The following is a 1,084,510-nucleotide window of genomic DNA, read 5'->3' as shown; positions in this document are numbered from 1 at the left end:
CCAGAACCCAGCTCCTGCCAGACAGCAGGGACCCAGCCCTAAAGAGCCACCGCGTAGCACCTTGCCAGTGGTTGGCCTCAAAGTCAAGTAAGGGGGCGTTTTCTTTTTCCTGTAGAAAATAAGATGTGGACGTTCTATTCAAGGTGGCTGATGTATGGTTCTCTCAAGGTTTTGGAGAGCTCCAGCCGCTGCGACCCACCACGCGCCGGCCGTCGGTGAGGGCAGGGCCTGGCACAGCAGTGGGTGCTAGCGTGCTCCCGGGTCAACCCCGGGCAGCTAGCCCCAAGTACCAGCTGCACTAAATTTGCGGGCTTGCATCCATGCATTTCGAGCCCTCTGTGCGTGTGCCGGCTACCTCTCTGCAGACTTGGAAAGTAAAAAAGTCACGGAAGAGGGGCAAAGAGGTAAACTAGCTGGGGAAGAGGAATGAAGTCAGGTTCTTTCACTGGCTGACTTGACCAAATTTACTTCAGACATATATTTTGCTTCATACTTACCAGCAAAGGCATATGGGTCTGGATTTTCATTTGTGGGTTATTTAGAAATGTAATGTTGGGGGCAATCCAAGATGGCAGACTAGAGGTGACTGCATCTCCTGTTGCTCCAGAACCCAGGATTCAAGAAGGGGAGGCATTGAGAGACTCGGACTGAAATAGAACCACGAGGTGAGTCTCCCCCACTGGGTGAAGCGCGGCCTGGGAGGCAGGCCCAGATAGGAGCGGCTTATCCGAGCAGGGCAGCTAGAGTCTTCCCCAGGCAGCCCTGCTCCCTCCGGCGGTGGGCTCCTCCCACACAGCCAGCTTCTCGGAGAAGGCCCCCCAGTGAGAGCCTTTCTGCACAGAACCAGCTCCAAGTCCCGGAGCCAGCGGCGAGCTCCGGCCCGCAGGCAGCTTCAGGAACCAGGACAGGGCAGCCAGGGATTTGCCCAAGCAGCCCTGCTCCCTGTGGCAGGAGGCGCCTTTCAAGGATAGCATCTCGGAGCAGACTGCCCAGTGAGAGCTTTTCCACACAGAGCCAGCTCCAAGCCCTGGAACCAGTAGTGGACTAGGGCAGCTTTCTTCGGAAACACTGCATTATCAAGTTCCTCCAAGACTTCAGGCTACTGAAGGCTGGGAGGTGATACACTGGAAATCTACAGGGACACTATAAGCCAATAGAGGAAATCTGCAATATCTCAGAGTCCCACTGACATCTGACCAATATGAGAAAACAAGGGAAGAAAATGTCCCAAACAAACCTAGATACTATATCAAAAAACCCAATGATAGCACAGCAGAAGAAATGTCAGAAAGGGAGTTCAGAATGTACATAACTAAAACAATCAGGGAAGCAAACGAGGAGATGAAAGAGCAAATGCAGGCATTAAATGATCACACCAATCAACAGTTAAAAGAGCAAATATGGGAAGCAAGAGATCATTTCAATAAAGAGTTAGAGATACTGAAAAAAAAACAAACAGAAATCCTTGAAATGAAGGAAACAATAAACCAAGTTAAAAACTCCATAGAAAGCATAACCAATAGGATAGAACACCTGGAAGACAGAACCTCAGACATTGAAGACAAAATATTTAATCTTCAAAACAAAGTTGACCAAACAGAGAAGATCATAAGAAATCATGAACAGAATCTACAAGAATTATGGGATATCATGAAAAGGCCAAATTTAAGAATTATTGGGATTGAGGAAGGCTTAGAGAAACAAGCCAAAGGAATGAACAACCTATTCAATGAAATAATATCAGAAAATTTCCCAAATCTGAAGAATGAAATGGAAAACAAAGTACAAGAAGCTTATAGGACTCCAAATATACAAAATTACAACAGATGCACACCAAGGCACATTATTATGAAAATACCTAAAATACAAAATAAAGACAGAATTTTAAAGGCCGTGAGAGAAAAGAATCAAATTACATTCAGGGGGGAACCCAATAAGAATATCAGCAGATTTTTCAATCCAGAACCTAAAAGCTAGAAGGGCCTGGAACAACATTTACCAAGCCCTGAAAGAAAACGGATGCCAACCAAGAATCTTATACCCAGCAAAACTTACTTTCAGATTTGACGACGAAATAAGATCCTTCTATGATAAACAAAAGCTAAAGGAATTTACAAAAAGAAAGCCAGCATTATAGAACATTCTCAGCAAAATATTCCATGAGGAAGAGATGAAAAACAACAATGCAAATCAGCAACGGGAGGAACTAGCCTAAAGGAATAGCCAAATAAAGGAGAAACCAAATCATGTCAAAAACCAAAAATGAGTCAAATGACTGGGAATACAAATCATATCACAATAATAACCCTGAATGTTAATGGCCTGAACTCATCAATCAAAAGACATAGGCTGGCAGAGTGGATTAAAAAGAAAAATCCAACAATATGCTGCCTGCAAGAGACTCATCTCATAGAAAGAGCTACCCATAGACTAAAGGTGAAAGGATGGGAAAAAACAAACCATGCACATGGACACAGCAAAAAAGCTGGAGTATCCATCCTCATTTCAGTTAATGTGGACTTTAAGCCAAAAGTAGTCAGAAGGGATAAAGAAGGACATTACATACTGCTTAAGGGAAGCATAAATCAGCAAGACATAACAATCATAAATATCTATGCCCTGAACATTGGCTCATTTGTGTACGTCAAACAAATCCTTCTCAATTCCAGAAATCAAATAGATGACAACACAATAATACGAGGCAATTTTAACACACCTCTCTCACCACTGGATAGATCTTCCAAACAAAAATTGAATAAAGAAACCATAGATCTCATTAACACAATCAACAACTTAGACTTAACGGACATATATAGAATATACCATCCAACAAAGAACGAATACACTTTCTTCTCAGCAGCACATGGATCCTTCTCTAAAATAGACTATATTTTATGCCACAAAGCTACTGTTAGCAAGGAAGATAGAGATACTATCTTGTACTCTATCAGATCATAATGGATTGAAATTAGAAATAAATGACAGAATAAAAAACAGAAACTTCTCCAATACCTGGAGATTAAATAATACACTATTATATGATGAATGGATAACAGAAGACATCAGGAGGGAAATTAAAAAATTCTTAGAAGTAAACAAGAACAAAGACACATCAAAATCTCTGGGACATTATGAAAGCAGTACTTAGAGGAAGATTTATTTCATGGGGTGCATTCAACAAAAGAAGTAGAAGTCAACAAATAAACGACTTAACACTACAGCTCAAAGCCCTAGAAAAAGAAGAGCAGACCAACACCAAAAGTAGTAGAAGACAGGAAATAGTTAAAATCAGAGCCAAAATCAACGAAATTGAAACAAAAGAAACAATTGGAATAATTAACAAAATAAATAGTTGGTTCTTTGAAAAAATAAACAAAATTGATAAACCCTTAGCCACACTAACAAAGAGAAAGAGGGAGAAAACTCAAATTACTAAAATTCGGAATGAACAAGGAAATATCACAACAGACACGAGTGAAATACAAAACATAATTAGAAGCTATTTTGAAAATCTATACTCCAACAAAACAGAAAACCTCGAAGACATCAACAGGTTTCTAGAGACATATGAATTACCTAAACTGAACGAGGAGGACATACACAACTTAAATAAATCAATTTCAAGCAATGAAATAGAAGAGGTCATCAAAAGCCTACCAACAAAGAAAAGTCCAGGACCAGATGGGTTCTCAGCCGAGTTCTACAAAACCTTTAAAGAAGAGCTCATTCCAATACTTCTCAAAGTATTCCATGAAATAGAAGAGGAGGGAACCCTCCCAAACTCATTCTATGAAGCCAATATCACCCTGATACCTAAACCAGACAGAGACACATCAAGGAAAGAATATTTCAGACCAATATTCTTAATGAACATCGATGCAAAAATTCTCAACAAAATTTTAGCAAATCGCATCCAAAAATATATTAAAAAGATAGTGAACCACGATCAAGTGGGTTTTATCCCAGGGATGCAAGGTTGGTTCAACATCAGGAAATCAATAAATGTCATTCACCATATCAACAGACTTAAAGTTAAGAATCACATGATTATTTCAATAGATGCAGAAAAAGCATTTGATAAAATACAGCATCCCTTCATGCTCAAAACACTAGAAAAAATTGGGGTAGTGGGAACATTCCTTAACATTGTAAAGACCATCTACGCTAAGCCCATGGCCAATATCATTCTAAATGGTGAAAAACTGAAAGCATTCCCCCTCAAAACTGGAACAAGGCAGGGATGCCCTCTTTCACCACTTCTATTCAACATCGTCCTTGAAACTCTAGCCAGAGCAATTAGACAAACCAAAGAAATTAAAGGGATACAAATTGGAAAAGAAGAACTCAAACTATCCCTGTTCGCTGATGACATGATTATATATTTAGAGGAACCTGGAAATTCCACCAGAAAACTTTTAGAACTCATAAGTGAATTCAGTAAAGTAGCAGGTTACAAGATCAATGCTCATAAATCCAATGCATTTTTATACATAAGTGATGAATCTTCAGAAAGAGAAATTAGGAAAACTACCCCATTCACAATAGCATTGAAAAAAATAAAATACTTGGGAATCAATCTCACAAAAGAGGTGAAAGATCTCTACAATGAGAACTACAGAACACTAAAGAAAGAAATTAAAGAAAACCTTAGAAGATGGAAAGATCTCCCATGCTCTTGGATAGGAAGAATTAATATTGTCAAAATGACCATACTACCTAAAGTGCTATACAGATTCAATGCAATTCCAGTTAAAATCCCAATGATGTACCTTACAGAAATAGAGCAAGCAATTATGAAATTCATCTGGAAGAATAAAAAACCCAGTATAGCTAAAGCAATCCTCAGTAGAAAGAGCGAAGCAGGGGTATCGCAAATACCAGAACTTCAACTCTACTACAAAGCAATAGTAACAAAAACGGTATGGTATTGGTACCAAAATAGGTAGATCAATGGTACAGAATAGAGGACATGGACACAAGCCCAAATAAATACAATTTTCTCATACTAGACAAAGGTGCCAAAAATATGCAATGGAGAAAAGATAGCATCTTCAACAAATGGTGCTGGGAGAATTGGAAATCCATATGCAACAGAATGAAACTAAACCTGTATCTCTCACCCTGCACAAAACTCAACTCAAAATGGATCAAGGACCTCGCAATCAGACCAGAGACCCTGCATCTTATAGAAGAAAAGATAGGTTCAATTCTTCAACTTGTTGGCTTAGGATCAGACTTCCTTAACAGGACTCCCATAGCACAAGAAATAAAAGCAAGAATCAACAACTGGGACAGATTCAAACTAAAAAGCTTTCTCTCAGCAAAGGAAACTATTAGCAATATGAAGAGAGAGCCTACAGAGTGGGAGAATATTTTTGCCACTCATACTTCAGATAGGGCGCTAATTTCCAGAATATATAAAGAACTCAAAAAATTCTACACCAAGAATAAGAATAATTCAATCAACAAATGGGCTAAGAAATGAACAGACACTTCACAGAAGAAGATCTACAAGCAATCAACAGATATATGAAAAAATGTTCAACATCTCTAGTAATAAGAGAAATGCAAATCAAAACCACCCTAAGATTCCATCTCACCCCAATTAGAATGGCGATTATCAAGAACACAAGCAACAATAGGTGTTGGCAAGGATGTGGGGAAAAAGGTTCACTCATACATTGCTGGTGGGGTTGCAAATTAGTGCAGCCACTCTGGAAAGCAGTATGGAGATCCCTCAGAAAGCTTGGAATGGAACCACCATTTGACCCAGCTATACCACTCCTTGGCTTATACCCAAAGGACTTAAAATCAGCACACTACAGAGATACAGCCACATCAATGTTCATTGCTGCTCAATTCACCATAGCCAGATTGTGGAACCAACCTAGATGTCCTTCAACTGATGAATGGATAAAGAAACTGCGCCATATATATACAATGGAATATTACTCTGCCATGAAGAATGATAAAATTATGGCATTTGCAGGCAAATGGATGAAATTGGAGAATATCATGCCAACTGAGATAAGCCAATCTCAAAAAACTAAGGGATGAATGATCTCGCTGATAAGCGGATGAGGACATATAATGGGGGGTGGGAGGGGTTAGCGTTAGGGTTAGTGTTAGGTTTAAGGTTAGGGTTAAGGAGGGTGTTAAGAATGGAGGAAGGAAGGACTGTATAGAGGGAAAAGAGGGGTGGGAGGGGTGGTGGGAACGGAAAAAATAACAGAATGAATCAAACAACATTACCCTATGTAAATTTATGATTACACAAATGGTACGCCATGTACAAACAGAGAAACAACATGTATCCCATTTGTTTCCAATAAAAAAAAAAAAAAAATTTGGAGAAAGAGATGTGCCTTGGCAGTTGACCTACTGCCCCTTTCTTTTCTGGCAAAAGCTTGTCAGGATGGCCTGATGTGACCAGAGGACAGTTTTTGACTCAGTTACTCATGGACAAAGCAAAGGTGAGCTCCCCTGCCCCGTGCCATCTGTGACCTGCACCCCAGCCGCCTCCCTGAGGAGCTTGCCAAAGCTCTGGCCAAGGACACCACTGTACTCTTGGGCCACTGAACTTCACTCTTCTCGGCATGGTGGCCACTTCAAGAGACAGGCTCACTAGAGAACTGTGCTAAATTGTGAAATTCAGTGACAACGATCTTTGGAAATTAAGTGTGCATTTGTGAAAAATCAGTGGCACCTGAGCAAATGCGTTTCCCTGGGTACAGTTTTACCCGCAGATCATCCTTCCAATTGCAAACTCCAGCCGAGCAAGAGCTGCGTCCGTCACCTGAGGTCTCAGCAGGTCAATTTTAAATTAACATCAATGAGTCTCCTTAAAAGAGAATTTTAGCATCATTTAGTTATGGTGAAGAGAGGCCAGATTTGAGTTAAATGACGTAAGTGTTTTTGGCGGTGCTGGGGATCGAACCCAGGGCCTTGTGCTTGCGAGGCATATCCCCAGCCCAAATGACATAAGTTTTTTAGAAATTATTTCTAATGATCATTTCCATTCAGTCCTGATGAGTGGCCCTTGGCAGGCCTGGCCCTGCCTCTCTGATCAGGTGTCCAGCCAGGTGTCTCCTGGGGGCCAGATGGTTGCAGACAAGCTTTTCACTGAGGACCCAGGTTTCCCTGCCAGGAGACCCAGGCACAAGTGACTTCTGACAAGCACATGACAGTGAATTCTCCAACATAAAGTGCTCACCCCACTCACTCGTTGCCAGCTGCTGATGGGTGAGCTGCAGGTGTTTCCCAGGGCAGCCACCCACTTTGGGGGCTCCATGAACCCAAGACAGGTGGCAGCCTATGTCCATACCACAAGCCATCGGCCAATGTCCCTGAGAGACGGAACAGGGCTGTGAAGATGGAGGTGGTGGTATTGGTGGGTTAAGTTTAAACTCTGGCCACTAGTGGGCATTTCCAGCAGGAGAGGGATCAGGGACCTTGCCCAGAGGACAGGAGCCAGCTCAGTGCTCCCTGGAAGGCAGGGAGGGCGTATCACCGGACTGGACCAACCAGAGAATATTTTAGGCTTTGGGGCCATATGTTTTCTATCTCAACTGCTGGATTCTAATGCTGAGCAGGTAAGTGGACATGGCCCTGGTCCAGTGGAGCTTTGTGTGAACTTGATATGTAGGCATTGGATTTCATGTAACTTCCCATGGCAAACGATTAGTCTTCTACTGATTTCTGAAATACTTAAAAGCACAAAAGCTATCCTGAGCACATGGACCCTAGAAACTAGATAGCAGCTAGATTTTTTCGATACAGCCCTAAAAAAAAAAAAAAAAGTTCAATTTCCTCATTCATTTATTCAGGCAAATATTTGAGTGGTGAAGGATCCCACGGGCCCTCGAGTCTAGCGGAGACCAGGACCCGAGCTCCTCTCTGACTCTGGCCTTGGTGAGGCCACACAGCAGAATTCTTTTCTGACTTTAAGATGATGGAGAAAGAACAGATGGTGACAATCTCATCTCACACACACACACACACACACACACACACACACACACACACACTCTTCTTTAACTCATTTAACCAAATACGGTCAACAGGCTGCCGATACCCAATTAAACAGATTTTGTGTTGGTAAAAGAAAAATGTAATTTAAATGTCATTCCTAAATGTAATTTAAAGGGCTGGAGGAAGGGGAGGAGAAACAGGAAGGTTGATCAGTCACAGTCCTGGGCCAAGCCAGCAAGAACCACAGAAGATCCCACGTTCCTGAGTTAGAACCTCGACGCGCACCCGGGGGCCTTCTGGGCCTGCATATCCCATAGGCTCCACGGGGTGTGAGGTGGGAGTCCTTGTCCTTGCCACGCCCCTTCTGCCCCAACGCTGCCCCACTTCCTGCAATCCCGCCCCTCATTAGAGCCCATGCAGGCTCAGTGTGCTCGGCCTGATCCAGCCTGTACCTGCCTTGCCAAAACTCTTATTATCAAATGCTCTTAGCTCTGGGCCTGTGGACCTGTTTCCAATTGCTTTCCAGTCCTGCTGCTGGTAGTGAGGGGACTTGTCCCAGGGCCTGGTCCTTTCTTTCTGTTGAGCTTGATAAGCCCTATTATTTCAGGGATCCCTTATTCTTGAGAATTTTGGCTTGACAGCCTCAGCCACTACCGCTAAGGACTGTGATTTCTGAGGGTGACTGCCCTGGGGAATGGGGACTGGGCGGAGGGGAGAGTAAATCAGAGAATAACTGAGGACCTGCTTTGGAGGGTTTGGTGAAGGTGAGTGGTGGCGTCCCTGGCGGGCGGTGGGGATCTGGGCCGCTGCCTACCAGCAGGCGCCTCTTTTGGTGAGCAGTCCTGTGTCTTCATTTGGAAGCACACGCACAGGACAGTGAGCCGTTAAGCCCCCATTGGATGTCCTTGAAGGTCACATGGAGAGCTTAGGCATTAACATGCTTAATATTTTGTCTAAGTATGTAGGAGGATGGCTTCTGGAGGACATCTCTAGAGGAAGAGTTCCTCCCCCTTCACTGCCCCAGCTCTGCTCCGGAGGCCTAGTTTTCTAGCCTATTCCGCAGCTGTCTCTAGTCTACAAATCCTCCACTCATCCTTGGGCTTCAGTGTCTCCTCTGTGTTCAGAGAATCAGGCAAGAAGCCAGGCTGATGGCATGTGGGGATTCACACTAGGTCAAAGCTCTTGGCTGGAAACGAGAATGGGGTTCAAGGAAGCACAGAGTCGCCCAAGATAATCCAGTTCTAGAAATAAAGAACGGATCCACAAGTAATGGACGGCCACGATCCCAGTGAAGGTGTCCAGGCCTCTTGGTCAGGAGAGCCAGAAACAGAGAAATCCCGCCGTCACCTGGTTGTCTGCATCTCAGCATTTACTGTCTGGTCTGTTAGGAAAAGCCGATCATCACTGTTGACAAAATACAACGTTTTGAGTAGGTCATCCAGTCACATGGTGCATCTATGAAGACCATATAGAATCTGCACTGTGAAGTCGTGTTTCCGTCCTTGTGATCCACTCTGCAGAGCCTGTGACAGCCACTTGGACTACCTGGTGCACCCTGCAGTGCTTATGTGAATACAGCCAATTACGAATGTAGACGCCTTCATTCTAACGCAGAAGGCAGCTTGCAGCGTACTCCATTCCGCACCTGGGTTTCTTTAAAGCTTAGCTGAGATAGCTTCCATTACAAAAGCAAACAAACACAGCCCAACATCATCTAGGTGCCCCGCACTCCCCATGAACGGCACAAAGTCTTGGTCCAGTCTTGTCAAGAGTCTACCTGTGTCGTGACAACACATGGGTCATTTCCCGTGTGGGCAAGGAGATCTGACGGGTGGATCTGCAGAAGTGGGCCGGAGAGATCAAAGAGGGAGCGGTTGGGCACAGTGGTGACACCTGTAATCCCAGCTGCTTGGGAGGCTGGGCAGGAGGACGGCGAGTTCAAAGCCAGCTCAGCAACAAGGTGAGACCTTGTCTCAAAAATAAAAACCACAAAGGTCTGGGCATGTGGCTCAGTGGTTAAACACCTGTGAGTTCAATCCTTGGTCCAAAAAGAAGATGGTGAGGGGACATCTGTAACATTGACAGATATTTCCAGAAAACACCCCAGAGTGGCTTCGTGTTTCACCTGGACTGCAACGCTTCACCAACAGGAAGTGTTGTACTTCTGCATTTTTGCCAGTATACCTGAGAAATGGCATTGGTACTTCTAATTTACATTTCTCTTAACCTAAGTAAGGTTAAGCTTTTTAAAAATATTTTAAAAATCATTTGTATTTCTCTTTCTGGGCACTGTCTGCATCCCTTCAACTATGGGGTTGTTGAACTTGTCAGCAGACATTGTGAGTTTTTTTTCCTTTGAACTGCCATGGCTGGAACCCGGGCCTCCTGCACGCCAGGCTGCTGCTCACCCCGAGCTGCCTCCCAGCCTGTGAATGATGCTTAAGTGGGCAAATAAAGGTGGCTGGCTGTCCAGTCTATCTCCCCACCAGGACGTCTCTGCTGCTTGCTGCCTTTGAGCTTCCTCAGAGCTCTATAAATCATACAAAACTAATAACAGTACAAATTATCCTTATCCACAGTGTGGCAAATCGCATCCTGTGAATGTGTATGTGTTACTCTGTGAATAGGCTTGTTTCACATCTATTTTAAATTCATTTCAGAATCTTTCTTTTTTTAATGGCATCAGGGATTGAATCCAGGGCCTTGCACATACTAGGCAGGCACTTTACCACTGAGCTACACCTTTGCCCAATTTCTCAATTTTATCTTGAAACAGGATCTCCCTGGGTTGCTAAGGCTGGCCTCAAAGTGTAACCCTCCTGCCTCAGCCTCCCCAGCAGCTGGGATTATAGGTGGGTACCACTGCATCTGGCTCAATGCAGAATTCTTCATTTTCTAAGTATGTGTTGTTCTGGAATTCTCCTTTGAGCCTGTGGTTACATCTTACTGGTCTCCTCTTTACTGAGCTACATAAAATCTTTGTTACAGGTGTGTTTTAGATTTGTCGGAAAACCTTTGTGTCCTCCATTTGAAATTGTTCCTTGAGCACCTTTCCTTTTGGCAGTTGGATATTGTTGATTAGGGAGATTTGTCCTTGGGGATAAGTTGAAAAATGTGTTTTCACACTTTGTTCCATTTTTTAAAATTTGTTGTTTTGCCATGGTGAAGTTTTTCATTCTGTTGGGGTTGAAGTTGTGGGTCCTTCCATTAGGGATGAGTTTCATTCACTCCTGGTGTTGCCCCGTGTATGTCAAATTCAAAGGTCTGTAACACATGGCTGGTGACCCAAGGGACTGGCCTCTCTCTGGGAGACCAAGGAAACACTTGCATGGTGAGAGCCTGCGGTGGATGCGGAGCAGGAACAGGTCCTGATGACCCCAGGGCCGAGGGGAGACTGCTCTGCAGAGGAAGGCTCCCCGCAGCACGCAGGCTGGAGCCCCAGAAGCAGCAGCTGGGACAGGTGTAGGGTTGGGGTCGGTTTTGTTCCCAGTGCAGCACCTGGGGCTTTGGACCAGCCAGCTGGCTTCCCTGGGGTCTGTTTCAGGAGACTGGGATGAACGGCCGCAAAGCGGAGCTGCAGGAGAGGTGGCCCCACACACAGCTGCCCTGGCGCTTCACTAGCTGCCTCACCTGCCAGAAGCTCAGCTTCAGCTCAGGCGGCTGGCACCGTGTTCAGGGGTGTGTGCCTTCGTCCTTGGGTTCAAACGTGTGTGTTCTGCTCACATGCAGGAGTTTAGGCAAGAATGCTTCCGCCAAGTCTCCCGAAAGCACTCTCCCCCTCCCCTCCTCCATCCTCTCCCCCTCCCCCTCCCCTCCTCCATCCTCTCCCCCTCCCCTCCTTCTTCCCCTCCTCCCCCTCCTCCCTCCTCTCCCCTATTTTTCGTCCCCTTTTTCACGGCTGTGACTGAATGACCCGACCAGCAGAGCTGTAGAGGAGAAAAGGTTTCTTCAGGGGCTCAGGGTTTCCGAGGTCTCCATCCACAGACGGCAGCTCCATTCCTCAGGGCTCGAGGTGAGGCAGGACATCATGGGGGAAGAGTGTGGCAGAGGGAAGCAGCTCACATGGTGACCAGGAAGCAGAGAGAGAGGCTCCACTGGCTAGGTGCAAATATGTACCCAAAGCCAGGCCCCGATCCCACCTCCTCAGCGCACCCACCTGCCCCGGTTACCACGCCGTTAATTCCATTAGGGGTCAGATCACCGGCTGGGTTAAGACTCAACCCGATCACTTCTCCTCTGAACCTTCCTGCGCTGCCTCTCACGTGAGCTTTGGGGGACACTCATATCCAAACCATATCACCCCTTCTGTTTCCAGTTTTGCTCAAGCCTGAATGTTTTATTCAAAGACAGTGACAGAGCCCTAACACTGGTCATCACTTGGCTTCATTATTTTTAAACAAAAAGCAATTGAACATGTTTTGCAAGATGTTCGATGGAGTGAACTCGATGAGTGACTCTCCAGGTGTTTTGTCCCGGGGTCTCATACTGCTAAGCGTCGCCCAGTGATGTGACCCAGGGGCCGCCGGAACTGGTTCAGCCTGGATACGCCTTCTGCTTCCCTGGAGTCCCACAGCATAACTCTCTTGCAAAAAAGCCGAAAGTGGTTAACAGTCGTGATTAACAATCCCGCTTTGTTTCCAAGTGTCTTGGAGACTGGATCTTCGGCTCCACCGCGGTGCTGTCTGTCGCACAGAGCAGCCAGCTCCTCCGCCTGCCTGCCGGGCTCTTGTCGGGCTGTTCAGAGAATGAACTCCACGAGGAGGAAAAGTGCGTGTGAGCGAGTCCACTCATTCAGTGAGAGGAGACGGCGCTCGTGCAGGTGAGAGGGGACCCACAGGGGTTGCCACTCAAGGGGCTGGTCCAGGGCTTCACACGGCTGCTGGGCAGGGGCATGGCCAGCCTCTGTGCTAGTCAGGTCCGACCTTGAGTCTGTAGCCTTCACTCAGATCTCTCCTGCCTCCCTGCACTTGCTGCCATGGACAAAGGGGTTAGCTGGAATGTTCCTAGAGGAGAATGTTCCTTATGGGGGTCTTTTATATATATATATATATATATATATATAAACCTTAATTGGGGCCCATTACCTATGCTATCTTATTCATCTTTACTGAAACGTACACACACAAATACCCATGCAAAGTACACAATGAAATGTTTTTTAGCGTACTGACAGATAGGCAACCATGACTACAATCCAGCTCTTCTAGAACAATCTTGTTACTTCACACAGAAACCCTGTGCTCACTGGTAGTCACTCCCCAACCCACCTGCATCCCTGTCCCAGGGCCCAGCCCCAGACAACCACTGAGCTGCTTCTGTTTGCCATAGATTTGCCTCTTCTGGAAATTTCCTGTGGTGGAGTCAGATGGCATGTGGTCTTCCATGATGGGCTTCTTTCACTTAGCTTTCAGTGTTTACCCACAATGCCTCATGTATCAACATTTCCTTCCTTTAAAGTCTAAATAACATTCCATTGTCGATCACGTATGTACCACCGTTAGCTTATGTAGTCATCCACTGGTGGGCTTCTGGAATTTTCTCTCTGTGACTCTTACGGGTGGTTCTATTGTGAGCATTGGGTGCGGGTCTTTGTGTGGACATGTTTTTATTTCTCTGAGGGGCACATCTCAAGGAGGGGGAAACCTGCTCAGCCATATATTTTGAGAGACCCCATTCATAAAATCTTATTATAGAATGTTGTCATGATTGCTCTGCTTTATTAGTTATTGTTAATCTCTTGCAGATGCCTAATAAGCAAATTAACTTGTCATTGAGATGTATGTAGGAGAAAATATAACAGGGTTCAGTACTATGGGCGGTCTCAAGCATCCCTGGGAGTGCTGGGACACAGTCCCTGCAGAGAAGTGGACCACCGTACAGCGGTCCTCCTGGCTGTGAAGCAGCACCTATTGTTAACTTGATTTTTTTAGAGCTTTTGCATCCCCTCTCTATGTTTTCTGGCTTTGTTTTAAATTTTCATTTTATTGTGGTGAGAACACAATGTGGGATCTGCACTTTGGAGTGAGCAGCACTGTGCGGTTAGCCGTGGGATGCTGTGGTACAGTGGCCTCTCAGACGTACTCAACCTGCACCATCCAGACCCTGTGCCCACTGACCAGCAGCTCTCCGCTTCCCTCCCCAGGTCTCCAGCAACCTCAGGTCCCTCAGACTCCACGAGTGTGGCTGTGTTAGACATTCGGCATGTGGCTTTCTGTGACTGGCTTAGGTCCCTTCGCATAGTTTCCCTGAAGGGCAGAAGAACATGCTACCCCATGATGTGCCTCTTTTGCATGAGCATTATTTTGAGCTAAAGACACTTGAAAAACAGCAGATGCAAGAAGGGCCTTTTCCTGAAAACAGAACATCAAAACGCCACCATGAAAGATGCCCTCCATGTGGGAGAAAAGCAGGGTCTTCAACAGGGATTGAATTTTGTACAAATACATTTGTTTTTTTAGCAAAGGTTCTTCTCTTCCTCTAACATCTGTTATGGGCCAGGCTATCTGGGCAATGATCAGACTCAATTTTACCCTGAGACTACATGTCACGTAGGAAATGCTTCTCCCGTGGGTACACCTGGCCTCTGTCCCCATCCACAGTTGCTTAGCACAGCGTGTTTGGCCACACAAAATGGCAATTCTTATATAATGTAAAATCATTCTCTTTTTGGTTCCTATTTTTCTTGGACAAGGTGCCCTGTCTGAGAATGAGTCTAAATGTTAGTAACCATTCCTTAACTTGTACCCGACTAAGGTCGTTTTGACCCACTTCCCCTTCTGCTTATGATTTAGATCTCATGACATTTGTTTGTAGTTTCGAATCATAGCAGTAGCCACTTACGATCGATAAACCAACGTGCTTTACTTGTGGTAAAACCCCTGCAACCCTACGCTCTGGGCTGTTCTCCCGATAGCTATTTGGCTGTTGTGTGAGACAGTCGGTCAGTTAATAGACTCTCAGATTTGGACTTCTCAGTGGCGATGGGTCTGTTCTTAAGTGGCGCCATGACACCCTCTGCATATAATTTGCTGTTCCTTCTTGGCTGCCGCTCTGGGGTCGACCAGCAGGGAAGCTCTTCAGCTTTGCCATTGGGTGGGGCTGCTTCCACGGACGGTTCCCTCATTCGCTCCTCTCAGCGTGTGGAGTCGGCCGGCTCCCAGGCCTGGCCTGGGTGGGAGGCTCTGCCCGCTGTGCCCTCCAGGCCCAGCCCAGGTTGTCCCAGCCCAGAACTTCCATGGGCCTGTTTCCTCCCCAGCATGAGGTTGAGGAGTCAGACTCCACAGGGGTTTTCAAACTGTCCTGCAGACCTGGGAGGACACTTGGGACGCTTCTCCAGGCTGCCCGATTCCAGTGTGTTCAGAATGTGTTGCTGTGTGACTTCAAATGTGGGACTGAGACACACACAGGCTCCGTTCTGGAATTGCGGGTTGAATGTTTTTCTTTCCAGCTTCTAGATGTCATGTTTGCTGTGTGAACATGCACCCTGGTAAGCTGCTGAGAGGGCAGGGACCTGCCAGACGAGGCTCTTCAGAATGCTGTTCATGAGCAGCCATTGGCCGCAGGCGAGGGAGGGCGGCTAGTCTGAATGAAAATGGGCTGAGTTTGGAAGATTTGGTATAAAACGATGTAAACTATTAATAGCTTTAATTACATATTGAAATGGTTTTTAGATATATAAAACTAAGCTATATTAATTTCCTGTTTCTTTTCATTTTTCTAATAGGGCAACTAGGAAGTGAGTTACATACACGTTGTGTATTTTCATGGAACAACTTTGCTTTATGGGGTTTATAATTTAAGTGCTGTAGTACTTTTGTAAACGTACACACTTTTAAGACCTTGCCTGTGGTCTCTGGGAAGCCTGCGGGCAATGGCGGAATACCATGGAGTCAGAGCCTGCATTCCAGCAGGTTCCGCGGGTGATCTGTGCGCACCTGGACTCTCCAGAGGCTCGATCTAGATTACCGTATTCTTCCTACCCGTGTTTTTGCTTCACCAATCCCACTGATCAGGAATTCTTAACCTGAGGGTCAAGATCATTCTGGGTCCCAGGAATCTATGGAATTATGTGATTTTCTCGTGCACCTATTCACATGCACGCTTTTCCAGGAAAGGGTCTGTGGCTTTTATTTTCCTGGTAGAGCTGGGGTTCTCCAAGGAAGGCAGCTGGGACCTTGTCTGCAATGCCGATGAGAAACGGGTGACCTGGTGATGCTTGACCCCCCAGGTGACCCTGACATCCAGCCGGCGAGCCCGTTAGATTGAAGCCACACGGCCCAGTGGTCCAGTCAGGTGGCCACTGGGATGAGCCTGCACAGAAGCTGGCACCGTGTGCACTGGCTGGGGAAGTGACGGCAGGGGTGGTAAAACTGACTGGAAACGGTGTCCTCGGTGGCACTGGCAGACTTCATGTTCTGAGTCCTCGTCTCTGTATATCTTAGTCTAAGGATTTCAAGGAAATAATGAGCTTCGCGATGAGACCGACCTGAGTTGGCTCTGCCCCTCGCCGGTGGAACAGGTCTGGGCCAGACATTAAGTCATCGGAGACGGACCTGTCGGCACCCGTCCTGTCGAGAAGCCGTTGCTTTGCTGGACTAGTTGCAAGATTTTCCTTCTTATTACAAAACTGCTTCGCCCAGGAATCCTATTTCTGGTTTTTGTTTTTCATATTAAATACCGGACTGGGGCCGCCGCCTCCTGGTCTCTAACCACTGGCCTCACCGTCCAGTCTGATCTGCCTGTCACTCCACGTCTCTCCTTAGCCTGGGGTCAAACTCTGCTTTAGTGATTCTCGCGTGGATATGGGTTTATGCTTGTGAGCGTATTTTTTAAAATGGGAAAAGCAATTTTGAACACAATTATTACACTAAGGTCCAGAGTGAGAGTTGGTATCTCACAGAAACTTTCAAACGAGGACCAGGAAGTGTGTTATTTAGAAAAATGGATCAAGAAAAGAAATAAACAAGACAGCAAAGTGAGGGTGACAGAATACCCCGCTATTCCCGTTGGAACCCCACGTCCCCGCAGAAAGCGGGGCTGCGGTTCTCGGACCTGAGCCATCTGAGCCGAGCTGAGGACGCTGAGAGGTCGTCTTCTGACACCTGGACGGAGAACCTCCCACTGCAAACTCATGCCTGCCACCCCTGCCAGTCGACGAAGGCAGCAGAGAGCGCGCCGAGTGGCGCGGCGCTTTTCGGGCTCACACACGGTCAGCACTGTCACCAACGCGCGCGGCTTGGCCTCTCCTGCCCCTGGGAGAACTGGTCAAAGAAAACTCAATCGAGTGTCCAGCTCATCAACGAAGGAGTCAACAGGCTCGCCGCGACTGGTCAACGCGGGCGGCGTGTCAGGTTCGGCACTGGGGTCTGGACTAAATCAACTTATTAAAGCCAGTTGTTGTTTTTTTAAATACATTTATTAACCAATGTTAACACATTAAATGAATCTATATATTGCTATCAGAGCAGCTTACGAAATGCCAGAATGCGTCATAGAACTGGACAGCCACGATGAGTAATTACAATGTGCATAGTGGCTAAGCTCAACACCTTGATATAGCTTTATGATTTGCAGAAAATTTTTAATAATGATTCCTAAAACAATCAATTGTAATTTTACCTAAAACTTTTACAAAACCAGGCCACAATCTTTTTTTGATTTTGTTTTTTTTTTTTTTTTAAACACACAGTTTTCACACTGTAGTAACTTGGAAATGTGCAACCGTGTCAACAGAGACAAAAAAGCCAAAGTAACACGAATCTCACGTTCATGCAGCTATCAGTTAAATATTACATACTCTGGAATGATCTTACACCAAAAATATTTCCACAATAACTTGCTCTCATAGGGGTGGATCGAAGTCTCAAAACTTGAAAACCAACCGAGGAAGGGTAGCGTGCTTGGTTACGCCATCTCTGTCCGTGCCGTGGAGACACCGACCATACACAGCAACGGGGAGGGAACCGGGGCGCGGGTGCTGCGCGGGGCAAGTCCATCGCACGCAGCGGGGCTACCGAGGGGTTCGCACGAGTCCTGTGCACCATGTGGCAGTAGTTCCTCAATTACCTTGTGTCACCACCATCCGCGACGGCGCGGGGCCGGATGGTTATTTCACAGAAGGCCAGCTGACGTTTCCATCTTTAGAGTGACCCTGACCAACCTGGAGGAAACTTTTTAAAAGGCTTTTCTCCAGATCCTTTCACTTCCATCGTGAGTAATTGCTTTAATAAATATCAAAGGTCTAAATAAATATTTACAAATTATTTCTCTAACCTCAAAAAATAGCTAAATGATAAATGGGAATTTGACTTGGTCTAAGATCAGTCTTGGAAAAGAACATAAATTGAGATTTTTTTTTTAAAGGAAAGTAATTTAAGTTTTCCTGGCTGTATTTTATATATCTATGTATAAAAAAATCATTATTCAACTATCGATCCATTCCTATTGGTAATGCTTCTTAATCCAGACATTCCGCAAAATACAGACTTTTTACAAATCACGGCATCTTTAATACAAGAAAATGAACATGCATTATTCTTCGTTCTGTATACAGTGCTGAGTCCATGAGCAGGCAGCGGCCCACTACCACAAACATGACTTAGGCTTCTGTGAAACTAAGTGCTTTCTCTCCCTTGTTAACTTACACGAGGTGACACCAGATAACAGGCAGTTAGGACGGTACTGGGGAGGGCAGGAAGTGCGAAGGAAATCGTATGCCTCATCTATGATTCACGTATGGATAAAGGTAGTTTTTGGCTTTTTATTTTTGTTTATTTGTTACAAGCACTCATGTTAGGACAAAGATGAAATGTGCAAACTTTAAAATTTAAATATTCATTTTCTCTAAGATCCAGCTCAGTAAAAGATTACCCCAGTTCCCTGCAATTTTAAACTACAAGATCAAAGCTAATAATTTGTTATAAAAGTTATATATTGAAAAGAAATAATGAAAAACACAATTGGGAAATATTTAAGAAAAAATACGCAGGACTAGCCCTGCTGTGTCAACCCTGTTCCCTAAATTTAATCATATACCCACTGGCATAACCAACAGATAATGCCTTTGAACAGTAAATCAAGCTGAACAAAACCAGCTCAACAAGGTTAAGAAACAAATGTCACATCAAGGTAGTATGTTTTATTTCTGAAACAGTTCTGTAGTTCTTACATTCAGACCTATTCTAAATGTTTCTTTGTTAAACTCACTTGTATTCACCTGTGGTTTTTTTTTTAAAGATCTGTTGTTTAAAGGTTAAAATCTCTGTAAAACCTAAAAATGTTTTAAAATTTGCTGAAAATGCAACATATTCTCAATTAAAATTCATTTAAAATAATACCCTCCACTGATGTTACTTTAACCCCCTGAAAAACTCCGGAGGAGCGTTAACAAAAGATTTAAACTACTGTGCAAAATTTCTTCACGAAAAGTGTTTAAAGGCTGGTGCAAAATGGGAAGCAAATTCTAAACAATTTTGGCTTCTTGGAAACAAAAACCGCTGTGTCTGAGGAGTGGCCGGCGGGGCCGGCTTCATCTCTTCCGGCGACAGGTGCGCTTGTGCTCCGCGTGCCAGTGCTCCTGCTGGCACTTGATGGAGCAGTAGGAGGTGTTCCAGCAGCAGTGGTACATGGCCTCCTCCTCACAGTTGTAGCACTGCAGATGGAACAAGGGACACGTGAGGCCCGGGCGGGGGAACGCGCGAGACCGAGGCCCTTAAACTGCGCTTAGGGCTCCTTCTGGCTCAAGCTCCAGCCGCGGCGCCAGGAGGCCGGGACTGGAGTGCGTCCTAGCACCGATGGGAAGGGGACGAGGGGCGACGCCCAGGCCCGGGCCAGCGGGCCCAGCTCACTGCCCGCATCAGCTCTGCGTGTGTCTGCAGGGCTGCTGCCACCCGGACACGGGGCTATGGCCTTTTCCTTAAAAAGCTTCTGCCCTCGCATCCCTTTCCTGCTACGACCTACTACTCGGCTCCTCCCAAACTCCACCAGAACTGCCTGAGCTTTGGTTCCAGTCCTGCTCTTCCGGTTTTCCACTCTATCTGATGCTGTCTCTCACCCCTGGCGCCACCGAGTACTCTATAATCAAGGTCACGCGTGACCTGAATCCAGCCGTCAAGTCTCAGTCTTGGTCTCATTTGACAATGTCTGGGGCATTGTTCTTTGGGGGCGGAGAGGTGTTATGATCAAACCCAGAGCCTCCAGCAGGCCAGGCAAGAGCTGCACCCAGGCTCCATCCCCAGACCCGGAGACCCTCCCTACTGCCATAACTCTGGGGGGAGGCATGGGTGGGGCGAGGCCCAGGAGGCTGCTGGACGTCCTACAGGGCACAGCCATGTCCCCAACCATATGGAGCACCAAGTGCTCACAGCATGGAGGCTGGACTGTTCCATGTGGGGGAAGAAAGTGAGGGGAAGAGCTCCGGTCTACAGGCTTCAGGTTCACAGTCACCCTGATGAGGAGGAGCAGCAAGGGCCTGGAAGAGGACTGCCAGCTTAGATACAAACCTTGCCGGTGTGTCTGCAGAGACACACAGGCTCTGTGGCGAGATCCATACACCACACACACCACACGGTGCGGGTTTGGGGGCCAGTGAGGGTTCTGGGAGGAGAGCCCACATTAGGTCGTAAAACCTCTACCCTCTTTGTTCTTGAGTGTGTATTTATTTTTTAATACTGGGGATTGAGCCTAGAAGCACTTTAACACTGAGCTATAGCCCCAGCCCTACTTTACTTTGAGATAGGGTCTTGATAAACTGCTGAGGTTGACCTGAACTTGCCATCCTTCTGCCTCAGCCTCCTGAGTCACTGGGATTACAGGTATGTGCCACTATGCCTGGCTTTGATGATGTATTTCGTGCTTTATATCTGTTAATATTTTGAGACACTTTGTGATCCTGTTATGTCAGCAGCTGCAACTTCATCAAGATGTTCTTAGAAAGATAGAGCGTATTTAACTTTAGAAATCACCTGGATGAGTCAGATGGTTCGGGATTAGAATTTGGACCTGTGCCACTGACTGGCCATGGGACATCAGTCTGGGGGTGCTTACCTTCCATCCTGGCTCACCTCTACATAACCCGTTAGACAGCACTGTCCCTCCCCTGCCTCCCAGGTGTCCTCGTATCTCATTTGCTTGGGCATTCGCTCTGCATCTCTGCCTCTGAAGATGCCGCGACGTTCAAGCATCTCATCTGAACGCCCCTCTTGTGCATCTGGCACACCCACGTGCTTTCTGTCCCGTGATCCTGTTCTATGTCTTACAGTAATGTAAGACACAATGTGATGAGCAGAACAGCTTGGGTTGGAGTTCCAGCTCTACTGACTTGGTTTTAAGATCACTATAATGTGCTGAGCCTCGATGCCTCATCTTAAAAAAAAGTACTGATACCAACTTCAGCTGCTTTACAAATGGCAAAACGCTAAAGAAAGGGCAGTATCCTAATTCCTTACTGAGCCTCCTCTTCCCATTCCTCTGAGTCTTGTGTGGACTCATGGGGATTTCTTCTCATGACTCTAGTGTCTACTCTCCTGTTTTCTGCCTGCGTGAAGATGCGCTTACTACAGACCTGCTCTCTGGGCCTTCTGTGCTGTTGTTATCTCGAGCACGCCTTGATTCCCCGCCTGGTGGTATTTATTTCAGCGTTCACCAGTCTTTCCCAACAAGTTATCTCTACATAGTCATCTAAATTATATGCCATTTCCCTTTTCCTTCTTGCTGAATCTTTGCATAACTTTTTAAATGTTCACTTCTTTAATGGAAAGTTTATTTACAATGAATAATGCAGGTTGAATAAGATGAAGAATTAAAAATGAACTGTCATAAAACACCACACATACAGTCATTAAAGCTGAAAGCACATCCTGAGCTCTTGGGACCCACTTTTCCCCACCAGTGCGCTGAGTGTTGTGGGGGTGTGGGAAGAGCACAGGTGCCTTCTGGAGCTTCCTCCCCAGCAAGGGAAGACTTACAAGTGACACTTGCAGTCAGGCTTAAGGGAGTAGCTAGAGACCAGTGAGATGCTGTTACTATAAAGAGAAAACAATTACTTTCTTTTTTTAAAAAAAAAAATCTAATGTGTAAATGGCAGGGGGATCTGAAAACCTCTATTGCTGTGATACTTACATGCACAATTTCACAATTTGGATACTGTGTATTAGAAGTCACCTGGTCAAAGTCAGGGCCAGGCCATTTGCCCTAACAAAATGCTTGCATAGATGCAAAGGTGATGTAAGCTAACTGTACTCAACATGTTACGTACTGGCGTATTGTGATCTCAGTTTCACAAAATGGCCCTGAGCAGGCCTCTGTGATGTGGGATCTGCAGTTGAGAGATGGCAGGACTTTCAATAAAAACTGTAAAATTAAAGTCAACGCTTTCATAGCCGATCTTATTTCATTAATAGTTTCTGCATACGCCACATATGCATTTCTGAGTCTGTCTTTGTCACACCTGCAGCACATTTTCAGAAATAAGATTCTTTAAAAAAATAAAAAGGTGCTACTTACCCACTGCTTCTTCTTGGTCTGAGAAATCAGTTGTTTGTGCTGTGTCGCTAGCTTCTTGATTTCTTCTACAAATTCTTCTTTACACTTTTCCTTTACTTGCTTACATTTTCTGTCCATCTCACCCTGCATGTTGGCTACAGCTTTATTTACAGCTTGTCTTTTTTCTTCTTCCATTTCAGAACGCAGCTGAAAGAGAAGTTAGCCACGGTGCTTTACATCGAACATCTGCATTTAAAAACTCAACACGCGGTTTCTACTGAAATATGTGCCTTTCCCCTTGGTTCACTAAGGTGTGTGAATGAGTTGGGTGAGATAGTTATTACTAATTAAAATACTGTAAAGGATGCTGGTGTACCACCAGTTTTAAGAGCCACTGTGGGAAAGGCCTGGTCTTGGCCCAGGGGCGTTACCTTTTCCAGAGCTTCACGGACAACTCTTTCAGTCTCTCGCTTGTGGTCTGACTTCATCCGGTCTTTAAAGTCATTGAAAATTTTGGTGTATTTGTCATGGCACATGCTCTGGCAGACGCCATCACTGGTGGTCTGGGTACTTCGATGCAGCATCCTTGGGGAAGAGGCACTTAACTTCTTGGTCTGAGTTGACACCGATACTCTCTCGATTGGCTGAGGCATCGTGGGAATTTCCTGGCTAGAACTTACTGCTTCTGTCTCAGGCTCTGGTTCCTAAAGGGTGAAAAAAGTGTTCAGATGTAAAACAGGGCTATATAATTCGCTAGTTCAAGAACAACTCTATGATGATAAAAATCAGTGATCTATGTAGCTAATAAGCTTCTGTTAAACATGTAATAAGAAGGTATCTTGTTAAGTGTATTTTACCACAGTTTAAAAAGTACAGTTAATAGCTATAATAATTCTAAAATAAACATCATTTAAAATTGTATTATATAAGCACTATGCATCTTGCTTTTAAAATAAACAAAAAATTTTGTCATATAGGGTGTAAAATCATCACCAACTTACGATCACTTCTTTGGATTAGATTAATAAATTTCCCCAAATCCTAAACCACTTCTCACTGACTATGTGGTTGAAATATACCTAGACTTACACAGCTTTAAAATATGAAAATAGTTAATAATTTAAAAATCCCGAGCTTTGCTACAGTCTCTTATTTTGAACTGTTGCATCCGACCTCCTGGATACCCGCTTCCACTCTAAGCACGCTGTGAAGAGCCGTCAGGGTCCCAGGACAAGCGGCAATGTCCCCTGCCACTTAGCAACACAGCTCAGGCTGCTCTGAGAATGGGGCTCTGAGTGGGCGTGTGCCAGTCTGGTGGCGGGGGACAGTGAGGGAGGCAGAAGCCTGGGCCTGTGACTAAGGAGATGACGCGCATCCACCAGGAGTGACTGTCCCAAACACATTTTGGAAAGTTCCCTTTTAATTTGCGCCTGGACCGGCCACTTACTTCCTTTTTGGGCTCCACGCTTTGATTACGCCGTCCTTTCTTTGCCCTCGGTTCTTGAGTGACCTTCAGCTGTGGGCATTACAAAAGTAACAGCACATTAATCCAGACGCTAGACTTCCTCTGTTGAAGACACCTGCCTGGCCCCTGCGGGGTACAGGGCATATCCACCTCTGCCCCGCTCCCTCCACCCGCTGAGGGCTGTGAGGTGCCCTGAGATGCCCCGAGGATGGGCAGCGAGGATGGGCAGTGTGCTGCTCCCCTCATGCCCAGCTCAGGTCAAGGTGGTCGATGGGCGTGTCCGCCTGTTTATTTGAACTTGTTCTGGTTCGCTGGTGCAGAGCACTTTATAAATGTTCGTGTGAAAGGGAAGAAAAGTGTCAAAAGCTGTTCACCGCAGTGAGGTGTGCACAGAGCTGCCCGCGTGCAGAAGGAAGGAGGAGCCTGCAGCCCACCCAGGCCCCACCCACCTGCTCGTTACTGGTAGAGGAGATGCTGGATTCCGCCTCTTCCTCACCCCGGTCCTCATTCTTAGACTTCCAGAATCTTCCTTCACGCAGGAAACGCTGATGCAGCTCCAGCTCATCGCAGGCCTTTTTCCAGCCCATGCTGCGCTTAACGTGCAGCCGATGGACGTTGACTGTGATGTCCTGAATGTTTTCAGAAGGAATCCAAGCCCTTCAAACAGCATTTGAAAGTAGATGTGGTTAGAAATGCCCAGAAGGGGGGACAGCGCGAGGAGACCTGAGGACCGTGAGGACTGCCTCCTGTGGAGCACACTGGCCGGCCACAGGCCGCGGAGGCCATGAGCCAGGGCTGAGAGACTCTTCCGCGTATGAAGCAGGAGGTCATTTCCTTTTTGTTCTCCTTCATCAGTTATCAGAATCAGAGTGATTCACGAACGTCTCCCAATCACCCACTGTTAGCTTAGCTCGGCATGGTTTGCACGCACCTTCTTCACAGACCCTTTAAAAAGCTGCCTCTTCCTATTTTTAATACTGTAAGCTAGTAGGACCCATGCAGCTGTTTTCAGATTAGCACTATAGAATCATCTGAAAATGCCCAGAAAGTTTCATGAGCTACACATGTGTCCACATGGGACAATGGATCTAAGAAGTATTACTCAGCCATTTGTGCTGTGCCCCTATGCACTAGGGAATCAACTGACAAATGGAAAAGTGTGTATATTACTTACCAACAATGTACTTGGCCATGAACACAATTTGAAATGCCTCTGAATTATGTGTAATATAGATGGCAAACTACAGAATGAAAAACCATATTGGGTTCTTTTGGGAAGAATGCTCAAAACTCAAGAAAAATTTTCTTGCCTGGACTTACATTACTATCCATCTTGAATGTGGTGTCAATCCAAGAGGTTCACTGTGCACCAGGGTGGGCCCCATGTGGAGGAGGAACCAAGGGGTCTGCCAACCATGGGTTCTGGGCCCTCACTGGAGAGCCAGAGATACTGCCCACAGGAAGTTAAGGGTAAACCATTAACTAGTGGCAGGAGTCCAAAGAGGTTCGGAGTCTCCTGGTGACTGGGATGGCATTTCTTCTACTGTCTCTGTCTTTAAGGGGCCTACGTTCCAGCTGGAAAGAGCAAGAAACGATACAGTGCAGCAGGAGGGGAAGGTATGGCGGAGGGAGGGGCTGCCGCCTGCCTGTGAGGTCAGGACCTCTGATTGGGGCTCCATCTTGCACGATGAGTGGGCAACATGAGGGGCGCCCCAGACACGTGGCAGGAGACAGGAAGCCCTGGACACCTGCGTGCCCAGCAGGTGTCTTCTAGGTCCAGTACAATCTGGGACGTGCACTGTGAGCACGGAGGCTCGCTCTTCTCAGCGTTCTGCTCTAGATGTCTCCTTCTATGAATGTGGAGGTCGCCATCTTCATTCTGGGCCTCTAGGGATGGAGTTCCAGAAATAAGGGCCTTTCTGAGGGAGTCCCTCGCGGAGTGATGGCTGCACTTGCCCCGGCCATGAAGAAAGCCTTCTAATGGGTTTGTACGAGCAAAGCTGTGTGCTTTGTAATCTAAAAGCACTTTTAAGATATGAATAGGTTATACTGTTAGATACTGAGGATAGTTAAAATTGTTGAATTTCAATATTCTTTATATACATCACATCACACTGCCTCACCTGGTGTTGTGCTTTGTTAAAAACCTTAAAGCACATTACACTTTGAAAAGCTCTAAACTTTAATGCAGAACACAATTATGCTCGTGGAGCTCCTTGCCACTGGATTTTGAATTAATATCAGATTTACTCAATGAATACTTTTGGAGCTCCTATTACATACTAGTCAATCAGCAAAAGGGTTCTTGTTCTCTTTTTTAATGTGCTTTTTTTTCCTTCTTCTTCTTCTTTTTGGTACTAAGAATTGAGCCCACCGAATCACATTCCCAACCCTTATTTTATGTTTTATTTTGAGACAGGGTCTTGCTAAGTTCTTGGGGACTCACTAAGTTTCTGAGGCTGGCCTTGAACTTGCCGTCCGCTGGCCTCAGCTTCCCAAGTTGCAGATTACAGGTGTGCGCCACCACGCCTGGCTGTGGTGCTTTTGAGGAAGAATTCTGTTATAAGCAGTGCTCTCCCTGGAATGAGCCTATGAGGGTATTTTTTCCTCTGAAATTAAACCATGTGTTGAATATAATAAAACTGATTCATTTCTGCTCTTAAATTCAGTCTCAGCACAGTTCTTAATATACTTCTATTCTCTTTCACTCAATCCTGTTGTTTACAAAGTATCATGGGCATACTCTTGAATCTATAAAAAATTTAAAAAACACCCACAATTTAGGTATCATCAAAAAGAGGTGTAACCTAATCTGGTTCCATCTACACTTGTGTCAGTTCCGAATGCTCTGAACCTAATGCAGAATGAAATGGTCCAATGATCCAACAGCAGAAGAACCTGAAATGTGCTCCCTCCACTCCTGCACCTGCCTTCCTGGCCAGGCCATCCCTGCCTTCAGCTGCTTGTGGCAAAGGATTCAGGCTCCTTCAGACAGTGAATCTTATCAGTTGTTTTTTCAACTTGGCAGACAAAAACTTGCAAATTCTACAGACTTGCCACCAAAGTGATGTGTGTAAGTGCAATGATAGGCGACTTCACGTTGGAGGTTTACAACATGCGCACTCCAGGAAGAAGCAGCATTGGAACTCAGGACAGGTGGCTCCTTCTGACTCATATCTTTGATTGCTTAAGTAATTAAAAATTCATAAATACAATTTCCATTTTTGTTTTTAATAAATCAAATATTCTAATATGATAGAATTTTTAATATATGACTTTACAAATCACTGACCTCAAATACTTTATTCATTTATTGGTCGTATTGTATCCAGGAAAAGCAAAGGAAATTGAATAAATGGTAAAACTGTAGGACTTTTATTTTCTGAAAGTAAAGACTTTAGAGTCCCATCTGCAGAATTGTTTAGGTAAAGTTTTGCAGGAAGGCAGCAGCTGGGGGAGAAAAGCCCCTGGAAGAGAATTTCTGTGCTTTAATCCTCTCTTCAGCGGACACTCAAAGGGCCTGAGAACACTGGCTCAGGTGTTCTTTTAAGGTATTCTCTGCATAGTACACATAAATTAATTCAGGTTATTAAGAAAATGTATTTATACTGGAATATATCATAAAGTTGCTTGTAAATTGGTAAAAAAGAAAAATATATAGGTCAAAAATTCTGATTGTCAGATCGTTCTTACCCAGTACTGTAGCTTTAACAATGAACAGTGAAGTGTCAGTTTTTGTAAGTCATCTGTGTTGTAGGGAATGGATTTTTTAAGAAACCAAAGCAAACCACCCCCTTCCTGGCATGCTGGACGGTGAGAGCTGTCTGGGGAGTGGTGTTCCGAGCCGGGCACCACGCCCACACCTTTACACAGACACTTCCTCCTAACCTGCCCAGGTGGGCGCTGCAGAGGTCTGCACGCCGCCGAGCCTCAGCTGACGAGTGTGTCCGGGGAGGGCAGAGGGTGGCCGAGCCAGGACACAAACCGAGGGGGAACGCCCGGCCACCACAAGCATACTGCCTCCTTCCCTTGGTTGGTGAGAACTCAAAACCAGCACACACGCTGTGCTAAACACGTGACGCCACCACGTCCTTATCTAAAACATTGGTTGCGTATTGTGCTGTTTTACGGCCACTGTTTAACCAGTGTCCCTGGCAGCAGTGTCAGCTCAGTGTGTACCTATCTATGAAAGAACACAGAAATTTAAAGTATTCACAAGTTCTTGTCACCTAACTTCTATTTCAATTAAATGAAAAGTAAGTAGGAATTCACGGCGGGGAGAATTGGCCTTCTGCTTTGTAGCTTCTCTTACAGTGGCGACTCATCCGGCATGAGAGGACACGCTCGGGACTGCGGTTTAAATCCTTACAGAGAGTAAGTTGTAGGTAATGTAACTGCTTTTCTTTACTCTTCCCCTTATTTCAATATATCTGTGTTAAATGAACCAAAACACTTGTTGTGAATTCTTGACTCTTTTTGTGGCGTCACTCGATTCATCGATCTCTAGAGTCCTGGGAGAGTCACCACAGTTGGACTCACACGTTTAGCTTGTGAGTTACTGTTAGTGACAACATTCATGTGACAATATCTTAGACTTCCTAAATGTCAATGGTCAATTATGCTAACATCCTTGTTCACAGGAATGTGGTATTATAACTTTATAGTCCTATGCTTGGCATACTTTGTACATGATAATTACACAAAATAATCTTATGCTAATACTTTGGAGGTCTACGTAGTCTTACATTATGAATATGAAAATTTAAGTTTTGCCATATTTGTCTCCCAGAAGGAATGTTGTACAGATAGGTGCACATCATCCCCAGGCACACGTAACGCATTAGGACACATTCCTACAGCGAACGATCAACAAGTTCTTCTAATCCCAAACTGATTACTGTTGCCTGTGGTTTAACAGGGTCTTGAAGAGAATTGAAACACTAATGCCTTCACAATATTGTGAAACAGACGAATCTAAGGACTCTTTCACCCAGTGCACTAATATGCTTCTGAGGATCAACAGCATCAGCTATTGAGAATGCCATTTAGCAAAGGGCATCTGAAAACCATCTGCAAATATTATTTAGAGAACTTATTACTAGCTACACTGTCATGTGCTGATCTTGTTTTTTCCATTTAAAGAAAAACTTCACACTGTCCCTCACAGAGAAACCACCAGCCTCAGAAGGACAGCTTGGTAAGTGGGCATTGTTCCCAAATTACCTCTGGTGGTGGTGGCCGAAGAAGCGAACGTCAACTTGATTGTCCTCTTTTTGCATGACTTTGGCTGGCCAAAACCCAAAACCTTTCATTTTAGCCCAAACCAGCTCATGATTAGGTATCTGAAAATTGAAAAAAAGAAAACAAGGTAAAACATTTTAGGTTTAAATGCAAGTACACCATTAATATTTAACTACTTAGTCAAGTATGATCCATTATTTTCAAAAATATATCTTTTTTACCTTTAAGAAAAACCCAGAATTCAGATTGCGTAAGGGTGGCAACATAAACCTTATTTCTCGGAAAGGGCCTAGGAACAATGGTGGCAACCAGAATGGCCTGACCTTGCTTCAGAGAAAAGCCCCGGGGTCAGGCGCATTAGCATCACCTGGGAAGGTGGGAGGATGTGAGGTCACAAGATGCACAGTGACAGGTTTGCTTAAGACAGTGGTGTCTCAGAAGACTGGCTGCTCAGGCAGCCTTGGAAGCCAGGGTCACCAGAACGCTGGATGTTCTTGGTGAGAACACTTCCTAAAATCTTACAATGGACAGGCAAACCTCTCATTCTCCATTTTATCATCTGTTAAGGGACACAGTGTCTACTCTTACAAAGTACCTCATTTTAGATTGTGAAATGAAGAATGATCCATTATTTTCCCCATGTTTCAGTTCATACTCATTAAAGCCATATGTCCTATGAAATAAAAAATATTTATGAAGGATATTCTTTTTTTTTTTTTTTTTTTTTTGCAGTGCTGGGGATCGAACCCAGGGCCTTAGTGCTTGCAAGGCAAGCACTCTACCACTACCAACTGAGCTATCTCCCCAGCCCATGAAGGATATTCTTTAAGCAAACCGCAATACACTTCCTTGGAGAACCATGTTATGTACTTCAGTAAAGTGACAAAATTTCACATACGCAAGGGTAGCAGAACCAATTGTCAGGACGAGCATTGGATAAATAGAAGCAGTTCTTGCAAAGCTGTAGTTCATCCAGCTGAAAAAGAAAAGCAGCTACTTCAGTCTACAAAATGCACATGCACATTAAGCCACACAAATACACTCCCATAAACCAGTATTCTCATTCACACACATAAACAGACGTGAACTTTGTTCCTTATGTAAACCCTGTCACTTTCCTGCTGGAACAGCCCCATGTTCTCAGATGGCACACAGAGGAGAAGGCCTTACAGGCTGGTGGGGTCTGACCCAGTGCTGTGCCCTACTCCTGTCAAGGGCACTTCCTAGAAAGGTCTTCCAGGCTCACCCTCCTGTTGGTCCCTGGCTGCTTCCACAGCCTTCCTTTCACAACTTGTGAAGGATGTTCACTCGGTTTCTTGTTCCAGTCTCTATCTTTGGAAGACAGTTCCCTGGTAGGAAGCCTGGGCCCTGATCAATATTTTATTCCTTCTACCACATTACCTGGCACACAGCAGGCACTCAATAAATATTGCTTGAATGAATAAAAAGCAAAAGTCATATCTGAAATGAAGAAGTAAAACTTTTTATATGAACTGATGAACTTTTGCAAAGATTATAGTTAGAGGTAAGCATTTCAAATAAGAAAGGCCACACACACAAAAACTCTTGCTTAGATATGCATTTCATTTGATGCACAGAAGGGAGGTAAATATGAATACTTAATTCAAAGAGGTAACATTTGCTGTTAGCCAGCAGTACATGGGATGCAGTTACCTGCATGATTTCACTAATATTCACAACAGCTTAAGGTAGGTCGAAATTTACTTAGTGACCAAATCTAACTCCCAGAATTTCTCTTTGAAGTTTTGCCAAATTTTTTTTTCCTATTTGCATTATTTCCCATGTATGTCAAAGAGGAAAATAAGCTTACATGTAAGGGAAATGGATAAGGAAGTGTAAATAAAAACAGCAGAACCCTGAAATGTGCTTGGATTATGGCAAGTTTAACGATCAGGCATGATGAGTACCTCGTGACACGTGTCTTTGTACAACATTCTCGCGATGTCTGCTTGCTCGCTGTCTGCTGTAATTACAGATACATATGACCTTAATCACCATCCAGAAACAAAATTAGCAAGATTAGTACAGACACCAAGTTCTTTCAGTTTCTCAGAAGTGGACATGTGCCATTTCAAACCAAAATATGTATTTTAAATAAGATCGAGGCAGAAAAATAAAATTCAATAGACAGCTTTTATTTTATATTCAACATAACCACAAATTTTGCAGGCATAGAGCAACCTCTTACCTTTCAAAAATGGGGTATTAATGGGGAAACAACAGATTTACTCAAAGTGCTTGCAAAAAGCCTCTCAGCTAAGACAGACACATAAGAAATGATAAAAAAAAAAAAAACCATGATCTTTCATCATTTAGTGTCCTACCGTTTTACCTTTGGTCAGTCAACTCGATAAGCTATATCGCCAACATTCATTCATGAATTTATATTCTAACATTTCTTATGTATATAACATGAAGTTACTTTTTTAAATGTAATGTTTTATAAAAGACATTTCTCATCATGGAATATAATTGACATTTTTCAAATGCACACAAAAGAAAAAAATATTCAACCTCCATAGAAAATCACTGTGTTGTGGAGAAGCAGCTGAGCATCAGCTTTGAATTCCTCGTAACTTCGGTATTTCCCTTCATTCACCTTCTGTGGGAGCAAAGACAAGACATTATCAGAGGAAACATCTGCTCTGTCTGGATTAGTCACAAGACTAGAGAATGGGACGTAGCAGAACTCTTCAGAAGGACATCAGGACCACTGCTATACTGACAGGGAACATGTGTTAAAGAATCAGAAACTTCATGTGCACTCTTACTGTTACAGAATGAGGAGTGTGGCCCATCAGAGACCCCTGCAGTCACCAGGTCCTCTCCATTAATTTGCCAAAGTGAATTTACAGTTTGAACATTTTGCAATAATGATAAAAACTGCTGCTAAGCTTCCTAAATATGGAATGCTCTTTGTGTCAGCATGGTTGATGAGACCCTCTCAACATACCTGCCACTCTAATGGGAGAGTAAAGATGGAAAAACAGAGCTGAAGGCCTCTGTGACAGTTTGCCATAATCACTAAGATATGTGTATAATTCTGAATTGGGACTAGTCGCTGACTTAAAGTCTCAGGTGTTTTTCTAATGTCAAGGCAAGGCAAAGATTTCTCCTGCATTAGAGATGATATGTAATAAGAATTTCCTTACAGATTCTCTGTAGCTTTGGTTCTGGCTGCCAAAGAAAAGGATCACAGAGGATATCTGAGGGTTTGAGGGCCCTACTTTTAAAGATGTATATGGCCTAGAACTGGGTGGCACTTTCTCATCCTGATGACACAGTTTTAGGGAATCGGCATGAAGATGGCTCAGAATGCCATGACCTCTGAAGGTCTTAAGACCAAGCACCATTCTCCATCCTGGCTTTGCAATGCAGCTTCCACCCTGTTCACATCTTCCAAGGCCTTGTTGCCTACGGCTCCTCCATGAGGGCTCCCCAGATTCTTCTAGCTTGAGTATCCACTACCTATATACATCAATGGCCTCATGGGTCATTTGCAAATATTGATGTCTGAGCTCCACCCTGAATTTCTGATCACAGTGGGCTAGGGTAAACTCAGGGACTGGTATTGTCCAGGAGCCCACCCAAATGATCCAATATACACCATGGCTGGGAACACTTTCCCACAGCACTTCCAAAGCACCTTATTTGGAGTTTTGGCCATACTTTGGTCTGAGTTGTAAACTGATTACACCATAAAAATCTCATCTTAATAATTTTCCTGACGATACTGTGGCTAATAGTCAGCACAAGGCCAAGACATCAGTGGCCCAGCTAGCCTTAACCCAGGTCTCCCTGAGTTGACTGGGAGAAGGTATGAGGCCCGTGTGGTGGCAGCTGAACCGGGTGTTAGGGTGTCCGCTGAAGGGAAGCTGAAGGAACAAAGTCTGGGGTGGCATGGCGGAAGGTGTGGTGGGCCCTTGAGTTCAGGGGATGGGTTATGCCCGCCCATTGCTATGGAGGTTGGAAGTGGGAGGTAAAATTTAAATGACTTGCTTTTGTAATGAAGAGACAATTTATCTTACGTTGATGTAACATAGCCACAGTTGTTCTCAGCTACTAGGGGATTAGGAAACGTGAGGATGATTCCTATGATCTATTTGCTATTATGGACAATGTGAGATTGTAGATTTTCCACTTGACGCAGGACGTTCAAAGTTAGTAATTCAGCGCTCCTGACTAGAAAGGGTCTATAGTTCTGTTGGACTGTATTGTAATTTAAAATTGAGTATTAACAGACTCATTAAAAGTCCTCAGCTATAGTAGGTATTATTAAGAATAATTCAGTTTTGTAGGCATAATTTTTATTTTGTTCATTATTTCCCAAGGACACTAGATCAGTGCCTGAAAGAAACCCCTAGGGCATGCTAACCCTAGAAAACCACATCCAACAACGAGTACTTCACATATGAAATATAAAATTGCCCAGATGAGACTATGTTTACTTCAATCAACAAGTACTAAGAAGTCACAGGATCTGTCATAGGATCTGTCCTTTTAAAAGATGACAGTGTACATTAGGGTAAGTTACAAGAGATGGGTAAGTAATAATGCTTCATTTGGTAGTTATGTCTTTTCTTGCTCTGTTGAGAAGTGCAAAAGAAGCAACCAGAATCCTGGCATCACTGCCAAGTTGTTCTTTAATGCGACAGTTAAGAAAATGTATCAAAGCACAAGGAAAAGGAACCAGTTTACCTCCTGTATGGTGGGAACGTCAACAGCTGAGTGCACCAGCCTTCGGTACATCGGGTGTTTATTGTCTTTCCCCTTCTTATTAAGATCTATAGCCTAAAGGGTTGTTAGACACATTCATTTTAAATGTGGTTAAAGAGAGACAGGCAAAACATCAATTCCTAAAATTCAACATATTTTCTACCTTTAAAGAGAAATCATGGGATGCAGGTGTGGCTCAGCAGAGCACTTGTCTAGCAGGCACAAGGCCCTGGGTTCCAGGCCCAGTACCACAAAAAAAAAAAAAAAAAGAGGAAAGAAAAAACACCCAAAGTAAGGAATCTTATAAGAAGTACTTTAAAACTTAGTGGAAAAAGTTTGATATACTCTGTAGTTCAGTGTGGAATTCCTTCAAGTGCTGATATAAAGAAGTTACTTTGGAAAATTCCATTTTAAACAGTAATCATCAATGAAAATGTTTATTCTGGAAAATGAAAATTTTAAGTGTTTCTGATCTCATGCAACTAATAAGATGCTTGTGTTAAAAATGAAGACAAAAGAAAAATGCCTAACCAGCCAGAAGAAATCGATAGCATTGGTTTTCACACTTCATATTGCTAGATTCATATTTGTTATTTCTCAGCCATTAACTTTGAAGAATGAACCAGAGCAAAGTATGTCTGGGGGGTCATGAAAGACTCCCCCAAAGGACTCACCCTCTCCTTCATGCGGGACACGATGAACCTCAGGTACGTGCCCATCTCCTGCTTGTTTGTATTCTTCTTCTTAATGCTCTGTTAAAGAGAGAAGATGCCACATGTAAGGTCTGATCATTCATGTGTTTGAATCTACAAAAATAAAGGATTATAGTATGTGAGGATTTTATTAAAAGATGAATTATTTCCAACATTTGATAAGGAGCAATCTCCAATATCTGTACAGCAGAAACAGTATTTGATGTTTGTTACACGGTGGGATTGAAAAATACTATGTCGGGCTTGGCATGATATCTGAGAAATGGTAAGTGGTTTTCCTTTCTTGGTATTTTACAATTCTAATTTTCAGATAAAAAGAAATAACAGATATAATGGAGGACCACTTATTTTACCAAAAAACGATAACTAAAGTTCTTTATGGGAACATCTTAAACTAGCAATATTGAATAGAAAATTTCAATGCAACATTATTCTTTGTAAAAGAATTATTTTAAAAATCTGTGTCACACGAATCATACATAGGGCAGTTGTGTACTAACATATCTATTTAAAAATGTTATAGGTCTGTTCAGGAATAACTCCTGTTCCTATTAATTTGGCCTACAAGCTAATCACATTCTTCAACTTCTCTCTCAGAAAATTCTAACTTGAAGAAAAACGAATAGGATTCTGCTTATCATGTCATACTTAGGTGGAGATGAGACATACTTTCCTATTTACCCAGGCAAGGTCCAGACATGACAAATTGAAGGCAAAGGAGAAGTGCTGGACCCCTGAAGGTAACTAGATCACACTGCCAGAGAACCTAGTGGGTCTGGCCACTGATTTCATGAATGCTGTAACTTTCTCAGGCTACTAGACTTTGATTCTCTGCCCAGTAACACAATTTCTGCCAAAAGAATTTTATACACAGGAAGCTATTTTAATATGCTAAATACAGCAGAGGAAAGAACAAACATTTCTCATGTAACAGGGTTTTCAGCTAAAGCTTAAGTGAACTAATTATACACACATAACATTAAAATATCTGAATAAAAGGGGGGAAACAATTTTATTGTCAAAAAACTGGATTTTGGGTAGTTCCTGGTGCAGGTGCTAGCTTCCTTCCACTGTGCCTCTCATCTAGATTCTGCAGGAATGTGCAGACACAGTGCTTTTTCTCAGTGGGCTCTACTGCTGTGCACACAGCTTCTAAATCTATGCCAATGATGACCAGCATTTACCAACCCTGACCGCGCTCCCCAGACACAATGACTATATATATATATATGTATATGTTGTTTGTTTGTTTGTTTGTTTTTTAAATGCAGGTGGGCTTCACTCCTGGGCGCCTGGGCTGGAATTCCTGGAGGTGGGACCTGTGACCTGTTTCTGTTTGCCATCTCCTCAGGTGACTTTAAAGGGTGGTCCAGATTGAGCACCAACGGCATAGCGATGGAGTTCAAAAAGTAATGAAATTGCCTGGACCCCTGGTTTATAGTCTTTGGGGGAAAATGGTTGATGCAGCTTGGAAATTCTCTCAGTCTTTTTTCTCAAAAAGGAACAAATGAACTTAACTGAATTTCAAGTGATTCATATAGCCATGATAAGGGGGAAAGGAAAAATTAATTTATGAGCACAGCATTTGGTCATAAGCACTGCTTAGAGATACATAGAACTTGAAAACTCTAGTTTCATTTATTTATTTATTTGGTGCTAGGGATTAAACCCAGGGCCTCACACATGCTGGGCAAAAGCTCAACCATGGGGCTACATCCCCAACTCACAATTCTTTTTTTTTTTTTTCCTTACTAAAAAAAAAAAAATTAATTGTGTAGACTTACTGTGTACAACATGATCTGAAATACGTATGCACTTTAATGGTTAAACAGAGCTAATAGTCACGTTACCCTCGCATACGTATATACGTTTTCTTTTTCTTTTGTGTGTGGTCAGGACACTAAGACGGTTCTGGCTTTCAATAAGATCCCCTGCATTTCTCATTCACACGAGCATCTGCAGACTACCAGGGGCTCCTCCCATGTGTCGGCGGTGGAGCTCAATTCTGCTTCTACATTCTGCACTCAGGAGCGCGGGAGGTGCTCCTAGTGGGGCTGCAGCGTTTTCATTAGTGCTTTTGGACAAATGCCTTGCTAGCATGGACATCCTTCGACACACCGCTCCCTAGACTGAACAGTTTGATGTGCTGTCAGATATGGAGAAGAGAAAAGGTAAGAGATTCAGATATGGCTGCTTTCTGCTAGCACTTATAAAAATCTGAATTCCTTTAAAAAGGTGGAGGAATAGAAACAAATTCTTCTCGCTATGTGCCCTACGATCTTGTCAACTCTAAAACATTTTGGGCATACTGTTAGCACTAATGAAATTCAGAAATCTATCTGTCACTGAGTTACGATTTCATGAGTCTTGTAATAGCATCACTGGGGTTACGGTTCCAGAAGAAGTATGTATAGCCAGCACTGCTGAAAGAGTTTTAACGTCCACCGAGCACTGTGCCCACTCTCCTGTTGATTAGGCAGGGTAGGAACACCCTCCTCTTTGGACCTTCCTGTAACTCCGGCTAACCTGGGGCAATCTGAGGGCCGGCTCCAGGCTGGCTCCTGTGAGAAGCGGCTGGGGAGAGGGTGCCCGTGCTCTGCCGCATGGCCGCGACCCATCCAGCTCAACATCCATGCTTCTGTCTCAGGGCTGCTACATGCCATAAGTATGCACAGGGCTGCTATATGCCATATGTATACACAGAGCTGCTATATGCCATATGCATGCACAGAAGTGCGTTTCCCTCTCTGTGCTCTCAGCAGAAACCCATGGCACAATTCACCCTGTAGCTGGATCTGAACGCACGTGGCTTTAGAGTCTCATAAAATAAAGCAACGCAGGGTTTCTCTATGGGCAAAAATTTTGCATTGATAGAACTGGAATTAATACCACTATCGCCGCAATGACCTAACCAGATTGTTCTTTCTTTGAAACACTCATGCTATTGAAACACGCTGCAGCGGAGCGGGGGACCATGCTTTGCTTGGGTTTGGGTCGCCTGGGCACCAACTTGCTCCTGTGGTTACCCAGTTTAAATACAGGTCTGCAGTTCCTGCTGTCTTTTACTAAAGAAAGATTCTACACAATTGTGCATGCTGCATGTTCTCACAGACCTGAGAATGTCTGCTTAAACATTTCTAAATGAATTGCTAATTTAACTGTGTGCAGCAACATTTCTTTACTTTGGGGAAGACTCAGAAGACTATGGATGCCCAGAGGTCATGCTGAGGGTATTAGTTTCACAAAACTATACAGTATAATACAGGATGAAAATCCAATTTTGAATTGTGTTTAAATTTGCTTAGAGCCAGTCTGCTAGAATATCTTTTTTTTCTAGGTGGATTTAAAAGTATGGATGTGAGCCTGGAAAAATGAGTATTTCAGCAAAGTGTGAAAGGAAACATGGCCAAATGGACAGAAGCCAGCCCTCCTTCTCAGTGTTATCTGAGGAAAACTGTCCATGATACTTTCAAAACACTGTCTTTTTCACTCCAAGAATGTCTTATCCCTCATTTAACAAAGCGCTCCTCAGCACCTTGAGAGTCCTACTTGAGGTGATCACGTTATAACTACCTGGGCAGCCTTTAAAAAGCTCCATTGTCCTTCTATATAAAATCCTAGAACAGGCAAGACACACCTATGATGGCAAATAATCAAGCAATGGCTGCTGGGAGTGGGGATGAGGCGAGCGAGCTTGGTGGAATTGGGTGGCTCTGTGTCCCTGGTCTCTGCCTCAAGTGCAGCCGAGGACGCGTGCGAGTCAGCGCCCTGAACACTTCCTCAAGGGAAGACCCCAGTGGTGCCCAGGTGCCACTCCCGGCAGTTCTGGAACAACTGGCTGAGGAGTGGGGCCCCAGTGTTCAGACCCCCAAGCCCCTCGGGTGTTTGACACGCAGTCCTCACTGAGAACCAGCACGCCGGCTCTTGAACCGAGGCTGCCTGAGTACAGACATGAGGGCAGGAGCCGAGGAGCCCAACCGTGGACGCCACACTGAGAAGTAGGGAGTGGTACGTCTCCAGCAGCTCTCTCTTAAAGTGACCTCGGCGTTGCCTGAAGTTTGTTTCTTAAGTCCTCACTTGCCAGGTTGGTACGTTCTCAGTCTACTTCTACATGGTCATCACATATGTCAGAATGCTAGGGTAGCTACTTTTTATGTATATATTGGTTCTTTTCAGTTACTACGGTTAGAAGTTTCAATGATTTGGGCTGTACAGAAGGACTGACCAAAAGATGATTATTTTGTTGACAGCGTCCATATTCTTTGCTTTTAAAACTTTTGTACTTGTGGCCCAAGACATCTTTTCTGGGGCTGAATAAGGGATTCTATTCCAGACATTCTCAAGAATCTAAACGCGCATACACACTTCAGACGGCGGTGCTCAGTGGCCCTGACCACAGTGCTCAGTGACTGGATCCCAGAGGCTAAAGGGATCCCTTCCCAGAATCAGGCTGAAGAGTTTCCTTGATAAACTGAAGCAAATAAAACAGACACAAAAGCCCTACCAATAATTTGCAGGAACAAAAGGCTTGCTGTAAGATGCTTTCACATTTGATAAATGTGGGGTTTCTGACGCTTTCCAGTTAACTGAGAGATTCGGTATTGCACAAGAGAAATCAAAGAGCATTTCGCCCTCTGTCCCAGGGCTGCAGCATCAAACTCCGGGGATTTCTTAGGTAGCCTAGGGTAGTGCTGCCCTACGCTTGGTGCTGTCAGCCAGCCCGGGCACTCAGGGTGGCTTGAGAGAAAGTGACCATAGCAATGCGGATGATAGGAGTAGCCTCGGCGGTAAATGCTACTTTGTAACCTAACTAAGCTGACAACAATACCAGAAAGATATAAAAACAGTGCTCCACGGCAGGTGCAGATTGTGTGAGCCAGTGCTCCCTCAGGACCGAGCGCCTCTTGCGGGTCTCGGGATTCCTCACGGAAGGCCTCCTGTGGTGTGGTCGGGTCAGAACCCAGCATAGCGTCCCACTGGGTACTGGTACCTGCTCCTCTCACCTGGAAGCCAGTAATTCTGGAGTAATTCTGGCCAACATCTACAAGTAAGAAACAAGCCTTCTACTGTGTGGCAAAGCTGTCCAAGTATTTTAAAATGACAATGACCAACAGCCGGAGCTGGCTTGTGTGTGTATGACTTCACTAAAACAAGATGCCCTTAAATGAGTTATAGACAGTTTGGGGTGGAGGGGGTGACCCTCTTTTGCTTTTAGAGAAAAAATAATAGGAAATCTTGGGCATCTTCTTGAGCAAGGGTTTCTTAATCCAGTGATAAATGATTGCTGGGCTGCGTCAAATCCGATGGTCCTGGGTAGAAATGACAGGCAAGTGTGTGCCAAGTCCCTTGCCGCTCTCAGTGCCTAGGGAGCTCTGCACTGAAAGACACTAAGAGCAACTGTTGGTCCTGGCAAGACTGATCCATGGCTGATTAGTGATCGTGATGCGCCAGAATCATTCTTTGGAGGAGTATTCAGGACTAAATGCCTTTTGGGGACTGAAATTCTCAACTCTTCCTGGTGACCCAGCTTTTCAGTCATAGAAACATATATTTTGGCAGAGAATGGACTTAATAGAAATTTTTGTAATTTCAGTACACTGAGTATCCAAATGAGAAAAATCCAAACTCCAGGTATCTTTTTTAGGTAATATGTTAATATTACTGGAGTTCACCTTGCCCAAGTCCCCACAAGACAAGGATTTCAAACTTTCTTGGGGATACTCAATATCCAGACTGTTGCTTCCACACAAACTGACCAAAGACTGACAAACGTGATGTAAAGGGACGCATGGCAAATATTCTAGGCTTTGCAACCTGCAGTGAATCTCTGTCTCAAATGACTTCACTCTGCCATTAGAGTAAAAAAGTAGTTACAAATGATGCACATTACCTGAGTGTGGTTGTGTTCTAATAAAACTTTTGGATACTGAAATTTAATTTTTTAAAAGTCATTTTCACGTCACAAAATTATGCTCTTCAACAATTAAGAAATATAAAACCCATTCTTGGCTCATGGACTGTACAAAAACATGGGCTGGCCCTGGACTAGATTCTAAGCTCTGTGAAGACAGGGCAGGGTCCACAACGGTGGACTCCAGTGGTCCGTGGCAGCCAGGAACAGCATCTGGCTCACAGCACGTGTTCGATGAACAGCTAAACTGTCGGAAGTCGTTATTACCAGATTCACTGCTGCCTCGCTGGCTATCCATGCAGGTGAATTCAAGAATAGGAGGATTTGGGCTGAGGGCGTGGCTCCGTGACAGAGCACATGCACAGCAGGCTCCACCCCCAACACCACACACACAGGGAAGATGCTCCCCAGATGTGAAGGATACTCACACCCAAGTCTGTTAGTATATTTGTGTATGCTGACTGGCATAAATAATTTTGTTTACTTCTGATGTGTGAGCCACTTCATTGCCAGATAACATCTGAAAAATAGGTGGTTGACTTTTTTTTTTTCCCTCTCCTCCCTTTTTGGTCTTTCTGTGATACTGTGGATCAAGTCCAGGGTCTCTACCACTGAACTACACCCCCAGCACTCCATTGTTAAATTCTCACTCAGGAGTTTACTTCAGTGGAAGTGGGCATATACCTATCTGTGTCCTTACCAGGATAGCAGATTACTGAGTCTCACCCCCAGAGACTGAGGTAAGCCTCTGGATCTTATTTGGATAAACACTAACCTGAATACAAATTACTTATACAGTTTTAGAAATTAAAAAGCTCCAAGATCTTCTCTATAACTGTAACCACGGAACACAAAAGAATCAAAATGAATGTGATCTGCACATAAAGGGTCTAAGTTGCTATGGATATCAAGAAGCTCTCAAGCATTCTCTACACCCACTAGCAACAAAAAAAATCATAAAGACTTTCTAAAGCCCAATAATCTAGATTTTGAAAGTAGAGTGGGTATAGTGGTGATGAGTGGCCCACGCCTGCCTTCTCCCCACTCCATGCGGACACAATAGCCCATCAATGAAAATCATTTTCTATAACTATTTTCTAAAAATACATCTACCTTCAGTCTTTTTCTGCCTCAGTACTGACACACTGAAATCAACTCTCACCTCCAAGACCAGGAGAGCAGGGCTGTGGACCTACCACCTCTGCGTGTGCCGCAACTCTGGTCAGCCTGCAGTGGGTTCCAGCACTCCAGCCCAGATCTCCTGCAGCTCATCCAGCAGTAGTCATTTGCACTTGAATTTCTGATAATTTGTGGGTTTTAAAATTTTGATTTAAAGGAATTTCAAAACATCTTCAAAATTATTACAAGTATGCCTTCTTACAGATAAAAGCTGGACCTTGGAGGATAATTCACATTACTATGAATATCTTCAGATGGGTGCTTGCAGGATACTGGCAAGTAGGACTCCACCCATGAGACACTCCTAGATCAAGAAGCTAGGCCTGCAGAATGACTAATGCAGAGCGTCCCGAGACCTGTTCACCCAAGTGGACAGAAACAGCACCAAGTGCTACTGTAGGGGCATCCATATCAATTTCCTCAGGTCAGCTCTTTCTAATGCAAGTCAGGAAGTTCCAACTGAGATCAAGAGGTCAGAAGCTTTAGAGCATCCCATCTGGGGTGATCTAACAACTGCTAAAACATCTCTCAAGCTAATGCATCCTACAGGTCACAAAATCCACGGTATTTCTGAATCCATTACATCCACAGAGTCACAGAAGCTGCTAAACTGCAACTGACTATGACTGAGAGGGGTGTCCACTCATGGAGAGAATTTCATCGTTCAATAGCAATACCCTGTTCAGGGTAACGGCAAGCCCTGTGGTGGCTTGCTCTAGGGTCGGGTATAGGAAAAGGATGTCAAAATTCTATGGAGCAAAGGATCTGTAACTATTTATTCTCTCCCACTTCACGTGACACTAGCCTCTAAAGAAAGTACGAGATTGAAAAGGCAAAGACAGGGTATATTCTTCAGTGAAATTTCCACTCTTTTCTGAAAATAATTCAAGTGTCCCTGTTTTTGTCAAGGCACAAGTACCACGTGTTCTTTGCTGGGGAGGCTGATGAACCACCAAGGAGCCCACTGCAGTCAAATCCCGCCCTCCCACCCTGCACGTTCTGAGCACCGTGGCAAGCCACAGGGGGCAAGCCACAGGGTCATCACAGGGCTGTCTTTGTCCTTGCTTACATCAGCACTGGGAACACCACAGGGGCTTCCTATGCATCTGCCCTTCTACAGGGACTGGCCTCAACATTATCTCCTCCAGTCCTTCAAGGTAGAAGCTGAGAATGATTCTGACAGGCCAAGAGAAGACACCCACGAAGACCAAGCACTCCACTCCCATGCCCAAGTCTCTCTGATCAGAACACGTTCAGTTTATCACGGAAGCAAACGCACATGTGAACTCTTCTTCCTGTTTGGGTGGGTCTAGGCAGATTCACGGTGGGTAACAACCACAATACAGGCTTCCACAGTTTACGTCCAGGGTCCAGATTTTAAAATCGCCTGCCTATTAGAGTTCCCACTGCTCTTTCCTCTGGCCACCCGTGATGGACAGCAAAGCTGCTCTGCAAGTATCTGTTCACACATGACCCTGTTAAAACTGATTTTCTTCTTTTGTTTGTATAAAGACAATATGACCCGACTGTCTTTAAAAACTATAAAAATAATTAATATTCATTATTTTCAATGATTATCTACATTTTAGGAAAATAACATCTTCTTCTTTTACTTAAAAATCAAATCACTTTCCTACATTTTAAGATACACTTATGTATCATATGTATCTTTAAGATACACTTACGTATCTTAAAAGTAAATGTACTTTCTTCCAGGGTGAGATTAGTAATTTTCCACATTAAGGAAGGAAGAGTGACCAGAAAGCAAGAATAGTCAGTGTCAGAGTGGATACATAAGAAATTCATGTTCAAAATATTTTCACTTAGTATTTGGTCCCATTTCATTCTGAGTATTAAATGAACACTGCATTTGGAATTACTGCACTGCACTGCTTACAGACTTGAGTGCAGAAGTAAAACTTCTATCTCCAGTTTCCAGAGATAACTTTCCTCCTGATTTTTCTTCAGTTGCCTCAACAGCAAAGGGTCACAGTGCAAAGGCCTCCCAGCTTGCCCCAAACCAGGCCAGCACTCACCAGTCAGCTCCTGCCACTAAATGCAACTCCCCAGGTTCCTGGGGTGAGACCCCCGTGGTAAGTGCCTTTATCTGCCAGATGGGCACACTGTACCCAAGGTGCCAAACAAAACGGCACAGGAGACCTAACGTCCAGTTTAGAAGTTCACGTTAGGGCTGGGGATGGAGCTCTGGGGCAGAGTACTTGCCCAGTGTGTGCAAAGCTCTGGGTTCAAGTCCCCAGTCCTGCAAAACCAAAGAAGTTACTTTTAAATGTTTTCTACACATTTCTTTCTATATGTCTATTTTTACAGTATAAAGTTCCCTATAACATTTGTATCTTCATGTTAAATGTCTCAAAAAGCTGCTGCGATGGCCGGGAGTTTCAGGCACTCTCTCACTGGTGGGGAGCACCAGCAGGCAGCTCCCCTCGGGCCTCAGTAGACACTGGCAGTCAGGAGTCAGAATCAAATGCTGCAAATTAAGGAGAGTTTTTAGGATTAAGTGTAAAAAAAATATTTTCAAGTTATGAATGAAATCCGCCCACATGCATTCCTCTTGGCTTCCTCAGCTACGTTCTCTTACGCTGCTCTTAGTGGGCTACGTCGATTCGCCACACACTCTGTACGTTAACATGTATTTTAAATTTGTGGTCCTTAAACAGAGAAAAATGCCATCTGAAACATTTGCGAAGGGACGAATGTTTTCAAGTTTTAAAAAATATACAGAAATGTCCCTATCCATTACCTTAAAAAAGTTACTTTATCTTTTGTGACTTGAATTCTTTCATTTAAAAGCCATACTAAAATGTCATAAATGGGATGTAGAGTGGTCTGGAATCTGTTGGATGATAAAAAAGAATACTAATGTAAAAACTTTATGTTATGAAACAATTATGAAAATCTAAGATAAGGCCCTTGGCAGAATTTCAGTGAAGCAGTATTCCTCTTCAGAGGCCCAAATATGGGAAAAGAAAAAGTACATCAAGGGTCTTCCCATCATTCACTTCCTGTGTGATTCGGTGACCAAAAGTGCATCACCCACAACTTAGTGCCCTAAATTCTACTTCCTAAAGACACATTTCAGTACACATTAAAAAAGTACCTGACTTTAAATGGAAGCTGTAACATAAGTCTTTAATTCCCTAAGTTATGAAAACAAAAGTCACGTATATAAGGAACGCTGACATATTATAAGAAATGGGGAAAGGGAGGCTCACTTCCAAACTACCTCCATTGCTTGCGGGGACAGCACCAACTGTCATGTCTGGAAAGCCTGCATGTGTCTGCTTTATGGTTTCCTCCCCTATGTTAACCTGATGACTTCTCCGGAGGTATGAGGTCTGGGGCAAATGCCACACTCCTCAGCCAATACAGCCCCCATCTGTGCAGACAGCGCTTGCTACAGAATCTGCTGTGCACACTGGGGTTGCGGGGTGGGCAGTGAGGAGCAATTCTTGTAGCGTCCTTCCAAGTAACCATACAGCTTGAGGGGCCACAAACACCAGCCACTCTCATGAGGCCAATAGTTTGTAACAAAAGATGCTTCTTTTGGGAAGCTAAGCCACTCAGAATACGGGTGTTCTAAGGCCACACTGTGTTTGGAAGTCACAAGCCACATGAGGCAAATTCAGTTCTCAGTCCATGTGACAATCAGGGGCTCAACAGACACGCATGGTCAGTAACGCATAGTGAGCCGCAGAGGGCATTTCCACCACCACGCAGGACCTGGACAGCACTGCTCTAAAAGGCCAGGTGGTGCCACCCAGTGGGTGCTGTGGGCGTGTCTGACACTCCCTGGCCTGTGCATTCTGAGGTCTAGCAGTCCCCACATAGGCCGCAATGGCCACCTGCGGGCTTCAGGGCCAGCAAGGCAGAGCCACCGTGCACACACAGACTGACACAGGCGCCTCTTGTGAGGGCTTCGAAGAACAAAATGACACTGCGATTTGAAAACTACATGTGAAAATGAAGCAGAATTAAAATGAGGCATCCCCCTTTCCCTCAAATTGGCAACAAAAAGTTGAAAAATATTTTCATGTGCTGTGATGTAAATGAGTAAGATCTTCAGAAGGACAAATTCATTTTTGTCAAAAATTTAAATGTGAATATCCTTTAAATTTGAGAATCCCACTTCAAACTTATCTTCCCAAAAGTTATCAAACATAATTTATAGATTATATGAACTTTCTTTCCATAAAATGCAATGGAGGGGCTGGGGGTGTAGTTCAGTGGTCGAGCACTTGCCCCACACGTATGAGGCTTGCCTTGCACTGGGTGCGATCCTCTGCACCACATAAAAATAAATTAAAAAAAAAAAAATAAAGGCATTGTGTCCATCTACAACGAAAAAAATTAAAACGTAAATGCAATGGAGTATGTTGTGTGTCAGAGGTATTTTCTTTCTGCATATAAAATCTTCAAAGCAGTTTTTACTGAAGGATGTTGCTTTCTCAGTTCTTCCTGGAAAATTCATGGCCACGTCAGGAAAATAAAGTCCAAAATAAAACCAAATGTAAACTTTGGTTTCATGTAGAAATAGGTAAAGGGGAAAACTTCTCTTCAGAAGCTGAAAGTGGGACATGATTTTTGACACAGCAGCATAAATGTCACCTGTGACAGAAGACTTCCACTTCAGCATGGTGGAAATGACATAGGTGTGCGTTAGTGAAGAACTGGTGAAATAAACTAGCATATGCCTTTTAAATTACAAGACCCGTGGGAGGCTGTGGAGAACAAGCTACAGCCCCACTGCACACGGAGCCCAGCACAGGGCGGGCCATGCAGGGCCAGGCCCGAGGACACGTGCCCCCCACCTGACAGGGATCTGGGAGTGTTCCTTCCCTGTTACCCTCTTATGCATTACTTGAAGGTTTTAACAGCAAATATTTTGAACACTAATTAAACTTTTTTCTTATTAATGAGTTCTCAGTAATTTAAAACTGGATGTTACACAAACTCTTCTCAAAGCCAAACCCAAGAAGACAGCCATGGGCTACTTTTCAATAACAATTGGCTGGGGCTGCAAATTAAATTTTTAGAAAGGCAGACATTTCCCAGAAATACCCTCAGTTGTGAAATTCTTGAGATTTACTATGAAAACTGATAAAAATTTTTCTGAAATATTTTGAGGGGAATAATGGGCATTTTCTCAATTAAAATAATATGTATAAGATAAAGTTGCCTGGGCTAAGTCTGGCAATGCAGCTGACAGTTAAGGGACAGAACCTATTCTCAGTGACGTTTTCAACACTGCAAGGGACCAGATGTTACCTGAGAACACTGGTCTTCTGATCACCACAAAAAGTCACTCTTGTGTTAGATTATTAAAGATGGCTAATTGAAGTCTTGGCATTTTGTTTTAAAAATCAAATGAAGCAAAAACTTTACATTAAAGACATTTTAAATGGCATTAAAATTTCATTCTTTCTCCTAGGAAATGAATTCTTAGCACTTATCATTTTCCTAAACGTAACTACTAAAACAACAGAGTGAATCTAACACAGAAACAACATACAAATAACCATTTCTTTGGATGTTTTAGAGCCCAATGTCAAATTCCACCTACTCCCTAAAGGAGGCTGTACCATACAGGGAGTAGTTCACAAACTAAATTGAATGCACGATTCAGATTCTGTACTGACCTACAGCATCCTTCAGGAAGCATAGTTACATCCTCCTATCATGAAGACAGCTTGACTGACAAGACAAGAGAAAAGCCAAGGAGGATACAGTGACCATATTTCTGTGTGAACCACTAACATGGGGGGAAAAAGTCATATAATCAGAACAGAGCAAAGCAAATACATATAGAAAATGGAATCCGCCAGGTGTGGAAGTGCACACCTGTGATCCTAGCAACCTGTGAGGCTGAGGCAGGGGTATCCAATTTCAAGGTCAGAGAGCAACTTAGAGAGTCCCTGTCTCAAAAGCTAAAAAGGGCTGGGGATGTGGCTCAGTGGTAAATCAACCATGGATTCAATCTCCAGTATGAGGAACAGAGAGATAAAGAAAGAAAATGAAATCAGATAACTTGATAGTGAAGTCTGATGAAAGAGTTACATATTCTCTTTAAAGGCATACTCATTCAATTCCCATTCTTAATATAAGAAATGTAAAACATCTACAATGAAAGGTAATACCTTCTCAATTGTCCCAGTGTTTTCATTTAAATGCTTTACTATGACAATAGTAACTATTAACTATTTCCTAATTCCCCCAGTCCATAATATGACCTCCAAATTGACCAAGGACACTGACCCTTTCTACTTTCTCTCTTGTACTTTTTAGTCCCCTGGTGCTCTTATTCTTAAGGTCCCATTAATTTTTTTTACTTCTCTAATGTAAATGTTTACCAGAAAATAGAAGACGTTTGCTTTTAAACCACATGACCCAAACCCATGGGAATACAATAAGCTTTAGCACAGCACCTTCGCTCAGAATTCTAAGTACCTAGATCACTGCTTCTACTAATTTCTTAAGGACATCATCCATTTTTGAGACCTCAAGGAAGAGGTCTAAAACTTGATACTGATATATTCAGACTTAGAGACTTGCCATCACTTTATCATTATCATTTAGAGATTTGTCATTCTCATTTATCTGGTATTTTGGCACCTGACTGGTAAACCACTTCTAAACGTGATTTTAATGTTACCCCAACTGTCTTTTCTGTCTGCCTACTACATATGTACAGTGTTGGTTAGATCACAGAGACTTTGGCAATACAAAGCCCCACCGAGGAAAAAGAAAGCTAGACTGAACCCTGCATCTTGCTCACTATGCTGGCAGGAAGTTTTTAACTGAGGTCAAGGTGAGGGGAAATAGTGCAAACAAGACTGGGGAAGATTAAATGAACATTTAAGTTACTCAAGAATTATAAGACACATTTGCAAACTGAGCTCATGGATAATCTGGGCAATTTGCACCGTTCCAATTGGGTTGTTTCATAAAAACAAATACAAAACAATAGAGGTAGTGATCCAGTAACTGTACTCATCACTGTCAGTGCTATATGTAACGCTATGTTTAGTCCTCATGCGTCACTCAAATACAGACATACTACATTCTGCAACCAACAATCACGGCATGTATGTTCTTCAGTGGGGAAAATAAATGAACATAATTGTGCAAAGTACCTATTTTACCAACCAGGCAATTCACTTTGCTTTAAGTAGTCAGAATTCTTTATACACAGCTGTTCCATCCCTCCACCCTCCAAATAAAATATAAGCAAAACATAAGCTAACTCATGATGACAGAAATAAAGGCAGCATTACATGAACATCCAGTGGAAAGGAGATAAAGAGTGCTTCCAACAGGGTGCCTCCTGCTCCTGTGTGCTCTGAATAGCAAACATTGTGCAGTGTATTATAAAGTAGGTATTGAACAGAGCTCAGTATGATAGTTCTTATGTTGAAAGGCAATCCATTAAGGTAGCCACATAATCTAGAGGAAGGTGTAAAGAAAGGGAAGAGAGTGTAATTTTGTGATTACAACTTTCTAAAACCCACATCCTGAGATGGCATGTGTTCCGTGATGTCATTATGAATGCTCTGGGTTCATTTACCATCGTTTCAGTAGATAACCCCCACCCCCCAGCACTCCACCATTCACCTGGCAAGACCACCTGGGGCACCTTTGTGAAGCTAGTATTAATGGATTCCAACCCTCTGACCAGCACGTGAAAGCTCGTAGGTACTCACCCTGCAAACTGGGCAGTGCCAGTGACTACTGCTGTCTCTAAGCCTGAACTCATCAGACAAACACTTGGAATGATACACACGAAAACACAGGTCACATATCAACACCTCTCCAGGCAAATGGCATTCAAAACAATACCAGTCATGATTTTCTGTTTCCCAGTCCTACAAAAAATACAAAATAATTTCGTATGACATTTTGTCAATATCTGCAATGACTAAGAACAAAATTGAAACTGAAGTCCACAGAAGTTAGGCATTTTAAACAATTTTAGACATTTACTATGTTAAAACAAGAGGGAAAATACCTAGAAATTTACTTCTTTAAAATTTAACTTCTTTCCTAAACAGCATTAATACTCAGAAATGTCTTAAGGTGATCTGATAATAAACCAGTCCAAAATGAAATAATTCCAAAGCCAATCCCAGATCTAACAGTGTCTCTTTCAGTTTTAAATATAATCTAAGGAATAATTTCTTTACCCCATCCAACCTGTAGCTTAGTATTTCAAATAAACAAACCTTTGTTCAGTTCTGCTATTTAAAAATGACATAAAAAGTTCTTGGTACACTGTGTTAACAGAGAGGAGAGTAACAAATGGTGATGCTCACTAGTCTTATCTTCTCATCCATGGTTTTGGATGTTTTTACTGAAAATAACCATTAATCAGAATATCCACGTTCTGATAGGTTGCCAAATTTTCAGGGTCTGTTGAATTTGGAAAAATAAAATGAAAATGTGAAACTGAAGGTCTAATCACATTGTCCACAAGAAGATTACCACAGTAAACAAAAAAGGAAGCAGGCTAGTTTCCTGCTGTGGCTCTCCTGGCTACGACAGAACAGGACTGCCGCACGCTGGCGCCCCTGGACTGTGGCTCCTCCACAGGGCCGGGGCCACGTCCACGTTAACAGGACGACTCTCGGAGGCTCTCCTGGTTTAGGCCTGTGCTTTACAAACACCAGTCAAAGTTCCTACAAAACATAAAAGAGTGACATACTAGCCCTCAACCTTCTGTAGACACACTGACCAAATGAATCAGAGGGACCCAAAGCATACCCACAGCCACTTCAGGTGGGGACCCTCGCGCCACACGTGGTCTCCGTCATCCTCTTTCTTTTCATAAAATATTATCTACACTGTTTTCAAGGTGGCGCTTTTTCAGTTTCTCAGATGTCAATATTCTCCCCATAAATGGGCTTCTAGGTTGTGCTCAGTGAACAGTGACTTCTTTAGCAATTAGGTCCAAATGTACTGCTCGATCGTATCTGAGTGCCACTTGCTATTCTTTCAAAAGGATGGAGAATCACTAATATTCCAAAATTTGTCTTCTAGTCCACATCCAGAGCCACAGTAGTAAATCCTGCAAAAATGTAAGCTTTCTGGTTTGCTTTCCTTTAAGAAATTGGTGGTCTTCCCTCACCAAATAATAAAGAAAAAGAAATGACCATTTTTAGGTATACACTGCAGATGTTTATACTTTGCAAACTCACTTTGGCGGAGTAATTCAGTTGGACTGTAATCATAAAATGTTGGTTTTTATATGAAACTGATTGTGCATGGCAGAAAAAAATTTATCCACAATGTCTGATCCAGTGGCACCATGTAGACATAATATATGCATGAGGTGCTTGGCAAGGAACACTCATAAGTACGCTCCATTTTTGCTACTTCAATTTTTGTTTCAGAATCTTCTAACATAAATTAGGTTTTAGTGGAGATAAAAATACCTCATTATATTTTTAATTAACGGAACTCTTCCTAAGCTTAAAACAAAACTATTTCAGAATATTTCTGTCAAAATTGTTTAGAAAAATCTTAAAGGATTTCAGAAACTGCTTCTGCCATTATTTGAATGTTTTACACTAATTCATCTTCATGTGATGGTCAAGATGGTAGTTACTCGGTTGACTAAGGGAAGGAAGGGCTCAGCTATAGCCTCTCCAAATCACCTCTTTCTTCTTTCCACCCTACCCTTCCCCCAGCCATCTAGGAGAGAAAATGAAAATAGATCTGTCTTCATGGGGTACTTAATACTAGATTTGGTGTTTCATAACAATTACAGAAATGAAAGTGTAATTTGTATGAAGAGCAGAAGCATTTGGACATATATTTATATGATGGCACACAACTAATTCTGTTATCTGATACAAAAGAAAGCATGGGTGGAGGAGGGCAGTGCTATTCACTCTTTAAATCATGGCAACAGCTGTTCAGAATAAACATGCAAAAGTTATTAGATTATGAATATGGGCCCGAGGTATAAATGCTACAGGCACATTTATTGCAGGCCAAGTTGCTTGCATTTGGTCTCTGGTAAATGTAAACCATTTACGTAGTGCTTTTAACTAATGCTGACTCACATGTGCCAAGTTTGCACTTTCAATGGCTTCCACCAGATGGCACCAGCTACTCTAGACAGCCTGCTTAATGGCATATGTGAAATGCTACTTCAGAACAAGAAAGCTTTCACAAAGCAAACCTACTAGCATAAGCAGGGTAAAGATAGTACGGTTTTAACAGATAAGTCTAGCAAGAGTTAACTAAGCAAGCCTAAAGTAAAATAGAAATGCATTTTTTAAAAAAAGTAGAACCAAAATAAAACAACATAGTGCAAAATTAGTTCACCTTGTATGGGGTTGCTGTCCTGGAGAAAGGTTGCATACTGTAGGCCTTTCAAAATAAAAACAAAATAATCTTGGTCTCTCTACTACAACTTTGCTCAATATCAGGTCATACACAGGGAGAAAGGGATTTCACACAGAGTCTAACAGTTATTATCTGCTTATGGTTTATACTATTCTTCAGATGACACTGACTGACAATCTACCGACGTGCTAATCACTAGAGAAAGACAGCAGCATGCACACTTAAAGAGCCAGTAGAAGAAACTTCCCACACTAACATGAGAGCCACAAATGGACAGAGAAAATCACTCTAGAAATTCAGGTGCCATGAAACCTATGATGATGTTAAAAAAGTTTATTAACAAATCGATTTGGTGTCATCACACATTTGCACAAGACCACGAATGTATGTCTTATCTGAAACTGGTTCACACTGGACTTTTTGAAAACTGGAGGGATGAACGTGAGTGTGGTGAACTCGGTGCCTCACCACAGTGTGAGATCTATACGGGCTGTCCTCAGAACCTAGCAGGAAAAGGTCCGCCGTCTAGCAGCACCTACTGATCTAAGTCTCTGTCATCCATATAGCATTTGGTTAAGACTCTGGAGCCAGACTGGTTCAGATCCTGGCTCCGGCACTCACGGTTGTGTAATCTTGGGCAGAATGCTTAGCTTCTCTGTGTGTCATTTTCTATCTGTAAAATGAACAGAACGACAGTACCTAGTTTATAGGGTTTTTCTAAGAATCAAATGAGTTCATATGTATGTATACGTTGAAGAGTGCCTGGCACCACAGGGGACTTGGAAAATGAGAGCCAGGGTTACAACCTATTTAGTGCACAAAACAGGAACTGACAAGCCACAGAATGAACACTGTGCTCATAATCACGTGTGGTGCACTTCTGTCCCCAGCACTTTAAAATGTATCATCACACCTGACCGTCACAACATTTCTGTAAGTTAGGTAGAACAAGAAATATTAACTCCGATTTCGAGATGAAACTGAAGCATGGAAAGATAGTTGCTGACCTGCGTAGCACGGGAGCGGGGAAGAACAGCTACAGTGAGCACACCAGACTCCCGTCCAGCACGGCGGCAGCCAGAGACGGCCAGCTCTTTGGGCAGCTCCCCAGGTCTACCTGGGACTGGATGAGTACTTTACCACCAACAAGCATGGATGATCCCATATTTAAATGCAGATATGAAGTAAAATTTATTCTCTGCAATTCTACATTTAGTTTAAATTCCGTTAACCAATTCAGTAATCATTTGAGAGTAGAATTTGATGGTTAAATGTTTCTAGTAATTTAAATATTTATTTTTAAAGTAAAGATATTACAACATTGCTTGGTGAAACAGAATTCAGACAAAAGAAGAAAAAAAAAAAAAAAAAAAAGAAAGAACTCACACATGCACGCAATCAATACAAGTAGAAAAGAGTACACAGGATAGCATGACCCCAAAATATTCTTTTGAGTAAAACAGAAATTCTTCACCAAGGCAAGAATAATTTCTGAGTATAAGTATATTATAGTTTAATTTCACACAGACCTTTAGTATAATTTGTTTCTAATTAATTGATAATCACCAATGCTTTACTTAATACTTAGTAAATATACTTTTACAACTGATATTGGGAATGGACATTTGGAAAGAATATATAGCTTAGAATATAATTAATATAAAGAGAATAATATATATTTTACATTTTAAAAAAATAGTATCCAAAGGCATCACATTTTGCACTTATTTAAAACAAATGACTGAGTCAGGTGTGATGACTCACACCTGTAATCCCAGTTACGCAGGAGGCTGAGGCAGGAGGATTGCAAGTTCAAAGCCAGCCTCAGTAATTCAGCCAGGCTCTGTCTAAGAAATAATAAAAAGCACCAGAAATAAAAATAAAAATGTAGTAAGTGGAAAAGTGCTTGCCCATCAAGCACTGATTTCAATCCCCAGTACCTCAAAAAAGACACACAAAACCCCCTGTGATCATTAATTGATGACAAACATAATTGAAACAAGAAAAGAGCAAAAATATAAAGAACTTTCTAAAAATTCTTTCTTGCCCACTAATGAAATTCTCACTTCACATTTATATTTAAGGAGGAGGGACTGGAGAGTGAAGCTCGGTTTGAATTTGGTAGGTCTCCCTGAATATTTTTCAAGAACAAATCAAGGAGCTACTTCTTGGCATGGCCCTATAAATGTTATTTCTAAAGAATAAGGCCACAAATTCCAATTCTATCTCTTATCTACAAGATGAGAGCTCATCTAAATTCAAGAGAAATATACTCCAAAACTTCTTCTAGACCGGCCATTCTGATTGGCAGAAGTGGATGACAGGAAGTGACACACACCTGCTCCTCGCCAGGAGTCAAGCCATCCATCCTGAGGGAATACGTTCCTTTCTTTTTAAACCAAATATGTATTTTCATTAATTACATTTTCTCAAAAGTATCAAAAAACTTAAATAAATGAGAAAAGACAAAAAATACAGAATGGCACCTCTTCTTTTCAAAACACGCCCCTCAGGCCAACAGAGGGACTTGATGCTGCTCTGGCCAGCACCAACCTTTCCTACTCGCCGAGAAGAGTGGACACAGGTCCTGGCCTGGGAGCAGGCTGCTGTCATAGCAGCAAGGTGGACAGGGGGAAGGAAGGATTCTACTAAAAACAAAAGCTGTGGTTCCTGAATGGATATGTTACTTCGTACTGACATTGACTATGAAGGAAATGAGGCCCAGAGTGGCAGGGACATAAAGGGAAAAGTAGTTTAATGTAACAGATTTTTACAACAACACTTTTCATTCATCCTCAACACTGGTGACCAAATCATTTATTGTCAGATTAAAATCACCTGTCAAATAATTGTGTAGCTTCATGCCAGTGACCTTGAGCAAAGTTGGAAGTCACCAAATGTTAACTGCCTCAGTTGCACAATGCATATTTGATATGCTTGACCTACAAATGATCCACAGCTCAAGGTTGACTGCTTTCCTATACTACACTAAGTACTTCGATAAGGCCTTCCCGTTTTTGGTGAGTACCCTATAGGTTGAGATCAACTCAGAAAAGACTAACTTGTATTTATTACAAAAAGCTGCTAAACACCAAACTTAACTCAGCCCAGAAAATGGTAAAATTCCACCCAAGAAACATACTTCTAAAGTTGTTAGAATAAAGGGGATGAAATACTATGAAGAAATATAGATCAAATGCAGCCATCCGTGTGTATTTCTTTAGAGCAAGCGGACAATGAAGCAATCTGTGAACCTATGAAAAATAATAAAAGGAAAAGTCTCCATGTAACAAAATGTTGAATGGTCAGACAACACAAAGTTCCTTCCACACTCTGGACTAATGATGTCCTTTTACTAATATAATTTCAAAATCTATGAGAGCCACCTTTAAATCAACTATCTGGACCCTCAGAGTGAATGTCAATGACACATTAGAAGTTTGAGACGACCATAAAAAATTTACAGGAGTGTTTCCCAGCTTCAGCTAATTTGGTATTTACAAAAGTAAGTTGGTGCAAATATTTTTGCTTGTTTATAGTTTAAGCAAACTATTTAAAGCTGGAAGCAGTTTCATTTTTAATACTATTCCACTCTACCATCTCACATGGACATATATAAAACCTCACCTGAGGATGCTTATTTATTGCCTAATTTTACCATAGTTTCTCCAAATGAATTTATCACTGACACGGGGAGCTGCAAACAGTGGTTGAGATCAGCATTACAAAATGTTTAAACAATGGTTTCAGTCTGGTAGAAGGAATTTCAGTTCCATGGGGGCATCTGCCTTTGACTTATAACAACAGGCTTCCTCAAGGACAGATTATTTATAACTACAGCCCCATATATTATAATTAAGCTTTTATTACACGCTTGCAGGACTTAATAAAAATAACAATGTTCAAGATATCCATGTTTTTTGATCACTTCAAGTTTTAAAAACTAAGCATTAAAAAAAAAAAAAAAAAAAAAAAAAAAAAAAAGGTGGTGGAATAAAAATAATACCAAGGAACTTGAGTGTTAAGCTCCATCCACTCTAGCCAGTGGTGGAGAGGAATCAGCTCTCTGGTCTATCTCCACCTTCTCAGCATGGGTAGGAGTAAAGACAAGCAGAGCCATCTCTGCTGACATGTGTCTCTTAGGAGACGTCCCCTGGGGGACCCAATAAGAGAACAGCTGTCTGCCCCACCTCTGATTCTACAAATACTATTTCTAGAGGTGACGGAAAAAAAGAAGAGGGGCATTATTACCTATTTCTGAAAAGACAGAACTGCCAGAGTAAAGGCTATCAACTCTGAATTAAGTGTCTAAAAACAAATGACTCCATGCACCCTCCCTTCTCAAGGCCACAGACATCTACTTGACTACTTTTTTTCTTAATTCTGAGTCAGAATGACAAGATGAACAATAACATGCATATTTCAACTTAGAAACTCACATTGTTAAAGTGATTCTTACTCCACTCCAGGTGGTGAAATCACAAAGGAGGGGGGCTCCCACACTCAAATGCTGGCATGCAGAATAGTCCCTGGCCACAGAATGTCTTTGTGCAAATGACAAAAGATGACCCTTACGATGTTCCTATCGCATACTCATTTTTATTAGAATAATACTCTACTGTCATATGCTAGAGAACTGGCAAACACACAAATGTACTGAGTCCAAGGTAGTACAGCTCACAGCTCAGGTCTGGTCTGCACACACGGGCCACACAGTTGATACAAATACATAAAGCTGGCCGGCGTGAGATGCTCATGCTGTGCCAAGGGGGATGCAGTTAATAATTGCATGTCCTTCTAGGGTGTCATTAGGGCAAGAAAACTGCAGCCTGCAGATAGCCCTTGGGTGGGCATGTGGCACACTGGCCAAGATAATGGAACACACTTGTAATGAGTCTCATTGTTTTATAGTTAAAAATGCTTAAATAAAGATTGGGGATATTTGTGAAGGAAAGTCTCTAAGAAATCTGTGTGCTTTTCCTATACTATATATAGAGAGTTTGCTTTTAATTGACAAAAACTAGATATTTACGGGTACAATGTGATGTTTTGATACATATATACATGTGGAATGATCAAATCAGGTTAATTAACATATCCATTATTTCAAATACTTTGATTTTTCAAATCTTTGTGGTGAAAACATTTAAAGTTTATTCTTCTAGCTATTTTAAAATATACAGTATTATTAACTATAGTCATCTTGCTATTCTACTACACCTAAGCATATTTATTCACTCATCAAAAACCTGTTTTGCATATATCTAGCCATATAAGCTTTAGGAAGATAATTTCATTTAACCCGAAATCAAATAAAACAGACATCAATATGCCTGTACTATAGGTGAAGAATCAATGAGGTTTGGAAATTTCCTCAAGATCATAATTAAATAAGTACTGGAGACAGAATTGAAACCTGTTTATTTTAATATGTATGACCTTATCTCTTCATATATATATATGTGTGTGTGTGTGTGTGTGTGTACTGAACTGTAAATATTTACCTATTTTGTAGTTTGAGGACAATTTTGATATACTCGGTTGCATCTATATTAAACATGCATATTTGTTATGTTTGTAAGAACCAATCAGAATTAAACCTTTACACTAGTTTGATATACATGTACAATTTCATCTAGAGAAAAGAAAAAGGATAATACAAATATATGCAACAAGAACATGTAAAAATGAACAAAATATAGGATTGAATGTTCTGCTGAACATATAATAGGCTAATTATCTGCTTGTTGAATTAAACTGAACAAAGGAACTTCAACTTGAGAACAAAGGAAGTATGTGGAAAAGCACAAATCTTAGGAAAAAGTAAAGAAAAAAAAACCTCACATCTATGAAAAAATCTACACAAGACCCACAAGCCAAGATCCTGCAAATGAAGCAGGGATTACTTACTACTAGAAAGTAGTAAGGATTACTTACTACTTGTCACTACTGTATGACCCTCAGGAATCATCTGCACAGTCTTCTGCACAGACAGGTTGAATCCCCTGGATCCGTAAGTTTCTGAGTACTTCAGGACAAGACATTCTCTTTTATCTGGATATTTAGAGTAGGCAATGAGTTGCCAGTTATTCTTTATTATGTCTTGGCACCCAAAGTTTCTTGATTAGCAGCACAGCTATATTTTTCTGCAGGGAAACTCAATAGAAAATTTGCTTTGATATGTATATTTTCAGTTTACTTTTTAAGAAACTTCCAGGGCACAAACCAAGTGACACCAGTGCAAGCAAAGGCTTTTTTTCTTCCATGTTTTCTGTTTGTGCAAAACATGAGCTTTCTTTCCTGAGGCTCTGAAGTACTAATTAAGTTGATGACACCCATGTTAAATCTGGAGCCTTTCCTAAATCCGTGACTTATCACAGCAGCTCTGGAAGCAGCTTCCCAACTCAGACTCGACAGAGCATGCCTGTTGGCTCATCTGCTCTGTAGAGCAGGAAAAGAAAAGAATTCGAAGTTTCTGAAAAAATTTTCCACAATAAGCCAATGTTTAAGATTTTATGTCATTTGAATAATTTTAGATTTTACAGAATTCACGATAAAACACACAAAACATGAAATTACTAAGTATACTCTCAAAAATGAACAAAATTCATATGTTATATTTGAAACCTATCATTTAAATGATGTTCCTTCATAAAAATTAATAAACTGATTAGAAATATCATACAGTGGAACCAAAAATATTGCACATGAAGCTAATCTTTACAAAAGGAAAAAATATACCTCTGTGCCTATCTGTGCCTCTCAGTATAAAGTTTCAGACTGAAAAGAAATAGTAAGATGTCACTGCTTTTAAGAGAGGATTCAAAATTAGAATTAGCTAAAAGTGTAAAGAGAATTAACTTTCAGTCTTTCCTGCTTGACTTCTGTTCCGATGCACAAATTCTGCAGTAGTCAGTTAAAGATGACAGCAGCCAGGGGACTCTAGCCTTGGGAATCTTTGTATTCTACAATAAAACTCCTGCTGAAATGTGGCTGCAGGGCCTGATGCCATCCAAACTGAGGAAAGTGCTTCTCTAAGAAGACAACTGGTCGTGTTCGCTCTGTCTAGACAGCACCAACACTGTCCTGTGTTAAAACGTTTTTTTTTTTTTTTAACTAATATTTACCACATAAAACACTTAGGGGAGCCATTAATTGGATGTACGTTAAAAGGACTTTTCTTTTACTTTTCAGATTAGAGGTAATATGGACAGAAAAAGCAGGCTGTTTATAAAAGTGCATTCTCCTAGAGAATAAATAAGGATCCATTCTCAGAGCCTTATTGTTGTTAAAAATGAAAACTGCTGAATTTCTGAGAATCAATTTCTATAGATCATATCTAAATAATGTTCAAAAACTGAAAATCTGCAGCTCTAAATTTATCAAATAAAATATACTTACAATCTCATCTCCTGGCAACCAATATCCTTCTTGCTCAATGCCAGCTTTTGAGCCTTTGCAGCCCACTGTGAGAGTTTCCACAACGAGACCGTCTTTCACAGCTAAGCTCAGCTGGCGCGTGGTCTCTTTTGGATGCATACCGTGTACTCGAGACATATACCTGAATACAGAGGAAGAGCAAATTGAGCAATCCCTGAGTACTCAAAACTAAAAGTGAGTAAAAATAAGGAAATAGGAGTGATTTGTTTCTCTTTCCTTATGGCTTGTATTTATTAAAAGTCCTGAAGGAAGAAAGAAAAGGAAGGAAGGAAGGAAAAAGAGAAGCCTGCAGACTCCACACGATCAATTATCATGGGATCGTAAACCTAGATTCCTTTCTGTGTGTTTACAGCAATATTTGGTCAACAGTCCTAAACCAGCAAATATAGATCACTGATTATACTTCAGGGAAATGGCCCATTTAGCTCTAGCCTCTGCAGCAACTACTACTGACCTCTACTCTGCATGCCCTAAAGCTAGAATCACACGATTTTTAACCATCAGCTTCAGAATTACAAAAAGCATTCCGTGATACTTTTGCTCAAAACTCAGAAAATAACAATAGAGAAAATGAGGAACTACATGAGTGTTTGTGGATATATAAGGAAAACATGGATGTATGCTGTGATCAATAAGGCAAAAATGTGCTTCTCAACAAAATAAATGCACATTGGAATGAGTCACTGAAGCACACAAGTATTCCCTGATTTACAAATTTATGGTAATTTTTAAAATAAAATTTCAAACATACCCTGGACCACATAAAATAGTGCTGTAGATTTTCCTATATTTACCACCATTTAATTTATGCTAACATTTTACTTATTTGCTTTATATCAGGTCAGCATTTATAACTAACTACATAGGGATTTTTGTTGTTGTTGTTGTTATTCTGATTTTTGTGTGTGGAAATGGAGATCAAATGCAGGGCCTTATACTTTGCTAGGCAAGCACTCCACCACTGAGTACATTCCCAACGCTATTTACCTAGTTTTGTTTAAGCTTTTTCCTTGTTTCTTAAAAAAATAAAATTTTATAGGTACACTTGAATTTTTGCCATTTTCCATTCCTCCCCAAACAAACCTTACCGTCTTTTTTATAATAAATGACTGGACTTCAAAGAGCCTTTTGCATATGCAGAAAAAAACACATTAGGAGACAAATCAGACTGGCCTTAATCTATTCTAGGGAAGCATTCCAGGCTGGAAGACAAGGGAGTAAGGCCTCCCAGGTCCTCAAGGAAATAAGATAGAACACGAGAGTTTTTATCTAATTAGCCTGTCATTCAAGAATCAAAGCACTGATAGTGCATTTTGAAATTGCAAAAACTCAGCATTGAAGGACCGTCTACAATCGCAGGATGAATTTTAACAACAACCCAAAACACCAAACCAGAAAATCCTAGCAAAAGAATTAATGAAGAGCATTTGATTTTTAGAACATGGAAGATAACTCTTCTCTGTTTAGGAGTTAGCTCACTCTCTAAAACTGCCTACATTTCCTGTCAATCCAGTTAAATGAAGGACTAAGAGTAAAAGGAACGTGGGGACTATGGTCAGAGAGCAGAACAGCACTGAGCTGCACGGTGGAGACTTGCTGTGATTGACAAAGCGGGTGGTGAGGCTTACTCGTACACACCTTTCCTGACCAACAGTCTCAAGACTTAAAAACTATTTTAGGGATGAAGTACACTGTTTAGATTAGTAAAAACAACCCTTGGAAACAAATGCTTCTAAATTATCTGAAGAAACTCAACAAAACATACCATATTGAGAAACAGGAAAGCAACAGAAGAATAAAACGGAAAGCACATTAAATGTGACCAGAGGCCCCAAAACAAACACTTTCACCTTTTCAATAAAAACAAAGTGTTTAAATGCAACAACTTAAAAGAATGAAGAGTAACTCAGACTGAAAACAAATGGGCAAAGGCAGATAATAACTGTGTAATCCAAATGAAGCAGGGATACAGGCTGCAATGTGCAGGACCTGAAGTCTAGGGCAAAAATCATTTTTAAGGAAGACAAAACAGGGTGGAGATAGTTGTAATGCAAAAACTGTAAGAAGTAAAGAATAACTGACAGAGAATCATGAGACTTCAATTCACTTCTCTCAGCAGTTCATGCACGTGTGCACACACGCATACCCCTATGGGCAAAAATGACACATGGATCCAGAAAACCTCACTCAAAACATACCTTCAGTAGGTACAAGGAACTGCATAGAAACTGACCACAAAAATCACCACGAAGATGACCTTACAGACTCCAAAAGTGATCTCGACCTACGTTGCAGTGAAATGAAAACAAAACTAGGAAATGCTTATAAACCACTGGTCCAAAAAAGTCACCTAAAATTTGCAAAAGACCTAAAAAAAAAAAAAAAAAAAAAAAAAGAACAAAAAGGCTAAAGGGGAGCTAAATAAAAAACAAAAGTCACAGAACTAACAAACATTAACCCAGGAGCTCCTTCTTAGGGAAACATGAAAGAGGAGTAGCGTATCATCAGCTAATCCCATCAGCATCGAAGATCCGCAGGGCAAACACACACACCAAGAAATGGCTATGGGGACACCGTCACGTGCAAGCAAGAATGACACAGTCCTAAGCAATTATTCTGTGCAGTTCCATGCAAAAATATAAGATGAAACTATGGTTTCCTAAGAAGATTTAAGTGACTAAAACTTAACCAACAGCCTTTGAAAAGGCCAGTTTCCAAAGAAATAAACAAGAGATTGGCAAAGAGCTTTCCTAGAAACACAGCAGTTAGGCACATACTCTTCAGGTACCTCTGTCAAACTTCCATTGACCAGATAGCTCCAATGTGATTTTAACTCTTCCAGTGCACAACAATGAAGGAAAGCAAAGACTGTAGCATAGAATGGTCACAAAACCTTCCAAAGTAGCAAAGCTTGCCTAGTGTTCTCCATGAATACTGATGTAAAGATTCCCAAATAAAATATTTGAATACACAGTCTAATGTCAAATATATTAATAAATATTAATACATTCAAATATCAAAAGAGTATACCATAGCCAAGTGTGTAATCCCAGGAATTCGGGGGAGATTTAATAGCAAGAAATCTAAAGATATCATTCACCTCATTAATTGATCAAAAATGAAAAATCATAAAAATTTTGATACATGTTGAAAAATTATTTAATAAAATTCAATACCCAGCCCCTTAAAAAACAGGAGTAAGTCCTTCCTTATATTATCAGGAATATTCAAATATATCTACTGCTATCACGTCAACACTTTGCAAAACTAATAACCAACATAGCCAAAGTAAGGTATAAAAGTTGATTAGGAGCTAAAAAAAAATCATTATTTGCAAATCATATATTTAGAAACCCAAGAAATCAGTTCATATGCTATTTTTAAATAAATTCTTTTGGGGTACAAATTAAGATAGTAAAATATAGTAAAATTAAAAGCATTTACATGTCAAGGCTAATGAGGCGATGTATTTATTTTGGTGCTATGGATTAAACCCAGGCCCTCATGTATGCTTAGCTCTAAGCTCCACCCAGTCTCAAGGAAAAATATTCAGAAGATTACCAGACTTCAGTTACTTACAACAGCAATAAGAAAAACAAAATTCCTAGTAGTAAATAGAAGAAACAACAAAGTCTGCATGAGGAAAATTCTGAAATATCACTGATGTAAAAGAAGAGGAATAAGTAGGAATTTTTACTACAATAAAGGTGGCATTTCAAATTACTGTTAGAAAGATTGAGCAATCAATGCATGGCATTGGAACAGCAGGCTCTGTAAGTTGGGGGATAAAAGATGGAGCCCTACCTCAGCCTGTACCCATAAATAAATTCTGGATAGATCAGATTTAAATATCACAAACAAAACAAAGTATTAAAGAAAACAGTAGAGACTATTTTCTCACAATGGTATGAGAAAAACCTTAAAGTAAGAAATAGAAGAGAAATGATATAAGATTACACAAAATCAGCAATTCCAACATAAGAAAAAACACAAGTTAAAATGCAAATAACAAGCGAAGAAATATATTCATAATAATATCATTAAAAAGCTATTTTAAGTCCTACATATTCCCAATATATAAAGAACTACTTATACAGGTCCATTATCCCTATCTGAAAGGCTTGGGACCAGAGTGTGCTAGATTTTAGATTTTTATTCTTCAGATTTTGAAATATCTGCACACACATGAGATATCACAATGATAAGATCCAAGAATAAACAAGAAATCCCTTTATGTTTCATGTACACCTGAAGTCTAACACCATGTTTTTAGCACACCTGTGTTTGGACCGTAACCTACCACATGAGGTCAGGTGAGGAATTTTCCACTTGTGCCATCACGTTGGCACTGAAGAAAGACTCCAGTTTACCTTTGAAAAGGGAATTTTTTACTTCACCGAAGATTTTTTGGTTGGTAGGTGTTGGTATATGTTGAACAACTTTGCTAAATTTTCATTAGTTATGTCTGTAAATTCTGTCGAACTTTTCTTGTCTGAGCCATTTAAGATTTCTAGTAAAATACATACCATAGGTAGTAAATAGTAGTGTCTGAAGACAGCTATTGGTAGATATAACCTATCAGCATAAATTGCTAAATGTAAGCACTAACGTGTTACTTGTTGTGGGATTTGGTACCTATCTTTTATTGGTACTCCTTCCTACTTCCAGTTTACTACGTTGGGAATAATGCTGCTGTCTTTCATTATTCCTCAATATGTTTCTACCCATGGACTTCTGCAGCAGAGTGGTTTTCTGAATCACAATGTGCTCAAACAGCTTTAGGGCCTGGACTCAAAAAAACCAAAGGACGAATGATCTTGCTGACACATAATGGGGGGGGGTGGGAGGGGGTAAGAATGGAGGAAGGAGGGACTGTATAGAGGGAAAAGAGGGGTGGGGGGAAGGAAAAAATAACAGAATGAATCAAACAACATTACCCTATGTAAATTTATGATTACACAAATGGTATGCCTTGACTCCATGTACAAACAGAGAAACAACATGTATCCCATTTGTTTACAATAAAAATAAATAAATGTCTGAGTTTAACACAATGAAGAAGAGTTTTACTTTTTCTCAGTAATGCACGTTGGGCTCAACTTTTTAGTTCAAAAAGAACTGAAGTTAGTTAAAGCAACATCTGACTCTACCTTTGGCCTTCCAAGGACTACAAAAGATGTACACAATAAGAAACAGGCTGGAATCGGGAATCCCTATCATAGGGATCAGGATCAAGAAAGCGTATGGCTGAAGATCAGTTCTCCTTAGAACAGAGGAGGCAAGCACTCCACCAAAACGGTGCATCTTCCTCACGTGACTGTAACAGCTATTGGTCAATGTTTCTGTTTTCTGAATGGAAAGCTGGGTTTAGGCAAATCCGGATAAAGAGTAAGTGAGCACTTAGTATGTGTTGGAAGTGTCATCTGAAAGCTAAGGGCATGTGTTCACTATCTGTAACAGAGGCAAATGTCAAGAAACACACTGACATTAGCTCTGGGTTCATCTGCAAAGGTCCACAAAGGCACTGAAGGCCCAGCTTCAGATCATGCCAACGCTGAGTTAGAGCAAGATGATCTGAAACTGGCAGTGTGTTGGACATCTCACCCTGGGGCCTATCTGTACCTAAAGTAATGCCCAAACTTGGCGGATTGCTTACTTTTTTCTTGATCACTCTCCCAGCTTTTAAAAAAAAAAAAAAGGTTATTTTTTTGTTAAAGATAATTCAATTCTCATCTATTTTTCTTTAAAAATAGAGAAAAAAAGCTAGAATTGAAGCAGAACACTGTAGATATTAAGTAAATAGAGGAGTGATGTAATTCTATTGAGCATGAGAGTCCAAGTGTGTTTGACAAGGTTTAGGGTTGGCAAATTCATTATAAAGGAAGTGTGACGATGGAGTGACTTGTATGGTACTTCACTCCATCATTCATTTTCTTAGTTCCCCCAGTACTCAGGTTTGCCCCATATGAAGGTACCGAGGCTAACAGTCCAGGTGAAGGGACTCATTTCTTAAAATCTCTCATTTTCTTCAGAATTGTTTAACCCATCCCAGGGCCTTACCTTCTTCCAATAAACAAGCAAAAGTAGAACTCTGGGTTCACGATACATTCACAGAGGCTTTATAGTTTCCTATAGCAAAGTCATGAAATGGTGTGGAAATGGCTAGTAATTCAGTATTATATTCAATTTCTCTGAACTTTTTCAATAAACTTTCTTCTTTTTCTCCATCCTGCTCATATCCATTCCTGCTCTCTGGAGCCCCAGAGCACCTCTCTCTCTCGAGATATGACTTCCAATTGTTGCCAAGCACCAAAGTGCGTCCATGCAACAGGCTATACAACCCCGAGTTGCTTCATCTCCCCCAGGGTTATTCTATGCGTTCCAAGACAACATGTATAAAGAATTAACGGTAACAATGGTAACAGCCCTGCTTACTTAACATTTTTACAAAAGTAAGAGAGCTCATGAATCATAATTTCCTGAAAGTAATTCTCTTTCAACATTGCAATAACAATTCAATCTCTCAAACTTCTGGCATCTCACTGAAATGAATGTACTGGGAAAGGAGCACACTAATGAAAGAACAAACACGGCTCATCCGGTGGCCTGCACCACCAACAAACAGTGATACATTTTCTGCTCATTAAAACACATAAGAAATGCCTAAAATGTCCTCTTGTCCCTTACAAACTGCTTCGTGCTATTAACAGAGTTGACAGGTGTGAAAGGATTTGACAATTTTGATGATAATGCAGCAAGTTTATTTCAAGTCTATTAAGCACTGATTTCAGTGCCTCATGGTGCCCAACTGGCCCCAGAGGCTGGTTCGGAGGGGCTGAAAACAGACTCGAGAAAACAGATGACCATAAATTTAAGCAAATACTGATTGAAATCGTTTGATGTTAAAAGATGTTCTACATATAAAAGCTATGGAAATTATAAGATACAAAACATGACTAGTAAGAAATGTGGAATTTCTTCATGAAATACACACCAGAAACCCACTTTCTTCTATCCTGTAGCAATTATCACTAACTTCCATTCTGCAAATTAAAAGCAAACAATAAAGTGGAAACATTTATGACAAATGTAACAATAAACTTATAGCCCTACAACACAAGATTAAAACAATTAGAAAAGTATTTCCCCCTGTTACATCAGCTAGATACTTAAAAATCATTACTCTCAGTGCTAGTAAAGGCACATGGAGATGGGCCCTCAATTCATCACCACTGAAAGTACTTTCTGGAAAGCATTTTGGCATCAGGTATCAAGAACTTTACAGATAATCCTATCCTTTAACAATAATTCCATTTCTAAGGAAATAATATGAGATGAGGCACAGGAATATATTGAAAAATGTTCCTCACATCATGGAATTTTACAGAATCCAAAGGATCTAAATGTCTATAATCATAAGTTACATTATGTACACCTAACAGTATACTATACAGCTTATAAAATTAATGTTTCAAAACACATAATGGTGTGAGAAAATTCTCATGGTATAATAATATTAAAAATTATTTAAAATTCTATATATTCATATGCATATACATATACACACACATGGGGTGGGGGAAGAGAAAGTGTGTTCTGCTAACCATCATAGTTGATTTGGTTTATTAGAGATCACTCTTTCCATTAAAACTAGAAAAACCAAACAAAATACTAAAAAAGTATTCATTTAATTTGGAGCATTTGCCAATTCTGGAAGAGTCAGCTGAAATGCTCCAAAGCCAAGCAAAGTGTTCACAACCTCGTGGGGCCAAAGACAAAAGCCGCCATTCAGGTGTACCAACAAAGAGAGTCTTGGTAAAATCCCACAGTCTCTGGGTTGGTATTCCAAAGTACTATACTCAGGGCTGATCTGGAGAGATAGGTCCACACAGGCACTGAAAGCACTGCTCTGAGCCAGGCCGATGCCTAATTAGATCAAGGTGATCTGAAATTGGCAGTATACCAGATTCATCCTGGAGCCTATCTCTGTCTCAGTGCACTGCAGCTGGGTAATGGTAGTAGACAGGCATGTAAGAGACCTTGGAGCATTCACTAGACAAGTCACCATGTGCTGAAGGTCCTAGAGTGCTCCCAGCCTTCTTCCCGACTATTCCACTCTCCACTGACTATGCCTATAACTGCTGACTCATCGCACACCTTCATAGTGACTCATTAGGGAAGAAAACAAGGACAGGTGAAATTTTTCTTGTACCTGCTTTATAATTTCTACTTTCATCATAATGGCTGAGTTAATTTTCTTTATTTTGGAAGTAGCTAAAAATAATTGACAGTGTTCAATGAATACAGACACACTGTGAAAATTTTATGGGGAGTAATTAGCAAAAAAAGTCCTTCTTTTCCATATTTTTCATTAGTAGTAAAGGTGTTACAAGCACTTTTTAAGTTTCTGATTACTCCAAATGTCCCACTGTAAATAATTAGATTTTGACCTCTATCATTTATACAGTGACAATTAATATTGGTTAAGTAAAACATTTAGTTATTTTAAGACTAGATGGAGAGTACCACTTCCATAATAGGATGTTTTCACTTGAGGGGGGAAAACCATTTTCCTTGATATACATACACTCCCTAGTTTATTAACACTGATATCATGCTATAAAAAGGGAATGTTTTCAATTCAAAGCCTCAATTTCATAAGGCTGAACTGTATATTTTACAGCCTGCTCAAATCTTTTTACATTATTAAATTAGCCTATCCCCAAATTTTTACCAACTTTTAAAAAATTTACTTACCATTTTAAAATAATGATACAACTAATGAAAATGACATATCTGTGTAATGATGCAAAAATCACCATAGGTTCAAGAAAAATGTAGTTGATTCATATCTGAAAGTGAAATATATTGTAAGCTTTATGGTCAATTTCCTGTGCAGTTGGAAAAAGCACAAGCAACATAGAATCCTATTTGGGGTCCTCTTTCTACCAATACAGTCACCGTCCAGTTGAAACCGCCTCTGCAATCTCAGCTTGACCACTCCAGACAGAACGGTACTCTGCCCTCTGACAAGAGCTTTGCAACAATTAGAAAATACTTAATTCTTTGAAAATCCCTGGGATAAATTTCTTTCTGGTTTTAGCATTACCAGAAACAATCACAGCTCACTTCAGGAGCTCATTTACTATATGGACATCATTAAAATGTCCCAGCTGCACCTTTGTATTAGCTTCTAGACAACTAAAAGCCAAATGTGTACCAGACCCTTAACAACTCGAGTTGTAAGACTCCAGGGGAACTCACCTCTACTGGCTGTTTTATCTCCTATGCCTCATTTCACTTTTCTCCATCCTTCTCCTAACATCTAACTGTTCTATATCCTTTTTGTAATTGTCCCCTACATTTTGGGGGACAAATAAAGCTCCAATAAGATATTTGCTTAATACACATATATGAATATAATGCCCACACATACGCAAACTAAAGGCTGTGCACCTTCTGCTCCCTCTTCACCAAAGGGAGACCGCGCACTGCAGAGCTTGCTCTACGTTCTGCGCGCGGAACCATTAACAGTGCCCATCACCCTCAGCCAGCTACAGACTTTCTCTTCCTTCCTTTTCCTCTATTTCCCTGCAGTTGAAAATATGAATCAATTGAGATCTTAAAATGAAATAGGATGTTTCAAATATTTACATTAAAATTATTTAATTTTATTTATGATTTTACATTAAAATTATTTAATTTTATTTAAAACGTTATATACTTTTTCTTTTGATATATAACTACTAGAATTAAACCAAATCTGACTTTACTTTGTACAGTGCTTAGTGTACATGTTATTACTACACAATCTATTCCAATAAAACTCTAGGACAAAATTTCGATGATTAGCAAACGTTTTGATGTTAAAGGGTTAATACATCAAAATGGATAGACATTCTTTCAAAATCATGTAATTAGAAATCAGAATATAATGTCTTTTAAAACCATATACATTTTTAAAATGTCTATTTTTTTTAAAAATCTCAATTATAAAGAAGGTTACCACAGTTTACTGGAGAAAAATAATGAAAAGCAAAGTAGCTAGGCCTCCTTTTTCAATTCTATATAAAAGTCCCCTTACTGGTTTTCTGATCACAAACGCCGCCTGACGGAGTGCACAGACCCTGCTGTAACAGGGCAGTTACAAGTACCATCACTCCCAGGTACTCAGGACACCTCCTTCAGTTCACAGCCCGGCACAGAAAAGCGTCCAGAGGAAGACGGGGGAAGCCGCTAAGGGAACAGCTTTCAAGGAACAGGAGCTCTGTCTCCCCTTCTACGTCCTCTGTGCAGGCATCCTAAGAACATGCTGTCCAGAGCTGCCTGCTTTTCTTTACAGAAACAGAGTCATACTAATGCACTCTTTGTATCTGATTCCTCTCATATTATCACTTCAATTAATCTGAGCTGGTGTGTGAGACCTTGTGTTCACTACAGACGTAGCTGTCTAGGAACCTGACTGCCCGCCCCGGGGCTGATGATTACTGGTATCACTTCTAGGCTCTCAGTTGGTGTTTCGGCTGCTCTGGCCTCATGTGTTCCATAAATTAAACGTTAGTCTTGCTTTACGCAGTCAATGCTTTCCTTTTGCCCACGTTTATCACCTTTGCTCACTACTCACCTTTCCGTATCAGAAGCTTCACTTGAGATTATTTTTTATTCATTTTGCCTGATGTAAGCCACTGAAGAATTCTTTCCTCTCACTTTTTGTTTGTCTACAATACCTGGAAAGGCAAGTCCTTCCATGCTGAGCATTACTTTCTCCTGACCCCCTGGAGGCCACTATCCAGAGCAGGTTGCATTCCAGAGATGCTCAGGCGGGCTGAGAGTCTAAGTACCGCAAGGTGCTTGAGGTCTTAAAAATCTCTGGCTACACTTAAGGTCTTCGCTTTGCCTCTGGTGAATTCTACAGCTTTCACTATCAAATGGCTAAATGTGGACATCTTAATTTGTTCTACTTTGAACTTCCTGGATCTGCATGTTAGCACCTTTCAATAATTACAGAAAAACCTTAGCCAGGATTTCCATAAATGCCGACTCTGGTTCCCTCTGATCTCACCTGAAACTGTACCGACAGGGACGTGTTGGGAAAATGCCACTCAGCATGCAGGACACCCTCCAGGGTCTTTGGGAGTAACGTGGAAGCATGCAGTACACGTCGGAGAAGGAGTGAACACACACTTCACAAAAGGAGTCACAAATGGTCAGTGAGAATATCAGAACGTGCTTGGTGTCTCTAGTAATTAGGGGAATAAGCAAGGCAATGTGGGGCTTGAGATTTTAGCACATTTTCAATCTTCAGTTTTGGGATTGGGGATGCTCAACCTGTACTGACTCCATCTATATCAAGTGCTAGAAGACAAGCCAATCACTCTCACAGAAAGCAAATTAGCGATTGCCTGGGGCTAGGGACAGGGCGAACTGACCACAAAGGAGGGCAGAGAACATTTCTGAGTCACAAAAGCTTCCTGTAACTTGATGGAGATGGTAGTTACACAGGGCATTAATTACAGAAGAAGGAAGAAAAACAATTTCCTCAAGAAGGAAAAGCTAGTCATTAGCAGAGCTGATAGTAGAACTAGTCTAGTTCATTTAAGATTTCAAGTTTTCTGTTGGAAAAGCAAACTGGGGGCAGGAAGAGACTTCTCTAGACTGTTAGTGGGTGGCATGTGCCAGTCACCGGCTCTCTGTGCTGAGGATAAACCCAAACACAAGAGACCTTTTCCATAAAGACAATGTCGTGGTGGGAGGGTTACCAGGCAGAGGGCAGGGAAAAAAAAAAAAACGGTACTGTTAATAAATAATTCAATGATATCATATGCTACAAGGTCTCCTAAAACACCTCCCACAAGAGTTTTTGACTCTCAAGTTTAGAGTCTAAAGAAGTAAATTCACTACAGAGAGAAAAATAAAATTAGATCTTTACCACATAAAGAGAGCCAAAGATGGATTAAAGAGCTAACCGCAAAAAGCCAAATGATAAAGTTAGTAAAAGAAAGTGTGGGGAAAGTGGGCAGAATAGTGTACGCCTGCAATTCCAGCAACTTGGGAGGTCAGAGGGGGAGGACCCTGAGTTCATCTTCTGTCACACAAAGGAAATGCAGGGAATGCAAAGGCAACATACGCTACAGAATCACAGTGAGAATTAAATGAGAGATCATACAATGCATTGTCCCTGTCACACAATGAGGAAACAAGGGCTCGTTCAATATTATTGATTATTATAACCCTCCTCCAAACGACTTCTGCAGTAAAATATTTATTATGATCATGATCATGATTCTCTCTGTCTCTCCCTCTTTCTCTGTCTCTCTCTCTCTCTCTCTCTCTAAATCTTTGCAGTTCTGGGGGGAAAACAAAGGTCCTTGCCCATTCTAGGCAAACCCTCTATTACTGATCTACCATCCCCAGCCTGAATATTATTATTTTTGTCTCAACCACTATTTTTCACACTGACATACAAAGATAACACAAGAAAGATACATTCTCTATCCCTAAGGTGCTCACAATCAGCAAAAGCAGCAGAAATATTTTTCAGAGAACATAAGATACTTTAAAAAATGATAAAATTGAATTTCAAACATATTACTATGACAGCAAAGAGAAAGAGGCATAGGGTTAGTTACACTGAGGAATGTATCAAGATCTGAAAGGAGATTTGAATTGGACTGTAAAGGAATGGGTATGACTTTGTCCATAAGTAAAGGAAAATTACAGAATGAAAAATCCATAGCCTGCTCAGGCGATTGAGAACAGCCTCACCCATGAGGAGGAGAGGCTGGAGAAAGTGACAAGGAGAGGAGGAGGAGTGACAAGGAGAAAGAAATCAAATTGGTGACTGTGAAGAGCTTTGTACAAATGCCCTGCTCAGGTATTCAGACTTCATGCACAATGGGAAAATCAAGGGATTTTAAGAACAATCACACAGAAAGTTTAGAAAACTGGTAAACTGTGAGGTTGATGAGATGACAATCGAAAGAGAAGTCTGGACAGGGCATCACAGGCAGAGTGAGGAAAGAGAGGACCCACCTTGAGTCCAGCGTTCTGGAGAGCAGCAGGTAATGCAGAGGCAGGCAGAGACAGTGACATGGGCGAGAGAAAAGATCGGCAACAGCGGAGCCCACTGACCAGAGAGGTTTTGCAAGTGGACGCATGAGCCGAAAAATAGGTTTGCAAGAGTGAAGCAATTCGATAAGACAATGTCTTGGAAAACCCTGGCAACGATGATGGGCAGGAACAGACAGGAAGATGAGGGAGGGGCAGAAGCACAGGGAGAAAACCATGAGGCGAAAACCCGAGCTAGCACAGGGAAGACCAGACGTGAGAGCCACTGAAGAGGGCCAGTCCAGCTGGAAAGAGAAAGACGTGAGTGCGCTTTACTTTAGCCATTTCCATCTTTAAAACATCTGCTGCTCCCCTCTAGCTGCAGGGCAAAAATCTCTATGTCGGCATGAAAGGCCCTCCTCGGCTGGCCACTCTCCAGCCACTTTCCCTTCAACCCCTACAGTCCCTTCCCTTGATCCAGACAGTCTCATATTTGAGACTACTCTGCCTGTCCAAAGGATTCTGGACTCTGTGTGACCCTCTCAAGAAAAGTCTGCTGCGTAACAGACTACGGTGCTCTAGCACACAGGACTATAACTCTCAAAAGTCTGGTACTGCATCTTACTACTTAATGGTCATTTATAACGTTATGTGCCTCATCTATGTCTACTTCACAGAACTGTAAAGAAATGCCAAAAACAAACAAACAAAAACCATGAACATCCAAGGCAAGACCAATGCCAAAGAATATGCATACTGGACAAAAGTCACTGGGGTATGGTTCCTCGAAATCAGTTGCTTCTGATTTAAAGCTGTTAGCATGTGAAATGACATGACAACAGCGGTAAGGTCCACCTGCCCACCTACTTCCACAAAATGAAAGAACAAATCAATACGGACTGAAAAGAGAAGGCAGGAAGGAATTCTGTGAGGATCCTCAGGATTACAAGAACAGTATAACAATACTACTCGGTAGTTTTTTAAAAAATAACTTTATGTTTCTGAAACAGTTACCTATATAATGGACTTTCTCCTCTTCAATAATTCTAAAAAGTGAAAACAAATTTGAAGAGACACAGCAAAACTTAACTTGAATACACATTTTCTGGGAACTGGGCTTCCTAACGCTAAACTCTAGCACATAATGAAACAGTGCACCTGGTTTCAAGGGCAGCCTACCAGGAGGACTTCTGGCCTACATACAGACCTCGTCTGTAATGGTGGGAGCTGCTCCAGGAGAACTCAGAAATGGCAATGCCAAGCATGCCCCCAAAGGTCAGAGGTCACACTCACTAACCGGGGTTTGACCCTAAAGTAAGCAATGCATGGAATTAATTGATGCTCTGATTTGAAAGGGAAACTGGAATGGGACCAGTCCTGCAAGCACTTGGTCACTCCAGTGATGCTAGTCACAATGTACTCATCCTGGACACAGACTCAAATTTACTCAAGGTAGGAAGGAAACCTACAGAGACACTGCTTCAATTGCTGACTCCAGTAATCAATAAAAAACACACCATCTAGCCAATAGCACTTGTAGAAACTAGCACGAAATCCAAACCTCCTTTTTCAAAAGCAATTGTTAAGCTATCTCCTAACAACAACTTAGAATGATTATGAACCTCAAAGGCCATTTTATGATTATTCAAATTAGATGTGAGTAATCTGGATTACAGGGGGGAATGGGGTGATGCCTGTAGCTTATTTTTATTGGAATATCAAAACATTATTGGTGTTTAAAGGAATAACCCGGCACTGGGCTGCATCGTGTGCAATTAAAAGCTCCCACTTCACTCCGGCACTGGCCTTGCTGTTCTATGGTCCCTCATCCCCACTTCCCGAGTGCAGATATGAAAACGAGGGCTGACACCATCGAAAACACACAAATATTTTATAAATATTTAGCATACATAGTAAGTAATGAAGTATTTCAAAGCCTGATTATGATAACTATCCAAATTATATAAAATCAAATTCATGTGCCTTCTAAAATTTAACATTTGCAGATATGTGAATTACAAAGAGAAGATATCTCTTTGCTTATCTTCAAAGACAACCCTGAAGAGACTACTATACTTTTTCTTTATGATAAAATGACTCATTCATTTCAACTTCATGACGATTAAACATCACAAAACCCTTCAGTTTTGGGGGTTTGTTTGTTTTTGTTTTTGTGAGGATTTGGAACCTAACTGCTTAATGCTGCAAATTCTACTTACAGAATTCTTTTCTAAAAATGCAACACAAATCTTACTATGTTTGAAGAGAGGAGAATATTACTGTTGATTCTAATGTATCTAGAATTACACAGACATTTAAAAAGTTGCTTGGATTTGCCTCTGCTAGAGGGTTTGTTTGTTTGTTTTTAGTTGCTTAAGCTTTGTTTTTTTGAGTTTAGAAAACTGTGCTTCCCCCCCCCCCCCACTTCTGAAGAAAAATCACAAGATTGTTGTGAACTTCAGCATAAGAAAGCATAGTTTCAGGGAAAAAAAAAAATAGGGATTAAAAAAATAGAGAAAACTCCAGGATGTTTCAGGAAAAAAGAACACATATTTCTGGCAATTCATAAGAATGGCACAAATGGGAGCTTTAGAGACATAAGCCTAGGGAAAGTACTCAGAACGAAATTCCCTGATCCAAGTTTGGGAGAACTGATTTCACATCAAAAGAGCCAAAGGGAAACCCTGGGCTGTCAGAGGAGAATCACATCTGTACAAGCAAAAGTGCTGACAGACCCAAGAAACCAGAAGAGACTCGGAAAACAGAACAAGATCTGAAAGTGATACGCTGCAAAGTCTCAAAATGAGTTAAACATCCGAAGAAAATGAAGCAAATCACTTCAGAAGTGAGGTCTAAACTAGCAGGCATGCAGGAGTGAACACATAGCAGATAACAGACAGATAAACGGCAGGCGCAAGAAGGGAAACAACATGGGTCAAAACAAAAAAGATGAAAGGAATTCAACAGGAAATTAGAAATATAACAGACAGGGAAACAAAATCTAACATACTAAGAGAAGCCCCAAATAATAAAAACTAAGCAATGAGGGGTGTGTGTGTAAAATAAGGGCGATGTAAAATTTGGATTGAAATATATTCAATTTATTTAAATGCATGAATTCCAAATGATATTTTAAAAATTAACTGATTCCCAGTAGAGGGTGCTATTCTGAACACTACTTTTCCTATACCAACTATGACATAGGGAAACCAAAGAGCAGAGGATGGGAGCTTGTATGCTTACACAAGCATATTCCAGTTTGAAAAAGAAAAACTGTTACAATTTTTTAAACGTCAGTGAATTATCAGATCTAACAGCAATGGTGACAAATATCAGGAAATGAGAAGCAGTCAACATCGTGTGCCTCCCGGTAGCGCCCACCACCACCCTGTAGCTATCAGACCCTACCCTCAGGCCTGGAGGCAACTCAACGTCCTTGAAATACAGGGCTGAGCAACAGCTTTAGGTAGACCACTGCAGGTGATCAGCAAACGCCAGACAAACAACCCTGATCCTTCATAAATAAATCCCAAAAGGAAAACATCAAAAAAGATGGATGAGAAATCTATAGATTAAAAGAAAAAGACAAGCCGACCCCAACCAGCACATCCAAGTAAGCTACAGTGAGGATGTGCCCACCCAAGGGCCAGTCACCTGGAAGAGCATGACTTCCTGAAGTGCAGCCAAGTCACTCACCAGTGGAACAGGGAAGGAGAAACAATGACCACGCACAGAATCTGGACAACTCTTTACAGCCTGCGGTGGCTTAAGATATTTTTGAAGTTTAAAAGACAACTCTGAGTTCAGACTTGACTGGAACTAAGCTGTGCAACTTGACTTAAAATGAATCTAAGGCTCGAAAAGTACTTACCTTTTAAGAGTGTGGAATAGTAAGTAACATTAGGCTTTAGAGCAAAAGACGGATTTTCTGGCACAGTCCAACGCTCCTTCCTAACCTAGCACAGGCAAGGGGAACGGCGGCTGGCTGAGAAGCAAAGGCACTACTAGGTGGGGGACTCCCTGGACAGCTCCTCCTGGGAGCTGACTGAGCAGCGAGGGTATAATTGCAAACAGGACTGATGTTATAGAAGAAGCACAGAACACACCAAAGCGAGCTGCAGTAATAAAAAGGAATACAGCACACCCTCAGCTGAGACAAGGTAGAAGAAACATCAGAACCACTCACATGTACCTGTTCCCTCTCTGCTCCCCTCTCTCCCTTCCTTCTTTTCTTTCTTTCCATCTTCAGATGAACTAACAAAATCATGGTCATTTGATCAGTAAATAAATTTATTCATGTTTGCTCTAAGAAATATGGACCTTAAGACATGAAGAAAAATGTGATTTGAAGTCAGATGTACTGATGAAGGAGAAAAAAGAATTCTTATCCAGAATCTGTGATGTAAAATGAGATGTATGTGATCTTATTTACTGGTCTTTCACTACAGCGGAATGCAGGTGTCACGCTGTATAACAGTAGCTCCCACCACTGTGGGGTTAGTTCTCTGAGTTCCCCTCTGCAAGCAGTTCCAGGCTAGCAACACTCACTGGGGATTCAGAATGCTTCTAAGAGAAAGATGCAGACGAGAGAGAAGTAGCAGTCTGAGAAATGAAAATAGCTGTCAAGCTTGCATGATATTAATGTCAAAAATTAAATCCAAGGAATAGTATCTTATCTCAAAATTCTTCTGTAAGCTATTTTGATATACACTGTGTTTTTTAGGAAAAAACTCAATCAGAAGAAAATACTGTTTTACTTTTCTTTTTTCTTTGGCAGTAGTGGGGACTGAAACCAAGGTCTTAGGCATGCTAGGCAAGAACTCTACTACTTAGCTCATCCGCAGCTCAAGATCTTCAAAAAAATGTTTTACACTAACATTGCCTTCCTGTAATCTGTTCTGTATTTAGTTCCCATGCTTCATATTATTTGCTTTATTTAAAAATTTAATAATTAATGTTACTTGTGTTGTTCTTATTTTCCACAGAGTTATCTACTACTGGAGGACAGGGGCTAGTTGCTGATGGCCAACCTAAGCCATGCCCCAGCAGGCACAATGAGAGCAGCTCCCGGCCTCACACCTCCACCCATTCCCTGGCTTCCCTCCCTCCTGTACAGCAAGAACACTGGGAAGGGACAAATATTCATGGAACTCAATTTTTGTTACTTATTAATAAAGGTTTTAAAAAAAGCATTCATGGAAATTAGTTTTTATATGTTATCTGTTTTCCATTTTTATAGACAGTATCTAACAAATGTGAGGAGGGATAAGTATAAAGAAATTCTATCATCCAAACATTTAAAAAATATAAGTCTAGCATTATTCTTTTAAAAGTACCCAGGGAAACAATGTAACAAAGCAAAATCAAGTTCCAAACTGAAGTCTCCCTTATAATTAGTATAGAACAGGTAACAGGATTCATCAAGTAGCTGAGTTTTTTTTTTCTATCCTGAATCTTTGTCTACCAAGATAAATGTCATTACAAACAAAGGGGAAAAAAGAATTTTTTTAATGGAATGTTTATTTAATATATCTTCTTAAAATATAGAATGGTATTTTTTCAGATTCTCTGTTCGTGGGTTATAAGCTAAAAGATGCTTTTTACTATACATACCATGCCCATCCTATATTAAAATGAGTAATGAACAGTAGGCTACTATTAGCTTCACACATAAAAGCAAGTGATTGACTAAAAAGTCTTTTAAATAATACTTAGTTTCCAACAATTAAAATATTTTATAAGTAAAAATCTATTATAACTAGAACATGTTGATATTCTACTTATCCAATATTTATAAAACTTCTAAATACATGTTGCTTGTACGTTTCTATCTTTGTTTTTCCAATGACTGTATATTTCTAGTGCAAGAAGTGACTTCAGTCCTTTGTAATATATGTCGACCAGCAGAATAGATAAGAACTTTTAGACATTTTCCCTAAAGTCTCATATGAAATCTTACAGGGAAATTTTTGTTTAAACTTACTTACTTGGTAATTCGGTCAATGTTGGCAATTTGCTTCTGGTTCCTTATAATCTCAATAGCTGCCCAAAGATGCTGGATGGCTTTTGTATCCGCCTGTCGTCTTTTTGTTAAACGTGCCATGACCTGTTTACTTCTTTAGCTGTAGTAATATACAAAACATAAGGCAAAAAACATGGATTACAAACTGAATTATTACCAACACAAACGAGCCACATTTCCAGCACCTCCTGATGACTGATTATTCTAATGCAGGCTGTAGCATGACCAACTTTCTATTTCCCACCATCTACATCACTACGTATTCACTTCATTACTTCAAGAAGAATGACAATCTAAAATCCAAAACACTAAAAAAGATATTCTTTCCAAGGACAAGTGGTCACCTTGTACCAGCATGTTGAAAAACCAAAACCAAAACCAAATAACCTTAAGTTTTATTCTAAAACACAGACATATTGCCTGATTAAAATTTCATTTTTAGATATTATACTATGTGAAATTTGACCAATATAAAATGGAATTTAGATGTCCTAATTGGTACTTTGGCTTACTGTAGTTGTGGCTTTTTTTTTTTTTTTTTTTTGCGGTGTTGGGAATCGAACCCAGGGCCCTGTGCTTGTAAGGCAAGCACTTTACCAACTGAGCTATCTCCCCAGCCCCGTTGTGGCTTTTAAAATTCCAAATTTCTATATATGAAAAAAACATTAAAAAAATAAACCACAACGGAAAATAAAAGATGAGTTACTTTGGGGTGAGATTTGACAGGCTGGGGGATAACATACTAGACAATTCTAAATTATCAGGAATGAACAAATTCCTAGGACTAAATGTTAATGGGGGGGGTTGCTACATTTTTAAGAAACAACATTGCTGCTTTATTCCAATTTTAATATTCTGGGTAAGCTGAAGAAGAGAGTCACCACACCTCCAGCTAATTCTCCAGCTGTCTCCAGGAAGGCTGGGAAAACAAGGGATATGGCCAGGGCACCTGATGGGCACAATCACAGGAAGCGGCCTCTCGGCTCTCGGCCCAGACGCAGGGATGTGCCTCAGCGTCGCAGGCCCCTTCTGTCTGCGTCCTGGCGAATCCTGCATTTGGTACCCACTGAAACACAGCCTCCAAATCACACAAGGGATGATGCCGTTCACACTCTGCAGGCACCAGGTGAATGTCCCACCCGGGACGGGGGTGGTCTCCCCTACCCGACCGTGCCTATCCTCTGGAGGAAGAGGATAGTGCGGGACCCTGTGATTGGCCTTCTCCTCTGCCCCAGGACTGGCCCAGACCCCTCCGAATCACCTTGTCCTCTTTCTCTACATTTCTTCTCACAGTCACTTGTCCCACTCTTTCTCTGACAAATCTGAATAAAACCTGCAGCTGCCACGGAAGGCTTATCTGGAGAAGACTCGCTTCAGGTGAGCGGGGGACAGTCAGGCTCCCAGGACGAGGCCTTTCCAGAAGGATGCTACTCAAGGAACAGCTGTCCCCGCATGCCTACTTCCCCCGCCTTTACTTCTGATAGTTCCTAACTGCTCCACAGAGAGGGTAATCCAAAAATAATGCCACTGTGCAAATTTTAAAGAAAACTCAGGACAAATCAGTTGGTTCTGCTTAACCTTAGACACAACTAATAGTAAGAATATTTATTTATAAGTTTATATAAGATAAATATATTTATAAAACCCGCTCTAACAATCATAAGAACACAGCGCAGGGAGTTGAGCACGGTGGCACATGCCTTTAATCCCAGCAGCTGGGGAGGCTGAGCCAGGAGGATCGCAAGTCCGAAGCCAGCCTCAGCAACTTAGCAAGGCCCTAAGTAACTTGGTGAGACCCTGTCTCAAAAAATAATAAGGGCTGGTGATGTGGCTCAATGGTTAAGCACCCCTGGACTCACTCCCTGGAACACAGTGGGGACTTAATAGCAGAAACTCTAAAGTTGATGTCACACACTTCTGAAAATTATTGAAGTCAAGATTAAAGGATGAAATACAACGCTGTACCTCAGGAAACAGACGTGAAGTGTTGATTTCGGAGATCTGCCTGACAGTGGCAGACGGCAGACAGACCTTGGATTCCAGAAACACCCTAAGGGGACAGTCACTAGTTACAAGGGTTCAAGCAGAACACGCAACAGCGCTGGGAAACTCGAGAAAGCACGTGCACCCAGGCGAGCGGCAGAACACGGGGCAGCGCCAAGGGGGCCCCTGGGACAGGTCTCGTGGCAGGACCGTTAGCCTTCCTGGGAATCCAAAGGCGCTCGTGCTCTCAGCGCACCCTCAAGCCTGCCTGTTCCTACCAGGCCCCCTTCTACCTCTGGGGACATGGCAAACACTGGACTCCTTCATGAGGAACCATGAGGCTGGGGAGCGATTTGGGTGTTCATCAATAATGAGAAAAAAATCCTAGAAAGTGAGTCTCTCAGACCAAAATACAGACAGCTAGTCATTTAAGGGCCTCATCGACATAGCAAAGGAGACTCTTCAGTCCATTGGTACCTGAACAACTATTACTCACTAGCCAACGGCAGTGCTCACAATTCCCCAAAATGACCCAGACTTCACCCCTCTAAGCCTTTGGTCAAGTAATTCTTTCTCTGCCTGAAATGATCTTCCTGCCCCTTTCTTAATTGGTTCTCTTCCTCTCTAGGGTTCAAATGCCGTCTTCCCTGACCAACCTTTCCTTCTGGAATCAGACTCCATTGTTGTATGCTAATAGTCATTTGTTTATATATCTCTTACAAATTTATTGCTTGTACAAATAAATTCCTCAAAAGAATCCTTTCATTCAACTAAAAAAAGACATGTCTCATTTATTTTTACATCTACTCCCTTTCAAGGTGCATAGTACCATTTTGAACATATAAACTTTCAATATGAAGTTATTAAATTCAACTTTTCCATTTTTAGTTATGTAAATAACAAGACTCCAGAGTGAGCCTTCATTTATGTTTTATCAAAGATTGAGACATCAAAAAGAAAGATCAGAAGATTTGTAGAAATCATTAATAGAATTTTCAACCTTGACTCTGCCCCGACATCTTTCAGGAGAAGTGGCTCCTGAGGAAGCGATTCTCAACAGGACTGATGTGTAAAAATAACAAACTGAACCGAAGACCTAAGAAGCGCTGAGGTCACTGGTGTCCCCGGCCCCACCGGCCCAGGGGCAGCGTGTCCTGTTCATACCACGCCCTGTCCTCCAGCAGGAGAGAGGAGGGCAAGCCGGGAAACCTTAAAAATGAGTGAGATCAGCGCTCTGCTCCGTGGTACGTGTGCAGCACTGTTGGAATGTTGGAGGGGACCATCCATGCCAAGGCGGGGAGGAGGGGAAGCTGACCCGCAGGGAGGAGACAGAACAGTCCCTACCCTGCAGGCGAGTTCTGAGGTCTTACGGTGCTGGGTGCAGACATTACACCAAATCTAAACATCAATCCTGCTGTTCTACTAATTCACTACGCCTTAGCAATAAAACTTTCCTCAAAGGTTTGTTAGTGATTTTAAATTACCATTTGACTATATATTCATCCCATTTTACCATTTATATATTCTCAGTATATTAAGGTTATTTTCATAAAATATTTTGGTTTCTAATGTATATAGAATGATACTGAAATCCAGATAATCACAATTGCTTTTCTCCCACACTCGAATCAGAAAAATAATCAGTTGTATTTGCCTCCTCCAATTCTTTTATAATTTATTTTAATCCACCTGGAATTACTTTTTAGAAGTTATTACTATAAATACACCTTTTTTAGGGCAGTCTTAGGTTCGCAGCAAGATCAAGTGGAAGAGATGGCGTTTCCGCATATTGCTCATGCCCACGCAGGCACAAGCTCCGCCATGATCCACATCCCCCACAGCGTGGTCACCTAGTTGCCATCAAGGCACTCACTCTGGACTCGCCCTTGCCACTACAAGTCCACGGTTTAAGACTCACTCTCGGTGGTGAGTCTTTGATGGTGGGCTTTGATGCTCATGTTGTGACATGCGGGCACCTCTGTGGCACCATGCAGCAAAATCAGGGTACTGGGCACTCCAGCTGCTGCTAGAAGCTGCCCTTGCTGCCCAGGTCCAGTGCAGCCCCATCTTGGCTGTAACTCCTCACAGGAGGTCAGGTGTGGAATATCCCACCCGCAGGGTGACACTGGCACTCAAGGGGTTTCAGATCCTAGAGCATCCCGGTTGCTCTGAGAGACTGTATGTTGGTTGAGGTAATGCTGATTGATGACAAGAGCTAGCCACACTGGAACGCAATGAATGTGGAGGACCAGGGTGGAAAGAGGTGGAAGGAGCTGAGATCAGCCCCCGCAGAACTGCAGCTCACAGCGAGCAGCTTGGATTTCAGCATACCTTCACAGACACCCGTGGAGGGACTGCGGGCTGCAGGGGGCAGGTAACCAGGGCTCATGTAAAAAGCTGTGTAATGTGAATAGCTGAATTCCAGATGCCTGATCCCAGGCTCACACAAGAGGCCAAACAATCCAAATGACATCTTTCTGGAAAACTTAAGAATTCCAGAGAAAGGTCCTTCAGATATTCAGATGTTTGAAGGAACATGGCAAAAAGACCTCGTGGCCACCTGACATTTTTGCAGTGTGGCGCATGCAAAGGACTTCAATTGGCTTCCTAGTGTCACACCTTTAAATAAGAACAGATAGCCAAGGACTACTAGGCATTCAGAAAATGCTTCTTAGTAAGAGAGAAAGAGAGTTTAAAAAAAAAAAGGTATGGGCAGGAACTCAAATTAGAAAATGCAGAACAGTAAAATTTCCAAATGTATATAACTAATATCATGCAAGAATAAGACACGAAATTATATCTTTAAACCATAAATTGCATAATATAAACATGAATGTTCAGGAAAATAGTAAGTATGATAAATAAAACATTCAGTTAAAGGTTGAATATAAAGCTGAGGCACTCTCCCATGAAGTAGAACAAAAAGACCAGAGACCCAAGAAACGGGAGAGAGTATAGTGCAATCTGTGAATAAGCAAGGGTTTCAAAATGAAAATGGAAAGGAGAGTCATTCAGAAGTAACTCAAGAAAAGTAATTAGCCTGAACAACAAGCATGTGCAAGCAGGAAGGGTCCACTGAGGCCAGCAGGTGAGGAAGGGAGCCAGAGCACAGAAGCCAGAAGGTCGGCACTGGGTAAGAAGAGCTTCCAAGCTTCTGTGGCGGTGGCCCATGGGACCCAGGACATGTGGTGAAACAGTAACCACGTCCTAGCAGCATGGTATAAGCCACAGAATGACGGGCATCTTCAGAACTTGGAGGGAAAACTGTTTCACCTAAATTTCTACTCCATCCACATGATCAACTAGTGTGGGCTAACTAAAAACATGCTCACACAGATACTCCAAAAAATGTATGTCCTATGCACACTTTCTCAGGAAGCTACTAACAAGAGAACAGTGATGCAGCCACATCAATGTTTACAGCAGTTCAATTCACAATAGCTAAACTATGGAACCAACCTAGGTGCCCTTCAACAGATGAATGGATAAACAAATGTGGTGTGTATATATATATATATATATACACACCACATTTGTATATATATATACAATGGACTATCAGCTTTAAAGAAGAATGAAATTATGGCCTTTGCCGGTAAATGGATGGAGTTGGAAAATATCATGCTAAGTGAAATAAGTGAAACCCAAAAAACCAAAAGCTGAATATATTCTCTGATAAGCAGATGCTTATTCACAATAACAGGGGAGTGTTAGGGAAGAATAAGTTATTTTAGATTAGGTAGAGGGGAGTGAAAGGAGGGGAGGGGGTAAGGTGGTGAGAACAAAAGAGTGAAATAGACATTATTACCCTATGTACATATATAACTTTATGACTGGTGGGATTCTACACCATGTACAACCAGAAGAAGAGAAATTATGTTCCCTCTATGCATGATGTATCAAAGTGCGTTCTACTGTCATATATAACTAATTAGAATAAATCAAATAAATAAACTTAAAAAATAAACAAACAAACAAAAAAAAAGAAAACCTGACATCCTATCTTGTCAACACAGGAAGGAGACAAAGGGAATTCCCAGACAAAAGCTTTCTAACAGACCTCAAAAAAGTCCAGTCTGTGTCGGAGCAGAGGATGATTTGTACCAGAAGGGGGTCTCCAGGAAGCAAAAACTGCATGGGGCAGTGATCTTAAATTCAACAAAAGCATTCCTATACCAGAAATGCACAAACTTACACACAACAACAAATTGCTAATGTCCATATAAAAATCTTAAATTAGATTTTGGCAAACACAAACTGCACATTAAAAATTTAAAAGATTGGGCTGAGGTTGTGGCTCTGTGGTAGAGCACTTGCCTCGCACGTGTGAGGCTCTGGGTTTGTTTCTTAGCACTACATATAAATAAATGGATAAAATAAAGGTCTATCAACATCTAAAAAATACATGTATTTTTAAAAAATTTAAAAGATGCTTTATTCCAGGAATGCAATCACAGTTTAATATTAGGAAGACTATTAACATAATTAATGAAGAACTAAGAAAAGCATGATCACCTCTGAAAATGCTGGAAAAGTACTTGCAAATTCAACACATGCATGTAAAAAATAATAACTGCATGGTTACAGCTAATGCCTGCATACGCGCAAACACACACACACACACATTAGCCTTAAGGTTATCAGATAATTTACAAGGGAAAGGTAGAAAAATTTCACATACATAAGGAAAAGACAGAATCCTCACTATATCCTTCTTAATACTGCCCTAGAGGTGTATGTACTACATGAGAGAAGGCAAGAGAATTGAGAATGGGAGGGGTGTAAAACTCCTCTATTTGCAAATGACATAGGCGATGCGATTATGTATCCAGAAAACCCAAAAGACTGGAAAAATATAATCTGGGGTCAGAAAATTAAAATTATCAAGAAGCAGGCATAGGGAAATGCCTTTAAAGTCAGGGAGCAGGGAAAATATTTTTCCTGACTCAATACCCAGAAGCAAAGTAAATGCAGAAAGACTAAGAAAAACAAAATCACAAAACCTAGAAATAAATAAGCATGAAAGATTAAAATCTTTGCATGTCTAAAATACACCATAAACAAGGAAAAAAGTGACAAATAGGTAATCACATAAGGACTATTTGCAATTTAAATCACAAGTTAAAGGCTAATATCCCTAATATTTAAAGAACCTCTAAGTTTTCAGAAAAGCAAAAAACAAAAAAAAAACAAAAACAAAAACAGTAGAAAAAAATGAGCCAAACAGAGGAAGAGGTAGAAAACAGAAGAAGTATTTCAAAAGGACCGTAAACTTGAGGAAAGATACTTAATTTCTCTGATAATTAGAGAAGGGCAATCTTCAAACTACAAGCAATACACCATTTCTATGCTTCAGTCTAGCAAACTCCAGAACCCAGGCTGCAGAGAAACAGGCATTTCTCACACATGATACTGCTGGGAACAGGAAATGTCACCACTGTTTGGAATAGAATAGGCAATGACCACCAAAATTACATATGTATTTACTCTGACCCAGCAATCTCACTGGTAAACATGTATACAAAGTTATTTTTAAAATTTTTTTTTATTTTTTGTTATTTTATTTTTTGTTATTTTTTGTAGCACTATTTGTAAGGGAGGAAATGGTTGAATATAGTATTGGGCCTCCACACAGTGGAGCATGAACCAACTATAAAAAACAAATGAGGGGTTCATGTCAACGTGCAACCAAAGAAAAAATAAAGTGGACTTCATGAAAATTAAAAGCTTTTTGTTCTTCAAAGGGCACCATCAAGAAAGTGAAAAGACAAACAGACAATAGTAAAAAATATTTGCAAATCACATTATCTCAAAGAGGACTTCTATGTGGAATATACATTCTTACAACTCAATCCAATTAAAACAAAGTATTTGAATAGACTTTTTCCAAAAATGATACACTAATGGAGAATAAACAAAAAGATTTTCAACATCCTTAGTCAGTTGGGAAATACAAATAAAACCATGAGCTACCATTTGACAACCACTAGGATGACTATTTAAAAAATAAATAAAAAGACACTGACAAATATTGACAAAGACAGAAAGAAACTGTTATCATACATAGCTGATGGGACTGGAAAACACCACAACTGCTTTCTAAAACAGCTTGTGAATTCCTCAAGAAGAAAACATGGAGTTGCTACATGTCCAGAAACTCCACTCTTCTGCATATGCCTGGAACTAACACATACACCCCACAAAAATACGCACATACATACGTATTTGCAGCAGTGATATTCCTAATGGCCAAAAAGTGGAAATAACCCAAATATTCATCAACTCATTAGTGGATAAACAAATGTGCACATCTACTGGAATATTACTCCCACGGGGAAATACTGTTCAGTGATCAACAGAAATGAGTTCTCACATGCTACAATGTGGATGAGGCTTCAAACTGTATGCTAAGTCAGAGCAGACAGACACCAAAGGCGACATACTGTGTAATTCCAGAGTCAGGAGGTAGATTAGTGGCTGCCAAGGGCTGGGACCAGAGGGAAACAAGAGGGGCTGCTACTGGGTCTGGGTTTTCTTGGGAGGGAGTGAGACATTCTTGAATTTAGATAGTAATGGTTACAACACCTTGCGAATATACTAGAAACCACTGAATGGCACACATGTAAGTCCCAGAGCCAATTTATATGTCACCTAGCTCAAGTGAGGTGTCAGCAAAGGGTTGTTTGATAGCTCCTGTTAAAATCATCTACTGACAAAGTAGTTTAACGTGATTGCTGCTGATTTTTAAGTGTGTTTCCTCTTCCTGTCTGTGATGCTTTCTGCCACCCCCCATGGAGATACTGTTTTCACTGTTGATATCACGATGACTAACTTTTAAAAATAACTGTAGTGAAAATTTTCAAACATACAAAAGTAGAATTATATGAATCTTCTGTGCTATAATCAGATTAACATTTTGTCATATATTTAAAATCTAATACTTTTTTTAAATTCCCAAGATCTAGGTATCAAATGTTCATAGTAATTTATCCTTAATAACAAAAAAGTAACAATGCACAACTGCAAATTATGAAATTCAGTTTATAAACAAATTTAACTCTTTCCAAAACCCTCTCTGCTGCCATTGGAAACATGAGAGAAGTCAGAGCAGACCCATGGCTGGCTTTCAAGGTCTGCAAGGAGGCCTATGCCCAGCTATATCATCAGGAGGGAGTTTGTATTTTCAAGCTGGCACCTCAAACAATTCTTTTCTGCTTTTATTAAATAACTATTCGGACTCATGATCTAGATGTTCACAAAACTCAGATCTAACAATTGGAAATTCTCTATTCCACATATATGTTACCTCTTAGATGAATATAATTCACTGATCTACTTTCAAACTTTGGGTTTTCATATTATCTGAAGATTAGGAAAATAGATGTTTTGCTTTGTTTTTACTCAATTAGTGGCTTTTAAGCTAAGGTATATGGTACATTGTGATTAGATATTTAAGTTAAAGCATGCTTATGCTAAAAAAGTATATTTATACTAAGAAATTAATCAAATGAACAGAGGAAAAAAGATTTACCATTGATAACTTATTACATGACTCATGTAAATTAAGCACTAAAATACAGTAATTCCTGACATCCTAATTTAAAAGCATGAAGTCACAAAATAAACTTTACAAATAAGTGCTTTCTTTAAGCATTAAATACACATTTCTTAAAATAATGTGGCTGAGAATCTAACATCTGTTGGAAATGCCCATATCTGCTTAGCCATGGACAGTAGGCAGTAACCATAATTAATACCCCAGGGTCGCCACATGCAAGAGTTCAGCCTATCTGTCCTTACACCGGGCTGCCTCTCTACTTTAGCGCTTTCTGAGGCTGGATGATTCTTGGTTTGGGAGCCATCCTGTACATAACAGGATGGTGAGCAGCATCCCTGACCTCTACCCAATAAAGTGTTTATGGTAACTTTGTAGAACATAACTGTGTGAATAATGAGAATTGTAATTATAATAAAATAACAATCTTACTTTTTAATGTATTAAATATTCATATTTATAGCATTATAAAATAAACATTCTGAAAATCATTCTAAAGAGGTAGATGAAGAAAATGGAAAGTTTTTGTGATACTTCCAGTGAGACATAAACAACTCTGGATAATAACCCATGTAGCAAAACAAGGATCAATGTGATCCTGTAATCTGCTCTTAACACTATTTTCCAATGAGTTAGTTAAAATAACACAACCACTATCTTCTAGAAATTTAAAAATCTAAAAAATAGGATATAATTATTTTATTGAGATTTAATTGGCCATTCATCATATAGCTACACTAGTCTATACTAAATTAACTGGAGTACTTCATTTCTCAAATTTTTACTCAATAAGAGTCTGTCATAACTTATACATTACATAACAGTAAATCTGAAGTCTAAAGAAAATGTCAAGTAACAAACCCATACTTCCAAAATGGTGGAATATGCATTACTTGGCAAACGTACTAGCACCGTGCTATATTCATTCAAAGGCAAAGAGACAACAGGAAGTCAATTTGTTCAGATGCAAATAGCTTATACTAATACATGCCTTGTTTGATAAATGTTCAAATGAATTTGAAAAGCAGAAAGATAACTCAAGTAACAGTTTAAACATTTATACACACTAATATTATACTACTACACACTTCCAAGTGATCAACCTGTATTCACCTCTTTTTTCAATACATTAACTTTTAAATTATCAGTTTATTTATGAAATCAGAGAAGTTTGCAATTGAACTTTTTCATCATTTAGATTTGACACAATAATTACCATAACTTTTAAAACCAATTACTTACCACTCCACATAAAAGATGAGACTATAACAAAGGACAAAAGTTTCGTTTTACTATATGTAAAGAAGAGTAACAAAAGGAGAGTTAGGAAATTGCAGGACTATTTGTAGATCAAGCACAGCAGAAACATGCAGGGTGAGCACCAGTGGCCCCAGGCTGCTGCGCCCAGAGCAAGCAGGTCCAGAACCAAGGCACGTGGAGGCTGCAGCTCAACTGCTGGGTAGGTCTGGAGAGTGCATATTCTTATCCCAGTTTAGTTTTGGCATTTTTAAATTAATGTAGATATCAAATCTTTTGGGAAATATTAAAAATATTTTACCAAATAAGACATAAAATTTGAAATCTTAAAATTACTGCACACATTCTGACGGGCCAGCAACGGTGGACACAGGGAACAACAGACATGCCAATATATGCCAACAAATCTCACACTTTTTACTGCTAAATTGCCAAATACTGCTGCTATGCAATGAAATGCTCCTGCAATAAGTACTCTGAGTTTTAATTTGCTGGAGATGTACTTCCTATAATCTTGAAAAGCAGTGTCAGACAGGACTGGTCTCATGTCACTGGTCTCCAGTTGATTTGTAATGACTGCCCAGGGTGCTCTATGGAGAGGGTTCTGAGGGCCACGAGAGAACTTACAGGGGAGGAGAGAGAATCCAGAATATGCAATTATTAATTATGGCTTATGAAGGTAAATTACTTTCTAAAACAATCCCATTTCGCATTAAAAATGGCCACTACACCCAAGGCATGGCTAATCTCAATAATTTGCCAGGATGGTGTTGGGCTAGCTCATATCCATAACATCTTTTGGCTAACTGGGGGTGAATTCTGGCAACAAGTTCCTTCACTCTGGACTTCACTTCTCAAACTCACTCCTTCACCATTTTTGAAGAAGGATGGCAAGGTGACTAATGAAAGCCCAGCTCTACAAGGAGCAGGGCCCAAAGAGAAAGAGAAAGCAGAATAAAAATAATTCATTAGACTGCTGCAGGTTTTTCCTCTCACAATAGAATAATAATTGCCCAAGTGATCTAATGTTAAAGCCTAAGACTTGATAAAGTGTAAAATTAGTTTTCATTTATACTAAGACACACCCAGTTTTTAATATACAAATATGAAAAACAGTGAGCTAACTGAATACGTGCACTTATGTTTTACTATGCTTCTTCCAAATGTAAACTCTATAAATACAAACATTTTATAAAAACAGTAACCTACTGAACTAATACATATGCTAGTTGAGCGCATACAATACTTTTTAAACCATAATTAACTCGGTGAGGGCATTTTGGGCGCTCCATACCATTGGTTCTTTTAATTGTTCTATGATAGAATTCCCAGGCTACTTACTCAATTGGCCAACATTTATTTGTATTAAATACCAATTTTGGTTGTTTTCAGTAGATGCTATGGGAGCTAATGATGCTAGGAAAGAGCTCAGACTCTGTGACCTTGCTTGGGGGATTAATACAGGCTTCACTAAAGAAGTGACAGTGAATCGGAGGCTTCTGAGACACAGCATAAGCCAGCAATAAAGACTGCAGCCCCAAGGTTGACAAGGTGCACAGGGGCCAGGATACTGGAATTTCATAAGCCATTATAAAAGATTTGAGACTTTATGGACAACACAGAAGTCAGTGAAGAACCTTTTGGTAGAGGAAAGTGGTCAGACTCCCAGGAGCTACTGGGCTCACAGGGTCAGTATGTACCAATCCTGAGAATCCCATTTTCCCTTTTTCCTGATCCAGCAAATACCATGGAACTTAAGGAGGGAGTAGGAGGGATACTTTTGGGATAGATTTCCTAGTTTCTAAAAATGGTCCTTCTCTCTGAATATCACTGGCTCTGGATGTGATGCCCAAGACAAATGCAAGTCTGAAGGGACCAGCCTCAGAATACAGCTGATGCTGACAGTGGCAGCGTGAACTCATGGGCTCCTGAGTTGTGACAGTATTACTTGGATTCCATCCTATCTCTGGACTTCCAGTAACATGAGATGCTAAGTGTGTGTCATGCTCGTTGCCCATCTGAGCGAAGGTTTTCTGTATGTTGCAGCTGGAAACATCTTAGCTGCTGTAATAATTACCATGTTGGTGGTAGCTGAACTCATAGCAGGATGAGATTCTGGAGGCAGACAGTAAAGAACCCAGGGCAGACCACTGAGGCCATCCACATTTAATTCCAGGTGTAGACAAGGTTTCTTCTGTGCAAACACAGAAGCAGCCAAAAGGTTACAAAGCAAAGTGAAGAGGCACTAAGGGAATGACCTCAAAGGGAGTTTTTCAGGGAAGGAGGGCTCGACGAGAGGAGCCAGGGGGCTGGAGCTCCGACGGGGCTGGAGCTCCCGGCAAGAACCCAGGGCAGGTCCAATAGCCTCATGGTAGCAGACACGGAGAAATGAGGGAAGTAGAGAAACGAATCAGAGATCATTCACTGGATGAGTGTTTAGAGAGGAAAGAGTATGAGATGAGAAAAGAATCTGAGAAATGGGTACAGAAGAGGACAAGAGTCAAACAGGAGAGGGGCTGGGGAATGCTCAGGAATACAGTGACAAGATGACAGGTGCAGGGGAGGAGTGTGGGGGTGCATGCTGCTCCCCAGCGGCAGCTGCTCACCTCCTGAAAAGGGCTGGAGATGGACGGAGGAATGAGGGTCGGGAGAAAGGTGTGGAGAACACAAAGGAAGTTGAAGGAAGTCACTGTAGAAGTGGTAGAGGGACAGAACGAAGCGTTGGAGGAGGGCCGATGACAGGAGCCTGCCGTGGTACTGCCTGGCTCCGCGGCTTTTTCTACCAAGCTGTGAGCAAGGAGACTCCTGAGGTCACGTTCACCCTGACGCGGGGTTTTGCTCCCACTGTTCAGGCACTGCCAAGACAGGGAGCTACTTCTTTCGGCTCACTCTGCATTCAGTTCAACCCAACCACCTGACCTGTAGCACTTTTCTAGGTATTTTTGGTCAGTGCTCTCAGATCAAGGAAATGGAGAGATAATTACAAAGGTAAAGCTTAAATTATAATGGAGGCAATATGAAAGTAAGAACTAGTTGAGGCAAAATTTAAATGATGTGCAAGTTAAATGGAAAGATCAAATCTGTGGGATGATGGCAATAAAATGGAGAAGATGAACCGTGACAAGGACCTCAACTGCCAACAAACTCTAAATTGAATACTAAGCCAATTATTTAATATGCCAGTGCTAATTGTGCATTCAAAAAACAGCTGAAAGAACAAACAAGATGACTGGATGAAGTAAGTTAAACTCAGGGGTCAGTGGGAGGTAAACTAGGAAGGGAGACGAGAAGAGACTCTAAAATGTCCTGACAGGCTCATAATCCCTGAGGGAAGGAAACCTGGTGTGCAGTCTTCCATTTATCTCTGGCTACTACCTGGCAGCACGTTCCAGGCCACAGGGCAGGACCCTGTGATCTCATTGAGCTGATGAGACAGAGATCAGAGATTGGAGGGGCCAGTTGTCAGTTCAGCCTTATTTTTTTTTTTAAGTAGAATTCCAATTTTTCCAAGTCAATTTCATTCTGTGACTCAGACTTCAGATCTTCTTCCCTTCTCGTTATTTATGACATGCAGGATCATTCTAGGAAATGGTGCCTCTGCTTAAGAACAAACACGGACTACTACCCATCTAGAACTTTCCACTGTTCGTTTCAATTTTTAAAGAATATTCTCTTTAAAATGCAAGTCTAACAGCAACAATTAAGAATACAATTGTTGACTGTATACAATAATCTGAAAATCGTGGATATTCAAGAAAATATGACTAAACCCCCTTTAAGGCCCCAGGGAAGCCCGCGTGCTCTCCTGCAAGGTGTAGCCGATGCCGCAGGAACACTAGGCCAGCGGGGACCCAGCCACCGGATTCCAGCAGCGCCCAAGGGGCCAACCTGCTGTCTCAGACTCCGCTGACCACCGCATCGGCAGGGCCGGCCACTCCCACACACTCCGCTTCCCTCTTCCTTTAAAAGTCACTGCCATGCACCCCAGCTTGTATAGAACTGTTGGAATATTATGAATCAGGAAAACCTGTGGAAATCATCAGGCACTGCCTGGGTCCTGGGAGCCAATGCCTGTGTGAGAAATGCGGTCCCTGGGGAGGGAAGGCAGCCCCGCCAGCTGCGGCTGGAGCACGGGGCTCCGGGCTCGTGGACGACCTCGTCCATGTCACCGTGGCACTGGCTCAGAGCCTTTGGGTCCTCCTGTGGCCCTTCAGAGGCGGAAATGGCACTGAATCACCTGAAGCCCACACAAAGGCCAGAGGTGGAGAGGGCGCCAGACAGAGGGCCCGGGAGCGGCCGATCAAGGGCAGACGTGACCCCGAGAGGGCCTGGCACTGTCTAGGGACATCGTGCTCGTCTGCTCCCTCTCAGGGAGGAACACTAATGCTGCTGTCTTTCGGTCAAATCACTGGAACACTCCAACTGGATGGCGGCCGCCCTGCTCCCTTCGACCGCACTGAGCGCAGAAACCTGCGACTCCAGCTCTTCCCGTGACCCTCGGAACATAGAACCTCTGACATCTTCCCAGATCCAGTGCCCCGGCGCGCAATTGCATGTAGCAGAAACCTGAAACGCCTTTAGGCCTCTTTAGGTCGTTCTGATTATCCTCTTCCTTTAGGAAACATCACGATCCGACCACCGCCTCCACGGGGGGCTGCTCCCAGGGCCTTCTGCCTGTGAAACGCTCTCCACCACTAGCAGGTCAGGCTCTTCAGGACGAACGTCCGAGACTTAAAACTAAAGGTCCCATGATAGACCATTTTCTGTAAATTCTTCCAAAAGAAATATTTTTTAAAGGTACATATACCACTGTCTACTTAATAAAAACTTGTGACTTGAAAGTTTTTTGTTTTTTTTTTTTTAATACGGAACTTTAAATACTAGAACCTAGACTCACCTCCAGAGATTGATTTAATGTTTTTGTACGTGTATGTATGTATAAATATATACATATAGACAGATTTCAGATGTTCGGCCATGACAGAGAACCAGTGTGCTAAATCATTCTTGATTCCTAATGTGAACTTTATAGCACTGTCATCTAAAATCTCAAAAAGCTTATTAAAAGAACAACTACTAGTATGATACATAGTACAGCTCTACTATTACCATAAGCAAGGCATACATTGGTACATTTTCCATCAACAAATGAGCCAAGAGAAAGTCTACACTGAATTGCTGATTAACTTTCAGTTTACCTGTTGCATTGAACCAGTTGCATTGAACAATATTAAGAAAATGAAATTTAACTTTCAAATGATTTACATGGCAGTTTCTCACCTAATATTGATTAGAAGTGAGAGACTTTTTTTTTGGTGGGTGTTGGGGATATCAAGGATTGAACTCTGGGGCACTTGACCACTGAGCCACATCTCCAGTCCTATTTTGTATTTCATTTAGAGACAGGGTCTCACTGAGTTGCTTAGCACCTTGCTTTTGCTGAGGCTGGCTTTAAACTTGATGTCCTCCTGCCTCATCCTCCTGAGCTGCTGGGATTACAGGCGTGTGCCACCATGTCCAGCTAGAAGTGAGAGATTTTTCAATATGTTCTAACATATGTGTAGACTGGTAAAATATATGGGAATTTCAAAATAAAATACTCCCGATATTTTTACAGTAAATTATATTGAATTTTATTTATTTATTTTGGTACCAAGGATTGAACAAGGGGCATAGAACCACCGAGCTAAAGCCCCAGCCTATTTATTCATTCATTCGTTCACTCATTTATTTATTTAAAGTTAGGATCTCCCTAAATTGCTTAGCACCTCACTAAAATGCTGGGGCTGGCTATGAATTTGTAATCCTCCAGCTTCAGCCTCCTGAGTCATTGCACCACCATACCTAGCTAAATTTGATGTTTTTAAATACATAAGAAAAGTGCTAAATTTTTAAATTAGTTTAAAACTAATTAATTTAAAGTGCAATTAAAAATTACCTCAGACTTTCTATCTCTATAAATTAAAAAGATATCTTTAAAGGTTATTACTGTCCCCCTAAAAAATTATTCTCATTTTTTTCTGCTGTAAAAACTGGGCAGTTAAAATAGGTATATTTTATATTAATTGGGAAAGACTCCATGTCAAAATTCAATAGAAAATTAAGGACTTGCCCTCCAAAATAGCACTTTTCAGATGCTGTTTTGAGATAGAAAAACAATCAATAAGCAGATAATCAAAGATTATTATTATTACAAAAAGAGAAAAGTAAACAATTCATAATGATTTTCAAGTTTAGAAAGCTTCCCCATGATTAGCCTTCACTGAGAGCTTCTTCTTTGAAAAGCCCTTGCCATAGCTATGAAATGAGAAGACCAGGTTTAATACCCCATTGCAACATCACCACCCATTACCACTACGAAGATGTGCATTTGTGGAAACTATAGCTCAGCTGAGCCCCTCCTCTCTGCAGACACGTCTCATGAAACTGTACCATTCTATTTGGATAACAGTGCATACCCTGCAGAAATCTGAAGCCTTAGCACTCAGTCCAGCTTTCCAGAAACTAGCTATTTCAATCCTAATTGAACTCATCCAGCAGAGGGACTGTTAATAGATTCCCCCAGACAATAACTTTGCCTTTCCAAGACAGCAAGAATACTGCAGTGGTAGAGTTAATTCTAAACATTTTCTAACATTCTCCTATATATTCACATTGAAATGGAGATTATAAGTACCCCCCACCTGCTGCCCCTGAGCCTGAGCCAAGTCATCTCCATAATGTGAACTGCCATAGCAACAGAAAGAAAATGAGTCAATTAACTATGCTTGTCCTGAGATTACGAGCTGTCTTTAACAGTGAAACTGGAATTAACCAGAAGTTTATGAAATGATCTACCAATTTTCTAATATTCCTTTCCACCTCCTGCTTTTGCAAGTAAAGTGATCATAGTTTTACATTTTGTTAATCTTTTATACTTTTGTAGATGTATAAAGGTACATTGGGAAGATGAAAGTTTATTAATACAAAGATCCAAGAAGTTTATGGTTTATGGACAGTGGGATAACTTGACTATAGGTTTGGTACTCATACACTTGAATTTAAGCCAATTTGATTATGTCACATGACTCAGCAGCAGTAACTTAACTCTTTGGAGTCTATTCCTTATTATGAAATTGTTGTAACAATGCTTCTGTCTCTGATGCTTATTGTGGAGACTGAATGGAATATGCGAACTGCCTAGCATGAAAAGTGTTGGGCCAGGGCAACCCTGTCTCCCCATGCTGCTCACAGAGCAGACCTGCAGAGCACCTAGAACACACAGCACACTGAAATGCAAGTCCAGTTCTCCTGCAATAGATCACAGTATCTTCCTGGTTTTTTAAATAGATTCTTAATCCCAGATATGAGTTAATACTATGTGACAAGCTCTCAACAGAAATCCATTAAACATATCTGCATAGGGGCAGAGGACACAGCTCAGTGGTACAGTGCTTGCCTAACATGTGCAAGGTGCTGGTTTCCACCCCAGCACCTAATAATAACAATATATTTAACACACATTCATATAAATACTTATAAAATATTTATATTTGTATAAATCTGTTCACATGATAAATGCTTAAGTTAGGAAAGAAGATCCTTCATTCTTTAAATTATACTTTAATTTTACTTAATATACAAGCAGACCAAAGTAAAAACAATATACACTAAAACTTTTAATGAGTCTACCTTTCACTTATCTGGAGAACATAACAGGCTTAATATGTACTAGAGCTACACTTTTCACAGAGTAAAGTAAAAAAGTACTCATCATAACAAAGTTGCTTTAAAAACTATAGATGGTTAATATAGTAAATTGCAAAGCTACAATTTGACATCTTAGTGTTAAGACTTCACAAGTGATCTTAAATACAGTGTATATTAAGTCACACAGAGTTCCGCAGCACTGACTGACTGCACTTTACTGCACTGGCTTCAGTAACTGTCACTCTAAACTCTCTACAAAGACAGGAACCCTCTTCTCTTTTTCTCCTCAGCACCTAGCAAGTGTTTGACAAAAATCTGAATAAATAGCAATGTTTCAATAAATGAAGTAAAGATACTAAAATTGCACATATTTTACTTTTAATAAAATACAAAATGTTAACATGATCTTATGAAATAGATTAACAATGGAGTAATTTGAACTGCAAAAGTATTTGTTTAAAACAAAACTGATTTACCTACTAAAATATTATCCAGTTAACCAAAAAAATTTTTAAATACTTAATGTATAAGTCTCCAGCAACTCACATTTCCAACTCACATGCAAGATAATCTGATTTGTCTATTCATCCTTCTCATCTCTGAAGAACAAATAAATAAAGAGTCTATATGGGCCCTTAACAATTCTGATAAATACTTCATTACCTTTTGCATTTCCAATTTTCAATGGTTTATGTAAAGTCAAACTTTTAGACATTCAGAAAGCAAACACTGTGACACTTATGAGCTCCACACACCCAAAGCAACTACAACTTTACAATGACTTGATAGTGTCACTTCATAAATCAATCATATTCAATATTTCTACTACTATTGTACTGAACACATGTTAAAAGATCTTACCCTGCATTTTATTGTGAAAATGTTTTCCAATATTCTAAATTTCCTTTAAAGAAACCTAAGCTAGAAACAACCTGTAATCCCAACTAGGGAGGCTGGGGATCACAAGTTCAATGCCAGTCTCAGCAACTTCATGAGACCCTCAGCAACTTAGCAAGACCTTATCTCAGAATAAAAAGCAAAGGAGGCTGGCAATATAAAGTGTTCCTGGGTTCAATCCCAGTATCAAAAAAATAAAATAAAAATACAATGAAAGATTAAATGTCTGACTAAATTATTTGTTGAATTAACTTATCTAATAATTTGTAAAATATCCTTACTCAGATAAATATTGCATATTACAGACTTTTTTTTGCATTTTTGTGTACTTTTGGTATTAAATCTTATACAGCATTTCAGAAGAGAAACTTTTAAAGAATTGTCTAAGTACAAAACCAGTAACAGCAGGCATGCACACACACTCTCTCCCCTTAAAGCAGTAACTCATTTCTACACAAGTTTTGAAACAATGGCTGAGCTCTGATTATTCAAAAACAATGTTCTGGGCATTTAGATTTAGATTCTTATCTCCCTCCCCATTATCTTCATTCCTATCACTTACCACTTATCAAATCTTTCTTATATAGATCACATTCTCTCTCAAAACGCCTAATTTGTCCACTTTTCCTTGGTATGCACATGCAGGTGCAGGTGAGTAACTGCACAGTGGCTGAAACACAGCAGGTATGCGACACGTACTCTGTCATTGTGGTTCTCATTTACACTGCAAAATGGTGGATACCAAAAGATCTCAAAAATCAAGACCAAGGGAGGACAGAACACTCACACGCTGAGGAACCCCCCAGGTCCCTCATATCCACACGGAATCACTGCACCAAAGCAGAGCTACACCTGTTTTGAAATTTGACAGCTGGCACTGTGAGAAGCAACAGAAAGTTACTATGTGAAAGATACTGATAGAAATGAACTTCAGAATTTCTAGGAAAAATATTGTCAAGAAATTAGTTCCCAAAATGATCAAATGAAGAGATGACAAGTACATTTTTCTCTTCAGACTGTCTACTTCAAGCAAATATAAAAGATACAACCTGAAGCAATTTTGGATAGAGTGGTAGACATGGAAAATATAAAAATACTAATTTTAAAACCAATGGTTAAAATAAGAACTCCCACTCTGTGTATTTGTTATTTGTATTATTCAAGAAAGAGTAAGAAGTAAATGATAAAAGAAAAATTGTTAAAATCACTTCAGATAAACAAGTTCTGATGCGTACAACAAACATTTATTCTCCAACTTTCTACCTAATGGGGAAAAAAGCAGAGCTCCAGAGGCAGGCTATGTGGGTTAAACACAAACGACTAAGAGAAAACAGAGGTGCAGGGGCACGCCAGGCATCCCTTCCACACCAGCTGAACCCCTTACTACTGTCCTGAATGGAATCTGACTCAAGTCACTGTGAACACCTCTTCTGTATATGACAGACTGCTTTATCCTTCCTCTGATCTTTATATGACTTAAATGAAAGAGACAGAGAACCACACACTAAGAGAAGCAGAGCAGCAGCAAGATAAAAACTAAAAAATAGAAAACTCTGCAAAGAACTTTTATCATGGAAACAAAAATTCAAATCAATGATAAATGAGGTTTCAGTGTATCTGTGAATTTCATTGAAACCAGTACTGTGGACACATGAGTTCTAAAATGCAAAAGTATATGGTACTTGATCTGAATGCCAAAACTACCATTTCCAGGGGATAACTTTCACACTGACAGCTTTTTAAAAATACTCATGGGGTATGCAATCTGCAGTCTTATTTGTACCAGAATATAGAAAACGGAGCAGGGCTGAGAATGCGGCTCAGTGGTAGAAAGTTTGCCTAGTCCTCAGCACTGCCAAAAAATATAAATAAGTAAAATAAGGGTATTGTGTCCACTTAGAACTAAAAAAGAAAGTGGTAAATAATTTTTTAGAGCTCAAGAAGACACAGAATACCAACTTTTGTCCAACCTAGATCATTCAAGCATAGAATTTCACTGGGAGCACAAAACAGCCTAGCTCAGAAGTTGAAAACTATTGGCTGAGGATCTGTAGTTCTTAAATAAACAAGAAAATAATGCATGATAATAAGGGACTCAATCAGTGCTGACCCTCCTTGTCATTCTTATTAAGAGTCAGTCATTGTTTCAAGTGTTGCAGGAACTCACTGATCCTCTCCACAACCCTGTGAGATCAGTGCAATTTCTGTCAACCCTGTTCTTCCTACAGGTGAGCCTGGCAAGTTATAATTTGCCTAAGGCCACTTTCCTAGTGAATGACAGAGGTGAGATTCAAACACAAGCCACTGGGCCTCAAACATTTCGCCATGCTACCTCTCTACCAAACCAAATCAAAGTCCCAAAACTAATCACCCTGGAAAAAAATTCAACATTAAATCCAAGTGAAGGTTTTTAAACAGTGGAAATTACTTAACCATTGTAAGAGTAAGTCTCACTGTCCATTTTCTCCTCAAGTTTTTTTCAAGGTACATCCTCTTTGCTTAAATGTAATCATGTTCTCCATGTAGAATTCAACTGAGGGACAACTGGAGTAATGAAAATTTAAGGCCAGAAGGTTGGGGCTTTAAGTAAGCACTGCAAGAGAAGCATATGATACTTCTGTTACAAATGTTAAATTCTTAGCTCCAATAATTTCTCCATTAAAGTAAGCCTGGAGAATATAAATGCCTCTATTATGCACTATCTGAAATACCCTAAAAAGAAAAGGAGGAAGGGTTACAAAAGGGTAAGAGTTCAAATAAACATATGTCATTCACTGAAACATGCAAAATGACATCCACTCACAAAACCAATGTAATGATAGTCTAGGATGATCTGGAATGAACTAAAGAGCTCCATTTTTACAACTTAATTGATTTTTCTCTGTAAAGCTGGAAGCACATACATGTATGTTTGTTTAAACACCTTGCAAATACTAAAGGCAAAAATAAATTGTTCAACTTAGAAAATGTAAAAAGGAGGCTCAGATTTCACAGGAACAATATAGAAAAAGGTACCATTTAAAATATAGAAACCCTTCTAATCACAGTTAAGTAAGAAAAATATTTGCATTCTATGATAATTACATCCCATGATCTTTGATTCTCTAGCCTGAAGAGCTTAGAAGAGTCAAAGAAAATAGTGACTACAATGTAACCAACATCGTTTAGTCAAAGACAAGGAGAGTAACATGCCTGTGCAGAAATCCATGTTTTATCTTCTACTTGTAAAAGTCCAGAGACATCTTGCCTACCAGAAAACAAACTTTTACACTCAAGTACAACCAAATACTATCTTTCTGATAACTTCCCACCATCAATTAGAATCGATAACCCCCAAATCTAAAATGGGCATGCATCCCATAATTACTAAGCCATTTCTCTATCTCCTCTTAAATATTTTCTTTCTGACTTTCAACCAATTAAATTATTTTTACTACTACTGCCTCCGTGCAACACAGCTTGCGGTGGGAAGCAGAACTCCCAGAGGAGTAGGGAGAGGGTCTGACACCTAAACCTTTGGGAGTGAAGTGGTCCCTAAACACACAAACTAGGGTACTCCCTACTGCCTGGGGGTGCCTTTCCTGGGTACCCCCGCAGCACACACTGTGTCTATGTACACAAGCATGGTACCAGGTACTTCGTACACACGGTACACAGTACTGTACTGTGTAGTGCACAGTATTATCACAAGGAGACTGTGTAAGCATGGAACTACCTGCACGCTGCATACGACACGGGATACTCTGTGCACCCGCCACAGGAAACAAGGTAGCGTGCACACGCTGCGGAACACACCGGATACTATGCACACTGTTTATGACACCGGACGCTGCGTGCAAACATACTGTGTACACACTGTGTATGACACCAGGCACTACGGCACACATCTCACACGACACCGGATAGTGTGCCCCCCACACAGGGCACTGCACAGGGCGATGAGTACTGCGAGCACACAGGGAAGACACCCGGTACCGCGGGCACACCTGGAACCACACCGGGTCCCGCAGACACATCGCCAACGACGCTGGGTACCGCGGGGACACAGCCACCGACCCCGAGTGCCGCGGGCACACCGCAGGCGTCCCCTCGGCTCGGGCCCGGGAAAGAGCGTGAGGGAGCCCCTGCAAGTGAAAGTTCGGGTCCCGGCGCCCCCAGGGAGCCTTCCCATCCCGGCTGCGACCACCGCAGCTTCTCTCCGGGGCTCTGGGCGCGAGGAGGGCGGCGGACCCCGCAGCAGAGTCCCCGAGGCCCGGGAGGACCTGTTGAGGCGCCTGCGGCCTCCCTACCGGGTCGCCGCAGCCGCGGAGGACCGGCGGAGCCTGCGCCGGCCTCGGGCACGGCCCTGCCCCGCTGCCGCCGGCTCGCACGCGACGCGACGCGCCGACCTCCGCGTCCCTCCCGCCCCGCTCGCGCCCGGGCCGCGTTCCCCGCCGACGGCCGCCGCGCAGGGCCCCGGAGGCCTGGCCGGGCGGGCGGCGCGGGGCCCGGGGCGGCGCTCACGCGACACCGCGGCTTCCCGGCCCGCACAGGCCCCGCGCGCTCCTCCCGGGCCTCCGCCGCCGCCTCGGCCAGGAAGCCTCCGGCGGGCGGGACGCGCCTGCCCCGCAGGCCCCGCCGCCGCAGAGCCCCCGGGCGGGCGGGCCCAGCCCCGAGGCCAGCGGCCGCCCGCGCCCAGAGGCCGCGGCCCGGCAGGCTCTCCACGCCGGCCGCGCGCGCCACCGCCGCCTCCGCCCGCCCGCCCGCCGCCCGCCGCCCGCCGCCCCGACGCCGCCGAGCTTCCCCACCATTATGCTCCGGCTCCGCCGCCGCCGCCGCCGCCGCGCCCGGCCCTCCTCGCGGTGCCGCCTTCTTCCCGCCGCCCGGCGCCTCTCGGGCCTGAGCCGGCGACGGGCGCGGGGGGCGGGGGGGACGCGCAGGCCGCCGCCTCCTCCTCCCCGCCGGCCTCCTCCCTCCTCCCGGCTCCCCCCGCCCGGCCCCGCCGCCGGGTCGGCGCGGAGGGCTCGGGGCTCCAGGGGCGCCATGTTGACAGCCCTCGCCCAGCCGGCGCCGGGGCGCGCGGGCCGGGAAGGCGCCGCGGCCGGCGCGAGAGCGCGGGGAGCGCCGAGGGCGAGGCCCGCGCGCGCACTTACTGCGTCTCCTCGCCGAGCGGCGGGCCTGCGGGGCCCAAGGGGCCGCGGCGGGGCCGGGCCGGGGCGGCGCGGGGCCTGCGGGCGGCGCGGGGCCGGGCGGGCGCCCGGGAAAGTTGGCGTCCCTGCGCGGCCGCCGCTCACATGGCGCTGCGGAGCGGGCGGCCGCTCGTCGCTGCCGGCCCCGGGCCCGCCCGCCCGCGGCCCCGCTCCCGCTCCGGCTCCCGCTCCGAGTTTATTGTGTCTGGCGGAGTCTCCGCGGCCGGGCCGGGCGAGAGGGCCGAGGCTGGGCCGGCCGCGCGCGGGGGGCTCTAGTGGCGGGCGCTGGACTTGCGCGCGGCCGGCCCGGCTCGCGTCCGCCTCCCGCCCAAGGCCGGAGCCGGTGCACGCCCGCTCCTACCTTCCCTCGTCCTGTCTTCGGCGCCTCTATCCAAAATTTGTTTCAGCATGTTCTCATGTATCCACACACGAACTCCATATCAATACACACGTGAAAGCTACGTACGTGCAGGCGCGCTCGAGCCCTGAGCGGTGCACACCGAGCGCTGAGACACGAGGGCAGCATTGTTAGCCCGGGCCGCTCCCGGCCAGCGCCGCGTGCGGGGCACCGACCTGCTCCCGGGCGCGGGGGCCGGGATCGCCGAGTGCTGGGACGCACCCGCTCCCGCGTGGGCAGAATTGGGAGGCAGTTCTAATGTGGATCGCAAGGATAGCCAAGTTCCTCTTTCCATACTCACACAAATGGGACTTCAGAAAGATCAGGACCACCCATTATCGATTTGGCAAGAGCACTGCAATTTGTGTGCGAAGTAGGTTCTCTTACGGTGAGTAATTCTAGATCCGACCAGAGAAGAGACCTTAAGTTGTGTGGCTTACTGGAAAACAGTCTCAGATAAGTACACATACAGATGTCATGTATGTCCCTAATGACCTTTCTCCGCTAGGAGTTGGGAGGGAAAATTTGTTCTCATTCTCTATGGACCGATGTACCTGAAATCACTGGAGAGAGACTATCCTAGAAATTGGGGTTTCCTACTCAATTGATCAATGTGCTTTCATAGCTGGTCTTTAAGAACTTAGAAATGGGTGTGTTGAATAGGTCTCTGATGTACACCTGTCAAACAGACGGTCTTTCAAACTGGAAGCCTTGGTTCTGATACATACATCTCAGACAATTTTGCTATTTCAAAGAACATCGCAAAATCATTTTAATTCATTGGAAGAATATATGTATGTCATTAAATTTTCAACCAAGAGGTTGACTGTCAGAAGAAAATCTAGTCAGACCCCTTTCGAATCCTAGACAAGGAATTCTAACCACCACCTTTTTAAAGTGAATCACCATTTAAAAATAAAAGGCTGTTACTTCATCTATAAAATAAAGTTCTCCTGCTTCTCAATTTCTCAGAGACCACACAAATATGGCATTTATGTATAAAAGGAAGCTTACCTTTTAGGAAAGAGATGACTCTGTAATTCCACATTTTTCTCTCCAGTTATATTTTCTAGGAATCAAATTTTTATACGCAGATACCATCTCATTTTTCCTAAGGTAAGTTAGATAACTTGTCCCTGGATTTCCTATCCATTTTGTGTAGAATTTAACCCTGGACTCTATCACCCGTTTCCCAACAGTTATATTTACTTGTGTTATCCCTCATCTGAGTAAATACATGTGTGTGGGTCTGGGGACCAATGGCTGGAGGTTTAGAGGAGGCCTGGAGCCTAAAGTAGTTTTTCCCTACAACCTAAGATAGACCATGAACTTATCCACCGGATTGTGAAGAGAAGGCAAAAGGGTAAGGAGAAAGGAAGAATGGTACACCAGGAAGGAGAAATGCCTTGCGTCAATCCCAGCGGGTTTCAGAGGGAGCACCCGAGAGGAAGAGCATCCCAGAGTCTTCCTAGCCCCCGCCAGGCTCTGTGCTTAATACCTGAGTGGCAGATCACTCCCTCCACATTGGACTTTGAGAAATGTTATGTAACTAGAGAAGGCCGTGTATTACTGTTCTACAAATTGGGGTGGAGGATTTGTCTCTTTAAAAAACAAATGTATCCTTATCCACAATGCACTTTTTTTTAACCAAGTCCAAATGACCTAAATAATACAAAAACTGAAAATCTTCTCAAAAACTAGAAGAAAATATTGCTGAATATTTGCAAGATTGCAAGTAGAGAAGAATATCCAAAACCTTAGAGAAATGGGATTTGGGGGAATCTCTCTCTCTCTCTCTCTCTCTCTCTCTCTCTCTCTCTCTCACACACACACACACACACACACACACACACACGGTAGACTGATAAATTTGACTACAAAAATTTATAAGTCCTACATGTCAATACTCTAAATTCTACCAGGAAGTTCTTTCTAATACCCTTCCTCCCTCTCTCTTCACATAAAGCTCAGTTAATATTTCTTGGGACTCATTTGGAGTCTTGTTGAATTGTCAGAATGTTCCTGGCTTGATAATTGTAAGTATGTAGCAGTAATAAACTTATGCACTGCTGCCCTTGAGATGCATTGTTTTTATTTATTTTGCTTTTACTACTAGGTTTCATTTTATGTTTCTGTTTTGCATCAAAAGCTGAACTAGCATAAAAGTTGAATATTATATGTGTTGTGTTTGAGCATGTAAGAGTGTCATGTAGCACAGGTAGGAGAAGCTTCAGAGATGCAGGTGAAGAGCACATTAGGGAGAAATGAGTGAGCAGGGAGAGCCAAGATCACTGATGTAAACCAGTCAAGGAAGCAGGTCCATTTCAGGAGACTTGTTAAACGTTTATGGGATCAGAAACAGCATTTTTCCTCATTTAAAGTAATAGTAACTGCATTTTCAACTGACAGGAATGTTTTGCTTAGCAACAAATTACCCTTAGGAAATGAGGAAGACTCTACAAGTAAAAGACAAAGCAGGAGCCAATTTATGCAAGATAAAAGAACTATGGTACTAGTTAAAAAGTCATGTCACACCAAGAAGATAAACACCAATGACCCCCTTTTCCCCCAAAGACAACCGCCATGGATAATCTACCAAAGAGAACAAAATGATTAATATATTCTGACATTCACTTTTACGAGTAATAAAATGACTAAATAATAAGGACTGCTTCAGATGGCAGGATTCTTTTTCAGTGGTGATGCTGGTGAGCCTCAGAGAAACAGATACCTTCACACAGTATTGGCGGGTCACCTAATCTGTTCAAACTCTCATGAAATACCCAGAGACTTAAAAATATTTACATCTGTGATGCAAGAAGTTCATATTTGAAAATCTACCCTAAAAATATCATTGGAAAAACAGCCAAAAACATAGACAAAAGTGTTCAACTTGCCTCTAGACATCAACAATTTCTTACTGCATTTAGAATAAAATCGAAATCCTGTTCCCTGAATCACAATGCCCGGCATCATCTGGCCCCTGCCAGCCTCCTGACTTTAACATCATCCCTGCCCTACTGACCTTTGTTCCATTCTAGAACATGTCAAGGATTGTCCCCTCCTGGAAAATCCTCACCCACCCTTCCCTACTCAACTTTTAGGTATCTGTTCAAATATCACTTTTGACACATGGAACTCATGAGCACTAATCTAAGGTAGATCCTCCCTGTATTTTTTCTAAAACGGGTAATTGGTAATGCCACGTTTACATGTGCATGTACAAACTTGGGGACTTTGTGCTCCACGGCATACCCAGGTACCTGATACATAGTGTTAAGCAAAAAAGTGCTGCAGATAAAATTGGTGGTCTCTTGTGAAAGCAAAGCACCCTCAAGACTTTTAAGCATTTTGTTGTTAAATAATATAATACCAATGACTCTGTCACTCAGGTATTGCAGTTTTTCTTAATGTATATTAATTAAAGCTACATCTTAATTGGATCATGTTATACTTAGGTTAATAGCTTAGGGCTGTAGAGTAAAGGATCTTGTAAGGCAGGTCTCCCCAGCCCTAAGAGAAACTGTGGGTTATCCTTTCTGCCCACGGACAGAAGAAATATGTCCACTTGGGTGATATTTTTAAGGCCTGTGAAAGCACTTTTCTCCCTTGCATTTCCATGTATGTGATGTCTCTAGGTAACACAAAGCATCCATGTGGCTACAGCAAGACAAAGTACCTAAGGAAAGTTAATGTTCATCTTTTCAATACTCCAGACAGGACTGTACAAGACAGTGCAGTTGCAAGTGATGATCTGTTACTTTTTCTCCATTTTTAACTTTCTTTCAGCACTGGGGATTGACCCCAGGGCCTCGTGCGTGTCAGGCAAGTGTTTTACCACTGAGCCACATCCTCAGCCCTTTTTATGTTTTATTTGAGACAGGGTCTCACTAAGTTGCCCAGGCTGGCCTCACACTTGCCATCCCCCCCGCCTCTCGTATCACTGGAATCTCGGGTGTGTACCATTGTGCCCAGACATTTTAGAACCAGGTCTGGCCTAGTAGAACATTGAACTTTACAAACCAGGGTGGGAGATGGAGACTAAATGGGGAAAGGAAGAAATGCAAGCCAGGCATGGTGGCACACCCCTGTAACCTCAGTGCTTCAGGAGGCTGAGGCAGGAGGATCTCAATTTCAGAACCAGCTTTAGCAACTTAACTAGGTCCTCAGCAACTCAGTGAAACGCTGCCTCTAAATGAAGTATAAAAAGGGCTGGGGATATAGCTCAGTGGTTAAGGGCCCCCGGGTTCTATCTCTGGTAAAGACGAAGAAAGAAGAAGAAGGGGAAGAAGAAAGAGGAGGAGGAGAAATATGAGGTATGTTATTACCAATGGTTTCCCCAATACTTTCCCCAAATATTTTCCTCGTTGGTAGAGTGGGAATATTATTATCCTATTTCATAAGTCACTGTGAGGATTAAATGAGAAAATGCAGGCATGACTCTTAGAGTATGATCAGAATAACTGCTCAGTATTGATAGCTATGCTGCTTTATCAGGAAAATGTTAAACCAGAGGTGTTAAATGAGCTAACGATTGTGATCTGCCTGATCGTTTTTCCCACTCCTGCATTTAAAAAGATGGGACAACAAACTGAGGACACCCAAAGGCACAGGATGCTGGTGGTTAATCACAGCTGCATTTCCAACTCCTCTCTGATGCCCTCCCTTCTAACAGCCAGGCCCAGAAGGAGACCCGGGGGATTACAGCCAGGTTCCTGAGCCCCTAGCTCCAGGCTAATTGCCATGACCTGGATTAGAAGAAATGAACGATTTCAACCTGCATTGGTTCCTTTAGGGTTTCTTGTTAAAGGGCTGGGATTGTGGCTTAGTGGTAGAGCGCTTGCCTGGCATGCTCGAGACCTGGGGTTCGATCCTCAGCACCACATAAAAATAAAATAAAGGTATTTCGTCCACCTACAACTCAGAGAAAAAAAAAAAAAAGCTTCTGTTTCAGCAGCTGCTGCTTCACAAGCATTGCCTCTGAAGAGTTACATAACTTTTGGCAAGCAGCAACTTCTCTGGCGTCAGTTCCCTCCTCTGAAAACTTAGAAGGGTTACTAATTGCCTTTAAGTTTCCCATTAGCACCAAAATGTTACAGGCTGCGGTGCTACAGGGGCATCTGCTCCGGAATTCCTGTTGCTTCCTTGCTCTGTTCCCACCCAGCCTCTTCTCTGATCCTTTGTAGAAGCTTGTCTATTAAATATTCTTTCTGGTTCTATGCACCCTTATTGCTCTCTACCCATGGCCGCCTTTTCTTCTCTCTTTCCCCACTTCTGGTTTGTTGGGTTTAAAATTCCCATCACATGTGATGCTTCATGACCTCTGCTGAAGCAATCAGACTGGTGATTCCATGTAGAGAAGCCTGTCACCTAGTGTGAAAGCAGGTGCTCTTTGAGAGACTTGTTCTTGGATTTACAACATGCAGAGGCATGCGGACGATCTTCTCTTCTTCGTTTAGACATTTAAAGCAGAGGAAAGCAGACTCAAGACTTCTCTGGAGAGAGAGAAAGCAACAGGCTGCCTTCCATGTGGCTGCCCAGAGTGTCTTGGAAGACTCTCAGATTCTCCCGAAGTCTGCCCTGCAGTGTGTCAACCAGTCCCTGCCCACCACCTGTGCTCTGGATCTGAGAGTTGGGTTTGGATGATTCCTCGGGACGAATGTTGGGAGGAGTCCAGTGCCTGCCCAGCTCAGAGGGGTCTTTCCATAGGAAGAAAAGATCGGAGGCTGACACCTGGCCCAGGCAGATGTGACCACGGTGGCTCTTACCTGGGATACCTGCATAGCAGGTGTGCATTGCAGTGCACATCTCCCCCCAGCCTTCTACAGACCAGGCCACCTCCCTCCACCCCAAAACCCCACACCCTGTCCCCGAAAGCTCTCTATAGTACAACTCCCTCTAATATTCCCATGCTTTGGGCATGTGGTAAACTTTGTGAGTTCTTTTCCTACACTTGAAACTTCATGTTGTGGAGGCCTGTATAACACCTCGTCACTTTTTAGAAGGACAAAATTTAGGCAGATGCTGCAGTATTATCACTGCTGACTTTCGTGTGGAACCACTGGAGTTGAAAGAAACCTTTTAAAACCTGAGGGAAGAGAAGCATGTATGTTAACAATCCCAAATCCACAGTGTGTTTAAGATTGTCTTTTGAGAAATAATAACATAAAATATGCCTTCATGCTCCTACCTTCTATTATTTGAAGGATAGTGTCTCACTAAATTGCCAGATGACCAGTTCCTTAAAGAGCTGAAGGAAAACAAATAAAACCTTTTAGATATCCCAGGTGAGATATTAGGAAATAAAAGTCTAGGGGTAAAGCTGGGCGCAGAAGTGCACACCTGTAATCTCAGTGACTCGGAGGCTGAGGCAGGAGGATTGCGAGTTCAAAGCCAGCCTCAGCAACTTAGGGAGACCCTAAGCAACTCAAAAGAAAATATAAATGAAGAGCCAGGGATGTGGCCCAGTGTTAATTGTCCCTGGGTTCAATCCCTAGAACCAAATTAAAAAAAAAAAAAAAAAAAAATCTAGGGGTAAAATGAAATGAAAAATAAATAATTGCAGGAATAAACTATACTATTTACAAAACTATTACAGTCCAAAAATATTTCCTAAAGCACTGGGCATCGTCTCTGCATCTACACTGTAATTCCTTTTGCTTGTGTGCCCTTCTAAAATAAACACAGAGAAAGCTTAGAGAGCTCTACTTCCTTTTTTTCTCCTTCTTTCAATTTAACCAGTCTAAGAATTTCAGGCACAGGAAGTCCTGCATCCTCGATGCAAAACCCGATGTGCTTCGTTCTGCCTCTGCACCATGTCCTTCCACGGTCCACTTCCACCCTCCCTCCTGCTGGGACAGCCCTGTGTTAAACGGTGTGATTCAGGGCTGATTTGTCTTTCTGATTTGTATTCATTTCCCTTCTGATCCTTACTTTGAAAATGCATCTAGAATATGAACAAAGAAGGTGAAAGAAAAAGTGAAACTCAGCACATTTTTTAAAAATTAGTAATTGTATTTTTTAAAAGGACAGCTGATAAAAGAGGTAATTGAATATAGATTACAAGACAGAAAGATAATCACGTCATTTCTCATACATTTACTAATTTCTGAATGCTGATTATAAAACTGGTCTTGTGTGTATGTGCTGTTTTAAATGCAAATGTATTTCTGTTTAATACTTAACCACGAGTTCCTATTAGAGGTGCTTTGTTGTTATGTGTTTATCACATCTTCAAATCCTTTATGCAAGCAGTATATTATGCCATCAAGATATTTTATACCCGCACACACAATAGCAGCATGGCTAAATAAATTATGATTTATCCATAGGATAGGATTTGTGTAACCATTATAGAAGTTGCTTACAAAGGTTATTTTCCTGTGTTAAGTGAAAAACTATGATATATGTTACGGAAAATGATCACACCATATAAAAATGAACATGCATGTTTACTAGAAAAAGACCAGAGAATACATAAAATGCTGAACATGTTAATCTCTGGCAAATAAGACTGTGTGATTTACTTTTTCTGTTTCATAATTTTATCTTCTTACAAGGTTATCTTCTTACAAGGTTGAATCATCTTACAACCATCTATAAAATGGTTATTATGAAAGTGAGATATTGATTTTTAGGAGATTGCTCTGTAACTTTAAATTGTATTCATTCAGTAGTGTTCTCAACAACACTGCATAACACAGTTAACAGAAAGCTTATTTCCAATTAAAATTTCTGTGAGTACATTTATTCTGTCAAGTGAGAAACAACTCTGCTGTTCAAAGTAATACCAAATTGGAACCGTTTCTATAGATCAAAGAAATTAAATATTGGCATTTTTATGTGGTTCAACTTAGCAGCGTTGGTGTTCAGATTTCCTGACTGGGATTTTTGAAAATTAAAAGTAAAGGCGAAGCCAGACGAAAATTGTTCTTCAGGAAAATGGTGATCCAGTGGAATAAGCGGGAGTCCAGGGAAAGGAAATGTTTGAGATGCACTTCATGGAAGTCCTAGAAAACTCCAAAGAAGAGCACCAAGCAAGCAGCATCAAAAGAACTTGCCAAAATGGAGCCAGGGCAGCGCTCATGTGGAGATGCTGCCTGAGAGCGAGACCTCTGTCACCTGCACCCCTGGGCTGCTGGCATCTGCAATGACCAGATCAGGAGACTGTTTCCAGAGACACAGGAAGCCATCCATCCTTGTTTCCTGGACGCTCTCTACTGCTTATGTATGTTCTTTTCTCTCTTCCAGGGGTTGCACAGCCCCTGTCCTCGACGTTCAGCTGCAGCTTCCTTTATCCGGTTGCGGCACATCCGTACTGAGGGTGGATCCTGCTTCCCTGTGCCCAGCCTCCTTACACTCATTTAGAGCGATCTGCACATGTTATTCCAAAGATGCTAAATAAAGTGCTTTTACAGTTTCAGGGTTTGATTGACAATTTCCCCTCAGACTCAACTTCTAGAAGTCAGTTCAATATTTTATGTTGAAAACTGTAGTGATGCGGAACTCAGGATAGCTCAGGAGGGCAAGACACTCTTATAGTGGTTAAGGGTTTATAGTCACAAAGTTCATTTCTTTTGTACATTTATCTTGACTGTTAAATCCCTTGCACAGTAAGGACTGTATTTATAAAACTCAGCTCTAATGAGTACTAGGCCTAGTGAGTACTCGCTCTAGTGAGTACTGCTTATCTGGCCCTGAAGAGTGGATAACTCTATTGCTCACATTTCACTAGTGAGAAAATTGAGATGCAGAGAGATAAAACATTTTGCCTAGATTCGAGCTGGCAAGTGGCCTCACTCAGACATGAGCCCAGGATTATCTATTGACCTGATCTGAAGACTCAGCTTTTTGTCACTATTTCTAGTTAAGTCCACCATCTTAGAACACATCTATTCCTCAATTATTTTACAGAATAAACTTTTAAATACCATACACACACTCAAACCTCCTTGTCTCATGCTAAAGAATTTTTCTAAAAAGATGCACATCAGTAAAAAGGCTTTTAGATACATGAAAAACTAAACCCACAAGCAAAAAACAAAACAAATTAACACACACACAAGCACACACCTAAAATAATATTTAGAGTGACTCAAAGTAAAAAAATCCTCTCCCTTTTACCATCTATTGATTAGGACCAGAGAGTTCACAATTATGCCCATCTTGGTTTTTTCATGTATTTTTCCTTTAAGAGAGTCAATTGCTTAGATTCTACTCACATGGCGACTCGGTTGATCACAGATAAAGAGAAAGAATTCCAAAATATGGTCAACTGGGAGACTCACAAGTACAGTGTTCTTTTAAAGATAGTTCTTTTATCAAAGTACTTGCCTCGATAATTTAGCCTGGATGACAAGTTTTTAAATTGCAATTTGAACTGACATACTTTCATTAGTGCTAAGTTCATAAAATCACTATCGTCTTTGCGTGGAACTGTGTGACATATTCACGCTGGAGAGTTTGCTTCAGATTTGGGTCTATGGAGTGAATTGCTTTCATGACGTTATACATATAGAGATTTGTCAGATTTGAGAGGAAAAGCAACAAAAAACTAATTCTAAAATGAAAGGTAAAGTCAGAAACAATTTGGTGCACACATAATTCACAGTCAAGCTGAGGAAATGCATTGAAGTCACTTCTTTACTTATTAAATTGTTTACTAAATTTATTCTTAAAAGTTGTTCTTAAAAGTGTTCTGTTTCTAATCTCACAGATAATAGTGATGAGTGCTTTAATTTGATGCTTGGGTTTTACAAAATATTTTGGAGCTATAGGTCCATCGGTACCTCCTCCCTCCCTATCTCTTCCTTCACCTCATGAGAAGATTTTTCTTCTTCTCTCTGTGTTCATACGAACTTTAAACTTTCCTAGCTAGATCCCTGAAGATGTCCATAATGTGTATTTCTAAGGTAGTAAGAGCCAAAAACATAACAATGTAGACTCTAACATCATGCTTAACAAAGGTGAAAAAGGTCTCCAAACATCTCTTGGTCTAGAACTCTGCTTTTGGACTCATGGAAGAATGGAAAGAAATTGGGTCTTTGATAACATCATCAAGTCTGAAATATTCACCCACAGAGCAGGACTGAAGATGAAGCTGGAAGGAAAATAGTGTCTTTACGCACATATTCAGGCAGACATGATAGTTCCCTGTTAGATCTAGAGAAAGGAAAGCATCATCCAAGGAGAGCAAGAAGCTGGCTTGTGAAGGAGAAAAACTTCTGTGTGTTGTCATAGAGGAAAATGTCTTGTCTTGGAGCCAGACCTCTTATGCTACCAGTTGCTGAGAGGTCAAATAAATGAAGGCAGATGGGACCTGTGTGGCTTCCTGGTGATCTTCCCTTGAATGGTTTCTCTATTGGAACAAGGGGGTAGATTACTAATCACCTTCCTTACTTCAGAAATTTGAGATCAAAAACTTTCATATGTGTGAGAATGATCTTTGTCAACAGGGAGATGAGGTCATAGGGAAATATTTCAGTAAAGGAGACTCAGAATTCTGTTCCCAGTTCCTTTAAGACACCATTTTGTTATTTTACAGATAAACTATTGTCTAACGAAAGTAACATCCCATTTATTTTGTTGTTACTTCTAAAATCTAATTTTGTGGTATTCATGTGTCTGTTCTCCTCCATTAATTTGAGCAATGAAAATAGCATCTCTTTCTATTCACTACAGTATAATTAAGGCAGCAAGAACATGTGTATTCATTGAATAATATACAATGTGTATGTAATATAACATTTAAATATCAGCACTGATAAAAAATGTGTATTTTTATGTTTACAAATTTATAATAAATATCTTTAGAGGCAAAAACTGGGCTTTATTCTTTAGTCTTGAATACCATCAAGCACAGAGAGCACTCAGAGGTGCTGTAAACGCCAGGGTTTGCAGACAGGCCTCAAGAACAAAGCCTCTGAGTTTGAATTTACTCACTCTCCTGAGTGACAGTATTTCCAAGTGCAGCCCAGGGCCTACCCTGCCACTCTGTGGTATGTACTGCAGTAAGGACATGCCTCTTCTGTGGTACATATGTGTGTCATGTACTGGACACACACGAGGTGCCAAATGAACAGCAGATCTTAGGATTCCTGGGTACCTACTCAGTACTTAATAAAGACTTGCTTATTGGAAAAGATGATAGACAAAGTGACATTTTATTAATACCCATAGAATTCTTTTCCCATCAAACTAGGTAAGTCTGCTTTGGTGGGATCCACCTTTATGGGACACAAGGAAAACGGGGAGAAAAGTAGACTCCTTTGCACTAAGTTCCATGTCCCTGTGTCATTAAAACAAAGGAAAACTCATAAAGCTAAGCCGAAGGTTAAACATCAACACACTTGATACTTGATGTTTTAAAGGCCCAGGCCCCAGACACAACAACATGAGCACCAAGTGCAATTTTTGCACTATATAAATTAATTAAAAGCCCCACTTAAAAAAAAATGTAGGGAAAAAAAAAGCACATGATAAGTGATCGTTTTTCCTATCCTGCTTTACCCTTGTACAAAACAGCCCCCGGCAGGGATGACTAGTTCTTTGACCTGTTGAAGGTGAGACAGCGGTAGGCAGGGTATTCAGCATTTCTTACCTCTCCCTGGGATTTGGCCAGCCTGTGGAAAACCCCTTGAGGTCTTTGCAAGACCTGGGAGCCCCATTTCTGCTAAGTTAAAGATGAGCCTGGGCTGGGTGGGAGAGAGTTCTCCAGCTGTCTTAATCCTGCTACGCTCCTTCTAGATTTCTGACTCAAATTCTTAATGCATGTGGTAAATTCCTCCTATGTCTCAATGAAAATTGAAATATAAATAAAATGAGCATAACAACATAAGCACACAGAAATATGTACTGACCACTTTAGCAACTCCAAACCCAGGTAGTGCATGAATTCACTAGCAATCAGTGAAGTCCTAGCAATCAGAGGTTCATTTTGGTGTTTAAAAGACCTCAAAGGGACAATGGTGGCCTTCAAGCAATAAGTCAGTGAAGAGGGAGGAATGCTGACTATTTACCTCGTCTTCATGCATTCATGGAGAGACTGGAAACTGCTTAGCCGGGGGGTAGCAACAGGGCATACCATTTTTTGTAGCATACCATTATTCCTAATATCCTGTGTGAGAGGCTTTGTTTGGAACCTAATGTTGTATTTAAGCACAATGAAATATAACAAAAGGAGCTTAATAAGGTTGCATTTCACCATTAAAATCAATTAGGTTAGAAATTAATTTCCTCTCAACTTTGAAGGTTTTCTTTCCAATGAAATTATTCTTTCACTTCTTCACAGTGACATTCTAAAGAAGTACCAGTTTCATGTTTCAAAGACTGATGTCATGCAATTTCTTTGTCTCCACACATCATTGCAGATAGGAAAAAACCCCAGTAATATGTATTTTTAGTTTATTCACTTTAATTTATTCTTTTTACCAGTGGTTGAAGCAGATTCTTAAACTCTGTTGGGTTTCTGTTTTTTCTATTTGCTAAAGTTTTTACTGAATGTTTTTTCTATTTATGGTGGCTTAGGACCAGTGGCAACCGCTGAGGACAATTAGTTATTGAACAGGTAGAGAGCCGCTTGAGATAATGGAGGGAACTGAAGAAGCAATTTTTGGTGGACACCAGAAAAGACTTTTAGTTGACACAATTTTATATTAAGCAGGTTTTCCACAAATAAAAGTGCTTGGCATAATATGTGGGAAAGACATTTTGTAGCACACTCTACCCTTTAAATACACACCTGCATATTATTTATGATTTTATGATTTTTTTTTTTTTAGTTAACAACAATTTCTGTCCTTTTACATATCAACCTACAAGGAAGGCTATGATTTTGGAGACAGACTAATAAAAAAGAAGGAAACCTTTCTATAATGAAATTCTAGAAAATTTACAAAGGTATTAAAAATTCTCGAAGATAAATTGTTTAGAATGTGTGTTAGTTTGTAATTTTATAAAAACAAGACTGAAATTTAATAGGTGATTCCTTTTTTTAAGCTCTCATTCACTCTTCAATTTTTTTTTTTTTTTTTTTTAAGTACAACATGTGGTATGCTAAGAAAGAGCAGCTTGTGAGGGGCTTGTCCAAGTAGATGGGCAGGAAATGTGGAGAAGGAGTATTAATCCGTTTTCTGTTGCTATAATGAATTACCTGGTGCTGGGTAATTTATAAAGGAAAATGGGGCTGGGGATATGGCTCAGTTGGTAGAGTGCTTGCCTCCCAAGCACAAGGCCCTGGGTTCAATCCCCAGCACCGCAAACAACAACAACAACAACAACAACAACAAAAAACTGTTTACTTAGCTCAGAGTTTTGGAAGCTTTAAGCACAAGATCAAATGACCACATCTGTTTGACCTCTGGTGAGGGTCACATGGTGAATAGCGTCACAGTGACAGAATACAGCATACAGAGAGAACACGCTGCAAGACCGAAAACCAGAGTCAGGGTTGCTCTCTGTATAACAGCCCGTGTAGCTCTACAAGAGAACTACGTTAGTCTCTTCCAAGATCCATGTCCTCAATAACCTAATAACCTCCCACTACGCCCCACCCCTTAAAGGTGCCACCGACTCTCAACATTGCCATCCTGAGAACCAAGCTTCCAGCACGCAGACCACATCCCAACCACAGTGAAGGGCGTGGGAGGGTCAAAGCGCAGCGCGGCAGGGACCAGAGCCTGCCTCTGGATACCTCCTCCGGGAGGCCTGCTCAGCTGCCCTGCTCACCTGCCAGGTTTCCTGTTAACACTGAAGTGAGGAAATCAGCACAGTCACATAGGGTCGAATGCCGTGATGCACCCTTCCTGTAAACCGAGAGAAGAAAAATACTTTTCCTCAGACTCTCTCCCTGCTTCTCTTTTTCTTGCTAGAAGATGTTGCACTTTGTTAAAAGCCTCATGATGTCCAAACCTGAGGGGACCCAGTCAGGAGCACAGGTGTCTGCTGGCCTCTGCCCCCAGCCTTCCCTTCACGCTTGACTCCCCGCGCCTCCTGCACCAGGGCCTCTCTCCTCTTGGACTTGAAGGTCTCATCTCAGAAAATAAAATCCACATCAGAGAGGAAGACTATTCATCTTTACTGAGGAAATTTATTGGTCATGTAAAAAACAAGTGCCAAAGTTTAAAATCAATATAATAGTGTCACAGGAAGCATTAAAAGAGTACCTTAAAAATCTCTTTTTTATGCAATCGGTAAAATCAGTGAAATATTTTATGACTTGCTTCTTTCCCTGGAGAATGCAGAATATCAAGGATTTTTATTGGAAAAAGATTAGTTATCGGTCTTAGCACTCTTATAAAAGTAGCATTTGCATATGAAAATTTTAAATATCAATGTATGAAGATAACGTAATTCTGTATAGGGTATAAATTTAAAAATGTTTTTTGGTAAAATAATCATTCTAATAACTGAACTTAGAATAGTTAGAACCAGGTTGGGATAATACGCCTGAGGAGGTATCAAAATACATGGTTTATGCAGTACGTTTTACTGTTTCAGAAAGCTAAAGCACTTTCCCCTTAGGTACATACAAAGCCCTATTTCAGTCGAGAAGCACTTTTCCCTTATGCCATTTCTGTAGAGAAATACATCCTTGTTAAGAGCCACTGGTTATGGAACACAGAACTATCTTTGTTTTTCCCGGAACCGCTTTCTAAAAGTTCCACGACGCAGTGATATGTAGAAGCAGCAAATTTCCACACTTGAACTGAGTTTTTGGGAGAAAGAAATTCTCTATGCCTTTGTCAGAAGAGATGAAAGAAGTTGCTGTCCTTTAAAAGATCTCTGTGATTGTTAATTGCTCAGTACTTCACCGTTCTCACCAGAAGCTTCCCTGTTCTCAGGTTTTGATAGCTGGTGATCCTCTCACGAGAGTGAACAGCTTAGATTCCATGTAGCTAGTGAGGCCTGTCTGTCCAACCGAGGGGCCTGACTGCAGGTGCAGAAGTCACCTGTCACTCCATGTGTGGTGAACATTTCCTGCTAAGGTGGAATACATCCACAGAAGGAGGATCAAAAAGCTTTTCTCTGCTAAAATACAGTCTCATCAAATCATGTCTCGTAGGAGATGACAAGTGTGCCCGTCAGTATATTAATATACTTGGGTAAAGTTTTAGTCCTTCACAGAGGAAATCACTATTAAGGGTCAGGTTAGGGGATCTGCTTAACCCTGGGAATACATTCAGTAATGGACTCACCAAAAGCTATGGAATAAAGTCTGTACACATTGATAGCACATTAGGAGTTCTCTCTGCCAGAAGGCACTCGCTCTGCATACTGTAAAGAATTCTCTCTTTTGATTCCCTGTGGGTCTTGGTTACATGGGCTCCAATTGTAACCATTAAACAAACCTCCTTGTATACTCGGCCTGTGTTTTTATGCCTGGCTGGAGGGAATAATAGGCCCAGACCACGGCAGCCTGCTGTGCGGTTGCTGGAGAGTGCATTAGCTATGCCTGTTTTGATTTTGAATGAATATACCCCCTGGCAAGTATCTGGCCAAAATAGTTTCTTAGGTGGCAAGATCACCCCATTACAGAACGGGTGGTTCGCCCTTCCGATGCCCTGTCCACCTGTGGGACTCAGCGTTCCCTCTCTAAGCACACATCCATAGGGACATAGAACTCCAAACCCGTGTCTCCCGATTTCCTTCTTGTTCCCGCTCAATCAGTCCTTCCTTCTTCTCTTTTGGAATAAGAGAATTGCAGAAGGACACATCAATGTTGTCCTATTCCTCTCACATCTCCAGAAAAATCAGACCAATTGGTTTACACAAATTATCAGTTTCAGGAAGTTCAGTGAAATCAGCCATCCCTGAATTTTGTGCTCAATGTTTTATTCAAGAGCAAAATATTGCCTGAAGCCTTTGCCCAGTGGCTGCCCTCTCTGATTCTCTCTCTGTTGCCTGAACAAATATGTGGCCGTTTCATGTTTAGGCTTACAGTCAGGAAAAGGGTGTGTGGGTGTCCTCTAGCTCCGGGAGGGAGAGCGGTCAGGGTCTCGGGTCCTGAGCACACAAGGGAGGAACTGGCTCCGGTGCTGGATGAGAGAACCCTGGTTCCGTCTCTGGTGCGCAGGGCAGGTGGACTTCCTTTTCAAGTCCAGACATGTATGTCTAAAGAATGGTCAACCTGTCCCAGAAGAAGAAAATAATTTTGAATTACATCTCTCTCAAGATAGTAGACTTTTTCCAAGTTAAATTAATAGCTGGTATAGTTAAAATTTTTACAGTACCAATTCTAGTAAAGAATTACTCTCAAATGCTTCTCCTGTTGCCAGGTGCTGATTTTCAGAGATGGAGGAGGGTTGTAGTTTTCTTAAGCTATAGTGATGTGTGTGTGTGTGTGTGTGTGTGTGTGTGATTATTTATACATGCATTGTACTGATTATATCATGTAAACCAAAGTCATCATCAATATATTTACCTGTAAGAAAAGATTAGTTTCTGGGGGGAATGAAATTGTCAGATCTTTTCTGTTTTTATTAAAGGAGAAGGCAGAAATCCAATTTCGACTTTATTTCTCTCTCTTTTTTTTTCCCACCAAGAAAATGTTTTGTATTTCTTTCATGTAGTACTGCATCTTTTTTTTTTTTTTTTTTTTTTTTTTTTTTTTTTTTAAATTTCCCTCCAGGTTTCCATGGGTGCTTTTTACTATTCAGTTGGTTATTTTGTTCTCTGACTTCCTAAAGCCAGCCAGCAACTGTGGTTGATTCATTCCTTTGTGTTGACACTTTTCTAGGGATGAAGTGGCACAGGTGATGAGGGTCTGTGTCAATAACTGCAGAATTCCATTTAGCAGGCCTTCCATGACACTTTCAGTCACAAGTGTTGATGTACTTGTAGACATCTGCACACGCATGAGAACTTACAAGGGTATTTTCTATTCAAAAAGATTTGAGTACTTTTTTTTAAATTCAAGGATTACTTTTATGGGGTGGGGCTATAGCTCAGTTGTTAGAGTGCTTGCCTTGCATGCATAAGGTCCTGGGTTCAATCCCCAGCAGCACCAAAAGAAAATAAAAAGGACTGCTTTTATAATGAAAACTCATCCCCCTAGTGTATCCAGCAGTAGGAGAATAAATGCACTCTCTGACTCATATCTAAATCATTCTTCATAAAATCTTTAAAGACTCTATGTCAGACAACCCACTTGGGACCCCTCCTTTGTGGGAGCTCCACTTCCTTCCTTTCTATTGCAAAAATAAATTCTGTTACTTTAAGGAAAAAAAAAAAAAAAAAAACAGATGCCAGATCAATTCCTTCATACTGTGTTTCTTTCCTACCCCATCTCTTTCTCTGTTCTGGATGTTTTAGTGCAAACATGTTTGTCTTCTTTAAGTGCTAAAGGTTTCTACTAACACATTTTTGTTTCTTCTTTCTTTTCAAAAACTTTTGCCTATTTGAACATGCACAGTAGCAGTTAAAAAAAAAAAAAACGCTTTATGTCATAAAGATATCTTTGAAAGTTATAGAGTTTATTGCTGCCTTTTGTTAAAAGAGTCTGCAGATATTTAAGAGCCTGCAAAGTTGTAAAATTAAACTTCCCCTGATTTAGCGAAGCTCAATTTATTGTGCCTTCATCCTTTGGAACTGGTGCCGTAACTGAATGCCGTGGCCGTGGGGGTCTTTTTGGACTGCATTTTGCAGTGAGAGCTGGTCAGCAGGATTCAGTGGTTCACCTGAATTTGAGCAGAGGACAGGCAGGACTGCTTTCAAACTCTGACAGAGAGAAAATGATTCATCTCTCTCTTCCCAAATTATGAGCAGGAACTGATAAAAATAAAGCATAGCTGCACACTGAGGAAGAGTCTCTGGGCTCCCCAGTCTCTTTCTGGAGGTGTCCCCTGGGAGAAATAGTGCCAAAAAGAACCCTCTGAGATGATGGAAATGTTTCTGTACTAGTCACATGTGGCTCTTGAGTACTTACATGTGACCAATGCAATTGATGGAGTAAAGTTTTAATTACCTTTCATTTCAAATTTAAGCATGGTGGCACATGCCTGTAATCCCAGCAACTCAGGAGGCAGAGGAAGGAGGATTGCAAGTTCCAGGCCAACCTCAGCAATTTAGCCAGACCCTTATTTCAAAATATAAAAATAAAAAGGGTTGGGGATGCAGCTCAGTAGTAAAGTGCCCCTGGGTTCAATCCCCTAAAAAAGAAAGTTTTTTTTCCTCCGCAAGGGAATATATACTTTGTAAGACAAAAATACTATCTATTTTTGAGATAAAAGTGCTATCATCATCATCATTGTGACATAGGATATATCGTGACATTACCGATATTTATTATAAAGAAAAATGTTTCACGTAGCAAACCTCCCATGATTCATTCTTTATATGACTCTTGGAGACAATTCTTCATGAGTTACAGGTGTCCCCTGCTATTTCTCTTTGCTGTCGAATGGCCTTCTCTTTTTACCTTTTTTTTTTAAGACCTAACACGTTGCTAGGCATTGTCAGTCTCACCAAATGAGTTCAGCCTTCGTCCTATTGAAAGATGACTCATCGCATTGCAAGAAAACAAAAGTCATGGAGTCATGGCATTTCCATATTCTAAATGCAGCGATGATGGCACAGCGCTGGCTGCAGGGTCACTGTGCTCCGAAGATCCCTGGCGTTGTCCCCTGGACCAACGTGTGATCCCCACACGGTCACCAAGTAACCCTTTCTCTCACAAAATCCACTCAGCTGCTGACTCTGGATGCAGGCATGGGGGGGAGGGGAGGAGATGATCAGAGGAAGCCCTGCGGGAGGGAAAGTGGTAAAGGCTAAATGGACTTCTTGTTGTGACTGCTCCTCCCGCCCCTGGGGACTTTCTCCAGGAACTTTGCCGGGAAACCTACAGTGCAGTCCCCTGGCAACCAATGGAGGGTTGGTATGCTGGAAGCAGCCACATGTAGGGCCACGGGGCTCACAAAAGGCCGGACTGTCAATGCTCTGTCCACTGAAATAATAACCCCAGCTGCGTTCCGAGACTTCCCAGGCTTTTCCCTGAGCAGAAAGGGATTGAGCAGAAGCCCTGTCCGCCAGGTGCGTGCATCCCGGCAAATCCTGCTGCTCCTGGGGGTTTGTCTTTTCAAATCTCCTTTGTGAGGGGATGGGCTCTATGGCCCATGGCCGTCCTTGTTTTTGTTTTTTAACTGAGAAAAATGAGTATCTTATCTTCAGGGCTCCTGTGTGGTTAGCTGGCATGCTTTCATTTCCCCATTAAATACCTTAATTGGTAAAAGGAGACTTCTTGGCGTGCTTTGTTGACTTAACGGCAGTAGATACAAGTTTTATGTACACAAACTAAAGTCAATTTAAGAAGCCACATAAAGGGCTACTTATGGGAGGTTAGAGTGAACTAATTTAATTAGCATCATGAATGTATTCACGTGGTACTGTGTATCCTTGTTTTTGAAATTCAGGTAATAGTGAAGGGGAAATATGTCAGTATCTTCCAATGTAAAGTTCCGTTTCTTTTCTGTTCCTTGTATTTAAGGTCAGTAATTGTCCCCTCCATACTAATGTGTGTAGCATGTCATTCTAAAACTCGATATAAGTGAATCTCAGAACTTTTCTACATTTTTCTATGCAAAATTTGTCAAAACAGAGTAACTGAAAAAGATCGAAGTCTTCATTTTTTAACAAAATATTTTATTTAAAGATTCAGTTGGTTTTGGTAGGTGTTAAATTACTTCTCATTGGTGGTTTAATCTGTGGCCTTTGACATTTTGGGCACATTGTGACGGAAGCATATGAGTCCTGTAGCAGTGTAGGAGAGAGATATACACTGTACACTTGACCATGCACAGGAATGGGTTTGTATAATCATGCATTATACATCATTACGTTAGGTCGAGTAACACGTTTCAGTCAATACAGAACAAGAGTCCTGTGTTTTTTTTTTTTTTTCCTTTACAACTTGAAAAGCAATAACTTCTTAGCACCTTCATATCAGCAAACAGGTGTGAAGCTGGGATCAGTTTTTCTGTCTACTAATGCTGACTTATTTTTGGCTGTAGAAATAAAACTCTATCATACTCATGAAAATGAGATTAATCAAAGGAACAATTTAAAAAATGAAAAGACTCAAAATGTAATCTCTGTAAGTAAAACTTGAAGAGCTAGATTCAGATAGCAGATCTCACGTGGAAATGTCTAGAAACCCTGCCTATTTGAGAATAAGCTGGCCTGAGAGGTCAATCCAACAGAGCTTCTTGTTAGAATCAAACACAGACAGCAGATGCTGGATTTCTGGTTGGAAGGCAGGGTTTAGGCACGTAGCACCTGAGGCAATAAAATCTTGCTTTGCAGTCGACTTTTATTGCTAAATAGCTCAAACATCACAGTTCCTCTGAATTCAGTTCTTTCTGTGAGGGATGACCCGGTCATTTTTTGGCTGTATTGTGCTACCTCAAGCCACAGGATGCTCCATGAGTTAGACACCGTTATCCATGTTTTACACAGAAGTGGTTTAAGTTCAGAATATGTAAATGGGTTTTAGAAGATCACATACTAAGTTTCTCTGAATCCAAGGCATGTGCTCTCCATGAAAATTTATCTCTGCAGCCCTATCTTGGGGGAACAGTAGAGGTCTAAGTCCAAGATGACTCTTTCATTCAGACTCACCTTAATCTTAGTAAAACATGACTTGGTTTCCTAATATACTTATGCTTTATGAATAATACAAAGTTAGCATATGGTAAGGCAACTTGCTGACAGGTAGTTATCTCTACTCCTTCTCATTTTTCCTCTTCTATTTATGAATGTGGCTTTATTAAATTAGAATAGAAGTGTGGAAAGTTAAATTAATTGATACCAGCATTGATCAAAGACTAGCTTGAGGACAAGCATAAAACATGAATAGATTTTAGTTACTTTGTAGTACTTTTTTTTTTTTTTTTTTCAGTACTGGGGATTTGAACCCAGGGCCTTGTGCTTGCGAGACAAGCACTCAACCAACTGAGCTATATCCCCAGCCCTCTTTGCAGTATTTTTAACTTGCCTATTGTTATTAGCCTACTCCGGCTGCCATGACAAAATTTCATAGACCGAGTAGCTCAAATGTCAGATATTTATTTTCTCATAGTCCCAGAGGCTGAGAAGCCCAAGGTTGACCAGTTGGCCAGTTTGGTTCCAAGGGCCTCTTTTTGGATTACAGACAGTTGTCTTCTTCTTGCATCCACTCCTGATGGGATTGAAGACAGGCGAGATAGCTCTTGGTATCTCTCCCCGTGAGGTCACTGATCCTGTTGATCAGAGCCTCCCTTATGAAGGTCACACCTCTAATACAATCATGGGGAGATAAGGCTTCAACATATGGTTTTGGGCTGGGGGTTATAATCTATTCTTTATAAATTACCCAGTCTCAGGTATTCTGTTACAGCAGCATGAAATGAACTGAGACTGTGTGTGCGTGTGTGTGTGTGTGTGTGTCCACATGTGAGGGAGGGAGAGAGAGAGAGAGAGAGAGAGAGAGAGAGTGTTTTCTGTGTTCTTTTAAGATTCTGTTGTATCTGTCTATTCAGCATCCATTACTCAGGGAGCCAAATGGTCAAAGTCATTTACATCTCTCCTGTAATCCAGCTTTTGCTGGGGTATAGAAATCATATTACAAACCCTCTGACTTATCATGAAGGTGTGCTGTGCTTTTCTTTTCTTCTGTGTCTACCCTCTGACCAAACCCCTCGTGTGTCCCACATGGCCCTGGATGGCCTAGAATGCTCCCTTTCTGGGGAGTTGCAGGTAACGAATTCCTCTTCTTCCAGCGGCACTTGCCCCTCCAGGTGCTCTGATCTGGATGGCTTTAGTGTGTTTCCCAAGGGAGTCCCCTCAAGAATGGGCTGTGAATCTGCCTGGCTTCCTGTCTCGCCATTTGGTTTCATTTGCCCACATTCCCATGATTGTGATGCCATCTACCACAAGGCCATCACCCGAGACCAATCCATGGGGGCCACCTGATGTTGGACTTCCAGCAGCAAAACTGAGCTAAGTAAACCCCTTCTCTCTCTCTCTCTCTCTCCCTCTCTCTCTCTCTGGCACCAGGGGTGGTTTACACTGAGCTACACTCCCCGCCATTTTTATTATTATTATTTTTAATTTTGATGCAAGGTCTTGCAAAGTTGCTGAGGCTGGCCTTGAACTTGCGATCCTCCTGCCTCAGCTTCCTGAGTGGTGATTACAGGCAGGTGCCATCACACCTGGTTAATCTATTTTCTTTATGAAGTACCCAGTTGGGCAAGTGCTTTACTACTGAGCAATATCCTCAGCGTCCATTTGATGTAGACTTAAAGAATGGATAAGATCTCTTAGAGTATATGGAAAGAAGACAATGGGAACATTAACATTGAATATTCAAAACAAATGGTAAACACACCCGCACTCACACACACACACACACACTTCAAGGACTTGGGCACCCTTGTAAATTATGTTTTCCTTTAGCTCTCTTCGTAAGAATCACTAAATTATTTTTCTTCTTCTTCTTCTGGTACCGGGAATTGAATCCAGGGGCACATTACCATGAGCTACATCCCCAGTTCTTTTATAAAAATTTGTGACAGGGTCTCACTAATTGTCCAGGACAACCTCAAATTTGTCATCCTCCTGTCTCCTGAGGATTACAGGTAGGTGAGACCACACCCTGCTCTTTTCTTCCCTTGAAGTTAAGGATGTTCAAGGAAGTTTGTCAGAGGATTTGAGTAAATCTTCTGTTCTATGCAAACATAGCTTTCAGGGGTTGAAAAGATTGGTTCTAGGAATGGAAAATACGGTTAGAGAACTAAATGTCAGGTCAGAGATAGAGTCAAGAGGGAGTGGTCAGGAACAGAGGGATAGTAGCCCCCAAAACCCTTGGCCAGGGACAGTAGTGTGTGTGGACCTTTGTGCTTTTATCCTTCAGAGGGGTGCTTCTGAGAACAAAAGAGGTAGTCTTAGGATTTTTATTGTTTTCTTAATGGCATAGATCTTCCATTTTATTTTTCTTTAACAAGTCACTCTCATTATTCAGTTCAGGGTCTTCCATTGAGCAGCTGAGCTGGTCCATAACGCAGAGTTTATATCCCCATAGATTCAATATTCAAACAAAATTCCCTGACCTAGTATCTCTTGTGTTTTATTTAAACCAAATGGATAACTTACTCTAGGTTTTCCTCTATTCCACTGATATTGTGATTCTACCAAAGAAAACATAAGCATTAGGCCTTGTTTATTCTTTAAAAGGTCCCCTTTGTTTTTCATTTAATTCCATTTCCTAAAGTTTCTACTACATATAATTTTACTGAGGGCTTTCAATAGGACTCAATATAGCATTGTTTTAACAAAACTCTCTCTTTTCTTACTGAATTGCTATTGTACTTGCTCTTTAGACGACTTTATTATTTCCTAGCACTCAGTGATTTAAAAGATAACTAGGGCTGGGCTGCAGCTCAGTGGCTGTGCACAGGAGGCCCTGGGTTCTATCTCTAGCACCACCAAAAAAAAAAAAAAAAAAAGAACAAAACCAGATTGGTGATGGTACATCAACAAACTTTCTTAAGACCTTAATCTGGAGACGATGCTTTCCTTGGCTGGAGTTTGGGTTGGCTCCTCAATCTTCTGCGAGGATCATCTGTGCACTTCCTTGCAAGATCCAGGTTTGGCCAAGAGCCCTGTTAGGTCATATTGTCAAGAAGCCCACTGCCCCTCCATACCTGCTCAGGCTCCTCATTCCTTACTGTCCCCAGGTGATCTGGTCACCCTGGACCGTCTTCAGTGAGAGACCTATGAGGGTGACTTAGCCTGAATCCCCCTTACCCTGCCATTGCCTCTTGGTTTTCCATTCAGGGACCTCTGTTCTACATTTCTGCTCTCAATTTCCACCTGCCTGAGTGATATTCAGAGTTCACTTTCTCCTTCACCTCAACACCCCCTTGCACAGTGGTCCTGATAAAGTGTTTCTTACAATACTTTAACCAGTATCACTAAATCATTTTCTCTTTAACAATCTAAATGAACCCCCTTCCTGCTTTTGGAGACTGGTGTGTGTGTGTGTGTGTGTGTGTGTGTATTCAAACCAATGTACTAACTTTCCCAAATAAGGTTTCTTATTTATTTTGTTTACTGACCTACTCCATTTCACTAAAAGTCACAACCTTTTTCATGGTTAATCGGCAGTCCTTCCCCCACCCCATCATTAATTCAATATTTTGTATTGTATTGATTTTTCTCAGGAAGATTATACCATACTACATCTGTTTTTATTTATATTCTAACCACTGTAGTGTATTTCTGTTTATTTGTTTAAAGACAATCTTCAAGGAAATTAATTTGAATTTTTTTCTGATTTATTTTTCTCTATTTTTTTCAATATGGAAAAAATTCAAACATAAAAGTCCAAGAAAGGGATGAGAATGATTCACTGTCATGTTCTTCTTATCCAGCCTGAACAATTACTAACACATGGATGGTCTTGCTACATTTTTGTTTTTGCTTTAGTTGGCTTGTTTTTTTCTGGTATTTCCTAAAAATACTCTGTTTCCTATTGTTTTAGCAGTTTATCCTATTTTTTAATGTATAACCCTGGCCATATTTGTCAGTTATTTTTTTGCAGTGCTGGGAATTTTTTCTCTTTTCTTTTCTTTTTCTTTTTTTGGCTTGTGCATGCTAGACAAGCGCTAAGCCAGGGCCAGGTCCCCACCCTCCTCCATTACTGCAAAATGACATTCCGAGTCTCCTCTGCCTTCTTCTGCCTTCTCAGGCCTCAGTCAAATACTCCATGGAGAACTTTCGAGCAGGCACTTGAGTCCCTTATTGGTGTAGCAGCAGAGCATGCCTGATTTGGGCCTACCTGAATAGGGGAAAACTGGTTAAGCCAGTTTGGCTGACATAGGAAATGTGACTATAAATAGTACATTTTTCAAGTTCCGTGAAGCTTTTATAATGACTTTATATTTGCTAACCATAGTTATGTATGCCACGTCAATTCTATTCCTCTGCCTTCTTTCTTTACATAGGGATATTGGAGTGAAGATCTTTAGCTGGGAGGCAGGAAGGGTAGCCTCTACTTCTCCAGGTTCTCCTTTTCTTATTCTTTCAAGTGTCCAAAATAGTCTGAGAAGGTTAAAAATGTATTAAGGTGTCAGCGGGTCATAGGTTATTGGCCAGTGTATCTCCTGTGATGGATTAATGAATGGCTTGAAGGGTGTGATGCGGATTACCTTAAACTTAGAGCAGATATAAAAGCATCACATCTGAATATACATGAAATATTCATGAACTTTAGTAGTATTAACTGTGCTGTCTAAATTTTTCTTTCACATTTGCCACGTACCCAAGACTTCCTTTGAGATTGTGGCTATTCTACTGGAGCAGAGGAGATCTCCATCTGGCCCCACTATCAGGACTCCTGTGCAGAGTGGCATGAAGGGAGGCTGCAGCCCAACCAGGGACCAAACTTCCCTCCTTCCTCAGCTGTATCTCCAGCACCGGCCGCAGTGCTGGGTACAGAGTTGGTACCCAATAAATACCTATTAAATCCATGAATGGCTGCTAGCCTACCTGCTGTCTGTCTTCTAAATTATTTCAGATCCCTCCAAATGCAGTGTGTCCTATTGATACCATGCCCATTTTATAAACCAGTGTAAACGATTCTTTCAAAAATCAAGGCATTTGGTGCAGGAGTTGTAGCTCAGTGGTAGTGTACTTGCCTAGCACATGTGAGGCACTGGGTTCAATCCTCAAATCCTCACTACCACATAAAAATAAATAAATAAAATAAAAGTATTGTGTCCATTTACAACCAGAAAAAAAAAAAAAAAAAAATCAAAACATTTTGAAGCCACCCCCAACTCCTTGCCAGTTTTTTTTTTTTGTTTGTTTGTTTTTTTTTTTTTTTTTCCTGGAAGGAGCTCTGGTCCCTCAGATGGACACATTGTTGCCAGTATAACAAGATGAATTGCTGTGTATTTGCTCTGACAGTGTAACACTGAGAACTCAAATGTTGGCTCTTGTTTTCTGGGCTGTAGGACATCTGGAAGAGATAAAAAATGGTGCCAGTGGGCTGCAGTGGGCCGGTCCTCAGAGGTGTTGTACAACATTTGCTTTTAGAAGTTTCCAATGACTGAAATCAATATGGTACATGAAATGCCCTAAACCAGGGGATTCCTTGTAAGATGCCTTCCAAGGCATCTGATGAATGAATGTGTGAACGAATTGATCCTTTCTGTAATAGCAGTCCATTGAGCTGACTAATGAGCAGCCAGAAGACAACAGATGTGTAGAAGTTGTACAAAAGTGAGCTGTTGCCTCCCTGCAGATATTGTGTGCTCACAACACAACTTCAATTAACAAGTTAAATTAATTTGTTTATGTGTCCGTCTCTGTGTTGAGTCCATAATACCCTGAAGTGCACAGCCTGTACCGTATTCATTTCTGGATGTGCCTGGCAAATGGAAAATTCCTGTCTCAGTGACTAAATGAATGAAGAGATGGATGCTTTGTATATAATTTGTGCACACGAAGTCACTTATTTAGAGCACTTAGGCATAGCAAACTTATTCTGAGACAGACCATTAGGCCATAAAAGAGTGATGTTCTTTGTAAATTTTTTGAGCCTAAAATTTGAAGGTAGTTGTTGCTTATGTATATTCTGTACCTACTCTATTTATATCAGGCATTGATACTCGAAATATTACATGTGCACAATTGAAATAGCAGTGGTATAAAAAGATCACTTCGTGTATTGCGTTATGGAATAATCATTTTGAGATATCACGTAAAATGAAAGCATTGTAGCTATTTATGTCTCCACATAGCTCTTAGTTTAAAAGGACTGCCTTTTCCTAAATATGTGGTCCAAAGACTGATGGGTAAGATTTATTTTTTTCAAGGCACAGAAAGGAAAATATTTTTACTGACGTAATAATAAATTTGTTTCCCATTGGGTGAAACTTTCTGGAGAAATGCTTGCAGTAGGCACATTAGTGCCAAGTTGCAGGAAAGAGGTTTAGGGTGCCAGCGATGAGATTTCATGTGTGTCCCCTATGTCTGGAAGGCAGTCCTTGAGAACAGGAAATAAGACGGCAAAGCTTTGCCAAGGATGTCTAGAAGCAGTGTGCGATTAGAAGACATGGTTGTTAACCTCAAAAGCAGACTTTGAAAAAGTAGCATTTATATGGAAGCTTGGAGAATTGGATAGTTTGAATAACTTTACAAGTTTAGTTGCTTTGAAAATACTTTTCTAGACTATTAAAAAATGTTGGAACAATTCTCTCTTGTTTTAGTTTAATTCCCTTGCCAATAATTTATTATTTAGATAGATATAATTTTTAAAAAGTTACCACGTGAAAATGTTTCTACTTTGTATTTTAATGTAAAATGATACACATCTGTATGCCTTAGTAATTCATCAGGGATGCCCTGCTGTCATTTGAAGACTAAGAAACTGCTAATTATGAAAGCAGAAATTCAAATGAGATTTTCAGCAAAACTTTTCAGAAAAAAAAATTCATTTTTTTGCATCATGGTGAAGGTGTGAATCTGGTGTTGTGAAGCGGTGCATAGAGAGTATATAGACTCCTTTTTTTCTGTATAGATCAGACCACGTGGTCCCTGCCTCTGGGCTGTCCCTTGCAGGAGTGGAGGTTCCCCTCGGTGCACGGATTGTTCATCATGGTTTGTGAATCTGTTTCCAGAGCTGCATGGAGCCTCTGTCTCCTGGAGTTTCTCTTTCCTAAGAGGGTGTTTATTCCTGTTTGTCCTGGATTCCACTCCAGGGTCTTTCTTGTACATAGAGGAGGTGGCCTCAGATGGTTAGGTGCCCTGGTTGAAGAGGGAGGAGTTTCAGACCCTCTTCTGGTGGGAACAGTCTGGGCAATGGCTCCTGAGAAGTACCCCCCTCCCGGTAACTGCAGGTACCCCTCTAAGTTCTCTTCGCTGGGAGAGAGTCTATGAAGTTCAAGTCTGAGGACAGGCTGTCGATATGAACTGCGTGGGTGAGGGCCACGGTGGCTGCCAAAGTGCAGCTGTATGAGACCTCTGTTTACAAGGCATGTCTGACCAGCAGGAAACCCTGGAACCAAAAAGCATATCCCAGCTAGACTTTCAATTTGCTATTTTTTTTTTTTTCCAGTTATACTTCTTATATGTGAATGGACTTCGTGTGTCCCTGGTGTTCGATGCCATTTTAAAAGACATAATATGTGCTTTGTGTCTTCTGCAGGCCTACAATCTGGTTGAGGAATGAAATGTTAAAGACAAAAATGCGGTCCTGGCACAGGGAAGCATTTATTTAAACAACAACAACAAAGACTCAGAATTCCAAAGCAAGAAGCATTCACTATGAGCTGGATTTATTACATTGTGGGGAAAGATTCTGGGGTAGGACTTTGAAAAGCTCACACAATTTATCCCAACACAATTGAAATGTAGGGAAGGAGGAAGAAACTAACAGGAACGCTACTCTTGAAGGCTTCCTGGAAAGGCAGGAAACTTAAAACTAGCCTGTCTGATCCTTTTTCTGTCTTGCATCATGAAAGCCACTAAAATTGGTTCAATAAGCCATGGATGATGTCCAGCGAAGGCACTGGCAGGTGAGTCTGGAAAGAGCCACCGGCCTGCAGGTTTGCTCTGAAACAAGCTTTAACTCCCATGGCAATTACTCCAGGTCCTGCTTCTCTCTGTGCAGAACACCAGAGAAGCCTGGTGATCCGTTCTAATGACAAACTGGATGTGGCCATATTAGAGAGCTGCAGTACTTGCCTGTGGCCAACTTTCAAATGTCCTCAACACTCTGAGGTGTGGGTTTCCCTGTTAAAATTCCAGCATTTTTCAGGATTAGAAATGATCAGCTTGCTTCAGAGAAAAAAGGCTGAGTCCATGCTGGGGTACAATGACCATCAGATTCCTTCTATTTTAACAAACATCGCTGCTTTATTACACACTTAATGAATGACATTTGCACATAGAAGTTTGCTTTCTCAAGTTCATCTGCAACAGACCATTAAGTATCTACAGACATGCCTTTGTGCTTTGATAAAGGGAACATTGTTGAATTTGGTTAATGAAACTCTGCCTCAAGTTTTTGAAGAAGCTATTTGAAAATGGATGAAGAAAGCTGTCCTAGTTCTGGATGAGGTTTGTGTTAAACCATGTGTGCATAGGGTTGAGCAGGAATACTGCCCTGGTCCAAGTGATCCATATTTTCTCATCTTTCTTTTGCTTTAGTTCTGAGTAGCAAAGAACTTTCACCTCCCACCAAAACAAAACAACAAAAAGTATCATCGTCCTGACACCACTGGCCTGGACTCTGCAGATGGCATAGAAATGAATTTGGGACAATTTAGAAGTAATTCAGAGGATTCAAATAAAATTTGGGGAGTTTTGGTGTGGGATGAATTATTTTTAAAAAGTAAAACCCTTTAGATGAATTGGCTAAGCTGTTTCAGTTGCTATATGGAAGCATGAACTTGAGCAAACCTTTAGATCTTGTAATATCTTACTTTGCCTCCCTGGTAAGGTCACATAATTTGGGAACCTAACAGATTCTGCAGCCTTTTGTTGCGTAAATAGAAGTGTTTTTCCAGTGATACTCTATTTTTCTTTCTAACCTAAGAACCAACTAATAACAATTGATGAAATTATTTGTCTCAAATCCAAAACTTTGTTCACATTTTTCACATTATAATAAAAAAATTTAGTGAAAATGCTAGAAAATAGGGGAATTAAAGTCTCCATAGTCTATTAGTGCATTGGAAGCTATAATTTACTAGCATAACTAATAATTACAAAACATCTAGCAAAGAAGGTTGCATTAGCAGTGCTAAGTTTATACATTGCTCAAAAGGTGTTTATACAAAAACTAAGGATTTCATATAACATCATTCTTATCCACTTAGCAATAATATACATTAACCTGTCACAACCTACAAATGCATGACAGATCGTGAATATAAAAGAAGGAAAATACTATTTTAGATACAATTTTTATACTGGGAACATTAAGCAGGGTTCCGTGAAGTGACTGATAAATGTGGCAGTGTGCGACGGGCCTTGGAAGTGTTGGCCTTGGGCTCGGCGTCTCCCTGCTCAAGAGAGCGTTTTATTTTCTTCAGACATATGAACTTATTTTGGATTAGATCCACATGAGAAAGACTGAGGAATGTAGTTGGCAGAATTTCACAGAGTCCATAATCCAAGAATAACAACGAAAGTTTGGGTGAGTGGCTGTGGGCGATAGCACGGATGCCCTGGTGGTGAGTTCCAGGTCCTCCCAGATCGCCTGCCTGGTGTGAAGGCAGGTCCTGGCAGTCTGGGCCATTCCCCCCGTCGGCCCTGTTCAGAGCTGCCCGGCAAAGATGTCTTGTTCAATTCTCAGCTCATGGAAGAAGCCGAAGGCTCCTGGCTCTAGGTCCAACGTTTTCCCTGTGTTGTCTTTGAAAAATTACACTTACATAAACTCATTTTGCTTAGAAATGATTTAACGATGACTAACAAGCCTAATAAAGAGAGTTGGTAGTATTAATTTTCCAGAAAATTCTCTCTTGTGGTTAGACTAGAAATAAATTCTCTGGGTTGATGTCTTGCATCTTTTATTTTGCAGTACAGTATCATCACTTTTTTGGAATGCTGCTTTGTGTGTGTTTGTGGGGGAGGTGGCAGTTAGGGATGGAACCCAGGACCTCACACAGGGTTGGCAAGTACTGTCACACTGAGCGACAGCCCCCACCCCTGAACCATGTTTCTCCCTCAAAACTGCTTAAAAGTTAATATCTCCTACTTAGGAAACCCTTCACTAAGGGATAAGAGTCTAACCCTAAACCCTAGCGGCCTTTGTTGTGATGCCTTAGGATTTACTCTCAGGGATTCCCTGTGTGAGTCAGACTAATGTCAGAGAGGCTCTGGTGAGAAGGGCTTTGGGAACATGCTGGTGTGGCGTGTGGACAGCGGGGAGGAGGTGCTGGAGGGGAAGCGCTCACTCCCACCCAGACCCACCTCCTTTATGTTGAGAAATTCTCGGGATAGGTCTTGGGGTTCCCTTCCACCTTTCTCAGGGAGAACTTGGCGGTCTCAAGTGTGGGATGCTCTGCAGCCTGAGCTCATTAGTGCTTTGCTTCAGACGTCGCCTCTGTGAAATGGTCTTTCAGAGGCAGATGTCTGTGGACGGTTAGTGCCCCCGCTCCCTGCTCCTGCAGACAGGATTTAATGATGCAATGCTGCTGTAACACTTCAGAGGCTGTTGTTTGCTAGTAACACACCCGCAATCGTTTTGTGAGTGTAGGAGAGAACCAAGGAGCTACTTGGGGTGGGGGTGATGGTGATACCTCACTGGCAAGCTGAGGAATAGGCAGTGACCCCTGGACTCCTCTCTGAGGGACTGTCAGTGCATTGCTTCTGGTAGCTGGGAGGGTCAGGCAGCAAGGGCTGGAGGGGCCTGGTTCAGGCGCTAGAGTGACTTTAGAAACAACTTAGGGCAGAGTGAAGGAAAGAGGTAATGGAGAAGACAGAGGGGGATGTGTAGTGAGAATTAATAAGTCAAAACTATGGTTTTTGCCTTTAGGATTTCTACAAACCATGAGCATTTTGTACTTTTATGCTAATTTAAATCTGTTATGTCAACAGACTTGATAAACCAACTGTCTATGCATAACTAAAATGCACTTAAAGTTAAAAACCGAAGTCAAGACTAAGGCTTCTATTGGACAGAGATACCTGATCATAACAGAGAAAAAGGATGTCTACTCTGGGCAGCAGCACTGTTTTCCAGAAGCAAAAATATTGCATTCACTTCAGCTGGGTGGCATTTTCAAAGGGGGATGATATTTAGTTATTTTATACTTCAGTGAGTATATTATGTATGTGATAAATATTTATTCTCAGTAACAGATACTAAATAGACATTTTTCAAAATCCTATGAATTCTATATTACAAAACTTACAGCATTTTTTAGAAAGATCAGTGCCTACATGAGCAGTGCATTAGCACTTTCACATGAGCATCTGTGCACAGGAAACTGCACAGAAGCCCCAGGGCTTCCCCATCACAATGTAGCTGGAAAGTGCCCTAGCCAACGGACAACCAGGTTCCTCACTCCAACACTGTACGGACTAGATAACATGCTTCCTCTTGACTTGCAGTGATTGGAAATAGACCAGGTGTACATTAGTACCTATTTTTCTGTCTTGAGTTTGCTTATGGAGCAGATTTCGCAGGGAGCTTGCAGAGAATAAATGTACTAGGATATACCAGTTAATTCTCAGCTCAGTGTTGCTTCACTGTGTTCAGGACAGGGAGCCGGCACTACCTATGCTATTCTGTGATCACAAATTCTGAGTCTATTTCATTTTATTTTACTTTGAAAGCCTAAAAGAAGTTGGTGTGTTTTTTTTTTGTTTTTTTTTGTTTTTTTTGTTCCTTTTTTTATCTTTTAAAAAATGTGTTCTGGGGTTGGGGATGTAGCTCAGTGGGTACAGTGCCTGCCTTGCAAGCATGAGGCCCTGGGTTCAATCCCCAGCACCGCCAAAAAAAAAAAAAAAAAAAAAAAAAAAAAAAAAAAAAAAAAAAAAAAAAAAAAAATGTGTTCTGTTTAGATACATGACAGTAGAGTGTATTTTTGTATTTTGACATATTATACATTCATGGAGTATAACTTACTCTAAGATCCCATTCTTGCACTCGTACACGATGTGGAGATTCACGCTGGTTATGTATTCTGATTCATTCTACTCTATTTCCTATTCCCACCCCCACTCTCTTCCCTTCATTCCCCCTTGTCTAGTCCAAGGGACTTCTATTCTCCCCCCCTCCCCCCCTATTTATGTGTTAGCATCCAAATGTGAACATTTGTTTTGGCCTTGTTTTTTTTGGGTTGACTTATTTCACTTAGCACACTCAGGAACTGGATACTCTCCAGTTCCATCCATTTACCAGCAAATGCCATAATTTCATTCTTCTTTATGACTGAGTTATATTCCATTGTGCACATGTACCACATTTTCTTTATCCGTTCATCTGTGGAAGGGCACCTAGGTTGGTTCCATAGCTTAGCTATTGTGAATTGAACTGCTATAAACATTCCGATGCTTATTTTAAAAAAGGCCATTCGTGTCCATTCAGTGGTCAAGGACGATGACCCAGATTCAATGAAAGGCCTAAAATCAAAACATTAATTAGTGCCAACTGTGTGCCAACCTCTCTCCTAGGTTCTGTTGGCAGAGCAATGAACAAAATCAGCACGTTCCCCATATCCACTGAGCTTGCATTTGAGCAGAGCGAGACAGAAAAGAAGTGTGAAGACAAGTAGGTGAGCTGACTGGAGCCAATGGCGATTGAAGTGAAGAAAGTAAAATGGTTCAATTGACAGGGAGGTGGTGGGCTGGAGCAGGCGGGTGGCATTCAGACGCTGTGGGAGTGTGTACCACAGAGCACAGAGCAGATGGCCCAGTTGCACCTGGACACTTTCTGGACCCCCTGGCCTTGATTTACTGTTAATTCTCCAACACCACACTCTGCAAGGTAAGTTATTTGCTTCGGTAAGTTAAAGTATTCCCGGATGGTTTCTCTGGAAATGTCTAAGGCATAAATTAGTTGATCTGTGGGAAAACAATTATAGACTGTAAATTCCTGGGCATATGCTACCTAATAAAAATGTTGCCTTTCTTTGAAGTCTGCCATTTCCACTTATATGTCTAACTATAATGTACCCATTAAAAATAAGTTAATAGGAGGAAGACTGACTGAGTGGAGGAAGGAAATGGGGGAAGGATAGTCCTGGGCACCAAAACGGAGCAAATTATGTTCTATTCAATTATGAATATGCCAAAAATGAACCCTGCAGTTATGTATAACTAAGATGCACTTATAACAAAGTTAAAAACTAAAGTCAAGGCTAAGCCTTCTACTGGACAGAGATAGCTGATCATAAAGGAGAAAGGATGTCCACTCTGGGCAGCAGAACTGTTTTCCAGAAGCAAAATATTCCATTAGCTTCAGCTGGGTAGTATTTTCAAAGGGGGATGATATTTAGTTATTTTGTACTTCAGTGAATATATCATGTATGTGATAAATATTTATTCTCAGCAACAGACACTAAACAGACATTTTTCAAAATCCTATGAATTTTATACTACAGTGACACAGCCACGTCAATGTTTTATAGCAGCTCAACTCACAACAGCTGTAGAATCAACCTAGATGCCCTTCAACAGATGAATGGATAAAGAAACTGTGATATATATAAATATATATCACATTTATATATATAATTTATATATAATATATATCATATATTATATACATCATTTCTCTCTATATATGTCATATATATATGAGAGATGGAATATTACTCAGCTTTAAAGAAGAATTCTGGCATTTGCTGGTAAATGGATGGAGTTAAAGAATATCATGCTAAGTGAAATAAGCCAAACCCAAAAAACCAAAGGCTGAATGTTTTCTCGGATATCTGGATGCTAACTCACAATTGAGGGGTATAGGAAAGAATAGTTACTTTATATCAGGTAGAGGGGAGTGAAGGAGGGGAAGGGGTATGGGGTTAGGAAGGACAGTAGAGTGAAATGGACGTTATTACCTCATGTACATATGACTGCATGATCATATGATCATACAGTATGTACGATCAGAAAAATACATATGATCGTACAATATGTACGATCAGAAAAATGAGAAATTATACTCCATTTATGTATGATTGATCAAAATGCATTCTCCTGTCATGTACAACTAATCAGAACAAAATAAAAAAATTAAAAAATAAAGTAAAAATTATTTGCTCAGCTTGAAAAAAAAAAATCCCATGAGCTCTTGGCAGTCTGGCAACATTATAAAAATGGCACTTCATCCACCATGGAAAAACGTTTGCATCCTCCCGGGCCTTCTGCAGGCTGATCGCCACCCTCCCCTGCGGTCTCTGCAGACCCACATCACGTTCTGATGCGCCTGTTTGGAGTTCCTCTCCCAGGGAATCCCCAGTCTTTACCGGGCTGGATTTTCATTGGCACCAGGTCATGTAATTCGAGGACCCAGCGATCTCATTCCTGGAAGGCTAGAACCCTGCCGTTCCTCCTGCACATCTCTGCTCTGGAATGACAGTCCTCCTGAGCTATGGAAATTTTCATTGTAGTGGAAAAGGTCAGGGCGCACATACCAAAATGCTGAGCATTCACATCTGATGGAATTCAGTCCTTCAGTAAGTACTGAACCGGATATCCCAACCTGCCAAATTGGCGATGCTGTTCCTTTTTATTTCACTCTTCTGTGCAGGAGTTATTCCCATCGTTATGAAATGCTCTTGGTATTACATGACTCTTTCAAAGAGGTTTGTGATTCCACCTCCTCCAAAACTCTCCTTTACTTAGTGGAATTAAGTGAGGATTTTACTTCCTATCAGGTGCTCAGTTAAAAATCTGCTTGTAGGTGGGACATGGAGGTGTGTGCCTTTAATCCCAGTGACTTGGGAGGCTGAGGCAGGAGGATTCCAAGTTGGAGACCAGGCTTAGAAACTTGGTGAGACTCTCGGAAACTTAAAAAAAAAAAAAAAAATTCCTATCTCAAAATAAAAAAAATAAAGAGTTGGGGATGTGGTGGAGGCTGGGGCTCAGTGGTAGAGAACCCCAGGGTTTGCTCCCCAGTACTAAAATAAATAAATAAACAAAATAAAATAAATCAATCTGTGGAGAAGCTTCGATCAGAACTTAAAAACTAACAGTAAGGTGGATCATGTTCCTTTCTTGCTGCTCACAAGTGCTCTTGATGAGCGGAAATTATTCTAGATGTAACTGGTTCAAGCTCAAAGTTACCCTGATGCAAGGAAAGTCAGTAAGGGCCTGTGGAGGACTTTCTGTCCCCCTCAAGTCAGCGTGGTGTGTTCTGGTTGCCACGGGCTTGGGGTCTCAGACCCCAAGGCTGGAAGTGGCTCTCAGGTGCTATCTATCAAGAGGACTTAGAGTATTAAAATTGTTTTTCTTTCTCCTGTTAGGAGTCAGATATTTAAGAAAATCGTTGTCCTGATGACCACAGAAAACTCCGTGATCACATGCAGAAATAAGGAAGCATTCTGCAAATACAGTTTGGCAAAGTAAAGCATGGATGGTCCCAAGCTGCACCCAACCAAGACCAGCAGTCCTGGAAGAGTAGCAAAATTAGATTTTCATAGTTATAATCTCATGATGCTTCACATGTCAAGTTCTCTACAAAAATTATGAAATATATCAACAGGATACCACATATCCTTTTCAGAAAAGTAAGGATTTCACACTGATTATTCCTGAGGAAGCCTAGACATTGAAACTTTAGCCAAGAACATTAAATCAACCATCTTGATTATGTTCCAAGAGATAAAGGAAATCATGCAGGAAGGACTAAATGAAATCAGGAATACAATGCCTGACCCAAAGAGGCTGTCAACAAAATAACAACTATAACAACAACATAACAAACAAATTCTGGTGTCAAGAAGTACGGTAACAGATAACAATACTCAGTAGTGGGGCTCAACAGCAGATTTGAGGCAGCAGAAGAGAGGACCAGTGAGCACAACCATTAGACACTGCACTGGTCTGAGGAGCAGGAAAAATAAATAAATAAGAAAAATGAGCATAGCCAGAGGCACCTCTGGGACATCATCACATACCCACATATACCTTATGAAAGTTCTAGAGAAACAAGTAGTCCTAGTGGAACCCAAGTTAGTTCCCCTAAGAGAGCAATATCATCATGAGAAAAGACTGGTCCTTTCCGCCCTCTGGCTTCCTGACTCACCATGTAAACCCACCGGCACACACTCCTGCCATGATGTCATTTGCCATGAGGTCCTCACCATAGGCCAAACAAATGGGACTAATGTTGGACTTTCAACCCCCCCAAATGGTGAGCTAAATAAACCTCTTTTCTTTTAAAGCACCCAGGCTCAGATGTTTTGCTACAGCAATGGAAAACTGATAAATACATAATTTAATTGCAATGCCCTAGGTAACCACTACATAACAACTTAAACACATACATAAATGGAAAGAACAAGTGGATCAAAAAACTACAATGCTACAAAAAACTAAATGCCCCAAATGACAGCAATGGAGGAATTGAGGAACAAAGCATGTACGATACGCAAAGATAAAATAGTTGAACAGCAGAAGCAAATCCTTCTTTTTCATTATTCATATTAAATGTAAATGGACTATACTATACTTCTAGAAGGTGAAGAGATTCTAGAATCTGGGATCAACAGACAGAGATTGAAATCTTAAACTAAGTAGATAAGATTCAAGATTTATACAAATGCTGCCCAAGAAAGACTCACTTTAGATAAAAGGACACAAAAGAAGTTGAAAATAAAAGTATGGAAAAAGGCATTGCATATCAATTATAACCTAAAAAGATTTGGGATGTCTATGTTAATAGCAGACAAAATGGGCTTTAAATTTTAACAATGCATAACTTTAAAAAGTTCAATCCTGCAAGAACATACAATAATTATAAACATACATTCATCTAACATTACAGAGGCTCAAAACATGTGAAGCAAAAGACAGAACTGATGGGAGAAATAAATAGCATTATAATAATAGCTGGAGACTCAATGCCCTGCTTTCAATAATACATAGAAGACCAGGGTACAGTGGTGCATGCCTGTACTCCCAGAGGCTCAGGAGGCTGAGGCAGGAGGATCGTGAGTTCAAAGTCAGCTTCAGCAACTTAATGAGGCCCTAAGCAACATAGCAAGACCCTGTTTCTAAAATATACAAAAAAAAAAAAAAAAAAAAAAGAAAAAAAGGGCTGGGGATGTGGCTCAGTGGTTGAGCGGTACTGGGTTCAATCTCCAATAACCAAAAAATAGCAACAACAACAATAACACAGAAGAGCAAGGCAGAAGTCAGTAAAGAAAGAGAGAGCTCGGCCAGCACCATATCCAATTAGACCTGACAGGCATACAGTGCACTCCACCCAACAGCAGTAGGATATGCATTCTTCTCGAGGACCCATGGAATGTTCTACTGCCTCGACTGCAGGTGAGGGCAGAAAATAAGTTTTAACACATTTTTAAAATTTATCTTTTAATTTTTTACAGACTGCATTTTGATTCATTGTACACAAATGGGGTACATCATTTCATTTCTATGTTTGTGCACAATGTAGATTCATACTATTTGTGTAATCATACATGTACATAAGGTTATGACGTCGGTCTCATTTCACCATTTTTCATACCCCCCCTCATTTCCTTCTACATAATCTAAAGTTCCCCCATTCTTCTCTCACTCCCCACCCCCATTATATATCATTCTCCCCTTATCAGGGAAAACATTCGGCCTTTAGTTTTTTAGGCTTGGCTTATTTCACTTAGCATGATATTCTCCAATTCTATCCATTTATTTGCAAATGCCATATTATTATTCTTTATGGCTGAATAGTATTCCATTGTGTATATATACCAGAGTTTCTTTATCCATTCATCTGTTGAAGGGCATATAGGTTGGCTCCACAATCTAGTTTTTTGTGAACTAAACTGCTATAAACATTGATATGGCTGTGTTACTGTAGTTTGCTGATTTTAGTTCCTTTGGGTATAAACCAAAGAGTGGGATAACTGGGTCAAAAGGTGGGTCCATTCCAAGTTTTCTGAGGAATCTCCACACTGCTTTCCAGAGTGGCTGCACCAATTTGCAACTCCACCAGCAATGTAAAAGTGTGCCTTTTTCCCCACATCCACACCAACATCTATTATTGTTTGTGTTTTTGATAATAGCCATTCTAATTGGAGTAAGATGAAATCTTAGAGTTGTTTTAATTTGCATTTCTCTAATTACTAGAGATGAAAAACAGCATGGTATTGGCACCAAAATAGACAGGCAGACCAATGGTACAGAATAGAAGACACAGAGACAAAATCACATAAATACAGTCACCTCATACTAGACAAAGGAGCCAAAAAATACAATGGAGAAAAGATAGCCTGTTCAACAAATGGTGCTGGCAAAACTGGAAATCCATATGCAGTAAAATGAAATGAAACCTCTATCTCTCACCCTGCACAAAACTCAACTCAAAATGGATCAGACATAAGAATCAGACCAGAGACCCTTCACCTAATAGAAGACAAAGTAGGCCCAAATCTTCATCATGTTGGCTTAGGATCAGTCTTCCTTAACAAGACTCCCAAAGCACAAGAAATCAAAGCAAGAATCAATAAATGTGATGGATTCAAACTAAAAAGCTTTTTCTCAGCAAAGGATACAATCAAGAACGTGAAGAGAGAGCCTACAGATTGGGAGAAAATCTTTCCCACATGCACTTCAGATAGAGCACTTATCTTCAAAATTTATAAAGAACTTACAAAACTTTACACCAAAAATACAAAGAACCCAATCAATAAATGGGCCAAAGACCTGGATAGACACTTTACAGAAGAAGACACACAGGCAATTAATAAATATTTGAAAAAGTGTTCAACATCTCTAGTTTTAACACATTTTAAAAGATTGAAATCTTTCAAAATATTTCTTTGACCATAATGGAATAACAGAAAAATCAGTAACAGAAGGAAAACTAAAAAATTTATAAACACGTGACCATTAAACACACAGGCTGAAACAGCCAACGGGTCAAAGGAAAACATTGTCAAAGAAGTTTGAAAATACAGAGACATGACTGACGATGAAGACGTCATACGTCCCAAGGCAGGAAATAGACAGAAGCCTGGGTGGGAAGGAATGTCATAGTTGTCAATGTCTACCTCGAGAAAAGAAGGTCTTCAGTCAGTAACCCAACTACCCTAGAAGGCAGGAATATCAGAGCAAAGGAGACCCACAGCCAGCAGAAGAAAGGAAATGCAGATTACAGCAGGACAGAGACTTGAACAATAGGTCATTCTTTGAAAAGGTCAACAGAATACACAAACCTTTAGCTGAGTTGATGAAGACAAGCAGAGAGGACTCACATTACTGAAATGATGCCCAATACCACTAACCATCAGGGAAATGCAAATCAAAACCACAGCATCTCACCCCTGTCAATTTTTTAAAAAAAGAAAAGTAACAAATGCTGGCTGGAAGTGGAGAAAAGGGAACTCTTGCTTGCTCTTGGTGGGAATGTAAGTTAGTACAGCCACTCTGGAAAGTAGTATGGAGACTCCCCCCAAAAACGGAAGAGAGAACTCCTGGGCTGAGGGTGCAGCTCAGTGGTGGGGCACCTGCCCAGCACATGCAAGGCCCTGGGTTCTGCGGCGTGGGAGGTGGGGGGTGAGGGATGGGAAGTCGGGGACTGCCAGACGATCTAGCAAATCTGTTACCAGGTATAGATCCAAAGGCAATGAAATCATTCCATCAAATAGACCTGTGCTCCCTGCAGTGACCAAGGTGTCCAGGGATGGAGGTAAATGGACACACACACACACGTATGGAGAACAGCATGGAGATTTCTTAAAGGAGTTAAAAATAGAACGACCATATGACAGTGATCCCTTTTCTGGGAACACGCCCAAGGGAATGAAAGCGCACCTCCTAAACACGTCTACACCCCGGGGTCCCTGCAGCACCGTTCACCACAGCCACGTGGACAAATGGTACATATGGACAATGGAATGTTGTCCAGCCTGGAGTCCCTGTGTCCTGCCATTTACCACAGTGTGATGGTATTGGAGAACATTGCGCTCACTGCTGTAAGCCAGAGACACCAATAGAGCACCAGGTCACTAAAACCAAAATAAGATATCAAGAGACAGAAAATAAAACAGTGGCCACTTGCTGGCTGGTGGAGGGAGGAGGGAATAGCAGATGTAGGTCAGAGGATTCCAAGCAGCAGACAGGCAAGTCTAGAGGTCCAATGGGCAGCACCAGGTGGTGATGTCGAATTGCATTGTGGTATCACACCAAAGGAGTAGATCTTACTCTCTCCACCACCAACTACCATCATAAAAAGGGTAACTATGTGAGCTGTCGATGACTTTTCACTATCTATAGATCCCACATCAGCATGTTGTATAACTGTAATACAGACAATAACATTCACTTTTAAGAAGTAAACATGATGTTTAAGTACTCATGCCTATAGCTCTGTTAATACCAGATTTAAACAGGTATCAGAAAGGAGTGTGTTAAATGCACACCACGTGCTGTTAACTCGTATGTGTTGCAAAGTCAGCATCACCCTGTCACTCAAAGTTAAAGGGTTTGAAAATTTATCACACTGGGGTGTGGCATCTCACACACTGGGTTTCCATAAACTCGACACCCAGACAGTTCAAGGTAGAGTGTCACTCTGTATCACAAACTAACTGTATCCTAGACCAACGTTTTCCTGTCCCTACGCAGCTCAACATAGCGTTTCAGATAGGCAGCCTTAGAGTCAACCCTCCACCCCTCACTCTGCTCAGCAGTTTAACTGTGTATCACAGACCAGCTTTCCACAGCACCCGTCTCTCTCCCAACTCCTTCTGCTAAACAGTTTGTCCATCATAGGATCACCATAGGATAATGTGCTAAATTCGGCCTATGGTGTTAAACAATGCTTCAGAGTTGATCTCCTTGGTAGCTAACACATCTGGTTCAGGGAAACAATCTAAACACGCATTGCAAAGTGCCCTCGCACCATGTAGTGCTAAATGCAGTGTTTCTGAGAGTCAATTGAATATGTCATTATGCACACTCAAGCACCTAACACGTAAACCACAGAGTTAAAAGGTGCATTAAAGTGCGTGTTATCCATGCCACACATGATGCAAAATACATCGGGCCCAGACATATACTCATCTGGTTTTGCTAAATACAGAGTTTAAACACTTTGAACAGAAGATGCACACAACACTGTATTTTGGCGGAGAGGTGGGGTAAAGAGATGTGGGGGAAAGCTCTCCTGTGCTTGGCTCATGTCCAGGCCTGGCACTGCCCAGACAGGGTAATGTGAGTCCTCACTTTGGAAATGGGTGGTGATAGGACCAGCCATGAGGGTAGTCGTAAAGGGGGTTAAGAAAGATCCAGCAGCCCCAGCTAAGACACAGTGAGCATTCGTGGACTATTAATTCTGCAAGTCATTATCAGCTTCTGCCTAATATGAACCATCATTTATATACTGAGCTATTAGGCTCCTGCTAACCATTTTCTGTTTTCAGAACGATACTTCATTGAAGGACACTGTAAACGAACTGCTAAGGTATTTCAGGTTCTCAGGAATAGTCCTTGTTAAGTATCTGCAGGGCTGGGCCCTTAAGGTTCTGGTCCCAGGGCCAGGACCAGAGGCCAGGAGGCTACAGGACAGAAGTGAGGCCTGGAGGAGTTTGGAAAAGTGGTCGGGGTTCTGCGGAGGAGAAAGAATCATATCACATCTGGTTCCGGTGAACGCTGTGTCCTTTCTGCATTAGGGGACACCAGGACCAGTCCCCAAAGCCTGGGGATCTCCCTAATCAGGGAGCTGAGGCCAGGTTGACTTGAGGAAGGCACCCAGTGAGGGCAGAATTACAGGGGAACATTCAAGAAGGGGGGGGTAACTCCCAAACCGCATGCAGTGCTTGCTGAAATAGCCAGATTTTGAGGAAATAATCCAAACCACAAAGAAGGGCTCACTTTTCCATTCACACCTAGTTGCTGAGATGGAGCAGATGGGGCCGCTGCCACCAGCGTTCTGTCGGGACTCGCTTGTCCTTTCTGTGTGATTCTCATGCCCTTCCTCTTGCTCCTCCTGAGGCCTCTGCCCATCTCTGCTCTGATCTGAGGGCCTCAAGTCCTCAGGGTCAGCTTTGTGGATGTGTGATTGGCATTCAGTGAACTCCACGTCTAGACAGAACATCTGACCGTTTTCTGGGTGAGTCTCTCACGTCCACCCACCACCAAGCCACAGCCATGCTGGAGGAAATGAGCTTGCCTTCCTCCTGCCCCTGCCCGCCCTACCCCGCCCCTCCCAGCCCCACAGGTCTGCTTCTGTGACTGAAGATCACCCGCGGTTTCTAGAACCCCACGTCAATGCCATCAGTGTGCGCGTGGGTTTGGGCTGTGGGTTTTGTTTGGACCTGGCTTCTTTCACTCAGCACAGGTGCCCGAGACCCACTCCTCTCCTTGGTGTGGATGTCTCAGTTCGTCAACACGCTGTCCTTTGGGTGTTCCTGGCTTGCAGTGATCACAGACGCAGCTGCCGTGAACATTCTCCTGCCTGCAAGCTGCCTTCCTTTCTGTGCTGCACAGCGGGAAGCTCAGGGTCCGGTCACACATGGGGCGCGTGTAGACCTGCGCAGGAGCCACCGACCGCCGTCCTGAGTGCTCAGGCCCAGCCGCTCTCCACCCTCCCTGCTCCCGATCCTGTCCTGATGGCCTCCTGTCTCCTCCACACTTCAGCCCGTTCCTCCGTTGAGGTCTCCTCGCCCCACAGTTCTGCCCCCAGCTTCTCCATGAGAGGACTCGGACGTCCTCTCCACCAGCGGCTCCACAGAGTGACCCCGCTGGCTGTGTAACCATCGCCTGCTAAAGCCCAGCACCCAGGAGGACTCTTCAGGCAGCTGTTAGTGATGACGGTTAAGTGCCTCAGATGGCTCCAGAGGGGCAGAAAGCATGACGGGGTGGCACTTGTCACCCAGGGTCCCGTTGAGAGAGAGCCCTCCTGCCCCTCTTCTTTTCCCAGCCCCAGGACTGGCACCTTCTCTGGCCACCTTCTCCAGACCTGTGTCTACCTTGGAACTGAGTCAGGTACATGGTCCGCTTTCTGATTTACTAACTCAGCTGTGCATCCAGGACCTCTGTCACGTCAATGCAGAGTGTGCTGCGCGCCTTCCGCGGTGGGCTGTGCCTTAATCGACGTGCCAGCCCTACCGACGAGGCTTTGGTTGTTTCTGTGCCCATCCTAGAAGCAGCATTAGGGTGGCTGTCCTGGTACCCTGTCCTTTACCCTTTACCTGATTATTTCCTCAGGGTAAGTTCCTGGGAGCTGAATTTCCGGGTGCCTAAGGGGTGGGCTTGCAGAGTGAGGAGGCACAGCTGGGACCCCAGAGGTGGAGTCAGCCGGGCAGAGCCTTGACTGAAGTTGGAGAAGGGCACTTGAGGAAGCTGACCAGGGGCGTCCTTGGCAGTCTGGGCCTCAAGGAGGAGGAGGGCACAGGCCAAAGCCTCCAGGGACCCCAAGCTCAGAGAATGTGCTGCCAGTGGGGTGTGTGGAGTGGGGACAGTCACCTGCCCACCAGCATAGGATGGGAACCCAGACTCCCATTAGTCTGGCTCCTCTGGTCTCAGAGGGCAGCAACAGTGACCATCATGCCTTGGGCTGCCATGGTGGAAGCCACCCCTCAGCTCCCCCAAGACACAGAGTCCTAGGCCCCTCCTCAACTGGGTCTGTGGCCTTTCCCACAATCAGCAAGGTGCAGACACCCAGGAAAGTGGGTCACAGCAAAGCCAAGGCCCTGGAAAATGGATTGTGCAAGGACCTCCAGGACATGTGTCTCCCTTGTCTCCTTGGCAGGCAATAAGCTGGTCCTGAATGTTCTAGAACCCTGACTTGGCCAGCTGTATCTTCTCCATTGTGGAGACGAAGGACCAGCATCTTGGGAGAGAACCGGGGGCTGGGGCTGGACCTTCTGGCAGTGGTCAAAGGTCCTGTCTGGAGGCAAGAGTTTCTCCTTACCCTCTCCTCTCAGTGCCTATAGGGAAGGACCTCTGTCCTCAACATCCTGCCCACCAGGCCCCCTGGCTTCCCCTCATCTGAGAAGAGAGGTGTGATCCTATAACCTATTCCGCCTCCTGCCCTTTAAAAGGCCAGCACGAGTCCAGGGGACACAGGCGATCTCCATGAGCAGGTGGTGCCTCCTGCTTCTCTACCTTCTTGAGGTGCCTTGCCTACTGCTGTTAACAGGGACATAGTGGCCAGGCACAGTGGTGCACATCTGTAGCCCCAGCAACTCAGGAGAAGGAGACGAGAGGGTTGCAAATCGGAGGCCAGCCTGGGCAACAGAGCAAATAAAAATTTAAAAGATAACTTTACAAAAAAGGGCTGGGGATGTAGCTCAGGGTAGTTCACTCCTGGGTTCAATCGCTACCACCATACATGCACACACAAAAAGGGACACAGTGACTGCTTCAAACTGTGGGCAGCTGGGACGGCGGCTGGAGGAAGTGTGGGGGTGGGGTTTGGCCAACTTTGAGCTTTCCGGACTCCAGGAACAGCAGGGGTAGGTTCAGGGACCAGATTCAGGGAGGCTGACTCCTGGGTCCTCCTGTCCTCATCCTGCCAGGGGCCCCAGCAGGCCAAGAGCTCAGGCACCCAGATAGCCAGGGCCCAGAGTGACCACCAGGCAGCTGCTGAGGCCTGTGAAGGTCCTGAGTCCGTCCCTGATCCTTTTGTGATGGGCTCAGGGAGCAGCTGGGGTCTGGAGAGAGTGGCACAGAGGGCAGAGCCTGCCTATATTAGTTTCCCAGGGTTTCTGTAGGGATGCGATGATGGTGGATTAGGGCAGACCCCAAAGACTTCTTAACCTGATTACCTGCAAAGGCCCTAGTTCCACATAGGGGCAATTTCACAGATACTGGGGCCAGGACTTCAATGTATAAATTTTGGGGTCCCTTCCCAACAATGTCTCTGCCTCTGCTAGATATCTTTGCATCCCTGCTGGCCGCAGGCACCGTAGCCCCTCCTGGGACAGCCAGTCCCTTCCTGGGTGCCCAGGCAGGGCACAGCAGGGTTGGCTGTTGGGTGTGGGGCTAGTGCTATAATCATTGATCATCTGCCCTGTGAGGACCAGGGCCAAACCATTCTGGGCTGGTGGTGGGTGCTGGAACTTTGAAGATATGATAAAAACGAGGCAGGTTTCTGGGTGGTCAGCCATGGGGAGAGCTCTGCTGGGGACTGTCATTTTCCTGGAGGCCTGGGTAGAAAGAAGGGCTTGGGATCCACAAAGGGAAAGCCTCTGCTGGCTCAGGGAGGTGTCCCTCCTGCCCTGTATACCTGCGGATCCCCTGAGATCTCATGGGGAGCCCAGAGGAGCAGGGGCCTGCTCAGCAAGCCCCAGGGTGGATCTTTAGCATTCATAGTGGAAGGGGTTTGGGCGGAAGTGAGGCGTAGGCATCCTCAGCTCTAACCAAGGGTAAAAATACCAGTGTGAACCCACTTCCTGGGCCAATCTCTGGGGATCCCCGGCTGGTGTATTTGTAACAGAGTCTGCAAGGTTTCTCATGGGACCCGGGGTCAGACTAGTGTCCCCCAAAGCAGGGTCTTTTCTCCTGTGTTTGTTAGCTGTTTGACTAACAAATTCACCCTGGGCAGTGTCCCCAGTCACTCACTTCTGTGAAGCTAGCGAAGAGGAGGTGACTTGGATGTGGAATGAAGAAATGGGACAGTGGTTTTAGGAGCTGAGTAGACAGTGTGGTGAGAGCATGAGCGTCCAGAATGTGCTTGGCCAGGCCCCAGGCAGCGGTGGACTGTGGAGGGACTTGAACTCTAGGCTAAGGCAGCCCTATGGGAGGAGAACTCAGTGGTCAGAGAGGGCTGGGGACTGGATTTTCTCTTTTCTGTTGAGGTAAAATTTCATGTAAAGTTAACAGTTTTAATAGATCCACTTCAGTGACATTTCGTACATGCACAATAGTTCCAAATCATGCTCATCACCCCCAGGGGAAACCCACTACCCTATAAGCAGTTTCTTCCCATGTTCTCTGGATGACCCGGGCCGACCATGGATCTGCTGTCTCCATGAACTTCCCTTCTCTGGATATTTCACATGGATGGAATCACATGGTATGAAAGCTTTCGTGTCTGGCCTCTCTCTTATTAGTACACCGTTTCTGAGGTTCTTCCACATTGTAGCAAGGACCAGTACTTCTGTCTGTTCCATGGTACTGGTGGACCATATTTCATTTGTGCATTTGTCTGTTGAACATTTGGCTTGCTTCCATCTTTTCTCACTGTGAATAGCGCTGCTATGAACACTTCCGTCAAGTCTTTGTTTGAATACCTGTTCTTAATTCTTTTGTGTATATATTTAGGACTGGAGTCCCTGGATCCTCTTGTTAATTCTATGTTTAACTTTTTATAGAACCACCAGACTTTTCCACAGTAGCTATACCATTTTATATTCTCACCCGTGATGTTTACATCTCTCCACTTTCTTTAAAAAAAAATTTTTTTTTTTTTTAGTTGTCAATGGATCTTTTATTTTATATGTGGTGCTGAGTATTGAGCCCAGGGCCTCGCACATGCCAGGCAAGCGCTCTACCACTGAGCCCCAGCCCCAGCCCCATCTCTCCACTTTCTTGACAACCCTATTTTTGTTGTTGTTGTTGTTTTGTTTTGTTTTGTTTTTTTTTTTTTTTCAATAGCAATTCAAGTAGGTGTTATTTGTTATCTCATTGTGGTGTTGATTTATATTTTTTTCTAATGGCTGGTGAAGTCCAGCATCTTTTTATGTGCTGTTTGTGTATCTTCTCTGGAGAAAAGTTTCTTCAAACCCTCTGCTGTATTTAAGCTGGGTCATTTTTCTTACTGTTGCTGGGCTGTAAGTGTTCTTCATACATGCAGGCTAGTAGGTCCTTATCAGAGGTATGTCTTGCAAAATTCCCCTCCTACTACTTTAAATTTTCCTACTTTCTTTCTTTTTGCAGGGCTGGGGATTCAAACTTGGGTCTCATACATGCAAAGCATGCTCTGTAACTCTGAGCTACACCTCTAACCCTGTTTTCACTTTCTTTATTAATGTCCTGTGGTACCCAAAGTTTAAAATTTTGATGAAGTCCAATTTATCTATTTCTTCATTTGTTTCACATGCTTTTAATGTCATATCCAAGCGATTATTGTCAAATACAAGACGAATAACCACATGAAAGTATGATCAATATTACTAGTCATTAAGTAAAAAAAAAAAAAATAAAAACACAGTAATATACCACTAATTCTAATTACCATTAGAATAGCTATTTTTAAAAATGAAAACTAACTCATGAGTATGTTAGTAACTAACTTGATGAGTATGTGGAGCAGTTGGAACCCTTGTGTACTGCTGTTGGGAATGTAAGATGATAATGGTGTAAATATTTTGACTATTATGTTATAACTGTCATATAAAACCATAGCAGTGTAAATGCACATAATGCTCCTGAACTGCACGTTCAGAAGAGTTCAGAGGGTAAATTTCGTGTTATTTACCTTTTACCATGATTTAAAACATAACTTAAAAAGGAAAACTTTATGCTATGTATCTTTTACCATAAAAATAAAGTTAAATGGTAAGATTATAAGTATATTTTACCTGCCCCTTCAGAAATGAAGGGGCATACTTCCATGATTTATGGAAGACCTTCTCTCCTCGAGTGAGAAACAGCCCTTTCCCCGCAGGTGCTTTGTGCCCGGATCTCACGTGATCTTGCAGCCAGAGGGAGTCACTTCCATCTGGCCTGTTTATACCTTGTTCTCTCATCCCATTCCCCTGCTCAGCCCACAGCCACCGTGCATTCAGATCTGGTGACCACCCCCCCAGGATGCCCTTTCCAGCAGGTCGTATAATCAGGATCAAATGATGCAGCCTCTGCAGACTGCCTTCTTTCACTTAGTAATATGCACCCAAGAGTCACCCTGTCTGCATGGCTTCATGGCTCAGCCTTTTCCCTAGCTGAGCAGTATTTCTTGGCATGGTGTGCCCCAGCTTGGTTCCTCATCCACGTACTGAGGGTCATGCTGACTTGTTAGAGTATATGACCATTATGAAGGTCACATTATGAATTGTGGCTGTAATTGCTTACTGTTTATTGTTTGGTTTGCACTCCTAGAATTTCCAAGTAGTTACCTAAATACCTGGGAGTACAATTGTTGTATCAGACAGTGAACTATATTAAACTTTGGGAAAAAAAAATACTGCAAGCCATCTTCCAGGGCACCCTCCAGCAGGAATAAGAGCTCCTATGCAATTGGTATTAAATTTTAAAGGTTTTTAGCTATTTTGATAGATGTGCAATGCTTTCTCATTGTTTTAGTTTGCAAGTCCCTCATGACATGAAAATGCTGTTTAGTATTATTTTCTATGCTTGTTTGCTCTTCGTAAATCTTCATTATTTCATACACTTATTTACATATCTTCAGTATTGGGGTGTCCATTCAGATCTTTACTCGTGTGTGTGTGTGTGTGTGTGTGTGTGCGCGCGCGCGCGTTTGAGCCCAGGTCCTCGTTATCACCGCGCTAGCCTTCCAGCCTCTTGCCATTTTTAATTGTGTTGCTTGTCTTTCTGTTGAGTTTTGGAGTTCGTTAGTATATTTTGCACACAAGTCTTTTCTCAAATGTTTCCTTCCACTCTGGTTTTTTAAAAAAAATCTTAACAGGATCTTTCACAGAGTAGGCATTTTGCATTTTAATCAAATCCTTAGACTGGTTTTTGGTATTGTACCTAAAAACTCAACATCACCAGACCCATGACCATGAAGAGTTTCTTCTGTGTTTGCTTTTCTATGATGTTTACAATTTTGCATTTGAAATTTGTCTGTGGAATATTTTGAGTAATTTTGGAGTAACTTTTGCCTGTGTTCATTTTCCCCCATATGGTTTCCAATTGTTCTGTTGCCATTTGTGGAATGTGTATTTCCTTCTCCATCGAGTTGCCTTTAGTCCTTCTACTCATTCAACTGACTACATTTACATGGCTCCAGTTTGGCTCTCTGTCGGATTAATCTATCCACCCGTTCCCTGGCCAATGCCACACTCTTCTGTAGCTTTATGGAAAGTGTGCACCGTCTCGGACACTGTTATTCAGTCTCATGTGGTCTACTATAGGGTAGAAACCATCTGTTTGTATCCTTGCTGGGAATTCAGGTGGGATTCTGCTGAATCTCTAGAGGAGGCTGGAAAGAATTATCATCTAAATGATTATACTGCTTCTGAACAAGGACTATCTCTACATTTGTTTACATTTCTTTTGACTTCTCACGGCCTCATTGAATTTTTTTGGATTTGTGTACATTTTGTTAGATTGACACTTAAGGACTTTAATTTTTAGGGTACTCTGCAAATATTTTTTTCATTTCAAATTCCAATTATTCCCATATTGCTAATTTATGAGAAATAATTGGATTCTTGTCTATTGGCCATCTTCTTGGCTTCTTGTTATCTCCATCCATTAGGGTGAAGGCATGAGATGGAGGGTTCTCCTTCACTTCGAGTTGACAAAAATACACATGGAATGATCAATACGCTCAATTTCAGAAATTCACCGGGACTGCCAGGAGGGGGCGCACGACCACCACGGAACAGTGAGGCTTGCGCATCCCGGGCGGTGCCCCGCTGCCTGGCAGGACAGTGCGAATCTGAGGACCCTCCTGCAGCGCCCTGCGTCCTGCCCGCAGGGATCTGCGCTGCTGCGCGCTGAGGCCCAGAGCTGTGTGATTCTCCGGACCGACTTGGGCAGACGCTACCTGACCTTGGGACACCTGGGCCATGTGAGGAAAGGTGAGGTGAGGACGACCCTTCCTGTTGGCCCCGAGGGTTGGGGAGGGAACTCTGCATAACTTTGCTTCCTCCGGTAATATTTTAGCAAGAAATATTTTGCCAAAGAAAGGAGAAATGCCACCATGAAACCTGGGATATCCCAGGGACAGTTGGGTAGGCGCCGCACCTGCGGAGTCCCACCGGATCCAAGGTGCAGTGTGCACCTGTCTCCTGATTTTGTTAATGTATTAATCGTTCATTTTTCTGTAAAAGTAGTTGAAGCAACATTGAAAACTTGAAAAGTACACGTGTTAAAATTTGCCACATTATCTAAGTTTAAATATATTATTTGTACCCAAAGTAGAATTTTTTAAGAATTTATGTTGTTTCTTTTGTGGAAGTAACCTTGTCAACATTTCTTTGTCTTTCGTTGAGAAAGTCACAGTTTAATTGTCAGTATATTTGCAATGGAACATAAAACAATGTCTGCTTTAAGAATATTGAAATTATACATTGGATGAAATGCAAACTGTATGAAGCTTTGATTTTTTAAACAACAAAGTGAAGAAAGCAACCTCTCATTTTTCTAAGACTTGACCATTTTAAATAAAATTAGAATTTGTTGAAGGTCAGTTTATACTCAGCATCGAACCCACGTGGTCCTGGGGCCTTTTCCAGTGGAAGACTTGGCAACATTCCAAGCTTTTCTATTCTAATTGGTCTACTTGTTTTCCTTATTTTCGAGTTCATTTTAATTCTGTGTATTTTTACTAGGAAATAACCCACTATCTCTGGGTCTGGGTGCAACAGGTATCTTTTTCGACTTTTAATTTCCTCTCTCCAGTTTTCTACATGCTTCTTTATCCTATGTATTTTTTTTTAAACTGACATTTAAAATATACGCCTTAGCTTCTTTTTGATGGAAAGAATTCTGATGGTGTCCAATTTATCTGGTTTTTTTCCCTTTTGCCCTGTGATTTTGGTGACAGGTTTAAGAAACCAATGACAAGCCCAAACTCTTTAAGATTTACTCCTATATTCGTTTCTGAGTTTAGTTCTAGCTCTTAAATTTAGTTTTTAGCCTTAGGTTAATATTTTGTATCTTGTTTGGGTCCAATATATTCATTCTTCCCTCCCTCCCTTTCTTCCTTCCTTTATAATTTTTCATCTCTGTGTGTTCCAGTTGATAGATAAGCTTATATTGTTTCTTCTTGGGAATTTTTATTCTTTTTCAAATAAAATCAAGGAATAATAGCAAGGAAGTATTTCCTTTGTGAAATCTTGGAAAATTCTACCCAAGATGGAGTCGCTTTGGTTGGAGAGCGAACATTCCAGAACCGAGCCCCTGGCTGCACCTGAGCTGTAGCGGGCAGGTGCGAGCGGAGCTGCCTCGGGGAAGCGCCAACTGACCAATCGGCTGCACTCGGGGGCTTGGCGCTGCCCCCGCACCGACCCTGGGAGCTCTTGCGTGTTTTAACCCCGCCCTTTGTTCTCTCTCAAGAACACACTTGAGGCTTTACTCGAATTGTGTCTTCCTAGTCGCAGTTAAGAACCCAGATAAAGCTTTTTTCTTTTTACAGCCTCGTTGTCGATCATTGATCATGCTTTTAGAATTCTTCCAGGTTATAAAACATGTTCTGAAGATAGCTGACTTGTCAAACTCGCCAAGTGGGACAACGTTAGGGTCATCAGCAGTCACACAGTGCCCTCTGGTGGCTGCATGAGAAAATGGCACGCATGCTAAGATTCAGTGTTTTGTGGGCACCTTTTAGAGAAGTCCTCGCTGGGGCGACTGGAACTGGGATCCTGTATGTGGTTATCTACGGGAACGAGCCCGAGGATCAGGCAAGGCTCCAGCCTGATGTGCCACCGACCTCCCAGCCCGCGGCGATGGCTGCTGCGAATGGGATCCTGCCTTAAAAGACGGTTGCTTTGTTCTTGGTTCTTTTCTCAGTTCTTAGCACTGCACAGAGATGAGTGAAATCAGCACTCGTCCTCAGCTCAGCCTCAGAGCCACAGGGTCACACCTGATGTTGCGACAAAGACCAGGGATTATTGGCACCAGAGAGACAGAGTCAGTGGCCTGCTAGTGTGTGAAGGGGAAACCTGGAACTCCAGAAAAGAGTGGAGCGAGCTGTCTTGAAACAGTGGACTCCACGCAGAGGCTTCACTGGAACCATGAGGAGGAAGGAGATTCAGGAGCTCTGAACCCCCCCCTTGCAAATTCTGGACCTGCAGGATCACAATTGATGAGGGAGGAAGGACCATCGAAATCAGGTCTTAAAGGAAAGAATTCCACCAAACTCTGAGCAAGGAGGCGGGAATTTCAGGGAGAAGGAACAGCAGGAGCAGATGCCAAGAGAGCTGCAGGACAGAGGACAGAGTGACAGAAGGGCTCTCGCTGGGAGCCAGGGAACAGCACGAAAGGAGCCCTGTGTCTGTCCCACAGGCTGCCAGCTTTACACCGTTATCCTTGGAGGCGGTGGATTGAGCGTAGTGCGTGGCTGTTTTCAAAGTTGATGAAGGCTGGCGGGCACCATTTGGGGACCGAGTGGGTTCTCAGTCTGTCATTGCTTTAGGGGACTTGCTGCCTGCTCCGCTGGGCACCGGCAGATTCTCCCTGACCTGCCTCATTCAGCGCAGGCAGTTCCAGGCTCAGCTTCCTCACCCTGGGTGGCACATGGACTTTTCAGGGTCTGGAGTGAAGTCCCACAGGACTACGAGCAGTCTCTCCTGGTTGATGCTCAGCTGGCAATGGTACCCTTATTCCCCTGGGCCATATAGAGGTAGCTGGTGTTTTTCAAAGCAAAGGCCTGTGAGCACCCATTGAATCCCATTCGAAGGCAGGTGAATTACGTCCGAATGTATCTCCTTTCAGCAATCCAGGTAAATTCTCAGAATTCAGCCACGGTTCCATCAGATCTGCCCTTTAAATATGAGACAAATATGTGATGTGGTATTTTGGTACTGAAGGACATCACAACCAAGAGTGTTGCTCCTTGGTTACTGGGTCTCAGAATGGTTTATTAACTTCCAATAGTGTTCCCTTGATTAAGACAGTTTGGTTTCCTTTGAGTGTAAAACTAGGAAAGGAGTTGAATTTTTTTCCCCCTAAAAACTTTAACCGAAAATAAAACTTTAACTCATATCGTTTCTTGTTTGAAGAATTTATTATCTCTCAATTGTAGCAAAATGACTCAAAATCAAGCTTGAATATCGTATTTCATCAACTCTAACTCATCAGCAATTGTAAAAATATTATTTTATGCATACTGCTAAATTTTTCTCTAATTCTATTGCCTAAAGCCTCTTTTGAAAAAGAAACTTTATTTTAGAAGAGTTTTGGGTTTCCAGAAGCCAGTGTATTTTAGTCATTGAAGTCATTATTGTACATTTAGTGAACAAACTCTTGGAGATTTTAGGTGTGGACTTGAAAATAGGTTTCTCTCTCATGTATATATAAAAGATAAAATATAAGCAAACTAAACCTCCTCAGTGCTCAATGCCCAGCTTTTGTGAGCCACATTGACTGATGTCCCTTTCTGTTTTTCTATACTCCATGCTCTGGTGGCTGCTGGGGACGTCTCAGCTCTCAAAATCATATCCCACTCACTCTACCTGCAGAGTTCTCTTCTAGGCTTCTGCTACTTCTGAAAGTTTTTAGAAATCAGTTTTGGGGACTTGTCCTTTGAAGGTTTCATCCCTGTCCCTTGTTGGTGGGCAGGGAGAGTGAAGGACTCATTACTAGTTTTTGGTAGACTAATGTCCTCCTGGAGCCTGTAGACTGATGTGGCCTTGACAACACCTTGATTTTAGACCAATGAGATCCATGGGTCAAAAGTATTAAATGGAAAATTCCAGAGATAAATAATAAACTTTAAACCCCACACTCTTTCGAATGACAAAATAAAATTTCAATCTGTCCCACTCTGTCCTGCCCAGGACAGGAATCATCCCTCTGCCCAGCCTACCCACGCTGTCTATACTGCTCTCGCTTTAGTCAACTGGTAAGCATTTGGCTGTCAGATCCACTGTCACAGCAGTGTGGCACTTTTGATCAAGTGACCCTTACGTAGTAGCCTAATGGAATGTCATGGTGCCTACCCACTCAGGTTCATCTCCACACACAGACGCATCAGCTCATCATCACAGGACAATCAGGCATTCTAAGAGAGAGACCACATTACCCACCTTTATTGCAATATGTTAGTATAATTGTTGCATTTCATAATTATTGCTTACGTGGTGGTTGGTGGTGCTGTGTGGTCATTGTCTCTTACCATGTGTAATTTATAAATCAACTTTATCGTAAGTGTGTAGAAAAAAGTGCCATGTCTTCGGGGTTCAGCATGCTCTTTGGTCTGGGGCGTCCACTCGGGGTCTTGGAGCGTGTCCCCCTTGAATAAGCGGGGGCTGCTATATACCTCCAGTGTGGTGGGGAGGGGCAGCGAGAAGACATGGAACCCCGTTTCCACGGCCTTTTCATCCGGGTTCAGGGAGAATTCATGTGTAAAACATGTCTATGTGCTGCAAGTAAAAGTGTGGCAGGATGCTCCATCTTAGGACCAGGGTGTCGTTCACCCCGGTGCAGAGTGTACATGCTGAGTGTACATGCAGAGTGTACAGAGCCTGGAGCAGCCATTTAGTGACCTCAGTGGGCCTACGGCTGGTGTTCTCAGGAGCTTCTTGGAAGGACCCTCCTCCAGGCTCCTTTTTTGCCCATGGTGGTGACCAGAGGGCAACTGCATCCTCATTGCCTGTTGCTGCCCACAGTACCATTGGAGGTCTGTTTTCTCTGGCTCCTGTTGATTGGTGTGGAACTTGGAGCTCCAGAACCTTCCCTTTGTGCTTTCTATCTTATAAACCCCTCTTGAAAAATAAGAAGACAGGTACGCCTATGGCCAAGCCCTGAAGTATCGTTCCAACCGTGAGCAGGAGCACCAGGGACAGTAAGGTGACGGACACCTTCCCTCCGAGCTTAGTGGACTTCAGTCTACGTTTGTCTCACTGTTTAAAATATCACCCCGCAGAAGACTATGATCAGAGACTCTCCGCGACATGCAGACTCGTGAAGCATTCCATATTTTTGGAATGACATTCAAGCAACAGGGACAAAACTTGAAGACATTCTGCTTTGTGAAATAAGCCGGTCACAAAATGAAGAATGCGATCTGACCTCACTTAGATGAAGCACCTGGACAAGTCAAATGCATAAAGACGGAAAGCAGGGTGGTGAACAGGGAGGGATGGGGGTCAGTGTTTCATGGGGCGGGTGGGGAATTAGCGAGGGGCTCTGCAGTCAGTGTTTAATGGGTGCAGAGTTTCGGTTTTGTAGGAAGGAAGGTTCTGGAGATCTGTTGTGCAATGATGTCAGCAGAGTTAGTCCTGTTGAACTGTGTACTTAGAAGGTTGTTGAGAACTAATTTTATGTGGATTTCTTTACAATTAAAAGTTAATTAAAAAAATGAAAAATGAAATAAAATATTTTGTAAAACTAAAGCAAATGTACCATGTCAAAGAATACATACAGGAGAGTGCCATCATTTTTTAAAAAGCAAGAAACTGTCACAAAGTGATAAATATGGTTACATCTGGGGAATAAAGAAGAAGATTTGATCAGCAAGGCAAAAACAGTGAATTTCTAAAGTACTATTTCTTAACCTGGATTGAGATGGTTCCTTTGTAATTATTCCTTAATCTGAACATATGTGTTTTATATACATTTTATGTGTATATAAATTAAATGAAAAAAATTGGTATAAAAGAGGAAAAAATCAGTTATTATAGTTCATGATATAAATTGACCAAATGCAAAAGTCCTATGATTATCTTAATAAATGCAAAAATGCCTTTGAAAAGTTTCCGATCCATTAAAAGAAGAAATTGTTAGCAGACTAGGAATGGAAAGAACAGTTCTTTAAGTTGGTGAAGAGGTTCTACATGAAATTCTAAGCATCCTACTCAATACTGAAACAAGGGAAAGTTTCCCTTTTGAGGTGAACAATGACATAGAGATTCTCATTATTACATTGCATTTAAGCTTCTGGCCTGTGAAATAAGATGATAAAAATAAATATAAGGATTGAAAAGACTGGATATGATTAAAGAACTTCCAGACGGTTGCCTGGAACCTGGGACCAGTCCTGGGACCCTGTCCTCAGTGTGAAACTGCAGGGTACCTGGAGCCAGGGCACCTGGCCTGGGAGCGAGAGCTATTGCGGGGAGGAGGACATTTCCTCTCTGCAGTTACCTCTGCTCTGTAGCTAGAAGTTTCTATCAGATAGAAACGTTCACTGTTGAACTGAATGAAAGAAGAAGCAGGATTTTTTTTTTTTTTTTTTCCTTTCTTTCAGTGCAGGGTGGAACCCAAGGCCTCATGCATGCTAGGCAAGTGCTGTACCCCTGAGCTGCAGTTCAGCCCTAGATGCAGTTTTGAATCAGGAAATAACAAACAACACAACATCATTAAGAACCACAGCAGCTGGCTACAAGTTGGAGAAGATGGATATTTCAAGAAAATGTGGCTCTTAGGGTTGCTGTGATGGCAGCCATGATCCTTGCCAGGGACACCGAAGCTCAGCGGATGCTCTGGCCGTCAACCGTGGCCTGCAGAGCACACTTCAACAGGCCTGATTCTGGAGGGCAGAAGCGATGTCTTCCACTGGGAGCCCAGGGAGGTTTTTAGAATTTTCAGAAATCCATTTTTGTCTTTCAGGAGCCTGGCTATTGCTCTGGAAAGCTATGACTTGATGGCTTGTGGCTGTAGTCCTGTGTCCAGCCAGCTGCCCAGCCAGAGGGAGTGCTTCCCTAGGGCCAGGCTGGGGTATGAGCTATCACTCAAGGAAGGCAGATCTGAGCCTTTCTGGGGTTACTGATTCCTTCCCATCTTGGAGACATCCTGGAACACGCACTCCCAGGAATGGCTGGGCTTGTCAGGGAGGGTCAAAGCGGAGGAAAGCCATGCGAGGGAGAAATGAGCTGTCTTGATGGACGCAGAGGTCTGCCGAATGGACGAGGGAGCATAGTGTTCTGTTTGCTACAGAAGTTCCCTCTTTGCTCATGTTCATGCATAAGAATTTCAAAAACGATATCCCTCTTGCATAGTTTTAATGTGGCTGCTAAACAATTTTATCATAAACTTAAGAGGTTAAAGGGCTCAATTTCCTGCACATACCATGTTATCTCTGTTCAGTAAACATATTTTTGTCAAAAAACCTGGTAAAGCAGATTTTATCATTCACCTTATGGAAAATGTGCACCTTATAATCCAATTGGCGAGACCAGTCTTCATTGCCAAACTGATCAGCCAAATTACATTTACTTTATGTTGGAAAAAGCCTGACCTAATTTTCCAACTCAAAGAATGTGTTTTCACAAGAGCCATTTCACCTCTTAATTCTCTTTCCTACATAGATTAATGGATGACGGATCATAGAGCCTCAGAGGGACTTTGTCCTCTGGGTGGAGTCGCACACTGCTCTCTTTGGTATTTCTTACTCCACCAGCTTTTTAGCCATGGGGTATTCTCTCAGGAACCAAGGATTTCAAAACCATCCCTTTGTGTCTGGTCCAGATGTTCTGCACACAGGAGGGAGATTTGGGCCGGGCACAAGGTATGTCATGCAGAGTGAAAGGCAGGTGTCAAAGGGACCATCTGTTCCAGGTGCCCGACTTGGGACAGAGTACCTGTGGCAATGGAGGGTCTGCAAAGTGAATTCCTTGAGCTGACCATGGTCTAGTGCTCCCTGGAAAGTCCTCATACAGCTGAGGGGATAGTCACACCCCAGTTTGAAGACCAGCCTGGAAAATAAGCCTAGAACTGGTGGATAAAGTATAATGGAATAATTAAGACTGTCTCAACACACATGGTCTGCTTTCTTTAATGAGTTTCACCTCTATTGGAATTATTTACACATTATTTACTGAATGACCTGGTGTCATGGAGCTAGAAAGAACCTGGTGCATGGAATGTAAATTTGACTGAGAGTATTTAAGAGTCCCTTCCACTCAAGGGTCTACTGTGTTCTAGCTAGCATTGCTTGAACTTTGGAGTATGTCAAGATCATAACCTTATTTTAAAATCCTGAAAGAGATAAAAAGAACCCATTATCTCTTAATAAACCGGTCTTACATCAGGTTAGAAAGCACATGCAATTTATATAATTAATCTCAGCTGGGTGACACTTATTGCTGGGTGATGGGTCACGAGGTCCAGAGGGAGTTGGAGCATGGTGGTGGGTTGGCAGGGCAGGGGAAGGGGCTTTGGCTGGGTGTTCCCACCTCAACAGGGGAAGCTGGCTTTAGAAGCATGTTGTTTGTTTCTTATACTGTGGAAAAGAGAAGAATTGTGGCTGGTTTTCCATCTGGGTTCCTGTGGGAGTGATGAGTCAGGGTGGACCCGAGGTCTCTGGTGCTGGAGGGGTGGTGAGCCCGAGGTGTCAGGAGCCCCTTTTATCATGACCTGGCCCCCCGGCCCGCCCCCCATGACTCTCATTTCTGCTTCCGCAACTGATGATAATGATGCTGATTCCATAGTAAGGGTGGCAAAGATTTTACACAATGGTATCTAGGAAAATATTGACTTCCTCCTGGCCTTTCACACTGTTCCGAAGCTGACTGCAGAGGGGCCACCCTTACAGGAGCCCCGTGGCCCAGCTCTCCCTGGTTTTCCTGTTCGTTTCCTTTCTCTCCAGATTCACTCCCCATCTAACCTGGGTGACCCTGTAGTGCAGCCAGTGACTTCTGAGGTTTGCCATGCTGCAAGGGACCCCCTCCCTGCAGGTCCCCAGGCACTGCAGTCCCCCAAGGCCCTGGAGCGGGTGGGCCGCTAGCCATTTGTTTGGATCCGAGCACCAAAGATTTAATGAACTAGAACAGTCTCAAGATTCCACTGGCTTCAGGGTGATCATGCATAAAATATCGGAGTGAGATTGTTGGGCCGATGGTTAAGTGTATTGTTTAACTTTATAAGAAACTGCCAACCTGTTTTCCAAAATGCCTGTACCATGTTGGATTCCCAAAGTTTGTTTTGTTATGTTTTTACATCATCAGGAAGCCATTCTAGAGTTGTTCTAATCATATATAGTGGTATCTCTCTGGGATTTAAATTTGTGTTTCTCTAAGGACAAATGACATTGATTGATTTTTTTGTGTGCTTGCTTGCCATCTGAATATACTTTTTGGTGAAGTGTTTATTAAAAAATTTACCATTAAAAAAAGAGATTTTGTTGGTTTTATCCAACTAAAGCTCAAAGAATTGTCCCTCTGGTGAGTTTATGAATATATCACATTGCCACTTTCTACCTGTTTTCATAGCTTCAAAGTGGCTTTCTGTGTCAGAAAGACAAATCATACATTTGTCATCTCTGAGAATTAATTGCTTGAGGGAGAATGGTTTGATTCAGAATCAAGAGAGGGAGAATTTAGTAATAGTCACGACAAAATCATGACCCTGGGTTCAAACTAAATACACAGCCTACATCAGTAATAAAAATAGTTTCTCCTAAACCCAGCAAATGAAAGACCTTTAAAAATCAAAGTCCCACATGTTTATGGAAATGATTATTGTGATGTGACTTAGGAAGGATGACAGAGACATGCATTAGAGACAAGGTGTTATCATGAGAGATATGTCACTTTGTGAATCTGGAGCATTTATAATGCATTTTTATTTAGATATTCCAGTCCAGTGAGCTGTCAGGAATGAGGAGAAACTCAATGAAGCCGAACAAGAGGCCATCATTTTTAAGAATTATAGAGAAAGACTAAGATAAGATACCCATTGAAAAGATGAAAGAAAAGAATGGAAGTATTGCTTCTGCCAGTCTTGGCTTACCTTTTTTTTTTTTTTTTTTTTGTCTTGTAGAGAGTTTTGATTTCTCAAATGTTTGCCAATAGCTAATTGGCAAATGATTGCTGTCAAAATAGGCAGAGTAAAGGACTGGCGTGGTGGATGAGGAGTCGGAACCTCAGCAACAGTGCTGCCTAGCTACCCGGCTTTGGACAATTTTCTTTCCACTTTGCTGCAAGATTTAGTAATTCTATTCTTATGAAGCATGGATAAAATATTCTCCTTGGAAAAACAGCGCTGGAGAGAGTGAGAGTTTCCACAACCTGAGGTTCTTTTTCCAACGATCCTTATCAACGAATGAAACAAAAACCAACCTTGGGCGGACTGTTCCTATGGAAGGTCTCCATGATGCTGTTGGTCAGTTCTCAAGGAGAAAGACAGAGTCCATGGAACTACGCATACGGCATCTCCCAGAAACTGGAGCCAGAGTCGGAACGAAGGGGCAATTGGCAAAGATGCTCAGGAATGACCGTGATCAGACCACGAAACTTCGACTTCCACACCGTGGCTGGCTCGTTCCCTTCAGAACTTTGTAAATACTTTGGACAAGAGGATGTCTTTTTAAAAAAGCGATATATACATACTCACCCAAATCCTATTTTTGTGAGGTGTAATTTTAATAAAAATCATAGATGCTCCTTGCTTCAGTAATGTTGATTTTTAATTGGATAGTTTTAAAAACACTATTATCATTAGAAATATATACTATATATATTAGAGTCATTAGAAATAGATATATATTTATTATATATTATACATAGATTTTATATATATAATTTCTATATATAAATATCTATATATGTATATATAAATATATATATTATTCTATATATTTATATATTTATATATCTATAAAAATATATATATCTATAAATATATATATATATTTCTGTTTCAAGGGCGAAATATCCCAGTTAGGTCAAATAAAAAGGTAAATAATTTTGAGAAATATTTAAATCAATTGGTCATATTTTACAAAATTCCTCCCCCATGTAACCGTTTGGATAAGGGAAGTAGTAACCGCCTCTGAAACTACCTATCACCTCTCACAAATGCACCTTTCGGTTAAAAATTCAACTCATTCTTGGCTGACATTTCCAACAGTAACCTACCTACTCTTATGCTTTGTGCGTCTTCCTCGTCGCCAGCCACTGTGGTGGCTACATTTCATATTCAGCGTAGCCACAAAGGAAGACCTTCCTAAAGACCCAGGAGGACTAACTGCTTCAATCTTGGTATCGGCTTCAGGTAAATGCACCTGCCATTCCAGGGTGGAGAGAACTGCACTTCCTTTTCTGGTGCCTGTGTTGATCTAGAAGGTGGTTACATTCAGATGAGAGGGCAGAGCTGGAGGGGGTTGCCTGACATTCCAGTCATAACAGGCCCTACCTGTCGACTGAGCACAGGGCTTTGAGGACAGACAAAGGAAGTGGTGACGGGAGAGAAAGGTGTGTGTGTGTGGGTGTGTGTGAGGGGGCACTGTTCTTGCTCTTTCCTTGCAAGAAGAAATCAGGAGCTCTGACTAGTGACTGGGGGTCAGGCTGTGACATAGTCAAATAGCCCTAAAGTAGCCAAGTGTGCCATCTTAAAAAAATGGTGTAAGGGCTGTGTCCAGATGCAGTTTGCACATGCTGTGGCCCAGCCCCGGGCATAGGATCAGGCAGTGTTCCGGGCCAGGATGCTCAATGACAGTGCCAAATGAAGTCCTACGATATATAGAAAAGGAAGGGAAACCAAGGGGGGGGGGTGGCAGCCTGTTTCAGAATTAGCCCCCAGCATACTCTTCCCTTTTATGGAGTGAAACATTGCTAGGCCTTGGATTAAAATGACAGCGAACTACATCCTTACATAATCATTTTATTTATTAATTTCACTGTGAAACTCGGGGATGGTATTCACCACGAAGCTACAGGCATCACTTTATAGTGCAGAGAGCGGCCTTGTCTGCAGGAGAAAGGACTCATCCTATGTGTGTGACACCGGCCTTCTGAGGACGTGCTGGCCCTGGGGGAATAGAGATAAAATTGAGTGCTGTGGCAAAGATGTGGACACTGCTTTAGCTGTGAATGGGACACACACCCTCTGCCAACAGAGCAAGTGTACACCCACCTCTTTGGTGTGGTGGCTTCTCTCCCCCCTCGTAAACTAGACCTGTGACATCGCTGAATTGTTCATAGAATGTTCCCGAAAGCTTCCTGGAGCAAGTCGGTGTGCTGATTCAGCAACTTGGAAATTCTTTTTAATTATCCTTTGGTCTGCACCAAACTGGGTGACCATTTGTGCATGTAAAAGAAACAAGGACCTTGCCCACTGTGCCCTTCCCCTGCCCCTGAGCAGAAGCCCCACAGAGCATCTCAGGCGCTGCCTGCAGAAGGCTGCCCTTGCAGGGCCTGCTGAGGAGCGATTCACTGCTTGCAAGCAAGACAAAAGATACTCTCCTAATAACTTTCCAAGCCAAGAAAAACGGCACATGAGGACGTTTCAGGCTGAGCAATGGATCTTGTACAAACCTGTACCAACAAACAGGAAGCATATTTACAGACCCTGGGCTCTGGTGGTGCTGCTTTCTAGGGCATGCAGCAAGTGGGCTTTCTTGGTTGACCCATCTGCTGAACAGTTTTGGAGTTCTAGGGATAAAAGAGAGTTTATTTTTTCCCCTTTTGGATTATAAATGATTTATTCTCTACTTCAAATCTGTTTAAAATATTTTTCCTTACTCAGTGATATTTTATTAACCATCTTCTTTATGAGTCATTCTTCCTTTCCCAGCTGAATGACTCCTATGTCAGCAGCACCAGGGGCCTTGGTGTGCATCTTGGTAAATATTTGTTGTATTAATTAATAAGGAGGCTATTAAATATTCAACAGCACCCATTGAGTGTCCACTGTTTACCAGATGATGGTGCTGGTCACAGGATACAGAGATGGATAAGATCCATTTTCTCTTATTGAGGAGTTCACAGAATTCAGGAGAAAGAGTTTGGGGTTTGGTATGTGAACTGCAAGACTGCCAAGTATGTTGAACTTCAAGAAAGAACACCACCATGATTTTATACTCTGGTGATAATCTCTTTAGTTTAAGATGGGGTTACTGCAACCTAGATGTCCTTCAGTTGATGAATGGATAAAGAAACTGTGGTATATATATACAATGGAATATTACTCAGCCATAAAGAATGATATAATTATGGCATTTGCAGGCAAATGGATGAAATTGGAGAATATCATGCTAAGTGAGATAAGCCAATCTCAAAAAACCAAAGGACGAATGATATCGCTAATAAGTGGATGATGACACATAATGGGGGGAGGGAGGGGTAGGTGTTAGGGTTAGAGTTAGGGTTAGGGAGGGGGGCAAGAATGGAGAAAGGAAGGACTGTATAGAGGGAAAAGAGGGGTGGGAGGGGTGGGGGGAAGGGAAAAATAACAGAATGAATCAAACAACATTACCCTATGTAAATTTATGATTACACAAATGGTATGCCTTGATGCCATGTACAAACAGAGAAACAACATGTATCCCATTTGTTTACAATAATAAAAAAAGATGGGGTTACTGGATTCTAATTTGGGTGAGGAAAGTTTAATACTTTGTAATTGAGAGTCTGGCCACCTTTTGCATTTACCTTCTACATAGAGTGTCTTATGCAACTGAGATGTGAGCCTCTTTGGATTTCTGGGTGATTCTGGATGGTCCCAGTCCAGGACAGAGTGGTAGCATAAGAACTCTGAGCTGAGTCTCTGAAGTTTTATTGGAACAGTAGGCCTGAGGCCATATGAAGTCTTTAGAAGTCTACTTCCACTTATCTGAGTGCTCAGCTGTGCATGGAGCTGTGAACTCTGATGCGTGTTCAACTAGCATTGCTAACACTTGCTTATTGGAAAATTGTCAACAAAAAATTGTGTTGCTGCAAACTTAGGCTCAGCCTAGTCATTTTGTGAACTTGGTCTTCTTTACATCTTTTTATCCCAGCCTGAGCCTCCCTTCTCAGACAGCATCACTAAAACCAGAAAAAGCACATGGAATTCTCCAGTTCGAGAGAGCCATGTATTACCATCCTCAGAACCTGGCTCCAAGCTGCGGTCTCTTTCCTCATGCAGCCTGGGTCCTCCTAGAGCTGAATAGTCAGAGTCACGGTCAGAAGAGTGTGTGTCACCTGAGTCCCTATAAAGCTGTCTTTGCACCTACTGTGGGCTGAGATTAACCCTGTTTAGACAAATTTACTGCAAAGTGCATTGAAGAAGAATCTTTCCTGGGGTAGTAGTACAGGATGAAGAAAAGGCAAATTTAAAGACTTCCTTTTTTAGGATAACTGTTTTAGGAAGACTGTTTTGAAGCTTCAGTACCATTATGAAATGGCATTGCAAAACCACAATGAGCTCCTGGTACCCAGAAACTCCTTGTGAGGGTCTCAGGACTCAGGTGATGGTGTCTAATCAGAGTGGTATTTGATATGATGGAATCCCAGGTTTACCATCAAATATCAAGAGGCCTTTAGATCTTGTGTGTCAAAATATGTGAGTTAATAATTTTGTGGATGTACAAAATCTGAAAATGTTGAGTGTTCACGTTATTCCATTTTACACTCACGTTGGTAGTTCTTGACCTCACATTCTTCCTAGTTTCCACATGTGTGTTGTCCACGTTGCTTAACTGAGCAGAGCCCCTGGGTAAGTGATAGGCATGCCTGAGGATCTGTAACTGGATCGGGACAGGACCAGACCGAGAACTTCAATGTTTCTGTGACTCTTCTGCCTCACCTTCACTCCTCCTGGGAAGACTCCTGTTCTGGACGGCCCAGCTGCTCAGTACCGGGTCTGCATCTTCCAATCAACTCTACTCAGATAAGTCTAGGATCACCTAAGACCCCGAGACCCTCCTCTGCCTCACTGTACCCTGCATCTTTCTCCCAGGGGCCTGTGGAGGAGACCAACTCGGCTGAAGAGCTTGCTCTCCTCTGCAGGGCAACCTCCTGCAGCCTCCAGCACAGGAGGTTTGACAGAGGAGGCTGATGTCCTCTGGACCTTTGACCTTGCCACGTCAGTGCTCATGTTTTCTCGTTTGGGTTCTTTCCGACACTCTGTTAAGGAGTGAATAGAAATGGAACCTATGGAGAGTCGAGGCTGGGCCGTCAGGATTGTAGGGAGGAAGAGCATAAAGGCCACCGGGCAGAAGATGGGCGGAGCTGCAGGAAGCAGGACCGGAGAGGTCACTGCTCCTGTCCATCAGGCAGGGCCTGCGGGAGAGTCACAGAGGACGAGGAAGAGGGCTGGGGGAGGCTGCTTCTGTCTCCATGTGTTTATTTTAGGTTTGAGCATTTTCCTCTCTCAACTAAAGTGGATCATCCTGAAAATCCCTGCCAACCTGAAACGATTCAATTCCAAGGTTGGGGATGAAGACGTTTTGAGCTTCCGTACATGCGGAATGCCTCCTCTAAGGACAAGCCCTTCGAGAAAGGCCTGTGTGACTAACGTCCAGTTACAATACTTACCTTAGGCTTCTCCACTCTTCATGTCCAAGAGTCTCTTTTGCTTGTTTTCCTACTCTGAAAATGACCTGAGAGTTGGACTCACCTCTTTCTAACTAGTGAGTGGATGGTCATCAGGAGAGATTTTAATCCATAAGAGGCTTTTAAACAATTCTGTAATAAAATCGGTGCCAAAAGGGAGAGCTAGAGTCTTGGGTTTGCTTCTTTTCTGTCATTGTCAGCATCCTCAAAGGACAGGAGTCAGGAGGTAATCCTGTCTGAAGAGAATCCTAGCTAGCCATCGAAGTTCTGCCCCAGCTCAGAGTGGCTGGGCCTCTGAAATTTGATTTTGATTGATATTTTTCTTTTTAAACACCAGGAACAGCCCTTTGGGGAGGGAGTCAGGATGGAAGTTTCCACAAGGATGGAGATTACTGACGTACCGGGAGACATGAATAAGCATTCACATGTTTATTAGTGCCAGGCCAACTTGAGTAATAAAATATAGACACAATTGCTTACTAGACGTTTCACAGGTGGATAACATAACATTCTGTAGTTTGCTATACACGTTAGAAAATAGTCTCTAGTTTCTCTTGTTCTTTGGTTGAATGTGGGCCAAAAAAAAAAAAAAAAAAAGAAGAATCAATTCTTACAATTACGCTGATTTATTTTTTTTCCCTCGTAATATGATTTCAGACACAATGATGGGGGGTTGCTTTGTTCCGTTCCCATCAGGTGTAACTAGCGAGTGGTTTTAAACATTTATGTTGAAGTGACAGTTGACGTTTTATTACCTAGAAAGGTTTAGGAACTGGTGGATGCCAACAGGATGACATTTTTTTTTTTTTCTTCTTAGCCACATGAAAGCTCAATAGACTTTATTCATTGCTCAAGTGGACCTTAAAGAATCACTTTCAAAGGACACCAGGGCTGCAGAAGTCATATTTATCGACATTAAATAAACACTTGGTGAAATATGCATAAATAGTTCTTCATATAAACAGAACACGACATTAAATAGTTGAGATACACACACACCACTGAGTACACGTCCACTGCTGTCAAAGTCGTCTGTAAACACCACCTCACACTGAATACAAAAGCAGCTTCTGCCCAGCTCTGGGTCCATGACAGGGATGCTCCGCACAAAGGAAAGGGTCCTCGGCAGCCCCCCCCCCCCCACAGCCCCAGCAAAAGGAAAGAAGGAACCCCAACAGTACAGCAGCGCCATGACAGCCAGAGCAGCACCCGCCCCTCCCCCAGGGAGACTCTCGGTGTTGGGGCCATCTGGAGGATAACGCCAAATTAGTTTTTCAAAATGTAAGGAAATCAATTTGAAGCAACTTTCCCAAATGTAATTCTTTCTTCGGAGGACATGTAACTTCCTACACCCCACCTATTCCTGGGTGATGGTTATAGACTGCAAGCCAAAAGTCCCTGGCAGGGCTGAGTGACAGGGGAAACCCCTGCTTTCTCTCAGAAGGTGCCAGGTAGCAAGACATGGAACACAGTGTTCTCCTGCATCCCCCTCACAATGCATCTAGTGCCGTGTATATTGCTGCGTATGACATTCAAATGTGACACTATTGTTGCCTTTCAAGCAGCTTCGAGGGCAAAGATTTTGCTTGGAAACATTCAGATTTGGATGGCTAAATTTGAACATGTGGATGTGGTTCATTCTCTGAGCTCAGAGGGACCCCAACTTAGCTCTATCAGCAGAGGAGGCTGCGTGCACTCAGACTCTGGCCAAGCCATGGTGCCTACTGACTCTCCAGGCCAACTGCTCTGCGCAGGCCTGCTGGGAGGCCTGCCTGCTCTCTGCTGAATATTCTTCAGGGCCATTTGTGGAAAACAGCCCCAGGATCAAAAACATTAAGCTGGGTTTGTTTCACTTTTATAGTGTATTAGGATCCTAGAGAACTTCAGTTACCAAAGTACTGAAAGCATATATTGCAGGACAAATTTGCCAGTTCAGTGTTTCCATTATGTTATATACACTATGTGTGTGCGTGCAGAACTCACACATATATATATATATATGTATATACTTTATGCATTTTTTATTTGTACGAAACTTGAACTGCACAGAACAGTACTTTGCAAGAATCAAGAATCAAATCCACAACTAGAGTTTAACAACACACCAAAGAGAGGACAGAAGCTCTATCGGGACAAGAAGGTTCAGCTTTGCAATGTACGAAATAATTTCACAACCACAGATTCACTAGCCTGCTGCGTTCCACGAGGGGGCTGGATCGACTTGGGATCCTTGGGAAGAATGTGGCAACTGGGACCAGCTGGGCTCCTCTGTGATTCCAGAGCTAATGGGAATTAAAAGACCCAGGCGAATCAATTTGAGTGTATAACTGCTGTGAAGCAATATTTGTTTCCTCTTTAAGAAAAATACACTTAAAGTCTATTTCAGAATAAATTTCTTTATATTCAGTAGTATGCCTTTTTTTTGCTGATTGGTATTTGATGCTTTATATTAAAATTGGTTTATTCAGTGGGTGAGTAAACAGGCGCTTCTTTCACAGCTGGGTGATAGAAACTTTTTTTTTTATCATCGCCAGGCATCGCCCCCACCCTCGCCCGACTCCACCTAAGGATGTGGGTGGACGTGCGTGTTTTTGTTTCTGCTATGGATCAAACGCATCTACAGAGCCTGCTCTGGCACGCGCTTGTGGAAAATGACCGACTGTCTTTGCTGGTACTGTTGCTTGCGCCTCTTCCTTTTGTCGCATTGGCAGAGCAGCAGCATCTTGAAGGTGGTTCTGAATGTCTTGTTGCACAGGGCATAGCACACGGGGTTCACGGTGCTATTGATGTAGCACAGCCAGTAGCCCAGATTCCAATAGGTTTTGGGTATGCAGCTGTCACAAAAGGTGTTCACCAGGACCATGATGTTGTAGGGGGTCCAGGTGATGATAAAGGCCAGCAGGATGGCGCTGAGGGTCTGGGCTGCCTTCTTCTCCTTGATGAGGGACATTCTCTTCCGCTTTGTGATCTGACTTCTGGTTTTCAGAGCAAACCTCTTGGCCAGAGTGGCTTCCTTGAAGGACAGAGGTAGAGTGGCCGTGGTCTTACCCACCGAGGAGTTGGCGTCAGAAGTCTTGGCTGTGTCCACGGCAGACTCTAACTGGATGGGCAGCTTGGAGAAGCTTCTCTGAAAGCTGCCACCATCGTCCATGCTCCTTTGGGCCTGCAGCTTACTGGAGCTCTTCTCCGCGTCCAGCGGCCCCAGTTCCTCCTCCGGCACCTGCAGGTTGTCTGCCGAGGGTAGTTTGGTGGAGTTGAGGATGGTGCTGTGGCCCGGGAGCTTGAGCACAATGGAGTAGATGGCTCTGGTCTCGGAGCCAATGTCCTCCTCGTCAGAGGAGGCGGAATTGTCCAGGGAGGCTGCAGCGTCGTTGTTGTTCCAGCTGTCGCTGCTGCTGTGGTCTTGGTCCATCTGCTCGGCGCTGGGCTTCCAGCTCTTGGTGGTGAACCAGAAGTGGCAGCCGCCATACTTTTTCCTGGCTGAGCGTTTCAAGCTCTGCTGCTGAAGTTCGTAGCTGCTGCAGCTTCGAGAACTCCCCGTGGGGTGGACAAAGTTTTCTGCCTCTGCTTCTGTGCCAGAGGCCTGCAGCCCAGCGAGCTCTTTGGTACGTTTTTCGGTCTCCTTATAGATCCTCCAGTACAAAATAGTCATGATGGTGACGGGCATATAAAAGGCGGCGATCGCCGTGCCGAAGGTGATGGTGGGCTCGCTGAGGAACTGAATGAAGCACTCCCCGGGGGGCACAGTTCTCTTCCCTACGAAGTACTGCCAGAACAAGATGGCGGGAGCCCACAGGATGAAGGAGATGACCCAGGCCAGACCGATCATCACCCCCGCTCTTTTGGTTGTTCGTTTGGCTCGGTATGTGAGCGGCCTTGTGATGGAAAAGTACCTGTCAAAGCTAATGACGAGGAGATTCATGACAGAGGCGTTACTGGCCACATAGTCAATGGAAAGCCAGAGGTCACAGGCCAAGTTCCCTAACGCCCATCGATTCATGATGATGTAGGTAGTAAACAGATTCATCGAAATGACCCCAATGATCAGGTCAGCGCAGGCCAGGCTGAGGAGGAAGTAGTTGTTGACTGTCTTCAGCTGCTTGTTGACCTTAAATGCCACAATCACTAGGATGTTGCCAATGATGGTCACCAGGGCCAGGAAGCCTGTTAAGAATGCGATGAAGACCACCTGCCAGATGGTGTGACCTCCCAAAGGGTCACTGGTGGTATCATTGGGAGAGGAGAAATTCCCAGCTGCTCGTGAAATGTTGTAGCTGCCGAAATGAGTGACAGTCCCTGGGGGCAGCCCTGCGTCCGAGGGACTGTGTATCCAGGAAGAGCTGATGTTTGGAAACAAAGGTGAGGTGGTACTGTTACTGTGCAAGGTCATTGTGACTCTCTGACATAGTCTGGGAAAGAAAGAGAGAGAAAAAATGCAGTTAGGAAAGCTTCTACCTGCCTGTGATATGTTCTGTGCATACATTAAAAGACACGGAAGACATGTTATAGGGTGCTGTGTCTCTGAGAAGCCGAACCTCACCAAGTTCATTCTCTGATCTTAAGGGTGAAGAGTCTAGGGCAAGTGGAGATTGATTTGTCCAAGGTGGTACAACTGGCCAGTAGAATTCAGTGAACATTGTTTTCCTCATTTCTAAATACACTCCATGTCATACTATTACCCAACAAAACAGCATCCTTCTTTCATTTTAGAAAGGGGAAATACAAGGTGCTTATGTGACAATTTTTCAACACAGTGCTATCAACATGTTTCTTGATGAATTAACTTGATTCATTTGTATTTTATCTGCCTGAGGCTTCGGACAGTAAGTTTAAGGTGATGCCAGCCACTGAGACCTCACTGGGGTAGGCAAGACCACCTCAAAGCAAGACAGGAGTAAGCATAAATCAACTCGCATGCTACTGTCTCTTTAAAACACGGATTGACAACATGGAGTATTGGTTTTTTATGAGGTTTGGCAACATGCTCATTTCTTCTAGACTCTCTGAAGAGCCTTTATCTTCCCGACATCTTGGCCACCACAAAGATTCCTGGGCGTGGTGGCTAGGTTTCCTTCTCCCCGGCTGGGATACCTTGCATCCCTTCTTACTGTCCCCCGTGGGCCACCCTGGCATCTCACCGACTTCCACGGCAGTTTCTAAGTCTCTGCTGTCACGTCCCATGGGAACTGGTCACATTCTGCTGCTTTGTTTTCATGTCTTATGCTCAACTGATTTCATTATCAATAATCATAACGCCCCAAAGTTCCAATGCTTTATACCTCTGTCTTTTTCACCTCTACTCTTTTGTCAATGGATGTCACACCGGATGTCCGTTATTTATCATTCTTTCAGCTGTTCTTTTGGAAACAGCCTGTCTCTAATACTACTTGTTTGGAATTGTTATCAGTGACCTGGTCCTGAGTCCTTGGCCAGGTTAACGAACTAGAAGCAGATCCAAGTAGGGAGGGTCAGTTTGGGGAACAGGTAGGGATACTGGGAAAAAAGAAAATTTCTCTTCTCTTGGGGATCGCTGGATGCTGGTCAGCCTAGTCGTAAGCATATGGTAATCTGAGAAGCAGGTAAACAGAGGAAAGCCAGGGGAAGGAGACACATAGGAGGTAATGTGGGAAGCAGCCAGCAGGACGTGGAGTGCTTTGAAAACTGGATTTACCTCTTTCTAAATCAATACAACATCTTTGACCTTGCTGGGTATGTGAGCCAACACATTTCCTTTGTTGCTGGGCTTGCTGAGATAGGGTTCTGTTACCTGCAACTAAGAGGCTCCAGATTAACATTCTGATTAACATATTCTGTCATTATCAACATCAGTACCTGGTTCAGCTTCGGTGCTATGGAATTTAATAAGGCACAGCCTCTGCCCTCTGGGAACTACCCCCTAGCTGAAAGATGGAATGTGAATAAAATATTTTTAAAAGTACACAGTTATTTAGGCTATATTAAATCACTCCCTGTGGATAGTCATATTATGTTTGTACAAATTCAGCAGCAACTGATCTATTCATTGTGTGATTGAAGAACATAAATAAGAATTTTGGAAATAAGCCTTAGGTCAATGGTTTTCTTTTAGTTCATTTCATCCTGTGAATTTTCAGAGCATCATAAGACGTATAGCATTCTAGTCCAACTAGACTTCGTTGGAATGTAGAAAATAGAAGACATAGAATTACGAAGGGACCCTGACAGGCGAGTCTGGCCCTTTCTGTGGTTAATTCTCCTGTTCCATTCTAAGTGGAATCCAGGGCTTCTTGACTAACCATTAGAAAACCTTCCAACCACAAATCGTCACACAGGACTGTGACTTGTCTTCTGTGGCCTATCTGACCAGTGGCCATCATTACTCTCATGACTCTACATTAACTCAATGTCCAGGACCTTCTGAAGATCTCTGAGATGTGCTTTTCCTCCTTTTTAAAGATTTTTAGAATCTGTGGGCCAGAGAATGGATGTAGATTATGAGCTGAGCTAACATTTAAAGTCATAGAAGAATAACTAAAGGGGAATGACCCGTGGTCACCTGTGTACCCAGGCGATACAGTTCCCCAAGGACAATAGTTAATAAGTTAATAGCCGTGGCGCTCCTGATGGCAACCGAAGGCCTTCCTTCTAACAACCAGATACACAACAGCAAGAGGCACAAAGAAAGAAGGGCTCGGGTAGAGGGCTGTGACATCAAAGCGCTGAATAGCAGGCTGAGGGGACCAGGAAGCACGTTACAAAACGAGGTGACCGCAGAGGTGAGGCAGTGTCTGGGGAGTCACGGGCACTTGATGACCAGACCACAGACCCAGACACATTAGTCCGGCTCTGCTGATAAGTGGGATGCTTTCTCCCCCAGCAGCAGCTTTCCACCAAGAAGCAGCATGGCCAAATGGTCAAGCATAGTCTTGGAGCTTGGCTGAATGGGTTCGTGTTCTGCCTTGGCCCTCACGTGTGAGCTGTCTGACGACCCTGACTACTTTTGCATCTACAAAATAAGAATAGGACCACCAGTCTTTGGGGGCTGGAGAGGGCAAGAAGCGCCCTGGAGAGGCAGGCCAACACTCCAAAGTGTCCACGCCTATGTTGCTTCCCTGGTCCCCACACTAACGTCCTGTGTCAGCAGAGCTGGGTGGTTCCTGCAGAAACTCAGGGAGAAAGAAGCCAGTCCAGGTTCAGCTTTTGCTTTTAAAGTAGACTTCAAAGACTGGTAGAGATAAGGATCTCAGAGGTCAGGCCTTTAAATACTCCAAACACTCAGGACTGAGCAGCAAGGAGTGGTCTGCTGGCCTAAGCATGAAGCAAGTAAGAAAGAGCCCCCACCCCTTGGCCCACACAGACTGAGTGCATTTCCATTAATTCTGCTCCAAGTCAGGATGGCAGTAGATCTGGCAAGCCATGGTGCTGTCCCCAGAGGGGTCAGGCTGACCAGCCCTTGATTTCAGGTGCGGGAGACCATGTCCAGGAATCCCACATGGGACTTCAACATGCAGTTGTAAGTTACATGAAGACAGAATTCTTTATCTTGCTGACCTGAGTGTGCTGGATTGAAGGTATACGTGCTTTATCTGCAAAGGTCTGATGCCTCACCTCAGCCTCCACGCACCTAGCTCTTTTCCAGGTTGTGGACTCTCTCCTCACTGCCCAGGGCCTTCCTTCCCTTTGCTGCTCAGGGGACAGTGCTGCCTGCCACTCTTCTTCAGAGCACACCTGCCTTCTCTTCCTAACCCTGGCAAGGGATGTTCCTGGTGCCCTCACCAATTCGTCCAGGCTGGACCCCACTCTACCGAGTAAGGGTGTTCCTAGGTAGCCAGGAAAGCAGAGCCTCACCTATCCCCCACTTCATTCAGATGCCTGTACCCAGGCCATCTTCCACAGCTTTCCGCTGGTGCCCGTGCCTCCGTGCCAGGATCTCTCATTGGAAGGATCCCTGCTGTCTGAAGGCCCAACAATTAGGGTCTCACTGTAGGAAATGATTGACAGGTTGCAAGGACTTCAAAAAAGAATATCTGATAATACTTACTAGACATGAAAGTCACCTAATGGCTTTTTGCAGGCCTATCTATAATTTTATATATTATATGTAATTTCCTAACACTCAGGGGTCCTGGGCGAGATCCCAGATGAGACAGTGCTAAGCCTGGGATAAATCCCTCCATTTAAGGTGCTTTTTCTGAGGCGAGCACATCAAGCCCTTTCCCCCTCCGACTCAACTGCCTCCGCTCTGTCAAGTTAGTGTATTTTGAGTCAGCAGAGTTCATTGATGGTCTATGTCCAGTGAACTGAGCCGTACTGGGGAGAAGATCCGGGAGTTCTTCCTTCTAATGCTCAGAAAGAAACAGTGGTGGGAGCAGAGACCCCACCAGCCTGTTGCCTTGGGCACTTCATGAGGGACCCTGGGCTGGGGTTCCAGGACGGTGGCAGGAACGAGGGTGGCTGCAGGGTGGGAGGGGGAGCCAGGAGCAGAGCAGACTGGACTCTTCCCTGGGAGGCAGAGCTGCTCCTGTCCCATCAGGTGGTGGGCGGGGAACTCTGGGCCAGGTGTCCCAGGCACCGGAGCTCAGGTGGAACACAACCTGCCAGTGTGCACATGAGCGATTGTGAGGGCACACGTGGTTTCTGGTCCCCTCCCTCTGTGGGTTACGATGGCCCACGCACACAGCATGGGGTGGGTTCCCAACTTCATCTCCCAATGTGTGCTTGTTTCCAGGTCATTTAACCATTTTTGCTTCATTATGTTTTGGGGCACACACAGTGATCCACTACGTTTAAAATGCAAGAACCAATATGAAAATTAAAAGATTAAAAAATAAATATAATATATTTATATTATATTCAGAATCTATCAGAGTTCATACTGCAGAATGGTGGTAAATATGGCTTCATGAAATTTTGTTTCACATAACAGATATTTTACCATGAAATCATGATGAACACACAATACAGCTCACGGTCAGCAGTGTTTGAAAGTCACTGGATCTTTTGACATCTTTTATTAACATGTAAAAGAAAGGGGTAGGGCTGGGGATGTAGCTCAATGGTAGAGCTCTTGACCAGCATGCATGATGCCAAGTTTGGTACTGGGCACCATCAAAAAACCGAATGAAAACAAAAGAAAAAGTGAAATAGAAAATGTGAAAAAAATAATTTGAGCATACAGAGGTTAGAGGAAATTGAAAGGTAATTATGGGAAGTTTGTCCCTTCCTAGTTATGGAATAAAAGTTTTCTGGGGTTGTAAATTACAAAACATACAGAATACTTTTTTAAAATTAAAAAATTTATAAAGGTGGGACATGAAAATAAATGTGAAATTCCTTAGAGAAATGAAAAGGATCCATATAAATGTGAGGCACTTTTTTTTCTTTTTTTTTATTGTAAACAAATGGGATACATGTTGTTTCTGTTTGTACATGGAGTAAAGGCATACCATTTGTGTAATCATAAATTTACATAGGGTAATGTGTGAGGCACTTTCCTTGGGATGAATTCCAAAAAGACAAACTCATTTTACTTCTTCTAAGCCAGTCCAGGAGCAAACTATTCTGGAAAAAAGCATAAGTGCTCTTTTCCCCTTTAAAGGTCTAAATTTATTCAACTCTATCAATTATCCTTTCTTTCTTTCTTTCTTTTTTTTTTTAGCATGATTGGGGAAAGAACATCTTTGCAGTTTACATCCAAGGCTTATTTAAGACCAATTACTTTGAGCTTCTTCTCTATCTGGAGTGCTGTATGCTTCATTTTTTGGGTTTGTTTTGGATCTTTCTTTGACAAGAGTCTGTTTTCTGTTAGACTCTTTACGGCACTTGACAGCGATGACATGTCCCAAAGCCATCGTGGTTTGTGAGTGGTCTGCCAGCCACTAGGTGGCAAAGCTGACCCACAGAACATCCTCCGTTACTAGAAGGAGCCAGAGCCGCAAGCAGCTTGCTCCCAGGACCAGGGACCGGAAACGGAGAACTTCAGCTTAGATCCGTCATGCAGCCCATGGAGATCAAACAGGTCAATGCGACTTTGCAATCAGATGTGTCTTTAAAGGGACTCAGATTTGTGAACTGAGCTCTTGGTTTTCATTTCAAGATGCAAGGAGGAAAGATGTTACCTAATATGGTGCAATTGCTCTTTGTGTGACCAAAACATCCCTGAGTGCCAAAACTGGAATAAAACACCACTTAAAAAGGAGAAACCTTGTTTTTAAAAAAGTTGATGTGTCATGTTGTCTTGGGGTAGGGGGGAGGAACTACCTTTCCTGAGCTTTTATTCAATTTGACAATGAAAATGCAGGATGCTTGAGAAGGGTCTTGCCTGCCTACTGCTGACATATAACATCAAAGCTGAAATGTTTACCTTACAGACGAAAACCTAACTGGACTAGTGATTATCTGTATTAGTGCCTCCCAGTTGAAAGATCTATGCTATTAGAATTTCTAGAGCGATACCCTGGAGTACAACGCCAATGTGAGCAAGACCCTGGAGAGACCCTCTCAGGGTCCCTGACTTGCTCTTCTCTGAGGGAGGAAGGATGAAGTGCAGCTGGATTCTGTTTAGGCTAACCTTCATGACCTAAGGTCTGCTTACTATTTTTTCAACATTCGAAGATGTATTTATTAGCATTTACTTTGCACACTCTGCTTTTGTCGTGGATGCTAAGGAATAGTGCTTCAAAAACACCAGTGGAGCTAACAGAACCATGGAAATAATTTCGCTTAAAAACCTAGCAAAAGTCATCTTTTGGACTAAATATTTCTATGTCAGTTTATGTTCCCTAAAGGACACCTGGCGAAGAAAGTTCTTTGGGCCTCCTATTTATGCTTTGACAACTAAGTTAGACTCATTACAATTTTTTTCAAGGTCCATATTTATCAGAGTGTTTATTTTTATATCTGGACATGTTCCACATATCTGATTTCCTTTCAAACCTCAGCTTTTTTGCACACCTCGATTCACACAGGTACCCATAACTGTAAGTTTGAGAAAAAAGTAGAAGAAGCCTACCAGGCCCTGCCACAGCACACCAGGGACAGGAAATGCCCAAATAAACCCGGGGGTGAATCACCTAAGCACTCTGATCTGTAAAATGGGCATCATAGTACCTGAGGTTAGACGGATTTGTAGAAAGACCCAGCGTGGCATGCCTGACCCACAGTAGTTTCTTAAAAATGGTAAGATGAATTTAGTAATTTTTTCTGATTGGTTGATTTTATGGAATATCTGTTCCCATGGCTCACAGCAGCTAATTTTTGTTGAGACCAAAGCAGTGATTCTCAACCCAGGGACACTCTGCCCTGGGGGTAGGTTTGGCAATGTCCAGCGTTGTTTCTCTTGTCACAACATGGAGAAATGTGTTCCTGGCATCTGGTGGGTAGATGCTAGGGATGCTGCTAACTATCCTTTAATGCACAGGACAGATCCCCACAAATAATTATTTGGCTCAAGATGTCAATAATACTGGGGTTGAGAAACCCTGGCATAAGGACAGACGATAGAGGTCCAGAAAATGTTGTAGCCTTCTGTCTGCCAGGAAAATCTGGAAGAGGTCCTGATACTAATTAATGGGGCCAACTCTAAGTCTCTGCAAGAATCAGCTGTCACTTTACTTCTCCGGAAACCACATTGTCCACCCTCCCCCCAGGATGCATCTCATATTCACGCACCCAACCTTCAGTCCTAATTTCAGGTAGTAAAGCTCTTTGAGGCTTACTGCAGGCCTGAGACTGGGGACATGGTTCTTGCTCTCGAGGGACCATTTATTGGCACTACTATCGACTAAATAAAATAATGGGAGGAGGGTCAATTATCAGTGTGGTCGGAGTCAGTGAGGAGGGAGTACAGGGGGCGTGTTGTGTCTGTAGGAACGAGCCCCACACAGCCAGGCAGGAAAGAGCAAACATTCCCAACAGGAAGGAGCTCATGCGAAGTTCGCTTCCAGGGCTCCCAGTGTGCCCTGCACGTGTTCCTACTACAGCTTGAGGCGTTTCAGTTTGTGCCTCCTAGGCCACCATAGGACTCTTCAGGAAGGTTCTGTCTTCTCCTACCCAATGTTCTGCTCTGAGACAGAGTACAGTCTCTTTCCAACTGCCAACCCAGAACCGTTGGCTCCACTTTGACCTTAACTGAGAGCAACATAGTTTTACTTCAAGTGAGACCTAAGGCTCAAGAAGGCACACTTGGAGGCCAGGCAGAGCCGCCAGGCATCAAGTTTGCTTAGAATGAGCAGCAGCTGGAAGGGACAAGAAGCTGAGGGCTGGGGCTAGGTAGGGAAGGCAGAGGATCCAGTCTGGACATTCTCAAAACTCCCTCAGATAGGATGCGATGGGCACAAGCCAGAGTCCCCTAAGGGAACCACCATCACTTAGTACAAAATGGTCCGGCAAGTGCTCTTTGCTGCCCCTGACTTATTTAACCCTCATAAACCCACAGCCACTGGTGGTCATGGGAGGTGACAGCCAGCCCAGGGCTGGGTCTTGGTTCACCGCTTATGAACCATGGAACTTTAGGTCAATCATCAAGGCTCTGGGATCCCCACGGGCCACGTGAGAGAGTTCAGAATACAGTCAAGCAGCTGTTGAGCAGAGTCAGCCTCTGATACACTTGGCAGCCGGAGCTTGGCACGTGGCACCGTCTCTCTGCTCCTGCGCATGCCCACAGCTGAGTCCCTGGGACGTGCCCGCAAGGACACCATCAGGAGGCGCCCGTGCACACCGGCAGCCACCTGGGCCATTCCTGCTTGACCCTCTGAAACATCCCTTCCTGTATCTGCGTATCTTTATTTTACTACGAGGTTGCGAATCTTTTGAGGACACTGATGAAGTCTTTCTCCTCTTTCTTTCCCTCCTTCTTTTTTCAAATTCAGTTTCTAAGTCTGTTTTAGAATCCCAGTGATTAAAATAAAAAGGCTCCTCAGCAGATAAAATGTTTAGAGGGCCAATATTTGATGTATAGGGCTTTATTAATGATATTCTGCTTTTCTTAGAGAAGCAAACGAGGCAAGAAAAGGTGTGGTTTCTCTCCACACGTGAGAGCCCAGCGCCCTTCAGATCACAGTGGATGCTTCCGAAGAAGAGGGAGGAAGGTGGGGGAGAGGAAGGGGGTCCACGCGGTGGAAAGTCCCCACAGTGGTAGGAAAAAGCTGGTGGAATATGCAGCAAAGCATCTCACACGAGGCTGAGGGCTGTTTTGGGAGCACAGGAAACTGGGGAAATGAAAACAAGACATGGCGCTCTTATTTGGATTTCTATTGTCCTTTGAGGGACGTGCTCTCGAAGTTCTGTGCCATGATTTTAAAGACAAACATCAAGAGGATCGCGGGGACTTGCAGGTTTTGACCCCACTGCTTCCTCTACTGCCGCGGCCCTGTCCTTACGGGAGCGACGCTTTTCGAGATGATGTGGATGTCCCGACGCACTGAATCTCACAAGGACTGCTGGAGGTGGGACTGTGGGTCCACTTGAAGCGTGGAGAAACGGGTGCAGCAACTGCTTGCACACTTACCCCACGTCACCCAGTGGGGTCAGTGCAGAAGCAGGACGCCAGCTCAAGCAGCCGGCACCCCAGCCCCTGTCCGCCTCTGCCTGCCTCTGCCCTAGCAAGCAGTCTGTCAGGGCCAAGCACAACTTTCAGACAATGTCCCTGTCTATACAGCAAAGACCCAGTCCTCTTGCCCTTGACTCCCTCCTTCCCATGCCTTCGAGGTAACCTGAATAAATAAATATTTGTTATGTGAATGGATATGTTCCTCCAAAATCTGTTCTTCTGCAAATTATATATGTGCTTCTAAGCACTTCACATGTGCCAGGCACTGTTCTTTGTGTGTTCACTTATTAGTTCATTTAATCCTCACTGCAATATTGCAAGTCCAGTGATTTAACTGCCAGATGAGAAAATGGAGACCCAGAGAGACTCAGTGCTTGGGCCAGGGTCACACAGCTCCATGAGGGCAGAGTTGAGATTTGAACCAAAGACCACTGACCACAGATTTTGCTCCTAACTACCCTTCAGGTGTTACGTTCTCCAGCCTGTCCCTTTGGTTTTCCACTTATGGATATCATTCCCATTCTGTGCAGACACATCTTGATGTCACGCATGCTTTAGAACATAAAGAGGGACTGTCCAGGATCTAGGAGTTGGCACCTTATTGTGTCTTTGGCTCCAGCAGGATTTCCCGGGCAAGAGAGTACAGGAGACACTGTGTTTGCTGAAGACTCTTTTGAATGAAATGCTGCAGAGCTCAGCACCACGCAGGCCAACACAAACCTCTCAGGTTCTTCCGACAATAAAACAGCTTGTTTCCAGACTCCTTTCTCCCATTAGCTCTGCCACCATTTTTACTGAGGAGTTAAGGCCCAGGGCCTCAGGTTACCAGTGTTTAGAGGAACTAGTCCTCAGCTCTCCAACCCACACCACATGGCTGTGCAGAGAACCAGAGGACTGAATAGACGTGAAGGATTCTGGCAAAGCAAAGATGGACCAGGAGCTTAAGCGCTCTTCTCTTAAAACACCCAACTCCAAGGGCATTTGCCGTTTGATGAAAACATAAAAGGGGAACTCAATTCTTGAAATTTGATAAACAAGTAGAAAAGATGATTATTTTAGTGAAAACATGACTTGTGAGATGAAACAGTGAGTCCAGAAACTGTGAGAATCAAAATCAAAATAATAAAATATGTTTTTTGGCGTGGTCGGTCTAATTAAATATCAGAAAACAATGATCTCTTGTTTTGAATTTCCTGAAACCAAATGGACACTAAAGCTCGTATCACTGTTAATTCTGGCTCTATGGGATTAAAAACAAAGAGGCAAAGGAACAAAGTTGAACCTATCAAACAAAACAGTGCGAATACTTATTCTGGAACATGAGAGAAATAGGATTGTAGAATTAAACCCTGCCAGTGTGAAATCAATACAGGTGGACCCGTTCAGATCTACAAAGAAGAAATCATGCTGAGACTCATGAATAAAAACAAACAAAAAATAACTGCAGGTTGAAGGCTGAGGTTGGTGCCTGGAATTATTTTTCATGAGCCCCCATCAAATTGCACCTCCTCTGGGTGACAGGGACTCACCTCCTGTGCCGTGCACAGGGATACTGGCATGGAAGGTCCCTCACTCTGAGAAGTCAGATGTGCAGTGCTTCCCCACCTGCACCTAGGCTCCCTGAGGACAAGAAATGGCTCATATGGATGTCTGGCAGGAAGTGGATGATCTGGGGCCAGAGCTACCTGTCTGCAGCTGCAGGGTGCACCTGCGTCACCTCCTCAGGTTTGTCTTCCTCTTTCCTGGGACAGTATGTAAGAAGCGTGTAATTCAGTGGCCGACAGGTGATGAAGTCTCTGTATGTGGCCATGGTCACCTAGATCTTATGACGATAGCTCACAGCGAACACTGTGCAGAACTGATCTACCACAAGGCTGTAGCCAGTCTTCTCCAGAGGAATGCTTTCTGCAATGGCCAATGCCCAGAATCAAATGCTTTTGAAGTTTTTGTGATGCCAGCGACAGAGTCAACGCCTCACCTTGTACCTGAGACCTCACCGCGGCCCATATGGCGCCATGCGTGTGCATGACGCACGGTGTGACCACTTCTGCAACACCAGGGGATGCCCACCACACATGGGGTGCCCGCTTTGTGCCACTCTGGGTATGCCATCTCGATTCATCAGATCAAACCCTGATTAATAGCTCTGTAAGGCAGGCAGAATGCCCAGCATTGTGTGTGAGGAAACCCAGGCTCAGCGGGTTAAGAAGACACTCGCTGAAGGCCCGCTTGACCAGGCCAGCAGCAGTCCTGGGATGCCAACTGTGAGCTGATCCCGGCACTGAAGCACCTCTCTGTCCCTTCAACCTGCAGGCAGTGGGACCGCAGGGTCCTCTCCTAGTCCCATTACCCACGGGGCCATTGTTACCTGCATGCTTTGCAGGTTCTGGAGTCAGGAAAGATTTGACTCCTCTTCACTATGTGCGAGCTGGACCACAGTGTGGGTCACAAGAGAGTCAAAGACCAAGGGCCTCGCTGCGGCAGGACCGCCTGTCCCACGCTTACCACCGGCACGGGGCTTGAGACCTTTAATACTGGCAAAGTTCCTGTCAGGGCACGGACACAGGTGCAGACATCCAGCCCAGGTGTGGTAGCTCGGGACTGACCAGCTGGAACCTGGTAGAACCAGCCTGCAGGCCCAGGGGTAGAACTGAGAACGGAGGTGACCCGAGTCCTGGCAGGCTTCACCTGGGAGCAGAGGCCGCGCCGAGATCCCTGCCTTCCTTCCCTTGGCCTGGTGGGGGAAGCTGTGGGTGGCGCCTAACTGATCCACACGTCACCGGGCTTCTTGGTGGAGACAGGGACAATGGCTTCAGAGCTGACGGAATGCCCGGGGCTCTGCCTCACGGCTGCTCTTGCTGACTTATGATTGCAGGCGTCAGCACGTATTTGTCGCCAGGGACCATCAACACCTCTGTCTCAAAAAGCCCTTTCAACTATGAAAACAGGCTCTGAAAGAAAAGGTTTTTAATAAAATTTATATCTCAAAATATTCCCATCAGGGAAGAGACTTTCTGGAGACTGAAGTTTATGTAATTTTGAAGTCTGCTCCTTTAAGAGGATGAAAGTGAAATTATGATATAAAGAGCCATTGCTCCCCACTCCCTCTGGGAAGAGACTCGGAGTCTCAGCTTTATCAGCCTCACAGCGCTCTCCTCACTCCAATAAAACTCTGGAAGAGCCTGGTGTGGTGGCGCACGTCTGTAATCCCAGAGACTTGGAGGCTGAGACGGGAGGATTGCAAGTTCAAGGCCAGGCTCAGCACTTAGCAAGACTCTGTCTCCAAGGTTGGGGACAAAGGCTGGGGACAGAGTTCAGTGGCAGAGCACCGCTGGGTGCGATCCCCAGTACTGCAAAACAAAAACAACAAAAAATCTAGATGATGTAGTTATGGTTGAGAAAAGTTTAAAAAATCCCACGTATAACCACAAAACTAAAGATATGTGTGTTCATAAACTAGAGGAATAAAATTCTTTTCAAAAACATCAGATGCAAGTGGAATGCTGGGAAGGGCAGTGGCGGGCATCTCACTGCCCGGGCGTGACACCTGCCTGAGGATTAGGCTTCTGAAGTTCAAATGCACTTTCAGAGGTTGGGGTTTCCATGAGCCCCAGTCAGTGATCACATTAGGAAGCAGGGGGACTAAGAGTGGATCCCTTCTGCTGGCAAGGCAATATCCAAGCACAGCCCAAGGTAAAGGGGCACATCTATGTAAGGAATGTCACCAAGCAAGTGAATAGTGAGGACAAAGGGACAAATCAGGATGAGTAAATGTCACACCGAGGGAGCCTCAGTTTTCTGAGAATAGTACAGAATCACAAAGAAGAGGTTACTTTGACAAAATCATGTCCAAGGAACACTGGGCAGTGGCTCTCTGCCTATTTGGCATGGGCAGCTCGAATAAAGCCCAGCAGTGCTCCCGGGGACCCAGCTGGAGCACAATGAGCATACATTGTGACAAATGGCACTGAATCCAGCTGTAGGCAGGTGTGCACTGAGATTCCTGAAGGCATGCCAGGTTCAGGCAACTTAAAATTCTTAATTAGAGATCTGGAAGTGAATGCTAATGAAATTTTCACGTGGTATTAGATCTGCAGCTATTGTAAGTACAAGCGGACATAAGGAAATTAATGGACCCGCCTGCAATTATACAGCTTATTTAAAGAAAAACCTCTGACCAGATGTTACGCTACCAGTGGCCACCAAAGATAGAAGGTGCACAGAAAGATTAGGTTTAAGCGGATTCCAGGAAATATTTAAATAAGATATGATAATGAGACAGAAGAGCTGGCCCTGAGATGATATCTCCATGGAAACATCTATTTTTTTCTTCCTTGTGATATTTTAGATTAGAATACATATCCATCAGAGCTGAAAACCCTTGGTGCACACACCAGAAAGTAATATCATGGTCTTTAGTACTTCTCTCTTCCCATGGGGCACTCTTCCTCTGCTGGCCAATCACAGCCGCCTACAACTGAGACCTCATACTTTGCTCTGTGACACCAGGGTCTGGGTACAAGAGAGAATGAAATTCAAGTCTCAGAGTCTGCCTCAACAAGCATCGGGAATCATTCCTATCTCCCTGGCTTCTTCAAAAATATCACTACCATGTGACTTACACTGGCTTGAAATAACACACGAGAAATTAGGGGAGTAGCTTATGTGGTACTAAATATTTTAGCAGAACTTGGTTGATCACTTAGAAATAGCTACAGGACCATTTAGAAATGGTTTTGAGAATATTTTCATGAACATTCCCCCTCGACAAGCAAGGGAGGAATCAGAGAGGTTAGTTTCCATTCAGCAGGGCGGACTAGGACAGCAGCCTAGGAAAAGTTGTTGTTAATCCGGGGCAGGCGGAACAGTTACGTATTTAGCGAAAGGTCACCTTCCACTCTACTGGAGTGGCCTGTTAGTGAGCTAGATTCCCTCTGGGGCCTTTAAGGGAAAACCAGAGCTGGTATCACATTTCGGAGGAAGAATGGCTTCATCAATGCACATGGGAAGCGCACACAGGTGTGCCCTCCGTTGGATTAAAGCACAATATGTTGCTTGAGTGTGTATCACAGAAAGTCATTGTTTGGCAACAAAGTTGTCACCAAATAAACTTATCTGCTGCCAAAAATATAGTGAGAGCTTTTGTACAAAAACATGCAGTGATACTGCTCTCAGGGCAGATTCCCCTGAATCAATTTTTAATTAGATCATAATACACATGACTCATAGGAGTTTCCTAGATATATGGTTCTCCGTGTGTGGTCCCCTGGAACCCCAGCATCATTTAGCCAGTAACTCTTCAGACGCGCAAAGGTTTGGCTTTCCAGATCTCCTGTATTGGAAGTTCTGAGGGCAGGGTCCAGCAATCAGAGTTTGAATGAGCCTCCGGATGATTCTGATGCATGCTAAAGTCTGAGCACCCCCATGCTGGATGACTCTCCTGTGTCTCCTCTCACCCGCTTGCCGAATCAAGATACACCCATATTCTGAATAGCTTGGAGGTAACTTAGGGATATCGAATTTTTTCCATTTCTTCTAAGGCACCAGCTGTTACAATATCTCCAATGCTCTCCGAAAATTTTCTTTGGGCTTTCCTCCCATTTGCCTTCCCAGGTCCAGCTAGGTGGTGAGGTCTATGACAGAGGGAAACAGCATGTACCGAGCCTTATGTCCCTAAGACATCTGCTGGGGGACAGAGCATACTGCGTTTGTTTCTACCAGCCATTTCACAAGACTCCATTGTACATCTCTCCTACGAATTCAGCATCCTGAAGTTTTGAGGGATATTTTTAAAACTTCAAATCACGTTATTTTAGGAAGAGTGATATTTAAACTCCACTAGCAAGCACCATATAAGTGTTGGGTTTAATCTATGTGTATAGGTAGCATAGTAAATTTAGAGTGACTAAAGCAAAGAAACTTCCAGACACCTTGAAATATATCATCGGTTTCCACAAGACTGATAAATCACATCAGGCTGCAGAAGAGCTTTGTTACCGAGACTAAGAAGCAGCTAGTGCCACCTTCAAAGGTCAGGTGTATTCCTTCCATGCAGCTACTATCACAAATTGCCACAACCCAGGTGGCTTAAAACAACAGGAACTTATTCTCTCAAAGTTCTGGCAGCCAGAAGTGGAAAATCAAGGTCCTGCCAGCACCACACTCTAACACTCTGGGAGGGAATCCATTCCTTCCTCTTTGGCTTCCAGTGGCGTATGGGCACATCAATCCAATCTGCCCCTGTGGCCACACAACCTCCTCCTCTGTCTTCTCTGCATGTCTCTGCTAAGGACACTTGTCACTGGGTTTTGGGTCCATGTGGTTAATCCAGGGTGGTCTCATCTTGAGCTCCTTCACTTAATTACTTCGACAAAGACTTTTTCCAGATAAGGTAATGGTCACAGGTTCAGGGATTACATTGTGGGCAGATCTTTTGGGGGCCACAATTCCACCTGCTACAATCAGCATGATGTAGAACAGGAGAGAGTTGCTGCTCCCCAGAGAGAAGAACTTTCTTCACATCGGGGTTGATGTTTGTGGGTTTGTTGATGGAGTTCATCTTTTCAAATAATAAATGCATTTCCGTTAGAACTCTAGGTCCAGGTGTTTTTTATCTGTATTAGAAAAATTTTAAGAAGAGAGACACATTTTCAAAAATAACCCCCCAAAACCCAAAATGACCAAAATATGAGAGGTAGGGAGAAACACCGCGAAACAGGAAGGCAGATGCAGAGGTTGGACATCTCTTTCTTAGCTTCTTCACTTACGTTTAAGTTTCCTTAATTTATTCATGTGTTCAACTAAAGATTGATTGTTGACACAATTGGTTGAGAGTGACAACTGAACACAAGCATAGAACTAGACCCTGTGGGTTTAAAAACACGGGCTAGCTCTATACCCTGGCAAGTGACTTAATCTCCCCGTGCCTTGATTTCCTCATCTGTGAAACGTGGAGTCGTGAGGAGGATTGAAGACCAAGAATGCATTAGGATGCACAGCCCATTGCAAACAAGAGGTGCCTGCTGAATAAACAGTGTCTGCAGGCTGGGACCTTGGTCAACTCTTAGGTGACCAAGACGAATCAAGGACTGCCTTCTGGAGAAAGAGAAAACTTCAAACAAGAGTTGAATCTAAGTGTGGCTTTGCAAAAGAAAGAAATGAAGGGCAGAGTCGGTGAGGGGTGGCTTAACCAGGAGCCCTGGTTTAGACAACAGGGAGAGGAGGTGACTCTAATGGAGTGACATTTAACACAAGGAAGAAGCAGGAAAAGCATGGGGAGTCCATGGCAGAGAGATGAGTCTTGATAAGTAAGATGGTGTTGTATTTTGCAGCTGTGGTGTAGACCCTGCTGAGAAAGTGGGTAAACATTGCCTTTGTGTGTTTCCACAGGGTCTTGACTGGAGGGGCTGGAAATGTGCAGGAGAAACTCCCGAGCCCTACATGTCCCATGCAGAGAGAAGAATCTGGAGCAAGATGAACCCGCATGAACTTGGAGAGAATCCTCTGCCCACAGAAAGCAGCCCCCATGCTGAGGAGTCCCCAGGAGCATGAATCATCCCCGGTGACTTGCAGTTCTCCACAGGTTTACAGGAAACTTACTTCATGCTATGGCACTGGCCCACCCTATACTCGGCACTGTGGGGACCCTGCTTTCTAGTGGCTCTCTGTTGTGACACAATGCCAGGCCACACAGCTGCAGCGGCAGAGACATGGTGTTCTAAGGATATGTGCATTTCAGGTTATCACTTAGCATAGGTTGGATTTCTCTGCAAGTTTCCTTCTTGCCAGTTAGCAGGTGAGTCATGCCACCTTTCCCCAAATCTGCATGAACAGGGACATCAAAGACTTTAACAAGTTCCATCTCTCCATACCTGTGTACCATAACTGTCTGCCTAAGTGGTAAAAGTGGAGACCATAGTGACACCTGCCTCATGGGACTTTGCTGGCCCAAGTGAATCAAACCAGATACAGTGTCCCTCAGCATCCATGGGGGAATGTTTCAGGACGTCCTCAGACACCAAAATCTGTGGATATCCAAGTCCTTTACATAAAATTCACTTCACATACTCTTATGTAAAATGGAACTTCAACTCATCCCATCATACACGGTAGCTTACTTACAACACCTGACACAAAGTAAATGCTATATAAATAGCTGTTATAGTGTATCCTGGAAGGACTAAGGACAAAGAAAAAGGCTGTGCCTGTTCAGCACAGAAACAAAAATATATATTTTTTATTCATGGTTGGTTGAGTCCTGGGGTGGAACCCACAGATTTGGAGGGCCGGCATGCTAAACCACGTCTGGTACAGAGTAAGGACCCAATACATGTCAAACGACTATTGTTATCATTATTAGTATCACCAGTCATTCAAAACCAAATGAAACAAAGTGACGCATAATCATTCAGTGCAGGACGGAGTCACTTGCTGCTCATTGGCATGTGATTTGGGGCGTGTGACTCTCCTCTGTAGGCCTCAGTGTTCTGCGGGGGGAAACGTGGGCACTGGAGGTACCGGACTGTCCTCCAGACTTAACTTTGTAGAACTTGGGTTTCTGAGTCCCTGGGTGCATATGTTAATCTAGGACTTTCCTAATGGTTTGTTTGATTCTTTCTTGGGAAAGAACCATAAAAAGGTTGGAATTCTGCAGGTGGGGGCTGGGCTGACCAGGGTTTCTTCCCCCAGCAAAACCTGAGTTCCAAAGATTTACTTTACGTCATTATTCAAAGGGTACAGGAAGCAGATGGCTGCTGGTGAGTTCTCATCAGCAGCTTGGGAAAGAACCCTGGGAAAGTAAAGGTACGATGTGGAGATGGTTTTTTTCTGACTGATTCAGGACATGGGAAGCTTTGGTGGGAATTCAGTGGAGGACAGGATGAGCCAGGAATGATTCCCTGGCTGAAACCCAGGTATGTCCGTGGATGGACCCAGGGGCTGCCATGTTTTTTTCTTCTTTCCCATCTCTTTCATCTCGTTCCCTTCTTTCCGCACTCCCACTTCCTCTCTGAAGACCAGCCAGGTGGTGGCAGGCTCAGCACTGGGACAGGCTTGGTTTCTTTCCTCCAGCACCTGCCCTCAGCCTCCCCCGCTGACAGCCAGGACAGCAGCTCTTTTCCTCTGAGCTCACTGGACTTTCATACAAACTTTGCAGCAGTTGTCCATTATATTCTCAGGGTCTCCAGAAACCAGTTCAACCCTGAGTATTCCCTGTCAACCTTATGGCTCTGGCAGAAGCAGTGTGCCAGACAGAGTCCAGTGTGAGCTGGAGGCTGCGAGTCTGCCTGGCTTTGTTTAGGACCAGCAAGTACTTCTCGAAGGAGCTCTCCTGAGTCCTGCACTCTGCGAGTCATGTGGGGGTGTGGCTGCTCACTCCTGGGGGGCAGACCGGTGCCTACGTCTGGCCAGCCAATTCAGCAGGGAGCCTGGTTTTCAGTTTGGTGATTCATGACTTCCTTGCCTGGGGACTTTTCAGATTGAATAAGCCTGACAGATTTATGGATGTCTTAGCAAACATAAGCAATGCACAGTTGGTTTCTGAGATGGCACATGGCTATAAACACTGAATTGATCAAACCTGGAAAGCACAGCTCAGTTCTAGTGACCCAGAGAGACAGTCCGTCCGGCAGTTGCTTCATGGGACGGACCAGCAGAACCCACATCACCTGGGAGCTTGTTCCAAATGCTCACTCTTGTGCTCCAGACCTGCTGCATTAGTTTTGGGGGTGACTCCTGGTCATTGGCGTTCAGACTGGCCCTCCAGTGATTCTGATGCACACTCGAGTTTGTGAAGTCTTGGTGTGGACGAGGCTGGCTTCATTCCCTCCTTGGTGCCTCTGCACCTGCCAGCTCTTGACCTGGGAATCCTGCCCTGCCTTCCACGGCCACCCCATCAACCCCAGGAGGGAGGATACTGCTGCTGCAGGCCTCCTGCTCAGGCCTAGTCACTGTCCGTATAGGAACAGGGAACACTTCACACAGTAGTGATTAAACTGACCTGAGTTAGAACCACCTGTCTGATCCCCACCTCCCTCAGAACCTGTGATCAGGTCAGGGCCAAGTCCTAAGTGAGTCAGCCCCCTCTCCCTGGAGACTGACCAGCTGCTGACACAGTTGGTGGGCGTGGGGGGTCAAGGACAGAGAAGACAGAGAGATTTATACATGTATAAACTTGAGCAACTGACATAACACACTGAGATAAAACAATTTAAATACATTGAAAATGTAATCATCATATAAAATATTCTGAAAAAGACACAAATAGTCTGTATCTCTCCCCTTGTGGGAAGGATGAAGCAGCCAACTGACCCCCTGGTTTGAATTCTCTTCCAGAACTGCCATGAGAAAACTGGTTTCCCCTTAGCCTTTGTCTCTTCATTTGTGAAATGGAGAGATACCTTTCTGCAGCAGTTTGGCAGGTCAGAAGCAACGTGTATTTGGCACATACCAGGTGCTCACTAAATAGCAAGTGAAGCTATTATTCACCAGTTAGAGTTCATTTATTATGCTGGGGGAAGAAATTAATTTTCTTCTTTTTAAAAAACAAAATTGTGGCTCCCCCAAAATCCCTAACTTCCTGCAGGACTTAAAAAGAAAAAAAAAAAAAAAGCTTGATATTTCTAAACAGAAAGCTTCCCCAATGTTCTGAAGGAATGATTAGGAGAGACTCTGTAAGTAGAATCCAAATGACCTACGAGTGCCTTTTATAGATTAAAATTGCAAGCAAATCTGAAGACTCCTGGGTGTGTTTTCCAGAGACAGCAAGAATGCACCCGAGAAGGCAGAGGGAGCAATTTTAACTGAGATTGGCTCTGCTTTCCGGAAGCCTTTCCTGATGGCCTGATTTTCCAGGCATTTTGCACTCGTTCCTCTGTTGAAGTTCCCAACTACGACTCATAAAAGGTGAGAACAAAATGACACTTATGTCTTTTCCTGAGAGTCGTGCAACAAGCAGATGAATCTGTGCGAACGCACCTGCTTTGTGAAAACCCTGGTGAACCAGTCAGTCAAACTGATAACGTCGAGGGCCACGATCCAGGGCTGAACAAATGCTAGCCACCGGAGAGCTGGCGGGACCAGAAAATTAAAACGTGCAGAGCATGCCCTAACATGGGAGTAACCGCAGCACAGACCTCTCTGGCTCCCTGGGTTTTGCTCCTGCATTCTGCCTTGCTGACAAGTAGAGCAGATCAATGTCATTCTCTCTCCCAGAAATGCATATTTGGGACTGCATGCAGGGGACAGGTTGCCTGCTGGAGGTCAGTCAGTGCAGCGTAGACATCAATCACAGATGTCACAGCTGCTCCCCATCTATGTGAGATGAACAGAGAGCTGGTCTGCAGAGAGACTCAGCGCAGCTGCACCGGTCCTGCTCAGGTCCTGACAGCTTGGCCAGCCCCAGTTAGGGCCTTCATTAGCACGGCCCTCTACCAGCCCTGCCCATGTGTCCCTGTGCCACCTTGCTATCACATCTCCAAGCCTCCTTTTGCTTACATTACCGCCAGTGGGCTTCTGCAGATACCTGTGTGAGCCACCAGTAGGGCTGCATCTGCAGTAAGTGCGCACCAATGTCTTGGTGTTGGAGGTATGAGCCATGTGGAGGACTGAGGCTCCCTACCTCTGTGCACGGCCAAGGGTTGAGTTTTGCAGGACGACCCCTCGGGAGGAAATTGCTTATTCAAATACTACTGCGATCTGAAAGAGAGCTGGCACTCTTTGGTTTTGACTAGCAAATGAAAATGGAGCTATTTGGCACGTGGTGGGGGAGTCATGGAGATCAGTCTTTGGATGCCCATCTCCACCAGCCAAGGGTTAAGTCAAGTACTGCTTACTCCTCCTGTGGCATTTCATAAACCTAGGGAGTGTTGAGGACACTGGGGTGGCAGAAGTGCTCTGATCTGGGGGTGAAGGGGAACAGTTCCTTGCAAATTGCTCTCCTTTAATTCAGTTGATATTGTCTTGCAAGAAACAACAGGAGACAGCATACAGGTGTTTTATGGGAAAATGTCAACTCTCAGTTTATTTTGACCAGTTGCTACTCATTTCCCCCAATGTACTAAATCAGACACCAAGATAGGAAGGCCAACAATTTGAGGGAGCAGGGATGCACGACAATGCCTACCAATATCATCTTACGATGCAGCCGTCACCGTCAGTAAGAGACCCAATTCAGTGTGGTCTCAATTTTTCTAGGATTCAGTAGAACAGGGGTAGTCTGCACAGACTAAAGTTCAAGCTGGCTAAGTTCAAAACCAATTCCAAGCTTCAGAGCAGGAAACTTTGGAAGTTTCTTGTCTTCCTGAGTCTGCTTCCTCAGCTACCATATGCGGGGTGGGGTGCAAAACATACCCCTTTGGGTTGCCATGAGGATACACTCAGACAATGAATGTAAAAGTCCTAGCCTGGGTCTGGGCATGTGATATGCATGGGATACACGCGAGTCCTCACGAACGCAGAGTGCAATGAACACGCTGAAGCACGTGGTGAGAGTGGTGAGAGCCGAGGAGCCGGAAGGTTATGAGCAGGAGTCGGGGCAGAGCTGCAGGGGGACCTGGCTTGGAAGAACCAGTCCCGGATGGGAGAGGGAAGGTGGATCGGGGGTGCTTGGCACCTGCAGAGAGAACAGGCAAGTGTGGCAGCAGCGAGGGCTCCTGCGTGGGGCAACGTGAGAGGAACCAGAGGGTGACAGAGGCGGCAGGCTGAGTGCCCCTGGTTTCAGAGCTGTGACCATTGTCTGCAAATGACAGAGAACGGCTGAAGGCTCTCAGCTGCAAGTGACGGGTGCAAAGAAATACCTAGGAAGCTTCCTTCCCTTGCCACGCCCCCACGCGGGCCTGTGGCTTCCTGGTCATGCTAGCCTTCAGTGCCCAGGACGCACTCAGACAGACACATCCTGTTGTACTGCAGGTGCAGTCAGGACTTGAAAACCAATTCGGGGATCGTGTCAACAGCTGTCCTCACCCAGCAATTCCTATATTAGGGTCATTTCCCAAGTATGTCCTGGAGACAACCATCTTCCGGTTCTGGATCATGCATGAAGTTTAGAAATAAAAATAAAATAAAATAAAATAAAATGAACCAGAGAGTTGTTTTGCAGAACTTTCAAGCCGAACAGCAGAAGCAGTGCCCAGAACACAGTTTGGTGCAGGTGGCTTTGTGTTGAGGGACTCGGAGCCTGCTGCTTTCTGAGGTCTGTTCCTGACATCTATAGCAGCATGTATATGACTTGAAAATACACACTCATAATGCTAAAAATACTCCAGTCTAGCCTGACTGCAGGCTGTCAGGATGTTACATTCTGATTCTTATACTTCCTGCTGATATTTGGACGTTCTCATAAGTATCATGTTTACCGTTATTTTGTTTTACTTTTCCAAGGTAGATGGCAGATGAGGGAGGCTTGAGAGCCCTGCAGGGAGAGGGTCTGGGCCCTGCTGCCACTTCTCAGTTGCTCCCAGCAAATCGTTTATTTTACCTCAGTTGCTCCTCTGTGGAGCTGATTTTGGCTTCGGACTGTGGCACCCGTGGGTGGTGACCCCTCTTCTCATGATAGCTACTCTTCTTCTTGGTCTAGACCATGTCCCTATGTCTGTTTCAGTGTGACCACTTGTCACAGGAGGTCTGGGCTGCAAGGGAGCATTGGGACAAGCCAGTTTGTGACCTCATTTGACAGAAATGAAAACTGAGGACTTTATGGCTTTTATCTAAAACTAAAAGGTGGCAACGCATTCGAGGTTAGAGCTTCTGATTCACAGGAAATGTGTGTTCCAACCACACTGTGCTGCTGTTTCTCTCAAGGTCGAGCCTGGCCTGACTTGGGGTTCAGCAGGCAGCTCTGGTCAGAGTGGGTGGAGGACACATCTTGGGATGCACACCCACAGATGCCAGAATCACTGGTGGGGAACACAGGAGCGTTTGTCACCTCATCAGCCTTATCAGAATAACCACTAATTATTTTTTGTTTCTATTTTCAGAATTCAATGAATACCATTGTCCAAATTAATAAACAGGAAGTAGAGAGGCTATGTGTACATATGAGCATATCTGGGACCCAAGAATCTGTTTCATTCTTGGATTCATTTAAAGTTTTGGTGTACCCCTTGTACTGAGTCATTCTTTGAAAATGCCGCTTTTCCCTTTGAGTAAGGAGAAACCACCCTGGGCTACGGAGCTTACCTAAGGTCTAAAGCCATGAGCCCAAGTGCTCCAGGGTCTGTGGAAGTCGGGTAACTTGTGGAACCGCATCATGTGAGTGGCATGCACCTACATGCAATCTGGCAACAGGGACATTGAAAATGAACTGACCAATGAAAGGCAGGGGACGAAGCAGTGGGCCAACCATCATGGGTTATGATTCAGTTTCCTGCAGTACTGATTTCCAAACTGTACATAAAACAGAACATAATAGAGCAGACCTATAGGTCAGCGCGTAGAGTTCCTTGGTCCTCCTGTGATCTTTTGACCTACGTTCTGTGCCTTAAATAAACATAGCACAATGCCAACTTTCCACTTTCTTGACCATCTTCTCTTCTGGAAAGTTTGGAGTGATGCCACAGCTCCAAACCAGCAGAACCCACGAGAATGCACCCCACAGTGGGTACGCAACCCGGCTGGGGTGGGCATGGTGCCTCAGGTCTGAAGGCATCACATAACCATGAGCCCTGGCAGCACAAATCCCCGCTGTACTTTATCACTTTTTTTTTTTTTTTCTTTTTTAATCCCTGCTTACTTGAAGTGAATCTAGCTGTAGGAATGCCTGGGGCGAAAACGAATGAATGTCATTTGAGTCAAAATGAGGATAAACACCCGAGCGCCTGAGCTCTCTCACCTACTTAAAGCCCCCGTGAGAAGGTATGAAAAGCAGAGTCTCCCCGGGGCAGCTCTGCGGCCATCGGATCCGAGTACCAAGGCAGGTGGCCGAGGAAGTGGACAGCTATTCCAGAAGCGGCACCGCGGAAGGGATGAATGAACGAGCAGCCAGCGCCAGACAGGCAGCAGGCAGGGCTTCCTTCCCGCAGCGCCAGGGGACGCTCTGGGGAAAACGCCCCAGGACCACGCAAACAAGAAAACCAACTGGTCAAGCTCTGCAACCGCTCACCTCCGAGACCGAGGTACCTCGTCAGCTGATCCATTTTGTGTTTGAATTGTTGGTCCGTCCAGCGCTCTCAGGAAGGGCCGGTGTCGAGTGTCTGGCACTTTGCTGACACTCAACAAACAATATTAATCCTTATCATATGACCTGAGCAAAGGCAGCACAGGAAGCGAGCAGACAAGGTTCCGTCTGTCCTCTCCACCTACAGGGCATTTCCACTTATTTGGACACTTTAACCCACGTGGGAAATGGCCAACGGCTCGGTGCCTCGCTTCTGGGCTCTTACCTTCCCTACCTGTAAACAGGTGACCATGTGACCGGGTGAAGATGTGACTTCTTGGCCTGTTTCCTTGTCAGGATTGCATACAAATGCCTATTCTTTCCTCTTTAGATAATAAACTCCTTGTGCCCAGAGACTGTGCCATTTACACAGTAGGAACCTTCCCGGGGACACCTCGGATACTGCACCTTAATCTTATTTAGCTCCAAGCACCCAGGAAACCCACCAGAACTGCAGAATGGCCTCTGAACTTAAAGGACACAGGACAGTAGAATCAAGTGCAAGATGACCTGCTCTAGAGCAAAGACAACGTACCCCCGCCCCAAATCCAAGAGTCGAAAGCGACTCCAAGAGCTGGCTCCCTTCACAGGCTCTCTGCTCCTCTCCTGACGCAGAAACCTCTGTCGCTCTAAGAATCAAATAATCAGTGGTCCATCAACGAACATGTTCCAAACACCCCCGAAGAACAGGGCATAATAAGAAATTCAGACACAGCCCTTCCCTGCAGGAGTTTGCAGCTTAAGCAAAGGAAGATGTGTGATCACGAAGAGCTGATGCGTAGTAGGAGCCGATACACGCATGGTAATGGCACAGATTAAGAGCCCCAGGGTTGGAGGAGGGAGGGAGCCTTGTGGGTGGAGAGCGGGGGCCTGCTCTGAGCTCCTTGTGCGGGCAAGATCTGGGACTCAGGGTGAGCCAGTCCGTGAGGACTTTGCCTCCCAGGGCTGATTCTGCAGCCCAGGTGGGGGCCACTTAAAGGCTTACCTCCACAAGCAGCGGCAGGCCTCAGGGTTAAGTGAATTCAGAGTCCCCCCAATTGCCTAATTACATTCCATGCTTACAAGGCTGTTTTGGGACTGTGGGTTCTTTTCCAGCGGGAGAGGCTAAAGCGCCCAGTGGGAAGGTATTCTTGGCCTGTTCCCAGGGCCTTGGTTTGCCGACCTTGTTTAGGGCCCACTGGATCTTAATTCATTATTCCGTCCCCTCCCAGCACTGCCTAAGCTTGCAGTTGGTATCCCCATGGCCCCCCTTGGTGCCCACTGCAGGGAGTCCCACTCGGGTGGCTTCCCCTACACCTGCTGTGTTGGGGGGCAGTAATTCACAGCTGTCCCCTGGGGCCTTGACTCAGGGTAAAGCCAGCTGTGTGTACGGTTCAGGCTCCAGAGCTTTCCTGGGGTCTGGCAGAAGCTGGGCTCCAGCCAGGACCCACCTTGCTCGGTTCATGAGAGCCTGGATCAGGGATTGGGGCACGTGGAGTCCCTGCCCCGAGCTGTCCTTCCAGGGACGTCAACCTCACGGTTTACAAAGGTATGTCCTTCAAGCGAGGCAGGCTGTTATCCATATCGTATCATTCTTGAAACGAAGACTCAAAGACACAAAATGGCACGGTCAGAACTCACAGCAGGGCCCACTGCCCTCTACCCACAGGCAGCTGGTGGCATGCCTGCATCAGGCCAGAGAAGCCCGCGTCTTCCAGACGGAGCTGGGCAGGGAGGGAGGTGAAAGGCAAACTGCAGTTCCTGGCAGTGCTTGAGAAAGATGTGAGGCGTTCCTAGGATGGGGTGCGGTGGGCTTGGCGCTCTGGGGGAGGGAAACGGCCTAAAGTTCATGGTGCAGTGGGCTCTGTTTGGGGGAGTTTCTTTTGAGACGTCAAAAGATGCATCTACCTCAATCATCATTCGCGAGCACCAGCTGCCACTCACAGAGAAGGAATGAGAATAAGGAGGGCCGGGTGGTCCCTGGGTGGCAACGCCGCCGCCCCTGTGCATTAGTGCGCGCGTACTTCGCAGCTCGGGTCGCCCGTGCTAGCTTACTCTCACGCAGCAGCGTCATCTGAGGTCGCGGGAGGCCTCTTACAGCGTGGCGCTACAGACGTTCCCTTCTGTTCTCTGAAAGCAGCCGAGGCTGTTGCTGAGCAGCTCAGCTTCTCACCCACACAACAGAACTTTCCTGTGAACTACTTCAGAGGTTCGGGGTTTGTACTTTTTTTTTTTTTCCATCATGCATGCACCACACAGGAGGGAAAGGTCATTGTGCGTTTGAAACAGAGGTGCGGTGGGCACCCTGACAGTGGGCTTTTGCCCCTGTTCACTGTTTCCTTGGTTGGTCCACAGGGCTGAAGATAAGAGAGACGGGCAGGCTCCTCCAGACCAATGTGAGGTGACGTGGAGGAAACTGGCACTCCATGGCTTCTGGCACTGGCTGGGTAAAAGGCTACCTTGGAAGAACAAGATGGCAGATAAAACAGGGAGCAGTGTGTTATCTCTGGGCCCTCAGGCACACGGCTACAGGCAGAGCTACAGGATGGTCTGGTTCTCTGGGTGTGACCGTAGACCCTTCCATCACCTTGGCCCTGTAGGTGACTTTCAGCATCACCTGAAAAATGCCTTTTGCCTAGTGGAGATATTCCTACACCACACAATCTGATCCGGGTCTGCAGAACAATAGCATATGCTCAGATAACCTTGGTTTTGTATGTAGAGCTTTGCAGCCTTTGGCACAATCTTCACTGGAAAATATTCTCTCAAGGTCTGGTGTCAGGGAACAGGCTTGGCATTCCCTTTATGGATCTTGTAACTGCCTGATCTTGGGCAATGTCTCTCCATGCTTTGTGCATCTTATTGGAGCTCTGGGGTTTGAGCCCTGGGCCAGGGAAGATGGCTTTTGGGGCAAACACTCCTGCTCTGAGGTTGACCTCAAGGCAGGTGCAGGGGAAGGCTGGCCGCAGCAAAGGCCACCACCTCTAGCCAAACACAGAGGGGCTGACTGTGGCTCCACCACACGAACTGGATGAGCTGAGGAGCAGTGTTGGGGGAAGATACCCACTCTTCCTAAAAACTGTGGGTGGCAATACCTATTTTACCTGATGATTGTCGTGATCCAATGGCCTGATGTATGCAAGACCCCAAGTCAGAGCTTACTAATCCAAGGTGCATAAAGAACAGTATTTACAACAGAGGGCTCTTTGATTCATCCTATAGGCAGTCAAATGAATTCCTTGCACATGATGATTAATAATATTGGTGGAATAAAGAAGTATCCATTAACACTTCTCCTTAAAGTACTTCCGTATTCATTACCTAATTTAACCATCAGCGTAAGGATTGGCCCGAGTGTGGCCTGACTTCACGATTTCTTGCGTTTCTTTCTTCTGAATCCTTACTCTCCTGTGTGTGTGTTTCCACTACCACAACCTGGTGTGGCGGCATTTAAAACAGAGTTTAATGTTCTTTAAGCACATGGGTCCTATGTTCAGGTTCCTGGGGTGTCTGACTCCACTGACACTGGCTGTACTTTAGGGCAAGCTTTTTAATCATGCCCAGCCTTGGTTTCCCCACCTGTTAAAATGGGGACCGTAGTAGGGGCCACTCATGAGATTGTTGCCAGGATTAAATCCATCCCTCTGTGGAAGGCTCTGAGAACAGCATCCAGCTCTGCCTACTCTGCCCCAGGTGTGCTCCGGGCACGCGGGCTGACAGCAGAATCAGCCTGAGTCTGTGCCCAAGGAGCCGACGTGCACTGCCTCTTCCTTTAAATTTGTCCTTCCCTTGGTAACAGGTTAAGCTTTGAATAGACACTTTTGATCATGTCACTTCTCTAATGAAAAGTTTCTCTTCTGATTTTTTTTTTTTTTTTTAACCCCGGGGCACTTAACCACTGAGCCACATAAAATTATATTTTATTTAGAGACAGGGTCTCACTGAGTTGCTAAGTTGCTGAGGCTGGCTTTGAACTCATGATCTTCTTGCCTTAGCCTCCTGAGCTGCTTGGATGACAGGTGTGTACCACTGCACCTGGTTCTTCTGATGGATTTTCAGTGAGGGTCTCCTGGTGGCCCCTCAATTACAGTGACCGACGTTCTGTGCAATGGCATCCCAGATTTCTGCGTTAGACTTTGCTTTCTTTCTGGTCCAGAGAGAGTCCCATGGACCCTGTTCTGCACTTGCCCACCTCCACCCTCGGCTCCAGTGGCCACTTGGCTTCTCTGCTTCCCGCCCCAGGCCTGTGTCCCTCTAGCTCCTTGGACTGGATCAGCCACTAACCCTAAATTACCACATGCCCTGCTTCTCTTCTGTCTATGGATCTTGTAACTGCCTGTCTTCCTGAATGTACATTTTATTTATTTATTGAAGGTTACACATTCCTATGGTTCGAAATTCAAAGTTACAAATGAAAATGTTTCCTGATCAGTCTTCACCCCTGGACACTCTGTTCTGCCCACAACCTGGGTTTCAGTGTCCATGATTCCTTTTGGGGATGCTTTATGCACCTCATGTCTCTATGTTCTTCTGTCTTCTTTCTGCACAGTGCTCTCTGCAACAGCGAGGTGCTACGGATTTTGTCCCCCATCTTGCTTTGTTCCCTAACCACGCCACAGGAGCTTCCTCCTCCACTGTGTGTCTGTCACACGCTCTGCTGTGTGGATGAACTACAGTTTAGTCACTTGGTGGCCATTAGGTGGCTTCCATGTTTGTACCATTACACAGGCTCTGTAAATGTTTTCTGTGTCACTTGGTGGCAGAGGGTGCCTGTCTTTTTAACTGTATAGATGTTTTTCTCTGCCAGAGAGGATGCATGTGCCAGTGCCCAGTTCTTGTCCCTCTGACAGCACAATGTATTATCATGCTTGTTAGTCTTCCCCCTAATCCAACAGGTACAAATTGCCTCTTGGGCCAGGCATGGTGACACATGCCTGCAAACCCAGCTAGTTGGGAGGCTGAGGCGGGAGGATGACAAATTTGAGGCCAGCGTGGGCAACTTGGACCCTGTTTTAAAGAAAAAGTATTGGGGGCGTAGCTCAGTGACAGAACACTTTCCTGGCATGTGCACAGTTCTGGGCTCCTCCTTAGTACTAAAAAATATTATATATCAGGATAGTTTGATTTGCACATGATTCTACACTTGAGAATCACCTGCAAAGCTTTCATTTCTTTCTAATTTCTTGTTGGATCACAGCACCTTTAGAATAATTGTAGTATAAAGAAGATATGGATTGTCCTTGTCCAATTCCTGAAGTAACAGGAAGGTTTTTCTGCTCAATTTTGGGCTTAGTGCTAGCTTGGGGGTTAAGATATTACACTCTATCTTTACTTCTTTTTGAAAGCATGTTTTTTAAGAAACTTAAGAATGGGCTGAATTGTATTGAGTAGTTTTTAGTGTGCATGGAACAGACCATATTACTTTTCTCCTAAGATCTCTTAACACACTGAACCATCTTTAAAGGGCATGCTTCCTAATAATGAGCTGCTGCATCATTTTTGCTACTGTATTTGTAGGATTGGTCAATTACCTTAAAAACAAGAGAGCTTGATGCTTTCTTTCTTTGGTGAATTTGATAACATTGAGTGTTCACTTAGCTAAAGATGTTAGGAGCCTCCCTCTCTCCCTCCCTCCCTCCCTCCCTTCCTCCATCTGTGCCTGGGTTGATTTTAACTGCACTAGGATTTTCTGCTCTTGAAAGCTCTGGTTGAATTCCCGGTGGGGAACGTTGGGGCTGGTGCCCCTTGTGGTCTGACTCAGGAGTCAACCCTGATGGTTCTTCATGTCTGCTCCCCAGCAGCTGCTTCCGTGGTTGGACTGAGGTGGTTTGTAAGGCCACTCATGCTGCAAAGCCACAGAGGACCTGAGGCGACCTCTTGGGAATTCTGAGTCTGCACTTTCCACGCTGAATGAGCAGAGGGGAGGCGAGGAAGTGCCCTGCCCCTCAGGGCATTACGACACCACGCTGCAGCCCTGCTGGTGTGAAGGATCCCGGGACCTGCTGCCACCACCAGAATGAAGACCAGCCATTTTGCCATCATCCCAGTGGATGACTCCATTCTTCCTTTAGAATGACCAGGCCTGAGCTTGTATCCACCATGTCTGTTCCCTGCCACTTAAGGACCTAAGTAATGTGGAATGATGTGGCTTAGCCACTAGGAGTGGAGTGTGGCGTTGCGCAGGTGTGGTTTGCAGTCTGGCTCTGTCCTCCACCACCTCCAGCCGCCCACCCCACAGCTGGGCTGGAGACTACTGGTATCCCCAGGCCCAAAAAAGCATTTCCTTAAAGGAAGAGGTTACGTAACCTAACATCCATCTGAATGATCCAAAGGTAGGGGAAGCTTTCTATTTCTGTATTTCTCCACAAGCTTTTCATTTAGAATGACAAGGCCAGAAATAAATTAGAAAGCTGTTGCAATTGTTTCCCATGGTGAACATATGCTTGGACTTGCACAGACCACAGAGAGAGGAGGCACCGTGAATACAGGTGGCATCTTAGGGGATGCAGGGCCTGCTTTCTCTTTGTATAGTGGGCTCTCAGTCTTAGCCATTTATTTTCATAACATATTTCTAAATAATAGGCTACTTAGCAGAAATCAAATTAATATCTAATACAACACTAAATTTAATTGTTTGGCTACATGTTCGAATCTAGGCGACCTGAAAATCTCTATCTCCAAGTGTTACTTAACATTTCAACATTGATTTCTTTTCATGTTCTATCTGATTCTGGGATTGGGCAAAGAAAATAATTAAAATAACATCACATTATGGGGACAGTCATCAGTGACTCTGCAGGTCCGGCCATTACTGTGCTGATGACCTTGGTAATGAACCGGTGCTTAGGAGTGTTTTTCTTGGCTGCAATCTGTGAATGAAGTCAAAGGCTGCCACTTGTTCAAGGAATTAGTCTGCATGGACATTTCAATTCTCTGACACCTTCCTTTTTAACAGACAAGACTTCTCACCTGAGATGGAAAGAAGTTAGCCCAGAGCCTGTGTTTTCTGTCAGTCTGTATAGTTATGAAGAAACTTTGTGCACTTCCTCTTGTAGTTATGGAATACACATAATTTTAAAAAATTCAGGAGAAAATGGCATAGCTTTCAGACAGGTTTGTGGCTTCTTCCCTGATTTTGCAGTTGAACCAGACAAACCCTTCCACACCGAGAGGAGAGAGCCGGGAGGGGACCACGTCATTCCCCTGCTGAAAACCAGAGGGGACACTGACTCACTGCATGAAGCTATTCTTATGTATTTATTTATTTTTTTGTAGTTGTACTCTGGGCTTCATAGACAGCACTCAAAAGAGAAGCCCGTTCAGCATTTCATTTTCCATCTGTGAAATTGTTTCTCTCTCTAAAAACCCTTCTTTTCTTTCTACTGAATGACCCTTACTCATTTTTCTTATTATCTGATCAGCTTAATCAATTACTAACATTATTAGAACAAACAAGACCTGGAATGAGAAAGCAAAATGAGACTCTGGATTGGACGAGCTCGATTTGGATTTTTCAGGGACATTTCCAAAGGCCTCAGAGATGCCCTTCCACCTCTCAAGAGTCGGCCGGGTGCCCCATGAAAAAAGCAGACAGATGCACGTGTGTGACGTTGAACACACCAGTCAACCTTCTCTGTCCCCCAGGTCATGTGAACAATTTCGAGGCCCCATGAGAGACTGTGTGAGCTGCCCGTGCCCTTCTCCAGCCCTAGTCAGACCTCGGCACCACCACTGCGTTGCAATGCCTGGTCGTCTTTCACTGATCCTGTTGCTATTGAGCACACAGTCTGCTCCCCCGTTTCCTCTCCCGGGAATGTTCTATTCTTTCTGACTTGATACAGTTATCCTTCAGATCTCAACTCCATCACCACTTCCTGGAAAAATCTTTCCTGATGTTCTGTAGGTCAATCTCCCATTACAGACTGTCCCTCAGGAACGATTCTGTTCAATTTTTTCTAAACTTATGAGGATGCAAAAGTGATCCATATTTAGTAAAATCAGTACATTTAGTTTTGAATTTGGATCTTTTCCCAGGAGAGCACTAGGAGTCGATACCAGTAGGGCTCAGCAGTGAGCCCAGCTCCTAGCCACCAGGCAGTCACGAGGGGGAAACTGCTGCTGGGGTAACGGTTGGTAGGCTGCAGTGCTAAATGCATTTTTGACCTGTGACACTTTCAACTAGTGATGGGGTTAGTAAGTCGAGGAACACCTTACAGGCTCTCGGGGTGCCTGAATGCTTGCCTTCAAGGCTTTCTGCCATGGTCGTTATATGTTCACTCAGTTCCCTTCTCCTTTATAAGCTCCATAGCTTGTTTTGGTTCAGCACTGAACCCCAGAGGGCCTGACTCATAGAATAATACACTCAGAAGAACACCACTGCATGTTATTAGAAACAGACACTAATGCTAGGAAAAAAAAAATCAACTTCCTAATGTTTAATTTCAGTTCCCCTACTAAGTGGCTTATGAGATATTAAAGGTCACATTTCTTTGGTCTTTACTTTTCTGCCCCTCTAAATGCAAATAGAATCATTCTTAAAGGACATTATGTGAATAAATGACCATAACTGGGAGGCATTCATTTAAAGGGTATTGAAATGCTTCATTTTTTTCCTGGAAAACTATGCTGCCAGTCTATTTGACACCAAGAATTTCAGCTACACCTACTCACTTCTCAATTCTTTATTCCTATATTTAGAAATTATTAGTGGGTGAGGGAAGCATATTTATAATAATTTTTACTTTTTAAAGGCTTATATACTTTCATACTGTGCTTGCTGCTAAATGCTGGAGGGTGGGTATTCATGCATTTTATTAGCAATGATGGTTTGGTAGTATTTTTGTACTTGACAGTGAAATTTTATAGACATTATGATAAACCCATCGTATGAATGAGACAGGCTCATTTATGTGATTAGTGAATTGCCTAAGGCCACACACCTAGTGAGCCAGCTAATATCAGAACAGAAACTTCTGATTGGGGTTTTGTGCTCAGCTCAGACCTCCTGAGTGGTTTCTAGCACCTGCCATTTCCTCGGGTGCCTTTCTTCCCATTGTGGCTGCACACAGTTCAGAGAATGGGGCTCCCTCAAACAGCCGATTGCCAGGCTCTCTGAGCAGCCCATGTCTGCCTTTGCATCATTCTTTGTTAGGTTTCGGTGTCCCTGAAGGAACTTCAGTGTTCATGGGGACAGGTCACCTCCTACAGAGTTCTGACCAGATGCTGTGTGCAGTAGCAACCACAAACACAGCAGTGCCACCTTGACAGTCCTCTCCTACTCTGTTCAGACACCGTCCTGACTTCTGTCTTACTTGTTCTGTGTAGTTTTTATAATTGTCCTGCAGAGCAGACCTATTATCTCCACTGTAGATACAGGAACAGACTTGCACATGGTTAGACTTGATGTCAGAAGCAAGAATCCAAACCCAAGTCTCTCTGGGTCTAAGTTATTCCCAGCATAGCCCTCTTCTTTAATGTATACCAGAAGACCTGAGTGCAAAAGAGAAAGGGTGACCTAACAAAGCATCTACCTACCTGGCAAACACTGTCATGGCCACACACTGTTCAAGGCCAGAATATGTTTTGTGGGTAGGAAATGAGCCATGTGTAGGGACTTCTATTCAAACCAGATGACAGGTGCTTACTTGGGAACTTGTTAATGGAATTGGACATTCCTGAACAATTAAGTTGCATTAGTTTGTTGAGATGTCCCTGCAAGTGGCAAGGCCTGCATTTCTGGCTATTATGAATTTGCTTTGATGTATGGAACAGCAGAATATTTAAGTCATATGTAAATATTAAAGAATATAGTCAAGTTCCTCCTTTTACTTAGCATTATTATTGTATAAGAGAAAAGATGTGTTGTTCTCCACAGCAATTTCAAGGAGCGGCTGACTTTGATTCATCTCTGGATCTTGCTGGCTGACAAATCTACACTGGTCCTTAGACACACTCAAGCCATGCTGTCCTTCCAGTGGCTGCTTTTCTTGTCACAGTTCTTCCCTTCTTCTGCCTCCTAGACTGGAAAACACTGAAGCAAAGGAGAGGGAGGAGGAGAAATCCCTCTGGGAGCAGTGGACTGGGGCTCAGTGTCACTTCCCAATAGGTTCACAGGACATCTGACTGAAACCCTCCCTCCAATCTCTGACCACTACATGCTCTCCGCCCTCTGGGTGCTTACCACCATGTGGTGCACCAGAGACTTATTCAATTATTTACTTCCTAGTGTCTTCTGCCCTGGGAATGCCCCCTGTCTTATTGGAAATTGCTATTACAAAGTTCTTAGAACAGCACCTGGTACAGGAGAAGCACAACTCATGGTTGTTGAATGAATGAACAGATGAATGATCAAATGAGTATATAAACAGAGCAGAACTTTCTTCAAGTTTAGACACACATACAACCTTAGAGGCAGCTCTGGTCCACCTTGGGATAAAAGCCTCATCATTGAATCAAGAGCAATGAGGCCACCATCCACCTAGAGCATGTTTGTGAGACAGAAGGGACAGGGGATCAACTTGGACATCCTTTGGGTAATCAGTTACGAATGGAATAAAAATGAAGATGATTTTGTTTATTGCAAACATTAATCAATGGTATGAACAATAAGAAAGATATGATGTTCTTTTCTCTGTTCTCTGATTTTCACATCTAATTCACATTTATGATTTGCAAAATATTGTTCTCACTGCTTTGCGTATAACAATAGTATGTGTATTTTGAGATTAAACAATCTGAGATTACTGATCTACTTACATAACTGAGAACTTATGAGAACAACTGACACTTGGTATGCACTGCATGAGTATAGCTTATTTTTTCAATTGATTGATATTAACAAAATACCATAAGTCCAACAAGCCCTTGAAAAGATCCTCAATATCCCTTGTTATTCAGGAAATGACAATTAAAACCACAATGAAACACCACCTCATGACCACTAGGTTGGCCCTAAGACAAAGAATAAGAAAAAAGAAAATAGTTGTTGGTGAGGAGAAGAAATTTGACCCTCAGTTGCTGCCAGTGCAATGTAAAGTAGTACAGGCACTTTGGAAAAGTCTGAAAATTCTTCAGATCATTACACACAGAATTACTGTAGACCCAGGGATTTCATTCTTAGATACGTTCTCAAGAGAAAAGAAAACATGTCTACGTAAAACTTGTACTTAAGTGTTCATAGCAGCATTATTTTATAGTAGCCAAAAGGCAGAAGCGACTCAAAATGTCTATCAAATGAAAAATGGATAATCAAAATGTGGATTATTACTCTGCCATGAAGTAAAACAGGTGGCACAAGGCGGATAAGTCCCAGAATATCATACTAAGTGGAGTGAGCCAGAGACCAATGGTGGCACTCCACATTATTCCAGGCACATGAAACATCCAGTGTAGATGGATCCAGAGGCAGAAAGCAGAGAGGGGGATGTGGGAGGAATGGGGAGTGACCTCTTCATGGGTACCAGGTTTTCCTTTTGGGGTGATGAAGATGTCCCCAAAATAGGTAGAAGCAATATTTCTAATACTGTGGATGATTCAAATGCCACTGAATTGTATGCTTTAATAAGTTTAGTGGTTAATTTTACATCATGTGAATTGTACCTCAACAAACAAACACAAAAACTCAAAACTAAAGTAAGCAAAGTTATTATTTCTGTTGTTTTACATGAAAATACCAGGGCACATAGGTTATGTAACTTGGGTCAGGTTTCACAGGAAGTGGGGGAGCCCAAACAGGGATCCAGGCAGCTGACTTCCGAACACGGGCACTGACCCCAAGCTGTGGTCCCTCCGGCACTCCTGCCTTCTTTTCTCTGATTTGACTCAAGTGACACCAGGAGGTGAGACTCAGGGGAAGCGAGGCAGAGGGGAGGATGACCAGTGTGTGCTCGGAGCAAATGCACTCACCCATGATGAAAGGGGAATGGTGCTCGGCTGTGCAGCATGGTGAAGACACAAGATGCTTGTTCCCTAGCGCTACTGAAAATGATCACCGGATTCAATCGTCAAAGCCTTCTTGCTAATAGAAGATTCAGTGCACCTTGCTCTTCGGTAACCAGTAGGAATTATGGTGAGACCCAGGACGGAGTGTGTAATCTCTACCTTGTCTAAGCATTTACACCCATGTTACTAAAGAGTAAACCATTTTAATTAACATACGGAACAGTGGATTACCAGCTTTTCTCAGGCACAACATCAAATAATGTCCGAAGCAAGTTCAAATCATATTAAGATGTCAAAGGTTTTAGACAGGTAGCAGTACACCATGGTGAAAGACCTACAGGTAACTGAACAGACCTTTCACCATTTAAAACTTTGTGTGTGATTGAACTAGAGTCTGGCTGTGCCTGAATTCCTTACGACTGCCAGCTACCCTCCAGCTACCCTCTTCATGAACTTCAATGGCACAGACACTGCAAGTGACATACTAATCACCCCAAGGGAGCCTTGAGAATCACCAAATTATAGGAACAATTTTAAAATGATTTAAGCAAAAGCAAATGCCGCATCCAATGTCAGCATCCAGAGAAACTTTCAAGATTGTGAGATAGATTTTAGAAAGATACTTTATTTTTGAGTTTTGTTTGGTACACACGTAGGCACACACACATTTATCTACTCTTTTGTGTTTTTAAATCCTTTAAATCAATAGACCTCATCTTCAGGAAACAAACACTCTGTGTCTTTGTCGGAGTGCCTTACAAGTTGACTTGGGCAGGAAGTATTGGTCAAATCTGAGGGACTCTGGTTCCAAATGGAAATGCCAAGAATACCTTTATTCTGGGGTGTGTTGAGATGTTACCATTTTCCTTATAAATGCCGGCATCAGTGACTAAATATCATTTTTCTGTTTTTTGTTTTTTTTTTTTTGCTTTAGCAATTTTTCGTGTTCCTAGAACCTGCTGTTCACTCGTTTCCACCCTCCTGGCCTCTATCTGAATCTCCCACGAAATTGTCTAGGTTTTTAAAAGACTCGTGAGTGCTGCCTGTCTTCAGGAGACCTTCTCCTGTCAAGGATCTGCCACAGGAATCCAAGTGCTCACGGGCCATCTCTACCTCTGATTCGGCAAGCGATTCACTTCACTGAGTGCGTGGTAGGGAGTGCTCCTTTGGGGGCTTGGCTGGAAGTTTCCGTTGAGATGGGTTTTACCAGCCCTCTCCACAAAACCCCACTGGAGTTCATGTCAGCCACTCTGTGGAGTCCTCCCCTGCTATCCCAGCTGTCACTGTCCCTCCCTCTTCAGGTCCTTCCCTCATCTTCCCTCCTCTTCTAGCCTCACCTGCTGTATCCCATAAATGTCTGTCAAGGGCCACTTTATGTGCCAGACGCTGTCGGGCATTTGTTAGCTCTCCTGTCTTTCCGGTGCGTCTATTCGATGGCTTTTCATCGTGTTGCTGGCTATGATCTCGTGACATCTACATGCACAGTTACAGGCTCCTTCTAGAATGCCTTCTTTTTCATGGTCGCATAAACAGATCAGTGCTGTGGAGGGGAAAGGAGAGTGAAGGGGACATAGAGACAAAAGCAAGTAGCACCAGGCTCAAATGAGCGATGGAGGAAGCCAAAAGAGGTGGCAAATCTTCCATCTTTGCAGGGGCAAGTACAACTAGACTCAAATTTTGAGTAGCTTATAATATTTAAGACCACCTGAAATAATCTCTCCTGGGAAACTGCTAAAACACATATGTAAAGATAAAAAATTGGTCACACTGTAAGCCTGTTGAGGTCTTTAGGGGGAAATGTAAAGATGTCTGTAACTAACTCCAAAATGCAGCAGATGAACATGATGGATTAGCAGATGCTAGATGGACAGACATGTGATGTGGCCAGTGTATCACTGCTAATTATTGACTCTAAGCGATGGGCTTCTGATGTTCATGGACTATTCTTCCAAGTTTTCAGGGTGCTTGAAAACTTTTATAATAAAGCTGGAGACAAATGCTGGTTATATTTTAAATGGTCAATACAATGGGATGTTTCCTTATTTTACCCACTGGTCAATCCAAATGCAAATTGTGATCTGTCAATAAAACCATGAGTGTGTGTGTGTGTGTGTGTGTGTGTGTGTGTGTGTGAGAGAGAGAGAGAGAGAGAGAGAGAGAGAGAGAGAGAGAGAGAGAGAGAGTGTCTGGAGACTGAAAAAAGGTCCACTTGTTAATAAAACTCATTTGGTTGACCAGTATATCAAAGGCTATATTGCTGTATCAAACTAAAATGCATTTGTCTGTCTTTTAGTCGTTCTTGTCTATGAATAGTGAAGAAAATTATTATTTAATTGAGGGAATAGTTTGGGGAGTAGTATTTCATTGAAGCTTAAATGAAAATGCATATAAATAAAAAATGTATAAATATATATAAAATTGAGTACATAGTGTCTGAATGGATTTCATGAAGAAGCTGTTAATCAAAAATGGTCAACTTGAAGCCTGAAGACTCCTTCCTAGTGTTTTGCTCAAATTTTGAGAAAGGCATGCTAAGAATGCATGACAGCTTGTGATTATTTTGACCATTACGAAGCCCTTATTGGAAGGCAAGCAATTATTCTGGGGACACTCATTGTTTATGTTCAAACAGGGAGTACCCAAAGAACTACTTGCAAGGTAGGAGAGGCCGAAGGCTGTCTGAAACACTTAACGCATCTGCATCTTTAAGACAGGGCTCCATTTGCAGAGTCAAGAGTGAAGGGCATTACCAGAAACAGCTGCGTAATAAGGCTCTTAAATCACTGCAGACTATGAATGAAGTGACATCTGAGACATGGTGAAAGAAATATGTGACAAAAACCAGGAAGTGGCTTTTAGTCTTCAATCTGAGCAATGCAATTTGTAAAATGAAGCAATTAACTTTAAAACGTCTTCCACTTCTCTGAATTCTTTTGAGTCATACAGCATTAAGCTTTAAAAGAATGAAGGGGACATGGAAGTGCTTATGGTAAAATTTCCATAATTTCACAGGAAAATAGTTGGTAAATTCCTGATAGCCAGAGTGATTGAGGATAAACAGACTGTTAGGACCTTTGGAAGTATAGTTCTTCCTTGGAAATGACAATGGCAGAGAGTCCATAATTTCATGGCGGATATTATGCCTTAAGCATGAAAGGCAAGGTTTCCAGACATTTAAAAAAACTCATGATTTGGCCTTTCTAATTTTGAACCTGGGTGGTCTATGAATCATGTCTTCTGCAAATCACCTGCAGGTTAAATAGAGCCCAGAAAAGGTGAGCTCTTGGTAGTAGTCTCTCACTTTTTTAAATAAAAAATAATGTGCCCACTAGAAACTTTTGCTCATTGGTAAAGAACAAATGCAGCCTTTGATTAAATGCAACCGTGGTCTCACCATATCTTGCCAAATCCCCTCATTAAGGGGACATGCCCCCTGTGAGCAGAGGAGTTTCATGTGCTCACATCGGAGATTGTTTAAGAAGAGACCAGATGATTTTCACAGATACAAGTTTTCAAAAGAAATGACGAATATTTTAGTTGCTTTACATTTGGAACTGGGGGTTCTGGCCAAGACTTTTCCAGCTGTTATCAACAAAGAGATTCATGCATAGAAGGAAATGACATTGCTAGGGTAACCAGGAAGCAGCTTGCTTAAGCCTCATAAACCACTGACCGCTTGGTGCAGGCGCCTCATGCATCTCGAATGATCAGTCAAGTGGGTTCCGGCCGACTTGGCCCAGAGTTATGGTAAGAAGGAACAGAAGTGGAAAGCACATGGGTTTGGCCTCGCAGGAGCCTGCAGTTTGCTTGGAAACAGCTGATGAAGCACAAAAGCTCCAACATAAGAGAGTAGCATGAGGGAACACAGGTTCCAGAAGTTTATGGTTGGTGAGGTGCAGAAAGCATATAGATCCGTATATTTACTTTAAACTGCCAGCAGTTATCAGTGTGTTGCTGACCTTGGTAAAGTTTCAATTTCTACACCTTTGGGAGGATTTGAAAGCTTGTGGGAAGAGAGACTAAACCAGGCAAATTAAGTTCATTATATGTATTAAATATATGAATAGGAACTGAATTTTCACGTTTCCCTTTTGAGGAATATTTCTAGTCTTAGATAAGTGAGAGAAAAAGCAGAGGCAGGGGATTAATTTTCAAATCATCTTTGTAAGTTTATCATTCTTTGGCTTTATCTTTGACATTAATTGAAAAGCAATGGCACAAGAGTGATTTTGTATTTGCTAAGTTTACTTAACTGCATTTCAGAACATTTACCATATGTCACAGGGTCTCCATGTATATCTGCCTTTCTTGCAAATCTGATAACCCTGAAATCTGATGAACTTGAAAGACGACTTCTACCATGACACATTATCATCAGAAATAACTTCCAACCTAAGAGTTTTTGAAGCACAGTTTATAATAAAGATTTAAATCCTTTTTTCACTGGTTCTTACTAAGAAATGAATAATTCAGCTCATTTCCCACATTTTTCCCTTCTCCATTCTACATGTACATTGGTTCATGTACAATGTGTGAATTTATCAGTCTTCTAAAAATGTAGTTATTAATTGCATTTATTTATTTATTTAATTTTTTTATTTTTACAAACTGCATTTTGATTCATTGTACACAAATGGGGTACATCATTTCGTTTCTATGGCTGTGCACGATGTAGATTCATACCATTCGTGTAATCATACTCGTATATAGGGTAATGATGTCTGTCTCATTTCACCATTTTTCATACCCCTCTCCCTCTCATTTCCCTCTACATAATCTAAAGTCCCTCCATTCTTCTCTCACCCCCCACCATTATATATATCATTATATATATCATTATATGATGATATTATATATCATCATCCACTTATCAGGGAAAACATTCAGCCTTTGTTTTCTGGGATTGGCTTATTTCACTTAGCATGATATACAGGCGATTATTTATTTATTGATACAACAGTTTTTCTTGAAATACTTTGAGAGTAATCTAATTCAGTGATTCTCTTTGTGATTCAAATGTTCTTAATTGCCCGTTATATTTGTCTATCTTGATATTACATATTATTCTCCCTCTGTATATGAAAATCTACATATTTCTCTGTGTGCACATGTGCACACATTGCATTTATTGGTTATTTCAGACCTTTATCCTTAGACATAATTCCTTGGAAAGTATATCAATAACTTTCTTGGTTGGTCTCCTAGGCCACATTTCAAAATCCCACATGTTGTTCTCCAGGATACGGTTGGTGCTTTCCACTTTATCCATCTTAGGGTCTATTGTTATGATCATTGAGATTGTTCTTATGAACCTATAATCCTGATGCTTTGAGAATGAGAAGCAACTCATTTTCCTTTTCTTTTTTTTCCTGCTGTTTTCTCCATGCTCTGCTTTGGCCGCCATATTGGTTTCTGGGCAGTACTTGTTTATCACTCCTTCGGGTGATTGGTGCTCAGTCTTCCTGTTTTCTTCTTTCTCAGACTACTTTCAGGGCTAATGCACTCATGGTGTCGGGAAGTCCTAGGCACTGTCATTTCCTCCTCCTCACTTGCAAGTTCCAGAGGGATGTTTCTTTGCTGCATTACTGCATGACCTGTGCTGAGGACAGTCCCTGGCACATAGTAGGAGCTTAAGTATCTCAGGGATGAACGAGTCCATGATGAATGAATGTTCCGAGGAAGTCTGCAAGTAGAATTTCAAGCTAGAAGCATGGCCATTTTCTGTGATAAAATCCTACAGTCTCCATTTATGTAGCCTATGACATTTATGTAGCCTATGAGGCTTTTATGTCAGTTTCAAAATTCTAAAGAAGAGTGAATTTACCTTAATCAGGTATTTTTTAGATTTCACATCATTACTCATTCCTTCAATAAAACCTCACAATCATTCCCATACAAGCGATGGTGTCTTTAAAAATGACTGAAATGCAGGGCAATTAACAGCTTTGCTCAGGTGGGTGAATATCAAAACTTCAAGCAAATCAGATCATAACAGCCTCTCCTTTCTTTTTAGAAACTCTTTCAGGATTAGTTTTAGTGCTTTAGACCATGAAAAAGATAGAAACAAAGGTCAATCGGGTCAGTTCAAATATTCAGTTTTTTTTTTTTTTTTTTTTTTTATGATTTGGAGGGTAGACGTAATTCCTTTTATTATTCCTACTCCTTTCAACTTACCCTAATTTAATAAACGTTGATTTTTAATGAACTTTTGAGCAGGAGAAAAAGAAGACGCAAGTGAAACCGACACGTTTCTGAAGATAAAGAGTTTGTCATCCAGACAGGGATCTCCATAGGCTAGGTTTTTAACAAACAGAAGAGGCAAAGTGAGAGGTCATTGTTTTCCTTCTTTAGAATTAGAAAAAGTCAAATTCCACAGAAAAGGTATCGTTTTATGTTGGAACTCAGAGAAGCACTTAAAGGAAAAATAATTTCACTTAACATCAAAAATGGTTGTTACCTACACTTAGCCAGAAATCACATTTTTCAAGTTATTGATTCACTGTAGTTCTAAAAAAAAAAAAAAAAAAAAAAAAACCCATGATATGGTGGATTTACTTTATAAAATCTAGGAGAGCTTTGAATTTAAAAAAGTTACATTTTACAACAGAATCTACCATTAAATTTGCTCTTATAAAACCAGAAATTTACAATAAAATGAATTCTAAAATTCTTAGTCTTCATTTGGTTATGGAGAAGATATTGAATAATAATAAAAATATACAAATAATAATAAAAATATATAAATACTCAGGATGAGACCAAAGTTTTGAGAAATTACTTTTTAGTCCTACACTAAGAGAAACAAAAAAGTTAAAAAGGTGGAAAACTTAAGGATTAGAAAGAAAAATACATGAAAGTAAAATTAAAACTCATTTGAACACAGAAACACAAAAACCAAGTATACTAATAATTTAAAAACCTCTGACAGAATATATTCTTTTTGAAAGAGAGATTAAGAGAAAACAGATGCAACTAAAAGTCACTATGTAATGCCTGCCAATACTTAAGTTAGAATGTGCACAACGATGGATGAATTTTCTTAGAATAATTATAAACTTTTCATTTTAAGTATTTTCTTGACAGTATGGTGTGTCAGGAGTTGAAAAGCATTTGCTCAGCCATTCTGAAGTGTCAGAAATATTCATGAACTTGGCCACTGCAAGGATTTGGTTGGCGATGAGCTCAGTTTTCACAGATCACTTCCAGGGGGCTTCCGTGTGGACTGGACCCAAGTTCTAATCTAGCAGGTTATGGCTTGATCTGTGTCCCAGATGAACAGGGCCCTCTTGGGAACACGTGTTGCTGCTTGTATCTGAAGTTCAGAGCAAAAAAATCGAGGACTTGGTGGAAACTGGCTGAAGGTTGTATGTGCAGCAGGGCATCGTGAACTCTGCGGTGGGAAGAACTGAGAAGTTTGCCGAGGGGTCAACAGGTTAGAAGGACCGTTAAGGACCCGGCCTAGTTCACTGCTTTTCCAAATTTGACAGGCTGCCCATCTTCCTCTACTCCACTCTTATGAAATAAGCATAGCTAAAACATTTTTTTTTTCCTTTACACCCCTTCCACAAATTCAGTATGAATAAGAATGGGAGCTGAAAGGGAGCTGGGGTCTCACGCTTCTGCTGATCAGTTAAAGGACAGTAAGGAAGAGCATGAAGAAGCCTCTAGATCAGCACTTCTCAGACTTCAGCCTGCCTGTGGACCTCCCTGATATTGTTAAAAGCAGACTTGGGGCCTGAGTGGATCTTCACTCTAGCACTCTGCTGCTGTGATTGGTCACTTTGAGGACACAAGGTCCACTGGACCTAGGAAAGACACTGGGAGGAAGAATTCATTTAGAACTAATCCTTACAGAGTCATCCTGCAGGGTGAGGGAAGCGTACCTTTCCTGTGCTCGCTTTATGGAAAGGAAGCACAGAGTCAGCAGGCAGCACCACTTTCTAGAAATTAAGTTCCAGGCCACTGCTGAGAGCAGCACCTGTGGCTTCCATAACTGTATTACAGCCTGCTGGGTCCCTGAGAAAGTGTCAGTGTTGCTATTTATTTCCTACTTGAGAACATCTGTGGTGTTTAATATGTTTCAGGAAAGCTTTGATCAAACATGGGCAAATTGGAGTCTGACAGTCCTTAAAGGTGTTTTTAGCATTGTATGGAATAGCTTGGCCGCGAGTCAGGGGTCAGTAAGAGATCTAAGCCTCTCTTTCTAGGGTTTTGCCTGATCCTGGAAGACAGGATCCATACGCTGCTGTGGTTTGGTTCTTGAACACCTGCACAGGCCCAGGTGTTGAAGGCTTAGTCCCCAGGGTGGCACTATTGGGACAAGGGGCTCCTGTAGAGGTGGGGCCTGGAAGGAGGTCTTTCAGACACAAGGGCCCTGCCCTTCACAGGGTAGTGGGACCCTGGCTTGCTCCTTACTCTTTCACTTCCCAGTCATGAGTGCTTTTCCTCAAACAATACACCCACAGGGCCAACCACCAGGAATAGAACCGCCCCAACTGTGAGCCCAGGGAAAGCTTTTCTCTTCGTAAGTTGCTCATCTTTGGTGTTTGTTATACTAACAGAGAGATGACTACCATAGACACTTTACTTCAGTTTGCAATAATTTTAAAAATATATGACTCTTTTTGAATAAAAAAGATGGAAATTATTCTTTCTTGGGATTTCCAGGATCTTTCAGAGCCATGGAAATTCCTAGTAAAATTGCTACTTGTTTCATAATGAAAAATCTAAAAAGTGCCAGATTGCTTTCTTTAAGTCTGTAATTCTTGAGATCAATGATTAAATTTGCTAGGTTCCCAAAATGCTAGGTCTTCAAAATGAAATGTAATTTTCAATCCATTTGCCTCATTTTATGTACGTCATTGGAGAGTAGTAACGGTGAGTTTTTCTCCTCAGTATCATTTTTCCTAAGCCATACCATTGCTCACTTTTCCTGGAGCTTACTGACCCTTGGGAGATAAAGCCTAAATTTTAGGGTTTATAACACAGAATAATGGTGGAACACATGACATGGATGCCCTTGTTCTGGGAGACAGAAGTTATCTTTCTCCTGCTTGGTAACATTATTTGGGATGGTAGAGCTAAATTAGTTAAAATACTGAATGGATAACTTTTGTCTCTTATCGGTGAGAACATGCAGCAAATAGTATTGCTAGAAACTGGCACATGCCATAATTGGAACCTGCTCACCATGGGTGAGATCATATAACAGGCCCCAGCTAAAGGCATGACACCTTTGAAAAGACTATTTTCTTTAGGTATTTTCCAGGAATTTAAAGATATTTGAAAAGGGACTCCCAGTACATAAAAGGGAGTAAACACATTTCAATAAGAAAATCTATATTTATGAGTACATAAATACATAACCAATTTCGCCTATAACTAACATTAGCAAGAACTGCAAACATTTTTTGGATACTTACTAAAAACCATCTCTGTATGAACTTTTTATTTCTCGCAAACACCTTATGAGATGGGTACCATTATCTTAAAGATGAGGAAAGGAGAGGGTACTCAACTTACCCAAAATCACACAGTCAGTGCAAGGAGCCTCTTTGATCAGGTGAAGATCAACCTGCATCACCAACTTGTGCTTCTAACTACTACCTTAGCAACTGAGGAAAGTGCTGAAATACTTTTAATAAGTTCTCTTTGTCGTTTGCTGCATGATACATATCAATATGAATATCTATTTTTAATGATAGCTTATTGGCCATCTGGATTTTACCCTCTTCTGTCTCAGAACAACTTCTCACATGGACAGAGATGCAGTCTGCGGGTTCTATGCGTGGTGAGGATTTGAGGTCTGGTTTGTGATTTCCATCCTGAGTGTGCGCACCTCTAACAGAAACTGTCTGGCGTTGACAGACCGGAGCTGCTGCTTCTCTCTTTGTGCACAGTGGTACTTGAATCATCCCCAGGAAGAAAGAACCAGCTCAGTGAAGTAAATATGCAAAATCAGAATGGTATTCAGCGTCTTCCTCCATTGATGTGTCGGCTTTGCTAAAAACAGCTCAGATTTTGCCTGGATTGTCAACTAAGCAAGTATGACTAGAGGACACATAGGGAACAGATGTGGATTTTTTAAAAGACCACTTAGCCATCATCATTTTTTTCATATAATCAGCTGAAACTAGCATCAATCCCTTTCCTTAAAATTGTTTAAAGTTGATCTGCAAGAACTAAGCCTTGAAGATTCCAAGGTGAAAATGGAATATTTTATTTTGAAAACTCTAACGATACTGTAGCCACATTTTGGTACAATTACGCGTAGATGATCAGATCATTTTTAATCTTACAGGAACAGGAATGTGCAGAAGTACGCTCCTGTACGTTCTGAGGAAACTCCATGGCACGTCTGATCACGGTTCCCGTAATGATGCAAGCAGTGCGCTGTGTATTCCTGATTAGAAACAGTGACATCCTGTGCTCTGTTACACATGAACATGGTATATTGAGATTCTTTCGCAGAAATAAATTCAGTTGTGAATGCTTCTGAATAGATGGGGATGATTTCCTTCCAAGTTGGAGAAATACAGTAGAGAGATTCGGAACCTAAGAAAAGTATACACCTGCCACTTCCTAGATGTGGGTAGTAGGCAAGTTACATAACTTTTCTGTGCCTCAGTTTCCTTGGAAGAGGAGGATAAAGTGATATAGCATATGGTGACCCTCTAACACAACACCTTGCAGTCAGTGATATGCAACTGTTTTCTATAAATCTTTTCGGATCACTGAAACCACACAGAATCAACGGCAGTACCAGATGCTTGGCAATGATTGAAAAGTAAAGCATATTGTAATTTGCTAAGGGTTAGAACTTAGTAGAACCAATAATTGAGCCAAAGAGGCAAAAACACTGAGGTCAACAAGTTTGCAGAATAATTTTGAATGGCATAAAATTTCTTCACCATTTTTCCTTTTAGTTTAAAAGCATTTAGGTGGTGATTTACTTGTTAGGTGAGCCGAGTTAAATTTATTATTGTATGGTATGAAAATTATGAGTTTAAATAATGTCTTATTAGCCATGGATGGATGGGTATATCTTTTATAATTAGACAAGTATATGTATGAATATCTTAATAAGATGACATTTTAATACAACTGCTAAATGGTGGTTTTCTCTGATGGGCTTCAATGAGATCATTTCTTGCTGCTGTGGTTCTCTGTAGTTATTTTTCCTCTACTTAATATTTCCAATGTAGTTCAACTCCATGTGTGATCCCTTCCATTCTATATTTTGCTTTCTGCCTATGAGTTCAAGAAATACTTGGAGAAACATAAATTACCAATACAGATCAAATTCTGCCATGAGAAGGAGCTTGGGTTCCCTAAGCCCCTGGAGATGCCACCTGGGTCTGAACTTGTTCCTAAATGTTTTTACACGTAAGAGAAACAAGTTACTGTAACCAGAGCTTCATGTTCTACCTCCTGCAGTTGAACTTAATTCTAATCCATATACCAGCTATTCTATAGAGAGTACTCCTGCCAAGAGACGTTCTAGCCAGAAAGCACAACTCCTAAGTCTTGCTCTATACCACCTCTCTGTCTTGGGAGTTTGCCATTCACATGAGCAAAATAGCATAACAAAAACTCAGAGGAGCCCTCTGACAAAGGAAAACGTTTGACTTCATTAACTCAGTGTTTCCCAGACTCACGTGACCACAGATTTTAATTTTCATTATTGGACTAACATCTGCTTATATCCTTGATTATTCCTTCCTCACAGTTCACTTTGGGGAATGCTGATCTATATTGCTGTTCCTCTGAATTAGCATTTGTCATATTGAACTGTCATATCTCTCACAGCCTTTTGCTCATTTGCTGCTTGGGGAGTGCTCTCTCCTAGTGTTTTCTTAGATCTTGGCAGAGCTGGTGACTCTACAGTATGTTTGTTGGCCTGTCCACTGGTGCTTAAGACTGAGAATCCTGTCCCCTTGTGACACTGAGCAATTAGTTTGAATTTAAACAAAGTCTGTTGGACTTTGGAGGTTTATAACAAAAAATTACTAGTTATCTACCAGAAGCAATAATTCTTCTTTCATGTCCAGATAAATGTGTGAGTCTCACAAAGCTCGTAACTACATTACATTCCCAAGAATATAATTCTTGTTATAGACCTTTCAAGAGAAAGCATTTTCTGGAATTTATTTTAAAAATGACTTCGGCACTACCATCTAAGTCAGAAAGGAAAGTCATAAGGGAACAAGGGTCAGATTTATAGTATTAACAGAAGTCCTGGCCCAGAAAACATCTATTAAATCATGCCTTAAAAAATAAAAGTTGTAAGATTCACTTTAAAACCACTCACCTGAGATAAGCTTATCAAGGTACATGTTCTTCTTCAACAGATAAAATTTTATTAGTGTGCATTAAAAAATTTTCCCCACCTATCCCTCTACTGAGAAGTTTCTTATATAAACTTCGGAATACTGTTGCTAAGTGGAGGGTAAGGAAGACACGCTGTGAGCCAATTACAATCTCTCCTCTGCAAATATGCCCTTCAGCCCATCTCTGATCCCTGGCATCTTTAAAAGAGGCCAGGCCTTAGGAGGCAGATTAAGTCCTGCTTGGCTCTGAAGGGTGAAGACCTCTTTTCCAAGGCCTATCCCCATGTCCAGTTCCTCCATCTACAAAGTTCTCTCACCATCTTATCCGCCCCCTCCTCTCGTCTACCCACAAATACCAAAGTGGGCACCAGTGATTCTGTAAATAGCATTGGCTTTGAGTCAGATTCATGACAGGGACTATTCTGCCACTTTCTCTCCAAGTCACCTATGGCTGCAGTGACTCTGTGTAATTGACTTAGTTTCTCTTCATTTCAGTATCCTTATCTGCTGTTTTAATTAGTTTTTTGTTTTAGTCAGTTGCTGTAACCAAAAGACCTGACAAGAACAATGTAGAGGAGGAAAAGTTTATTTTGTGTCATGGTTTCAGAGGTTTAGTCCATGGCCTGCTGACTCCATAGCTCTGGGGCCAAGGTGAGGCAGAACAACATGGCGGAGGTTATACTGCCAGTGACCTACTTCCTTCAGCCACATCCTACCTGCCTAGTTAATCCATATTAGTGGATCAATCTACTGATTAGGTTATAACTCTCACAATCTAATAATTTCATCTCTGAAAATTCTTTCACTGTCTCACATATGAGCTTTTAGGGCACACTTCATATCTAAACCAGAACATCCATAAAATGGGCTTGATAATAAATAATCTGTTTATTGGTAGCATTAAATGTTAATAAAAATCCGAGCTTGCTCTATTGTGACCACTCAGCGCATATTAGCAAGAGACACCCAGTTCATCACCACAGGCTCTAATTCTCAGGGAATTCTCCCTGAACTTCAGCTAACATCTTATCCGTTGGTCTCAGTGCTACTTCTTAGTGCTGATTCCACTAAGCATTATCTCAAGTGTAATTTCAGTGAATAAGTGAAGTGTGATCCACATGGGGAGGGGGTTTCTGTTTTTATTTTAGATTTTGTATTTCTTTTCCTGTGGTCAGGAATCATATCTGCCATAAAAATAAAAGGTGCATCCTACTGAGTTAACTGAATACATTAAATCTTCAAGCCTTGATATATGTCTCCATGTATAGAACCTCACATTTTATTCTTTCTAGGCTTTGGAGCAGTTTGTAAAGCTGTCCTTCAAAGGATGCAAAATTTCAGTTAGAAGGAGTTCAAGGGATACATTGTACAACATAATGACTATAGTTAATAATAATGCTTTACATCCTTGAAAATTGCCTATAAGATTTTATATTCTCATCACTGAAACATAAGTATGTGAAGTACTGTCATGATGCACATGTTAATTAACTTGATTTAGTTATTCCATGATGTACAGGTATTTAAAAATCATCCCAAACTTGGCAGATCTATGTATATGTTTTGTATAAGCATACATCTATCACTCATAATAATTTCAGGAAAACATGTGGCCAATACAGTACTGTCTTCTATGTATACACCATCTGCCCAGAATCTGCAGATAGCATTTAAAACCATCTTTAGGTCCTGGCGTTTAACATTTTGCCTGCATCTTCCTCTTTTTAGTGGGGAAGGGCAGGCTACTTCTATGTGGACAACTGAAGATCTTTTTAGCTGGTAACATGGAATTGCCACTCCTGTCTTAAGGTCTTTCGTTTTCCATCAGAGTAAGGGTTCTGGGCTAATCTAACTTCTAGTATGGAATACACTTTCTCTTTTATTGATAACTAAGTCCTCTGCAGGATTTCCTCCTCTGCCTCCGTAAGCCCATTGCTGAATAGTTCATATCTCCTGGTAATCTGCTATGTCTTAGAAATCGTTAAGTCTTAAATGGAACGGCAACAGAAATGGGAATCTAATAGCGTTGATGACTTCATAGACTAGAAGAAATATCCACAAACTATTGTAACATAATTCTGCCCGGGCCCCTGGTCTGCAAAGGCATAGCTAGCGAATGGTGAGAGGACACACCACATTCCACATTTGTGGTAGTTCTGTTTGGTGAATGGAGGTGAGGCACACCATCGTCATTTTTGCTGTCACCAGGCACCAAAGCAAGGTCCTTGTATGGGGGCAGCAAGTTCATATAACCTGGAGAGTAAGGAGGAGAAAGACCTAAAAAGCAATAAAAGCCTCTTGGAGGCAAGAAAGCCACACAAAAAGATCTGTCCTTATTTGGTGTGAGGTGGGATCAGATTCACTGATGTCTACAGGCGAGAGTCGCCAGGTGGTCGTTAGCCTGTGATGAGAGGGACTGTTGGGGCAGTGGAGGGTCTGGAGGTGGGAGGGCCATCTGGGAGCCTGGTGACACCGTCCAGTGTGTGTGGGGGTGATGGAGATGGAATCCTGGATGGCAGGAACCTGAGTTCTTGAGATACGGTGACATCATTTTGCTATTTTTTCAGAGCTGTTGCTCTCCCTTGTGTTTTACATGTGCCTACTGTGAGCATGCACGTGTATGTGTACGTGAGTGAGTATGTGTGTGTGTGTGTGTGTGTGTGTGTGTGAGGTCTAAATAACCCATCTAACTTGGAGATTTTATGAGGATACTTGGATACCTGATAACTCAAAATGATTAAAATTGGGAGAAAAAGAAGATACCCATATGGTTCTGTCCTCTCCTAATGTTATATTGGTTCTCTTCAGCTTCCCCCATCCACCACTGACAAGGAAGAAGAATAATATGGGATATGAAGGTAAAGTCGGACAATTTCATTATATGCAGCAACCACGGGTACTGCAGATTCGAACCCTAGCTCTGCCGTATGACGTTAAATAAATCTGGCACTATCTCTGAACCACACTTCTAAGGGAGGGGCAGCCCTTTTCAGTACCTTCTGGAGGCTGGAGGAGATTGTTAAACTGTCCAGGCCTAAGATTTTGATACAGGTGCCCTCTCCCACCACAGCTGAGAATTGTTTGAAATGAATGAACTCCAAGTTCCCTTCCAGATGAAAAGCTTCGTTACGCTAGTACTTTATTTTACCCCATTCCTCTTTAAGTCACTTCCTGACTCCACCTTATTTACTTCCAGTTTCCAGCCCCTAGAGATGAAGACAACTTTCTGGGATTCCGAGGCTATCACTTCGAGCCATCATCACTGAAAGGGAAACCGAGAAGCCCTTCACGCACGTGGCTGGGGGCTGCTGGTGCAGTCACTCAGGTCCCGCGGGAGTGAGATAAACCTTGTCAGCTGCGGGGCCAAGGCCCCTGAATCATGGATCCAATTTCTACCTTAGTCATCAACGGATTTAGGATGCCAAGTTCTATGGCCTTTCAGTTTTCTAACCACATAGAACTTCTTTTCGTGGCAGGAAAATAATTTAGGCCCTGTGGGCCTAATGAAAAACAGCAAATCAACAAATAATAGAGTTTTACTCTCTATTTTTCTCCTTTGAGACTGCTGCAAGTTTGTGAACCTGTACATGATGAAACTCTAGTGAATCCCACTAGATCCTCAGAAGCGAACATAATTTCGCTTCACCAAAATGCAACATCAGGTTCAGACGTACCCTGCCAAATCCCACGTTTCTCCTAAATTCATCTCCAGAGCAAACTAGCTCATGGTTCATTTTGAAAGTTCTAGCAAATCGCCCCCCAAGTGCCAATATCTAACATAACTACACTGGGATTATTCCCAGAGAGGCTGATTCCGGGAGAAAACACAGAGGGAAGTAGGGGAACCCTCTATCATATTCAAAGTCATTCTCAACTCCCAAGGACCACCAAAAGGCCCCCAAGACACATTCACACTTAATCTTTGTTCATCACCAAAGAGACAGCACTGGTCAGTTTCTCAGCAGACAACCAGGGTGTCTTGAAATACTACGGGGGTGGAAGGCCTCTGGGCAATCTGCTCTGCTAGCTGGGCCTTTGTAATGGCCTAAAATTGTGATGCTCTCTCAGTGTCTGCTACTGCCCACACGTGGACCAGGAATCAAGGGACAATCGTTCATATGCCAGGGTGACAGCAATGAATATTCATCACAAAGAAATGGAACAAACAGTGACCGTGGTCGGTTTTCTGAATGCTATACTATGAACTGAAGGAATCTTAGGCATTTAAAAATGAAAAACATCATGTTAACTATTTTTTCTCATTTTGACCACATTTAAGTTATGGGAAGTATGTGCATGCATGTGTGTGTGTATGTGTGTGCATGTGTGTGAAAATGAGATTTCTGTTGTCCTACAAATTTCGTTTGATTTGGCTTTTAAAATCGGATCTTTAAAACCTTCTGCACTTATCCCAGAATAATGGTCAGTCATGGTCAGTAGCAATATTAAATCCAATATCCTGGCACAAATCATGCCACCCACCACCACTTCAGGCCAGTTGATGGCATTTTAATACTAAAGGGTTTTTTTCTTTCTCACAGAATCAGATTATTCTTTTGTGGATTATCTGTCACTTACCTCCAAATACCATTTCATTAGGAGTTAAACTGGGATTGCAAAACCAGATTGCTTCTCTGGGCATGATTAAGAATATGAAATCAATGCAGTGTGAAGCATATAAGGACTGCAGGCCAATGATTAGCTCTTAAATGAGTCATGGTGCATAAAAATCAGGTTAATGGGTGATCTCTCTAATTTACAGTGTCCTAAGGTAATTGACTTCTTAACATCTTTAATGGGATGTAAAAATGTCTGTGACCAAAGCAAATCTATGTATCCCTGAATGCATACATAACGTATGTAGGGAAATTTACGGACAGCTTTCTGGTTGGATATTCATAAAGTGATGAGTGTGAGTACCTCTGGGGAGGAGAGGGACGCTGAGTGCTGGTGGGGGACTGCTTTAGTTCTCTTGTGTCAGGCTAGCTCATACACGCGGTAAAGGCGCGAAGTCAAGACCCAGACTCGGGCTGCTCAGAGGAGGGGCTGCATAGCCAGGCGATTAGGTGCAGAGCAGGGTCCCAGGATCTAGGAGGCTTCTTGGTGGAAGAGCCCCACAGAGACACGCTTAGGGGCGGAGCGAAGGTTCCAGGACTGCGGGCAGATTCTCTGAGGAGGGGCAGCCTAAGGAGATTCATCTGCGAAGGGTGAGGCTCCCAGGCCCAGGAGGTAGGGCCGGACCCCTGGGAACTTTGCAGAGGAAGGCAGCCCAGCCCAGGCGGTAGCTGTAAATTGAGGGGAACCTCTAGGAGGGAACTGACCAGCGAGACCTCCCCACCGGGTGAGTCTTCCCTGCTGGGTAAGGTTTCCCCACAAGGATGGTAAAACCAGAGACACAGGCCCAAACAGGCCTTGCCTCAGCCCGCAGCCTAGTTCCCCTTTGGATGACCATTGGTCAACAAGTGGAGGCACCTCTGCCCACTAGCAGGGAATATACCCCACCTGAAGGCCACCACTCCTAGAGAGGCAGCTTCCTTTGGAGCACCGCACTATCAACTTCCTCCAAGACTTCAGCCTACTGAAGGCTAAGAGGGGATATACAGAAATCTTCAGGGACATTGTAAGTTGGTGGAGGAAATCTGCAATATCTCAGCAGTCCACTGATACCTGAACAATATGAGAAAACAAGGAAAGAAAATGCCGCAAACAAATCTACATGTTACATCAATAAAACCCAATGACAGCATGGCAGAAGATATGACAGAAAAGGAGTTCAGAATGTACATAATTAAAATGATCAGGAAATCTAACGATGAGATGAAAGAGCAAATGCACGCACTGAATGATGAGATGAAAGAGCAAATGCAGGCATTGAATCATCGCACCAATCAACAGTTAAAAGAGCAAATACAGGAAGTAAAAGATCATTTCAATAAAGAGTTAGAGTTATTGAAAAAAAAACCAAACAGAAATCCTTGACATGAAGGAAACAATAAACCAAATTAAGAAATCCATAGAAAACATATCCAGTAGGATAGAACACCTGGAAGACAGAACCTCAGACACTGAAGACAAAATATTTAACCTTGAAAACAAAGTTGAACAAACAGAGAAGATGGTAAGAAATCATGAACAGAATCTACAAGAACTATGGGATATCATGAAAAGGCCAAATTTAAGAATTATTGGGATTGAGGAAGGCTTAGAGAAACAAACCAAAGGAATGAACAATCTATTCAATGAAATAATATCAGAAAATTTCCCAAATCTGAAGAATGAAATGGAAAATCAAGTTCAAGAGGCTTATAGGACTCCAAATACACAAAATTACAACAGACCCACACCAAGGCACATTATAATGAAAATACCTAACATACAAAATAAAGACAGAATCTTAAAGGCTGTGAGAGAAAAGAACCAAATTACATTCAGGGGGAAACCAATACGGATATCAGCAGATTTTTCAATCCAGACCCTAAAAGCTAGAAGGGCCTGGAACAACATTTTTCAAGCCCTGAAAGAAAATGGATGCCAACCAAGAATCTTATACCCAGCAAAACTTACCTTCAAATTTGACAATGAAATAAAATCCTTCCATGATAAACAAAAGCTAAAAGAATTTACAAAAAGAAAGCCAGCACTACAGAACATTCTCAGCAAAATATTCCATGAGGAAGAGATGAAAAACAAAGAAGCAAATCAGCAAAGGGAGGAATTATCCTAAAGGACTTGTCAAATAAAGGAGGAAATAAATAAATAAATAAATAAATAAATAAATAAAATTTAAAAATGAACCAAATGACCGGGAAACCAAATCATTTCTCTATAATAACCCTGAATGGCCTGAATTCATCAATCAAAAGACATAGACTGGCAGATTGGATTAAAAAGAAAGATCCAACAATATGTTGCCTGCAAGAGACTCACCTCATAGAAAAAGATACCCATAGACTAAAGGTGAAAGGATGGGGAAAAACATACCATGCACATGGACTCAGCAAAAAAGCTGGAGTATCCATCCTCATTTCAGATAATGTGGACTTCAAGCCAAAGTTAGTCAGAAGGGATAAAGAAGGTCATTTCATACTGCTTAAGGGAAGCATAAATCAGCAAGATATAACAATCATAAACATCTATGCCCCAAACAGTGGCTCATCCATGTATGTCAAACAAATCCTTCTCAATTTCAGAAACCAAATAGACCATAACACAATAATACTAGGTGATTTTAACACGCCTCTCTCACCACTGGACAGATCTTCCAGACAAAAATTGAACAAAGAAACCATAGATCTCAATAACACAATCAATAATTTAGACTTAACGGACATTTATAGAATATACCATCCAACCAAGAGCGAATACACTTTCTTCTCAGCAGCACATGGATCCTTCTCTAAAATAGACCATATATTATGCCACAAAGGTAATGTTAGCAAATACAAGAAGATAGAGACACTACCTTGTATTCTATCAGATCATAATGGATTGAAATTAGAAATAAATGAAAGAGTAAAACACAGAAATTATTCCAACATCTGGAGATTAAACAATATGCTATTTTATGATGAATGGATAACAGAAGATATTAAGAAGGAAATTAAAAAATTCTTAGAGGTAAATGAGAACAAAGAAACATCATATCAAAATCTCTGGGACACTATGAAAGCAGTACTTAGAGGGAAATTTATTTCATGGAGTGCATTTAATAAAAGAAGTAAAACTCAACAAATAAACGACCTAACACTACAGCTCAAAGCCCTAGAAAAAGAAGAACAGACCAGCACCAAAAGTTGTAGAAGACAGGAAATAGTTAAACTCAGAGCTGAAATCAATGAAATTGAAACAAAAGAAACAATACAAAAAATTGACAAAATAAATAGTTGGTTCTTTGAAAAATAAACAAAATTGATAAACCTTTAGCCACACTAACAAAGAGAAGATGAGAGAAAACCCAAATCACTAAAATTCGGAATGAACAAGGAAATATCACAACAGACAGGATTGAAATACAAAACATAATTAGAAGCTATTTTGAAAATCTATACTCCAACAAAATAGAAAATTTTGAAGACATCAACAGGTTTCTAGAGACATATGAATTGCCTAAACTGAACGAGGAGGACATACACAATTTAAATAGACCAATTTCAAGTAATGAAATAGAAGAAGTCATCAAAAGCCTACCAACAAAGAAAAGTCCGGGACCAGATGGGTTCTCAGTCGAGTTCTACAAAACCTTTAAAGAGGAGCTCATTCCAATACTTCTCAAAGTATTTCACAAAATAGAAGAGGAGGGAACCCTCCCAAACTCATTCTATGAAGCCAATATCACCCTGATACCTAAACCAGACAGAGACTCATCAAGGAAAGAAAATTTCAGACCAATATCCTTAATGAACATTGACGCAAAAATTCTCAACAAAATTTTAGCAAATCGCATACAAAAACATATTAAAAAGATAGTGCACCATGATCAAGTGGGTTTCATCCCAGGGTTGCAAGGTTGGTTCAACATCCGGAAATCAATAAATGTAATTCACCATATCAATAGACTTAAAGTCAAGAATCACATGATTATTTCAATAGATGCAGAAAAAGCATTTGATAAAATACAGCACCCCTTCATGCTCAAAACACTAGAAAAAATAGGGATAGTGGGAACATTCCTTAACATTGTAAAGGCCATTTATGCTAAGCCCATGGCTAATATCATTCTAAACGGTGAAAAACTGAAAGCATTCCCCCTAAAAACTGGAACAAGGCAGGGAGGCCCTCTTTCACCACTTCTATTCAATATCGTCCTTGAAACTCTAGCCAGAGCAATTAGACAAACCAAAGAAATTAAAGGGATATGAATTGGAAAAGAAGAACTCAAACTATCCCTGTTCGCTGATGACATGATTATATATTTAGAGGAACCTGGAAATTCCACCAGAAAACTCTTAGAACTCATAAGTGAATTCAGTAAAGTAGCAGGTTACAAGATCAATGCTCATATATCCAATGCATTTTTATACATAAGTGATGAATCTTCAGAAAGAGAAATTAGGAAAACTACCCCATTCACAATAGCCTCAAAAAAAAAAAAATACTTGGGAATCAATCTCACAAAAGAGGTGAAAGACCTCTACAATGAGAACTACAGAACACTAAAGAAAGAAATTAAAGAACACCTTAGAAGATGGAAAGATCTTCCATGTTCTTGGATAGAAAGAATTAATATTGTCAAAATGGCCATACTACCTAAAGTGCTATACAAATTCAATGCAATTCCAATTAAAATCCCAATGACGTACCTTACAGAAATAGAGCAAGCAATTATGAAATTCATCTGGAAGAATAAGAAACCCAGAATAGCTAAAGCAAGCCTTAGCAGGAAGAGTGAAACAGGGGGTATTGCAATACCAGATCTTCAACTCTACTACAAAGCAATAGTAACAAAAACGGCATGGTATTGGTACCAAAATAGAAAGGTAGATCAATGGTACAGAATAGAGGACACGGACACAAACCCAAATAAAAACAATTTTCTCATACTAGACAAAGGTGCCAAAAATATGCAATGGAGAAAAGATAGCCTCTTCAACAAATGGTGCTGGGAGAATTGGAAATCCATATGCAACAGAATGAAACTAAACCCATATCTCTCACCATGCACGAAACTCAACTCAAAATGGATTAAGGATCTCGGAATCAGACCAGAGACCCTGAAGATTATAGAAGAAAAAGTAGGTCAGATCTTCACCATGTCGGCTTAGGACCAGACTTCCTTAACAGGACTCCCATAGCACAAGAAATAAAAGCAAGAATCAATAACTGGGATATATTCAAACTAAAAAGCTTTCTCTCAGCAAAGGAAACTATCAGCAATGCGAAGAAAGAGCCTACAGAGTGGGAGAATATCTTTGCCAATTATACTTCAGATAGAGCACTAATCTCCAGAATCTATAAAGAACTCAAAAAACTCTACTCCAAGAATACAAATAATCCAGTCAACAAACGGGCTAAAGAAATGAATAGACACTTCATAGAAGAAGATCTACAAGCAATCAACAAACATATGGAAAAATGTTCAACATCTCTAGTAATAAGAGAAATGCAAATCAAAACCACCCTAAGATTCCATCTCACCCCAATTAGAATGGCGATTGTCAAGAATACAAGCAACAACAGGTGTTGGCGAGGATGTGGGGAGAAAGGTACACTCATACATTGCTGGTGGGGCTGCAAATTAGTGCGGCCACTCTGGAAAGCAGTGTGGAGATTTCTTAGAAAACTTGGAATGAAACCACCATTTGACCCAGCTATCTCATTCCTTGGCTTATACCCAAAGGACTTAAAGTCAGCATACTACAGAGATACAGCCACATCAATGTTCATAGCTGCTCAATTCACAATAGCCAGACTGTGGAACCAACCTAGATGTCCTTCAATTGATGAATGGATAAAGAAACTGTGGTATATATGTATACAATGGAATATTACTCAGCCATAAGGAATGATAAAATTATGGCATTTGCAGGCAAATGGATGAAATTGGAGAATATCATGCTAAGTGAGATAAGCCAATCTCAAAAAGCCAAAGGATGAATGATATCGCTAATAAGTGGATGATGACACATAATGGGGGGAGGGAAGGGTAAGTGTTAGGGTTAGAGTTAGGGTTAGGGAGGGGGGCAAGTATGGAGGAAGGAAATACTGTATAGAGGGAAAAGAGGGGTGGGAGGGGTGGGGGGAAGGGAAAAAATAATAGAATGAATCAAACAACATTACTCTATGTAAATTTATGATTACACAAATGGTATGCCTTTACGCCATGTACACACAGAGAAACAACATGTATCCCATTTGTTTAAAAAAAAAAAAAAAAAAAAAAAAAAAAAAAAAGACCCAGACTCGGGAGTTGGGTGGAAGCAGGCTTGTGATGAGCAGTCTGCAAACTCGTTTATTGCAGGAATAGCTATACATTTTATGGGTTTCTTGCCCAATCACAGTGTGCCACAGAGGATCAGACCACCAGGCTCCTATACAGTTTCCCTTGGTAACACTAGGTCAATTTGGGGCAGTTGTTTACTTTCCTAGGTGGCCAGAGCGAGCAGAACGTTCCTCTCCGCAGGAGTGTGTTCCTTACGCACTTGAGATGTTCACTGCTGCCAGTCAAGAACTAGGATTTCTCCCAACATAGTTCCATCTTGCTCGTTTGAAGTTTTTGGAGTAAGAATGAATGTATTCATGCATTATTGTTGAAATGAAAACTAAAAATTGCGACAATTTCATCAATCACTTAAAAACAGAGGACTTGACTGGATTGCATGTTGCACCAGGGAATGGCCTTCTGTCTTGTGTGTTAGGGAAATCTGCCAAGGCTAGGTCTACCTCCTCCCCTGTCCCTTCATTTTTACTCCAGCTCAGGTTGCTTAATGCAAAGGGGTTGCTTGCCCCTACTCCCCAGGGAGTGGAACAATCAAACTTCGCAGCACGTAGGGTACTGGTTAGCTTCTCTGAAGGCCATTCCACCCTGGCTTCTCTCAGTTTAAAGGATGGTTGTGCATAAGTGAACCCTAGGAGTTTCTCATCATTGACCTTGAACTTGTTAAATCATTTAAATGGGGAGATAAATGGTAATGTTGCTCCTAGGTATCATATTCGGACCCAGACAGTGCTTCCGAAAAGCCAAACAGAGATCTGTCACAGTAAAACATAGAAGATGCAGTTGACCAGTGTGCAGAACAACTGGATGAATGATCTATTCTACAATAACAGCACGTATTTAATCCTGCTCAACATCATCAGTGGTGATGTAGGCTTAAGGGCAGAAAAAGTGGCGCTGACTTTCCTGTTTCAGTTCCAGCATGATTTTGGGCAAATTAGTTAGCCTTGATATTGTCATTTGCCACAGGGGGAATATTAATGCCTACCTTGTCTATCTTATGGGGCTCTTTGGAGGAGTAAAGTTTATAGAAATGCGCCAACAGGTCAATCGAATGGAAAGCAGTTTATTTTGTGTCCTGTATATCCGAGGATGAGTCTGATGATCCCTTTTTACTTGTCCTCTTAGAAAATTTGTCCCCAGCCAAGCTTGACTTTTTAAAATGAGATCCACTTTCATTGATCACTTTCTCAATCCAATTTGAATTTTCTCAATTCTTCCCTGAAAATAGAAAAGAGTACTATTGTCTAGCTTCATTTTTCTGAAGTGTCAGTTTCCCAGGAAAGTTCTAAATTCCTGCAATAGGAGCTCTCTTCTTCCTTATGCTATTTTATACCTAAGAGACCTGCCGTATTTCACAGGACTCACGGTTAGTAGTAAAGTGAAAGCTAGGTGCTGTGGACCCGATGACAGTGTGGGAATTCCCTGGATCCTGAGGGAGGAGATGCCAAATCTCGTTATTACTAGGTGGCTAGGTGACAAATGGAGCACCTTGAGGGTGGTCTTATTGCCTGTACAGTGTGATAAACTTCACAGGCTTGTGGTGGAACAAAGAGATCATTTACATACAAAATGTGCAGTCAGTTTTCAAGAGTTTTTGCAAATGTTGAGAGGAGCCGTGAGAGAAGGAATATGTTCCCCATGTGTCTGCCAACTGCAGCCAGCAGGGTACCTGCATATTGTAGCGCTGTCCAAAACTGCACCAAAGCAGCAACGCTGGACTCCGTAGCCACAGACACTTGTCTCATGGAATCACCCCTCGCAACCCCATCACCTTCACACATCCACATTGCCCGGTGGTGCCTGGCTCAAAGCTGCCTTCTAACCTCTTGTCCCACACTATCATTTAAAGACCCCCTTCTTTAGTCATGATAACCTGCTTCTCAGTCACCGTTCCTTGAAATTGCTGCCTCGCTGTTTATCCATGGCAGGGAATATTCTCTCCCGTTTTTATGTCTTGACCTTTAAGACTCAGTAGAAATTTTACGTCCTCCATGATCTTTCTGGGAGTCCTGCCATCTGAAGTAGTCTCTTTCTTTGAAATTCCACACAGTTCTGCCATGTTATTATTTCTACTGTTCAAAGTAGCTACCTATGCACATAACTTATCTTCCCAATCACACTGTAGACTCTTGAGGGTAGGTAGAACTCTGGATCCACCTTCTAGAGCCTACACAGTTGACCCAGTATGTCCCACTTAGCAGAACTCAGCGAATGTGTGATGAGTGATGGGTGAGAGACACCACACTTGTGGGACACAGACAGCAGAGCAGCAGAAGGAGACCCCAACTCCAACCCTCTTTAGGATACTGGGGGTTTGAGATAAGTAAAATCAGCAGAACATGGAACTATGAAGGAAAACCTTCAAGTGGTAATCATGCCACTGTGCAATTAGGTCTTAAATACTAACCTGTTTAGCTGGAATTCAGGTTTACTGCCATCACACTGTTCTCACTAATGTGACACCAGACTTAAAACTTACACGACATACTGCAGCCATTAAGTTTATGGACTTAATGGGTGGTAAATGTCAGAGTTTGCAGCTTATCAAGGACGTTAGGGCTGAGAAAGAAAAACAAGGAGAATGTTCCAGATCTTCACTCCACAGTCCTTCCCAGTTCAAAACTCATCGGTATGAGGAGATCTGGAGAAAAAGACTGGGTTTTAAGATCTCCACATCCTCACTTTAATTTTGTGATTCTAGATGCTTCGAGATTTCTCTGGATCTCTTGATCCATCGATGAGAATGTGCCAGGGTATCATTTTATGGGCTCCAAACAGACTCTTCAAAGGCCAAACATGGATATGAAAGAGGAGCCAGAGGTGCTCTCTCTGCCACCGAGTTGTGAGGGACGGCAGGTTCTCAAGCAGGGCTTAACTAGCATGCCACTGGTGAGAACACGAATCTCCTCATCTCGTGACCCTGGTTCTTCCATATTTCTGACACAGGAAATCATGTTTGACCATGTGGTCAAAGGTTCCCTGCAGCTGCTCCCTACCACCCATCCCGAGGGAGACTTCCATGGCTTCTTTCTTGCACACTGGCCGTGTTCTGGGCAACCTTCCAGGGTCTGCTCTAGTGTGAAAATGAGGTCTGAGTGTTTACAGATATGGGGGGTGGGTGGGAATGAATGTGGACCTCACGCTTCTAGCAGAGCAGGCTGGTAAGGATAGAAGAACCCCTACTGCATCTCCCAGCCAAGAAAAAATTACCAGATTAGAAATAACATAATCATGGGATTTCTTATATTTTTATCAATCACAACATATTTATATTCTGCCTGTTTAAAAGAAAGAGAGAGAAAGATTCGATATGGCTTCATTCAGGAAATGCTGAGCCAGGCTCAGATGCTCCGTTATGCAACAGAGTGGAGAAAGACACACCTCCTCCACTATGACGCCCTTTCTTGGACTGAGGATAAGACTGGTTTTGAAATAGCTACAAGAGATGGGATTAAAGCAGCCTGCACCCTTGACCTCTTGGTAAGTATTCCCATTCCTTACTTGTAGACTTGCTGGATGGGGAACCGGTCACCAAATGATGTGAAACCAGCATGCCCTTAACTTCAAATGTGAGGTCACATCAGGTGATTGGCTGGTATCTGCAGCTGGCTCCAGCCACACAGTGCTGCCTGTGACAGTACACACATGGCACTACCGCCATCTTTTTTCAAAGGTATCTCCAGCAACACAAAAAAGGCGACGCAGATAGGATGCAGTTTAGGTAATGTGGATCTTTGAAGCATACTAAGTTGACATCACATCAGCCTTCCACGCCTGCTTCCTTTTAATTCCTTACAACCTAAAGTGCTGTAATTCAGGTTCATGTTCATTGATGCTTCTGAATCAGTGGACTTCTAAGTTTTTGAGTATGCCCCATGGAAGGAAATACAGTCTACACTGCAACGCGCGCGCACACACACACACACACACACACACACTGAACTGAGAATAAATTTCATGGGCTAATATCCCCACGTCATGGGAGGTACGCTGATGCCTTCCACACTCTTCTAATGAAATGCAAAGGCTCTTCCCAATGCATTCAGTTGACTTCATGACTTGAAATTGGAAAACCACTGTTTGAAACTCCAAGCTCAGAGGTTCAGAACCATACTTTATTTGTCTCTGCCTCTTCGGACACCTTTGCATATAGAACTAGTCAAGTAATGTTAAAAACATCTTTTTCTAAGTAAGAAGAATAACCTCTCTGACTCTGCCTGAATAGTCTTTGGTTTCCCCCACTGTGCTTCACCTGGAGGGGAGAGCTGCTTGCCAAAGACCAGAGAAAGAAAGAGAAGATTTATGCTTCAATATTCTCATTAAAGGAAGGAATAAGAAAAGGAAGAAAAAAGGAAGAGAGATGAGGAGAGCTGACTCTGTTTATCTTCAGAGAAAAGGTATAGGAACGTGCTGGTAAGGAGAATTCAGAAAGCCAGAGAATTTGCAGAGTTTCATGCTGGCCAGCAAGGGCTCTGCATGATTTGTATTTTATCCTTTCTAGACTCAACAGTGCCAACCGGGGAAACACATGTCAATCAAAATGGCAGTTTAAGGTAGAACATTCCTTCTCTCTTGACCTGCAGCCCCTTCCTTGACTCTTTAGCAAATTTGCTCCCTAACATCTTCAAGCAACCCAAACTAATTAGCCCAGAATCAAAGTTCCCCATGTATTCATTTGATTTTCTCTTTTTTTCCTGTAGATCCTTACTTTATTTTTTTATTTTATTTGTTTAGTTCCCGATGGACCTTTATTTTATTTATTTTTATGTGGTGCTGAGGATCAAACCCGGTGCCTCACACGTGCTAGGCAAGTGCTCTACCACTGAGCCACAACCCAGTCCCTGTTCATTGACTTTCCTGTAGCATTAACTTCACACATACAACCAGGTGTGTGTATTGAACTTAAGCCTAAATGCATTTACTTAAGAATATTTCCCTAATGGAATTCTTTCAAGCTATTCTTCGTGTCACTGAGAGCTTGGTCTGTGTCCAGAGTGGTGCTAGATCCTTGGGCAGAAAGAGCAGAGAAACCTGAACAGCTCTGAGTCTGGTTGGTGGCACGGTTATGTGCAAGGGTCTGTGCAACTGTATTCCAAGTGTTGTGCAATAGGTCGAGCCCTGGATACCCAGAGAGCCCACAGGGAGGTGACATTTAAATATGGCTTTGAAGACGAGTGGGGACATCAAAAGTAAACAGATAAATAACAGAATGAGACAAACATCATTACCCTGTGTACATGTATGATTACATAAAAGGTGCGACTCTACTTCCTGTGCAACCAGAAAAACAACAGCTGTACCCCATTTGTGTACAATGAATCAAAATAAACAAATAAAAAAATCTTAAAAAAAGTAAACAGATAAAGGTCATTTGGATAGTGAGGAATATATAACCTTGGCAGGAAAGTGCAGGATGCTTTAGGATTACGTGGAGGACAGGTGTTTTTGTTGCTTACAGGTTTAAGGCACAAGTGGAGCAGGAATAAGCTGATATTAGGTTAAGAAGAAACTTGGGCATCATGGCAGGGAGTTGAGTATTTATTGGGCACTTAAACATGTACCAGTTTGTTCATTCTTTAATTGTTGAGAAATAGTGTGCAAATCTTGTCCTCCCCAGTGTGTGTGATGTGGAATTATAGTGCCGGAAGGGGACAAAGTTATTTATTCCCAAACTGCTAATTTTATACATGAAGAAACAAAAGTCATTTTGTCATTTGGCTAAAAGGGTCTTTTCCCAGGGATTTGAGAGAGCTCAGCCTATTTGCATATAGATAGAAAGCAATCTTCCTGCTGCTGTTGTATAGACTGGCTCTCAGTCAAAATGAAAAACAGCTTACTGTTTTCTTAAACGGAGCAGGAAGGAAGAGCAGGAGCAGGTGGGTGGACCATGATCTCCATGCCCAGGCACAGAGGAGCATGGTGTAGAGGCAGCTCTGACTGCACACTTTCAAGGGCACTGAGCTGCCAGAGGAGGCAGTGAAAAGGTGGCTGTATACTGAGGGTAAGGACAGGCAGGAGCTTCCTGCCCACCAGGGCGTCTGGTGGGTCCACTGGTCAGGAACCACTCACGGGAACGTTGTCTCCCCCTGGCATCTAAGAGCATTCTGCTCAGGCAGGACTCCTGTTTGGGCAACAGTGAGGGGTGGGACTGGGGCCGAATCCCCTGGGCACCAAGAGTCTGGGATTACCTGCCTACTTTTCTGGGTCCTTCCTCAGGGCTGTAGTGTGAAGGCCCTAGGAAGAAGCTCTAAGTCACCACCGGGTAGAACTTGCAAAATTCTTCCTGCCACTGGGTGCTTTCCTTCAGGAGCTGAGGCGGTGTTCACCCCAGGCCCAGAACAAAGCCAGGGGCTCTGCATGAGCAGGCAACCGCTTGCTGAGAGAGACCCCATCCCCTAGGAGCAAGAGTTGAGGTACGTGAGCAGGGTCCAAGGCAAACACTCAGTCCTGGGGGACTGACCGTCAGTCAGACTTCTGCTCCAGTCCCAGCCCAGTCCCCCCTGATGCCGAATCCAGTCAAAACAAGTCAGTGCCATTCCACTAACACTTTCCGGAGCTTAGGAGATTGGCACAGCGGGCCTAGAGGCCTGGGGCCTCCTCCAGAGGCTCATATAAGGAAAGAACACAGTGGCGGGTACCTCCATCTTCCAGCAGGAAGCGAAGACACCAGGCATTTTGCGGAGGAGCAAAGTCAAATGGTCAGTCATGGAAAGCTAGATAGATGTGTTCAATGGCAGGGAAGACTCCCATTTCACACAATATGGGAGCTTTTCTTTTCTTTTCCTCAGTTTGACACAATTATAAAGAAAGAATGAGGGGCAGGAGGTGAGGGGCTGGCAGCTAAGCCATGGAGAGGCCCACTTCTCTAGGACCCAGGGGGTCACAGCACAGTGAGGGACCACACAGGCTCCAGGCAGCAAGGTCCCCTCAAGGGGTCTTGCCATGGCACGCTCAGTGACGGCTTCCCGTCCAGACCACGGCTGGCAGTGTTCATTCTTTCCCTCATTTCCAGGCAGGTCATGAGCAACAAGTGACCATGAGAGCCGAGGCCAGCGTGTCACAGTCCTTCAGAGAATTCAGGGAGAAGACAGGAGACCGGAAGAGTGCCAACACCTCCTCACCCTCTGGGGGGGAATAGATTCCTAATGGCCTAACAAGGCTTACTGTTTAATTCCCAACAAAATAAAAAAACGCGGCTTTTAGTTTAAATAACACCTGATTCACTTCATGAATTCTGGGACGTTGCTGTCTAAGGATGCTCCCCCGGGTGTGCTTTCCTTCTGGGTCAGACACCTCCAGGCTTCACATTTGCAGCTGAATTTCTTGCTTAATTGGCAGAGAATGTCTACTTGCCAGGCTGGCTTGGAAAGTCTAAAAGATCCCTCTCCTCAGGGCTCTCGAGAGTTCCATCAGTCTCTCTGACATTCTTTCTATGACCAGAGACCCAGCTGTGGAGCCTGAGTTCTCTTTTTTCCGATTATGCCGGTTAAAGTCTCCGGAACACATGAGAGTTTCAGATGGGACAAGAAATACATTTAAAAAATTCACGTACAAAGACAAGTGGTCTTCTCTGGTGTTCTGAAAGTGTGTTCTGTCGATCGGTCAAGAGGGTATGAATGAGGCTCTTGGTTGGGGAGGGTTTTGAGAAGGGCATGGATGGCAGAGACCCTAGCCTGACTGATGCCCCTGTCCTGCTCCCTACATGCCCTGCAGAGCACCCACAGAGAGCTCACGTGATCACAGGCGACAGAGGACTGTAGACAGAATGAAGGTCTTAGAAAGAGGCTCGTGTGAGGTATTCCATTCAGGGTTGAGCAGAGCAGAGGTGGGCAGCCTTGCTGGTTGGGGTTGGCCCCCTCTGGAGCCCTGGCCAGGGGTCTTATGTTTAAACAGTGCTGCTTTACCACTCCAGGCAAGCAATAAAATCCCCAAATAAGGAAACGCTGACTGGTATTGCCATTTCTTATCTGCCCTTTAAAAATATAAAGCCCACATTTAAAAACAAAAAAATCGCAAACTTAAAGACAATTTTGAAAATCTCCTTCTAAAATGAAAAGGGGCATTTACCACCTCCTCAGTCACTTAGTACTAAGTGTGCTGGAATCAGGGCCGAGGAAACACCAGGCGAGCATCTGTTTGTTGAGGGTGGGAGGGGCTGTGGGTGTCCTGCAGGGTCACATGCAGGAGCCCGGGGTGGGCACCGCACACATGGGTGATGTCACCTCACATGGCCTGGCTTCTCGTGAGCAGCCCCCAGTCACGCGTGTTCTGCAGTGTCCCCCCAATCTGGGGGACAGCATGCGAGGACCCACATACGCTGCTCTCAGTCACACACATTCGGGGTGGGGGGGAAGGCAACCCGTTTCCCAGCACTCTGCATACATTATCTCTTTTAATCCTGACAACAACCTCCACAAGAACATATTTCAATCTGTATTCGACAGATGTACGAATACAAGCTCCGAAAGAATTTCCCCAAATACACAGAGTCAATAAATGAGCAGGGCTTGATTGCCCAAGATTCTTCTGATCTGAAAATCCATGGTGCTTACCAAGGCACATTTCTCAAATAGTCCTTCTTAGGTCGAGTTCCATGACGTGGGTATCACTTTATCATTAAATAGAATTCTTTGAAAGAGACCGAGTTTAAATTTCAAGCATTTTCCAGGTTCTTTAAAAGCAGAGACGGGCACAGTATCGGGGCAGGGAGAGGGAATAATAATTATAAGGAGCTCCTATGTAGTATCTCCATGAGTCAGGCAATGTTCCCAGAGCTTCTCAGACACTTAATCATTTGATCCTCACAGGGATCCTGGAAGTGAGGTATCTTTATCCCCATTTCAGAGACATGGAATCTGAGGACGGAGAGGTGAATAATTTGCCCACAGTCACACAGGAGGGGGCAGAGTTGGCTTTGCCCACACTGAGGTACTGCTCTTCCCATCCTTCCCCAGCTGCAGACCAAGCGAGTGAAATGATTTTCAGTAAGGTTGGTACAAGAAGAAATACTGAAGGCAGGCAAAATGAGATTAATCTGAAAAACATGGCTTAAAAATACAATACAATAATGGATAAAAAAAATACAATGATGGATAGCAGATGTTTCCGAACCCTAGAGTTTCTGGACAAATTCTTGATCTCAATGGAAATTAAGCTAATCAACTTTTAAAATGTTGAAATCATTGAGACCTTGCAGCAAGTTAAAGAGTGGGCTCTACTATTGAGAGAGCCTTGTGCCAAACCGATGGCAATACTGAATCTTCTGGAGGGACAACCCAGGCTGGCAGAGCTAGTGATTCTTCTTTCTGAGGAGATGGAGGCTCAGAGAGGCCATGATCCCTCTGCTGGAGTTAGCTGTTTCCACACACACCTATCTACACCATCCACTCATCACACAGCTTCATTGACTTCACTCTGCCTTAACCACAAAGAGATGGAAAGAAATTAAAACAAAGCAACAAGATCAAAAGCAAATTGACATAAAGGACATTTTAAGAAGGCAGGTTCTGCGTACCTGCTGCAGCAGATCACAGATAGACTGTTTCATAGAAATTACTCTGGTACTCAGCATCTGCCACACATCCTACCCATCAGCGGATCCTCTTGGCTCTACTTCCGATACATCTAGAATCTCAGCCCAAGCCAGGATTATTTCCTGCAGCAGCTTCTGGTGGGTGTGGTCTCCAGCCATCACTGACCTCCCACCCTCTGGTGTTCATCAGTCAGAGGGCTCTTCTAAAACATGAATCAGATCTGCTGCTTCTGGGCACGAAACCGCCCTGGCCTCCTCCCAGGGCAAAATCCAAGTGCGCACTGCAGTACACGGCTACCTCCCTGGGCTTCCCTCATGCCCTCCCCTGGGCCCTCTGCACTGTGGTCTGGAGGTCTCTGTACTGTCGACGAACACTCCAAGTGAGTGCCTGCATCTTTCCCTCACCTCCTCCACCCATTCTCTTCCCAGGGAGAACCATCACTGTGAGCAGTTCTTGGCCTAAAGGTTGTGCGCCAGGCTGTCCATCCCTATATGGTCACAGGGCTACCCAACTAGGCTCTCCTCTGTCACCACTTATCATTGAGGGAGTTATTGTCATGTTTCATTGTGTGTGTATCATGTGTGTTTTAATCTTTGTGTGTGTATATACATGTGTTCATCAAGGTATGAGTCTGTATTACACGTATCTGTGTACACATGTGTATCTGTGTATCTATACATGTATGCATAGCTCTGTGCATTTACTTACATGTGTATGTCTATGTGGGTGTACGTATGTGTGTATATGGGTGCGGTTATGTGTGTATCTATGTGAGTGTATGTGTGTGGTGTATGTTTGTCTCCTAATAGGAACATGAGTAGGACTGTGTTCAATTTACCATTCCATCCCTTGAGTCTAAAACATCATAACAATGATGTTTAATAAAAATGGGATGAATGAGGAATGAGTAATTTATGATCATAACAGTGAATCTGAAACATTAGAAGTTTAAATTATTTCTCATTTATTATGAAAAAGAACTAAAGAATTGTGTGGTGCATTTCATGATTTTTTACTTAAAGTATATTAAAATTATTCTAGCATTTACTTTAGATACTGCAAATATCTTTGCAGTTCAGTATGACTTACTGTCCTAAGTTTATGAGCAGTTGAGTTTTTACTGTTAGACAGCAATTATGTTGATTTTTGGTTTTGGTGGATTGAATTTATGTTTTCAAGAATTTTTTATTCTCTGTGTATTGTGAAATATAAGCTAGTGTCTAGGTTTATCCAATCAGCCAAATGCTAGTAAGAGGTGATGTCTACTGAGTTATGCTGTTTCTGGGTGCTAGTCTAAACCTATTCCCCATACTAAGTCATTTGTTCCTCAAATAAATCTCTGAGGTAAGAATTATTATCACCGCTGATTTGCTGATGGGAAATGAGATATGCAGAGTTAAGTGACCCCAATCAAAGCCACATAGCCAATTAGCAGTGAGTCCACTATATAAAAACCAGTCTGTCCACTCTTCAGTCATCCATTAAAAAACACCTTTTGTGTTTCTACAATGTATCAGGAACTAAGTTGAGTAACCAGCACACAAGAAAGTGACTTCATCTCTATCATCATGGCCATCAAAGCATGGGACAGAGGAGGGGATCAGATGCCAGGTGGCTGAAGAGACACGCTCAGCGGGGGGAGAGGCAAACCAGGAATATCCAAGTGAGTGAGGAGTGGTCCGCCCCCACCCTTCATTCCTGCTTAATGGAGGGGTCAGTAAGCCTGGAGGAGAGATCCGAGCGCTCCCCCTTCCTTCTCTGGGGTCCTCCACTGAAGTCATAAGCGAGACAGGCTATTTCAGTCAGAGCTGCCTGAGCTTCACCGTTTGGCTCTGTGGGTGGCCTTGAATTCGTAACTTTGCTGCACGCCGCTCTTGCTGCACTTCATCCAGGTTTTTCTTGACATCTGAAGAGGCAGCCTCTCTAGGGAGTGTATTTTTGTATTTCCCCATATGGCTCTTTTTTGTCTCCTCACATATATTGCCAATAAGACTTGTGAGTTCCACCACAGGCCAGCTCTGCAGCTTATGCTTAGTGTTGGCCTCGAGGGAAATATATTATTTTTTTTTCATGGTTTTGTGTCTCTCCCTCTGTTGTGGAAATGATATTACCCCCATTTGCCCTCAGTAGATGGATGCACTTTCTTCTGTCTTATTTCCTCCCTATTTGGTATCTTGCCCATAGTTTCTTTCATGCATGATCATGCTTGCTTCTACCCATTATCAAAAATCTATTTAATAAAGTGCCCTACTTCTATATTTATTGATGGTCCTATTGATCACTTTTCCAGATTCTTTTCATTTTTTTTTCAGTTCTGTAGACGAAGGTAATATTTGCTTTATTTGTTCCAGGCCACAGTCTTCTCCTTAAAATATGGGCTACTTTGACATTGTTTAATTCGCCAAATACTGAAACCAGAGGAAGAAGATCGGAGTTGAAAGGCAGGCTCCCTCGAATTCCTAAGAACTGAACAGGTGGAACAATTCAGTATGTGCAATTTCTTTTTTTTTAATTTGGCCTATAATTTTATTTTTCCAGGTTTTTATTGTTTTTGTCAGAGTTACATATTTATTCACTTATAGCTAAAACAGGAACAAAGTGTATGCATTAGTGATATGTATCTATATATACATGTATAGGATGAATATATGTATAATCAATTGATACTCATTGGTATCAATTTATGGTAATATCTAAGTTATTCATGGTAATAATCCAGATAGGCAACTTTCTGGGTGTTCTAAGAAAAAATAAGCATGTGTAATTTCTAAAAAGACTTCAAAAAATGGTGGCAAGCCCACAGGCATGAAATTCCCCGCTAACTGCGCTTACGTGCATGGTTCAGAGACACCGAGTGTTACCACCACTGTGCGGACTCACCCCCATTCGGCCCAGGACTCTTCATCTTGCAAAACCAAAACTCTGACCCCACTAAACAGTCACTCCCGCCCCCTCTGCCTCCAGAACGGGGTGGCCACCACTCTGCTGTCACTGTGGTTTGGGCTACTCCAGGGACCTCACATGAGGCTCATACAGGATTTCATGGCTCGAGGCACCTAACTCAAGGCCCTTGGGCTTCGCAAGTCTTGCATGAGCAGAATTCCCTTTCTTTCTAGGCTGAAGGACACTCCCCTGCATGAGCACCACCTTTGGTTTACCCATATATCCACGAGGGGACTCTTGGGTTTCTTCCACCTTTTGGTTCTTGTGAACAGTGCCACTGTGAACGCCAGTGTGCGCATACAGGTGCAGAGTCTGAGTAGTTTTAAAGGCTCACACCGACACAATGACAAGAACACACAGGTCAGGAGAATTCACGGCTGTAGCCCAGTGCCAAGAGGCTCCTGGGAAGCACAGCTGTCAGACGGGAGCTTAGCTGCAGGGGGGATTGTGGAGTGGCACTTTCAGGGTGGCAAGAGGTGAGATGTGACTGTGAGGACAGAGGGCGGGCACTCGGCATGGTGCTGTGCACAGTGATCGCAGAAGCTGAGCGATTGGAGAAGGGGCGGGATGGGACGTTCTCTAGGTTAGAGAGGGGCTGGCCAGAGTATGCACCAATGGTGCTAGGTGATCAACGGCAAACACTGAAGGGCTCGCTTAGAACCTGCTGGACTCCTGGGCCCTCCCTAGAGTTCGCTCCGGCAGGTGCTGGTGGAGATGTGCACAGTGCATAGAGGAATAAGTGAGCTGCGAAGGACCCTGGGCACTCACTGAGAGCGCCGGAGCTGCAGGCTCCCTTTGGAGGCACGAGGCCTGACTGGAAGAGCTGTAGGAAATGCAGGTGATGCTTACAGCCAGGAGGAAGAACCCACCAGACCAAACCCTGGACGTCTTTGGTTCGGACCCCACTTACTGCTGTAGGCAACTTCAAAATGTCGGAGCTCATCCTAAGTTTCTTCACCATTTTGTAACCACTGGGTGATTTAACAGGTGCTAATTTCTTCTTCTCTGTCCCGGATGTGGTTTTTTTTTTTTTTTTTTTTGTGGTGCCGGGGATTTGAACCCAAGCACTCTACCAACTGAGCTATATCCCCAGCCCTTGGATGTGTTCTTAATCAGTATGTTTTTTCTAGAGGGCTCACTTGCAGTCAATGTTTTTCCATTAAAATACTTATACTTCTAAGGATGCAGAAACACAAGCAAGATGCTAATTAATGGATATGCTAATTGTTTTCTTAGACTGTCTTTATCCCTTCAGGGAAAAAGAATCAATAGTTTCCTTAATTATCTCCTGCTGATCTGCAAACAGAGGTTTTGATCATTTCCACCTAACTCTGTGATTACATGTGGTAGATGGAGTTCTGCCGGCCTGGGTATTGAATGGTGGGATTTGACGGTTTTGTGCATTGAGCCAGGGAGGGAAGCCTAGTCTACACTTCCACACTGAGCCACTCGGTGGAAGGCACCGAGTCTGCCGGGTACACTGTTCGGTCCTAAATGGAAGAAGATGACTACATTTACTGACAACTTTCTGTCTAATCAGTGGCATGATGTCATTGGATACGAAATTACAAAGTTGCTCTATTCTCAACTCAGGATGTAAAACAAATGGAGGAGAGAACAAAGGAGTGTGAACCCATGGCAGGCAGGAACCAAGTGAAGAGGCGTCATTGCCATCGGGGCTGAAGGCACCACCCGCAGCCTGGCATTCTGCGTCTGGTGGTAGATGGCCATGCACGTGCTCCGCAGTCCTGGGAGACCTCACGGGCTACTTTTGCTGGTTATTATCCGGGAGCTGTTTTCTTTAGGTGTCTGTGAAAGGTCAGCGTCGGATCCAATTCCACCCACGATCACACAGTTATAGTTTCCTTGACTGTGTTTGTCACTGTTTTAGCATCATTTGGCATTCTATCTGCTTGCCAGTTTTCTCTTCAATTCCTTTTGGGAAACTATTTTTTCCCCAAGTTTGTCATTTTATTTAAAAAAAAAAAAATCACAAAAGGGTCTTCTACATTCTTGAGTTGTTCACTTTTTCATTCTCTCCTCTTTGAAAGCCTCATGCGAGTAACTTGCTAAGTCGATCCTTACCATAAGGATCTAATTATTTTCTGACCTGTTTCTGGAAGATGACCCTAGCTCATTAGTAAATTATCACACTAGGTATATTTTAGAGACTTGACTATAATAGATTCTTTTCACAATACTGGCTTGAGGCTGAGAGGGGAGGGGACAGGATTAGTTATGGTTGCCTTGCGGGACAAACAGAACCAGCAGAACTGAGGACCAGGCTCAGCTTTGGCCATCACCTTGGTGGCCTCCCTGGACCAAGGCTGGAGGAATTTGTCAGCTTGGGCTTGTTGACCCTCTTGGGAGCATCAGATACCATCCTGTACGAGGCACACGGTTTGACCACGGGAGGCCTAGAGGCTTCTTCTAGCTCTACGATCCCACAAGGCCGTTGGTCTACATAGTCCTCCATGAAGCGACTATGTCACTCACTCCAAGCCTCAGTTTCCTGCCTCTGTTCCTTATCTGCCTCCCTCACTGAGTTGTGTGGACGATCAGGTGAGATGGTGTAGGACCCAGGGCTTCCACATTTATAACACACTGTGCAAACACTAGAGGGGAATTAACTTAGGTCTGAGGAAAATTTTCTCACCTTGGCACAAATTCATGACAACTCTCTTCCATTGGTTTGTCAAATTTCACCTTCAAACTCCTGAGCACCTTGCTGAACCATACTTTCTAATATATTCCTTTTTTCTTCTTCTTTTAAAAATTTTTTTTATTATATTAGTTCTAATTAGTTGTACACGACAGTAGAATCAGTAGAATGTATTTACACATTGATAGACCATACATAAATGGAGTGTAATCTCTCATTTTTCTGATTTTACATATTGTAGGAGCACATCAGTCATGCAATCATATGTGTACATGAGGTGTTTCACTCTCCTATCCTTCCCACCCCATACCCCTTCCCCTCCCTTCACTCCCCTCTATCTAATATAAAGTAACTTATTTTTTTTAATTTTGTTATCATAGTTGGACACAATACCTTTATTTCATTTATTTATTTATTTTTATGCGGTGCTAAGGATTGAACCCAGTACCTCACACATGCTAGGCAAGTGCTCTACTGCTGAGCCACAACCCAGCCCATCCTTTTTTCTTTTTTAATACCAATGTGCTAGTCTAGTTCTTTGCCACATTATCACTGCGAGGAAGCTACAATGGCTGGATTTGTTTCTTCATACGTATCCTTTATATTTTCCCCTAGAACATGACTCCTCTAAGTACCCCTGCAAGTTAAGTAATGATACACACCTTGCAAACTGCCTAGTCCTCAAAAGCACCACTTGGAGGCCACCCTTTCCGTGTCTCCTTTGTCAGCAACAGCGTTAATGCCAATGCCACACAGGTAATTCCTACTCACAAGTGCATTCTTTGCCTTGAATGTCAAGGTAGATGTGGGTTAGATAAAGGAGTCTCTGTGCTTCTTGGGAGATGATGATTTACATGCAACCAGGAAATTATTTTTCTTGATTGATAGCTGAATAAAAGTTTCAAATCTGTATCAGTCATTTCTCTAGTTGTCAAGGTTATTTGAAGAAGTATTGATTTGGTTTACGAAGAGTAACGATTCTCCAATATGCTCACATTTCATGCTGGATGATCATAATGCACCCTGCACATCCGCGTCTGGATGTGTGGAAGGGGATCCTAGTTAAACAGACACACCATCCCAGAGAGCAGAGAAGCGCCCTCCTGGAATCCACTGCACTCCATTTAGCGATCTCCCGAGTTCTGCATCCTGATTTTGGAATCACAATCCCAAGTGATAGGACAGTCTAGGAGTCCCAGCACCGGAATCAAGTCATGGATACCACTGGTTGGTTATGAAAGGACAAGCACTGTGAATTATTACTTAGTTTTGTGATGTGTGTGTGTGTGTGTGGCAGGGATTGAACCTAGGGGTGCTTAACACTGAGATGCATTCTCAGCCCTTTTACTTTTTTTTTTTTATTTAAATTTTGAGATGAGGTCTCACTAAGTTGCGTAAGGCCTTGCTACACTGCTGAGGTTGGCTTTGAACTTGTGATCCCCCACCTCAGCCTTCCAAGTCACTGGGATTATAGGCGTGCACCACCACACCAGGCTAGCTGTGTGATTTTTGAACAATATTATAGCTTAGTGGATTAGATTTCCTCCCAGAAATACTTCTCCTAAGCTTCTCTATCAGCTTCCTAATGTTCAAAGTTCAGTTTTTGAAAGTTGTATTCTGATTCTGGAATTTAAGAATTCTGTTCTAGATAAATTTAAACTTCGACAATGTGGTTTCCAACTTCACTTCCTTACCTTCGACATGGAATCGGGTGCTGGTGGCACGGCTAGAGGTCTTTCTCCTTCCAGTGTGTGAGATGAGTTCCCTGTCACTTGGTCCCTGTTTGCCACCCAGCACCGGGTGATGCACGTCTCTGTTAAGACTGGAAAGTGGGAGAGTCAGAACGTGCACCAGAGAATTTCTGGGCATATCCTGATGACAATGTGACAAGGGAGTTATTTGAATCAGCATTGATGTCAAAGTGAAGGAATTAGGCTTGCTGCACAGCCTGCTGGGAGGCAGAGCAGAGCTACACCATACGCTACACACGTTAACTGGGCCGAGATGCCAAGGACCATTTTCCCTTCAGGCCACACAGGAATCAGTGTTTAAAGGGCTGAAAATTGCCCTGACTTCCCAGGGGCTACCTTCTGACAGCCCATTGTCAGTTGAAAACATCATACACCAAGCACACCGTTAAAGCACGTGGCCTGCTGAACGTCACAGCTCAGACACACAGTGTGCTGTAGAGCTACTGGCTGTCGAGCCTCATGGTCCCCAGCTGCCCCTGAGCCGTGGCTCACTGCCCTGACCCAGCATCTCAAGAGCATGTTGTACTGCATGTTGCTATTCCAGGAAGAGATCAAAATTGAAAATCTGAAGTTCAGTTCTTACAGAATTTATATTATTGATGCACTATCCTGAAATCAGAACCTTGTAAGTCAAGCCACCGTGAGTCGGGCATCTCCTGGGTGGCATCAATAAGCATTGGTGACTTTGTCCTACAGGAAGGTAATAAGGGGCTTTGCATTTTAAAAATGACTGAAACATACATGCCTCCTTCTGCTTCTGGGCTGGCTATTCAACCCACTGAGTCAGCATGTCTGGACCTTTCTGCTGCCTTGAGGCTCACAGTGAGATGGAAGTTAGCTGGTGACATCATGATAGGCTGTGACTCGCAGGTCGCCCTGTGTGTCAACTCAAGAGACAAACAGGAAAGAAGAGAAGTCTCATTCAATGCCTCCCCAGTGGGAATCCCTGAGGAACAACCCATAAATGCAGGTTCTCTCGTTTTTAATTGGCCATCTTCTGGATTGTATTAAATTGTCTAAAGAGATGCGTTTCCTCTGGAATGCAGGATGGCGGGTGCAATTTTTTTTTTTTTTTGTCTTCGACACCACAGTGGCATTTTCCTGCCAAGGGCCAAGAGGAGGGCCTTGCCCAGGTGGGAGCGGAGGAGGAATTCCAGATCAATCACCCAGCTCGTTCTTCCACAAAAACCAGAAGGGAAAAAGCTCCTAATGCCTTCAGTCCACTCTGTCCTTTCAGCCTCACTACAAATTACAGGTTCACAGTGATCCCATTTTGAGGGTATTTGTATCACCTGAGCTGCTTCAATGAACATGTCAACACAAAATCCCTCTCATGACCATCCCAGTCTTCCTTAATCTTTCTGCCAATTTTTCACATAATTGGACTTTCCAATCAATTTCTGCCTGATAGTTAAACAAGTCAACTATTTTTCTCAACATTGACAGCAAATAATAAAAAGTTGAGGTCTGATACAGGCTGAGCGAGAAGGAACTCCCACTTTGAAGGTTGCAGGCTCCAAGATGACACCTGATCTCTAGAAATATCAGACACATGGAAGTGTGGAAAATGTTGATCCACCTGTCATGTGCATGGCTGAAATACCGTCCGCTTCACAGGGGACCTCCTGGAGGGGAGCCTAAGATACCCTTCTGTGACGGACAGTGGGTTTGATGGTGACACAGGCCGCGGGGAGCACAGGGGGCCAGAGGGTTCGGCAGAGTCTCTGAGGAGCACATTTCCACATCCCTGGCTTGGGCTCCAGCTAGGCAGGTGTAGCTGAGGGGCAGGGAACTGAGCTGACGATGGACACAGGATAAACTAAATGTGGGAAGCGTGGTGTGACTGAGTTCCTCTTCTGTTTCCAGAAAACCAAACCAAACCAGAATGGAGTCACTCACGCCAAGTGCCAGGCTCTCAAGCAACTTTCAAATGGGCCAGATTTCAGAAAACCAGGAGATTCACAGTTACCCAAGAGAAGGGACAGTTTACCTGAGCCAGCAGGTAAGACTTTCTAAGACTTCTAGAAATAAATGTCTCTGGTTGAAGTCACCCAGTCTGTGGGATTTTGTTGTGGCAGCCCAAATAGACTGAGAAAATGTGCTAAATACAGCGCACACGGTTACTTCTTGCAATCGCCAAACCTGCAATTGCAGCAGGTGTATTATCTCTGTGTGGTAGATGCAGAATTAAGCTCAGGAAAAAAAACTTCTCTGAAGTTGCAGGGCTAGTAAGTGGCTCCTGACAAACCAATGGCTAGATGTCTGGGGGTCAGTGGGCAGTAATGTAGGGTTCACAGTGGGAAAGGATCACAGTTCATTATGGGAAAGAATTCACAGTGCAATATGTATGGTGTGGTGTACTGTGTGTGGTATGTGGTGTGGTATGTGTTGCATTGTATGTGATGTGGAGTGTGTGTGCTGTGTTGTGTGTGATGTGGAGTGTGTATGTTGTATAGTGTGTGGTGTATAGTGTGTGTTGTGTGTGGTGTGAGTATGTATGTTGTATAGTGTGTGTTGTGTTGTGTGTGGTGTGGTGTGTATGTTGTATAGTGTGTGTGGTGTATAGTGTGTGTGGTGTGTGATGTGAGTGTGTATGCTGTATAGTGTGTGTTGTGTTGTGTGTGGTGTGTGTATGTTGTATAGTGTGTGTGGTGTGGAGTGTGTATGCTGTATAGTGTGTGTTGTGTTGTGTGTGGTGTGTGTATGTTGTATAGTGTGTGTGGTGTGGAGTGTGTATGTTGTGTAGTGTGCATGGTGTGGTATGTGTGTTGTAGAGTGTGTGTGGTGTCTAGTGTGTATGTTGTGTAGTGTGTGTGGTGTGGAGTGTGTATGTTGTGTAGTGTGTGCTGTGTTGTGTGTAGTGTGGCGTGTGTGCTGTGTAGCTGCAAGGGAGCTTGGTATTGCCTGAGTGGCTGTGCTGGACTCCAGGACAGCCCGGGGCCTCGAGGCTCTGGCTTCTTTGTGCCCACAGTGCAGCGTCCTCAGGGGCAGGCGCTCCCGCTCCTGTGGAGAGGGTGACAGGCACAGCCACCCCTAGGAGTCCCGCTGTGTCAAGTGTCAGGCGAAGCGCTCATCAGCCCCCAGAGCCTCTTGTGTGCTTTGTGAGGTGGGCACTGGTATCATCCCTGGTTTACAGGTGAAAACGGAGGCACAGAGAGGCAGGAGGTAATTTCTGGTCACACAGCCCAGGATAAAGCTTTAGCAGGCTTTGACCTTGGCCCTCTCCCTTGCCCGCTCTTGACCACTAGATCACACCACCTGGAGGTTTCCTGAGGAAACCATCGCGCTCAGTACCTCCTGGGTCGGGGAAGGTCGGTGGTGTGGAGCAACGTTCTGAGCTTGGTGTCTGGAGGTCTGGGGTGAGTCCCTCCTGGGCCGCCGCTTCCTCAGGGGGCCTCATTTTAAACAAGGCTATTGGATATCGATCTGACTAGGGACTTTGTGGGGATTAGGGTGGATGTCATGAATACAGCTCCTCAGGAAAACAGGATTACATGGATTAAAAATAAGAAAAAAGAAGGGCAGGGTGCTGCGGCGGGCGGCAGCGCCGCGCTCGGGAAGCGTGGCGTCGGAGCAGGACAGACCTCCGGGCCTGAGTCAGCTGGTGGAAGGCAGCAGCAGACCTGGCCGCTTCTCTGAGCTCTGCACTCTGCCGACTGCAAGGCCAGCTGGACAGCGCCCCCAGGACACGTCCTCGGGGTGCCAGACCCGGAGCAGGGAGAGGCGGACGCGGACAGGCAGCCTCTCCCTACCCTTCTTCCCCGAATGAGGAGGTCTTATAAAAATGCTTCCCCCCGTGAACCGACCAACCGACTAAGTTAAAAAAGACAAACCAGACTGAAATTTGTTGAAATGGTTGAACTGCGACGACCCAGAGATACCATCTAGTTTGTAACTGAGATAAAAGTGCCGCGGGATAGTGCCGTCCTGCTGTGACTTTGGGGTGCCCATTTGGAGAAGACCACACTCAGGGTGTGACTAAAGAGACCCAGACCCAGACCTAAGGTGTCCATCAGACCAGGAACCATGTGCCCCAGGAGAGTGGCTTCCTGTGGGACGAGATTGCCTGTAGTCCTCATTACACGTGCCCTCTGTCACTGATCTGGCATTCTTTTTGTACTTGGGACTATGACCTCACGACCTCACTCCTTTCATTTTTCCAAATTAGGTTTTTGTAAGACATAAGCTTTCCAGAAGGATTAGGCCATACTTTTGGTTTCAATTACTATGACTTCCAAAATGCGCGTAATGCCAAAGGAAGATGTCCATACCCATAGGATATGGAATCAGAGAAAAAGGCAGAAGGGGCCTTAGGGAGCACCAGACCAACCTCTCCATTTTACAAATAAAGAAACTGGATTGAAAAGGAGAGAAAGAAATACAAGAAAGTTTGAAAGCCTAGTTTAAAGGCACATGTTTCCTTTAGCAGGCACCTCATGAGAATGGGTAGGTTGTGCTTCTCTGTTCCCGTACTGAGGAAAACAGATAAGATTGCACGGCTACTTTCGATTTGAGTCATCAATCCCTTTCAGTTGGTTTTGTTTCTCCAAAGGACTTGTCTCTACATTCAGATAATATGACCCAGGACTAAAATGCATAAACCAGATCAATGGGTAGTTTGCCAGAGGAAAGAGGAAGAAGACACAAGAAAATCAGGAAGCCTCAAACCCTGTTTCCACCTCTGAACTTGACTGTAAATCATCCCAGAAACCACCTGCTGGGATGAAGCACAAGATGTCATTTATCTGACTTCTGTGTGAGACCGTTGCTTAATCACAGAGAGACTGCATCCGAATCCAAGGCAAGCTCATCGGCCAGGCAGAGCTGAAGGTGCCAGCCGGGAGTGTGGTGGTTACTGCAGATAAAGGGAAAACAGGTGCATCCCTCCGTGGGCGGGGGCGGGGAGGGAGAGGAAGCTCTGGGTGTCTCGGAAATGCACGTTACAGTCTTCTCCAGCTCCAGGCAGGTCTGATGTGACTCAGACCATTATTCTTGCATGTGACAAGGGGTAAAAGCAGTCAAGAGTGTAGACTTAACATTTCACAGGGGTTGGGGGGGGGAGAGGGAGAGAGAGAGAAAGAGAGAGAGAGAGAGAGAGAGAGAGAGAGAGAGAGAGAGAGAGAGAGAGAGAGAGAGAGAGAAAGAGAGAGAACCCACCCTTAACGTCTCACTTAGCAATCCACTATCCAACTTCTAGGGCCAGGGACACTTGAAATGATCACAATCCCTCATTTATGTTAGCACCTGGCCAAAAGTATTAGAAATTCACTAAAAGGCTGTTTTCTTATCAGTTTTTCTTAAAAGCAACCTTTGCAGGAGTATCATGAAAGCAGAGGGCTTTGTCCACAATAAGGACAGTTGTTGTTCCTCCATTCTTCTGGACTTCCTAAGCCTTCCTCACTTTGGACAGGATTTGGGAGTACAAGGTAGCTATCTGGTGAGGCAGCTGAGAAAGATGAATATTTGCCAAAATTAGTTCATGTAAAAACAAGTGTTTTGGTCAAATAAGTGTTTGACATGAGGGTTAATCCAAATGAGGTTTTTTTCTTTTTCTTTTCTTTTGAAGAAGAGGCTTTACTTTTTGGAACAGTTAACATACTGATAGTATGCTCTCTGAACAGGAGAAGGGAGTAGGCCTTCTTTGCCAACTTCGTTATTTTGCAGGAAGTTTCCTGGGATCACTTTTCTGCAGAAGGCTCTTCGTGAAGAGTGTGGAGTCTGGAGGGAGAGACACTTGACCGTGGACTGTGGCTCTGCTCTTTCACACCTAGTGACCTCTGGTGCTTAACCCGTGAACCTTATGCTTCATCTGGAAAATAAAACCCCTCCTGCTTACTTTAGGGGGTTTGGGTTGGAAAGCGAGCAGTGAGCTTGACACAGTGCAGGAGCAGGTAGGCACCTGGTCTGTGGCAGCTAGATGATTATTATTTTCCTTGGCATGATGGATTAATGGTTTGCTCATTGCAATCACAATGGTTGAAGAGATTTTTCTTAAAATTGTAGAAAAATACAATGAATTGCTACCTAAGCCAACCTTTCCCAGATCTTAATACAAAATAATTCGAAATGGAATCTTAGAAAATGATCCGAGGAGGCACTCCTACTTAAAACTTACAGTGCAGAAGACACCTCGCCTCCTGCTGTGAGGAGCGCTTTGAGCTGTCCTCTGGGGCTGTTCCTATCTTCGCCCGCTGGCACCATTATGCAAATGGTCCTGGGTGCCTCATTCAGTCCACAACAAATCCTCTTTTAAAAGAACCCAAACATCACCTCTTCACCCCTGTTAAATGTTTAATAATAATGCACAATCTTGGTAATTTCCAGGAAGCTAGTCCTACTATGTATATCTTATTAGAAAATAAATTCATGTCATAGGAATATTCACTTAGTAGAAGAGGTTCACAGAAACATGGCTAAGGTTCAGGGACTTTGCCAAGTGTCACCATCAGCTCTGGGCATGCCCTGTGGGGACATGGGCTCCCATGCTCAGCTGTCACCTCCGCTGGACTGCCCTTCCCGCTGCTGGCAGCTCATCCTAACGGCAGGAGCAGATCTTCTTCCCTTTCTGAGCAGTGATGGCTTCCATGCAATTGGATACTAGACTATAGTGAGGCTCCCCTTCAGGAGACAGAGCCCCTTCCCCAGGTGGGTGGCAGTCAGCCAGCTCATGCATGCTTGGCCGAAATCCAGCTCTGCTCCTTGTGTCGAGCCCAGGGTTTGTGTGGGGAGCTTTCAGTGCAGGAGTGACAAGGTCAGAGTCGCTGGAAAGGAGTAATTTTCACAGTGGTCTTGGATGGCCTGACTGGAGACAACCGGCCTGTGGTCAGCATGTCAGCATGGTGTCTTGGTCTGCTGAGCTGCCACATCATAAGCACTAAAATAAACCAAATCACAGACTAACTAGGAAATAAATGGCAAGAGCTCGAGGTGCGGGGGTGGTCTGCTCCCAGGCCACAGTCAGTGTGGCCAAACACAGTCAGACTGCTTTTACCAAATCTCAAGCAAGTTCAAACTCACAAAGGCTACAAAAGGAAGACTTTTCATAGAAGGATGTATACTTAGCTGGATCATAAATCCACACAATAGGAAGGCGCTCTACACTTTTAGAGGTAAAATCTACGGTGATTCTAAGGATTTCTTTGGAAGCTAAAACCACACACAGGTACAGGTGGTTGGCAGTGAACTTCACACTTACAGATGGCCACTTTCAGAAGTGTTACCAGAACGTAAGAGCATGTGAACAGTCAAATGAGGACAAGCACTTCCCTTAGCCTCAGAGGGCTGATAAGCAGGGGCAGAGTTCAATCCCTACTCTGGAGCCAGTCCATTTGTTAGCTCTAACAAATAATCAAGGTGCCTTTGGCCAAGGACACGCTGATAATAATTGTAATCACTCTGAATTGAACATTCGTCTCTCAGCTCTCAGTTACAGATAATGGGAAACAAAATCCAGTAAACCCAGGAAAATTGCACTTGGGATAAGTGGCAAAAGGAGCAACTTCTGGAATCCTGAGCACGTGGATTGGAAATCCTCCCCTTCCTGTCCTCCAGCCTTGTTCTCTCTGAAGATCTTGGGATGGCGCATGTCTCTGGAAGAGCCTTTTCTTTCATCTCACTATAGGAAGTAACCACCCCCTGGCTGGTCCTGCTTTCCACATCCTCCAGAAGACGAGTGGTGGGTGCCCCTCGGCCACAGGGAGGCTGGGCCTTAGCCCTCACGCCTGTGAGCTCCTGTCATAGCAGAGCTTCACAAGCATTGGAGTAGCCACACACCACACATGGGCCTCCTGTGAGCCTAACGCATCTCAGGGCCAACAAGGAAGCTAGCCAGACCCAACAGCAACCCTGCAGTGGCTGTGCGTACGGCAGCAGACCCTGCCTGCCCCCTCACCCCAAGTGAAAAGCGACACACCCTGGGTAAAGGGCATGGGGCTTCCTTACCCTCTAGGTGGCAAAGGAACCTTTCTTGAAGCAAACAGGAAAGTAACAGCAATGATAAGTGGGCAGAAGGGACCCACGTGGGTCTGAAGGAGAGGAGGGGGTAGGGGCCACTCAGACAGGCTTCAGAGCTAGGGGTCCAAAAGCTGAGCAATGACATTCAGAGGGGAAAAAACAAGCTTCAAGTCCCAGACCCTCTCCCACACGGGGGGCGAGGGAAGCATCAACTTGCCAATGTCCTACTTCCCTTCTGTGTAAAGAACGGCTGGACCACTTGCCTGGGAACTTGGCACGGACGTCGCTGATAGGAAAAGGCAACATCATGCATGAGCCTTTCAACAAGTGCTTGTCCATTGCCACAACACAAGCAGCGAGTGTTATCAAAGACTGCTGATTTAGTTCTTAGAAGCAGTGCATTTTTAGGAAATGAACATATTTGGGGCATTTGTCAGGAAAGCCATTATGCAGAGCTGAAGTCCTGGGGAAGGTGATGGATGCACCCAGCGGTTCACCTCAGGGTTGTCTATGACCTATTTTTAGTTACATGGAACTTGAGGGGTGGCAGTCAGGCCATATGCAACCAACCAGTCTTATAGATATGGCAAAAATGATCACTCAGCACTTGTGAGGTAACAAATAAGAGACCCGTCCCTTCCTTCCTTTAACTCTGATCTCTCATGATAACTAGCAAAGATGACTTGTACAGGAGGGAACAGAGTAGACATGGCATGCGATTAAGGCAGCGCGAGGCTGTCCCCTTGGGCACAGCATCATTCCAGGGCAAATTCTCTTTGTCTCCCTGTGTTTAAATGCTGACCACGAATCCCCGCCTTCTTTCTCTGCTGCAGATTAATCCTGCCCACAAAATAACCTAGCATTTTAGTGAGGGATATCAGGGCTATGCTGATTCACCTGGCTTCAAAGTCACATGGGAGGAGAAACCAGAGTCCAACTCCTTTCTGCTCACCTGACTTCAGCTACAGCCTGTCATGGAGACAGACATGCACAAGAGCTTGCTGGAAGAATTTTCTCACACAGAATGAACCCTTCATAGGAGTCTGGTTGCAACTGGTCTTTGGGGCTAGTCAGATGTGGGTCAAAACCACCTGTTTTTCAAAATGGGCAAAGTTGGTTGAATATTGCTAGAGAATTCAAAGGAATTTTCAAAGATGTTCCTTTAAAAAAATCCCTCATTTTTAATATACATAATGCTTATTCATGGCAGAACAGCTTGAAAAAAAGAACAAGATAATCCTAATCAGTTATGAAGCAGCCACCAAGCAGCAACTGCTTTTATTATTCTAGTATATTTCAGCGTTTTGAGACTTGTGTGTGTGTGGAAAGCAAAATAATTGATTGCATATGCACTCCCAATGTCTTGTGGCAAAGGTGCTTCCCTACATGTACTAAAAGGTATAAATTAGGTTTTTTATTCAATGAAGCTGATGAGATGAAATCCAACAGAGCACATAAGGATCAAAGGCGAGGTGAGGAAAGCCAGAGGACATTTCACTTAAATATTTGAATGCAGTGCATGATTACTGAGCCAAGGAAAAATTATTTATCTGGCCTGAGAATGTTATTTAAATCCCAGCTCATTCATGCTAAACAGAGGCAAGTTTTTCCATTCACTTCTCCAGGCCTTCTCTTTTTGTGGAAGCTGCCCCGCCCCACATTGCCAGCAGCATCCCTATTTATGGGCGTAATGCCCACACTCCAAGAGGGTGGTGGAGAAGGTGTTAATTGCCAAAATAATGATGTTTAAATGTGAGTCACTTTTTTTTTTTAAGGTTGTGGCAATCTATAAACATTATTCTTGCTATAAACCCATAAACTAAAACCCACTAGTAAAAAGGCCAGAAGAATAATTATTTATAGTGATATAAAGTATTTGAGCTATTTTCTTTCTCTAAAAACATGCAAAGGAATTGCATTTCTAAAGAATTAGAAAAATCACATAATGTACCAGTTTTGTTTCCTATTGGATGAGTTCTCACTATGTTAACAACTAAAACTTGCAGAATATTTTTGTCAAATCCTAATACTTTGCTTGTGGGTGTAATCATCCAATACTAATCTCAAATATGGATTTTTATTATCATCACCACCAAAACTCAGGAGGAGACACTGACCCATGGAATATTCTCTGAGCAGGGAGCAGGCCATGGAGCCATGGCCAGTACTATTCTCAAAACAGAAAGTGTGCGTCTTCGGAGTCTGCTGTGAGCAGTTGATTATTCTCATTCCTTGAAGATAATGGAAACACATTTAATATTGCCAAATGCTTTGTGTTTCTTTCCTGGCTGTCGCTGCCTATTCTGATCAACTAGTGAAAATAAAAGAGTTAAAATTCATGTGTTTTAGAAGAGACTGCACGTGCATTTCTAAAAGTGACCAGGGTAGTGTTCAGCTCAGCGCAAGCCCTGCCTGAGTGGCTTGCCCCTCTAGGCACTCATAGCCACATGGCTTGCCACTAAGCAGAAAGCCATGGCTCCTCAGACGGGGGCATGTGGTTTTCTTGCTGCTCTCAGCTTCATTCCTGCAGTCAATCCTACTCTCTTGCTACGCGCGTCTGTCTGCTCTGCTGGGCTCAGCCGCTCTGATCTCTGCACAGACACAGACCTGAGTGTGCTGTGTAACTGAAGCCCCATCCCTAGGCAGGTCCGCTTAACACCTGGAGTACAAGTGGTTTTATAAGTGAATGGGGCCAAAACGCTTTCAGGAAGGCATTCAGGACAAGGGGAGATCAGGTTTTCTGAGGCTGCTCAAGGCTTAGCGAAGGTTGCCACCAAAGCCCAGCCTGGCGGAGCTCCAGAGCCTCTCTCTGGCTCTGCAGTCATGAGCCGGTGGGAGTTCTGTGTGGGCGGTGGCAAAGGTGTCTGAGCAGCCTGGCTTCCTGCAGCTTGGGAACCAAAAGCTTTTAAGGCAAAGAATCCAGCTCCTGGAGAGAGCCCCCTCTCCCCACCCCCTGCTTTTTAAAAAATGTGGTAGTGAAATAGCAATTATTAAGATGCTAAAAAGAAATGGGGTGGAGGTAAACCTCTTTAGAATTAACCAATAAGGGAAATCAAGTGCTCTGAAGTTAGTATGATTAATAATAATAAGAATGATGATGCTAATTACAATCTTCCTTGTAGTGTGTTTGACACTTCATGAAGCGTTTTAAAGTACCCTAGTTCGTTTAGTTACTAGAACACTGTGATGAGATATATGGTACCCATCCTCCCATTATTCAGAAAATGCAGCTAAGCGACATGGAGACACACACACATGCACCCCCTTCTCCCTTCTGTCACCTGCAGGGGTGGGGGATTCAGCAGCAGCAGAGACTTTCAAAGCATGGGGGAACTTATTCTTCCCTTGCTTTTCTTCTCTCTTAGCTGCTCTTGTTGTCCCCTCCTTTCCTCCTCCTCTTCCTAATTTTTCACATATTTATCTGCAAATCCAAGTTTATGAGCTTCTTTGAGTAAATACTTAGCAGACACTTGCTGATGGATATGAAGTGCAAGGAATTTATCCGCTCCGTAGATATGAGTCCATGAATAGACCAGAGTGAATTGGATAAAGAATTGTCGGAGTTTGCATGGGGTCTGAGTTGTAGCTCATAATGAAGAAAGCCATGTTCTTGTTCTGCACACCGGTCAGGGACTGCTGAACCAGTGGCTGTGCCAGCTACTCTCAGCAGGCCGCTTGCCGGGCTCCATCCGCTGAGAGCGTGTCACCATCCTCTCATTCACAGGTTTTACATGTGATGCCAAGTGTAAATGTGTAGGCCAGGGTAACCTGCTCCATCTTTGTGACCTGCTTTAGGTCTGGAAGGGAAATGACATGAACCAAGGAATCAGGCAGAGGGCGATTTCAGAATTGACGGGGAACAGGAGGTGGAAAAAAGTGAACCATTTTTGGGAAGACTTAGCAGAGACCGCGTACTAGACATAGTAACCCAAGGACATGATAAAGAAGAGTTTACAGATAGGAGCTTGTACAAGCCATTGCCAAGAAGAGAGAGATGAAGGGGGGAATATATGAGTACAAAGTGACAAGAGAGAGAGGAATTAGTATGCGAGGTGAGGGAAGAAGAGGTGAAGAACGACAGCTCTATCTGCTGCTGTCTCCTCAGCACCAATTAGGGAAAAGGAATTGTATTGAGCCCATGCCAAGTAGCAGGATTTGAAATAAACTTTACAGACCACACGGCTGTACTAATCAGGAAAGATTCTGTCATGACCAGTCACCATCAGTTTGTTTCCCTGCGAAACCCAGGTGCAAAGCAAACTCCCGTAAAAACAAAAGGCAGTTCAGATCCGAACGCAGACAAGACTCTCAGCCATATAAGAAGTAGGTGGGTCCTTCATCTATGCAGAGTGGGAACAACATAGCTCTTTGGCCCCCTTGCTTTGAGGATTTCCCAGGAGAAAATGGCAAACAGAAGTCACACAGGTTTTTACTACATAAAGAGAAACTTCCACAGTATGGTCCATTGTAAATGGAAAAAAAAAAAAAAAAAAAAAACTGACATTTGAGGAAAAATGAATTGAATCAAGGGATAGAAGTCAATTTCCCAGCAAGGTGATAACATCTCATTTCTCACTTTGTCAATTTTATTCTGCTTCTACTTCACAATATGTTTCCGGTTTCCTGTGCCAATGCCCTTGGAAATCTCTCTAAAGACCATGATTTTGTGATTTTGTGGAAACACCTTCTGCAAACTTTCACAATAAAATCATAAAATACCAGTAGAGAGGGATAGAAGTTCCCAGAGAGGGGGATACTCTGCCATATTGCCTCTTACTCCTGGAGGCTGGAAATCCTCTGAAAACCATAGTTGCAAAGGTAAATTGGTTTGTTTTGGCAATTCTTTCAAGTTTCAGTAAGACAAGATACCTGTCTACTGCTCAACTGTGGGTTACCTCTGCAGACCTAGATTCATGCAAATGCCACTGTGGTTTAGTGCCATTACTGGGGTCTCCAGCAGGCAGTCCGAAAGTACGGCTGGCATCTTGCTTTTCTGCTTCCAACATTGGAGCCCTGTGTGGCTTGGCAACGTGCGCCATCCTCCGCCTGCTGGCCATGGAACTGTTAACTCTGATCACCCACCTTCTGCCCTCCAGTCTTGATTTTAGTAGTGAAGACTAAAAAAATTCTACAAAGAGGAAAGAAGGTGATTTTCAGGAATTTAATCTTTGATTAAACTTGACCCTGAAATCATCAGGTCATGGACAATGAGTGAGGATGGAAAGAGAGATTAGGCATCTCATGAAATTCAAGGTTCCTTGTATTTGCTCCATCTGGGAACAAGGACGACGTTCCCTGGGACTCTCGTCTAAATGGTGATACGACCTCCAGAGAAATGCACCTCATTTAAATAGGACTTGGTAAGCCATCTCATGGTTTTGAAGGGAGTATGATGCTGGAGTTGCTTGCCCTGTGGTTTTTAAACTTAGTTTTTCAATTTTCCCCACCCTTAGCCAAACAAGTAAGTGATATGAAAATATTTACCTGCAGAATGTCCTCTAATAACATGGTCCCTGAATGTGCTGCTACCTGTTAGGGATGTGCATTATAATAATGAACTGTTAAATGTATTGGCACAGTGGAATGTTGTCCTACCAAAATCTAGAATGAAGGTAAGACATACAGATGTTCACTAGGAAAAGAAAGTCTCCCACCTGCCACCGAGGGAGAGTCTGAAAGTGTGTCTTGCTGCTGGGTGAGGAATCCAATGTGTTACTCATCTCGGTATCTTAAAAATAGAGGAAAAAACACGTAGAGTTTCAGCCTAGCTTGCCAGTGGTGGATCTTGTGCTCGCTCTGCTGGAAGAGACCAGCTCCTGTGTGGCTCCCTGTGCAATACATCAAACCACAGATGAAGACTTAGGAACAACTACACCTGCCATTTACTAGTCGTTGATGAGTGAAGGGGGTCCTGTGAGCCCTGGTCTCATTTTCTTGCAGATGCTGACTGTGTATCATGTCCCAGCTGCTGCTGGACAGCAGAGGGCACTGAGAAGCTTCCATGGGACCTTCAGCATAGGACTGACAAACGCAGGGGCTTCTTGAACTGCCTTCCAGAGGTGATTTCAGCTCCTGCAGTGTTTCTTGATTAGTGAGCTGTGTTACATTTTAACATATTCTCAGTTATGTGTTGGAAATGATGTGCAAAGTGATACTGTGTGACTCAGAATGATACACTTTGTATAAGGATAGCCGGTTTTTGTCTAGGAGGAGAGGAAACTTCAGGGCTCAACACACGGTATCAGGAATATCAGCTTATATTGTTGTAAAGATTTGCTCCTATTAAACCCAAACCTTTAGGGTCCCAGTTGCGGAGAGAGCTGGCAAGGGAGCCAGGCTGCCTACATCGTGGAGGTAGACGGCAGGCAGCTATCCTGCCCAGCCAGCAGGCCAAGGACAGACGTCATAACGGAGTGACCCCACCGGACCCCTGCACCTAGGTCGGTGCCATCACTGGTTGGTCATGGTCGTGGAGCCAGCCCGACCACCATGCTGAGGTTTGTCGTCATCATGGAGTTAGCCAGAGGCTTCTTTATAGACTGGTGCAGACATTTTGAATTACTCGTGAGGGTATGACCATCATTATTAGAAGGGCAACTCCCTTCCTGAGACACCTACAGGAGGCCAGAGGACCTCTGACAAGACCCAGGAGCCAGGAAGAGGAGGTATTGAGAGAGTTGGGACCAACTCAGAGCCACCGAGGATTATACCCCACCTGAAGGCCACCACCCCTAGAAGGCCAGCTTCCTAGTGGAGCACTGCATTATCAAGTTCCTCCAAGATTTCAGGCTACTGAAGGCTAAGAGGTGAGTTATTGGAAATATTAGTCAATAGAGGAAATCTGCAATATCCCAGAGTTGCACTATTAGAGGGGTAGATACCTGAACAATATGAGAAAACAAGGGAAGAAAATGTCCCAAACAAACCTAGATGGTATAGCAATAAAATCCAATGACAGCATGGCAGAAGAAATGTCAGAAAGGGAGTTCAGAATGTACATAATCAAAACGATCAGGGAAGCAAACGAGGAGACGAAAGAGCAAATGCAGGCATTGAAGGATGAGATGAAAGGGCAAATGCAGGCATTGAATGATTGCACCAATCGACAGTTAAAGGAGCAAATACAGGAAGCAAAAGATCATTTCAATAAAGAGTTAGAGATATTGAAAAAAAAAACAAACAGAAATGAAGGAAACAATAAACCAAATTAAAAACTCCATAGAAAGCATATCCAGTAGGATAGAACACCTGGAAGACAGAACCTCAGATATCAAAGACAAATATTTAATCTTGAAAACAAAGTTGACCAAACAGAGAAGATGGTAAGAAATCATGAACAGAATCTACAAGAATTATGGGATATCATGAAAAGGCCAAATTTAAGAATTGTCGGGATTGAGGAAGGCTTAGAGAAATAAACCAAAGGAATGAACAATCTATTCAATGAAATATCAGAAAATTTCCCAAATCTAAAGAATGAAATGGAAAATCAAGTACAAGAGGCTTATAGGACTCCAAATACACAAAATTACAATAGACCCACACCAAGGCACATTATAATGAAAATATCTAACATACAAAATAAAGACAGAATTTTTAAGGCTGTGAGAGAAAAGATTCAAATTACATTCAGGGGGAAACCAATACAGATATCAGTAGATTTTTCAATCCAGACCCTAAAAGCTAGAAGGGCCTGGAACAACATATATCAAGCCCAAAAGAAAATGGGTGCTAACCAAGAATCTTATACCCAGCAAAACTTACCTTCAGATTTGATGACAAAATAAAATCCTTCCATGATAAACAAAAGCTGAAAGAATTTACAAAAAGAAAGCCGGCATTATAGAACATTCTCAGCAAAATATTCCATGAAGAAGAGATGAAAAACAACAATATAAATAAGCAAAGGGAGGAACTACCCTAAAGGAACAACCAAATAAAGGAGAAATCAAGTCATGTAAAAAAAAAAAAAAATGAGCCAAATGACCGGGAATACAAATCATATCTCAATAATAACCCTGAATGTTAATGGCCTGAATTCATCAATCAAAAGACATAGATTGGCAGATTGGATTAAAAAGAAAGATCCAACAATTTTCTGCCTGCAAAAGACTCATCATAGAAAGAGATACCCAGAGACTAAAGGTGAAAGGATGGGGAAAAACATACCACGCACATGGACACAGCAAAAAAGCCAGAGCATCCATCCTCATATCAGATAATGTGGACTTCAAGCCAAAGTTAGTCAGAAGGGATAAAGAAGGACATTTCATACCGCTTAGGGGAAGAATAAATTAGCAAGACATAATAATCATAAACATCTAAGATGAAGATGAGCCCCAAAGAGTGGCTCATCCATGTGTGTCAAACAAATCCTTCTCAATGCCAGAAATCAAATAGACCACAACACAATAATACTAGGTGATTTTAACACACTTCTCTCACCACTGGACAGATCTTCCAAACAAAAATTGAACAAAGAAACCATAGATCTCAAAAACATAATCAATAATTTAGACTTAATGGACATTTATAGAATACACCATCCAACAAAGAGCGAATACACTTTCTTAGCAGCACATGGATCCTTCTCTAAAATAGACCATATATTATGCCACAAAGCTACTGTTAGCAAATATAAGACAATAGAGATACTACCTTGTACTCTATCAGATCATAATGGATTGAAATTAGAAATAAATGACAGAGTAAAAAAACAGAAACTATGCCAACACCTGGAGATTAAATAATACACTATTGTATGATGAATGGATAACAGAAGACATCAGGAAGGAAATTAAAAAATTCTTAGAGGTAAATGAGAACAAAGAAACAACATATCAAAATCTCTGGAACACTATGAAAGCAGTACTTAGAGGAAAATTTATTTCATGGAGTGTATTGAATAAAAGAAGAAAAAAATCAACAAATAAACAACCTAACACTAAGGCTGAAAGCCCTAGAAAAAGAACAGAGCAACACCAAAAGTAGTAGAAGACAGGGAAGTTGAAATCAGAGCTGAAATCAACAAAATTGAAACAAAAGAAATGATAGAAAAAATTTACAAAATAAATAGTTGGTTCTTTGAAAAAATAAACAAAATTGATAAAGCCTTAGCCACACTAACAAAGAGAAGGAGAGAGAAAATTCAAATTACTAAAATTTGGAATGAACAAGGAAATATCACCACAGACACAATTGAAATACAAAACATAATTAGAAGCTATTTTGAAAATCTATACTCCAACAAAATAGATAATCTCAAAGACATCAACAGGTTTCTAGAGACATATGAATTACCTAAACTGAACGAGGAGGACATACACAATTTAAATTGATCAATTTCAAGTAATGAAATAGAAGAAGTCATCAAAAGCCTACCAACAAAGAAAAGTTCGAGACCAGATGGGTTCTCAGTCGAGTTCTACAAAACCTTTAAAGAAGAGCTCATTCCAATACTTCTCAAAGTATTTCACAAAATAGAAGAGGAGGGAACCCTCCCAAACTCATTCTATGAAGCCAATATCACTCTGATACCTAAACCAAACAGAGACACATCGAGGAAAGAAAATTTCAGACCAATATCCTTAATGAATATTGATGCAAAAATTCCCAACAAAATATTAGCAAATTGCATACAAAACTATATTAAAAAGATAGTGCACCATGATCAAGTGGGTTTCAGTGGGATCATGATCAGGTTGGTTCAATATCAGGAAATCAATAAATGTCATTCACCATATCAACAGACTTAAAGTTAAGAATCACATGATTATTTTGATAGATGCAGAAAAAGCATTTGATAAAATATAGCATCCCTTCATGCTCAAAACACTAGAAAAAATAGGGATAGTGGGAACATTCCTTAACATTGTAAAGGCCATTTATGCTAAGCCCATGGCTAATATCATTTTAAATGGTGAAAAACTGAAAGTATTCCCCCTAAAAATTGGAACAAGGCAGGGATGCCCTCTTTCACCACTTCTATTCAATATCGTCCTTGAAACTCTAGCCAGAGCAATTAGACAAACCAAAGAAATTAAAGGGATAAGAATTGGAAAAGAAGAACTCAAACTATCCCTGTTCGCTGATGACATGATTATATATTTAGAGGAACCTGGAAATTCCACCAGAAAACTCTTAGAACTCATAAGTGAATTCAGTAAAGTAGCAGGTTACAAGATCAATGCTCATATATCCAACGCATTTTTATACATAAGTGATGAATCTTCAGAAAGAGAAATTAGGAAAACTACCCCATTCACAATAGCCTCAAAAAAAAAAAATACTTGGGAATCAATCTAATAAAAGAGGTGAAAGACCTCTACAATGAGAACTACAGAACACTAAAGATAGAAATTAAAGAACACCTTAGAAGATGGAAAGATCTTCCATGTTCTTGGATAGGCAGAATTAATATTGTCAAAATGGCCATACTACCAAAAATGCTATACAGATTCAATGCAATTCCAATTAAAATTCCAATGATGTACCTTACAGAAATAGAGCAAGCAATTATGAAATTCATCTGGAAGAATAAGAAACCCAGAATAGCTAAAGCAATCCTTAGCAGGAAGAGTGAAGCAGGGGGTATCACAATACCAGACTTTCAATTCTACTACAAAGCAATAGTAACAAAAACAGCATGGTATTGGCACCAAAATAGACAGGTAGATCAATGGTACAGAATAGAGGACATGGACACAAACCCAAATAAACACAATTTTCTCATACTAGACAAAGGGGCCAAAAATATGCAATGGAGAAAAGATAGCCTCTTCAACAAATGGTGCTGGGAAAACTGGAAATCCATATGCAACAGAATGAAACTAAACCCCTATCTCTCACCCTGCACAAAACTCAACTCACAATGGATTAAGGGCCTTGAGATCAGACCAGAGACCCTGCATCTTATAGAAGAAAAAGTAGGTCCAAATCTTCAATTTGTTGGCTTAGGATCAGACTTCCTTAACAGGACTCCCATAGCACAAGAAATAAAAGCGAGAATCAATAACTGGGACAGATTCAAACTAAATAGCTTTCTCTCAGCAAAGGAAACTATCAGCAATGCGAAGAGAGAGCCTACAGAGTGGGAGAATATCTTTGCCACTCATACTTCAGATAGAGCACTAATTTCCAGAATATACAAAGAACTCAAAAAACTCTACATGAAGAATACAAATAACCCAATCAATAAATGGGCTAAGGATATGAACAGACACTTCACAGAAGATCTACAAGCAATCAACAAACATATGAAAAAAATATTCATCATCTCTAGTAATAAGAGAAATGCAAATCAGACCTATCCTAAGATTCCATCTCACCCCAATTAGAATGGCGATTATCAAGAACACAAGCAACAATACGTGTTGGAGATGATGTGGGGAAAAGGGTACACTTATACATTCCTGGTGGGCCTGCAAATTAGTGCAGCCACTCTGGAAAGCAGTGTGGAGATTCCTTAGAAAACTTGGAATGGACCCACCATTTGACCCAGCTATCCCATTCCTGGGCCTATATCCAAAGGACTTAAAATCAGCATACTACAGAGATACAGCCACATCAATGTTCATAGCTGCTCAATTCACAATAGCCAGAGAGTGGAACCAACCTAGATGCCCCTCAATTGATGAATGGATAAAGAAACTGTGGTATATGTATACCATGGAATATTACTCAGCCATAAAGAATAATAAAATTATGGCATTTGCAGGCAAAAGGATGCAGTTGAAGAATATCATGCTAAGTGAGATAAGCCAGTCTCATAAAACCCAAAGGACCAATGATCTCACTGATAAGTGGATGATGACACATATAGAGGGTGGGAAGGGGGAAAGAATGGAGGAAGGAGGGACTCTATAGAGGGATAAGAGAGGTGGGAGGAGTAGAAGGGGAGGAAAAAAATAACAAAATGAACCAAAAACTATTACCCTAGGTAAATGTATGATTACACAAATGGTATGCCTCTACTTCATGTGCAAACAGAGAAACAAGATGTATCCCATTTGTTTACAATAAAAATGAATTAAAAAAACCCAAACCTTTACCAAGTCTCATTTAACAGAAATGATCCAGAATTCCTCATTTTTGGAAATGTTAGGGATTTGTTATGGGGAACAGGAAAGAAGTCTACTTTTATATAGAGATGTCTGTAATGAATCAGAGAAATTAGGCTGACTCTTGGGTCTTGGCTATGCTCTTGGTCACCACACATATTTGTGGGCAGTAGGCTCATCTGCTCTTGACCCAGGATGAGCTTGGTGCATGTGAGGCATCACAAAGGTGGAAGTATCCATAGTAATATTGAAAGCCTGGAAAAATTTTACAAAAGATTTGTCTGGATCGCTTCTAGGATGCTAAGGTGAAATCCATTCACATAGAGGAGAATCCATTCACTACAACACTCCTGGTGCTACCATTGAATTGCATTTATGTAAGGAGTGGAACTCACTAACTGCTCACATAGTAATGCAATTTATAAAGGCTCATCATAGACACCTTAAAAAAAAAAAAACTCTGATAACTGCTTGGCAGAAAACTATATTAGTGAGAGGAAGTATTGGCTTTCTAAGAGCCGAGAACCATGACTCAGTTACTGAACAGAAGCACAGTTCATCTGCTTATTGGTATCATGAATGAAACAAGGAGGAAGCAACAACCCAGGTTTTTAGAGAGCACATTTCTGTGATTCTCCAAGGCTCTCTTTGGAAACATTAAGGCTACCAAATTGCATCTATGTATTTTCTCCCGTCTTCTCTATTCTCAACGGAGTCCAGGACAAGGGTGAGAAGGTTCTGGTTCCAGCCCTAGCTAACTCTACTTTGGATGCCCTAAAACACCACAGCTGACCACAGATTCCAGACAGGTGTGTGTTCTGTGGCACACTGTTCAGCTTCCTTGAATCCAAAGAGGGAACAACAGTACTAGGTACTCTAGAAGATGTCCATGAATATCTAGTACAATAGTCTATGCACGCCTGGCTCATAGTAAGCACTCGAAAAATGCTAGGTGTTGTCTTCAATATTATTTATAAGCTAATTAGCTATTTGAACCTGCCTGGATCCCCAATTCTGGATCCCTAGTACTAGATAGGTGCTTCTGAAAAATTTCCACTAAAGTACCCATAACAACAGATGATAAGGAAAGCATCCCCTGAGGCCGACTAGGAGTGTAACCAAAAGGGAAGAACTCAGCTGAAAAATACCTTATGCTGTACTGAGATTTCTTGCACTATTTTTACAGTTTACATTTCCCTTACATTTCTTAGTCAAAAGAAATTTCTTAGTCACACTGCTCTTCCTAATAAATTTTGTTTTGATATTAAAAAATATTCATAGTTAAGTGATCTTCAAACATATTTAATAATGGAAGAAGATAAACTGTGATCATCCTGTAGCTCTGGGTCCCTGCAGTGACAGGCAGATCCCACAGGAGGGACACACCCCTAGGCCCAAGCTGCTCAAAGTGCAGTCTGTGGACAAGCAAGCCCTTGGGATTTATGAGGAACGCAGACTCCCCTGCAGACCCACGAGATCAGAACTGCTCTGGGGTGTCTGAGCCATCCCCAGTGACCTGTGCACAGCTTACAGTTGAGAAGCAAGGGAGAGCCCATCTCTAAGAATCATCTGGAACTGGCCTGCTTCGATAAAGCAAGACAGGAAGTGGTCATGCATGGAGCATCTTGTGGGAGACTGGCACTGTACCAGCTAATGTGAGGAATACAGAGATGAAGACGGTACTGTCCCTTCTTTTCTGGTTTCTACAGGGGAGCAAGGGAGCAGCAGTGACCTGGCTCCATGGAAACCCGCCTTCTGCTCCATTAGAAATGCACTCAGCCCTTCATACCACGATTGTTCACCTTCATAGAGCAGTGAGCACAGAGGAGACCATGGTCCTAACCAGGAGAGCGAGAGCAGTGGCCGCCATCCTCCTGCCCTTATGTCCCCTGCAAATCCCACTGCCCATTTCAGGTCCATCAGCAAATTCTTTAGAGTTGTAGTCTATTATCCTTACATTCCTACAAGTACCACCAGTGCTGGGAAAAACTCAAACCCAAACCAAGAGAGATACCTGGCATGAGTACGAAACAAAACCGCATCTTAGACGGAGGGAAGTCAGTTTTCCTGTGCAGCCTGGGGGCACACAGTGAGTCACATCTGTGACAGAGGTCACCTGTTTACAGTGAAAGCTTCCAACCTGCACTCTTTGGCTCTGTGACGCCTAATGCAGGGGTTCACTGAGAGCTGCAGGAAAACAGCCCTTCTCTTTTCTCCGAGACAGAGCTGTCTGAGAGGTTAGAGCTGGTTGCGGTGCAGAGTGAAGCTTTCACCCGAGGCAGCAGGACCCACACTGCTGGAAAGATTGTCAAGACCAAAATCGCAAAAGGTCAGTGGCAGCCAAGTCGAACCGGCTCTCCTGTTGTCAACGGGTGGAGCTGTGTCACCAAAAGTGACAATGGCACAGAGCATGATCTGCAGATTCAGGCGTGGTGGAGGAGCGGGAGATCCGAGGACAGGACCAGCGGGACCTGAGAGGGTGGTGGCATGAGGAGGCTGCCTGGTCTCTCCGGGCTCAGCACCAGCAGGGACGGGAGGGGGTCCTGCATGTTAGAAGTGAGGATCCTGCAGGTCTGGCTTGGCTCCCTGATGGCTCTGATGATGCCTCCGTCCTTTCCCCGGTCAGCGTCGTGAGCATATTGTCTGTGCAGCCACCCTGCTGTCCCAACCGCTCATTGTCAAGCCCACTGCCACAGCTCACCCCACTCCCGGTACTCGGGTCTACCAATGACCTCTCAGGTCCCAGATCAAAGGCCTCAGGAAGGTCTTCTAACTCGACTTCAGTATTTGAAATAGCTTTGTCTTTGAACGTTCTCTCATCCACCGGCACCTCATTATTCTGAAGCTTTTCAGCCCATCGGCTCTTCTCTTTGGTGCTTCCTTTAATGGCTTGGCTCCTCACCCCATCTGTGAAGTCCACCCGCTTACTGAGGTCCAGTCCCTGCCTCCCACTAGCTACATTCCCATTTTTAGATACTTGTCCACTCCAGCAGCTCCTACAAACACTTCACTGCGAATGCCTCCAAAATCCACTTACAAAACCTTGAGTTTCCTCCCAGGATCAAATAATCTATCTCCCACTGACTGCTTGGTATTTGCATATGATTGATGATCCTTCCCATTACCTGCATGTAGCTCTAATGAGCACCCATCACCCCACACTGAGCACCGATCACATTTCTACCAGGAAGCCTTGGACAACTTCAAAGCCTGGAGCACCCTCCCTCCCGCAGCGTGCCTGTTGAGATTGACCAAGTGATCCTTGCTCTTCTGCATTGCATAGAGACTTTTTTCTCTCCAGGACCGTGCAGGGCTGAGCGGTTTGGTGTGCAGACTGACATTTCTACCTCGCATTCTTCACTCATTTAACACATATTTATCATGCCTACTGTGTACTGTGCATTCTTCTATGTACTAGGGATACAGGAATCCACAAACAGGGATTCCCATTCGGGGGAACCTCCTCACCATCTCTGTGTGTGTCCTACCAGGTGATAAGAAAAATAAAGTAAGGGGGAAGAAGTGACGGTTTGTGGAGGAGGGATACTTACTAGGGTTGTCGAGGAGAGCCTCTTGGGTGAACTGACCTTGAGCAGAGACTTGAAGGACATGAGAGCAAACCCCGAAGGAAGAAATGGCAGGAACAGCACCCCAGCTTGGAGCAAGGAGCTTGCCTGCTGTGCACTGGACACAGTGACGGAGTAGCATGGGCAAGGATGGAGGGAGAGGGTGGTGGCAGGAGGTGATCATGGAGAAGCAGCAGTAAACAGATCACAGACGACCTCAGGTCCCAGCAGCGACTGTAAATTTCACTCTGGTTGGAAGAAGCCATTCTAACCTTGATCACGTGCATCTGAGAATAGTTTCCTAACAACGGCGCTGGCTGCCCTGTTGCCAACAGGCTGGAGTGGCCTGGGCAGACAAAGCTGGGAGCAGAGGGAGCAGCCAGGAGATTAAAATAGTTCAGGTGAGAGGTGACGGGGAGCTGGGCGGGGGCAGGTGAAGGTTGGTAACAATTAGTCAGCGGTTATATGTTTTTCTTCTTCTTCTTTTTTTTTTTTTTTTGGAGAGAAAGTCAGCAGCAGCAGAAGGCAAAGTAAGAGAAAAGGATGACCTCAAAAGTTCAGGCCTGAGCAACTGGAAAAAAGGAGGAGGTGTCAAAAGACAGGAGGCGGAGTCAGTGGGGGGCTGTGTCCATGTGGAATTTGGTTTGGAAATTCTTAAGTTTGAGGTGCATATTGGGCAGCAGGGTGAGGGACGTGGGGGGACCTGTTAAGTACGCCCAGGTTCCTCGCTCTTAGACACGTGCTGCACTGAAAACACAGCTGTAAAGGTCCCACCAAGGCCACGGGCCTCGGGGAACGCAGAGCAGGTGCCACACACTGCTGCCACTCCACACGCCAGGGAACAGCCTTCTACTACAGGACAGGGTTTCAATTACATAATCAAACTCCCTCCTATAAAGAGGCTCAGCCATTTCCATATTTCTTAAATCAGTATTTTGGAGCAATCGAGACAACTGGCCTCACTCTTGGGAGAATGATCAGGGCAGCATTCGGTGGAAGGAAGTAGTCGTGTGGCTGATGGATTCGTTCATTTTGTTCACAAGCAGCGGTGGTGAAGTGTCCTGTGGTGTGAACTGGTGCACATGGGGTGCAGGACTCCCTACAGCCCCAGAGAGCAAGACTATGAGAACAGGACAGGCCACACGCTTCCCTGCAGGCACCGCCTGTGAACACACGCGAGAGCCTGGCACACGGCCAGAGCCCCAGATGGACGCGGAGTCTACGCCACTGACTCCCAGCTTCCATTTGCTACCTCAGAAAAGACAGATGAGGCCTGCTCAGGCCAGGGCTGCCGGATAGGGCCTTTTGTGGTACGTGTTCATTTTATAGGATCTGCACCTCTTATAAAGCGTTGTGATTTTCTCTCCCCTGTGACACACACCTGTTGCCCACTTTCTGGTTTCCTCCATGAGTTCCCTCCATTTCACTTCACCCTGATCCTAGTTTCCAGAAAGGGTGGAATGCAGAGCACCTGGGAAGACATCAAAATTCCAACTCCTGTCTCTATGGTCAGCCCTGGACGAGCTTCCAGGAAGATGAGCTTCCACCAGGTACCTACCCAATGCATATTTGTTCAAGGCAGTTTTAGCAAAAAATGTTCTAGAATGAACTATACCAGCAATAGGATTTTCAACACGTGGCATTTCTTAGATGAACTTAAAAAATGCTTAGCCAAAAGACTCCCCCAAACTGTGTTCTCCATGCCAGAATGTCAAAGTCATTAAACATAATTAATGTAAAAATATCAGCATAAACTTCCCTGCACTTTAGCCTTGAGGGGATCAAGGTCTGCTTACACTGAGCTCAGACTAGAATGAACTAGTCAGAGCCAAAGTGCTGCCAGCAGGTGACTGAGAAAACTATTTCAAGACATGATACTCCCAAATCTGGCAGGGGAGGATCCTTTATTTATGTGAACATAGGGTTGTCAACTTTCAACAAAAATTATGAATTGTATCAATGTGTTTCAGTTTTGAGCTGACAGTAAATCCATCAAGAAGTACACTGACATCGCAGGTTGTTAAAGTACTTTATAGGAAGATGGAAACAACGGAAATAGTGCAGAAATTAACGGAAAGGCCTCCATCTCCATTCTGCAATGGGGCGTTGTTACTGCCCATCTCCAACCAGCATGTATCTGCATTGCTCACAGGGACTGAACCAAAGCCAGCTCCATGCCACAGAGGAAATCTGCTTCACAAAGATTAATCATGAAACCTCCCCTGAGACTCAGAGGGGCTACCTCACAGCATAACGGGTTGGAATAGTGAGTAATTGTACAAGTTACTTTCAATGCAAATGGTGAAGAGAATTTACAGCCACGTTAACTAAAGCCATGCTGTTATCATCTGGATCTCAATGTCCGCCAAAGGCTATGTGTTAAACTTTGTGCTCGGCATGGTGCTATTGGGAGCTGGTGGAACATTTAGGAGGTGGGACCTAGCGGAAGGAAGTTAGGTCATTGGGTGTGTGCCCTTGAAGGTTTACTGGAACCCTGGTCCCTTCCTGTCTCTCACATTTTTGCTTCCTGGCTGCCCTGAGGGGAACAGGTCTCCTCTGCCATGTGTAGTCCTCCCACCATGACACTGTGCCACTACAGGTCCAGGACAACAGGGTTAAGTAGCCATGGACTGAAACCTCTCAAACCATGAGCCCAAAGAAACCTTTCCTCCTCACAAGTTGTTTATCTCAGGTGTTTTTGTCATGTTGATGCAAAGCTGACTAATGTACATACATTTTCTTGGAGAATCTTGAGAAAAATTACTTTAAGGGTCATCAATAAACATATCCTTTAACTCACAGACTTTAAATAAAAGTGCTTTTAAAGATCATCAATAAAGGGTTGGGGCTGTAGCTCAATGGCAGAGTGTTTGCCTAGCATGCATGAGTCACTGGGTTCACTCCTTAGCACCACATAAAAATAAACCAAATAAAGGCATTCTGTCCATTTATGACTACAAAAAAATATTTTTAAAGATCATCAATAAAATTCTTCATTATTGCCATCAACCTTTTATGCCAGTTCATTTTCAAAATACCACTGAATAAATCAATCTGAAGACATTAGGTAAGTCAACACCAGAAAAATCACCATTTTCTTACCTTCATTAAGAAAAAAAAGGGGGGGGGGGACGAACTGCTACAGAAAATACATTAATTTGGTGATCATATGAAAAGGCAAACTATTTATTAAAAGGAACTTTACTCTTTTAAGGGTTGTTCAATAATACTGTAAGTAGCTTTTAGTTCACAAGTGTGAGTTAATTAATGGATTAGTGATCTATTCTCAAATATGGGTCCTGATGTAAGCATTTTTGGAAATTATCTAATACCAGAGACTTACAGAGATGTGGTTATGAATTAATAGTGCTGGTGTGGTTTGGGTATGGTTTGACTGTGTCCCTCAGGTTCGCATGTTAGATGCTTGGTCCTCAGTCCAGTGATATGGTAGTGGGACTGTAAGGACTGGGCTTAAGGTAAGACAATTAGGTCTCACTAACAATCTCTTGCTCTCTCTGATCTCTCCCTCCTGCATGTGCTTTGGCTATGATGTCATTCTCATGGTGTGATGGGGCTGGGGCAGGGGGTCTTGCCAGTCAATCCATACTGCTTTGACTTTTACCTTATACCTCCGTGAGCTAAGTAAACTTCTTTTCTTTTTTAAGTTACCCAGCCTTGGGATTTTATTATTGCAACAGAATATGGATGAATACAAGGATTTCTGACTAATAAAAAGTCTATTCTGTTGTTTTAAAGAACTATTGAGTTTATTGATATGACCAGAAACATCTTAAAATTATGTAATAGCAGAGAAAAAGGATGGAATGAAGATATATCAATGTAAAATAAATCACTTAACATTTGAAGGCATTTAACATAAGACTTGCAAATTAATAAACAGAAATACTACTGCTTGTTCAGAAAATTACAACTAGATCTGAAATGAATGTCTGAAATCCTATAGTCCAACTCCCACATTTTTCTTTAGAAAATAAAAACACACAGAGAGATTATGTAATGAATGCCCAAATGACACTATTAAAACAAAATACAGGATGCATGTGAGCAGATTCTTGGTTACCACTCCTCTTGCTCTAACATCTGAAACCTTGCATGATATTGAATATCCATTTCATTTGAGAAACAGGATAGTCATGCAATAAGTGTAAATCTAAATTAAAGTTATACAATGAAACAAGTTATGAGTCAGATCTAGAGCTAAAGAAAGGAAGAAAAAAAAAAGATAATAAGTGGAAGAGATGCCCGGATTAATTCTAAGGTTCATGCTCTACTTGTGAGGGTTTCCCTGTTCATCATGGTGGCTCTCGTGCCATCCTTAAAACACATAGGTGCATATCATTATTGCACTGGGAGCTTGGTACTGTCTGAAGTCAGACACGCTCGTGCCAATAGCTGCTATATCGTGTATTTTTCTGTAAATGCTAACTCTCCATTCAGAAATAATTGCTATGCTGAAAGGGAAATGCTTCTGCCCTAAATAACTGGAAGTGGGGGTGAAGAGGGAGCACATTTCACTCTCTGCAGGTCACATCTGCTCATTCTGACCTGGGAGATAGTGATAGAGATAATCCATAAACTCCTCAAAACCCTGAGGAGATGCCTGTTTCCCATGGTTCATGATATTCCACTTAATTTTGTCAGTAGACAAAATGTCCTCATGTCCTAAAGTTCAAAAGATAGAACAGTTCCACAGCTCCTAGACTGATACGTTTCTCCTGCCCGTGAGCAGTAAGGTAAACTTTGGATGTTTCTGGGAATCGTTTCCTTCATTTGTGATCTTACTGCTTACCACCAGTTTTCAGAGTCCCTGACATAGACCTGCTCCCCCCGACTCTTTTCTAGAATTATGACAACTGCAGAGAATCAGAGTGTGAGTCCCGTTATGGGGAAGTCCAGGGGCTGCAGGACCCGTCCTGATAACTCAGTCCCAGGAAATGACAGTGAGGTCATTGTGACCTCATTTCATTACGCTCCCGGGGGTACGCTCATCTTCACAAGATAGAACTACATTAAACAAACAACCCTGAAGTAATCCCTGCAGAATTAAGAAGGCAGTGTTACAATAAGATGCCTGTTAGAATGGTTACTCATTTTTAAAGGTAAAGCAAAAAGCAGTGTTTTACAGAAACCCAATAATATATATCATGTGCAAGCTGGGGAAAGTCCAAGCATGTGACAAATAATGAGAAATATTTAAAGTATATTTGTAGTGTTTCTGAAAAGTAACTGAAAGTCCAGTCAACGTTTTTATCTAGCAGTGAAGAATAGCCAGTTAACTCAGGATTTGGCTTTCTGTTCATACTTGTATTAGAAAAGATAATCACTTCATATTCCATGGCATCTATACGGAGGCCATTCACAAACACAGACCAGGTTCTGCCCGTAAAATGCCAACCATAGACATGTCATTCAGGAACGTGTTGCTCATCAAAGACACAAGTGACATCAGAATTTGATAAACTCACCTCAAACCCAAGTGAACCAGTTGGCCTCTTGGAGCCTTGAACTTTAAAACTTCATTCAAGTCCCAATGTCCCATAGGTTTATATAACACAGGTTGATTTTAACAAATTGCTATAAATGAGCAGAAAACAATGCATGTGAAACTAATTTTATAGTTGTTGAATATGAGACAAAATTAAAAATGAACGCATCAGTTTGTCAACATTAAAGAAAGTTGCTCCAGATTTGTCTTGACTTGGACCTCTAGGAGACCAAGGAAGTGATATCTCTGTCAACCCCATGACCTCACCCATAGCTTGGCAGAGCTGATGGGTAGACACTAATTCAGCATCTTAGAGGCTTTTTAAATTTTTTTTTTCAGTTGTAGAAGGATACAATACTTTTGTTTCTTTATTTTTATTTGGTGCTGGGGATCAAAATTTGTGCCTCACACATGCCAGGCAAGTGCTCTGCTACTGGGCCACAACACAGCCCCCTCAGAGGTTTTTTGTAGTTTTTTTTTTTTTTTTTCCGCTTGAGGGGCCAGGGATTCGAACCGTGGTCCTTGTGTATGCTAGGTGAGCGCTCTCCAAAAGGAGCTATTTCTTCAGCTCCCCTCAGAGGATTTTTTTTGATGAACAAACTACAGGCTCTTGGTGGGCTGGGACTACAGTCCTGTTCACTGTTGTTTGCCTGTGTCCAGTACCACGATGGCACTTTGTAGGTGCTCATCATGACCTGGTAGCTCCCTGGCCATGATCCTGGGAGTGAAAGATGGGGAAGGAGAAAGGGCACAGAAATAGATGTTTTCTCCATTGGTCTCGATGCTCCAGGGGGCCTGGGGCTAGGAGAGAGCCTGGCCAGAAGATGGCGGTGGCTGGGACTACAGTAGGGAGCCTCCCGTGCCTCTCCTTCCCATTGGGTAGCTCCACTTTTAGTATTTGGAATGGGTTCGCCAGACTGGCTACACACTTTTATAGTCACACAGACATTATTCAAGGTCTCCTTTAGCTGCCAACCTGCCTGCTGTGGTTCTGGTGGCCACCAGCCCCCGCCTCTTGGCATCTTCACAGCTGACCACACACTTTCAAGCCTGCCTTTTACATGACATGGTGAGAGTCTCCTTCCTCCTTTCCTACATCTTAGCGTGTGTCCTGATGAAATACCTCTTTCTTTTTTTCTCCTTTTTGGTCAAGCTGTCTGATCTGGAAGAGACAGTAGTGGGCCCTCTGGTTTGTGATCTTCCAGGGTGAAGCCGGCCTTAGGATGGCAAGGAACAAACATTACTGCCTCACATGCCAGAAAAGAAAATGTGCTAGAAACCCTGGATCGGCCTCTAGCATTTCCAAGGCCACTGCAGATGCAGAGCCATCTGGATCTATTCACTGCTCCCGATTCCCCCGGTCAGCAGAGCCTCTAGCCATATCCCCCAAACCATGCAATACGCCCCCTTTCAAGAAATCGCTATTGATCTTGACATGCTGTGGGACGTGTTCTTCTTTTTCTTTGGGAAAGATTCCTGCAGATATTTTTCTGTCTTTTTTTTTGTCTGTGATATTTTACTAGTAAAAAAACACAAAGCACGATATCTTTTTCCTTTGTGTAATTTTGTTGTACATTTTCCATTTAGCAGTTCTTTTCAGAAACTTACTCATTAAGGATAATTGCCAAGTAGACAAGACTCTACACAGTCATGGACTCTGATGTCAATAACACTGTATTTTGAGGCACAACTTTGACCCCTGATTTTCGTGCCTGTGCTCTAGGAGGCTAATGTGACTCGGGAACTCATGTTCCTAACTCATGTGCAGAAAGTTAGAGAACTTATCTTCCACTTTTAGGTCTGCCCAGAGCTTTGTGGTTGTCTCTGCTTAGGTTTCCATAGTTGCTGGGCAAGAGAAAGGGTACTCGTCTTACACAGTCCTCAAAAGACTAGCGAGGAATCTGCAAAATGGAACTGACTACATTTATCCAGTGTGGTCGGAAGGGTAAGGGTATACGCTGTACTTCACATGATTTACGTCCTGTGCAGAGACTTCACCAGGCTAATTTTCTCTTCCTCCTGAGTGTGCTACAAGATGACCTGACCTGCCACCTCAAGACTGGACCATAGCGCCCTCTCATATCCCATCTATTCTGCATGTTTTTTTTGCCTCTTCTAAATGGTCACAATGACCTTTGGTGACCTTGGGAACCATGTTGGAACAAATGTGGAGTTGGGATGAACTTCAGCTCACTGCTCGGAGAAGAGGTGCTGACCAGGAGGATCCAAAGTGGACTCCTGCCTATGCCAAACACAAGCTAAAGTTGCTTTAATCCACTGCTTCTGGAGTTTATTAAAAATCAGTTATATCAGCTAGAATTATTATAAACAGTCAACATTCAAGATCTTTCCAAAAATATAGCATAAAATATACTTTAGAAATGGAATGAAACTTCATCCTCCTTTGTTGATTTAACACATACATAGGGAAGAGTCTCCTGCTCGGCATTGTCATTTGAAGTATGAGTTCCCTCTAAAGGACTGTCAAAGAAGACCCGAGAGGACAGGTGAAAACCTTTGGCCACATGGACAACACAACCCAGCACAAGATGTAGAACTAGTCCAGTTGCTGGAGTTGCCTGATTGCCCAACATTAAAATATTTGCCCTATGTGATGTTCAGGTAAAGAGAAGAGCTTAAGGATTTAAATTACAGGGAGATAACTGTTCACTTTAACAATATATTTTATGTGCGTTGTGTGTGAGTGAAGTAATATCTCCTTACATATTTTGTTGCACGTAAACCCACAAATACACATTTGAGATACACACTATGAACTTCAGATGTGAGAAAACTGTGGGTAAGATGTGTGAGGATCAGAAGACTTGGGAGCGATGGAGCTGCACTCTGCACTCGGCTGGCTGATCAGCATGTTCACTGTCACTCAGAGACTTCGAGACAGCTGCTCCTGCCTCCTCTCACCACGGGTGGCATGGTCACATCAGGGTCTGGGCCCTCTGCTCTCTCCACTGTACTGTCCTAAGGTCATGGAACTTCACCAGAGCTAATGACATTTTTTCTGTCCTTATTTTACCTCTGGCAGGAATCTAGATGATTGGGTTTTCCTGTCCCTGGAAATTGTTCTGGCTCCTAAGATCAAGTCTCTCCAGGCCCCTTCCTTCCTCCTGGGCTTCTCTCAAGTTCCCACATGGTTGCTGCCTTATCCTGCTGCCAACCTTCCACCCTCAGCCCCCCTGGGTTCCTTGTTCCACCTGCGGGGGGGGGGGGGGGGGTGGTTTTGCCCAAATTGCTGGAATTGACAGCTCTCCCTGACACCTGGAGGGAGAAGAGTTCCTTCAGGTCAGATGTCCTTGGAGCTGCAGACCTGGCCCTTCTGCCATGATTGGGTGACTCTGGCATTTCAGGTGCAGAAATCCAAAATCCAACCCGCCACCTGTCTCCCTGCACAGCCTGTCTCCCTGCTTGCTGAACTGCTATCATTCACCCAGGTGTTGCAGCCAGACCTGGAGGCAGGACCCCTGGTGTTAGTCTTCTCAGTCTCCTCGGGTTAATTCAATTACCCACTGATTGTTCTTCCTGAGTCCTGTCTGACCCCTCTGCCAACCCCGTATACATGGGCGCTGAGTCTTTCTCCAGTCTGAACCTTACCACTGAATCTGGGTGCAGAGTGTCCCCCAGGGGCACCTGGTAACGCCGGACTCCCTGGTTCAGCTGCGAGGCTTCCCGCGACCTGGCCTTCCTCTCCCCGCCTCTCTCCCCACTCTGCTTACTTGGTTCTGGTCTGACTTCCTGTGCACACGTGATCCCGGATGCTGGTCAGCTCCACAGTGCTCTCTGCCTGAAAAACCCTGTTGCTTTTGTGCTCCTGTGACACCTGTCACAGCTCTCTCTGCCCTTTGCACCCTGCGGTCTGTGATGGCGCGTCCTCAGGGCCCACTGCCACCCGGGCACACCTCCGTCCTAACAACTGCTAGCAGGCACCTTCCACCTTACTTGGCTGCTTAGACAAGGCTCATCTCAGACTAGCTCAGTCGCAGCTTAGCCAGAGGGATAAACGCTGAGATTTGCAAGGCAGATCACCGAAATTCTTCTCTGACCACTTATTAGTTGTGTGGCCCTGGGAAAATCGCTTACCCTCTCTGGGTCCCAGTTTCCTCATCTTTCGGATGGGAATAATAACAGTATCTATCTCATAGGAATATTGTGAGGATTAAATGAAGAAATACATGTAAAGTGCTCAGAATGGTGCTTGGCATATAGTGTTTATTTTAAGTTTGGGGGACCAGTATGATTCGCTTTGTCTCACCATAACCTTGCATAGAGAATAGAAAATATTAGTACATTGATTGTGGCTGAGGTTGTGGCTCAGTAGGAGAGCGCTTGCCTAGCATGTGTGAGGCATTAGGTTTGATCCTCAGAATCACATAAAAATAAATAAATAAAATAAAGTTATTGTGTCCATCTACAGCTAAAAAAAGAGAAAATCCTAACATATTGAATAATACACAACTAAAGAAGGGAATGACATTATGATGTGTTTTAAAAATTAAAAATAAAATCCAAGCAGACTGCATCTTGACTAAAGTAACATCTAGTCCTCCTGAAACTAAAGGGATGTTGGGAGAACCACAGGCTAACGTTATTGTAGAGGAAATAGAAAAAAGTGGATCAGAAGTGGGGTTGATCAACCCTTCAGTGTAGAGTACACTCAAATGAGTAACCTGAGAAAATGTGCTTAAAATACCAGGTTGTCAATCTTGTGAAAGCACTTGAACTTACTTCCTGAGACCTGTTACGCCCACATGTGTGCGTGCATGCACACACACACATGCGTGCCTGAAAATATTTCCATTCCTCCTTAGGAAAGGGTACCAAGTCTCCTAAAGATTTATTTTTTGGGGGGGTGGCGGGTTACTAGGGATTAAACCACTGAGTCACATTCCCATTTTTTTGTTGTTGTTGTTGTATTTTATTCAGAGACAGAGTCTCATTGAGTTGCTTAGTGCCTCCTAAGTTGCTGAGGCTGGCTTTGAACTCCCTCGATCCTCCTGCCTCAGCCTCCTGAGCCACTGGGATTATAGGTGTGCGTCACTGCCCGGCTGGCCTAAGGATTTTGAACTATACCTTTCCATGAAGATTAAAACAAAACCAAGCCATTGTGGCAGCCACTTCCTCCAGCTGATTTAGTCCCCAGTCTTTTCCATGAAGGAACTAACCCTTGTCATTCTCAGAATACCTGTGGGATTAGGAGAAGCTGCTGAGGCAAAAATAAGCTAAGCCATCTAAAAGTAATAGAAATAATAACAATAAAAACACGTAAGTAGATATGAAAGAAGAATGAAGGAGAGAGGGTGGGGAATAAAGAGAAAGTCCACACTGCAAGGAGAGAGATGTTCAGGGAACACACAGAGACGGTTCAAGAGAGCTGAGGAGTCAGCCAGGCTGTGACAGAAAAAAGAAGCCCTCTATGTGCCTCGGCGAGGGTGAACAGAAAGCTAGGGGTTTAAGTGATTTATTTTCTATTTTTCAATCCTCAAATGCTCATCTCAGCTAAAGTTCAAAATCCATTTAAAATAATGCAGCCTTCATTACTCAGACTTCAACTTCAAGAAGCCATGTAACTAGGTTTTTTCCTATTTTCCATCGCCATTAATTTCAACTGATCTATACAAAGAAGATACTTCTAAATTGAGTCTCGGAGAGTTCAGCTACCAGCCTGGGCCGAGAGGGTGCTGGCTTGGAGCTGCTTGGCTGTACAGGGGAGCAGCCACACTGCAGAAGTTGGAAGGCTTCCCTGGATCTATTTATGCCAAGACCCCAAACTCATGCCGAAGGAGCTGTAAGCCTGGCTGCAAGGCTGTGAAGCTGGCATGGGTGGCGGAAATATTGCCAAATCAGCAAACTGGCAGATGGCAGATGGAAAGAGAGCACGGGAACTGAGCAGACAATGAGAACACTAGACAACGGCCGGGCACAACGTGGGTAGGTTTTAATTAAGGATTCTGCATGCAGCTCTTGCAAGCAGCACAAGAGGGAAAAGATGAAACCGAAATAGCCAAAAACAGAGCTGGCAGGGACGTTAGAAATGACTTTCCCCACTCCCCTGCCTCTCTCAAGGAAGGTAAAAGATGTGGAGAGACTCAAGTGGCTTCCATTAGCTTTGTTATTAATAAGTTAACTTAGTCACTGAAAATATAAGTAAATAAAGACCATAAGGAAAAGAACGAAGAGCATTAGAGAAGGAATATCTGAAGGTAAAAGAAAAAACTTTTATTTGTCTACCTCTTCAATAATCAAACAGAACATTTTGTTCAAAATAATAATAGAAAGAATGTATTGGTGAACATGGACTATGTGTAAGTGAAACGATGACAGGGACAGTGGGAGGAATTTGGATGCTTTACTGTCATAAGGTGCTTTTACCTCCTGTGACATGGTATGGTGGCACAGTGTTATTTGAAAGTGGAGGTGTACTAGTTGTAAGGGTCTTGCAAACTCTAGAGCAACTACTAAAATGAGAAAAATAAAAAGAAGTATAATTGATTTGCTAAAAAAGGAGAAAAATGGAAACAACTAGTTGATTAAATATTCAGTTTTAACCACAGAAGATAGAAAACAAGAGGAAGACAAAAATAGGAACACAGAACTAAGGCAACAAATAGAAAACATCACGGAGCACTAAGAGAGAGCAGGAGTTCCCATATTTAAAAAACATTTTTTTTTGTATGGCGATTGAACCCAGGGATACTCAACCACTGAGCCACATTCCCAGCCAAGGAGTTTCCATATTAAATTACGACAGAGGAGACTTCAAAGTGAGAGAAGTTATCAGAGATAAAGAATGGCATTGCCTGATAATAAAGGGGTCAGTTCTCCAAGAAGACTTAACAACGCACCAGTAATGGAGCATCAAGATCAGTGAGTAGAAGTGCAAGAACAAAGAGATAAATCCAATATTATAGTTGGAGTCTTTGACATCCCTCTATCAGGACAGAGTCAATAGGCAGAAAATGAGCAAGGTCATAGTTGAACTGAGAAATACCATAAGTCGTTTGGACGTAATGGCATTTGTAGATTACCTCATACAGCATAGCAGAATACACATTCTCCTCAAGTTCATATAAAACAAGCACCAAGATAGAGCACATTATGGGCCATAAAACACACCTTTACAAACTTAGATAAATGTAAATCATACAATGGCTACTCTCTGACACAAGAGAACTAAAGAATAAAATAGCAACAGAAATATAGCTGGAAAATACTTGGAGATTAAGCAACATACTTTTAAATAATGCATGGGTCCAAGAAGAAATCTCAAAAGAAAATTTAATATATTTGGAACTAAATAAAAATATTACTTTATCAAAATTTGTGGTAAACAAAAAAGCAGTTCTTAAGGGAAATCCAGACCATTAATTGCATATATTAGAAAAGAAAGACGTAAAATCAGTAATCTATGCTTCCACCTGGGGAAAGTAGAAAGACATGCAAGATAAGCATAAGGAAAGAAAGAATACAAATAGAGCAGAAACTAATGCTATCAAAACAGGAAATCAATAGAGAAAAATCAACAAAACCCAAACCTTGCTTTTTTAAAAGGAATAAAATCAATAAAATTCTAGTCAGGTTAAAAAAAAAAAAAGGGAAACCTAAATTATTAACATCAGAAATGAAGAGGAGATATAACTATAGACACCACCTACATTAAAAGGATAATAAAGGAATATTATCAGCCATTCTACGCCTACATGTTTGATAACCTAGAGGAATTGGACCAATTCTGTAAAAGTTAACAATCTGCCCAAACTCACACTAGAAGAAATAGATGAATAGGCCTACAGCTGTGAAAGAGAGTGAATTAATAATTAATAGTTTTTCAAAGCAGCATTAGTCCCATATGGATTCGCTGGTGAATTCTATCAGGCATTTAATGAAGAAATAGCACAAAATTCCCCACAATAGCTTTCAGAAAAAGCCAGAAGCAAAGGGAATACTAACTCATTCTATGAGACTGACATTACCCTAATACCAAAACTAAACAAAAACATTATAAAAAGAGAAAACTGTAGATCAATATCTCTCATGAATGTAGATACAGGAATCCTTAAAATATTAACAAACCAAATCTATATCTAACAATGTATAAAAAGAATGCATACCATGACCAAGTGGGATTTATACCAAGTATGCAAAGCTGATTGAGCATTTTAAAATCAATTAATGTAATGTGTCAACTCAACAAGCTCAGATAAAAAAATGACATGCTCGCTTAAATACAGGCAGGAAAAGCATTGAACCAAATCCAACATCCCTTCATGTTAAAGACTCTCAATGAACTAGAAAGGGATGGGAGCTTCTTCAATTTGGTAAAGACTATCTACAAAAACCTACAATGGATATCATTCTTAATGGTAAGAAACTAGAATTTCTCTCACTAAGATTAGAAACAAGGCAAGAATATCCCCTCTTATCCCTGCTTTTCAATATTGTACTGGAAGTCCTAGCTAATTCAATAAGACCAGAAAAGGAAATTAAAGGTACACAAAAGAGGCAGGAATAGATACGCTGTCTCTGTTCACAGATGATATAATCATATGTAGAAAATCCAAAAGAACAAATACCCTCCCCCAAAACAAAACCAAAAAACAAAAACTAAAAAATTCCAGTTACTAGTAAGCAGGATATAAGTGTAATAAACAAAAGTCAACAGTTTTCCTATATCAGAATAGAGAAGTGGAATTTGAAATTAAAGAGAATATCACAGGCTGGGGATGTAGCTCAGTTGGCAGAGTGCTTGCCTTGCATGCACAAGGCCCTGGGTTCAATCCCCAGCACCAGAAGGACAAAAACAAATCAGAATATCAACACCGCCCCCAAAGTGAAGTACTCATGTATAAATGTAACCAAATGTGCACATGAAGACAAGTATAAATCTCTGATGAAAGTTACCAAAGAAAAACTAAAATACATGGAGAACTATTCCATGTTCATGGATAGGAAGACTCCACATTGTCATATTGGAAGTTCCTAACTTGATCCATAGGTTCAATGCAGTCAAAATGAAAATTCCAGAGAGTGATTTTGTGCATATGGAAAAACTGATTCCACATTTATATGGAGAGGAGAAAGACCAAGAAGAGCCCACATGATATTGAAGGAAAAGAACAAGGTCAGAGGACAGACACTATCTGACCTCAAGACTTATGAAAAGTTATAGTAATAAAGACAATTTGTATTGTGAGCGAACTGATGAAATGATCAATGCCACAGAATAGAGAACCCAGAAATAGATGCATGCAAGTATAGTGAACTTATCTTTGACAAGGAAGCAAAGGTAATAAAAAGGAGTAATGATAGTTTTTTTCATAAATGGTGCTGGTTTGTGAAACGGGGCATTCACATACAAAAATATGAATTTAGACTCAGATCTTACATTCCTCACAAAAATTAACTCAAGGTGGATCATGGACTTAACAGTAAAATGTAAAAATGTGAAATTCTTAGAAGATAATGAAGTAGAAAATGTAGATGATCTTAGGTTTTGTGATGACTTTTAAATACAGCATTCACAACCAAGTAACCATTCATAGAAGAAAGAATTGATAATCTGGAATCCATTTAAATAAAAATTTCTTCTCAGTGAGAGATACTGTCAAGAGAATGAGAAAAACAAGCCAATACAAAGAACTCTGAAAATGTAACAAATAGTAACACTAACAAAATGAGCAGAAGACATGAACAGATCTCTACCAAAGGAGATACACAGATGGAAAATAAGCATATGATAAAACATGCAAAACACCATATATCCCTAGGGAATTGCAAATTTCAAACAACAACAAGATACCACCCTACACCTATTAAAATGACAACAGTTCGAAACACATGCTGATGAGGACATGGAACAAGAGGAACACTCCTTTTGCTGGTAGGAATGCAAAGATGCTAATGGCACTTTGGAAAGCTGTTTGGCAGTTTCTTTCAAAACTAAACATATTCTTACCATACAACCCGGCGATCACACTACTTGATATTTACTCAAAGGAACTGCAAACTTATGTCCACATGAAAACCTACACATAGATATCTATAGAAGCTTTATTCATAATTGCCAAAACTTGAAAGCTACCAAGATGTCCTTCAGTAGGTAAGTGGATAAATAAACCGTGGCACGTGCAGACAATGGAGTGTCGTTCACAGCGAAGAGGAAAAGAGCTATCCAGCCTCGAAAAGACACGGAGGAACTTAAAGAAGCCAAACTGAAGAGGCTACGTATTGTCAACTATATGACATTCCAGAAAAGGCGAAGCTACAGAGACAGAAAAAGATCAGGGAGGGAGGGATGAACAGCACAGGATTAAATGGTGTTACAATGTGGTGCCTGTCATTACATGTTGGGCCAAAATCATAGAAGGCACAACACCAAGAATGAACACAAATGCATTCTGGGAACTCTGGGTGATGATCGTGTGTCAGTGTAGATGCATCATTTATAACAAATGAACCTCTCTGGAGCCGGATGTTGATCAGGGGGGAAGCTGTGCCTGTGTGGTATGTTGAAAATCTCTGTACCTTCCTCTCAATTTTGGTGTGAACTTGAGACTGCTCTAAAAATAAAATCTATTGGAAAACCAAAAAAAAAAAAAAAAAAAAAAAAAGCTGTCTACATCAATATTCCTTAATGAGGACTCACTGTAAATATAAAGATGGAATGCTGTCTGCTTATCCTTCAGACAAGGGGCAGGAGACACTGATAAACTCCCCTTTGTGAAGGAATAAGGATGGCATGGAGCCATGATCAGAGACATCACCTTCCTGAAACTAAGTGATGTCTATTAAGGACAGGACTTTATATGGTCATTGCAAGTGTTTACAATCAGAGAAGGAAAAGTTGGACAAAAAAGGCCAAAATGAACAAGACCTGGCATCCCCTGTAATCGTGGCTTTAAGGAGAGGAATTACAGGATTGTGTGTGGGTAATGTCCAAGTCGTTTCTGAATCCAATCCAAATCCGCCAGCACTACCAGAAAAACACTGCATGTGAACCAACAGATTCAGTCAACCACCTCGCAGCAAGGGATGTGACTCCTTGTCCCTTTCCTCCAAGAATCCTGTACTGTTGCTAGAGAAGGGACGGAGGAAGGCAGTGGAAATGGCCAAAGTCGGGAAGGGGTGTTAAATTTGTGGGACAGCTTGTCTGTCAAGATGAAAGCCAGAGGTTGCCTATAGGGCCAGAGGGTGGGTAGGGTGGGCCTGGGACTGCCAGCCAGGGGCTGTGACAACTAGGATCTGGGGAGAGGGCTGTGCCCAGGACACCTTGGAGATTTCAGAAGTACACTTAGGACAGATGACAGTACAGTGTGTCCTACTGTCTCAGCAGTGTGCAATCAACTTTGGCCATTCATTACTCTAAGGATTAGTAAAGGCTGAACATCCAAAGAATTCTAAAAGATCATTGCATACTTGCAAGCCTTATAGTTTAATTTTAAGTTTTAAGATAAATCCCTTATTAAGTTTAGGGAAATGGCCTTGTTTGATGTGCCACCAGCAAGCGTGGTGACTGTGAGACAGATGGTCAGAGGCCAAACCCAGAGCTCTGCTTCATAGATTCTCCTGAAAAAATGGGCCAGAGGTCTCAAGAAGGACAATTCTCCAGCTGTGTGAATGACCCAAATATTTTGGCTAATGTCTCATATAGAACCTGGGATCTGGTGGGGTCTTGTTTTAGTCAGCTTTTTTGCTGCTGTGACTAAATGATCTGACCAGAACAATTATAGAGGAGGAAGGGTGTATTTGAGGGCTCACAGTTTCAGAGGTCTCAGTCCATAGAAGGCCGGCTCCATCCCTCAGGGCTCAAGGTGAGGCAGAGCATCATGGCGGAAGAGCAGTAGAAGGAAGCAGCTGACATCATCAGGAAGTAGAGGGACAGCCCCTCACCAGATACAGATACAAACACGGCAAAGCCACGCCCCAATTCCCACCTCCTCCAGCCACACCCCACCTGCCTCCAGTTACCACTCAGTTAATCCCATCGGGGATCAATTCACTGATTATGTTAAGACTCTCAAAACCCAATCATTTCTCCTCTGACCTTCTTACATTGTCTCACATGTGAGCTTTTGGGGGACACCCCACACCCAAACCATGACAGGTCTCCATGCCTTTTCTTCATTTTCATCTGAATATCATCAGCCTTGTAGACTGAGGAAGAATATGTTCTAAAAACAGGCAAGTTTTGCTTTCTCACCTTTATGCACCAACTACTCCTCTGATTCCCTTCAATGGAAACTTTGTGTCTCACCCAAATTCGGTGCTTAATGTTTGTTTACCTACCTAAATGTGATGGATTTAATGTTTTTTCTCCCCAAGGTCTTCATGGCAATTCAATTATTATTATCTCACCCAAGTCACACAGTTCCTAGAAGAAATGCTTTGGAATAATGTTAGCTGTCTTTTTTTTTTTTTAATAGTTATTGCACAGCTAATTAAACATCTATGTGAATGTCCCTTTAAGTAATTTATAGGTTTTTCCCTCATGGTACCTGGAGAAATGTTATTAAATACCCTCTAAGCCAGGCTGAACCAACCTTTCCTATTGCAAAGCTCTACTCTTCTCGTCTGTTCCACCACAGATGATGACAGTATTGGTGTGGCTTGACTTTCTTTCAGTGGTTTCCTGCTCATTCCTAGGGACATCTATTTTCCTACTGTTTACAACCATAGGCTTAACAGCCCTTTCCAGAATACAATGTTCTGTAGAGAAGCACAGGGTGCTGGATAGAGCAGACAGTTAAAATGCTTTGGTTTAGAGAGTTACCGCTCTAGCTGGTGGATGAAGAATATGCTAAGTTATTTTCTGCTACCTGGTCAGCACTGTGGCCATGGTCCTCCGTGAGCCGATCCTTCCACAGGGATGGATTCTGTGCTCCCTCACCTTCCCTTTGTCCCTCTTCCCTCCCCTTCACTAATTTTGTGAAGGTCTCCTTATCTACCTGGAGATAGCTGAGGTGTGGAGTACAGCCCACAGTTCCGACCAGTCACACGGAGAGACTGAGAAGGTCCTGAAGAGTCTGTCATTTGGTATCTTCTTTAATAACGGGTGCTGTATCTTGGACATTTAGTGAGGATATTTACAATGTGTTAAGCATTGTTTTAAGGACTCTGCAATCATTAGCTCATGTCAGCCTTATAACAACCACTTATTATTCCATTTTATGGGTGAAAAAGCTGAAATACAAGGTTGGTGACTAATAGAGCCTGCATATAAACCCAGGGAGTCTCTGCCTTCAGTCACTGTGTTGTGTGTCTATGGAAGCAATTGAAGAAATGTCTCCAGAGACCAAATCAGCATTCGATGCCCTTCCAACAGAGAAGACAGTACATAGGAAACGAACAGAGATAACCAATACGAGTGGACGCAAGGATGCACAACCTGTCCAATTTCTCTTATAAAACATGTGGGAGTTCAGGTCTGGAAATATATGTGATGGCTAATATCTTCTAATCAAGATGCTGGGATATTTTATTATACTCAAATCAGTCTTTTCTAGAAATTTCTCTGCTCACGCTGTGGAATGGAACACTTTCCTTTTGTGACCTTTCGCACACCACTGGCCGCAACCCTAAGCCTCAATCACTTCTCAGATACTGTTCCAGGTTACAACCGTTTCTGCTCTCAGGGCCCTTGACAGAGTGACAAGGGGCGTGACATGCCACCGGTGGGTCTGTCTTGTACTGCGGTGCTGTTCCACAACTTATTTCTATAGTGCCTCCTGTCTTCTTCCACCAGGCAGCCTGCAGGGGAATCCTGACCTACCTCCTGGGTATTCCACAGCTGCCTCCTTGCCTGGGGAAAGAGCACCTGCCCTTGGCTGAGAACTTGGAAGTTCCGAAAGCGTCCACTCATGCTGAGCGGTACTTCTAAGGAGACCCCAGAACAGGTCTCTCGTCATGTTACAGAGATAATACATGTTTATAAGCCTTTTTTTTTTTTTTTTTTTTTTTTGCAGCAGAATTTTTAAGGTAAGGTTTTGAAAACTGAAAACTCCCTCCCATCTGAGTAAAAGCTTGAACATTTTCAAGAACCATCCTAGGCCTCTTTAAAAGCCAAATGTATTAAATATAAAAAGAGAACCTGGAGATTCCCAAATAAGTCCTTTCAGAGCGTGAGACTTAATTGTGCAAGGATGCAGTGCAAATATTCTTTGGAGTGGGTAAACATTCACGCTTCAAACTACTTCTTCAGCAAAAAGTACAACAGTATTTAAGATTATTCATGTGGATGCCAAAGAAAAAAATTATTGTTTGATATTCCAGCAATTCTCAAAATGGTTCCGAATTTTATTTCTAAAACATTTACCTAAGAAGTACAATGAACTTTTGTTTTGACCAAGACTTCATTAGTTCAGACTAAAGACGCCATCAATATGAGATTACAGAATGGCACTTGTTGTTGAAGTTTTAATTCAATAGAATTTCCAAAAGAACTGAATAAATACAAAGAATGTGTGGTAGGTTTTTTTTTTTTTTTTTTTTTTTTCCTGGTTCTTTCTTCACCACTGAGCTTGATCCTCTCCCATGTTAGGAAGGATTCCCAAAGGATAGCACATGAAGATTTAAGAAAATTCTTTCCTTTTCTCCAAATCCTCCCTTCTCTGCATCCCAGAGTAGCTGGTGAGAAATGTCTGATGGTGAGATAGACTGTCCTTTATTCTGTGAAGGGAAAAACTTCTCGATCTTTTTTATTAGTCCACATATCTGACAAGGTAGGGGTTTGATATTTCTCTTTTCTAAATTGAGGACCTTCCCCCAGACTCCTCCATGACTGACACCCCGCCACCAGGGTTTGCAGAGAGCTGATGTAAAGGCAGGTTGGCATCCGCAATCCCCTAGACTCTTCCCTTTACTTAATCAGTGTCATTGCTGATAAACAAAACAAAACAAAAAATTTATTTGATGAAAACGATGTCATCCAAAGTCTTTGGCCTCAAAAGAAATTTCATTTTGCACTGGTTCCTAAATTAAATTTTCCTTTTCTACATCCTGATTGTACAAATCTTTCTTTTCCGCACATTGAAAAACTAATTGGCTCTCATGGCAAAGCAGCCTAGGAACTGCTGGGTGTTCTGAGCACCTCATCCCTCTCTGAATGAACATGTCACCTAGGTATTCCTACTCTGAACATTTACATATGCCACAAAAGCCTGATTTGTATCTAATTGACCCAGTCACAACCGTAAAAAAAGCAACGACGCCAGTGGACTCCAACAAAGACCAAAACTCGAGGACACAGAAACATCAGCCAAGTTGAATCCTGCACCCAGACCAATAAGGAAGGGTCCTGGAAGTATGTGTAGGCTGACTATGTGGCACATGCATGATTGACTTAGTCCTCTCAATAATCCTAAGGAAAAGGTAGGCAAAATGCCCAGAGAAGTTAAGTCATGATCTCAGTTTCCACAGTTGGTAGGTAAAGAGTAGAACGCAGTAGAACTAGAATCATCCTGTCTCACCTCAAATTTTCTAGATCGGATCTAGATGCTAGATTCATCTAACATCTCTAGATCTCATCACGCACTGATCTGACAATGGTCTAGCAAGTTGGAGCAGACAGCCTTGCTTATCACAGGCTCTTCTCCCGCCTCCTTCCATTTTAACAAAATCCTTATGCACCTAGGTTTAAGAGAGGCTGGGGATTACCCAAGGCTGGTTTCAACTGTGGGTCTTCATCCTGTTCCCCTTGACTGGTGATTGATAGCTGAGTGGGCGTGTGCAGGCACCACTGGAAAACTGTAGTAGTAAAGTGAGCACTTTGCTTTCTGAATGAAAAGACAAGAGATAGCTTAACTCCTTTACTTCCATTCCTGCCTGGAATGTGGCTGTGATTCCTGGCAGTGCAGCAGGTGCCCTGCAAGCCCAGAGACAAAACTCAAGGAATGTGCTGGGGAAAAAGAGCTCACGCTCCTGCTGCCAGTGTTGAGCAGTAATTCAAGACCACCGTCTTCAAGACCCTTCTATTTGGGATAAGTGAACACTTACTTAGTCTATTATTAATAGAATATTCTCTTACTTGCGGTTGAAAGCTTCAATCAACATCTTAGACTAGAATGTACTATTTGACAGACAATGCAAGAAGCTTGTGTTTGCCTTGGTTACCTAAACGATGTGGAAAATACCTACATCCAGATGTTCAGCGGAGAAGCAGATGCTTGTACAGATCACTAATCAATAAGCCCTTTCTAGATTGGGATGTTAAAAACAAAATGTTGCCAGATGGGTCTATGTTGCAGACATTTTAAATTTCAGTGTAAAATCTTTCTATCTTACCACCAAGAATCTCAAAGTATTCCCCTTCACTACAAGTCTTCATCTGCATAGGCTGAGTACACCGTGCAAGCTCTGTGCTGAATGCAGGGCTCAGAAAGGACCAGGCGGCATCCTTGCCTGAAGAAACCGACTAACCACACAGATGGAAAATGGAATCAGGTTTGTACAAGGCTCCTTGATGTAATGATGGATTTATTTTCTGACAAATCCAAGGTAAGCTAAAATATCATTAAGTCAAAAATGCATTTAACCTCTCGAACACGGTAGCTTAGCAACATGGTACACTGCGATGATTGGTTGTTTTCCCTCGTGGTGATCCTATGGCTGACTGGGAGCTGAGGGTCCCTGCTGCTACCCAGTATGTCAAGAGAGTACCATGGATTTCTAGCCCAGGAAAAGAGCAAAATTCAAAACTCAGAATGAGACTTCTACTGAACATGCATGACTTCTGCACCACTGCCAAGTGCAAAAATCATGAGTGCAACCACAGCAAACCGGGACTGTCTGTCTGCATACCTTGAATAGGATGCTGGGAGCAACCTCCGCCTTCAGGGACTGGGGAAGACACCAGAGGGACGGGGATCTGGGTGGGGCGGTGGGATGGAGTGAGGGTTTGTCCAGAAGCCTTTCAGAGAAACAAGGGTATTTGTGAAGAGAGGGATCCAAAAAGGCCTGGGGTACCGTGGGAGGGGGAGAATTTCAGAGTGGGCAGGACACCAGCAGATGGGACCAGAGCAGTTCCTCAGATGCTCCAAGGAGCCACTAAGACCTCGGCCTGTAGATGATGCAGAACACCAGCAGGTCTTTAAACAGAAAGGCATAGAATCCGATAAGGGGGGTTTGCACATGAACACTTCTCTACAATCTAAATATAAAGCACAATCACGTAAAAATTTAAATGAACTCTACACTGCACATAAAAAGAGAAAGATTCTTTGCCTTCAGATCTTACCCTATCTCAGAAGTTCCAAGTACTATTTGTGTGTATTATTCTTAATTTTTTTCATGGACACTGTACCATCTATTTTCTTTCTTTTATTTGTCTGTATCTCTATCTTCTTTTGACTATCTGCATAATTATCTTTTTAGCAAAGATAGAACCAAAAAAGAAAGAAACGGTAAAAGATGTTTTCGTAGTATACTGTTTGACCTAAGAATCTATCGTGCATCTTTCCCTGCCTCCCCAGGGGGTTTTACCATGTTGCCTGCAACATCTGCAGAGTCATCTAGAACAGAGTCTGGCAACCCAGGAGCCTGTGGGCCAAGTCGGACACACTCCTGCTTTTATGGAAAGAAGTTTTGTTGGAACACAGCCACTCCCATTGGTCTGTGTATGGTCGACGCTGCTTTCTCCACCGAGAACAGAGTGGAGCGGTTGTGACGGAAGCCCATGGTCTGCACAGCCTGTACTATGGCCATCTGGCCCTCTACAGAGCAAGCCGGCCCTGTGACATGTAAACCCTGGACTGAATTCCACCATTTCTGTGCAGCGCATGTTAGGCTGCCCTAAACTGGACCAGAACAATGAACTTCTTGATACATCTTTGTGTTTGCAAGCCAGTGTTTCTATGGAGGAGTTTGCTTGGAGTGGTTTGCTATATTAAGAGATTTGTTTTCTCTTTTCTTCTTTTGTTTTCTTTCTTTTCTTTCTTTCTTTCTTTCTTTCTCTCTCTTCTCTCTCTCTCTCTCTCCCCCTCCCTCCCTCCCTCCCTCCCTCCCTCTCTCTCTCTCTCTCTCTCTCTCTCTCTCTCTCTCTCTCTCTCTCTCTCTCTTTCTTTCTTTCTTTCTTTCCAGAGGGAGATGTCCTGGTGACAGCACAGAGAAGCACACAGTCTTCTGTACCCTCAGGGCACACAAATCAATCAGCAGGTGATCCCCACATTGCAGGCAGCGAGAAGAAAAGCCCAGATGTGAGCTTCATTCAGATTGAAGAGATATTTGGGGTAGAGGAAAAAACAAAGCAAAGCAAAACAAAACCTCCAGCTTACTATCAGCGTTCCAGCGTCGTGCTAAAGGTAACAAGCTGGCTTGTCCTTGGGCATTCGCGACTTGGTCAGTCTCTGAAGAGTCATAGTGCAAGCCCGGAGCACTTGGAGACTGGAGGGCTCACCCTCAACCTGACTCTTTCATTCTGGAAGTGGGACTTCTAAGAAAAATGAATGCGTCCTGTGGCGGAAAGACTGGAGCTCATCACACTTTGGCTTCCACCTTGTGCTCTGAGCCCCTGGCCAAGGTGCCCTCTTGGCCTGTGGCAATCAGGGTAGGTCTAAGGACTGTGTGATGGAGACACTCTGGTGAGTGAGATGTAAAACTTCTCAGCAATCAAAAATATGACCTATTTGTTTTTTTACTTTAAATAGGAAATTCCTTTGTAGAACGAAAATACTTAGAATTGTCACATAACACAATCTGAGTTCGTGTTTGCTTTCCAATGACCCGTGGAGTGAGGGCAGCCATCCATGGGTTGTGAATAAATGGACGGTCAACTAGGGAGACTTTGAGAGGCAATGTAGAGGGTGGCCCGATGGCTCCAGTCCAGGTCAAAGGGAGCTGTGAGAACGTTCTGGGGCTGGACGGCTCGTCACATGCCCACCCAGAGGACAGCTCCATCTGACAGGGGATGCTGAGGAAGGATGCTTAGTCTGAATGTCGCTTGCAGGACACATTGAGGTGCAGCTCACGTGCGTATTTCGGTCATGAATGGAGGTTTACGAGTCTTCGTGTCACCAACGTTGACTACTCTGACTTTAATAGTCCCTGTAGGCTGTCATCAGCCAGCTGTCCCTCTACTTTCTGGGACACCGTGGGCCTCCCTGGTCACCCTGGCAGTTACCATGCATGGGTCCCTTCCCTTACCCCACCACTGTGGCCTACGTCCCTCGGCAGGATCCTCCTGTCCAGGTGGCTGGCAGGCTAAGGCAGGCGTCCTGCTCTCTTCTGAGTCACCTCTTCCTGGGAAGGCCCGCGGTTCTTGTGGACATCTTCAGACCACAAGTTAAGTCCATTTTCACACTTCACTATGATTATTGCTTTTACTTGGTGAGCATTTTTCATTAAACAGGCCCTATCACAGGCATGACGTAGGAAGCTAGAGTGAGCGGAGGGCCTCAGAGTCTCGACCGCAGCCCGGGCCCACTCACTCACCTCTGAGCCACAGACTGGCGTCCATTGAATCCGGGAGCAGTAACCCACGGAAATGAAAGCCAATAAATCCCCGCACGCCAGAGGTCAGCTGTTCTCTTCCAAGTACCGTGGAATTTTCCACAGTGGGGTGATTAACATGTCTTCCCATAGAACTTTGGTGAGTATAAAAGCAGAATGCACTGAAATCTAAAAAGTATTTGAAAACAGATGCAATAGCATCACCTTTAGTTTTATTTTTGCTTTTTGCGATTTTTAAGAGGTAAAGTGTCCCTATAACAGAACAGAACTGAAGAAGTCATCTGCGTATCGCCCCGAGGCCCTGCAAGGAACAGGTGGCTTCAGGGGAAGGACTGTGGGCCCTGAGGGCAGAGGGCAGTGGGTCTGCTGAGCCACCTGAAAGAGCGGTGCTCTGGCCACAAAGTGGCTAACAGGATGTCACTGCCCCTTCAGGAGCCCGGAGCTTATGCAACCGTCCTACATGCTGGATAGGTGGGTCACCGCGTTACGGAAATTCACATCTGAAATCACGGAACGTCTTGGGGCCCTCTTGGTTTATGAAAGCCAGCAACTTTGATGCTGAAGTTCTTAAATAACTCTGGGGCCAGGTTTGACCCGACAGGTCTGGCATAACAATGGCATCAAGGCCTTCGCTGGGACTGTCAAGATCAGACCCAGGGACATGCAGGAACGGCAGATCAAAGCCTGGCAAGGCCCCCCAGGGCTGGGGCACAGGACGCAGAGTGCCTCAGGCCTTTCCCGTGGCTGACCCTGCTCCCCGCCCGGCCTCGAAAAGGCAAGTGGATCACAGTCCCCGCCATGTCCCCACACCACGACTGAACTAAAGAAGAAATTCAGAATCCACAGAACATATTTTGAAGAAAGAACTCACTGATGTTCTAGCCTGGCCACATAGAGAAATAGGGCAAAGAAGAGACTTCCAATGTGGGGAGAGGTTAAATATGGAAAATGTCCTCAGCCCTCTCCGGCTCTGCACACAGCATCCTCGGATTTCCACAAAGGAAGACACGGAGGAAGAGAAAAATTCCAAATTACCAAGAAATGTTCAGAACCAACACTCCTTTGCTCGGCTCCTTACAGCCTGTTTTCTGAACTGCATTTAAAATTTACTTCATTGTGCCTGCAGTTTGTTTTTTCATTATTTCTTCAGGTTGACTGTCTTTGGAGAGGAGACCTGTGCTTCTCCTCCTCTTTGCAGACATTCACTCAGCCTCTTCCCAGCTGCAGCAGGCACTGCGACACCTGCAGAACTCCTGTTCCCACTTCTGCCAAGACTTCAGTGTTCCTCCCCAAAGGTCTACTTTAAGCCACCAACTTGACAGAATTCTAGGCTCCGAAGTGATCACTAATCCTGAGATACACTTTAGGAGAGGAATTTTACACTTCCCAATAGATCTGAAAAATGGGGCATACTCTTCTTTTGAAAAGTCACAAGGCACATTAACATATTGAAGGCACTGAGAAGACCTGCACGATGGAGACCAGTTCAGTCCTATAGCACAGCCTTTCCTCTGATATTGAACAAGAGCCCTTTTTTGTTTTAACCCTATTGACATAGCCTGGAATTAGCATTCTTCAGGACATTGCTACACAACGTGGTCTGTGGACGTGCAACACCAACCTCACCCGAGAGTCCTTAGGATGTGGGACCTGAGGTTCCAGCCCGGCCCTGTTGAACCACAGCCTGCCTTTAACGAGATCCTCAGGTGATTGATGTGTACACAGGTGTATGAAAACACCACTGTGGGGCAGTGGAAAGGCCTTTAGCATTGGAATCAGGTGGATCTATAAATGCACTACAATCTGAACTGCAAATTTTGTGATCTTCTGCAAGAAAATATTTCACATGGTTATTATGAAGATTAAATAAGATAATACTATATCTACCCCTCTGGCATATGATAAATACTAAATAAATTATGGCCTTTTATATTATGATAATCATTCTTATTCTACATTTACTTTACTTGTTATTTATAATTATCATATAATAATATTTACTCATTTTAACTGATCTCCAGTACTGATTTGTTATGATACTGGTTCTACAGGGTGAGTATCATTGATAAGTATGGCAACTCTCAAGAAAATTTCATCACCCCAAATTCTCTGACTTCTTCCTCAAAGGAGCCATTTTTACCCTATATGTTTAGGGCAACAGGAAGATGTTTTATGCAAGACTGAGCAATTTTTTTCAGATTCTTCTCCTTTTTTTCTGGAACAGAAACAGAGAATTCCAATTTGGAATTTGGTTTGCTGCCTGATTGCTTAGATGCCTGAGGACCACGTGTTTTATGCCATTAAATCAATACCTTCATATTTAATTAATAATTTGATTTATCTTAGGTGTATATAAACAATATCCACTTTTTAAAAACTCATACCAATCTGATTTTCATATTGCATGTAACAGAGACTTACTGAAATAAAAATATACAAAAAGCAATTAGAGGGCTGGGGATATAGCTCAGTTGGTAGAGTGCTTGCCTCTCATGCAGAAGGCCCTGGGTTCGATCTCTAGTACCACACACACACACAAATCAGTTAGATGAGGTGAAAGTAAATGGGAAAGGAAATACGACCAGCAAGCAAATACTCTTTTCACAATCCCTACTTGGACTACATTATTTCATATATAGCCTGTGAACACCATTTGTATTTTGTACCCACAAAGACTTGCTGTAAAAGACTACAGCATATTTCATTTCTTCTTAGGATTCTAAATAAACAAAGTTCTCAGAAATGAAACTTTTCAACCTCTCTGTTTAGGTGCCATATATATATGTACAAGACTCGCCTTGGCTGACTCCACTTCCCATCGCCCCAGCCAGGAGGGGAGAGCGACCTGACTCTGGGAACAGGGCTGGATGCACTGTGCCCAGTACCACAAGGAAAGAGCATGCTGGGAGGGAAGGGTCCGCACTTCGCCAGGTCTCTCCAGCGCCCCACGTAGGTTTAATAAATGTCAAGTTAAGACTGACAGTGAGACAAAACCACACCCCGAAGCGGGAGGTACTCTTTTAACCTTCTCGTTTGCGGTCGTGATAGTCTACATTTACTCCTTGGGCTGGAAGGACCCTGGCTATCCATCTCACATTCCTGCTGCCCTGGAGGCACAGTGCCCGCTGCAGCCTGGACGGTTCATTCTCTGGTTTTCCCTCCCTTTTAATGTCCCCAGATGGCATCCAGTCCACTTACGATCTTCCCACGTCTGATTGGAAGTCCTCAGGATTTCAGTTATTTGTACATACCATTACTTATCGCTCCCATTTCCCGCATGTAATTTTGTTAAGAAAAAACTCATTTTATTGATCTTACTTTACTGTCGGTTGGATCCCTGCCCCAGTTTGACCATGTGAATCAGGCAGAATGTGTGGACTGCTTGAGGATCTTTCTCACACATCCAGAGTCTTACATCAAATAAAAGAGGTAAAAGTGAGAAGTCGAGCTCTTTCCCAGCAAAGCTGTTGTGTGTGTGTGTGTGTGTGTGTGTGTGTGTGTGTGTGTGTGTGTGTGTAAAGAGGCAGGATCTGATTAGCAATTACCAATCTGACACCAACATTGAAAACTTCAACTACTGATGTCTTCTGTCCTAAAAATGTGTCTAGTTGATTTCTGTTAAATGTCACAGACTTCAAAATAAAGTCTGCATAGGTTCCTTGTCTGTTGCCACAAACAATTAGCTTTACAAATGCCATAACTAGAAAATAATGAGGCATTAACCGGACCTGACCCTCAGTAGCCCCTGCTGCCATAGTGACAGGGCTCTGCAGCAGGTGGGGGGGCGGTGGCCAGGGTCCCCGGTGCTCCCCTGGGCAGTGGGGAGCAGTGGGAAGGACAGAGTCCACTCCCCGGCTCCTTCATTGGGGAGAGGACGGCAGAGAGGTAGGGCTGCTTTTTCTGAACCCAGGGGGCGATCAGAGGCTCTGAATGTGTGCACAGGGCGTGAGAGTTGGGTGTGGGCAGGATGGTGAAGAGGAATGGGGCTTCAGGAAACCCCAAGGCGTTCTAGATGGCTGCCGCGGAGAAGCCCACTTTTCTGTGTGCGCATGCAGATGCATCTTGCAGTTCTCAGACCAGGAAGCAGGTGGCATATAAATGTCCAACAGCCAAGAAGTGAGCTGATGAATCAGGTAACATTATTAACGCAGTGCTATACTTTTGGTAAAAGCAGGCTATTCTCTAGCCGCCGCTCATGAGATTTCTCCTGGGTCAACACATTCTGAGCAGGTGAGGACTATTCCACAATTCTAGTGGGACCTCCCCTGACAACCCCCACTGCTCGGCTTCTGGGCTCATTCCTTTCTCTCCTCCTTCTGTTCTAATGGAAGAGAAGACCCTTCTCCATGCTAAGAATACTTCTTCCAGGCAGCCCCGATTTTATTTCTTTTGCCCAAATTGTCAACATGGACTTCAAGGGGCCCATCAGCTCGTGATTCTGAACGAGGTTTACAAACCCACATAAAGAGAAGCCCTGAAGGAGGCGGTCGGGTGGCCTAAGTGGCTAAAGCGCCCATCCTGGCTTGTAGTACTGACGACCACCTCATGCCCCGAGGATTTAACGAGCTAAAAGCTTCACTGAGGGCGAAGATCTTTTCTGTTTCTAGCGCCAGAACACGACACATCATACCTGTATTTTTTCTGAATGTTGAATGGACTCGTGGGATTTCACAGCGGTATGTTTTCGGGGGAGGGGATGCACCGCGGACGGTACCTCCGCTGCCTCCCACTGCACAGCGCATGCTGCTGTAAAAGCACTGGTGTGCACGTCCGTGCCCGGGATCCTGGGTGCTCTGCGGGGCTCTCGAGGGACCTCGCTATTCGTCTAGGCCATGGTAATCATTAGCTACCCACCTCGGAAGAGAGATCACCTCTCAGGACCACTCCGCTGGATCATCTGTGAAAATGGATAGAGTATTTCAAGGACAAGTGAGGCTTAAAGGAGTGACCTGATGTATCCGCGGCACCCTGAACTGTCAGGAGCTATTGGCACGCAGGTGTTCTTTGACATGCCACCGAAGTGGTGGGTACAGCTGCACTGGGGACCACTGCATCTCAGCCTGGGCCCTGTTGCCACTCATGGACTTGACTTGGCCTTTGTTTTAGCTAGAGGCTGGGGTCGCTCCCTGTTGTCTGTGTGTTTTCTTTGTTACAATGTGTTAATTTTCTGTATATGTCCTTTGTCCTTGCAGAAAAATAAGAAAGCCAAAGGGAATAAAACAGGAATAAGGCTTCCAGTTGGGCTCCATTCGCAACATTTTAACAGCTTTCTTCTTAAAACCCTATATTTTCTAATGCTTTTACAGCTAAAATGGACCTCAAAAATACCATGGCATTGTATCAGGGTTTTACAATCACGACTAGGAGAGGATAATTATTTTTGTTACTCCTAGAAAGCATCTTGTAAGAACAAGAAATTTCATTTTTGACTCTCTTTCAACTTGTGATTCACTGTGGCTCCCACCACAGTACTTGGATCCGACCGCTTCCATCATGACACGTGGCTGAGTTCTCTTCTAGAATTTAATACCTTGCGGTTTCATTTAATTTTACTTACATTTGTGAGCACTCATCCTACTTGCTGAGGATATAATTAGCCTCTAATCTTATATTTTGAGATTATGATTCCCTTTGGATTTTGGTGTCATCTACAAATTTAATGAACGTGTTTATTATTCCCTAGTACTTGTAGCTGGTTAAGTCGTGCAGAGAGACTGAAGGGGGGGGGGGGCAGCAGAGAAAATGCAAATGCAGGCAAATGCATTTAATTTACCTGTGATGTTAAACACGGGCTTCCATTATCATCTTAATTAACGTGATGTGTTACGATGCTTCTGGAGACTTTCTTCCTCATTCTGCCAACCTGTGGTGAGGGCTCTCTGCACCCTGCTCTTTCCACAGCACATGGAGACTTTAGGAAGTACACAGCACGGACCTCGTTCTCCAGGTGCTCACGACTCAGTGAGAGCATCTTATAAACACCGAGGAAGGACACAGCATAGAATACTGATCTGCTACCGTGTCAGAGGAAGTGATAAACTGCACAACTGCAGGTGAAGTTATGGTCCGTTCTGGAGAACCAGGTCCACAGACTCACAGGGCGCGTGATGGGGCCCTGGCATTGAAGGAGATGGGAAGTATGTCAGGTTTCTGTGTCCCTTACACGAAGGTCCTTCTTCCCGCTTACATGCTTAAAAACAAGACTGGAAAGGACCGAACTCTTTCCAGCTTGACTACATCCCAGAAAAAGGATAAGACATAGAGGGATACAGAAAACTTAGTACCCAATGATGTACCCAACAATCCAAAACAGCTGGTATCAAATAAAAAACTCTTAGACATGTAAACAAGCAGAAACATCTGATCTACAATGAGAAGAAAGTCAAACAATATAAATGGACCCCATTATGACGCAGATAATACCATTAGTAAGTGAGGATATTAGAAGACCTCTCACACTAACTGTATGATCAAGGGGGAAAAAAAGAAAGCATGAACAGGACCAAAAAATAATCATATGGAACATAAAAAGAACTACCTCAAACATAGAGGAGAAATATACAATGTCCAAAATGAAAAAAATATTCTGAGATTAATAGCATAGTTTAAACTAGACGGAAGGATAAAGGCAGAAACAGGGCTACTGACTATCTCAATGAGTTCAGAGGGGGATGGTTGGGGGAAGAGCCAGGGCGCCGTGAGCACAGCGCTCCAGCACAGAGCTTCTGAAGGAGGAGAGAGGGCGAGGGGGAGAGGGGAAGCAGGCCACTCCACGTCTGATGAGAACTCATGCCTCAGGTCCCAGGAGCTTGACAAAGCCTGTCCAGCACAGGAGCAGGGGGGAACAGAAACTGCTTAAAGCAGAGAGAGAGACAAAAATCTTAAGAAAGCAGCCTGAGATAAAACACAAATTATTACAGAAAGGAACGTTAAGAACCCCAGTTGATTTCTGGGCAGGTGCTGCAAATCACATGTTAAGAAAAAACAGCCCTAGACCAAGAATTCAGAGTCAAAGAAAACGTGTCAAGGTGAAGGTTGAACAAGAGAAGAGGAAGTCATGGAGGAGAGGAGATCGGGTAAGAGGTGTGTAGGGCAGGAAAACCCAGGGAGCTCAAGGCACTGATCGATTACAGGGGAGGGCAGCAGGGCAGGGGTGGACCCGGTGAGGGGGTGTGGGCAGGCTGGTGGCAGGTCGACGAGGCTTTTGACCTCATCCTATGAGAAGGAACTATTTTTCAGGCTAAGTAGGGATTTCTGTGACAATTAAAAATGGGATGATATGACACAATTAGAAAACTCATTTCTAATAAAGAATAGAAAACCCATCGATGAGGTGGATTTTGGCTATAGGGATAATTATACAATTATTTTAAATGGAAGTATTTTATATAAATGTAGCAAAAGATTAAAGGACACATCTTAGGAGTTGGTGATCAACGATTCAGCTAAGCCTCTCTTGGTCCTTTTTAATATAAGGTTCTTACTCTGGTGTTAACTTAGCACTTAACATTTCAATTTTATTTTAGAAAGAGCAGAGGCCACACCCATGTGCTCTATCATTCCCTGGCTGTGTAAAAATGTGATGATGTGAGGTGATCACACCCGCTTTTGAGTTTCAAAAGTCTCTTAATTTTACAGCTTATTTCAAAAAACATTTAAAGTAAACGTATGACTATTTTTGCAGACTATTTTTATACACTGGCTGAAGAACAAATGCAGACATCCACAGGGACCAGGTGAGCGGTTTCATCTGGGACAATAGGAAGGCGGCCCAGCACTGCAGCTGATTCCCCAGCGCCCCTGCTTTGTGGCCATCGGGCACACCCAAGCCCATTATTTCCATGGCTGTAGCTTTTTCTTTTCTTTTCTTTTTTTTAAAGTTCCTCAGTCACTCATGTTCATTCTCCCTTCTACTTTGATAACATAGAATGAAATCCTAGGTAAAGTCAAAGAGATAGTGTATCAGAGAGCTTGCCACAAAGCAGCTTGCTTTTTAACTGAGGTGTTCAGCTCAGATGCATCAGCATGTATTTTAAAGCCTGAGTTTCTCTCTGCTAAACTCGCAGCCCTGCCGGGTCCGCCCCTCAAGCTAAGCAGTCAGGAGGCAACTGCTGGCCCTCTGATTGCTTCACCCGCTTTTAGGACTTGGGGCGGGTGCCATTTAGTAAGTCTGAATGCTGGATTCTAAACACTGGACAAACCTACGAGTTTACCTGTGAAGTCCCCACTGGGGGACAGTCCCCACTGCTGGTTCCCTGACTGAGGAAAGACAGTGCAAGCTGTGCTCCTGGCCAGATGGTGCTATGCAGGAGATGCAGAAGGATTAGGAGTCACACGCCTCAGCTTCATTCCTGGGAATTTCAAGCTCTAGAGAGTGAGCATCGATGGAAAAAACTTGTAACGATTCTGAAAGTCATCAGTAGCTGCAATCAGTCGCCAAAAGACACAAGGGGCTCTTTAAATGGAAGCGTGTTTCTAAAGGGGGAAAAAAGTCATAAACCTCTAGACTAAAAATTATTTGCTCCTTTGAAGAAGTGCTTTTAATAGACAAGTCAGTTTTAAGAAACATGAACATCGAGACATTTAACAATCTCAGTCAACTCAAAGACTAGGAAGTATGAAGACAAATCCTAAAATGTTGGATAAATTTGGAACTATTTACATATATGTATTTATATTTTCATATTTCAATAAGCCAATAAGCCACTGCCAATGATTTCCATGTAAGTTTGCGGCTTCTCCTATGACATCATTATGCCACTTCTTCTGTAGGGGCGGGGTCGGGACCCGTGACCCACCACCCACACTGATCCATTCAACTCTTGCACTTGCTGATGTGGCCACACAGTGCAGACCCAGATGTGCAAGGAACACGGAGACAAACAGATTTGCCTGCCTCTGAGCACATGAATATTAAAAAGTACTGGATAGAAAAGGCTCTTTCCTAATCAATGTTTTGAGATATTTATTGAAAGTTTCCGGAGCTATCATCCTTTGAAAGTATTTTATTAGGTCAAGGGAAGCTTTTTCCTACTCCCACCCTCAATGAGAAACTTAAATTGAACCTGAATATTTGACTCCCTAAGAAAAAAGTATAGAAAATTTGCTGACTTTTGAGGTTCATCTCTGATATTTCTGTGAGGTAGTCAGAGGTAAAGTGACACTAGGGACAGCAAGACCCAGCATTCCTCTGATTCACATTATTCTGGGGTACGGTGGCCAGGGAGCCCAGTAGCCAGTCTGAGGCCTCTGGGTTAAGTGGGAAGGGGTGAGATACTGGGCATCACCAAACGGTGCCAACAGCATTTACACCGCAAGCTGCCAGGAGCTACCACTGCTTTGGTAGTACGGGAAGTACGTCAATTCTACAAAGTCTCCTGTATTTCTTAAAAGCTAATAAGGTGTGTGTCATGGAGTGACCACGTCTGACCTAGAGTCACTGGGGAAAAGTCAGCTGCATTGAAGCACCTTCGTACCACCAGGATTAAGTGTGTGGTCACTGCCGCTGCCTTGGGGTGCTGCTGCGTTTGTCTGTGTCGCAGGTTGGCAGACAGAAAGCACTAGCACCCAACCTTCATTACCAAATGCTTATTGAGCATTAGCGCAGGGGAGGCGCAAGATTAAAACAGGTTCTCGCACTGAATTTCTACTTGACGTCGCCACTGACAAGCACATAAAAATACTTCCACATCTGCTTCTCAAACATTCTGAGTAAGTACATCTTCCACATAGTTATCCTAAAATCCACTGAATATAGTGAACAGAGGTATAATATACACTCATGAAGAAGACGGCCTAAAAAATATAAACGGTTCACCTTTCCGTACTGTCTCCTTGAATTAATAACTAAATGAGGTGTGTGACAGATATCAATTTGATATTTATCATGGATAAGAAAGATAAAGATCTTCACTGTTACCAGAAACCCTTCGCACCCTGGCCTTGAAATTCTCAAAGTCCTTTACAATAATATTCACAATACAATAATATTCACAGCATCATTTCTTGGGTAAGAGAAAAATGGTACATTTTTTGTCAAATGATAAATATGAGGCTCTGGTGAGACATGTGGTCTCTTTTGGATTCCATTAAATAGACTATGCATAATTATAAAACTGCAACGATTACAAGTTGCTTGTCTAGTGCTTAAAAGCCCAAATGATAACCTACATCTCAGAATTCCCTCATTCATCAAACAAAACACAGTCTAAAATTTTTTTCTCTGTGTTAAGGTTTTATGCAGAACATTCTGTAAAATTATTATGCAAAATAATAATTATACAAGAAATTCAGGAATGAACTAGATGAGGAGTGACATTGAGTCAGGAGAACAGTTTGCCCAGGCAGCCAAATTTCACTACAGCTTAGTTCTTCTGGAACTCAAAACTTCATGAAGAAAACAGTCAGCTCTTCCTCCCACCCTCTTGCTCTGATGGAATCCAGCTCCTTCTCTTGGAGTGCCTGCATTGTTGATCATCCTTTCGGCAAGCACTATATTTCTCTTTCTCAATAGACTTTGGCTATCAGAACAATAGTGGTCCAGTACATACAAGCATCTGAAGGTTGTGCATTTTCTGCTATCAACATGGAGCAGTCCCTTCCTGAGATAAACTGAGAGGTAGAAACCCGCTCCAGAAATAAAAATGCAATTGTATAAACTTAAGGGTCATTAAGAAGTATAACAATCTGCTATAAGAGCATTAATTATTATGTAATGAATGATTTCCATTGCGGTGGCATTTGGCTTCAGTCTAACTCCTCAGTATAGCGCAGACTGATAGGAGAATTGTTCAGGGTTTGGGAAATCTCAGTCTTCAACGTGAACAGCCTGATGTAGCACGTTCCTGTCAACCTGAGCCATCATGGATCCAAACACACTTGAGAAAATCAAGTGAATGACACGCAGGATCGAAGTCTACACCTCGGGAAGACGGAGATCACTGGTGGGCCAGGGCTAGGAGACTCACTACAGAATTTGTTGTTTTTTGCTTTGAATGGTTCCAACCTTCCAAAGTAGGTTTCTGAAATGAGTCTTACGTCCAACTGCTTGATTTATTTGTTTCTATTAGGGAATAAGATCATCTAAATAAGTAAAAAATTTCATCCCAGATGACTTGAGTCTTCTAATTAACACAACTTTAAAACCTTGCAATTTTGGAGGAACCTTGTAAAACATACGACAAACTTCCCTGGCTCCCCGCAGTGAGATGACGGGTTTCGTTTAGGTGGAGAACCGTAGTGCTTCAGGACTCCCCGCCCAGCTGGACCCTCTGAATGCAAGGCCTCTTGGCCCCAGACAGTCATGGCTGCAACTTCTTTATTATTTTCAAGCAAATGTTTTGGTACCTTTTTTCTGTTCCTTTTCTTTGTTGGCCTCTAGGCAGTCTCAGGCCTCTGTGGTCAACCAGCAACAAAGAGCCTCTTGCTGTCCTTTCTCTGTGGTGAGCTAGAAAACCAGACAGCTGAGCATCTTAGCACTGAATGTAAGTCAAGAACAAATAAACTCCGAGGAGAGTCTGAAGGTTTTCCATTTTTGGTATAAAAATCAGAAACTGTTTTGCTTGGGACCACGATGGCCCAGGTAAGTGAGGTTCACAGATAAGTCACTTCCTGGGAAGTGAGGCTTTATTGTGTTAATGAAATAAAACACAATGGTTTACAAAATTCATCTGGGGGCTGCCTGATGAATTGAAGGTAACTAAAACCTTTCAAAATGTTCATCATAGCATCCCTGGGAGTTTGGGGGCAGATTTTCTTTAAAAACCAGGACAGCATCCTCTGGAAAGTTTGGCTGGGATAATAGAAGAATTGATAGGGCCATGGTTTGGATTCTGTGTTAAGAGAACAAAGAAAGGATAAATCTCATTCGCATTAAAAAGAATTCTACCTCAATAAAATAGGAAAGCTCATGTAAGCTTTGATGGAACAGAAAAGTCCCTTAATCCAATGCATAATCCTTTTAAGCCAAGAAGGGACAGCCTTGGATCTGTACCTTTAAAATTCATTAATGATCTTTGCATGAGAATTAGGCTGGGTATTTTTTTCCACGGTCAAACAAGTTATGAAAAAACGTCCTGCGTCCTACCGTCTGCCTCTTTCGGCCACGGGAAGACCAGCCCGTAACGCGTGGCTCTGAGCTACTTCATTCCTCACTCTCCCCTGGGGAGGGTTACCCCAAGGACCCCAGTGCCCCCGGAACAGCACTGGCCCTAACTGATGGCTGGTGGGCCTCCCTGTCCTGTGCAGCACTGTGCGACTGTACTGCCTTGGCGTATGCTTAGTTGTCTGATGTGCACCCTCAAAGGGGGACTGTCTTGGTCTTTTCCCAGATTCTCAATGCAGCAATCCTCCGCCTGACCCAGCTGTCCCAGGTGCTGCAGGACATCCAGAAATCCTGGTCTCTGTCCGGTGTCCCCAGTCATAGTGGGAATTGGACATGCCCTTGTATCTTTTCAAATGCCTCCCAGTGAGCTATGGATTACAGAAGGAGCTGAATGGCACCCCCCAAAACAGGTTAAACTGCACTAGCCCTGGCAGAAATTCCACTAGATGGTTGCTGATGTTCAGGCCCTAAATTATTTGTTTGGGTAGAACGCACTTTATAACTGTGGGCTACAGAGGCCTTCCCTCTGACCTGCCCCCGTGACGGAAAAATGTCTGCTTGGAGTCTGTTGCACAGTTGCACACATCCAAAGCCTGCTGGCAGGTCTGTACTGACCTCTAAGCCACAAGCTCCAGTAGAGCAGGGTCCTTGTCCCTCTTGTTTGTCACTGTAATCACAGTGTCAAGCACAGTATTGGGCATCATACTGAAAAAGGAACAAGTCAAGGATTGAACAAAGTAGAGTTGATACCTACCATTCAAGACGCCTGCCATCCAGCAGGAATGGGAGCTATCACTCATGAAGTTCAGGGTCAACAGAGGAAATTGCCTACTTGTATTGAGCTACTTTTCTTACTCTGTCAAAAAGGGTCTTTAAAAAATTCTCTTGGTGTAAAGTTTTGTAATTCTTTACAAATTAAGAACCTAATAAATGGGCCAAGGACCTGGACAGACACTTTACAGAAGAAGATACACAGATGATTAATAAATATATAAAAAAGTGTTCAACATCTCTAGTAATTAAAGAAATATAAATTAAAACAACTCTAAGATTTCATCTTACTCCAATTAGAAGGACTATTATCAACACAAACAATAGTAGGTGTTGGTGTGGTGTGGGGAACTAGGCACACTTTTACACTGCTGGTTGAGTTGCAAATTGATGCAGCCACTCTGGAAAGCAGTGTGGAGATTCCTCAGAAAACTTGGAATGGACCCACCTTTTGACCCAGTTATCCCACTCCTCGATCTATACCCAAAGGACTTAAAATCAGCATACTACAGTGATGCAGTCACATCAATGTTTATATTCACAATAGCTAGATTGTAGACCCAACCTAGACGCCCTTCAACAGATGAATGGACTATTATTCAGGCATAAATAATAATAATATTATGGCATTTGCAGATAAATAGATGGAATTGGAGAATATCATGCTAAGCCAATCCCCCAAAGCCAATGGCCAAATATTTTCCCTGATAAGTGGATGATCATACATGGGGTGGGGAGATGGGGGAGTGAGAGAAGAATGGAGGAACTTTAGAATACACAGAAGGAAATGAGAGAGAGGAGGTGGCCAGGGTATGAAAGATGGTGGACTGAGACCAACATCATTGCCCTAAGTACATGTATGATTACACGAACGGTATGAACCTGCATAGTGTACAACCATAGAAACAAAAAGGTGTACCCCATTTGTGTACAGTGAATCAAAATGCAGTCTGTAAAAATTAAAAAAATAATAATTAAAAAAAAGTTCTCCTGGGAAACCCCCACCGTTGTCTTCACAGTAACTGTGGTCATTTGCTGGATGACATCTTCCTAAGCTACACTTGCTTACCCAACCAAGACTCAGCCAAGGCCAACCTCACCCAGATTGTCATTGATTCATTCATTTGTGCACTCACTCAATAAAATATGAGGACTTACTACTGATGTCTATCTATAGCAATATCTACAGCCATAACTATATGGCACCTCTCTAGATCTTGTGGCTGGACTCCAGTGAACCAGACAGACATAATTCCTGTCTTCAGAAAGTCAGAATGATGTTTTTACGTTTTTGGCCTGAAGTTGTGCCAGGTGCTCACCTCCGTGGAAGGGAGTCATCATCTTGTCTGGTGGGTTTCAGAGAGCACACTGCTGTGGCTTAGGGCTCGAGTGTCCTCCAAGGGCTCATATACCACCAGCTTGGCCACCAGCCTGTGATGCTCTTGGGAGGTGGGGCTGAGAGGGAGGCAGTTAGGGCACTGGGGGGTGTCCCCTGGAGGGGAAAATGGGGACTGTGGTCCCTTCCTGTCTCTCCTTTGCTTCCTACCACTACCACAAGGTGAGCGGCCTCCTCGACCATGTACTCCCCCCCCCCCCCCCCCCCATGATGTGCTGCCTCACCACAGTCCCAAAAGTCAACAGGGCCAAGCAATTGGGGACTAAAATCTCCGGACTGTGAGCTGAAGCAAATCTTTCCTCCTTAAAAGTTGATTTTCTATTTTGTCACAGTGACGGAAAGCTGACGGACAAGCATATACATTATGACAGTCCTAGGTTTATGTTGTAGTCTTGACCTCCACCTCAGGCAATTTATCAAAGTAATTCTTTCAAACAAAGACTGTGCCAGCCAAAAGTGAAATCAGAACATCATCCACCTCCTCATGGAAACATATGGATACAAAATAATTCATCTCTTAATGCTTCATACTCTTTACCCAGATATGAAGGGGCTCACCCTTAACACTGACCCTAATTCTCTTCTCTTTGCGTTCTGATGTGAATCCCACAACAGCTGAACATGAAAAAAAAGATATTGAAAAGAGTATAATTGCCACATTTAATAGACATATTTCCATGTTCAGGAATTTCTGGATTTTCCGTATTAGTAAAACAAGTGTAATTAAACGACTGTTTTTAAAAACATCCAAAGGGATCAATTGGGCAGTGATCGATCCCAGCCTGACTTAACATTATTCACATTCAAAAATGGAAAACAAAAACTAAATCCACATGGTACTCGGGCCTCTATTTTTGTAGGCAGATTTTTGATTGGGACGATGTGGGTCCAAGGTGGCTTTCTGTCATTGTCATCTAATTCTGTAGTTCTGAGAACTGGAAGCCAGCTTGTAAAATGCTTATTCCCACGTCCCTGTTCAATAAAAGGAAAACCACAAAACTATAAACTGTGGACAAGCTTGGCTCTCTCACTTGGAAAGGAGGCGGTTTCCTTAAGACCCGAGCATGCTGTGACAGTCTCTCTGAGCAGACGAACAGCTCAAGGAAAAGTCCTCTTCTTCCCAGACTCAGAAGAGGGGCTGAGCATATGGCTGGCCAGGGACCTCTCCTTCACCCTGAGTGGACCTGCTGGGTGCCACCTCATGCCTGGCCTGGAGTCCCACGTGGGATTCCTCAGTGCGCCTCTGCTTCTCCCATGGAGCTGCATGAGGCTACGCAAGGACCTCGAAAATGACCACAGGCAGCAAGTCCTGGTGACCTGGACCTCCCCTGGAGTGACACACAAACGTGTCCTCTTTGAGCCACTGAGCTCTGTGGGGTGTTTTGGTAGAGCAGCTGAGTGTGCCTATCTGACACATAGTCCTATGCGCTCTGGTGAAATGCTGTTTGGTGTCATTATCTTTAAAACAATGATAATATCATTTTAGGAGTTCCTTAGTACCTCGTCAGGGATACAAAAGGATCTATCAGGAGGTCACCGGGAAGTATGTTTTTGGATGGCAGCAATATAAATTCCTTGGTTGGGAAGTTCTTGCACGGAAATGGAATTTTAAGACTGACTAATAATGGAAGCAGCACACAGGTTGTCAAAAAAATGACTAAATAAATTGGACTACAATAGCGTATGTCCTGGAGGACTTCGTAGGCCTTTGTTGCAGTTCCTGGATGATTTTTTCCCCTTTTGCCATTCTGATCTTCCAGGTATTTCTTTCGAAGTGCTTTCTCATCTCTTGGTCTATAATTTTTCCATTTCCTACATTCCTTTGCTAAGTCCCATCAACTAGGCTGAGAACTTCAGTGCTGAGTCACAGGTGCCAATGTGAAGATTCCCTGGGATCAGAACGGTTGGAAAGAGGTGCTCTCGAGAGCGTGGGAAGAGGAGGTGTCCCAGAGTAGGTGGTATTTAAGATAAGATGTGATGGAAAAGGACCAGGATTATGCCCACTAACACAAATTCAGTCTATGAATGATAATGGTTAGTTCTTTAACAGTAGCCACAGGCTATTCTGAATGCTTAACTGAGATTTAAAAGCATTCACACAGCTGGTTTCAACTCAAGTATCCTCTGTTTATTTGGCCTCCTAACTTGTTCAGTACCCAGAATGGATGGGTATAAGTTGAGGTCAGAATGTCTTCCAAAAGTTTCAATTTGTTGACACAGAAACTCTTATTTAACCAAATACAGTAAGTCAGTGACAGAACTGATAAGATTGGGTTTCCGGCACCGTGAAGCTCAGGTGCTCACACCTTAAGTAAAGTCACCCTTGAAACTCTTGCAGAACACTTCAGTGTTAGAAAGGATGATGGCAACACTTCCCTTCCCTTCCTCGGGCTTCTCGGGAATACTACGGCCACGCATGGCACTCTGAAGAAAAGAGCCACGAGGTTCTAGGCAGTTCCCACCGCAACACGGTCGAGGGTCAAAAGGTGATGTCTGGCTGTGGGGAGCTTCCTCTTTCTCCACCAAACAGTGTCTGTGTTTTACTAAAAGAGGAAGCAGGCATTCGTTCAGGAAGAAAACCAAATATGGACTTGGTCTTCTGAACTAGTGAGAAACACAGTCTCCACTCTGCTCAGCAACCACATGGCTCGGTCCTTAGGTTCTCCGGACCTGCCAGAATGAGAGTCCTTGTCACTGGGCCACTCTGCACGTGGAAGCTCATGTCCACACTCGATTGCACAGAGCGAAAATCTTTCGCAGAGCCACAAGTGCAGTGCTGACGATCCCCGGCAATAATTTCCCTTCAATAAAGCTGTATGCTCATTATGAAGGTCAAGTTATCTCAGCCCTGCATAAATCTAGACAGAGACGAACTTTTAAGATAGAAGGCACCTCAGAATTTGCATGAACCTCCTTTGTTTTCTTCAAATTATTCTGTGCTTAAATGAAGCTGGTGTTTAAAAGCTAATTATATTTATCGTATGAATTAAATTCTCCCATTCTGGACTAATCACATATTCCCTGGCCATTCCCTCCTCTCTAATGTTGAGGTGACAATGAAGCAAGATATATGCAAATTGATTCTAGTTCATAACTTCATAGTTGCATTTTTTCTAACCTGAAATTGACTTCTGCGCAGAATTTGCTATTCAGCTGTCCAGATATTTCATGAACAGAAGCATATTATGTAGTTAAAATATCAATGGAATAAAATAGTCAAGCACAGATGGGTATGGAGACTTACCCTTGTCTAGGAAAAGGGCGGAGCCAAAGTACAGAATGGAGTCAGGCTGTGGTGGGGACTGATAAGGCTGAGAATGAGAAAAGAAGGGCCCAGGAAAAAAGACGTTTGGAAGGCCAAAATAATGATGTTTGGAATAAATAATGTATGAAAGACCAACATAATACAAAAAAAATGAGGAATCTGACTCTCAACAGAAGAACAAATGGCAAAAAGCAATTAATACCAATAACGCCTTCAATTAGTGCAGATGATGGTAAGTGTCTGTGCACGGGCTTTGGTAATTCAGTATAATTTTGCAAAACACTGTGATTTACAGGTGTCTATTTGAATTATAAAATCTTTTCCTTACTCCTGTTTCCATTTTGTTCTTATTTCCCCCTTTGAGCACGTATGTCTATAACGAGATAAAAAGTATTAATCTAAATAAAAATTGAAACCACGTTATTGATAATACCCATTCAAAATGCGGAAAAAATCACACATTCTCAAAGCAAGAATTCTGTGCCCTATGTTTTCTCAAATTACTGCCAGTGCTTGGCCAGAGGTAGAGATTTGGTTATAACAGATGAGCAAGAATGGCTTTAGGGAGGGAATGATGTGAGCTGCATTTCTGAATCAGGATCCCCAAAAGAACTTTCTTGTTTGTTTTTTTTTTTTTTGCAATACTAGAGATTGAACCCAGGACCCACCCCCGCACCCCCCCCTGCATGCTAGGAAATGCTCTACCATTGAGTTCCATCCCTAATCCAGAAGCTTAATACACACACACACACACACACACACACACACACACACACACAAACCTCCCAGGATCTTAAAGGGAAGTTCTCTGCATCTAAACTATTCTTGGATTACTTCTGACATACATCTTTGGTTGAACACACTGCAAACATAAACTGAACACAAGCTCCCAAAAGGCAGGGATTTTTGTTAGTTTACTGACCCCTAATCAGTTCCTAATACTATACCTGGCAGAGAGTAGGTGCTCAGTAAATATTACTACAAGTAGTGATATTTATTGATTCCCTTAATAAGGAAATAATACCAGAGATCAGTCCACTTAAATGTGGAAAAAGTCAAATAATTTATATTTTTATATGATATATGAATTAAGTTTATTTCTTTCAATTTCTTCCTTTATTCACCAAATAGCCAAACAACTTGATAATGGGTTGAGATATTTAAGTAAAGAAGACAAATCTTTGGTAAGGTTTCTAAGTCTGAAAAGGCAAACAGACAAGAGTCTCCTTATTTTTATTTTGAACACTTTGGATTTATCTTTAGATCCTGTCCAGGGAGGAAACATTTAGAAAGAAGGAAAGTCACTGTTTGTGAGTGAGACAGATACATCTTCATAAGAGCACTTAAAACTTGCTATGAGAAACATTCACTGAACCCTTCTACATATGCATATTTTGCTTTACACATCAAGTGTGATTTCTCATAACCAGGTAAGTCAAGGTAAAATAGAAGTAGCCATCACTTTGGGTAGGACGTGTTTGTCCTTAGCCATGTTATTTACTCTCTGAGCCTCAATTTAGTCACTTGTGACCTTATACCTTGTATCACAGAGTTCTAAAAATTAAATAAAAAACCATGTGCAAGTGCCTGCTATAGAACAGGTGTGCAGGAAACGCGGCTTTGCACTCTGTCCCTGTCAACAGCAAGAATGAGCTCGGGACTCATCATGAAGTGTCACCTTCAGCAAGCGTCTCTGAGTCCAGCCGCTTGGCTTCTACAGCTTGTGTTTGGGTAGGATGCTCCACTGTTTTTCCGTAATGAAATGCTAAAATCTGATCCGTCTACGGGTGATGTCACTCTGAGCAGCTCTGACCATCTTTCTTTGTCATACAGCCAATGGGATTTAGACAGGCACTCGAGGCCCCTTCCTCTAAGAACCAAGAGACAGGGTGATGCCTCAGCACCCAGCTGGGTGTCCGAAGAGGTGAATAATTACAGTGCACTCACAGCGAAAAGCTGTTTATACTTTTAAAAGGAAAGTCGTCAAGACAAGAGAGGACTTGAGGATAAAGAAGTTGGTCTACATATTACGCTCTAACAAAAAACGTAAGAAAAGTCACATGAAACACAGGTCTCTGTTGGTCCTTTTGGAATTATTATTATTATTTTTTTTGCAAGAAAAGATACATTTGGCCTTTCCACAACACCTGACCTGTGCATCTTGTCACTTTCCACCTTGTCCACGGTTGGCATCCGTGTGACTTCAGTCCTTGTCTTCAATTTAACCTTCTCTGCACCGCCAGTTATTTTCCAAACGATGCATTGTACCACGTCCTGTGACTGCTTATAAACCTCCAGGGGCGCCCATCTGCTCACGGAACTAATACGGGCTGCTCAGCCTGCCACTCGGGATGCCAGCGATCTGGGTCTGCGATCTGCCGCTCGGCCCTTGTGCCCCACCCTGCACCCTCTCTGGTCTCTCCATTCTCTGCCCCAATTCCTACTCCTCAGTCACTGGCAAGTTCCTCAGGATCCAGCATCATCTCTTCACGGACTTCTCTGCAGCGACTCAGCATTCTCTTTCCTTGCTAATTTGCGACACCTTGAGACCCTGGAGCTGGTGACCTCCACAGGTCCTGACGAGCCCAGATGTCTTGCAGGCATTCAGTCCATCTGCGCATCTCCTCCACACCTCCCCAGCAGGCTTAATGAGCCTCTTAATGTTAAAGCGTCTAAAACAACTTCCTCTTTCAATCAGTCCTCTGCCTTCCCCTCCTCGGTAAGTCTCCCCTTGCTGGCTGCCCTCCTTGCTCTCTCTCCAACAAGACTTTCTTGCCCCTGGCCCCAGGGCACTTGCTCCTGTGGCTCCTCTGAACTCACTCCACAGCCACAGCCTCTACCTCAGCTCCTCCAGGTCGTCCCTTACCTCTCAGTAAGGCCTCCCTTGATCTTCCCGCTCAGCTCCCAACCTGCTGACGCCCCAGTCACCACTCTGTACCGCACACCTTGCCCTCCTGCAGCTCCCTGGAGTATTTGTATTTTATGTCTTTTCTTTGTCTCTCCACTGGCATGTGAGCTCAATGATGGCAGGAGCGAGGCCATTTTTGTTTGGTACTGAAGCCCCAGGGCCTAACACAGTGCCTAGGATATACAGATGCACAATGATTATGTGTCGAATAGAGCTGGTATTAATTTTACTACTAACATGAAGGTCATGGAAGAAGGCAGAAATTGACCTGTTTAGTATGAGCAGCCCCCAACATGACTTGAGCCTGGTGTTCAAGAGCTTTGGTGGGGATCTGGGTTCTAATTCACACGCACATCTGTGACCCCAGACACGGGAAGAACTCCTGTCTCATCTTGCTCACACATGACGTGGGAGGATTCAGAGGCCTCATCCGGAGGCTTGTGTGAGACACACGGTTAAAGTTCCCACAGGAGGCCGGGCGCATTTGAGTGCTCAATCCATAGCAGCTCCCAGGTTCTGATTGTGTGTGGGACACCCCCATCGAGATCAGAGCACCCAAGGCTATAGTTCTACTATTAGGGAAGGTAAGGGGAGCACTCTTTCAGCAACTGGGAGTTAAAATTCCAGTGAGAACTATATACCACATCTTCTTTATCCATTCATCTATATACAATGGAATATTACTCAGCCTTAAAAGAGAATGAAATTATGGCATTTGTCAGTACATGGATGGAGCTGGAGAATATCATCCTAAGTCAAATAAGCCAATCCCAAAGAACCAAATGCCAAATGTTTTCTCTGATATGCAGATGCTAATTCACAATGAGGCTAGGGAAGAACAGAGGGACTTTAGATTAGGTAGAGGGGAGTGAAGGGAGGAGAGGGGGCAGGGGGAGGGAAGGATAAAAGAGTGAATTAGACATTTTACCCTATGTACATGTATAACTATACGACTGGTGGGATTCAACATCATGTACAACTGGAGGAATGAGAAATTATACTCCATCTATGTCTGATGTATCAAAGTGCATTCCACTCTCATGTCTAACTAACTAATTAGAACAAATAAAAAAATCAAATTAAAAAAGTTTGAGTGAGAACTAACTGGTACCCAGAAAGTAGACTAATGTAGACAATGGAGGAGACCAATAACAAAGCAATGAATTGAAGAAATAACTAAAGTACAATCTGAAGTAGTGATGAATGACATTCATTAGCCACCTGTTACTGACATAAATTTTTTTTTCTCTAAAACTCATTTTAATTTTGGGATCAAATTGTAAACATAACAAGCAGTAATATGAAAGTATCCTCATTAGCCAAAGAATTTTTAGGAATTCCATTTAAATCTAAGACAATTTTTTTCTCCTGACTGGTCAAGTCATGGATTCATCAAATATTATGGGACCCTGGCCTTATCCTGAAATGACTTATCTTTCCATAAATTATAAAACTTGGTAGCTTTCTAAGAAACAAAGAGCTTTATTTGGTTTAGGTGGAGGAAGAGGGCAGTAAAACGGAAAGCAGCAAAATCGCTCTTGGGTTCACACCAGCTCTCACAGGGCTGTGGTTTCTGAACGAATCTGAACAGAGGTTCAAAAATGAATCTCATTTCCCTAGTTTTCAGTCTTGCAGCACGAAATTGTTATTTTTCTGACTTGCACGTCTACTACTCACTAAACGAACATGACCAAAGTCACGTTGGCCATGGCGGAAGACACATGGACGCCTGTCTGCTGCTCCGCCTGTCCGGGAGCTGCCTCCTCCCCCTGTGAGCGGGGCTGGCCTCACAGCTTGGCTTGACCAGTAGGATGTAAAGAGCACGACATGTGTGACTTCAGAGACCTGCTGTTTCTGCCCTCTCCGTCCCAGACTAGCAAGACTCATGAGAAACAGGGCTCTCCCGAGGTCCTGCCCAAGGTGAGGAGAGCCAGATACTTGCCACTGGCTCCAGTAGCTGTCATGCCTGCAAATGGCACGACCGTGGGCCACGGGCCGGAGGTGCACCTCCAGATGACTGCAGTCACAGGAGGGACCCCAGACACAGCCAGCACAAGACCTGCCTCGCTGAGACCAGCTCAAATTGCAGAAATGGCAGCAGATGGGCGGTTCCTATTTCAAGACACTGAATTTAGGTGTGCTTTATTAACTGAGATGATAGTTCCTCAAAGAACTTATGTATCCAAGGACAGAAATGTTTTCTAGCATGAATGTGTCCATTTGGCATAAAATTTCCCTTGTATCCAGTTCACGCAAAGCTACATGAACAGAAAAGGAACAGGGAATGAATGGGTACCGCCGGATAAGGCCGGAATTGTGAGCATTCTGTCTGAAACAGTGTGCGGAAGCTCTGGTCAGTGCAAAGCGGCTGGAGAGGATGGTGATGGAGGCAGAGGATGGAGAAGGATGCGTGGAAGTCAGAGCTGCCATGATGAATGGACAGACAGTGTTGGATGACCAGGCAGGGTCGCTGGCGATGGGCCAAAGGAAGTTAGGTTCATTTTCTAAAAAAGTCCCACTTTATTCTTCGAGTCCACCAGAACTCTAGAAACTCTGTCCTTGTGAAGCTAAATATACCCTTTGATTGTGATTTCACATAAACATAGGAAATGTGTGTATGTGTGTGTGTGTGCGCGTGCGCACTGCAGGCGTTTATTGTATATAAACAAAAACACAAAAGGCTTGCACTGACTGAAGTCCACCCACACTCTACAGTCGTAGTGCTGGAATTCCTTTCACTTCTCTGTTCAAAGTCAAATGTTTTCCCAAAGTATGTCGGGGGCTGATGGGACTCAGGACATGCTACCCAATAGGTGGCACCTCAGCATTTGAGAAAACAGCAGAAGGCTGCAGGCCACTCTCTGACTCCCCACCCTTCTCTTCTGAAACAGGGCCAGGAAATCAGGATCTTCTGCTGTCCCTCTGAAGGAATCACAAGACCCCCAGGGGAGAGACGTACTTACCCTAGACCAGGTGGAAAGGAACATGGGTATCTGAAGACATAAGACAAAGGGAATCCCGACAAACAGGTCCAGTGTGGTACCATTCCTACTCTCTACCCGCCAAGGGCCTACAGCCTACTGAAGAATCCAAGTGCACGCGGTTACCTGTGTCCTGGGCCTTCATTTCTGAAGGTTCCCGTGAAACAAGAAACTTACATCGTATGAATGTGTACACTCTTCTCTTGCTAATCTGTCTTTCACTTTGGGATCCTCAGTCATGAACCTGGCGATGTCAAGGAGACATTTTCTCCCCCGTAGACCCCACAGAACACATACAAAGGGCTGAGAGGAAAAACATGTGAACACATCAGGAGAAAAGAAAATTAGAGAATGGAAAGAATAAGTTAGGGAATTCGTTCAAAATCACCAGGATTTATTTAACTAAATTTAACTTTCGCCCTCACCTCCTTGCACGTTTATAAAAACACCCTCAATGTTGACTTCCTTGGTAGCCAGCGGTACTTGGGAGCAAGATAGAACATCTTGTCAAATTCCAAACTTCCAGCTTTGGAAATCGGTAAACAATAGGAAGGAAAAACAGCAATATTTTCCCTCAAATTCTAGGCAAAGCATTTCACAGTATTATTTGAAGTGATTTCCGGTTGTTGTGTTGAAAGACAATAGTTTTCTTAACTTTAGTTTTAACCTCTAAAATTCTTGGACTAGAGAACATCCTATTCCATTGTATTATTCCGGGCCTGACAGGAAGTAGAAGGTCCTGTGACAGAAAGTGACCATGTAGGCAACACCCAAATGCCCAGCAGGGGGCTCTCTCTTCTCTTACTCATCTGTCCTATTCGCTCCACCCCTTTGGAATAGATCCCTTCTCCACTGCCCTGTGACTCCCAAGTCAGCACATTGACTCCATGAATGCCCAGAGAGAGGGGCGGCCCCATCTCCACCGCTGGCCACTGCCCCATGCCAAGCACCTCATGTGCACACCTTCAGCACCAGGACCAAGGGCAAAGTGGACTGGCCTCCCAGGAGAAGCACCCACTGGCCAGGACAGTGCAAGAACAACCCAAATAAATCAGTACTTTCAGGAAAGAGTAGATTGTTAAAGTCAGCAGATGCTATATCTTTTTATTAAAATAATTTTAGTTGTAGATGGACAGATTTTAAATGTAGATGGACAGTTGTAGATGGATGGATTTTAAAGATAAAATATCTTTATTTTATTTATTTACTTTTATGTGGTTCTGAGGATTTAACCCAGTGCCTCACACGTGCTGGGCAAGCGCTCCACCACTGAGCCACAACCCCAGCCCTGATCCTAAGTCTTTTGATATCATTTTCACTATTTCCCCTGAGATGACTGGTCATGCCCTATTTTTCCAGCAGAATCTTTAAAACTAGAAACAAAACAAAACAAAACAAAAACTCCATCATGTGACTCTGAGGGTCTCTATGCACATACAGGATGCTGAGTTCTTTGAAAGAATGCAAAGCCCTGCGTGGCAGCTCCGCTGGCCACCCCCCTGCAGGGTGAGGAGTCTCATATCCACAACCTTCATTCAGTACGAATCTTATAATACCCATGCGCAAAGGGGACATCTTGCCTGCAAGTTGATGTGATCAAGCCAGCCTAACTAAAGCTGGAACAGCCACGCCGGGTCATGGCGAAAGATCGCTCCCGTTGGCTTTCATGGGTATGCTTTGGAAGAGGAAGGCTTTGGGCTTTTCTTTGTCCTTCAACAAAAGGGGCAATACAAGTACAAGTCTTGAACTCCTATTAATAGTCCCTGCAAGTGCAGCAGCAAAGCACAGCGCACGCCTGTTTTCAAGTGCTTCTGAAATGACAGGAGCTTTCAAACAAAACCGGGCAGTGCATTTTCCCAGTGCCGACGCGTGGTACTGGTGCCACTGTGTGCCCTGTCAGATGCACAATACCGAGAAGCCAACTGGGCACCTATTTGCTACAACGTTCTTGGCTGTTCTCCACCCATCATGTCCCAAGATAGAATCTGCTCAGAGCAGCAAGTCTATTCTTAGGTGCTTCCTGTAGTGACAATGAACCAAAAGATTGAAATCTCTGGGAACAGGTAGGGATGGTGTAAAGGGACGGGGTGTGAAAGTCCCCCAGGGCCACCTCTGAAAAGATATCACATGTATGCTGCGCTAGCCGCGACCCAGACTTCGACCTCACAATCAAGCCGTCGGTGAAAGCCGTCCTTTCCTGGCCCGTGTACAGAAGGACATCTTGCACCCCTTTTGTAACAGACTTGCCCTTGAGTAATACCTGTCATTTACATGCTGCTTTTTCCAGTGCTCAGAATATACACTCTCTGCAAACTCTCTGAGAGAGCGGAAAAAGTGCCAAAAGGGTTAATTTGCAGCTTCTGTTCCTAGTGCATGAGAACTAGGAAAAAAGGCAGACCTATGAGCCTGTCCCAGCTGGGCTTTGTCCCTTTCCCTTTCCATCCTCAGGTGCAACCATCTCTTCAGCAGGTTTCTAGGACCACTCTGACGACACCCTCCACCCGAGGTCATCCTCCCCCAGAGATTAGTGTGCATCCAATCTCCCACGTAGACACGATCCCGGGGCTCCCGAGCCCTCTCTTAGCCTGCCACAGATGGCCATCCCCATCTGGCTGGCTGCAATCACTTACTGTCCCTACCACTAAGCTCCAGTGCTGACTGCAAGCCAGGACTCTCCACAGAGGCCACGGGTGCCTGAGCACTGAGACATCTGGCTTCTCCCAAATTCTGTACAAAACAGATGTGCGTCCTCAAGCTACAGATGACACCGGAGTGAGCAATGGCGGGCGCAGCACTGTCAGGGATGGGCGCAGGGATCAGAGAAGGGACCAAAACCTCATTACCACAAGGTAGGCATCAGGAATGATGAAAAGAAAGTTTAGTCACTTTGATGCTGTTCAGCAAAACTGCTACGGAGCAAAACTTGTGACCTCAGACCCCACATTTGTGTTAAAAAGTAGTTCTCCTATTTTCTGCTGCTATAAAACAAACAGGCAAACTAAAGAGGGTATATCTACAGGAAATTATTTTTTTCTTTCCTGCTTTCTTTTTTTCTGTTATCGTTCTCATCATTGCTGAGCCCAGAATGGTATTCCCAGGATAAAAAGCAGCAGTCAATCAAATTTGCTGCCGATGGACTTGGGTGGTCCCTCCCCGCTCCCTTCCTCTCTCCCCGCACTTTCCTTTAATCACCCACCTGGCTCTGACATATCTGCTGTTTCCTGTGTTCTGAAGGATCAGCTGCACTCATCTTTTAGTCTCTGAGCATGATCTCCAAGATCATGTGACAGATGTCTTTGCAACCGATCACGATAGCCTCTGCTCAGGACGTCTCAGGAAGAGCTTTCTTAGTAAACTCTCACTTCCAGCGAACCAAAAGGACGGAAAGTAAGAGCAGCATCCCATGGCAAACAGTGTCCTAGGTCCACCCACAAAGTCAGGTCTCAGCAGCACAGAAGTGGTGAAACAGGTGAAAGAAGAGCGTGGATGTAGGAGCAGAGATCTGAAGAAGCCAGCGAGGTGGAGGCCACCTGCCAGCGCTGGAGTCTTGGTCTGTGATGTGTTGGGACTTTGATGATGGTATTTGGAACTTTTCAACACTGTAGCTATGGTTGGTTGTATGTGTTTCCCCTTCACATGATTTGTAGCAACCGTACCAACAGTAATGCTGTGACCTATCCCATGCCTGGTCTTGGAGTCAGTGGTCAGCTCAGAATTTCCATGGAAAATTTATTTTGTCAAAACAGATCATTGCAAAGTGGCTTTACTCACTACTATTTCAACAAGGGGTGATGATTAAATTCTAAATGTTATTTTGTCTTTTCATTAAAATGTATAATGAAAATTCTGGTAATAAATATGTCAATATGTTTTGGGTGACTAAACGATCTAATCCTCATTCTAATTAGTAGATGTTAGTGTAATATGTTGGAGAGGCAGTCTGTCCAAGGAAAAGGCAGATTTTAAGTCAAATGTACACTTACTCAGCCAGGAGTTAGTTTTGGGGAAAAAAATTCTGAAATGAACCCACAGCAATAAAGTATTTAAAAATACTTCAGCAGTAGCAGTAGTTCTATACAAGTATAAACGTGTTATATGAGTGTATTCACACATTTTCAGCAAGACTGAACTTTAATGCAAAACTAAATTAAGAGCAGAGAATGGATTTCTATGATTCCCCAATGGAATATTTTTAAGTGGATTTTCCAACTTGCAGTCATTTTTATAGGCATTGTTTTTTACAAGCTACTTTATTCTACCTTATTATATTTAAGAAAAACAGAACATTAGCAACATAATGCTTTCAAAATTGTGAATTTTATTGGTATCATCTATAAATGTACTGGCATCAGCAAGATCAGAAATTAATCTTGGAAAAATTTCAAAAGCAACAACAACAACTGAGAAGGAACTCAGGATATAACTTAGATATGAGGCAAAATCTGGAGCACTGTGTATTAATCTGATGGTCAATAGCTTCAACATCTGACAATATATCCTAAAATAAATCCTTTATTCCTGCAGCAAACACACCAATGACACAAGCCTGTGATGCTTCTGTCAATTGGTTCAACGTGAGTATTAAAGTGGAGACGGAGTTAGATTACGATGGATCAGGTTTTAAATTAGTGTTGTTCCTATTGTTACAAGCTCAGGCTTATGTCTTTAATTCCACCTTATTCCTTAGCTGACAGTAGTAACATATTCATCCTTAAAGAGGCTGTATGAACATTCCTCAGAAAACTTAGAATGGAACCATCCTTCAGTCTAGTTATTCCATGTCTCAAAATATACTCAAAGGACATAAAATCAGCATACTACAATGACATGGCCACATCAATGTTCATAGCAGCTCAATTCACAATAGCTAAGCTATGGAACCAACGTAGGTGCCCTTCAACAGATGAATGGATAAGAAAATGTGGTTGTATATACACAATGGAATATTAGTCAGCCATAAAGTAGAATGAAATTATGGCATTTGCTGGTAAATGGATGGAACTAGAGACTACCATGCTAAGTGATAAAAAGACCACAAAACCAAAGGCCGAATGGTCTCTCTGATAGGTAGAGGCTTACACACAATAAGGGGGGTGGGGTGGGGAGGAAGAGTAGAAGTTCGCTTGGATTAGACAAAGGGGAATGAAGGGAAGGGAGGAGGGGTGGGAATAGCCAAAGACAGTAGAATGAGCGGGACATCACTTTCCTATGTTTTTATATGAATACATGACCAGTGCAACTCCACATCACGTACAACCACAAGAATGGGATTCTAATCAGAACAAGTTATACTCCATGTATGTATATGTCAAAATACACTCTACTGGAGCTGGGCCGTAGCTCAGTGATAGAGTGCTTGCCTAGCATGTGTGAGGCCCTGGGTTCGATCCTTACCACTGCATAAAAATAAACAAATAAAATAAAGACATGCTGTCCATCTACAACTAAGAAAAAACAATTAAAAAAAGTACTCTACTGTCAGTGTATCTCTAAAAAGAAAGAAAAAAAATTGAAAAGAGGCTGTATGGAGTACAGAAGGCAGGGTTCAAGGCCTGGTCTGCCAGTCCAGCTCGTGGCTGGGGGTGGCTTGTTTCCTCTCTCCCTGGCCAGCTCCTCTGCCCACAACAGAGAGCCTGCAAGCTCTGTGAGGATTCCAGGTGTTCATATGTATAAAGTCCCAGAACTGAGATGCTGCAGAGGAAGAGCAGTCTGTTATGAGCTGTGGCACTTAGTGAGGAGTGCAATAAAGCAGGGGCTGATTTAGTTCTTTCACCTTCCGGGCTCGACTCTCCTGGGGAAGAGTAAACTGTCATTAACTAATTTTCCCTAGTGCCTGCAGAAGGACTCCGTAATGATGGAGGTACAACCAGAAAACGCATCCGTGTGGATAAGGAGCCCCTCCCGTTGCTCTCCGTTGCTAATTATTTTAGGCATAACTGCCTGTGTGTTGGGCTTGCACTAGCGTAATTATATACAATGTTAATTTGTCAGCACTCTTCTGAGAGGAAGCAGTTTCCTCTGGTGGCATAGTCTCAAGGACAAAAGAAGAAAAGAAGTAATTAAACCAAAATCAGTTCTCCAGAGCCAAATATCAATCAATGTACAATGGGCAGCCAGAGAAAGAATGTGAGAGGGTCATTGACACCTTAGCCAAAACACTGCTTCACTTTACTGTTTTATTATTTTTATTCATCAGTTTTATTTGATTTAAAGATAATAAAGAAGAATAACCTGCTTTGACAAAAACATTAAAAATGATTCCATGATTTTAAAATTAGCTTATGATTTTTAAGAGAATAATAAAAGCAGGAAAAAAAAGGTTGCCTGTCATTTTTAAAAACCTTTATGCTATATAACACACCTGCCGCTGCAGCTGACAGACAGCAGCGGGGTCAGTTCTGGGTGGGATCACTTGGCAGTTCAGGAAATGGACACAGGCAAAGTGCTCCAAATACCCTGCTGTTACATCAAGATCAGGGTCCTCTAGAACTTACTGATAGGAATAATTTGACTTTTTTTTGAAGAAGACCCAAGCAGGCTACCTGGAGCTGTACTTCAGTTATACTGACCTCCAGCAGAGTGACATTAGAGATGATAAACCCATGTTATATTGAATTTGAAGTAACGTTTTCTGTTTCTGTCTCTGAGCAAGTAGATGTAGTTAATTTCTTCCCTACAAAAATAGGTAAATCAAAAATATCATAATTCTTTTCCTGTTCTAACATTACCACTCTTTTGGAACAAATGTAAATGCCTTATATGTCCAATGAGTACACCCCATGGAATAAGAAGAAAATTTTAAAAAATTCCAACAAATGGAAAATTTCCAACATTGCCCACGTGTTGAGAACAGTACAATGAATCCCACCACTGAGTGCCACTATTGATTGATGTGTGGCAATCATATTTTACCTACTTTGGTTTACTGCTCTCCATCTTGGATGGCTTTGAAGGAAATTCCAAGTATCTTATCATTCTGTTCGCACATTCGGCAGGGTTTCCCATTGAAAGACACTTTTAAAACTGCATAACCACTGCAACAGTGTCGCAGGATTCTCTAAGGACCACTAACGGCGTTTCTTTGATGATATCCTAAAAGTTAGTTTTGTGATTCTGTTCCAATCAGGATCCTAATAGAGCCCATACATTGGATGTGTTAGGCATTAGGTCACTTTAAAATTTCTAAGTTTCTCTCCTTTTTTCACTTTGTTGAAGATTCTGACTTATTTATTATGTGTAAGTTTTTCTGCTCACTAATGGTTTTGATGGTGACTGATGGTAACTGCTGGGTTCATTCTTTTATTCCGGGTTAAAAAGCGGGGATACACTAAGTTTACCACTTGTTCACCAGTGACTGGAGCAACATTTCCCCTCATCAGTTATTGGTCACAGCCTGAGATACAGTTTGCAAAGAGAGGTCTCGAAAGTGGACGAGGGCTGGAGTTGTGGCTCAGTGGTAGAGCACTTGCTTGGCATGTGTGAGGCACTGGGTTCAGTCCTCAGCACCACATATAAATAAATAAATTAAATTAAAGATTTATTGACAAATGAAAATATTAAAAAAAAAGTGGACGATTCTTTCTCTATGTGTTCCAGATTTCAGGAGGTCCAGGTGCCTCAGACACTCTACAAAAGTTACTAATTTTCTTGTATTATTTTCATACATCTATGGAACTTGAACACATTTAATGCACTTCAATCAACTGTGAAAATTCTTTGCGATTTTCAAATTGCGCCCTTGTGCACAGGTGGAGGTCCATTTGCATGGGCACTGAGTCACTTTGGCAGTCTCCTTAGTTTTCTGGGGCAACAAAATACTCTACACTCATCCTGCCTAGACATGAAGTCTGTCGTTTCTCCAAGAAGGATTGTCTGAATGCCTGGAGTGCCTATTGCCATCAGGTCGGTTGCTTTTCGTGAATCAATGTTTCATTTTATATAGCCAGACATGGAGGTAATGGTGACATCACAGATAAAAATAACTGACGTTTGATTAGCATCTTCTGCACTGCTTAAAAATGTGAAAATTCTGCAGGGTACATAATTTCTGTCACTTGAAAACATGCTTACATTGAAATACAATTTGGATCCAATCAAGTTTTATATCTTACACTAAGAAGCACAAGAGAGGACATATTTATATGAAATTGAATTAAATGAAATGCAGTTTACAAAGGATTTCACAATGTCTAATCAATAATGGATGCTTAACACGTAAATTTCCTAGTTAATTCTCATTCTTCAATTTTATTTCAACTTTTTGTTTTCTCCAAAAGGAATATAAGGGCTGGGGAAGGAGCTCAGTGGTACAGCACGTGCCTAGAGGTGTCAGACCTGGGTTCAATCCCCAGCACTGGGGAAAAAAACACACAAATGACAATATCCACATGCATTCACAGTGGCTGGTAGCAAGGTAAACATTTGTAAGAGTGTCTAACATGATTCTAATTTGAAAATTATTAAGTAATAATGACCATAATTAATATTTCTTGGATGCTTACTGTATGTCAGGTAAATTTCTACACCAGCCACTTGCCCCCTGTTATTGGGATTCTGTTTACCCCAAGCCTCTCCTTTTGCTCATTTGTCTTTGAGACAGCTGGGGAAACTCTGGAATCTTCCTTCCAGCTCTCTTCTTCCTTCTGGCCCTGGGAGCATCTTCCTCCTGGGCAAGGTCAGGGGAGCTGTGCACCTGCTGCGGCCTCACACATCTCCATGTCTCCACTGGACTCAGGCTGGCTGAGCTGTGGGTGGTGTCTTTGGGAATTAGAGGCCCACAGGGAAGCTTGTGACTCTAACAGGTTGAGAGATCAGAGGACAGAAGAATCTGCTCAACCTGGTTTAAACGACCCATCCTACAAGTAAGTGGCTCAATCATACAAATAAAGCTGTTCCATATGATTTCTTAGTGCATGCTTTGAAGATTTCATATGATTCCTTGAACTTCATCCACATGTGGGTGGGAGACAGGCCAGGTGCAAATCTACAGAACAAGGAAGCAGCATCCCTGGGGCTGGTCTCGGAGCATCCTCCAGATTCAGAGATTCTTCCGGGTTTGAGCTAAAACTTAGAGGTCTCTAAATAATTGTGTTTGGACCAAATTATTTACATGTACTCTTTATAATTCAGATCCACAGTCCTCATAAGATAGTTTAATACATATTTTAAAATGTAAATTCCAGGCACGTATGGCTAATAACTGGTTAATTTTTCTGGTTTGGACTGCCTCTTCTCTGCCAAACCACCGAGGCCAGAGTGAAGATTTTGAAGTGTTTTTTGACGGGTGCAGTGGTAACAATCTTGATGGCTATTTATAGATCATAAATGGCTGGCAAAAGATGCACTTGAATCTAAACCAAATTTAAAATGTTTTAAATTATGTAAATGCTGCCAAAATAATTGAGAAAGGGAAGATCTGTACTAGAAACACGTTCACAGTTTCCATATGCATTCCGCACTCGCTCCACTCCGTCCCCCCTCCTTGCTCGGCTCCCTCCTCCCCGCCCTGTTCTGGCTCAACAGGCACAAATGCAGACGGATCATCAGCAGGCTAATAAGCATACAAAAACTTGGGATAGGAACCATCACTGGATCCTTCAGTCCAGAGCAGATCGTCCGCCGGGGCCCTTTCTTCATCCCGACCCTGACAAGAAACAGGGGTTACCAACAGCCTGCACCACCGACAAAATGACCCTTGTCCGTCCTTTACTTCTCCAGATGTCAATATCCTGACCCACAGAGAGCGTCCACTGACATCCACATACTGATCACGCCCAGCCCTTTGTTGTGGCCTATGCATTTTCCTTAACCAACAGAAGTGTGCGTCCAGCTGCCCACTGACTACGTGGCTATGTGTACTTGACCCACAGTGCACAAAGCTCAAGATTTTAAAGTAAACTTGTCAAATTGCTCCACAAATGTTCCTCCTTTTCCAAAACCTCCTCTCACTTGAAGGACCCCAATTTCAAAGCACCTAAGCCCCAAACTTACATTAATATTTTTTTCTTCTTCTTCATCCTCTGCATTCCGCTGGCCCCCAGGTCCTATGGATTCTGACATCCACTCCTTTGCTCTCCTCCCTGCCCTACTGCCTCAGGGCAGATTCAGCCTGCTTCTCCTGGACCCCTGCACAGAGTCCAAGTTATCTCTCTGCCAGTCTTTCCCAGCACCCACATCCGCCTCTAGGCCACTGCTGGAGTTGGCTCTCCAGGACGCGAGTCTCACAGCTGTGGCCTCCCACGGTCAGGCCCAGGAGCAAGCTGCACTGCTGTGTCTCCGCACCAGTCTCAGACCCCACGGTCACCACAGGTGACCTGGCCTTGCAGCGTCCTGGATCGTTTGGCTAGTCCCGCATCCACCAGTGACTCTGAAAGGCTGTTCCTGGCACAACCAATGCCCCTCTCTCCTTATCAGCTTAATGTCTGCTTTAACCTCAAGGTCCGGATCAGCAAAAGACTCCAATGGAGTGTGCTCTCCTTAAGAACCTTCCCCTCTCCCACCTGTCTTCCCAAGACCTCTCAGACGCATTGACAGCACCCCATGAACTGCGGGACTCACATTCCTGTTCTGCCTCCCGTACTGGAACGTGAGGGAGGGGGACACCAGCTTTCATGCTGCACCCTCGGCTCTAAAACACCGATTTTCAAACTTTTCCGTCTCAACTCCTCTTTACACAGTTAAAATTATTACGTTCACAGAAGAACTTCTGTTTATGTGACCAGACATATGCCAAGGTTGGACCACATTAAGAGATAAAACGAAGACTTCAAAAAATAACTTAAAAGTAAGAAATTAGCCCACATAGTAACAAAAATAATACGTTTTCTTGAAAAATGACTATATTCTCCAAAACAAATTTATTGACGATCGGGATTAGTTTTACATCTTGGCAAATTGCATTCATGTCCAGTTTAACAGAAGACAGATTCCCCTGTCTGCTTCTTAATTCAATCTGTTATATGTTCTTTTGGTTGATGCATGTGAAGGAAAATCCAGCTTCAATACACACACACACAGAAAGTTGGAAGAAGAATAGTATTTTAATCGCCTTTTCAGATAATTGTAGGATATTTTCCCAAACTTGATTGTTGTAGTTTCTTTAAATGTGGAATGCGATGTGGTGAATCTAAAACCATTACACTAAGTTTCATACTATGTTTATATAAAAAATTTGTGGTATTTTGAGTGAATCTTTTACCCATGCGTGATTTGTAGCAACATGATTTTTTAACAAACATTGATCCATTAGTTATGCAAAGCTTCCCAGAGTTTGACACATTTCATTATATAATACAAAAAGTCACATTAATTATAAAACCACCCGTCTCATCAGACATCTTCTGTCACTATATAAGGCTGTCAAGCTCACAGTGGTGGATACAATTTCCCAAAAATTTAAATGGTGGCTTGAAAGCCCAAATTTTGTTCTTGGCAACAAGTACTGTTAACTGTTTCCTCGTAGTGACAGCTCCTTCATTCGTTTTTGAGAAAATGTCTGTGAATACTCCAGTCTGAATACCAGAGTTTCATTAGTCATTCTTTCAAGTGCAAATGGATTTTCATGAAAGGTAGTCAGCTCAGCTTGCATCCAAGACAAGCCCACAGTGTTTTTTTCCAAGACAAACACTATGCTTCACTGTGAAATAAAAAGTATGCATGCTTCACACTGCGCTCACAGAATATTGAAGTTTTGTCCTTTGGATTAAGATTTAGGGCTGAGGTATAACTCAGTAGAGCCCATGCTTAGCAAGCTAAGTCCCTGGGTTCACTTCCTGGCAACCCCCAAAAGAGATTCAATAAAATGATTGTTATTAATTTTTATGGCTTCCTCACCAACATTCTTTTTTGTAGATGTCCAAAATAGTTTATTTTATTTGTTCTAATTAGTTATACATGACAGTAGAATGCATTTTGACACATCATACGTAAGTGGATTATGACTTCTCATTCTTTGTGTACATGATGCAGAGTTACATGGTTGTGTAATCATAAATGCACATAGGGTAACAATGTCCCATTCATTCTACTATCCTGCCCACCCCCCTAACCCCTCCCCTTCTTTTAGTCCCCTCTGTCTAATCCAAAGTACCTCTATTCTTCCCTAGCACCCCCTTATTGTGAATTAGCATCTGCATATCAGAGAAAACATTTGACCTTTGGTTCTTTGGGGTTCGCTTATTTCACTTAGCATAATATTCTCCAGCTTCATTCATTTGCCAGCAAATGCCACAATCAATTTAATTCTTCTTCATGGTTGAGTAATATTCCATTGTGTGTGTGTGTGTGTGTATAGCATTTTCTTTATCCATTAATCTGTTGAATGGCACCTAGGTTGATTCCATAGCTTAGCTATTGTGAATTGAGCTGCTGTGAACATTGATGTGACTGTATCACTGTAGTGTGCTGATTTTAAGTCTTTTGGGTATAAACCAAGGAGTGGGATAGATGGGTCAAATGGTGGTTCCATTCCAAGTTTTCTGAAGAATTTCCATACCACTTTCCAGAGTGGTTGTACCAGTTTATAGCCCCATCAGCAACAAAAGAGTATACCTTTCCTCCCACATCCTTCTCAATATTTATCATTGCTTGTATTCTTGAAAATTGCCATTCTGACTGGGGCGAGATGAAATATGGGTGTAGTTTTGATTTGCACTTCTCTAATTGCTAGAGATGATGAACATTTTTTCATATATCCACTGAAAGAGAAATTAGGAAAACTACCCCATTCACGATAGCTTCAAAAAATATTTGGGAATCAATCTAACAAAAGAGGTGAAAGACCTCTACAATGAAAACTACAGAACACTAAAGAAAGAAATTGAAGAAGACCTTAGAAGATGGAAAGATCTCCCATGCTCTTGAGGGTAGACAGAATTAATATTATCAAAATGGCCATACTACCGAAAGCGTTATACAGATTTAATGCTATTTCTACTAAAGTCCCAATGACATTCTTCATAGAAATAGAAAAAGCAATCATGAAATTCATTTGGAAAAATAAGAGATCCAGAATAGCCAAAGCAAATCCTTAGCAAGAAAAGGACTTTAAATTATACTATGGAGCCATAGTAATAAAAATGGCAGGGTATTGGCACCAATGTAGACACGTAGACCAAAGGTACAGAAGAGAAGACACAGAGACAAACCCACATAAATACAGTTATCTCATACTAGATAAAGGCATAAAAACATATGTTGGAGAAAAAATAGCCTCTTCAACAAATGGTGCTGGGAAACGGAAATCTATATGTAGTGAAATGAAATTAAACCCCTAACTCTCACTCTGCACAGAAGTGAACTCAAAGTGGACCAAAGACTTAGGCCCTAGAACAGAGACCCTGCACCTAATAGAAGAATAAGGAGGTCAGAATCTTCGCCCTGTCCGCCTGGGCTCCGACTTCCTTAACAAGACTCCGAAAGCGCAAGAAGTAAAATCAAGAATCAATCAATGGAATGGAATCAAACTAAAAAACTTCTTTACAGCAAAGGAAACAATAACATGAAGAGAGAGCTTAATGGAATGGGAGAAAATCTTTACCACATTTACCTCAGACAGAGCACTAATCTCCAGGATATATGAAGAACTCAGAAAACCTAACACCAAAACAAAAACAAACAAAAATCTCCCCAATAACCCAATCAATAAATGGGCAAGTGAACTGAACAGACACTTCACAGCAGAAAAAACGCAATCCTCATGAACATTCTTAATTGAAACACGTGTGAGCGCAACCAAGTAGTAGTGAAAAGCACAGTAACTGGTAAGTTTTGTGACCCTGCCTTGATTTGTGCCAAGGAACCAGCAATTGTGCAATAACTTTTGCACCATCAGTGCAAATATCAACACAGTGAGTCCCTCTCATTCCTGGTGTTATAGGAAAGAGTTTTCACCTAATGTACTCCCGGAAAGGGTTTTGAAAACACGCAAGTTCAATACACTCACATGGAAAACTGCCCATCTGGACAGTATCGAAAACACAAAGCACTTGGAAAGAAGGGTTGAATGGACCAATTCATGTTGGTTTCATCCAATGCAACAATGATAGGGTCTTTTGATGATTCGAAGGCTGTGTGTGTGTGTGTGTGTGTGTGTGTGTGTGCATGTGTACAATGGAGACCCTGAATACTTGAAGAAAAATTTCAGTAGAACGTTGAGTCAAAGTTAACAGTGAAAACCAAATCATTCCAAATTAATTCCATTTTGATTTGGAAACACAGCAAAGTCATTGCATTAACTGCGTGACCTTCAGCTCCAAGAGACTATCATAATGTTTTATTTCATTTTGTAAAGACTCATCAATGAATTCCATTCTGATTATTTTGAAGAGCAATTTAACTATATGATACTTAACTATCACTGTAAGTGTATAGAACATAGGGCAAAAGGATTCAAAGATTTAAAGGACTCTCGCAACCAAACTGGGTATGAGCATTGACAGAGGACGTGGTGTTGTCTGTGAGAGTATTTTCTCCCTCGAACCACTGGATGTACAGGACGTCCTTTATCAGAGAATTGGTCATAGAATAGGTGTGCCTTCAAGTTATATAAAGAGGAAACTCAGTTCTTGCCAGAACCCTCATGCCTCATTCCCTTACATACTAATTTCATTTGAATGGAATGTAACCCTGAACGCTAATGTTAAGTTCGCCTTCGGCCAGCTGGAGTGACATGAAGGGGGGTGCATGTTCGGAGGGAAGCAGGGGTAACTCTAACCCACAGCGGGCAGGAGGTGGTAACTCTACAGCCCTGCCACCGTATGAGAGGCAAGCTGACGATGTGATTCAAGGTGGGGGGTATCCCCTCCTAAGAATGGGTATTTGTTTTCTTGTACTCTTATAAGGTGACAAGTGAAGTCTTGGAAAAATTCAACAAGGAAACTTTAAGGGCAACAAGAATTCCAGAAAGAAAAAACAAAACAGTAAGTAGCATTGGCATAATGTGCTTCAGATACCTTTGTCTCAGAATTGTCAAATTATATAGGTGGAAACTAAACAGATGCAAGGTGATTAGCCACGGATTCCGGGAGTGCGGGAGCAGAGCCTCTCTCTCTCAGAGGAGCAGGCTCACAGATACAGGACGGCGAGACTCGCCATTGGCCTAATGAAGTATGCACGATCCAGGGCTGACGGCGAACGGGGAGGTGGCCTCTCTCGCTCCTTCTGTCATATTTCTCTCATGTACTCTTTTAAAAAGTTAGTTTGACCCTTGCTGATCTGTGGAGGCAGAGTGCCCAATTAAATCACCTTCATTATAGAAGCTCATACAGGCAAGTACTTTTTATAGCACATGATTCCAAACCTATAATAAGCATCAAGGAAAAGTAGCACAAAAGCTTTTAAAACTTATATGGAGACTTTAAGCAATTGGTGATACCAAAAAAGGTCAGAGAGAGAGAGAGAGAGAGAGAGAGAGAGAGAGAGAGAGAGAGAGAGAGAGTCTCTCACTGTGCAGGGTTCGATTGGCAGAGAAACTATGAAACTGACATGTTGTAATGAAAGAACATTTTAATATTCATTCTTTTGGGGTCTCCTCAGGCTAGTTAGAATAACAATTATATCCAAACAAGATAAAGATCTTCCAGGGACAAGTACCTTCAGAGATCATCACTAAAGATTGACATTATAGTCAAAACTTGCATTTCTTGAGTGCTGACCTCGTGCAAAGCACATTGCTAATACTTTATTTGAACTTTATCATTTGATCCAACGATTCTATGATACAGATGAGAAGACATGTCTCAGAGTTTAAACAATTTGTGATAAGTTATCACAATAGTGAATGGTGGCCCAGTCCCCCAACCCACGGCTGCTAAATCCAGAAGCTACTTCTCCTAACAGTGGCTACTGGAGCCTTCCAGGGCACCCATGATTCTCTCTCATGTCACTACTAATCTGGACAGTAAGTATCTGGAAAATGCTGCTACCCCGAAGGTACCGCTGGATACTGGGATTATAATGATCAGTGATAAATTGTTCTTATCTCTTCACAAATACAGTCTCATCCGCAGGCCAGTTTTTGGAGCTGCTTCGCTAAGACATTTATTGCCATGTCTAATTTCACAGAAAGAATACTTTAGTATTCCAGGGATTGTCCAGGATTTTATACTCAGTGGAAAACGGAATTACTGTCCATTGATTTTGGCCAAGTATTTGTCCACTAGTATCACTGTGTGTCTTCTAAAAAAAACCAGGGAAGTAATTACAGAAGATATTAAGTCAGTTTTGTTCCCCCAAACCTGGTGCAACCAACCTTGGCAGATCTCTGGAAACATGAGCTACTTAAATGCTCTTTTAGCCTAGCCATAAGGCAAATGGTCACCAGTCTTGTTTTTTTTGAGATAGTGTTTCACTATGATGCCCAGGCTGGCCTCAAACTCTTGGGCTCAACAGACCCCCCTGTTCCAGCCTCCCAAGCAGCTGGCATGGGAATCATATTTTTTAAAAGGTAAATCCAAATCAAAACATAAGAATGTAGGGAGAAAAAAATTCCTAAATGGCCCATGCAATAAATGGGGCCTAGTTTAGTAATGATTGAAACATTAGCTCCATTGAACATTGAAACAGGCTATTATGAATTTACTTACTTTTAATTCACAATTTCAGTATGAATAAAAATATTATTTTAATACACAGGTAAAAGAGATAATAACTCACAGTGCATCCGAATTTTACCTAGACAGAACAACAACAACACCATCACAATAGACATGATCAGGAATGTGCTAGAATAGGTATTAAGATGCTTTTCGGTAAAGTGCCCTATGAATTCCAAAGGTTATGTTGCAAGTTATCAGCTCTGCTGTTGTAGAGCAAAAGCAGTGTCAGACAACATGTAAATGGATGAACGTGGCTGTATTCCAATAAAACTTTATTTATAAAAGCAAGGAGTGGGCCAAATTTTACCTAAAGGATGTGGCTTATGATCCCTGTGCTAGAAAATACAAATCAGGAAAAAGTAAAGAGATTTAAACTATACAGTTTTCGTAATATTTTATAATACTGATTAATATATTTTAAAGTCAGAAAAATATGCACATCTTAATGATCAAGCTACACGTTTGCTCACTTGAATACAAACCACTGGTTATCTTTTAACCCCCAATTTACATTTACCCACTTCGAAGAGTTTGTGAATTCTGGACCAGACTTCAGGATAAGGAGTCTTTATAAAGTATTTAGCCATGTAACAAAATTCTCATTGCTTTTGCTTAAACAATTCAAAATTCTGAGCTGGCCATCAGTCAATGAACAAGCATTTACAGAAAAAGTGACAAAGTATTTTGCCCTGTTCTAAGCATACTTATAAAACAATCTCCAGCTGTCAAGAAGTTTAAAATATAATAGGTGAGGGAATATTGTCGTGAAATATTTGGCATACGAATTAAGTGAAATATTTGGCATAAAAAGTAAGAGCAGCCATGTAAACAACTGTCATCTCTAGTAACAAGGGGGAAAAAAACACTTTATCATACTGCACAGGGTGGGATTATTCTAGAAGACCAAAAGATCTTCACTGCATTCATTTTCAGTAGAAGCATATATTCACTTTTACTTTAGATATGTATTTGTGGACCTGGGATGTTGCTCTTACTATATTTAGGAAACGAATGGTCGATTACTCACAGATGTCAAGTTTTTATTAGTTCCCCAAGCTCTATGATGATAACAAAGGACATCACCATTTGGAGAAGGGTACTGGCATTAATCACCATAGCAAAGAGAAATACACGCCATTGCTCCTCAGACAATGGTGAAGATATAATTTTTAATTATCTTTTTTCTTTTAAAATATGCATTTACTAGTTCCTTTCTAAGTGCCGAGTAGGTGGCTGGAGGAAATTGTGTTGGGAGTGTGTTTTAGTCAGCTATTTCGCTGATGGGACTAAATGACCCAACCAGCACAACTGTAAAGGAGGAAGGTTTATTCGAAGGCTCATAGTTTCAGAGGTCTTAGTCCACAGAAGGTTGGCTCCATTTCTTGGGCTCAAGATGAGGCTGGACTTCATGGTGGGAGAGGGGTGGTGGAGGGAAACAGCTTACAATCACAGTGATCAAGAAGCAGAGAGAGACTCCACTAGCCAGATACAAATATATATATATACCCAAAGCCACACCCCAATTCCACCTCCTCCGGCCGCACCCCACCTGCCTCCAGTTACCACTCAGTTAATCCCATCAGGGATTCATCACTGATTAAGTTAAGACCCTCAAAGCCCAATCATTTCTCCTCTGACCTTCTACATTGTCTCACCCGTGAGTTTTTGGGGGACACCCTCACATCCAAACCATAACAGAGTGGAAAGCTGCTCTGTCACAGAAGACGCCATCCTGAGACGGTCGGCCACATGCTTCTGCCCGACGGCTAGAGTGTCAGACCAAGCTGATGCCGCTGGTGTGGGGGAGAACATTAAGCAAGATGAGTGCAAGGAGAAGAAAGTAGTTCTTGCCATAACGAGACCCAGTGACGGAAAAGGCCTAAAATAAAGCACCAGTACAAGAATGCAGAAAAAAGAGAACAATCAACCATAGAAACGAAATGATGCGTACAATGATCAAGATGCAGTCCATAATAAAATTAATAATAATAATAAAAAAATAAATAAATAAATGAAAAAGAAAAAAAACCACTAGGTCTCGGTAATGTTTAGATACAGGAGAGAGGGCGAAAGGGCAAGCAGCTAGAATTTCTAGCTTCGGTGATTTGGCGGAAGGTTGAAATCTGACACACGGGAATGGTGTGGATCAGGGGAGGAGAAATCAGGGAGCTCTCTCTGAGGCACATTTGAAACATCCATAAGGAGAAAAGGCCCAACTCCCTGACATTAGAACTTGTTCCATGCTTTCCAGGTGTTAGGCCCTGGGCTGACTTAGCAGGTGGGCGCTCACTGAAACCTACTAATACAAGCATCTTACCAACGTTAAGAACTGGTCTGTGGGTTGTGACTCTTAACCACTGCCACACACACTGATTTTTTTTTTTTTTTTTTTTAAAGCTCAACCTGAAGAACACTGAAGAAAACTCTTTTGCAGTGCGAAAGCCGAGGGGTTCTGTTGGGTCTCGCTTTGCATCTGCTCCCCAAAGGACTGCCCAGCCAGAATCTCAGTAGCCTCATTAAGAGCTCAGGAGGCACCTCTGTGCACATGGGAGGGCTTCAAGGACCCAGAGGTGTCCACGTCCTCCCACGTCAACATTCTTGACAAGTTGACTTTGGTTCAGCGTCTACGACATGGCCAAAAAAGGCAAGACGTTGGGTCAATATTGATTTGGACAGAGACAGAGGGGCAGATCTGTGGGGTTTTAACTATATATGAAAGTAAGAGAGGCTGAGCAGCTTAGCTCGGCGCACGTCAGCGGAGGGCCAAGACGTACCCATTCATAAAATAGAATTTGTTTCCTGACTTCTTGTGGCGAAAGCCCCTGCATTTTTGGCAGGCTCCCTGATCTGGCACTTAGCTGAACTGGTGCTGCCAGGATGCCACACGGCTACTGGCCCACACCCTGTGGCCTCGCCTTCAAGGGTCAGAACCACTGGAGGCTGAACAGTGAGAAGAGGAGGCCCCTGAGCCATTGTGGGGTCCCGGCCGCCATCATGACTCATGGCGACTCCCAATCTAATTCCAGAAATGTCTCTTACACTTTGCCCCCAAGGGTGGGGACCATATGTGATGGCCTTACATCTTGGAGTGGTGAGAGGGAGCCCTGGAAGTGCTGGCAAATGTCTGGCACGCAGGGATTGTTCAAGACCCAATAGCATTTCTTATTATCAGTTGTAGCCATAGAGTTTAGTAACCGCCATATCAGCTTTGTAGACATTTGTCTAGGTTGTTGGATTTTCCGGGCCTTATTGACCTGTTATTCACTTGAAAGATAAGTTTAAAGCAGTAAGTCCAAATTAAGGCAACATCAACTTCTGTTCATATTTTCTCTATGAAGGAAAACATAGATAGATAGATATTCCAAAGAAAAATGGACAGTAACATTTTTAAAAATTAAAGGAATGAATTTATTTTACTTTAGAATGCATTTATTTTCCCTTTATTTTCTGATGGTAGAGAGTCTATAGAAATTCTTTACTGTTTCATGCTTACTAAACTGAACTATTTCTGGTCTTTAGCTTTCCTGGTAAGTAAATGAACGCTGACACCTGGCCCATAGATAAGTAAACAGAAGAGCTTATTGACATTCCCACATCAGGATTTCTTGCCTCACACAGAGGAAATCATTGTGAGAAAGCAGAGGATACTGAGCACATTCATGAGTGGCTACTGACTCCAAGAGCCAATCTCGACACAATATGGGCACCAGTAAGGAACTGTGTGCTTTCATTAAAACAAAGTAATAGATTGGTGACAATAATCGACCCTAGCCTGACCTTTATTTCCCTTTTATTTTTTTATATTCTGTAATTGTTTCACACTGAAATCTATCTTGGAACATGCTCACATTTATGAAAACCAGGTAAAAGAAGTATGAGATTCAATAAAGTCTGATCATTTATGAATGTTCCTAGAATAGATGAACGACTTGGTTAGAAAAAAAAAAAATTCAGGTGGATGGTCATTCTTAATGCGACTCTGGACTGTATTCACTTAGCTCCAAACAGAATGTATTATTTGTATAAAGTTGTATTTAACAACAAAGATTCTTAGGTCTAATACACTTGCATGATGGAAAAGGAAAATGCATTTGTTTTGCTTGGTGTGCTTAATGAGTGGTGATTCAGTGAAGAAAAACTAAGGCTAAGGAATGTCAAATAACAACCAAAGTCACAAATCCAGTAGGCAATGGTGCCAAGGCTAGAATGTATGGTTTCAGACACATATTTGTGTCCTTTAGTTATCAGACTGCAAGAGGAGAGATTTTGTAAGCTGGTACAAATAATCCTTCTGGGGAGGAGACAGCAGGAATAGCTGCTTCTGCAGTTAACTGGAATGGGCAGGGACACGTGGCCATGGACACAGAGAAACATGGCAGCCAGGGTCTTTTTGTTTTGTTCCCTGTGGAGTTGACTTGACTGAAACAGTCACATTTCACCAAAGTGGAAGAAAATTGGTTTCAGTCGATCCTTTAGCTTTTTCCATGTGACTACGTCTTTATAAATCATCCGGCAAAATCAAGTAGTTATATTGCTTCACGGACTTTGGCTGGAACATTAAAGAAATTGAATGACAAGCAGGAGAAGATCAAATAAGCGGCGTTGTATCTAAATGCTTGTCCATTGAACCAAAAGCTGAATGCGAGTTGGTAAATTAGTTATTTCTCATTTATAGGGATTATTCCAGGGATTTATGGCCTGGAATATCTTTCTTTACTTTCTCAACAGGGAACAAATGTCACCCATTTTTAAAGTTTATCTTAAAAAATACCTCATGGTCATGGAAATCTCCCACGTCGGATTGGGTTCCCCTCCCTCACCTTCTGGCAACATGTGCTCTTTCACGTCACCCCTGTTATAGTATCTTGTCTTGTTGGTGCTTTTCTCCTGTGGTTTTGTGAGAGCATATAAAACACGGTGCCTATAATCCCCAACCAGATTGCGTGCTTAACATTTCTTTGAGCTTCCCATACTGTAGAAAGATAACTCACATTGGTTATGGCAGCATGAATTGTCAGTGTCGGAACCATTTCAGTGCAATGTCTTCATTGGACTGAAAATATATACGAGACTTTTTTTTCAGTCCTTTTTAGTCTTTTGAGGGCAGTTTCTCTGCACCTCATTATAACCGTAACTCCTACTCTGACCTACAGCTTGACACTTTGTACTGCCTATTAATGAAATACACTTATGTCATCTACAGGGCACACAGTCTTTATTATGTTTAGAAACCCTGAAAACATTAATGATTCCTCAATAGAAATGCCATACCTAAAGTTTAATGTCATGCCTATCATTTAACATTTGACCCATTTCACCCCGATCTGAAACACCTGGGATTCAGATCTAGGAGCTCCATTTGAGCTGGGGAGAGAGGTGACTCCTAATGAATGACAGACTGGAGGAGGGCACTCCTTCCAAGCGATAGCCGATCTTCTCTCTGCATTCCCTCTAAAGAGGATTTTGCTCACAGAATCAGGCAGGAACACTTTCACTGCATCACCTCTAAGAACTAAAACTCGCGGGTTGTCTGACAGACAGCATAATTACAGTTTGGACTTTGGACACATGTCCAGTCCTTCCGTGGAGCCCACCTTTGATTGGATCTCTTGAATAGAATCATGATTATTTAAAACTTCACACTACACAATGCTCATGACATAGTTTATGGAGATTCTTTCTTAAATAAATGCATGTTCTCAAATCAGTTGAACACAAATTAAGCAAAAAGACATCTGAAAATACATCTTGCTTCTCAACAAAATACTTCCTGTCATAGTAGTTCAAAGGAAGTTTCACTCATGCAGGGAAGAGGTATACTTAAGCCCCAATGGCTAACACTTGTTCATATTTTCATTACTTTCAAAAGGCGAGTGCTCTGATCACACATACAGTCATACATGCGGTTTCCAACCTGAAACCCTTAACTCTTACTTAACTTTACGTCTTCTTTTTAAATCATGCCTATTCCTGCATTTATGTGTAAACTCTGAACAACAACTCAACAGGAAACTTAAAAAAAAAAAAAAAAAAAACACGTAAATTTCTCAGATCTCCATAGATAAGGAAAACCCTTTAATAAGATTTTGGAATGAAGTATTTGAAAATACCAGAGACATTTAAAATAGGCTTGTGCTGAGTTCTTTGTTCACTCAGCAGCTATTGGCAACGTGGAAAGGCTGAAGTTTAGTGGTGTGAGAATTTTACTGCTTTATTTTAAACAATCTAAACTTAATTTTAAACACTATTCATATTTATATTTTAAACTTTTTGCTTTTTTGGGTTAGAGGGTCCTACTTAGTTCCTGATTAAATGACAAAATCATTAACTGCCAGTGACTATATGAACATGATGTGAACAACATAAACAGAAAAATAGGACAAGGTTTTTAGTTTTGACAAAATATATGCTTGCATAGTATATATTCTGGATTATCCTCGTCCAAGCAACAGGCAATATCTCCAATGTTACAACACAGCTTATTAGTCTGCGGTGGGTACATATTAAATCCTCCTCTGGAACCCACATTAAATAGAACATTCGACACAGATAAAATGTCATTTGCAAGTCTTAGTGCTGTTCTTCAAATTTAATGCTATGGCAGGTTTCCTGCATATGTAGTTTTTAGTGCCTGGTTCCTAGTTCAGTGCTTATAAATTCTACTGCTCTTGCCATTCCAGGTGCCAAACACACATACAATGTTCTTTTATTTATGGAAATACACACAGATCTGTTCTGCATGTGCTCAGAGCTCAACACAAATACCACCCCTTTCCCACAGGCAACAGGAAGGATGTGGTTTACAGGACACGGTTGCTTCATCTGATTGTTCAGTTGTTCTTCAAAAGACCTCTTGTTTCTACACTGAATTGCTGTTCTACTACATTTTAAGGTCTTTTTTTTTTTTTTTTTTTTTTTTTTTTCCGTGTAGGGAATAAACCCAGGGCCCTGTGTGCATGGAGAAAGAGTTCTACCGCTGGGCTACATCCCAGCTGAACTGACTGCATTTTAGAAGATACGCCCAAAGCCATGCCTGAAATCCCACTTTCATTTGTCTAAAGTCAGCATTCAAGTAGATCACACAGTTCTTTTTCACTTACCTTCAATGGAGACATGCTGAAAGTGTGTTCCCAATGAAAAGACATTTCCACGAGCTGTTGACCCGGTAATTCCTTATGTATGCGGGTCAGCTGCGACAATACAATACGAAAATCGCCAGATGAAATGGTTAGAATTACCCCGTGGCTTGATAAAATCAGCTTACTTGGAGTCTAATCCAGGGATAAATATACAGAAAGCTCTAGGCAGTGGAAACGGTAAACATTATAGAACTGCCCCCAAAACTGTAATACCGGCAGGTCTGTCACTGCCAGGAAGGCAAATATTTGCTAAATTATCTTGGTTTTACCTGAATGCAAATGTGGGCTAAATAACCACAAGCTACTGTTTAAGGTGGAAAAGTGTGACAGGGTCCAAGGGACTAATTCCACCACCATGACCATCCCCCTCTCCCAAAACCCAACCATGCTCTCAGAATAAGCACGCCCCTGAGCCTGACCATCAATTCCATGTGTCCTGCGTTCCCCCGCTCGGCACCTCATTGCTTCTGGAACCTGGAGCCAGGGCTAGGACTGCCCACTCCACAGCCCTGCACCCATCTGGTTTCTCCTCTCTTCCGGGTCATCCCTCTTCCCACGGAGTTAAGGTACAGACGATCTCCTTTTATGAAGTCTAGCACCTTGCAGATCCCTGGAGCCCCAACTAAATCCAGTATTTATTAGTTTCCAAGAAATACATGAGTTTTTCAACTTTGCAGATTCAAAGTCTCTTTTGTGACCTTAAACTCACCTTAGAAAAAGATGCATTGTTCATTACAGATTGCTTCTCCTCTGTCCGATTCCCCTGCAAAGTTACTAGCTGAAGAGAGCCTATAATTTAAGAAGAGAACGTTGGCTACCAGTGCTATTAGTGGTTACTTCTGAATTCCTTCCAACTCACCCTGTCCCTGCGTTTTCTCTAACCACTTCTCTTTTTCATTAATCACTTGTGGTACGTATGATCTATGACACTCTTTAGGACTATGGAAGCAGGAATCAAGAGAAAGAAGAATGGAAATTTGATGGAAATATTTTATTGGTCACACTCAACTAGAAATGCCACGTCTGAGAAAGTGTACACACTGCACGTACCAGGTGGATCACTCCAGACCCAGTGCATTATATAAACGTCTGCATTTTCTTCCCCAATTAGAAACAAATAGCCCTTGATGAAGTGTCTGTGCCCTGGTCCTGCAGGAGTCCCCATCGGACCCTGGGATGCCAGAACATTCCACCTTGTTCATGCTTCATGCTGAGAGGTTTGTGTAACTCTTATGTAAACTTTGGTCTCAAGACACATTCCAAGCTGAATTTATTTCAAATTCCAAACTGAGTTTATTCCCTTCCACTCACTTAAAATTCCAGTTGGGATTGGAAAATACACACTTCATTACCTTCTGTGCAGTGTTCAATGAACCACTTGTGATGTTTTGGGCTGGTAGGTTTCATTTCAATCCTGCGCTTTGTCTGTATATCAGTTGATTAGAGCTTTGCTGTTATTTGTAAGGGATGTTATAACCCTCGCTGTCATCTTTCTTGACATTTTTTTTGATACTGTAACACGAGATTCTGCAAAATAACATGATGGTTGCTACTTTTTCCCCTGCACCTATGCCATTTACTTGTCATGACAAAATCATGTTTTCAGTGAAGTAAAAAAGCTGCAAACTCAACTCCCTATCGTGGTGAGTCCTAGCCCACCCTCTGCACACTCACCTGGCATGAGACGAGGTAGCTTGATAAACTCTGGAGCTAAGCACAGATTATTCCCATCTACCTAGAGCAGGACAAGTCACTTGGGGACATGGCCTCAAGGAATGTCAACTTTCAAGGAGGAAGGATAAAACCTAAGGAAGGGAACAGTTCCTTTGTTTGGTGTGGGTGAGTTTCCTGGACAATGGTTAAGCCAGAAATGACAGGCAGCTTAAAAAGAGTAAACCGTATGTTGACAAAGTCAATGATACAATACCCACCCAACCCTGACCTTTGCCACCCAAGAACCTTACCACGTAGGTTACTGCTCAGACCGAAGAAATTCACTGCCATCCTCTAACTGATGGGTACCACCAACAATCACATCAGTCCTTGCTGACTAATACAACCTAGGGCACCACCTCTTCAGTCCTGTATTGGAATTTTCCAATGGTAATGGGAATTGTCTGTTAAGAATCATATTTCATCTTCTACCACGGAAATGGCCCCAACCCCCTCCTTGATAGTGATGTCCAGCATGACTTTTTTTGGAAGGTCCTGTTCTGCACTTTTCTAGTCCCAGCACACAGAAGTCAACACAACCAGTTGTCCTCAAGGCCAGTAACTGCCTGAGGCTCCTTCCTCTGCAAGCACGAAGTTTGAACACGAGAGCCATATTCAAGATCCCAATCTTTTGCGGTTGAGAAATGAATCCGAAAGCACTATTTGAGAAGTTCACAGTTCACCTCGGACCTTAAACCTGAACTTCATTTTTGGAAGATGTTACCATGGTAACTTCTTTCAAGCAAAGCAAAAGTGATAAAGAATGCTCATGTTTTTCTGGTGCTCATGACATTTCAATTCTTATTTCTTAATGTGTCATCCCATAACTGTATTCTGGAACGTTTGCTCTTTGAACATGTTTTTTGTGAATGGTTAAAACGAAAACCAACCAACCAACCTAAACCAAGTCAAACACTCATACAAATAAGCCAAATCATCTCATGCATTCTCAACTCCAGAGAATGTACATATCTCTCCAACCAGTGGCACCTGGTACCCCCTGAATCTGCTCCTATCTTCTCAAGGGAAGGGATTAAGAAAAAGCTAGCTCTGAACCCTCTGCCTAGCTCTCTTCATAGCCAACTTTAAAATATATCTTCACTTTTGCAAGAAAGGTTCTCTTCTGACGTTCACCTGTCCAGCTGTACCTTGAGTCTCTGTGAATATCTAGAATCCAGCAAGCCCTTCTACATTCAGCAAAGACTTTGGTGCATGGTTTGTCATGGCCATTTCCAGCCCAATATTCCGGATGACTGAAGGTCCTTTTGAATACCACTTTACATTCCCAGATTGCTCATCACCTGGCTTCACCTGATCTGTGCTCAGCTGTCATCCATGGCCACTCCAAACTCTGCACCTCTGCGCTCGTTCACTCTGGGATATCATTTTCTAATCAGCACACTCGTTCAGCTCTCTCAACTTCCTATTGCTACCTTAGTCACACCTTGAATCTCTTAACAGTAGCACTTTGTTTTATTTCTAAAAATTCCCTTTGGCTTTCATGTCTCTTCTCCCTTCAACCTAGACACTATGGCCTAGCACTTCAAACATCTTGTCAACACCCAGCCCTCATCCCCCCGAATTTTTGTCATCAGTCCACATTCTCCTGAACATTTTCAGCTCAAAATAATGCAAATTTTATTTCTGTGCTCCTATGCCTGTTTGCCATGTTCTAGATAAATCCATGCACTTCTATGGATGGGTGCCGCTGCAAATCCTTGGGCTTCAACATTCGAGGTCCCCAACACTGCCCAGCTACCATCTCCTTTGTGTTCTGACTTTAACTGTGCCTTCCGATTCCATGAAGAGAATTTTCCCTGAACCTCCTCTCCTCACTATGAATTTGTTCCAACCTACTGCTTGCCCACCCAACTCATTAGAGGGGACTCATTTTTTCTCACCCACCACTAATCCTTCCACCTTTGTTTAAGAGCCCTCTTTCCTTGTCCTATTGGCTCTACCATTCCTCACACAAATCTTCGGCCTGTCGCATTCCAGGGCCTACTGGGCAGCAATGCCCGGGAGCTAGAGGCTGATTCTAGGTTTCTCTTCTCAAACCTGCATACAGTAAGGTCACATTGCCAGCTTGACTTCAGCCGTGGTGGGAGAATTTACACCACAGTCATGTGTGAACGCTACAGATCACGGCTTTGGTTTGCCCGGAGCCCTGGTTTATCAGAACCCGCACATGCAAGCCTGCTCAAGTCACGGCGAATAAGAACACTGCCCAAGATCTGTGCCTCTGGCCCCTTTCTCTCCTGATCCTGCCGCCCTCTCTCCTCTTTCCTGCTCTAACTACTTGCAAAGGTGGTGTGAGCTCAGTCAGTCCTCACTCCTAACCAGTCCAATCGTGCCTCTAGCTCCCACCGCTCTTGACTGAGGTCGGTATTTCCAAGGTAATCAGTGACCTCCCAGATGATAACTCTAATGGCTACTTTTCCAGGTTTCACTCACTAATCTGTGGTATTTGACACCGGCAGTCACTCCCTCCTTCCAAGCTTTCTTGCCCGAGCTCCAGGGCGTCATCGTTTCCCCCCGCCCCGACTTTCCTGGCCATCACCTGGTCACAGGGCACCTCTCCCTTTGTGGGGTGCTGACTTGCACCCTAGAGTCCTACTCTAAGCCGGTGGCGGGCGTTACTGGCACACTCGATCACTCACGAAGCCACCTTTCTCTCACCTGTCTCCTCCATGTGTGGTGGCTGACACTGGGTCCCTGCCCAGTTAGATGGTGTGAGACACCAGGCACCCCAAAACCCAAATTCAGCCTCCTGGTCACCTGGCCTACTCTAGTTCTCCCGCCCCTTGGACTATTCTTCGCCACTTCCCTGACCGATATTCACCAGCACGATTCTGACCCGGTGACTCTCGGCTCGAAACACTGGGGTTCCCTTCCTTTCTCTTGACCTGCCTCTGCAGCCGCGTTGCTGCCTGTTGGGCTGTGTGTGCAAGTTCTGGACTCTCTGTCTCCTCCCAGGCTGTGCCCTTCTCCCTCCCAGCACAGGGTTGGACCCAAGCTTTCCTTTTAATTTTTTTTATTTCCTCATTTTTTATTGGTGCATTATAGTTGTACATATGGATGGGATTTGTTGTCATGTATTCGCACGTGCACACAATGTAACGATAGAGTTTGGCCAGTATCACTCCCCAGAACTTCCCCCTCCCTCCCTGCCTCTCGCCCCTGGGTCCCCTTCCTCTACTGATCCCCTTTTGATTTTTAGGAAATCCACCTCCACCTTTGTTTTCCATTTTCTTCTTTAACTTCTAGGTATGACCCTGTACCTTCTGATCTGGGCTTATTTAGCTCAACATGATGGTCTTTAGTTCCATCCATTTTCCTGCAAATGCCATAGTTTCATTTGTCTTTATGGCTGAATAAAACTCCATTGTGTATATATACTACATTTTCTTTATCCCTTCACCCGTTGGTGGACACCTACTGTCTCTGTTTTTAACCCTCTTCGCCTACATACCTCTCACTTATCTTTCTGATCACAGCGCAGCTGGAGCTTCCTTACTGAAACTGTGGCTGAGCATTCCTGACCAGCTCAAATTCCCCACCACAAAATACCCCACGTTGCTCATTAGCCATAGGCGGATGAGTTACCTACGTGACAGAAGAGAGAGCTGTCCTCTTAAAGCTTTATCTCATTTAAAGAAAGGATTTCAAGTCTTCAAGAGCAATATACATTTCTCTGGTTTCATGCTTTTTTGTGTCTGTTTCATAAAGGATATTGTAGAGCACCATATTCATGCTTAAATAGGGTGACCATAAAATTGATCGTATAAACTGGGACAAGTTTGCCCATGAAAGGGGCTAATATTAAAAATTATACCAGGGCAGCATAGATAAATAGCAAACTGTAGAAGCCTCTGGCAAACTGGGTCACATGGTCAGCCAGTTTTGGTTGGCGTAATGATAAATAGGTAAATGCATGTCCATAGGGAACTGTTACTGGAGTCAGAGAATAACCAAATGCATTATAGAGGAAGGCTTTGGTGTTTGTGCAAACTGTGGCTTGTGCAATGCATCTTCAGTAATGCAGAATTTATAATATGATTATAATTGCATTAACAATTCCACGTTTTATTGGAGTTAGTGCTGTTTCTTTTTTTTATCCCCACAGCAAACCTATCTTCATCCCTCAAGAAGCATCTGCTGAGCAACAGGCTGGGCACAGTTGGGATGTGTTGGAAGAGCAAGAAGTCCAGCCTCCCGAGAGAAAACGCTGTTTAATTACAGGGCAAGTAGTGTCACCCACATGGACTTTGAGGAGCCAGCTCCTGGAGCTCAGCAATGACTTGGCTGTGTCTCTGCAGACAGTGAACGGCACATCCAGGCCTGAAATTCAGGCCTCTGACTCCCAGCCCAGGACTCAGTGCCTTTTGTAAGCCACGTCCCAAAATGGAGAGAACTCAGAGGAGGGGTTTTGTGCCCTCGTCGGCTGCCATGCAGAAAAGCCCGTGAAGTACATTTATACAATCTTTGCAGGAGCAGCTGTGCCCGGGCTCAGCGGGTGTGTTTGTGCTGCTCCACACTTCCTTTTTAGGCACTGGCTTCTGGACTGGTGACAAGGACTTAAAAGTGCTTTAGAAGGCCAAATGCATCTCTGATTGGCGTGTCACCGTATCATGCCCGTGTTTAGGAGTGAACAAAGGCCAGAGATGTGTCCTTTTACTTCATGGTCACATTCCACCTTGGAGGAGTCATGAGCGCAGACAGGGTCACACCACCCCAGGAGGATGCGCATCTCCCCCCCCCCCCCCCCCCCCCCGTGACTCTACCATGTCACCAATGGGGGTTCTCATCTACCAGTGCCTTGGGGCTCAGAAATACAGTCTTTTCAAAATGGATTCATCAGCATTCCCAGATTCTTAAGGAAGTGGTCTTTGCCATTGTAACTGGAGTAAGAGAGGGAAGGAGGCGAGGTGCTTAGTCCCCTGAGCTCTGGCAAGGGGGGTACTTCTTAAAATGCAGGGTATTTTCAGTAGCTGAGAATCTCACAAGTTCCAAAGGCCTCTGGTTTTCATTCATTCCAACTACTTATTTCTATTGCTACAATGTCCTGATAAAACTCAAAGGTGAATTTCCAGGTTAAAAAAATATCTAACTTATTTTATAAAAAATATTTTCTAAAAGGAAGAGATGACTTTCATCCAAATCTTTTTTCCCCTCTTTTGATCTGAAGAGAATGCTGTGAAGGGCAAAATGAGTTAAAATAGCTCACAGATCAATTAAGTCATTCTAATCTCAACCAAGGAGGACAGAAATGGAAGGCTCCTCGAGTTACCTGAAACTGACAGGGACCGAGATAAGAGACGATGACAGTTAACAAAAGTGTTTCTTAAACACCCACACATTCTTAGTCCCATGCTCATGACAAAGGCGGATGTGTAATTCAGGAAAAAAATTCTTTTGGGTCGTCAAGAGTTTTCTTAAAGGGAACTTACTTTGTGGAGAAGCTTCTGAAAAAGCTGGCTTGGAATGGAAGCTGAGATCCCAGGGAGCCTGAGCTGGGGAGGAGCCACCCTGAGGGAGCTCTGGGGAGGGACCTGCAGCCTTAAGGAGGGAAACAGGTGGAGAGGCGAGGGAAAGTGGCAGTGGACTGAGGACTTGGTGGAAGATATGACGTGTTGGTCCTCGTCCCCAAGCTCCTTAAGCTCATCAAGCTCCAAAGAAAATAGGCATTTTTCAGGAAAATTACAAAAGGCCTGAGTGGTGGGCCTAAGTGCGAGGCCATCAGTGGGACAGGTCGGCGTGGAGTCCACAGGGTCACATCTGCAGGACTGCAGGACAGCCCACAGGATGGCAAGCGGCACTGTCGCTGGCTAGGACTTCAGCCCAGGGTAACTGCATTTCCCTGAGCTAAAAAATGCAAAAGGATCGTAAGGAGGATTATTTTGAGTGCTGAGCACAGATGGTAAGGAGAGAATGAATCTGAACTTTTTTCATTCCCTAAGGAGTCAGCCGGGGCACCCTGGAGCGTATAGATTTCATACTCCAAATAAAAATGTAAAGCAGACAAACAAACTTAGAACTGAAGCAGCAGTGGCTGAGGACTAGGAACTGGGCACAGGACAGTAACCTGCACAAAGTCTTTTTTTTTTTTTTTCCTGGATGGGGCTGATTTTTGTGTGAATGCCCAGGTGGAGAAAACCACGGGAAGGTGAGGATTTCGGGGTACCTGACCTGGAGGCAGGATGATGCTCTTGTAGGATGGGCAGAAATCCCCTCTGGCAAGAAAAGAGAGAAGCTGTGGAGGATTTGGACAGAGAAGCGCATTTTCAAATACCATTGCGGTGCCGGAGCAGGGGAGTGGGTAGAAATCTCCTGCAGCCATCCTGGCAGGAGTCAGGCAAGTGTGGAGCAGAGGAAAAGGAGAGGCTTTGTCAGCATCTCCACAGAGCTGACAAGAGTGCACGGAATGGAATCAGGAGCATGAAGGAGAGCAGATTCAAGGGCCCTGAGGCTTTTGGTCTGGATCTCTGGAGGCCCATTTGGCAAGATGGGGAGACCACTGAGAAGTGGTTTAGCCTAAAGAATAAGATGCTATTAAGTTGTCTCAAACACCCAGCAGGCCCGCCCTCGCCCACTTTGCAGGATTCATGCAGGTAGTTACTACCCACCTTTAAGGAGGAGCGCATATTTATTTAAATGAAATATTCCATAGTATGCATTCAACAACTTAGAGAAAGACTAAAAGAAAGACGAGAAGGGTAGACAGAGAACCTACTGGTCTGTCAGGTGGTTGGCAGCTTTCTTCCTGCCTGCCCACCCTGGGCCCCGGTACTGGGGGTGGGTAGGGACCGCCCCAGGGCTTCTGGAATTTCCCTTGATCCAGCAAGGCGGGGACACTCCCTGGACCAGCTGTGTTGTTAGTCAGTTTGGGAAGTGGAACGTTTTTTCCTCAGAGAGGGTGAGGTCGCCTCTCTAAAAGGCACCTCAATCACCGCGGAACTCAAAGGAAATGTCTGAACACCAACAGAAAGTACTCATAAACACTCCTAAAGCATATTCCTAAACGAATTAATGTCTATCGGTCCAGAAGTCTGCTTCAAGGCCAAGGTATGCAGTCCATTTCTAAATTAAGCATCACAAGGTATGTTTATTTTCAATGCATGCTCAAGTTTAGCTACAGAGTCGGGGATAAAGTAGGATAAGTGAAGGTATTTAATTATTGTTTTCTTTTCCAGATCCTCAACAAAATAATTACTGGCATACTTTGCTGCCCAGAAAATGTCTATTAGAATTATTGAGTACAAAAAACACAAAAGAAATGGAAACATGGAAATAAGGAAGATGTTTATTTATGCCCTGTTTCAAAACCACTGCTTCTGGGCTGCTGGGTCTTTGCCTTTGCCACCCTCTCTCTCTCATCAGCATAAAACATTTAGAATCGTTCCTTAAATTTCCTCCTGACATACCCCGTGCGCACTTGAAAGTGTAGGTTCTGTTCACTTCCAAAACAGATGTCTCATTATTCAGAACCTCCAGATTTACGGAACTCGGAGACTGAAGGAGACTTCACTCCAACCACAGTTAACAGTTTGAGAATTAACCACAGGCCCATGAGAGGGGGTTTTCTGACATAGAGAGTCTGATTTATTTATTTATTTTTATTATCCAGCTAATTTCTTTTCATCTGTTGAATAAAAAGCAAGTGAGTCTGGACGTCGGCACGTGCTGAAGCCTATGGAGAGAAGGTTCTGGAATGCTCTTATCGAAATTAGAATTCACAATAATGAGAGGGATATGCTTCACACATCGCGCTCTTGATGGGGATCATTTCCACTGACGCTCCAAACAGCTCCAGGACGCGTTTACTCCCACTGAACACAGCATGCTGTTCAAAGTGTGGAAGATTAGCTCGATGGTCCACAACCTTGGGGAAAATCCTGCGTGAAGTCTGAGCCAGGGCCGCCTGCCAGACCCCAAAGTGCACGTGTCCTGCTACCGCCACATCCTGCCGTTGTCGCCTGGCTCATGGAAGTGGACCATATCACTGGGCTTTTCATGTTTTCCTGGAAATTCCTCCTGGTGCACCAAGCACGTGTGTGAGCATGTGCCTACCTGTGCCTACGTGTACCTTCGCTTGTGCGTACACCTGTGTGCGGGGTGCATGGGGCTGAGATGAGGAGCTCAGGAAGGTGCTGGAATTCCTCCAAGTTCGGCTCCATGGCTAGCAGATCCTGCCTTGCTAACCCCCAGAAGGCAGGTGGTCCTGCAGCACACAGGGTCTGACACAGTCCTGTGAGCCCAGGGACTGGGCTGCACACTCAATGGCCAAGTGTCCTTGCTGTGTCCAGAGGGTTCCTCACCTCTTGGAATCTGAATAAAAGTATCCTTCCCTTCCATAAAGATTTCCTCCCATCTCTTGAATAAATAATGCATAAATCAACTTTGGAGTATTTAGAATAATAAATGTAGTAGCTTATTGTTTAAAGAGTTATAACTAATGTGTTTATTCCTATTTATTGCATTTTTATAGTCATCATATATATATAGGTACATTTATTATTGTTTATATTCATTATAATTTACTTATGATTTTTTAAATAACCATACATGAACATGAAATATATAAAAATTTACAAAATAATTTTAAGATTAGTCATTTAAAATGAAGAATAATCGTCATCTTATACATCTAAGCTCTTCATCTCTGACTTAAAATAATGAATTCTAATTTTTCTCTTATTTTTCATCCACCTCTCTCATTTCTGCCACAACTTTGTGCCCTAGTTGCAGGTAAAAGCTTAGTTAGTATCCCAAGGTTATTTTACCATGGAGATCCATTGCCTAGAATAATGTCTACCTTCCTTATTTTGAACCACAGATACTTGATATATGTCACGGATTTCTCTTAAAACCCAAACCCCCTTTTTCTTTTCTTTTTTTACATACTCTCATGGGCCGATTTTCACCTTCTTCCTCAGGAAATAAAGAGGTTGAAGTGCTCACCCTGAGTATTTGGAATGTGATCTCATATTTACAGGAAAGGGTCTTTACAGAGGTCATCGAGTTAGTGAGAAGTCATTGGGAGGGGCCCTAATCCAACATGCCCAGTGTCCTCTTGAAAAGGGGGAATCTGGACGTGGACGGGAAGCATGCCATGGGATGAGGCAGAGGCTGCAGCAACACACCTCCAGGCCCAAGAATTCAGAGGACTGCTGGCGTCCACCAGGAGAGGTGGGAAAGGTCTCCTCCCAGGCCTCAGAAGGAGCCAACCCCACCAACACCTTGACCTTGGGCTCACAGCTTGCAGAACTGAGAGACAGAAGCTTTCTGTTGCTGCAGCCGCTCATTCTAGGATCCAGCAAATCCAGCAAACTCACGCCCATTCCGCATACAGTGGTTCTCAACCTTGAGAGAAGCAAAGGCAGGGCAAGTTAGTGGAAAGGGGCAGTCTGAGCACGGCTGCGGTCGGGGAAGGCTCTTGGCTTTCCCCCCAAAAGGTTTCCTTTTTCTTTTCCAAATTGATTTAGAGGGTGGTTCTTTTCATGAATACCTATAGAATTTTTGATCATCACTTACAATCAGTCCAAAGACGACTTTCACGTAGATTCTTCTGCCATATCCCCAACTGGAATCCATTCATTTCTTCTGAGCTCCCTCCAGAACTTTGTGTGTTATAAATATTAATATATCTTCTTTGCATTGTTGTTCTTTACATGCACATGTTATCTTCCTCCAAGAGATAAGGCAAGTCTCTGGGGGAAGGGCTAAGTCTTCCTCCTGGCCCTGCTCTGGATGCCGCAAGAAGTGACTCGCATTCATTCCATTCATGACTTGAATCCCACAAGAGGGCCCCATCCTTGGGAGAAGGTCGCTGTGACCATGTTCCTGCTTCTGCGATAAGAAGCTAAATACACTTCTGTCCGAACATTCTCTTCCCAGTGGTCTTACGATCTATCGTCTTTCTGGACCTGGTTTATCAAATTTTCCCTTTTTTTTTGCCATCACTACAAAAATTCATGTCGCAATTCTGCAAAAATATCTTCTTCGACTAATTCATCAGTTAAATGGAAGAAAGAATTCCCCATTTATTCTGGGTTCAGTTTTGAATTCTTTTATGCACCTCTTGGCTGTCACTTTTAACATTTGCACCTGTTTTTGGTTAATATGTGCAGGTATTTCTGCTTTTTTTTGACAGAATTATCTCTAAAGTTATTTGTGCAGAAATCACAGCCAGTATAAAATACTTTCAAAACAGCTGTGATGGGACATTTAAAAACCTTTCTTCAACAACGTTTCTTTAAAATGAACAAACCTGATAAAGCCTCTTTGTGACCTTCATAAAAAGCCTAAAGGGTAAATGCATATTAGCAAATAGCAAATAATAAATAATTTATAAGTAATCTTTTATGTAAAATAAAATAATAGCTTTGTTTAGTTGTCAATTACATTATAATTTATATTTTTATGATTCCTGTTTATTGCATTTGTTATACACTCATCATGTATAACACATGATGGTCTTTGTTATAATTTATTATCTCATAAATTTTTATGTATACATGTATAAACATGAAATATGTTTTCCATTTGAAATGTGGAATTTGATGCAAAAAATATGTTCCTGCATTTGTTAATTACCATATAAATCTGTGTTTTCTGCTTGTTCTCTGGTTGAATTGTTGGTCACACATCAGTTTTCACCACTAGATTCTATTCCCCAGGAGTAGACTCTGTTTCCCACTTGCCTGTATTTCTTCAAAACTGGATGAAGAGGCCTTTGATAGGCTTTATTGATATCAGTAATTTGCCTATGCAAACAATTCTGAGTAGCAGAGAATCAAACTCAACCTTCAAGTGGATTCATCAATAAATACTCACAGGATGACATTATCATTTTAATAGTATCTCTCACTTTATATTATAATTTGATTAAATAGTGTTTAACCTAGAACTTGGAGAACAGGTTAGTCCCAAACTGGATAATGTGAAATTTAACACTTAGAATGCAATCATCAAAAGAAAGCTTTGCTCAGACTTTGCTTGCTTTAACTGGGATGAGAGGACGCATGTTGTGGGGTTAAGAGTACAAATCACTCATCCTGTTTGTCTTCAGGGATCTCTAGGTGTGGTCAGTGGTCATTTCTCACACTTCTTGAAGCAACAGAACCAGATGAATGCCATTGATCATTTTATCCTTTCCTTCCCAGGACACCTCCCACATGTGACTGGAACCTGGAAATGACTCACGTTTTGCTTTTGTCCCAAGCTTAGCAACAGTAAAAGTGAACTTCCTCAGCTCAGAGGAGTTTGGTATGTGGAGGCAGCAATCTCCAGAACACATGGGAACCACCTCCCTTACCTGGGGAACCAGGAGCAGATGCAAACTTGCAAGAGAAGAGAGCAGGAATGTTTCCCTGGGATGTGAAAGTATGGCGTTTCCATGTTGCACTCCTCACAGGCAGAAAGCACATGGCCATGCATACAGAGGGGTCTAATCAATGTATTTCTAGGGGTGGTGGTACCATTTTTAATTAATTATACAATATTTAATATAGAAGGATGGGATAACACTGTGGGATTTGGGGAGCACTTTAAAATGCCACCAACTCACATATTTTATCTATTAAAGACCATAAGCATTCCTGAAAGAAGTACAGTGCAAATCAGGACCCAGGAGGGTAGTTACTTGCAACATGCCACTTCCTTTGAATTCAGGTCCCCAAGGAAAAGTAGAGTTAAATGGATTAAATTTGAATCTCAATGTTTTGTTACATAGCAAGATACAAGTGCATATGATCTTTGTAAATGTTTCTCACACTTCTCAAAACCACAGAATCAGATGAATGCACGCTAGTTTAATATCCAAGAAAGAGACGTTCTACAAGCGATTGTATTACTAGGATTTTCATAAATATTACTCCTATGAGATTAAAGTTAAAAAAAAAGATCTCTGAGAGGGAAAAGATAATGCTTACTTTTCTAGAAAAGCAGGTCATGAGTGTCATTTGTGAATGCCAGTTCAGAGCAGCAGGCAGGGAGACTATCCAGCAAAGGGGAGAATTTGCACTCAGAGTTTTTACGGTAAGAACTAAATACTGTGCCTTCCTTTGAGATGAAGGCAGAACTGAATCCGAGGCAGCCGCTTTTTGGGGCAACCAAGAAGCACTTCAGAAGCACTGATAGGAGGAGCTGGTCAAGTGCCAATTGCCTCAAAAGTTACCCTCAACCTGAAATTTTAAGATAAGTGACTGACTTAAGCAGCACCTTCCTTTAAAAGGTAAACGTACCAATATTTACCAAGCATTCACCATCTGTTTAGTGCTATTTCAGGAAAAGTAGTTTGTGCCAAAGCATTAAATGACATTTCCCCATCTCCAGAAAATTCCTCTCTATCCCCAAAGGAGAAAACTAACACAATTGCCGCCATGAGGGAGCGATGACAGAATGCTTATTACCTTGACATTAAGGAGCTGACTTCAGTTGATTAATGTGTACTGAAGTCAATGAATTACATAGAGAAATGGGGATAAAATCTGGCCCTTGAAGAATACGTAAATTTGGGAAGGCTGATAAGGAGAAGAATTTTCCAGGGGATGAGACGTATTTAAGGCTTCAGGAGTCCGGGCTGCTTACAGCGCTGTGGTTGGGAAGAAGTGAGGTGGCAGAGACTCACACTATAGAGAGGAATTTGTACTTACAGCTGGAGTCTCTGAGAAGTACAATGAACGTGATTTTAGGAAGCTGATCAGGCAATGTTATGCAGGGAGATTTGAAGTTAGAGGAAGAGAGAGGTAACTACTAGTGAGCCCCTAGATCTAATGGGAAGAGGGACAGGTCTGAGAGGAGGAAGGAGAACCTGGTAACTATTTTAAAAGTAGACCTGGTACCAAGATAGAAACAGAAGCTTTCTGCAGACCCCACCATCCCATGAAGATAGCAGGAGAAGTCCGCCATCATCTTAGGAACTTCAGTTATGATCAAAGAGATGATCGAAGAATAAATAAAAGTCAAGTGTATAAAAAGCTGATAAAAATGTCAAGTTGGTTGCAGCCCAGGAGTGGAAAAAGGACGTGGCTGCTCTTCTCCTCTAAGCAGTTCTGATCCACAGTGCTGTGTTCAGTAGAAGGAGCTGCCCTTTCAGACAGAGATCGCAAACAGAAGTGCTTCCCCAGGTTGTCCAGTAACTTAGTGAGTAAACAATCTGGGAGTGAGAAAAGAGGGAGGAGTGTGGAAAATGAAAGAAATAAAGGCCTTTAGATGTTTTTGTCTCCTCCCAAATACTCAAAGACCAAACATGCAGGCTCTAGTTATGTGACTTCTGCTTTAATGGGAACATGCCCACAATGAACACTATTTGAATGTGACAGGACATTAATGGAACTCAAAGCCATATGGCATAAGGGACGAGGGGGAACGGATAACATCAGCGGGAAAAGCCTTGTGCGATAGCTCTTTTCTAGTTTCTGAAGGGTTATCAATTGGAAGTTAGATTCGCTCTTCCTGATACTCCCAGGGGGAAGTATCAATATTAATGGGAGAAGCTGTGGAGTTTTGGACTTGCCCTTTGGGGCAGTTTTCCAACAGGCACAGATGGCTATTAGTAAATTAGACTGACCAGTGCGATGGTGAGTGGCCTTTCACTACGTGTGCCTCCGCCCAGATGAGATGCACACTTGCTGGGAATCACTTACATCAGATGGGAAGTTCCATCAATAGCTCAGGGAGTCTTTCCAAATCTAAGATTCTAGCACTGTGCAATGTCAGGATCTCAGAAGCGGAGGATGGAAGAGGACGTTGGTGTCCTGCAGAAAGGAACACAAGCTGATGAGGAAAGAGCCTGGTGGCTGTTGCCAGCACTTCCTTCATGGAGCTCTGATGACCAGATATCAACCTTCTTACATGGAAGAATGCACTGACAATCTGAAAGCTCGGGGAACAGGGTGAAGGAAAAGACCAAGCTGCTAAATAGGAAGAAAATGAAGACCAGGGAGAAAAGGAAAGATAACAGAAAATAACCCAAAATTTGTTTCCCCCCGGCCCCCAAGCCTCTTCTCAAATGTAGTTATGATATTTAGAACTACACGTTTTGGTCGTGTTTTCATATTCAATGCCTTTAGGTAGGAGACATACACTTTTCATATTCCCTTCTGGTATGTGACTTAGTATAACCAACTTATAAACATTTAAGCAATGCTATTATGTTTGATCAAATAAGTCCACTTCTGAAAATCTGCATGATAGCTTAAAATATGGAAAATACTTTATGCATAAAGATGCATATCCTCACTATAATCATTATACAAATAATCAGAAACAATAAAACAATACACATATGATGTATGATATAGCCACTTGTTTTAGTTTGTTGGGGCTTCTATATAAAAATGCCACACATTGTGTGGCTTAAGGAGTGGAAATTCTTTTCTCAGGGTTCTGGAGGTCAGGAATGTGCTCACTCATTCAGTTCCTGGTAAGGGCTCTCTTACTGTGCATGTGGACAGTGGCCTTATTGCTTCTCACAGGACCTATTCTCTGTGCCTGTTCTTAAAATGCACTAATCCCATGGGACTAGGGTTCCTTTCACATGACCTCATCCAACCAATCATTTCCTAAAAGTCCCATCTCCAAACATGATACCATTGGGAGTTCCTCTCCAAGGATTTGGGAGGGACACAATTCATCCTACATACCACCGACAATGAGTTTTACAAAAGTATGTAATGAAGCAGAGCATGCTTTAACATATTAAAGTAAACAACACAGTAATCACACATGCAATAGTATTAAAATTGTGGTGAGAAACTTAGCTGTAGAAAAGAATTTCTTCAAAGAAAAATACCAATAGATTAGTGTGGTTCACTTGATGTGATAAGACTAAGAATGATTTTCTTTTCTTTTTAAAACCTTATAATTTCCATGAATTAACACGTACATAACTTGAAAATTGTACTAAAAGGACTGCAGCCCCCAACATGACTTGAGCCTGGTGTTCAAGAGCTTTGGTGGGGATCTGGGTTCTAATTCACACGCACATCTGTGACCCCAGACACGGGAAGAACTCCTGTCTCATCTTGCTCACACATGACGTGGGAGGATTCAGAGGCCTCATCCGGAGGCTTGTGTGAGACACACGGTTAAAGTTCCCACAGGAGGCCGGGCGCATTTGAGTGCTCAATCCATAGCAGCTCCCAGGTTCTGATTGTGTGTGGGACACCCCCATCGAGATCAGAGCACCCAAGGCTATAGTTCTACTATTAGGGAAGGTAAGGGGAGCACTCTTTCAGCAACTGGGAGTTAAAATTCCAGTGAGAACTATATACCACATCTTCTTTATCCATTCATCTATATACAATGGAATATTACTCAGCCTTAAGGAGAATGAAATTATGGCATTTGTCAGTACATGGATGGAGCTGGAGAATATCATCCTAAGTCAAATAAGCCAATCCCAAAGAACCAAATGCCAAATGTTTTCTCTGATATGCAGATGCTAATTCACAATGAGGCTAGGGAAGAACAGAGGGACTTTAGATTAGGTAGAGGGGAGTGAAGGGAGGAGAGGGGGCAGGGGGAGGGAAGGATAAAAGAGTGAATTAGACATTTTACCCTATGTACATGTATAACTATACGACTGGTGGGATTCAACATCATGTACAACTGGAGGAATGAGAAATTATACTCCATCTATGTCTGATGTATCAAAGTGCATTCCACTCTCATGTCTAACTAACTAATTAGAACAAATAAAAAAATCAAATTAAAAAAGTTTGAGTGAGAACTAACTGGTACCCAGAAAGTAGACTAATGTAGACAATGGAGGAGACCAATAACAAAGCAATGAATTGAAGAAATAACTAAAGTACAATCTGAAGTAGTGATGAATGACATTCATTAGCCACCTGTTACTGACATAAATTTTTTTTTCTCTAAAACTCATTTTAATTTTGGGATCAAATTGTAAACATAACAAGCAGTAATATGAAAGTATCCTCATTAGCCAAAGAATTTTTAGGAATTCCATTTAAATCTAAGACAATTTTTTTCTCCTGACTGGTCAAGTCATGGATTCATCAAATATTATGGGACCCTGGCCTTATCCTGAAATGACTTATCTTTCCATAAATTATAAAACTTGGTAGCTTTCTAAGAAACAAAGAGCTTTATTTGGTTTAGGTGGAGGAAGAGGGCAGTAAAACGGAAAGCAGCAAAATCGCTCTTGGGTTCACACCAGCTCTCACAGGGCTGTGGTTTCTGAACGAATCTGAACAGAGGTTCAAAAATGAATCTCATTTCCCTAGTTTTCAGTCTTGCAGCACGAAATTGTTATTTTTCTGACTTGCACGTCTACTACTCACTAAATGAACATGACCAAAGTCACGTTGGCCATGGCGGAAGACACATGGACGCCTGTCTGCTGCTCCGCCTGTCCGGGAGCTGCCTCCTCCCCCTGTGAGCGGGGCTGGCCTCACAGCTCGGCTTGACCAGTAGGATGTAAAGACACGACATGTGTGACTTCAGAGACCTGCTGTTTCTCTGCCCTCTCCGTCCCAGACTAGCAAGACTCATGAGAAACAGGGCTCTCCCGAGGTCCTGCCCAATGAGAGAGCCAGATACTTGCCACTGGCTCCAGTAGCTGTCATGCCTGCAAATGGCACGACCGTGGGCCACGGGCCGGAGGTGCACCTCCAGATGACTGCAGTCACAGGAGGGACCCCAGACACAGCCAGCACAAGACCTGCCTCGCTGAGACCAGCTCAAATTGCAGAAATGGCAGCAGATGGGCGGTTCCTATTTCAAGACACTGAATTTAGGTGTGCTTTATTAACTGAGATGATAGTTCCTCAAAGAACTTATGTATCCAAGGACAGAAATGTTTTCTAGCATGAATGTGTCCATTTGGCATAAAATTTCCCTTGTATCTAGTTCACACAAAGCTACATGAACAGAAAAGGAACAGGGAATGAATGGGTACCGCCGGATAAGGCCGGAATTGTGAGCATTCTGTCTGAAACAGTGTGCGGAAGCTCTGGTCAGTGCAAAGCGGCTGGAGAGGATGGTGATGGAGGCAGAGGATGGAGAAGGATGCGTGGAAGTCAGAGCTGCCATGATGAAGGACAGACAGTGTTGGATGACCAGGCAGGTCGCTGGCGATGGGCCAAAGGAAGTTAGGTTCATTTTCTAAAAAAGTCCCACTTTATTCTTCGAGTCCACCAGAACTCTAGAAACTCTGTCCTTGTGAAGCTAAATATACCCTTTGATTGTGATTTCACATAAACATAGGAAATGTGTGTATGTGTGTGTGTGTGCGCGTGCGCACTGCAGGCGTTTATTGTATATAAACAAAAACACAAAAGGCTTGCACTGACTGAAGTCCACCCACACTCTACAGTCGTAGTGCTGGAATTCCTTTCACTTCTCTGTTCAAAGTCAAATGTTTTCCCAAAGTATGTCGGGGGCTGATGGGACTCAGGACATGCTACCCAATAGGTGGCACCTCAGCATTTGAGAAAACAGCAGAAGGCTGCAGGCCACTCTCTGACTCCCCACCCTTCTCTTCTGAAACAGGGCCAGGAAATCAGGATCTTCTGCTGTCCCTCTGAAGGAATCACAAGACCCCCAGGGGAGAGACGTACTTACCCTAGACCAGGTGGAAAGGAACATGGGTATCTGAAGACATAAGACAAAGGGAATCCCGACAAACAGGTCCAGTGTGGTACCATTCCTACTCTACACCCGCCAAGGGCCTACAGCCTACTGAAGAATCCAAGTGCACGCGGTTACCTGTGTCCTGGGCCTTCATTTCTGAAGGTTCCCGTGAAACAAGAAACTTACATCGTATGAATGTGTACACTCTTCTCTTGCTAATCTGTCTTTCACTTTGGGATCCTCAGTCATGAACCTGGCGATGTCAAAGGAGACATTTTTCTCCCCCGTAGACCCCACAGAACACATACAAAGGGCTGAGAGGAAAAACATGTGAACACATCAGGAGAAAAGAAAATTAGAGAATGGAAAGAATAAGTTAGGGAATTCGTTCAAAATCACCAGGATTTATTTAACTAAATTTAACTTTCGCCCTCACCTCCTTGCACGTTTATAAAAACACCCTCAATGTTGACTTCCTTGGTAGCCAGCGGTACTTGGGAGCAAGATAGAACATCTTGTCAAATTCCAAACTTCCAGCTTTGGAAATCGGTAAACAATAGGAAGGAAAAACAGCAATATTTTCCCTCAAATTCTAGGCAAAGCATTTCACAGTATTATTTTGAAGTGATTTCCGGTTGTTGTGTTGAAAGACAATAGTTTTCTTAACTTTAGTTTTAACCTCTAAAATTCTTGGACTAGAGAACATCCTATTCCATTGTATTATTCCGGGCCTGACAGGAAGTAGAAGGTCCTGTGACAGAAAGTGACCATGTAGGCAACACCCAAATGCCCAGCAGGGGGCTCTCTCTTCTCTTACTCATCTGTCCTATTCGCTCCACCCCTTTGGAATAGATCCCTTCTCCACTGCCCTGTGACTCCCAAGTCAGCACATTGACTCCATGAATGCCCAGAGAGAGGGGCGGCCCCATCTCCACCGCTGGCCACTGCCCCATGCCAAGCACCTCATGTGCACACCTTCAGCACCAGGACCAAGGGCAAAGTGGACTGGCCTCCCAGGAGAAGCACCCACTGGCCAGGACAGTGCAAGAACAACCCAAATAAATCAGTACTTTCAGGAAAGAGTAGATTGTTAAAGTCAGCAGATGCTATATCTTTTTATTAAAATAATTTAGTTTGTAGATGGACAGATTTTAAATGTAGATGGACAGTTGTAGATGGATGGATTTTAAAGATAAAATATCTTTATTTATTTATTCTTTTATGTGGTTCTGAGGATTTAACCCAGTGCCTCACACGTGCTGGGCAAGCGCTCCACCACTGAGCCACAACCCCAGCCCTGATCCTAAGTCTTTTGTATCATTTTCACTATTTCCCCTGAGATGACTGGTCATGCCCTATTTTTCCAGCAGAATCTTTAAAACTAGAAACAAAACAAAACAAAACAAAAACTCCATCATGTGACTCTGAGGGTCTCTATGCACATACAGGATGCTGAGTTCTTTGAAAGAATGCAAAGCCCTGCGTGGCAGCTCCGCTGGCCACCCCCCTGCAGGGTGAGGAGTCTCATATCCACAACCTTCATTCAGTACGAATCTTATAATACCCATGCGCAAAGGGGACATCTTGCCTGCAAGTTGATGTGATCAAGCCAGCCTAACTAAAGCTGGAACAGCCACGCCGGGTCATGGCGAAGATCGCTCCGTTGGCTTTCATGGGTATGCTTTGGAAGAGGAAGGCTTTGGGCTTTTCTTTGTCCTTCAACAAAGGGGCAATACAAGTACAAGTCTTGAACTCCTATTAATAGTCCCTGCAGTGCAGCAGCAAAGCACAGCGCACGCCTGTTTTCAAGTGCTTCTGAAATGACAGGAGCTTTCAAAACAAAACCGGGCAGTGCATTTTCCCAGTGCCGACGCGTGGTACTGGTGCCACTGTGTGCCCTGTCAGATGCACAATACCGAGAAGCCAACTGGGCACCTATTTGCTACAACGTTCTTGGCTGTTCTCCACCCATCATGTCCCAAGATAGAATCTGCTCAGAGCAGCAAGTCTATTCTTAGGTGCTTCCTGTAGTGACAATGAACCAAAAGATTGAAATCTCTGGGAACAGGTAGGGATGGTGTAAAGGGACGGGGTGTGAAAGTCCCCCAGGGCCACCTCTGAAAAGATATCACATGTATGCTGCGCTAGCCGCGACCCAGACTTTCGACCTCACAATCAAGCCGTCGGTGAAGCCGTCCTTTCCTGGCCCGTGTACAGAAGGACATCTTGCACCCCTTTTGTAACAGACTTGCCCTTGAGTAATACCTGTCATTTACATGCTGCTTTTTTCCAGTGCTCAGAATATACACTCTCTGCAAACTCTCTGAGAGAGCGGAAAAAGTGCCAAAAGGGTTAATTTGCAGCTTCTGTTCCTAGTGCATGAGAACTAGGAAAAAAGGCAGACCTATGAGCCTGTCCCAGCTGGGCTTTGTCCCTTTCCCTTTCCATCCTCAGGTGCAACCATCTCTTCAGCAGGTTTCTAGGACCACTCTGACGACACCCTCCACCCGAGGTCATCCTCCCCCAGAGATTAGTGTGCATCCAATCTCCCACGTAGACACGATCCCGGGGCTCCCGAGCCCTCTCTTAGCCTGCCACAGATGGCCATCCCCATCTGGCTGGCTGCAATCACTTACTGTCCCTACCACTAAGCTCCAGTGCTGACTGCAAGCCAGGACTCTCCACAGAGGCCACGGGTGCCTGAGCACTGAGACATCTGGCTTCTCCCAAATTCTGTACAAACAGATGTGCGTCCTCAAGCTACAGATGACACCGGAGTGAGCAATGGCGGGCGCAGCACTGTCAGGGATGGGCGCAGGGATCAGAGAAGGGACCAAAACCTCATTACCACAAGGTAGGCATCAGGAATGATGAAAAGAAAGTTTAGTCACTTTGATGCTGTTCAGCAAAACTGCTACGGAGCAAAACTTGTGACCTCAGACCCCACATTGTGTTAAAAAGTAGTTCTCCTATTTTCTGCTGCTATAAAACAAACAGGCAAACTAAGAGGGTATATCTACAGGAAATTATTTTTTCTTTCCTGCTTTCTTTTTTTCTGTTATCGTTCTCATCATTGCTGAGCCCAGAATGGTATTCCCAGGATAAAAAGCAGCAGTCAATCAAATTTGCTGCCGATGGACTTGGGTGGTCCCTCCCCGCTCCCCTTCCTCTCTCCCCGCACTTTCCTTTAATCACCCACCTGGCTCTGACATATCTGCTGTTTCCTGTGTTCTGAAGGATCAGCTGCACTCATCTTTTAGTCTCTGAGCATGATCTCCAAGATCATGTGACAGATGTCTTTGCAACCGATCACGATAGCCTCTGCTCAGGACGTCTCAGGAAGAGCTTTCTTAGTAAACTCTCACTTCCAGCGAACCAAAAGGACGGAAAGTAAGAGCAGCATCCCATGGCAAACAGTGTCCTAGGTCCACCCACAAAGTCAGGTCTCAGCAGCACAGAAGTGGTGAAACAGGTTGAAAGAAGAGCGTGGATGTAGGAGCAGAGATCTGAAGAAGCCCAGCGAGGTGGAGGCCACCTGCCAGCGCTGGAGTCTTGGTCTGTGATGTGTTGGGACTTTGATGATGGTATTTGGAACTTTTCAACACTGTAGCTATGGTTGGTTTGTATGTGTTTCCCCTTCACATGATTTGTAGCAACCGTACCAACAGTAATGCTGTGACCTATCCCATGCCTGGTCTTGGAGTCAGTGGTCAGCTCAGAATTTCCATGGAAAATTTATTTTGTCAAAACAGATCATTGCAAAGTGGCTTTACTCACTACTATTTCAACAAGGGGTGATGATTAAATTCTAAATGTTATTTGTCTTTTCATTAAAATGTATAATGAAAATTCTGGTAATAAATATGTCAATATGTTTTGGGTGACTAAACGATCTAATCCTCATTCTAATTAGTAGATGTTAGTGTAATATGTTGGAGAGGCAGTCTGTCCAAGGAAAAGGCAGATTTTAAGTCAAATGTACACTTACTCAGCCAGGAGTTAGTTTTGGGGAAAAAAATTCTGAAATGAACCCACAGCAATAAAGTATTTAAAAATACTTCAGCAGTAGCAGTAGTTCTATACAAGTATAAACGTGTTATATGAGTGTATTCACACATTTTCAGCAAGACTGAACTTTAATGCAAAACTAAATTAAGAGCAGAGAATGGATTTCTATGATTCCCCAATGGAATATTTTAAGTGGATTTTCCAACTTGCAGTCATTTTTATAGGCATTGTTTTTTACAAGCTACTTTATTCTACCTTATTATATTTAAGAAAACAGAACATTAGCAACATAATGCTTTCAAAATTGTGAATTTTATTGGTATCATCTATAAATGTACTGGCATCAGCAAGATCAGAAATTAATCTTGGAAAAATTTCAAAAGCAACAACAACAACTGAGAAGGAACTCAGGATATAACTTAGATATGAGGCAAAATCTGGAGCACTGTGTATTAATCTGATGGTCAATAGCTTCAACATCTGACAATATATCCTAAAATAAATCCTTTATTCCTGCAGCAAACACACCAATGACACAAGCCTGTGATGCTTCTGTCAATTGGTTCAACGTGAGTATTAAAGTGGAGACGGAGTTAGATTACGATGGATCAGGTTTTAAATTAGTGTTGTTCCTATTGTTACAAGCTCAGGCTTATGTCTTTAATTCCACCTTATTCCTTAGCTGACAGTAGTAACATATTCATCCTTAAAGAGGCTGTATGAACATTCCTCAGAAAACTTAGAATGGAACCATCCTTCAGTCTAGTTATTCCATGTCTCAAAATATACTCAAAGGACATAAAATCAGCATACTACAATGACATGGCCACATCAATGTTCATAGCAGCTCAATTCACAATAGCTAAGCTATGGAACCAACGTAGGTGCCCTTCAACAGATGAATGGATAAAGAAAATGTGGTGTATATACACAATGGAATATTAGTCAGCCATAAAGTAGAATGAAATTATGGCATTTGCTGGTAAATGGATGGAACTAGAGACTACCATGCTAAGTGATAAAAAGACCACAAAACCAAAGGCCGAATGTTCTCTCTGATAGGTAGAGGCTTACACACAATAAGGGGGGTGGGGTGGGGAGGAAGAGTAGAAGTTCGCTGGATTAGACAAAGGGGAATGAAGGGAAGGGAGGAGGGGTGGGAATAGCAAAGACAGTAGAATGAGCGGGACATCACTTTCCTATGTTTTTATATGAATACATGACCAGTGCAACTCCACATCACGTACAACCACAAGAATGGGATTCTAATCAGAACAAGTTATACTCCATGTATGTATATGTCAAAATACACTCTACTGGAGCTGGGCCGTAGCTCAGTGATAGAGTGCTTGCCTAGCATGTGTGAGGCCCTGGGTTCGATCCTTACCACTGCATAAAAATAAACAAATAAAATAAAGACATGCTGTCCATCTACAACTAAGAAAAAACAATTAAAAAAAGTACTCTACTGTCATGTATCTCTAAAAAGAAAGAAAAAAAATTGAAAAGAGGCTGTATGGAGTACAGAAGGCAGGGTTCAAGGCCTGGTCTGCCAGTCCAGCTCGTGGCTGGGGGTGGCTTGTTTCCTCTCTCCCTGGCCAGCTCCTCTGCCCACAACAGAGAGCCTGCAAGCTCTGTGAGGATTCCAGGTGTTCATATGTATAAAGTCCCAGAACTGAGATGCTGCAGAGGAAGAGCAGTCTGTATGAGCTGTGGCACTTAGTGAGGAGTGCAATAAAGCAGGGGCTGATTTAGTTCTTTCACCTTCCGGGCTCGACTCTCCTGGGGAAGAGTAAACTGTCATTAACTAATTTTCCCTAGTGCCTGCAGAAGGACTCCGTAATGATGGAGGTACAACCAGAAAACGCATCCGTGTGGATAAGGAGCCCCTCCCGTTGCTCTCCGTTGCTAATTATTTAGGCATAACTGCCTGTGTGTTGGGCTTGCACTAGCGTAAATTATATTACAATGTTAATTTGTCAGCACTCTTCTGAGAGGAAGCAGTTTCCTCTGGTGGCATAGTCTCAAGGACAAAAGAAGAAAAGAAGTAATTAAACCAAAATCAGTTCTCCAGAGCCAAATATCAATCAATGTACAATGGGCAGCCAGAGAAAGAATGTGAGAGGGTCATTGACACCTTAGCCAAAACACTGCTTCACTTTACTGTTTTATTATTTTTATTCATCAGTTTTATTTGATTTAAAGATAATAAAGAAGAATAACCTGCTTTGACAAAAACATTAAAAATGATTCCATGATTTTAAAATTAGCTTATGATTTTTAAGAGAATAATAAAAGCAGGAAAAAAAAGGTGCCTGTCATTTTAAAACCTTTATGCTATATAACACACCTGCCGCTGCAGCTGACAGACAGCAGCGGGGTCAGTTCTGGGTGGGATCACTTGGCAGTTCAGGAAATGGACACAGGCAAAGTGCTCCAAATACCCTGCTGGTACATCAAGATCAGGGTCCTCTAGAACTTACTGATAGGAATAATTTGACTTTTTTTTGAAGAAGACCCAAGCAGGCTACCTGGAGCTGTACTTCAGTTATACTGACCTCCAGCAGAGTGACATTAGAGATGATAAACCCATGTTATATTGAATTTGAAGTAACGTTTTCTGTTTCTGTCTCTGAGCAAGTAGATGTAGTTAATTTTCTTCCCTACAAAAATAGGTAAATCAAAAATATCATAATTCTTTTCCTGTTCTAACATTACCACTCTTTTGGAACAAATGTAAATGCCTTATATGTCAAATGAGTACACCCCATGGAATAAGAAGAAAATTTTAAAAAATTCCAACAAATGGAAAATTTCCAACATGCCCACGGGTTGAGAACAGTACAATGAATCCCACCACTGAGTGCCACTATTGATTGATGTGTGGCAATCATATTTTACCTACTTTGGTTTACTGCTCTCCATCTTGGATGGCTTTGAAGGAAATTCCAAGTATCTTATCATTCTGTTCGCACATTCGGCAGGGTTTCCCATTGAAAGACACTTTTAAAACTGCATAACCACTGCAACAGTGTCGCAGGATTCTCTAAGGACCACTAACGGCGTTTCTTTGATGATATCCTAAAAGTAGTTTTGTGATTCTGTTCCAATCAGGATCCTAATAGAGCCCATACATTGGATGTGTTAGGCATTAGGTCACTTTAAATTTCTAAGTTTCTCTCCTTTTTTCACTTTGTTGAAGATTCTGACTTATTTATTATGTGTAAGTTTTTCTGCTCACTAATGGTTTTGATGGTGACTGATGGTAACTGCTGGGTTCATTCTTTTATTTCCGGGTTAAAAAGCGGGGATACACTAAGTTTACCACTTGTTCACCAGTGACTGGAGCAACATTTCCCTCATCAGTTATTGGTCACAGCCTGAGATACAGTTTGCAAAGAGAGGTCTCGAAAGTGGACGAGGGCTGGAGTTGTGGCTCAGTGGTAGAGCACTTGCTTGGCATGTGTGAGGCACTGGGTTCAGTCCTCAGCACCACATATAAATAAATAAATTAAATTAAAGATTTATTGACAAATGAAAAATATTAAAAAAAAAGTGGACGATTCTTTCTCTATGTGTTCCAGATTTCAGGAGGTCCAGGTGCCTCAGACACTCTACAAAAGTTACTAATTTTCTTGTATTATTTTCATACATCTATGGAACTTGAACACATTTAATGCACTTCAATCAACTGTGAAAATTCTTTGCGATTTTCAAATTGCGCCCTTGTGCACAGGTGGAGGTCCATTTGCATGGGCACTGAGTCACTTTGGCAGTCTCCTTAGTTTTCTGGGCAACAAAATACTCTACACTCATCCTGCCTAGACATGAAGTCTGTCGTTTCTCCAAGAAGGATTGTCTGAATGCCTGGAGTGCCTATTGCCATCAGGTCGGTTGCTTTTCGTGAATCAATGTTTCATTTTATATAGCCAGACATGGAGGTAATGGTGACATCACAGATAAAAATAACTGACGTTTGATTAGCATCTTCTGCACTGCTTAAAAATGTGAAAATTCTGCAGGGTACATAATTTCTGTCACTTGAAAACATGCTTACATTGAAATACAATTTGGATCCAATCAAGTTTTATATCTTACACTAAGAAGCACAAGAGAGGACATATTTATATGAAATTGAATTAAATGAAATGCAGTTTACAAAGGATTTCACAATGTCTAATCAATAATGGATGCTTAACACGTAAATTTCCTAGTTAATTCTCATTCTTCAATTTTATTTCAACTTTTTGTTTTCTCCAAAAGGAATATAAGGGCTGGGGAAGGAGCTCAGTGGTACAGCACGTGCCTAGAGGTGTCAGACCTGGGTTCAATCCCCAGCACTGGGGAAAAACACACAAATGACAATATCCACATGCATTCACAGTGGCTGGTAGCAAGGTAAACATTTGTTAAGAGTGTCTAACATGATTCTAATTTGAAAATTATTAAGTAATAATGACCATAATTAATATTTCTTGGATGCTTACTGTATGTCAGGTAAATTTCTACACCAGCCACTTGCCCCCTGTTATTGGGATCTGTTTACCCCAAGCCTCTCCTTTTGCTCATTTGTCTTTGAGACAGCTGGGGAAACTCTGGAATCTTCCTTCCAGCTCTCTTCTTCCTTCTGGCCCTGGGAGCATCTTCCTCCTGGGCAAGGTCAGGGGAGCTGTGCACCTGCTGCGGCCTCACCCATCTCCATGTCTCCACTGGACTCAGGCTGGCTGAGCTGGTGGGTGGTGTCTTTGGGATTAGAGGCCACAGGGAAGCTTGTGACTCTAACAGGTGGAGAGATCAGAGGACAGAAGAATCTGCTCAACCTGGTTAAACGACCCATCCTACAAGTAAGTGGCTCAATCATACAAATAAAGCTGTTCCATATGATTTCTTAGTGCATGCTTTGAAGATTTCATATGATTCCTTGAACTTCATCCACATGTGGGTGGGAGACAGGCCAGGTGCAAATCTACAGAACAAGGAAGCAGCATCCCTGGGGCTGTCTCGGAGCATCCTCCAGATTCAGAGATTCTTCCGGGTTTGAGCTAAAACTTAGAGGTCTCTAAATAATTGTGTTTGGACCAAATTATTTACATGTACTCTTTATAATTCAGATCCACAGTCCTCATAAGATAGTTTAATACATATTTTAAAATGTAAATTCCAGGCACGTATGGCTAATAACTGGTTAATTTTTCTGGTTTGGACTGCCTCTTCTCTGCCAAACCACCGAGGCCAGAGTGAAGATTTTGAAGTGTTTTTGAGGTAACAATCTTGATGGCTATTTATAGATCATAAATGGCTGGCAAAAGATGCACTTGAATCTAAACCAAATTTAAAATGTTTTAAATTATGTAAATGCTGCCAAATATTGAGAAAGGGAAGATCTGTACTAGAAAACGTTCACAGTTTCCATATGCATTCGCACTCGCTCCACTCCGTCCCCCCTCCTGCTCGGCTCCCTCCTCCCCGCCCTGTTCTGGCTCACAGGCACAAATGCAGACGGATCATCAGCAGGCTAATAGCATACAAAAACTGGGATAGGAACCATCACTGGATCCTTCAGTCCAGAGCAGATCGTCCGCCGGGGCCTTTCTTCATCCCGACCTGACAAGAAACAGTGGGTTACCAACAGCCTGCACCACCGACAAAATGACCCTTGTCCGTCCTTTACTTCTCAGATGTCAATATCCTTGACCCACAGAGAGCGTCCACTGACATCCACATACTGATCACGCCCAGCCTTTGTTGTGGCCTATGCATTTTCCTTAACCAACAGAAGTGTGCGTCCAGCTGCCCACTGACTACGTGGCTATGTGTACTTGACCCACAGTGCACAAAGCTCAAGATTTTAAAGTAAACTTGTCAAATTGCTCCACAAATGTTTCCTCCTTTTCCAAAACCTCCTCTCACTTGAAGGACCCAATTTCAAAGCACCTAAGCCCCAAACTTAACATTAAATATTTTTTCTTCTTCTTCATCCTCTGCATTCCGCTGGCCCCCAGGTCCTATGGATTCTGACATCCACTCCTTTGCTCTCCTCCCTGCCCTACTGCCTCAGGGCAGATTCAGCCTGCTTCTCCTGGACCCCTGCCACAGAGTCCAAGTTATCTCTCTGCCAGTCTTTCCCAGCACCCACATCCGCCTCTAGGCCACTGCTGGAGTTGGCTCTCCAGGACGCGAGTCTCACAGCTGTGCCTCCCACGGTCAGGCCCAGGAGCAAGCTGCACTGCTGTGTCTCCGCACCAGTCTCAGCACCCACGGTCACCACAGGTGACCTGGCCTTGCAGCTCCTGGATCGTGGCCTAGTCCCGCATCACCAGTGACTCTGAAAGGGCTGTTCCTGGCACAACAATGCCCCTCTCTCCTTATCAGCTTAATGTCTGCTTTAACCTCAAGGTCCGGATCAGCAAAAGACTCCAATGGAGTGTGCTTCTCCTTAAGAACCTTCCCCTCTCCCACCTGTCTTCCCAAGACCTCTCAGACGCATGACAGCACCCCATGAACTGCGGGACTCACATTCCTGTTCTGCCTCCCGTACTGGAACGTGAGGGAGGGGGACACCAGCTTTCATGCTGCACCCTCTGGCTCTAAAACACCGATTTTCAAACTTTTCAGTCTCAACTCCTCTTTACACAGTTAAAATTATTACGTTCACAGAAGAACTTCTGTTTATGTGACCAGACATATGCCAATGTTGACCACATTAAGAGATAAAACGAAGACTTCAAAAAATAACTTAAAAGTAAGAAATTAGCCACATAGTAACAAAAATAATACGTTTTCTTGAAAAATGACTATATTCTCCAAAACAAATTTATTGACGAGCGGTATTAGTTTACATCTTTGCAAATTGCATTCATGTCCAGTTTAACAGAAGACAGATTCCCCTGTCTGCTTCTTAATTCAATCTGTTATATGTTCTTTTGGTTGATGCATGTGAAGAAAATCCAGCTTCAAATACACACACACACAGAAAGTTGGAAGAAGAATAGTATTTTAATAGCCTTTTCAGATAATTGTAGATATTTTCCCAAACTTGATTGTTGTAGTTTCTTTAAATGTGGAATGCGATGTGGAATCTAAAACCATTTACACTAAGTTTTCATACTATGTTATATAAAAATTTGTGGTATTTTGAGTGAATCTTTTACCCATGCGTGATTTTGTAGCAACATGATTTTTTAACAAACATTGATCCATGAGTTATGCAAAGCTTCCAGAGTTTGACACATTTCATTATATAATACAAAAAGTCACATTAATTAATAAAACCACCCGTCTCATCAGACATCTCTGTCACTATTATAAGGCTGTCAAGCTCACAGTGGTGGATACAATTTTCCCAAAATTTAAATGTTGGCTTGAAAGCCCAAATTTTGTCTTTGGCAACAAGTACTGTTAACTGTTTTCCTCGTAGTGACAGCTCCCTTCATTCGTTTTTGAGAAAATGTCTGTGAAATACTCCAGTCTGAATACCAGAGTTCATTAGTCATTCTTTCAAGTGCAAATGGATTTTCATGAAAAGGTAGTCAGCTCAGCTTGCATCCAAGACAAGCCCACAGTGTTTTTTCCAAGACAAACACTATGCTTCACTGTGAAATAAAAAGTATGCATGCTTCACACTGCGCTCACAGAATATTGAAGTTTTGTCCTTTGGATTAAGATTTAGGGCTGAGGTATAACTCAGTAGAGCCCATGCTTAGCAAGCTAAGTCCCTGGGTTCACTTCCTGGCAACCCCCAAAAGAGATTCAATAAAATGATTGTTATTAATTTTTATGGCTTCCTCACCAACATTCTTTTTTTGTAGATGTCCAAAATAGTTTATTTTATTTGTTCTAATTAGTTATACATGACAGTAGAATGCATTTTGACACATCATACGTAAGTGGATTATGACTTCTCATTCTTTGTGTACATGATGCAGAGTTACATGGTTGTGTAATCATAATGCACATAGGGTAACAATGTCCCATTCATTCTACTATCCTGCCCACCCCCCTAACCCCTCCCCTTCTTTTAGTCCCCTCTGTCTAATCCAAAGTAACCTCTATTCTTCCCTAGCACCCCCTTATTGTGAATTAGCATCTGCATATCAGAGAAAACATTTGACCTTTGGTTCTTTGGGGTTCGCATTATTTCACTTAAGCATAATATTCTCCAGCTTCATTCATTTGCCAGCAAATGCCACAATCAATTTATTCTTCTTCATGGTTGAGTAATATTCCATTGTGTGTGTGTGTGTGTGTATAGCATTTTCTTTATCCATTAATCTGTTGAATGGCACCTAGGTTGATTCCATAGCTTAGCTATTGTGAATTGAGCTGCTGTGAACATTGATGTGACTGTATCACTGTAGTGTGCTGATTTTAAGTCTTTTGGGTATAAACCAAGGAGTGGGATAGATGGGTCAAATGGTGGTTCCATTCCAAGTTTTCTGAAGAATTTCCATACCACTTTCCAGAGTGGTTGTACCAGTTTATAGCCCCATCAGCAACAAAGAGTATACCTTTCCTCCCACATCCTTCTCAATATTTATCATTGCTTGTATTCTTGAAAATTGCCATTCTGACTGGGGCGAGATGAAAATATGGGTGTAGTTTTGATTTGCACTTCTCTAATTGCTAGAGATGATGAACATTTTTTCATATATCCACTGAAAGAGAAATTAGGAAAACTACCCCCATTCACGATAGCTTCAAAAATATTTGGGAATCAATCTAACAAAAGAGGTGAAAGACCTCTACAATGAAACTACAGAACACTAAAGAAAGAAATTGAAGAAGACCTTAGAAGATGGAAAGATCTCCCATGCTCTTGAGGGTAGACAGAATTAATATTATCAAAATGGCCATACTACCGAAAGCGTTATACAGATGTACTGCTATTTCTACTAAAGTCCCAATGACCATTCTTCATAGAAATAGAAAAAGCAAATCATGAAATTCATTTGGAAAATAAGAGATCCAGAATAGCCAAAGCAAATCCTTAGCAAGAAAAGGACTTTAAATTATACTATGGAGCCATAGTAATAAAAATGGCAGGGTATTGGCACAATGTAGACACGTAGACCAAAGGTACAGAAGAGAAGACACAGAGACAAACCCACATAAATACAGTTATCTCTACTAGATAAAGGCATAAAAACATATGTTGGAGAAAAAATAGCCTCTTCAACAAATGGTGTGCTGGGAAACGGAAATCTATATGTAGTGAATGAAATTAAACCCCTAACTCTCACTCTGCACAGAAGTGAAACTCAAAGTGGACCAAAGACTTAGGCCCTAGAACAGAGACCCTGCACCTAATAGAAGAATAAGGAGGTCAGAATCTTCGCCCTGTCCGCCTGGGCTCCGACTTCCTTAACACGACTCCGAAAGCGCAAGAAGTAAAATCAAGAATCAATCAATGGAATGGAATCAAACTAAAAAACTTCTTTACAGCAAAGGAAACAATAACATGAGAGAGAGCTTAATGGAATGGGAGAAAATCTTTACCAACATTTACCTCAGACAGAGCACTAATCTCCAGGATATATGAAGAACTCAGAAAACCTAACACCAAAACAAAAACAAACAAAAATCTCCCCATAACCCAATCAATAAATGGGCAAGTGAACTGAACAGACACTTCACAGCAGAAAAAACGCAATCCTCATGAACATTCTTAATTGAAACACGTGTGAGCGCAACCAAGTAGTAGTGAAAAGCACAGTAACTGGTAAGTTTTGTGACCCTGCCTTGATTTGTGCCAAGGAACCAGCAATTGTGCAATAACTTTTGCACCATCAGTGCAAATATCAACACAGTGAGTCCCTCTCATTCCTGGTGTTATAGGAAAGAGTTTTCACCTAATGTACTCCCGGAAAGGGTTTTGAAAACACGCAAGTTCAATACACTCACATGGAAAACTGCCCATCTGGACAGTATCGAAAACACAAGCACTTGGAAAGAAGGGTGAATGACCAATTCATGTTGGTTTCATCCAATGCAACAATGATAGGGTCTTTTGATGATTCGAAGGCTGTGTGTGTGTGTGTGTGTGTGTGTGTGTGTGCATGTGTACAATGGAGACCCTGAATACTTGAAGAAAATTTCAGTAGAACGTTGAGTCAAAGTTAACAGTGAAAACCAAATCATTCCAAATTAATTCCATTTTGATTTGGAAACACAGCAAAGTCATTGCATTACCTGCGTGACCTTCAGCTCCAAGAGACTATCATAATGTTTATTTCATTTTGTAAAGACTCATCAATGAATTCCATTCTGATTATTTTGAAGAGCAATTTAACTATATGATACTTAACTATCACTGTAAGTGTATAGAACATAGGGCAAAAGGATTCAAAGATTTAAAGGACTCTCGCAACCAAACTGGGTATGAGCATTGACAGAGGACGTGGTGTTGTCTGTGAGAGTATTTTCTCCCTCGAACCACTGGATGTACAGGACGTCCTTTATCAGAGAATTGGTCATAGAATAGGTGTGCCTTCAAGTTATATAAAGAGGAAACTCAGTTCTTGCCAGAACCCTCATGCCTCATTCCCTTACATACTAATTTCATTTGAATGGAATGTAACCCTGAACGCTAATGTTAAGTTCGCCTTCGGCCAGCTGGAGTGACATGAAGGGGGGTGCATGTTCGGAGGGAAGCAGGGGTAACTCTAACCCACAGCGGGCAGGAGGTGGTAACTCTACAGCCCTGCCACCGTATGAGAGGCAAGCTGACGATGTGATTCAAGGTGGGGGTATCCCCTCCTAAGAATGGGTATTTGTTTTCTTGTACTCTTATAAGGTGACAAGTGAAGTCTTGGAAAAATTCAACAAGGAAACTTTAAGGGCACAAGAATTCCAGAAAGAAAAAACAAACAGTAAGTAGCATTGGCATAATGTGCTTCAGATACCTTTGTCTCAGAATTGTCAAATTATATAGGTGGAAACTAAACAGATGCAAGGTGATTAGCCACGGATTCCGGGAGTGCGGGAGCAGAGCCTCTCTCTCTCAGAGAGCAGGCTCACAGATACAGGACGGCGAGACTCGCCATTGGCCTAATGAAGTATGCACGATCCAGGGCTGACGGCGAACGGGGAGGTGGCCTCTCTCGCTCCTTCTGTCATATTTCTCTCATGTACTCTTTTAAAAAGTTAGTTTGACCCTTGCTGATCTGTGGAGGCAGAGTGCCCAATTAAATCACCTTCATTATAGAAGCTCATACAGGCAAGTACTTTTTATAGCACATGATTCCAACCTATAATAAGCATCAAGGAAAAGTAGCACAAAAGCTTTTAAAACTTATATGGAGACTTTAAGCAATTGGTGATACCAAAAAAGGTCAGAGAGAGAGAGAGAGGAGAGAGAGAGAGAGAGAGAGAGAGAGAGAGAGAGAGTCTCTCACTGTGCAGGGTTCGATTGCAGAGAAACTATGAAACTGACATGTTGTAATGAAAGAACATTTTAATATTCATTCTTTTGGGGTCTCCTCAGGCTAGTTAGAATAACAATTATATCCAAACAAGATAAGATCTTCCAGGGACAAGTAACTTCAGAGATCATCACTAAAGATTGACATATTAGTCAAACTTGCATTTCTTGAGTGCTGACCTCGTGCAAGCACATTGCTAATACTTTATTTGAACTTTATCATTTGATCCAACGATTCTATGATACAGATGAGAAGACATGTCTCAGAGTTTAAACAATTTGTGATAAGTTATCACAATAGTGAATGGTGGCCCAGTCCCCCAACCCACGGCTGCTAAATCCAGAAGCTACTTCTCCTAACAGTGGCTACTGGAGCCTTCCAGGGCACCCATGATTCTCTCTCATGTCACTACTAATCTGGACAGTAAGTATCTGGAAAATGCTGCTACCCCGAAGGTACCGCTGGATACTGGGATTATAATGATCAGTGATAAATTGTTCTTATCTCTTCACAAATACAGTCTCATCCGCAGGCCAGTTTTTGGAGCTGCTTCGCTAAGACATTTATTGCCATGTCTAATTTCACAGAAAGAATACTTTAGTATTCCAGGGATTGTCCAGGATTTTATACTCAGTGGAAAACGGAATTACTGTCCATTGATTTTGGCCAAGTATTTGTCCACTAGTATCACTGTGTGTCTTCTAAAAAAAACCAGGGAAGTAATTACAGAAGATATTAAGTCAGTTTTGTTCCCCCAAACCTGGTGCAACCAACCTTGGCAGATCTCTGGAAACATGAGCTACTTAAATGCTCTTTTAGCCTAGCCATAAGGCAAATGGTCACCAGTCTTGTTTTTTTTGAGATAGTGTTTCACTATGATGCCCAGGCTGGCCTCAAACTCTTGGGCTCAACAGACCCCCCTGTTCCAGCCTCCCAAGCAGCTGGCATGGGAATCATATTTTTAAAAGGTAAATCCAAATCAAAACATAAGAATGTAGGGAGAAAAAAATTCCTAAATGGCCCATGCAATAAATGGGGCCTAGTTTAGTAATGATTGAAACATTAGCTCCATTGAACATTGAAACAGGCTATTATGAATTTACTTACTTTTAATTCACAATTTCAGTATGAATAAAAATATTATTTTAATACACAGGTAAAAGAGATAATAACTCACAGTGCATCCGAATTTTACCTAGACAGAACAACAACAACACCATCACAATAGACATGATCAGGAATGTGCTAGAATAGGTATTAAGATGCTTTTCGGTAAAGTGCCCTATGAATTCCAAAGGTTATGTTGCAAGTTATCAGCTCTGCTGTTGTAGAGCAAAAGCAGTGTCAGACAACATGTAAATGGATGAACGTGGCTGTATTCCAATAAAACTTTATTTATAAAAGCAAGGAGTGGGCCAAATTTTACCTAAAGGATGTGGCTTATGATCCCTGTGCTAGAAAATACAAATCAGGAAAAAGTAAAGAGATTTAAACTATACAGTTTTCGTAATATTTTATAATACTGATTAATATATTTTAAAGTCAGAAAATATGCACATCTTAATGATCAAGCTACACGTTTGCTCACTTGAATACAAACCACTGGTTATCTTTTAACCCCCAATTTACATTTACCCACTTCGAAGAGTTTGTGAATTCTGGACCAGACTTCAGGATAAGGAGTCTTTATAAAGTATTTAGCCATGTAACAAAATTCTCATTGCTTTTGCTTAAACAATTCAAAATTCTGAGCTGGCCATCAGTCAATGAACAAGCATTTACAGAAAAGTGACAAAGTATTTTGCCCTGTTCTAAGCATACTTATAAAACAATCTCCAGCTGTCAAGAAGTTTAAAATATAATAGGTGAGGGAATATTGTCGTGAAATATTTGGCATACGAATTAAGTGAAATATTTGGCATAAAAAGTAAGAGCAGCCATGTAAACAACTGTCATCTCTAGTAACAAGGGGGAAAAAACACTTTATCATACTGCACAGGGTGGGATTATTCTAGAAGACCAAAAGATCTTCACTGCATTCATTTTCAGTAGAAGCATATATTCACTTTTACTTTAGATATGTATTGTGGACCTGGGATGTTGCTCTTACTATATTTAGGAAACGAATGGTCGATTACTCACAGATGTCAAGTTTTTATTAGTTCCCCAAGCTCTATGATGATAACAAAGGACATCACCATTTGGAGAAGGGTACTGGCATTAATCACCATAGCAAAGAGAAATACACGCCATTGCTCCTCAGACAATGGTGAAGATATAATTTTTAATTATCTTTTTTCTTTTAAAATATGCATTTACTAGTTCCTTTCTAAGTGCCGAGTAGGTGGCTGGAGGAAATTGTGTTGGAGTGTGTTTTAGTCAGCTATTTCGCTGATGGGACTAAATGACCCAACCAGCACAACTGTAAAGGAGGAAGGTTTATTCGAAGGCTCATAGTTTCAGAGGTCTTAGTCCACAGAAGGTTGGCTCCATTTCTTGGGGCTCAAGATGAGGCTGGACTTCATGGTGGGAGAGGGTGGTGGAGGGAAACAGCTTACATCACAGTGATCAAGAAGCAGAGAGAGACTCCACTAGCCAGATACAAATATATATATATACCCAAAGCCACACCCCAATTCCACCTCCTCCGGCCGCACCCCACCTGCCTCCAGTTACCACTCAGTTAATCCCATCAGGGATTCATCACTGATTAAGTTAAGACCCTCAAAGCCCAATCATTTCTCCTCTGACCTTCTTACATTGTCTCACCCGTGAGTTTTTGGGGGACACCTCACATCCAAACCATAACAGAGTGGAAAGCTGCTCTGTCACAGAAGACGCCATCCTGAGACGGTCGGCCACATGCTTCTGCCCGACGGCTAGAGTGTCAGACCAAGCTGATGCCGCTGGTGTGGGGGAGAACATTAAGCAAGATGAGTGCAAGGAGAAGAAAGTAGTTCTTGCCATAACGAGACCCAGTGACGGAAAAGGCCTAAAATAAAGCACCAGTACAAGAATGCAGAAAAAAGAGAACAATCAACCATAGAAACGAAATGATGCGTACAATGAATCAAGATGCAGTCCATAATAAAATTAATAATAATAATAAAAAAATAAATAAATAAATGAAAAAGAAAAAAACCACTAGGTCTCGGTAATGTTTAGATACAGGAGAGAGGGCGAAAGGGCAAGCAGCTAGAATTTCTAGCTTCGGTGATTTGGCGGAAGGTTGAAATCTGACACACGGGAATGGTGTGGATCAGGGGAGGAGAAATCAGGGAGCTCTCTCTGAGGCACATTTGAAACATCCATAAGGAGAAAAGGCCCAACTCCCTGACATTAGAACTTGTTCCATGCTTTCCAGGTGTTAGGCCCTGGGCTGACTTAGCAGGTGGGCGCTCACTGAAACCTACTAATACAAGCATCTTACCACGTTAAGAACTGGTCTGTGGGTTGTGACTCTTAACCACTGCCACACACACTGATTTTTTTTTTTTTTTTTTTTAAAGCTCAACCTGAAGAACACTGAAGAAAACTCTTTTGCAGTGCGAAGCCGAGGGGTTCTGTTGGGTCTCGCTTTGCATCTGCTCCCCAAAGGACTGCCCAGCCAGAATCTCAGTAGCCTCATTAAGAGCTCAGGAGGCACCTCTGTGCACATGGGAGGGCTTCAAGGACCCAGAGGTGTCCACGTCCTCCCACGTCAACATTCTTGACAAGTTGACTTTGGTTCAGCGTCTACGACATGGCCAAAAAAGGCAAGACGTTGGGTCAATATTGATTTGGACAGAGACAGAGGGGCAGATCTGTGGGGTTTTAACTATATATGAAAGTAAGAGAGGCTGAGCAGCTTAGCTTCGGCGCACGTCAGCGGAGGGCCAAGACGTACCCATTCATAAAATAGAATTTGTTTCCTGACTTCTTGTGGCGAAAGCCCCTGCATTTTTGGCAGGCTCCCTGATCTGGCACTTAGCTGAACTGGTGCTGCCAGGATGCACACGGCTACTGGCCCACACCCTGTGGCCTCGCCTTCAAGGGTCAGAACCACTGGAGGCTGAACAGTGAGAAGAGGAGGCCCCTGAGCCATTGTGGGTCCCGGCCGCCATCATGACTCATGGCGACTCCCAATCTAATTCCAGAAATGTCTCTTACACTTTGCCCCCAAGGGTGGGGACCATATGTGATGGCCTTACATCTTGGAGTGGTGAGAGGGAGCCCTGGAAGTGCTGGCAAATGTCTGGCACGCAGGGATTGTTCAAGACCCAATAGCATTTCTTATTATCAGTTGTAGCCATAGAGTTTAGTAACCGCCATATCAGCTTTGTAGACATTTGTCTAGGTTGTTGGATTTTCCGGGCCTTATTGACCTGTTATTCACTTGAAAGATAAGTTTAAAGCAGTAAGTCCAAATTAAGGCAACATCAACTTCTGTTCATATTTTCTCTATGAAGGAAAACATAGATAGATAGATATTCCAAAGAAAAATGGACAGTAACATTTTTAAAAATTAAAGGAATGAATTTATTTTACTTTAGAATGCATTTATTTTCCCTTTATTTTTCTGATGGTAGAGAGTCTATAGAAATTCTTTACTGTTTCATGCTTACTAAACTGAACTATTTCTGGTCTTTAGCTTTCCTGGTAAGTAAATGAACGCTGACACCTGGCCCATAGATAAGTAAACAGAAGAGCTTATTGACATTCCCACATCAGGATTTCTTGCCTCACACAGAGGAAATCATTGTGAGAAAGCAGAGGATACTGAGCACATTCATGAGTGGCTACTGACTCCAAGAGCCAATCTCGACACAATATGGGCACCAGTAAGGAACTGTGTGCTTTCATTAAAACAAAGTAATAGATTGGTGACAATAATCGACCCTAGCCTGACCTTTATTTCCCTTTTATTTTTTTATATTCTGTAATTGTTTCACACTGAAATCTATCTTGGAACATGCTCACATTTATGAAAACCAGGTAAAAGAAGTATGAGATTCAATAAAGTCTGATCATTTATGAATGTTCCTAGAATAGATGAACGACTTGGTTAGAAAAAAAAAAAATTCAGGTGGATGGTCATTCTTAATGCGACTCTGGACTGTATTCACTTAGCTCCAAACAGAATGTATTATTTGTATAAAGTTGTATTTAACAACAAAGATTCTTAGGTCTAATACACTTGCATGATGGAAAAGGAAAATGCATTTGTTTTGCTTGGTGTGCTTAATGAGTGGTGATTCAGTGAAGAAAAACTAAGGCTAAGGAATGTCAAATAACAACCAAAGTCACAAATCCAGTAGGCAATGGTGCCAAGGCTAGAATGTATGGTTTCAGACACATATTTGTGTCCTTTAGTTATCAGACTGCAAGAGGAGAGATTTTGTAAGCTGGTACAAATAATCCTTCTGGGGAGGAGACAGCAGGAATAGCTGCTTCTGCAGTTAACTGGAATGGGCAGGGACACGTGGCCATGGACACAGAGAAACATGGCAGCCAGGGTCTTTTTGTTTTGTTCCCTGTGGAGTTGACTTGACTGAAACAGTCACATTTCACCAAAGTGGAAGAAAATTGGTTTCAGTCGATCCTTTTAGCTTTTTCCATGTGACTACGTCTTTATAAATCATCCGGCAAAATCAAGTAGTTATATTGCTTCACGGACTTTGGCTGGAACATTAAAGAAATTGAATGACAAGCAGGAGAAGATCAAATAAGCGGCGTTGTATCTAAATGCTTGTCCATTGAACCAAAAGCTGAATGCGAGTTGGTAAATTAGTTATTTCTCATTTATAGGGATTTATTCCAGGGATTTATGGCCTGGAATATCTTTCTTTACTTTCTCAACAGGGAACAAATGTCACCCATTTTTAAAGTTTATCTTAAAAAATACCTCATGGTCATGGAAATCTCCCACGTCGGATTGGGTTCCCCTCCCTCACCTTCTGCAACATGTGCTCTTTCACGTCACCCTGTTATAGTATCTTGTCTTGTTGGTGCTTTTCTCCTGTGGTTTTGTGAGAGCATATAAAACACGGTGCCTATAATCCCCAACCAGATTGCGTGCTTAACATTTCTTTTGAGCTTCCCATACTGTAGAAAGATAACTCACATTGGTTATGGCAGCATGAATTTTCAGTGTCGGAACCATTTCAGTGCAATGTCTTCATTTGGACTGAAAATATATACGAGACTTTTTTTTTCAGTCCTTTTTAGTCTTTTGAGGGCAGTTTCTCTGCACCTCATTATAACCGTAACTCCTACTCTGACCTACAGCTTGACACTTTGTACTGCCTATTAATGAAATACACTTATGTCATCTACAGGGCACACAGTCTTTATTATGTTTTAGAAACCCTGAAAACATTAATGATTCCTCAATAGAAATGCCATACCTAAAGTTTAATGTCATGCCTATCATTTACATTTGACCCATTTCACCCGATCTGAAACACCTGGGATTCAGATCTAGGAGCTCCATTTGAGCTGGGGAGAGAGGTGACTCCTAATGAATGACAGACTGGAGGAGGGCACTCCTTCCAGACGATAGCCGATCTTCTCTCTGCATTCCCTCTAAAGAGGATTTTGCTCACAGAATCAGGCAGGAACACTTTCACTGCATCACCTCTAAGAACTAAAACTCGCGGGTTGTCTGACAGACAGCATAATTACAGTTTGGACTTTGGACACATGTCCAGTCCTTCCGTGGAGCCCACCTTTGATTGGATCTCTTGAATAGAATCATGATTATTTAAAACTTCACACTACACAATGCTCATGACATAGTTTATGGAGATTCTTTCTTAAATAAATGCATGTTCTCAAATCAGTTGAACACAAATTAAGCAAAAAGACATCTGAAAATACATCTTGCTTCTCAACAAAATACTTCCTGTCATAGTAGTTCAAAGGAAGTTTCACTCATGCAGGGAAGAGGTATACTTAAGCCCCAATGGCTAACACTTGTTCATATTTTCATTACTTTCAAAAGGCGAGTGCTCTGATCACACATACAGTCATACATGCGGTTTCCAACCTGAAACCCTTAACTCTTACTTAACTTTACGTCTTCTTTTTAAATCATGCCTATTCCTGCATTTATGTGTAAACTCTGAACAACAACTCAACAGGAAACTTAATAAAAAAAAAAAAAAAACACGTAAATTTCTCAGATCTCCATAGATAAGGAAAACCCTTTAATAAGATTTTGGAATGAAGTATTTGAAAATACCAGAGACATTTAAAATAGGCTTGTGCTGAGTTCTTTGTTCACTCAGCAGCTATTGGCAACGTGGAAAGGCTGAAGTTTAGTGGTGTGAGAATTTTACTGCTTTATTTTAACAATCTAAACTTAATTTTAAACACTATTCATATTTATATTTTAAACTTTTTGCTTTTTTGGGTTAGAGGGTCCTACTTAGTTCCTGATTAAATGACAAAATCATTAACTGCCAGTGACTATATGAACATGATGTGAACAACATAAACAGAAAAATAGGACAAGGTTTTTAGTTTTGACAAAATATATGCTTGCATAGTATATATTCTGGATTATCCTCGTCCAAGCAACAGGCAATATCTCCAATGTTACAACACAGCTTATTAGTCTGCGGTGGGTACATATTAAATCCTCCTCTGGAACCACATTAAATAGAACATTCGACACAGATAAAATGTCATTTGCAAGTCTTAGTGCTGTTCTTCAAATTTAATGCTATGGCAGGTTTCCTGCATATGTAGTTTTTAGTGCCTGGTTCCTAGTTCAGTGCTTATAAATTCTACTGCTCTTGCCATTCCAGGTGCCAAACACACATACAATGTTCTTTTATTTATGGAAATACACACAGATCTGTTCTGCATGTGCTCAGAGCTCAACACAAATACCACCCCTTTCCCACAGGCAACAGGAAGGATGTGGTTTACAGGACACGGTTGCTTCATCTGATTGTTCAGTTGTTCTTCAAAAGACCTCTTGTTTCTACACTGAATTGCTGTTCTACTACATTTTAAGGTCTTTTTTTTTTTTTTTTTTTTTTTTTTTCCGTGTAGGGAATAAACCCAGGGCCCTGTGTGCATGGAGAAAGAGTTCTACCGCTGGGCTACATCCCAGCTGAACTGACTGCATTTTAGAAGATACGCCCAAGCCATGCCTGAAATCCCACTTTCATTTGTCTAAAGTCAGCATTCAAGTAGATCACACAGTTCTTTTTCACTTACCTTCAATGGAGACATGCTGAAAGTGTGTTCCCAATGAAAAGACATTTCCACGAGCTGTTGACCCGGTAATTCCTTATGTATGCGGGTCAGCTGCGACAATACAATACGAAAATCGCCAGATGAAATGGTTAGAATTACCCCGTGGCTTGATAAAATCAGCTTACTTGGAGTCTAATCCAGGGATAAATATACAGAAAGCTCTAGGCAGTGGAAACGGTAAACATTATAGAACTGCCCCCAAAACTGTAATACCGGCAGGTCTGTCACTGCCAGGAAGGCAAATATTTGCTAAATTATCTTGGTTTTACCTGAATGCAAATGTGGGCTAAATAACCACAAGCTACTGTTTAAGGTGGAAAAGTGTGACAGGGTCCAAGGGACTAATTCCACCACCATGACCATCCCCTCTCCCAAAACCCAACCATGCTCTCAGAATAAGCACGCCCCTGAGCCTGACCATCAATTCCATGTGTCCTGCGTTCCCCCCGCTCGGCACCTCATTGCTTCTGGAACCTGGAGCCAGGGCTAGGACTGCCCACTCCACAGCCCTGCACCCATCTGGTTTCTCCTCTCTTCCGGGTCATCCCTCTTCCACGGAGTTAAGGTACAGACGATCTCCTTTTATGAAGTCTAGCACCTTGCAGATCCCTGGAGCCCCAACTAAATCCAGTATTTATTAGTTTCCAAGAAATACATGAGTTTTTCAACTTTGCAGATTCAAAGTCTCTTTTGTGACCTTAAACTCACCTTAGAAAAAGATGCATTGTTCATTACAGATTGCTTCTCCTCTGTCCGATTCCCCTGCAAAGTTACTAGCTGAAGAGAGCCTATAATTTAAGAAGAGAACGTTGGCTACCAGTGCTATTAGTGGTTACTTCTGAATTCCTTCCAACTCACCCTGTCCCTGCGTTTTCTCTAACCACTTCTCTTTTTCATTAATCACTTGTGGTACGTATGATCTATGACACTCTTTAGGACTATGGAAGCAGGAATCAAGAGAAAGAAGAATGGAAATTTGATGGAAATATTTTATTGGTCACACTCAACTAGAAATGCCACGTCTGAGAAAGTGTACACACTGCACGTACCAGGTGGATCACTCCAGACCCAGTGCATTATATAAACGTCTGCATTTTCTTCCCCAATTAGAAACAAATAGCCCTTGATGAAGTGTCTGTGCCCTGGTCCTGCAGGAGTCCCCATCGGACCCTGGGATGCCAGAACATTCCACCTTGTTCATGCTTCATGCTGAGAGGTTTGTGTAACTCTTATGTAAACTTTGGTCTCAAGACACATTCCAAGCTGAATTTATTTCAAATTCCAAACTGAGTTTATTCCATTCCACTCACTTAAAATTCCAGTTGGGATTGGAAAATACACACTTCATTTACCTTCTGTGCAGTGTTCAATGAACCACTTGTGATGTTTTGGGCTGGTAGGTTTCATTTCAATCCTGCGCTTTGTCTGTATATCAGTTGATTAGAGCTTTGCTGTTATTTGTAAGGGATGTTATAACCCTCGCTGTCATCTTTCTTGACATTTTTTTTGATACTGTAACACGAGATTCTGCAAAATAACATGATGGTTGCTACTTTTTCCCCTGCACCTATGCCATTTACTTGTCATGACAAAATCATGTTTTCAGTGAAGTAAAAAAGCTGCAAACTCAACTTCCCTATCGTGGTGAGTCCTAGCCCACCCTCTGCACACTCACCTGGCATGAGACGAGGTAGCTTGATAAACTCTGGAGCTAAGCACAGATTATTCCCATCTACCTAGAGCAGGACAAGTCACTTGGGGACATGGCCTCAAGGAATGTCAACTTTCAAGGAGGAAGGATAAAACCTAAGGAAGGGAACAGTTCCTTTGTTTGGTGTGGGTGAGTTTCCTGGACAATGGTTAAGCCAGAAATGACAGGCAGCTTAAAAGAGTAAACCGTATGTTGACAAAGTCAATGATACAATACCCACCAACCCTGACCTTTGCCACCCAAGAACCTTACCACGTAGGTTACTGCTCAGACCGAAGAAATTCACTGCCATCTCTAACTGATGGGTACCACCAACAATCACATCAGTCCTTGCTGACTAATACAACCTAGGGCACCACCTCTTCAGTCCTGTATTGGAATTTTCCAATGGTAATGGGATTGTCTGTTAAGAATCATATTTCATCTTCTACCACGGAAATGGCCCCAACCCCCTCCTTGATAGTGATGTCCAGCATGACTTTTTTTGGAAGGTCCTGTTCTGCACTTTTCTAGTCCCAGCACACAGAAGTCAACACAACCAGTTGTCCTCAAGGCCAGTAACTGCCTGAGGCTCCTTCCTCTGCAAGCACGAAGTTTGAACACGAGAGCCATATTCAAGATCCCAATCTTTTGCGGTTGAGAAATGAATCCGAAAGCACTATTTGAGAAGTTCACAGTTCACCTCGGACCTTAAACCTGAACTTCATTTTTGGAAGATGTACCCATGGTAACTTCTTTCAAGCAAAGCAAAAGTGATAAAGAATGCTCATGTTTTTCTGGTGCTCAGGACATTTCAATTCTTATTTCTTAATGTGTCATCCCATAACTGTATTCTGGAACGTTTGCTCTTTGAACATGTTTTTTGTGAATGGTTAAAACGAAAACCAACCAACCAACCTAAACCAAGTCAAACACTCATACAAATAAGCCAAATCATCTCATGCATTCTCAACTCCAGAGAATGTACATCCTCTCTCCAACCAGTGGCACCTGGTACCCCCTGAATCTGCTCCTATCTTCTCAAGGGAAGGGATTAAGAAAAAGCTAGCTCTGAACCCTCTGCCTAGCTCTCTTCATAGCCAACTTTAAAATATATCTTCACTTTTGCAAGAAAGGTTCTCTTCTGACGTTCACCTGTCCAGCTGTACCTTGAGTCTCTGTGAATATCTAGAATCCAGCAAGCCCTTCTACATTCAGCAAAGACTTTGGTGCATGGTTTGTCATGGCCATTTCCAGCCCAATATTCCGGATGACTGAAGGTCCTTTTGAATACCACTTTACATTCCCAGATTGCTCATCACCTGGCTTCACCTGATCTGTGCTCAGCTGTCATCCATGGCCACTCCAAACTCTGCACCTCTGCGCTCGTTCACTCTGGGATATCATTTTCTAATCAGCACACTCGTTCAGCTCTCTCAACTTCCTATTGCTACCTTAGTCACACCTTGAATCTCTTAACAGTAGCACTTTGTTTTATTTCTAAAAATTCCCTTTGGCTTTCATGTCTCTTCTCCCTTCAACCTAGACACTATGGCCTAGCACTTCAAACATCTTGTCAACACCCAGCCCTCATCCCCCCGAATTTTTGTCATCAGTCCACATTCTCCTGAACATTTTCAGCTCAAAATAATGCAAATTTTATTTCTGTGCTCCTATGCCTGTTTGCCATGTTCTAGATAAATCCATGCACTTCTATGGATGGGTGCCGCTGCAAATCCTTGGGCTTCAACATTCGAGGTCCCCAACACTGCCCAGCTACCATCTCCTTTGTGTTCTGACTTTAACTGTGCCTTCCGATTCCATGAAGAGAATTTTCCCTGAACCTCCTCTCCTCACTATGAATTTGTTCCAACCTACTGCTTGCCCACCCAACTCATTAGAGGGGACTCATTTTTTCTCACCCACCACTAATCCTTCCACCTTTGTTTAAGAGCCCTCTTTCCTTGTCCTATTGGCTCTACCATTCCTCACACAAATCTTCGGCCTGTCGCATTCCAGGGCCTACTGGGCAGCAATGCCCGGGAGCTAGAGGCTGATTCTAGGTTTCTCTTCTCAAACCTGCATACAGTAAGGTCACATTGCCAGCTTGACTTCAGCCGTGGTGGGAGAATTTACACCACAGTCATGTGTGAACGCTACAGATCACGGCTTTGGTTTGCCCGGAGCCCTGGTTTATCAGAACCCGCACATGCAAGCCTGCTCAAGTCACGGCGAATAAGAACACTGCCCAAGATCTGTGCCTCTGGCCCCTTTCTCTCCTGATCCTGCCGCCCTCTCTCCTCTTTCCTGCTCTAACTACTTGCAAAGGTGGTGTGAGCTCAGTCAGTCCTCACTCCTAACCAGTCCAATCGTGCCTCTAGCTCCCACCGCTCTTGACTGAGGTCGGTATTTCCAAGGTAATCAGTGACCTCCCAGATGATAACTCTAATGGCTACTTTTCCAGGTTTCACTCACTAATCTGTGGTATTTGACACCGGCAGTCACTCCCTCCTTCCAAGCTTTCTTGCCCGAGCTCCAGGGCGTCATCGTTTCCCCCCGCCCCGACTTTCCTGGCCATCACCTGGTCACAGGGCACCTCTCCCTTTGTGGGGTGCTGACTTGCACCCTAGAGTCCTACTCTAAGCCGGTGGCGGGCGTTACTGGCACACTCGATCACTCACGAAGCCACCTTTCTCTCACCTGTCTCCTCCATGTGTGGTGGCTGACACTGGGTCCCTGCCCAGTTAGATGGTGTGAGACACCAGGCACCCCAAAACCCAAATTCAGCCTCCTGGTCACCTGGCCTACTCTAGTTCTCCCGCCCCTTGGACTATTCTTCGCCACTTCCCTGACCGATATTCACCAGCACGATTCTGACCCGGTGACTCTCGGCTCGAAACACTGGGGTTCCCTTCCTTTCTCTTGACCTGCCTCTGCAGCCGCGTTGCTGCCTGTTGGGCTGTGTGTGCAAGTTCTGGACTCTCTGTCTCCTCCCAGGCTGTGCCCTTCTCCCTCCCAGCACAGGGTTGGACCCAAGCTTTCCTTTTAATTTTTTTTATTTCCTCATTTTTTATTGGTGCATTATAGTTGTACATATGGATGGGATTTGTTGTCATGTATTCGCACGTGCACACAATGTAACGATAGAGTTTGGCCAGTATCACTCCCCAGAACTTCCCCCTCCCTCCCTGCCTCTCGCCCCTGGGTCCCCTTCCTCTACTGATCCCCTTTTGATTTTTAGGAAATCCACCTCCACCTTTGTTTTCCATTTTCTTCTTTAACTTCTAGGTATGACCCTGTACCTTCTGATCTGGGCTTATTTAGCTCAACATGATGGTCTTTAGTTCCATCCATTTTCCTGCAAATGCCATAGTTTCATTTGTCTTTATGGCTGAATAAAACTCCATTGTGTATATATACTACATTTTCTTTATCCCTTCACCCGTTGGTGGACACCTACTGTCTCTGTTTTTAACCCTCTTCGCCTACATACCTCTCACTTATCTTTCTGATCACAGCGCAGCTGGAGCTTCCTTACTGAAACTGTGGCTGAGCATTCCTGACCAGCTCAAATTCCCCACCACAAAATACCCCACGTTGCTCATTAGCCATAGGCGGATGAGTTACCTACGTGACAGAAGAGAGAGCTGTCCTCTTAAAGCTTTATCTCATTTAAAGAAAGGATTTCAAGTCTTCAAGAGCAATATACATTTCTCTGGTTTCATGCTTTTTTGTGTCTGTTTCATAAAGGATATTGTAGAGCACCAATATTCATGCTTAAATAGGGTGACCATAAAATTGATCGTATAAACTGGGACAAGTTTGCCCATGAAAGGGGCTAATATTAAAAATTATACCAGGGCAGCATAGATAAATAGCAAACTGTAGAAGCCTCTGGCAAACTGGGTCACATGGTCAGCCAGTTTTGGTTGGCGTAATGATAAATAGGTAAATGCATGTCCATAGGGAACTGTTACTGGAGTCAGAGAATAACCAAATGCATTATAGAGGAAGGCTTTGGTGTTTGTGCAAACTGTGGCTTGTGCAATGCATCTTCAGTAATGCAGAATTTATAATATGATTATAATTGCATTAACAATTCCACGTTTTATTGGAGTTAGTGCTGTTTATTCTTTTGTTTTATCCCCACAGCAAACCTATCTTCATCCCTCAAGAAGCATCTGCTGAGCAACAGGCTGGGCACAGTTGGGATGTGTTGGAAGAGCAAGAAGTCCAGCCTCCCGAGAGAAAACGCTGTTTAATTACAGGGCAAGTAGTGTCACCCACATGGACTTTGAGGAGCCAGCTCCTGGAGCTCAGCAATGACTTGGCTGTGTCTCTGCAGACAGTGAACGGCACATCCAGGCCTGAAATTCAGGCCTCTGACTCCCAGCCCAGGACTCAGTGCCTTTTGTAAGCCACGTCCCAAAATGGAGAGAACTCAGAGGAGGGGTTTTGTGCCCTCGTCGGCTGCCATGCAGAAAAGCCCGTGAAGTACATTTATACAATCTTTGCAGGAGCAGCTGTGCCCGGGCTCAGCGGGTGTGTTTGTGCTGCTCCACACTTCCTTTTTAGGCACTGGCTTCTGGACTGGTGACAAGGACTTAAAAGTGCTTTAGAAGGCCAAATGCATCTCTGATTGGCGTGTCACCGTATCATGCCCGTGTTTAGGAGTGAACAAAGGCCAGAGATGTGTCCTTTTACTTCATGGTCACATTCCACCTTGGAGGAGTCATGAGCGCAGACAGGGTCACACCACCCCAGGAGGATGCGCATCTCCCCCCCCCCCCCCCCCCCCCCCGTGACTCTACCATGTCACCAATGGGGGTTCTCATCTACCAGTGCCTTGGGGCTCAGAAATACAGTCTTTTCAAAATGGATTCATCAGCATTCCCAGATTCTTAAGGAAGTGGTCTTTGCCATTGTAACTGGAGTAAGAGAGGGAAGGAGGCGAGGTGCTTAGTCCCCTGAGCTCTGGCAAGGGGGGTACTTCTTAAAATGCAGGGTATTTTCAGTAGCTGAGAATCTCACAAGTTCCAAAGGCCTCTGGTTTTCATTCATTCCAACTACTTATTTCTATTGCTACAATGTCCTGATAAAACTCAAAGGTGAATTTCCAGGTTAAAAAAATATCTAACTTATTTTATAAAAAATATTTTCTAAAAGGAAGAGATGACTTTCATCCAAATCTTTTTTTCCCCTCTTTTGATCTGAAGAGAATGCTGTGAAGGGCAAAATGAGTATTAAAATAGCTCACAGATCAATTAAGTCATTCTAATCTCAACCAAGGAGGACAGAAATGGAAGGCTCCTCGAGTTACCTGAAACTGACAGGGACCGAGATAAGAGACGATGACAGTTAACAAAAGTGTTTCTTAAACACCCACACATTCTTAGTCCCATGCTCATGACAAAGGCGGATGTGTAATTCAGGAAAAAAATTCTTTTGGGTCGTCAAGAGTTTTCTTAAAGGGAACTTACTTTGTGGAGAAGCTTCTGAAAAAGCTGGCTTGGAATGGAAGCTGAGATCCCAGGGAGCCTGAGCTGGGGAGGAGCCACCCTGAGGGAGCTCTGGGGAGGGACCTGCAGCCTTAAGGAGGGAAACAGGTGGAGAGGCGAGGGAAAGTGGCAGTGGACTGAGGACTTGGTGGAAGATATGACGTGTTGGTCCTCGTCCCCAAGCTCCTTAAGCTCATCAAGCTCCAAAGAAAATAGGCATTTTTCAGGAAAATTACAAAAGGCCTGAGTGGTGGGCCTAAGTGCGAGGCCATCAGTGGGACAGGTCGGCGTGGAGTCCACAGGGTCACATCTGCAGGACTGCAGGACAGCCCACAGGATGGCAAGCGGCACTGTCGCTGGCTAGGACTTCAGCCCAGGGTAACTGCATTTCCCTGAGCTAAAAAATGCAAAAGGATCGTAAGGAGGATTATTTTGAGTGCTGAGCACAGATGGTAAGGAGAGAATGAATCTGAACTTTTTTCATTCCCTAAGGAGTCAGCCGGGGCACCCTGGAGCGTATAGATTTCATACTCCAAATAAAAATGTAAAGCAGACAAACAAACTTAGAACTGAAGCAGCAGTGGCTGAGGACTAGGAACTGGGCACAGGACAGTAACCTGCACAAAGTCTTTTTTTTTTTTTTTTCCTGGATGGGGCTGATTTTTGTGTGAATGCCCAGGTGGAGAAAACCACGGGAAGGTGAGGATTTCGGGGTACCTGACCTGGAGGCAGGATGATGCTCTTGTAGGATGGGCAGAAATCCCCTCTGGCAAGAAAAGAGAGAAGCTGTGGAGGATTTGGACAGAGAAGCGCATTTTCAAATACCATTGCGGTGCCGGAGCAGGGGAGTGGGTAGAAATCTCCTGCAGCCATCCTGGCAGGAGTCAGGCAAGTGTGGAGCAGAGGAAAAGGAGAGGCTTTGTCAGCATCTCCACAGAGCTGACAAGAGTGCACGGAATGGAATCAGGAGCATGAAGGAGAGCAGATTCAAGGGCCCTGAGGCTTTTGGTCTGGATCTCTGGAGGCCCATTTGGCAAGATGGGGAGACCACTGAGAAGTGGTTTAGCCTAAAGAATAAGATGCTATTAAGTTGTCTCAAACACCCAGCAGGCCCGCCCTCGCCCACTTTGCAGGATTCATGCAGGTAGTTACTACCCACCTTTAAGGAGGAGCGCATATTTATTTAAATGAAATATTCCATAGTATGCATTCAACAACTTAGAGAAAGACTAAAAGAAAGACGAGAAGGGTAGACAGAGAACCTACTGGTCTGTCAGGTGGTTGGCAGCTTTCTTCCTGCCTGCCCACCCTGGGCCCCGGTACTGGGGGTGGGTAGGGACCGCCCCAGGGCTTCTGGAATTTCCCTTGATCCAGCAAGGCGGGGACACTCCCTGGACCAGCTGTGTTGTTAGTCAGTTTGGGAAGTGGAACGTTTTTTCCTCAGAGAGGGTGAGGTCGCCTCTCTAAAAGGCACCTCAATCACCGCGGAACTCAAAGGAAATGTCTGAACACCAACAGAAAGTACTCATAAACACTCCTAAAGCATATTCCTAAACGAATTAATGTCTATCGGTCCAGAAGTCTGCTTCAAGGCCAAGGTATGCAGTCCATTTCTAAATTAAGCATCACAAGGTATGTTTATTTTCAATGCATGCTCAAGTTTAGCTACAGAGTCGGGGATAAAGTAGGATAAGTGAAGGTATTTAATTATTGTTTTCTTTTCCAGATCCTCAACAAAATAATTACTGGCATACTTTGCTGCCCAGAAAATGTCTATTAGAATTATTGAGTACAAAAAACACAAAAGAAATGGAAACATGGAAATAAGGAAGATGTTTATTTATGCCCTGTTTCAAAACCACTGCTTCTGGGCTGCTGGGTCTTTGCCTTTGCCACCCTCTCTCTCTCATCAGCATAAAACATTTAGAATCGTTCCTTAAATTTCCTCCTGACATACCCCGTGCGCACTTGAAAGTGTAGGTTCTGTTCACTTCCAAAACAGATGTCTCATTATTCAGAACCTCCAGATTTACGGAACTCGGAGACTGAAGGAGACTTCACTCCAACCACAGTTAACAGTTTGAGAATTAACCACAGGCCCATGAGAGCTGGGGTTTTCTGACATAGAGAGTCTGATTTATTTATTTATTTTTATTATCCAGCTAATTTCTTTTCATCTGTTGAATAAAAAGCAAGTGAGTCTGGACGTCGGCACGTGCTGAAGCCTATGGAGAGAAGGTTCTGGAATGCTCTTATCGAAATTAGAATTCACAATAATGAGAGGGATATGCTTCACACATCGCGCTCTTGATGGGGATCATTTCCACTGACGCTCCAAACAGCTCCAGGACGCGTTTACTCCCACTGAACACAGCATGCTGTTCAAAGTGTGGAAGATTAGCTCGATGGTCCACAACCTTGGGGAAAATCCTGCGTGAAGTCTGAGCCAGGCCGCCTGCCAGACCCCAAAGTGCACGTGTCCTGCTACCGCCACATCCTGCCGTTGTCGCCTGGCTCATGGAAGTGGACCATATCACTGGGCTTTTCATGTTTTCCTGGAAATTCCTCCTGGTGCACCAAGCACGTGTGTGAGCATGTGCCTACCTGTGCCTACGTGTACCTTCGCTTGTGCGTACACCTGTGTGCGGGGTGCATGGGGCTGAGATGAGGAGCTCAGGAAGGTGCTGGAATTCCTCCAAGTTCGGCTCCATGGCTAGCAGATCCTGCCTTGCTAACCCCCAGAAGGCAGGTGGTCCTGCAGCACACAGGGTCTGACACAGTCCTGTGAGCCCAGGGACTGGGCTGCACACTCAATGGCCAAGTGTCCTTGCTGTGTCCAGAGGGTTCCTCACCTCTTGGAATCTGAATAAAAGTATCCTTCCCTTCCATAAAGATTTCCTCCCATCTCTTGAATAAATAATGCATAAATCAACTTTGGAGTATTTAGAATAATAAATGTAGTAGCTTATTGTTTAAAGAGTTATAACTAATGTGTTTATTCCTATTTATTGCATTTTTATAGTCATCATATATAATATATGGTACATTTATTATTGTTTATATTCATTATAATTTACTTATGATTTTTTAAATAACCATACATGAACATGAAATATATAAAATAATTTACAAAATAATTTTAAGATTAGTCATTTAAAATGAAGAATAATCGTCATCTTATACATCTAAGCTCTTCATCTCTGACTTAAAATAATGAATTCTAATTTTTCTCTTATTTTTCATCCACCTCTCTCATTTCTGCCACAACTTTGTGCCCTAGTTGCAGGTAAAAGCTTAGTTAGTATCCCAAGGTTATTTTACCATGGAGATCCATTGCCTAGAATAATGTCTACCTTCCTTATTTTGAACCACAGATACTTGATATATGTCACGGATTTCTCTTAAAACCCAAACCCCCTTTTTTCTTTTCTTTTTTTACATACTCTCATGGGCCGATTTTCACCTTCTTCCTCAGGAAATAAAGAGGTTGAAGTGCTCACCCTGAGTATTTGGAATGTGATCTCATATTTACAGGAAAGGGTCTTTACAGAGGTCATCGAGTTAGTGAGAAGTCATTGGGAGGGGCCCTAATCCAACATGCCCAGTGTCCTCTTGAAAAGGGGGAATCTGGACGTGGACCGGGAAGCATGCCATGGGATGAGGCAGAGGCTGCAGCAACACACCTCCAGGCCCAAGAATTCAGAGGACTGCTGGCGTCCACCAGGAGAGGTGGGAAAGGTCTCCTCCCAGGCCTCAGAAGGAGCCAACCCCACCAACACCTTGACCTTGGGCTCACAGCTTGCAGAACTGAGAGACAGAAGCTTTCTGTTGCTGCAGCCGCTCATTCTAGGATCCAGCAAATCCAGCAAACTCACGCCCATTCCGCATACAGTGGTTCTCAACCTTGAGAGAAGCAAAGGCAGGGCAAGTTAGTGGAAAGGGGCAGTCTGAGCACGGCTGCGGTCGGGGAAGGCTCTTGGCTTTCCCCCCAAAAGGTTTCCTTTTTCTTTTCCAAATTGATTTAGAGGGTGGTTCTTTTCATGAATACCTATAGAATTTTTGATCATCACTTACAATCAGTCCAAAGACGACTTTCACGTAGATTCTTCTGCCATATCCCCAACTGGAATCCATTCATTTCTTCTGAGCTCCCTCCAGAACTTTGTGTGTTATAAATATTAATATATCTTCCTTTGCATTGTTGTTCTTTACATGCACATGTTATCTTCCTCCAAGAGATAAGGCAAGTCTCTGGGGGAAGGGCTAAGTCTTCCTCCTGGCCCTGCTCTGGATGCCGCAAGAAGTGACTCGCATTCATTCCATTCATGACTTGAATCCCACAAGAGGGCCCCATCCTTGGGAGAAGGTCGCTGTGACCATGTTCCTGCTTCTGCGATAAGAAGCTAAATACACTTCTGTCCGAACATTCTCTTCCCAGTGGTCTTACGATCTATCGTCTTTCTGGACCTGGTTTATCAAATTTTCCCTTTTTTTTTGCCATCACTACAAAAATTCATGTCGCAATTCTGCAAAAATATCTTCTTCGACTAATTCATCAGTTAAATGGAAGAAAGAATTCCCCATTTATTCTGGGTTCAGTTTTGAATTCTTTTATGCACCTCTTGGCTGTCACTTTTAACATTTGCACCTGTTTTTGGTTAATATGTGCAGGTATTTCTGCTTTTTTTTGACAGAATTATCTCTAAAGTTATTTGTGCAGAAATCACAGCCAGTATAAAATACTTTCAAAACAGCTGTGATGGGACATTTAAAAACCTTTCTTCAACAACGTTTCTTTAAAATGAACAAACCTGATAAAGCCTCTTTGTGACCTTCATAAAAAGCCTAAAGGGTAAATGCATATTAGCAAATAGCAAATAATAAATAATTTATAAGTAATCTTTTATGTAAAATAAAATAATAGCTTATTGTTTAGTTGTCAATTACATTATAATTTATATTTTTATGATTCCTGTTTATTGCATTTGTTATACACTCATCATGTATAACACATGATGGTCTTTGTTATAATTTATTATCTCATAAATTTTTATGTATACATGTATAAACATGAAATATGTTTTCCATTTGAAATGTGGAATTTGATGCAAAAAATATGTTCCTGCATTTGTTAATTACCATATAAATCTGTGTTTTCTGCTTGTTCTCTGGTTGAATTGTTGGTCACACATCAGTTTTCACCACTAGATTCTATTCCCCAGGAGTAGACTCTGTTTCCCACTTGCCTGTATTTCTTCAAAACTGGATGAAGAGGCCTTTGATAGGCTTTATTGATATCAGTAATTTGCCTATGCAAACAATTCTGAGTAGCAGAGAATCAAACTCAACCTTCAAGTGGATTCATCAATAAATACTCACAGGATGACATTATCATTTTAATAGTATCTCTCACTTTATATTATAATTTGATTAAATAGTGTTTAACCTAGAACTTGGAGAACAGGTTAGTCCCAAACTGGATAATGTGAAATTTAACACTTAGAATGCAATCATCAAAAGAAAGCTTTGCTCAGACTTTGCTTGCTTTAACTGGGATGAGAGGACGCATGTTGTGGGGTTAAGAGTACAAATCACTCATCCTTTGTTTGTCTTCAGGGATCTCTAGGTGTGGTCAGTGGTCATTTCTCACACTTCTTGAAGCAACAGAACCAGATGAATGCCATTGATCATTTTATCCTTTCCTTCCCAGGACACCTCCCACATGTGACTGGAACCTGGAAATGACTCACGTTTTGCTTTTGTCCCAAGCTTAGCAACAGTAAAAGTGAACTTCCTCAGCTCAGAGGAGTTTGGTATGTGGAGGCAGCAATCTCCAGAACACATGGGAACCACCTCCCTTACCTGGGGAACCAGGAGCAGATGCAAACTTGCAAGAGAAGAGAGCAGGAATGTTTCCCTGGGATGTGAAAGTATGGCGTTTCCATGTTGCACTCCTCACAGGCAGAAAGCACATGGCCATGCATACAGAGGGGTCTAATCAATGTATTTCTAGGGTGGTGGTACCATTTTTAATTAATTATACAATATTTAATATAGAAGGATGGGATAACACTGTGGGATTTGGGGAGCACTTTAAAATGCCACCAACTCACATATTTTATCTATTAAAGACCATAAGCATTCCTGAAAGAAGTACAGTGCAAATCAGGACCCAGGAGGGTAGTTACTTGCAACATGCCACTTCCTTTGAATTCAGGTCCCCAAGGAAAAGTAGAGTTAAATGGATTAAATTTGAATCTCAATGTTTTGTTACATAGCAAGATACAAGTGCATATGATCTTTGTAAATGTTTCTCACACTTCTCAAAACCACAGAATCAGATGAATGCACGCTAGTTTAATATCCAAGAAAGAGACGTTCTACAAGCGATTGTATTACTAGGATTTTCATAAATATTACTCCTATGAGATTAAAGTTAAAAAAAAAGATCTCTGAGAGGGAAAAGATAATGCTTACTTTTCTAGAAAAGCAGGTCATGAGTGTCATTTGTGAATGCCAGTTCAGAGCAGCAGGCAGGGAGACTATCCAGCAAAGGGGAGAATTTGCACTCAGAGTTTTTACGGTAAGAACTAAATACTGTGCCTTCCTTTGAGATGAAGGCAGAACTGAATCCGAGGCAGCCGCTTTTTGGGGCAACCAAGAAGCACTTCAGAAGCACTGATAGGAGGAGCTGGTCAAGTGCCAATTGCCTCAAAAGTTACCCTCAACCTGAAATTTTAAGATAAGTGACTGACTTAAGCAGCACCTTCCTTTAAAAGGTAAACGTACCAATATTTACCAAGCATTCACCATCTGTTTAGTGCTATTTCAGGAAAAGTAGTTTGTGCCAAAGCATTAAATGACATTTCCCCATCTCCAGAAAATTCCTCTCTATCCCCAAAGGAGAAAACTAACACAATTGCCGCCATGAGGGAGCGATGACAGAATGCTTATTACCTTGACATTAAGGAGCTGACTTCAGTTGATTAATGTGTACTGAAGTCAATGAATTACATAGAGAAATGGGGATAAAATCTGGCCCTTGAAGAATACGTAAATTTTGGGAAGGCTGATAAGGAGAAGAATTTTCCAGGGGATGAGACGTATTTAAGGCTTCAGGAGTCCGGGCTGCTTACAGCGCTGTGGTTGGGAAGAAGTGAGGTGGCAGAGACTCACACTATAGAGAGGAATTTGTACTTACAGCTGGAGTCTCTGAGAAGTACAATGAACGTGATTTTAGGAAGCTGATCAGGCAATGTTATGCAGGGAGATTTGAAGTTAGAGGAAGAGAGAGGTAACTACTAGTGAGCCCCTAGATCTAATGGGAAGAGGGACAGGTCTGAGAGGAGGAAGGAGAACCTGGTAACTATTTTAAAAGTAGACCTGGTACCAAGATAGAAACAGAAGCTTTCTGCAGACCCCACCATCCCATGAAGATAGCAGGAGAAGTCCGCCATCATCTTAGGAACTTCAGTTATGATCAAAGAGATGATCGAAGAATAAATAAAAGTCAAGTGTATAAAAAGCTGATAAAAATGTCAAGTTGGTTGCAGCCCAGGAGTGGAACAAAGGACGTGGCTGCTCTTCTCCTCTAAGCAGTTCTGATCCACAGTGCTGTGTTCAGTAGAAGGAGCTGCCCTTTCAGACAGAGATCGCAAACAGAAGTGCTTCCCCAGGTTGTCCAGTAACTTAGTGAGTAAACACATCTGGGAGTGAGAAAAGAGGGAGGAGTGTGGAAAATGAAAGAAATAAAGGCCTTTAGATGTTTTTGTCTCCTCCCAAATACTCAAAGACCAAACATGCAGGCTCTAGTTATGTGACTTCTGCTTTAATGGGAACATGCCCACAATGAACACTATTTGAATGTGACAGGACATTAATGGAACTCAAAGCCATATGGCATAAGGGACGAGGGGGAACGGATAACATCAGCGGGAAAAGCCTTGTGCGATAGCTCTTTTCTAGTTTCTGAAGGGTTATCAATTGGAAGTTAGATTCGCTCTTCCTGATACTCCCAGGGGGAAGTATCAATATTAATGGGAGAAGCTGTGGAGTTTTGGACTTGCCCTTTGGGGCAGTTTTCCAACAGGCACAGATGGCTATTAGTAAATTAGACTGACCAGTGCGATGGTGAGTGGCCTTTCACTACGTGTGCCTCCGCCCAGATGAGATGCACACTTGCTGGGAATCACTTACATCAGATGGGAAGTTCCATCAATAGCTCAGGGAGTCTTTCCAAATCTAAGATTCTAGCACTGTGCAATGTCAGGATCTCAGAAGCGGAGGATGGAAGAGGACGTTGGTGTCCTGCAGAAAGGAACACAAGCTGATGAGGAAAGAGCCTGGTGGCTGTTGCCAGCACTTCCTTCATGGAGCTCTGATGACCAGATATCAACCTTCTTACATGGAAGAATGCACTGACAATCTGAAAGCTCGGGGAACAGGGTGAAGGAAAAGACCAAGCTGCTAAATAGGAAGAAAATGAAGACCAGGGAGAAAAGGAAAGATAACAGAAAATAACCCAAAATTTGTTTCCCCCCGGCCCCCAAGCCTCTTCTCAAATGTAGTTATGATATTTTAGAACTACACGTTTTGGTCGTGTTTTCATATTCAATGCCTTTAGGTAGGAGACATACACTTTTCATATTCCCTTCTGGTATGTGACTTAGTATAACCAACTTATAAACATTTAAGCAATGCTATTATGTTTGATCAAATAAGTCCACTTCTGAAAATCTGCATGATAGCTTAAAATATGGAAAATACTTTATGCATAAAGATGCATATCCTCACTATAATCATTATTACAAATAATCAGAAACAATAAAACAATACACATATATGATGTATGATATAGCCACTTGTTTTAGTTTGTTGGGGCTTCTATATAAAAATGCCACACATTGTGTGGCTTAAGGAGTGGAAATTCTTTTCTCAGGGTTCTGGAGGTCAGGAATGTGCTCACTCATTCAGTTCCTGGTAAGGGCTCTCTTTACTGTGCATGTGGACAGTGGCCTTATTGCCTTCTCACAGGACCTATTCTCTGTGCCTGTTCTTAAAATGCACTAATCCCATGGGACTAGGGTTCCTTTCACATGACCTCATCCAACCAATCATTTCCTAAAAGTCCCATCTCCAAACATGATACCATTGGGAGTTCCTCTCCAACCTGTGGATTTGGGAGGGACACAATTCATCCTACATACCACCCGACAATGAGTTTTACAAAAGTATGTAATGAAGCAGAGCATGCTTTTAACATATTAAAGTAAACAACACAGTAATCACACATGCAATAGTATTAAAATTGTGGTGAGAAAACTTAGCTGTAGAAAAGAATTTCTTCAAAGAAAAATACCAATAGATTAAGTGTGGTTCACTTGATGTGATAAGACTAAGAATGATTTTCTTTTCTTTTTAAAACCTTTATAATTTCCACCTCTGAATTAACACGTACATATAACTTGAAAATTGTACTAAAAGGACTAAGTTTGTGAGAACATGCCTCTGAATCAACTCATCAGGAAGAACTGATGGAGAGACTATTCTAGTTCTGTAGCACAAGAGGTTCTGGTGGGACAAGAGGAACCTGGAAGACAACAGGGTCACCCCTCCAGACTTTCTGCAGTGAGTTACTGGATTCCATGCCTAGGGAGAAGATGGAGTTCCTCCCCAAACAATGGCATGGGTCCCAGCTAAAATCCTTTTTCATTCAGAAAAATCAACTTTTGCTAAATATGTGAATACTTGACTGGAAGTGCATTATGCTTTTTGTATTTTAAGTCCTACAGACTGCTGATTGATTTATTAGTCTTAGAGCAATATGCATTTTACTCCCCCACCAAAAAGATGAGAAATGCAATCAATTCACTGTGTTCCTTGTCGATGAAGCACTGTACAGAGAATGTCAGGACATCAGGTAGCCATGGTCCTGCCTTTCAAGGGTTCACAACTGTAAATTAAATTACAGCAGCATCTATATAGATCTGCTTTTAAGCTATTTTCCTATATGCTCTTCGAGTATGGTGATAGTTCCCTTTAGATTAATGATTTAGGAATAATGACCTTTGAAGAGGAAATAGGAAAGTGATTTTTGAAGATCTGAAATAATCTATCCTTAATTAGGTAGTAATGTCAAGTACAGACATCACAGAATTCACGAGGCCGTCATGGTGCACAGTTTTACAAAACAATAATTACCTCTTAATGCCTGTTTTTAGAAAATGAATCTGACAAACTTGGTTTGTCATTTCTTTTTCAGAGTCATTTTGAAAACTGTCCCTGAGGATGAATAATTCTCTAGTTCTGTCTGCATAAAGTCAGGATGTCAAATTTAGTCACCTTCTTTTTCTTGTCTCCCTCCTAACATCCTCCAGGACGGGAGTTTTGGTGCCATAAGGGAATGCGGCAAGGAGTTCAGTACCATCTCTTTCCCTATTTCATTTCTTCCAGGAAAGGACTCGAATGTGGCTTCCATGCGTCCTGCTTGACCTCTGGAACCTTGGCACACAATGGCTTTGGAAACATTCCCGGCAGCAGCGTGGCCCAAGGCTAAGGCAGCAATGGTGAGATCAGGGTGACTGTCCCCATTCAAGGGCACAAGACCAGCAGAGGTATTCTGAGCCCTCCTTAAAGCCTCCTGTCACTTCACTCTCCCTCTCACAACCCAAACTGCCCCCTTGCTGGTGTCTGTCCCTCGGGACTAGTTTCTCTGTAACCCAAACCTACATGCTCCCTCCTTGTCAACAGCTTTGATTTTCCCCAAAATCATTTATGTGCTCGCAATTTTCCTTCCCAAACGTGCTCAACGGTGATTATATGTGGGTAGTGGGATTGCTCATGTGCTTCGTTTTCTTCTTGAAACTTCACTGTACAGTCTGAGCTTTTATGGCAAATATGTATGATTTGGTAGTGAACAGAAAAATTAATTTCATGAAAATGAACATAAAAGATAATTTTCTTCTTAAGGCAGATATTATTGTCAGTGGGTACAAATGCCAAATACAGACATGGGCCAGGATGCTGCCGATCACGTGTATTTAAAGGAGAAAATATTAATTGAGTTTTGCTCCTTCTGCTGCCAGGTTCTGCTCGAAGGGTTTCATGTGTGTTCTCCACCCTTTGTCTCTGGGCAGTGGATGTTTTCATAGATCTCATTTTAAAGATGAGGAAATTGAAACTCACACAGGTTAAAGGTCTTACCCTAAGCCATCAAGCAGGTGAAACCACAGGTGGAGAACATCAGTGTCTATTCTAAGACACCTATGCTGTCACCCCGGTGATAGCTTACATTTTTATAGCACTTTTGGTTACCAAAAAGATAGCACTTGATATTTTTCATGTACGATTTTCTTACAAGCCACAGGGCAGGTAGCATTCTAATTTTAACGATACAGCACCCAGAGTCTGGGGAGCTTAAGGGCGCTACCCAAGGCCAGGAACTGAGCAAACAGCAACATCAGCAACAGAAATCATGTCTTCTGAATTCAAGCCCAATTATGTTTTCTCTATCACTTGATTAAGATGGCATGTATATTCTCCATAGGTAAATAAGGGTCTTAAGAGGGACTGTGTTAGTGCATATGTGGAAAAGATAGAGAAAATGTTTAATTTAGTGGTAATCCTTATCAAATAAGATGATGCCTACAGAGGCAATCCATTCATTAAGAAAGAAGAACAAAATCAAGATAAATGATATTGAGGTGCTTGGGGCTGTGAATATTCTCTAGCATATTCACTGAGCAGGTGAAATTAAATAATTGTGTAAGTCTAGTTCAAAATCTATGAAATAACAAACCTGAACTATTTCAAAGATAATGGAAAGTCTCTCTTAAAAATAAATCTTAAATGTTTCCTTTTCTTTTTACTTCCTATGACTATGGCTACCCTGTGAGAAAATAAGTTCAAATAACCCTAACAGTTGTTTTTAAAATTCTTACAGTCCATGTTTGAAATTTCATCACCAAAGCACTTCGGCCTGGTTCTCTTCAGGGAATGACTGTAGCTGAGCTCACAGAGCTAAGGATGGTGACTTTGGTCATTGGTACCTGAACATCTCCCAGATTCCTTGTAAAGGAGAAATGAAATAAATCCAGGGTAATCTCAATGTGGCAACATGTCCAAACAGTAAAGTAGACTTTCTCAAATAACAACAATTTATAAAATACCATTATAATTTGTTAGTAGTTTACATAGTAAGATACTGTAGAAAACACTAGATAAGATGGTAAGAGACCATTTCCAAAAATAAATTAAAATTTCCAAAAATACAATAGAAACACCTTTTAGTAATCAATTTTAATTTTACCTGAATCATCATTTCTATTTATGCCCCATACCCTAATTTGGTCTGCAGCATAGATATCAATGAAAAATAAATAGCTTTTAAATGGTAAGAAAAAAGACACTGATGAAAATAAAAGTGTAGAACTTTATTAAAAGTATTGTGTATATTGTCACTGTAAAATAATGGATAATGATTTTTTGTGTTGAAGATATAGTTTTAAGATTAGCGTGATAATTTTAGAACTCAGGTTTATGTTAAAGTTCAAAGAACGACTCAGAATTCTGTCTTCGACTCCACTTTTATATACTCACTAATGTGCAAGAAACTGAAACACTTTAATCCCTTTGATTTTTCAGCCCAGATTCTCGAGGTAAAAATGAAATAATCTACTGAGGAATCCGAGGGAGAGAAATCCTCTCTACTGTTTTTGCGTCGACCAGCAACCAAGTACCAACCAACTCCCCATCAGCCAAGAGCTCACGCTCCGCGGCACACTTGTTACCTAACAACGCCAGAGACTTTCTTATTTCCTGGAGCATCAAGCCTCATTTAAGAGGTTCAGAACTTGGACGGTTCATTTGCACAAGGCCCCTGTCTGGAAGCAGAGACATAATCCCACGCTCACAGTGGCTGGGCTTCCCATTAACCTCTGACAAATGATTTGTACCAATTCCTTCTGACCCTGTGGAACTCTGTGAGCCCCGGGAGAAAGCAAGGCAGAGAAGGATCTTGCATTCATTATGTGACTTTGGATCTTAAGATAATGTTGCCTTCTTTGCAGTCATAGTTTTTAGGTTCATATTAACCTTGTTCGTCAAGAGCAAAACAAATTTGAGAGACTCGCTCATGGATGAGCGAGTGTGGAGTAGAACAGGATACCAGACTTCTAGGTTCACACCCTGTCACTGTGACTTGTACAAAACATGGTATCTTTCAACCCTGACTGACTCATCCAGCAACTTCCAGGACTCAACAAATCCCAGTCCCAACGAGACTCCGAATTTTCCAGATGATACTGTCCCTCACGAGAATCACTGAGAGTTTTCTACATTCAATTATAAATTCCATAGCAAATCACTGTCTTTAGTCAGTTCTTTGATGGACAGGGATTACTCCTTTCAGTCTTTTGTTTTTTGCATTCATTCATTCACAAAGAACATTGACTAAGCAGCTATTACAATCCATATGAATGCAAAAAGCTTTAAATGTTGATGATGTTTTGAGGGAAACCATGGCTGGGAAGTCCACGTCCTTGAGTGATCTTCCAGACAGCCCTGTCCCTAACTCAGCTCTTCCATGGCTGACAGCCTGGGGTACTGACGGTAGGCACTGGATCACTTAGTCTTCAACTGCAAACTAATCTTCAGTTACATTTTGTATACCAAAATCATCTCTAAGTAGGAGTTAAATTTCTGGTGTTGATTTTTTGGTCCTTAATTTTCTTAAACCCCATAGACACTGAACAGTCTGACACCTGCACACCATACAAACAACATAAATCTCACCGCATGACAATGCGACTCTCTCAGGTATGAATTATTGCTTTGTGAGACCCGTTTCCTGAAATCTGACTTTCCGTCATTCATAGATTGGTCAGAGGTAACCCATCTCTTATTCACAGTAGAAAAATAACTCCATCAGGTGTAAAGGCTGAAGGAAAATCTAGAAATTCATCACTAATCGCATGTCACCAAAGCACTGACCAAGTCCCATCGAAAGGCATTCTTCACTTCCGTCCACCAGGGAGGACCTGGGGCTCTAATGGGAACGGGTGGGAATGAGGTCTAGCTGGAGCCTCTCTCACCACCCTCCCCTTGTCCAACTACCCAGAGTCCTCCTGCCTGACCTGAATAGAGATAATTATAAGAAAAGCTTTCTCCAACTTCTAAGGCCCCCCCCCCCCAATTAAACCAATTCAAGACTAATGCGATCATGATAGTTATGATAATTGAGGAGCAAACTCTTCCCTGTATGTTCGGCTGCTATAACAAAAGGCTCCAGAGCAGCTTAAACAATACACATTTATTTCTCACAGCTTTGGAGATTGGGAAGTTCAAGGCCAAGGTTTGGGTCAATCAGTTCCTTGGAAGGGGCTTTCCTACTACCTGGCAGAAAGCCACCTTCTCATTAAGACCTGTCCTCATGGGGACAAAGAGATCTCTTTCTCTTATAAGGCCACCAATCCTATTGGATTAGGGGCCCACCCTAAGGACCTCATGCAGCCTTCATTATCTCCTGAAAATCCTCCACCCGGACACAGGCAAATCGGGGGGAATAGGGCGGCAACATAGGAATCTTGGGTGTTTCATAATTCAGTCCATAACACTCTGAAAAGACAAAACTATTAGAATCTTGTGACCACAAAGGAGATTGAACTGGGTAGACATAGTTTTGTAGGGGGCCAAAGGCCCGTTCTGCAAAGCGGTGTCAAGGAAGAACGCACAGGTGTGCCTTACACAGTGTGACGACATAAACATCGTAAGTGCCCTGACTTCTTACCCCTCAATGCACTTAGATGTGTGATCGTGGGTTGCACGAATAAAATTCATGGAACCTGTTGGAGAAGATTCAAGAGTCAACCTGAAGTCAGGATGCACCAGAGCCAAATCAAACATGAAAATTCTATATTGGCCAACGCGGTGAACAATTAAATGTCGCATTCTCTCTGATTCTCTCTCCTGTTCTTTCCCAAGTTCCACCTTCAAGAACTCTTTCCTTCCTCTAACATCACACCCTCCAGCCTGTGGCTGCCGTCTGCCTTGTCTCTTGCAGAAAGAGCACCCAGGATGAGCCTCTTCTCTCAAGTAGCTGTTCACCAGCTCTGAAGATTCGTGAGTTTCCTCTTGGCAAAGTGCCTCTCACTCATGACTTTTCCTGCCTTTTGTCCCATTTCTCATCTTTGTGATTATCCCACAAAATCTGCAAAGGCCCACTTTTTTCTGAGTTACAGAACCAATATACTTATTAGGGTCTCATCAGCATTGAGCTCAGCACAAGGCTCACCTGCTGGTCCCTGCACTCTACTTCGACGATAGCTGACAAAAATTCAAAACCACAAGACCCTGCAATTCCTTCCTTAACCTCAGCTGTTAGTTCTTAGTCAAGCAGAGTTTCTTTTTCAGCATTGGAACTAACCATAGACCTTTGATTATTTTTATATGTAAGTCTTCTCTAGCTAGATTTTAAGTTCCCAAGTGTTGATTCTCAGACATTAGCTCTCTTAAACTCCATGCACACTCTGCCCCAGAGAAAAGCCTCATCCTGCGAATGCAAAATTCTCAGGAAGATGAACAGTATCATCGTCACTGACAGGGTCAAGTGCTTCTAAAGACAGATGCCCAAATGTGTCTCATTGCCGGATTGATTCCAACCTCTGAATACTTATCTGGAAGACAAGACTGTTTTGCTCAAGATGCCCCAAACTGAAATGACCTTTCAGATTCAACAGAAAGAACCTGGAGCAGATTCCAGGAAAGGTGTCCAGAGGGAACTGACATAAAACACTGGTGACATTCGGCTTTATTAATTCATTTCGAGATCACTGGATTCCCTGGGGTCTCTTGCCTCAGGAGCCTTGTCAAAACTCTGAAATAAGTATTCTTTGATTTCCTGGCTTCACAATCGATCTTTCCAGACACTTGGTCATTAGGGGAAGTCCTCAAATGATGTGCCTTAGGAGGCTGTATGCCTCAAGCTAATGTGGACATCCTACTTCAAATCAAATATGGAGAGAAGCACTTCATCTACTGTTTATACACACATCCAAATGAGGAGACGGCATCAGGACTGAAAGGAAAAAGTTAAAGCCACATAAAACACTTAGAATTCATTTAAAATGATGATTGGCTATTTTCTCCCTAGGAACAATATTTAAAATGTAAAATGGATGCATTACTGTATGACGAGATCCCTGGGTACACATGAGGGACACAGCATACTGTCCTTCTCATCTGTCTTCAGATAATGACTTCATAGTTACTTTCTTGAACTGACATTTTCTTTAAATGAAATGAAATGCAGGGAATTTATTATCTATGCCTTTTGGCTAGATGATAAGGAGCTTGTGGCCTCTGACCTTTAAATATTCTTTCTTCCTTTCTCTAAGAATCAGGAGAATGTCCTAAAGCAACACACTGAGGTAAAATTCTTCAAGCAAACCCAGAGGCATATCCATCACGTATTTAAAAGTGACTCTCAGAACCAAACCCTTGGAAGTTCCTCATTCACTTACCAGTGCGTCTTCCTGCAAGTGTGATGGGGTAAATTTAAAAGGAGAGCCAAGTGCTTCCAGGAAATCGCAAGCCAGCCCTTCCAGGTCCACACTGCCCAGCTCCCTCTCTATGACCTTGGAGGACTTGCTACCTGAGTGGGACCACCTTCTGGCTTCTCCAGCCTCAGAGTGAATCCCTGCAGCAGCACCAAGCCCCAGCCACCAGCTCTTGAGGAGCCAGACAAGCTGTTCCCAGGGACACTAGGTCATGCTAGAGACCACTGCCTGACCAAGTGCTTCTGCTTTCTGCTGCCCTCAGCTGGGGTCCACATCAGCACGCTCAACCTCAGGTGCTCTGCAGTTTCTCCTTAACCCTCTGAATCCCTGTCTCCCTGCCAGTGCGAGTATATGTCTAAGTGTTGTTACAAAGAGATGAACCAGGTATAAACATAGGTTTAAAATTTTTCAGCCATGGTATGTCACACAAATATTTTGAACTTTCAGGAGGACCAACACAAACATCTGTATAAACAGCTCTTTACAATGAAGATTTTTCCCCAAGGCATAGAGAAAATCACTTATTGGGAATTTCCATAAAGGGCTAATTTTTAAGAAATATACTCCTGTGTTTAAGTGATTCGCTTTTTGAGAAAGTACTTCTGCATGAAACATGCTTAATTTATGATAAGAGTCTTTTGTGGTATTTTGCCTAGCTTGGATCAATTCAGGAATTGTAAGACTTACAGCCCTCAAAACTTGCTTTTGTATTAAATCATAGAAACAAAAAGGAATGCGAACCATTGGATTCTGGGTGGTATGGCAGGAAGAAAATGTACTGGCTTTGAAGAAAATGAGGACTCCACCCCAGAACTCCATGTCTCTCTCTGAGAGTTAGGTGACCCTTTGAGTTTGTTCTAGGACCTTCTAAGCTTAGAGGCATGGGCAGCCCCCAGGGTCTGATCTCTTCTCACTTTGCACGCATGTTCTGGGCAAGCTCATCATTTCCCAGGCTTTGAACTGACATGTGGTAAGACGGAATATTCCAAAATCTTTCCTAATCAGGCAACTCCAGATATCCTTGCCTTGGACACTCTGCATATCTACATGTGACTCTCTTTCCTTTCTCTGCCCCCACTGAAGTACAACCCCTATAAAGGCTCCGACTTTTGTGCTTTATTTGCTGCCATAACTTCAGGGCCTAAAAGGAGGTTTGGCACAGGACAGGCAGAAGTCAATAAACATCTCAGAGTCGGGGCCTCTCGGAAAAAGGAAGAGAATTCTTTGAAGACACAGTGCAACACTGATGAAATAAAGGAAATTCCTCCTTCAAACAGTCTTGCTATATTTGGGGCACATTTTTATGTCTACTACTGTGAAGCATCATCAAAAATCTGATTCATAAGCCCTGGTATTTACAATTCTTTTCCCTCTTATTAAAAAATTCTAATGAGAGACATTTATATTTTTATCCCTATTTTTTACCCTTTTATGCAGATGTTTACATAGCCTAAACCCTAAGGTAAATCTTTCTCTGCACAAAGGAAGTACTCAAAGCAAAGGCAACAACATTAATGTTTTTTTACTCTGCATTCCTCCTGCACCTTAAATCTGTGATGTATCAGTATACAATTCTTGATTGAAAAAAAAAAAAACTGAGAAAACTCTCATTCTGTATTTTCAACCAGATAATTAGTAACATTCAAGTAAATCACATTTTCACTCTGTTATCTAACTGTTATAAACACTACCATGGAAAGAATTGGAGAAATATATATATATATATAAATTTTTTTTAACAAATACAGTAGTATCTTCTCATTAGTATCTTCAGATTCTTGTATTTGAATCCTTGACTAGCAGTCTTGAACTGTAGCTTAATCAATGGTGAATTTATCATATTACTGCAACCAAACGGATCTGTTCTTTCATTCTAAAATCAAAACCAAGAGAATAGGCGATACTGCAGTACCAGGTTCACCATCCTAAAAATACAAAGTGGCATAAGAATTTAAGAAACACCTGAATTGTGAAGAGTTATTCTGCTCTTTGAATATATTTTTTAACCCCTCCAGTATTTCACAAAAGCACCTCCATCAATACTTTGTTACCTGAATTTAGTTATCTACCATGTACAAAGTAAGACAGAAAAAACACCAAGTCTCTGAGACATTAAAAATTTTTATATTATTACAATAGGAAAGCCTTAAGAAAAGGATTAAAAGTTTAAAATATTGAGAAAACAGAGTCCACTGGGTTATAAATGAGAAAAATAAAAGAAAAAGCTAAGGAGAAGGTTAAAAATAACTATAGGATTTTAGACTAAATGTATAAAAGGAGAATATAATTAGAGTTTAGAATAAAAACTAATTCAAAGACCTATATTCTCTCCACAATGTTGCTGGCAAATATGATTTTTAGAAACTTTAAGGTGTCTGTATTAAAAGCCAACTTTCAATGTCTACCTTAAAATCACCACTCTTTGACTCTTACCTTGCTAGCATGGAACAAACGCTCTGAATCCTTCTCCTCACTGGGTCCTCTCAATAGTCCCTAAGAGGGCCCTGCTGTCCTCACTGGCAGGAAGGGCAAACAGAAGATGAGTCAAGAGACAGGGACTCGCAACTAGCACTTTTTTTTTTTTTTTTTTTTTTGGGTGCTGGGGATTGAACCCAGGGCCTTGTGCTTGCAAGGCGAGCACTCTACCAACTGAGCTACATCCCCAGCCCCACATTTTAATCTAGATGTGAACCAGGCTGCTGGGGCAAAGCTCATGCTGTCACCACAGAGCTGCTGACCTACTGTACTTCAGACCACGGACACGTGGACATGCAGTAATGCCCATCTCAGAGGGAGATGGACATGGGCACAAAGCGACGGACACCTTATGTTTACTCAACTTGAATAGCCTTAGCATTCGAATATAAGTGTCATATTAATGATGGTTTAAATAAAGTTAAAGAATTGAGTATTCCATTTTTGCTGAGAATCAGCTTGGTAAAATACTTTTGGGAAAAGAGAAACAAAGCAATGCTTTTCAGTTAATGGGATATGTAGATAGAGATGTGTATGACTTGACGGGCCAAGAGCAGAAGCTATTTGATAGTTTGCAAGTTCTCCTGCTTCTGTATCAGACTAGTGTTGATAGGATGCTACAGAACTTTATCTCTTCTAGCAAACTTGTTAGAGATAAGAGGCCTCGATCAGGATCCTTTAGATTAGAATATATCCTTAAAATGCCAGAAACAAAAAAAACGAAGATCTTAAAAAAAAAGAAAATACTGGGGAAGGAGAAACACGAAGCAGGCAGCCATTCCTTAGTAACATCAAGATGAGCTGCTCACAAACATATCAGGTTTTTTGCCCTTTGACTCCATCCAAGTCCTTTAAAAGTGATGCCTAGCTCTTTGCTCTAGCTCTAATCTGACGAATGACCATTTTCATTGCTCATTGCTTCATGTGTCCATCTCATTGGTTAAGTCTGTTCCTAGCTTGGCTGTAATTTCATTCACTTGTGTTTAAAATAAAAATGCATCTGAATTATCCATGTACTCATTCCACAAGTATTTATCAAAGTCTAAAATGGGGCAAGTGTGGAGGAGACTGGGAGAGTTCATTGTTTTTCTTCTAAAATAATCACTCTCAAGAGTTATTATAAGGTGCCCCCAAAATGACAGGGATAAGAAAAAGTTTGATATGACAGTATCTACTGACACACGTATATTTTTGAGTCATTTGATGTATCGACATAAAGTAATACAAACCTTCACCATCAACTCTACACTACCCAGTGTCCATCTTGTGCCAGCACTGTAATAAAAAGAAAGTACACTTCCATTTTACATTATTTTAATAAATCCTAACCCATTGTGCTTCAGTTTTAGCCAACCTCTCTGATTAAAGGGAATTAATAGCAAAAGAAAAAAGTAGAAAATGCAAGGTGAAGTACATTCAACCCAAGATACCATTCAGATACCATTAATTTCCCTCCTGCTAGCAGTTCTGTGTGGTGGCACTATGATGGATTTTACAGAGATTTTAATCTTCCTTTATTTTGAACCCAGACACTCAGGGATACAAGGCATTTGGGGGAAAAATGGCTTTACATTATTTGAAAAGCTTCGCCCGCGCTAATATGTAGCTCTAGAATGTAAGGGGCATCCATCGCCGACTGATTCCTTTCAGAGAAATTTCTAAAATGGCATGAAAAGAATCTGTGACCTCATTACAGCTCTGTTCACCACAGAGAGGAACAGTACACAAGGCCAGTCTGTCTTGGTCCCCAAAGGGAACACAAAGACATCGCATGAATAAGCAGGGCTCCATAATATGTCTCCAGGGATGTTCAGTGTGTTTGTGTGTCTCTGTATTTTAGTCTCCGTTTCTATCCTAAAATAAATATTCAGGGGAAAACTTAAAAGAACAACTGTTTTCTTAAACTCAAGATAGCCCTGCACAGTCCTATTATTTGGGCAAGTTAGGTCCCCAAATGCACTTCAGCTTCACCAATGAAAACAGCCCGGGTAAAGAAGCAGCGGTGCCTGGTCTTAACTCAGTACCGGCTCACTGACTAGCACACCTTGGTTGGTCTCCATTATGTTGTCATATGAACAATTTTATTTCTGTCTAAACACAGGGTCGTGAACTTTTTTTTAATAGTATAAACCGTGAAACAGTGATGGTTTTAAATTGAAGGCAAAAGTCGTGCCCAGGATGAAGTCAAAGTTGACTGTCCGGCTCCAGCAGTGCTGTCATGGACCTAGATTCCCACTCAGCTTAGGTATGGTTTGCATTTATTGGTTCCTTTCTAAATCCTAATGGTGACATCACTATGCCTCCCAGGATGACTTTTCTGATGACACCCCCATCACCGCCCTTCCCACGGGAATGCGCTGGATACCATGCTAAGTGGGAAGGACGAGGAGACCGCAGTGGCTGCAGCAATGCCTACGTGGTTCCTCGGGAAAAGTTTGTGTCTGCTGCAGTTCAAGTGGCTGTCAGGATTTACATTATCCCTTGTGAAAAGTACAGTCATCTATGCGTCTGAGCAGCGGAGGACACCTCCCATTCTGTGACTGCCAGAAAATCCACCAAGATCAACCTATTTTGCTGAGTGAATCTTACAAGTCCAAAGGAGGGACATTTAATAAACTTTGGAGGCTGTGACATGAAGCGAGTCTTTTACAATAGCATCACTGTCAAACCATAATATCCCTTTGCTCGTGATGGTCAAGTGAGATCGGGATACAGATTGGGTGGCAATCTGTACAACCGTCAGATAGGGCAGCAGGCCAGAGAGGGGAGCGGAGTGAAAGGCCTTGGGAGCTTCACTTGCTGCTTTTACACCCTGTCCTCTATTTGCTCCTAAAACTTAATGCCGCAGTGACTCTGCCCTTGGGGCAAAGCCTGAACTCAGGTTCTTTGCTCAATGTATAAGTGATCATCATCATTATTACTACTCTTATTAGCAGGAATTGGCTGATGCTTTTCTGTAAAAACAGTCACTCTGGCTGCTGGGCCTCAAATGGACTAACCAGGGACAAGAAAGGACATGGGAAGGAGAACGAGAGACTCTTGAGGAAGACTGCACAAGAAGGAGGTGGCGAGTGTGGCTTGGACCAGGGTGATGACCACTGATGCAGAAAAAGACTGCAGCAGGGGCCTCACGTCACCCTCATTTGAGGAACTTCAAAAATTCTGCAGCCCAAGCCTCCGTGTCAGAAGCATTGATTTAATTTTCTGGCGGGAATTCCAAGCGCGTATCTATCTGTTCACGGTGCACGATGAGCCCTCAGGCTCAAGGTGGGCTGTGGAGAACTGGTGGGTGGATGCAGAGAGAGGACGGAGAGGGACATGTTCTGCAGGACAGTAGGACTCCTGGCTTGAGCAGCAGCTCAACTGCACAGCCACTGACAGAGAAAGAGAGGACGGGGAACCCGGATCTCCTGGGCCTTTTTAAAAACAAAATCCCATATATCAATTCTGTGTAGCCCAAAATAAGCACAAAGTAAACAAACTAAGATATATCTCACAAGTAGGCGACTGGTTGAAACTTCTGCCTTAAATCATGGAGGTAAAATTCTGACATTTTGGATGGAATGTAGGAAAATTCTTTGGAGATCCTTTGAAACACAGCCATTAATTACTTGATACCTCACTAAGAATAAAGGTGATCAGGTATGTTTGGGGCATGCATTTTGAGGTTGGTTTATTTCCTCTCCTCCCAACCTCCCTCCCTTCCTCTCTTCCTTCATCCCTTCCCCCCCCTTCTTTCATTTTTTTTTTTAGAATGAAATAATAACAATCTTTCTAAGAATGCACAAAAATTTTCCCAAGGTCCTTGTTAAGTGGTGGCGTCTTAATCCTCAAGCTGGTGTTACTTCCCAAACTTAATTTTTAGAAGACTGTTTTTTTTTTCTTTTGTCATCGTTTGTTTCATTTTTCCAAAATTAGAATGGGCAGGGGAGTCGTCATAGAGTTTTTCCTTTGAAAATACAACATATAGAGATATGGCACATTTCTAAATTTATATTAGCATTCAGTTATGCTGTATTTCTGATAATATTTAACAAGCTGAATACAAGCAAGCAATGAATTTTGTGAGAAAGTATCCCCATACCTCCCCATTATGTAATAGGCATAGTGAGGTGTGTGTGTGTGTGTGTGTGTGTGTGTGTGTGTGTGTGTGTGTGTTTGTCTATCCATCTCTCTCACAGAGGCAATCCAAGAAATCGGAATGCAATTGACTCAGGAGCAACAAGTTTCATACATGTATATATATGTAAACATATACCTACATACACAGATGTATTTGAGATCAATTTCAGTATATTTCTTTCAAAAGGATTCACTGAAGAATAATATTGTCCAATACTAAATGCTGTTGTTTTGGGTCATATTTGTGTCATAATACACCAATGGGAAAACTAGCAAAAAGTCTTAGGGATCAAGGAATCATTCATTAATTCACGTGCATAGTTTTTTAGCCTCTAAGGTGCTACTCGGTTTCCTTTAACTTGAACTAGGTTTTTGTATTTTTTTGTTTGTTTGTTTGTTTGTTTGTTTGTTTCTGAGCAGGGAGAAGCTATCTATCTGTCAGGATTTTAAACTACAGATTCTGTGCTCATAAACATACCAGGTGACAGTCCCGTTTCACACATTTGATTTCCATAGTGCAGATAAATGTTATTATTTTCAGAACCACGTAGGCATAGAATTGCTCTTTCTCAGAACTGATGTACGCTTGAGTTTCTCACGTGACCAAGAACACAGAGGGGTCTTTGGGAGTCACTATGTCAAGACGCGAACACTCCTAGGCGGGGAAGACGCGGGTCATCTCTGACATAAGCCTCTTCAGCACAGATTCCAGCCGGGTAATCGACGAGGCCAACGCACACCCTCCACTCAAACCTGTGCGCTCACAGAGCCGGTGACAGCGTGCATGCGCAGAAGGTTTACGTACCTATTTCAGGTGGGATCGTCAAACAATCCAGTGTGTCAAGGGCTGTGCTGTTGGTTGAACTTTTCTTGGAGAGAGAAACCAGGTGCCATGCCACCACAAAAACTGAAAAACAAATAAGGAAGGGGTGAATAGGTCTGAACCAGATGAGAGAGCAAGGAGGACACTAAGCTGGAGATGGATTTTAATCCACATGATCAATTTCCTAGGTGGGGCTGCGTCCCAGCCTTTCCCAATGGACCTCATCGAGAAAGTCTTTCATTCTCAGTGTACGTTACTGTCCTGCTGCCTGAGAGCTCCGCAGCGGTTAACCAGGAAATGAAGCGCTCTGAACCCTGAATCTTGACAGACAAACCTCTTGGGTCTTCATGCTGGGCCACATGTGCTCAGTTTGAAACTTGCAATAACTGCAAGTATTTTATCAGCTTCCCACCCTAACATGTACACACAATGCTCATATATCGACATCACATGTACAAAGAAGTTAAGATCTGCATGTTTCTCTTCCAAAATGCACTTGGGAATGTCATTGCTATTGTAATGTCATTGCTATGACAGGACTTTTGTCCTATTGGGAGGCAGGTCCTTCAATGGGTGATCAGGTAATGATGTCATGAGGGCTCTTCACAATGCTGAAATAAAAGGGTGAGTTTGTGCCCCTCCTCCCACTTTCCCTCTCTCACCCTCAGGCCTTCTTCCTTGTGATCATACAGCTGGCTGTCTTCTGCCATGTGATGAAGAAGCAGGAAGGTCCTCAGCAGGCACTGATGGCCTGTCTTGGACTTTCCAGCCTCCAGATCTGTGAGCTAATAAATTTCTGCCCATCAAGTTGTTCAGTCTGCAGCATTTTTGTTATAGCAGCACAAAACAGACTAAGACAGAGCTAACTGTGAGGTGAGTTTCTCTCCTAAGTTTTATAGCAAGTAACTTAAGAACCACTCACCTTACTAATTTAGTTTATTTCAAGGCAACCAGTATTTGACTTATCATTCATTCAATAGTCACTGAGCATAGAACACAAAGGACTTGGTCTGTCCTCAAAAAGACCTAGTCTAGTCAAGCAGGACATAGGTGATCGCAGGTCAGGTGTGGAGCACTAAGTAATGGCCTGTCCAAGGTACAGAGAGGGGAAGGCATTGACGCCACAGAGTAGAGAGTCTTGAAGCCGAGTGTGGAACGTGGGGTAGGAGAGACGGGTGGGGAGGGAGGAGAAGGAAACTAGGCAGCATGCTGGAGTGCAGGAAGCTGCGAGGAGGTGGGCAGGTTCTGAGAGCTGCCTTAGCGCACCTCAGAATGAGGACCAGAAACCCAATGTAAGAACCTGCAATGGCAGGACTTTAGTCTACAGTTAAATGGCTGCAGATCAGCCTCAGAACACAAACGGAGCACACGCCCAAGGAATTTACAGAGTTTGAAACTTTGTGAAATGCTGTGCACACATTGCCTCACTCTGGCCCCACAGTCTTGGTGAGGCGGGATGGCGACACCTTACCTCCACCATGTGTCAGGGGAAGCCAGGTCAAGCCCAGGGCCACAGGGCAATGTGTACCCACCAGGGCTAGAGCTCAAGGCAGCCCTCCTCTGCCACAGGAGGCCATGGTGCCTTGGTTCCTGGAGAAGGGCATTCAGCACCATGAAGAATGTGCTGTGGCCATTACAGCCACGGTCCTCCTCCATGCAGCAAGTGCCTGCTGTGAGTCACAGGGCGGGCTCAGGCATGGTGGAGCTGCTTCCTCCACCCGCTTCCTTCCATGAACGCAAGTGAGATGCTCAGTAGGTCTGCCTGTTTTCACCCTGTGAGTTTCAGTGATGGCCATGTGGAAGACATGGCTGGCCACTGTGGACTGTCCATTTCCACAGTGGGAAGGCTGGTCATTGTGTGGGAACCCAGAACGTCGAATCCCTTGCAGATTTCACTGTCCCAGAGGAGCCCCTTGCTGACGCCGGGTCTCCCACTCTGAACTCCTGGGCCCCTCAGTAGCTTTACTGATGTCACTTGGGCTTGATGCAGGTAAGAAGGAGCCGGTCTTTGTTGCTCAGATGGCAAAGGAGGCTGGTGCTCACTTGCAACACGTAGGATGGGGAGTGTGTGGCCCAGTCACAGGCATGCAAGGCAGAAGTGAAGAAGCCTTGTCTATGACACAGGCAGAGGCTTACTTATGTAAGAAAAATAAAACACCTGAAGGTCCCCCCAGGATTCCCCAGAGAATGAGAGGCACAGCTCCAAAGCTGGAAAGATCACAGGGAGGGCTCTTCTTCCCCTTCCCTCTTTCCTTTTGAACTCCAGAAGCATAACTGCCTAGATGATTCTTTCTCCATCCAGTTTCTCATCATGAAGGTGAGAGACTAGAAAATCTTTAGGTGGACCCCAAATTGCTCTGCCTCGTGAAAGAAGATAGAAGTTTAGATTTTCAATGCTTTTCCAATCGAGAAACCTCATGACCGTGAGAGGCTGTCTGTTACCTTATAACATATTAAGTATTATTTTGGCTTTAAAGAAGAGAGATTGCTTAAAGAGGAAGTTCCTGCAACAAATCCCCTGGAGATGGAAACCAACTTCCAGGTGACAATGAGCAATAAAGCCTAGAAAACAGACCCCTACCCAAGACCAAGTCCAAATGGCAGCACATCTGATGTTCGCCTTCCAGCAATCATCTTGTCCTACAGTCGCTTCCCAGACTGTCCTTGTCACCCCAGGAAGCAAGCTGATTGCTCTTGGGCAGGATTTAATAGATAGAAGATTGAGCTGAAGTATTATCTGAAACCAAAGAAGCTGACAAATAAACCAAAATGTTTCAAGAAACAGCTTTCAGGGGAAATCTTTTGATGAGGCATTTAAAAGAGAAATTGGACCGGTCACAGTACTCTAATGTAAGTAGTTTCTGGAAAATGTTTGCTTCTAACTCATGGTGAACGCATGAGTAAATTCTTGGGGTCAACAGATCTTACCTCAGTGACCTGCGGTCTAACTGTGCACTTGCTTCCCAGAGACCAGGTCTCTAGAGTAGTCCAGCATTGGTCCTTCTGAATGTCAGTTTGGCAATGAGAAAGAGGGGGAGCAGAAATCTTCGTAGGAAAAGAACTTGAATGGACGATTCATCAAGAAATCTGGAGTGGGAGGGCTAGTAGGTGCCAGCAGAGAAGCCAAGACCCAGCACAGGGACAGTGAGGACTTCCTGTGTGCCCACTGACACCCAGCTGGACTCCCAAGTTCACCACAACGTGAAATAACTTCACATCTTGGTACATTATTTTTGCTAGCAACCTCTCCATTCCCTGGGATAAAACTTCAAGTGGGGGATTTTGGTGGCGCCCTTCAGACTGCTTGGCGTCCTCTCCTTCACTGACACACTCATTTGACAGAATTCCCCAAACTCCACGAGGAGCGTTTCTACCTTCTCTTGGTGTGGTTTCTCTTCGCAGCAGAGAGGGAGCCCAGCTGTACCCAGCTGAAGAGTCTCCTTCCTTCCAGTCTGACTTGAGCCTTCCAGGTTTGGCTCTCAATAAACAAACCAAAAAAACCTAGACAGATTTTTTTTTTTTCCAAAACCTAACATGCAACCACTGTCTGACTCAGCTATATCACTCCTTGGTATTTATCCTAAAGAAGTAAAGTCAGCAGACAACAGTGGTCCATGCACACCCAGGTTTATAGCAGCACAATTCACAAGAGTCCAACTAATCTTCTGTCAAGGGGTGAAGAGACAATGAATATGTGGTACACATACACCATAGAGTTTTATTCAGCCATAAAGAAAAATTAAATTATGTTATTTGTAATAAATGGATGAAACTTTTTTTTTTTTTTTTTTTTTTTGTGGTACTGGGGATCGAACTCAGGGCCTTGTGCTTGCAAGGCAAGCACTCTACCAGCTGAGCTATCTCCCCAGCCCTGGATGAAACTTGAGAGATCATGCTAAGTGAAAAAAAGTCAAATTCAAATCCAGAAAGTCAAGGATCCTACGTTTTTCTCATACATGGAAGGGAGTGAGGAAAAGCAAGGGGGGGGGAGTCTCCTGAAGATCTAAGGGAGATGAGGAGGGCAAGGGACCAGGAGGAGAGAGGAGGGGAGGGACAGGGAGGCACTGGGGAGCAAAGCAGACCAAATGATATTGTCATTTGTGTGCATGTACAAATACGTAACGACCAGTCCCATCATCATGTATAATTATAATGCACCAAAAAAAAAAAGAAAAAAAAGAAAAAAAAGAAAAAAATGGACTTGGATTTTCAGTTACAGTCATGCTGGAGTAACAGGACAGAATGTAACCTGCCTCCCACCCTGAAAGAAAACCTAGAAAACTGTAGGAAACCTATGAAATCACTGTTTGAGGGCCTGGACTCAGGCGGCACAGGGCTGTGCTGGAGGAGAGACGGGAGCCAACATCTGGGCTTTGTGTTTCCAAGGAGTGTGGGCAAAGCGGGCAAGGAAGAGCTCAGGTTGGCTGCCTTGCGAGATGAAGGAATGGTGGCCAGGGTTGGAAGAGTCCAGAAAAGCCATGAAAAGGGTGTTTAACCCCCACTCCCACCAACAAAAGGCATTAGGGAAATGAACACAAAAACTGCAATAAGATTCCATCACCCACCCACACGAATGGCTGAAGTCAAAACAAATACCGGGTGTCACCAGGAGGTGAACAGCCAGGTCCTGATGTGTGGGGCTGTCAAATGCACAACTACTTCAGGGGAAGGGACGGAGTGAAGCCACCTGTACGTGTGCGTAGGCTCCAGTCTGAATAATTTGAGGATCTATTTAGTTCTTTATGTTAAACAAGAATGAATTTTAACACTCTTAGCAATGTATCCAGAAAATAATTTAAAAAAAAAGATAAGGTCTGGCTTGCAGTAATAAATCCCTTTTTGGAACAAATGAAATAACATGTAGAGAAACACAGAGCAAGTCCACTCCACAAGTTGTCTGCAAAAGACAGAACAAAGAAACCAATTCAACACTGTGAAGACAAAGCAAGGGAGAGCAGAGAAAATTGAAAAGGGAAAGGTAATTGGGCCTAATTATTTTTGCCCTCCTTTTCCCTTTAAAGGCATTGGAATTCTTGCCTTCCTTCTGGGAAAGCTGGCTCCCAGCTCCCAGTCACATGAGTCGGGTTTGTGTCCAGAAGAGCTGAGCCTGCTCCTGACCAGACACCAAGTGTCATCAGGCTCCTTGCTGGCGAGGACACATAGAGTTTTGAGTGAGACTGAAGCTCAAGATGAAGTGTCAGAATAGAAATTAATTAAGGGTGCAGAAGGTTGTGTTCAACTATGTAGGCAGGGATGCCCTTTAGAGAAATTAATGTACTTTCCAGTTTCTAACTGCTGAATAAAATGGAGTATGGCATTTCCCCCAATCCTATTATTTCTAGAACTGTCCATTCTTTGCCTGAATGAGACCCCAAACTGTCTTTCTGATGAGCAAGTATGGACCAAAAGCCTATCCCAATTACCAACATGAACGTAAGCTTCTGCAACTGTAGGTTGATGGGATGAGTTAGAATTCTGCTCTCCAGAAAACAGCACATTCTGGACAAGCTGGAAATTCATTTTAATGTGAGTCTAGAACAGCAAAGGCTCAGAATAGTTAAGGGTCCCTGCAATGCAAAATTCTACTACTGCAGAACTGTTTCTTTTGGACACATTCCTTTGAATTCTATTATCTTCTTGTTAAATGTCTCACCTTTAGAATAAAACCTTAAAGAGGTACAAGGAACAGAGTCTGGCTGTAGAACAAGGACCAGAAAGATTGTTGGAATAGAGACATGTCCCATTTGTTTGTTCTCTGACATGTCCTCTGTTTAATCATTGAAAGTATCTCGGGTAAAAGACACCACACATTAGTCTTTGTGGGATATGTAAGTGTGGATCATCCCTGTTTTCAGAAGTACATGTTATCTTTTGGGAAAAAACAATCACACCATAAGTGCAATGATATAGTTTCATATCCATGTACATATGTAGATATTATGGATCTATATGTCCTTCCATCCACCTACCTGGCTAATCTATAAAGTGTGACTTGGGCAGCAAGTGCTGCAGGGCGTGGGAAAGGCACAGACTCCTCAGGATAAACGGGGAAGGAAACGGTTTGTGGAAGGTCAGCCGGAACTTGATAGAGGAGTGCAATTCAACATGGCAGAGGAGGGAAGTGCTTCCAGGACACCGGTCTTCAGGATTTGGACTTTACACTGGATGAGGCAGAACTGTTGAGAAGCTTAGCATAGAAGCAACAGAGATGGTTTTCAGTAAACTGTCCCTGGAAATAATGCTCTAAGATGTAAAGGGCAGGAGACTGGAGAGGAGAGGCCAAATCAAATACTGAGAGTACATTTGACCTGTAATGAAGAAAGAGCATTTCCAAGCAGTAATAAGTTCTAATGAAATTGGGTGGCTGGAGTCTACAGAAGACACAGGGGCCTGTGGTAGACTTCCAAAGGGACAAGACACAGAGACAGTGAGTTCCGCTCCCATCAGTCCTGGGAAGGGAGCATAAGACAGGAATGAAAGTTCATTCGAGTTAGGTCCTGGGGAGCTAAGCATGGTTCTGGCAGGAAAGTTTTGGAGACAAGGGGATGCAGGCCTTGGAATGGCAGGGAAACCTGTGGAAGCCAGAGCAGAGCAGACCCAGGAAGTTGGACTGCAAAGGCCCTAGAGGAGGTGGGCATGCAGAGGGACACCACAGTGAAGGAGTGACATCCTCACTCTGTGCTTCAGTTTCCTCCTGAAGTTCTAATGCTTTACACCATGGACCCAGCTAACGACCTGTCAGACCGGTGAGTGGCACTCAGCCCTTAACCCAGAGTGTTGGGGTAGAGTTATCATGGGAAGCAGGAAAGAAGACAAGGGCTCGATGGCACTTGAGGTAGCACATGGCAACAGGCAGGGATGACGAGAGAGGGGTGGATGTAAGGGACAGGTGCCAAAGAGCATCATGCAGAGAACGCTTACCCAGACTCCTCAAAGGACAATGGGAGACGACTCACATGCTTTATGAGACCACGGGACCAGGGGAGCAGTAATTCCTCAGAGATCAACAGGGAAAGGAAATGCATCTGTGCATCGGGTGTATGTGTGTGACTTTTGGGGAGGAGAGTAAATAGATTTGTCTGAGAGACGCTGGGCTGTTGTGAGGGTGGCTGACACCGACGAGCAGTTAGTGACACACACAAATTGATCAAAATATGGAGAGGGCCTACCTGTCTCCCAGCTAAGAGAGTGAAAGGAGAAGAGAGATGTGAAGTAGAAAGAAATGAGAGTATCCACGGGAGAGGCAGGAAACTCAGCGTCGGGGTAACTGTGTCAGGAGGCCCGAGCGGCAAAAGCAAAGTCCAGGGGCAAACCCAGAAAACAGCTGGAGGAGGTGAAGAATGAGGATTCTGAGAACCACTGACAGAAGGTCAAGAAAGAACACCCGACCCGAAGTCTGAGAGGGTTTGCTGAGAGAAGGGGCAGGTGGGGACAGGTCTGTGGCAGGGGCTGGGTGGTCAGGCCTGCGAGTTCAAGGCTGCTGGGGACAGTGGGAGACGGGGCATCCAGGAGTGGTTTGAAAGTCAACGTATAGGATTCAGGGCAGAGAGAGAGAGAGGGAACTCTTAGCAAGGCCATCGTGAGATGTCCACAACAAGAGGGCTGAGAAGCCAGGCTGCCCACGCTGAATACAGGCCTCATCTTCAAGGCCAATTCCTCACTTATGACCCGCCATGCTGGAGAATGAGCAGAGGACCTCTCAGAAGGGAAGCCCAGATCAGACAGGAGGGAGAGGCAGGAGCCTCAGTCAGGGTGGACCTGAGGGGCTGGACAGGTGCTGCTGCCCCAGAAGGGGAATCTAGAGGCTTCTCCACAAGGGACTCCAAGGAAGGAAAGGGGCCACATTCAGGGGAGAGACTCGAGAGGAGGGAGGGAGAAATAACTTTCCAAACCCACAGACCCTTCTTCCAAAGAGACAAAGGAGATCATTTCCTCCATCTCAGAAAAAAAAAAAAAAAAAAAAAAAAAAATGAATATTGGAAAGTAAGTATGTTGGATTATTAGTTCTCTTTTTCTTTTAGTGTTGTATTTTAGAAAATTGTCTTGATATTTAAATCTTACCGGCTAAGAGCTTGTCCGACTGGTTCCCTAACCAAGCAAAATCATCAGAATTTCTTTACAGGGATGGACTTCCGGGACCATCTGTAGAGACTGCACTTGAGGAGGACTAAGGTCAGGCCCAGGAGTCTGTATTTTTAAGTCTCTTATGAAATATTGATGGTTGGGTGCTATAATTAACAAAGTGCAAAATATTTAGATTCAATTTGTACAAAATTTAAGAGTTTTGTGGCATTGTTCAAATCCAGCTTACTGTTTCCTTGAAACTCCAATATGTACAGGTCTAGTTTTATTCTGCCTTAAAAATACAAATATGTCTGAATATAATTGGGTAATACACTGAAAATGAATTTCTATTGCATGGTCTTGCTTTTTCTTGTGATTCATTCCACTAACTATACAGCATTGGTATTTGGTGAGGTGCCCTTTGGTGTTTGTCACAGCAACATCTATCTTTCATCTATCTTTCCAGGGACACATAACAAGGAGAACTGAGCGTGTTGAAACAGAATTCTGAGGATTCAGGGGCTTAGCACACTTGACAGAAATCAGTGGGTTAACTTTTGAGTTACAGAAGAGACGAACTCTTTTAAGTGGCTGAAGTAGAGTCAAAGCTGTCATGGTGACCTGCAAAGAAGGGGGTGGATCAGGGAAAAACAGGGAGCAGAATTTGGGAGGCAGGAGAGCAGACAGAAGACAGACCTGCCCCTTCCAACCTGAGTCCGGAAGGGCCCTGGCACCAGGACAGAGTGGCCTTCCAGTGAAGAACTCTGTTTCCCCAGATATTTTCCCCAGATATACACTCAGGCCTTTATAAATGACTACAGCAAAAAACTAGGAACTTGAGTCAATCAAAAACTAGACTTGTATTGATTGAGTTCCTATCTTGGACAAGGCTGGGGACAATAGTGGGAACGAAGTAAACATGGTTCATACATTCAAGGGTTTCTTCAAGAATTTCCTACATACTGGACCTGATATTGTTTTGAGGCCATAATTCAGTTGTGCTATGCTAAAAAGAACAATCGAGGTACTCCCAATGTTATCTAAACTGGAATATAGTTCTACCACACCCAGTTGGGAACTCTGAACACTGTCCTGACCAAAAACATTCTGGTTAATTTCACTGTTTCCCACTGTGAAAGGCCTTCATGAAGTATGCTACGAATATCATGCGCCACCTTTCTGGAACACAGGCACACTGCTCCACTCCCCCGCTCTACCCACTGAAGTCTGTGGATGGAAGACTATTTCTACTCGTGCTGGGTAGGTTTACAATCATTGCTAGAATTCTAGACAGCTTTTAAATCAGCAGGCAAATAGGTGTTGTGGCTCTCAAACTTACTTCTCTGCAGTAAGATATGGATGTAGGGGTATTTTGAAATATTGCATACATGTTCACACATGTATTTATATTGAAACCTAGGGCACTCGTGTGTGTGCGTGAATGTGCACACATCCCTGCATGACTATCTAAAACTGAAAGGGGTATTTCCTGGAATAATATTCACACAATGCATCTCAGTGATGCTTACATCTATTCTAGTCTCTTGTAATTAGTAGACTTTATTTTTTATAGGAGTTTTGGGCTTATAGAAAAAGTTGAGCAGAAACCACAGAGAATTTCTATATATTCTGTCCTCCCCAGCCCCCATCCCACACTTAGTGTTTCCCTTATTAATAGCATCTACCATAAATGTGGCATTCTTGTTATAAATAATGAACAAAGGCTGATGCATTGTTATTAATTAAAACCCATAGTTTAAATTGGGGTTGACACCTTGCATTGTTCACTCTGTGGATTTTGACAAATGTGCGCTATGTATTCATGACTGCAGCATCATACATAGCTGTTTCATGGTCCTAAAAATACCCTGTGTTCCACCTATGCATTGCTCTCTCCCCGCTAGCCCTGGGCAACCACCCACCTTTTTACTATCTAGCTCACTGAGTACTTACAAGAAGCCAATGGAAACAGAGAGCTAGGTAGAGTATCTGACATGCAACGTCTTCAAGAAATATTAGTCTATTATTATCATTACTATTAACCACCCTGCATCTTATCTGGAATACAGTAATACCTCGGTAAATAGTTTTTTAAAACCCTGAAAGATTGCTTGCCTGGTCTATGGAAGCTTCTAAGAAGAGCTTAGTCCAGAGCTTGAAATGTATGTGACTCGGTAAATGCAGAAAGGAAGAAGGATGTAAGAGGCTGAGAGATACCATACTGCTAGACTGAAAAATACAATACCATAGGGAGAACAGTGATCTATACAATTAAAGCAGACAGCAGCCAAGGAGTTGCCTTTTAGAGATCACCAATGACCTTTGCAAATGACAGCTATCTGAACTTCCTGTTTCAGTGGGCATGAAAGCAAGGTCTCAGTTACATAAGCAGTGAATAAAGTTCTCTTCTCTTCCATGCACGTTGGAATTGCACTTGTCTGGTCCCATCCTTGGGAGCGCTGAGAACATACATTCAGTCAATTTTCTGTGTTCTGGACCAATATAGGACAGGGTTCCCAGTAAGACGGTAATGGAGCTAAGGATCCCTTTTGCCTGGTGATGTCGTAGCCATCCCAACAGGGTAGAACGAATGGTGAAGGAATGAAGTGGATTTGCTAATTACATTCAGGATCAACAATGCCAACAAAGTAACCATGGGCACTACAGATGAACAATGTTACTAATGTGATTTCCTTTTCTTTTGAAAGGCAACCTACCAATGTGAATATTTTCTTCGATTCAATGACCTGCCTGTTCATATTTCAAATCACAGAATCAGAAACACATTAAAGATGTTTGATCATGAGATTTAGTGCCTAAAATACATTTCTGGTGGAGGAAAAAAAAATTCAGAGTATAAAAAGGCAGTTAAGGAAGGTGGTGGCTCCTAGCACTGTTCTCATCCCAAACCTGGGACAGGTCAGGTGAGCTCTGACTTCTGAGTGAGCGGTCAGGGGTCAAGACTGCTGGGTCTAACTGGCTGGGCCAGCTTCTTAGAGCCAGGTGCTGCAGGAGAAACACGTTGGCAGGTGTTTCCTTTGACCTTGCTATCTCCCAGCTTCTCAGGAACATTCCAAATCCATGGCACTAGCATCATAGTACTGTTTCCATCTTCCTCAATGTGCTCATGAAAAACTGGATCATTTTTCACTGGCAGAGATGGAAGAGCAGGAGGGCATGTTTAGTATTACAGCTTCTCTTCTTGTTCCACTGTCAAACAGGTGACTCCGAAACAATTCTGTGCAATATACCGTCATTACGTAGGCTTTTTCGGTATCTGAAATGGCGTATACCCATAGGAATGCACCATACCTAAGTGTTTGTGCAAATACCCCTGTTGGCCTTTGTCGAGAAAGTCCTTTTTAACTCTAAGACAAGGTCCATCACACCTGTGTAATGGGGCATCAGATTTCTTTTTCATAGAAATGTTGATAGCAAAGATTAGCTGCCTTTGATGATGACCCTTGTTTGCAAAACCAAACATTCAAACTCCATATCAGTCTCCTAAAGCACTTTGAAATTCAAATTTTGAGAGACACTGATATAGAAGACAATGACTCTTTGGTGTATACAACGCATCAACGGATTTTAAGAAATATGTCTTTTAGAAAGAATACACAGAAGTAATAAAGTAAGGCTACTCTGGTTAGAGAAAGATATTTTAATAGCATTCTAAACTCTTGTAAGTAGGATAGTTCACAAAGGATGTGAAAAAATAATAAATAATTTAAAAATCTACTCATAACCTCTGACACCAAATTTTTTTTACCACTTCTTTGCTTTGCATTTTCTTTGTATTTATTTTTACAAAAAGGGCAATTTTAACAGCATCAGTTGCTTATTTCATATTACTTGGGAAGCATTTAAAAAGAGTAGGGATTGTCTACACAGAGAAGCAATCCCAGATTGCACATATTAATATTATGGCTGATTGTGAGGTTAAGGAAATCCCTTTAGAGAGGTAGACTCCAAGTTCTGAGAGAAAGTGAGATAAGGCAACTCAACTGTGATGGAAAGAATCAGACCAAAGAGCTAGCCAGCTCACAGTCCTGTGCACAATACCCCAAAGTAGCTTTATTTTGGAGCACTATGAAACCATGGAGCTTGACGGATTTTGCGAGAAAGGCAGAAGAAGATGAAAATAAGATTATCTCCTGTTCAAGCCATGGAAAAACCCAGTGCAAGAGTCCAGGAGGCCCAGGAAGAGATGGAAGCTTCCAGTGCCATCTTGAGCTCTATTGTTAGATCTTGCAAATTTTTATAAGAAAACAGTTCAACTTTCTTCGCTTGGCCTTTTGGCCTACAAAAATACTAAGGCAGGCTGACATTTTGGCTACAAATTTTGCAGCTGTGTAATGACTAGGGTCTGGGAGACCTTACTATACTTGGTTCAGCTCTTGAGTTCCTTTTGAGACCAAGACAATAGAACTTATAATTAGCAAACTACCATAAGTCTCAGGGTATGACACATGAATAGAAGTCTTCCTTTTTCTTTTTCCCTGCACAGGGATACAAAAATAGAACAAGTGACTAGTGCATTTGCACTTCCACTCACACCAACTTGAATTAAAAAAAAAAAAAATATATATATATATACATATATATGTATGTATATATATATATATATATATATATTTATGTAAAGATGTAACTTGGCAAGATCATTGCCCAATATGAGGTGAATGGTTTTCATTTTCCTGTAAGACTGAGGCTTCTTGCTGACATAGAAGAGTCAATGTGAACCTGTCAGAAAGGCATTTGTTCCAAATGTTCCCTTCCCTTCCATTCCAGTTTAGTAGTCCCTTACCGCTGTCCCCACAAGTTCCAAGACTTCTAGTAGATTTCAGAGACTGAGTATGACGTTTCGTGGACTTCGTTTGTCCTTTTCTTAATGAGCATTTCCACTTCATTCATTCACCATTTCTTGGAAAGAAACAGTGCTACACCACGTATACTACGCTTTTCCCAGCATGCTCTGTAGTGTTCTAGGCCCCACTACCTCGTCTGCTGTGCTGCTCTTGTCCTGTGGACCCACGATTAAGTAAAGGTTACCTGAACACACGCACTGCCGGGCTGCACCTATTGATCTGAGACTCAAGATTGTTACTGAGTGAGCCTGGGGCAGGCAGTGTTCATGGTTGATATGCTGGAAAAAGGGAGGATTCATGAGCAGGGCGGGATTGAGCAAGATGGCATGAGATTTCAACAGGCTCCTCAAGATGGCATGCAATGAAAAACTTCTGAATTGTTTCTTTCTGAAAATTTCCATATAATATTTTCCAACTGCAGTTGATGACAGGGAACTCACACCATAGAAAGCAAGACTATGGATAGGGAGCGGGGACCACTACATCCCCAAAGCAGCTTCAGCCTTGTGACTTTTTCTGGACTAGGAAATAGCTCCTTTGATTGAATCTCCCTAGTTATTCCTGCCTTAATCCAAATCCCACATGGATGTTAGATAAATGTCCTAAAATCAGAGATTTGATGAATTATCCCAGGTCCCAATTTTAACAATACGTGATTACCCATCATAGGAAAATTAGGAATTGAACAGTCTGAGTCCTTTAAAACCCAACTTTGACCTCCCTTTCCTCATTGCCCCTCCAGCCCTGGACTCTCTGAAGTTCCAAAGAAAGTTCTTTATCCTTCCTTCACAAGCAGCATGCCTTTCTGGCCCTGCTTTTTCTCATGCTATTTCCTCTGACAAGACTGAAATTCCCCATCCAGATTTTGTCCATTCCCAAGGCCACATCTGAAAATCTCATTTCACAAAAGCCAATGGGTGCATCCTTTCTTTCTCCTCAGAAACTTGACTGTGTTTTTGTTTATTTTTATCTTGTTTTTTAAGCGTATTGCTTCCTCTTTCATGCTGTTGGTTAAAGTAAAAGCCAAAATGCTCAAACAGCCCTTGGAAGTCTAGACATTTTTCAAAAACAGATTCTTTGGGATCCATGCGCAGAGGTGTCTGTCTGTGAAGAGGCTACCAACTTCCCCTCTTTCCCTTCTGCAAGACCCCCTCTTCCCTTTCTCTGGGGACAAAGACTTCCTCTAGTCAAGTTCCTCTGAACTTTATTCTGAATGGGGCCTTGACCTTTATACATCTGTGCCTGTCTGTGTCACGCCATTTTAACCAAGTCCTGCTAAGTCAGTTTACTGCTAAGCCCCCACTCCTGATACCTGATCACTTCTGAGTCTGACCAAATCTCTCATTTGCACATCTCCCAGGTGGTGTCTACCCCACTGGGCCTGCCTGTCTTCAGCAGGAATCCTGGAAGATCTGTTTAGCTAGAATATCCCAATACCTCTGAGGCATTCACAGAATACGTTTCCTTCCACTGTTTGCACCTTGTTCTTTGGCTAAGAATCCCCACTTGTCTATGTTGTTTTAGAAACTGAGCCGGTCCCACACCAAGCTCTCTTTCCCACTTTTTCAATAGATTCTAACTAAAATCTGTTTTTACCCTATTAATGTGCAGCTCTGGTTTTTCTTTTACACTACGAAAGAGGGAGGTGGTTCTATCAGTCATTTACACCATGTGTTATAAATGATGCAATTCAGTGTCTTAGATTTATGTAGACACTCATCTGAAGATGATTGTTTTGAATTGAGAAATCCGTCAGCTAACTTCTGCCAAACAGCGCTTTACAATGACAGAATGCCATCTCATGGACCATTCCACTTGATTTTCCCAAGCGGGAGAGCTGTGGAGGAAAATGAGGTTCAGAGAGGTTAAGGCACTTGTCCGTCATGATGAAGTAGAAGGAACACTGAGTGCAGAAGAAAGCTCGGAGAGATCATTAGATCCATGTTCAAGTCCATGCTTGAAGCTGATTTTTTTTTTCTTTCAGAATGAACACAAAGTAGAGAAAGTAAAGAAAAAGTACCAAGAACTCTTCTTCCTTACTATTTTGTTTTGTCTTACTCAGCAGGGAGGAAATAACAAAAATAGTTAACACTGATTGAATGCTTACTGAAAGGTGGCCCTCATATAAACACCTTGTGTGAAACTATCTCATTTATCCCTCGTAATGGTATCTATGAGGCACTTAGGGCTATGGAGTACAGATGGGGAAAAGAGATGGGAAAACCAGCTCGCTTGAGGTAGAAAGGGGTTTGGAATAAGGGGCATGTTCTTCAAAGCCCACATTTGTAACTTTGATGCCAGGGCTTCTCGAAGTTTCATGCATCTGTGTGTCACTTGTAAGGCTGGACTAGGGTCTCAGTTTCTGCTTTTCCAGTAGGCTTCCAGGGGCTGCTGCTGGTGGTCCTGGGGCCACACTGTGAGTGCTGGAGTGAGTCCCTGAAAGTGATGGAGTGAGTCACCAAGTCACCAGAGCTCTCATGCTAGGAACTAAGAAGCAAGGAGAGAGGACCCCAGAGTGTCCATGCCTCTGGCTTTGAGCCAGGCTCTTCTTGTTCTCTGAGAAGAACATGTTCATTCTGAAGCATATACAATAGGATTTCAGTTCATACTTACTGATATCCTCGCACACCACAGCCTGCCTTCTCCCTGGAACACAGCTCTGTCTACATTTAACTTCACTTGACTTTCACAATGTCCTGCCTCTGATTTTTAATTTGACACATCAGCTCATATAAAATTCCCTAATTAACCTAGCTGCTCATCATGAAGCAGTAATTTATATTAAATTTGTTGATAAACCAGGAGGACACGTTGATTGTTTTTCCTAGGATGGAGGTCTTCCATATTAGTTGCACAAGTTGCAGAACTGGATCTATTCATTCACTTACTCTTCCTTCACTGTGTGGTGCCTACTATGAGCCAGGTCCTGGGTCAGAATTCCCCTTTGTTCCTTATGCTCTGTATAGAATGTGAAGCACCTGATTTTTTAATATATATTTCATATATGTATATATTTTTAACACACTCATTTTTATGTTATATGTGTGATGATACAAACAATAGTATTTTATTTAGTTGATTCAATCTAGTTTATGCAGTTCTAACTTTGTTTTGTGTACTGGCCCCAATGCTGTGATATGATGTGGTAATTAATGTCACTTCCCAACATAAAATCTCATTACATTCAGCTAGCCTCTTCAGATATTTGTTGTAAGATGTGGTCATACACCCACAAAAATCTATCTTCACCTTTAGTGAAGTGAAAATGAATCCCTTTTCAATAAATTTATTGGCTTCAAATGAAATACTGGTCTGTGGCTACATTGTCTGGCTTTAACTGGCCTCCATTCTCTTACTGATTAAGTTCAAACTTTTGTCTTCCTATCAGCAATCACTTCCTCTGTCCCAACCCTCTTTGGAAAGTTGCCAATTTCTGCCGCTGCAGAGTGGAGTCAGCCCTGACATGCTCATAACGATTTTCTTCTCCTTTATGTTTAGCTGCGTATACTAGGAACTTTTTATGCAATTTCTTTTTTATTCTTACAGGAATCTTGAGTGACAAGTTATATTACTGTCCCCATTTTGTAGACAGAAAGGGTGAGAGAGGTGAAATAATATCGGCTACCACTCCTGGGCACAACATATGTACAGGAGGCTCAAACCTCCAAACTTGACATTCTCCTTCACTGTTTGACTACCTGGGAGAAGGATATTTTATAGGCTGCACGTGGCAGAAGTGCCCACGCTGGAAGGGCTCATTGTCAGACAACATGCACACACAGGCCACTGGCAGAGCTGGGTTCCAGCACAGGAGCCAAGTTCAGGGCCTGGCTGTGTCTATGCTGCTGCCTGCTCACTTGATCTCTCCTGATGAGGGTGTACCAGACGGGGAAGACGGCAGGGCCAGGACACAGAGATCTGTCTTAGGAGAGTGCCCCTGAGCTCGGCCACTGTGCGCTGGGCTTATGTTCTTTGGAGCTTTCTTTGTACACCCTACGGATCTTATTACCTTTCTTAAATTCAGTGGAGCACAGTGTCTGCTGCTCACTCCACCACAGTCAGGGAAAGAAAAGTAATAACCATCTGGGAGCCACCTCCTCTTCTGACCCTTCTGGATGTCATGACTCTGCCTCCTGCCCTGCACCTGCCGAGACTACCGTTGTCCCTTCTCTGACACTCTAGGCCTCTGCTTCTGCAGCATCCCTTTCTTTCATCCATTATCAGTTTGCCCATCCCTTGGGGCCCACCTTCCTTCACTTCACAAACAGGCTTCACTCTCTCCTAGTTTCAAAAGCCCTAATGAGGTTCCTGCTCCTGCCTCTTCCATCAGTACCACCGCCTTACAATTTGTCCGCTTCCTTTTAAGATGGAACTTGCTTATGAAGTCATCCATATACCTGCTTCTCTTCCTCACCTTCCATGCCATTTTTAATCCATTTTGAGTTGGACTCTGATTTTTCTATTGTCAGAATCTGTCTGGACTTCTATAATAAAATACCAGGAACCAGGTAGCTTATAAACAACAGAACTTTCTCACAGTTCTGGAGGCTGTGAAGTCCAAGATCAAGATGTCCTGGTTCATAAAAGATGCCTTTTTTATTAAGTCTGCATGTGGTGAATGAGCTCCTTTAAGTCTATTTTATAAGAGCTCTCTCTAATCCCACTCACGGGTCTCTGTCCTCATCCCTAAGACCCAATCTTCAAATATCGTCGCATTGGAAATCAGGATTTTGGCATACTCATTTCATATTAATTTGTTGGGAACACAGACATTCAGAGCACAACATCTATGACTGCCAACATTTCTGTAATAAACATCACACTACTCATAATCAAAATACATACAAATGTGTATGTGTTTGTGTATGTGTGTGTAAGATGCTGTGCGGTATGATACTCTATACACACCCTTCGGGAAGTGTGCATACCACAGCACACATTGCAGTATGGCAGAGCAAAGTGGTGAGAACAGAGGCAGTGGTGGAGGTTTGGAGGGAGGGCGAGGAAATGGAACTGAGTAATGGGGTCATGGATGGTGGAAGGAAGCAAAGGTGGGTAAGAATCAGCAGAGAATCCAGGAGGAGGTGGTGGTTGCTTTTTCTTTAGGATTTGGATCCACTTTGCATTCACACATAAAAGACAGATAATCAGAAGCACTAAAAAGTGTGAAAACACAGGAAAGGGCAAATGCAAACTGGCATGGGGAGGAAGGAGTAAGATCCAGACTCTTGGCCATGTCTTCCTGCTGATAGCTCTCCCTGTTCAGACCTTGACCTCCTCTTTTCCAGAAAAGTGACCACTGCTATGGTTTGGATCTGGAAGGCTTAGTCCCCAATGCGGCAGTGTTCAGAGGGGCGGCTCTGGGGAGAAGATTAGATCATGAGGACTCTGACCTCATTGGTGGATTAATCCACGGACGGACTATAGATGAGTGGACTGTTAGGAGGTGGTGGAAATGGTAGGAGTGGTTCTTAAGTGAAGGGCGTGGGTCCTTGGAGGCGTGCCCTTGGGGACAACATCCTGTTCCCACTTCACTTCTCCTGGTTTCCTGCCCACCATGGGATGAGAAGTTCTGCTCCGCCATGTGCTGCCCACCATGATGTTCTGCCCCACCAAAGGCCTAAAGCAACAGGGCCAAGTGACCGTGGACTGAAACCTCTGAGACCATGATCCAAAATACATCTTTCCTCCTTTAAGTTGCTTCTCCCAGGAATTTGTCACAGTGACGGAAAACCGACTAAAACACCCACATTCCATCTACTTCCAGGTGTCGTTGCCAGGTTGATTTTCCTTGTGCCAGTCCCCTGTGCCACGCCCTTTCAGTGGCATTCTGCTACTTTTAAGACAAAATCTAAGCTCCTCTAGAAATACAAAGTCCTTCTCATGCGGCCTCACCTGCCCTTCCCCATCCCAACGTCTCCTTCCCCCGTGAGCAGACAGCACTGTGTGAGTCGGTGGCTTACATCCCCCTTATGGCTGTGAGCCCTGGCAGAGTCCTCTGGTTTCCTTCTGCCTGTACAAATCCTCATGTCAACCATTTCTCATCAAGGGAATGCCTATGTCCCTGAATCCATTTAACAGTCACCTTTTATTCTACATTGGCATGCCAATTAACATCCCCACAATGCATTTTCCAAAAGCTTATTTATGTCTATCACTGTGAAAAGCATCAAAAAATTCCAACACGCTAAAGAAATAGACCATGACAACTTGATTACATCACAAATATCTGGTGTCATATTGGAAAAACTGACAGCATTTTGAAAATAGGTGTACAGCTTATCAATACTGGATTTTCAACCCTTCAAAGATAGAGGCTGTATATTAAAGCATTAGTACAGGTCATCTGAAATTTCTTTCTCAAGTGCAGACAGCAGGTATTGAATAACCATTTTGCTAAAAGGACCTGTTAAAATTGGATAGGGTTTGCAGTCTCAGGATAATAAGACACTGTGCAAATTGAATTTTCTTTTTTCCTCTGATACTCTGGAATGTAAATATAACACATGTTCAGACTTTTCCTTTTATCATATTAGAAGCTCTCTTTTAAGACATCCTTCTGTGTGCTTTGAATTCACTTCTTCTTACACTCACACGTGTGCTGAAAGATGTTTGGTGCAAAGGTTGTGTCTCTAATTTTCAAGTCCATTTCCAGATGGTTCCCATGGTAAACCTAAGAGCTCTCTCAATTTTCCTGGAGTGTACTTTAATCTCTCCATGTTATAGAAATGTGTCAAAAGCTCTCTTTTAGTTAAAAGGTACCACCTATGAATTCCAAACCTATACATATTTTTAAATTTATTTGTTCTTTTTAGTTATATATGACAGTAGAATGTGTTTTGACGTATCACACATACATGGACTATAACTTCCCATTCTTGTGGCTGAACATGATGTGGAGTTTCACTGGTCTTGTATTCGTATGTGAACTTAGGAAAGTCAGGTCCCATTCCTTCTACTATCTTTACCATTCTCATTCTCCCTCCCTTCCCCTCGTTATCCCCTGTCCGATTCGGTGAAACTCCACGCCGGTCCCCTCCTGCTCCCCCCATACCCCAGCCTATTGTGAATCAGCGTCCACATATCAGAGAGCCTAACTGCTTTGTTGAGATTGGCTTATTTCACTTAGCATGATAGCCTCCAGTTCCATCCATTTACCAGCAAATGCCATAATTTCATTCTTCTTTATGGCTTGGTAATAATGCATGTGTATATGTACCACGTTTTCTTTATTCATTCATCTATTGAAGGGTACCTAGGTTGGTTCCATAGCTTAGCTATTGTGAATTGAGCTGCTATAAACATTGATGTTTATAGCAATAGTATGTCACTATAGTATGCTGATTTTAAGTCTTCTGGGCATACACCGAAGAGTGGGATCACTTGGTCAAATGTTGGTTCAATTCCAAGTTTTCTGAGGAATCTGCATACTGCTTTCCAGAGTGGTTGCACGAATTTGCAGTCCCATCAGCAATGTATGAGTGTGCCTTTTCCCCAAAATCCTTGTCAGCACTTATTGTTGCTTGTGTTCTTGATAATTGCCATTCTGACTGGAGTGAGATGAAATCTCAATAGAGCCAAACCTATATTTTAATGAACGTAATCACATAGATTATTTCACCTGATTACTCCTGGTTTCCTACGGCTGCTCTTTTGTTACAATTTTTATAGCCATTCCATAAGGTTTATTTTATTTCAGATGTTCACATTATGATGATGCTATTCTTATTGCAAACATTATTCTGTGATATATTTTGATAATCTAACCACATTATCTTGTATTTTCACATTCTATTTTCTTATGTATAGCATAACATAGGTTCTCCTTTCCAAATATTCTTTTCATTTGAAAGTGCTCTCTCTGATTTTATTTTCTGTTTTTTCCTGATTGAGATCCCCTTTTCTTTCTAGTTGAAATGCTCTCTGAAAGCTTATACATAGTTTATTTGAAATACATTGTTTTCACTTGAGTCATCTCTGAAAAGTTTCCTTTTGCTTTTTAACCTATTCTCTATAAATTCACAAGAGTACTACTCCATCAACAGCCTCCACTCCATGTGCTCTTGGGAACCTGATCATAGGGCTTCTTGCAGGTCATGCCGCTGTCCCCAATGTACAAGAGCAACACCAATATCCCCAGCTCCCAGCTAGCAGGACCTGGATAGAGGACCGGCCCTCAGAGGCAGGCACAGCTTGGTCGAATCTGCTGCTGTGCCTCAGGTCTAGCTAGGGTACAAACCTGATGGCACCTGCTCTCCTTCCATAATGCTCTGGGCACAGCCACGGTGCACTCTACCACACAGCCACCAAGCTCAGTGCCAGCCACAGTGAGCTTCCGCCTTTCAGGAAGAAGAGGCTGGGAGCTAGAGAACTAGAGATGCACGTTGCTAAGGGACAGGGTATAGAATCCAGAGTGAGAGCCGGAAGGCCAGGCTGGGATTCCTGGTGAGGTCTTTGAGGACTTCGCCTCGGCCTCTGCGTTATGGATTTCTATTCATCATCAGCATCAGTTTCAGCTTCATCTGGGGAGACATGAAAACGCAAGCCCACCTCGGCTCTTTCAAATGGGTGTCTGGAATTTAGCAGGCAACTGCAGACACACTCATGCTTGAACGTCACCGAGTCAGAGGCCCCACTTGGCCTTTCTCTGGCCAGGACCCTGTCCAAGGAGCTTGGTTTTTTTTCTTGACCAGACTCCATAGACCCAGTTCCCTGGAATTCCCTGCTCAAAAACTCAGCTTCCACTCATAGCTAGGGAATAGTCTTTTCACAAGACACATTCCCCTTACACACCTGGACCCAATAGGTGGCCAGAGGACAGGCATGACATTGGGGAGAGAGGGTATTAGGATTTGGGGCCTGAGTGTCAGAATATGCACTCCAAGGGCGAGGTTCTGGAACAGTGCCAGGGTGGGAAGGGTGGGCGGGGAGGGGGTGGACACGGGACCTCTTCCAATTATACTTCGCTCCTGTTCACATAGGTATCAGGGCCAAGTCCACTTCAGTCCACTCGCAGCTGATACAACCTTTCAATGAGGTCCAAGCTGTGTGCTGAAGGATGACTATAAAAGGATATGTGGTTTCCTAAAATTTCAAAAGTAATACCTTATACTAAAAAGTTAGGTCGGATTCTAAAGTCATGCACATAATGCCAGAAGGCTCCGTAATACATTTGTCAATGAAAGCAAGTGGTAGCGGTTAGGGTATGAAAACATGCTATCAAGTACAGGAAGCTCCTGCATGACTCTAAGAGCTCTTTACCCTGCAGAGTGAGGAGGGGAGGCGGTGGAGGAGGAGGGGAGGCAGAGAGGAAGTACTGGGGATTGCAATGGAGCAGACTGCACTCCACGTGTGTACACGTATGTGTCCGACTAGGATGCCCTGAGGAAAGCATAAGAAGCTTAAGAAGAGGTCTTTGCATTCTCAGTCATCTAATTGTTCTTACAAAGCCTCACATAGTTGGTGACCATCAAGACTTGGATAAGACCACTGACCGAAAGTTATAAGCCACCTTTTCTCATATAACTGATAGAAAAAGTGTTTATGTGAATTTATGCTGATCATCAAAGGAAGTAAAAATATTGCATTTCAACATTCTATATCAATTCAATACTTTGTCTTCTTCTCAACACTTTTTATCTTCTGTTTAATACCAAAAATATATATTGAATTTTTTTCATAAAACTCCATCTAGATACACCAAAAATGCTCTTCAGTTGACTCATGTACCATACAAATATTGCCACTTCTATGTGCATAGGAAAGTGAAAAACAGCGAGAAGCACAGATCTACCTAGACAGAGCTGACCAAGGAAAGCTGGGTGTCTAGGAGAGGTGGGTATGGAAGGCCGCTCTTTGACATGTTGCGTGTGGAATGTCTCTGGGTCACAAACATCTACTACTTTTTTTTAATGTAAAGTGTAGTGAAAGCTATTTTTTAAAATTGTAAACAAATGAGGTACAACTTGTTTCTCTGTACATGAAATAGAGCCATACCATTTGTGTAATCATACATTTACATGGTGTTTGGTTCATTCTGTTATTCCCCCCCCCACCCCTCCCAAACCTCTATACAGTCCCTCCTTCCTCCATTCTTGCCTTCCTCCCACCCCCCATTATGTATCATCATCCGCTTATCAGCAAGAACATTTGTCCTTTAGTTTTTAAAGATTGGCTTATCTCACTTAGCATGATACGCTCCAATTTCATCCATTTGTCTGCAAATGCCATAATTTTATTATTCTTTATGGCTGAATAATATTCCATTGCGTGTGTGTGTGTGTATGTATATGTATATATATATATATATATAATATATATATATATCACAGTTTCTTTATCCATTCACCAATTGAGGGGCATCTAGGTTGGTTCCACAATCTGGCTATTGTGAATTAAACAGCTATGAACATTGATGTGGCTGTATCTCTGTAGTATGCTGATTTTAAGTCCTTTGGGTATAGGCCAAAGAGTGGGATAGCTGGGTCAAATGGTGGTTCCATTCCAAGTTTTCTAAGAATCTCCATACTGCTTTCCAGAGTGGCTGCACTAATTTGCAATCCCACCAGCAATTCGTGAGTGTAATTTTCCCCCCACATCCTTGCCAATACCTATTGTCACTTGTATTTTTGATAATCGCCATTCTAATTGGGGTGAGATGGAATCTTAGGGTAGTTTCGATTTGCATTTCTCTTATTACTAGAGAAGTTGAACATTTTTTCATACATCTGTTGATTGCTTGTAGATCTTCTTCTGTGAAGTGTCTGTTCATTTCCTTAGCCCATTTGTTGATTGGGTACTTGTATTCTTGGTGTAGAGTTTTTTGGGTTCTTTATATATTCTGGAAATTAGTGCTCTATCTGAAGTATGAGTGGCAAAGATATTCTCCCACTCTGTAGGCTCTCTCTTCACATTACTGATAGTTTCATTTGCTGAGAGAAAGGTTTTTAGTTTGAATCTATCCCAGTGGTTGATTCTAGCTTTTATATCTTGTGCTATGGGAGTCCTGTTAAGGAAGTCTGATCCTAAGCCAACAAGTTGAAGATTTGGACCTACTTTTTCTTCTATAAGATGCAGGGACTCTGGTCTGATTTCAAGGTCCTTGATCCATTTTGAGTTGAGTTTTGTGCAGGGTGAGAGATAGGGATTTAGTTTCATTCTGTTGCATATGGATTACCAGTTTTCCCAGCACCATTTGTTGAAGAAGAGAAGTTAGGGAAACTACCCCATTCACAAAAGCCTTGAAAAAAATAAAATACTTGGGAATCAATCTAACGAAAGAGGTGAAAGACCTCTACAATGAGACCAGCATCTATTACTTCTGACTTTTATGATGAGTGTATCCTTTAAAAGAGTGGATGCACTTCCTTTGTTCAACTTTAAGAAAAGATTTTTCTCCTCAATAGATCAGCTTCAATTTTTTTTTAACATTTTCCCTAACATGTAATTATCATCTTCCAAAGACCCAAACGTGCTGTCAATGTGACTGATATCAGAATGTAAATATTTTATAAACAGCTGTCAAATCTCAATTGTCAGAAAACAAAAAAGCCCCCAAATTGCTATCATCTAACCATGAGGCTACATCACTTCATTGACAGAGAAGACATTTTTCTGGTTTTCATTTTCCCACCAGCGTTGTGAAGACGTTAGCACGATGTGCCACTCTGGATCATCACCGTGACAGTTGACTTGAAGCTGGAGTCGGCTGTGCAGGGCTCGGAGGCAGAGTCCCGCACACGGCTGCACTTGGCTCCAGGGCATCTCCACACTGGCTGCATCTGGAACATCAGCTTAACACGCACGAAAACCCTTGCATAAGGGAATATGAGCAGGCCCAGCGAAAAGAGACAGAATTTCGCTCTTAGCAGCCCAGTAATTCATTATTTCTGTGTTGAGCCTTCATTTAACATTTCTGATTGCGAATGTGCCAGACTTAGTCAACAAACCTCTGTAAGTTACACAGAACTGAGCCCTGTCACCCCAAAGCACAGAGCAGAAATGGCTGACGTGGAACAGAGATCCTGGAAGTGGTCCCTCCTAAGGATTCACTGCTGTCAACTTTTATCTGTGCCGCTGGCTGTTCCTCTGTCCCTTACTTCCTTTCAACTTTTTTTTTATCTTTCCTTCTCTCCCTTTCCCACTGAAATCACAGACTTGACAGGGGCATCCAGGAGTCCTGCTTAATTTCTTCGAACTCTCAACTCATGGCATTTTCTGACGCCCAACGCGTTCATTCCATGAATATTTAACAAGGCTGTGCAGTGTGGTTGGGGCAGGGAAAAAACCCACCGAGGCCCTGCCTTGTGGAGCGTCAACCAGGCCCCGGTGAGGGGACAACAATCGGTAAAGGAGTGGGACCATCCTCCACGTCTCGCCCGAATCCTTTACATTTATGGGCAGGGATGTGGTTGACAAGGAGGACTTTAAGTTGCCTTGGAAAATAAAACGTCCAGTTTTTAAAGGAAATTTCACTGGGTGCCTGGGACAGGGCTCAAAGAGAGCAGCTGGGGGAGGCAAGGGAGACTGCACGGAAAAGGGCCCAGGGGTGGCAAGTGCCAGGGACAGAGCGCAGTCAGTCAGGCCCAGGGGAAAGAGCAGAGAGAAGCATTCAAGGAGAGGGAGAGAGGGAGACAGAGAGGGAGAGAGAGGGAGAGGCTGGAATTTAGTCAGGGGAAGCAGGTATAAAGAAAATGCAGACCCATCAGATTTGCTAAGTGAGGGTGAAGCATTTGGGCTTATTCCAGATGCAGGGGAAGGAACTGAAGTGTTTAAGCAGGTCTCCAACAGGAGATGAACAGGATCCGACGAAGTTCCCCAAGAGGACTGACTGGGAACACAGTGTATTTTGGTGTGGCCAGAATGGAAGCCAGGTGACCCCTATGCCGTTCTCCAGGCAAGACAGGAGGAAGACTTGAAGGAGGTTCAGGATAAAGGAGACAAAGAGACACATGAGGCAGGATGTATTTGGAAGAAAGTGAAGGAAAAGGAAAAGAGCTGATAACTCAGGTTCAGTGGTTAAAAGGAAAAATTATGGACTTCACCGATATCAGAGAACTTCCTTACATTTTCAAAGGAGACCTAGGACGTAAGCTATTATTTTGTGTTAACAGAACATCAGAATATTTTACACCCTCAATTTACTAATAAAGAGCAAGGATCCAGAAAGGTGACATGGCTTTTTTTTTTTTATGCCACAGAAGAGCTGAACTATCACCTGCATTTCCGGTCTCTTACCTTCTAGCCTAAGGGTTTTTGCATCATATAGCATCTCCCTCCTACCCCAATTTAGCTCAGTGACTACCTCAATGCCTGGCACGACTGTCTTTGGAAAGAAATCTCACTATATAACTTGTCTTTTACATGTATTATTTTTTCCCCAGAACAAAATAAGAATGAATGAAATATTGGAGATCCTTAGGAGGAGGTTATTGAACATTAGAACTGTAGATTAAAATCTGAGTTTTGGTGACCACACTTAGACCATTAGTTTCTAAATTTTCATTTCAGAAGAAGAAAATGCAAAGGAGGATACTAGTAATTAATATTTCCTTCATCTGCATTTATAAGCAATTCTAATTCGCTGGTTTCTCCCAAGCCAGAGTCTTTTCTTTCCTTATGGGCATAACCTCAGTTCACTTAATTTTACAAATGGATAATAGAATGAAGCCCCATGTTATTGGAAGGTATTCAAAGGGTGGTGATCTGACAGTGCCCACGGACTGGCTGTGACATGCAGTCAGCAACAGTTCAGGCTGCTGGTACCGCTTGGCCAGGACCAGCCTGGGCCAGTAGTGCACAGGGACAGGCATCTGACAGGTTCAGACCTCACCTATGCCACTACCACACAAGGTTCTTCACACGTCAGAGCACATTCCCTCATGCAAAAATGCAGATAGCAATACTGATATACCTGATACACTGATATACCTGATAGCTGATATACCTGATACACTGATATACTGATACACTGATATACCTGATACACTGATACACCCGATAACTGATATACCTGATACACTGATACACCTGATAACTGATATACCTGATAACTGATATACCTGATACACTGATACACTGATGTACTGATATACCTGATACACTGATACACCTGATAACTGATATACCTGATATACTGATATACCTGATACACTGATATACCTGATAGCTGATATACCTGATACACTGATGTACCTGATACACTGATATACCTGATACACTGATATACCTGATAGCTGATATACCTGATACACTGATATACCTGATACACTGATACCCTGATGTACCTGATACACTGATATACGTGATACACTGATACACCTGATAACTGATATACCTGATACACTGATATACTGATACACTGATGTGCCTGATACACTGATATACCTGATAACTGATATACCTGATACACTGATACACTGATACACTGATGTGCCTGATACACTGATATACCTGATAACTGATATACCTGATACACTGATACACTGATGTACCTGATACATTGATGTACCTGATACACTGATACACCTGATACACTGATACACCTGATAACTGATATACCTGATACACAGATATAACTGATATACCTGATATAACTGATACACTGATACACCTGATAACTGATATACCTGATACACTGATACACCTGATAACTGATATACCTGATACACTGATATACTGATATACCTGATACACTGATACACCTGATAACTGATATACCTGATACACTGATATACTGATATACCTGATACACTGATACACCTGGTAACTGATATACCTGATACACTGATATACTGATATACCTGATACACTGATACACCTGGTAACTGATATACCTGATACACTGATATACTGATATACCTGATACACTGATACACCTGGTAACTGATATACCTGATACACTGATATACTGATACACCTGATACACTGATACACCTGATAACTGATATACCTGATACACAGATATAACTGATATACCTGATACACTGATACACCTGATAACTGATATACCTGATACACTGATATACCTGATAACTGATATACCTGATACACTGATATACCTGATAGCTGATATACCTGATACACTGATATACCTGATACACTGATACACTGATATACCTGATACACTGATATACCTGATACACTGATACCCTGATGTACCTGATACACTGATATACGTGATACACTGATACACCTGATAACTGATATACCTGATACACTGATATACTGATACACTGATGTGCCTGATACACTGATATACCTGATAACTGATATACCTGATACACTGATACACTGATGTACCTGATACATTGATGTACCTGATACACTGATACACCTGATACACTGATACACCTGATAACTGATATACCTGATACACAGATATAACTGATATACCTGATATAACTGATACACTGATACACCTGATAACTGATATACCTGATACACTGATATACTGATATACCTGATACACTGATACACCTGATAACTGATATACCTGATACACTGATATACTGATATACGTGATACACTGATACACCTGATAACTGATATACCTGATACACTGATATACTGATACACTGATGTGCCTGATACACTGATATACCTGATAACTGATATACCTGATACACTGATACACTGATGCACCTGATACATTGATGTACCTGATACACTGATACACCTGATACACTGATACACCTGATAACTGATATACCTGATACACAGATATAACTGATATACCTGATATAACTGATACACTGATACACCTGATAACTGATATACCTGATACACTGATACACCTGATAACTGATATACCTGATACACTGATATACTGATATACCTGATACACTGATACACCTGATAACTGATATACCTGATACACTGATATACTGATATACCTGATACACTGATACACCTGGTAACTGATATACCTGATACACTGATATACTGATATACCTGATACACTGATACACCTGGTAACTGATATACCTGATACACTGATATACTGATATACCTGATACACTGATACACCTGGTAACTGATATACCTGATACACTGATATACTGATATACCTGATACACTGATACACCTGATAACTGATATACCTGATACACTGATATACCTGATAACTGATATACCTGATACACTGATATACCTGATAGCTGATATACCTGATACACTGATATACCTGATACACTGATACACTGATATACCTGATACACTGATATACCTGATACACTGATACCCTGATGTACCTGATACACTGATATACGTGATACACTGATACACCTGATAACTGATATACCTGATACACTGATATACTGATACACTGATGTGACTGATACACTGATATATCTGATAACTGATATACCTGATACACTGATACACTGATGTACCTGATACATTGATGTACCTGATACACTGATACACCTGATACACTGATACACCTGATAACTGATATACCTGATACACAGATATAACTGATATACCTGATATAACTGATACACTGATACACCTGATAACTGATATACCTGATACACTGATACACCTGATAACTGATATACCTGATACACTGATATACTGATATACCTGATACACTGATACACCTGGTAACTGATATACCTGATACACTGATATACTGATATACCTGATACACTGATACACCTGGTAACTTATATACCTGATACACTGATATACTGATATACCTGATACACTGATACACCTGGTAACTGATATACCTGATACACTGATATACTGATATACCTGATACACTGATACACCTGGTAACTGATATACCTGATACCCTGATATACTGATATACCTGATACACTGATACACCTGATAACTGATATACCTGATACCCTGATATACTGATATACCTGATACACTGATACACCTGGTAACTGATATACCTGATACACTGATATACTGATATACCTGATACACTGATACACCTGATAACTGATATACCTGATACACTGATATACTGATATACGTGATACACTGATACACCTGATAACTGATATACCTGATACACTGATATACTGATATACCTGATACACTGGTACACCTGATAACTGATATACCTGATACACTGATATACTGATATACCTGATACACTGGTACACCTAATAACTGATATACCCATTAACTGCATGTAGAGCATGGTGGCTGGTAGGTAGGAATGCACTCTCAGCTCCGTCCACCCTGGGCTTTGGTGTCAAAAGACCCAGCCTGTGTAAGCCAGGGCCTGGACGTGTCTCATGCCAAAGGAAATCTGATGGCAGGCGTGGCAGAGCTGAGCTCATTTTATCTCCCTGCTCCAGCATCACTGATTGTGGTTTTTGTTCATGGGACTGCAAAAGGGGCTGTTTCCAGGTAGGACAATGGGGTAGGAACAAAGGAAACGATCAAGCAAGTCTCCTCTTGAAGTTCTGCTCCTTTAATCCAGGAAGACCAACCAGGGCAGGGGCTCATCGCTCAGCTCATTGGCTGGAAATGTGTCTCCTGGCCACAGTAAAGGGGTCTGAGGAGACAGGGTTTGTAAACTAAGTGCTGTGCTGTCCTTTAAGCATCAGGGTTTTGTCACGAAGGAAGAAGGGGAGAATTGGATTTGGGTGTGATATTCATAGCATTTGCAGAACAGAGAAAGTATTGCTAATGAGAGCATTTAAGAAGGATTGAGCTGTCTCACAATGCTGGTTCTTTATCTTCACAGCCAGATTGTGGATAGCTGTCTGAACACAGGGGATATTTAAATTCAGGGATAATTCTTAAGAGTGTAAGATATAGACAAGTTATAATGTCCAATATATATGCAAATAATTCAAACATTTTGTATTATTTAAAAATGCCCCACACTACTCCTGTTAAGATATAAAAGAGCATTTGAAATAGTCTATTTATTTCAACTTTGAACAGTTTTCTTTATTCATATGCAAAAAGTTGTTTATGTCTGTATACTAAGAAGTACACAGTAGAAATTGTAAATCGTGTTGAAGAACACTGACTTGCTGATTTTTATTTCTTGTTAATCTCACAGATCAAGTCATTGACTTCTTTTCTCAAGCAATGGACTCAACTAGGGAAAGAATCTTACCTTACTGTACCTCAGCTGAGGTTCCAAATGTCATTTATTGAGCCACTAATCAGAACACAGGTGCTAGAAGAGAACAAGAAAAGAGGGTTACCAAATAACCAAAACCCTGGGAAAGGAAACGTCAAGCGGTTACACAAAATGACTTCAGGGAATGTCAAAAAATTATAGAACTTCTGAGTTGGAAGTGACTGCCCAGATCATGGCGCTTAACTTCCTCATGTAACTGATGAGGACTTTAGAGAAGTTAAGGCATCTGTCACTGCAAAAGAAAGGTATCTACTGAGTTCTTTATTCTACAGTTTTGCCCCGATAACTTCCCAAGCTTTGGCTGCAAGAAAAGGACACAGTGAGAAGACGACGAAGTTGTGGCTCTTCCCCTCCCGTTACATGTCAGTGACAGGTGACTTTTTTGTGTTTAGTATCACCGTCTTCTTAACTACGTTCAAAGGGAAGTCAAAAGCATAATCCCTTAGCAGTTTGAGTACACTACCTTCTTCCAGAAACTTCAAAACGTACACATATAGTGTTTTTATGGGCACCCCACTCGCATACAGGGAAGAGTGAACTTTTAAAGAAAAGTTCCTAATTCCATTTCAGACATAGTATTCACCCTTTTAAGATTTACAGAATCTGACTTCCCTGGCCAGAAACTTAGGAAAGCACCTCCTTTTATAAGATTCAATGACAGAAAGAAAATAAGGATCTGAGGTGGTTGTGAAGGACATTGTGAGGACAGTCTGCAACGGCATGAGCTCGGTGATGGGCAGCAAGTGCTGGGAGAGCTTTGTAGCAACCGAGCACTGTAATCAATCATTCAAAAATAAATGTGGACAGAACCAGGGCGGCGAGATCCTGCCTGCGGGTGGCCTCAGGGACCTGGACACGGCAGCCAGGGACTTCCCCAAGCAGCCCGCAGCCTGGCCCCCTCCGGCAGGAAGCACCTTTCCAGGCTAGCTTCTTGGAGCAGACCGCCCAGTGAGAGCCTCTCTACACAGAGCCAGCCACAAGTCCCCAAGCCAGCGGAGACCTCCGGCCTGCAAGCAGCCTCTGGGACCAGGGCAAGGTAGCCAGAGACCTCTCCAGGCGGACCTGCCCCCCGGCACCGCCCCCCCGCCCGCAGGCTTTTTCACGGGTCCATCCAAGATGGCGGACTAGAGGATGACTGCATCTCCAGGCACTCTAGAACCCAGGATTCAAGAAGGTGAGGCATTGAGAAACTCGGACTAAAACACAGCCACGGGGTGAGTTTCCCCACCTGGTGAAGTGCTGCCCGGGTGGCAGGCCCTATTCGGGTGGCTTATTAGAGTAGGGCAGAGCAGCTAGAGTCTTCCCCAGGCAGCTCTGGGCACTCCGGCAGTGGGCTCCTCCCACAGGGCCAGATTTTCCAGCATCTTTTCCACTGAGAGCCTTTCTGCACAGAACCAAGCTTCAAGTCCCTGTACCAGGGCAGCGAGTTCCTGCCCATGGGTTGCTTCAGGGACCAGGACACGGCAGCCAGGGACTTCCCCAAGCAGCCCGCAGCCCGGCCACCTCCGGTAGGAAGTGCCTTTCCAGGCTAGCTTCTCGGAGCAGGCCCCCCAGTGAGAACCTTTCCACACAGAGCCAGCTCAAAGTCATGGAACCAGTAGCGGGCTAGGGGCAGCTTTCCTTGGAAGCACTGCATTATCAAGTTACTCCAAGACTTCAGGCTACTGAAGGCAGGAAGGTGATACACTGGAAATCTACAGGGACACTATAAGCCAATAGAAGAATTCTGCAATATCACAAAGTCCCACTGACATCTGACCAATATGAGAAAACAAGGGAAGAAAATGTCCCAAACAAACCTAGATACTATATCAATAAAACCCAATGACAGCACAGCAGAAGATATGTCAGAAAGGGAGTTCAGAATGTACATAATTAAAACAATCAGGGAAGCAAACGAGGAGATGAAAGAGCAAATGCAGGCATTAAATGATCGCACCAATCAACAGTTAAAGGAGCAAATACGGGAAGCAAGAGATCATTTCAATAAAGTTAGAGATATTGAAGAAAAATCAAACAGAAATCCTTGAAATGAAGGAAACAATAAACCAAGTTAAAAACTCCATAGAAAGCATAACCAATAGGATAGAACACCTGGAAGACAGAACCTCAGATATTGAAGACAAAATATTTAATCTTGAAAACAAAATTGACCAAACAGAAAAGATGGTAAGAAACCATGAACAGAATCTACAAGAATTATGGGATATCATGAAAAGGCCAAATTTAAGAATTATTGGGATTGAGGAAGGCTTAGAGAAACAAACCAAAGGAATGAACAATCTATTCAATGAAATAATATCAGAAAATTTCCCAAATATGAAGAATGAAATGGAAGACCAAGTACAAGAGGCTTATAGGACTCCAAATATACAAAATAAAAATAGACCCACACCAAGGCACATTATTATGAAAATACCTAACATACAAAATAAAGACAGAATTTTAAAGGCCGCGAGAGAAAAAAATCAAATTACATTCAGGGGGAAACCAATAAGAATATCAGTAGATTTTTTAATCCAGACCCTAAAAGATAGAAGGGCTTGGAACAACATTTACCAAGCCCTGAAAGAAAATGGATGCCAACCAAGAATCTTATACCCAGCAAAACTTACTTTCAGATTTGATGATGAAATAAGATCCTTCCATGATAAACAAAAGCTAAAGGAATTTACAAAAAGAAAGCCAGCATTATAGAACATTCTCAGCAAAATATTCCATGAGGAAGAGATGAAAAACAACGATGCAAATCAGCAACGGGAGGAACTAGCCTAAAGGAATAGACAAATAAAGGGGAAACCAAATCATGTTAAAAAACAAAAATGAGTCAAATGACTGGGAATGCAAATCATATCACAATAATAACCCTGAATGTTAATGGCCTGAACTCATCAATCAAAAGACATAGACTGGCAGAATGGATTAAAAAGAAAAATCCAACAATTTGCTGCCTGCAAGAGACTCATCTCATAGAAAGAGATACTCATAGACTAAAGGTGAAAGGATGGGAAAAAATATACCATGCACACGGACACAGCAAAAAAGCTGGAGTATCCATCCTCATTTCAGATAATGTGGACTTCAAGCCAAAACTAGTCAGAAGGGATAAAGAAGGACATTACATACTGCTTAAGGGAAGCATAAATCAGCAAGACATAACAATCATAAATATCTATGCCCCAAACATTGGCTCATCCATGTACGTCAAACAAATCCTTCTCAATTCCAGAAATCAAATAGATCACAACACAATAATACTAGGCAATTTTAACACACCTCTCTCACCACTGGATAGATTGCCCAAACAAAAATTGAATAAAGAAACCATAGATTTCAATAACACAATCAACAATTTAGACTTAACTGACTTATATAGAATATACCATCCAACAAAGAACGAATACACTTTCTTCTCAGCAGCACATGGATCCTTCTCTAAAATAGACCATGTCTTATGCCACAAAGCTACTGTTAGCAAATACAAGACGATAGAGATACTACCTTGTACTCTATCAGATCATAATGGATTGAAATTAGAAATAAATGACAGAATAAAAAACAGAAACTTCTCCAATACCTGGAGATTAAATAGTACACTATTATATGATGAATGGATAACAGAAGACATCAGGAGGGAAATAAAAAAATTCTTAGAAGTAAACGAGAACAAAGACACATCATATCAAAATCTCTGGGACACTATGAAAGCAGTACTTAGAGGAAGATTTATTTCATGGGGCGCATTCAACAAAAGAAGTAGAAATCAACAAATAAACGACTTAACACTACAGCTCAAAGCCCTAGAAAAAGAAGAGCAGACTAACACCAAAAGTAGTAGAAGACAGGAAATAGTTAAAATCAGAACCGAAATCAATGAAATTGAAACAAAGAATCGGAAAAATTAACAAAATAAACAGTTGGTTCTTTGAAAAAATAAACAAAATTGATAAACCCTTAGCCACACTAACAAAGAGAAAGAGGGAGAAAACTCAAATTACTAAAATTCGGAATGAACAAGGAAATATCACAACAGACACGAGTGAAATACAAAACATAATTAGAAGCTATTTTGAAAATCTATACTCCAACAGACACAAAACCTCGAAGACATCAACAAGTTTCTAGAGACACATGAATTACCTAAACTGAACGAGGAGGACATACACAATTTAAATAAATCAATTTCAAGCAATGAAATAGAAGAGGTCATCAAAAGCCTACCAACAAAGCAAAGTTTGGGACCAGATGGGTTCTCAGCCGAGTTCTACAAAACTTTTAAAGAAGAGCTCATTCCAATACTTCTCAAAGTATTCCATGAAATAGAAGAACCCTCCCAAACGCATTCTATGAAGCCAATATCACCCTGATACCTAAAACAGACAGAGACACATCAAGGAAAGAAAATTTTAGACCAATATCCTTAATGAACATTGATGCAAAAATTCTCAACAAAATTTTAGCAAATCACATACAAAAATATATTAAAAAGATAGTGCACCACGATCAAGTGGGTTTTATCCCAGGGATGCAAGGTTGGTTCAACATCCGGAAATCAATAAATGTCATTCATCATATCAACAGACTAAAAGTTAAGAATCACATGATTATTTCAATAGATGCAGAAAAAGCATTCAATAAAATACAGCATCCCTTCATGCTCAAAACACTAGAGAAAATTGGGGTAGTGGGAACATTCCTTAACATTGTAAAGGCCATCTACGCTAAGCCCATGGCCAATATCATTCTAAATGGTGAAAAACTGAAAGCATTCCCCCTAAAAACTGGAACAAGGCAGGGGTGCCCTCTTTCACCACTTCTATTCAATATCATTCTTGAGACTCTAGCCAGAGCAATTAGACAAACCAAAGAAATTAAAGGGATACGAATTGGAAAAGAGGAACTCAAACTATCCCTGTTCGCTGATGACATGATTATATATTTAGAGGAACCTGGAAATTCCACCAGAAAACTCTTAGAACTCATAAGTGAATTCAGTAAAGTAGCAGGTTACAAGATCAATGCTCATAAATCCAATGCATTCTTATACATAAGTGATGAATCTTCAGAAAGAGAAATTAGGAAAACTACCCCATTCACAATAGCCTCAAAAAAAATAAAATTCTTGGGAATCAATCTCACAAAAGAGGCAAAAGACCTCTACAATGAGAACTACAGAACAGTAAAGAAAGAAATTTAAGAAAACCTTAGGAGATGGAAAGATCTCCCATGTACTTGGATAGGCAGAATTAATATTGTCAAAATGGCCATACTACCAAAAGTGCTATGCAGATTCAATGCAATTCCAATTAAAATCCCAATGATGTACCTTACAGAAATAGAGCAAGCAATTATGAAATTCATCTGGAAGAATAAGAAACCCAGAGTAGCTAAAGCAATCCTCAGTAGAAAGAGTGAAACAGGGGGTATCGCAATACCAGATCTTTAACTCTATTACAAAGCAATAGTAACAAAAACGGCATGGTATTGGTACCAAAATAGACAGGTAGATCAATGGTACAGAATAGAGGACATGGACACAAACCCAAATAAATACAATTTTCTCATACTAGACAAAGGTTCCAAAAATATGCAATGGAGAAAAGATAGCCTCTTCAACAAATGGTGCTGGGAAAACTGGAAATCCATATGCAACAGAATGAAACTAAATCCCTATCTCTCACCGTGCACAAAACTCAACTCAAAATGGATCAAGGACCTCGGAATCAGGCCAGAGACCCTGCATCTTATAGAAGAAAAAGTAGGTTCAAACCTTCAACTTGTTGTCTTAGGACCAGACTTCCTCAACAGGACTCCCATAGCACAAGAAATAAAAGCTAGAATCAACCACTGGGATAGATTCAAACTAAAAAGCTTTCTCTCAGCAAAGGAAACTATCAGTAATGTGAAGAGAAAGCCTACAGAGTGGGAGAAAATCTTTGCCACTCATACTTCAGATAGAGCGCTAATTTCCAGAATCTATAAAGAACTCAAAAAACTCTACACCAAGAATACAAACAATCCAATCAACAAATGGGCTAAGGAAATAAACAGACACTTCACAGAAGATCTACAAGCAATCAACAGATATATGAAAAAATGTTCAACATCTCTAGTAATAAGAGAAACGCAAATCAAAACTACCCTAAGATTTCATTTCACACCAATTAGAATGGCGATTATCAAGAACACAAGCAACAATAGGTGTTGGCGAGGATGTGGGGAAAAAGGTACACTCATACATTGCTGGTGGAGTTGCGAATTAGTGCAGCCACTCTGGAAAGCAGTATGGAGATTCCTCAGAAAGCTTGGAATGGAACCACCATTTGACCCAGCTATCCCACTCCTTGGCCTATACCCAAAGGACTTAAAATCAGCATACTACAGAGATACAGCCACATCAATGTTCATAGCTGCTCAATTCACTATAGCCAGATTGTGAAACCAACCTTGATGCCCTTCAGTGGATGAATTGATAAAGAAAATGTGGCATATATATACAATGGAATATTACTCTGCTATGAAGAATGATAAAATCATGGCATTTGCAGACAAATGGATGAAATTGGAGGATATCATGCTAAGTGAGATAAGCCAATCTCAAAAAACTAAAGGATGAATGATCTCGCTGATAAGCGGATGAGGACATATAAGGGGGGGGTAGGAGGGGTTAGCACTAGGGTTAGGGTTAGGTTTAGGGTTAGGGATAAGGTGGGTGGTAAGAATGGAGAAAGGAAGGACTGTATAGAGGGAAAAGAGGGGTGGGAGGGGTGGGGGGGAAGGGAAAAAATAACAGATTAAATCCAACAATATTGCCCTATGTAAATTTATGATTTTCAATTAAAATAAAAAAAAGTGAAAAAAAAATGTGTACTTTGCATGTCTTTTTAAAATTGTCAACATGCAAATTGTGGGAAAAAAAGAGAAGAAGAGTCATTGGTCCCTCATCAGTTTAAGAAGCACTATCCTAGAGAGCACAAGCCCTTTGCTGTCTGGACTTCCTGCTTCCTTTCTTCCAGTCTCTTTCTCTGATATTGCTCACAGTGAAGGAACTTCCTATTCTCAGCAAAGGGAGCCTCTCCTACTCCCAGTAAAGGAGGTACCTGACCCAAGAGGTCTCTCAGACTCCTCCTCTCTTGGAAGCCCCTGTCTGAGAAGTGTGACTCAGAAGGAAGGGCTGGAGCTGATGGTTCCATGAGATCCATGCAGAGAAACTGAGGCTGGTGAATAAGTGACCATGGGTTAGAACTTGTGTCCAGTCCTGACTCTTTCCATCAATTTCTTTGCCTCTTTTAAGATCCCAGCATGTCCTCAGGAATAATATTGACACACCTGGAACTTCCAAAGCAAACTCCACCCCACACATCAACACTCCCTACAAGAGAACTTATCAACAAGGCTTCTCTAGGAAGAGGGAGGCATTTCTCGCTCTGTACTAGACTTTTCTGCCACTCAGGGCATGCTGATGAGCGTGGGTTCATCTTTCACTGTTGACGTCCTCATAGCATCTAGTGAGTCAATCACTTTATGTAGACACACGTCACTCTTCTCATGGCACACAGTAGTTACTCAAGCTGTGTTTACTGTATGATTTTTATTGCTAAAATGTATCGATGTCCAAGTCACATTTGCTTAATTTACAATTAGAATCCCCAATATGCCTACATGTTGGACTCAGGTCACTTCAGATAATTAATTACATATCTCTCAGTAATGCAAAATCCAATAGCACCATTAATGTTAAAATAGAAATAAACGTTATAGTAATCCATCATTAAAGTGTCTGATCACATAAATCTCTTGTTCCCTAAATGAATTGGGAAACAATAAATGAGGTTGAACACCCTGAAGTTTCTCCCGTATCAGGTTCAATGACACACTCATTCCGAAAACCTCAAAGGAACTGGCTTTCATTCGAACTTCAAATTCATTCTATAGCAAATTAATTGCATATGACATTCATCTAGGGAAGAGCTTCAAATATCCAAGTGCAGATGACAGACTCCTGCAGACTACCATGAACAGGGTTCAAAGGTTTCATACTCAAAATATAATTCATGATTCCAGAGATTGCTGTAATAATTATGTTGCTGGCCAAGAAAAGAGGAAAACAAAGCTAGAGTCAGAGCGATAGTTGTGAAAGACTTCTAGCAACAGGCCAACAAAATGCTACTCCGATTTAGAATGCATGAGAGGTGGAGTATTCTGCTAACTGTAAAGCAGAAGTCCATTCTAGAAGTCGGGTCATATTTGTTTATGGAGTACTGGATCTGAGTGAATTATCATCTCAGGATGATAATCTGCAAAGTCCTGTTTTCTTGAAACTTCCTTAAACTCACTTTTGCCTACTTTCTTGTTGTTTTGAGTATACATATTCCTCTTATCTCCAGAAAGATACAAAACATTTGAGCCCTTGTTTTGCAATTTCTGTGGATGACAAATGAATCTGCAGGCATCTGATTTAGATAGCATCGAACCTACTCAGAGTCTTGAAATAATGAAGCTTAATTAACCAATTTAACTTCCAGCATTCAGCCAAAATTAGACCCCAGACTCTCAGGGATAATCTAGAATATTCCCTTTTTAATTTCACAGTACACCTTTAGTTTGTTAAACTGCCTCTCTGAAGACCAAAACAAGTGCTTTGGCAAAATTGAGCCTGACAGCCTGTTTTATGGGAATAGGATAAATACAGTTTCAAAAATATATACATTAGACCAAGTCTCATTTGCATTAAGTTCTTGTTCAAAACCACGTCGCTGATACCTGTGCTCATTGGGATGCTGTGCGGTATTTGCACCTGAGCCCAGCAGAGGCCTCCAGGTCAATTTTAGCCATGGAGAAGGGAGATGGGTTAAATTACAGCATGAAATGGTTCTTCAAAAAAAAAATCATCTAATCCTCTGCACCCAGGAAAGGTAACATCAGATGAGAGGGGCTGTTGTTTCTTCTGCCAGGCTCATCTTTACTACCCATTTGTAAATGAAACACAAAGGTTGAACGCTGTCCCAAAGTTGTCCAGTAAGTCACTGGCGAAGCTGGTGTTCGAGCAAGGTCCTTTTTCACTTCCAGTCCTGCACCACGGTACTGTGACAAACACCAGTGAATGCTCCCTACATTCCAGGGATTATTCCCAGCCCTTTATACCCCCACTCAGGTGATGGTCACGCTCCTGAGAGGGAGGGTCCTGTTCCTATGTGATTTTACAGATGAAGAAACAGCTCTGCGTGAACTACTGGGATAGAATTTGGCGTTGCTTCATCATTCTCCGTTTGTCACTGTCCTTCTCTCTCCATTCCTTCTTTTACACCCCCAAAATCCCAAATTTAACACAACTCCTGCTTGAACCGGTAGTGGTTCAACCGGTCCAGCAGTCTTTACATGTTTTGGAAAGCTGTTTCAGCCATCTGCGTGGTCAGTGGGCCTTTGGCCAGAGCCACTGTGCGTCCTGGGGTAGACAGGCATCGTGGGGGCGAAAGGAAACAGGACTTGCACCGTGGAGTTGAAGAAAGTCATCCGGCGTGGGGATTTTCTGTCACGTCAAGGAGTAGCCAGATCGCAGTGTCCAAGGAGACACCGCAGAGCCGGGAAGATGTGGGTCTGACTGACGGGGAACATGGCTGTGCATGTCTTCTAGGCAGGGGTCATAAGCATCACCTCGCCCTGGTCCACCTCCAGGTCACCAAGGTGACACAATTCTCAGAAGCCACCAGCGGTGGGGGTGGGGGGTAAATCTCCTTTGCTGCACAGACGGGGCTCCACGTGCAGGCTGATGGCTTCTTGACCCCCCAGGCTGAGGCCTGCCAGAGTGGATCCTAAGAGTCCTCTGAACTCCCATCACACCCAGAGCTCCAGAAAGTGTTGGACAATTAAGTGGAAAGAAAAGTAGCTCTCCATTTCGGTCTTAGCAGAGAGCAGAGGTGGGAGAGGGAACTTCAGCCCAGTTCATGGAAAAGGAAGCCTCGCCAGCCAGGCAGCGAGTCAGGGGGCCTAACCTCGTGCTAGTGAGATAAAAGCCGGAAGTTCACAGGGCCACCCCACATTCCACTAGATGCACAAAACGGTGTGACGAATATTGCCCCAACTGCAGTTCCACATTCACTCTATGTACAGAGAAAAGTAAAAAGGAGTCTTACCAACAAAGGTCGTGCTTGTTGGTTGGCTCTTTCTGTAAGTAATATGGTTTTTGTGTTCTTCTGCTTTTTATTTTTTTGTTAGCACCAGGGCTGGAACCCAGGGCCCCCCACATGCTAGGGAAGCACTCGGCCACCAAGCCACACCTCCAGGCTGCTACAAGTTTAAATCAGGTAAAAGGTATCTAACAACTAACTAGTATTTCTACTAGTGTCAATAAAATAATAGAAACTCTGAATTTTTTAAGTATCTGAGATTTAATCAGTTCAGTATCAAGTTCTTCTAAAAACAAAAAGAAGTTTTCTTTTTTCTTTTTTTCCTTAAAAGATGTGGTTTCAAATATTTTTTGGAAGACACATGTGTAGATATAATGTAATATGTTAAATACAAGGACATTTGACAGTAAATGATAACACATGATCTAATAAAATCAAACTCCTCTGCTGGCCAGAGGAGGCAAGTGCATATCGCTTCAATTTACTGCTTTTACAAAAAGACACAGTGCAAACGGAGATAGGAGAAACAGCCTAGAATAAATACATGGCTTCAGTAGCTTGTCCTGTCCTATCTTTATTTCCCTTCCAATTTGATATTCAGTTCCAACAAGCATGAATACCTAGTGAAGATCAGCTTTACCACAGTTTGGGATGTTATTTATTTATTTTAGTCATAAAGTCATAGAGAGTTGCAGCTGGAAACTGTTCAATCACTAACTCAAGTCCTACCAATTCTGAATCCCATCCTTTGCTTGTAAGTAGTGAATTTAATATTAATTATGCACTTCTGGCAAAATATATATGATGATAAGTCAGAAATGTATACCTGTTCCCTGTCTCTCCCACCTTTCAGCACAAGGACAAAACCAAATATCCTGAACTGAAGCCTCAGTTCCTTTTCTAACATAATTAATTTGAAGACACTGCCTACCAAAGGCCACGATCTGGGCCTCCATCCCAGCGACTGAGTAAGGGATTCATTTATTGCATCAAATGCATCTCGGTATGTCTAAGACTCGAGAGGCAGCGCGGTGGAAAGCCAGCGAAACCACGAGGGATGGGAGAGGGGAGGTTCACACAATTTCACTTTGCCTTTCAAACCATGAAACTATTATTTTCCACTTATTTCTTAACCCCACGGCACGCACAGCTATTTGTGACTTGAAACCCACACGGGTGCATACGCGTAGAAGTCTAGCTTATTTAAAACTTTAAGACGCCTACGGCAACAGAATGGCAATAGCGCTGAGGTAGGACAGGGGTCAGGAGTGTCCCCTCTGGTTCTTCTCCTTCCTTCTCATTCTTGGGCCTCACCTCTGTCATCCCGAATTCCAAGTAACCCACACCTCAGAAACAGAATTTGAATAATAATTAAAAAAAACACTATTAAGGTAAGAAAATACATGCTAAAATGATTTTATTTTTACTGGTTTGGTCACAAAAGTAATATAGATTCATTGAAAAAGCCAAACAATGCTTAGTTATATAAAGAGGAAAAAAAAGTGAACACACTTGGACTCTGCTCACTCTCTCTCACATTCGGTCCCTTCAAGGTTAACTGAGGTCTGTCCTTCCAGGTTTGACCATTCCAGTGTACCCATTTCCTCTACTGTGGCCACTGCACTCCTATTGCTACCACCTGCCCTTCCCGCAAACAGGACAACGCACATTCTCATCAACCAATCTGTCTCTGTGACAGACTGTGAGCCAGCCTCACCTGGTGTGCCGCAACTTACCCAGTCCTTGTGGAATTATAGGAGTAAGCCTGAGTCTTTTCCTTTTCCCCACTATTACGAACATTATAGCAATAATAGCCTTTGTATATATGTGCACTCATTTTTTGTCTTATATATTCCTAAAACTATGATATATGGACCATATTCACATTTTAAATTTTAGTATACTGAAAATGACTTATGAAAAAGGTTATAGAAATTATTTCCCCTTTAGTCACCACAATAGGATATTCTGTCTATCCATCCATCCATCTAAGTATCTATCAGTGTGTCTGATTTTTGAGAAGAAGTACTGTGTCCCCAGAGCTGCCCCTTTACTCTCTGTTGGGCCTTGAAAGTGGTCTTGTACCCAGGGCAGACTGGGAACAATCTTTGCCTGAGTTTTGATGATGCTGTGGCATAAGCAAGAGATAATCTTTGAAAAGTCTATTTGGTGAAAAACAACAGTTAACTATTATTCACAGAAAGAATTTTAAAAGGTTTTGTGTCCCAGTGAGAGAAAATGATTAAATGCTCCATTTAGTAATTGCTTTTACATGGAAACACATTCTGATCTCAAAGTTGATGCTATTATTTCTCCCATGAAACAATAATTTAAAAAAATATCTAACCCACCAAATGGTTTCCTGTAATCTTTAAAAGTTAAAAAAAAAATCTGTAACAAAGGCAAAGGTCCAGTCTTGAGGCTCTTTCATTTCATAAATGATAGTGTGTCTTGAAAATGCTGCTCTTCAGCCAGAGACCCATCAGTTCAGGTGCCTTTGAATGTTAATCACCCTTGTTTCAGGTGACCTTTCTGCAGTCCCAGCTTAGGTGGCTTTTAATTACAGTCCTTCAATCTCGTCTGGCCTCCCTTAACACCCTCTCTCTTCCTCTCTCATTAAGCCATAATGTGAATGTGAAAGCCAAGAAAGAAAATCTTATTTTTGGACACCCCGGTGCTATGGAGCCCAACCAAGTAACTGTTTACCGGGGCTCAAGGAACGGATTGTAAAAGGGACAAAATGTACCCGGCGTTTAGATTTGTTTGGAGGATATTCTTTTGGGAGCTCCCGAGGAACACCTGGGAGGCCCGGGAGAGAAGCGAGGCCCAGCCCTGCCCTCCCTCCTTCACTGGGCGGCTCTGCTCAGCAACAGCACGTTGGAGCCGAGCGGAAGAGCTGACAGCCTCGGCTCACTTTAAAACTGTATAGGTAGATTTATTAAAAATAAAAAAAGAAGAAATAATAAGAATGAGAAAGAAAACCAAAAAGGGAAAAGGAAAGGGGATCGAGGTCTATCCTGCTCTGTATCTAGGACTTGCTTGTTTGGAGCATGTTTCCTTTCTGCTCTTGGGTCCACTACTGACAGGAAGTGTCCACACAGGATCTTCAAGACTCAGTGTCTGGGTTTTCTCATCTGCAGCCTGAAGTTAAAAACCGTCAATTCACCCCCAAGGAATGATAAAACCAACAGACCTCGTGGAAGAGAGAAAGGAAGCGCCACCTCACAATGTTCACGCAGGGCTGTCTTTGAGGTGATGGAACGTGCTTTACTTTTCCACCAATGTTCTTGTTTTCCAAGTCCCCCCCACCCACCCACCATGGGCATATATTACATCTTAATAAAAAAGTGACTTGAGACAGACAGGTCCCCCACAAGACAATGCATGGATGCCTCTCCAGTGAGACAGGCTCTCCAGGCCTCTCCAACCTTCCTCTGACTACACCCACCCCACCCCGGGTATCTGGTTTCCTCTGCAGGCTCACTACTTTCCTTGTAAATAAAATTTATTCCCACTGTGCTATTGTGCATCTGTCTCTTTCTCAGGATGGGCGGTAATGACTTTGTCCCAAGCATGCCTCCAAGTGCATATCACTGCGCCCAGATGGATGAGGTGCAAACACCAGAGAAAGGAGCAGTCATGTCTGGTGAAGTGTCAGCCGCAGACACTTTCTGAGTACACTGCAGCTAAGCCTTACTCCCTAGAAAGATTGTTGGTGAAAAGAAAAAAGAAACCTAACCGAAGGCAGAAAAGATTCAAAGAGAGAGAGAGAGAGAGAGAGAGAGAGAGAGAGAGAAAGACAGAAAAAGAGAAAGAGAGAGAGAGAAACGACGGAAATGAACGTCAGAACTCTCCAGCATTATGGTGAGCTGCAGGAAAAAACCACAGATGCTTTGAAGCCATACTATAGGTTCGAATATTTTCCACCATTGCATCATTCTTTACAAAAATTAACTCCTGCTAGTATTGTGGAGCGCTATGGAACTGTCTGAATTCTAACTGATAAATGATCAGGATGACAGGGTTTACAGTAGGGAAATCAAGCAATCCCAAGACACTCATATGTGTTTATAACATCTCTTAGATTCTATTCCATGTCCCAGAATATGCATAGATTTTTTTAAAAACAGATTTTTTTTTTAAAAACAGAGATTTAAAATTTTAATCCTACTTTACTCCATAGTCATGGTAACGACATCACTGAGAAACGTTAAAGCCGAGATGCACTTTGCAAAAGTCCTAAGGCAGGTGCATTCCGAAGCCTTCTTTCCCCAATCTTGCTTGTCCAGGTGAAGTTTGCTAAGGGAATCTAGGTAAATGCTGCATTGTACAAACAACTCAGGTTGGATTCTTCTCTACGTCAGTACAGGAAAAACAACAACAAAAAAATCTATTCTTCAGAATCTAACCTAGCTGAAAATGAATTTGCTCTCGTGTCTGGGTAAGTATTTTCTCCAAATTCATATACTCCAGATGTCATGAAAAATAAATTTACCTTTCTAAAAAGGGAATGCTGCATGCTGAACAACAAAAACTAATCGATTTGAAATTTAAAAAAAAAATCTGATCGCATTATTTAGAACTACATATTTTCAAATTCCACATTTTAAAATGCAAACTTGACATTCTTAGATACACTCTTGAAAACCTAATGAGCTCCTGAAACTGTATTTAGCTAAAATTTCAACCTCTTAAGTATTTGGAAAGGTCACTTTTGATGTGATGAATTATAATTTTGGCAATTCCTATTGTACAGCTGTTCTCAGGAAATATAATACTGCTGGTGGTGTAAACAACATATTTAATCAGATTCCCTGGAGTTTTTCTTGTTAAACAACTTTCAGAAAATGCTCAGATGTCTTGAGTCAGTAGAGCTGTTTCCTGCTGGCTTAAGCAATACCTTTGATTAGTAAATGGTTAACATATACCCCTGAATAACAGCCTGCCAGGTACCAAGGACACTCTGGATCTACAGAGTAAATACTCAGATTGAGGTGCACTTTAAGAGAATGTCTTAGTTAAAAATTATGTTTTTAAAGAAGAATGTCCTCTATATTAAGTGAAAACAATGTAGATATAAAGTTGTGTGGACAACGTGACCCATCTTATAAGCAAGATAAAGGCACAAAATAATCTGAAAAGATACCTAGAAAATTTAGTTTTACCCAGATGAATTTGCTAATTGATCAGGTCAGAACAGTCAATTGTCAGTAGTTTCACATAGTGCAACTTGCAGATCAAAATGTGAACAATGTTTATAACTCGAGGGTTAATAATGAAATTTATTTATCTATATGGGCAAAGCAGGGCTCTATTCTGCAATGTGGAGGAAACATGCTGTGCCCACCTGCCCATTCACTGGTTTCAGAATACCTCCTCCCGCTCCTTTTAAGCACGGATACGCAGGGGCTAAGGATGCTGATGAGAGATCCAGCTGATTACTGGGGAGGAGGCTCAGACACAGAAGGCAGGCTCCGGCTGGGCTTCAGGGATCATTTCCAGAAGTTGGTACAGAGAGCGATATCTTGCTAGAAAACTGGCATGCAAGAAAAGATGCTGGCTGACTGGAGTGAGGAAGATGCACCTGCAGCCTGCATTCTGGGCCCAGGTTGTGAAGTAAATTGGTGCCATCAGTTCTGTTGGGGTTAGACAGTTTGGTCATGGAGACACATATTTATGTCACTGATGCAACAATGTTCTTTTTTTTTTTTTTCCACTTAAGATATGCAGTCTCTCTTTGGTTAGCTGGGGAGTACTTAGAATAAAATCGTGAAAATACCTAGAGTAGTTATATGGACTGTGTTTCTGGTTGAACAACTAATAATGCATTCTGACATACGAAGCTCCCAGCTTGTCTTTCTAAAACAGAAGAACTCTGGAAGGTTCCTACAGTCCCCAGTGCTGGATAAGGAAAGGGAATGTCACCCTTCCCACCTGGAAGGAGCTCCAGAACTGGGCCGGTGACAGCTTAGACCTGATAAATACCTGAGAACAAGAAGGTCACCATGTTTTCCCTGAGGAAGGTCCACCGACATCCTGAGTCAGAGTTTCTGCAAAACAGCCTGTTCTAAATGTTTTTTTTTTTTTTTTTTTTTTTCTGAAAGCAAGAAATAAAATAGCATACATAAAGTGTGTACCAAATATGTCAGTTATTTAATGGGGATGTACCCAAAGTGTAGTAGCAATAGTGTGCGCTTTCAAACGGGACACCTATGTCCTTTTCCTTCAGGGGATGTGCCCCTGCTGTGAGCCCTTTGTCCGGCATAGAGATGGTACTCAGACAGCAGTGCTGAGAGCTCACACCCAAGCAGAAGTGAGGGGCAATTCTTCCCAGCAGAGCTGCCAGGAGACACCAGGCAAAGTGTGGGCTTGGGATATTTATTCTCACTTGGAAAGCAGGTATAGAAAGTGATGCAAAAATGGTTTTTATTCTAATCACACACTTTTTCTGAGACCACCCTCCAAAATCATGGCTGAGGTGGAAGAAAGTAAACATCAGACTCTCAGAAAACTTCATGTTACCAAAGAACAAAACAAACGAAAAACAGAACAAGTACTATTTAAGAAATATATCAAATGATAATGTTGAAAAATATATTCACTTTTTTCCATTGTGCCGGAGACTAGAAAAGAAGTAAACACACATTATGCTAATAGAAGGATATTTTTATTTGAATACTGTATTTTTGTTTTCCATTTTGGTTTTTAAATTTCTTTAAGCACTGTCTGAGATGTTCATTACTTTAAGACGTTTCCCAAATTTTTGACAATCAGTTTGTTATTTAAAAAATGCTCTACCTGTAAGTACACCTAATGTGTTATATTCTTTCACCTTTGTGTGAATTAAAGCACATGGGTGTCCTTTAACCACATGAGATACCAGTAACACTGAGAGAATTCACACCATGTTGGATGAGCTAAAAGGTGAGTACTTTACAAGTGAAAGTTAAGCAACTGAGTCTCTGGGGATCTAAGGGACAAGAAAAGAAAGGATATGGGAATGTCAATCTAGGACTTATTTTCCATGGGCCCGGGAGGAACCCATTTAGTATGTAAGCCTTAAAATTCAAACAATTATTTCCATGCTCGCCAAGCATGATTTGATAGTCACCATCCCACACCACACACACAACTTGATACATCCTCACGCCAGGTTGTCTTTGAAAGTTTCATACCATATGTAACTCTGTCCTTCTGTATCTGTTAATCATACCTCCTAATAATACCACCCAACTGATGTCTGGGTTTGCTTAGTTCTTAGGGATCAATGCGATTGTAACATACTTTACATAAGCAGCGTCTGTCCTAACTTTTGCATTTCTCCATTACTCTACTCTGATAGATTAATCTGATAGATTCGTATAGGCAATCTGTTCGAGCCACAGAACTTGACCATTAAGAAAGGCACAGGAGAGGTACAGGGACGTCTGAATGACTCTGCTCTCTTCTTGTTCTCTCACCTGGGATACCACACCCATCGTGACGCTCCCTGTCAGCATTTCCATTTCTGTGAGGTGAGTGTGTGCACGTGTGTGAGAGAAAGGGACAGAGACACAGAGACGGTGAGAGAAGACACAGGGGAGACAGAAGGAGAGAGAGCAATGGAGTAAAAAACCTATACACGCAGCAAGAGAAGACTGTCAGGGACAGAGGTCAAGACAGACACACCTATGCCCATGAGCACCACACAGGCCTGTTTCTCTTCCCCAGCATGCCCCAGGCTCCTCTGCTTTATCCCCATGTCCCACAGGCCTGCTGCCCTTAACCTCGCTCTAGATGACCCTCTACCCCTTACCCTTCTTTTTTCTTTGTGTATGGGGGCTGACCATGAATTCTGCTTTACTATGCGGTACTTAACATTACGTTTATTTAAACATCATTTTTATTTAATTGCTATCATCATTTGTTTTGAAACTAGGTATTAAATCCAGGGGTTCTTAACCACTGATCCACATCTCCAGCCCTTGTTTATATTTTATTTAGAGGGAGGGTCTTGCTGGATTGCTTAGGGACTCACAAACTTGCTGCGACTACCTTTGAACTCATGATCCTCCTGCCCCAGCCTCCCAAGTGGCCTAGATTACAGACCTGTGCAACTGTCTGGCTATTACCATCATTTTTAATAACTTCAAATCCTATATTTAAATATGCAAAAAATGTAACAACATCTTCATTCTTTTTTAAAAAAATATCACAAGTAGCAATTCACATTGCTCTGAACGTGCTAGTTCTACTCCAAGATATCAGTTTTTCTTATCTAACAGGGAGAAATAGCCTTAAGGAGGAGCCAATGTTTGGTCTCTGCTTGAACTTGGTTTAGCAAAAACCTGGGCCTCTTGCTCTATAGTCACCTCCTCACTCTCCTGTTTAGCTCCTCTTCAGGTCACTCGAAGAGCCACATGGGAAGTGATGAGACTTCCCAAATCACGCCTGCAGATTTTGTAATGCATTAGGCGGAACCCTCCTAATCTTCAGTTTGCATCCAACCAAGAAAACAGCAGGTATTTATAGGGCTAATTTATGCCATGCAGTTTTCATGAATCACCTCCAGAAATCATCACAATAACTCTATAGCGAGGGGAGTTAGTCCTCAATTATTACCATCCCTGTAATGCAGAAGAGGGATCTGAGTTCCAGAAACGTTAGATAACTTCCCCACACTGCCCAGCAAGCAGCAGTGGTGGAGTGTGAAGCAGGGCTGTCTAACTGAAGCCAGAATTAAGGACAGGTAGTTAGTGTAGAAATAGGGGATTGGGTCAAATCGAGGAAATGAAGCCATGAAGCCATCTGCCTCTGGAAGTTGGAGACTGCTCTGGGAGAATGGAATGTCAAGGATCTCCGGAGCCCACTGATTACCAAACTTACCTGCCTTTATCAAGGACTGCAGGCCAGGAGCTGCTAATTAATGCCCCCTTGGCCCTTGCCTGGCTGAATCACTTTGGCCCTCACCCTGCCCATGGCTTCTCACTTAATGCCAAACCAGGCCTAGTCATGTAGGCAGGAAGGAGAGATAAGGGGAGGAGAGAACTGGAGAACAAAAGAGACCTTAACCTATAAAAGATGTAGAGTGTGCTCACTTCTGGGGACTTTAGAACATCAGCCATGGCCCCCTTCTTCCTGCCGGGAGAAGTCTGTATTATTACCTTTAAATAAAACCTGCTTCATATGCTCGCCTTGGCTGCTTCTCTAGTGTTCAGTCTTCAACATTAGAAGGAGCAGAACTCGGCACCAGTAAACGGCGGTATCATAACTCTGCAGTCTTGGCCAAGACTCTCTCTGCCAGGGCTGCCTGGAGGTGAACGGTTGGGGGTAAGGGCCTGTAAGGACTGAGGACGGTGGGTCATCAGTCTTTGGGGTGCATGCCTACAAGCAATGTGAAAAGGGAGCCTGGGGGAGAATCAACTAGAAAGTCAGTGCTTCTGGAAGAGCTACAGCTGCACCCTGCCCAAGCTGACATCTCTCGGTGCTCAGCGGAGAGTGAGGCTGGCCTGCAGGGAGGAATAGGCTGCTTTCCATTTATCAGTGGGGTTGATTGCTTTTTCCTTATCTGTCTGAAGAGGAGGGCATGCAATGTACACAACAGGGAAAAAGATGTTTTCTCCCTGAAGGAAAAGTTTTAAATCATAAAGAGGACTTTGCAAGACTCAGTCTGGAAATCCTCGGTTTATAGAAGTGACAATTCAATAAGTCAAAATGCTCACCACAGCGACACATCAATTAATAAAGTGACTGCAGGAAAATGAAGCAGAAGTGCTCAGTTATATGGGATATGGCATCTTGTGACACGCTAGTTAAGATTATGAAGCAGAAGTGCTCAGTTATATGGGATATGGCATCTTGTGACATACTAGTTACGATTAAAAATTCTGGCACACGACTCCTAGGAATCTTCCTTCTAGAAAGCTTAGTGTAAACGAATTTGTGATTGTCCCTTGGATATGCTAACATACTGAGATCAAAACATGGCGATGTCTCCATCCCTGGGCATCTCGGAGCAGAAAGAGAAACAGGCTTCCAGGATCAGGAACCTATGGCACAGAGTGAACCTCGGAGAGCCACAGAGCTCACAGGTTCCCGGCCCTGCCACTCTGTGGCTATGGCATTTTATGAATGAGTCCCCATGACCAAATCATTGACCCACAGGAGATTCTTACTGCACTTAGAATCATTAAAATCTATTAACATTTCTCTTCACTTTTGTCAACATTATCACAGACTTCTTAGTTATAATCCACTGACAAATAATTTTCAGTAGATTCGTCTGAATCTGCCACCTTGTAGATTCTAACATCATCCAATAATTCCATCGTTCAGAGAGAAATGACCCAAATTAGATTTTCTCTTTGACGCAAAACACCTGTCCTTTGCAAACCTTGAGTATAGTTAGTGTTTCATGAATTCTTATAAAATCATACATTAGAAGATCATCTTTTAAAAAATTGGCATCACAGAGCAGATGGCATTTCCTGAGTACGATGGGGAAGAGATCCATTGCTGAGAAAGGGAAATAAAGTTAGAACTCAGATTCATTCATTTATATGTATTAAGGTTCATTGGAAAGGAAAAGTAAGACATAGTTTGCAATTTGCTGCTAAAGAGATGAGTGTTTAGAGCTTTTTAATTTTTTAATTTTTATTTTTTTAAATTAATTTTTATTGTAAACAAATGGGATACATGTTGTTTCTCTGTACATGGAGTCGAGGCATACCATTTGTGTAATCATCCATTTACATAGGGTAATGTTGTTTGATTCATTCTGTTATTTTCCCTTCCCCCACCCCTCCCACCCCTCTTTTCCCTCTATACAGTCCCTTCTTCCTCCATTCTTGCCCCCTCCCACCCCCATTATGTGTCATCATCTGCTTATCAGCGAGATCATTTGTCCTTTGGTTTTTTTGAGATTGGCTTATCTCACTTAGAAATCTCACTCCAATTTCATCCATTTGCCTGCAAATGCCATAATTTTATTAGTCTTTATGGCTGAGTAATATTTCATTGTATAAATATACCACAGTTTCTTTATCCATTCATCGATTGAAGGGCATCTAGGTTGGTTCCACAATCTGGCTATTGTGAATTGAGAAAGCAATAGTAACAAAAATGGCATGGTATTGGTACCAAAATAGATAGGTAGATCAATGGTACAGAATAGAGGACACGGACACAAACCCAAATAAATACAATTTTCTCATACTAGACAAAGGTGCCAAAAATATGCAATGGAGAAAAGATAGCCTCTTCAACAAATGGAAGAAAACTGGAAATCCATATGCAGCAGAATGAAACTAAACCCCTATCTCTCACCCTGCACAAAACTCAACTCAAAATGGATCAAGGACCTCGGAATCAGACCAGACACCCTTCATCTTATTTTTTTCTGTAAAGAAAACGTGTGGGCCTTTCACAGAGGCACAGAGAGTGGGTACTGGAGCCAGACAGTGCTCAAGAGGACCCCAGACCTGCCACTTCTGCATGACTGAGGCAAGAGTCTGTTCTTTGCCTCGGTTCTTTTCACTTTTAAATAGGATCACGATACACACGAGCTATCGCGAGAACCAAATCATTTCATCTGTGTAAAGGGCTTTGAACAGTGCCTGGTAAATAAAAGTGCTATTTACTTTTAGCTATTATTGTATCCACATTAAGCTGCAATACTCTGTAAATGTAAGGGCAGATTAAGAACAGCATTAGAGAACTTGATAACCATGACATAAAAAATAGGGCAGTAATATGTCATCGGAAAGAAATTAAAATCAAACACATACAAGATACATTGTGTTAAAAATAAGAGACATAAATATTGGTATCATAGTTCCGCAGCACAAGCAATAATATTAGAATTGACTCATATTTTGCATCATTCCAAGATCAATTTGAAGAGACAGAAAACTTTAGTTTGATGAATTTATGGATAACACAGTGATTCAACCCATGCCCTATTAGATGGAAGCTTTAGTTTATATTACTTTTCATACATACATATGACCTGTGTCTAACTATGCATGAAGAACTCTTAACTAAAAAAGACACCCAACTCAATACCAAACGTAGACAACTGATTTCAGCTGACTCTCCACTGAAGAATGCATACAGCTGGTCCTTAGGAAGAACATGAAAAGAGGCTTGGATCGTGAGTCCTTAGAGACTTGCAAATTAGAGCAAGGACCACTACCTGTCACACATCCACTAGATGACCAGGGTGGAAGTGACTGGCCACAGCAACATTAGCAAGGATGCACAGCAACTGGAACCCTTCTCTGCTGTCAGGACTGTGACATGCTCTAACCACGCTGGGAAATGAGTGGGCAGTTTACTAAAAAGTTAAACCTTCCATCTGGCTCAGACACTCCACTCCTTGGCATTTACCTCAGAGAAATGACAGCACTTCTCCACACAAAGCCACGGGCATAGATGTTCACAGCGGACCTAACATCAGTGGTCCAGCACTGGGAACAAGCCAAAGGTCTATCATGGCAATAGAGAAACAGGGTGACATATAGCATAGTTCCAAACATCAAAAAGCCATAACTAAGGCTACACACAGAAATAGGAACAAATATCAAAATAATTATGCTAAACGAAAGAAGTCAGATCTATAAGGGTTGCATATTGGGCAATTTCATTCATATAAAGTTTTATGAAATGGAAACTCACCTATCCTGAGAGCATACCAGTGGCTGCCTGGTACTGGGAAAATGGTGAGAGGTAGAAGGGAGGGCTTAGGAAGGATTACGAAAACCTTGCAGTGAGTTACAAGGTGAGGGGATGCACATTATCTTGCTTTTGTTGATGACTTCATATGCACATACATGTCAAAAGTTCAAATCCTATGATTTAATATATACAATTTCTAATCTGCCAATTATACCCCAATAAAGCAGAAAAGCAATAAATCAACTGCATGTTTCAATGGATATTATTTTTTAGCATCCTGCAATTTAGGCAAACAGAAAATAAAGGGGAAAAAAATGGGGTTTTGCAAGAAAAGGGATTTCAAATTGAATAGCTATAAATAACATGCTTACTCTGTGAAGTTAACGTTCTTTCTTGGAGCCAACATTATGTCTAATGGTTTTATTTTTAAAAGCTTTGTCCTGCTGAAAACTGCCAGTTTCCCTGAAATTAAGCAATGGCACTCACAAGCGCTGACCTGCTAGGATTCCTGTATGTGCTGCAGGCTGGCAGGCCCGTTGTCGCTGTCCCACTTTGCAAGGTGGGGCTGAAGATACAGAATGTCCTGCAACACAGGACTCTGGTGCCTATTGTTCGGTGGTTTTGGCAAGTGTGACCACAACACTTCCTTGCATGTCAAAGCATTCATGTTGGTTATTTTAGGGCACACAGCAAAACACAACTAGATGGCAGTATCTGGGTGGAGATGCACTGGCACACCAGATTTTGTCAGAACAGCTCTTTTCAGAAGCTCTGATTTATTAAAACCCACAAAAGCCCATTTTAGACAATAAGCACACAGGGAACATTTTCAAAAGGAAAATGCCTTTGAGAACAACAGGGGCGTCCGTGTGGCAGGCACATAGGACTCAGGTGGCATAACACTGGGTCCCGTAGCTCCCAGGGTGTGTGCTAAGAAGTCTCAGGCCCTGAGAGGAATCTGATTCATTAATGGCAAAATGATTAAGAATAAAATTAGGCATAAGCTTTACAATTTTACTCTCGCAAAAATAAGTACTTAACATTGGCCATGAGTATGATCTTTCTCCTACACATATAGCACTGTGATAAAATGCAATTTATAAATGAGGTACACTAAGGTCCTAGCGATGCTACTAAAATACAACAATATTAAGAGTATGCTATAGTCAATGTTGTGACAATGTGGTCTCCCTCTCCAAATGTCTTACATGGGATTCAGCCTTCTTGTGGTGACATGAGGATGATACAGGGCCTTGTGCTGAGATGAGGTGAGCATGGTGACTGAGCACAGGCCTGCCACGTCGGGGTCACCTGAACACGAGCCACATGTGTCAACCGGCACCAAACCCACCCAGGCAGCCAGCCCAGAAGCCACCATGCCTGCTGGTGGCATGAATACCAGACAGAGGGTTGGCACCTCTCTCAGGTGAGGCATGAAGGTTGGCGTGAGGACAGCCTGCAATTTAAAACCTGTGAATGGTGTGTTTCTGGAATTTTCCATTTAAGATTTTTGAGCTGTGGTTGAGCTGTGGGAACTGAAACCGCCAAAAACAAACCTCAGAAGTTTCTTGAAGAGAAACAAGATAAAACCTCCAGAATCTTTTTGTCTACAGCCACCCCTGTTCCAGTCCCACTCCCCGCAGAGTCCCTGGTCCTTGTCCCTCTGCTATGTACTCGGAGTCCATGGGGGCAGTCAAAGTCAGGGTCCCTTGCAGGTTTCCTGGCTGTCTCACTCTGCAAAGGTGTTTCAGCTCTACCAGAAACTGAATGCCGGCCTGGGCCTGCGTGGCTTGCTAATGTGAGGAAAGATAATTCACCTCCCTGAGCTTTAGTTACTTCAATTATAAAAATGAAAATAGTGATGTTTCCCCCCATTATGGTTTTAAGGAATAATGAATATCTGCTACAAAGCAAGTACTTCTCAAATATCCGATTATCTTCTCAGTTCCCTTTCAGGGGTATTTCCTTGGTTTTCTCTAAAGAAAGGTTTGAACCAGCAGTCCTCATCCTGGGGTGCACTTCCTCCCATCGCACAAAGGAAAGCAATGATAAAACATAAAAATAAAACAGGCTGGGACGACCGTAGTGATCAATTCTCCCAGCTGACTGGCGTTGTGGAAACACTTCCAATAAATCTAAGACATGCTAGGCTTGGGGTATTTTTCAGGTGAAGTAATAAATCCCCAAATTAATTTGCAATACATGAATACATATCATGGAACGGTCGATTTAAATTAGGACTTTTTTTGTTTTGTGTTAGTTTTCTATAAAGATGACATTCCAGAAATATAAACAATTTAAATGTAAAAAGATACATCAATTTCCTACAAGAAGGAAAAGGTCACACTGGGACAGGATTTTTTTTTTTTTTTTTTTTTTTTGCCAATATCCCACATCATTGAAGAAAATGACTCTATCATTGATTCATTTATTTCAGCCTTGTTTGTATTTTTAAATTGCCCAGGGACACAAAGGAGAGGACTATGGGCACCCTCCAAACTATGAAAGCTGTGTCTTACGGTGCCCTTGTGTCTGTGAAGGGGTTTTGACAACACCTTTTCAGAACATTAAGAACAACAAAGCACCTTAATGCTTTGCTCAGTTACCAAGAACTAGGTGCTACTTTAAGCACCTGAAGGATGATTTCTCACCACTATCTCATGCATGCACCCCTGTGATCCTCCTCATATCCATGGGATCCAGGCCCAGAGTGATTAAGAATGTGTCAGGCCTGTCAGGTTTGCCCAGGATGAACTTGTATGGGTACACTTCTAAATGGGAGCTCTTCTTGTTGTTTTAGCCTAGAAAATCAAACATTTTCACCTAAGTAAAACCCCAGCAGGAGGAGGGGAGCAAAGTCAAGTGACTGAGAGAGAGAAGTTGAGCTGTTCTCTGCAAAGAGGTGGCCGTCGCAGTAAGGCCAAGTCTAGGGAGCCACCTGGTGCATGTAGTGGGATGCTTTTTTTTGATGGCCTCATGGGAATCTGGGGGGAAAGGAGATCATTACACGTTTGCTGTGGACTTGAAAATTGATTTTCAATTCTATAAAGTTGCAAAGCAGACACATTGTGTTTAGATTATAGTTTCCCTACATTTCTTATGAATCTGATAATTTTAACAATAAAATTTGAGTAAAAGGCCTCAAGGTTTTAGGTCTTAGCATCCCTTTCCACTCTGAATAATTATTGAGAACCTCCTCATTTTTTTTTTTAATGCAGATTAAACCTACTGGTAGTTACTGTGTTAGAAAGTAAAATTAGAAGTTTCAGAAAAATATTTTTAAATTCACTTAAATAAAAAATAATAAACTCATAACAAAATTAACATAGTTACATGCAAAACAAACAGAAATATAGAGAAAAAGTGGCACGATACTCATTGTGCAAATCTTTCCCCTGTAAGGCTTCATAGGAGAGACTTGGGTTTCCTACTGGACTCTGCGTTCTGTCTGTTGCAATACGGCCCCTGCTGAGGCCTCTGGCAAGGGCCACTGTTCAGGCCAAGACAGGGTGAACAGGGCAGGGAGTGTCTCAGCAATATTATGAAAACAGTGTTGCTCATGTGAAGCCCTGAAAAGATCTCAGGTGCAAACTTTGGAAACCGATCCTAGTGTGACCTTGAAGGATGTTTAAGATACTTATAGACAGAGTCCTTCTTAAGTATTGTCAGTGCCTGAATGGAATGACTTTCCTAGCTACTCAAGTAATTCTCATATGCCTAATAAATTAACCTTGTAAATGCTATTGCCTGAAATTATCTTGACTATACTAATGAACATAAACTTAGTGAAAATTTTGCTTGAATTCCAACTTTAAATGAACAAAATGATTAATACATTTTAAGTTGGAATTATCAGACTAACTCTAATAGGACAAATTCTCTTAAATGGTATCTACAATCTACCAAATATGTATAGATTCTCCTTAAAACAAAAATACAAGTATTTCAGATCTGATTCCTTCGAACACTTATGCACGTAATTCTACATCTTCTCAGGGCTAAGAGGGGCTTGCTTTCTTGGGAAGTTAACTACCTCTTCTAATTGGCAGTCCCTTGGACCTGTTCCTTGGTTAGGGCTTGCATGGGATTTTGTCAGCGACTGGCGGATGAGCACTAAACCCCACATAGCACTATAGGAAGGCATCCAGTCCATGGATATGGGAGAAAGCCTATAGCCCATAACCTTACATTCAGCTATGGGCATGATCTATTGTTTCCTTCCATGCAAAGAAGCTGAAGCTCCCACAGGCTGAGGGCTTGATTGGGTTTCCAATCCATCTGGATCTTGAGATATGCAAAAGTCTTCTTGTGTAAAGACCTTTGACCTTGATAATAATTTATTCATCCTTTATAAACCACACAGCACATACAGATATTTAAAGCGGTAGCTGACTGAGTTTCATGTGGCTCTTCCTGGGAAAACCTCAAACAAATCAACAAACAAACAAAAAACAAAATGACAATAAGAAACACTCCCCCAAAAGACCCAATGTAATTCAACCTTTAAATGACTTTATGAGATTATAAAATTCATCCTAACTTCATAAAAATAATGATTCAATCATTTCTAATAAAGTCATGGTCATTAAACAGGGCATGTTGACTGGAGACAAAGGGAATCTCAATGAAATGAACTCAAATAATCACTGACTGACGAAGTACAATGGGGGAAACTTAACCTGAAATTAAACAGTCAAGAAATAGTGCAATACTCTCCAAAACGTATAGAAATTTTAAAATGCTGACTGGCATTCCTCTTTCCTCACTTGTTGCATGCTTCAGAAGAAAACCCTCTGTAGCATCTGTGACCCCCGTTAGGGGAAGAGTGAGTGTATCTGGGAATCTGGGGCTGGAGTGGATCAGGTGACCTCTATTCTGAGACCTATTTCTCTTGGATTATTCTCAAGCCTCAGAAAAATGATGCCAGGGTCCGGAGATTCATAGCCTGTCACTTTGTTGGAGGGCTGCTGGCACCTGATGTGGGGCAAAGAGAACAAGCAGATATAGGTGGCTCTGGACATAAACCTCAGAGAAGCGGGGCAGTGTTAGACACACTGCCTGCGACTTCAGAGATCCTTCCATTTCTCAGCAATCTCAGTCCTAAGCCAAGAGAGGAGAGAGACTGTTCAATAGATCATCGAGCCGGGAGCGATGAGAGGGGGAGATGAAACGAGATGAGCAGAGTGAGGAAATACAAGGGCAGGACTCTAAAGCTGTATTTAGAAAACTTTATTTCTTTAAGACTGTTCTTGTCAGTGAAAAAACAAAACAAGAACAAAAAACATGACTTCAATTTTCCCAGATGTGCTGAGTTTTCTAATCCATTCAAAGTTTGATTAAATTTCGACTTAATAAATATGACTCCTTCAAATATAAACAACTGCCACTTTTCACTTACAGAACTCAAATACCCAGAAGTGAGTATGTTTACTCGATTGCCTCTCAAAATTGACAATGAAGGGAAAAGATTTACACAAGGAAAGATATTTTTTAAAATGTGTTTTGACTTTTGAATTTATACTTTATGAATCCTCCTCATTTTTACTAACGTATCAGTGAGTATTTTGTAGTTCTTATACACGTTCATCTTTTATTGTACAGCTGAAACTTTAAGAAACCATCAAGGAAAATTAAATAGAATTTGGGGTATAATTTACTACCTCCGGTGGCAAATGATGAAACTACAAAAAATTACTTATAGTTCTGATCTTCACCCCAAACAGAATTTAATGTGAAGTTATAATTTTTATTGTCAAGTATATCATGTCTGTGAACCATAACGCGTGTGCATGTGTGTGTAATAAAATAAAACAGCAATGCACTCAGGATTCAGTTTACCAGTTCCTTTGAAGTCATCTATGAACCCCTCAATCCTATAAGGCTAGTTCTCTTGGCATTTGGTATATTTTCTTTGCTAAAGCAGAATATCAATTTCTAAATTTTGATATGAAACAAAATAAAACAACAACAACAAAAGGAACAACCCAGAAACCCTCTGTTATGAAAGAGTGAAACTGGGCTCGCTGGCCTTGACTATGTGTGCCTTCTTCGTTCTGGAGCCAAGCTCCTTCCAGGGGCTAAGAAAGACCACACAGCATCCCCAGATGAGAAAACCAGGATCTGACCAAGCCAATCACGAGCATGTACCTGCGTTGCCAAGGCAACAGAAAGCCTGTGAGGACACATGACCTCGCCTATCACTGGTGGTATTAGTGGCAACACCTGCTCAGAAGAACTCAAGCTATCCCTGAGATAATTGCTTTATTATCCCTTCTGGCTTTATCTGTATATTCCAAAACGCTGACATGTCTGTATTCTGGCTTTCAGTGGTAAAGATCCCTTAAAAATAAAACTTGAGAACAAAATAAGAAGCATCCTACTTTATAAACACAAGCACCTACTGTGATGAAGGACTGACACACAGCTCAACTCGGATGCTCCTCGGGACGCTAGGCTAAGAGAAACTGAGCCAGTCACAACAGGACAAGACTGTATGGTTCCACCCTCTGAGTGGATGAATCAAATCCTTGAAAACAGAAGGTGGGAGGGGGTTAGCTAGAGGCTGGGGGGAGGCAGGGGAATGACTTTCATGGGCACAGACTGTGAGTTTGGCAGGATGAAAAAGTTCTGAGACAAACAGGACAATAATGTGAATGTAGTGAACACTGAACTGAACGCCTCGCAAAGGTTTATGGTTTTTTTTTTTTAATACAAGTTTTAAGAAATTTTAATGACACTATAAATGTAAATCTGAAAATGAGAAACCTGTGCAACATTTCTTACTGTCCAGTACCAGATAAAGGTTCCTTCTGCTATTGTTGCAAAGATTTCTGAAACATGAGTTTTCTGGTGGATGTTTCAAAGTCCTACCCGGGCAGTGCTTCCAACAAGCTCCGTAAAGAACTGCTCTCAACTGCTCTCACGCGGAACTTAGTTCAACGAGCATGTATGAAGCTCAGACCACTTGTCCGTGGTTTGAAATGTTGCTCTTCTATTGACACTTTCATTTCTTTTATTTCACAGGGTTCAGGATGGTTTTTTTTCAGGATGGCTAGGGCATCTATTTTCTGCTGCCTCCTTGTATCACAGATGAAAATCCCAAGTTCAATATCTATGCTCCCCGTGACAACTTTCTTTTCATACCAACGTTCACCATCTCAAGAGGATACTCTATCTCTAATGATAGCTGGCCTCGTCCCGGTCTGTTACTAGAATGAATCTACGTTATAAAAGGAGAAGCTTCAAGTCCCAGTGGCTCCTCTTACTAAAGATGAGACTAAAACAAACTAACAAACAAGAGAAAAACAGGAGCACTTATTGCCATCATGGGTAGACAGAAGTAAAAGCTTCCTCGGGAAAGGAGCAGGCAGCGTGGGAAAGCTTAAATCCAGATGACATGGGACCAGAGTTGCACAACCAAGATAGTGACATACAAACAGGAAACAACGAAAAGCCCAGCAGACCTAGAGATCAACCTGGGGCAGCATAGGAGCACCGTCTGTCCGGTCACTGAGCACGCATGCTTAGCACTTTATTAGATCCTTCATAGGTTATTTTATTGAGTCATCACAACAAACATATGTGGGAGGGTATTTCCCCATTTACAAAATAATAAGGCTAAGGTTCAGGGAATTTGAGTAATTTGTCCAGTGTCACACAGCTGGTATGCACGAGCCTATCTTTATTTATTTGTTTTTTTCTAACGGGTCTGGGAATGAACTAACTATGATGGGTGCAGACTTCTCTCTGCACTGCATTCCCTTTATCTGGCTCAAACCTCATTCCTGTTCCTTCTCCACTTTATTACTCAATAAGCTCTGCCAGATTTTCATGCATATTGACATTTCCTTTAAGAAAACAGAGCTTAAAACCCACTTCCATCACAGGGAATTGGTGAGGTCAAAAAAATTATTTGCTCATTTAATGGATCAGGAAACAACCTAACATTGTGGCCATTACTCACGACCCATCATTCACATTCATGCTTCTGTGAAACCTCCCATCCGTCACTCAACAGCACAGAGCTCAGCAACTGACTGGGGAGATGCAAGACCAGAAGGAGGAGGAGGAGGGAAGTTTCCTGCACTGTGGCCCTCCCTCAGGGTGAGCAGCGCCAGGCCTGAGAGCGAAGACCCACCTTAGGGTGACATCATCCTCTCCATTCATCCTTCCAGGTGAATTTTGGATTGGAAGGAAGAGTCCTGCCTCCTGGAAATGGGCTTAAAATGACTCCCGACTCCACAGAATTCACATCCCTGGGGTCAAGTCTACTTTGTTGTGTGATAATGTGAGCAAACTCGCTGTAATGTAAGCTGTGCTCAGAGATGGCTGTTGAATGAAAGAGAACAGGGAGAATTAAGGAATGAATGGAAGATTAGTGAGAGGTGAAAGGGAGGAAGGGGGAGGGAAGGGAGTGGAGGGAGGGGGAGGAAATGTTTCTTTGACATATTCCAAGGTTGTAGAGTCATGGGCAACCCATAATTTCAGATTTCTATCTATCTGAAAAATAGAACGTGCCTGATTTCCAATTTGCTCCATCTTTTAAGGAGCAATCCACTCATTGTTGGGGGAAAAAAATCATCTTTCTTATTTCCATCCCTTTTTCTAGGATATTGCCCCAATAGCTGGCGCAGGCTGATCTGCACGGGAGAGGGGCACAGAAGGTCACGTGAGTGTGGCAGGACTCAGGCTTTCTCCCCTCTGATTGGCGTTTATTTCACTTCACCTTAACCAGTTCCACCGGAAGAGGAGGCAGGAAAGACAGGGAAGAGGAGCCTGTGGAGGCAGCAGATGATAAGGCAAACGGACGCCACGCACTCCTTCCTTCTCAGAGACGAGTCTTCAGTAGGCGGGTGACATCAGATTTACATTAAAAAGTTCCTTCTGCATAAGAGCATTCAGGAGGGTGGGGAAGGGTGGAGCTGGAGGCAGGCCAGCTGGGAGGCCAGCTCCTCGCTCCAGTCCTGCAGGAGCCGCCGCACACCCACAGCGTGAGCAGAGACACGGAAGAGGGACCATTTACCGGGGGCGTCACAGAGTGAAGGACCACAGTTGGGGCGAGGCCGCCAGGGACTGGCAGCAATGAGGGTGGCAACAGGAGGGAGCAGGGAGGGAAAGAAGTGGGAATGGGAAGAAGCGCCTCCTGGCCAAGCCTCCCTCCAAGAGGGTGAATAAAGATGGGACTCCACCTCTGTCCTGGGCCTCCCCCTGACATCACTCAGGAAGGGAGCCTCCAGGGCATCAGGCAGGATGGACAGGGGCAGCGAAGGCACAGGATGGGGTGGGATGATGGGACCTGACCACGGGGAAATGGAGCCAGGCGCGATGGGAGTTTGCACACGGCACAGTGATGAGCTGGGTGTGAAGGAGGACAGAGAGGATTAGCCGCAGATGACTTTGGGACTTCCAGCCTTGTGTGCCCCTCATGAAAAGTGTGCATAGGAGATGGACTTGGGGGTGGAATTAGCAGAAAGACAGAAGTTAAAGCCAAGAGGAAGATGGGAATCCCCTAGAGTTTCAGAAAAGAACAGTGCGGAGTTGAGGTAACCACATGAAATATTAGTATTCGTGGGTCAGAGCAAGGAAGAAAAGAGCCTGTGAAAGAGGCTGACAGAGGATGAGAAGCAGTGGACACCAGAGGAGACGTCCCTGCAGAAGACAATTCAACAAGAGAAGGGTGGAGAAGCCTCCCACAGACTTGGTGATGACAGGGTCACTGTCAACGTAAGAACCTGCAGTTTTATTGGGTGATGAGGGAGAGTTTCTACAGCAGTTGGTGCAGCTAAGAACAGGAATGAAGGCCGTGGAAGAAACAGAGCCCCTTTATCCCATCCCAAGTTCATCTTGGGAAGAAGCCCATCCAGCAGTGTGTGCAGTGGCCATACAGTCAAGGGAGCGGTCCCCAAGCCCAGGGAGAGCCGAGACCCTGGCAGTACCACAGAGGGCAGCTGTCTGAGTGGGAAGCCCAGGTGGACCTTGCTGGTGGCCTCTGAGTGGGCCTCCTGCCGTGTGGGGCTGGAAGAGGACACAGGTCCAGCCTTGGCCACGCTGACCTCACAGTGTATCTTCTTAAATCTGGGGAAAACACTCTCAATTTGGGAGAGAGAGAGAGAGAGAGAAAGATATTGCAACCAATCAATCTTGAGGGAGAAGAGGAGGAGGAGGAATGGCGTGCAAGGGAGAATAGAAACGTGTGTTCTATTTGTCTTTTGCAGATTTGGGCATGGACCCAGGGCCTCACACATGCAAGATAAGCACTCCACCCCTGAGTTACACCCCGGCTTGAGAAAAACTATTTCAGAGCTGTTTGAATATATAAAAATAAAGTTAAAAAACTCAAAACCTTTCTGCCACTTCTGCAAAAAAGACAGGGACCCCAGCTCTGAGTTGTCTGGAACTTCAACTGGGGACACATTGATGTCTTATTCTTTATTGGAACCTTTGATCAAGCAATTTTACCTTTGCATTTTCGGGCTAGGATAAAGCAAACTCAGATTACCATCCCTTCAATCCAGCCACAATGACGTAGGCATTTATGGTTTGTTATATTGAGACAAACTCACAAGCTCAGCCTTAGAATCACTGTGCTGAGCCCTGGTCCAGTAGCCTCTTTATGACACCAATTTGATAGAATATAAACTGTAATGGATATGAATTCATCTCAGGGCACATTCAATATCAAGGGAGCCAAGGAAAACACACTTCCTGTTTTCTCTGAATCAACACAGCCTACCTTCAAGCCCCTCGGCTGGGCTGGCCAGGAGATAAACATGATAAAAACGCAGCGACAGCAATAATGATTTCAACGACAACAGAGGCCTTTCCAGGTCCCAAGCCCTCACAGAGAGCCAAGCCCAGGGCACTCCCCACCACAGCAGTCACTGGTCAGCTGTCCACACTGGCATGTCCATCTGAGCACCTGGCTCTGCTGGGTTGTGTGTGCTGGGTTTGTGTATTTTAATTCCACATCTAAGAACAAGACTTGGAAGTCGACTGACCCTCTCTAGATCTTCCTTTGATGGGTGGCTTTCTCCCCAGCCATCATCACTGAATTACACATGGAACTCAAGTTTCCCAAGACACCAAGGGTTTTGGTGGAAGAGAGATTCTTACAATCCTCCCCGCCCCCCTCCGCTTTTTTCCTTCTTAGTGAGCTCAAAGACCCACAGTCGCAAAAATCCCATCCACAAATTTAGACTTTTACCAAAGCTGGGAAATATTAGTGGTTGAAACAAATATACATATAAAGAACACAAATATAGGTAAGAAAATATAAAAAAGCATCAATATTTTTAAACAAAAATTTAGTAGTTTAAATAATTTTGTATTTAGTATTGTAGGCTTGAATGGTGGAAAGGGGCAAGTCGGGAGAACCAACACAGTTAATATTGTAATCATATGGCCTGATTATAATACAAGAAGAAAGATCAAATCAAAAGATATAATTGGAAACAACTTGATTAGAAAGCTAACTGCAGTTATTTCGTTTGAAGTCTATTTGATGAGAAACTTCAGAGAACATGATTTTTTTTTCTGGGGATTTGCTTCAGGCCTTGGACCAGGTCTCTCTGCAATCTGCTCTGGGTTGGCCATGGCTGGCTGGCTTTAAATATCATGCATTCAGGAACAGAGCCCCCTTTAGATAGAACCATTGAAAATTCAAATAAAGGTGCAAATATTTTCCTATAACACAAAAAACCAAATCAGCAGAAGGCAGAGAACATATCCAGTGCTTCTCCTATCCCCAGTGCCCACCTCAGAGAAAATGTGGGAAAACACATTTTGACGATGCTGATGATAAAATGGTAGGATGATAAAAAAGCAGAAATATTCCCAGAACATAAGTAGAAGGGAATTTAAGAATTTTCATCTCACTCCAATCAGAATGGCAATTTTTAAGAATACAAGCAACAGTAAATGTTGGTGAGGTAGTGGGGACAAAGTGTACACTCATGCATTGTTGGAGTGGATACAAAATGGTGTAACCATTATGGAAAGCAGTATGGGGATTTCTCAGAAAGCTTGGAATGGAACCACCATTCAACCCAGTTATCCCACTCTTTGGTTTACACTCAAAAGACTTAAAATCATCATACGACAGTGACACAGTCACATCAACGTTTATAGCAGCTCAACTCACAATAGCTAAACTATGGAACCAAACTAGATGCCCTTCAACAGATGAATGGACAAAGAAAATGCGGTGTGTGTGTGTGTGTGTGTATGTGTGTGTGTGTGCGCGCGTGCGTGTGTGTATTTGGTGGAATATTATTCAGCTTTAAAGAAGAATTAAATGATGGCATTTGCTGGTAATCATGTTAAATAAAATAAGCCGAATCCAAAAAAACCAAAGGCCAAATCATGTTAAATAAAATAAGCCAAATCCAAAAAAACCAAAGGCCGAATGTTTTCTCTGATATGCGGATGCTAATTCACAATAAGGAGGGACTAGGGAAGAATAGAGGTACTTTATATTAGGTAGAAGGGATTGAAGGGAGAGGAAGGGACGTGTGGGTAGGAAGGACAGTAGAGGGAAACAGACATTACCACCTTGTGTACATATGACTGTATGACCCATGTGATCCTGCAATGTGTACAATCAGAAAAATGAGAAATTACACTCCATTTATGTATGATTTATCAAAATGCATACATGAATTCTACTGTCATGCATAACTAATGAGAACAAATAAAAAATTTAAAGAAGAGTTTTCAGCCTTTTTTGTTTGTTTCATTTACTTAGTTGTGTTTATTTCAGGTTCTGTTCTGATTCTTTTTACTGTGAGCTATTTGGAAAATCACAAAACTCATTTTCTTTGTGAAAAGATTCTTGTCCTCAGATTTCCACACTCCCCCTTCCACAGAAACACAGAGAAGTGAAGCTTATTTTGCTTTCTGTGCCCTGAACATTCTTGAGAAATGCTGGTCCCTCGTGTCGCACTTACAAGCGCATATGGTATTTGTATATATGTGCAGATACTCCATGAAAAATTCCATTTTCGGCTCCCCTATCTATTAGATCTGAACATTTAAAACTCATCTGAGTCCCAGAGGCCACACCCGCTTCCTCGGGTGGGCCTGGTGTCCTGGAACACCGTGGCCCATGCTCCTGCAAGCAAGCTCCTTCTCGAAGTATCCTGCTTGAAATCCAAGCCCACACACTCATTGAAAACCAGTCAATGAGCTAATTAAATAAAATGTAAATGTATCAGGTGATGCATTCATCTTTGATAACACATTTTGCTTCATCAGAAAAAACAACATAACTATGTAACTTTTTAAAATGGGCCATATTTTTCAAATAATAAAGCAACAGTCTGCTATCTTGGTTAAGAACTTTTTATAAAGAGGCTCTGCTTGGTTCCTCTCTTAGTGACTGTCACTGTACGGACTGCTTATTGTCTTTCCTTTTGTGCTTGCCACTCTCACTTAAAAAAAATTAAATAAGACTTTTAGGGACATATGGCTTTTCTTCCACCTCCATGTTTCAAATTTACTTTGAAACACCTACACAGAGCTGGAGGTTTCTAAAGTGTCAACAGCTGAAACATCCTGGGAGCTGCGAATGCTTTTCATGTTAAGAATCAGAGATGGAAAATTACTAGATTTAAAGAATAAGAAGGATAGCAGGCTTGGACGGGTCATCTCTACATTGATTTATTTCTATGAGATGTCAAATGTCCTAGTGAGCACCGAGGAAGGGAAGGAACATTAGTATCAGATTGTTTAAACTTTAATTTTACAAATGCATCCGGATAAAGTACACTTTCAAGTGGATTTTTTTCTTTAATTAAAAATCAGAAGCATGAACTAATATTGACTCTTAATATACAGACATCAATCACATACAAAGTTCTGTCTTCACAACATGTAGGTAAAAAAGATTGATATAACTGTATTATTAAGAGACTATTGGTAAAATTAAGGAAATAAAGAAAAAAAAAACTAGAAGAATAAAACTAAATTTTGCCATTGATGTTTAAATCAGAATATATTACTCCCGGCACAAATCCAACTTTATAAACACTGGAGCTAATTTTACCATTTTAGAGTGAATGGTTGAAGTAAGTCTGAGATGTTTGTCTCTTCCACTCCAAAGAACAAAAGCTGAATATATAGCCCTGAGATTACTTAAAGGAGAACTAGGTGATTGAAAAAGAAGTTAGAAAATGCTCCATTGTGGCAAAGAAAATAAGGAAACATCTTGGAAATGTATGATTTCCAAAAGAACAAAGACAATGACTTTGTGCTTTATAAAAAGAAATCATAGGCAAATTATTTTAAAAGTAGGGATCTAGGTGAATGACTCAATGAGTGATGGAAAATATTTTAAAGACCTGTTTCTTTTTCTTTATTTTTTTTTTTTAAGTCACCCAATATTACTCAATATTATTTCCTGGTCAGGCATGGTGGCACATGCCTATAATCCTAGCTGCTCGGGAGGTTGGGGCAGGAGGATCCCGAGTTCAAAGCCAGCCTCAGGAACTTAGTGAGGCCCTAAGCAACTCGGCAAGACCCTGTCTCTAAATAAAATATTAAAAAGGGCTGGGGAAGTGGCTCAGTGGTAAAGTGCCCTTGGGCTCAATCCCTGGTACCAATCCTTACTGAAGAGGCCTGCTTTTAACCATGTATTCCAGCTGTTTTCTGCACACCACTGTAACTCTATCTGTCAATAAAGAAATAGTGAACGTTTGACAAAACTGTGAAATGGCTCCCAATGCACCTGAAATTGGCATAAAATACCTCAACAGTTTGAAAAAGCAAAGATGAATCTCACAGCAGTCTTTGAACTTAAATGAACCTTTTCCTCTGATGACAAACTGGTTCCACAACAGTAAATTCACAGGTTTCAGACTGGGACCTGCATATGGGTACAGTAATAGCACATTATATTCACAATAAGGATATTCTCATATGGATACAAACAGCACTTCTCGTAAACACAAACATCTTGCAAAATGTATGTCTTGCCAACACATCTCAAGATACCACATACAAATAAATATTCCATCCATTTGGGGAAAGGCTTCGTTGCTGCCACTTCTAGCTCCCTAACAAAAGTCAACATATTCCCAAATAGTACAGCTGTGCTTGTCAAATCAGACTTCAGAAATGGAGTTTTGTTCCTTTGCTGGTAAATCAAAGGAGTCATTTTAAAGAACTTTCCTTTGATTTCCAAATGTGAAAACTAATAGTGTTAAAATGTTCCATAACACAGAATGCAGAAATAATGAATTCTAGCAAAATAATTTAGACATTAAAAGGGAAGAAAGGTTACCTACTACACTTTTTACAAGACTTTTTGATGTATTCATGCCTGTTGATAACCATTAATACAGCTTAAAAGCAGGAAAAAGATGTTAATAATATGGAAAACATCCAAGAGCACAATTGAAGTGGTCATACAGAGCAGTAAATGACAAACTTGCTTATCAGTGCATTTGAACATCAGGTTTAATTACAATCTTGAAGATTTATTTACAACTTAATGGCAATGATTTTGAGTCAGGGTGATAGGTGCTAAGGATTGCTTTTAAATAACCGTGTAGCCAGCTGTGGCAGTAGGTCAGGTTCACATGAAGACGGGGAACCCATGCACGTTCTCTTGAACCCCATGGATTGCTGAGACCCTGACCCTGTCCAGTGGTCAGGAAGTGCCACACCCCTGGACTCCTCATGGTTCTGACATTAAGCCCAGCTCATCATCTAACTTAAAGTTCTCTGTGCTGTACTTCTGTAGAAATGCTGAGCGTCATCAGGAAATGCCACAGTTTCTAGGATGGGGTTACAAAGGAGGGACAAGCTGGAAGTGGCCCTCTTCTCCTGAGTTGGTCCACAAGTATACCAGTTCGGACTGTGTGAAGAAAAGGAAGTCAAACGAAACCCATCCATTCCCTTTTGGACATGGGGAAGAAAAAGGTTTGGGGTAGCTGCTCAAATTAATGCAGTTATTATAGCTTTTAATATCGTTAATGAAGTTTTCCTTGTGGTGCAGACTCAAGATTAAATCATAATTACATACTAAATAGATCACAGAATTGATCTCAGTCAAAATGAAATAAGATATTTGAGCTTTTTTTTTTTTTTTTTAAAGGAATGGTCTAAAGTAAGAAACAAATCAAGTAAATTCAATTATTTCTTTGGGTCAACACCCAAACAGATTGTGGCATCTATAGGGGAAATTCAGGACCTCAGGCATTAGCCCGAAGATCGATACAAAAGCAAAACAACAACAATACAAAACTTGACTGTGTCTCAGGAGGGAAAAAGTGACAGTCAACTTCAGGTGAGGAATGGAATTCTGGTTTCAAGGTAAATTCTGGTTTCATGACCAAAGGAATGGAAAACAAAAGTGTCTAGATGGGTTACATTTTTGAGGGAGAAAGCAGAGATAGCTTTATTGCAATGAAGTTTCCTGAGTGAAATCGGTTTTAAACACAGCTATGACACCATAACGTCTAGGACACCAAGGAAATGTACTGCTATCATGTATGAGGGATGCCATCTATTTTTAATGCAGACATGGGGAGAAGGCCTGATTCAAGTGAATAAGCTCTACTTATAGAATGCCAGCTACTTCGGCACAGAAAATCAAAGGTTGGAGCTTTGGAACCAGGGGGCCATTTGTTCTGCCAGCTCAAAGCTTAGGAGCAGGGATTGGGGCTTAAGGGTGCCCAAAAATGCAAGGCTCTGTCAGTCAAGCTAAGGTGACTGTCTCCGTGTCTCCGTCTGCATCCTCTCCTGAGGAAATGGAAACGGCACTCATCTTCCTTATAAAAATAGGCAAAATGCTGTCATTTCTCAGGACATAAAATTTGTAGCAGATTTCGGCTACTTTGATAAGACTTCAAACTGTTCCTCTACTACACTTTCAGGCTCAGGGTCCATAACACGCCTGTTAAGGACTCAATTACTCTGAACACTCAGCTGACAGCCCACACATTTACTTAAGCGGTTATGAAAATTCTAGTTCAGAACATGAGTTCAGAATAATCTTGTTTCTTTTTCTTTTTCTCCCCCAAGAAAAGCCAGCAAGCATGGAGAACCTGACTATATATAGTCTCGCCTTTAAAACGAAAAGAAGTGATACTTCCTAAGTCATTGGTTTCAGTCATTGTTTTAGCATGTTAAGATGGTGTGACCACATTTTTTTTTCACAGAAGCTGAAAACTGAATAAAGGAGATGGGATTCCAGGATGAGGGTAACTACAGGCAAAAAAATGAGGTATGGGAAGCCTGGACTGTGTTGCCAAGAAATCTCAGAAGAACTGAGGCAGAGAACAAGATGTTAAAGAAAAGCAGAGGTCTCCATCTGGGTGGATGCTTGCCCAGGAGGTCAGTCATGGAGGTGTGCATTATGGGGGGAGGGGCTCCTCCTAAGGAAGGAAGACCAAGGCGATATGGGAGAAGAGGGACCATCGCCAACTAAGAGTTGGTGAAAAGAAGGGAAAGACGCTCTGTAGTTGGTTGAACCTGATGACAATGTGGAAGCCTGTTCTAGACTAGTCACATATTTGAAAGGCTTCTTTGTAAGATTTTAGGCTGTTCCTTAAATTCCAACATGACACGCACCAAACCTATTATTGTCCCATGTGTTCTGACACGGTGCCCAGTTAGTGAGCATGGTATTTACTGCAATGTGGATACTGTTTCCATTAATGCCAGCTGAGATCAAGAGATTGAGTCAGGGTTTTACCAGTCTCATCCTACAATCGCTTATATTTGAATTTGTAGACAACTAAAATTCTCAGATCTTTTTTTTCCCCATGTAAATCAGTGCTTCTCTTGTCTTTTATCTGTATGATAACATTTTAAATTTAAATATAGGACTTTATGTTTATTCCTGTTATATTTAATCTTTTTGGTTTCGATCCAGCAATTCAGCCTGCCAAAAATGCAGACTGCTAAATAAGGGATACCAATCAGTTGCTTTCTATCTTCCCTGGAGAAACTAAGGAAATTCAAGTTTAAAATGCATCATGAAGAATTAGGGTAAAATATAAAGCATTTCCTAAAGGTAAAGCCAGAGAATCTAGAAAAGGTATAGAGGAAATTTCTGATTTGAAATTTCTTTTTGAAATTTAGAAACGCTTTTTTTAAATTACAAAGTTTCAACTTAATAAAATGGTTAAAACACTCCTTGTGGGGCACTTTGATTTCTACCTCAGGAAGAACTGGCCATGCTTTCTTTGGGTTCAAGTGTTCTGTTTTACTCCTGTAAGATGAACCATCCTCCTTTCATTTTCTATATGTCTTCTCTTTCTGCTAGACCATAAAATCTTTACTTTGGGTAGAGTGTACCGGGGGTTGAACGCAGGGGCACTCGGCCACTGAGCCACAACCACAGCCCTATTTTGTATTTTGTTTAGAGACAGGGTCTCACTGAGTTTTTTAATGCCTTGATTTTGCTGAGTCTGGCTTTGAACTCGAGATCCTCCTGCCTTAGCTGCTTGAGTCACTGGGATTACAGGCAGACACCACAGTGCCCTGCTAGATCATAAAATCTCTGGGAACAGAAATCATATCTTATTGGCTTTTATGTTCCCAAATATATAATGGGTATTTGACAAATTTTTTAATGGTTGATAATAAAACACCAAATGATTCAAGGGCAAGTGTGAGGGAAAAGGATTCAATCATTTCATCAACATACATTCAGTACCTCCTATTCACCAGGTGAGGTAGAAGTCCACGGGAGAAAGCAGCCATCTTGACCCCTGCTGGGGGACAATGCAGACCAGAAGATCTATGAAGGTGACCTTGTACTTTCGTGTTCAGCATGTCCATGATTTCTGGTCAAAGACCACGTACATTCAAACACTGTAATACGCCTCAGTGGGAAATCTAAAATAATCGGTGTTTTAAATTACTGATGCTTAAAATATGAGCTTTTTTCCTATAAAAAATAAAATGCTTCCGTTATTTTATATTTATCTCTAAGGCATTTTGCGGCATTTGAATATAAATGGTCTTGTTTCTAAAGTCATGCATTCATTGGGGACTTACACTGTACTGCAGATGGAAAGTCGGAAACATATAGTTTTATGTAATTCCTGTGTACTAATATGTAATTATACTCACGAACAGTACTTGCAATTAGCACCCTAAATCATCTATGGTAGAAAAATGTCTTCACAGGTAGGAGGCTATTTTCACTCAGTTGAGTGATTTAGCAGGTATTAAATCTGGTTCCTCATTGTAATCAGTACATTGACTATTCATGAGAATTAATACTTTCTCATTTCTCATAATGATGCTTCATTAACTCACTAAGGTAATGGTTTTCCTTTCTTGTAACACTTGCAGATGTAAGATGGATTTACAAACTATCTTCCTTTGCCACAAAGAGGCCTGGGCATTTGAGAAATATACGCATGTGTGTATATCTTTCTATGGCTCTACCTATTGAGGGCTGGTGCTGATTTTTTATTTTGGTAAATGGTAATGTTCTCCCCTAACCAAGTTGTGTCTGTAATTAGCAGCAAATTCTAAGCTTGTGTACCCAGTCTTATGGCATTTTGGCTCCACTGTTGCAGAACAGTTAGTTAGTTAATTCTACTGTTGCGGAAGTTGATTAATTGAAAATATTTTTCCAAGTGCCTCCCCGGTCTTTCCTTTGCTTTTGATTTTCAAAAGCATCTCTAGTCTTCAGGAGTCAGATGATGTGTACCAAAATCTAATTCCAAAGATTTAAAATAAAAAGGACAACTGGGGGCTTGATTACAGCCACACATCAACATTCCTACTGTCAACATTATGGTTCAGCCTCTCCCAAATTCCACATACTGCACTGTGCATTGAGGGTCCATGAAGTCTGTTAACAAAGTAAAAATCGCTCCACACAGAAGAGAAGCGCTTTCAGACACATTGCCTCATTGCCAGCAGAGCATGCAGGTAAGTGGACAGTGTGAAGACGGATCAATACAAAATGACAGCTTCATCAGTCCTGTCCCCAGACTCATCTACTCGCTGGGAGCTGCCTGGATTGTATTCCAGCCAGCAACTGAAACAATCTGCATGCATGCTTAAATCAAGTTTATTTAAAATTAGAAAATGGCATAATGTATTCAAAGGTTTTCATGCAGTATTTGCATGGAATTTAAAAATACGCTGCATGCTTTGAATTTGGAGAACAGAGACATCTAACTCACCTATTGGTACAACTGGATGGTTAAAAAATCCATTACAGAAACCATCGTTTATAACTTTAAAAGAAAATAAAATTAGAACATATAAGCTTCTTTGCCTGTCTAATAAAAATAAAATGAGCATGTGTGAGATAACTAGATTGGATAAATAAGATCTTTAAGTAAATATGAAGTTTTTCTGTTGTTGTTGCTTAGCAAATGAGAAAGTTTGTTCACATGCAAGCCTAAGCAAATGTTTTCCTTGGCCAGAACACTCTTTTATAACGATGGCTATCATTCCTGTTAAGCCAGCAGAAAAGACTTTGTTGCTGTTTAGGGGTTAAGAGAAATTGAGAAAGGAAGAAGAACGGGACAGAGAGACAGGAAGAGACACAGAAAAATAAAATAAAGACTGTTAAGTGTCTGCCGGTAATTTAAACAGTTTTGCCAACTGCACGGCCTTAAACTTCACAGTCGGCCTGACAGGCCCCCGCCGGTGCACTTCCTCCTAGTCTGGCCTTGGCTTGTACCTGAAAGTCCTTGGTGGTGTATTGGTGGAGGAGGAGGTGGGGAAGCCAGGGAGACCCTCTTCCTACCTTATATCCCTCTTTCCACCGTATTTTCATCAAAAGGAAGGAGGCTGTAGTGAGCTGGTGGCAGGAGGTGGGCTTCCTGGGGTGTTAGTGTTTTACTCCCTGGAGTCCTGGGCTCACTCCTCCAATGGCAAATGGGCAACATGCCCCCCCGCGTCTACCGTGAGCATCAGGGACCTGCAGGAAGTCACCAGGACAAGGGGCTTGGCCAAGGACTACTTTCAGAGGGTGGCTAGGAGGATGACCTCATGCTGCTTCTGGTCTGCCTATAACCCGGTGTGTGAAATGGAGCCCAGGTCAACCTTCCATGGGCTCAGAGTTGAGGGTGTGTACCCAGCTTCTCCAGGAGCAGGGAGAGGGACATTCTTGAGAAGATAGTTGGGAGCCCAGATTTCTCAGTCAGCCATGTTTTCACAGTCAGCTTTACAAAACAAAAACAAACAAACAAACAAATACCAAAAACCCTGTGTCTTGGGAGATGCCAAGACCCAAAAGAAATAAAGCTAAAACTTCAGTCTTTCTTTTTCTCTTGCCTCCTTCCGGACAGAATCCAGAAAGAAGCAGAGGCAATACACTGGCACACCAATCTCCCAGTTATCTATCCTAGGCCTGGCTGTAGCTCAGGCAACATCATATAAAGTGCAGAAAATAATTATAACTGACTCAAAACGTTTAAAGAGCCTTATAGCACTTTTTTTTCTGAGTGTCAAAATTATCATTTTCCTACAGAAATAAGGAGGCATGAAACATATCTGCTTTAGAATATCCCAAAATATAAAATAAAGAGAAGTGAAATATTTCTAAAAGAAGAGTTGAGTTCTTTGCAAGTAAATTAATGGTCAATGTAAGAATAGTCTTGAGATGTTGAGGAATGGAAAGAGGATTATTTTCTGCTATTTAACCTCTAGTTTGTGTTCCAAGAAGTATCTGAAATTTTATTTTTGTATGTGTTTTGATTCATGAGTGTTCAAAGCTTTGACATTTGCTTTGAGAAACTTCCATGCTGCAAAAAATAGGCTGGAGTCCAAGCTCACCTCCACGATTTTCACAGAAAGACCTTTGCAGTTGCCCTGGTCTCGGCTATATATTAATAGGCTTTGGTGCAATTCCAGAGCTGAAATCCACAAAAAGACAGCAACAAAAAAATATCTGCAGAACTTTCAGTCTGTTCTGACTCAACCTGGCCTCTGAAATGTTATAAAGAATCTAAACATCTTCAACATGCTAGCTCACAGGTATGGGAGGTTGCCACAGCTGTGTGCTTCCTCAGGGGATGAGGACTGGACAGGCATTCCCCAGAAAGGCAGCATGCTGAAGCAGACAGCAGACACAGTCCAGCCAAAAACGCTTGGCATCATGGCTTATCAGCAAAATGGCTTTATTCAATGGGGATGGGGCTTTCTCATCTCTAAAATGGGAATGATCAGATCGACACTTCGGAGAGAAATGTTTTAATTGAAGCAAAGCACTTGGGAAATAATAAGTGCAAATTAATGTCTAGCACTTTTCTTTCCCTTGTGAGCTTTGCAAGATTTGATGATATAAGGTGGTGACCACATTTTATGAACCAAGTTAATCCTAATTGGCCATTTAGCATTCATATTTTATCTCTGTTTCACATGCAAAGACTTAAGGAAATACAAATGTCCATTGGATTTTATAACATTCTGTCCCAGAAGGCAAATAGCAGTATATCCAGCAAGCATCTATACCCACTCACACTGTGACTGCTGCATACGGTTCCCCTGGGCTCACTCAGTATTCACTCCAGATACTGCTCGGGAGAGAGGGTAACTGTTGACTTACGGCAAAATGAGGAAAGGACAGGTGTTTCTCCTAAACACTACTCATCTGCTAAAGGCTACCAGGGCTTCTGTCCCCGGAGTGCCTCGCATCCCCCCTTCCTTTTAGAATCCCAGTCATTTCCTTTCATCTTAGGTTCAACGGCTCAAGTTTTTGCCTGCCAACTTTAGCTTAAACATCTCCGAGCTCACACCAGAGTGAGACACACCTCTCCTGAGCAGCTGCCATCTCCCAGGAAGGCACCAGCATTTTCTGGAGGCCAACTCACAGGAGCACCCCTAATCACAGCGGAAGGCACGCCGGCCACCTGTTCTGTTGCTCAAATGGGATTTCCGGATTATTATCCTTTAGGCATCAAAAGTTGCCCGACTGGATTCGCCTGCGAATGTGGCTGTGGCTGAGAGTATGCATCAACTCACATCTGTTCTGGCATCTGACAATCATGAAAAGGGCTCTCCAGGTTTCAGTCGCTGCCTGCACGAAGCGCTACTGCCTCTTACAGCTGTCAATCACCGGCCTATTAGAATCACATTAACCAGAACTGCGTTCAGAATCTCATAAAATTGATTTGACTTTAGGATGACTCATAGTGAGATCCCAGTGAACGTGAACCTGAGGTGAGTATCAGGAACTACACTTTACGTGGTGCTGGCCGACATGACGCTCACATCACCAAGGGATGCTTTGCACACTGGCTTTCGAGAGGGATGGTGGGAAACACACCTGAGGCAAGCGGAGAGGAAGTCACTGTATTTGGTACTTTGTTGGGGGCTAAATCTGGGCACTTGTGAGACTCCCTCTAATCCCAGACTCCCTGATGCTACCCCAACACAGCCCTTGTGTCTTCACAGCGGCTCCTGAGGATAGCATTGCTAGGTCACAGCATTGCTGCAGTCTGCTGAATATTCATTTTTATCCTAATTCTCTTCTTTGCGTATATGTGCCCTTAAATATACTAAAATATTTGAGTTCAGTTTATTAAACCATAAAATAATGCTTACTTTTAAAATATCCCAAGACCCCAAGTTCGAAATAGACACAAAGGTGTGCTTTGTTTCAGTCTCAGAACGACATTCTGATTAAACCTGAGGAGAATGAGCCTTGCTCTGCCCCCTGGAGGTACAGTACCGTCTGGGGCAGGTGAGGGGTCCTGGGGCCAGGGGCCTAGCTGGTAGGGGCAAGGGAGAGCTTTCCTTTTACCCAGGGCTTCTTCTAAGGGACTCACGGAGTTTAAGTCTCTGTTGTGTTCACTGGCCAGCAGAAAAGAGAGAACCCATAATTTAAAGCATTTTTTTCTAAATAGTCACAAGATTTTTGCAAAACTTCCCCAGCTAGAGTAAATAAAAAATGAATGATTAGTAACCATCCTGACAATAAAAATGTGCTGGGTGATAAAAAATAAAACAAAGTCCTCTTATGGTGATTATACTGATGACTTTATGTTGTCATGATGCCAAATGAAGGAAATTAAATAAATCTTACTTTCTGCTCAGAAAAGCTGGTGTGGGGTGGAGGAAAGGGAAAGAAAAGCAAGTCAGAGTCAGTCAAATTTCTCTCAATTCAGTTCTTAGCTAAGGAACTACTCAGTAAGGGAAAAACATTTCAGACTCAGTATCTCTATACTAAATTGACCTACATTATCATTATCATAGCCACAAAAATTGTCCCAAAATTTGAAGGCACCTTCTGTGCCTTTATATCTTGGTCAGTGTCAGGCACAGAAGAGACATCTATCAAATAATTGTAGCATTTTTTTTTCTTTTGTCTAGCACTCAGTAAACACTCATGAAATACAAAGATTTTTGAGAGTGATGATATACATCTGTTTCTCAACTTACAGCTTAGCTCCTGATGAACCAATAAAAGTTGAAAATATCCTTTATTGAAAATGCACTTCACATCTCTGACCTACCAAGCACTCCAGCTCAGCTACTCAGCACACTGGAGCACGTGGGTTGCTTCCTCCTTGAATCTCAAGGCTTCATGGGAGCCGCCAATACCAGCATCATGGGGATGCAGGGTACCACATATCACTGGCCCAGAAAAGACCACAATTTAAAATTCAAAGCATGGTATCTCTTGAATTCATATTGTGTTTGCACCCATTGAAAGAAGAAAAAATCGTAAACCATCATAGGTTGGGAAGGTCTGCATTTGGCCATTTCCACGTTTCTCACACTCAATGAGTCTTTTATAATTCAGTTACACACGAATCCATATGCATATTTAATGCAAAATGCACACAGCACTAATACCCAGGCTCCCTGTAGTTCATTCCTGTGTGTGACCTCCCTGAAACACAATTTCACATTTTCAAGGATGAGAGATACTAAGGTGTTAATTTCTCTAAAGTAGGAAAAGTATCTCAGAAGGAACTTCCCAAGGTCCAGAGTGAGGAGAGTGTCCCTACATGGGCGGTGGGAAAATGTCGAGGAGCAGAGTCAGCTGGCTGCACGAAGCAAGGATGTGAGCCTGCTTGATGGATGTGCCCTGAGAGCAGCACAGACTGGCAGGAGGGCAGCAGAAGGAAGAGGGATGTGGTTTCCTGTGACCCTGGAGAGACTATATCAGAAAGTGTCTCATTATCCAAATTAAAGTGACTGGGACGACACTGAGGAGATCTGTGTGAATCCACAGCTTGATTCCATGTGATTCCGGAGTCCCTGTGTGAGAAATGGGTTTTAGAGGGGGTGACGCAGCAGAGGGTCCAGCTGGGGGGCAGGCACAGAGGAGAAAGTGGGGCCAGGGATTAGGATGGAGCTGGAGAGACAAAGCTTGGGAGAAAACCCATCAGGGGGGAGGCGAGGGACTGGTATCCATAGCGCACTAGAGGGACAAGCAATGAGATGGTGGCTATGGCATACTGGGGGCCAGGAGATATCTAGGGAAATTATTTGATGGCCCTGAGCACAGGGCTGCTGACTGAAGCCACTGTGTGCCTGCACTAAAGGGAGACCATGTCCTGTGACTCATTTTTCTACAGGAAGAAAACGAATTTAGTGATAAATAGTACTCAAGAGTGATAAGATAGTACTCAAAAGGCAAGTACTCACAGGCAGACTTAGTCTATGTAATTTTTTTTTTTTTGAGATGAGTCTCTATGTTGCTCAGGTTGGTCTTGAACTCAAGTGACCCTAGAATTCATACTCCCCACTAGGATTCTAGGTTTATAGTACATGGAGTTTTACGTAGCACATATGTTAGCTTCATTGTGCTCTCACACAGGAAATCAAAAGTCATAGCTATCTAAATGGCATGTATTTGTGGAGTGCTTAGGTTGAAAAATCTGGCAAACATTGGATATTTGCATATATTGTTAATATTATTTGACAGCATTATATGGCAGAGACAAAAATCCTTTGAAGAAGAAGGCTATCACATATCTTTTGTGCGATTTGTTTTATTATGCTGTGTTAAAAGTATGGAAATTCTTCTAATTTCTATTTAGAACAGCAAAGTTGGTAGACACACCAGCTCTGGAGGCAGGCAACCTCAATTCAAACCTTGGCTTTGTCTACATGCAAAGTGGCATTGTAACTTCGTCTTCTAAGTCTTAATTCCATCATCTCTAACACAGGGACATTACCTACTTTTAGGATGACTGTGGGCATTAAATAAGAATGCAATGAAGACATCAGCACTGTGCTGCTCACCTATAAGACACTCAAACATGGACAGCCATGGCAAATTCTATTTGGTTAATGATTGGGCATTAATCATACCAGTTCCCAAAAGGTAATCAGCACAAGGATCTTGGTTTTGCAGGTCCTACATAATAAATGTTTGCCAGTGGAAACCTTGTGAGTTTTTCAGACACATGCATACACATGGCTCAGCAGTCACTTCTCTAAGAAGAAAGAGCAATGGTTGTTGCCCAGGCTGTATTTGAATCCTAACTTTCCCATTCAATACCTGTGACCTGAAAGAAGATCTAAGTTTTTATTTCCCCATTGAAAAGGCATAGCATACTTCCTCACAAGGATGTTTGAACATGTTGGGAAGACGGGTTTTCCGTAATAGGCCTGGCATGTGCCTCTTCCTTCTCCTCCTTCATGTCCTCAACTCTTATTCAAGAAGCGGAGCCATGCAAGGTCTGCAGTGGAGCCAGACGGCTCAAGTTTGCAGCCTTTCTACCCAGAATTCCTAAGTTAAAATGAGCATCAAGACTCTCTTGCCAAGTTTTAAAAGAGTGACCAAATGTGAGTTTGGAGTAGCCTGGGGTTTGTTTGTGTAAAGGGCCATCTCCTTGGGTCATTGCTGAGTGTTCCTTGCAGGACCCATAAAGTGTTCATTTGGGTGGTCAAAGGCCTGGGTGACAAAGGACACTTGTCCTCCAGTGGTGCACAGAGATGTGCTAACCTAGCACCCATTCAGAAGGAGCACTTTGTCAAAAATTGTGCATGTCAAAATCACTAAGTCTAGTGTCTTAGCAACCCATGCTTATCTACCTCTCTTTCTATTATCTGTCTACCTATTATCTATTTATTTTTCTAAGGCAAAGTGGAACATCCAAAATCACATCCAAATAGCAAATGGGAGTGAACACCACAGGATATTCTAAGAGGAAGTCTGGAGGGCAGATGAGAAACACTGAGCTGCACTTTTAGCTTCGATAAATCCTAGATGACCACAAATCAGTCGTGTAACAGTTATTTTTTCTTTTGTTGAGTGAGAATAACATTGACTTTCCAGCAAGGCATAAACAGTTGCTAAAACTCTTGGCCAAAATAGAAGAATTTATAAATAGTTGAAAAGTGTGAACAGCAGGGAGGAATTTTAGTTTCCTTCCTTGTTAGATAACAGCATACTCACCATTTGATTAAAAGAGAAGAAAATGTGGAAATTGATAATACTCAGTTGAATATGTTTGCCAATTTCAGTTTCAGTTTATGGTGTGAGTGAGAGAGAGAGAGAGAAAGAGAGAGAGAGAGAGAGAAAGAGAGAAAAAGAGAGTGTGCGTGTGTGTGTGTGTGTGTGTGTGTGTGTGTGTATGTGTGTGTGTTTTCCACGTGGCACAGACTGGGTCAGAAAACCTTGGGAAAATATGACGGAAAAAGTAACGTCATTTTTGTTTTCACAACTTCTTAGGGACAAAGGAAGGAGCAGGAGCCTGATGTGACTACATGTATGTGTGAGGTGCTCTTCAGTCAGAGGCACAGGAAGGAAGAGAGCTGAGTAAGAAGGCAGATGGGCATGGTGGATAAGGAACCAGACGGTTTGAGCTGCAATCGCCACAGAGACATCTTGGAGCTGCAGAACCCTGGGCAGAGTACCTTCTCCAGACCCTGGATCCCTCCTCCATGCCACAGTATTAAAATGTACCTTTCTCCTAATGTTTTTGTGAAGATTAATTTATAGCAGGTCTATATGTATACACAAAGTGCTTAGAGCAGTACCTGCCACACCACGAGTACCAAACACCAACTCTATAAAGGACAGAGAGCTGTTTGAAAAGATAAGTAGCAAAAAAAGTTGAAGTACACAACAATTATTAGCAGAAAAAGAAAATCCTTTTAGGGATGAGGGATCCTACAGTTACAGATTTTTGACCATGAAGTCTTGCTATTGGATAAAAAAGAGAAAGTGAAAACTCTCAACTTTTAACATTTTTTTTCCCTTTTCTATCCAGAAGAATGAGTTTCTAAGTAAATGTGAAAATCACCAAGGTGGATCTGAATCTCAGTTATGTGAACTCGGGGATGATGCAAGGGCTACTCCCGAGTGGACCCCAGTGTCCTGGCTCCAGGTGAGTCACCTGCACACACACTGGAGGAATCTGTCAGTGAAACTGCTGAGACTCGGTGGTGACCTTGCTAAAAAAAAAAAAAAAAAAAAGAACTTCAGGAGTTATTCTGCCACTTTCAATTATGGAAAAGGACATAAAATTTTTCTGGATAAAGTATATCACTGAAATATATGTAATATTATAATATATCTCTGTAAAACCTGGTAAATAGTCTGGTGAGTATAAAAATAAGATAATACATAAAATATTCTGCTGGTGAGTGGATGGAGTTAGAGAATATCATGCTAAGCAAAATAAACCAAACCCCCAAAACTAAAGGCTGAATTTTTCTCTGATAAGTGGATGGTAACTCACAGTAAGTAGAGGTGGGATAGGGAAGAGTAGAATCACTTTATATTAGGTAGAGGGGAGTAAAGGGAGGGGAAGGGGTGTGGGGTTAGGAAGGATAGTAGAGTGAAACAGACATTATCACCTCATGTACATGTCTGACTGCATGACCGATGTGATCCTGTGATATGTATGATCAGAAAAATGAGAGATTATACTCCATTAATGTATGATCTATCAAAATGCCTTCTACTGTCATGGACAACTAATTAGAACAAATAACAATTTTTAAAAAAATATATAAAATATTAAGATGTACACAAATATTTCTTGGAAAAGAAAACTGCAAAGCCACAAGATACAGATTCATAAATTTAGTTAACACAATTGCCTACCAGGAAGGGACTGTAAATCACTGGAATGTACCAAAGGCCTGGCTGGCCTTCCATAGATACAATCATCTGAGAGATGCAACTCTGGAGCTCTCTGAGCCTACACCTCATTTAAAAATCTCACTTCCTCCGTCCGTTGCGGACATTTAGAATCAAACTATTATCAGTCCATCCCTTGGGCTTATAGCATCGAGTGACACAGAAGTGCACACAACGTGGGAAGAATGACGCGACCCATCCTCTCGCACTCGAACGTCTTCACATTGACATGACTGTCACTTCCTTCATGAACTGGGTCTGGCTGCAAGGAGGGCCACTCTTGTGAGCGACCAGAAAGCCTGCTGTGACAAGGGAGTGAGGATGTCGACAGTAGGACCTTCTTCCATCAGAACAACTCCTAACCTGAGGGCACTTGAAATGGCAATCACCACGTAAGTCAGACAAGAAAACATACCCAGCAAACCCTTTAGGATGCTTTCATCAAATCTGACTAATTTTATGAAGAATTTTATAACAGAATAGGCACCAACGCGAAATCATTGACCTGTTTGTTCTCAGAAGCATTTCTTACGCTGAAACCCAAGTACACGCTGGGGAGTGGCCCTGGAACCGTGGGTAAGGTCGGGGACCAGCTCAACCCAGCTGGTCCTACCTGTCTGCTCCATCTTGATCTCAGATGTGAGAACTACAATCATCACATGTTTTTTTTTCTGAATAGTTTCTTGTCCACCATTTTTTTTCAAAATGAATTTCAACAAATAGAGAAGCATATCACATTTAAAAAGATTAAAAGGATACACACAACATTTGTCAGTTAACAGACACCAGAGGGATCAGAGGGAGGAAAAAAGGAAGAAAATAAAAACCAACAGAGAAGACAAAGGTGAAATAGAACCTAGACATCCATTAGAGGTCTTTGGATCCCAGATCTCTACAATTCTAGAGAAGCAGTCACAAACAAAGGAAGTTTATAATATTTCACTTTCAACTTAGACTTCAAAAAATCTGAACCATTTAGAACTGTGTGAAAATTTATTTTCTCCATCAGAAACATTTTTGTATGAAGATATAAGCAACATACCTTTACATCTAAAATCCTGAAGTTCCAAATTCTAAGCAAAAGATTATTCCTCAATGGCCAAAGAAGGTTTGTGATTACTTGTAGATGACTTCAAGGTCATCTTCATATGCTGTGATGAGTACTAGACAGAAAACAAGAGACCAGATCCCACCTCTACCACTAACTAACTAACTAACTAACTAACTAAGCAGCTTTCTAAGGAAGGCATGCCTGGGACCTAGTGTGAAAGACAAAGTTCAGAATAATAGAGCTAAGGGGAGAAGAGTTATTTGCAATCCGTAGGTTCAGAAATGGTAAATTTAAAAGTAGAAGAGGCAAGATTGGTACATATGTAGCAGTCTCAGAGATGTTCTGAATGAAACTGGATGACATTATGTAAGAGAACAGGATGATCACAGAGTGAAGAGATGTGTCCTGGAACCTGGGGGACAGCTATCAGAGATCTGTGCCAAAATACTATGCAAAGCTAACAGGAAGAAGAATGTGGTCCTGGGGGGGCCACTATTGCACAGTTATATGAGACTGTGCACTTGGTATTTTCGTAACATAGGCCATGCATATGTAATGAAACTTTGTTCTTACCCAAATACATTCCATTTAGTAAAGTCATTAAAGGACGTTAGCAATTGGCTTGTGGAGAATATGGTTCAGGAAAAACATTTTCCCGGACATGCCAAGGAACTAGGGTTGAAACTTGGACCCTGGGCTGTGGTCACATTAAGTTAGTCACAGTGACTTTCTTTTTCTTTTTTTTCTTCCTTTTTCGGGGCTGGGGATGGAGCCAGGGCCTTATGCACACCAGGCAAGTGATCCGCCACAGACCCACACCCCAGCCCTACCAGGACGTCTCCACCAGACCCTTTCCTTGACTGTGGTGCCGGAGCGTGTTTCCCAGCATCCTCATCTTCTCAATCACCATCACAGGGAGGGCGCTCAGCAGAACTTCCAGAAGGCTTATTATTCTAGCATTGGAGGTGGAAGCAGGAGTGAGAGGTGGGAAAGTAAAGGCTTTGGTCAAGCTCTTGGGGAAGCGGCTTAGCACGATTGTAGGAAAAAGAACGTCAGGAAGAAAAACAGGTGGTGTGTCATGGGAAGCAGAATGGAGAGACGAGACCACGTGGGCCACTTGAGCCACATTGTCTGCAGAAGGACGAGGGTCAGACTGGAATCTCAGAATGCCTAAGAACCCCAGGAAAGTTGGGGCAAATAGCAGGACCTTCAACCAGGTGAAGCAGAAAGTGAGAAGGTTTTAGAGAAGAGAGAATTGGAAGTAGATGCTAAATTCTAGGAGGGATGCAAACAATCATGGAAAAGTACGCTCTACCTGCAAAAAGTTTGTTGTTTCCTCTTGGAATTGCTTTTTGGAATCTTTGGTCACATGATCGCATTTTTCTCAGAAGTAGAAACGGATATAGGTGTCTCATATGCATTCTCATGTCCTTTGAGAACTGGCATTCATGGTCACTAGTTACTACATACTTAACTGTTTTGACTAGGGAAGCTTTGGTATGTCAAAATGACATCAAACCCAGGAATCCTTGGGAAGAGAATATGCTGAGATAAGAACCTAATGGAAGCAGAAACTACCACTGTAATAAACTGACTTAAAAGAGCTATAAAGACAAGCATAAATAGATGGGTTTGCTGATGATGATTATTTTTATGGTGAGGGACACTGGATGGGAAACACGATGCAAATTTGTACTGAACTGGGGGACCTCCTTCAACATGACCTTCATCAATGTCACATTTTGAACAAAAATCTACTGACATGCAGCCTGGAAATGATGACCCAACGTCTTCAGTGTCAGGCAGAAAAGTACTAGTGTTATCCACCTAGGTGTCAGTAGAAGAGAACTTAGCCGTGAAATCCTTCACGTTGGAATCTCTTCTCCATCACATCAGGGCATTTCAAGAATTCTTCAGCAGCCACCTGCCCCAAGCCTGGGGCTTGGAGTAAATGCTGATAAATGATTTTCTTTCCAAACACCTGAATGTGGAGTCCCTGCACATGTGTATGTCCTAGCTCGCTATCAACATAAGATTTCAGTGACAAAATGGCTAAAAACACAGCTTTAGGTCATATTAAAGTTAAAATGAGGAGCACTGTAACTTTCCAGTGGGTTGGTTGTAAAAATTATTTAGATAAATGTAATTACCCAGCACAGCACCTGGCTCATGGTAATCTCACCATGCAATGGTGCCACGTTCTGGCTGAGCCAGGACTTGGGAAAAGAAGCCAATCCTACTCCAGCACATCAACCAGGACAGGGAGTGGAACTCCAGTGGAAGACAGAAGCAAGCGCCCACCTATCCACCTGCATTGATGAAGAAGTGCAAAGGTTCCTTCCAAGAGAGAAGGACCAGGATCTCCTACTGCTTCCCTTGTCTCTGATGGGCTGGGAAGGCACTGACAAGGCAGGTGAGTAACCAAGGGCAGAGGACAGAACTCACTGAGACAGAAACCGAAGTCCAAAGCAGTGCTGGACAAAGAACTGTGCTGTAGTGGCCTTGGGAACGTCACTCTGGGAAGAGAGAGAGTGAGTGGTAACACCTTCATGATCAGCCATCTTAAAGCCAGTAGGTGTTCATGGTGTTTCCCAGAGGCACAGGGGAGGGTGCTCTTCCCCCAGTGACCTGGCTCCAGGGTGTGTGCAATAGTCACCTGCCTTGGCGCAGATCTTAAATCGAGTTTGAGTGCTGGATGGCTGATGGGTCTTTCCAGCCTGGAGACTTCCACCCTCAGTTCTGAGAAATGTTCCCGCCCTGCTTCCTTGCTCAGCTTTCCTCAGCACGACCTCTCTGGAATACTGTGTCGAGGTTTTCCTGGCAAGGCAGGTGTTCTTTGGCTTTCTGTGCTTGCTTCCAGGCAAGCCCCAGTGACTGATGGGAAGGTCCGGTGCAGAGTTGGGGCTTGGTCACTTTGTGACAAGGAGAACTCAGGGCTGGTCACATTTTTACCTGGTGGCCCTTTGTTGTTACTACTTTTAGGTTATCTCTCTGGGTAGTTTTGGTTTATCCAGAGAAAGCTCCCCTGGCCTCCCTCTTCTAGTCGGCTTTTACCATCTGGGTGTGGCAGGGAAGGAGTCTGGGCTCGGGGGCTCTTGAGTTCTCGCCACAGACTTTCATGAAAGTCCTGTTTAATCTTGCACCTTTCCTTCCTCTCGCTCCCCAGGGTTTCCAGTTCACCCCAGCATGAGAGAAGGCAGAATCTGAGCTGACTTCTTGTTCTTTTTGCTTTCTAGCAATGTTCCAGATCAGAGAAGAACAGGAACATCTCTCCTCCACCTCAAAGCTAGTGGATCTGACTGTCCAAGAAACATGCCCCATCCACTAAGGTGACCTCTGTCTTGTTACTTCTCAGCACTTTATTTAACATTAAACTGCCTCATATTTTCTAGCAAGCTATATAATTTAAGGGAATTTCATCAGTTTTATTCAAAAAGCACCCTAAAGTGTCAATTCTTTGAAAAATGGACATGAACCCAGTGGCAAGCAAACACAACTAAACTGCAAATCTTGGAATAGACGTGAGCTTGCCCTAAACCCAGCCCTCTACAAACCACTAGTCAACTTCACACCGTCCACTGTCAACTCCCTCCCCAGGAAGGGCCGGGTTTCTAAACTTTTCAATTTAGAAGCATTTTAGTCTCCCGGTGTGTCTTTCTTCGTTTTGCTTTTTAAACCTAAAATACATTTGTATTTTAAATCTCTTTGGATTTTCTTACAAGGGGATGGGTAGTCAGCACTAGAAGAATCTCCAGAATTCAGTTAAACCGTAAGATCACACACAGTGGGGGAAATCACGCGTCTCCAGGCATCATCTTATAATTCAAAGCTCCCAGGCCCATGGTCAGGTGCGAAACTGCTGTCACTGTGTGTGCCCCATCTGAAAGTTCATGTGGCCAGTCCCACCCTGCTGGAGACACCTGACCCAGTCCAGCTTTGCCACTCCGTGCCGAGGCTCAGTCATGGGAAATCTGCCGTACCACTGGCACAAACCATAATCTCCTGCTACAGCTTTATTAGTAATGGACGTGATGTTTTGTTTTTCCATCTCTCCATTATTCTCTTATTTACCAGGTGCACAGCATGGGTTGGGAAGAAGAGCAGACTTCTTAAATCTCAACAGGCAGGATCACCTCCCCAAGGCACACATTATGCAAACGGAGGCAGCTAACCTATTACCAAAACAAACACGCATTTCCTAATAATTTGCGTTATAATAGTATTTGGGTTTTTCTTCATTGACAATAACTTTTGATAACTTTCTGTAACAACCAGTAGAGTTGTTATTGTATCATGAGTTAACAGGAGCTAATTTTCAAAATGAGTCACTCAGTGTCAAAAAAAGATTAGGATACTTGTATCTTCAATTTTCTTAAAGACTTTATCTGTCACTGCACCTACTAAACATTGTTGACCATTTAAAAAAACAATTCTTTGATGTATGTGCTTTCTACCTATCTCTCAGAGCAGAAGTTAAGCAACTTCTTAAGTATGTATACATACTTATGTAAGCATAATAGCCTTACCACCTATATAATAAATTTGCATCTAAACATAGGGGATAATGTGATTTTAAATATGAAACCAATGTACTTTACTGTTCTAGCACAACCTTTCTCTTTCTACCCAAGAAAATCGAAAAATTCCTGATGATCTTTATGGTAAGAGATATTGAGGTGCATACTGATATACAGAAAAGAACTTACTCCGTTCCAGTGGCTATTATTTACTTTATCAGGAGCTAACAGTGCAGGATGCTTCAAGTCCACAGTTCTTCAGTGAGTGGAGACCTTTCCCTGATGCTTCCTTGGGGGTTAATTATCAGGCTTACATATGAAGATGTAGAAGATGGAGGAAAGGGCGCCCTTTGGTGGGCCATGGGGAAGGGCTAATGGAAGCAGAGAGGATGTGGGGGAAGAGGAGTGAAGAGGTGGGGTCAAAGGTGAGAGGTATGTGTTCAAATGCATCCTCTGTCTGCTTGTTCAGAGGAGGAGGAGAGAAGGGTGAGAAGAGAGAATATACTCAAGATAAGGCTGGTCTTTTGTCCCACTTCCCCACTTTAAGCTCTGGAAATGGACTGCCCACACCAGTCTGGGGTACAGCACCTGAAAGCGTGACTGGGTGAGGCCCACCTTGCAGGTACATTTCCTGGGCCTCCCTCAGGTAATGGAGGTAGAGACAGACTCTAAAGTGGCAGAAGGGCTGCCTGGAGATCAGTCAGAATATGGATGGAGCAGCAAACAGACAGCTCAATTAGAGGCACAGGTGCACCATGAGCAAACCCCAAGGAGGCCTGTACAGAACCCACCAGCAGGGGCCAAAGAGGCAAAGGCAGTCAGGCGAAACCACCAAGCTCCGACTGTGCAAAATGGGTCAGCCTCTATCTTACCAGAAATCCTGGCTTTACCCTGAAATGACAACAGCACAGACATGGTCCAGGGACGACATTCTGGAGTCCAGAGGAGCCAGTCACCAGCCCTCCTGTCCACTGACACACAATGCATGTTCCACAAAATAATGGAAACCATCCACGCATCTCCACACACAGAAAGAACCTTGATCCGTGGGGTGGAACATGGCTATAGGCCAGCCATTCCGCCAAGAGCACCAGCAATACCTGAGGCACTCAAAACTGTTGCTTCCAGATTAATTCTAAAACCAGCAGGTTGGAGTCAGAGCAAAGGAAATATAGGCTATCTGTATCTGTTATCTGCTACAATGTTGTGTTGAGAAACAATGCTTCTGTTCTTTTGGGAAATCATGCATCAGATTTATTGAGAAAGAAAAATATACCTGTTTTAGACAGGATTTCATCCAATTAGTTTTCAAAATGAGACATCAAGTGCCTAATGAGAGCTTGCCAGTTTTAATGAGGGTATAGGTTAAACTGCCACAATGATAATTTTAAAGTGTTTTTTGATAAGATTGTCACAACTTTGTTTATTGTTGAAAAATGGGTAATCACAAAATTTTAGCAAATGATTAATTTTATATTCTTGGGAAACTTAATGACATCCAGGACTATTCAATCATTCAAACACGAGGAAGATGTTCTTAGAATAAGCTCTTCTAGTCTTTCCAGAAGTGTGTTCTGGATCCCGTTAATTTAAGACTGTACCACTTTGATACATTTCTGCAGGGAATTTTTTAATTTGTCATTGAGAATACATTGGCACCCAGGTACGTCATGTGTACTTGTAATCAGTGAAGGAATCATATTTGTAACCAGGAAAAAGTCATGTGGTGTGAGCATCATGCTGGGCCATTTCTCTGCCCCTGGACTCACAGAGCTATGAGAGTCTCATAGTGCCAGAGGGCTTGAAACTCAATACTGAGTTGAGAATATTTATCCATCAAATTGGATCAAGGAATTCTCTTCAAAATTCCATGCAAGCTTATATTCCTAGGAGAACTCATTAGGTCTTTATCATTTGATAGCCACTTGGGATTAAAAAAAAAAAAAGGAACCTGGGTCCAAAGAATTATTGAAAGGAAATAAACATGTACAAAAAATCTTGGATCGAAAGGAACTGAAATTATAAATCTAAGTAAAGATGAACTACTCTGATACAAGACTATAATGTGTATGAGTAACTACAGTTTCCTTTCCATTAGCAGGAAAAATTGCTGCTACTTAAGGAGCTGGTATACTACCCCCTATTACTATGATAAATTGCTAGTGCAGTGCCTTCCAAAGTGAGTAATGTCTTGCTGGACATTTGTAATTCACTTAAACTTGCTAACATAATAACAGACACAATGACATAACCTCCGGATTCACATTAGCATCTATAGCTCTGTCTGTTCTTGCTGAATCAAAATTAAAGATGCATGGAATGAAAACAATGTTTTGGATATGTGATGTTTTAACATATATCATTTTCTCAGTTGGAAATGCTATACAACAAGACCAGATCAGAGCCCTTTTATCTTCTAAATTTCTTAACCATGTTAACAAATTACCTGGATGTGAAGAAAATCATCACCAGAAAACAAAACAAAAACAAGAGTTATTTACCCTATTGTGGAACTTTAAAGTTCAATAGAGTATTCCATTCTACTCACAAGGACCATTTAAGCAAATGTGTCTAGAAATCTTATAAAATAAATTTCTAATAAAATAAATCAGTTATTACTGAAATATTTAAACATTAATTTCTACAACATTTAATTAGCCCCAAACAACTGAGCTTCGTGTGACCTCAGTAAGTGAGATCAGATGTAGAATTTGAATAGAAAGTAATCTGGGTAAAAACCTAATTTTTTTTAACCCAAACACCTTTCATCCTACATTATTGCAGCTATGATAGCTTTGATCAGTTTTTTTTTTTTAGCTCTAGTTAACACCATAATTCAGTATATTTCACAAAATGCATTAGATTTAAAGCTGCTTGACAACAGGACACTATATACAGGCGTAAGCTGTAGGCTGGATCATGGTCCTAATTATCAGGGTCACTCTGGGGTCCTAATCTCTGGAGTAACTTATTTGGATGGTGAATCTTTGCAGATGGGAAGAAATTAAGACTCCTGAGATGGGGAAGTTATTCTGAATTACCCGGGTGGCCCTTAAGGCCATCATGAGCAATCTTTTTAACAAGGACATTTGACCCACACAGGGGAAGAGAGGATATGAAGACAGAGGGAGAGACTGGCAGCCTATAAGTTATTAGCTGAATTCAATTTTTTGTAAGATTTCCTCTAAACATTATTTTAAATGGTGTGATATGATATTATTTTTTGTGCCCCACTCCGAGTATTTCATCTTGTAGGAGTTCCAACCCATAATAATACCCAACCCTGCCACTTCCTTACTCAGAACAATCAAATGCAGTACTATGAGAGGTACCTGTGTCCCACTTTACATTGTATTTCTGGGTTACATCCTGGATGTTTAGCTAAAATCTTCATTATTCTGTGAAGTGAATGCTGAGCATCGGTTTCAATAACGTGTACTTTTTGTGAATGACATAATTAGAATTTTGTTTCCTCTTATTCTATTTGAAGTTCCTCATTCTAGGGTTACTTCTAAGTAACTAAAGTTAGAAACGTGTGCATTATTATCTCATTGAAGATTCTCTGAAGTGGCTAAGAACTCAGTTTCTAAAAATCATTTTTGCTATAAAATTTTTACAGAACTCTGGTGCAGGAAAGTCTTCGTGCTTTTTTGAATCATTTCCTGTCCTTATTGCAGTGCTCATGAAAAAGAGGAATGCTTTAGCTAAACCAGCTGCTGGGTTGCCAAGAATAGTAAATTACTCCAACACTCCTATCTGATGTGATCCTACCACACTTTTCTTTTTTTTTCAAGCAGGATTTCCTCATTTTTCACAATTATTTGTTTCCACTCTAAATTAGCTTCCTACAAATAGCCTCTGTCAGCTGTCTACTTGATTCTGTACAGAGTTACCACAAAAGAAAAGAACCCCCAGTTCATTATTCCCACATCCCTTTAATTAAAGTTAAAAATACAACTTTTCGGGGGTGGGGGTGAGAGCAGAATGGAGGAACTTTAGATTATATGGAGGGAAATGAGAGGGAGGAGGGTATGAAAGACGGTGGACTGAGACATCATCACCCATGTACACGTGTGATTACACAAATGGTGTGAATCTACATCGTGCACAACCATAGAAACGAAATGATGGACCCCATTTGTGTCCAACGAATCCAAATGCAGTCTGTAAAATAAATAAATAAATAATTTTTTTTAAACAACTTTTTCATTGAAACGTTCCCTACTTGCCTTGAAATAAATCATTGTTAAAGCCCCTCCCCCCCGCAAAAAAAAAAATCAAGAATCAGTAAATCCAATTGGAATTCTTCATGATTATTGAAGTTTATCATCAAATGCTTTGGATTTAAACATAGCAACGGTGAAGAGGTCCCTCAAGTGTTTGGCGAACTGGTAGAAAATCAGCCCCAGACTCAGTTGTCGTTGGTTTCACTCATTCTCGCCTTTACTCATGTTCCCAAATATGGATCTTTTTAGTGACATTCTGATGGATATTAGTGAACTATCTGAGAGACTTTAGCAATGCAGCACATGCTGGGAACCGACCTCAGCGTCCTGATTTGACTAAGCCACGTCTGTGACAGTCCACTTATTCTCAGGGGAAAACAAATCATTTTGATGATATAAACCAGGAGAGGGGATGACCCCAGGGGTGCCTCTCTTGTGGTCCCTCCTGCTGCACAGGGGGCCATCGCTCACTCTTGTCCACACACAGAGCACCTTGGCAGAGGGGAAATTTTCACTTTTTATTAGTACTTTTTTTGTTATTGCTGCTTTTCATTTGTACATACGTATTTTTTTTCTATTTTCTTCTCAATTTAACATTTACCTTTTTCGTGACTTCTTCCCTTTTCTTCTCACTTTTTTAAAAGCTTTCTCCTGCTTTCCCTTTTCCTTTTCTGTTTTATTTTTATTCTTCTTTCCTTTTTTCCAGTTTTTACTCTTTGGCCTTCTTTGCAAGTTTTATTCTTTTAATTGCTTTTATTTTTGTTGATTTTTAGCTTCTTATTCTATGTCATTTTTACCCTTTTCTACTGTTGTTGGTATTGCAGTTGTTATTTTTGGTTTTTACTTAATTTCTTTCTCTGCTTTTTGATCGCCATTGCTGTTCATTTTCTTCTTTCCCTGTGGTGCTGGGGCTCCAGCCCAGCACTTCCAGCAGGTTGACTGGGTGCTCTGGGGCGAAGCTACAGTTCCAGCCCAACTCAGAGAAACTGCACATTCCTCCAGCTATTACCTTCCTGACTGAACTTCAGAAGACACTTAAACTTTAAAAAGAGGTGAGAAAAAACTCTTGGGCCACTGACCCAACCCCACGATAGGCCCAGTTGAGCAGGAGCTGAAATTCCACTCCAGAACATTCACCACCACAGCCACAGCAGAGAGAAATCAGGCAATGATGGTGAACTCTATATCTACGAGGGAACTCAGCACAGGCAGCTTCCAGCCCTGTCAGAGTGACAAGAGTGGAGGAAGAACCCAGAAGGTGCAATCCACATATCTGGCTATCTACATCACACCTGCCTGAACTACCAGAGGGATCCCATTCTTGTGAGTCTTACAGGGAAATTAGGTCTCTCAGGATCTGACACTATGCATTTCAAAATCCTCTAATCACAGCCAAAGAAGCCACAAGGAAACTAGACTATGAAGACCAGTAGTAATTAAACTCAACACTAAACAACAACCCAATATCCAAGGGCACATAATCAAGAGAAGGCTGCTTACTAAGAAGCCCCTTGCATAAACGTGGAAGAGATATGTATTCCAACAGATGTACAAATCTCAACATACATATCAAAGTATATTTTACTGTCATGTATAACCAACTAAACAAATTTTTTAAAATTTTTAAAAAATATGAAAAACAAGGCAACATGGTACTTTCTAAGTTCACAACCCTCTGGTAAATGATTCCAAAGATATTAAAGCAGATAACATGCTGAATAAGAATTCAAAATAAAGAGTTATAAAAAGCTCAATGAATTCCAAGAGAATGTAAACAAATAGCTAAATAAATTAAGTAAGACAGTGCAGGATACAAATGAACAATTTGATAAGAACATAGACATTTTGAAAATGAACCAAACACAAACGTTGGAAATGAAAAGCTCATAACTCAGATTAAAAATTCAGTTGAAAGCTTCTCCAATAGACTAGATCAAAAGGAAAAAAATAAGATTTTCAGGGCTTGACAGCAACAAAAATAAGACTTTAAAATATGGAACATACAAGATCTTTGGGATTCCTTTAAAAGGTCAAACATACACATAAGAAGAAGAGATGAGGGATAAAAGTTATAGTTTGAAGGTATAGAAAAGCTACTAAGTAAAATAATTGAAGAAAATTTCCAAATATTGGAAAACCATTGATATTCAAGTATATGAGGCATTTAGAACCCCAAATAGACATGGTCATAAAAGAAGCTCTCCTTGCCATATTATAGTTAAACTGCCCAAAGTACACAATAAATAAAGGATGTTAAAAACTTTAGGAGAGAAGCTCCAGGTACATTTAAAGGCAAACCCATCAGAATAAAAACAGATTTCTTAGAAGAAACTCTATAGGCCATGAGAACACAGGACAGTGTGTTTTAAGTCCTAAAATGAAAATAACAGCTAATCTATATTACTATTCCCAGCAAAGTTATCCTTGAGAATTGAAGATGAAATAAAGATTTCCCAAGACAAATATAAACTAAGAGAATTCACTACTAGCAAATCAGCATTACAAAAGATATTGAGGGAATCCTATATACATGGAAGATGATAAAAGATAAACACCACAAGAATACAGGAAAGGATACATCTCACTAGAAGAGTAGATAAGCAAATGAGAATTAGGAAAGAATAAAACAGAATTATGCAGAAACCATCAAGCCTTTAAGATAAATAAAAGGGGAAGAAGTAAACATAAGGTAATCAAAATAACCAGAAGTAAAACAACAAAATGTCAGGAACAGGCATCTACCTTTCAGTAATAAACCTGAATGTAAATAATCTTAATTCTCCAATAAAAGATGTGGGACTGATTATTCAAAAAAACCTTGATAATATGCTGCCTGCAAAAAAAAAAACAAAAACAAACAAACAAACAAACAAAAACTCACCTGAGTGGCAAAGACATATACAGACTAAAAATGAAAGAATAAAAAAAGATATTCCAAACAAGGGGAATCCAAAAGCAAGTAGGATTAGCCATACACACATCTGGGGGAGAAAAACGGACTTTAAGCCAAAATAAGAAGAGATAAAAAAAGTTGCTATACATTGATAAAGGGAATAATTTGTCAAGAAAATATAATAATAATAAATATACAAGCCCTGAACATCAGAATATCTAATCTTATAAAACAAATACTACCATATATAAAATTAGACAAAGGCCCCAATACAAAAATAGAGGGCGACTTCAATACTTCACTCTCACTAAAAGACACATGAAGCCATACTACTGAAAGTGATCTATAGATTCAGTGCAATCCCCATCAAAATACCAATGACGTTCTTCACAAAACTTGAAAAAATTGTCATAAAATTCATATGGACTCACAAAAGACCCCTAAACAGCTGAAGCAATCCTGAGCACAAAAGAGCAATGTTGGAGTTATCATAATACCTGATTTCAAAAGTATTACAGAGTCATAGTATCAAAAAACATCATGCTATTAGTATAAAAACAGACATGTAGACCAATGGAATAGAATAGAGAACCCAGAAATAAACTCATAAATCTATAGCCAACTGATTCTTCACAAAGATGCCAAAATATACACTGGAGAAAATATAGCAAATTCAACACATGGTGCTGTTAAACTGGGCATCCACATGTAGAAGACTGCAACCAGAGACCTCTCTCTCTCACCCTGTACAAAATCATCTGGAAATGGATAAAGACCTCAATCTAAGACTGGAGACTTTGAAACGACTGAAAGAAAGCATAAGGGAAACTGCTCAAGATATTGGCACAGGTAATGACTTCCTAGATAGGACTACAATAGCTCAGGAAACAATAGAGAATTGATAAATGGAATTATGCCAAATTAAAAAGGTTCTGCACAGCAGAGTAAAAATCAACAGAGTGAAGAAACAACTTTCAGAATAGATTTTTCCCAACTATTCATTCAATTGAGGATTAATATACAGAATATATAGCACTTTAGTAGGTGAAACAGACATTATTACCTCATGTACATATATGACTGCATGACTGATATGATCCTACAATGTGTACAATCAGAAAAATGAGAATTACACTCCATTTATGTATGATCTATCAAAATGTATAAATGCATTCTACTGCTTTGTACAGCTAATTAGAACAGACAAAAAAATTTTAAAAAACCTCAACAAAAAATCAAGTAATTCTATCAAAAAGTGGACAAATCATCTGAATAGATACTTCTCAAAAGAAGAGGTATAAATGGTCAATAAATATGTGAAAAATGTCCAATATCATTAGCTATCAGGGAAATGAAAATCAAAACTACATGCAGATTTTTATCTCACCCCAGTCAGAATGGCTATTTTTCAAAAAAATAAACAAATGCTAGTGAATATGTGGAGAAAAAGAAACCCTTACACACTGTTGGTGGCAGTGTAATTTGGTAGAGTCACTGCAGAAAACAGAAGACTCCTCAAATAACTAAAAAAGCAGAACTATTCACAATGGCTAAGACATGGAATCAGTCCAGGTGCTTGTTAACTGATGAATGGATAAGGAAAACATTATACATATATATGATACATGTACATAGACATAACATGTATCTATCATGTATACACAAGGTATATATCATGTATATATCATGTATATAAAATATTCATACCTTATACATACCATGTATATACATTTGACTCTTGAAACTCAAGATTAAATCTTGAAACGGAATCGAACTGAAACTAAACTTGAAATTAAATCTTGAAACTCAAGATTCAATTTTATATATGGTATAAAATGTACAAAACATATATACATATAATGTGTGTGTTCTGATGTACTACTCACTCATAAAGGAGACTGAAATCACATTATGTGTAGGAATATGGCTGGACCTGGAGGACACCATGTGAAAGCAAACAAGCCAGACACAGAAAGATTAAAATAAAAAGTAGATGACCTGGAAGTAGGAGTAGAAGAGGAAGTACTAGGAAGGAAGGAGGAAAGAGGAGCGGGCAAGAGCAAGGACAAGGGAGGGTGGACAAAATCAAAGGTCAACATATACACATACGGCCACGTCACATTGAAACCCATCACCTCGTGCAATCCATATGCATTAATAATTATAATAATAATAAAAGGTCATAGTTCATAAAGGAGGCAATGGCTGAATTGACAAGAGAGGAAGAACACTCTGTAACTGGACAACAAAGTTGGCATTTGGCTTGAACACAGGTGTGCACAGGGAGGCCAGGGTTGATGAAGCCTGAAGGTGAGTCTAAGGAAGAAGGCAGGATCTGTGAATCACCAAAGTGGTCTGGGATTTATCCTTTAGGCAATAGGAAATGAATTAGGGATGTTAAACAGCGAGTAGCCTGATTGTGGTAGCGCCACATATTGAGTAGCTTTGCAATGTTTGAGAGAATACTGACAGGAAGATTTGTTGCCAGAGTTGGGCAGAAAAGGTTCCAAACTAAAAGAATATCACTAAAAATGAGTAAAACAGAGTTAAAGGGACAATATGAGATCGGCCCTGTGGGAAGCCCTGGGCTTGAATCACCAAGAGTGGGTAATGGAATGGAGGGGTCAAGAACACTTTCACCTTCAATTACAATCCCCGTAATATACCACACACCATCGAGGGCTGTCGAGTTGTCACGGTTAAGAATTCAACAGTGTAGGTATATAACAAATATCTATGCTTGTTAAAACAAAGTCAGTCCCTCAGAATTTGAGGTATAAATTTGATGGAGTGGTTAAATTGTCCATTACTGGCATACAATTAAATATTTTTGACTCTGTAATAAAACAATTATGGAAATTATGCTTTATATTGTCAAGTAAAGTGGAAACTCATGATTGAATTTTAATTTCAGCACAATTATTCAAGTAATATTCAAGGCACATTAGAAGATACCCTTAGGAAACAGAATGAGGAAATGCTCTCATTAGACACGTAAACTGGTGAGTTCACGTTGTACAATCATAACCCAGGCCCAGAGCACCAGTGGTTACTGATAGCTTTCTACAGACTGAGTAATGGGGACAGACTGCTTTGTTAACAGGACCTCTGCACAGGTTAGAAAGCTTTCAGACTTAGGGTAGCGGGTGGAGGAACAATGACAGGAGACTGCTGTTGTGCAATCATTGGGGGGACCTTAAATGGCTGCGGAGAGTTTGCAACAGTGAAGAGTGGCGTATGGAGGCTAGGAAGGCCACGTTGAGGGAGGGGGTCCAGTAGTTGCCTTTGATGTTTCTGGACACAAATGAACTTAGTCCACCCTTAATGAGCACCTTCTAGGTGTACCACACTGTGAAAGTTTCTTTACAGGGATACCAATGGCCAATAAGTATGCAAGAGGACTTCACCGACCAATTAGGCACAGGGGGATAAATATCTAGACAGTAAATGATCAGTTTTATTTACTAGATACTTAGTAATTATCACAAAGGAGCTGACTTGGCAACTCAGAATTCTCTCATGAGCCAAGATCTTTTTGCTTGCATGTTTCAGATTTTTCCAGGTGGTTGAGTCGGGAAAGGTCTTCTCGGCAGAGGACACGATCTAGTTCAGTGGCCCCGTAACACAAAGGAACTGAAGTGTTTGTGTGGGTTGCTGACCAAGGCCCCAAGTTAGGTGCTTGAGCCCGCTGGCTGGATATGCATTTGGAGAATTTTTTGAGATCAGGCATGGTGGGCTTTCTTATTCCCTTTGGAAATGGGTCAGGTTTTAATTTCAAGGTTCAGGGAACATGACTATGGAAGGAATTTATGCAGAGGTGAAATACTCAGACATGTGTTGGGCCGGAAGTTCAATGTCAAGGGTGAGGATATAGCAGAAGGGAGTAATGCTGGAGTCAGACAGACCATCGAAAAGCTCACTGCAATACCCAAGGGATAAGGCCGCAGGGCCAGATAGCAGTGTGGCAAGGCAAGAGGAGGAGGAGTTTTGAAGGAAGTCTGAAGGACACTCACAGAGAATGCAGATGCTAGGGTTGGTTTTTCCTGGCAGTCAGTTGGGACACAGAAATGTAAGTGACAGGAGAGACACCACCAGATGCCTTTATCAGAATTTCAAGCAAAAAAGAATCAGAACAAAGGAAGATAACACCCTCTCCCCCTAAGTGGGCTCCACCTGGCTAAGCACAGCCCTTGAGGGGCTCCTAGCCCTCCGCTTTAGTGAAACAAAGAGATCGAAGCTCGCTGTGCAGTTACTGTTAAAATAAAAATTCCCTTATTAATATATTCTAAGCTGGTCACAGATCTCCTAGAGAAATCAATGATCAACGGCATCATTTAATTCAATTCACATTCATTTGCTTCCATCTACGTTCCATGCTCTGTGTTAAACTCCCAGAGAAATGTAACAAAACCAGAAAAAAACAAAGGATTCCAAAATCTTTACATATATTTTCTTGACACAGATTCTTTTTTTCTTTTCTCTCTTTTTGATACAGGGGATTGAACTCAGGGGCACTTAACCACTGAAAAACATCCCCAGTTCTTTTTATATTTTATTTTGAGACAGGGTCTTGCTGAGTTGCTTAGGGTCTCGCTAAGTTGCCAAGGTTGGCTTTGAACTCAGAATCTTCCTGCCGCCGTTTCTCATTTGCTGGGATTACGAGCATGGGTCACCACGCCTGGCTCTTGCCATAGAACTTAGGTGTCTATCTTGCAGCTGATTTTCTGTGCCTCTTTATTTGGAAACTGTGCAGTCTCTGCTGGCTAAGGAGGCCTCTGGTAGTTTATTTTAGAGTCTTGGGATTAGGAATATTAGTCCCTAAGTGGAGATTTAATCACTTTATTTTAGAGTGTTATACTTTGCAGGTTGTCAGTGCTTAGGGTACAGACCCAAAAAATGTTTGTTAATGATTTTAACTTTAGTAGAAATCTGTTTTTTGTTGTCGCTATGTGAAGTAGGGGAAAAGGGCAAAATTGACATTGAGACAGTTTGTGTTTCTCTACGTTAACACTGTGTTGTCCCATTGTCAAAAAGCCGTTAGACATTACCATTGGACTACATTATTTTTAAGATCTGTGGTTTTTATGAAAACCAAATTAAGATATGAATTTTCAAGAAAGTTTCCAAAATGTTTTTGGCTTATTTGCATATTGACCACTGACTTAAAGATCAATGGCATGAATGCCGAACAATCTTGATTTGGGAAAACCACCAAAATCAAGTATTCAGAAAACCTAAAATGGTAGGTAATATTCAAACATGAATAGTTCGTGGGCAGAAAGAAATAATTTTAGAAGAAAATATTTTAATAAATGCAGGAACAGTTATATTTCTCCTTTTTCCCAAGAGAAACAGTCCACTTTACCTATCACTGCAATCTACTCAACGAATTTAGACACCTACTTACTTGCTCAGCTTAATTCAGAAAGACATCATTATTTTGCATTCAAAAAATCACTCGGAATGATTGACTTACTTTCCAGTTGGAAAGTATAGCACGACTCCTGGGTGACAATTGCCTTTCCAATTTTTGAGTTGTCCCTTGTCCCAGCTCTTAAGTGCATATCCCATACTACGTTCCTAATTGAGGACTGTTCATGGACCAGTGCCTCATCTTTGACAGCCAATAGTCAAGTGAGGAGGCACTGAAAGCTAACCCTTCCCTGCCATCCATACTCAGCACAGACAGGATTCCAACCTCAACTAACAACAAACAGTCCCCTGTCTGCTTGTCTTCCTTTGGTATGATGCTGTCAACGTCCCCCGTCCAGTCCTCATGCTTTCTGCCTGTCCTCAGCAAGCATGTCACTCTTCAGTGCAATCTGCTGATCAACGAATGGAATTTAAGTCTGGAGGATTTCTCCTTTAGATTTTACAATACCTATTTTTAGGAGGAGCAAAAATTTTTAGGATGAGTAAAGAAAGAAACATGTGAACCATTTTTAAACCAAGACACTGATATTTTATCACAAAGTTCATTTTTAGAAATGATCAAAAGATGATGTTTTAGTAACATTAACACTTAGTAAAAATGTTAAAACTTTCTTGTCTAAAACTATGCTTTAAGGAAAGTTGCAAGAATTCCTGCTATAAAAATGAATTGCTTTGATTAAAACCAATTTATTACTATTTGTATATGCACACATTTAATGTTGTCTCTCCACACCAGATTCACACCCACGCACCCACACCCACACCCACACCCTGCTCCCTTATTTCCACACACTTCTGCCCTGACTCACAGCCCAGATGGCCCCATGTACAGTGCCTACCACACTCTGCCCCTCGGCTCAGTAGATGGCAGCCACTCTCATCATCAAATCTCAACATACAAGTGTGAGTCCTTTTTCTGAAAGAATGTCAGAAACTGGTCACCAAGACACTGTAATCTTCCAACTCATAAGACTTAAAAAGTTATTACACAATGGAATATTATTCAGTCATAAAGAAGAAGAAGAATATTATGGCATTTGTAGATAAATGGATGGAATTGGGGATAATCATGCTAAGTGAACAAGCCAATCCCCAAAACCAAGGGCCAAATGTTTTCCCTGGTAAGTGGATGATGATTATATAATGGGGGTGGGGGGGTGAGAGAAGAATGGAGGAACTTTAGATTACGTAGAGGGAAATGAGAGGGAGGGGGCATGAAAGATGGTGAAATGAGACAGACACATGACCTTGTGTACATGTATAATTACAGGAATGGTATGAGTCTGCATCGTGTGCAACCATAGAAATGGAATGATGTACCCCATTTGTGTACAATGAATCCAAATGCAGTCTGTAAAAGTAAAAAATAATTTTAAAAAGTTATTAATAAATGACCCGCTATTTTGTCAAGTGTTGCCTTTAGGGATAATTAAAAAAAAAAAAACAAAACTACTTACTTAAAGAATGTATAATTCTTTCTGTATTGCTTTCCCTACTTGGGCATAGCAAAGCTTTAATAATGTGATCCTGCCTGTGGACCCATTATATTTCAGCTTACACTACTGGATGAACATTCTTGATATTCAAAGATCAGCCCTGTTTGCTTGATTCATGACAATCCAAAATAGCTCATGCATTGAAAATTGGAGAGCACCGTCAGTCCACACTCCTCTCCTGTTTGTCCTGGTTAGCTTCTGCCTTCCCCTGGCCTCTCCAAACCCTCTGTGGAAGCTGACCTGCTCGGGTAATTTGTGCTACTCGTAACTGTACCTGACAGCCTCTGCTGGCCTCCTGCAGATGACTGTGCACACAAACCAACTAGCCTTAAGACACTGTTTCAGTGGACTTATGGTCTTCCTGGGCAAAGCTGTATGGTATGGTAGTGCAATCTAAGAAAACACACTAAGATGGAATAATTTTAAGCCTTCTTCTGAGTGATGTTCAGTACTCATCTAACACAGAGTTCTGTTATTTCTCACTATATTTTTAAACAAATAGCTTAAACCTACAAGAATTACACATAGCACACACATTTTCCACCTTTACCAAATTAGATTCATAGGAGTCTTCCTTAGACATATGAAATATATATTTTAAATATTTATGTAAAGAGTACATAAGCATTATATTTAGCATATCTATATATACACACACATAAATAGATGCTTTCATATGTGGCACTTTAAAATAGTTTCTGACAAACTCAGGGTTGGAGTGTTGGACAAAAGCAATCACAATAAATATGACAGTTATTATAATAAAATAAATCCTTAAGCTCTATTTTCTTTCTTCTTTCTTCTTTCTTTCTTTCTTTTTTTCTTTCTCTTTTTAGTAACTCATGGAGGAAGTTATTCTACCCTCAACTAATATGACGTCAGGTAATTTCTCATCATTGCTGAAATGCTATTTCTTTTTAAAATATCTTTATTTTACTTATTTATTTATTTTTATGTGGTGCTGAGAATTGAATCCAGTGCCTCACACATGCTAGACAAGTGCTCTACCACTGAGCCACAACCTCAGCCCTGAAATGCTATTTCTAAAAACAATACGCTTAATGGTAAACTAATGAGATGGTTAGTAGAGTCAGTTACGTATTTTCAAGACTTGTTATCTTTTGCTGACAGTGTTTTCAATGACATAAACATGGTAGGTTTAGAATTACCACTTTTCATTTTTATTATTATATGTTTTACAGATTAATAACGGTTTAAGATAATATCCATACCGAAAGATATTTAATAGACATGTTTGTACCATGGCAAAAGCAATTGTTTCCTGTTTAATCTAAGGACACAGGTTGTCATTGATCACTGAAGTTATGAATTTAACCAGTAACTACTTGTTGAATGATAGACACTGGAAAGGTATGCAGGAATAACACAGGGATTGCCCTCCACAGCTGACACTGTAACTGGGTTGGTGGATTCATAAGCCAATCCTTGCAAAAGAATTGAGCATGGTCTGTCAGAGAGGCATGCACACATATAGAGGTGCAGAAGAAAGGGGGGAACTGCCAGTTTTAATAGGAAGATTTAAGTTTTACAGATGACAGAGTATGTAACACTGAGAGTGGAGGAAGATCGGGAGCTCGACTGATGGACAGCAGAAGTAGTCATGGGAAGGCTCAGGGGAGTCACAAAAGGCTGGAGCATTTCTAGGTGGGACTTGGTCAGTCCAGAGGCTGAGGAGATCTGCAGCAGACACCAAGGAGGTCCACCTTTTTGGGATGTTCACAGCTCCTCAATTCTACTGCCAGTCCCCCTCGAGCAGACCCTGGCCTTTGGTGATTCATCTTTCACTTGCCTGGCAGCACAGGGTATCCCTAAGCTTGTTTCTCTTCCCTCCTATGATCACGTCATGTTAAAGTGACGCAGCAGGTCAGAAATTCCCATGACTCTTTCTATTTTCTGTCTCCAAGGTACATCAGACTTCAAGTCCGAAAACCTTGCATCTCCATCATACAGGCTTTAGGATAGTGAGTGCAATGCTTCACTCCTTAGTTGTTTTTTCTTTTTTAAATATTTTTAGTTGTAGGTGGAGACAATACCTTTATTTATGTGGTGCTGAGAATCGAACCCAGTGCCTCACACGTGCTAGGCAAGCACTCTACCACTGAGCCACAACCCCAGTCCACTCCTTAGTTTTTAGAGACACTGGTTTAAGAAGCATTAGACTGATACCTGATTTAATTGGTCTCTTAGAAGGAGACTACTAAAGTCACAGATAATTTTGAAGGCGAACATGAATAATATATGGTGGCCAATCAAACCTGAAAATATGTAAAAATCCATGAGAAATTGCCTGTTTAGTAGGAGGAATGGTATTCGAACCCCATGACCTTGCCTTTTCTTTTTAATACATTCCAATCCTAAGACAAGACTTCTACAAGCGCCTGTTGGCAATGCCAAGGGACTAGCAGTATGGAAGGAGGCAGGGCCCAGGGACAGAAGTATGGCAGGCATCTCCCGGCAGCCCCTGTACAGGGCAGCCAAACAGCAGCCAGGCCTGCACCATGCCCATGGCACCAGGGCTCCGACCTGGACTGTACCCCAGAGGGGTTCATGCTTCAAGCCCCCTCCACAATCCCCACTGTCTCATCCTGGGAAAGCTCTACCAAGGCTAAAGCTACTGCAAAAATAAACAAGAGGTGAATGGGAGCATGCACAGCAGCCCTAGAGAGCATTAGGATCTGCATGAGAAACAACTTGGGTTGAATTAACATGTGAAAGACTCCCTGCTGCCTATGCGGGTGGATCCAGAGACGGTAAACCAAACACCGCCATTGTTTCAGAGGGTTTATAATTAACACGTAGGGAACAGAACTTGGCTTTCTGGTCTGAGTGAGACATGCCAGCCAGGCAATCCCGGAGCCTGAGCCCAGAGATGGACACAAAGCATGCACCCACGCTCTTGGCTTGCTACTGCCCGGTTATCAGTGCTTCCCACCTTGGGAACAAATCATGACTCATTTGGAAAATGCCACCCATTTTAACTACTGAATTTTGTCCAATACAAGCCCAGAGGACAATACCGTTCAGAAAAAGACAAGTACTGAATCCCCTGTTGAATGTTTGATTAAGAAAGTGAAAGTTCAAGCCTTACTCTCTGCCCTTTGTGATCGGGGCCTAGGCTTCCACCTGCTTTCTATTTGTCCCCTTCCTCTCCTCAAAAGGAAAGTCATTTAGAAATTGGTACCAGCCCAAATTTCATAACAAATTAAACATTGCTCTGACACTCCCTGATAGATCTAAAAAAGCCGATTTTTATTTTCTTTAATTACGATGCCATATCCAAGTCTTGTTTGCATTTTGTAATTTGATAGAAGTTATTTGTTCATCTTTTTTTTTTTAATTCTAGATCTAACAAAAGAGATCTTATAATTGGACACATTTCTAAATGTTCCCCAACTATAACATATGGCAAGAACAGTGTCAAATTGAGAGGAGACCTGCAGTACATTACTTGAACATCACACTACATGATAATTTGCGATAATGTCTTCACAAGTTCCGGTGAAGGTGACGGCTGCCATTCCTTGCCAGCACTGTGATAAACCAGCCTAGCAAGAAACAGCTCAGAGAATACTATAGTTATTTACTCCATTTCATTTCTTAGAAACTGAGCCCTCAAAAGGTTTAATAACCACTTTAGGTTTCACAGCTAGTGAATGGTTTTGAACCCTGGGCTTTTTGATTCTAAAACCTGCTCCTCATGATAATCTCACACTCCCCTGGGAACTAACTGGTAACTTCCCAGGAATAGTGCTCCTAAACAACTGACAAAAGTAATTTGTGTAATCCACATTATATGATAAGATCTCTCATTAGTCTTATTTACAGATAAGAAGACTAAGACACAGAGAAGTTTTAGGATTCCCAGCTTTGTAAGGCTGGAAAATGACAGAAATGAGTTGCAACCTCAGGAAGTCAGACTGTAGAGCCTCCTTAGGAGTTAGCACTGTTACAACATGACAAAGTGAATACACAGCACCCATTACTAAGGTTCTTGTTTCATTTGTATGCAAACATTTTATTGGAAAACTAGCTTCATATAAAAGAAGCTGAATTTAAAAAAAAAAAACAACAACCAAACACCTACTTGTGAAGAGCCCTGGTGTTGTACATCGTGATGGGGATGAATACATTCATTCGGTCCACAGGCCGCTGAGCAACTTGGAACGGAAGTATGTGCCATTACTGTGCATATCTAAATGGGCACACAAAAAAGGAGAAAAGAATCAGTCAATAAGGATTATTTCATATCATTTGCACAAGAGTTATCTTTTACATTTGTAGCATAATAGTAATAAATGTTTGACCAGCAATCCAGTGGAAGGACATTAATTTACACACCTCTGTTTTGCCCACAATGTGAAATACAGCCATGTACAGTTTAGTCAATAAATGTGATTAAGAAGTAAATTTAGTAGTGAATTGATACACTGTTTCTGAAAAGCCATAAATTTATGAGTTAGAAACAAATCAAAAAAATCAACTTACCTTTATTTTGGGGGAAACCAAAATCCTGGTACAGCAAAGCAGCGTGCTCCAGAGTGCTGAGCCTATACCTGCCTATGAAATTTCATTTACTCTTCACAACACACCTGCCACACAGGTAGTCATCCCATTTTACAAATTCCAAGGATCCGATAATAACAGCAGGTGGCCCAGGTCTCTGCACTCTCTGGAGCACACTACTTTGCTGTACCATTTTGAGTGTGTACCACACCTGTTTCCTATGGGGGCTTTTGCACCATGTGTCCCATAACATGAGTAACAGCCTAAAAGGTGTCTCATGGGTTCTCTTCTCCCCTGCGCCTCTCTAAAACACAGGATGATACTCTATTCATCTCTACACGTCAGACAGATATAAAGTGAGATTTCACTTTAGGATACAGGACCTGAAGTATAAATAGTTGCTGAATTCATAAGTAAATGAACAGCAGTCACAAAAGTCAGCATTAGTATCCTTTTTTTGGTTTTAAATTCACAGTTTTTTCAATCCTATAATTTACTCGCCAATCTTATCTTCTGGTTTGCAACACAACCTCAAGAAGAAAATGCAGAATGAATACTCTGAAATCATTCAAAAAATGACACACAAGTTAGTTAGTCAATTCAGTCTACTTAGAGAGTTTCCTCCAAAATAGAAAAAGGTTGGATGACAAAGGAATTGTTCAGAAAGAAAAACATTTCTACTTTCCACTTCCAATGGACCCACACACCTCCTGAAGTCCCAGGACCCAAGGGGCAGGACGGCAGGAATTCAGAAGAGACTGAAACTGTGGGAGCCACAGGCAGAAGCTGCAGAAACTCGGGACCAGACAGCTAGGCGCTAGGAGTAGCTGGCTGCCTTTGAGTGGGGATGCTGGAGAAGCGGCCAGCACGGGGACCCCATGGAGAACACCATGGGTGTGGCCAGGGTGAGCAAAGGACAGTTCAGCTGCCAGTTTCTGTGTGGCCTGTGAACCAAGAATGGATCTACAGCTCTACATTTTGAAACACATTTACAGGATTGGGCAAATTAATTGAATTTCAAATTACAGAGTCTATAAATAAAGTTTTATGAGAATGCAGCCATACCCATTCATCTACATACCGTCTCTGTCTTCTTTCATGCTCCAATAACACAGCTGAGTAGTTATGACAGAGACAGAGACCCGAAAAGCCCAAACATACATATATAGTCATGTCTTGTGTTCTGGGGGGAATCGGCTCAGAACACTTTGGATGCCAGGATCCTTGGACGCTCAAGTCATCTATTCAAAATGACACAGTATCGCATATAATCCACACACATACTCCTATACACATTACATCATCTCTAGATTACTTAAAATACGTAATGCAATGTCAAGGCTATGTAAATAATTCTTAGACTGTGTTGTGTAGAGAATAATGACAAGAAAAAGTTTGCACTTGGTTAGGGTAGAGGCAAATTTTTTCCAGATATTTTTGACCTGCCATCGGTTGAACCCATGATGTGGGCTGACTGTACACTACTTGCCCCTTTAAGGAAACTGCTGCTTTCTAGTCTGGAGAATTGTGAGGTCGCTCTTTGGAGATTTCATTAGAGGAAGGGGGTTTCTCAAGGGAGTCTAAAGGCAGGAGGTTGGAATCTCCTTCCCAGAAGAGGGTTGGGAACCCTAGGGGCAATTCAACAGTGACCCTGCATCTCACAGGGCAGGGCGTCTCATCTCTCTGGAGACAGTGGGACTCTGTCCTGGAGGGTCACCTTCCTGTTGGGCATGCAGACTGGACTAGTGAGGCGCAGAGGGTGGAGAGGCAGAGGGAAGCAAGCACAGCCTTCGTGGAGGGGAGGCACTGGCCACTGAGCAGCATCCAGGGAAGTTCAAGGAACTGTGTAAGAGTACCTGCCTTGTGCTCGCCACAAAACGTGAGACGATTTTGAAGTTTTATCTTCAAACGGAGAAGTTAAGTCCAAATAAATGAGAAGACACCTCAGTGCTTTCCCGCTGAATTGCATCTTGAAGTGGAGAGAAGATGAATTTGAGCTGGGAACTTGGCTCGGAACACAAATTCCAACGTTTTCTCGCTGCTATGACCTTGAACAACTGACCTCGAACAACTGACCTCGCTGCCCAAGCCTCACTTCCATCACCTCTAAAATATGGGTGTTCCAGAGCTGCAGCAACAAATGTGCATGACATGTCCAGCGTACTGCGTGTGGCCCGACATTCGGCAGCAAGTTCTCCTCCTCCACCCGCCCCGCTCGCTTCCTCTCCCTCTTCTGCTCATGCTCACTCACCTCCGTGACTATCGCGGCTCTAGGACAAAGACTGCCTGCCAGGCGCGCAGGTCTCCGTAGGCTGCGCCCTTGACTCTGGTCCTCCTGCTCTCTCGGGGTGCACTACACCTTCAAATTTGGGGCTCTTCTCTGAGTGGTAAACTGGGACATTCACTTGAAAAAAAAAATAACTTCAGAGCAAATTCAGAACCATCTTTAGTCTGTCAGGCAGAATTATACTTCCGTAAGTTTTGTGCATAAATTATTATAATTCACATCAAGTCTGTCTTTCCTGGGATACTATGTCTTGGTCATTCTGATGGATGTGACATCACATCAAGATGACTATTCACAATCTCAAAGGAAGACAGACACACCTGACAATGCACAGATGCGTTTCTGCCTATTGACTGGCTGGGGATACAGTCTCTCCTGACTCTCGTTGAACAGATGGCATCTTCCTCATGCCAGCCACACCTGGGGCGTAACCGTGACTCCAGACCTGCTGGGTGCAAGACAGGTTCTGATACTGAAAAAAATTGCAAATAATAAGACAAAGGAAGCAGTGGAAGACAGTGAAGGTGAGGATCTGGTGTATAAAGAATGAATCCTTAGCACTTTACTGGTGACACTGACCATTTAATAATCTGGAGAGCCATCTGAAAATATGCACAAAATAACATCATTCTCTTCATTTAAAGATGTGCATAGGTCAGTTTTATGAACAGTTCTTGATAATGATCTTCCCTCCTTTCTTGACCATGTGCCATGTGCCAGACTCAGGCAGGTAGAGCTACCATTGCCTTTATTGCTTCAGAGGAGGATACTGAAGGCAAAAACAAGAGTTGTTTTTCTTGACTGAAGTCATACAGAAAATAGAAACCTAAGGATATCAAGATGAAGTGCAGGCCTTTCCACAGACCAAACTAAGCTTATTCTCACCTTTAGTAAAAGATGCTTTTAACAGAGCACTTGTTGTATAGAGAGTTCATAAAAGGTTACTTCTGCTCTTATTAACAATACAACCCAACAAAAGGGAATCAGGTTAACACTATGCAGTTTGACCCATGCTTATTGCCATAATGAATGTAGAAGATATGCTGCCCTAAGGAGTGTTTATAAGAATGCAGAACACATGATGTTATGTGCATTACGTATGGTACATTAGTCAAAATTAGAAGATCGTGTGACGGAAATAAGATTGTGTGATTGCAGATAACTTATTTGAAGTTACTCAATTTCTCTAAGACAGTACAAATAGGCTTGAGTTCAAATTCATGTTTAAAAAGATAATGCGAATACATTTCTAAAGTGGGTGGTAACATCCCAGTCCTTCGTGTATGAAAACGCATTTTTTCTCTGAACAAGATAATTGTTTTTCAGAGGAACTGTCTTATTTATTTTACTACTGGTAATGGAAACATTTTGAGGTAGGATTTAAAAAAAAAAAAAAAAGAATTACTGACATTTTCTTTGAAATGGAGTCATTTAAACCACTTCACTTAAGGTAGCCACGGTTTACTTCAGTGGTTCCCAATTATACAAGCGGTCAACACAGGATGGTGGCAACTTCTCTAAGCAAAGGGTGAGTCACGTAAATTTTCTGTTGGTGGGTTCTCCGTACCGTAACACCTGAGCTATCAGAGAGGACTGTCTCTTGGCTCAGTTCTGGAGGTTCATGGTCAGTAGGTCCTTTGCTTGGGGCCTAAGGCATATCACGGTAGGAGGGTGTGGTGGACCAAAGTGCTCTCCTCTTGGCCAGGAAGCAAAGAGAGGAAGAAGGTGCGGGGTTCCTCTCAAGCGCACACCCCCATGACCTTAAGACTGCCTTGCCTCAGTCTCCGCCGTCTCCCAGTGGCTCCAGGCTGAGGACCAAATCTCAAATACGAGGACCTGAGTGGATTGCTTAGGATCCAAACCACAGCACACTTTGTCAAGATAAAATAGCCACTGTTTGCTGAAAATAGCATTTATTCCATGTAGAAATGAATATCTACATGCACTTTATACAGACATGAGGGAGAGAAAAAGAAAGAGACAATTAAAGAGACTGACTTGAGCAGAACCCAATAATAATAGTAACCAAAGTTCTGACGAGAAAAGAGGTGAGGACAACTGACAAGAGAGACAGCTGTGTCAGGACGCCCGAGGGCAGACCTGCATCTTAACTTCAGACCAATGTCACTACTTCGAGAAGCACAAGATGTTCTCTTATTCTCATCACAGAACAAAGGCACAACAAAATTCAAAGAATTCTGTGTCATCAAAGATACTTTGTCACAAAGTACAAAAAGTGACCTTGATTGTGCAGCTATGGAGCCCAGGCATTGCGAATGGGAAGCAGCTCCTTGGGGTCCTCCCTCTACTCTAACCCAGAGTCTCATGTCTGATAAACCCACAGCTCCAGGGTGCCAGGCTGGGCAGGCCTGGGGCGCATGGTGACAGGTAAATGCATATTGTGGCTGGTTTCATTCATCAGAAGGCCATCTGAAAAGTATATATTCTTTCTCTCTTTGTTAAGACTTTAAAGTTATTTTTCATTAGCAATAACTATTCTAGCACCTTTCCTGGACAGCCACAGCATTAAGGTGGGGATAGTAAACCAAAGAGAAATACAGGCTTCACGGGAAGGGTGAGGCTCGATGAAGGTGGGAGGTGTGTTTCTCAGCTGTCAGTGAGGTTTAGGTGCCTGTGCTTACATCTGCAATGAGACGACTGTCACTTTGCGTTCATATTTATTGGCTATTAAACTTTAAAGATCAGTTGTATTGAAAATTCACTTCTTTGTTTATTCCGTTTTTGCCTTGGTGGTGTTTCAATGACTCTCTTCTATTAAGTAAGGACAGTTCAATTAACTAGACAAAAATCAGCAGGTTTTAAAAATATATATATAATTCACAAAATAGAGCATCTTCTAAGCCTATTTAAATTTAACATCTAGCTCCCACATTATCTAACTGGGTAGAAACATGCATTTGGCAGGCAGTGGAGAAAGGTCTTTGTCATGAATCAGAGCTGTCGCCGTGGTACACGGTGGTCAAGCCCTTTCACCGAGGGACGAGGCAGAGTAGACGGTCAGAAGTCAGGGCGAAGGCCTAGCTCAGAGAAAGTAGAGTGCAGTTTCCATGGCATCTTCCTGGGGGAAAGAATAAAAGCTGCTTTCAGAGACCCACACTTTGTAGCCACAGGGACGTCGAGAGCCACATGAAGGAAAGGGAGGGGTACCTGGACAGGCTTCCCAGAGGCTTCCCAGAGGCCTAGGGGCCAAGCTCCCTAGTTCGAATGCTTCTGCTCACCTCTGTCCGCGGCCTCTTTCCTTCCTCCTCCTCTTCTTCCTCTCATTCTTCTCAGGTGGCCACTCACCTAGCACTTGGAGGAGTGTTTTGCCGGCATCTTTTCTTTGCATGATCTTCCAACAGGGTTATTATTACCTGTATTTCACAGACGCTAAGGTTCACGGGGGCTGGTTTTCAAAGGCAAATAGGCAGTGAGTGGGTAAAGGTGGGACTCTGTCTGATCTTTACTAGCAGCAGGACGACTCCCAGGAGTGGAGTTCTGTAAATGCAGGCCTCAGTGCAGCGCTACAGACCCTGAGCACACAAGGAATGAGGGGGAGGGGTGGGAGTTGGGAGCTGAATTAAGTTGCTCATTGAAACAAAATTCCCCATCAGAAATATCCAGCTGAACATTCTTCATTACAGGTGACAAAATAAGTGCTTAGTGAATAAATGGAATTAATTTCTGAATCTTAATGCTAGGAGGGACCAATACAGCGATAATGTATCAGCTAACTAACTTAGAGAGGATGAAAAGGACAGACTATGGTCACCAGATAAGGAGATGTCCAGATTGGGGAAGTGGTTAGTAGGGTATTTCAGTGACAAATATCCCCCCCTAAAAAATTGCCAACTGATGAATGCCTCAGACATTTGAAATGTTCTGGGGATACCAGAGAAAGTTCAAGGAAGGCAAACAAGCTAACAAGAAAACAAGCTAACTCGAAGACTGAGAGAGAAAAACAAACTGATTTATCATCTTAAGAACTAATAGAATCCACTCCTGGAATCCCGAAGCTTTTTATGGAAATACTCAATGATGGCAAAATGGGCATTCAGGTTGAAATGAAAGGGTTCCCTTACACCTCTTCCAAACAGTCTGCCAGGACGTGCAGTAGCGTCAAGTGTGCGGTCAGTGCACTCGCGATGGGCAAAGCTGGGAAGACCTCAGTCCTTCCTGGAGTACGTGAGGAGGCGGGCAGCTGAGAGCACAGAGAAGACTCGGGCTGGGCTTTCTGTTTCCACCTCCCCAGCCTGGTGTGGAGGTGGCTGTCTTCCTACGGTGACCGTGAGGGTCTTTGGCTACTTTTCCAGTTTTGTCTGGAAAGGAAGTGATTTAGAACTTGGAAATGATATAGTTCCATCAAGTGGGCATGACCATTTTCAAGCAGATGACAGCTGAGCAGTTCTTCAGTACAGAGCATCTCGGTACATTTGCACTTGTGGTGCCTACAAATTTAACCAGTGCTTCCCAGTCTCTGGAATATTATTTCCTTTAACAACAGGCAGAGTTAAAGACAGCTGCCATGAGCACTCAGGGTAGACTGTGGTTATGCTGTTCATCTCAACAGAGACTGTTTGCTGAAGGAGGAGCATGGCTTCAGCCCAGGGACCCCTAGTAACCATGTCCTCTAGAACTTCCAGCTGCACTGTGGAGTGGGGGTGCCCCAGTCACAGGCCCCTCCAGACTGTGTCCATTTTGGGAACTGGTAACTGTCCAACCATGAAGATGACCACGTAAGTCCAGAGCTACCCCTCTTCCTTGTGGCAGACAAGACATCTAGGCTTGGGCCTAGTCCTGCAATGATGGGGCCCCAGCAGGAGTGCTCTCCCACACCCTCGGCAAGCTCAGCTGCAAAGCCAGGCATGCTCTGCACTGACTCTGGCCTCTGATATCAAACCTGCCTTAGCCTCATCAGCAAATTCCAGGCCAGGTATTCAAAGTCAGGTCTGAGGTCAAAGGCCTAGGGTTGCTGGACTCTTGAGTAGCCCTCATGTTTGCTCAGGCTTAAGCTATGGCTCTGCCCATCAACGGCTGGAACCTCCATGAGGCTGATGTCCTGTTCTAGGAGAGAAGCTTTAGAGGCTTCAACAGCAATGCTGGGTCAGAAATCTCATGAGAGAGATACCCACACAGAGACCCAGAGAAAAATCTCTTCCCCAGGCAGGTTTGTTAAGCCTAACCCAAACCCAGGGCAACACGTGAGCCTCAAGGATTTGCTACCAAGATTATGAGAGCATTTTCATGAGGCAGGGACCATGCTCCATCAGGTCTGGGGTGCCAGAAGCACAAGCCCCAAAGGGGGAGAAAAGGAAACAAAGAACCTAAAACATAGGAGATAGAAAATAAAGGTGGATCATTCTTGAAGGCTAAAGGTTCCAAATGTGAACTGCACATTCAATCCTCTACCCAACCTTGAAAATAAATGAACTCTTGTTTTATGAACAAGGAAACTGATGATTCAAACTTGGTTTGGTTTTGGCCAACTTTCATTCACTCTCCACCATACAACTACTTAATTTTTTATTTGTTTCCTGGGTCAGGGAATGTCTCTGAAATCAGTTAAAATAAGGTAGACATCCAGAAGTGGTATCGGCACGTAGGTAGAAGAAGTTAATCTCTCCAGCCATCTACTTCCCAGTCTAGTCTATGGAATGAACAGCCCCGGCTTCAGCAGCCTGAATGGATAAGTCAGGTAATGTGCACGTGGAACTGTGTTAAAAGATGCACAGGTGCAGATCCGTACACATATCCTGAGTGGTGACATTTTCACACCCACATGCCTCTAGTGGCGAGAAAAGGAGAGAGGGGACCTCTCACAACTAGTGAAGCTGCTCAGTCAGCCTCAGAGTCCCTGGCAGCGGCCAGAGAGCCACATGGCCTCAGCAGCATTTCACAAGTCACAGAAAGCATGGCCTGGTCTTGGGGGATTTGTTCTGTATGTTTTATTATCACATCCAGACAAAAAATGAGGAACAGAGGGAATAGAATGCAGGTTTTTCGGAAAAGAAAACTTGAAGTAATTTGACCTTTTGTTTCTTAAACAGAAATGGAGTGTTTCAAACTGAGTTAATTCCATCAGAGTGCCACAGAAAGTTAAAGGGTACAAAATTGTTTAATTTAAGGTGTTCATTAAGGGGCCATTTCTCAAAAAAGAAAAACTTTTAAATTCATGCAACTAAGGCATAAAAATGAAACGCAATTAAAAAACATATAGAATACTTTAGCTGATCTCTTTTTATTCTCATTTTCTTGAAAGTGATCATGGATAGATTTATGGCGACGATTAGACTGAACTTCACCAGAGGGTCTTTTTCCTTAATTACATTTTCTCCTGATATTCTTAATTACTTTCATTCTTGACTCCCTAGTTTTCATCATATTCTGCTATTTTTCTCAATCTGAAAAAGTTTATCAAGTAGAATGGAACTGCCACATGACCAAGAACATATTATACATGATTTTTCTTCAGGATAACTAAGTTTGTGATTTCTCCAAACACTTCATTAGTAATAATTTTATTAGAGGTAGACGTACAGTCCTGACATGATCAGGCCCAGACAATATGCTCAGTGCCTAAATACAACCAGTGGTGTGTCTCAAACTGCACTTCAAAGCTTTGGACTCAGGTGTTCTCAGGGTCCTCCAACATTTTCAAACGTAATTTTTCTCATCTACATTAATCAACTTTGTCAAATATGTAGTTTCCCCCCCCTCGTATCTGTCCTAAAATCTTTGCAAAATGATGGCTAAATACAATAACATGAAACAAATTCTGCAGTGAGTCCTACCTATTCTCTTATTGTCATTATGAACAGTCACAGAGTGAGCCTGCTATAAAATGTGGTCGCAGGCAACAGGCGCGGTCTGAGGTCCTTCAGGAGGAATCTTCAAGAGTTTGAACAATTATAAAAGGGCATAAATCTTTACATGCTTTATGAAGAAAACAAGCCGAGACAAATAATTCAAAATAAAGAAGAAATGGCATGCATCTTGGTCTGTATATACTTTAATGAGAATGGTTATTAAAGACAGCAAGAACCAAGTGAGGTGACACATGCCTGTGAGTCCCGCTACTTGGGACACTGAGGCGGGAGAATGGCAAGTTCAAGGCCAGTCTGAGCCATTTAGTCAGGTCCTGTCTCAAAGTAAAAATAGGTGGGGATGTAGCTCGGTGGTAGAGCATCCCTGAGTTCAATCTCCAGTATTCCAAAAAAATTAAAAACCAAAACAAAGCAAAATAAAATAAAATATAAAGGACTGGGGATGTAGCTCAGTGGAAGGGTGCCACTAGGCTCAATCACCAGTACCACACACAAACACACATACAAACAAACAAAAAAAAGATAATGGGATGATGTGCAGGGTGGTCTGGGTGGATTAAGGAACATGTCCCACAGTGCACTGGTTTTTGCTGGGACTCAATGACTACAGGGAAATGTGGCCTGTTCTAGGCTTTTCTTTTCTTTCTTTTTTTTTTTTTTTAATTTTAGTGGCTTTCTAGGTTCACTTCTTAAAATTATTTATTTTTATGTGGTGCTGAGGATCGAACCCCGTGACTCACACGTGCTAGGCAGGCGCTCTACCACCGAGCTAAAACCCCAGCTCTGTTCTAGGCTTTTATAAGTGACAAGTAGTCACTTGGTCCAGGGAGGGGATCCCTTGCCTTCTCTCAGGAGTGAGCTTTCTCAAATGGGATGGGCAAAGGGAAATGTTTTAGTTTTCAAATGGCAAAACTAAATGTTTTAGTTTTCAAATGGCAAAAATATAAAAGACAATTTTTTTATATATCCCTCAAATTTTGGAAGATATTTTTAGCATTTTATTTAGGATAAGGAAGTAGATAATTAATACAAAATTATGTGGCAGTCACATAACTAAACATATCATTTTAAATAACTGATGAAAACAGTAATATCTACTACATGGTACATATGTTCTTGTCTGGTGTTGAGGAGAAAATAAAAGCTTTTCAGTTAGCGAGCAAGCGGCAAAGGTCTGGTTCATACACATGTAAGCTTGACTCCGCTCTCTTTGCTGCACTGGTAATATTAACTAACAATGAAGTTCAGGATGCTCTTAATTTTAAAGTTGAGTTTATGTAGAAGTAACTTACATAAAGAAAAACTGACCCCTTTGCAGTATAAAGTTTGATGAGTTTTAGTAAGTGAAGCAAACACAATAATGTAAACACCCCTGTAGTCAGGATACAGAACGTTTCTGTCACCCTAGAAAGTGATCCATGCCCCTTCACGTCAATGCCATCGGCGACTTGCAGCCACAGATCTGATTTCTGTACTTGATATGTTTCCATGTGACATATAAATGACATCATGCACATTAAAGCCTTTTGTGTCTGGCTTCCTTGACTCGGCGTATGTAGCCTGTGGTAAGTAAAATCACTGGTCACAGTTGTAAGAGTTTATCTCTGGACTCTCAGTTCTGGCCTGTTGATCCATGTATAATACTCTCTTGATCAATGGAGTGCTTTTTTTTATTTTGGTGGCACTGGGGTTGAAACCCAGGATCAGGACCTCACACAAGGTCTAGGTCTAGGCAAGGTCTCTACTACTGAGCTACACCCCCAGACTTTGGAGTTTTCTACTAAATCCTAAACTTAAGAAATGTAATTCCTCTTTGTTCTTTTTCAAAATTGATTATTCTGGCCCCTGTGAATTCCCATATATAGTTCTGGATCAAGTTATCAATTTCCCAATAATCTAATAAATACTATTAATCCTATTGATCTGCTTTCACAATTTTCTGTCTTTGAACAGTTAGACCACGGTGTTCCTAAGCGTTGATCTCTTTGTATTTACCTTATTTGTGATTCATTGAGCGTTTTGGATTTGTAGATTTATATTTTCCATAGAACTTCAGAAATATTGATCATTATTTCTGCAATTATTTGTTTCTGCCTTTTCCACCTTCTTTGGATTTCCCATGCATCCGTGTGCCTGCCGCTGCACTACAAATCCCAAGGTTCCATTTATTCATTCTTACTGTACCCTTTTTTCATGGAAAATTCCCACTCAGTCTCCAAATTCCCTGATTCTTCATTCTGTCCAAAACAAGTCCACCTTTAAGCTCCTCTACTGGGTTTCTGTTTGGTCTCCTGCATCATTTCTTATCTCTTTTTAGATATTCTCCACCTGGTGAAGGGTTACTCAAATATTTTGATTCTTCAAGCATACCTTCCTTTGCTTCTCTGGCCATGATTATTACAGCTGCATGGAAGTCCACCGAACTCTGTGAACCAACATCAGGGCTGCCATATTGATAGTTTCTATTCAATGCTTCTTTCTCCTTAGTGTGGGTCTCACCCTTGGAAGTTCCATCTTTCTTAATAGACATTTTAAATGATTAATCTAATTTTATAAGCACAAAACTTTGAGCTGCTCACTTTTTAATGTCAACATACATTTTTAAGGGATCAAGCAATATAGCTAAAATATGTCATATTCGTTTCAGTTCATCAGTTGGGCTCGAAAACTGAATTGGAGAGGCTGGAAAATTAGTGCCTGATTCAATAGTGCACTTAATTAATTTGACCTACGCTTGGAGAAATTTCTTGCCCCAAAGAACAAGAGACATGAGAGTCTGGGGACTGGAGAGTCTGACCAAGAAAGAGTTTGCTTGTTAATTGAAAGCATTTTTAATAATAAAAAGAATTGCAAATAGCAGCTGAAGATCGCACTGAGCCTACGCAGGGAACATCTGAAGACAGACAGCTCTAGATAGACATAAGGATGAATGATGAGTGGGTACAGAGAGAGGAGCACATAACTAACCTAGTAACAGGCAGTTACCAAGATGTCTTACAGGGCCTTAGTTATCTAAGTTTCAAAACGAAAAAACTATGTGTCACCAGAATTTCACATGTCACTTTTCAGACCACTACACAGAAGCAACTGGTACTCACTAAATCTAAGGCATGCTATGGTCTGATAGATCGCCTTGCAAACAAAGCAAGACTTATATGCATTTCTCCATGAATCACTTTTTAAATTTTATTTTCTTTCTTGAAAGTGAATGGGAGGTGGCCAAGGGGATTCAGTGAGCGTTAACTGCCCCTTTAAACCTGAATGAGAAGAGACATATCCAAGTAGGGCTTTGTGGGTTTTCTAGAAAAAAATTTGATTTTGTCTCCACCCCAAAATAAATTAATCCTCTTTTATTTCTGTGTCTAACCTCAGCTGCTGCAGGATCTGCAGATTCTATTTGTAACTCAGATTACTGGGTACACTGTCAGTCATGCTTTGGCAACAGTTGTAGCTGGATTACTAAAATTTACAGGAGGGCATCTTATTTACTCTGTCACTGTCATGCCCTGCACCTTCAAACAGATGGTCAGACAAAGTCCAGGGAGAAAAGAAACAATCCGGGGAAAGGGCTTATCCTCTCGTCAAGGAAGCACGTCAGCAAGACTTGCTGGGTCTCTCCCCCATCCCACTCCTGAGCAGCAGCGGGAACCAGTCCTGCCAAGTGCCAATAAGATGAAATTCCAAGCCTGTCATATTCCATCACACAGAGAGGGCCAGGCGCCAGCAGGCGTGGACTGATTGACTCTCCATCTTCTCAGGGTGAGAAACCGTAAATAGTGACGTGGAAGAGTTTCTCCCCTCCTCCACGCAGCCGTCCACTCCCTTGAACTTATTCAATAGCAACAGTTGCCGGCACTTAATAAAGACTTTCCATGGTAGCCGGTTTTACATTTTCTCTTAATCCTCCCTTTAGCCCTTGGAGGGTTTGTAATTCAAAGACTGAGGAGTTAGGTAACTCTCATGAGCTCATAAATTTCCATTCTGGGCTGAGCACTTTGCAAATTCTAGAAATACAAAATGCATGCCATCGTGCTCACCCTTGTGGGAAGCAGCCAGGTGGCAGGAGAAAAAATATTTTTGAGAATTGTAGTACAATGAGATGGTAATAACAATGCATAGTTAATGTTTTAAGGGCTTACTCTCTAACATGCAATTAAGTATCTTAGGTTCATTATCTCCTTTAATCCTCATAAGCCTCCAAGCTAGGTTCTTTGATTGTCTTCCTTTTCATAGATGAGGAAACCGAGGCTCACAAAGCTTAATGAAAACATCAAAAGTCATCAGTTAGTAAGTGGAGAATTTATCCAGGCCGATAAGAACACAAAGAGCAATTAATCAATGTTAATTCACCAGCTCAAGCTTCACACAGAATTGCTTGACACTGAGCTAAGGCTTGAAAATTGTGAGTGGGAGTTCAGAGAGCGAGAACCAAGGTCTCAGACCTAAGCAGCAGCACATGGCAAGACATGCGGCTGTCAAGTCAGTCTGTCTGGGGTTCTGGGAAAGGGTAGGAAGGTGAAGCTGTGGCGAGTGGAAACTGAAGGATGTAAATGGAGTTTGGGGTTACAGGGTTGTTTTTGTTTGCTTGTTTTTGTAGTGCTGGAATGAAACTCAGGACCTTGTACATTCTAGGCGAATGCTTTACCACTGACCTATATCCCAAGACCAGAGATTAGATTTTTTTTTTTAAGGACCTTGATTTTTAAAACTTTTTAAAGAAATTCAGCTTTTGCAATACTTGTTAAGCAGCCAAGGCTCTGGAAATTCAACCCTCCCAGGTTCCAATGCTCTTGTTCTGTTATTTATTAACTCTGCTACCTTGTCAACAAACCGTCTCCAACTCACTGTTTCTTCATCTGAAAAATGAAAATAAATATGCTTATTTTATAGGTTGTTAGCTCTGAGACAGTACTGATACAGGCTTGTTATGGTATGCAGATGTGAAAAGGATCCAGTGAAATTCTCATTATCGACATGGTTATCGCCATGGATGAGGCAGACTTGGTTTGCAACTGGTGGAAAAGAAAGTGTAAAGAAGAAAAAAGTGTAGTAAATGGAAAAGGACTCCTTTTCCCTGATACTGGAAGAAGCCTTATCCAGAACAACAGCAGCATGAGTTGTGTCCACTTATGGTCGATAGCAGTGAAGGAAAGAAAGCAGCAATGTGCTCCAGAAGATTCTTACTGCCTGCAACTATGGGACATCAACCCTGCAGGAGCCTTGAGCTCATGGAGGTCAAACAAATGGGCAGGTGAGTCCCTGGAGCTGGTAAAAACACGGAGCAAGTGGAGTTGCTGGCCTGTTCATAAAAATGTCACTGTACAATACGAACTAGGCCTGGGTTGAGGTTCAGGGAGCAAGATTTAGCTCTACAAGATTGGGACAAAACACCCATGTAAGAGAGGGGTGCTGGTTACAGGGAGATTTAGGTCAGGAGAAATTTCCCAGTGTCTATTTCTACATGGAAAGGCTGAGATGGGCAAGGCTATAGAGAGGATCCACGGTCAAAGCCTACCAGTTGTGGCAGAGGCTGGCAACACAGCTTGATCTTTTTGCCCCATATATCAGAGCTAAGTCCACTTCTCTCCTTCCATACCCATCGAACCCAGCTGAGGTGCCGCACTCAGTTCAGCCAGTGCCTCCAAAACCTGGCTGTCTGACAGAATCACTGGAGATGCTTGAAGACATTCCGATGGCTGAGTTCCACCCCCAGGAACTCAATCAGTTAAAATTGGGCTGCCCTTGGTGTTGGGGTTTCCGGAAGCTCCCTCAGCGATGGCAGCAAGCAGAGGAGATGGAGAACTCCTGGGATAGGTGACAGTTGCAGAGTATGTATCTTTTTCTGACATGCAGTTGTTCCAAATAATAGTAAACCAAGAAACTGTCCCAAGGTAAATGCATGCCCCCGAAAGCACTTAAAAATTTTGAAGTTTTATCTCCTTGAAGGGATTAAAATAAAAATCTTAACAGTCATGAGACAGTGGGTACAAGAGGATGTGGGCTATTATATACACATATATCACCAACTTACTCATTTATTTGCTGTAAAGAGCAATCTGGGAATGTGTTATTACAATTTGTTTTATTCAACTTCAGGTGAGCTGGTGTATGAACTAAGAGTCTAATCTGTACATAAGCATTCATATGATATTTAACTTAAGGTAAATAAAAGATTTTTAAAAAGGGAAAGAGAAAAAGAAAGCCTAAATACTAAAGTATGCAGTACTTAATAGTCAGATGAGGATAAAGCAACATGATACCATGTGCCAGGAAAATAATAATGAATAACAAAAATGAAGCCAAATGCACATTAATATGTTATGGTTAACACATTGCAAAGGACGTGTTCACAGATCAGAATGCTTGAACTTGTGCTGTTTTTCACCTTACAAAAATCCAATGCATTTTAAAAATTTTAAACATTTATCAAAGTATTAAGATAGGAGATAAGTGCACACTCAAAAATCACAGAATTAAGAGCAATCAAGGCATAGTGGCTGCAAGCAATCTTTTTTGAGCAGGTCTCCTGACCTAACCCGGGTCACAGGGGTGAATGGTTCCACTTGCAGCCTGTCAATTCCTTGCTCCAAACTTTTCATATTTGCTTGCTCAGTTAATAGCAGTTATTTTCATCTTTAAGGTAAGATGTGCTGCACCCTGGCTGCAATTCTAGAATGGTAAGGAATCTGGTTCTTACGCTCAGGTTATAAATCCAGTCTAAAGGATTCACTGATGATGTACAGCAGAGAGACCTCTGCAGTAACTATCTTCTTATCATATTGATCCACTTTTAGCTGAGTATGTAGTTGACCAACTTTGAGAATGGACTGGTCCACAAATAACCGAATGCTCTATCCATATATTTTCAAAAGATACCACTCTGGAAAGATACAGAGCGATTTTGCCAAGTGACAGTTCAAGTACGACAAAGCGGAGGATAGGTTACTTAAATCAGATTCCTGATGGCTGGAAAGAACAATGACGGGATTTGTCTTTTTGAGGAGATAAAAATATAAGCTGTCAGTAAGATCTGTACTTATTTCAAAACCACAGAAGGCCTGTTTCTAAAAAAAAAAAATGCAAATAATATAAGAAACTGGTGTGGCTATATATGTGTATGTATGTATATATGTGTGTGTATCCTTTACCGTCCAGGAATCTAGAATGAACAGAGTTTGGGTCATTGAATGAACAGAAGTGGGGTTTTTCGAACCTATCACAAAGGTGGGAAGCAGGTCAATTTTTTTATGGCTTTAAGACTTAAAATCAGAGAAATGTGGCTATAAATTTACAAGACAACCATAGCTCACAGCCCCCTGTCTATTAGAAAGTAGATTCTACTGTCTAAGGAGATCCATTGACTGGACACACTGTGGGGTTTCCCATCATGAACATCCTCTTTGTTTATTTATTCCTTATTCAAGGTCCTTCCCTGACCTCTCCTCTTCTGACTGTAACCTCTGTACCAATTTCACCAATATCTAAACAAAATTATTCTCATCTAATGACATCACACTGTTTCACCCCATTAATTCCATTTCTGCCTCCTGTGTCTTCAGCTATATTCTTGGGCCCTCAGAAACATATGTGCCACCAGACATAGATGCTTACTAATTGTTGTTGGATACCTCTGTCATATGCTTTTGTTTCTACTCTTGTCCTGATCATGAAAAAAAAAAAAAAAAAAAAAAGACATCACAATTTCAGAGTTATACTACAATAATAAGAGAGGCAAAAAATGGAAAATTTAAAAAATAACATAGAACATTCTCACACACTGGGGACAATGGATTCAGATTTTATTTTTATCTTAAATCACATCTGTCATTCTGGTTATTTGCATTCATCGGCTTATCTGCAATTTTTAAATGGTATTTTCATTTGCAAACATCACCGCTAGGAAATCAATTTCCTACTGCATTGCTAGCAGGCTAGGTAGTGGTCTGTGGACCAGTCGCCTTATGTAGATGTGGGTTATTATGCTATTATCCTGGGCAATTAGTTTGCCTTTAAGACCTCAGAAAATAACTTCAACCATCCAGTGGAACAGAAGGACTAAAATGGTCATAAGGCTACTTCCAGGGTTACAGTGCTCAGCTTCAAGGGTTCTCACGTGCTACACTTTTCTGAGTGAGACAGAACAGGTCAACATACAATAAATGTGCTAGGTTTAGTGCAGAATATTGTAAGATAAGCAGTTAATAAAGCAAAAGGGTCATATTAAATCCAAATATTCACTAATTCATCAATTACTTATTGGGTGCCAAGAACTGTGCTAGGAGCTAGGACTCCTCTCAGCGAGTAAGATGCATGCCGCTGTTGCTGCTGACACTCTCGGGGGAGGACAGATGATGGCCCGGTACGCACATACACCAGCAGGTCATGAGAACGCAACAGCTGCTGGGAAGAAAATGAACAGGGGGAGGCCCATCATTGGGATGAGGCCTGGCATGACTTTGGATGGAGAGCCAGAAAAAGTCGTTCTAAGGGGCTGAGGCTGAGCTGGGGTGGTGAGGAGGTGGGGGAAAGCGCTCCAGCAGATGGGGAGGTGTGTGCACTTACTCCACGGTCATCCAATCATCTAACTGTCAGGTCTCATAAGGACCTTGAGTGAAAGCTTCAGAAACGTGGGCAATAAAGAGAAATAACTGGATCAGAGCTGGACACAATTTTGTGGGACTGGCTGATCTGACTCTGATATCCTGCATTTCCAGAGATAGTGGGATGCTCCAAATGGAAGCATCATCTGTAACTCTTGACTTTTGCAAAAGTTGCCTTTCAACACATTGGTGGAAGACAAGCTATGGGAGCGTCCGTATGCAGCACTGAAGCTGTGCTGAGTCAGCAAGGCCATGTTCAAAGGGGACTAGCAGGGCATCCTCATTTCTCACCCAGAATGCACCGGAGATCACTGTGGGAAATCCTTGGACAATGTTTGGATGACACTTTATAGATATTGTGCAAATTATAATATTTTAAAAACTTGCCCGTCCTCAGTCCTATTTAGAATCACTAGAGAATGAAATGATTTTGATCAGACAGTTCATTAATGGCAAGTTAACATATACAGATAGATGCTTTACTTATAATAATTCGTAAACTTCCAGCATAAATAGTGAAACTAAATGACATAAATTCTCCGGTGCTTCTGAAAGTACTTCAGGGAATCATTAAGAATGTCTTTATCTGTGTCTGCTTGGCTGTCAGGGAGCAATGTGCTGTGTCTTAGCTATTTTCTAAAGGGTAAATCCTAGGTTTTGGAGTGATTTTGTCACAAAACTTTCCAGTGTGTGTGTTTTGAGACATTGTCACTTCCTCAGAAGAAATTCCTTGGGTGTCCATCATGTGCCAGGCAAGATTATACTACAGAGGTCCTTACTTATTAAAGAGACTGATGAACATAATTACTGTTTGAAGGAGTGTGATTCATATTTCCAAGACACAGAGGGAAAATTTTAAAGACAAATTTGTTTCAAATCAGTGCCCTGATACTCATTAGTTGTGGCATTAGCCTAGTGCAGATAACTGCCTTAGTGTTCAGTTTAATTTATAAAATATGTACATGGTGGTTATTGAGAGTTCTGAAATAATTTAATGAGGCAGGGTGGCAATCTCTGACCAGACACACTAGAAATGACTGTATTTTGTATTTTCTAAGTGGTCAATAAATAACCCTAAATATATGCATGCATATTATGCACACATACATGTTCAATACACATGGACATATGATATGTATTACTTACAAAACATATATATCATCTACTCAATGTTTTTTCATTATCTGCTATTTTTACACTGCCCTTCAGGTGAGTGAGGGGAAGAACCCACACCACCTACTGGGCTGGATTAATTCTCCACTCCACTTATAAGGATGCCTGGTCTCATGACGACAGGCTCCAGCCATGCAGCTGTCTCAGCAGAGCCTCCCTGGTCATGGGGTTCATGACAGACGCCCACAGGGGTGCTCACACTACATCCAACAAGTGATCTTATCAAATCTGAAGTGTTCAGATTTTGGCGAACAACTACCTTTTCTGTTATATGACTTTCTAGAAGGACTTATATAAACAATGGGTGAGATTTTTCAGGGGAATGTTTGCAATCATTGAGAGCTCCTTGTTCGTAAAGGGTGCTCAGCACCTTTCCTTAAGAACACATATTTCCTAGAAGGACGAAGTGGATTCAAAGTCCAGTGCATGTCTGGACGTCTCTACCCCTTGACTTTCAGCAGACTCCGAAGTTCATTTCCCTACATGCATAAAAGCAGAACATGTAACCAACACAAACATCCAGTCCAAATCCCTCAAGGTCTCTTTGGACTGGGATCTGGGAAGGATTTGGCCAGGTCTATCTAGTTCCAGGTCAGCTGCAGTCATATGTTGGCGAGATCCGGAGGATATGCAGTAGGACCTGGGGGTGGGGCGTCTGCTGTCCAGGAGGCTTACCACCTGGCTGCCAGCCTCACCCTCGCTCCACATGACCTTAGAGGATCTTCAAGCTCCTGGTCACATGGTACCTGCCATCCTAAGGACAAGCAATCCAAGAAAGCAAGAGAAATATCACAAAGCCTTTGTGACATGGTGTGGAAGTCACACCCCATAGGGTGAAGTAATTTTTTTTAGGATTGTTGATGGACACGTGAGCGTGAGCCAATTTTTGATAGACGTCACATTGTAATAAGAGCACTGTGGCCCCCAAAAGCAGCATCTGTCCCTGCAACTTGTCCCACCTCTGTCCAACTGCACAATGAAATTTCACACCTTTTTATCAAACAACTACGTGGAAGAATCCTTTTGACGATTTAGCAGCATTCATATGCTGTAGTAATGAAACATTAGAAATCACTTCACATATTTAGTGAATAACAAAATGTGTATTTTTATTCATTCTATTTATGGAAAACTGTTATTATCATGTCAACACTTGAGGATTTCAGAGACTGTTGTGGAGCAGAAATTTTCAGTGTATAATTCTGGAAGGAAGTTACCTCACGGGAGGCTGAAGCAGACTCATTATCTGCTTGTCCCACCAGAGAGGCCCTATTTCCACAAGATCCGGTGGCCCTGGCTTCACCAGAACCTGAACTCTGAAGGCCTGACAGCCAGGGAAAGAGTGAGTGGGGACAGGGCAGCCTGGCAATTGCCATCCGTCCACACTGTAGAGCCTGAACTACAAGCTGATGGCTACGAAGAGGATCTTCAGTCTGTGGCTGAGATAATAGAGTTCGGGTACTGCTGTAGAATTGTGTGGGGGGCATCAAATTCAATTCATTTTGGTACAAAACTGAATAATAAAATAAATTCTAAAGGATTTCCTGCATGTGTCTATTTTTGTAGTCTACTGCCAATCCTCATTCCTTCAAGTTCACATTGGGTGAAATATACATTTTTTTCAGTGCTTTATAATTACATAACTCCAAAGAGGCAGGATTTTTACCAGAATGCATTTGAAACCCTTTATAAGTTTGTATTAACAGCAGGTCATGCATGGACAAAATACCTTGGCTTGCAGTTGCCTTTTGGAAGTCAACAAAAGCCTCAGCAAATGCATCAAAGCCTCCCCAACATAGGATTGATCCTGGATCTGCCCAAGGGAGCCCCCTGCTACCAGGGTAGGGAGAACAATACAGATGCTGTGTGAGTTACTGATGTGATTTATGACTCACCTGCTATTACTATTAAATACTGGAATACTTAATGGCCACAGAAAGTTTTTATTCCCAAATATTCATGATTTCAATTTCCATTTCTATGGAAATTCATTTCTTGGGTACAAAAATATGTCAATGCATTATGGGGATCAAACAGAACAGATTTTCCTTAGCAACAACTGAGCACGTTTAGAGGTAAATATTTTGTATTTGACATGTGAAACAATACATTTTGAACCCTATGAACCTTTCCTTTTACTAAGGAAAGTAAACGAATGAGTTTTTTAAGCACATGAAAACAGAAATGTAAGCTCAAACGCAAGGAAACCTGGAAAAGAATTCTCTTATGGATCACTATTAGAGAAGTCAAGTGAATCTGATTAACATTGAATGTTCTCTCTGTTAAAAATCTCTCTGCTAACAATTGTTTAGAGTCATTTCAAGATAGGCCTTGTTTTGATGATAAAAGAATATTTATGCCTGCCTTAATCCAACTAACGAGCTGTTTAACACATGAATCACTAACAATGGAAATGTCAAACACAGAAAATCATATTTTTAATATCAAATAAAGAATTACAAATGATTTTGCAAGTTAATTGTACTGTGTCTTAAACCATACCGAAGAGGCTATATTTAGTAGGACTGTCTCATAAAGAATGCTTTATTTGAGCTCCAATAGATAATCTTGGAATTTTAGCTTACATTTAGAATTTTAGTTTAGTTTTCTACAGAGAAAAATCAGTATCAATTTTTATTTATCTAGGAAATTGTGCACAATATGATACATTTTCAAATTATTTACACTGAATAATTATATTCAAATTATCCCTAGACTATACTCCTAAACTGACTGTATATCCCTGGTTGTCATTTTCAGTAGCTAATCCTGAGTACAGTGAGATGAAAATATCCCAGTCTTGCATTAACGATTAGATAGCTGTTATCAGAAAAGTCAAAGAAGTAAAGGTGAGAAAAAACAGAGAAGTTTATCTTGTAAATAGGTGCTTGGGAAGTAAAAATAAAATGTTATTCATTTTCGATCCTGTCAACAAATGATTTAAGATTTTAAGTAAAATTGTCAATCTAAACAAAAAGGCAAATCTTCAGGATGTAAAAGCCATCAGTCCATTACTCTGCAGTCACAGAAGCCTTTGTGTCAGAGGAGGGGGCTACATTCAGGAGAAGGGATGGGATGGGAGGGACAGGTGTCTGAGCCAAGGGTTCTCCCTCTGCCTTCGGGACAGGACCATCCTCTGGAATCACTGCACAGGAACCCCTGTGGGCTCTGATTTCCCGTTGTGGCCCTTCCTCCTGCTGTCGTCTTGACTCTTGTTATGGACTCATTTATTAAAGGATATTAAAAGCAAAGCAAATGACTTATGCTTTTTCCAAAAAGTTTTCAACTGGGAAAATTTCAAACTAACAAAAGCGAGCGTCCCTATCCAGGCTGACAAGTTTGGGAACTGGCTCCATTCACCTTCTGCTCCCAGCGAGGTGAAGAACATGCGCTTAGGGCGACCATAAGCATGGATCCCTGAAGCCATAGGCCAGCCTCCACTTGCATTGGGCATCCATTCCCGTCTGTAGGTGGGGTGGCAGTGTGTGACCTGGCTCAAACATACATTCACCGAATCCTCTTTAACGAACTGGTAAAAGTCTTCAACTGTGTTTACTATGCCCCTGAATATTAGGTTTAGAATGTTTAATGGGCTAATTACCTTTGCTGATAATAGACCATCTACAAAATTTCACTACTTTTTGTCATTCCTCATGTCCTTTGAAAAACAAATTAAAACGTGTGAGGAAACTGTCTTTATCTCATCAAATGCACTAATTATTTACCCCCAGTTTGCCCTATATCGTTTTAAAGTAGAATGTATAAGACAAAGACAATCAAAATAGTGCTTCCTAAAAGGGGGCCTTCAAAAATGCTTATTCCTGGGCAGGATGAGGATTCAGATTTCAGATGTTAAAATTTCCTTAACCCTGACTCCTCTGCCAAATCTGAAAGACACTCTTGGCCTAGTTGCCCTTCACACCAGCTGGTAGCAGAACACCTGATACATTCTACACATCAATAGACTACATGAGCTTAGTAAGGACGATTATGCTGATGACAAATTCAAGTTGTTAGTTCACTTATGGTCCAAACAGAAACCGCAACAGTGGCAACAGATGGAAATGAATGGGGAAGTTAGGCTCTGAAGTGAGGGAACGTTAACTTTAGCTTTGTTACTTATCAACTGCAAACAGGAGCAAGTTATTCAACTCCTCTTTATGTAGACGGTCACACATGGAACTGAGGAAAACAACCAGTTCTAACCCATCAAGGTCTTACTGAAATACTGTAATCAGTGATTTAACAATGAAACAGCTAGCATCTTTTAAGTACTCATTTTGTGCACATATATATTGCACTTTAGTCCTGTGAGATGGATACTGATTATCCTCATTTCCCAGATAAGGAACTGAAGTTTCCAGAGGTTCCAGAATTTCTACCATCTCCCACAGTGAAGAGAAAACTATCTGGGCTTAATAAGAAGCTTTAATATAGAGTTTCAAAATATTTGATATGTGAATAAGAGTTCAAGTAATACCCCAAGTCAGATGAGATGTCAATCATATTAAGAGTATCTTAAGTGCAGGGTACCTTCATGGGCAACCGTTTTGTGATTGTCAAAGCAGCCTTGTGAATTATTAATGCCCGTATTATAGATAAGTTTGAGATCAGAGCTTTTGGGGATATTTTCAAAGTTGCAGAAACACTTGCAACTCTTTTACACCTGCAGCTGCATCCCCTTATTTAATAGGTTTGCACGTTGCTGACATTGTTCTCTACTCTGAAATGCTCCTCTGTTCTACTGTGCGTTCACTCCAATCTTAGTTGATCACAAGAAAGAGATGCCACTCTAGAAGAACTAACCTACAAATGGGTGGTGCAAATGAATGCAAAAATCATCTCTGAGCTTTCTGGCCATCTGGACCAAAAGAGGAAAAAGCATCCAGTTATCTAGATCTTCATAGACATGACAGGGAAGATGGCCAGGGGTAAGATGTCCCTCCATCCCATTCAACAGCCTTGTCTAAGGTCTGCCGTCTTCGTCTTCATTTAATGCCGATAAATTCAGGCATGTTCACTGATTGATTTTTTTTCACTTAATAAACATAGAATACATGCAATTTTAGGTGTTTAGCAGGTTATTAATGGTAGTACACTTTTACTTACCATGAAGTGAATGGATCACAATCATTCTGTTCCATCTTGGCAAAACGGTGGCAGAGTTCAGCATATTCCAATTCCATCACATTTTTTTTTTTTTTTTGCATTTAAGATGCAAATTTCTGCCTGCCTAAACCTACAATGCAAAGAGTTAAAGCCACTGTCACTTCTTATTTCTCATAACTGTCTGGAATGCATTTGAGGCCAGGCAGCCTGCTTTTGGAAAAATAAATAAGTTAAATCCGGAGAAATAATTCCCACTTTGTTTATGGTAGAAAAACAAGTTTCAACAGACATCCCTCTTCCTGAAGTACAAATATTGTGAAATTCTTTAAGCTAAGATATTCCGGCGAGGGTTGTGGCTCAGTGGTAGAGTACTTATCTAGCACATGTGAGCCACTGGGTTCGATTCTCAGCACCACATACAAATAAATGAATAAAATAAAAGGTCTATCAACATCTGAAAAAATTTTATGAAAAAAGATAAAGTATTCCCCTAGAACAATCCTTATTCCAGAGTTTTGAAAAACCTGTAAGCATCTGAAAATTATCCTTGATACCCAATTGATGTTACAAAGACAAAGACATATTTCCTGCTAGATTAATATAATTTTTTAAATTAACTTAATTCGTATCTGTAAAATATCAATATAACTTATTTAAGACTCTTCTTGGATTTTAAGACAAATTTTATTTATTATTTTATTAAGAATTTTTTAAAACTTAAGATTTGATTATTTAGTTTCTGGGGAAACACACACCACACTAATCAAACAGGGCATATTTTAAGTATTAAAAATAAGAATATGACTTGTGAACATTTCTATTATTTAGCATTATACTTACTAATATTTCTGCTATTCCTACAAATATACATGTGACAAATATATATACTGATGAAGTAAAATACTTTTGAGTTCTGAAATAGTCAATGGATCGATTTAATCTTCATTTTTGTGGGTGACAAGTGGGTATAGCAAGGATAGCATATTTTTTTTACTATGAAGTGGTAGTCTATATGATAGACAAGAATATTCATTCAAATTTTGAAATTTTATTTCTGCCATAGTATGATTCCAAATAGTGAAATCTCTCTCTCCCTGTAAGATTTCTTCCAGATTGAGTTCACCAGCCCTCGGACAGAATGGAAGGATTTGAGTTAAGTGGTGCATGTAAAACACACTTGAATTCAATGCCTTGAACATATTCAAACCAAGTAAACTTTGGAAAACCAAACCAAACAAAACAATGAGACCATGAGAAATTAGAAGTTTTCCCCTAAGATCAGGGACAATGCAATGATCTCTCTCAGTGCGGCTCTCTAACATCATCTTGGAAATCCTAGCTCATATGGTAAGAAACTAAAAAGAAATAAAAGGTAAACACATTGAGTGGAAGAAATAAGAAATAAAACTCTGTTCATAGATGGTATGATTCTCTATACAGATAGTTCAAAATAATCCACACAAAAACTTCTGAATCTTTAGCAAGGCTGTAGCCTATAAGGTAAATTCAAAAGTCAATCATTCGCCTATGTGCTAGTAATGAACAAATGGGATTTGAAATTTAAAACACAATATCATTTCCATTATTACTTTTATTATTAGTAAAAACATAGATCTATGTATAAGATCTGCCTGAGGAAGACTACAAAATTCCAGTGATGAAATTAAAGAACTAAATAAATGGAGAGATAGTTCTTGTTCAAAGATGAGAAGACTTGGTTTTTCACAACATCAGTTCCTCCCAACTAAAACTAGAGATTCAATGCAATCCCAACCAAAATCCCAGCAAATTACCTTATGATATTAACATATTTGATTCATTTATAAGGAGAGGGAAAAGACCTAGAAAGCCTACCAATACTGAAGAACAAATTTGGAAAACTAACACTATCTGATTTCACAATTTACTATAAAGCTACAGTAAAAAACTCAGTGGGGTTATTGTTGAAATAATAGACAGGGAGGTGAAAAGAACTGAATAAAAAGCCTAAAAAAAAGCATACATAGTAAACTGGCCTTTGACAAATAAATTAAAGGCAATACAATGGAGAAAACAAATTGTTTTCTACAAATTGTATCCAAAGCCACATGTATTAAAAAAAAAAAAAAAAAAGCTAGATGCAGATCTTATATCATTCATGCAAACAAACTCAATTGGATGTTAAACTAAAATGCAAAATTATTTAACTCCTGGAACATGTAGGAGAAAGTCTGGGTGATCCTGGGCTTGGCAATTGATATTTATGTATAACATGAGGGGCATGATCCATGAGACAAATAATTGATAAGTTTGAAGACTAAATACTTCCGCTTGTGAAAGACATTAACAAGAAAAAGAGAAACCAATCCACAGGCTAGAGAAAAATATTTGTAGAACACAAATCTCTTATAGGACTGTTCCTAAGATACAAAGATCTCTTAAAATTCGACAATAAGAAAATAAATAATCCAGCTAAACATGGTTCAAACATATCACCAGACTCCTCTCCAAGGAAGATATACAGATTGAAGGTAAGCATATGAAAATATACTCAAAATCGTATGTCACATTTAGGATTGCAAATTAAAACATCAATCTGACATAACTATTAGAATGCCCCAAATCCAAAACACTAACACCATCACGTGCTAGCGAGGGCTTGGAGCGACACAGAATTGCTGATGGAAATGTAAACTGCTCAGCCACTTTGGAAGACAGTTCAGCAGTTTCTTGCAAAACTAAACATAGTCCAGCCATATGATCCAACAATTGTGCTCCTTGGCTTTTTCCCAAATCATTTGAAAACTTATGTCCACATGAAACCAGCACACAGATGTTTATAGCAGTTTCGTTTCCTATCTGCTAAAACTTGGAAGCAACAAGATGTTCTTCAGTAGGTGAATGGATAATAAAATGCAGTACCTTCTAGACAATGGAATCTTGTTCAGTTCTAACACTAAATTAACTATAAAGTCATAAAAAAAATGTAGGAAACTCAAATGCACATTACCAGGTGAAGAAAACTCATCTTTAAAAACTTCATATTATCTGACTCTAGCTACAAGACATTCTGGAAAAACCAAAGAGACAGTAAGAAGGTCAGTGGTGGCTGGGAGTCAAAGGAGAGAAAGGGAGGGATGAGTAGGCAGAGTATAGATGATTTTTAGGGCAGTAAAACTACTCTGTATGATACTAAAATGTGGGTACATCTGTCAAAATCCATAGAAGGGACAACACCATCAGTAAGTAAATCCTAATGTGAACTATGGATTCTGAGTAGTGATGGTGGGGGTCAATGTAGGTTCAATCAATTAAAATGAACGCAGCCCTGTGCTACACAGTGTTGGTGGTGGGAGAGGCTGTGGGTGTACAGGGGTAGGCGCCATATGGGGACTCTCTGTACTTGTCACTCATTTTGCCTGTGAACCTAAAATTGCTTTAGAAAATAAAGTCTAATTTAAAAAAAAAAAAGTTCTAAAAATGTTCACTCATACGTTGCTGGTGGGAATGCAAATCGGTGCAACCATCATGGAAAGCAGTATGGAGATTCCTCAGAAAACTTGGAATGGACCCACCATTTGATCCAGCTATCCCACTCCTCACTTTATACCCACAGGACTTAAAATCAGCGTACTACAGTGATGCAGCCACATGAATGTTTATAGTAGTGCAACTCACAATAGCTAGATTGTGGAACCAGACTAAATACCCTTCAACAGATGAATGGATAAAGAAAATGTGGTATGTATACATACATATGAATGATAGAATATTACTCAGCTTTAAAGAAGAAAGAATTTGCCAGTAAATGGATGGAGTTGGAGAATATCTTGCTAAGCAAAATAAGCCAAACCCAAAAAACCAAAGGCCAAATGTTTTCTCTGATATGCGGATATTGTAATTCACAATAAGGGTGGGGGAGCTAGGGAAGAACAGAATTACTTGATATTAGGTAGAGGGGAGTGAAGGGAGGAGAAGGGTATGGGGGTAGGAAAGCTAGTAGAATGAAACAGGTATTACTACCTCGTGTACATATATGACTGCTAACCAATGTGATCCTACAACATGCACAATCAGAAAAATGAGAAATTATACTCCATTTACGTATAATGCATTCTACTGTCATGTATAACTACCTAGAACAAATTTAAAAAATAAAAGAATTAAAAAGTTGCTTCATAAGTGAGCTGTGCTGTAAGGGAAATTTTCTAACAATATCATTATTTTTTCATTAAAAAACTAAGTCTATTGAATAAAGTAAATATCCTGCTTGCTCCAGAGGAATGTAAAAGCTCTGATATCAGGAAGTTTGTTCACAACTAAATCTCCTGTGCCTACAACAATGTCTGTCTACTGCTATCAGAATTTGTTAAGTGACCAAAGAACTGACTGGATTAATTAATTGCTATCTAAAATAATAGGAGAATGATTTTCAAAAACAATTTATATATTTCAAAAACATATATATATAATTCATAGGAAAATTTCTATTTATAATTGTTAGAAAGTTTAGGAAGTTTGTAGAAAACAGGTAAACGACAGCATAAATGAATTGAATAAATGAATAAATAAATATATAAATGGTGTCACTTTGATAAACAAAGTCCAAATAGATTCAAGCTAATTTAATCAATTTTAAAAAGCCAGATTAGATTGAAATGACAAAAGTTCTAATACAACATCCATAAAAACGTCTAAAAATATATCATTGGAAAATACACTGGTATTGAAATAACTAAGAAAATCTGGAATTTTGTTGTCAAAATACAACCCCATGGGGCTGGGACTGTGGCTTAGTGGTAGAGCACTTGCCTCACATGCATGGGGCACTGGGTTTGATCCTCAGTGCCACATAAATAAACAAAATAAATAAAATAGAGGTATTGTGTTCATCTACAACTAAAAATAAAAAAATAAAAAAATTTTTAAATGTTATATTTAAAAAAAAAAAAAACGACCCCAAATGTCAAATCCTTCCTATCACAGAAGACCTGACATACTGGGGAAGTGGGTGCTGGGTCTGAGAACTCAGCTCATAAACTCAAGCTGCGCTTGACAGACACGTGTTAAGCTGACCCAAGCCTCACACTTACCCTGGGGCATCTGCCTGTCTGCTCAGATGGTAGGATTGATGCTAATAGTTTTTCAAGGAAGGAGGATAAGTCTCAGATGAACTCAAACATGTATTTGGAAGTGGAGCCCCTGCATGAAGCTAAGTATCTCAGAGGGCTACATCTTCAAGAGAAGAGGGCACTGGGAACAGAGGATCCACCAGCAGAAGGGGTGGGGATGGGGAAAGGAAATTAACTGCAAACTTGCAAAGACCATAATCAGGACAAATGCTCCTAAAAGCAACACCCTGACCTTCTTGCCAGGCGGTGATGGAGTCAGCCCAGGAGTCCAGGAAGGGAGTTCACAGCAGGAGTCTGAGGCCTAGGCCTCTGCTGCTTTCCAGGCCCACACACACAGACACTTTCCAGAGAGCTCCTAATAAGCTAGATTTCCATTCAGGTGGCTTTCTGAGTGGAATTAAAACACATGAGCTCTCATGTTCAGATGGGGCCCACATCTCTCTGGCCAGGCTCCTGACTGCAAGCCCTGAATTCCACCAGCAACTAGAGAATTGGACCTGGTTACCCAATTCTTCTACTGAGTACAGCTGTCCAAGGGTCAACAGGGGTCTCTACCCAACCATGCCCCTCTGGAACATCCTTTTCTTCAACTCCTGAGTCCCTCTTCATTCTTCTTTCTGCACCCCATGCAATCAACCCTTCACCTCTTCTGTTGAGTTCTTTCTATCCAGTTGCCAAAGCGTGAGTCCTAACCCTCATCTGGAAGGAGATTCCCTTTCTCCTTCTTCGGTGGTATCCCTCCCACCCACATGCTCGTCCTGACCTCTTCGTATTCCTGTAGTATCCCTCTCTTTAAACAAATGACTGTAATATATACTCTCAATAAAATCCACAGTGCTCATTCATTATAATTTCAATTATTTTACAAAAAGCTCATTTTTCTTTCTGGATCTATTCATTTGGCAATGCTTAGGATTTTAACTTTTGCACTTTTCCTTTTAATATCCATGAATCATGTTTCATTTCAATCAAGAAGAAAATCTGAAAGTAAGTATCAGTCTGTACTTCATGGAATTAAACTTAATAAAAATAAAGATTTAATTTGTTATATGCCAGGCAAAAATCTCCAAACTTCTCTCCTAATACAATTTTATCCCACTCCCAAACTAACTGAGCCCAATTTACTTTTCAAATATCCCATAGCTGGAATCATTTCACAAAGTAATGACAAAAATGGAATAGACATATCCAATCTTTTTGGAAATTTATTTTTTAAGGAGAAAAATTACCATAGAAATCAGATTTGACACTTTCATTTTTCAATCCTTTGAAATACTTAATCTCACCAGAGGAAAATGAACATTTGCTTTCAGTGACATAGTAATGAAATTGTAACCACAACGATCAATCTAGCCTTTTGAACGCCTTGATTTTAGATACAAGTATAAGATGACAACTACAAGAACCGGCAGTGGTAACCAAGAGTCACACAGCCACAGATGACTGACTGGAGTCCACGTGTAATCGATTTTTTAAAAGATATTATTGGTAGGAATGGAAGGTGTATCCATGGTTCTAGTAGGGCTTTATAAATATTTAACTAAAACCACAGGCAAACCAGCTGCTTAACATTTCTCCCTGCCCCTTGCTTTAGAGGGTGCCAGGGACCATGTCGCGCTCTCCACCGGTGAAAACTTTCAGCTCTTGGCATCTTGTACTTATGGTCAGCAGATGGGCATTTCATTCTACTTCTTACGAGAGGTGCTTCTCTGACATTTTTCTATCTTTATTACCGTAGCCTCATTTTGTTTTGTTGACTGCTCTATCACACCCATAATGTCTCTTGATCCATTCTACAGATATTAGGAGGTTTTTGAATGCAGGTCAGAAGAAAAAAGTAAACAGACTCAGACTAACCAAAATTTATTATTTTGCATCACAGAATGTCCACGTGATCAGTATGCGCTAAGGCACATTCCAACCCGAGGCTGCTACTAGGATCCAGGGTCGCCCTCTCTCTCAGCTGTGCCAGAGGCTTCTCTGTGAAGTCGTATCTCTGCATCCAGCAGAAAAAGGAACAGTGTCTTCCTATCATCCTAATAAACAAAACTGTGCCAGAGCCCCTGGCTGACTTGACTACTGTCTCACAGGGCTGGGATTCTACACACGCTCTTTTCTGGACCAAGATTTGGGAGGGGAAATGGGGTCATCTTGTTCAGCTTAAACTAATAGTCCAGAAGTAGGAAAGATTTGAGGGCGTCAACCTCAAGGACAGCTACAGTTTCTTCTGTGGCATCTCAGAATGCAAAGGTAAACAGCTTTTACTTCTGAAGACTTTTAAATTATTGACTAAGCAAAGAAAACCCAGCATGCACAATCCCAAAGCAAAAGGAATGCTCAGAAAGGCAAGAGAAATATCTTTATGTACTGAATTTAGTCCAGAACATATGAACATATATACTTCATGCTATCCTTAATTATAATAGTACAGATAAATAAAACTCAGAACAGCATGCTGTTCTTAAAACTGCCCTATCTGCCACCTACAGCATCAATATTTCTGGGTTAATAGCCATGATTTCTCAAGATTCAAGAAACACGTGAGTTTCTTGGTGAGAACAATCACATGGACATCAACCCCAGCTGCACCACGAGAGAAAAACTTACAAGCATTTTATACACAGATTTCCCCAGAGTCACAGGAATGGGTGCTGATGGATGAAAATTCTAGGTTCATTTCCCTTTTGTGTAAATGAAAACAGCATTTTCTTGGATATTACTATTGGTGGAACTTATTAAAACAATTTTAAGACCAAAATAAGATCTGTAGTAACTCAAAATGAAAAATAAACTGTGCTTACTATAGGTATCTCAGAAGAAAGGTAACAAAAAGAACATTTCACAAATAATAATTTTAACCAAATATATTCACTGTTCCCCTAAACATTAAACTGTCAAGAAAGCAAAATACTAATTTGAAACCCAAGATGTTGTGGTTGGAGCCAAAATAACAAATTTCTTATCACTGCAAAACCTGGTTCCAATGGTCAGTGGGGTGCATGGGGTAGAGGCAGTTTCTACAGCATGAAGGTCTATACTCTTCCCTTGTATTCATTTGGAATAGCTTCTTTTGAAAAAAATTCCTGCTTCTTCTAGTCATCCCTCTACAATTCATGGAAAGTTGGTTCTCATTTTATGTTTTCCAAGCCATCATCTATTTCATGATAGGCAGCTGAACTACATACCTAAAATATTGGTAGTTCAATAGATGAAAAAAAAAAAGAACAAATTGAAGGAGATCGAGTGACATCATAGTATGTCACAACACAACTAGTCAGAGCTGGGAGTGGACAGAGCCCTTTTGATATTTGATTCATGGCTCGATTAATCACTGACTACATGCTGAACAATCAACAGGCAAAAACACTTTCCTGATAAGTCCCAGGGCTGATTTCATAAGAAGGTGCACGTGGAAGTCAGAAATAGGTGGTCACTGATGAGTAACTTGGAGAAGAGCAGCAAGGACAGAAGCCAGACTTCTGTAAGTTGGAGAGAACGAGGACCAATGCTGTGGTCAGTTTTACCCTAAGCCTTAGAAAAAGAAAGACAACTTAAGTTGCAAACAACTTAAGCAAAAATTACACATGACCAAAATAGGGTTAATGATACAGTTAAAAAAAAAAAAAAAAAAAAAAAACCAAAACACTTCAAGGAATTCCTTTATGTTTATATTTGGGGCATAAACTTTGTCCACATTTTATTGAGAACTTCTGATATGCATAGTAATTCACCCAAATACAAGAAAATATTGAGGAATTCAGTATGGGTCCTTTTTCATTATGTAGAATTACCAACTTCATAATTCCCTTCCATATTTAATTAATAACTAACCTTTAATGGAAAAAAGTCAAGCTTCATCTTTCTTTTTTTCTCTGAATACTGACTTTGGAGAGCTGCTCTAAATCTTCTCTTTGGAAAACAAATTTGAATATCACTAAATAGTCACTTACCAAGATTGACCATGTGGGACTTAGAGGAGACACATCTGATGTCCCCTTCTGTGGACTCTTCCTCTGCCTTCCAGGTGAATTAATACTTTCTACCTCAGGGGCCACAGTGTTTGGATTGAAATAATCACTGCCTTCTGTCTTATATTCATCGCAGTGAAATACCACAGAGATTTTCTCAGTTGTGTTTCCAATTATCACTCAAATCACTGCTCTCCTCGTAGGCACTGAGCTCCACGTTTGCAGGAACTTCTCCATAAGTTGTCGAGATATCCCCCTCACATTCCAAGCCCTACAAGCCCAAAATAGGATTTTTCTTTTTCTCACTAATGCCTGTTCTTCAACGCTCCAATAAGCATAGCTGTGCTGGACAAGCAAAAATAAATGAGTTCAATCCCCTGAGTTCTGTGACTTTTAATCTATTAACATCAACAGGACCATAAACATGTCATTGAGAATATAACACGGTGAGCACACAGCCCATAAAAGCTGCTCTCTTTGTCTTCCCCACCTTTGTCGTCATCATCAAGAGCGACGTCAGCATCAGCATCATAGTCATGTGTGACTCGCTATGTCTCAGGCTCTCTGCAAACATGGCACCCCTCCTTTCACACACCGCTAAGAGCAAGGGGCCACTAGGATCCCAGTTCTAAAGCTGAAGGACCCGAGGCCAAGAGACATCGAGAACATTCAAAAATAGTGAGTCCATAAAGAGCGAATATTTTATTTCTTATTAAAATATTATTTAATGTATCATCAATTATAGTATACATATTAAAGTTCATGATTAATGTGACATAACAGGAAATAATTATGTTTTAGAAATCTTATATAAATACAGAATATAGACTATCAATAGTTATTTGTATATACTAAAAATACAATTAATAGTGAAACTAAAATGATTTAGCTATTTTGAAATGTTTTTATTGGTGCATTATCATGACACTTACTATTGGGATTCATTTTGACATAATCGTACACCCATGGAATAGTGAGCTCTATTTCCGTCCTCTGTACTTCCTTCTTTCCCTTCCTCTACTTGCCTTCCTTCTTTTGGTTTTTTTCAATTGGTGTTTATTTAGATAAAGATGAAGGTGAAATTCACTGTGGTATACTCATATATGTACACGGCCTAATTTGGGCTATTCTATTTATTTATTTATATTGTACCAGGGATTGAAAGCAAGGGTGCTTAACCACTGAGCAACCTCCCCAACCCCTTTTTGTATTTTACTTAGAGACAGGGTCTCGCTGAGTTGCTTAGAGCCTTACTAAGTTGCTGAGGCTGGCTTTAAACTTGAGATCCTCCGGCCTCAGTCACCCATGCCACTGGGATTACAGGGATTGCACCGTGCCCAGGTCAATTTAGTTATTTTACCTGTGCTATAATGTGGATTATTAGAATGGTGATCCTCACAGTGGCTCATGCCTATAATCCCAGCAGCCTGGGAGGCTGAGGCAAGGATCAAGAGTTCAAAGTCAGCCTCGACAGCTAGGTGAGGGGTGGAGAGTGGATGAGCCTCAGTCATCCGCTGATCCTGTTGTGTCAGTAAAAGCCAAGCCTGGGAAACATTCCTTGCCTAAAAGGTGAGGATGTTAACGTCTTGACGCTCCACTCTGAAGCTAACAGTTATCAGACGTTCCAGGACAATGGGCTTCCAGGGCGCAGCAGGATAAAAGCAGGATGTTCCTAGCACTGAACAGTAGGATAGCTGCAAAAATGTTTTCAGCTCTGTAACTTTTAGTGCACAAAGAATCCTCTTTACAACTCATAAGCCTTGAACAATTTACAATGCCCCTACACTTTTAATGTCTTGATTATGAGACCTTATATAATAAACTTTTGAGTTAGTTCTGGGTCACTGTTCCTCCAATAGAGTGCAGTGTCCTGGCCCCAGCTTTACTTGAAAATGTCTCTGTGTTTTTCTCCATCTCTTGTTGTTCCTACTCTAGATCCTTTGTTGATGCTGCTAGATTGTGGCAGTGAGGTCCTAAGCAACTTATCGAGACCCTGTATCAAAATAAAAAATAAAAAGAACTGGGGGTGTAGCTCAGTGGTTAAGCACCCCTGGGCTCAATCCCAGGTACAAAACAAAAACAAAAAGTAGTGTCGATCCTTCAGTTGGTTCACAGTTTGCAGTGAGGTGGGGCTCAGGTGGACAGGGCCTCTCTGTGCAGCTGAGCTGGGGCAGCTTGACAGAGGGCCACAGGAACCACTTTCAGGGTGGCTCACTCAGGGCTGGTAGCTGGCTGCTTGCTGCCAGTTGGCAGCTGAGTCAGGGCTGAGGGCTGCAGGTCTAGGTTCCTCTCCTTAGGGTCCTCTGCTCAGACTGCTTTGGGGCTTCAAGTTAGCATGGTAGCTGGCTTCCTAGAAGGTGCATTTCAACCTAACCTTGATTTGGCTGTGGAACTTACCCCCACTTTACCCACAAGTCACAAAGTCACAAAAGTCTGCCAGGTTCAAGGGAAGGAGACCCAGGCTCTACCTCCTGATGGTGGCCGTGGAGGCAGAGCATAGGGAAAGCAGGTGAAATGAGAGGCACTGTTACATCTCTCTTCTAAAATGCAGTCTTTCACAGAGACCTGTGAAGCTTATCAAATCTAACTCCAGTCCCCCAAGCTTTTAAAACTATTTGTATCCTTGCCCATCTCAACAGTCTTCTCTTTGCCTGCCATGACATCCTGCATGTGTGTTTATTGCATGAATCAGTTCAGGACTATTTCCCCTCTGTACCCCAAATATCTATTTTTTAAATCCAATTTCAGATACTATCTCCTGTGAAAGACCAATCCTGATTCACTGCTGGAAATAGTTTCTCAGTCTGGATCACAAAAGTCCTTTATCTGTAACTCCTTAAAGGCACAAGATACCACCAATGGAATTCCTAAACCTAAGTCATGAGACCATCAGAAGGAACCCAGCATGTTGGAAAGCCCGCACTTTGTTCCTTGTGATCCCCCAAGTCCTTCCGCCTTACGAGGCTGAAGACCCTAATCATGACAGAAGTCCATTCAAACAGTCAGTTGCCCAACTGCTCATCTAAGTTCTAAGATCAGAAGGTCCCAAGTCCAAGAGTCTCTGTGCTTACTAGGCAGAAGGGCCTCAGAGCAGGGAGCAGGGCAAATAGAGCAGATGCAGCACACAATGGCAGAGACAAAGAGCAGGTAAAATTTGTCAGAGGAGAGCCAGAGAATAGCTCACAAATGCCCACACCCAGCACTGACCTAGTAAAGTTGTGTTAGCTATCTGCTCCCCAAAAGGAAAAAAGGGAAAGAGTGCTTTCATATGAAACTCTTAGAAATTAGTTTATGCACAAAAACACATCAGGTTTTGTCAGGCACCTACATTCCAACTCATATTAAGGTGAAGTCCATTACAGCATCGATTAATGATTCACCAGTCAGTCCAAGAAACATTTTTCTCATAAGCTCCCAGAAAATCTTTACTTATGGTTTGTTTCCCTATTTTATTTATTCATAAACCAAAGTTATGGTCTTCCATGCCCTTTAGACATCTAGATTACACATGAAAAGGATGTAGGATTTGGTAGTTTAGAAATTGAATTTCATTTAAATAAAATTTATTTTTTATGGAATAAACAGTTTCTTGTAATTATCAAGTGATCTTAAAATAACTATAAAAGCCCAAAATGTGTGCTACTAGCAATCAGTCACATATCCTAAGTGTTTTAGAATCTCTAAATCACTGGCATCTTTATAAATTGAATTTTTATTGTCCACATTTTAAAAAATGGTACTTGCAAGACATTTTTTTCCTTTTCTTTTTCATTTTTTTTAGCCTTGATATGAACTTGCATATGATTAATAAAAGGTTGAGAAAATAAGATTTACAAGTCTCAAAATAAATAATGTTCAAAGTCCAGTTGCTAGCTCCCAACATGGGGACCTGCATCTGGCTTCATGTGTAGTCCTAGGTCTGATATTCAGTTGGTGCGTGTGGGTCTGGTCACACCAGACTTGTGGCCATCAACTTCAGTTACCATGAAATAACAGTAACTCCTACTAAGGGTGTGCCTGGGTTAAGAGTATCTGCTGCCTGACTTGAGCATCACCATCACGCCATGTTGCCCAGGTGGCCCTGGCTTGTGTCCCGAGAATCCTGGGACCTTCCCCCGGGGGGCTCCTGCTTGGGCCCCTCGGCCTCACCAGTGGTTGCTGCTGTGTCACCAGTTTCTCCTCCTGATCATCTTGAAGTGTTGGCAATGGCCTCCTTCCTTGCCAGATCTCATCGCCTTTACTGGATCCTGGCTTTAAACTCCCATTTACCTCTCTCCTGTCGCCTCTGCGAAACAGCGAGGAGGCAGGAAAGAAAGCACCAGAAATGAGTATCTATAAATTCCTCAAACTCTCATTATCCTTTCAAGACAGTCACTTCTAAATAAGGAAAGGAAGACCTCAGAATAGATGCTGGGATCTTCTTTTGCCTCTTCCAGGTAGCGTCGGGGAGACAGCGCATGCGCAAGCTCGGGAGCGCGCGCACACGAAGTGGGAATGGAATCTCATCCTTGGTGGTGTGGAGCTCGGTGACACAGGGCTCTCGAGTTGGGCTGCCCTGTCACCTCCTGCCATGTTACTCTCTATGGGAAATTGCTGAATAAGGTATTCGTTGATTTATTTTTTCCAAAATCAGTTAAATTTATATATATTAATCATTTTACAATCTCTGGAGAACACGGAATAAAGTGAAGAGTAACTGCAAAGTCAAGAGGGTTGGATGGCATCCCAAGAAATAGAGATGTCACGTCAACCGTTTTCCACAAATGTCACTCAATTTGACATTCCTTGCAATTAAATTTACCTCTGAATTTCCCTTCCCAAAACATGATTCTGGTTACTGTTTTCAATAGATCATATTTAGGGACTTCAAGGCAACTGCATTTTCTAGATATGCCTGGTTATTCTGGTGTGCACTTAACCCTAAATTCTCCTCACTAAAAGCATAAGGCATCTCATGTGGTGCCTGTGTATGCATATACAGATAAGAGAAATGGTTAGGAAATGGGATTTTCAGAGGCAGTGGTGAGGCAAGGGAAAGGGATTCGGTAGCAGCCCTCTCCAGCGAAGAACATCAGTGATTCATCAAAACAGGGCTATAAATGCAAAAGGTTAAAAAATTTTAAAAACCCTTTAGACTGTATAATTATAGTGTACACATAAAACTTGAGCAAAGTTATGTTTAAAACATGTCACCCACATTGAAGAATTCTAAATATCACTACAAAGAACTGATTAAGACTAATTCCTGGTATAATCTGGAAATAAGACAAGAGTTCTCATTGCAGGGAAATCACTGAACCCAGAAATTATTTTATATATAGGACTTTATATACATATAGTCCTACATATAGCATATATGTTGAATGTAGTAGATATAGACTAAATATATGCATACTTATTTTACTATAGCATTTATTGTATAGATACTACCTTTCCTAATCTCTAAAACAATCTGTCAGGTAGGCATTATGTAAGTTTGCTTCAAAACAAGGACAGTAACAGAGACCTAGGGTTGCCAGAACAAAGATATTTTTAACCTAAGATAAAGGTTCCTTGAGGGAGAACGAGATGGAGTAGGATCTACAATAACACCTTGGTAAGCTGTTTAGGTGTCATTTATGAGAACATCCATACATGTCTTCAATATTGTGTGCTTGGCAGTTGATCCAGCAATGTTTTAAAGTTATCTTTCAACAAAGTTTTCAAGAAACTTTAACTATGAGTAAACGTCCATCTTATAATATGGGATAGGAACAACTTCCCACAGATAATTTCGGCTGAGGTATTTTTAGTAAAAGATGAAGAAAAAAAATTCTTTTAAAATGCCATCTGATAGGGTTGCAATAAAAGGTAGCAACTTGCCAACTGATGCCTGGCCTACTGGGTCTAGATTAACAGTAAGTCACAGAATTGTCCAGATGGTCTAGAGGATCTGTCTGGAAGATCCTGACTGAGAAATGGTGCTGGTCAGCTCATGTGCATGTGTACGAAAGACAGAGCAGATAGGCAAAGCATATTCTGCCAACCGTATACTTCTAACATTTACTTATCTTAAAAGACACAATTCCTTGGAGTCTTTTGCTTTTAGTATAGATTTTCCTCACAAACCTTTCTCTTTCTGGAAAAGTGCTAACTCACATTCTACCTTTAGCTTAGCTACTGTCGAACTGAACAAAGTTCTTGATATTTTGGATCCTCAGTTTCTTCTGCTGTAACTTGAGAAGCTTGTAAGATTGAGTTCTTGGTGCTATTGTTTCTTTAATAGTATTCTATAAAGTTTCTAGGACACTCAATAGGTACCACCTGGTTTTCTCAGACAAATTTTGGAAAACTGAGGAGACCCAAAGAATCAGCCTGTGGAGGCCCTTATCCTCCAAGTACTGAGGAAAGTTGGCCTGACACATGGTGGACTGAGGTTGACATCATACCTGTGTAGACATCCCCAAACCAGGCAGGGCCTCTATGGGGCCTGGCTGAGGCCTAAGTTCATAGCATGGCTAAAGGCAGCAAAGGCCCCACTCTCTGCCGACAGAGAAAAGAGAGTCAGTAAACAGTGTGCCAGGTCCTTCTGCCTACTTCTTACCAGCACAGTCCTCCTCCCTGGGAGAGAAGGGGTCAGTGGGTGCAATAAGGCCCGAAGTGTGTGCGGAAATTCATCCCAGGATGTCACAAATAGGGGAAGAACATCTTTCTTGGACAGAGCAAGCTCTGATTCCTATCTTACCAGTCACATGGAGAGGGGGCCAGTGTTTGGGATGAATCAGTCAATCCTACTTACAGAAAGATTTTTTGTGGATGCTTCCCTCCCGCCTTGGCTCTCTCTGATCCACGAAACTCAGGTGTCATGATGATCCACCAGAAGTTGATTTATTACCTTTCCAAATCCAACTTCCAAGGGTAAAAGGGATCACAGGAGGGAAAGGCGCAGGTAAGGGGTGGCTGAGGTTGCTCTGGGAGGCTTATGTGACTGCTCCACATAAAAGCAGTCTAGCTGGGCGTCAGAACAGACCAGCCGCAGCTCAGGCTGCCACGCAGCACTCACTAGTGTGTGCTTCCACATGTCATCTGAAGACTCAGCATCGCCAAGAGTCCTCACTGCCCAAATGCACCCAGTTATAGGATGCACCCAGAGGGCCATTGCTCATGTGTGACAAAATGCAAAAGATCTAGAGGTGAAATGATTGGGTTATGAGAGTCTTAACCAATCAGTGAATTGGGGCGTGGCTTCAGGATATATATTTTGTATCTAGAGATTTTGTATCTCTCTCTCTCTCTCTCTCTCTCTCTCTCACTGCTTCCTGATCATGTGAGCTGCTTCCCTCTGCCACTCTCTTCTGCCATGATGTTCAGCCTCACCTTGAACCCTGAGGAATGGAGCCAGCTGTCTATGGGTTGAGACCTCTGAAACCAGGAGACCCCCAAATAAACTTTTTATCCTCTACAATTGTGCTGCTCAGGTCTTTTAGTCACAGGGGCAAAAAAGCTAATTAACACAGCCACTGTGACGATTAAATAAATTAAACCCATTCCACAAGTGGATGAGTACCTGGCACAGGGTCGAGAGAGCATGTGTTTGCTAGTGTTTCACACCACCAGCTCTGAGTTCCCTCCTACCTGTCTTTCAAAGCAGTCTAGAAAGCTTTAAAAGGCAAAGAGGGCTTTAAAAAGCAAAAGCAATAAAATGTGTTCAACTCAAGAAGTACTTATCGACCACGGGGTTCTGTGCTCGATGCTGAAGGAGCAACGGCTGAGCAGCCCGCACTTTAAGTGGAGGAGACAGAAAAGCAGAGAGACCACCCAGGAGGAGAGGGGTCCCCAGGTCTCTTCCACTGAGGCTTGGGTTTTGTTTGCTCTTTTTAGTTCATCACTGCGTTTAGAAACACTGGAATAAAACTGATCTTTCAACCAAGAGAACTCTTCTTCAGCAGTGGTATAAAAACCACTGCGACAGGTTCACCACTTCCATTCACCCTGAAGGCATTCTGATAGCAACCAGAGTGCCTTTTTTGAAATCAAAATCAATAGGGATTGATGAAACAGTCAAGGGGATACTGGTTTTAGTGAACATTTATTGAGCACTTACTAGGCACTACCACTAAGCACTCGATGTGTGTTCTCAAATTTAATTCCTGCAACCCCCCTAGGAGATACATTCATTTCGCATTTTATACAAGGAGCCTGACAGGCTTGCTGAAGCTCCCGCAGTGAGTGAGGGAAGGCTGGGATTGGAACCTAGGCGGCTTATCCTTGGCATCTGTTCTCTGTAGCACTGCTCTCTGCTACACGGGGAGAGATTAGGAGATTCTTTGTTTACTTTGTTCCCCATGAGAAACCTCCATTTTCTAGCCCAGAAATGAAGCTAGAACTGAGGCCACTGCTTCTTGATAACAAAACTTTTTGAGTAAGTTCTGGACTTGTGCATTAAAACTAACTTGAGAAAAGGAAATGAGGAAGGAAATGGCCTAATTTCATGCTGTTGTTAGCAATAATGGCCACCTGAGTTCCCAAACTACCCTCTGAGCCCAGACACATAACAAAAACTATAAAGCATTACTAACTGAGCCAGGACTGATTATCCGACAACGGTCAGCTCTCTGAAGGTAGGAAAAGCCTTTTTCTTCCACCTAACACGCCTTCCATGTGATAGGTATTCAAACTTTGTTGGAAATATATAAAGGTTTTGATTGCGTTCCTTATAGCTATATAAGTGATTCCCAGAATAAGAAACTAAGTTGTTACTAAACCTACTGGTTTTTTTTTTTTTTTTTTTTTTTTCTTGCCGAAAGAGAAGGACTCAACAATTTTATCCTGCCATTCTCTATCTGCAAAAACTCTGGGAGAAGCCTGACAATCTATTTGCAACAAGCTTTTTTATTATAAAACAGCATAGGACTTTATTTGAGAACATACAACTAGGTATACATTTAGATATTAAAAAGTTCCCAAATGTTTTCCTAACCTTTTACCTACAAGTAACTGTAGATACAACTTCTCACAAATTCTTCTGCAATTTTTTTTGTGCATTCAGTGTAATACAACTTTTACAGGGAAATTGAAACTTATAGAAAGTCTATACCTTGCTTTCTTCCCTTTATGTTTTGAAGACTGTGCTATATCAACATCTTCAAAACCAGTTCTTTTAAAACTGCTTAACAGTCCACAATAGAGATGTACCATGTCCACTGTCATTCAAAAAATACCTTCTGTACTTTTGCTAATACATTGCTTGAAAATAGTCCTGGGAGGGGATTTAGACTCCTAGGAGGGGAAAAAAGGACGAACATTTTATACACCACCATGCATATATTTGCACACGTTTCATGTTGGTAGGCAATTAGTCAAAAATTGCCTGTCTGCAGAAGAGTGTGCACCAGTTCACTCTCCCACCAAGAGACTGTGAAGGTTAAGTTGATCACCCACGGTGTAATCAATCATGCCTAAGTAATGAAAGTTTTGTAAGAGAGCTTGCAGTTCAGAGAGCACGTGGAGGTTCCTGAAGGGTGGTGTCTCTGGTTGGGGCACAGAAGCTCCGTACCCTTCCCCATCCCTCGCCCTGTGTGCCTCTTTATCTCGAGCCTTTGAATATCCCTCATAACAAACTGGTAAATGTCTTCCTAAGCTCTCTGAGTCTCTCTGGCAAATCAGGCACACCAGAGAAGGGGATTGTAGGAACTCAGTTTAGAGCCAGTCAGCCAGAAGTAAAGCAACCGGGGTCTTGTGACATCTGAAGTGTGGGTAGGGGGAGCAGCCTTGTGAGGCTGAACCTTCACCCTGGGGGATCTGGTTTTATCTGCAGTGGGAAATGAACTGAGCTAGAGGACAGCAGCTGATGTCTGCTGCAGAACTGACTGGCTGGTCACGGAGAGAAGTCTCCCCATACCTCCAGGTGACCAGGGATCACAAAAATCTTCTGTGTAGATTACTGAGTGAGAGAAAAGAACCCCCCGCCCCATGGTTTCTGTTCATACATTATTGGAGTGAATTTTCTTCCAAAATCTAAGTGCTTATTTGTTGTGTGTTTAAAAATGACTAAGTTCTGGACAGCGGTCCCCTTATTGACAGCTTCATTTCGCAGTCTCAATTGCCAATGGTCAGCCATGGTCTGAAAATTCCAGAGGTAAACAACTCATCATTTCTAAATTGTGTGTCATTCTGAGTAACGTGATGAACTCTGAGACCTTCCTGCTCTGTCCCACCCCGGATGTGAATCTTCCCTTTGTCCAGTGTATCCACACTCATACAGCACTCACCCGTTAGCCACTTAGCCACCACCTAGGCTATCAGATCCCCTGTCACAGAGTAGCAGGACTTGTTTCAAGCGACCTGTGTTTTGCTTAATAATGGCCTCAAAGTGCAAAAGACGTGGTGCTGGTGATCAGGACACACCAAGGAGAAGCTGTAAAGTGCCTCCTTTCAGTGAAAATGGGAAAGTTCCTGACATAATAAGGAAAGAAAAAATCATTTCCTGAGGTTGCTAAGAACTATGCTAAGACCCATCAGTTATTGTTAATCTCTTCCTGAGCCTAATTGATAAATAAAAATTTACCATAGGTGTGCAGGCACAGTACAAGGTTGGCATTATAAGCCTCAGGTCTCCACTGGGTGGGGTGGGGGTCGAAGAACAGATCCCCCACGGGTAAGGGAACTACTGTACCATCATTTTTAAAGTAGACCCTTTACTATATTCCCTTCTGTTCTTCACTTGCTTTCATGAAATTTTTAGGTTTACCAAAAATAGTATCTTCTGAAATAATAATAACCTTATATACTTAATTGGCAAAGCAAAGAATATTTCGATGGGAGTTTTAAATGTTCTTTGCCTGACCCCTCACAGAGAAAAGTCGTGGAAAACAGCTTTGATCTTTTCTTTCATATTTTATTGTCTTCAACAAGGGCATTTTCCTCACATCTACTTTCTGGACTGATTCTAAAACATTCTACGTTTCCCTATCAACTTCCATATTTGAGAAGAAGCATAAATATAACAAGAATCTAGTCTGCATCAGCTTTTATTGCTTATCTCAGTAAGTTTGACTAGAAATGGGGAGTGCCATAAATGTCAAAGCCTAGAAGTTTCCATGACAGAGAACAAATGGTTCTTCTTACTTTCATTCAGTCAATACTACTGCATAAGGGATGTAAAGAAGAATGACATTTGGCTCTGTCACCTGGTCAGGGAGCCATCCGGTTGCTGCCACAGACAGCAGTGGAGGGGAAAGCCACAGTAATCAGAATGAGAATCATCTTCTGGTCGGGGAGATGAGAAGGCAGAGAGCAGAAAGCTGAGACGCAGAGGGCAGGAGGGTGTTCTTCAGCAGGGTGGGCAACGACCACCAGGAGCCACCTGTTCTGCGAGTGGTTTGGGGGTGGGGTCACGCTCTTTCCTGTAACAACTGCAGAGGTGAGCAGCTGCAGCCGAGATCATGTGGCTGGCAAAACCTGAAGTATTTACTCATTTACCCTTTACAGAAAAATTTTGCCAATCACACCTTTAAATGATGTCTTGTTTAAATTCTCACAGGCAGAAAACAACAAGATATTTTCTGATTCTTCTGTGTGTGGGGAAGGGCATGATGGTTGGAGGTAAGAGAATGACAGTGGACGAGGGGTCCCTGGAGGGGCCCCTGGGAGCTGCGGGAGATGTCTGCTCCCCCACAGAGGGCTTGATGGTCAAGGGAGACCGATGCAGAGGGCAGACACAGGCAGAGAGAAAAGATGGTGCACCAGGGTACAGGAGGGGTTTACAAGCACACCAAGGTCTCTCCTCCAGTGAATTCACGCAACAACGCCATCCCATTAGTTCAGGAGCAAGTGAATGGATAGTACCCCCGAGTAGGTGCTCACTGCACAGGCAGGGAAGGTTTTGAGAAGATCACGAAGGGGAAAAAAATAGGCCTTGCTGACGATGTTGAAGACCTTGAGAATAACTTTCCAAGGAGTACGTTGGACACGACCGGAAAGAAAGCATCAGGTGCTAGAGGAAAGGCCTGGGCAGGAGGCAGGCAGTCAGCACTAGGGAAGTCGAGGTCCCAAGAGCAAAAATGACTCAATGAAAATGTCCATCACATAGCAGCCAGCACAGGGCTGGAGAGTCCAAGGCCAAAACGGTGAGCAGGGAAACTTCAGCTGCCACCACAAGAATCCAGGGGCAAGCTCCTGAGGTCAGGAGATTCCAATCCTGATTCCTACTCTCTCTTGACATCATTGGGACACATGGCTGCCTGGCACCTGTTCACACAGATGCTGACAGGTGGGAGCTGAGTAGGGGCTGCCCCTCGGCGTGGCCCCAGTCCCCAGTGTGGCCACACTCCCCACTACCCCTGACCACCCCAACACTGAGCATGAGAGTGATTTGCTGGGATCTGTGCTTTTCCTTAGTAGAGAAATAGTCCTGTATCTCCACAGCTCTTACTGAGAGAGAGAAGGAGAAAGGCAGATGGCCGCGTATTTCAAAGAGAAAACCAGTGGCAGCATTTACTTTGGAATGGAAAAGAAAAGCCTCTCCTGTGTCACGGCCAAGTCCTGGCCACCCGTGACTCCTGTGGCAGCTGATCCTTCACATCCTAACCCTGTGGAGGCAAGACACAGGAAAGAAGCAGGCAGCAGTGGGTGCCCAGGAATTCTAAGAGAGCAAAGGAGCTCAGAAAGTCAAGTTCTCCATTGCTTGGCAGAGTAGATAAAGGTGACAGATCAAAAGCAATAAGGACACCGTCCGGGAGATTAAGACACACAGAGCCCGCGGATGAATGTGAGATTCATGGCGAAGGGGAGAAACGTTCAGCAAAACTCAACCTGACTTCGAGACTGCCACAGACACAGGGGTGCACCGTGCGCCCCGCTCAGCAAAGCTGACCAGGTGGGAGCACCGGCTTGCGACCATGCCTGTGGTGGAGCTGGAGCTGACCCGTGGCTGGAAGCTTCACTTCACGGAAGCCTTTGGCATCAGATCCCTTTGGATTTCACCTCCGCTTCCTCGGAACACAGCAGCCTGAGGACGCGAGCTTCCCACTGGCCCCTCCATCAGGGCAGGAAGCCAGACCATGCACAGTGTCCACTTGCCCTGTCCCCACTTCTGGCTTTCTCCATTCTAAAAGCCATGTTCTACACGTCGGAGCTACCTCCTACAAACATTTTAAAACAAAGACCTTCCAGAGTTCTCCAGAGGATGTTTCAGCACTGAAAAGACGACACATATATTTTGTTAATAGCATTATGTTGTTTAAAAAGTCCATTGTGGTTAAATTATTGTTTTCCTTCCTGTACAAAACAAGCATCCAAGAGAAGGTAGTTAAATTAGTAACTGTGTTAGAACAATATCCTGGTTGTGCAAAAGTCGTATTTGTTATCATAGCAGATCACCACGTTTGCCAACTTTGGAATATCCAAAAGTTAACAGCAATGGTTTACCAAAAACCTGGTGAAGCAGACACGGATGGGTTGCGATTTGCCTCTGCTTTATTAATACCACCTTCTGCTTACTTGGACTCTGTCTCGGAGGTACTCAAATAATTTTTCAGACAGTATCCAATTAATCTCTAGCTACGTAGGTGGCAGCATTTCAGATTAAATTATCTTCCAGTCACTTCCTCATTAAAAAAAGAAAAAAGATGTCAAGCATATGACAAAGCATCTTGTCAAAATGATTTCACAGCTGAAGAAAATTTGCAGGAGAAGGGGAAGCCACTCCCGGAGGTGCCTGCAAACCTGCTCCTCTGAGGGACAGCCACCGGAGCTCCCTGGGCTCTGTCCGCCCTGGACCTCCACCTGTGGGTGGTCTCTTCCAGGACCATGCATGGGACATGGAGAACCCACACCAGGAACCCGAGCAGGGAAGGGTTGGTTAATGGTACCTAAAGAGCAGAAGAGCAATTCAGAGTTCCAACAGAGCTTGACGACTCCTGGAGAGGAGGATCCTGGACAGGAAGGCCCTTCGACAGGGACAATGATCCTGAGCATCATCGTAGTCAGTAAATCTTTAAAACTGTCCCACACGATGAAGGTCAGGGTCTTTAAAATGCAGAGAACATAGAATAGAGTAGCACTGACCTATTGCAAACCCTTCAACAAGTTTGCTATGCTACCAAAGCACGGATGTCCTCAAAATACTCCCAATTTCCCCTTCAGATTAACTTTCAGAGGGCAGGGACCCCAAACAAAAGAGTGTTCCTAAACAGGTGCATTTGTTCACACAGCCATTTACCAACACAACGATAACGTCAGCACAGACAGCACAGTGATTTCCTTTCCATGGGGCAGAGGGTAAGCCGAAACTTCAGAATCACGGGCACACAGGACTGTCAAACCACGAGAACAGTTCTGAGGAATTCGGTTTCATGAAAACAGAAATGAAATATCTCCCTAGGTTTTTATTTCTCACTCAACCGTCTGATCAGTGTTTAGAGTGTCCACTGAGTTCTAGCCACTGAGCGAGGCACTGGCCATCCAGGTGAGTACGAGTAGCGTGACCCAAAGCTGAACGAAAGCACAAGCAGACAGACACGCCAGTCACTGCGACTCCATGTGATCAGAGAATGAATGGTACACGTCACGGTTACACAGGAACGGCCTAGGCAAGGGGTGTCAGAGGCCTCCCTGGGGAGGGGGTGACCAGCGGGACTCAGGAGGGGCAGGTGAGGAGGAGAGCAGTGCTCTGAATAATGAGGCTGGTTTTGTGGCTTCCGAGGACATGGCTTCCAAGCTCGGTCTGGAGGAGAAACTTGAAAACGTCCATTTTTTGGCTTCTAGTACTGCAGGCACTTTTCTCCCCAGCAGACCCACAGCGTCTCCCGCCACAGTTGCATGTCCACGTGGACAGCAGTCGTAAAAATAAGTCACACAAGAAAGAGGCATGAGCTCTTCAACAGAGAAAATGCTTGTCCTGTGGGCAAGAGAGGGGCTCAGAAGAGCGTGCGGTGTCGCTGGGCTGCCACTGTCTTTCCCAGGCAGGGACAGAAGTGTGAGAAGCGACAGGAAGGAGCTCAGCAAGCACCTTGCTGAGGTTGGCCAGCAGAGGAGGAAAGAAGAGAAAATGAAAACGGGGTCTTGACAATGGAGAAGACTTCAGACTTGCTCCAAGGGAAGAACTCCCGGCCAGCGCAGGCTTCACAAGACCACGGAGGTGCTTCTTGTCCAGATCCCTCAGTCCACTCCACAATGTGGCACCAACGCGCTCCCAGCTCCTCATTCCCCGCTCATGGAATCTGCCACACTCTCCTCCTTCCCTGTCAGGGTGGCTACCATTCTTGCTCCTTGCTGTAGTACATCTGTATCTCAGCAACCAGGTGACCACCCGTCCAGTATCTGTTCAAGTGCTACCTCCCTCACTGCATCCACTCGCCTGTTTGTCTCTTGTACCAACATTTCAATGAAATTTCATCCTTTGGCATCATCAGCACCTCATCATTGAAAGTTCAACACATATTAGTGCCCACGTGCCCAGTCATTGGTGTCAGATACAAGGAAAGAAAAACATACCTATGGTCCCCTTCCCAACCAGCGATGCTGTGAGTTCTCCACTTGGGACAGTGAATCAGCAAAGGTCTAAGCTAAGAACTAGGCTTTCTTAAACAGAAAAAGAGTCTTCGTATGGGGTTAAAATTTAAGCAGCATCAAAAGGAAGTGAGGAAGTCCTGATTACATAGTTTTAAAGTACTTCTCCTTAAATCCAAAACCTAGTATCAGTCCTTATGTATTGTTGAGAGACATCGTGTGTGCACACACAAATGCACATAAATGCATTGTGCTGCATACATATACAGCTAGACACATGATTCTCAGTATACTCAATCATGGATCCTGTTCCAGGCACCACACTTAGATCTACCCTTTTCTAATTAGCAGGTGTATATTACTCTTCTGAATGGCAAGCATAATTTATTAAATATGATCATATGAGAAATATTAACACCTTCTTCATGCATTTTGTGATATATGAGGACAAAGGATGAAATTCTTGCTTTGTAATTTAGTGACAAGACAAGTTAACTTCACTCATGGGGTTTCTTATTCTACAAGATCAGGGATATTGAATTGTTACTCAAGTTATAATGGGTAAGGTACAGTGCCTGAAACACAGGTAGTGTTCAATAAATTATATTCCTTATTTTTCTAGGATAGTAGCAAGTATTACATCAGATACTTTGAACAATAAGTTTTAAAGATTAAAAATTACATAAATGTATGTTCAAAAACCAAAATATTCCTTTCTTTTTACCTTCATACTTTCCCTTTTGCTTTTCATTTCTTTTATCGTAGATCTAAGATTCTGTCATTTCCCTTTAGTCTAAATCATATCCTCCAGTACTTTGTTTAGTACAAGTTGGCTCTCAAAATGCATTTTAGCTTTTTGAGAAAGTGTTTTATTTATTCCTCAAGGGTATTTCTTCCTAGATGTAGAATTCTAGGTTGCCATCTATATTCTGCACTTTGAAAATGCAGTTCCATTGTCTTTCAGCCCTGCTGTGTCTGATGGGAAGTTAGTTGTCCTTCTTATCTGTGTTCCCCTGTGAATCATGTGTCATTCCTTTCCTAGTTGTCTTTAAGATTTTGTTCCTATACTTGCCTACAGACATTTGAATATAATGCACATAAGTGTAATTTTCTTCAGATTTAGCTTGTTGGAGTTTATTGGGCTTTTTGGATTTGTAGATTTCAGTTTTTGTTTAATTTGGTGAAAAAATAGACCTTTTTTTGTTTCTTCTGCTTCATTTTATCTCTTGCCACCTATAGGGATTCCAGTAGCACCTGTTATCAGATGCCTGATACTGTCCCATAGTCTTCAGGTGTTCTACTTCCTTTATTTCTCATTTGTCTTTCATTTGAGGAAATTTTTATTTACCTATCACCAAATATACTGTTTTTTTTCTTTTCTAGTTGTTCAAGGTTTTTTGCCTAGATGCTGCATCTATTCTGCTATTAAAATCATGGGGAGAATTCATCATATCTTATATTTTCCAGGTAAAGCATTTCATTTAGGCTATTTTTTATAGTTGCTGCTGCTCTGCTGAAGTGCCAATGTGCTGATTCACAATTGTCTACCTTTCGACCAGATCTTGCAGCATATTTATTATTGGTATTTTAAACTCTTCATCAGATAATGCTGACATCTGTTCCATTTCTAGATTTGTGTCTATTGACTTTCTCTTCTTCTGAGTATTGGTCACCTTTCCTTGCTTCTTCTACTTTTTGTTATTGTCTATTTTATGCTGAACATTGTGCAAAGATGAGGTGAAACTTAAAATAGCCACATATTCTTCCAGAAGTGAGGAGGGTATCTGAATTTGATGATTCAGTTAACCACTGGGGGTGAGGGGTCAGGATTTGCCTTCCATCAGGACTTGGGAAGTCAGCCCCAGCAAGACTCCAGGTATTTCTCTTTTTTATAACACAGTCACCTGTTTGCCACATTGTGGCAGTTCTTCGTGTCTGTGCAATCCTGCCATTAGCTCCTGATGTCACTAGGGAAATCACTTTCTCCTAGCCCTATTCCTGCCCCAGCTGCCCTGAGCATCCATGTGCACACAGTGGAGGCTGCAGCCTGGGGAATGACTCTCAACACTCCTGCTCCTCTCAAAGTCTGAAGCTGTCACTGTGGGTGATTAGCAAAGTCCACCCTGCTTCTGGGGCTCCTGTCAACCCTTGCATCCTCCTCTCCTGGCCTTTGCATCCACTGCCTCGCTGTCAGTGAAAAGTCTAAAATCTATAAGGAGTCTTTCTAAGTTTTCTCAGAATGCCTCATCTCTCCAGTGAAGGTCCATGGGGACCAGCAAGGAAATGGGTGGGTACTGGCTTAGTGTGGAGCTGGGGATCCTCAGGATTCTAGACCAGCACTTTTGCTCTCATGCAGAAGTTCGAGTTTACTAAAATTTAGCTAAAACTTAGCTGGTTTCTTCTTATTCCCTCAGTGCCGGATGCGCCTTTCTCTTGCTGTTTCTCTGAGTCTGGGCTCCTCCTCACTTTCTAGATTTTCAATTTATTCGCATTTCTTTGCTGTGCCAGGTCTAGGGTGGACAAAAACCACATGCAGTTGCAGCACAGCTAGATTGTTCCCGTTGCTAGGATGGGGCCAGCAGTCCTTAGTCTGCACTGAGCTTTCCAGGCACCTGTCTGAGGACTCTCTTTTCCTTTGCTTTTGAATCAGTATGGCTTCCAGGATGATTGCCAGCCCTTATCTCAATTTTACAGGTGGAAACTGAGGAACAAGAGATTAAAGCTTGTGCTAGACTCATAAAGCTAATGAGTGATTGAGTGAAAAGTTGAGATAAAGCAAAGTTGCCATACACCTCCACCCAGTTTCCCTCCTGTGGCTGTCACATTAGTATGGCATCTCACGCGGCCGTGATCCATGAGTTCATGTGGACTCCTTGTTATTGAGTCCACCACTTACTCAGACTTCCCTACCTCTTCACGAGGTGGTTTCCTGTGCAGCTGAGTGGGTTTTTGTTTTTCAGATTTGCTCATACATTTTATTACACTTCTTACAGTAAATTCAGTAATTCAGACATAATTGTTTCCAAAATAAATTTTGTAGTTGAATCGCTACAAAATGATAAAACTACATTTTATCATTCTTTATTTCTTATCACAATAAAATATTTAATCTTTAATATACTAAAGCTTTACATCAATAAATACTTTTTAATCTTTAAAATAAATCCAACTCCATATGTGATTGCAGGTAATAGATTTTTTCACTATTGAAATGTTTATTTTTATTGTTGCATTCTAATTGTACATAATAGTGGGATTCATTATGCCATAATCATACATGTAAATAATTCAATCAATCTCATTGGCCAGACCTTCCTTTTCTCTACCCTTGTTCCTTCCCTGATCCAGAAATCTACCAAATTATGCTATGCCCATGTCCAGATATACCATAACGAATCCTGCTGCTTATGTATAATTATAATACACTAAATAAAATAATAATAATAAAAATGATAATGATGGAAGGGAGATCAGCTAAGAGGGCGTTTCAAGAGCACTCACCTGCGTAATTATTCTGCTACTTTAATCACAAGTAAGTCATACAGAGTGTGGAGTCTCCTCTGGACACTGTGTGGGTCTAACACCCACTAGACTTCCCCTACCTAAGATGCTACTTATGTCCTCCTACTAGACTTATATCTTCCATTTCTTTCCCATGTGTTTCCAGACTTCTGGATTACTCTACACTGTATCTTCAATATTTTGTCAGATAATGATGGGACCATTTGAATTCAGTTTAGAATACTTCTCCCAAAAAGATGTCTGGAGGTGAGAACCACCAAACATGTTATTTGAAGACGTGAACAACATAATCTTAAGATTCTTAAGTTTATCCTGTTTCCCAACATTACAGAGACCTACATATGGCAATTTTTCTTCATATCTACATCTGTATCAGTATTTACTGTTTCATTGACACATTTCAAGAAGAAAGGTCTTACTTGGGGAATTTCTTGCATCGATTTCTACAATGTGAAAACAGGTTTGAAAAGCATCAAGCCATTCACGGCATCGCTCAGAAGGCTCTGGAGCGTGGGAGATGGGGGATTTTACCTACTCACCCTGCGGGCCATGTCACAGTGCAATGGTAACTGGACCAACTGATTTCCACTGAGGGTTGATTAGGGCAAGAAAAATAAAGAAAATAAAAACTCTACAGCTACTGTCCTTTAGATCCCACAGGAATTAACGTCCATTGCTTTTTCTCTACTTAAACTATGTGCATCCACTGAAAGGTGTTCACAAGGAAGAAAATGAATCATGAATGGGAAAGGTCAAAAGATGATTTCCCCACGAACTGGTCCATGGAATTCCACACTCCTCCATGGCATTATTTATAACTTTCAACATTGAAGCTAATGAGTTTCTCCACTAAATGAACCTAGGGATAGACTAAATACGGACCGCTAGATATTAATATTATAAGCATTATTTTTAATTCATGTATCTTTAGAAGTAGATGTTGTGATTTTTGTGTGCCTTGTGCCTTTTTAATGTTTTACTTCTTAATGATACATTAAAAAATCAAAACTGTACTTATGAATAGTTTACAAGTGTTTTTGAAGTCTGAGATTTACAGAAAAGTTGAGATAAAGCATAGTTGCCACACACCTCCACCCAGTTTCCCTCCTGTGGCTGTCACATTAGTATGGCATCTCACGCGGCCGTGATCCACGAGTTCATGTGGACTCCTTGTTATTGAGTCCACCACTTACTCAGACTTCCCTACCTCTTCACCAGGCGGTTTCCTGTGCAGCTTCTCCTCCAGGATCTACCTTGCAGCAGAGGCTTCTTGTGGCCTGCCTGGGATGACCTTGAAGGCTTCCAGTGGGACTAGCCGAGTGAGCTACAGGACCACTGTCCCACCATCCCAGGCTGGAACTTGTCTAATGTTTTTCTCATGATTAGACTCTTGGGTTCTGAGGTGGAAGACCATAGGGGTAAAATGCCATTTTCAACACCAGACTAGGGACACTTTCTATGAACATAACCTACAAAGCTGAGGAAACTATTCATTTTAGAGTTTTGTTTGACTAACCCATCTTTCATTTTCCTCAGGCCACATTCTTACTGGTGCATGCCCTTCACAGACACAGCATGAATGGTTTGTTCTTACATGACGATCCTTTAGCCAGACTACACACGATTTTGTCAACTTAATTTTACTTAGGAATTAAATCATCTCATTTTCTTAATTGTTTTGTTGTTCTTCACAGAACTTCCTCTTAATTGTATATATTTGTCTGGTAGTTTGGTGCCCCAAAACAAACACAGACATAAAAATGTAGCTTAACCTCATTCTTCTGAGTAGACAGCATCAGTGGCTCTGCCTGTGGCCTAAAATAGCACAGAGTACGTGCTACAAGCTTATCTAGACGGACGGTTTATTTTTTGTTGATGTAAATGTGCTCTAATATTGTAAATTGTATCAGCTGATGGTTTTCAAAAAAGTTAATGCTTACTATCCTTCAAAATGATTCTAGGTAATTTTGGGGGATAGATCTCTTTTATTAGTATTATTAATTAGTTTCTTTGCATGTAATAGCCACCCTCTGCAACAAAATCCACTTATCAAAGTGATATAGGTGTCACTGTTTCATTTGATTATGCTGTTTAATTCCAATGATCATATTAACTCTTAACTGTTCTTATTTTAAAAATTATTTGCTGCTGATTACACTTTCATAACATATCATTCTATGATTATTTTGTGCTGGACATGAGTCATCATTCCACATGCTGGTCATACAGTGGTGTAAGAGTACACAAATCAGATTAGCAAAAACATACACTCCACCATTTTTCATACTTAATCTAAAGTTTCTCCATTCTTCTCTCACTCCCCAACCCCCATTATATATCATCATCCACTTATCAGGGAAAACATTTGACCTTTGGTTTTTTGGGATTGGCTTATTTCACTTAGCATGATATTCTCCAATTCCATTCAAAATGGTGGAATGAGACAGACATCATTACCCTATGTGCATGTATGATTACACGTATGGTATGAATCTACATCATGCACAACCATAGAAATTAAAAGATGTACCCCATTTGTGTACAATGAATCAAAATTCAGCCTGTAAAAATTAAAAAAAAAAAACACAAACAAATTAACAAAAACTATACATTATAGATGCACTTGATATACATATAATAGCCATTTTTTTCACTCTACTGTTGTGATTGCACATAGTGATCATATATCAAAGACTGAATCCTTATTAATTTATAACAGTTACAGTAACAGAAATAATACTAGGGCAAAGAGCATGAGGCACAAGAACTTCCAGAATAATTCCCAGAATATTTTTGCCAAGTCACAGTTACAATGAATTTTATGAGAAGAACATTTCGATGTATCATTTTGTAGTTACTTTTTAAAGATTCTTCTAATTTCATGAGTAAAAATAACATCGGAATACTGTATTTGCCATTTTTAAAAATAAAATTGGATATCTTTATATTGATAATGATTTTACAATTTTTTCTTTTATACTGTGACTATGTACAATGTTATGGAAATGTATTTAAAAATCTATGCTCAATACTCAGCCTCCTCGAATCCTGCATTGTGCCTTGTTTCTGTTACTTTTTAACTCCTGAATTTGATATTGACCAGCAGCAGGCATTTCCGAAAGCGACTACAAACATGCAAACACAGATAACGCAGATCACTTCCATGTGTTTAATGGCACAGAAAAGGAAGACCATATGACACCTCTGACATTCCTCTTTATTTATTTGCTCCTGCTGACCATTAGGAGACACATTTGTCTATGCCAACACCAGAGCAGAAGTTCATTAATTTATGCTACTCCACAGTGGTAACAGATCACCATTTATTTACCTTTTTTTCTCATCAAGTGCCATTTAGGCCATTTCTATTTTGTTTTTATATAGAAGGTGGCCATTAAAAAATAACATCCAGGAGTAAAACTGCATTACATATATATTACCAAATCACCCTCTAAATTACTTAAATTACTCACCTACCCACATTTCATGAGGGCTCTGGTGGCTTGACACTTTTGCAATCATGCCTTAGTGAAATGCCTGTTCTGATCTTTCCTCCATTTTTCTACTGGCTTGCAATTTCTTGCTGTGTGTAAGAATTTTCTATATATTCTGAAACCAATGCCAGTGTGGCTAGATGTAGCGCAGGTAAGTTCCCTCAATCTCTGGCTTGTTTTTTACTCTTTTAAATATCTTTTTTTTAAAAAAACAAAATTAAATTTAGTATTCTTTTCTCTGTCTAATGTATGCTTTTTTGCATCTCAAGTTTTCTATTCCTTGAGTTGATAGTGATTCTCCCATATTATTTTTGTATTTTTTTTAAATTCACTTGGGTTTTCTTGGGTTTTTTGTTTGTTTGTTTTTGCATAGCCAGTAGTTAGAGCCCCATTTTTTGAACTGCCTGTTCATTTAAATGCCAGTTTGTCATACATCAAGATTTTTGCATATGAGACTTTTTTGATCTTTCTTTGTTATTGCATTTATTATTTATAACTCTGCACCCAAACACTGCTGCCTTAAGTGCTATAGCTTTCTAAGTTGACATCTGTAAAAGCAAACTATTACTCGCTCTTCTTTATAATTCTCTAGGCCCTTTTCAGGTTCCTCTGCTGAGCCATCCTCCTGGGGCAGGGATGGAGGGGAAACCTTAAAGACATTTGTCCACTCCAGCTCTCTAGCCTGTGCTCCCTGCTCCTAGTTCTTTCCCCAGTTCTGCCCTGACCCCAGGGTCCCTAAAAGTGCCAGGGAGAGAAAGTTCTCAAGTTTTAGGCTGCTGACTCAACTACACAGAAAGCCACTAAAGGTTTATTAACTCTTAGTTTTGGCTTTTGGCTCAGCTCACTCACCACTGTTCTCCTTCTTGATGGGGGTGAGGGCAAAAGGCCAGTAATGATGAAATATTTATAACAACTTTACTATCATAAATGTGAATCTTATTTTGAAAATTTTCAAAATAAAATTAATTCATTGTTTATTGAATGATCCCTTATAATTAGTATAGAAAACTGATGAACATTTCTTAGAGCCATTTAAGATATCAGAAAGATATATGGTTTTATATATGTAATAACATACTGTTATAATAATAATAATACTCTTTCTATAAATGATGCATCTGGCATTATGCCAGGAACTATTTTATTGCACCAGAAATTTTGCAGAAAAAATTTAATTTTTTGAAAGCCTCCCTGTAATTCCTGAATTTAATGCACATACTTTCTTAGCCAAGTCTTCCACAGATAGAGCCAGACACAAGAATTAAATAATGTCGCTTCACTTGCAAGGTGCAATTCAATGACACCAGTGGAAGGAAAAAGGAAGTGAGGCAAAGTAAAGACACACAGCCAGGACACATGGAGGCACTGTCTTGGCCTCCTCCATGATGAACTGAGAAGCACGGGCTTAGGCGGCTGGACAGGTGTGACCAGAGGCTTTCTAGAGATTTCCAGAGGAAGACACATACTGGTCTAGTCTGGGAAGGAAGGCAGAAGCAAGGGGAATGACCTCACTGGCTCCCTCCTGTTTCCAGGGGCTCAGAGTTCATGACATATGGTGCCAACACCACCGCCATTTTGGATCGCTTCCCCAGGTCCCTCCACAGGGTCACTCAAGCAGACCCAAACCCCTCAGGGTGGTATGTTCTCCACTGGAATGGAGGGGTGTGTAATGATTGACTGGCTGTCACAGCAGCAAGGTAGGTGGCTTAGGACAACAGAAGCTTATTCTTTTATGTTCCTGAAGGTCAAAAGTCCCAAATCAATGAACTTGCAGTGTTGGCTCCTTCCAGGGGCTCAGAGGGAGACTGCCCAGCCTCTGGTGAGTGCCAGCAGCCTTTGGGGTTCTCTCCCTATTTCTCTCCACCTTCGCCTCACTTTCTCCTGTTTCTTCCCCAGGAGACTCTGTGTCTCTGTGTCTCAAATATCCCTCTCCTTTCTTGTATCAGGAGACCAACCACTGGTTTTAGGGTTCACCCTAGATCGGGGATGATTCCATCTCACCATCCTTAAAGTATTTATATCAGCAAAGACCCTATTTCCACTTCAGGGTGGATGGTGCAGATGGAGCTTGGTGGATAGGTGCAGGGGCCACACAAACATGACTCCAGCCAGTTTCGGGGATCATATTAAGGTCAGGGGTGAACATACCCAAGGAAACGGTGGTGCTTCTGGAAGGTAATAGACTGTGAAAGGAAGTTTCAAAGTACAAGGTTTGTACCCAAAAGTTAGTCCACATCCGGGTTGAAGACATTCCCGTGGTAGTTGTGCTTATGGAAATAGCGGCCTACCTTCGGGTTTGCATTTGTTTAGAATATTCAATGTGAGGACTCCAAGATGACCAGTCAGCCCAAAGAGCTTGAGGGCTGACAGGCAGCGGAAGATGCAGGGTAACAGGTACAAGAACTGCCTGCTCAAGGCATGGAGGAGGGAGGGCGGATGCACAGGTGTGGTCACTCTCAGGGGGACAGTGAGCAGAGTACAGCCACTTCAACATACACTGTCTTTTTTGGTCCTCTACAACAACCCTACTAAGCAGCTGGTTTTAGGTGCAGAGATTGAGATCCAGGTTCAATAAATAGTCCAGATTTGCTCAACACAGAGACTTAAACTGCAGTCTTAAACTTTTGACTCCTAGTATCATTTATATTCCTCTTTGCGCTTGCCTTTTACATGAATTAATGTGCTGAGATAGTCCCTTGTGAATTTTCTGAATTTTGGGTGTTATGTCTCCAGCACAGTTTCCTTCTGTAGAAACACACTAGTATGTGGGCATTATTTACTCACAAGCGCCTATTAATGGATTTGCTGGGCCCTACAGAGTTGGCTCCTACTCCTAAGTTCAGCTAAGAGAATGGACTCACAGATCCAGAGTAGACACTTGAGTTCTGTAGCTTGCAGTCTGTGTTTGAAGATCCCAGAGATAGGATTCTCAGAGTGACAGGGTCAAGCTCATGCCTTGCCAGGGGCTTGGTACATGAGAAGATACAAAGCCATTACAAATTAACCATCTAAAGCACCTTAGGACACTAAATTCAAAGAGAAAGCCATGGAATGATGTCCAATTTTCACTGTTTTTAATTTCAAGATTTCAAATGTGAAAAAGTAAAATGATATTGTTCCAAAAACTTGAATGCATCCTCCAAAGCAAAGAATTTAAACCTTAACTGCAGTTTCTAGGAGCCCACAAAAGTGCTTCCTAAAATAGCAAATTTCATTCATATAGGTTTGGCAACCTGCACCCTCATTTTGCCAGAAACATAATGCCAAACATTAACTTCAGCAAATATAATTTTCCAAAGGAGGAAAATTATACTTTAAAATATGTGTCTACTGAGTCATTATTTATAGAAAAATACAGATTTAACATAGTAATGATGGAAATACACTCCAAGAGTGAAAGCAGATAAAGACTTCCTTTTTTTTTTTTTTTTACCAAAGTCAGAAATTTCTGAGAAACCATTTTAATAATCTTATAACTTGATATAGTTTATTTCCTGATCAATCAAACCAGGGTCCATGGCCACTTTTCTCAGAAGTAGCCCTGGGAATTTATTGAGCATCTGCCAGTGCGGGGCCCAAATGAATTCTTTTTTTTTTTTTTTTTTTTCTTTTTTTCTTTTTTACCCTGTGCGTTAGAGTGGAGAGAGGTAAAGATTTCTTTATTCTTCTCCCAAGACTACCAGAGCCTCCTCCATTACGAAGGCCAAGTTCCAGAGCTTTTTAAAGGCAGCCTCACAGAGGGGCATGTGCTTAGCTCAGCTCCATCTGCTCCGCCACTCAGTGCTCCTCAGACTCTGAGGAGACAAATGATCACATTTTGTCATCTTTTCCTCTTGGAATAAAGTTGGGAGGGGGGAGGGAAAATTCTTGGAGAAAATGATGAGTTTTATTTTAAGGATGACATTCTGGGAAATACAGAAAATAAAAGTGATCCAAGCCCCAAAGACAGAGAAGAGCGTGGCATTAATCACGACTCCCTTTAACCCAAGATTCATATTATCTCATCAAAAATGTATGTGCTATTCAGTGTCGGCACTATAGCCCACTATAGCCGTGTACTTTAAAATAAAAACAATAAGTAAAGCTTACAGAATGTGTCCAAGACCACAGCAATAATGTATCCCATTTTTAAAACGTCTGTGTATCTGTTATCCAAGAAGCAAAGGCATTTAAACAGAACAGCCTGTGCTCATTCATTCATGACTGGAGCTGTTCCTCACAGAGAGTTTAAAACAAATATAATTTTTAAAAAGAAAAAAAAAAAAAAAAAAAAAGACAAGCCTGGTTCTCAAGGTGAACATCTGCCTTTGAAGTCCCCCAGAGAGAAAGTTCTTAAAGGGAAATTTTCAGTCAGTCTCTTCAATGCAAAGTGTCTCATGTTGAAGAAAAGATACAAAATAACCAAAGAAAAACTCATGCGTATTTAATCACCCATTTAACAGGGCAATGAGAAAACACTTCCTTATTATTTTAAAAATGTATTTCTTTTATGATTTAGATGAGGCGACTCCCAAAAGTGAAACAATGGAAGAATTTTCAGAAGTGAAATGATTAGATTATGAGAGTTGGAACTCAGTGGATTAATCCATTGATATGCATTAACTGGGTGGTAACTGCAGGCAGAAGGGCGTGGCTGGAGGAAGTAGGTTACTGGGGGCGTGCCTTTGGGGTTTATATTTTGTTCATGGTGAGAGGAGCTCTTTCTGCCTCCTGGCTGCCACGTTGTGAGCTTCCTAAGGCAGCCACACCTTTCCGCCATGATGCTCTGCCTGAACTGGAGTCTGAAACTGTGGTGTCAGCCCACCATGGACTGGACCTCTGAACCATGAGCCAAAATAAACTTCTTCTTTCAGTCGTTCTTGTCAGGTCTTTTGGTCACAGCAACAAAAAGCCGACTAAAACAATTCCTTTTTCTCCAGGATTAAAATTCCTTTGAAAATGACCAGAAAAGGCAGCAGGATGGAAGTCCAGAGGTCTGGACTTTATCCCAGCTCTGCACTGGAGCAGGTGAGTGGTAATGGGAGATGGGTTGAACCCTTCAGTCCTACATCCTCATGGGTTACAGTACAGCTAGTACCATCCTCCCATCCATGTTATGGGATTTTTATGAACTTAAATAAGTTGAATTTTATAAATTTAAAAATTTAAATGCACATAATAATTAGTTGAAAATTAGGGTGTTTTCAGAAGTATATTTCAGCACTTGAGTTTGAAGTTTTGACATTGCCCAGTATGCTGAGGCTTTACCTTCATCTAAGTCACCTGCCCAGCTGAGGCACAATGTCACTTATGGACCAAGGTGAGACAAAGGGTCAGAAGAAGGGATGAACCACCTGCCTTCAGAACTGCACCCTCCCACAGGTCGGTTGGCCTGGTATCAAGCCCACCTTGGTTGTGGAGGACAGTTGAATTTCCAGTGTCATATAAGACTCTACCCCCTTATCCACCTTACAACTTTAGGTTGAATTTTCCTCTACACATTCCCAGGTTGTAGCCAGAATGAGCCTCTCATCAGCTTATAAAGACTGTCATTTCCAGATGTTTGCTTATCTTTGTTATTCCATAAACCTGGTGAGTTTCTTTGTTATCTCACTTACCTAAAAAGAGAGCCAGGAGCAGGACAGGGACCTTACACATCCCTGCACCATCAGCACCTGGCCAAACCTGGACTGGCCTAGCATGGGTGTTGAGTACTGATTTGCACACAGGATGAATAAGGAAAATTTAAAAACTATCACATCTCCATTTTATATTTGACACAATTACAAAACTTTTGTACAGAGACTTTTATAAGTATCTAAGGAAACTGAATTAGATTTTAGGAGAGTGAATCAAATTAGAGGCACAGATTTGGAATTCTACAAGGGTAGGATGGCTCATCTCCTTTATTTGTGCATTTGTCACATTTTGAGCACTTGTGATGCTGCTCTAGACCTTAAGACACCTCTTTTAGGAAGCTTGGGTATGTATGTAGACACACAAATGCAGGATGAGTTAGGCCCCTGGATTTCAAACAGTGTGACTCTATCATTAAAAATATTTGTGCATGTACCTCAAATACCTGCATATGTATACATAAATGTCAAGCACTATTATATAAGGTGCATCGCCATCATATAAATGATACACCAAAAGCAATTTTAAATTATATAACAAAAATAGCATTTCAAATGATAAAATGCACTTCCAAGTTGATTGTCTTTTACAACTTACTTTGGAGATCACTGCTTTAGACAAAGTCTCATCTGAAAACAGAAGTCAAGAGTCAGGAACCATTACAGTGCTTTCTTTAATGAAAGGAAGCAGGGTTATCTCAGGGTGGTCAGGCTTGTTACCCGGTGGCTCCAAGCATCAAGAATGAGAACTTGGAGACAAAGCAAAGAGAAGCCATCCATCTCTTCATGTCCAGAACTGGAAACCGGCTCAGTGTCCCCACTGCTAGACTCTGTTGATCAGAGCATCCCAGAGCCTTCCAGTCTGCAGGGACAGGGGACACAGATATCACCTTTTCTTGGAAAAAAGATCAAATAATTTGTGGCCGTCTTTAAGCCATGACACCCAGAAACTGCAAGTATGCCTAGCCTACATCCCAGTAAAGCAAGAAATGGCTTTGGGGCAAAAACGGGAGAAGTGTTTCCATGGAAATGGACAGTAGAACATTCACAGTTAGTGAGAAGCGAAGTCCAGTCCTGGAAGAAGAGAAGCCAGGAAGAGAGACCACATGCTAAGCAGTGGGAAAAGAAGATCTGATTTTTAGATTCTGATTCAGGGCGGAGAGGTGACGGCTGGACTTCCACTTGCTAAGCAGAGTCGTTGTGGGAGTGACACCCGGGAAAGCGCATGTTACATGGTCACTCACACGGGGAGCTGGGACGGCCGAGTTCCTGGAGTTGATGATAGAACGGCAGCTGCCAGGGGCAGGGGTGATGGAGAGGGACTAATGAGTAGTGTGCACAGATCTAGAGAGCTGCTCTCCCACACCAGGCCTGCAGCGGTAGCAATGATTGTGCAAGAGAAGAAACAAAGCGAAATGTCAGCCGTTAATAATCACTGCCTCGGGATGGGCTATGAGCTCTATTTCTTTTCTTTACATAGTTTTATATTCCAAAATGTCTTTTCAAAATGGCTTACTTGAATATTTAGCAAAAATAAATGCCATTAGAAAGCGGGGGGGGGGGGGTGTTGGGGGATGAATGCAGCCAGGGAGAGGCTAGAACTGGAAAGGCCTGGACTCCCCAAACTCCGCCCTGAGGATGTGGGTCCAGCATGGCGCCTGCAGACAGTGCACAAGGGAAAGGGACCAGGACCAGGGAACCCCAGGGGGCGCTCAGGAAGATCCCTTGCAACACTGTCACTAAGGTCCTTCAGACCTCACCAGAAAAAAGAAAAAGAAGCATTAGATTATATGTAGAGAAAGACGCTGGACATTCGTTTGAAAACAATGCCTTCTATAACTACCATACTAATAAAATCAGAGGTTACTTATTAATTTAATCACTTACTATTTAGGTATGGGAGGCATTTAGTAGTATTTCATCTTATCTTCAAAGCTATTAAAAGGGAGGTGTAAACATTCCTGATTCTGTTATCTACGTTATTCAATTAGTTGGTTATAGACAGATACAATATCAAAATGTAGTCGTTTGCTTAATTATGTATTAATTTAGTTTTTGAGGTGAGGGCTCACTGTGTTGTGTTGCCCAGGCTGGTCTCAAATTCCTCTGCTCAAGTGCTCATCCCCCCGAGCCTCCTCAGGCATGAGCCACCACACCCAGCCAGACATGTACTTTGGCTACATAAGGAAAACTTCCTTTTTTTAAGGAATTAGGAGTCAAATTTTCCCCTATTATACATTAGCTAATTCATCATCAGAAAATCAATTTTGTTAAACTGAACTAAGAGAAATGTGACAACAAATGTACAAAATTGATTCCCTAAAATGTCTGAACAGAAGAAGTTTATTTTATGCTATGGAATTTTAAAGCCTTGTGCTAAAACGGAGTGTCAAAAATGCTGCAGAACCAGTTGTTAAGTAAACTTGAGATGTGAAACTAAAAAATCTCAAAAAGCACTGGTTGTTTCAAACGCTAGACAAGAATTTAATTTGACTGTATTTTATATATTCTAAAGCTACCTCTTTCAGAACATGTCTGAGTAGTTTAATACCAATCATCAATTCTGATATCCAGAAAACTAAACTTCTAGTCAAATTATGTTTACACTACTTTGCAAGCAGCTGAGAAAGTGTGAACGAAAGAAATGAAATGCAGACTGTTTGTATACATTTCTGGGATGTATATAGTATCATAAAGATAAAACAAAAGAAAGTATTTGTGATCTGGCACAAGAACATAAGTAGAGAAAAGGTTTTGATGAATAAAAAGGTTCATGATCACACCTTTTGAAACAAATCAACTCTCTCCAGGTAACAAAAACTGATTCATGTTCCAATGACTCACCTGGTATAACTACCCCAGTGTACATTTTCTATTTACCCATTTACATAGCAAAAAGGTAACACTTCTGCCCAGATAAATGGCTTCTGGAAGATAAACTGGCTGGTGGAAAATAAAATGAATAGAACTCAGTTTTCAAATGTAGTCAACATTCCCAAGTCCACAACTCTCACTTGAAGGGAAATCAGCACTAACACATTATGTTTCAGAGAACGGGTCAAAAATATTTCACAATTATTTATCTATCATGTGGATACAGGAAACAGAAACTCAACCTACATGTACATTAAACATATTTTTAACAAAAATCAACATTTTTACTCAGTTGGAAATATAAGTGGTATTACCTTGAGAGGGAGGCACGGGAGGACAGGGTCACTGGAGGGACATTCTCCTTGACACTTATGCGCTTTTGAAAATAAGGGGTGCAGCTCAGCGTGGAGCAAGTGCTTGGCATGTGCGCGGCCCTGGGTTCGAATGGTGGAGGAAAATAAAAAAGAAAGAAGAAAAAGAAAATGAAATGGTAAAGAATCACAAATGCTGAAGGGAAAGAGCTAAAGAAAATCACAGCAGAGAACGTCCTTAGAGGCGTCGGGAGGAGATGGGTTATGCAGATGCTCAGCTAAGGTGGGAACAGGTGGACAGAGGACAGAAGAAGGTGCTGCGACCTTGGGAGGAAAGGGCATAGGCTGGTGCGTGCTGGATGACATGACACGCAAATCAACCAGAAAAGCTGCCGAAGACCTCATCCTGCCGAGAGCTACCGTGTGTGCCAAGAGACAAGCACCGTCCCTGTGGAATCCTCTTACAGAATCTGTACCAGACACACAAAATAAGAAAATAGAGATTGTGAGCACGGAAAAGAGGCCAGCCCGCCCACAATGTGATTTTGTTTAAATATGTTTAAGATCAATAAATACTAAACTTGCAAATTCTGTCCTCTTCAAACTATTTCTCCTTATTTCTTTCCCATGGTATTTACCACCACCTAACAGACTATGTACCTCTATAAACCTGCTCTTTTCTTTTACATTTTCTTATGTTATATAGCTGGCTTCTGTATTCCTGGGTTCTGCATCGGTGCATTCAACCTACCATGAACCGTAAATATTTGAAAAGAAAACTGCATTGAAATAGGTACTGTAAGTAATCCAGAGATGATTTAAAGTATGTGGGAAGATGTGGTGGGTTATGTGCACATAGTATATAGTTCTGCTATAGAGGGACCTGAGCATCTGCGAGGCTTGGCATTCCTCGGATCCTGAAGCGATCCACAGGGATGCCAAGGGACCACTATATATTCTGTTTCTTTCCTCCTTCTCTTAACTGCAATGGAAACTTTGTGAGAACCGGGTTTACTCTCAGGGTCCACATCTTCCACCACCACGGGGGCAGGTACCTTCCCGGACAACACAAATGTAGCACAACTGAGATCTAATTGACATCCACCAACTGATGCTCTCACCAACAGTTGCTGTCACAGGCAGGGGCAAGTGTGACACTGGTTTGTGTCCCCATAAGCCCTATGCCACCTGTCTTTGAATTTAGTTGAAATCTCCTTCTCAGATTTCCTTACTTTTGCTCATATCCATCGACGGCACTGTCAAGCAGTTAACAACATTATGATGAGCATTTTTAACGTGGAATCAGCAGTAACGAAGTAACGGACACTGTCACTTCTTGGTTAGTAAATAGAGCACTTCTGTCACAAGGTCTTTTTTTTTTTTTTGGTACTGGAGATTGAAACCAGTGGTGCTTAACCACAGAGCCACATCCCCAGCCAGGACCTCACTCAGTTGTTTAGGGCCTCACTAAGTTGCTGAGGTTGGCTTTGAATTTTTGATCCTCTGCCTCAGCCTCCTGAGTCTCTGGGATTACAGGCATGCACCTCAAGACACCCAGCTTGAGGCACAGATATCTCGACCTCTGTTTAGACAGGGAGCTGGTTTCCTTCTTCCTCCTCACAGCTTCAGTGTTTATGTTGGCCCTTCAGAAAAATGAAAGTTTAGTTGGGTGTGTTGGAGCACACCCATAAACCCAGGTATTCAGGAGGCTGAGGCAGGAGGATCACAAGTTCTAGGTCAGCCTGGGCAACTTAATAAGACACTGTCTCAAAAAACTTTTTAAAAAGGCTGGGGAGGTAGCTCAATGGTAGGGCATCCCTGGGTTCAACCCCCACAACCAGAAAAAAAAAAAAAAAAAAAAAAAAAAAAAAAGCAAAGAAATGTGAAAGCTTAATGTACATCAAGGAACTCTGCTCTGCTTAAAAATAGGTAAACCTCAAATTACAAATCTACAGCCCTGGACAAGGGCCTAATCTGGTACTTCATAGATCTAGAACACCATTTTTCTACTCTTTATGTTAAATTGAAGGAGGATGCAGAGGACTCAAAGCAAAATGCAAGCACAACACACAGTAACGTCATTGTTCCTGGATCAAAGTACAACACGTGGCTCAGAAGCGATCATCATGGCACAAATTGCCAATATTTTCAGGAGCGTCCCCTACTCCAGCTGTCACGTTGAGAGGTGTGTGTATGTTTTCCAATTCTCTCGTTATTCACAGTCGACAGTTGAGAACATTAAGGTGAAACAGTCCAGGGACCTGCCTGGGATCAGGAAGAGGAATCGAGTGGGAAGCTGAGTCTGGATCCCAGAGGCTTCGCTGGGTCGTCCTGAGGATGACAGGAGAGTCACGGACAAGTCGGGCTGGGGGTTTCTGGAAGTGACAGCTGCAGTTGAAGGATCTATTGCTCGCCATCAGGAAGAGGACCAGGAGACCCAGACACCACAGCAGGGCAGAGGCATGGACATGGGGCTGAGCTTCCAAGTGTCCCGGGGGAGGGGCACTTCTACCTGTCACAGGTTGGTCTGTAAGGTGCCACAGTGAGCTCCTCCCGAGCTCTCGTCTCTAGAACCTGCTGGAAGGACAGTGGGCCTCCTTCAGCTGCTGTGTTTCATTTTTGTTTGGTGCTGGGGATTGAAACCAGGGCCTTCCACTGTCCCCTGTGGTGCTGAAGCCTGGCTACACTGCCCTCTGCAGCCCCATACCCTTCTGGCTCCACCCAGCTACCCCGAGCCAGTGACCAGGTATGGCAGGGTTCCCAAATCAGTTTATTCCCATCCAACTCTTTGGCTTGGAGACTCTTGGTGACACAATAAGGAACATGTATTTGCTCTCTGCCCCACTCTTCTGACACACAGCTCTTAACACCCTTGACATCTCCAAAGAGCAGAGTCTGAGTACCAACAAGATGGCTGAAGGTTTCCTCCTGGGGGAGACAGAGGTGTGATCTGAGGGAGGGGATGTCCAGCCCCATCATCCAATCTGCAGGCTGGAGAAGGGGCTCAAGCAACGTTGGTCACCAAAGGCCACAATCACGCCCAGTAACCCAGTCCTCATAACATCCCCAAAGGACAGAGCTCAGGGAATCTTCTGGAACCTGACAGGAGACTTGCCTGGACTTGCCCCTCTCCCACCTGAGTGTTCACTGGTATCCTCTTAAGATAATTGGGTAAACATAAGAAGATCTTTCTCTAAGTTCTTGGAGTCAGTCTATCAAATGAGTAATTCCAAAAATGGGGTTGTGTGAACCCCCAGTTGATAGTCACCAGACGTTCCAGAGGCTTGAACTTGATTGGCCTTGGAAATGGGCAGTAAGTCGGGTGGGAGTAGTCTCTGAATCTGTGGGATCTGGGTGTGGGACTCGAGCTGAACGGTGGTGGGACTCTCGGTGGTGGGCCTGGTGACCAAAACTGTGTTGACGTCTAAGAACACAGTCAGAGGAAGCAATCTATGGGATTATTTTTTTCTACTGTTTCAATACACACTGCCCATCAACCTGACCAAGAACTCCCTGGAGCTGTGCTGCTACCTGAGGCTCCCCACCCCCATCAGCCTTCCCCTCTCCCTTCACTGATGTGAGACCTGCATCTCCGGCTCAAGACTCTCCCTGCCTGCTCACACCCCCTTCCCCTCTATCCTGCAAGGTATCCCCACTCCTCGTCTCTTGCACACCTGAACCCACCCTGAGTGTGCTTCTCAACTGCCAGTCAGATCGCTCATGGGAATAACACTTGGAGAATCTCTGCAGAAGACTGTCTAATAGAATGCATAATTAATGTCTTATCTGGGAGGATGTATAATTTATATCTATGTGCATCCTTCTGTTCTTAATTCATTCATTTTGGAATAGATCCATGTTCCTTGTGTGGAAATAATAGTAGGTACATCTTGTTTACAACATGGACTAAAATGTATGTGCATGGTTTTGTGCACAACTGTATGAAGATGTTGTCATGCTATTTAAAATAAGAGCATGGAGATCATCAAGGATGCTGGTACATATTTAGAAGAAATTCTATTAAAGAAGTTAAGGTATGTCTGAAAATAAGCATGTTAGTTTAGCTTTCGCTACCACAACACACAGGATAGCAACGAAACTATTTTCATTTATTATTCTGAATTAGCTGTCATTAGAAGTAAAAGATGATGAGGTTAAAGTTTCCTTCTCTTATATCTCAGAAGTAAAGCTGAAATGTATTGCAGAGGTTAAGTTATCTTCATGACAGCAGACTCAGCTTGAGATTTTAAGGGCTTCTGGGTTGACTCTCTGCCCTCCTCATCTCTTATCATCCCCCAGAATTTAATTAGAAGCAAGGATGAATATGGAAAGAATATGTGTCATCTTTTTAACTTTTGCTGCTTTCTGGAACAGGAGTGACTTCCATTTTAAATATAATTGTCATCTATTAATCTGGCATTCTGCTCCAATTTATACTCCCTTTGGGTAACGGATTTGACACCTCCATTAATTCCCTGTTTGCAGACATCAAGCAATAGACTCTGATCGATCCTACGTTACTGTGCTCAGCTCACATCTTGGGGAAATCTGTTGGTTCTAGTGAAAATAGTATTGGAAATTTTAAGGCCATATCTAGTAGTGCCATGTTCTTCAGGGAGAGATTTCTTTAAAAATAGGAAACCACCTTTCAAATCTGGGCTAATGAAGTCATTAATTTCTAGAATTCCTGAGGTCTTTTTCTCACTGCAGTCTCAACTCCGGGGACTTTTCTCAGCCACTTATCACTGACACTATTCAAGGCTGGGTAATAAGAGTAATTGTTAATTGTTTAATGATAAACAATATAAACTTTTAAAAGAAGCATATTACATTTAGCTTCTATATGTGACAAGTGATTTCTGCTTCATTACTGGGACCCCAAACCAATGTTAAAAATAATTTAAACATATGTATTCACAATTATTTTAATATAGATTTTCTTTCCTTCAGGTGACTGGCATGAGGGTAGAAAGTATCTAAAATATAGCAATTGAGCATCTGTTTGTAATGCTTTCTTATGAGAAATGGGTCAAAATCATGTTTTAAAGGATGCATAAAATATTTTTCATGAAATATATTTAAGCAGCAATATTGTATAAGGTGAGAACAAATGTAGATACAGCACAGTCTAAATGCATATTTTCTTTTATTTCTAAATATTTTGTACTTTAACCAAAATGAAATAGTAACCTTCATGGAAAACAATACAATAAAATAGGTACTTTAAGAGTATTCAACTTGAAAAAGCAATCACTTTCAGGTGAATGAGAAAATATTTGATGCGTACGTACATGTGTGTATTTTGCATTCAATAATACTTCATTGGAAAATGTAATATTTTATTTATTCCTATCCTTGGCTGAATTTTTTTCTGGTTACCAGGTTAAATTTATTAAGGTCATACTGAAGTCTGGCATCCCTATTTGGTAGAAAAATTTTGAGCTTTGAACAAGGATGTTCCAGATTGTTCTGAGAGCTTGACACATGCATAAGTTTAATCTGCACAACACTTGTGAGGTGAGTGCTATCATCTCTCTGCTACTTCAGCAAGAAATCTGAGGCACAGGGCCACAGTGGCACTGCCACGCTATCTTGGGTTCTGACTGGGTGTCAGCTCCTGGGCCTGGCTCTCTCCTCCTCATGGTCTCCGCTCTCCGCATCCTTGACCTGATTCATCTCTTCTTGCCTGAATTCTCATTACCGGCGATGATCTTGGTATTTGTCTGACATCATTTACAAATTTAATTCTGCTGAACTAGAGAATGATAGTCTGCTTCATTTTACATAAAATTCATACTGCTATGCTGTACGGCTTTGATTCACTGAGCATTTATTGGGACTATACCTACAATGCTCAAATTTAATATCGATATCACTTCTTGGACACTGATTGTGTCTATTTGTTCATCAATAAAATATAGTGTTTTAGAATCAGATCATAAATATTCTATTTCATAAATAACACCCCAATGCTGATTTGAGAATGATTAATAGATCTAAGGAGAGATATCTAGCTCCTAATCAATTATCAACACCTATAGTCACATGTGATAAAGACTTTATGCAATACATGTGGGCATTTATGAGAAGGTCCTAGTTATCCGGGATATGTATATACGCTAGACAGCATGTGTTGACAAGAAATCCTATACCTTTTTTTTATAGAGTTTTATTTACATTTTGCTTATGTTTTTTTTCCTAAAATTTTCTGAAATACTCAAAAATGAAAGTAGGATTAATACAAACTCAATTTTTATAACCACATTTATTCTCTATATAGCTAACATAGTTATAGAAGAGGAAATCTTTCCTAGGTCAGATCAAAACCAGTCCTAAAATTAACCAACTGGAATTACAGGATTGTTAATGATGCAGCAGAAATGAAAGAATGCCATATTTTAATATAATCACCGAAAAAGAATCAACTTATTAAAAATAAGGAAACAACTTAGAAAACTAGCATCCTGTGAATTTTATCTACTTATTTTTCATGGACTTATGCTCGAGCCTAGAAAACAAAAGATTAAGATTCAGCTCCTGCCACCTAGGAGTTTGTAATCTAGTGTGTGTGGTGGGGGGAAGATAAGTAAATAAATCATGAAATCACAGTGTGAAGGGTCCTTCCCTTTCAGAAAAAGCTATTGGTGAAACCAGGCATTTCTGCGCTGAGCTGGCAGAGGTACCCAATGTTGCCATTTCCCCAAGCGACCAGGAGGCAGTATATTTCAAATGTATTAAAAATCTACATCCCCAGGAATTCTTCTAGGAATCTGTCCTGCTGAATTAGTATTGGAAGTGCTCAAGAATTATTCATAAGGGTGTCTTAGTGCTTTGCTTATAAAAGCAAAATATTTCAAGCAGCAGTGATGGCCAACAAGAGAGGAACTAGGACATTGTTTATGCTCTATTTCTGTGATGGGTTACCACGAAAATCTGAAAACCATGTTTTCTAAGAATATCTAACAATATGGAAGCATTCACATGATGGAGTGGGCAAGACAATATAAATGCATACAATCAGTTTCTAAGTTGGATTTGTTCTTATAGTTACTGCTTGTATTTTGGGAGGGGTTTTATGGATTTGCAAAAAATTCAAACTAGAAGGGAAATATACTAAAATACTAACAATAATTATCTTTATTCATGAAATTACATTGATATTTTTACCTTTGTATTTTTGTATTTGTGTATTTTTTACACTGTAGCTATGCTATTTTTTATCATTAGTAAATACTGTTGTTAGAAGAAGACATAACTAAAAATGCTCTGCAGAAAATTTTGAGGATAGAGAGAGCATTTGGGATGGGCAGGGGATAACAAGCCCTGAGAAGAAGGGGAAAGGCGAACTTGGCAAAGGGGATGACAGATGCCAAGCAGAGACCTCAAGACAAGAGAGAACCACGTGGCTGCGGAGGACTGGTTTAAAGTTCTCAAGCTGTGCAGCTCAAAGGTCCCATGTTGGTGACCAGACCAGCACGCCCATATTTCCCACGGGAGACTAGGTTAAGAAAATCTGTGAGCCAGGACAAAACCCTCAAATTCCCATGGCTGAAGGAGCCTCCTACCTACCATAAGGCTAAGCCTGGACCTGCATTTAGGTCTTCTTATTTTAAACCCACGTCTCTCTCTTTCCACTTTACTTTGCTATCATGGCTCTTCCTGTTGTAATTTTACACACACACCAGAAACTGACAATTCACAATAAATAGAAAGCTGAGAAAATTAAGTCTGGCTTAATAAATAATGTCATTATCTAAATATCTTACAAGCATGCATTCTGCTTAATACAGAAAAGAATTTGGAACCATCTGCAAATTCCACATCTCCACCACACTTACTTTCCATCCAAACCAAATGTCACTACCTAGATCAACCCGTAAGATGAAGTATGAAAAATAATTTGTGATAGTACACATCCTTCCATTTTTAATGTCCTCTTCCAGTTCATAAAGTGACCTTTACCTCCTTTGCAAACTTAATCTTCGTTGGGTCATATTGTTCTGTTTTTTATTTTTTCCTAGTAATTTTCTTTTGTTCTTTTTCTAAATGTTCAGATAAAACATACTTTCCTCATAAACAGACTTGGTTGGTTACAGCATTACTAAACACCTAAATAGAGTCTGGTACGCTAAAGTTAAAGCAATAATGTCTTTGAGTTTTGACCAGATAAACTAAGTGGAGCTGTCATAAGTTCTCTTAATTTATTTGCACAGCAGAATTGTAAATGCAGCAGAAAACAGCTTACTGTAATGTAAACAGAGCTTTCCATGTACTGCACGTAGGACAAGTTTATTTAATGTAATATATTACACTCACCCATCATTGCTACCTTTCAGTTTATACTTTTATGGTAACAAACGGTTATAATAAACAGAGCCATGGTGTTAAAATCAAATAGAAAGCTAGGTATTCGTCCCCTAGTTGAAAAGAATTCGATATTCTTCAACTTTGTATTTTATGGGACCAAAGAGTCGTAGATCACAGTATTTCAAAATAAGAAAGATCCCCACACTTCCTAGTATCGACCTACAAGGTGCTGACCTGAAGTTTTTACATCTAGCTCATTTAGTGTCTGTTCTCATGGTTTAGCTGCTTTGAAACCACAGAATGGGGGGCTAGTTCCCTTGTAGTAAAATTACTTGGGTGCTCTGTAGTCATGTCTACTACCAATTTTTCTCCTTTCAAAATTATCTTGAAACAACAGTTATATGTTAGTCATGAAGGGATAACTGTGATCATGTATCATTTTCAATGTCCATAATGAACTATTTCAAAATTTGGACAACTTAGCTCACCTCTCCTCCTATGAGGTAAGATTAGGTCCAAAGTCTGTTACACACTTGAGAAATGTTCCTGCTTTAAAAATCCATTACCTTTATCCAGACCTCACAATGACTGTTATGTTGTTCTCAATGTCTTGGCACAATAATTCATTAAATTTGAGAAAATTTTTAATGAAATATATTGTAGAGACCCATATAATACATTACTTTAAAACCATGTTAATTGTTCTCTATATGATACCTTAAAGACAATGACTTCATCAGTGACTAAACTTCCTAAAGTCTCCAATCCAGAAAGCAAATTATAAGGGAACATCACATCTACTTTTCAGAACCAGGAGGAGGCAGTGACACCCAGACGGGGGCTTTAGAAGGAGCATTTCTTAAACATTCACTATATACAAGGGGCACTTATAAGTCCTCTCCTATGTCATCCCATTTAGTCTCCAAAATCACCTTATCAAGTAGTGTTTTCAGTTTAAAGTTGAGGACCATGAGCTTTAGAGAGTTTGAATAATCCTTCTGACCATGGGCCAGTGACACTGTAGAACCCAGCCTGGAATCCAGGTCTGCCTAACTCGGAGCATGCGTTTTGTCAAGGACAAAGCACTGGGTGGTTAGCAAGGGGGCTGGGGTGGATCCAGCACTGAAGGATGACACACCAAACCCAGCCAGAACCAAGAAGACATTAAAAGGGATGAGGATGCCAAGAAGAACACACTGATTCAAACTGCCTTCCAATAAATGCACTCCAGTTGTAAGCTCATCTTTCCTGTCTGGACCAAAAGCTCCAACAAAAAAAATTATATTTGTGATTTCTTTCACCTATTATTCAAGAACTTTTGAGAAAAAAATTAAAAATGCATGCAATTATTTTTATCCTAGGACTTTTGCTTCTGCCACTTTTTTTTTTCTCTCTCTTCCTCTGCCCTCAAATTCTTGGGATATTTTGAGAAATTGAGACATTGTACATAGAAAATAACTGGGAAAAGTTGCTTGCACTTTATCTTTTTCTGTATGTTTTTTCTATAAAGATTCTTTAGGCTTTTTCTAAGAAAAAAATTTTAATATCAGGCCTTTATGAGCCCCTGTTTCTTCATGTCTAAAAGAAAAATATACTGCCATTCCTATCGAGCTTACAAATTATTCTGAAAAAAAAAATCAAAGTGAAATAATTTAGTGAATATTTTAAAATGCTAATCAAACTTAAGTTGGTGATGAAACTGATTGCATGCATACATGCTTATGGATTAGATTCCAATTAAATAAAAGTTGTAAACAGTGGAAAAACTCAAAGGGGAAAAGTTACTCCAAGACCAGCTATCTACAGATGACCAATCACCATGACAAAAAACATCTTCTCTTTCTGAGCATCTATATTTTTAGCTACTTTTATGTACATAATTTTTACATCCTGTTATATCTCTTCACTATTATGTGAGCAATTTCCATGCTACTAAGTAAACATCCTTGCCTTAGAACCACTGTTTACCTAACTGCTCCCCATTTCTAAATGGATATTTTGATTGCTGCAATTTCCCCTACTCAAAATAGTGCTGAAATAAAAATGCACAAGGCTTTCATCAAACTTAATATTATTTTAGTAGAGTGGTCCCTCAAAGGTAGACTCACACATCGCCAAGTTGTTTTCCCAAAGGATTGCATCTGTGACGTTGTTTAGTGCCTGCACTAGGTCACTTGACTGAAGGTGTCAAAATCTGTGCCTTATTTACCCAGTGAAACATTAGTTCATGATGGTTTGAGTTGTAGTGTTTTTGTTCTTCTTTGGACATGTTCATCATCATTTAGTACATGATTTGTCACATATGTTGACCATTAACCTAGGAGATCCTCGTGGGTACCATTCACTTCACAATAAATTATGCTCATAGCTTATTCAGTGCCCAGTTTGATTTCTTATTTGGTTTAGGAGCTGTAGGCCTTAATGAATTCAATTTTATTTGCCCTCGTTAGTTCTTCTTACTTTGGGAAGAATTCCTAGGAAGTGCACATCATTTCAGATGTTTGATCATTAACCCAGACTTCTCCTCTTGAAAATGAATCCGGGTCCTGTATAGTTGGCTGCTCTTCTTCCACTGGACTTTGTCCTTAATGGCAGACTCGATGGCTTTCGTCTCTGAAGTTCCCCATGCCTGCTAAACAGCACTCCATATTTACTGCGTATGAAAGGATAGCTAGATGAAGATGGTAATAACAATGGCTAACATTTTTTGACTTATTAAGCACATTTCTACTTAATTTTAGAAATATTAATTTGTTGCTGCATTAAAGCTTCTATTATTAAAAAAGTGAATTAAAATTCTTGGAAAAATTCAGAAATTCACCTTTTAAAGTCTTTTTTTCCAATGAAGGGGTGTTAGAGGATAGAATCAGACTTCCAGCTGTACCCCACATCTTCCATGATGGCAGCACTGTCCAGAGACTGGAAAGCAGAGTTGTATACATTAGGCATCTGGATTCATCTCAGCTGCTCTTGTGAATCCATCCTCCTACTGCGGGTCCTGAGTCCTGAAACATGTCCGCCTTATGCTGATCATGACCCATGAAGTTCCCAATGTGTTTTTCCTTTCACTGGGAAGAAGGAACTAATACTATAATCTACCTCACAGTGGTTCCATGAAAGGCAAATAGCATGGTGTTTAGGATAAGGCCTGACACTTGGCAGGAGGAACTTGCAGTCATCATTATCAGCATCATTATTATCAGATCAGCTCTAACTGTCCAAGTATTTATTCTTTCTCCGCTGTAGAGCTAGACACATTCCTGAAAAAAAAATTATTTCAAATACGCATGGTTCAATTTTCTCAACTTTCTCAACATACTCAACATTATGGTGGATTATCATTCATTAAGATAATCCCTCCAAAGTCAATAATCTCTTTGCCAAATCCATCTGTCTACTGCACAGATGGATGTCATCATCGATCACACACCTGTTAACCCTCCCATCCACCTGGTCCCTAGAGACAGAGCCCTCAATACAACTATTGTCCTTTCTCTTGCCATCTTCCTTAGAAGCAAATAATCACCAAATCCAAGCCCTCTACTTTGGAGAGAACTGCTTTCTGCGCTGTACTCACACTTTCAATTCTTGTCACTCCTCTGGGACCCTGGGAAAGATATGATATTCTTTAGTCTTTTTAATTTGTTTTTTCTTTATTGTACATGTTTTATATTCTATATGCAGAGTTATAATTCTCATTATATTATCTAGTCAATTTTCTCCCCAATTCCCTTTCCAATCTTACCTTTCTCCATTTCTTTCTGTTCCTCTTTTCTTGATTTTTTTTTCCTTGACAAAATCCTACCCAACTTTCAGGTCTCAGGTCCTCCAGCAGGGCTCCATATGGTCTTTCCCATTCCCTGTAGCACAAATTAATTGCTTCCTCCTTTGTAAATCCCTGGTATTTTATATACTCTTCGATTTACTCAAAACATTCCTTTATTACAGCTGTGTATGAAATGTCTGTCTCTGCTAATGTCTTGTTTATCTTTGTGGGACCCATTGTATCTAGCAGAATATGTGCGTGTGTCATCGAAACTGTTTTAGATCTCACAGTCTTCATTTTTTAAAAGGAAAACAAATTAAAATATATATATAAAAAGAGGTAAAAGATAGCAGGCTTTCATACTTTCTCTGGAACATACCAGTTGTGTGCGCCTCAGGAGAGATCCACACCAGCCTGGGGCCTTTACTGCTTCGTACAGCAGGCACCCAGGGTCTCAGCTGTGCCATTCTGGAAAGAACCAGAGGCAACATCTGAAAGATCCAGCCTGGTGCTTGGTTCTTAGTACCCGAAGGCCAAGACCACAGTTATTAAAAGCAAATACCTCATACGCTATTTTTGTGGGTAACATTAGATAAATGTAGAAGGACTTTGAAAACATGTATTTCCCTGGAGAGCCAAAGAAATATAATTTGGAGAAAGAAGACCTCTGTGACGGTGTGTTGAATTCCGAAAGGGTCTCTGATGACTGAGGTTTCACTCACCTAATCGAGCTGGCCTTTGAGGAGTTAAAATGGAATACTGACTAACGCTAAAATGAAGGAAAGTATTTTCCTCAACATTTTCATTTCCTAAGCGTTTCTTCAGTTTCTGCATTAAAATAAGCACTTCCTGACAAAATACCCTGGATTTATTATACACAGTTCTCCTCGCCACAGTCACCTCTTGCAGCTGCCTGAGTCCTGCCCAGCAGCTTCTCCTGTGTACACCCTGGATGTGACTCTGCGCTCGAGCCCCAGCTGGGCTTCCAGGACTGCAGGCTATTGGCAGTGCTTTCCAGATCTGTTCCCATAATTACTTGTTTAGAGAAATTAATGCCCATTTCACATTGAAAACAGTACAGAGGCAAGTGGAAGACTCGAAGAAGAAATACTCAGTTTTCATACCATATCAGGAGATGATATGACAAATGACACCATCCATCAGATGGATCCTCGGACAAGAGTATCCAGTACGTGACTTCCATCCTCTATATAAACACCGAAAACTGTAACCACACGTGAAAAAAAAATGGTGAAATCATTTCCAATATTTTATTGAGAACGATTACCTCAGACTTCAGTAACTCACCATGAAATAGAATAAAATAAATTTTGTAAATACATAAAACCATCCAGCAGTCAGATCTCGCACAACCACACACAAGGGTTCATGACGGGAGACCTACTACAGTCGGAATTTCATCCTCATTTGTTAAGACATTTGTTAAAACCTCCGGCTTGGTTAAACTGTGGCCAGTGTTCCTTCCAGTCCACAGTCCAAGGACCGTGTGTCCCCCGCCAAGGAGAGAAACAGAGTGCAGAGAACTCTCCAGAAAGAACTTCACACACCCTAAGTATTAATGCACATTTTGTCCCTCCTTCTGTGTCTGCTGACTCTGTGAGAATGTTTAAATCTCTGCTCTTCTCCAGCCCTTTTTACTCAAAAATGCAACCTGGCTCATTAGTTCAATCTAGTATCAAAACTCCCTGCTTCTATTTTTTCTTTCCCCCTTACCTATCACAACAAATTAGTGAGAGGATGCTCTCTCAGAGCAAACTCAGAGGCTGCAGCCCCAATTCCTAACTTCTGCTTTAAATTACCACTGACAAGGTAAAAATGTGAAGCGAGCTCCAGTTCAGACACATTTGTTTCCAGAGACAGTCTAGAGCTCTCAGCCTGAAAAATTCTTCAATACAAACAGAAAAAAGCTGTCTTTATCTATGCATGCAATTGAAAGCCAGCACATATTTCAATTGTCTTTTAGCCAAACAACCATCTTAGAGGATGATATTAAACCTCTCTATTCAAACTGAAGCATTAGAAAAAAACATGCAAATTGTATTCATTATAAAATTAACACACAAGCTGTCTCTATGCTGGGTATACAATGATATTCAAATAGCACTGAGTGCCAAAAATATAAGTGATGTATTTGGAGTTTTATTTTAATTTCTCTCAATTTCTCTTTATATTAATTTACTATCAAAGATGTCTAGGTCCTTCCTATGCTTGGAAGTGAGGTAACAGCTCAACTTTGAGAAGTCTGGATTCTCCCACATACAAAGAGCTTTATGAACAAACCAGTCAAGGCAAGATCGCACAAAGAATTTTATTTTGTTTAACAGTATTAACTACAACTATAAAAAATAAGTAAAAGGATTAACAATCTGGAAATCTTTGCCAGTCCCCCCCAGGGACTGGTTTGAAAGAATCTTCACTTCTTTACTACATCAAGGGCCAGAAACAACATTTGCAACGTCTAGGGACTTTTTGAAAATGTTCAGGCAGTTGGTTTTGAACGTCCCTCTTAATGTCCATCTCTTATCTACATTTGAACAAGGTCAGTCTATTGGTTTACAAACACATGTGCCAATGATAAACCTGCTAACTCCTATACCCTTCATTTATAGATTTATTTCTGCTCCAACATAGAGAAATCCTGGAAGCTCTCATGAGAAATGGGAAGTCATCTTGTCCTCTGAATTTTTTTAGGGATAAGAGATTTTAAAACATATTGGTAGACTTCTTGATGAAAGATATCATTGTCTAAAACCACACTTGGAATGGCACAGAAAAGCATGAAAACTAGCTCCTTTTAGGTAGTGACTGTGCTACCTGTGCTGTGTTTGATGCTTTTTGTCTTATTTTTACTTAACTTGATCTGAACCAACAGCTCTGATAATTTTCCCAAGTGCAAATGTTCCTTCACCCTTTTTTCATTTAGGATCTATTCATTAGCTAATGATGATGTGTACTTAAAATAAGAATGTCATGCTTTCAAAAGACCCTTCCACCAGTTGATAATCACTTGCAGGAGAAACACATTTTTGCTTACTTTTCCACTTCTGCCCTCAATCTGCTGGTTTATGAATTTAACTGTCAATGCTAAGGGTGCCCAGCCATAAAATACTGTCAAAGCAAAACACCAGTCAAAATCTTGTCTACCTAACAAAAGGTAGACAAGATTTTGAGGGTATATCACCTCGCCCCAATGAGTTTAACCATAACATTACCCCCAGAGTTTAACCTGAAGATATCTGAGCTAATATCACAGGTTTCCAAACAAGAATTAAAAAAAAAAAAAATTAATTAGGTAGAGTTGTAAACCCTCAAAAATGGTTGTAAACCATGTTTGTTCAATTATAAAGGAACAAACCATTTTTGTTCTATTATAAAGCATTTGTTAATTGGCTGAAGAGCTGCAGAGAATTGACTTCTGTTCTCTGACAAAAAACAATTCATTCAATAAATTGTGAGTATGTGCAATGAGACAAGAAAACCTTAACTAAGAATTCAGAGTAAAAATAGTTTTAATACTAAATATGCTCTGTACTCCTCTGACTACCAAATTGGAGCAATTTAACACCTGAATATAAAATCATCCCCATTCTTAATTCCAGTATTTCTCCTCAACAGGGAATGTGTCTGTTGTTCAAGACCCGACGCTCTCTCCTTCTTGCTTCTTCTGGTCTCTTGTTCCTATTTCTCTTTTCGGGGTGATTCATTTCCAAAAATAACCTTCTACACTTTTCCTTATGTCTTAACATATCAGGTTATGCCACTGAATTCCTGTCTCCAGAGAGAAGTTATTAAAGTTCCTGATATTTACACACTATTTCCTAAAATCTGCTAGGCTGATTCCGTACCCTGATAAAAGACAAGTTGACTGCTGAAACTTTCTGGCACCAGCCGCCTGACCCTGAGTCCTGGACATGGCCAATCCATATCACTCAGGCCACAATAACATGCAATGACTATCATCGATCATAATAAGCAGTGAGGCCTGAGTTCAAAGGAGCTTTACTAATCTGTACCTTTTTAAGATCAGTTTTTAGTAGTCTGTTGATTGACTGCATTCTCTATTATTGTACAAAAAGTAACAAATAACTAAAATGTGTTCAGTAAGCCCTGTTTTCTTCTTTTCTGACCCATTCCATTCTAGCCTTCATCGCCATTGCAGCATGCCCAGTGTCCCAGGTCCAAGGCCTCGCATCAGCAGTCCCAAGCCCTGACTGCAACCCCTGCCACCGGCTGACTAATGTCTTCAGAAATACCCCAAATTCTCACATTACCTCTCTTTCCTCTACTCCAGTTTCCATGAATGATGGAATTCAAAAGCCATGACGTATGAATGGTATTATCAGGATCACTGGCAGACTATTTGGACGCTGGTGTGAGGAGAGAGCCACGGTCTGGACCTGGCCTTGTAGGGTGATCCAGGAGTTGAGTCTAACGCACACCTCAGGATCAGGTTTCAAAACAGTACCACAAGTGGAGTCTCTGGCCAACCCAAGGCACAGGGTGCCTTTGCTACCATGACTCAGCCGAGTCGTTTACACTCTGTGTGTTGGAGACACTGCTGCAGCTATTTCAGAAATCAGCTTAGAGATCTATTCAGGAGAGGGTGCCTGGGGTATGTCCAGGAAGGACATAATGGCTGGGAATGCCCCTCAGTTCCACATGAAATATGCTTTGTTCCAGAGTCCCTAAGATGTCTTGATTTGGTTTTCTGTTCTTTAATGTGTGATCCCCATTTGGGAAACCTTTTACTGATGTAATATACGGAATTCTGAATTCAGTTCCAGAAGCACATCACTATGGGGAAATAGCACGCTGAAAAAAATAATTATATTTTTCTTAGGTTGCACACTTGAAAACCTCAGTGTTCTTTAGAGTGGATTCCTGTCTTCATATGAGTAAACATTATCTCTTGTAATAGATAGATCTTTTAAAGTTTTAGTAGTCTCTGAAGGCTTCCTAAATCTCATAAATGTTGATGCGACAGACCTCTCAAGTTTGTAGTAACCTTGGCATTCACTGTGATGCAGTATCCCAAGGATAATCAACAAGGAGATATTAGCTGCCATGATAAAAGTCAGATATAGGAACTCCCCCAATGTCCACCCACTGAGATAGAGCAGAGAGATGTCAGATGGATAATTCCCACGCCATATTTAGCTTGGCCAATTCCAAGCAGAATTTTGTTTTTTTATGAGTTAGTTGCTAACGTGTAACTCCATTTTCAGTCTCATGTGTGTGTGTGAAATCATACACTGAACTAGCTTTACTTGAATATGCCTGTGTGTGTGTGTGCATGTGCGTGTGCGTGTGCATGTGCGTGTGTGTGTGTGTGTGTGTGTCAGGAACTATCACTGTCTAGATAAAGTGTAAGGTTTGCCTCCCAGTACCTTGTCTATGGCTTCAGAGAATAAATCTTAACTATTAAGAAAACATGGTGCGGGGAAACAAACGTAAATGCACTTAAAATGTAATACAATGAAAGATTACTTAGGTGTGAAAATTAGCATGTTTATGACATTTTAAATTTTAATGTGATTATGACTGAAAGAGAAAGACAGTGAGCAGGAAGTCACTAATGAGCTTTAAGGTCTATGTGACATTTATTATGTGTTCCCTCTACTCCCTGTAGGTCTAATACCAGTGAAGATCAAAGTTACCCATTAGGAAAGGCACTGTGGACATAATGAGGCCTTGGAAATTTCCAGGTAAAATTCAAAATTGCTCTGATTATTATCTTAAATCCAGAGAGTTTGGGGATTAGTAATATCTAGCAGATCCCAGCCATGGCCTCTGGCTCCAGACCTCAGACTCGGATTCCCTGGGTTGTCTCCATGACTGCTCTGGTCCCTCACTTGCAATCTGTGACTTTTCTCCTCCTCACTTCAATGGTGTGCTCAGGTCCGATGAGAAAGCTCTATGCAACCACAACCCCCGAGTTCACCAACACCAACAGGGGAGCAGAGGTGGTGGGGTTTGAAGTTCTGGAAGAAACAACCATGGCATCCACAAATATTTAACTGGGAGAAGTTTTAAAATTTTTCATCACCTTCTAGATTGCAAACAGTGTGGAATCATTCATTGACTTAAAGAGTTCCAGAGTGAGCAATGGTGAGATAAAATATGCCCAGTGAGCCATTCATGCGTTGACCCAGGATTGGAAATTTCATGAGAGGTCGTCATTTCCTTGGGAGGATCCTTAATGATAAAGTTAAACAAAAAATGGGTAGGGGAAACGTCCTGAAAAGGTGGAATAACAGGAACACTCACATCAGGGTTTTATTTGGGAAATTTTATTTGCTGGGCAAAAGAACAAGGCACAAAGATACAAGCTCAAATTTCCACTCAGAGGAACACGTTTACCCTGGAAAAAGTAACTGTTCATTACGTTGAGGTTTCGGTATATTAAGCATTGAAAGGTGGAGGTCACATGGACACCATACGGAGAAGTTACCTGAGCACAACTAACAAACATGAAGGAAAGTCATAAAGCCTTCCTACCTTCAATCAAAATAAGGGCAAGTGGCTACCCATGGCGGTCTCTGGAAGGTGGATGAGTCCCATGAACAAGTGGAGCAGTAGGTACCAAGCAACAAATAAAGCTGGAAGGCCTAATGGCACCCACCTGTGTTGCCAGTGACTCGGGAGGCTGAGGCAGGAGGATAAAAATGGGCAGCGGATGAGCTCAGTGTGCCCTGGAGATCAATCCCCAGTAGAAAGAAAAAAAAAAATAACAATAACAATAAACTGTGTCATTTCCAGACTGTCCACTACTGGGCAGGGGCGGGTTGGTACGGGTCTAGTGGGATCAACGCAGGACGCACAGCTGTCTCCTGGGGGGAGAGCAGGTGCCCGCCCTGCAGTCCTGTTCCGTAACACTCTGAGTGAGCTGCTTATCGGAACCATGGAGTTCCAAGGTGCTGGTGTCTCGGACTCACCAGGTCAAACGGTCAACAAGCCAGAGAGGTATCTTTAAAATTAACATGCATACAACGTGCTGGAAAACCTTGGGAAGAATCTCCAGAGCAAACCTTAGTTAATATCTTTTAAAGTATGAAGCTTAAGAGTCAGACTTTCTCTCCCTTTCCTTTTCACATGCTCATGAGCTTACATGTTCACACATACACAGACGTAAATTCATTTTTAATATAACCACTAATTATAGTATCTATCTTCCAAAACCATCTTCCCAAAATGCCACATCTTTGTTTCTTAAAAGAGAAATGTGATCCCTCTAACAATGTTTATTAATGGCCTTGACAGTACCAAATATCAGATTATGGATATGTGGCAAAGAAAAAAGATGGCATGAAGTGATTTCAAAGAAACTCAACGATCCAATTTGAGTCTGAAATAAAATCTAGAATTTGAAATCTGTAATTCTGTAAATTAAGTTGATAAATGTGGAAGGTGCTGCCAAAGGGACACTCTGTGAAGCACATAAAACACTGAAGTACAGGAGCTTACCAGAAAGAAACAGGAAACTCCCAAGTGCCTCCTCTATTAGTTACCGGCTATCAATTTCAAGGGAAGCCGCAAACCCCAGCACTCCTTCACATCTGTATTCAGTGTTTTCTGGAGAACACATCAAGTGACAATCCTCCCCAGCAACACTGGGGAAAACATTTTATCATACTCTTTCAAGCACTGGGCATTACTATTACTAACTAGTTCTCTGGTTGTTTTTTAATAACAGAAAATTTATGTAACTGCATATAATACTCTTATCTAAAGTTTTACTGAATGTTCACGAATAGGAAAGGAAGGGGGAGTACTGACATTCCCAGGCCCTGGAGTCCTGTAATGAAGTCAGGAAGCCAGAGAAGAGAAGACCCCCCTCTGCAGAGATCCCAGGGGGTCTGCTTCCCTCTCCGCGAATCCATGATTTGGAAATCTCAATTCCCAACCAGAATTCCCATTATTGTTTCTTTTCAAAACACTTTGGACTCCACAATTTAATCTCGATCCCTTCCCTCCTTTGCTTTCTCCTTTCTCTCTTTGTGTTTCCTCCTCCCTCTTTCTCTTTCAACATCAAGAAAATACTATAAAAATAAATATTATAAATGTAAGTCCACCTAGGCAGGGACTTTTGTCTTTCACCCACGGATGTGTCCTAAGTCCTTCGTATCTAGCACGTAGCAGGTGCTCAATAAATATTTACTGACTTGAACTGAATGTGCCATTCCTGGGAAGAGAGAGGTATGTAAGGGAGTTCCTGCTCTGAAGACAGCCACTGTCTATCTGAGGAGACAAACAGGGCCATCATATAAACATATGTGACACATTAGAAGAGGCATGTACAAAATGTTCTTGGAATATGGAAGGGCAGCATAGGAATTGTGCTTCTGAATAGCTGGGATGAATCCCAGAGAACATGCTGTTCATCTCGAGCTGGGAAAGAGGAGTAGTAGTTAGCAAGACAAACAAGGTGAGGAAGGCCGTCCAGGCAGAGGGGCCAGGACACACAAGGACATGGAGGATGAGATGGTGACGCTGCCTGGGGCCTTGTTTAGAGATGAGGGCACGGCAGTGCCCAGGCATCAGGGCAAAGGAAACTTTCAAGAATTTCCAACAGGGCAGTTATTGCAACAAACTCTGATGCTCAACGACAGTCTTGAGGTAGGAGGAGGGGGCGGGGGGAGAGGGGACATGGAACACTTCATTAAGGATGAGCTGCATCTGGCTAGGCGAGAAATGGGAAGAGCCCCCACTAGGGCAGTAGAGGTATTTCAGAAGAAAAAAGTGAATGTAAGAGATATTTATGGAACAGAATCGATGTGGCTACGTGGTTGATTAGAAGGAGCTGGTCAGAGCAGAAGCAGAGGATTCGCTGCCTGCAAGTTTCCCAGTGTGGGTCACTGAGAACCTCTGAGGCCACAGAGAAAACAATAGGTAGATCCTTGTACGCTGAGACTGAGGACCAAATACCTAATATCAGATTATGCCCTATTCCAATTTACAAATACTTGAAAATCCCCAACTGATGAGGAGTTAGGGTATTTACTGATGGAGTTGTTGGGTGGACAGCCAGGAATCCCGTAAGAGATGGAGACAGCACCAGGCTGGACAAGCACAGTGCGAAGTTGTGGCTGAAGGTTGAGAGGATGAAGGAAAGATTGGAGATAAGATATCCGAGAGAAAAAGAAGAGAGAGAGAGAGAGAGAGAGAGAGAGAGAGGAATGAACAAAGAGAACAGAGCTCAATAAGTGACTGTTGAATCAAGGACCCAGAACACCATCATCCTGGACAGCACAGATATTCAAACACAAAAGTGCCCATGAAAGCAATATTTGCATGTTATAATCTTTAGATAGAAAATGTATTTGACTGAATTTATTTCTCTTTCAGTTTTGATGTACCGAAGAATACTCCATCATGTCTTTATATTATGAAATGATACCACAATTGATTTTCATAAATTCCCTTATCTTCCTGGGTTTGTTTTGCATCATACGTTTATAAAATGAACAGCAAAACTAGCTTTTCAACATCAATGAAATGGATGTGCTGGCATGCAGCTTATAAATGACAGGTCTTGGGGCTACTGTAACCCCAACGAGCTTCACAAAAACTGCTGTGCTCACAGCCACACACAGAGCATCCTGTTTATGTCACATGACACATGGTAGCAGCTCACTGGCATCTAATTAGGAAAGATTAGTCACAAATGAAGCCAGATGACTGAAGGGGAGGATCAATATAGTTCAATACAAGTGCAAATATGAATGAGGTTTCAGATCTATCATGTCAGATCAGCAAGAACGCAGAATGGCTGACTCGGAGCCCCAGAGCAGTTATCAACAAATCACAGGATGCTCCAGGTCTTTATCAGGAGATGAGGAAACTGCTGTAGTGTGACCCCGCAGGCCATCGCTACTTCAGAGGGGATTTCGAATCGGAGCCTCTCACCTCTTTCTTCTCCCCTCCAGGGTCCCCTTGACAATCACCACCCGCACCCCATGCGAGAGAGGCATGGAGCCTTCCCGACCACTCCGCTCCCCACATCCTTCCAGGATGGAGATGGCTGCACGCAGATCAATGGGCACCTGGGCTCCCTACTTTGCATCCCGGGGGCTTGCTGGGATTCATAACCAGGCACAGCTGTGGTTTCCAGCGCACCCCCAGATTGATGCTAAGCAGCAGATTCCCCAAGTCTTGGGGTTGGAGCTTGGGGGTGGGAGTGGGCAGACATACCTGGATCCAGCAACAGGAGAGTGAAATGAGCTCAGGATTAGAGTCCGGACATGATGTTAGTTAATTAAAATTCCAAAGTTCCTAACATAGGCAAAGGTATCTTCGTCAGCTTCATCGTTTCAAAGGGTACTAGATGATGTTCTCGCCTTCTTTGTATCAGGGCTCAACAAGCTCTGAATGAATTAGGGGTGAGTCACAGCCACGACGCCGAGTCTGGAGCTTTCTCACTGTCAGGTCGGAATGCAGGAAAAGTGGAACTCCCACTATAGTCGGTCTTTCTCCCCACGATGAGTCACTGACCTTGAAAGGCGGGTAACTTTGCTCTCACCCAAGTCCACACATGGTGGTTAGGACAGGCCATCCCTGAGCCACACTGAACTAGGCTAACTGTGTTATTTGGTGGGCCTGTTGAGAGCTGCAAGCATCTTAATTGCTATTCCAAAGGCTTTAAAACTCTTTTTCTTGAGAATGAAAATCAATCCAGCAGACCTGATCACCTGATCACCTGGCAGAACACAAAACTCTCAGACAACCTGTATGAACCTTAGGTATCTATTTTAGGGGCAAATAAACTAGATTGCATAGATGTATTATGCAAATTAACTTCACTCCAAAGGAACACCAGAGCATTTCACAGGCACAGCAAGTGCCTACAAATATTTCATGAACAAGTAAATTCAATAACTGAATGAACTTCATTAGACTTTTCAATGTGTTAGAGTTAGGAAGGTCATGTTCTCTCATCCACAGTGAGAAGTCTGGCTCCACAGTGGAATGTTGTGCAGGTCAGAGGCAGAAATTTGTTTAAAAGAAACTCTGTTTTGGGTTAAAAGTAATAAACAGATGGTATGATTTTTCGATATAACATCAGTATGTTTTATATTATTCACTTAATATTAAAAGTAACTAAGATCTCCCTAGCTCTTATTCTGTTCTGCTCTGAAAAATCATAGCCTACAACAAATTTACCTACCATAAAAAAATACTAGGCAACATTCCAATGCAGAAAGAGGAAAAAAGAAAAAGTTAAAAAAGAAGCCAAACTCAAATCAGGTTTCATATAGATAGATAGATAGATATAGATATACACACATATAGATATATATAGATATATATACATAAGCATATATGTGTACATACATACACAGGTGATAATATATATATACACACACACACATATATATAATGTACATATATATACATTTCCATATGTAAAGGGAACACACACATACCTTGGGAAGATTTGTGATTTCAGGCATGAAAACTACTTCTTCAGTTTAGGTCTACCAAGTTTAATGTTTAATCAGTGTTCACCCCAAACTCAGCTGAACATGGTATGCCTAGCATCACTTCAGCAGATGAGTGACAAAGTAGTGGTCACGTGAAAATCAACCTATTCACCACGAACCTCTCTTGGACCGATGGATAAGAAGCTTGTGAGAGCTTATGAAACCATATGCATTTTGGGCATCTGTTTACATAATCTGGAATCAAATATGAAAACTTCAAAAATGTGTAATGTTAGTGATTTTATCTATTTTTATACAGTGCAAAATATTTAAAGAGGCATCTGGGTGTTTATATACTAAGATAGCTTTATACAGTTTGAGCATTTACATCATTTAATTTTAATCCAATGCTCAACAAATTTATGAATTAAAGAGAGTAGAACCTATAAGTAGGAATTTTGGGAAAACTTAAGTGAATTTCATTGAGATACAGGAGGAGAGAAAATTCCCAGCAGTGAAGATGGAGAGAATCCACTGAGAGAAGAGAGAAAATCAGAGTAAAGAGAAGAAAAATGCAATCAGATTCACCAAGTAAACATAACAGATATGAAAAAAATCAATACTTCGTCACCACTGTAAATGAGCAAAGCACAGAAAACTTGTGTCTCACATGCAAGTTCTGCAGTGGGACATGCGGGGCAGGAGAGAAGCACATGCTCTGGTCAGGACACTCGCTTCCCTGCTTCCCAGCCTAAGTTCCACTGGGAATAACTGCTAGGTCACAGCTGGCCTTTTTGACCCATGTGGAGTATTAGAGCAAACCACAATTAGAGTGAAATAAATCATGGATGGCAACTGAAGAATTGTGAATTCTCACCTTACTTGTGAGATTCGATTCAGTTCGCTAAGTGTCAGCCATCTTAAACTTTGTACTCAGGGATAAATGGGTTTTAAATCACAACGCTAACTTCCTTTTTATCCACAGTAACCACTGTTTGTGTTGGGTGGCTTAAAGATAAAAACCATCTCACACTAGTTAGAATGGCAATTATCAAGAATGCAAGTAACAGTAAATGTTGGTGAATATGTGGAGAAAAAGGTTCACTTATACATTGCTGGTGGGACTGCAAATTGGTGCAACCATTATGGAAAGCAGTATGGAGATTCCTTAGAAAACTTGGAATAGAACCACCATTTGACTCAGTTATCCCACTCCTTGACATATACTCAAAGGACTTAAAATCAGCATACTATAGTGATGTGACCACATCAATGTTCATACCAGCTCAATTCACAAAAACTAAACTATGGAACCAACCAAGATGACATTCAATAGATGAATGAATAAAGAAAATGTGGTATATATACACAATGGAATATTACTCAGTCATAAAGAAGAATGAAATTATGGCATTTGCTGGTAAATGAATGGAACTGGAGAATATCATGCTAATGAAATAAGCCAGTCCCCCAAAAAACAAAGGCTGAATGTTCTCTCTGATATGTGGATGCTAACCCACAATAAGGGAGGGGAAAATGAGAAATTCCTCGGACTAGACAAAGGGAATGAAGGGAAGGGAGGGGAGACGGGAATAGAAAGGAGAGTAGAATGAATCTGACATATCTTTCCTATCCTTATATATGACCACCTGACCAATATAACCACATCATATACAACCACAGTAATGGGATCCTAACTGGAACAAGGTGTACTTATTCTGTGTGTGTATAATATGTCAGAATGTACTCTGCTGTCATGTATATCTAGAAAGAACAAATTTTAAAAAACTAACAATTTTGGAGTCATGTACAGAAAACAAATTAGCTGATTATTTCATTTTTCAATAAATGAAATTTTAATTTTTTAAAAAAACATGAGGTCCGCTTAGGCAAAGGGTTTGCTAGATTTGAAGAAAGCTGAAGAAATTAGGATCACACTTATTCCAGGCAAGGTTGGGAATCAGTAGCGTCCAATGCACCATGAGTTTCAGCCAGTTTTGTTACAATGTTTGTGCTCTTGGACCCTAGAAATGTGATTTCAGGGAATTCAACAATTCTAAGGGAAATAACCCAAAATTCAATGGGAAAATTCTAGGTATATGTACATGTCTAAAATTGGAAAACATGAAACAGCGTATATAGTGGGAAAGAGCAACTCTGGGCTGTCCCCCACTTCTGGACAGGCTATCAGTAAAGTAAGAGAACGCTCTTCATATAGAGCCAAGAGGGAAACACTCCACACAGCTACATACACTATGCAGAGAAAGTGCAGGCAGGTAAAAACACCTGGAAAGAAATTCATCAAAGTGATAAAAACCATTCTGTTGGCATTTTAAAATTTTCACTGTAGTTTGGTCAATGAAGTTACACGTTATCATGGAAAAACAAACGGAAGCAATTAGGGAAAACATTACTTTAATCCTTTGGTAAGATGTCCGTGTAAGATGAGAGCGAAACGCTCGAGAGCGTTCTTATGACTAACCTCCCTGGCACCCATGTTTTATTTCCTTTTAGTTCAGCAGACACTTCTGGAATGTTAGCTATGCCCTGTTCCTGCCCGACGTACACGTTACTCATGCTCCCAAGTGCTGTTCCCCTGACGTTTCCTAGTAAATACAAAGGCACTGTCTTCCTTTAAAGTATCTGCTGTGCCGAGGTTCTGTCTCCCTGTCCACGCGCAGCCGGGCCAGGGTGTACGTCTGAAAGACCTACTCCAACTGTGCCCACCAACCCCGGTGCTGCTGATCCACCAGTAAAATAATCCACCCAAAATGCTGGGCTTGTGCCCTTGAGTCTGCACCATTCAGACCCCAAGAGGTTACAGAAAAGCAGGAGCCACCCCTTTGATGGTGGCCACCACCTTCCTTCCCTGGATGACGTTGGAGCACGTGCTTGGGCGCCTGTCCAGCAAGTGAGGAGGATGCCACACTCTCCCCAAGCCTTCATGCCAGAAGCAAGAACAGTGACTGGGTTTCACAAACTTTCCTACAGCTTTGACCTCGTGTGTGCGAGTCACACAATGAGATAAGACTCGTCATCGAGCACCCCAAGGGTCTAATTTGCCAGGCACCTTTCGGACTTTGGCTATTATTATTATTTTACTTTTTGCAGTGCTGGGGATCCAACCCAGGGTCTGTTGCACGTGATTAGGCAACGGCTCCACCGCTGAGCCACACCCCAAAAACCCCATTACCTCATTGTGTATCCTGCACACGACAAGGCTGATTATTTCCTTCTTAGATCACTGTCTTTCCTTTGGCCAAACCGCTCACCGCTGGTGCGATCGAGTTCTTCTGATGCCCCTCACCAGGCTCCTCCTCTACTCCTCTCGTGAATGTCGGTGTTGTTCAAGGTTCTTTCTTGCCTCAGTTTCTCCAGATCATCTCACTGGCTCTTTCCCACCTGCCACTTCAAGGCCACCACCCCTCTGCTCACCTTTCTGTACCCTGCCCGGCATCTCAGGAAGATGGCCTCCGGGCGCCTCCGGGGGCTTCAGTGTGCTCTGGCTTCAGGCTGGGCTTGGCCAGTGGGAGGCCAGAAGTCAGAGGGTGGGAAGAGTGGGGGTCATGGCAGGTGTTCCCCGGGCTCCCTGCCGGCGGGCAGGTGCTGCAGGGGCGGAGCTCCTCTACTGAGGCTGCAGGTGCACAGGACACTCCCTCCTTCAGCCACACCCACGGTTCCAGTTTCTCAAGCTGTGTCTCCAGGCCCAGGAGCCGTCGACCCTGCGGTTGCCCAGTGTGTCTTCTCCTGGCAGCTGGTTTTCTCAATCCTGCCCACATCGAATCATCTGGCCATCACATTTTCCTGTTACTCCATTGAGGGGTGACGTCTGCTTCCTGCTGGGGTCCTGACTAACGCTCCATCTTATTGTCATTCAGCTTTAACTACCACCATGTGATAGTGACTTTAAATCACTATCTCCAGAGCTCTTTCCCATGTTCAAACGTGCATTCCCAACTGCCTTCGACGTGTCCTAAAAACACTTGAGATTAGCGTGCCCCAAACTGGGACCCCTCCTTCACTGACCTCTTCTGCCTCCCCCCGACCTCCCTTCAACCCATTTCCCAGTCTGTATTTAAAAACCAGACAACCATCCACCCACCTGCACAACCTGGAAAATCGCCAAGTATGTCCCGCCCTCTGTCCTGAGCCTGCCATGGAGTCTGTGGTTTTCCATGCTCCCTCGCTCTCAAGGGCATGACTGCCTGTCCACCAGCACGGCCAGCCTTCAGAGCGAGCCCGGCTGCAGAGTCTCTGTCGTCGCCTGACACCAGTTAGGTTGGGACCGATTTGAGTCAAGAGGCAGTTGAGTGAAGGAGTGAATGAAGGGCTGAGAAGAAGAATGGAAAGGAAAACATGGGTGAGGGTGGACGCAGGAGAGGGAAGTTCCACTGGGTTGGCCCAGGAGGTCCCACAGGCCGAGTCCTGTGCGCCTGGTCCCGAGACCACCCTGACTCCTGGCACTCCTAAATCGCTCACGATGCATTGCTATTTCTTCTTCGTGCCATCTCCTCTGCCGCCACCCTGCACCACCGCTCCTGGGTAGGGTTCTCAACAGTCTGAGCAGCGGGGATGAGAAGGTGGAAACTCAGGTGTGTGACCTCCAAAGCCCACAGGGTCCTCACTGGCTTCTTCAGTCTGCCTGCACACCCTCCCCTCCAGCCCCGGGGACCTTCCGACTGCCCAGAGGAGTCTCGGGCACCACTTCTTCTGGCAGGCATGTTCTTCCCTAGTCTCAGGTGCTGTCATGATGGATTTCACGCTTCCCACCTTCTGTGGCGAGGCCTCCGCTCGGTACTTGCTCCCGTGATGGTTGGTTCAGGCTGATCTCTGAGTCCCAGGGGAGAGGGTTCTCTCTGTCATGGCTTCCTGCCTGCTTGTTGAATGAACATACCACATGCTGTGTTCATTTCAATCTCCACATCTTTAAAGATGGTTCCAGTCCCTAAACGGACCTCAGGTCCCCACCTTCAGCCCTGCCCCAAACACAAACCTAATATTTCTTTCCACGTGCAGCTCAGAAGCCATGTTAATTTAACAAAAAGTCATTAATGAAAATAAGTTCCAGATCCTGTCTTACAGATGTGGACTCCTGGCAGCCTAAGGCCTCAGTGCTTACCCAAGAAAGAGGAACCACCAGCTGCCACCGAGGTGAGGGTCACAAATACAGGGATGGCCAACATCCACAGCAGGACACTGAAGAGATTGATTAGTGTCTCTGTTCATTTGACAGCTTCACAATGGACGCAACACTTGGCCAATGTGTGAATCCTTCTTTTTTAATATTTCCCTATTTTTAAGCAAAAGTCATAATAAAAGATATTTTAAAACCATCCACCCATTGGGTTTTACTTGGTACCAGTCACTCTGATTAAGGCTTTCCATAAGTTACTGATTTAATCGTACCTCATAGTGTCTCTAAATTTTAGTGACATGCTTTTATAATGAAATTCCACTCAAAGTATATAATGTGTGGTCGTTATTTAAATTGTTTCACTGAATGTCCCAGAATACTGCTCAGAAGCCACAAACCGAGGTGGTGTGTTCTCTCCGTCCCGCTCCATCCCACTCCACCCCGTTCTGTGGCGCTGTACCAGACACACTTAATAGACACCCTGGATCAATGGCATCCAGGTGGCCTTTGACGACACGTGGTGGAGTTACTATTCCCGTCAAAGTACTCCATAAATAAGTTATCATCATCATGAAAATTTTAACTTCTTAATTACGTATGATTTTCTTTTAAAAGTAAAAACACAAGGATCAACACTGCACACCTGCTATACGTATTTTTCAATGCCTGCCCTAAAAAAAAGGCCAGAAAAGATGAGAAAATGTGAAGTTTCTTTGGAATTTTAATCTGTTTGCTGAGAATTTCCTAGGTAGGGCACTGTGCAGGTGCCTCTAGTATAAGCTCAAATCTTGCCATCCCAAAGCTTCCTTATGGTAGTATTCTTGAGATTATTGCTTTTTACATAAAAGTGTTTCATAAAATATTAAACATGCTTCACTTCATTTCGTTACACGTATAGGCCTGTGATTCTGACATTGCTATTTCTAAACTGCAGAGAAGAAACCAAGGATCAAATAAATTTCATGAAACTTAGACAACCTCAAACAACACTAGTTCAGAGCTCAGATCTTTGAAGGTTACCTTCTCCTACATCTTTTCTTCCCTTAACTGAGAAACGTGTTCTATAGCACGTTATGTGTTCCATGTGTTCTTTACTACAGCCACTTGTTCTGCATGACCGTTGCTTTCATGCGTCAGTTGGGCTTTATTCTATCAAAGAGCTCAAGAAGCAAGTCGTGATCTTTAGAAAAACCTCACCTTTGTAATTGCATGATTAAAATAAAAGTGTGAGGTCTGACATGATCAGACTCCAGCATGCAGATGTCCAATGCTTATTTTGAAGAATCAAATACAAAAAAGAAAAGAAAAGGAAAGACTATTAGTTGATGCCCCAGAAACCCCCTGAATACATGACTTGGAAAAATCACTTCTTTGGGATTTAGGGTCCTAAATATTGAGTTACTACACAAAATAAAACTCTGAAGTGTCAGCTGCAGTCTTCAACAGGAAAACACATACCGAACCACAAATACTGTAATCTCCAAGATTCCTCATAGTATTACTACTGAGATTATTACTTACTCTTGCATTAAAGCAGATCATTACCCAATGAGATTGGTCAAATTATGTTATATGCATTGATGAATATGACATAATGAACCTTATTGTTTTGTATAATTATAATGTACCAATGAAAAGTAGCACTTCATAAAATATAAAACAAGGAAGAACTTTCCCCCCGTCCTTTTATTTATTTTTTTATTTTTATTTTTTTGAGGTGCTGGGGATTGAACCCAAGGGGCATTTTCTGGTAAATGGATTGAGTTAGAGAATATCAGCCACATCAATGCAGCTCAATTCACAATAGCTAAACTATGGAACCAGCCTAGATGCCCTTCAACAGATGAATGGATAAAGAAAATGTGATGTCATATACATATATGAAGGAATATTACTCAGCTTTAAAGAAGAATGAAAATATGGTATTTGCTGGTAAATGGATGGAGTTAGAGAATATCGTGCTAAGCAAAATAAGCCAAACCCCCAAAACTAAAAGCTGAATGTTTTCTCTAATAAGTGAGTGCTAATTCACAATAGTCTGGGGGCACTAGGGAAGAATAGAGTTTCTTTAGATTAGGTAGAAGAGAGTGAAAGGAAGGGAAAGGGGTATGGGGGTAGGAAGGATAGTAGAGTGAAATAGACATTATTACCTCATGTACATATTTGACTGCATAACCATGATGTGATCCTACAAAATGTACAATCAGAAAAATGAGAAATTATACTCCATTTATGTATGATTTATCAAAATGCATAAATGCATTCTACTGTCATGTAGAACAAATTAATTAGAACAAATAAATTTTTTTAAAAGTACATAGCTTTTAAAAACTGACATAGCTTAGAGTATTCTAAAGGAGAATTTAATACTTGTGATAAATGATAAACATTTATTAGCAAAAAGGATGGTTAAGCTTATAAAACCAAATGCAGATTTATGCCAAGTCATTTTACTCTAAGCAAAAGGTCAATATGTTCCGTGCTTATATGATGACATCAAAATGAACCCCCAAACTATGTGGAACTATAATGCACTAATAAAAAATATCCCAAATAAAGAATTGAAAATGCTGGTGCATTTCATAGCAGAGTCAGAAAACAGAACAGCACGTGAGGGAACTACCTGGTTATCCTGAGATAACAGCTCACCAAGTTTGGAAATCAAAACTACTGAAGTAAAAAAGGATTCTTAAACATATCGCATGGACTTGTCTTTTTATGTCCACCTGATGAACAGTTCTTGCCAATACACAATAAATGTCTGTTGAATAATTAAAGATTGTTTCAGTTTTTAAAAAATTGATAAACTGGGATCTATTATTAATTTTCTTTGTAGAAAACCTAACCATGCATTTTAGAAGTTTTATGTACTCTTTACATCCTTGTTTTACCTTTTTCTCTATTAAAAACAAAAATTCTTAAATAAAGGGGAAAAATGTGTAAGTGATTAAAGTTACAGAATAACCCAGGTCAGGTCTGAGAAGGGTGAACAGCCTGCATCACGGTGCCCAGGATTTCACAGTTTTAATATTACCGTATGTTTATAAAGGTAGCATATTAATTTCTCTCCTTAAAAATAAGGATCCATTCAGGTAAAAGATACAATTAAAAGTTTGACTCTCAGCATAAAAACCTACTAAGACAGAATAACAGGGGAAACGGGAACAGCTCTCCCAGAGGACTTATATGAAGGCAGAGGACCCAGTCTTTGAGGATGAAGGATGTTTGTTTTTAATAATCTTAGAATGAGGAAAAACAGGGAAAGCCTCCAGTTTTCATAATTTCATTTTTAGGTAAAATTGAAATTTTCCTTAAGATAAGTGTGCTGAGACTATGAGGTTTACCAAAACTCAGCAAATACCTGACTCTCAAGCCTGCGCCAGGATCCCCTGTAGAACTTTTCACTTTCATTGATTCAGAGGCCCCGGGTGGAGTCGGCGTCTGAATCTCCTGGGGCTCCACAGGTGTCTGAGGGCTCCAGTGAGGAGTCTCCCAGTTCAGCGTCCACTCTTGGTGCCCCCACATTCCTCCATGTCACTAAGGCATGGAGAAAGCAACGGTGCAGAGCTTTAAGGTCTTATTGCCAAGGACAGAAAACAGCCGGGGACAATAAAGCACGTAAGCGTGAAGGTAGAGGCAGGTCAACAGGGTGCCCTGAAGTGACGGAGAGGGAGCCCTCCACCTATGCACACAGGGAGAGACCGCAGGTCTCCTCTGATTACAGTCCTGCTCCCCAAGGGGCTGGAGTCGGGGAAGGCCAGGCCTGAGGCCGCATTTGAACTTTAATTACAGAATTGTGTCTGCATGTGAGGCAGGAGGGCCAGAAAGTCCCTGGACTGCTGACTTGTCACACAAGGCAGGGAAACGATCTGTCTCATTGAGATGATATACAGGGGCAGTGGGAAAAAGATATAAATAAAAGTGCTTTATACTGGCACCACACAAGATGTGCTTGTTCAGTTTGATGGTTCCCTGGACAGGCTGTTATAAAACAAGACCATGAAGAATGACACAGCGTGGAGGGAGGGACGAGGTCGAAGGCATCTGAATTCCGATCCGTGTGTACGTAAGAAACCGCTCTCTTTCCCACTGTGGTGGGTGCCGTGGGCATTGTTAACACTTTTATCGAATGCTGGAATCTAGGAGCAAAACAGACCAGAGGATCCCCAAGTCTGAAGCTTTGATCATACAGAATCTTATCCCTCTTTTTACAACTATATTTCAAAATAAAAAGAAGATGAACTCAGTAGCCACATATATGTTTTCCCTGTGATCTCCTGACGTCAACATTCAGATCCCACAGCACTTATTGTCCTTAACTGAAAGCAAGTTCCAAATGTTAGGACCAGTTGTGTTTCCACAAGATTGAAGCTATGGGAAGCGCAATGCTTTCGCTGACTTTTTGGAAAACGATGGCCTGCGTGAAAGGCTGGGTGGGAGGTCCTGGGGCTGCACGCCCCTCTCCCTCACAGCATCTGGGCTTCTGAACCCCAAGCCTCCTTCAGGACTTATTTCTGTGGACGCCCTGTGTTTGGTACACGCTGGATTTTCTCTTCCTTCCAATGAGCCCCCGTCTTGTGAAATAAAGGGATCTTAACGTCAAAGCAGCAGCAAGGAAATCAACCACCCAAATGACAGATGACCGCAGGCATTGTGTTCCTTTCTTTTCAGGATTGGCACCTCGTCCAATGGCAACAACAGCTTCCCCTGAGAAACATGGAGGGTGAAGGACCGTGCATGGAAAAAGGTCAGTTCCTTGGTTTTTCCAAGAAGCCAACATATTTGAAAGAACTGTGCTTTCACGGACTAAAAAAAATTCAAAGTTTGAAAGAAATTGAAAAGAGAACCCTAAGGAAGAACGCTATTTCTCCTGAATATAAGAACAAGGGATTCACTCAAAATCACAAGTTGCTTCTAAGATGCACAGCGTAGTCCAAGGGAGAGGACATTTTTGGTGCACAATATTTTGAGCTGTGCACACAGATGTTGGTTCCTTAATCCAGACCCTGAAAAGCTGTCCACCAAGAGGTCTGAAACTCAAGAATCTTGTTTCCCATTCCATATTTTAAAAATTAATATGTTATATATTTACACACATACACATCTATAAAATGATATTTAAACACTGGCATAAGTCATCCTAAAAAGTAATTTTAAGCCTCTCTTAAAATCACAGAAGTTCTGGCAACAGAGAGTCTGCATTCTTTCTTGTTTTTTGAAAACAGGCTCAAGAACAGTGGTTATCACAGATCAGGACCAGGAGGGTAGGGGAGAAGAAGGGAGAGGGGTGAGCCAGTGGGCATGAAGCCACGGTCAGACAGGAGGAACAGACCTGCTGTCCTATTACACTGCAGGGTGACCAGCATCCCTAACACTGGAGGGTATAACTCAAAATTGCTGGAAGGGAGGCTTTTGAATGGTCTCGTCACAAAGAAATGAAACATGTTTGAAATGAACAGTTCACTAAATATCCCAAGTTGATCATGACATAGTGTATAAATGTACTGAAACATCACACTATACCCCATAAATGTGCACAACTGTCACCTGAAAATAAAGAAGTAAATAAAAGAACAGGCTCAGATTTGGCAATGTGTGGCCTTCAAAAGGACATACCCTGCCTGCCTGGCCAGAGTCCTCTCCCAGGGGGACATATGCCCATAAGTGGCCCAGTGTCCTGCTGTTATGGGCAAGTGACTTATAGCACTTCTATTTCAACCCCAAAATGTAGATAGATACATTTTAGCAAAATGTTAGGAAACATTTAGCTAATAGAGCAGGCATTGCAGTCTAGGAAATCTGTCACTTAGCTTTACTGCAAATCGAGATGTTTTGATATCCAATCTTATATAGTTTTTAACTCAGAAATGAATTTTTGGTGATGGCAAATTAAACTATTTATCAAAAAAGGAAAATCTGATTGTTAGAATTGACTATCTTCTGTCAAATAGTCATAAAAAAATTCGCACTTTATCGTTTTTTTCTTCATTGTGTTCATTTGTCTAGAGTCCAAAATTCGCTCTATTTTTCAAATTGACTTTAGTTAAGAGGGAAATCTACGGAACTCAGAACTAATAGATTAATTCCCAGATGATGTCTAAAGATTTAAATTAGAAATATCCAAATTAGATGTCCTTAAATACTCAACAATTATTTCTAATCTGAAATTCCATTCTAAAGATGTGCACACATATGGTTACAAAATTAATTTTAAAAAACATTCAAACAAATTAATCTCTATTTCTCAATCTTACATACTGGTTTAAAAACAGGTCTTCATAGTAGAGGCATACTGTTTTTCTAATCATACATTTACCTAGGGTAATAGTTTTTGATTTATTGTTATTTTTTCTCCCCCCCACCTCTCCCACCCCTCTTATCCCTCTACACAGTCCCTCCTTCCTCCATTCTTGTCCCCCTCCCACCCCCCATTATGTGTCATCATCTGCTTATCAGTGAGATCATTTGTCCTTTGGTTTTTTGAGATTGGCTTATCTCACTTAACATGATATACTCCAATTTCATCCATTTGCCTGCAAATCCCATAATTTTATTATTCTTTATGGCTGAGTAATATTCCATTGTGTATATATATATATATATCATAGTTTATCCATTCATCCATTGAAGGGCATCATATCCCATTTGTTTACAATAAAAATGAATTAAAAAAACTTTAATATATATAAAAAAACCAGGTCTGTGTGTGTCTAGGGTAATGGCCATTCAACACACTACTGATCTTTTGCTCCTGTGAACTCAGCCCTTCACAGCCTGTTCTCATGCGGTCTGCTGACACGAAGCTGTTCTGCCTGCCTATGGGACGTGGGGGCTCGGATGACCACAGGAACAACTGCTTAAGGAACCAGTGGAGCAGGCTCCAAGTTCACCCAGACGCACAGACCACTAAATACACAATAGCACGGGCTTTATGCTGTCCTGTGTCTATGAATTTCATTTCATAAAATCTTTCTCCATTCACACGTTTTCTCCTTTTGACAACAGCATATGTGAGCAAGATACAGTCACAGATGAAACTGTTATCTTCACGTTTCAGAAAGTCATGGACAGCTTACATGCACCATTTTTCCCCAGGAGCTGGTTGCAAAATCACCTACCTGTCTGTCTTAGGTAGCCTCTGATACCAGGGGTGCTGCTCCAGTGGACCCCAGTTCTCAGGATGTAGCTCAGCACTCTTGACCCAGAACTCTCTACCGAGCAACCCTGCATGCTCCTCCCTACTCCTTCTCCCGCCTCCTCATCAACAACAAAGTGACCAGACCCTAATTTTCCATTCTGTTTGTCCTCTTGTCTTTCCAGAGAGCTGAGGTAGCTTGTGAGCTGGTAAGAATCTGGGTTTTCAAACCATATTCATGTGACTCAATTTGGAGAGGAAGAGGGTCAAGGGTAAACCCTTCCAGAAGGTCTGCTTGCCTCCCATCATGGAATGAGTGAAATCTGAGCATAGTCCTTGATAGATTCTACACTTCTTTAAACCCTTTCCTCTTGACTGACAAGTGAGCAATTCCTAAAACCATTTTCTGAAAAGAGGGAAAATGTCACTGGCAGCCAAAAGAGGAAAAAGAACTCACCACTCAACTGTTAGTCACTAGTACAGACGGTGCACCTTCCTTGGGAAGAAGATGCAGTGAATTTCAATCCAGTTCACGTTACTATTATCCGTCCACAGAAAGCAAGTGAAATGCCATGGACAGTTTCAGGAACAAGAATCTCAGCCTCTGGAGAAACTCCCCTCTGTTTTACGGAGGGGGAGAGCTCGCTCCTGCATTTGCTAACATTCGGTTCCTATACATATATCACTTTTGTCGTCAGTTTGAATTTAAACCCAAGGGAGAAATCCACTCACACTTGATTAAAAAAATAATGAAGCCACACGCCTCAGTCATCATTGAGTGAAATTCAGCCTGTGACAACTAGAAACATTGTCAAATGTGTTGCTACAGTGATATCTTAGGTGGGTCATAACAACAGATAAAGATTTGCATTTGTACATACAGCAATTTTACCCTGTCAAAATGTGTCTCTCTTAGGTGTTTACAACTTTATATTTCCTTCCTGTTTCTTTTATTTCTCAGCTATTTGTATTTTTTATTCTGCCCTTAATTTTTCTTAATTTCATGTTCTGTTATTGTGAAACAAGAAGTAGGACTTCAAAAAATATCATGTATAAAAACTTGAATTGTTTTCCTATGTACCAGTCTAAGAGAGCTGTTTGTTAGCTCAAAGACTGAGAACACCAGATCGGTCAGATCCTTGGGTATTTGAAACCTGGCTTGGACACATTGCATCACTTATCATTATTATGCTCATCCTTCACACTCATCTATTAAATGAAACCTGTGGTATTGTTTTAAGGATTAAATGAGATATAACAAAGGAAGTAATTAAGGCTGTTTGGACACAGTAAGCCCAATAACTTTTGCAAATATCAATATTGATATTTTTACCAAAGAATTTTTCTGGAATAAAGGGTCAAACTGTTTTTTCTACCAACAAGTAATATTTTCACTATGAGCCGTGGGTTCTTTGAGATCAGAGGATCCCAAGAAACAAACCAACATGCTTTGTGTAAAACAGGTATTCAACTTCTACTCTGTAGGCTGGATTAATCTTCAATGCCAAGTGGATTTGATTTACGGCAATATGTGAAAGTAGACATACTGTCTGTGCGAGACCTGCTTTACAAAATGTATGTTATCTGAGCGAAAATATTTAGTTCTCTTCCAGATTTCCTACGACCTGCTTTGGGACAAACATAAGGGAGAGATTAATGTTTATTTAATGTCATCTGCACAGACAGATTGGAATGGTTGCAGGATGGTTTGCCCCAAATCACATGCAACCGCTGTGAACGCTTGCCCTCAGAACACATGACCCAAGTGAATGTTCAAGATGACTCAGGTTCATGGAAGCAGACTGAGGAAGGGATCAGCACCTTTTGTAAGATGCAGGCCACTCCCGTGATTCGGTGTAGAGTTACTTCTTTCATTTACGTCAGAGATGAGCATTTAAGTCCCATCAAAAGCATGTGTGTTCAATACAAAATCAATTGTGAACAGAAAGTAAGCAAAGGAGTAGGTGAAAGAGCAGAACCGTGAGAGGCCTACCAGGGACCCCAGCTTTTGGAGGCTAGCTATGGAGACTCTGCTCCAGAGGGTGCATCCGGACTACTTGTCACACCCTGAATGCCACCAATGACTAGCACCCAACTGAACACTCCCATTCATTCATCAGGAATCCTTACTTCTCCACAAGAATTTATCCATGAGTTTATGTTATTCTGATATCAATATGATTTTATTTTACAGCAAAGGTATACAGTGACAACAGAAAATAAACAGTTCTTTATTTTAAAAAATATGCATAAGTATGTGTATATGTCCTCCATACCCGCAAACCATGCTGACTCCAAAGAAGCATCTAAATTCACTTGACCGAGAGCCTTTTCCTTAGTTAGCTAAATAATCCAACTGATTTCAACATTAGGAAAGTTCAACATTTAGAAAGATGGAAATAAATAACAGAAAAACAAAAACACACAACAAATAAACCAGTCCAAACAGTTGTAAGTGGTTCCTCTCAGGACTCCTAGGAGCAGAAATCTGGGAGGGCAGGTGTTTGCTGAGGACTGCTCTTCTTTTATCAGAATCCTGGGGAATTAGCTGACTTTTTGAATGACAGATTCATTACTTTTATATAATTACATGTGAAAAAGATAAATAAATTATTGATTAATGGAACAAATATATATATATATACATATATATATATATATATATATATATATATATATATATATATATGGTCCAATAACAACTCATTCTCCTTGTTTATTCTTTTGTGGAGGTCAACCAGTTAGAAACTGTCTAAGTGACCTGTTTGCTGTCGAGATAAGTTACTTGTTAAGTAAAAGAGAACGTGATAGGAGTAAAGGTGCAGCGCCCTCACATCCAGGCTACCCACCGAGGGGCCAAGGGCCAGCCTGCCACAGGTAGCCTCAACCATCATTTCTGAAGCTTTAAACTAAGGCCCCCCAGGACTGTGCCTAACCTACCACAGAGGTGATACAGTTTTTTTCCTCTCCCCTTCCTTCAAGAAGCCAAACCACGGCTTGAGCCAAACCCAGGTATTATGTCAACTTAAAAACTCATTGGTGACACAGGAATGTAAAAACTGTGTAAATCGTCTTTAAAATCAAAACACAGTGGACATATCCGAACAGTGCTTCACCTGGACGGGACCTCAGTGGAGAGCCAGGTGGGCTTCCCAGCTGGATGGAGCTGAGCAAGCTAAAGGACACCCACAGCAGCGAGGTGAAAGCAACAGTGAGAAGCTTGAGAAAAATGCAGTGTGCTCGGAATTTCTTGTTTTTGTCTCAGAAAAATATACTGTTTTTTTTTTTTTTTTTTTTTTTTTTTGTTCTGAAATCAAATGTTAAGGGGCAACATGGGAGATGTTTCAGTGGGAATCCTTTGGGAAGAATAAGTGGGTCAACTCAGGAGCCACGTCCAGAAGGATCAGGATTTTCAGAGGACAGTGATGGAGGAAGTGAGTGGAGAAGGGACACTGCTCCTCACAGGACTTTTAAGGGGCTGGGGACGGTGCGAGGGGTGAGGGGCCAGGGAAGGCCTCCCACAGGTGGCCAGCACATCCCAGGAGCAGAACGTCTTCTGTCCCAGTAGACAAGACAGAGGCCCTCTTCCTATGGGGATGGTATCACCTGTAGAGGCTGAAAGTGGCTTTGGAGAGGGTGAAAAGCATCTTAGAAAATGCAATGGCTTCTACCAAGTGGCCCCAGTACATAACAACATACAATATGTCTATGGTATTAGAATCTCATGAAATGCAGAGGTCATTTAGAGAACAAAGTCCAAAAGCCTTCCTTGTGGGGCAATAATGAGAAAAATCCAGTTGAGAAACACAGGTTTTTCAAGGAAAATGCAAAAGGAAAACTATGGTTGGAGGGTGGTGGAATGTAAATGGATAAAATTCGAGAAGGACCTCACAGTTCTGGAAGTGTAAAGCATGTTGTCTTTGAAAACCAATTTAAGAATTAATATCAGACACCTTAACACTCTACACCAAAATGTTCTTTGAAATGATAGGAAAGAACCTCAGGTGTCCTCAAATCAAACTGCTCTAGTGTCTAGATCACATTTTGTTTCAACAAAAGATAGCCTCTGTTCAGCAAATACCTCTATACCAACCCCAAATATCAGGAAGTGCAGCTCATGACCGCTCTAAATTCTATCTGACCTCGAACTTTCCTATGGATCCAGTAAAGCATCTTCCTACTTTCTACATACTGACTTTGGAGCCTCACCTGTATAAGTACAGTTTTCTATTTTGATTCAGAGCACAAAGTTTTTCCCAGTCAAATGAGATGGGAAAAATTCATGCCTACCCGAGGTTCCATGCCTATGGAAAACAGTTCATCGTGTGGTTCATGAAAACTATTCACAGAGTGTTGAAAATTGGGTGTTTGGAACTTAGTGGCCCCTAGACTCCGAAGAAACCCTGGCTCCAGTGAATACCTTCTACCCACACGGCTTCAGAAGACCTGCAGTTCTGGAGATGGTGACATGTCCACGTCAACACCCTTCAAACCAGATTACTCATTACATTATGATTTTTAAAGCCACTTCTCAAAAGCAAGAAAAATGAGTTGGTCCTGTAAACCCCACTAAACCTCAAGCTCCTCGGGGGCTGGGGGCAAGGTCCTGCTTCTTCCCCGGGACTCTCTCTCCAGGGAGGGGTGTCCTGATATTGGTGGCTCCTCTGTAAGTATTGGATGAACGCAAAAATAAAATGCATTATTTCCAAGTATGTTTAGAACTATTTCAAAACTTGAAAATTTAATGTGAAAAAAATCTGTTTAGAGTATAATGTTTAACCAGCATCTCGGAATGACCGAAGTCCCAGAAATCCCATAGGCCCACTCGATTAGGGCTCTCCAGGGGACAGAACCAAGATATATAGATAACGGATCATTCTGAGGGATTTACGGATTGGCTTATGGGATCAGGGCTGGATGGTGCCACTGCCGCCATCTGCAAGCTGCAGAGCATGGAAACCAGCAAGCGCTCAGCCCAGGCACCTGGAGCCTCAGAGGGAGAGGGGCCAGGGAGGCGGCGCGGTCCAGACTGAGGCCTGGGAGCCGGGAGAGTCTGCATGCAGAGGCTGAGGAAGGAGCTGAACGCACGGCAGTGCTCTCCTGTGTCTCAGCGACCGGGGAGGCAGAGGCAGGAGGAGGAGGGTCACAAGGTCGAGGCCCGCTCAGTGACTTGAAGACAGCGAGGCCCTGTCTCGGAATAGAAAATAAAAAGGGCTGGTGGGTAGCTCAGTGTTGGAGCTAAAGAATGGAGCTGGCCCTCCAGGGCAACGGCAGCAGCAAAAAATAAATGAAATAACAAACCCAAAGCAAAAACCCCAGTGAAGGAGAATGCAGTGCGCAAAGAGACACGCCCCTCACTTCTGCGCGTGCGTCCATGCAGCCCCAGCCCATTGGACGGCGGACGGCCCCGCCCACACTAGGGGCGGGGCTTCCCACCTACCGGTCACTCACCTCTGCAAAGACCCTCACAGATGCACTCTGAAGTGTGCTTCGCCAGTTTTCTTGGTATCTCTCAATGCAGTCAGGCTGACAGTCAAGATGAACTATCACACCCACTAACTAGTGTAAAGCTGTTCAGTCTCTGGTGGCACATCCAGGCCATCCCAGGCCAACACACTCTTGAGCAGTACAGCGACCCAAAGCCCATATTCACCTGTAGATTTCCTAATGCGAGACACAGAATTCCAAATTCACCCTGCTTCATCTTCTTTCTTTAATTCCTTTTTAATAGATAGGCTTATAATTATGTAAATAAGCATTTATGGAAACAGAATTCTTAAAAATTGGGTAGCGATGAATATGGTTTGAAAGATCAGATTACTGCCAGCAAGGGAACCACCTCAGCTCCCTCAGAAGGTATGAGTTTGCCTCTCTTGTATTTCTGATGGAAAAAGAGCATTATTAACAAAGCCAGGCATACCAAAATACATTTGATTGAACGTGATGATTTATTTCATCACTCTTTTCGTCTACAATGCTAGAATTCATTCTATATAATGGAATTAGTGTTAATTTTGGTACGGATGCACACCTCTTCCCCCTTTCCCAAAAAAGAAAGGCCCTGGGGCACTCTCTGCATGACAAGAACAGAATGGAGGTAGTTTGGTCAGTTTTTCCTTCTGCAATAAGAAAAATAAAATGACCCTGAGCTTGTATGCCCTCATTCATCGATTCATTGGTTCAGTGAGCACTCACTGAAGGCCTATTCAACAAGGAGAGTGGCTGGACAGTGTTCTAGAACTGGAGGTTTAGCAATCAAAAACAAAAAGATGAAGTTCCAGTCTCACACAGCACATACTGCAGTGGGTGTTAATAAAATAAATGGGGAAAAAATAGGCATGATGTAAAGAGACTATGAAGAATTTAGATGAAGTGATTAGAAAATGTGGCCTGAGCAGGTGACTTGAGGAAAGCTCTAAAGATTTAAGTAAAAAAGCAAGATGTGTAGGTTTGGGGAGAAAGAGTGTTCCAAATAAATAGATAGCAAGTGCAGATGCTCTGAGGTAGTGTGTTCTTGGCACAGACAAAAGCCAGCAAGGAGTTTTCACTTATAAGGAAGGGCTGCCTGAATCATCTACCGGGTATCTCTCTCCATCTATTTAGGTCTTACTGGTCCTTTAAAACATCTCTCAAATTAAATCTCTTACAGGAAGAAATTTCTGGTATCCCTCCAAAAAGATTTGGCTTCTCCACCCCCTGAATCCAAAGAACAACTTGGCTCAGATGATTCTATTTTACGAGTTAACATATTTGTAGATTATAAACACATATCTAAGGTCAGGACTTTGCCACAAATTTTTACAGCCCCTCCTGAACCCAGCTGCCTTACAACAACCTTGTCCAAGCTGCCTAGGAACCCGGTGGCAGCCTTTCATTAGCATGGGAGTTCCAGAAATCCAAGTCCGTGGCACTGCTTCTTCACAGCTTGATCTGAGTTGGACTTGGAAAACACATGACGGCACCCTCAGTATTCCAAGACAGGGTGAGTTCAGTTTATAGGTTGAAGAGAGGATGGGGTGGGGGGCTGCTCATGAGTAGAACTGCAGCCAGCTTTCAGTTCTATAGTGGAGATGCCATCCTGGTCAATACATGTGCCTTGCCTGATGGAGCCGTGGTTCATATTTCAATTTCTTTGGCCTCCTGTAGCTAATGGTACATTAAGCAAAGGGGCCAGGTTCAGAGTTTCTTTGTTTCTTCTGTTACCACGGGAAAATGAAACATTTGTTTCTCATGCATCTGAAAAGGTAGTACAGTCCCAGAGCCACCAGGGCAAAAATATATATCTCCATTTGCAAAGCTTACTTTAACTTCTTCAGATAAACAAAACATTGGTGAAAATATACTGGGAGTCTCTGTTGGTTTCAGAAATAAAATGTGGCTTTCAAAAGAAACTTCATATTGTCCTCCATGTGAAAGGAACAGAGCAAAACACCAAATTGAAAACCAAACACCAGGGAGTATCAAGAGGGCGGTGTTTAAAAAATGGAGCCCCTGGGACAGAACAGCCACGCCAACCTGTCACTCATATGGAACCAATGTTTTTTCATATCAAGTGGCTCATATAGAACCTTTCAGAACCACCAGCTCATTGGACACACAAATGCAGATGTCTGCCATCTAGTGGTACAAATCAGTTTTGGCAGCCTATTTTTTTCTAGAAAGCAGGGAACATTTTTTTGGAGAAAAATTTAATCTAAGCCCCACATTTAAGAGGGCTCGAAAAGGTCACACATCTCATTGGTCACACTGTCCTAATATGCCCATCTCACCTCTGGCCTTGACGCCAAGTAGAGCAGGCTTGTCTAGAAATCCCCTTTTGAATGCTCGGGGGGTTCTGTGGATGTCACAAGGGTATACATTCATCCCATGAAGACTGCCTTACTCACCCCTTTATCTCGAGCACTTAGAACAACACTGCCGGACATACCTCAGGATTAGGATAAATTTAATGAACAAATGAATGACCAGGAGAAAAGTTGGAAGTTGCCCAAAATGTGGATCTCCTGGCTGAGTCTTTGCTACCACAGGAATTTCTAAACATCTAAGAAACAGAAGGATTGCTAATATCACTTTTTTAAAAGGTTAATGTAAGACTTAAAATTCATGGAAAAGTAGTAATTGTATTGCTTATGACTATTAAAATTTACACATTTGTAGAAGACCTATATAAAATGCCCTGTAAAGGATGGGAAAAACCAATCCACATCCACATTTCAGAATGTTCATGAGAACCAAATTATCATGAACACAGCCAACAGTCCTAGACTATTTTTCAATGATTTCTGACACCCAGCTATTAATATCAATAATATATGTGGTGTACTTGCTCATAAATATAACCCCTAAATATAGCATCATGGACATGCAAAAATATGGTCTGTTTATGAGAGCACCAAGCAACAAACAAAAATGTTAAGAGCTGCTTATATTTGAGATAAGTTTCTGTTTTTTTTTAACACTTTGTAAACATTGATGACCACAGTTAAAAATATATTTGTAGCTACAGTAGGGCACATTTGATACAAGCAGCTCCATCCTAATTCTCTACCTGAAATCTGCTGTTACCTGACTGTGTTTAAGTTCTCGTGGGAAAGAGCACCCCAGCCTTTGCAAAGCCTGAGAGGGATCCTAAATTGAATATGAATGATCTGAGCACAGAGAGCAGCCTACGATAAGATAACGTACCCCATGCCAATCCAGGCTTCTCATCTACTCAGAAAAAGAAAATAGAAAATCTCTTCCTTTCTCTTCACCTTGTAGGCCTTAAAATTTAGCAAACACAAGTACCATGCAAGATATTTATTTAGAAGGCAGATTGACAGGCCCTGCGCCCATTCTGATTCAGCTGGTCTGGTTTCAATCCCCAAGTCTGCATTTTTAGCAACTATCCTAGAAGCTTCTGGTGCATATGATCCCAGGCCACAGTTTTAGAAACATCACCCCAAATTCCTCTGACTGAAAGTTTTTTGTGGTTACTAAGAACATTTAGGAGAGCTGACTGTGGCAGCTGATGAACAACCCGAAATGATGACCTGAAAGTACTGGCCATTAGAATTAGCTGGAGGGAGGAGGCGTCACTTGGGGGATGCTGTCGAAAAAGACCATGCTTCTCAAAACCTGAGGGTCACCAATGGAGCCATATCTGTGCAGGCAACACTCCAGGCAGGTGAGAATCAGCTTCAACGGGGAGAATTCTGTTATGTTCCGTATAACAGTTCTTGAAGACTGATTCCTGTTTGCAAATAATAAACTATTTTTCCAATAGTTTCAACCTCAGGTTTCTTTTTTCCCCCAAGGGAAAGACTAACAGGGTCTCACTCATCAATGAATACTTAGTCTGAGTCTACTGTGTGCCACACTCTATATTAAGCCCTTGGGATATCTCTGTAACTAACATATAAAAATCTCTGCCCCTCACAGGGATCTAGAGCATCATCCAATGCAATGAGTTTCTACAAGATGCAGTGTAGCATACTGGGTGGTTCCTGATGAGAAGCCTGAAATCTAAAGGAATAGATCAGTAGCCAAATAATTTGTTAGAATATAACACGTATAGAAAGCGTGACCACATATATGAGAATCAGGCGCACGGGCAGTGAGATGTGTTTTCTTGGGAATTCGGGCCTCCTGATGTCTGCATGCTGCTATGGTCAAGAGGGGACAGCCAGCTTCTGAAGGGTGCAGGCCTCTGCAGAAGCTCTCAGGCACGAGGCCTATCCAGGGAAATGAATGCCGGCTGATGTGGCTTGGGGAGGATGGGAGATGGCAGGGACAGTGGCAGAGAGGGGAAATTGTGGACGACTTGGGTCTCATTACAGAACAGGTAAAAACGGCAGGAGATTGGAAGCAGGGAGACAGTGCCAGCCACCAGGCCAAGGGGACAGGGAAAGACCTGGGAAAGGGAAGGGAGTCGGGGGCACAGAAGGGAACAGGAGGCAGATCAGGAAAACCCAACAGGATTTCCGAACTGCATAGCGAGGGTGAGGGTGTCAAAACTCAAAAGGAGGCAAGTCCGGGTTCCCATGGGGACTGCCCTGCAGGCGACCAACCAATACTGGAGGGCGGGGCAGGGGCCAGGCCTGGTTTGGAGGAAGGCGATGACCCCAGTGTGGCAATAGTGCATCGGGCTGTCTGGTGAGCGTCCCTGTAGAGAGCCCGAGGGCCACAGATGGACGTGGAGCGCGTCAGGCAGGGGAGAGATGGGAAATCTGTGCCGACTGATCCTGGATGCCGTAGGGTCAGCTGAGGTAACCAAGAGCAGCAAGGCAGGGCCCAGAAACCAAGCAGCTGGTCCTCCGAAGTGACTTGGCAGGAACAGATGCAGAAGCCTCGACGTGCAGTCAAGAGATCCAGCCGGGGTAATCTGGGGCAGCATTCGACATCCAGGAATCTCTGTTGGCTCAGATAGCAAACCAGAGGCTCGAGCTGGATGACCTCAAATGCCTCGAAGTCCAAGGCATTCTACAGGGTCTCCGAGATCAAGGAAGAGGGGCTGAGGAAGGACAGCGAGGAGGAGCGGTGAGAGGGCCAGAGCCAGAGAGCTCAGGCCTCGGGAGACAAGGACGAGGATGGTCACTTGAGAAGTCCTAGGGCTAAGGAAAGGGGCCAAGGGGTCCAGTCCAGCCTGCTGCACTCGGAGGCAAGTGTCCTGCAGAGCGGGAGGTGTGGACCACACAGCAGGAGCTGTGGGCACAGGTTCTGCTCCTGTTGAAGCTGGAGAGCAGCATGGGCCGCCTGGCCTGGCACGGGCTTCTGAGAGGGTTCCAGTTTCTTGACTCAACCTGGTCTCACTCTGTGACCTGATCAGGCTAATCAGAATCTCGTCCACGGCTCAAGCAGGGGCAGGATGGTCCCTGTGACTGAGCTTTTAGAACTTCCCAGAATCAACTTCCTGATCTTCTCTTCCAGCCCTAGCATCTGGGCATCTGGGTGGCCCTTTCTTTCTTTCTTTTCTTTTCTTTTTTTCTTTTTTTTCTTTTTTTTTTTTTTTTCTTTTTTTTTGGGGGGGGTGATGGTCTTATTCCTTGCTTCTGGAGAGGAAGACATGTATGTGAATTATGCTAATGATGTGAAAAGCAAGATAGTGAGACCCAGTTTTATTGATCTTCTCTGACATTACTAGTTGCCTGAGCTGAGAAAATTCTTTGATCTTAGTTATGTTTCAGTTAATTTTTTGTATATATATTTAAAAGTATAAAATAATCTCTCCTTAAAGAGCATCATGGATGGACAGCATGTTACTGGCATAAAAACACACAAACCAACAGAACAGAATAGAGAGCCCAGAAATAGACCCACACATTTATGGTCAATTGGTTTTCCATAAAGGTGCCAAGAACACACAAGGGAGAAAGGACAGTCTCTTCAATAAATGATGCTGGGAAAACTGGATATTCACAGGCAAAAGGATGAAATCAGACCCTATCTCTTACCAAATATGGTATCAACTCAAAATGGATTAATGATTTACACACAAGACCTGAAACTATTAAACTAGTAGAAGAAAGGCTTTGTGACATGATCCCTGGCAATGGTTTTTTTAGATATGAACCCCAAAACCATGAAAGCAAAGATAGGCGGGATGACATTAAACCACAAAGCTTCTGTACAGCCAAAGAAATAATCAACAGAGGTAAGCTATGCATCCAGAGAAAACATCTGCAAACCACATACCTGGTTTGTGTTAATGTCCAAAACATATAAGGAGCACAAACAATTCAGCAAAAATAAATTAATAAATAACATGATTTAAAAATTCACAAAGGACCTTCAAAGACAAATGGCCGACAAATTGACCTTCAAATGGCCGACAGGTATATGAAAAAAATGCTCCACGATACTAATTACCAGGGAAATGCAAATTAAAACCATAATGAGATAATCCCTCATCCCTGTCAGTAATAAGATATTCCCTCATTCCTATCCAATCATAACTGGTGCTGGTGAAGATATAGAAAAAAAGAGAAACTTTGTGCCCTGTTGGTGGTAGCGTGAATTAGTACAGCCATCATGGAAAACACTGTGGTGATTCCTCAGGAATTAGAAACAGAACTACCAGCAATCCCACTATATCAAAAGAAAATTGAATCAGTAGGTCCAAGAGCTGTCCGTGCTCCTGTGTTCACTGTAGTGTCATTCATAATAGGCAAGACAGAAATAAAGTAAGCCTCCAAGGGTGGATGAATGGATAAAGAAAACTTGGTACACAGTGGAATACCATGCTGCTCTAAAAAAGAAAAAAGGCCTACACTTGCAACTGCATGGATGGCCCTGGCAAATCTTACATTAAATGAAATAACGCCAGGCACAGCAAAACACCACATGATCTTATTTATATGTGGAATCTAAAAAGGCAAAGTGACGGAGTGCAATGAGGTTCCAGGGGCCACAGTGGACTGAATCTTGGCCAAAAGTACATTTCCGTTAGACAGAAGCAATGCATTTGAGACCAGTTACATAGCAGGACAAGTTGGGTTCATAATAACGTACTGTACACCAGAAACCTGCTGAAAGCATGGATTGTAAGAGTCCTCACGATGAAATGTCATCTAAATGAAGTGATGATATGTTAATTAGCTCGGCTTACCAGTTTCATAATGTACACGTATAACGAAACAACACAAACACAGACAATTTTAACTATCAACTGCATGTTTAAAAAGACAGTTGTGGCTTCTATGAGACATTGTGTGAAAATAAAGAAATCGTATAAATGATCATCCATTGTTGTTGTCCCCAGGACTTGTTCTTTTCCCAGGACATCCTGCCTTGACCTAGAAATTACTTCCTCTGCCCACAGTAGTTACTGGGGTCTTGGTCCCAACACATTACTTTGTCTCATTGGACTGTTTTAAAAGTATTCACTTATTCCCTTTTTTCTAATCTCCATATATATATATATATATCCTTAGGCATTATTTTAGGCTACTTATTTCTAAATTTATCCTCCAATTTCCTAAAGAGAATCCAAGAGTGCTTATCTTAAAATTGAAAGGTTAAAAAATTTTATAAAAGACAATGGGACTGGGGTTGTGGCTCAGTGGTAGAGTGCTTGCCTGGCATGTGTGAGGCACTGGGTTCGATTGTCAGCATCACATATAAATAAATGAATAAAATAAAGGTCTATCAACATCTAAATCAATATTTAATTTTTTAAAAAGACTAGAGAAAAAAAGGGCAAGTAGTAGAGAGAAAAACTGGCTACTGTGATTATTATTTTTAGGACTGAGTTTCCCAGCAGACACTGGAGAAATACAAAGATGGTTTAATGAAATTACCAGATAATTGCTTTCATTATTCCAGAAAAGGTTCAGTTATTCCTGGTATTAAAACATATATGAAACACAAGATATCAAAGGGAAGAAAGAGTACCTCAACCCATGAACAAACTGTTCAGGAGTTGGAAAGAAGATGCAGAAAGAGTCTTTGTGTACTTTCACAAATGCAGACTGAAGCAGTTCCATCCCGTTTCAAAGCTGTAGGTTCTCATTGTCTCACATTCAAGTTCTTCTCCATCAGACACAGCCTGTTTAGCTGAGAACCCCGGTTCCTCAAGCACACTCCTGCCTCACTCTAACCAGAAAATGATCCTCCATAATTTTATCAGAAAACTGATTCTTTAGACGAGTTCGCACTTTGTTGTCTAAGCTGGTCTTGAACTCTTGGGCTCAAGAGATCCTCCTGCCTCAGCATCCCGAGTAGCTGAACTGACCGGTGCAGGTTGCTGTGCCCAGCTTTGATTTTGTTTCTTAAAAAGCGACAAAACCCATTCATCATTATTAAGAGTTATCCTTCCAAAATAATTGAAGAAATACTGATTTTGAGTTGTATAAAGATTTTCTTTTTGACCAACACCTTACACAGTACTCACTCAGTTAGTACCCACAGCTCACCTGGTGTTTTATTCTTATTTTTCATACAACTCCCTTAATTGTAATTTTGTTAAGTGTATTTTGTTAAATATTTGTTAAACCATTCCATTTTTTATTCTGCTTATGGTCATTCATGAAACAAAAAGTAATATACATATATCTTAAATAAACTGCTGAATATGTACACATTCAGAATCCAAAATGTGTCACTTGTTCTTTACAGATCGAAGGAATGTAAAAGTTTACATTTCAACTAAAATTCAGCAATCTGAAAATGCATGTCATCAAACATGATAGTTTTAATCTGGCACCAAAGATAAATGATCACTGCTTCTCCATCAATCCATCTGAAAGCCTAAGATGAGCTTGAATCTTCCAGCCAGCATCTATGTCTTATGGCTACAAATCCAAAATGTCTCATACCATGCTAGAGCAGAGAAACTGCTGAATAAAGATATGCTTCACTGATAAGAAATTCAAAGCAAACATATTTCTATATTGCTAGACCATTTTAAGTGAATTGATTTTTATGCAGTTAAATTAGTCAGTGTTTTGGAATGAATTGTAGATTTAAAAATAGGGAGGTAGATTTATACTTCAAATCAAGATTCAGAATTCTATTATTATCCCAGGTTTGTAGATAGTAAATGTTAGAATTACATATGTGTTAGTCAGCTTTCTGTCACTATCACAAATACCTGAGCTAAATTGACTTACGAACAGAAAAGGTTTATTTTGGCTTATGGTTTTGTATGTTTCAGTCCATGATTGATGTTATTCCCTGTTGCTTCGGGCCTGGAGTGAAGCAGAACATCATGGTAAAAGCATAAGGTAGAGCAAAATCATCACCTCATGACCAGGAAGCAAAGAGAGAAAGGAATAGAGTTGTTCTTATAATCCCTTTTGAGGTCACTACCCCAATGACCTAAAGACATCCCACTAGACCCCACCTCCTAAACTTTCTACCACCTCCCAAGAGCACCAAGCTGCAGATCAAGCCTTTAGCACACAGCCTTTGGGCGACATTCCAGATACAATCTATAGCAGTATCAGAAAATAACTTGGATTATGCATCAGATTGCTAACCACAGTTGGGGCATTGAATGATGGACTTTTACTTTTGATACTATGCAATTATGTAATGTTTGAAATTTTTAGAAGATACATTACTTTTATAACATGAGAAGCAGCAAAATGTTATATTTACATATTTTATACATCAATGTGCAGATGGGTCATTTAAGGGAAAGACTATGCTTTGACTTAAGAGCAATTGATGACAAATGCAATATGGCATCTCCCTCCAAGAATCTCACAGCCTGATAGCTGAAATAATTTATTCATATGCACAAACATGAAACAAGAATGAATGTGATACTGATAAGACTGAGATTCGGATAAAATCCTGGAAGATGCATCCTTCAGGAGAAATGTCATTTCAAGCAGTCCTTGAAAAGTTGCTAAAATGTGGGTCCCTGAAGGTGTGGAAGAAAGGGCATCGCCAGCAGCACAAGAGAGCAGGAAGTACGGCAAGTACTGAGAATTAAGGGAAGGGCGACCTTGAGAGTCAGTCTGAACTTAAAATGTAAATCAAGCCAGGGAACAGGTTGAAGCTGATGTAAGGCATTTAGCTGTTATTCAATAGATACTGGAAGGGGATGTCAAGGAAGGCATTTGGGAACAGGACAGAAATGATCAGATTTTGACTTCAGTGGGAGTCATGCAAGAGTATAGTTAGAGAGATCATCTGGGAAGCTCCAAGAAGAAGAGGAAGATATAAAGGTATAACTTGAGACCTTTCTTCTTAATCTGTTCTGGGCACAGAGGAGGCATCTGCATACCCTGGGAGCTTGTCAGAAATGCAGCTTCTCAGGCTCCACCCAGACCTCACGAAGCAGAGTCTGCATCTTACTAGGTCCTTATGTATTTGAATGCATACTGAAGTTGGAGAAGCAATGAATTAAGGCATTGATAGCAGGGAAGGAAAGGAGCCAAGCAGCCAAGAGGTTGAGATATTATTTGGTTAAGTATTAGAATTTGGTGTCTGGTTAAATGTGGGAGGCCAGGGAAGGAAGTAAACCAAATTTACTCAGAAATGTAGGATGGGCGTGCTATTCATAGCAATGGGAAGCCCAGGAGAGGAGCAGGGTGAGGAAAGAGCAAAGGAAGCTGATCTCTCCAGCGAGCAGAGGGCAATGTTCCTTCTGAAGCCAAGTGGGGCCTGGAGGAGGAAATGCATGTGACTCACACCATAGGGTGTCTGAAATCATGAAAATGGATAAAGTTATAAATGAAGAGGCAGGGAAAGGGCATGGGTCAACAGAGAAGGAAGCATTGGCCAGCACCACACCAGGCAGGAGATGGGAGTGGGAAGCTGGGGGCGGGGCGGGGAGAAAGACAGGACAGAGGAGACCCTGGAAGTAGGATGTTCTGGAAAAGAAGGGAGTCAAGAGATGTTCCTGGGAGATTGAAGGGGTAGCCAACTGAAGGCTACAGTTCTCTCACCCAGGCTATAGGCAACTTCTAAGAGTAGGTCCTGGGAGCCCCGCATGGAAGCCAGAAGTCAAGGGTTTAGCGGCAGAGAATGGTGGGGTTAAGGAGGTGGAAATGCTCTTCTCTGAATGTAACCAAAAATGTTAAGAATGAACACGAAAATCTGGAAGTGCACATGCCACCCAGCTGCATCAACTTTACACTCTCCAAATGTAAAGGTTTTCTTGTGGAACAAAGTTGAGAAGTCTTCTCATCCTGAAGTCCAGAATTACAAGGAAGGCACAGGAGTACAGAGAGGAGACGAAGAATTAGATGTTTGGCTCAGTACAGAGCTGATCTGCTCTTCACTGCTCTCTGAAAATGGAATACGCTGCCTGGTGAGTATGAACTTCTCAAAACATAGAGATCACACATTTTGAAGAACACTAATTAACTGGCACAGTAGAAGTCACCCATGGATGGCATCTGCAAGTGTCTCAATGGAGGTCTGGCAAAGGATATGCCCACCTCCCAAAGCCCAGAGTCCAAGCCTGCCTTACATGGAAATGAATGCGATCAAAGTGAGTTGTTCAGAGAAGAAGCCTGTCCTGGATTTTCTGCGTAGAACTTTGATGCCACCACATGTCTCCCCCTGAGGACACACAAAGAGGAGGTAGCATGACCACACAGGCAGAGAGGAGCGGAGGTGGTCATAAGGCAGGAAACGCTGACACTACTCAGAAGGCTGAGGAAGGAGGATCCCGAGCCCAAGATCTGCCTGGGCAACATAGCAAGACCCTGACTCAAAAATAAAGGAATGCAGACAGCCACCAAAAGCTAGCAAAATCGAGGAGGGATTTTCCTTCCTCTCCTCTCCTCTACAAGAGTCTTGGTAGGAATGTGGTCTCACTGGCACCAACTTGATCTCAGACTGCTGGCTCCAGAATTAGAAGGAACTCCTGTTGTTTTAAGCCCTAGGATATTAATACGATATCTATCATCCCCTTCCAACTCTGAGATGTATGGAGTGTTCTCACCTCACGCCTGGAGGGCAGAACTCTGGACTCCCCTTCCCTACACATCCAAACCAGCACCCACAGTGCCTGGCACATGGATGGACTGGCAAGAAAGTATTATAACAAAGATATACACCCAGCCTCTAAGTGATAAGTGCAGAGAGATCAGCCGGATGGATATACACATTCTATTCTAAGAAGTATTTATTCAAGTGTAGTTATCATAGTCTCTCATACCGTTAACTTTGGAGAAAATCAACACACCTATTACCTTGAGTGTCACATTTAATTTTAAAGAGGAGTCACCACCAGCATTCAGAGGAGGGAGACGTGACTCTTAGCTGCCCACTCAGATGTGCAGTCAGTTTGTGTTGATTGAATCAATTCAGTGATTGAAAGAGACTCACTTCAGGGAGAGCAGAGTGGAGGCTTCACTAGGGAAGGCTGAAAAGGGGTGGCGGGTCCCTGCAAGATGGGACGGACTTGGGGGTAGGGTGAGAAGAGCGAGGGCTCCATGCAGAGAAGCACCATGGCCATGCCAGGTTCCTGTCTGCTCTCTTCACAAAAGACCCCACGTGTGGCATGCTCTAGGGCACATGTGGGAACCACAGGCAAAGAGCGAAGGCCACCATATGTTAGCACTGCTGTTCCATGTCAACACTTTTAGGGATCCGCATATGCCGAAAGTGCTGTAGACCATTCTGCACAAAGAATGTGGCAAATCCCAGAAGTTACTGCCTTCAACAACCCTCTCCAGCAGCTATGCATATATATGCATGTGTACACACACGGGAATCAGCACTATCATTGATATGAATCAAAGATCCCAATGACATTTGAAATTCACATGAATTCTGAATCTGCGAGTTAACCACTGGACGAGGTCCTCCTAGCAGTGAGTGCTGGCTCGATGGAACTTCAAATGATCATGGGCAAGAATCAACCCATGTAAGCAGTAAGCAGTTTTCTCTCCAGTTTGGATTCCATGGGTAATTCCAGTGGGAGGGATGTACTCCAGACTGACAAGTGACAAGTGGCAAGGGAATGGGGTCCAGGGCCATAGCTCCTTGTGATAAATGAGGCTCAGCAGAGGAGCAAAAAGATATCTCACCAGCAGAAATGAAGGGTCCTGGAAGTAAACACCTGGGGGTTGCTCCTTCTGGAGACCCTCCCTGAAACAGGAGGAATATATTTAACTTTGGTTCAAGTCACCTGAATTTTACCAAAACAGCAGTAGCTGGAGGACATCCAGCCTGGGTCAGGATGCCTAATGCTTGCACCACTTCCTGTGGCATATTGGTGACTGAAGGTAAAATATGTCATGGCTCAGCTGTGTGCCAGACTCAAAGGAACAGTGGGCACAGGAAACAGACTAGGGCTGGGCTAGAACAAATGACCTAATGAAGGAAGGATTAATTCACTAGTGGATAGTCAGCAACTCAAATTACAGTGGCCAGGAGGGGTGTGGAGGATGGAGATTTGATCCTGCCAACAAGGACAGGCAAGGAGATTTTATTTGTCAAGTGGAACTTGGCAGCACAGACCTCCAGGCTGAAAGGATACACTGTCAGGAGTGTGGCCGGGCCTTAGGTCCTGAGGTTTGTCCACACTGGGGTGGAAGCAGACACTGAGAATAAGAGAATGGAGTTTTGCTCCTGGAGAGTTCTTGGCAAGAGCAAGGCTGACTGTCAAGGTCACTGCTAAAGTTTTTCCAGGCAAAACATTAAGTCCAGGACTGAAAATGTGAATTGAAAACACAAGATAAGCCTCGTCCTATGAAATGGCAAATACAAAAAGAGGACCAGGAAATTACTAGAACTTACTAGGGTTAGGCAGGCAAACCCAAATCAGGCTGGCTGGGCCCTGATCCCACGCAGAGCGAGGTGGGAAGGCTCGGGCCAGAGCCCATGCGGCGTCTGCCAGCTTCGGTTTGTCTAACTCCTTTTTTTCCACCACTGGTTTTCTCAGTGTTCATATTCATGTTGGCTTCAGAGGAGCCAGTGCAATGGGTGAGAAGATGGCAGTGGCCCAGAATGTTCCCTGTGTGGCCTCCTGTCATCACCAGTAGGCCCAGGGACAGGCTGCAGCTAAAGCCCCAGCAGAAGAGGTGGAAGAAGGGACAAGCAGGCAGAGTTCAGACCTCAGAGGGTCGGAGCAGGAAGTTCCAACAGGTGGAAGAACACAAATCTCAGCCCAAGGGACAGCCTGTCAGCAGCTGAAGAATCTGCATGCTGCCAAGGCTTCTGAACAGAAAGGAACACACAGCTGCCAAGCACTGCGCCAGAGGGCACCTCCATGTCTCGAAACTCCCTGCTCCCACAAGGCAGTACTGAGGGGTCTGGGTCCCAGTCAAGCATTACATCTCACAGGGTTTCCGAGTTTGTCCAAAAAGTGCCCCATATGCATTTGATTCTCAAAAACCACCCCAAGGTGTGGACAGTGCGATCACCATCATCTCCATGTACACACTGCAGAAAGAAATGCTTGAGGTAGCCACACCGTCTTTACGTAAGCCATGTTGCCGTTCAACATTTTCAGCAGATTCACTGCAGCCAAACTGTGTTTATTATTATTTTTTATTTTGAAGATGAATGTAACAGTCCAACTGGGCCCTCCAGAGTGGAGTTTCCTGGGGAAGGGGACACCTTTGTACCTCCCAGTCTTTCCAGGGGGCTGGTGGAGGAAGCTGCACAGTGACAACTGGTTCTGCATGAGGAATCAACTTTGCATTTGATCTGAGCGATGGAAGGACAAGGTAGAGCCTGTTAGACACCAGAAACCAACTGCCTGCTTGACAAGCTTTGTCTTGTGTCAGATTCATTAGAGGACCTCTTTTTAAAATCAAAACTTTCCTCTGAGGTTGAAATTCTATCCCAAAGTTCCATAATGCTAAGAACTAGGCCAGGTCTTCCACCAGACCAAAAGAACTTTATAGATAACAAGTTCCACGGGGCCCTTCACAGACACCATATCTAGGAAAGGACCGCATGCCTTGCTTCAATTCAACAATTAAGTATCAGGCGACTTTACTATGCTGATTTATATGTAAAATAAACCTGAGACAGGAATTTGATTAATTTTCATTAGAGCCATATGTGCCTTATTAAATATTCTCCTGTAAGGAAAGGGTAATTTAAATTCACAAAGGCACTGTATGAAAGAAAACATTTCCAATTACTCACTTTAAAACCACACTCTGAGGATAATGCTATTAGTCATAATATATGATGATATAAAATCAGGCTCTGTAAGTGAGGGATAGATGCATCTCTGCACACCCAGCAGAGTCCCATCTTCCTATGATTCACAGTTCATTCATCTCTTATCTGAAGAGCCACTACTGCACAGCTGCTGTCCATAGAAACTTCCTGCACTGCAAACAAGACCCAGCCTCTTAATAGTTACACTGAAGATGTCCAGGCCATTCAGGAGTGAGCAAGTAAATCCACCAATGTTAACAACATTATTTTGGAAGAATGCCATGTTGGCTCAAGAAATGACAAGATATTTTAGGTAAAAATGTGAAAAAATTAATTACATTATAATTTACAAAAACATAAGGCAATTTACTTTTAATCATATCCTTTAACTTTCTGCCTATTCTATTTATTAGGAAGGATCCAAGAAATTCAAGTTCTGCCAATTTCACATTTTTTTCCAGACTCACTTTCAACAGGTTGCCTGCAATTAAAAGCTAAAATATGATTTCAAAGAAGTTCAGAGTTGTGGTAGAGTGCTCGCCTAGCATGCATGAGGCACTGGGTTTGAGTCACAGCAATAAATAAAATAAAGGTCCACTGACAACTAAAAATTTATGTATATAAAAAAAGAAGTTTGTATTTTTGCTCACTCTAGCTTGAAATAATAGAGTTTTCTGTAAGAAAATAACCATTGTTCTTCATAAGAGACAAACAGGAAGGCAACACTCTAAAGAATGTTTATGTAACAATCTTAATTAATAAGGTGATATTTTAGTATTCCCCCTCCCCAGGAAGAAAAAGAGTACCCTATGAATACGCATCAATTTCTCTATACTTTAAAGCAAAGTTTTCTAAATAAGCTTTAATGTGGGCTTAATACAAAACTTGTATTACAACACTTGTTCTTCTCTAAATCTTGACCAATTCTACAGGTCCCTTTTCCCAAATTACGCTTTTGCCTCATGGTAATTTTTCATGCCAAAGACTTTTTAAGTCTACTTTTCATCTCAGAGTCCCTCCCAACTATCAAGCCCATTTGAATTATTACCCACTGTTACTGAAAAAAAAAAAAAAAAACCCAGAATTTCGTCATCACTATTTTCATTATTTTCATGCTATGTTCAATCTCATAGCATCCAGCCTACAGAAACCATTTAAATCGGACCTACAACATAATTTTAATAGTAATTTAAGCTAAAGTTATATTTCCATATGGAAACCCCTTCTAAACCAGTATGCCTTGCAGATCAACAATCACTAATTATATATTCAGCTAACTGAGACAAACCATGTAAAGAAAATCTCAGGACAGGCTATTTAGTGTTGGAAGCAAGGGGTGGGAACCACATGTGTTGGAACACACAGGAAGGCATGTTCCATGTCCATGTGCACCTCGCAATACCAGCTTCCATAACAAGAGGGTGCACCCAACACCATGTCTATCCCACGTATTTGAAACAGAAAGAACTCATTTTTTTAAATATGTAGCCACCACAATCCTGTCTACACATATGTACCTGTTCTAGGTTCCTCATTTCCCCTTGTGAAAAGTACATTCTCATGCATGATCTCTCTCTTAAGCAAATACATGGGCAATGTTTCAAACCCAGGAAATAGTGATGAATGGTTCATGCAATATAATGATCTCGCAATATACAATTATTTGGACTACATCTTTATTAAGCATGCTTTTCTTTTTTCTTTTTTTTTCAAATAGTAACCTAGAAGAAAGGCTAAAACGGGGCGGGGCATAGGTTATTTGTCTTGTTGGAACTCAGAAGCCAAGAGAGAAACGAAAGGTCTGTGCAAAGCATACAATCAAATAACCAGAGTCCTTAACAACACAATTGCTTTGATGAATACATTTCTCTCCCAAGGAGAGCCGTCGGTTCACATTGCAAACACTATCCGCGGCGTGGGGTAGGGGACACATAGCCTCACAGGTTTCAAATAGGTTCCTATAACACTTGTACGCAAATGAAGGTTTGCGTGCTTGAAATCTGTCCATATGGATGTGAGACCCAAACCCCTGCTTTCTCTTCACTTCCAACCTGCGTGCAAGAGTCGCACACACGCACGAGCACGCAATTCCAACACGCACAGCCAAGTAGACAAGGGAAATCTACTGCTCTAGTCAGTTGTCCCCCTCCCCGCCTCCGCCCGTTAAAAACAAGTAGAAATGTGCCCTGCTGTAAGGAGACTGTGCCCGGGGAGGGTTCCAGAGAGGAGATCCGGTGCAATTCAGCAGCCGCTGCTGCGCGAGTGTAGACTGTCTGGGTCGGTGAAGACACGCACCCAGCTACGTACCTTCGCCCGCGTTACTCTAAGTGCCACATTTGCCCCTTCGCTCCCAGAAACGTAATCCGAGCAAGCGGCTCCGCTATGAGGTTAGTGCTCTCCTAAAGACCGTACGAAATCAAACAAGGGCCCCACCGGGCACTCTGCACACAAGCGTGAGCGCGCGTACACACACACACACACACACACACACACACACACACACACACACACACACACACACACACACACAGACACACACAGAACCTAGCAGCTCCGCCAGCAGCGAGGCTTGGTGCCTCGGATCCGGCTTCGGAGGAGAGAAATTCCAAGCTAAAGGAAGCTGGGTGGGGCGACCCCAGCTCTCCTCTGGTCACCGCTCGCCCTATTCCCGTCCCATTACAGGCACTTGGGTGGCACCTCGGCATTTCCCACCCTCAGTCGCGGAGCTCCAACTCCGCAGCAGACCGCGATCTCGAGGTTCAAGCCCCACCCCGAGCCCCCAAATGGACAGAAAAACCGCTTTCGTTCCCTCCACAGTTCGTTCTTTAAACTCCTCCAGCAAAAACATTTCCCACTAGCGCGGAAAACTTTTTTCCCCTTTAGCAATCAGATAAGCCAAGAAACCAGGTCATCCGCTGCCGACACCCGCTTTGCTGAGCGCCGGGTGGCGAGCGCCGTCCTTACCTGGCAGCTGCGCTCCAGGTGGCCGTCCCACGCCGGTTCTCCGCGCCTCCCCAAGGCGCCGGGGTCGTCCGGTATATGGTCTCTTGGTCTTCGGCCGCTCGGCGCTCTGGGAGCCGCTGTCCTTAGGTTCTCGCGTCCCTGCCCGGAGCCGCCCTTCGATTCATCGCCGGTCTTCCCAGAAGCGCTGCTGCCGCCGTGGCGGACCGACGAAGAGCACGGGGATCCGGGATGGCACCGACTTGCCCCGCGGTGTGCGCTCCCGGTCCGAGAGCGCTCCGCCCGCGGGCAGCTGCGGCCGCGCGTCACATGCCGCCTCTGGGCAGCGGCCGCGGCACCTGCCCAAAGGCAGCGCTCGGGGCTGGGGAGAGCTGCCCCGCGCCCCGGGTTCCCTGCACTCTCTGGCCCCTTCCGTTCACGCCCCTTCCCCCTTGTCTGCCCTCTCACTTTTTCCCCTCTCTTCTCTGTCTCCTTTATTTTGTATTCCCCTTTTGCAAAAGCTGACAGAAGACTCCAAGTGGGAGGAGGGTCTGTTCCTCCCCACGAACTCTTCCTCTGCCTGGTGGTGGCGGTCGTGGCTACTGCTGGCCCGCTCCTTCTTCCCTTCCTCCTCGCGTTCCTCCTCCTCCTCCTAGCGCTGCAAGCGCTGCTGTAATGCACAAGCTGCCTGGTTGAGACCCAAACCTGCCGGGCTTCTGAGCATGCCCAGTTGGCCTGCTGGCGCCTCCTTGCCTGCCTCCCTCGTGCCGGCTTGGCTGGGGCTTTCTGCCTGGCAGGGGGCGAGGAAAGCCAGTTAGGGGATCCCAGGGTCCTCTCCGGGTGGGCTCGCGGAAAGCTGGATACCAAGCCCGATCTAGGAGAGATTCACGCCTCCAGAGTGACCTCACGTGGTCCCAGATCGTGCCCCCAGTGCTTCAAGGACAGATGCTGTTGGTCAGTTAGTTTCATGTTCCCTTTTAAATTGGTTTCTGTAGACTGCTTGGAAGGATTGGAAGGAAGTCGATTCCTTGGGTTCGATTTATCGATGAATGAACCCCAGCTCCGTTAAAATATAGGACTCCGCTGGAAAGCCTTCTCTAGGGGACAGTCTGATGTATCTACTTTTTGGCGTTTAGTGAGAGTGTTTATGCAGAGGAATGTAAGAGGACATCTTGGCTTTTCCTCCCCTAGAAGTTTACACCTTAGGAAAAATAAGACAGCAGCCATGGAGCGGGTGGGGAGAAGCGTGCACGTGCGCGCGCACACCCAGACACACATATTTCACACTTTTTTAACTAGAAAAAAAATGTAATCTTGCTAGCCAGGCATTTAAAGCTCACATAAAATTCAAGAGGAGTGTGTGTGTGTGTGTGTGTGTGTGTGTGTGTGTGTGTGTGTGTGAGAGAGAGAGAGAGAGAGAGAGAGAGAGAGAGAGAGAGAGAGAGAGAGAGAGAGTGACTTACTATATACTAAGGGCTAGTTAAATAAGGAAAAAGTAGAGAGATAACAAAGTTTCAAAGATGCCAATGAGATTGCTCCACAGCACCCTAGAGTTTCCTTAAAGGCATGTAAGGAAAGATGATCAGAGAATCCCGTAAGAGAGGACAAGTAAAACCATCCACTCCTGAAAGAGGAAGGAAGGAAGGAAAGGTGGATTATGAAATGAAACATTTAATAACTCTAAAGGCAACAAGAGTATTTAAATTCTATTTAGAATGAGAAGGAGAATAGGGGAAGATAGAGCACTCTTTTTGGAAAAAATATTAATGTTAAGAGTTTAGAGAAATATAAATACACAAATTCCTTTCTGAGTTTATATTCTCCTCTAGGTAGAATGATTTTTAGGAGTCCAGTGAGTAAACATCGCTTAGAGAGAATTAAGGTAATAATAGGGGAAAAACAAAACTAGTGAGAAAGCATGTGGCTCCTTAAAATAATTCTTATGTCCAGATTCAGGTGAACTGCCTGCAGGATACCAGACGATAGTTTGGTTCTAAGTTTGGTGTCCTGTTTTTCAGCAGCTTTATCAAATTATACTTCAGAGGAAATATAAAGGAAAATATAAAGGAATACTTACTGATTTGAGAATGGACCTTATCTAGGGCAGTGATACTTTGTAAGATATCAAAAATCAGAAATTTACCTCCTGATGTTGATCTAAAACAAAGGAGATAAACCAAAGCTGGAATACATTTCAAAATTCTGCATTTTTGGTTGTTTAAAGAAACACACAGGATAATTATAGGATTTATTTGGTTATTAAATGACATTCTGGTTATTGACAAGACAGATATCAATACACCCTTGCCCTTCTAATGGAAACTCTTTAAAACAAACATATAAAACTATATTGTTTTAAAAGGGCAACCAACCTAAGACTGAAGTTTGGGGTAACAGGAGGCACACAGACTGGGCCAGTTCCGCAGCTCTTTCCCCTGCAGGCCATTTTATTTTCTAATAGAAATACCCGGAGGTTGAGACCAGTGAGAGATCTGCAGTCTCAGGAGGCAGAGGATGCAAAGCTCAAGAGCGTGGAGCTCTGAAGGTAACAGATTTCAAGACAGAGACACACCAGCAGAGAAGTGTACACAGAGAGGAAGCCCCAGAAATCAGTGTGGCAGTTCCCCTGTGTTCCTCGGTTGAAGGAGGCTGCCTGAGGCCAGGAGCATGAATTCTGGAGGCTCAAGGGAGTCCAGAGATTGAGAGGCTGAAATCAGAGTAGAGGTCACACAATTCTGGAGTTAGGGCCCAACCATAGCAGAAAGAACTTGGTGAACACCTGGGATATTCAGTTGAGACCTCCTGCACACACTCTCTGGATGTGAGGATGATGCCCTAAGACAAAGAGAAACCCACAGTAGAGGTGTCCTAACAAAGCCGAACCAGATCTTTGCACACTTAGAAGTGACCCACCCATGACTTAACCACCTGCTAGCACACAACTCCAAGTTCATGAGAGGAAGGAAACATAAACTAGAGTCTACAACGCAGCACACAGTCCAAACTTATCAGACATGAAAGAAGAGACAAGAGTAACCCATGAAACAGCAACAACAAAGAAAAACGGATCAAAAATGGGAGTCATGAAATGATCTCAAGTTTGAAATTAATAGACATGGACATTTAAATAAATGTGATTAATATGTTATTTAAAATACCCTGAAAGTGGGCAGACTGAAAAAAAAACATAGAGCACCTTAGCATATTTGGACCTATACAAATGAATCTGACTGAAGGTGTAGCTTAGTGGTAGAGCACTCACCTAGCACATGCTTGGTTTCAGATTCAATCCCCAGCACTGGAAAAAAAAAAAAAAAGGATCAAATTTTGTTGACTGCTAAATCAAGATGTAATTAGATGAGTTGAAAAGACATGTTGGTATAGCAGAAGATAACACTGAACATCTCAAATGAAACACAAAACAAAATAGATTGAAAGAGCAGAAAGAGGAGCAAGACAGGACCAGACCTAGTATTAGGAGAAGTAATGGTCAGGAACTTTCCATATCAGATAAAAACTATTAGCCAAGAAATTCAAGAAGCTCAATGAACCTTCGGTAACGTATGACTAAGTCCACAAGAGGCAAATTGCTGAAAACCAAAGGTAAAGAGAAAAAATATAAAAGTGGCCAGAAGTAGCAGAGACATCAACTTGGGGGAGCAATGTGAGTGAGCCCTGACTTCAGCAGAGAAATCAGAGATGGCAGGGGTCATAGGAGGACACAGTATGGGAACACACACACACACACACACACACACACACACACACACACACATATACACAAGCAAACAAGAACTCTCAGACTTGAGTTCTCTTTCCATTGAAAAATAGTCTCAAAATGAAGATGGAAACAAACAATCAAAAATGGAGAGAATTCATTGTCAAGGGACCTTGAACTACAAAAGCCACTGAAGGTGTTTTCCATGCAAAGGAAGATGACCTGGTATTGAAGCACAGAAGTATAAACAGGAGTGAACAACTCCAGATAAGTTAACTTTGTGAGAATACAGCAAAGGGTAGTGAAGACAGAAAGGACAAGATTATCTTGTGGCGCTTATACCACATGGTGAGGTCAAATATATAACGACATCCAAATGGTGGGGAAGGCAGATCTAAGATCCTGACCTTTGGTGATATTCTAAGATTCACACTATTAAGGATGATTTCCTTTTAGTAGAATCAATGAACAAAATGATACCAAAGGGTGAAACAAAATAAGTAATAGGTGAAATACAATTGAATTATAAACTATGCTTGCTAGAAAAAGATAAGAAAGTGGAGATTCATGAATAAAGAACAAATGGATCACATAGAAAAGGAGAACAAGATACTCCACCTAAGACCCAGCTGTGTTATTAATTACATCAAACAAAAGTGCCCATTTAAAAGACAAATGTTTCCAGAATGAACAAACAAACTGGACCTGGCTATTGTCTGTTACAAGGAACACACTTAATATACAAAAGTATGGAAAGACTGAGAACATATGAATGGGAAAGTTCTACCACACATACACTAAACATTGAGTTACTGATTTTCCTCAAACTGTCCTATAGCTACAATCCTTTTCTCATCAAAATCCCAGATATGTGAGCAACGATATGTGCATGATCTGAATGGCAGTCACCACGTGAACATACAGCCACGTGCCCCATAAGAATGTTTTGATGACAGACCACATGTGCAACTGTGATCCCCCAAGATTTTATTGCCTGGTAATACTGTCATCTTCTCAGTTTGTGTGAGTATACTTTATTGTGTTTATACAACGGAGAAACCACCTAACAACGCCTTCTGTTGTCAAGCAACACCTGACTGTGGATACCTACAGTTCATCAGACTGCACACTTGTGATGTGTACAAATTACTGTGTACGATATACTTCATATTTTAAAGACTACTTGTAGAGTATCTGCTAGATGGAAAGCACTATCTCAGGCAAGATGGAGAGAATACGAACTCCAGCACCAGCTAACTCCCGCCCTCGACGGATGATTCCTGACTTGTCTAAAGCTCATGTGACAAAAACTTGGGGTTCATTGTTAGAACATTGTGCAACATTTTTCTCTTTAAGGGAAAACAAGTAGCAAACTTTTACTTAATTGTTTCTTAGCACGCCACCTTAGCAGACTTGTCTTGATTCTAGTGATTCAATTAACTCAGCATATTTTGGAAGATGAGAATCAAACATAGAATAATTGGGATTCATTTATTTACCTGCTCATGTTATTTATTTTTTATTTTAATTAAATTATTTTTTTCTGATACTGGGAATAAAGCTTAGGGATGCTCTACCACTGAACACCATCCCTAGTTCTTTTTATTATGTCAGGATCTTGCTAAGTTGCTGAGGTTGGCCTTGAACTTGGGATTCGTGTGCTTCAGCCTGTGGAGTTGCTTGATTACAGGCGTGCACCACGGCAGCCAGACGTAACTACTCATTTTAAAGCACTGGTTTGACTTTGCTGAACAGTGGTCTAGGGAAACTAAGACGTGGTCACAGGATGTAGTTCTTCTTGGGATAGTTGGAGGACATGAATGACTCTGGAACTTTTTAAGAAAGTGTAAACAAATTATGTAGTGCTAGAGGAAGTTATGGGCACAGAGGTAACGGCTGGTGATGAGGAAGACTTAGTCTAATGTTTATAAAGTGTCCATCTGATCTCAAGAAGAGTTGAGATTTTTATCTCCGGAAGCATTTCAATATTGAGCAATAATAATACCATTCAAGCGTGACTCCACCTTTCTGCTAAGCAAGGGGCTATGCGCTTTCAATTTATTTTAACTAGTACCTTACCGGGAAATTCATATCATTGCCCTTTTATGAATGGGGAAACTGGACAAGTGAGACAGAAAATCCAAAGGTAGCTAGCAATTCCCCTCTTTCAGATGACAATTTTTAAAGACCATTGCCAGAGGAAGTCTTGCAGTATTGGAAGACACATACAACCCGTAAGAGTTTCTATTGGCATTAGATCTGCCATTTTGCTGCCATCATTATTCTCCCCGCCCCAACACCATTTTACAACCCAGATTGTTAGCCTGCCAACTTCTTAGTCAAATCATTGGTTCAGATTGTCAGCCTGAGAATTTCCTCACCAGCCATTGGTCCATTGTTATGAGCCCACAAACACTGACTTAAGAATATCTCCACCACCATTCTCTCTCTCTCTCTGTGTCTCTCTGTCTCTCATCTTGCAGGCGGACACTCCGCCTGTCCACTTAATAAAATCTCTTGCGTGAGTTTCCATGTCCTGAGTGTTTCTGGGTGCTTTCAGTTTCCAACTAAAAGATGTCACAAATTTATCCTGTGTGGATGAGAGGACTTTGGTTTTGTGAAGTTTGTAGCTCACACAATTGGATGAGTTTTCTTTGGAAGCAAATAACATGCATTTATGAATTCTAAAATAAGCTCAAGCCCTTAGAAAGGGTCTTGATACAAGTGACAGACATAGAAATTTTTTCTCTTCCTAGTTAATCAATTCCTGCTTATTGGTCATTAATAGCATTAGAATTGCTAATGACAGCTCCTCTTTAAAGCATGGGAGTGGAGATGATGGCTGCCTTTTTCCTGAGAGGACCAGGAGATATCAGAGAGACTAGTCAGCAGAGTTCTACCTAGTGCAGACTCATCACTACCCAGAAGAGGGTATCTTTCCCTATCTCTTTCCAAATGCTTTATGGCACCTAGCAGACCACCCTCTCCCCAGTCCATCACACAGCAGTGCTGACTACTTTGATTCTTCTCCCTTGACCTTCAACCACCAGTTACCATAGAATTCATCCTTTAAAACTTTCACCAACTTGTAAATGGATGTGGCTAAAACTTAGAAAAATCATGGGAGTTACCAAGATTGAGAAAAAAATTTAAAGCAGGAAAATGACTAACTTGCCCATAGAGGCAATATGATTTCTAGAAACCATCTATATTTATATTCATGTAAGTATTTACATAGACATAATTTATATATAATGTTTTAGTACCTTAAACTCTTTTATTTGCATTATATTAATCTCTGATGTCACTAACTCATTTTGTATTGGAGAAAGTAGACTAAAGTAAGTACAGGTGGCTTGTTAAATGTCACAGAAGTGAAGTGACAGTGGATGCTGGATTCCTACTCAGTTTTCCATCACCCTCAAAATCAAAAGGTGGAGATTTCTGCTTAGAAATAAAGGTAACCCAGTGATGGGAACAGCTGTTCTTAAATAATATGAAATAAAACATACAAAAAGCTTCTTGTCTTTTTATGAATCGAATTGACTCTCCCTCATAATTGTTTTATAATATATAAAATCAACTTTTCAAAGCACGTGTCTCATTTACTGTGCTTATCTATACTATAATTTTAACTCAAGAATTTCCCTGTCATTCTACCAGATTTGGAATTTCCATGCTTGAGAAAACATGTGCCCAGGAACACAAAACAGTTATACCAGTTGCCAAAGTCAGAAATACATAATTTAGTAATTGGATACACTTGTAAAAGTCACATAATGAATTAAAAACGCATGCATATACACATCTATATGATTCTTGGTCATCTGTTGAATTATTAAAGCCTATTGATAAGACTTAATTGCCTATCATTAAATTCATTGGCTAATATATCCAGAGCTATTAACTATGTGCCTTGTGCTAAAATGTCCTATAGCATTTTCTAGAAAACATTTGACTCTATTACTGTTTCAGGGTCTACCTATAGATGTTTCATTTGGTTTTGAATTCTGGAGTTTTCTTTCCTTCTCCTCCTTCTTTTATCCTGAAGACATTGTGGGGTTCTGAATGACCCCCTTCCATCTATTCCTCTTGCCCATTTCCCTGCTTCCTTCCCTTATTATAATTTTTTTCTTTTTCCCTCCTTCTTTACTTCCTCTTCAGAATTCCAAGATGTATAATTCTACTATCCTCTTCCCCAACACAGCATAATCAGTCACTACCATTTATTAGCACCACGTGTGCATGACAGAATAGATTTTATTTTTCCAGTAAAGGGCTTCCTCAAGAGGTAATTTGGTGAATCCCTGGATTGCATCTGCTCTTCTCCAATGCTTGAACCTTACCCTGAACAAGTGGTTTCTCTCTCTGAACTTTTGTGTGAGGAGTCACCTAACTACTCTCCCAACTTCGAGACTTGATAGTCCAAGTACAGATAGAATACTTTAAAGTCTTTTGCAATTGACATCTTCTCTTTCTACTCTTGGCCAGGGCAGAACCCTTTTAAACAAATTCCTTACATGACCTCCAAGGCCTTCTGAGTTTCAGCCCTTCTTGGGAATCCATGTTTGTCCTATTTCAAGCCCCACCCCAGCTCCCTCCTTCCCCCAATCACACTTTGCAAGTTTGCTCGCTCAGGGAAATCTCAGCAACTCTCCCCTCTCCTGGGATGCTCTTCCTTCTCCCACACACCCAGCTGACATCCTTGAGGCCTCAGGTTAAAGTCCACTTTCTCAGGGAGGCTCCCATCTAGGTTGTGTTTCCTATATACCCTGTACTCTTCCTTTTGAAAACAAAACCCAAAAAACTTCTAATTAAATTCTAATGCTGCCAGATGACCAAGTGTCCTCCCATGGGAGGGACTTCATTGCTTTTTGCATTATCATCTCTCTAGTGCTGACTCTGCTCTTTGTTAAGATCATCTTTTTTTTTTTTTTCTCCTTCTTCTTTTGGTTCTTTTGGTTACACATGACAATAGAATCCATTTTGACATAATTATAAAACTATCAATGTTTATAGCATCACAATTCACAATAGCTAAGTTTTGGCTATTCTTAATTCTTTACATTTCCCCACAATACATGTCCCTACAAAAACAACAATCAGTTGTCACTTGACATCGAAAGTCCATTGGGATTCTGATTAGAGTGACATTCAATCTATAGATTAATTTGGTGAGAACTGACATATTCACAATATTGACTCCTGCAATCCATGAATATAGTATATCCCATTGTTAACTTAAATATTCTTTAGTTTCTCAAATTGGCAGTGAGTTAATCTATGACGAGTTCAGCTTGAGTTTATTTGAAACCATTTCTTCCATTATAGAGAGTTGCACTATTTCTAGACTGCCATTACATTCAGAATTTATTCCTGTGTGAATCCAGATGCCGTAGATGATTATGAGGAACCCTCTGACTTGACCAGTCCTTAACTTCAGATGGGGCTTTCCCACAAAGCAGACTGCTGAAAAGTCTGCCCTACTACCTCCTCTTCTGCACAACTAATCAGCCCTGTGACTCTGGAGACAAAGGTCTCCAAGGAAAAGTAGTGCATCAGGTCAAGCTCACCCAAATGTGCCTTCCCTTCCTTGAGAATTTGATCCCTTAATATCGGGTTGCACTTGAAGAAGTCACACCTTTAATTTCCAAAAAAAAATCTATAGTTTTTAATCCTTCTCCCTAGAGAAGTTGATTTGATTCTGCTATGAAAGTTACTAATGGGAAATTATATTTCAATACTATGTATTCAATAGGTCCCAAAACATTCACAATTGCTACATTTGTTTAGGAAAGGCTGAAAACCCGGTTGTGACAATTCCTGTCAGTGACAATGCCTGTCAGTGACAATGGTGATGTTTTACCTGATTCTTCCTTTGTTTGATGTCTTATTCCTGTATGTGTGCTTTTAGGATGAAACTTACTACACATAAAAGAAAATCTCTATTAATATCAAAATTAAATAAGGTAGACACACACACACATACACACACACACACACACACACACACACACACACACACACACACACATATATATATATATTGCCCATACAAACAATCCTATAAGTATTGTAATACACGTCAACAGAAAGGCATATTTCATCCTGCTTTCCACTTCACCATCATGAATTTGTGGTTTTCCTTAAGTTTTCCTCTTAGTCTGTAGTGGCTGCTGGAGTTCCTATAAAAAGGTCTGTGTCCTAAATGAAACCCAAACAAAAAATGAAAAGAAGGAAGGAAGGAAGGAAGGAAGGAAGGAAGGAAGGAAGGAAGGAAGGAAGGAAGGAGGGAGGAAGGAAGGGAAAAAGGAAGGTTTAAGAAGAAAGTAAAAGGGTTTTCCTCCAGCCTGGGATGTCTATTATAAGGTCATCCAGGAACTGTCCCTTACATTTCATTGGATACAACCAGGAACTGCCCCTTCTATTTCACTGACAGCTCCATTTGCAACAGAAGCTGTGGAGGGTGGTCTATTGCTAGGTATATAATCAGAGTCTATAAGTAAGGAAGACAAGGAAAATGGATGTCAGATAAAAACACTAACTATCTCTTCTCCAATTTCCCTTTGCTGTTAGGATTAATGTTACTTAATTAATGGACTTTGAAGCATTCCATTCTTTTAGTTACAAAATATTATTGGGCACAAATAATATTTTGCATTCTGTGATTCTATTTCATCTGCATCCCTGCACCATAAGATTGTGTATAAGGTAGATTAACCTGTCTCACATCACTGTACCCACACATTTTATTGTCTTACCCAAGTCAGGTCTAAGATTAGTTTAAATTTAGCTGAGGACTCCCTGAGAATAGCAAGTTCCAATGGTTGTTTTTCTCTTATAAAGTAGAAATGCCCTGAAGGTACAAAATAAATTTTACTCATTTACATATTCCTCATACTTAGTCAAAACCTTTTAATGAAATGTGGAAGCAATAGAAGTAGTCATAATGAATTAAGTGGGATGCAAATTAATGGGTGAGAGCAAAAGTTTTCAAGACTCAGAGATGTGGGGTTTTCACTGACACTGCAGCCTGACTTGTGTCTTTTTTACATTAGTCTCTCTAGTCTTCTGTTGATTGTATCTTACTTTTTAATGCCTTTATCAGTGCATTATAGTTTTACATAATTATGGGGTTCATTTTGACAATCTTTCCTGTATGGAATATAATTTTCCCCACTTCAGTCCCCAGTGCTTCTTTTTTCCCTTCCCCTTCCCCCTCCTCCTTTCCATCTTCCTTTATTCTACTGGTCTCCTACTTATTTATTTTTTTTAAATTGGTGCTTTACAGATGTACATACAGGTGGAGTTTATTGTGGTATATTCATACATGTGCATAGCATAACTTTGTCAATTTTATTCTGCAGTTCTTCCCTTTTCCTGTCCCTTTTCCCTTCCTTTCAATCCCCTTCCTCTCTTCCATTTCATGGGGTACCCTGGCTTTCTCCACTTATTTTTACTTTAGCATTCACATATGAGAGAAAACATTTGACCCTTGACTTTTTGAGTCTGGCTTATTTCACTTATCATAATGTTTTCCAGCTCCATCCATTTCCAAGCAAATGTCATAATTTTACACTTCTTTATGACTGAGTAAAACTCCATTGTGTATATACACTATATTTTCTTTATCTATTCATCTGTTGACAGGCAAATGGGCTGTTTCCATATCTTGGCTATTGTGAATTGCATTGCTATGAACACTGATGTACCTGTATAGGTATAATATTCTGATTTTAGATCTTTCGGATAAATACCAAGGAGTGGGATAGTTAGGTCATATGATGTTTTCATTCCTGGTCTTTTAAGGAATATCTACACTGTTTTCCAAAGTGGTTGTACTAATTTTCAGTTCCATCAACAATCTATATCTTTACCCCCATATCCCTATCAGCATTTATTATTTGCATTCTTAAAGATTGCCATTCTGACTGGAGTAAGGTGAAATCTCAGTGTAATTTTGATTTGCAATTAGCTGATTGCTAGGGATGTTGAAAATTTTTTAATATAAAATTATCTCTGTTTGCTGATGACATGATTCTATATCTAGAAGACCTGAACACTGCACCAGAAGACTTCTGAAGATGATAAAAAATATTCATCAAAGTAGCAGGACTCAAGATCAACATACAAAAATCAGTAGCTTTCCTACAATGCAATAATGAATCTGCTGAGAAAGTAATCATTAAAACTATACCATTCACAATAACTTAAAGATTAAAATAATATACTTTGGAGTAAATTTAACCAAAGAGGTAAAGAATCTCTAAAATGAAAATTATATAATACTGGAGAAAGAAATTGAAGACTTCAGAAAATGGAACAACCTCCAATGTTCTTGGATGGGTTGAATTTAATATTATCAAAATGACCATACTACCAAAAGCCTTATACAGATTCAATGCAAACCTCATCAAAATATCAACAACCTTCTTCACAAATCTAGAAAAAAAAACACTTCTAAAATTCATTTGGAAGCATAAGAGACTCAGAATAACTAAAGCCATAATGAAGAGGAAGAGTGATACTGGAGGCATCCCAATATCAGACCTCAAACTATACTCCAGAGCTATCGAACCAAAAGTGCATGGCATTGGCATGAAGACAGACAAAGACAAATGGAATAGAATAAAAGATACAGACACAAATTTACAGAGGTACAGTCACCTGACATTCAACAAAGGTGCCCAAAACATATACTGAAGAAAAGGTTGCCTTTTAAACAAATGACAGTAGGAAACTGGTTATCCATATGTAGAAGAATAAACTAACTTCCTGTCTTTCATCCTACACCAAAGTTAACTCAAAGTGAATCAAAGGCCCAGGAATTAGACCAGAAACTTGGCAATTGCTAGAATGAAGCATAGGCTGAACACTCGAACATACTGGAACAGTCACCAATGTCCTTAACAAGACTCTGAAAGCTCAAGAAATAAAACCAAGAATCAATAAGTGGACTGGCATCAAATTAAAAACATCTACACAGAATAGGAAAAAAAACAAGTAAAGAAAAAGCCTATAGAACAGGAGAAGATCTTTGTCACCTATTCCTCTGACACGGGATTAATATCCAGAATACATAAAGAACTCAAATAGCTTAACGTAAAAAAGCCCAATTAATAAATGGACAAACGAACTAAACAGATGTTTCTCCAAAGAAGAAATACAAATGGCCAATACACATATGGAAAAGTGTGGAACCTGACTTTTAAAACATTATTAGCTGAGTTTTAGCCCTAAATGTGTGCCCCATGCAAAGCAACCAAAGCTGCCTGTTACCAGATGCACCTTTCAGTTAGCCTGTATAGCTCCAGATACTTTGCTTTCAACGCACGCCAAAACAATACTTCCTTCAACCCAAAGATAAAGCAAAGTGCGCAACCACACAGAACCAGCTCCTTATCTCTGAACTCTCTGGGCAACTCCTTATCTCTGAACTCTCTGGGCTTAGTTAAGGCACGTGGCATCAGGGTTCATGTGCATATTGGCATTAGAAGTCACTCCACATCGCTTGTTCCCATTGACTTAACTTCTTTCTTTAACTTCCTTTAAGTTTCACATACCTTAAGGTTGTCCCTAAGAAGATTCAGGCACTGAGGTTTTACCCACATTTCAACCAAGTGTTCATTCTCCTGCCTCTATTTTTTCTGTACCCATTATAAAACTCTATGACCAATCCAGTCTTTCCCTTGTAATCCTCTCTGTCATACACTCATTATATCATCAATAAATAAAACCAAGAATCAGTAAGTGGACTGGCATCAAATTAAAAACATCTACACAGAAAGGAAAAAACAGACAAAAACATGGAGAGGGTTTTGAGGGTTTTGTCCTAATGATCAGAATGTGCTTTATTTGTTTGTTTGTTTTTTTTTTTTCATATCATTTGACATCATAGTGTCCCTGCTTATAAGGTCCAGGAGTGAATCAAGTCACTAGAGAATAAAATTCACCAGACAAATTGATTTCTTGATACAAAACTCAACTAAATTGGAGCAGATAAATTTTCAGAATTGTTCCTACTAAAAAGTTATTTGGGTTTCCAATTTTACTTTAATGGTCAGTAAATGTTAGAATGGAAAGAAATTGAAGTAGATGTCAGAATTCATTCATTCACTAAATGAGTACCTGCTGAATGTCAGCAGAGCCAGGCCCAATTCCTAGACACACCAGGATGAGCACAGAATTTCTCCTGGGGAAGGGCCGGAGCTGGGCCAGCCCAAGACCCACCACGGAGTGGTGATTAAGAGCCCAGACTCTGTAGTTACATAGACAACTTCAAATCTCATATCTCCCAATTAACAACTAGTTAAGTTATATAAATAACCTCTTCAAGTGTCAAATTCTTAAAGTGTCTCCTAAAAATGAGGACACTTAATTCTGAAGGATGTTTTGAGGAATAATTGAGTACAAAGTTATGTTCACCGTACCTAGAAACATTAGGTATCAGGAATAGACAGAATATAAGAATCAGTCCTAGCATAAATGATTTAGGAGAGTGTTGTAGGTCAAGCTGTGATATTTGGAGAGCACTAAAAATGGCTTTGGGACCCGGTTGTAAAAGTGGTCTGGTTGAGGTGGTGAGTCATAAAGCAAGTCTTGAAGGAGTGGTCGACTCCTATTCTGAGTCTGAATGGACACATAAATTATTCAGAAGAGCAGAAGAGGGAGCATTACTGCAGGGGAGACAGTGGGTAAAGAGCTGGTGGGGTGGCATGCAAGGCTGGCTTCTCCTGCCAGCACCTGGTGTTCACTGCAGAAGGCCAGTGCTGAAGGAGAGCCCATGCTATGCTTCTGAAGATTTTGTGCCTCGGTTGCCATGTCAGGGTTTTGCATTCCACTGTGTCATTGACTGAGTGCCACCTTGCAGCAGAAGTGTGAAATGGGCAGCCATGTGTGAAGTGGGTGTGGAGGCTTGGCCGGCTGGCCGAGGGGCACCTTAGGAGGCTGCTTCAGTCACAAAAGCAAGAAATGGTGAGGAACTGATGCCAGGTGACAACTGAGGGTGACTCCTGAGTGACAAGGGGCGATGAGACTTAAAAGCATGACTGCTGGCTCAAGGTGGTGGTGTAAGAGTGAAGATGGACAGCATGTCCCCCAGCCTAACCCTACCCTGCATGCTGTGCACCACCCAGTGGTCAGCAACTGGGAGGAGGGCCATGCTGGTGAGCAGCACAGGCTTGGAGGAGCACATGAAGGACACAGGAGTGGGACTGGTGACAGTGGGTGCAGTGGTCAGACCACCGAGTGCCATCATGTGTGATGGGAATACCTTGCCACAGAGTCTGAGAGCATTTGAAAATACCAGTCTTCTTGGACCCTGGGAGAGGGGTTTGAAGAAACCACAGCTGAAGGCAGGAAAGCTCAGGCTGTCTGTGACTCTGCAGATGGCACATTTGCTCAGCATCTGGAGGGGGTTGGAAGGAAAGCCCGGAAGGAAAGCCCAGAAGGATCCTGGGAGACTGGACATTAGTGGGCGATCACGTCATGAGCCATATCCCCCCAACTCAGGTCTGTGAAAAAGTGGAATAAAAACTCCCTCATTGCTGAGGTCAGAAACTAACTGTGAAAATAGACATACTCTCTTCAAGGAGCACATCTCCCCACCACTTCTTCCTTTCTCAGAACAAATGCATTATCTTCATTGCAACCATTTTACAGGCAACTGTTTCAAAGTGTTGGTTTAATAGGGTCATCCCTCTGGTTAGTAAGTACATATGTTCATGTTGATAAAAAAGAGCGAAGATGGTGAGTTCAGTTTTTAATTCTTAGTGTTCAAATAAACGTGACAGATTTTCTCTGGGACATGTGAATGCAGACATACATGCACTGAGGCTTTGAAGCTAGAATTCAAAGGTTCCCGGGGTTCTGCTGCTTGGCACGCAGGCTGGGGTCTCCAGGGTGAATGATACAGTCGAGTTCCTGAGCAGCAAGGAGAATGTGTCAGTGGAATCCTGCAGGAAAAGCATGGCTCAGAAATGGAAAGAGAGGAGAGTCCACACCGAGGACAGAAAGGTGTTCTATCGCAGTGCCGTGATCAGAACCGGGGACATCAGTGTCGTGGAAGACACCCTGTAAAGAGGTTCCAGAAGTCTTCCAAGCACACCTGAGAGCTCTGGTAAAAATAATGATCAAAACTGACTGGTTTTGCATTTGACAATTCAAATATTAATGAAGATCTTATGGAAACTGTTTCTCTAAATGACAGGATTAGAAGCCAAATTATAACTGGTCAAGAGTTAAGCAGCAAAGCAAGTACACAAACATTTTAAGAGACTTACTGAGTCATAACTGACATAAAGTATACATATTTAAAGTGCACAATTTGAGAAGTTCTGACGCATGTGTGCAATCATGACACCAGGACTACAATCAAGACAGTGGAATCACCCATCTCCCAATCTCTGTCCGGCCTTTGTCACCCTCCTTCCTGCTCCTTCTTGTCTGCTCCCCCTTGCAACCAGTGATCTGCTTTCTGTCACTATAGTTAGCACTTTTTTTATTTAAATATCTATGAATGGAATTATGGGCCTTCTCTTTCTCTTGGCTTCTTTCATTTGGTATGGTATTTGGGGATTTATTGATACTATGGCATTTATCTATAATTTTTTTGAAATACTGAATAGAAGTTTGTCTAAATAATAAATACACAATATCTTGTGATTTATCCATACTGTATCATTTATCTGTAGTTAATTCTCTTTGTAAAAAATACTGAGTAGCAGAGTTTGTCTCTCCACTTACCTGCTAATGGGCATTTGGATTTGAGTTATTTCACATAAAGGTTCTAAGAACATGAACAGGTCTTATAGGTACACACTTGCATTACTCTAGTCTAAATACTCAGATGTGGAATGATTTGTTCATATAAAAATTGAATACTTCACTTTTTAATAAACTACCAAACTGTACCATTCTACGTTCCCACCAGCAGTGGGTAAGGATGGCCGTCCGTCCACATCCCCACCAACACTTAGAGTGGTCAGCCCCTCCAGCTGTAGGCATCCTGACAGGTGTATAATGATGTTGGGTGGTGGTTTCATTTGCATGTGCATAAGAAACACAGATGTTGAGCATATTTTCAATGTGTTTATTTGTTATCAGATTGTCTTTGGTGGAATGTCATTTCAACTCTTTTACCCATTTTAACTATTAAGTTTTTTTCTGATTATATATAAATAGGTGTAGACACACATATTCATATATATATGCTTATCACTAGAGAATTTATATTATTTATAGAGTTATACATATATCAGAATTCCTCTTGTCTACTCCTATATCCAGAATATTTTGGGGCAGAGGCAAGGAATCCTGCTGGATAATGTCTTGAAGAGGTATAGGATTGTATAGGTAAAGGATCAGATGGTGGCAACCTGGCTCCCCTACTGCTGAGTCACACAGAGGCCCACTAATCCCTGCTAAGTGGCTGTGGAGTGGCAGATCTGCACAGGGGCCAACACAGGTCATGGCATTGTGGAGCTGGTGATCCAGCTGGGCCCAAGGCACAGCAATACAGGGCTTGCCTATTGTCACCCTACAGGGACCGCTCCACACAGCATGGCGACTCCCAACCCCCAAGCATCCATGATCCACCTACTTCGACCTCCTGCTTCTCCACCAGTGGGGAGAGAGGGGAAGTGGGGCAGATGAGAATGGAAGTTCAGACTCAAGGAGTGACCAATAGACTCGAGGGGTGACCAATAGACTCAAGGGTGACCAGTAGACTCAAGGGGTGACCAATAGACTCAAGGAGTGACCAGTAGACTCAAGGGGTGACCAATAGACTCAAGGGGTGACCAATAGCATTAGTACTTTTCCAAGCCCTGATTAGCATGCGTGTGGACCAGTAGCATTGGCCCAAGAGCATCTGAGCCCTGGATTAGCAGGCTTAAGAGGCAACCCCTGTCAAGTCTTCTCTCCATCTGTGGGAGTTCTGTTTTTATTCACACTTGAATAAGTCCTGCTCTTTCACTCACTCATCCTTGGAAATCCTTGGAATTCATTAGATAAGAGCCAGGAAGGAAAAATGGGCCGTAAGCTGCTGAGGCTTGCTGCCACCCTGGAGGGCATGGCCTGCCATTGGGAGCGGAGGTGTTTCTCTGCTGCAGAAGCCCCACCCACCAGCGGAAATGGAGAAACTCGCTTTCAGTGGGGCGTGTTGACGTGAGCTGGCATAATCGTCTCCCACGACTGGAAGAGAGCGAGGTCAGCACGGGGCTGCAGGCTTCAACAGCTGAGCAGACAGACTCACTGAATCAGGGACACAGCATCTCAGCACCCTCACCTCTGCTCACGCGCCAGCTGCAGCGGGTAACTCATGGTGCACAACTTCATTGTGCAAATTCCTGAAGCCTTTGCCATCTTCAAGACAGTCATCTCACATCGACACTTCATAATTTGATAACTCCTACTTTCCATAAGATGCTTTTTCCATGCTACCTAATACCACCCTATTATCTGCTCTTAGGGAGGACGATTTCTCTTCTTTATATTTCCTACACCTCAGTAAAACGAGATTTTGCAGGGAAGATTTAGAGTATCAGTTCCCTTGCCCTGTGAAGTGGCAGCGGTTTGCAATCCTCTCATTTATTTCCTACTCACTTTTCAGAAATTAATCTTCTGTTCTTTCAGGGTAGGCACAATTGTCTCTCCTTTTTAGTAGTTCACTTAACTTTCCCCAACATTATTACAGCCCTGGGATATGAAAGCATGTTTAATTGCTCCATTAACCCACATCTTTTGTGCCTGCCAGAAACAGGGCTTCGAGCCAGACACCTTACACTCCAGTCACTTATAATGGACCTATAAACACACCCCAAAGTGTCTTCATACTCTGAGAAATCCCAGCAGACACTTTCGTAAAAGTTCTCATTATGTGATCTTCAAAATACTTGGCAGAGTTTTGCCATCAAACTCACTGAATTTGTGGATAGCAGAGTGAGAGAGAATTAAGCAAAGAAAGGTAATGATTCCTGAACATGAAATTCAGAGAGTCGTTAATGGGGAAGGAGGAAGAGTACTTCTGTCCTTCCTTAATGCTACAAAAAAATGGTGCTGCCACAGAGGAAGTAACTAACGCTGTCTGCCATGGAGGAAAATATGGGGCAGAAACACTGCAGATATGTGCTCTGAAGGGGCGGTGATGGGTTTGGAAAAGAAAAGGAAAGAAAGGAACATTGAAGGATGAGTCTGTGAAGTGCAAGGAAGGAATGTGGAGTCGGAGCAGGATGGATGTGTTCCGGCACTCTGCTGGCTTCCACCCAGCCCTCCATCTTGTGGAAGCCCAGTTGCCAACAAGGAAAACCATTCCTGAGTCGCTCCAGCTGCCTCAAGCCACAGTGCTGACCACTGACCACAAGGAGTCTGAGGGTTCAAAATCCACAGGATTCTCTTTTCTCCTATTTTCACATGAAAATTTTTATCCGTGTATTTCTCTGTCAAAGATGATGGATTTCTCATTTGAAATTCATATTTAGACATGATGTGGGAATTCAGATACATAAAAAATATGCTGATAATTAGGGGGGAAGTCTAACTCCTAGGTTGAATATACAGAAATAGATGTCACAAGAAGCAAGAGAGACATTTCTGTTTTATCCTATGAATAGATGAAAAGCATAAGAATAAAGAATGAAATTCAAATTATATTATTCTTCCTTAAACTTCAGTGGAACAATTAGTGCATAATTTCCTATACTAGACTGAAATTAATATCAGTTAAATTTATTACTGAGTGTAAAGTAAATTCGTTTGAGTTTTTCAGTTGTAAAAGAAGGCACTGGATAAATTCCCTGCTTGTGCTTAGAGACTTTGAGCCACCTGCCCCATCGCTCCCACCCTGCAGATGCAAGTTAACGTCCCTCTATCTTAGGGGAGTTTGGTTGATGCATTTGAACTTCATTAATATAAAAGGTTGTAAAAGTGTCCTTCTAAGATTCTTACAGGAAGTTTGGAGTTATCAGATTGTTGCTAAACTTAACATCATCGGAAAGGTAAATTATAAGGAAAAGGGGAGAGTATCATTTTATTGCAGCAAAGCTGCATAACTAACTCCTTCCACAAGGGCCTCTAAAAGAGCATGTTTAATCACCTATAGGGAGGAGGAATTTTCTTCCAGCAATTTCTACAGTCAGGACAAAGGGACTATTTCACTTGCTCCTTTACATGCCCTGTCAGGGCCTGTCCTCAGTCTTGATGAATTGGTCACCAGCTATGGGGACATTTGGAAAGGGCAGAGAAGCCATACCTACCTCAGAGTTCTACCCTGTCACTGCTCCTAAGTCTTCCCTGGCTTTCCTCTTGAAACTTTGTCACCATCAGAGGACAATGCCAAGTCGGGGATGGTATGAGAAGGTCACTTCCTGGGTGACCAATTCATGGATGTTACTTGAAGGACTTGCATAGGGAAGGGCTAAGAACCTGGGGCTAGTGTGGGATTTGTGGGCTTGTCTTTCTTAATTTCCTGTGAGCGTGGTTTACTTTGTTATGCTCTTTAGCAGGAAGAACCTGCTATGTACATAAATTAAATATGATATATATTTAAAGTCATGAACTGTTGAAGCCTAATGAACTATCCAAGCCAGGGGCATTTGGATTCAGGATATTACTTCAAATGTGGAGAAGCAAGTTTAGAGACAGGTAAAGGTGAGACTCCAAACCAGGTCCAACTGAACATCTGAAACAGGGCCATTTGATGGTTTTGTCAAAAATGGACTTGTCTCTTTATGATTTCATGAAGTTATAAAATCAATACCTTGAGATAATCTTTGACATCCAATTCCTTCATTTTAATAATTCAGGAAAATGAGTGTTTAGAAAGAAAACAAATTCCTTGTGGTCTCACCGGCACATGGTACAGAATGTAGCACTAAAAACATGGATTTTCTGGTTCTTATTTCAGTGTTTTTCCTAGATGTATCACTGATAAGTCTTTCTTCTAAAATATATATAATCAATGTTATCAAGATGAAAATAGTGGCCATAATTTAAAATCATTTTTGAAGTCAAGGAAAAGGCCAGATGTTTGTAAATGAGGTGAGTTGATGGAAACAGGTAAATAGCAGAGGCACGGGGTTAGCATATGTCCTATTTGATCTTCCAACACCAGATTCTGAGGAAAAGAAAATAAGCAGTTTATTCAAGAGGAAATTCCAAGAAGCAGAAGCAGAAGAGAAAGAGAGGGAAATGAGAAAAGAAGGAAGAGAAGACAGGTGTGTGTTTGATGGGTGCACATGCTTCTGTGAGCAGGAGGCTCAGCCCCACCTGGACCTCTGCAGTACCGTGGAGAACATTCCTTATCACGGTCCTCTGAGAGGGCAGGGTGGCCGGCCAGGGCCTTCGTCAAGACTCCTGCCTCACATTGGCAGAAGGTTACTGCTGCTGGAGCTTCCATCCCTTACCCATGCAGGTAGAGGCAGCTTGCTGTTCCCAGACCTCCCGTGGCTAAGGAGAAGGTCCCAATGCAGCAAAGCAGAGGGGCTCATGGTGTTGGACTCTAGTTATGAGTATGGAATATCCACCCCCCTGAGCTGAGACCAGCTGGGCTCAGGGGAGTTTGCACAGTGGATCATAACCATTGGCTGGAGCCTAATTCTCAACTATGAAAAAGTCAGAGGGCAGTTTTATGAGTTCTCTATCAAGTAATAATTCTTAGGAAATTGGAATTGAGTGGTTTCTAGTGCTCATTTGAAGCAGATTTGTGGGTTCCTTGTAAACTAAACCATTAAGCATATATATTATTCATTGAGAAGATGCAAAACTCCAGGAAGAAGATGGAATCAATATCAATAAAAATAATGCTTCTTTGGATTTATGTATACTTTTTACTTGTCCCTTAATCCTTTCTCATGCATTATCTCTTCCTGTTCTCCCGAGTCTTTCCCTATTCTCTGAATGTGCTGGTCTCCCTTTCACTTCCATTCTCTTGTGGTATATAATTCCTGCTTTAAATGCCTTTTTGGGAGCTAGAGGAGTCTTGGAAGACATAGGTGAAATATCAGTTTCTTTACAAAGTCTGTCCTATTTTACTAAGCAGGCAGGATTAGCCATTTCTCACTCTGGTTATAAACCTGGTTCTGAAGTTTTTGTTTCAAGGAGACCTAGATCTTCAATGTGCAAATTCAAACAGGATACTATTTATTACCTCTGCTGTTGATTAATATTTAGAATAAAAGTTTATATCCAGCATGAATATGGAAATGTGGAACACTTATTGAATGTTGTTAACAATTTGGAGTTTCTCTAAGGCCATATTTTTAAGAATCTGGATGGTTAAAATGGACTTCATTGTTAAAATTGGATTTTAACAGTTTTTGGTGTAGGGATGGCAGCATGCCAATGTTCCTGCCCCTCCAGGAAACAAGGCATCCATTTCACCTGTTAGGAAATTAGGAGGCATCAGTGATTCTCAATGCCAAGCATGAAGATGCAAAATAATAAGTGGCTTGACAAGGTAGAGAAAGATCAAATATACCACAGAGGTACTCTCTGTAGAAGCATGCTGGATTCTTTGGAAGGAGTTTCTTGCTCTCTTCAGGGAGAAGGGAGTTGACATGTCCCATAGAAACTGGAAAGACAGGAAGCTAGCCTCAGGTCGGGAGGAAGGAGTGTGCTTCCAGATTGGCTCTCAGCATGGGGCAATCAGGAAGCCCAGATAAGAGCAGTTGGAGTCTCAGATCTGACCGTGCCCCGCCAACAGTCAGCTGTATGCATTGGACCAAGAACGGGAGGGATGGTTCCCTGGAGAAGCTGAACCACTCCAGGGAGACACTTGGGTCTGGCCTTTCGGTGGTCTCCCGAGGCCACTTGGCCATCTCAGAGTGAAGTCTACCAGAAGGAATGCTGTGCACCCTCTCGGAGCAAACCCGAAGTAGGAGTGGAGAGCTCAGCATCTCAGAATTTTAGAAAAAAGTGAGAAGCCAACTACCATAGACAGAGAACCAAGAAGCATCAGAGGCAAAATTAAAAGCAGACCTCAAAGAAACCATGGTTAATAGACTCAGAGACATAGCAGGGACATTGGATCCACAGAAGAGGAGACATCTACGAAGAAGGATAAAGATCCAAGAAAGAGCTCTTGAGAGTTGAAAACACCATACCCCTAAGATTGTAAACAAAAGCAAAATGTTTGGAATACTAAAGTCCAGGAAAACTGTTGGAAAGAACATGCAGACAAACACATGGACAAGAAGAAGGAAAAGTGCCATCATTTTAGGGACAATTCAGGTAGTGTCCAAATAACAGGAATTCCAGAGTGAGAGAAAATAGGTATCGGAGAGGAGGAAAGAGAAACAATACAGAAAATTCACCAAAATAGAGGATGCAAGACTCCAGAATCCATGAGTGCTCTGGAGTAGGGGTTAAACAAAAATCTTAGCCAAGTCACATTTGGCAGAGAGTTTTTAATAGCTGCCCATCAATGCTCCCAGAGTGAAATGACAGGCCCTATACAAAAGATCTGCTGAAAGGGACCCCAGAGTTCTCTGAAGCTAGAACACAATGATTCAACTAAGTAAAAACTGTCTCCAAATGTTGCAAGTCAGTATAATACGAGGTGTGTAAACACACACACACACACACACACACACACGCACTCGCACACACACACGCACTCGCACACAGAAGAGAGAAAACCAAGCCCCACATTCACCTGTATTCATCTACTCTGTTCTAATTTCAGAGCCAGTAAGAAGTCTCTGAGTTTTGTCAAAGGTCAGTCCCACCTGTTCCCATTAGTGTCCTTTAGAACCCGGGCCTACGACTAGCAGTGTCCTGCCTCAGCTTTCCTCCGTATCACAGGATAATCCTGAAACACAGAGAGGAACACTGATAAACACAATCTCTAAAAGAATCACACTTTCCATTTCCCCCCCCCAGATCCTTTCCCTTTATTTGCTGTTTCTTCTCCCCAACAAACCTAAAGAGATCTGCTGAATTCTTACCTTCTCCCTTTCTAACTTCACATTCTTCCATGTGGCCAGAGGAAATGCCTCTGTCCAGCAGGGTTTGACAGGGTGAAGTGCTCTCTGTTCTCTGAAATACTGACTTGCTGGGTGTGACATCACCATAGGCCTGATTTCCTGCAGCCCACGGGGTCCTCCTCCTCATTCATTCCATCCCTCCTGCTGTGTGACTTCTCTGCTGAACAGTGGACTTGTGTCCACCAGGTACCTCTAGCCTCTTGCTCCCCAGTCTTCCGCATCCCATGAAACGGCACCACAGCCATCGCGAGCTCATGGTGCTAAGTAGGAATCATCTTCCCCACCCCGCTCCCACTCAACCTTCAAAATAAGTTCTGGAACTATACTTTCACTGTCTTTACCCTCCGCTGATCTGAGCTACCATCACTAATCTTATGCCTGGTGCTCCTTATTCTTGACCTTTTTCTACACGGAAACAATGTAATATCATTTAGGTCAATCATATTATAACACTTCTTTGGGATCTTTTAAATATTTTTTGTTCTATTTAAAACAAAACTGGACTTCCTTGACATACAAGGCTCTTTACTGGGGTTATCCATAAAAACATGTGGGTCACATATGCAATTTAAAATTTTCTAGTAACTATTTTTGATAAAGTAAAACAAATGGATTAATATTTTTAATCTACTTCATTAAACATTTCATTCATTAAAACATTTTTAATCTACTTCAATGTTGAAAATGATCACTTCAATATATATTCAGTATGAAAGTTATCAATGAGATCATTCTTTTTAAAAATAGCTTATTGTCAAAATTCTGTGTGTACGTGTCTCTTACACCTACAACACATCTCAATTCAGACTTTTTTTTTTTTAATGAAAAAACCTCTGTGGCTACATCCACATGTGGGTTGTAGCTCTCGTACTGGAGAGTGTGGTTCTACACATTTTGGCCCTAATTATTTCTCCCATCTAAGGGATCGGTTTCCATATCTGCAGCCATAGTCCAGCCAGCTGCCCTGCTTTCTGTTCCTCAGATATACCAAGCCTATTCCCACCTCAGGTATTTTGCATAGCCTGTCACTCTGTCTAGATTTTGGTCCTCCAGGGTGTCTCAGGATAGGCTTCTTTTTTTCATCAGATAATCAGCTCAGCTGTGGCCTTCTTGGAAAGGTCTTCTCTTACCACCCAGTCAAAAGTAGCACTTGTTCCCCAGGACATCTTAGTCCCATTAGTCATGTTTGATATTTTCATAGGATTTATCTCTTTCATTTTTATCTGCTCTCCTGCACCACTACAATGCTACCTTGAGAAGAGGAGTTTTATGTAAGTTGTTCACAGAGCTTAGAGCTGTTCCTGGCATAGTTACTGAATGAACTTATGAGTGAATAAATGAGTGAAGGAGGGGGTAGTAATAAAAATGTTAACAGTGATACTAGAAAGAGGAGAATTTATTCCATTGTATTTTCTAAGTTTGCTATAGCAAATGCATTATTTTTTACATTAAACAAAAAAATTAAAAAAAAAGTTTTGTAATAAACTAACAAAAAATACTGGGAAGCTCCAGGATGCTGGATTATGTGGACAATCAGTGATACAATAGAGCAGCACCTTGCTGGTGAAGAGATGCAGCTCCCTCTTAATAAGAGATTTAGCTACTTTGCAGTATAGCTTCCAACATTGGATCCTGAGATGATCAAGAGTATAGCCTCTCTCAGAGGTGGTAGTGAATGGCTGCCCTTGTTATTTAACTCTTCTCTTTGACTTTTAACATGAAGCCAAATTACAAGCTCTCATAGAGCATATACCTTGCATAAAAAAATATCACTAGGACACATGGTGAAAATATTCAAACGACACAAGTTGCCCTTTGCCTTCACCTAATGGTTGCACAGCATGGTGATGTCACAGGTATTTCATTTCTTCAGGCAAATAGGTGTCATTTTCCATTCTTGGTCTTGGAAGATTATTGAAAGCATACATTTACAGCATTGCACCCTGGAACCCTACATTTCTAAAAATTCATTCCAGGGTATTCTGCTGCCCTTAGCTATGGATGACTGGTTAAAGCCAAGAATCCATTTCCTTTTACAATACAAGTTCTCCTGAGGGAAATAAGTGAACAACTCTGAGCTGCTCACAAGTCAGGGGATGGATTTCCAGGGCTTTTCTAATTGGCAGCTTGCTGAAAGCAGAGTTTAAAGAGAAAAGGGTAAAGATGTTTGTAGAGTCCAAGAGCTACCTGAAGAGAGAGTCTACCGTCATGGAATTCTCCTAGCCGCCAGGCCCCAGACAGAAATAAAAAGATGGGCAAGACCTGTCTGCAAGGAGATGGAAAGGTACTGAAGGGAAACAGCACCCCCTGCACGATTTGGCCGAGATGTATGAACACATGGCAGGGGCCATACACAGATACACGGTCAAGTTCAAAGGGGAACGAAGAAAAATATTAGCACTTTGGAGCACGGAATAAGAAGGAGCAATCCCTAGATCCCTGTTAGAGGCTCATTTTGGAGATTTACATAGCTTGAGGAGTGGAAAGATGAATTAATTGTTTGGCACGAAACTCCAGAAACCTATCAGCGGTGAGAATGAGGCCTGAATCAGGGCTCTTAAGGACTCTGAGTCACCTGGCTATTAGCCTGAAGTGGAATCAAGAAACCATTCCATGTTTCTTCTCCCTCAAATCTTTAGGCTTAGTGAACCGGTTTACACCTACTGAGGATGAATCATCTTTCTAGATGACCCTGCTAAATCATATGCACTTAATAATAAAGATTTTAGTGCTGTGTTTTGTGTGTGGGTTGGAGATTACCTTTGCCTGACCACATCCTCACTAAACCTAAAACTGTCATTAGACCACAAATAAAGGAGTGAATTCTGCATCTCCATAGCTGCAGAGGCAAGGAGCTGATAAGTGCACAACAGGAAGAGACTGCCCCCGCCTGCCATCGACTCTCAGTCCTCACTGGACAAAGACAGTAAAGGCCTCAATCTGGGCTGCTTCTGTGGTGCTACTTTAATGATCTGCATTCTCGTGGATGATGTAATGACAGAAAGAGCACACACTCTTGTTAAAAAGTAAATAAATCTACCACCCGGAAAAGAGAATTAGCTGAGGAATACAGGTTTATGTGGACAGATTCCAAGGCATGAGCAAGTCAACCAAAGGCATGCTAACTGTGCCCGCAACGTTTGTTCCAGCACAAACTCTATTTTCTTTTTCCATATCACAGAGAAATATGATGTCTTAGATGTGGACTATTTCATATTACATACCTGACTGCTCTGATTAGAGAAAAAAGTAATATCTGTTTTTAAAAAAACTAATTCATGGCCATAAATTTACCCCCTCAAACCAAGAATTCACATTAAATATATCAAATTTGCAATTATTTTATTTTATATTTATCAAAATGTAATACTGCATTAACTTAATGGGGGGAAAAACCCTTTTAATGCCATTTCCTGTCCAAGAAACATTTTAACCTGGCTTAGCAGATATATTTTAAAAGCCTTTTTAATGCAGAAATTGTAAATTTTTTTCTACTTTGCTATAGACCAAATGTCCATGTAGAGTTTTAGCAGGAAGTACAAAATTTCTTAATTGTAAGAAGAAAATGACTGTAGTTATAACCAAGCAAAGCTGACTTTAGGATTTTTACACAAAAGAAGCAAAATAAAACATTAAAATTTTAATGTATGATTTTTCATAGAAGAAAATGTAAATTATAATGCTTTTCTTTCAGGGAAGTTAGATTTTTCAGGTACCCCCAAATTAAATTTATCTGAATGTTATTATTTATTAGATTACATGCATGTATATTCGTGGAAATATAGAAACAAAGAGAAAAAAATCTTCCACCTCATCAGCTCCAAATGATTGTGTAATATTCCATTCCTTGCTATGGCATTTGTTTGACCAAAATCCAAGGCGTTGGCTATTTCTCCCCTGTGTTAGTCAGTTTTCCCTCACTGTGACCAAATACCTGACACAAACAATTTAAAGAAGGAGAGACTTATATTGGCTCATGGTTTCAGAGGTTTCAGTTCATGGTTGGCTGACTCCATTGCTCTGGGCCTGAGGAGGCAGAACATCATGGCAGAAGGTTGTGGTGGAGGAGAGCTGCTTAGCTCCTGACAGCTGGTAAGCAGAGAGAGAGGAAGGGGCATGGGGAGGGAAAGGGAGACAAAGGGGCCGGGGACAAGCCAAACCCTGGAGTTTAATTATTGATTTATGGAGTTTAATTATTTGATTTTTCTAATTCACTGCAGTCATTTTGGAATTCTTTGAGTTTCTAAAAGAAAGCATAGCTTGACTGCCTTAGGGACTTTGGACATGCTGTTCCAGGTGCCCTGCTCAATTTTTCAGGTGGTTGGCTCAGCCCAGTGCCAATGATTCAGAGAACCTACCTAATCCACCTGTGTGGTTTTCTCTTCATTCACTTCCGCTTTTCCACAATTCTTAGCCTGTGATCATTTTATTTATTGGTTGACTGACTTTTTCTAATTTTTTTTTTAAATTCATGTCTACCTTGTTCCTAGATGCCTCACTGCAGTCTTTATTGGCCCTTGATACAATGTAACTTCTCAGTAAATATTTGTTGAGTAAGTGAATATGCCTAAGAAGGAACTGTTGTGTACATTAGAGAGATCGAACTTCCAGAAATCCATCATTCATTGAACAGGTTTTATCCTTCTTTCATCACTGCATTTTTCTCTTCTTTATTTTTCCTGCTGAGCTACTTTAATTTTGCATTTATTTATATTTGCAAATTTTTCATTCATGTTTATCATTCCAAGAGTACAAATACATTGCCCCACGTTCAGAACTTTAATCTATTAGGGATTGCTTAAAGTCTTATGTGAGGTGGAGATCTTTTTACCAAATAAAAAGTCAGTTTCCTCTGTGGAACTTACTAAGTAGCCCCTCATTACCATGCTCATTGGAAATATCACTCTTCTTAAATGAGGTGTCACTGTGTTGCCCAGGATGATCTCAAACTTCTGGGCTCAAGTAACACTCTTGACTCAGCTTCCTGAATAGCTGGGATCACAGTTGCATGCCACTGTACCTAGCTCAGACATGTGACTTTTACCCTTAACACACACACACACACACACACACACACACACACACACAAATGAGAAAGGATTTGCACATCACAGAAAGCTGTATTATTAAAATGTATGTAGACATGTTCATTAAAACTGATATTACATGCATTATTAGTTCTTTGGCTGTCCTAAAATATTGGAACATGTTTAAGATTTCTTTTTTTGTTTTTGAGGATTTGGTTTTGGTTTTGTCAAGTTGGCTTAGACTTCCATAATACCCTATTCTTCTGTTGCTTATTAAGATTATTTTAACCTCCTTAAAATTTTGAAGCAATCATTTAGGTCTCTTTCAGATTGTCCTATTTTCATTAGTTTTTAGGTCCAATTCTCCTTTTTGGTTGAACTTGTGAACTCTGCTTCATGAAGGCTTATTTCTACTGAGACTTGGGTTTGCTAACTGAGGTTATAAGTTTATCAAAAGCTGTGTGTCCTGGGAGGATCTGCAGGTCCTGGGTGTGGCTGGGCAGGGTGGAATTATTTATTTGCTTCTGCAGAGAATCAGTAGGCTTTATTTCTACTAGATTAGTTTGTTTTATATTTAGACAAATCTGAAGAAATAATAAAAAGTGCTTCTATTTACCTTTACACAGCTTCCCCTAATATTAAAATCTTAGTAATAGTAGCGAACTCAGCAAAACCATGAAGTTGGCTTTTCTATAATACTGTTAACTGAAGAATAGAATTCTTTTTCTCTTTTTTTTTCTTTTTGGTACTGGGGATTGAACCCAGGAGTACTTCACCACTGAGCCACAGCCCCAGTCCTTTGTAATTTTTATTTTGAGACAGGGTTTTGCTAAGTTTCTCAGGGCCTTGCTATGTTGCCAAGGCCGGCATCCTCTGGCCTCCGGCTCCCCCATCACCGGGATGACAGGCGTGCGCCACCGCAGCGGCTGCATTTAGGTCTCACTAAATGCCCTTTGGTCAGTGTTGTTTCCCCAAGAACCTATCCAGAACTCCAGTTGCATGCTTCCTTAGGTTCCTACAACCTGCAGCAAACCTTCAGTCTTCCCTACTGTTTATGACCTGATACTTTCAAAGAGGACAAGTCAGTTATTTTACAACAGGTAGTTTAGTTGTGTTTGTCTTGATATCTGCTGATGATTAGAGTGAGGACACGCATTTCCGGCTAGACCATCCTAGAGGTGATGCTGACTTTCTCAGGGCTACGTGTCAGGAGCTACGTGAGGTCAGCACAGCTTGTTATTGCTGATGTCAGATTAGATGGCTTGGTTAGGACACTGTCTGGTTAAGGCATATTTCCTAGCCAGCTCTGCACTGCAGCGGGACCGAGGTGTTTCCTATGCAATTTCACACACGTTTGAACTTGGAGAGACTCTTCTGACTGTGCAAGCGTCTGTTTCCCCTTAAACTTACTTTGGTGTCCGTTGGTTGATCTTAACTAAATAAATTACTAGTGTGGTAGCCTACTTATTATTCACTTCATTCCTTTCACATTTAATAATTGTAATTTTTATGTAAGTGGAAGGTATTCTTTCTCCTATACGTACTCATTTATTTATGTCATGGATTCCTGGGTATTATTTTACTTTGTAGGTGAGTCTACAGGTTATATTGTTATTTAGTTTATGGCTCTTATTGATCCATATGACCATTGGCCATTTTAGGTTGACTTTTGCAATGCCTTCATCTTTTTATAAAGTCATTAAAAAAAAAAAAAAAAAAAAAAGCCCTTTCAGCACAGGGTGCTCCAGGGTCATCGGCTCCTTCTCTACCACATCTCCAGGCAGCCCTGGATCCTTTCACAGGAGATGGTAATTTAAAAATCAAGATCTGGGCCTTATGTGATATTTGGCCCTTTACTTCATCCTTTAATGGCCGGTCAAAGTTAAGACATTCTGCTCTGTCTTCATTTCTCCACCTCCGCCTTTCCCCCAAGGAGCACTCTGCTTCCTAGGAAGTTTCCCTGCCATGCTAGAAAGATGACCATGGCGTCCAATCCATTCACCCTCCATTAGCGCCCCTAGTGGTGGGCTGTGGGAAGTGCTCCAGAGGGGCTGAAGCCAACCTTGTATCTCTCTCTCTTTTTCCTTACCTACCTGCAGGAGGTAAGAGGGCCAGCAACCAGAGGTGGATCACCTTTCTTCTTTCCTCTCCCCTCCCTCTCTATTGGCCTTCCCTCTGCTCCCCTCTCCTCTCCAAGGGCACTGGATACAGGAGAAAAACATGACTAAAGACCAAGCCAAAAGCCAAGGTCACTGCAAAACATGATTGACTGGTGCTACCTAAGTTGGTAGCATTATCCGTGAATGTAAATACTGGGACACTGCAACCCTAGGTGTGGGGAGACAGAGGCAGAGGCTATGTGTGCAGCCACCAGGACTTGGAATCGCACAGTTTGCAGACTCAAAAAGAATATGTTAGATGCTTATACGTATGTTCAAGACTCACGATCTCTCTCTCTCTCTCTCTCTCTCTCTCTCTCTCTCTCTAGTTCTTAAAGTTCTGTCCTAGAAACATGTTCATTATAATTATTTGAGGTGTTTTGACAAATCAACAGCCTTTGGGAAGGAGGATAAAGGGGTCAGAAATGATCATTTTTTGAAACACGACCCATAGATAATTACAGTCTGAAAATTGTTCCTATTTAAGCTCTTCCTTGGTTTTTTTTTTTTTTTTTTAAACGCAAAAGTCATCTCAGATTTTCTTAAACATTTCTGATTTCTGGGAAAATTCTTTCCTCCAGGTGGTTGGGTTTTTATAACTTTGACCTGCTACTTCCTGCTGCCTTACTTTTATGGGGTTTTCTGATCTGCCACTGTATGCTAGGTCTTTCCTTGGCATCTCTGGTTTAGAAAACTAAAGTATAGTGAGGGAATTTCCTGAAGTCACAGGGATGACAGCAATCTCTTCTTTATTCTCACTCTTATTTCAAAGCAAAACAAATGATTTTATTGATTTCGCAAAATCCTTTGGCTAGGATTTAAATGCCCGCAACTCGTATGGAAACCATTCCTATCTTGGACGGCATGGGCCTTGTGGGAAATCCCCACAATTGTGGGTTAAGTGAACATGGTCAGGAGAGAAACCGACACCCTGTTTTTAACATTTTAAGTCATCAGAGGACAGGAAGGGGATCTGATTGGCAGTGTCTGAATACTGCATGATGGCTGTAATGTAGTATTTTAGTGAAAGTGTCAATAGCATCTGAGAGGATGAATGCGTGTTCTGCTAAAAATTCCAGGTTGTAATTTATGTTGCATATTGCACGCAGCATTGAGTCCTTTTTGTTTTTCACAATACTTCACATGATGTTTTAGATTATTCAACTCCAGCTGCAAAAACACTACATTTTTTTCCCCTCTTCTTGAGACATAGGTCCTTGAAGTTCTCAAGAATTAAACTCAGAGGTTATAGAAAATGTTCTCTTTTCTCAGTCAGGAAGACAGTACGCTGAAACCCTCTTAGGGATCCTGCTTTGAGGGCCAGGCCCCATGGCGTCATTGCTCTGGATAATCCGGTGATGGCAGGTGGCGAATTCTCGCAGAGCTTCTGGGAGCTCTGCAGCTACGGGGCGATGTGTGGCAAGAGGTTTCCAAGGAAGTCGCCTTGAGTGCCGGCCGTATCGCTGTGCAAATGAACACCTTCGCTCATTATTGCTGTGTCTAATCATTAACGCAGAGGCACAGACTGCCCCATTCTTCACACCTCCCTCATAGGCTGGAGAAGGAGGCTGCAGCCAGCTCTGTCTTCATCTTCCCCCAGGAAATAGCTGTGCTTGGTCGCTCAGAACCTTTGTATCTTCCTCTGCACTGACTCTTCTCAGACAACAAAATTGCTGACATCACTTCTACCTAAACCACAAATGAAAAGGAACAAGCTGCAAACCTTCCTCTGCTGTTGTTCCCTCTCTCTTCTTTCTTCCCCCACCCAGTTCCTAAGAAGAGGAGAGCCCATTCCTAAGGCAGGGGACTCCCCCTCCGTTCTTACTCTTAGAACTTGTTCCTAAGAACCAACTCCATGGGTTTTCAGGCTTTTTCAGCTTTCTCTCCCCAGCCTATGACATGTGGACTGTTATTTAGGGCAGATTGTTCCCAAAATGGTGCCAACAGCTCCTGCTTCTGGCATTAGTGTGGTTCTCTCCTGGGTTCCCCCTGGGCTGGGACCGTGGGGGTGTTAGTCAGTGTGCAGCCAGTTGATATTTTGCTGCTCTCTGTTGTAACTCCGCCACATTAAACATCAAGTTCAACGTGAAGAGCTGGGCGAGCATTGTGGAGGTCAAGAGCAGGAGGAGACAGAAGAGGCCCAGGTCTCCAGAGCAGTGACAATCCTTCTCAGCTGAGCCCTGGGCCAAGTCCCAAAGCACAGGACCACAGGCATGTAAGTGTCTGTGAGGATATGACTGATCCATGACTTTGGGGTAGCAAGGAAACAATGCTTCTGTGTGTCCTCAGCTCCTAATCAGCAGGGTGGTGGTCATGATCTGCAGCTGTATGTGAACCTTAGACTTTCCCAGCGTTCCCAGTCTTCACTAGCGTAAGAAATCACAGATCTGAATGTATCATCTGCGTGAATTACACTGCAGTGTAACCAGAAAAAGGTGAATCACTTGGTTTCTGATTTTTCATCATTTGCATCATTTGTTGCTACTTAAATGCAAATGTACATTTTGTGCACAAAGGTTATTATTTATACAGCCACAGTGAGTCCCTAGGTAGCACATTTAATGACTTTATACAAAATCTTTATGGTTATCTATTTACAAGAGCAAAAATCAAAGTTTTATATGTTAAGTTGTGCTTTAATGCAGACATATACTTGACCAACAGGATATTTAATTAAAAAGGAAGAATGTTTCATTCTTCTGAAGGTACTGCTTCACTTTTTTTTTTTCTTTTTAGTTGTGCATGACAGTAGAATGTATTGTGACATATCATACAAACATGGAGTATAACTTCCCATTCTTGTGGTTGTACATGGTGTGGAGTTTCACTCGTTGCGTGTGCATATATGAACATAGGAAAGTTATATCTGATTCATTCTACTGTCTTTCCTATTCCCAACCTCCTTATTTCCCCCTATTTCCCCTGGTCCAATCCAGTGAACCTCCACTTCCACCACAATCTGCCTATTGTCAGTCAGCATCTCATCTGCATTATCAGGAGGGAACATTTGGCCTTTGGTGTTTTGGGAGTAGCTTATTTCACTTCGCATGATATTCTCCAGCTCCATTCATTTACCAGCAAATGCCACAATTTCATTCTTGTTTATGGCAAAGTAATATTCCATTGTGTATATGTACCATATTTTCTTTATCCATTTATCTGTTGAAGGGCATCTGGGTTGGTTCCATAGCTTAGCTATTGTGAATTGAGTTGCTATGAACACTGATGTGGCCATATCACTATAGTATGCTGATTTTAAGTCCTTTGAGTGTATTTCAAGGAGTGGGACAGCTAGATCAAATGGTGGTTCCAGTCCAGTGTATGGTCATGGCGCCTTTGTCAAGTATGAGATAACTGTATTTGTGTGGGTTTATCTCTGTGTCTTCTGTACCATTGGTTTACATGTCTACTTTGGTGTCAATACCATTTTTTGTTACTATGGCTCTGTAGTATAATTTAAGGTCTGGTATTGCAATGTCTCCTGCTTTACTTTTCTTGCTGAGGATTGCTTTGGCTATTTTGGTCTCTTATTTTTCCAAATGAATTGCATGGCTGCTTTTTCTATTTCTATGAAGAATGTCATCAGAATCCCAATAGGAATTGCATTAAATCTGTATAGTGCTTTGACAATATTAATCCTGCCTATCCAAAAACATGGTGGATCTTTCCACCTTCTAAGGTCTTCTTCATTTTCTTTCTTTAGTGTTCTGTTGTTTTCATTGTACAGGTCTTTCACCTCTTTTGTTGGATTGATTCCTAAATATTTTATTTTCTTCAAGGCTATTGTGAATGGGGTAGTTTTCCTAAAACATCTTTCATTTGATTCATCACTGATGTATAGGAATGCAATTGATTTAGGGGTGTTAATTTTATATCTTTCTACTTTGTTGAATTTGTTTATGAGTTCTCAAAGTTTTTTTGGGTCTTCTAAATACAGAATCATGTCCTCAGCAAATAGGGATAGTTTGAGTTTTCTTTTCCTATTTGTATCCATTTGATTTCTTTCGTTTAATAGCTCTGGTTAGAGTTTCCAGGACTATATTGAATAGAAGTGGTGAAAAAGGGCATCCCTGTCTTGTTCCAGTTTTTAGAGGGAATGCTTTCAACTGTTCTCCATTTAGAATGATGTTGGCCTTGGGTTTAACATATATATCTTTTACAATGTTGAGGTATGTTCCTATTATCCCTAGTTTTTCTAGTGTTTTGAACATGAATAGATGCCATATTTTGTCAAATGCTTTTTCTGCATTTATTGAGATAATCATGTGATTCTTTTTGTTAAGTCTATTGATGTGATGAATTACATTTATTGATTTTCATATGTTGAACCAACCTTGCATCCCTGGAATGAACCCCACTTGATCAAGGTGCACTATCTTTTTAATATGTTTTGCATGTGATTTTCCAGTGTTTTATCAATAATTTTGGCATCCATGTTCATCAGGGATACTGGTCTGAAATTTTCTTTCCTTGATGTGTTTTTGTCTGGTTTTGGCATCAGGGCGACACTAGTTTCATAGAATCAGTTTGGAAGGGTTCCCTCTTTTCTATTTCATGGAATAATTTGAGGGGTATAGGTGTTCATTCTTCTTTGAAGGTCTTGTGGAACCCAGCTGAGAATCTCTCTGGTCCTGGGCTTTTCTTTCTTGGTAAACTTTTGATGGTGTCTTCAGTTTCATTGCTTGAACTTGATCTGCTTAAATTGTGTATGTCCTCCTGAGTCAGTTTGTGTTGGTCATAAGTTTCTGGATCTTTGTCAATGTTTTCAAGATTTTCTATCTTATTAGAGTATAAATTTTCCATATAGGTTCTAATTATTATCTGTATTTCAGTAGTGCCCATTGTGATATTTTCTTTTTCATTGTGAATTTTAGTAATTTGAGCTTTTGTTTTGTTGATTTTTTGGATTGACTCTTTTGTTTCAATTTCATTGATTTCAGTTCTGATTTTAATTTGTTTCTGTCTTCTGCTGCTTTTGGTGTTGATTTGTTCATCTTTCTCTAGGGTTTTGAGATGTAACGTTAGCTTAATTAGATTTGACTTTCTATTCTATTAATAAATGAGTTCAATGCAATGGACTTTCCTCTTAGCAATGCCTCATAGTGTCCCAGAGATTTTGATATGTTGTATTGCTATTCTCATTTACCTCTAATGATTTTTGAAAATTTCATCCCTGATTTCTTCTGCTACTAATTTGTCATTCAATAACATATTATTTCTTCTCCAGGTGTTACAGTAGCTTCTGTTTCCTAGTTTATCATTGATTTATAATTTTAATTCCATTATGATGCAAGGTATTATCTGTATTATTTTGTATTTGCTAAGAGTTGCTTTGTGGCCTAAGATATGGTCTGTTTTAGAGAAAGATCCGTGTACTGCTGAGAAGAAAGTGTATTCAGTCATGATGGATGAAATATTCTATATATGTCTGTTAAGTCTAAAATGTTAATTGCATTTTTTTAGTTATATATATATTTTTTATTTATTTTTTGTCTGGAACGTCTATACAGTGGTGAGAAAGATGTGTTAAATGTCACCCAGTATTATTGTATTGTGGTCTATTTGCTTCTTGAAAATTGAGAAGGGTTTGTTTGATGTACATAGATGCTCCATTGTATAAATATTTATGATTGTTATCTCTTGTTGATATATAATTACCTTAAGCAGTATGAAGTGTCCTTCTTTGTCCCTTCCGATTAACTTTGGCTTGAAGTCCACTTTTTCTGAGAGGAGGATAGAAACCCTGCTTGTTGATGAGATCCATGGGAATAATGTGTGTTTTCCCCATCCTTTTATCCAGTCTGTGGATGCCTTTGCCTATGAGGTGAGTCCCTGGCTTTTTCCTGTTGTGTATGTGTCTACCCATCTAACAGTATGGATGTGAGGCAGTAGAGTTTCTACCCTGTTTACTTAGAGTGTCCCTGAAGGTTCCCAGTTCCTCACTTGCTGAGAAGCTGCCTGTCTGCTTTCTTGGTTTCACGCCACAGCAGCCAGGAGAGTGACTACTTCTATTCCACCATTTTCAGCTGTCTGGTTCACATTTCTGCCTCTAGTAAAATCAGATAACAAAATTAAATAACATACCTGCAGGCAGACCTGCTGTATTAGCTTCCTTTTACTATAACAAAATACCTGAAGTAATTAACTAAGAAAAAAAAAGTTTATTGTGGCTCATGACTTTGGAGATTCAAATTCAAGACTTGATGGCCCATTGCTTTTCGGCCTCTGGCAAGGGTGGCTTATCATGGCAAGGGTGTGTGGTATAGGAAAACCATTTATACCACCAGCCAAGAAACAAAAAGTAAGATGGGAAGGACCCAGGGTCTTACAATTCCCTTCAAGGTCATACTCCCAATGACCTAAGAACACTTACCAGGTCCACCTTCTAAAAAAATCTACATCTCCTGCCCTTGGTGCCACCCCTGGGGCCATGCTTTAACACAGGACACTTGGTGGGACACTACCCAAACCAGAGCATCTGTCTGTGTAACTTAGCCTCCTTTGTAAGGACAAGTTCTTTCTGTAGGTTACTTCAGTTAGATGTCTTCTTTATTTTTGCTCAGTTTAAGATATGGAAGGAACACTCTTTGGCTGACCCACGTGAACACATTCCATGAGCATCATGAAAGCACCAAGGGGGCCCACATCTTTATTGCTTCCTTTAGTTCTTTGAGGAATGCCCACATCTCCAGTGTTTTCTCTAGTTCTTTAATGGCGGAGTTTTTGAGTTCTCCCTCCTATAAGCACACCAGAACAAGTCTTTATGAAATCATAGGGTATAAGAACGTGATTAGATTAGTAAAAGGTCATTACCCATTTAGGTGTCCTTTAATATCTGCTTGCATGCAGGACAACAGATTTTAGCTCACATTGCAAAGGAATAGTAAATCCAATTTTTGTAAATGTCTTTGGGAAGTTTATTTAATTTCATGTGGGTTTTTGTGACATATTTGGGAGAGTGTATTTGGGGCAAGGGCTTATGGAACTCTTCCATGATCTGCACATGAAGCCCTTAGGGAGAAGAGCTGGAGAGTATTCATCCCGAGCATGCAAAGCCTGAAATATGACTTACTCACCTACTCAGAAGTATAGGAATGGGTTGTGTTTGCTTTTGGGGCCCCTGGACTTTAACCTTGGAATGCCTTTGTCTCCCATTCCCCCCACCCCCACAACAAAAACAACCTCTAAAAACACTGAGCAGCAGAGTCCACAGGCTTGGACAGGTTGCCCTTCCACACTGGCCCCATCAGCTGTGATGGTAACTGGACTGTAATTCCTATTTTCACCAAAATGATTTCTGGTTAGGGCAGCTTTTTTCTTCATTTCCCCAGAATCATGTTTTGTAGTTATTTTTATATTATCTCCTTGTTTTCTTTGTCCAGTTTCAATAGAGCAGTCGGAAGTGACGTGAGAAATGGAGCTTACATTAGCTACTCATATAATTTTTTCCTCTCTTTAGATCTGAAATAGCTTAGGCCAAAAACACAAACCAGGGAAGGAATGTAAACTTCAGTAGAAGTCTGATGTCAGCCTTTGAATTCATGATGACTGAAATGAATTCTTGATATTTAATCTGAAGAAAACCTAGATGAGACACCTGATGTCAATCATTCTACTAAAATGCAAACAGGTTTAAAGTAGTTTAAATTGTAGCATTTCCAAGCTATACAGTAGCTACCCTGTTGACAACATTAAAAAGTCCACAGAAAGAAAACTCACACAAGTGTTTAAGAAAGTTCTAATGATCGTATATTTTGGAATTATTTTTAAATTAATTTTCTGGTTTGGAGATATGTATAAAAATAAAAAATTCTTTACAATCCTCATAATGTTATAAAACCCTCCTGATTGTATTCTTAGCCTCCAAGACTTTAGACGACTATTCTATGATGATCATAGGAATGTGCACCCCTGTCAGAATTCAGTGTGCAGTGAAGCATTCATGGGAATTGACCTGTGGGTGGACATTCTAGAAATGAAGGTGGTTTTGAGTCTGTGCAAATGTGTTCTGCTGTCCTGTGTTCTTCTGAACTGGTCATAAAAGTGTCCAAGTACCTAGTGGATCTGAGAGGTCACTTTTACAAAGCCTAAAGGTCATGCTGGCCAAATTTAGTGATTGAGTGACTGACCAATGTTTCAGCACGATCTAGAAGGACAACACTATATGTTCCCACTGGCTCAGTTCTTGCATTTCAGTTGCTACATGTTATTGCTCTTCTTTGATGTGATTATTATATAACGAAAGTTCTTTTTTCTTTTCATTGAATATTTTCCCTATTATCTTTCCCTAAAAATCTCTTGAAGTCAAGCTCAAAGAGCACTGACATCTCTCTCTGAGGCCACTTAAGAAATATCTACAGCATTAGCTTCAGAAAAAAATCCTATCTGAGTCCTGGAGGTTTGAGCTCTGTTCTCAGAGGGTAAAATTCATAGGATTATCATAATTTTTTTTTCATTTTATTTCAGTTTTTCTTTGAGTTTTACTTAGCTACAGAGATGTACTTACACTCTGGGAAGAAGACTTCGCCTCTTATAATTGTTTAAATTGTGATTGTTTTACAATAGATGTGGATCTCCGTGTTTTGGTGAATAATTCATTAGCTTTTTTCCTGTGCTGTCAATCATACAAGGTATTTTTTTTTTTGTCAGCATTCACTGCTGATAGGAGCAGATTTTCCCAGAAAATCTACTGTATCTGCAAAATGAAAAATGCCTATTCTGAAGAGAACGCTGTTTTAATTGCTCATGTGCCCCTATCAAGTATGAAGTTTAAACATATCCTATAATTTACCTTTCTCCTTCTCTGATTTGTTTTGCTCATTGAAAGGTAAAATGATTCCAGTGCTCTGGAACGTGCTTCAGCCTCCTATGTTTATTATTAGGTTATAATGAATGTGGGACACAAGAACCCATTTATTTAAGAATTAATTACCAATCATCGTTCTGCAATTGTTTATTAGATGTCCTCTAAAAAAGATATCACGTAAATGCACATCTGGAAGCAGTCTTAGAGAGCTTTTAGTCAAAAACTCTTCACTGTTTAGGGAACTATTCCCAAGGCCAGTGCCACGAAGTGACTCTTCCAGAGCCATGGGAACACCTTCTGGGAACGAAAGCAGAACTCTGAATGCACAGCAGGGCAGGGCTAGAGAGCGCAAGTGCGGACACATTCTCTTTTCTCTTCTTTTTCTTGACTCAACCAACGAGACCTGTGAAGTGTATTCCATCATCATGTCGCCTGTCCACCAGCTTAGCCACCTCCAGCTCATCTGTATGCCTGTTGTTTGAATTTGGTCTGTTTCCACAATCAGGACTGAGGCTCCTGGGTTGATCTCTGATGGTTAATCCTGAGGTCCCCAGCTGAGGGCTGAGGTACCCCAAAAGGCATGGTGAACTCACAGAGGTGCTTGCCCAGGGTCACTCCTCCTAGATGTCTTCTGTGCGTGTCCCCTATTTGTAAGGGCTCAGCTCAGGCCTCGGACACCAACCCACCTCTCTCCTTCTTCAGCCTGATAGCATTTGTTGTTCACTCAGCAAAAAAGTAGGACCTGTTTCAAATTTTCACTCTATCCTTTCCACTTCTATAGCATTAACTGACTACATGACCTCTTGGAGTTTATTTCTTCATAAACTTGGATTATTGGAAATTCAAAGTGTATTTAAAAAGGTGGATGTGAAGATTGAAAAAGATAATGTTTTAGAAATACCCAGGACTACCTAGCACACAGTTGCACAATGAAATTTAAAACTCTTTCCTCTTAGTACTGTCTTAAGGCATTACTAACCTTTTTCTTTGTATGAATGAATGCATTATGGTCAAACTTGACCTTCAAGTTCATAAGGCTCATAAATTTTTTCTAGCTGCACTATTTGAAATGGGGAGATTAGAGATAAAATATCTTTAGATAATATGTCAGATGAGAATAAAGTTTCTAATTTTAGTAAGTTTCTTTCTTTTCTTTTTTTTTTTTTAACTTTTACCACTTTCATCAAGCACAACTTGCTTGCCCAGCTGAGGAAATTATTTTATGATTGTATTTTTTCAGAAAATTTTAAGTCCATCATCTTTATTTTGAGATGAAACACAGCTACAAAGGAGCCTGAGAGTCAAGATGACAGCATTTGCACTGCATACAGTTCTATTACCAACCAGTCCTGGTCACAGTTGCCATGACTTTGGATAACATCACACCACTATCTAACCAGCCCCAGAAAGTGGTGGCAACGCTACACGCCTCCTCCCCCGCGCAGGCAACGTGAGCCTCAGTCTGCCCTGCAAGTGCGTCTGGGATGCCAAGGGTTAGGAGCCAGCCTGTGTCTGCAGTACGTGGGTTTTGGATCGCTGAGTGCCAGGGTTATATATCCCCTGCTCTGTTCCTAAATTCCACAGAATTCAATATATATTTTTTTAACTTCATAGTTGGAGATTGGTCAGCCTGGGGACATCAGCTATCATGTCTTAAATCTAGTCCTCAGAATAACACATTATTCCCAGCAGTGTTGTTCTATGTCCTGACCATTTCTCTGCACATATTGCATAAACTGCACAGATGGGATATGGGCAGTGCCCTCTGTTCATCTTGAAGGTAGACAGTATCAATAATTACAGAGTACTGGAAAAATGAGTCCAGAGTGTTTTAATCTCTGTTTATAAGTAATTACGGGACCACTCAGCTACACGCTGATCTCACATCTTCAATTTTAAACAAGTTGTATTTCACGTATTTGGCAAAAATACCTACGAGTGTGTGGTATTTTACTAAATGAAGAAAACTTGTGATCATTATAGCTTGCAAAATAATTCGTTTCTAAAAATACTATGTGAAAGCAGTTAACGTATTTAATTCTGCCAAGATTTGAAAAAATGTTGTCTCTCCCTGTCTTCCTCATTCATGTCTCTCTTCTCAAAATGACCCTGCAGTGAAGTTAGTCTACAGTTTGAATGAGAAGACTGTTGAGTCTCATGAACGTGGAGTGCTGTCCTCATGTCCTTGGATCTTATTAGTGATAGACTTTGTATTTCAATTCTATCTTTTGATAATCACTTTTATTTCTATGCTACATCATAATCGCTAAGAATCTCAAAATGATTTTGTCATTCTCTTGCTAATTGTGCATATACCATTTTTGTGGGAATTATGTTAAACTGTTTCAAAAAGCCATAATAGACTCTACAAATCCATTATCAAAATTGCATACCTTTCCTACTCTGTAGCATATGCACAGTGTCTCAGTGGTGTTAAGACCTCCTACCGTCCTGTGGCCTCTAAAAGGGGGATTCCTCGCTTCTTTAGAAAACTATGCTAAACACCTTTGGGCATAAAACAGGGAGCTTGGTGCATGGGTGACAGTAGTTATATTAGAAACTATTCTGCAATGTATATACCTGAACATGAACATTTAGTAAACTCCTGTTAACATGTTTACTTATGAGTCCCTGATCAGCTCAGACCCTGGCTCCTCTGGAAGCTTCTCTCCCTTGGTGTTTCTTATCCCCTTATCAAAGTATGTGCACATCGTAACTTATGTTTTCATTTCTCATTTAGACTGTGGACTCCTTGAAGGCAACGTCCACTCTTGCTAGTTTTCTCCATCAACACCATTTAATAAAGACTTTGACACAGACCAGTGTTCAATGTATGTTAATTGAAATAGACTTTTTGTGTTATAATTTATGTCTCAGGGAAGTTCCTAAGACTATCTGAAATTCACTTCAATTTATTCCACTTATCAATTATGGAAATTGTCCCCTAATTTCATGTCCCCAGTGTTGTTGCTCATTTTCTGCCATGGACACTGTACTATTGATACGGCTCCTGGCTGCCAAGCTGCACAGCCTGCCTACTGGCCCCTGCCCAGGACTGGCAGCAGAGCGGTGGAGTGGAGGCCCTGGTAGGTTGGCTCCTGTAGCAAATGAGGCCTGCGCCCGGTGGACCCCACTATGTAGGCAAGAGGAACCAACACCAAAGGGAGCCAAAGCACCGACCTGTCATGATTTGTTACCCTGCAGCCACCAGGCCTGGGAGGACTGCTGCAGCCCTACAGAGAGCACGACATCCACCAAGTCAACCTCTCCCTTCCAGACCCAGTAGAGAAAATGGGAGTGGGGCAAAGGTGATTGGATATTGGGATTCAAGCATTGACCAATAGCATTGGTGCATTTCCAAACCTAATTAGCATAAAGTTGGACCGATAGCATTGGTCCGTTTCCAAAGCCTAATTAGCATACGTTTGGACCAATCACAGTAGTCCACAGGCTATATAAACGCCTGGCCAGCACATTCTGTGGAAGACAATCTGGTGTCCGTTGTTTTTCTGGTCTTCAACAGATCGTATGTACACTCACTCCAGCCTGTGGATGTCGTTCTTCTGATTCCAGAGATAAGAACTGTATGAGAATAAATTGAGGGTGAGCTGCTAGGGTTTGCCGTTTTGTGGCATCTCTGGGGGTAGAGGTGTGGAACTTCGGTCGAGGCGGTGGTTGGGTGGGTTTCATTGTGTCTCCCCCCCCCCCCCCCCAGAGGTCAATATGTGCTAAACAACCATATGCTGACTTTTCACTTCTGTTCTGAATTACTGGCAAATACAAATTTTGTCTTTATTGTCAACATTAATTCTTTTTTACAAAACCCAGTGTATTTATAGGTGAAATGTAGGCTCCCAGACCCTCATGCAAGAAAATCTGAGCTAGTTAGAGACTACGTTAAGGAAGAACAAGAAATAAACGTGCAGGAAAGATGAAAAGAACCCATAAACAAATATAAATGTTAGGTATTGACTTACTTGTGCTTATATGCTTATACAAGTAAACATATGATTTTTAAAATCATATAATTAAAAATTATTTCAAATGTTTTAACTCCAGTTTTATCAGGAATTTTGTGCATTTTCCCCCCACAAATAAAAGTATATCTAATTTGCATATTTAAGCATTTTAAGGTCTGGACTTTTATTTATTTTTTCTTTCCAATTCCATGTTCACAGCATAGGATCAGTGATCTAGTGTGATAGGAAGAATTTACCGAGTATCTGATGAGACCAAAGCACTGCGATGTTGACTTGTAACTCATGCTCACAGACTTGATCTGTGAAATATTGAGAATGTTGAATTATCTCACAATATTTGAGGAGCTCTCTATTGCTCTTTTCATTGGGATGCTAGGTTTAAGCTTGGTGTGTAAGAAAAGAGAAGTTCAAATATCCCAAGTTGAATGATCTAACTTCCTGTTCCCTCTGGGGTCACAGAGCCGGCGACAATTTATGAGTCAGGGAATGTTTGCTGAGGTTCCTTACTATCCTCAGTGCGAGCTTAGCATGGGCTCTCCGGACCCACTCGGGCTTAGGTCTGGGCCCTCACATTCAATGTTAAATTTGGGTTGATCACCAGAACTCCAGAGCCACACTATTTCCAATCATAAGTAACAAGATCTATTTTCAGGGAGAATTGTTGCTAATATATGTGACCCACTCAGCACAGGTTTTTGACAATTACAGAAGCAAAATGCAGGCAGTTTCTCCCTAGGTGTCTTTATGCCACTGGAAATGTTTACTCACCCACATGAAATGATTAGCAAATCATATGGGAGAAAATGCGGAAGGATTCTAAAATGTTACCTTTAACCTCAAATATAATTTTCTGTGATATGCTGAGCATTCATTAAATAGCGTTCAGGAAAGTGAAAATCTCCAACATCAGTTTGAGAAGGCTTCGTGGAGGAGGGGTTTTTAAATAGGCAGTGTTTAGATACTAGGGGAAATTGGAAAGAATTTCAGACAGAACCATGGGCACCGTAAAAGATGAACAAACAAGATGAGGAACAGATTATTTAAGGGCTCAGCTGTAGAAGTGCAGAGATTTGAAAAGGAGTTGTAGAGAATACCCTCGGCAAGCATGGCAGAGCCAGGTTAAAGAGGTGTGGAAGTGTTCCAATGTCCGAAAACATCAAGAAGTTATACAAGTTTTTGGAGGAGGCAAGTACCATGATATACATATTTTTCAATAAGAATTAAGACAGGAGAGTCAGTGTGGGCCTGGGAGGAGACTCGAGTGGAGAATAACACTGGAGCGAGAAGCATTGGGAGACTGAAGAAGCAGGACTCAGTTTTATTCTTAGGATTTGAAGAAGACGTGAAATATCTAAGTGAAAACCCCAGTAGAAAGGATCACAGCTGCAGGCTTCAGCGCTACCTTAACAGTTCAGAGCTAACTGTCACCTTAAAGGTAGCTGCTCATCATGGATACATAAAAGAATGGAGTTCCTGAGAAGCTGAGAAACCAGCCTGGAAACTGGGTTCAGAATCTGTCCTGACTCCCTGTCTGGCTCTGCTTTAATCAAAATGACATCCTAGCAGAGAGAACAAACGAACGAACTCAGAGGAAATGCCACCGACAGGAGAAGGCAGGAGGCCTAAGTGTATAGTGTCCAAATGTTTCAGAGAGAAAAGGGAGTGCGGGAAGAGCATGAAGAGGATCCAGAGAGGAGAGCGGGCCCTGTGTACTTATGTCTGTGGACGCTCAGGAAGGAGTCCATCTGTGGAGAAGGGGGTGCTCACCTGGTCAGAGCTCAGGCAGGAGGGTGACAAGTAGAAGCCATCGAATTCAGCAATGGAAACGAAATTGGAAAGTTAAAGGCCAGCGAGTGGTGGGAACAGACATGCGATTGAAAGAGATGATGAGAGAACAAGAAAGGAAATACGATGTACATTTGAAGAGATTTGAAAGGTGGTCAGTAGGGAATGTTTATCGATCAGTTTATTTTCAGAAGAAAATTTTAGACAAATTTGAGGATCGAGAGAAAGCAACACGGTGAGAGAACTTACATAGGCCAAATATTGAGAGCCGAGAGGATGGTGCCCCCGCGGCGGGAGGAAGGGCTTCAGTGCGCGAGTTGGCTTTGGCGGAGCGCCAGTTACTCACTTCTGGACCAGAGGGAGCGGTGCACGGGCAGGCGCCGCCACCCAGCACAAGCGCTAAGCCGAAAACATGAACCGAGCGCACAGGTAAAATCTTTATTTATTGGTTTCTTGGTTTTAAGTATAATAAAAGCCAAACTCACTTATTTTTTTAATTGTTTAATTTTATTTATTCTAATTAGTTGTGCGTGACAAAATGCATTTATACATTTTGATAGATGACACATAAAAGGAGTGTAATCTCCCATTTTTCTGATTATATATACTGCAGGATCACATCGCTCATGCAGCCCTATATGCACATTAGGTAATAATGTCTGCTTCACTCTATTGTCCTTCCTACCCCCATACCCCCTCCCCTCCTTCATTCCCCTCTACCTAAAGTAACTCCGTTCTTCCCTAGCACCCACCCCCCACTTATTGCGAATTAGCTTCCGCATATTTGGGGTTGGTTTGGCTTATTTCACTTGCATGTTATTCTCTAACTATATCCATTTACCATCAAATGCTAGAATTTCATTGGTTCATCGTTGGTTCCATAGTTTAGTTATTGTGAATTGAGCTGCTGTAAACATTTATGTGGCTGCATCACTACAGTATGTTGATTTCAAGTCCTTTGGGTATAAACCGAGGAGTGGGGTAACTGGGCCAAATGGTGATTCCATTCCAAGTTTTCTTAGGAATCTCCCTTTTGCTTTCCATAAGAGTTGCTCCAATTCACATTCCCACCAGCAATGTATGAGTGTACCTTTTTCTCCACATCCTCGCCAACACTTATTATTGCTTGTATTCTTGATAATTGCCATTCTGATTAGAGTGAGATGAAATCTTAGAGTAGTTTTGGTATCTTTTTCTCTAATTGCTAGAGATGCTGAAAAATTTTTTCATGTATTTATTGATCAATTGTATATCATCTTCTGTGAAGTGTCTGTCCAGTTCCTTAGTCCATTTATTGACTGGGTTATTGTTTTTTTGGTGTTTAGTTTTTGAGTTCTTTATATAACCTAGAGATTAAAGCTTTATCTGAGGTGCATGTGATAAAGGTTTTCTTCCAATCTGTAGACTCTCTCTTCACGTTATTGATTGTTTCTTTTGCTGAGAAGAAGTTTTTTAGTCTGAGTCCTTCCCATATTTTGATTCTTGACTTAACTTCTTGTGCTTTAGGGGTCTTGTTAATGAGGTCGGGTCCTAGGCAGACATGGTGAAACTTTGGGCCTACTTTTTCTTCTAGTAGTCATAGGGTCTGTGTTCTAGTGTCTAAGTCTTGATCCACAGTGAGTTGAGTTCCATACAGGGTGACAGGTAAGAGTTTATTTTCATTTTGTTATATGTGACATTCCAGTTTTCCCAGCACCATTTGTTGAATAAGCTATCTATGCTCCAGTGAATGTTTTTGGCACCTTTGTCTAGTATGAGATAACTGTATTTGTGTGGGTTTGTCTCTGTGTCTTCTATTCTGTACCATTGGTCTACATGTCTGTTTTGGTGCCATTACGGTGCCATTTTCATTACTCTAACTGTAGCATAGTATGAACTCTGGTATTGCAATGCCTCCTGCTTCACTTTTCTTGCTGAGGATTGCTTTGGCTATTCTGGGTCTCATTTTTCCAAATGAACTTCACGATTGCTTTTCCTAATTCTCTGAAGAACGACATTGGGATTTTAATAGGAATTGCATTAAATTCGGATAATGCTTTTGGTAGTATGGCCATTTTGACAATGTTGATTCTGCCTCTCAGGAGCATGGGAGGTCTTCTAAGGTCTTCAATTTATGTTTTTACTGTTCCGTAGTTTTCTTTGTAGAGGTCTTTCACCTCTTTTGTTAGATTGATTCCCAAGTATTTTATTATTTTTTTTACAGCGATTGTGAATGGGGTAGCATTCTTAATTTCTCTCTCAGTGGATTCATTACTGATGTATAGGAATGTGTTTGATTTATGGATATTGATTTTATATTCTGCTACTTTGCTGAATTCACTTATTAGTTCTAGAAGATTTTTGGTGGAATTTTTGCATTTTTCAAATATAGAATTGTATCATCAGCAAATAATGATAGTTTGAGTTCTTTTTTTACCTATTTTTACACCTTTAATTTCTTCTAATTGCTCTGGCTAGAGTTTCAAGGACAATATTGAATAAAAGTGGTGAAAGAGGACATCCTTGTCTTGTTCCAGTTTTTATAGGAAATGCTTTTAATTTTTCTCTGTTTAGAATTAGGTTGACCTTGGGTTTAGCACATATGGCTTTTATGATGTTGAGGTATATTCCTACTATCCCTAGTTTTTCTAATGTTTTGAACATGAAGGGGTACTATATTTTGTTAAATGCTTTTTTTGCATCTATTGAGATGATCATATGATTCTTCTTTTCAAATCTATTGATATGATGAATTATGTTTCTTGATTTCCATATGTTGAAGCAACCCTGCATCCCTAGGATGAACCCCACTTGATCATGGTGCACAGTCTTTTTAGTATATTTTTGTGTGTGAGTTGCCAGAATTTTATTGAGAATTTTTGCATCTGTGTTCATCAAGGATACTGGTCTGAAATTTTCTTTACTTGATGGTCTTTGTCTGGTTTTGGTATCAGGACAATATTAGCCTCACAGTATGAGTTTGAAAGGATTCCCTCCTTTCCTATTTCATGGAATAATTTGAGGGATATTGGTGTTAATTCTTCTTTGAAGGTGTTCTAGAGCTTAGCTGAGAATCCATCTGGTCCTGGGCTTTTCTTAATTGGTAGGTTTTTAGTGGCCTTTTCAATTTCATTACTTGCAATTGTTCTGTTTAAATCATGTATGACCTCCTGATTCACTTTAGGTAGGTCATATGTCTCTAGAAATCTATCAATGTCTTCAATATTTTATGTTTTATTGGAGTTTAAATTTTCAAATAGTTTCTAATTATCTTCTGTATTTCAGTTGTGTCAGTTGTGATATTTCCATTTTCATCAAGTATTTTAGTAACTTAGGTTTTCTCTTTCTCTTCATTGATGTGGTTAGGGGTTTATCAATTTTATTGATTTTTTTTTTCAAAGAACCAGCTTTTTGTTTGGTCAGTTTTTTCAATTGTTTCTTTTGTTTCAATTTCATTGATTTCAGCTCTGATTTTAATTATTTCCTGTGTTCTACTGGTTTTGGTGTTGATTTGTTCTTCTTTTTGTAGGACTTTGAGATATAATCTTAGGTCACTTATTTTTTGACTTTTTGTTCTTTTAATGAATGAGCTCAATGCAATGAACTTTCCCCTTAGTAGTCCTTCATAGTACTTCAGAGATTTTGGTATGCTTTATCAGTATTCTCATTTACCTCTAAGTGTCTTTTTCATTTCATCTTTGATTTCTTCTACTACCCATTCATCATTCAATAGTGCATTATTTAGACTCCATGTGTTTGAGTAACTTCCATTTTTAATTTTATCGTTGATTTGTAATTTCAGTTCATTATGATCTGATAGAATGCAGGGTTTTTTTTTTTTGTATTTACTAAGAGTTACTTTGTGGTCTAAGATATGGTCTATTGTAGAGAAGGACCCATGTGCTGCTGAGAAAAAAAGTATTTGCTCGTTAATGGATGAATTATTCTCTATATGTCTGTTAAGTCTAAATTACTGATTTTATTACTTAGTTCTATAGTTTCTTTACTTAGTTTTTGTTGAGAAGATCTGTTCATTAGTGAAAGAGGTGTGTTAAAGTCCCCCAGTATTATTGTGGTCTATTTGCTTCTTGAAATTGAGAAGAGTTTGTTTGATGTACATAGATGCTCCATGTTTGGAGCATAAATATTTGCAATCATATGTCTTCTTGCTGCTGTATAATTCCCTTCAGTAGAATAAAATGACCTTCTTTGTCCCTTCTGATTAACTTTGACTTGAAGTCTACTTTATCTAATATGAGGATGGAAATCCCTGCTTGTTTATGTAATCCATATGAATGACAGGTTTTTTCCCATCCTTTCACCTTCAGTCTGTGGATGTCTTTGCCTATGAGGTAAATTTCTTGGAGACAGCATATTGTTGGTTCTTATTTTTTAATCTAATCTTCAAGTCTATGTTTTTTGATTGATGAGTTTAGTCCATTAATATTCAAGGTTTAGTGAGATGTGACTTGTATTCCCAATCATTTTGCTTTATTTCTGGCCTTTTAATTTGATTTCGTTTCTCTTTTGACTATTCCTTTAGTATAGTTCCTCCCTTTACTGGTTTTAACTTTTTATTTTCACTTCATCCTCATGGACTATTTTGTTGAGAATGTTCTGTAGTGCTGGCTTTCTATTTTTGAATTCTTTTAACTTTTGTTTATCATGGAAGGTTATTTTTCATCTTCAAGTCTGAAACAATTTCACTGAATATAAAATTCTTGGTTGGCGTCCATTTTCTTTCAGAGCTTGAAATATGTTGTTCCGTCACCTCCCAGCTTTGAGGGTCCAGGTTGAGAAATCAGTTGAGATCTGAATTGGTTTTCCCCTATATGTAATTTGCTTTTTTTATCTAATGGCCTTTAAGATTTTACCCGTATTCTGTATTTTAGTCATTTTCATTATAATGTGTGTTGGTGTGGATCTGCTATAGTTTTGTACATTTGGGGTCCTGTAAACCTCCTGTATTTGATTTTCCATTTTATTCTTCAGGTTTGGGAAATTTTCTGATATTATGTCGTTGAAAAGATTGTGCATTCCTTTGGTTTTTATCTCTGCTCTTTCTATTTCAATAACTCTTAAACTTGGTCTTTTCATGTTATCCCATAATTCTTTGGAAGTTCTGTTCATGGACTCTTACCATCTTCTCTGCAGGGTTGACTTTATTTTCAGTATTAAATACTTTGTTCTCATTGTCTGAGGTTCTCTCTTCCAAATGGTCTAGTCTGTTGGTGATGTTTTCCATTGAATTTATTATTTGATTTATTGATTCCTTCATTTTGAGGATTTCTGCCTTTTTCTCAATCCTTACTCTTTATTGAAGTGATCCTTCACTTCCTGTATTTTCTCTTTGATTTCACTATATACCATCCTTTACTTCACAGATCATATTAACTATGTACATTTTAAACTCCTTGGACACTTCTTCTATTGTATTGTAAGTGGCTTCCCTTATTGGGGCATCTTGGTTTGTTTGTGTGTTTTTGTGTGTTGTTTGTGTGTTTTCTCATCTAGTTTTATGAATCTGAGGCAATGAAGATTCTACCCCGTAGATCAATGTTGTCATTGTCTGGTATCCCACCTTTAAGAGGGAGACCAATATCAACAACACCCAGTACAAACAACATACAGCCTCAAATCCAATAGCTCCCAGCAAGGCATCCACTACCCTCTCACCATAAACAGCAATAATGAGTTCAATCACTGTTTACAATAAAAACAGAAAATTTGCCAGATGGAATTACAATATCAAATAGTGGAAAAAGAAAGTAAGTGCAGGACATGGTGTTCATGGGGGAGAAAGAGAGAAGCTAGAAGCAAAAATGCTCAGGAAGAGTGGGAGAGGAACCAACAGAGATTGGTTGTTATGTGGAGAAAAGGTAGAAAGGGAATCTAGGAAGACAAGTAAAAGGAAGAATGCATATAAAGAGAAGAAAAAAATAAAATAAAAATAAATAGAATATACAACAGAACTGCAAAACACCATGCATATATCACTGTCTTCAATAAACCAATGCACAAAAAAAATCCTACTCCAAATATGGTGGACAGAGATGCCGGAGAAGAAAAAATAAAAATAAAACAAATCTCAGTGGAATATTAAACAATTGCCCCTGCCAGCATCCTAAAGCTTCTTAGCCCTGTCTCTGATTTCCCACAAGACAGTCTGGCCCAGACTGGCCCTGGCAGACCCAGTCACTATATCACCACTCTGGGCCTCAGATGCCCTGGGTTCCGCCATGTTGCAATCCCAAGACCTCAACGCCACTGGAATTTGGAGAGGGACCACCAGCAATGAGCAATCCTGAGAGACAGTAACTAGAAGGAGGCAACCTGCACTCCCAGGAAGATTCCAGGGGCAGCCAAATCTATAGACACCCCAACACAGAACCATGCATGTCCTGGCCAGTGTCCTCAGACAGGGGTGGCTGTGCCCCAAGATGGCAGTGGCAGTAAATCCACTGGCACCCCAAACCAACCCCAGGCTCTGGTCAGCATGTTGAAATGGATGTGGCCATGGGCAACCCAACCTGGAGTCTCCCTGGCAGCAGGCCTCTGGGCAGTGGTGGAAGCAGCAGTAGCAGGAATCGGTGGCAGCAGGCAGGGGGTCAGGAGCAGCTGATGTCAGTGGTATTGGCAACAGTGGGAGGACTGTAGTAGCAGTGGCTGCAGCTGTGGCCGCAGCAGCACCTGGACAGGAGACCTCCAGGTGACCTCCAGGGAGCAGCAGCAGCAGCAGCAGCGTAGATGGCAGCCAGGCATCCGAGGCAGCGTCCAGGGCAGCAGAGCTCTGGGCGACGGGGATTGCAACAGTGTCACAGCAGAAGCAGTGCCTGGGGAAAAGACCTCCAGGTGTCTGTGGCTGCAGCCTGGGGAAGTGGCCCCGCACCCCAGAGAAGACCTCCCGGCGGCCGTAGCAGCGGCTTCTCCAGACTCACTTCTTATCATTTAGACTTTGAATGTCCTCCAAACAAGCTCGAGTGTTGAAAGCACAGTTCCCAATGCAGTCCGTTTTAGAAGTGGAGTATTTAGGCAGGGATTGGATCAGGAGGGCTGTGGCCTCACCAGTGGATTGATCCATCTGGTAGATAAATAATTTAAATGGACTTATTGGGAAGTGGTAAAAACTGTAGGCAGATGGGGCATGGCTAGAAGAAGTAGGTCACTGGGTGTGTGGCCTTGGGGACTACCTTTGTCCCTGTACTCTTCCTGTGTGCCTCTGCTTCCTGGCTGGCATGAGCTGTGCATCTTTCCTCTGCCATGCCCTTCTAACGTGATGTTTCTGCAATGGAGTTGGCCCACCATGGATGGACTGAGACTCTGAAACTATGGGCCAAAGTAAATCTTTCCTCCACTAAGTTGTCCTTGTCAGGTATTTTGGTCACAGTGCAATGAAAAGCTGACTAACACACTTATACAAAGGTGGTGTATGGAGGAGAAAATTAGAGACTAATGAGGATACATTAGTTGGAAACGCATTGGGACAAAAACAACAGAATGGCTGACCAACAGTGTCTTAAGACACTGAACTTCCCCTCACAAGAAGTGTGGAGGTAGGCAATTAGTTTGCTCAGCCACTCGGCCATACCCTAATGCTGGGTCAGCCTCTGTGCCTTTCTCTGGTTTCTGCTGTAGGGCCTAGTTACCATATCTTCATAGGACAAAAACAAAAGCTGGAAAGAAGAAGCATTGAGAGGAGAACATTTCCTCATGGTATTGTCTCTTATTAAAGTCTTTGCATCCCTTGTCCCCAGAAAATGGTCCCTTCTTTCTCTGGGCTGCAGACATTTTTATACAAAATTCAAGTTATTTATGTACATTATTCAAATAAAATGGTTAGGTTAGCAAGACAGAAGTGAGGTAGTCTGTGACAGGCTGAGAACTTGTCCATCACATACCGTCAGGAGAGAGCAGCAGGATGGTCATAAAGCACTGGAATCTACCACATGATTGCAAAGCCCAAGGTTTTTTTGTAGAGATAGTTGGTCAGAAGCAATAAGCTCATTTTACATCTGTTAAGCCTGTTTGAAGTGAAAACAAAAAATCTTAATGATTCACACAGAGTCGAGGGCAGGTATGGGAGTTTCTCTTTATAATTTCCCTGGAACAAGTTATAGTGCCTGATAAGAAGTTATAGGAACACATGTCTTGAATGATCCAGTAGACATGTCATGGGCAGGTGTAGAGGATTACAGCACATAAGGAGAGTGGACACCAATGACAGTAAGCTGGAAAAGAATGAAGTCAGCATGTTGATGGTTAGGCCAGGACAGAGGTGAGAGCAGACAGGCGATGACTGAGCACTTCAGAGCGTGCATGTGGAACTAGCCTGCACCTGTGCACAGGGCTAGACAGGGTTAGGCACAGCCTTCATCTGCATCTTCCCCTGTGAATGATCTAGAACTAAATATATCTAATGGAGAAAAAGGTTAGAGAATGGAATCCCAAAAGTGAAGAATTCACACAGCTGTAGAGTTGCTGATTTGCTAGATGTCCTCTATGAGCCCCACTAGGTCCACTTGGTCTTGTCTTCTGGGTCGGTCTCAGCTCTGATTCCTGGCCAGGGTGACCAACAAGGTCTCCAGTCTCACTAATTACCTGATAGAATATCACTGTACTTTACTGAGTTTCCAGATCTAAGTGAGTTCACAATCGTGCAGGACAATGATTGAAAGATGGGGTGAGCAGGGGAATGTCCCACCAGGAAAGGACACAGGAAACTACTGTAAGTACATCTGACAAATATTTCTTATTTTCTCCAGGACTTAAGATTATTTGCTTGGACAGAAATACACTGGAGAAAGGAACATAGAAATTTTTAAAGAACTATCACATTCAAATCTGAGCCTAAATGTATACCAGGATATGAAATGTTTTGTCTTAGTCTTCCTTTTTGAGACTAGGTTATAAGTAAAATGTTGGCCAACTCCAACATATACTGGAACCACAGAATCTATGAATATACTCTCCTGGCCTGGCACTGAACATATAGTTGAGGCAGGTAAGATAATTGGCATTTGACAGTTATCTGTCACTATTCCATGACGTGAAGAGTAGGAGCCATGTTGTAGGAAGGATCAGGTAAAGTTAGTAAGCCAGAGGCAGCACAATCCCAGAAAGAATTGCACAGATTAGTGCCATCAATACAGACTTATGCTTAATGTTTAGGCATCTGAGTTTAAATAGCTGGCTGCATAATCTAAAACAACTGGCAGAGTGTTTGCTATGAGCAGAAAGCACACCAACTCTAGTAAGTGTTAAATAACTGGAGTCTCTAGCAGTGATTTGAAACTAGAAGGATCCAGATCTGGGTGTTTGTAAGAATGTAAGACAATACAACATAAATAGAGCTTGTTCCAAGGGAAGGACAAGAATTTAGAGGACAAAAGTGTCTGTAATGCCTTGGTCTAGTGTGAGGCTATGCTGATTTGGGGCTAAATAGAATAAAGTGGTCAAGTCACTTCAATAAAATGGATTATGTCATTTTGCAATACCAAATTCATGGGAGTCATCGACATAGGCTTTGGAAGTCATTGGGAAAAATCATGATTTTAATTTGCTTTATCAGATATTTCAGTACTCAGAACACATAATCCATCTTGAAGTAACAAATCTCTCAGAAGAAATATAGCAAAACATTATTTGAATGTACTACAGTAAACCTTGGTGTTATGGTCCAGTGAATTGTTTTGACTCCTGTTAGTAATCACTTATTATGTCATTCCATTACAAACTGCTTTTTTATGTACTACTTGTGCATGATAAAAACAAAAACACAAACACAAATTGCAACAATAAATACTTAACAAAAATAACTAGACCATATGCAGATTTGAAGGCGAGACTGATTCTTAAATGTCTTTACAGAATTGATCCTCAGCTGCTTGAGGTTTCAAGTGGGTTATTTGATGGCTTCAGGTTTTTAGCCATCATAAGTGTGTGGCATTGGGGAAGTCAGAATGTAATAATCAACAAGTGCATCCAGTATTAACCAACTCTTGTTTTTTAGACTGTTCTCTTCAACTCTAAATAGATTTTTTTTAACAATAAACTATTTCTTAGAGTGGTTTTAGGTTCACAGCAAAAAACCCAAAACCAAAAATATCCCCCTCAAAACAAACATACAAACAAAACAACAACAGTATGGAAATGCCCCATATGCCCCTGTCTCCACACATGCATTGGCTCCCAAGTTCGTCATGGTTGATGAGCCTGCATCCACACTCATTCTGACTGGATCCATCCTTGGTGGTGCACGTTGGATGAGTTTTGACAGCTGTAAAATGATGTGGATCCAGCATTGCAATAACACTCAGAGTAGTTTCACAAAGCAGATAGCTGGCATCTCTCCTCAACAGAGGACAATCAGGAATGCTCACATCCTCTTCTTTACCTGCAGCCACAGTGGGCAGGACGTGAGGTGCCTGGGAAGGGCAAGGGAGAACAGGAGGTGAGGACCTAAAGACAGGGAGGAAGGGAGGCGCTGTGCACAGAGATGGAAACAATAATACTTGCATTTGATCACGTTTTTACCCAAAGGAAGCTAAGTTTAAACTAAAAGTGAGAAGAATACCTGGAAATGTCATGATTTTGTTAACCCCTGGCCACTGAGAAGGAATGGGGGCTTGAGAAAGGAAGCCAAACTCACATCAAAACAGAGAGGTCTTCCTTTTGCCTTCCTGCAAACATTTAATTCCACTGTGCACAACGGCACAGTGAACAACGGCACTACCTGTGAACAACGGCAGCCAAGCAGCGCTTCACTATTCAGAGCCTTTCCCACGGATCCAGCACGCTTCACTCTGACTGGGGGACATGAACTTCATCTATGAATATTATAATCATAGTTTATTAGGTCATGTTAACCTAACTAAAACTGAGCGTGGCAGGGTGGCATTAGCATTTCTTAGTGTAAATAAACATCTTTGGAAATGCTGTGACTTTTGACACCCAGGCCAGAGATTATTCTGCTGCTTGGTGCTGTCTGCTAAATGCCCCAAACACAATTCTCAAGGCCTGGCTCTGGGAGCCCCCTGCATCGGGAGCACTTGGAATATTTGTTAAATATGTAGACTTTTGGCTCCACCCTGATCTGCAGAACCAGAAGATGTGGAAGTGAAGCCTACGAGGGTGCATCCTCACTGTGCTCCCAGGTTAGTGCTCATCACATAGAGCACTCCTGGGGATCTCTTCTCAGATCATGTACCATCCTGGAGTGGCCTTGGAGTTGATTTGTAAATACAGCTTAAAAGGTAGCAGATCTTGTTTCTGGCCTTTGCTCATTAAAGATGCACTTGGAAACCTTCTACCTTTACTTCAATAATGTTTGAGTATTAAATATCTACATCATTTTGCAGCATCACAGGCTCAGAGATGTAGAAATACAAGTTTGTTTCAAAGACTTTGCATGGGAGAATGCATCAGAAACAAGACCTGGGCTGCCCTGGGCTGCCCTGTGCACCCAGCTTGGATGCACCTTGGTTTCCCTGTGTTCAGTCATGAAGGTGCCCACAGTCTGTGTAACCGTGCTTCAAGCAGCTTGCAATGGTGACAGACCTGAGCATTGTCCACGTGAAGATGGTTTCACAGCAACACAGGATGCCAGAGTTTCAGGGCCATGGAACCTTCCAAGATTTCAGAGACAGGCCTTAGAGGGCAGGCAGCAGGTGACAGGCTCAGAGTCCCTGCAAGCAGTGCCCAAGAGGGCAATGTGTGAAACTCTGAGAGCGAAGCTGCAGCTGCAGTGGAAATCCAGGGAAGTAGAAGGGCCGGCGACACAAAACCTTCCAGGGAGGCTGCAGGCAGCATGCAGGATCTGCCCGAGAGAGGCCTTGGGCCCAGAAACCAGTGCATCAGCAGTAGAGGAGTCTGCTCAAACCCCCAGGAGCCGATGGCCTGCCACAGAATACCCCAGATGCTGGGCATGGAGATTTAGGATCTCAGGTTTGCCCTGTTGGGTTTTGGTCTTGTCCTGGGCCAATCCTTGCTATTTTCCTATTCTACCCCTGTGGAATAGGAATGTTTACCCTGTGACTGTCTCACAAATGTACCTTGGAAGTATCTGTTTCTTTTTGACTTTTTTAAGGACTCACAGCTGAGTGTACTTGGAGTCTCAGCAGACTTTGAGCTTGGATTTTTGAGCAGCGCTGGAACAGTTTAGAATCTGGAGAGCTTGGTACTGTACTAAATGCATTTTGCATTATTAGATGGACATGAACCTTTGGGAGCAAGGGGCAGAATTCTATAGTATGGATCCATTTCTTTTTTAAAAAATATTTTTGGTTGTAGATGGACACAGTACCTTAATTTTATTTATTTGTTTTTATGCAGTGCTGAGGATCGAACCCAGCATCTTACACGTGCTAGGCAGAGTGCTCTACCTCTGAGCTATCCCCAGCCCCCAAAAGCCCATCCTTAAAGGCTTGGCTCAGCAGGTGCTGGGAGGTGTTGAAGTATTTAGGAGAAGGCTTACTGTGACGTCCCTAGGTCACTGAATTTGTGCCTCTGAAGGGCATTGTGTCCCTGACCCTTCGTCTTCCTTTTTTGCTTGCAGGTCTTGCGGAGACCACCTTTCTCTGCCTGGCATTCCCCACCATTGACACCCAGCACCTCCACTGGAGGCACCTCAACAGGTCTGCCCACCAAGGCCTGGAACTTCTAAAACTGTGAGCTGAGACAAACCTTTTATCTTTATAAGTAAATTACCTCAGAAATAAACAAGAGTGATGGAAAGTTGACTAACATAAGAACATTAAGATAATCCTAGATGTCAACTTCAGGAGGTTATGATTGAATTTTTCTTATGCTAAAATTCCATCACTACAGCTTTGATCCACACAGATGGGAGTCCCTGTAATATAGAATGTGATAAATGACTTTTCCATCACTTGTTAGGTGATTCAGTTTCCTATGGGTCATTCTTAGCCTCCTTTCCTCGGTAGCTTTCCAAGCCATCCCAAGCTTGGCAGGGAATCCTTGGTACATGTGTACTGTATCTTTGAGCTGCTGCTACCTGTTCAGCTATGTGAGTGAGTGGTGCTTTTGAGTTCTGTTTTATGGATATTTCTTCCTTTGCAAGTAAGAAAAAAAACCTGAATATCTTAATAAAAGAGGACCCTTAAAGTCCATGAAAGTGAGCTTTAAAAAGCACAGAAACATCCCAGACCTCGGTAGGGTGGAGGGTGTCCCTGGGCTCTAGGAGGGGCTGGAACTGAGTGTGCATGCCCCAAGGAATGAGGGCTTCCGTAGGCTCTTTCTTCCTGAAGGCATGTGGACTCTCCCGTCTTTCTCTCTGCACACCAGCCTGATGCATTCTATTTGTGGACTGTGACTGCTCCTATAAGCTCAAGGTTGTCCCCAGCTCCAGCTCTAAAATAAGTCCTTACTTATAGCTACCTGCAGAGATGCTCCCAATCAAAATTTCGGGAGAGAGATCCTGAAAAGTTTACTTTGGGTGAGATCAATATGCCTATCTGCTCAGCTATAACCAGTAAGAATATCACCCCAGTACACCAGGGGACCCTTCCTGAGAACGGGGATAATTCTCAGAAAGGCAGGACTATTCTGTCAGATCCAAAGGTGCTTGGGTTGCCACTTTGCTCACCTGTCCCCTCTCTCTCTCTGGATTCAGTAGTGCTCTTCTCCAGTACTCAGTACTCAGTACTCAGTAATCGGAGTGGCCCATGAATGGCAGGTGCTCACATCTCCCACTAATCTGAGGCTTTCCAAATGGAGTCCAGCTTATATATCCAAAGCCTGCACCAGAGGGTCATGCTGAACAGTCCAAACTCTACATGATGGCTGGGGACCCTGTCATGTGACCTCAGAATGCTCTCATTTAATACCAACTCTTATGAACAAAATGATAAAGTTAACTACTTGCAAGATACAGCATCCTCCATTCACCTGGGTACATACAGACTGAAAAAAATGGCGCAACCAAAGCCCAGTGAACCCGCTGTTCAGTGCAGGCAGGTACTGTGCTGCCTGCCGAGGTCCAGAGAAACAGCATATGCTCTGCAAGGCCATGCTGGCCCTTCACTTCAAATCACAGTTCCTCTTCTGTCCTACCTGCTCCATGAGCCTTATCAATCCACCTGCTCTGTGTCCTCCCCAGCACTTGAACTTCTAACATATTATATAATTTGCTTAACTGTTCTGCTTATTGCTTGTTTCCTTTCATTAGGAAGGAAGGAGGGTCTGCAAATTCAGGGATTTTGTACCTTTTATAGTGACTTTTTCTTCAGTGCTTTGAACAGTGTCAAATACATAATAGGTGCTCAACAAGAATTTGTTGGGTTAAGTAATTGATTATTAAATAACAAGTGACCAGACAAGTGTTTTGTTTATTGACACACTCTATGATCCTGCTTAGTGCTTTGTTGCTAGCTCTGAGACCAACATTCCTGAAGAGGTTGCGTCCAGTGAGCTGGCCTCTTCTGTGTCTGGGTATGGCCTGAGGGGTGGCGACTCCTACCTAGGATCTCCATTACTTTGGATCCAGTACGGGTTTTGCTTCCCTGGGCTTAGCATTGAACTATCAGAAGATAGAGATTCCTTCCAGGCAATTACATCTTTAGCGTTCATTTTGCTGTTGATCAGTGCCAGGGAACTTGTGGTGTCTGGCTGCTCCTGGAAAGCCCGTGCCCGTGGGCATCTGTTTCAGGCCTGCTGGGGAAGGTGAGAGCAGCAGGCTGCATGAGGTGTTGGGCAGATGTTGCTGCATCTGTCATGGCTCCTTGCACCTCACTTTGTGATTCATGAGCCTGCTCATCACCACCCAGAGACTAGTCCTTGGGAGTTCCAGGGGTCAGATATTCTTGGCAAGCGACAGAACTCTCTAACCTAATTGCCATAGCATCGATCTTCAATAAGGGCACAAAATTCATCCAGACTCAAAGTGAAACAGAATTGAGCCAGTTATTTTCACAAAGTTACAGCAGAACATGGCTAGACAAGGTCACAGTGTGGCAGAGGACACGGCTCTCACCCGCTGTGTCCCGGTGGGAAATCCAGGACTGGGATGTGAAACATTCTCCATGGGTGACCTTCCTTGGGATTAGCTGGCCTCAGCTGGCACGGTCAGGATAGACAGGTCAACAGGAGCCTTGAAAAGGTGACGCCATACCCCTGGTCCCTTTGTCACAGCTCCTCTCAGCCCTCGCCTCTCTCTGAACTCCAGATTCTAATTCCCTTTAGGCTCTCAATGTCCCTTGGCTCTGTTTCCCAAGATGTCTACCAGTATTTGAAACTTAACATCTCCAAAATTACACTCTCATTTCTCCCACAATTCGTATTCCTCCTAAGATTTCCTGGTTTTCCTGTGTGGGAGGATGATGTCCCTATTCATCTCATTGCTAAGTCATGAGAACAAGGCATTTTCTTTTATCCTAGCCTTTTCTTCCACTCCAGAACTTACTCATGGTCACACCTTTCAGCTCCAACTGAGGATGACTCTCAGTCCGTGACTTCTCACCCTTCCCTTCCACTGAGGACTAAGATACAATCACTGCTCTTCCTGGAATACAAACGTGATCTCCTGACTTAACAGATGCCTTTCCCTGGCGCCTCCTTGCAATTTACACAGCACCCAGAGGTCTGTCAATTCCACATATAAAATTTACCATCCAGTGTACTTCTGTCAGATTGTCACATGCCATTTTCAATGAAAAAATTAACAAAGGGAAGAATAATTTTCATTAATAGTTGCAAGAGCTCATCAAATTATCAATGGGTTTTGAGAAGCACTGGGCTCTTTAGAAGATAATACAGATCACAGGGATATCCTATAGAGTAGATAATTGCTATGGCAGTAGTCGGTAAGTGTCTGTAGCAGCCGTATTTCAAAGTAAAATAATCTATTTTACAAAGGGGATTATTCAGAAATATGAAAATGGTTTTGCTTATAGAAATAAGTATCTAAAAAAAAGATTATTCTCAAAAACATTCTTTCTTTTGTCACTCTTGGAGAAACAAAAAGACAACTTAAAATAAATAAAATATCATCCAACTTCCCCTCCAACATGCATAGCAGTTAAAAAAAAAAAAAATCTAAGAACGAATGTGTATCTAGATGAAGCTAAATTAGACCAAATGCATATTGGTACCTTCCTAATCAACTGGAATGGCCTCAAAATAAAATATTGATACAGCCTTCAGGGTACCAGGAATGTGAGGAGCCATGGTGTCAACTGCAGAGAGAGGGAGAGGGATTGATTTTAAAGGAGCCAGTAAAACCCACCAGTCCAATGGCATCTGATTGAATGTAATTGCTTGTGTGCTCTGATACCTGAGCCACAAAGCAGTTCATCCCGTCATTTGACTTCTTCCCTGGGATCAATCAACTTGAAGGTTTTGCATCTCTAAAATGAAAAAGGAGTAAAATGATCCAGGCAGGCACCTGGACAAATGATGTTGATAAAGGGGGGTGGTTTCTACAGCTGGTTCCTTACCTAACTTGGCATTCCCACTATCTGTACCCTCTGCCTCCTCTTATGTAACTCAGAGCTGGGACATGCCTTCCAGAGTGATAAGGTCTGCTGCCTGACTTTAATGGCTTGTTTGCATGACCTTGAGGAATTGGCACACCAGGTGTCAATATCTGACCTGGTGTGTATTAGCTGGGACATAAAATTAGCAAATCAAGTCTTCAATCATGAATTTATGTGCTCTAGAATAGAACTTAAGAAGCACTGGTAATTCAGACCGATCAATTCAGAAGGAAGAATCTGTCTACATTATGTGGAAGGATAAGTATTTTGGCATATTTCCATAGGTGCTACAATTTATAATATCCCTTAAAAACTCAGATAATTCCAAACAACTCTCCTTACCACATATTTCAGAGTTTCTTTCACAAAAGCAGATCCATTGCCAGTGTAGTTGATTAGATTTACTGGACTCATTAAATGTTAGGAAAAGCCAGGTGTGGTGGTACATGCCTATAATCCAAGTGACTTGGAAGGCTGAGGCAGGAGAATCACAAGGTGGAGGCCAGCCTCAGCAAATTAGTGAGGCCCTGTCCCAAATTTAAAAAAAAAAGAAATTAAGAAGATTAGGGTTGTGGCTCAGTGGTTAAGTGCCCTCGGGTTCAATCCCTAGTGCCAAAAAAAAAAGTTAGGAAAAGACTTGGGTGAGATTATGAATAATAATCACCACTACTGATAGAACACAAAGGGTAGTACTGACTCAGTTATAATAAAGAGATAGAGTGAGAACTTCTAGTGGGATGGAGACTAACATCATACATCAACACACTGACTGCCTAGAAGAGAAAACACTTATTGGCAAAACATGGACAAAAATCTCATGACTAGGCCTCTTGATGTCCTTGTCCTTTTTTTATTAGTGTCTTATTTAAGGCTCTGTGATGAAAAGTAGGGTCGCCCACGGAGACGCAGCGATACTTCCCACTTGCTCCAGGAGCAAAGAATTTCTTGGATGATTACGTGGGAGCGCAGGCGCTCTCACATTGATCGTGCGTAGTAAGCGTTTGTTGAATGAATATGATAAATGAATATGTCTTAAGCTGCAATTTGACTTTAACCTTCATAACATAAATTCCAAATATCTCCTGGGACAGCTTTTTGTCTGAAATTATCCTGACAGCTTGATTTGAAGTGACACAATGTCAGTATTTCATGAATGTCCCCAGTTCTAGAAGTGTAGTCATTATTGATTTTGATTTAGTGTGACTCTGATTATTTACATTTAAAAGGCCACCTTTTTGTTTCCTCCCCCTAGCTAGTATTGGAGAGAAACATACTTTATATGTGTGTGTGTGTGTGTGTATTTAATAAATATCAGTGGAGAGTATTTCTTAGTGTTTTTAGTTTGTGGATATAATTTTACTAACAGTGCACTTTAGTTTATATTTTTTTGCTCTGTGATGAACTCAGGGTCTTGTGCATGCTAAGTAAGTGCCCACTGAGCCACATCCCTAGCCCAAGTGGTTTAATTATTCAGTGTTTTAGACATCAGACAGTAGTACTATTTTGGACATTAAGTTCCCCAATACTTTGGTTGTATCTCTGAATCGATAGCTGAATCCATTGTGCAGTGAGTCTTTGGGTCTGGAGGCCTTTTTGTCCCTTAGCATCTCCTGACTGAGAATCTCTCATCTGTACAGCAGCCTCCTCAGACCCCTCAGTGCTTATTCACCAGGGCCTCACAGTCAGGTGGGCCTGCTGCACACAGTTCAAGCCCCCTACCCAGCCTCCATGACTTTGCCTTGTGCTTGTTTCACAGTCCACGGACAGAGCTGCCTCAGCTGTCAGATACATGTCCTTGCTCCACCGGAGACCTGGCAGTCTTGCTGACAAGGTGGAATAGCACAAACATGCCATCATTTGGACCATTCAGTTCACCAATGAGCTTCATCTTTATTACCTGGATAATTAACTTGTTCCAAGGTCAGTAGTGGAAAGCTCATTAACTTGTACTTATTTAGGCAGTTCAAATCCAAGCCATGCTTTTGCTTGACTTGTCCAGGCAATTGATTCAGAGGTATATATACTTTGCTGATGGAAAACTAACCTTGGAAAGTGTGGCTTAAGGCAACAAGCAGCCTGGGGAATCCTACCCAACCATTCGTCCCTGGAACATTTATTAGTGACAGGTTTCATTATATTTGTATAAGGTGACTATAGTATCTAACTTCACATCCAAAAAACAGGTAAGGAAAGTGCCTTGAATGACTTTGGATAAGCATGAAGCTGCATGAGCTCAATGTAGACCATCATTAAAACTCACTCACTCAACCTCTGTGATCACCCTCAGTTGAGTGCAGAGAAACCTAGGGATGATGCGTCCTCCACATGCTCACCCACAGTGGCGGAGAGACCAGGTTCTCCTACAGAAGTGTGTTGCAGGCCACAGGTGATCAGCCACTTCTGTAACACAGAGCCCTGTGAGAGCAGCTAAAGGGACATCTTGGAAGACTGCTGAAATGTTGTGGAGTTCAATTAGGTCTTTTTCTTCATCAACTGATAGAAATATATAAAAATTGCAAATATCAAATGCTATCTTGAACAAAGGTCAAGTTCTGAGAACTAATAAATGTTAAATGCAAACGTGCATAGGCAGCCCATTATTTTCCAGACACTGGTGCTTGGAAGCTGGCATGAGGACAGCAGATGACATCCCCATGGGGTTGGTCCATATCAGGGGAAATGTGCTGTAAGCAAATACACACATTCCATGTAGGGAGAGGTCTCATGGCAGAAGTACCTGGAAGCACAGTGAAGCTGTTAAAGGCCAGAAAGCACTAAATGGCACTCGTTCCTTTTGGAAGGGGTGTCACTTGAGCAGAGATGTGATACAAGGATTTGATGGTCCAGGGAAGGAGTGCTTGGCAGAAGGAAAAGCCAGTGAAAAACTCCTGAGGTGGGAACTGGCTGCCTGGTGTCCTGCAGGAACGTGAGGGAGCCCACTGCAACTGGAGGTCAGGGAGCCAAGGGATGTGTAGTCAGAGGGGGCCAGGGTCAAGTTCATGTGGGTCTCAGGTCACTGGTTGTTAGTCAGCTTTTTGTCCTTGTGACAAGTGCCTGAGAAAAACAATGTAGAGGAGAAAATATTTATTTTGGCTCACAGTTTCAGAGGTTTCAGTCCATGGTGGGCTGGCTCCATTGATTTGGGTCTGTGGTGAGACAGAACATCACAGAATGGTGGAGGAAAGCTGCCCAGCTCACAGCAGCCAGGAAGGGGTTGGAGAGGTGGGAGTCGGGGAGAGAGGAGAGACCAGGGACAAGATACAGTGCTGCCCCAAGGCATGCCCCCAGTGACCCAATTCCTCCAACCATGCCCCACTTACCTGTAGTTTTTTCCTGCTCCCAGGAGTCTGTTCAAGTTATTAATCCCTCAAGGGATTAATGAGGTTATGCTTGTTGTGATCCAAGCACTTTACAAAGCCGCAGCCCTGGGCACTGCTGCGTGGAGGACTGTCTTCAACATGAATTGGGGAAATTCCAGATCCACCCCACCACAATGAGGGAGTGACATGAAGTCTCCGACATTTCCAAGGAGTCCTCGGACCTGCAGTTTGTGGGTGAACTCTAGTGAGGGGAGGTGCGACATGGTGAATCTGTGGTTTCAGGATTTGCTTTGATGGGAAAGCCAATGGAAAATGTGTGATTCTTTGGCTTTGGGGAATGTGCAGAGCAAAGAGTTAAGCCTGGTTCCAAGGATGTCATTCTGAAAGGGTGGGTGAGTGGTGGCCATGCCTCCTGAAGCAGAAGACCCAAGCAGCCTGGGTGCAGGTGCAGGGAGGCCAGGGTTCATCTTCCACTGCTGAGTTGGGGGCTTATTCTAGTCATCCAAGTTCAAATGCTGAAGAGACAGCAGGTGTCTAACTCTGGAGTGCAAGGGAGGGATCAGACTGGAGAAGCCCGGAGAAGCGGTGTGTGGACACTGATCCCTCCCCATCCACCCTGTCTGCAGTCCCTGGATTGCTTCACTTCCTCTTCCCTTCACACGCAGACCGTTTTCTAACTTTATACTCCCCAACGCAGCCAGATCATGACACGTTCCTTCTGTTTTCTTTTCTCACAGTACCATTCTAATTCTCGGCTCATCACTACTGCCAGTATTATCTTCCTTAGGGTGTATTCTCTGCCATATTGTGATTCTGTCTCTCACTTTCTTTAAAACTAAATCAATACTTAGTTCTCACATTCGCTCAGCAGACTCTCACCACCCTCCATTATGTACTCATATTCCACTATATTCCTTTGGTGCCATGTTGATTTTATACTTGATTCAATAAGTATTTTTGAAGAATTACTATATAGTAAGAATTATTACCCTCTTGCTTTAAATATTTTGAATTCTTTACAATATCAGTCATGATGTTTAGAGAAATGTCTCATAAATAATGGTAACACTACCATCATGGATAGTAGCATAATACTGTCCATCATGTTTAAGTAGTTTCACTCTTTGCCAAAAATAAAATATATACATATATAAGTTCACATATTATCTCACGAAGGCCTCTTGATAAGACTGTGAGGGAAATATTATGAATCTGCCTGTTTTATAGGCATTTATAGTGAAGAGCTATTATGGCACCTGCTCAAGGAAATAAAGATGCAGAGAAGGTGAGAGTGACACCTTGTCCCATTGCCTTGTGATTTGAAATAATATTTACATTTAATTAGATAGAAAATGAGAACAGAGCAAAGGTGCAGTCGAAAAGCAGTTAGAGATGCAGCGGCCTGTTTTATGTGAGCAAACACTGATAAGTGAGCACGAGAAACAAGATTTCCAGCGGCTCCCTGCACCCGCGTTGTGGCTGTTTTTTTTTTTGGGGGGGGGGTATATGTTAATTATGTTGCCATTTCAGTTATTATTTTAAATATAAAATGAGGGTGAAATGATGCTACAAGGAAATTATTTTATGTCAAAACACAGACGTGTTTTCTAGAAAAAAAAAAGCATCCCTGCTGTATAAGGTGACCAGGATCGCTAAGCAGTCACGGAAAATAAAAATGAATGGCTCTGTTCTCCTTGATGTAAAACATTCCTGAGTGAAGCAGCCAAAGGACCCACACAACTGTAAACCCAGAGCTTTTCTTTTCCTTTCTCTCCTCCTCATGGCATTGAGCATGTGTGTGTGGTGGCCCCTGACAAGGATTTAGTCTACTCCGTCAATTCAGAAAGTTCCTTCCTCATTAAGAAAAGACACACGAAGGAAGGAAGGGGCCCTGCAAATTCCTTCATCGTCTATATTAAGAAATTATTTTTAACGTTCTTTAATACCTTGTGACCAGAAATCGCTGCTTTTGTTCAGGGCAGTTTTCTTAGGTTCACAGTTTCCCTCTTGATTTTGACGAGCTACCAGGAAACAAGCTGTCACTTCAAATAAGTCGTCTGACGCCTAATTGCTGAAGCTATGGAGTGAGTGAGTTGAACTCTGTGATCTCCAGCTTTACTTCTAGTGCAGAGATTCTGTGAGTCTGCGGCTCGCTCTGTAACACAAACAGGCTCCTCTGTCTTGCACGCGGGGCGTTGGTTTGAGAGGTTCTGCTTTGTCTCTTTTCCACAAGAGCACTCTGCTGTAGTCTCAAGGATTTAATTCCTACATAAAAACTAATTACTCTTGAAAGTCGATATAAAGTCACTCATCCTTCTCCAAACTGTGTTTTTGGGGGTGCTGGTGTTCCTCAAGATATTAATAGTTGCTCAATCAAAAAGTAGTTTCACTGGAAGTAATTTTAGGAGTCTCCTAACCCAGTGTCCCACTCAGAGGTAAACAAAACACTCAAAGTATATTAAATACTTTAAAAAATCTTGCAATACACAAAGCTGCTTGCTGTAATGTTCTAAAGAGTCACTGGGGTACTAGCAGTTGTCCCGGTTTGCGTCTTCTCTTGAACTCCATAAATCCTTAGTAATCGTGGTGCATGGAGGTCCTGAGGCTTAGATACAGCTTCTTGACTTGGTCCCAGAATTGCCTGCGTGTCTTCAGTGCAAGAGGACATACTCATATTTTCACTTTTCAAACTGAAAATGATTTTCTCCCATTTATATTTTTTGCTGCAAAACATATTATTATAGTTTCAAATATTTAATTGATCAAAGTCTGAATGATTGCTTAAGTCAGACCAGTAATAAAATGAAAGAAAAAAAGAGGGGAGAAGGAAGAGGAGCGGAGAGGAAGCTTCAGAGTGGGAAATTCAGTTTGCATATTGAAAAACTGCTGCAATATTTATGATTTTTCATTGTATTTCAATAGTAGTAAAAAGAGACATTGAGGAGGTTTGCAGTGCTTAATTGAATATTTATTATAGAATTTTAAAAATTTATTTTTAGGATATAAAATCTTTTGAAAACCATATGTTTCAGGTGTGATTTGAAATTTATGTTAGTGTTCCTGAAATCACAAAGGCTTATTTTAGTCTCTATAAGGAAGTACACTGGACAATATTATTTTATGGAATCCAAGCATGCAAAATAAACTTCCTTATGGCTGATCCTGCCATAGAATAATAAAATTTCCCTGCAAGTATTAGAATAAAGTTGGTGAATACTGTAATTTTTGTGTGCACATGTGTATTAGGGCTTATTTAGACATTTTTGAAGCCTACTGCTACTTAGATTTCACTGTTCATCTGTGAACTCTATTATTAACGAGGTCATTCTTATCGCATGTCCCCAATGCCACCCACTTTAGTTAATTGTTAATAGCCCAGACCTGTGGTTTTCAGTAACCTAGTTGTTGGGTCAGAGCCTTGTGAGACAGCTATTTGAAGTGAAACTAATTCCACACTATCATTATTCTTAGCATTAAACAAATGACATTTTATGGGGAAAGATCAAATGCATAAATTTAAGTGTGAAGAGAACATCCTTTTTCTTATGAAGCTATTAATAGTGGTCTTAGAAAACAGGGGTGGATCTTCAAACATGATTCACAATCAAAACTCTCCACTACATTTTATGGCTAAGATTTTTCATCTATCTCTAAGGTACTATTTTAAAGAAGAGAATTTGTTATTCCATTACAAATTCTGTGGTTCTTTACTCTTGTCAAAGAGTGAGTTTTCTACAGGGAGAAAGATTTAGGAAAACAAATAAGAGGTCTGTGTTGGTTAATGAGCAAGAGTGAGACATTTAAATGAGTTTTGTTATTTTTAAATAAACATTTGCCAGTTTTAACTTGAAAAGTTCAAGGAAACTTTAGCAGTCAAGGTTAATTTGGCCATTGGGAATAATTTATTGAATGGCCATCAAGAAAATGCACAAAACAGGAAAGGAAGTCTGATATATTTCAGCTGTCAAGCAAAACGAAGATGGCTACTGTCGTAGTCTATTTTCTGCTGCGCGAATGGATTCCCTGAGACTGGGCAGAGGTGCATTCTCACGGTTTTGGAGGCTCTGAAGTCCAAGAAAATGGCACTGGCATCAGTCAAGGGTCTTCCTCCTGTGTCACAACTAGTGCAGGGCATCACATGGGAGGATGTGTGCCCAAGACACAGACGGAAAAATCTGGGCCAACCCATCCTTTTCTGGGGAGCTTGATAACTAACCTACTCCCGTGATAACCAACTTAATTTATTCATGAGGGAGGTGCCCAGATGACCCAAGCATCTCTTAAAGGTCCCTGCTCTGATACTGTTACCATGGTAAGTACATTTCAACTTGAGTTTTGGAGGGGACACTAAAATCATAGTTATAGACTTTACTCTGTTTTATCCTCCTCAAATGCATGCCTAAAAATAATGAATCTTATTTATGAGATGCGGTGAGACCTTGCAATATTTAAAATGCTCAGAGGAAGATGATTTGTTTTTCTTTCCAATGTGAATTATCAACTGTCCAAAGGCAGAATTATCCATACAAAATTGTTATTTTCCTGAAAATAAGTTCACAAAATGAGCAAACATTTCTTTGACGGTAGAAACAAAACCCATCAAACAAGAATTTTAACATACCAACAAAGAACGTCTGCTGGGCTTTGAGCATTCCCAACTCATGCTCCTTAAGCTCCCAAAACACTTTTTGCAAGTCACAACACCTGCACAAGTCTCTCCCCAACAGCTGCTCACTGACACCAAGTCTCCATGGATGATCACCCCTGCAGCTCTCTGGACTCAAGGAATCAGCCTCTTTCCTGCTCTGGAGGCATCATGGAGTCAGGCGAGCAGAGGAGGCTGCAAAGGGGAGAGCCATACCAGCCCAAGCTGAAGCTGATCTCCAGCTGTTTGCTGGCCTCTAAATTGTATCCACTTTACCAGTAGGAGAGAACACTGTGATTATTAACCAGCACACTCTAGAAATTCAGGCAGGACACTCTGCTCAAGCTGGAGAACTGCTGGACCTCCTCATTAAACCAAGCAAAGCATTTGTAGCAATGGGGGATCAGACACCCAAGATGGACTTTGGAGTCTGTTCTCCTCATCCCTGAGAAATCATATGGAACCACGGAGATCTTACAGCAAATAAATGCCTGCTACGCTTTGAGCATGTCAGAATCCATGTGCACCACCGGGAATGCTTCCTCTTTTGAGATACTCAATCAGAAAACATTTATTGAATTTTCACAGTGAATAGAATACTGAATTATGACTCTGGAAACATGCCTTAGCAAAGAAACCCAATGTAGATATTGGACTTTTTATAGAATTTTTATTCAATAATAAATAATAATTATACAACAAATAGTAATGGAGCTCACAATGCTCATCACATGAGTTTTAATACCATTGAGTTAATCTATGTAATTCATGACAAATTGACACAAATAATGAAAGCAGGGTGAAGTGAAGGAAATGATAAAGAATCCTAGCAATTATTTCAGTTTCTCCTTTACTTGCCTGGTCTTTGAGTTCTCTGTACATGAGAATTTCAAAGAACATATTTATAAACTGAGCCCAGAAAATTCCATGACAGGCTTTCTAAACCTCACCTTTGCTTTGCATGGACTCCATCATGATAGTGATTTTGTGGTGATGTATATTTGATATTCAAGAACTGCTTTAGTGAGATGTTCTGAAATTCGTCCTCTGTTCACTGGATTTAGGGGCAGCGCTACTTGGAATTTTATTCATTTTAGTGTATCTGGCATTGGTCTATAATAAATAAATTTAAAAAGACCCACAAATTATTACCTCCTTTAGACTCTAGGTCTTCTTTTAACTGAATTATCCCAAACTGGTCGAACACCAGAAACCTTGGGGATCCTCCAACAAGTTACCCCAGACACCTAATCACTCAAGATGTTTTCTCCAAGCTGTACCTTTATAAAAGGAGGCCCCAGAACCTCTTGGAAAATGAGATCCAAATTAGGACTGAAAGGTCCAGTTCCTCCAGAGATAGAAAACATGCTCCTGGAATGAGCTCTTTAAGATGAGCCACAAGAAATGAAACAGAGTGCTGCATCTCACTTTCTGGGTACAAGAAACCTACTCTCCAAGTATCTGCTTTCCATCAAGTGTACCCAAAGTTTATCCAAGGAAGAAAACTGGGAAGTGAAACACTTGGTTTAGAACCAGTCAACTCACTCATCAGAGCAGGGGTATACCCTAACTAGTTGGCAGGACATCAGTCAGGTTTGAGCCAACTTGTCTCAGGTTGTTGACAGTTACTTTTTAGCACTTAAAATTCAAAGCCTCCATATATGGAATTGTTCTCTTTTTCTCCAGAGATTGTTTTCCACCACACTCTATTGATTCTATTTCCTACCCTCTTTCCACCATGAAAGATTTTGAAAATATTTAGTTGCTGTATTAGTTAGCTTTCTTTCACTGTAACAAAATACTCGAGGCTATTGACTTATAAATAAAAAAGGCTTACTTTGGCCCATGGTTCTGGGTGTTTCAGTCCAAGATTGCATGACCCCTTTGTTTTGGGCCCCTGGAAAAGCTGGTATGTCCTGGCAAGAGAACATGGCAGAGCAATCTGCTTACCTCTTGAGCCAGGAAATAGTCAGGAAGAGGAAGAAACCGGGCTCCCTTGGCATGCTCTCAATGACCTACAAATCTCTTAGACCCCATCTCCTCCAGATTATGCTACCAGTGGCACCACCCTGGTGACCAAGCCTTGAGCACTTATCTATAGCATGAAACAGCTGCATTCCACCAAGTGCAGTGGAAACAGCTGTCTCAAACTTGCCTCCAGAGTCCCCACCCCCAGGACAGCACCCACTTGGGATGCCTCATCCCAACCCTCCCTCTTCCAGACACACTTCTGCAACACGTTTGATCTAGGAGAAGCAAGAAGAGGTCAGCATCACTATGGAAATGGACTCTCAGAAGTCCCTGCTTTGATGACTGCAAGCTGTGGCTCCTTTCTGGCTCTTGCTGAACCAGCTGTCAGTCATTTGTGGAAACATGCAACGCCTGCTCATCTCAGCCACTTCGGCACCTGCTCTTCCCGCCGCCCCCATCATGGTGCACAGGTCCTGGGTGGGGTCAAGCTCCAACTTGACTTCTTTCCTCCGTTCTTCCCCCTCCACGCCTCTTACCTGTCAGGGACCTGCAAGCTGGATCAAGACTATTTCCACCATCAACCTTGACACCTGAGGCATGTCCACATCTTTGCCCACCTGATTACGGGGACCTTGCCCTGGCACCTTGCCCTGTCCTACTGTCTCCTTTCAGCACAACAGCAAGTGTGCTGACCACACAGGGATGGGGTGCCAGGACTCCCTCCTCAGGGCACCTGTCAGCCCTGGGAAGTTCTCTTGGAACCACCCTCACAAGACCTCGGAGCAGCAGGGCACCTCCCTCTTCCCCTCCTGACTGCAGGCTGAGGACATGTGCCCTGAGTCCTGGCACGCTTTCCCTTCTCTCCATGTCTCGGCCTCACTGTCAGTCCCTGGGTGGCAGTGACACCGAGTTCAAGTAGGCTTGCTCCTTCGTCTCTAAGTGAGCCCTTAATACCTCTGGCTCTGCCCTGGGGAGGTGCTCCCTTTCAAGTATTGGGGTGCCTCATAATCTTTTTATTTTTACAGACTGCATTTTTTTAATCTATAACTTATTTTATTTTTATATTTAGTTTTAATCTGGATAATCTTATTTATTTTTTTATTTTTTATTTTTTACAGACTGCATTTTGTTTCATTGTACACAAATGGGGCATATCATTTTGTTTCTATGGTTGTACACGATGTAGATTAACACCATTCGTGCGTGTAATTGTACATAGTGTAATGATGTCTGTCTCACTCCACCATTTTTCATACCCCCTTCCTCTCATTTCCTTCTACATAATCTAAAGTTCCCTCATTCTTTTCTCACTTCCCACCCCCCACCCCCAATATATATCATCATCCACTTATCAGGGAAAACATTTGGCCTTTGGTTTTTTGGGATTGGCTTATTTCACTTAGCATAATATTCTCCAATTCCATCCATTTATCTGCAAATTCCATAATATTATTCTTCTTTATGCCTGAATAATATTCCATTGTGTATATATACCACAGTTTCTTTATCCATTCCTCTGTTGAAGGGTATCTAGGTTGGTTCCACAATCTAGCTCTTGTGAATTGAATTGCTATAAACATTGATGTGACTGCATTACTGTAAGATGCTAATTTTAAGTCCTTTAGGTATGAACTAAGGAGTGGGATAACTGGTCAAAAGGTGGGTCCATTCCAAGTTTTCTGAGGATTCTCCACACTGGTTTCCAAGTGACTGCACCAATTTGCAACTCCACCAGCAATGTAAAAGTGTGCCTTTTCCCACATCCACACCAATATCTGCCTGTTCAACAAATGGTGCTGGGAAAACTGGAAATCCATATGCAGTAAAATGAAATTAAACCTCTGTCTCTCACCCTGCACAAAACTCAACTGAAAATGGATCAAGGACTTAGGAATTAGACCAGAGACCCTGCACCAAATAGAAGACAAAGGAGGCTCAAATCTTCGTCATGGTGGCTTAGGACTGGACTTCCTTAACAAGACTCCCAAAGCATGAGATATCACAGCAAGAATCAATAAATGGAATGGGTTCAAACTAAAAAGTTTTTCTCAGCAAAAGATACAATCAATCATGAGAAAAGAGAGCCTACAGAGTGGGAGAAAATCTTTTTCCATGTACACTTCAGATAGAGCATTTATCTCCAAAATTTATAAAGAACTTACGAAATTTTACACCAAAAATATGAAGAACCCAATCAATAAATGGGCCAAGGAACTGGACAGACACTTTACAGAAGATTACAGGTGATTAGTAAATATATGAAAAAGTATTCAACATCCCTAGTAATTATAGAAATGCAAATTAAAAGAACTCTGAGATTTCATCTTGCTCCCACTGGAATGGCTATTATCAAGAACAAACAATTATAGATGTTGGCGTGGATGTGGGAAAAAAGACCTTATACTTCTTCAGGCTTGGTTTGGGGCAACTCTTCTTATGGTAAAAATTCCTGACCGTTGAACTGAGATTCATGTAGCATCTCACTCATAAAATAGACATTTATATCAATCCTGTTAACAGTAGTGGCTTAGAATTTCCACGACAGGAAGACTTAGCAAGTGTAACCTGCTTCAGTGGGAAGGGCTGGGGCTTGTCTTGAGGCTGCCTGCCATCCCTAGCTCTGGACTTTACTGGCTTCTCTTTAGATTGTATGTTTCTCTGTGGAGGCTGGTGGGAGCTGGACTTGCAAAATACTAAGGAAAGGGTGGAAACATTCCCAGACTTTCCATTGGTCAAATGCTCCCTTCCTACCCAAGCCACTGCACTTGGTCTGTGAAGAAATGACTCTCTGGAGTGGCTGCAGCTGAGCCCAGCTCTGCTGTGAGAGGGCCACTGAGACACTGCTGGCTGCCAAGGTCAAGCATGCTGTGAAACTCCAGAATGTGGCAAGGATATTCCCTAGTTTGTACAGGATTTTGGACAATTTTCTGTTTTGGGATGTGACTTTTGTCCTTGTGAACAAAATTCATGGACCCTGGGGGGTATAGTGACTCAGCTATTTCAATTCAGGTTTAGAATCTTGGTCGGGTCGCAGAGGGCTTTTACACACGTGCTCATTGTCCAGTGTGTGCTTGAGGAGTCTCTGGTGCTCTGGTATCAGTGCTTCTCCTCACGCCCCACTCTCCACCCTCAGCCAGGTGAGCCCACCAAAATGAAAACAGGGAAATTAATATTATTTAAAATGTCATGGGTCTTTGGAACATTTTGTAATGCAACAATACAGATATTTTTGCCTTTGTTTCTAGTATTTCTTATTTAATGTCAGTTACATTGATACTTTACTATGTCATCCATTGAGTCACACGGAATATTAGATTTTAAAGATCATCAGATATCGTTTTTGCACACTGTGATGTCCAGATACAAGTTTTACCCAGAGCATTCTCTATAATGTGAAAGTTGATTTGTTTTTGTGTCATGTTACATTTATTGTTTGGATTTTATGGTTTAAGCAGAAAAATACGTGGTTCTACCACGTTGTCCCTTGAATGCATTAGGTTCCAGTCTGTGTTTCTAGAATGTGATACTACAGGTCAATCTTACCAGTTCACACACAAACCAAAGTGGGAAGGATAATTGAGGGGCCAAGGGAAAGCAAGGATGAAGTCCAGTTGCACAGAAATGTCAGTTCTTCCTTGGGCGTGACATAAAAAGAACCAGCGAGACCACAACATCCACATACTCACTGGAGGTGTGAGAGGACGTGAGCAAAATGGTCGGTTATTCTTGTTGAGCATTGCTCTCAAAATCCCTTGAAAAGCAGAGGCACAGCCACTCTGGGGAACTGCCTCACGCATGGTGCCAAGCCTGTACAGGAGATGAGCTGATGTTCTTTGGGGCCAGTGGCATGGGAACACGTGTTTAGGGAACCTCGGGGCTCCTCATCACTCTGCTACTGACCAGAGCAGAGATGGGTGAGAGTTGGTCAATGGTTCTCAGACTTGGCTCAGGCCCAAGGACCAGTGGGTTCTTTAGGATCCTATATTTTGAATATTTTCTGTTTCTACTATGAGCAAAAGTCACCCCAAACCCATGCATCAGCACCATTTTGGCAGACCAATCGCATAGCATCTTGTGAAAGGTACTGTGCCAGCCAGTAGGAGCATTCCACTTACTAAGCTCCCCTGCTTCAGTCCCCTTGGGACTGGTCACAAGGTCCTGAGAAAACGCCAAAGGCGTGAGTACCATGGCTCTTCCTTGGGGCATCTGATTGGCTTCCCATGTGGTCTGGGCATAGGGGAGGTGGGAGAATGGCTCAAAGGGGAGATGTGGGAACTAGGGCCTGGGCAACCAACCATGACAATACCACAGGCCTTGGCTTGTTGCAAACTCTGGAGATGTCTTAGTTTGAGAAATGCACTCCCAAGGAAGAGTAAGGACCCTTCTTGCCCAGGTCTAGGAGTGGTACTGCCTAGGAGTGGCATGAATAAGGATCATCCATGTCTGCTATCTCCTCAGTGAACATCATGGTTAATATGACACAATTGTCCTTTAGCACCGGATCATCTACTCAGTTCTTCTCTCTTTATTCCTGTTTCCCCTACGCAATGACCTGGGTCTTCAGTGTTTATCTTATGGATAGGATCCAGAGAGTCCACATTACTCAACTAATTTCTTTGGTTTTTGAATGAGTTGGACAGAGGAGAAACCTTAGGTCAACATTATTCTTACATCACTATCTGAGGGGCTTTTACCTCCAGTTTTTGTGAAATCTCCTTTATAGAAATTCTTTATGGAAATAGAATAGATTACAAATGAGTCTAGACTAAAGACAAACCTTGCTTCCTGTCACAGATTTCTTTCCCTAAACCTCACCCCAGCTCCCATTTAATGTTCTATAAATATGTGGTCTGTGTGATATCTAGAAGAAAGAGGTCCTGTAATAGCAATCTGAAAAACCAATCCAAAGGAAAGAAAAATTACAAAGGAGGCAGACCCCAAAGAGGGTGATCCTCAAAGTGGATCAACACCCGAGAGACTTCCATGAGGGAGTAATCACTCACAGGATGCGTCCCCAGGACAAATGGCTTTTGTTTTTGGTCTAAGTCAGAAGCCGGCATCCTGTGCAGAGAGAGGTGGACCTGAAGGACAGTGGAGGCTCTTGAGCGCCCCCTGGAGCTGGGGGTGGCGTTTAGCTTTCTCTTTCAAGGTAGGTGCCCTGATCCTGAGTGACAGCAAAATAAGTAACTTATTCTTTATTTGGTCTTTTTCTCAAGATAAGGGAATTTTTTTTTTGCTTGTTTGTGTTTTTCTTTTTCTTGTCATGTCTTTTCTTTCTTTCTTTCTTTTTCTTTCTTCTTTCTTTTTCTTTTCTGTTCTAAATCAAGAGATAGCAGAGATTTAAAAAAAATCACCAATTCCTCTAAGTTCTTCCACAAAATCTTCAAATAGACCAGTATTTTTAAAGAAAAAAGAAACAAAATTAAAAACATGAAAACACATCATGAGAGATTTTTGGAAAATATTAGTTTATAGAAAAACAGGACACCTGAAATATCAAAATAAATCAGTGAGTCAGAGACCAGAACTCTGATTAACAGCATATCATGTAATGTGCTAGTAGGACCTGGTGAGTAACAGAGAACATTATATGAAACAACTTTTATAAGAATAAATATAACCATTGAGTGCCTTTCTTTTACATCTGTACCAATAATGTAATTTTTCAGATATTATATTTTTGCTGAAACTTATTCCTTAAAACAAAAATGATTAATTACATTGTTGCAAAGGTTTCTGGACTTTTTATGTTACATAGTCAGGTGATGTAAATATTACCCCAGTACTCTGATATTTCATAATAGAAGAGTGAAACACTTTTAGAAAGAGAGAAGGGAAATTGTTGCTCTCTATGTTTCTACAATTAAAAACAATAAACAATTTGTTCAGGTATTTGGAGAAAGTATTACATTGCCTTAAACAGATCTATGCTAAGTTGAAACTAAGGGTAGCATATTTTTAGGTATTTTTAGGTTTGAGTCTTAAAAAAATCAGTTATTTACACATAATAAAAATCACACAGTGGCACAATAATTTAATTAATCTATTTTAAAAGCAAACAGGCAAACAAAAATGTTGTCAGGTTAAAAGTCAGATTATCTTTTCTTGGGAATTATTGGAGATTTTTAGAAACAAATTTGCCTCTTGAGGTTGCCATTAGATTTCGTGCCTTGAGACGATCAGGTGTAGAATTCAGTTTTCGAATGCAAGAAGACACCCATCTGCTCTAACCACCAGGCGCTCATTGCCCTGGGAGAAAGGGCAGCTATGGATTCTTTGATGATCACCTGCTGAACTCCTTACAGAAAGCACCGGAGGATATGACATTTCCCGCCCCTGGGAAACTCAGGATCTCCAGCATAAAGTGCGACCATAATAAGAGCAACTGAGGGCCTGAAAGAGTGGAAAACGAAACTCTACAGAATTGCAGAGCATTGGTTAGAAGCATTACGTATAAAACTTTTAGAATTTTTGCTTTTAAAAGAAATCATGAAGTATTTCAGCCAAAGAGAATAAAATGGATGAAAAGTGCAAAGGAATAAATACAGTGTGTTTAGGAAGAGGCCAGAGGTTCATTTTGGCTGCAGCATGGAGTGACCTGGAAAGGGGTTTACTCTGGACAAATGAAGCAGTCAAGAGCTGGAGCCAGGGGTGGGCCCCCAGGACCATGGAACCGCAGGCAGCTGGGAACGTGCCCTGGAGCAGGGGTCCCATCGGGCTGGGCTCGCGCAGCCCCAGGTCAATGGACAGAGCTGGAGCAGGGGTCCCATCGGGCTGGGCTCGCGCAGCCCCCAGGTCAATGGACAGAGCAGGCTGTGGAGATGCCGGGAAGGTGTGACCCAGAGACGCAGGAGCAAGATGGGAGGTGGTGGAAAGAACCCAAGGGGCACCGTTGCCCAGGATGTCAGAAGGACAGAGCAGCTGTGGTAATGTCAGTGACAGGAAAATCAACCAGGGCAGATGACGCAAAAGACTGAGAAGGCTACAGACCTGAAACCCTAGATCCCAGGAACTGGGGATTAGGAGGTCGTGCCTGATCTTCGAGCTCGCATTGCAGTGGATGTTAAGGCAGAGACAGCCAACATACATCTATTTAAAATGCAACAGTTATTTCCTAAAGTTTCCTCAGTGGCAGGGAAGAGATAAGGTACTTGTTAAAAGTGCGGGATTTATCATTGCAGAAAGAGGGCCACTGAAAACCTCTCCCCGCCCCCACCAAAATCTGCACAGACTACATCAAGACAGAGAGAGTGACAGTCAGACTCTTCAGGGCTCAGGAAGCAATGAATTCTACGTTATTAGGTGTGTGGTTTGAATTTGGAGTGTCCCCCAAGGGCTCATGTGTTCAAGACTTGGTCCCTGTTGCATCAGCGTTCAGAAGTGGGGCTCTTGGAAAGTGATCATGAAGGCTCTGGCTCATCGGTGAATTTATCCAATGATGGGTTCACAGCTAATGGCCTTATTGGAACATGACTATATAAAAACTATATAAGGTGGGACTTAGTTAAGGGAGAGGGTCTGCAAGGGCATACCCTTGGGGACTATATCTCATCCTTGGCTCCTTCCGCCAACCTTCTCTGCTTCCCAGCCACCATGAGGTAAGAAACTGCTGTACCAAACTCTTCTGCTATGCCGCTCTACCTCGCCACAGGCCCATAGGAATAGCCTCAGATACAGGGACTGAAACCTTTGAAAGAAGGAGCCAAAATAGGTCTTTCCTCCTTTAAGCCATTTTTCTCATGTATTTTGTCACAGCAATGAAAAGCCGACTAAAATATGAGGTTAAGGCGTCTGTCACAAATGGAGAGAGAAAAAACATGTTCGGCAAAACTAAATGTTAATTTGACTTTTTTAAGCAATTGAACCTTTAAGTTCTTTCTGAGTTTCATTATAAAAATAAAAATGTGTTTCTGAAAAACAAATGTTTTACCCTAGATAAAAAAAAATATATAATGCGCAAACTAAATAGTCTAACCTAGCATGAAGTAAAAAATTGAAACATGAGGAAATACAAAGAGTTTTCTTTAAAAATAAAACTTAAGAAACATAAAGCAAAGGTGCATTTTCTCTGAGAGGAAGTCTTATCTGGAATAAGCATTCTTTAAAAGCCAAACACACAAGGTAAAAGCAGCTGACCTCTTCCAATGCTGAGCTCTTTGTTCCCTACTGTAAATACCCGAATTGTTCATCTGTTTGACTAAGGTCTGCAGGGCTGATAGCACATAAAGGTATTTGGCACTGCTGATGTGTCATGAGCTGCAGAGACTGCTGGACCTGGGCAAGAGTGTGTGTACACATTATCTTTTTTCCTTAAGTGGTGGTTTTTTAAAAAAAAAATTTTAGAATAAGGCATGCTTTTGTGAGATTTATGACTTTTCAAGGAAGCAGTGTGAATATACCTCCCCAAGCAGACAAAGACTTTGTAAAGAAACTGTTGAATCAAAGAAGCCTTGTTCTAATTATGGTGTTGGGATAGTTCTCATGTTAAAAGATTTACCTGAATTTTGTAAGATTATACACATAAGATTATACATGTAACAGAAATCCTAAGATTATACACATAATATAAATAAGCAAAAATTTACAGCAGGAATATAGAAAGGACTGTTTTTTAAATCTAATATAATATTTTGAAATATTTTTGAATGCTACAAAGAAAATAATTTGTATAAAAGATAAGTAGATGTTATCACTAAGAAGATGATTAAATGATATTTCACTATTTGGTTTTAAAATCTTTCCAGGATTAAGCTAAAATTTTTATGAGCTAAGTCTTTGTGTTCTTTTTTTCAGTGTAAATTCATGAGTTTTTCAAAATGAAGATGAGACTAAGAAAAATAAAATGCTATATTGAATAAAAATAATGGGGAAAGGAGGATAATCCCTTAGTTGAAAAGTTAATGTTTCCAATCATAATGCAATTCAAGAACCAAAAGCTGAGGACCAAATAATATTAAAACATTTTACATTTAAAGACTGGTGGCATTTATTCATTGTTTGGAATTAGTGAGGAGGGTTTTATTTCATCTGTTTCTTAGCAACTATATAAATTTAGTAAATATCTTGTCCAGGATCCAAGTAAACATATCCTGATTTCAATAGAAATCATTATAATTTTGCTCATAAAAAACATTAATTCTAAAATAGTGTTTTTCATATTTGATTTCTTCCTGATTCTTTCCTCTAGAACTCTGACCAGGTGAGGAGATGAACCAGATGTCTCTGTAATTGAATGCTTGTTTATTAGTGTACATTTCTTCCTTCATCTTTTGATGTGGCATGAAAACCTTCTGTTTGAATAAATGCCCTCTCATAGATAAGTCTTCAGTTCCCTTTTAGTCAGCTATTTTATTGCTGCCACCAGAAGACCTGAGAAGAGCAATCAGAGGAGGAAAAATGTATTTAGCAGCTCACGGTTTCAGAGTTCTCAGTCATAGATGGCCAACTTCATTCCCTTGGGGCTCCAGGTGAGGTGGATCATCATGGCAGAAGAGTGTGGTGGAGAGAAGTGGCTCAGGGCATTGCACCAAGATGGGGGTGGGGAGGGAGGGAGGGAGAGAGAGAGAGAGAGAGAGAGAGAGAAAGAGAGAGAGAGAGAGAGAACATGCTGTCTTCACCACAACCAAATATATACCTGAAAGACACACCCCCAGGGACTTACCTCCTCCAGCCACACCCTACCTGCCTGTGGTTAGCTTAGCAACCAGCTAATCCCTATCAGGGGATTAATACACTGATTAGGTTAGATCTCTTAAAACCCAGTCATTTCATCTCTAATTTTTCTTGCATTGCCTCACGCATGAACTTTTCAGGGACACCTCGGGTCTAAACCGCAACAGTCTCTCTTGCATAACCTATATTTATAAGGCATTCCCTCAAGTTTTCATTTTTCATTTTTAATGTCAAATGATAGCTTATAAACATTTGTGAAGCAAATGAAGAATACATCAATATTTTTTCTTCTTCTTTTTTTTTGAGGGGGGGAGCGTAATACTAGGAATTGAACCCAGGGTCATTCTACCACTAAGCTACATCTCAAGTCCTTTTCATTTTCATTTTGAGACAGTCTTGCTAAGTTGCCCAGGCTGGCCTTGAGCTTGGGATTCTCCTGCCTCGGCCTCCTGAGTCACTGGGATTATAGGTGTGTGCCACCATACCTGGCTGTCTTTTTGCATCTTTAAATTCATATTTTACAGTTATTTGTCCAATACCTAATTTAAAAAATGTTTAGGGGAGGCATAGCAAAACAACAACTACTTGCCTTTATTGAGTTTCTAAGCTTTTAACTTACTTTCCTTTATATGTGCCTGTCTTCTATTTGGTTTTCTGCTATCTAATTAAAGTGCACAATGAACATAATGAACAGAGGAGATCAGAAGTACCCCGGTATTATGTGGCTAGGCTTATGTCAGCAGTCTTGCAGAGCTTGCGGGGAATCCCAGGTGGTTCTAAGCGTCGCGCAGCAGCATATAAGCTGTGTGAATAAAATTATAAGCTGCACAGTCATAAGACTTAAGCTAGATAGTGCTTCTCTAGCTTAAGTCATCTGCAAATGCATGTTTATCACAGTAAGGCAATAGTGCTTCATATAGACTGACAGGTAGACAGTCTATTTTGTGCACAACACTGAATTTTCCATTTTTTTCCATAGTCACTGTATTCAGTGTGCACAGTCTGCCGACCCATTTCTGCTTTCCTGGTGGACTGCAGTCACTGAGCAGTATTGTAGCCTGTTTTTGCCAGCTCTCTGTGCCTCTGATGATAGATTTTGGAGAAAGCTGGGAAGTAAGAAGCTCACTGGGAAATGATACTGGAGACACTTCACTGAGAGTCAGGAGGCTGGATTAAGAGCTTGCACCAGAGTGAAACTATTATGTATTTGTCCCCACCTCTTTCTGTTTCCTTCTATCCTATCTATTTACCTATCTATCATTTACCTATCTACCTACCATCTATTTATCATCTACCTACCTACCTACTAATTGTGATGAGAATAGATACAGAGTTGAGAGTACTGTTTCATGGATACTACATGACCAGTTTGTTTTTATAAAACCATGTACTTCTCCAGAAATTTCACATTCAAGTCATATCTATATAATTACTAGCTTTCTAGTGTTTTAATAGTTACCATATTACTTTATTTATAGTGTTTATTTAAATTATGTTTATTTTGGATGGTTCAAATGTCACATATTTTAATATTTTAGAATGAATTCATTTTGAAAAAAATGTATATGTACAGTTTACTAAGCACTCAAATTTAAAGCACTAAACAACACCCAATAAAAAGATATTTTCTGATTTTATCTGATTTTTTTCCCTGACTGCTTGTGGTTATACCCCTTATAACTGAGCAGCTTATAATTTTATTCATACAGTAAAAGTTTAAGATGGTGATTAAAGTCTAGTATTTTCAATTATAAGAAGGTCAGACTCCTGGCTCCACAAGTGTGACATTATGGAACTGGCTAGGACAGGCTGTCATCCCTGTAAACAGTAGTGTGTTCAGCCTCCAGTACTGAAAGATCATGTGCAGGGATGACATTTCTGTCGGTCTGTCTGTCTGTCTCACATGGGAAGCCTTCCAGGGGAGGCCAGCTAGCCCTGCTGCCGTAGCCCAAAGGCTTTCTTTGGGTTTGATATTCCTTCAGAGTCCTCCGCCTGTGATGGTTGTCCCTGTGCCTGTCACCTCTGAATCACCTGCAGCACTGCACTGAGTTTCAGGCAGGAGCAAGAAAGAAGCAAAGGGCTTCCTGCACTGACTCTCCTCCTGACGGTGATTTCCCAGCAGCCCTCAAGTCTTCCTGCACGCCCCGCCAGCCAGCGCCAGTTCTCTGCAATGGCCCGGCAGCCTATCCTTGGGCACTCCTTACTGAGCATACTGTTTCCCGACCTCCAGCTCCCAGGTCCCCTAGGCCCCTCAGCTTCCCTCCTTACAGCCTCCTGAGCCAGGGCTTTCATTCAGTGTCCTCTGTGCATGTGTTCATGTTGGGCTGTGACACAGGAAGGGTTAGCTGGGAAGCATGCAGACTTAGCGGCGTCCATCTCAAGTTTGGGGAGGCCTGGGACTCGAGTTCTGTGCTCAGCAGGTGGAGCAGCTTGCTACGTGGCAGAGAGGGTGGTACACTTCACAGGAGCTGTGACATGGAGGAGTACAGCTGCAAGCAGGACAGCTGATGTGTGGACAGACCTCCCACAAGGACCTGGGAGAAGCGCTCTGCACTTTGATAGCAGTACGATCAGATTTGGAGAGGGCAGCACATCATCTTTCGCTTAGAACTTCTGAACTGAAATGCTTATATTTTTGTGTATTTTTCTTTGAGTCCTTCTTGAGCGAGTGAATATTATGTCTTTAGACATCACAGTGTAATTTAAACTTTTAATACATGCAGGTAAAATGTTGTGGGACATGTATTTGGCTAAGTATGTAATTTTTGAATCCCATTATCAGTAATACACATTTTAAAATCTTATGTATATGCCATGAGAAATACACTAATTTCATCTAATGTGATGTTGCCTTGAAATATCTGTGATATGCTTTATTATGTGAAGATCTGCATTATAAAATACTGTATTCTCCTTTTTGAGTATCATAATTGATGTAATTTATTATTTTCAGATCTATTCTAAATTTGTGTCTGTCTGGAGTGGAGAGACTGAAGGATGCCTTTTAAAAGTGCTGCATTTCTTCATCAATGTAAATAAAATTAGAAGTTTTGATAGGTTTGCTCCAGCTTTGAAAAATTAATGTTCTAAAAAATCATACCTCTACTTGAGTTGCCCCCAAGATATCCTTCCACAGCAATTTTCCGTGACTTGAAAAGGTATTGGAATTAGACCAACACCTTGCAACCACTAGAAGAAAACAGGGTTACCATTCCATCACGTGGGTGCTGGCACTGACTTCCTTGATAAGACCTCAAAGTGCCAGAAAGAAGTGGGATGCTATCAAATTACATGCAGAGAGGTCTGTAGATGGGAGAAAATCATGGACAGCTGCCAGCTACTTCTCTGATGGGAGATTAATATCCAGATATATAAAGAACTCTAAACACTGAACACCATAAAAATAACCCAATCAACAAATAAGCAAAAGAACTAAACAAAAACTTCTTAAAAGAGGAAACCCAAATGGCCAACAAATATATGAAAAAAAAAATGTTCAACATCTCTAGCAATCATGAAGTGCAAATCAAAACTACACTAAGATTTCTTTTTATTCTGGTCAGAATGACAACAATGAAGAACACAAACAACAATAAATGCTGGTAAGGTTGTGGGGAAACGGTAAACATTTACCTTTGTAGATAAGTAAAACCACTCTGGAAAGCAGTATGGAGATTCCTCCAAAAATTGGGATATGACCCAGCTATCCTACTTTTTGGTATTTTCCCCAAACAATTCACATAGTTAAATTAGGAATCAATCCAGGTGCCCATAGATGAATGGATTAAGAAATCATGGTACATAAATAAAATTTTAAAAAAAAGAATGAAATTATGGCATTTGCTGTTAAATGGAAGGAAATGGAGAACATCATACTAAGTAAAGTAAGCCAGACTCAGAAATTCAAGAGTCAAATTTCTCTAATATGCAGAAGCTAGAGTAAAAGAAAAGAAGGGAGAAAGGAGGGATAGGATAACATAAAGATGTAGGGAAGAGCAGCAGTGTAGGAGAGCCAGAGGCAGAGGGATGGAAAAGAGGAAGAAATGCAGTATGAATGTTTTTTGAAAAAATTATTTAAATTTTTGGTGTTCATTTGCATTATACATGACAGTAGAGTATAATTTGATTCATTATACAAACAATAAGTGCATCTTATTCTAATTATGTGCATATGTAAATACACAACAAGAAATTACGAATTTAAGTAAGAAGAACCAATCAAATATAAATAAAAATATGAGTGAAAGAAACTGGTAGAGTGGAGGAAGGAGAATGGGAAAAGGGGTATGACCTGACACTGAATTCCACGCATGTATGAACTTGTCAGGGCAAACCCATCGACAATCTGAGCCCACCCACTATGTGAGCCCATCTACTATGTGAGCCCATCCACTCCGTGAATCCATCCACTATGTGAATCCATCCACTATGTGAGCCCATCCAATATGTGAACCCATCCACTCTGTGAACCCATCCACTATGAGAACCCATTGACTATGTGAGCCCATCGACTATGTGAGCCCATACACTATGTAAGCCAATCTATTATGTGAACCCATCTACTATGTGACCCCATTCACTATGTGAGCCCATAGACTATGTGAGCCCAAAATTATGTGAACCCATCCACTATGTGAGCCCATCTACTATGTGAGCCCATATACTATGTGCGCATGTGCGCCCATCGACTATGTGAACCCATCGACTGTGTGAGCCCATCCACTATGTCAGTGGATCACAATGAGAACACATCCACTATGTGAATCCATCCACTATGTGAGCCCATTCACAATGTGAGCCCATTAATTATGTGAGCCCATCTACTATGAGAACCCGCTGAATATGGCAGCTCATGAACTATGTGAACCCATCCACTTTGTGAACCAATCCACTATGTGAGCCCAACTACTATGTGACCCATCTACTGTGTGAGCCCATGAACTATGTGAGCTCATCTACTATGTTAACCCATCCACTATGTGAGCCAAGTTACTATGTGAACCCATCCACTATGTGAACACATTGACTATGCAAGCCCATCCACTATATGTGCCCATCTATTATATGAGCCCATCTACTATGTGAGCCCATCTACTATGTGACCCCATTGAATATGTGTGCCCTTGAACTGTGTGAATCCATCTACTATGTGAACCCATCAACTATGTGAGCCCATCCACTATGTGAGTCCTTCCACTATGTGAACCAAACTTCTATGTGAGCCAATACACTAGGTAAGCCCATTGACTATGTGAACCCATCCACTATATGAGCCCATCCACTATGTGTGCCCATCCACTATGTGAACCCATTCACTGAGTGAACCCATCTGCCATGTTAGCCCATGTAGTATGTGAGCCCATCCCCTATGTGAGCCCATCTACATGTGAACCTATCTACTATGTGAGCCCATCCACTATCTGAGCCCATCCACTATGTGAGTCCATCCACTGTGTGAGCCCATCTACTATGCGAACCCATCTCCTATGTGAACCCATCCACTATGTGAGCCCAACCACTATGTGAGCGCATTCACTAGGTGAGCCCATCCAGTATGTGAACCCATCTACTATGTGAACCCAACTACCATGTGAACCCATTCACTATGTGAGCCTATCCACTATGTGATCCCATGTACTATGTGAGCCCATACACTATGTGAACCCATCCATTATGTGAACCCACAGATTATGTGAGTCCATTTACTATGTGAGCATATGCACTATGTGAACCCATTCACTATGTGCACCCATCCACTATGGGAGCCCATCCACTATGTGAGCCCATCCAAGATTTGAGCTCAACCGTTAAGTGAACCCATCTGCTATGTGAGCCCATCTGCTATGTGACTCATCTACTATGTTAGCACATTAACTATGTGAGCCCATCTACTATGGGCACCCATCCACTATGTGAACCCATCTACTCTGTGATCCCATGTACTATGTGACCCATCTACTATGTGAACGCATCTACTATGTGATCCTACTTACTATGTGAACCCATCCACTATGTGAACCCATCCACTATGTGAGCACATCTACTATGGACCCATCTACTATGTGAGCCCATCTACTATGTGAGCCCATCCCCTATGTGAGCCCATCTACAATGTTAACCCATCCAGTATGTGAACTAATATACTCTTTGAGCACATCTACTATGTGAACCCATCCACTATGTGAGCCCATGCACTATGTGGACCCATTCACTATGTGAACCCATTTACTATGTGAACCCATGTACTATGTGAGCCCATCAACAATGTGAACCCATCCACTATGTGAGCCCATCGACAATGTGAACCCATCAACGATGTGGACCCTTCTACTATGTGATCCCATCTGCTATGTGAGCTCATATGCTATGTGAGCCAATCAACTATGTGAGCTCATCCACTGTGTGAGCTTATCTGCTATGTGACCCATCTACTATTTTAGCATATCGACTATGTGACCCATCTACTATGTGCACCCATCCACTATGTGAACCCGTCTACTCTGTGAGCCCATGTACTATGTGAGCCGCATCTACTATGTGAACCAATCCACTATGTGAACCCATCCACTATGCGACCTATCTAATATGTGAGCCCATGTACTATGTGAGCCCATGTATGATGTGAACCCATCCACTATGTAATTCATCCACTATGTGAGCCCATTACTATATGAGCCCATCTACTATGTGAGCCCATTGACTATGTGAGCCCATTCACTATGTAAGTCCATCCACTAAGTGAACCAATATACTATGAGAGAGCATGTACTATCTGAACCCATCTACAATGTGAGCCCATATAGTATGTGAGCCCGTAAACTATGTGAGCCCAGTCACTATAGGATCCATCCTCTATGTGAACCCATTTACTATGTGAGCGCATGTACTATGTGAGTCCATCTACTATGTGAACACATCGAATATGTGAGCCAATCCACTATGTGAACCCATCCTCTGCATGAACATTCCACTATATGAGCCCATAGACTATGTGAACCCATCCACTATGTGAGCCGATTGACTATGTAAGCCCATCCATTATTTGAGCCCATCCACTATGTGAACCCATGATTTAAGTGTACCCATCCACTATGTGAACCCACCCGGTACGTGTACCCATTGACTATGGGAGCCCATGAATTATGGGAGCCCATCCAATATGTGAGCCCATCTACTATGTGAGCCCATTGACTATCTGAGCCCATCTACATTGTGAACCCATCCTCTGTGTGTACCCATTCACTATGTGAGCCCATCAACTATGTGACCAATCTACTATGTGAGCCCTTCTACTATGTGAACCAATCCACTTTGTGAGCCCATCCATTAAGTGAGCCCATCTACTATGTGAACCCATGTACAATGTTAACCCATCCACTATGTGAACCTATCTACTATGTGAACCAATCCACTATGTGAGCCCATCTACTATGTGAACCCATCCACTATGTGAACACATCCCCTATGTGAACCCATCTACTCGGTGAACCCATAGACTAAGTGAACCCATCCACTGTGTGAGCCCATCAACTATGTGACCAATCTACTATGTGAGCCCATCACTATGTGAGCCCATCTACTATGCGAACCCATCTACTATTTGAGCCCATCCACTATGTGAGCCCAAGTACTATGTGAGGCCATCTGATATGTGAGCCCATCTGTTATGTGAACTCATCAACTATATGAACTGATCTACTTTGTAAGACAATCTACTATGTGACCCATCAAGTATGTGAACCCATTGAATATGTGAACCCACCTACTATATGAGCCAATGTGCTATGAGAACCCAATGACTATGTGAGCCTATCTAATATGTGAGTCCATCTGCTACATGATCCCATCTGCTATGTGAACCAATGCACTATGTGATCACATCAAGTATATGAGCCATCCACTATGTGAGCCCATAGACTTTGTGAACCCATCCGAAATGTGAGCCCATCCACCATGTGAACACATCTATTCTGTTAACCCATGCACTGTTTGATCGCATTGACTATATGAGCCCATGCACTATGTGAACCCATCCACTATGTGAACCCAGATTAAGTTTACCCATCCACTATGTGAACCCATCCACTATGTGTACCCATCTATTATGGGAGCCTATAAACTATGGGAGCCAATCCAGTATGTGAAAGCATCCACTGTGTGAACCAATCCACTGTGTGAACCCATCTAGTATGTAAGTCCATGCTGTATATGAGCCCATCCATAAATGAGCCCATCGATTCTGTGAGCTCATTCACTATGGGAACTCATTCACTGTGTGAACCTATCCATTATGTGAGCCCATCCCCTATGTTAGCCCTTTCAGTATGTGAACCCCTCCACTATGGGAGCCCATCCACTTTGTGAGTCCATCCACTATGTGAGCCCACCGACTATGTGTACCCATCGACTATGTGAGCCCATCTACTATGTGAACCCATCCTCTATGTGAACCCATCCAGTATGTGAACCCATCTAATTTGTGAGCCTTTGGTCTATGTGAGCACGTCCACTATGTGAGCCCAACGACTATGTGACCTCATCTACTATGTGAACCCATTTTCTGTGTGAAACCATGAACTATGTGATCCCATGTATTATGTGAACCCATGGAATATGTGAACCCACCGATTAAGTGAACCCATTGATTATGTAAATCCTTCAACTATGTGAACGCATCTACTATGTGATCACATGTACTATCTGAGCCCATCGACTACGCATGCCCATCCATTATGTGAGCCCAACTACTATGTCAGCCCATCTACTGTATGAGCCAATGTACTATATGAGCCCATCCACTATGTGAACCCAGTGACTATGTGAGCCCATCGACAATGTGAACTCGTCCACCAGGGGAACCAATCCACTATGTGAACCCATCCACTATACGTACCCATTGAATATGTGAGTGCATCCACAATGTGAACACATTGACTGTGTGAGTCCATTGACTATGTGAGCTGATCAACTATGTGAGACCATCCACTACGTGTACCCATCCACTGTGTGAACCCATCCACTGTGTGATTTCCATCCACTACGTGGGCCCATGTACTATGTGTACCCATTGATTATGTGAGCCCATCAACTATGTGAGCCCATCAACTATGTGATTCACTGTGTGAAGCCATCCAGTATGCAAGTCTATCCACTTTGTGAGTCCATACGATATGTGAACCCATCCTCTATGTACGCACATCCACCGTGTGAGCTCTTCTGCTGTGTGATCCCATCTGTTATGTGAGCCTATCTCCATGTGAGCCATCTAATATGTGATCCGATTGACTATGTGAACCCTTCCATTACATGAGCCCATCCACTAGGTTAGCCCATCCGCTATGGGAACCCATCCACTCTGAGCCCATCCGCTGTGTGAGCCCATCTACTATGTGAGTCCATTCACTATGTCAGACCATCAACTATGTGAGCCCATGGAGTATGTTAACCCATCGCCTATGTGAGCCCATCTACTATGAGAGCCCATTGACTATGTGAGCCAATTCACTATGTGAGCCCTTTCCACTATGTGAACCTATTTACTATGTGAGCCCATGTACTATGTGAACCCATGGACAATGTGAACCCATTGACTGTGTGATCCCATTTACTACGTGAGCCCATTGACTATGTGAGTCCATCGACTATGTGAGCCCATCGACTACCTGAGACCATCCACTATTTGATCCCATTGACTATGTGTACCCATCCACTATGTGAACTCACCTACTATGTGAACCCATCGCTTATGTGAGCCCATCTACTATGTGAGGCCATCAACTATGTCAGCCCATCCGCTATGTGAAACCATCTACTATGTGAACCCATCTACTGTGTGAGCTTATGAACTATGTGAGCATATTCACTATGTGAGCCCTTCTACTGTTTGAACCCATTGACTATGTGAGCCCATCCACTATGTGAGCCCATTGACTACCTGAGACCATCCACTATTTGATCCCATTGACTATGTGTACCCATCCACTATGTGACCCCACCTACTATGTGAATCCATTGCCTATGTGAGCCCATCTACTATGTGAGGCCATCAACCATGTGAGCCCATCCACTATGTGAAACCATCTACTATGTGAACCCATCTACTGTGTGAGCCTGTGAACTATGTGAGCACATCCACTATGTGAGTACATCTACTGTGTGATACCATTGACTATGTGAGCCCATCTACTATGTGGACCCTACCACTATGTGAACCCATGTACTATGTGAGCTCATGTACTATGTGGACCATGGATTATGTGAACTCATCGACTAAGTGAACCCTTCAACTATGTGAAACCATTGACTATGGGAACCCATTGACTATGTATACCCATCTACTGTGTGAGCCCATGTATTATGATAGCCCATCGACTATGTAAGCCCATACACTATGTGAGCCCATCCACCATGTGAGCTCATCCACTATATGAATGCATTCACTATGTGAGCCCATCTACTCTGTGAGCCCATCAACTATGTGAATCCATCCACTGTGTGAGCCCATCCTCTACATGAACCCATCCACTGTGAGCCCATGTACTATGTGATCCCATACACTATGTGAACTCATGTACTATGTGAGCCCATAGAGTATGTGAGACTATCAACTAAGTAAACAATTCGACTATGTGAAACCATTGACTATGTGAACCCATCAACTATGTGGCCCACATACTATTTGAGCCCATCCACTATGTGTAGCCATCGACTATGTGAGCCCATCCAGTATGTTAACCCATGGACTATGAGAGCTGAACGACTATGTGAGCCCATCTTCTATGTGAGCCCATCCACTGTATGAGCCCATCAACTATGTGAGCCCTTCCACTATGTGAGCCCATTGACTATGTGAACCCATCCACAATGTGAACCCATCCACTATGTGAACCCATCCGCTATGTGAGCACATCCGCTGTGTGAGCTCATGTGCTGAATGAACCCATCTGCTATGTGAGTCCATCTACTTTATGAGCCCATTCACTATGTGAACCCCTCCACTATGTGAGCCCATCCACTTTGTGAGCCCATCCACTATGTGAGCTCATCCGGTATGTGAACTCATCCACTGTGTGAGCACATCCACTGTGTGAGCTTGTCTGCTATGAGAACCTATCCATATGTGAGTACATCTACTATGTGACCTATCTAACATGTGAGCCCATCGATTATGTGAGCTGCTCCACTATGTGAGCCCATCCACTACGTGATCCCATGAACTATGTAAACCCATCTACTGTGTGAGCCCACGTTCTATGTGAGCCCATGCACTATGTGTACCCATTAACTATGTGAGCTTATCCACTATGTTAACCCATTGACTATGACAGCCCAATGACTATATGAGCCCATCTGCTATGTGAACCCATCCACTGTGTAAACCCATCCACTATGTGAGCCCACCCACTATGTGATCCCATCCACTATGTGAGCCCATCAACTATGAGAGCCCATCAACTACCTGAGCCCATCCACTATGTGAACCCACGCTTAAGTTTACCCATCCAGTATGTGAACCTATCCACTAAGTGTACCCATTTACTATGGGAGCCCATGAACTATGGGAGCCCATCCGGTAGGTGAGCCCATTTACTATGTGAGCCAATCGACTATCTGAGCCCATCAACTTTGTGAACCCATTCTCTGTGTAAACCCATCCACCCTGTAAGCCCATCCACAATGTGAACCCATCAAAAATGTGAGCCCCTCTACTATGTGAGCCCATTGACTATGTGAACCCATCCACTATGCGTACCCATCCACTATGTGAGCACATCCAGTGTGTGAGCTCATCCGCTGAGTGAACCCATCTGCTATGTGAGTCCATATACTATGTGAGCCCATCCACTTTGTGAGCCCATCCAGTATGTGAACCCATCCGCTATGTGAGCACTTCCGCTGTGTGAGCTCATCTGCTATGAGAACCCATCTGCTATGTGAGTACATCTACTATGTGACCCATCTTACATGAGAACCCATCGATTATGTGAGCCCCTCCACTATGTGAGCCCATCCACTATGTGATCTCATGCACTATGTGAACCCATCTACTATGTGAGCACATCCACTATGTTGTAGAGACATGTTTAAGTAACCCTAAGATGGCGGCTGGCATTGGACCAAGAGGTGGCACATAATTAGTGTTAACATGGCGTGATCTCTCATGACCTTTTGTCTGATTGGTTGATGTCTCTTCAGCGATCATGGTCAACATGTGTTCCTCATTCTTTCTTGATTGGTACTGTGGTGCGTGCTCCAATTGTGCTACTTAATCCTAAGCTGATTGGCTGCCTTAGCTTATATAAGACATTCTCTTCACCTGGGAGGAGGACTAGGAATGCACCTATAGGAAGCACCTCTGATAAGCAGCACCTCTGATAGGACGTAGGATGCACCACTAAGAAACACCTCTAGAATGCACCTCTGGACGTACCTCTAATATGCACCTCTAAAAAGCAGCAGATCTGAAAGCTAGCCTCTCTGAAAGCATAGCCTCTCTGAAAGCATAGCCTCTCTGACAGCGTAGCACCTCTAAAACCAAGCAAGCCTCTCTTCCACTATAAACTAGCAAACAAGCAAGCAAGCAAAGAAGCAGCCCAGAAAAAGATAATAGAAGTAGTTCATTCCCAGTCCGCCTCCGATTCTTTCCTGTCATCTCATTGCTGCAGGTGGCAACACTATGTGTACCCATCAACTATGTGAGCCTATCCACTATGTTAACTCATCGACTATGAGAGCCCAATGACTATGTGCGCCCATTCACTAGGAGAGCCCATCATCTATGGGAACCCACATACTATATGAGCCCATATACTATGCGAGTCCTTCCACTATGTGAGCCGATGTACCATGAGTGCCCATTGACTATGTGAGCCCATCCACTATATGAACCCATCCACTAAGTGTACCCATCTACTATTGGAGCCCATGAACTATGGGAGCCCATGCAGTATGTAAGCCCATCTACTATGCAAGCCCATCTACCATGTGAACACCTCGAATATGTGAACCCATCCACTATGTGAACCCACCACTATGTGAGCCCATCTACTATGTGAGCTCATCTACCATGTGAACCCATCTACTATGTTAACCATCCACTATGTGAAATCTACGAGAGACAATCCATTATTGCACCCATGGACTATGTGATCCCATTGATATGTGAACCCATCTACTATGTGAGCCGATGTACTATGTGAGCCCATCGACTATGTGATCCTATCCATGATGTGAGCCCATCTGCTATGTGAGCCCATTTAGTATGTGAACAAATCCACTATGTGAACACATCGAGTATGTGAGCCAATTGACTATGTGAGCCCATTGACTTTGGGAACCCTTCCACTCTGAATCATCCACTATGTGGGTCCATCTACTATGTGAAGCCATGTACTGTGTGAGCCCATCGACTATGTGAGCCTATGCACTATGTAAGCCCATCCAGTATGTGAGCCATGTACTATGTGAGGCCATCGGCTATGTGAGCCCATCTTCGATGTGAATCCATCCACTATGTGAACACAATTACTATGTGAGACCATCCACTATGTGATCCCATGCACTATGTGAGCCCTTCTACTGTGTGAATCCATCCACTATGTGAACATACTTACTAAGTGAGAACATCCACTATGTGAGAACATCCACTATGTGAGTCCATCCACTATGTGAATCCATCAACTATGTGAACCCATCCACCATGTCAGCCCATTTACTATGTGAGCCCATCTATTATGTGAACCCATCTCCTGTGTGAGCCCATCCACTATGCGAGCCCATCTATTATGTGAACCCATATGCTGTGTGAGCCCATCCACTATGTGAGCTAATCCACGATGTGAGCCCATCTACTATGTGAACTCATCTTCTATGTGGGCCCATCCACTATGTGAGGCCATCCAGTATGTTAACCCATTCACTATGTGATCCCATTCACTATGTGCGCCATGTACTATGTGAGCGCAACCACTATGTGAAGCCATCCACTATGTTAACCCATTGACCATGTGAGCCCTTCTACTATGTGAACCAATCCACTTTGTGAGCCCATCCATTAAGTGAGCCCATCTACTATGTGAACCCATGTACTATGTTAGCCCATTCACTATGTGAACCTATCTACTATGTGAACCAATCCACTATGTGAGCCCATCTACTATGTGAACCCATAGAAAAGTGAACCCATCCACTGTGTGAGCCCATCAACTATGTGACCAATCTACTATGTGAGCCCATCACTATGTGAGCCCATCTACTATGTGAACCCATCCTCTGTGTGTACCCATCCACTATGTGAGCCCATCAACTCTGTGACCAATCTACTATGTGAGCCCATCACTATGTGAGCCCATCTACTATGTGAACCCATCTACTATGAGCCCATCCACTATGTGAGCCCAAGTACTATGTGAGGCCATCTGATATGTGAGCCCATCTGTTATGTGAACTCATCAACTATATGAACTGATCTACTTTGTAAGACAATCTACTATGTGACCCATCAAGTATGTGAACCCATTGAATATGTGAACCCATCTGCTATATGAGCCAATGTGCTATGAGAACCCAATGACTATGTGAGCCTATCTAATATGTGAGTCCATCTGCTACATGATCCCATCTGCTATGTGAACCAATGCACTATGTGATCACATCAAGTATATGAGCCATCCACTATGTGAGCCCATAGACTTTGTGAACCCATCCGCAATGTGAGCCCATCCACCATGTGAACACATCTATTCTGTTAACCCATCCACTGTTTGATCGCATTGACTATATGAGCCCATGCACTATGTGAACCCATCCACTATGTGAACCCAGATTAAGTTTACCCATCCACTATGTGAACCCATCCACTATGTGTACCCATCTACTATGAGAGCCTATAAACTATGGAAGCCCATCCAGTATGTGAACCCATCCACTGTGTGAACCCATCTACTATGTAAGTCCATGCTGTATATGAGCCCATCCATATATGAGCCCATCGATTCTGTGAGCTCATTCACTATGTGAACTCATCCACTGTGTGAACTTATCCATTATGTGAGCCCATCCCCTATGTTAGCCCTTTCAGTATGTGAACCCCTCCACTATGGGAGCCCATCCACTTTGTGAGTCCATCCACTATGTGAGCCCACCGACTATGTGTACCCATCGACTATGTGAGCCCATCTACTATGTGAACCCATCCTCTATGTGAACCCATCCAGTATGTGAACCCATCCAATTTGTGAGCCTTTGGTCTATGTGAGCACGTCCACTATGTGAGCCCAACGACTATGTGAGCCCATCTACTATGTGAACCCATTTTCTGTGTGAAACCATGAACTATGTGATCCCATGTATTATGTGAACCCATGGAATATGTGAACCCACCGATTAAGTGAACCCATTGATTATGTAAATCCTTCAACTATGTGAACGCATCTACTATGTGATCACATGTACTATCTGAGCCCATCGACTACGCATGCCCATCCATTATGTGAGCCCAACTACTATGTCAGCCCATCTACTGTATGAGCCAATGTACTATATGAGCCCATCCACTATGTGAACCCAGTGACTATGTGAGCCCATCGACAATGTGAACTCGTCCACCAGGGGAACCAATCCACTATGTGAACCCATCCACTATACGTACCCATTGAATATGTGAGTGCATCCACAATGTGAACACATTGACTATGTGAGCCCATTGACTATGTGAGCTGATCAACTATGTGAGACCATCCACTATGTGTACCCATCCACTGTGTGAACCCATCCACTGTGTGATTTCCATCCACTACGTGGGCCCATGTACTATGTGTACCCATTGATTATGTGAGCCCATCAACTATGTGAGCCCATCAACTATGTGATTCACTGTGTGAAGCCATCCAGTATGCAAGTCTATCCACTTTGTGAGTCCATACGATATGTGAACCCATCCTCTATGTAAGCACATCCACCGTGTGAGCTCTTCTGCTGTGTGATCCCATCTGTTATGTGAGCCTATCTCCATGTGAGCCATCTAATATGTGATCCGATTGACTATGTGAACCCTTCCATTACATGAGCCCATCCACTAGGTTAGCCCATCCGCTATGGGAACCCATCCACTCTGAGCCCATCCGCTGTGTGAGCCCATCTACTATGTGAGTCCATTCACTATGTCAGACCATCAACTATGTGAGCCCATGGAGTATGTTAACCCATCGCCTATGTGAGCCCATCTACTATGAGAGCCCATTGACTATGTGAGCCAATTCACTATGTGAGCCCTTTCCACTATGTGAACCTATTTACTATGTGAGCCCAGTACTATGTGAACCCATGGACAATGTGAACCCATTGACTGTGTGATCCCATTTACTACGTGAGCCCATTGACTATGTGAGTCCATCGACTATGTGAGCCCATCGACTACCTGAGACCATCCACGATTTGATCCCATTGACTATGTGTACCCATCCACTATGTGAACCCACCTACTATGTGAACCCATCGCTTATGTGAGCCCATCTACTATGTGAGGTCATCAACTATGTCAGCCCATCCGCTATGTGAAACCATCTACTATGCGAACCCATCTACTGTGTGAGCTTATGAACTATGTGAGCATATTCACTATGTGAGCCCATCTACTGTGTGAACCCATTGACTATGTGAGCCCATCCACTATGTGAGCCCATTGACTACCTGAGACCATCCACTATTTGATCCCATTGACTATGTGTACCCATCCACTATGTGACCCCACCTACTATGTGAATCCATTGCCTATGTGAGCCCATCTACTATGTGAGGCCATCAACCATGTGAGCCCATCCACTATGTGAAACCATCTACTATGTGAACCCATCTACTGTGTGAGCCTATGAACTATGTGAGCACATCCACTATGTGAGTACATCCACTGTGTGATACCATTGACTATGTGAGCCCATCCACTATGTGGACCCTACCACTATGTGAACCCATGTACTATGTGAGCTCATGTACTATGTGGACCATGGATTATGTGAACTCATCGACTATGTGAACCCTTCAACTATGTGAAACCATTGACTATGTGAACCCATTGACTATGTATACCCATCTACTGTGTGAGCCCATGTATTATGATAGCCCATCGACTATGTAAGCCCATACACTATGTGAGCCCATCCACCATGTGAGCTCATCCACTATATGAATGCATTCACTATGTGAGCCCATCTACTCTGTGAGCCCATCAACTATGTGAATCCATCCACTGTGTGAGCCCATCCTCTACATGAACCCATCCACTGTGAGCCCATGTACTATGTGATCCCATACACTATGTGAACTCATGTACTATGTGAGCCCATAGAGTATGTGAGACTATCAACTAAGTAAACAATTCGACTATGTGAAACCATTGACTATGTGAACCCATCAACTATGTGGCCCACATACTATTTGAGCCCATCCACTATGTGTAGCCATCGACTATGTGAGCCCATCCAGTATGTTAACCCATGGACTATGAGAGCTGAACGACTATGTGAGCCCATCTTCTATGTGAGCCCATCCACTGTATGAGCCCATCAACTATGTGAGCCCTTCCACTATGTGAGCCCATTGACTATGTGAACCCATCCACAATGTGAACCCATCCACTATGTGAACCCATCCGCTATGTGAGCACATCCACTGTGTGAGCTCATGTGCTGAATGAACCCATCTGCTATGTGAGTCCATCTACTTTATGAGCCCATTCACTATGTGAACCCCTCCACTATGTGAGCCCATCCACTTTGTGAGCCCATCCACTATGTGAGCTCATCCGGTATGTGAACTCATCCACTGTGTGAGCACATCCACTGTGTGAGCTTGTCTGCTATGAGAACCTATCCATATGTGAGTACATCTACTATGTGACCTATCTAACATGTGAGCCCATCGATTATGTGAGCTGCTCCACTATGTGAGCCCATCCACTACGTGATCCCATGAACTATGTAAACCCATCTACTGTGTGAGCCCACGTTCTATGTGAGCCCATGCACTATGTGTACCCATTGACTATGTGAGCTTATCCACTATGTTAACCCATTGACTATGACAGCCCAATGACTATATGAGCCCATCTGCTATGTGAACCCATCCACTGTGTAAACCCATCCACTATGTGAGCCCACCCACTATGTGATCCCATCCACTATGTGAGCCCATCAACTATGAGAGCCCATCAACTACCTGAGCCCATCCACTATGTGAACCCACGCTTAAGTTTACCCATCCAGTATGTGAACCCATCCACTAAGTGTACCCATTTACTATGGGAGCCCATGAACTATGGGAGCCCATCCTGTAGGTGAGCCCATTTACTATGTGAGCCAATCGACTATCTGAGCCCATCAACTTTGTGAACCCATTCTCTGTGTAAACCCATCCACCCTGTAAGCCCATCCACAATGTGAACCCATCAAAAATGTGAGCCCCTCTACTATGTGAGCCCATTGACTATGTGAACCCATCCACTATGCGTACCCATCCACTATGTGAGCACATCCAGTGTGTGAGCTCATCCGCTGAGTGAACCCATCTGCTATGTGAGTCCATATACTATGTGAGCCCATCCACTTTGTGAGCCCATCCAGTATGTGAACCCATCCGCTATGTGAGCACTTCCGCTGTGTGAGCTCATCTGCTATGAGAACCCATCTGCTATGTGAGTACATCTACTATGTGACCCATCTTACATGAGAGCCCATCGATTATGTGAGCCCCTCCACTATGTGAGCCCATCCACTATGTGATCTCATGCACTATGTGAACCCATCTACTATGTGAGCACATCCACTATGTTGTAGAGACATGTTTAAGTAACCCTAAGATGGCGGCTGGCATTGGACCAAGAGGTGGCACATAATTAGTGTTAACATGGCGTGATCTCTCATGACCTTGTGCCTGATTGGTTGATGTCTCTTCAGCGATCATGGTCAACATGTGTTCCTCATTCTTTCTTGATTGGTACTGTGGTGTGTGCTCCAATTGTGCTACTTAATCCTAAGCTGATTGGCTGCCTTAGCTTATATAAGACATTCTCTTCACCTGGGAGGAGGACTAGGAATGCACCTATAGGAAGCACCTCTGATAAGCAGCACCTCTGATAGGACGTAGGATGCACCACTAAGAAACACCTCTAGAATGCACCTCTGGACGTACCTCTAATATGCACCTCTAAAAAGCAGCAGATCTGAAAGCTAGCCTCTCTGAAAGCATAGCCTCTCTGAAAGCATAGCCTCTCTGACAGCGTAGCACCTCTAAAACCAAGCAAGCCTCTCTTCCACTATAAACTAGCAAACAAGCAAGCAAGGAAAAAAGCAGCCCAGAAAAAGATAATAGAAGTAGTTCATTCCCAGTCCGCCTCCGATTCTTTCCTGTCATCTCATTGCTGCAGGTGGCAACACTATGTGTACCCATCAACTATGTGAGCCTATCCACTATGTTAACTCATCGACTATGAGAGCCCAATGACTATGTGAGCCCATTCACTAGGAGAGCCCATCATCTATGGGAACCCACATACTATGTGAGCCCATATACTATGCGAGTCCTTCCACTATGTGAGCCGATGTACCATGAGTGCCCATTGACTATGTGAGCCCATCCACTATATGAACCCATCCACTAAGTGTACCCATCTACTATTGGAGCCCATGAACTATGGGAGCCCATGCAGTATGTAAGCCCATCTACTATGCAAGCCCATCTACCATGTGAACACCTCGAATATGTGAACCCATCCACTATGTGAACCCACCACTATGTGAGCCCATCTACTATGTGAGCTCATCTACCATGTGAACCCATCTACTATGTTAACCATCCACTATGTGAAATCTACGAGAGACAATCCATTATTGCACCCATGGACTATGTGATCCCATTGATATGTGAACCCATCTACTATGTGAGCCGATGTACTATGTGAGCCCATCGACTATGTGATCCTATCCATAATGTGAGCCCATCTGCTATGTGAGCCCATTTAGTATGTGAACAAATCCACTATGTGAACACATCGAGTATGTGAGCCAATTGACTATGTGAGCCCATTGACTTTGGGAACCCATCCACTCTGAATCATCCACTATGTGAGTCCATCTACTATGTGAAGCCATGTACTGTGTGAGCCCATCGACTATGTGAGCCTATGCACTATGTAAGCCCATCCAGTATGTGAGCCATGTACTATGTGAGGCCATCGGCTATGTGAGCCCATCTTCGATGTGAATCCATCCACTATGTGAACACAATTACTATGTGAGACCATCCACTATGTGATCCCATGCACTATGTGAGCCCTTCTACTGTGTGAATCCATCCACTATGTGAACATACTTACTAAGTGAGAACATCCACTATGTGAGAACATCCACTATGTGAGTCCATCCACTATGTGAATCCATCAACTATGTGAACCCATCCACCATGTCAGCCCATTTACTATGTGAGCCCATCTATTATGTGAACCCATCTCCTGTGTGAGCCCATCCACTATGCGAGCCCATCTATTATGTGAACCCATATCCTGTGTGAGCCCATCCACTGTGTGAGCTAATCCACAATGTGAGCCCATCTACTATGTGAACTCATCTTCTATGTGGGCCCATCCACTATGTGAGGTCATCCAGTATGTTAACCCATTCACTATGTGATCCCATTCACTATGTGCGCTATGTACTATGTGAGCGCAATCACTATGTGAAGCCATCCACTATGTTAACCCATTGACCATGTGAGCCCTTCTACTATGTGAACCAATCCACTTTGTGAGCCCATCCATTAAGTGAGCCCATCTACTATGTGAACCCATGTACTATGTTAGCCCATTCACTATGTGAACCTGTCTACTATGTGAACCAATCCACTATGTGAGCCCATCTACTATGTGAACCCATAGACTAAGTGAACCCATCCACTGTGTGAGCCCATCAACTATGTGACCAATCTACTATGTGAGCCCATCACTATGTGAGCCCATCTACTATGTGAACCCATCTACTCTTTGAGCCCATCCACTATGTGAGCCCAAGTACTATGTGAGGCCATCTGATATGTGAGCCCATCTGTTATGTGAACTCATCAACTATATGAACTGATCTACTTTGTAAGACAATCTACTATGTGACCCATCAAGTATGTGAACCCATTGAATATGTGAACCCATCTGCTATATGAGCCAATGTGCTATGAGAACCCAATGACTATGTGAGCCTATCTAATATGTGAGTCCATCTGCTACATGATCCCATCTGCTATGTGAACCAATGCACTATGTGATCACATCAAGTATATGAGCCATCCACTATGTGAGCCCATAGACTTTGTGAACCCATCCGCAATGTGAGCCCATCCACCATGTGAACACATCTATTCTGTTAACCCATCCACTGTTTGATCGCATTGACTATATGAGCCCATGCACTATGTGAACCCATCCACTATGTGAACCCAGATTAAGTTTACCCATCCACTATGTGAACCCATCCACTATGTGTACCCATCTACTATGAGAGCCTATAAACTATGCAAGCCCATCCAGTATGTGAACCCATCCACTGTGTGAACCCATCTACTATGTAAGTCCATGCTGTATATGAGCCCATCCATATATGAGCCCATCGATTCTGTGAGCTCATTCACTATGTGAACTCATCCACTGTGTGAACTTATCCATTATGTGAGCCCATCCCCTATGTTAGCCCTTTCAGTATGTGAACCCCTCCACTATGGGAGCCCATCCACTTTGTGAGTCCATCCACTATGTGAGCCCACCGACTATGTGTACCCATCGACTATGTGAGCCCATCTACTATGTGAACCCATCCTCTATGTGAACCCATCCAGTATGTGAACCCATCCAATTTGTGAGCCTTTGGTCTATGTGAGCACGTCCACTATGTGAGCCCAACGACTATGTGAGCCCATCTACTATGTGAACCCATTTTCTGTGTGAAACCATGAACTATGTGATCCCATGTATTATGTGAACCCATGGAATATGTGAACCCACCGATTAAGTGAACCCATTGATTATGTAAATCCTTCAACTATGTGAACGCATCTACTATGTGATCACATGTACTATCTGAGCCCATCGACTACGCATGCCCATCCATTATGTGAGCCCAACTACTATGTCAGCCCATCTACTGTATGAGCCAATGTACTATATGAGCCCATCCACTATGTGAACCCAGTGACTATGTGAGCCCATCGACAATGTGAACTCGTCCACCAGGGGAACCAATCCACTATGTGAACCCATCCACTATACGTACCCATTGAATATGTGAGTGCATCCACAATGTGAACACATTGACTATGTGAGCCCATTGACTATGTGAGCTGATCAACTATGTGAGACCATCCACTATGTGTACCCATCCACTGTGTGAACCCATTCACTGTGTGATTTCCATCCACTACGTGGGCCCATGTACTATGTGTACCCATTGATTATGTGAGCCCATCAACTATGTGAGCCCATCAACTATGTGATTCACTGTGTGAAGCCATCCAGTATGCAAGTCTATCCACTTTGTGAGTCCATACGATATGTGAACCCATCCTCTATGTAAGCACATCCACCGTGTGAGCTCTTCTGCTGTGTGATCCCATCTGTTATGTGAGCCTATCTCCATGTGAGCCATCTAATATGTGATCCGATTGACTATGTGAACCCTTCCATTACATGAGCCCATCCACTAGGTTAGCCCATCCGCTATGGGAACCCATCCACTCTGAGCCCATCCGCTGTGTGAGCCCATCTACTATGTGAGTCCATTCACTATGTCAGACCATCAACTATGTGAGCCCATGGAGTATGTTAACCCATCGCCTATGTGAGCCCATCTACTATGAGAGCCCATTGACTATGTGAGCCAATTCACTATGTGAGCCCTTTCCACTATGTGAACCTATTTACTATGTGAGCCCAGTACTATGTGAACCCATGGACAATGTGAACCCATTGACTGTGTGATCCCATTTACTACGTGAGCCCATTGACTATGTGAGTCCATCGACTATGTGAGCCCATCGACTACCTGAGACCATCCACGATTTGATCCCATTGACTATGTGTACCCATCCACTATGTGAACCCACCTACTATGTGAACCCATCGCGTATGTGAGCCCATCTACTATGTGAGGCCATCAACTATGTCAGCCCATCCGCTATGTGAATCCATCTACTATGCGAACCCATCTACTGTGTGAGCTTATGAACTATGTGAGCATATTCACTATGTGAGCCCATCTACTGTGTGAACCCATTGACTATGTGAGCCCATCCACTATGTGAGCCCATTGACTACCTGAGACCATCCACTATTTGATCCCATTGACTATGTGTACCCATCCACTATGTGACCCCACCTACTATGTGAATCCATTGCCTATGTGAGCCCATCTACTATGTGAGGCCATCAACCATGTGAGCCCATCCACTATGTGAAACCATCTACTATGTGAACCCATCTACTGTGTGAGCCTATGAACTATGTGAGCACATCCACTATGTGAGTACATCCACTGTGTGATACCATTGACTATGTGAGCCCATCCACTATGTGGACCCTACCACTATGTGAACCCATGTACTATGTGAGCTCATGTACTATGTGGACCATGGATTATGTGAACTCATCGACTATGTGAACCCTTCAACTATGTGAAACCATTGACTATGTGAACCCATTGACTATGTATACCCATCTACTGTGTGAGCCCATGTATTATGATAGCCCATCGACTATGTAAGCCCATACACTATGTGAGCCCATCCACCATGTGAGCTCATCCACTATATGAATGCATTCACTATGTGAGCCCATCTACTCTGTGAGCCCATCAACTATGTGAATCCATCCACTGTGTGAGCCCATCCTCTACATGAACCCATCCACTGTGAGCCCATGTACTATGTGATCCCATACACTATGTGAACTCATGTACTATGTGAGCCCATAGAGTATGTGAGACTATCAACTAAGTAAACAATTCGACTATGTGAAACCATTGACTATGTGAACCCATCAACTATGTGGCCCACATACTATTTGAGCCCATCCACTATGTGTAGCCATCGACTATGTGAGCCCATCCAGTATGTTAACCCATGGACTATGAGAGCTGAACGACTATGTGAGCCCATCTTCTATGTGAGCCCATCCACTGTATGAGCCCATCAACTATGTGAGCCCTTCCACTATGTGAGCCCATTGACTATGTGAACCCATCCACAATGTGAACCCATCCACTATGTGAACCCATCCGCTATGTGAGCACATCCACTGTGTGAGCTCATGTGCTGAATGAACCCATCTGCTATGTGAGTCCATCTACTTTATGAGCCCATTCACTATGTGAACCCCTCCACTATGTGAGCCCATCCACTTTGTGAGCCCATCCACTATGTGAGCTCATCCGGTATGTGAACTCATCCACTGTGTGAGCACATCCACTGTGTGAGCTTGTCTGCTATGAGAACCTATCCATATGTGAGTACATCTACTATGTGACCTATCTAACATGTGAGCCCATCGATTATGTGAGCTGCTCCACTATGTGAGCCCATCCACTACGTGATCCCATGAACTATGTAAACCCATCTACTGTGTGAGCCCACGTTCTATGTGAGCCCATGCACTATGTGTACCCATTGACTATGTGAGCTTATCCACTATGTTAACCCATTGACTATGACAGCCCAATGACTATATGAGCCCATCTGCTATGTGAACCCATCCACTGTGTAAACCCATCCACTATGTGAGCCCACCCACTATGTGATCCCATCCACTATGTGAGCCCATCAACTATGAGAGCCCATCAACTACCTGAGCCCATCCAATATGTGAACCCACGCTTAAGTTTACCCATCCAGTATGTGAACCCATCCACTAAGTGTACCCATTTACTATGGGAGCCCATGAACTATGGGAGCCCATCCTGTAGGTGAGCCCATTTACTATGTGAGCCAATCGACTATCTGAGCCCATCAACTTTGTGAACCCATTCTCTGTGTAAACCCATCCACCCTGTAAGCCCATCCACAATGTGAACCCATCAAAAATGTGAGCCCCTCTACTATGTGAGCCCATTGACTATGTGAACCCATCCACTATGCGTACCCATCCACTATGTGAGCACATCCAGTGTGTGAGCTCATCCGCTGAGTGAACCCATCTGCTATGTGAGTCCATATACTATGTGAGCCCATCCACTTTGTGAGCCCATCCAGTATGTGAACCCATCCGCTATGTGAGCACTTCCGCTGTGTGAGCTCATCTGCTATGAGAACCCATCTGCTATGTGAGTACATCTACTATGTGACCCATCTTACATGAGAGCCCATCGATTATGTGAGCCCCTCCACTATGTGAGCCCATCCACTATGTGATCTCATGAACTATGTGAACCCATCTACTATGTGAGCACATCCACTATGTTGTAGAGACATGTTTAAGTAACCCTAAGATGGCGGCTGGCATTGGACCAAGAGGTGGCACATAATTAGTGTTAACATGGCGTGATCTCTCATGACCTTGTGCCTGATTGGTTGATGTCTCTTCAGCGATCATGGTCAACATGTGTTCCTCATTCTTTCTTGATTGGTACTGTGGTGCGTGCTCCAATTGTGCTACTTAATCCTAAGCTGATTGGCTGCCTTAGCTTATATAAGACATTCTCTTCACCTGGGAGGAGGACTAGGAATGCACCTATAGGAAGCACCTCTGATAAGCAGCACCTCTGATAGGACGTAGGATGCACCACTAAGAAACACCTCTAGAATGCACCTCTGGACGTACCTCTAATATGCACCTCTAAAAAGCAGCAGATCTGAAAGCTAGCCTCTCTGAAAGCATAGCCTCTCTGAAAGCATAGCCTCTCTGACAGCGTAGCACCTCTAAAACCAAGCAAGCCTCTCTTCCACTATAAACTAGCAAACAAGCAAGCAAGGAAAAAAGCAGCCCAGAAAAAGATAATAGAAGTAGTTCATTCCCAGTCCGCCTCCGATTCTTTCCTGTCATCTCATTGCTGCAGGTGGCAACACTATGTGTACCCATCAACTATGTGAGCCTATCCACTATGTTAACTCATCGACTATGAGAGCCCAATGACTATGTGAGCCCATTCACTAGGAGAGCCCATCATCTATGGGAACCCACATACTATGTGAGCCCATATACTATGCGAGTCCTTCCACTATGTGAGCCGATGTACCATGAGTGCCCATTGACTATGTGAGCCCATCCACTATATGAACCCATCCACTAAGTGTACCCATCTACTATTGGAGCCCATGAACTATGGGAGCCCATGCAGTATGTAAGCCCATCTACTATGCAAGCCCATCTACCATGTGAACACCTCGAATATGTGAACCCATCCACTATGTGAACCCACCACTATGTGAGCCCATCTACTATGTGAGCTCATCTACCATGTGAACCCATCTACTATGTTAACCATCCACTATGTGAAATCTACGAGAGACAATCCATTATTGCACCCATGGACTATGTGATCCCATTGATATGTGAACCCATCTACTATGTGAGCCGATGTACTATGTGAGCCCATCGACTATGTGATCCTATCCATAATGTGAGCCCATCTGCTATGTGAGCCCATTTAGTATGTGAACAAATCCACTATGTGAACACATCGAGTATGTGAGCCAATTGACTATGTGAGCCCATTGACTTTGGGAACCCATCCACTCTGAATCATCCACTATGTGAGTCCATCTACTATGTGAAGCCATGTACTGTGTGAGCCCATCGACTATGTGAGCCTATGCACTATGTAAGCCCATCCAGTATGTGAGCCATGTACTATGTGAGGCCATCGGCTATGTGAGCCCATCTTCGATGTGAATCCATCCACTATGTGAACACAATTACTATGTGAGACCATCCACTATGTGATCCCATGCACTATGTGAGCCCTTCTACTGTGTGAATCCATCCACTATGTGAACATACTTACTAAGTGAGAACATCCACTATGTGAGAACATCCACTATGTGAGTCCATCCACTATGTGAATCCATCAACTATGTGAACCCATCCACTATGTCAGCCCATTTACTATGTGAGCCCATCTATTATGTGAACCCATCTCCTGTGTGAGCCCATCCACTATGCGAGCCCATCTATTATGTGAACCCATATCCTGTGTGAGCCCATCCACTGTGTGAGCTAATCCACAATGTGAGCCCATCTACTATGTGAACTCAACTTCTATGTGGGCCCATCCACTATGTGAGGTCATCCAGTATGTTAACCCATTCACTATGTGATCCCATTCACTATGTGCGCTATGTACTATGTGAGCGCAATCACTATGTGAAGCCATCCACTATGTTAACCCATTGACCATGTGAGCCCTTCTACTATGTGAACCAATCCACTTTGTGAGCCCATCCATTAAGTGAGCCCATCTACTATGTGAACCCATGTACTATGTTAGCCCATTCACTATGTGAACCTGTCTACTATGTGAACCAATCCACTATGTGAGCCCATCTACTATGTGAACCCATAGACTAAGTGAACCCATCCACTGTGTGAGCCCATCAACTATGTGACCAATCTACTATGTGAGCCCATCACTATGTGAGCCCATCTACTATGTGAACCCATCTACTCTTTGAGCCCATCCACTATGTGAGCCCAAGTACTATGTGAGGCCATCTGATATGTGAGCCCATCTGTTATGTGAACTCATCAACTATATGAACTGATCTACTTTGTAAGACAATCTACTATGTGACCCATCAAGTATGTGAACCCATTGAATATGTGAACCCATCTGCTATATGAGCCAATGTGCTATGAGAACCCAATGACTATGTGAGCCTATCTAATATGTGAGTCCATCTGCTACATGATCCCATCTGCTATGTGAACCAATGCACTATGTGATCACATCAAGTATATGAGCCATCCACTATGTGAGCCCATAGACTTTGTGAACCCATCTGCAATGTGAGCCCATCCACCATGTGAACACATCTATTCTGTTAACCCATCCACTGTTTGATCGCATTGACTATATGAGCCCATGCACTATGTGAACCCATCCACTATGTGAACCCAGATTAAGTTTACCCATCCACTATGTGAACCCATCCACTATGTGTACCCATCTACTATGAGAGCCTATAAACTATGGAAGCCCATCCAGTATGTGAAACCATCCACTGTGTGAACCCATCTACTATGTAAGTCCATGCTGTATATGAGCCCATCCATATATGAGCCCATCGATTCTGTGAGCTCATTCACTATGTGAACTCATCCACTGTGTGAACCTATCCATTATGTGAGTCCATCCCCTATGTTAGCCCTTTCAGTATGTGAACCCCTCCACTATGGGAGCCCATCCACTTTGTGAGTCCATCCACTATGTGAGCCCACCGACTATGTGTACCCATCGACTATGTGAGCCCATCTACTATGTGAACCCATCCTCTATGTGAACCCATCCAGTATGTGAACCCATCCAATTTGTGAGCCTTTGGTCTATGTGAGCACGTCCACTATGTGAGCCCAACGACTATGTGAGCTCATCTACTATGTGAACCCATTTTCTATGTGAAACCATGAACTATGTGATCCCATGTATTACGTGAACCCATGGAATATGTGAACCCACCAATTAAGTGAATCCATTGATTATGTAAATCCTTCAACTATGTGAACGCATCTACTATGTGATCACATGTACTATCTGAGCCCATCGACTACGCATGCCCATCCATTATGTGAGCCCAACTACTATGTCAGCCCATCTACTGTATGAGCCAATGTACTATATGAGCCCATCCACTATGTGAACCCAGTGACTATGTGAGCCCATCGACAATGTGAACTCGTCCACCAGGGGAACCAATCCACTATGTGAACCCATCCACTATACGTACCCATTGAATATGTGAGTGCATCCACAATGTGAACACATTGACTATGTGAGCCCATTGACTATGTGAGCTGATCAACTATGTGAGACCATCCACTATGTGTACCCATCTACTGTGTGAACCCATCCACTGTGTGATTTCCATCCACTAAGTGGGCCCATGTACTATGTGTACCCATTGATTATGTGAGCCCATCAACTATGTGAGCCCATCAACTATGTGATTCACTGTGTGATGCCATCCAGTATGCAAGTCTATCTACTTTGTGAGTCCATACAATATGTGATCCCATCCTCTATGTAAGCACATCCACCGTGTGAGCTCTTCTGCTGTGTGATCCCATCTGTTATGTGAGCCTATCTCCATGTGAGCCATCTAATATGTGATCCGATTGACTATGTGAACCCTTCCATTACATGAGCCCATCCACTAGGTTAGCCCTTCCGCTATGGGAACCCATCCACTCTGAGCCCATCCGCTGTGTGAGCCCATCTACTATGTGAGTCCATTCACTATGTCAGACCATCAACTATGTGAGCCCATGGAGTATGTTAACCCATCGCCTATGTGAGCCCATCTACTATGAGAGCCCATTGACTATGTGAGCCAATTCACTATGTGAGCCCTTTCCACTATGTGAACCTATTTACTATGTGAGCCCATGTACTATGTGAACCCATGGACAATGTGAACCCATTGACTGTGTGATCCCATTTACTACGTGAGCCCATTGACTATGTGAGTCCATCGACTATGTGAGCCCATCGACTACCTGAGACCATCCACTATTTGATTCCATTGACTATGTGTACCCATCCACTATGTGAACCCACCTACTATGTGAACCCATCGCTTATGTGAGCCCATTTACTATGTGAGGCCATCAACTATGTCAGCCCATCCGCTATGTGAAACCATCTACTATGCGAACCCATCTACTGTGTGAGCTTATGAACTATGTGAGCATATTCACTATGTGAGCCCATCTACTGTGTGAACCCATTGACTATGTGAGCCCATCCACTATGTGATCTCATGCACTATGTGAACCCATCTACTATGTGAGCACATCCACTATGTTGTAGAGACATGTTTAAGTAACCCTAAGATGGCGGCTGGCATTGGACCAAGAGGTGGCACCTAATTAGTGTTAACATGGCGTGATCTCTCATGACCTTTTGCCTGATTGGTTGATGTCTCTTCAGCGATCATGGTCAACATGTGTTCCTCATTCTTTCTTGATTGGTACTGTGGTGCGTGCTCCAATTGTGCCACTTAACCCTAAGCTGATTGGCTGCCTTAGCTTATATAAGACATTCTCTTCACCTGGGAGGAGGACTAGGAATGCACCTATAGGAAGCACCTCTGATAAGCAGCACCTCTGATAGGACGTCGGATGCACCACTAAGACACACCTCTAGAATGCACCTCTGGACGTACCTCTAATATGCACCTCTAAAAAGCAGCAGATCTCTGAATGCTAGCCTCTCTGAAAGCATAGCCTCTCTGAAAACGTAGCACCTCTAAAACCAAGCAAGCCTCTCTTCCACTATAAACTAGCAAACAAGCAAGCAAGCAAAAAAGCAGCCCAGAAAAAGAAAATAGAAGTAGTTCATTCCCAGTCCGCCTCCGATTCGTTCCTGTCGTCTCATTGCTGCAGGTGGCAACACTATGTGTACCCATCAACTATGTGAGCCTATCCACTATGTTAACTCATTGACTATGAGAGCCCAAAGACTATGTGAGCCCATTCACTAGGAGAGCCCATCATCTATGGGAACCCACATACTATGTGAGCCCATATACTATGCTAGTCCTTCCACTATGTGAGCCCATGTACTATGAGTGCCCATTGACTATGTGAGCCCATCCACTATGTGAACCCATGCTTAAGTTTACCCGTCCACTATGTGAACCCATCCACTAAATGTACCCATCTACTATTGGAGCCCATGAACTATGGGAGCCCATGCAGTATGTAAGCCCATCTACTATGCGAGCCCATCTACCATGTGAACACCTCCAATATGTGAACCCATCCACTATGTGAACCCACCACTATGTGAGCCCATCTACTATGTGAGCTCATCTACCATGTGAACCCATCCACTATGTTAACCATCCACTATGTGAAATCATCTACGAGAGACAATCCATTATTGTACCCTTTGACTATATGATCCCATTGATATGTGAACCCATCTAGTATGTGAGCCGATGTACTATGTGAGCCCATCGACTATGTGATCCTATCCATGATGTGAGCCCATCTGCTATGTGAGCCCATTTAGTATGTGAACAAATCCACTATGTGAACACATAGAGTATGTGAGCCAATTGACTATGTGAGCCCATTGACTTTGGGAACCCATCCACTCTGAATCATTCACTATGTGAGTCCATCTACTATGTGAAGCCATCTACTGTGTGAGCCCATCGACTATGTGAACCTATGCACTATGTAAGCCCATCCAGTATGTGAGCCATGTACTATGTGAGGCCTTCGGCTATGTGAGCCCATCTTCGATGTGAATCCATCCACTATGTGAACACAATTACTATGTGAGACCATCCAATATGTGATCCCATGCACTATGTGAGCACTTCTACTGTGTGAATCTATCCACTATGTGAACATACTTACTAAGTGAGAACATCCACTATGTGAGAACATCCACTATGTGAGTCCATCCACTATGTGAATCCATCAACTATGTGAACCAATCCACTTTGTGAGCCCATCCATTAAGTGAGCCCATCTACTATGTGAACCCATGTACTATGTTAGCCCATCCACTATGTGAACCTGTCTACTATGTGAACCAATCCACTATGTGACCCCATCTACTATGTGAACCCATAGACTAAGTGAACCCATTCACTGTGCGAGCCCATCAACTATGTGAACCCATCTACTATTTGAGCCCATCCACTATGTGAGCCCAACTACTATGTGAGCCCATCTGATATGTGAGCCCATCTGTTTATGTGAACTCATCAACTATATGAACTGATCTACTTTGTAAGACAATCTACTATGTGACCCATCAAGTATGTGAACCCATTGAATATGTGAACCCATCTACTATATGAGTCAATGTGCTATGAGAACCTAATGACCTTGTGAGCCTATCTAATATGTGAGTCCATCTGCTACATGATCCTATCTACTATGTGAGCCGATCGACTATCTGAGCCCATCTACTTTGTGAACCCATCCTCTGTGTGTACCCATCCACTATGTGAGCCCATCAACTCTGTGACCAATCTACTATGTGAGCCCATCACTATGTGAGCCCATCTACTATGTGAACCCATCTGCTATGAGCCCATCCACTATGTGAGCCCAAGTACTATGTGAGGCCATCTGATATGTGAGCCCATCTGTTATGTGAACTCATCAACTATATGAACTGATCTACTTTGTAAGACAATCTACTATGTGACCCATCAAGTATGTGAACCCATTGAATATGTGAACCCATCTACTATATGAGCCAATGTGCCTTGAGAACCCAATGACTATGTGAGCCTATCTAATATGTGAGTCCATCTGCTACATGATCCCATCTGCTATGTGAACCAATACACTATGTGATCATATCAAGTATATGAGCCATCCACTATGTGAGCCCATAGACTATGTGAACCCATCCGCAATGTGAGCCCATCCACTATGTGAATGCAGATTAAGTTTACCCATCCACTATGTGAACCCATTCACTATGTGTACCCATCTACTATGAGAGCCTATAAACTATGGGAGCCCATCCAGTATGTGAAACCATCCACTGTGTGAACCCATCCACTGTGTGAACCCATCTACTATGTAAGTCCATGCTGTATATGAGCCCATCCATATATGAGCCCATCGATTCTGTGAGCTCATTCACTGTGTGAACTCATCCACTGTGTGAACCTATCCATTATGTGAGCCCATCCCCTATGTTAGCCCTTTCAGTATGTGAACCCCTCCACTATGGGAGCCCATCCACTTTGTGAGTCCATCCACTATGTGAGCCCACCGACTATGTGTACCCATCGACTATGTGAGCCCATCTACTATGTGAACCCATCCTCTATGTGAACCCATCCAGTATGTGAACCCATCCAATTTGTGAGCCTTTGGTCTATGTGAGCACGTCCACTATGTGAGCCCAACGACTATGTGAGCCCATCTACTATGTGAACCCATTTTCTGTGTGAAACCATGAACTATGTGATCCCATGTATTATGTGAACCCATGGAATATGTGAACCCACCGATTAAGTGAACCCATTGATTATGTAAATCCTTCAACTATGTGAACGCATCTACTATGTGATCACATGTACTATCTGAGCCCATCGACTACGCATGCCCATCCATTATGTGAGCCCAACTACTATGTCAGCCCATCTACTGTATGAGCCAATGTACTATATGAGCCCATCCACTATGTGAACCCAGTGACTATGTGAGCCCATCGACAATGTGAACTCGTCCACCAGGGGAACCAATCCACTATGTGAACCCATCCACTATACGTACCCATTGAATATGTGAGTGCATCCACAATGTGAACACATTGACTATGTGAGCCCATTGACTATGTGAGCTGATCAACTATGTGAGACCATCCACTATGTGTACCCATCCACTCTGTGAACCCATCCACTGTGTGATTTCCATCCACTAAGTGGGCCCATGTACTATGTGTACCCATTGATTATGTGAGCCCATCAACTATGTGATTCACTGTGTGAAGCCATCCATTATGCAAGTCTATCCACTTTGTGAGTCCATACGATATGTGAACCCATCCTCTATGTAAGCACATCCACCGTGTGAGCTCTTCTGCTGTGTGATCCCATCTGTTATGTGAGCCTATCTCCATGTGAGCCGTCTAATATGTGATCCGATTGACTATGTGAACCCTTCCATTACATGAGCCCATCCACTAGGTTAGCCCATCCGCTATGGGAACCCATCCACTCTGAGCCCATCCGCTGTGTGAGCCCATCTACTATGTGAGTCCATTCACTATGTCAGACCATCAACTATGTGAGCCCATGGAGTATGTTAACCCATCGCCTATGTGAGCCCATCTACTATGAGAGCCCATTGACTATGTGAGCCAATTCACTATGTGAGCCCTTTCCACTATGTGAACCTATTTACTATGTGAGCCCATGTACTATGTGAACCCATGGACAATGTGAACCCATTGACTGTGTGATCCCATTTACTACGTGAGCCCATTGACTATGTGAGTCCATCGACTATGTGAGCCCATCGACTACCTGAGACCATCCACGATTTGATCCCATTGACTATGTGTACCCATCCACTATGTGAACCCACCTACTATGTGAACCCATCGCTTATGTGAGCCCATCTACTATGTGAGGCCATCAACTATGTCAGCCCATCCGCTATGTGAAACCATCTACTATGTGAACCCATCTACTGTGTGAGCTTATGAACTATGTGAGCATATTCACTATGTGAGCCCATCTACTGTGTGAACCCATTGACTATGTGAGCCCATCCACTATGTGAGCCCATTGACTACCTGAGACCATCCACTATTTGATCCCATTGACTATGTGTACCCATCCACTATGTGAACCCACCTACTATGTGAATCCATTGCCTATGTGAGCCCATCTACTATGTGAGGCCATCAACCATGTGAGCCCATCCACTATGTGAAACCATCTACTATGCGAACCCATCTACTGTGTGAGCTTATGAACTATGTGAGCATATTCACTATGTGAGCCCATCTACTGTGTGAACCCATTGACTATGTGAGCCCATCCACTATGTGAGCCCATCCACTATTTGATCCCATTGACTATGTGTACCCATCCACTATGTGACCCCACCTACTATGTGAATCCATTGCCTATGTGAGCCCATCTACTATGTGAGGCCATCAACCATGTGAGCCCATCCACTATGTGAAACCATCTACTATGTGAACCCATCTACTGTGTGAGCCTATGAACTATGTGAGTACATCTACTGTGTGATACCATTGACCAAGTGAGCCCATCCACTATGTGGACCCTACCACTATGTGAACCCATATACCATGTGAGCTCATGTACTATGTGGACCATGGATTATGTGAACTCATCGACTACGTGAACCCTTCAACTATGTGAAACCATTGACTATGGGAACCCATTGACTATGTATACCCATCTACTGTGTGAGCCCATGTATTATGATAGCCCATCGACTATGTAAGCCCATACACTATGTGAGCCCATCCACTATGTGAGCTCATCCACTATATGAATGCATTCACTGTGTGAGCCCATCTACTCTGTGAGCCCATCAACTATGTGAATCCATCCACTGTGTGAGCCCATCCTCTACATGAACCCATCCACTGTGAGCCCATGTACTATGTGATCCCATACACTATGTGAACTCATGTACTATGTGAGCCCATAGAGTATGTGAGACTATCAACTAAGTAAACAATTCGACTATGTGAAACCATTGACTATGTGAACCCATCAACTATGTGGCCCACATACTATTTGAGCCCATCCACTATGTGTAGCCATCGACTATGTGAGCCCATCCAGTATGTTAACCCATGGACTATGAGAGCTGAACGACTATGTGAGCCCATCTTCTATGTGAGCCCATCCACTGTATGAGCCCATCAACTATGTGAGCCCTTCCACTATGTGAGCCCATTGACTACGTGAACCCATCCACAATGTGAACCCATCCACTATGTGAACCCATCCGCTATGTGAGCACATCCGCTGTGTGAGCTCATGTGCTGAATGAACCCATCTGCTATGTGAGTCCATCTACTTTATGAGCCCATTCACTATGTGAACCCCTCCACTATGTGAGCCCATCCACTTTGTGAGCCCATCCACTATGTGAGCTCATCCGGTATGTGAACTCATCCACTGTGTGAGCACATCCACTGTGTGAGCTTGTCTGCTATGAGAACCTATCCATATGTGAGTACATCTACTATGTGACCTATCTAACATGTGAGCCCATCGATTATGTGAGCTGCTCCACTATGTGAGCCCATCCACTACGTGATCCCATGAACTATGTAAACCCATCTACTATGTGAGCCCACGTTCTATGTGAGCCCATGCACTATGTGTACCCATTGACTATGTGAGCTTATCCACTATGTTAACCCATTGACTATGACAGCCCAATGACTATATGAGCCCATCTGCTATGTGAACCCATCCTCTGTAAACCCATCCACTATGTGAGCCCACCCACTATGTGATCCCATCCACTATGTGAGCCCATCAACTATGAGAGCCCATCAACTACCTGAGCCCATCCACTATGCGAACCCACGCTTAAGTTTACCCATCCAGTATGTGAACCCATTCACTAAGTGTACCCATTTACTATGGGAGCCCATGAACTATGGGAGCCCATCCGGTAGGTGAGCCCATTTACTATGTGAGCCAATCGACTATCTGAGCCCATCAACTTTGTGAACCCATTCTCTGTGTAAACCCATCCACCCTGTAAGCCCATCCACAATGTGAACCCATCAAAAATGTGAGCCCCTCTACTATGTGAGCCCATTGACTATGTGAACCCATCCACTATGCGAACCCATCCACTATGTGAGCACATCCAGTGTGTGAGCTCATCCGCTGTGTGAACCCATCTGCTATGTGATTCCATATACTATGTGAGCCCATCCACTTTGTGAGCCCATCCAGTATGTGAACCCATCCGCTATGTGAGTACATCTACTATGTGACCCATCTTACATGAGAGCCCATCGATTATGTGAGCCCCTCCACTATGTGAGCCCATCCACTATGTGATCTCATGCACTATGTGAACCCATCTACTATGTGAGCACATCCACTATGTTGTAGAGACATGTTTAAGTAGCCCTAAGATGGCGGCTGGCATTGGACCAAGAGGTGGCACATAATTAGTGTTAACATGGCGTGATCTCTCATGACCTTGTGCCTGATTGGTTGATGTCTCTTCAGCGATCATGGTCAACATGTGTTCCTCATTCTTTCTTGATTGGTACTGTGGTGCGTGCTCCAATTGTGCTACTTAATCCTAAGCTGATTGGCTGCCTTAGCTTATATAAGACATTCTCTTCACCTGGGAGGAGGACTAGGAACGCACCTATAGGAAGCACCTCTGATAAGCAGCACCTCTGATAGGACGTAGGATACACCACTAAGACACACCTCTAGAATGCACCTCTGGACGTACCTCTAATATGCACCTCTAAAAAGCAGCAGATCTCTGAAAGCTAGCCTCTCTGAAAGCATAGCCTCTCTGACAGCATAGCACCTCTAAAACCAAGCAAGCCTCTCTTCCACTATAAACTAGCAAACAAGCAAGCAAGCAAAAAAGCAGCCCAGAAAAAGATAATAGAAGTAGTTCATTCCCAGTCCGCCTCCGATTCTTTCCTGTCGTCTCATTGCTGCAGGTGGCAACACTATGTGTACCCATCAACTATGTGAGCCTATCCACTATGTTAACTTATCGACTATGAGAGCCCAATGACTATGTGCGCCCATTCACTAGGAGAGCCCATCATCTATGGGAACCCACATGCTATGTGAGCCCATATACTATGCGAGTCCTTCCACTATGTGAGCCCATGTACCATGAGTGCCCATTGACTATGTGAGCCCATCCACTATGTGAACCCTTCCACTAAGTGTACCCATCTACTATTGGAGCCCATGAACTATGGGAGCCCATGCAGTATGTAAGCCCATCTACTATGCAAGCCCATCTACCATGTGAACACCTCCAATATGTGAACCCATCCACTATGTGAACCCACCACTATGTGAGCCCATCTACTATGTGAGCTCATCTACCATGTGAACCCATCTACTACGTTAACCATCCACTATGTGAAATCATCTACGAGAGACAATCCATTATTGCACCCATTGACTATGTGATCCCATTGATATGTGAACCCATCTACTATGTGAGCCGATGTACTATGTGAGCCATTGACTATGTGATCCTATCCATGATGTGAGCCCATCTGCTATGTGAGCTCATTTAGTATGTGAACAAATCCACTATGTGTACACATAGAGTATGTGAGCCAATTGACTATGTGAGCCCAATGTCTTTGGGAACCCATCCACTCTGAATCATCCACTATGTGAGTCCATCTACTATGTGAAGCCATCTACTGTGTGAGCCCATCGACTATGTGAGCCTATGCACTATGTAAGCCCATTCAGTATGTGAGCCATGTACTATGTGAGGCCTTCGGCTGTGTGAGCCCATCTTCGATGTGAATCCCTCCACTATGTGAACACAATTACAAGTGAGACCATCCACTATGTGATCCCATGCACTATGTGAGCCCTTCTACTGTGTGAATCCATCCACTATGTGAACATACTTACTAAGTGAGAACATCCACTATGTGAGAACATCCACTATGTGAGTCCATCCACTATGTGACTCCATCGACTATGTGAACCCATCCACCATGTCAGCCCATTTACTATGTGAGCCCATCTATTATGTGAACCCATCTGCTGTGTGAGCCCATCCACTATGTGAGCTAATCCACGATGTGAGCCCATCTACTTTGTGAACTAATCTTCTATGTGGGCCCATCCACTGTGTGAGGCCATCCAGTATGTTAACCCATTTACTATGTGATCCCATTCACTATGTGCGCTATGTACTATGTGAGCGCAACCACTATGTGAAGCCATCCACTATGTTAACCCATTGACCATGTGAGCCCTTCTACTATGTGAACCAATCCACTTTGTGAGCCCATCCATTAAGTGAGCCCATCTACTATGTGAACCCATGTACTATGTTAGCCCATTCACTATGTGAACCTGTCTACTATGTGAACCAATCCACTATGTGAGCCCATCTACTATGTGAACCCATAGACTAAGTGAACCCATCCACTGTGTGAGCCCATCAACTATGTGACCAATCTACTATGTGAGCCCATCACTATGTGAGCCCATCTACTATGTGAACCCATCTACTGTGTGAACCCATTCACTGTGTGAGCCCATCTACTATGTATCTGTATGAAACTCTTAAAAAAAAAAAAAAAAGAAAAATAGAACGAAAAAAAGCATTGTATTCTCCTCTGCAGTTGGATGCTACTGAACATTTTGTGACTTCTCTTGGCTAAAATTCCACTTTTTTTTTCACTTTCCTATAACTAATTACACCTTTGAGAAAAACGGAGGCTAGTTCTGAGGATATAATAGCACAAATTCAATTATCTTTTGAAAATAGGAGTTTCTCTTTGCAAATTGAATTAGTTTTAGCCTCAACATTTGTGAATGATAACAAAAAGTTCATAAAGCAAGTGAATATTTTAATTTTTTTCAATGGTTTTTCCTTCCTCTTTATGTTATGAGAAGATGTGAATATATTTTAAAGACTCTCCTTCATTATCCTTCAAAACTTTAAAGAGGATTTTCTTCTTTTTCTCTTTCAATCAGTGGCCTGGAACAACAATCCTGTTTAGTACCTCATTTGTGTGGTGTTTACTACGCCACTGCGGGCCTGGGAATTACCCTGAGCTTCTGAGATGAAGGTAGTCCAGCTCAGGGCTTCTCAGGGTGCTGCGTGGCCTGGGGCCTGTCTTTTCCTTTTTACTTAAACTTGCTTATCTGGGTTCCACCTGCCTCCTCCGCCCACACGGGTTGTTAGAGGGGCCTACTAGGTGAGTTGCGCCCTAGTGCAAATTTGTACAAGAGGCCTCCTGAGACAGTGTCATGTCTGTGATTTCCCAGCCTGGCACCTGTCCAACAATACTGGTGAAAAACACGAATGCTTGCTTCATTAAGGAAAAAAAAAGGAAAAATGTTCCATTAACACATTTTAGAAATGGACCTTGGTAGTCACTGCTCCCTTTATAACATCCTCTCTGCCCATCGATGCTCCAACTCATTGGACTGGAGAAACAGTCTTTAGAGCATTTCTAAAAATGTTGATATTTTACTAATCTGTATGCATTTTTCTTGATATATCCATTGGGAAAATGCAAGGGCACCATTTTGCCTGGGAAAGTAGGTGAACAAACCTTTGATAATGATACAGGAAGAAACCAATGTCAGCATACTCAGAGGGCCGACAGACGAGAGATGAAGAAGTCAGAAGGAGGCGTCTGAGGACCCAGAGGGTACTGTCATACAGACTGAAGGAAGAAGACAGTGGAATATCTAAGTGCTGTTCAGGCAGAAAAACATTTACAGAGATGTTAATGAGCAGCTAACTAAAAATCAGAGAAAAATCAAATTTAGTGGAGAGAGGAACCATAAACCAGATTACAGTGGACCAAGAGGCAACAGATTAGAAAGTACAGCCTTCAGTAATCTTCCATAAAGGATGGCTCTGGAAGGGGAGAGAACAAGGGGGATCTGTAACAGAAGGTATGACTTTACATCCAGCTAGAAAGGCTTGACTTCTCTTAGAACGAAGGGAAGAATTAAAAAGAGAAGAGGGAGAGAGGGGGTGCACCCAGGCTGGGAGCAGAGGGATTCAGGGCACAGAGGAGCCATCAGCCTGGGCGAGGCGGGGTGAAGTGCCTGCACTGAGGCTGGGCAGGAGCACCCTGTCGAGGAGGAGAAGGAAGCCCACAAAGTTCTCCTACACCGACTTCTGTTCTTTATGAGCTAGGAAAGAAAGGAATTATACTAAACACAGAAATGGTTATTTTAGGATAGAAGTCCTAGTATGATTGATTAAATGAAGAATAGTCATTATGGAAAATGGGATAAGTCTGATTAATGACATTTCCAAGACTTTGTTCTTCGTCCAGGTAAGTGGAGCCTTAGGCTAACACTCCCTTTCAAGTACTCTCAACTAATTATCTTAGAAAATACCTAAGAAGGTATTTAAAAAGACAAAATTTGATAGAGTGAGAGAAAACAAAACAAAACAAAACAAAACAAAAACCTACAGAAAGCGAAGATTCTAGCTCACCTGATTGAGAAAACCATTAGTTTTATTTAGTATTTTATTTAATGCTATTTAGTATTCTATAGACTAATAGAAGCAGCCAACGAGGTGGTTAAAGAGATACAATTTACGGGCAGCCTGTGAGTCTATCAGGGACCAGAGACAAAGCAGAAATGATATTAGCTTTTTCCAAGTAAAAGGATTTCATACAAGAAATGGGTTATGCAGGTGATGGAAGACCTGGCAAGTCAAACGGAGCCAGTAGGGTGATCCAGATGGCCAAGAAATGGTGGGACAAGGTCAGTTAGCACAGAGTGTAGAGGTTGGGACAAACTGGCTAGACCAGAGACAAGGAGTTGGTTCCTGGGAGGAGTGACAGGAAGGAGTTCCCAGCCTCCTTCCTGGGAAGTGACACCATACACAGGAGCTTCTCCTTCCCACCAGCAGATTTCCCTCTGAACTACCCAGAGGCAGCAGTAAGGGAACTTGGAAGATAGTTCAGCCGATGCAGCGTAGACAGGAGCATGGCAGGGCGTACTCAGGGTAAGCTGGACACACCCTGCCATTCAGAGATATAGGATTCACAGTGACTGCAAGATTGTGAGCCGCTTTGGGAGTAGTGCCGGGTCTTCCTTTCTAGGGTGGCCACATCCAGTCACCTAGCTGCTCTCCTCAAGTTGATTTGTAGAAACCCAAACAGTAGAATGCAGGCAGTTTCATGCCCTGCAGAATCCCTGACTCTTGAGCCTTCCAGAATGAAGACCACAGCTTGAGAATGTCAGGAGTTAGTTTCTCAGAGAAGACAGCCAGCAGGAGGTCAGTGCCTCAAGTGAATGCCCTCTGCAACAGCAGGATCCTTTCTGCAGCCTGGTTATTTCTCGTCACTACTGACTGTCTCTACCAGTACCCTTTAGGGAACTTAAGCTCAGTGTCTTCAAAGCTGTCTTCAGCTCTGTTAAATCTCGTTTGAGTTTGGAAATTCAGCTGTACAGCCTAAGGATGACTGCATGCTGGGTGCTAAGGGTGGCTGGCTTACTCTTCCCTGGCGTTCAGTGAGCATAAATTGTCGTTTGATCCCTTGTGTTAGCAGAAAATACACTCAAATAGCTGTTTCCTTTCTGCTGTTTCTTAACTTGATCAGTGCTGCCTCTGACTCCAGTCTCAGCAGAAAGAAGCTACATGCCTTCAATGGAGGTAGAAAGGCGAGCAGGTTCAGGACCCCTTGTATGTGGGTCACAGTATCATTCCTGAGTTTAACGGCGATGTTATCTGCACTGGTCCCCCTAGACATGCTTTGGATCATTAGCCCCTTGAGAGCACAAGCTCTGCTCAAGATACGACTGTTGACTGACTGATAACTTTTGTTAATTCTTAGTGTCCTCAAACTCCTACCAGGGGAAGAGCAGCTGATCACAGAAGTTCCATGTCTGTCTAGTGACAGATGAAGCAAGAGATCTGCATAGAGTATGCCTCTAGCGAAAGGAGGAGCCCTTGTGTTAATAACATGATGGTCTGCAAACCCCTGGGAATGAGCACAGGGGAACTCACATGAGTTTTATGTATTAAAATCCTGAAAAATTGACTATTTTGAAGTGAGGAAAAATATTTGGAAATGTTTCTGACTTAATGCAGCTGAAGCAGAATCATATCTAAAAGTAAAAAGAAACAATAGTTAAGTCTCCAATAACATCTAAGCAGTTTTCAGTTTTATTCTCTAAGAACAAAATCTTTTTTGAAAGAAACTGACTTGTTCAACGGAGATGTAAATGTGAGTGTCTTCTCAGCCTGGTAGCGTAGGTCAACAGCAAAATAAGATTGGAACAAAGGTCAGGGTGGCTGACAGAAGCCAACTAACGGGTGGATCATTGTTATTTACAAACATCAAGAAAGTAGGCGTCAGGGAGCTTGAAAAATGAAAAGGAAAATCCGACCCTTGTGCTAAAATCAAGAATAGCATGAGCTGTCCGGAGCAATTCTCCCTCTCCTAAATCAGATGTGAAGACTGGAAAAGAGAATAATTGTCTCTTGCTTTTGTTCCTCTCCATTCGTCTTCACCGCCCTTTTTCTCCTTGTGACTCAACCCTGTCGCCTGGACTTCCTTTTCATGTGGCTGGATATTTGCTGTGTAACCTACTGAGGAATGTGGTGAGGCACTGGGAAACAGACGCTCATTCCCTGATTCCGATTTTATGGTTCTCACCTTTTTGAGTTCCTCGTCTGCATCTGTACACTGTGTGGTGAGCGAAGCCCAGAGATCCCGCCCTCTGGAATCTACATTCCAGTGCGTGGAGGGGCACCATAAATCAATTGAGTAACTCAAATGTGTGATAGGCTGGGAGGTGGTAAGTTTTATGGAAAGGACTAAAGTAGGAAGGGAGATGAAGTGGCCAAGGAAGCTTCATTTTCTGAGAGTGCCAGGAAGGCCACCCTAGGAAGACGACAGGGGTGAAGATGTGGGGGAGTCTGGTGTGGGGGGTCGAGGATAACTGGGAGAAGAGCGTTCCAGGAAGAGGACATCCCAGTACCAAGGGTTTGGTGGGGGATGTTTGGGCAACAGTGAGGAAGCCATTGCGGGTCAGAGTGGGCGAGGGAGGATGCAGGAGTGCAGGCGGTGGACTTGCAGAGGGACTATGGGTCAGGAAAGACCCCGTGGGCCTTTGGGGTGCGCTTGCCTGATACCGAGTGAGATGTGAGGCCGGGGGCAGGTTTTGAGCCTCACGGGCACTGTCGCCAGGTTGAGAATGGACTAGAGAGCAGGCCACAGCTGGCGGGTGGGAGGGTGATGGGGTCGCGTCAGGGTGCTAGGAATGGCATGGGCCTGAGATGTGCGAGTTTGGAACAGGGCTGCTGATGGACTGGGCCGTAGAGACAAAGGAGCAGAGTCAGAAGTCACTCCAGGGGTTTCACCTGAGCCACTGGAGGGACATTACCCTTACTGGAATGCGAACGGCTGTGTCAGAAGAAGGTTGGGGAGAACCACTAGGGCTCCCCGTAGCACAGGCCGGAGTGGCAGGGGTGGCTCGGGAGGTCTGTGCTGCCGGTACAGATGTGGGCTGTCAGCGCGCACACCGTGTGTAGGCTGCAGAACCGGAAGAGGTAGTGAACGGGATGAAAACCAATAGAATTGAAAATGCCCCGGGAACTGAGCTGCGGAGCAGGCCATCGCACCCAGCAGCTTCTCGCTCCAGGAGTTGTTGATCTCTGCTTGAGAGAGGGCCAAGCAGGCGCCAGTGCCTGGGAGGAGGACAGGGAGTGTGCTGTCCCCACAGCCAGCGAGCAGAAAGTGTCTCAAGGGGAAAGGAGAATCAGCCATGTCAATCTTTGCTGCTGGAAGTTCAGTGGTCACTGAGAGGTCAGCCCTGGCTGTGCCGTAGGAAGGAGATGGGGCAGGCTCTTCCCTGGGAGCAATTCAGTCTAGCGGACCCCACTAGGCAACGTTTTACCATAGTAACCAAAAAGCACCAGAGAAGCACAAAGAGAGTGGGTGATGATTCTGATTGGGGGCAGTGGCAGAGACGGCAAGGAAAATATGGTGCAGTCACATCAGCATTGATAGGAACAACTGTTCAGAGCTGAGGCAAATAGTTGAAAATATTGTGCAGAAAGTGACCAAGAAGAAATTGCTTCGGTTCACTGGAGGAGGTTTTGCTAGTGAAACTTCCTGTGGAGGTGTTCCTTTCCCTTAGACACTCCTCTTACGGAAGACTCCCTGTGCCCCTTGTCCTGGGTGTACTACAGAGGTGTGTTCTGTGTCACCAGGAAAGGGCTCAGGTTGCTCCATGAGCAGGTCAGCGTGTCTATGCTTTGTTGATTGGTTCTGTAATTACTGAGAAAGTTGTTGACGTTGACGTCTCCAACTGTAATTGTGCCCTTCTATCACCTCTTTCAGACCTATCAATTTTTACTTTATGAATGCTGACCCTGTATTATCAGGTGCATAAACATTGAGTTTTTAAATGTCCTTTTGATATATTAATCCTTTTAACAATTTGAAATGACTTTCTTTGTCTTCACCATATTTTTTTTCAGAAATGTATTCTACCAGATATTACTCTAACCATTCTAGGTCATAGCATAGGGTTCAAGTTAACAGGCTGTATCTTTTTCATCTTTCACTTTTACCCTGTATGAAACATTTCATATTTAAAGTAACAGCTTTCTGTTGGCAGTGTAGAGTTGGGTCTCGCTTTTTTACCCGATCATGCTGTCTTTTAATTGGAGTGTGTAGACCATTTACATTTCACATGAATATGGATATGGCAGAGCTTAATCATACTACCCTAGGACTTGTTTCCTATTTTGTCTGAAGGGGTTCTTTGTTCAATTTTTGCTCTTTTATTTTCATCCTTGGATTCATGGAGTATTTTTTATGGTTGTATTTATGTGCTCTGCCGGCTCCTGAATTCTAACTATTTGTTATTATATTAGTGCATGCTTTTGTGTTTATAGTGTACAAATTCAACTTACTACACTCTTCCATAAAGTGATACTACAACATCCCTACAGTGGAAAATATACAAACTTCTGTGTCTCCCTTCAGGTCTGTGTCATTCGGGGTTCTCCAGGGAGACAGAACCAACTGTTTTCTTTCAGTGCTTTTAGGATTTTGCCTCCTGTTTTCTGTTTTCCTTGTTTCCAGTAAGAAATCTGCTATTATTGATATCTTTGTTTCTTTGTGTATACTTCAATTTTTCTTGGTCTGTTTGATATGAGATTTTCTTTTTATCATTGACTTAAAGAAATTTGGTATAGCTTACTTTGTGTGTGTGACAGGTGGGTAGAGATGCAACTGGACTTGAACAGGATAAAAGTAAGAAAATGATAGGTTGGGGATGTTAGAGAAGAATAAAAGGGAAAGGAAAGGGCCTTATCTAGCAGCTAGGAAGAGCCAGTTGAGGTCTGGGGGCTTATTAAAAAAAATGATTCATATCAGATATACATAATATTAGGATTCATTTTGGCATAAATACATGGAATATGATTTGCTCTAATTTTTACTTTGAGAGAAAAAAAGCACTAGATGTAAATCAACCTACTTAGGGTCTGCATGTGTGCATGGCCAATTCAGTCCACGGTGACCCTGGCTACTAAGTGAGAGAACCTGGGACTCAGGTGCAGATATGTTTAATCCAATATACCTTACATTATTTGTTCCACTAAGCCAAGCCCTAGAAGGAGTTGATTTTGAAAATAGGAAAATAGAAACTGGTACTTTTTTATGTTACACAGAAAGAAAGTAAGTAAATATAAATGGATGCTGAGATCTTTGTGACTGGAGGCAGAAAGGTTAATAATATCTGATGATCCTGTTTTGTCTGTAGATGAACATCCTGGAGGTGCATACCGAGGGGCTTGGGACAAGTCTAAAGGTTAGATCTGTTACTACAGGAAACAGAAAAGATAACTGACTAGAAATAAAGATATCACTTCTGTTCAGCTTCTAACTATATTGAGAGTTTCTTTGAAGTGGAAGTGGTATCTGTAGTTCCATTATTAGAAAATGAAGCATAAAATGTTTTAGAAATTACTGACTCTAAATGAAAATCTATTTGAATTATGACTTGTTAATAATATTTGGCTCCATGTTTTATTCTTGTATATAAACTCTTTTAAATTTAGCAAGAAATATCCTGGAAGATATTGAATTTACTATTCCTCCAAAGTTACAAGTCTTCTGAAAAATGGCAGGTGTACATTCATTTGAGATTTGGTCTATGGGCTTCTTTATTAAATTCAATACCATTTTCTTTCAAAAATATTATTGAATTCTAATAAATCAATGATATTCCAATAAGAATGAGTTTTAGAAGAATTTTAAAATCAAAAGACAATTGACATGAAAAAATAGACATGGCATTTTCCCTTGTATTCATAGAGACCACTGATGATCGTAAAAGTGAATTGTTTCAGTCAAATATTTTAAGTAAATATTTTAACTAAAACATTGTGAATTAATTCCATTTATTTTGAAAAAAACTAAATTTATTTATAAATTAGGTGGAACTAAGACTATATAAGCAAAACTCATGCTGATCGTGTGGTCTGTGTTACAGAACCAACCAAACATAAACGTCGGTGCTGGAGTGTTTGGTAAGTGAACAGGAGAAATACTCCTGTCTCAGGTGATGTGACTGGGAAAGGAGAAGGAAATGGGGACACAAGGGAAGACTTTAGGGAAGGCTGGCGTTTGCTGCCTCTGAGGATGTTAAGGATACCTGGGTTCTTAGAAGAGAAAGGAATGACTCACAGTGAAAAGACACCACCTCACACTGGCTCAGCAGTCACTGGTCACCTCCTTCCTAGGAGTTCTGCCAGTGTCCCACAGGTGGGGAAAGCCAGGCATAGGGAAGTTCAGGCGTGTGCACCAGTGTTCACAGCTAATGATGGATGAGCTGGCTTCCAACCCTAAACATACAACATGAAAGAATGAATGCACTCTTCTAGCATATTCTTGAAAGAGAAGATCTCAGGCAATTAGTTGTATAACGAAAATATGAAGCAGCAACTTCATGTAAAGTTGACCGATATTATTATTTCCAAATTAAATAATCTCACATGAGAAACAGTTGAAGAATTCTAGTTTAGAGTCAGCATTTGTTTTCTTTCTGAATGTTGACCATGTGCCATTCAGTAATCATTTATTCGGCCAACAAATATTTATCCTCCATTTATTATGGTTCAATTATTCTCTTAGGAACTGGAGGTTCAAGGAAGAATAAATTTGATCTACTAGGGACAGAAAATAAGTAAATATATAACAAAACACACACTACATAAACTAAAGAAAATTGTAATGGTGATAATTCTGGAGTACAAAACAGTACAAAGAAATAGAGAGAGGCTGGAGCAAATGTAACAGGTTAGGGCTGTTTCTCTGAGGATGTGAGGTTTGCACTGAGGGGTGAGTGCAGACAAGGGACCACACAGACGAGCAGGTTAGTCATCCCAAGCAGAAGGAGCATGGGTGTGAAGACACAGGGGCAGAGACAGGCTAAGCAAGTCCAGGGAGCAGGGGAGAAGCCAGAGTTGCAGAACTGGGAAGAAGGGCAGAGGAAGGAGGGGGACGAGCAAAGCTGGTCTTTCAGATCATGGGAAGTTTGGAGGCTATGAAGGAGCTGAGGGCATCTGTAATCCTGATAGGGAAGCTCTGGAAATTTCCTATCTATTATGCAGCTATACGTCAACATTTCCCAAGGCACGCATGCTGAGATTTTCATGTAATCCTTGTAAATGATTTTCATGGACTTTGTATATTTTTCCTTCTATAAATCAGAAATCCAAAGCGATTTATTTGTCATCATACTCAGCATACAGAACGCAATAAATGAAAATAAAAATGTAGTGGATTTCTCCATCACTGGAAAACCTAGGATAGGACCTGGCAGGACAGCCACGTGTGGTGATGAAGATCTGCATACTTCTGGAATATAGTAGGTTCCTGGCACGTTGTGTGCATGTAGATTCATGGACTCATGCTGGAGGTGGAGCGCAGCTCAGTGATCATCTCATTTTATAAATGAAGGAATTGGAGCCCTGCCAACTTATTCACTTGTCCAGGGTCATAAAACTCATTAAGCAGAGTCAGAATGAAATTATTCCTGTAAGCGAGATGCTGAAGAAGGGAAATAGAAACGTCTCTCCTTTTTATTCATCGACTTTGCCAAAGCTTTTCATTCTGTGCTGTAGTAATTCATTGAGGTTGAAGCCAGTATTTTGTGCATCTTGACGATAGCCCCATCTCCAGTGCTGCTCCTGTCCCTCCTCCTTCCTGAGGAGACAAACTGAGCAGCTTATTTGTCCCACGACTGAAAACTAGGGATGCTGCCGTGAGAGTCTGGCCTTTATACCCATTACACTGGGGTCTCCTTCTCTTACCCACTCTGTACTCTGCTCCGTGTGGCCACCCGAGGCAGAGGTGACCTGAGTTACTGTGCCTGCCCTCCACTGTGTCACCCAGGTCTGACTTCCTCACTGGCAGTTCTCCGCTCAGCTGTTTCGAGGTAAGACAGAGGAGGAGGTGTGAGGGAACCAAGGCCCGGCGAGGACAGGGAAGGTGAAGGCTGTGCATCCTGACTCAGTGGCTGAGGTGACAATTCTGAGACCCCCTGGCCATGGCTCTTCAGAGGGCTCCCACTGGAAATGGCGTGGCAGTAACCATTTCAGGAACATGTCCGGAATTTTCTGCTTCACAAACTCCACTTTGGTCCCTTGAAATCACTTCCTCAAATAAGCTCTTGTCTCATGGCTTGTCATGTGGGGGAACCCACAGTAAAGCGTTGTATGTTTGTTTCCGTAATGTTTTCTCCCCATTGAATGATCATCTCTGTGCCCTGAAAGCCAGTTCTATGATTGATACACAAAACATTTTTTCTTAAAATGGAAAGATAGTTGTTGAGTGAATAGGCTATGGTGGGGGGAGGTCTACAATCTCTGCCCTCACTCTGGAAATAAGTGACACACACCAGCAATCAGGAAAGAAGTAATGGGAAAATGAATGGTCTAGGAAAAATTGCCACCAAAACCATTCTATAAGGCTTGGTCTGCAGTGATTGCTTGGGAAGAAGCTGAGGATTCACAAATGTAAGTCCTTCCATCTGTTTGGTAAGGGAGAAGAAAGAAGGAAAGTCAGACACAGGACAGCATTGCTGCCAGCGACAGGAGGTGCAGAGGGAAGGACTAGAAGGAAAAGCCCCTGAGAGAGCATTTCCTTTGTGATTAAGTCACATGCACTAGAAGGGGAGAAGGGTCTTTAACTTGGGAGGAGTAAAACTAACCACAGCAGAAGAAAACTGGCCCCAGAGGTGAGAGAGGATGGGAGAAGAACATTTATCTTCACTTGGTTCGCATCAGCACACCAGGTGTCAGTGTTTAGATGGAACCTGTGAGTGGTGAGTGTCCCCAACATAGGTCACCTAAGGGACCATAACAGATTGGAATCATCTCTGGTGTCCCCATGTGGTACAGAGGGGACATTGCTGTCATGTGTGCTTTCCTCTTTGTTTAATAGAGCATTTATAACCAAATTTATTATGCTATCTTTGGTGGATAACAGATCAATACATGAGCTTTACTATAGCACTCAACTAAATGTACAGCAATTTGGATGAATGTACCTTCCAAATGGTATTTAATCATGCTATTCTTTCATCTTAAAAACCAAAGTCATTACATGCCAGGCAGTGGTCTAAACACAGGAGATAAAAAGAGGAGTAAGACATGGTTTCTGCCCTCAAACTGATCATTATTGAGTGGAAGACAGAAATCAACAGACAATTATAACTCCGTGAAATTCTAACGAGGAAATGGGAGCACCAAGAATGAGCCCTCGAACAATCCCTGGAGGCCCAGGACAGGCTTCCGAAAGAGCTCAGTCCTGAGGAGAATGAGAAGTCTCCCTGGGGGACCATCCTTCTGGGGAGGTTTGATCAGGGGGCACAAGGCTTCAGCTAGGCAGGAGGGACAGCCCCGAATGCTAGTGATACATTCGGTCATTATAGAATGCTCTGGTATTTAAGGATGGCTTCACGATTAGATATTCAGTGTTCTCAACACAAAAAATTGATAAGTGTGTGAGGAGCTGCATATGATACTGGCTTTATTCAATCCTTCATAATGTAAAAGTGCATCAAAAATTCACCTTGTATCCTGTAGACAATACAGTGCTTATCAATTAAGAATCATTTTTGTTTTAAACGAAGGGATCTTGTTGGAAGGAAGAGAAGGGTGAGGGCATTCCCAGAAAGAGGGTAAGTGCTCCGGGCATGGTAGGTATAAAGAGGGCCTGAGGATGTGAGGAGAATTGTCATCAGGTTTGTGTTATTGACAGATGTTTGAAGGGGAGCATGGTCGTAGTTGAAACTCAAATTTGGGTTTTAAATTATTTTTCTTTTGATGTTTGTAGGATGAATTTGATGAGGTTGCAGTTTTTACTTTTGTAAGAATAGGTTCTGTGTGATCTTAAAGGAACACTCTAGGGTTGAAGGTGGGTTAGAATACAGGAAGTGGAAAATAAATAGAACAAAGTCATAGAATTGAGTAAGAACACGAGAATTCAAAGTTCATGGCAGTTACATGAAAACCAGGTAAGGGACAGGATTAAATAATCTTAAACCATTTGTGTGGCTTATATAATCTTAATTTTAACTTATAAATCAATAAAACCACCTCATCAAATATGTGGTCAATGGGAAAAAGGGAAAATCACATAAAAATTCTACCATCCAAATGTAACTTCTTGAAGAATATTGACACATTTCCATCTACTTTAACTTCTGCTTGTTTTGTGGAATTTTATGTTACAGTTGGTAATCATTTCTGGTCCTGCATGCAAGCATTAGCCATATCAGCACACAGAATGTATTAGAATAGTAATAGTGATTTTTGCATCCCCTGGCTTATGGAGACATCTGAATTACTTTGGGGATATAAACATTAAACTTTTAATTTTTGTTTTAATCATTGCTTTCAAGTCTACTATGTCAAATCCCTTTCTTGGCTGAGTCCCAATCACCTTGCTGCCATCAGTAGCGATGCCATAACTCTGCTGTCATTTTTTATTACTGAAGCTAGCTTGGAGGGGCTTGGCAGGCTCTCAGCAAGCCCTCTTACCTCTCAGACAACAGTCCCTCCAGCCTTGAAGGCTATGGAAGAGGAGCAGGGATTTGAAAAGGCAAACGTCTCCATGAGTGGGTGAGGCCTTAGCCGCTGCGTGTTGGTCGGCTCCAGTTAATGGGGTCTGAATGGCAGCCCTCTGCAGGGAAGATGGTGCTAGGTCTGCTCCCACCTTGTTTCACCTCCATCTCCTGGGTTTTATTGCTGGATTTCTTTGACATTTGGGTAGCACTTAGTTGGTAAATGGAAAAAAAAAAAAAAAAAGCTTCCCAAATATGTGGCATTGGCCATGTACAGTTCACTTGGTCATAAATGGACCTCTCCTCATCATCAACTTAAAGTATTTGAAAAGAATAGATAGAAATATATTTTATGGAGAATGGAATTGCTTGATTTGTATGTATACAGGGATGATTTTATGATATCAAGGCCCAACTCGGATGAGCCTTCTGGGGAAGAAACCAATGGTAACTTCATTTTAATATTCTAGGACCAAGACATTTGAAGAACCTACAGGGAACAGAACTGCCCTAATCATAAGGTCCCATGAAGGCATGGACAGGGAAATAATTTGAGGGAAAATAAAGTGATGGCTTCTCTGTCCATCTTGGGACTCTGGATAGTGAAACACAAAGAAGAGATGATCCAGTGTGATCATGACCTTTGGTCCCTTATGCAGAAGTTAGTTGTAAGAGCTACTATTAGTCGAACACTAGATTCTCTATGTACAAGCACCAAGTTATTCTTCAAGAGAGGCATAATTTGCATTTTGTTGATGACGTTCAGAGTTACACAATTTGGCCAAGACTACAAAACTAATAAGTGCCTTTCGTTTTCCTTCTCAGGGACTTTATGTCCTGGGGAAGAAACTGCTTTGTTTCTCTTGCTATTGTAATTGGTATCTAAGTCTTAGCTTTCCCTTTATCTATGTTTCAAATTTTATTTAGAGGAAAAGATGATAAATATGTATATTCAGAAATGAATGTGTGCTCAAAATATTTTGTACCGGAGTGTGTGATAAAATGATCCATTTGCTTCTCTATCAAAAAGACTAATTGAAGGTTCAAGTGACTGAAGTAGAAAGGACAGAGGAAAATCTAGTTAGATTGTCATCTGATTCAAAAGAGTGGGTTTGGAAAGGCTCACTAAGAGCTGAAGGTATTGAGGAAACAGGTGTTGAATCTTCCATGGCCAGAAATGAAGATGACGCAGGTGACACCTGGGGACGGGCAGGTGGAGTCAGCATTAAGAAGTACAGGGAAGGGAAGGGGCATGGGGTAGGAAGGATAGTTGCGTGAAACAGACCTTACCTCATGTACATATGTGACTGCATGACCGATGTGATCCTAAAATGTGTATAATCAGAAACATGAGAAATTACACTCTGTTTATGTATGATCTATCAAAATTATAACTGCAGTGTACTGTCATGCACAACTAATTAGAACAAATTAAAAAATTAAAAGAAGTACAGTCACACAGAAGCACCAGGATACTCACACTAAACCACAGGTGGGGAAGAAAAGGCAGAAGGGAACAGGGAAAGGAAATCCATTGCAAACTCGCACTTGGGGTTCAACATAATCCTAGAATTAGGCTTCTCCCCGGGTTAGCTGACACCTTTTTCTGCCTTCCACTAAGGCTTCAATATTCAAACAGCACACTGGCTGAACGAACTACTGACGGGTTGATTCTGTCTTCCTCAGAGGCAGTAGAGGAAGGATTGTTTCCTTGAGGGAGCTGACCAAATGTTTGCAAAGGACTGAAACCAAAACACACAAGTTTCAGCACACCTGAAAATGGAATTGGACAAAATGAAGGTGTCTTTGGTGGGCAAGTCCACGAAACACTGCATATGAAAGCTAGCAGTGCACAACTGAGCACGAGCTGAGAAAGTTTTTGTTGCTAATAACAAATTATTGTTCCTACATTTGCTTACCTGTCATGTATCTCCAGTTATCGTCTCTTTGCATATACTCGTGCCTCTGAAGATACTCGTGCCTCTGAAGATACTCGTGCCTCTGAAGATTCTCATGCCTCTGAAGACACTCCCAAGATTATGAATGTAGATAATACTCATAAAGTTAGGTAAATCTTGGAGCTGCATACATAAGCCACCTTTCTTTAGTAAGACCAGAAATCTAAAATAAATGTAATTCATAATAAATAATAAAAGAGCCTATTTGTTTCTGCCACTTGAAACCAAGTTCACCATGGATGTTGAAAGTACTGATACTTTGTTCATGATTTTGGATTGTTGTCTTTTGATAATTAACATTTGGAGGTTTCAAGAATCAGGGTCCCACCAGAGAAACAGAACCAGAACACACACACACACACACACACACACACACACACACACACACACACACACACATATATTTATTTATTTCATGGAACTGGCATATTCAGTGATGAAGTATGATAGGGCAAGTTTGAAATCCAGAGGACAGGCCCACAGCCCAAGATGTCTCAGGTGGGAACAGACAGAGATGGGAGGTGGGATTTCTTTCTCAAGAAAATTTGGTTTGCTCTTGAGGACTTTTGAGTGATCAGATTAGGCCACTGACATGATCAAGGATGATCTCCGGGGTCCACTGGGTGCTCATATTAATCATATATACCCCACATCTACATGGTCTGCTTTGAGTTACTGGTTACTGTAGGCTGGCCAGCTCAGTACCTAACACTAGCTGTCCCAGAGGTTGATTTAAAGTTGCATTTAGAATTTCATCTACCTTTCTGCAGGAACATAATGTGGAAGTTGAACAAAGAGAAATTCAAAGGTGTCTGGTACAATATTTCTTAGAGTTCTGTGGACATTGACATGTGTAGGAGGAAGGAGGATGGATTGCAGTTTGAATTACCATTTATTCCTGTTTTATTTGTATATTAAAGATTTGTTTTCCTCATGAGCACAGACTTGAATTTGTGTTCTCTTCAATTCAGAGTGTACCATTTCATTAGTTTGTCCTTTTATTTTTCTTTGGTTTCTTTTATTGCCCCCTCATTCACTAGTATCAATTATCACCCTCCCTTCCCAGAGACAAACCCTGTAATGTACTTAATATACACATGATATTGAATGCATGTGACTCTTTAATAAGAAAATGTCTTACGTGGTATTTTAACAGGTAGTTAACTGGGCTGCATGTCTCCTGCTGTTTGGTCATTCAGTGCTGAGTCCTGGAGCTCTGTCCAGGATGCCGAGAATTCAGGTCCATTGCTTCTCAGTGCTGCACATGCTCTCCCTGTATACTTTTATCAAATTCCATCTCTAAAATTTTCAACTATAGACACCCGTATTGCTTCTGAATCATCAATGATGCATGAAAAACTTAGTGATGAACATTTATGTGCAGGTGTCCCTATAAGGAGTGTTATGAACATTTTCTGATGAATGCACATACAGCAATTTAGAAGTAAACATCACATGATTTATTAAGTACAAGCAGATAAAATCTAGCACCTAGCTTGGTTAACGACTCTTGAGTATGATGGGTATCTTTATTTATTTTTTAGTTTCTATTAGTGCATTTTAATTATACAGCATAATTGGTTTCACTGTGGCATATTCTTATATGGATATAACATTTTGTGATCATATCCATGCCCCTCCCAGATTCTTCCTCTTCTCTAATAGTCTCTGATGGGTAAATTAAAAAATATCTTATTTAATATTTGTAAAAGTCTGGTTATAAGTAGAAACAGACTTGAAGTTTCTTTCTTGTAGTCCACTAATTAGGACTTGGACATCAAGCTTATGTAAACCAAAAATGGACTGAGCATATTTGAAATTGTGGTAGACGTGATCTGAGTCAGAAATCTTCCAGGGCAGAATGGAAGATGAATTTTTTATTATTCTTATTACTCAAATTTTAATGTGATTTGTCCCTTTGAGGTTTCCATTTGCACTTGTACAACTTTGATGTTCAATATATTTTCCAGTTTAGTCCAGGCTATTGACAATATTTTGCTTTATTACTGTATTAGTCTCCACAGGGTTTATGATTATCTTCCTCCTCTTAAATACATTTCGTTAGTTTGCATTTTTTTTTCTTGTTCTGTATGACTAGAGATTTCCCCATCTTACTGATTTTTTCAAAGACCTGAGTTTTCAAAATGTTATTGTATTCATTTTCAGGTTCTCTAATTTATATTTTTTATCTTATAGTTATTATTTCCTTGAACTTTATTATTTAAAGGATTGCTATGTGTCTTTCTTCTCCAGTTTATTAATATGAGTTATATATATTTTGTTAGCTAGTGAGGACCTTTAGAGCTATATATCAGTCTATATGTATTTCTTTTGAACTTTCTCACAAATATTATTTCAATTCTATTTATAAGGTGCCCTATTTAGGAAAATTGTAAATTAGCAACATGTTATAAAATAATAGACAAGTGATTTTATTTTCAGCTATTCTTCAGCTATTGATTTCTAATTTAATTACAGTTAAGAAGTTAATTTTTTAATATTTATTTACTTGTATGTGGTGCTGAGGATCGAACCCAGTGTCTCGCACATGCGAAGCAAGTCCTCTACCACTGAGCTACAGCCCCAGATCCAAGAAGTTAATTTAATTACAATCAATTCAAGGAAAACTTCTCCCTAACTATTCACTGAAACAGTCCTCAAAAAGATAGGGGATACATGGAGAGTTTTACCTTAGCAATAGAAGGTACCTGAAGTTGGCCCTATGGTCTTAATTATAGTAACTAGTGATATCTGTACAGCAAAATGCCCAGTGAATTTCTAATTTCTTCCAACTTTGGCTCAGTGTTGCCACAGCCTTTCTTTTCTGATTTTCACTCAACTTTCCTGAGAATATGAGATCTTGCTTGAGAGAATAAGAGCTGCTAACTGACCAAATCTTTCAAGGCCCTCTTCTCCACATAGGTGACCTCTGGTTGCATCTTGTCCAAACCTGAACAAACTACCTAGTACCCTTGTGGGGGATTCTGGGGACCCCAGCTTCTCTGAGTCATGCACCAGTTGTACCCTTTTCCATCCCCATTACAATTTTGTGTACCAATTATTCTTGTGCCTTATTGTTCACAACAGAGGATGAGGGTGTGGGAGGAAGGAATGTTCCATTTTATCTATTTTGGTATCTTCCCTCCTCTTCCCAGATTCTGACTCGTAACATATCTTAGTCCTTAGTTGTGATCATTTGTAATCAGCAGACTGACAGATACTGAAAATGATGGTCCACTCACGTTGACAAGCCCTGCTGTGAGTGTGCTTAGCTGGTTCCCGAGGGGTAGCTCTGTAGTGATACAGCCTTTCCTGCCGAGTGACCTCAACTTCATGCAACTTAATCAGTCTGTTTTCAAAGACCAATGCCATGGCCTCTGAGCTAGTCTTCTGGGCCCAGAGTACAAATTTGGACTATTGGCCACAGCCACCGAGGACCCGCCCTAGAGTTAGGGGCTTCTCCCTTCCTACAGCTGGAATCTCAAGTGCCCCAAAGGCCCATGTGCTAAAGCCTGTTCCCCGTGGTCACGATAGGAGGTGGTGGAAACTTCCAGAGGCGGGCTTTGTGGCAGGTCTGTAGTCCTCTGGGTGTGCCCTCTAGAGGGCTGCAGGGCTGCAGCCCCGCCTCACTTTCTGTCCCCAGCCATCAGGGAGCAGGCTGCTCTGCTGAGCTCCCTCACCACAGGGTGCCACCTCACCCAGATGATGGACCCAACCAATGGAGGACTGTCAGAACTGAGCCCGTGCAGGCCTTGTCTGTTTATAGGGTGATTATGCTTGTTATAGCACTGGAGAGGAGACTCACACCCCACCCCTCCAGGTTTCCTTCCCGAGCTCAGTCAGTCTGTCAGAGTGGGCAGACCTGTAGAGCGTGCTGAGTGTCTCACGGCAGGCAAGACATCTGCTCTCCAGCCAGTAATGGATGTCTATGCAACACACATGGGCGGCGTGTGTGCGGAGGCACGCTTGTCTTCTGTTTGTTAGGGGGCGGGGGGGCTGTGGAAACAGAAGACAGGTAATCGGTGTGCAACTAGGAGAATTGCTACAATTGGGTCCCAGTTAGCCCAAGTGCAGGGTTTGGCCAATTTCAGGCTTCTGGGGCCTTTTGGCAAGCCGGGAACATGTGGTGAATTGTGTGTCATCCTGGGAAGGAAGAACTCCGAGTTCAAACAAGGACGAGGGGGCTGCCTCTAAGGAGCACTCTGCCGTCTGCAGATTTCCTCTGCCGCAGTCAGGTGGTACTCAAAAGTGAGCGCGTCTTCTGTTTTGAAAACAAAGATCATCAGATAAATGACTTGTAATCAGCCCCTTTCTATTCCAGGCTCTCCATTTTGTTGTTTTTATTTTTGTGATGGGCCTGTATCAGGCTGCCATGACAAAGTTCCACAGAGTGGGCGGCGTAAATAACTGATGTTTTCTCATGGTTCTGGTGGCTGGAGGTCTGGATTCAGGTGGGCGCAGCGTGGATTTCTGATGAGGCCTTCCGTTTTGGCTTTGAGATGACTGCCTTCTTGCTGTGTCCTCCCACGGCCTCTCCTCTGCCGTCTGCAGAGAGTGAGCACTCTGGCGTCATTCTCTTCCCACAAGGACACCAATCCTGCTAATTAGGGCTCCACCCTTACGACCTCATTCAACCTCCCTTACTTCCTGAAAGCTCCTATCTCCAAACACAGTCACATTAGGAGTCTGGGCTTTAACATAGGAGATGGATAGAGAATTGCGGGTTAGTCCATAACCAGGACATTTTGGACAATCTTTGTGATATGTATTCCTGGCCTTCCCTACTTTACTGCATTATTATGTTTGGACCCAGAAAAGGGAGTTAAGATCACAGATGCTGAAGTAAAACTGCCTGAGTATCCTCCCAGGTCCTCTGCTGGCCAGCTCTGACTGGGCAAGGAGCTAAATCCCTTCATGCTCACTTTGCAAATTTGTAGAAGAGGAATAATGGCTTGAAGGCATATATTTATGACCATTCTGGAATGTAGCTCAAAGATCTCCAATTATAGGAATGTAATTGATCAGGAGTCCCAGAAGATGTACTCTGAAATATTCTGTTCAGGTGCTCCCCAACCCTTCATTTTCTGTCATAGGTGTTCCCATAAATAAAATAACTGCACAGTCAAGTCCAACATCTGGAATCCTTTCAGAGGACCCATGAACCCAGGTGGTAGTGGACCCAGGAATGACTGAATCACATGTGCAGTAAGAGGGGAGGAAGAGCCGCCTTACCCAGTAAGTAAAGAGGATACTACATTGGTTGGTAGGCAGGGCACGGGTCTTACCTGGCATAAGGCTATGCCTCCATTGATGGGGACTTCACTGGTTGTTTCACATTGAACATCTTGTTCTCAGGAACCAGCAGGTGAAAAGGAGAAATACCATACCATTGGGGGTCATTGCCCTGATGTGGAGGAGGAGTTATGGCTGCTTTTACACATGGGGGCAACCAGAGGAATATTTACAGAAACTAAGTGCCATTTGGGTACTACCTGCACTTTCCTGCCACAGTGCAAGCACACATAGAAATTTGTAGCAATCTGGAATGAAAAGGTTTTAATTTTGAAGTTTTCCAGTCCCCTGGAGATGAGGCATGGGTCCACCAACAGGACAGCCACCAGAAACTACCATGGTCACTCTGAGGGCGAGGTAGTATAAGTGGCTAATAGAGGAGGGGAAGAGGAGTACCAGTCGTAGCTCTTAGACTGAATGCAGCATCAGGTTCATTCATCAGCCTTCTGCCATTACCTTATGGAAGAAAAGACCAAATGCACTGTAGCGAAGCTCTCCTCAAGCCTGTGAGAAGCAGAACTCTGCGATACAAGGGCAAACCACAGTGGATTCACCCTGTGGTGACCAGGAGAATGTGCCCCACCAACCTCCAAATATAGTGCGCACAATTGATCAAGGGCTGCCGATGCTGGTCTTTGACATCCTTCGGGGAGACGAGGATGTGAGGTAGACATGAACTGCTGGTGGACAGCTGTGGCCTGAGGACTCCCCAAAGGCCAGGCTGAATTCTAGACTGCATGGTCATGTAGGATGCTTCCACTCCATTCCCCACCCCGCTTTCACTGGGGATCAGCCTTGCGTTTTTGCTGGATGGATCACTAGCCTTCCTTCTCTGGCTCACATTGCTCTCACTGTCATTTTCTCTAACAAAGGCCTTGCAGGTTGAATTCTGTATTGGCAAATGTTTCTGAGATGTCCTAGAGTAGCCCGATATATCAGCATTGCTTGGAATTTTAGCCATGTTCTTGGCACATTGTAATGTATTCAGTGTTTATAGCGGTGTGTGTGTGTGTGTGTGTGTGTGTGTGTGTGTCTAGTTTAGTAATACATGGCATGGTAAGATGAGCATAAAAGGTATTTTCTAAGTTTATTCAGCCCACAGCCTAGGAAATAGGTTAATCAAGGCTAATGTTAATTTTCTGGTCTTGCAAGTACATTTTTTTGGAAGGAAGTTAAAGGAACTCTTATGGGTAAAAGTAAGATCAAGACTTAAAATGTTTAAGAACATGAAAGCAGTAGAATCTCTATAAAGGGTTCCTTAATTTTTTTTCAAATTAACAAGTACAAATACTCTTTAAGTCTTCCACAAATTGAATTCACTAATCCTAATGGCTTTGAACCCAGCAAGATTTCTACTATGAGATTGCAGTTTTCTGTGACACCACGTCCAGACCTTTACTGGATGTCTTGCTACAATCTCTCTCACATCTCTCTTTCCTTTCACTCGTTCTACATTTATTTCTCCATGGGAATGTGCACATAAGAACGCATTGAGAGCTTCTATAGGTTTCTGTTATTGAAAAACAATGTTTGAGAACAAACAGTAGTTTAAATTCAACCTTATCCCACAGCCTACTCCTGTCCCTAGAGTGTGAGAATCAGTGAAGAAGCTTCTGGTTGGCATTACATGCCAGTGTGGATATAGTTCCCTCAAAACTGCTAACACAGCTGCCTCTGAAGGAGTTCCATGATTCCAGATTTTTTTCATGGTCCCTTTGCAGACTAAGGGTTATCCTAAATTCAACACCAAGGTTCTATTCTTTGAGAACACCAAGATTATAGTACTAAATATCACTATAAATCAATCAGGATTTTTGAAACTTTTCCAGATCTTAGTTGTCTAGAATGAACACCTTACAATCCATGGTGGGAGATGCGTTATTTAGTGACTCATGGTGGTTATCTATTCTAGTGATGGATGGTAGATACACATCAAGGCAACTTATGTAGTAGGTTCCGTTTACTATGGAGCTGGTAATCATTTTTGAAACCTTTAGTTCTACCCTCATCACTTTGATTTTCATAAAAGTTTGCATCCTGGGATGCATTATCATAGGTCCCTTCAGCAAAGAATTCCTAAGAACTGACCATGTCCAAAGTCCAAAGAAATTAAGCAATGATATTCATGGAAAATAATGGAGATAATCATGGTAGACAAGGACATGTTTAAGCCAAAGTGTGTAGCAGAGCCTTTTGGAATTTGTACCTCCATCACCGCAACATTTTCAGACTGGTGAATAATCCGTGAGTATCTCCATTTATTTAACTGGTCTGTAAGACTGCAGTAATTAGTTCAGCTTAGATGCTATGGAAACTGATATTTCATTGATGCTTTTTCCTGATTCCCCCTCCTCCCCCATATATCATTATTTTCACTGAATTTGGGTTAGAGAAGAGACTTTTATAATGTTCTGGTTTGGTTTTGGAATGTAAAACTCATTGGAAAACTGATTTACTCACTTCCAAGATGGCTGCCTTTGGAATGGTATATTCTGTTATTGAGAGACAATCCTACCCTGTCAGTGGAGCAACAGAAGACCACAGGATCTCCCTGGATCTCAGAGTTGCTTGCTTTCCACTGGACTGCCTCCAGTTCAAGTTAGTGAACCTGGTGACTAATTCTGAGCAGATGTCAAGTTGACTTAAATGTCTCAGGCATGCAGAGCCAAAAGGACTTGCAACATAAAATAGCTAAATTTTAATGAAGGAAGACATACATGGGGATTTGCAATCTGCAGCATTGCTCAGGGCCCTGGACAAATCAACTGTTGCTGCTCTGCTCTCCTAGCACATTTGTCATCCTGGTGACATGGGATTAGTTTAAAGCCTGGGGATATGCTTTCTATATTCCAGGCATTTTTCTTATAAAGCAGGTAAATCCAAAGTTTCATTGTTCTTTCCAGTGATAGAGGAAATTTATACTGATTGTGAAAGAACTTTTACTTCCAACTGCCTATGGGGGGTCAGTAAAAAAAGTGAAATGGCAGTGATTTTACTATCATTTACTTGGTTTATTATCACTAAATTTTCTGACCTATGCTGTCACATCAGCACAGATTCAGATCACCCATTTAATATTAAGATCCAGTGACTCAAAAAAAAAAAAAAAAAAAAAAGAAAGAAAGAAAATAAGTGACATAAGAGAAAGTATCCTAAGATTCAAGTCTCACACACAGACACAGCACACATCACACACACACGCACACATCTCACACACACGCACACATCACACACACACACACACACACACACACACTGGTTTTTAAAGATGCAGTGAGAGTCATTTGGACATATAAAAATTGAGTTACAACATAAAGGGGACTAAGAAAATAAAAGCATTCATCATGTGTGTTCTTAAAAACAGTATGCGCACACTGCATATGTGTGAAGTATTTTAAAATGACAGAGCCCTCCCTATATTTGAGATCCTTCCATCTTTTAGAACATTGTTTAAGAGCAACAAACACCTTGCCCTCACTTTCAGTAGAGCCGCTGCCTTTGAGAACCAGTGTGTTTTCCTGCTCCAAGAAGCCTCTGATGGAGGTGGGCCGGCAGGTCTGTAAGTCACCCCACCACACGGCACACTGCCCTGGGCCATCAGGGCAGGAAGCCAGCCCTGCTGCAGTGTTCCTTCTACTACCCAGCACTCTCGTGACCTCATGTGACAATTTCCCTACAAGTTACGTTTTCCTTCTCAGGAAATGACCTATTATTTTGTTAAAAAAATATTTATAACCGAATTTTGCATTTCAGGGAATACAGAGAAAAGCAGCAAATGGCATGGCACTATCCTCATGTTTTCAGACACCTCATGAAATATCTAGCTATTTCAGACTCATGTAGGAGAGAGTAGGCACAAATATTTTTATGATATTTCATACAAGCTATGGAAAAAATGCTTTCTTTGTATGGATGTAACAATGTCAAATTAACTGAGAAATTTCAAAATATTAAAGGTGGTTTGCAAAGGAGAAAATAAGAATAAAACATGATTCTATCATTCTAAAATACTATGATGATTTTGGGGTCTTTTATTTCAATATTTCTTCTTAACAATATACCTTATATAATTAAATCAGACCAAATTTATATTGAATTTAGAACTGGATTGATACTCATTTTATATTACATTCTCTTTTGGATCATAACAGCAACAATACTTGGCTATAATAAAATTCTTATAGTGTATTTTAAGAGAACTATTTGTAACAAATAATTACACAAAGCTGTCTTAATGTCTATGAAATAACCACATTAGGATTAAAAAAAAACTAAGATAAAATATAAATGAGTATCTTCATAATATGAAACCATCACTAAATGTCCAGAGAAAAATGCTAATGAATGAGAATAAAAAGACTATGTTTTAGTAAATTAGCTTATAAAAAAATGAAAAGAAATATCATATGATGAAATATATTTTCTAATTTCCTCAGTAACAAACAGCAAGAGAAAACTGGTCAAGAACAGAAACAGGAATTTCAAAGAGAGAAGTAAACTGAAAATGTAACGAATAAATTCACATTTATTGAATATTTAAAAATTTATAAAATATTGAATAATATTCTAAGATGTAAGAAACTTAAATTATTATAGAGTTGTTTCCAAAAGCAAGGACCGCAGCCAGACGGACAACCTTTGTGCAAATCTGAGCTCAGAACCTGGCTGGTCTGGTGGCCTTGAGCAGTACTTAATCTCTCTGTGCCTCCGTGTTGGTGTCCTGGTCTGGAAAAGGGAGAAAATGATTCCGTGGTGGGTAAGGCAAGCTTCATGAGCAGTGCTGAGCAAGCCCACACTCAGAGTCCACTCTACACCTCACACCCTCCACCGCGACGGTAAAGACTGAAAAGGCTGGTCATGCTCTGCTGGAAGAGGGGAGGGAAAGAGCGCTCATGTGGCCTCAGGTGCTCATGCACTCAGTGCTGCATTAGAAATGGGAGCTTTTTTGTTTTCTGAATGGCGACTTATGAACCAGCATTTTCACCTTGAGATCTTCATCTTTAAAAGAATGATCATATATTTACATTTGTAGAAAGACAAAGCAGTTAATGTCCAAGGAGATGTTCACTAAGGCATTGTTTGCAATAGAAAATAAAAAAGGAAAAATTTGAGTATATGCTTAAAAGGGAAAAATTTGAATATGTTCTGATTTATAAATTTTGGTGTAGATATGCAATGAATCTTTACGTGGCCTTTGGAAAACTTAGGTTTGGGTATAGATACTGGAATGAGATTTATATTTTAAGTTGGAAAGCAAGTTGCAAATAGTTCATTGATTTATATTGACATTTATGTTTAAAAATCTATCCATTTTTGATTAATTTCTGGAATAGAATTCCTAGAAGAAGAGTGATAGATCATTCAATAAATGTTACCTCTGTTGAGTATCCCTGGGTGGGTAGAAAGGGGAGTTTTCTTGGTTTTTCTCTTTATATCTTTTTGTGGTGTTGAAATTTTGTATAACTAACGGTGTTACTTTTATAATAAAACTAGAAATCTTCTTATCTTTAAGAATGAGGACATCCAATAAATAAATAATGTCTGTCTCAAACTCTAAAAGGAGGAAAGTGAAAGATCCTAATTACTCGTGTAGTTTAAGTTGGGGGCAGGGTACTACTTTAGTGTTGACTTCTGACCTTTTTTAATTTGGTGTTTCTCAATACACATAAGGGATTTATTAGCAGATTACTGAGTGCAGTGGTCCTCCAAATAGTTTGCATCTAAATCAGATGTGTGTTTCCACAGGATAAAAGCAGATGGGGCCAGAATCCACAAGAGTGGGGCTCTAACTTTTGTATTTTTGACAAGCTCTCCTGCTGAAATTTTCCCAGGGCCATCTGAGCCCGAGAAGCGCTTCCGCGGTGCAAAATGGAGGGAGCCAAGGCTGGAGCTGTTTCCACCCTCTGACAGCTATGAGATGTGTGGCATGAACTCTCCTGGGACTCAGCTTCTTCAAATGGGGGGTTAAAATATTAACAGAGCTGCGTTCCTAGGTCTCTTTCAGAGTTCCCAGGAGGTGTAGTTCATGGGCATTTAGTGGTTTTTAAAAAATCAAGTTGCAGCATAGAACATATTTTTCAAACTTAAAATGTATCTTTTCTCTCAATCATACATAAATAATGTTACTTTAGTTGGTACCGTTCTTTGGTAGAGCTATTTAGTCAGCAATGTGTAGAGTCATGAACTACTCATGCCCTTCCACATGTGCTGAGAATTTAAGCAAATATTTAAGTTACAAGATAAAGCTGTATCATATGCACATATGTAATACACCTTACGCATATATATGAATATTGCATATGTATACAAAAATAATTTGCTGTATTATTGATAATGATTAAATATAGGGGGAAATTTTCAGCTTAACATTTCAGGAAAATAAACATGACAAACTCACCTAAAGTAATTCTATGCAGAATTCTAAGTAAAGTAACAAATGCAGTAACATATATAGAATGTGTTCACAGAGTCAAAGGAAAAAAGGAATTCGCCCAAATTCACACATCCCTATCCTTAACTGTGTAAAAATGGGCAGGAAATGTTTTATTTTCAGTTGAAGAAATAGACTAATTATATATGCGAGCCTCAACTTTAAACAGAATTGTATAGTTATTATCTTACATTTAACACATAGTAAGATATTTCAAAGATTTAATCCTAATATTCAGATGTTTCATTTGAAAATCTAGGAAGGGATATGCCCACAGAGAGACTGGATTGCTATCATAGCTGTTTGGGAAAATCTCTTCTTGCTAGAAAGGATTTTTGAAAGCAGGCGTAGGAGTCAGAGACACGAGGGGCCGACACTAAGATTCCTGCCTCTGGTGTGTCCGCTCTGTAATTCCCCACCCTGACACGTGGACAGAACCTTGGAGCACATTGGGGCATGTTAGTGATGTCAGACTAACTCAGCAGACTGCAGGGAGTGTTCCAGGTGAAAAGAATTCTCCTATTGGCCTCAAATAAGCTATGCTAGTGTAAGAGGCGAAGACCCAGGATTGGCTTCTAGGAGCTGAGAGCCACTCCTACCAGTGGCCAGTAAGAAGACAGGAAACTCAGTCCTTCACCTCTGGAACTGAATTCTAGAGAACTGTCAGAGTGGGAGACTGGAGAGCTGACAGAGAGCAAGCCCCAATCCCACCTTGCTTCCAGTCAGGTGAGACCCTGAATAGAGAAATCAGCCAACTCACACCTGCATCTGTCTCATGGAAAAGGTGAAATAATACATTTGTGTTGTCTTGAGCTGCTAAGTTTGTGGTAATGTGTTATGCAGCATGAGGGGTGTGGCATTTCCCAGTCTTTTGGAGGTCACACAGGGTCAAGTATACCATACTTACGTTATGAATAAGTGTTAATTCAGTGTCACTAAGTAAGTGTCCAAGTCCGAATTTGTAAACTGAATTTTGGATGTATTACAATGGAATACAAGGTTCTTCTAGCTAAGTCCTTCCTATGATTCATACTAAAAAAAAAAAAAAAAAAAATTCCATTAAAATCATCACTTAAATCCAAGGTGAAAAATACAATAAGAAATGAAAATAAACTACTGAAATTCTTTCCCATAAATCACCTGAGAAGTTTTTTTTTTTTTTTTTTTTTTTTGCTTTATTGTGTTATAGTTCTATCAAGTATTTTGGAAAGGAAATGGAGAAATGAAGAATTATGAAATATGTCTTTGGTTAATGAAATAGAGGAGAATATCCGGTAAATTGAATGACACATTTACAGCAGATGGAACCGTATTTGTTTGTAGTGATATCTACTTAAAGAAATAAAATGATGTTATTTTTCCTGTTTTCTTGATGACATTTAAGCTGCAAACACGAAGTGTTATGTAAATCTTTAAGACTTCTAAATCCTGCCTCCCTCACTTTTTAGCATGAGAATACATTTTAACTTCTACCCCATTTGATTAGAGAATTTCGACATGATGAATCATAAACAAGAAATGACTATCTGTTGTCATTACTGACCCTCAGCTGTCCCCCTGTGAACCCCATTCCTTGCTGAGCACCAGCTTTCTCCATAGCATGTTGGTTAAACAGATTCAGCAGGTGCTTTTCATTCTCGCTGGGTTTAGTTGTCTCCTTCTTTGAACCCCTCAAGCTCTTTGATACGTGCACTTTTTAGAAACTCTCTCCCACTTCCCCAAGGGTATAGCAGTCCTTGAAAAAATGCAGATGTTTGTACATCAGGAAATCCTCAGATAATCATAGACCCAGGCTGGTCAAGGAAATTCCATTTTCTCCTCCTTATAGACCTACCCAGTATCCCAGAATGACTTAGCTGGGATTTCTCTTCTTTGTATCCACTGAACAATTCTCCATGAACAGCACATGTTCTGAAAGGCCCAGTTACCTTGTCATCATTCTGTTATTTTCTTACATCATTTGGGTGGGTGGGTTTGTGGGTAAGGGAGTCGATAATTCCTGAAAATGTTGACTCAGCAAAATTGGAAATGACTGTGATTAGTGCCTGTTGCTCTCACCTTTATGCTTTAGAAGCAGTTCCTGGAAACAGGTGGACAGCATATTGCACCTGTTTCAAGTTTGTGTCAGGAACTGCCATGAACCACTGATAACCCAAGCAGTTTGATTATCTACAGGCAAATGAGTCAGATGTCTTAAATTTTTATTGAATCAAGAAAGTGGATCTCTGAAGATTTGTCACATGGTACTAGGTATTAAGTCATATTTGGTGTTTCCCTGAGTGATGATGGTAGGAAGTGCAGAGAAATTATTAATACATATTTTGGTTTCAGAGTTGGAGAAGATATAATGCTGACAGCTAATCTCTATTGATTTGCACGCTTAAAGGAACCATAGAATACTGGAAGGACAGTGGCCACAGGGCAATATGACAAGAGAATTACTCAGACTGAACGAGGCTGCAATAATAGAATGGGACCAGTAGTGAGACTAACTTGAGATGAGGCCACTGAAGTCATAAGTTTAGGAATTATCTTTTTCTCTGTGCACCATAGTACTTGATCAAGATTTTGACATAGTTGCAGCATTTTGTTGGTAAATACAGATGCAGCGATAGAGAATATTGCACCAGGTATCCTAGTAGGTCACTATATAGGAGCTTAAAGTTAATCAAGAAACACTTATTGGGCACTTGTTCTGAGCAATAGACCTTCAATAGTGTCCTCATCTGAGACCTATACATTCAGTAATTGTTTTAATTATTTACCTACCATTTTGCTAATGCAACACTGAATTACTATTCAGTTACTGTCAACCAGGAATGGTGCTCATCCTTGACTGTTTTATTTTTACTATGGTAACTTCATCGTTAACTCATCATTAGCAGTGTGTGTTTGCTACTAAACTGTTAAAGACTGTAGTTACAAGTGACTGTTCTAGCCCTTATCACTTTTACACAGATTTGCAACCTGCAGCTACCACTCATTTGTAACTTCCTGCTCTGGCTAATATAGCAAGATCTTGTCACTATGTGTACCTGAAACCATGTGAAGTCCTGAGGTTACAAAAAAATAGAATACATATTCTGTAATTCCCATCTCTTGAAGACAGAGCTTATATTATTTCTGAGGAATATTCCCTGCTGGGAAAAGATGGTGAAGAGATGTATGAATGAACCGTGCGGTTCTGTGAAACAGCAGCATAGAGAAGATGAAAAGACACTCAAAGATGACGCTTTCGATGCTTATCGGCTCCCCAGAAGGCAAGGACAACCACCCCAACAATCCTATTAAATTACTGACCACAGTCGCAATTTTCTAAAATGTCTTTTATATTTGTGTTTTTAAATTGGAATGCATGTTAACGTTCACAACTTGCATTCTCTCAGAAAGGTTTTAAGAAGTCGATTGCTAAGAGGAGTTAATTTAATAATGGGTCCCTGCTTTTGCAGTCAATCTGGTCACCTGTCATACTGCCAGCAAAGCAGAGCATTATTTCAAGTCCAGGAAATAAAAAGGACAGATACAATATGATTAAATTGGCCATTATGAAATTTGGCTAAAACCTGGGAACATACACCTTTACTTCTATATTAAGTGCTAGAGGACTCAGAAAACAAGAAGCTCATTGCTTTGAATGTAAGCAGCATGCAAAGGTAGAACTTTGAGAAATTATTTAACCATTGACTCACATTGAAGAATAATAATTATCTCTCCCAAATTATTTTATACTGTTCTATCCAATTTTCACATAGAATAATCATGGTGGATGCAAATCAGTGAACATAACTGTAATTCCTACTTAAGACATCTAAAATTCCTGGGTAAACTGTAGCAAGAAAATGAATATGAGTATAGGAAATTTCAGGTGACAGATAAAGGGAGATGACTAGAAAAGGAGAGCAACTGGATGGTGACCTGACTTGGTGATGCAGAAGGCCTTCCTCAAGAAAAAACACCTCCCTTGAATAGGGGCAAGCATCCCTAGCAGGAAGTCTTGGTCCAAGAACTTCAACATGGAGGAAGAGTCAACTCAGGTGTGCTGAAAACGTTTAAAGGCATAAGAGACCATGCAAATTCCAATAATGGAAAATGTCTAAATGTGTTCTTGGGAACTATTAATCCTTTAATTGAATCTCTTCCGATGACTTTATTAGATATACTATTTGATGATCCTTGAAGACAGACGATGAATAACAGTTTTTAGGATCAGATCATGCAGGATAAGGGATGGAACATATTCTATTAGTGCAAACTAGGATAAGAGATTGAAAAATGTTGACAGTGAGTTCCTCACAAAACCAAAATTTCCACCACTGAGGAGCTATAATGGACCCTAGACCCACAAAGAAAGTGTAGTCATCTCAAATGTGTAGCACGGGGGCTTTTGCTGGAAGGCAAAATATAAGAATACCTTTGTATTCTTGTCATTTTAAAAGTAGTGGTTTCCCATGATCTGTTAACTGCTGTTTATTTTTTTCAAATTGGTTTTCAATGTGAAGACAGGATAAATATAATTAAAAAAAAGATTTGACTAATTCTGGAAATTTTCTAAGGAGACACTCTTGCTTTTTGGGATCTGCATATGTTTCCTTTTTATCTAAGTTCTTTTTGGCATTTTAAAATCAAAGCATAACTTATTTGTAGGAAAATGCACAAATTTTAAAAGCAGAGTTTGATAAACCTTGATAAATATGAATATCAGGTAACTCAAACTGCAATTAAGAAACAGGACAGCTCTCTCAATACAGAATCGTCTTCCTGTGTCTTTATAATCAATGCTCAAACTTCTCCAGGGGCAAATACTACTTTGGTTTCTACCAGGATAGTTTAATCATACAGCATATTTTTTAGCTGCATTGTTTTATTACATAGAATGTTTTCAAGATTTATTCACACTTTATGTATAAAAATAGTTTGTTCTTTTTACTTCTGAGTAGAAAATTCTAATTACTTGATTATGCATTCTTTTGTTGACAGATATTCCTGCTGTGCACATTTTTAGATCCATCTTTGTCTTGCAGTCACATGCTTTCATCTCCTGTGTTTTGCCTAGAAGTAGTGGAACCTAGCCAATGTTGAACATACTAGATTAACTCACTGAGTTTGACCACGAGTTTTCCAAAGCACTTGCACTACTTTGCATTTGCTCCAGACGCATGTGAGAGCTCCCACTGGTTCCTGTTCTGATAGTTGATATTATCTGGCTTTTTCTTTGATTTCATTCTAGTTGGTGTTAAGAGGCGGGATTTGAGTTTCCCTGATGCCTAATGATATTGAGCACGTTTTCATGTACTGCATAGCTGTCCACATATTTTCTTTCGAAAATTGTCCGGGCATGTCATCTGACAATTTTCATTGGATTATTTATTCTATTTAGTTGTAAAACTTGGATATGTTTTTGTTAGATAGATGTGTTATGAATATTTCTTTCCAACCTATGACTTTTTCTTTCTTTCCTTAATGGGTGTATTTTGATAAACAGTCTTTCGATTTCTTCTTTCTCTTATATTTAGTACTTTCTATTCCATATCCAAGAAGTGTTTATCTTACTCAAGGTTGAAAAGTATTTTCCTACCTTGACTTTAAGTAGTTTATAGTATAATTTGTATGTTTATGTCTATGTCCCACTTGAAGTTAATGTTATGGATAGTGCGAAATGGGGTCAAGCTTTATTGTCTTACTTGCCTCAACACAAGACTATTGCGAAGACTTTCTTTACTCATCAAATTGCTTTTCTCCCATGCCTTTACTCTGTTCTTCTGATCTATGTGCCTTTTTCTGAACATCATGCTGTCAGAATCAATCTAGTTTTATTGTAAGCTTTGTAATTAAGAAGTAAGTATATCTTTTAAAATGTTACCTTGAAACCAAATAGCCAAAACCCTCAATTTTTTTTTTTTTTTGCTTCTGAATTGTTTTGGCTATGCCAGATCTTTTTCAGCTCTGTATACATTTTGGAAGCACCTTGTCAGTTTCTAAAACAACAACAGCAACAAAACACCCTCAGAAGTTTCAATCCAGATAGCACCAAAATGATAGTTTAATTTGGGAATTAGTATCTTAAGAATACCGACTACATGTCAAGAACATGGCACAGCCCCTCCTTTATCTAAGCCATCTTTAATCTCTCAACATTGTTATTTATGTTTCATTACAGAGTTCTCACATAATCTTTCAGTAAATTTATTCATTTTGTTTTTGATACTATATTATCCTTTAAAATTTTTTCATTTTTCAAATTTGCTTTCCTAAAGAAATACAACTAAATTTTAAAATTGACCTCATATCTCCTGATCCTTAAGAACATCCTTGGATTCTTTTATTGATCTGAAGAATTTTAACATATATTTTTGATGATTTGGGAACCAACAAATTCTCCTAGTTTTCGATTATCTAAAGATTTCTTTATTTTTCTTTCACCTTTAAAGAATATATTGGGGGGAATGTTGACTGAAGAGCTGACCCTTTTTATTCCTTTGCACACACTGAAAATCTCGTTTTATAGTCTATTGGCTTTCATTATGTCCGATGAGAAGTCAATTATTCTTATTGCTTTTCCTTTTCATATAATATGACTTTTTCTCAGTCTGCATTCAAGATTTTTAAGTTATTTCACATTTTCAGCAGTGTGGTCTTGGTGTATATAGGGAATTTTTTTTTCTTTAATTCCTTAAGCTTGCATTAACTCTGCTTCCTGGATATGTATATTGACATATCAATAGTGGATTTTTTTAGCCATTATTTCATAAAGTAATTTTTTTCGGTCACATTTTCTTCTCTTGTTTGGACTCCAATTACAAATAATTTAGACAGTCAATGTTTCACAACAGGTTGTCTTTCCTTTTATTTTTTTCCTGTTTTGGTTTCTGTGCTTAAGGGTCATTGGCTCTTTCTTCTGCTATGTTAAAGCTATCCAAAATCATCCCAAAGAAGAGAAGAGGGAAATTGATCTATATTGCTTTAAATTTATTTTTTAAAGTAAATTTTAATTTGTTTTGGAAATTTTGTTTCTTTTATATAGTTCTTTCCCTTTTCTTTAATTCCCCATTTCTCCTGCCAATCTATTTTTTCTGCAATTCTCTAATATTCTCATTATAGAGAATATTAGATTTCTTCCTCCTAACCCCAATATCTGGGTTATCTATTGCTCTACCTGTTGAGTATGTTTTCTCTTTAACTGTAGTGGCGTTCCTATTTTTTTGGATATCTCTTTCATTATTTAAACACTGAACACTTACATCAAAATGAGAAGAGATTGAATTAGAGTAATTTTGTTGTCATTCTGTGTTGCTATTTTCCCTAGAAAGTTAAAACCCGTTGGGGTAAGCACAATTCTACACCCAGAAGTCTTGGTGTTCCTGAAGGTCAGCAAAGAAGGACTCCCAGTCATGCAAGGAGGAGGGGGACTGGCCAGTCTCTAGGTGGGGACCAAAGTAGAAGCACCGTGGCTGTGAAGTCACGCACTCACAGACCATCTGAAGAAATCCACATGCACGGCTGGCCTGCAGTCCCTCTTGTACACCTCTTCTCTGCGGGTAGGACCAGGTGGCTCTCCAAGTTGTCCTGGCCTGTCTCTGCAAAGGAGCGCCTGAGTGATAAGCACGCAAACCGTCCTGTTGAGTCTTCCATGTTCATTCTGTGGGGTCAGAAACCAGTAGTACTCTGGGGCCTTTTCAGCCCTGGAGCTTGACAAAATTCATTTCTCTCTCACAGATAAGTGGTACTACGGGGTGATTTTCAGCTCCCTTAGAGTGTTGCAATGAGTCCAGGTGGCCCGTCGCGGTTCACCTGTGGTTTGAAGTGGCTTTGGGCAGACTCTGCTCTTCAGTTACTTCTGATCTTGTCAGGGTTGGGGCTGGGAGAGGTTTGGGTGCCGCTGTAGGTAGGGCTGGTTCATCCATGGCTGGTCAGGTCACAGAAGACTTTTTGCTTTCCACCTCCAGCTCCATTGCCATCTTCTGGGAAAGGTGTTGGGGGACTTTCAGGCCAAGTGAGTGGCATTTCTGTAGGTGGTTTTCTACCTTCCAGTCTGTCCTCATAACTGCTGGTTCCACAGTGGCTCTTTAAGGCTCTGTGTAGGGAAGGACTGTGCTTGCCACTTACTCCTGCACTAGCATGGCAGTAGTGCGTGGATCACCCACAAAGGGATCCTCCCTCTTTGGAATTGAGCTCACAAAAACACCTTTGTGTCCACTGCTCTTCAAAAGCTTTATAAAAATTATGAATTTTACTGTATCTATTTTTGTCTTGCTGCTACCATGGGATCAAAGTTTGTGGGTATATTCCTACATCCTAAGTGGAAGTGGAAATCCTACAGCAGACTGACTTTGATTGACACCTTGCATGAGTACCTTATGATATTTTTTTGCAATATTTAAGGTTCCACCTACACAGACTTGCTCCATTCACTTCCCCATTTTGAAGGCTTCCTTGTTAGTGATATGATCGGCACTCTGAGTATTGCCTGAGAGTAGAAAGCGGCAGTGTTGAGAAACCTGAGTTTGAGTCCAAGTAGTGTTATATAATAACAGAACCTATATAACTTATTATAACTTATATGATTTACTATGGCTTATTACATAAGTGATACAATGTAACATATTTTATTATAACATTACTTGTATTTATATACACATATAAACTTTATTCGAAAAATAAAATCTTTTAAACTTCAATTGGAAAACACTTGTGATCTCTTTTTGTCCTCATCTGAAGATGGTGATAATAATGGCTATTTCTTCCTTTACATGTTATGAGAATTAAATTTGTTAATGCTGGTAAAATATGCATGCTGGGTGCTTGATAAGCCCTGGATAACAGCCTTTTATTGTACCACATTATTGTAATGCCTTTCATTTTCTCATACTTGTTACTGGGTTGCCACTGGTTTTCCCTCTCAGATCATCTAATGAGCACTTCCACTTTCTGGTGGGTGGTCTGCTGTTCAGACAGAGCCCTTCTTTGCATATCAAAGGGCCACGGACTCCACCTTCCTAACTCAGTCTGACAGACAATCCTGATGAAAGGCAACTGAGGAAATGTTTGCAGCGTTTGAAACCTTTTCACCCAGAGCTGCTTTATTTAATTCTGTCATAATTCTGATTTAATGAACCACATGATGATTTCATAAATGAATTAATCAAATCTTCAGAGAAAATAATCAATGATTACTGATTTCAGGTGATTATTTTAGAAACGAATGCGTTTGAGCTTCAACACTTCACTAAGAAGTGAAGAGGTGATAGTATTTATTTGAAAACGGGAAAACGGCACAATGGGAGAACATCTAGGTTTGTACCTCCCACATGTCTACGAAACGAGGTGAAGAGAAGTCAGTCGTATTCATGATACTTTGTTCTGAACTGCTGAATGTGTTGCTTAAAGTAATTTACGAGGTTTGTTTTGATATTTGTTAACTTTCTACATTGTACTCTCATAAGAACTTAACTTTGTTTAAGGGACTAACACAAAAGAAAATATATTAAGGTTTCAAATTTTTGGAATAATGTTCGATGTATGTGTATATAATATAAGTAATGTTATTATATGCAGTTTATTGAGTTATTAAACATGCGGAAAAGAATAATAAATTCTAATTATTAAATCATAAAGTGTTAAAGTTGGAATTGACATAGCCAGTTTTGCCAGAAAAAAAATGTGGTAAATGAACCACACAAACAATATATAAATAGATGTATATATTTATATGGATACAATCAGATACTGCTTAATGATGGGATGAGATCTGAGCGACACATTGTTTGAGGCAATTTTATAGTTTAGAGCAAACCACAGAGGACTTACACAAGCCCAGATGACCACAGTGTTACTAGCCAACATAATCTTATGGGCCACTGTCCTAAGGTTCATGGTTGACCAAAACCTCATATGTACTGCATGACTGCATAAAGTTTGAGCTAAGTGTTTATGGGCATGGTTATGTCTGTATATCCCTGTGAGTGCGCAGAGAGAGACTGAGAGAGAATGTGAACTTCCACACTTCAATAAAAAGCCATTCAAGTGTGGAATGGGAAAATGGAACTTACCTGGAGTGTGTCGAAAGACACCTGGATTTTAGATCACAGCAGCTCCGATGGCTGTCTAGAATGGGGTCTGCAGTCAGACGCTGGTGATCAGTTTGTGTCAATGAGTGGGGCGTGGGGAGTGTCAGCCCTATTTACATGGAAGTGTACATGGTCAACAATGAAGGAAATCTCGCCTTTAAACTAATGGAGAAAATAACAAGGTATGTTAAGATGAAGTCTAAAAGCTGTTTTATATAATATATAGTTAAAGGAAATTCATCTTGGTTCTTAGAAGCTCTTTGCTTTTCTTTCACCTTTCTGCTCTTTGAAGACTGGCAGCTGAAGGGACTGGGCTGATTCTGGGATGGCCATGAGGTGGCAGTAACCCACAGTGGTTTTATGTGGGAGATGCTTTGACAGGTTTGGGGACAGGATAAGTTCCTCACAGCCTGAGACCATGTTCAGGATGCAGCGGGATTGGGAACACCTCCACCCAGAAGCGGAAGTGGGCAGGGGAAGTCCCAGGCTTGGGCAGTGGGGGCCAGGTGCAGGGGCTGGGTGTCTGGATGATGCCTCCTGGCAGCATGGCCCACGTCTCCAGCCAGACATCTCAGAAGGGTGGCTGCACCTCAGGGTCTTTGGTAGCCACAGGGTTTATCTTGTCTACATCTCAAAGACCTTGGTTTTGGTTTTAGGGAGCGTGCAAAACAGGCAGGCTCTCAGTGGCTAAAAGTCTGCTTATTGGGGCATATTTTAAAACAATTGGACTTGTAAAAATGTATTTGGTGCTGGTAGGATTTTGAGCTAATTATAGCCTGCAGGGAAGAAATAACAGCCTGGGGCCACCTTTGCCTCATTTATATGAGACACGTAACAGTATTTGGTCTGGCTGGGGCATGCTGGAAACTTCTTTGCAGCTTTTCTTCTTTTCATTTTCCCATCTCTCAAGTTCCAGTTGAAACTTCACATCTTCTCAGAGCCCCCCCCCAAGCCCCAGACTAGGTTGTAACCATGGCAATGGTTCTCAGGGATTGCGCCTTGCTCCATACACCGTCCTGAAGGCCATCCGTTCTGTTATAAATCATATACCATTTCTCTTCCCTTTCATGAGGCCAGAGATGGCATATTCTCCTTCCACCTCTCTATCCCCAGCACCACGAGCAGAGTGTGTAGCCTAGCAGGTGACCAACCAATACTTAATAAGTGAAGTGCCTGGAGCTAGTTATCAAATGTTAAGAAGAACTCGTGATGCCATGATTTTCCCCCAAGATACTTGAAAGAATTAACTTTAAAATATGTCACACATTTTATAAAACGTCTTGCAATGCAGAATCCATGGGTAAATGTCACAGAGAAATACTGGGGCTTCTTCTAAGCAAGCCTTTAATTTTAAATTCTAGCAACTCACAAAGATGTTAGGAGTTGCCTTGGAAGGTAGTAGGGCCCCCAAGTTTGAGGTAATTCACCTCTGACCTTGAAGATGTAGAGAAAATTACAAGTATCACATCTTCAAATTCTGTGATTGTAGGACGTCCATACTGAACACCTATCCAATCATCTAAAGCCAGCTGCACATATTTAAAATGGACAATTTGGCAAGTTTTGACACATGAATGCACCACTAATACTATCATAATCAACAGTAAAATGAACACAATGATCACCCATAGAGGTTTCCCCTGTTCCTGTGTAATCTTTCCTTCCTCTTCCCATCCTGGGACAATCACCGATGTGCTTCCCGCCACTCTCTCTTCCACTGTTACAAACGGGATCATGGCATACTCTTTTCATTGTGTCTTTCATTCAGCATATTACTTTGAAATTCACCCGCTGTACCCTGTGTCAATATCAGCTCACATTTCTATTCCTCAGTAGTATTCCCTTGTATGTCCAGGGTACGGTTTGCTACCCATTACTTTGTTGATAGATACTTGACTTGTTTCCAGCTTGGGGTTATTATAAAAAGAGGTGCTTGGACATTTATGAACCTACTTGTAAGTGGACATAGACTTTCAGTTTGCCTAGGAATAATTATTACCCTAGAATGGCTATGTTTTACCTTTTAAAAAACTTGCAAACTTTAAAAAGGTTGCACCTTTTTATTCCTGTCTTCTATATGTGAGATTTTTAGGCTGCACATCCTCCTGAACATGTATAGGACCAGTCTTTTAAAGGTAGCCATTCAAATAGCTGTGTAGCGATAGCTCTTTGTGGTTCTAATTTTAATTTTTCTGCTGACAAGTAAGGTTTCATGTGCTTATTTGCCATTGCTATCATTCTTGGGTGAAGTATCCATTCAAATATTTTTTAAAAATTTGTTTTCCTACTTTTGGACTTTCAGACTTCTTAGTGTATTGTAAATACAAGTTTCTGATCAGATACAGAAGTTACAGAAATTTTCTCCCACTCTGTGACGTTGCTTCCATTGTTGCGGCAGTGTCATCGAAGGAACAAACATGCACAATTTCCTTTAGTCCTGTTTACACGTTTTGTCTTTTATGGATTGTGCTTTTGGTGTCATATATAAGAACTTTTGCCTAACTCAAGATCATATAGATTTCTATCTTTTTTTTTTTTTTTTTTTTTTTTTAGAAGTTTTACCATTGTAGGTTTTGTGTTTAACTCTGGGTTCTATTTTAAGTTAGTTCTTGTCAATGGCACAAGGTATAGATGGAAGTTCTTAAAATTTTGGGAGATGAAAGTATGGATCCACGTTTTCCAAATGCATCTCTGAAAAAGATTATCCTATCTCCACTGCAGTTATCTTTGATCTTGTAAAAAACATCATTTGATGTAAGCATCCACTAGTAGTAGAATAGTAGATGTAAGCATCTACTATTCTGTTTTAATACAAATGCCCCATTGTCTTGATTAATGTAGAATTTTTTACAGTAAGTCCACAGGAATATTAGAATGAATTTGTCAACTTCTTCAAAGGAGCCTGCTAGTTTTTTGTTTAAGTTGTTTACTCTATGGGCATCTTGGAGGTAGAACTGTCATATTAAAATCATTGAATTTTTTTTGACCAAAAATACATCTTTCCTTTTATTTAGGACTCATCAGCAATGTTAGGTAGTTTCTGCAGTATAAATCTTGCACATCTTTTGTTAATTTTAACTCTGGGCATCTTCAATGATATATTTCAAAATTTTAATTTCTGGCTTTATTGCTGGTGATTAGAAACACACTAGTTTTGGGTATTTCGAACCTACATCTTCCGGACTGACTGGACTCACTGCGCTTCTGCACTGTGCTCATTGGTGCACCTTTCAAGTTTAAAAACACCACAGGCAGGGGTCATCTCGGCTACTCCACCATGACCGCAGCAGGAGAGGGAAGGATCAAAACACAGGAAGGCGGAGCTGGGCCGCGTTTTGATCTTCACCCCAAAGCTCCACCCACAGGCACACGGATGGCACCTGGCATCTTTCAGAACTTGTTTCCCGTGGTCAACAGATGGCATTACTTCTTAAGAAGGAATGAAATGAGCTCCCCCAAGGGGTGAGTCTGTGACCTACCACCCGACATCTTAATTTCTTGTTTGTTTGTAACTTATTGTTTGAAGACAATTTGCTAAGAGAGCATATTATTATGGATTGTTGCTTTAGAATTTGTCTCCAGTATTGTTTAACTATCCATTTGCATGAGATCTGTATTCTGATGCTGAAAAGAAGGTTTTTCACATGAAAACATTGAATATTTAAATTCCTCTTCTTTAGGCTAAAGATACTTTAATCCCCATAGTCACTTCTCCAAACTCATCCACAATCTTGAACACAAGACAATCTCTAGAATGAAGTTGCCCCCACACAATGTAAGATTAGTAGTGGACCGACATCTTTCATTAACCCACTTTCTTGTTAAAAATCATGCTTCTATATTTAAAATATTAAAAATGTCTCTCTAATACATTATAAAATGTAAATCAACTTAGAATAAACTAAATAAATGTTCATGTACTAGAAAATAAAAAGCTGAGGATAAAGAACTGTGAAGGGAATTTCTCTATATTTAATGAGAATTTCATGGCTCATCTTCATTACATTCTCTATTTACTCTCTAGTCTTCTATTTTCACTAAATTTCCACTAAGACAATAGTTGCTTGTGTTATTTGCTGCAAAGTAAAAAATTCATTTGTAAAAGATGAGCTTCATTTGCTGCTTTTACAGATCTAGTTATGATTTAAAGAATTCATATACTTCAACTTGTATAAGGATAGCCTTCAGGATAGACTAAGTGGATCTACCTACAATGGTCAGTGTTAGAATTGTCAAAACCATGTTCCTGTGCTGCTGTCTTGCTGTGATCTTTTGGAAGCATTACCAGCGAATGACCAGTAGAACATTACAGTTGCCTGCACCACTAAGAATTCTTTTAGTCTGCTCTGCCACTAATGACAGATGACAGTAGTGTCTGCTCTGGGGGGCAGGGGAGAGTGGACAACAGTGTGAGTTAAAGTTAATAATGTATAGACACAGATGGACCTCCATTAAGGAGAGAAGCTGGGATTCAGATTTCTCAATGCACTGAGAGGACAACTGAATGTCACCTCAAGGGCAAGACCTCTGCTAATGCTGATCAATCTCTTCAGAATACCAAAAGCTTTTAAGGAAATTACAAAAGTGTCTTTTCGTGGCTGCAGAGACCAGGCACGGGTCTTTCTTGTTCGAATTCTCTTAGTAAAGAATGACAAATAAGCTTTATCTAATTTCTATTGCAGTAGCAATTATGGTTGGAAATTCCAGGCTTAGAAGCAAAGTAACAGCATCGGTTTTGATGCTGTTGATTTAAAAAAAAAAAAAAAAAAAAAAAAAAAACTCTTTTGTTCAAATTTATCTCTACTATTTATTAGCTGTGCAATCTTGACCTTGTTGAGGTCAAGTGTAAGATCAGTAAAACCGATTCCAAAGAACCTCCTCTAAAGGTCACTTATATGAAATCATCTTTAAAATGCCTGCTTGCAAGCCTCATGCCAGGTCATCTTTAGGAAGGACAGAGACCCCAAGGTGCTTTTGCCCACCTCTCAGGAGGAGCGACTCTCTAGCTGTGGGATGGATTTATGTGGCTTTCATTTTCGGCATCCCTTGCTTCTTCAGGACTAGAAGATGTGACTGTCCAGGTAGGTGCATTAGATCTACCCAACAGGCCCACCTGGAAGCCAGTGTGCACCAAGCTTGGTAGATGCTGACATGCGCTTTCGTGCTGTAGTGAGCAAGTATACTTACAAGACCACAGGGCACTTGATATCTGCACCATCTCCTGGGGGCACTCCTACCAGCCTTCAGACAGAATGTGCCCACACACCTGACAAATCAGCAGTTATCACTCTTCTGATCAGGCAGAGAAAAACACGAGTTAATACCTCCAGTGACCCTGCATGTAGTGTAAGAGACTTATTGAAAGTTAGCTTGAGTCATGCCATTGTTGTTGCCTGCTGTTCTTTCATTGTCTGCGTCTTCTGTTAGATCCAGAGACCTGTGAACTCAATGTTTAGCCATATTTTCCTGCTAAAGTAGTGACTGCATGAAGGACTGGAAACCATCAGTCATACTTACTGGGCACCATCCAGTGAAATCTCTTGAAGTGTTCCTAAGCTGCTCCCTATTTCCTTGTGCTCAACTGTGGCCCTAAGCTCACCTGCAATTGCCTCCTTCTCGCCTCCTTGAGGCATGCTTCCTGGGGATAAAACTTCTCACACCTATAAAAATCAATTCGTGATCTAAAGATTGATCACTGATGCTTCTTGTCCAAAAGAACATAGCCAAAAAAGGGAAATGTGAAAATACAAGGAGCTTCACGATGAAAACAATATTGAAAGAGATTCTCAAAATGACATCCAGAGGCCACTGAAGGTAGGACTAATGTGGGAGTCCTGCTAGGCCTGGAATGGAGGTTTTGATCATGGCCACACCTTGACCACAGGCACTGGAATGACCTGAATGAGCAGTCCCATTGCAGAGGTTGGAGATGCACATCTGGAGTCACTGACCTCTTGTCTAGGGACTTTTCCTTTTGCTTTGCACCCACTTTTCTTTTTCTTCGATCAGTCATATAGCTCCTGTTCCTTCTCAACACGTAAACTCCCATTTTTCCTTCCCTCCTTGGAATTCCGATGCAGAGCTGTCTAAGCCGGTGCCTCCGGTATTGCAAATCCCCAGGCCCCAAATAAAATCCTTTTGCATTTGCAGTTTTTGAGTTTGAAGTGATTGACAGAAGTTATCTTGTGGATAAATGATTTTGTCTTTGTTTCAGATCGAATAAAATTGGGACACTTATTTTCCCAATTCTTATTTAGTCTTTGAAATGGAAATTGCCTGACATAAATATAACACAAATGCATATGGATTGTCTTTAATATGGATTAGAGAATATGAGTCAATTTCAGATGTGATTACTAGTAGCATTCTAATTTGACCTTATTTCTTACATTTGTTTCCAAAACATTTCCCAAATTGTTTTCTTGTTAATGAATAAAATGTACTGGAACACACATTTAAGTAAAAGATAGTAAAACATGAATTTTGTTTAGTTGGAAAAAAATAAAGTAAATATTGAAAACAAATAGAGACTAAGACACTTTAAGAGAATGAGGCTATGTTTAATGAACTCATGCAAGGCCAAGTTTAATAGGATGATAGCCTTAATTTTTATGGGTTTGGACCATAATCCTGAAAGATATAATTCTTAATGCTATAATCCTGAATATTGAAGTTTCAAAAGATAAAAATATCTAAAACCTAAAATCCAAAAAGATCTAAATCTTAAAAAACTATAATTCTGTAAAAATATTAAAAATTCTTTAAAAAGATATTTATTTACATTGTAAAGGGGGATTTATTTGAGAAACATGAAAACCCAGAAGAGCTGTTCATGGGTCACATTACAATTTTATTTTCAATTAAATAGGCAGCAATAGCATACATATTTCTGCAAGCATAAACACGCAGGGACACTCACGGCAGTCGTATGGTGTAACAGTTATGAGCAGACAGACTATTCGTAAACGTGTCAAAAGCGAGGTGTATGGATGAATATCTTCGTGTTCGGTAACCGTGTGCACCCAGCCTTATGAGAGCGGCTACCTGAGGTACTGTGACTAGCACCTAAGTCTTTGGACAGGATTTCTCAAAACCCACATGTCACCATCACATGTGCAGTAGCCCAAGGAGCCCAGATCCTGTGCAATCAAGATCTTTCTGTGGTTGTACACCAAGGATATCTCTCCTTCTGTTAAGAAAGCATCGTCACTTTATACACATGAGCTCGGTGCTTGCACACACGGTCAACAGTGAAAATGAACTCGAGTGAAATACATGTCTGTGCCATGCTTTTAAGTTGTGCTGTTTGGGTATGTGGGGATTTGTTCTGCATGCTCTCGTGCAGGCCACAGATTTGCAGAAGGCTTACTGGGGATGGAGCAACCACACTGTTGCATTCATTGTATTTTAGTAATTATTTTCAAAGCAGACGCTAAGTTTGCTGAACTTTTCAGGCAAGCATGGCTTTAATTTATTAAAAGTTCCTGAAATTTCATCACCCTCAGAGAATGCCAGTGCAGACAAAATTATATTTTTAAATGGAAGCCTTTATCATAGCCACAGCTTGTGGCCAGTTCCTTCACACTTATTTTTCACTAAGTGCATTGGGCTGAGTGGACAAGCCATCTTCCTTGGTAACACCTCAAAATTCATTTTTAAACCCTCGACCACACCTAATTCCAGATCTGATATTAAAGTTTGGATGTTCAGTTGAAATATTTTTTCTTCTTCAAAGTCTACCAAATCCTCCACAGTGTATGAAGCACTTTGCTTTCTGCAGGCAATGGTACATAAACAAGCAGGTAAATTCTAGAATGCTCAGGTCCAACAGAGGCATGGATTATATACTGTTGATACAAAGCAGTGGGGTCAATTTTGAAAGAGTCATCTATTAGCCAAAGCTAAACATATTTTAGTTTCTCTATGTGAGATCCTGTGGTAAATACAAGAACTTTGTCTTCTTTGACAGTCAAATCTCTAGCCAATACTAGTTCACCACTTAATGAGTTCTGTCATACTAGATGGACCTTCATATCAGTCAGTGTCTTCTGTTCAGAAGGTCTCTGAGCTCTTCTTCTTCTTTTCTGATGAGGAGCATTATTCTCTGATGAGGCATGTATTGAGCTGTGTGTGACGGGCACAAGTAGTATGAGATTGAATAAATTGACATGGGAAAGTCCTTGCATTTTTTCCCCTCTGTGTTCACTTCTATGATCTTTGAAATATTCATTGCCCTTGTCTGTAGAAAGTAGTTGTGTAGTCGTGTTCTTAAATTTTCATAAATATATGCTGTCCCTTTGAAAGTCCTGTTAGTGTTTGGCCATTGTAATTAAGTGGATTTCTGTCTTGGCAGCATGTATTAATTAGGTCTGAAACCTCTATCTTTCACCATAAGGTAACTGTGTACATTTATCACAGTTTTTTGCAAGAGGACAATTATGGATCTCTTCTATTATTTTTTTAAGAAATACGTAAGGAGGAATGATGTTTGACTTCCTCGATGTCAAACCTGTATCAGGTCTCTGCAGAAAGAACCAATAGGATAATAGGGTACACATGGATGAGACGAGATTTATTAGGGGAATTTGTTTACACAAACATGCTGACCGAGAGGTTCCATTAGAGTCCACCTCCAAAGTGGGGATTCTAGGTGCTGGTCACATGGCTCAGCCCGTGTCTGAAGGCTTCAGAGAAGATGGTGTAACTCTTAGTATAAGGCTAAAAGTCTGAGGACCTGGGAGCCACTGATGTACGTCCTGGCGTCCAGAGGCTGAGTCCGCTGTTCCCATGTCTAAGATGGCATAGAGAGATGGTTGCAGCTCTCAGGGAGACCAATTCACCTTCTGTGAGGCTCCCTCTAGTCCCCTGTCTGGATGGTCTCATACTCCTCTTGTCTGGAAGTACCTCAGAGACACACCTGATGTGTGAACCTAGAAACCTGCTAGCCCTGCCCCACAGGACCCAGCTAGTCTGTGTACTGCATGAAAGGGCACCAACCCTTCCCCAGAACCCAGCTTCCTCGCCTCTTCCATAGGCTGCTTGCTAAGTGGGAACTGCAGAGCTCGGGATTTGGGGTTTCAGAATTTCACCATTTGAGATCATGGTGTTGGTATCTCTTTCAGAATGAAGATTGGCGTCGACCTTTTACTACATCTTAGATTCTCTGGCCTGCTTATGACACGGCAGAAGGCTAAGTTACACCTCTAATTGTATGGAGGACAGCTCTCCTTCTTGTCCAGTCATGAGGCCTGGCTGGTGGCTCTGCCGCCACAGGGGGCAAGGCCATAGCGCTCCTTACTGGGCCTGGAGAAGGGCAGCTACCCTGGGGTCCCTGTCGTTCCCCAGAGCTTCCACAAGGGGGCGCCGATCCAAACCACACTCAGTAACCTATCTTGAAGGTGCTGTGGACTTGTTTTTCTGTTAGCTTTGGTGGCTATGCTTCTAGTACTGCCTCTACCCCTAAGTAGGAGTAACCACTTCCCTTTATCACATGAAAGGCTATGTCAGCACCCGCCTGCCATGTTGAGGATTTCCAGAGCTGTTTGTGCCAGGAATCGCTATTGTTCTCCCCACCAGTGTGAAATCCTATGATCAGCCAAGCATAACGTTTTGCGGGTCTGTATTCCTGGCTTGCCTAGTACCACTGCAAGTGACTTAAAACTGAGTCAGTTCTCTGGCTCCCTCTCTTGTCTTTCTGTTGTCTTCATGAACCCATTTGTTTAACTTCCAAATATCCTGAAAGCAAACCAGAAAGTCTGTGGTACCAAATAGTTTAGAAAATCCACATACTTGCTTTCTGGATCCTATGTATTCCTTCACTGTTAGCTAAGGGATCCCTGGCTGCTTGGAGTCTGCTTAGTAGTGTTATTTCCTGTGACACTGTTGCAGACTGCCTAGGAAGGTCCCCCCTGGCCAGGTCAGTGGGGTTCTCTGGAACCTACCCAAGTAATCCAATGGGTTCTTCCTATAAAGAGTTGTGTCATTTGCTTTCAACTTTCGGAGTTGATGGGAATTTGCAAACACATTTTCTGTGCCAAATTTAACATCTCAGCCTGAAGCAGTAGCTCCCTGGTGGGGCTTAAAGTTTGATCTAATCAGTGGGGTCGGGAGCTGTCAGATCCCTGTGACTCCACGACAAGGTGGTAATGAGATCATCCTTTTAATTGTTTTCCTGTTATCAATAGAGAGGTAAAGGCAATAAACCTATTAACAAGGATCAAACCCATGCAGAGTTCCAACAGGCCACATCTGCCCCCAGGCAGAAACCTGGCTGCAGTCCTAGACCAGAGGTGGCTCAGCTCCCTCAGAGCAGCAATCCACTGGATACCCTTGTGCAAGGCCTGGCTCCTTCTTTCTTGGCCTTGTGGCTCAGATGATTCACAGGCACCAATCCAGCACCCGAGGGAACTGGCCTGACCCAGGAAGGCAGCTGCGTCATCTGAACAGAGGGCACCTGAGGCCTGCAGAGGCCAGGACCTGGGGTGGTAGTTAGCCAGCTCCGGCTGCAGTAACAAAGTACCCCGGAGCAGGGGCTTCTGAAAGCAGAGGTTTATTTTCTCAAAGTTCTGGAGAATGGAAGTCTGAGAGGATGCCGTGTGCAGGGTTGTTTTCTCCTGAGGTCTCTGCTTGGCTTGGAGATGCCATCTTCCCTGCATTCTCCATGGTTGTCCCTCTGTGTGTGTCTATGTCCTTATCTCTTCTTCTCATGGGGTCACCAGTCGGATTGGATTAGGGTCCACCCAGATAACCTCATTCGTATTTAATAAGTTATTTAATTAGTTATTTAAAGATCCAATCTCCAAACCTTCTGAGGTACTGGGGGTTAGGGTTTTAACCTATAAACTTTAGGGGTGGGAGGACTTGAGAAGCCTGTAACAACAGCCTTCCTGACAAATGATGCTAACCCAGATCTATTTCTTTCCTGAATAAATCTTTGCCATTGAAATGACTGTTAAAATGAAAGATGGCGCTCCATTCTCACTCCATGAAAGTCATGGGGCCTAGGGTCAGAGCACCAACTGTGAGCATGTGGTCTAAGTCAGCGTCCCACACATGAGAGAAGGTCTAGAACCAATGTCTCCATAAAGAAGAATGAAATTATGGCATCTGCAGGTAAATGGATGGAGTTGGAGAATATCATGCTAAGCAAATAAGCCAAACCCAAAAAACCAAAGGCGGAATGTTTTCTCTGATAAGTGGATGATGATACATAATGGTGGGGCAGGTAAGGGAAGACAGGAGGAATGTTGGACGTATAGAGGGAGATGGGGGAGGGGGCAGGGGGAAGTAAAGATAACGGAATGAGACAAGCTTCATTACCCTACGTACATGTATGGTTACACAAAGGGTGTGACTTTACTTTGTGTACAACCAGAGAAATGAAAAGTTGCACCCCATTTGTGTACAATGAATAAAAATAAATAAATAAAACAAACAAGGAAATAGAAGAACATCTCCAGAACAGCGCATGTGCTTTGAACCAGCAGCCTCAGCTAACTCGGGAGCACCTGTGTGCAGTCTGCCCTGGCTGTGCGGTTCTGCCTCCCCGCTGGCTGTCCGCAGCTGGAACACGAGGTACCCACTGACACAGGCGGGATGCTTTCCTTAAAAGTCAGCCAATGCTATCTGTTTTAAAGTGAGTATCAGTAACGCATGTAATAAGGAAGGTCCGCCATCTGTTTTTAAATGTCTGGGCGACAGTTACTTGCTCAGGAATTTCAAGAGGCCAAGCAGAGACAGCAGCAGCCCAGTACCAGGAGGAAGCCCTCAGGACCAAGAGCAGCTGCACAGGCACCGCTGCGTTTCTCGAGGTTCCTCATCAAACTGGGAGGAACACCAAGTGACGGGCCTGCCCCAAGGTGGAGAAGGTCACTAGGGTCTCTGGTGGGGTGGACAGTATGTGGAGGCAAACAGCAATTTGGGGCTGAAGAAAATCTTGATGAAGTGATCAAGTCTATGCTGACAACATAGCCAAGACAGCTTCGCCCTCCCGCCTTCTGCGCCTGCACTCTGCTCATTCCCTGCCTCCTTAGCATCCTTTACTAGGTGAGCAGAGACAGAGCGGCTGGTCCGCCATGTTCTCCCCTTTCCTCAGCTCTCCCTCCTTGGGAGGCCTAGCAATGAGCTGCATCAGCAGGATTGAGCTGACTTGGAAGGCTTTCTTTATTAATTAGTATTAATTATTAATTATTATTATTTCTTTAATTATTAGTAAATAATTGCTCTGGTTTCTAGATAATCTCCCTTTTCAACAAGGATTCTTCTTTCTCCTCCTCCTCCTCTGCCTCCTCTTCTTCCTATATTATTCTCCTTCTTCCTCTTCCTCTCCTCCTCCTCCTCCTTTGAAATTTTTTACCTAGTCTGGAGACCTCTCTCTTCCTTCGGTTTCTTTTTAAATGTATAAAGGGGCATGGAGCAGGTTCTTTCTTTATATGAAGACCCATAGTCTGCTCAGTTATGCCCAGCTGTTTCTAATTATAGCATAACAGTTTTATTATCAAAATCAGCAAAAATTAACTATAGTAAAATTATTGATAGAATTTTTAAAAAGTCCTAATAGTGTTCATCTTAGTTCATTTTCCGTTGCTCTAACAGAACACTTGGGACTGAGTAATTGATGAAGAAAGGAAGTTTATGTTGGTCCATGGTCTAGAATTTGGAAAGTCCAAGATCAGGCAGCCATATCTGGTGAGGTCCACATAGCACTTCAACTCATGGCAGAAAGCAGGCGTCTGTGGAAGAGAAGCCATCGGGGTCACCTAGCTTCATGACAGCTTGCTCTCAGGGTAACTAGAGAGTCACTCCCTCCTTCGAGATGGCCTTCATCTAAGTACCTCCAGAAGGGCCCCACCTCCCAACACTACCATGTTCAAGAATCTGGCCTCAGCGTGAGTTTTGGTGCCAATGAACCATATTCAGACCACTGCAGGGAGATGGCTCGCAGGGAGGTGCCTGCGCCCAGTACCACTGGTGCTAAATCATCTCCTCTTGCTCCACTGGCTCATATACATGAATAATGGATGACAGAACTTTATGATATGTTCCCTTTTTGTGAAAGCATTGTGGTCCTTACGTATTCTAGGATAATAACTAATGACAGTGATGTGCCGCAAACATCTGAAGTATTTCCATTTGGGGGAAAGAGATATAGTGCACAGGGAAGACACAGAGAAAAAAACAGGCACTTAACCGTCCCTGAAAGCAAAGCTGAGCAAGTCTAACAAGCTACGACATTCCATTGGAATTCTAAGTTCTGAACTTTTGGTGCTGAACATCTGGAGTACTTTCATATAAGTTCATTTTCTTTCCTGGCTTTTTACCATCCTGAGAATAATGTAATGAGCTAATAATTCCCACAGATCAAATGGTTATGCATATGGTCAGACAAGATGGTTACACAAATAAACCTTGACATGAATAAATCTGTTGTCAACTCAGTGTAAGTGAACATCTGCCGATGGTGTAATGTGTTAATGGAACACACTCAGAATGAATGGCTCACTCAGGCACAGCAAGGAGGGTGGCAGAGCCCGTAAGCCCTAGGCAAGTGACACTGATTTGTCCAAACATGGCAATTAGCCACTCTAGTATTTTCTACTTGGGTATCTTGTTAATATTTGTAATATTCACACTTAGCAAGAACTGTTTAGTCCGTGCTTAGAGTCTGCATCCTTTTTAAGGGCATGTGTACAATGTAGTAGAACCTTTCTTCCAGAAATTTTAGAATCTTATTTAGGCAAGAGCTAGGCATCCTAAGAAATGGGCGAACTTACATGGGAAAGGCACATAAAAATAGAGATGAATGCTTTTCTGGGTTGTGAATTTCAGAAACTGCAAGATGGTTTTTGAAGAGAAGCCCCACTAATATGTGAAACTGGGCTAGAAAACCTACAATTGGGTTGTGAGGAAGTGAAGGAATGAATTGTGAAGGCGCTAGGAAGACCATCTTCGTAAGGGTGGTGGTGATTTAGCCAAAAGTACTGTTAAACAGCAATGAGGAAATAAGATTGTACATCATTGCTGCAAAATAAATAACATAATAAGTGAACACAATTTTAAAAAATCATCCAAAGTCTACAAAGTAGGACAGCCAGGAGATAAGGTTTAGAGGTCTTCATCTGATAGAAAGACAAGGATGACTAACGAAGATGCTAGACAGGTTCCAGAGAGTTATAGACATGAGCCGAATCTGAACAGTTGAATGTAATATAAAGCAGGTGTTAGTAAAGCTTTATGCTGTTTTATGAAAGATAATAAACTCCTGAAAAGCACTTTTTTTGGCTTGCTCTTAAATACCTGTTATGTGTAAGACACGGTATGCGCCCTGCGATTATGCACACAAGACAGACACACACCTCAAATCAATTCAAAATCCTCAGGAGTATGAAGACCAGCGTCTAGACATCTACAACAGAAGTAGGCCACTTTCAGGCTCAGAAAAGTGGTATAGACTCTGGCGGATAATCATGGCCCTCTCTACGTCACTAAGACGTGAAGCAAGCCATTCTGCCACTGGTTAATATCACTCCAAACATGCATCAAAGGGACTTAGAACCTGGATTCATTGTGTGAATTCAAGTAAGTTATTGAGAATTCTTGGATATCAGTTTTCCTATCTGTAAAATAATATTAATGACTTCTTTTCTGTGTAAGTAAATTGAACTAATTCTTAAACCACTTCATGAATAGAGCTTTGTAAGCATTTACTAGTGCCTAACTTTTCAGATTCTACCACTATATGAATCAAACAAGGAAAGGAGATTGCTTTCTCTACTTCCTTTGAAAGGGTTTTCATGTGAATTCTCAGGTGAACAATTTGCAGGAGGATAAAAATTATTTTCACAGAGCTATTTGAATCTTAACCTTAAGGGATACCTGCACAATGATTGCATTCAGAACCAGTATCAGAAGCTTTGTGGCACCTCTCAGATTTCACCAGGACCAGAGGTATTTATTGCTGCATCAGTCTTTGTTGATTTAATTTGCAAAATTAAAATGCCAGCTAAGTTATAGGAAAGCCTTGGTAGTATAGGAGGAAGGCCAGGGACCTAGTGCTCATGGGGGTGGGTCACCTGGCTCAGCCTCTCTTCCTTAGCTAAGCCGGCCACAGTGCCACGTGTGTTGGTATGCCCATATCAAGTGGGGCTGCCGAATTAAAACTCTGTGCTTTTGCATATTTGATGATACTTGACAAAGGGAAGCAATGTGAGAATTAAATGAAAAGGTAAAATCTTTTGGCATCATAATATGAATTACCAGCATAAACTGTCATAAGAAATGCATTTTTAGGATCCACTTCTGAAGTAAGACAAAAAGGACATAACCAACGTCTGTAATAGATGAGCCCTGCCACACAGCAGTATCGCAGTAAACGTGCAAGGAAAAAAAACCGCGGAACAGGAATGAAGGAGGACATCGTTCTCAATCATTAACAGAGGATCCGGAAACAATGGAGACCTTGCCTTACGTATTTTAATATATAGTCAAAGGTGAGTTGCTTTTTTTTTTTTTTTAACCTAGCAATTTCTGGGTCTAAACATTGCTTTAATTTTTGAACATACAAATTAAGAATCACTGCAAAGAGAAGAAAAAGGTGAGTCTTAACCATTTATTTCTCCAAGAACAGGATAACACCAAAGACTCCTTTCCTTCCTCCCCTCCCCTGTGAAAGATCTGTATTCCTTCCAACCCCTGCTCTCCGCAGCTGTTCAAAATTCTACCTCTGGGGTCTGAGAGGCCTTTCCTATGGAACAAGACAGTGCAAGAGCCTTGGGTTAGCCAGACAACCATGCAAACTCCAGGCTGAGGTGACTGGCACTACCTCCACCACCTCTGCCAGATGTGGCCTTATCACCCGCTTGGTGGTCTTCATACCCAGTGTCCAGAATCCTGCTTTTGAAAAAGCTCCAGCGGAAAGGCAGATGCCAGAGAAACACGCTGGGAAGACAGATTCTGCTTCGCTGCGAATCATCCCTTATAGCGAGGGATATGTTCTGGTCTAGTGGTGCTTCCTCACCCACTATGGGAAATGCTTTCCTCTAAGACCTGGCCCTGTTTGTTTCTCCTCCTAATCAGCATCCACAGTATGGGCTCCACAAAACATGGAATCGATTTTGGTGACCACACTCAACAAACTCCGCCAGTTTTTCTTGTTGCTGCTGCCAAAGCTTGCAGTATTTATGCACACGTCTTTCACCACGAATGAGGGAGTCTTTGTTCCTTTGTGAGCCTTTTTGTATTGGCTATGCTGTCGTGACCGCAGTCACATGAACCAGCCTGAGCCTTTATCTTCAGAGACTTTGATAAAGTTAATCTCTTGTACAAATTGGACATGAGCCTGTGTTCATAAGTCTCTGCTGCCGATCAGCCCTGTTATGACAAAGCACACAGCAATATATTCAACCAGTGGATCACAGACATATGGATATTTCCCCCTTCTTGGGGGAATTTTATCACGACAGCAAAGTGCTCATTTGGAACATTCTATGGTTGACCATAATACTCCTTTCAATATCTTACAGCTTGGCTTGTGATTGATATTATCCATCTATTTATCATAAAACTCAGTAAAATTGCGATGGTATTTTGAAGTCTCATTTCAGGTAGTGGATTGTCTACTAGAAACATAAAGGGGAGCATGAGATGAGAAAATGTGTGATTCCAAGATTTCCTAAGAAGTTTTATACCATGGCCAGTGGTAAGGTTAGAGGGTTAAGGAGTCGCCTCCAGATTCCTTCACAAATGTGTCTATCACATGTGGTCAAATTCTGCTCGCTTGTCATCCCCCATGGAGTCTAGTCCATTTTTCTGTATTAAAGACTATATTATCCTTTCCCCTGCATTTCATTAGCTCTATTATCATTCATGTTAAAATATTCCAGTGTGCAGAATTCAGTACTTGAAACAGATTTCCCAAACATAGCACTAATATTGCCTTTGTTTCTTGAAGACTAATTGTACTCCTATTGGTACACCTAGTTCATAGTGGTATCTTCCCATCCGGAATTTTAAAATGTGTCTCTGGGATACTCACTTGATCCCTGTGGGGTGGAATGATCATGTCAATGTCCTGTTGTCTTCTTGTATTTAATCACTGGTGAAGTCAGCAGAGTGATGGAGTAAAAAGGGGAAAAGGGTGACCGTTAAGAAGTTTCCAGATCTCGCTAAAGCTGCAGGGGCACAATGACCAGGTGCGAAGTGTTGAAAAGTTGGTTTTGCATTTCTATTTTCATAGCTCACTGTTTTTTAAAAAGTCTTTTAACTGATCCAACTAAAAGCCAGTCTTTAATTCTTTGGTGGACTCACATGACCCAGCACCGAGTAGTGAGGGTGCTGGGTTTGCAGTTACGTGTGGATCTCGCTTCACTTCGGTTTCCGTCTGATGTACACATGTGCTGGGTGCAAGTTTCCCTTATATTCAGGCTTTCATCCTTGGGGAAAAATTATCAAAATATTAGCTTGATATAGCAATTCTTGGCCAAAGATTGTCTTACACGTGTGAATGAAGGTGCTTTTATTATAAAATCTTAATTCGTCATGAAAATCAGTAGATGTTTGAATTATGTGGCCACAGTTTGCACTAATAGCATAAGCCTCCTTTTCTTTACTTGCACACAAATTGTGTTACATGCAGGTTGTCATATTGGATGAAATAGCAGAGATGGTCCACCCATCCACATTAACTGAAGCAACTCAAAATGTGCATTTGAAGGATGGTGAGTCAGAGAAATATTACAAGATCTGGATTTAAGTCTGTTTTTCTTGTCATTTATAATGTGTTTTAATCTCATCTGTAGAACTGAGAAAATTATAACATGTTCAAAAGACTACTGAAGGAAATAGATGATGTGTTATATTTACGGGCAATTGTAAGTACTAGGAAGTATTAATATATGTATGAATTTTAGCTTTTGCATTTAGTTCTGGTTTTAAGAGTAAGATTTATTATTTTGTGTTCACTTAAGAGAAACCTGGATGAATAAGGGTGATTTTTTTTTTTACTGTGTATAGATTTGATTTTCATGATGTGCATCAATCTTGAACTAGTAGAAATCAGATTCCAGAATGAATTAGAATACTTTGTACCAAAAGTACAAAGTGTGACTCTGGTGAAAGTTCTAAGTGGGCATTTGAGTCATTTTCCTATCTTAACTATCATTTCTGAGTTTTGTGTGTGGATTTCAGCATTGCGTTTAATTTGAAGATCATCATGTTTGCAAAAATAATGTGGATAAGGCAGCTTGAGTTGTGTACCGAGAAATTCCCACTGGGGCCTGATTGAGACCCTTCGACATCGCTCAGCTTCTAGGTTGGGCTTAAATACCTGCCCAGATTCATCAGTCGTCTCTGTGGTCCTGTCCTTGGTCCTGACCCACCGTAATATTGTTGAAAAGTAGACGATCATATATTAAATACAAGTTTATGTGGTCAATTTAAGAGTGAAACATTATTTTTAAACCTTAACATCAGTGAACTTTTACTGTGAATGTGAGTGTCCAGGGTCAGGAAACCAGCTCACGAAAGGAAGAGAGTGGTCCTTCTGGAGGCCAAGTGACGAGTCTTGCCCCAGAGCTACCTAAGCAGAGGACTGGGAGACCGGCATTCCAGCACAAGGCCCGGCTCAGCCAAGCTCCTCAGTCACTTGGTCCCTCTTGTTGGGAGGAAGCTTAGTCCAGTGTGGCTGGATTGAGTCTGTAGAAGACCAGGCTTGTGTTTCCTGCCAATCTACCGCCCAACATCCCTTAATGTTCCTAAAGAAGTTGATGCTGGCAGACGGAAATACAGGGAAGAACACACTGAATATTCAAAATCTGTGGAGCTGTGATTCTGGGGGGTATGTCCCAGTCTTTAGTTTTTGGCAATTTTACCCCAGATGCTAATAGCAGATTGGCTTAAGGCCATGACAAGGGGCAGCTTCCCATATCATTTTGCGACAGTGTGGCAGAAGGATGCTCTTAGCCAGCTTGCGATGATGTGGTTTACATTCAGTCTGTTCTGCCCCATTTCTTTAGCCTCGGCTAACAGGAAAGGAAGAGCAGAGGGTCTCCCCGAGGGGAAAGGAGTGGCTGTGTGGGACTCCTTGCCTTTTCTGTCTGTGTAAGCAAGTCTACAGCCATTCCAGTCCTGCCAGCGGGAAAATACTTTGGGCAGAAAACATCAAGAATACTTAATGCTGGAAAGCAATATTATTAATTTGTTGTTCAATAATATATACTCAGAAAGTTTGACACGATCCTTTGTTGCACTGCTTCAACTGGTCACCTTGCAGCTTTTGATATACTTGCAAGATGTGACTGAAATGTCCTGGTCGAAACAAACAGATCAATTCTCACAAAAATCTCAGTTTATCGATGAAATTGGCCTTTGTGTTCTCTAGGCCAGGAGGCACACCGATAAATGAATCGCCTGTTATAGTCGACATAAACTAGCTGTATTGTTTATAGCTTCAGTAAACTGAAACTTCTGAAACTGAAATCTTTAGCCCTGGCTTAGGCTTGACCTGGAGATCATCATTCAGTTGCCTGGACAACCTTTCTGCCTAATGTTATTATCAAGTTTATGATGTCTAAGTCAGAATCCTGGTTTGCACCCTGATCTCCCTAGCTCCCAGGAGTCATTCCTTTCCTTTCCTTCCCTCGAGACGCACATCTGGATCCATCAAGTCCCGTGCGTACTTTCAAGATGCATCCCATCCCACTCCTGACGCCTCTTGACTGCCTTCGCATCATCCCAGTCCCTGTGCGTCACTCAGCTTTGGCTCCACCAGTGACCCAAACAGTCCTCCTGTGCCAACTCTCAGACCAAGAACTATCACACTGCCATCATTCCAGAAGTTCCAAGCCCATATGTGTGATAATTTCAAATTCTGATAAATGCTCTGGAGAAAACAGATAGAATAGTCAGACTGAGAACAGCGGGCGTCTTTCTCTAATGGAGAGGTGCTACCTGTCTACATGCCAAGGAGAACGGCCCAGTAGGGAAGGATGAATAAACAGCAGCAGGCCCAGAACACAGTCTGCAGCCCCAGAGAAAGGCCGCGAGGGTTCTTAATAGACTCACTAGGACTGGTCATCCACGGGAGGAGGCGTGCTTCCTGCATTGAATTTGGCATGGTGATGAGAACAGACACAGGAGAGGACAGGTGGACATTCTACTGGTGAAAGTTCTTCTCTGATGTCGCTTCCATGAAGCCAAGTTATCTCCTAAATATGAAGGTATGGGAGGAGCCTAAATGTTTTCAAGGAGTGGGATAAAGTGTGAGATGATGGTCTCAAGAATGGGCTATCCAGACAGCCAGGGAGTGGTGAGTGACTAGTGGAGTTTGGGTGCCAGTGGTCTAAACCACGGTGTGTCTATGACAAGCAAAATCAGGCTTGGTGGAGCCATCGGACTGGGAAATCTGGCTCTCAGGAACTGGTAATCGTTAAGAGATTGTTTCAGATGGTCTGACACATGTGGTTCCCATGCAGAGAGGCTCACGACTGGAATTTGCAGACCCTACTGGGATGACCCGCTAGAGCAACATGGCTTGCTTAACTCCACCCAGTCCTGTTCCTCACAGAAGCAGCTCCTGCTGGTCCCCCTTTTGCCTTGTGCCACTATAAATAAAGGGCAGGTGGGCTCGTCCATCTCGTGAGAGCCAGATTAGCATGGTTCAATCGGTCATGCCTTGATTCAAAAGAGATAATTATCTCCTGTGGTATTTTCTATTAAATAAGTTTCTTAGTGATTAATTTACAGCCAGCCCATCCCTCCGACAGAAATCCTTTCTCTCACCCCTGGTGGACATGCACGAAACTTGAGAATGGTCAGCTGCTCTGGGTGAATGCGCCTGGTCCCCATGAGTTGTGAATCTGTAAAGTAAACTTCTGAGAAGGCAGGTGGTGGGCTTCTTCAGGCTTGGCATTTTGGCCCTTGAGCATAATGGAAGGAAAGAATGATGAGAAGCATAAACTGTTGAGAGTAGACATTGTCCTTATTGGGCTTAGGTCATTTCGATGGCTTCATTTCCTTTCATTTCCCAATCATTCGTGCACGCATTACTCCTGTGAATATTTACCAGGTACTTCTTTGTATAGCAGGTGAGATTTTAGAAACCAGTAACACCGAACATTGAACAAGACAGAAAAACAATTCCCTGCCCTCAAGACACTTTGTAGATTAATATTCCATATTCCAGTGCTAGATTGTGTTGGTTCGCAATCCCTAGCCACATCGATTTGGTCACTTCTGGTCATTTTGGTCACTTTTTTTTCACATATACAAAGTGGAAGAGAGCAGGTAGTCATTGCTCACTTTTGGTTTCTAAGTTGTGTGTCAGTCCTACAGCATGGCCAGCCATGTGTTCAGAATCCGGCATCAAAGCTAAGATCTGAACTCTCTCCTGGACGGCCCTGCCTGGGCACACATACCTGTGAGTGGAGCACGCAGTCTCCTTCCTCTCAGCCTGTGTCTTACTCTGTCTGTTGTTCCCTGATCCCTGAAGATTGTATCTTAGAAATGGTTTCATCCATAATACCTCAATATTGCTTAACACTCAGTAAACATTCAGTGAAGTTTAAATGAACAAGTAAAGGAATGTAAACGATGAGCGTACTGTGGAGGTCAGACAAGGTGACTGGACCCTCAACTTTCTCATTTCAGGTCATGATAGCGTGAGTTGCAAATTTCAGGGATGTTATGAAAGGAGTGGAGTCTGAGGAGGGACTTGCCAGACGGGCTTTGACACTTGCCAGAAGACGAGGGACAGAGAATGGCATTCCTGGCATAGGAGACAGCCTGTGCCAAGTGCAGGGTCAAGAAGCAACGGTGTGCCGGGCAATTCTAAGTGGATTTTGTTGCTGGAGTATTGATCATGCGGTGGATGGTGTGGAAGAGGGGCGGGAGGCAGGCCCGAGCAGAACAGAGGCAGAGGCATCTCAAGCAGAAAACATAATTTGAAGCTGCAGCACACCTGCCTTCAGGTGGTCATCGCAGAGATTTCTACGTGGAGAGGCAAGGACCTGCCAAGACAAAGGGGAACTCAACCCGAGGGCAAGGTCAGCCTGGCCCTGGTCTGGGTGAGAGCCACCCTCTAGCCCCTCCTAGAGGGAAAGCTTGAGGAACTTGCAGGCAGGAGCGTTCAAGCAAGAGAACAGCTTGATTTTGTCCCTGGTTATACAGGTTTGTATCCAGTTTAACTGTTCAGGAAGTACATGTAATTAAAACACAAAATATATTTTAGTTCTCTACCATTCCGTGGTTGCTACAAAGCACATAATATATAATAACACTGAAAGTTATGAAATTGTTAAAAAACAACCCCAAATCTTAACCAAAAATTCCTGCAATTGGATAGACCCAACGGGCTCCCCTGGCTACAGGGGACTCATCCCCTGGGATGAGTCTGCCAGCTCTCAGCTCTCAGTGAGTTCTCTTGGGCAGATCATCCCTGAGCTGCTACATTAAGTTAGCACTCTCTGTTACAGACACAGAGATGGTGAAGACCAGGTCTTACTTTGGAGATCCTCCTGAGCTTACAAGTACTGAGATATCCAAGTGGTTTCTGAAAGCATACTGTCCTTAATTTGAATGTCACTGGGAAAGAGGATACACAGTAAGTCAGCAGTGACTGAGATTAAAAACACAGACTTATATTATGGAATGGGGCCTGCCGTGAATTCTTAAACTATAAAAAAAATATTATTAAATGGCACAAACAAACAAATAAAAAAGCATAGAAAATAATATAAAACATCTTTCTGAGGTACACATTGAAATTTTAAATACATATATATTTTTGCCAACACATCTCTGAAATGTTTGCTGTTTTTTAAAGAATTCTTACATTTCATATTGTATTAGTTAAGGTTCTCCACTAAGCAAAACCAATATGGTAGGTAGATAAATAAATGATAGAAATTGGTATAGATATATAAGAAGATATTTGTTGTGGGAATTGACTCACATGATCATAGATTAAAAATACAAGGGTGTAAGTACAATGGGGTCCCCTGGTAGGCAATGGAATCTGCAGTTTTGCTATTCAAGAGAAGTTTGGAGTTAAATAAGGTATTGAAAGGTCATGGCATGGAGGTGTTCAATGGGATCTTGGGGAGAGAAGCCACCTCCCTTGTAAATTGTGGGGACTGTGCAGGGAAGTTTTGGGGGAGAATCACAGGAAACACCCCTACTCAAGGCAGGAAGCATTTTTGCAAAGAATGGCACAGCTTGGAGTGGAGAATTGAACTTTGGGCCAAGGGAAGTAGCCATTACAAAATCCCTTAATTTGAGAAAAATTATAACACCTGGATAAAACTATAAAACCTGGATCATCTTTGACAATGGTTTTTGAAGCTGGTTGATTCATTTCCAAATATTTGATAATTTCTCAAATCGCTATTTATTTTGACTTCAACTGCATGTGGTTATAGTACATGCTTTATATTTTTTCAGTATTTTTGAACTCACTGAAACTCATCTTATGGCCTGACATATCCTGGGGACTACTACACCTGCACTTGAGAAGAACCTGTTCTGTCTTTGGATGGCGTTCTCCATAGCTGTCACTGAGGCCACTTTGGACATGATGCTGGTCAAATGTCCTATGTCCCCCCTGATTTCACTCTATCCATCATGGACCATGGTGGGTTTGTGTCCCATCACTACTGCTGAGAGGCCTATTTGTCCTTTCAATTATGTAAGGTTTTCCTTCATGTAAGTTGAGATTCTGCTTCTAGGAATTTTTGTCATTGTTAAATTACCAGAAGAATCAACCACTTCATCACTGTGACGCCGCCCTTGCTTCCCCTAGTCGTGCTTGGTTGCACTTTTTTGGGAGAGGTGCTGGAGCCCCATGCCACTGAGCTGCACCCCCAGTCCTGCTCGCTCTCACAAAGTCCATTTGATCTGATATTATTGGAGTCACCCCAGCATTCCTCTGCTTATTGTTTTTATATTTCCTTTCATTCTTTTGCTTTGTTTTTATTGATTGAAATATACTTCACATGCCATAAAATGTATCCTTTACAGACGTACAGCCAGAGCTGGGTTGTTGCTTGGCGGCGGGGTGCTGGCCCAGCATGCACGATGCCCTGGCTCAGTTCCCAGCACTGAAAAAAACAACAACAACAAATAAAAATAAATGAACTTGTACAACTGAGTGCTTGTAAGATAATCAAAAGGTTACCAACCACAATGATCTTGTGACTTTAAAACGTTTTCATCATACGCAATCACTCCCTCTCATCACAGCTAATCTGCTTCTGTCTCTGTGCATTTGGCGCCTTACCTACAAAGGTGTCCCATGATATGAGAGCATTTCTATCTCCTTTCTTGCACCTAGCATCATGTGTTAAAGGTCCTTGTATATTGTAGCAGGTGTCAATTACTTTCTTCTTTTTTTTGCCTGAATAATATTTCACTGTGTGGATATGCTCCATCTTGTTTACCTATCTATCTGTTGAAGGACCTGGAGCTTCTGCATGTACAGGTGTTTTCGTTTTTCTCTGATACGTATCTAATAATGAAATTACTGGTCATATGGTAACTTCAGTTCTTTGAGGCCAGGCCAGCAGTGCAGGAGGGGCTGATTCTCCATGTCCTCATTGACACTGTCTACTGTTGTTTCAGTACAGCCAGCATCAGGGGTATGAAGTGGCGTGGATTGACAGTCCCAATTGCCAATAACGTTGTGCATCTTCTCCTGTGTTACCATCCATCTGTGTATCTTTAAACAACTGTATCTTTAGATCCTCTAACAATATCAATGTTGGGTTATTTATGTTCATATTGCTGAGTTAACAGTTCCTCGTATATTCAGAATACTAGACCCTCGACAGATAGGTGATTTGCAAAGATTTTCTCCCATTCTGTGGGTTTAATTTTCCCATTATTGTAGGCAGTTTTCGAAGGACAGAATTCTTAATTTTGAGGACGTTCAGCTTACCTATTTTTCTGTTGTGTCTTGTGTTCATGGTGTCACATCTAAGAAGAGGCTGCCTAATGCACGACCGTGGAGACTTACATGCATGTTTTCTTCTAGTCATTTTAAAGTTCTCCTTCTCATTACAATTAGCTTTCTGCTCCATTTTGAATTAATTTTTGTATATGATGTCACAGAGGGTCGATGCTTATCCTTCAGCATGAGAAAATTTAGTTGTTCAACAACTATTCACAACTTGATGTGAGAAGTAAGTGAAATGATGCATTTCAGTGCCTTCTCCTCAAACTTTTGCACCAATTATAAGAAATATTTTGAGGCTATAGAATGCATTATCCAAATGTCATGTGGTTTTGCATTTGTCATTTAAAAACCCATGTAACCCATATCAAAGGCTCTAGCCACAGAGGGCCAGTTTTCTTTGGTTTGCTCATTTCATATTTTGTGCCTCTCATTTCATATTTTGTGCAGTGTCTCTCTATAAAGTTACAAATAAATAGTTTAGTAAGCATTTCTCTTAATATCAGGTAGGGTAGCATTTAACATTTAGTATCTTTTGCTCATTTTTCCCATGATGCATTTTTTTAAAGGAAAGATTTTTTTAAAAAAATATTGTCTCTTATTTACCCAGAATGCAAAAGTAGTTTTTTAGTATTTTTCAATAAAAATACTATTCAAAATAATTTTTATTTTTCTAATTAGTAATCCATGGTACATTTTGAAAGAAGTTTTATTATAGAAATAGAAATATATTTTTCAATTTTGCCAAAGAAATTTTAATTGATCTCAAAGGAATCTAAATAAGCGCTGGAGCTGAAGATCACCTAATCCAGGAGGCTCATTAGAATCACTGGATAAAGTTCACCCCTGGAAAACCCAGGAGACAGCTTCAGCAGAACACAGGAGCAAAGGGTCCTGGTTCAGGCGAGGACTCGGAGCCCAGCTTCCTAGGCCACTGACCACTCCCTCCTGTGGAGCCCACCACTCTCTGTTTTGTGCCCCTGATGTGCCTTAGTTCTTATTTTTTAAAAGATTTGTAATATTTTATCTTCTCCCTATTGTTTTATTATCTGCATGTGTCCTTTGGTATCTCTTGAGGCCTATCAGGAAGGAGTCATGTTTTATAGTTGTTGGTTGTCCTGGGACATAAGAGTATCAAAGAAGAAAGAGATATTTAAGAAAAGAGGTCAAAATCAGTCATTTTGCTCCCCATCAAAATAAGAGTTGTGCATTTTGCATTAAATCTGTGGTCTCAACTTTGGACTTGCTTTGCTTCAACTAGTAAACAGATCCAGCTAATAATTTAAAAGAAAAAAAAGTTAGTCTACAATATTTACTCTAAGCTAACTGAGAATAGAAACCATGTCATAAATATTTTCCAAGTAATTGGGATAAAATATTTCAGAAATTATCATTCAATACATGTTTGCTAAGTTTTAACATTAAAATTATAAAGAAGCTTGTACTACGTGTTAATATAATCTAATTATGTCAAATAAACTTCATAATGAAAGGTCGGTAGGAATGGAAATCTTGAATTTTGAAAATTTATTTTTCTTTTAAACATCTTTATACTTTTAAGGGCTAAGTTGCTTTTATTTATATTTAGAAATATATTTTTATGTTTTATAGGTCTTGCAAATTTAATCCTGAAAATTATTAAAATATCCATAGTACTTATTTTCAAATTATTTTTTTACTATCAGGGCACATGAAAATTCTAAGCAAAAAGTATCTCCAATATAGAGGTGAAGAGAGGTGAAAACAATTTTTGAATAAATTGTCTTTTTGTCATAATGAGTCAGATATACCTGGACTGTATCCCAAACTATTACCTAGTCCGGATTTCCTGATTCAACATTCCTAACTCCTGGAAACGAAGCTTATGCTTCTCTGCCAAATGCTTTGGATAAGCTTTTCATACTTTGGATTAAGCTCTTCACACTTTCAGGTGAATTATTCTTCTCCATTTGGCTCATGCTTCTTCTAAATAAATTTTTTGTTGTTTGAATAATGAAATGAGTTTTTTACTTTTTAATTTGTTTTAATTAGATATACATGACAGTAGAATGCACTTTGATAAATCATATATAATGGAGTATAATTTCTCATTTTTCTGGTTATACATGATGTAGAATACCACTGGTTGTATAGTTCTATAAGTACATGGAATAATAATGTCAGATTCATTCTACTGTCTTTCCTATCTCCATACCCACTCCCCTCCCTTCACTCCCCTCTACCAAAAGTAACTCTATTTTTCCCTAGCCTCCCCCACATTGTGAATTAGCATCTGCATATCAGAGAAAACATTTGGCTTTTGATTTTTGGGATTGGTTTATTTTGCTTAGCACGATATCTCCAACTCCAGTGAAATGAGTTTTAAGCTGATGTTCATTAATGATTATTTTAATATAAATGTGTCTAGAGAATAATCGTATGTGCTGTTTTGTTGATACTACAGTCATAAAGGTGCTCCTGTTGAGACAGAAGTCATGATACAATTCTGTACAACTTTGAAAGACCATTGCATGCAAGCTGAGAGATAATGCTTATTATTCTGCTCAAAATTTCCTAACAGCAAGTTACTTTGAATTTAAGTCAGATTCATTTTATGCAGCTTGGCATTTAAAAATCATCTTTGGAGACCTACAAGGGCTTATGACAGATCACCTTGATAGTCTTTAGAAGCTTTCCCCATTTTTCTGATCTACCCAAGTCCAAATGACCTGGAACAAACCAAGCAATTTATAACTATCCCTGGAAGGGATAAATATCAGAACACTTAATAACTTTTGTCAGTGGGTACTTGAACTGTATTACATATGATTTAGAAAACACAATTATTTAATATTTTTATTTTATTGTTTTATGAAATAACTCATATCTTTCACATTTCTTAGCCCAAAGAGTACAGAGTGAAATGGTCTTCTATTTTTTTTATGGTAGTCATGCAAAAAATCAGTACTAATCTGAGTAGATAATAAAGATGATTTCAAAACCATGATTCTTTCAGCATCAATTCATTCACTCATTCATGCATCCTGAAAAGACGTTTTTACTGAAATCTATCTAGGTTAGATATTATGACTACTCTAAATATTACCTGTTTCCTATTTACATGGCATGTAGTGTAGTTAGGTGAAAATCATAGAAAATCAAATACAGAAATAACAAAATATGACCAATTTAGAGTAAAATTAATGCCAAACAGTTTTATAGGTTAAGAATAGTTTGGAAACTGAGTCAACAGGGGATACAAGGACCTTTTGAAAACAACCTTTATTTTGACAACAGACTCTTTGCTGTAGTTTAGAACTTAAGGGTCCTCCAAAGGCCCCCCAGGGAAGGGTTGGTCCCTAGAGTGGAGCTACTGGAGAGTGTCAGAACCTTTAAGAGGTAGAGCCTAGAGACAGGTCTTTAGTTATGGGGCATGCCCTCAAGGGCATTTGGAACCCCCGTTCCCCTTTTCTTCTTTGCCCTTCTGCTTCCTAACCAAGAGATGATTATGCTCCTGCCATGATACCCTGCCTCACCACAGGCCCAAACCAACAGAACCAGCTGATCATGGACTGAAATCTTCAAAACTATAAACCTACTCTTATGGTTTGATTATCTCAGGTATGGTGCTCCAGTGATAATAAGCTAACTAACTCACCCTGGAAAGGGTCTATCTGTTTAAGTGCATCAGCCCCTCACACCCCTGAGATTCATCTTTGGCCTCCATAAAACACAATATAAAAACTTTACTGTAGAGATTTTGTGCATGTCATTCTGTAAACTTCAAACCTGGACTAGGTACTTATATTTCCTTACATATCCAATTAGTGGGACAGTTTAAATTTAAACTCCAACTTCTGTTTTCAGCTTTCAACCTGTTGCCACTCTGAGTTCCAAGCATGGAGAGCCCTCCGCAGGCTGGAGTTGTGAGGGAAGACTGCATTCCGGAAACAGGAAGCTTGAGTAGCATCTGGCTGGTGGAAAGGGCGGGGGTAGATCTTCAGGGCAAAAGGAAAGTCTCGGGTGAGGAAGGAAGATGTGCAAGTTAGGACTGCTTTGGTTAGAGCCCATCTTCATCTAGAGAAGGAACAAGAAAACATGCTGACTAGGATCCTCTTGGAAAAGATTTTGAAATCTGGAGTTTGGATTTTATCATGAAAAGAATTTGTGAGTCTCTGAAACTCTTTTGAGAACATTTATGTTATTTTAGATAAGAACCAAGAAAGCACAATTTTTCCTTTTTATCCAAACAAAATATTAATACAGGGTTCTGACCTATAATGACTCCCTGAGAAATGTGTAAAATGAAAATATAAAGGTTCTAAAGAAACCATCTATTATGTACCAATATCAAAATCTACCTTGTCTATCGTATACATGCCTGCCTATATAGACATACACATATACATGGGTAACCATAGTTGGGTGCTAACATTTGTGTTTACCAATACCAGTGGAACTACTTTGCACCTCTAAGATCTATCTGTAAATCTACAGACATTTAAAGTGATGAGCATACACATTGTTTTAGGGTCTCTTCCCCCTACAACCTGATATGGAAATATCTGCTTCTATTGGTGACAGAGTCACATACATTGTTATTTTGACTGAAGCTTGTTGACTGAGTCACAATTAGAAGAAATGATAAATTTTTGTTTCAGGCGAGTAAAAATAACATGTGCAAGCTCAGAGATCTCCTAAATTCTAGTGTTTGGGCCTCAGGTTGAAATTCATGTTGTAATAGACAAATTAGAATGGGTGGGGTTGGAAATGATATGTGTAGAGCCTCCTAAGGTAAAGATCATATCTATTTTTTTGAGAATGCTTAAAAAATATGTAGGATTTTAGAGAATTAGTAAATACAATAACAAACTTAAAAAATCTCAAAATACATTTATCTCCTTGGAAAAAATACTTAAAATTTACTATGTAATAGTTTTATTTGAATACAGAAAGAAATTTATTAGCAATTGTGAATAATTTGCTGAACTAGCAGGGAAACAAATGCTGTCATGGTTCTATGAGATATTGTCCAAAATGCGTGATGATCTGTGTGTGTGTGTTCTTATCAATTAGAAAATGAAAAAGTCTTGATCTCTAATCAAATTTACTCCACACGTTGATTGAACATAAAACATGATCAATTTCATTTATTTATTTATTTTTATTTGTTGTACATAACAGTAGAATGTGTTTATACATTTTGATAGATCATACATAAAAGGAGTATAATTTCTCATTTTTCTGATTGTACATATGGTAGCATCACATCAGTCATGCACTCCTACATGTACATGGGGTAATAATGTCTGTTTCACTCTACTATCCTTCCTACCCCCATACCCCTTCCCCTCCCTTCACGCCCCTCTACCTAATATAATATAAAGTAACTCTATTCTTCCCTAGCATCCCACACACCCCCTACACACTTATTGTGACAGAGAAAGCATTTGGCCTTTGTTTTTTGGGGTTTGACTTATTTTGCTTAGCATGATATTCTCTAACTCCATTCATTTACCAACAAATGCCATAATTTCATTCTTCTTTAAAGCTGAGTAATATCCATCATATATAGATATTCATTTATCGATTCATCTGCTGAAGGGCATCCAGGTTGGTTCACCATAGTTTAGCTATGGTGAAGTGAGCGGCTGAAACATTGATGTGGCTGAGTCACTGTAGTATGTTGATTTGAAGTCCTTTGGGTATAAACTGAGGAGTGGGATAGCTGGGTCAAATGGTGGTTCCATTCCACATTTTCTGAGGAATCTCCAATCATGACCCCAAATATGCTTATACTTTGACTTTATTAAAAGTTTACTTCTGTAGGTTTCTTGAGGGTAGCATGATTTCTCCAATAATATAATCCAAATTATTATAATATTGAGGAAGATTAAGAAAAAAATTTGCACATTTTTGTATAAGTGTCAAAATTTCTTCAAGGGAGATCTATATGATGAGAGTAGCCTTTTTCTTATTCTAAATGCACAGGATAAAAAGTTAAGAAAAGGAAAAATTCTGCTTTTCATTTGAGTTACATTCTTTCTAGTGGAAAAACTACATAGCACTTGCTATATTTAGTGCTATCATTAGGAAATCAAATTATTCTCTTTCATTGCCGATTTTGGTGCAAGTCTCCTGGCCACAAGAGAATAGAAGGTGTCTTAGTCACAATCTACTGGGAGACTCTTCCCCATCACTGATTTTGGGTGCTCATTTTGAAATTATCACTATTTATATACCCCAAATAAATGTTTTCTTTACTGATATAGAAATATTGAAGAAGGATCCATTTGCTGTCAGAAAAACAATAGTGATATTATTTCAATGTTCAGTCAGTTGAGTTCTTCAGTTTCCAAATTTCTCATGGTAAATATTAAATATAAATATTAAATCATTAGTGGTGGTGTCCCTGGCTTCTGTTCTGCCTGTGCTTCCCTGGGACTGAAAGCAAAGGTCAGAAACCTCAGGGATGGCCTCCTCCATCAAACCAGTATTAATGAAAGAAGATAAGAAAGATGTTAGGTAAAACAAAGAGTCTTCAATACACCACATGTGAAGCCTAGCAGGAAGGACATTGGCTAAAGTCACTGTCACTGATTTAGTCAGTTTTTTTTTTTTTTTTTTTTTTTTTTTTTTTATGGTTGCTGTGATCAAAGGACCTGACAAGAACAATGTAGAAGAGAGGAGGTTTCTGGGAGGCATACAGTTTTGGAGGTCTCAGTTCATAGACAGTCAACCACATAGCTCTGGGCCCAAGGTAAGGCACAGCATCATGGTGGAAAGGCATGCTGGAGGAAAGCTGCTCAGGACATGGTAACCAGGGACAAAATATGAACCCCAAAACATGATCCCAGTGACTCCAGCCACACCCCACCTGCCGGCAGTTACCACTTAGTTAATCCATTCAAGTGGATTAACTCACTGATTAGGTTAAGGTTCTCATAAGCCAATCATTTTGCCTCTAAATTTTTTGCATTGTCTCACACAAAGTTTTTGGGGACACCTCATCTTTAAACAGTAGCAGCTGTAGAAGCTCCACTGTCTGTCCACCCACTTGAGGTGCTGTGGGAGGTCTTGGAGTTAGAAAAATGCACCATCCTCACCCTTAGGATACATAGAGCCCTGCTGGGAAGGGAATGTGTCATGTCCACACTGCTGCTGAATAGCCTCATCGAATGGCTGACTGGATCAGAGGATCCAGACGTGATATGAAGAGTCGGAAACACCTAGGGTCCTAGGGGACCTCAAATAATATGCCCGGGACGAGTAATTTTAAGAAACCATATATGACTCCGATATTAAATCAGGATAAAGCATGAACAAGGAAGGCCAGATGCTGGGGCTGCTTTTCTGTGTTCATTTGAATTATACCAAAGCCTCAGACCTCGGATAAAACAGGAGCAGTGACTTGGGCATGTAATGGGTCCCAGTAGAGTCTTCAACCACCATAAGAGAACTAATATTTTGCAAGTAGGTTCATAGGAGAGAAGGCCCAGCCATGCATAGGGTGGGTGTCCTCAGGAAAACTATGAGTGCTGCTGCCAAAACTGCACAGCTGGCAGAAAATCTCCTTTGCACCACGTGCAGGTGCATGCTCAGCTCACCTGAGATGCCTGCAGGGAAATAAGACTGGTAGGTGGTCCCAGAAGTGGGTGACCATTCATGACAAGGCCCGCTAGTCTGTGCTTTCCCAACCAATGGCAGGGCACAGCAGGATGCTTGTGTCTGCCTGTCCTGTGGTGCACAGGCTTCACTCAGAGAGGGCTGAGCACCCCCATCAGTCTGGATGAGACCCTGTTAGAGCTGAGCTGGAGACTCATGGCTTGCTCCTTCCCTTTTCATTATCGCAGATATTTTTCCTAGGAACTCTTTTGCACATCTACTCTCATCTCTGTTTCTCCGAAATTCCAAGCCAAAGCCAGGCCTGATCTTCAGCTGACCCACCTCCTCCACTGCCTTGATTTCAGAAGCCACATGGTCTTACCTCTTCCTGCTGTGTTTTCTATCCCATATTTTCTGTGCTCGAATTTCCTCTACCCTTCCAAGGGCTTCTTTTTCCACTTTCATTCCAGCCCCCGCTGTCCCCTCCTTTGGCCCCCTGATGGTTTGGTTTTATATGTACTTATCTGACAATAGCTCAGGTGAACACAGCTGATTCCTCAAACGGAACGCTCTCTAAGGCTTGAAAATAGACTCTCAGAAAAATTCTGTATTTCGTAGCAGCTGTCTGGGTCAATTGCGTAATAAAGACTCTCCCCAGGGCCAACTTCAAGCTACCCGTGGACGGCAGAGATGCTGTGGATGGCAGGGAAGAGATGCGCAGACCTCTCCCGCAGGCTCCGCAGGCTCACCTTCTTCTCAACCAGCCCCTTCCAGCCACCTAGCCACCATGGCTGGGAAAACCCTTTGTGCAAATGCTCTCTCTTCTGTGGCATCAGGTCTGCGACCCGGTGGCTACTGATGTACATGTGAATCCAGTCGCCTGGAACTTTCTTCCCCTGCCTCTGGCATGCTCCTGGTTATCAAATGTGCATTTTCCGGGCAAAAGGTCCATTCGTTTTATGCAATAAGCTCTCTTTCTGATTGGAGTAACAGGAGAAGTTTAGGGGAGTCCCCCTCCCCTTTTAAAGGTAGCGTACACAAAAACGTTGGCCAGGAGATGGGACCACAGTCAGACTGGATTGCTTTGATAGGTCTGAACCTGCTGACCTGCCTCTTTCATTCCCACCTTCATGCACTCATTCATTCATTCATTCATTCCATACAGGCCGCGTTATAGCTAAGGTACAGCCGTGAACAAGACAAAACCCGTGTCCTGAAGAAGGAGGGATCGAAAACCTGTCAGAATAACAGAAAATCAAGTAACATAAGAGATCAGATCATTTAAATGCCAAGGTTTCTAAGTGTCAAGTTTCAACCTCCTAGAGGGAAGTAAATATTAAATTTTTTCAGATCATTGGATATTAAGACCACATGAAAAGATTCTATATGAATTCATAGAGCAGGAAGCACTATATTCTTAGTTTTCAGAATTATTAACTGTGTGATTATGAAGTCTTGCTTGAAAACCATACCATTTTGGATGAATTTTACAGCTCTTAAAAAAAGTTTTTCTTCATTCTAACATGCCCTTTGTAAATATCATGGTGAGAAAGAAAATAGGAATGTGTAGAAACAGAGAAAGTCAGCTCATCTGAGGAGCAGAGTAATGCTGGAGGGTTGATTTCTGGCACGGAGGACAGACTGTCACTTTGGTGGTGGCTTGAACTTCCCTACTAGAGATGAGCAGAAGCATCTCCATGATAAAAATAGGTCAATCTCCCCATTGTCCTCAGAGAAAGAATTGAAACAGAGGTCTTAACTTTAGTTTTGCATAAGGAAGCTAAATTCTAGAAATTACTTGCCTGTTTCCCACGTTGCCTAACCTGACTTCAGAAGACCACTTGTCCATCTTGCCTGAACAGGTTCTACAAAATGTGGTTTCCTTGTAAACCTGCCTCTTCCTACACAAACATTCCTGAAACATATTTCCTCCAAAGCATGGTGTTTCTGATATTCTAAAACATTTAAAGACTGTTCAGTTCTTCCGATTATCCAGGAACAAAAATTTAGAGTAACACCCCCACCCCTATGATCATCAGGACTAATCAGTGGCCTACTCATATGGGTTTTGTACCTGCAACATTTATAAAATTACATGTGTCTTATTGCTTATCATTTTACTTTTGTAAGAGGAAAGTATAGCCTGGTACTCATGAATAGGAACACTGGAGCATATTCTTGGATGAAAATTGAGACCAGTGCTGGAATTTGCTGATCAAGAGATGAACACAGATGTAAAAAGTCAAGTGACATTAATGGACCTCCAATGTTGATTCTTCTGTTCACCATTTTTGCAAGTTTTAGAGATGTAATCATTTTCATACTACACATAGTGATCATAAAATAATGCCTGGTTTGGAGAGTTATAAAATTAAAGGAGAGAAGATATGTTAATTGTATCACACTTTTGCTGACATTTAGTAAGAATTTAACAAATACTAATATTATTGTGCATGAATGGCAGATTTCTGGGCCAGCTCATAATGGCTATCCCAAACTCCTAATTCAATGACTCACAACAGTGACTTGAAATTGACTGAAATGGGAATATTTACACCACAGTAATTGGCAAACAATATAAAACAGATTATTTTTGTTTTGTTTTTATTCCTTAGTCTATTGTTAAGCATTTACTACCCACTCTGTTGATGTTGGGTTTATCAGTGTTGTGCTTTGATATAACTATTCTAAAGAGGTCAGAGATAAAGCAGTAGACAAATGAGTAATCAGAATGAGATCATTCCTCATACAAATTGGTCAGGAAATGAAAGAGGTCTTCAAACAAAAAGTTAGAAATGAAAGAAAATAGATCTCTATGAGGCTGAACTTTTTGTTTGATGTGGGATATGCCGAGGCATGTATTTCTGGTGGATACAAATAACCTAGGAACTTTAATGGCTTCTCACCTAGGTTCTCTCAAATGAGTCACAAGTTAAAGATAAGAGGTCATATTTGATACCCTGGATTATCCAGATTTTATCTTCTGGTCTCCTGTAAATTCTCTCTTGATTATTCCAATTTTGTATCTGTCATCCTCTGGGGCACATGCAGAAGGGAGCTCCTTTGTCCACTCTGAGGTCACAAGCAGACTGGGGGAGAGCAATGACCTCACATGGATAGCCTGATCCTGAGAGTGGTAATCACAGAGTCCCCAAAGGGGAGTTAAATTTGAGGAGGAGATTTGGACTTGCTGGTCCTTCTGTCTCCCAATGAGATCCTCTTTCAAACACCAACTTTATTAATCTTGTTTTTACTAAGTCTTTTTTCTCATCTTATGGGCCCTTGAGTTCATTCTGTTTTTCATCTTGTGTTGCTACTGTTTCCTCCTAGAAATATTTCCAGCCTCTAATATCTCTTCTAATTCTTTCTGTGTCAACAGGGGAGAGGAGAGAGCGGGAGAGAAATGGTTCATTGATTTGTGTCATCTAGACTATTTTGGATCCACTCGTCCTTTGGCCTTCGTGATCTTGCCAATGCAGCTTTCCCCTGTCTTTTCAGATTTGTCTCCTGCTTTGCTTTCTCACGCACCACGCAGATAACCTAAACTGAGTTATTTGCGGTACGCTCTTGGATCTTTGGTGCTCCATGCAGTCTGCTACGGCTCTTTTCTCTATTTCCATCGGTGCTTCTCACAATCATCTAAAATTTGTACCACACATTTCATGGTCCCTTAGTTACTTTCATCATTTTTTTCAGTGAAAAACGCTCTAACTCATCACTGAAGAACCTTAACACTTTGCACAAATTCTTGGCAACTGTACCATTTGGTCTTGTCTTGTAGTTGTTGGGGGACTGATTATATGTAGCATTCGAATGACAGACAGGGTGAGGTAATAATGTGAACTCTGGACCATGGAGGAAGTCAAGATGAGGGGTAGCACAATGGCCCTACTTAATTAAAGAGATGATACGCAATGGAGGGAACTTGGCTCCAGAATGGAGGGGACGTTGGTGGAGAGGTGAATACTGTGTCCTGCGTACAGGAAGTGCTCAATGAGATCCTAGAAATGGTGGCCAATAACATTTCTAAACGGGGCTGAGATAGGACAGGCAGCCGATAACACTAAGGAATCCTGTTAGAGACAACCTTCAAGAAGGGCAATATCATCAGAAAATGACTCAGGGCACAACTTTTGCCCTTAAAGGGAATAGAAGAGCCAGGCAAAATATTTGGGTGGATATCAAAGTACAGTCCACATTTCCTCTGTGCTTGTGCAGGCCTGACAGCCGAGAGAGAATGAAGGAGCTTTGACCCAGCAAGCCAGCCTGGCTCTGACTCTCAGCAAGGCCCAGCTGTGCTGAGCCAGCTGAGAGGCTAATTCAAACAACACCAGAACAAAGGGGAAGAGTGGGATTAGGCCTGAAGCTACAGTGTATTCCCTGTCTGCCGGATGCACCCGAGACCCACAGGCCTGAGCCGCTAGGGGTGATTTGGAGGGACTGAGCCAGGACTTGGAGCGAGCCTCCAGGGTCTGAGGATTTCTGAGGGCACAGATCTGAGTGCAGATCTGTGGGATGGGGTTGTGAAACCCGATGCTTATTTTTAGCTGTGTTTTGAACCCAAGGAGAGCAGGAATTTGCTCATTATCATGTCTCTTCCTTGAGGCACCTAAAGCAAGACCTTGCTTATAAAAAGTTCTAAAAACATCAGAATTAGATATAGTACAGGGTATTATGAAGGAACGTCTTTGTAGAATAGAGGAGCCCAACTACTGGTCCTCTGCCTGTTTTCTTGTCTGCAAAATGAGGATAATAACACTTATATATTATAGCGTCATGTAGATGAAATAGGATAATATATGGAACAAAAATTTAAAAACCTAGTAATTAACCAGCACTTGAATAAGTTAGAAATTGTTGATTAATTTTTATGATTAATATCCTCATTATTGTCATGTTTTTTGTTGGCACTGGTTTTAAAAAACTAGCCAAGTTACCGCAGAGGTGTGATGTCCCTAATTTTACTTTCTGTTTCACAGATGGAGAGTAAGATTTCTAGCCAGCATTCACACTAGATCTGTACTTTGACCAAAATTGAATTATCAACCTATTTGAGTTGTTCTTACCAGGAAATCTCTATGGATTGTAAAAGATTCCAATTGTTCTATGCTTGCTTTTAACAGACACTCAAATATAATGTTATGTATATAATTTTAAACGTGGCATTTACATAGAGTGTGGACTTTTTTTCAATTAAAGGAAAAAAAATAACATTTAAAGGTCATACTGCATATATATCCCTAATAAACAGAGTAAAATCAAATGCCAATATCAATATTTCATGGTGTAACTAAATTTGCTAGGCTATCATTCTCAGAATTTAATTTAGAAGAAACATCTGCATTTATGGCTGCTCCATCTCATAAGATCACAAATACTGACAGGGAAGCAAGCCAGCTTCACAGAGAACAGTCAGGGAGTATGGCGGCATTGTTCCCGAGGGTGGCATCTCTGTGACAAAGGCTACACTGAAAACCAAGCCTCACCTGTGAACTAGAGTGGTTATCAGAGACTGAGGTTCATACTTATTTTTGGGTGACTGTTCATTCCCAAGCAAATAACTAAGTTATAAAATTTATAATCTCAGAATATTAGCAGAGTTCTTTAATTTATATACAGACCAGGAGCTGGAAACAACTGTCAGCATAGTGCAAAATGCACACAAGCAACTGGATTAAAAACACTTAAATGGAAACACATTCTGGTTAGTCCTGTTCCTTAATTCCAGAACTCAACAAAGATCCCGGATGCCTCTCTGCAACTGTCCCCAGGATTGTTAAAACATTTGGGATAATCCACTCGAGCAGAATCTGCTCAGGGGTTTCACCTCAGACACAGGCATTTCTTGAGTCTCCTGGAAGTTTCTTGAGAAGTTATGAATGAAATGCTTTATTTATAATTTTGAAAACAAGAGAAAACTGACTGAATGGGCAATGGTATGTTTTTGGATACAGAAATAGACAAGGCATTGTGCTGAATGCTTTTCACACATCATATTTATTGGAATACTTACAGTCCCTTATTTGGTGAGTAATATTAGAATTAATTTAACAAGTGTCAGTTGGGTACCTATACCCAGTGCGCTCTTGATGGACAGAGATTTGGAGGTGAAGAGCGTGTGTGAGTTCTGCGTCTTCACCGCTCCCTCCTCCCATGGCTGAGTTAGCTTTTGTCTTTGGTGAATGCTTGATTTTAATGTGCTCATAATACTGTGCCGTTAAGTGTCAATCTTACTGGGAAGATATTGTTTTTCTTATTCCATGCTTAATTTGTGCTGAGAATTTTGTATCCTGACTAAAATTTTTTCAGATGCAAATATTGAAATAAACACATCATTCCCCTTTTGCCTTATTCTGGTAAGTCTAATTAGTTTTAAAATCAAATTGCCTTTGCCTTAGCGATATCGCCCTCACATGATTCAGTTCACATCGCCTGTCTACAAAGATGTGACCCTACAACGACAATGCCACTGTTGTTCCGTAGACAACTAATAGTAATTCCATAACAAAATCGCTAGTCCATGATTGCTCCAAAAATTTTCTTTCTCCCCAATTCAGAATCCAATCATTGTTCTTTTCTGCATCTTTTTCAATGTAGGGAAGCCTCCCCTCAACCCCCCCCTTTTTTTTTTTTCTTCTTATTTTGACCTCAGTATCCTGTAGTGAGAGGGAATTTAACATGCACACTCACTCGTCGTGTAGGCTAATCCTTCAGCCTGGACACAGCTTCTGGTCCCTAATCATTAGGTAGAGTGCTTTGCTTTCCTTTCTGTCTCCTCTTGACAGTTTTGCAATCCCGGCTCAAAGCACACTTGCAAGTCATTCTGAGAATGAAGTTAATTCAAAAGTCTCATGACCTGTCTGCACATTCGCTCTGCAATTCCCAAACTCACTTAAACTCAGTGCCCACAGCAGTATGAGACCACTGGCTTCACTTCCTGACCACCCAGGTCGGGCACCCTGTTGATGGATGAAGTCCCAGGAAGTTCCCATCCTTCTTTGGGATGCGCCAAATAACTTTTAAAAAATTTATGCTTCTAATTCAACTGTCATTGTGTTTGTGGAGGGAAGGTTTGCCTGAGTGATCGCCATAGCCTGCCACTTTTGTGTAGAGTTCTTTTTTTCGTTAAACCCTCAATTTATGAATAACAAGTGGATCCACTCTGGTCAGACAATATTTTTAAGTGGAAAAAGAACTACTCTATTGGGGAATGAAAACATCTAATGAACACATGCTCCACTGTCAATGGCAGCGGAGAGGTTATGGAAAATAAAGTGTTTAGTTCTCTTTGGTTTGCATTAGGAAATTTAGGCTGTCATTGGATTTACTGTTTGAGTTACCATCTTGGTGTATGTCAGCACACACTCTTACTTGTGCAGGTTAAATTCTGTCCATCCCAATTCTTGTGAATTTGAAATATTTTTTTATTTCATTGGGATTTTTTCCAAAATTCTAGAAACCTTCACTTGATTAACAAGTTCCTAAAGAGAAGTTGTCCTGAGTTCTGCATTTTTATATGCACATTCTATCATTGCCTTGTTTGGTTTTTTGGTTTTTTTTTTTTTTTTTTTTTTTTTTTTTGCGGGGGTGGGGGAGTAGCAATTTTAGAGATTTACTGGGATAGAAACTCATTTTCACATCAGCCAAGGTTTTCATTAGGTCACTCTATCCCATGTGAACACTACTGTGGCTGGGGTACGATTTTTCTCCAAGGGTTCATATGCTGGAAGCTCGGTCTCCATGTACAATGATGAGGTGTGGAACCTGTAAGAGGTGAAGCATAGTAGAAGGTAATTAGGCCATGGCTCCACCTAATGCCTGGGTTAACGGCACCCTCTTGCCTTCTTGCACCTTCTGCTTCTGGCCCTTTCTCTATGGTGTTCCAGGGTGCTGATGCCATGCTGCTTGTGTCCTCTGTCCACCAAAATCTTGGATTGAATAAAATTCTTTACTTCATAAAGTTAACCAGCTTCAGGTATTTTGTTCTAGCAACAGAAAATGAACGAAGGCACATGCAGATAATTTCAGATGTGTCAAATGAATTATATTTAGTTTTATGTAACTACAAACACACCACCTTTCAGTAAAAGAAGTTTTAGCAAATATTTTAAGTTTCTTCTACTTTTAAATCCACTGGCTTCTACATAAATGTTGGGCAGGGGAATGAAAATTATATTCTGAGATCAATAAAATAAAGCAATGTGTTTTAGGGGCATGTGAAGAACAGATCATACCCAAAGCACTGAATACATGAAGGGTAATTTCATTGCTATAACCCTGAAGCATAATTTTGGAAAAGGATATGACAAGACATATGTAAAAAGATTATTCTAAGGAAACAGAGAAAGGTAAAAATGAAATAAAAAAGTAGAGTAGCTAACATAAATAGTTCATGAACAAATGCAAAAGTGATAAATAACTTTCAGTGCAGGACACTTAATGTGTCAAAGAGAAATAAATAAATATAAAGGTCAGAGCGCTTCATAGGCAAAGCTGCTGTTCCTTCCTGATGGCTGTGTGGAGCCTCCCTCCTCAGAGCACAGAGGAGGAGCTGTGGGGAGCAGTCGCAAAGAGGGCCCAGCGCTTACTTAAACTTCAAGGTATGAAAAGGGACAGAGACATCCCAGCTGCCCCACATCACACTGCTCTAAAATTTTATTCCAAAAATCAGGACCCCCCCAGGCAGTCATAATACTCTCTTCAGTATGTTGGAGGAAGCAGTTTGAAACTAGACCGTTCATCCTTGGCAGTTATTTTAAGGTATAAAGTTCATTATACCTTAAGTTCATTATTCACAAAGAGACAGCCATTTAAACACATAGGAAATGTTACACACTTCACAAATATTTTTCCAAAGGCTTTAAAATGGTATGGAATGAGTCCAAGCTATCAAATTTAGATTTCACTGAAAGAAGCAAATCATAGGCATTTAAAATAAAATAATCTCAATCAGGACATGATCAGATTCCCTTTTTATACTCTAAAGGAATGAATGGACATGTACTCATTTCATTAATTAATAAGGATATTAATTAATGGGACTATTAATAAAATAGAATCACTTTATGAATGATTAGTGTTAAAATATTATAATATATATTATAATACATAGTTAATGTGAATTATATGTAGATTAATTTTTAAGAAATTAAATTAGAATATTTGTAACATAATATTTAGTGTCACATTCACAATATTAAACATCCTCTGTTCCTTTCTTGAAAATATTTCTGTCACACAAGTGCTCACACTTTTAAATTCTCATGATATGCCTTTCACGTTTTTTGTTAAATTTTGCCTCCTCCAAACTTAGTAACCGATCAACTATAGCTTGATTCAAAATAATGAATTTTAAGGTTGATCCAATTACAAAAGTACAATTTATTTAAAACTAAGTCCAATTTAAAGCAATTATTTCTAATACTTATCTTGAAATTAAACTTTAGCAGAAGGTGTTTTGCATGGTGTGGAAACACAATGTATGGTGATCAATAGTCTTTCTTCTCCACAATTGCTATGAGAAAATGTTTCAATAAACAGAACTGAATGATTTTAAGTCCACGTGGAAATTCATGGTCAAACTCCCTGCCCCTTTCTCATCAAAAATAAGGTCACTCAATTAATTCAGTCAGTATTTACTGAACAGATCCAATGTGCTGTGAATTTCATCAGGCTTTGGACATACAAAAGTCAGATTCATGGTCAGATTTGGGTGGACAGGTGCTGGATAGACTGTGGCCTTGTGGAGTCTATAATCCTGACTGGACCAACCCAATGCATAATGGGAAGGCAGAGGAGTCTCTAACTCAGCCAAGGAGTCAAAGAAGCTTTTGTAGAATAAGTGGTTTCTCTACTGGGACTAAAATGCCTCCTCCTGCAGTGGGTACCTGTGTGTAGCCAAAGATATCCTCTCCCACAATGAATGTGTGCAAGGCTACAGGTGTGTGTAGGCTTAAATATCTTCTACACTACGTGTGCATTTTTAATGCACTCCATTGCAATTCCAAACTAAAAAGCTAGGAGCAAAACTCATCTGGGATAAACAAAGTAAATGTGCAGTATTGATTATGATTCCAATGGCCAGCATTGCCCCTGTACAACACTAGCATGTAGGCTACTCACATATTCTGAGTTACTATAATTAAATGTTAATAGTAAAAAATTGGTGAGAACTTAATAACATAATTATCCATCAGTCCTCTTCATTGCAACCGCTGAGTTTATGAAACTCTCTTTGTGTTTGGCTGGTGGGGTTTGTTGTTGTTGATGTTGTCATTGTTTTCACTCTGACAATTTAACAGTGAATTTGCTTGGAAACTTTGATAATGTGCTTTTGGTTGATCATTTTACATGGTGGAAAGAAGCATAACTGAATTTGTACCTTGGGATGGGCCATTTCTGCATGCTAACTTGAGATGCCTGAGAACCTTCTGGGCGGGTAGTGGGCTGTGAAGGGTGAAATGTAAATGAGATCCGATGACATGACACTTTCACTCTTGTTGGTCTAAATCACTTAACACATTATTTTGTCAATTCGTTCGTTAAACAAGTTTCCCTGACAACTGGTCCGCTCGATAAACCCGGTAGATGGGCAAAGCACAGAGGCTTTGGCAGCCCAAACAGGACCCTTGATTTGCCTGAACCGTATTGTGGGGCTGGTGGCAAAAACAGCGAGCGGATGGCTTGATCCTACCTTTTCTTTTTTTGTTTGATTTTGAGCACATGAAAAAGAAGAATTCAAAGGTGCAAATCTCACTAGGGTTGTCTGGTTTTCTTCACAAGGTGCTGGAAGCATACCTACCCTAGACAGGTTGCAGACAGTTGACAGTAAATTATCCCAACAGTCGCCCTAAAAGCAATTCCCTTTGACGATTTCTTGTCAAAAATCAGATTTTATCTTTTATTAATCAATTCAGGAATGTTAAGTGTTCTGACAAGCTCGCTAATGAAAATAAATGGCTAAGAAGTATTTGTTTGTGATTCTTCCTTTTGCTGGCCCAGGAAGGTCGGGCCTCTCCTTCACATGCATGGCCTGGGTGTTGGTCTCTACCAGAAAGACTAATCAGAACAGATGGTTGGTGGTTGGAGTGCTATAAGACATTATAATAATATTGAGTTGATGCTCGGAGGCTGCTGTTCCTATGAGAATTTTGCATCCCTTGGTGAATATAAATTTCCCCAGACTTCTAATGATTATACAAGTGTTCTTTCAGCTGGTGGAGAATCCATTCCTTATTGATATTGAATTAAAGAACGTTGTGACTTGTGCTGGCTCACAAAGCTAACTGATGGCATCTAGCAGGAGAAGTTACCAGGACTCTTGACTGAAGTTTTTCTAAAGGCCAAACTTAAGACATAATAAAAATGCATTCTTAAAAAAAATTACCATTATCATCAGAAACAAAATATGGACAAAAATGTTCACCTTAATTAAACAGTGCATCATATTACTATGAAATAGCCTTAATTAGAAGTCTGTTCAATGAATCATGTTCCATAGATGGTAGCTCATTTTGGTAAATTCAACTCAAGTCTGAAGTGACGGTGTACCTCATGCTGTAAAAGAAGGCCTGTGTTCAGTAATATCCAAAACATTTAGGAGTGACCCGTATGTATTCTGTGAATGTCAGTGATGTCTGTTGCCTTGATTGGCAGCACCATTTTCTTCACATTGGAAACACAGCTTCCAGTTCTCCTCCTCCCCACCATTCCTTACCCCACACCCACACCTCCGAAGCCCTGGGAAACCTCCCTTGTCAGCTTCGGCCCTCTTTTGTACTGGATGTAATCCAACACCTTTAGCAATGCTCCCGGAAGACCCCAAGAATGAAAGGAAGCTGGGGAATGAAATGAGCTTCTTTACCATCTTAGTTAATCCCTTTGAGTTACGAGTTTCTTCTTCACACCTCATTTCTCTTTATCCAGAAAAGCACTGAAACATTTATTTTTAACAACTTGGTACTTTTTTACAGTATACAGAAGTAAATTGGCTTTTTCTTTTTCTTTTGACATAAAGATACTACAGCCATCGTACACTATGTGACTTTAAAGAATTTTGAGTTTCTTGGTTCTTTTCTTCTCTCCTCTATTGGTATCTGTTGGTCCCGTAACTAAGAGTCTCTTCTTCCCTCAGAGTCTACCATCTGTATTCCAGGTCTCTACTTTTCCTTCCCCTTTACATGAATCACAAACTGAAAAGTGATGACCCAACATGCTCTGGGTGTGCAGGTCGTGTAGGCATCTGGAAGGGTGTACAGGGCTTAGGTATGAAGCTCTGCAGACTTTTGGGATGTTTTGGGTCTAGAAGACCAAGTGTGCGCTGGGTTGTAGCTCCTGGCACAGAAGATTTGGGCAGATGAATGGAACCACTGGTCTGTCTACCTCCTCTTTGTTACGGTTGTCTCTGTCATAATTCAAACAAGGTTCCCCTGGGATAGAAACTCTAGGTTGGTCTTCTTTTGGGATCTCATGTGAAAGCAGCTCGGGTCAGAGTTTCAGGAGCTAGGACAGTTGTCCTTGGAGTGTGCATGTGGCCAGGGCTGGATTAAGTCTCTATCTATTTTCAGAATGAGTAGCCCATCTTTGGTAGACTAAGATTCAGAAGCCTGGGAGACAGGCTGAACTGGGGGCAAGGCCTCAAGTGGTGTTGTTGAGAATGTGTTTCAGTGAGGAGAGGCTGCGGAGCTTGAGTCTGGTCTGAAGGAGCTGTCCCTGGATATTCCTGCATAGAGACCTATTTTGCCACCAGTAGACTCAGTTTCTCAGCTTGGGAGTCTTCTGTGGTTTTCCCAGATTCAGGAAGTAGTTGTCAGTACAAGTCAAATATTGCATCCTTCCTGCAGAAGCAGGGTCGACCTGTGGCCCAGGCTGGACGGAGCTGTCCCCTCACCATGCCCCCAGCAGTGTAGCCAGGTGCACTTACGATGCCTTGGTCAGCAGTGGACCACACGGATGGCAGCGAGAGTCCCACGGCACTGAGCAATTCCTGTGGCCTAGAGATGTGGTAGCCATGGCAACAGCACAATGCTTTACAGTGTGTGTGCAGTGGTGCTGTGTGCACAAAGCCACCTCACTGCCAGCTGTATGAAAGTGTGGCGCACACAGTTATGCCCGGCGCACCACATCTGATAATGGCAAATGGCTACGTCTCTGGTTGGTGTATTTGCTACACGACACTTTTGTCATTATTTTAGAATGCACTCTTTTCACTTATATAAAAATGTTCACCGTAAAACAGCACACCACGAGACGTCGGCACAGCCTCACACCATCCTGTGTTTACTGCATCTCTTGATTGCATTAGGAGGCCACGTTCAGTGATTAACCTGTGCCATCCGGGTTTGCATGGGTACACACTGACGTCTGAACAATGGTGGAGGCAACGAGTGACATGATTACCTGACATGCTAACTGACGCCTCACTGTGACTTCTTGGGCTTGACTTTCCCCTCTTCAGTTACATGCTTGTATAAATTAACCTCCTTTTCAAATTCATTAATATGCTCAAAGAATATCATCCAAAGCATCTCCTTGGAAAGTCACCAGGGCGGATTGCGGGGTGACAAAAGTGTAGTCATGCTGGCGATCCTTATTCAGTGTGATGAAGCCCATGGCCACCTCTGTTCTGCCTCTGGTAGTTACATCCCTGTGCTGGGTGTTAGTTTTATTAAGAGACCCTGGCAATCATTGAGATTTTCCGATCTTCTCTTGGTAGTAGCGTCACGGTCGGCATTATGTCTCTGTTTTGTGAGAATTGAGAATGCTGACTGTGATTTCCTTAAAGTGGTTCAGGTGCCCTTTATCCCTGATGGGACAAGTTTGGTGAAGTGCCCTTTATGCTGAGTCAAGTCAGGGGTTTGTGGAAGGGCCACGATCTTCTGGATGCTTCCAGATGGCCTTGGTTGCTTGCTCTTTCAGGTACCAAAGGGAACACCCACAATATTGGTCCTGGCTCTTAAAGGCTCTGAGCAGGAAGTGGAAGTTCCACTCTGCAGAGAGGAAGCTCAGACAGTGCTCTGGAGAATCTTCCAGGCTGGGGGCATCTTGTATGTAGGAGCTTGCCATGGTTTGGTCTCAAGGCAAGTGCTTAGCTTCCACAGCCAGACTGACTTCAGGAACTGCGTAGGACGCACTTCACAGCAAGCGTGGTGGGGCCAGTGGGAAAGCTGTGAGCTGGTTTGTGCTGGAGTGGACAGCTCCGTAGACCAGGAGTACTATGCCATCACCGGTGTGTGAGCACCAAGGTTCAGCGATGTGTCTCCCAAGGTGACCTCCCCTCTGCAGTGGAAATGGCCCTCATTCCTCCTCTCTGTGGGCCAGTCATCCTCTGGACTTTTCACCCCCTCTCTGTGTCTCTCATTGTGGTGGTGATTCACTAGCTAGATAACAGAACCCAAAGTTGAGACAACCAGGTCCTGGAGCAGGGGGTCCACAGGGTTAGACAGACCCCAGAATTAGCCCAGTATGGTTTGCAATCATGGCAAAGCCTGTGTCTTAACTGAGGAAAACTGGGTATTTTTCAAGAGGATGAAGGTGAATGACGGAAGAGAATCAAACGTAGGGAGGCTTTGTTCTTGGACCCCCGACAGCACCTTGTGCCTGGGAAGCAGGATGCAGCTCTGCAGGAGTCTGGCTCTGTCTCCTCAGGCTCATCTCTTCAGGGCTCCAAGTCCTTCCTGCCCCAAATGTCCTCAGCAGGGAGCAGAAGCCCAGCCAGAGGGCACTGTGCCCCATCGGGGAGCAGGCAGGATCTACTCCCCACAGAGACTTGATCATCCCTTTCCTGACAGAGCTCTGCGTTTCCAGCAACTCGCGGCCCCCTTCCCTGAGTTGGACAACCGGGACAGGAGGCTGGCTGCTCCTCCTTCCTGCCAGTTACCCAGAGCTCAGGTCCTCCTCACCTCCCTCCGCCTCTCCTGGGCTTGGATCTGAATTTTCACTACCTCTGCTCCTTGCTGACAGTTGCAGGGTGCGGTTTTACTGGGCTGCCATGGACAAGTGACCTTCAAGTCAGAGGGTAACAGATGTATCATTAGCTTTTTCCCTAACACTGATCCTCTGGCTCCTACCCCATCAATATCGCTAGATCTTTCAGGGCTAAGCCTCCCCTGAGGAGCCGTGGTGCCTACCAAATCGCAGGGCTTCGCAACGTGCCTGGACCCTGGGCCCACCCCGGCACCACTCATAGGCATAAGGGTCCAGGAGGGGATTCAACATTTTTTCCAAGGTTTTCCATGCACAAACAGTACTAACTCTCTTGCAGATTTAGTGTTTATGTGAAATTCTTTAAAACCAGAAAAGAATATTAAGTGAGAAAAAAGTTGACTGTATTCTTACTTTGTACTAAAAATAATAATGTTTTTAATTATACATTTCAATGACTAATTCAGATTTCTCGTAAACAGCTTTAGTTGATCTGTCTCTAGAATATGAAGTGTATCTAACAATGTTTATTTCATATTTCTCTAATACTCTGTGACCCTGTGCCAGACTTCACGCTGCTACAAGCACAGGTATTTGAGTTTCTCAAGATCCGGTGAGGGCCCTGGCTTCAGGGTTAGCTTAATCCTCTTGGCTTCACAAAGTCTCTTATTTTGATGAAGTCCACTTCCTAAATTATTTTGTTGTATTTCATCATTTTGTTGTGTTTCATAACGTTGAAGTGCAAATTGCACTTAGAATGAGTTACTTTTGTCTTATTCTTGAAAAATTAAAACCTTTTATTAAATGACACACCCCCAGAGAAGATAAAATGTATTTGTTATATATCTTTTATTTTCATATTAATGCACATTACCTTCTCTAACTGGCAGGTTAATAAAGAACACCAAGAAAGTTGACCTAATTCACGAAAAGGATTCTGGAGAAAGTAAAGAGGGATCTGGATGTAAGTCAGAAGTGAGGAACCCAGAGGACACTGTAGACTGGAAGGTCATGTTGAGCCAGAGAAGAGAGCAGTTGGTAATGTTTGAGGGGTTTTTGATTACTGTGGAGATGTGAACTCTTATCTGGCAGGGGATAAAGATTTACCTTGAAGCTGGATGTGGTGGCACACACCTGTAATCTCAGTGGCTCGGGAGGCTGAGGCAGGAGGATCATGAGTCCAAAGCCAGCCTCAGCAAAAAGCGAGGCACTAAGCAACTCAGTGAGACCCTGTCTCTAAATAAAATACAAAATAGGGCTGGGGATGTGGCTCAGTGACTGAGTTCAATCCCTGATACTGCCCCCCACCAAACAAAAATTACCTCGAGAAGGTTCTGTGGTGACCTGGGACAATCCACTGGATAATGTAAGCTTTTGAAAGAGAAATGATCATAAATCCACCTGAAAAGAAAAAAGTAAACCCATCTCAAATTCTAAAACCATAATCTTTGCATATTGTTTAAAATTTTGAAAGAGAAACCAATGAAATAATAAAAGCAATGGAGGAAACACAAGTGAATGGTTATGTGACCTTATCTAGGTGAGACTCCCCAAACTAAAATCATAAGAGAACAGATTTCTATATTCGACAATCAGAATTTTAGAAACTTCCGTTAGGAAAAATGGCTAAAGATAAAGAGTAAGCTAAAAAAAAAAAACTGTTGCTTATATAAGTATAAAGGTCTCATATGTTCAAACTTGATTCACTTTTCTCCCAGGCCTTTAGTCCTTTGCTCTGTCTATGAAACATTTCTGTCCTCGCCTGACTGACTCTCACTTTCAATCTCCACTTAGGTCTGACTTCCTGGGGGTCCTTCCTGGTTCCCAAGAGCCTTGCTTTCTGATCTTTCTTGACTAATGCCTTCTGTTCCAGAGTGTCCAACAACAGCCCTCGTCAGCCCTGGAATGTGGGTGACAGCATCTTCTTTTGTGCACTCCAGGATCTGGGGGAATAGGGCCTGCTTCATGGTTTTGCTATGGCATGCCCAGCTTCATGCCTAGACTTACATTGCCCAGCACATAGTAGGTCCTCAGTAAGAGCTATTTGCCATTCAAATGAATGACGCTTTTTAGAGCTCACTATGAACTATTAGAGGAAGGAAATGAACCAGCAATTTGCCAGGGAAAACATAGGAATGTTCTAATGGGATAGCTTCTACTGCATTAAAAATAATTGAAGAAATATGAATTAAATAATATATGCACACCATGCCTATCTACTCATCTATCATGTGTATGTATGTATGTGTTGTTTGTCAGCATTTTTAAGAAAAGTAATAAAGTCAATTGCTAGTGAGGGTGTGATGGAACATACCTCATAGACTACTTCCTGTAGGAATTTCAATTAGTACACCTTCACCGTAAAACCTGAATACTGTTTATCCACAAATTTATTTCAAGAAAGCAATTTGTTTAACTGAACAAGGATGCATCTGAAGCTTCTGACATTTTTTTCCAGTAAAAGCTGTAAATAAACTAAATGATTATCAGTGGGAGATTGTTTTTTAAATATGGCACAACCTTCCAATTATTACAATGTTACCATGCCATAGCTATGAAATCTATATGCTATTTCCAGAGTTATTGCTTTACAAATCCTAGCAGGTTCAACTGAAAAATTGTGTGGTTACGTATGATAGTGGTATTCTATCTTTTTTGCAAAAATACATGAATATATATAAATATTTAAATGTCCAAAGAAAAAATTCTAGAAGAATATACCCCCAAATATTAAGGTTACTTATATCTTGGCAGTTTTTAGCCTACATACTAGTAATCCATTGATCTATACTTTTTCCCCATCCAACTATTTTGGTCTGAGTTATAAGGAGGATAACTGAAGAAGAATGGATGTGATAGGAAGCTAATTAGGCAGATCAACAGAGAGAGAGGGAGAGGGAGAGATATTGAGACAGGCTGGACAAGACTTCATATTTTGGGTTCTTTGTAGAGCGGAGCTTGAGAGAGAAACTTACTTGCAGGTGTTTGCTTCTGAATGTCATCCTCAGGAGGCGGGAGAAGGGGGGCGGGTTAGGAGGAGTGAGCCAGGGAACCACCAAGTCCAGTGATAGCCTTCACCGCTGGTGACTGGTCCTTGATCCCATGCATCTTTAAGGCAAGACTAATTGTGTTTCCATGTGACAGGTGGAAGACCTGACCGACTTGGTTCCTGCAAGTACACATGTACCTTGGGCTCAGGACCTGCAGAGTCCAGATGGCAGATGGATGATGGGGCAACTTGAGAGGAAATAAGGAGAGAAACACGAGTAATTACTGAAATCATTAATTCTGAACTGAGCACTGCTGTGAACATAAAACACCAGCAGCAAAGTAAGTCTTAAACACATTCCTTGGAGAATACCAACTACCCTTGGGGAGCAACCCTGCCAGAGTCCACAGTGGGGTCAGCTGTGGTTCTGCTTCTGAGCCCTGAGAAAGTGCCCAGGAGGAAGGCCAGATCCCGCCTTTCCTGGGTTCTGTATGGACTACTCAGAGCCCTGAATAGACTGCAGCCCCTTTCAGAAGCAGAAGGTAAGGCCCACCAGACCCTGGCTGTGGGCACTACAGTACAGGGGTCTCAAAGTAAGGTAAGCACGAGGGTCTTGCTAAGTGCATCTCCATCAATTAGGGATTCACCTGTAATCCTGAAATAATTTAAACTCCCACCTCTCCCGGTAATTATTTGGTTCCTGAGATGAAGCGTGCTGATTTTGTTGTAATGAGGATTAAAGGGAGAAGATGTTTGAGCACTTGATGACAACTACTCCGGGGTGAATTACAGGGCCTCTCAAGGATGCCTCCCCAGCCCTAGCCATGCTGCTCCTTTTGGTACAGAAGAAAATACAGTCTGCAATCCTTATTTTTAGGATTGGGCCTAGGAAGGTATTATGAAAAGCTGTTTTGTATTTTAAATCAAGGTTTTGAAGAGAGCTTTGGCCCTCACTGGTTCTGCTGTGAAGTGCTCCTTCCATACTGATTAAATATGTTTATGTTGCCCAGCACTTTTACCGGCCTGTACAGAGCATGACCAAGCCCAGATGGGAGATGGCGTAGTAAATGACTGACCCTCATTCACATATGTGAATAGATGAATGAGTCTCAGGATTGAGAATGGATGTCTCTTACCAGATCCAAGTTTCTACTATTAAGAAGTTCACATCACTGAAATTTTTAGTACATTAGAAATGTTAAAGAAAGTGACTAATTGCCTTTTCCAAATGAAGAACAGTGTGAAGGTAAGTGCTTTTCTCCTTTCTTTTTAATCAAGCCAGAGTCATTCATTTCAAATAGTTCACATTTTATTCAGCATAATTTTGTAGCCTGGACCTGCTCCAGAGGCAGGGGAGGAGAGCCGGAATAGTTGCCCAGCACGGCTGAGACCCACATGAAGCCTCCCAGCGGCGGGGAAGCCCTTCAGGCCCCAGGCCTCCCACCTCACACAGGGCGTGGGGTGCGTGAAGAGGCAGAAACTGCTTTAAGCATTTTTGCCTAAAGGAAGAGCATTTGAAATAAAGGGCATTTGTTTCTGCCATTTAAATATTGCTCATGTTCTGCAACCTATCACAATTTCAATCAGAGAAACTGGGAAAATTTTTATCTATTAGATCATTCAATTGGTTCCCAAAATATTTTGTCTTTCTCCTAACAATCTAGAATATTCATCCTAGGGAAACACAGCTGGTCCTCTTTCTCCTTAATTTCATTTCTAACCTGTCCTTTTTATGACCCTTTTAGCCCTTACTACTTCCATATTCTCCCCCGATTAGTCCTGTGAAACCCAAAGTCCGAGAGTCCATTGTTTTGGACTGAGTTCCGGCACTCGGTTCTGACACACCAGAACAGCTGAAATGGAGTCACTCAAGCTAAATGTCACAGAATCAGACTGGAACTTGGAGGAAGCAACCACATTCCCAATATAGACCATTGCTTCCAGAAAACAGGAGATTCCAAGCTATGGAGTCAATGTGAAAAGGAGTCTCCTCTGCGTCCTACTTACGAAAAAGTAGCGTGAGCTTCCCACTGCTAACCAGTTTTTTTTTTTTTTTTTTCTTTCTTTCTATTGTTTGATTTCCTTTTTTCTCATCTTCTAAAACCCACTATTCTGGTATTTGGCCGGGGACTCTCATCCTGTTTTGTAGAACAGAGGATGCCGTGATTCATGGATTGCAAACAAATCCCACTAGATCTCTAGAGACACCTGTGTCAGCTGTATGTGGTGAAGGAGTTCCTGACGCACACCGCCTTTCCTGACATCCCCAACCTCGCCTTGATGCCTCTGTGGCACAGACAGGCTCCACGCCAATCTTCCCCTTTCAGTTAAGTGAGAGAACTGTGTCCTCACACGTCGCTGATACCCTTGGCCATGGCACTTTGTCCAGCAGAATATGACATGCTGGTGGTTTGTTTGATCCAAGCTAAGGTCTGAATGGTGGTCGCTCCTTCCTACTCAGTCGCTGGCCCTCTGTCTTCCCAGTGAGAATTCAGCCAAGTAACCAGAACACGGAGGAAACAAAGTGATATGTGGAACAGATCTGCGCCAAACTTGAGCGGAGAGCCCAGCTCATCTGTAGCTGAAGCAGAGCAGCCTTGGAGAAGCCTGTGGGATGTACTTATGTCACTGATTTTTAAGGGTGTTTGTAATGAAGTATTGTTATGGATGAACAAACTTCTTCCATCTTCCAACTTAGATGAACGGAAACCCAGCACACTTTTCTCCTGTATTCTCACTTAAATAAAATTGCTGTTTCATCCATAACATTTTTAAAATCATCAAATCTGTTAGGAGAGTTGTAACTATTCAGGGGTGCAAGCTGACACTGTCTATTCAAATTAGGTACCAGTCTCCCCACAACCCAGCACTCCTGTGTGTATTCAAAAGGAATTTCCCCCAGACTCATACAGATACTTCTGTGTGATTCCTGTTGCAAGGCATTTTCAGTGGCAGGTGCAAGAGATCGATGACATTTAAATAGACAAATAGAAAATTAAGCAAATCAATAACAAAACAGATTGCCCTGTCTCATCCAAGAAATTTAAGATCTTCATAAACCATTGACGTATTTATGGAGAGCAATAAGGAGTCAGACCATAAAGCTAAGTCCCCACGGGGAACAATAACTACCTTTAACAGACCAAGAATCGAAGAAATGCTCCGGGTCTGCCCGCTATGGAGGATAAGGCAGAGCGAAGCAGAGTTGCAATGGTAGACAGCAGTGAGGAGGGCATAAGACCGGATGAAGGAAGTGTGAAATGGAATGGGGTATATGTATAACACACCGCACTGGTGGAAGTTAGAACAGGGACAGACAAGAGCATGTATGTAGAAAATACCAACCTTTAGAAACATCAAAATGGTTCTCTTTGAGCACAGCTGCAAGTGAGCAAAGTTGGAGACATGAACCATATCACAACAGTCAATGGGGCAAAATGGAGCTCTGTGAAGGTCAAGTGTGCCTGTGTACCAGGGACCAAGAGCATCTCTGAAGCTAGTCTCTGAGCCGAGTTTTAAAAGAAAACGTCTGAAAGTCTTTCCCCTCACAATGCAAATACAATCATCTTACTTTTTCTGATAATTATTAAAATGATTTATTTGTTATATGACATATTTAAATCTTATTGTGCAAGATAGTATAAAATTTTGATTTAGTTTTGTTTACTTTGTAAATGATCAATTTCCTGAGAGTCTTTAACTGAATAGTCCTCAGGTTTGTTTTGTTTTTTTGACTAAACTGGGTGCCTCTGTTAACACGTATTAAACAATTCTACACGCGCTGGGAGACATTTGGCTCTGCTTCCTCTTTCACTGAGCTGCTTTCCTTATTCGTGTGGGCATCCCAGTCCACGGCACTGTAGCTTCCTGGGAATTTGAGGTCTCCCTGAGAGGTTTGCTGGGTCCCCCCACAGAGCTGAGCTGCTTCTCAGAGGGGAAGTGGCGCCATGCTGTAAGTGCAGCCATGTCAGCGAGGGTTCCTCACTGCAAGCCAAAGTGGCAGTAGAACTGTTCTGAGGCTCTCAGTTTTAAGCTTTGCATCTCCTCTTCAATATTTTAGTGTTTTATTTTCTTTTGGGTTGTTAAAGTGGGATAAGTTACTGTTCTCTATTGGTGGCAGCAATGATGGTGGATTTAGTTCTATGGTCTGAATATCTGTTGATCACTGTGCATGGGTTAATGGTTCACTGGGATCTTGGATGAGAGACGATGGGTCCGTTTTTCTATTGAGTTGTTTGATTGCCTCTTTGTCTAGTTGAGCTCAAATCAATAAAGAATTTTCTATGCCCATTAGGAAGGAGAAAAGTCTCTTAATTTCAAATTTTTGTATTTCCTACTGAAATAGTAGGATTGAAGTCAGGAGTATTCCCTCCACCTGTGTGTGGAGATGTCTGGTTTAGCGTGGCCTTTTCCTTGGGTCCTGAGCATGTGTGTTCTCCTGTCTCTTAAGAGTGTTACAGATTTAGATGAGAAGAACATGCCTGGGGAGTATGCATGCTGGTAGGTGGGCTTTCCCCAGATTAGGAGTCTATTAGAGAGGGCGGGCATTCTGGCCCCTGCATAATCCCTTCCGGTGTAAATCACTGGGACATGGTGAGGGTACGGTCTTTTATCCAGGAAGCTTAATGGATATATCCTGGTTATCGTTATTGTTTTTAATAGCATCGATATCACAAATTGGGGCAGTGAGTTCTAAAGTGAATTTTACATGTATATCTTATGTTCCATTTCTAACAATATCTGAAAGCTTTATTCTTAGAGAGGTGTACAAAAATATTCATGTGATTACTGAGAACAATCGTTAAGGGTCATATTTTTTAAAAAAGTATTATTTTCCCAATAGAAAGAAGAGAAAATCATGAGGAGCTTGGCATGTTTTTAAATATTCAGGATTTGCCCAGTGGTCATCTGGAGCACCAAATGCAAACACACACACTCTCACACTCAGAGCGTCTCTCACCAAGAATCTTGCACATGATGATCTATCTGTCATGTTTTAGTGAGAGCTCAGAGACTGTTGTGATTTGTATTTGATGAGTCTTTCAAAAACTCAAGTCAGATGACGCGGGAATGTTGAGGCAAAACAATTAGGTTCTGAGAGCTGTAACCTCATCCATGGATTAATCCATGTGACAGGTAATGGTTTGAAAGGACTACCCTACTGGGCTGTAACCACAGGCAGGTGGGCCTGGCTGGAGGAGGTGGCTCCCTGGGGGTGTGCCCTGGGGATTATGTCTTGTCCCTGGCTTCTCCTGTCTCTTTTTCAGACCACCATGAGCTGACAGCTGTCCTCCGCCATGATGAGCCCCTCCTTCCAGGCCCAGAGGGATGGAGCCTGCTCACCATGGACTGAGCCTCTGACACTGTGAGCCCAGATTAACTTTTCCTCTTCTAAACTGTTCTGGTCAGGTCTGTAGACCACAGCCATGCAAAGTCGACTGGAACGGAGATGAACAAGGATGTTTACATCACCAAATAGAAACAAGTTAAAATTTAATTTTAGAAATCTCTGTTTCCATACCTCTTAGAAGCTAGAAATAACAAAGAGTGAAAAAGAAATTCTCTCTCTCGTTTTTTTTAATTCAGAAGACATTTTCTAGCTTTCCAAAGAAGCTCCAGGATCTCAAGTCCCACCTCACCCCGAAGCTCCAGGGCGGTCTTTTCTGCGATCCCCTGCTCTCCCTGCAAGATGGCTTCGGCCACAGTGCAGAGCTGAACCTGGGTGACAAACACTGCGTTCCGACACTCAGAACAAATGAGAGGCTTGGTTTAAGGACCAACTCTCTTTTTTGATTATATCAGTGCAGTTTGATATTTGTATTCTGCTTCTTCTTTTCCCTTCTGTTTGTTAGCTTTATTTTTTCTTTTTTAAAAAACATTCAGTATATCTCAGAAGTGTTTTATAAAATCAGCATCTAAATGTTGTCACGTGAATTAATTTACGCTTCCATTTCTTCTTGTTTTTTCTGGGTTTATTTGTTCCCGCATTTTACTTTTACACACTTAGCCTATTCCAGACATGTTTTGTATAATCAGATTTTCATTGGATATTGTTATATAAATCAATTTGAGTGCTATCCCAATTTATTAAGGTAGTGATTATCTCGTACCCGTTGTGCCTCTTGGATTTTGAAGATCATACTTTTTTTTAAAAATAAGTTCACACATTGTAAACTTTCCCTCTGACTGTCGCCGAACTTATGAATCACTTCCCATTCTATGATTACCACTCCTGAGGTCTGGTCTCAGGCCCCCTCAGGACGAGAGGTGACTTCAAGTCTGGGTGTAGGGACCACCAGCCTTGTTTCTCACCTCTTTCATGGATGCAAAGGTATTGTACCTTGAGCCCAGTAAGAAACAAGGCAGGCTTCCTGAACAGGCACCCCCTCTTTCAGATGTCCCTATTTCCTCCACTGGCATGTTAACACAGCAGTAGCTTGTGCATGAGGTTTTGTCGTTGTTGTTGCTAAAACTGAATGAGATAACATAGGTAAAATTCTTGGCATAGTGTCTAGCACATAACAAATAGGAAAATTATGTAAGCAATTCTATTATTATTATTACTGCGGATGGCTTCTGACGGTCAGAGCCTTGCTTCCTGGGCTCAGGGGGAGCCTCCTAAGCAGGCAGTGACTTCATTGCTTCTGCTGTACAGATCACCAGTGTGGAGGAGGGTTTGCCTGAGGAGACTGCAGAGGGGGGCCTCACATCTGGGGAATTCAGACACAGCAAGATGACTGATGACTCCTCATCTCGTCTTGGAATTTCCCAAGCGAAAGGCAGCATAATATGGAGGAGAGAGCGGAATATTTGGGGGTTTGCTTTTCTATTTTGTCACCCTGTGTGACTTTGGGACATTACTTAACTTCAGGCAGCCCACTCGTCCTTATCATTACAATGGTAATAATGATATCTGTCTCCTAGTTATCTTGGAGTCCTGAAGGATGCAGTATATTAAGCAGTTTCATAACCAGAAAGCACTCTCCAAATGTCAATTATTTAACCCAATCACATCAAGACATGTGGGAATGCCAGACTTAATGCTATAAACGAAAGCTAAATCTAAATTTTTGGAAAAGTTTGGTGACTGGGTAAAAACATTTTTCACATCACATTTGCCCCCTCATCAAATAACTTCTTGGATGTTTATTTTCCTTTTTAAATAGAAACTTCCCTTCTATCTAATTATGCAGCATTCTACAGTTTTATCAGCTATCAGCAAAATCAAGCTGTCCTCATTTGACTGGGAATATCATAGAGATGATAAACTGAGCAGCTTAGAATAGCACAAGCCCCAGAGTACAGTCTAACTCCCTAAAGTTGAGACTCCTCACCACTATCTGCAGATTGCACATGTTAATATTAAAGAGCTGATTAAAATCACATATGTGCACGGCTGTCATCCTATATTATATTACCCTTGTTAAATCCTCATTAGCATGTGATCTTCATCTCAGCAGAGCAAAAGTATAAAATAAATTTAAAATATGCCTTTAAAACCGGCTTCAACACTGACATACAAAATAAAGATCTATCAACTTTCTACATTTTGAACATGACTTGTATGATTTGAGCATAATTTATTCTTCTGCTATCTTAATATTTGCCGCTTAGTAGACATTCCTCTTTAGGAAAATATGTTTATCAAGAATAACATTTAAAAATGTCAACAAGTTCACTTTCCTGCTGTTTTTAATATTCTTCACAAAAAGCATAATGTACTTTCTTCAAAAAATGTCAGGCGTATGCTAACAAATATTATCTTCTCCACGCCTTGAATATGTGATCCAAGCACAGACCTCTGAACACCTGCAGACGGAGGTGTCCGTCTCTCCAGCAGGGCTTGTGCCATTTTCCAGATACGGAGCTCCTCTGTGAAGGGCTGCCGGGGTCCCCTTGAGGTGTCTCAGTTGGCCTTGTCCAAGTCTGTCCAGGCTACTCTACCAAAACACCATCAAAGAAGCTGTTTACAGTAAATTATTTCTCAAAGCTCTGGAAGCTGAAGTCCAAGATCAAGGCACTGACAGCCGGTGTCTGGAGAAGGCTGGCCTCCTGGGACGTAGATAGCATCTTCTCTCTGAGTCCTCACATTGGGGGGAGGGGGAAGGGGCTCTCAGGGGTCTGTTATAAGGGCGCTAACCCTGTTCCTAAGGTTCCACCTAGTCACCTGACAAAGAGCCCACTGCCAGATGACATCCTTTGGTCATTATATTGTCATATGTGAGTCTGGGGAGGGAGGAGGGAGACACAAGCATTCTAACCATAGTAGGCCCAGTGGAAGTCATTCAGACAGCAAACGCCTATTTAATTTTAATCTGCAACATAATGTGGTCATGGGTGAGCTCTCAGGTTTAGCTCTGTGTCTGTCTGTCCCCAGTCCTAAGTCACCTAATAGCTGAGACCAGACTGAGAACAGAAAGAAGACCCATCTATATTGAAAACCGTGCCTCTGGCTTCAAGGCACGCTTCCTAGGGGCTGCAGCTAAGCGCTGGCTGCACTTCCTGATTAAGAATCCTGATTCCTGTGGAATTGCTTAGAAGGTGGGGAGTAACCTTACCTTCACAAGTGTGAGCCAGGGTTCCCAGGCCCTATTCAGAGCACCGCCCCTTCTTTGGGCCATTGAACAAAGGCTGTGCACTTTAAACTGAGTTTGGCGGGAGGATGCCTCTGTGTTTGAGCCCTTACGTAATGAACTGCAGCCTAACATAGTAGCTGCCCAACCTAAGGTAGGAGTAGACTAACAAATAGTGGAGCCTCCCTCAACCAAAGGAGCCGAGCTTCCATCAATCACAGGCAGCAGGTGGATTCAAATAAGGCAAACTGCAGAGCTATGACCAGTTAAGCTGCCTCTGGGCCTCACTTCTATTTTCTGTTCCTACCTGCTGCCTGGCCATGTTGTCTTCTGCTGTTCTTTGAAGCTGTTCTGGGTTTGAGGGCTGCCCAATTAACAGATTGTTCTTTGCTCAATTCAACTCTGTTAAACTAACTTCCCTGAAGCTTTTTCTTCTATTAGACGGAGGGATCTGCAGGGATTCCCAGGGGCACCAAGTAAGCAGGCCAGGGCATCAGCCAGGGTGCTTGGTGCCTGTTTAGTCTTTTCACAGCTGTGGTCATGAGCGAGCTCTCCCTTGGATTCAGAGCTCCACAGACTTGCATTTTGAGCTCTCTCAAGTTCATCTGAGTGGTTGACTCTGCTTGAAAGTCAGGACAGAAACAGGCCTGTGTTCCATAGAGAGGCCTCCGGTGTCTGATGGGTGAGACAGAAGCTGGAGTGAGTTCAACAGGTAGGTTGGTTTCTTGGAGACAGGGAATCATGGTTCAGCTGGATCCAAGGGGTCTGAATTCCCCCATCTGAACCTCCTTCCAACTTCATGAACTATGAATCCAGAACCTATGCTTTCCTAGGAAAATGCATGAAACTTACTAAAGACAATTTGAGTTATAGTGGCCAAACTGGGAAAATTTTAAAAATGTAGGGAATCTCAAATTCCTCAGAAACAATTGGATATGTTTTTGATTGGCATGCAGAGACTTTTAAGAAATAAAAATCTAAAATAAAACACCAAACAAAAACCAGCTTAGCAACTTATTTATGATGATCCCCAGTGAGAGGGCTCACAGCCCAGCATGCAGAGAAGCCAATGCCATGGCCCTGGTTTTTGCAGAGATAAAGAGCTTTATGGTGAGGTCCACCAGCAAGGAGGGCAGGAGCAGAGAAAAGTTCAAATTGGCCTCTGCAGGGAGTTTCTCAAAAGAGAGAGGGGAGAAGGCTGCTTGCTGACTGGGTGGCAAGAGGGGAAGTTTTGGGTTCTCATGAACAGACAGGGTCATTCTCTATGGGACCAGTTGTGCTTTGTGTGGGAGATTTTGAACTTTGGTGTTAAAAGCTTATTGACTGCAGCATCCTAAGTGGTAGAAGGCAAGCATGGCTTTTCCAAGTTTTTCTGATTTTTGTATTCTTCTAGTGGGTCCCCAGGGGTGTTCTCAGGCTATTCAAGAAACAGGGAACATTTAAAAACAGACATTCTAGAGCAAACTGTGGTCCTTATTCACTCCCTGTCTTGACCTGAACATGGACTATAACCAATAGGCCTCCAATACTGTGGAGCTGTCCAGAACTTTCATTTGTTGGATTTCGAGTGTTTTGGTTTTCAGTGGCTTCTGTTAAGGAGAGCATCTCCATCTTTTAGCATCATCCTGATAGTCCTGGTACTTAGTCCCTGAGCACTGTATCCTCTCAACTCCTAACTGTTTACATGCAGGCACCAACCAAGCTTCATCAAGATCATTAAGAACAGAAAGAATTGTTCAACTGGTGTGGACAGATGGAGTTCTCAGGCCTTGAAACCAAATAAGTCCATTTACAATGAGACTGAGTGGCACCAAGGCCAAGAGTTTGGCCAATTTCTCAAAATTGATAGAGTGATTCAAAGGAGGAAATTATTCAATGAAACTAAATTTCACCTGCACATGCCTCCACACCCGGGTCCTTCCTTTGGTGAACTGCAGTAGCTCAGCAGGTAAGCTAACTGAAAACTGCACTTGGGGGTAGATTCTTCCAGCAACCAAATCTCAGTCAATGAGGGCCGCTAGACTTCGGTTGATCACAGGCAGCTGAATGATTCAAATAAGGCCAAACTCGGAGCTGTGACCAATTAAGCTGTCTCTGAGCCTCACTTACGATTTCTGTCCACAAATGCTAACTGACCACATTATCTGCCAGAGCTCTTTGAACAAGTTCTAGGGGTCCTGTGTCGTGAATCCTTCTTTGCTCAATTAAATTCTGGTTAATTGAACTTGTCTCGGGTCCTTTCTTCAAACACAGCAGACTTTCATTTTGCACAGACAGGCCTTGACAATCGAAGAGATGGTGGTTTTGCTAATTCCATATTCATGCAGGACTTGTGACTCATCTGGCAACACTATCCAGCCTGCTGGGTAGAGGCAACAGCTGCTTTACATCAAGCATCATTACTGAACAGTTTTTCTTTCAAGAGGATGTGCAGAGAATAATTCCTTTGCTTTCAATGTAGGTGGGTTTTAAGGTTAGAAGACTCAATTTAGCAAGAACTATGCACTTCACTGTAGGTTTATAAACTATGACACTCAACCCCCTTGACCCCCAAGAAATGCGGTGTGGAGCTGAAGAACAGGAGAGTGAGGAGTTCTGGACTCTGATTTTCTTTTGATTTGCTCACCACTAGCAGGATGCCTTTAGGATCTGTGATTTAATGAGGTACATACCTGATGTCCAGGCATCCTGAGAGGCTCCTGAAAAGGCAAGCGGATGTCTCCCAACAGATGCCAGACACGTTATCTCCTGGGTCTTATCAACGTCCTGGCTCTTAGCTCAGCTCTGGGATTCACCCCCCTTCCCGGCAGTGCTTCTCATAACGGGGTTCCTTTCATGGGCCATTTGGTTCTGTCCCAATCCTCAGCCAAGGATGTTCTGAATAACAGATCACAACCCAAAGAAGGAGGCTTTATTTTCATGAAAATATTGGACAGAATATTCTGAATAATGCCAAATGTAGAGTAAGCTACTAAGTAAGCAGATTACTTAAACCGTGTTGCATTACTTAATTTACTTGACTTCAGGATTGTTTTTGAATCTTGAAAGAATATTTTATATATGGCTCTTTTTTAAAAAAATTTATTTTTATTGTAAACAAATGGGATACATGTTGTTTCTGTTTGTACATGGAGTAACAGCATACCATTTGCGTGATCATACATTTACATAGGGTAATGATGTTTGATTCATTCTGTTATTTTTTCCTTACCCCCACCCATTCCACCCCTCTTTTCCCTCTATACAGTCCCTCCTTCCTCCATTCTTGCCTCCCTCCCACCCCCCATTATGTGTCATCATTTGCTTATCAGTGAGATCATTCGTCCTTTGGTTTTTTGAGATTGGCTTATCTCACTTAGTATGATATTCTCCAATTTCATCCATTTGCCTGCAAATGCCATAATTTTATCATTCTTTATGGCTGAGTAATATTCCATTGTATATATATATATATACCACAATTTCTTTATCCATTCATCAACTGAAGGACATCTAGGTTGGTTCCACAGTCTGGCTATTGTGAATTGAGCAGCTATGAACATTGATGTGGCTGTATCTCTGTAGTATATTGATTTTAAGTCCTTTGGGTATAGGCCAAGGAGTGGGATAGCTGGGTCAAATGGTGGGTCTATTTCCAGTTATCTGAGGAATCTCCACACTGCTTTCCAGAGTGGCTGCACTAATTTGCAGCCCCACCAGCAATGTATGAGTGTACCTTTTCCCCCACATCCTCCCCAACACCTATTGTTGCTTGTATTCTTGATACTCAACCATTCTAATTGGGGTGAGATGGAATCTTAGGGTAGTTTTGATTTGCATTTCTCTTATTACTAAAGATGTTGAACATTTTTTCATATATCTGTTGATTGCTTGTACATCTTCTTCTGTGAAGTGTCTGTTCATTTCCTTAGCACATTTGTTGATTGGATTATTTGTATTCTTGGTGTAGAGTTTTTTGAGTTCTTTATATATTCGGGAAATTAGTGCTTTATCTGAAGTATGAGTGGCAAGGATTTTCTCCCACTCTGTAGGCTCTCTCTTCACATTACTGATAGTTTCCATTGCTGAGAGAAAGCTTTTTAGTTTGAATCTATCCCAGTTGTTGATTATTGCTTTTATTTCTTGTGCTATGGGAGTCTTGTTAAGGAAATCTGATCCTAAGCCAACAAGTTGAAGGTTTGAACCTACTTTTTCTTCTATAAGATGCAGGGTCTCTGGTCTGATTCTGAGGTCCTAGATCCATTTTGAGTTGAGTTTTGTGCAGGGTGAGAGATAGGGGTTTAGTATCATTCTGTTGCATATGGTTTTCCAAGCACCATTTGTTGAAGAGGCTATCTTTTCTCCATTGCATATTTTTGGCACCTTTGTCTAGTATGAGAAAATTGTATTTATTTGGGTTTGTGTCCATGTCCTCTATTCTGTACATTGATCTACCTGTCTATTTTGGTACCAATACCATGCTGTTTTTGTTACTATTGCTTTGTAATAGAGTTGAAGATCTGGTATTGCGATACCCCCTGCTTTGCTCTTTCTACTGAGGATTGCTTTAGCTATTCTGGGTTTCTTGTTCTTCCAGATGAATTTCATGATTGCTTGCTCTATTTCTGTAAGGTACATCATTGGGATTTTAATTGGAATTGCATTGAATCTGTGTTGCACTTTTGGTAGAATAGCCATTTTGACAATATTAATTCTGCCTATCCAAGAACATGGGAGATCTTTCCATCTTCTAAGGTCTTCCTCAATTTCTTTCTTCAATGTTTTGTAGTTTTCATTGTAGAGATCTTTTACCTCTTTGGTTAGATTGGTTCCCAAATATTGTATTTTTTTGGAGACTATTGTAAATGGAGTTGTTTTCCTCATTTCCCTTTCAGATGTTTCATAGCTTGTGTATAAAAATGCTTTAGATTTACATGTGTTGATTTTATAGCCTGCTATTTTGCTGAATTCATTGATGAGGTCCAGAAGTTTCCAGGAGGAGTTTTGTGGATCCTCTAAATATAGAATCATGTCATCCGCAAATAGTGACAGCTTAAGTTCCTCTTTTCCTATTTGTATCCCTTTAATTTATTTAGTCTGTCTAATTGCTCTGGCTAGAGTTTCGAGGACAATGTTGAATAGAAGTGGTGAAAGAGGACATCCCTGTCTTATTCCCGTTTTTAAAGGGAATGGTTTCAGTTTTTCCCCATTAAGGATGATGTTGGCCATGGGCTTAGCATAAATAGCCTTTACAATGTTCAGGTATGTTCCTACTATCCCTATTTTTTCTAGTGTTTTGAGCATGAAGGAGTGTTGTATTTTGTCGAACGCTTTTTCTGTGTCAATTGGAATGACCATATGATTCTTATTCTTAAGTCTATTGACATGATGGATTACGTTTATTGATTTATGGATGTTAAAACATCCTTGCATTCCAGGGATGAACCCTACTTGATCATGGTGCATGATTTTCTTAATATGTTTTTGGATATGGTTTGCCAATATTTTGTTAAGGATCTTTGCATCTATATTCATCAAAGATATTGGTCTAAAATTTTCTTTCCTTGATGTGTCTTTTCCTGGTTTGGGTATGAGGGTGATATTAGCTTCATAGAATGAGTTCGGTAGGGTACCCTCCTTTTCTGTTTCCTGGAATACTTGGAGAAGTATTGGAATGAGTTCTTCTTTGAAGGTCTTGTAGAACTGGGCTGAGAATCCATCTGGTCCTGGGCTTTTCTTGGATGGTAGGTTTTTAATGGCTTCTTCTATTTCATTGCTTGATACTGATGTGTTTGAATTGTGTATGTCCTCCTGGTTCAGTTTGGGAGGAGCATATGTCTCTAGAAATTTGTCAATGTCTTTGGTAGTTTCTAGTTTGTTGGAATACAGATTTTCAAAGTAGCTTCTCATTATGTTATGTATCTCAGTGGTGTCTGTTTCGACGTTTCCTTTTTCATCACGAATTTTAGTAATTTGAGTTTTCTCTCTCCTCTTTGTTAGTGTGGCTAAGGGTTTGTCTATGTTGCTTACTTTTTCAAAGAACCAACTTTTTGTTTTGTCAATTTTTTCAATTGTTTCTTTTGTTTCAATTTCATTGATTTCAGCTCTGATTTTAATTATTTTCTGTCTTCTACTACTTTTGCTGTTATTCTGTTCTTCTTTTTCTAGGGCTTTGAGCTGTAATGTTAGGTCATTTAATTGTTGACTTTTCATTCTTTTCTGGAATGCGCTCCATGCAATGAATTTTCCTCTTAGTACCGCTTTCATAGTGTGCCAGAGATTTTGATATGTTGTATCATCATTCTCATTGACCTCTAAAAATTTTTTTTATCTCCTCCCTGATGTTTTCTGTTATCCATGTTTCATGCAATAGCATATTATTTAGCCTCCAAGTGTTGGAGTAATTTCTGTTTTTTATTTTGTCATTGATTTCTACTCTCAGTGCATTATGATCTGATAGAACACAAGGCAGTATCTCTATTTTTTTGTACTTCCTAAAGGCTGCTTTGTGGCATAACATATTTTCGAGGAGGTTCCTTGTGCTTCTGAGAATAAGTGAATTCGCTTGTTGATGGATGGAATATTCTATATATATATATATTAAGTCTAGCTTATTGATTGTGTTGTTGAGTTCTATGGTTTCTTTGTTTGGTTTTTGTTTGGAAGATCTATCTAGTGGTGACAGCGTGTGTTAAATTCACGCAGAATTCTTGTGTTGTGGTCTATTTGATTCCTGAAATTGAGAAGGATTTGTTTGATGTACAGGGATGCACCATTGTTTGGGGCATAAATATTAACTATCGTTATGTTGTCCTTATTTATGGTTCCCTTAAGCAGTATGAAATGTCCTTCTTTATCCTTTCTGACTAACTTTGGCTTAAAGTCCACTTTATCTGATATAATGATGGAAACCCCCGCTTTTTTACTGAGTCCATGCGCGTGGTAGGTTTTTTCCCATCCTTTCATCTTTAATCTGTGGATGTCTTTTTCCATGAGATGAGTCTCTTGCAGGCAGCATATTGTTGGGTCTTTCTTTTTAATCCATTCTGCCAGTCTATATCTTTTGATTGATGAGTTTAGGCCATTAACGTTCAGGGTTATAATTGAGATATGATTTGTGTTCCCAGTCATTTGGGCTTATTTTTGGTTTTTAAGTTGGCTCGGTTTCTCCTTTGAGTGTTTTTTCTCTAAAGTAGTTCCTCCCTTTGCTGACCTCCATTGTTGTTTTTCATTTCCTCCTCATGGAATATTTTGTTGAGAACATTCTGTAGCACAGGCTTTCTATTTGTAAATTCTTTTAACTTTCGTTTATCATGGAAGGATTTTATTTCATCTTCAAATCCGAAGGTTAGTTTTGCTGGGTATAGGACTCTTGGTTGGCAACCATGTTCTTTCAGAGCTTGAAATATGTTGGTCCAGGCCCTTCTAGCTTTTAGAGTCTGGGTTGAGAAGTCTGCTGCTATCCATATTGGTTTCCCCCTATATGTAATCTGTTGCTTTACTCTCATGGCCTTCAAAATTCTATCTTTATTTGAATGTTAGGCATTTTCATTATAATGTGACTTGGTGTGGATCTGTTGTGATTTTGTGCATTTGGTGCTCTGTAAGCCTCTTGTATCTGATTTTCCATTTCATTTTTCAGGCTTGGGAAATTTTCTGATATTATTTCATTGAATAGGTTGTTCATTCCTTTGGTTTGTATCTCTGTGCCTTCCTCAATCCCAATAATTCTTAAATTTGGTCTTTTCATGATGTCCCATAGTTCTTGGAGTTTCTGTTCATGATTTCTTACCATCTTCTCTGTTTGGGCAACTTTATTTTCAACATTAAATATTTTGTCTTCATTGTCTGAGTTCTGTCTTCCAAGTCATCTAGTCTGTTGGTGATGCTTTCCAATGAGTTTTTTATTTGGTTTATTGTCTCCTTCATTTCAAGGATTTCTGTTTGTTTGTTTTTTTTTTTTTTTTTTTTTTTTTTTTGAGAATCTCTATCTCTTTGTTGAAATGATCTTTTGCTTCCTGCAGTTGCTCTTTCAACTGCTTATTGGTATTATCAATCATTGCCTGCATTTGCTCTCTTATCTCATCCTTTGCTTCGGGAATCATCTTAATCATGTATAATCTGAAGTCCTTTTCTGACATTTCTTCTACCATACTGTCACTGGATTCTGTTAATATATAATCTAGATTTGTTTGGATCATTTTCTTCCCTTGTTTTTTCATGTTGTTCATGTATCTTCTCCTGTGATGGTGCAGATCTGGGGTATTGCAGATTCCCCCTTATAGGCTTATAGGTTTCCAAAACCTTTTCTTTAAGGGGAGATCAATATTAGCAGTGCCCAAATCTGACACTATGCAACCCTAGACCAAATAGCCCCTATGAGGACATTAACAATATTATCATAATAATGAGAATGAGTTCAACTATTATCTTCAGTATTGCAAACAGATTTGCAATAAGGTCTGCAGTTTCTAATGGAGGACAAAGAGGATGCAGAGGGATGTAGAATGTAGCTATTAATGGGATAAGAAAAGAATATATAGAAGTTCTAGATAATAGAAAGGGTGAGAGTATAATCAAAAGAAATTGGATGTTAGCATGCAAAAAAGGGAGAAAGAGACTCTGAGGGAACAGGTATACAAAAGGGAAAAGAGATCAAGAAAAGTAAAGAAATAAAAACTTAAAATTGTCCAATAAGGAGGAAAAAGAAAATCTACAGTATAATAGTCATATAGTAATGAAACCTCCCAGTCTTCAACAGCCTGATGCATGAGAGGTACCTGACAATGAGCTTTAAGCCTCCAGCAGGAGTCTCAGGATGGGATTTGCCCCACCTAAAGATCGGAGCTATGGCTTCCAGGATTATCCAAGATGTGTTGGCAAATGGGGAACTGCAGCTCGGGGTGTGGATGAGGTTAGCTGGAGGTCCTGGAGGCGGGTCCGGTTGGTCAGGCAGGGTTCCTGGAGGTCGGGTGTGTTTGGTCTGGTTGTGGGATTCTGGAGGCCAGGTCCAATCAGTCAGTCTGGGGTCCCATTGATAGGACACAGTCAGTTGGTCTGGGGATCCTGGCGGCAGGGAGCAGTCAGTCGATGTGAGGTTCTGGAGGCAGGGAGTGATGGGTTGGGCTGAGGGATCCTGGAGACGGGGCTCAGTCAGTCCGGCCAGGGATCCTATGGGGCCTGGCTGTTGTCTCAAGATGGCGGCGGCCACGTGTAACCAAACCTGCAGGTACTGTAACAGTGAACTTCCAGGCAATGGCAGGCAGCTGGCGCTCCACTGGCGGACTGTGGTCAGTCTGCTGGCAGCTGTTGGACAATCGGGAGGTGAACCTCAGATGGTGGGTGATGGGTAGGTGAAAGGCAGGCGATGGACAGGCGAGAGGCAGGTAAATCGCGGATGATAGGCGCCTGACAGTGAGCAATCTGCACTCAAAAAATGCGTCAATATGCTGGCAGACTGCAGGTGATCACAGTAGACAAATGGGGTAAACAACAGGGATCAATAAGCAGCAAAAACTGCCTCACCAAGAAACAGATATCCTCTGCTTGAAACCGGAGTTACGGAGCGACAAGGAATGCAGCCTCCCTCTAGCCTGCCATCTTGGATCTCCTATGTATGGCTCTTTAAGACAAAGGGAAGTAATTTAGTTGAAGCCTAATTATTTTTTTACTGCAACAGCAAAAACACATTCCTCTTTTTCTGTCTCTAAGTTACTGGTTGACATATTTGACTCCATGGAAATGTTATAGGCCAGGTTATATATGGGCAATGATTACAGAATCCATTTTACCCTGAGATTCCATGTCATGTAGGAAATACATGGGAACACCCCGCCTCTGTACCCACTAACAGTTGCTTAGTGTGACTTGTTTGGCAACACAAAATGACAATTCTTATATGATGAAAAATTGTTCTCTTTGATTCCTATTTTCCTAAGCAACATACCATGTCAACAGTGATGTCAATTGTGATTGTCTAGATGTTCTGCTTATGATTTTAGATCTCAGAATGTTAGTTTATAGTTTTGAATCATAGCAACAGACACTTGTGATTGATTTAATGATTTTTGGTATAAAAACCCCTGCAACCCTGTGGTCGCAGCTGTTCTCCCAATAGCCATTTTTTGGGGCATTGTGTGAGACAGTCAGCAGGCCAGCTTAATAAAGACTCTCAAATTTAGACTTCTCAGTAGTGATTGGTCTGTTCTTAAGTTGTGCCCCATAACATAAGTGCTAACACATGGGGGCTTTGGAATACCCAGAATTTGTACCCTTCCATCTGGAGAGGTGGTGATTTCTGCCACACTGGCCTCATGGCCTCTGGCAAGTGGTCTATATGTGGTCACTCCAGCTGTAGTTGACATTTTGTGATTTACCTGGGGCACTCATATTAGGTACTTACTTTTTTTCATAAGTTCCATCCCATCGTGTTCCCAGATTGTGACAGATGTGTATCAAGTGTCAGGCACTCTTGCCCAAGAACTAGGTGTTGGTTCTTTCCTTTGCTTTTAACAGAGCAATGGAATGAGAAGGCTAGGGACATTAGGATCGCGATTAGGCGACATACCTGTTCAAATCAGGTGTTTTTACCAACTGGATCTTTAATCACTGCCCTCCCCATTCTCTCTCTCAGAAGTGGCTTTGTCCAATGCATGTTCTCTGTGCTTCCTCCAATCACATATCTCTTCCTGAAAAAAACAAAACAAAACAAACACTTCAATCAAACTTTTATGTTTTACAGAAGAGCATGGAAATTCCCAGAAAGAGCACCAAAGGCCTTTGCCTAGATCAGTGTCATGGAGCATTCCCCTGTGTTCTCTTCTAGTGTTTCTGTGTCTGTAAGTCATTAAGCTATTTGGGGTTGATTTTTACCTATGGGGAGAGAAGGGGTCTAATGTCATTCTTTTGTAGGTGGAGATTCACTCTTCCCAGCACCCTTTATTGACAACATGTTCTTGACCCATGGTGTTCTTGTTACTTCTCCTGAAAATCAGTTAGCTATAAACCTGTGGATTTATTTCTGGACTCTCTATTCTGTACCATTGGTCGATATGTCTGTTCTTGTGCCAGTACCTTTAAGTTGTGGTTACTATATGTATTAGGTTTTTGTTGCTGTGATCAAAAGACCTGAGAGAACATTTTAGAGGAGGAAAGTTTATTTTGGCTCATGGTGTCAGGAGTCCAGTTCATGGTCTGCTGGCTCCATCACTTTGGGCCTGAGATGAGGCAGAACATCATGATGGTAGGACATGGTGGAGGAAAGTTGCTCAGCTCTGCAGAGAGAGAGAGAGGAGGAGGAGCCAGGGGAAAAGATAAGATTCTCAAGGGCACACCCCCAGGGACCTGCCTCCTGTAGCCATGCCTCACCTACCTACAGTATCACCAATCAGTCCTTTCAAATTATTAATCCATCAAACGTATCAATCCACTAATTAGCATTTCATCTCCTGCATGAACCCAGGAGTATCTGGGGGCCACTTCATATCCAAACCATTACACCGTAGCTCTGCAAAATTCGTGAGCGCAGGCAACTTGAGTCTTCCAACTCTGTTCCTTTTACTTAAGATTGCATTGGTTCTTTAGAGTCTTTGGTGGTCTCATTCAAATTTTTGGACAGTTTGTTTCTATTTCTGTTGTGTCTTTGGTATTTAGACTGCATTGAATCTGTAGGTAACTTTGGTAACATGGACTTTTTAATATTTTTTCTTTCAATTCACAAATATGGAATATCCTTTCATTTGTCTTTTTCAATTTCTTTTATCCATGTATTATAGTTTTCAGTGTGACCATCTTTCATCTCCTAGTTAAATTTATCCCTAGGTATTGTATTGTAGCTATTAAAAATGGGATTATTTTCTTTTTCAGAGAGCACAATGTTGGTGTAAAAGAATGCCACTATTTTTTTATACTGCTTTTGCATTCTGCTACTTTGCCAAATTCATGTTTTAGATCTAGAAGTTTTTGGTGCAGTTGTTATGGTTGTACATAAGATCACATCATTTGCAATAGGGACAATTTGACTTCTTCCTTTTCAATATGGAGAACTTTTATTTCTTTCTCTTGCTTCATTATTCTGCCTGAGTTGAAAATGCTCCAGTATGTTGTTGAAAAAAATGGCAAGAGCAGACATTCTTGGCTTACTCCAGATCTTAATGAAATGCTTTCAATTTTTCCCCATTTAGTTTGATGTGAGCTTTGCTTTTCCATGTGTGACCTTCATAGTGTTGAGGTTTATTTTTCTAGACCTAATTTGTTCAGAGTTTTTATCAGGAAAGTTACATTGAATTTTGTCAAATGCTTTTGCTTTTTCTATGGAGATGATCATGTGGATTTTTTATTTTTAATTTTTTATTTGATTTGTTCTAATTCATTGTACATGACAGTAGAACACATTTATACAATTTGATAGATACTACATAAATGGAGTGTAATCTCTCATTTTTCTGATTATACATATTGTAGCATCACATCACTCATGCAGTCAGACATGTACATGAGGTAATAATGTCTGTTTCACTCTACTCTCCTTCCTACCCCATATTCCTTCCCCTCCCTTCACTCCCCTCTATCTAATATAAAGTAACTCTGTAGTTCCCTATCCCACCCCTTTATTGTGAATTAGTATCCACATATCGGAGAAAACATTCGACCTTTGTTTTTTTGGGCTTGGCTTATGTCACTTAGCATGATATTCTCTAACTCCATCCATTTACTAGCAAATGCCAGAATGTCATTCTTTAAAGCTGAGTAATATTCCATTGTGAATATGTATACACACACCACACACATATATACATATATATGATATATATATATATATATATATCACATTTTCTTTATCCATTCATCTGTTGAAGGACACCTAGGTTGGTTCCATAGTTTAGCTATTGTGAATTGAGCTGCTGTAAACATTGATATGGCTGTGTCACTGTAATATGCTGATTTTAAGTCTTTTGGTATAAACTAAGGAGTGGGATAGCTGTGTCAAATGGTGGTTCCATTCCAAGTTTTCTGAGGACTTTCCATACTGCTTTCCATAATGGTTGCACCAATTTGTATTTCCTCCTTGTCAACATTTATTGTTGCTTGTATTCTTGATAAATGCCACTCTGATTGGAGTGAGATGAAATCTTAAGAGTTTTGTTCTTTGTTCTGCTCATGTGATTAACAGAGTTTGTTGATCTGTACATTTTGAAATATCACTGCAGTCCTGAACGAGTCCCACTTGATCATGGTGGATGATCTTTTTTTATGTGCTGTTGGATTTGGGTTCCTGAATATTTTTGCATCTATGTTCATCAGAGATATTGTTCAGAAGTCTTCCTTATTTGTTATGTTTTTGTCTGGCTTTAGTATTACTGTAAGTGTTGACCTTATAGAATAGATTTAGAGGTGTTGCCTCCGCTTTGACTTTTTGGAATCATTTGAGAAGCATCATTATTAGTCCTTTTTTCAATATTATGTAGAATTCAGCAGTAAAGCTCTCCATTCTGGGCATTTTCTTCAATAAGTGATTTTTTAAACCGATTTAGTTTCCTCACTTCTTGCTGATCTTTCCACATTTTCTATTTCTTCATGATTCCATCTTGACAACATGGAGGTACCTGTTGCTTCTGAGTTATTCATGCCATTATTCTTAACAGTCTCCAAGGATTCTTTGCACTTCTTTTCCATCTCTGATTTGTCTTTTTTTGTTAACATACCTAAAGCTTTATTATTTTTGTTTGTCCTTTCAAAACGCCGACTGTTTCTCTCATCACCCTTTTGGGCTATTTTTCTAATCTCGATTCATTTATTTCTGCTCTAATCTTGTTTATTTCCTTCCTTCTACAAAATGTGGCTTGAGTTTGGTCTTGAATTTCTAGTTTCTTGAGTTGTGGCATTAGAATGTTTGTTTGCGATCTTCTTTGTTGAGGTAGGCAACTACTGCCGTGAACGTCCCTCCAAAGACACTCTTGCATGTCCCTCTTTATCATGCTGTGCTTGCATTTTTGTTTGTTTCAAGGAATTTTAAAATAACATTTTAATTTATTCAGTGCCCCACTGATGTTCTGTAGCATGCCCTTCAACTTCCACGTATTTATAAGATGTCCCAATTCCTTCTTGTTATCAGTGTCTAGTTTTCTTCCATAGTGGTCAGAGAAGATACTGGGTATGGCTTCAGTCTTTAAATTCATCAAGACTTGTTTTGTGATCTAACATATGATCTGTCCCAGAGAATGTTCTGTGTGCCTGAGAATGGTGTACGTCCGGAGTGACTAGATGGAATGTTCTATAAAGGTCTGTTAGATCCATTTGATCCAGAGTGCAGCTTAATTCTGATTGTTTTGTTGTTGTTGTTGATTTTATGTCTAGTAATGTGTCGATTTCCAATAGTGGGATGTTAAATCCCTTCCTATGATTGTATTGCCATCTACCTTTCTTTAGATCTTTTGATTTATGTGTCTTGGCATTCTGTTGTTGAGTATATACATATTTTTAGTTATTTATATCCTCTTGATGAATTGCCCCCCTTTATATAATGACCTTCTTTGTCTCTTTTTAAAGTTTTTAAGTTAAAGTCTATTTTATTTAAATATAGCTGCTCAAGCTCACTTTCGGTCTTCATTTGCATATATCTTTCCCCATCCCTTCACTTTCATTCTGTGTGTGTCTTTAGAGGTGAAGTGAGTTTTTATTTTTTAATCAATCAATTAATTAATGAATTTTTGGTACCAGGGGTTGAACCCAGGGGCACTTATCTTCTGAGCCACATCTCAGAATCTTTTTTTTTTTAAAAAACTTTTTTGAGACAGGGCCCTGCTAAGTTGCTGAGGCTGGCTTTGAACTTGTGATCCTTTTGACTCAGCCTCCCAAGCCTCTGGGATTACAGGTGTGTACCACCCTGCCTGTTGAGTTTTTATCTTTATCGGTACTAGATGGTAACAGCACCCCTCTGGTTTGGCCCAGGCTTAGGCATGATGCTAACTGTATATCTCCTTCATTCTCCCCTGATCTCCTGCAATCCACTGACCACCCCACCTTGGTGACTCACAGGTGCCTCTATCCCAACATGCTCCAAACGGACCTTTGATCTTTCCCAACCAGCTCTTCCTCTGGGCTTTCCCTGATGTCTTCTCCCACCACTGATTCTCTATACTTGTCTCCCTCCGCTCTTTGCTTGGGTCACTGTCACCTGGCCACACTGGCTTATCCAATGTTTCTTCCACACAAAACACTGCATTGGAGGCATTTGCTGCTGACTGTTTAAAGCCAATACCCAGGCCCTCTTTAAGTTCACACTTCCCAGGATGCGTTGTTTAAAATGATAATTTCTATTCCTCCCCACCTAGCATCTTCATTTTCATCCATAGCGTTGTCTCCATTGGCCATAACACCTTTCCTATTTAGCTGTTTATTGACTGTGTCTTTGCAATGCAACTCAGCTGTACACTCCCTGAGAATGGACTTTTTTTTTTTTTTTGTCTCTCATCATCACAACTGTGTCCCCTGCCTCAGTAATAGAGATTGTTGTCTTTTAGGCTCTTCATAAATATTTGTTGCATAAAATCATAAAAAAAATAAAAATAGCATTGTGTTTAGAATGGTCATTTACATTGAGAGCATTGAGTTTGTAAATTTCATAGGAGGTTGACGGCTTATGAATGCCATTGTTCACATTCTTGTGAATAAAAGTCCTTTGTTAGACATGAGTAGTTGTTTTCTCCCAGTTAAAGAGAAACCCAAGCTTAGGACCATGTATGAAGTTGTCAGCTTAGGACCAGGGGGGCAAATGTTCGGCCTTACCTGGCAACATCAGTTGTTAAATCAATCGGATCATAAATCAATGAAATCCTGAATCATTGTGCTGAAAGCCATTCAGAGACATTCTAGGCACAAGGACAGTGAACCCTGATTGTGACTGACTGTGAGAGTAAGGAATGCGGAAGCTTGGTTGTATTGTTTCTTTTTTTTATATCAGATTATATTCACTCTAAAGATCACATCTGATATAAATACCATTCTGAATAAACTTTAGAGACAGTATAAAACCTCAGTGCCATGCTGTCACAATGACCTTATAGTGACTTTCTTAATGAACTATTTTATAGCAGTTTTGAACTGAGACGAACAACAAAAAATGGTGAAAATTGATTACCCTTGTCAGAAAAATAGAATCAAAACCCAGATTATCTGCTCTTGAGTGATAATCAAAGGTCAGCACAATGAATCATTACAATTATATGACAAAATTTTTATGAGGTGACAAAAATTCTTGGTAATAAGATGGTTAGAGGAAATTTTTTCCTTAAGGGCAATTGGTTGCCTATAATTTCAAACACAGGAAGGGCGCTGGGATAGTGGTTCCATCTAGTTTAGTGAATCCAGTCCCTAACACCAAGCAGGAATTTCTAGAATAGAGGTCGAACTTGATTTCATTCACTGACTCTATTTTCTCTGCTCTATATCCTAAGTGTCACTGGAATTAAATGTCCACAGGACACCTGAGGAACATCTGAGCAAATCTGCTTGAACACTGATGATTCATTCCATTCTTGGCCCTAGTTAGAGAAAGCAGAGGCAGCTTTCCTGGTTTTCATGGGAGGGCTTTTACTCTTGCTCCCAGGTAGAGGCAGGTTGACCAGGTGCAGGAACTCCTGTGGTGAGCCAGTGCACTCACTGCTCCGACAGTGGACCAACCACGGTGATCTCATCCCCCATCCAGTCTCCTTCCAGTCTCCTTCCCTCCTTCCAGAAAACCCAAGCGGACTTCCCAGTGAGGAAGTCATTCCCCTCCAACTTGTGAAGGATCCGTGTTGGCATACCCAGTTAATTTTCATCTTCTCTCCTTCTATGATTTTACTTATTTTTGGAGCTTAAGTCTCCATACAATTCCACTTGGGAAAAATAGGTTGAGACAAGCAAAACAAAACAACAACAACAATAATGTTTTACTCATTGGGCTTTCTCTCAAATAACCTGGTTCTGTTGGAAGATGACATTTATTCCACACTTTTACTTAATAGACAATTAACATTTCTTACTTATATTGCACAACTTAAATTGATCTGCTCCTTTTTTGAGGAAAAAATAATTGTTTTCTCTCTACTTAACTAGTTTTGCTCTAATTTTTTAGCACAGGCATTCATTCTTTCCATGCAATTAAACCTATAAGGTTCAACTTGTTTATTCCCAATTTACAGATTAGAAAATGGAGGAACAAGTGGTTAAGTGATTTGCTCAATATCACAGAGCTAGTAGGTACCAAGTTTGGGATTTAAACTGAGACCTTTGTTTCTCCCCATTATACTATATAGCCTCTCGCAGTGGAAACATTAGCTAACCTACTAGCTTTTAGGAGAGACCAAAAATAAGACTAGAAGGTAGAATGTCTTAGATCCCTGCAAGTTTTGCTTTCGATATGACCTTCAACTTTTCACTGTCCCTAACAATATCACTTTTACCCATCTGTTTTTTAATTGGAGTTTCATGTTTTTCTTATCATATTACACTTCCCACAGATGCTAGACACATCACACATCTTTCCAGTGTGAATCTGAGAGTGTCACTCCCGTCTTTCAGTGGTAGTTTCTCTTTGTCTATATTGCCAATTTTCCAATTGTTACAGTATGCAAGTGCTTCAGGATTCCACCTGTGCTCCATTACAGTTTTAGTTTATAGTAACCATAATGTTCTATCTTCTTAAAAAGATGAAATATATCTGAACAAAATTCAGATGGCTGCTTATGATACCTTCATAAAAGGAGAACTGAGACACAATACAAATAGGCAGGTTGTGGTCTCAGTAAACTTGGATTTGTACAAAGAACTCTTTCTATCATCAGCAGAATGTAAATATGTTCTCTGTTCTGTTTTCCAAAGTATTTAGTGCTCTAAAACAAAAACAAAACAAAACAACGACATGGAACTAATTTTCATTGGTACTGGGCTATCTTTGTTAAATATTTTTACCAACTGGCACGAGCCCAAGTACAGGATGCAGCCACAGTCCTGCTGCAGACTGTGCACTTGATTTGGTTTCTCTGAGTTATGGGCTCTCTGGTAGCTCTGGACATAGTCCACTTTTTAGAGGTAGCTGAGGTCTATAGGTTTCAACACTCACTTTACTACCATAGAAGGTGTTATCATGAAAATGAAGTTGAGTCTTAGACTGAATTTTGTCATATTTAAAACCCTCTATTAGCACAAATTTGAAAACATATTATATCTTCTGACAACTTGAAGTACCAGTTCTCTGTAATTGCATTTTGCACAAAATATTCCAGATAGATGTGTTAGCATTTTTGTAGCAAAATTCAACTAAACCTCTGGTCAGGGAGAGGAAAGATGGTTCTGATTCTTTGCTACAGACAGGTCCACTTCTAAGCCTTGGAGGTCCCTGCTTCAGAATGTGGAAGGCGTTGGACTCAACAGATTCTTGGTTGGGTGGGATTCTCAAACCTCTAGTCAATGGACACCTACTGGCTATTTTAAGATCCATTATGCTAATTAACAATGTAAGTTGTTAAAATAGCCTTAAGAACAGTGACATTTAGCTTTAAAAATTAGCTATACTTAAGAATAATATCTAGATGTGTACTTATCAATAGTAGACTTTTGTATAGTAAATAATATTGGAGTTGTTAATTAACCACTTCCAAAATAAAGACTAAAATTAAATTTAAGCATAATCTTAAGCCTCACTGAAATGAGTAGGGTCTAAAAATTCAGTTGTGCAACTTAGAGGTGATCTTGAGATAAGGGCTTGAAGGATATGGGAACACTACCTCACTCCAGAAATAGCAAGAGCTTTTATCCACTGGCAAGGCATCACAGAGTCAGGCCACGGGAGGAGACGATCACGAATCAATTCAGAACTAAATGTGTCTTTCTGGATTATTTTTTGTATATTCTAAGTTATGTTATTTCAAAATAAATTACAATCTGTACAACATGAGAAATTCCTGCCAAGAGCCTCCTGAAGTTAGCTGATCACCACAGATTCCCACACAGATAACATGACCTGGTGGTCTTTACTAAGAACAGGGACTTATTTACTTAGCTCTATGTATTTTAAGCCTTGAATTTTTCAGAAAGATGTCTGATTTTGAAAATTACAAAAGAACCTTAAAACAGTAATAAGAGTGAAAATAGAGTGGAAATATTTTCTTACTTAAAAAAAATATCAAATATTCATTAAAAAAAAACTTTGAGAAATATTAGCAACCTCTTTTCACACGCACATGTGATGTTACTTAGTCAGGAGTGGTGAGTAAGTGGACTTGATGCAAACCTAGCTGTTGTCAGCTGGTCAGAAACTCAGGGACACAGCACAGCGGGAGAGCCAGGAGCATGGACCCCGGAGGGAGACTTCCTGGGTCTCAGACCTGGCTTTGCTCTTTATTTTCTGCATGAGTCTGGACGTGTTGCTTCACCTCACTGCCCCTCAGCTCCCTTGTGTAAAATTAGGACAATACTCATGCATATCACAGGAGGAGCTGGGAGGAAGGAAAGAATTGCCTGTTGTGGACTATCAGCGTTGGCCGGTCCCCAGTGAGGGTTTGGGATGGTGATTATTTCTCTATGTGTAAACTCTCTGACCTGCTTTGTTGCTTACCTACTGCATTGAGTCCCATGGGGAATGTTTAAGTCCCATGAAGTGCACAGGGTTTGAGGAGTGACCCCCCAAAACTCAGTCCATGTTGGTAAAAACCGCTGCATTGTGGGGCTGATTGTGTCCCACCAGGGCAGGTGTTTCTCTGCCTTGGTGCCACTCCACTGTGCAGGCCAAAAGAAAGGTCACCGAATGGTCACCTGGAGAGGTGTCAGTCAGCTACCCCCACCTCATGTCCTTCAGATTCCCAGGGAAGCTGTGAAGGGTACAGAGGGCGAGTCTGTGCTATTCACAGAACACACTGCACCCCGTTCGCTTCTGGGTTTCTGGCACAGGCAGGGCCTGTGCCCGGCTAACAAGACATTCAAGCCCATTGCTGGGTTGGGAAGCTCCATGGGCAGCAGCCAAAGTGTCCCCTCAGTGGAAACCATGCTCTGCAGGGCACTGACTGAGTTCTGGTCAGTGGGGCTAAAGGTAGAAATGTCTTCCTCCCTGATTTTGGAACATTAGGTTTGTCTTGGTTCCTGTTCTGTGTAATTTTCAAGCTGTGATTTCTATTCTCTTGACAATTGCATGAGCTTTAAGTCTTTTAATAATTTTTACCTCTTGCTTAAATAGTTGGATTTGGATTTTCTTATTTGCTAACAAAAATTTTTGAACTCAGAATAAACATATTATTTCCCAAAAGAAAACCAACACCTCTCACCCTTGCTGCCATTAATAAATGTGAAGCAAGTAGAGATTATTGATAGAAGGAAATCATATCCTGAGCCTTTTCAGGACTCTTGCCTGAATGGCCTCTTCCTGGTCAGCTTATTAATAGTAGTGTTAGTTATTAGTCTTGCATTCCATCTCTCTTCCTGGGTTCCAGAATAAAGCCTCTCTTGCTAATGCCATTTAATAAAAGTTAAAGGATCATTTGTACAACTTTTCTCTCTGTGAACCAAAACTTCATAAACGTATATACTGTGAATTGAAATTCAACTTAGAAATAAATTACATACTGCTGCGAGTGTTATTTTGGGGGTTCATTGGGTAAGTGGATGTCAACAACTTCAGCTCATATAATTAAACTCATGGTGTACTATTTTTTCATGTTTTTATATATTAAATTTCGAGATAGTTATTGTTTGAATACAGGGTTATTCTACTTCAAAAGATGAAAAGTTCTGCTCTGCAGAAGATGCTTCTAACTATTTTGCCTACGTGCACAAGGCCTGCATGCTTTGGGCCACACCAGCCTCTGCAGCCTGTTTCTTTCTCTGCAAAGACTCACTTTCCGATGTTGTCCTGCTTCTTCCCTCCTCCAGGATGTGCTATTTGTGCCTCCCCTGTTCCCTTCTGCCTGGACCCTACTGGGAGCATCTTGGCTCCCTCCCCACAGACAGCCTGGTGCCTGGGTAGAAGCCCTACAAAGGCCGCCTGGATGCCTCACAGCTGTGGCCTTCCTCCCACTGTGGGCTTCTGGGTCTGTGTTGCTGGTTTCCACCGCCTTGGAGCTTCATGAGCTTCTCAAAGACGGAAGGGAAAGGCGGTGCTTCCCCTCTGCCGGAGATGCAATGATGGTAATGTGCAGCGCCATGTTGAGTTGTTAACAGCACCTAAAATTTCAGATTTATCCCATAATCCCTCCCTGCCTGAGACATTTCTGTGTGCAATATGTAAATATGCAGTCACAGAGGGAGAGAGAGAGAGAGAATTATTCTTTACATTCTTCTGCTTTTCCTGCTTTCATCTTCTCCCTCGGATTTCCAAGTGGAGGATTTTTCTGTGGATTTTTACTGCCTCTATGAATGATGAGCCTGGTACTGCAGTTCAAATCACAGTGCTACTGGGATTCTCTCTCTCAATCTGGGGTTTTTTCTGTGGATGTTGTATGTTTATTTATTTGGGTGTTGTGCTGTTTTGCTTGTGTGTATCTGTATATGGGGAAGCTTAACCCATTTAATTTTTTATTAGGAATTAAAAAATTCTAATGGGATATGCATGCGCATGTGCACGCCCTGAATGCACAACTATGTGTGTGTGCTTCTGCTCTTCCAATGTTATGGTTTGGAGCTCAGAAGCTCACACATGAGACAATGCAAGAAGGTTCAGAGGAGAAATGATTGGGTTGTGAGAGACCTAATGCAATCAGTGAATTGATCCCTGATGGGATTAACTGAGTGGTAACTGGAGACAGGTGGGGAGTGGCTGGAGGAGGTGAGTCATTGGGGGCATGGTTATGGGGTATATATTTTGAATATGGAGTGTGGGGTCTCTCTGCTTCCTGATCACTGTTGCTTCCCTCTGCCACCCTCTCCCACCATGATGTTCTGCCTCACCTTGAGCACCGAGAAATGGAGCTGGCCTTCTATGGACTGAGACCTCTGAAACTGTGAGCCCTCAAATGAACTCTTCTTCCTTTACAGTTGTGCTGGTCCTGTCATTTAGTCATGGCAGCAAAACAGCTTTCTAAAACAGGCAATTTCTCATAGATAGCTTGTTTGATTACTGATTTTCATCCTTTTTCTCTCCATATGCTATTGAATAGGCATTGACTTGCCTGGATTTTCCAAGTACATATTTTACCTTTTCTCTTTGTGTTTTATTGTCTCCTTTCCCCTAATTTTAATAGAGTCAGCATTCACAATTTGGTTTCTTTTTTTTTTTTTCTTTTTTTATTTATTGTAAACAAACGGGATACATGTTGTTTGTCTGTTCGTACATGGGTTAAAGGCATACCATTTGTATAATCATAAATTTACATATGGTAATGTTGTTTGATTCAGTCTATTATTTTTTCCCTTCCCCCCCACCCCTCCCACCCTACTTTTCCCTCTAAACAGTCCTTTCTTCCTCCATTCTTGTCCCCCTCCCTAACTCTAACCCTAACCCTAACCCTAACACTAACTCCCCCCACCCTCCCCCTTATGTGTCATTATCCACTTATCAGTGAGATCATTCGTCCTTTAATTTTTTGAGATTGGCTTATCTCACTTAGCATGATGGTCTCCAATTTCATCCATTTGCCTGTAAATGCCATAATTTTATTGTTCTTTATAGCAGAGTAATATTCCATTGTATATATATACCATAGTTTCTTTATCCACTCATCAATTGAAGGACATCTAGATTGGTTCCACAGTCTGGCTATTGTGAATTGAGCAGCTATGAACATTGATGTGGCTGTATCTCTGTAGTATGCTGATTTTAAGTCCTTTGGGTATAGGCCAAGGAGTGGGATAGCTGGGTCAAATGGTGGTTCCATTCCAAGTTTTCTAAGGAATCTCCACACTGCTTTCCAGAGTGGCTGCACTAGTTTGCAGCCCCACCAGCAATGTATGAGTGTACCTTTCTCCCCACATCCTCGCCAACACCTATTGTTGCTTGTATTCTTGATACTCACCATTCTAATTGGGGTGAGATGGAATCTTAGGGTGGTTTTGATTTGCATTTCTCTTGTTACTAGAGATGTTGAACATTTTTTCATATGTTTGTTGATTGCTTGTACATCTTCTTCTGTGAAGTGTCTGTTCATTTCCTTAGCCCATTTGTCGATTGGATTATTTGTATTGTTGGTGTAGAGTTTTTTGAGTTCTTTATAGATTCTGGAGATTAGTGCTCTATCTGAAGTATGATTGGCAAAGATATTCTCCCACTCTGTAGGCTCTTTCTTCACATTACTGATAGTTTCCTTTGCTGAGAGAAAGCTTTTTAGTTTGAATCTATCCCAGTTATTGATTCTTGCTTTTATTTCTTGTGCTATGGGAGTCCTGTTGAGGAAGTCTGGTCCTAGGCCGACATGTTGAAGATCGGGACCTACTTTTTCTTCTATAATCTGCAGAGTCTCTGGTCTGATTCCAAGGTCCTTAATCCATTTTGAGTTGAGTTTTGTGCAGGGTGAGAAATATGGGTTTAGTTTCATTCTGTTGCATATGGATTTCCAATTCTCCCAGCACCATTTGTTGAAGAGGCTATCTTTTCTCCATTGCATATTTTTGGCACCTTTGTCTAGTATTAGAAAGTTGTATTTATTTGGGTTTGTGTCTGTGTCCTCTATTCTGTACCATTGATCTACCTGTCTATTTTGGTACCAATACCATGCCGTCTTTGTTACTATTGCTTTGTAATAAAGTTGAAGTTCGGGTATTGCGATACCCCCTGCTTCATTTTTCCTGCGAAGGATTGCTTTAGCTATTATGGGTTTCTTATTCTTCCAGATGAATTTCATGATTGCTTGCTCTATTTCTGTAAGGTACATCATTGGGATTTTAATTGGAATTGCATTGAATCTGTATAGCACTTTTGGTAGTATGGCCATTTTGACAATATTAATTCTGCCTATCCAAGAACATGGGAGATCTTTCCATCTTCTAAGGTTTTCTTTAATTTCTTTCTTTAGTGTTCTGTAGTTCTCATTGTAGAAGTCTTTCACCTCTTTTGTGAGATTGATTCCCAAGTATTTTATTTTTTTCAATGCTATCGTGAATGGGGTAGTTTTCCTAATTTCTCTTTCTGAAGATTCATCACTTATGTATAAAAATGCATTGGATTTATGAGCATTGATCTTGTAACCTGCTACTTTACTGAATTCACTTATGAGTTCTAAAAGTTTTCTGGTGGAATTTCCTGGTTCCTCTAAGTATATAATCATATCATCCGCAAATAGGGGTAGTTTGAGTTCTTCTTTTCCTATTCGTATTCCTTTAATTTCCTTGGTCTGTCTAATTGCTCTGGCTAGAGTCTCAAGAACGATATTGAATAGGAGTGGTGAAAGAGGGCATCCCTGTCTTGTTCCAGTTTTTAGGGGGAATGCTTTCAGTTTTTCACCATTTAGAATGATATTGGCCATGGGCTTAGTGTAGATGGCCTTTACAATGTTAAGGAATATTCCCACTATCCCTATTTTTTCTAGTGTTTTGAGCATGAAGGGGTGCTGTATTTTATCAAATGCTTTTTCTGCGTCTATTGAAATAATCATGTGATTCTTGACTTTAAGTCTATTGATATGGTGAATTACATTTATTGATTTCCTGATGTTGAACCAACCTTGCATCCCTGGGATAAAACCCACTTGATCGTGGTGCACTATCTTTTTAATATATTTTTGTATGTGATTTGCTAAAATTTTATTGAGAATTTTTGCGTCAATGTTCATTAATGATATTGGTCTGAAATTTTCTTTCCTCGATTTGTCTCTGTCTGGTTTGGGTATCAGGGTAATATTGACTTCATAGAATGAGTTTGGGAGGGTTCACTCCTCTTCTATTTCATGGAATACTTTGAGAAGTATTGGAATGAGCTCTTCTTTAAAGGTTTTGTAGAACTCGGCTGAGAACCCATCTAGTCCTGGACTTTTCTTTGTTGGTAGGCTTTTGATGACCTCTTCTACTTCATTACTTGAAATTGTTCTATTTAAATTGTGTATGTCCTCCTCGTTCAGTTTAGGCAATTCATATGTCTCTAGAAACCTGTTGATGTCTTCGAAATTTTCTGTTTTGTTGGAATATAGATTTTCAAAATAGCTTCTAATTATGTTTTGTATTTCAATTGTGTCTGTTGTGATATTTCCTTGTTCATTCCGAATTTTAGTGATTTGGGTTTTCTCTCGTCTACTCTTTGTTAGAGTGGCTAAGGGTTTATCAATTTTGTTTATTTTTTCAAAAAACCAACTATTTATTTTGTCAATTTTTTGTATTGTTTCTTTTGTTTCAATTTCGTTGATTTCAGCTCTGAGTTTAACTATTTCCTGTCTTCTACTACTTTTGGTGTTGGTCTGTTCTTCTTTTTCTAGGGCTTTGAGCTGTAGTGTTAGGTTGTTTATTTGTTGATTTTTACTTCTTTTATTGAATGCACTCCATGAAATAAATTTTCCTCTATGTACTGCTTTCATAGTGTCCCAAAGATTTTGATATGATGTTTCTTTGTTCTCATTTACCTCTAAGAATTTTTTAATTTCCTTCCTAATATCTTCTGTTATCCATTCATCATTTAATAGCATATTGTTTAATCTCCAGGTGTTGGAGTAGCTTCTGTTTTTTACTCTTTCATTTATTTCTAACTTCAATCCATTATGATCTGATAGAATACATGCTAGTGTCTCTATCTTCTTGTATTTGCTAACATTAGCTTTGTGGCATAATATATGGTCTATTTTAGAGAAGGATCCATGTGCTACTGAGAAGAAAGTGTATTCGCTCTTGGTTGGATGGTATATTCTATAAATGTCCGCTAAGTCTAAATTATTGATTGTGTTATTGAGATCTATGGTTTCTTTGTTCAATTTTTGTTTGGAAGATCTGTCCAGTGGTGAGAGAAGTGTGTTAAAATCACCTAGTATTATTGTGTTATGGTCTATTTGGTTTCTGAAATTGAGAAGGATTTGTTTGACATACATGGATGAGCCACTGTTTGGGGCATAGATGTTTATGATTGTTGTGTCTTGCTGATTTATGGTTCCCTTAAGCAGTATGTAATGTCCTTCTTTATCCCTTCTGACTAGTTTTGACTTGAAGTCCACATTATCTGAAATGAGGATGGATACCCCAGCTTTTTTGCTGAGTCCATGTGCATGGTATGTTTTCCCTCATCCTTTCACCTTTAGTCTATGGGTATCTCTTTCTATGAGGTGAGTCTCTTGCAGGCAATATATTGTTGGATCTTTCTTTTTGATCCAATCTGCCAGTCTATGTCTTTTGATTGATGAGTTCAGGCCATTAATATTCAGGGTTATTATTGAGATATGATTAGTATTCCCGGTCATTTGGTTCATTTTATTTATTTATTTATTTATTTTGACACGACTTGGTTCTTCCTTTATTTGACAATTCCTTTAGGATAGTTCCTCCCATTGCTGATTTGCTTCTTTGTTTTTCGTCTCTTCCTCGTGGAATATTTTGCTGAGAATGTTCTGTAATGCTGGCTTTCTTTTTGTAAATTCTTTTAGCTTTTGTTTATCATAGAAGGATTTCATTTCATCATCAAATTTGAAGGTAAGTTTTGCTGGGTATAAGATTCTTGGTTGGCATCCATTTTCTTTCAGGGCTTGAAAAATGTTGTTCCAGGCCCTTCTAGCTTTTAGGGTCTGGATTGAAAAATCTGCTGATATCCATATTGGTTTCCCCCTGAATGTAATTTGGTTCTTTTCTCTCACAGCCTTTAAGATTCTGTCTTTATTTTGAATGTTAGGTATTTTCATAATAATGTGCCTTGGTGTGGGTCTGTTGTAATTTTGTGTATTTGGAGTCCTATAAGCCTCTTGAACTTGATTTTCCATTTCATTCTTCAGATTTGGGAAATTTTCTGATAGTATTTCATTGAATAGATTGTTCATTCCTTTGGTCTGTTTCTCTAAGCCTTCCTCAATCCCAATAATTCTTAAATTTGGCCTTTTCATGATATCCCATAGTTCTTGGAGATTCTGTTCATGATTTCTTACCATCTTCTCTATTTGTTCAACTTTGTTTTCAAGGTTAAATATTTTATCTTCAATGTCTGAGGTTCTGTCTTCCAGGTGTTCTATCCTATTGGTTATGCTTTCTATGGAGTTCTTAATTTGGTTTATTGTTTCCTTCATTTCAAGGATTTCTGTTTGTTTTTTTTTCAATATCTCTAACTCTTTATTGAAATGATCTTTTGCTCCCTGTATTTGCTCTTTTAACTGTCGATTTGTGCGATCATTCAGTGCGTGCATTTGCTCTTGCATCTCGTCATTTGCTTCCCTGATCATTTTAATTATGTACATTCTGAACTCCCTTTCTGTCATTTCTTCTGCCATTCTGTCGTTGGGTTTCATTGATGTAACATCTAGGTTTGTTTGCAGCATTTTCTTTCCTTGTTTTCTCATATTGTTCAGGTATCAGTTGACCGCTGTGATATTGCAGATTTCCTCTATTGACTTATAATATCCCTGAAGATTTCTAGTATATCCCCTCTTAGCCTTCAGTAGCCTGAAGTCTTGGAGGAAGTTGATAATGCAGTGCTCCACAAGGAAGCTGACTCCCTAGGGGTGGTGGCCTTCCGGTGGGGTATCTTCCCTGCTAGTGGGCAGAGGTACCTTCACTTGCTGATGAATGGTCATCCAAAGGGGAAGTAGGATGTGGGCTGATGGAAGGCCAGTTTGGGCCTGTGTCTCTGGTCTTACAGTCCTTTTGGGAGAACCTCACCCGACAGGGAGGACTCACCTGGTGGGGAGGTCTCGCTGGTCGGTTCCCCTCCCAGAGGTTCTGTTCAATTCACAACTACCACCTGGGCTGGGCAGCCTTCTTCTGCAATGTTCCCAGGGACCCGGACCTACCTCCTGGGCCTGGAAGCCTCGCCCTTCGCAGATGAATCTCCTTAGGCTGCCTCTCCTCAGAGAAGCTGCCTGCAGTCCTGGAGCCTTCGCTCCGCCCCTCAGTTTGTCTGTGCGGCTCTTCCACCAAGAAGCCGCCTAGGCCGTGGGACCCTGCTCTGCACCTTTCGCCTGGCTGTGCGGCTCCTCCTCTGAGCAGCCACCTGGAGCCCCTTACAATCGCTCCAAGTCCCAGTGACCTGCCACATGCCTTTTCCTCCGGCAGCCACCTGGTGTTCCGTGCGGTCGCTCTAAGTCCAAGTGACCCACCATGCACCTCCTTCTCCACCAGGCAGTCACCCAGAGATCTGGTGCGTTCGTCACCAGTCCCAGGAACTCACTGTGCACCTCCTTGTCCCGACTGCCACCCATAGCCCTGGTGCAGTCACTTCGTGCCCAAGCACCCCGCCGCACTCCTCCTCCTTCTCCAGACAACACCCTGTGTTTAGGAGCGGATGCTCTGGGTCCAAACCACTCACCACGCTGCTCCACTGGATAGCCGCCCGGAGCCCTGGCGCAGCTGCTCCAAGTCCAAGCGACGAGCTGAGCCCGTGCTTCTCCTTCTCCTCTGGGCAGCCTCCTGTGTTCAGGGGTGGTCGCTTTCAGTCCAAACAGCTCACCAAGCACCCTCTCCTTTGGGCAGCCTCCCAGAGCCCGGGTGGGTTGCACCGAGTCCAAGTGCTGTGGTGAGCAGCCACCTCTCCGATGCTCCCAGTTGTCTGCGTTCACTGCTTCAGCGGGGGGAGGGGCATCTCGCTGGCAGCTCTACTTCACAAAGTTCCCTGCGTTCGGGGACTCCTGCCCCATTCGGGATGCCTCCCCAACGGGAGAGACTCACCCGGCTGCTTTGAGTTGGTCCCAAGTCTCTCTATATCTCCTCTTCTTGAGTCCTGAGTCCTGGAGCAACACGAAACGCAGCCACCCTCTAGTCCGCCATCTTGAATCCCTCCACAATTTGGTTTCTGAAAATAGGCATTTGTTACTGAGCTACTACTTTGTCCCATCAGGCACTCTGTTTCCAAGAGCACTTTTTGCTTTTCGATCCCCTTACTTTTTTTGCCAGTTGCTCTTGTGTTTATCACTACAGTTCTCTTGACTCTGATGGGACTATTAATTAGATAATTTTTAAGCCCTCTCTTATTTCTTTCATCGGTTCTGCTTTCTTTGGTGATTTTGATCTCATTTTGGAGTTTGGAGTTATCATCTCAGCATGGTGCTGATTGCCCAGGCCTGAAATGATTGAAGGGCAGCTCCTACTGCTGGGACTTGGGCCCAGTGACAATTCTTCTGCAGGTCTCCTGACTAGAGATTTCGTTACCTGAGCACTCTGACCCCACCTGGTTGCCCTGGAGCATTCTGCTTTCAGTTATCTAAACTTCACATCTTTTTCTTTCCTTCCTTCCTTCCTTCCTTCCTCCCTCCCTCCCTTCCTTCCTTCCTTCCTTCCTTCCTTTGTGTGGTGCTGGGGATTGAACCCAGGGCCTTATGCATGCAAGGCAAGCACACTACCAGCTGAGCTATATCCCCAGCCCCTCTAATCCTCGCATCTTTGAAAGGGACCCTGAAGAGTTAACCTGGTTGTTATTTTCTTCTGTTAACTTTCTGAAGTTTATTGACACTAAACTATTGATCAGCTCGATTCCTCTGCTATGTGAACTGATAATTATGTGTATGTAGAACTTGCATAACTTAGAATTTCAATAATAAATTCTTATAAATAAGAGCACTAAGTTGTACTAAATTGTATTCAAATTCATGATTTCTTGAAGTTTCATTAATACTCTTGGGTAAGTAACCTATTCTTTTTAATTATTGATATTTCAAGTCCCTTCTTTTTATGTCTTATTAAAAATGATCTTATCTGCATGACCACTTATAATTTCACTGAGATTTCTAATCTTACTGTAGCATATTAAACTAATCACCACTGAGATTTAGTTGAAATTGCATAGAAATATTTGAAGAATTTAACATTTAAAAATATCCCAAGAAGTTTGGTAATCATTTTGAATGAGGTATTTTCTCTATTATACACTCCTTCTAGTGAAAATTGGTACCTAAGAAACATTTAATGTTTCATGAAATCATTTTCAAATACTCATGTTATATAGTTTTTCCTTTTTTTCTATTTGGTCTTCAGATAACTTTATTGTATTTTTTCATTTGAATTAGACATTTCATCAGCATAAACTGGTATAACACACTTTTACCCATTTCTTAAAAATATGTAGCTTTATTTACTTTTGGTAATGAAAAGCTGTAAGAATAGTTGAACCTTCTTTATAATTCTCTTCAATCTTTTTCTCTCCCCTTCATTTCCAGGAGAAACTAAATTTTGAAATAATTGTTTGTTCTTCCCATTAGGTGGCTTAATGATTGTGTTACTTGTTAATTTGGCCATTAACAATGCACAGCATTATTTTAAATGGGTAAAAACTTTCATAAATGATAATATACCATATATATATATATACACACATACATACACCTGAAAATTGTCCTAATACTGAATTGTTTTTAAAGGTTTTCACATGACCATTCTCACATTAAAGTGTGGAGAAAGAGACCCCAACTCTTGAAGAGAGTAGCAACAAAACATTGTGCTCATTTAAAAACAGAAATATTACAATGAAAAGAAACACAACTTTAAAAAATTATCCAAATATTAACACATAATTCCACTGCATAAAACTGTATTTATAATTGCATAGTATTTCCCATTTGTCTAGTCTGCATTTTATTCACCCTTCTTTAATCATTCTGTATCTACATTATATATTCAGGTTTTTTTGTAGTCATAAATAACATTGCCAAAAGTTTCCTCATAAATAAATTCTATTCATATTTCTCATTAATTCCTTATGATACATTGTGAATATGAAATATCTTCATAGTCACTGTTTCTTTTAATTTTTTTAAGTCCTCATAAAAGTTTTCAATGTCCTCTATAAAAGTTCTGCAATTGTTCTCTACCACCAGTAGAGAATGAAGGTGGTTAGTTTTTTCTTCCTTCCTTCCTTCCTTCCTTCCTTCCTTCCTTCCTTCCTTCCTTCCTTCCTTCCTTCCTTCCTTCCTTCTTTCCTTCCTCCCTCCCTCCCTCCCTTCCTTCCTTCCTTCCTTCCTTCCTTCCTTCCTCTCAGTTTTAATTGACACTAGATATATTATATATATTTATATATAGTTGGGAAAACACTGGTAAATTTGGAACACATATAATGTGTGATGATCAAATCCGGGTAATTATCATTTCCATCTCTTCAAGCATTTCTAATTTGTATGTATTGGGAAAACTTCAGATTTTACTAGTTACTTTGCAGCATATGATAACATGTTGTAGACAGTGGCCCTACTGTGCTGCAGAACACTGGACTCATTTCTGCCCATCCAGTTGTGGTTTGGCACTTGGTGCCCCACCTCACTGTGTCCCTTCTTCCCTTGCTCTTCCTAATCCCCAGCGACTACCGTTTTTCTGCTTTGATTTATTCTGTTCTAACTGGCCACTCTGGTACTGTTGGGACGCAGCTTTTCTGTCTTCTGTCCAGCCAGAAGACATTCGTATCCATGTGACACCTACTTAGCTCCCTCGGTTGGATATCTTGATTATGCTTTGCCAAGTAGAAAATGAGAATTACTTTAGAAGAAAATGTCAAAGGCAAAATATAAACTTATATTTCTTTTCTTTACATATCCTTTCGGTACTCAATTTCAGTGGTAAAAAAACTTATCTGGACATTTTGTATCATTAACTCAGAGTGTGTAATTAAAAATATTTGTTTTATTTAAATTAGTCTCAGTTTGCAGTGAATGTCGGACGCATTCAAACAGGAATCCAGAGAGTGCAAGCTGGCTCCTGACTCCTCACTGCAACCAACTGTTCCTGGGCTTCAGAGAGGCCACTCAGGAACCAAGTTAATAAATCAATTCATATAAATTAAAAATTCAAACAAATTAAAATTTATTTCAAATAAATTAAAATGGTTCAAGAACTCTTTGGTGCTTTCTTGAATAAATGAATCTATCAGTATAAATTAGAAAGGTATTTTATATTAAATTAAAATGTTATAAGGATTAAACTGATGTGAGCATTCCCAGGGCCTCTGATAGAATGGCTCCGTAGATATGTGATGGTCGTGGTGGTGGCGATGTTTGTCACCAGGAAACTGGCACTGGCCCTTCGGCTTTCCGTATTCGAGTTGTCTGTGTGGATCTAAATGTGGCATTACGGAAGGGGAACTTAAATCTGCACCTATGACATTGATACATGTCATATGCTTTAGCTCTTAAAAGTTTCTTTGCGATATTTGAAAAGAGACAAGCTTATGTGTATTTTGAAATGATTTTTACAATTTATATACATGCTTTGTAATGAAACGGTTATTTTAGTTCTCCATATGTAATTTCATGGGTTTAAAATGTTGTGCTTGGGAAATTACTTAGGTATTATAGGAGCCAGAAGAAATTATAGCAACAAAACGAAGGAATTCTCATCATTGTAAAAAATTCTCCAGGGAATGATCAGATTTTTCAGTTACTTAGAAGCAAGACTTGTTTGTTTTTTCTGACACGGGTTGAGCCATTATGAACTCAGATTCTATCAGGGCAATACCTATTGGACACAGGATGGGAATTGAGAGACTGAATATGCAAATGGTAATAGCTAGGCCATATTTAAAAACAGAACTCTGGCCCATAATCTGCAGCAAGCAGTCCAGGAAGCCAGACCACAGACTTCCTAGCAATCCACTAAAAGCAGAAGTGATCAGAAGCTGCTGCTTTCATAATTTTGGACCCTTCTTATACTTGTGACTAACCAGTGAAATCCCAATTTTCTCCCCTAACCAAACACATAAGATGTCCTGCTTCCAATACCCTGACCTCTGACTTCTCAAGCTGCCAATCTCCAATTGCAAACTCCTTTTTTGTTTTGTCTGCTATGACACTTTCTCACTTGTCTACTGGTCTTTGAGTCTCTGCCAAGTGCAGGTGATGGGGGCTGATCCTTCTGCTATAACAAGCTTTGAAGAAATAGCCTCTCCTTTTTCTCATTTGAGTGGGCTTTGTTCATGTCTGCAGAACAGAAGTACCTTTATTTCATGCAAAGGATCAAACAAAACCTTTTGGTATGAAGGATTCATATATTGATTCAAAGTAAAAGATCTTGAACAATGGGTAATAGTGAAGATTTGTGTATGCCACATTCACTAGATACCATGAGGGAACTGGTTTCTTTGAGGTTTATGATGCCTTGGCTATTTTATCAGTCACCTTTCAAATGCATTAAATGCCTTTGTAGTAACCGAAATGGCAAGTTTATTAGCTGCTAAGCTTTCATTCATTGATAGCAGTATAGGTAAGTATTACAGTAATAATCTCCAGTCACTTCTTATGTGTGAGGAATGGGCTGTGATCATTTTAACTCCAGAAGTTAATGTTTAATGGCCATTTTCAATAGCTGGCCTTGTTTATTTTATGCATTGGTTTTAGAAAGCTTTTGAAGAAAAAGTACACTGAAAGTTAGGTGCCTTCCTAGACATCAAAGGCCTCTTTGGCTGCACTCAGGAAGAGAAATGTTTAAAATTACTCCTTAACTAGTAAAGTGACAAGCTGCTCACTGCACACATAAACAGGCGTAGCGTTGAAGTCTACTACGCTCTTTGTGCTTGAGTATTTCACTGGGTTCATTTTACATCGAAGGAATGTTCCATATAATGGCGATGAAAATTCAAAGTCCATCATGAATATTACAGATTGACCAATTTATCCAGTAATTTTAAAATGCCAAGATTACAATATTCTAATAAATATCAACTTTCGTCCCAAACCCTACTATGTGGAATATTTTTTATCATTGCCTTTGGTCGGAAGGTGAAATTCCTTGCTGAAATTATTCAATTGTTGAGACTGATTAAATATAGATTTTAAACAATTAAACCTAATGATTCTTAACAGATAATATTTGAATTAGATTTAATATAAAGTATTAAAAATCACGAGTTTATAATGAGAAATTTCAACACGGAAATTTTCTTTAATTATAAAGACACTTTAGGCAATACCCATTTTCTCAGTAAATTTTCTTGTGTTAACATGATAGAGTCATCATTCTGTAATTTTGTAAAGATACTGCATTTTCTTTGATCCAAGAGTTATCAAGGACTGTTCCTTAATTTCTAGGTAGATGATATCATGTTGGTCTGCTGTTTATATTTTATTTCCACCCTCATTGGTTAATGATGACAATGTGACATGTATTTTTTCTTTTCTCTAAGATACATTTATTATATGTGGGTGTGTGCATAAAATGTGTGCATAGGTACATGCGTGCACATATGTATGAAATCGTAATTTCACTCAAGTGTTTTCATTCTTTTTATTACCTGTGCTAGGTCATCTGTTTCTTCTGGATTTCTCTTCTCTTTGTTGGTTAAGGGCAGGAAGTCTCTGAGCAAGCTGGATTCCTTTGGACGGGAGCTCTTCTTCTGTGTGGTTGTCATCTCCATCCTGGCCTCGGTTCACTCAGACTCCTCTGCTGAGACACAAGTCTCGGCTCTCCTCTGGCGTGGACCTTGCTCCTCTGTGACAGACCCCTTTAGAATACCGACCCCCACGTTCCTCCCCGACCCGGAGGGGCGCTCTGGCACTCCTTTTCCTTCCCCTCCCTGACCTGCGCTCAGAGTTCTCATTGGGATGGAGAGCTGCCTTCAGCCCCAGGGAGTCTCATCATCTCCTTTTCAATGTCAAGACCCTCTTTTATATTTTAAGAATTCGTGTTCCTTCCATTTCCAAGGTTTCCGCATTGAGCATCCTCACAGTCACCGCGTGGTGTTTCTGGGGAACGTGTCATTGCCCGTTGCAGGTGTGTGCACGAGAGCTGTGCAGACCCCAATCCGCACTCCTTCCCTTCCTTCGGATGCAAGCTTGTTCTTAGGTGACGAGCAAGCACGATGCATTTCCTGAAGTTAGACCATCCACACTTGTGTCTGTCCTTTCTCCTGGGGTCAGGATTTTGGTTGGGGATGGAAGAGCCAGACTACAGTTCTTCTCAATATCCTGCAGGTAGTTTCTGCTACTTTCCTCCTCTTGGTGTGGCAAATAACTCACCTGTGACTGGTCTGATTCCCTTTCCTTTTTGGTTGACTTGTTAATTTCCTCTGGAAGCTCATAGACAGTTCTTTTTTATCAGAAGTGCTGCGATTTCTCCAAGTATTTTATTTATTTATTTTTTTTAACTATTGTCTTTGCCTGGCTTGTTCATTGAACAGTGTCACCTAAAGGCTCAGCTTTTCTTTCAGCTCAAGTGAAGAAAAATGTTTTATTTCGTTATTTCAAAACTTCTTTCTGTTTCTAATCCTCCCTCTGCAACTTGTACAATTCACATCCGTTTCTTTCCCTCCGCTATCCAGATCCCGTGTTCCCTGCCTCATTTTCTAGCTCTTCATACTTCTGACTGTACTTTAAAATACTCCTTAGAGTTTGTCATCTAGACCTCCAGTTCACATCTTAATAGTGTCTGCTATTTTTCAACAATCAGTGTGAATTTAGTGTTGTATTTTTATGATTCTTTTCGACCTGCACTTAAAGCACTTTCAGTGTCCAGCATTTCTCTTGCTCTGGTCTGTAACTTCCAAACTTTTATTTCATGTGCTTTATCTAAGCTTTTCTCTCCCCCTTTCCCTGCTTGTTGGGACATATTATACATACTGCTATTGTTCTTTCTTGGTGACTGATGTTCAGATGTGTCTTCTTGGGCACTTCTAGTGGAAGCAGCCATATTGGCGACAGATTTAATGGGAATCTTTGTTCCAAGGCCAGTAGCAAAGCAGCAGGCTGGCAGTTCATTGGAGCACAAGGAGACCACGATACTCTCCAGTTCTGTTCCGCCTCTGATCTGTAGAGAGGATGCAGTGAGCCAATGAATCTGGTACTGTGTGATCCACCTAATAAGATGCATTTAGTAGTTGTGAAGTAGTTCAGAGGAAGCAGACAGAGGTTGGAATCTTAGTTCTCCCTCTATCAGTGTTTTTGTGTAATTTTACTAAAATATCATTGGCAAAATGTGTGTACTAAATGTGTGGAAGCTATCTAATATCAAACACTGGGTCTTAATCACCATTTCCCCCCCAAGTCTCAGTGCAGAGAATTCCTCTGATTGTTGAGGGTTGGGACGCGTAAGAATAGAACCCAGGGGTCTATAGGATGAAGCTTCACCTGCTCCCACCCTCTCCTTGTAGTCTCATGCTGCTGCTGAGAACTGGACCCCAGGAAGCTGCATCTTTAACAAGCACCCAGCTGCCTCTGATGTAGGACATTTAAAACTGCCCTAGGAGACACATTGTTCAAATGCTGCAATGAGTATATTTGAAATAATTAATCTAAGGAAGCTTCGTTGTTTATAATATACTGTTCTTTAAGATATAGGCACATTATTTTTTTCTTAAAAGAGGTTTTTAATACATGCTTTCTGTACTTATGACCATATAACTTTGACTCAAATCCCCAAGTGAGACATGAGGGGTGTCTCGGGTTGAGATCATCTGCATAATGGTGTGAAGAAGGGCAACTAGGTGCATGGAAGGCAGATCATGGAGCAGGTGCAGATGAGATGAGGAGCAGGGTGGGAGGGGGGAATGGGGAGTGGCTGGTCATGATTTTGGAGGTGAGATGTTCTAAAATTAGACACTGATGGGAGACTAACTGAATATACTAAAACCACCGAATATTGCACTTTAAAAGGATAAATTTTGTAGCATGTGATCTATATATCAATAAAACTATTATTAAAAAAATAATAAGAGCAAGTCCAATATGGTACAAAAAGACCGAGAGGTAAACTGAAAGGCAAAATGGACCACTGTGTGCTCACATCTGGCTCCTGTTAGCCCCAGGGCCGGGGACTTTGTGGGAGGCATCCATGGACAGCTGCTAAGGACACTTTACACTCCAGTCTGATGGTGGAGTTTGCGGAGCAATTGGTCCATCAGTAGAGCTTGAACATTAAATGAGATTATACACAGTGCAAGCAAATTTACACAAGTAAATCAAATGTGTGCAAGTGTGTGCACACACAGGATGCGGTCTGTGTTGAACCCATGACCCTATACAGACAGACATGAAAACAGGAAACTCCCCCTGCCACCTTTTGTGTATAAACATAAAGACTGAATGTAGTTTCTTAAAACCACTAATGTTTCCCTGGTATCTGTCTAGTCATTTTAAAAGATCAGTGTCAGCCTTCTTCCTCTGCCTATCCTTAGCACAAAACCCAAGATTTGGGAGCCTGTAGCTCTTTTGATAGTGAGTGGCAGAAGAAGCAGAAAGGAGGGGCTCTCAGCAAGCCTGCAGAACAGGAGCAGCCTCCTCCCATTGACAGGCAGGTTGGTTGACATGTGAAGGGGAAAAAGGAACTGCAGAGAAAAGGCGAGATGCTTTTTGATATATATTTTTTTGAATTGGTAATAAGCATTGAAATGATGCAACAAGTCATGCAAACCTGAGAAAGAGAGAGAGAGAGAGAGAGAACATGCTAGGTTTCCTTTATACCGTTCTCTTTACTTACAGGCACAACTAAAAATAAAAAGGTGAAAAAAATCATCTAACTGAAACCTATAAGAAATTTGTTATTTTTTTGAATATTTTATTGGAGAGCAAACTTTAAATGTGAAAGCAAATGACTTTAATATCTTTAAAATAAGAAGAAAAAAAATAGTGTTGCATCAGGTCGGCCTATAGCGTCGGTCCTCCTTGGGTTACGAGGAGCCATGAATTCCTAAAAAGGTCCCTTCACCAGCCTGAGCCCTGATTACTAACTGAGCTCCTGCTTACGAAGTGCTCACTTGAATGAAGGACACAAAGAAGCACAAGTTCTATTTCTGGAAACCATGATGAATGGAAATCTTCAAAGTAATAGTTGGAAATGACCAAATTTTGGTCACTCTGGTTGTACATTTGCAGGTGATTTCGGTGGTTTAGTAAATAAAGCGGTGGTCTCCGGAAAACTGATCCGCTGGCTCTGAGTCTGCACATTGAGACAGTCTCACATCCTTCCTTTGTCCCTGGGGAGGCAGCCTTGTGTTTTGTGGCATGATGCTGTTTTTGTATGTTCAAATCGATACTGCAGTAAAATTAGTATTTTTATTTTTGATTTTTTACTTTTGAGTACATACCTTTGGATGAATAGAAGCATTTGCGTAGTGTGCTAAGCCACAGCAGGGAATGCTGAAAAGGGAAAAAGTCCCCCACCCTTGATAACCTGTACCACATACCATTATGGGACAATAACATGAAACAATGACAGTATGAATTGTAGCTAGAGTTCCTTACCTTCTGCTGCCTGCTTTAGTGACCTCTTTTGAATGTTATATTTACATGTATTCTATAATTCTCTTTATGACATTGTAAAATAAACATAAATATTGTCCTTTTATGTACACAGAAAGCAAGTTTCTAATAACGTCTCAGCACTAACCAGTGTGGAGCAGTAATTCAGACCCGCATCCCCTTGTCTCCAGTGGCTTCTCTTCTTACATAGTCATTCACTGAAGACATGGCCCATTAAACAAACTTGACTGAGATCTCGCCCTGTGCCAGGCGTGATGCCAGGTGCTGAGGTTCTGGGCAGGATGGCCCATCTTTCTGGAGTTTCATTCAGCTCAGTCCTCTTCTTTCCAGACTTCCATGCCTTCAGCTTCAGGGGCATCCTGTAGGAAGACACAGGTGAGAAGGTACCCCAAGGCAGGCCTGGAGAATACCACAGTGGCCTCCACCTCTGTCCTCGGTTACAGGCTGCAGACGATGCAACATTGGCAGCACAAACAGGGCTTCTGTAGGGTCCTGTCTACTGCAGCTCTACCAGAGGTGGGGACGGGGACAAAGGTGGCTGGCAGGAGCCAGTGCTGGTGGCATCCAAGGTGGTCCTCCTGTTGAAAGCCACCTCCTGTTCTTCCACCTGTTGGTGGAGGCTGCTCCCCTCCTTTTGGATCTTTCTTACTTTTCCATGCCTCAACCTCCTAGTGGAATAAAAATGAAAAGCCGCAGCTCTGTGCCTGAAGTCGTGCTTCAGTTTTCTCTGCACCTTCTGGGTCTGGCATGGATCCCCCCTCCCCACAAATAGCACTGCATGGCTGGTGGTAAATCATCTTCGATTTAGGCACAGTCCAGAGGACAGCGTGATTTCCAAGACTGCCAAGCACGTGCTCCACCGTCTCCGGAGGCCTTGCTCCTGCCGGGGCCTGTGGATTTCCTCTTGGTGGGTGTCCCTATGTGGTCACTGCCTGATTCTCCTAATACAATCCCCAAAGACAAACCCTGGCTTCCCTTCCTCCACAGAAACCCTGACCTCTCACCACAAAGTCTCTTGGCCACTGCCTTGGTCTTTCTGCCCTATCTCGGAGCATCTATTTTCTGCTTTTGTCATAGTTTTCAATTTTTAGGATGATTAAAATTCATGTTTTCAGTAAGCAGAACGTTAAAGACAGCCACCATATGTCATCTTGATCCCTGTGAGGACACCGATGAGCCAATAATGGTACCTCATTATCTCCCAAAGTTCACATCATATGTTAGGGTTCACTCTTGGTGTTGTGTATTCTGTGGGTGTCAACAGACACATGATGACACGTATCCAGTATTATAGTATCATACAGAGAAATTGCACTGCTTTAAAAATCCTGGTCTAACCCTCCCTCCAATTTTTGGCAAATTTTAGTATGTAGTTTTCCAGATTAGCTCCTTTCACTTACTGATATTCAGGATTCTTCACGGCTTGAGAGGTCATTCATTTCTAGCACTGAGTGACATCCACTGTGTGACTGCCTCTTCCAAATGCTTTGGGCAAATACCAGGAAATGTGATTGATGGATCACGTAATAAGAGTATGTTTATTTGCATAAGAAACCATCAAAACTATCTTTCAAAGTGGTGTGAGTGTTCAGGATTCCATTTTCTTCCTTATCTTTGCATATTAAATTTCTTCGTTTTTTTCATTGATTGCCCTACACTTTCAACTAAGCTAAGTGCACTTTCACACACCGCTATAGCACTGCGTAGGTGCTGCAGGTAACGTAGAACACAGTATTTCCAGTTACTCCCTCCTGTTCTTGTAATTTTGCTGTGATTAATTTCACTTATCCATGTCATGATCATTATTTTGAACAAATTGTTATTTACTGCCTCAATTAAGAATTTGAAAAATAAGCTATTTTATTCACCTGACCATCCATTTCTATTTTCCTAAATTTATATTACTGACTTAGTAATTTTCCTTCTTGCAGAATTTCTTTCAACATCCAACAGGGCTGGTTTCCTTGCAATGAACTCACTTTTTGTTTTTGTTCAAAAGTCTTTAATTTTCTTTGTTTGGCAGGTGATCATGTGTGAGAGCTCCTTCTAGGTCGGTGATTTTAGACTTCACTGCACACCTTTGGTGCTTGGTTTCTCTGTAGGCAAGGGGGCTTTCCCCTCTGGCTTCTCTCCGAATTTTCTTTTTGGATTGGCTTTTCCACAGTTTGAATGTGACATGCTTCTGAGTGCTTTTTTTTTTTTTTTTCGTTTTGATAGTTGTCCCAGTTGGTGTTTTCTGATCTTCCAGAATTGACACATGTCCTACTTTGGAAGGTTTTCAGGCATTCAGTATTTCTTCTGTTCTCTTTTCTTCTTGTCCTTCTCGCATTGCAATTACATGGGTACCACGCCTTCTGCCATCACCCTTCTTGGATGACCATTCTTGGATGTTCTGTGTTTCCGCTGTTCCTTTGTCTGAACGTAGGTTTACAGAGTAGCCACTGCCGTAGCCTTGGGTTCCTGGCTTCTCTCCCCGAGGCCAGGCATCCTTTGTTCCTGCTTCCAGGTCTTCTCTTGCTAGCATTTCCTTCAGCTCTTGCTCAGCATTTCCTTCTCTCTGCCTTCATTACTTGTCTGTCCTTGTCTCTTTTTTTCCCATGGGGTGTCTCATTGTATTTTCAGTATCCATTTGATAATTCCAGCTTTGGTGTTCTATCTGAAGTCTGATTCTGATGTTTTAATATCTCTTCAGATTGCGGGAGTTTTTCTTGCCTTTTACCATGTCTTACAATTTCTCTAAAAGGCAGGCATGGTGTGTGGAACAAGGTAGATGGATTTTTATAGGAGTGTTTGTTAACTTTGCTAGGCGTTGGGCTCTGGCTAGCATTTGCAATAGCGGTGGGTTTCAGGGTCTTCAGACTCCTCCAGTGCCCTTGTCTTTGTTTCCGTGTTGTCCCAGTTTCCTGAAGTCTTGCTCTTACAATCTGCCTTGCAGCTTGGGTGACTCTGGGGGACCTGGCAATTGCTCCTCTTCCTAGGTGAGCAATGGCTCTGTGTAGTCATCTCTTTTTTCTTTTTCTTTCTTTTTTTTTTTTTTTGTACTCAGGATTGAACTCAGGGCCCTCAGCTACTGGGTCACATCCCCAGCCCTGTTTTGTATTTTTTATTTGGAGACAGGGTCTCACTGAGTTGCTTAGCACCCTGCTTTTTGTTGGGGCTGACTTTGAACTTGTGATCCTCCTGCCTCCACCTCCCTAGCTGCTGGGATTACAGGCATTCATCACTGTGCCCGGCTGAAGTCATCTTTTCACTGCTGGTGGGGTCTGTGTCATGGAAAACAAGTTGGGTGCGTTTCCAAACGACTGCTTTCACCTCTTCCCGTAGAGCCACGTGGAGATTCTTTTTAGGTCTTTACCATGAGAGCGTGATGGGCTTCCTGAGCCTGTAGGGACTTTTACTTCATGTACAACCTCCAGAAGTTAATCAAAACTTCAATGTACCTGTAGTCCCAGCAGCCCAGGAGGCTGAGCCAGGAGGATCACAAGTGTCAGGCCAACTTCAGCAATTTAGTTAAGCTCAAAAGCTACTTAGTGAGACCCTGTCTCAAAATAAAAATAAAAGGACTTGGGACGTGGCCCTGGTTCCAATCCTTAGTACCAAAACCAAACCAAAACCAAAGCAACAACAGGAAAACAAAAAATGAAACACCTTCAACTTAAACTCCAGTGGGTTCTGCTACAGGTGTGCTGGGCCAGGCTGTGATTCTGTTTTTACCTGTTTCTATAGAATTTGGGGTGGCAGATTATCCCGTGACCTCAATTCTCTGAGGAGTCTAAGACAAGTCATTGATTTTCATTCATTAGGCTCTTTTCTTGCTGTAAAGATAGGATGGTGTATTCCAACTGCTTATGTGACTGTACTAAAACCAGGAGTGTCCAGAAGATATTCTTAAAATCCAACCTATTTAGGTTGGCAGAACCACACAATATTTTTCCTCCCTCTGTGCTGAGTAAATTCACAGAGACCATACAAATGTTCACATTTGTAATTAAGCAGTTCAGTTAGCAACATTTTTAAATATTCACTTGGATTCACTAGAAATTTGACTTAATATTTAATTCTTCAATTGTCACAAGACAACCCTAAGCTAAAAAATGTGGGCTGAGTAGAAAAATGATTACCAAAAACCAAATTTTGTGCCTGCTGTGCAGAGTGGCCCGTTCCTAGACTTGGATAATTCCTCTGCATTTGGTCCACAGTAACTCCTGTCTCTTTCAAGTTCGGTACCATCTGCTCCTCCACCTTTGAGTCAGCATGTTAGGAATGGATTTCTTTTGAGCTACATGGCTGTTACTTTCTGTACTACGTGGCATGACACACACAGAGCCCTTGTCCAGACATATCTGGGTCTGCTCTAGAAGGTGTAGTTTACTTTGAAATCTGGCACACTTATAGAAATGAGTGGGTTTGTTCTTTGATCATGTTTAGTCTGTGTGCTGGCTGAGAGATACCCCCATCCCTGCCTGGAGTAGTGCATTGGGCTGTCTCAGCTCTCGCATTTGTTGATAGGCAGGTGAGGAATATATGAAGTGACAGAATGTGTGGTTATTTGTGGAACGTACTTGTGTTTTGAAATGTGTGGTCTAATCACAAGTGGCACTTAGTGCACCGTGGATGTGGGGTACTTGGGAGGCAGAACTCTTGGTTATCACACTTCAGAATCCTGAGGTTAGGGAATGTTTTGAGAAGATGCCACCACGTAGGCACCAGTCTGACTCATTGGCTGCCCTGGACAGGCATGCAGTGACTGAGACCCCTGCCCCCATGTGGTAACACTCCAGGGGCCTCTGAAGCCTGTGGGCAGGTGTTGCATACACAGGCCTGACTTCCTTGTACAATGGATGGGAGACCCTTTTGGGATAATTGTACATAAACCTTTTACTGTTTTATTAATCTCTTCAGTAAAAGTCAAACTCCAGAAATACTATTTTGGTAACTGTCTTTAAACAGTTTCTATAAAAGGTGATAAAAGTAATTTACAGAAAGCAGTTATGATGTGTTATTGGGGAGAACCAAAATTGTCCAGAAAACTACTTGGTAATGCTTGAGAATTGACCCTAAATTATACCTACAAAATATGTGGACTATGTTTATGAGTGATCTGTGTTCCCTTCCTCCTTTTCCCTGCCCTCTAGCAAAGGGAAAAATTCCTAGAGTCCACTTTCAAATGATGGGCCAGTGGCGTTCCAGGTAGTCTGTTAGCAAGAGGCATTTGGCATTCAGGTAAGATATAAAGATGGGAACAGAGTGCGAGGGGCTATCGATGTCTTATTTTTACATGGTGCCTGGTTAAATGAACCATCTTCAAAATGGAACCACACCACCATATTGGATGTGTGTAACAGGAGAGGGGAGTCCCTGGTTTAGGTACTTACATCATGAGCTTATGTTCTGAATAACCTTTGTAAATTCCAGTGAATTTCATGGAGGAAGGGCCCTCTGGTGTCCTTCAGTTCTCCAAGTGCCCCAGTTAATCTAGAATGTTACCTTGAGCTAGCTTTCCAGAATGAGTTTATTATTTTTTTCGTTCTACAAATCCTAATCTATAGCTTCAAGCTTCTAACCTGAGGTTTTCTCTCACATGCAAAACAAAACAATAATAAACAAAACCCTTTAACAAAGCTAAACACATAGCAGTGCTTCCATAGATAGTTAATTATTTATCATTAGTATAAAATTTAAGGTTGCATATGGAAAACTGACATTTTTGGCTCAGCAGTACTTTAGCAGAGGGTGTGCCTTTGCTTTTGTATGTTTTACAACTGCCTCTGTCCTTCAACATAGTAACTACTCAAAGATATATTTAGAATGGGAATAAATGATGATTTCTTCAGCTGGGCAAATTCTAATTCGGTTAGTTAAGTAAATCTAATGTTTGTAAAAAGTTTTCTTCTCTTACATACATTGGTACCATTATGTATAGAGTTTTTACACTGATGGCAAAGGTTATACTAGTCTTTACCAGTAAACTAACTTCATTATGTTTTTTCCCACTTAAATTTCTTGGCTAAATGTATTCATTGTCCCAATGACCAGACTCCACTTCCAATTCTGGTTTTCATGCTATTTCCCCCATGTCTGCAGTTGCTTGTTCAGTAGAGACGTGGACTCCTCAAGTCATCCTTGAGGTTGGAATCCACTTCTTTAGAGCTCCTGCTCATGTTGTTTTTGGCATCTTCCTATGAGTCGTGGATGTTAATGGCATCTGGAATGGTGAGTCCTGTCTATTAGGTTTTCATTTACATGCCCAGATCCATCAAAGGAATCTTTATCTATAGCAGTTATTCCCTTATAGAATGCACATCTGAAATACTAAGACCTGGAAGTTAAACTTACTCCTTGATTGATGGGCAGCAGAGTGGATGTTGTGTTAGCAGGTGTGAAACAATATTAATTTTGTATATCTCCACCAGACCTCTTGGGTGACCAGGTGTAATGTCAATGAGCAATAATATTATGAAACTAATTCTTTCTCTACATAGTGGGTCTCAACAGTGTGCTCAGAATATTTAGTAAATCAACAGATCTGCTGTCTTCCAGTCTTTGTTGTTTGATTTATAGAACACAGGCTGAACAGATTCAGTATAATTTGAAAGGACCTTAAGATTTTTGGAATGGTAAATGAATGCAACTTCAATTTATTTATTTATTTATTTATCTATGGTTTATTTATTTTATTTTTGTAGACTGCATTTTGATTCATTGTAGACAAATGGGGTACAACTTTTCATCTCTATGGTTGTACAGGATGTAGATTCACATCATTCGTGTAATCATACATGTACATAGGGTAACGATGTCTGTCTCATTCCACCATCTTTCTTCCCCTGCCCCCTCGCCCCCTTATTTCCCTCTACACTTTCCAAAGTTGCTCCCAGTTAAAGTCATGGATTGAATAAACTCTTAGAAGACAGCCTGTCCCTTGAAGCTCTGAATCCAGGTGTTGACTTCTCTATGACAATCCTAGATGGCATTTTCTTCTAGTACAAGGCTTTGGAACATGTGCTGTGTAACGTTGCCACCTTACCATCCTGGCTGGATCTCCTAAGTAATCTGCCGCAGCTGCTCCATTGACATCCATTGCTTGGCCGGGCACTTGGATGCTCTGGAGGTGGCTTCTTTCCTTCATTCTTATTGACCAGCCTCTGCTAGTCTCATATTTTTCTTCTATGGCTTCCTCACCTCTCTCAGGTCTCCTAGAATTGAAGCATGAGAACCTTGCTCTGGGTTACATTTTGGTTTAAGGGAATATTGTGGGTAGTCTGATTTTTTGTCCAGATCACTAAAACCATCTCCACAACAGCAAGCAGGCGGTTTTGCTTTCTCGTCATCTCTGTGTTAGCTGGAGCAGCAGACTTAATTGCCTTTAAGAACTTTTGCTTGGCCTAAGCAACTTGGTTAGCTGTTGGTGCAGGAGGTCTGTCTCGTCTTTGGCCTACCTCAGTGTGGCAGGCCTGTCTCACTGCACTTCGTCTTTGCTAGTTTTGACTTTAAGTGAAAGATGTGCCACTCTTTCTTTCCCTGGAGACTTAGAGGCCATGGCAGGGTTATGAACCAGAATTTTGGTAGTTATTCTTATCATGGGAATAGGGAAGACCAAGAACAGGAAGACAGGAAAACGACTCATTGATTAATGATCAATTAAATTCACCGTCTTATATGGGTGCAGTTCAAGGCACCGCAAAGCAATTAAAAAAAGGTCAGAGATCACAGGTTACCATAACAGATATGATAATGACAACTTGTGAAATGCTATCAGAATTACCAAAACGTGACACCAAGACATGAAGTCAGCACCCGCTATTTAAAACAGGGTGCCAGGGGACTTGGAGGACTCAGGGAGGGTTCCACTTGTGGACTGGTACCACCTGGGAAATGCGACAGAGCAGAGCACAGTGAGACAGCGTGTGTAGGTGCGTACTGTTGTGCAGCTGGAGGGGTCTCATCCCCAGTAATAACAGGGAGGGGTACAATCTAACAATGATCTGTTTGGTGAGGGCCTTCAGAGTGGGGTGTCTTAATTGCTCCACTCTGTGCAGGCTTCATGGAGAACTGAAGAATTCCATCTGGAGATTGTTCAGGAGAAGACCTCTAATGTCAAACATTCCATCACCCTTCACATCGTCGTACGTGGTATAGCGATGTTTTGGTGGATGACGGTCAGTCGATGTGACAGCGATAACTTACGATCATGATGCAGCTGAAAGATTCCTACGCCGAGTGCCACGGTGGCTGTCTGACAACACAGCCACGTGTCACTCAGGTTTGTGGGGATGCAGGCATGAGCCGTGGGCTGTGCCTCCAGTTGTATTCCAATAGCTAGGTGTCCAATAGTAAGTGATATGGAATGGCGCTGTTCCTGGTTCATGTATTTGCTGTCATGCACGTTTCTTGTTATTTTGGGGTGCCTTCTCTCTGCGTATGAAATATTGCCTGAAAACAGTGTGCTCGCCACACAGGCAGCAGCCTCACAGTCTGGTGACTACTGTGTCTCCAGGCTTCATTTTTCCTGAGCTTGATTTAATCGCCTTTTGGTTTATTCACCATGGCGGGTAAGTGACAGAGCCCACCCACAGCAGATATTGCCAGCAGGAGGCCACATCGAGCCATTGGCCTGGACACACAGTTAAAAGGGATTGAGCACAGTGGTGGAAAAGCAGTGGGGCTATTGCTCACTACTTGGGTGTGTTCCATTCCACCAGAACCCCCATCTGAAGGGACAAGGCTGGTGATGGGAGCCTAAAGGGTCTGCTTCATGGGAGGCAGAGAAACTAACAGAAATTTGAGAAGGGCCTGTATGAGATAAGGAGAAACCTCAAATGTCTTACATGTAATGCCAGACACATCTGTGTGAGAAGAACTTGTGATGTTGGAAGTGAAGTCTGGACTCAACCATGATGTTGAAGTTACTACTAGCTGATGGTGGTTGAGACAGTGCAAATTGTCACTCATTACCTAATGTGCATGACCGGTGCTTCTGGGAAGCTGATGGGAAGGAGTGGAAGGATTTGGGGAACCTTTAGATAAGTTGATGGTGAAGGAAAATCGCTCACCAGAGCAAATCTTCAGTGCGCTTGGGATCTGTTTTGCACATCAGTGAAACTGCCTCAGCACACACTGCTTAGTACTTTCTAGGCCTCGAAAGACACACCAGATCTGTGAGGAGAGAGATCCAGATGCTGTGGCCTTTGGATCACCATCTCTGGGTTTTGGATGTTGGAGGAGAGTTGGTTTGGAGAAATGCAGAGCTAAACTGTTCTGGCCAGGACAAGAATGATTAGGAACTGGCAGCCAGAGAAGAGTCAAAGGAATACAGAGAAGAACGCAGTAATGAGAGGGTAAGAAGAAAGTGGTGGAGAAAATTCTCATGGCAGCAAGTGGCCAATGAGTTTAAAAACAATAAACTTGAGGTCAGGGGTTGTATTTTATGAATCTCCTTATCTCAAACAACTAACAAATGCTGATCATTTACTAGGATTAAGTAAATGTTTTGTGAATTGAGTGAATTAATTTAGCTTAGTGGATTTATATAATGGCCCTGTTAGGTCAGGAGAATTTCCTGTTTATGTATAATGATATCCGGGTTCAGAAAAATTACTAGACACAGAACGGGAAGTATTGGAATTTGAATATGCTCTTCATAAGCAAAAACTCATAATATTCCCATTGAAAATAGTTATTTCAAAATATGTTTTTAGTCCTATGAGAAAGTTGAGAAAAGAAGGGTCCCATGAGTAAGGACTTTGGTAAAATCTCAGACACAGGGTGACATTGTTGTGGCTCCTGATCTTTCTTAGGCATATTAATATATTAAAAATCTCTGGAATCATTCAGTTGAGCAGTTGTAGTAACTTTGTCCTCAGCAGCATTTCTCTTGAGGGTTTTACTGCAGTCTTCCTTTTTCTTAGGTAGGCAGTTTTTTGAAGGATGTACTGTCAGGAAATGATCACATCCCTCACAGCAAAGAAGGGTCTATCACTTGCTGCAGCGTCAGGAACCAGAGTCATCACACGCTGGAAGGAAGCAATCGTAGCTTCCAGGAAGCTGTTAAGAAAGCACCAACTGGTGGTTTGTAAGTTTTCAGTACTTGTTAGGTTATTAATATAGAGATTAATCACCTATCTGCAACCATATCTCCTAGAATGATAGGATCTGCAACTGGAAACATTTTTAGCAACTACCACTTCCCTGAAATAAAATGGACAAAAGTTGTAATATTTTAACTTCATTGGCCCGAATATTTATCATTTGATTTTGTTAAGTTTTGTATTTGCGATTACAAAAGTCTTTTAAAGACATTATTCTGATAAGTATTAAAACATGCATGGCTGCTTCCATCCTTAAATTTCAAAAGGTCACACTGTCGGGGAAGTCAGAGATACTACAGTAATTAATTGATTCTCGAATAACAGCTGGGTTGTGGAAATTGGTTAGTTCTCTGTAAAATATCAAGTTTAAATGTTCTTCTTGGCTACAGATAAGGTATTTGAAAATCACAGGCTTCTATCTTCATTATTGATAAAGTGTGAGAGAAAAAAACCACAGGATATACTCATAATGAAGTGTAAAGGAAGCCTACTTAAAAAGTACTGATAATTTATTCTGAATTGTGTTAAGTTGATTTGGAATAAAGCAGTTTATTTTAAGAGATATGGCCATCCATACAAACCATATATTAGGATTCTGGCCTTCGCATTATACCATATACAATTTTTTTCCCATAGAAAATCTGTCATAGCTACCAAACTTTCTCAAGTTGGAAAGGAAAAAATACAATTCACTTTACATTCAGGAAAATATCTTTTTTTTGTAAATAACATGAATTTATTATTTTCAATAACTAAATATGTGCATCAAATATTGATAATGTAAGCCATTTTTTAATTTTAGGAATTGAAGAATAAACAAGAGATGTTAATGAAGAGTTATTGATTGAGCGACTAATATTTTAGGTGAATCTGAGATGTAAATTGTTATATTTGAAATGTGTCACAGTGGCTTGGTCACTGACCAACATACTAGACATTTAATAAATTATTGTTGATAGATGAAGCAGTAAAAAAGAAACTCAGTCTAACGATATAAAAATGCAAAGAGCAATTACCAAAGAATTCAGGAACGTGAACTCTAAAAATGAATTGACATAGGAAATACCTCAAATACAGTGGGAATTGGGTTTTTTAAAAATTATTTAATTTTTAATTTTTACGGACTGCCTTTTGATTCATTGTACACAAATGGGGTACACCATTTCATTTCTAGGGGTGTGCACGATGTAGATTCACACCATTCGTGTAATCATACATGTAATGATGGAACTGGGTTTTGAAGGCGAGCATGTTTTTTTCATATGGGTAATCAGAGAGACCTCTAACGGCAGGGACTAAGGCTCCAAACAAGCATTTGGAGATACAACTGTTGTGTGGCAGATGGGAGCAAGAGGAGAGGACAGGAAAGATGCTGGCTGGTCTGATGGAAAGGGAAGCTGTCAGGTTGGAAATTAAGATTTAAGTGTGTATTTGGGAGCTTTGTAGAGGAATTTAAGTGCAAGGCAGGGAGACTCTCATGAGGCGTTCATCTTAGTCTTTGAGCATTCTGATCACCTTCCCATTCGTTAAGAAATGCTCTACAGACCAGACAAGTTTATGTCTAGGCAGGAGCAGCCTGGAGGAGCCCTTCTGTCCCCTCTGGCTGGTGTGAGCAGGAGCCTGGTGACAGGGCCTGCAAGGAGTAAGCATGGCACTTCCAAGAAACTTCCCAGGACCAATCACGGTGACAATTATTAAAATAGCAAATTGAATATAAGATGAATGTGGAGAAATCTTCACTTCTGCGCATGTTACTAAAGACATGACTGAGGGTAGCAATAACCATAAAACACTGAAATACCAAGAATAAATCTGAATGCTATTGAAAGCCTAGGAATGTTATTAAATCTACTTTGTCTAGCAGCAATGACAATAAGGACTTTTAAATAGGGGTGACAAACAGAACTATTGTGAAGAAAATCATAAAACTTTATTATAAGAGATTAAGCAAAAATGGATGAAGAACTACTTGCATTAGGCATCAAAACATCATCACTCTTTCCAAAAACCTTAGATCACGTCTGGGCAATTCCAACCAGAGTGCCAATAATTTTTTTCTAACTTGAAAATCTAATAGTAAAGCTTACACACACACATAAATAGGGGGAACATTCTGCTTTTGATGTAAGAAATATAGATCATGTAGCAACCAAGTGACTGCATGCTTTTGGCTAAATAGTAGAGAAGCTCAACAAGAGGACAGAAAAATGGAACCCAAGATCAGTTCCAGGCCCTTGGGAGAATGGTATATGTGGTGAATGGACAGATGGTTAATAATGGCTCGTCATCAGAGGAAATGACTTCAGATGGTCCTTATCTCACATAGTACACAAAAATAAATTGATTCATCTAAGTTAAAGACAATGTCAGAAGCAAAACTTTAAAATTTAAACAGAAAATAAAACTTGGCTTGGAGAGGGATTCCCTAAACCAAAGAAGAAAAAACCCTAATGACAGCTTTGCTAAGTTGAATTACATTCAAGTTGAACTTTGTTCAGCAATGGAGCCATGAGGAATCTGTAAGGACTTCTAACACTCAGTAAGGAAGGGACAGTACATCTAAAGTACGGAAGAGCAAAAGGCACGGTTAGGCACTTCATACGTAGAAAACAAATGGATGACTCATAAAGAAAGTGGGAACACTCAATAGCAAGTCATCAGAAATGCAAACGGAAACCAAAGTGAGACATCTGTCTACACCTGATGCACTGGTAGAAAACGAACACATCTGGAACCAGCAGGTGTTAAATAGAACAGGGGACCCTGCTCTGAGAACACAAATTGGCAGTCTCTTGGGAAGACACCACTATATTACCTCGTAATTTGCACTGAGCTTTAACACCCACTAGAAATTTCCCTGCTAGGTATACATGACAGGAAAAATGCTTTTTAAATATTTGTAAGGAGAATGTTCCCAGTCATGTTGATAGTAAGAAAAAGCTGGAAAATGACTATTGTGTGTTCATGTGTTCATGGGAAAATAGATAGAAACATTTTGGTGAATTCATATAATACAAGGCCACACAGCAGTGACATGGAGAACCATAGGGAAAGAAGTCAACAGACTCAGGAAAAAACGCTGGATGGCATTTAGTAGCAGCAAGAAGTCAGTGAGGAATGTATACACTTATGTCAGGGTCTGAAAACCAAACGTGCCTTCCTCGGGGGTACACACCCAGCCAGCGAGGACAACAGGCAAGAAGCGTAGGGAGTGAGGAATCTGGAACACAAGCCGTTTCCCCTGGTGGGAGCCACACAGGGCTTCCGTGGCCTTGCTGGTGATCTGCCGCTTACGCCCCATAAACAGGACTGCTTCTTCTGACATATTGTGCATCAAATATGTGCCCATTGTTTTAAGTAATAAATAAAATGCTGGCCATCACAGAAAATTTGAATTTTGATGTAGAGCCCTCTTAAATAAATGGCATGCTTTTTGTGTGGTGACTTACGGTGATAGGTGAATAATAAATTGGATGGCACAGACTATATTATTGACTAAAAGGGTTTGGAAACGTCAAGAAACTCTACCTGGGTTTAGCAAACATCAGCATGAGGTTCATGGGGTGGCAGGACAGCCTGTGAACCTGCTGCCCAAGGGGTTTCACAGCACGAGGGGCTTCCTGTTCTCACAGCACAGACGTGGAAACTTCTGGGGGACCTGCCTGTCCCAGCGGCCTGAATGCGTTCCTTGTTCTAGTTGTTAGCTTCTGGTTTGAAGGTGCCCCACGTCGTCGCCGCCACGTTCCTTCACATCATGTTTTTATATTATCTCTATCTTCCCTGGACAGCAGGCTCTTACAAAGCAGAATCCCTCTGTTTTCCTTACTTGTGGACACCTAAATCCAAGTCCATGCGGAGGGATTTCTGAATAAGCCTGTGTTGAATCAATGAGCCAAGACCTTGAGGAGCCAGCACTCGCTTGGAGGAAAGAGCTGACCTGTCCCTAGTTGCACTGGAGGGTGCGCATGGCCTTAGACGCGACCTGACGCCTGCACTTCTCAGTGGGCTCAGTGGGCCCCTGGGCTGTGGATGATTAGAACCCACGGGTCTTTGGGGTGTTCAGAAAATGATATGCAAAGAGTGGCACTTTGACAGGCAGAGGCAGAGGCCCCTCCCTCGGACACAAGGCCCAGTGTCCCCGCTTGCGGCTCCCTGTCCTCTGCACAGGTTCTCAGTTGGGTTGGGCTAGTGGGTAACTGCCCTCCCTGATTTCCCCGCTGCACTACCTTTTCTTTCTCCCTTTCACATTTTAATAAATGTGTGTGCCTGTTCTCCTATCTGTCCTCGTGTGTGCCTGTTGTCCTGTCTGTCCTCGTGTGTGCCTGTTCTCCTATCTGTCCTTGTGTGTGCCTATTGTCCTGTCTGTCCTCGTGTGTGCCTGTTCTCCTATCTGTCCTCGAGTGTGCCTGTTCTCCTATCTGTCCTCATGTGTGCCTGTTCTCCTGTCTTTGTGTGTGCCTGTTGTCCTATATATCTGTCCTGGTGTGTGCCTGTTTTCCTATTTACTCTGTCCTTGACAGTTTTCTGCAGTGGACTCTCAGAGGGCAGAGGGAATTTCCCTTTGCTCTAACAGTTCAAGGCGTGAGACGCCAGCCACATTTGGTTGCTTCCTTGCACGTGACTAAGGTTGATGGCATGCTCTCTGGGAGTCCTGGAACATTCTGGCTGCTCAGGATTCCTCTGCCATGACTTAACCAGCATCGTAGCCACTCTTAGACACTCTTTTCTTTCAGCGGTGGGGATGGAATATTGGTCCCTGGAGTATTTCACACTTGATTTTTCTTCCATTAATACGAGTGAACTCTTAGTTCCCTTGGCCTTAAGGTCAGTCTGTCCATCAGATGTGCCCCAAATTGTGGCAAGATATTAATTAGTATCTGCATTAGGGCCTCAATATTCATAATTCTTAATGCCAGGCCCATAATTTCCCTGAAAGAAGCAAAACCACACCACCCGCTGTAACTTTCTCCATCCATATCCATGGCCTCCAGGAGACCAGTCTGGACCGTCCCTGATGTGTGGGACAGGAAGTGACCTCGATGCTCCCAGTGATGGTCACTCTGCACCTTTCATCCACGTGGTCATTTGCAATTGCTCTTCTCCTGCACCCGGACCTTCAGTTTTCTTAATTTTTCTGACCATTTCTGCGTAATCTCAGGATATTTTGACCATTTTACAGGTGAGTATCAACAGTGTAAGTGGCAAACCAATAACTTGGGCAAAAGCCAAAAAGCCAAATGACTTTGAAGTGAAACAGCCTCATCCCCTAAGGCTGCGCTCGGGTCCCCCCGGGCACTTGTCATCCCTTGGATTCTTTTCTTTGCACCGAAGCTGTGGATGAATTGATTGAAACGCGATGCAGCAGGCGTTTCTGGTTCTTGCTTTGGGACGAGCTCTAAGAAGCTGGTGAGATCTACGAGGTGAGAGCCGTCTCTGCCCCAGCGGAGCTCATTCTCACAACGCAGGGCTCTGTGTCCACAAAGGCTTTGGAGTTGGTGAACCACACACCGAGAAAGCAAAGAGCTGGACGTAAACTCAGAGTGAAGCGTGTGTTTGAAAGCATCTAGCTTGGCGACAGAAACGCTTTCATTCATTTACTTGGCATTTTCTTTGTGTTTGGGGGCTTCCATTTTCAGATTTCCTGTTCATCTTAATTCTTTCTGAGATGGTGTCTTCCCAGACCAAATGGAGTGTCCCTGCCTTGCTCCAAAGCACACAGCGTAGTCTCCTGCGCACACACGGGGACATTCATGCAAACACTCACATACATACCTGCACCCACATGGGTGCCTGTGTACACACAAGCAAGTGTGTGCTCACACTTAGAAAACCCACGTACATACATACACACACGTTCATTAGACTAGGAAGAGCACCTTGAAATAAATTACAACTAGTTAACAGGTTTAAATTTCAAAAGTTGCCAGTGTTTTCGAAAATGACAGAAAGAGCTTCTAGAATAAATATTTTAAGTTTCAAATTTTTCATCAACATGATCTTTTCAAATTAAACTTTGATAAGTACACGAAACCAAATGGAATCCACATATAAGCTTTATGAATTATTATGAAACAAGCATTTGTCTGAACTATCAAAGTCAAGAAGTGGAATGAGTTCAGAGCCCCAGAAACATCAACTCTTTCTTCTCCTTACAGGTAATGGCAATCCTGAAATTCAGGTTCTGTGTTTTCTCTTTATGGTTTCACTGCATGTGACCTCTGAGTAATGATGGTAGTTTTATCTCTTTTTGGCAAGTGCAGGTGGGTTCCGTGTTTCCCTCGACCTCTCTGCCATGCTTTTCCGAGTCATCCATGTTGGCTGCATTTTTCGTTTTTGTTCCCGTAGCATCAACACGATGACTCCACTGTAAGTAGGCATCCGCTCAGCTGATTTGGGACCCACGGCTGGTTTCTAACTTCAAGCTCTTACAGTGGAGCTGTGGACATGTTTGAACTTGTCTCTTTGGTTTGCTGTACATGGGTTCCTCTGGGGAGATAACCAAGAGTGCAATTGCTCAAAGGTAGGCTTGCTGTATACTTTGTATACATTGGGACACCCTGAGAACTAAAGCGTGTTATAAAGCACTTAACATAGTGAACTTTAAGTTGTGTTTATTAATTACTATGGACTAAGTGTTTAGCTCATTCCAAATTCCTATGTTGCTATAGCAACCCTGATAGGGTGGTGGTGGGAGGCAGGGCCTGTGGAAGCCATCAGGTCATGGGGGAGTCCTTGTGAGGGACTGATTGGTACCTCTAGGGAAGGGAACCCAGGAAGCTTTCCTGAGATCTGTCTGCCATGGGAGGGGTCAAGAAGACAGGTCTCACCATGCAGATACCCTGATCTTGGAGTGTCAGTGTCAAAACTAAGAAGTAAATTTCTGTTTTTTATAAGAAAGCCTTTCTAGACTGGGGAGATAGCTCAGTTGGTAGAGTGCTTGCCTTGCAAGCACAAGGCCCTGGGTTTGATCCCCAGCACCGCAAAAAAAAAAAAAAAGAAAGCCTTTCCAGAATTTTATTTTCTTATCAGGTATCAAAAAATAATATAAAGCCAATAGAGGAATTATGGAAATTAAAATCAATACCAAGGACATTTTGACAGTCTAAAATGTAGGTCTACAAGAAGCTCCCAAAGGTGAAAATAAAAGGAATAGTTTGCCTACAAATGCCATAATTTTATTCTTCTTTATGGCTGAGTAATATTCCACAGTGGGAGGGAGGCAAGAATGGAGGAAGGAGGGACTTTATAGAGGGAAAAGAGGGGTTGGAGGGGTGGGGGGAAAGAAAAATAACAGAATGAATCAAACATCATTACCCTGTGTAAATGTATGATTACACAAATGGTACGCCTCTACTTCGTGTACAACCAGAGAAACAAATTGTATCCCATTTGTTTACAATAAAAAAAAAGAATAGTTTGAAACAATATTCCAAAGGATGAAGAGAAAGTAAGAGTTTTTAAAAATAATAAGTGGATGGGTATCTAAAGACCTTCAAATCAAAACTGCTACTAACTAAAAATTATCATGGATGGAATAATAATTGTATGTAATAAACTTCATATAAATCAACATCTAAAATTTTAATCCAAACTTATAAAACTTAGTAACAAATGGAAAATTATACAAGAAAATGAGTCAATGGAGTATTTTGTGGTTAATATTGGTAAAATCTCATGAAGAGATTTTACACTCATGCACCATTTTACATACTATCTGAGTAAAGTACTTTTGAAAATAATACTTCAGAAGTTTGAACATATATTTAGTGTTATTGATTTAAATAAGAGTCTACTGGAAATTGGTCAAGTAAATCCAAAATTAAGTATATAGCTGAATTGAACAACATAATCATATTAACTATACAGAGCACAGCACCCAAGGACACAGTTACACATTCTTTTTAAGGCAGCACATTTTAAAATTGATGGTATTCAAGGCCACTGGGAAGTGTCAGATGATGCCATCAAAATGGTATATAGTATGGAAAACTTTCTCCCCACCATGAAAATATAGCCCCGAATTAATGACACCTTAGATATTCTGAAGGCACACTTTACTAGAAGAGTCATGGATTAGAGTGGTGTGGAAATGGAATTTAAAACCCAAACCAATACAATTATCATGTTATGTCCATAGGGTACACTTAAAGTCGTGTTTAAAGGGGAATGTCGATCCAGTCCCCCATTTATTAAAAACATGAACGTTTTAAATCACATCTACACATAAAAATATTGTTTCGAAAGTTAGGAACACAGAATGGAATCAACACAGGAGCGAAATCATAAATACAAAACTATAAACTAAATAGAGAACAAAAAAGTACAATAAAAGTGAAAGCTGAATCTACTAAAAACCAATAGAAATTCAAGAAGGGGGAAAAGATGGTACAAATACACTAAAGGCAACAATTGGGTGTCCCTGGTTACAGGACACATATAGATTTAAATTAAAATAATTTTACCTTTAATCCTATATTCCTTGAAAAAGTACTAGGACTGATTGAGCTTTATGCATAATCCTCTTTCAGTTCAGAGATGAGAAAACGGAGGTCATCAGAGAGTAGGACGTTGTGTTTAACGGGTGACAGCGGTAGCTAAGGGAAGGACAGACCCAGTCGGACCCACTGGAGGAAGCATCAGCTTTGGTCTAAGGTGTTTTTCAGGAAGTCGATGTGTCTGGGACAGAGTACAGAGCTCACATTTATCTGTTCATCTAGCCACCAGATATTTATTGAGGCCCCATGGAATGTGTAATGATTTTCTAGGCTTCGGGGATATGGAAGTTAACTAAGCGTCAGAGACCCTGACCTCACAGAGCTCCCATTTTGGTGGGTGCTGGGATCTAAACCAATGAGAGCGTGTTTGTGCGTGCAGACCTCAATATGTAGTACACATTCATATGTGGTGGATGAATGTAAAATAGTTCATGGAGCTTTAGATTCTCAGGAAGCATAAATGCTCTGCCACGGGTCACTCCTCGCCTAACTAGGGGAGCTACTTCAAGTCCTTCCTGAGCAGGTGCCACTGGGCAGGGAAGGGAACGGAGTGGTGGGCTCATGGTGCTAGGGGAGGAGCCTTCGACCAGTCAACATGGCAGGGGAGACCCCTGAGTCCAGTGTGGCTTGTCCTCCCGGAGACCACACAGATGGTGCCTGGGAGGAGACAAACCCCAGAGGCAGCCAGGTCTCCATTATGGAGTGTCTGCCTGTCACGTGAGAAGGAATCACGGAAAGCCAACAGACAGGTTTGAGCTGAGTGGGACAAGATTTGTCACGGTGTTTCAGGGATTACTTTGGACACAGCAGGAGAAGAGAAGATGGCAGATAGGGTAAGTAGCAGGCTTGTGCAGGGATTGGGACCTTTGGTGACCTTACCCTTGCCTGTTCCTCCAGCTTGTTCTTACAACCAAGCCCCTCTACTCACCTGCACACACAGGTATATATCGGAAGCCTCTTGTTCAGATGGCCCATTGCCCTTCCTTCCAAAAGACCAATATTCTGTGGTACTTTTGATTTTATTCTCACTAATTAATCATTTGACTTGATTTTTGGGGGGGTTGGGAGAAACCTCTCCAAATTAGGCACACTCACCTAAAATTGCATGCTCCAGAAATAGACCATGGTTCCAAGAGCTTCCAAAGTTAGATTAAGAGAAGTCCAGGACGCAAATCTTTCTATCTTAGAGTTGAACCTACCCTGATCATTCACATAGGTGGATTTGTTTTATTAAAAATTCTGTCACCAGTGGTTTTGTGACCTGTTATTAACTTGAAATGTTGTCTCTTAAGGCTTTTGTCTTAGTCAGGCTTCCCTAGAAATCCACTGAGCGAGGGAGACCATGCGGGTTTGCAGAGGGGCTCTTGGGAAGTGTACCTGGAAGGGAGTACAGAGCGGGACTGGGTGGAGGTGGAAAGGAGGTAACTAGAGCCAAGTCCGCAGCAAGTTCAGAAACTGTTCTCGTTTGAGAAAAGACACAATCTTCAAGTTCCTTTATCACCTTGGGTGTCCCCCAAGTTACAGCCCTAAGCAAGGGTGCTCCCTTTGACCTAAGGGACATGGCATGAGGCTTTGTGTGGAGTTAGCATCTTGTCCCAGGAGGAGAGCTGGGCGGCACAGCATCCCTTATGCTGCTTGCTGATTCCTCTTGTCATGCAGAGATGATGATAGCTTTTATCCTCCTGTTTCTCCTCATTCCAGAATTATTACTCTAAATCTGACTGTGAAAAATTTCTCTGCTTGAGTATCCACAATTTACTAAGGCTCAACGTCGTTCTCATTACTTGTGTAGATGATTTCTTTCTGGATGCATGTGCCGGCTACCGAATTTATCTCTTCCTCTTCTTTGAACTGAACTCTACTTTGATTCTTTAATTACCTTTTGGTAGAACCCAAAAATAGAAAACCCAAGACTTTTCCTATATCAAAAGTGATGTGTCAAACAATACAGGGACAGGACCTGTTCCATCAAGCTCATGTTTATTCTGCCTGCTTCCAGAAAGTTTCCTGAGCTTTACAGCTGCACTTCCTATCATATGCTGCAGAGAGGGAGGAGGGGAAGGGAGCATGCAGCCCTGGACAGCGGCTTAGCCCTGAACCCAGGCTGGAAGCAGCAGTGGCCTTTCTAGCACGTTTTGAGGGTGTTCAAATTCATGTCCATTGCCTTGAGCGTAAATTACTGATGGATCCTTGGAGAAATGACATGTCAGCATTTCTGCAGCCTTGAGTGCAAAGCAGAAACTCCCTTCTTCTCTCTGCAAAAGAGAAAATAAGGAAGCAAAATTCCTACTGCAGAAGCCCTGTAGGGCTTTTAAATGAGGGATGGTCTTTATTTGTCTTGACTGAAAATACCAAGAGGGTGAAGTGAAATTTCCATGTCTTGCTTAGTAAGAAGCGTCATTATTGTTCTATTTAATTTATATGCTCCTTTAAGGACATGATATGTATCTGGTATCTGAAGTATTGGGCATTTCTTTTTTTAAAACAGTGTGTCTTGTATCACCTATTACCAGGAAAAGATGGTCGCTCTTTCTTTGAGTTCACTTGGCAGTTCTGATCATGAGTCAGTATTGTATATTGGTGAGAAGAGTCTGCTGGTCAATAGAAAAGCTGCATGTCAGCTTTTGACATGATTGGAGAGAGATAAGAGGGAAGATGTGGAGCAGGCACAGCAAGCCTGAGCCTTCGTGTGGATGCCAGATCAACGCTGTGTGTTGGAGGACAGCAGGCGACTTCACAGGGCTGTCATGCCAGAAGAGCTGAGGTTCTGCCAGTTTCAGGAACAGGTGATCAATTGGAAGAGGGAGGAATTACTCTTGTGGTTTAGTGACCGTTGGTTGGACTGTTCCCCTTTTGCAAGAAGGGTAGAGAGAAGTGTTGCAGGGATTGAGGTCACTACAAAAAGATGGAAGAGAGGCAGAAAGAGGCCTCAGTCACCTTCAGGCCACAGTTGGGATTTTCAGTCTCCAAATCCCTTATGGGACCTTCTCTGTGTCCTTTCTGCTAAAGTAGGGACGTCTTTGCATTTCCATCCTATGCAGTCCCAGACTTGGAGCGAGACTACCATCAGGACTTCTTGTGACTTTTGCCTTTGTAATTGAATTTTGATGATTTGTTGAATGAATGACTGTGTCATTTGAAAACCTGGTTAAAACACAAAGAACTCTGAGAAAAACCAAGGTTTAATGTGAGCGTGAGCAGAGGCAGGACCTGTTCTTGTTCTCCCCGGTGCGGTTCTGCCCTGCCTGAGCCCGCACAGGAGCAATGGCCCCATCCCTCTGATATCCAGGGTCACATACCCTTCTCTATTTGCCTGGAGAACCTGAGTGAAAGTGAGGGACTCTGTTCTAGATTTCCAGCAAGGATGTCTAGGAGGTGCATGTGGGGATCATCCTGAACTTGGAAACAATAGTCTGAACATTTAACAACACAGTGGAAATGATTTAAAAATAAAATTAATGCCTGGCATGGTGGCACACGCCTGTCATCCCAGAGACTTGGGAGGCTAAGGCAGGAGGATCATGAGTTCAAAGCCAGCCTCAGCAAAAAGCAAGACACTCAGCAACTCAGTAAGACCCTATTTCTAAATAAAATACAAAATAGGGCTGGGGATGTGGCTCAGTGGCTAAGTGTCCCTGAGTTAAATCTCTGGTACAAAAAAAAATACAAATAAAATTGATTGTTCAATGATAATTTATTAAATAAAACAAACAAAATTGGAGCTATTCTGGTTGAGATAGTAGATGGAGGCTAAGAGTCATGCTGCCATCAGCCCTCCCCAGGCTGCGACCTGCTCTGACAGCATCTGACCAGGTCCTGGGGTCCCTATGGACAAAGCTTTAAGACTTTGTGATGGAAGATATTGAATGGGCTTACACATATCTGTATATAGTATGCATGTGTGTGTGTGTTTAATGCAATTGTTATACTTTGGATGTGAGGTATCCTCCGAAAGCTCATGAGTGAGAAAATGCAGAAAGGTTTATAGGGGAAATGTTTGGGTCATGAGCTCCTTAATACAATCAGTGAATTAATCCTGTGATGGATCCCGTGAGTGGATACTGAAGGCAAGGAAGGTGTGACTGGAGGAGGTGGGTCATTGGGGGTGTGCATATATTTTATATCTTCACTCAAGTCTCTCTCTCTCTGCTTCTGATTATCACGTGAGCTGCTTCCCTCTGCCACACTCTCTCACCATGATGTTCTGCTTCACCTTGAGTCCCAAGGAATGGAGCCAGCTGTGTATGGACTGAGACCTCTCAAACCCTTAGCCTCCAAATAAACTATTCTTCCTCTAAAATTGTTCTTTTCTGGTCTTCTAGTCAGAGCAGTGAAAAGGCTGACTAAAACAGCAATCTAGGCCACATCAAATGCTGCAATATTTAGAAGGGAATTCTGTGGTTGTTTGGGAGAGGCACATTCTCACTCCCTATAGACAGGCATCACGTCGACAAAAGCTCTTGAGATGCTGTTTATCATGATTAGACCTGTGGCGAGGTCCAGTCTAGCAGAAAGAGGCTGCACAGAGAGATTAGTGAGAGACAGCTTGCCGATAGTTTTGGTACATTTTGCTAATGAATTATCCTGTAGGTCAACGGGAGGCCACTGGAAGTGTTTGCTCAGGAAAGCAGTGATGGGGCCATTCTGTGGGGTGGGTCCTATGGCAAGCCTGCATGGCTTGGCTTGGCAGCAGAAGTCTGGAAGCAAGGGACCAATTTAGAAGTTTCTGGAACACTACCTAGGCTAGTAAGTTTTTAACTAGTGAAATGGCAGTGGGACTAAACAGAAGGGTCTGTGTCTGAAGCATTTTAGAAGTAACTATCTACAGGATATCGCGTCTGTCTAGTTTCTGAAAGACGAGGGAGAAAGGAGTTTAAACACCCTTTGGAGATGGAAAGCTTGGATATCTCGGAGGATAATGGCCACGTTAATAAAATAAAGACAATCAGAGTAAAGTCAGGCTTGCTGAGAGCCAAAGACATGTAAGAGGCTGATTTTGGACACTGTGAGGCTGTCTGTCCTCTGCTCTCTAGTTTTTACTGGTAGCTCACATTGTTAAATAAAATGCATCCACCAATCCTCTTTTAATTATCCTACATTTGTGAAATGAGTGTGGGACCTGCAGTGTGTTGAGCTTCATCGCCTGACAGCTTACGTTTTGAGAATAAATTTCCTAATAGCTTTTCCTTCATGGCACTGGGGATTGAACCCAGTTAGGCAAGCGCTGTACCACTGAGCTGCACCCCAGCGCTCCCTACAGCTGCTATAAGAACCATGAAAGCAAGCTGCACAGGAAGTTGATAAACCACTCTGCTGATGATTTAAAGATTCTGGAAGGCAGAAAAGATCCCTGGATCTATGTGAGAAATAAACGTGAATGCATAGGGACACAGGGAGCTGCTGCCAGACTCTTGACAGCTTATTTTGGTGCAATAATAGAATAATTTGGGTGGAGGGTGCTCCTCGGACACCACACAGCAGTGACACAGCTCAGAGAGACATGGAGGCTCTTCCTCAATGGAGGAAGATACCCAGCTGCATCCCAGTGGCTCAGTCTCTTGCCTTCCTGTCATGCATTAGACTCCTTTGCATTAACCATGGTCCTTTGTGTGTTCTTTCTGAACAGACATGATTGTACACATGCAAAAATCTTCAACTGCAGAATTGTGGGTTGCATGGTAGACCGAGTGAAAACAGAAACTTGCAAATTCCACAGACCTCATTATAAAGCTGTTTATTTTTAAACCTCTACAATTTAAAAGAGTCTCCTTTGCCTCTGTTGAGTACAAAGTTTGCAAAAAAAAAAAAAAAAAAAAAAAAAAAAAAAAAAGCTTGCTGCATTTGTGCAATTCATGGACTTATTCAATATAATGATTATAGACAGAAAAAAGGAATTTGGAAAACCAAAGCCATCACCCTAAAATACAGATGTGTATACAGCGATCCTTCATTTGGGCACCTACTATTCAGAGGATAAATTGCATAAAAATATGCACAGAATGTGTTCCATTGAAATTTCACAGTCTCTAACCATCCCTCCAACCAATTCTGTGCCCCTACCACATTGGATTCATCTTTTTGTGGAAAGCTCCTTTCAACTGCTAGCTTTGGATGTGATCTTTCTTATATCTAACATTTTTCTTCTAATTTGCCCAGGAAACTTGTATCTGTTGTTTGAAACCAAACTCAATTGTTATTCTCTCTGGTGTCTCTGGGAATCCTTCAGGATTACGTGTTGGTTCACGGTGCCTTATTTTCTGCTTTAGCACACAGTGCATCCATGTGCTACCATGTATTTGTGGCTCCATCAGTCCATCTGTTTTACCAATGAGAGAAAAGGGGTCTTCCTACAATTATTATTGAGAGATTATGATGCATCAGGAATTGCACCAACACTATCTCATCTGCCTGCAGAGCAACATTTCCTGGGGTAGAAATCAGTATCCCTCATTTACAGATGCAATGTCATTTCATAGAAACCTAGGGACTTGTCTAAGGTCCCACACCTGGACAGCAGTTGAGGAATCGAACCCCACTTTACTGGACCCCAAAGGCTTTGCCCAAAAGCTCGAACACGCTTACACAAGCTTCCTTTAAGGGAGTTCCGCTTCTAGAGGTTTATTGAACTATGGATGCAGTTGTAATGGTGGGGTGAACTCTGATTTATCTTTTCTGAAGGTACAGCTCTGGCATCCAGGCTTCTTAGGTGTATATTTGTACAAAGGATCAGGGTCAAGGCTATTCCCACTGCTAACTTTATTTCATTTTAAATTTTTTTAAAAAATTTGTTCTAATTAGTTAACCATGACAGTAGAATGCATTTATGCATTTTGATAAATCATACATAAATGGAGTATAATTTCTTATTTTATGATTGTACATATTGTAGGATCACATTGGTCATGCAGTCTTATACACACATGAGGTAATAATGTCTGTTTCACTTTACTGTCCTTCCTACCCCCATACCCCTTCCCCTCCCTTCACTCCCCTCTACCTAAAATAAAGTAACTCTATTCTTCCCTCATGCCCCACTCCTTATTGTGAAGTAGCACCCACATATCAGAGAAAACATTCAGCCTTTGGTTTTTGGGATCAGCTTATTTTACTTAGCATTACGTTCTCCAACTCCATAAGGGCTCCTGGAAATCCATATCCAAATGAAGCCTTCATTTTCCATCAGTTGTCTTGGCCACTGAGAAGAGTCAGTCAAGATTAGCAGAGAATGAGCTGTGACTCATGCTGCCTGTTTAAAGACTCCAGTTCAGTTTTTGGTGAATCTAACATTATGAATGAATTATGCATGGCAAGGAGTTGAAACTTCTGACATTTTCCCTAAAGCTGCTTTTGACTTAGAATACTGCTTTTGACTTACTGTAGTGCCTTTAGAGTATGTATTTAATTAACATGTACTATTAATTGGCTTTAGTCCTTTATCTGGGTTTCTAGAGTGAAAATTGAGGGTAAAAGTAATTACAAAAGTGGATCATATTTAAGTTCTAAAATGTAATTAGCACATACTTAAGTTCATTGGAGCTAAGAAAGAAAGGTGCTACCATATGTAAGAGCAGATAATAGATGAAATTTCCAAATATTAAGCACATGCTCCTTTCTTGGGTGGTTGTGTCTGAGGCCATTGGATTCCACTTAGAAGTGGTTGATAGAGACACAGTCTGTCTCTTAAGACTGACCTCTAAGCAGGCTCCCTGTAGCTCCCTTTTCAACCAGGTCTCCATCTTGGTGCAAATCTTGGCAAAGATTAACATGTTACAACAGTTCAAAGTTCTATTCCTAGGATGTCCCTGGTCCCCTTGAGGTACTAGCCTAGGCGAGCTTGAGGCTGCAGAGAATCTGTGGTGGGTTCCAGCCAACACTGACCACAGCCCTGACCACCTATCCTTAGGACATTCACATGCCAGGGTTTGTAATTGTGAGGTTTTCTTTGACCCTCTGAAGTGTATATATGTCTTCCCAAACTCAGGAGTGTACGTCTCAGGGTACCTGACAGCCACGTCCTCGAAAGGGAACGGTCAGGCGACCCAGCCCGTGTCTATCTCCCAGGAAGGTAGAAGGTGGCCTTTGAGGATCGATTCACCTGAGCCCTGTTCAGTCTTCTCCCTGCTTCCTCATTCTCTGATACTGTCACCTCTGTGCAAATTGAAACTGAGTTCAGTCCATGTGGGTCCCTTTTCCCTATTGCAGTAGTTACGCATTAAAATCAGTTCTGACCTCTTTAACTAGTGTCTGGCCATGTTTATCATTATGAACCTAGATAATGAGAAATTAAATTTGGCCTCGTCACCAGGGGGTGAAACATGAACTTCTATATGAAATAATGGACAGCAAAAAGTAAGAGTGATTTGTATTGTATTGATAATTAGGATAACATAATGTATATTGGCAAAGCTGTCCAGTTTGAATTGGCCACAGACTAAATATATCTTTATGTGCCTAATATGTTCTCTTTTAGCAAACTTTTATTTTTGTTTCTGTACATATAATATCACTCCACTTTCCATGTAATATTCTTTTGTTACCATGAACATAATATTTATTTTTCAAGATACAAAACATTACAACCATAGAAATCTTACATGCACTTACCACTCTTAGCCACTGTTAATATTTTTGTAGAATTTCTGACAAACTTTTTCTGTTTTCTTATAATTAACATTATATCATAAAGGGTCTCCTGTGTCATTTAGCAACCTTCAAACCTTATTTTAATGTCCAGTGTCCCAATATATGCACGTGTGTAGCACGCTTCATGAATCACCCCTCACTTATATTGATTGCGATACTTACTGCAGAAAAGACTACATGGGTAGACAAATAATTTTGCTCATTGTATATTTTTTTCTTGAGGCTTAATTTATAGATGTTAAATTAGTGACTCAAAGAGCAGAAATGCACTTATTCTTTGGTGTTTATTATCATTTGCTTTTTTTGTCACGAGTCTGTCTCAGCCTCTTTGGAAGTAAAAGAAATTGCTGTCTACACACGTTCTTAGAAATGTCTTACTCTTCTTAAGAGTTTTTCTCACCTGTTGGATGAAAAATGGTGCCTTACCTGTGTATTAATTTCCTTCTTTGGTTATTGGCAAAGCTGAATTAGATCCCCCACTGCCACAAAAGATTAAAAAATCAGATGAAGGTGAGGCTGAGGCCTATAGTGTGAGAGCGGTGACCCAGCCTTCCTCCTGAATGTCTGATCCAGCTCTGGAGATGTTTCCCCTGTGAGCTGCCCCATTCCTGGGATGTCACCTTTCACAGGGGTAGACCGGACATTGCATGTGGAACAGGCCTGGGAATGCCCCGTTAAAGTAAAATGCAGCAGAGATTCCAAGAAAGGCCACCTGCTCGGGAGAAAGTGCCCTGGGACACGGGCCTGGCTGGCTGGGTTGTTCCTGAGGAGAGAGGATCCTTCCCTTGTCCCTTCACCCCTGGAGATCCTCCTGTGGCAAACGTCCTTCCCCAGGCCTGGTGGAGGGAGGGTCATGGGAAGACTCAGGGGAGAATCTGCCGAAGCCAGCCTTGCTCAGGCCTCCCCATTGCCACCAGGTCACCTCCGCTCTGCCCAGTCCTGTTTCTCCGCCACTCCTCGCCTTATGAACAGTTCTCCCTGAGTCTTGGGTCTTTCTTTCTGAAAGCTCCTGTCTCACATTAAATCTATTTAATGAATCTATTAAATATTAATTAATAATAATCTATTATTAATTAATCTATTAATCTATTTCTCTGGCTTACCTCTTTGTTACAGTGTTAGCCACGATCCTCGCAATGAGTGAGAGTAAGTTTTACCTTTCTGTCCTTACCAGGATGGTTCTTCACCACTGCTGTGAGTTAAAATAAACCGTAATGGAGAAGGGGTTTGTCTGCTGCCACACAGCTGCTCAGCCAAAGCTCAAAATGCCTTATGGACTGAGAGACACCATGCTCATTTGCTCACCTTCTCTCTCTTCTGTGTCCCTGCTCTCTCAAAACAACTGTCCTGACTTAGGGGAGCCCCTGTGTGTCTAATTGCACAGTTTTTCTGTGCTTGGGCTTTTCTCTTTTCCTGTGCTTCCTCTTCGTCAGGAGTTCCTGGACTCCTGGTAACTGCATTGTCAGACCTCTGCTGGCACTTAAAGAGGTCAGGTGAGACGCTCTGCAGTTCAGAGGTGGGAGTCGAACAGAAGCGTTCTGGTGGGCACGGGCAGGAGGGCGGACGTGGCCTCATCTTTGAGCCGCGTTTCCTGTGACTCTGCGTCTCCCTGGGGACCACCCATTCAGGGCAGCTGGTAGCCGAGGTCACTGGCTGTCGTCTGCCATGCCTGAATTTCTTGAACACCAGTAGCATTTTCCTTGACCTCCGCCTCTGGGTCTCCGAATGGCCTGGGCACCAGTTTCCTGCCCTGAATGGCTTCCTCCTTGACTAACGCCTGCCGCCCTGACCGTGCGCCCTCGGATCCCCTACTTTTCCTCATTTCTTAAAAGCATCCAAAACGGCCTTCGCCTTCTGCATTGGTACAGTCAGAGGAGGCGCTGACTTCCTTTTCAGTTCGAAGCCACAGCCATTTCTGAAGTCGCAGCCTGGGTGGCCCGTAAGAAAAGCACGGCCCACGCTGCGGGTCTGGCGTAAAGATGAGGAAGATCCAGGTGCGAGGAGAAGAGCACACCGCTCATGGACGTCGGGTGTGAATCAGTGGCAGAAGCATCAGGGTGGCCGTGAAAATAGGAATTGAAAGTACAGGGAGAGGTAGAGATGGGAGAGACCCCAGGAGTGTGGCATTTGGATGTGAAGACATTCGGGAAGGGCTTCCTTCCTGAGCACTCAGTGAAAGGAATGGAATAGCTAGGTAGGGGTGTGACCTCAGAGGACGCCAGTCTGCATGGAGGCGGTTGGGACCGACGGCCATGCTTCCAAGGCCATGCTGACAGCCCTGCTCCTTATTCTGCAGTAAGCACTCTCCCTGTTTTCTGAGTTTGGAAATGAAATAATCATATGAACCTTCATAAAATGAAACTATTCAAGAAAGAAGAAGAAACAATGTCTGCATTTCAGAGGTGAATGGAGAAAGAGACGCCACCAAGGCAGGGTGGTTTAAGAGTCTGAGATCTTAGGTATGCAGGGCACGGGGATGCCAGGAGTCCAGAGTGGGGACAGCACCCTTGTTCTTTCTTTCTACTCATCCCAGGTGGAAGGAGTCTGGAGATTTTACTATGCGTGCCAGCCTCCCTGTGTCTTTGATGAATGGAACTCACGTGAAAGAACGACTTTCCCTTTCAGCCCTTGTCAGTCTGCTCTGCGATGTTATTACTGAACCCCATTTATCTAGGGAAGAAAGGTGGCAGAGACACACAGGAGTAGTCACTCACCGGCAGGACAGAGTAGATTTCAAACTCGCCGTCCAGCACTGCGCTCCTGCTACCAGGCTCCTTTTTCATGCCATTGGACTAAACTCCAGCGTTTTCAGGAAACTATCCTGTCAGCTGCCCAGTTCAACTTTGGTTAGGGCTACTTCTTGGGAAAGACACACAGGAATTTCATAGATAGACACAAGTAGAAGGCTGAAGCACCACAGGGTGGGTGACAGCCCAGAGATCCAGAAGGCTCGTATTTAAAGACTTCTGCACAAGAAAGCAAGCTGACCTTCGAGGAATCGTGGTGAAAGACAGAAAGTCGTTCTAGTTAATGTCATGAAGGCAAAGCCAGGGAAGAATAATTTGATTTTTATTGCTTTGAGTTCTGATCCAGGGCACTGGGAGTGTGTACACATTTTATCATTTTCTTGCAGCAATACCTAGTGAGTGCAGTCTAGCAAGCTCTGTAACTCAAGTTTGCAAGGAGAGTCCCCAAAGCTAGATGAGACTCCTCATAGGAGAGTCAGCAGACTGGGGTGCAGACCACCTTCCAAGCTGTCTTTGGATTTGACCTTGAGCAATTGATATAACTGCTGAGTGTCCATCTTCCCACCACTTTGAACTCAGAAGATTCAGTTGAAGGAATTTTAAACTTCAATTTTAAGTTTTTAAAATTGTGTTAGTGTGATGATAAAGAAAAGAAATAGGCACACTTTTACATTCTGCTAGCGTTGCAAATTGGTGCAGCCACTCTGGAAAGCAGTGTGGGGATTCCACTTGAGTGGACCCACCTTTTGACCCAGTTATCCCACTCTTAGGTTTATACCCAAAGGACTTAAAATTAGCATACTACAGTAACACAGCTACATCAATGTTTATAGCAACTCAATTCACAATAACTAGATTGTGGAACTAACCTAGATGCCCTTCAACAGATGAATGGATAAAGAAACTGGTATATATACACAATGGAATATTATTCGACCATAAAGAAGAATGATATTATGGCATTTGCAGGGAAATGGATGAAATTGGAAAATATCATGCAAGGTAAAATAAGCCAATCCCAAAAAACCAAAGGCCAAATGTTTTCCCTGATAAGTGGATGATGATATATAATGGGGGTGGGGGTGAGCCAAGAATGGAGGAACTTTAGATTATGTAGAGAGAAATGAGAGAGAGGAGGGGGCAGGGGTATGAAAGATGGTGGACTGAGACAGACATCATTACCCTAAGTACATATATGATTACCTGAATGGTATGAATCTACATCATGCACAATCATAGAAACAAAATTATGTACCCCATTTGTGTAAAATCAACCAAAATGTAGTCTGTGAAAATTAAAAAAAAATTTAAAAAAATAAAAGAAGTAGTATGGCTACTCTAGAAAACTCTTTATGTGTTCCTTGAAATTCATCCTTCTTTTTCTCCCTAGATTTTATTATTTGCTTTATTTATCCCTTAAGAATCCAAGCAATAATCTGATAACATCTCTTGGCTTTCTTAAAGTTCACTTTCAGTAGACTTAAAAATTAATTTCCAAATATTTAAATGCTAAACTTTTAGTGGAGAAAAACTTTTGATGAGGGAATTTCATGTATTAAAATGAAATGAAATAATACTTATTTTTGTTTCTGAAGGATATTTCAGAAGGATAGTGGATGAGAAGTTGGGGAAACAGAACAATCTGAGCACATTTGCTCAAATCATTGTAGAAATTTTAAGTGCTCAGCATATGTTCAAAGTGAGCTTTGTTTAAATGATTTCATAGAAAGCATGGTTACATATAAACTGAGAATCATGCTTGTTCCAATAATGGACACTAAGGCAAATTTTTTTGAATTTTCCCTTTTTATCACCAGTCACCTATAATTCATATGCAAATTAAAAAGTATTTTGCTTTGATAGAACCATTGCTATTGGCTTTTTACTATGGATTGCCTACATGCTAATATTATTTTTTTTCTTATTCATAAACTCTAAAGTGGAATATAAATTGGTGCAATTTTCATTTGCACTGAAAATCTGTATCAGTTTCACAAAGACAAAACCCATGTGGCCTTATGCTATTTATAGGATGCTGTATTAGTTCATTGTAATATGTGTTCATTATATTTTTTGTGTGCAGGATATTCTCATGTTCTTTGCATTTATTTACAATGATCCTGGTTATATCTTCATGAATATGATTTGGAGTCTCTTCTTCATGACATCAATCTTGGCAGACTTTTTCCTTTTTCTCTCATTACTACGCAGGGCACTTTTATCTGTTACTGAATTGAGGAAAGCCATGTAATGTCATATCTCTTTAGCAGCATTTACAGTCTTATAGTATGAAAACTCCAGTTTTGAAAAACATAGTAAGAAAGTGAAGATTCCTTGTAGAACATAGGCAAATAAGCAGGTATTTGTCAGTGCCAGGTGCGATGATACTGTCAAGGAAAAGCATTTTCTGTACCACATGGCAGTTTGAAGTCGGTCTGTGACAATACTGGTGACATCTTTCGCACTTATGCAGTGTGGCAGTCCAGAGTTCTTCAGGTTTTAGGACCACCTTAACCAAAATCAAAGAAAAATGAAAAATGCTCGTTTTAGTCAGCTTTTTCACTGCTCTGACTAAAGGACCCAACCAACACAATTGTGGAGGAGGAAGAGTTTATTTGAGGGCTCAGAGTTTTAGAGATCTGAATCCCATAGGAGGTTGGCTCCATTCCTCAGGGTGAGGCTGAACATCGTGGTGGGGTGGTGGAGGGACACAGCTCACATCCAGGTGAACAGGAAGCAGAGACTCCACTCTCCAGATACAAAATGTATACCCCAAACCACACCCAGTGCCCACCCCCTCCAGCCACACCCTCCCACTTCAGTCACCACTGAGCCAGTCCCTATCAGGGGATTAAATCACTGATGGGGTTAAGGTTCTTAAAACCAATCACTTCCCCTCTGAGCCTTCTTGCATGGTCTCACACGTGAACTTTTGGGGGCAACCTCGCATCTGAACCCTAACAGTGTTATTCCAATAGATAATTGCAGTCGGCATGAATATCTAGGATACTGTCTTTCTGCAGGTCCATAAGCAGCATTTGCTTGGAAATTCCTGTCTTCTGCCCTGAAGCCTTTTGTTGACATCCTTTTAATACTAACCTCTTCATGTTTTTCTTGGGTGTTTTCTTAAAAAACAACTGTTCTCATAATAAGCATTCAAAAATGAATATTTAACGAACATTCAATGAATATGTAAGTGAAGTGTTTGCAATTGGCCTTCATCTTTAAAACCCGCATTCAGATAAACAGAGCATGCGCCCCGTCAAGGGGTGTATCCCAGCAAAAGCAGCTGTTTTCCTGATCTCTGATAGCACAGAAGGGTTTTGAAATATTCAAGAGTGAATCACACACGTGCACTCCCTGTGTGTCTGTTTGACATTATGTGTCTGACAGTCATCTCTTTATTGCAGATAGCTACATTGTGCTCATTCACACAGATTCACAGAAGTCCAGTATCTGATTGTAAGTTTTCTTTCCACTCAACTGTTGGTAAGTGTATCTTTACTTTTTTGATGTTTTAAAATAAATCATATGTAAACACTTTTTCTGGCCTTTTGGTAGCTGTGAATGTATTTCTATTGGAAGTACACCTATAAATCAAATTGCTGGGTCACAGGGACGGCACATACTCAGGTCAACCTGTCACTGCCTGCAGGTGGCTTTTCTCAGTGAAGGTGCCGCTGAACGTGCTCTCGGGATGTCCGAGAGGTCTAGAGGCACTGCATTCTCATCTAAACTTGCAGTACGCTTTCTGCTTCTTCTCTCCCAATTTTGTCCATGCTGATGGGAATATAATTGCATGGCACTATGATTTTTACCTTTGTCTATGGTCTAGTAAGTTTGAGCACTTTTTATTTATTTATTTATTTATTTTACCATTTGATTATGTTCATGTGAATTTTCTGCACATGATTTTTGGTTGTATTTTAATTTTCTTATTGTCTCTTAGAAATTACACATTATGACTACAAGTCCTTTGTCAGATACTACAGATTGTTTTGAGTCCACTGTAACTGAGCAAATCCATGAGTGGAGTGACTAGGTCCTATTGTAAATATATGTTGAATTTTATGGTTTGCAGACACAGTAGTTTTCAAAGTGATCGTACCCAATACACATGCCACCAGCAGAGTCTCATGGGTCTAATTTCTCACATGCTTGCCAATACTGGGTAATGTCAGTCTTTTCAGCTTTAGCTATTCTGGAAGTGATTTTAAAATGGTTTTCCTTAATTACTGGATGATTTTACACATCTTTCTATGTGTTCAATGGGCATTTACATATCTTCTTTCGAATTGTCTATTTCGATTGTATTATTTGTTTTATTGTTCTAAAATCATAAGATACAAAGCCCTTTGGAAAATTTATTTTGTGGATACATTTCCTTCAAGTGTACTTCGACTTGAACTAACTTAAATGTGTCTTTTGAAGTATGCGAGGGATAATTCTACATGGAAAATTGTCTGGGCCAGGGTACTCAGACATCTGGTCAAATATTATTCTGGATCTTTCTGTAAAAGTGTTTGTTCCACAAGATTCACATTTAAATCAGAGGATTTGGAGTAAAGCAGATCACCCTCCTTAATGTGAATGGGCTTAAACCAATCACTTGATACCTTAAGTAGACAAAGACTGAATACTTCTGAGCAAGGAGGGATTCTGCCAGTAGTTTGCCTTTGAACTTGAACTTCAAATATTCCCTGGTTCTCTAGTCTGCCTACCTATGGGGAGAGTTTGGATTTATCAGTCTTTTTTTATTTCCATGAGCCAATTATTTAATCCCTCTTTCTCTCTCCCCAACTCCCCAAAGTTGTCCTTTGATATCTGTGGAAGATTGGTTCCAGGACCTGCCATGGATATAAAAATCCCTTGATGCTGAAGTTCCTTATATAAAATGGCATTGAATTTGCATATAATTTTAAGAACTTCCATATATTTTAAATTATCTCTAGATTGCTCACAATACCTGGTACAATGTAAATCCTGTCTAAAGAGTTATATTGTTTAGGAAATAATAACAAGATAAAAAACAACAGGGAAACAAATCCACACAATTATCTTTTCAAATATTTCTGATCTGCGTTTGGTAGAAGGTACAGATGTTGAGCCTGTCAATACAGAGAGTTGACTGCCTACCCCCCCCACACACACACACATACACACCCTGTGGAGCCGACAGGTGGCTACTAGCTACTTGCCCAGGAATCTCACCCCAGCCCAAAGCCCTGATGACAATAAAACCCAGAGCAATCAGTGGACTTGCTTGCGAGAACTGTGCTCCTCTCCCAGAGTCCTCAGTTGTGTAAGTAATAAAGCTTGTACCCCCAGTACACGGGCACGTGGCCTTGCCAGTCTGACCTCTGGACCAGTTGTTGGTAGGTGCCCATCTGCCTCTGTGGTGACTGCTGCAGCTGTGGGTGTAGCCACTGCCCGCTGTTGGCATGGGGAATGTTCTCCCTGTATTTATGTTCATCTTCTCTCTCTCGATATCTAAGCCTAGCTCTCCTGCATAGCCGTTATTCAAGATGAGATTTTTAATCTATTTTTGCAGCTTCTACCTTTTAGTTGTTGTCCACTAAGATTTCTTCTCATTTTTCGTGCATCTGTAGGCTTTAGATCTGCCATTTTGTTTTTGTTGTCCTTTTATCTCCTCTGTGGTTTTGTTTTTCCTTCACTGAATCATTCAGAGCTGTAGAATTCCATTTTAGCTTTTCTAGTGGACTTTCAGCTAGACTTCTTCATATTTGTTTAGTGGTTGACAGTACAATATGTGACTTCAAGCTTTCAGTGTATCTACTGGATACATCATACAAGTACATATACAAAACAAGACCTTACAAACATATAGATCCATTTATCTCTTTAATTATTCATATTATAATCATTATATTGTAAGCCTCATCAGAAGATGTTATCATTTTTGCTTCAAATAGTTATATGATTTATATAGAAACAAAGGAACACTAAAACAAAAAAAATTATGCCTTTATTTTATATTCCCATTTATAAGAATATTTACCATTTCTGATCTTCTTCATTCTAACTGTGGTCAAGTTCCTACCTGGTATAATTTCCATCCATCCTAAAGAACTTCCTTTATCATTCTAGAAAGAACTGTTGGCAAAGAATATTGTCACGTTCCTTTTATCTGAAAATTTCTTTATTTTCCCATCATTTTGAAGAATATTTTCACTAGCCATAGAATTCTGGGTTGAATTTTCTTTTCTTTTTCACTTTGTAGTTATTGTTCTGCTCTATTCTGACCCCCCGTGCCCTTTTATGAGAGAGAAGTTATTAGTTTCTCGTTATTCTTTTCTGTAACATTTCATTTTTCCTTGCTGCTTTCAATCGTCACCCATTATTTTGGGTCTCAGTAGTTGACTAATGGAAATCTGAGAAACCAAGATGATGCAGCCACGGTGGATGGAACAGAAAGGGAAGACTGCAGAGAAGAGGATGGGAAGGGGTTGCCTGCATTGCCCCTTCCTTGGTGGCCACACATCCCGGAGCCTGCTGGAGACCTGGAACTGCTCTTAGTTGACAGGGTTAGAAGGTGCATAGGTAAAACATGGGATAGAAGAGAAGGAATTTTCTCAGAACTGGCAGAGACCTGTTTCTGTTGCCACCATATCTGACCCACTATGACATTCTGTGCACAATGACCTCTCTGCTCCAACTCTCACTGAAGAGTCATGAGAATTAATAAAGTTTTTCAAGCTCAGATGAAGATACTGCTGCATCCGTGTTGCTGTGGTTTGGTGGTGAAGAATGACTGGCTTGGAGGGTGTTTTAGTTGGCTTTTTCATTGCTGTGACTAAATGATCTGACTAGCACAATTATAGAGAAGGAAAGGTTTATTTGAGGGCTCACAGTTTCAGAGGTCTTAGTCCATAGAAGGCTGGCTCCATTCCTCAGGGTTTGAGGTAAGGCAGAACATCATGGCAGAAGAGTGTGGCAGAGGGAAGCAGCTTGCATCATCAGAAAGCAGGGGAGAGAGAGACAGATTCTTTACGTTCTAGATACTAAATATATATCCCCAAACCACACCCCAATTCCATTCTCCTCCAGCCACACCCTACCACTTCAATTAATCCCACCAGGGATTAATTCACTGATGGGGTTAAGACTCTTACAACCCACTCATTTCTTCTCTGAACCTGCTTGCACTGTCTCACACATGAGCTTTTGGGGGACACCTCACATCCAAACGATAACATTCTGCCCCTGGCCCCGAAAAGCTCACACTCATCTGACAATGCAAAATACATTTAGTCCCTTTCCAAGTGTCCCCATAGTCTCAACAGTTCCGAGATTGCTCAAAGTTCAAGTCCAAAGTCGTCTCTGTGGTTCAAGTCGATCTCACATTGTGAGCTCCTGTAAAAGTAAAAACAATTTACAAATATTGAACATATAAAGGTACTGAGTGAACATTCCATTTACAAAAATAGGGGCATGGAAAGAAGGGTGAGGACCAAAGTAAGACCAAAATCCAGCTGGGCAAATAAGTCCTGTAGCTCCATGACCAGCACCTAGGGTACATGGCATCTTGATATTCTCTCCAAAGAGCTTGTGTAGCTCCACCCCTGTGACCTCGTTCATTGCAGCTCAAGTGGTCTTTATGTTGGCTTTTCTTTGCTCATTTCCTGCAGCTTTCCTAGAATGACATCCCACATTACTTGCATTTCTTAATCTCAGGGGTCTCCACTGCAGCTTCAGCTTCCTCCTCACATCTCTACTCTTTGACTTCTCAGGGGGTACCCACAGAGACTCCAACCCTGCTACACTTTGCCTGGCCTCCCAAGCCTTCCTTTGAAATTTTGGTGGAAGCCTCCATCACCCACTAACCCCAATATCCTGCATTCCTGAAGAACCAGCACCAGGTAGTTGACACCAAAATCTGCTCCCATCTTGAACAGCAGCCAAGCCTCCAAGGGCCCTGGCTGCAGCAGCCTCTGAGGGTCTGGGTAGCTGAGCACATTTAAAATCAGCCTCATACAAAGTCTCTGGACATAGAAAAAATGCAGAAAACTTCTCAGTCAGAACATAACATGAATGGCCTCTACTCCAACTTCCAACAGATTTCTTCTTTTCCGAGCCCTCTTGTGCCCTGTCTTCACTGACCATGGTCCTATTGCCTTTCTGGTCTTCTGAGCTCCCACCAGAATCAGCCATTAATCTCAGCTTAGAACAATCTAAGATACTGCTTAGCATCTCAAAATTTCTGCCACCAATTCCAAGAAACTCCAAAAGCTTCTGAACCACATGGTCAGTTTAGCCACAACAACAACCCCACTCCTGGTACCAGTTTCTGTTTTAGTTGTTTATTTTGCTGCTGTGACTAAATGATCTGACCAGCACAATTATAGAGAAGGAAAGGTTTATTTGAAGGCTTACAGTTTCTTAGTCCATAGAAGGCCAGCTCCATTCCTCAGGGCTTGAGGTAAGGCAGAACATCATGGTGGAAAAGCGTAGCAGAGGGAAGCAGCTTGCATCATCAGGAGGCAGAGAGAGAGAGAGAGAGAAGGAGAGGGAGAGGGAGAGGGAGAGGGAGAGAGAGAGAGTCTCCACTCTCCAGATACAAAATATATACCCCAAAGCCATGCCCCAATTTCAATCTTCTCCAGCTACACCATATCACTTCAGTTAATCCCATCAGGAATGAATTCACTGATTACAACCCAATCATTTCTCCTCTGAACCTTCCTGCATTGCTCACATGTGAGCTTTTGGGGAACATTTCACATTCAAACCATAACAGAGGGGGACAGGAGTGCTGGGTCACTTGTGGGTTCACCTGTATAAGACATCCAACAAGCACAGGGTTGCAACCCTGTAGGGATTATGAAGACAGTGAGGCACATTGGAGGGAGATCCAAAAGGCAGCAGATTAGAAGAGATGGAACAATGGTAGAGATGAGTCAAGGCTGACTCAGGAATACGTGGGTAGATGAGAGAGATGGGGCACTGAAATCAGAGCTTGTGGGAGACAGCAGAGACAAGGCAGTGGGAGAATCAGTTTGAGGGTGTCAAGACTTAGCTCTGGCCTCACAAGCTCATGGAAATGTGTCTGAACAGTCGCATTTGTGTACACACATCTCAAGGCACTGTATGGAGATGGAGACATCAATTTGAGCATGAATGCAAACTAAAAGTAGTTGAAAACAAATTATAAATATCCCAGAAAAGTGAGGAGAATAAAAGACAGGGAAAGAAATTATGGGATGAGTAGACGAGCCCATTAATGGACTTCAGATGGAGGACTATTTCCAAGCAACAAGCAGTTATGATTGGTGAGGGTAGAGCTCAGAGTTATGTTCTGTCCTCATGCAAACTTGCTGCTCCCAAATGTAAAGCAATAAAGAGTTTCACCTTGTCTTAGGAGGAAGTTCTCCTCCCCTCTCTGTTTCATTCTAACAGCAATAAGTAAAGTATCTGGTTAATAAACTGTCTGATATTTCCGTACTCTATTAAGCTATCTGTCTAACACATGGAGAAATGACCTGCCAGGTACCTCTCTGGGCATTTCTTACTACATGGATTCTGGTTATGATGCAAATTGTACTTGACAGTCTTTCACCACCTGCCGTCTTTCCCTAAATCTCTGCCATTTAGCCACAGGAAGGAGATATAGAATAAAACATGTAAAAGACCACCTGCTTAGGTAGCTGTGGTTTGGGGTTCTGACATTTAGGTGGCTTCAGTGGTCAATGGCATTAGCCACCCTGCTACTTAGATACTTGTGAGATGCAAATAAACTTGTTTGAACCATTAAATATGAGGCTGTTTAAATTCATAGCTGCTTGAAACAAAGATGATATCAGACTTCATAAATTCAACTCCACTGACTTTCCCTTAGGCTCAACCTGAAGGGTATTTTCATTTCTATCTTGTTCATTGTGATTAGAGTTCAAGCTTTAAAGGTAAGCAGTGATCAAAATTTACTAAATTAAAGTTGTTGTGTCTCTCTTCAGAACTGTTCTACAGGGAATTTCACTATCCTGTGGTACTCCCTTTTGTCTTTTTGCTAATAGTCATTTTATTATGACAAAATAAAGAAAAAGATTTCAGAGGCAATTGGATTTTCTAAAGACTGGTATTAAAATAATAATCAGTGAAATGGATTAATTCAGAAACTTGGTAGAATAATTACCTTTAACACATTTTCCCTGGTAAAATTATTAAAAAAGATACAATGAATTTAGCATTTGTAACAATACAAAATCCCACAATCCTCGAGATATAAGTCTTTATCACTTGTGGTCCTCTGTGGACAGTTAGCTGTTTTTATATTCTTACAAATGTACCAACCTGTTGTTGTTCTACATTTTATCATGCAAGTTCTCTGAGTTAGCCCAGGAGACTAAACAAATGGTTTTAGTTTGATATGTTTTGTTTGGGTTGCATATTGCTTTCTTAAAAAAGGAAGAAAAGGTGTACACTTTTAGGCAGGGGACCATCTTCCAAGTCCCTCATGATCCTCTCGCCCAGGCAGTGATTTGTTTCACTGACCGATATCCCTTGGCCAGTGGTGGGACTTGAAATTCAGGTGATGATTTCCTTCTGTAGGACCTTGTCAGAGGCTGTTTTCTCCCTTAATCAGCAAAAAATTGTTAATATGCCAATACACATATTCTGTTAGCAGACCTCCTTCTGAATTACTAGTTGATGTGGAGCACGATGCACTGATGTCACGTGACCACCTTCCAGGAGAGGCCTGGCTCACGGCACGTTTCTTCACGAGATGACCTTATGTCTTCTGTACAATCCACGCATGACGATTGTGATTTATATTGTTATTTGGGCTGACTTTAATACAGTCCTTTCCATCATAATCACAAATGATTACAATAAATAAAGGAAGAAACTGAAAATATTTCTATACTTAGATAGCTGCAGGCATTGGAAGCAGAATATTCCATGTTTTATTGATGACTAGTGTAATTGTCACAACAATTTATAAATATCATTCTTATTATGGATTGGTGTGCTGTGGCTGAAGGGACACTCTGTAGTGGTCTGATCCTCCTGACCATGATGTCCAGGTGCAGCTGACTCTCCTTAAGGTGCCCCATGTTACCTTGTGACCTCACTGCATGGCCAGCATCGTCTCTTCTTGGTAAAGTCAGCTACGTACTGATTTCAGGGATTCCTTGTGCTCCGCATACACAATTACTGGAAGTGGAGTGTCTTCAATGTTGCCCTCTCTTTTCTCTGCTATTTCTTTTTTTGTTTTCTTTGAAACTCAGGCTTCTCCTTTTATGTATTTATTTATTTATTTTTATTTGTTCTAATTCGTCACACATGACGGCAGAATGCACTGTGACACATCATACACAAGTGGAGCACAGCTTCCCCTTCCTCTGGCTATACGTGATGCAGATTCACACTGGCTGTGAAATCACACATGCACCTGGGTAATAATGTCTGCCTCATTCCACCTCCTTGCCCCCATCCCTGCCTCCCCTCACCCCCCTTTTGCCCAATCCAAAATTCCCCCATTCTTCCCTAGCCTCCCTACCCCCCATTAGTCACTAAATACTACAACAGTGGCAATTAAGAAAATAGGCAAGGGAGTCAGACTGGCAGATACAAATGGTGTTTCTTCTATACACTGCTGTGTGACTTAGGGCAAGTCACCTAATCATTCTGGCTCTTAAAATTACTATCTCTGGAGAAGGAATTTTCCAGACTTCCATTATGCACAGGAACTAGAATGTTCCCAAAGGCTCATGTGCTGAAGGCTTGGTCCCTAATGGAACAATGTTCAGAGGTGGGGCTTTGGGGGACGTGACCGGGTCATGACTGTCCTGGTCTCAGTGGATGGATCCATTGATAGCTTCATGATCGAGGGCACATTGGAAGCTGGTAGAAAGTGCAGGAGGTGGGAGCCGGTTGAAGGGAGTGGGTCTCGGGAGTGTGCTCTTGGGGACGGTATTGTGCCTCAGTCTCTTTCCCTCTCTTTCTTGGCTTCCCACCTGCCACGAGCTGAGCAGGTTTCCTCCAGCATGACCTTGCACTATGATATTCTGCCTACCTCAGGCCCAAAGCAGTGAAAACAGCTGACCATGGTCTGAAGCCTCTGCAATGGTGAATCGAAGTAGATCTTTCCTCCTTTGAGTTTCTTTCTCAGGGATTTTGTCAGAGTTATGAAAGGCTAACTAACACAACTCCTAAACCATATGGGTGGTCTTGGTGCCTGCAAACCTGCCTTGCTCCTAACACTTTATAACCTGCAAAGCCTTCAAAACAAAAACAAAAATAACAAGAAAACTTAAAAATCAATGACTTGTCTGATAAATTTCTTTGCTGATACATGGGGACCCCAAGGGGCCAAGATGCTGAATCCTAGTCTATCCACACCTAGTTCATTGGATGTCTTAGTTAATTACTGATTGATAGACTGAATAAGCGAAGCTTATTTTTCTTATCTTTGAACTGGAGATAATTTAATACTTCCCAAAAAGGTTTGTTATGGGAAGCAGTAACTAACTCAGTACCTCCTGGTTCTCAGTAGAGGTTTGAAGTGTTGTATTTATGAATCTCCCTGTCTCTGAACAGACTGTACAAATAAGTGGAAAACACTTTTACTGTATTACTCAAATATATTTTAAAGTTATTTATTTTGTGGGAGTATTTTTGTGATGTATCCTTTGAAAAGCAACCTAACAAATCCCTGAAGCTTGTGTCCCTGTCTGAATTTGACAGTGATAGCAGCAGAACTCAACAGCACGCTGTTTCCTGCTAACGCAATGCTGCGTTCTCAGGCCAGTTCAGCAGTTATGCCTGGAGTAGGAATACCCTCTCCCCCTCAGGGTCTTTGATGTAGCTCTGCTTCTGTGAGCCTGTGTGTTCTTCTGTCACCAGGCAGAATAGCTCTCAGTGCAAAGGACAGCTTCCCATTTCCCGTGGTTACTGACACTGAAGGACTGTACACTCTTTCTGACCACCATTTAGACCCAGCGTGCAGACCCTAACCCATGTGTCAGTTCTTCATTCTAACAGAGAAGTGCTGTCTAAAAACAGCGTGTCACCTAGGAGGAAACCCTGATGAACGGTGTCACCAACAGGATTCATGGAGCTGGAGATGTGGAGAGTTGGGAAGTTTGGTCCCTTGAGCTTAAGGCTTCGTCTTTTCCAATGCCACTGAACCCCCGTGGGGGAGTCTCTAGAGGAGACTTGACAAGGTCTGACTCTCGGAACCGTTTCTAAGTTGCTGCTTCTCTTCGTTGGTCTGTGTGGGGCCCTGGGCTTTTTTCTTCTACAAAGGTAACTTTGGCCTTATAAACTTCCTTATGCCATTTAGGAGTCTGTTCTTGTCTCCTTCAGGAGTTGGCTGTACTGGCTTCACTGCTAGTAGCAGTTTTGTTCTTTCTTTTGGGTTAGATAGTAATTTTTTAGACTCAGAATGGAAGAGCCTCCCTGAATTTCAAATAGTTCAGAGGTTTCTAAAGCAGCATGTGTTGAGAGTGTTCACGATGGTATAAGCCCCGTGGCTATTTCCTCCTGGAGACAGCTCCTGTTGGCATGGTCTCTCTTTCAGTGCAGCCAAGACCCTGATACCTGGTGAAAAGGGAGCCTTCCTTGTCATCTTCTGGGGCCACTGAACTTCCGTTAATGCCTGGCAATCTATGTGACACACAGTGCTCCATTTCCAAAGATAGATTGGAATACAAATTGCTCTTACATCTTTCTTTGTAAGCATGTTCTCCGTGGTGGGTAGTTCACACAGGCTGGCTGCTCTATTCTCTCTCTCTCTCTCTGGATTCATTGTATAAAAACGGGGTCAACTATCCTTTTTCTGGTTGTACACAAAGCAGAGTGGCACCATTTGTGTAATCATACATGTCCATAGAGTAGTGATGTTTGTCTTATTCCATTATCTTTCCTTCCCCTGCCCCCTCCCCACCCCTCATTTCCCTCTACACAATTCATCCTTCTTCCATTCTTGCCTCCCCCCATCCCCCATTATGTATCATCATCCACTCATAAGATAAATCATTTGGTCTTTGGTTTTTGGGGTTTGGCTTGTTTCACTTAGCATGAAATTCTCCAACACCATTCATTTACCTGCAAATGCCATAATTTCATTCTATATGGCTGAGTAATATTCCATTGTGTATATATGCCACAGTTTCTTTATCCATTCATCTATTGAAGAGCATCTAGGTTGGTTCCAAAATCTAGCTTATTGTGAATTAAGCTGTCATAAACATTGATGTAGCTGCATCACTGTAGTATGCTGATTTTAAGTCCTTTGGGTATACACTGAGGAGTGGGATAGCTGGGTCAAATGGCAGTTCCATTCCAAGTTTTCTAAGGAATCTGCATACTGCTTTCCAGAGTGGCTGCACCAATTTGCAACCCACCAGCAATGTATGAGTGTACCTTTTTCCCCACATCCTCGCCAGCATCTATTGTTGCTTATATTCTTGGTAATAGACATTCTAATTGGGGTGAGATGAAATCTTAGGGTAACTTTGATTTTAATTTCTCTTATTACTAGAGATGTTGAACATTTTTTCATATATCTGTTGATCACTTGTAGATCTTATTCCGTAAAGTATCTGCTCTTTTCCTTAGCTCACTTATTGATTATTTGTATTCTTGATGTAAAGTTGTTTGAGTTCTTTATAGATTCTGGTGATTAGTGCTCTATCTGAAGTGTGTGTGGCAAAGATTTTCTCTCACTCTGTAGGCTTTCCCTTCACATTGTTGTTTCCTTTGTGGAGAAAAAGCTTTTTAGTTTGAATCTATCCCAGAAGTGAAAGACCTCTACAATGAGAACTACAGAACACTAAAGAAAGAAACTAAAGAAAACCTTAGAAGACGGAAAGATCTCCCATGTTCTTGGATAGGCAGAACTAATATTGTCAAAATGGCCATACTACCAAAAGTGCTATACAGATTCAATGCAATTCCAATTAAAATCCCAATGATGTACCTTACAGAAATAGAGCAAGCAATCATTAAATTCATCTGGAAGAATAAGAGACCCAAAATAGCTAAAGCAATCCTTAGCAGGAAGAGTGAAGCAGGGGGTATCATAATATCAGACCTTCAACTATACTACACAGCAATAGTAACAAAAATGGCATAGTATTGGCACCAAAATAGACAGGTAGACCAATGGTACAGAATAGAAGACACAGAGACGAGCCCACATAAATATAGTTTTCTCATACTAGACAAAGGTGCAAGAAACATATAATGGAGAAAAGATAGCCTCTTAAACAAATGGTGCTGAGAAAACTGGAAAATCATATGCAGTAAAATGAAACTAAACTCCTATCTCTCACCCTGTACAAACCCAACTCAAAATGGATCAAGGATCTAGGAATTACACCAGAGACCCTGCACCTAATAGAAGAAAAAGTAGGTCCAAATCTTCATCATATTGGCTTAGGACCAGACTTCCTTAACAATACTCCCAAAGCACAAGAAATAAAAGCTGGCTGCTCTATTCTTTATTTCTAGAACAAATGTTGTACTGCTATCAATTGTCCTCAGCAATTTCTGAGCAGTGGAGTGTACTCCAGCAAGTGCTTTTCAGATGTGTTTGTCTTTAGTCTACTTCGCACCTTAGTAGTTAGGAAAATCTATTGATGAAGAGGGTAGAATTGCATTTGGGATCCGCTACCTCTCTTCGAGCTCCAGTCCTTTGCTGTTCAACCCTGAAGAGCTCCCACATGCTCTTCCAGACTGAGTGCCTGCAGAATGGTGATGTGAAGATTGGGAATTAGCTCATGAAAACTAAGCACTGAAATTTCAAAGGGATTTATGGACCTGGGTTTTCTGATAAGAACAGGTACTAAACTTGACCTTAGCCACAAGGCTGAGAATCCATGGACTTGATATTTTCTTATGATACCATGTGTAAATATTTTCCATCCTGTCTTGGATTGATCCTGGGTTGGAGTGGTAATCCTTAAATAAAATGATGCCAAAATAAATAAATAGCCAAAACTGGTCTCACCTCATACTTTACAGGTGAAAAGATCTAGGCCTACACAGATCACAGGAGGTGTCAACCATTGACTGATATTTCATGTGGACCTAGATCTAATGTCCTTGATACCTGTGGTGACACTGTAGGTTTGAACCAGTATCATGTTGAGCCTGAAGGTTAAAGCTAACATTTGCTTTAAGAAAATAATATTTTTCTTAAAATATATTTTGCCTGATTGTTTTATCCCTCTGTAAATCGAGGATATTACATTCAGATGGGATGTGAATCTGGTAGTTGTCTGAGATACATATTTTTCCTCAATGAAAATCACTTGTTTTATTTTAAAAAATGGATTTCATAAATGCTCAAGCATAAAAAAGAGAAGGGTATTTTATGGTTTTAATACAGGCTTTTTCTGAGTTTAAAGGGAAATTTATTGTTTAGAACTCAGAAGACAAGATATTTAAAAAGATGAATAGGTATGTATATACACATAAGTGCGTATACATGCATTTCACATATGCCTCACAAATGAGTTAGTACTAGGTACAAAATATAATTTCTTTCAGTAATTAAATGTCAAAAATTTGTGATTTCATTCTCAGAAATTTAAATTAATGCTTGTAATACATTATAAATTATAATGAATTAAGAGGAGAAACATTACAAGTAATTAATTTTGTGCTAATATTTATTTTAAAATTTAAAATGCTCTCATTTTATTAATTAATGTTTTTTCTAAAGCTTCAAGAAAATTGATCTCCAAATAGCTTTCAAAATAACACTGGCAAATAATGTATTCATTCTATTATACTTCCTTCAAAAACATTATAAAATATCTTTTCCCAAATGCATTAGCAGTTTGAACTGAAAGAGGCAAGGAAGAACATTTTTCTAAATTTCGAAAGTCTAATAGCTCTTTTCATGTGTCTCCTGTGACCAAGTGTCTACCCTTCTCTGCGAGGTGATTAAACTCTGATGTCTTTTCCTTGTTTTTATTCTGGGATCGACGCTCTTATTCACAGATATTCGTACATTAATAAAGACAAAGCAAAGGACAGTGTTTAAACTCCACCAGAAAACACTGGTAATTTTGTTCAATTTCCTCACCCGACTTCATGACCGAGCACGTTTGCTCTTCGTTGTTGGGCTGTGAGGTCTTTCTGGATTCACCTGGCCTGGCATTGTGACTTCAGGGTGGCCTTCCTGGACTCCCAGCCGCTCTTCACGGGCTTGACATCCTGAACATCCCACAACATTCACTGCAAAGGCATAAATCACTTACTTGGTACAAAAGCTCTCTGCTTTCCTCAGTATAGTCTTCCTTTGAGGGGCTCTTCCTTTTCACTATTTTATCTCTAAACTCAAGAACCCCACCTGACACATAGTAGACACCCAGTAACTTCCTGTTGCTGGCATGAATGAACCAAAGAATTAATGAACCAGTTTCCATAATTGGTAGAGCATATATTTTGGAATTTCAAATCCATAGCATTCCTATTGAGGACACGGCTTCATTACCAAGGGTCAGAAGCCTACAAGCACTGACCAGGTTAAGGGAGGCATCCTGGAAGACTGTATCTTCTCTTGATCCTGCATAAACTGTCTTGCAGACATCTGAGAGCAGTCGACCGGTTTATGTAGTCATTGGAATGTGTTTCCTAATCTACTATTTTCAACATATAAGCAAGCAAGCACCTGGCAGATTGTTTTCTTGCCATCGTGTTCTGCTGGGAGAGCTAACCTTGCACACATTAAACAGTTTCAAAAGAAATAGTGCCATTGTGGTTAGTTCTTTGGGTGTGATGAGGACTCAAGAGATGATCTGAATAAGCAGTGTGCTAAGGGTCTGGATGAAAGCAAAACGAGTCACATTAATTTTGCTCAGTTCAGCCAGAATTAAATGATGAGAGAGAGAGAGAGAGAGAGAGAGAGAGAGAGAGAGAGAGAGAGAGAGAGAGAGATTGATTGTTTGTTTTAATTTTACTAAGCATGTGAGACTTTGGGTCCACCTTAGGAATATAGAATATAGAATGCTGGAGACAGCAGAACTCCTACTTCCTCAGACAGAAAACAGTCGGATAAACTTCGTATTAATGATTGTTCTTGAAGGCTCTAGAGCACAAGGACTGAAGAGCAAACAGCTGATCTGATACCTAGAAAGGGACAGATCTTTCAGGGGGAGATACTCGACCCCTACATTGCTTCCCTTGGGCAGACAGTAGCAAACACCATTCAAACCACTAAGAAGATTTCTCTAACTGTTTAACAGACGGCTGAAAGCTGAGTGTGAATGAGTGGCTGAGAGAGTGGAACTCTACTGGGGAGCCATCTGGATGGATTTCCAGCCTCCTGCAAGCTTTTCTTCCAATATCTCCATCAAATCCTCACTGGAAGATCAGGGAGAACCCATGGAATATTTCCTTTGGGACTGGTGGTCAAGGGAATAGCAGTCACTTCCTGCTTCTGCCCAGACCATTGATGCCCTTCTCCTCTGTGGACCAAATGCCTTAGTTCACTCCTATCCTGTGCCCTGGGAGCGAGCTGGGGAAATCCTGGAGTTCAGCTTCCCAGCTTCTCAGGGCCCGCTGGTCTTCACTGTCTGATGGGGGAGAAATACATTCTCATGTCTTTTCTGGTTGCTCAGTTAGGCACAAGGACAAATTGGCCTCTGTGACTCCATCTTTACTTCAGACACAAGTTCCCCACCGAAGGAGTTTTAGTGCCAAATTCGCAAATCTCCCCAGAGCCTTTCATGTTTTAGAATTCAGGATTGTAGGCCTACCCTGTCTCCACCTGGTCTGAAGGGTAGGTCATACATTCAAGTGCACAGAATTCTCATGCTGAAGATCAGCATGTTATGATATGATATGTTCATTTCTTATAATCACAATTTTATATGACCAGATTACTCTAAGAAAATATCTTCTTAATGTTTAAGTAAATTACATATGTATATTTTTCTGTAAACATTTATAAAAATATTGACATTTTCCCAATCATCTCCCAAGCCTGTTTTATAACCCTATTATGTATTTTAATCCAGACGATTTCACAAAGTGTTATTAGATTGATATTTTTTTGAACTTATTCAGAACTTATTTCTTGAACTAGTTCAGTAAAACTTATTTTTTTTAAAAAAAAGTAAGTCATAGAATTTTTAGAGGTATTGCTTGTCAAGGTCTTTACCATAGAGCAAAATCCTTAAGAGACATTATAGTTTCCAAAATAAATGTGGCAGCTTTGTTTCTGCATCCTTTAATTGTTCTGCCTCTCATGAAAGTCAAAAGACTATATTTTATTCATTCTCCCTTTAAGGCAATTACTAAGTCAATTTCCCCTGTCTTCTGCTGTGTATTCCCAGCCTGATAAGTTTTTCATGTTACATATTTTCTTATGTTAATTTAGGAGGATGTTCCCTTGAGTTGTACTTTGTAATCAGAAGTATTTTTATTTATTTTTATTGATATAAACATTTCCCAAATTATACAACAGAGTACCTCGGAGCATCAACAAAGTCACAAGACACTGAGATATTTAAACACTGCAAGGAATCAGCAGAGATACCAGACGTGTTAGGCACTGAGTGAATTACTAGCTTGAGTTGGTCCAAAATTTCAACATTAAACATTCTGTATTTCCAGGCAGAATTCTGCAGAGCTGGTTTCTGGTAAATGGTAAGGACCTTACAAAAATTAATGTGACTAGGATGTGAAGGTGGTGGTACCCAGGCAGATTCTGAGGTTTGAGAAGTCTTGGGTGCCCAACAGTGACATCCCATACATCAGTAATTATGGGTTTATAAGAGTGAACATTAAAAATCTTTTTAAAAAATTCATGTGTACTATTTGAAATAATGCCTGTAATTATTGAACAATTAAGTTGTTAGGTCATAAATCTCAAGTTTCTTAATAAAGAAATTGCCTTCTATTTTGGCCTAGGGTTCTATGAAACAATCTTGAGGACACTGGGAAGACCTTCAACAGGGACTGTCTGGGGGTCTCTGGGTTGTACTTCCCCACTGGGCTCTGGCAGGAATAGCAGTAATGATCACTATTTAAAAATATGTAATATGTGGTTGAATATCTTCACATCGGAACTATTACATGTTTTATTTCCAGTACACACTATAAAACTTTCATTTAAAAATTATCTTTTTTAAAAATTAAATTTTTAAAAAATTTTCTACAGACTGCATTTTGATTCATTGTACACAAATGGGATACATCATTGTGTTTCTGTGGTTGTGCATGACGTAGATTCATACCATTCGTGTAATCATACATGTACATTAGGTAATGATATCTTAAGTTTGAGAAAATGAACTTTGCACAGTTATTAAATGACAGTTCTAAGTCTAATGGCATCTAGAAAAGGTATATTTTGCTATTTTTTCATGAGTGAAATAAAACTGAAACCAAAAACACCCCACATGATAAAACCATTACCGAGATCTGCATTAGTAAGAGGTTTATAAACAGTGTTTTTGTTTGATTTTATTTTTAAAATATTTCATCTTCAAGTGAAAAGTGGAAAAAGAGTAGAAATGTGGTTTCAAGGGCTATCATCTCAAATTAATATTACCTCCACTTTTTATTCAGTCCCATAATGTATGTTAGTTTGTGAAAGAACCAGAAAATGAATCAGCATTGTATTTCACCTGTGCCTACTTCTTTAGATCAAAGTAATATGTCTAAAATGGCTTGAGGCAGTTAAATGTGCTAGGAATTAAAGTACACAGAACCATTGTTACGCAAATCAAATAAGTACAACTGTGCTAACTTGAACTGTAGACCTACCACAATAATCTGAGTTACTAGGAAAACAGAACTACTGATTTTATTTTAAAAATGTGCTTTCATTAACCTACAAATACAATAGTTAGTACACAACAGGCTATTACCATGTTATGAAGTAGAGGAACTTTACTTCTTAAATTGAACTGCCTTGAAGATTTTGTGAAATGTATCCAACTTGGATTTTGCCAAGTAAAAAATGATTCTGTACTAATAAGATTATTAAAAAATGACTTTGATTTTATCTGTGCTCCAAGATCAGTGTTTTAATGATTAAAGAAAATGAATTATGAAACGCAAGATAGTTCATCGAATTGTGATTTCCTGAAAAGAAATTTTAAAATTACAAAAATGTTCATTCAAAAATGATGTGTTATTATGAAGAGTAAAATACAGTGACTGTCAGTGTACAATATGGTGAGTTTGATGAATAGCTATGTCAATTCCCTCTACTGTGAGAGCCAACAGCTATCTCAAATCACCTGCATAGATTTCTTTTACCATCTGGATCTACTTAAATCATGGGGTGCTTCTGTTTCTACCAGATTCTTTCACTCGACGTCATGATTTTGAGTTTCAGCTATTATTTTATGGTTCATTCATTGTTTTTTTCCATCTGAGTAGTAGTTCATTGTGTGACCATTCCGCAATTTATCAACTTCATAATTCAATATCATTTGAATACTGTTTAAATCACTCTCTAAACGTACTTCCTTAGATTCGTGTTAACAACAGCTGCTTGAACTCTTTGACAGTCAGGTTCATCTTCATTTAACCTCTATTTCCATCCATGCTTTTCTTACCAGTGTGGGATCCCTCTTTTTCTCCTTTCTCCATGTCTTAGGATTTTTGTGTGAAAACCAGACATTGTCAATACTATACTGTAGAAAGCCTGGAGTGTCTTTTACTTATTTGATAATTATTGGGTTTTCGTTGTTGTTGTTGTTTTCTGCTTGTCTTGTTTTGTTTTTTTCTAAGAGGTAGTTGCCTTGGATTCAACCTGTGACATTTCCCTTGGGGGTCACTTACATGGATGTTGTGCCCTAGCGATTTGGAAATATCAAGGCAGGATGGCCTTTTTCCATCCAGTGGTCCACTTCTTCACCTGCAAGTTCTCTGAGGTCACTGTGACTTGTTGACTGAAGACTGGATCCTGTAAAGGACCATCAATCGCTCTTTGGATGGGATAACTAAGTATTGGTGATGAGGTCTCTCTGTGTGACCTCTCGCTGTGTCTTGGATTTCTCACTATTGTCTCGGGTGCTGAGACTGATTATTTTGTGGTGTGGACTTCCAAAGGCAAGTGACCCAGGCAGCATGGCAGAGCCACCTACCTTTCCTGCCTTAGCTTCAGAACTCATGTGGCATCACCACCACCATGTTCTGCATACAGTGAAGCAAACATTGGCTGAGTTTGAGCAGAGAGTGCTTGGCCCCATCTGTGGAAGGAAAAGCATATTGGTGTCATGTCATAGACACGAGGGGCACTGTGGTCATATTTGGAAGAGAGAATGCTACTTTTCTTGTAAAACTTTGGATGTATTTAAAGTAGTTTCACTTTGAATTCATGCCTGCTGTTCTCCACATCTAGGTCACTCCTAGGGCTTGGGTGATTTTTCTTTTATGCTCTTTGCTTTTCTCAACACATTTGTGTTCTTTGCACATCTCATCTGATTTGATAGTACACAATACACCATGTATTTTATTATGGCATTTGAAGATAAATGGATGGAACTGGAGCATATCATGCTAAGTGAAATAAGTCAATCCCAAAAAACCAAAGGCCGAATGCTTTCCCTGAGAAGTGGATGATGATATATAATGGGGGTGGGGGTGAGGGAGTGAGAGAAGAATGGAGGGACTTTAGATTATGTGGAGGGAAATGAGAGGGAGGGGGTATGAAAAATGGTGGCCTGAGACAGACATCATCACCCTATGTACATGTATGATTACATGAACAGTGTGACTCTACATCTAGCATGACCATAGAAATGAAAAGATGTACCCCATTTGTGTACAATGAATCAAAATGAAGTCTGTAAAAATAAAATGATGATTTTTAAAAAATAGTGGAGATTGAAGAAGATACCACTTTCCTTCTGATTTTCTCAAAGTGTATGAGCTGATTCTTTGTCATTGGCAGAACAAGCAAGATGGCGATTTTCAAATTTGTCTGAGTTTTGAGTTTATGGGGGACTGGGCTACAGCTTTAAGAACATTTATAAATGTCAGTTCTTCTCACTTTGTCTAAAGTTACTTGCTCTTTTCTCAGCAAAATTTGGAGGTGAAAAGGGGAGAATGATTGTAATGTTAATAAAGAATGGCTGGGTGTGGGGGTCTTTCCGACTTGGATGCTTTCCCGCCAGCCCTACCGACTGTTGTCAGTGGTGTGGCTGGGCTCTCTGCCATTGTCACGCTCTCACTTCTACCTGATCCGTTTGTCTGCTGAAGCCACTGCAGCTCTGTTAACCTAGGAAATCTTTGTGGAAATCTGCTCACAATGCCTGTTCCTACACCCACGGATCTTGACAGTCCTATTTGTAAGAATGCTTCTTTATTTTATCTGACGATTTCCTGATGTTGCTATATGATCGTCTTTTGCATCTTCTGCCTCTGAATCAGAAGAGCATCTGTGCCCTCAATTTTAGTGACACTTGTCTACAGTTGGATGCAAACCTGCAGTAAAGAGTTTTTTCTTATAATCCCACTCCCACTTTATAAACATCCAGAAAACTTTCTGGTACCCTTTTAGACAGTAGATCATAGTCTATGGTATTTGGTTCTTATTTTTTCACAAGATAATCGAATGAAATATTTTAAGTACTTGTCGTATAATATACTTATGTACATGCATGAACACAGGCTAATTGCAGATACAAGACAATCTCTACTTGTTCCCAACATTTAAGGTTACAACTTTTTTAATGATGGGATTTATCAAGTAAAATAAAATGTGAGGAGTTGATTTGAGTTCATATTATATAATTATAGGAATGGCTAGAAAATACTCTTTCAAGATTAAAACAAATTTAAAAATACTAAGTGTCTTCCAAAACAGATTTAACAGGCAGTATCTATAAATAATGTGATTTACCTAGAAGGTAGAGATGGCAGGATCCTATGGAAACTTGGGGACACCAGTGTTCCCAGAGACTACTTTGAGAAATATTGTATATAATTCTAAAAGTGGGAAGAACTTTTGAACTGGAACCATCAGCAGGAATCCCTCAGGGGAGGAAAACTTCCTTTGTATCAGACCTGGGTTGCTGATCCCAAGCAATTCAAACTCACTGAGACTTAGTTTTTATTCTGTAAAACTGGCCGGCCACCCTCCTCCTAGACTGTCATATGAATTAAATAGGGTGTAAGTGTAAAATTATGACAAATATTTGCCCATGGGGCACTCAATAAATGTTCCCCATTCCTAGTGAAGTAAAAGGAGAAAATCATGGGAAAGTAGAAATTAAATAGCAAGTGGATTTGGTTTAAGAATTTTGTTAATTCTTTCTTTGGGTTCTCTGGCCACTGTTACTCATGTCTAAGTCCTCATGACCATGGGCATATTATAATAAAAACTACTCACTTGTTCTTACTTCTTAAGTCCTATGGCACTAATTAGGTCACTCCTGTGCCCAGGATTCTTCCAGACTGACCATCAGTTGTATCTGAACTTTAATTCTCTCTTGTCTTAGACTTTATCCCCTTCACCAACTGCCTCAAATCCAACCCAGTTCTTTGGTTAGTTCCTGAAGAACTCCACCTACCTCGTTCTTCTCACACTATTTGCTTCCTCTGGAGAGTGGTGTTTTTGCCTGTGCCCCTTGTCCCCTCTCTCCCCTCCAATTCTGTGCTTACCCCGAATGATCCCCTTCCTGCCCTAGGCTGGCTTCCATTTCAGGGCTTTAGCAACACACTGATGTTTCTAAATTTCATGTTAAAAGTCATTAGCTTCTACGTTTTATACCATGTCCCCGCTTAATACCAGAAATGTCCAGCTGCAGAATGAAGGGTTGCCTCACATGTGTATGTTCTGAATTTATTATTTCTTTGTAGCATTTAAGCAGGAGGGGAGATTGCAGGAAGGAAAACTTCTGCTCATGCTATCCCAGGTTCTGCCCTGCATTGGAGACTTCAGTCTTCCATTTTCAAGCCCCAACATTAGCTTTTCAGGGCTTAGAGTGAGTAGACCTCAAGAAACTCATTTAATTAGAGGAAAGGAGAGCTTAATCATGGACAGGACTAGGGATAAATTGACAATGAGAAAGCTCGCTGGTTTGCAACCCACCAAAGTCTTTTGTGAGCTACTTTCATAATTTAATATCAGCAAGCAATCTTCAGGAACTGTTTTCCTTGCCAAACAATATGGGACCTTCAAATGTGGAATAAAAATCCGTATCACAACATCCAGTTTCTCTTTTGGGGCTTGGGAGGTTTTGTTAATAGAGCCGAATCCCACCCTTCCTGCCTGCCTCTGCCCTAGTCTCACTTGGAATATATATTTGATCTTAATTTATCAACTTTAATAATATCACATTTAAACATTTAGACAGGGTTTTTGGATTTCAAAACAGAAACCAAGCGTTCCAATAATTTATATCCAAAAATAATTAATTGGATAATAATATTTATATCTTAATATTTAAAATAGAAGTCTAACAAGACAAAATAAAAGTAGACTATATGTCATTGAGATTCATTTTGTTTTGAAAAACTGGGCATTGGGGAACTGCAAGTTAATACTGAAATGGTCAAAAAAAAAAAAAATCCAAAAAAACCTGGCACCCAAACAGGGTGGAGAGATGGGGAGGGAGCACCCTTTGACACAGCAGGAGGTTCCAGATCTCTGAGGGGAGAATTTAGCCTCTTTGTAGGATCTAGTGGAGATTCAAGTGAACACATAGGATAATAGGCAAATCTCTCTTGAAATAAATTTTACTAAGGAAATAAAATTTCAGAGAATGACTCTGCTTTTTTCCTTGATGAATGTGTTTAATAAATTTGAATGTAAGATGTTTGGCAGACTTTGGATATAGAAAAATCATAAACAATTTATGAATAGTCAATGTGTTCAATCTTAAGGAAATTAAAGATATACATGTGATAAATCTGTGTCCTAATTTGATGAGAATCTTGTAATACTTGAAAATAATCCTGCAGGACCTGCTGAGGTTTCTTTCTTGCTATTTCCTTCCTTCAGAAGGAAACGTGGCTTTGTCCAACAGAGAGGGAAGGTGCTCTCCATCTGCTACCTGGGTTCCCAGCTCCTCCCTGCAACCCAGAGTGTGGCCCTGCCACTTCCACATGCTTGTGGACTTAAGTCACCCTAGCTGTCAATCAGTGAAGGAAGTTGATTGCTGGCCATTCTGTCTGCTAAATATCTGGTTTAGTTTGAGATTTTTCTTTGAAATAAGCATCAGACACTTCAAACTGACCTGTATTTAGATGGAATGGTACCCACGGTTATTTCTAAAGATCTCATTGAATTTCAGGTGTGACTGTTTAGTTAGGAGACTCAGTGACTAAACAAGCTGTCACTCAAGGCTGTAGGGAGTACAATCAGGTGCACTCAACCAAAGGAAGGCAGGAAAGGAAGTAGGTCACAACATCAAACCTTCCTTCAGGGTCCTGCTTTGGGAACTTGTCACCAATAGTCCATATCTTACAACTTCTCTCACATAGGAACTTCAAAGTAAGACCTTTAAAAAAAAATTGACCCCACATAGGAGAAACAAAAGGCAATAAAATAAGCAAAAAGGAAAAAAGAAGATAACTTTATTTGTACATTTTACTTTGATTATGTATGTATAACTTCTGATTTGAAACTGTGAGGTTTCTGCTTTATACTAGTATAGAAGCCAAAAAAAGCACCTCGCCCTCTAAACCACACTCACAGGAAAATGCACCTTTGTGCACACCTGTTTGCACACTGGTTGTCTGGCTTTCTTCTGTGTCACATCTGTCCAGTTGCCCAACCCCTATCAGACCACTTGTTCTCATGGATTCTTTGATCTCTCATTTATTGAAGTCATTAGCTTTTTTTCTATGACATATGCTAGACACAGTTTTTACCAGGAGCCAAATTGTCTTTCAGTCTTTTTTTTATGGGATAATATACTTCATGAATTTCACATAGGTATTTATTCAGGTTTACTAAATGATTTTGTTGTTGCTAGCCTTTGAATTATGCTAAAATTTTCATTTAAACATTTAAAAATATTATATGCATGCTATGCTACTTTTATATCTTCCAAATTTAGATGTAAATCTTCAATCTATCTGGACATTATTTTGGTGCAGTTTAGGATGCATTTTTTTTCTAAAATACCCTAACTAAACATTCTTAATTAAATGTACTGTCAAAATTATTAATTCCTTTTGATAAAATTATGAGTTACTACATACTAGAATTATCTACATATGAATCTGCTTCCTGACTTTATGAGTCATTGATTTATTTGCCCGTTCTGATGCCAAGAACGTACTCTTTGGATTGATTGTGTTCATTAAATGAGTGATACAGCTTATCTCTTTTTTTTTTTTTTTGACTAAAATTTCACAAACTTCCCAACTTTTTTTCATATTCTCTTACTTAAGTTTCAGCTACAATTTTAAGGTTCATCAAAATTAGATATTTTAATTGATTTATTTGGGGTATATTCAAGATATATTCACTACCTTCTGCAGTCCTATCATTCTGAGAAATTAGTTGTCCATTGGGCAAATTTCCACATACATAGTAACACTGAGTCTGTCCTAGCTATTTATTTATTTGGGGAGGTTTACTGGAATGTATATTTATTCTGATAATCATTTTAAAATAATTTTAAAATTTATTTTAACCTCTAACTTTATGTGTCAATAATTCTCTTGGTCTTTGAAATGATTTACTTTAATAATTCATAAAGTATGATCTCGTTCCTTGTTGAGGGTGAGTTTTGTATAAGGAGCTCTCTGATCTTACATTAGGTACGGACAGGTATGTTTGTTGCTCCGTATTACTGATCTTACATTCACTCTCCCTCCTCTTCAAGGACACCTTTAGCTAGAGTCGGGTCTTACTCCCCATTATCCCTCATGAACATCTTCACTTCACTTCCTCCCATGTCCTTCTCAGTTTCCTCTCAGGTGTGTGATTTTCTCAATGCCACTCTCCCTATCATTGACCAAAGTTTGGTCCCAACGATGCTTCTCTTTTCTTCCATTATCTTTAAATACTATATTTAAAAAGCCATCTCATATTTTACTACATTTAGCTTTTAAAATTGCATAACAGAAATCACACTACCTCCACATATTTTTTCTCATATTATAGAAAACATTGATTTGTATTTCCTTCCTTCAAGTGACTTTATTTTTGTACATGCATTCTCAGCTCTTTAGGGAAAAAGGTTGCTTGCATAAGTATATGTGCTGTATCCATGAGGTAAAGCCCTTTGTGTATTCTAGAAAAAAAGGAAACTGGTGGCCTTTCATCATAATGTGTACTGATAATACAGTAAAGCCCAGTTAAATATGGACATATTTTAGGCTTTCAAAAACCACAAGGCCCTTTTCTTGTACACTCCTATAAAAATGTCCCTCAACCTACAAAATCTATATTCAGTTCATAGGAAACAAGTTACCATACTCTACTTAGTATAATGGGTTCACCAGCACAGAACATTTTATCAGAATGGCAGAAACCATTGCATCCTTGAGTGGCTACCTTCACCCATCCTCAAACGGTTAATGTACCATAAAGTACACTTCCACCTTAAGAAAGGTAAGTTTATAAAGTTTTTCATTAAACATGGCAAACAAACTTAATCATACACATACACATTACCTAATTGGATCTAATCTTAAAAAACAAACATGACCCTTTCATAATTTTTATGATTCCCAATTTTTAGATGACTAAAAGGTTAGGTTCAAATTTTTATTTATCCAACTGACCCAGCTAATTTAGATCTGGAATTGGTGTTCCAAAAATGTCTTTGATTCTGAAAGAATGACCCCTCATTATAGTTTTCTGTATCTCAATAAAGGGGATACTCTGAATTTCTCCACAAGTTATGGAAAAGTACAATCTTTATAGGACAGAAGAGAATATATTTGAACAAATGCACCAATATGAGGTCTCTTGTGACTAAATATTCCATTCTCTCTTCAGGCAATTTGGAGACTACAGGAAAGTGCAAAAGCAGCTAGATCCTTTAAGAAATTCAGTCTGACTTCATTGACTCTGTGCTTCAGCTGAATTCAGCATTAAACCAGTAGCACCTCACCATTTCAACACAGCAAAAGAGTGGAGACTAGAACAGTTATGACAGTCAGATTTAAACATTGCATTGGTATTTATATTATCTCTTTTGTTGCCAGTTGCTTAGAATTCTTCACTTTAAAATATAAACCCTGGTGGGAAAAGTTGTTTGGTGTCAGAAGTGAAAAGCAGGAGCCTTAGAACTCCAACCTGAGCTGTCCTCTGACCAATATTTGAGCACAGCTTCACTGTAAGCTCTGGCCGGAAAGCAAATGCAGATGCTCACTACAGTGAAATTCCAGGTTCTGACCTACATGCAATTCGCAGAACTTCCAAAGCTTTGTTCTTAATAGATGCAAAGGTCGGTGGGTATGGGAATCAGTCCAGGGAGGCCAAGAGAGCCGGAGATGACTCCTTTAAAAACATCAGGGACACACAGAAAAGAGAAGGCAGAAACCTTGAGAAGTGTCCTCTCATCCACTTCAAGGTAATCTCAGGTCTAAGACCAAATCATATTCCACCCTTGAAAGAAAATTAAAAATTAATTACCTATGAATGTTACACATTTGATTCTATGAAAAAAAAAGTTTTATGATGTTGTATTCTAAGTTGGAGTATTTAGATGACTACAGGAAAACCTTAGTGGTCCAGACATAGACCACTGATTTGGCTTAATTGGTAAAATCAGCATTAATTTTTCATTTCTAAGATAAAACAATCAGTGAAGGGAAACCAGGGGTTATGTGAGACAGAGCAATCCCCTAGAAAAGTCTGATGAAGTTAGGATTGCCAGGACATATCCACACCAGGCAGTTTGGATTGGTTTGGCTCAAGCTGTTAACTTTCTAATGTCTACTTATCTGGAGCATCCTCGTTGACTTTCAAAGTAAACTTTTTTAAAAATTAAAGTCTCTCTGTTCACATTGCTGATAGTTTCCTTTGCTGAGAGAAAGCTTTTTAGTTTGAATCTTTCCCAGTTGTTGATTCTTGCTTTTACTTCTTGTGCTATGGGAGTCCTGTTAAGGAAGTCTGATCCTAAGCCAACAAGTTGAAGGTTTGGACCTACTTTTTCTTCTATAAGATGCAGGGTCTGTGGTCTGATTCCCAGGTCCTTGATCCATTTTGAGTTGAGTTTTGTGCAGGGTGAGAGACAGGAATTTAGTTTCATTCTGTTGCATATGGATTTCCAGTTTTCCCAGCACCATTTGTTGAAGAGGCTATCTTTTCTCCATTGCATATTTTTGGCCCCTTTGTCTAGTATGAGAAAATTGTATTTATTTGGGTTTGTGTCCATGTCCTCTATTTTGTACCATTGATCTACCTGTCCATTTTGGTACCAATACCATGCCGTTTTTGTTACTATTGCTTTGTAGTAGAGTTGAAGATCTGGTATTGCAATAACAATCCAATCAACAAATGGGCTAAGGAAATGAACAGACACTTCACAGAAGAAGATCTACAAGCAATCAACAGATATCTGAAAAAATGTTCAACATCTCTAGTAATAAGAGAAATGCAAATCAAAACTACCCTAAGATTTCATCTCACACCAATTAGAATGGCGATTATCAAGAACACAAGCAACAATAGGTGTTGGCGAGGATGTGGGGGAAAAGGTACACTCATACATTGCTGGTGGGGTTGCAAATTAGTGCAGCCACTCTGGAAAGCAGTATGGAGATTCCTCAGAAAGCTTGGAATGGAACCACCATTTGACCCAGCTATCCCACTCCTTGGCCTATACCCAAAGGACTTAAAATCAGCATACTACAGAGATACAGCCACATCAATGTTCATAGCTGCTCAATTCACTATAGCCAGACTATGGAACCAACCTCGATGCCCTTCAGTTGATGAATAGATAAAGAAACTGTGGCATATATATACAATGGAATATTACTCAGCCATAAAGAATGATAAAATTATGACATTTGCAGGCAAATGGATGAAATTGGAGGATATCATGCTAAGTGAGATAAGCCAATCTCAAAAAACTAAAGGACGAATGATCTCGCTGATAAGCGGATGAGGACATATAAGGGGGGGTATGAGGGGTTAGTGTTAGGGTTAGGGTTAGGTTTAGGGTTAGGGATAAGGAGGGTGGTAAGAATGGAGAAAGGAAGGACTGTATAGAGGGAAAAGAGGGGTGGGAGGGGTGGGGGGAAGGGGAAAAATAACAGAATGAATCAATATTGCCCTATATACCTTTATGATTTTCAATCAAAATAAATAAAAAAAAATTAAAGTCAAATTCTAAAGAAAGAATGGCGGGGCTCCTGGTAGAAAGAAGAGGCGTGAGCTTCCTACACCCCTGCTGACTCTGTGTCCATAGGTATCTATCGTCTCCACCCACCTCTCCATAGATTCCTGTGTGTTTATATATCATGTAACTTTTCATGTCTTCACCTGTATGTCGCTTCTCACATACACATAGGGTGTGTGATGTGTGTGATCCCATGTTACAGTGTTGTTTCCCCAAGCATTCACAAAGAGTAGAAACCGTTTGCTATCATCATTTTTCGCAGTGATTAGGGATGGGTGCATGTCCAACTGCAGGGCTGCAGAGGTCCCAGCACACTGTTGCCTAGTCCCAAAGAAAGAACCCGGGGACTTAATGGAGAAGTCTTGGACTTTTTATTACTACTTGCTCCTCAGTGGCGGGGCTCCGGGAGTGCCCTAGCCTACGCTGGGGAAAATGCAGGATGCTGCATGCTCCCCGTGGACACCGACTACCTCAGATGTCCCCTGAGTACATTTCTTTACAACTAAGGTCCTCACCTAGGGATGCAGGTAAGGAAAGTGACCCCCTGCTCCTCCATTGCACTCCTCACCACGCTCCTTTAGAGGCCCTCTCCTCACCGTGAGCTTTCCTCGGCCCTGGTTAGCGTTTAACCCAACTGCAGTTGTTTTCTTCGTGGCTTTCCTGTAAGGCAGGATCCCTGTTTGATCTTCCGGTAGCTCCTCCCAACACACCCTAGGAGCATCTTATCTGTAGTATGACCTCACTTAATGCTTTAGCGCAAGACAAACTATGTAGCAGGTTTTACGTTGTGAAAAAAAGACATTGCAAATTGCATGTGTATTAAAATGATGAAGATATTTGTATTTTTAACATAAAATACATGAATTTGCTCTACTTTCTTTCTTAAAGAGATACACACATTGCTAATGCTAATAAGACCAGCAGGCGACATGCTCAGAATGCTCAGGGCCTTAGCGAGAAGCTTGCTGCTAATAACCATTCCACAGAACAGAGTGTCATCTCACACAAAACAGAGTAACCACCACCACCATAAAAAATAAGATGTGAGCTGTATATTATCATTCTATGCAATATATTTTTCAAATTTATACAAATGAATTATTATATATTCTGAATGTTTTATTTTTCAAATATGTAGAATGAATGATATATGTGTGTATGAACATATACAGTTGAATTTCTCTAACAGTGACTAGACCTTGCAGTTTTAGTCACTGACTTTGGAAACATGAGTTTTCGGGGTTTTTTCCTTTTCCTTTTTTTTTTTTTGAGGATGGCAAGAAATGGCTGTTTATAAATTATGTGGCCTGTCAAAACATGATATATGTGTCTAAAAATGGCAGCACAGCTAACATAAAATAATGCAGACTTCAAAGAGAAAATAAATGTAATTGTCTTACAGCCCTTTACCAGGAAAATATATGTTGCAAAAAGCGGCACATTTCTTTGGCAAGGTTTCAAATTCTCCCAGACACTGAGCATCTCCTCCTTCCTCTGTGCTGTGACTTGGATGTCTGAACAGGGGAGGTGTGGGAAGCCCACCCTGGCTGCCATCAGGGGTTCATCAGCCAGTTGGTGGGGGGTGCGAAGCACATGGATGACCCTGTGCTGGGGACAGAGACCCTCCCCTTTGCTCCCAGGCTCCCGGGGTAAGACACTCCATGAGGTTCTTATTCCCATGTGTGAGGTGACCAATCACCTACTGGTCAGAATCTACTACGGGTGGACAGATTGATAGCACAAACGATTTTCCACAATTTCGCTTGTTACCTTTTGGGAAAAGAAAATCTTAAAAATATATTACTTCTTTTGATGAACTCTACATAGGGAAAGGAATGAGTCGAAGAAAGACTGGTTCTTCCTCGTGCCATCAATCCATCGAACATTCCACCCTAGACATAAAATGCTAAATTATGAGTGCCTAATTTCCCAGGAAAATGGAAGAGTATAACTGACTTGTCTGTAAGATTGAAGTTGTTTAAGAAACAAAAACCAAGTTACAATGAAATGCATTGTCTTAATACGTAGCGATGAAAAATGTCATCATTTGCTAACTAACATACACAAAGAGATTCCCCGGGCACCTCCACAAGATCCTGAGTGTAACAAAGTAATGACGTTTAGAGAACAACCTGAAGACATTCCCACTTTAAAAGGCACTAAATGCTGGATAAGATATGGTGACCGATGTTTAAATGCACATCCAAATGCAGGGGAGGGGGAGGTACCCCAGTGAAGGAGGAAAGCCTGACAGCAGAGCAGTGGACGAGAGGGGGTCTGGGCAATGGGTGGCCGGCGGAGCACATATCTGACAAGCTGAAAGGGCGATGCTAAGGCACTTAGAGGGCAAATGAAACGGTGAATGACTCAGACAATAAATGCCAAGCCTGGCTTCCTGTCGCATCCCCCCATGGAGATGAAAGATGTGAATCACATGCTGTTCTCTGGTATTCACCCAAGCCTTGCAAGTCTGAATCTGCTGATCATGCGTACCTCCTACCAGATTTCCAGGTGATTGCTATGCATCCAACTCAAAGGCCATCTAGAGACCAGAGTGGCCACCCTGGCTTGGAAACAGAGCTTTAACACTGACTCAGGAAGTTGTGGTAAGTCTCACCGCAGGAAACAAATTCGAGAAATTTTCAAGGCATTTCCTCTAATAAATAGTCCCAGCATTCAAACCAGAAACTCTGTAGGTGCATTTCTCACAGTTCAAAGAACTAAACTTCTATAACATCAGTCACAAAGAAAATCGCATAGATCCTTTTAAATTCATTTTTTTAAAGTATGGAAATTTTATACTGAATTTGAGCAATTCGCTGTTTAATTCATACTTGGTAAATATCTACATTCATATAGAAATAACAAAGACAAATAAAAATTAGTTCTTTGATAATAAGAAATAGTTCAAAACTTTTAGAAAAAAAAAATAAAAGGAAAAGCCTGGTGAGGTGGTGTAGGCCTCTAATCTTGGCAACTCAGGAGGCTGAGGCTGGAGGATCCAGTTTTCAAAGCCAACCTCAGTAATGTAGTGAGGCCCTAAGCAAAATAAAAAAATAAAAAAATAAAAAAAATAAAAAATAAAAAGAGGTGGGGACATGGTTCAGTGGTTAAGCACTCCTGGGTTCAATCTCAAAATCCATTGCCTCTACTTCATGTACAACCAGAGAAACGATAGTTGTACCCCATTTGTGTACTATGGATCGAAATTAAAAAATAATAAAGGTTAAATGTGAAAAAAAAAAGGAGCGAAGGATCAAGAGTATGATGTCCTCAGGTGATTGCAGGAGAAATCAAGAACCAGTTCATTGAACAATTATTTCCAAAAAAAAAAAAAAAAAAATGAACCCATGCCAAGAGAATCGAGCTTGTATCTGCTGCTGCTTCCTTGTTCTTCCAACTTTATCTCACCCAAGCCACCATCTGATTGGACAGTGAAGCCGACACTTAGGGAGGGTCTCCTCTTCAGTTCACTGAAGATTGTACATGTCAATCATTCCAAGACACACCCTCACTGACACACCCAGAAGTCTCTTAATCTTCAGCATCTCTTAATCCAGTCAAGTTGGCATTTCAAATTAACCATTACACATTTTCTGTTCAATGGCTCTCACTGTCTTGCACAATAATTTGAAATAAAAATTGGAACTCAAAAAAAACAATAATGAGAAATGTATTGGACTCTAAAGAAAGCTATACAACTTTAGTGGATGACAAAAAGAGAAATCAAATAAATGGGGACTTTTAATTCTTGGACAAATCACTTGAAAAGTGATAGGGGAGGATAACTAGAACAATATTAGCCAGTTTAAAAATGTAAGTAATGATCGCACTTGCAAATGTTCTAAACTCCTGATTGTCAACATGCAGTAGACAAGACAGTAGTATAATTGAAGAGGAAAGATCCGAAACATAGGTAAGCTTATCATTCAGATCCCTGTGAATGAGAAAATCAGAACGAATGAACCAAATTACCTGCCACATGATAAACACCCAAATAATATAGACCCAAACCTTGTATCAAAAACGAAACTTCTGCACACAGAATGACTGCATATAATGCCAGTTATATCAAAATATTGATTTATAAAAACATGAGTTTCAGCACGTAGATTAATAGTGACTTCTGAGCAAGTTAGCGCACACCTAACCAGACAGTCACCTCCCCTGGGCCTTCCCTATTGTGCAGAGTTTTGATTTTGTTCAATGGGAAGCTGGTCACTTGTTAAGGATCTCAGTGGGTCCTACGTCCAGGGTCATCAACTTGAGAAACACTAGCATTCCAAGCACATGCTCCAAACTGAGCTTAACGCACCCTGTCCACTGAGAGCTTCCTCCTCCTGACTTCCGCACCTGAATTGACTCCACCTGGACGGCCCAACCGGCCAGCCAGCTCAGGTGGCGTGGGCTCACTCTCAGCCCGTCCATCAATCTAACATGCAGTGCTGGGAAATGACCTCTGACATGCCATGTCACTGAGTCTAAGACGTCATCACTTGAAAGGAACACGGTTGCCACACACTCTGCCCAGAGAGGTTCAAGTAAGAGACTGCTCACTTCACTCTGGCACACTCTTGATTTCAGAGGCAGTGACCCTCGCTAACTCCACGGCCATTCCATGAACACAGGAGGGTGCAACCCCATCCCGTGGGTCACCCGGGACCACCACAGTCTCCCACCCATGTCCTCGCCTGACTTCAATTGGTTCACAAACAGCAGCCATGTACCTGCACTGTCCTTCCTACTCAGCTTCCCTAGTGGCCGACATGACCTTTGTGCATCCTTGGGGACTTAATCTTCTCTGGCCATCAGTCCAGATACGTTTCCCCAGTTAACCATTCTGCATTTGTTATAGAACCACACAGAGTTATAGTGAGTTACCCTATCATTTCAAGTCAATCATAATATTTTAAGCTTTTAATTCATTATGACACATAAACCAAAATAATGAAAGAAAAACAAATCCATGAAGGTACAGTCAGATGTGTAAGTAGTTCTTTCTCACTGTGGTCAAATAATTTCTGTATCCAGTCATCTGTATTTTGTGTATTTTCAGTCTTTGTGCGTGACCTTTAATGCTGCTCTGACCTTCTTGCATGCATCTCTTAGTACATATCTCAACCCATTTATTTTTGAGAAAAAGTAAGGATGGACATGCTTATTATGAAGTTTATATCTACTCAAATTCACTAAATTGTGGTAAACTATTATTGATGTGGTAGTAGTGATTTACATTCCACAGCAAAATATGGAAATTTCCATTGTTCCAAAGCCTTGCCAGTATTTTGTATTTTAGACTCTCTGGCTGGTGTGGAGTGATAGCTCATTGCATTTTTAATTTCCTTTCCTTGATGACTAATAAATTTGATCATAGTCTTGTTCCATTTTATAATATTGTCCATGTAGATATTTTTTGAAGTACTTGTGGAAGTCTCTTGTCCAATTTTCTATCAAAATGTATAATCTTTTCTTATTGATTTGGGACATTTTTTATTCAGGATAAAAATGAGATATTTCTCAGTTACTTAGACTGTGTTTGGCTTTTCATCTTACTAATGCTTTTTTGCTTTTCCCAACATAAGTTCTTGATTGTAATGCACAAGGTTTACTCCTGTGAAATTGCATTTCCTATTCTCAAAAATGGCCCAATGGAAGCAATTTCACATGAATCAGCCCAGGAGTTCAATTTTTCAATCATTCTCTTTATAAATAATACTTTTCATATCCTTGAAGGAATGCTTCCCTTCCCAAGTTCATGATGTTCTCCTACATTATGGTTGAGATTCTTTGTCTTTCAATTTTCATTTAGTGCTATAATTCATCTGAAATTCATTCTTTTGATTTTCATATACCCTGCAATGTCACCTCTGTCATAAATCACTAATCCATATATGTGAATCAGTTTCTGAATTTTTATTCTGCTCCCAGGGTCTATTTGTTTAACTGCTTCAGTAGGACACATTCTTAAATTCTACATTTAAAAAATAATATTCAACAGATAATGCCTTCCCACCTCTTCTTCAAAAATCTCTTTTCTCTTTCCGGCCTTTTAAATTTCTATGTAAATTTTAGACTATGTTAATTAAAGTTCTAAATTAAAAAGCAGGGTTTTTTGAGAAATGCATTTATCAATTTGTTTATTATTCATCATTTTAACTTCTCAGTTACCTTTGGTTTGATTTGGTTCGTTGTAAGACATCAGACAAAAAGTTTTAGAAATAATTTGAAGTCCAGGATATTGTTATCTTGCCCCAACGTGATTTTATTGTTTTTAAAGTTAGCTGCATGTGCTGGAAATACCACCTTCCTCAAATCATTTGTGAGCATGGTATGATTTGAGGTTAAACTATACTTCCTTTTAACTCTGGTACCTTCTAATTCAGCATTTCTTTAGTTTGGGGATCAGCAAAAGAATCATCAGCCACATCTTGCATGCTGTTTGTACACAAGGTTTCACTGAAACATGGTGGCCTCTGTCTATCTATGTGTGGTCAGTGGCTGATTTTTATGTACCAAAGCAGAACTGAGCATTTTCTATAGAGTCAGTTATGGCCTGCAAAGTCTAAACTCTGCTTTCTGGCCCTTCACAGAAAATATTCCTGACCTCTGTTGAAGGACACATGCTTCTGTGGTCTGGCCACAAAGCAGTGTGTATTAATAAGGACCTCCCTCTGTGGTGTGATCTGGATATCTCTGTTGTCCTGCAGCCCCAGGAGCCTGCTGCCATGGCCCTTCAGTAGGTCAGTCTTCCCGCCTCTTCAGGAAGAGGCAGATGACCCTCATGGAAAATGTGTCCCCGAGCTCGGTTCAACTATTTGTGTTTGCATCTTTTCTTGTGACTATTTGCCTTTGCATCTCTTCTTGTCTGCTGTGCTAGAGTTCCATTGCACTGCAGTGTTACTGTCTTTGAACACATTTTAACACACACATTTCCAGCCTTCTCCCCACTCACAGGATAAAGATTGGTACATGTTACATAACCTGCCATTAGCACAAGCAGCATATTCTGTATTTGAAAAACAAATGTCTGCACTGCTAGTGTAACACCTTCACAGAGTTCAAGCCTGTGTCCTTGCTCCTCCTGTCAAAGCACCTCTGGGCTCTAACACAGGGTTTGCATTGTATTAAATGAGGGGTGTGACATTGTATGAAACTAACACCCAGGTGTCTCTGTGATCCGGGGTTCTTGTTGCATACAGCACTTATTCCCTTCATCCATAACAGCAAGAATACTATTCATATCATAGGATGTTAATCACCCCAAGGTGCAAAAAATGATACTTTAGGAAAAGGTAAAGTTGAACATTGTTGGTTAAACACTTGAATTTATTAAACTGCTGAGGTTGTTAAACCTTAAGAACTTGCTTTAACTTGCTTTGGGAATGTGCCTTTTTCTCTTTCTGGGAATAGATCTTTCATATAAATAATAAGCAGGCTTAATGCTTCCCCTCAGAGCAGAGACCCAGATGTCCCTAGAATAGAGCTTAAGTTCCAAATAAGGTTCATTTTTCCGAGGGCCTATAATTGTGAGTCAAGAGCTTTTGAGTGGATTCCGTGCTGGGATGCAGAGAGGGTCTTATAAATAGCCTCTGTTCACAGACTGTAATTTCTACAAAGTGGTCATTCATGTTATAGGGTCAATTAACCAATCTTTATGATTTAGAAGAAATAACATCATGTGTACTGTCATATTTTCAAGAAAGTTCTGAAGAGTATAGAATTGACTGTGGTGATATATGAACATGGTTTGATCAGCCATGCATTTGAAAGAGAATGGTATAGATAATTCAGTACAAATTCACTTTAGTTTCAAAATTTTCTCTATGATTGACCAGAACATACAAAGATGGTGGGAAGAAACTGACGAAATTAATTCTAGTCTAATCTTTAAATCTTTCGTTGACTCTTTAGCTTAAAGAGACTCGATGGGTAATACTTTGCTATATTAGAAGGACAGCATTTCACACTCTTTGCTCCTCTCCTGCAATAAAGTGTCAACAGGTACTGCGAAAGGATCCTGTCATAGCTGTCCTGGCAGCTGACGGAAGACCAGATCCTAAGACCCCTGGAGAGACCACTCATCTTCTTGGACTCTGTTGTAGAGCTAGGCTGATCTACCACGGGACCTTTGGAAAGTGGAGGAGTAATCAGATCTGTTTGGTCCCTGGGGATTGATCCTATTAGTTCCATTATTTCACATGAGATTTGCCTCTGGTCCAACATCACGCTCTGCAAGATTCTGGTTTTGCTACAACATAACACACCACATTGGTGTCACCTCACTGTGCAACCTGGGACTTCCAGGATCCACTTGCAGTCTTTGCTGTGAATGGGGTCCTGTCTTACCTCATTTAAGTATTTTCCCTCCACTAATGCTTCCCATTGTCTCTCTCCTGCTGTTATCAATGGTTCATTTTTACATTCTTTGGCAAAACATTTTGAGATGCTCCTGTGCTCAAATGGTGCTATCTGCATATCAACATCTATTAAAAAATTAGAAGCTCATATACTAAATGCTAACAGGGCTTATTTTCATACATAATGTAGCTAATTTTTCTTTGATAATATTTCTAATTTTCCAAAATTGTATGTATATTTCTGTATTCAAATAGGAGACACGCATGTATAAACAAAAATTGAGCAAAGTGCTTTATTAGAAAATTGGGAAAGAAAATGGCTTGTTTAGTAGAGGTGGGAAAAGTTTAGCTTATTAGAAACTAAAGATGTTAAAATTAAAATAGAAAATATATATATTTTAATTTTGATTCATTGCACACGAATGGGGTACAGCCAGTGTTTCTCTGGTTGTACACCAAGGAGAGTTGTACCATTTGCCTAATCATATATGTACATGGGTATGATGTTTGTCTCATTCTATTATTTTCCCTTCCCCCAACCCCCTCCCCATCCTTCATTTCCCTCTGTACAATCCATCCTTCCTCCATTCTTGCCCCCCTCCCACCCCCCATTATGCATCATCATTCACTTATCAGAGAAATCATTCGGCCTTTGGTTTTTAGGGATTGGCTTATCTCACTTAGCGTATTCTCCAATTCCATTCATTTACTTGCAAATCACAATATTATTCTTCTTTATGGCCGAACAATATTCCATTGTGTATATATATCACAGTTTCTTTATCCATTCATCTATTGAATTCATCTATTGAAGGGCATCTAGCTTGGTTCCATTATCTAGCTATTGTGAATCGAGCTGATATAAATATTGATGTAGCTATGTCACTGTAGTATGGTGATTTTAAGTCCTTTGGGTATAGGCCAAGGATGGGATAACTGGGTCAAATGGTGGTTCCATTCTAAGTTTTGTAAGACATCACCATACTGCTTTCCAGAGTGGCTGCACCAATTTGCAACCCCACCAGCAATATATGAGTGTACCTTTCCCCCCACATCCTCGCCAACACCTACTGTTGCTTGTATTCTTGATAATAGACATTCTAATTGGGGTGAGATGAAATCTTAGGGTAGTTTTGATTTTCATTTCTCTTATTACCAGAGATGTTGAACATTTGTTCATGTATCTGTTGATTGCTTGTAGATCTTCTGTGAAGTGTGTGCTCATTTCCTTAGCCCATGTATTGATTAGGTTATTTGCTACATTATCTATATGTATGTTCTTTCTAGAAGAGTGTCTTTCCTATGTGTCACATATTACTTCAGTGTAAACTGTCAATTACTAAATTTAAAATTGCAAAATCTGTAAAAGGGCAAAATGAATGTCAGATAGAGCCCCAGGAATTATTTGTTACACGAACTATTCTAAGTTGTACTTGATGTTTGCTCTCACATTTGTAAAGTCAGAACAAAGGGCATTGAAAACAGGACTTACTTGGCCACTGAAAACTGCAAAGAAATAAGTGCACAGGTTCTTAAATATTTATATGTATAAATATGTATATATGTGAAGTGAAATGTGCTATTGATATTCTTTTTATCATATCTTGGTTTGTGGAATAGGAACAGTCTTTTCTTATAAAAAAAATTTTGCCTTTTTTTCACCTAACAAACCAGAAAATATGCCAATTAATTTTCTGTTATACTGAAAACATTTGAGATTTGTGTGGAGACAAATTTTATTGGCAATAGAAGATCAAGCAGGATGAATTATTGAATTCCCTCAGCACTCATTAGGAAACACATCCCCTAGGAATAATTTTTTCCATTATTGGGAAGACTATGGGGTAGTTTTTAAGGTACTAGTTTCACAATCTCATCAATGTCATGATGTCAGTAACACATTGGGAACACTCCTGTGGATGAAATGTCCCCAAAACACCTTGGAAGGGAAAGATCTTTGGGACCAAAAGGAACAAGTATCTTGAGGATGAAAATGATATTAAAGTAGAAAATAGAACTAAGCTCTAATTAACACTTCATTGAAATTCAACCTATTTCATAACATTAATTTTATTTAATCTAATTTTCAAAGTCATTTCTATAACATCAGTGCTGTCGAATATTAATCCAAAAATCTTTCCCATGTAATAAAATGTTGTTAAATTTTGTTCCTGAATTTAAGGTTTATAAACCCTCCTCTATGTAATAGAGTTGTTTTCTTGGATTATAGGTACCCCAAGCAGTTATTGAGATCAATGTACATTTAGAGTTCTTAGAATATTATATTAATTAAAGTGCATTATATTTTGCAAATACTTTAAATTAGAGACTACATCTAGAAAGGTTTCAAAATGCCGTATCAGCATATTTTATTAGAATTGATTCATTTATTACAAATGGATTTACCCTGATGAATGTCAGATTTATGCACATCAAGGATGTGCTAAGACTTATACAGAAACTTCTAGATTGAAGTGGGCATACCAATACAAGTTCCCTTTGATCCTCACAACTATTCATTTGTGTAGAGTTGTGACCCCAGTTTCATAGATGTGGAAACCAAGACTCTGAAAGGAAGAAGATTTGTACAAGATTTTATCATATAGGTTAAAATTGAAAATATTTGAAAACTATTTTTGAGTCTCTCAACAGTAAATCTCTCTTGAAAACAATCTGCTCTACCTGAGCCCTGAAAATTTAAATAAGTTAGGTGACAAAAGTCCCAAACCAGCAATAAGGATTTAAGAGGAATAATCAGAGAGGGAACTCAGACCCCACTACTTGGCCTCTACTCATATATCAAAACCAGAGAGAAGTCCCAGAAAAAATAAGATAATTATACACAAAAGGAAATGCATAAAAAAGAGGTAGGGGAATTCACCTCAATTGATATGGAAATCAAAGACCTCTGAAAACATAAGAAAACAGATAAGAAAACAGGCAAACAAATCTTCCCCCCAAATCCACAATTCCCATATGACGCATCCCTCTGAAACTAAGATGAATGAAATCCCAGAGAAAGATTATAAAAACTGACTATTAAAATGTTCAATGAACTAAAAGAAGATCTAAGGAAGGAATTAAGGGAGCAATTACAGGAGATGGAAAAGTACTTTAATAAAAAAAAAAAAACAGAAATAGTGAAAAGAAATCAAGCAAAACTCCTACTCCTGGAAATGAAAGATATAATTGATCAAATTAAAAATTTACTTGATGACATTACTAAAAGATTAGAATGCATAGAAAATAGAACCTCATCCCTCAAAGGCAAACTTTAGTCCTTGAAGATAAAGTATATGATCTTGAGTACACAGAATGCAATGAAGGGAAAAGATTGTACAACTTGTCCAGAATATATAAGAACTCTGGTAAAAAATTCAAAGATCAAACCTGAAAATCATTGGGATACAAAAGAACATGGTGATACTAACCAAAGGCATAAAGAACATTTTCTATAAGATAGTTACAGAACACTTTTCACATATGAGAAATGAGATAGATATCCACATACTGGAGGCTCAAAGAACCCCAAATAGACCTATTCAAATCAGAAGTTCACCAAGATATATTATAATCAAAATGTCTAATGTAGAAAAATAAGGAAAGAATATTAAAAGCCACAGAGAGAAACATCAGCACATTTAAAGGCAAACCAATAAGGCTTACTTCTGATTTTTCTGTTTAGTTCCTAAAATCAAAGAGGCCCTGAAATGAGATGTTCCAAGTCCTAAAAGAAAACACTGTCCATCAAATTTATTATATCCAGCAAGTATCAGTTTCAAATCAAGGAGGAAATAAGAACTTTCTATGACAACAATAAAGTAAAAGAATTTAGGAGCACCAACACAGCCTTACATTTGCCATTTAAAGATAAACGGCATGCAGAGAAACTAAAACCAATTCCCAAACTTCCCAAAAAGGGGAAGTACAATATAAGAATAATCCACTAAATGATAATCAAGATAGAATAAAATATAGCAAAAGAATAAAATGTTCAAAAGAACAAAAGAAATCACAAACACATATCCACACTAACACTGAATGTTAATGGTCTCAACTCCCCAATTAAGAGAAACAGATAAGCAAAATAAATAAAAAAAAAACAAGATCCAGATAAATGCTACTTACAAAAGACTCATCTTACAGGCAATGATATCCACAGGCTGAAAGTGAAAGGTTGGAAAAAATATTCCATGCATACAGACCCTGAAAACTAGCAGGATCAGCTATTCCCATATCTGATAAAGCAGATTTTAAGAAAAAATTTATTAGACAAGAAAAAAGGCCACTTAATCCTTGTAAAAGGAACAATTCAGGAAACATTTATGCCTCAAATATCAACATACCCAATTACATTAAAAAAAAATAAGAACTCCATTATAGTAAGTTCCATATAGAAACCATTATAATAACATTGGGTGATTCTAACACACCTTTATCACCAATAGAGAGTTCATCAAAATGTTAATAAAGATATCTCCAATTTAAATAACACTATAAATCTAATGGACTTAACAGATAGCTACAGAATATTCCACCCCCAAACATGTGAATTCACCTTCTTCTTAGCAACATATGGAACATTTTCCAAAATAGATCATATTCTAGGCCACAAAGCAAATCTTAGCAAGCACAAAAAGTATTGATATAATCCCATGTATCCCATTAGATGATAATGAAAGGAAGCTAAAAATCAAAAGGAAGACAAATAATAGAAACCACATAAACAAATGGACATTGAAAATACTCTCTTAAATGAAGAATGGATCAAAAATGAAATGAGAATAGAAATGAAGAAATTCCTAGGGAAAAAAAAAAAGGAACAGGGATACAAAATATCAAAATCTCTGGGACAGTATGAAAGCAGTTCTAAGAGGAAAATTTATGACACTGAATGCCTACATTAACAAATTAGAAAGATATCAAATAAATAAGTTTATGCTTATGCTCCACTTTAATTCCTCAGAAAAGAATGAACAAACTAACCCTGAAACCAGTAGAAGACAGAAATAATTAAGATCAGAGCCAAAATCAATGAAATTATGAACATTAAAATGATACACATGATCAATGCAATGAAGAGTCAGCAGATAAATGGATGGAATTGGAGAATATTATGCTAAGTGAAATAAGCCAATCTCGAAAACCAAAGGCCGAATGTTTCCCCTGATAAGTGGATGATAATATATAATGGGGGTGGGGGTGAGATGTGAGAGAAGAATGGAGGAACTTTAGATTACATAGAGGAAAATGAGAGGGAGGGGGTATGAACAATGGTGGAATGAGACAGATATCACGACCCTATGTGCTTATATGATTACATGAATGGTATGAATCTACATTGTGCACAACCATAGAAATGAAATGATGTACCCAGTTTGTGTACAATGAATCAAAATGCAGTCTGTAAAAAAATAAATAAATAAAGAGTTAGTTCTTTGAAAAGACAAATAAGATTGACAAACACTTACTTGAATTAACCAAAACAAAGAGTGAGAGAACCCAAGTAAAAAAGATCAGAGATGAAAAAGGAGATATCACACAGACTCTTCTGAAATCCAGAGGATTATCAGAAGCTATTTTGAAAATTTATACTTCAATAAACTGGAAAATCTAAAAGACATTGACAAATTTCTAGAGACATATGAATCAGGAATATATAAAAAACCTAAACAGATCCAAATTAAGTAATGAAATTAAAACAGCAATTAAAAGCCTTCCAAAAAAGAAAAGCCCAGTAACAGATGGATTCTCAGCTGAGTTCTACCAGACCTTTACAGAAGAACTAACACCAGTCTTTCTCAAATTATTCCATGAAATCAAAAGGGAGGGAATACTCCCAAATACAATCTATGAAACCCGTGTAACACTGATACCAAAACCAAACAAAGATACATCAAAGAAAGAAAACTGCATACCAATATCTCTGTTGAGCATAGATGCAGAAATCCTTAACATTAGAAAACTGCACTAAATAACACTTCAAAAAGATAAAATACCCTGATGGAGTAGGTTTCATTCCAGGGATGCAAGGTTGGTTCAACATATGCAAATCAATAAATGTAATTAACCACGTAAGTAGAATTAAGGACAAGAATCACATGCTCATCTCAATAGATGCAGAAAAGGCCTTTGATAAAATCTAACACCCATTCTTCTTAAAAGTGTTGGAGAAGCTAGGGATTAAAGAAACTTACTTCAGCATCATAAAGGTCATTTATGACAAGCTCAAAGACAACATATTAATGGAGAAAAACTAAAACCATTTCCTTTAAAATCAGGAACAAGGTAAGGCTGTCCACCCTCACCACTCCTATTCAATATGGTCCTTGAAACACTAGCCAGAGTGATCAGGCAAAAAAATGAAAAATCAAAGGAATAAAAATAGGAAAAGAAGAAGTCAATGTTTTAGTCAGTTTTTTCACTGCTGCGACTGAAAGACCTAACCAGAAAAACTATAGAGGAAAAAAAGTTTATTTAGGGGCTCATGGTTTCAAAGGTCTCAATCCATAGACAGCAGGCTCCATTTCTCCAGGCTCAAGGTGAGGCAGGACATCAAGGTGGAAGAATGTGGCAGAAGGAAACAGCTCACATGATGATCAGGAAGTAGGGAGAGAGGTCTCCACTGGCCAGATGCAAATATATACACCAAATCCACCCCTAATTCCCACCTCCTCCAGCCACACTCTACCACTTCAGTTACCACTCAGTGAGAACCTATCAGAGGATTAATCCACTGATTCGGGTTAAGACTCTTAAAACTCAATAATTTTCCTTTGGGCCTTCTTACATTGTCTCACACGTGAGTTTTTGGGGGACACCTCCCATCAAACCATAAGAGTCAGATTGTCTTTTGTCGTCAGTGACATGATCCTATATCTAGAAGACCCAAAAACCACCTCAGAAGACTTCTGGATTTTATAAATGAGTTTAGCAGAGTAGCGGGATACAAGATGAACACCCATTAATCAATATCTTTCCTATACCCCAACAGTCATTCAGCCAAGGAAGAAATAAGAAAAACCGTTCCATTAATAATAACTTAAAGAAAAACTTAGGAATTAATTTAACGAAGGAGGTTCAAAAATCTCTACAATGAAAATTATAGAACCCTGAAAATAGAAACTGAAGAAGACTCTAGAAGATGGAAGGACATCCTATGAGGAAAAGGCAAGCTTTTACATTGTGGGTAGGCTGCAGACCAGTATCACCTCTATGGAAAACAGTGTGGAGATTCCTCAAAACACAAGGAATGGAACCAGCATGTGACCCGGTTATTCCATTCCTTGGTATTTTCCCAAAAGATCTAAAGTCAGCATACTAGAGCATTTCAGCAACCTCAATGTTTATAAGAGCACGATTTACAATAGACAAGCTATAGACTCAACCCAGGGACCCATTAATAGATGAATGGATTAAGAAATTGTGGTATACACACACACACACACACACATACACACACACACACACAATGGAGTTCTACTCAGCCACAAAAAAGAAGAAAATGATGGCATTGCCAGTTAATGGATGGAAATGAATATCATGCTAAGTAAATATCATGCTAAGTAAAATAAGACAAATTCAGAAACTCAAAGGTCAATTGTTTTCTCTCATAAGCAGATACTAGAGAAAAATAAAGGAAAGGGGGAGGGAAGGACAGAATAACATAACAATAAGAGGAAGATCAGTAATGAAGCAGATGGAGATTGAGAGGCAGAAGGGAGGGATAGGTAAAGGGCACAATGCAGAATGAATGCTTAAAAAATCATGCCATGTGCATATATTAACATACCAAGGGAACTTCACCTTCATATAGAGGTCCATGCCATGTGCATATATTAACACACCAAGGGAACTTCACTTTCATATAGAGGTCCATGCCATGTGCATATATTAACATACCAAGGGAACTTCACCTTCATACACAGGTACATGCCATGTGCATATATTAACATACCAAGGGAACTTCACCTTCATACACAGGTACATGCCATGTGCGTATATTAACATACCAAGGGAACTTCACCTTAATACAGAGGTACATGCCATGTGCATATATTAACATACCAAGGGAACTTCACCTTCGTATAGAGGTCCATGCCATGTGCATATATTAACATACCAAGGGAACTTCACCTTCATACACAGGTACATGTCATGTGCATATATTAACATGCCAAGGGAACTTCACCTTCTTACACAGGTACATCCCATGTGCGTATATTAACATACCAAGGGAACTTCACCTTCATACAGATGTAGAAAGAATCAGTCATAAATAAATGCTGGAGTGAAAGATGCCTAGTGGAGCAGAGGAAGGAGAACAGGGGAGAGAAGAGCCGGAGGGAAAGGGGAAGGGCAAAGGGGGATTATGAGCCAAAACTGAGTTCCATCAGGTATGATTTTGTTGGGATGAACCCAACTACTATGTATGACTAGAGAGCTCTAATTAAAAAAATAAGTAAGCAAGATGAAAAGAAAAAAATAGAATCTTTTTACATGTATAAATATATGCATATGTATAAATGAGTAAAACTGAAGTACACTCGGCTAATGGGACTTGGGAAGCAGGCACATGCCATGCTGCCCCAGCTTGGGCCGTCCTTACAGTTTTGCCACAGAGCATATGGAAATGACCACTAGGACCCTAAGCACTCAAGGTTAAGTAGGAAAAACAGTGTTTGTGTAGCATTTTTATTTTTAAAATAATTTTAGATTTCTGAAAATATGCAAAAATAGTGGAGAAACTCCCATAGACCCTTTCAACTTAACATTTAGTTATATTTGTTTTCTCATGTCTTTTCTCCACTTATATATACATATAATGTTCATATAAATATAACATGTAAATATATACATGTGTATAAATTGCAAATCAAATGATTTGAGAATAGATTAAGGACATAATGACCATTTACCTGTAAACACTGTATATATAATTCCTAGGAAGAATGAAATTATCTTGTATAACTTCAAATATATATATATTTTTTAATTTTACAGACTGCATTTTGATTCATTGTACACAAATGGGGTACATCATTTAGTTTCTATGGTTGTGCACGATAGAGAGTCATACCATTCATGTGATCATGCATATACTTAGGGTAATGATGTCGGTTTCATTCCACCATTTTTCATACCCTTGTCCCTTCCTTCCTCTCATTTTCTTCTACATAGTCTAAAGTCCCTCCATTCTTCTCTCACCACCCACCCCCATACCCATTATATATCATCATCCACTTATCAGGGAAAACATTCAGTCTTTGGTTTTTTGGGATTGGCTTATTTCACTTAGCATGATATTCTCCAATTCCATCCATTTATCTGCAAATTCCATAATATTATTCTTCTTTATGCCTGAATAATATTCCATTGTGTATATATACCACAGTTTCTTTATCCATTCCTCTGTTGAAGGGTATCTAGATTGGTTCCACAATCTAGCTCTTGTGAATTGAATTGCTATAAACATTGATGTGACTGCATTACTATAAGATGCTAATTTTAAGTCCTTTAGGTATGAACTAAGGAGTGGGATAACTGGTCAAAAGGTGGGTCCATTCCAAGTTTTCTGAGGATTCTCGGCACTGCTTTCCAGAGTGACTGCACCAATTTGCAACTCCACCAGCAATGTAAAAGTGTGCCTTTTCCCACATCCACACCAATATCTGCCTGTTCAACAAATGGTGCTGGGAAAACTGGAAATCCATATGCAGCAAAATGAAATTAAACCTCTATCTCTCACCCTGCACAAAACTCAACTGAAAATGGATCAAGGACTTAGGAATTAGACCAGAGACCCTGCACCAAACAGAAGACAAAGTAGGCCCAGATCTTCATCATGTTGACTTAGGATAGGACTTCCTTAACAAGACTACCAAAGCACAAGAAATCAAAGCAAGAATCAATAAATGGGATGGATTCAAACTAAAACCTTTTTCTCAGCAAAGGATACAATCAATAATGTGAAAAGAGAGCCTACAGAGCGAAAGGAAATCTTTTCCACACTCACTTCAGTTAGAGCACTAATCTCCAAAATTTATAAAGAACTTACAAAACTTTGCACCCAAAATACAAAGAACCTAATCAATAAATGGGCCAAGGAACTAGACAGACACTTTATAGAAGAAGACATACAGGCAATTAATAAATATGAAAAAGTGTTCAACATCTCTAGTAAATAGAGAAATGCAAATTAAAACAACTCTAAGATTTCATCTTACTCCAATTAGAATGACTATTATCAAGAACACAAACAATAATAGATGTTGGTGCGAATGTGGGGAAAAGGCACACTTTTACATTGCTGGTGGAATTGCAAATTGGTGCAGCCACTCTGGAAAGCAGTATGAAGAATCCTCAGAAAACTTGGATAGACCCACCTTTTGACCCAGTTATAACTTCAGATTTAAATCAGGAAACCAAATGGTATTCTAGCGGCTTTATTGAGATTTCACAAATTGTCCTTAAGATTTTATTGCAACAGAAGAATCTGAGGTCATGTGTTGCATTGTATTGCTAGTTTTTGATTTAATTTGCAGTTGCTCCTTGGCCTTGCTTGGATTGCCTGGCCTTAAGTTTTGTGAAAACTGCTGGACACTTACTTTTTAGGATGTGCCTCATTTTGAACTTGTCTGGTATTTTCTCATGATTTGATTTAGGTTTTCCATTTCTGTTAGACCTGTAGCAAAGTGATTTTTGTCGTCATTAACAGGAATCACATATGGTTGGTTTGTACTGTTACTAATGACACTGATGTTCTCTTTGGTCATTTAGTTAATATGGTGTTCTTACAGTTTTCTCTTCTCTCAATGGCTTTTTCCCTTTGCAATTCATATTGCAGGATAATATAGATATCTGAGTCTTCATTACTACTCGTACATGCCAAATAGTGACTTTCCCAGTGTATTTTCATTCCTGCATTCATCAGCTGCTGTCCTGCTTCAAGGGGGAAACTGTCCTCCAACCTATTCATCCATTCCTTCATCCAAGCCAGTGTGGACTCGAGAATTCCACTGTATTCAGGGATCCTAGTCAATGTGCCCCAATGCATTCAGGTTAGTTATTTACGCACTGAAACCACCCCACTGGCTTAGCGAGAGCTTCTTCAAGCTGACTCCTGCATGCCTAAGACAGTTCCGTCATTACCTGAGCTTTCCTAACTTTCTGGCACAAGAACAGGATCGAGGTTCACCTGTAGTTTCTTGGTCCAATGCTGAAGTCATTTCTTTGAGAGCCCAAGCTTGTTTTTGGCAAATGGCCCTCTTACTTTGCATCCCTTACAGTGGACAGATATGGGAAATAAATACCTTTAACAGCTTGGTGTGATGCTCAAGGCCAAGAGCAAGTATTTGCTTTCACCCAGTCTTAAAGCCCTTGAATAAGACAGTGTGGCAAAGTTGTGTGGACCTTATGAATTATTATTTTGAAACATCCTCTGACTCTTTTATACCCCATTCCAAATCCAATCTAGATTTTGTATGAATCAAATCTGAGTCTTTGTGGACATTATTAGTTTTAAAGTCAGAGTTCAGGAATTTCTACTTTGAAAGTCCTTGAAAACATACTAATGAAATAACATAAGTAACATTTTCTCCCTCCTCAGAAAGAATCAAGGAAGGAAAGCAATCAATAGCATTTTCTACTTGTATTATGAAAACAAAATCTATCACTCGCTGATATATTTAAGGTTATATATTGATGTGCGGAAGTTTTTATGGGGTTTTATTTGCCTTTTATTGTTTAAACTCTGGAGAACAACTGGGAACTGATTTATTTCACTACTTTTTAAGAAATCTGTTGGATTGTAGCTGCTCATTCTCTAGTATAGCAGCATTGGTGAGGAACCCTTTGGGGTCTGGAGTGTTTGAAGTGTGTTTTGACATATGCTTCCATTAATGACAAGTCGGCAGCGTGGGCTTTATTCGTGGGTTTTCTTTTACCTTAGTAACACTCCTTGTGGCCCCAACTCCTGAGTCAGGCCATGATCCTATTGGCAGCTCAGTTCAAGGAGTGATTGACTTTCCCAGGATCTTGCTTTTCCTTTCTATTTTTTCTGCCTAGACAGAGGAGCATTTTATTCCTCCACCATTACCTGGCTTCCCTTGCCGAGGTACTGTCTATGTGCTGGAGCTGCAGGGTCTGTGATGTGCTGTGCTCCTGTGTGGGTTACCCTGTGCTTCCTCTGAAGGTCAACAGAGCCACCCCACTGGTGAACTTCCTCTTGTCCAGGCTGGGTGGTGACCCAGCGTAAAGGCAGGCACTTCCAGTGTACTCCTTCGTGAAGAAATGCTCAAATAAGATTGGAACGTGGCGAAGAACCAGCCAACTTTCAATAGCTAAAGAGATGACATTTCATCACACATTGCTTACTTATTAAAATATTTAACATATTAACATGTTAAGCATGTTTAATACTTAATCTTGAGTTGTGAAGAATAAACACTGCACATCTGACAAGAATCACAAAATTTGTAGAAAATTCTGAATGTACGTTAACTAGAACGCAGAGGGGGTGGGTTTGGAATTGGGTTTCACTGCGGATCTTTAGTGGTGAGGCTCAGCATTGTGGGAAGCACCTCGGTATCTCTTTCTTTCCCCTTCCTGCCATACCAGAATACTGATAAGAATTACTTCAAAGGGTTTCTGAAAATTTTAAATGATTAATAAATACAAAGCTTTTCAAATCCACACCTGTGAGATATTTAGCAAATATAGAGTTAAATTTTTATTGTTAGTATTATTATTAATAGCTGTTATTGTAGAATAAATAATAAAATTTGCATGACTATTTGAAAATTAAATGAATGATTCAAATGCATTTCGTGTGCATGTATTCCAGCCATAACCGTGGCTCCTGATACTCCTCACACTCCAGGCTTCCTGGCCCAGAGTGCAGGTAGTCCTGAAACCACTGAGTCACAGGGGCCGATTTCCTGTACCGGTCGGTTTGAACCTAGAGGTACATTGGGTCCACAGGCAATAAAAAAAAAAATCTAGTTTGAATGGCTTGGCTGATTGTCATGAGTCTACTCTGATTGTGGCCTGCATGGGATTTTGAGAAAAATAATTCACTTTCTAGAAAGATAATAGGAAAATTAAGGTATAAAGAAAAGAAGAAAGAGAGAGAGAGAGAGAGAGAGAGAGAGAGAGAGAGAGAGAGAGAGAGAGAGAGAGAGAGAGACAGAGAGAGAGAAGAAGAAGAAGAAGAAGGAGGAGGAGGAGGAGGAGGAGGAGGAGGAGGAGGAGGAGAAGGAGGAGAAGAAGAAAGAAAGGGAGGGAGGGAGGGGAAGGAGAGGAGAAGGCAGGCAGGCAGGCCACCAAACACTAAACCCAAATACTCTGCCCACATGACCTTTTCTTGCCTGTCATCTAAGTCAAAGTCTGACCATGCTGGATGCCAAGGTCTTTAAAGCCCCCAGTTTTTATTACGAAAATGGTTCGCTCTTCCCTAAGAGCCTGGAGTTTGTGAATCTCACCTGGGCATTTTTGAGCCGCAGTGGCCGTGGGGAGGTCAGTTCCGGCACAGGAACGACAAAGGCGAATCAGGTGAAGTCAGAGACCCTGCGGTGGGTCCTCCGTGGTGAGTAGACAGGGGCGGGGGACTGAGGCACCCTGCCTGCAAGGTCTGAGCCTCTTGGGTGCCCTGGGCGCTGGGCGGTTGGATGGAGGGACAGCCAGAGGACAGCACGTGGGCTTGCTCCACGTGCCCGAGCTCTGGGGCCTGCCGGGCGCCGCGGGGCTTTGGGGATGCTCCCCATGTGCCCAGTAAGAGCCGTGGGGTGATCACGTCCATGTGAAAGCTCGGACACCGGGAGGCGTGGTGGCCGCAGCTGGCAGTGCTGTCCGGTGCAGGTGGGGAGCGCGGTGAAGCAGCTGCAGGGCCTCCCTGGGGTCCCCGGGTGCAGACAAGGTCGCGCGCAGCCTGCGCGCCCCTGGGAGGACGCCTGGCCCTGTGCCACTGCATCTGTGCTCTTTCTCCACTGAGTCACTCCGACCTCCCCAAAGCTCACCCACTCTGCCCGGAGTCCACGGCTGCAGAACGCGTGATGTGCTTAGTTAGAGCTTTCCCTGAGCGACATAAATAGGAATCTGCAAACTAAAAATAATAGCTAAGATGGTGTGGTGATTGTCGGCCTGCTCAGCCTTCTCGGGCTGTTCTCTCCAATTTTAAATATATGTGTGTGTCTGCAGAGTGTTTTTTCTTTCCACCATCTGCTCCAGTCCATCAAGAGTGCGTCCTGCTGCGCTGCTCCTGCAAACCCTCCGCCAACTCTCCGACCCTCCTTCAGATCCTCGGGTGCAGCTCCTTCTTCCTCCCAGGCTCCTCCGCATCCTTGTCTCCTGGGGGAGCCTCCGCGGCCTGCGTCCCCCACTGCAGAGATGCCCAGGCTTCGGGGATTTGCCGCTGGCCTATTCTGTCCACGATGGCACAGCTGACTGTGTTGTTGGAAGTAGGATCATTAGGCAACAAATCAAAACTGCAGAGAAGAGGGGAGAGCAAGATTCCAAACAGAATGAGAAGTCAGAGTTGAGGAGGTGTCAGTACTGCGAGGACACAGGACACCCCATGGTGGAGAGTTCTTCTGCAGGGCCGCCCGGCCTCAGGTCGCGCAGCTCAGAAGGGGCCCGCTGTTCCCTCCGTGCGCCTCCCGGTGCACATACCTATTGTGATATTTATCACACTGACACGTTCTTGGAGGTGCGTTTATCTTTCCTTCTCTTTTATGGCAACGGAAGCTTCCTGGGAGTAGAAACTCCGTGTTCATCATTGGTGCCTGGCACTTATTCAGTGTAGGTTTTTATGAAGAATTAATAAGGATGACAGGAGATGACAGGAGAGTCTTCATCTGTTTGTGTGGCCGTCACAGAATAACCGACGCTGGTTAATTTACAATAAGCAGAAGTTTATTGGTTCTCTGTCCTGGAGGCTGGGGAATCCAGGTTCAATGGGCTGGCGTCTGGGCCTTCTGCTGCATCTTCCCGTGGTGGAGGGTGGAAGAGCAAAGTGAGGGAGGGATGAAGGAGGGGGAGAGAGAGGAAGACAGAGAGGCAGAAGGAAAGAGCCAGACTCTCCGCTTTATAACAACACACTCCCAGGATAAGGACTTTACTTCCTCTCCCGCCTCATCACCTGATCACCTCTCATTAAGGCCTACTTCCAAACACTTGCACTGGGGACTGTTTCCAACGCATGCTTTGAAAAAAAAAAAAGAAATTGCTCATTCTTTTTAGATACACATGACAGTGGAGTCCATTTTGATAAAGTGACCATGCATGGACTATCTTACTCTGCTTAGAGCCCCAGGCTTAGGGATGTCTGTGGTGGTGGGATTCACTGTGGTGTATTGAAATATGTACACAGGAGAGTTGTGTCAGAGTCCTTCCAGTGTCTTTCATATTTTATCCCCACTTCTCTTTATTCCCCTTTGTCTAATCCTCTGAACCTCTATTCTTCCCTGCCTCCTTATTGTGTATTAGCTTCCACATGTTTATCAGAGAAAACATTCACCCTTTGGATTTTGGAGATTGGCTTATTTCATTTAGCATGATAGTCTCCAGATCTATCTGTTTACTGGCAAATGCCGTAAAGTCATTTTTATGGCTGTAGTATTCCATTATGTATATATACACCACATTTTCTTTATCCATTCATCTGTTAGAGGGCATCTAGGTTGACTCTGTATCTTAGCTATTATGAATTGAGCTGTTATAAACATTGATGTGGCTGTCACTGTAGTATGCTGATTCTAAATCCTTTGGATACATACTGAGGAAGAGGATAACTGGGTCAAATTGTTTTTGAGGAATATCCGTACTGCTTTCCAGAATCGTTACACTAATTTGCAGTCCCACCAGCAGTGTATGAATGTACCCTTTTCCCCACATCCTCACCCAACATTTTGTCACTTATATTCTTGATAATTGCCATTCTGACTGGAGTGAGAGGAAATCTCAGTGAGTTTTAATTTTCTCTAATTGCTACAGATGTTGAATATTTTTTCATATATTTTTCCATAGTACACTTTCTGAAGACATGTTTCCACTAATATCATGAGACCATCTCATTCTTGTATGTAGTATGTGGAAGAAGAAAAAAATATTATACTGGTTAACTTTACCTCAGATCAAAGATTTTTTCCATTGGTACGACTAATTAATTAACTGATGAATTAAAAATGTAAATAAGAATGGTTCCTCATTTAAGTATTTCAGGGCTCCACCTTTGTCACTTACATGTGTGCAGAGAACCTAAAACCTTCTGGCGTTCACTCTTGATACAGAGGGAAGCAAGAAATGCCCACAGATTTTTCCTCGGCTCCGGACACCTGCTATTGAGTGATTGAACCAACTTTGCCCTCACCTGGACAGCTGTTGTTTGAGTTCCTCACACTAAACATTATCTAGCTTAACTCTCAAGCTGTCTCATTTAGCTAAAATAGAATCAGTAAGGTAACATATAAAATTAACTCCTACCTAGTTTTGAAATAAGTAAAAATAACCTATTTTGTTAAAAATAATTAGTATTTTTAGTAATATACAAATATTGAAACAAAAATGATTCAAAAGTGCAAAGGATCTATAAAGAAAAGCAAGACTTATCCCAATCCCAGGAGGTTCCTGCTCTCTCCTTAGAGGTCCCCACCCCTCTGTAGAGTCTAACTCAGTATGTGATATCGGGAGTCGAGTTCACACTCAATTCCTGGAGGAAGGTATATATTGTTCCAGTTTCATGAAGACAGTCCTTAAATACATTGTGCATCATCATTCCCAGCTTCCAAAACAGGCTCGAAGTTTTAGGACCTGAGACCCAGATGGACAAGAATAGAAATAAAAATGTCATGTTATTCCACCAGTCACCTGCTTCTGGGTTCCTTTTCTCCTCAATAAATTACACTATATTTTTATTTCTGTTTTCGTTCATCTGGGTTTTAGGCCCCAGAACTTTGACCCTACATTTTATATATATTCCTTTTAAAAGAAGTTGGGATGATGATACTTACACAATTTATTTCAGGACTGCCTTCAGGAATCTGGAAATATTATGCACATGTCCAGAAGCAGAGTGTTTTGTATGGCTTCCCACCATCCAGGACAGAAGTGTACATCCAGTAAATGCCCTGACCACGTGGACCAAGCCTTGAAGAACACAGTGCCACCTCTCCTTGGTGTTTCCATTGATTACTGTAGGGCTGTTTGGCACCACCCCATATTTCAAAGACGACCTTCCTATTCATAGGACTGATGTTGTTACTTTTTATACTCGATAACCAACTACATTAGAAGCTTCCTCAGTAGAAAGCTGTAGATGGCTATACAGAGCACAACATGATTGACTTGGAATACAGCCGTATCTGGTTAAGTGATTTTTATAATAGAATCTAACCTAAGTTACATTGGCTCTTTAGTTATGGCATTTGTTTGCTCTAAAGCTAATCTCACCTGAGTACCTTTCAAGCGAGTTGAATGATATTTTCTTCTTGGTGGTTGTGGGGCATGTCTTTAATGACTACCTTGGGTGAACCACATGGACAAGGCCAGGTGAAGGAGCACCTCATTTCCCCCTCTTTAGAACAATGTCTCCTTCTCATCTCAAAATTTCTAAGTGTAGACTGTGTTTTCTTAGTGGAATGTTCATGGTGCTGCTTCTTTGAATCCGTGACACACAGTGCTTGCTGGCTTGGTGCTGGCTGTGATCACTGGCCTTTCCTGCATAGGCTATACCTATTGTGAAGACCACCTTACATTTTCTTCACAAGGTGCCATTTGGTTTACAGAGATAAAAATCTTGGCATTTTTCACACGTTAGATTTCATAGGGAAAACTTGACAGTGTCACTTCGAGATTATGATTTTGAACAGTGGCCACCAGAGCGACTCCCAAGAAATTTAACCATAGAAACCATTCTCCACAACCACAGGAGGAGTACAGGTATTGCTCCTCAGGGTTGGATCACATCACGACTTGAGCACGTCTCTGCCCTTCTCAGATGGTTTCAGTTTGTATGAATGGGATGGATCCGAATTTTAAATGGATGAAAATACTCAAGAACAACATGCCTGACACTCAATAGACATTTTACAGTATTGCGATTATAGGTAATAAATATGCCAAATATTTACCGCAACTGACTCACTCATTAGCCTCTTTTTAATCTTATACTATGGCGCTGCAAAGCACCTGCTGCCAAGGAAATTTCTACACTTCAAAGTTTGATGCGATGGCAGCCAGTTTGCTAGTTGTGCTGAGTGGTGATGTTCCACCAAGGGTTGTTTCTAGTTCATGATGTTATGTCCAGAGCCCAGTACACAGCTGGCATGGGGTCAGTTACACAGGAACTAAAACCCTCCATATTCATCACGTCTTACAATAGGAAGGCCAGAAGTCTGGAATGGGGTGCAGGAAGCATGTACTTCGGCCTCTTTTCTGAGTCCTTTAGTTCCTCCTTGTGTGGACATGACTCCAACCTTCGTACAGTGTCCCTGTGTGCATGCCTGCACCCTGTCCATCTTTCCCAGTCACATTGGATCAGGCGCCCAGCATATGTCAGGACAAACTCATCTATTTTATTGTATTGTATTTTTTGATGGATAAAGGACAAACATATCCTAATTTAAACAATTACATAGGCAATGGCCTTATAAACCACAATCTGAAATACTGGGGATTGGGACGTTGACATGGATATTTTTGTGGAATAGAATTCAACTCATAATAGGAAACCAGTACTGCATTGCAGTTAGTTGATATGAGACAGAATCTTAATAAACAACCTCTAAAATATTTGTAAAAACTGTTAATATATTTTTAACTCTCAGTAAAAATTTCAAACACTTATCCTGTTACCCTGCATTATTCTAACTTGTGTGTGTTCATACGTATACCCTATATCTGTATCTATCTCTATCTATCTATCTATCTATCTATCTATCTATCTATCTATCTATCTACCTACCTATCTATCTACCTATCTATCTATCTATCGAGAGAGAGGCAGACAGACAGAAAAAGATCTGCCCAGTGGGTTTACCTCAGCTTGTGGATTTTTCTCTCCAAGAAACACTCACTGTGAAGTAAGGACGGAAGACACAGAGTGGCCTTCCAGTCTGAGGACAGACTAATTGCCTTTGTGCTGTTTCTGTTCAGGATGGGTGTGTAGCTGGGTACTTAGGTTTCTCCTTTTTAATCAGAGTGTTGGTGTTCCAAAACTATTGTGTTCACATCTGTTCATAATCCAATGGTAGAACACTCCAAAAGCTATCTTGTATGTTGTTTCTTTTAATCAGTTTCATTAATTGTTTCCTAGTTTTCAATAGAATAATTGCCATAGCTTTTCATACAACCTCCCCCCCCCTTTTTTTTTTGGTCTTCTCTCTCCCTTTTTAAATGTTTTTGAGTATTTTTGGCTAGTGATTGAATACAAATCAACTTTGCCATTGTTTATCTATTATCGTGCCTACTAATTTTTTCTTCAGGCAATGAATTTTAGTGTTGAGAAGTCTAGGGGTGCCAGACTTCTGGTTTTGTTAGATTATCAGCAGCAGAAAACACATGTATTTATGTTTATTATATGCCAGCACTGTTGTAAGCACTTTGGACATATTATTATGCTTTGATCCTCACAATAACTCTATGAAATAGCTGCTAAAATTGCATTGATGATTTTAGAGGTGAGGAAGTTGAGTCATAGAATTTTATTGTATTCTAATTATAGTTTTCATGCAAATGGTAATGTATTTTATAAGCACTGTGAAGCCAGAATATGTTCATATCCTAATTTCAGATGAGATCTGAAATGTCACCAAACCTATTAAAAAGGGTTTCAAGTTTTTTTTTCTGTAAAAGTGATTTTGGTAAATGTTTTAAGCTTTGCTAGCCAACTAATGGACTTTGTCATTGAAAATATATAAATGAATGGATGTAACTTGGTTCCAATAATGTTTTATTCACAAGAAAAGAAATGCCCTAGATTTGTCCCATGGGTCATAGTTAGTCATTTCTGATCCAGAATATTCTTAAAAATTCATCATTTTTTACTTGAAAGTAAATTTACTAAGATCTTAGTTTCTATGATACACAGATATATTTTCCTTGGACAATATTTTAGAAGCCTTTGTAAGGAAGTGCCTTGTCTTTAATCTAAAAGATTTCCCTCAACTTTTGAATTTAATGATGTTTGTCAGTGTATTTCTAATTCCAGAAAGAAAATGTTGTTTGACAAATAAGTGCGGTATTTCCTCAATTCCAAGGTGCATATTTTTAACACATGAGTATCTGTGAAATCGGAAGTTGTCCTGCAACCTGTAACGTCTTAGATGTGAAGAAGTACAGAATTGGTTTCTTTCACCATACTTTATTTTCAATATTTATGAACCTTAAGTCCTAGAGTTGAACAAGCTATGTGCATTACTCACTTCAGGCAGGGAGATTGCACACACCCTAAAAAGAAGGTTGAAAAATATGGTGGTTAGGATTTCAACTGGTGTCAGCAGATTTGGGGTGGGGTTTAAAAAATGGATTGACTATGGTCAGGAAATGTGGCTGATTCTATGAGTGGGTGTTGTAAGCAATGCTATCCATGATATGGGAGAGGGTGCAGTTCGGACTTAGTTGCAGTGGGGGAGGGGTGCTGGTCATTCATGTTATCTAGGATGGGGGATAGTTGGTCACTTTTGTGTCTTGGATAATATTCGTGTTTCTCTGTTCACAGACATGATTGCAGAGGGGTCTTTTCTTTTTTTGCAATGTATCGAGGTTGCAGTGTGACCTTGTTTTCTTCAACAAACAGAAGTCAGGGAGACTCCTCTGTATGCACCAGAGCCTCAGACTAGCTTCTCTGGGCCCAAGATTAGTTTCTTCATCTCCAAGTAATGTTGCATTGATCAACTTAATCATGTTCCTATAAATTGTTAGTTTATATTAAAGAATTCTATCTATAATTCTTATTCTTGAAATTCAGTTACCTGGGACAGTTTTTGTGTGACTGCTGCCTGGTGACTGAACACAGGATCACTCCCTCTGGGCAACAGCTTCAGCCGTCTTCATTTTCTTTTATAAATTTTGAGACAGGGTCTTGATACTTTGCAGAAGCTAGCCTTGAACCTGCGATCCTTCCGCCCCGACTTCCAAGTAGCTGGGGTTACAGGCATGCGCCACTGCTCCGGCCGGTGTCATTAATTTTGACCTTCAGTGCCTGGCACAGTGCCCTAATGAGGCAGCATTCCATCTACAATTCCTGAGTGAATTCATTACATTCATAAGTTAGAGAGTATTTCCATGCATATGGATGCCTGAATTCTAATAAAAATGTGTAGAAAGTGAGCCACACATAAATGTCTGAACCATCGTGGGATGTGTCCATCAGACCTTCTAAACATTAGCTGATGAACTTCTGCTGTTTCAATAAACACTGGACATTTTCCAGTCTGTGTCCCCTGTTCTGGCCCAAGATCATAACACCTTTAAAACAAAAGAAAAATACTTTACTATGAGACAAAAACAACTCTCCAACAGAGGATTACCTTGGAGAAATATGGGACCAACTTATCCCAAAGGGAAAAAAAATAGAAATTCAAAAATATCCCAATAACTATGAATTGGATACATTCAACTGATGAATTATTTAATAATTTATTGTGATCTCCGTCTCAGATTCATATTATAAGTCTTTAAAATATTCATTGTAAGGACTTGGAAATATAGGTGAAGGAGCAAGTCAGAAGAGACATAACAAATGCACAGGACCACAGACAGTGTAGACACTCCCTGGTGGGGTTGCTGAAGACCCCTATATTCCCTGACTTACGGTTTATGGTTAAGTTGTTCTGTTCTTTCCCAACAGTTCTTAAAATGTCATCTTTTTCACAGCAACATCATTCTCATGAAGAAAATGAGAAGAAACTTGTTCCTGAAAGTGTCATTTTTTAACACTTACCCAGAGCAGAGAGTTGTAAAAATGCATTTCCTTACATAAGTGGGGAATCAGGGGATGATTTCAGCAACAAGTTTTCTGAAAAATTATCTAGAAAGTGCAAGGCATATCTTGTTAGGATGAAGTTCAGTTCTAATTTATGGGACCTCTAAAATGCTCCTTATTAAACTGTCACTCAGAGCTACACAAGGAGAAAAAGCTATTACTGATTTAATTAGGTCTGAGGGGTTTTGTGGTTTCAAAGTGACAGTTGCCCACACATGGACAAGTATGCATATTGTGGGTGCTTTAGCATTATTAAATGTAAAGGAGTCTGCTACTGAAGGCTGAATATCTCCCTTTCCTGGACCGTAGTTGTGGTTTATAGCTGACGTCTTTCAGTTGGGGGACCTGGTTTCCTATATTTTGGGATTCTTTGTGCTGCAAAGAAGAGACTGGAAAATAATTACCAAAAATACTAGAAAAAAACAGATATTATTTGAGGCTAATGAAGTAAAGTCGAAGTACAGGGCTCTGTTTCAAAAATCAAGCTTTTTATTGGCTTGCAAGTTTCTTACAGGTGGGTATGTGTTGACCTTCAGATCCTTTCTTTATTTTTATGTGGTGCTGAAGATTGAACGCAGTGCTTCACACATGCTAGGCAAGTGTTCTACCACTGAGCCACAACCCCAGCCAACCCTCAAATCCTAACAGCATTTCTTGAACATCATTAGGTACCTGACTGAATATAACTGTATAGTATTTTCTCTCATGAAGTTTATCTCAAAGCAGGAGGGATTCATTTTTAAAGTGTGATACTACATATCAGCTAGCTTAATAACACATTTCTTTTAGAACTTTCTGTGAACTTCCAAGTTGTAATAAAATAGAAATTCTAAGGCAATGAGAAATTAAAAAACACCTGCCCTTGCTACCGTCACTGTGGGTAAGATACTCTTTTTGGATGGAAGTATGTCATTGTTTCTGAGAGATCTCTGGGAAGGGATGTGCTAACAGAATCTAGAGGTTTTCAATTTCGTCATAGCCTATGCCTGCTCCCCTCACCCTGCCACAAAGCCACAGAAGAACACAACTCTCTAACATGGGGGCTGGTTGGCAATGGACTTCTGAGCACAGAATTACCTCAAAGCTGTTCTAGAAAGCATGTTCCATGGACTCACATTCAGCGTGTCTCTGAATCGAGGGAAGAACCACCCCATCCCACAGTTAGTGACTCAAGATCTCTTGGTAAACATCCTTGTATGGTCTACAGATTCTTGTAAATGCCTTTTCAAGATTTTCCTAATACTTCATCCATTTAAACTTCATTGACTACTCTGTGAATTCAGTGATCTATCCTGATTAACAAACTCTTACAGCAAATCACATCATTCTAAAAGGAAACCTGTTGGAAGCCATCCCTCTGAAATCAAGTGCAAGAATGAGGACCATCCTCCCTTCTGCACCACAGTGTGATGGAGGTCCTGGCTGTGTATAAATAAACAAAGAAGCAAGTAAAGGAAACAGAGAACAAGAATAGAAGAAATGCAGTAATGATATAATAATCATTAGGAAGCCCAAAATTATTGACAGGTGGATTCTTAGAAATAATGAAGGAGATGTTAGTAAGTTAGCTGGATCTAAGTCCAGTGAGGAGAAACCAATGGCCTTGCTGCACCACAGCAGCAACAACCCAAGAGACGGCGCAATCCATAGTCATGCAGGTGAGCAAGGGTTAAGTGTCTAGAAATGAGCGTGACAAAGAGGCATGAGACACAGCCTGTTTCCCAAACATGTGTAAAGACAGAGAGGCCTGCAATGCCCAGGTGGAAAAATGTAATATTCTGGTGATTTCTGTTCTGCCATGTTAAGGTATTGTCACAATTCTGGTGCAAATTTTCATAAAACATGATAAGATTCTGAAAGAATTAGTGAAGTGAATTAGTAAAAGTGGAAGTAAATACGTAGTAAAGTGAAAGAATAGCTGGTACTCTTTGGAAGATAAAAAGTGAGAGACTTTGCCCTCCCACACACCCAGATTTATTCTGAGACCATCAGGAATGAACAGGGAAGGGACTGTCAGGGACACAGAAGCTGACAAATGCAGTAGACTCTGGGACATGGGGCAGACCCATGTCGTAAGCTTGGGCCAATTCTTGGCGTCTTCATCAGATTAGTGAGGGCAGAAAGAACTGTTCGGTAAAGGAGATGGAAAAGTGGTGGTTATCAATATTTTGTTGAATCAGGATTATATTAACAACCATGTTAAAAAATCAACCCCAGTACACTAAGGACTTAAGTGTCCAAAGCAAAATGTCAAAATTCTTATCAGGAAATAAGCATGACAACTTTCTCAAACTTTAGTCACAGACTAAAGTCCAGGGGCTCTCATCATAAAAATTGACGTAACTTATTAAAATCACAAGCTTTTATGTTAGAGACTGAGATAAGATATTCTTGATACACACAACTGATGATTGTTATCAGAACATATTAAAATCAAAAATTCTACAAATTAATACATAAAGCATAAACATTTCAGTTGAAAAATAGGAGATAGGCCTTTTCAGTGACATTGAAACATTGTTTCCAATAAATCTAGGGAGGGTGGTTAAATGTCATTATCACCTAGGGAAATACAACACAAAACGTGTTACAGTGTTATACCTTAATAGAAAATTAGTCAATTTGAAAAATGGGACACTAACAGGAATTACAGAGGATAATGGCCCACAGAACTGCCATCACACTGAAGGCAGGAATAGAGTTTAGGATTGCTTGGTAAAAGAGAATGTTTGTTTACCTCCTGATCCAATTATCTAATCTGATGTTTACCCTGTGCTTCAATACTGAGTTGACTATAGCAAAGTGACAGTTGTGAATACTTGCAAAGATCCAAAAGCCACCAAAGAGAAAGTGAATGAAAAACCTACATAGCCACATAATAAATATTGTGTAAATGTTGAAACTAGAGTAATATGTAATTGATAAGATAGATATTTCAATATAATAGTAAATGCAAAACAAGTTTCAAAACATTGCATACATCAAATACCCTGTTTCAATAGGAGGACACATAAAACAAAAATCAATGTGTGGACACGTGTGTGTGTACATCGGATGAATGCGCAAATGCTTTCTAGGAATACATATGTAAGCAGAAATATGCAGTCACGCATTGCATGATGATGTCTTGGTCAATCATGGATTGCATCTACCACAGAAATCCTATCAGGGAATAACAGAGCTGAGGATTCCTACAGCCTAGTGAATGAGCAATGGGCAAGAAGAAGCAAGAGAAGAGGAAACTGTAGCAGAACCCCCCATTCAGACTATTAATGCTTGAGCAGAATTTTTTGCAGACCTCAGCCAGCTTTATAAGAAGTGTAAACACATGAACCACAACACAGAAAGAGGTTCATCAGACGAGAGGAGTGTTTCTGGTGTATAATCTGCGAACCTAGGAAGAAACAAGAAATGAACCCATTGAAGTGCCCCAGACACGTTCTGAAAAAACATGTTCTGAAAGCACCTGCTGAAGTGTGTGGGGTCTGAGGTCCTTCAGGAGGTGGCCAGAAAGTCTTGCCATTGTAGGGGACAACAGCTCCACACAGGCCACTGCCCTAAAGACAAGACTTCAACATGCAAGAATTCAACATGATACCAATAGTCCCAACCCTGCGTGGACCTGAATGTGTGCGTTTTCCTGTCTTCCTATGTAACCAAACATTTAGAACATAAAATAGAATTTAGAAAAACCCTTACAGAACATGAATATATAGAGAATATATTTTTGTACATACAGTAACAGTATGCTTGTTTTTTAACAGTTATTTTAAAAAGCCAATTTTAAAAAAATGAAAGTTTATGAAGAGTAAATGTTGCAGTAAGCTAAAGTTAATTTAATATTGAATAAATAATTGAGATTGTTCAGTGCAGTCTACAGCAGGACACGACAGCATCGAACTCACTCGCTGCTCACTCACCTACTCACCCAGAGCAACTTCCAGTACTGCAAGTTCCACTCGTGGTAAGTGCCTCCTGTGGTGTATCCCTCTTAGGTCTTTCATGCCCTGTTTTTATTGTACATCTTTGTTTATCTATACGAATACTTACCATTGTGTTACAATCACCCACAGTATCTATCACAGTAGCATGCAGTATAGGTTGGTAGCCCTGGAACAACAGACTGTATCCTACAGCTGATATGTACAGTAGATGGCACTATATAGGTTTCATAAGTACACACTATGATGTTTGTACCACAACCAACTCACTTAACATTACCTTTTTCAGAATATATTTCCATAGTTAAATGGTGCAGGACTGCATATCAAATTGAAAACGGAAAAGATGAACTTGATATTCAAGGTTAGAAAGCTTGTTCAATGGGGATGAGTCAAGTACAGAGATGGGGGCTTAGATACACGTTATTGTTACGGTCTAAGCTTTTGGCATGGGTGTTGTTTGTGGGTGTGTAATGCATTATAAATAACAGTAAACAGATGAGCTGTTTTAGTCAACTTTTTGTCACTGTGGTCAAGTTACCTGACAAGAACAACTTAGAAAAGGAAAAGTTTACTTGGGTCTCACAGTTTCAGAAGTGTCAGTTCATAGAGAGCCAATTCCTTTCCTTTGAGTCTGACATGAGCAGAATATCAGGGCAGAACATGGTTGAGGAACACTGCTTCATACATGGCAGCCAGGAAGCAGACAGAGGAAGGGGAAAGGGCCACAGGGAAGATGGACCCTTCCAGAGCCTGTCCCCAGTAATCTATTTCCTCCAGCCACACCCGACCTGCCTACTGTTACCGCCCAGTTAGTCCATTCAAACTAGGATTAGGTCACATCTCTCACAATGTAATCATTTCACCTCTGAATATTCCTGCATTAACACAGGAGTTTTGGGGAACATCTAATATCTAAACCATGAGATTCCGCCCCTGGCCCCTGAAAGCTCACATTCACCTCACAGTGCAAAATGCATGTAGTCCATCTCCAAGAGACATCATAGCCTTAACAGTCCCAGCATTGCCCAAAAGCCTAAGTCCAAAGGAGATTCAAGGCAAATGTGGCACTGGGCTTTTATAATAATTAAAAGCAAGTTATGTATCCAATAAACAATGGCACAGAGTAAATATTCCCATTCAAAAAAGGAGGAATAGGGAAAGACGAAGAAGGGACAGGTCCAAAACATGGCTAAAACCCAGATGAGCAAACAAGTCCAATGATTCCACGATTGGCATTTGGATAACATGGAGGTGAGCTGTGATCTCTGAAGATCTTGAGCAGGTCTTCCCATTTACCCTTGTCAGTTGCAACACTCATGGCCTCTCTCTTAGCCCAGTTCTTTCTGCATCCAGCCCCCTTTCTTGGCAGACAGTTCTCACTACTGGTATCTCCTAATTCTAGGTGTCTCCATTCGAACTTTGCACTCCCCTCACAACTTCATGAATTTTTCTCTTAGGAGTATCCTGGAGGCATCCCAAGCCTATTACACTTTGCCTGACCTCCCAGGCAAAAAGATTACTTTGAAATCTCATTGGAAGCATCCTGTCCCCGTAACTCCAGCATCAGCACTCCATGGACAATACCAAGGTCAACTGCCAGTGTAAGAGGTGGATGTAGTTTTTCTAATTCCTGAGATACACTCAAGGCATCTTTCCTATTGTCTCTGTACAAAATACTTAGCATCTCTTTAGGGGCTATATTCTCTTCAACAATCACATCTTCCTTGGTTCTAGTTTTACCTGCAATTTTCTGGAAAAACTGCAACTCTTTTAAATCTTGTTTCTCTGCTTTATCCTCCCCCCGCCCCCATTCTCACAGTAAAATCTAGCTAAAAGCTAATAGAAATATCCATGACACAATCTGAATACTGTGCTTCCTCAAAATTTCTTCTGCCAGATTAAATAGTTCATCACCTTTAATTGTGACCTCACAAAGTCTCAGGACTAGATACAATGTAGACAAGTACTTTGCCAGAATGTAACACACATGGCCTCTAGCCCAATTCCCAAAGAATCTTTACTTACCTGTTGGATCTCATGAGCCCAGTCTTTACTGTCTGCAGTCCTATCAGCCTTCTGGTCCTCTGAGCTCCCACCAGCATTACCTACTAACCTCCTCTTACGATCCCAAGGCTTCCCTAGTTTGTACCTCCAAACTTTTCCAAACTCCTCCCTCAAATCAATTTCAAAGGCTTGTGAACCATTTTTTCAAATTAGCCACAGAAACCATTCCACTTCTTTGGCATCAATTTCTGAGTATTCAGTATTTCATCACTGTGACCAAAACACCTGAAAAGAAAATCAACTTAGAGAAGGAAAGATTTATTTTTGATCCATGGATTCAGAAGTTTCAGTCATTGGTGTGCCAACTTCATTGTTCTGGGTCCAAGATAAAGCAGAACATCATGGTGGAAGTTTGTGATAAAGGAAAGGTGTTCCGCTCATGACAACAAAAATGCAGGGTGAGAGAGAGGAAGAGGTTGGTGATAAGATTTAGTCTCCAAAAGTATGACTCCCAAAGACTCACTCCCTTCAACCAGGTCCCTCCCAGAGTCTTCACAACTTCTCAGTATTTTACTCAGCTTTCAATGAATAAATCCTCTAATGGGGTCAGAGTGCTCATGATCCCAAAAGCCCTACCTCTGGACACTGCCACATTGAGGAGCAAGATTTTGAGGACACATGAGCCTTTTGGGGACATTCCAGATTCAAAACACAGGAATAGATTACTAAAATACTATTGACTATCAAGAAAATGTTTGCTTTATGTGTCTACCTTTAAATTAATACATTTTGTTCACTCAAGTTCAGCTTTAAAAAAGGTGAAAAGATCAACAAACTAAGACTGTGTGTGTGTATTCCATAAATAAAAGCAAATGTAGGTTGGTGGTTAATTCTGGGTCTGAGGGAGGAGGATAAATGAGTAAAGACAAGGTAGAAACTTTAGAGCTGCAAATAATATTCTATGTCGTAAGCTTATAGGTGGATGCATGTCTGCTCTTTTTAAATGATTGTTGTATATATATTCTGCATGCGGGTCATGTTGCGATGTAAGTATTCTGGGCCGGACCTCCTGGGATCATCGATTTGTACCACAATACCTTCTAATTGTGTGAGGTATAGACTTAAAACTAAATATTTATTACACATAAATTAGAATAAGTTCTACTACATTGTACGTCCCCAATAAATGTCAGAAAGCATCACATTTAGTAGCCAAGCAATATTTGGAAGCCAAAATGTCTGTCTTTTATTGATAAAAAGTTTGATATTTCCTCATTTGAAATACTATCTTGTCATAGTTAATATGGAAATTATTTGACTTCAAATCATAATTTAGTATAAAATGTCTCAAAAGGAACTCGGTGTTAAAGACAAGGTAGGATATCATAGCCTAAAAGAAAGTCGATGTAGAATGCAGGACATGTGTACTCCTGCCTTCCTTCTGCCTCCATTTAGCTTGTGACCATGGCTATTTATGCAGGCTTCAGAGAGTGCTTTGTGTTGGATATGCTCATGCCTTTAACATGTTTGTAGCTCTAGAATTCTGTTGCATCTTTCTTTCTTTTCCCCTCATCCTGCCTATTTTTTTTGGTAAGACTTTGACAAGAGGGTTGGTGGAGTGGCAGGTACATCTACGTTCTTTTTCCAAGATAAATTTTGCTTCATATTAGCCTATCTTTTTTCCTTTATTGACTTCATTGATGCTCTGTTTTCTTGCCTACTTTTATTTTTATTTGTTAACATAAAATCACTTGTTTCCTTTGTCTACATTTCTTTTTAGAGAAAATAAAACCTATTCTTTAGTTGAGAAGAACTGAAGCTTTTTAAAACTATGCAACTGGCAGAGCCCTGGTCTTCTTTTCTTTTTTCTTTTTCTTTTGGCACTGGGGATTGAACCCAGGGGTACGTAACCTCTGAGTCACATCCACAGCCCTTTCTTAATTTTTATTTAGAGACAGGGTCTTGCTAAGTTGCTTAGGACCTTGATAATTTGCTGAGGCTGGCTTTAGGCTTATGATCCTCCTGCCTCAGCCTCCCTCACTGCTGCATTTACAGGCATGTGCCATGTGAAGGAAAGATTTTTAAAACCACAGAAAAAGTCAAATAAATGTTACTTCTTCTGTCACAGATGCATTTGCATAGCAGTTCTCTGGTGCTTGTGCATCAGAAAGTGACACTTCCAAAGGAGGCAGCGTGCATGTTTTCTGACCTCCAGTTTGTCTCTACATATATCAACAAATCCTCCAAAATGCCCTCACTAGCATCAAACCATTACCATTTTCTAAGCTGGCAGCTCAGCCAAGACTTCTTTTTCTCTTCAAGTACTTTATTCTTAAGCAATGGTACATCTAGATTTTTCCCCCCCTGGGACACAATTTTATTATATTTTTAGTAATTATGTTGTAAAAATATAGGTCACTTGGCAGATAATAAAAGCAGTTTTATCAGTATTCTTTCTGGATATTCTCTTTCAATAGGATGATTTGATGAGCTACATTAAGAAACTCTTGAGTTGCCAATCATCTGTACAGGGATTTTGATTTTGTCATTCCAAAATAAAATTTTTATATATTCATCACTCTGCACTAAACAATTTGGGACAGTAGTATAAGTACTGGATAAAATGTGAAATGATAAAGTAAAATTTTCCATTTTTTTCTTCTGTTTCTTTTGCTGCTCTTCCTTTTTTGAAAGTAAGGATATTAAGTAAGGTACCCTGGGTTGTTAATATTACTGAAGGATTGAATAGCAGAAAGACATTTTCTTAGGAAAAAGACAGAAGACTGGAGAACATAGAAAACTGAAGACTTTAAGAATATGATTTTGCTCTAGGTGCTCTGGGGGAAGACCAAGGTGTCGGGTGTGAGTGCGGGAGCGTGGAGAATCGGTGCCCGAGGTTAAGAACAAAAAAGATGCACCTGGACTTTCCCCGGAGCCTTCTGCGTTTTTAAGCGTCGGGTGGAATTTGGGGTTCTCTGGCCTGGAGCCGCGCTTGCTTGATGAAAGTAGAAATCAGCCCTATCTTCCTCAACGGACAATTTGTTACCTACTTTGAGTGTCTTCCACTGAAGGCATCCATTGTTCCTTGAGCCACAGAAACCTGTGCCCAAGCTTGTCTGACATCTGCCTTGTCAAGTGTCCATGATGTTGGGCCCTGAGGGAGGTGAAGGTTTTGTGGTCAAGCTCCGTGGCCTGCCCTGGTCCTGCTCAATTGAGGACGTGCAGAACTTTCTCTCCGAGTGCATGATTCACGATGGGGTTGCAGGTGTCCATTTCATTTACACTAGAGAAGGCAGGCAGAGTGGTGAGGCTTTTGTTGAACTTGAATCAGAAGATGATGTAAAAATGGCCCTGAAAAAAGACAGGGAAAGCATGGGACACCGGTACATCGAGGTGTTCAAGTCACACAGAACCGAGATGGATTGGGTATTGAAGCACAGTGGTCCAAACAGCACCGACACTGCCAATGACAGCTTCGTGCGGCTTCGGGGACTCCCGTTTGGATGCACAAAGGAAGAAATCGTTCAGTTCTTCTCAGGGTTGGAAATTGTGCCAAACGGGATCACATTGCCTGTGGACCCCGAGGGCAAGATTACAGGGGAGGCCTTCGTGCAGTTTGCCTCACAGGAATTAGCTGGAAAGGCTCTAGGGAAGCACAAGGAGAGAATAGGGCATAGGTATATTGAAGTGTTTAAGAGCAGTCAGGAGGAGGTTAGGTCATACTCTGATCCGCCTCTGAAGTTCATGTCTGTGCAGCGGCCGGGGCCCTATGACCGGCCAGGCACAGCCCGGAGGTACATTGGCATCTTGAAGCAGGCGGGCCTGGAGAGAATGAGGTCTGGTGCCTACAGTGCAGGCTATGGGGGCCATGAGGAGTACAGCGGCCTGAGTGATGGCTACGGCTTTACCACCGACCTGTTTGGGAGAGACCTCAGTTACTGTCTCTCAGGAATGTATGATCATAGATATGGAGATGGTGAATTCACAGTGCAGAGCACCACTGGCCACTGTGTCCACATGAGGGGGCTGCCCTACAAAGCAACCGAGAACGACATTTACAACTTCTTCTCTCCACTCAACCCTGTGAGAGTTCATATTGAGATCGTCCCTGATGGTAGAGTGACGGGCGAAGCAATGTTGAGTTTGCCACTCATGAAGAAGCTGTGGCAGCTATGTCAAAAGACAGGGCCAACATGCAGCACAGATATATAGAACTCTTCCTGAATTCAACAACAGGGGCCAGCAATGGGGCTTATAGCAGCCAGGTGATGCAGGGCATGGGGGTGTCAGCTGCCCAGGCCACCTACAGTGGCCTAGAGAGCCAGTCAGTGAGCGGCTGTTATGGGGCCAGCTATAGCGGTCAGAATAGCATGGGTGGATATGACTAGTTTTGTAGTAACATTTGAGTTATTTCAATCAAATTTTCACAGGCAGCCAACAAGCAGTGAAAAGCAATTTATAACTAGAGGAAGCTGTGGGACCCATTTTGCACCATGAGTTTGTGAAATCTGGATTAAAAAATTACCTCTTCAGTGTTTTCTCATGCAAACTTTTCTTCTAGCATGTGATATTGAGTAAACTAAAAACTATTTTCTTCCGCTTTTCTTGATTAACATTTTGGTAGTATACTTCAGAGTGATGTTATCTGAGTTAAAGTAGTTTTAAGTATGTTAAATGTGGATCTTTTACACAACACCACAGTGAACACATTGGGGAGATGTACTTTTTTGCAGAACTCAAAGGTGCTAGATCCCTAATTCAAAGAGAAACATTTCTCATGTTTGTTCTATTTTTTTTCTTCTTCATTTAAAAATTTTAGGTTAAGATTAAGCTTTTTAAAGTTAGTTTTGAGAACTGAGACACAATACTAATACTGTAGGAATTGGTGAGGCCTTGACTTAAAGCTTTCTTTGTATTGTGATTTCCTTTTGGGTGTATTTTGCTAAGTGAAACTTGTTAAATTTTTTGTTAACTAAATTTTTTTCTTAAAATAAAGACTTTTTCACAAAAAAAAAAAGAATGTGATTTTGATATATTCTTTCCTTTTTACATTTTATTGGTATTTGTACATAATGGTGGGATTCATTGTTACAATATAGCAATATAATTCGGCCAGTCTCATTCCCCAGTATCTTCCCAGTCCTTCCCTCTCCTCCTACCCCCAGTCCCTTTCCTCCGATACACTGATCTTCCTTTGATTTTCATGTGGTTCCCCCACACCATCTTTCTTTCCCATCTCTTCTCTAGCTTCCATTATATGAGAGAAAACATACCACCCTTGACCTTCTGAGTCTGTCTTCTTTTGCTTACCATGTTCTCAAGTTCCATTCATTTTCCTGCAAATTTCGTAATTTAATTTTTCTTTATGGCTAAATGAAAGCTTCATTGTGTTTTTATACTGCATTTTCTTTATCCATTCATCTGTTGATGGACACCAGGGCTGGTTCCACCGTTTGGGTATTGTGAACTGTGCTGCTATGAACATGGGTATACACGTATCATGTAGTAAGATGGCTTTAATTCTTCATGGTAAATACCGAGTGGTACAGCTGGGTCATATGGTGGTTCCATGCCTAGTCTTTTGAGGAGCCTGCATGCCGATTTCCATGGTGGTTTTACTAATTTACAGTTCCACCAACAGTGTAAAATTGTCTTTTTCTCTCCACATCTGCTCTAGCATTTATTATTATTTGTATTCTTGATGATTGCCATTCTGACTGATAGGAGATGAAATCTCAATGTCATTTTGATTTGCATTTCCCTAATTGCTAATGATGTGGAACATTTTTTCATATATTTGTTGGCTGTTTATATTTCTTCTTTTGAGAAGTATCTGTTTAGTTCATTTACCCATCTATTATCAGACCTATTATTTTCTAACATTTTATGTTAGTTATTTTACTTTTGCGAGGGGAAAGAAGAAAAATTGAGAGAAAAAATTCTTACATAAAAAGAATTTGAATGGATTCTTTCTAGGAAATTTAATGAGTTAGTTCAATAATGAATCAACATAAGATTCCAAAAACATTCTATAGTATAAACTTACATGTTGGTTGGTTGTACACTAATTTCAAAAAATAACATTAGGAAATCAGAGGATGCTATAGTTTGAAGATGTTCCCCAAAGTTCGTGTGTTGGTAACTTAATCCCTGAAGCAATGCTGTTGGTGGGAGGGCCCTTTAGGAGGTGGAGCAAGGTTGTACCTGGAGAGCGAGTTAATTATCCTGGAAGCGGTGGAGGATAAGAGGAGGCATTTCCCCCAAAGCCCTCCATTCCTCTTACTCTTGTTCTCCTACTTTCTTGGTTTTTGCCTTCTGCTCTGGACGGGCACAGCAAGAAGGCCCTCCCTAAAGGCAGGTCTCCTGCCTTTGGACTTCCCAGCCTCTAGAGCTCAAAGAAATAAATCTCTGTTCTTTGTTGCCCAGTCTCAGGTATCTCTTTCAGCAGCACAAAATAGACTAAAATGGAGGATCCTTGGAAAATTACAGCCTAGGTGTGGAAGTGCAATTTTCTTTTGTTCATCAGCTGACCTCATGTGTGTGTGTGTGTGTGTGTGTGTGTGTGCGTGTGCACATGTGTGTCTGGGCACACTTACTCATGCACATGGAGTTGGGGAGGGAGTGAGGGACATGGCTTGCTGATTAAGCCTCAGGATCTGAGGGTGGGACTGGTGGGGGCTCTCTGACTGGGTTCCAGCCTATCACTGCTCTGCATGGTGGTCATAAGGAGAGGACCCAGTGTTTGGGGAGGAAAGTTCTCTAAGTAAACGTAGAGGCAATAAATGCTTCTCGATATCCTGGCTAACTGAGGAACCAAAGAATCTGCATATTCTGTGTCTCCTTAGCCTTTTCCACTTGTTCATGCCTTTAACCTATATTTTCTTTGAGCATCTGCTCTTTGTCGGCAGTTAACTTAGTATTAATACTAGGGGAGAAAAGAGGCAGGGTCCTTGTCCTCGTGAAATTAATGATCTGGTACAGTTTGGGCAGAACACTTATGAGAGCTAGGAAATAATCAATTACAAAAATGAATTCCTCTTCAGGAAATTGCACAGAAGTCTGAGAGACTGTGACTTGTGTAACCAGGCTGTCCAGGAAAGCTTCCTAACACAGTGGGTGGTGTCTGAACTACCACTGGGAAGATGAGCAAGTGATGCTTATCCCCACACAAAGGATTTGGAAGGGGTATTGTAGGAAGAAGGACTAGCAGCTTCAAAAGTTCCAAAGCAGTAAGGAAGCACAGTTTACTTAAGGAACTGAAAACTGGACGATTTGTCTGGAATAAAGAGAAAGGAGAAGAATTGCACACCATGACACCAGAGCAATTGACAGTGGCCAGATTTTGTCCATAAGGTTAAGGAAAGTGATTGAAGTGCTTAAACAGAAGAGAGGCATGATTAGATCTGTAAGCCACAAAAGGCTCCTGTGAATTGAGGTCTAGAGGACCCAGGAGTGGATGTGTAGAGAACAGTTGGCAAACTACAGGAGGACCACAGGAAAATTCACAATGGACAGGACCAGAGCTGGTGAAAGAGAGATTCATGGGATATCTGGTGGGGGGTGGGTATCAGTTACTGGAGGCTCACAGTTTGTTATGAAGGCAAAAGATAGTCAAGTAGGAAAAGTCATAGCAAATGTGAAGGATTGTCTCACTTATTCTCAGGGGGGTCTTTGTTTTGGAAATGCTGAGATTGAAGAACCTTTGGATCATGCAAATGGGGACCAGGAAGAAGAGGCAAAATGGGGAGGGGGATGGTAAATTCTAACATCAGAATGATAGGGAAGTGGAGGTGAAGACAGGGTGCTCATTATCAGGAATGTGGGGCTTCCTGGAGTCTAAGGAGAGCAACTTCAGAACTCCGGAAGGAACTCAAGCAGGCACGTGCGAGGGAGGCGGGGGGCCATCACAGAGGACAGTGGCAGTTGGCAGATGTGCAAAGTCCTAGCCAGGACAGGAAGCAATGGACAAGAAGAGTGAAATATAAAAGGATAGCATGCGCCTAACGTAGGAAAGTGCAGGCGCTGTCAAGATCCCCGGAATCTAAGCGGGCACTTGACTGGCTGAGGCCTGGGTGCACCGGGCATGCCTTGCTGTCTGCAGCAATGGCTCTGCAGGAGCAGCAGTTGCGTTTTGATCTCCTTCCCTTCAGCATCATCTCTTAGCAGCTCCAGGTTGCTGATAACTCTGCTCTGTTCCCTTGGTACTGGGGTTTTTCTCATCTTGCTCTTTTCTGGTTAAAAATTCAGCAAATGCATCAACCAGGCAGAATCTCCTGAGTCTGGAGTTACTCTCTGCAGCTGCTTTCTCAAGAAGCTGGCTCGTTCAGAGCTCGCCAGCAGCAAGTCCCAGCTCATGCCTCCCCTTCCCCTGTGAGGCCATGAGAAGCCCTTGATGCTGCTGGTGCCTTCCTGTGACCCACAGCCCTCTCTCACACTCTGCTGCACACTAGCAAGTGTCCAGAGCAGAAAAACAGCTCACATAATGCCAACTCACGTTTCTTGGGTTTGCTTTTCTCCAACATCTTGGCCTCTCAAATGCTTGCTTCTTTAGAAGCTCTGCAGTGAATTCCAACAAATCCATCTTATTCTTTATCTGATTCTTCCTGTTGTTCTCAGTGGGAGTGTGGCTTCACTGGACGCTCTTCCATTAAATCTCAAAGTTGAGCACATTGTTGTTTTAGAATAGTGGTGATTTGCTTGATATTCTGATTTTACAGAGAATCCTTTGAAATTATATGCTGTTAGCATCCAATACCCAACATAAAAGCAAAGGTCTTGTGATTAAAACACTCCTTTTCTCTTGGGGACAGAGCATAGCTTTCTAAATATTAACAAGGACCAAAGCTTTGGGTTCAGCACATAATCCTCGGTGCCTCGATTGAGAATTGCCCAAGAAGGAAAGCATGTTTTCCTCATTCCAGGGAGTACAGGCACTAAAAGGGGCCAGATGGACCTCTGAGGGCTAACAGTGATCACTTTAATCTTCATTGTGTTTTACAGAGAAGTTTTTATTTGGCAAAATTTGTAGAATTAAATTTCACACTTGCCTCAGCTTCTCTGAGAATTTCCGTTAAGAGCATCATGGGAGGCAACCAAAGAGCCTCATCCCTCAAGTGTGAAGTTGAAGAGAGTTCAGTTTATTTTGCTAAGAGAACATGATACTTAGCACATGATACTGAGCTATTTTTGAGTCTTTGGTTCCTCCTTCCTCTGTCCTTTCCCTTGTCCCGTCAGTTACTGACCACAGCACTCCCTCGTGCACGGTGGATATGAACTATGTGCTGAAAGATCCAGGACCTTGCCTTTTAAAATTCTGTATTTCCTTTGCAAGTGTCCAGTAAAAATGGAGGATAAAATAAACTTGGTACCAGAAGATCACCAAGTGTCTATTTCTGTAACCTGTAATTCTTTTGAGGATACCCGAGAGAAGACCCTTTTCTACCTGTTGAACGACAGGAACAGATCTTTCCTTAGTAAACCAGAATGGGGAAATCTGGCACAAAGTCCACATAATTCAGCTCTTTTTGTTCTCCTGCTTCAGTGTTTAACAAAGGAGAATGAGTGTGAGGCGATAGTTTGGATTTCTTTCAAATATTTGAAAGGTAGCTTCCCTAGACTCTTAACCCTAACATGGGACGTTTGCATGGCTGTGTCTGTAAGTCAGTGTGAAGTGTGAGGCATGGTGCCTGTCAATCAACAAGACTAGATCAGGAGGATTCTAGAAATTTCCTTAATTCCTCTAGCTCTATAAAAACGAAGAATGTAATAATAGCACCATTGTCTGCAAAGACATTTTCTAAAGCACACATCAGAGACTGTATGTTAAAAGTACTTTATAATTCCTAAATACTAGTAAACTTTAGATTTTATAACAACTCATAATTCACAATGAGGACAATGCTAATAAAGAGGAACTTGAGTCTGAACTTAAATAACATAAATTCCAAACTACAATCTAATACTTTAATGAACTAAACAATGAGCCTTCTTTGAGACGGTTGAATTTAAGATGTAGTATTTTCCTACCATGTTGGCATGAAAATCTTATCATCATCAAATCTTATTCTTTTCAGCCCAAACTGAATTTGCCATAGTAGGTATGGACTCCCAATAGTTTTATTTGCTCAAGAGCTGCTATCCTGTTTATTTGTATCTGTGGACACTTGGATCCCGGAGGACCACTGATTCATAGAGATGGCAGCATGGACCTTCTGAAGGAAGGCTTGAGCACTGTGCAGGTCTCTTGGTTGAATTCTCTTTCCAGTTGTGTTAGCATTTGGGAAGCAACTACTTTCCATAAAGCTCTGGCCTAAGTGTGGTTCACAGCTTCTTTCTTACTCTCTATTTTCTGGAGTAATCATATCAACTACTTCTTATATCCTTTGATCCATCCTTCTTTTTCTAAAACACCTTTCTTTGTCTGTCAAAAGGTATGATTTCCTGCAAATGGTTGTCTCAGTGCTTCTAAGAAACCATTTCCATTTTGTGAGAAGCACGGCCATAGGTTATGAGAAAGGAAATAAAAATAAAGCTCAGCTGCGAAATCATAAGCTTCGTGAAAAAACAAGTGATACAATAGGGACATTGATCATAAAGCACCAAGTTCTGTCGCGTAGGTATTTTTCTCCCTGGAGACGTGGTGTTTCTGTTCGTCAAGGTGGAGGCAAGGGTGACTCAGGAGCGGGAAGGAGGATGTGCCTCTCCCGACAAGGAAGCGCGGCCTGGGGGCTCAGAACTCCCAGGGCACCTGTTTTGGGTCCGTTCATCTCGCCTGAGCTGATCCTGGGACCCGGCTGGTATCATGACCCCTCTGTGTGCCTCAGGTGGACCAGGACCACCCGTGTCCCCAGCAGGAGAGGCCCACCTCCCTTTCTCAGCTCTTCAGGAAAATCCAGATGTTTGTGATTTTTGCCAAACTACAAACTGCTTTCCCTCTTCTCCCCTTTCCTCGTCCCCAGGGCAGCAGCGGTGGGCATGGCGGTGGCTCCGATGGAGCCGCAGAGGCTGCGGAATGTTTGCTGGCCTCTGTGTGCACACGTGATCCCTCAGATCCAGACGACCTGGAATGGTGGGGACGGGAGGCGCGCTCCCTCCGCTGCCAACCCGACAAGGAGCAACAATGCCTCCCTGTTCGTCTGGGGCTTGGGTCTGGATCGTCCTTTTGTGTCTACAAGTATTCCTTTTGCCTCGTGGGTTTTTTTGAATTCCTTGACTCAGATTTCAAAATCTCTCACAATCGTCTCTGGATCGCACAGCCCGCGGCGGGCAGGTAAGGTCTCCCGAGTTCACCTCCTGCTGCGGTTGTTGCCCTGGGTGTCCCCTGCTGGCCTGGCCCACCTTACTGCCTGGCCTGGGCAGTGCTCCCTCAAGCTTTGGCTGGCGCTGGACACAGGCCCACTGTAGGAACATTCCTCAAGCTTATTCATCAGCAGTCACAGACACCATGGTCTAAATAAACCTAACAGTCTGGATGGAGAAACTGAGGAAATGGTAAAGACTCGCCATGGATTGGAGGCTTTTTGCAGTTACTGAGGCTGAGCTAGGAGCTGAGGGGAAGCCTCGCTCAGCAGGCATCACGGCAAGCTGTGGTGTTTCACCTGCTGCCTCGCCTCATGCTGTGTGCTGGAGCTTGCCCTTCCCCAGTCCATTGTCTCAGACTTGTTGCCGGACAGAGTCACCTAGGGATACTTGGCTTGTTTACGTTAGTACCATGTATAGCTTACCTATAGGTTGGTTCTGTGATGTTTTAACAAGCGTCTTAACCTGATTGGATAATGTGCCTATACATGTCTTGTACAATCCTAAGTAAAATTAGATCTGTGCCCTCCAAGCCTGGTCTCCGATGTCTGTTTACTGGTAGGCATCCTTCATCCTCACTCTCAGCGGGACCCCGTCTCCAAAAACAACAGCCCACCTGGTACTGAGCACCAGGACTGTGGGTGGGAGTCGTCCAAGGAAGTTGTTGCTCCAACTGTGTTTGTTGGCCTGGTGAAACACTCAGGAGACCGCAGAAAAGAAATCTCCTTTTGGAAAAAATTAATTTTGTCAAAAAAGGATACTGAAGCTTTTACAAATGATGCAATAAAAGACATACTGGCCACATATTGATGTAAGTCCACTTGAAAAGTATTTATTGTACACCTACAAATAATAAATCATGAAGGGGAAAAAAACCAGATTAAAACGCACAGCCTGAGTTTTTAAGGACTTCAGAGACTAATTCAGAGACAAATAACTAGTTTCGTGCAGATCGAGCACACTATTTTGAGTATAGAGTATAGTCATTCAGAGAATGAAGGAACTGTTTTAATTGGTAAGATCAGTGACAGCATTTGGGTAGAGATTTACAGAATTTCCCCTTGTAGAGTTGGGGCTAGGAAGATACGGTGTCCAGCATAAAGGGGAAATGGTGAGAAAAAAAGCAAGAAATGATCAGATCAGATAACTGGGAACCGTTCAGGTGCCTCACCTTGCTGTCAAGGAAGTATAACCTAGGGTTGAATACAGATACTAAGTAAATGAATAACTGATTATGACAGATGGCATGAGAAATCACTGTCTCTTAAGACCTTGAACATGGACTCAAAGACTTCACACAGATGAATAAGCTGAGTCTGACAGTGGACACTTTCCTGAGGAATGGGTCCCTTACATAGGGATGTCTACACAGGAAATTATTTCAACAAACTTGGTGAGCTTCCTGTCCATAAAGCAGAGCCAGCGTTCAGATGGGATATTTCCATGGTGAAATGATAAGTCCTTCTTTTCCTTTGTGGCTGCACCCTTTATTTTAGGTGACAATGGACAAGCAGAAACCCTCTCCTTTTATTGTTGCATGATGATCATCCTCTATATTAACAATTTTGAAAGGATGACCTGGCTTGAAAGCTTGCAAGGCATTTTTATGTAAAAATATATTCATTTTATTAATTATGTTAGTGAGAGGCCCCTATGCCAGCTTTACTCATATGAACTTTGTTTAGCTTCCTGTGATGGATAAGGAGCCTGAGATTCCAAAGGGGAAGGCAGAGGGGAGGGGGAAGGGGGGCAGGAGAGAGGGAAGGGAAAAGGGATTCGAGACAGAACTGACATTTTTTGAGCCTCTGTCTTGAGTCAGCATTGTGACCCAGAACAAACATCTACTGCCTGAGTTCATCTCACAAGGTGTTCAGCCTCTAGGTGCTGTTAAAAGAGGGCCAATGTTTGGATGCAAACAGCTGGTTTCAAAACACTCTACATGTGTTCTTTACGGAAGCTGCATACACTAGCTCCTGTGTAGACACTTCCTTTCCAAGTTCAGTGCTCTTTGCTGCATATCTACTGTTCAAACTTGGTACTCTAACCCATGATTCACTCACGTTCCTTTTAGAATAGGACAGGCTTTGATTAATTCCCAAACGGGTAGGTTGATTATCATTCATTTCATATGACCCAAAGTGATTCACTTTGCTGCATGTTAATTTTATTAGAAACATAACACAAAGCAAATTTTAATATTGCTGATTTTAAAGAACGTTTTCCATGTCAAATACTTTCTATGATTTGAAGGTTTTATAGACTGCATTCATACAAATATTTTCTGACGTAGCTATAGCTATCTCATGCTTTCACTGAAATCATGGCAAGTGACTCTGGTGTGGTATTTGAGGCAGGGCTGTCTTGACTGCTGGCTCATACTGTCACTCTTTCTCTAGACCTATGGACTTTTCTAATATAGGAAGTGACACTCCTTTCCTGGTTCCACACTTAAATCTTTGCCCAAAGCATGTCTTCAAATTACAGTGCAAAGATAACATGGGTGGAATTGGGCATATGTTCCAAGGCAATTGTAAATGATGCCTAGAATAGGTGAGGTTCAGTTTATAACCCACCAGTGCAGAGTAGCTGCATATGAAGTACAGATGCACTAAAAGAATGTTCATGGGAATCAACGGGCAATGACCAGGGTTCTTTTCCTCCCACAATACTGTTTCAGAGAAAAGAATCATAGACCCCAGTGACACTTACAGAAGAAGTGGGTGATGTGGCTGAGCAATTTTATTCTCTGTTAAAGAAAATAAAAAGACAGTGTAGCTGGCCTTCTGACCACTAAGGCATTTCCTTCAGTATATTTGAAAATGCTTGGTCTTTCACAGTGACATTGAAACACTCTTAATTTCTAAAATAATGCCTTCAGCAGGGTGTTGTTTAGAAATACAGTTCTCTGTGATTAGGTTAGTTCTCAGCTCAGTCAGGCTGACAGCATCTTGCTGTGTGTCCCTGAGACCAGAAAACAATGTTAGAACTGTGGGCGTAACTAGTGTGCATATGTGAAGCCAACATCTCTTGTATTGGTTCAGTATTGCACACGCTACTGAATTCACTGTGACATATTCTGACAGGCACATAGCACGATTTGCTCAACTTCGCCTCCTCTTTCCTCCCAAAGGTCCCTTCCTCTATTGGTCTCCGACTTTCATGAGGTTTCTCTTCAGCCCCTCTTTTTTCTTTCTAGCTTCCACGTATGATAGAAAATATCTCATTTTGACTTATTTCACTTCACATGATGTTCTCAAGATCCATCCATTTTCCTGCAAATGACTTCATTTCATTTATCTTTAGGGATGAATAAAATTCCATTGTGTATATAGACCACGCTTTCTTTATCCAGTCATCTGTTGATAGAAAACCTAGGCTGGTTCCATACTTTGGTTATTATGAATTGATTGCTTTAAACGGGATTCGTGTATCCCTAGAACACGCTGACTTTAGGTCTTTGGGGTAAATCCCATGGAATGGTATAGCTGGGTAATAATGGTTCCATACTTATGTTCTGAGGAAGCTCCACACTGATTTCCATAGTGGTTATAATAATTTACAATACCACCAACAGTGTAAAAGTGTTCTTTTTCCCCCACATCCTCTATGGCATTTATTATTGTTGGTCTTCTTTCTGATTATCATCCTAACTGGAGTAAGATGAAATCTGTGTAGTTCTGATTTGCATTTCCCTAATTGCTAAAGATGCTGAATATTTTTTCATATATTTCTTGGCCATTTATATTTCTTCTTGAGAAATATCTGTTTAGTCCATTTGCTCATTTATTGATTAGGGGTTTTTGGTGTTAAGTTTCTCAAGTTACTTACATATTCTGGATATTAATTCTCTGTTGGATGAATTCAGCTGGCATTGGTTTCCTCCCATTCTGTAGAATCTCTTGATTTTTTCCTTTGTTGTGCAGAAAGAATCTCTGTAGTTGTATGCCTCCTATTTATTAATTCCTGGTCTTATTTCCAGAACTTTAGATGTCCTATTGAGGAGATTGTTGCGTGCACCTATATGTTGGAGGGATGACCCTGGTTTCTTCTAGCAGTTGCAAAGTTTCTGGTTGAATTCCTAGGTCTTTGTTTTACTTTTGTGCAGGGTGAAAGAGGAATTGAGTGATAGGAATCCAGTTGTATTCTTCTACATATGAATATCCGGTCTTTCCAACACCACCTGTTAAATAGGCCTTCTTTTCTCTATGTTTTTGGTGACTTTCCTAACTAGTACTTTGGGTATAATTTCTGAGTTGATTTATTGCATAAGTCTAAAACTTTCCTTCTCTTTGGTGTTATCCATGGAATTTAGAGGGTTTAAAAAGACACGTATGCAGTATTTTAAACAAGCTCCAGGGGCTGTGTATGTGGCTCAGTAGTGGAGTATTTACCTGGCACGCATTAGGCCCTGGGTTTGATTTCCAGCACTGCCAAAAGAAAAAAATAAAAGCAAGCAAGCAAGTGCAAATCTTTATTTCCTAGAGTGTATGCTTTACCTTGTCAAGTTTGTGATCCTACAAATTAAATGAGAGCGGGGCCAGGTGTACCTTTCTGTATTGATACTTTGAGTGGCTTTCCTGAAGTGGGCAGTGCCTTCAATGGAGGACATCTCGGAGGGTAAAAGCGTGGAGGCACCAGTGATCCAGGGACAGGTTCAATCATACCTCACTGCTCAGCACACTTGGATAGATTCTCTTTTTGCTCGCTATCAGTACTCTCTTAGCTTATTGCTAAAATTGCCACCTGAATCTAGTTCTTCCCAGTGGATAATTTCATAAAATAGAGAGCTGCAGCTTCAAACTTTTCCAAAACAATCGTACACTGTGTAAACATGCTTTTTACATTTAACGTTCCTGTAGAGACCCAATGAAAATGCTGTTTTTTCTAGTTGTATCCAGAGTTATTTTTAAGGAAGGAATGATCTTTATGTAGGAAGATATAAGTCTCTTGAAGGTTCAAGGTGAGGTGAAAAGAATAGGAGGACAAAGTTGTCAAAGTTTCTAAAAAGAGAACAAGAAGGGATTAGGGGACATCAAGGCTGCCTCGAGTCGGAAGAGTTTGGGGTCTCATTAGTTGAAACCCCTGAACTAAGAGTGGAGAGCTCTAGTCTTAGTTTGGTGAGGTCTCTCCTGATGGTCATGAATTTCCACAAAACATCAATCCCCCATTGCCATGTGTGCTTCTCATTTAGGGTAAAGCAGAGGCATCAGCAGGAAAATCTGCTCTGCATGCTTCACCGGTGAGCAGGTATACAAATGAGTGAGTGGGCAGGTGACCGTAGACTATGTGCTCTCTGTGACCATGGCCACCGCTCACATAACTCGCACAGGAGGACCCCATGGGCCCTGGAAAGAGCAGGCCAGGGTCCACCTCCACTACATGGCCTCTGCCTGGGAGGCTTTTGTGAGTTCTCAGGTTGCCCTTTGCAGTTCTCCTCTTGATCCTCCTGCTGTCTCCAGTTGATACATCCGCAGGCCATGTCCAGTTCTCTTCTGTGCCCTGGAATTGCACTGTGGGTTGAGAAAAGGGGTAGCCAAAGTTATTTAAAAATCACATCAAAGATGATGAATAGCTGTGTTTTAAGTCTGGACAGTGTGTGTGTGTGTTAGAGGTCAGTGTGTGGTCTGTATTTTGGCTGCTTAGTTGCCAGTTTTCTCTCAATGCATCTGATATAAATATGATCTGAATAATGGATATTACCAAGGGAATAGGAGGAGATTCCATTTGGGGAGATGTTGGAGTGATGTGGGGGCACAAAAGAAATGGAAAAAATGTTGGCCCAGAAGGGAAGAAGCCCAGGAGATACTGCTTTACAGAGAATCAGTTATCAACAATGGCACATGCACTGGAAGTATTTTGGAATAAGCCACGTGGATAGAGTGAAAGAAATGCTGATGCTGTTCTTCACCTCAGGAGAAATCAAACAGTATCAAGAAATATTTTCTCCTGAAAATGACACTTGATGTTATTTTTTTCTTGCTTATGGACATCATTGACATAAGGAATGTGAAGGAGGAGTAAATTCGGTCACAGGGAACCGAACAACACATTAACAAAGAGTCTCAAAAATAGTCCCGCGTGTGGGAGAGGACAGTTACTCGAAACTTCATCAAGCCAATTGTTGAGGAGACATCTGGAAGCTGATACCAGGGGACGCCAGAACAAGGAACATGTACAATGACCCTGTTAAAATGCAGCGGTATGAGTGGGATGTGCTTGAAAAAAAAAAAAAATGCATGTTTTAGTCACTGCCTTGAGTTGCATCCATGGGCTTTTGTGTGGGGAAAGAACAGGAGAGATAGGTACAGAGGAAAGATTCAGTTTCCACAAGACTAATGAAGAGGTGGTGGTCCTAGATGCACCCCCAAACTGAGTCAGTGCAGATCTGAGGTCCTCATGTCAGCATTTTTAAGTAAAATCACTGAGGGGAGAAATCATGTGTTGTCTGTATCCCCATCAATTAAGAAAATGCAAGTTCAGTGAAACTGTTGAATTAATGGGTTGTTTATTTCCCAAGAAGTAAATGATAGCAAAGTTTCTGGAAGCAAAATTCATGCAGAATAGAGATGGTGAGATTTGAAGAACTGTCTGTGAAATACCAAACGGTGGCTGACACCCTCCAACACTGTTTCAGTGAACTCTGAGGCCCTGTACTTACAAAGGACACATAGGCTGCCTTTGAGAAGCTGCAAGTCCACCAGAGACAAACTATCCATGAGTACCTTTGCTTTATTTCTGGGAAATTTATATGCAATATATGTTAATTAACACTAACTCATTTCTTCTGCATGGAAAACAAAGTTCACAATAAAGTGTATGTAGACATACATAGCCAAGAACATTTTTTACAAACATTCATTTTTGATGAATAATGATATCTATGATATTACCAAAGACCCTCCACAATGGCTACTGCACAACACAGAATACCAAAAATAAAGACCAAAAGGAATCCAAAGCAAGTTTACCTATGAATATTAGGACAACGTGATCATCTTCTGGGGTACCTCTGCCCAATGGAAGCTTTCCATTAGCTCTGGCATTAGACCTTCAAAGACGAACTCTTTGACGTACTTAAAAGTTGACATTTGTTCATTACCTCATTATTTTGTTTCACAAGGGTTTAGTGAGTCCCAGTGGAGGCCTGGAACCTTCCTGGACAGAGATGATTCAATGCACAAAGTCAAGAATGCTGTGTTCAAGGAACTCCTGTCTGGGCTACCCCAGCAGTACTTCTCTTCTCAAACTGTCTATGCAACCATTTGAAGTCTGTTCCAGGTGTTTCTGCACCTGTGCAGCTTGACCATCAGGGCCACTCTGCTGCGGCCAGTGTCCTTTCTCTGGATTCCCAAGGATTCTAAGTAGGCATGAATCCTCTAAGCCACTGTCAGCTCCATTCAAGGCCTCTTTCACCACTGCCTAACTCTGGTTAGCAAGCTCAGTGTTTATGAGTTTATCATCTTTGCATGTGCCTTCTCCTGCCTTCATCAAAGGACAATATTTTTAAAGGTGGGGTTTTAGAAAATTTATTTTTTGCAGTTCCAAAGCAGCTTTTTCAAAATATATACAAATGAGTTTCTTTAAAAAGGTATCAGCCAGGATTGTGTTCAACATGAGTCTCCTTGACCCTGACTCCCATTCCAATTACTGAACACTTCTGCTTTCTATGTTCTACATCCTTGTACTGTTTGAAGTTTCAGAGGCAGGTATTGCTTTTTCTACTCAGGGAAAACAAGAACTATATTAAAATTTTGAGCTATCATCTAAGGGGCTGTGTCAAGCCAATATATCCTCAAAAGAAACTTCTAAATATTAAATATAATGTATGTGGACTACTGAGAGAACTGTAAGGAATTTAATTATTTGTTAAGCAGAGTGGAAACAGTAGAAATAATCCCCAACCCCATGCCCCATATAATTAAGTCTACCAGATTAATTAAGAAGTAGGAGGCTCTGTCCTCCAGAACTTGAATGGAACACAACTACTTCCACACAGAGGCACGGAAATATATTTTACTCAATAAATTACTGTAAAAATGGACTTTGAATATAAAAGAAAGAATTTTTGAAAGACATCATTCAAAAAACAGTGAATGAAGCTCATAATTTGGGTGTCATTTTTGGTGACCTTTAATCTGGCCAAAACACCTAACTTTATGTTATTTCTCTGGTTCAATCCCTCTCCCAAAGATCTATTTTCAAGATCTTTCTCACCCCTGCCACATAAAGGTCCCTATTGCAAAGGCTGAGGCCAAGTGGGATGAGATTCAGGGTTGCAATTCACTTGTTCTTGGCTGCTTGACCTTGACAACATATCTCCTTCCTTCCTGCTCCCTCATCCCCCAGAAAGCCTTGCATCAGCTCCTTTACACACAAACGCTTCATCTACTAATGCTTGTTGTTTATGAACAACTCTATCCAAACACATAGGGGATGTTTAAGAATGTTAAAACTTCACTCCTGGAAGAGTGATGGTCACTGAACAGGTGATGGATCCATTTGTTGAATGTAGCACTACCTAATGGATCTTGGACACACACACACAAAAATGGCAACAGCAATGTTATGAGAAAAGCAAAATTCTATTCACAAAGTACTAGTGGAGGGCATGATGCTATAAATGAAATGAACTGAGTCTGACAGCATCTCTCCAAATGCTCTGTTATTAATGATCCTGTCTACTTGGAGGTTCTGGGAAAGCTTTTTATTTATTTATTCATATTTTTGGTATTGGGGATCAAACCAAGGGCTTTGTGCATGCCAAGCTCACGTCCTACCACTGAGCTACACCTCTGTCTTCTGCAGAAAACTTTTAAGTGACCAGAAGGTCGAGACCCACAGTCATCGTAGCCAGCTTCACTGGCGTCCTCAGTGATTCTCGCCCCGACCGTCAATTAACGGGACTGACCTGTGCAACAGCAGAGACTGGGGAAAGTGTATGGTCCCTCCCTTTCTCTTTTGGGTCACTTGCTCTGGGTGAAACTAGTGCCATATCTGGAAGACCTTTGAGCAGCCCTTTGGAGAAGTAGTTGACAAGAAATGGCGTAGCTTGCTGACAGCCAGCACTGGCTTACCAGCAGGGAGCAGGCCTCTGAGATGACAGGTACAATCCGATTGCACAGGCCGATTGGCAGGTGACTTCATCCCTGGCCAGCATCTGAACTTTGAACCTTAGGATCTGAGAAGCCCTGAACTTGAACCACTCAGCTAAGCCTCTCAAACTCTTCCCAGACAGGAAACATAATATAATAAATGTGTACTGTTTTAAAGTTGTTAGGTTTGGGTATAATTTCTTATACAGCAAGAGATTACTAATATGACTATTTATGAAGGAAATCACCTTAGCTTTTAAAACTCTTTCATTCCATTATATTACAGCATGGGAATTTATTTAAAATTAGGAGGAAAAGATTTTCTCACAAAATCAAACTACTTTAAATGATGTTGTAACCATAAAACTCTCTAGGGCAGGCAGATCTAACCATTTGCTGACCTGATCATTTTTCATTTTAACAATGCTAGCAGTCAACATAAAAAGTCTCATTAGTGCATAGTTATGGAAACTTGATCTTAGGAATAGTTTTACAGCTTTCAATTTAAAAATACCATGAATATTTAATTCAAGTGGTGTTAAAATGTACCTCTTAATTCTTCTATTCCCAGTTTAACATAATTTAATTTTAATAAAGTACCTTCAAAATTAAAAATATGAACCATGAATGTATGCATATAATTTATCTGAAGACAAAGTGGTACTAATATTTGACCTGCTGTGCTTCATCTATTTTTTGAAATCCTTTTGTAATTGGGGACCTGATGGGTAGCATTAGGGGGTGAGGATCAATCTTCCTCTAAGTTAGAATGATAGACTGACTCAGATCATTTCTCTCTCAACCTTTATATTGGAAACAAAATGCAAGGAGATAAGAATGTTTTCCCATCTGCCTTGTAATTGGGCTCCATCTTTCTTCTCTGATTTACTCAGATGAGGTGCCACTGTGCTTCTTTCCAGCATGCAACTCACACATACTATCTATGCCACACTCTTCCCCAAGAATTCAATATGTGCCTTACAAAAGGCGGCACTGTTTTCCTTTTTGAATAAACAGATTGTTAATATTTCTGAGGCATCGTATCTCAGGAGGTTAGATGGTAACTGAGTGAAATATTAATTGCATCAAATTAAAAAGAAACAAACTCTGAAGGCTGACCCAGGTATTTAACCTGTTTTACCTGATCAGAATTAAAAGGTTTCTTTTGGAAGCTCATCTCCCAACAAGTACTACTATTAGATAGGGTTGTTTCTTGGTCGCTAGGAAAAGATTAAATGTATTCCCAGGGATTTAGCAGTTGCTGAGTCTCTGCAGCTACCGACAGTGGAAGCAAGAGGGATCCCGTTCCTCATCCATTCCCTGGATCCGGACAGACACTCCAAGGCTTCTCTGGGTCAAAGAGCTGCGCAGACTCCCTCTGCAGCCTCAAGAGCCCAGTTTCTTTCCCCTTCGGTTGTGTCCATGTTTTCCTGGATGCTCGTTGATAATGTCTTAACCACGGTGAGGGTTAGATCAGCTAGACTTGGTCAGCTCTGACCAGTTGTCATGGATACAATCCTTAATCTCTCTCAGACTCCTTTGCTCTTCTTCCAGATGGGAGCCATGATAGCTAACATGATTTCTAGAAAATGCAACCCTGGTCCTTTTACCTTAACAAAGGAAACAAGGACCACCCAGGAAGTACTTTAGAACACATGATTCTGAGCAAAGAGCAGATGCCTGAGCTGAGCAATAATGGCTGGGCTCCAGGGGCTGCAATAGCATGTGAAGGAAGTGGGCATTGCCAGTCCCCCCCTGCTTCCCTAGCAGGGCTCAGGAGAAATGCACTTTCCCGGGGGGAGATGCTGGTGGCCTGCCTGTCTTCTGATGGTGGTCCACTCAGAGTCCCAAGGCCTGGTCACGAGGTGTGGCTTCAAGGTAGAGTTCGCTTGTTCACAGAATGGTGAAGGCTAGCAAGCTCTCTAAAGTAGCCATGGAGGGCAGTCCTAGGACCAGCAAATCGTCAGATCACGTACGCCCCTGAATCTATTGCTAGCTCAGATATTGAAGGGACACACATCCAGTCTCTGAGTGTTCTCCCTCCCAGCTGGCGGCAGCAAGGAGCAGAGCTGGGAGGAGGGTCCCAGAGTCCCTGAGTCTCCTCGGTCCTCTTCTTCCCGTGGCTGGTCCTGAGCCCTCTTTGCCATCACCCAGACGTGTGATGCCCCGGGCAGCTCAGAAGCATGCATGCTGTGATCTGTGTGGTCACGCAAACCCAGCCCACCACCTGGCCCAGGGTGGTCACCCAGCGAGCCATCTCCACACCCTCGCCCTGGACCGAGTGTTCACTCTTTCATTCAACAGTTCAATTTCAAAGGTTCCTTAATTCAACATTTTCTCTTTTTGTCTTAAAGAATTCTCCTGTAAATGTGATGAATGAACTTGTAGGTGTTGAGACTCAGACTCGAGACCAACACGTTTTTCGTGTTATTAAAAAGGCATCTGCTTCTTGGCTTTAGGCAGTGACTCTCATTGGCTTCCTTTAGTTAGAGCATCCGGCTGCATATCAATAGCCCTTGGGCGTGACATGTGGGTCACTGAGCTGCGAGAGGACGATAGGGGGAGGCAGCTGGGGCGAGTGGGAGCTCGTGGGCTGAGGGGAGGGTGCAATCAGAGCAGGGTCCTCTCAGGAATGTTTCCAGAGTGGTGTTCTTCTTTTTTTATAGGATATCTAAGCAAATGGGAGGTTCTGATGTCACGACAATCCATTCAGATACTAAAGCCCAGAGTGGGAAAGTCAGATTACCATCAGCACAGACCTGCTCTCAGGTATCAGTTACCTGCCAGGGGTCTGGAAAGGGGGACAGAGTGGCATTGGGGTTCCATGCATGTGGCCAGCAGGGCGTTGACAGCTCCAGCCACCACCCCTTCCCTCCGCACAAGGCACTGCCTAACTTGAAATACAATATGATTCCCTCCACTGTGTCAGAATTCCGGTTAAATCCATTCATGTGAATAATGCCGTCAAGTAATTTGGAAATGATTTCTCCCTTTGGTGTCTGAGGTCTTTTCAAAATGGAGTCATATGAGAAACTTGTGAATGCTTAATTTCAGGGCAAATGATCTCAAAGGTTAGTATAGTCTTCCCTTTAAAAGTCAGAAAATGAAATATAGCTAAACACATCTTTGTTATTTATGAAGACATTTATTCTCAACTTTAAGAAGGGATTAATATCAGATGTCCTTTCAATAGATTCCATTTTTTTATCTTAAATGTCCACAGTTTTTCATTATTCCCGAGCAGCAAAATGATTAAATGGGATGAATTAGATATAAGAAAAACTAAGTAAGATATCAAATACAAATGGTTTCTTTGGACAAAATCTGCACTTTCTATAGATTTCGTTATGGAAGAAGCCCTACAAATTTTTACTCAGAAATCAGATATTGGAGATGAAATCTATAGTATATTTTATTACCTTTTTCATTTTTCAAATGAATTTATAAATTCCTTTTAATGTTTAATATTTAAAAGTGTATTGATAATATTTAGCAGGAGAAAAGAATGCATTTATGTGTCTAATGAATTTATGTGTGCATAAATGTGCATTCATGTGTCTTCTTGAATATTCAGGAAAAGAATTTCAGCATTCCATTGGGCAAGAAAGTTGCATTACTGATCCTAACAAAGTCTAAATTTTTATATGACTCTGCATCCATTTATTAAATATAGAAAAAAAATGCATGAGACTCCGTGATACCTCACAGAGACTAGATATTCCAGACTTCATGAACCACACAATCTAAGAAGCAGGATACACTTTCACCAAATAAACTACTTTTGGACACATGAAAAACATTTATCAGAGAAAAACTTGAAATGCAGTTTGAAGGTCCAGGGAAGAGTACCTTTTGAGGAAGGGGATTCAGGGAATTCTAAATGATGAGCAGAGTTTACACATGTGAGAGTCAGAGAAGAATGAAGATCAGGCTTAGGTAAGCTGGTGCCTTTTAATGTTCAGTTGTGGGGTGAGGGAGGAGGAGGGAAATAAAATTTGAAGTGGCCACTGAGGTAAGGGAGGAAATGGGAATGGAAGACATAAAACTGGAATTACACATGATACGAAAGTCAAGGGAATAGAGTACAAGAGGAAGGACCTTGGTGGAAACTGCCCAGAGATAAAGGGAATGGATGCTCACGGGGACCACTCTGCTGTGGTGGTGTTGAATCGTTTGAGAACCTTGTGCCATTTTCTTACACCACCATTATCTTACATCAGCTGAGTGGAAAGACAGGAATAATGCAATTATGACAAGCATATACTATTCTTGAGAACTTTAGCGAGGAGAGGGATTTAAAAACCCAGAAGTGAAAATAAGATAGAGGCAGGAATGCTTTTCTTCACTTTGTGTTGTTCTGAGGATGCAACCTGTGGCTACCTTCACACAGAGGAGGCTACATTAAAGAATAATTTGAACCTCTTAGTAAAAGTGTTGAAAGTAAATCTTCTTTCTAATTGATGATTTAAATATATGCAAAAGTCCCAACAGTGTGAAACTAAAGCAGAATTATGAGACGTATGTGATTACATCTCAACATTTTAACATCACATAAAATCTACAATATTTTCAATAGCAGTTACATTTTCAAAGTTGACTCCATTATATAAATTGACTTTAATGGTTTTCAGCATATGCTTGGTTATTTTCTCTTCTTTCAACCAGAATATATAAAGATATTAAACAGAGTCAAGCAGAAGCTAATTCTCCTTAATGAGGGAAAGTTCCTCTAGCCCATGATTGTGTCAGATGTGGTAGGTCAACAATTTCTCTTTTAGCATAAATATAAACACTAGACTTCCATATTCTTCAATAGCCTCTCACAGATAGAACTCCACGGACTGCTGAGCAAATGGGTAAACTCAAAATCAGTAACAGTTTAAAAATATATTCAGTCATCTGCATGAAAATTATACTGCACTTGTTCCTGTGGGTAACCACACATGGCACCTGGGGTGCAGATCCAGGTCGAGTTCCCTCCTGACCGGCAACAAGATCCTCAGTTCAATCCCACATGCACACACACACACACACACACACACGCACACACACACATACTCTCAGCACCTTGAACCAGAAATTCATCAGATCTTTAGTAGAAAAGTTCACAAAGAAAAACATGGAATGAAATCTGGCTGAACTAACAACAAATCATCTCAGAAATGAAGACTGATTAATGATAATGGTATTACCACAAAAAAATAAAGGCATTTTAAGAAGAATGAAAATAACTAAGAAAGTCAACATAAAATGTGAAAAAAGTAATAATTGCTTCACAGTAAAATGATGTTTACTGATGCTAGGTGTTGGGTGTATGTCACTTTTACTTGACTTTGTGTAATCGGAATGAAGCTAGGGTACCTTCTACCCAGAAGAAAGGTGTTTCTTTGTGATCATGTCTAAAGAGTAGATTTGATAACCTGAGGGATGTTTTCCAGTTAAGGTCCAGGAGGTAGGACAGATGCCTGACAATGGTGAAAATATTGACTACTGTTCTTCTATTTTTCTTTCATTGCATTAGTTCAATGAGGTGCTTATTAAATAGACACATGCCAGATTTCTACATTCACTTCTTAAGATATAATTTTTGTTAGCATGATTTTACTTTAAGGGTAAATACATAATGCTTTTTAGCCATGCTGAGCTATAATTTATTTACATGAGAGTCGGCCCATTATCAATCCCCTTTTATATTTTTTGATACTGGTAAAATTAATAGTAATAAAGCTTGATAATTAACTGATTACATTTTCCACTAGTTTATCCTTATAGGTTGCATGATGGTGGGTGAGGTCTCTACTTTTTATAGATTAAATTTATTAGGGTAACCAATCCCTGAATAACCTCCACTTCTTTACCACCGTCTGTCCAATCCAGAGCAATGACTCACTTCTCCAGCCTCTCTCCTGTAAGGAAATCCCACAGAACCACGCTGGACATGGGAAATCACATAAGGGAGTTTACTAAGCAAACAATGTGTCTCCCTGCAGGGTAAGAGAGAAAATGAGAGGAAAAGAGAAAGGAAAGAGAAAGGGCATGCACTAGAGAGAATGTGAAAGCCAGGAGGATAGAGAAAGTGAGGAAGACAGAAGGATAGGAAAAGATGGCGGGGGAGCTATACTAAACAGTTGAATTCTGCCAGGCTAACAGGGGACCAATATCGGAGAAGGATATTGAAAGCTGACTGATGAACCAATAGCTAGCTAGGATGTTCACAGATTGACAAGTGGTTGGGAGGCGGGGAAAATGGCTGCACCTGAAAGGGCAGGGGAGCAGCTTTATACATTACATTCCCCCGTTTCTGTTTTTATAAGAAAATCTTTTGCTCTCCAGTTCTTTCTGAAGCCTTCTCTCTCCTTCCTGCCTAAGTGACTGGGGCTGGTTTTGCAGGTGAGATATAAAAAGTCCATTCTCCTTCCAGACTTCCAGAGGCAGATGGTTTTCATGGACTTCATTTCCTCGATTTGACTGATCCCCTATTTCTACAGTAACTGCCTATTCCCAATTCTGACTTCATTTACTCCTCTATTTCTAGGAACTCCTTCACTGCTCTAGGGAAAGGGGGTGATGACCGATCTGGCTTCTTCGAGCTGGAAAGGAGTAGCGTGGGGCAGGCAAGCAGTTTGGAGTTCCCTTTTTAGAAATTGGGTCAATTGAGGGGTCCATGGTAGAAGTCTGGTTGGGGAAGAGCAGGTTGTAAAGGCATCTGGGGATGGGTGCTTCTATGAGAGAAGAACAAAAATACCAGTACTGAAATGAGATTGATACAATATAAATGTTGTAGAATCTAGAACATGCTAATGAATATTATAAAGATGAAGGAAGTCAATAATTCCTCACCAGGGGGTGGAAGAACTGAGAAGTTGTTCCCATAACAAGTCCTAGCAAAGGCTGGAGAGAACAAGGCCTTTATTTGGGAACTTTAACATTGTCCAGGTTATCAGGAATGTAAACACAACATTTAGTAGAGATCTCTATACTTCTGTTACTAGCAAACATAGATTAAGCCTACCTGTGTCTGTAGACCTTAAACTGACTAAAACTTCTGACTCTGGCAGTTTCTCTTGATAGTTATCAGGCACATTTGCCTAAGAATCTCTTTTATTGCTTTTAGTCTTTGTTCTAGTGGACTAACACAAGTGTACATCTTAAGTTACATTTAAGTATTATTTCTCTTAAATGCCCAAGAATGGCTATATTTTGGTTTTATTTCTTTTGCTAGGTATTTAAGATCAAGTTGGTCAAAGTGACCTGTTCCTGTCTATTAAAGAGTCAGCTGAGTTCCCACAGGGGTCACTCATAGAGAACTTAAGAGCAGCTTCTTAGCTCCATTAGTGCCATTGGTTAGGCAGGGTCTCCTCGATGAGGTGGCTTCCCTTGAAAGCACCAGGGATGTCTCCCTTTTTCCTTGACCCTCCTCTGCAGCAGGTGCACTGAATGGCTTTTCCTCTAGTGGCCTCATCAATCTCCTTGGTCAGGAGGTTGTGTCAACCAGAGTTGCAAACCTCCTTAGAGAAGTCCTCTTGTTCCCTGGATTCAGGCTGACTTTGAGGGCAAGACCCAAATATGGACTTTTCTTAACCTCTGTATTTAATCTCAATCTCTAAGTTTGATCTTAACCATCAAGCAAGACAGTCTCACCAGTCACAAAGCAAAAGTACTGGGCTTTAACTTCAATGTCTATTACTTTACAGTTATTTACCCCCTTTTATCTAATTGGGTTTTACATTATCTGTCCTATAGCTGATGGCTTACTATTCCAAGTTAATTTACGATGTTCGCTCTTGAAGCAGTACTTCTGCAAAATATTGATCAGGCAGCAATTAGAGTTTAAAAGGAAAATACAAAATGTAATCACCAACAGTAAAACATTCAGTTTGTGCAATAGCTATCTTGAATTTTGGCTGAGTTATTCATTATATCCCCTGTTTGAGATCACAGTAATCTTTACAACAAACATCAAATTTTTGAACACAACTTTAGATGAGTTAAAGTCTGGCTTACTTTGGAGTCTTTCTAGTATGCAGCAGGGTTGTGAGGCAGAGCCTTATCTCAGGTAAGGTGGGGCTTTTAGCTCTGTTCTCTGATGGAAATGCAAATCTAAAGAGTTACATCAGCAATCTTTATATATGTGCAATGTTAGGTTCCAAAGTTACTGTAAGGTGGGCAGGAACCAGAGAAGGGAGCTGGTAAAACACTGGTTACCTAGCAAAAGAATTCCTTCCTGCCCAAGAGCTGTGTGCCTGAGATCAATGTACTGCCACAGCAGTTAGGCATCTTGTGCCCCTGCACAGGAGCACTCCCAGGCACCAGGCATGCCACAGTCATGAGGTCATCAGAGACCCCAATTTCAGTCACTGTTGTCCCATTTTTGCTACTACGCATTACACTCTTTCTTAAATGTTATTTTAAGAAGTTTACATATGTTGACTCCTGAGTCTATATGAACATTAGTTAACACAATTTAACATTATATCTAAAACATGAATTAAAGAAAGGCTGAGAGAGCTTTAAGTTTCCTTTTGTGTGGCAAAGTGGCAAAATGCTTTCATGCTTAACCTTTAGATAAATCAGGCTTTCAATAACTTTTAGAAATACATTTAACAAAATTTACATATACCCTATTGATGACAGGTCCTATAATAGAACATTAAATGATAGGTTTACCATTATAGACAAGTTTAATTTGGAGAATAGCAGCTTGATAAATTTTCTGCTTTAAAGGCTTGTATACCTGGAAAATATGAACACATTTAATATACAAAGAATAATGATTTTAAGTATGTTACTCCATGGAATAACTTTATAAATTAATCAGATGTCTCTAACAAACACATTTGAGTAATCCCATACATGTTGACTCTAATTCACTCATCTTATTGTAAAAAAACTAAGATACCAGACAAGTGTACCAATAGTATATGCCGTCTCTTTCCTGTTGAAGAAAAGTCCTAAAAAAATTGATGTTAGACATTTTATAAACATCAATATTGTATTAGTGTGACCACCTAGAGACTTGTGAGTTAATTTTAAAGACATTTTACTTCTACTAGTTTACCCAATTTAAATTGAACCTCTTTAAATCATGTGAATTAAAAATATTTGAATCCAGTTTTAAAATTTTAATTTTTATGCACACTTATATTTAACACATAAGCAAAGGCCTTGTAATGCTTATCTCCATTGCAATGTAACGGATGTTCAAAAATAACTCTAGAGTTGGATAAAAAGAACTGATCAAAAATCATTAACCTAGGTATATAGGATCAAAATTGTGAGCTCAAAAATATAGCATTTAAGAAAAACAAAAGTCCTAGAAGAAAAATGATAATGGTCATTAATTATAGCATGAGAAAATGAGAAGGAGAGAAAAAGTGAAAGGGAGAAAAGTATTCTGATTTGTAGCCCAGGAGAAATTTTAAATGGATACTTTTTTTTCCCTTTGGGTTTGAGACTGTTCTCCCACAGCACCTTCCTCCATTTACATTTCAATGTAAGCCTTGACTGAGATCTGAATCTGAAAGGGGTTAAAATGTTCTAGCAGAAACTTGGTGGTTAGGTCCTTTTAACCCTTTTTCCTGGTTAGTAATTAATTTAGGTTTGGATGCAGAAAATTGTCAAACAGTTATCTCCCACTACTTGTGGGGAATGGGGCTGCTTATGGGGAAGCAGGGAAAGACGGAGAAGCAGGATCTGGAGGCGCTTGAGCCTGCAGGAAGAGCTCAGAAGGAAGAAAGAAGAAACTTGAAGATAAGCAATCACTTTCCCTCTACCCGCTCGCTCACGGAAGCTGTGTGCCAAATGGATTTTGATGACTTTAAGTACTGGGGGTCGGGCAAAGGGTTCCCAGGGTTGAATCTGCAAGATTGGAGGACCCAGATCCCATGGTTGCGACTGATACAGCCGAGTCTGTGGCCAGGGCGTCCCGAGGCCAGAGTACTAGGCTGGAGATGAGGCAGCACTTTGATTGTGTCGTCACACAAGCACCAATGTGTGTGCCAGGCAAAAGCCGAGAAGGGTTTGAGGACCTGATATCAGGGTTTTCGAGTACAAGTGCATGAGCACGAGATGAGCCTCAACCCTGAGAGAATCTCCACCATAAAATCAGGAATCCACCCGGCAGATATGACCAACTATAGGGGCCAGCTGTAATTATAAAAGTTGTGGCTGGGGGTACCGCCACCCCTCAGTTGCCTCGAGGGTATAAATTGGCCTAGGGGAACCAGCCTAGGGGACTCACCAACCTGAAGTCTGGTGACGAATGCAGAGCAGAGCGTCCGGGCAGAATGGAAGGTGGGGCTGTGCCCGGGGGTCACTGGGGCTCAGATGGGGTTCCACTCACTTGAGACAGTGGAAGATCCCATCCCAAGTCACGGCACCACTATAAGGAAATCCCACGGAACCACGCTGGACATGGGAAATCACATAAGGGGGTTTATTAAGCAAACAGAGTCTCCCTGCAGGGTAAGAGAGAAAATGAGAGGAAAAGAGAAAGAGAAAGGGTGTGTGGTAGAAAGAATGTGAAAACCAGGAGGATAGAGAAAGTGAGGAAGACAGACAGAAGGATGGGAAAAGATGGCGGGGAAGCTATAGTAAACAGTGGAATTCTGCCGGGCTAACAGGGGACCAATATCGGAGAAGGATACTTGCAAGCTGACTGATGAACCGATAGCTAGCTAGGATGTTCACAGATTGACAAGTGGTTGGGAGGCGGGGAAAATGGCTGCACCTGAGAGGGCAGGGGAGCAGCTTTATACATTATATCTCCAAGTTCACTTAACCAAAGACCAGAGCTATTGTAGCCACTGAGTTGTCCCAGTTTTCTGCACTGCTAATTCTCTCTGCAACATCTTTTTCCATTATAGGTCTGCTCCTTGCTATAGTTTGAACTCTAATGTCTCCCATGTGTTGGCATTTAGCTTGGTGCTACTGAGAAGTAATGGAACCTTTAAGAAGTAGGGCCTAGTCAGAGGTCTTATGTCCTTAGGGGCTTGAAGGACCCTGGTCTATTCTTATTTCTCTTCTTAGGGTCCCAGCCCTGAGGTGAACAGCTTTGCTCTGCTACATACTCCCCACCATGATGTGCTGCCTCACCATAGGCTCAAAAGGGACTGGGTTGCCCAACCATGGACTGACTCATCCAAAACTGTGAACCAAAACAAACCTTTCCTCTCTGAAAGCTTACTTATTTCAGGTAATTTGTTACAGTAACAGAAAGCTGACTTTTATGGTTTGGATTTGAGATGTTCCTCAAATGCTCATGTGTGAGACAATGCAAGAAGGTTCAGAGGAAAAATGATTCGGTTGTGAGAGGATTAACCCAATCAGAGAATTAATCCCCTGATGGGATTAACTGAGTGGTAACTGGAGGCAGGTGGGGTGTGGTTGGAGGAAGTGGTTCATTGGAGGCATGGCTATGGGAATGTATTTTGTATCTGGAGAGTGGAGTCTCTGTTTCCTGATCATGTGAGCTGCTTCCCTATGCCACACTCTTCCACCATGCTGTTCAGCCTCACCTCAGGCCCTGAGGAATGGAGCTAGCTGTCAATTGACTGAGACCTCTGAAACTGTGAGCTCTCAATTAAACTTTTTCTCCTCTAAAGTTGTTCTTGTCAGGTCTTTTAGTCACAGCAGTGAAAAAACTGACTAAACCAGTGACTAACACATTCCTGCTCTTTTTGGTTTGAATGATAAATGTCTGCTCTGAAGTACATGATTCCATCTTCTGTTTTCTGTTTCCACCTCACAAACAAACACAGAACAAAACCAAAACCAACTCAATAGCATGCTGCACACTGTAAATGCTCAATAAATACTGGACTGAGGAACGAAAGTTGAATTCAAATTTTTTCTTTTTTTACTTTCAAAGTAAAAACTACTGTGATTAAAATTGATAATTACTCAACTGTAAAGCCCCTCCACTGGTCTAAGCTGCCACACTCTCCTCTCCCTGGATGAATGCGACAACTTCCTCGTGGGCATCTCTGCATGCATCCTTGCTCCCTATAATGTTTTCCTAACCACAAAGTCAGAGCTGTCCATTTAGAATGTGTTTGAACATGTCCTGCTTTTCCTTAGAACTATTTAGTTATCTTTCCATCTCACTTAGAATAAAAGTCAAATCTTAGCAACCACTTGCAACATGGTGCACGCACATCTGGTTTTCCGGTAACTTTGGAGCAAGTCTGTTTCTCCACCTGTCTTGCTGTGCCCTGGCCATTATTCTTCTTGCTGTAACAAACTCTTGCATATTTTGACCTTGGGGGTTTTGCATCCTCTTTACTCTGCTTCAACACTTCTTCCTCTAGACATCTTCAAGCTTCTTTCTGTGAATTCTTTGTCCTGATATGCACTTTGCCATCAGTCTTCCTTCCCCTGAGGGCTCTGTGCAAACTTGGACCCCTGGCTCACTCACTCTCCCTGCATTTTCTCTATAGCCTCAGATATATCTGATTAGCATCAAGCTCCCCAGAAACAATATAGCATCTGTGATAGGAACATTTTAGTTCTTGTGCATTTCATTCACTGCTAAAGCCTCAGTTTGTAGAAAATTATCTGCCACAATAAACACTTAGACTCTCAATGAGTAGAAATAACTGGAATACCAGGGAACTCATACCCTTAAGTTAAAAGGAAAAGGGAATCAAGAAAGATCCCACACAGCAGGGAGATTCAAGATGGCAGAGCAGAGGGAGGCTGTCTTTCCAGGTGCTCCATGACCCGGGGTTCACGCAGCAGGAACACTGCTCCTCAGGGAGTGAGTTGAAAGAGGGATTTCACTAAAGTTGAGTACTGAACAGGCAGAGTGTCTTAGAGACTCAAAATGGGGGTGCATTGCACAAAGAAGAAAGACTACATCTGAGCTGAGCAGGTTGCCACAGGCAGCGGCCAGGGTAGTAGTGAGATTGCTGGTTCACCACAGAGGGGACAGGTAGCACAAAGAGGTACACAGCGTGCAGATTTGACATGGGAACGCCGCAGATGGGAAAAGCTGCCTGAACTTCACTGATCCAGATGCTGCTCTGTGAACGGGTGTATGAAGATGTCTCTGTCTCAACTGGCTGCAGAGAAGCCATCCAGAAGCCATCTTGCAGTAGCTGCTGCTGTGGAGCCAGGTGGTCACAGAATATGTTGCCACACTGTTCTGGCAAGCACCTGCCACATGGCGAGGGTGTACCTAGCAGCACTCGATCCAACAGGCACAGGGAAGACTGTGCAGCGGTTGGGGGAGGTTTAAGGTAAGTTGGCAGAGGGGAGGGGAGCCCAACGCACCTCTCCTTTGGGTCTGGTGACAGCTGAAGCTGACCAGAAATCTGAACAGATGGTATGAACACACTCAGGGGCTAAGCCTGGGGAGGGTCTTCCCTGCTCCATGAGTGGAATTCTTAACCTGACTCCAGCAGAGATCAGCAACTGCCAGGTCCCAGGGGTGTGCTGGAAGTTACTCCCCAGAGCAGACACCACCCAGCAAGCTCCCCAGGCCTGATTAGACTCAACCCCACCGTGGGAACTCCCCTCGTAGAACGCTGCAGCGGGCCGCCCTGGGACTGCATCCATCTGGTCTGTGATCTGGTCTGTGCGACAGTACTTCCTGTCCTTCCCATCCCCTGCCAGTGAGAAGGGAGGCTGAGGCCATCTCAACCGCTCCAGTCCTGGGCTACCCCAGCTCGGGAGCAACAAAAGAAGAGGAAGGGGCGAGCAACCCCCAAGAAGAAACAGAAAGGACATTTGGGCATAGGCAGTGACCATTCATTCTTGTTGACAATTTTGAACACTTCCATGGAGATAATCTCTTCATTTTTCATTAAGAATCATCCCCCCACCCTTTTTTGTTTGCTTTTATTTTTTGGTATTCTTACTGTACTGAATTGTCCATGGACAATTGTACATATACGTATTTGTTTCTTTTTTCTCATTTTTAACATTATCAAATATAGTTATTTTTCCTTGCCTTTTCATTTGAAGATTAGAGTTTTGAGTTTGCTTATTTCAATCTGGTTTTATTTTCATTTGTTTGTTGCTCTTGTTTCCATTTCTGTCTTTTTCTTTCTCCTGCTAATAGCCCAGTTCTCTTTTTCCCTCTTCCTCTATTTATGTTGTTTTTCCTAGTTTTTTTTCCTCTTTCCTTGTGAACATCACCCACTATATATCTTTAGCATTCTCTTTGTTCACTTCTTAAAATTGTAGTCTCTTCTACCTTCCTATCATATTTTCTTTTCTCTTAATGAACTGCATTTTTACCAACTTTTAGAAATAACTCCTGCCCCCACCATTCATGTATTTTAAAAATTACTAATGTGGATAGTAATAATAGTTGATACCTATTGTGTGCTTTAACATCAGATCTAGCAAAATTATTATTTTGCTGTTGGCAATTGATAACCTCATTATTCCAATTTTTTGTGGTAACCAACACTGTAGACTTCATACTAGGAAACAGATATTTATTTTAATGTTATATATTATTCATATTGGTTGTTACTATTGTTTATTTCCCTTATTTTGGGAGGTGCTGGAACTTACAGGGATACTAAAAGTTCACAGGGTAAAGATCCTTATGCTGAATTAAACTCAACCAAAAGACAATGTGCCTTGCTCCACACATAAATTAATGACACTCAAACTTCAGCTATACTTTAATACAAAGAAAAGAAGAGATAAAACCCTAAACTAATAACCAGGCCCTCCAACTCATGGACATCCACTGCAATAGCAAAAATAGAAAGAATTAACACAAAGGCTGAGGATGCCACATGTATTGGGGGGTCTTAATCTAGATTACTCTGGGACACTTGGCAAGTGAAGGTTGTGCATTAAAAAGTCCACACAAAAGAATTCAAGGGACATTTATTTGAAAAGGTACATAAAGTCCCAAACAAAATACACAAATTATAAAAAAAAAAACAAGGTAGGTGATACCTACTAAAGTTTTTAATGCACCAGCAACTGAACCCCAAAATATCAAAGTGGATGGAACATCAGATAAAGAATTCAAAAGAATGCTTAGGAAGAATGATCAATGAATTCCAAGAGAACACAGAAAAATAACTGAATGGATTAAGGAGATAAGTACAGATATGAATGGGAAATTCAATAAGGAAACAGACATATTGAAAAAGAACCCAAAAGAAATCTTAGGAATGAAGGACACAATAAATCAAATAAAATGTCCAATTGAAAATTTCTCTAGTAGAGTCAACCATACTGAAGACAAAATCTCAGAACTGGAAGACAAAGTGACCTGTCTTGAACATTCAGACAGTATTTTAGAAATAAAAGGAGTAACCACAATCAGAATATGTGAGAATTCAAGAAGAACATTAAGAGAACAAACTGAAGAAACATAGGAATTGAGGAGGATTATGAGAAGCAGGTTAACAGAATGGAAAATATCTTCAGAGAAATTATAATGAAATTTTTCCAAACCTTGAGAATGTGCTAAACAGCCAGAGACAGGAAGCATTCAGAACCCCAAATAGATAAGATTAAAAAAAAAAAAAAAAGAAAGAAAGAAAAGAAACTCTCCACAACACATTGTAATTAAAATGCCTAACATAAAGAATAAGGATAAAATTTTAAAAGCTTCAAGAGAAAAATCTCAGGTAATATTTAGAGGGAAACCAATCAGAATCACTTTTGACTTCTCAGCAAAATCTCTAAAAGCCAGGAAGGAGTGGAATCATGTATTCCAAGTTCAAAAAGAAAATAACTGTCAACCAAATTTCTGAATTCAGAAATGCTATCCTTCAAACTCAAAGAGGAAAAAATCCTTTCAGGATGATCAGAAACTAAAAGAATTCACAAGTACTAAGCTAGCACTACAGAAATTTTTAAAAGAAGTACTCCACGGAGAAGGGAAAAAAAAAAAAAAAAAACCCAGAGTTCACAAAACAACAGATCTCATTTAAAGAGCAGCTAAACAACTGAAAAGCAACACCAAATTAAACATTATCTATAAATAAAAATGGCAGGAAGTAATAAACATCTCTATAATAACATTGGATATAAATGGTTTCAACTTGCCAATTAAAAGACATAGGCTGGTAGAATGGATTAAAGAACAAGACCTAATCATGTTATTTTCAAGAAACTCACCGGACAGCCAAATCCAGTCATACACTGAAAGAGAAAAGATAGAAATGGATATACTGAGTGAATGGGGCTAAAAACAAGCAGGAGTAGCTACTCTTATATGTGACAAAAGCAGACTTCAAACCCAATTTCTCAGAAGAGTCAAAGAGGGTCACATTATTTTTGGTAAGGGGAACAATCCAACAACATATATCAATAACAAATAAATATGCCCAAAATACGGGTGCAACAAATTGTACAAAAGAGACTACTCAATTTGAACCACAGATAGAACCCAGTACAATAATGCTGGGAGATTTCAACACACCTGTCTTTAACCATTAGACAGGTCATAGAGACAAAAACTCAGTAAATACTCTTTATACCTGAAAAATATTATAAATTCAATGGACTTAACAGATATCTTTAGAAAATTTCACCCAGTAATATCTGAATACACTTTCTTCTTAACAATTCTTGAAACCTTATCCAAAATAGGCTATAACCTAGGCCACAAAGCAACTCTTAGCAAATACAAAAAAAAAAAAAAAGATATTATTTCCTGAATCTTATCAGGTCATAATGGAAATTAGAAATCAACATGACAAAGCCCTATAGAAACTGTACAAACACATACAGATTAAACAATACACTTTTGAATGATGGGTGGGTGTTAGAAAAAATCAGGGTAGAAATTTAAAAATTCTTAGAATCAAATGAGAATAATGATATAACCTACCAGAATCTCTGGGACATTATGAAGGCAGTTTTAAGAAGAAAGCTAACAGCTATGAGTGATGAGTGCGTGCATAAAAATATCAAAAAGATCCCAAAAAACCTAATGATACATCTCAAGGTCCTTGAAAAAGAAAATCAAATCAACTCCAAAACCAGTAAAAGGAAGGAAATAATTAAAATCAGAGCTGAAATCAATGAAACTGAGAATAATAAAAATACAAAGAATCAATGAAACAAAGAGTTTCTTTTCTTTGAAAAGATAAACAAGATTGACAAGACCTTAACCAAACCAACCAACAGAAAAAGAAGATTCATATTCATAAAGTTAGAGATGAAAAAGGAGGAATCACCAAACACATCCTGATTATTAGGGGCTATTTTGAAAACTTAAATTCCAATAAACTGGAAAATGAATACATTTCTAGACATATACAATCTGCCAAAATTGAATCAAGAAGACATAGAAAATCTAAACAGAATAATAACATATAATAAGATATAAACAGTAACAAAAAGGCTTCCAGATTCTCAGTTAAATTCTACTAGACCTTTAAAGAAGAACTAATATCAATGCTTCTCAAATTATTCCATGAAATAGAAAGGGAAATCCATTCTATGAAGCCAGTGTCACACTCTTACCAAAACCAGATAAGGACACATCAAGGAAAAAACAAAAAACCAAAAAACTACAGATCAATGCCCCTCATGAACTTAGATGCAAAAAATTTTAATAAAATACTAGCAAATAGTGCTTACCAATGTTTTAAGAAGATTGTACATCATGACCAGCTGGTTCTATCCCAGAGATGCAAGGACGTTTTTATATCTACAAACCAATAAACAAAATTTGCACATAAATAGAATTAAGTAAAAAGATCACTTAGTCATCTCAATAGAAGCAGAGAAGGCCTTTGACAAGATTCAACACCCATGCCTGAAAAAACAAAAACAAAACAACGACAAACAGAAAACACTAGGGGTAGAAGGAACCTCCCTCAACATCCCAAAGGCTATATATGGAAAACCCAAAGCCAACCTTGTGGTAAATGGGAAAAAACTGGAAGCATTTTCCTTAAAATCTGAACAAGACAAGGATATTTACTCTCCTCTCCTATTTAATACAGTGCCGGCAATTCTAGTCAGAGAAATTAGACAAGAGAAGAAAATAAAAGGAAGCAAAATAGTACGAGAAGAAGTCACATTACCATTATTTGCAGATGATATGATCCTATATTTACAAGATCCAGAAACATCATCAACTGTAAACTGAATGATCCTGATCATTTAAGGGAGTTCCAGAATGGATGTACTGTAGACAGGAATTCCTATAGGAGCAAACAAACCAAACTAACATGAGTCAAGGAAAGATTATTTTGATGTAATATTCAATTGACCTGCACCCAAAAAATAGCTCTTTATGTTGTAGTAGGAAAATTTGAATGGAAAATTTAGAGATATTGGAGATACAGTTCTAACACAATTATTCTTAGAGACTCTTGTACAGTTTGCAATTTCTTAGCACTGATTTATTTATAAACTTAGCCACTTTATTTGAAGGATATGATGAAAAATAATACAATTAAAAGTGAATATGAGGGCTGGGGATATAGCTCAGTTGGTAGAGTGCCTGCCTTGGAAGCACAAGGCCCTGGGTTCAAACCCCAGCACCACAAAAAAAAAGTGAATATGATTTAGTGTGCAAATAATAGGCAAGAAGGTACAGTTTCTTTGGTTTAGAGACAGTAATGCATAGGTATTTGAAGGTCTTTCAAAGGACAGCAGGTCTTTGAGCAAAGTCCACCATTCTTTCAAGAAGTGATGTTATGTCTCCAACATATTATCATCTTTAACATGCCACATTAAGAGATTTGATGATTCAAGTTATATTTGTGTGCTCTGTACTTTTAGAAAGCTTTCTAGTAAGGCACAAGATGTTGTAGTGTTATGGATAAAGGCAACTTATGTGAAGGAGTGGATGTTCAGAGTGCTTTTATGGGACTGTTGTTCAAATTGTCAAATCAATATTGCTGGCATGAGAGTATTTAATGAAAATATGGAATGGGGAAATGCAGAGGAAAACATTGTCTGTCAGGAGGGAAAAGATGTAATTTTGTGATGTTTCAATGCATTAATCACATAGATTTCATGTTTGCTTTAGACTTCCCCGTGGTGTGCTAGTAGAAGATGATTAGTGGTATGTAAAATATATTATTTAAATAATTGAATATTGTGGGAATTAAGAAAAATATATTTCTGTTAATATTTGAGACTTCATATTATCATAGTAAGCATGGATTCCAGGCCTATAAAATTTCAGTAAGGTTTTACACTGTTTTGTCAGACCTAAAGAAAAATTATTATTTAAAAGAATAGTTCCTTGGTAGTACATAAGCAAATAAAAGATTATGTATCAGCAATTATGCTTACTTTTTTCTTCTGTGTAAGAGAAATGAAATGACCAGAGGTTTCAGTGCTCACTGAAAACTAGAGTCACTTAAAATTTATAATTTTGCAACTTTACATTTTAAGAGATATAATTGACATCTGAGAAGTTTTGCTCATTTTATTGTTAAACATTTTTTGGAAACAGATTTTCTTCTGCTTTATATTCTTAAGATAGAGTTGACACCTTGTCAATATTAACTCTCTAAATAATTTAAATTATTCAAAAAATTTTATCAGAAATTAAGGATATAAGCAAGTCAATTTACACAAGAATTTGTACAAATCCAGAGTGTATGTTTGGGGAGATCTTTGTTAGTATGAAACTTTTTGATTGTCAATGGATGAAAGCTGATGGAGTCGTTGAATCCATCAGTTGCCTCAGTGACCATCCATCGCAGACATATTGCCAGATGCTCAGATTTGAACCAGACTAATTCCTTGGCCTGGGGGACATGGAGACCAGTGGAAAAGAAAGCAAGAAGAATGAAGAGAAAAGAAACTCATAATAGCACAGTTACACTATGTGCCTAGAGAAGGACACCCACGCCTCGCGTTAGCAGAAAGAAGTCGGTGGGAAGACGCTGGGCAGTATGGAGACCAGGAGGCAGGCTGAATCCCTTAACTCCTCAGGTCCAGCAGGCCTGGGTGGGTGGGGATGCAGCCCCTGCAGCTGGGCTCTTCCTCCCTGTGGTATGGGGGCAAGGTTCTCCCCGCCCAAGTTGGGAAAGGGATCCCAAGCTGTTGGAGCATCCTAAGGAAGGAGGAAGGCCTGGTGTCCCAGGCGGGGCAGAAGAAAGTTCTCCTCTCATTCATGCAAATTCCATAAGGAAAGGAATGAAATGTAGTTTCCTAGTACCTTCTCCAGCCTCGTTCCCACCTCCTCAGCCTCTGTGTTTAACCACATCACTACTATTCTTGATTTCTTCCATGTACCTAGAGCTTCTTTTTCAAGAATAAGAGCAAATGTGAATGCAAATTTGTTATTTACACATGAGAAAAGTGTCTGCTTTTTGCATTGGATATATTTTGGAGTTCTTTTCCTCTTTAGTCTCTTCTTTTATTTTTACAATTCCACACATCATTATGAATAAAAATGCTTTCTCTTTAATTTAGATGATTTTAAGTGACTATAATTTATTTAATTATTGGTATCAGGGATTGAACCTGGAGGAGTTCATCCACAGCCCTTTTGATTTTTTTTTTTTTTATTTCGAGACAGGGTCTCACTAAATTGCTGAGGCTGACCACGAACTTGCAATCCTCCTGCCTCTGCCTCCAGAGTTTCTGAGATTATAGGCATGTGCCAATGTGCCTGAAAGTCACTATAATTTAAAGTAAGTTGATAACTTACTGATGGATATTTAAGTTTTTCCCCTCAGTCTTTGGCTATCACAGGCAATTTTTCAATAAATACGCAAAGATCATTTGGTAGTGTGCATATATATATATATAAAATAAGTTCCCATATGTGGGATTTCCAAGTCAAGAAATACATCTTTATTGTTTTGGAAAATGTCAAAATATTTTTTCTCCAAGAGGGTTGTTTTCCAAATTAGCACTGTAAAAGTGCCCAATTCATACAGTCTCTTCAAAAAGACAGCTTTGAACTCATATTGATTTCCATCTGATAGCATTGTTAATTTTCCTTGATACTTTTATATTTGCATTTATTTTTATTTAGTTGTACTTGGCTTTTGAAATTTTTTATCCTTTATTAATTTAGTCATATATCCAATCTCTACCCTATTGTTCTGTATTAATTCATAGTTAGGAAGACTTTCCCCCAAACCCCATCATTCAGAGTTTGGATGCTGCTATTTCTGGGATTAAACCATGGATTCATTTGGAAATAATTTAATCCATTTGATACAAAGTGTGTGACAGAGATCAAAATCCATCTTTTTCTATAAGACTATCCAATCATTCATTAAATGATCTATACTTTGCTCACTTATTTTTATCTACACTAAATTCTCGTACAAATTTTATTTATTTCCAGATTTTTTATATTACATTGGTCGTTTTGCCCATTTTTCTGAAAAAAAAAAAATAAATAAAAGAATTTCTTACCTAACAGGTGGATGATTTATTTCTCAGAATGTACAGTAAGACCTCAAGGCAAATTATTATACTGGATTTAGTTTTAAGTATTGGAAACTAACTGGCGGTATGAAAGTATATCATCTTGGGAGCAAGATAGACAGACTTAAAGTCTCTTTTTCTCCTCAAATTTCTCTCTTGATAGCCTTTCCATAATTCCAGAAAATATCACAAAATGTATCCTTTAGGGTTACGGTGTTGACAGTTTCTTTTCAAATGCAAATGCCAGGCTGCCTAAAGTATTTTTTAACAAAATAAAGTGTAGCAAAAGCTAAACCTTTAGGCGGTCAAAATCCAGATTGATTACATTAAATCAGAGGACCTGGAGAATCATCAAGACTGTTTCTCATTTTAAAAGAGATTATGTCTTTCTGTTCTCTGTGCATTTATTTCCATAAAACCACATTAGACTAATCCCATAGTCAGCAATCCTGCAAGTACTATGTCGGAAACTCAATAGACGTTCCATATGTATTTTTCAAATGAGGAATTTTTTATCTAGCCAGAGACTGATGTCTATTGTTGCCAGGGAAAGTTTGGGGATGGGTAGATTAGTACTTTCCCTTTATCATTCTTACATGTTGCAGATACAAACTGAACTCCATTTGAAAAACTCAAAAACATTCCCCAGAGCAGGGGCACAAATATAGATCCATTTGATGTCAGCCACAAGCTCCTGATTGTGACTATTATGCTGAATTTAAAGTGTCCTGGGATACATGAGTGGTTCACTTGAATGGGAAACTTTTCAAACCCAAGAGAACAGGGGGGCAGTAACCCGCCCTGCAGCCAAATTGATTTGCTCATCATTTGTTTATTAAGATAGGAACAGTATCTGAGTTCTGAGGGACCATCAGGAAAGCATTCCCTCTTTTTTCCCCTTTTACTATATTTTTAGTATAGTTTTCTGTATAATTTTATGGAGGTATGGTCTACACACAATAAGAGGCATAATTCATTTAAAAATTAACTTTGTTAATGTGTACTGATGTACATGAAATAATCTTAAAAGCACATGTGAATGAGCTTTGACAAATGTCTGTGATGAAAAGCAAGAACTTGCTGCTGCCTGCACACAGAAGGCAATACTATGGCATGGGGCTTTTGTGAAAAGAAAAAAAAAAAACAAAACAAAAACTCGTATTGGGGCTCAGCATCAAGGAGACAGGAGATAAGATTGCATCTGTCTGTGCATCGTAGGCAGTGGGGGAGTTTATACTGAGGGGGAAGGAACATGCTGCTTACTGATTGGGTGGTGTTTTGGTCCGATTTTTGTCTCTGTGAACAAAACAACTGACAAAAACAACTCTGTGCAGGGAAAGTTCATTTGGGGCTCAGGGTTTCAGAGGTATCAGTCAATCGATGGCCAACTCCATTGCTCTGGGTCTGAGGTGAGGCAGCAGCACATCATGTGGAAAGGACTCAGTGGAGGAAAGCAGCTCAGCTCATGCTGGGATCAGGAAACAGAAAGGGAAAAGGGGTCACTGGGAAGATGCACCTTTGAGGGCATACCCTAGTAACCCGCCTCCTCCAGCTTCACCCCACTGACCAACAAGGATTACCCAGTCACTCAAACTAGGATGGACTGATTAGGTAACAGCTCACAGTCAAATCACTTACCTTTGGATATTCCTGTATTAACGCAGGAGCTTTGGGGAGACACTTCATTCCCAAACCATAGCAGGTGGTAAGAAAGGGGCATGGAGAGGGGTCTTCCTAGCAGTCTTACAGGGCCATGGTGCCTCTTCACAGGTTGCATGTTTATGTGTGTGTGTGTGTGTGTGCATGTAGGGGGTGGTCTCCATGTTCTGCTCAGCCAGGTTCATAGATACCACGTAGTAACTCCCTCTCCCCCAGCCTCACATACTCAAAATCAAGAAGGAGAATATTTCCATCAGCCCCACAGTACATCATCCTGTTTGTCTGCTTTGATGTTGAGGTACCTGTTCAGCCCTGACCCTAGGCAGCACTAGCCAGCTTTCTGCCAGGTAAGTCAGCTTTACTTTTCTAGAATTATATTCTAATGGAATCTCATACTTAGTACTCTTCTGTGTCCTGAGTTCCATCCAGGTGGCTCCATGTGAGCTCAGAAATCTCCGCAGAAGTGCCTGGTTATAGCTTGCTGCTTAAATGACCTCTCTGTCTTATTAAGTGGTGGACATTATACATGCTGGACATGAGTCCTTTCCCAGGTCTCTGTATCAGAATATTTTTCTCTCATTGGTAGAATGGCTTTTCACTTTTTTATTTTGAAAACTAGAAGTTTTTGTGCTTTATGAGATCCAATTTATGATTTATTTTCTTCTTGTGCCCTAAGACATCTCCAACTCTCTCAAATTAAAAAAAAAAAAAAGCCTTCCTGTACCTCCTTCTGTGAGCTATAATTAATAGTAGAGAGGAAAAGAGGAAAAGAAAACCATTTTCAGTAAGAATATTCCCCTGGAATTCCCTTAAGGATTTAGATACTGTTTATGTGATAATAACATGAACACTGAACAAATGAGTTTGGCTACAGCACAGACACCTGTCTTTCTCATCTTTTATACTTCAGATTTTAGGTTTAGTTTTATTATCCATTTTAGATTTTTTTTTTCCTGCATGATATTAAGAAAAGATGGTACTTTGTTCTTCCCCTCCAAATGCAGTAGCTCCAGCATCATTTATGGAAAAGTTTTACTTACCCCTTGATTTACATTGATATCTTTATTAAAAATCAATTTCCCATATATATATATATATATATATATATATATATATATATATATATATATATATATGTGATCAGTTGCCCAATGGATCTACTCTAATCCATTGATATATAAGATAAGCAACTTTCTTTATTGTAGCCTGTTAAATAGCAAAGTAAAAAGTTAAGACCAGCACCTTTAAATTTGTTCTACTTGTGCAAAATTGTGTTGGCAATTCCAGGCCCGCTATAGTCCCACATTCTTGTTATAATCAATATATTAACTTCAACGAAAAATATTTATGGGATTTTGATTTGGAATACATTGACTCTATACATCTATAAAGAGAAAATTGATAGTCTGACATTTTTCAGACTAGGAGTATAGTATATATTTCCATTTATTTAGATCTTCTTGGGTCTTCATTAATGTCTTCCAGCAATGATATTATTGTATGGTTCTTGCATGTATTTTTAGAAATAATTCCTTTGTATTTCATGTTTTTGGTGATGTTAGAAATCATTTTTGTTGTTATTGATGCTATTTTGAAATTGATCATGACTACAGGCATACAATTGGATGCTGAAAACTAATCTTGTATCCTTTTATTTTATTAACTTAATTCATGATATTTAGTAGCATTTTATGGATCCCACAGAATGGCCTATATATACATTCATTTCACCTACCAATAAGAACAGCTTTATTTCTTCCTTTCCAATTTGCATGCTAATTTAATTTTCCTGCCCTATTGCAATGGTCAGATCCTTGCATATGGTGCTATAAGCCGTGATGAGAAGAAACATCCATGGACTGTTCACCACCTTGGAGGAAAGCCTCTGACTTCCATCATTTAGGATATTGAGCATTTTCATCACTGGTGGGTATGGATTTTGTCAAATTAATTTTCTTCACCTCTAAAAATAAACAAATGTTGTTACTTCTTTTTTACTGTTTAAGTTGTAAATTGTATTGATTCATTTTCATATTAAATTCATTTGACCATGTTATGTTTTTAAATGTTGCTGCATTGAATTTGCTAATATTTTATTAGGGATTTTTGCATTTATGTTTACAGGTATATTAACATTCAGGTTAGTTTTCTTCACATATCTTATATTGTTTCATTTTAATTATTTTTGAAGATGCTGATATCCTTGTAACAACTGCTAAAAAGATACAGGGCATTAAGATCCCACCAGAAAGTTGTGTCATCCCCCTTCACTACACAAGCAATCACTGTTCTGATCAACCACCATAACTTAGTGTTACCTGTTCTAGATTCTCATATATATGAAATTATAGTAGATGTTCTTATTTTTTTAAACATATTTAAAAAAAATCACACACATTTTTTTGTGTGTGTGATTCAGTCATGTTTCCTCTTGTAGCAATAGATTCCCCGCTCCCTGTTGCTGAGAAGTAGTTCATTTGATGAGCATGCTGTAATTATTTTAAAACCATCTCTTCTTGAAGGACATTTGACTTGTTTCTTGATCTGACTGCTGCTACAGTTGGGGTGTGCTCCTCAGAGGTCCATGTTTTAAAGTTTTGGTTCCAAGGATCATATTATTGAGAGGTGATGGAGATTTTAGGAAGTGTGGCCTACTAGTCATGAGGTCACTGGAGGCATGTCCTCAAAGTAGACTGTGGTGCCCTGTTCCCTCCTGGCCTGCTCTGCTTCCTAGCTCCTGAGATGAGAGTTTTGCTTCAGCACACATTGCAGCTGTGATGTCTTTGCTGGCCAGAGGCCCAGGGCAGTCAGGGCCACAGAGCCTAGACTGGAAATCTAGAACTGAGTCAAGCTTTCCTTTTTTCTTTATAAGTTAATTGTCTCAAGTGTTTCTTTATAGTGACAGAAAGCTAATTAATACCATTCTCTGAAGAAGTTTTCTAAGACCATAATTGTAAAGACATTTTGGAAAATGTGTTTTTATTTCTCTTGGTCAAATACTGACAGGAGGATTACTGAAACATAGGGTAGATGTATATTTAACTTGGAAAAAACTGCCAAAATACTTCAGAGTGTTTATATAATTTTCCACTCTATCACCAATGTATGCATATTAATGTCATTCTGCCCCTTTGTCAAGAATGGGATTCCTTTGTCATTTTGATTTCAGTCCCTTTATTGGGAATAAATTGGTCCTTAATTGTGCTTTTAATTTTTGTTTCTGTAAAACCAATTCAAGTTGAAAATATTTCCATGGGCTATTGGTTAATCATTTATCTTCTTAATTTTTCATTCTCTATATATTTTTAATTGGTTTGGTTTTTCTTTTAGTAGTTTAGTATTTCCTCATGTTTTCTAATGAAGCTTCTTTTGTGAGACTTTGGCTTGCTGATTAATTTTTGTAATTTTATCTTTTAATGAACAGGACATTTAATTCTTACAAAGTCCAGTCAACTTTGTTTTCTTCTTTGAATTAATGTTCTCATTCCCTGAAGGGAAAATTTCTTTGCTTATTTATCCCAGGTTTGCAAAAATATTACCCTTACATTTTCTTTTAAAAAATTATACAGGTATGATACTTGAGTCTGTGCCTGTGATCCATTTCACATTAATTTTTGTATATGGAGCAAGGCAGTGGGAGGAATTCTTCTGTTGTATGGATATCCACCATTCCAAGATAATTTGCTAAAAATATTTTACTTTTAGTGCAGAATTGAATTGTCTTTGGTGAGAGTTCATATAGGTATGATTCTATTATTGAATCCTTCTTTCTGATCCAGTTATATATTTCTTTTTCCTTCAATTAATGTGGGACTATAGTTACATTGTACAATTTACCAATTTCCCAAGTTTTGATACACATACACACATGTATATATAAGACCATTGATTCAAGTAAGATACTTCACATGCCCATTTCTCAAAGTTTCCTCCTGCCCTTTAGTCATTCTTCCCTCTTCCATATCCACCCCCATTCTCCAGCTACTGCTGATGTGTCACTGTGAATAAATTAGTACTTCCCAGAATTTTATGTGGATGGAGTCATATAGTATATTCTATTTTTGTCTGGCTCCTTTCACTCAGGATTATTCTGGGGTTCAGCCATATTTCTGTCTGTATAAGCCTTCCATGTTTTCAAATTGTCAAGTATTGTTTCTCTTGAAGGATGGACCACAATTTGTCTCTCTCCTCACTTCTCAGTGGGCATTTGAATTGATTCCAATTTTTACCTGGGAGGAATAATGCTGCCAGGAGTATTGTATCTGAATTTGATGGGGTCATAAGCCACACTCAGGAGAAGAATGACTACAGTCTACAGATGACGTACATTTCCAAACTGTTTCCCGGCATTCTTGTGCCTTTTGCTTTATAGCCGTGCATGAGAGAACAAGTATGCCAAATCTCTGTCAATATTTGGTGTTGCTAGTCCTTTTAATTTTAGACATTGGAACAACTGTGTAACGTGTTGTGGCTTGGATAGCATGAAATGATAGTTAGCAACTAAAAATGACCTATTTGTGAGAAAGGTGACAAGAAAACTGGAGTTATGGATTCTTTAGCTGTTAAGAATAATTATTATTGAGATGAATTGTAGTGGCAATATCTTGGGCACTAGGAAATTAATCTGATTTTTATAATATTATGAACTTGAAATATAGTGGGATATTAAAAACTAAGAATGATATTGTATTCCAAATGCCATTTTCTATAGAATATTCTTTTTTAAATATTCCTGTAGCTTTACAGTGCACACACATAAACACACACAAACTTTTTTGGAGTCAAATTAAAATACCATAAGTAGAAAAAAAGTATCAGATTTAGATTTTAAAAATCCTAAAACTCCACTATTTTTCCAATACTACTTCTGGTATTGATCCTATGCAACTTCATATGCTTAGAACCTTTCTAGTTAGTAGAGAATACTTTGCATTGTTTTATATGACTCCTCTTCTCACAAATGTCAAATTTAATTCCATAGTGCTGACAAAAACTGATGCATATTATCTATGAGAAGTCTTCACAGGAATTAAATACACACCCTTAGCCATATTGAAAACTATTTCTAATCAACCTGGCTGACTTATGTTGGCCTAGCTTCTGAACTTGGTTGCTAGTATGGAAGAATGCTAAATATTCTCAAATTTTGAGCTCAGCAGACAGAGATTTGCTTTTGAGCTCTCCTACTTTTAAGTAACAGGGAGAATGGCAGAAGATGAGCTTGGATGTTGGAGCTGGAGACTGTTCACAGATAATTCAAACACATTGATGATATTCAAACTTATCCTAAGAACAACTGGAAGGTGTTCAGGGATTTTAAACAGAACAATAAAATTATCAGCTTTGTATTAGTAAAGAAGAGAAGAGTTATTCGAGAGTGCACTCAGGCATCCAGGCAAGAGATAAAGGTGTTTGTGTCTCATTCAGGGGGTCCATCATGGAGGAGAGCAGGTTCTGGAATGCAGAGGCTGGCTCCCATGGTCTAATGGTGAAGCGCCATTTGCTCAATGTGGATGAGAACACAGACCCTAAGCCAGGTATCCCTGGTTTGAATCCCAGATCGGCTATATATATATATGCGTTACAATGAGCATGAGTCTTAAAATCTGTGTGTCCTGACTTCTCACCTGTAGAAAATCACTACTTATTGTGTAGCTCCTATAACAGTTCTGCCACCAGAAATGGAATGTCAGGTTGAGAATGGAACTTAGTGGCAGAGCACTTGACCAGCAGGCACCAGGCCCTGGGTTCAGTCTCCAAACCACACACACAGGCACACGCAGGAATGTTAATGTTGCTGCACTCTCCTTCGAGGAAATGGCATGAAATAATATGTCATCATCAATGAATGGAAATGAGGGGGGCAAGAGTTCACAGAGTAGTTTCTTACAGTTTTCTTGCAGAGTCAGCTGTTTTCATTATTGACCACCAAAAAAAAAAAAAAAAAAATAGATGTCCTACTTTTACAGGCTGAACAAGCACTTTCTATCTCCTACATTACTTTAAAGAGGCCGAGAGAAGAGTGGGAGGGAGGGCCATGAGTAGCTGGTGGAAAAACGAAGGATTTGGTTGCGATCTAAGTGGAGAGGGTACGAGACAGACACTATTAGAGACCTAGAGATTGTCAGGAGGTTAATTGGAGAAAGAAGAAAATAAATCACTAGCTACGTATGAGAGGGGGTTGGACGAGGAAATTAACTGTGTAAGTAAAGTGCAAATAAAATGCAGAACAGGCGAGTCTGGGAAATGTTACTCTGCCCTCCTGGAGACGAAGAATTTAAATACATCCAGAGGCACCGATGAAATCAGTGTTTCTGGATATGAACTGTTATGATTTGTTTAAACACCTGATATCAAGAGCATCACCCACAATTTGGAGTGAAATAATTTTGAGGGCTTGACAGGTCTACAGCTTTCAGGAAATGAAAAAGACTTGGGGAAGATTTTGGCATGGGATTTTGAAATATTTATTCATTTATAATGAGTTTGGAAATCTTATGCACAGTATGCAAATTGACATTTATATCAGTCATCATTTTTAATCCACAGATCCCTGTCATTCCTTTCGTTACACTAACACTGCAGATATGTCAGCAACCTTCCTCCGAAGTCTGGTTGCACACCCTAAGAGAAGGAGCTGGAAGTCAGCTTGGCCCTGGGGAATGCCCAGGTCAAGTTGATCCCTACAGAGGAGAGTGCAGCTTCATTCAGTAAGGAAGTCACAATAAAAACAAACGTGCAGACACAGCCCAACCCCTCTTTAAAAAGGAATTTAAAAGGAAGCATCATTCTCTAGTTTCCTTTTAGTTAGAAAGAGCAATACTATTTAGTTTTTACCCCTCTTGACCATTTTAAAGTAATGCTCTACACTTCGGGGAATCTTCCAGATTTAGGATATGAAAAAGGTTTTCCAAAGTTCCTTTAGATCCTTTAGATCTCTGAATTAAAAGTTGTTATCAGAAGAATTAAGATATTTCCAAGTAACGGTGCAAAGATATAAAGACGGGTAACTTCGGAAAACTGCAAGAACTAAAGTCCCTAAGCGGTAGTGAACAAGGAGAGTTTCTGTGGTCATTAGACTAGAACTCACATCATGGAGGCTGCTGAGCACCATGCTAAGGGATTTTTATTTTATCATCAGGGCTTTGGGAGGCAATATGGATTTTGAGCAGTTTTTTGGGGAAGCCTGTCATCGTAATTTCACTTTGGAAAAGTCATTCAACTGCAACGTAGAGAAAAGATGAGTGAATTGTGTTTTTTCCCTTGTACGATTTTGGAATACCAAAAACAAGCTTTTTGGTAGGAAATTGTAAGACAACAGCAGCAGTGGGGGCTGAGAAGAGGATGCGGCATGAGGTCGAGAGGTACTTGCATGCCTTATGACCCAGCCAGACTCTAGGAGTGAAAGTAGGTTGTTGGAGCATAAGAGAAGCCCAGGGCTCTGACACTAATGGACCTGGTGACAGCCAGCAACACTGGAAGCTAAGAAAAAGTACCAGGGGGAGCACAGAAGTCTGGGGAGCACCTGTGGGCTAGGAAACATGGAGTACTAATAATGATAAGTAAGCAATTAGTCAGGGGGTAAGTGATAAGGGAGTGTATTAGTAGGGGGTTTTCAGTCCAGACTCGAAGGCTGGCAGAGACAACTGGGCACAAAGAAGACAAGGGGGCAGAACTGGCAAAGGTACTAAGCTGGGAACAAGCTGGAGACCTTAAGAACTGAAAGGCCACAGAAGTCACAGAGGACAGCGGCAGAGTAACAATGGGGATGCAGGAAGGAATGTCAGAGGACTTCAGTGTTCAGACTCTGGTCTACTGAATGCAAGGAGGAGGCACCGAAGGGTTTTATCATGGAGTAACACTAATACCTCCATGTCATAGGAACTGCACAAGCTATTGTGCCCGTCCAGGAAAAAATGGCTGTCAGAGGAAGGTTGGAGCAAAATGGGCAGGGATGCAGAACAAAGGTAGTCTTTGGACTTGTTACATACTCAGGGGTGTCCACAAGACAAAGATGAGACAATGCCCATGGCTTTACATTTCCTCAGTGCTGGTTCCATATGAGAAAGGAGTGAAACTGGGGAGAATATGTTTTAGAGAAATTTGGGGGTTATATTTTAGGCCCCTTAAATGTGAAATGGCTCACTGCGTATGTCACGTAGGTCACCGAGTATATGAAACTAGAGCAGAGAAGCAAGGACTGAGGACATAATTTGAAGTGTCAGCATATGGATGGAATTTAAAACAAGAGAAATTAAATCATGTAAAGAGAAAAAAATGACATTCAGGTACTTAAGGATTAGTGAAATCTTTAGAAAGGGCTTGCACTGAAGTTTGAAAATTCTGTTGATATAATGTTATGTAAGGCCAGTGTGGAGGCACACACCTGTAATCCGAGGCACTTGGGAAACTGAGGCAGGAGGATTGCAAGTTCCAGGTCAGCTTCAGCAACTAAAAGGACTGTATCTCAATATTAAAATCAAAAAGGGCAGGGGATGTAGCACTGGGTAACACAGGGCACTCCGATGCTAATCCCTAGTACCACACACAAAGAGATACAATGTTATATAAAAATTAAAGAATACAGAATTATGAACAAAGTATCCAAATATGTATTAATTCAAATACAAAGGTCTAATAGTAAGTAGATGAGAATGTCAAGAGTTGTCTTTAGAATCTGGATCTTTGTAAAAGGATTTGTGGTCTTATTTCTATTGGTTCTACATTTATAAGTCGAGTATGGCTTTAAAACAAGGGAAATTATTTTTTAATTACGAGATTTTTGGTTAAATGTTTTATATATTTATAAACTCTAACAAAATAATCATAAAAGTTGAAAAAGGAATAAAGCCATAGGAGTAATATGATGTGATAGATAATAGCATATCTATCAGCATCAGATAGAAGAATTAACATTATTCATTAGAAAACAGAAAACAGACTGCTGTTAAATAATTGAGGCTACACCTCGAGTGCCTAATTCATGGCACATGAAGGAGTCCCTTCCACTGGACTAAGAAAACTCAGCTGCCGCCCTGGGCACCTCAGGAGACACAGGTCTGTCATGCTTCAGCTGAAAATGGAGAGGTTGGTCAAACTCCCCAGAAGGGGGCAGTTTAGAAACCCCATTAGAATCAGCTAAGTAGCATCCCTCTACCCACCACAGTAAACTGGGTTTCTTCTCTGAAGATATTAAAACCTGAGAACTTGTAGGATCACCAGGAACAAAGGAGATTAATTGGTGTTGGGTTCAGGAGGATGAACATTAGATGAAAGTTCAATGCTGAGAGTCCACTTGTTCTCTTGTTTGACCTTCGCCAGTACTGATAACCAGGAAGATCTTCTCCAGAGGGAACTTGCCCTTCCAGATATCAGCATTTGGGAGACTCCCAGTGAAATATTAGTTGCCTATCCATTCATTCAACAGGGAAGCTGCCTGTTAATAAGGCATGAACACACTGCGTCCAATCAGCACGGTGACTGATAGAAAGCAACAGACAAAAATGTGGAAGACTAAGATGAATTGGTCTCCTCCCATTGGAAGTACATAGACATTCTGGATTACGCACACACACACACACACACACACACAACAGCAGCAGCGATAACAACACGTATGTTTAAATTAGGTAGTAACAAAAGCACATGTGAAAAATAGCCTTTACTTATATTAAGTAAGAATTAAACTATAATTTGGTGATATTTACATTCCAATTACAAATAAATTTAACAAATTAACAAATGTACAGCATTCACTGGACATAATAAGAAAAATCCAGAAGAAGTGGGTATTACTTCCAACTTTTTATGGCCATTAAGTTTAAATGAGACTTTATTATTAACATGTGGCATCATATACAGAGTTATTCACAAATAAAATTTTATTTATCATAAAAATTTAACCATGAGCAATGTTGGCATAGCATAGCATTACTATAATGATTATGATTTCTAATGATATAACTATGGAGTTAGTCCAGCAAATAGTCACAACTCATAAAATGTTTTATATCAAGAAAAAAATTGAGTCATATCATTTATTTGTAGACGATATCATTGACCTCTAATCTCTTTCCATTTTTAAACTTTTATCAGTTAAATTTTTCTGGCAATCCTACTTGTACAAGGTTTAGAAAGAATTAAAAAAACACTAAGTAAATAAAATTGTAGATGGAGAGAGAATAAATTTGCTTTTTTTAACCTAGAAAAACATGTGACCAGCATAAATAAATCTTTCTTATATAATCTAAAGAGTGATTTTAGAAATATTAAAATAGAAATTTTCAGTATTCTGTATCATCTGTACATTATTATTTTACGCAAGCAGCTCATGAAAGCAGTTGAACTCAACGAAGGTGTAAATGACTTACCTTTCCAAGTTGCTGGCCTCTGGCAGAATCTCTCAGGTGTCCCTCTGAGAATGAAATCTCAGACACTCACCCTTTTTTCCCCCAGAAGATGGAAGGAAGGAAAGCACCAGGGGAGAAAGGAAATAAGCTATTTGCTTGCTTGTTCAAGTGTTTAACCACCCTCCTTGGTAGACCTTTCTGGGCTGGCAGTAGGTGCTCAAGAGCAGCACTCTCCCTGGTGAGAATTATTTAGGGATACCTGCTTCTGTTCTTGGGAACCCTTGAGAGGGGGAGATGATAACACTGCTCAGGCTCATATCCTCCTTTGCTGGAAATACCATCCACAACCTCCAGGATTGTACTTGGGGTCCCTTGAGCTTGATTTTGAGTTTGCTTGGAAAGGCATCTTCTGATGGCTCTGCTAAGCTTTTGCCCAAGGCATCCGCGTCCCAAAGCACTCATCCAGTTTTAAATGTCCTCGTTAGAAATCTAGAATGCTCCTTGCTTCCCTCCTTACTCATCCTAGCATAAGGGACAACTTGGGTCTTCTGTTTTCATAATTCTTTAGGCAGAGAGGCAGACACCTCTGTTTTCAACATCCTCAGACTCTGACAGATACAGACCTTCACCAGAAACTTTCTAACTTCCTTTCATGTTCTTGGTACCACTGGGGTACAAGAGTTCTAAACTTAGTCTCTTCTTTCAGTTATCACTCTCTACAAAGGATCTGCAAGGAGCCCCCTCGTCCTGGCATAACTAACATTATGTGAGACTTGATATTTTATAAGTCCTCCACGTGCATCAACTTCAAAATTGACTTTGCTACGCTTAATAACTTGGTCTTCAATTGAAGTTTATGAAAAATATCTCAGTGTCATTGTAAACACTCCTGAGATGATTATTAGGATTACATTTAATTTATGTTACTGTGAAGAAAACTGCTATGAGATATTGAATCCTTCCATTTATGAACAAGATTTAATTCTGCACTTATATTCTCATGTGTTTATTTCAGTAGAAGTTTATAACTCTCTTTGTGAAGCTCTTGAATGTTTTATCATTCAACATTTTTCTGTTTCTGTAGCATATAAATTCTATGATTTTAATATGGCCAAATGTACATAACACAAAATTGGCCATCTTAACCATTTTTAACTATATGGTTCAGTGGCATTAAGTACATTCACACTGTTGCATAACCATCACCACTATCTGTTTCTAGAACTTCTTAATTATCCTGAAGGAAATTCTATTTCTCAAAAGTTAGATTATCTGATGGAACCTTTGCTATTATGAAGAATGACTATTCATTTTGTAGAGTTACCTTATATGTAAAAAGCTATCAGGAGTCCATTATTTATTCTAACATTTTATCTCTAGATTGTTTTGAATTTGCTACTTAGAAGTTAATGTCATAAGACACTATGCTGTTTCCTAAATATTTCTGTGTTACATAATCTCTCATATTTGTATCACTTTACCTATCCTTAATTTTGGGATTCTTCTAAACTCTTTCTCAAATTTCACTAATTTTCTATTTATCTGTGTCTAATTAGCCATTCAACTCAGTTTTTGAGGCATTAATTTCTAGATTTTTATGTAGATTTTTTTCAATGAAAATAATTTTTTTTTAAAGGTAGACTTATAAGTCTTTCAGATCTTCCTGATCTTTTGTGCATGGTGCTGGTTCTTTCAGTATGATTTCTCCCATTCATATGCTGCTGTGATCATTTTAAATAATTCTTACATCACTTTAAAATTGCTCCTCTTCTCTGGGATGTGTGTGTGTATGTGTGTGTGTGTGTGTGTGTGTGTGTGTGTGTGTGTGTGTGTGTGTGTATCTTCACTCACATTATGCTTTTTCTCCTCTTGACTGTGCATCATTCAGCATTGACTGACTCAGTTCCTTTGCTATTAGCTCATCTTCAACTGCCCCCCCACCAGCTAGGACTTGGACATGGGCAGCACACCCCAAAGGTGCATATGTAAAAGCTTAGTCTCCTGGGTGACAGTATTGGAAAGTTTCATGGACTTTTTAAAAAAAATACTTTTAGTTATAAATGGACCCAACACCCTTGTTTTGTTTGCTTTTTATGGGGTGCTGAGGATCGAACCCAATGCTTCACACATGCTAGGCAAATGCTCTACCACTGAGCCATGACCACAGCCCCAGTTCCATGGATGTGGGTCCTAGTGAGAGGTCTTTGGGTCACGGTGGGCATGTGCCCTTCTAGGTGAGTGTGGGACCCATCCCGGCCTTTCTCTCTCTGCCTTCTGGCTTAGGATGTAAAAGCTTGCCAGGACAAGTGCTTCTGCCAGTGCCATCTGCCACCCTCGCCACAACTGAGCCCACGAAGGCACCAGGCCTTTGAGTTTCCAAAACTGTGAGCTAAATAAACATTTTCCCTTTACAGGATAATTGTGGCAGGTATCTGGTGGAAGTAATGTAAAGTTAACTAATACGCACTGAATGTTTGTATCCCTCACCTAATAAGTTTGAGCCCGAACCCTCAATATAATGATATAGGGAGGCAGAGTTTTGGGGGGTGATTAGGTTTAGTTGAGGTGGGGACCTCATGATGGGATTAATCTCCTTGTAAGCAGAGGAAAAGACCAGAGCTCCCTCTCCCCACCAAGGCAGGCACAGTGGGAAGGCACCTGTCTGGATTAGGAGGAGGGCCCTCACCAAGAGTCTGACAGTGCCCACCCAGGACCTCAGACGTCCCCCTCCAGGCCTACCAGGAACAACTGTCTGCTGTCTACACCACCCAGTCTGTAGGGCTTTGTTATATCAGCTTGAGCTAAAACACACATACTCAAACATATCGTGTTGATTTGAAGACAGAAATACTTGGATTTCCAAGAGCAAATGAGATCTTAATGAGATTCCTGTTTCTGGCTTTACCTTTAGGAAAATATTCCACATATCTATGTATGGATTTTAACTACCCAATAATGTTAAAATATGCCTGAACTTCCAATAACGGACTTTTGGACTCTACATTTTATCACCTTGCTTGGCAGAACTTCATCTATACGAGGTGGTGTTAGTTCTTTGGCCTTTCAAGAAACATAACCTTCGAACCACATAGGTAGTATCATTTTCCTTATGGATTTTCATGACTTCAAGTACTACATTCAATTCCTGAGGATCTAAATTATAATATTTTAATATTTCTTCCCTTAACTCCTAAAAACATTTCCCAGTATGTTAGACACTAAAGTTCGAATATACCCACATTTTAATAAAAAGGTAGATTATGAAGGAAATTGGGAGGTGACCTTGTCTAGCCACCTCATTCTGAAGCAAATCTTCTCATTTGTGCTGATTCAGCCATGGGCCAAATTTAATGCCTTTCACTCTCCTGCTTTTAAAAGTCAGAAGTCAAAAAGTAATCTAATGAAAGTGTAATAATGTGGTCTATTTCTATTCTGTTTCAGTAGTGGACATTGCAGCATGCATTTCTCAAAAAAAATTAGTTTTAAAAATACCTTAAGAAAACACAGGGAAATTGAGGTGGTAGATATTATAAGAAGGTCAAGAAGTGGTCATTTAATTACACAGTCAGTTATCGGACTGGTCATTATGAAGGCAGATACAGGATTTCTTTGTATTCTGTGAGTTGTCTTAAGTGAAGGATGTTCTATGAACTGTAACTTAATTATTCTAATACACTTTAAATGAATGGATTTCAGAAATCATTTGAAAACATATTAAGTTGTAGTGGAGTCTCTCCTTGCCTTTCTTTTGGGTTTTATCTGTGGATTATGAAAATGAACCTGGTCAAGTCCTATCTGTCCTTCCATTGTGCTCTGGAAAAGGAAGAACACATGGACCCTCACTCCAGCCTGCTGACTTGGAGAAACGAAGGTGCCTACTGCAGACAGAGCCCCTTGGATAAAAGGTGCTGGCTTGTGACCTGCATTTCAATTCTCGGTAAAGACTTGCAGCCTCAGGAATTAGAGACGTGGCCGCTTGCTGTCAAACGTTAAGAGGAGCAACCCCAGGCTTTTTCTGTGAGCAGAACCATGATGTCCGATGCTCCGAGGAGCCCTTGGGTATCCTCTTTTCTGTACTCCAATTTGCAATGTGCCTGGGCCTCCAAGCCTTTTCCACATAGAGGCACACGGAGAAGATGAAAATACTCCAGTCTGCCAGATATGGTAGATGGCGGAGGCTGCTCATGGCCAGATGCGGCAGAATCAGCTTCCTGGCCTAGGGCCTGGCCAGCTGCCCTGGCTCTGAGGGGAATCAAGATGGACACTTGCATCTTGTGCCACTGCACAAATGATTGAGAGATTTGCCAAATGACACCACACCAGCCACTGTGTGGACATGAAATGGTAAAATACAACTGCCCCATCATTATTAATTCATTAAACGCTGATTTAGCTTGCCAGGTTGCGCCCACAGCCAAGGTGGTGCTGTCGCCAGTGCTGTGTTCTGCCCCCAGATCCTGCTCAGGCCTGTCCTTCCCAGTGCTGGGCAGCTCGCAGGCGAGTCCCCTGCAGGGAATTGCCCTTGGCCGAGGGGGCCGCCCCCTCACGCCAGCGCCACTCCCTCACTGAGGGCACCTCAGATTCAGTGTTTACTCTAAGGTCCTCACCTCAGTCAGCTCTGAGGTCATCCCAGCTCCATCGCTCTGAGGGAAGGAGCAGGCTTCTGCAGAGCCTGCGGCAGGGTTGACAGGTGCTGCCCTAGCTGGCTTCCCTCAGCCCCTAGGAAACTCATTCCACAGGTACTTCCCAGCAGATCGTCAGAAAGCAAATCAGCTTCAGCTGTTTGCAGGGAAATAGACCGAAGACAGGAGCAAGGACAAATAAGACTTAGACCCACCTCGGGCGTCTTAGAGTCCAGCAATGAGGGAATGAGGCAAGCCAGCAAAAGCTTTCATGAGGACTGTCATAGTGCGTGTACACCTATGGCAACACTTCTGTACTGATGCACCAGAGAAAGAGGAGCCAACGATGCCTACGGAAGAGGCAGTAGGGAGGGTCCTGAGAGACCAGGCAGCCTTTCGCAGCATCCTTCCTGAGTCCAGTGCTCATTGTCCAGGCCATGACACTGCAGGCCAAGCAAACGCTTGGCAAATTAGCAATGTTGAGATAGCTGTCTATGACTTATCATCTTGTTGAATCATCTTCAAAGAAAGCCTGGACGTAGATGTGGGTGGTGAGTCATAAATGATACACAGACCTTAATAGACAAACAGGAATCACAGGACATTGAAGGTAGAAAAAACGGAAGTTTGAAAACTGCTGACAGATGTGGCATTTCAGAGTGGCCCACGCAGTTTGGTAAGACTCTGGCAAGGGGGAGCGAAGGCTGGTGTGGTGCAGGCCTCCCTGGAGTCAGTGTGTGTGAGGACGGAACGCAGGCTGTCAGGAGCCATCCTGCATTTGCTCAGGATCAGGCAACACGTAAGCAGGGTCCTGGTGCCACCCTTAAGCCAAGCTTTCAGGTTTCCTAGGAATGAGTCAGACAGAGGATGGCACCCCACACCCAAACTGAGGCCCATGCCTGCCTCCTTCCCAGGCCTCCAAGCCCAGTGGTAGTTCATCCACATGGGTCAGGTTCCACATAAACATCATTGCTTAGTAAGAGCTGACACCCTCCTTCACTCAGAAGCCTTCGGTTTCTAGGGCGAGAAATCTGTGTTCAGAGAGGCAAACCCTGGGCCATCCTTGTGGGAAAATGATTTGGACATACTCTTGTACCTTCTCAACCCACTTTAAAAAATGATAGATAGATGTGTAAATGGATAGGTAGATGATAGGTAGGTAGGTAGGTAGGTAGGTAGGTAGAGATGGATGATAGATGCACACAGTGTTTGGGGGAGAGTTTTGGTATTAAAAATATCCTGACGATGAGGTGTGTGACATTCTGGGGAACATGTAGCCTCTTCAACCTCCATGAGAAGAACCTTCACAATGTTATGGCACGGGGGTCCATCTCTGGATTTGCCTGAACCCCGCTGGTGTGTTCCTCTTTAGCTCGCACTGCCTGTGGACAGTTATCGTCCTCAGACTTTCTGTTTCTGTTGAGTTTGGTCGGCAAGATCATCAGGTCACCTAGGACTGGAGTAGGGTGCCTTTGGGTTTTCCTAGTGAGCAGTAAAGCCAGGCCATTGCATTCTCCACTCCATCTCCCGCCATGTGGTTCTGTTGCTGGTGTGTGTGTGTGTGTGTGTGTGTGTGTGTGTGTGTGTACCTAAATCCCTGAGTACATGCAGTCCCATGGGGAGCAGTGGACCTGGAGAAGTGTCTTCTGCATCCCACCGCATTGGCTTCTCCTCCAGGTGACGACCACCCTGATCTCCACAGACCTACTGCAGCGGGAAATGAGGGTCAGGACACTGAGATCTGGAAGCAACACTTTATTGGTGGTGCCACAGCCCAGAGGGACAACTCTCAAAGTCTGAGCCCCGAGGCCAGCAGTGCTTTTACTGTTATACAAAGGCAAGTTCTGGGTATGCGGATGGAAGGTAGTTGATGCAATTCTGTTGGAAGCTGCATTTCATCTTCCTTATGTGGGTGCAGCTTGCCAACATCCTAGCGGCTTTCCCCCCAATCAGCCTGGAGACTTCCACTGCATTCAGCCTGGAGGGTGGGGTTCTTCTGTCCTAGTCATCTTGTTTCCTTTTTCTGCTACTATGGTCACCTTGTTCCAGCTGCCTGTCAGCCACTGCAAGCCTGCGGGGCTAAATGCCAGCAAGCAGAGCTGCTGTGTGCCAACCTGTGAGAGCGCAGCCTGGCAGCTCTTAGCTGCTTGGGCTTCCATTCTGTTCTGCCTCACCAGGACAACTGGGAATGGGTGCTTATCTGTAGAAGGAAAGGAACCGGAATGGAAATCTTATTTGATAAGCGTGCTTACAGAGCAGGGAGGCATCCGTTTAAACAATGGTAACACCAACACCCTTTGCCTTGGGTGTTAGAGAAGCATTTCTTGGATGCATCTGCAAGTGTGCACAAATGCTCTCTCACACACGTCCACAGTGTTCCGCTTTCTTTGGGTTGTTACCTGGTCCACATGAGCTGGTGCTCCATGCTGGAGTCAGTGTCTGCTCTGCAGGCTTCCTGGAACAATCTCAGCACTGCTTCTGAGATCTGATGATGGCAGATCTATTTCCTCTTTTTGCCTGCTAATTTTCTAGGAGCCACGATCCAGAGAGAAGATCTCTTGCCTTCATAAGCTCTACTCTGTCAAGACATGCCACATGAATTCAAGAAGTCTCCTAACATGAGCACCTCCTGATGAGGGAGAGGGATGGGGCTGGGGAAGGAGGAGAGGTAGGTTTTAGGCCTTTTCCCTCTCATGGCCCGAGGAACCACTGAGGTTTGACCCACCTTCACAAGAGCCTGTGGAAGGGGAACCTCATGCATCCCTTCATTTGGCTTCTCCATCAGTTGGGCTGAGCTGACTACACAAAATCTACTGCAAAATTCAGTGGTTTTCTACTACATAAGTTTCTTTCTTTTTTGCATGAATTCACAACATTGGTGAAAGATGGGAAGGGGCTCTGCTCCATACCTTCATTTGGAAATCCAGATTTATTCTATTTTTTAAAAATTCTCTTTATCTTGGGACTTGGAGTCTTCCAGGGGCCCAAAGAGAGGGGAGGGGAGAGAGCAGAGCATCACCTGAGAACTGCCCTTGCTGGTGGACTCCAAGGCCACGTTCCCAGGCCAGACACATGAGATTCACGTGGGACAGGGCCACAGCTCATTGTAGAAGGGGACAGCCACGTGTGGATAGCTTCCTGCTGAGAAGGGGAGGGACCTGTGTGTGGCCAGCACGTGGCCATCTGTGTTGCAGTTTATCCCCACGTGCGTTCATCTGAGCAGTTACTGCTCAGATGGCAGTCACCTCTCTGTGTCCTCAGATGGCTGCTTCTTCTGACAGCCAGCTGCAGACCCTGGGGCCTAAGGGAGAGTCTCTTTGTTCCATTCTGAAAAAATATCATTCTCTCTTACATGCAACAACTCCATATTTGCAAATGTGTGTGTGTCTGTGTGTCCAGGTGTGCATGTGCACCTGTGTGTGTATGCAAGCACACTCACATGCACAGAGCACAGTACATGTAGAAGGGGAGATTTTGCTGGTAGCCATTATTCTTGGAAAGATTTGGAGCAAGGGTGCTGGTGTGGGAGTCTTCCTACATGGTTCAGGAACTTCTAATTCCCTTTCCAATAAGACATGTTTCTACCCACTGAAACCATAAGGAAAATTACCCTGGCTATTTTAATATGAAATGTATTTAATTTAGCAAATTGCATGCTTAGAAAAGTGTAGAGAGGGGCAGGCATGGTGACCTGCACCTGTAATCCCAGGCACTCAGGAGGCTGAGGTAAGAGGATCTAAGTTCAAAGCCAGCCTGGGCAACTTAGTGAGAATCTGCCTCAAAATAAAAAGCAAAACAGGCTGGGGATGTAGTTCAGTCATAAACCAACCCTGGGTCCTAACCCTAGTAACTGCATAAAATAAATTAATAATAATAAAAGAAAAGAAAAGAAATGGGAAAGTTGAAGAAATAATTCCAGGTACTGTCTCCAGAAATTATTTTCAGGAAAACCCTCTGGAACTGGCCCACAACATTCTGGGGTAGGTGAGGAAGAGGGAAATTATCACTGGGTCTATTGTTTCCAGGAATAAACTACCCTGCTTCCAGTCTGTGATCAGATAACAGGATAAAAACATATTTAACTTACAGGATGAATTGCTTCAGCAAGAATCAGGAAGCCCCTGATGACTCCCTCAGACTCAGCCCTCACTGCTGGACAACCTGGCAAAACTTCATATGTTCTGCCCGTGACCTCTTGAGGGGAATAAAGCCAGAGACTCGTCAAGGTAGGCACTGCCTTGGAGCTGAATTATTCACTCTATTAACACTGTCCCTATATCTTCTTGTCTGTATGTGTCACCAGAGGTGCAGACACAGCAGAGGTTTGGCCTTTATGTTGGAGGTAAATCCAAACTTCGGCTGCAAGGAAGTCCAGAAATTTTTCAGCTCCTGTGTGAGATGGCATGCCACCAACCAAACTGCTTTTTATCTTTCTCTGCTCTTGAAAGTGCCCTGCTTAGAGTTTCCCAGAGCAGAATGGGTAAGCGGACACAGGTTCTGCCTGTTCTGCATTCCAACATCCTTCCCATCTTCAACTTCCAAATCCATATGCACTTTTATAGTCAATAGTTGTTTTGATATTAAATCTTTCTAGAATTTTCCAAAGGAACAAATTGTTTTCTTATTGGTCTTACCCTCCAGGTACTCTGTTTTAGTTTTTTGATTTTCCTAACCTGTCCATAGGCTTTCTATTTTCTAAAAGGTACTGCTCTTGTTCATTGCTATTTTGTCTTCATATGGCTTTGTCCTTGTAGGGATAAATGGTTAATTAGAGCATCCTAATTAAGTGTGATTTTAGAAGGAAACAGAGATAAATGTGTTCCACAAATGAAGTGTAATCTGCAATCTCTACTACTGCTTTTCACTTACTTCTTCCAAGGTACTCTATTCCTTGGGTCCACAGAGAATAAACTCCATACGTGGGCCAGAATCCCAGAATTGATGTTTTCACCCCAGGATACCAAGCTTTGTATTCTACTGCTTCGTTGGCATGTTCCTCTTAAATATTTAATAGACACCACAGATATAAATGTTTACCAAGATAGAATTTTTGATTAGGGTCTCTTCACCTGTTTTACTCCATAGCATCCAAAAGGCATACAAACAATTTAGAGGTTTTTGAGTTTCAGTTTGTTTGATAAGAATAAAAGCTACTCATTATTACAATGTGAATTCTACAAAACCCCAAAGGAAGCTAAATTTTTCTCTTTCAACATCAGTCATTGATTCTGGTGCTTCAAGTTTCCCCATACCGGCTTTCTTTAAACCCGTGACCCTCCAGGTTCATACTGTGAACATTTTGATTTTGGTTTTCTTTCCCAGGGTGGAAGCAATCAATCATCCATAGTTATCAGGTGAGTCAAAGAGGCAACAGTTGCCCCTTAGCTGAGCAGCCTACGAGGACTTTAATAATCCTAGGAATTATTAGGATTTTACAAGTTGTTATTATATTTTTAATTTAAAAATCTAAGTTACAACAAGATGTATTTTTAAAAATTCTTCCATTCAGTGTTACCAAATGATCCCTAGATATATAAAGAGATAAATGTGCTTCATTGCTCTAGTTCATTCTGGTTCATATTTCTTTGGCAATACGACTTTGAGCTGCAGGCTTCAGTGAATATCATACACTTTTTTATTGTACAAAATCATGCCATCAATAATCAATATTTACATTCTAAAAATATCCTTACAATCGGGGGAAAAGTCCTTGAAATATATATTTTAGAGGTTAGCTATGCTTTCTGTAATTGTTATAAATTTGATGACATAAATATAATATGGTGAATATTTTAAGGCACCATTTGACAGAATAGTATTTGGAAATAATAGTTTTAGTGGGTGTTAGTGTTACCTAGATATGAAACATATCATGTATATAAATCTAGTTAAGCTTTCTTCATGATAGTAAAAACCAAAATAAAAGTGCTAACAATGTTACAAGAAGGATATCAGGTAAGATGAATCGTCAGACCCACTGTGTTAAGGTTTGTGTCTGAGAATGAAGGACACCACGGCTGAATGGTGTGTGTGTGTGTGCGTGTGCGAGTGCATAGCATGCCTCAGGCATCCCCTCTGAGATTTATTTAGAATTCTGGGAAGATATGGGGTGGGGTCTAAAATTCAAAAGTACAGAAAGTAAAGACTGGAGAATACCTCTCAAAAACTTGCTCTACCACCAGCAAAGAAATTGCCATTGGCCAGAAACCTACTACCTGGTTTTACTCAAAATTTTTTAATGATTATCCTGATGTTTTCCTACTATTTGAAGATAATGAGGCCATCAGAAGGTACTTAAAAGAATGTACCTTAGCATAATAAAGGCCATTTATAATAAACCCACAACTAGCATCAGATCAAGACAGGAGAAGTTGAAAGACTTTCCTCTGAGATCTGGATGCCCACTTTGAACTTGTCTGTTCAACACAGTCCAGGAAGTCCTAGCCAGTGCAAAGAAAAGAAAGGTATCCAAAGTGAGCAGAACATTAGCTCGTCCCTGTTCGCAGACCACATGATCTATACATAGAAAACCTCGAAAATTCCACCAAAAAATTAGAACTAATACATTCAGTAGAGATGTAGGATATAAGGTCAACATATAATAATCAATAGCATTTCAAGACACAAATGTTGAACTATCTGAGAAAAAAATCGAGAAAACAATGCCTTTTATAATAGCTACAAGAATAAAATGCCCAGGAATAAAGTTAATGAAGAAGGTAAAAATCTCTACTATAAAAACTGTAAAATACTGATGAAAGAAATGGAAATGGAAGAAAACACAAATACATAGAAAGATATCCTGCGCTCACAAATTGGAAGAAATATTGTTACAATGTTCATACTACCCCCAAACAACCTATAGATTCAATATTATCTGTATGAAAATACTAGTAACATTCTTCACAGAACTAGAAAAAGTGATGCTGAAATTCATATGGAACCACAGAGGGACTTGTGCAGTCAAAGCAATTTTGAGTAAAGAGAACAAAGAGGCATCACACTACCTGACATAAAAATATATTACAAAGCTACGATAATCTGAAGTGTGCTTCTGGTATAAACCAGTACACACAGATCAGTGGAACAGAAATACATTTATGTCAAGAAATACATTCATGTATTTACAGCTGTTAATTTTTGAAAAGGTGACAAGGACATTTTTTCAAAGCAATGTGATCCCTTTCAACAATTTTGCTGGGAAAACTGGATATCCACATGCCGAAGAGTAAAAACAGACCATTACCCTCACCACACAAAATATAATACAATATAAGTTTGAGTGGATTAAAACTTAAATTATAGAACTACTAGAAGAAAATCTAGGGGGAATACTTTATGACATTGGTCTGATTATATCAAAACAAAAGCTTCCATACAACAAAGGAACAAATCAACAAAGGAAGAGACAAGCTACAGAATGGGAGAAATTATTTATAAGATATACATCTATAAGGGGTTAATATCCAAAATGTGTATGTAACTCAAAAATATCAATAGCAAGAAAAATAACCCTCTTAAAATAGATAATAGACATAACTAGACATTTCTAAAAAGAAGGCATAAACATGCACACCACCACTAATTGTCGGAAAATGCAAATCGGAGCTACAATGAGCTATCACCTCACACCAGCTAGAAAGGCTTTTGTCAATAAGCCACAGGATAAGTGCTGTCCTGGATGTGGAGAATAGGGAACACACACACTGCTGATAGGAACATCAGTCTGTACAGTTCTTATGAAAAGCAGCATGGTGTCTCCCCAGTAAATTAAAAATTGAATCACCACATGATCTGCAATTCCACTGCCATATATACTAAAGGAGTTGACATCAGTGTGTCAAAGAGAAGTCAGCATTCCCAGGTTTATTATGGCACTGTGCACAATGGCCAAGAGATGGAATCAACAGAAGTGTCTCAACAGATGAATGGATTTAAAAATGGATAAATTCTCTACTATTCAGACCTTAAAAGAATAAAACCTCATCATCTGCAAAACCATGGATGAACCTAGATAGTGTTAAGTGAAAGGAGCAGGGCACAGAAAGGGAGATACTGCATGGCCTCACTCCTGTCTGGAAACTTGAAACATTGCTCTATTGAAATAGACAGTAGAATGGGGGTTCCCAGAGGTGGGGTGGCTGGGGGGGGATGGAGAGACATCAGCTGAAGGATGTATAATCAACGTTACAGGAAAGGAATACCATTAAAAAGTGTCTAGAGTAGGCCAGGACACAACACAGCATAGGCAGGCGAATGTCATGGATAACCACGAGAGGGTGGGGAGGAACGGGAATGGCCACCACGGTCTTGCAGTTCCTTTTTTATGTGATGATACAAATGGACTGTGTTGATGGTCATCCTAAGAACTATTGGATTGCTCTTTAAACAGGTATATGGTAACATACATGAATTATACCTCAATAAAGCTATTTGAAAAAATAATAAATACAGAAGCCACATGTTGGCTTGGCAGAGAGAAAAGACTATTTCTATATATCCTGGACTTGAAGTTAGGTGTACATAACCTGAGACAACTTTGAAATTAGCTCTTTGGGGTACAGGATCAGTGTGTTCCATGTGCACCAATGGGTGCTTACTGATTATACTTCCAGAGACCTGATTGCTACTTATTCCTTTTTAGTAATGGGATCTGTGACTGTGAACCAGGCACATGATGATCTAGAATAAAGCTGTTATTTTCCATTGCACCTCAAAGCCAAACGTTGCCATGTGACAGCGTTCTGCTCGAGGGCAGAGTACAGGTGGTGTGTCTGAATCCCACTAACTCTCCTTGACAAAAGCCCAGGCCTCACTTTGTGGTACCCCGTTTGGTCGGGTTGAAGGGCAGCCATCTGTTAGCAACACCACTGTGAACTATGGGACAGAAATTTTGTGTGGAAATCCTAGGTCCCTGATGATGTGGGAGCCACACTATCTGCTCAGAATGACCCTATTACTTTGAAAGGTAATTAATAGTACTTATATACCCTGGAATATTTTGAAAGTAAACAATATAAACAATATTTAAAAAGAAACAAATGGTTAATTTTGGTACAAAGAACAAAACTGGATTACTATTTATAAAATACTGTGCACTAAATGATCAGAGAAACTTCTCTTTGTGTGCACACCTAGAAATGCTGCAAAAAAAATTGTAAAAATACATCTCCCTAGATACACGGCAGTACTGACGTGGCAGAAAGGAAATTCCTGAGAAGTGCATAACTTTAAATCCAGAGGGTCAAAAGAGTCTTGGAACCATTGCTTATCTGTGGTGTGTCTGCTCATTCCATTAATGGAGCAAGAATTAGAAGACTTCATTCAGGTCAGATGGGAGACCTGCTCAATACAGTTTAAACCACGGAAAGACCCACTCCAGTGGATGGACCAGATGAAAGAATACAGAGGCATACAGAGCACTTTACAAAGAGCGAGAGAGGGCTCTACAATTATCTTGACCATGGCTCTAGATGGAGTGAAAACAAAGTTTACCTGAAGACTTCCAAACAAAAGTCTACTCTGGCTTGGAATTAGAGCAATTCATAGTACCTTGGTGATCAGAAAAACTCAGAGCTGAAATACATATTTTTTTGTTCCCAGGTTGTAAGTGCTTTCAGGAAATTAATAAAAGAAAACTAAAATTTTATTTTGGGGGAGCATTTAAAATACAGGCTTCAAAATGTTTGTAAAAAAATAATATCAAGAAGCTAAAGTCACAAAAAATCTTTAGATATAATGAGAAAAAATATAAGTGTGAGTCAACAACACCAACAAAGTGTACAATTGCAGATATGGAAATAAAAGGAATATAATGGTGATAAAAAGAAATATAAAATTATGCTAAAACTATGAATGTGAAAAGGCATATTTGATTTTAAGACAGAACTTCAGGGATTAAGAATGTGCAGGTTGAAGTGTTAACCATTATTTGGCGGATGCGGTTGGCAGAAGATAGGACACATTTGGAGAGACAGTAAATGGAAAGGCATATCTGAGAACAAGAGAAAAGAAAACTCACAAGACACAAAGATAGAAGATGGGAAATGGGAAGAGGAGGGAAGTGGAAATAAAGAAGAAGCAGGAAATGTTTTGACATATGCTATAAATGAAAGAATGGATCCAAAAGATGCAATTCTCCAGCCCATGAGTTGATGAGGTTCCAGCATCAATGAAAGACAGCAGTCCCAGTTCCAGGAAGACCAATGCTTCCCCAAACAGGAACTACAAGCATGAATCTCTACCCAGAGGCGTAATTATGAAAATCAAAAAATGAAATCGAATCAGTGAGAAGATTTAAAATCAGCGAAAGAGTACTGGACTGTCTCCAAAGGGGCGGCAAGCAATGTAGTAAATTCTTGCTTCCTGGGAAGAACCATGGCCTCCATAACTCAGAGCAATGGCGTCTCTGAACTGAGAGGAAACTGGGATAGATGTAGAATCCTGTCTTTCAGAAATGAAGACTTCTCTTAAAGGACTTATTCTAAACCATCTTTTCTAAGGCAACTTGTCAAGACTCAGTTTAAAGAAATGCTAAAAATGAGGAGGATGTGGAATGAAAGAATGATGAGTTAACCAGGTGTTACACATTCAGTAAATCCAAGAGGAAACAAAAAAACAATGCTATGGCTTCCATTTTCTCTGTAACAACTTCCTGAAACCAGGAAAGGTACATTAATGAGGTGGCAAGGAAGATTAAAACTCAAAAGTTTAATCACAATTTCTTTTTCACGTGTAAATGCTTTAGAAAGGTCTTCTCATGCCTAACAAGTTTATCCCTAGACACACGAGAAAACAGATGAAGCAACTAATAAGTGAGAACCAGGAAACCAGCGCATGGAGAGGTGGGCTGCCTGTTCCAGAATCATCCAAAAGTTCAAATAATTGCTATGAATATTACTCTAGAAAGAAGGCAAACGCAAATGTTTTTCTCCATGAAAATTGTGTATAAGACAAAGTTACACAAACTAACAATGCTAAGAAAAGTCTAAGGGCTCAGGAAGGACTTGATATCTAACTTAATAGCTGGGACATAAAATGGGCCTCACGTTTGATTGTAAAATATGAAAAGATTTAGTTCAACCAATAGTCCTGAAAATCTGAAATGGAATCATACATAGAAAGAAAATCCCCTACAAACACTCTGCAAACAGAAGAAGAGGACACCCTCTGTGATCTCATAGCTTCACAGAGAAGTTATGAAGAGAGAAGCAACTTAACAACATAGAATACAATCAAGAAAAACAAACAGACCCCACAAAGCACTTCTGAAATCATGGTTACTGTAAACAGAAGCAAAGGCTTTCTTATAATACTCATACTTTAGTTCATCCATTCCATGATAATTGCTAAATTAAGTTTTTCTAAATGAAAACAAGAAAAAAATTCTAAGAAGTACATTAGAAATGGGAGCTATTACAACATTCTCATGGGCTTAGGGTTGCAGCTCAAGGGTGAAGCATTAGCCTCACTTCTGCAAGGCCCTGGGTTCAGTCTCCAGTACAGCAGAAGCAAATCAACAACAATTCAACAACACCCCCCCCAACCCAAAACCCCTTCCTTCTTTCAAGTGTCAATTATAGAATCTGAATGATTAGTAAGACTTGGATATGCATGTTCACACGTATACCTTTAATTGGCAAGCTTAAATATGCATCCATATTTATCTTGATGTCATTTACTCTACATACGCTGACATTTGTTTCAAATGTTAAAGAATAATTTTAAAATGTTTTCCATAGAGAAATATAAAAATTTCTGCAGTAAAAATTCAACAAGCTACCAAATGTTAATATAATATTAAATCTAACAATAAGGCACAAAGTAAGACAAAATGATCTCAGAAAAAATATGAAATACAGAGGAATATCAAAAGAAGAATCATTTAGAACCTATAGCTAAGTACAATATTTCTCTGAGAAACGTAACAATAAATGGAGAACTAATATACCTGGAATTTGATGCAATTGTGATCACATAGCAAGGGGTGCATTTTCTTTACAAAATGTTTCTAGTCTGTAGACAAATAAATTAGATGGAAAAACCAAGAAAATTTTTGAAAAAAATCATAGTTGGAAAATCCACCCTCCTTCCCAGATATTAAGTCATACTAATAAAGAAGAGTCAAATAAATTGGTGCCAAATAAATTTCAGGAAGAGAAAGTGTATAAACAAACTTTCAAAAAGTAATCTTGAGCATCTCAAGTCAGGGCCAGGTTGGATCATTGCTTTTGTCAAACTAAGTCAACAGAATAAATAATTTAATAGTTCAATTCCCCTCTTATCATTTACTCAAATATAATATGGATGGTCTAAATATTTAAATACTAAGAGAAACCATAACACACTAGAAGGAAATACAAGTAAGGTGGGCAAGTATTTTCAAGCTCAAACTCAAAGGCAGAAAATGTGAATATGTGGATTCAGCTTCACTAGGTGCAAAATGAAGTTAGCAGCATTTTGACACATAGATTCAAATGTGTGGTTAAAATTAAGGAAAAAAATCTGTACAACTAAAGTAAAGTGTTCTATTGCTTGAGTATATAAAGATATAAATAGAAAAATGCAAATAAGCCAATTCATAATTATATTGACGTGTGCTATTCAAAATGAATAAAAATGATTTAAAAATCTAAATACTTTTTAGCAGAATAGAGATGATCATTTATGTTGTCAAGGCAGTGGGAAATTCTATATACGTAGCACATACCCAGAATGGTCAGTATGATCTGGGTCATTTTGATAACATAAGTCAAACGCTTCTGCAGCACATGCCATTTGACATTTGAATGCCACTTTCCATCTAGTAATGGGTGGAGGAGGAGGTATCGTAAAAGATTTTATTACTTTAGCTCTCTTTCTACTTAAAATAGCAGCCAGGGTTTTATTTCCATAACATGAATATAGTAATATTCCTTTATGTATTGAATTTATTGACATTAAAATAAATTGATTTTCTATCAAAAAAGAAAAATCTACCAAATTGTATATACTCAGTTTCCCATTTATGAACAATAAGTATATAGAAAAAAAAATATGAAAAATCACTCAAAGTTGTCTTTGAGTGATGTGATTATAGGACCTTTACACTACAATGCACATGTTTTAATTATGTAATTATAAGAATATTTAATATATATGTATTTATATGTATTTTATATATGTATATTTAAAAAATATATATATATATATATGTACATAAAGCAGAAGCTATACTTTTTCCACCCTTGAGTAATACCTCTTACGGAACAAAGAAAGTTACGAACATCACTTTATTGGACAAATTTTCCTCACTGAGCACCTACTTGGGTGCTTCATTGCCAAGAGCAGCCAGGTGGGACAACATCCTTTCTTTCCTATGGTACATCCTGTTGACCTGCAAGTGGCCCTTTTCTTCAAGCTCCGGTGTCCCCATACTTACTGGCCCAAGTGCTGTGACACTGGTGTATTATCTTCCAGTGTCTCAACCATCGTGGCCAAACTCTTGGGTCCTGCGAGGGGTGAAGGGGGATTGGAAAATAAAGATTCACAGACAGATCTTGAAGATGAAGAAGCTGGGATCAGGTGGAGCTCTGCTCTCTGATGGAGATGCAGATCTACAGAGTTACGCCAGCAATCTTTATTTATATGTGTCTCATTATCAGGTTAAAGACTATTCAACCATTATTCTTTGTATTCAGGGAAGTTACAGAAACTAGGACATGTATGTAACTTTTCCGTACTTGCAATCCACAGGTGCAAAGTGCAGTGTTAGGAGCTTTGTGTAGCTCTCAAGAAAGTCCATTGTTTAAAGTTACTGTAAGGTGGGCAGGAACTGGAGAAGTGGAGTTTGTGAAACATTGTGGCTGTCTAGCATAAGAGTTCCTTCCTTCGGGGTAGCTGTGTGCCTGAGATCAAGGTCAGAGCTGATAGACTCTTGCACAGAGTCGCCTCATGCAGGGCACTGCCACAGTCATGAGGGCATCAGAGACCCCCAATCTCAGCCACTGCTGTCCCATAGCTCTCCACATTCCAGAGAGTGAGATTTTCACTGTTGGGTTGTGCCCCAACAAAGCCTGTCTTAGCATTTTGTCATTTTCTTGAACTCTTGATGACTTTCTCTTCTGACACAGATAGATGAAGTGCCAGCCTGATTTTTCAGCTAGCACGTTAATGAACCAAATAACCACCTCACAGCAAAGGACAGAGAGGTCCTGCAACAGCTGGATTAGCAGGCAATGAATGTTTTCAGACAGATTAAAAAGAAATTGGGTAATTACGACCTCATTATCATTTAAAATACCATCTCTCTCTGGTGAAAAATGACCTGTTGCAGGTTCATAGAAGCTGTAATATGTCTAAAATGCAAATTGCAATTCTCTTCATATTATATGAAAAAGAAAAAGAAAAAACAAGGGTCAGAAGTGAAGCAACAATGGCCATAAAACCTTTTCTTGCACATTAAATTTGTATTAAGGAATAAAGTATGAAGCCATCCAGCTACAGTGAAACTTCTAACTGGTTTCAATATAACATGGAGATAATTAAGGCTCTTAGTGTATATATATTTGATTTCAAAAAATATGGTTTTTTTTTTTTTTTTTGGTTGTTGTTATTGTTGTTGTTGTTTTATTTCTCTAATTCCACGCAAACTTTAATCCTGAGCAAACAACAAACAAATAATCCTGGGGTGCCCTTGGGTTACCAGTCTGCAACCTGAGCTTCAGGATTTCAGGGTAAGTCCTGGGGATGAATTGAATCACAATGACATGAGAGGTTCTTGGAAAGTATCTTTTTCTATAAATCAGTGTCTGGCCCTGGTGGCTTGGATCCTGTCGTTAGCTCTTCGTTCCTTTGAGCCAAACAGTGCTCTCCCTGGACATTCTTTCCAAAAGAAGATTTCGAAGATTTTATTATGAATGTCTTTGTCTAGAGGAGAGACCTAGGCAGTGTTCTGGACCTTTCACCAAGCGCAGCTTCGCCTGCTTCCACCTGGACATGTCCAGGGCTCCACAGCCCGCTGTCCCTGCAGCCCGCTGTCCCCGCCTCTCCCGGCAGGACGGCAGCCTGGGCTCCCCGTCCCAGGGGCACCGGGAGTCCAGAGGCCAAGTTATGCGAAAACAAACAAACAAACAAAAAAACAATAAAAGCAAAAAAAGCCGCCCCTCAAATATATGTATTTTGACTTTCAACTATATAATAATAATAATGTGTTTGCCAATTGTTCTCTAATAAAATTCAGACTACCTAATAATACTTTTATGAAGCTCCTGGTACTTGGCTGGTCATGTGATTCACAAAGTATTTTTATGCACAGAGTGGCCTGGAATATGTTCCTAAGAAAATAAATTAATCACACTGAAATTAGATAAAGTGATTTTTTTTTTCAAGAATTTGTAAGGATTAAATAATTGCTGCAATTGTTTTCATAACAATACAGGAAGAAAATTTAAAGTACGAAAGCTTCTTGGAAATTAGAACAGATAAAATAGGATCTAGGAGTTTTCAGCCAGAAAAGAGTAAAACCAGAGTGGAATAGCAAGAGGAATGAAATTTCTTAACTGTGTTGGGCAAATTCTTTTCGATTTCTCACTAGTAAAATAAGAGACTCAGCAGGAGCCACCACCAGAATGCTTGCTGTGTTTCCCCTTTGTAATGAACTCTTGATTTGAAAGGACTCCAAGTTTGCAAGGAGGATACTGGATTCCACTTTCTGTGTCTATGTCTTAATGGATGCTTGCTTGCATTTCTGGGATGGGTCCCAAAGGAGGAAGCCTGACTTTAAAAAGAAATGTTCTGAGCAATCCCTCTCCCAGGGACACCATCGCAACACACAGACCCCTGACTTTGTTTTTGGAGTTTAACCATGCAGCATATAAGGTTGTAACCTTAAAAAAATCCCCCAGTCCTTAATTAGCCATTCAACAAGAAACAACCATCAAATTTAAACTCCTTGACCAGTGATTGTTGGGTCTTTATGCTTTGCCCAGTTCATTTTATTTATTTTCTATTTTTTATTTTTACTTCTTGGTACTGGGGATTTAACTCAGAGGTACTTTACCACTGAGTTATAACCCCAGTCTATTTTTATGTTTTATTTTTGAGACAAGCTCTTGCTAAGTTGCTGAGGGTCTTGCTAAATTGCCGAGGCTGTCCTTGAATTCCTGATCCTCCTGCTTCAGCCTCTTGAGGTGCTGAGATGACAGGCATGTGCCCCAGCACATAGCTTTTGGTCAGTTAATTTTAGATGACTCCACAGTGGAAATATTTTTGAAAATGTGAGTAATCACATTAAAAAATCTTTTTTTGGAATAATTTAATTATGAAGACAAAATCGTGTCCATTAATTGAAGATAATGTTGAGATTATTTAATTTAGGAACTGAATTATTCAGTTGTTTTAACTTGAAATATTTTTCTACATATTTATTTACTTAAATAGTCATAAAACCTATATTATATTCAGTTAATGGACATTCAGAAGGAAATTGACACTTAAATATTTGTTTGATTTTTATCTTTAACTAGAGTCTGCCTAAATTAAATGAATAAAAAGAATATCTTCATGTCTCTAGCAGAAATGACAAAAATAATTTCCAATTGCTTATATTTAGTGTTAACCAAATTTTATGCAGCTTATTGGATAATAATAATATGCACACAACATGAAAATCTCTTCCTCTTTTCTATATGTTTGAAACATTTTTTCTTGATTGTGAACAGATAATAAGAAAAACTATTTCATTCTTGAGATTACATCTTATATTGTAATTTAGCAAATCTGTTATTTGTGTTATTCGAACCACCTACATACACCTTTGAGAATAAAACAAATAGAAAAGACTTTAATTTGGTTAAGAAAAATTATGTTTATTTATTTTATTTTTTTAAAGTAGTGCATTCTATTTATATATAATATTTGGGTTCCTTTTGAATAATTATACAAGCATGAAATAAAATTTGTTCCAATTCAGTTCCCAGTACTTTTCCTTTCCATCCTCCCTTCCCTGACTCCCTCTCCTCTATTCTACTGATCTTTCTTCTCTTTATTTTAGATTAGTGCACTATGGATACACATTAAGGTGAAATTCGCGGTGGTATATTCATACATGCGCATAGGAAAGTTTGGTCAGATTCATTCCACAGCTCTTCCCTTTTCCCATCCCTTCTCCCTTCACCTCAATCCTCTTCCTCCCTTCTATTTTCATGGACCCCTCCCCTCTACTTTTCTATTTTTTCCCTTATTTTGTCCTAGGTTCTGTATGTGAAGGAAAACATTCAAACCTTGAAATTTGGGGTCTGGCTTATTTCAATGAACATGATGTTCTCCAATTCCATCCATTTACCAGCAAATGTCTTAAGTTCATTCTTCTTTACGGCTGAGTAAAACCGCACTCTGGGTAGATACAACATTTTCTTTATCTATTCATCTGTTGATGGGCAACTGGACTGGTTCCCTAATTTGGCTATTGTAAATTGCTCTGCAATAAGCATGGATGTGCCTATATTACCATAGTATGCTGATTTTAGATCTTTTGGATAAATATCAAGGAGTGGGATAACTGGATCATATGTTGGTTCCAATCCTAGTTTTTTGAGGAATCTCCGTACTGTGGGGTGTAGTGACCGAGGTCAGAGTGTGTTATTATCTCATGGCTTTGGTGTGCCTGCAAACACTGGGAACTTCCTGTACAAAACATAAGGGGCAAGATTGCCCATTTGCTATGGTGACACAATGTCTTTGAAGGCTCTGTGCAAAGCAGGGAAGCTAAGTCAGTCTTGGCCTAGATCTCAGGTACCAGCTCCCAGGGATAGAGGATTTTGAGCATAGCAAGATAACTACAATATTTCACCAGTGCTGTAATCTCCAGGTCTACCTGCTTCATAGAAACTTTGGACAATGGGCTTCCTGGGTGCCAGAGGTAGCTCTTAGCATTGCAACAGTAGAATAGCTACAAAAATGTTTCTAGTCCTGTAACTCTCTAGTGCACAAAAATAATACCTCTATGGTCTTTAACTTCCTGATTATGAGACCCTATATAATAAACTTGCTGGGCAAGCTCTGTGCCACTGCTTCTCAATCAGAGAGCAGTATTCCTCCTGACTCCAGCTTTCTCTCTAAATGTTTGTGTGTTTTTCTTATTCCTCCATTGCCCTTTGCCAGTATCTGAATTAATGGTCATGTAGATTGAGGTACCATATTGCTTCCCAGAGTGGTTGTACCAGTGTGCAGTCTCACCAACAGTGTACAAGTGTACCTTTTCCCCACGTCCTTACCAGCATTTATTATTATCGGTGAATTGCCATTCTGACTGGAGTAAGACAAAATCTTACTATAGTTTTGATTTGCAGTTCCCTGATTGCCAGAAATGTTGAATATTTTTTCATATAATTTTTGGTCATTTGGAATCCTTGATTGAGACATGTCTCTTTCGTTCTTTTGCCTATTTATTAACTGCATTATTTAGGGAATTTTTGGTATTATTAGGGAATTTTTGGTATCTTACACATTGTGGATATTAATCCCCTATCCGATGAGCAGCTGGCAGTGATCTCTCATTCTGTAAACTCTTTCATTCTCTTGTTTTCTTTGCTGTAAAGAAGCTTTTGAATTTGAAGCCATCCCACGATTGATTCTTGATTTTATTTGTTGAGCTTTAAAGAGTCTTGTTAAGGAAATTGGTGGCTGTCCCAATTTGTTGGATTGTTGGGCCTACATTTTCTTGTAGCAGTTGCAGAGTTTGTGATCTAATTACTAAGCCTCTGATGCGCTTTGAGTTGACTTTTGTTCAGGGTGAGAGATATGGATCAAGTTCATTCTTCTACACCTGGATAGGCAGGCTACCTTTCTCCAACATATGCTTCTGGCAACTTTATCAAGTATCAGATGACTGTATCTGGGAGAGCTTGTTTCCGTGTCTAGTACTGGGTTCCGCTGGCCTTCCTGTCTGCTTTGATGCCAGCCCCATGCTGTTTTGGTTACTAGAGCTCTGAGCATCACTTGGTCTGGAGCTGATGTCGCCAGCATCGTTCTTCTTGCTCAGGATTGCTTTGACTGTTCTGGCTCTCTTATTCTTCCAGATGAATTTAGGATTGTTTTCCCTAGTTCTGTGGAGAATGTCATTGGTATTTGGATGGTAATTGCACTGAGTCTGCATAATGCTGTGGCAGTATGGCCATTTTGATAATATTCATCCTGCCTATTCAAGAACATGGGAGGTAATTCCTTCTTCTACGGTCTTCTTCAATTTCTTTCAGCATTCTGTAGAAACCATGCTTACTATAGAAGCTCATAATCAGATCATTCTTCTTCTTTTTATTATCCACATAGCCTGTAAGCCTGTATTTATGAAAGAAAATGAACCATCATTTTCTATTGCCAACATGGGCCTTCCTTTACTTGTTTTCATAACTTTGTCCCCATTCAATTGTGCCTGGTGGTCAACTTATTGAGACACTTCATGGCTTTTCCTTTAGGTTTTGCACATTGTTAATCCATAATTCTGTAACTAGAGTGAAGCATAAGGGGTACAGTCTGCCATTGACCCATCCTCTCCACACAGACACAATACTCAGGAAAAGCAGAAGTGGCCAGAGCTACGTCATGCCCATGACCCTTGATGGCCACAGTGAGAAGCCTGGCATCCTTCCGGAGCAAATTCAGAGCTGGCTTCTTGTGAGCTTCCAGGAACTGTGCAGGAACCAGGACCGGAGGGATTCTTGCAATTCATCACCGTCCTGAGAGGATCATGATTCATCCTCATCTTTCCTGCTCTGGTTGCTGGGTGATCACTCCCATGAGCATCATTTAGCAAGGTCATAAAAGAAGCACAAGTCACACAACAGCACAAACACTATCTGTCCTTTCCCAGCAGAGCCCATGCTGGCCCATTCCGTCCCTCTGCCCTCCGTCTGGCCTCCCCTCCTCTTCTCATTCTTTCCCGCTTCACCTCACCTCTCTTGCCATGAGTCCGTCACTGTGCCCTTTGATTCTCTAGTGCATCGTGTCTCTGCCTTCCTTCTCATCTGACCCTAGGGAATATGAGATTTTGCATTGCGTGGCGGAATGGAGCTGCCCCCTCACATGTCTTCCCCTGACGTTTTCCCCTATTTTTTATGACAACGAGCAATTTGAATTCTAGGCCAGATGGCACGGTTAGCTATGGCTGATTTATTCATTTGAGTATTCTTTCAATCTGCATTTATGGGCACCTAATATTTTCTCAGCACATTGCTGGTGTGTGCACTGGAGATTCAACAGTGCGACAAACTAAAACAAGCCCTTCAAGCATCTTTGCCACCACATGGTAGGCTTTGTTCCAACCATCCCAGGAACTGAGATTAAGTGTACGACAGGGTCAGGTGAAGGACCATTCACCCAGGCTTGGGAACCAGCCTTCCTGAAGAAGTGACTTCCGCACCGAGATCTGGGGCAGCGACTGAGAAGAACTTTCCAGATAGTGGGAAAAGCATTTTCATTTCCTATATCCACAACTTCTCTTGGAAAGTACATTTTAGCAACACTTTCTGATCTCTCAGGTCGCAAGTTAGTTATTTAAAGGTTGCATGACTATTTAAACATACCTTCAACTTAAATGTACCTTTTTCCCTCTCAAATTCCAGCTCTAAAATTCCCACCACCCCACTCTGTAGATTCAGAGTGCACACAACACACACACACACACACACACACACACACACACACACACACACACACACACGTCCATGCAGATGCTTCTAGGGAAGAGGCAAAGGGTTAACAGGATTAACAGGTAATGATCCAAAACAAATGACTGCTTCCCAACTCTGTTCTGAGTTCCACTGTTTTCCATCAAGAAGGATGACTGTGTGAGGGAAAGATATTACACTATTTTACAGAGAATATGAATTCTCCTCTGAGAGACATAGATATGAAAGGTTTCATAGCAACTAATAACTATCCATTGTTAAATCACAAGATGTATTTGTCACTCATGCATGATCTTTGTACCTTTGCTGATTTAATTAGCCAGGGATAGCAGCTTTTCCCTGTACAGCCTTTGACTTCAAGTTGGAAGCCTCAAAATTGCCCTCAGGCTTTGCCATGACAGCATTCTCCTGGGAAACTGCCTTCATAACCTTAATATAAATGGGGTTGCTTTCTACTCCTTAATCTATGTATCTTTGGAGGTGCTAAAAGAGAATACCATAGGGCCAAACCTGTCATCTCAACTTCTCAATGAAGTGAATCCTTGCTGAAGTCCAAGGCATGTGGATTATCAGCTTGTGTTCCTAAGGTTCTTACAGTGAGTGGGGCCACCAGGTTTTAAGCTGTCCCTGGAGCCCACACGCATCTCTCTCTTCCTATTTCACTTGAAATGATTGACCAGCAAAGTACTGCAGTGTCACGGAGAGAAGGTTCCTGTCCTATATCAAAGTGACTGACGTTGGGCTGGGGGGGATAGCTCAGTTGGTAGAGTGCTTGCCTTGCAAGCACAAGGCCCTGGGTTCGATCCCCAGCACCGCAAAAAGAAAAAAAAAGAAAGTGGCCGACTTGAGGAAGTTTTCCAGAAACCCTTCGGGTTATGAAGGCTCCTACAAATTCAGGATACAAAATATTCAACTTCGCTCTCTGCTTGTTTGTCTCAAAACTGATTTTTGTTTTCTTGGTGGCCCAGATCATCCCTGTCAGATCTGATCATTTGGAAGAAGCTATTTTTAATGTAGCCATACAAAGTAGTCTGCGTGGTCCCCTTGGCATCGATAACAACAAAACCATTTAATCTGAAAGCCTTTCTTGCCCTTTAACAGTATTTACACAGGTTTACATATATAAAATATGCAAAGTGATGTGAACAATTTAAAACGATTCCTTTAAGATAAAAATTTGAGCTTCGAAAGGAAATTTAAGAAAAAGGCAAATTCCGATGAAAACCAAATTTAATATAAAAGATATAGTCTTTGACAATTCACAGATTTGGATGCAAAGATTTCTGTAATTATGAGGAACTAAAGGACTTATAAGCAATTTCTAGAATATTCTTGAGGCCTCGGCACCTCACATGTAAGTGGAGAATGATATCAACTTCTACGTGCTCTAGGGTAGTGAAGATTAAAGGAGCTTGCTTGTAAAAATCACAGCGGCCTGTCTGGCGCCTGTGAACACCACTTCTTTCTGCTGTGGTCGGTTTGTGTCGCTATGATCATGCTGTCTTCCTTGAAAGCTTTGCATCGAGCTGTAGCTGTTGCCTCTACTTTCCAATTTGTATCTGGCTTGTGACTTCAAAAGCCTTTTGCTCAACTGCACCTGGGGTCGTGTGAAGGTTAATCAAGTGAAATGAATGACAGACTGAAGAGGAGAGAACCATGGTACAAAGGAACAGGTCAAAACCACAATAAATCAACTGACCACAGGCTCCTAGGCACGGCCCCTTGGTACTGAGCAGAGTCTGCCCGTACCAGACAATGCAGCTTTGTCAACTTGAAATATTCCTCTTAGCAAGCTCTATTCATCCTGGGTCACTGGACCAAGGAAGGATATACAACATGTGTTATGTGAACTAACGTCTCCACGGGGACATTGTCCTTATGGGAAGAGCATTCTAAAACAGTACGTATGTGAACTCTGAGTTCATTTTGAAAGGATGTTTTGCAAGATAAGCAGAAATTAAAGTCTTGGTTAAATTAGAAAAATATTTTCCTTTTGTTTCACACCTGTATCTGTTAGAGTTTGGTAAGAGATATGAACTAAACCAGGCCTGGTGGCTCACACCTGTCGTCCCAGCGGCTCTGGAGGCTGAAGCAGGAGGATGGCAAGTTCAAAGCCAGCCTCAGCAACTTAGCAAGGCCCTATGCAACTTAGTGAGACCCTGTTTCTAAATAAAATATAAAAAAGGGTTGGGGATGTGGCTCACTGGTTAAGTACCCCTCAGTTCAATCCCTGGTACAAACAACAACAAAAAGGAATAAAAAATTTAGTACAGGGTTGGATTTGGGCCAAGCTGGGGCATGGTGGGTGGACCAGAGCCGTTTCCCAGTGGGGATGGGATGACGCAGGAAGCAAGTGAAGACTTCCATCGGTGGAGAGCGGTCCCCTGCGCAGGTACCCGACATGTTCAAGACAGGAAGACACCAGGCAGCAGGAAGGGGGAAGCGAGAGCAGATGGGGCTTTGATAAGACAGAGGAATCAACAAAGGTCAGACACCCAGCAGGACAGGTTGTACCCCTGTCTGCCTCCTGCTGCTAACCCAGAGCACAAGGCAAGGAACTTCTGAACACCCACCTGGTCCACAAAGGCTAATAAGAACAGTGGGAGGGAGGGAGCTGGGGCCAGGCTGGCCCCTGTCACCCATGAGCCCGCCCGTTGGCAGCCTCCTGGGGCAGGGTCTCCTGCGGAGCAGAGGACTGTGCTTCCCTGCGCCCAGCAGCTTCTGCTCATTCCCTGTTCAGCCCACACCCGCATCACCTGGGGAGGGCGTCTGGGGAAATCCAAGACCAGCTCCACCTCACACCCTGGAGGTGAAGCGAGTGAGCCCTGCCACATGGGCTGTAATGACGGAGCAAGTCAGTCAAAAGATAGATTCCTCCTAAGAGCTGTGGGAAGTCTTCCTTAACACATTTCATTTACACATTTTAGTTTCCTATAAAAAAAAAAAGGAAAATGCTAATTAAAGAAACTATGCCTTGCTGGTCACCTGGTTTCTCTTGCAGTCTCAGGTCAGAAACTGCCAGATTCCAGCTGGAGTGGCTTCTTCACTCAGGATCAGGCTCAGAGTGAACTGGGAGATGCTGCCAGGTTGGAGAGGCAGGCAGGCCGGAGTCTCCGAGCTCAGCCCTTCTGTGTGGTCCCAGGTAGCCCCGCGGTGGGTCTCCTTGTCCAGGCCCTGAGTCTTCAGGATGGCAGGGGCTGCCCATTGCCCTCCTGCGCCCAGAGCTCCTGGGTCCTTCCATCCCCCCAAGGAAGACCGCTCTCCACCCTCACCACCTCCAGGTTCCTGGTCAGTCCTCTGTGCCTAACCAACCTGTAAGCTCTCAGGGGAAGAAAAATGCTCTTATTCCTTTCGTGTCTGACGGTCATACACATTATGCCATCAGAAAGATGTGCTCTGGACAGGCTGTGGAAGGGTGGGTAAGCCGGCTTTCTGCAAATGCACCAGTTTGCTCC

At 41.7% G+C, this 1,084,510-nt stretch overlaps 2 protein-coding genes and 1 pseudogene across 17 annotated transcripts; 1 reads left to right on the top strand and 2 right to left on the bottom strand.

Moving 5' to 3' along the window:
• Positions 1-17,364: 17,364 nt before the first annotated feature.
• ZMYND11 (zinc finger MYND-type containing 11) lies at positions 17,365-104,905 on the bottom strand. 12 transcript variants are annotated; one of them, XM_079107799.1, is made up of 16 exons: positions 104,533-104,905; positions 78,538-78,672; positions 59,465-59,624; positions 52,043-52,087; positions 49,417-49,578; positions 34,570-34,647; positions 33,878-33,970; positions 31,694-31,781; positions 31,087-31,142; positions 30,057-30,134; positions 29,141-29,259; positions 24,367-24,574; positions 23,900-23,968; positions 22,884-23,156; positions 22,474-22,659; positions 17,365-19,621 (listed from the first exon to the last, which is right to left on the bottom strand). In XM_079107799.1, exons 2-16 carry the CDS (start codon positions 78,651-78,653, stop codon positions 19,499-19,501), a joined length of 1,854 nt encoding a protein of 617 aa, XP_078963925.1. In that variant the 5' UTR covers positions 78,654-78,672; positions 104,533-104,905; the 3' UTR covers positions 17,365-19,498. The 12 variants fall into 12 exon arrangements, with proteins under 12 accessions (XP_078963925.1, XP_078963924.1, XP_078963923.1 ...); XM_079107798.1 differs by lacking the exon at positions 104,533-104,905 and adding an exon at positions 103,588-103,742; XM_079107797.1 differs by lacking the exon at positions 104,533-104,905 and adding an exon at positions 103,483-103,630.
• A 64,866-nt stretch (positions 104,906-169,771) lies between these two features.
• CHRM3 (cholinergic receptor muscarinic 3) lies at positions 169,772-651,384 on the bottom strand. 4 transcript variants are annotated; one of them, XM_079107805.1, is made up of 6 exons: positions 623,209-624,295; positions 621,998-622,035; positions 526,404-526,511; positions 450,849-450,911; positions 419,805-419,906; positions 169,772-173,632 (listed from the first exon to the last, which is right to left on the bottom strand). In XM_079107805.1, exon 6 carries the CDS (start codon positions 173,611-173,613, stop codon positions 171,841-171,843), a length of 1,773 nt encoding a protein of 590 aa, XP_078963931.1. In that variant the 5' UTR covers positions 173,614-173,632; positions 419,805-419,906; positions 450,849-450,911; positions 526,404-526,511; positions 621,998-622,035; positions 623,209-624,295; the 3' UTR covers positions 169,772-171,840. The 4 variants fall into 4 exon arrangements, 2 of the variants coding, with proteins under 2 accessions (XP_078963931.1, XP_078963930.1); XM_079107804.1 differs by lacking the exons at positions 621,998-622,035; positions 623,209-624,295 and adding an exon at positions 650,506-651,384; XR_013758419.1 differs by lacking the exons at positions 169,772-173,632; positions 621,998-622,035; positions 623,209-624,295 and adding exons at positions 414,161-414,918; positions 650,506-651,384.
• A 353,481-nt stretch (positions 651,385-1,004,865) lies between these two features.
• Positions 1,004,866-1,006,568, top strand: LOC306642197 (heterogeneous nuclear ribonucleoprotein F-like; annotated as a pseudogene). Its single transcript has one exon. The product of its transcript is annotated as a heterogeneous nuclear ribonucleoprotein F-like (transcript).
• The last annotated feature ends 77,942 nt before the right edge of the window (positions 1,006,569-1,084,510 follow it).

The sequence above is a fragment of the Sciurus vulgaris genome, assembly GCF_902686455.1.
Source record: "Sciurus vulgaris genome assembly, chromosome: 12".
NCBI classification, from domain to species: domain Eukaryota; kingdom Metazoa; phylum Chordata; class Mammalia; order Rodentia; family Sciuridae; genus Sciurus; species Sciurus vulgaris.
Note: the sequence above shows the minus strand (reverse complement) of the source record. Positions and strands in the feature narration are given on the sequence as shown.

Bases quoted from the DNA above. Each gene is read 5' to 3' on its own strand.
- ZMYND11 (XM_079107799.1), bottom strand. From the start codon at position 78,653: ATGGCACGTTTAACAAAAAGACGACAGGCGGATACAAAAGCCATCCAG. The intron at 59,625-78,537 runs GTAAGTAAGTTT...CTCTGTATTCAG, and splicing joins AACATTGACCGAATTACCAA to GTATATGTCTCGAGTACACG. The intron at 31,143-31,693 runs GTTGAATATTTT...CTGTAATTACAG, and splicing joins CACAGTGATTTTCTATGGAG to CAGACAGCGAGCAAGCAGAC.
- CHRM3 (XM_079107804.1), bottom strand. From the start codon at position 173,613: ATGACCTTGCACAGTAACAGTACCACCTCACCTTTGTTTCCAAACATC.